We start from the raw sequence: 1,022,990 nt of genomic DNA, 5'->3' as shown, positions 1-1,022,990 counted from the left end.
AGAGCCATTTTTAAAAATCAAACCAGAGGCACCTTAGTGGCTCAGTTGGTTGAACATCCTTCTGACTCTTGGATTTTGGCTCAGGTCATGATCCCAGGGTCGTGGGAATGGGATTGAGCCCCGCATCAGGCTTTGCACTGAGTGTGGTGCCTACTTAAGATTCTCTCTCCCCCTGACCCTCTCCTCTCCCCTACTTGTGCACACATGTGCTCTTACTTTCTCTCTAAAAAAAAAAAAAAGTCCCAAGTTTGTCTGCATGGGAAAACTTGACATAAGACAGGTAACTGCAAGACATACAAAGGAATAGCCACCTTTGCCAGCTGTGACAAACTCTATCCACAGGCCAGCTTTTCTCCCTGATTTTCACTAAAAAAAACGGGAAACATTTGACAAACACTGCAAAACCCATCAACTACAAGATTGCTGTTAATAAAAGCTGGCTTTAATTTTGTGAAATCTGTCTATGCTGTGTTAGGGTTACAACATTTATGTAGCTTAGTGCTAAGCAAGCTGTTGTCTAAAGCCTCTGTCCCATTAAATACCAAATACCATTTAAAGGCCATAGTCAATGTCCTGATTGTTTCTCAACATTAACTAAGTCATTTTAGAGCATTTTCGATCATTTTCATTACAACAGACCCCATAAGTATTTCGATTCCACAAGCATAATTACGATATGAATAGCTCTGCTTCCTACCCAAGTAGTCTTGTCTCTGGATTGTTATTGATCTACAAACACAAGGAAGAGAATAACAAGTTGCACAGCTTTGCCTTTATTTGATCTTTACATATTAAAATGTGGCTGCACCAAAATGAACTCCTAGTTATTGATTGAAATAAGCCTTGCCCTCATTATATAAGAATACCATTTAAAACACGCTTGAAAATTGGCTAAATACCAATTCCCTTACATGACTATTGTTATTTTTACACCTTCCTTTCATCTTTCTACATATATTTATTGCATAGTTTTTCTACACTGTTGAGTGTGGTTTCCCAAGTATCATCAACATAATCTGTTAATACAGGACAGACTCAGTGCCGCGAGGGAGAGCACTGCCTCATTACAGCTTTGGTTCTGTCTCAGGGAGGGAAGGGCAGGATCAGTTTTACTGAAATTTTGGAGTTTTGTTTAAGGTGGGACTTTCAACGAGCAGGCATTAAGACTGGATACATATCATGATATAATTGCTCAGGGTGTTTGTTTTTTTTTTTTTTTTTTAATGTTTATTTTTGAGAGAGAGAATCCTGAGCAGTCTCTATACTGTCGGCACAGAGCCCAACTTGGAGCTTGATCCCACAAACTATGAGATCGTGACCTGGGCTGAAATCAAGAGTCAGACACTTAACTGACTGAGCCACCCAGGCACCCGTGTTCAGGTGTGAAGGATATAATGAGGCAAGAATTTTGGGTTGAGGGGCTCAAAAAGCCTTAGGATATGAACTATCAGTTGATGATTTCTACTGATGAATTAATAGGATCCGTTGAAAAGTTCCTGTTATGAATAAATTTATGTGCCTCGCCAAGAGGTTCTTGGTAAACTTATGCTAATGAACATTGGAATATGGAGTCATATTCATGTAGACAAGATCTGTATGAGGTAGACAGTTTTAGTTCTCAACATCAATGTTTTACACAGTTACAATCATACTATACCTGGATAAATTATCCTTATTTTATGTTTATTTGCATATAACATGCATGTAAAAGCAAAATATATATTCCATAATTTAGCCATTCTCCTATTAATTGATATTATATTGTTTCCAACCTGTTCCTCCTACAAATAACACCATCGTGACTATTCTTACATACAGCTTTTTCCATGTGTTGGATTATGTCCTTACAATGTATTCCTACACTGAAATTGCAAAGGCAGAGGAATGATGATTTCTATAGTTCTTTTGCATATTGGCAAATTTATTCCCAAAACTGTCGTACCAATTTTAATGCCACCAGCAATATCTTTCCGAGATTGGATATCGATGCAGTGTTTTGTGCTATGTGGGAAGAAAATATTGCTGCCTTACCAAAAATTTGAAAAAAATGTTAGTAAGTCTTTTACAGCATCTGTGCTAAGGAAATTGATATCCTTACAAAGGAAATGAAAAGGAGAGATGAGAAAACAGGAAAATAACAAGCTAATGGTAATACTCATCTGGCACCTACTGAAAATACTTCATCCTACAGAAGAGATTGCTAGGAAGATCATCTGTGTGGAATACTAGAAAAGCCTTAGCATTTTGAACACAAGTTTATCCAGAGTTTACCTCTGTCATTCACAATCAGTGAAAGAATCAAAAACCTAGAAGTAAGGACAGTGACCTGAATAACCATAATAAATGCTACAGTCTGCTGAATAAACTGTCTTGTCCACAAGAAGATTAAGCTGATTAAGTCTGGGGTGTTTGAACTTACTGAAGAATAAGTTCTTAGTTTTAAGAGTGTTGAAGGATGGAGGAGACGGATTTCTAGAATGCTATGCAGTGACAAAAATGAAGTTAATGCCAGAGAGAACAAATTTTATAAAAGCAAATGTAATCATAGTGCACTATGTGGGTCTGCTATGTATAATATTTGCATAGCCATGGAGAGGTAAAACTCATGTATTGATCTCATCCAAAATTATAATATAATTAGATTGGAAGGATGAGGGTAAGAAGTTGTCTGTGTGGAGAATAAAATAAAGGGATGTCTATAAAGGGACATCGCTAGTGAAGGGGAGGAAAAAATTTTCCTTACTCCAAGGTTCTTCTAGCTGGGCTAAGAATTAAATCTACATGAGACATATTAAGGAGAAACAAACTTACTTTCCCTATGATCCAAAAGTTTACTCCCCAAAATAGCAAAAATTGTCATTGTCCAGGTGGTAGGAATATATGGCATCTCGCTCCCACAAATGTGAGATACCTCCAGGCACAGACTCGCTAATCTGTGATACCAGGCAGGCACTGCTGGAATGGGACTTTCCAGCACTAACGAGCAATGAAGGTTGAGATGACAAATGTCCTTTGTGGGCTGGGGGATCTCTCATAACAAATTCCTAAGAGCTGGCACAGCTGGACAAAGAGAGTCCTGCTTATAACTGCATGTCTCAGATCCCCATTCTATTTGGTCACCAAAGCACATCCAGTTAAGTGCACCCTCCAGATAGTGGAGAACACAGAGAATATTCTCACTGGTCACAAACCAAGCCCTTAGACACTGAAGATGAAAGGAAAACCTCATCCGGTTTCTCTTACATGCACTTTAACAGCTTTAGCTCAGCCTTGAGTCTCCTAATACACAGGAGGAATGTGCCATAGGGCTGAAGATTGCATGCTGTGCAGTGCATTTCATTGCACAGAACTTTTTTTTGAGGTTGCCAGGTGACCTAGTGTCAATCTAACCCATTCCGTGACAAACATCCTACCACAGGAAACTGGGTTAGGTGGCGAATGCTCTAAAAGCTTTTAAGCGCTTGATTCGTGCCCACCACCCTTGCAGCTTTGGCTTCCAAGATGTCCCATAGCAACAGTTTTTACCTCGTGTGCACTTTAACCCACAACAAAGTTTGTCTAAATAGACACTGGTTTGATGAGAACCACTGAATTCGCCCATGAGGGTAGTCTGAACAGTAGGCTTAGAGGGTCCATTCCTGTGTTCTCTCTGTGGGGTGTGTGTGTGTGTGTGTGTGTGTGCGCTTAATGACAAATGGCATAAAAGGCAAAGAAAAACAAAGACCATCTCTGGGAGGAAATGGATCAGTAACCCAAGAGTACTCTACCAAATTTTTATCAAGAGCCATTAAGCCCAAGGAACTAGTTCCAGTACTTTTATCTGCTGAGTTTAGAATACAACTTTCACCCCTCTTTTTCCATTGGACCCCACAGACAGAGATTTCAGAAGGCCAACATAAGAAGTCTTACCTTCTGTCGATTTTGTGTCCTATGTCCCAAGATCTCAAAGCTGCAGAATCTTCAGAGCAAATGTCCAGTGGAAGTTTATCCTGCTGACAGCTTCAAGTGAAGGAAAGGAAGAAATTTTCCTTGGTCCAGGGTTCTTCTAACTGTGTTTAGGATTAAATTCATGTGAGATAGATTAACAGGAGAAAATAAACCAAAGTTTAATAACATGAGCACAGAGGCCCAATTATGAAATTGAGACATAAAGAAATGACCAGTGGCAGGCAGTTTTTATACTTTCTAGACAGACAATCTGTGAGGAATTGACAGAACAAAGAAAACTTACCTTTGGGAGTTTCAACTGGTAAATAATTCTAAACGGAATTTGGGTTGGGGTAGTAAATTAGTAAAAAGTAATAAGCTTTGTCTATTTAGTGATAAGGATGTCTCTACCTCCTGGTACAGGAAGGGTACCTTTTTTATGGGAGATTTCCCACTTTCAGGGAAACAGAGGACAGTCTGAGTGTCCTTAGGCTGTCTCTGAAATAAGTTTTATTTAAAATAATCCGTATACCTGGGGCACCCGGGTGGCTCAGTCGGTTAACATCTGACTTCGGCCAGGTCATGATCTCGCGGTCCGTGAGTTCAAGCCCCTCGTTGGGCTCTGCGCTGACAGCTGAGAGCCTGGAGCCTGCTTTGGATTCTGTGTCTCCCTCTCTCTCTGCCCTTCTCCGCTCATGCTCTGTCTCTGTCTCTGTCTCTCTCTCTCTCTCTCAAAAGTAAATAAATGTTAAAAAATTAAAAAATAACTTTTTAAAATTGAAATAATTGTTGGGGCTCCTAGGTGGCTTAGTCAGTTGAGTGTCTGACTCTTGACTTTGGCTCAGGTCATGATTCCACGGTTCCTGAGATCCAGCCCTACACTGTCAGCACAGATCCTGCTTGGGATTCTCTCTCCCTGCCTTTCTCTGCCCCTTTCCTGCTTGTGTGTCCATGCTCTCTCTCTCTCAAAATAAACAAACCTAGTAAAACAAACAAATAAATAAAATTGAAATAATGGTCTCTGGGAAGTGAAAATGGAACAGAAATATTTTAGGGGACTCCTGTTTTTCACGGCAGCTTTGTAGAACCGTATGCATATATGACTGTACTACATTTTAAGAGACTGAAAAATATGAATTCTGAAACATTCAAATACCACCACACTGGTTTCACCTTCCCTAGCTTATGTTTTCCCCACCTTTCTATGACATTACTGATTACAATCCAGAGCTATTTGAGAAGCCCTATGGAGTTTGCAACCAGGCTTCTACTTAAAGGAATGTGGGCAGTGGGCAGCAGGCAGCAGGAGTGAAGGGGAGGAGTTCTGGACCGTATGAAGCTCCTGCTGGAGCCGAAGTGATTGGCAGGAAGCAAGTACGTTTTAATCACATTGGATAAGTCGTTTGCAATAGGTTAAAGGGCAGGCCCCTCCTTGTTCTTAGCAGCAACACTAAGCAGCCAAGAGCAACAATTTTTAGACCAATTCTAAAAGGATTCTGCTAGTTTTACCAGTTTACAAATTCCTTCTATGTCAGTAATGTCAGTTTTCTTATTCACATAAAGCACACATAGGTCTGGCTGTAACTTACTTGGGAACAACAGTCAATAGTCCCAGGTTAATTCCCTCCACGAGGGGGAAACCCAGTAAATACATAGTGAGGTTAAGTGGGCCTCAGGCCTATAATGAAGAAGTTTGGTGGAGGGTCTCCTGTCATACCCCCTGTCCCTCCTCTCATGATAGCTCAACATTTCGCCCAGTCACCCACAACCTACCCAAAGTTATTCCCAACCCCGAGGAAAAGATGTTCTCATCAGGATCAAGCTCTCCACCCAGGAGCTGATACCAACTTACCTCCCTCCTCTGAACCCTTCCACACCAGTGAGGAAGTGAGGGAGAATCTGGTGGTGACCTTTGACCCCATTTTCCACAGGGATCTGATGCCTGTCCCTGAAAACAAGAACAAATACAACTGAATACCTAACTCAGACAGCAGGCTGACTTTTCTTTTCTGTCTTTCTCACCTTTTTATTCCTTTTGGTAAGGCAACTTTCTAAGCCCAAGAATCTACAAAAAGTTGGCCAACTTCACAGTATTAAATTTCAAAACTTATGTAAACCAGAGCGAGATATAGCCAAGATAAAAAAACAGACAAAAAGAAAAAAAAAAACAAACATTTGTACTAAGTCTGACAATGGTAATATCTTTGTAAAGAATTCATACGCATTGATTTTAAAAATTAATAACGGGGCGCCTGGGTGGCTCAGTCGGTTAAGTGTCCAATTTCACCTCAGGTCATGATCTCACAGTGTGTGGGTTCAAGCCCCATGTCAGGCTCTGTACTGACAGCTCAAGGCCTGGAGCCTCCTTCAGACTCTGTGTCTCCCTCTCTCTCTGCCCCTCCTCTGCTAGTGCTCTGTCTCTCTCTGTCTCTTAAAAATAAATACAAATGTTTACAAAAATTTTTAAAAATAAAAAATAGGGGCACCTGGGTGGCTCAGTCGGTTGAGCGTCCGACTTCGGCTCAGGTCATGATCTCGCGGTTTGTGAGTTCGAGCCCCACGTCAGGCTCTGTGCTGACAGCTCAGAGCCTGGAGCCTGCTTCAGATTCTGTGTCTCCCTCTCTCTCTGCCCCTCCCCTGCTCATGCTCTGTCTCTCTCTGTCTCAAAAATAAATAAAATGTTTACAAAAATTTTTAAAAATAAAAAATAATGAAGACACTATTAAGCGGTGTATGTATCAGAAAAAAAAGGAGAAACTATGTTAACAGGCAAGTAAATAGGTAATTTACAAAAGATGAGCCATAAACAAACAAACATGGGAAATTAACAAAACTACTAATCGAAGAAAAATAAATGACAACAACAATAAAGTAACATTTATTGCTTATTAAATTAGCTACATGTATAAAATGACAGCACTGATTTCTGGAAAGAATATGGTAAAAGTTGTATCCATTGATACAACTGATGGCACTAAAGATAACCTTTTCAAATTTTTTTTAATGTTTCATTTATTTTTGATACAGAAAGAGAACATGAGCCAGGGTGGGGCAGAGCGAGAGAGGGACACAGAATTCAAAGCAAGCTCCAGGTTCTGAGCTGCCAGCATAGAGCCCGACGCAGGGCTTGAACTCACAAGCCGCAAGATCATAACTTAAGCTGAAATCAGACACTCAACTGACTGAGCCACCCAGGCACCCCCCGCCCCAGGATAACCTCTTCAAATACAATTTGGTAATATGGATCAAGAGTCTAAAAAATGGTCACGTCCTTTGAGCCATAACTTCATTACTAGAAATCTATGATTAAAAAAAAAATTCCAAATGGGACACACATACATGGAGAAACAAGAGGCAAAAATATCAACTCATAGAGATATTAGTATAGAGCTAGTCACATAAAATGAACACATCCAATCAGTGGAATGGTACACACTAATTTTTAAAATGTTTTTGAAGACCAATAACAAAGGGGAAACCCTAATAGTGTACGAAATGAAAAATAGTGTGCATATACTTTCAAACTTTGATTACAGGAATTTCTTCTTTTTTAATGTTTAAAAATTGATATGTAGTTGACAGTTTTGCATTAGTTTCAGGTATACAACATAGTGATTCAATATCTCTATACATCATGCTATGCTCACCCTGTATACCAAAGGATAGCTACCATCTGTTACCATACATTACTATTACAATACTGTTTACTATATTCCCTGTGCTGTACCTTTTATTCCCACAATTTATTCATTCTATAACTGCATGCCTGTGTCTCCCTCTCCCCTTCACTCCTTTTTGCCCATCCCCCCCCCCCCCCCCACCTCTCCTCTGGCAACCATCACTTTGTTCTATATATTTATGGGTCTCCTTTTTTTTTTTTTTTTTTTTTTTTTTACTTTTTAGCTTCCACAAATAAGTGAAATCAGATGGTATTTGTCTCTGTCTGACTTATTTCACTTAGCATAATACCCTCTGGGTTCATCCATATTGTCACAAATGGCAAGATTTCATTCTTTTTTATGGCCGAGTAATATTACATTGTGTATAGATAGCGTATCTTCTTTACCCATTCATCTTTGAATGGACACTTAGGTTTCTTCCATATCTTGGCTATTGTAAAAAATGTTGCAACGAACATAGGGGTGGGTATATCTTTTCAAATTAGTATTTTTGTTTCCTTTTAGTAAATACCCAGTAGTAGAATTACCAGATTGTATGGCATTTCTATTTTTAATTTTTTTGAGGAACCACTCTGCTGTTTTCCACAGTGGCTGTACCAATTTACGCTCCTACCAACTGAGCGCTTTTTTTACGTGCATACTTTTAAGCAATTCACCAAACTGCTAAAGGTTGTTAAGTAGTGAAATTATGGATAACAATTTGTCTTTATTTTTAATTTTCCAATTTTTTGAATTATTATTCATAATATACAAGAAAAAAAAAGGAGAGATAAGAAGGCCAAGGGGAAACGAATTCACATTATTTTCTAGACATGGGGAAATCCTGGGCAAGGAGACACAGGAGAGCCTCAGACATGGATCTGGTGAACTTTGTTAATCTTCTCACAAGTGAATAGGGTGGGCTGATACTTCCACCCCAAGGAACAGACTACTTCCTCCCCTCAGTGGTTCTGAGGCCCCTGTGAATGAACTACAGCTAGGACCTGTGGGGATGTAATGTAATGGAGTGGGGAAAAATAGAGCTAAGAGGTAAGAATAAGGGGTTGGCCCACAATGGAATCATAGGTCCACAACATCAAAGTAAAAGGATGGCAGGAGGAAGAACTGGAGAAAAAAAGGCTGAGTGTAAGCAGGGGAGGCCAAGTGCTTGGAGAGAGGAGCAGGAGATCCAGAACAACAGACTAAAAACAGAAAGACAGTGCTTTGAGGTGTGTGCTTGGGAAGAGTAGAAAACGTGCAGGTGTAGACTAAGGTAATTTCCCGAATGCCAATGTTGCTCCATTATAAAGATTTCACACATTTTTCATGAAAAGAGAAACAAGAACAATAGGATATTGTTATCTATGTTGGCTTAGATTTCCAACTGTCCAAACTTGGGGAGAACTTTATTCTGTCTTCTTACAGGGTGTTGCAGTGTTCTCGGTTTTTGTGCAGTTAATGATAGTAGGTGAGAAAGTTATCCCCAATCTCCTTGCTCTGGATGATGCTTGGTGCAGGTGGGGGACTAGGGCCCAGGGCCATCCAGTACTCTTGAGGAAGTAAGACAGGACAATTACAGAAACTACTTCTAATACTCTTCCATGTACTAGTCAAACCATTCCACAGGAATGAGTGGATTAGTTATCAGCTTGGCCTCAATATTTAGTAGGATGTTGTTTCTTAGTAGTAATATTTTGTAGTTTAGTTTCAACCTGTTGTACTCTTTCCTCTTAGCTGTGATTTTACAAAAGTTTTAGTCTAAAGGCCTGAGGTTCATTTTGAACCATGAGCCTTGAGTGTTTGATTACTGTAGAATTCAAGTCAGATATACTAGAGCAAGCTGATGAGTAGGTAATGACTCCAGAAACTCTTTCTTTTCTCCCATATTCCTATTACTGGCTTTTAAAGAATATTCCTACATTCTTTAAGCTGGTAGAAGGCTATATGTTATTCAGCTCTGAGTTGTCAGCACAGAGCCCAACATGGGGCTTGAACTCACAAACTGCAAGATCATGACCTGAGCCAAAGTCAGACACTTAACCGACTGAGCCACCCCAGTGCTCCTAAAAAATGTTTATTTAGGACCTACTACAAATGTATAGGCTTACAAAGAAATACAATCGTCTCCCTTTGCTAGGAATTTATTGTTAACTGAGAAAAATGAAGATATGTATTTTGACTAGTGAATAGCATAAGAAATGTCATTATAGACATGAATAAGTGATTACTCACCAAATTAGTGGCACAGCCCATAAATGCAGACTTCATATACTATATATCCCATTCAACAAATAGGTTCAAACACCATGCTTCTCTTGCTGTTAGGCTGATTTTCTTGAAAACACTGGAACTAAGTTTGTCTGAGGCTGATGATCCTGAAGCCCTGTTTTGGGGTTCCTTATTTTTAGAAAAGGACACTTAGGTAAATGTCATGAATCTATGACACACTTGACTATGACATAAGGGGGTAATACTCCAAGTGTGGTCTTGGGACATAGAAACTAACAAGACAATGTTTCCACCTTGGAGGAGGTTCTGGACTAATGGAAAGGAAGAGAAATAGACCAGCATTTAAATACAGGGTGATTCTGCTATTGGGCAAACTATCTACCAACACTCCTCTTGACCCAAAAATTGCACTTCTAAAAACCTATTCCAAAAAAATATCCCTAACAGAAATATGCACAATTATTTATGCATAATCATTTCAATACTGATTATAATAATGAAAAATTTTAGATGTTCTGACTGGCTAACAGTAGGGAATAGAATAAAATTTCCATACATTGTAACTCTCAATAGGTTTTAAAAGGTTTGATGTATAGGTCTATTTATTGACATGGAAAGATATTTACCACACTGCTAACTAAAATTTTTTTATGATATAAAATAGCATGTATAGTATAAACTCATTATCAAATAATTATATGCCCATATATATATACATATATACATATATATGTGTGTGTGTGTGTGTATATATATATATATATATATATATATACTTAAAGATATTCTAGAATATATGCCAAAAGTTTAGTTTTTATTAGATCCAAGGGATTTTACATTTAGGTTGTTTTTTTTTTTTCTCTTTTTGCTTATATGTATTTTTAATTTTTCTATGATTTCTTTATTTCTGTAAATAAATAAATAACTAGCCAAACAGATGGATAACTAATAAGGCATGATAAGGACTATTACAGAATCATGAAGAGAATATGATGGTAGTGCTAAGGCATTTAACGTAGGCTGGGGGGTAATGGGGTGAAATGGGTAGAAAAGGCATCAGAGAGGTGGTAACACTTGATCAAAGACTTGAGAACAACCAAGAATGAATGACAGGGAAAAGACATTCCAGGCAGAGAGACCTGTACAAACAGAGACCCAGGAGTCAGTAATGTTTAGGGGCTGGTAAGTTGGCTCTGACTGCAGGAGCATTAGGGGGCAGACAGAGACACGTTGGTAAAGAGGTGGGCAGGTAATGAAGGGCACATTTTGCCATGCCAGGGAGTTCAGACTTCTCCTAGTGGTAATAAGAAGCCTCTAAAGGATTTTTAAATAGAGGGAAGTCTAGCTCAAACTTACATTTTAGAAAGATTGCTGTAAAATTGCTCACAATGTTTTGTAAGGGGGATGGACTATTAAGAAACAGCCAGGGGCTCCTATGGGTTTGCACTAAGTACAATCTGACTAAAGGCAGACATGTAGAGAAACAGGAAAGACAAATATAAGACATCTCTTTGCAGTGGAAATAATAGAATGCATCTGGGAGAGAAGTAGTTGGCCTATGGAGTGGGAGAAGATGTTCCTGAGAATGGGAATGGTATCCAGAGGACATAAAAGGGATTTTTCTTGAATAGGAGGAAGGCTCCGGGCTCCTGGTGCTGAATACAAACCAGCATTTTGAGGGATATGGTGGGACTTTAAAGAGTTCACTCCTAGTGGCCATGTTTCATCCCTGTAGTGGGAGAATTATTTGCTGAGAATAAGGACAGTGAGCTGGTAAATTAGGCCTGAGGAAAGCTGTGAAGTTTGGGCCAAATTTGTTAGAGTTGGTGATGTCTAAACATATTTAAGTATTAGTGGGCAGTGTGGGGGGCCAGTTATGATGTGATTGGAGATCACAAATTTGTGATGACATCAGTTGGTGCAGTTTTATGATTTTCTCCAAGAGCAGCCAGGACGGTAGGTGAAAGTTGCCCTCATCCTGGTTCATTAAACTTGAGGGCTAGCAGGGCATGAAGGACCAGGTGGCAAAGACACATGTAAAGTAATAGGCCTTTGGGCTAGGTCAGGCAGGGAGGGAAGTCAAAACTTGTGGGTTTCTGATAGACTTGGAAGGTGACTGGAGGTATGGACAAAGCCAAAGAGGGGATGTGGAGAAGGTGAGAGCTGGAAGGAGAGGAAGGTGGGCCAAGAATTTGGTACTGATGATTATCAGATTGAGCAGTTTAGAGGGTGCAGGGGAAGTGGGGGGTGGTTCATGTCGAGGGGACGTGAAAGTCATAAATCAAAACACAGGACTGTATATAACCATATGTTCGCTGTAATACAGTTAACTGCATTGGCCCTTGATACAATCTTCTCTGCAACACACACACACACACACACACACACACACACACTTTATTATTTTAGCTGTTACATTATTTGTAGACTAACATATATGTAATTATTATGGCTCACTCACTGACCCACACTGTAAAGATGGCAATTTGTCATTATTTTGTACCTTTTCTCATGCTTGTCTTCATGCTCCAGCACTGTTTCACTGACCAGTCATCACCTCAAATATGACCCCCCCACACACAAAATGTTGGCATCCCATTAAAAACAACAATGAGAAGATGAAAATGTTTGTTGCCTTAAAAAAAAAAAGAGTCCAAAGAGGCTTACTTCCATGGCCTTGGGAACCCCATCAAATGTAATGATCCAAGGAACAGCTGGTGAAACAGACATGTGGATTAAAAGCAGGTTATGGTGCTGGTCAGGTGTGAATGGATCCTGAGTAGCAGAGGTGGTCACCAAAGTGCTGAAAGGTTGGATTTTACATTAAGCCCTTTTCATAGTTTCTACCATGAGCAGTGTCCAGGTCATTTGTGTCACATTTGGAATTACTAGCATAAACGCCAAGATAACATTTTTTTTTTTCATGTAACCACTGGCTATAAATTGTAGTGTTAATTAGACAAGACAGCACTGGAAAGAATTAAAGGCTCCTATTTTCCTTATCAGTTACAACCAGGCCAATCTCCCTGAAGCTGTTCAGAAGACAGACTATGAAAAAGAAGCACTATTGTTATTCTGACCTATGGGTTTCCCTGGCCTCAGGGACTCATTATCCATTCATCCAACCATTATTATGCGCCTATTATATGTTCATAAATACCCTTTCAGAGTTCCTTTTTTAAATTTTAGAAGGAGAACTCACTAACCCTCAGGGCTTCAATGGTGTTGTACAAAGGACAAATCTTAAACCCCAAGTAACTGGAATTGTTATAAAGTTACCAAAGGGTTTACGGCTGAGATGTGACAGCTTTCTGGTAAGGAGGTCAGGCAAGTGGGGCTGGCATGGCGCTAGGCCCACCTACCACCTACCAGGTCAGACCTGCTGCTGGGGATGCTGGTCAACAGTGGAGGCTAACAGCTGAGCACAATCTGGACAAAGAAAAGCACATGGCCCAAATCTTATAGGCATCCCCAGTCATGGCTTAGGCATGACACATCCATGCAGCAAGCTCGGGGTGAACAGACAAGGGATCCCCACAGGAGAGCGTGGGAACTCTAAGGGGAGACCAGGGGGCATTAGATGCTTAGGCACCTTGCAGGCAATTGCATTGGTGTCTATGAAATCTTCTCAAGGAGAGCCGAATGCCAGTCTCTAGACTAAGGTCCAAGGCAGCAGGATCCCACCCACGAGTCAGGGTAGGGAGCAGAGGGAAGCTTAATTCTGTCAACTGACATTTACATGGAGGACTTGGGCTTAAACAAAGACCCAGGAGTCCTTTAATACAATAGAATAGGTAGGAGGAGAAGTGATCTGTATCAGAGAGCAATTCAGAAGTCCATAGCCATCCCTGGGATACCACATTTCAGATAAAAGATGAGCTGGAATGTTGAGGACACAATTCCAGAGCCTCATGCTGAGTGTTGAACAACCTCATACCAGGTCAGGTTAATTAGTAAAGTCTGATATCTGGAGGTGAGAGGTGGAGCAGGTGGAAATTTTAATAACTATTTTCTACTTCCAATATTATTATTTTTTTTTTTTTTTTTTTTTTTTTTTTATTTTTGGGACAGAGAGAGACAGAGCATGAACGGGGGAGGGGCAGAGAGAGAGGGAGACACAGAGTCGGAAACAGGCTCCAGGCTCCGAGCCATCAGCCCAGAGCCTGACGCGGGGCTCGAACTCACGGACCGCGAGATCGTGACCTGGCTGAAGTCGGACGCTTAACCGACTGCGCCACCCAGGCGCCCCTCTACTTCCAATATTATTAACTATACAACTGAAGAAGACAAAAGTTTTACCTAAGATGGGAGGCGGGGCATGGGAAATATGTTGTATTGGTGTCTTTATCAACAGGTAGGTGGAGAAGGCAAAAAGGAGAAATGTGGAGTTGGGTAGTTGGGGACAATGGTCAGCTGCCTGATGATACTAATAGGGACTTGGGTTCTTTCTAGATTTCTATTAGACCATCCTTAGTACATTTGGTTTCTTCTTCCTGAGTGTTGCCTCATGAACACAAGATGACTGCTGTAGTTTCAGACATCACAAACACAGATTGTAAAAACAACAACAACAAAAAAAAAGGTACAAGGGGCACTAACATTTCTCATCTTTTATTACAAGAAAAAGCTTTCCTGATACTTCAGGATGTACTACAGACACCAGTACATCTCACTGGCCAGAGCTGAATCGCATAGCTCCCCCTAGCTAGAAGGTAAACATTTTTACCTGGGGTTGAACACATTGCTGCCTTGAATAAAACTGGATTTCTAACAGCAAGCAAAGAAGGGCAATGGTTGGTCGAGAGGCAGTGAAATGTCTGCTAGAGAGTCTAGAGTGCCGTATCAACTGTGTGACAGAGGATGATAGAACGAGCGTATAAATTACAGGAGGCTTGAAGCACCAGAGTGGTAGGAGTGGACAAGAGTTGCCTGTGGGGGACAGGGTGGAGGGTGGGATTGGGGATAAATGTTTAAGGAAATACTGAGCATGAATTCTGTGGCAGGGCTTTGGAAGGAGGAAGCAGAATGAGCCAAAACAGGATACAGCAAAGTGTTGGGAATGGAGGAGAACTTTGGGGAGAAATAAGAGATGAAGTTGGAACCATTACAAAAGATGACCAATCAAGCAGGGCCATGGTTGCTCTTTGGGGGGAAAAATGTACAAGCCCATGCTAGAACAACACAAACAATTTCAGGATATTTTCGCTATTAAAAACATTAGCCAAAAAGCAGTTAATTACCCTTGGTGGCTGCTAGAATATGAACATAATTGAGTGCTTGCTGTAACACAGACACTTTTCATCCTTCTCATCTTTATGGAGAAACAAAAGCATGGAAAAGTTAAGTCACTTACTCAAAGTCACAGAGCCAGTACATAGCAAAGCCTGAGTTACCAACTCAGAGTCCCCACACTCTTTCCTCTCATGTGTGGTGTAACTGCCTTTTTTCTCTGTAAGGAGCAAACAGGAAGAGATTCCCTGTTAAATAGGAAATCCTTCTTTGAATTGCATTGCAGCCAAGACTGAGGTAATTATGGGAAAACTGATAGATGTTCACACATCAGCAGTCCCCTGTTTTGGTGGACATTGCTTCACCCCTAGTATCCATTTTCTCATTCCTTTAGTACTAGAACTCATTTATTTTAGTTGTGCTCATAGCAAAGACATTTCCCAGCCTCCTTTTTAGCTAGGAGTGACCATACGACTAAAGTCAGGCCAATGGGATGGGATCCTAAGTGATGCATGCAAATTCTGGGGCAACTCTAACCTAAAGACAAGCTGCTTGCCCTGGACCACAGCCTTTCCCCTTTACTGCCAGTTGCAAATAGGAAGCACTGTAGCAGGGGCCTTGGGTCTAGAAATGGAACCCACACATTTAGAACAAAGATTACTAGTCATGGATCAAAGCCATTTACCCATCCTAGAACAGGTGGATTATAACGTGGCAAGAAAAGTAAAACTTGTATCAAATTTCATCCATGGTACTTAAGCAACTTAAACTAACCAGCACATGTGGAATTTAAATTAGAGACTGATGCAAGTAAAATTCAACCATGTTTGCCAGGGGCTTCTTGTTGGATATTTGTACTGCAGTAAACAGCCATAAGTGGAATGGAATAAATCAAAGCAGACACTTTGCATATTTTTACATATACAGGAAAGATTATTTTCAATGAGTCTTCTTTGTGCATGTGTGGTGTGTGTGTGTGTGTGTGTGTGCGTGTGCGTGTGTGTGCATGTGTTGAGAATACTTTAACTCTAGGAATATATGATGCCTTAAAAATAGTTCTGAAGATTATACTTCCCAAAAAAAATCTAGGCTGATATAATTCATACCTCAAACCATCTAGACCAAACATACAGTTAAATGTGACAGCAAATCAGATATTTATATGTGAATTTGACTTGATATTGAATCTGTCACCTAGCCCAGAGGATTTTATCTAAAACATTCTTTTAAAGAAGACACAAAAATTTAACAAATAGTCTATGCAGCAGAGTTTTATCTTTTGAGAGGAATAATAACCCAGAATCTAATCCCTATGCTCAGTGAGGGGAAACCTCCACTGTGGGCAGTATTGGTGGGAGGCAGTACTCAGTCTCCCACTGTAGAAGACAAGAGCACTGGAGTCTTTCTGTGTGCTCCCTGGCAGCCAGAGGTCTTTAGCTGTATACCTCACCTCAAGATCACGAGTCTTGTTCTAGTGATGAGAAGACAAAGGATCAATTGGAATTTATTCCAGAACTCCCCCCAAAGTCGTGCAATCTACCAATCATACACCAGCCCCCCTAACCGTTCTCTGTGCCTTCTCTAATTTCCAAATACTGATCAACAACTGTTCTAGGGCTTTAACCCCTTTTTGACTCCCTTGTCTTAACTAAACTCTGATACCTCTGAGGACCCCTCCCCTGCAAGCTGCAGCCCTCTCAACTGGATAATGTTTTCTGTCTTATACTCCATGCACCTGGAGTTGGCTTAGGTGTTCCCCTTAGTCCCTCACAATTTACTCCAGTAAGAGTCCAACCTCAACATTTTATAAACCTTCCTCCAAGGTCTCAAATGACTTCCTTCTTGCCCAACCTATGGATATTTCTGTCTTCACTTTACTCAATCTCCTCCAGCACTCAAAACACAATTGACCATGACAGCAAGAACAAGCAACAGAATTAAAAACAGGTAAGTTGGCCTTCACCAAAATTGAACACTTCACTGCTTCTAAGGGCACCACTGGGAGGGTGGAAAGACACAGAATGAGAGAAAATACTTATAAATCATCTATGTGATGGGGCGCCTGGGTGGCTCAGTCAGTTGAGCGTCCGACTTTGGCTCAGGTCATGATCTTGTGGTTTGTGAGTTTGAGCCCCGCGTCGAGCTCTGTGCTGACAACTCAGAGCCTGGAGCCTGCTTCAGATTCTGTGTCTCCCTCTCTCTCAGCCCCTCCCCTGTTCACGCTTTGTCTCTCAATAATAAATAAATGTTTAAAAAATTTTTTTTAAAAATCATCTATCTGGTAAGAGACTTAGGACAAATAAAAAACTCCTACAACTCAATAATAAAAGACCAGTGGCCCAATTAAAAAAATGGCAAAGGATTTCAATAGACAGTTCTCCAAAGAAAATATAAAAATGGCCAATAAGCACATGAAAAGATACTGACATCATTAGTTTTCAGAGAAATGCAAATCAAAACCACAATGGGATACCACCTGACACCAACTAGAATAACCATAATCAAAAGAGATGGATAATACCCAATGTTGGGGAACATGTGGGGAAAATGAAACCCTTGCTCATTGCTGCTAGTGGGAATATAAAATAGTGAAGCCACCTTGAAAACAGTCTGACAGCTAATCAAACAGTTGAACACTGTTACGTTATGACCCATCAGTTCCACTCCCAAGTATATATCCAAGAGAACTGAAAACATACATCCACACAAGACTCACACATCAATGTTTATAGCAGCATTATTCAGAATTTCCAAAAAACAAAGCAACCCAAATGTTCATCAACTAATTAGTAACAGAAACAAAACATGGTATATCTATGTGATCAAATATTATTTAGCAATAAATAGGAATAAAGTAATGATAATACTTTATGATAATAGAAGATAAATGTTGAAAACATGATAATACTAATGATAATACAAGATGAAAGTTGAAAACATAAATCAAAGAAGCCAGTCACAAAGGACCACATATGATAGAGTTCCATTTATATGGAATATCCAGAATATGTAAATTCATAGAGATAAAGTGTAGATCAGTAGTTTCCAGAGGCTTGGAGAAGAGAAAATGAGGAGTGACTGATAGTGGACATGGGGTTTCCATTTTGGAAGGATAAAAATATTCTGGAATTACATAGTAGTAATGGGTGTTCAAGTCTCTGAATTGTATACTTCAAAAGGACAAACTTTATGATATATGAATTATATCTCACTCAAGCTATTTTTTTAAAGCCACAGGTGACCACACTTGAAGCACTCTGGTACCCAGAATATAACATTCTCCCTGTTTGCTCTCACTCTGGCTGCTCTTTCTCAGTCTTCTTTGAAGATCCCACATCCCTCACCAGACCTTTAGAATGAGTTTCCAAGCTCATCCCAAGCCCTCCTCTCTTTCTTCCCACTCTCCCTAAATAACCTCACTCCATTCCCACGGTTTTATGAAGCAGTTTTATACTAACCCCCACATTTCTTCTCTGAGTTCAAGATTGCTCTATCAAATACACTACTTGTTATCTCTGGTTGAATATTTATTAAATATCTCAGGTTTAGGTTGTCCAAAACCAAAGTCTTAAAGCACACTATTTGTACAAACTATATGTTTGTACAAACTATACTAGGAGAAAAACTATAATTTAGGGGAATTTCTAGGAGTTAGAGTAGGTGATCACAGGGGAGGGAAAACAGGGGGATATAACAATTCCATAGGAATAAACAAGATGTGGACAGAAGGCATTCCAACGTCAATCTCTGCTCTTAAAATCCTTGACTCAATGCATGAGTGTTGGGTTGTATCTGATAGGACCATATGCATTGAGAGAGCATAGGTAAACAACCCAGATAAGGTGTAGCCATCGGTATGCCATATCCCAAAATAAAGTGCATGATAAAGCCACCATCTCTCTTACCCCAAGGGAAGACCCAGAGAAATGTGAAGTTTTAAGGCAAAAATTCAGCCTGGACCAAGTCCAATATGTGTTTGCAAGCAAGCTCTTGTGATATAACTGTTCGTTGTAACTCTGGTGTCTGGGAGCAGACTCTGGCAAAGAGATTTGGGTGCAGGGTTTGTATTGGGGAACACAGGAATAACACTGTGATGAGGGAGGGGAGCAAGGCGAGGTTGAGGGAGAAGTGGAACTAAGATGCCCTGCCAAAGAGCCTCGGCTGACCCCATAGGGAACTCTGAGGGAGCTCTTGTAATGGAAAGTGAAGCAATTCCTGGGCAGCCTGTGAGCACACCTGTGAGCCACTCTTACCCATACCCCACCCCCACCCCCGCTACTGGAGAAATGAACACCTCAGTCCTGAACAGGACCAGAGTCAGGCATGGCAGCTCCCCTGCTCTATGTTCATTTGTACCGCTGTCATTATGACACCATGTCACCACAGCTGTCACCAGCCATCACAGCCAAGCAAGTACTTCAAGCGTGAGAATTCTTTGATGTGAAGCTATTTATTAACTGCACAAAAGAGAAAGGGGCCTAATTACCCCCTTTGGTTTGGAAGAAGAATGGCATTGTTTCCATCCCCACCAACCGGCTTTGGAAAATTGTTTTCTGGTCATCAAGCTGTAAGTAGTTTGAGAGATACTCAATCACTAGCGATACTGATGGATGGACTGGAAGTTCTGTGCGGGGTGGACGGAAGGGCCTGTACCACACAGGGTTAATATTTCACATGTGATGAGTCAAATGTTCCACCAAAGAAGAGAAACGACAACAGATGGTGAGGTCAGCTTGTTAGCTGTATTTATCTAATTAAAGGCTTTACACATATTGTCAGGTAAAAATCAGCTGTCAAAAAGTCCACCTGGTCATAATTGATCATCATTAATAAGTCTGTCCTAGCCCCTGCTGCCAAAATCTTAGTTATGATCACATAATCTCAATTAATTAAGAAAACAACTCAAATAACTGAGCTTGGCATTGCTTTCCCAAACTGGAATAAAATGATGACTGACAGCAAGGAGGGAAACAGACCATGTTTGTCACATGAATCTGTCTTCACTCTAAAGCCAGGTACCATTACAAATCAGGGAGCTAGTCGGCCTCCCCCCTTGGAATGAATCTGATTATGACATGTGCATGGTGAGTGCAGCAAAATATTGATAAAAACAAATGAGTCTGGGGTTCCTCATTGGCCTTTGAAATCAAATTTAGTTTGGGGCATTCTCTTGACCTTTAGTTGAGACATCTTCATCTAAAATATCAATTTACATATATCTGTTGAATGAAATTAGTCTTGACTTGCCAAAGCCAGTTCTCTTTTCCTTTACTTCACAGAGGTCAAGAAGACTGATGATGCATTTTCATTTGAAAAGAATTGCAGGAGACAATGGACTGTATTTCATTACTTTTTTAAAGTATCAAATAATTGGTGAAATCCAACCCTTTGCTGTAGCTTCTCTACCCTCTTCCGTGACCCATACGTGCATTCCAAAGCACTTTACTAGTGCAATAGAGCAAAACCAGAACACATGTATCTGTTCATCCTGCCAATACTGTGGGCTATTTATTTTCTTATGTAGCACATCCTTTAGTGTTTTAAATACATCCTGATATGTTTTAAACATTCTATTAAAATGTGCAGTTTCTCAGGAGTATGCCAACAGAATTGTTCTTAAACGCTACTTAGGCAGTCGAGGCAAATGGTAGAGACATTAACGCAAACTAGCAAGGGAGCTGCACCTGTCAATGGATATGTAGTCCACCAAAACGTCCAGGCATCAAGAAACTGAAAAGAAGAGAAAAGGGAGCTCATTAAGGATAATGTGGCTAGAAACATGATCCAGTTTCTAAGGTAGGCAAAACTCCCTTTGAAGTCAGAAAGAGTTTTACGTACCTAAGAAGCAAAGGATTTAGTCCCCAAGGAATATTATATGAAATAATGTTAGCTTAAATTAGCTCTCAGTAAGTAGAGAGTGGATATGCCTATAATTGGCTTTGTCCTATAAAATCACACCAACTTAGAGCTTACAGCTCCATAGATTATATTTTCTCGTAAAGCAATTTTCTCAGCCCATCGGGGTATATTTTAACCCCATCGGGATAGTTTTGATATTCCCAATGAAAGTTTCACTAGAAGTGATGGATGATTTTAAGTAAAATATCAAGGTTTACCTAACACTTTTCAAAAAGGTCTTCAAAGATGTAACATATTCAACAATTCTTCCTGCTGCTTTTATTTTGTTATTTATTTTTTATTTTTATTTATTTTTAGAGAGAACGAGCAGAGGGGAGGGGCAGAGGGAGAGGGGGAGAGAGAGAGAGAGAGACAGAGACAGAGAATGAGAATGAGAATCGTAAGCAGGCTCCATGCTCAGTGCAGAGCCTTACATGGGGTTCAATCCTACAACACCGGGATCATCACTTGAGCAGAAATCAAGAGTCAGATGCTCAACTGCCTGAACCACCTAGGCACCCCTGCTGCTTATAAATTATTATTTTGGTCTTTATGTGGGAGCAAATTCGAAATGTTCAAGCAGCCTAGCTGTCTTATTTGACCACAATCAATGTTATATCTTGAGAATTAAAATATTGAACTCTTGGCCTTTTTATTTTTCTTTGTAATTTTTAGTAGTGGGGTGTTTCAAAGGGAAATGCAATGATGATAATAGATGTCTCACATTACTGCATTTAGAAATCACTACTTTGAGTTATTAATTGTGATCTTGGAAGTTTATGATATTACGAATTCCAACTTTGTAAAGACACAAATTTGGATTCTGTGAGCTTCAAGTCTCCCAGCTGGTATATGAACCTACAGTTCACTCCCATGCAGGGAGTGCATGGATAGTGCAGGATAGCTAAGGTCAACTTTTTTGCTTTCTGTATTTGTAATTAATGTATATCTAATACTTGCTTATCAATTCCTCTTTTCCAAGTACTGTGATAAAACTTTCTATCACTTGGTCATCTTAATAATGACTAGAGGTATCTTCTCTGTTCATTAAGTGCTCCTTTTCTCTGAGATTTACCTTCTATCTGTAGAGGAAAAACCTCTCACTTCTACCACCTGTGACTGACCAATGACTATTCAGAGCGGGGGTGGACAGTTGATGCAAACCAAACAATCAAGACTCTGCCAGCAATTATCAAAAGTCTCTAAGCCTTAATGTAGACCTGTAGGACAGCACTGCATGTGGAAAAGCTGAGAAAGCTCACCTACAGAGAAGTATGACGCTAATGGACTCAGTATAAAAAGACCATGTGGCCACCAAGACTGAGAGAGACAAAGACATAGAGAGAAACAGAGTGGCTGCTTGATGGCTTTCCTAGGATGAATTCCTTCAGACTTGACTACACTTCTTGCCCTTGGACATTATGAAATAGCTCTGTTGAAACTTAAGATAAATTGCAAATTTTTCTTGAGCTGGTTTGAGGTGGATTTCTATGATTCACAGACACAAGAGCCTGGTTCTCCAAGCAGGAGGTTACATGTCCCCAACTGCAGAGGCCAGAAAGCCAGAGTGTCAGCATACCATGTCAATGTTCACACAGAGGTCTCTGAAGAAGTTTTAAAACATTTTCCCCAAGTTGTGATTTGCAGCTAATATTTATCACATAGCAGAGAATGAGAAGAGCGAGTCCTTGTTGAAACTTCAGTACTTAACAGAATAATTTGTTAATTTAATTGGTAAGTATTGTCATTGAATCAATGAATTTCAGAGCTGGGAGGGACTTTCCTATGACTTCCTCTAGCAGATGGCCACCCAGAAGCCACCTGACTTGCCTCACCTCTCATGAGACATTGCATTGTCTTGCTGAGAGGAGTTGTGGGGCACTTTGGCAGAGACAAAGGCAACATTAGCCCTCTGAAGCTTCACTCTTTGGGAAACAAGTCTCTCTCTGCTCAAGGACAATGTTTCATGTGTTTGAATACAGCTTAATCTTCTCTATACCAGACTATACATTCCTCCAAACCTTCTGTGGGCCATGCCTTCAGGATCCCTTACTACCCTGAGGCAAATTATAGCATTCTCCTCTGCAGCGTGCTCAGAACCTAAGCAAGGTGTGCTCTGAAAGGATCAGAGTATCATCTACAGTTGAGCACATTTTAAAGGAGATACTATTATTTACAATGATCTCAATTCCAAACATACATGCATCTTAGAGTGCCTTAACCATTCTTTTTTTTATGTAGTGATTTTATTTAGTTAAATGTTTATTTTTATTGTGGTAAAATACATGTAATAGGAAATCTACCTCCTTAACAAATGTGTAAGTGTACACATAGAGTCCAAAATATAAGCCCAAGGATGTACAGCAGACCTCTAGAACTTTTAATCTTGTACGACTCCAACTCTATACCCATTGAACAGCAAATCCCCATTTCTTCCTCTCCCCTGCCCCCTGGCAACCATCATTCTACTTTCTGATTCTCTGAATTTGACTATTTTAGAAAACTGATATAAGTGGAATCATGTGGGATACACACACAATGGAATATTATTCCACTATAAAAAAGAAGGAAATCCTGCCATATGTTATAACATAGGTGATCCTGAGGACATTACACTAGGTGAAATAAGCCAATCATAGGACACCCAGGGGCAGATTATTTCACTGGTGAATTCTACCAAAAAATTATAGAAATTATAATTTTCTACCAAAAATTATAGAAAAATTAACCCCAATACTTCTCAAACTCTTCCTAAAAAATCACAGAAAGGGAACACTCCTATGAAGCCTACATTTCCTTGATACCAAAGCCAGGTAAGGACACTACAAGAAAAAAATATTGCAGTCACTATCTGGTAAGTATAACTGTAAAAATTCTCAACAGAAGACTAGCAAATGAAATTTAACAGCACATTAAAAGGTTCATACAGCTTTTATGATCAAGTGTGATTCATCCTTGAAATACAAGGATGGTTTGATGTGCACAAATCAATAAATGTGATACATCACATTAATAGAATTAAAGATAAAAATCACACAGTCGTCTCAGTAGATACAGAAAAATAATTTGACAATATTCAACATCTTATGATAAAAATTTTCAACAAACTGGATATACAAGGAACAAATCTCAACATTATAAAGGATATATGTGACAAGCCCACAGCTAACATCATACTCAGTGGTGAAAGGTGAAAAGCTTTTCCTCTAAGATCAGAAAAAGACACAGATGCTCACTTCTACCACTTCTACTCAACATAGTACTGGAAGCCCTAGTTAAACCAATCAAGCAAAAAATTAAAAAAAAAAAAAAAGGCAAATAAAAGGTATCCAAATCAGAAAGGCAAACTGAAATTGTCTGTATCTGTATGTGACCATCTTAAATACAGAAAATCCTAAAGACCACCAAACAAAACCTGTTAGAATAAACAAATTCAGTAAAGTTACATGATACAAAATCAACATACAAAAATCAGTTGGTTGTTATACATTAACACAATAAAAAAAGAAAAAAGATAACAATCCCACTTATAATAGCATCAAAAACAATAAAATACTTAGGAATAAATTTAATCAATAAAATGAAAGATCTGTGTACTGGAAACTATAAGACATAGGTAAAAGAAATTAAGACGACACAAATACAAATGTTCATGGACTACAAATCAATAGAACCTCACCTCTTGATGAGGAAAGCATCAAAGAGTTTATGGCCAAGTGTTAAAACTGCCACAACTAGTTCACTGGCCCAAAATATTTATATTCCTCCCACATAAAAAAATACATTCACTCTGTCAAAAAACCACAGAAGTCCCATCCTTCTACAATATCACGTTCAGGTTTGAGGACTGGATTCTTGGTAACTAAATCAGGTCCAGACATGGATGAGAACCCTGTGGTACAGTTGCTCAGATATGATTTCTCTTGTTTGAAAGACCAGTGAAGACTTGTCTAAATAGACAAGTCTCTACCCCTATATACCAACATTCAGGGCCAAGACAGGCATAGAATTACTGTAATAGATACTCCAGATGAAAAAGGGGGTAACCAGAAGGCACACGGCAGTCACTGGTCCTTAGCAATTCTGAAATGAGTCAGCCCCATGTTGCAAGTTCTGGATCAGGACCCTCCTGGAAATGGCTCACCATGACTCTAGGCCCCACATATTAGGTTCTTGGGTTTACACCAGGTGTCATCATCCTTCCTTTCCTAAGAGAAATACCTCATTTCTGCATCTGATAAGTATTCTCAGTTTGCTTCTTGCCCATAAAAGTTCAGGGGTCCAAAGATCTCATTTCATATTATACTATTTCCTCCCCTTTCAAGTTGATATAATTCTTTAAAAATTATGTTTCTTGTTGATCCATTCACAATATATTTCACTGGACATACATAGAAATCTCTCCTGGGAGCCTGGCTGACTCAGTTGGTAGTGTGTGAGACTCTTGATCTCCAGGTCATGAGTTTGAGCCTCATGCTGGGTGTAGAGATTACTAAAAATAAACAAACTTAAGAAGTATAATAATTACAGAAAGCAAGATAGAAAGCAAGAAAGCAAGAAAAAGAAAGAAATTTCTCCTGGGAAGTCTTTCTCTACCTTGGGCCCCTTCTGAGACTGCAAAGAAACAATGACCTTGAGGTTCTCCGGTTTCTCTGTTACATCAAGTTATGTTCATTTGTCTCTCTCACAAAGTCTCTATTTAATGGATAGTGTCTGCCAGACACATTTAAGATCCCTAGAAGATTTTGTTGGTTTGAAAAGGGTCTGTGAGGCCTAAACACAGGTTTAAAAGTCATATCCTGAACTTCATCTTTTCCCTGAGACCACATTTTCCTGACACTAGCTAGAATTTGATCCTTTTCCTGAGGTTTTCTCTTAGTTTGAGAACCCTTTACTAGCTGGGAAAACTTGCTTCTGCCTTTTTCATTTCTTCCAAACTCTTTACTGCAATGCTCTTCTCTCACATTTCATTATAGGCAGAAATGAAGCCAGGAGAAACCTTAGGTATTCTGCACAGAAACCCCTTCAGCTAGATCATTCAGTTCATTAAGTGTATTTCCTATTTTCCATTTTATCACGGGTAATAGTTTTACCAAACTTTCTACTAAGATGGTCTTTTCCTCCAACTTCCCATCAAGTATCTCCATTTCCCTCAGTATTTGACCTCATGTCTCTCAGAGTCCATTAGGCTTCCATCTGCTGTCTGGCCCCAAAATGCCAGGCCTTAGGTTTTTTTGTTTGTTTGTTTGTTTGTTTTTAAGTTTATTTTGAGAAAGAGAGCACACAAGCAGGGGGAGGGGCAGAGATAGGGAGAGAGACGATCCCAAACAGGCTCTGCATTGCCAGCACAGAGCCTGATGTGGGGCCAGAACTCACGAACCACAAAATCATGACCTGAGCTGAAACCAAGAGTCAGACGCTTAACTGACTGAGTCACCCAGGCACCCCATGCTTTAGGTTTTATTATGATCACATCGCTTTTTCAGGTACCAAATTATACTCCAGCTGTCTATTCCTGAATAACCACTCCAAAACTCAGAGGCATAAAACAGCCACAATTTTCTTGTGTTCATGGATTCTGTTGGTGAGGAAGTCAGACAGGATGTGGGGAGGATGGATTGTCTGTTCCATGATGTCTGGGACCTCAGCCGAAAAGGTTTGAATACCTTAAGGACTAAGGTCCAGAATCATCTGGAGGCCTCTTCATTCATGTCTGGCACCTGTGTGAAGATGGCAGAGAGGCTGGACTCAACCAGAGCTATCATCTAGAAAACTTACATGGGGCCTCTCCAGCACAATATTGTCAGGTTGCTAAATTTCTTACGTGTGGCTTAGGGCTCCCAGATCAAGTTTTTCTCCAAACAAGCTTCATGGTCTTTTGTGTTCCATCATAGAACATTCCGTGTCACTTCTGCTGAGCTATCATTGCAGCCTTCAAAACCTGCCCAAATTCAATGAGAGGGATACTGACTTCACCTCTCAATGGCTTAAAGAATGTGAGGCCATGTTTACAAGACTTACAGAACAAGTCTTTGTTTTCGTTTTTTTTTTTTAATGCTATCAAATTTGCAAAGTTCAGAAACAGAAGTCTTTTCAAGTTTCTTTACATAACTAGCACATACTCCTATTTTGAGCCATAATTTATTAAAAGTACATTGAACTACTTATGAGTAGAATAAGACATTATGAATTGAAATTTCAAATGAACAATAAGTATCATCATGTAGCTGGCAGAAACAGCTCAAATAACTTTAAGAAGCTGCTGAAATTAGATCTTGACTCAACATTAACCTCAATAAAAATGATATATAACTTGGGGAACAATTGTATTTAACCTTATGAAGTAAGATCAATGCAATTAAAATGAATTTTCTCTTGAGGCTGCCACAGGACTTGTGTTCTCATTTCATTAGCCTTTCGTTTGGGTACTTAAGAAAAGACAAAACTTTCAAAGAAAATACTATAATTTGGAGTAGATAATGTCTCTTTTTTTTAACAAAGAATCAGCATGCAAATACTAAGCATAGCATATTGTAATTATGAATGACTACTGAAAATGAATTAGGGCTTCATCCTCTTAAATTAAGTGTAAGTTTTGTAGGAAAGAAATTATTGCACTTTCCTTACTCTAGAAACACAAGAATTTCAACTGGAACATTATACGTATGTTTTCACTTCCTTCTTGGCAAACAAATTCTATACTTAGATAAAAAAAATTCAGGGCAGAAAATTTTATTTTATTTTTATGGATATTAGAAAATATGACCTTTTAAGATATTGGTTAGAAGTCCATACTGCACTGGTAGAACTGCAAACTGGTATTTGGAGCCTACTTAAGTGAGAAGGAAGAAAAATGTTTATATGGTGCCATAAAAACAAAGGTAAATTTTAGCAATCAGTTTTCATTTTTTTTATTAACTTGTTTTATTTATTTATTTTTTTTAATTTGCATCCAAATTAGTTAGCATATGGTGCAACAATGATATCAGGAATAGATTCCTTAGTGCCCCTGACCCATTTAGCCCATCACCCCCCCCCCCCACAACCCTCCAGTAACCCTCAGTTTGTTCTCCATATTTATGAGTCTCTTCTGTTTTGTCCCTTTCCCTGTTTTTATATCATTTTTGTTTCCTTTCCCTTATGTTCATCTGTTTTGTCTCTTAATGTCCTCATATGAGTGAAGTCATATGATATTTGTCTTTCTCTGACTAATTTCGCTTAGCATAATACCCTCCAGTTCCATCCACGTAGTTGCAAATGGCAAGATTTCATTCTTTTTGATTGCCGAGTAATACTCCATTGTATATATATACCACATCTTCTTTATCCATTCATCCATCGATGGACATTTGGGCTCTTTCCATACTTTGGCTATTGTCGATAGTGCTGCTATAAACATTGGGGTACATGTGTCCCTTCGAAACAGCACACCTGTATCCCTTGTATAAATGCCTAGTAGTGCAGTTGCTGGGTCGTAAGGTAGTTCTATTTTTAGTTTTTTGAGGCACCTCCATTCTGTTTTCCAGAGTGGCTGTACCAGTTTGCATTCCCAAATTTTAATTTTTTTAAGTTTATCTATTTATTTTGAGAGAAAGAGAATGGCAGCAGGGGCGAAGAGAGAGAGAATCCCAAGCAGGCTCCACACTGTCATCCCAGAGCCTGATGTGGCCTCGAACCCATGAATCATGAGATTATGACCTGAGCCAAGATTAAGAGTGGGACATTTAACCAACTGAACCACCCAAGTGCCCCTAGAAATCACTTTTATTGAATTCTAGCCAACAAATTAAATAGTGAAATTCTTTTTTCTTCTCTTTTCTTCTCTTTTCTTCTCTTTCCAAGAGAGCGTGTACATGAGCAGGGGAAAGGGGCAGAGGAAGAGAGAAAGAATCTTAAGCAGGCTCCATTCTCAGCGCAGAGCCCAATGTGGGGCTCGATCTCATGACACTGGGATCACAACCTGAGCCAACATCAAGAGTCAGACACTCAATTAACTGAGCCACCCAGGTGCCCCTTAAACAATGAAATTCTTAAGACAAACAAAGTTGGTTTTGAACCCTTAAGCTGGTCTTCAAACTCAGAAAAATTTTATCTCCAAAACTGCAGATAGATTTTGTGATCCATTTAACATCACCCTTGTTGAAACAGAGGCAAACAATTTTGGATTTATGAATCACAAGCACAAAAATTAGCAAAACCTTATTGTGTACTTTGTGAATTTTATTTTTTTTAACACCTTGTAAAATTTTATGGAGGCTATAGTCCTAGTACTGTTTCTGTGAATTATCTGTATTGGTGTATCTGTTACCACCTTAGGTAGGTAGATAAGATTGGGTTATGTAAAGAAGAGAAATAAAGTTTCCCAGATTTAAATTTTGGATTTAAATTTTAAAACTTGGGTAAGCAAAGAAGTAATATGATACCCAATGCCGCTATGTTATCAATAAAAGGTGCTGCTATGTTTAAAATATAGAGCATATAAATGCTCATTGGGAAATGACCGAGCACATAAGTACTTCCAGAAAAGATTACATCAAGCATGGCAAATGCACAGTACCATTATGCCACTCCTTGCTCCAGAGCCCACAGGAGACATTTCTAATTAATCATCCTTTCCTGCACAGCCCTGGAACAGTCCTCCAATTCAGAGCTTCAGACAGCTTCTGCCTTGTTTGGTATTGACATTCAGATGAAGTCTATCTGCCATCTCTGGATGATATGGTCATAGTGATTCCAAACTGAAAATAAGTCAAGGACACGGATTCTATTTTATCACTAGGAATATAGCAGTAGAATCTCGAGGCGATGCTGCCATGATACTCAGCAACGATGTGACTGAGAACAAAAACTCCAGCACATTAATGGAGACAGCATGGGGTAGGGGTGAACAAACAGGCCATTTAAGTCTCTAGCTCTGTAACGTTCAGCAAAGTTTTCACATCTGCCAAATAGAGATCATGATACCTATCTCTCAAGGTTGTTATGAAGATTAATAGAGTGAGGCCATATAAATTACCTTAAAACAGGTGCCTGCTAAACATCAGTTCCCAATTCTAGCTGCATTAATTTTAAAGGGACATAAGGAGGACCCTAGAACAATGCATCTGAGGTGGTTAACATGGTTGGAAAGTAAAACAGGGAGGATGTTAAAATAATCAGAAGTGTTTGGGGCACACAAGGGGGAAAAATCAGGCATTCCTACTCAACCCAAAAGAGACTGAGAGTCACAAGCTTTTCATCTCTTGAGACTGGAGACTCACACAATGTCACCAGAGGTTCAGTACAGGTGTCTGTGGTGGCGTGTGGGGTTCACCACCAGCAACTTCTTACCTGCCCGGCTTTAGATACAACGTGAATTGCAATTTCAAGTATAGCTTTTCAGCTCATACAAGGCCCATCATACAAAGCAGATAATGAAGGGGAAAGAATATCTTTAGGATCCAAGAGAAGGGCTCTTTTGGAGTTCTTCTGCTCCTTCAACGTGGACCCGAATGTATTTTTAAGGTGACCTTTGGCTCATGACAAATTATCCTGGTTACTGGTTAAGGTAGTCCTATCAACTTTGCCTGTAGTGTGCCTTAATAAAACAGGAACCACATAAAAATATGAATGGGACATCGATGTGGTGGGAATGATAAAAAATATCTTCTATAGTGATGACTCTAAGTTGGAAAGAGTAAACTGAAGTGTAAAAGAGAAAAAAGGAAAGAGAATAGTAATGAGAGCTAAGGATGTAGAGAAGGATCCTCTCATTTAGGTAGCCCAGAGTTTTCTTCTGTAGGCTCTGCTTTTGACAGTGTAATGCCCGCCTCTCTGCTCTCATCTGTAACTTAGACAAGACAGAAAGGGAGGATAATTCTAAGGATTCAGCATGGTCACTTTAAAAAGTGACCAGATCAGTTAATTCAATTGCTCTTTCTCTTTAATTAAGAAACAATACATGCTTGGCAATTTAGTCCCTTTTGACATTTCATTAGGGCTTTGAATCTGTAAGGACAAGTGCTATCAATCAGATCAGAAGAGCAGTGATGTTTGGTTGCACCCTAACAGCACAGAGGTGGTGATCACCAGAGACAGTTCACTCTAAACCTATGAGCATTTGTCAAGCAAATTTTTTCCACCATTTATTAAATAACTTCTAACCAGGCAGCGTGCAGCTCAGAGTCTAATAGGCTTTTACCGTTTTAAGGCAAGTAAACAGGACAGTTATAATACAGTAGGCCTAAACTAGCATAGTGAACACTCTGACACAGGTAAGTGAAATACCATGAGTTGCGGAGGGGGTTGAGAAAGGGTTCTAAAGAGAAGGGAAAGCACAGTTTAGTTTTGAAGGATGAGTCAGGACTAGCTGGGAAAAAGAGGTGGGGAAAAAGTTCTGCCCTGGCGGGGTAGCTCGTGCAAAGGCAGGGAGATCCAGAAGGTGGTGCTAATGGCAAAATTCAAGTGGCCCGTGAGGCTGGAGGACAGCATTGGTTTGAGTTGCAAGAGGGGAGTGTGGACTTAGGCCATGAAGGAGTTAGACCATGAAGGGCCTTCTGGGAAATGCTAATGAGTCTGGATTTGTGAAAAACAAAATGCACCAAACCATTAGGGGGTGATTTTATTCAGGCTGTTATAAAAGGGAGACCATTCCTCAGTGAGGACAGTCTCCGAGAAGGAAAAAATTGAAGATTTTATAAAACCATCAAGTCACCGAGAAAAGGTATCAGTGGGTTTTATCTGGGAACATGCAAGGGCAGGCTGATCCTTCCCAGTACGCGTTTTCTGAGAACACAGAAAAATCACAGAGGGTAGGGCGTAGTTTCTCCACCATGCCACCTCCTATAGCATAAGACCCAGATCAAGTTCAACGTTGTCAGACTTTGTCCTGTCGTGCCAAAGAGAGTATTACAGCACTCAAGGGTTGGAAGCAGGAGTGAAACCTGATCAGAGCAACAGGACATTCACCCAGCAACCACCACTTGCCCCCCTTGGAAGAACTTGCCTGTCAACCTAAAATTGTCAGGAGGCAGTAATCAAGCAACAACGTTTATCTGGAATCAAAGAACTGCAATTCAGAGGACAGAGAGTACACGGGTTTCGTAGCGATCCAAACAGTGCCTCACTAGGGACAAAAGCCAGGGGTTTTTAAAGCAAAAAGGGAATGCTTATATATATGGGTTATTTACAAAGAATTTTTGATTGGTGTTGGCAGCAGGAAAGCTAATCTAGACTGAATATAATCGGTTATTAAGGCTATGTCTAGCAAAGTCTCTCACTGTACTTAGCAAGTTGCAGATTTTCAGACTGAGTCCTTGGAATACTTGCAGTTTGGTCCAGTTCAGAATTTCATGGTTCAGCCAGTGAGGACATGTCTAAGGCCCATCTCTTTAATGGCTCCTGGCTCCATTTTCAAACTCCTTGACATAAGTAACACCATTTCATTTCCCCTTCCACGTGCCTCTGGCCTCTCATATGCCCCTGTTCTCTTCCTTACTTTTGCCTTTGACACCACCCGCAGGCTTCTTGGATCTCTGTCTAAGCATCATGTCTTAGTTTGGGGACCAGGGGTCTCTAGTTCTTACTTCTTGCCCTGAGGCTTGCACATACCCAAGACCACAATTCCTCATAAGACTTACATCGTTTTTTTAATCCATTTTCCTGGAGAACCTTATCTCTTTCCTCCCCTCCAACTGACTCCTTTGATCTCACACCAGCCCATAGTTCCTAAATCATCCTGGGAATGTCCTGGATAAGTAGCCATTCCTGGGTAAAGAAAAGTATTGCCAAATCCTGGATTGCTCCAACAACTCACCTATTTTCCCTACAGTCAGGGTGTGGTCCCACAGCCTGGCCAAGGGCTAGCCTTGGTGATCTAGACTCCATTTCCTATGGCTTGCCAATGTAGGCAGCTGCTGCTTTGGACAAGAGAGCAAGTTCAGTCCTGAGTTGGACCGCTCAACTCCCAGCCATTCAAGCCCTGAGCCACACAGTAACTGGGCTTTGCAAACCTTGGCACCTATGAATCAACCAGAATAAGGATTCTTCTTAATCTGTTAGCCCTTAAGTGAGCATCGTGGGTAAGATTAACATTGTACCATAAGATGGACTGGGGAGCAGGGGTTAGGAGGCAGGAACACAAGTTACATGGTTATAAAATTGTGTCATCAGGTAACTAAGTCCAGCTCAGATACTCTGCTTCAGGGAAGTAAAAACAAAAACGAATAAAATGCAAGCCCTTATTGATGTTACTCAAGTTTCACAAGATGTAATCCAACCGATATAATAATATACAGCTCCGACAGGCATCCAAAAGCTTTGGAAAGATGCAAAGACCACTAGGGAAACCCAATTTCCATCTTGGTGGCTGGGGTATGTTTTCTGGTTGGACTTCATAGGAAATTCAGAATGCTTATGCACTAGGGCTTTCTTTTCTTTAGGAGACAGCTCTCATGTCAACAGCACATTTTTGATCTCTGTAACAAATGGTTTTAACTAAGTGGTTAAGTTTGCATCATTATTATGAATTTAAACAAAATTAAATTGAGACATGAAACTTAATAATACCTTTAATTTATAGATCACTATTCTTAAGATAGCTCCCTTTATTCTTGTGTATTTATCAAGTCCATCCACTTCTGTCTGTTGGATATAATTTTCAAAATAAAGCCTAAGGTTTACCTCCTAAGTCCTCCTCCTCTCCCAATTTTACTAACGTTTCCCCCTCTCAGTCATCTTTTTGCCATCATAGAGCGATTTCTGTCTAAGGTCCTCCGAGTGTTTTGCAAACATTAATTAAGCTTTGCAATACCCCAGCAAGGGAAAAGACCAGATCATACCCAGGAGTCCTCCTTGTGCTGCGACAGTGGTTGGAATGACATTTGTTCCTGTCACTCAGAATCAGCACACGGAGCTCTAACCTGGGGGAGGAGGATGTGCTGATTCTGCCAGAATTACAAGTGACACCACGATGCTCTGCTTGCTCTAGCAGAGGAAGATAGGGTGATTTTTCCTATCAAGTCACTGCACTCATGCAGTATGTGAAGGTACTTATTTTTATCCATCCTTCTGGATAACTGATCTGATTTTTTTTTAATGTTTTGAAATCAGCTTAAGTTCAGTGTTCCATATACCCTGTTCTATTCATAAATACCACTGTAGCAGCACAGCTTTCAACTTTACGTAGCTATCCAGTGGAAAATGAGAAATTATCACAGAGACTAGGGAACAGGTGTCCACCTCTAGATGCACATGGATCTCACCCCACCCTCTAAATGTGCCTGCCCAACCTTAGCTCCTCCACAGCTGCTGCAGTGGTAGGCACTGCCTCGTGTGATGTCTCCGTGGTTCTCAACCCTGACTGCACCTCATCACCATGTAGGGAGCTATTTAAAAAGACTTCTGAAGCTACTTCACACCAATTAAAACACAGTCTCTGGGGAAGAGGCAGCATGTGGGCATTTGAAATGCCCCTGGGTTATTGCTACCAGCAGCCCTGGTTCATACCCCTTGAGGAACAGCTGCAGAGCTTTCTGGAGTCAGGTGAAGCAGCTAAGCCTTTCCTGCAGGCTGTGACCTCCAATTCTAAGGAATGTCTTTGCAAAGAATTTGGAAGTTTTTTGCACTTGTCATATTGCCTTTTAGGATTTCCAATTTTCTCCTATTTTAAGTACCTGCTTGCTGGCTTGAAACATCGTCCAGCAATAGAAAGGGACTGCTAAATTAGCCAGTGCTAAATCTGTTCTCACCTGTGAGGTTGTGAAAATTAACAAAGCGCAACTTACTACTGTAGTCCCAAGGCCACATGGGGAAGCTCTCATGCCCTATCATTTTAGTCAACTGCAAAACCAGAAGGAGGAGTGGTACCTTGTAAATCGATACTACTTTTACCCCAAGAGGAGGAAGAAAGGTTTTCTCCTTGCCTGGAAAAAGCCCACCCAATGACAGACTATCATAATTCAAACAATGAAAAGCCACTGCCCTTTGAACTCCCGATTTATTCCAAAGGACTTTTGCTTTATAAGAGCCCCTCCCAACTACCCTTCTGAGCCCTTTCCTCTGCAAAAGAGCATTCTTCTCCTTTGATCTCTGAACTTGCCTATGGTTTTGTTTGGTATACTGAATTTCAATTATCTTCTATTCCCAAATAAACCAATTTTTTGCTGGTAAAAAAACAAAAACAAAAACAAAAAAACAAGGTCAGTGGGTGTCTGTGGGGGTGTTACCTTTGTATATTGCCCAGTGTCTATCTCAGGCCTTACTGGCTAGTCCTGTGATGATAATTCTAGGCTTGGGTGCCTGGAGCCCTTATTGAGCCAAAGTATTACAGAGGGGAATGAACTTGGCTTTGAAGAACATATGGCAGTTACTGTGCAAATATATAGGCCAATGTATCAAGGAATTAGTACTACATAGTTTGCAGAAACATTGCAAAACAGATCAGCTTGGATGATACCAAAGATGTTACAGAGTTCGACATTTAGTTAAGTCAGACATTATCCTCCGGTTAAATCTTTGGGAAGATGGATTTTCTACAAGGATCTTAATGGAGAAAGATCTGCAATATTAATTATGTGGGAACAAGAGAGAAGTTGTGTTTCCAGCAGTGTTTGATACTCTCTGATGGTTTTATGTAGTGCCACAGAGACTTAATTAGGTATGTACGTTGAATCACAGTGAAGAAAATGATTCTTTTCTATTTTTTTAAAGTTTAAAAAAATATTTTAAATTATTCTTAAATTCTACTTTCTAATTATAGCAAGGTAATAGTATCAGTTCGGTGTTAAGAAGTTTTTAACATCTTTCTGGTACTGGTAACGTTTCTTTTTAACAAAGAATCTAGGGGAAAATGGTAACCAGCTAGAATTTAAGAACTGTTTTCATTCGTATTTATGTGTTATCTTTTATTCATGACAAGCAATAATGTTTTCCAGTTTGGGGTAGTGATTCAGAGCTTCTTTATAAATCACATTTATTTAAGAAAATGTGAGCTGATTTAAGGAGATAATAACACAGGTGGTGCACATATATAGCAAAAGTTGTGAAGGGGATGTATTAGGTTAGCTGAAAATTATTCCACCATCACCTTTTTTTGGAGGTGAACATGTTTTTAAAATCAATCTTACTGCCAACTTGATCTTAGGGCAAAAGTGAAAAGCATCATGCTTATTTTTTTTATATGAAGTAATTAATACTTTAGATTTAAATGCTCATCAAATATATCATGCACAACTATCCTTAATTTAGATTTCCAGGAGAAGCCCTTAATAGTGTCATATTTAACCATTTGAGTTATTATCCATAATTTCACCTTGTTTTTAGTACTCACACTGGACCTGTTTTTTAAAGCCTCAAAATAGGTTTTCTCAAGGTAAACATGTATTCAGTTCAATGATGAACACAAATGCAAAAGTCTTCAACAGAATATTGGAAAACCAAATCCAACAATACATTACATTAAGAACCTCATACACTGTAATCAGGAGGTATTTATTCCAGCGATGCAAGAATGATTCAACACCCATAAATTAATAAATCAGATGCACCTCATTAACAAAATTAAGTATAAAAGTCTTATGATTCTCTCAATAGATGCAGAAAATGTTTAACAAAATTCAACATCCATTCATGTTTATGATAAAAGCTTTCAACAAATTGGGAATGGAGGGAATGTACCACAAGACAGTAAAGGCAGTATATGACAAACCCACAGCTAGCATCATATTCAACTGTGAAACACTGAAAGCTTTTCCTCTAAGATCAGTAACAAGACAAGGGTGCTCACTCTCACCACTTTTTAAAAATTTTTATTTATTTATTTTGAGAGAGAGTGCGAGAGGGAGAGGGGCAGAGAGGGAGGGAGGGAGGGAGGGAGGGAGAGAGGGAGAGAGAGGGAGAGGGAGAGGGAGAGGGAGAGGGAGAGGGAGAGGGAGAGGGAGAGGGAGAGGGAGAGGGAGAGGGAGAGGGAGAGAGAGAGAGAGAGAGAGAGAGAATCCGAAACAGGCTCCACACTGTCAGCACAGAGTCCAATACAGGACTTGATTCCATGAACCATTAGATCATAACCTAAGTCAAAATCCAAAGTCAGATTCTCTATTGACTGAGCTACCCAGGATCCCCATCACCACTTTTATTCAACATAATACTTACTGGACATCCTACCCAGAGCAATTAGGCAAGGAAACAAAAGGTACTCAAATCATAAAGGAAGAAGTAAAATTGTTTCTATATGCAGATGACATGATATTTAGTATAGAAAACCCTGAAGACAACAGCCAAAAGCTGCTAGAACTAATGAATTCAGTAAAGTTGCAGTATATAAAATTTATATAAAAAATCATTTGCGTTTCTATATGCCAACAACTAACAGAAAGAGGAATTAGGAAAACAATCCCATTTACAATAGCATCAAAAGCAATAAAATACATAAGAATCAATTTAACCCATGAGGTGAATTATCTGCGCACTGAAAACTATAAAATATTGATTAAAGGAATTGAAGACACAAATAAATGAAAAGATAGTTTGCGTTGATGGATTCTAAGAACTTATATTGCTAAAATGTCCATGCTACTCAAAGCCATCTACAGAGTCAATATAACCGCTATCAAAATTCCAATGGCATTTGTCACAGAAATAAACAAAATGATCCTAAAATTTTTATGGCACCACAAAAGACCCTGAAGAAAGAAATCTTGAGAAAGAAAAATAAATCTGAGGAATCACACTTCCTGATTTCAAACTACATTGCAAAGCTATAGTAATCAAAACAGTACGGTACTGACATAAAAACAGACACATAAACCAATAGAACAGAATAGAAAGCCCAGCAATAAACCCACACATCTATGGTCAATTAATTTACAACAAAGGAGTCAAAAATATATTATATATATATAAATTGAGTTGGGAAAACTTGACAGCCACATACCAAAGAATAAAAATAGACAATACAAAAAAACCAACTCAAAATGTGTTAAAGACTTGAACATAAGCCTTGAAACCCTAAAACTCCTAGAAGAAAACAAGGGGTAAACTCCTTGACATTGGCGTTGGCAATGATTTTTTGGGAGGTTTGACAATAAAAGCAAAGGAGACAAAAGCAAAATAACCAAGTGGGACTAACCAAGCTTCTGTACAGCAAAGGAAACCATCTACAAAATGAAAAGGCAACCAAGGAATGGGAGAAAATATTTGCAAACCATGTATGTGATAAGGGATTAACATTCAAAATATATACAACTCAGCAACAAAATAAAAACCAACTCAATATAAAAAATGGGCAGAGAATCTGAATAGAAATTTTCCAAAAAAGAAATACAAATGGCCAATAGGTACATGAGAAGGCGCTTAACATCACTTATCATCAGGGAAATGCAGATTAAAACCACGAGGTATCAGCTCACACCTGTTAGGATGTCTATTATCAAAAGGGAAGAAATAACAAGGCAAGTATGTGGAGAAAAGGGAACCCTTTTTGTTGTGGGTGGGAATGGAAACTGGTACCACCACTATGGAGACCAGTATGGAGTTTCCTCAAGAACTTATATATAGAACTACCATAGGATCCAGCAATTCCACTGCTGATTATACATCCAAAGGAAATGAAATCATTATCTTGGAATGCTATCTGCATTCCCATGTTCAAAGCAGCATTATCTACAGCCAAGGTATGAAAACAACTTAAGTGTTCATTGACAAATGGCAAAAGAAAATGTGGCATGTATATATATATATATATGTATATATATATATATATATATGTATATATATATATATATATACATATATATATATACACACACACATATATATGTATACATATACATATATACATATACATATATATACATATACATATATATACATATATATATGTATATGTATGTATATACACACACACACACACATGTATAATAGATTATTATTCAGCTGTAAAAAGAAGGAAATTCTGCCATTTCCAACAACATGGATGAAACTGATAGGCATTATGCTAAATGAAATAAGCCAGACAGAAAAAGACAAACATCAAATGGTATCACTTATTTGTGGAATCAAAAACAAAAAAAGTCGGGGCATCTGGTATCTCAGTGGCTTAAGCCTCTGACTCTTGATTTTGAGTCAGGTGATCATCTCACAGTTGTGAGAGCGAGACTTGTGTGGAGCCTGCCTAAAATTCTCTCTCTCCCTCGCCCTCTTCCCTCACCCACTCCCGCACACACTCGGTCTCACTCTTTCAGAAGACAAAACAAAACAAAACCAAAAAAAAGTCAAACTCCTAAAAACACAGAATAGGGGCTGGTGAATGGGAGAAATAGGAGAGGTTTGTAAAAGGGCACAAAATTTCAGTTATAAAATGAGTAAGGTCTGAGGATATAATGGTGACTATGGTTGAGAACATGATATTGCATAATTGACACATGCTAAGAGAATAGAACTTAAATATTATCTACCACTCCCCCACACAAAAGTAATTAATTGTTGTGATAGATTTGTTAATTAACTTGATGGGAAGAATCCCTTCGCAATGTATACTGTATCAAATCGTCACATTGTACACTTGAAATACCTTACAATTTTATTTAAGTATATCTCAATAAACCTGGAAAAAATGTTTTCTTTCTTAGCAAAAATAAGTAAATCGTAATTAAACCTTTTGCAGAAACTGAAGTTTTTAAGAGTTTTGTGGTTCTGTGATATTAGACATAGAATTGCATGAAAAAGTACATTTCACCACAGGGCACCTGGGTGCCTCGGTCAGTTAAGCATCCAACTTTGGTTCAGGTTATGATCCCGCAGTCCATGAGTTCAAGCCCCATGTCAGTCTCTGTGCTGACAGCTCAGAGCCTGGAGCCTGCTTCAGATTCTGTGTCTCCCTCTCTACCCCTCCCCCACTCATGCTCTGTCTCTCTGTCTCACTCAAAAATAAACGAACATTTAAAAACAATTAAAAAAAAAAGTACACCTGACCTCAATAGCACTCTTGGGATTCATCCCAAAGTAATGAAAACTTATGTTCATTAAAAACCTGTACCTAACTGTTCATAACAGCTATATTCTCAATGGTCCCAAACTGGCAACAACTCAGATGGCCTTCAACGGTCAAACTATGGTACATCCATACAATGAAGTACTAATCAGTAATAAAAAGGAAAGAGTTATTGATACATGCAAAACCTGGATGGACCTCAAGGTCATTATGGTGAGTGGGAAAAAAAAAGCCAATCTTAAAAGCTTACATTCTGTGTGATTCCATTTATATAACATTCTAGAAATAAGAAAACCATATAGATGGATCATAGATTAGTGCTTGTCAGGGGATGGGGGACAGGGACAGGAGTGGGTTGGGATGAGTGCAAATTTGCAGAGATAGCAAGAGGGAGTTCTTTTGTGATGATGAAAATTTCTCTGTCTTGATTGTGTAAAGCGATACATGGAATCAAATAGTATGGAAGTATACCTGTACATACACACACGAATGCAGGTTAAAAGAATGTCAAGGGAAATTCTTCTCCTTTTCTCTACTCTTACCAACACTTCTGGCACAAGATGTATGGGGGTTTCCCACCTCCCCCTAACCAATTCCAACTCCCTGGTTACCAACTAGGTATCCTACCATTCAATTCTGACACTACCTGGAGTTAGCACAGAATGAACAGGTTAAAGGTTCAGTTTCCCAAGACTGCCTCCCACTTCAGGTACCAATGACAAGTAGTCCCAAGTTGGCCTATACTTCTGTCTAACTTGGTTACAAATTGGTGGTTCCCATGAGCCCCTCCTCAGGTTTAATAATTTGCTGTAATGACTCACAGAACTCCAGGAAACATTTGCTTACATTCACTCCTTTATTACAAAAGGTATGAAAGACACAGATGAATAGCCAGATGAAGTGCATAGAGTAAAATAAGGAAGGGTCTTGAGTTCAGAAGCTTCTGTGCCCATGGAGTTGGGTTGTGCTACCCTCCCAGCTTGTGAATCTATTAGCCCAACCAGAAACTCTCCTACTCTCGTTTATGGAGGCTTCCTGATGTTGTCCTGATTATTAACTCAATCTTTGGCTCCCTTCCCTCCCCAGAGGGTGGGAAGTGGGGCTGAAAGTTCTAAGCCTCAGATCATGGCTTGGTCTTTCTTTTGGCCAGCTCTCATCCAGGAGCCCACCGGGAATCACCTCATTAGAACCAAAGATGTTCCTATTACCCAGGATTTTCCAAGGATTTAGGAGCTGTGTGTCAGGACTAGGATTAAAGACCAAATATTAGAATAAAAGATGATTCTAGCACCTCTTTTACTTTACTGCTATCAAGAAATGTCAAGAGTCTTGGGAGCTCTGGATCAGGAACTGGGGACAGGGACCAATACATGTTTTTCTTGGTTCACAGAATGAAAAGGAGTCAGATCTATAGTTTAGTTAACAGTATTCCACCAGTGTCAGTTTCCTGGTTTGGGTTTTACACTACAGCTATATAAGAAGTCATCACTGGGGAATGGATATACAAGATTCTACCAGTTTTATAACTTCCTGTGAGTCTTCTGTAACTATTTTCAAAGTAAGCAGTTGTTTTTGTTTTCTTTCTTTTTCTTTTTTTTTTTAAAGTACACTTGATCTTTCCAGAAATGCAATGATTATTTTTAAGACCAGAGACAGGGCATATGCGACTTCTCCTCTATCTACTCAAACATGCACAAGCACAAGCACATTTGTGCTGTCTACCAAAAAGTGTGAGAAAATCATCCACAGGTGTGAACCTGTGTAAATAAACTTTCTGAGAGATGTTATCAAAATCCATTCTTTGGAGATATAACAGACATACTTGGCATAAGCATTAGCTGGTCTCCAGTTTACCTGCCAAAGTTGCAGAAAGGATACTTACGGCCAGAAGGTTTTGAAAGAATGAAGAAAAGCAATACAAACATAGCCTCCTTTGCAGAGAAAACCAGCAGTTGTCAATAGGGTTCCCCTGTTCTCCTCTGCAGGCTAGTCCCGCACTTTGCCCTGCTGGGTGTGCTGCCGTGCTGGGGGGGTGGGCAGGGGGAGGAACGTCTCTTCTCTTCTCTCCCACCCTCCCTTCCTCCCTCCCTCTCTCAGGAAACTCATCACAAATAAAAAATAAGTAGGTGTCAACTGTGGTGAAACTCAAATCCCCCATCCTGATGCAGCTCATTTTCTTGTTTTCTTTCCATGTCCTTTGTCTAATCAGCCACTCTGCATGTGGGCACTCTGTGAGATTGTAAACAGGCATTCTCACATAGTGACCTCCCTTAACTAACTCTAAAATTCTTTTCATCTGAAATCGCGGGACTTCAATCTCAGAAATCACGTCTGAAGCGAAAATAACAAAGGGAGCTTCACATAAAGGCAGATTCTCCAGCTCCTTGGGTGGTGCCACTTACAAAACAGTGGAAGGATCTGGAAATCAGCTTTGTTTTGTGGAGTTGTGCTTTGAAGGTTCTGCAGTTGCCAAAGCACCAGAACCCCTTTCCTGTGGCTCTTACCTCTCAGTGCACTTGAGGGCCTAGGTGGGGGCTACATTCATATTTCAGTGAAGGTGAATACTTGGACAGCTCAGGTCTTCCCCAAATCCCTCTTAGCCTTATTCTTGTTACCCATAGGGCACAGGTTGCCTGGGCTTGCACGATTCAGTTTACACTTCATGTGAGGCTACATAAAGCCATTAGAGTCATCCGATACTCAAGAAACACGAGCGTTTGATTACTTCCGTGGTGAATACAAATCAGGAAGCTCACAAACAATTGTGCGTTTGACAAAAGCAATGGCTTTGATGCAGAAATGGCGCGCGATATACTGAAGGACTTGTGACTGACCTGGAGGGGTTTTAAGAAGTTTTGATTCTTCCATTCACACATGGCCAAGCATTAGGCTACTAGCTCTAGGACCCTTTTTCAAAGTCTACTCTCCCCTGTTTCATTACTATCCAAAAGTTTTTCTTTTCTTTTTCTTGTGTTTATTTGAGAGAAAGAGAGAGAAAGAACATGAGCAGGGGAGGGGCAAAGAGAAATAGAATCCCAAGCAGGCTCCACACTGTCAGCCCAGAGCCTAACGTGGGGCTTGAACTCACAAACCGTGAGATCATGACCTGAGCTGAAATCAAGAGTCAGACGTTTAACCAAGTGTCCAACTTTGGCTCAGGTCATGATCTCACAGTCCTTGAGTTCAAGCCCTATGTCAGGCTCTGTGCTGACAGCTCAGAGCCTGGAGCCTGCTTAGGATTCTGTGTCTTCCTCTCTCTCTATCTCTCCCTTGCTCACATTCTGTATCTCTCCTGCTCCCAAAAATAATAAACATCAAAAACAAAGAACAAAAAACCTTTTCTAATGATGAGGCAGAGAGACTTTTTAAAACAACAGTGTGAAGCATCAGTCTATTCTCAAATAACACTAGCATGCAACTGAAAACAGCTTGAACCCCAGAAGTTGAAGAGATGCCATGCTTACAGACTGATGTTTGCAGCCTGTTCAACACTCCATGTCAGACATCAAACATCCAAAAACGCATATACTGAAAGGCACTCTTGCTACCCTGAACCAAAAAAATCATGGCCTTCTCCTACTTTTCTATTTCTTTCTTTTTTTAATGTTTATTTTTTGAGAGAGAGAGAGAGACAGAGCAGGCAAGGGAGGTGCAGAGAGAGGGAGACACAGAATCTGAAGCAGGCTCCAGGCTCTGAGCTGTCAGCACAAAGCCCGACGTGGGGCTCAAACTCACAAACAGTGAGATGATGACCTGTGCTGAAGTCGGACGCTTAACCCACTGAGCCACCCAGGCAACCCTTAGTTTTTTATTTCTGATTTATCAAAAAACTTCAGCAAGTTAAAACAATCCAAACTTATTATCTTATGGTTCTAAAGGTCAGAAATACGATACAGTTCCTGGGCTAGAGTCAAGACGTTGGCAGGGCTGCATTTCTTTTTGAAGGCTCCAGGGTTGAATCTATTTCCTTACCTTTTCCCGTTTCTAGAGGCTGTCCGTGTCCCTCAAGCCCTTCCTCCATCTTGAAAACTGGCGAGAGGAATTCAAGTCCCTTTAATGCTGAAATGTCTCTGGTTTTCTGCAGGTGAGGATGCTTTTCTGCTTTCAAGCACTCCTGTGAGTAGATTGGATTCACCTAGATAACCCAGACTAATCTCCCTATCCAAAAGTCCTTAACTTTAATCATATCTGCAAAGTCCCTCTTGCCATGCAAGATACATTCACACATTGCAGGGATTGGAATATGGGCATCTTTAGGGGCTGTTATTTTGCCACCACAGGCCCCTGTACAGAAATATGCCAGGCTTCTGGTTTACGCTGTATGTCTTAGTTACACTTTGTATGCTGTAACAAAGTACCATAGACTGCATGGCTTATAAATAGCAGAAATCTATTTCTCACGGTTCTGGAAGCTATAAGTCTGAGAGGAATGTTGGCAGCCTGATCAGGTTCTAGTCTAGCCCCTCTTCCAAGTTGCAGACTGTCAATTTCTTTCCTTTTCTTTTCTTTCCTTTCTTTTCTTTTTTCAGACTATCAATTTTGTATTGTATCCTCACATGATAGAGAGCAGAATGAGAGGAGGCAAGTGCTTTCGTGTCTTTTTATAAGGGCACCAAGCCCATTCAAGAAGGCCCCACTCTCATGACCTAATTACCTCCCAAAGGCCCCACGTCTTTTTTTTTTATGTTTTTAAAAATTTTTTTAAAGCTTCTTTATTTTTGAGAGAGAGACAGAGCATGACTGGGGGAGGTGCAGAGAGAGAGGGAGACACGGTATCCAAAGCAGGCTCCAGGCTCCGATCTGTCAGCCCAGAGCCCAGTGCAGGGTTCGAACTCACGGACTGTAAGATCAAGACCTGAGCCGAAGTCGGACGCTTACCCAACTGAGCCACCTGGGTGCACTTTATGTTTTATTTTTATTTTTATTATATATATAGAGAGAGTGTGCAAGTGGGGGAGAGGGACAGAAGGAGAGAGAGAGAGAATCTCAAGCAAGCTCCGTGCTTAGCTCAGAGCCTGACACGGGACGGGGTTTGATCCCAAGACGCTGAGATCAAGACCTGAGCAGAAACTAAGAGTCCTATGCTCATTCGACTGAGCCACCCAGGTGCCTCCCCAAAAGGCCCCACTTTTAAATATGAACACACTAGAAGTTAGGATTTCAATGTATGAATTTGAAGGGACATAAACATCCAGTCCATATCACCATAATATGATCTCTTAGTGCCCCCGTTTTACCAAACACAGATAATTCAGTGTTTATGAGGTTACTGAAGTCAAGTCTCACCAGCTGTTACTATTCAGAGATTTTAAATCATGCACAGCCCTGTTGTTTTGATGACAAGGTTGTGGCCCTTCTCTCGTTACAACCTGGGAAATTTCTGATCATGTGTTGGGACGTTCATGATGTGATCCGAAAGGAAGAGGGGTTTGCATTTATGAAGTTTCTACTCTTGAAAGAGACTCATCTTTATGAACTATATCACACGGATGCCTTTGCCCTCTGCCAGAAGGTTGGCTTTGGTCAATGGTCGGCACTAGCAGATCAGAAGGTATGATAAGAACTCAGGGAACGTGTTCTGTCAGTCCCCATCCCTTTGGGCCCCAGTTTGGCTGTACCTGCTTTCCTCTATCTAAGATTACAGATTTTTTTTAAGTTTATTTATTTTGAGAGAGACAGAGAGCGTGAGTGGGGGAGGGGCAGAGGGGCACTGTAGGGCCTAAGGCAGGGCTCCATCCCATGAACTGTGAGATCACGACCTGAGCTGAAATCAGGAGTCAGATGCCCAACTGACGGCAAGCCATCCAGATGCCTCTATTGGCTATGTCCTCTCCCATGGCTATGGATCACTCCAGGTTTCAGGAAGTGTTCCTTCTCCTTGGTCCTGGAGGCTAGAGGTTGTGATGACCCCTGTTGTTGCTGGCCCGTGCACGCTTCACCAGTCCTTGCTGATACTGCTTATTCCTGCCCATAACTTGCCAAACACTTGCTTCATTAAACTCTCCTCAATTATCTTGTTTATGTGTGCCGACCATCTCTTGCTGGCACCCTGTCTGACACACCTGGATGTGTCAGCATCTCATGATCTTGGACAAGTTACCTAACCTTCTCTAACCTCAGTATTCTCATATGCAAAATGGAGATTAAAATAGCTACCTCCTGTGATAGTGGTGACAACGAAATTATTTAATTCATGTACAGCTTAACTTAACACGGTGTTTGGCACATAGTGAACACTTAAGTGTATTTTTGTCAAAATAAAGGAAATGAATTTTCTAAGGAACCGAAAGCTCCATCTGGATCCAAATGTTCCACCACATCATTTCTTAAAAAGTACTTTTGGCTCCAGTGAAAAAACATTATTTTGAGCAAGTATTAAACTAAGGTCCTTGGATTTACCAATAACTAATTGTTAATGATGTTGCTGAAGGTACCCACCCAAACAGTCCTCACATCCTAGGGATGTCCAAATTCAAGTATCTTTACTCTATAATTTGATGTTTCTGGAATTTTCCAGCATGACACCGAGACTCTGCTTTCTAGTTTTCTGGATATAGAACAATTTAAATCATGTAAGCAGAGAACTGTTAGAGTAGAATCGGTAATATTTAGGAAATAAAAGTCTGTCTATAAATCAGCTCAGACTCACTAACTGCTTCTCAGCTTAGTACTCTAAGAGTAGAAAAATGTAGAATTTCTAAGAGGACATTCAACTTTTTATTTTTTTATTTTTTTTTTAAATTTTTTTTTCAACGTTTTTTATTTATTTTTGGGACAGAGAGAGACAGAGCATGAACGGGGGAGGGGCAGAGAGAGAGGGAGACACAGAATCGGAAACAGGCTCCAGGCTACGAGCCATCAGCCCAGAGCCTGACGCGGGGCTCGAATTCACGGACCGCGAGATCGTGACCTGGCTGAAGTCGGATGCTCAACCGACTGTGCCACCCAGGCGCCCCGACATTCAACTTTTTAAAGGCGATGCTTATCATGGAATCAGGAAAAGGATGAAATGCAAAAAACTACAAGAAGTCCTTCAGAATTTTGGTACATGCAGACTCAAGTTGAGAGAGACAGGGACAGAGAGATTTTGAATTGGAACTTCCCATGTTACCTTTCCAGATATGGATGAAAAAACTTTTAACAGCTGGCATCAGACTCTTTAGGCAGTATTGCTGTTTTTGGTTTAAGACTATACTCTAAAAGATCATGTTCAGAGAGAAAATGAGGTCCTGAAGGTATGATCTATATTAACTGCTCTGAATAAAAAAGAACAGCAATTTGGTGGTGAGAGAAAGCAAGAGAATGGAGGGAGCAAAGGTGTGGGTGGGAGACGCATGAGGAAAATCCACAATGGGTGGCTACAGAATACAAAATTTCAGTTGTTTGCCTTGCTGTGATTTAACCACTCTGTCTCCCAATATCTTTGGTAAAGCTTGCCACACACCCAAATGCCTCATCTGTGTGATTTTCTTAAGAAGAAAGTGGGGCTATAGTCCACATTGGGAAAGAGAAATGGGGGATACATCAGAGAAAGAGGAGTGGGGGTAGGGAGGTCAGACAAAATGACACTACCAGGTCAGCAGAAGTGGGAATTCCAAGCAGATCTATCCATAGAAACATGAGCTCCAAAACCTTGGTGAAAATATCAGGGAGAGCATTAGACTTCTCATAGGACAGGAACAAAGAATTTAAACCCACTTTATTTAAATCAGAAAGGGCAAGATTACCTCAGCTGATATCTGAATTATAATTTGTCAGGGATCCAAGTGAAAAATAGAAATTTGAAATTAGACCCACTGGTGTCAATCTGTCAGGACAATAAATATTTTGACTGCTAGTATTTTCTAGACCCCTTATTTCAATAGTTCTTGCTGAATCTATACTAAAAACAGAGTAAGAATTTCAAGCCTATTAAAAGGTTAGTCAAATTTTTTTCTTTGATAAAAGACAGCCATTGCTAAAACACTGTATCAACTGCTGGGCAAATGCAGTTCATGGCATTGTATTTAATCATGTGAATACTTTAAAACGTCTTTTTTGGTTAGTTATTAACTGTCAAGCATTTATTGACTTCCAAATCTATGCTAGCACATGCAATGACTACAAACCATTGCCTTATCCTGTGATAGCTCACTATTTAGGGGTTAACTATGAAATACTGGATGACATCAGTGTTCACTATTCAAGATCACTGTTTTCAAGAAAATAGAAAGGCACGTGCCCACCCTACACATGCACAGACACACACACACACCCTCTTATTTTGGGAGTCTACAGGTTTTTACAGTGATCTCTAACCCCATGGAGTTTGCATTGATTACAACAGTTGCTTAACTTTTACAATTTATAATGATCGTAGCCTCTTTGACAGTTTTTGTGGAGCTTAAGACTTTCGTCCAGGGCTTATGACTTCACACGTTTCTCCGAGCCTAGAAAAGCCATTTTTTCTAGGTCAGGGTCTATCAAAGAACCCAGATTCTGTTGGACCACCTCCGGTGGAAGTGTTGATGTTTGGAAGACTTTCCATACTTACCTCTTAGCTTGTGTAAAAGGTGTAAAAATCGAATATGTCCTTGTTTAGAAAGACAACTGACTGAGCAATTTAACAAGAGAGTTTCTCCAACATAAGGGAGATCTTTAATGGTGAGAATAAATTTTTGATTCTCATTCATCATGTTCCCTTGGTTTCATTATATGAAAGTCCCTCATACTTATCACCTACTTTTCTGAAAATCAGTATGCCCAGAGGAGTTACAGATATGTAAAGAGACAAAGCAAGCAAGTTCCAAATATATATATATTTGGGATAACCTACTAGTGATGTTTAATTTTATGTGTCAATTTGGCTAGGCCACAGTGCCTAGATTTTGGTCAAACATTATCCCAGATGTTTCCATGAAGGTGTCTTTTGGATGAGATTAACATTTAAACTGATAGACTTTGAGTAAAGCACATTACCCTTCATAGTGTGGGAGAGCCCACCTCAGATGAATCCGATAAAAACATTAATAGAACAAAGACCGACCTCCCCTAGCAAGAAGGAATTCTGCCAGCTGCCTTTGGACTCAAACTACAACTCTTCCCTGAGTCTTCTGCCTACTGACTTTACCCATCAGATTTTGGACTTGTCAAACTTTTACAACCACATGAGTCAATTCCTCAAAATAAGTTATCTGTCTTTGTCTCTCTGTCTCTCTCTCTTTCTTTCTGTTTCTCTCTTGACAGATAAATAGATATAGATATAGATACAGATCTATAGATATACATATACGATCTATATATCCTGTTGGTTCTGCTTCTTTGGAGAACACTAACTAATATACTACCAAAGTCATTTTTATAATTTAGTAGAAGTAACACCCATAACAACAGGTTTCGGTCAAGTATTCACACTTATCTTGCAGGATTATTCTAGAGAAAAATGCACATTGTAGATTGTTGTAGATTAATTTTTAAAGTATTCCAGGTAATTCTAGTTTCAGCTCAATCTCCTGAAGCAAAGGTTGCAGCTCTAAGCAATTGCACTAGGCAGTACTCATGCAACCAATATTTGGGAAGTGCCTATTTTATGCAAAACACTGTTCACTTTAAGTGCTGAGGACAAAGAAGTGAATTAAAGAGACAAAAATCCTGGGGCGCCTGGGTGGCTCAGTCGGCTAAGCATCTAACTTTGGCTCAGGTCATGATTTCATGGTCCATGAGTTCAAGCTCCACATCAGGCTCTGTGCTGACAGCTCGGAGCCTGGAGCCTGCTTCAGATTCTGTGTCTCCCTCTCTCTCTGCCCCTTCCCCTTCATGCTCTGTCTCTCTCTGTCTCAAAAATAAATAAACATTAAAAAATATTTTTTTTTTTAAAAAGAGACAAAAATCCCCATTCTCATGGAGTTTGTATCCTAGTGGAAGGGGATAGATGACAAATTAAATTATATTAGTCAGACGGTGATGAGGATAAAGAAACTAAAACAGTCACCCTGCTTTAGGGTGGAAAGTGAGGAGATAATTGTGTTTGTGTGATTTCATATAGGGTGTTTGGAGTAAGTGACATTTCAGCAAAGACCTAGATGTAATGAAAGAGAGAATCATGGAGATTTATGAGTAGGAAGGGTTCTAGGCACCAAGAACAGCCAGGGCAAAGGCTGTGGGGCAGAAATGAGTTCAGAGCACTATAGAAAAACAGGAGGGCAGTATATCTAAAGAGGAGTGAGTGAGGGAGAGTGGTAGGAGATGAGGTCAGAGTAATTCCCATGACTTGACTGTGTACACCCCAACAGAAACTGAAGAGAAGTCTGTGGACACAGTCTTGGGACACTCTGGTGGTTAGAGGTCAGAAAAGGAATTGCTTGGAGTCAAGGAGACTGAGGAGGAGTAGCCAGGGAGGCAGAAGAAAAACCCAGAGAAAGTGGAGTCTTGAAGGAAGTGCTTCAGATAAGGGGAGTGATTGAAACAGGTCAAGTAAAATGAGGACTGGGAATTAATCATTGGATCTATCCGTGTAAAGATTGATTTTAATCTTGCTAATAGGAATTTGAGCACAATAGAGGAAATTAGAGTCTATTCGAGAATGACTTAGAGGAATGAAAGAGTAGACAAAAATACTGGCAACTCTTTTCACAGTTTTGAGGTAAAAGGGAGCAAAGAATGAAGTTCTAGCAATGTTAGCTAGAAAGGGATACTGGAGGGGTTTTAAAAATTTTTTTGGGGGGGGCACCTGGGTGGCTCAGTCAGTCGAGCGTCGGACTTCAGCTCAGTACATTATCTCACAGCTTGTGAGTTGGAGCCCGGCGTCAGGCTCTGTGCTGACAGCATAGAGCCTGGAGCCTGCTTCAGGTTCTCTGTCTCCCTCTCTCTCTCTCTCTGCCCATCCCCTGCTCACATTCTGTCTCTCTCCAAAATAAATAAACATTAAAAAATAAATAAATAAATAAAAATAAAATAAAAATGTTTTGGGGTTTTTAATTTTTATCAGGTTATAAATTCACTGACATGCCTGTAACCTAATGGGAATGATCCAAGAAGGGGGCGGAGGGGTGTCAACTGGTAAGGCAGGGTTTGAGGGAACAGAATCAGGGCACAGAGTTGAATTAGATAGGAAAAAGGGCAAAGTTTGGAGTATAGATGCAAATAGGCTTGTTAGATTTAGTAATGGGAATGTGGAGAAACTCTCCTTTGGCCAATTTATTCCAATGAAATAAAAGCCACAAGTGAAGATAGGAGAAGAGATGTTAAATGCCAGAAACTTTCTTTTCTGACAGTGGTCCTCTATTTTCCTCAGTTGAGTTTAAGGAATTGTAAGTGGGAGACATTCTATCTTATCCTCTGCAAGCAGAAGATATTTACAATTGAGGACATCTTTGAATTTATTTTTTGAGAGAGATTGACCGAGAACACCTGCCAGCTCTCTCATTGCTTAACCTGCCACTCCACTGCTCCAGGTACCAGGGTCTGCTCAGCTACATTACTAATGAGAATGTAACTTAAGACTTATCTAGACTTCTGTGTAGGTTTAGATAAGAACTTATGAATGAAACTGTGTTTTAGATATTGCACCGGCTCTTGTTATTTGTTTCTTGTTCTCAGAAGAGTATCTAATCCCCACCTGCTTAGAATTATTATTAAACACTGATTTTTAAAAACTCACTCCTGGAAATGAGGGTGACAGAAATGGGTGATGGGGATCAAGAGATACAAACTTTCAATTATAAAATAAAAGGCATGGGGATATAATATACAGAAGGGGAAACACAGTCAATAATATTATATTCATTTTGTGTGGTGGTAGATGGTAACCGGACTTACTGTAGTGATCAGTTCACAATGTATACAAATGTCGAATCACTATGTTGAACAAATGAAAATAAGGGAATATTGTATATCAATTACACTTCAATAAAAAAAATCCATTTGTTGTGACAACTTACAAGGCAAATACAAGTAGCTACTAAGTACACACCACATGCATGGGACATATCCTTTTTTTAAAAATTATAGGTGACATACAGTGTTAAATAGCTTCAGGTGTACAACATAGTGATTCAGAAATTCTATACATTATTCAGCGCTCACCACAATAAGTATAGTCACCATCTGTCACCATACAATGTTATTACAGTATTATTGACTATATTCCCTATCCTGTATATATATATATATATATATATATATATATATATATATGTGTGTGTGTGTGTGTATATATATATATATATATATACACACATACATACATATATGTCTTTATCCACTCATCTATCAATGGGCACTTGGATTGTTTCCATATCTTGGCTAATGTAAATCATGTTGAAATAAGTATGGGGATGCTCATATCTTTGTGAATTAGTGTTTTTGTTTTCTTCCCAGTAGTGGAATTACTGGATCATATGGCATTTCTATTTTGAATATTTTGAGGAACCTTCTATACTGTTTACCAACATACAGTGGTTGTACCAATTTACATTCCCACAAACAGTGTGTGATGGTTCAGCATGGGACTGATCTTTTGTAAGATTCATGAACTAAAAGAAGCAGGAATCCTCTGACTCTCACGATTGTTGAAGGCCAACGTCTTAAAAATTTTCATAACCTTGCGTTAGTTAATTAATTCTGAGACATCCTTGCAAAAACATTCTACTTGATGATTAGATTAAAATATTATTATGGCATAATATTTTGATGTGACAGAGGGAGCTTTAAGGTTCAATGACAATATTTTTGTTTCTTGAAAGACTCCTTTTTCCTTTGGAATTTCTGTATTGAATTCAGGGTGTTTTCTTTCCAGTGCTGTGCTGGTCCCACTACAACAAGAGTGAGAAAAGAGGGAGGAAGAAGAAAACTAACATTTAGCATCCCCTATCTGTCAGAGACTTTCCAGGGGTTATTTAAGTTTTAAAAAAATATCACAAAATATACCTCGGAGTCGCCATTTTGCAAATTAGGAAACTAGTATAATAAAAGTAACCCTAAGCCGCTTGGCATCGTGCAGAGTTGTTCATTAATTATAGTGCCTCAGAAAATTTTGGAAATAAAACATTGTCGAATTTGCTGCAACATGCCATGAGCTGTGGTGCATAGAAAATCTACCCACGGTGGCTTGGCCTGGCATCCTGGCTTTGAGATTGTCCCACTCCACCAGCCCGACTTAATCAAGGTCATTGAACGCTGTTCCTACCTTGCCAGTGTAAGAGGCTGCTCCAGATTAGTGTTATCAGCAAATTTACTGAACTTCCGCTCACTTCCATCACCCTGTGGATAACTCTGGCCCACAGCTAGCCCTTATGGATGGACACCACTTGACAAATGTCCTTGGAATGACGAGAAGTCACTGATAGCTACTCTTTGATTGCAACTCTTCAGCCACTTGACAGCGCTGTGATCCAAGCTGTGTGTTAACAGCTTGTTGAAAAAAAAAATGTCATGTGAAATGGGATCAACAGCCTGACTAAAGTCTGGATATATATTATCTATTGCCTCTCCTTTGTCAGTGTGTCAAAGAAAGACATTAAAGTTCCTGGCTCCTTCCTACAGATATATTGGTGGCTACCTGACCACTCTCATTTTGCAGATTTGTCAGTCCGTGGAGTCTTTGTATCTTGTTCAGGTTGAGGGCTTTGCATCTCAACTAACAAGCATCCCTAATACCACCGTCTAGAAACCTTCAGACACTTCAGATTGTCTTTCCTTAGATTTTATTCTGACTCTATAAGGTAGAGGGATATGCTTTTTAGGGTCCAGGAAGTAGTAAAAATATTCTCTTTGTCCATTCACAAGCGCCATATTTAAGCTCACGTCTAACACATAACTACTAGCCACTAGATAAGGTTGTCTTTAAATTCCAGTTCTGACTGCAATAAAGAGGTGCTATTATTTGTTGGAAATTAGCAGACTTTGTGAGATAAAGAGGACTTGGTTGCAAGTGTATGTGTGTGTGTGTGAAGGACGATGCCGAGGAAAGAAGGAGCCAGGCTTTTTCAAGGAAAAGTGAATTCTTTCCTACTACTATGCCTTGTTTCCTTCCCTAAAATAAACTTGTAGAGAATTTTCCTCTAAATTTTCTATATTGCCAACGAGGGGAATTCAATCCATAGAATAGAAAACTAAACTTAATGCACTTATATTCTGAATGATGGATTGGGTTTTGTATGTTTTCTATCATTCCCAGTGACAAGCCGTCTCTTTTCCCTGGCATCACTTCCCACATTCTTACCACCAACTCTTTTGGTATACTAATCAGTGTCCTCCCATTCTTGGTGGAGATAATTAGGCTTTGGGTTTGATGCTGAACTTACCCATTTGTATCTCACATTTCTCATCATGCTGTTCTTACTTCTGAGAAGAGGATAGAACATGGCTGATAAACGTATGGCATTCCTCCTCCATGAATACAGCAGACATTTAAAAAAATCAACCATAGCATTGTTTCTTCCTGAGACTAGCTCAGGGGACTTCCCAATATAATACCCTAGACCAGGGATCATCAAACATTTTCTGTAAAAGACCAGGCAATAAATAGTTTAGGTTTGTTTTTGTTTTTATTTTTTTTTATTTTTTTGACGTTTATTTTTGAGAGAGAGACAGAGACAGAGACAGAGTGTGAGCGGGGGAGGGCCAGAGAGAGAGAGGGAGACACAGAATCTGAAACAGGTTCCAGGCTCCAAGCTGTCAGCACAGAGCCCAACAAGGGGCTCGAACCCATGAGCCATGAGATCATGACCTGAGCCAAAGTTGGATGCTCAACCAACTGAGCCACCCAGATGCCCCAATAGTTTAGGTTTTGTGGACCATACAGTCTTTGTTGCAACTACTCAACTCTGCCATTGTAGGGTGAAAACAGTCACAGATAATGTGGAATGAAGGAGCATGGCTGTGTTCCAACAAAATGTTATTTACAAAAATAGGTGGCTGGCTGGATTTAGCCCATGGACTATAATCTATAGTTTGACAGTGATAGTTTGCAGATCCTTGCTCTAAATATCTATCACCAACCAAAGCTGCCATCTGAAGATGAAACCTACCCAATGTTCTTGGGCTGAAATACAAGATGCTGCAATTCTTCAGTGTTGACTCTATGAACATATTGATTTCCACCCAAGGAACTGATTTAACCTAGTTTGGGACCCTCTGCTCTGGGTATCTTGATGGGAAAAGTCACTTTGGGGCCCAGGAAAGCAAGTTTAAGGCCTTACCCACTTTCATCCTCTTTAACTTTATCAGTGGTGGGGCTAAAATGGAAATTCTATACATTCTTTTTTCAAACATGCAAGAAAAAAATGACATGAAATACCTCAGTCATTGCCTTAGAATAGGTACTATTATATATAGCACTTCACTCACCAAAAGCTTTCTCTCCTCTCCCGTGGATTAAAAGAAACAAACAAACAAAACCAAAACAAAACAAAACACCAAAATCAAAACCAAAACCAAAACCAAAACAAACAAACCAAAAACAACCAAAGAAATCAAATTACATTATAATGGGGATCGGATGAATTGAAATTCAACTGCACCCTAGCAACCATCAATCATATCTCAATTATTTATGAGACTTAAAATGTGCAGAAGTAGTTTAAACTATCCTATTCCTGATTCTTACGGGCTGAGTCCTTAGCCAAATGGACTATCTAAGTGAAGGTAAATGGGGCTTTGAAAGCCTAATGGGACATTTCAGTCAAAAATAAAATATAAATACAATACAATACAATACAATACAATAAAATAATTTTTCTCAGAAGAGTATTGCTTGAATGAAATATCTCTTATTGTCTTTTAGCAAGAATAATTAACAAACCTCTTAGACCTGTTAAATGTTATTACATAATACGCCTTTATATTTTGAATAGAACACTTCTGTGATTTAAATGATAGGGTGCTAACATGGGCTCTCTCTTAGGAAGTTGTTTTTCTCTTCTCTTAGGCTGGCACTTATCATCTACATGCATTTCATTCTTCTCCTGCCATCACTTCCAGCAGAGACCATAAATGTCCTCTTCTTAGATTATTATCCAGAAGAAAAAGCACAAAATACTTCATTTGATCCTTTCAAGCCAGACATTATGTGAAAAGACAAAAATTCTATTTTTATATCTACTCATTACACTCAAACTCTCTTTAATGTAGTTTTAACAATTTGGACAATAAAATCTCATTAATTTGTACTCCATCACTTTGGAATTGGAGATAATTTGGGCAAGGCTAGCTTAAAGATGATCTGTTCAATATTTATGGGAAAATAAAATTATTCATGCTGATGATTAATGCAAATAACTTACCAAAGCAAGCTAAAAGTTCAACTGAGATTATTAAAGTCTATACTCATTGGTAGGCTTTCAAGACCCTCTCTAAACTAGTCAGAACATAGCGCTCCAGCTTCACACCCCAATTCCATGTGGCTTCTGCCATAGCCAAAGCCAAACATCATCCTGTATTTTCCTTTTTTTTTTTTTTACACCCTACCTGTACTTTCCTCTAATGGGAATGCCCTTGTCTTCTTCCTCTAGCTCTACTTTTCAAAATCCTATTCATCTTTTAAAAGCCAAACTGAAATATCACCAGTATTGTGAAGCTTTCACAATACTGCAACCAAGATGAACTCTTCCAACATTTTGGGACATGGCAGTATGTGGTATGTTGGTACGTTGGTCTACATGTGTGGCTGAATCACTGACAGTGACTTCACATATGTGTACAAACAGCTGACTACTTGATTATGCTTTTTTTAAGTCATGTCTGAAGATTTACATATTGATATAGATATTTTCTCCTCAATCATTTTTCTTTTATTTATACACTATTTTACTGTTGGGTCATTGTCTTAAAGTTTTAAAGGTATGTATATGTGTAGGTCAAATTATTCATAAGTTTTCAGTGTAGTCAAGAGACGTTACAAATTTTTTACGTAAAAAGAATGTGTCATATTTGATAAGGTTGAGAATATCTGAAAGAGCTTATGGAAAGATCTGTTCCCCTTTCATTAATTTCTCTTTCAAAGAACTATACTACCAATGACTCATTTGCCCAAGCCAGAAATTTTAGCAACATCATAAATTCCTCCTTCCACCTCCCCTCCCAATCCAATCAATTGCTAAGACTTGTTGATTCCACCTCCGAGGAGTCCTATCATCTCCAGGCCTACAACCACAACTGCTATGGCTCATCAGAGTCTTATTATATGTGAACTAGATGATTTTCACTTTACCCAGTTTTCTGAGGATTTTTTTAGACATGTAAATCTGATTATGTTATATTCTCATTCAAAAATGTTAGCTATTCCCTATGCACACAGAATAAATAGCCTCTGAGCATGATCAAGAAGGCCTTTCATGATCTGGCCCCACATCCATATCTAGCGTCCCCTCCTATCGAGTCTCATTTCCTCTCACTGCTACAGTTCTCACCTTACATTTTCCATTCCAGCAACATAAACTACATTTTCATTTCCAGCCCACCTTGAGCTTACAGCCCTCAAGGACTTTGCACATGTTACTTCCTGTCTTTTGGATGCCACCTGGAAAACTCTTCTCTAAAAACATCCCCGACTTCCTAAGGAACATTGTGTTTTTTTCGTCTTTGTTGATTGAAGGTAATAGACCTCTTTGCATCTGTACATCCATAGACGGTAAGCTCATTAACAGCAGCAGTATCTTTGCACTATAGCCTCAGACTTAGCACAGTGCCTAACAATAAATGTTTATGGAACAAATGAATAAATGAATAAATACATACATTTTACTTTCACTGGAATATCTTGTTTTGTATGTTTGAAGTAATCAGTGCTATCTGAATAATCTTTATTCGAGTAACCCTACTACCCAGTTAGATCTTACTTTCTGGGTCTTTTCTAATCCTGCTCTTCTTAACAGTTTCACTAAGTTTGCTCTATTTCCTTCCATTTTGCCATCTTCCCATTGATAGTACTTTTCCTTTTGCACTTGTGGTCTTATTAAGTTAATAAATGACTGAGTTTTGTTTCTACAGCTTAGTTTACCTCATATAAAACACTAACTACCTGCTTTAATATGAACCACACTTGCTAAAAATCTTTCCTTCTATTTTAGCAGATTTAAGTTTAAAAGAGGGTCTCAAGCTTCTAGAAAAGCTAGAAGTCTCTACCTGGGTAATTTTATACCAGATTTACAGAGACAGCACAGTCAAATGTATATATGTAACAGTCATGACAATATTGTTTGTAATAATAAACAAAGGGATAGAGAAAAATGAGTTAAACTTTAGTGTATATATTTAATGAAATACTCTGCAGCAGTTTCAAAGAATGAGGTAGAGTTCTATATGCTCTATAGAGATATTGGGTTATATTAAGTTAAAAAGATGAAGAACAGTAAACATAGTATGTGATTCACTTTCTATGCATCATACAAAGTATATGCATATACATGCTAACATTTTTCTGGAGGATAACAAGAAACTTACAGTGGTTATTTAGGGAAAAGGGAGTGTGTTTGTGTTGTGTGTGTGTGTGTGTGTGTGTGTGTTGATGAGGTGATGGCAAGGGAGGCTTTACCTCTAACTTTCTGTTTTACCTGAGTTCTTTAACACACATTTTTATGTTTATGAAAAGAGTAGAATTATGGGACATTTTTACTTTCTTATACTTTCTTGTATTAAAAGTATATATATAATTTATATTAAGAATGAATATTCACAAGTGCTTCTCAAACTTTATTGCACACCAGAATTACTTAAAGTGCTTTTTATTTATTTTTTTTAAATCTTTTTTTAATGTTTATTTATTTTTGAGAGAGAGAGAGAGAGAGAGAGAGAAGGGGGCAGAGAGAGAGGGAGACACAGAATCTGAAGCAGGCTCCAGGCTCCGAGCTGTCAGCCCAGAGCCCGATGCGGGGCTCGAACTCACGAACCGCGAGATCATGACCTGAGCCGAAGTCAGACGCTCAACCGACTGAGCCACTCAGGCGCCCCTAAAGTGCTTTTTAAAAAGCAAATTCCAGATTCCTCTCTCAAACCTCTGTATTAGAATTTCTATGTATTAAGAGCCTAAGAAGGTGAATTTAATAAGGATCTCAGGTGATTCTGGCACAGGTGGTCTGAACAATATGCTTTGAGAAATACTTCAGAGGAACTAGTTGATACTTCAAATTTATACCTCTATATGTTTAGGACACTTTCACCAGTAATAATAATGACAGTAAGCTCTTGTGAGGATAAAATTAGATAACCCATGTGGACCGCTTAGCACAGTGCTTTGTGTACAGCAAATGCTACTGGGGGAGTGGAAGCTATCTGTTACTTGGTTTAGTTTGGTGTTTTTGCTGTTGTTGTTGGCCATTACTACTTTTAGTTTAAAGATTCCTGAAAGGAAACCAAGTATTTAAATAAACTGAGATAAGAAATTGTACACAGAGAAAAATTGTTCTTCGAAAACCTTTAAACAATGTTTAGTGTTCGTTCTTTCCTATTCTTCACTGACATTAGGCACTTTTTAATTTGGTGCAGCAGTTATATATAAAATCATATTTAAAATTTTTTTTTAACGTTTATTTATTTTTGAGACAGAGAGAGACAGAGCATGAACGGGGGAGGGTCAGAGAGAGGGAGACACAGAATCCGAAACAGGCTCCAGGCTCCGAGCTGTCAGCACAGAGCCCGACGCGGGGCTCGAACTCACGGACTGGGAGATCGTGACCTGAGCCGAAGTCGGCCGCTCAACCGACTGAGCCACCCAGGCGCCCCTATAAAATCATATTTAACTATTTGATACTATTATCTTATTATAAGGTTTTATTTTTCCTTTACATGTATGAATTTTCATGATGTTTCAAAGTTAAGATTTATCTCGTGTGGAAATATATAGCTTAAAAAACAAAAAGTTGAAGCAAAAGTCTGTGGCAGAATATTATATGATTTACCAGAGTGTGGTTTTCTTCCAGCTTTGCAAAATGTATATCATTATAAGGTAAGATCCACAAAAATATGGGGAGGCCTGCAGTTAATTCTATACATTTTTATTCATGCTATATTTGCCTTTTCTTTGGTGAAGATGTTCAGAATGAGGCTCTCCAAAATGTGCCACTTGGGCATATGGATTATTTTGAGCTGAAGACAATCAAGGCCCAAAAGACTCGGGAAGAGTTTTTTACACCCTCCTTAACTGATAAAAGAATTTAGGTGGAGAACCTGGTCTAGGAAAAGAGCTATGACCAACGATACTATAAAGCGTATGAGCTGGAGGTGGTGAGGTGGGAGAGGACCGTGGCAGTACAGGTTTGTTCAGATTCCTCTCAGTGTTCAATTGTCTCTGCATGCCATGACAAACATCTAATTATCAAATATCTGCTCTTTTTATCATCTTGTGAATCGCCTTCCTTCCCTTTGGAGCCCTAGGTTGCTAACCCGTTCCTTAGCTCAGGATGCCATAGAAGCCTCAAGTGCTTGACTTACCCTTAGGTCTCATAATTTTTATTGGGCTCCTGAACATATGTAATTAAATTTGTTTTTCTTCTGCTAATCTATCTTATGTCCATTTAATTAATAGAGCAGCCAAAAGAATCTAGAAAGGTGTAGGAAAAAAATTTTTCCCCTGTACTGGCCTAGAGGATGTGTATAAGTCCTATGGTCAAAAGAAAGATAGTAAATATCTTTGCAAACATCAAAGTCAGCCTCTCATGCTACATATCCATCAGAAAACTGACAGTGAAACACAGTCAACAGCACAAAAAAAGAACCAGTAGATTTGTAGCTTGTTGTAAATCTCGATCAACTAGCTCCACTTACTCCATCTCTATGACATCTTTTGAAGCCCCAGGGACAAGCACAGAAGTCTGCCACATATAACTGGTTTAATCCTTCAAGCACTGCACAAATGTTATTGCTGTAAAGGAAAAAGAGGCACAGCCACTGCTTTGTCAGAGGGCTCCACTTTTCAGGGGTCTTTCCATGATTGCGTGGTATCCCATTCAATGGTAGTTTTATCTGAAGCTGCCCTCAACAGTCAGTCCTACCAGGGACATATCTTGGCTTCCTCATCAAAAGTTAACTCTACTAAGGATTTAAGGGTGCCTGGGTGGCTTAGTTGGTTAAGCCTCCAACTTCGGCTCAGGTCATGATCTCATGATTGGGGAGTTTGAGCCCGCGTCTGGCTGTGTGCTGACAGATCAGAGCCTGGAGCCTGCTTCGGATTCTGGGTCTTCCTCTCTCTCTGCCCTTCCCCCACCCACCCTCTGACTTTCTCTCTCTCTCTCTCTCTCTCTCTCTCTCTCAAAAATAAACATTAAAAAAAAAGTTAACCCTACTAAGGATTTGAACCAATCTGTTAAAGTATATCTAGGAAAGTACCCGTAGACAGAATTACATTAACAGGATCCCCATGTTGCCTAAATCCAAAGATTAAACTAATGTGGAAACTTCAGGCTCTAAATCAGTTGGTAGAGAAATGGTTGTCTTTTGTTTTATGTGGTGGTGGGATTTTGAAAAAAAACGTTTTATATTTAATGTTATAATTTTATATTTAAAGACAAACAAAAACTCCATTTTTAAAAAATGTAGATGATAGAAAACAAAACCCACTAAAGTCCTCTTCTCTGGAAAGGGCTCAAAGAAAAAAACTTTATGTTCTTCATTTAAGAGATTCTCACTAAGGGAAGAGAAAGCTTCCCCAGATGACAAACTGTTTTCATGGGGGGTGGGTGAAGGTCCTTAATGATTTTCAAAGAGTACATGAATTGAAGAGGTTAGCTACATTTCACCACTCTAATTAGTCTGTGTATTGAACGAAGTGCCTGGGCGGGCCCACTATATTTCCAGGTCTTCTCCTCTTTTAATTTCTGGCCCCAAAACATATATAAAACAATTCTTCAGCTAATTCACCAAGCCCAGCCTGATTAGTGTAAATGGCCACTATCTGCACATCCTGGGCTTACCTTTCACCCCTATCCCAATAATGTTAAAACTTTGGGATATGATATTTATATACTCTTTTTACTAAGACTACCTGATACGAAGCATTCTTTCACTTTTAAAATGTTACCCAAAGGAACTTTAGGTGAGGAGTTCTACTTTTCTTAATAAGGTAATTTCATACACTCTATTAAATTGTCCTGGAAAAAATCATACCTTTTTCAAAAGAGAGCTATCTATTGGCTTCTTACCAGCAAACTTGGGCTGAACTCAAATGTCTTTTGAACCTGACACCTCATAAGTGATTTCTTGATTGATTTTTAGACTTTTAACAATGCTCTTCATGGTTTCCATTCACTCCCTGAAATGTCACTAACCTTGGTCTTGGGGTGCTGGGAAGTCTATTAGAAAAAATAATCTAGAAAATAGGATTCTCTTAGTCTGAAAGAGTTAATATAATACTATAGAGGAGACATTGAATTGCCTCTCATCTATAGGTGTCTTAAATTCTCAAACATTCTTCAAAATTTAGTAACCTGCCAATCACTAAAACGAGGATAGCAGCAAACTAAAGAACCTGAATAATGGAAATTTGTTCTAGTCTCAAGTGAGATTTATACCTTATTGTTAACCAAATATGACAACGTTTAAGGAAATGTGAAAAATGGTAGGTAGACCTAAAAGTGTTGACATTTTTTATCTTAGTATACATATATATTAAACAACAAAATAAATAAATGGTCATTATTTGATCATTTAGAAACAAATGGAAAGAAACTATACTATACTCTTTCCTTTTGCACATTCTTGACAGAGTGTGAAACAGTATTGCAGAGAATAAATGATACTTTTTTCAGACATTTCCAAAATGCATAGGTAAACAGAATTTAAAGTTGCTCTCTAATCACTAATACATTTCAAATGTGTTTTGAACTGTGCTGCTTCCATTAAAATCTGAAGCTACACAGCTGGAATAATGTGGAGTAGAATGCTTAAAAACAGCAGCAGAAAGTTAACCAAAAACATAGTTATGAGCCACAGATAACAAATATGCACTCTTTCTTCTAATCAAGCACTTCAAGGTAATCATCTCCCTCTTACAATCCTTCACACAAGAAGAGATCATGCACTGCTGTGAGCACAAATATCTGGGCATTTTCTCCCTTGGCTGACATATTAAATAATAAGAAACCAACATGACATTACAAATGAGTGCTTCTCTAACTGCATCCAGGAGTCCAGGCCAACCAGCCTGCCTGAGAGTCCAGAATCATTTTGATACAATTTACAAACACTCCTTCCTGGGAGGAGATGAACTGACTGTCGGTGTTGACCGGCCTCAGACAAACGCAGCAGGACCACACGCCATCATGTTTATCGTGCCTTGTCGGTTCTTTCCCTTTCTTCTTTGGCATCTGAGCAAAAAGCTGGTAGGTGTGCTGGTAAAATATTGCGGATTTTAAATGCACCATAAATACTCTCAACAAGTCCACCACAGTGCTCCAAACTGAAGTCAAGCTTTTGTCCTTACACCTACCTGAGCCTGTGGGTATTTTTCTCCAGGTAGTTCATTGTTTCTCGTTGTTCCAAAGTCCTCACAAACCAGGACAGATTTTCTGAGAAGCGCATCTGAGGACAGTATCAGAGATCCACAGGATATAAAGTTTTCTCAAAAGAGTAAATTGGAAAAGTTTTTAGACAGGAGGTTGAAATTTTTTTTTAAAATGGCATTGGAAGAACACAGTAATGAGAAAATGGCTAAGACTCGGGTTCTTAAAACTATTTTTTGAGCCACTGGTCCGATACAGCTTTCTCTTCCATCTAAGTACACAGAACTGCTTTCCTCAGCCTGAGAATCCTGAGAGAGGCTCTCACTGGCTCTGGTTGGATGTGGGAACTGGGCTAAGTTTGCTTGGGGAACCTCTCCTGCATGCACCCCCCTCTCTAACTGCCTCCCTGAACCAGGTTCCAGTGTCCATGGAGTCACCTTGTGTTGCTGTCCTGTCTCTTAGCAACATTCCATCCGTCTTTAAACCCTTTCCTTCTTTCCTCACGCACTCCCAATTCAATGTGCCCCTCTCTCAGGTTTTATTCTCAGAGTGGGATTCATTTTCTAGCAAAGCATATCAGAGGCCATAGGTTTTTGAATCATCCATCACACGCACACACACACACACACACACACGCACCCACGCATGCACACACACATAAGTATACAACACCATCATGAGGAAGGTGGGGGGAAGGTATCCTTCGCTTTGGTTCCTGGTTCTCACTGAAAATTCATGAGTCGAATAATAGTTAAGACAATTGCCTCGTGTGTGGGAATGGTATGGAGGCAGAAACATAGCCTTATTATGGTATTATGAAATTAACAGGGGCTTATTAATTAATCAATGAATTTATACTAAACTATGTCCAAAGTGAAACCCATTTTATTTAAAACAGTGTAACCCTTTAAAAACAATTAATTTCAACACTGGGAATTCAAATAGATTGGCAGGGCAACCTTTTGAGGCACGTTTTCCACTTCATAAGCGGCAAATGAGTCCTCCCTCATGTAAACCTAGGTGTGTAGAGTTTGCCATTGAATATGGACTCACCGAGTGGATGAGGCTTCCCTAACGAGATGAAAATAAAACAACAAAAAACCTGCTGCCACAAACTATGCAACAATAAGATCCAGATTATATGGCTGAGAATCTCCCTTCTTAGAAGGGACTAGAAGTGGAAATTGGAGAATTCTGGCCGATACGTTGATATTTACCTGTTTTAGATGGGATGGTATAATGAAGTGATGCCATTTGCTACGGAGGCAACTTTGTCCTGTTCTCCTACCCCACCTTCCACTCTTCAAATCCCGAACAAGGATCATGGGTACAAAATGAAACTATAAAAATAGGGTGACTGCATTAAAACGTTTATAATTCATCTAAAATATGTGGGAAGCTATTTGAAGGATTTTGAACTATGGAGATGGTATCAAATTCAAATTTTATTTTATTATATTTTATTTTCATTTTTTTAATTTAAATTCCAGTTAGTTAACATACAGTGCAGTATTGGTTTCAGGAGTAGAATTCAATGATTCATCCCTTACAACACCCAGTGCTCATTGTAACAAGTGCTCTCCTTGATTAATACCCATCACCCATCTAGTCCATCCCTCACCCACCTCCCTCCATCAACCCTGTTTGTTTTCTACCCTTAGGAGTTTCTTAGGGTTTGTTTTTCTCTCTTTCCCCTCCCCCATATGTTCATCTGTTTTATTTCTTAAAATCCAAAGACATTTGGGCTCTTTCAATAATTTTGCTATTGTTGATAATGCTGCTGTAACAACATTGGGGTGCATGTGCCCCTTTGAATCAGCATTTTTGTATCCTTTGGGTAAATACCTGGTAGTGCAGTTGCTAATCATAGGGTGGTTCTATTTTTAACTTCTTTTAGGAACCTCTGTGCTGTTGTCCAGAGTGGCTGCCCTGTTTTGCAATCCCACCAACAATGTAAGAGAGTTCGACTTTCTCTGCATCCTCACCAACATCTGTTGTTTCCTGTGTTGTTAATTTTAGCCATTGTGACAGCTGTGAGGTGGTATCTCATTGTGGTTTTGATTTGTATTTCCCTGATGATCAGTGATGTTGAGCATCTTTTCATGTGCCCGTCAGCGATCTGAATGCCTTCTTTGGAAAAATGTCTATTCATGTCTTCTGCTCATTTCTTCGCTGGATTATTTGTTTTTTTGTCAAATTCAAATTTTAGAGAAAAATCACTTTAAAGTAAGATATTTAACTTTCCAGTAGTAACTCCCAAGGTTAAAATCCTGTTCTATTTGGGCATGGCTGATTAAAATCTTAAGTTATTTTTCTCTATTTTATTCTTGAATATTTTATTTCATTTCTTGTTTACACAAGTAGTTCCCAGTGATATGTCTTTTCTTACTCTTTGTCTACACTATTGGAGAACTTCAGTGTGACTTCAAATTTTCAAAATATTTGTATGTCTTTATTTGTATCTTAAATACAAATGCTATTCAGGAAATGAGCACTATTGACTGAGCAGTACGAACCAACAGACTGAGGCTTCTCTTCCAGTGAGCAGTGAATTCAAACTGGCAGAGATGGGGCTGGAACTTCAGAGCTCTGTTTCATTTTGTTTTGTTTTGTTTTGGTGTTTAAATGCTGATGGGAGCCAACTCAGGAATTCAGTAGGACTGGAGAAAACCAGAGGGTCTGAGGTAAGAGCAGAAGAATTAGGTGAAAGGAGCTGGGGAGGGCAAGCACACCCTGGTTCGTGTTAAAATTTTGAAACAGAGGCTGCCTGGGGGCACTTGGGTGGCTCATTCCAGCGTCACAGTTTGTGAGTTCAAGTCCCACATCCAGCTTACTCACTGTCATCACCGCAGAGCCTGCTTGGAATGCTCTGTCCCCTTATCACTCTCTGCCCCTCACCTGCTTGCACGCACGCGTGCTGTCTCTCACAAAAATAAATAAACATTAAAAAAAAAAATAAAATGAAATGAAAGAGAGGCTGTCTGGATAGTAAGAGGAAATAAAGGATGTGAGCCAAATAGTAATTTTCTCAGAGCTGACTAAAATTTGACTGGGATTTATGGACTTCTAAAGTTCTCTATGGTTGCTTCATGTTTTTTGTACTTTCTTTTCTTTTCTTTTTCTTTCTTTCTTTCTTTTGTGTGTGTGTGTGTGTGTGTGTGTGTCTGTGTGTGTGTGTGTGTGTGTGTGTGTGTGTGTGTGTGTATGTTTCCCTCCCCTTGAATCATGTTAACTTTAGACTTTCTTAAGGATTAAAACAAACCTAATGAAAGTTCTTCGAGTAGAACTTATGAAAATTTTAAAGGATTGATGAGTATTTCATGTGACACCTACACTTCTATATGTGGAAATACAGCCACAAATTTGTTTTTATTATCAAACCAAGAAGAGCCCTTGCCTAAATATATGATACCAGACGTTACACCACATTTGCTAAATTATAATTTTCAAAAAGGTATAATTATGACTCTTACACAAATATAAAATGAACAGATGTCAAATATTTTTTAAACATATCTATGATAAAGGAACTGTTAAGATATTAAAACTACTTTAAAAAATATGAAGAACAGACATCTATATAGGCTACCATAGTGACTTAATGAACTTAATAGATACAAATTGGCTAATACTCTTGTAAAGGAGTAAAATGAAATATTTGGGGATCATATTTTCTAAAATGTGGAAATCAATTATGACTGGCAGAAAAAAATTGTTTGGATTTTTATAAAACTTCTTTGGATTTATTTTTTTTTTATAAAAAAGAATCATCTGGAGGTGTCTGGGTGGCTCAGGCATTTAAGGGGCCAACTCATGATTTCAGCTCAGGTCTTGATCTCAAGGTTTATGAGATCGGGACCCCTGTCAGGCTCTTGCTGACTATAAGGAGGCAGCTTGGGATTCTCTCTGTCTCCCTCTCTCTATCCCTCCCTAACTTGTGCATGTGTGCGCACTCTCTCTCTCTGTCTCTCAAACTAGATAAACTTAAAAAAATCATCTGCATTACCATGAATAAGAAATACTTGCATTGTTATCTGTTTTCTACAAACTAACTGCTTTCTCTATAGCTCTATAGGTTGTAAATAGTCTGATCAATGAAGGACAAAGATACAATATTTTATCAAAAGTTACCATTTCACTGTGGCTGAATAAGCATTCAAAGGTTGTGGCACACTTACTTTTTCATCTTATTCTTCTATCTTCGTTCTATTCAAATGATTTAATACCTTAAACTTCAAATAATCTCTTTATTATCTTCTTTCCTTTCCAACAAACTCTATTTTCAACTTAAACTTTCAGATCACCTAGACTCACTCAAATTCTTTCTATAATATGCTCTCAAAATACCTATACTTTTTACTCAATTTCTATTATTTTGTTCGATTTGAAAAACTACTCATATAATATAGGTCTCTCCACCTGGACCCTAAGCTTCACAAGGGCAAAACTCTTGTTTGTTTTATTCATAATTGTATCTTTACTCCTAGCAAAACTGGTATATACTCCTGGTATATAGAAGATGCTCGGTAAGTATCCAATGAGGGAATGTATGTATTCCCTCAGAGCACCTCCTTCCTCCATTGGCTTCCAAGTAGGAAGCTTACAGAGGCTGTATAACATTGATTTTTTAAGAGGGCTTTAACGTCAGATTCTCTGGGTTAAAATCCTAACTCCACCATTTATTCGCTACAGTCAGGACAAATACAAATAAAAGATAAGAAGCTTAATTTTCCCAGTTAAAAATAGGAGTAGAGAATGCCTCCCCTCCTTTCCCTTAAAGCACATAAATAATTTCTCCTCTCTTTGAAATGCATATAAATCCTTTTGAAAACTAGATAAGCTTTTTGTCAGCTTTATGACCCAAGAATGCCTTTCTGAAAGGTGAGAGAGCCATCTCTTTGAAGTGTAAACATTAATGGAGAGAGAGTCCCGGTCTCTGAATTTCCATGGAAGGGTAGGAGCCTCACTTAGGTGGGCGCCTTGCTCCCATTTACAAAACTCTCTCTTGTCATAAATAAATGTGAAGTTTGTGTTTCCTCAGAATAAAACCAATTAGCTAACACAGATGATCACCCCAATTGGCAGGTAAAGTTAGGATGACTTATGTATGATTAAAGGTGCTGTCTAGTCCTTACTTGAGGACTAAGTTATTGTTTATGTAAAGAATAGTATATTATGGGGTGTATCTTCTTGGCTACACAAAACACGAGATTTCTTTTGTCTTCGAAATCTTTTAGTGGATTGCCTATGATGCACATCACATTCTGGTTTGATGCTGTTTTCTTTCTCTTTTCTAACCATAGTCAAGAGATTTTTCTGGGTTGGCAGGTTTTGTTTTTCATTATATTTCCCCAACACTGTAACCTTATGCAAGTTACTTTTAACTCTAAAACAGTGCCTCAGTTCCCTTTTTATTAAATAAAAACCCTAATAGTACTATCCATAGGGTCACTGTGGAGATTGAATATGAATACTGTTGGGAAGGTATAACTTTCTCTGCCCTTCAAGGTCCTTCAAGCTGGACTAAGAATTAAACTGACATGAGACAGATTAACAGGGGAATATCAAATTTAATAGTGTGGGTATGGGAAATACACGCAGATGTGGAAATTCCAGATAATGAGGCAATTTGATACTTATATGAGCTAAGGAGAGGCATAGGGGTCAAGTATAAAAGGAGGGAAAGACCATTAACAGGAAGGTGAAAGGAGATGTTTGGCAAACAACAGCTGCCCTGTTATATAGATTCATTTTTTAGGTAAAGAGGGATCTTTAAAGAGAGGTTAATACCTCTCTTCCTGGTCAAGTGGGCAGTTGAGGGGGAGGTAAAGACTTTTCCTAAATCTGCTGAGTTTTGATTACATTTAACTCGAAATAATGTTCATGCCAAAGTGGCCCATCTTGGGGCAGCCTGCCCTTGGCTCCTACAATACTAAAAAGAACTTGAAACAGACCCTGCTGGGAAGCATTCGCCTGCCTTCTGCAGCATGTCCTACCCTGACCCCCACCCCTCATCCCTCCCCATCCCCTACAGCTCAGCAACCTAGATCTCCAGTTGAGGCACAGGTCCTGGAGCAGCGCCTTGGTGAGGAAGAGATGCAAAGTGGGGTCTCCCAAGAAAAGTGGAGTTGAGGCAGACAGAGTCCTCCCACTCACATCCACCATTTCCAACCAACAACCCAGGAATGGGCCCTGGGAAGGGAGACAGAGGGGTGGCAGGGGAGTGGCTCCAGGCATGGATGAAAGGAGGCCCACGGGTCTGTCATCTACCCCTGGACTTGAATTCAGGCAGGGACAGTGTACATTGAGTACCAACTCTGTGCCAGCCCCTCTTCAAAGGGAGTCCTTGCCTTGAGGGACAAAAAAGCATGCAAGCGAGATGATTTGAGGTACTGGTAGGGGCTACAAAGAAGATAAAAATGGTAATGTGGTAGAAGGTGAGTGGCTGGGCCACTTCAAGTAGTTAGGTAGGGGACAGTCCCTGGGCAGGAGCCCCTAGCTGTGGACTTGTGGCCAGTCCGAATTGAGATGTGATGTAATACACTGGATTTTGAAGTGAAATGTACACACTGCATTTTGGAGATTTAGTATGGGAAAACAAAGAATTTAAAATATCTCAATAATGTTTATATTAATCATATGTTAAACTGTTAATATGTTAATATTTCAGACATACTTAGTTAAATAAAATGTTACTAGAATATTAAAAAAAAAAAAGACACCTTAAAAAACAAAAAAAAACCAAACAAAAAATAATGCTTCCTTAGAGCACCTGGCTGGCTCAGTAGTCAGTGGACATGCAACTCTTGATCTCAGGGTCGTGAGTTTAAGGCCCACATTGGGGGTACAGATTACTTAAAAATAAAATCTTAAAAAAAACAAAACAAAACAACAATGCCTCCTCCAAATCAAGAACTCAGTAAACATTGGCTATTAATATCATACCAAATTGATCACCATAGCAGCTTCTGGAGTTGATGCTCCGAGACATATCTGCATTTAAAAATAGCATCGTGAAGGCCACCGTGCTGTGGATGGAAGTACTGATATAGGCTTTGACAGGTAGAAAGGAAAATGTTGCTGTCTGCCTAACATCTGTGCTTTGTGGCATGTTAGTTTTCCCCTCTATACACGCCTTATGGGCAGTTCTGGACATAGGTTTTCACATATTCTATAGCTTAACTTTTAGTTACTTTTTTTAAAAGTCAAGGACAGAATTTTTATTCTTATTTGTCTTTTCAAACTCATCCAATAACTCAATATTCTCCCAGGTTCCAAGTGACCCCCTTTGATTACATACCGATTCTGTCCTTATCCATTTCTGTTTCAGCTGTGTTTTCAGTATTCTAGTCCTGTGCTGTTAGCAATTCTCATTTCATAATGTGTCTATTTTAATTTCTTCTCAAACCGATTTTTTTAATGTATTATTAAATAGGAGGCAAGGCAATTTGAAGGGGAAAGCAAACTATTTTGGTGATAATACAATAATAATAATTTTGTAATAAATTATCCCTGTGGGTTATATGATAAAATCTAAAGCGGTGAACTATGTTAGCTGCACCCATTTGCCATGAATCCACTGCCAACCGCGTGGAGGTTATTTCAGAAGTTGTAGGTCAGTGTTAGGGCTGAGTTCAGTTAACTGGAGGCAATTCTTTAACATTAACAGCTGAAATAGGGCCACATTAGAAGTGCTGTTGTGTGATCACATTTTAGTGCCTATTATGTCTTGATTAAGACTCCCCTGGATATTCCTTTTTAATGGAATTTGAGGAATTAAAAATGGCTTCACAAATCACTTTTTAATCTGGTGAAGTAAGCAGGGAATGAAAAACACCACGCTGTCATCTTCAAGTGCAAGGAAAGTTGTAAATAAAGAAAACAAATTAGTGGCTGGTTCACACCTCATCAGCTACCTAACAACCTGTTACCAGTTAATTACACACCTTTAAAATGCATGTACAAGAGAAATTATTCAGAAATCAGCCTCTCTAAAGGGGAGGGTGGCAGACAAGTACCATATCAGAAGAGGCTATATTTAACTATTTAGATAACCGAGCATGAAGGGAGAAAAAAAATGTTTTCTCAAGAATTATCATCCTGAAAGTGCCATCTATTAGTAGTCTAGCCTCAATGGCCTCCGCACCAATTATTCACTCTAGACAGATAAATATTTGGGGAGGACCTCGTGGGAAATACAGTCTCCAATATCCGTTTGTGACCTGTTCTAATCTTCTCAGTCCATCAGCAGCCCCCACTGGTTGTTTACTATGTTCAGAGCCCGATCCTGGGCTAATCTAAGAAGAATTAGACCAGGGATGACAAAGCTAAACACTGCTGCCAAGAAGTTTGAACAGTCTCGCTGTGTGCTTCTTGTTCCACAACATGTCTATTTCCTCCTCCTCTGCTGTAGCTTAAATAGAAAGCAGTTGGAAACTATGTATATCGAACAACACATAAATTTAGGATGGAAGCTATCCAGGACTATTATGTTATCTCGTCTATACACACAGCCTTGTTAAGGGACTTGGATGTGCACGTGTGTGATTTATTTCTTTAAAATTGTTTTCAATAAGTAAAAGACTCCAAAATATGGCTTTGCAAGTGCTAATAATAGGATGAAGCTGGCCTCCCGGATATTGGTCTGCACACTGGCTTTGACTCCCTGGCTTATCTGGAGTCAATCCTTTTCTTACTCTGTGCCCCAAGTTACCCCTGTCAAACCAGGACAGTCATAACCTACCTCACTGGATCGCTTGGAGGTACAACTGATGGAAATAATTTCAATGCACTAAGCCTGTGGTAAAGGTTAATTATTATTATTTTCCATGGTATTTATGGAGAGTGAACCATGACATTGGTTTGGTTGCCTGCTCAAATCTATTGCCCATACCATTTTATTGTAATTTATGATATAAATTTTAAAAATGGCAATATGTTATGCACCTACCTACTAAAGGCTCTCTTTGAAACTAGCCTATTTTGAAACTGGAAGTATAAGCAGTTTGAAATCAATTAACTCTACAAATTAATATGCTTTATGTTAATTCCATTTGAATTATATTCATTCATAAGTGATTATTTACATGATGTGCATTCAGATCATTTAGCATTAATTCGTCATCTAGCAACTTGATTCTTCAATGGGCACTATAGTCAAAAGGCATCTAGTCATTTCCAATTAAAAAATATGTAAGTGTATATACACACTTATACACACACACACACACACACACACACACACATTCCACAATCTGTAAGTTGTTCAAAATCATTTAGATAAAATTCTCCCAGTTATTTGCCCAAAGACATTTGTCAGTTGGTTATGTAAAAGCTATGATTAGTTTGAGCAGGATGTGTGGATCTTTATTAAATCCTTGTCTGGATATTGTGCCTATCCATAGAAATCTTCTCAGAGAGTAATGACCTCTCTCTACTCTATCGAAGTCAAATTCAGAATGCTGTTCTATAATCCTCCACATTCCCACTGATAAGCTTCCACTGATGCATTGAAAAAAAAAATGAGTTAATTTGTATGATATGGCCCATCAAGGAATAGTGGAAAAGATACTGCATCAAATTTTGATTCTTTTATAATTATATCTTCACTATATTATTTTGCATGTTACAAAAGTAATACAAACATATAAAACAAAAAAAGTATAGTAAAGGACTTCCATAGTTCCATCCCTCTAAGATAACCACTTACATATATATATATATATATATATATATATATATATATATAAAACCACTTACATATATATATAAGATAACCACTTACATATATATATATATATATATATATATATATATATGTTTAAACAAAAAAATGCATTATTTTCTATATACTCTGTTCTGAAGCAATTCCTTATTGATGGGAATTTAGGGTGTTCCCAAGCTTTTATAACAAAACTGGAAATTATCATCCTTGACATATATCATCACTTACTAGTGCAAGTCTTTCACTGATTAAATATCTAAAAGTAAAGTTGCTGGTTAAAGAGTACCTGCATTTAAATCTTAGTAAATGCTGCCCGTCTCCTAAAGAGTTTATGACTTACACTCACTCATAAAGCAGGAATGTGCCTATTCCTGCCACCCGCTTGCCTGTACTGCGTATTATCACTCTTTCCTATTCTTTGCCACTCTCTCAGATAAGAAAAGATAGCTCTTGGTTTTTATTTGGGGATTTAAGACCATTACGGGATTGACCATTTATTCACATGCTTTTGGTCATTTTCATTTATTTTTCCATTAATTACTGTTTACCCTTCACCTTCATCTCGCCTCTCTTTTCTGGTTCTATCACTTTGCGCAAGTCACCCTCTCTGATGCTTTGTCCAAATGAGAGAGATCCAAAATCAGTCTTTTTCAATTATCCCTTTCTCATCTACCTGATTTTCATCTCCACCCCATTTTGAAATGTCTTGTGAAAAGTTAATTTTCAAAAAAAAAAAAAAAAGGTAAAATCATGACTCTTGTGCCAATGTAAAAAATGAGTATGTTCTAAAGATTTTACTTACTTATTTGTTGAGGCAAGCAGGCAGATGTTACACCAGTTCAAAGGAAAAGTCAAAAGGTGCATATCTATATGGACTAAAGCAATAGAATTGTAAATGGAGGACACAGTGGTCTTTTCCTAAGGGAGGACCGAAGTCAGTTGAAACTCTACCAGGCAAGACAGAATGTGGCTGTCTATAAATTTTTAAAGAGTTGTAAAATAGTTCAAAGACCAAGAAAGGCTAGTGTCTGGTAGCACAGAAGGATAGGCTATATGTAGATAATAGTTTTCCATTGACACATAATTTTTTCTATAGTCTCTCCCCTATTGATCAAAAGATAATCTCAAAGAGTATTCTTCACTACAAAATAAGATTGGTGTTAATGAATTTGGCCTGGTTATTTATATAAATGCAGCAAAAATACGACTTTGCCATATAGTCGTTCTTAAGTTTGCTTTGTTGGAAGCTTTGATAAGGAATCTCAGAATGGACTGTTGTTTGTTTATTTATTTATTTTGAGACAGAGGGGCGGGGGCAGAGGGAGAGAGAATCCCAAGTGGGCTCCGCGCTGTCAGTGTGGATCCCCCATGCGGGGCTGGACATGGGGCTGGATGCAGGGATCGATGAGCCGAAATCAAGAGTGGGACGCTTAACAGATGGAGCCACCCAGGCATCCCTCTCAGAATGGGCTTTTAAAAGCCTTTTGTTATTTGCTATTCTGAGGTTAGGAGACCAAGATAAAACTCACCACTAGCTTTCACCTCCACTACCTGTAAATCTGGGCAAATTCCTCTCTTTTCTGGTTCCCCAAAATATCCTAAGTTTCTTGGACCTACCAGGAAGTGACCTTCCATACTCAGCCTGGGAATATGGAAGCCTGGGAACCCTGTGAGCCAGGTACCAGGCTAGTGTACTTAACAGAGCTTTTAAGCATTTATTCATAAAGTCTAAAACCTTATTTTCTTAAAAGCATATGGTCATATTTGATTAAATGAACATCATTCTCAAATATAATGGCTGGATATCCATATACAAAACAATAAAGGTGGACCCTTTCTTTATATTATACATAAAATTAACTCAAAATAGATTATGGACCTAAATGTAAGAGCTGAAACGATAAAACTCTTAGGAGGTAAATCTTTGTGACCTTGTGTTAAGCAGAGCCATCTTAGATATGACACCAAAAACACAAATGGCAAAAGAAAAATTTGATTGGACCTCATCATAATTGTACTTCAAAGGACACCATCAAGAAAATGAAAAGACTACACTCAGAGTATGAGAAAATATTTGCAAATCATGTATCTTATAAAGGACTTATAGCTAGAATATATAAAGAAGTCTTACAATTCAATAACAAAAAGACAAATTTAAAAATGGGCAAAGATTTAAGTCAATATTTCTCCAAAAAGATATACAAATACCCAGTAAACGTATGAAAATATGCTCAACATCATTACCCATCAGAGAAATGTAAATCAAAATCACAAAGTGATACCACTTTATACTTTAGGATGGCAATAATCAAAAAGACAGATAATAACAAGTGTTGGCAAAGATGTGGAGAAATTGGAACCCTCATATACTACTAGTAGGAATGTAAAATGGTGCAACCATTTGGAAAACAGTCTGGCAGCTAAACATAGAGGTACCATAAAAACAGTTAACATAGAGTTACCATATGGTCCAGCAAATCTATTTCTAGGTATATACCAAGAAGAAATGAAAACATATGTCCATACAAACATTTGTACATGAATGGGTATAGAAGCATGCCAAAAAGTGGAAAACAACCCCAAGTGCCCATCAACTGAGGAGTGGATAAATAAATGTGTTATATTGGAATAATATTTGACAATAGTAAGAGATAAAGTACGAGTAATACTACAACATGGATGAATCTTCAAATGTTATGCTATGGGAAGAAGCTAATCATAAAAAAACAACATGTTATGAAATGTCCTGAATGGGCAAATCCAAGTTGGTCAGTTTTTGGAACAATGGGGAATGACCACTAATGGGTACAGAATTTCTTTTTGAGGTGGTAAAAATGTTCTAAAATGGATTGTGGTGATGGTTGAATAATACACCAAGAACCATTGAGTTGTACACTGAAATGGTTGAACTTTACAGTTTGTGAATTATATCTCAATAAAGCTATTATGTAAAAAATAATAATTGAAAGACTGAAAATATTATACCGTGGTCTGCTATCAGGCAAAACAGCACCAAGACTGTGATAAATGGAAACACATTATGGATGGCGAGGGCATCAATAAATCTCTAGGATCTTCACATTCTGACTTCAATTTCTGAAATGTTTGCATTAACAACATTTTGTTCATATTAAGTTTCACCTAGGGTAGGCTGAGCACCTCTTCTGACTTGACAACTCTTCCTACACAACTGAGCAAAAATAGCAATCAAAAAAGCCTACTTTTTTTCTAGTACCTCTCTTTCTATGGTGTTAAAGAATAAATCTTTGTGATTTTAAAGGATCCCTTCCTCTGGGAAATCTCAAAGGTAGTTTTAGTTCTTTGGCGTCTTCAATAGGCTTGAAGAAAACAAAGGAGTTTGGAGACCCAAGATAACCCACTCCTTTAGGACAAAACTTCTTTTCCTTAGAAAATGGAAGACATACACAGCTGGATTTCTCTGAAACTATGGCTCCCAAGTATGATCTGAACCACAGTAATTATAACTTTTAATGAAAGTAGTGGACTTCTATTTAATTCACAGAGAAAACTGAGGAGTGGATAACTGTTTGCTATCACACACCAGCATTTTGCAGCACACTAGAAGAGCTCATGAATACACATAACGTAGCTCTCTACAGCCACACGCCATCATTTAAATACACTTCTCAAAGTGACAGAAATGAGCACACTCATTACGGACCCAAGAGATAACCCCATAAAAATGAGAACCAAGTGGATATAAACTTAAAATTATAATTACTAATCAGTCTTTCAGTATTCTATCATACTATCTTAAGATATTTACTATCATACTATTAAATGAATGTCCCTTAATTAACTCAAGTTAGTATTAGCCTAAGGTTTTAAGTTACCTATAGATCTTGTAAATTGTCTTCAAACTGACATGTGACAAAATGTAATTACAGTTGAAATGGAGTTTATCAGAATAATGATTTAGTTTGGATAAATACAATTTACATATTTCATAATCTTAAACATTAAAAAGAAGTAACATAACTTCAACCAGTAATTCTGTTTAAGATTAGAAAGAATATATCCAAGTAAAATAGAAATCTGCTGGGGCGCCTGGGTGGCTCAGTCGGTTGAGCGTCCGACTTCAGCTCAGGTCACAATCTCGCGGTCCGTGAGTTCGAGCCCCGCGTCGGGCTCTGGGCTGATGGCTCAGAGCCTGGAGCCTGCTTCCAATTCTGTGTCTCCCTCTCTCTCTGCCCCTCCCCCGTTCATGCTCTGTCTTCTATTAAACTTGAACTGAGAAAAAAAAAAAAAAAAAAAAAAAAAAAGAAATCTGCTCTTTTATATATATATATATATATATTTTTTTTTTTTTACACATTTTATGTATGTATGTATACCTAGCACTAACAAAGCTATTTTTTTTTTTAATGTTTATTTTTGGGAGAGGGAGACAGACAGAGTGCAAGCAGGGGAGAGGTAAAAGTCGAACACTTAACTGACTGAGCCACCCAGGCACTCCTAACAAAACTATTAAACAAAAAAAAAAGGGGTACCTGGGTGGCTGAGTCGGTTGAGCGTCAGACTTTGGCTCAGGTCATGATCTCACAGTTCGGTTTGTGAGTTCGGGTCCTGCTGACAGCTTGGAGCCTGGAGCCTGCTTCCGATTCTGTGTCTCCCTCTCTCTCTGCCCCTCCCCGCCTCTCCAAAATAAAGAAAGGTAATAAAAAAATTTTTTTTAATAAATAAATAAAACCAGTAATCTTAAATTTGTCTCATTTACTAAATTATGTGAAATTGAAGTCTTAAAACATTTCTGGGCTGAATACTTTTTAAAAAATCTGACGCATTGAAAATATGAGGAATTCAATTTCCTTATTTTTTGAGAGTTTTGGGGGAATATTTTAATTATATGTGTTTATTTAACTCTGTAAGCCAATCAAAATAAAATTTCTCTAATTTAAGAGATTCTATAATCTAATTTATTAGCACTGTTGAAAGTAAGAAAATATTACATACTTACACAATGAGAGACAAAGGCATTTCTGAATTGTAGTCACATACATACACACAGAGAGACAGAGAAAGCTTATCATCTCCATCCTAAACTTTTAGCCATAGGGCAAGAGCAAACACAGAAATGTAAAACTCATCACTCCAGATACCACCTTCCCAGTGAACACAGAATTCTTAATTTGATCTCAAAATAGACTACCAGAAAAGATTAACATACCAGATTCTCTGCCATCTCTCATCTAGTAGACAGCTCTATAAACTATGAATCCATTTACAGAGATCATCAAATAATCAGATTATAAAACCAAATTCCCAGTAATTACTGGGAAATAATGTTTTGGCCACTGCTAAATAACAAAAAATCAACCCAGTAAATTTTAAAGATCTAATTGGCTTTATTAATCAATCCATGAATCAGTTAGCATCCTGCATAGCAAGTAGAAGCAAGCTCCAAAGGGCTACAGGAGAGGAGAGGTTTTCAAAGGTAGAGAGGGAGTAGAAAAAAGGAAATTATTAGCGAAGAAGCCATTGTTTTAGGCTTGGAGAACACTCCATGAGTGATTAAACTCCATTAGTTTCACTAAGGTGAACAGAACGGGTTTATCGGTAAATTTCCTACTGCTGATCAGGAAATTACCTGGTTGGAGGTTACATTGCGGGGGGTGGGGTGTTGAAACTACAGTCGAATCAGGTATTAGGTCTAGGTTTACTAACCTGTGGCGTTAACCTAAATGATGGCATTTCGAGCCTATGATGTTATTTTTTACACCACAAATAATCCAAAACCAAAACACAAAATGTAAAATAAGTAGAGAGGAAACTTAAAATTAGAAAAGCAGTGAGCAGAGTTGTATTGTCATTTTGGATTCACAAGAAGGCAAGAAAAAAATCAGCTTGGGCATACACTGCCCATGGAGCGTGCTTCTCTGCTTAAGAAGTTTTCCTGGCTCTGGTAGGCAAATCCATTGAGCACCTCAGTGGAACCTCTAAAACTGTTAAAAGATAATTTTCTGGGAAAGGTAAAATCATGACTCTCATATGGACATAAAAATGAGTATGTGTTAAAGATTTTTATGTTACTCATTCGATGAAAGATCCAGATAGATGTTGTATTTGGTTTATAGATAAAGTCAAAAGGCACAAATTTCTATGGGATAAAGAAATGGAATTGCAAATGGAAGCAAAACCGTCTTTTGCACAGGAGGATGGGAAGTCAGTTGCAACTCTACCAGACGAGACAGAATGTGCATGTCTGTCAACTTTTACAAAGAGTCGTAAAGTAGTTCAAAGATTTTGAAAGGCTAGACTCTAATAATGCAGAAGGATATGCTATACGTAGATAACGCATAGTTTTCCGCTGAAACACACATTTATTTTTTCTACAGTCTGTTCTTCTGGACGTCTTTATATAGCATCTGTTCATGTCTCCTGTAGACCCCATAAATGTTTAATTGCTCTTCAGAAAAAACCTGGCTCTCATATGAATAGCAGTTGAGAAAAGATTCCTACTTATGCGGTAAATGCAAAGTGGTTTTATTAATACCTTTTCCCCTTCATATGATATTGAGTAACCAGTTTAACTCATTTTTTTTAATTTCTCTATTAGTTGTTTGGGCATCATTATAGATTATACACAAAAGAAAATAAACTGCTCATAGTTGGGAACAATTGAAGTTACAGGCTGGTCAAGAGGCCCAAAGATCATTTAATTAATGAATTGATTGATTCAATAATCACTCATGGAGTGTTCTCCATGTGTTAGAACGTGGCTTCAGCATTCAATAATTTTCCCAATATTACACTATATGTGAACTAACTAGGATTTAAATAAAAATTTGGAAAAAATAATTTTAAATATAGCTGTGGCTGTACACAAGGAAATAATCATCTATAGAGAGTGGTGAGAATATTATAATACAGGTATGCAAAGGATGTCTTAGGAGCACAGTCTGGGAGTCAAAGTCACCTAAGACACTTAAGCTCAGTCCTCAAGGAGGTAGCAAGGTCAGGAATGTTTATAGAAGAATGTTTCAGGGAGAGTGAGTAACAAGGCCATGCATGGGTTGGAAAGCAAGAGAGCAGATTTCATTTTGGAAATTACGATTCCTCCTGTGTAGCTGGAGCATAAAATGTGAGAGGGAAGGAATGGAAACGGATGAGGTAGGGGAGGAAACAGGGTCAGCTGTGGAGGAGCCAAAGAACCAGGGCTGTCTGCTGCAGGTGAAGCATTTTAAGCTACGGATTTCCATGATCGAATTTACATTTGTAAAAAATCACTCAAGCAGTGGGGTGGGAGATGGACTGTTAACTCTAATGTTTCCCAGTGTATATTTCATTAATGATTTAGCACAGAATTTTAACGGACTCTCAGGTTCCCCCCTACAATCTTTGTTTACAATGTTTGGCTTGAAGCCACAGCTTTGCTGCATTTTGAGTGTGAAGCTGTGACTTTGTGATAAAGGATGAATGAAGAGAACTGAAGGGGAAAATAATGAAATAAAGAAGGGGTCAGCAAACCGTGGCTTGCAGGTCGAAGTCCACTGCCTGTTGTTGTAAATAACACTATTGGAACACAGCCACACCCATGTTTCAGCATTGCCTAGGGCTGCTTTTGTGTCACACAGCAGACTTGAGTGGTTTCGAGAGGCTGTATAGGGTGCAAAGTTTGCCAACCTCTAATATAAAGAGTTAAAATTTGGAGGTTGGCTTATTTTGTTTATTTGATCATTTATTATTTATTCCTTATATTCGAAGGGATTTATGCAAATGCTTGTGGCCAGCCCAGTGCAAAATTTCAAACCTTGAAAGCTGGGCTAGTAATAAAACTTCTCAGAATGACAATGTTAATGCCATGCAGAAGATCACCTATATGACATTAATTCTTCCAAAATCTTCTAAGAAGGAACAGGAAAATCTGGTTTATATGCTACTGAGCTTGATTTATTTTTGTTCAAGGAGAGATACTTGATATCAGATAAATTTTTAAATCTTCTGCAAAATTTTTAGAACCTTGGATTTGAAAATCTCAATGACAGTAAGTACAAGTTTGGGGATTGGGTATTAATAGTTATGATTTTTCTTGGATTCCTGGTTTAATATCTCTGGGCTTAGCATATAATACTCTATTTGTGGGAGAAATGTACAGAAGTATTTTATCATTGACTAATTTTAGCATCTTCTTTTTTTTTTTAATGTTTATTTATTTTTGAGAGAGAGAGACAGAGCACGAGCAGGGGAGGGGCAGAGAGAGAAGGAGACACAGAATCTGAAGCAGGCTCAGGTTCTGAGCTGTCAGCGCAGAGCCGGACGCGGGGCTCAAACCCACCAACGGTGAGATCATGACCTGAGCCGAAGTCGGACGCTTGATGGACTGATGCCACTGAGCATCTTCTTAAAGTCTGTATTCTAGATAAGACTGCCTTGGATTGTCACAAGTAGGCACCTTATAGAGGGTACATGACTGGAAGAGGTCATACACTTTACAGGCTAATGTCTGCAGCACACTTCCCCGGCCCCACAATCTCCCAGCTCAGCCATCCTTAGCCACTACAACACTTTGAATATTTGGAAATTTCAAGAAGAGAAACGCAAAGCTGTTTTATGGTTAAAACTTCTGCAATGTCCCAGGTTCTCATCTCAGGAGACTGACTGGGACACATGCATCAGTAGCATTTACTTAATAAGAACCGCCTTTGAGTAGTTGAAGCCCAGAAAACAGTGATGTTTTAAAAAAAAAAAAGTATATTTCAGTCCTTGATTGAAATTATCCAACATTTTGGGAAAAGTCAATTTGCATAACAGTTGGTGTTTCACCTCCTGGTGTTAAATCCATCTTCCCTACGCTGTCTTTTTGGATCTGTTAATCAAGTTTTCTGCCTTCTCTAGACAGCAGTCTAATTGCTTATGTCCTGCAGAAACCCCTTACTGAGAAAGAGATTTAATTTGTACCTTAATCCAATATTTTTATGCAGTATGGTAAAACACTATTACTTGTTACAGTATTTTGTCAGCTTCATCATTAGTTCCTAATAGAATCCCTTCCTTTGATCTTAATCTGACTTTTATTTTTCTGCCACCTCTGTCACAACTTCTGGTTTTATTTTTTGACCCAGAATATCCTTTTCTGCCAGAGACAAATCACCATCATCACCATGAGAAATATTGATTGCTTGCCCACAGGGTGCATTTCACTGTACCTGCTGCTGCGGGATTTTACCAGGTTTCATTAACTGTCTTCTGTGATGCAGCAGAAAAAAAAAAAAAAAATAAAAAAATAAAAAACAAAACAAGAACAATAAAAAACACAACCAAATACAACAAGCAAACAAAACCCCGATCACAACCTACTTTGTGTCATTCCTTATATTTGGAGACCATGAAAAACGTATTCCAAACTGTGAACTGGGCACTAATGTAGATCTCAAAAATAGGTGATTTAATTAGAAATGTGATTCAAGCCTCTAAGTGCATTAGCCCTGACCTTCCACCCTGTTTGGTTTTTTGTTTCTTACTGGCATGACCTGCTCTTCTATCTAACCTTTTCCTTTTTGCCCCCATCTGGTCTTCTGACAGCTGCAGAATGAGTGTTGGCTATGTACCATTATTTGACATCCTTCTTTTTATAAAATTGAATTTCTTTTGATAAATGTCAGAAGGGGACACACATTCTTCAGTAAAATGAGCTAAGCCCAGAACAGATTTGTCACTGCCACCTCACCAGCCATCTCTTCTGCTTCTGACAAATACAGTATGTCCTGAGCTTGTCTGTCCTTGGTGACCTTAAAGAAATGGAAAAGCGATCCCATCCTTTCTGATTTCGGCACTGTGAATTGTCACAGATGGCAAGTGAGAAATGATTTAAATGTTTACATATTCTTCCTCTGTTGCTGTCCTCTCTGAGCCGGTGTATGCCCAGAAGGGTGCCGGAACAAAGCAGTGTGAAAGGCTTTGTGTTAAATAAGGCTGTTTTGTATTTTGGTTTGGGAATTTTTAATACCACTAAGATTCTCCTGTTTTCATTTCCCAAATCCTTTTAGTATCCTGATAGAGGGATCAATTTGAGAAACAGCTGATTTTTCAACATTGATACTGTCTATATGGGTCATATTAGAAAGTGAAAATTTACATGAAATAAACTTTAACTTTATTGTAGCGTAGGGGAGGAAAAATATATTTTTCTTCTCCCTTCCTAAGGTCTCTGTTGGGACCCCTGTAACAAAAAAGACATATTAGGAAAAGAAAAGCATACAAATTTATTTAATACAAGTTTTATGTGACACGAAGCCTTCATAAAGAAATGAAGACTTTGGGGCATCTGGGTAGCTCAGTTGGTTGAGGGTTGGACTCTTGGTTTAGTCTCAGGTCATGATCTCATGGTTTGTGAGTTCAAGCCCTGCATCACGCTCTGTGCTGACAGTATGGAGCCTGCTTGGGATTTTCTCTCCCTCTCTCTTTACCCCTTCCTCTGCTCTCTCTCTCTCTCTCTCTCAAAATAAATAAATAAATAAATAAACTTAAAAAAAATGAAGACTCAAAGAAATGGTTAAATCTGAGTGTTTTTATGCTATGCTTAATGAAGAGTGGGAATTCACGGAAAGATATAACAGGACAAAGAGTATGAGCTAAGTGTAGTAAATTGGGGAAGAGGGGTACCTAGCAAGGCCCATTCATTCTGATTTCTTTCTGTGTCCCTTCATCTTTGGAGATAAGGATGCTCCTTTCCTCCAGGTATAGGTGAGAGAGGGAAGCTGAAGGGACTCTGTAAAAATCTGCTTTTTGCTCCTTTCCCTGCTTCTATTCTTGCTAGGACCTGCGCCCCCACCTTACACTTGCCTCATAATGTATATCCTCTTGTAAAGGGCAAGGAGTTAATGATTTCTTTAGAGTTTTCCAGCACAATAGATAATATCTAAGGAGGTACCAGGTAAGAATGACCAGATGAAGCTGTCACGTGCTTATTCCAGCCCACTGATGCTAGACGCCTTGGCACCAAGACCCTGTCGCTCCAAGGAATACGTGACTTCATCTTCTAAACTCTGCTTTCACTTACTGGGTGCTCATTTGTGTTTTCTTTCTATCTTATGCGTAGCCAAGGACCCTCTTGGCTGGTCCTGTGGGACCACCTCTAAGTCCACACAGCCAGCCTGCCTGCTTGATAGGGAGGGCCCCTCTCCCAGGAGGATTGTATGGCCTGCTTCAGGGGAAGTTCAGAAAGTGCCTCCGGTACATGCCTTTTCTCAAATTCCTTCAGCTTAAAATATTTAATATGTCAAGTTGTCATACTTTAGGGTAGACTGTCCTGAACCCTGTCACCAGTGAGTAGATCTGTCTTTTTCTGAGAGCACGATAATATTGTTATATTATTCCAATGTCAAAGCTGTCCTGAAGAGCAGAAAGAAGGGATAAAAAGGAGTATGTTAATGTAGTAATACAAAGTGTTACCTTATTTTCAGGTAGTTATATAACTAAACTAACGTGAGTTTGCTCTTCAGTGAGACTACACCAGGCAGAGTTGCCACACAAAGGAAAATTTATTTGCAGCAAATAAGGAGATTTCTGGAAATAACTTCCAAAGCCTTTACTTCCGGAGCAGGGGTGAGTGGGTTCCTTTTATTTAGGGTTAGGATGACTATTCAGAAAGGGATGCTTTGTCATCACAGGTAAAGAGGGGCATAAGGTTGAAAACGTGCCTATGTGTGAATTCTATGTTATGCTAATGAAGCTTATGCTTCTCCTAGGGCAGAGACTTCAACATTATACTGAAGCAGAGGTAACTGTGGGGCAAGGGGATGGGCTATGGATGTGCTCCCAGAGTGGGTGCACAGTGGATGAAGTCTTGGGCTCACCTAGGTAAGGAATGCAGGGCCTTGCTTACTTTTGTACCGGCACTGGGATTGTTTACCACTGACTGACTGTATCTGATATGGTTAGGCTAGAGACTGTTGGGGTTTTTTTGTGTTCCCTTTGTTCCTTTAAAATTCTTAACGACTGAAGGGTTTGCATTTCTTTGTGATTCTGACACTTCCTAGGAAGTTCTGTAGAAGGTGTGTTAGGGCAAGTATAACCAGTGAGGCCAGGATCACGGAAAATAGCTGGGGGACTAAAATGACTTCTCTTTCTTTTTCTGGGAACCCTTAACTCTTTCCGCTTACAGCTTGTCCTAGAAATAATAGCCAGTCTTTCTTTCCCAGATCTGCCTGAAAGTCGATTTTTACTGCACCTTACATTTCTTTCAACTTTGAATTAGGAATTTTAATGTTAGCTATATGAGAAAGATTTCAATTCAACTTTACAGATTATTCAGCAATTATCCAATGGTCATTGAATGAAATAGATCATTCAACAATTTATTCCTTGGACAAACTGTCATTAATCTCTACTGGATGAAGAGGAGATGTTAAGCATAGAATGGGTGGAAAACTAAACAAAGAAGGTTCTTGCCCAAAGGGACTTATTTGTTAGTACACAAGTAAATTAATCTACAGATTATGATACTGTCATGAAGGAAATAAACAGGAAGAGGTAAAATAAAAGCATAAGGAAGGCCTATGGATGGCAGTACAGAATGTCAGGAGGCTTTACTCTACTTAATGAATTGATAGCGTATTTGTGGTTATAGATCGTGTACTGAACATTTACTATATGCTCAGTACTAAGTACTTTAAATGTATTAATTTATTTAATAATCACAACAGTTTCATAAGTAGGGTCTTATTATTATTCCATATTATAATGAGGAAACTGAAGCATAGAGTGATTTTTGTAATTTGTCCAAGGACACAAAGCTAGTATGCAGTACAGCCAGGATTTATCCCAGATAGTCTAGCTCCAGAGACTGTGCCATTAGCTACAATTGTTTTTGCAATTTATCCAACAATTATTGCATAAATTACTTAAAATGCTGAATATTGTGCTAGATAATTGAGATACAAATGCAAATAAAAATGGTGCAGTGCCCTCAAGAAACTCACAATCTAGAGGGATAGACAGAATGATAATTAAAATAATGGCATAAATGTGATACTGAAAATATGAACAAAGTGCATTAGCAGCGTTGAGAATACAGTTTATTGTTTTATTATTTAAAAAAATAATAGAGACAGCAATCCATGATGAAGTTCAAAAAGTGCTGCTAAATTTGCTACGGAGGCAAATGACAAATCAAAGCACAGCAAAGTACTTTTTCCAGACTTAGTTTGTGCAGATTCATTGCTTCTTGCAAACCAAATTAATTAACTCTCAGTGATGCTAGCTAGTTTTCTCTTCTTCCCCTGCCACAAGAAGACAGAGTTTGGGAATGGGCAGGAAACCATTGTGTTCAAGTGGGCATTACAATTATATTCCAAGTTGTAAACTATTGTCCAGTGAAGTTTACTTTTCTGTCTCCAGCAATCTCTTCATGCTTTACTTCACTCTTCAAGCCCAAATCCATGACCCCAATTCCTGCCTAACATCTCCATGTGAACATTTCTCAAATGTCTCATGGTAAACAAGTTTACCCCATGGCAATGGTACCTTCCCAGGCTCCTATGCTCCTGCACCCTGTGTATTAGTTTCCTAGGGCTGCTGGGGCAAATTACTATTAACCGAGTGGCTTAAAACAGTGGAAATTAATTTGCTCACAGTTCAGGAGGCCAGAAATTTGAAACCACACATGAGCAGAACAGTAGTCCTTCCAAAATTTTTTCTTTTTAATTTTTTTTTTTTTAACGTTTATTTATTTTTGAGACAGAGAGAGACAGAGCATGAACGGGGGAGGGGCAGAGAGAGAGGGAGACACAGAATCGGAAGCAGGCTCCAGGCTCTGAGCCATCAGCCCAGAGCCCGACGCGGGGCTCAAACTCACAGACCATGAGATCGTAACCTGAGCTGAAGTCTGACGCTTAACCGACTGAGCCACCCAGGTGCCCCAGTCCTTCCAAAATTTTTAGGGGAGGATCCTACCTTGCCTCCTCCAGCTTCTCATGGGTCCTGGTGCTCCCTGGGTTTTGGCTGCATAACTCCAACTCTGCCTCTAACTTCGCATGATCATTTCACTTTGTGTACAAGGATTCTCTCCTTAACCAAACCCTGGTCAGGCTCCTCTAAGCTCTCTTCTCTACTAGGCCTCTAACTTAGCCTATAAAAACTGCAGACTCTCAGAACAAATGATTTTATCCATTCTCTCCTCTTCCCCACCCCCTCCGTAAACACATTAAAAGATTTGAATCGTTTCTAATACTTCAAGGCCAAATCCCTAGAATGAAAATAAGTTTAGCCCTCTTAAGTTTCTGCCTGGGAGAGCTCAAGGCTGCCAAAAGGATTTATTGTTTTTCCAGCCCACAGCTGAAGACCAGGTCCTCATCTCCTGGTCTCTGTGAGACTAGGAGCCTGATTTTGAGAAGTGCTAGTTAATAAATCCAGATGGGTTTCACATTGACCAGCCTCCCTCCTCTTCCCACTTGTTGTAAATGTTCACTTCCCTGAATGCTCAAACCCCCACCTTTCTCCCTGCCTACTGCTTCATTCTTCCTTTAAAATGCTCAGTCACCTCGGCACAAATTGGGGTTGAATTCGGTTCATGATGGATCCTCTTCCCTATTGTGGTAGTTTATTGTTGATTAAAACCTGTACTCACTCACATGTGGAATTTAGGAAACAAAACAGATGAGCATAGGGGAAGGGAAGCAAAAATAAGATAAAAGAGAGGGAGGCAAACCACAAGAGACTCTTAAATACAGAAAACAAACTGAGGGTTGCTAGAGCGGTGTTGGGTGGGGAGATGGACTAAATGGGTGATGGGAATTAAGGTGGGCACTTGTTGGGATGAGCACTGAGAGTTATATATATGTAATGAATCACTAAATTCTACTCCTGAAATCATTATTACACTATATGTTAACTGACTTGGATTTAAATAAAATTAAAAACAAAAAAACAAAAAACAAAACAAAACCCCCCATCTTACCATTTTAACTAATGTCTGGCCTTGTTTTTGACACTTATGTGGACACTGTCTTTGGATGTAGGACCCATCCTAACCCGGGGTGATTTCATCATGATCCTTACCTCATTTACATCTGCAAAGATCCTATTTCTAAAAGAAGTCCTATTCTGAGGTTCTGGGTGGACAGATACTTTAGGTGGACGCTATTCAACCCACTATACTCCATATATCCATTTAATCACTGTGGCAAACTATCAACTGTCTACCTAATATCCATTGCCTATTTATTCCATGCTAATAATATTTTTCAAAAAGACGATGTGATCAGCTCCTCATTATGGACAATGGTCAGTCTCAGGCAATCAAGACACTCCTGTTCCCCACTTTCCCAGCCTCCACTGCTCTGGCTAATGATACTCAAGTCATCTGTGAAGGAGAGGGTTGTTCAACAGCATGACACAAAAACAAAAGAACTGATAAATGTCCCTAATATTGTCAAGCTTCTGCACCAAGCACTCACCTATCTGCATCTACTTAAGTAAGATAAGCCCCTACATGTTACGCCTTGTTTATTTATTTTATTTTATTTTTTTAAATTTTTTTAACGTTTATTTATTTTTGAGACAGAGAGAGACAGAGCGTGAGTGGGTTAGGGCCAGAGAGAGAGGGAGACACAGAATCCGAAGCAACTACAGGTTCTGAGCCATCAGCACAGAGCCCGATGCGGGGCTCGAACCCATGAGCTGTGAGATCATGACCTGAGCCGAAGTCGGACGCTCAACCGACTGAGCCACCCAGGCGCCCCAATGTTACGCCTTGTTTAGCAGAAATTCTGTTTCTTGTATCCAAATGCACTTTTTTTTTTTTAATTTGAGAGGGAGGGAGAGAGAGAGAGAGAGAGAGAGAGAGAGAGAGAGGAAGAAAGGGCCAGAAAGAGAAAGAGGGAAAATCTTAAGCAGGTTCCTCACTCAGCATGGAGCCTGACAGGGGGCTCAATCCCATGCCCCTTGGATCATGACCTGACTGGAAATCAAGAGCCAGGCACTCAACAAATTGAGCCAGCCAGGTGCCCCATTTCTAACTTATTTACTCACCAAGTTCAGTTCATTTTCTTTTTGAAATGTCTCTTACTTATTGCTTCTGATGGGGCTCAGGGCAGGCCACCCCAAAATATGCCAAAGTGGCATATTGATTATTTTGAATTAAAATTACTTGAGAAACAGCTGATGCAAGAAAGATACTGTGACCCTCCTTTCTGTCTCCCTGAAAGCAGGAAATAAATCTCCTGTGTGTACCAGGAAGTAGAGAGACATTCTTATCAAGGAGATGAATAAGTCAGAAGAGAGAGGGGAGAGAAGAGAGAGAAGGCTGTATAAACCAAGTCTGCTTAGTTTCTTTGTAAATTAGTACTGAAGACTAAGTTTCTTTGTCTTTTCAGTTGTTCACAAATTTATTGTTTTTATTTTGTTTTGTTTTGTCTAAAAGGTAGATAAGAAGCCTACTTTGGTCACTTTTTAGGTCCTATATCTATGATACCTCCATTTGTATGAAATTAATTTTTTTCTCGCCTATTAATCTCTCTTGTGTCAATTTAATTATTAGGCCAGCCAAAATGACTGAGAGGGATAGGAGGATATTTTCCCCTCCATGACACTTTCCTTCCATTCAGTCAAGTCTTCCTCATTTCTCACTAGACAAATATAAATATCTTAATTAGCCTCCTGGCCTCACTGCCTCATTTCAGACTCATCTATTCCCTATGGGCCCAAGAGTAATTGTTATGAAACACAGATCAAGCCCTTTGCTCAAAAACTTTTCTCAGCCCCCTAATTACTAACAGAATAACTAAACTTGTTAGCACTAATGAGCTGGTCTCAATCCATTGTTTTCTAGCCTGGTATACATCTATATCCTTCATGCCCTTTACAGTTTGCATACCAAATTACTTTTCTAGACACACTATGTATTTTCACATCTCAGCCTCTCTCCTCAGTTGGGCATAATTTGTGGGAATCTTATTTATCCCTCAGAATCCAGCCCAAATATGTCCTCTTTCATGAAGCCCTCCTTAGTTATTTGATAGGAATTCATCCTTGAGCTCACATAACATGTTGTTTCTTCTTTTTGTTGGGGAGCAATAATTCCTGTCCCCATCAAGGGTCCTTCTGGCTGGACTAAGAATCAAATTGACATGAGACCGATTAATAGGAGTAAATCAAATGTAATAGCATACATATAGGGAATCCACACAGACATGGAAATTCCATGTCTAGTCAGGCAACATGAGGTATATATGTCATCCTGAACTAAGGTGAAAGAGGTAGGGGTATAGGGCTTCAGAGAGAAGGAATGAAATTTACAGGGTAATAGGACTAAGAACAGATGTTTGGTAATTAGATGTTTGCTCTGCCATAAAGATGGGTCACTCAGATAAAATTTATCTCTGCTAATAACCCTTATTCCTGGAAAGACCCCCAACTAGATTCTTTTATGTAGTTAAAGGAAGGGGAAAAGTTTCTCTTGAGTCTGTACAGTCTTGATTGTCTTTAGCTCAGAATAATCTTCATGGTAAAGAGGTCCATCTTGGAGCAGCTGCCTTTGGCCCCTCCATTTTATTTCAGGTGGTCCTAGGCTTTAGAATGCTTGACTTTCAGATAACTTGCACCTCCATCCAGTATATATGTATACATCTAACCTCTTTTTCCTGTGCTCAGTAAGAAAGTAGACTTTCATCCTTTGCAGATAAACATTTCTCATCATCCCAAGGTTCTTCTGACTGCCAAATGTTTGATCTTAGCAACTTCATTATCTCCAACCCTTTGTAACGCTTGTGCAATTATTTAAGTACCCTAATGCATTTTACTCAATATTTTATAAACATGAAAGTGATACTGTTAATGAAAATATAATTGAGACCAACATTATAATCGTGAAGTAGGCTTAAATTTGCTGTATCTTTAGCTCTAATCAAATACTATTAAGTACAATTTAGTTGTACTTAAGTTGGCCCACTATGTTTAATTGTGAAGAAATGGTATGAAATTGGAGAATATGTAGAAAATACAGGACTATATTGTTGAAGCTTATGAATTGAGATCCAGGTCTAGAAATGGGAGAAATGGAGACCTATTTTAAATTGTGGATTAAGAATCAGCTGCAAAGGGGCACCTGGGTGGATCAGTTGGTTCAGTGTTTGAATGCGGCTCACATCATGATCTCATGACTGGTGGGTTCGAGCCCAGCATTGGGCTTTGTGCTGACAGCTCAGACCGTGGAGCCTGCTTCTGATGCTGTGTCTCCCTCTGTCTCTGTTCCTCCCCTGCTTGCTTGCACTCTGTCCCTCTCTCTCTCAAAAATAAATAAAAGATTAAAAAAATGTTTTTAATTAAAAAAAATATAATAAAGAGAATCCCCCACAAGGCTGGTATGTCTATAGCTCAAGTTCCTCAATCACAGTAAATGGGGAGATATCAACTAATTGGGCCCCAAGAGAAAGAAGAATTCTTGATCCAATGAATTTAGGAATGCTGTTTCCTAAATTCTGTCTTGGAGATTCAAAATATACATTAGCATATTAAAGAAGTCCCACAGTTTAAAAAAATCCACTTACATTTGTTTAATAATTTCTTTATAAAGAGGAAGAATTGTTTCCTCAGCACACCTGTTAACAACCCTTTCCCAACAAAAGAAACCATATAAACCATATAAAAACTTAAACAGCTTTCTCTTAATCTCAGTTTCAGAAGCACTAAACCATGAATTTCAGGGAAGGAAACAAGCCTTATTTTGAATTTTCTACTGTGCCTTGAACAGTGTTTAGGATGAAAACTCTCAAATGCTTATTATTTAATTAACTGAATGAGAGAATATAATGAAAGACAATTGGGAGTGTTTGCAGCTTTGACAGAGTTTTGAACCCTACTTGACTTCCAAGTAATAATCTGTGTGTGTGTGTGTGTGTGTGTGTGTGTGTGTGTGTGTGTGTTTGGTAACCACACATAACACATGTTTTACCATTGTAACCTTTTTTTAAGTGTACAATGTTAGTAGCATTAAGAACATTCACCTTAGTGCCACCACCACCACTCTCTATCTCCAGACCTTTTTTTATCATCCCAAACAGAAACTCTGTATCTATTGCGAGGGAAGAAAAACACTTTTCTTTGACCTCCTTAGGATACCTGTCTGAACTACAGACAAATTAACAGAGCAACATATAAGTTTATTTAATGTAAGTTTTACATGACATGGGAGCCTTCATAAAGAAATGAAGAGCCAAAGGAATGGTTAAGCCAGAGTGTTTTCATGCTAGGTTTGATGAAGAGGACAGTCATGGAAAGATATGACAGGACAAAGATGAGCCAAGTGTAGTAAACTGGGAGAAACCTAGCAAGGCCTGTTCATCAGATTCTTCTTGGTGTCCCTCTTTCACAGGGATAAGGATGCTCCTTTTCTCCAGGTGTAGGGAGGGTGCCTCCACATGAGGGTTTTATGTCCTGCTTCAGAGGAAGGTCAGAAAGTACTTCCTGCATGTGCCATTTCTCAAATTCCTTCAGTTTGAAATATTCAATATGCCAATGTGACATATTTTGGAGTAGTGTCTCCTGAATCCCATCACTATTAAAAGATAACCCCATTCTCCACTCCCTCAGTTGCTAAAGCCTCTATTCTTTCTGTCTCTATGCATTTGCCAATTCTAGGTACCTCATACAAGTGGAATCATACAATATTTGTCCTTCTGTGTCTGACTTACTTCACTTAGCATAATGTTTTCAAGGTTCACCCATGTTGTAGCATGTGTCAGAATTTCATACCTTTTTAAAGCTGAATAATATTCTATTGTATCTGCACATCGAAGGGGTTCAGAACATGTCACCCCCAAATACACCACTTTGATGTGTTGATTATTTGGAGCTAAAGGCACTTGAGAAACAACAGATGCTGAAAATGATCTCTGACCCCCTTCTTTCTACTTAAAAGCAGATCATAAAATTTCCCATGAGAGAGGTTCCTTCTCTGTATCAGGAAGAGAAGAACATTCTTATCACTGGAGCCTGAGAGCCTACCCTGAGATGGATCTGTGCAAACAAACCTGCTAAAATAACCCTTTAGTTATTTTAGTGCAAACTTATCAGAATAAAACCAACCTATTACAATAAGGCTCATTAGTGTCCCCCATAGGTGTTCTAGTCACTGTCTTACCATTTATTTCCTCTAACTCAAAGCCTTTTGACTTGTCACATCTACATATTTATCATTCTTTGATAAAAAGGGTACCTTGGGGTGCCTGGTGGCTCAGTCGGTTAAGCGTCCAACTTCAGCCCAGGTCATGATCTCATAGCTCGGGAGTTCAAGCCCCGCATCAAGCTCTGTGCTGACAGCTCAGAGCCTGGAACCTGCTTCAGATTCTGTGTCTCTCTCTCTGTCTCTCTCTCTCTCTGTGTCTCAAAAATAAACAATAAAAAAAAAAAGGGTATCTAAGTTTTCAGGGACAAAAGTTTCTTTGGGTCTTTATTTTCTTTTTGAAGATTCCTGTGTATGCAAAAATAAATAAATAAATAAAATGTGTATGTTTTTCTACTGTTGATCTGCCTTACGTTATTTAATTCTTAGGCTGAACCACAGAAGGAAGGAAGTTCTCTGTCTCCTATAATACCAAATTCTGTTTATCCATTCATCTATTGATGGATACTTGAGTTGTTTCTACCTTTTGGCTATTGTGAATAATATTACCATGAACACTGGTGTACAAGTATCTATTTGAATTCTTGATTTCCATTCTTTCATATATCTAGAGGTAGAATAGCTAGGTCACATGTGTAACTTTATAAGGAATCAATATTCTGTTTTCTACAGTGGTTTGCCATTCTCCACAATGCACGGGGGGTGGGGGTGCACTTTCTCTAAATCGTCACCAATACTTGTTATTTTGTTTTTTGATAATAGCCAGCCTCACAGGAGTGAAATGTATCTCATCATGATTTTGAACTGCATTTCCCTAATAACTAGGAATGTTGAACATCTTTTCATGCTTCTTGGCCATTTTAACATTTTCTTTGTCCATCTTTGAATTCTAATCAGTGATTAAAAAAATTGCTTAATGTTTATTTATTTTTGAGAGAGAGAGAGAGAGAGAAAGAGAGAGAGCATGAGCAGGGGAGGGGCAGAGAGAGAGGGAGACACAGAATCCCAAGTACAGTCCAGGCTTTTAGCTGTCAGCCCAGAGCTTGACATGGGGCTCAAACTGAGCCAAAGTCAGACGCCTAACCAACTGAGCCACCCAGGCAGCCCCCAATCACTGATTTTTCAGCTTGTCAGCGATCACTTGGACATATAAGATGTCATAAATTATATAACACTACTTTTAAATATAATTTTTGACAGGTGAACAAAAAGGTATATGAACAGAATTTATTTTCTCCATCTCTCTTTCTTCTAGTTCCCATCTGATTTTGTATACAGTGAGTAACCAGGTTTACTCAAAGAATATGACAAAGAAGAACCTAAAAAATAATTTCATTTTTCATTTTTTACAGATTCTCATATAATTTTTTTTAATTGTAAGATATTTCAAACATTATAATTTTCATTTAACTAACAAGATTCTCCCAGGTTTTCTCCTTGGTGTCTTGTCAGGAAACACATTGGGAAGAATTGGGAAAGATTTGGAAATGGGTACAATTACTGGGTGTCCTTTCAATGTAATGTCTGACACTGTCTGGCTTAATCTTTGGGTTATCTGATTCTCTTGGGGCTTGTTCTTTGACCTATCCTTGACTGAGCTTATATACTGAGCTCAGAGAATTGTAGAAAACTAACTAATTGTAAAATGCAAATTATTCTTGCCCATAAACATGTAAATGAATTTTGTTGTAGAGATACAATTGATTTCCTCTCTATAGAAAAGATACCAAACATTATAATTAGTACAAACGTTATAAATAGTATTCTAATTTGGTGCTTATAGCTACTTTTTGCATGTATTAGCAAATTTACTTTAAGATTCCTGATTGCATTACATATCTGTTATAAGTCTGTTTTTTTAATAGGTTGTAATATGTCACTAGTTCCCTCATTAATAAATGAGCTAAATAAAACCTTTAACATATGTTCATATAATATTTGCATTTTACCATTTTGAAAATCATCTTTTAACAACCTTATTATTTCAATAATGATTATTTACTTAGTTTTTTTGTTGCTTTAATTGAAACTTTAGTATAAGCAACACTTTACCTTTGAACGAATTCAATTATTTGCCATTTATAAAGAAAGTCAACATCTACTAGGTTTTTCTCACTTACCTATTAATAAAATATGTGCTTATTAATTTAAAAAATATTTAAGTAACATTATTTAATTATTTTGACATCTCCTCCTATATCCTCCCAAATTCTAATTGTTGCTTACCAATCTAGGAATCATTTCCTTTTTTGACAAGGAAGCCCAAGTTGTAGATAAAAGAAATGGTTTATCTGTATATGCAGACTTAAACATTGTATTTATCTTTCTCTGATAATTTTCTGTATAAAATGGAGAAGTGCAGGAATGCCTGGGTGGCTAATTCGGTAAGTGTCTGACTTTGGCTCAGGTCATGATCTCACGGTTTGTGATGTGAGTTCAAGCCCCACCTCGGGCTCTGTCCTGACAGCTCAGAGCCTGGATCCTGCTTCAGATTCTGTGCTCCCTCTTTCTCTGCTCCTCCCTTGCTCATGCTCTGTCTCTCTCTGTCTCTCAAAAATAAATAAATGTTAAAAAAAAATAAAAATAAATGGAGAAGTGCAAACCAGATGAGACACAATCTGTGCTGGCCCTGCCTTATTGAAATCATACCAATGACTGTTATGTCCATTGTGGGGATGGATTTAGATAAATTTTCATTAAACACATACTGGTTTTTGGGTACTCTTATCGGATCATCTAATTTACAAAATATTATGTTTCTTCTATGTGTGTTCCAGGGCCAAACTAAGATTTGCAACTGAAAGTTACAGGAAAGATAATTTCACTGAATATCAAAGAGCAACTTTTTGGTAGTTAGAGCTCTCTCTCTGAAAATGGAGCAGTACATTTTACGAAGCAGAAAACAGTGGAGTGATTAAGAACGTAAAGTCTGATGTCAGGCAGATCCGTGTCTTTGTGTTCCACGTCCATCATATATTAACTTCATGACCTTGAAAAAGCTTCTCCTTGGTTTCCCAATGTGTAAAATTACGATAATAACAGTACTTACTTCATAGTGTTTACACGAGGAGTAAAGGAGATAATATTTTCAGTGCTTTTAACAAAGAGTCTTGACATACAGTAAGCCTTTGACAAGTGGCAAGTTTAAAAAATATTAGTGATATTATTTTTTTGTGGTCCAAGGAGAATGAGAAACACATGGAGTCGAATCAGCTCAGCTGAGCCCAGACTAGATCAGCTAACCTCTAGCTAATCGATAGACATGAGCAAAAATAAGTATTTGTTGTTTTAAGCCACTGAGTTTTGAGATGGTTATACAGCAATAGCTGACCAATAGGCCAAGATCCCTTTCAGTTCTAATATTCTAGAATTCCATGGGCGTATGTTGTACCTGTTTATTTCTGTTATTTGGAAGCTGAATTACAAACACTTCCCACCCAGGGAGTGAAGAGTCAAATGCAACTATTCTCATCAATGACACCTAATCTAAGTTTCCATTTACAATAGAATTGCTGTCTCAGGAATCCATACTTGATTACTAATCCTTTTTCCCATTTCTTTTACAAGCCTCTCACAGCTTATGTCTCAGAAGAATAGAGATTGTCTGGCTTATTACTACAAAAAGGGAAAATCTGTATTGTAAATACACAATAACTTTACAATTAACATAAAAAAGAACTTCTTGGTGTTTCAAAAAATATTGAAACATATACCCTTAAGCATTGTAGCATTAATCCCTTATGATATGTTCTGCCATTGCTAATGGAAGAGCAGAAGGAAACTTTATGGACTTCTAATAGTCTCACTCATGTCTTCAGGAGTCTGGGACATTTATTTAGTTTATTTAAAGTTCTAATTAATTTTAGTTACTCAAGCTGAAGCATAATCTCTGTGCATCATATTGGGTTTACTTAAAATTTTTTAATCTAATCTTAGTTGTGTACAACTAAAATACAAATAGCAACTTTTATTTATTTGGAACTGATTATCCCAATCATTATTTCTCTTTCTTTTTTCTTTTGCTTAATTTCAGAAATTATCTCCTCTATAGAAATTAAGCAGATCAATACAAGAAGACAAAATCAAATCACATAGTTTTATTTTATATTACATGGTGGGAAGTACTAAAATATTTTTAACAGAATTTTCATGTAACTATGAATTTTATCGGTAGTTCATTCCTCTGACCCGTGTAGCACAATAGTATTTAGGATCTGCTTATAAGGTATAGAGAAATAGTAAAGTTTAATTAAGTAATCAGTTATTTTGAAAGAACCAAGTTTTTGAAGTGAATTTAGACTTTTCTTCTAAATTGTTATTCTAAGTTTGGTGGAATAGCAAATTATAGATATTCTAAAATGCTTGTATTGGTCTTTTTTCATAGCCTTACTTTTCCCCCATTAATTATTAATTCACAAGTCAAAATTAATTAATCCTAAGGACAAAAATACAAACCCAATGTTGATTGCTAAGACATATAGGTTCTTTTCACAATCCTGATGTTAATTTCCTGTATGGTCTGGTGCAACTCACTGAATATCTATGCAAAGAGACACTTATTTTGGAGTATTTGCCCATCTTCTTTTCCCTGGCAATTCCTCTTCCTATTCACAGGGGTAGATCTCTGGGAATCAGGTTTCCTCTACAAGAACCTGACCAACTATAATAGCTGATTGTAAGACAGGCAAGTTCTTAGTGGTAAACAACACAAAACAACTCTGGCATTTTTAAAAAGAAAAAATAATTATTGCAAAATTTAGGAATGCTCATGGAATCCATGAGAAGACCTGAAAAACTGGGTTTGGAACACAATGAGCAGTAACTAAGGGAGTCCATAACCCAACGCAGCCAGAGTCTTGCTTCAGGGAGAACCAGGCTAGGATGTGACTGCTGTCATTGCTGAACAGTTATCACTGTATCACCAGAAACCGGAAGCTGCTACTGGCATTACTGCCTTGAGAACTAGATGCCAAGGCCATTGGTACCACAGGTACAGAAAAAAAAACTGTATGTAGAACTTGGTTGAGATTCAACATTCCAGGGAAGAGCATCACATTGGCTGAGCTTAAGTATGTCTTCGTTCTAGGAACCAAGACACTTGGAGCTAGAATTTCTGCCCACTTAGTTTGAGATTCTCTATAATTAGAAAGATGTTAGGGTGTTGAACACATACTACTGATCAATGATAAACTGGGCCAATCAGATTTTCTCCTTGGACATTGCTGAATGGAAACTGCTGATTTTAGTATAGTATCCTTCGTCTGTCAAATAAAAGAGATATAAATTTGGGAGCTGTTGAGTGGCCACTATGTACCTGGTATATGAGAAAACAGAGAAAGCCTATCTCCAGGGACAGAAAAAGAAAGCAAACATGCAGAAGAAGATGAAAGAGATGAAGAAAAACCTCGTAAATTTTCAGCTCCTTCCTTAAGCTTGACTGCTTTTCTTTATTGTTAAATTATTTTCCTGCTTAGGTAGGCTCAAGATAGTTCCTGTGACATATGGTTAGGGACAACAGAGACTACTGTTTAAATCAAAATTGGTACCAGGGGCAGAGTTTTGAATAAGACATTCTTTTTTTTTTTTAAGATTATTTATTTATTTTTGAGAAAGAGAGAGAGAGAGAGAGAGAGCACGCACACAAGCTGGGTAGGGGGAGAGAGAGAGGGAGACACAGAATCCGAAGCAGGTGTAAGGCTTGAACTCAAGAACCTCAAGATCATGACCTGAGCTGAAGTCAGATGTTTAACCCACTGAGCCGCCCAGCCACCCTGGAATAGGACTTTTTTTTTTCTTACATTTATTTATTTTTGAGATACAGAGCACAAGTGGGGGAGAGAGAAAGAGACACAGAATCTGAAGCAGACTCCAGGCTCTGAGCTGTCAGCACAGGCCCTGGTGCAGGGCCCGAACTGAAAAACCATGAGATCATGACCTGAGCTGAAGTTGGATGCTTAACTGACTGAACCACCCTGGTGCCCCTGAATAAGACATTCTTAATCAGGAAAAATGGAATTAGTAAAGTTAAGGCAGGGTATGGGGTAGGAGGAGCAGGGATGCAGGGAGGAGCTTCCAACCCCAGCCTTGATGTAAAAATTTATCAATCTTATGCAGCATTAAGGTACTGGTTACACTTATTTATTGTGTCATAGAACTCAGACCATTATCCACCAAACTACCGGGGACATTGGTAGAAAACATTTATATACATGATTTTCTTCATCTGTCTGTAAAAGATGCAGCACAAGAAAAAACATCAAGTTGAATTTGCATGACTAGAAGAATAGAGAGAAAAATCTGAGCTTCCAAACAGATTGCTGAGGTTCAGATGAAGAAATAAATCAAAGAGGTGTGAACTTCAGTAATCAAGTCTTGATTTGACTCTTTTTTGTGGAGAAGAAAAATGTCCTAATTGGGATTCTGGAAAGAAAAATGAGCATATTCTGGAGGAATCAGAGAAGTTGGGAAACACTGATCTTATCCCTACCTCCTCACTCTCATCCTTCCAAAGTACCTCTCCCTATATAAAATAGGAGAACAGGGACATACACCATAGCTGAATAGAAAGAAGAAATTCTGGCCCTCTGACCACCACACCCCAGGCCAGTTTCAGGGATGATAGAATCTTCAGAGTTGCTTCAAAAACAAATAAGCAAACAAAACAGAGGCCTGAATGGAATGACCAAGTCCTGGTTATTCAGTTCAGAGGGTGGAACACTTTCAGTGCATGAACTAGTAAGATTTGTGGTGCTGGATTTTAGCAAGTGGAGTCCAAAATGAACGTGACAGCCAGCCAACAAGACTTTATAATAGGAGTTGCAGTGCCAGTGAAAGAACTAAATGTGGTAAAAGGGGCCCATAGTTGACTCAAACCAGAAGAAAATGGAGACTCAACTCTTAGGACATCTTCCAATGCAATCCAAATATAATAACACCAATTGGAAGTTCACCATTGGATTACTGAGAAATTTGCCAAAGGATTTATGTCAAAATTATGCCCATATAAGTCACTGATTCATTTGTTTTTCATACTGCCACTGACTAGCAGAATAAACCAGATGTTCTGGGTCAATAATCACTATGTGTTTTCTCCTTCTCTCCTTCTCTACATTAGTGTTTCCCTCCAGTATCATATGTTAGCTGTATTGGGGGTGGTTAAATTTGTAATTCAATCCACTCATTGTAAGATGAGAGCAGAAGTAAAACTGGCTTAGGAGAGTAAATGGACATGACATGGAAGTCATAGAGAAGAAGACCAATGGCCCTCAGACATCATTTTGGTGTGTGATGGATTATCTATTTGTTCCTTTGAGTAGTCTTCCACTGTGAAGCATATGTGAGTGGTTGTGTGTGCATTTGTACTTGAACATGGGGTAATTGCACCTTAATGCCAGGAATAGCTTTGTAATGTAGAGATAGAAGTGTTTGTACTTCTTACATGTGTGCACGTAGAGAGTGCTCACCTCCTGGACGCCTTGCCCATGCAATGACCTGAGCGTAGCCATTGGAATATCTGTCTAGCCCCTTTTTTTCCAGGAATGGCCTGTCATATCCATAATGGTGACCCACTGCCAGTCATCTGTTTTCCTTGAGTGACTGTGCTAGAGCCGTAATTGGCCTAGATGAATACCTGGTTTGAAGTGGGCCAGTTGGTCTTATTTCCAGAGATAGAAATTGGTAATTGTGGGAAGGGTATTCTCTTCCCATCTCTGTGCCTTACTCCATCATATGAAATTCTTAATATCTTGAATATATTGTGGAGAAAATTTCTTCCCTTCTCTCCATCTTTTAGTGTCTTATCCCTGTGGAAGTTGGTGGAATGTTTCACTTAATTAGTGAGTTTGGGAAAAAGGTCATTGCCCATGTTCTGACCAGGCTCTTTTTTTTCTTCTTGTATCTGTGTGAGTAGCATGTGCTCACTTCCTGGATGCCTCCCCCATGAGATAAACTCACCAGGTCAGGTCTGTTTCTGGGTTGGAAGAAATGCTGATGCTTGGTAATCTGCCCATAACCGAGCGCGTTCAACTCGAGGAAAGTTGTAGAAAACTCTATTTCTACCCCAAGTCCAAACAATGCAGTTTTACTGTGGCTATCTATTAACTGGCTTAGGAATCAGTAGGGAGAATGATGTGATGAATTGGCACCATAAAGATCAAAATAATTGAGACTGCTGGTCATTCTGGGCTTGTTTCTTAAATAATAGAGATGTAAACTAGGGAGCTTGGAGTAAATATCTTCCACCCATCATGTGGGTGGGAAGCACAGAAAATACATCTGTAGAGATAGAGGACACAGCAATTTATATAGAGAAGCAGAGTCAAGACACAGAGAGAGTTCAGATGCCTTCCGTCCCATTCTGGAGCTCAGCTGCATTACGCTAGCCTTGGGTTCTCAGAAATAGCACTCAATCTTCTACCGTCTTTCATTTTTGCTTATGCTAGCTCAAGTTGCTTTTATAATTTACCAAGGATCTTAACCAATACACTCTCTGAATTTCGTTATTCTCATCCATAAATGACAATTTCAATACTTGTCCTATGTATCTCACTAGGAGAATAAAATGAGATAATAGAGACAGATAGAATCATAAACTCTTAAGAGTCCCTTTGATAATATTCCCAATAAATGGTTGTCCGGTCTTTTTCCTTGACAGGAAATCACTATTTCTTGAGGCAATCTGTTCTCTTTTTAGAGTTCTCTAGTTGCTAAAAAATGGATATATATATGAAATAAAAATTTTCTTCCCATCTCATTTATCCTAATTCTATCCTCTTGGGTCACAGAGAATAAATGCAATCTCTCTTGTTCAGGACGGCCCTTGAAATATATGAAGATAGCTACGAAATTCTCATCTAAGCCTTTTTGGCTATAGGCTGAGCGTTTTAGGCTGTTTAAACATATATCATCGTTTCCCTGCATCAGAGTGTCTAGAATGACCAAGTAGGTTTGGACGTATGAGTTGGAGAGAGAAAAAATTTTGATTAAGTCTTTATCATTGAATAAGAAAAAAAAATTCTTTGTTAATAAGGCAATCAGTTAAGAGCATTCACATTTGTATAGTGCTTCCAAATTCCTAATAGATATCTTCATGATTCAGGAAAAAAATAGGAGTTCCCAGGAAATCTCAAATCATAAGTTATTATGTATTTTTTATTGTACTTAAGTGTTTTTAATAACGATAGGTAACTGTAATAATAAGCAGTATACCATTTTTCAATGATAGGGTTGTACTAAAAGTTTCAGAGGTTTTCTGTTATGATAAGGACAAAACAATAAATGCATGTTACAAAAGTATATATTTCAACATTGTAAAAAAATGATCTTTATCTTTTAATAGAAAAAAATTAAAAGAGAAAATTAACACTAAATAAATACCAAATACAATTGATGAAAAAAGTGACAAAATATTAACAAAAATATTTAAAAGTAACAAATATTTTTAAATTTATTATTTCTAAAATAAAATCACCCTTATCTGGTAATCTTGATCCCTGTTTTGTAACAAATAATCAAGATGTAGAACATTTTCTTTCATTCTGTGTTAACATTTGTTGAATTGTTAAAAATGCGTCCAAAACCATCTTGGTATTGAGTATTATAGCACACATAACTTTGTATACATTCGCTTATTTTGTCTGCTTGTCTTGATTTTGGAAATTGATACTGCTTTTGATAATTCAGATTTTAGATTAGTTTCTAATTTCATGTTGTAATGTTCCACAACAATTCATATCTTCTTTGCATTTCTTCTATTAAAGTATATAGAAAAGACTTCTGGTTCTGTCCAAATTGAAGTAGCCTCAATCTTTCCAGGTCCTACTTTTCACAACTAGGAACTGGAGGCATAGTTCAACAAACAAGCATAGGAAGACTCTATAGGTTCAAAAGGAGGTGGACTATTTGTGCACCTTAGGACTTGAGGGTTGACATGGCAATGAGTCTCCTGGGTTTCCTTTCCATATTTCCTGGACAGGGCCCTGCAGAAACTTCTAACTTGAAGTACCAACAGACACATAAAAAAAAAAAAAAAGTTCCCAAGAAAAGCCTGTTTAGCCACAACTTTTTGGTAATACCTGCCCTATTCCAGTCAAACACCAGTGGAAAAACTGCATCCTTCCCTTTCGTGAGGTTTTATCAAGGCCAAAGAGGAAACTGACTTTCTGCCCCACTCACTGAAAGCAGGCAGCCACACTCTGATTCCCATACAGGGTGGTGTTGACTGGTTGAATGGGAACTGACTTCTAACCCTGATCTGGCAGAGGCAGGTCTTTGCCATTTCCCCACCAGGATTTAGCATTGAGCTGAGTTTACATCCACACTTGGCAGCAACCAGAATGAATAAGGTGAGGCTATAGTGTGTAGGTTTGTCACAAGCATTCAATTGGTCCCCACCCCTCCTCCTCCCCACCCCCAGGTCAGCAGGGCCTGGGATGGAGCTAAGCCTCCATCCCCATGCAGCACCAACAACACTGAACAAGCTGGTGGGAATCAAGTCTAGTCAGCATTCCATTTTCTCCCTTAGCCCCCGCACCCACTGTTAGAGGGCCCAGTGGGTTGCTGAGCCTCCACTCCTTCAGGCAGGGCTAGTTGTTACTCTGCCTACTTTACCTCCCTCTGGAGGTGTCCTCAAGGCCCAGCGCAGAATTGAGAGTTGAGATTCCACCCCAGTCCTGCAATAACAAAAGGTTGTGAATCAGCCATCTGCTTTCCCTCTTCCTGGTGGCACCCCCACTCAGAGGCAGCTACAGCTGTTAGTGTCTTACTTCCTTTGGGATGGCATCAACCTCACCTGCCAACATTGACACAGCATGTGTGAGTGCTCCACTTCTGCCTGGGTGGTGTTGGTGGGGCTCAGGGGGAGGCAGAACATACAAAATCCTCTGCTACACCTCAACAGGGGGACAGCTTGTTTGAAAAAGACTAAATGAAATCCAGAGACTTATAATAGCCACAACATCCAGGATATAATGGAACATTACCCATGACACAAGAACGAGGAACATCACAACTTGAATGAGAACAGAAAATCAGCAGAGGTCGAAATCAAAATGAATGAGATGTTGGAATGATCTGACATAGATTTCAAAGCCACCATCATGAAAATGGTTCAGCTAACAATTGTGAATTCTCTTGACACAAAAGAAAAAATAGAAAATCTCAGCAAAGAAATAAAAATTATTAAAAAAAAAAAAGAACCACATGGGAATTACAGAATTAAAACACAATAACAAAATAAAAACCTTGCTAGATGGGTTCATCTGTAGAGTGGGTTCATCTGAACTGGTGAACTTGAAAACAGAGCAATAGAATTTACCCAGTCTGAATAACAGAGACAAAATAGACTGGAAGAAAAAAAAAATGAACGGCGTCTCAGGAATCTGTGGATGATAACAAAAGAACAAACATTTGTATCCTTGAAGTTCCAGAACAGGAGAAAATTGTGAGACGTAAAGTATTTGAAGAAATAATAGCTGATAACTTCCCAAACCTGGTGAAAGACATAATCCTGCAGATTTAAGAGGTTGAGCAAACCCTAAATAGAAACAATATCAAAAACAAATAAACAAAACAAAAAGATCCATGGCAAGACATCCCAATACTTCAGCAAACTAAAGACAAGTAAAGAAATCCTGAAAGCAGCCAGAGAGAAGTACTGTAGTACTTACAGAGGTACAGCAATTTGAATGAGAGCAGATTTCTCATCTCACAACAATGGAGTCCGGAAGGAAGTGATCATTTCCTTTCCAACATTTTTTAAGTGTTGAAAGACAAGCATTGGCAATTCTCTATCTGGTGAAAATATCCTTCAGGAATGAAGGAGAAATAAAGACATTTTCAGATGAAAGAATATAGAGAATGTGTTAATTATATACTTTATTCATGAGCAGTTTAAGTTGTTGCTAAATTATTTTGTATTGATTATTTCTACTAAATCCATTAACACAGTGTTTTCAGTTTTCAGAGCTAGCAAAATGGGTAACACTTGTTTTTTTCTTCATTTCAACAAATTTTTACTGTGTGTAGTTTTATTTTGAATTGTTTCTATGCAAGTAGTTATTATGGATTGCTGGTTTGTAATCATTATCTGGCTAATTCATGAGAGAATGTAAGCTATTCCTACAGATATGTCAGGACTGTCAATCGAAAGCCAATGAAAATAATTGGAAATGTTACCACTTTAGAATGCCAGGCAACCCGTGGACAAAATGTGAGGCAGGTCAGGGACCTCCATGTCACTGTTCCTTCCTTCATGGATGTAAGGATTTGATCAACTGTTGATAAGATAGAATCATTTAGTAAGGCTTAGACAGTTCCATTCCCGAGAGATAATTTACATAAGTGATGACAAGAGAAAGGAATGAAAAAAGAAGAAAAGAAATGAGCTATTCTTTAGCCTTTATGTTTTATGCTGTCACCTGTTGTCTTCCTGTTTGCTGCTTTGTTATGTGTCTATAATAGAACAGAAGAACCCTGTCTCTTGGTGTACCAAATGAGAATGGCCAAGTGTTAGCTGGATGGCATCATTATTAATCATCTTGTATATAAAAAAAGGAGGTAGGTCACCTACATGTGAAAGAACAACTAAGGCACATCCATGGAGCTTAATTTTTGATGCGTCTCTCTTATTCTAGTGGTCACCAGACCTTTAAATCCAACATGGATAATGCCAAGCTATGAGCAGAAAATAGAGGGTTGAAAACGTGTCTGATTGATTTTTCTGTTGTAGGAGGTCTGAATCTTTACCCAATTTGTACAAATATCCCTTTAATTAATTTGGAGGAAAGGCAGAGAGAAGGAAGTCTTCTGTGACCGTTGATCAAAAATTATCCTACAACACTTAGAGAAAAAATACTGCTTCCGAAAATGTGAATCTAGATCATTCATATCTTCTGATCAGTTTGTGCACTGGGTGCTGACTATCCACAACGCAGGCTGAGCAAAGAGCAAAGAGTAAAGACTCTCTTTGGGGTTAAACAAAGTAGAAATATCCTGCTTAGAATCTGGCAAGGCAAAACAAGGCAAGGCTGACAGATTCAGACAGGAAGGAAGCAACAAGCCAGTTTTCAGATTCAGTTTATTACTTAGTTAGATAGCCAAAGCAAGTGGAGTCACAGGTATCTTTCCCCTGGTCATTTACATGGGGTGACACTGAAGAAAGGGCCCAGATGACTGACTAACATGAATGATAGGACCCTCTTCATTTGAGAGCCAATGCTCTGCATCAGATAAGCAGTTTTATAGCCTGCAGCTATGCTCTAAGAAGGGCAAGGTAGAAAGTTTCATTCCTCATCAGGACCCGGAAGGCAATGAGACACTGTCTCAGGACGGCCTTCCTGACGGACAGGGAGGCAAATGAGAACTGTGTGGCTGGTGGCAGCTCCTTACAAGCCTCCCATGATTTTGTGCTATGGGAGGATCAAAGGGCGTTCCACCAAGACTGAGACCAGCTGTGGTCAGGCCCTGCTCACTGGTCTGTATGGAGGTGTGCAAGGTTGCCTGGGCACCATGGTAGAGCCATTCCTCTACATGTAGTTTCCACAGCCATTTGTGTGATTGTTATTTCATTAATCAAAAATAATGACTTTGGCCTGAATAAAATTTCTGAGGTAAAAGATCAAGCAGAATTCCAGTAAAAAAGAAGCTAAATTAACAGCCAAGTCTTCACGAAACCTGAAAGTCACTGATTGGCTTAAATTCTAAATTGTTATAATAAATCATCTCAGTCACTTTATGAGACCCAGTTATTCACTTCTCTATTTCCACTCTCTTGCCCCCCACACCCAAACTTTTTCTCCACATGCTTGCCCTACTTCGTGGAGCAAATATTGATGAATAAATGACAGAAAGCAGGAAGAATCCAACAGAGAAAAACTGCTTGTTTTTTCTCCTCCTGATGGATGGTTCTGTTACAGTGCCTGGTGGTTTCATACGGCCTTCTTGAGATGCCCTGTGTGACCAAGCAATCAACTGTACACAGAGTTGCTCATTGAGGAACATGGATATGAATTTCATGGTTCTATTTATAAGTGGATTTTTTCCCCATACAGTACAGTACTGTAAATATATTTTCCCTTCCTTATTCTTTTCTTTAAAAATTTTTTTAAAAAATATTTATTTTTGAGAGACAGAGACACAAAGTGAGAGTGGGGGAGGAGGGAGGAGAGCGAGGGAGACACAGAACCTGAGGCAGGCTCCAGGTTCTGAGCTGTCAGCACAGAGCCTGACATGGCTCCAACTCACGAAAACCACAAGATTATGACCTGAGCCAAGTCTGGATGCTTAACTGACTCAGCCACTCAGGCGCCCCTCTTATTATTTTCTTAATAACATTTTCTTTTCTCTAGCTTACTTTATTGTAAGAATATAATACATATTACATATACAAAATTTGTGTTTATCAACCAGTTATGTTATTGGTAAGGCTTTTGGTCACTAATAGGCTATTAATAGTTAAGTTTTCAGGGAAGTCAAAAGTTATACATGGATTTTTGACCCAGCAGGGTTGATGCTCCCTAACCCCTTGGTTGTCAAGAGTCACCTGTACTATGAAGCTATAACCAGCTTGTAACATGACACCTATATTTTCCTTCCTTCTGTCCCTGCCTCGCTCATCCTATCCCCTCACTCTTGTTTTTCTGGCATCCAAAACATTTTAGCACATACACTTTCTCTCAGGTACTGTTTTCTAGGAGATCTGGGCTAAAGCAGTCACTTATATTTAATTTTAAATTTATATTATGAAAAATTTCAAACATACATGAAAGCTGAGGAAAAAGTCCAATGAACTATACATTTATCACCAGATACAATAATTTTTGTCACATTTATGTCATCTTTCTTTCCATCCTCCCTCCCTCGCCCTCTCTTTTCTCCTTCCTTCCCTCCTTCTTTCCTTCCTTCCTTCCTTCCTTCTTAAATGTATTTTAAAGCAAATATCAGCCAGTGTGTCATTTAACTTCAACATATTCTAGAATGTCTCTGAAAAGATGATGGACATTTTCTTACATAAATACAATGCCATTAATACACCTAATAAAATAATAGTATTTCTTTGACGTTGTCTGACAATAGTCCACAGTCAAATGTCCATGATTAACTTATAAGTCTTTTTACTGCTTTTATGTTTCAATCAGGACCCAAACAAGGTTCATACTTTACATTTGATTGCTACATGTCTTTAATCTAGAGCTTCTCTCCATCCTTTCCCTCTCCTTTTTGTGCTTTTACTAATTTGCTGTGAAGATGACGTCAGTTATTTTATAGACTGTCTTATACTCTAGATTTATCTGTTTTTTTCTTTGTGGTATCATTTAACTTGTTCCTCTAACATTCATGTTTCCTGCAAGTCTGTGAGTAGGAAGTCGGTTTTAAGGCTTGATTAGATTCTGTTTTTGACTTTGTTTTGTGTTTGCAAGAACACTTCATGGGGGTGCTGTGTGCTTCAGATGACATCAGACCAGAAGCATTTGTAGCAATACTTAGATTATTAGATGGAGGTAGTGACACCCTGATCTCCGTTTTAAAGTATGCCATTGATCTTTCATGAATGGTTTCAGCCATTGATGGTTACTGACTGAATCATTTATTTCACAAAGGATTGCTAAATTTCGACTTTCCAATTCTATTTTTTCTTTCACATTTATTATCAAAAAAAAAAAAAAAAAAAAAAAAAACCCTTCCCCTAAACAGCTATTTCCTTTTCTGAAATACAGCTCAGCAGGAAAGGCAAGGTGAGTAATAATACTTTTCCTTTCTTTTCTTTTCGGTAGAATAAGGAGATAGTGCCCTAGTTGCTTGCAAAAGTGTGCAATCAGTTGTTCTGTTTTTTTTGTCGTCATTGTTGTTGTTGTTCTTGTGTTTGGCTTCTCATCTTTGGAGTATCATTAAGTGCTTATTGATTTTTATATATGCAATATGTTTAAAACAATTACATTCATTATTTTTGTTGGTGCTCAAATTGTCCATTTTTGGCCAAAGGGATTCTGTAGTTTTGGTGTCTGTGATCTTTTGACACCCTTATTTGTTGTAAATGAATTCATTGTCTTTGTGGCACAAGATATTCCACACTTATCATCTAGATATCCTGCCCCAGACCTGAAATTAGACATTCCTCTGGGTTTCTTTTTCTTTAGTTTCTTTTAGTTGGAAATTATAATCTAAAAACCCCAAATGAGTGAATTACATTATTTTATTTGTACTAAAAATGAAAGCTTATCTACCTAAAATTTTATTTTAAGGCAGTAGTTTTAGAACCTGGTATTTATTTAGGTAATAAGTAAAACTGTAATTGCTTGTTTTATTTTTATTTTAATCTCACTTTAAAATTATTTATATAAAAGGAAATGCACACTTTTCATTATAAGTATACCTAAAATTGAATTAGTAACTGTACAACAATGTTTCACTTTTCCAGGTGGCATAATTTATATTCAAAATTTCCCAGAAAGTTTGAATGACAGATATAAATGGAATCTCAAATGTTTTCATATGTATTCAAATAAGAATATCAATTTTGTCAGAGTTGGTATAGTAAAACCTTTGAAAACACTTTTAGAAATGTGATGGTTTGATATAAGCTGTCAAATTTGAGTTTTAGCTTGGAATAAGTGAAGGGCTATAATTTCAAGTGTTAACAGAGTCTGGTGTGGGAAATGCATGATATTGAAATAAATAAATGCAATAATGCTATTTGGCATCAACTCAAAGTGAGATCAGAGGACACTTGGGATTACTGAGACCCTTTTTAGAGGCTTGCAAGGTCTTCCCTTTTTCAGCTATGAATTTGAGCAAGTGCTGCTTTTCTTCATGCTATCTTAGCTGTAACAACGTATCACAACAGACTGAATGCAGAAGCAGATATGGAAATTCACTTGTTTCTCTTAACACTGATGGTAAAGAGATTTGCAAAAAATGTAAAATCCATTTTTTCTAAGTTTTAAAAAATGGAGTCATTATTTTAAAAATGCTCATTATAGTAACATGTGGTGAGTTTATTATTTAAAAAATGAATTAAGCAAATATCTAAAAATTTTCTGTCTTAATTTTTAATACAGTATATATAAACATATATATCCCATACAAACAAAAGCTCTTTAAAGTTCTTGTTAAGAATGTAAAGAGATCATGAGACCAGAAAGTTTGAAAACCTCTTTGATATCTCACACTATTTGCTTACTAATTGTAAGTCTGTATGAGTATAAATTGATTCGAATATAAATATATTCATAGAATTTGTAAATTTAATTATTTTGGGTTAACCTTACTTAGATACTTCCTTGAATATTAGACATGTCTAACCATAACTTAATTTTGTACCTTAGTTAGGAATGCATGTATGGTTTATTTTCTCTCTGATGACACTAATGCCACATGGAGCCTTGTTCTAATATAAGAAGACAAATCATTATATTTCAACCACTCGCATAAAGCCAAATATTCAGTTTAGAATTTAATTGATGGATTTAAAGAAAATGGGATGTTTGTTTTTAATAGACTACTTTTTGTGTAGTTTCACAGAAAAATTAAGCAGGAGGTATAAAGAGTTCTAATATCTCCCCTGACCCCACATTTCTCAACTATCAATATTCCAGCAATAAAGCGATGCATTTGTTACAACTGATGAACCTACATTGACACATTATTGTTACCTGGAGTGATGGTTTCCATGTGTCACCCAGATAGTATCATAGAGAGTATTTTCACTGACCTAAAAATCCTCTGTGCTCTGCCTATTCCTCCCCTGCCCTCTTGCCCCTCAACCCTTGGAAACCACAGATCTTTTTATTGTCTCCATAGTTTTACCTTTTCCATAATGGCCTATAGTTGGCATCATATGCTATACTACACAGCCTTTCCAGATGACCTCAGGTTCTTAAGCACATTTGATGAATCTTAGTGACAAAGTCTGGTCATACTTAGCAACACTTTTTGTATGTTAATTAATTTGCATTATAATAAAAATCACACATTCCTGTCTCCATTGTTTATTCATTTACATTTCAATTCAGACTGTCAGCTCTTAATGGCCAAGAACTCCCTCTATTTAATTTGATTAATCATCCAAATTGATTTTTAATTATTAGTGCTGCTAACCTAAACAATAAAACAGTTACATTGTCAGAAAAATGGTTTATTCAGGAATAGCAGAGAATTGCAATTTGGGATATGCAAGCTATAGCAAAAAACACAGGCAAATGCAACAAAGGAGAGGATTGTTATTTTATGATGAAGGAGGAATCAGAAGGGTTGTTTTGAATGTAAGTCCACTGGAGAAAAGCAAGAGTTCAGGATGATAATGGTTTCTTATTGGCTGGGTTGCAAAGGTAGCCTATTTGTGGTAGGAAATGCAATGTACAACTTTATCTGTTAAGGACTGTAGTTGATTCTTTCCTGTGGAGGATTGCTCTGTTGGGGTCTGTAACTGAAGTGGTGTGGGTGGTACAGCTGTAGCCTCCCAACTCCACTTTAGTGAGGTTTCCCTTTATTGATTTTCACAATGCCAATAGGACCCAGTCCAATTTATAAATAGGTTCTCACTGCTATTTGATAAAGGTGGGACTCCCATGCAGCTAAGTGCTCATGGAATTAAATCCTTAAGCATTGGCAGAGAAAAGCTTGCCCTACAGTAATTATTTCAGTGATGAATGAGAAAAACTACAGTTGGCACATACCCTCTTTGCAGGAAAGCAATGTTATTCTCAGGAGACTCTAGGAGTTTTAGTTATCAGTGGTTTGAGTCTCTGAGTAGGTTGTTAAACCCTTAGAATTAATTTTAAGCTAGAGTCCCAGAGCATCTGGTACTAACATTTATATTAAATGATTTGAAAATGCACAGAGTAGTTTGTCAGCATTCGGAAGAATGAAAAATACAACAATAATAAGGCATATAATTGGGGGAGGGATAAAAGAGAGAATAAGCGTTTTATATCTGTTTGGTAGATCTAGGTTCCACTTTCTTTGTGGGTTGTCATAACCCTGTAAGTTGAAGACAAACGCTTAGGAATGAAATTCCAGCTTTCCCAAAGTAAACCACCTGTTTTGGATTATTCCTTTTGGCTTGCCTAGAAATAGTTTCCCTGTGTGCACTTTAGTAGAAGAAACGCAATAACGGGAGTCCAGAGGGGGAGCACTCAAAAGGCTCTTTGCCACTGTAGCTGTGCACTCCAAGCCGCTGCTGGGGTCTCCGTTTCCTGACCTATATAAAAGGGGGGGGTGCTGAAGACACAGTTTCATAGAGTTTCAGCTCTCTGTCGTCCTCTCTGCCATTAGTACGGTGCAGAATTTCGAGTAAGTGCTCAGTTATTGCTTGCTGAATGAGTGTTATTTTTTAATCCGTTGCAAATCCATACCGGGATTTGGGCCTAACCCAGCCTGGCGCTGCCGGGGGGCGGTGGGAGGGGGAGGAGGCGGCACCGGTTTTCCGCGGGGGGCGGAGCTTCGCGCAGCTCCCGCGCGCAGGGGGATGGGGGCGGAGCTTGCCGCCGGTGGGGGGCGGGGCCAGCGCGGGGACTTCCCCTGGGCTGAGCTGCGCAGCGGGTGCGGAGGGCGGGAGCGCGGTGGCGGTTCGGGGGGTTCTGTGAGGCTGGCGGGGGTGGGCGGGCGCGCAGCCGCCGACCCCTGGTGGTCCCCCGGGCTTGGTCCCTTTCCGGAGGAGTCGGCTGCAGGCGGGGAGGGAATTGCTGGGAGGCTGAGAGCTGCTCGGCCGCGAGTCCTTTGGGGTCGCGAGCATGTGTACGTGCGCGTGTTTATCTAAGGCCCCGCGCGGCGGCCGGCACAGTCGCCTACCCTTTCGGCTAACTATGGTGGCTCCTCGGCGCCTAACGACGGCGACACGTAGCCGGGAGGCGGCTAGGTCCTCCCCGCCAAGTGGGCACCCCTAGATCGCGCCCGCTCCTTGTCACCCCCGCCCCCCCCTCCCCCGCCCCCCAGAGGGGACAACTCCGGCTCCAAGCCCTGGCCGTGAGGGAGCGCTGTGGGGACGCGCTGCCCTGCGCCTTGAAGTGTTGGGCAGGTGGTGGGAGTTCCTGAGGCTTCAACATCAGGATTTTAAAGCACCTGTCTCTGTCATTTTTACTTTTAGGGTTTTGGCCAAATTGGGCGAGGGCACAAAATAACCACTTACCCCTTCTCACCGAGGAAGAACGGGAGAAAGGGTAAGTAAGGAATGATCAAGGGTGGAAGGAGCTAGGACTCTGTAAGAAAGAGCAAGGGAGACAACAATCGAGAGCCACAACTGCCCCTGGGGGATGTGGGGGCCAAATTCTACCGTTATCATCAGGAAACCGAGGCCCACCTTCAAGGCTCACAGACTCCAAGCCCGAAAGTTTTCTCAGGCCTAGAGCCTGTAGAGCTGGCTGGGAACTTGACAGCTTGGCATAGATCCCTTTTAGCTACTTGACCCGACAGCTTTCTGTCGTTACCCTTCCCGTCTTTGGAACGTTGGTCTTGCAGTTGTCTGCCTCCCCACCATGGCGCTCTCTAAGCTACCTTTGATTAATCCCCCAGACTGTAGTCATTAAACAATCATGGCCCTGCTTGATTACTGACAGGGACCCACCCACAGATTTTTTTTTTTTTTTTTTAAGAGACTTCTGTAAAAATTATTTAGAACGCCAAAGGGTAAAAATAACAATATCATAACTGTTGAAATTCTTTTGGGATCTTCTCTCAAGCTCATAGAGGAAGGTTTTGTTTTTGTTTTTGATTTTCGATTTTTGCGTGGGGGTGAAATTACCAGGCAGGGCCATTTTTCCTTGACTTTGATACCCCTTCACAAATACTCTCTTCCCTTCTGAAAAGTGGCCAAACACACACTGAAACCCTCGGAGGTTTGCTGTGATTTTCAGTGTGGTGTCTTACACTGGTTCTTTTGTGCAAATCTTCCATCACTTGCCATCCTTCTACCTTCTTACTGGAATGAAACACAGCTCCTCTCAGAACATTGGGAATGCCTTATGCATCCTATGTGTCCCATGTAAACAAGTGTTTTCAGTTAGTTAAAATTCAGGTTAGCCCCAAGCAAGAATGTAGCAAACCATTCTGGATACTTACACAGGAGAGCCAGAATTGCTTTCTGTGGCAACTTGGCCCTGGCTGCCTGTACCCTTAACCTGCCTTCTTACTTGTCTGTGTATATGGCTCAGATAGCCATATACATAATGTACGAAAAACTAGAAAATAGTTGTTTATGGATGGGTTCATTCATTAGCGCAGTAGATATTTATTTATTATCTTTTCCTACCAAACGACCGAGCACTGATGTATAAGTTGGATGGTAAGAATGATGAGCCTGTGTTGGAGATGGCCATTTGGGGCAGGCCTTTCATCAGTTTTCTGTGGATTTTCAGAATAGTTAAGTGTTACTGTAAAGACCTTCCCTATACTATTGAGCTTAGTCTATACAGTGTTGCGGGTGGACAGTGCTATTTTTCTGCCTTCTAGCACGTTCAGTGGTAAACTTTCAAGGATTACTGACGTGGTGATTTGTGTCCTTTTTTAGAATAGTGTTGTTACTGGACAGAGAATCAGTTCTGAACTCAGGTTAGGCTGCTGACTGCTTGAAAATCAATACTTGAGAGACAGGTGATGGTGGCAAAGGAAAGATTGCTTTATTGAGGAAGCCGGCAACCTGGGAGGATGGTGGACTAATGTCTCAAAGACCATCTTCCCAGTCCAGGTGCAGCTGGAGAGTTTTTAAGGGGAAGGCGTGAAGAATGGGGAGAGGGGGCATTCTCCTGATTGCCACATTCAGGAGAAGCTGGCACCCAGGCGGTTAGTTGTGTGTCGACATGACCCTGAAGAGGCTCGTTGTCATCGGTGGCAGCTGTTTTCTAATGTGATTAGGTGTTATCTTCTGGGAAAGTTTGGTTCTTCACTCCTCAAGGCCAGCGGTTTGCAAATCTCCAGGAAAGTAGGTTAGTTTGGCTACAGACCAATGGACTTAGATCAGCAAGCACAAAGGGCATAAGCTTGAGGCAAGTTAACCCTTAAGACTGGTTGGAGTGCTGTTACAGTGTTATAGTCATTTTCCAGTGTAGTAAGTGTATTGTACCAGTATAAAAATTACATGAGGATAATGGTTTGAATTGTTGCATAAAGATAATGTAAGATGAGAAAATATGGAGAGTGTTATGGGGGATTCACTTAAGAAAGTAAGTACTAGGCTGGTCACCTGTATGAGTTTCTGGTATATTTAACCTCATTTTTTATTGAAGATGACTTTTTCTGGTTACATAAGGTTAAAAATGAATCTTGCAGGGATATGAAAGATGGAAAGCAAGTCTCTTAAGAGCCTACTCTTAGATGAACCTTCTCAACAATTTGTGTCTATTTCTTCAACTATTTGTTTCATGATTATATGTTACTATTTGGCCTTCTACCTCTATGTTCTTGTCTGTGTACCAGGCCAATCCTCCTGTAGAAGTGGCATGGCTTTTAGATTCTTTTAGACATTGGCTTGAGTCCTGGCTCTTATCTCATAAGCTCTGCGACTTTGGACCAGTTAAAACTTTGCTCCCTAACGTCTCACCTGTCAAAACAGAACAATGAGTATATTTAAAAATGTGTAAAAAAACAGCGTCTGGCATATAGATACTAACTGTTAACTTCCCTCCTTTTTTATCTGGTCACTCATCACATTCTTCATGATCTTTGCTATTGAAGTAAGGTATCTCGTATTTCACTTTCCTGAAGGTGGATGTTTGCATTTTCACAGTCACGACTTGTTATATCTGATCCTAGAATTTCTGGGACAAGGACTGACCCCTGATGTGGCTTGAATTCCCCCTATGAAATCATTCCACAGCTATGCCTATAGAGTGTCAGCTTGAAAAATGAAGGGAAAGGGTTTCTATAAATGTGTTTATAAAGCTCTGACACTGTTCCTAACGTGGGAAAGACATACCACCGCATTTAGCTGAGTGCTTAAATTTAGGACTTCTATTTCAGAAATGTCTTTGGTTTATAAGAATTACAATAAAAATACTGATGCTACATGTCCAAACTGTCATGATTTTGCCAAGTTGTGGGTTTAATATACAGTTAAGCTGTGTATTTAGTGTATCTAATACAGCTCTGGAAGCCAAGAAAGACAAGTCCACAGACATCAGATTTTACACCAGACATCTGGCTTCACTTTGCTAAGGAGTACATTTTGTCAGTAGATTAGAGGCCTATCAGCTCTAGTTGGTGACATTGTATCATCAGCTCTGGTCTGTAGGGTTTAGTGTGATGTTTTATTCAAATGACAGCACACGCTAAATGGGCACCTGGTCAGAGAAGCACACTTCCCACAGGTGTCTTCTGGTGTCGTTGCTCTTACAAGTTAACGAGGTAAAATAGTTTCTATCCTTGGTGATTTTTTTGTGGAAAAACATATTCTTGTATTTCAGAAATTCATTTCCAAGTCCATTTTTGTTTGCAGTGTTGAACGGTGTACTTACAGAAATCAAATAACAAATAGACTTTAGATTTCCAGATCAGGACCCCAAAAAGCTATTTTAACTCATTATATGCCCATTATGTATCAGTGGTACTACAGACTCTAGCCAACATTTATAATAGGGTTTTGGAGAATAATATATTTTGAGTTCCAGCCTAGAATAGCGGAACCACATCCCTCATTTTGAGGCAGTCAGGAATATAGAAATACTCTAGATGCTATTACTTATGGGTTTTCAAGTAGGCTCTGTGATTGCTTAGCTGTGATCTTGGATACAAATTCTTTATCTGTAAAATGGAATAATTGCTCATGATTATTGTGAGATTTAGTGAGCATTTGTAAAGTAGCACAATATCTGGTTCAAAATTAGCCATCAGTAAATAGTAGTTTCATTTCTTCCCTCTCGGTCTTGGCCACAAGAACAAAGGTTATCAGCCCCCTAACCCCCACCTTAGATCTCAGAATAATCCACTGGCAGGATTTGTGGCTCCAGCAGAGAGACATTACCCCTGGAATCTGGAATTTAGTAGTGGGGGCTGAGAAAAGGCTATGGAGAATAACAAAAGGGAGGAGTGGTGAACTCACAGAGGAAGGTGCCAATTTTTGCTCAGTCCATGGATTTAGGTTGATGAATTACTTGACTCGTAGAAAGAACCACCTTTATCTCTGGCCTTTCTGTTGATCTTTTGTCAGCTGCTCCGTTGGAGATTCTTACCTCCTTATTGATGCTTAGTCCAATGATAGTTTCTTTCTTTCTTTCTTTCTTTCTTTCTTTCTTTCTTTCTTTCATTACCTCGCTATTACCTGAATAATCATGTATTTCTATTTTTTTTTTTTTTTTTTAATGGGTGGGACTTAATAATAGATGTCTGTACTTCGTAAAGATCTGGTCTTTTTCTTTGGTTTAAAAATTTAAAAATTTTCTTTTTCTTTTTTTCTTTTAATGTTTATTTATTTTTGAAAGAGAGACAAAGTGTGAGCAGGGGAGGGGCAGAGAAACAGGCTGGCTCTAGGCTCTGCATTGTCAACACAGAGCCCGATGCAGGGCTTGAATCCACGAACCATAAGATCATGACCTGAGCTGAAGTCAGATGCTTAACCAACTGAGCCACCCAGGAACCCCCGATCTGGACTTTTTCTATACTTGAAATCCAGTTGATCTTCTTGTCCTGTCATTAACCACTTTTTTTTTTTTTTTTTTTTTTTTTAACTATATGCTATTGTGCATTGAACTAGTGCTGAGGCTATAAAGATGAAGTCACTGTCCTTGGTCAAGGATCTTATAGTTTAGTAGGACAGTAGACATCTTGGCCAACAGTTCAAATATTGTGTACTATTTGCCATAACAGAGGTATAAGTGCAAAGGAAGGCTAGCAGGAGCTCTTGATCCCTGATGGAAATGTCACGGGAAGATTTTAGCAGTGGTTGTGTTTTGAACTGAACCTTGAAAGCGGAGTAGAAGTGGGCAGGTTGACAAGCAGGAGAGAGCATTTCCACGTGGGGCTCATAGCCTGAATAGTTGTATGGCATTACGAGGGCATGTTGTGTTCATGGAACTATATATAGGTCAGTTACATTAGGGCAAAGTCAGGAGTGAAAGGAGATGAAACTGGATAGCTAGGTCAGGGCATACTTTCTATGCCACGTGCGGCATTGTGAGCGACATGAAAGGTCACCTTGAAAGCAAAGTGCCGGGTCGATTGGGGGTGGAGTGAGGTGCTGGGTGGGGATGTGGCAAGACTGGAGACCTGAGCAGACAGTGTATTAGTATGGATAATGGCCACTCGAGAGCTGGGACAAGGCTGGAAGTAGTGGGGAAACTTAGAAGTAAACTTAGAAGTTTAGGAAAAATATTTAGAAGGAGGGGAAATTGGTTCGTCTTCATGACTGTTTGAATGTAACAGAAAGGGGAGAGTGAGGGTGCTGGAGTAGCTGCCAGATTTCTGACTGGTGAGAGGGTAGGGAGAAGAGGAAGCAGCTCTGGGCTGGGGGCAGCTGTTGAGTTCAGGCTGGGACAAGTGATTAAGGAGCTTGCTGGACATGTCCTTGGCGAGTTGGGACTGTCTAGGAGGCCATTGGATATACGGTCCTGGAGTGTCACAAGAGATGTGGAGGCTGCATGCAGAGGCAGATTTCTGAGTGCTTACTATGTGGAGAGTAGTTGAAGGCATGGGTAAGGACAGAAGTGCTTAGAGGAACTGCATAGAAAGAGAAAAGGGCTCAGGTAAGTTTTGGAGAATACTGAATTTTTGGGTACACACCAAGACAGAAGGGGAGTGGCCAGAGAAGCTGGGGGAAAAGAGAAAGCAAAACTTTTCAGGCCAACTTGCAGAGTTTCAAGAAGTAGAACCCAATTAAAACTGTAATGCTATGAATCATCAAGCATGATGAGGATTGTAAAGTAGAATCAATGGCTCCGTTGGTTTGGTGGGGGCAGAAAGTACACCGCGTGGGCAAAAGGAGTGAATAGGAGAGGAGGAAGTGAAGAGAGAGTAAGTATGCCTGGGCCCTTTCTCAGAGATTCTGACTTCACTGGTCTGCAGTCCAGAATTTTCAAAGCTCTAATATGTGTCCAAAGATGAAACTCAGTGTGGCAGGCTTCTTTTTTTGAGGGGAGAGACAGCATGTATGTATATTGAGAGGAAGGGGCCCCACAGACAGGGAAGTGTTGAAAATATAATTGCCTGTAATCACGGTTCTTTGTTATGCTTTCTAATGAATGAAAATCAGGTTGTCGCTGTCTTTGCCTAATCTTCCCTTTAAAACAAATAAACAAACAAACAAAAAATGCATACCTGACCCCCACTCTTGAATATCCTATTTACCCTTTTTTTTTCCTTGTCCAAAGTCCCACTGATAACTTGCTTTCACTGCATCTGGCCTTTTTTCACTTACATCATTCTCTGACCTAATCCAACTGTGGCGGGGGGGAGGAAAAAGTCCCCTTTCTTTTATTAAAAACTGAAAAATGTCAACAGAGTGTGTACTAGGAAGCTAAGGGGGAATTAACCATGCCAAACATAAAAAAAAATCATTTGATTTAGCAAACATTTATTAATATCTGCTGTCTTCAAGGCTGTATAATATGGAAGGCTACATAGGATGGGAAGGATGAATGAGATAGGAATCCTGCCCTTAAGGACTTCTCAGGTCAGTGAGAGAAATGGATGTGTAAATAAATGCCTTATGCAATATGTGCTGTTATAGAGGTCCAAGGCAAGATGGATGTAAAACAATGGACTTCTTTCTTTTGTGTTAGCCACAAGACTTTGCACAGGTGAAATCTCAAGGTGACACGTGAGCTAGAACTTGCAGTGGAGTGAAGTTATAGGATGCTGAGGTTCGAGGAGTGGGATCAAGGGAATAAAATACTCCTTGGTGGTCCCATGATAGTGGCGGAATGGGTTTCAGTTTTTCATCTCTTCTTCCTCCTTGTTCTGTTTGGTTTACTGCAAGATGTCTGTGTCTTTCAGGGAACTTTGGAGGATAAAGATGTTTCAGCTGACATATAGAGATACCCACAGTTTTTCCTTTTCTAGTACAAACTTTCTATGAATTTACTACAACTCGTTTATTATATTCTAGATGACTAAAACAGACCAGAGCAATTAAATCAGAATCTCTTGGAATTATGTCCAGGTATTGATATTTTTCAAAATGCCCCCAGATGTTCTAATGCAGCCAGGGTAGAGAATGACTGAGCTAAGATATGGTGCAGCAGAAAAGTCTTGGAGTTGGAGCTAAAAAGTAATAGGTCAGATTTTCGTGATTCTTTTATTTGTTTTTTAATGTTTATTTATTTTGAGAGAGAGAGAGCGAGCAAGCAAGCAGGGGAGGTGCAGAGAGAGGGAGAGAGAGAGAATCCCAAGCAGACTCTACACTGTCAGCACAGAGCCCAATGGGGGGCTCAAACCCACAAACTGTGAAGATGGTGACCTGAGCCAAACCCAAGAGTTGGACCCCCAGCCAACTCAGCCACCCTGGTGCCCCTGTGATTCTTTTTAATAGCATGTGTCCTTAGTTAAGTTATTTAGACTTCTCTAAGCCCATCATCCTTTGGAAAATGGAGATGGCAGTAAACAGTCCTACCTTGTAAGATTGTGTGGGTCAAAAGAGGTGATTGTATAAAGGGACATTACGTGTAGATGTGGTTTTGACAATGAAATATTCTGTTGACTTTCTCTAGGATAAGACTGGCTAAGAGCTTGCCACCTTGCCCTGCAAGGTAGTAACATTTTACAGATTGGAATGTAAGATTTCACCATCATGAGCATTTTGATGCTATATTTTACTGTATTTGCATAATGCTAAAATGTTGAGGACCTAAAGCAAAAATATAAATCCTTAAAGAAACAGTCAGCAGTTGAGCATTTCTCATCTGACACATTAATTCTATTTAAAATTATACAAATGTTTATTGTGACAAAGATTGTAAAGTGTATAAAAATTCTCAATGTTAGTAATGTGATTGTTGAGTATTAAAATGCTCTAAATAGGTTTTCATTTTTATTTATTTATTTATTTATTTTAAATTTTTTTTCAACGTTTTTTATTTATTTTTGGGACAGAGAGAGACATAGCATGAACGGGGGAGGGGCAGAGAGAGAGGGAGACACAGAATCAGAAACAGGCTCCAGGCTCCGAGCCATCAGCCCAGAGCCTGACGCGGTGCTCGAACTCACGGACCGTGAGATGGTGACCTGGCTGAAGTCGGACGCTTAACCGACTGCGCCACCCAGGCGCCCCTCATTTTTAAAATCTATACATTAAAATATAGAAATCTTCCAGAAGACAGTAAAAACTCCACAAAGTACCATGGAGCACCATGTAGTCAATTATATTATAGGTCCCATCATGTCTGTTATGTACAGAGGGACATGTAACTGTGTCTTTTTTTTTTTTTTTTTTTTTTTTTTACTGTGGGATGCCTGGTATATTAGTGTTGGTCCTATAATCACATAAGAATGATCATCCTATGGTATTCTAACATATTTTACTTGAGAAGTAGTATTATTTAATGGAAAGGAAACTGAACCTAAAGCCTCAGATTGGGTTCTAGATCAGGTTTCCCTGCCCACTTCTAAATGGTAGTAGCTAGGTTAGTTTCTCTGAGCATCACATGCAAAATTGGGATGCGTTAGCTCTCTGGTTGCTTTGTAACATATCAAAAGCTCAGTGGCTGAAAACAACAATAATCATTTATTAAATCATGGTTTCTGTGGGTCAGCAATTTGGGTGGTTCTGGCTCAAGGGTCTCATGAGGTTGCTGTCAGATACCAGCTAGAGGTGCAGTTATTAGAGGGCATGCCTGAGGCTAAAAGGTTCACTTCCAAGATGCCTACTCACATGGCTGGCAAGTTGGTGTTGGCAATTTGATTCCTCTCCATAAGGGCCTGACCATTCAGCTGCCCTCACACCATAGGAGCTGGCTTCCCCAGAGTGACATACAGGAGACCAATGTGCAATCTGTAGAGCCTTTTATAACCTATCCTTGGAAGTCACACACCATCATTTTGATGTCTGATTGGTCTCATGGGCCAGCCCTGATTCAGAGTGAGAGTACACAGTGTATGAGGCATGCATCATTGGGGACCATCTTGGGGGGTTGGCTGTCTGACAAGATAACCACCTCTACCCAGCACAGCATAGCTTTGAATTTCAATGAAGACTTTATGGAAAATCCTTTATAAACCATTAAAGCAATAGATACATTTTCCAACTTTTTCACATCTTCTAGTGTAAAAGTAGTACATCTGATGGGAGAAAATCGTGAGCAAGAAAAGTAACCATAGCAAGAACCTGTCAGTCACCTAGGTAGGTTTTCTCCTAGATAGTCTACCTCCTTGATGAAATCTCTGAATGTCTGATGCTCATTTTTATATCTGTCTTTTGGAATTTGCTCTGTTTTGCCTGGATTATAGTCATTTGTGGACTTGTCTTACCCTATGTTGGACTGGAAACTTTTAAAGTAGGGGCTACATCTTACTCTTCATTGTCTTCTGGCACCTTTAACTTAATGCCTGGTACTTCAGTGGTGTTTAATTGCTATTAACTGAACTGAATGGGATCACTGGCAAAACTCCAGTCTTTACGCCTCTCCTGAAATTTCAGATGCCGAGGGTCATTATTTGCTCAGGTGGTATTGATGATGGTGGTGGCTCCTGCCAGAGCCATCTTTAATCCTGTCTGATGGGTCTTTGATTTGCCACTCTAGCCCTTAGCCTCTCCTAAATGCCTCAGATGTTCGGGTCTGCCAGGTGCTTAGCCTGTTCTCAATGTTGACCAAAGCAAGCAAGCACCCCCTCGCCCACCCCCCAACATACACACAGTCATTCGTGTATGACTGTTTCAGAATCTCATTGAACTCCTGCTTAGTTTGGTAACTCATAGCATATTTTTGACTTAGATTAAGAATGCCCACAAGATAATGTCTTTCTTCCATGTGATAAATCATAAAAATTTTATCTTTGCCATTTTATCCAAAAATTTATTCCGAGAGGTAGGTCTTTGTCATGACACTTTGACACATGCATTTGTATATATCTTTCTTTTGAAAAATGTTTGTAGCATTTATGGTCAGCCTTTGAAAAATCATCTTGCTTGTAGCTGGAGGACACATTGTAAACACATTATCAAGTTTAGGTGTTCTGGTTTTAGAATCATGTACAGCAAAGACTTTTTTTTTTTTTTTAAAGAAGGGAAATGTTTGTAATAGCATATTTTACATTTTAGGAAAATTTAATTTTATGCATTTTTCACATTATGTAGACCAATAAATTCAAAGCATCTCAGGATTCTTTTCTGCTTTCTGCTCTGTCTGGTGGATTTTCCTGCTGATTTCTCTCTTTAGGTATTCTTCACTTCCTTCTCCATTACCTGCCTTCTCTGTCTGTTGTCTGTACCAAATTTTCTGCCTGTCTTTGGGCTTAGTCAACTGATGTCATGTTTGAGGATGAGTGGGCTACAAAGGGCAGTGGGCATTGTGAGGGGCACTGAGTCTGTAAAGAAGAGTTCAACTAAAGGTTAGGGTTGATGGTAATCAAAGGTGTTCTTTGCTAAGTAGGTAATAGTGGACCTGTAGAGCAACACTTGGTAGGAAAAGATTAGAGTTGCCACAGATAATTTGTGTTAATTTTTTAAAATAGATTTTATTTTTTTTAGAGCAGTTTTAGGTTCACAGCAAAATTCAGGGGAAGGTACGGATATTTCCCATATACCCCCACCCCCACACATGCGTAGCTTCTCCCATTATCAACATTACTTACCAGAATGATACATTTATTACAACTGATGAACCTGCACTGATGTAGCATTATCACCTAAAGTCCATAGTTTGCATTAGGGTTCACTCTTTGTATTGTACATTCTATTGTGCACTTGAACAAATCCGTGATAACGTGTCCACCATTATAGTATCATACAGTAGTTTCACTGCCCTCAAAGTCCACTGTATTCTACCTATTCATCCTTCTCTCAGCCCCTGACAATCGTAGATCTTTTTACTGTGTCCATAGTTTTGCCTTTTCCAGAATGTCATATAGTTGGAATCATACAGTATGTAGCTTATTTCCTTAAATTTTACTTTGCCTGGTGTAGCAGATAATTTACAAAGTATTTTGGTATTTTTCCAAGAGCTTATTTAATGAGAGTTTTATTAGTGTCACATTTAAATACTAAGTAATTATTATTTAGTTCTGTTAAATAATAACTATTTAGTATCATTATGAAGGAGTTTGAGGCATTTCATAAACTAATTAGCTTTTTTATGAATCTCTTTCTCGTGTAAGAGAAGTACTGTAGTCTGAACACATGAGTTATGACAGTAATAGTTTAAGTTTCAGATGAAGATTGTGTGAGACGTGTGCATGATGTTAATATTCTAAACATTTCATTAAAACCTGTATTTTAAAACTTAAAAAAATAGTAAATATAAATTTCTATACTTTAAAGTGGTGATGTATGGTGAAAAGATGGAACGAGTTTATGAGGTTTTATTCAAGTGCTAGCTCTACTATCAACTACGCGAACATGAACTTTTCGTCTCTGAACTTCATTTCGTTTTTTTGGAAAAATGGAGCTCACATGGTTATTTTTGAGTACTAGCCAAGCTGTTTGTTAGAATCCTATGTAAATTTTAATTCATAAAGAAATGTGAGTCTGAGTGGCTCAGTTTGTTAAGCATCTGGCTCTTGGTTTAGGCTCAGGTCATGATCTAGTGGTTTCATGAGTTCAAGCCCCACATTGGCTGTGCACTGACAGTTCAGAGCCTGTTTGGGACTCTCAGTCTCCCTCTCTCTCTCTGCCCCTCCCCCACTCGCACTGTCTTTTCTCTCTCAAAATAAATAAACTTAAAAAAAATTTTAAGAAATGTGAGGAATTATTTGGTTAATGAGTCATACCGGGTTATCACATTTAACTTTTTAATTTTTTTTTTTTTTTTTTTTTGGTTTTGCAGACAAGTAATAAAGGGCAGTAATAATTGGGGTTAAGAAGGTAATACTACAGAAAAGATGTATTATTTAGCTGTGTCCGAGAAAAAAATGCATTTTTTTTCTTCTGAATATGTCTTGTTTATTAAGGCTGCTTGTATCTTATTGTGAAAGGTATACACTTTGTGATATTCAGCTTGTGTGCTCCTAATCACATTTATTTCCTAGTTGTTAGCTTGAGATGTTAGTTCTCCCTTCAACAGCACGAATTATATTGCCACCTTCTGTATATAGTCAGAGACACATTATTAGATGTTTATGGTAGGAAAACATCTACCATTGAAGATGGTAGATGATTGAAGCCAGTAGGGCAAGGCATAGTTAGGTAGAAAGATTTTTGGGGGGGAAGAGAATGCAAATAGTCTTGTGAAGTTGAAATGTTGAGGCAAGTGATACATTAAATATAATTCTAGTTTCAAAGTGTCCATCTAGTTTAAAATACTTAGAGGAATGGTCAGCGACATACTAATGCATTATAGTTACAGAAAACTCTACACTTCCGAGTTTGAGAATGCTTGATGTTGTTTAGTTCACGATAAAACTCTAATAGTCACGTCCTTTATTAACATCCTTATTATCTTGCAATCTCATCTTTTTGTATCTGTACTAATTTAAAGTTCTTTTTTTGTCTTCAAAGTGTATTCTATGGCTGAAGACATGACATAGTTCTGTTTCCACCACATGTGCAGTCAGAACACACACACTTACTGATTAAGTTCACCATCTTTTATGGGCATGGTTTGTCGTGCTCCAAAACAATTAACAATAGTAACATCAAAGATCACTGATCACAGATCACTGTAGCGAGTATAATAATAATGAAAAAGTTTGAAATATTGTGAGAGTTACCAAAATGTGACACTGAGACATGAAGTGAGCAAATGCTATTGAAAAAATGGCACTAAGACACTTGCTTGATACAAGGTTGCTACAAACTTCAATCTGTAAAAAAACAGACAAACACACAAAGCATGATCTGCGAAGCACAATAAGGAGTAGTGCAATAAAACGAGGTATGCCTGTATAGCTTAAAGTTATAGAGGCCGCTCTCCATTCTAGGTTGACCTTCCCTACTATGATCTTCCATTGCACAAAATTCAGTTACTTTTATGCAACATAGTAGACTCTTACTAAATAGTTGTTGAATCGATGTTGTCTTTTGTATTTGCAGGGAGAGCAGAAAGATCATCTTAACCATTCAAAATAACCGATAGGGTTTGAACAAAGACATTTGGGAAGTACCTTTGTTCTTTAATTTAGAACCAATGAGAAACTATTTGTCTACAGTAAAAGGCCATGGAACATGTAGATTGAGGTTAGATTGTGAATGACCTAAATATTAGATTTAGTAGTCTGTCAGATTGGCAAAGAAACAAAGTTTGAAAACACAATGTGTTATTGAGGGTATAGGGAAATAGGCAGATTCATCATTGCTAATGGGAGTATGGATTTTTGCAGTTTTCATTGAGACCAATTTAGAAATAGTTAACAAAACTTAAAACACACATATCATTTGATTCCTTATTAGGATTTATTCTGCAGATCTTGTACTTGGATGAAATATATTTAAGGGTATTGTTGGCAGGAATTAGAAACAACTTAAGTGCCCATTCTTAGGGAATTGGATAAATAGATTATGGTACGTATAGTAGAATGTGTAGTAGTTAAAATGAATAAGGCAGTTGATATATACTGAAATGGAATAATTATTAAGTCAAAAAAAGATGCAGAACAGTGGGCATTAGTAGGTTAATATTTTGGAGGAGACTAAATTAAGATATATAGTTTCTTGTATATGTACAGAATATCTCTGGAGGGAATAATTAAAAAATATAAAATGCCTCTGGGGAGTGGCTGGAGAGCAGGGATGAGAGGGTGTCTTATTTTCTATTGTATACTGCCTTTTGGATATTTTGAATTTTGTATTATACAAAAATTTTTTTTTAATGGAAGAAACACATTCAACTCAAAGTATATTTCTGTATTACATATAATCCATTATGGAAAGTTAGGGAATAGAAAAGTGAATTTAAAAAATCCCTCTGGATCATATATCTGATAAGGGGTTAATATCCAGTCTATAAAAAATCCTATAATTCAACAACAAAAAACAAATAACTCAATTAAAAGATGAACAAAGGACATGAATAGACATTTCTCCAACAAAGATACACAAATGACTGATAAGAACACGAAAAGGTGCTCAGTATTACTAATCATTAGAAAAATGCAAATGAAAACCATGATGAGATACTATTAACTCATACTCATTAGGGTAGCTACTATTAAAAAAAATAGTAACAAGTATTGGTGAGGATGTGGGGAAATTATAATGCTATGCACTCTTAATGTAAAATGGCGGGCGCTTGGGGAGCTCAGTCGGTTAAGCGTCCAGCTTCCGCCCAAGTCATGATCTCATGCTTTTTGAGTTCGAGCCCCATGTCAGTCACGCTGCTGTCAGTGCAGAGCCAATTTTGAATCCTCTGTCCCCCTCTTTGCCCATCCCCAACTCCTGTGTGCTGTCTCAAGAATAAAGAAAGCTTAAAAAAATAATAATTGAAAAGTTTCTAAGACCCATTTTCATAGCAGCATTAATCACAGTACTCAAAAGGTGGAAGCAACCCATGTATCCACAGCTGGATGAATTGGTAAACAAAATGTGGAATACACATGTAGTAGGACATTATTCAGCCTTAAAAAGGAAGGAAATTCTGATATATGCTGCAACATGGATGATCCTTGAGGTAATTTGCTAAGTGAAATAAGCCAGTCACAAGACAAATTCCATTTATGTGAGGTCCCTAGAGTAGTCAAATTCATAAAGAAAGCAGGTTACTGGTTACCAGGGGTAGGGGGTAGGGAGGAATAAGGAGTTGTTTAATGGATACAGAGTTTCAGTTTTGCAAGAAAAGAGTTCTGGAGATTGGTTGCACAACAATGTGAGTATACTTATCACTATTGAACTGTGCATTTAAAAATGGTTAATGTGGTAAATTTTATGTCATGTGTATTTTGCCACAGTTAAAAAAATATACCCCCTCCCCCCAAAAAATCACCCTTAGGTGTAGTGGTGGGGAAGATGAATACGTAAATAAATGACTGATACAGAATATAATCTAAGTGTCCAAAATGAGGTGTAAACAAAGCTTTGGGTGCCATAGGATGGGGCATAGCTAACAGATTGGAGATTGCCTGTGACTTCATAAAATATGAGTGAGTTTTGAGCTTGTATTAGGAGACTGCAGCCTTAAGTGTGTGGAGAGGGTGGAAAGAAACCCAGGCTGAAAGAGTAGAACAAGTAAAGGCATAGGGAGGGAATGTGAAGGGTACCATCATAAAAGAGAAGAAGATGATGCTGGAAAAGAATCAGGTCAGACTCTGCATGTCTTTGACTATTGAGCCACATTTTTCCTGCCTAAGTTTGTGTCACTCTTGATTTGTTTGGGGTGTAAACTACTTTGAGGGCTTCCTCAATCCTGCTGGTGTTTTGTTTCCACCCAAGCCGATTCTACCTATTTTCTTCTTAGGGTAGCCACTTACATTCCTTTCCCTGATTATTTTTACGTATGTTGAATGGAAAACTCCCCTTCCCAGCTGCTTTTCTTTCATCTTGTTCTGCTTCTGTGTTGCACTAAGGCAGAGTCCTGTTTGCCGTGTGCCACAGAGGCCATCTTTTCTTAGATTTCTTCCAGCCAATGGAGCAGAATATGTTTAGTACACAAAGAGCTGAAGATGTTGTATTTCAAAGTTTTTCCCTAAATAAAGCAGTGTACAATATAAATTCACTGGGCCTTATTGATTTTCTCCGTGACAGGTGAGATACCTAATTTAGTTGCTTGGCTGATATGTCACTATTTTGTCTCTGCAAGCTATAACCTTGCTCTTTCACTCTTTTCATTAAAGAAGTGAATTCATAGAGTTGATAGGAACCGTGCGCAATTTTAAAGGTAGAATTTGTCCTTTAGCCAGGCATTAGATTGTTCTGTTTGTTTCTTCGATCTCTTTTTCTTCCTAATTTTCAGCTGTTAAAGGCAATAAATGGAGATGATGTGGATTCTGACTTCATCTGTCTTGCTAATTTTAATCTGCTAGGAACCGTGCAGTGGAAAAAAAAAAAATCTAAGAAAAACTATTTTCTGATCAGCTTCTACTGAAAATACTTAATCAAAGTAGTCAAAGGGGAAAGTTACATTCTCAAGGATTGCTACTTGATTATGGAATTAAAATTGTAAGAGTGGTGATTTATCTGAAGTGTGATTTTCTCTTGGGGAAAATTTGCCATCCCATTAGCATTTATTTGCATATCTTTTACTTTTAACAAATACATGATTGGATCTGAAGATAGAAGACTACATTTGCTCTTATATAAAATTAATTTTATGGTAATATCGACTACCTAATTATTATCTTTCTTTAAGTATCTTTGAGGAGTCTGTTGGTTAGAAAACATGTTGCGATCAGTGCCTTGGAATTAATCAAGGTGGTCCTGTTGACTTAGAGAGAGGGCTCATCTTGGCCTTTGTCTGACACATATTTTAGTTCTCAAGCTAACTAATAGGGCTAAGTTGGGGGAGAATTAGTCATAGTGGTAGGCCCTACCAGTCGTAGGAGGTGACTGGGCTTGGGTGGTGATGGTTGCATCAGCTTTGTATTTGACAAATGGAGCACACCAATATGGTTATGAATGTTTAACAGGTAAAGTAACTACTGCAAACAAGTGGTAGCTTAAAATTAATTGCAATTTTTGTTTAAAAAATGTGGTTGATTTTTAAGTACTTTGTTCTGTATTTGCTTTTATGTTTGCTGAAAATATTACACATGAAGATTATGCTTTAAATACTATAAAATGTCTTTCTACTATTAACTAAATGATTGTGGAAAATGTTACATTTTAAAGGTCATGTTGATTTTCTGGCATTTCCAGTTTTACATTTTACACATACAGTTGAATTGGTTTAGCTCCTAGTTGAGTGTTTAAAGATCCAGGTAATAAATGTAGAAGGGAAGTTGCAAAAGGGCACGATGTTTTGAAATGCACGTATCTTCCAGCTTTCCTGTGTTTCAACAGTGAAATATGAAGTTCTAAGAGCCAATACAGAGGGGCTGAAAGGATAGCAGGATAATAAATGTTTTCGGTGCTTAAGTCCAAAGACAACTCCAGCGATATTTTTCTCTTAATTGATGTTGTATATATAGATTTGTACTTTTCTTCCTTTTATACCCCTTCTGCATTTGAAAATTTATTAGAAATTAACGAGACTTGAGCATTTACCTTTTACATAGTGGATTGAACTAATTGTGTATTCAGAACACTCCTCATAAAAGTTGCATCTGATTGCTGTGGTAGCAGCTATGAAATCAATAACTCATGTTATGTTTATTGGGAGTGATGAATATTTACTGGGAGTGGTGACTAAGTGGGAGGTGGGGAACACAGTGCTTAAATGCACAGGCCATGGGGGCACATAATCTGGATTCAGCTCTGCTACTTACTGTCTGTGTGACCTTAGGAAGGTTACTCAAATACTGTGAACATTAGTTGATATCTTTCAATATGGGATAAGAGTAGGTGAATGTAAGAGATTAATCGAGGTAACAAAACAGAATAACGAAAATTTTTATATTAGTATCATTGATATAGCAATACAATATTTTAGATAATGCAAGTGAATATTCTTTACTAGAATGAAATTTTTATTTCATTGGTTTCACAATAAAATTGTTTTACAGTTTTTCTTTCTGTTTCCAATTAATGCTTCTTTCAGAGTTTACAGATTTGATAATAATTTGTGAAAGAGTATATCTGACTGATTTTGAGAGTGTCTGCCCATCACTCTATCCTTATTAAAAATGGAAGAAAACCTCACTGTACTGTTAGTCAAAAATTTTTATATGACTATCTAATGTTTGTACTGAAGTTAACACCTAATATAGCAAAATGTTGGTATAATTTTGGCCAAGGAAAAATAACATCTTAAATATTGCCTAGGGGATTCTGTTATGTCTGTCTCACTACTAAAACTGAACTTTCATCTGTGATTTTATTATGGCTAGACACAAATGATTCATTTGGCTAGACTCATGAAGAGGTGAGGTTGCCACCTTTCTTTGTAATTAATTGGATAACAAATTACTTGGCTAGGGAAAGGGGAAGGTCTTTAGGTGATATGTCTAGCCTTTTTTCAGAACAAAGATATATTAGGTTCTGAAAAACTTCTTCATTATTCAAAACTGATAGATATTAATTTAAATTGCTTTGAATTTCTATATGGCTCATATATTTTTATCTAGCTCATATACTCCCTAAAATCCATCAAAATTGTTACTAAATTTTCTTTCTGAGCCATTTACCATAACAACCATTGTGATGCTCCCTAATATCATTTGCTGTTGATGTATCAATAAAAATAAGTTTCTTACAAAATTGGAAGGATCAGGGAATTGTTCTCAGGGCCACCAAGCTGTTGATTAAGTTGACAACAACCTATTTGGTGACCTATATGAAAATAATTTTGTTTATTGTTACTGGCACTTATTTGTAAGTAGGGTTATATTTATCTTTGCTGCTGACAGCAGGAATATATTAGAAGTTTCCCCAAGTGTGTGTGTTATCTTGTACTACCCAACCAGCTATGTGATGTGTGTTTGTTAAATGAGCACATGTATAAAGACCAGGCAAGTGAACATGATTTCATGAGCATGGTAACCTTGCAGCAGAAGCCAGAAGTGGTCTTTGAGCACAGGTGCAGTGATGATGATGATGGGATATATATTGAAAGACAGGTAATTTTAGGAGTGGGGAGAAGGGGCTATTCTATGGATTTCTGATATGGAAGGTAAAGGCCTGAAGTTAGACTCAGAATCACAGATAGTTGAAGCAAAGAACCTTACAGGTAGTCCACTCAAACAGATGAAATGAATTGCTGGGTCATTGGCATAGCTAGGACTTGAATCCAAGTTTTTTGATTTCTCCTTTGGTGCTGAGCATGGGAAGGGAAGTAAAGATTTAGCTCTAGAATTAGATGGGTCCTTTGGTTCTTTGGGAATGACAGGTGCAGGGAGGTGCTATATCAGATAGATTGGGTGGCTCTCCAAACAGCCTGCTCAGGCCATCCAGTTTCTTTCTTATGCTCCTGACTGGTATTTAAAGGAACGGAGTGCCTGACACAGTCATACCAAACTGTCTCTCCATCAACATTATAAGTAGGTGGCAATATAAACCACATCTAAAGTTAAGTAGGGGTTAAGTGTCGGTTGAGCATCCTACTTCCACTCGGGTCATGATCTCACCGTTCGTCAGTCTGAGCCCTACGTGGGGCTCTGTGCTGGCAGCTCAGAGCCTGGAGCCTGCTTCAGATTCTGTCACTGTCTGTCTCTGCCCCTCCCCCACTCACACCCTGTCTTTTTTTAAAAGTAAATATTAAAAAAAAAAAAAAATTAAAGGGGTGCCTGGGTGGGTGTGTTATCTTGTGGCTCAGTCGGTTAAGCGTCCAACTTTGGCTCAGGTCATGATCTCCCAGTTTGTGAGTTCGAGCCCTGTGTTGTCCTCTGTGCTGACAGCTCAGAGCCTGAAGCCTGCTTCGGATTCTGTGTCTCCCTCTGTCTCTGTCCCTTCCTCACTCACACTCTGTCTCTGCCTCAAAAATAAATAAACGTTAGGGGCGCCTGGGTGGCTCAGTTGGTTAAGTGTCCGATTTCAGCTCAGGTCATGATCTCGCAGTCCATGAGTTCAAGCCCTGTGTCAGGCTCTATGCTGACAGCTCAGAGCCTGGAGCCTGCTTTGGATTCTGTGTCTTCCTCTCTCTCTCTCTGCCCCTTACCCGCTGGCACTCACTCTCTTTCTCTCTCTCAAAAATAAATAAACATTAAAGAAAATTTAAAAACATACATAAACGTTAAAAAAATAAAAAAAATAAATAAAATTAAGCAGACAGTCAAGACACACTTGCTTAGCGCTTGCAAATGCTTCACAAAATTCTAAGACTTTTAGGAGAGAGGAGTAAGCCATGGTACTTACTCTTTAGGGGCTTTGAGCATAGATGGGGAGAATGGACATATCTATACAAAGATAAGTAATAATACTGGGTGCCAAATGAGTGTGTGTCTAGTACATGTCAGAGGAGTTTGGGAGTGGAAGACAGTGCCGGGGCTTAGAGTTCTCATGTAAGGTTTCCCAGAAGAGATGAAAATTAGGTTGGTTCCTTCTCTACTCAGTAGCTCTTAGGAATAATTATATGTGTTCAATTGTAAAGATTTCGGATTCACCTAACTTAGGAAGTTACGGAGCTAGAAGTTGTTTTCAGATGTTTACCTGACTTGCAGTGGAATACCATTCCACAATTCCAGCAGTTGTGCAGAGGACGGCTGAAGGTTTCTGTTTTGAGACTCCCATTTCTGCTTATCACTGCTGAGTTCACCAGCAGGTCGAATTCTCCCTACTGGGGTGTTCCCAATGGTCTTCTGAATGTTGGGATATGGAGCCCCTTGGTTGCAGTTACCCTGTTCTCAATTTTTTTCTTTATTGGCCAAATAGTTAAAATTGCCACTTATGTGTGAGTTTGGTGAATTTTCTCATTTAAGGTGATCTTTTTACTAAGAGATTATTAAAGTGAGGTGGGGTATTCATGTAATATATATAAAACATAGCTGCAGCTGGCATTTCCAGTGGGCTTTTCTGTTGTTCAGTTATATTATTTTGGTGTTCTTTGTTATGAATCATTAACTTGAAGATTGGTACACAAATAATGCCATTAAACATTATAAGATAAATAATCTTATTGCTGCATCAGAGAATAAATACACTTCCCCAAACCCATGTTGTTTTTACTCTACCTGGATATCTGCATTCCAATGATATTTCTCATTTTATCACAAATAAGGGCCTATAAACCCGACAGAGGTGAATTTGAACAAGAAATATGAAAAATGTTAGTGCTCTAATTATATAGTTTGAGCCTTAGTCCACCTCTAATCCTTTAAGTTGGTGGTTTTTAACCTTTTTTTTCTTCTTATTTTTTAATGTAGTGAACCCTTCAAAGAAAATCTTTTTTGGAATTCTATTATTAAAAAAACCAAACAGATAGAAGCAGAGTAACTATGACTAAAGAAGGGAATCGGAGCTCAGAGTTTTGGTCACTTTGTGTTTGCTCCCTTTGGCCCTCATGCCTCTAGGGAATCCTTAAGGACACCATGGAGCTTGGGATAAAAACATTGCTTTTAAGGAAAAACAAGCTAAAAACTTCCTCAAAGTAAGCTTTTAACTGGAAAAATAATGTTGATGTCCTATAGTTGAATTTGGTTGTGAAAAATTACTTGATCCTTCTTACCCACCTTTACTGCCTTTAGCCATGAGTGTTGTGCTATGATTTCTGGAAGAAAAAAATACCAAAAAAATCCACCTCTTGAAGTTCAGTGTACATAAACATACACATACATAAATATACATAATTTAAAAAGAAATACTTCCTCAATAAATATCTTCCAACTGCCAAGTAAAGCTATCAGATGAGAGAGAGGGTAGTCAGACACATGAACATATTTCCCCATGCACACAGACACAACACACACACACACCTAATTTGTTCCAAGTGGTTAGGTAATGCCTTTCCCTTCATCCATGCCTCCACAACATCCATCATATTCTGAATACAAAGCAGATAGTCTACATGGATGGGAAATTATGAGGTTAGCTTACCAAAATAATTACTTAAAAATTGTTATTAATAATACATTATTGGAAGTAATTTATTAATTTCTTCCATAAAACTGTATTGGCAATCAAACACTGAAGTTTGGCAGGGAACAAGAGTCCCTGCCCTCGAAGAACTCACAGCCAATTGGAAGTAAAGATGAGAAAGTCAAGTGTGATAAATGCTATAGCAGAGGAAGCATAGGATTTTGTGGGAATGTGTAGAGGAGCAATTAATTCAGACCTGGAGAGCCAGGGGGGACTTCCTGGTGGGGTGGTATCTCAGCAGACTGAAGGATGAATAAGAGTTGGCTGAGACGGGGTACCTGGTTGGCTTAGTTGGTAGAGCATGCAACTCTTGATCTCAGGATTGTGAGTTCAAGCCCCACATTGGGCGTAGAGCTTACTTAAAAAAAAAAAAAAAAAAGAGTTTCCAAGAAAAAAAGGTGGGAAGAGTAATGAAGACAGAGGGGAATATACATAAGGGCCCAGCAACAAGTAAAAGCATGATGCATTCTAGAACTTGCATGTAGCTGGGTTTGGCAAGGGCATGATGTGCTAATGAAAGATAAGTTGTATGCTAAATCTAAGGAGCTTGATATTGTGCTACAGGAAATGGAGAGTTATTGAAGGATTTCAAGCAGGTGGAAGTTGTGGTTTGTATTTTTTTTTTTAGTACATGGCACTTGGCTAACTACCACGTTGACCTTGGGGCAGTCATTCTCTGAGAGTAGAAGGACCAGAAATTATCGAATACTGTATAGTTTGTCTTTCTATTATATCCCCAGTTGCCTATCTTTTCTATAAAACCTATCTTTCTTCATTTTACTTTTATGGCCCTTGTCACCTTATCATGAGGCCAGATTAATTCAAAAGAACAATGTTTAATGTTCAATATGTATATAGATACACAGGTATATCTTCATTCTTTCAGTATAGAAACTGTATGATGCCCTGCACGTAGCAGGTACTCAAATGTTTATTGACATAAAAGGAGTAAATACTAAAGGAAGAAATGCTAGCTCAATTCTCTCTCTCTCTCTCTCTCTTTTTTTTTTTTTTTTTGTGATCATTTCTCTGCTCAGTGCGTTTTAGGCTTAGATAATTTCAACATCAGCTGTTTCTTGGCAAACCCCAGGGGTCTGACCATTTTATACTAGAACTAATGATAATAAGGTATGCATTTAAAATAGTTCAAATTCACAACTTTGTATTTTACCACTGGATCTCAAACTCACAGAACAGCTGGATATGCAGATATAAAATCGAAAAATAGTCGAAAGCTTTATTTACTTCGCTCAGTTATTATACTTTGAAAATTATATAGATGGATAATTTATGAACTGAAGAAAAATTTTTGAACCTTCAAGGGAGCTAACTTAATTTCTAACATATATCTGAGAATGATCCCAAAGGAAACTTATTTTAAAATAATATTTTGTAAACTTTAAAAAAATGCATTTTATTAAACTTAACAGTTTATAAAATACTTTCATGAGATTACTTATACTAAAATTAAATTTGCATTACTTAACTTACCTTTTGAGGCTAAATACTCCGTTCTTTTTTTTTTTGTTTGTTTTAAAATTTTTTAATGTTTAATTATTTTTGAGAGAGAGAGAGAGAGAGAGCAAGCCAGCAGGGGAAGGGCAGAGAGAGGGCGACACAAAATCCAAAGCAGGCTCCAGGCTCCAAGCTGTCAGCACAGATGTGGGGCTTGAACTCATGGACCGCGAGATCATGACTTGAGCTGAAGTCAGACACTTGACTAACTGAGCCACCCAGGTGCCCCAATACCCAATTTCATAAAATAAGCAAATCTCAAGGTACTTTTTCATAGTTTATAATTATTACTGACCTTAATTATTTAGTGACCAGATTTTCCCATATTTAGTGCAGGAACACCTTCAAGCAGGCCCCTGCGACCTTTTATGTTCTTCTATCACTTTTCTGAGCATCTCTTTACTTAGAGGTGTAACAAAATGTTCCAGGTTCATCTTATACCTTCCCAGGTCCAGCCCTGGAATCAATTTTTTCTCTGAAGAGCTTTTAGTGAAGAATAGTATTAGAACCTAAGATCCAGATACTAGAAGTTCTTGTTACTACTGGGGTAACAAGATACTGGGGTATCTTTGCTTTTAGGTCTCTAGAGGGTTTTTTCTTCACTTTCCCCTGTGTCTCCCCTTTTCCACAGAGCACCATGGTTTCCAACTAATACTTTTATTCTTTTGGTCAAGGCTGCAATGTATCTAATATAGTTTCAGAGCTGCTTCCCTCATTTTTTGCATTTCTTCTTCCCTCCATCCCAACTGAGGGTATTTAATTGAATACTCTGTTCAGAAGTTAATGGGATTAGGGACACCTGGGTGGCTCAGCCAGTTAAGCACCCTGCTCTTGGTTTCAGCTCAGGTCATGATGGCACTGTTTGTAGGGTAGAGCCCCGTCTTGGGCTTTGTGCAGACAGTGTGGAGTCTGCTTGGGATTCTCTCTTTCCTTCTCTCTCTCTGCCCCTCCCCCATGCTCACTCTTTATCTCTCAAAAATAAATAAACATTAAAAAAAAATTAATGGGATCAAAAGAGAGTGGAAGGAAACTTTTGGAGGTGTCCCATATGTTTATGGAATATGTTGTGGTGATGGTTTCACTGGTATATACTTATTTCCAAACTTATCAAAGTGTATCCATTATATATGTACAACTTTTTGTATGTCGATTATACTGCAATAAAGTAGTATTTCCTTAAAAAAGGAAAGATGATGGGTGAATTGCCATGATGGGCAGTGCAGAGTCAGTATGAACTGTCCACCTCTGGAATTCTTTTATGTGAGAAAGAAAGAAATCTCTTTCCTGTTTATACAAACTAAAAAAAAAAAAAAAAAATGTTGATTGGATCACTGCCTTTTCCACAGTTGATGCCTGTTTAATTCTCTGTCTTGTTTAGATTTTTTAAGTGGATAGTGGGGCAAAGACCATTTCTTTTTTGTTAGATATGTAACATGAAATAAAAATGTATGGAGTAAATCACAAATACTGAAATGGTTTTGCCCTGTGTTTCATATCTTTCATTAGAAACCATGGCTGAAGCGATACGAAGTTTAAAGTTTTCTTTCTCTTTCTGTTTTTACTTATGGAATGTTTCTCTACCTCTTTGCATTTTACTCAGAATAGCATAGGCATTTCTCTATTAATGCCATGTTTGCATTCCTGAAAAATCTTTAATTCTACAAAGTCATGTGCTATGAGTGATAGGGCTTACAGGGAATAGAGCATTAGGAACAGATGAGAACAGATCATTTGAGACCAGTGGAATGTCGTACACAGAATAACACACACAAAATGGCCAAATCTCAACTGGCATTTATACCCAGTGTCACAGTTCATCTTAGGCAGTCTTAAACCCTGGTTTTCCTCCTGACAGTTGTGTCTTCATAGTCCCACTTCTCCCAGAGACTAATTTCGCCAAGGTTAAAAAGGGTGTTGACTTACGAGTTTTACGTTATTCTGAACACAGTGGAAAATATTGTGCCTTTCTTCATCGGCACCCTCAGCTTCCTCAAGTAGCTTAACATAGACGTAGACAAGTGGAAGCCTTGAAGCTGCCGAATGGAACTTTCCCATTAAGTGTGAGGAAACTCGCTCCTGCTGGAGCCAACACAACTGACGTCATTTTCCTGCACATGAGCTAATTTGCATTAAAGAAATCTCTGTGGTAGCAGGAAAGACTACTCTTAATTTGCTTTAGTTTGCAAAGGAAATATGTACCCACTATTGAAAATTCAGAGAATATGGAAAATTACACAGAAGAAAGCAAAAATTCCTTGACTGCCTATAAACACTGCTGTCATCATTTTGGCTCATATTCTTCCTCACCTGACCTCTTTCGATAATTATGATGATGATAATAATAGTCTATGTGTGTATAAAATTTCAAATGAGTTCCCATTATACTTAGAGTTTTCCAACTCCATATGTCAAGCAGTATAGGTACACAATATCCTTTTTAATCATGACAAATGATTCTACTTGATGCGTGTCAGTCTGTTGTTTATGTATCCATAGACCCTTTTATAGATTGTTTTCAGGTTATTAGAGAAAGGATTAGAAAATCCTTGATCCTGTCTTCACACCTTAGAATTGGCGCCTCTGCACAGAAGGTGTGTTCATGTAACATGTTGGCACATTTTGCCATGTTACCTTCAAGAAAGGTTTCACCCATTTATAGCACCAGGAGAGCATGAGATGTGGTATTTTTCCACCCTGGGTGCTTTTTGTTTTCTAAATCTTTGCCAGTTTGATAGGTTAAAAAGGTGGTTTTTATTTGTCTTTTGTTGTTAGTGTGGTTAAACACCTTTTTATATCTCTGTAAACTATCCATATTTGCTTTCAATGAAATGCCTTTCACGTATTTTGCCCACTTTTCACTCAGAACATTTGTTTTTTCCCCTATAATTTATAAGAATTACATAATTTTCAAGATATGAAGCTTTGAGGATTAATATATATTGCAGCTTTTTATATCAGGCTGATTATCTTTTAACCTTATTTGTGATATGTGTTGATTTTTATGTAGTCAGACCCATCAGTAATTTTCTTTTATGTTTTCTGGGCTTTATTAAATGTTTGAAATGCCTCTTCCTACCCCTAAAAGACTGTTTGCCTTTATTTTATTTTATTTTATTTTATTTTATATACATAACATATATATTTTTATTATATATATATAATAGAAGAAAAAACATATATATATATTTATTTTTATTTTAGAGAGAGAGTGTGCAAGCAGGGGTGAGGGGCAGAGGGGGAGAGAGAGAGAGAGAGAGAGAGAGAGAGAGAGAGAGAGAGAATCCCAAGCAGTTTCCATGCTCAGTATGGAGCCTGACGAGGAGCTGTATCTCATGACCCTGGGATCATGACCTGAGTTGAAATCAAGAGTTGGACACTCAACCAACTGAGCCACCTGGGCACCCCAGTTTTGTGTTTATATTTTTATTTTTTATATTTAATTTTTGAATTGTGTGAGATTTATTTTTCTATAATGAGTTAAGTAAATATCCACCTTTGATTTTTCCCCCCTTACAAATTGTACAAATTGTAGTTATTTCAGCAACCTTTGTTAATTCAAGTCCCTTCTTCTCAATGTTAATATCTTTATCATATAAGTTTGTGTCTTTGGATCTATTTCTGGGTCTACTATTTTATTAGGTATTTCTGCAAAACAAATTACTCCAAAACTTAGCAGCTTAAAACATGTATTCTCTTACAGTTTCTATGGGTCTGTAATTTAGGGGCAGCTCAGCTCTGCACTTCTGATTCAGGATCTGTCTTCTGGTTGAAGTTAAGATTTCAACCCAAGCCACAGTCATCTGAGGGCTTACCTGACACAGGAGAATCAGCCTTGCAGTTGGCTTACTCACAGGGCTGGCCATGGTAATGCTGGCTACTGGGGAGAGGGAAGCCTCAATTCCTTTCCAAGTGGGCCTCTACTGTGGCTGGCTGTTTTTTGTTTTTTTGTTTTTTTTTTTTTTTAATTTTTTAACATTTTATTTTATTTTTTAAGAGATAGAGACGGGCAAAGCATGAGTGGGGGAGAGACAGAGAGAGAGGGAGACACAGAATCACAGAATCAGAAGCAGGCTCCAGGCTGTCAGCACAGAGCCTGATGCGGGGCTTGAACTCATGAACTGCGAGATCATGACCTGAGCCGAAGTCGGACAGTCAACCGACTGAGCCACCCAGATGCCCCAATGTGGCTGGCTGTTCTTATGACATGGTGTTGGCTTGCCTACAAGTAGTGAATAGGAGAGAGAGCTACAAGGGAGTTATCCTTTTCATGACTCACATATCACATAGCATCATTTATACCACCTTCTCTTTGCTAGAAGCTGGTCACTAAATCCCGCCCACCCTTATGAAGATGGGAATTAGGCTCATCATTTTGAAAGGACTGTCAAGGAATTTGCAGAAGCATTTTTAAACCACCATGTCTCCTTTTTGTTCCATTTATATATTTAACTCTTTCTGCACTAGTATCATACCATTTTAAGAGTCTTCTGTCAAACTGATGGAATGTCACATAATGCTATGCCTACATTATTTGACAGACCATTGACTCTTACTGGTCAAGCGTCTAAAAATAGATATACAAAATAATATAATAATCTGGTGACATTTTAAGTTGCCTTATCTTCCCAACTTCTCATTCTTTTTTAGAATTATGTAGTAGGGATCATCATATTTCATTGAAGGTACCTGCTTACAGCATTTTTGAAAAACTGTTTTACGTTATTTCATACTGCTGTGAGTAATTTTAAATGCTTTGCTTGGCAGATATGTCATAGCTTCAGGGCATTGCATGTTGATGCAATGTCACAGGTATTTTAAACACAATCTTCTAATATACTGGCAAGTAGGTAAACTCAAAATAAGGGATTTATGTGTGGGGTGCAATCTAAGTAACATCCTAGTTCCATATGCTGTATACTCACCAGGGACTCATTATGATCCCTGGACTTTCTGTGAAGCAGACACTTGAGTCCAGAAAGTGCTGTGCTCCATCTGCCTTAGTCTCCAGGCTGCACAGGATGAGCCTCTTTGTACTCTGACCTCTTGACTGCTATTTTTTTTTTTTTAACTTAACGCTGCCAGCGAGGCCGTCATTGCCATTACAACAAGTGTGCGCCCCCGCCCCCTACACTTGCACTTGTAAATTTAAAGAACCATAGCTCCTTATTCCAAAGACATCAGTTATTGTTGCTTTTACCTTAAATTGCGTACATCTTCTCGTCTGGCTTGCATCTTTGTCCAGCACCGAGCCCGCACTGCTCTTGTTGGAGCTCCCTGCAGACATGCAGCTGCCGTAGATGGGCTGTGGGCAGCCTTCCAAAACTCCCCACCATCCTTTGGACAGGTTTTATTTTTGACAGACTAATCAGAGCTTTAATGTGCTTCCTTGCTGGGGGAGCCTGTGTTTCTAATTTTTATCTTTACCATTCTGTAAAGAGTAATAACATTGCCTGGGCTGGCCGTAAGTTTCCTGGTTACACTGTATTTTCCAGTTCCACTTTTCTTGTGACCTTGCTTTCCCATCTTTGGGAAAAGATCCCTTTAGGGTCTGTTGGCTTTGATTATTTTGAGAAGCCTTTTTACTTCCTATTTACAACCCTGATTAAAGGAAAAGCCATGTTTTTTCTCCTTATCTCTTAATGTGAATTTGAGGTGATGTTTATATTCACTTACAGGCATTTGTAGTCTGGTGAAGAAAGCAGTGTATTTGAGGCATAAAGAATAGGGATCAAGATAGGATTTTCATAATTCCTGAAATCATGTTCTTTTAAAAAGTTGCTCACTCCGGGGTGTCTTGGTGGCTTAGTTAGTTGATTATGGCTCAGGTCATGATCTCACAGTTCGTTAGTTTGAGCCCCACATTGGGTTCTGTGCTGACAGCAGGAGCCTGCTTGGGATTCTCTCTATTCCTTTCTCTTCCCCCCCCCCCCCACACACACACACACATGCCTTCTCTCTCAAAAAAACAAACAAAAATGTTGCTTATTCCACGAACTGTCAAACCCATTAGAGACCCTGTATCACATAAAAATAGGGCAGAAATAGGGTTAGTGTCAACACTAACTAAGAGAAATGAATATGAAGTATTAGAGAGTGGGCCAGAATCTGAGAAAGCAAGGTAGGTAAGGAACAGCAAAGCTGATACCTCAGATAATTGTGCTACAGGAATTGTGTGTCACATGATGTTTTCAGGGACATTTTAACTTTCCAATATTCTTATTTATTTTGTGCCCTTCTTTTTTTTAGGTTCTCAATGTTATATTCTCTTTATTTCCCCTGTCTCGCTCTTATTTCTTAGTTTTGATTTTTTGAAGAGTTTTGAGATTTTTTTTGAGAAGGATGTTTTTTCCTTTAATGGGCTATCTTAATTGTTTATTAAAATTTTTTTTAATGTTTATTTATTTTTGAGACAGAGAGAGCATGAGCAGGGGAGGGGCAGAGAGAGAGGGAGACACAGAATCTGAAGCAGGCTCCAGGCTCTGAGCTGTCAGCACAGAGCCTGTGATATGGGGCTCGAACTCACGAACTGTGAGATCATGACCTGAGCTGAAGTCATATGCTTAATTGACTGAGCCACCTAGGCACCCTGCTATCTTAATTTTTTAAAAGCCAATTTTGCACACAGCAGAATGCTAACTAATGTGGTATTTTAAAAAAGCTATGCAGTAAGTGTTCTGATACTAGAGATGTGTTCTTTTGCCAATTCAGAATGTTACTGTTTCAAGAATAAATAGGGTTATGGTGAATAGCCCAATATTGTCTAATTCCTTTTTTGGGTTGTAGATGAGTACCTGGTCTGTTTCATTTACACATATATTTAAGTGGTCACATTGTTAGCTTAAAATCCATATTGCCTTTAGCTTTTACTTAAAGATAACAGTTATGCTTTTCTATTAAACTAAAAAAAAAATAGGGGCGCTGGGGTAACTCAGTTGGTTGAATGTCAGACTTCGACTCAGATGGTGATCTTGTGGTATGTGGGTTTGAGCCTGGCATGGGGCTCTCTACTGTCAGGGCGGAGCCTGCTTCAGACCCTCTGTCCACCTCTCTGCACCTCCCCCACTCACTCACTCTATCTCTCTCTCTCAAAAATAAATTAACATTAAAAAAAAATAGAGTGCTGGGGCACCTGGGTGGCTCAGTCCCTTAAGCTCCCAACTTCAGCTCAGGTCACAATGTCATGCTTTGTGAGTTCGAGCCCTACATTAGGCTGTCAGCACAGAGTCCGCTTTGGATCCTGTCTCCCTCTCACTCTGCCCCTACCCCTCTCGCGTGCTGTCTCCCTCTCTCAAAAAATTAATGAACATTAAAAAATTAAAAAAAAAAAGAGTGCTGTGTTGACACCCAAATTTTGTGAATATTAGAGTTAAAGCTTACGAAGCTTCTCCTTGCTAATTGTTATCATTTAGTAGAATTTTTCTCACTCTATGGAAAGCTATCCACTTGCCTGTTAATTTTTATGATAAACAATTTTTGCAGAATTTATGGCATTTTAATAACTGAAATTTGAGATTGGGCGTTAGTTGTAAGTGCAGTCAAATAGTGTCTATATGGAGTTAAAGGATAAGGATAATTTATAGGATTAGGGTCGACTGAGTCAGCTCTTAGGTCTAGTGTGGTATTATGGATTTTCTTTTATATGAGTTTCAAAATTATTGGAGTCATGGAGATATCCAAATTGCTAAGGGACAAAACAGAGCAAAATAAAAAAATAAGTATTAAAGTGAGTATCATTCTTCACTTCTCTTAACATATATCCTGTTTGTGGTCTGGCCAGCATTCTTACTATATCAGGCCCTAGGTACCTTTGCTCTCAGAATTGTATTTTCCTATTGTCTGAGAAATTTACCTAATATAATTTATTTTTCTTTTATTTCCAATATTTAATGATAATTTTTAAATGTATAGAAAAGTTATAAGAATTTTTTAGTGAACATTCTTAAACCTACCTTCTACATTTAAATTCATTTTTTCTTCCCTTTTTTCTCATGATTTTTTTTCTTGCAATTTCAGCTCTTTTTTTTTGTTTTCAATGTCTCTTATATAACTTACTCCTGTAGTCCAATTCTGGCATTAAGTTATATTTTTCCTTTATTCTGATTTTTAAAACTTAAATCACCTAAGACAGTGCTTCAGTGTTGGCACTCCATAATTCTTGTCAATTAGCCAGTATCAGTAAATATGGTAGTCCCTAACCAGTGAAATCCTAGAACATGATTAAGTTCAAAGCAGTAGAAAAGTATCACTCTGTTTAACAGGTATCCCATGACCTAGAAGATAGGCTTTCCTGATTTTATTGCATGCAATGGACATCCTTAAGTCTACTGTCCTCTTTTGATTTGTTATTACTAGTCCCTTTCTTTTGGCATGGCTAATGCTTTTACCTGAAGAAATAAATACCTTTTATTTGATGATCCAGCCATTGTTCTCTAATAAACATATTATGTACTCAGGTACTACTTTTATGGGGCTTTATTTTTTTTCTTCATACAAATGCTTACTTCAACAGAACAACACGTGCAAACATTTTGCACTTCCAAAACACCCTGCAAGTTTTCTCAGGTGAAAAAATTGTGGCTCAGCAAAGATGAAGTAATTTGTCCAAAGTCACGTGATCGAATCATGATTTGAACTGAGGTCAGTTAGATTCACAGGCCACCAACTTTATACTGCCTTTCCTCTTTGCTGATGCTGCCTCTGCGCGGAGCACTGCCCGCCAGAGGAAGGGCTCCTCTTCTGTGGCAGAAGGAAGAGTGAGCATAAATGCAGGACATTTGCAAATTGAAGTCCTTACCAAAAACCTGTAAGTTGCACCTCATAGTTGTTTTCTGGTGGTATTTTCTCTCTACACCAGTTGTAGTAGAACATACCCATGGAATTCATTTGCGTTTAAACATTCCTGACTTCAAATTAAGTGTGTCAGTTTTAATCTCTCTTCTCTTAGTATCTAGATGCTTATCAGTTTACCAATAGTGACTTACAATTATCTCCATCAAGAGGCAGTTTTAGGTCAAGACAGAGGACCATTACTATCTTCATTAGGCTACTGGTAGTGACTTTTTTTGGAGGGGGGGGTATCTTTGCCAGACATGGTTCACTTTATGTCTAATTCCATTACATTTATCCCCTTTATTATTTTTGGTTAGTTTTTTCTTTATTCTTTATTTTTTCTTGCCATTTTGTCCTTTCTGAGAATTTTTGAGTGAGAACTGCTAAGTCACACAGGTTAAAAGGTAAGGGAATTGACGCTGGAGTTCATATTATAAAGATTACCAATTGTCTATTTTATAATCTGTTTATTTGTAAAGTGAAAGGAGCAAGGTGGCCCTGAATTTTTTTAAATTGGTTTCCATAGATTACTTTTCCCAGATCTTCTTCTAGTACAAGCGAAAGTGTTCTAATTCATCAGTTACTGTTTTTCTCTTTCATTAGAATGTCAATCTAAATGTATCCAAATTCCTTCTGGTTTTGTACATGCTTAGGTTGTTTACAGAGTGAGGTTATTGGGAGCAGGAGCTACTAGAGAGATCCATGGAGAAGGGTGGCCTGATCAAGGATGGTCATCTACTCATTTCTTGTCGTCTTGTAACAAATCGCCCTGGGAAGGAACTGAAAGGTGTGTCTTTTTACCTCTGGTATCTTAGCATCGTGTCTAGCAAAGGAGACAATTAATGTAGCAAGAATGAAAATGTAAGCTCCATGTGGCCAAGGACCACACCTACCTTGTTCTGCATTGTGTATTCATCCCTTATCACAGTTCCAGATGTGGAGTAGGTGAGCAGTAAATATATATTAAGTGAGTCAAGATTGGGTGTCAGATTTTCTTGGATTCCTGCTCTTACATTCTCTGATGGTTCATAGTTTATATAAAACTATAAAACTTTTATATAAAAGTTTGAGTTTATACATGAAATCTTGATTTGGTTATCCAAATGTGCAGGCTTATTACTATGACTGAAAGATTACATTTTCTATAAGATACTGCTTTGTAATTTATTATTTTCCCGTTACTTTCAAGCCTCCCACACAATTTTTAAATAGTTTTTGTAATTAGGATGACTTGAGGTGTATTTATCCACCTGGTTGCTATGGATGAGTGGTGACTTTGTAGAGGCTAAAATATAAACAAGTTTAAGAATCATTGTAGATGAATTCATGCATGATGAAGCCATTATAAGTCATGAGAGGGAAGAGAGGCATTTATGCTGTAGGTCATTATGTGGTTGAGGTCAGCATCACCAAGAAACTTTCCCTTGTAGGTACTGTATAGCAGGTGGCAAATACGATTTCAACTGAATCTGAAAGCTTATTTAAAAATATTCTCAGTTCAGCAATGAACCAGGTGTGCCTACTACTTAAGCATTAATTTTCTCAGGAGCAATGTTTTGAACCTAAATGACTTGCATGGTCCCTAGAAGAATGAGGTTACTGATAAAAATTATCCCCTTTTTGCTGGGGATGATTTTAGTAGCATATTGTCATTGCTGAAAGGAAATGTTCTCAGAGGAAACAGATGCTGGGTGCTTATTAGTATGGAGGTTTTATTTTTTATTTATTTTTAACGTTTATTTATTTTTGAGACAGAGAGAGACAGAGCATGAATGGGGGAAGGGCAGAGAGAGAGGGAGACACAGAACTGGAAGCAGGCTCCAGGCTCCGAGGTGTCAGCCCAGAGCCCGACGCTGGGCTCGAACTCACGGTCCGTGAGATCGTGACCTGAGCTGAAGTCGGACGCTCAACCGACTGAGCCACCCAGGTGCCCCAGTATGGAGGTTTTAAACATAGAAGGTGTGAACAAAAGACCAGGTCACTCCAATGATTCTTTGGCAATTTCTATAGAAAAAGAAATACATAAACTTTAACAAGAAATGTGAATGTGATAGAACTTTAAGCGATTTATTTGTACGACTTGCTAAGGAAATGTAATGTTTGTTTTACTTATGCATGGTTTCTTTAGTATTTTTGTGATGAAAGCTTAAAAATTTTGTTTAATGTTTATTCATTTTTGAGAGACAGAGAGACAGAGCGTGAGCAGGGAGGGGGAGAAAGGGAGACAGAGAATCTGAAGCTGGCTCCAGGCTCTGAGGTGTCAGCACAGAGCCTGACGTGGGGCTCGAACTCATGAACTGTGAGATCATGACCTGAGCTGAAGTCGGATGCTTAACTGACTGAGCCACCCAGACACCCCTGTGATAGAAGCTTTTAAAAGTGTTTGATTTTTATGTGGTACAGGTGCCCTTCCAATTGAGGTAGGATAGGACTGTACTGAGACTTTTCTTTTGAGCCTCTGAAAACAGGGACAACTTGTTTACAAGGTAGCTTTTTTTCCCCCCCCTGGGCTTGAGCAGAATCTGCACACCTTCAGATTGGCACTCTTCCCACATGCTCCTTGAGAGTCTCTCCGTAGAAAACTTCTGGGCTTGACTTTGTGGTGCAGGAGATGGTCGGCAGTGGAATTGTGAACACAAGAAGTGGAAGAGCAGTGGCTTCTGGTTCTTTACCTATAATGAAATGTACTTTGACGTGATTGGCACTTGTTCCAGCTTCTTTGTTTCCTTTTGTAACCAGTTGTTTAATAAAAGCAAAGCCTTTTTTTCTTTTTAACGTTTAGAGTCTCACATGTTTAGAGCAATAACCTGAGTGACTTTTTACAATTTTATTTTAGTATTTGCTGAAATCCCAGAGAAACAATTGAACAACTTATAGAAACATGAGTGTTGGGCATAGAAAGGACCTTAGAAATTGAATCTAGCCTCTTTCTTTTTACAGATGAGGAAACTGAGGCCTGAAAGTGAGTTGGTGAGGCATACAGCTGGTGATAGGTCACTTCAAGGCCCCAGACCCTAACTACCATATTCCTTCCTGGCTGCCACAGTGACCAGACAGAGTAGCAGTTTATGGGAGAGTGATATTGGAAAAGAAGGGGAGGCTCAAAATTCTGGGGCTCCAATTCTGACACAATTGATGTTTCCTCCCCCCTCCCCCTTAATTTACATTATAAGCATGCAGGTTACCCTATCACTGGGGTAACTGTGAGATCATCGGATTTGAAAGTTTTCCCAGTCTCTATTCTGCACGTATCCCTGGTCATATAGTGAAGTTCCATGCATGCAGGACACAAGGAACCATAAAGAGAACACTTATATTTTCATTCTGTCATATGTTTGCTTTTTTAATTCTAAGAGCCACAGATGTATAGGAGTGTGCTTTTCTATCTACATTTGTCCTATCCTTTTCTTTTTTTCTTTTTTCTTTTTTCTTTTTTTGAGTCTAAATCCTCAAGCCTATTTAACCTGATTGTTAAAGTATATTTTTGCTTTATATTTAAGCAAGCATAAGCTTATGTGTTTAAGTCCAGTTTGTTAATTACTTAAAATAGTCAAAGAGTCAAGTTGTTTGTAATATGGATTGTCAGCATTTTTTTTTCTTGTTTGAACCTAGTGCTTACTCTGGGTGAGTAGGAAGGTAAGACTGTCTAAGGCTTTTCAAACTCTCAAGAAGTTTTCCCAAGCATGCAATATTTCAGTATAGCCTGTTTTGGCTACATAAAAGAGCTGCAGTCAGTTAAATATGTTGATTGCTGCCTAAATAGGAAGAATCTTACTTGGTGTTTTTATTCTCCTTAGGGCAGCATAGAGAGTGGACTGAGAAAGGGTGGGTTATTTATCAGGATGGGAAATAGATGAGGACTGGCGTCATCCCATACTATCTATGTACTAAAGTGACTTCATAGCACCATCTTTATTTTTTAAATGTTAGAAACCAGTGAAAGTTCAAAGAAGAAAATAGTTATCATCTACATTTCCAGCATCTAGAATGAACCGCTTAGCATTTTGATAAACCTCCTTTTTCCGTTTCTCTCTATAGTTTACTAATTATACATGTGACATATGGGTGGTTATTAAACAATGAACACAATGATGCAAATAATATTCAAGTTTAGGGGCGCCTGGCTGGCTCAGTCGGTTAAGCGTCCGACTTCGGCTCAGGTCACCATCTCGCGGTCCGTGAGTTCGAGCCCCGCGTCAGGCTCTGTGCTGACAGCTCAGAACCTGGAGCCTGTGTCAGATTCTGTGTCTCCCTCTCTCTCTGCCCCTCCCCTGTTCATGCTCTGTCTCTCTCTGTCTCAAAAATAAAAAAATAAACGTTAAAAAAAATTAAAAATAAAAAATAAAAAAAAGAAAAAAATATTCTAGTTTAAATACTTTTATATGCAGATACAAATTTACATAGAAAATATAAAGTATGTTTGTGAGAGTTTTTAAATGATATTATATTGTATGCCCAGCCATCTTTATATTCTCTACACTTAGCATTGGTGTTTAGCAGACAATAACTAAATGTTTACTAAAGTGAAAATTAAAACAGGAAATAAATTGTACACATACTTTATCCAAAATGAACTTCATTTAGTTTCTTAAACAGCTATATTTTACTTTGCTCCTACACCTTCACACATGCTACCCCATGTGCTTGAAATGCCCAGGTCTCACCTCAAATGCTGTTTCCTTTGCGAGACCTTTGCTGATCATTTGCTGATGGAGGGACTTCCTTGCTCCATATTCCCATGCTCCAGGGCATGGCCTTTTTCAATGCTTATTTCCATTTAAAATATTTGTTTAGGGGCATCTTCCCTGATACACTGTGACTCCTTGAGAGCAAGAATCATGTCTGCTTTTCCGCCTCTGTATCCTTAGCACCTAAGTTATGGCCTTGTGCTTAGTAGGACCGAATAAACGTTTGAGAAGTTGAATTATGAGCATGTTTTTACTACTTTGGAGTGCAATTCACAGGGATAACAAAATAACAGTGCTTTCATAGGTCCCTACTGCCTCTTGACACTTCCTTCTCTTCCCTCCCCTCCCCTCTCATTGCCCATCCATTTCCACTCCTGTCATTTTAACCTCCAAAATCTGTATCTTAAGTCTGATTATTACTATTATTATTTTAAGTAAGCTCTATGCCCGGTGTGAGGCTGGAACTCACAACCCCGAGATCAAGTCACATGCTCCACTGACTGAGCCCACAATGTGCTTCTAATTCCGTGTCTGTCGTGACCACTGTGGCCCAGCCTACCATCATCTCTTACCCAGGACCACTAGCATAATTTGGTCTCCCTGCATCTATCTTGTTCCATTCAATGAAATAGAACAGACTAAAATGATAGCCTATTACGTAGTAAGAATAAGAATTGTTTTGTGAAACTTTTCAGTTCTTATTTGCTGCATTTTGAGGGTATATGTGTAAGTTGTGTGTGTGTGTATGAGTGAGTGAGTACGCAGGTACTGAGTTGCTGTATAGATTGTATGTTCTTTCAAAACAGTTTGAAAGTCATTTTCCTATACTGATAATTCTGGAGAATTCTTTTGCTCTGTCATGATCATAAGACTATGTATTCCTCATTACCATGTGACCCTCTTTTGTGTCTTCAAAGGCAAAATTCCTTTAAAATAAAGTTGGAGGTGAAGTCTTTTGGATGAAGCTATTTGGAAATGATCCCTTAACTACAACAACTTGGGTGTCACATAGGCAGTGACACCCTTTCTTCATGTGTTCCTCATTTCAAGTGTAAGTTATATAGGTTATTGGGTAAAATCTTCAGATATGAGTACCTGGACCGAATTTAACACTGTCCTGGTGTATGCCTTTTTGGTATATGCTTGGTCTGAATTGCATTTCTGGATCCTTTTGAACCTGCTCTCAGAAGGACAGAAAGAAATCTCAGGTCATCTTGGAAGCAAACTGAGCTGTAGGCTAAACAAAGCCTTGTGATTGTGTTAGGGAACTTTAAAGTTATTCTGATCCAGCCGTACACTGCAAAGAAGGAGGGGTCCTGAGACATCTAACTCACCACTCCTTTCTCCTCCTCCTTTAATATCGGGTAGCCCTTGTAGCTTGTCTAAGTAAGAACCATGGACAAAGTCATCATTTATCTTTCCCAACCATGAAGGTTCCTCATCTGTTGGTCTATGTTTGGCTCCATTTGGTCTGGTAGGGTAGCATATCTTGATCTCTCACTATTTTGTTTTTTATTGCATGAGACAGTTAAGGAATTGCTTATCCCTGGAAAATCTGAAAATTAGTCAAATGGATACAGGGTGAGTGTTGGTAATTATCTGTATTGAATTCACATGCTGGGTGAATTCACAAGGCTGGGTGAGAAGATACTTCAAGACTTTCTGTAAAGGCTTTTTTTTGTAGCAGTGCCTGTGGCCATGACTTGCCTGGATTGGGTGGTCTGTGTGGCCAGAGTGGAGGGAGCGTCAATGCAGGTAAAAACGAATGTGGCTTTGTTCTTTACAGCCCATGCTTCATGGTTTCTCATGTACAGCAGCAGGAATTCTGTATATTATTTCTATGATGGTACCTAAATCTTTCCCTTGATCTATCATAGATTTCATTGTCATATTATTTAGGATCAGTTTGGCTGCTATAACACAGACTCATAGCAGTGGTTTTTAATAGTTCAGATGTAAGCAGTGCAGCACACTTACAGTGCCTCCATGGTGCTGGGGACCTAAGACCTTTCTATTTTGTTGCTTTGCTCTCTTTAACTTGAGATAGCTACCCCTACTCCTACTACCACCTTGTTATCATGGTATTGTAAAAAGAGAAACAGGAAGGGGAGGGCATATTCCTTTTCAGGGCACAGTGTGGAAGTTTATCAGTTTTTTCATATGCCATTCATCAGATCTAGTCACATGGTCACTCTTAGCTGCAAGGGAGTCTGGGCATCCATTTGTCCCATTAAAACTTCTGTGACTGTTGAAGAGAACAGATGTCAGGGGTATAAGGAGCAGCTCCACCATAATAGTCAACAACCTGAAAGGATTTACTTTTTTAGAATGTTTATTTGTTTTCTAACTTACTGCTTTGTGAAGAGAAAATTTCCACTGAAGTCACCAAGTGGATTTCAAGTACAGAAAAAGAGTTAACCTGAGTTAGTGTATTTGCCTTTGGGATTTAAGTCAAATTTATTCCATAGCTAATAGGGATGGGTATGAAATATATTAAGAGATGAGGTTGCTTTTCCTTAACTCTTATTTTTCTTATGCTGGTTTTGTTTCTTTTCTTTCTTTCTTTTTCTTTTTCTTTTCTTTTTTTTTTTTTTTTACCATTTTTGAGGCTAATTTCATGCTTGTTTTCTTTGCATTTTTAGGTATGGCACAGTCAAAAGGCTGGGTGAGAAGATACTTCAAGGCTTTCTGTAAAGGCTTTTTTGTAGCGGTGCCCGTGGCCGTGACTTTCCTGGATCGGGTGGCCTGTGTGGCCAGAGTGGAGGGAGCGTCAATGCAGGTAAAAACGAATGTGGCTTCATTCTTTACAGCCCATGCTTCATGGTTTCTCATGTACAGCAGCAGGAATTCTGTATATTATTTCTATGCTGGTACCTAAAAAGTTTTAAAAATGCCTTGACCTGAAATTTAACTTTACTAATTTTTTTATAAGGTCTCTTATAAGGTTTATAAATAAAGGAGAGGTGAATAGAAATAATTATCAACTAGTTTTCTGTATCTATAGTTTTTTTAAAGTTTTTATTTTATGAATTGTAAGTAGAGATTCTAAAGAAGTTTTATTAAATGACACCATTTCCTATGGATATGGCCTAGGATTTTAAGATATTTTTATTATCCATATTTGAATCCACACTTAAATATCCTTTTAAGACCAGATTGTTAGTGTAGTTGCAGGATGGAGTTTGAATCAAATTCAGTTACTCTGTGTGTGTGTGTGTGTGTGTGTGTGTGTGTGTGTATGTGTGTGTAGTATATATACAATTATTATATATCTCAACGTTAGTGTGCATGTTGTGTGTATATATGTATACACACACCCCCTAAATATGTATATAAATATAAAATATGTACACATTATATATATACACATACACAAGTGTGCATATATAAATAAATATGTGTATGCATATATACGTGTGTGTGTATGTATGTATGTGTGTGTGTGTGTGTATATATATATATATACACACATACATACATACACTTTAGTAGATAGAAAAATCTAGAGTACTGGTCCCAGATATTCTGGGTGTGTTTTTTAAGCATGTTCCTGATTAAAAAGATTAAATGCAGTTTACATGGAAAGAATTTTTCAGTGGAGATTTCCAAAAGTTATAGGCAAATAGTCTTCTGGAATAACTTAGAGAAGACTTTGTTGTTCTAAAGTTGATGTCTAGAACCTAATTGTGTAAGCAAGTTTATGTAATTAAGAAGAATTTACATTTTGTAATATGATTTGTTTTCTTCTGTTATGAGCATCTATCAAGTTCATGCATTGTGCTAAATAGCTATGTAAAACAAGTAAAATGAATATATTAGCTTCTAAGAGCTTAACATTATACTTATTTTATTTTTTTCTTTTTGTTTTAGTGAAAACTAGTTAAGGACATAGGTATCAGCTTTGAGGAGTTAGAGTTTGCTTTTTTAAATGTAATTATTGTATTGAAAATCAGATCTTGTCCTGAGTTCTGGTAGTCATTGTTTTGTCATACAACCATTACTATCTTGAAATAGATTTTTCCAGAACACAAAGCCTTCTTACCTTGGATCTAATTATATTCCAGAGGATCATATGGCAACCATAGTATCCTAATCTTCGTGTTTTAGCCCAGAATATATCCACTGCACATCTATGCTCATGGCTTGTGCTGAGGACATTCAATAAAAAAAAAAATACAAGAAATTGACTGTATTATGAAAAGACAAGGTTTATCAGTTATGAAGGCAGTGAAGAAAGTGTTAAATAGTGTCATTCTTAAATGCCAGTCTATTGACTGATACTAAGTTTGCTGCAGATACATTTCTTATAGTGCTCCCTACCCTATTCCCAAGAAGTCAGATTTGTTACCTTGTAGTTTGTTTGGTATGTTATGTAGAATTTCCTTGGCTGTTGATGACAGGAAAACAGCTTGAATTGAGTTGGATATCCAGGAGAATTTATTGGAAGGCTTATTATGTACCCAGGAGGAAGGCAGAAGTGTGGCAATCGTCAGGGACAACTGGAACCAGGGATTTGAATGCGGCAGGGTGCTCCGCCTTCTCTGTTTCTACCGTCTGCTTCTGTCTACATCTTGGCTTTGTTCTCTCAGACCGGCTTTCTTCACAATGCACGGCACATGGCTGCTGGCAGCTCTCATGCCTTAAGATGCCTGATTTCATCACCACCTGAGAGTGATTTCTCCTCCTGCCTTAATGTCACTTTGAAAACTCTTGGGAAAGGACTGTAATTTATTCGGTTTTGGTCACATGCTCTTATCTATACAAATATAGATCACCTTTGTCCAGTGGGTTAAGGTGCCATGATTGGCTCTGCTTCAGACAGCTACACCCCCTAACCTGTGGCTAAGCTGAGTAAGAAAATGACAGTATGTATTTGAAGCACATTGTTCCACAGGCTTTCAGCTTTCAGGGTAAGGTAGTGGTGACATTACTCAGAAGAGAGGGTGTACTATTTTTACAATAAAAGAGGAAAGGATAATTTTGGAAGAGAATAAAGATGTATGTTTATTACAGTTGGGTCTGTATTTTAGTAATTTTAGACTACTTCTAAGTATAATAAATAATTTATTTATCATCTTAGTAGATAGTACTAACTCATAATTAAAATTATTTAGGAGCAGAAATTCTAGTAATGGGATATAGTGATTAATTAATTAAGCATTTTTGAAGACATCTTTGCTACTGTACAGCTTTGATGAACTGAACATGTTTACAGCATGGGATTCAGCAGAATTTTTGACAAAAAATTTGAAAAAATTCTTGTCTTCACTTTTCTCTAATGACACAAGTACTAAAATAGCTGGCAGGGTCTGTGGGCATCTCTGGAAGTCCCTGAGCATCCCACAGGGACTACACCTGCTTTTATTGACTCTGAGTCCTGAAAATTATATCTGGTGTTTGGCAGTTGGCTGATTTTTTGTGAAGGAAGGGAATTCTCTGGATGTGTGGTGATGTCTTCTTATACCAGCCTGAGAAGCATGAGAGGAAGGTAGTAAAAGCAAGAGGCAAGAAAGAAAAGAACTGTAGAGAAGAAGAGGAAAGAAAATAACTTAGATCGGTTGGGTAACAGATGACGATGGAGAAAATGAGACAGCTGGCACAATGAACGGGAGACAATGAACAGAGTGGCATAGATGACGAGTAATAAGGAGACTCAAGACAGAAATGTATTCCCCGGAAGGGGTTGATAGGCCCCTTTGTGAGACCTGCCTTGGAATTGTACCGTTGAATCCTGACACATTTCTGTGACATGTTTGTGTGTAGCACCATGAGATATGTCATTTAGCCATCCATTCTGTATTTCAGTATTCACTGAAGGAACCTTTGCCATTTTGAAGGAATTTGTGTTGGTGTCAGTTATCAGTCTTGAGCACCATTCATTGTGTTGTGCTTTAGAATATCTGTGCATTCAGGTGGAAAGATCGTATCTAGTCATTTCTGTTATTTCAAATATATGAATCATTTTGTGACTCAGGAGGTCATTTGAGATATGGACAGTAATGAAAAGCAGTGGTCACTTTGAGTTGGAATAGGGAGTCATTTATCAAATGGCTAGGAAGTGTGAGAAACACTATTTTAGGTGCTATAGTGGGGTGGCAAATCAGTACAGATTCTGTCTTCAGTGTACTTTTACTTTAGTAGAAGAGGTTCAGGGTTATTAATCCTGAATAATGGATATATTTTCAGACAAGAAGATAGCAAGCTGTAAGACATATTTGGCCAGTATCTAGTACATCCAGAAATGAAAACTCTTTTGGTTTAGTGTACTATTTTGGAAAATGGACCTTGGAAATTTTAATTCAGAACAGAGTGGTACCAGCAAATGATACCTTGAATCCCTTTATTGTTGGCCACTGTACTATTACTATGACAATAAACTACCTTAAGTGTTCAGTTGCTTACATTCAGATATTTATTTCTTGCTCATGGGCCAGTAGGTTGACTGTAGTCAGTCTAGACTATGGGTTTGGTTCAGTCTGCTTCATGTAGCTTTCATTGTGGGACCTACACTGAAGGAGCCATGGCTACTTGAGATAGGTTCTTCTCATGGGCGATAGATAGCAAGATATCAGAGGGTGAGTGGAAATACTCGGAACCTCTTAAAGCCTCAGATCAGAACTTCTACTCTTCTGTTTACATTCCATTGGTCAAAGTAAGTCACATGTCAAAACTGAAAGTCAGTGAAATTGGGGGGTCATGGCAAAGTGATGAGGGAAGGAAAAATAGTGAAGAAGTAAGTGTATCTACCATACCCCCTATGACTCTAGGGATACCTGGTTGACTTCAGACATCACCTAAAAAGTTGCTTTTTTACCTAGGGGTCTGCCTAGAATGATCTTAGTCTTTTTGAAATCCAAGACTGACAAAATTAGAATATATTGAAATTTTGAGTCACTGAATTCTGGGAATGGATTGATCCATTTTTGATATCTTTAGGTTGAAAATCACCTGGGGCTGATAGGACCATCACTTTAGAGTGGCTTTTGTTAAAGGTCACTCTGCAACTTGTAGACATGTTATTTAAGAAAATCCAAGGATTGAAAGATCGAATATCATTAAAGAGATATATAATACTAGTCTTATTAAATAAACACTGTTATAGCAACACTGGAAATTCACCTTGAGTAGCAAATTTTGCATAAAAGCTGTTTTTTTAAATGGGTTTTAAGAATTCTGTTCACTTGGGATTTAATAAGAGAGGCTTGAGATTCAATAGGATTTCCTCTTACAAGAATCTTTACTTTTTAAACACTACTGAGTAGGTTAGGTTTTCCAATATTAATTTACAATTTATTAGGTGTCTGACTAGAAGGATAGAGGTGATCAAACGTGAGGACTCACAGCTTAGCTGAAGGTAAGTCATAAATGAAAATAAAGTTTTTAATGATATAATGACATAACTCAGTGGAAAATAGGATACAGTTTATGAAGCATTTGATTTTTTAAATAAAGTTGTATAAGTATATCCATTTTATTGGCTGAGATATACCTTTTGCAGTGCTCTGCACACAGGGAATGCTGGCAGAAATTATTCATACTGACCTATTCCCCTCTAGTGCACATGAATCACTTCTCCTGGTTGCTGAAAGGTTACTATGAAAGTGGATGCACTTTTTTTTTTTTTTTTTTTAAGAAGCACCACATTACTCAACATTAATTTAACTCAGGAAATGAGGACTGATACTGCATACAGTTGAAACTACAGAGGGAATTTATGTTGGTGGAATGCAATTATTCAAATTAGAAGTTCAATCCCTTACTGAGGCTTTTAGAGTCAAAAAGGTGCCCTAGGAATAGTTTAATGACCTCACACCAAAGTTTTAGATTTTATTTGCGTGAGAATGCCTGCAGCAGGGTCACTTGTTCTTATAAAAGGTGTATGCCTTCTACATTTAAAATTAAGATTTACAACTTTAAGAAGTAAGCGAAAGAAAGAATTGTAGGTATCATTGTCCTGTTTTTGTTGGAATTGCTACAGAATGTTTCTATAGTGAACCGTCTTCTTTCCAGGTGGCATAGCCAGAGGGGAAAATACTTGAAAACATTACTCCACAATTCTATGTCTTGAGCTCAGATTTCAGAGAAAGATTTATGCAGAATGTATTAGAAAATCAAAGAATGGGATGGAAAGTAGAGTTTAATCAGCATTGAGCTATTTATTAATCGATAACATACATTCTTTGGTTCAAAATTGTCTTGACTTTCAGCTACCTGCAAATGATCCTGAAGAAACTGGTTTGTAATAAACTTCTTGGACTCGTTCTTGGCTTTTGCAGTTATTATCTTGTTTCCTGCTGAGTTTAAAATTAAAAGTTCTGTCAAAAAAGCAAGCAAAGAGGCTCACATTCTTTCTGTCTTTGCCACATTTATTTATTTTATTTTATTAAAAAAAAAATTTTAAACCTATGGTGCAATTAATATTCAACAATTATCATTGGTTGTAACTATTATTTTGACATTCTGGAAGCTAGATACAAAAACAGACTCTTAAGGAAAGAGATATATTGTGATGTATGCGCCAGAATTTAATGTAGAGTTAAGGAGTTTTATGTTACCTGATGAATTTGCACTTTGAAGATGCTGGGAACCATCCGGCACACATTTCCTGTAATGCTGAATGCTCTGCATTCTTACTCCCCTTGGTCGTCTGAGGCTGACTTTGGAGGAAGCCAGGAGCTTACCTGTGAGCTTTCTTCCCAAATTACCTTTGGCTTAAAAAATCTCACCTGAAGTGTTTACCCCTTAGGATGTTATACATTTTTATGTAGTTCTGCAACCTGTCATTAGTAGAGAATTCAAATAGATCAGTTTGTATTTATAGCAACAAACATATGTGATACTGAAACAGTTGGTGAGTGATAACTTTATAACGTCCCTTCATGGATTTTCTTCACTTCCCATGATAGAAGAACAGGATGCTTCTGTTTTATGTAGCCAGGGTTATATATCTGTTATTTGAACACTGACTTCATAACACTTTTTTTTAAAATGTTGAAGTAATTTTAGACTTAAAAGTTTTAAGAGTAGTACAGAGAACTCCCATGGGTTCTGTACTCAGATTCATCAGTTTTCTATATTTTGCTACATTTATTTTATTCTCTTCCTTTTCCCGACCCTCTCCTTCTCTCTCTCCCTTTCCTTCTTTCCCTATCTTTCTCTCTCTAAAACATATGTATTTATGTTTTTATGTGAACACACACATATGTATGCATATGTATACATACATAAAATCATTGTTATTGACCCATTTAATGAGACTTTTGTATATTCTTTTGAGTTATGATCATTGCTGATTGGAATATTAATGCTTTTCTTTTATGTAATTTTAAATTTAATACTTTATTCAGATTCCTACGGGTAGAACTCTTGATACATTATGGGATATTGACTTAAGTTCTAAACTGTACATTAAAAAACTGAGAGCAACCATTTGAGATAATTTACCTAAGCACACAGCCATCAAGTTTCACAACTGGTTTCAATTAACTCTGGCCATTTTACTAATAATAACTAATAAAAGTTGTGCTTTATTACTATGTTGTATAGCCTCCCTCTAATACTGCTCACAGAGATATTTTCTTCCATTTTACTTTTGTTTATGTAGTGGTGTAATTGGTAAGTTATTTAATTTTGGGATGGTTTTGTAGTACATTTGGAATTTAAACAAAGATAGAAATTTTATGTTTTGGTGGGAGCTGAAAGATTTCAAACTTTAAAACTCAGGTTGATGGAAAATGCCTGATTCTAAACTGAAGATTATAAACTTTGTAATTAGACTTCTTAAAAGAAGGAATTAGATTTCACTTTTTGGAAATACAGCGAAGTAGATATCTAGAAAATATTCCCAATATAAAACTCATAAAAATTATAAATAAAACATTAAAAATCTTTTTAAAAATGTATAGTGACCTTGAAGGGAGGTAAGAGAAATGATCTGAGACCACAAATAAGGGGGAATACATTTCCAGAGTACTAAGTATGCATTGAAGATAGCAGATGTCCTATGGACATTTGTCATATCCTGGTAACTCAGAGTTTTTTTGTTTTAATAGCCGCATGGGGATCAGAAGACAAGGCCCTGAGCTCTTACAGGGTAGGGAGGTGGAACAGAAATTCTGAATAAATTCAGGATCATGGAGGAGACACATTTTTAGGGAATAGATACACTAAAACCCAAATCTGTTCTGCAAGAAAAATGTTGTAGTCTCTGAGCAGCAGAGAAAAGCTTAATTGGAACTGAGGTTTCACCTTCACTGCAAATGAAATACTCTCAATTGAGATTTTAATTCACTTTGTACTTGGGTTTAGTGCATCCTCAGGCACCTGGTGAAAGCCATCCCCAATCCTTCTGGGCACATACAAAGTTTGATGAACATGATCTCACAGTAAAAATATCACACAAGGAAATGAGCACTATCACAAGTGAGAGTCTGTAACAACTTCTGGCAGAATCAGATCTTAAAGACTAGGTAATAGAACTGTCAGCTGCTAAATGTGGTATGTTTAAACAAATAAAAGACAAAACTGAAAATATGAGAAAACACCATAAGATTATTTAAAATGGCCAAATTTTTTTTTATCACTTGTGCTTTAATTAATATATTTTTAAGGTTAAAAAATCTATAGTATGCACCACACAAAATTTTCAATGAAATGTGTAATAGCTGAGATTTACTTATAGTAGTATGGGAAGAGGAAGAGTGGAGTGGTGTTATAGATGAAACAAGATTGGCTGTGAGTTTGTAATAGTAGACCCTAGATAATGGGTAACATGGTAGGTAGTTCATTATACTATTCTGTTTACTTTTTTTTTTTTTTAAGTTTTCATTTATTTATTAGAGAGAGAGAGAGAGAAAGGGAGAGAGAGAGGGAGAGAACAAGCTGGGGAGAGGCAGAGAGAGAAGGGAACAGAGGCTCCAAAGTGGGCTCCATGCTGACAGCAGAGAGCCCTATGCGGGGCTTGAACTCATGAACCGTGAGATCATGAACAGAGCTGAAGTCGGATGTTCAACTGAATGAGCCACTCGGGCGCCCCTCTCTACTTAAAAAAAAAAACAAAAAACAAAAAACAAAAAACAAAAAACAGAAAGCACAGTTTTATTGAAGTATAATTTATATACCATTGAATTTATCCGTGGTGAGTGATTTAGCAATTTTTAATAAATTCATGGAGTTGTATTATCATCACCTTTTAGAACATTTTTGTTTCCCTACAGTGATCCCTCATGTCTATTTGAAGTTAATTCTTACTTTTACTTATGCCTTTTCTGGACATTTCCTAGGTACCTAGGAATGGAATTGCTAAGTTGTATGGTACATTTCAGCTTATTTTTTTTTAATGTTTATTTATTTTGGGGTGAGTGTGAGTGTGGAAGGGGCAGAGAGAGGGGGACAAAGGATCTGAAGTAGGCTCTGTGCTGACAGACTGACAGCAGTGTCTGATGTGGGGCATGAACCCACGAACTGTGAGCTCATGACCTGAGCCAAAGTCAGATGCTCAACCAGCTGAGCCACCCAGGTACCCCTCAGTTTAATTAAAAAAAAAAAACTGCCAAACTAATCCTGGGGTGGGTGATGGTATGCTAACATGCCCTGTGTTCTTATTCTACCTCTTTGTAGAAGAGGAAAGTGAAGTGAATGTACCGGGTCTCACTGACACTGGGTGTGTCTGGAACCCCATTTCCCTGTTCAGCCCACTAACACTCTGGGGTCGGGGAAGTCTTTCCTTTGGTATTTGGCTGGATTAGGACAGGTATTATAAAAAGTGTTTTCTGTTCCCCTTGGCCATCCTTTTCCTGGCCCTTTTGCTAGGAAGTAGGCTTTTCTTTAAGGTTTTTGGTTCTCCTTCTTGGTGGTTCCTGGTTGCAGGCTTCTCCAGTGCCTCATCTAGGATATATGAGAGGCAAAAAGAAAATCCAGGAACTTGCCACCATGTTGTTCCTTAAGTCTTAATGTCCCTAGCCTCCGATCTGTCTTCTTTCCACCTTTCAGAGTCTTCTTATATTTGTGCATTGTATTATGTTTGGAATATTTTAGTTGTAAGAGAAAGGACTAGCAATGAATAGAAGTACTCCATTTTGGTCCTAGGCTATATGGTTTGCCTTCCTAGTAGTCAAGTGGGACTGAATTCTGGCTAATGGGAAGAGAATGAAAAGTGAGTTGCCATTTCCAGGCTTGGTCTGTAAAAGTCTTCTTTGTAATCCTTGCTCTCTCTTCTGTCTGCTGCTGGATGCAGAGGAACCAGTTGAAGACTCTGAGACCACAGGAGATGGTGGATCTATTAGATAGAAAGAACCAGGGTTTCTGAATGACTGGGTGTGGTAAATCTACTCACTACTGTGTTATATACTGAATGTTTGAGCTTTTTTTATAGGCAGTTAGCTTCATTTGGCTATATAGCAAGGCTTATTACTATACCTTTTCCTCTCTGCTTTTTCTTATGTTCAAGGTCAAAGAGAAGTCCTACCTTCTTCACACAACTTTCCCTAATGCCATCATTCACTTATTTGAAATCCTACAGCACTGTAAATTTAACTCATGATTATACATATTTTGTATTGTCCTCTGGTCTAGTTATTTCATGGGTTAATACTAACTGTACTTTGTAAGCTTCTAAAAGAAAAGGACCATATTCCTCTTACCTACCCATTCAGAGGGATGCTGAATAAATGCATATTAAATTCATTCTTTGAAGCATTGAAGTCCCTGAATAATTAAACCCTACAGAAATATGATGAAATGAAATTATCATCATTAGAATTTTTTTTTATTTGACTTTGAGGGTGTTTCTGCACTCTTCACCTGAAAACTTTTTAGCTTCTTGATGAATCCATTATATTCTTTATGACAGAGGTTTTCAAACCTTTTTGCTTATGACTCATTAAGTGATATAGTGTTTCATTGTACACACATACACACAACTGAAATAAAAGTTTCATGTAACAATACTAAAACTGTAATTACCATCATTATGTGCAGTGCCCTCTGATATTTTCTATTCTGGTCGCATCCCATTAAATTGATTCTATGACTCACTCATTGGTCATGACCTGTAATTTGAAAATGCTGCTTTATTGCTGGAGGGAGGCTTGAAAGGGTGAAGCTGCTAAAATTGAGCTATAGCTAAGGGAATGGAGGGTGTTAGCTTTTGAGCCTGAAATTTTAAATGTGGGCTTATCTTAAGGGCTTTAAGCAATAAGTGCAATGCAATGGAGAAGGAGGTCCATGGTCTGAGAAAGCCCTTTGACAGTTAGTGTCATCCTTGGGCCTTTATTAATACCATCCTTGGGCTGATTCGTAAAGATTCCTGAGCTCCTTCCCAGATACTCGTGAAAATGGAATCATTACTAGGACCTTTGAATCTGCATTGTGACAAGCTCTGTAAATACACAAGTTTGAAAAAAAAAATCAGAACTATGTATGGTGATGGATGGTAACTAGGCTTACTATGTTCATTTTGTAATGTACACAAGTGTTGAATCACCATGCTTTATGTCTGAAACTAATATAATATGACATCTCAATTATGCTTTAATAAAAAATACATTTGTGAAACTTCTTCTTAGAGAGAGTCCCAACTCTTGAGTAGGGCAAATTGGTGGGGTGTTTGCCAGACATGGGAACTGCTTTTGCTTCAAAAATTCTGATTGTCTTGGTTTGCCAAGCTTTTGAATTCTAATTTTTAATATTTTTAAAAAATATATTGTTCATTCTCCACCCATTTGTCTATTAAGTTATTCATCATATGCTCAACATCACTCATAATCAGGGAAATACAAATCAAAACAACAATGAGATACCATTGCACACCTGGCAGATGGCTTAAATTAACAACACAGGAAATAACAAATGTTGGCAAGGATGAAGAAAAAGGGGAACCCTCTTACACTGTTGGTGGGAATGCAAACTGATGCAGCCACTCTAGAGAATGGCATGGAGGTTCCTCAAAAAGTTGATAATAGAACTACCCTATGGCCCAGCAATTGTAAGTCTATGTATTTACCCAAAGGGTACAAAAATGCTGATTCAAAGGAGTACATGCACCCCGATGTTATTAGCAGCACTATTGACAATAGCCAAATTAAGGAGAGAGTCCAAATGTCCAATGACTGATGAATGACTAAAAAAAGTTGTGGTATATATATATATATATATATATATATATATGTGTGTGTGTGTGTGTGTGTGTGTGTGTGTGTATAAAACTCAGCCATCAAAAAGAATGAAATCTTGACATTTGCAACAACATGCATAGAGCTAGAGTATATTATGCTAAGTGAAAAAAGTCAGTCAGAAAAAGGCAAATACCATATGATTTCACTCATATATGGAATTTAAAAAACAGAGCAGATGAGCATAGGGGAAGGGGAACAAAAGGAGAGAGGGAAGGAAACCATAAGAGACTCTTAACTATAGAAAACAAACTGAGGGTTACTGGAGGGGAGGAGAGTGGGGAATGGGCTAAATGGGTAATGGGTACTAAGGAGGGCACTTGTGATGAGCACTGGATGTTCTATATATATGACCAGTCACAAAATTCTACACCTGAAACCAATCTTACCATATAAGTTAACTATTTATTTATTTATTATTATTTTTTAAAGTTTATTTATTTTTGACGGGAGAGGGGAAGGGCAGAGAGTGTGGGAGAGAGAATCCCAAGCAGGCTCTGGGCTATCCAGAGTCCGATGCAGGGCTCAGTTTCACAACTGAGACCATGGCCTGAGCTGAAATCAAGAGTTGGAGGCTTAACCAATTGAGCCACCCAAGCACCCCAGCTAACTAGATTTTAAATAAAAACTTGAAAAAAAAAAACCTGGTGAGAAAGTTTACTGTTTGAAGGCCATTTCCTCTGAGAACTTCAAAACTTTCTTAAAAAGAATCCATCACCAGGCGCCTGGGTGGCTCATTTGGTTAAGTGTCCAACTTGGGCTCAGGTTATGATCTCATGGTTCATGAGTTCAAGCCTCCCTGGAGCATGCTTCAGATTCTGTGTCTCCGTGTCTCTCTGCCCCTCCCCCTCTCATGCTCATGCTCTCTCTCTCTTTCTCAAAAACAAATAAACATAAAAAAAAATCCATCACCAATCAAAGGTAATAAATTTCTAAGTTACTTTAAAATAACAAAGAAATTTCTCCTCATACATTTATGCTCAGTTTTAGCTGATTTTATTGCTTCTAATGCCTTGTATCAATGGTTATATAAATTTATAATATTTTTAATTTTTGATTTTTCTTACTAGTTTGTAAACTTTGTTTTTATTCTTTCTAGTTTTAGCTTTATATTATCTTGCTACTTTATTTTATTTTATATTTAAAAAAATTTTTAATGTTTATTTATTATTGAGAGAGAAAGAGCATGAGCATGGGAGGGTCAGAGAGAGGAAGAGACACAGAATCTGAAGCAGGCTCTAGGCTCTGAACTGTCAGCACAGAGCCCAATGTGGAGTTTGAAGTCACAAACCGCAAGATCATGATCTAAGCTGAAGTCGGATGCTCAACTGACTGAGCCACCCAGGTGCCTCCTTGCTACTTTATTTTTAATTTTTCAATGTGTGTTGTGTACTTTGTAGCTTGAAAGTATTTATCTTTTGGGGCACCTGGGTGGCTCATTCGATTAAGTGGCTGACTCTGGATTTCATCTCAGGTCATGATCTCACAGTTTTTGAGTTCCAGCCCTGCGTTGGGCTCTGCACTGGCAGTGTGAGGCCTGCTTGTGATTCTCTCTCTCTCTCTCTCTCTCTCTCTCTCTCTCTGCCTCTCCTCTGCTCTCTTTTAAGTAAATAAACTTCAAAAAGTGTTTTTCTTTTAGTTTTTTTAGTTCTTTTTTTTTTTTTGCTAGCTAACCTTCCTTTCTCTCTTTCTTTCTTTCTTTCTTTCTTTCTTTCTTTCTTTCTTTCTTTCTTAACAATATAAACCATCTTTCATTTCTGTAGTTTTTTTAAATGACCAACAGGAAGCACAGAGTGTCAACTGAGAGAATGACCCATTCACTTAACATGGGAAATGTGTAGATTTTTACAGTAATGGCTCCTCCATGAATCACACCCCCCCCTCATTGATTTGTAGAATTTCTTCCCACATTGTCTCAGGCCATGTGACTTGCTTTAACCAATTGAGCATTAACAGATGTTACTCAAGTGGAAACTTGGTAGGTGCTTGTGAACTGGGAACATGCAGGAAACTCAGGCTGTCCTGCTAGAGGTGACCTTGGAGAACAAGTGAAGCATCCTGTCCAAGAAGCCCCAGTTAAATGCCTGATGTATGAGTAGAGCCGGCTTGGCCTTTCTAGCTCTTTTTGAGTCACAGGTGATTGCTACCACATGTTGGCTGGAATAGAGACTGGAAGAGGATCTGCCCTTCTGAGTGAAGCCCATGTTTCAGGATTATGAGTAAATAAATGGTCGTTCTTTCAAGACACGTAGTTTTGGAGTGGTTTTTTATGAAGCAGTAGGTAACCCAAATAAAAATATGGCATTATTAGTGAGGAAGTGCTGCCAAAATAAATTCTAAAATAGATGGCATTGGTTTGATGACAGACAACTGTTACTGGAAGCTGGAAAGGTGGTGAGTAAACTTATTGGAGACTGCAGTTGTGGTGGCCATGTTTATGGCACTGAAACTGTTTGAGAAACTGTCACCTGCAGGAACTTGGAATATAGAAGGTGTATTTACCAAATTCATGGATCTGGCTAAGGAGATTTCCGGGCATAATATTGACATTGTAAGTTGGCTTCTTAGAGCTTTTATATATATGGTATAGGAGGAGAGAAATAACTTAAAACAGAACTTAGAGGAAATACAAGGTGTCCAGGAATTTATGTTTTGGAAAATAAGACTATTTCTTTAGGAGTTTCTGGCAGGCAAAAAATTCTTAAATTAAAAGTGGCTTGGGGTAAATATCAAATCTTGACTGGAAGACTCTTTGGTAAGACCTCAAAAAGATTTAAGATATGATGTAGAAATCCGTTTAGCTAGACAAAAGATAATAAATGTGTAAGAATCTTAAGGGCTTTGTGCCATAGCACCCTGACACAAAGTAGAGAAAGGTCTAGTTAGAAAAGAGTTATGACTATATTTTTATGGGGGAACGGAGTGAATGTCAATGAGATGAATAGGAAGTCTACAGAGTTTTAAGGGACTTGAATTGATATATACTAAAAGGAATGGTCAAAATTTGTATGGAACCACAAAAGACCCTGAATAGCCAAAGCAGTCTTGAAAAAGAAAAACAAAGCTGAAGTTATCACAAGTCTATATTTCAAGTTATACTACAAAACTATACTATAATAATCAAAACAGTATGGTACTGGCACTAAAATAGACATATAGATCAATAGAAAAGAATAGAGAGCCCAGAAACAAGCCCATGGTTATATCATCAATTAATTTTTAGGAAGGGAGGCAAGAATATACAATAAGAAAAAGACAGTCTCTTCAACAAATGGTGTTGGGAAAACTGAGCAACAACATGCAAAAGAATGAAATTGGACCACTTTCTTACTGCATACACAGAGATAAAGTCAAAATGGATTAAAGACCTAAATGTGAGACCTAAAACCGTAAAAATCTTAGAAGAGAGCACAGGCAGTAATTTCTCTGACTAGCTCTAGCAACATTTTTCTAGATATATCTCATGAGGCAAGGAAACAAAAGCAAAAATAAACTATTGGGACTACATCAAAATAAGTTTCTGCACAAGAAACAATCAAAGCTAAAAGCAAACTACTGAATGGGAGAAGATATTTGCAAAGAACATATCCAATAAAGGGTCAGTATTCAAGTATATAAAGAACTTATACAACTTCTCACCAAAAAACCTCACAATCTAATTCAAAAATGGGCAGGAGACATGAACAGACATTTCTCCAAAGAAGACATACAAATGGCCAATAGACACATGAGAAATACTCAACATCAGTCATCATCAGGGAAATGCAAATCAAAACCACAATGAGATCTCATGTTACACCTGTCAGAATGGCTTAAATCAAAAACACAAGAGACAACGAGTGTTGGCGAGGATGTGGAGAAAAAGGAACCCATCTGCACTGTTGGTGGGAATGCAAACTGGTGCGGCCACTGTGGAAGACAGTGTGGCGGTTCCTCAAAAATTTAAAAATAGAATTATCCTACAATCCAGCAATTGCACTATTGGATATTTACCCAAAGAATATGAAAACACTAATTCAAAAAGTTATAGGCACCTCAATGTTTATTGCAGCATTATTATAATAGCCAAATTATGGAAGCAGCCCAAGTGTCCATCAATAAATGAATGAAGAAGTGGCATATATACACACATATATGTATATATATGGCATGCATATATATATGTGTATATATATAATATAATTATCCAGCCATAAAAAAGAATTAAATCTTGCCATTTGCAATGACATGGATGAAGCTAGAGTACTATGCTAAGCAAAATAAGTCAGAGAAAGCAAATACCATGTGATTTCACTGATGTGGAATTTAAGAAACAAAACAAAGGGAAAAAAGAGGAAACCCAGGAAAAGACTCTTTGCTTTTAAATTTATTTATTTATTTTGAGAGAGAGAGCGTGCGCAAGTGAGGAAGGGGCAGAGAGAGAAAATACCAATCAGGCTCCGAGCTCTCAGTGCAGAGCCTGACACGGGGCTCGAGCTCATAAATCATGAGATCATGGCCTGAACTGAAATCAAGAGTTGGATGCTCAACCGACTAAGCCATCCAGGCACCCCAACAGACTCTTAACTATAGAGAAGAAATTGATGGTTACCAAAGGGGAGGTGGGTCGGGGGATGGGTGAAATAGGTGAAGGGGATTAAAAGTACACTCATGATGAGCACTGAGTAAAATATAGAGCTGTTGAATCACTGTTTTGTACACCTGAAATAAATATAACTCATATGTTAACTGTAATGGAATTAAAATTTTTAAAAATAATGAGAAAGAAAAATAAAAGAGGTGGCCAGTTTAAAAAGAGACCACTGGGCCCAAGATTACAATGAACAGAATAATTTCTTTTTAAAAAGAATGCATTTTGGAGTCAGAAGCCCAGAGGGGAGAGCAAAGACCCATGGACAGCAATAGATTAGGAGACCATTGCAGATAATAAAATGAGTCCTAATGAAAGAACATTCCTGTCCCAAGGGTAGGAGTCCCTGACAACAGCTGCAGCTGAATTTAAGACTTGATATGGACAAATGACTTCTGTAATTCTCTGATTCTTTTTGAAAAATCTATTGTGGTTATCCTGTCCCTGTCTTTCCATTGCATATTGGGTATTTGGGGGACAGATAATTTGTCTTTTTGCTTCATAAGCCTGTGATTCAAGATGAACTGCATTTGAAGTCTACCGTAGGATCCTCATCCATGGACTTTGATCCTTGTGCAAACGGACTTTGAGAGATTGTTACATTAATGTCCTCTCATCCACCACCAACTCTCATGAGTCATGCCTCTTGGTTCCCAAGCTCTTGTGTAGTCCCCTACCCTGACTCTTGATTTGGCCATATTAATTAGTCCCTCTGGCCAATGGAATTACAGGAAACAACATGCAAACAGAGGCTTGTTAGATGCTTGCTTATAACAAGAGCTTGTAGAGTTTGTCCTTTGGGACCAGTACTATCTCTATGGTTGTAGCTGTCTGAGTGATCTCCAGTCAGACAGGTTGACTACAACCTAGTTAAGCATACCTAAAACTGCAAAATCAAGAGCAAATAAATGATTTTGTATTAGGTTTTAGAATGTTTATTTTGTATCAATAATTGTATAAATAAGTAGTATAAGGACTACATACTTTTGTCTTTTATCTGTCCTTTTGATATGTTATTTGTTTCCTACACAGTTGAACCCTTTAGTTCTGATCACTTTGATTCATGTAATTCAGGAGTCCTGTGGATCAAAATTTCTGATACACTTTTATATTGCTAGAAAGGGAGGATGTTTTTTTGTTTTTTTTTTTTTTTCTCTTCACCCGAAGGATTCCACATGAGTTCAACAGTGAGGAGCTAAAGATCTCAAATCCATGTTCTCATCTTCACAGATTTGTTCACAAATGTTGTACAAGTGAAGCGTATGGATTGGTATGTTCTATCTGTTGGGGAATTTGGCTTCTTTGCAGTTAAGTACACCTAGGGAAATCCAAGCAGCCTCTTAAAAACCTTTTGTTACTTGTTGAATCACTTTTTTTCAGTTGCTATGTGCCTTACTAGGAACTTTTTTTTAGGCTAGGGGATAAATTAGAGAGATTCTTTTGGGCAATGGAGAAGGACCTACTAGTGACTAAGAAAGCTTTATTCAATTTTATGAGGAAGTTATGGATTTGTCAGTGTATAGATGTATCTTGGTGCCAATCTATAGATGCTTCCATGTAGTTGGCTTATATTACACATAACAATCTGTCTTTGTGATAAAATGTAGAAATTTTAATTTATATAAATTTTATATCTTATTAATTATACATGATCTATATCTTGTCATGATTAATTAGAGCTATTAATTTAAAAAGCTAACTCAATATCTGTTTTATGGAAACACCATACACATATTTAACGGTACTGTTTTATAGTTATTGCAGTATTGCACTGAACCAGAAAGTTTGCAGTCTAGTTATAGCAATCTGAATTAAGGGGATGCTCAAACACTGAAGAATTTGTTAAAGAAGAAACCACACTTCATAAATATTTGTAATAAAAGGATGTAAAAATCAGATGGTTTTTATCTTTAAAAAATTAGTTTGTTCTTTAAGGCATTGCATAATAATTGAAGAAAACTTGGAAAAAAATAGAAAAATACTCAAAATAAAAATAATTTACATCACCTTCCAGAATTAGTTAATTTTAAGATGATATTCTATAATAATAATAGTTGGGAAATATTGAATGATCACTGTATTTTGGGCATTAGATATAGTATTCACTTTAAATATAATAATTTATTTAGTATCCCCCACAACCCTGTAATGAAGGTACTATTACTAAACATTTTACAGATGACAAAACAGGAGAAGAGATATTGATTTGTTAAAAATTACCTTATTTTTTTCTTTTCAAATTTTTATTTAAATTCTAGTTAGTTAACATACAGTGCAATATTGACTTCAGGAGTAGAATTCAGTGATTCGTCACTTACATACAATACCCAGTGCTCATCTTAACAAGTACCCTCCTTCATACCCATCACCCAACTAGCCCATCCCCTGCTCACCTCCCTCCATCAACCCTCAGTTTGTTCTCTAAGCTATATTATAAAGCTGTAGTCATGAAGATGCTATGGTACTGGTGCAAAAACAGACACATAGATCAATGGAACAGAGTAGAAAACCCACAAAACCCACAACTATATGGTCAACTAATCTTTGACAAAGCAGGAAAGAATATCCAATGGAAATAAGACCGTCTCTTCAACAGATGGAGTTGAGGGGTGCCTGGATGGCTCAGTGGGTTCAGCGTCTGACTTCAGCTCAGGCCATGATCTCACAGTTCATGAGTTCAAGCTTCCCATCAGGCTTGCTGCTATCAGCATGGAGCCCACTTTGGATCTTCTGTCCCCCTCTGTCTCTGCCCCTCCCCTGCTCATGCTTTCTCTCTTTCTCAAAAATAAACATTAAAACAACAACAACAACAAATGTTGTTGGGAAAACTGGACAGCAAAATGCATAAGAATAAAACTGGACTACTTTCTGACACCATACACAAAAATAAATTCAAAATGGATGAAAGACCTAAATGTGAGACAGGAAACCATTAAAATCCTAGAGGAGAGGGGCGCCTGGGTGGCGCAGTCGGTTAAGCGTCCGACTTCAGCCAGGTCACGATCTCGCGGTCCGTGAGTTCGAGCACTGCGTCAGGCCATGGGCTGATGGCTCGGAGCCTGGAGCCTGTTTATGATTCTGTGTCTCCCTCTCTCTCTGCCCCTCCCCCGTTCATGCTCTGTCTCTCTCTGTCCCAAAAATAAATAAAAAAACGTTGAAAAAAAAATTAAAAAAAAAAATCCTGGAGGAGAACACAAGCAGCAACCTCTTTGACCTTGGCCTCAGCAACTTCTTACTAGACATGTTGCCTGAGACAAGGGAAACAAAAGCAAAAATGAACTGTTGGGACTTCATCAAGATAAAAACTTCTGCACAGCAAAGGAAACTATCAACAAAACTAAAAGGTAGCCTACAGAATAGGAGAAGATATTTGCAAATGACATACCAGATAAAGCATTTGTATCCAAAACCTATAAAGAACTTATCAGACTAAACACCTAAAAAACAAATAATCCAGTGAAGAAATGGGCAGAAGACATGAGTAGACATTTTCCAAAGAAGACATCTAGATAGCTAAGAGACACATGAAAACATGCTCAACATCACTGATTATCAGGGAAATACAAATCAAAACCATGATGAGATACCACGTGACACCTGTCAGAATGGCTAAAATTAACAACTCAAGAAACAACAGGTATTGGTGAGGATGTGGAGAAAGGGGAACTCTCTTGCACTGCTGGTGGGAATACAAACTGCTGCAGCCATTCTGGAGAACAGTATGGAGGTTCCTCGAAAAGTTAAAAGTAGAACTACCCTATGATCCAGCAATAGCATGACTAGGAATTTACCCAAAGGATACAAAAGTACAGATTTGAAGGAGTACATGTACCCTGATGTTTATAGCAGCATTACCAACAATAACCAAACTATTGAGAGCCCAAATGTCCAATAACTGATGAATGGGTAAAGACGACATGGTATAGATATACAATGGAATATTAGCCATCAAAAAGAATGAAATCTTGCCATTTACAATGATGTGGATGGAGCTAGAGTGTATTATGCTTAGTGAAATAAGTCAGAGAAAGACAAATGCCATATGATTTTACTCATATGTACAATTTAAGAAACAAAGCAGATGAATATATGGGAGGGGGAAAAAGAGAGATAGAGAGAGAGAAACAAACCTTAAGAGACTCAAAGAAAATTACAGATTTAAGCCCAGGCTTTTAACTTCAGTTTGCATTTCTGAACCATTATAAATGCTTATCATCCTTTTCTGTACAATTTCCCTCCCTTTCTCCCTCCCTCTCTCTCTCTCTCCCTTCTTTCTCTATAGTGGATCACACTAATTTGTTGTTTTTTAAATTTATTACATTTTCACCTAATTTATTTCACCAAACATAACCAAATATCTTTAAAAATTTTTGGCAGTATGATTTTTTAAAATAGAATTTATTGTCAAGTTAGCTAACATATAGTGTATACAGTGTACTTTTGATTTTGGGAGTAGATTCCCGTGATTCATCACTTACATAAAACACCCAGTGCTCAGCCCAACAAGTGCCCTCCTCAATGCCCATCACCCATTTTCCCTGTCCCCTGCCCTCCCCACCCCTATCAACCCTCAATTTGTTCTCTGTATTTAAGACTCTCTTAGGGTTTGCCTTCCACTCTGTTTATAAGTATTTTATTCCTTCCCTTCCCCCATGGTCTTCTGTTAAGTTTCTCAAATTCCACATATGAGTGAAAACATGGTATCTGCCTTTCTCTGACTGACTTATTTCATTCAGCATAATACCCTCCAGTTCCATCCACATTTTTGCAAATGGCAAGATTCCATTATTTTTTATTGCTGAGTCATATTCCATTGTGTATATATATCGCATCTTCTTTATCCACTCACCAGTGGATGGACATTTGGGCTTTTTCCATAATTTGGCTATTGTTGATAGTGCTGCTGTAAACATTGGGGTACATGTGCCCCTATGAATCAGCACTCCTGTATCCTTTGGATAAATTCCTAGTAGTGCTATTGCTGGGTCATAGGGTAACTCTATTTTTAATTTTTTGAGGAACCTCTACACTGTTTTCCAGAGTGGCTGCATCAGTTTGCATTCCCACCAACACTGCAAGAGGGTTCCCATTTCTCTGTATCGTCTCCAACACCTGTTGTTTCCTGAGTTGTTAATTTTACCACTCTGACCGATGTGAGGTGGTATCTCAATGTGGTTTTGATTTATATTTCCCTGATGATGAGTGATATTGAGCATCTTTTCATGTGTCTCTTGGCCATCTGGATGTCTTCTTTGGAAAAATGTTTATTCATCTGCCCATTTTTTCACTGGATTATTCATTTTTCGGGTGTTGAGTTTGATGAGCTCTTTATAGATTTTGGATACTAACCCTGTATCTGATATGTCATTTGCAAATATCTTCTCCCATTCCATCAGATGCCTTTTAGTTTTGTTGACTGTTTGCTTTGCAGAAGCTTTTTATCTTGATGAGGTCCCAATAGTTCATTTTTGCTTTTATTTCCCTTGCTTTCAGAGACATGTCAAATAAGAAGTTGCTGTGGCCAAAGTCAGAGAGGTTGTTGCCTGTTTTCTCCTCTAGGATTTTGATGGTTTTCTGTCTCACATTTAGGTCTTTCATCCATTTTGAGTGTATTCTTGTATATGGTGTCAGAAAGTAGTCCAGTTTCATTCTTATGCATGTTGCCATCCAGTTCTCCCAGCACCATTTGGTACTTTTTTCCATTGGATATTCTTTCCTGCTGTGTCAAAGATTAGTTGGCCATACATTTGCAGTATGATTTTTAATGTCTTTTAGTATCCCCATACCATATCATTTAACCATTTAATGTTTTCCCTTGGTACTAAGATTAGCTCAATTAGCTATTATAGATAATATATGATGAATATGTTTGTGTGTGTGTGTGTGAATATATATATAATTTTTTTTTATTTTTTTATTTTTTTAATTTATTTTTTATTTTATTATTATTATTTTTTACCATTTCCTTAGGATAATTTTCTAAGAGTGGCATTTCCTGGTCTAAGGATAAGACCAGTTTAAAGACTTTAGATACATTTTGGTAAATTATCTTTTAGATAGTTTGTAAAGATTTTTTATTGTACAAGCAATATAAGAGAGTGCCTGTTAAATTCTGATGTGTCACTCTCTAGTACATAGGTAATACATCCAGAGGTTAGGAGAATGAAAAATTAGCGACTCACTATACTTCCAAGTTAAATTAATATGGTATATGTTCATTTAAAAATTGTATTAATAGAGCTCTAAGGGCCTGCTTTTTAAAGAAAAAATAAGAAGTGTAGTATCTACAGAAATACAGGTCATTTTTATGTGAATGAAATTTCATGCAGTAAAAACAAAAAGAGGAAGAATATATTCACTCCAATTTTAAGTGGGAAATGCTGAAGAGCTGTATGTCTGTAAGAAAGAGGATGTGATTAAAACAAAGTTATTTTTTAAAAAGGCTCTCAGATCCCTGAATAAGATGTAACTAGGTCCATATCTGGATTCGCAAGGGTGAAGAATTGCATTGTCTAGCACAGTACCTGGCAGAGTTGGAAGTCAGTAGTTTTTCAGGGATGAAGAGTTGAACACGTGAAAGCACAATTTTTATAGCTTCACATCCTTCATGAAGGCACCCCCTTTTCACCCCCCTGTTCTTTAAGTTGGACATGTGGGGAATCTGTCTCTTTCCCAGCTCATGTGGGACCTGTCCAGAGTCTACACGTGAGCAGAAAGAGGCTGCCAGGACTGTTTGGTCAAGGTGGGGTGACTGGTCTAGGCCAGAGCTCTAAAGTGATTCTGTAAGAAGGGATTTCTTTTTTTTTTTTTTTAATGTTTATTTATTTTTGAGACAGAGAGAGACAGAGCATGAATGGGGGAGGGTCAGAGAGAGGGAGACACAGAATCTGAAACAGGCTCCAGGCTCTGAGCTGTCAGCACAGAGCCCAATGCGGGGCTCGAACTCACGGACCGTGAGATCATGACCTGAGCTGAAGTCGGCCGCTCAACCGACTGAGCCACCCAGGCGCCCCATAAGAAGGGATTTCTAATGGGAATTGCATGATATTGCCAGATGCTCCTGTGGGGGAGCCTCTGGAAACTGCAGCAGGCATGAAGAACCCATCATTCTGTACTTATTAATAAAGTGTCAGATGTAACTAGGGTTTAATAAGTATAAATTTCCTGAGATGCTTGATGATTTGAATTTCCTCCTTTTAGCACTCAAGTGTAATGTATGTGTGACTCTAGGTTTTAATAGCCTTGTCAGGTTAAGGGCCCTAAGGACAGAAGTTTGAATAATTTTTGAATTAGATGGTTGGTCATTGAAGGGGGTCAAGTATTAAGGAGTAGGGATAATAGGTTTCCTTTAACTGAAAGGAATGGTCCATTTCTAACTTAAATCTTCATGCAGATTTGGGTACAGTTATAGTCCATTTTATTTTGTACACCTAGTGAGACAAATCCAGGAGCTCTACAAGCCTCAATAACAAGGGAAGGGAGATGACATTTTAGACCATTTTATCCACATTCTTTCAAAAGTGTGGCTTCTCATAGTAATAATAAGTCTATAATCAGAATACATATTTATTTTAACTGTACTTCATGCTTCTTGGCCAGCACTGCAGTTTAAAAAAGAAATCATCATTTCTCTTCAAAAGAAATCTGAGGGCTACTATTGGTTCCTCATGGCTGCAACTGGGGACCATCTCACTGAAAGCATAATATTTAATATTCAAACACTTTAGATTGTATATAGCCAGGGTAGATGGTGCTCTTTATAGGCCTGACGGGGTTGAAAGAGCTAGAGAAATGAGGTTAAAACCAGCTTTGTTGGTAGACAATAGGTAGTGAATTATAGGCTGTGAATTTGTTTTTTATTTTAATTAAAAAAATGTGCAAAAAACATGAATAAGAAATTCATAGAAAAAATCAAAATCGAATAATATCATTTACTGATTGATGGCTGTGGCTAAATCTTACAAGGTAAGAAATCCATCATGTCTCTGTTCAGTTCTCTAGGGGAGTTTTATTTTTCTAAACCAAGACATAAATTCCCCCAAAACTGTCATATGGTTTGAACTTGGACACAAGCTGAGAATTTAGGATGCCTTGACAATAATATTTGTTTGTAGGAGGAATAAAAATCCTTCAGCATAGTCTTTGATCAGAGGTAGCATTAAAGCACAAACGCTGTGTTGTACTTGTTCCAAAAGCAGGTTTGAAATCTGCTATTTCTAGTTTTAGCATAACTTATTAACATCTGTTGAAATCTGCTGACTTATGTTATCTTTCTTAGAATGAAAGATACAATACCTAGGTCAGAACAAAGCATACCATAAACTTCTTTAATGTTACAAAAATCCCCACCCAAGAAAAAAAAGACAGAAAAGGAAACCATAATCTCATCAGTCAGAGCTAATGACTTAGATTTTGAATGGATATATTTTTATATATGTATGTATATGTGTGTATGTTTAAAAATGATAAGTTAAAACATCATGTTTTTATAGAAAATATTTTTAACTAAATAGTTGTGCACCTTGAATTTTGGGGGGATTAATTCCTAAGAGCCGGACAATTGAGGTCCAAAATCAAAGTGTTGACTTTACTTGCTTAAAGGAAATGAAGAAATAATCCATCAAGAATTTAGAAATAAAGGGTTGAATTTTCAGCCTGAAGACTTCCAGTTTAGTATTTAAAAGGAAAAACATTCAGGACAACATGTAAATGTTTAATCTTATCTTGAGTTTTACAGAAATAATACTGTAATTGATTTTGTTGTTGTTGTTGTCCTGTTGTTGCTAGCACCATCTTTATCATCTTTTTTTTTATTTAAAAATTTTTTTAACACTTTTATTTATTTTTGAGAGGCAGAGAGAGACAGACCACGAGCAAGGGAGGGGCAGAGAGAGAGGGAGACACAGAATCGGAATCAGGCTCCAGGCTCTGAGCTGTCAGCACAGCTCGAAGTCACCAGCTGAGATCATGATCAGAGCTGAAGTTGGACACTGAACCGACTGAGCCACCCAGGCGTGCCCCCCCCCCCATCTTCATCATCTTAATTTGTTGACTCTTTACTCTGTATCACGCATTGTGTTAACATTTTGTGACACTCTCATTTATTTCTTGTAACAACCCTATGATGTAGGTGGTAGTGCAATCCCCATTTTATAGATGCGGAAATGAGGCATGGAAAGGTTAAATGATTTGTTTAAGGTAATCTGGCTAGTGAGGAAATGGTGCCAACATGTGACCACAGTTTTCTATCTTGAGAGGAAGGGCTATCCAAAAGACCTCTCTAAGTTGTTGATGTTTAGCCTTAATGCACCTTGGTAGAAGCCCACGAATAGGTGGAGTTTGAAGATGCAAGTCACTGAAGAAAAGATGGGCAGAGCAACTGTGGGGTTTGTTTTGTTCTTTGTGGGTAATCCCAGTGATTATCAGTGTTTTTCCCCTTACTACTGGAAATCTCTTTGACTCCTAGCAGGAACATCTAACACAGTTACACGTTTTGGAATTGAGGTGGAAACTTCTAAATTAAATATTCTCTGAGGTTTCTTATCAAAAACTTTATTATTTTAAGTTGGTTATAATTTTGATGTAGTCTCAAGGAATCTAGGATTTAAGGTATTAGCAGCACGACAAGAAAATATAGACTCTGGTTACATCAGTTTCTGAAAGTTTATGACTTTTAATTTAGATTTCATGTGTATAACTTCTTTGATTTGAAAAGATTACTTGCTCTGTCTGAAGCATAAACTGCCATTCCCACAAGGGAATGTGAGATGTACAATTTCTAAGTAATAACATGACTTACTAATTTTTCTGAAACAGCATTATCCAGATGAGATTTTCTTCATTTTCATAAAAATTTTTCATTTTGAAGTTAGTGCATTATTTTTCTTCTCAAAAGTTGTTTTAGAAAACTCAGGAACTAAAGTGTTTTTTTTTTTTCTTTTTAATAAATTTTTAAATTGAAGTACAAAGAGCTATGGTTGTTATAGTGCTGTACTGTAGAACAGTTTCTCAACTTAAGAAATTTTTTCTTTATGGTAAGTGGTTATTCATATTCATAAATGAACAGTAAAGAAAAAAAATTATTCTATTGTGAAAATTTTATTCTGTTTTATTCTGTTTCACATAATGAATATTATGTTAGCATTATTTCACTATGGATAATAATAAAACCCTGTTCAACTTTATTCTTAATGCTTAAATTGCCTAACTTGATGAGACACCGAAGATTTCTTACCATACTTATCTAGAATATGTTTTCATTGAAAGAAATATATACATTGTTTAGATAATCTACATTGCTTAGGAGCCATCTTATTTAAATACGCTTCAAAAATTTTTCAATCTTTTAAACTTTAAGATATAGAAATACTATTTTCCAGCCCTTTTTCTGGGCGTACAAACATGGGTGAGACACGATTTCTGCAATTGGAAAGCTTACAGTTGAGTGAAAGAGTCATATGTGTAGGCAGATACCTATAACCAGGTTTTAAGAACTATCATTGAAGTTAACCTAAATAGTTAAGGGAGCACAGATGGGGGATGATTAAATTTAACCTTGTAGAGGAGAGGAAAGATCAAAGAAAATTCTGTTGTTTCCTTTATAAAATCAGGCAAGGTCTTCTAGGTGTCGACTGATGATTCTAATATTTTACTATTTGAAATTAGACATGCTTCCTTCTGGGATTTTTTTCCCCTACGTAGATTTTTTGTTTACAACTCATTACCTTTTGGTTCTAACAACTGGAGTTAGAAAAGCTGGTTGATGACTGATTCTGTAAGGGAAAGATGATTCCTGGTGTCAAGATTTGCGTCTATGGGGATTCTTCTGTCCTTGGCCTTGGAGCACCAGGATGTAAATTTCCTAATTGCTACAAGGAAACTTCAGTTTTTTTTTTTTTTTTTTAAGACTTCACAGAGAAAAGTCACCATCCAAGCAGTCCTTTGAGAGATAAGTAGAATTTTCCAAGTAGGGAAAAGGTTTTCTGGGCAGAGGGACAGTCAGATGATGGGAGACCCAAAGAGAGAGTACGAAATTGAGGTTGACTCAAGAGTATTTTAGTCTGGGGAGCAAGGTGAATGGTGATACTGTTAACTTAGGAGGGGGATGCAGAAGTATAATTTGGAGCTGGAGTCGAAATCATCTCTCTTCTGGGCATGTTAACTTGGGAAATTTTTAGGAATTTAATTAATTGATTTTTTAAAATTCTTTCTGCTGAAAATTATTAATCACCTTATGTGCCTGGGTGTTAAGAACACAGACATAAGAAACAACATATTCTCAAAAGGCTTATAGACTCTTGGGAAGACAGACAAGACAATAATTACAATGCACATTTAAATATGCTGTGATAGAAATGATCACAGGTTGTGATGAAAAACTTGAGAGTTTTGCTCACCTAATGGAGACTGAAGATGGAAATGGGGAGAAGGAGAGATCAGGGTTATTAGGAAAGAATTGCTGTGACCTTGCCTCATGAGACTCAAATATTGTTTTGTTGTATGAGTTAACCAGATGGCACAAGGTGGGAAAAGGGGACAACATTGCAGGCAGAAATATTTTCTTATATGATGCCTTGAAAGTGTCAGTCGATAACCTGCTTGTGGTTTAATTTAACCCATAGGAACTCTGCAGGTGGGGATTGAATGGGTCCTGCAGATCATGTGTTTCTTGATTTTGATCTTGAAGCCAGTCATGTTGATAGTGTTGGGAAGTTAGTGAAGGATTTAAAGTAGGAGAATGACTTGATCAGATGAGATGCCCAGCAACCACATAGAGCTATGTGCTAGAATCTCAGAAAAGTAGTTGGTGTAGGAGTATAAATCTAACTGGGGGTTACAATAGTGATAAAATGTGCTTCCTGCTTAGTTGTAGAGTCAGGTAAACAAAAATTACATTACAATATGTAAGTGTTGTAGTGTGAAGTGCTATGAATTGAGTATAGAGGAGGAAGTGATTTAGGACTATGCATGTAGGAGTCATTGGTATATGGATGGTATTCGCAACTGAGAATATTGATCAGATTTTGTCAGAGAAAAAAATTAAAAGCAGGAATGAGTGAGCTAAAGGTAGAATTCTGGAAAAATGCAAACTTCATGGCATAATGGTTGAAGAATAATTGTCTAAAGCTATTAGTTTTGTGCTGTGGATTGCAATTTATTAGTAGGTTATAAAATCAACATAGTGGATGTGAACTTAATATGGTTGGTTATAGATAGAATTTTAAAAACAGATTAGGAGAGAATAAAAAATATCAGGGTGTATGTAGTAAAGGTAATTATTGTTTTGTGAAGTTTTGTTCAGAATTATGTATTTGTTCATGTGTGTAAAATGTTTCTCATTATGAACGGTGGTCACAAACTTTTGAAAAACACCAACAAAAGGGAATGAGGAAGAGCAGTCAGAAATTACTAAATCACTTTTGTTCTTCACTAATCTGATGGCGAAAAAAAGAAACAAACTCAATGAAAATGCAATGGGAAGGAGATTTTCTCTTTGTGGTTCAGATGGTGTCCCCCTAGGCCACATTTATTACACCATGTGGTATAGGAGGAAAAATACAAAGAAATAAGGGAAAGGGACTTGCAAGATACTGAACTCAAAGACAGAGAATATGAATGAGAGAGATTGAACCCTTATGGAAGATGAATTTTTTTAAGTTTACTTATTTGTCTTGAGAGAGAGTGAGTGTGCATGCATGAGCTGGGCGGGGAGGGGGGGGGGGAGAGAGAGAGAGAGAGAGAGAGAGAGAGAGAGAGAGAGAGAATCCCAAACAGTCTCTGTGCTGATAGCAGGACTTGGTCTCACAAACCATGAGATCATGACCTGAGCCGAAATCAAGAGCCGGGAGGTCAACTTACTGAGCCACCCAGGCACCCCAGAAAGGCGAATTTTTAATCTAACCCTACTGTGTGATGGCAAAAGCATTCCCTAGCACATGACCCCAAAAGCCCCCAGGATTCATCCTACTACATCAGCTCTGTTCCTTATTATGGGTGGAACCAGAGGAGGAACCTGGGAAAGGATTCAAAACTACCTTTCATTAAAATTGTGATGTAGTATTACCAATAATAGGGATTACTGAGAGCTTGACTATGGGTTAAGAACTGTTCTATAAACTTTAAGTGAATGATTTCACCAAGTCAGTTAAAACTTGTAAAGCTCTTAGAACAGTGCCTTGCACTCAGTATGTCTGGCTCTTATTAATAGAACAGTGCACATGGTAAGCACTCGTGACTACTGGCTATTCTTGTGTACTATTATTGATTAGGTAAGTTACTAACTATCATCACTTTACCACTAAGGAAATCGAAGCATAATAAAGTTAAGTAAGTTGCTCAAGATCATTTAGCTCAAAAGAAATGGAATCATTAAGGAATGATTGAAGTGAAGTGAATGACTGAGGTGAAAGTGAAAGACTGATTAGTGTAGATACATGGTGAGTTATAGGATAATTGGTGCCTGAAGTATGATGAAGGGAGAGGGAAGAGAAAAGATGGGCCATAAATGAAAGATATTGTGAAGGAAAATAAAAAAAAAACCTCCTTAGCTTGGTGACTGGTTAAATATGAAGTAAAAAGATAACTAAGATTTTAAGCTGGTTGACTGGGAAAAGGTAAATAAGATGTAAGAAAATAAGGAAGAAAACCTTTTTTGGTAAGAAATCATGACAAAGTCCATTTAATCATGTTGAATTTTACGTAAGATCGTTAAATGAAATGAGTAGCCGGAATTCAAAACTAAAGATAGAGATATTTAGGCATTATCACATAAAGGAGTTGGTAGAAGCTGTGGGAGTGTTTGAGATCTTCAAAAATAACCAATATATTTTGGCCACAAAAAAAACCCTGGGTAGTCCAAAATAAGATCATGATAATTGTCCCCACACAAAACTTCTATAGCTTTGCCCACATCTGCTTTGTAGAAATCTTCAAGTAATTTCAGGGGTCTCTGAAAAAGAGTATATCACTACTGCTCCGGCGGCTGGCTGTGGTCTGGCATCCACGGCCTTCCTGGCTCCTGCCGTGGCTGCTGTGGCTCTGTCTCCTCTTGCTGCCACTGTCAGTGAAGGTGGAGAGGCTCGGCTGTGGTTTGTTTGGCCCTTTCCCACAACCGCAGAAACTGCAGTTTCCCCTCATGGCGTTCTCAGAGACCCTGGGGAGTCCATGGTGAGAAAGCTCTCCTAGCTTTTCTTTTTCTTTTCTCATTTTCACTCTTCCCACCTCAGGTTTCAGACTTGTTATCCACTGGCTGTTTCAGCACCCCTGTCCAAGTGACAGGCCTGCTGGCTTCATGGTTCTTCAATCAAATTTTTATGCCTAGACAGTTCCTGACCTTGAGATGAATTCCTCACAAAATGTGTCTCAGTTTTTTCCCTGTCGATCCTGAGGCACATCTAGAATCATCTGAATCCTAGAATGAAGGTCATTTATCAGGTTTAAACTGGGACCACAACCCTTACTCCCTCTTCTCTCTAGAAAAGAGAGGTCAGAGTGGGAAATTCCCATATGTACCATGATTGTTCCATCCCCTGTTTCTTCTGCTCCCTTCTTTTCTTCATGTGGGTGTTTTCCTGGTTGATTGGAGATAATTTCTGCTTTTCCGCAAATGAACAGTGATGTGCACTACTGTGGAATTAGATCCCATCTGAATACTCCATTGGGAGGTTTGATTCACTTCTTCGTCATTTTTTTTTTTAATCCTTCTTAAAGCTTTTCAAACCTCTTTGCTGGAGCTTAGTAAAGATTTGAATATCTAGCACATTTTCCTTTCAAATAAGTATTGGTAATGTATTTCCTCCCCCTCCCCCCACCCCAGGTTCACCTGTGAAGAATACCGATGAGTCTTTTTGAAAACTCATCATTGGCAGTTACTTTAGAACAGCAATTTATTGAAAGCTACTATATTAGAAATGTTTTATTGCACTGCACTAGAGCTATGAAGTGCAAGGAACCATGAAGATTGAAAAATACAAATGATAGATGTGTCTCTTTCTCCTTATTTTTTAGCCTTCTTTGAATCCTGGGGGGAGCCAATCATCTGATGTAGTGCTTTTGAACCACTGGAAAGTGAGGAATTTTGAAGTACAACGTGGTGACATTGTGTCATTGGTGTAAGTAAATCAGAAACATTCTTTATTTTTATATAAAATCATTTATAATTGTCTAATTTAACTGGTAATTTGCCGTGACTATCTTTGCCAATTATTAAATTAATAGGTACATTTTAACTATATATTTTTAAAAATCATTTTTGAAATGTAACAATGTTGTAAACAAGGATTTTTCTTTTATATCTAAAATATATCAGTTGATTGAGATATGTGAATTTGGTAAAATGTTTTTAATGAAATGTGGATCAGAAATTATATTGATGGTCCAGAGTGCTTGTATTTGGTGTTGGTTTGGATTATTTTGAAATTTTGCATCTTGGAAGCAACTCTTTTATTACTTTCATTTTTATTAGTTTGTGTAGGTATACATTATTTCTAGAAGATGATAATTGTGACATGAAATTCAGTGACATTTTTATGTATTAGTAATTGAATGGAAATAAGGCAGTTTGGAGGCTTTTGTCTGGGACCAAAAGGTGGCACTGTTTCTCTGCTAAAGTACTATGACTGGTCAGGAACAAAAATTTCATTCCAATCTTAATGTAGAAAAAGAATGTCAAAGTGTGTATAACTGACGCAGTGATATAATATATAGTCCCAGTACATGCTTGGATGGTTTAGATTTGAGATTTGTTTGTTTTAGAAGTAAATTCATACTGAGAAGACTGTAACAGAACTTGCCTGATTTCTTCTGGTTTCAGCTACTTATAAAAATGTTTTAATATGACTCCCTGTTATGGTAGTTAGTGCATTGGGGTAGCAATTAATGTAGCAGTTACTATCATTTGTTTTAATGATAGTAATATCCTGGCATTTGGAGAAGACTTCCATTTATATTTCTAGTTCTTGAATTGGAAAGATTGTTTTTTGTTGGATGAGAATTTATAATTGTGTGGTAAAAGCAAAACATGATCTACTTGTTCATACTTCACCTTTGGCTAATGGTTTGTGGAAATAGATGTTTCATAAATGTGTCTCCTTCGAGCCTGTTTCATCAGGATTCATTTTAAAACACATTAACTAATCTGGTTAGTAATTAATAAAATAAATACATTCAAGCAGAGTTTTGTATGGCATACATCCAAGGATGGGGATTAAATGCTTCTCATGTTCTTGAGAGCTTTCTTTAATATTAACCTACGCTTTTTATTTTGTCATTCAGAGTACTTTTTTTGCAACCTCCTTAACAACCTTTTCCATGCTGGGTTAGCCTGTTGTGTGCTCATTATTCTTTTGCCTTTGGTTTGACAAGGTTACATTCTCACTTAGTCGGTGATGGAGAGGATACCCACCCAAGTGAAAGAGGTCACACTATAAGCAGACAGTTGTGCAGGTTTTTTTTTTTTTTTTTCCGTGAGAAACATGCTGACTATCCCTAAGCAAGTAAATTTGAATAGGTAATTGGAAAAAAAAGGGCTCCTTGAAATTCAGGGTTTCATGGGTCCATAAAAGTACACTAGCATATTGTGGACTATGTGAAAAAGAGAGCAGTATTCTCTTATATAAATATTAAACTAATTGATATTTATTATATAAATTAGTTTGAAAATAGTACATTCGAATTGGGGTTGACATAATAAATTATAACTACTTTGGCTGAACTATATTTTTAATGAGTTAATTATGTGCTATATCTCTATTATGTACAAATAACGTAAATTTTCTTTCATAATGCTTATTGCTAGCAGGAGCCATTTACATAAAAGAATGCTTAGTGATTGGTATTAATTATTTAACAACAAATAATCATTAAGCAATGATTGTTATTTTTTCGTGAGAAAGAAACAAAAAGTCTTTTGCTAAATTCTTTTTAGCATGATGTGATACTATATAAAAGACATTATTTAAAATCTGCTTTTAGTTTTATGAGCAAAAATGCTTTCTAAATGTCCTTATATTTGTATGCATTTTATAGACTGCTTCATTTGCAAAGATTGATGTTGGTTTGATTTATGTTCATTAATATATATTTAATTCATGTCAACAGTGGATATTTGCTTTTCTTACAAAATGTACCAGTCTGATTTTAACTTAGATGTTAATTATCATTACTGTATCAGAACACTCTATCTATTTGAAAAATATGTGACTCATAAGAAATGGGTGACTAAATTTGAATTAGGGCTAAATTTAAAATGTAGTTTGTCATTTTGTTTACAGATTGATATAACAAATTTCATTGATATACAAATAATCTTTGGAAACAAGGTAGTATGATAATTTATATTCTAAAAAATCCCGGGACAGCATTTTATACATTCAGTGGGTGTGGAAATATGGCATTTTTATTATAATATTATATATGTATTTCTGGAAAACTGCAGTATGCAATTTCATAAAGTAGTAGGGCTTAGGCAGCTTTGTAACTAGAGCACTAATGAAAACAATAACAATTCAGTAAAAGTGCTAGTGTCGTTTAAAATACATGACATTTTTAATAAGTTAACTTTGCAGTAGATGTAGGATTTATTTAAAACCAAATGGCTGAAGATGCCTTGATGGAAGGCTGTGTAAGAAAGGGTTGAGCTTGTCTACGTACTCAAGGGCAGAGGGACATTTTCATCAGAAGTTACAACTAGAGAAAAGATTGCAAGCTTTGTACAAAGTGTACTGATACCAGAGATGTATCCTCTGCTCATTGTTCACTGTTATTTTACTTACTTACCTACTTACTGCTGACTAGTCGACTTTCTTTCTTTCTTTCTTTCTTTCTTTCTTTCCTTCCTTCCTTCCTTCCTTCCTTCCTTCCTTCCTTCCTTCCTTCCTTCCTTCCTTCCTTCCTTCTATTTTTTGAACAATGATTAGGGTTAACCTTGCAATAAGCAGTTCTACGAGAAGAACTGAATGTGTAATTCCTGGCTTACTGCCGTTAGTATACTTAGCCTTCAGTTGCTATTAGCGAGGCAATGCACTAATGATAAACCAGTGCAGCTTCTGCTTTATACTGAAACCCATTCTTCATATTGCCTATGAGCTAATTCATGTTAGAGAAACACATACTGTAGCAGAACAGACTTTTCTATTGCCGGGGGTTTTGTTCAGAGCTCACTGACCAAGGCTGTTCCCTAAAGCATGGAAGATCTGAGGGGTACATATTAGAATATGCTTCTCTGCATCTCTTATCTTTTCCTGTCACTTTCTTTATGTGAAAAGTAGGTCTCAGTGGAGCTAATGTTTAAGCATGTTATTCAGTAATGTTAAATCAAAAGGTATATTTATTTAATAACATTATTCGTCACATAAAATATTATTTCCTGTCATCAAGTCCTGGGTATTACTGAGTGTATGTAGGTGACATCATACTCTCTTAGTGGATTTGCAAACTAATAGTGGTGATTAAGGTGGATTTTCTATACCTTGGAATTGACTTTTCATTAACCTGTGTGATGGCCTTACTCAATAGGCTTAACATAAGTAGCGTATTTACAGTGATATATCAATTAACAAATGCATCAGGACAGAAGTTCCTTCTTGATAAATTTTCAAATAACCACATTTAAAAGTCTTTTAACTTTTTATTTTGAAATGATATTAGACTTCAAGAAAGATTGTAAAAGTAGTATAGGGAGTTCCCATATAACTTTATTATTTTTTTCAGCTTTATTGATGGTGTAATTGACAAATAAAATTGTGGTATTTAAGTGTACAATGGGATGATTTGATATATGTATACATTGTGATAGGATTCCCCCCCACTGAATTAATTAACATATCCATTACCTTACATATTTACTGTGTGTGTGTGTGTGAATCTTGAAGTTCTACTTTCTAAGCAAATTTCAGTTATACAGTATGTTCAGTTATATAGTTATACAGTATGTGTAGTATGTCACCGTGTTATCCATTAGATCCTCAGACTATTCATCTTATCCTCCCTTAAATTGACATTGTACACTACCATGGTACAATTATTGAGAAGAGGAGTTGACCTTGACATAGTACTATTAACTAATTGCGGACCTTATGTGAGTTTCACCAGTTTTCCCACTAATGTCCTTTTTCTACACCAAGATCCTATGCAGGATCCCATATTTCATTTTTATTTTTTATGTCTCTCTAGTCTCCTCAATCTGTGATAGTCCGTCCTTCCTTCCTTGCTTCCTTCCTCTCTTTCTTTCTTTCTTTCTTTCAGCTTGACACATTTGAAGGGTCCTTGCCAGTTATTTTATTGGAAAATCCTTACCATTAGAAATGTTGGGGTCAATATATGTTCCACTGGAGAAGCATGCTGTTGATGGCAGTTGCTGGGGAAGCTCTGGCAGTGGTAAGAGCTGGAGAGGTGGATTAGACAGGTCAGAGAAGGAAACTTTCAGGCATATAAGTCAATTTGGTTCCTTAGGACCACATACTTGGGTCATGACTAAGAGACTCTATGGCTTCTGAAAGTCCACACAGTCACATTTACTGCTGCTGGGAAGCCAGGAGGAAGAGTCATGAAGGTGGGGAGAGGCTAAATTTATAGTAGAGATAGAAGAGAAGGAACTAAGGCTAGATCATGGATGGTATTACATTGAACCCATCCATGTTCAGTTCTAGAGTAGAAGGTTAGGGTGGGGAAATTCTCATTTTATGAGTACCTCTATATATCAGGCATTGTGCTAAGTACTTTGTGTATGCCATTTTTACTTAATTTTCCTAACAATATCTGGAGATAGTTATTTTTAATACAATGAAAATGAGGTTTAGCAAGTAAATAGCAGAGCCAGAATGCAAATCTAAGTCTCCTTGACTCTGAACCTGTCCTCTCCCATATAGCAGGCAAATGTGGCTATTGAGCAGCCAAAGTGGTTGCTGCCACTTGTTAAAATAGTAATATTTTAGATATCTTCAGCCAAATAAAATACATTATTCAAATTAACTTAACCTGTTTCTTTTTCTTTTTTTTAACATGACAAGTAGAAAATTCAAAATTACACATGTGACACACACACTCTGTTTCTGTTGGACAGACAACACTGTGTCTAAACCTTTTCCATCAACTATGCTACTTTCCTGGAGTGTGTCTAAGGTGAGCTAACGTGAGATCCTAAAGTCTGGGGTGGAAAAATACTAACTTAGTTGCTATGAAGCAAAGGCAGACTCCCAAATATAGCTAAACACTTTGTGTTGGTGAGAGTATTGGGGTGATAAGGTCCAAAGACAAAGAAAAAAAGACGTACAGATCTACGAGAGAGAGAAAACCTGTGTCCTGTATCCACAACAGGTTTTTTGTTTTTGGTTTTTTTTTTTAAGTAGGTTCCAGTCGTAGTGTGGGGCTTGAAGTCCCAACCCTAAGATCAAGAGCCACATACTCAACTGTCTCAGCCAGCTAGGCACCCCCACTACAGTTTTTAATATGTATTGACTTTATTGTTTTCCAGTCACTGGGCCATGAGTTCTGTATTCAATTTTATTGAGTTCTTATTTTAACCACCCTCTACAAGTAGGTACTGCTGTTATTCCTATTTTATATATGAGAACAGTGAGGTATAGAGAGGTTAAGTAATTTGCTTAAGGACAAACAGTCATTGGAAGAGCAAAGTTTTAAAGTGCCTTTTATCAAATCCTATGTTCTTAACCTTCCAACTATAAAGCTTCCATATATTGTGGTTGTGGTTTGGTTGAGGACACTACTTATTCTCAGCAAAGAAGCCAATCAGGCCCTAATATCTCTACATCTATCATTTATCCCCATTTCTGTAATGAAATTTATGATATAGTTATTCATGAAAGGTAGTCTCTTCATTAATAGAAATAAGACATTATTATAAACATATAGTGTACATACAATTTCCACAGCTGTTTTGTGACATGCTAAACTAATTGCCACTTTCTGACAGATGGCCACTATGATGGTGACAGCTCTAGCAGTGAATGTTAGCAAAGAGTTATGAAGATTTCAGCCAGGGAAATAGATGAAATAGAATAGAGCCTTTGAAAAAAAAATGAAAGGTGCTAGTTCCTTTGTGTCGTGAGTACTTGTAAATCTTTAAAGATCCCTTGATCCATGAAGGTAAATTAATTGGAATCTGCTAAAAAACCAAATTCAGGTTTTGAAGAAATGCTTAGAGCAATGATAATACTGTATAATGACCCATAATTGTATTAAAAGCCAGTTATCTGTTGAGCTGGAAGAATATAATTGTGGATGCTTATCTATTAAATCTGTGCTCACTTTTAATCTTTGTTTATAGCCAAATATTTTTCTGAGTTTGTACGTAATATTGTATGTTTCAGGAACACAAATTTAAAAAGACCACAACTTTTATTTTTATTTATTTATTAAAAATTTTTTTAATGTGTATTTATTTTTGAGAGAAAGAGACAGAGACAAGCAAGGTAGGGGGTAGGGCAGAGAGAGAGGGAGACACAGAATCCAAAGCAGGCTTCAGGCTCTGAGCTGTAAGCACAGAGCCCTATGTGGGGCTTGAACTTGTGAACTGTGAGATTATGACTTGAGTCAAAGTCAGATGCTCAACCAACTGAGCCACCCAGGTGCCCCAAGACCATGACTTTTAAGGAAAGGTTCTATAAGGAGGATTGAATTTCTTTTCTCCTCCTCCTCCTCTTCCTCCTCCTCCTCCCCCTCCCCCTCCCCTCCTCCTCCTCCTCCTCCTCCTCCTCCTCCTCTTCTTCTTCTTCTTCTTCTTCTTCTCCCTTTCCTCCTCCTCCTCCTCCTCCTCCTCCTCCTCCTCCTCCTCCTTCTCCTCCTTCTTCTCCTCTTCCTCCTTCTTCTTTCTCCTTCTTCTTCTTTCTTCTAATTAATTGACTGTAAAAATGGTGGAGAGTGAAATCCAGGTTGTAATTTATTTTGATGAGAAATTTACTTTTTCGCACTTTCAGTTACCCATAGTAGTTTGCATTCATTACTAAGTATATTTGCAGATGATACTTTAAAAAATGAGACAGTGTAAGTATTATTGCTATTATTTGATATAGATTAAACTGATTTTGTAACTGCTACTCATAGGCAAACAAAAAGTTGATACCTTCAAGGTAGTCCTTAGTATCACTTTGCTTTCTTGAGTAGAATAAACTGCCTACACACTTGTTATACATTTAATTGTGCAATAAAACATTTTCTTTAGTTCTGAGACAAATTATAGCTTAGAAATGTTCATAAATTTCAGTTTTGAGTTATTGAGATTTTATGGTAATGTAACTATAGAATATATCCATAGCTTCTGCTTGGCCCATTTCATAAATCTTATATCCTTTGAGAGATGACTAGAAATTGTCAAAGAACAAAGTTATGCAAGCAACATTCTATGAAATAGTAGGCATTTATGTTTGTAACTGTCTTTATTTTTACTGTGAAAAAATCTAGTATCTGAGAACACTATGACTTTTATTAAAAAAAAAAAGTTCAGGACAGCATTTATAAAGAAGGAGCTCCCAAATACATGTTATATGTTATATGTAAGGAGTTAGATTGAACTGTTAAGGAGAAGCATTTTGAATATAAGTTTAAATAATAATTCTAGCAGAAAAATAATTAGAATTTTGGAGAAGCAGACAATTTAGGTTTCAAGCAGTGCATGTAACTCAGAAAAATAAACTGTTACATAGGTAGGGTTAACCTGTTTTAAATACTTCTGGAACCAATAAGATACAGATACACGTATAAAGACAGGCCATTAAGATCAATCAATATCTGATTTCCATTTTCATCTGTGATAGATTAGTTCATTTCAAACTAAGGCCCTTACTGAGAAGCATCAGAAAGCTGTATTAAAAAAAAAAATCGACATGCTTTATAGCTCTATCAAAGGGCAAAGATCCAGTGAAGAGAAACACATGGAGGTGCACCCTGTATTCAGTGCCACTTTTGACCTTGGGTTGTCATTTTGTAAGCACACCATGGACCATGAGACTGAAAAGCCTAAGAGTGGCAGCCAAGATGGTGAGATGCACAGAATCTTTGACGGTTTTACATTGCTAAGGAGTCAAACCAGAGTTCGAGGAGGAGGAGTCAGGACCCCAGTAAAATTCCATACTTTTACCTGGAACCCTTGAAGGGTACATCCTGGGAGGGAGAACTAGAAATAACCATAACTTACAAAAATTGAGATGTAGCCTCTGAAACTCAATCCTTATTTTAATGTGGCCTGCCTTTACTTTAACTGTGTGTCTTTGCCAGAAGGAAGAGACATCATGCAGAGTCTCTACAAGTTTTTGTACCCAACAGTTGGCATTCCATAAAAAAATCACCGTGGATATCAGAAGATAAAAGAAGATAAAAACAAAATGAAACAATAAACAGTAGAAACAATCTTGTACTGATCTAGCTGTTGGATTGATCAGATATGGGCCAGAAAATAATTATAATCAATATATTAAAAATTGATGAAAAGATGAAAAATTCCATCAGAGAATCAAAATCTATAAAAAAATTAAAAAGGAATTCTAGAAATGCAAACTAATATAATTGAAGACAAGAACTCAATTGATGAGTTTGACGGCAAATTAGATATAACTATGGAGAGGATTTGTGACCAGGGTTAAAGGTCACTTAGAAAGTATCTAGACTTGAGTACAGAGGAATAGAAGATTGTGACATACAGTGAATTGTACAAGAAGTAGGTATAGCACATAGTGCAAAAGGCTGACTTCCATCTGATTGGAGTAGCAGAAGAGGAGGAGTTAGAATGGGGTGGGGGAAGCACTATGTGAATAAAGACAAAGTATTCTCCAGAACTTATGAAAGATATGAAGGTACAGAATCAATGAAGTTCAGACCTTCAGTTGACCTTAAAAAAACACATTTAGGGCACATGGTGGCCAAACCACTGAAATCCAAAGAAAAAGAAAAAAATCTTGAAAAGGGGTGGGGGGAAGACATATTCAAAGAATGGAAAATATAGCTAGCTTCTTAACCAATGGGAGATAGGAGATAACTGAATGATATCTATAAAGTTCTAAAGGAAAAAAAAGTTCCAGCCTAGAATTTTATACCTATTGGAATTATTTTTCAAAAATGACGGAGAAATAAACTCCTTTTCAGACAATAACCCCCTAGCACATGCTTCATTGTCCTATCAGACTTCACTTCTTTAAAAAAATTTTTTTTAATGTTTATTTTTGAGAGAGAGAGAGAGAGACCGACCCTGAGTGGGGGAGGGGCAGAGAAAGAGGGAGACACAGAATCTGAAGGAGGGTACAGGCTCTGAGCTATCAGCACAGAGCCCCATGTGGGGTTTGAACTCAGGAACTGTGAGATACATGACCTACACCAAAGTCGGATGCTTAGCCAACTAAGCCACCCAGGCACCACTGGACTTCACTTCTAAAACAAATTCAAGGTAATAAGACTTTTAAGATGGCAGCTGCAGAGCATTAAGTGCCCAGTATTTGGTCTGAGCTCACTCATGTGTGACTGTGCTTGTCATATCCTTATGAAGCTGGCCCAGTGCTTCCTACAGGGGATCCACATTAGACATAAGCAGGGCTGATCTGAGCCATTACTGTAAACAGTAATGTTCGGGGTAAAAAGTTACATTCTTGTTAAAGTTTGAACAATATGGATCTGTTAAAAAACCAGTCATGGGGCACCCGGGTGGCTCAGTCGGTTAAGCGTCCGACTTCAGCTCAGGTCACGATCTCGCGGTCCGTGAGTTCGAGCCCCGCGTTGGGCTCTGGGCTGATGGCTCAGACCCTGGAGCCTGCTTCCGATTCTATGTCTCCCTCTCTCTCTGCCCCTCCCCGGTTCATGCTCTGTCTCTCTCTGTCTCAAAAATAAATAAACGTTAAAAAAAATTAAAAAAAAAAGTCACATTTCCTCAAGTTTACATTAATAAAATAGGTGCTAAGTATAATAGGCAGTGAATCTGAGTGGTCTCTGAGAAGATTCTATACCCTAATCCCCAGTACAGTGAATATGATGAGATATCATGACCATGAGTATGTGACCTTGCATTGCCAAAAGGGACTTTGTAGATGTAATTAAGGTTGACCTTCGGTTGACCTTAAAATAATGAGGTTGTCCTGCATCATCCAGGTGGGCCCAGTTTAATCACATGAGTTTTTTTTTTTTTAATCTTTATTTTTGAGAGAGAGAAAAAAAGTGCGAGTGGAGGAGGAATAGAGAGAGAGAGGGAGACACAGAATCCGGAGTAGGCTCCGGGCTCTGAGCTGTCAGCACAGAGCCCTACTTGGGGGCTCTAACTCAGAAACTATGAATTCATGACCTGAGCCAAAGTCAGATGCTTAACCAGCTGAGCCACTCAGGTGCCCCTCACGTGAGTTTTTAAAAGCAGAGGCCGAAGTGAGGGAGATGTAGTAGAAGAAGTCAGAGCCAAACACGAGAAGGCTCTGAAGCAGTGTTGCTGGCTTTGAAGATTTAGAGGCCATGAGCAGGGGAAAGCTTGCTGCCTGCAAGAGCTAAGAATAACCTCTGGCCAGAGGCCAGCAAAGGAATCAGGACCTCAGTCCTATAACCATACATAATTGAATTTTTCCACCAACCTTTTAAGCCTGGAAATAGATTCTCTCCCATTCTCCAGATAAGGGCCCAGAGCAGCTAACACCTTGATTTTGGTCTTCTGAGACCCTAAGCAGAGTACCCAGCCAAACCTGCCATACTTCTGTCCTAGAGAATGGGGAGTTAATGAATGGGTGCTGTTTCAAACCCCTCAGTTTGCTTAAAATTGTTATAGTGCTAGTAGAAAATTGTGGTAAGCAATTAAAAGTTACAAACAGTTCTATTACTACCCTAAAATGTATAAGGAAATGAACTTTTACAAAAGATTATTAAGCATTTGCAAACACTGATTTTATTTAGGTACTTGACTGATTAAAAGTTATTTTCTTTTACATAAAATAACTGTCAGCCTCTATCTGCCAGTTTCTTGGTACAAAATATAGGACAAAGCTTCAGGAGATCTTGCCTCTCCTTTCAGCTGTATTACCTGTTAACTGGCTGAGTGGCCTCAGACCAGTTATCTTAATTACTCTTTGGGTCAGTTTTAACATCTACATAATAAGAGGTATAGACTGGTTGGTCTCCAAGGTTCTCTTCCATTTAAGATTGTATGCCAATAATTTTAGGGAGCAGGATATAAGAATCAATGACTCAGAATATCACAAAAATGCATACTTTTGCATACTTTTTAAGCTGGAGTCAAAACCGATTTGAAATTTTTGAAAGAAGCCATGTTGGCACATTAAACAAAAGTTTTACAATGGATAAGGAGACTTTGAACACCAAGGCTCTTTTGGTCAAAGGCATCAAATGAATTTGTGTTTATTAAGGTTATGTATTTAGTGGAAATTATTGAAATTGGAGAAATTAAAAGTTGGCATGTGAGGGCAAAATCCTTTCCTGTTTGCTTAAAATCGTTCAAAATAAGAACCCTGTAGAAATCTTACATTTCTTTACTCCTTATAATTTATGCTGGGAGCTGTGTTACTAGGACTCTAATACTTAATCTTGTTCTTTAAGATGTGCTTCCTACCAGTTAACACTCTGTCCACTTGTTCTTATAAAAAACGTGAGAGTCCAATATTCTTTTTCATAGGTTAGATCCGGGAAATGTGAAAGAAGTATCAAAACTTAAACATAACCTTATTCGATCCAAGGTCGGTAGTTACCGTCTCATTTTTCTTTACCTTTTATTAAAAAAAAGGCACTGTTTTTGGTGAGTGAAGTTGGAGGTTGCTGGGAAATGTGGCTGTGGCTGATAAGAAAGGGAAAGAGCTTAAAGCAACAGCCACCAAACTTTATCTGTGCTTTAGAGCTCAGGAAAACGTTGCTGTCCAAGAAGGGAACGGGAATCTCTTCTTTTTCTTTTCTTTTTTTTTTTTTTTTGGAAACTATTTCCACCAATGAGAAGCCTCAATGACTCATATTATGAAAGATTACTCCTTGCATAATCTAGTGACAGGTTTACTCACATTCAGAGGTCAGGTTAATATTTACTGAAGGCACCACAAATATAAGTTTCACTTTATTAAAAATTGTATGGATGTTGAAATTGCTGACAGAGAAGCTGGCTCAGTTTGATATGGCTATGGATATGATAATTATAATACGGCATTTTGTGCTTTCAGAGGTCATAAGTTATGTTGCAAAGATTTGTGTATTTGGACTGCTGAAAAGTTACTGTAGACTACTACAACTAAACAGTAGGAAACATTTCAGTGTGAGTAGTACATCTCCTGTAAATTTCATTATAGAATTAAAGAAGAATCATTAAAATATTTTAGGTTTATTAAAAATTCATTATTCTAGTAGAGGTTCTTTAAAGTGCAATAAGAACTTGAAGAAATAATAGGGAAGTTTTGGTTACCGTGACAGTGTGTTAATTGAGTTGAAGGAAGGTAAAAAAAAATGTATTAACAGAATGGATCCAAATTTGCCAAAAAAAAAAAAAAAAAAGAAAAAGAAAAAATATGTGTAATAAATCAAGAGGGGAAATCAGTTAATAAAGAAAGAGGCCAATTATCAGTGAAGGAGGGGGGTATATTTAATGATTCTAAATGCAAGGTTAAACTGCTTCAGTGAATTTCAGTTTAACAAAAAAAGAAGAAAAGCAATATGGATAATTAGGCAGTAATAAGATCATACTGGAAAAAAGAAATCAGAAAACTGCCTTAGGTGTTAGGGGAATATTGGCTAATGAACTTAACCTCCTGCAATTATCTTTGAATACTCATTTTTACTCTGGAAATGGAGGGAGTGATGTTTTTAGTTATCTTCAGAGTGGTATGTTTTTTTGTGCACATTTATTGTATGTAGATTTTTAAATGGTAACAAATAATGAAACGGAGAAAACTAATTTCTCATGGGAGGGATATCCTCTGTAATTCATTAAAATACTGTAATTTTAGCTATAATCTTTTTTTGCTATTGATCAATTCTTTAAATTTGGATTCTACTGTACTCAACTGTTTGACAACAGATACACGTTTAGAGGCTGTCAGCCTAATTGAACCATTCATAGACATTCAGAACAGGAAATTATGATTCCTATAAGGGTTTCTCAGTTCAGGTTTTATTAAAAACATAAATGGGTAAAAATCCCAAATATTGTCTAAAGGCAGATTTTTCTTTTCTCAGATTAACCCAATTATCTAAATTATTAAATTTATTAATAATTTAAATTATTAAAATTTTATAAAGATGTTGATAAAATATTGGCCATTTTTGTAGTTTGTATCTTGGGCCTCTGAATTGTTGGAAGATCTTGGTTATCATTTCTGGAATCAATATAAGGTCTAATTTTACATGACCTTTACTAATCATCAGATAGAATAGTAATGAAGATAATTAAGTTCATAGATGATTCCAAATTTAAAGATGGTATGGGTATAGAATTTGGGTTAATCTCTGCTTCTATGATGCTATGTTGAGAAAAAGGTCATCTGAAATATACAGAAATATCTTTTATAATTATAGCCTTTTTTTGGTGACTGATAATCTTATAATTAGCTTGACTTTTCTTTTATTAGATATTATATCATATATAGTTCTGCATCGTATATTAATGTGGACAACCAAAGAAAAAGTCTGCTTTTAAAAATACTGGCAGCTTCTCAACAGGCTATTAGCTCAAATAGGCAACAACCCAAGGGGCAATCATGATTGTCTACTCAGAAAAGATTTGGACCAGATATCAAGAGACCTGGGTTCTAGGCTCTCTCTGGCACTAAGGGATTGTGTGTCAATTAACTTGTCAATTAACTTCTGTGGACTGTTTTTTTGTTTCTGTTTTTTAAATAAAATGAAGGGGTTGCACTCAATAATTTCTAAGGTAGCCCTTAACTTGATAGTTGCTTTTTTCTGTGATTATTTTATTTTCTACATGTGTAGATTTAATTTATTTTATGATATGAGATGTATCATAGCATTTGCTGGGTACTTACATGGTATTTTATTATATTTAAAAATGTTGACAACTTACTCATTTGGCACATATTTTCTAAGTGATTACTCTGGGCATAGAACTAGCCACTGTGCTAGAACAGTAAAGAGATCAGAAGGCAAAGTACCTCCTTTCATGGGAATGGATGAATGGATGTATGGATGTATAAGACATTCATTGAATAACTGGAATACAAAATAGATATTTTTGAAGCTTGTCAAAATTGTAGCAGGTGGGCATATTAGAAGGGAAGCTTGATATTCTTTAAATCACCAGTTGTGCCCAGATCATACAGTGGCTTGACCTGGCTCCCAAGTCAGTTGTGTGCATTTCTTCCCAACACTGGATTTAGTGACTTGAAATCAGCTCCGGTATGAGTGTTTGTGTCATGAAAATTGGTGACCACTACAGACCAGGGCTTTAGAAGTGTTTTGTTTTTTGTTTTTTTTTTTTTTTTAATTAAGTAATCTGGTTTAAGAGCATGCCATTGGTGGTAAATGTTGTCACGTGGCACAACAGAAATGGACACATAGTTTCTACCCTTGTGTATCACTGATCAACGCAGAGATGAGGCAAAGACATGTGGTGTGTGATGGGTTGATAGAGCCATGTGAAAAACCATTGATAGGATACTCACACTAATGAATCACTGAAGGAAGAGGAGTTGAAAGAAAAATAGGTGTGAATTTGAAACTGGATTTTGAAGATGGGGTGGTGCCTACGGGACCAGAGAAGCAGCAAGAGAGTTTTAGAGATGGCATGTATAAAAATTTTGAGGCAAGTGTGAACAGGTGTATGGAGGAAGTGGCGAACAGGTTTGTTGATATAGAACAAGGTGTTCTCATATGAGCATTACAATGTCGAGATCACATATTAGCCTGTGCCAGTGAAGCCCTCAACACGGCTGGGTTTTCCACCAGCAGTAAAGAATGGAAGGCTATCTTTGAATTTAGCAACCTTATCTTTCAGTGATGCCTTGAGAGTTAAGGGAATAAAAAATCCTTTCTACCAAATTATAGGCTTGATGTCAAATTGAAGGCCTAGAAAATATTACGTGTAATCCTGATATTTAGTCTACCACAGATACTTATAACATGTCTTCACCGTCAACTGTTAAGTCATTTACTCTTAATATAAAGTAGGTTGACATAAACACCAACACTGGGAGGCAGCCTTCCAGCACTGCAGAGCGGTAATCCTCCGGAACACCATGCTGCCTTATGCTTTACTAAAAATGGATAATGGTGAAACACTTAGTACTTACTATGTAGTAAGCTAAATGGCAAATACAAGGAAGGAAAACTGGAAAACTCTTCTCAGGATGTGCTGCAGCTCAGCTTTAAATGACACCTGGATCTGTACTTTCAGGAAATAACAGCAGCCAGTGGGCAGGCTGCCATATGGGAGTCCAGCTTGGAATACCTTTGAAATGGATGAGTATACTAACTCCCATCATTTGAAGAAGGGTCACAAACAACGAGGCAAAGAATTGAAAACCTGTAGATCAAAATAGAAAACTTGCTTTGAAATTCACAGTCATCCTGTGCATGCCTAACTCCATGCTAGGTTTGCATCAGTCTTTTATCTGTGTGATACATTGAGATAGCAGCAGATATTCAGGAAGTGGGAGCTGGAATTCTTTATTGCTCTCAATAACATTTTAGAATACCAATAGTGGTTTTATTTGTTAAAATAAATACAGGGTGGGCGTACAGAATGAAATAAACATGCTGTCTAATCAAATAATCTAGTTTTCATTTTTTAGCTCTGTGTTTTGGAGCAATAACTATGAAGAAAATAACTATCATGATTTCGGCAGTTATTAGCTTATTCAGCTATCTCACAAAATTAAGTGCTATGTACAGTTTAAAGTGAGGAGTTTGTTTTTCAGTTTTCACATGGAAAATTAGCATTAAAAGAAAATGTAATAAATGTCATTCTTACTTTTTCCCCCTTCTTAATGTGCCCTTTCTTACACAGGAAGTATAAGTAGATTCTAGTAACTTGGAGTATTCAGGAAATTACAGCCAGAGATTTTGGTTATTTATTTCTGGTTGGTACTTCTGAAATTGAGGTTGACCTTTAACAGTGAGTGGTTGAATGATCTTTGAAGGTTTCATTGGGCAGAATAGAACTTGAAATGTTGCTGGAATTTGAAACATGGTATATGATCATATACTATAGCAACACTTTGGACTTCTTGATTTTTAACTTTCCATAAATATTGTATATTAGGAGCACCATGTTGTCTTAGTGAGTTACCACTTGTGAATGGTGGGGAATGCCACAGGAGTTGAGAAGTAAATTCTTTGAACTTGTTCAACTACATTTTCTTACTATTGTTTTTTAAGAGGTATATGCTTGAATGGGTGATACTGTCTTTTAAATTAGTGTGGAATTAGGTCGAAATAATTTTGGAGTGTATATATGCCCAAAGTAAAACAAAAGCAAAACAAATCCTGGGTTGAGATACCTTAAATTGTTATAGGTTGGCTGGTGAACATAGGAAACTATGTTTATTGAGGTCATGATTTTAATGTGTTCGGAGATTATGTTTTTTATTATAAGTAGTCATTTTACTGGATGTGGCACAGAATGAAATGTACATAACAGTTTAGCTACTATTATTTTTTAAAATTTAAATTGTTAGATTTTTCACTGATGTCTCAAGAAGTGAAATTATAGCAGCAAACCTGTGGGTGAGTTCCCTGGGTTTTCCTTCGAATGAAATGGGTGACCTGGGTAAGCCATCTAATTAGTTATGACCTTAGCTTCTTAAACTACACAGTCATGAAGTTGTCCTTTGTGACTACTTTATAAACTTCACCTTAATGTGATAGATAAATTGTAAGGGCCGATTCTGACAGAGCCTTTCTGAATTTTGGTCTTCTTCCAATCCAGAATTCATTCCCTGGATCAGGACTGTCCATGTGAGCTGTGTATATATGTGTGTATGTATGTATGTATGTATTATTATTATTATTATTATTATTATTATTTTAAATTTAAATCCGAGTTAGTTAACATGTAGTGTAATGATGATTTCAGGAGTAGAATTTAGTGTTTCATTGCTTACACATAACACCCAGTGCTCATCCCAACAAGTGTCCTCCTTAATGCCCATCACCCATTTAGCCCTTCCCCCCACCCAAAACCCCTCCAGCAACCCTCCATTTGTCCTCAGTATTTAAGAGTCTCTTATGGTTTATCTCCCTGTTTTTATATTTTTTTTGCCTCCCTTCCCTTATGTTCATCTGCTTTGTATCTTAAGTTCCACACATGAGTGAGGTCATATGATATTTGTCTTTCTCTGACTGATTTATTTCACTTAGCATAATACACTCTAGTTCCATCCACTTTGTTGCAAATGGCAAGACTTCATTCTTTGTGATCACCAAGTAATATTCCTGTGTGTGTGTGTGTGTGTGTGTGTGTGTGTGTGTGTGTGTATTTACTGAATCTTCTTTATCTGTTCATCAGTTGATGGACTTTTGGGCTCTTTCCATACTTTGGCTATTGTTGATAGTGTAGCTATAAACATTGGGGTGCATGTGCCCCTTTGAAACAGCATTCCTGTATCCTTTGGATAAATGCCTAGTAGTGCAATTGATGGGTTGTAGTATATGTACTTATAAAGTGTCTGGTTGGCACATTAACAAAGTAAAAAGAAACTGGAGAAATTGATTTTAGTAATTTTACTTAACTCAATTTATCCAAAATATTATTTTCACATATAATTAATATTAAATATTAATGAAATACTAAATATTGAAATACTAAGTCTTGAAAATGTGGTGTGGGTTTCACAGAGTATATTTCAAATTGGATGAGCCATATTTCAAGTGTTCAGTAGCCTAATTGGCGCTTATGGCCATTGTATTGGACAGTGTAGCTGAGGTCACTGGATCCTCATATCACACCCATGAGTCACATTTGGGAACTTTAGAATTACCTGTAATTCCTTCTGTTTTCTCCCTTCTTCTGTCCAATAGTAACAGATACTTGTACTCCTTGGAGTTTGTCAGGATTTCGAGCCAAATTGGCACATTTTCTTTGTTTTCAAACTTCTAGAAAGAGTAGTCTGTGAATTCTCTTCTTTTAATTCACTTATTCCCTCAGTTCACTGAAATCAGACCTAAATCTTAAATACTCAACAGAAATTCCCTGGGAGAAATTCCCATACCGTTTCAATACTTAAATGCAAGGGTCACAATATGAATGCTTCCTGATACCTCAGCAAAATTAGACTCTGTAAATACTTCCTCCTTGAAATTTTTTTGTCCCTACAGTCATTTTTTTTTTCTTGGTTCTCCTTTGAGCTCTCTGTTTTGCTGGCTACTTCCTCAGTTTTTTTTTTTTTTAATTTTTTTATTTGCTCTTTGCCCACAGCCCTTGAATTCTTGCCTACCTGACTCCTTTCCCAAGCATCATGTCTTTATTTTTAGCTGTCTATTGTATATATCTATATGATGATATTCTGTGGGCTTTCCAAACACAATGTAGCCTTGTCTCCCATACCAAATGTATTCTCTTCCTCTGGGTATAATTTTGGTTTTTGACATTATTGTATTTAGTCACAAGTCACAGTTAGAGACTTAACCATCATCTTTATTTCCATTTTCTTACCATCTATATAGAGTTAGATACAGAGTCTCTTTGGGTCTATGTGTGAAATACGTACTGAGTGTTTCTCTTTTCTCTTTTTGCAATGTTTCTGTTCAGGTCCCCTCACTAAGATCCCATGTGGTCTCTCTCTCTTTGACTCTTTTTTCTTGAATACATTTTCCATATTGCTTCCAGGGTTCTTTTCAACACAGTTGGGATAATTAGTCTGTTTAAGACTTGTGTTTATTCCATTTGTTCTCTTAAGTGGTGTATGAGCCCTAGATGACTCTTCTATCTCTAAATCTGGACATTCTCTTCTCTATTTCCCTTTTCTCTGAAATCCTTTAAGACCTAAAATTATTTTAGTGATGAAATTTTAGACTTCTTTAAAAAAATTTTTTTTAATATTTATTTTTGAGAGAGAGAGCACGCACATGAGTGATCAGGGGAGAGGCAGAGAGAGATGCAAACACGGGATCCAAAGCAGGCTCCAGGTTCCAAGCTGTCAGCACAGAACCCAATGCGGGCTCGAACCCAGGAACCAAGAGACCATGACCTCAGCCAAAGTTGGATGCCTAATCGACTAAGCCACCCAGGCACCTCTAGGTCTTCTGATGGTTAGTAGAAGAACTAGTCAAGTGTGGGTAGTATGGCCTGACTGCACTCCTATACCTAAAACAAATGGTTAAATACATGGTTTACTTATGTGATACTTAAGTGAGCTAGATGAACAAGTAGATTTCTTTTGTTTCTCTGTAAAAGAACCCTTGTGTAGTTTTAGTTCCTGAACAGCAAGAGTTAATAACATTCTGGTAACAATGAATGATGTATGTTTTATTTACAGATAAGCTTTCTATACTTGAAAACTAATATAGAGAAATACCTTAGTTAAGCTGTGCAGCTTGGCTGGCTTTTATAGGAAAACAATAGATTCCCTGAGGTAATAGTAACGTAAGTAGAAAGTAACGCTGGCAGTTAGTAGATCTAGTTGGGGTGAGAAAGAATGACTTTAATTGTTACCTATTTCTTAATATTTTTACAATTGGTTGTCTCTTGGCTTTTTTATTCTCCTAGCATATTTCAGTTAAATGAGATATTCATTCTTTATAATGCAACATAATTTTTCACCCAGCTAAATCCTCTTATCCTACTATGCCTTAGCTGGCAGTTGGCTTCCTGTAGGAAGCCTAGTCATCGATGCTGCAAGGAAGAGAATAAATATTAATTGGAGGGGGTTACTTGTGGGAGACCTTTAAGAAGTAGTAAATATGCTGAGGAATTAGTTTTTGCTTCTATTTCATGAGTGTTTAAAATCTAATTGCTTGATTTGAAAGAAAACTAGAGGTCATAAACAGCAATGAATAAATTGTCAACAGGAATATTTTTGCATTTAGTAAGAATATGTTGCCCTTTTCTCAAAAGGAAAACAAGGCACTAGCCAATCATCATGTTTAAGATGGTAATTAACCTTCTCATCTTTGTAATTCCAAGCAAGTCCAGTCACGAACTCAGAATCCAGTATATTGTTGTCAATGTAAGCATCAGTCATCAATGAAAATTTATCCTCTAAAATCACCTGTAGTGTGTGTGTTTAAGCAAGTGTAAGCAGTGTGACTCATACAAGTAGGAGGAAACAAGCCAAAAACTGTAGCAGCAGCAAAATACTCTTTTAATGACAAATTCCATCTTTTATAGAATTGTATTTAGTCCTGGACTATATAGACAGTTGGAAATTTTAGAACTAAAAGTTTCTGAGGACATACTATGCAGTGGGAATAGTTCTAAATGATTTATACGCATGATTCATTTAATTGCCCCAGTAACTGCGTGAGGTAAGGATTGTCACCATACAATGAGGACACTGTACACATAGAGATGAATTAACTTGCCCAGGGTCACCCAATGAACGCTGGAGGGAGGATTCTGAGCAGGAACTTGCTACTGCACAGCTGTGCTCTTGGTCATTTGGCTCTCCTGCCAATTAGTCATTCGACCTGTCAGTCTTATTTTATAATAATGATCTCTACAGATGCCACTCTTTATTTAAACACACACATATAATACATTTAAATGTATCTCGGGCACCTGGGTGGCTCAGTCAGTTAAGCCTCTGACTCTTAATTTTGGCTTAGGTCATGGTCTCGCAGTTCAGGAAATTGAGCCCCTTGCGTTGACAGCGCAGAGCCTGCTTGGGATTCTCTCTCTCTCTCTCTCTCTCTCTCTCTCTCTCTCTCTCTCTCTCATTCTCTCTCTTCTTCTCTCTCTGCCCCTTCCCCCCCCAAAACAAATAAACTTAAAAAGATGTATCTCAAGTGTTTTATACAGTCACAATTGTCACTTTTTGTTAATTATAGTTGTTGCAGATGAGTCTGCTAAGCCAAGTAAGAATTTTTTATTAAGGTTTTTGTTTATTTTTAAACTAAAAAGAAGGCTTACAGTTTCCACATATCCATGAGAATTTCTTTTCACAGGTTCTCTCCACAGTCCTTTACCCATTCCTAGAAAGTTACTAATGTGATGTTTTTTTCATGTCCTTTCTGAATGACACCTGGGGTCAAACACCATCTCTTTCCCCTACAATTAAACAAAAGCATGCACATTTTGGGATGAAAATCACCAAACACTCCCATTTCTATGCCCAAAGCAGGGAGCCTAAATAGAGCTTGGGGTTGTGGGTGGAAGTGTGGTGTCTTACATGTAGCCAGGAGTAGCCTAGCTGGAGGGATTGATGAATATCAAAATCTTGTCTGACAGTGAAGTCATCAAAATGAATTGTAAGGATATAAAACTCCTGAGGATTTAAGATGTAATGCTAAATAGGGGTCAGAGAGCCAGATAGCAGGAGTGATAGGTCTTATTTACCTTTTGAGTGATAGGTAGTTTAGATAGTAAGTTAAACACTTTGGTTATTTCTTTATATATTCCTAGCATGCATTTGATTGGGCAGGTAGGGTTCACATATAATGATCGAGGCTAGATTGACTTGGTTAATGATTGGTTTTATGTTGAGGGTTACTTTAGTTGATCATTAAAAAAAATTATACTTTGGTGCACATGGGTGACTCATTTGGTTAAGCATCCAGGTCTCGATTTCAGCTCAGGCCATGATCTTGACGTTTGTGGGATTGAGCCCCACATTGGACTCCTCGCTGATAGCGTGGAGCCTGCCTGAGATTCTTTCTCTCCCTCTCTCTCTGTCCCTCCCCCCACTCATGCTGTCTCTCTCACTCTCTCTAAATAAATAAACATCTTAAAAAATTACACTTCTAGAGTATTGTTAAAATTAAAGGATATAAAGATGTTAATAAAAATCACTAGTTGTATCAACTCCCTAAGAAGATACTATTTTCATTAGTATATGGATTTCTAGGTTTTTTTTCCCGTGTGTGTGTGTGTGTGTGTGTGTGTGCACATATGAGTGTGTATATAATAAATGCAAAACAGAATTATATCACACAGACATTTTTGTAGCCTACAATTTGAAATACTGTGCAGCCCCTGAAAGTGGTACCGTAACAATTGCTTCCAACTTTTGCTGAAAACACCAGGATACAGTTTTGCCTTTTAAACAACAATATGATAAATACCCCTGAAGGTAAATCATTGTGTTATCAGTTGTTCTGAGTGGAATCATGTTTCTATGATGAACCACAGAGCATACAAAAGCAATTGCCAGTGTCTAGAATCAAGTGAAAACTCAGAAACCTATCTCAGTGGAAAAAACGTGTAGTAGGTTAGAGAGACGTGCCAAAGTCACTGTATAAACAAAGACTTGAAAGAGGAAAGGATTTAAAACAGTCTCCTCAATAAACCTTAAGGTTATGTTGCGCTTAAAAATGATTACAGCCCTTAGGGAAGCAGTCTGGCAATGTGCATCAAGAGCCTTAAACTTTTATCTTTGCTAGAATGAAAAAAAAATGACATATTCTAGGAATGTGGTCTGCTTTTTATTTTTGTTTGAACATATTGTTCTGGAAAATTTTTAACAGACACAATCTTGTTTCATTTGTAATTCCCATCCACTTCCCTATCCTGTATTAGTTTGTTACAAACCCGGACATCATATTGCCTTCTAATTTTGATTATCGTTTTTGATATGTAGGAGTTCAGTTGTGAGTAATATAATCTAGGAAAAAGAATTTGAACTGGAGAAACTTTATGCCCAATATGTTCTTTACAGAATTATTTATGATGGTAAAAGAAATTGAAAGCAACTGCCCTGCACTAAGGCAAAATATAAATTGTGAAATGCTCACTTGATGGAATGTTGTATTAAAGTGAAGCCTGTGAAGAGATTGAGGTAACTTGAGTAAAAGCTTATGTTGTGATGTGTAATAATAGAAAAGGAGAATTAAAGTATATCGAAACAAATGAGCAAGCAAACACTTGGCTGGGAAAAATATAAGAGGGGAATATACCAAAATATGAAATAATGATTTACTTAGATCACAACTTTGCAAGTGATTTTTTCCTCCCTTTTGCTTGCTGTTCAATGTATTCCGTATCTTCTATACTGACCATGAATTAATTTTATGATTGGAAAAAAAAAAAATGAACTTGAATTGTGACGAAAGCGTCTAAACCACACCATATTTGGTTTTAGATAATCATACTATTTAACTGTAATCGTTTATAGTAATTGTGGGAACTAAGTATGAGAACAAATAACATCAAAGAAGGATATTCTTAGGATTTCTCTGGATTGCATAATTTCCAAATGACTGCTCTCATTCCTTCCTTTTCCTGGTTAACTTTTCTTCCTTTACTACTTAAATTAAAAAGCAAACACTTATTTAAAAATCTCCCACAAACACCTTCACTTTCAAAATACAAACAATAAGAAAATACCCTGCTCTTCTTTCTACCTTTCTGAAATATTAATTGATTAGCATTAAACTTGCTTCTCATTTCCATTTGGACTTCCTCTAAATTCTTTTTGGTCTTGGAATTTGCACTAAAACTCTTAAACACCAATGTGTTTAGCTGTAGAAGAAATATTCTTTATCTCCTGGGATTTGGATCATAACAATTAAAATTCCTTTAGAAACTCAAATTATATGCCTAGATCTTTATATGTTTGCTCCGTTTGGTTTATTGCTGTTAAAATATATCAAGTCGAATTATATTTTATATCTGAGGCTCTGGCCACCCTCTCTTCTTCATCTTCTCTATCCTTATGCTAGGGTGCATTTCATCCCACAGATGGGAATTTTAAAATGAAGCCTGTTGCCTGGTTTCTCAGCACTTTTGGGGGCCTTCTAGAGCTTCAATAAAACTCTTTGAGCTATACAAAGAGGCATCTAACAAAACTTTGTTGGAATTCCCTGAATTAAAGTATTCTCTTATTTTCAAAGTCTGCTTGATTTCAAAGCATAAAGCCAAGGATGCCTTCTAGACTTTATCAGTTTCTGTTACTGTTCCATATTCTTTCTTAGGAATGGGACAGCACACTTGTAATTCTCCTCTCACAGGACCTCCCTGTAGAGCTCTTTTTAAGGGTACTACCTGTGACTTTCTGCTTAGTAAAAAGGGTGCATTTCAAGGGAAAAAACCCTAGGTATTTTACTCTGTGAAAATAATGATGACAAATAATAATTACTTGAACAGAAGCGTTTGCTATCATCTTAGTTGCTGTGACAGGGAAAAAGAACATGGAAAATGGCTCATAAAACCTTTGCCTGGAAAGCATCTCATGTCTCTGTTGCTCCTGTTTTGTTGGTCAAAGCAAGGTTGACATGGCCAGTCTTAAATGGGAACGGAAAATATATCAGGAATTTAAAGGATTATTTACTTAGTACATGTGAGCATTTTCATAGGTCTTATTGACTGATTGATTCACATATTTAGCTAACATTTATTAAGCATGTACTGTTTGCCCCTTATGGTTGTAATATTATTTTATATTGTGATATCACTATTTTGGAAATCAGCTTCTTAGTGTTAATCAAGAATCTTAATCCTTATACCTTATCGTCCAATAACTCCACTTTTGGATTGCTGGACTAAGGGGATATTTTTGAACATGAAAAGAAATATAATAATGAATATTATAACTTTATTTGTAATAGTGAAAAATTATAATCAAATGTCCAGTGGGGAAAGAGGAAACCATAGTACATTTATACAATGAACTCATCACTTGTTATTGAAAACACTTGTTACACTTTTTTGTGTGTGGCTATTTTCAGTGACAGTTTATAGTGTCCTGGGATGAAATAAAGCAGGTAACCTGATTCATTCTGGATTTGTGGTTGGCAATATGGTGAGGATTTGAAATGGTTAGGATTATTTGGGAGAGTTAGATGTCCCTAAAGATGAGATTATGAATAGTGAGATTGAGAGAAACTGGAAGTTTTGAATTCTAATAGGATATCAGGTCATTACAGTAGACCTGTCTTGAAGGCAGCTGGGAACACAGGATCAGAGATTGGTCAGAGATGAGGGATAAAGTGTCTTGGGGATTCATCAGTGTGGATATGTTTGTTGAACTTGTTGAAGCAAATGAGCTATGAAGGGGTGAAGTAAAAGGAAGGTGAATAGGGGAGGAAGGATGAAAGGATCCCAAAGAAAGTGATGAAAAGATTGGAGAAATAGGAGAAAAAAATTTGTTGTTTTGGGAAATTTTTTAGGAGGGAATATTTTGAAGGTAAATACGGCAAAGAGAGGCAAAGGAGAAAAGGATTAGAGGAATCCTTTTACTGGTAATTTACAGCAGGTTTTTTTTTTTTTTTTTTTTTTTTGGTAACTTGGGTCAGTGCAGTGGTAGTGCATTTGTTAAAACAAAGTATTATCACAGAAATTAGATGGTAATAACAACACCATTCTATACAAGTTGGTCAAAGTATTTCAACCATTTAAAAACTACTTTTAGTAAGAGGCTCTATTGATAGAAATAATTTACATTTTAATAGACATTTACTCTTACATAAATATGTATACATACAAGTAAAATTTGCTCACATAACCCTTTTTATGCTAACCCTTTAAAAAACAATTTTATTTATTCACTGATTGAAAAAATAATTTATATCTTGGAGATTGAAGTAGCTTAAGTGGCCTGAAAACTGCCACTTGTGGGAGAAAATTGGTGGAAAATTTCTTTTAAATCTTTTAGGCAAAAATATCTAGGTAGTGTGGTTCTACTTAGAAGTTCAGTGATTTATATGCTATATCTTGAAGCAACTAAAGGACATGGTGAACATTTTTCTTATGTCAGAGTATTTTATATGTTTGCTTTAAGGGACAAATTAGTGACATTTGGAGACTTTACAATAACTTTGTAGGAAGAACTAGGGCATTTGTAATGAGAAAAGTATAGTTTTGCCATGTACAAGAAAAAGATCTTTTAACCTGGTAAAATATAACAGCATCCTGTACACCTAGAAGGGCTGCTGTGTCAGTTGTGTCTGTATAGATCTCTTTTATCCTCAAAACCTTCCTTGTTTGAAGTGAGTACAGTCACTGTCCTCAGTCGAGCAATATGATTGGAATATATTAAAATTTATGTTTATGTATTCTATGTTCTTCTCCCACTGTAAAGTTTAACAGCCAAGTTTCTATAGTTTCCTTTTCTTTCAAGACATTATGGAAGACTAAATATCAAGAAGTAGAAAATTTAGCAGATCTGATTGTTATCATTGATAAGGATTTAGAATATTAGGTTTTGAATTAGGAAAAGACCTTACAGATCATCTGTATTTCACCGTGCTTTTGCAAAGGAAGAATTTGAGGCATAGGAAAGTTAAGTGTTCAAGTCTCACAGGAACCTGGCCACCTGACCGTCAATATTGTATATTTCCATTAGTCTCTGCTGTACCTAATATTACGGTATCTGTGTTAAATGCAAGTGTAACCAGGTAGAGAATTAGCACATTAATAACGATTAACTCCCAGTTGATGGGGTTTCTGTAACTGAGCAAGCCAGATCTCAGGAGAAATATTTGTTGTGTGAGGGAAAAGAGAGGATGGAAAGCTTCTAGCCATAGGGTGCTAAGTCTGTGATTGTCAGAGATCCTCTGGACCCAGAGTCAGAGGGCCTGGGATTCGGTTTTGATAACCCTACTTATTAACTGTGTGACTTTGGGAAAAGTTCTAAACTCTCTCAACTTAACTTTCTTTTCATGTATTGAAGGGGAATAATGATTGTTGCCACACTTACTTCACAGATTGGTGGTGAGAATCCAAGTTATTGTGAGGAGTCAAGGTCAAATTTTCTAAAGGCTATGACAACTATAACATTGTAGGCGATATTGCTAACTCCAGCAACAAAGAGACAATTAAAACTTTCTACAGCAAACTGGGGCGCCTGGGTGGCTTGGTCGGTTAATCGTCCGACTTCGGCTCAGGTCATGATCTCACGGTCTGTGAGTTCGAGCCCCGCGTCAGGCTCTGTGCTGACAGCTCAGAGCGTGGAGCCTGTTTCAGATTCCGTGTCTTCCTCTCTCTCTGCTCCTCCCCTGTTCACGCTCTGTCTCTCTCTGTCTCAAAAATAAATAAACATTAAAAAAAATTAAAAAAAAAAACTTTCTACAGCAAATTATGAAATGCTACAAATAAATAAACTTTATCAGGAAGTCTGATTGATGTCATTTATAAGTATTTGGAATATTAGGTTTTTAAGTTAGAAAAAGTACCCGAATCTTCAAGAAGAATTTTGTCTCCTTCATCCTCAAGGAGATTACAACTACTTGGAGCTACAGTCCTTCAGGCAAAAGCCCTTATGTTACATTAATTGAGATGGTTGTTAAAATGACAATTTTGCTATCTGTTAATTTATACTAGATTTAAAATAGGAAAGATATGTTATCAGGGTATCAAAAAGGAGGACAAAGATGATTTACTTAAGAAGAATGGTGGTGATTAATTTTTTTATTGTTTCATTTTATTTTTATTTTTAAAAAAAAATTTTTTTTAAACATTTATTTATTTTTGAGACAGAGAGAGACAGAGCATGAACAGGGGAGGGGCAGAGAGAGAGGGAGACACAGAATCTGAAACAGGCTCCAGGCTCTGAGCTGTCAGCACAGAGCCCGATGCGGGGCTCGAACTCACGGACCATGAGATCATGACCTGAGCCGAAGTTGGACGCTTAACCGACCAAGCCACCCAGGCGCCCCTATTGTTTCATTTTAAAGTAAGCCCTTTATGTTGTATCTTTCTTGCTTTTCTGCTAGAGACCAAACCCCCATTACTATTCTTCTAGTAGTAAGAGATCGAATAACCTTGGTACGTTTGAGGATATTTTATTTTTTACCTCTAGAGGACTGTTTGTCTTCCCTGAGATTTTGGGTCATACTTTTAAGATGTATACATTTCTAGCTCCAGTATTGAAGCAAATGATGATCGTCTAGTGATAGGGTTTTTGGTTGTAAGCCATTTACCTTATATAGTGTTACAGATTTATACATTTAGCACAATGGTATTTTGTGGTTCCTATCATGGACATTTTTGTTCATATTTCACCATACCTGAAATTAGGATGCATCTTTAAATCTGTGGCTTCTTAAGATCTCTGTTGGCCTCATGGTGGTTTTGATGTAGTTGTCATTGTCGGAGGGTATATGAATATAGTCATAGTGTCAGTGCTGTGATTGAGTTAAGTGTATTTTAGGTACTACCATAATTCCTAAATCCTACGACTGGTTTTGGAAAGATAAATTATATGGATACAGAGGCATGGAAGCAGAGCAGTGGAATATATGATAGAGAGGAGAAATATAAGCAACTTAAATGCTAGGAAAGCATTGTATCATGGTTTAGTTGGCAGCTTCTTTCATTTCTTACTGGTATAGAAACAGCAAAGGAACATCCTATAATGATGGTGTTTTGGATTCACTGAGGCATACTGTATTATTTTAGCTGGACTCATTTACATGGAATGACTTGTGATCTAGAGGAAATTTTAAGGTGTGTTCATGGAAAGTGAATGTCATTTCAAGAGTCATACTCTTAGTTATAGACACTGTTAAAGGTTACTTAGAAAAATCATGACTCTTATTCAAATATAAAATGGACACATGGCAAAAATTTTATTTACCTCATTAATTGAGGGAACCAGTATGTTGAACAACTTGTTCACAGGAGGATTAAAAGAGCACATGGGGTGTCTGGGTGGCTCAGTTGGTTGAGCATCTAACTCTTGATTTTGGCTCAGGTCATGATCTCATGGTCGTGGGATCAAACGCCAAGAGGGGCTCTATGCTGGGCATTGAGGCTGCTTGGGATTCTCTCTCTCTCTCTCTCTCTCTCTCTCTCTCTCTCTCTCCCCCTCTCCCTCTGCCCCTCCCCCACAGTGCTTGCTCTCTCTCTCTCTCTGTTGCTCACTCACTCTCTAAAAAAAAAAAAAAAAAAAAAAAAAAAGAGCACACACAGATACAGGCGATTAGGGATATTGAAGTGAATGTACAACAGATACAAAATTGGTCAGTATGCTTGGGCAATGATTCTGCGGGTCATGATCACCAATGATTTTTTTCTCCACTGGAGAGAATTCATTCGCATTTATAGAGAAAATAATCATTTGTATTATTATGTGTTTTCTACCTTACAGAAGTTATAAGGTAGCTGAAAGAGAATAAAAGACTTAACCCCTTATAGAAACAGATAACCTAGAAAGGTATGGTAGTCAAGATACCTACTAACATACATAAATATAATATGTAACATCTTTAACAAATATATATTTATATTGTATATTAATATGACATGTTATACATGTGTATATGAATGTATGTGTATGTATGTGTGTGTGTGTGTGTCTGTGTGTGTATTTAGCATTTTTCAACGTCTTTCACATTATTTCCTGACAAATTTTAGAGATTAGAAGGTTTCCCATCAGGACTTTTACTGAACTTGAACTTCATAGGGAGGATTACATTCAGCCCATGCTAGAAAGACCATTATGTTATCTTGTCTAATGACCTTTCCATTCACCATTCATTTCCTTCACCATTCATTACTTTTATCTACCTGTATTAAGGTGTTATTAATTTGGAATTTTTCATTTATATCTTTGTATCACTAGACTGCATTTAGCCCAGATTTTAGTTTTGAGTAGAGAAAAAAATTAACAAATTAAAAAAAAAATCAAGCATCTTCTGGGGCGCCTGGGTGGCTTGGTTGGTTTTAAGTGTCCAACTTTGGCTCAGGTAATGATCTCATGGTTTGTGAGTTCCAGCCCTGCATTGGGCTCTGTGCTGACAGCTCAGAGCCTGGATCCTGCTTCGGATTCTGTGTCCCCCTCTTGCTCTGTCTTTCTCTCTCTTAAAAATAAATAAACATTAAAAAGAAAATCAGATGTCTACTAATACTTATTGATCACATACCTTGTAAAAGCCCAGGTAATTAAAATAATTTTATTTGTCTCAAGAATGGATTATTAGTAATAAAACTATACAAATTAAAAAAGAATCCTAGCAATATTTTTTTGCAATATTTTTTTGAAATGCTATGAACAACAACAGACATTCCTAATCAAATTAGCCGTATTTGAAGAAGAGTCTTTGTGTGTAATACCTTTTATACTTTAGTGAGTTGACAATGAAATGTGTTTCATTACATTATGTGATTAACCTTAAATATGAAAAAATGGAAAATTAAATGTATTTGTAGAGCAGAATCAAAATTATTATAACAAAATACACATTTCTTCAAAATTGAGAATAAGTTAAAATTAACTTTCTTAGTGTTTTGACTCATTAATTTTGGAAACAAGTATTTACTCTCATTTTCTGGTAGCTGTGTGACTGAGCATAAATTGTCACTTGAGAATTATTTGATTCAAATCAAAAGTGTTTCAATTTATTGTAAAATTGTCTCAAAATGGTTTGATGATGTGTTGAATGTATGAATGCATAAGATTCTTATTGATCATCCAGATATATTTATTTAGCTGTTACTATATTTATCAGTTGGTAATACACATTTTTGAGACCTAACCTTTACATTTAAAATTCTGCAGTTTAATTTAGACTGAACTTCCCAAACCATAGACAGTACTCATTGATTGATTCATTTATTTAGCAAATATTTATTGAGTGCTTACTACATACTAATCACTTATGAATACATGTTATTTTAGGGAGCTGTTCCTTTTGACAACTAAAAGAACAGGAATGATTGGTTTTTGCTGTGTGAAATAGTCATTTTGGGGTTAGCCTGAGACCTTGGTTGGTAGGAGGTAGCCAATCACTTAATACCTGCACTGCTCAAAATCACCCAGCTGGCAGCCCCCTACCCCCCACTGCCCCTATCTGTTTTTCTTTCCTTCACTGATTCAAGGGCAGATAGTCAAGCCCTGGAGTTATCCCATATTAACAATAAAGTGAGCTTTTCATTTTACCCTGTCCTATAGGTAGCATTTACCTCTACATATATCATTTTAAAGTAAAGCTACAATTTACTATGAATACTTTTACAATAATACATGTTACAGCATCTACTTATATATGTTAAATAGATTCACAAATGTGTATATGAATCTATTACTAATGGACTTTTTTGGTCTTAAACATCTGAGATCAACGTGTTGGCATGATTGGTTTCTTTTGAGTTTTCTTGCCTTGCCTTGTAGATGACAGACTTCTCTTTGTGTCTCCATGTGATCTCTTCTCTGTCTATGCACATGACTCCTTCCAAATTTTCTCTTTTTAAAAGCACACCAGTCATTTTGGATTAGGGCCCACCCTAATGACCTTGTCTAATCTTAATTACCTCTTTTTCTGTGAATGGGCTTTTATGGAGGTTTTTGAGGGACTTTGGTGTTGGTCAGGGGAAAGTCAGAGGAGGAAGTCTCTGTAAGGGTGGGGAGAAGGCATTATGGTGTTGGTCAGGGGACAGTCAGAGGAGTAAGTCTATTGTAAGGGCAGGGAGAAAGCATAATGGTGTTGGTAAGGTGAAAGAAGAGTAAGTCTACCATAAGGATAGGGAGGAGAAGGCATAATGGATAATGTACATAGGAATGAATGGAGGTTGTAAATTTGTATGAGATGTATACAGGGCAGGATACTTTGAAGACCCTGTTGAAGGAGGGAAAGGAAACAAACTATTAAACATTTTGGTTTCTTGTTGCCATAAAATGAAATGAGTCAAGAACAGAATTATTTGGTAGGGTTTTAATGAAAGCTAAACTATGCAGATATTACTTTGTGGTAACAAACTCTTACCCATGCTAATAACTTTAGGGTGAGAAAAATCACATGCAAATTAAGTAATTAGAATTAGAGCAACATGTGGTTTAGTTTGTGGTGCCTCAGATGGGGACTTTAGTACTGATAGAGCCCTAGGCAAAGTAAGAATTCATTGATTCAATATATTTTTGAGTGTCTACTGTATGTCAGGCACTGTTCTAGGTAGTTGGGATAGGGCAGTGAGCAAAATGATGTAGATCCCTGCCCATGTGAAAATTACTTTCTAGTAAGAAGAAAGCATGTATATATTATATATGAATATATGTATATATGTTATTATATAATTAATTATATATTATAACTTATTTAATTTTAATTTATTATATAATATTTATTTAGATAATATATATTTAATATACTTATTATATAATATATAATTATATACTATAATATAATTTATTTAATTTATTTAAATATATACAGTTAAATATATATTATATATATAATTAAATACATATATATTTAAAATGTGAATTATGTGGTATATTAGGAGATAAGTGCTATAGAAAAGATTGGTGTCAAGGGGATCCAGGACTATTGGAGGAGGAGATGATAGCAGTAAATAAAAAGAGTAGTAAGTTGGCTTTGAATTAGAGAATGGTAGCAACCTGTTATTTAGATTTCTTTCCCTTCCCCTACAACTCCGGAGAATTGGAGTTGTGCCTGCCACAGGGAGATTAGTGGCAGAGGAACAGGAAGTCAATAGTTGGGTATTTTTTCAAGATTGTAATAAAATTCAATAATAATAGTAGATAATCCTGTGATGCTCTTTTGTCCTCTCTTTTCAAGCAATAGAAAATAAAATCTTAAAGAAAAATGGGCAGGAAGTTATCAGAGTTTTAAAACTGTGGTAATCTATTGGAAATCAGTCACATTTAGGAAAGATTTTGATAGCATTTGTGAGTCATATGCTTTATAGGAATTTTATGACAATTTTGTGTAACAGGTTTGATAAGGGAATTCTAAGTTTTAGTTCTTGTTCAAAAGACCAGTATAAACAATGTTTCTTTGGCAAAACTCTGCATATCTTGACAGCTTGTTAAAATAATTGTTTGCTTCTGGCTTTTAATTTCAGATATGCACAATAAATCATAAATTGCCTTGTAACTGAGTCCAAGCTCCTTCTGCTTGCCACACAATACGCCTATTAGTCAAGCATGAGATTTGAGTCCTTTTATGTTAGAAAGAGTGGGAAACACGATGGGGTTGGAGTCAGAAGGTAACTGGCATCTGTAGACAACTGAGAAAGTTGTATAACTTTTTTGCCCTTGGTCAGTTGATCTTTACATACAGGAATCTGGTCATGTTATTCCTGTAAATGTTAAACATAGCATAGTCATTTATGTTTGTGTTTTCCTCTCAGATGAGTAGGTAAAAAGCAGTTTTTGTAAATCTTAGCCATAACATGTCTGTGCGCAGGGCTAAGCAGGCAGAAGTTTCTAAGATATAGGTTACAGGAGCAAGGGAAATTGAAACAACATGGAGTCAGACATGCTAAGTTTCTCCCTGTTACAGCTTCACTCAACTTGATGCATACATATAGTCATGGTAGATTATGCAAACCTGTTGCTGAAAAGAACCTTACAGTAAGGCTCAGAATTAAACAACCTGCATCTTGATTAATATATAAATGTTACTAGGAAAAGATAAGTCTAAACTATTCCACGTATCACTGAGTAATGTTAATATCTCCTAGAGGTATCTCCTTCCCTCAGCCCTACTACCCATTAGTGCCCAGAATTGTTTTAAGTCTCTATGTAAAGACACCATTAGTTTTATATTCTCTGTAATCTATATATTTTCTCTTATCTTCTGCTTAAGCCTTCCTTTTAAGAAAGTATTTATTGATTTCTTTCTTATGCTACTAGTGATAGGTCCAGAGAAAATGTAGGATTTTTTTATTGACAAAGTAGTATTTAGGCATTTTGTTTTGATCACATGACATTTCAATCACTGATTATGCTCTATTAATTTTTGGCCTTTTGCAGTTGGTCTGTTTGATAGGAATTCTTGCTTTAAGACTGAATCAGTTTGCCTTGCCTCCTTTCGCCTTTATTTCCTACTTTGCTCTCTTGTTCCTTCCTTTGCCTCAGTTAATCCTATTTCCCAACCTCTACCCCTTCAGCACTCCACAAAAAGGATGCTGTAATTTGAGCTCTGAAACATATCTGAAAATGCTCATAATGTCTTGGAGAACGTGCGTGAACTCCCATACTCTGTTTGTACTTTCAAGTTTCATTATTCTCAGTTTTCACATTTGTGCTTCCTTGTTACTTACCTTGGCCTTGTATGATTTTGCTCCTTTGAAGGCTAAAGCAGCTTAATGTATGTATGCATGCCCGTATTTTTTTTTTTTTTTCCAACTTTCTTCCAGGGAAGAGGTGGGTCAATTTGTTAAGAAGGAGGAAAGAGGGTAGGATGTTTACTCACTTGATATTACTCTTCTCTTCAGCAGATAGTGGCAAAATACACGTGGAGTTGTGCTGTTGTTTTTGACACTCCAAGGCTTTTCCGTCTCAGAACAAAATACTGTAGTATGCTTAGGGATCTGTGAGAGCAGAACTTTTTTCCTATAAAGCAGAAGAGAAATGTAGTTGTGAGAAGGGAAATGGGAAAGGGATCCTATGTGGGAGGAGCTTTCTCACTTGGATCAGTTTTAGGAAAGAGTTTATATGGAAGTTGAGGGTCTGGAAATGTATTCCCTTAAAAATACTGTGTGTCTAACTGACCCTTAGAAAGATCTTCGTGTCGTTGATGTATCCCAGTTAGAAGACGACTGCATTGTACTCTACATTGTTCTCTGTAGTTTCTGTCCCTGTCTCTTATTTATTTGTGCTAGGAATGTACATGATCATCAGGGTCAAGTGTGGCCTGTTGTTTTCTGAGGGTCAGAAGGGCATAAATATCATCTATAATTTTGGGTTTTATATTAAGTGCTTGATAAAGATGTTGCTATGGAAATGATGAAGAAAAGAAGAGAAGAGACGGAGAAGGAAGGAAAAGGAAGTTAAAAGTAAATTTCAAAATTTGAACACTATTCAGATACTTAAAAGTACTACACACTATTCTAATCACTTTACAAATAATCTATTTTTATTTAGTCGTATTTAGACCCTAAGAAGCAGGTACTATTATTATTCTCATTTTATAGATAAGGAAACTATGGTGCAGAGAGGTTAAGTTCCTTGTCTAAGCTTGTGAATGGTGAGGCCAGAATTCGTCCAATATCCTAGAATCAGGTAGTCTTGATCTGGAGTCTTACTTAATCACTGTACCACCTTCCTGTTGTGTGTATGTATGTATAATATATGTGTACATATTATGTGTGTATACAGGTACATATTTGCCAGTGCATTACTTGAGCTAGAATACAAATGTGGGATGTATCAATAGATAAATGAATATGCAGATTGTTTTAAAACATGAGAAAGGGCATTATAATTAATGGAAAAAAAAACAAATTCAAGGGTTTGATAATAGGGGAATATAGAAAAATAGTGACAAACTTTATTCTCCCAAGTGATAAAGAAACTGATTTTTATAAAAATGCTGTATTTAACAATTATTCTTATAGAAATTAAGGCTGTATGTTTTAATGTTGTGTGATATTTTCAGAGAAGTAACTTAAAAGCCTATTTAAACATTTTTTACCTTTTGAAATTTGATGCTGTCAAGATGCACACTATATTTTTTTACAGCTCAGTTTTAACATCTATAATGCCATTTATAATTTTCCTCCCTTTATAAGGGATAGAAAAACAAATTATTCCCCTTTTAATTCACCACTTTTTTCCATTTTGGCTGTATAGAAAGAAGAGACCATGTACTAAGTTTTAGAATATTTACAATGATCCCCACATTTAAAATAAGGAAGGAAATGGGTAGCAGCTGCACATACTTAAACATTTTGAGATTTTGATTTTTTTGAGATTTTAATAATTTCAGCCTTTTCAGTGTTATGTCAGAACATTTGAAAAAAGGGATTCTGAAGTCCCTCTTAGATATTTTGAGGAGAGTTTTGATCTGTGGCAGCCTGGGCTGAGAGGGAGTGTAAAACAGTGCACTAATAAATCATCATATTCAGAAGTATACAGAGAGGACTGATAAATGTATGAGCGCTGTATGTTTAGCCTTACCATGTCACTTCAAGTTTACCATGTTTATTGGGAGTTCATTTCAAATCAAAGGCCTCAGTTGCATCCTTGACCAGCCAAATCAGGTTTCCTTTGTTGATAGTAGTCATAATGCTCTGATTGTCTTGAAGGTAGCATGGTACTTCAGTAGATCTGCAAAATAATTTATTCTATTGCTTTAGAAAAATGGGTTATTTTGTGGGGCATAGGTACAAATAATAGAGGAATTCTTGTTTAATATATTGTGTGGTCTTGGGTGAATCACCCTTTCTTGGTTTTATTTTCTCATCTTTAAAATGAAGGGGATTGGGGCGCCTGAGTGGCTCAGTGGGTTAAGCATTGACTTCAGCTGAGGTCATGATCTCCCAGTTCCATGAGTTCAAGCCCAGCATAGGGCTCTCTGCTTCAGTCAGTGTTGAGCCCGCTTCAGATGTTCTGTCTCCCTCTCTCTGCCCTCCCCCTCCCGCATGTGTGCACAGGCTTGCACGTTCTCTCTTCCTGTCTTAAAAATAAACATTAAAAAAATTAAACAGTAAAAAAAAAAAAAAGTGAAGGGGATTGAATGAGAGATAATCTTTAAGCCTCCATCTCAAAAAAAAAAAAAATCAATGCTCTTATATGTGTATATTTTTACTAACTGATTTAAATGTTTTGTTGGATGTTCTGGAAAGGAAAAGTGAAGTGAAAAATCCTCTGTATTTCCAAAGAGAATGTGAAATTGAGACATTCTAGATTGTAGTATGAGGCCTGTGTTCCACTTTGATATTGTTTCTGTCAACATAGAGACTTTTGTTCTGTCGTATTTAAATGGTAATTATAACTAGATCCAAGCCAGCTCCATTTGACTTTTCAATTCACAGGATTTGCTTGGGCACAGCAGTTAACTTTATGGGGGAATTTAATGTTAAAAACACTTATGCTCCTATGATTTGCAGAGGACCTCCTGGCATATAATCTTAGAAAATTCCATTAGTGTTTATATTCAGCATTGTAGTGTTGTGTGCTTTATTAGCTGCATCGAGTCCTAGTTTATTTGTGCCAGACTTTTTTGTTAGTACTTGGCAATCGTTTGAGATAGTTATACATACATATTGCAGTGAACACCTGGGCCTCCTCATTAGCACAGGCCATTACTGAAGGTTAGAGATGTACTTTGTTGCCATCCTTAATCTGAAGACTGGTTTCGGGGTTATTTCACCCAATATCCTGGCATTGATGAAAGTTTATATTGGGAGCAGAGGGTCATTAAAAGGGTAAAATTCAGTATTGAGAAGGTCTAGAAAATCAGTCAACTGCAAATGATGAAGTTCTCAAATATATGTCTCCAAAGCTACTTCCAGTGATTGAAGCTTGTTTTGAGAAGGCAAAAGCCTGAAGTAGTTTTGGCTGTAAGTTCCTATAGATAAATGCACTAAGGCTATACCTTAGTGCATATGTTTCACAAATGGGCCAATTTGTGGAACATAGATGGTGGCTCCCCAAAAGGCATCCCTACTCCGCAGTAAACATCTAACTGTATGTCTTTGTACATTTTTATGATAAATAGCTCAGACCACATTACTTGCAGAACCCTCATGTGTTTTCACACTGCCTCATTTTCTGGTTAGTTGTGTATTTGTCTTTCTCTTGCGGGTACAGATTTTCCCTCCCCCGGACATCAAGTATGGAAGTGCAGTTTTGAGGAAGTGTGAAAACACTTGAGGCAGAGAGAGTGCCTGAAATGGGGACTCTGGAGTTCTAGAGCAGAGATTGGAAGGGGCCATTGGGAAGCACCAGTTTTGAAAAGCAGAGATTAGCACTTTAGCTATGGAATAACTGGCTAGAATAACTAATTAAGGACACATCTCCAAAGGAAGCAGTTCCAGAAGAGGATCAGATACTGGGGTGCAGAACAGCCTGGTTTGAGATTAGTCTATCCTTGTTCTAGGCATAGAAGTGTCAGTTTTAACTGCTGATTTGATATCATGTCTTTGCTACTGCATTGCCAAATAATGTCCTCTTACGAGTGTGAAGCTCCCCTGGGGGCAAGTAGTGTTTTCCTAGTCTTATTTTATTCTATTGGTGCTTAGCATGTAGTAGACAAATAAAAATTTGTTTAATTTAATTCATATTTGCCAGGTGGGGAATAGGGAGTGTGTGGGTATATGAGGTCTGGATGAGGGAACAAGAAGGTTATTATTGCTTATTACAAGGTAAACATTAGAGCTGATAGTCATGCTGGTCATCATTTGTCTGGTAGGAAGAAGAATGGCCCATCCTACGCATTGTTTTCACATTGACCTTTGTATGCTTTTTTTCTGGCTGTCAGCTTCATCCAGATTGTAAGCAATAAGCTAGAAGAGAAAGATTTTATATGCCATTATCATTTCTTCTAGCCACACAGTTTTGTGTGAATAGGACAATATCAAGTAAAGGAGGGATTGCTTACTTTGAATTAGATTTCCCAGGAAATAGATCTAGCCTTCACTTTGATTAAAAGTGGAGTTTTTGTTTCCTGTAGGACTGTCAGGCATTATTACAAAATGAAGTATGTTTGGAAACAGGACAACTAAATATAATAATTTAAGCTCTGAACCCCCAATTATGAAACAGAAATGGCATTCTATAAAAAAGAAGTTCTATATATTAAAAAAAATTTTTTTTAAATGTTTACTTGTTTTTGAAGGAGAGACAGAACATGAGCAGGGTAGAGAGCAGGATAGAAAGTAGGGTAGAGGGAGGGAGACACAGAATGTAAAGCAGGCTCCAGGCTCTGAGCTGTCAGCACAGAGCCGGAGGGGGGCTAGAACTCATAAGTCATGAGATCATGACCTAAGTGGAAGTTAGACGCTTAACTGACTGAGCCACCCAGGCGTGCCAAGTAGTTCCATATTTTTTTTAATGTTTAGGATTGCTTTCTATGTTTAAAATTCTAATGGATTAGATTACAGTATATATGTAATAGTTTTCTTTGAAACCATTAGAAAGTTATTTTAAAAATAAATGATCTGTACCTAGTAGTAAACAAGTAATTTGGGGTTGAAAAATACTTCCAAAAATTTACTGTGATCATAACTCATTCTGATTGGCTTTTCATAAGTAACTCTGTTGGATCGGTTTCTGCTTCAGGAAACCAATATGTATAGAGAACAAATTTATAAATTTCATAGAATAACAAGGAGCAAATTCATACATGCTTATGTGAAATAATGTTAAAGAAAATTCAGGAATTGAAAACTTAGAGGAAAAACTTTTTCTGACATGCATGTTGCAAATGAGATTGCCATCACCATTAAAGACATGGTGCTGTTAAGATCACTGGCCTTATATGATATGTATGATAATTATTCATAGGCAGGCTTAGCATATTCAGTTTTATAGGTTGTACATTGCCTAACTGTAATGAGGTACTGTTCATGTATGTGTTATGCCCAGAATTCGTGATCCCCAAAGACCACCAGGGAGCCGAGTCCGATGCAAAAGCAAAGAGCCTTTATTCGAGCTAGCTCGAGCTCAATCCCCTACCTGCACTGACGCAGCTGTGAGATGCCGGGGAGAGAGAGCGAGTTTCAAAAGCACAAAGGTTTTATTGGGGTCTAGGGGCAGTTGGTGAGGTAATGGCTGTAGCCTCAGCCGATTGGCTGGGGAAGGGTCAGAGTCCTGCTACGCAGGTCACCTGGCGTGTTTTGATCCGGAAGGTTGAAAGGGTGAGCGGGAGGTTACTCAAGGGGAGGAGGCGTGGTCTGAGGTTTCTGCGATTTTCCTGGAAAGGGACCATGTTGGGGACATAGTCACTCAAGGTGGAGGACACAGAACAAGATGGAGTCGGCCGGCGTAGGTCTGCCCTTTCATATGTAAAACCTACATGTCTATATGTGGCAACTCCTGGGATTATTAATGAGGTAGAAACCACTCCTTTACTCTAGGAGTCTATTTTCTACTGGGCCAGATAGATAATAAATAAATAAAAGATATATATTATTTAAAAATAAGTGCTAAGCAAATAATTAAAACTGTGATGTGGTAGTGGCTTGATGGCTAGTTTAGGTGGTCAGAAAGAAATAATAAAATGAAAAGAAAGGTAATTTAAAAGTAAAATCTTTGCTAAGTGGCACAATTAAATTTGTTCTCTATACGTATTTTGAGACTGTCATTTTCACACTTTTAACACTAAGGATATGGAGTCTGACACAGTTCTTTGTTCTCTGGGTTTTTTCAAACTGTTATAGCAGTGAGATGTTTTTTAAAGATCTATTTTGGCTGATTTTCATAAATGAGTAAGTGTAGTTTTGTATAATGATTTAATGTTATATTCTTTGAGTTTAACTCAGTGGCAGGACTCCAAGTATAATAAGACAACAATTTTTTAAAAAATTGAGTGACTTCATTTGGATTTTTACAGAATAGAAACATTTTTTAAGTATTCAGTGATTTTGTATACCTAAGCATAAGGAGACAAGATCTGGAAGATAACTCAGAACTAACTATCTTAGTTAAAAATGTATGTTTATTTAATTTAACTCTTCTCATTTCTTTAAGAAATACCATGAGGAGGGATTTTGTTGTTGTGGTATTATGACATTTGGTTAAAACTCTTCCTTTTTTTTGAGGATAGTGTAGTTCCTTTCAGCCCATTACCTTTTTTTTTTTTTTTTTTTTAAACAAAGCATTTCCAAGTTGGTACTTAGGTTTTATGTGCATCATTTTGAATGACTTCAAAATGGAAGATCAAGTGGGTATTCCACAATTTCTATTATCATTCTATTTTAAAAATTTTTAGTTAGTGCTAGAGTTCTGCTGTTTTAAATAATGTTGTATTAGATATTTTGTGGCTTACAGCTTTTTTCTGTATATTAGAATATTATATTAAGTTAGATTGCCCACATGTGAATCTATAAGTACTAATTACTTTGTTGCCCAAAAAGCATAAACATTTTAAACTAGAAATTAGGGAAGTTTTGTTTTTATGGTAATTTCAAATTATGGTTAGACATTCTACGAAGGTTTTAACTAGAAAAAAACAAGCAAAAAGGAATCTGAAAGAGAAACTATAATTCTATGACTTTTTATAAAGTTTTTTTCTTCAACTTTTTTTTTTTTTTTTTTTAATTTATTTTTGGGACAGAGAGAGAGCATGAACGGGGGAGGGGCAGAGAGAGAGGGAGACACAGAATCGAAAACAGGCTCCAGGCTCCGAGCCATCAGCCCAGAGCCTGACGTGGGGCTCGAACTCACGGACCGCGAGATCGTGACCTGGCTGAAGTCGGACGCTTAACCGACTGCGCCACCCAGGCGCCCCGACTTTTTATAAAGTTTAAAGCTAGAGTTTTGGCAAAGTCTGATGCAGACAACTAATAAATTAGATCATCAAAACTTGGAATTATGTTTATCAAAAAACAATTTTAAGGTATAACTGATCTAATTTATCTTCTTATATTTTAATTTCTGTCTCTGACATCCTCTGAAAACTTTGGTCAAGTAAGATAAAAGCTAAAAACAGATACGGTTATTTAGCTAATCTTCAACTGTGCCCAATCGTTTCTTTATCTTCTAGCCAAATTATTCATTTCTACCACATTTTTATGGACCTCCCACCTTTTTATATGTTCTGCCATATTTTATGGACATACCCACCCAAAGATCATATTTAAGAAATTATAGAAATGAAGAATAAGTAGACTGGAAAGAAAATTTGTAAATTTGTGTTCTGCACATTATAATTTGGCTACCTATTATGGGTAGATGCTAGGGTACCATGATCTCTTCCAACAAAGGGTTTATAGATGAATAAAACTTATAGTAAATATTTTATTACATACGAGAAGACTGACACCCAGTGAGCAAAATGACTTGCTCATGAGTGCACAATTTTCTTTGCCATTGACCAGTAGAATCTTAAAGTCCAAGTGCCCTAGTGATGAATATTATCCCGCTATGGGTTATATTTCCTTTCTGGTTTATCTGGGTTTTGTTATCTAACAAAAGCTCTATAAATCCTGGCCATATCCCATGAAAGTGCTGCATGTATAATAACTATTACTGAGGTTGAGCCCATTTGTCCTCAAGATAAAAAAAAGGACATAGCATATTTAAATTTAATAGTGTCTATTGTCTATTTCTGGTAGTAAGAGAAAACAAGAAAAATATTCACGAACCTGATACACACAGCATCCAGGAAAATACTTGGTTACCCTACTTAGATCTCTTAAAGCTTTTTCTTTTTTAATAAATAGTTTAAAATAGTTATCCCATTATTTTTCTAAGTGATAATTTTTACCTGGCTTGCTTAAGTAAAGATTTTGTCTTGAGATTAGAATATCTGATAAATTAAGGAAGTTTTGGTATAAAGTATAAGAACTTTATCTGTATTTATCTCTCCCACAGAATAGCATCAACAGATACTCTGAGAGCTTTAGATCTGTTAAAAACTCAGATTTATACAAAAGACATATTGGACTAGGTTAAAATGCATACTTGATGATATCTGTAGCTCTCCCTAAAAATTTATTTTTATTTCCCTTTAAAAAATTTTTTTTATACCAGGAAAGAAAGAAAAAATGTTTTACTATGTGTTGCTTTTAGACAAAATGGCAGCAGTTTTTAGGCATATGTCCTTTAGCTTAATTAGGATGCATATTGTAGAAATTATGAAAATATCAAATACGTTTTCCCTACTTTGTTAATAATTTCCAATATCCTTATATATTCTCCAATCTTTTAAAAATTATAATGTTCTAATCAGGATCTCAAAAGGACTTTGTTGTTCCTGAGATAAAGCCGGACAAAAAATAGAGTGCCTCAGGCTATAATGTGTTCCTCTCTGTTTGCTTTGTATACGTGTGGCAGCAGCAACTGAAAGGCAACTACATTATGTTCATTCTTCCCTAGGAGCTCACATTCATCCACCTGATGTTAGAACTAAGACCCTAGGTCTTCTGATTTGATTCTGGTCCAGCATACTTTCCGTAATACTGTGTTGCCCTTTTCCTGCTGTGAATTTTATTCTTGGGTCTGCATTTCTCCAAGTGTGAGTTGTTATGTCCAATAAAGAAACTTATGAAATTATTTGCCACCGTGACAAATGTTTGTGAACAGCTCACAAGGGATCTCTGGGAAGGTATCATTTTTCTAAAGTTCTGTTGCCTTTGAAAGGCAAAATTTGGCTGTTGTTACCTCAAGTTAAGAAACAGTGTTTTGTCTGTGTTGGAGTTCAATTAGATGTGAATCTTTAAATCCTTTACTTAATTCCCCAGGCTATTATGAAAGGGTGGTGTTTAATAAATATGAAATTAGGGATGCTATGTTGAATTAATTTTTTTTTTGCTGACTTTCAGTGCCTTTGTTACGTACTGGGTGGATATTATCCCGCTGCTCTCTTTTCAGGATCCATGCCTCGCACCATCTGTGAGTGCCAAAGCTTCCTTGGATGTATGGAAAGTGCTTGTTCAAGCTGCCTTGCCAGCTTCTTTTTACTCAGGCCTTGCTTCTTTGGATGTGAGGCGAAAAGACTCTGGCAAAGTACACTTTTAAAAGAGAGTAGGCTAATTGTTTCTGGAAATCGGAAGAAGGGGTCCCTTTTGTTAATGTATTCTAATAAAGAGAGATATGATTCTGTGGATCTGCATGTTATCTTAAGGCACATTGTGGGAACTCAGGTGGTGCTAAGAATTTTCCTTGCACAGAGGACCGAATGCTGATAACTGAGAACTTTTGTGTCCTAACTTCACTGTTAGTAAAAGTAAATTTTGAGAGCTGTCAGTGCCCATTAGGCTTTTCCTTTTGTCAAAAAAAGTCTTAAATGATACAATTTCCACCCTCTTTAGGGTAGCTACGGATTCTGTGGTTAACTGAGGATCCAGTGTTTGAGTGTCCTTAGGTTTTCTTGAAATTATCAGCATGGCTTCCTAGCTTTGAGAAGACTACCTAGTATTGCCCTATCATTTGATTCATCATGTGAAACACTTTACAGTAGTGGTCTTAACCTTCTTCTAGGTCATGATACCTTTAAAAACTCTGAATTCTAATAAATGCATAAGAGAATGTCTACCCACACATAAACTCACACCTACCCTTTTTCTCTTTCACACACACATTCATGTGTCTACCCGTATCAACATGCATCTTCCTCCTTTATAGTTCATGGGGATTCATAAACCCCCTCCTGACCTTGACATCCCTTAGATTAAGTACTTCTATAGATATTAATGAAAGGAGAAAAGAAAGATTGTGTTTGTGTTTTTGCTTTGATAGGAAGCAGCTTATTTATCCATTCACATGTCCTTCTGAGCATCTGTTGATCCATCTACCTGTATATCCATGTACCATCCATCCACCTGTGTATCCATCCATAATCCACCTGTCTATCCACCCATAATCCACCTGTGCATCTACCCACCTTTTATCATATACTTTCTGTTTGTGAAAATAATGTATTTTATTTTTCTACCTATTTTTTCTTTCCTTTTAAAGTGAAGAACTATACTGCTTTCTAAGTACTTGTGGAAAATGAAAGAATAATTCATGGCAACTGTGAAGCTGTTCAAGTAGGAAATATATAAATAGTTGTGTTGTATCATATACTTTTAAGCTTTGAGGGATTTGAGAAGGCGGTATTGCTAGTCATTTCAGCTGTGGCTTGGTGTATCGTAGACTTTTTTTGTACTTTGGAAAGTCTTCCTTTGAACTTTTTGTATTACTCTAGTTTTAAAATAAAGCATATTGTCAGTACAGCAGGATAGGATTTTTTTGGGTAAAAAAATTGTTAGGCACCTGGCCATTTCTTTAAAAAGGTACTCTATCAAAGTACTTTTTACCAAGTTTTAAATAAAACCAGATTTTATTCCTTTTACCAAAAACTTTCTCTTTTCTTTTTGAAATGACAGACTTATTTATCTCACATAGGAATCATCTTGTAAAGGCTTTTTAGAATTGTGTGGATTCACCTAAGTATTTTTAAGCATTCAGTTTTTTTGTATCAAATTATGTCCTCCTGGTCCTTACTCTTTAAACAATTACTGTTGAAAGCTCTCTTTCTTCTGACCTTTTTAGTATTCATTTTTCTGCTACTTTATGTCTTCCTCACTTAGTTGAGAAACCAAGCATCTATTTATTTATATTCGTTCGTTCATTCATTCATTCATTCGTTCATTTGACAAGAAAAGCAGAGTGACTGATTTGCTAAATAAGGCCCCAATTGCCCTATTGTTTTCTTTAAGACTGAAATACAAGACCAGGGAACAATAAAGAAAATCACTCTCTTAGCATATTGCAAGTAAGAGATTGCAACGTGAAGATTGAAATGCATACAATCTGCTGGCAGGACTCGGCTGAGGATGGCAGCATGAGCACAGGTGCTCACAGCACACTTGTATCATATCATTTAGATGAAAAAGTGAAAATCAGGACTAATAGCTTTCAGGTTTTTAAATGAGTATAATTAGCATTGCAGCAAAATAAGATTCATACCTGTATTTTAAATTCAACATGTTTTAAGAGAAGAAAGTATCAGTGCTGTGGACGTGCCTAATAGAACTGAGTGTTAGCCTCTCTATTTACTTGCTCTTATGGCATTATTAAAGATTTAACTGTTTTTAAATCTTAATGGTATGTTGGACTAGATTTATAACTTAACAGTAAACATCTAGAATAATTTATTTTCACTTAATAGAAACAAACATGGAGATTAATAAACTGATCAATAGTACAGATCATTTTGCAAGGTTGTTCCTAAATTTATAGACCTCTGTAAGGAAATGTCCCCCAATATTGAAGACATATTGACTTAGTCACTTAATTGTGTCTCAAAGTATGACCTCAAATCCTCACTTCTTTTTATCTCAAAGTGATAAGGTACTGTTCTATTAAATAGTGACAGTCATTATATGTACTAACAAATGAAATCAGGTTTTCTACTGAAATTTTTTTTCATCCTAGAAATATCTTTTCCCTAGAGTCTCTGAATATTCTTTTTATAATGCAGCATTCAGGCCTAAGAACTCCCCTAATATTACCTTTCCTAACTGACTTTTTCAAAGCTCCTCAGAACAAAACATCTCATTCAGCCTGGGGATCATTTGAAGGTACTGTAGAAAATGGTTTGAAACAAATTACAAAGCATCTTGAGTCTGAACCTCTAGCCCAACTCAGTCACTGGGAATTTTTTTAGAGGATTATTTGAGGTCAAGGTCCAGTGATATTTCTATTCTGAGCCACTCACGGATAAATGATAAAAGAATTCTAAGGTCTTTGCTAGTGAACTCTGTAAAGAGTGCCAGTCTTGGGTGAGCAGTGAAGTAAGGAGTTTGGATCCGAAAGGGAGCAAATGAAAAGCTATCATGACATTGAAGTGGTCAGTAATGCAATGAGACTAAGAGTTAGGACTTGGTAACGAAACTGAAAAGATAAGATGAATTCTGGCTTGCTTTAGCTCATGGCCCAGATCAAAAAGCGTGTCTGTTCAATTGCATGAATAGGTATATGGAAAACTATTTTTTAATATTAGTTACTACTATTTATTGATCAGTAAGTACTAACTGCTTTTCATTTTTTAAAAATCTCATCTAATATTCACATTAAGCATGTGAGATCTATAGTCATACACACATTTTACAGAGAAAATCTATTGAAGTAAAGCCACAGGTATTAGAATTTTGTTATTTGGAGAGGCAAACTAGTCATTAAAGGAAATGGGACCATCTACATGCCTTAAGAGGGAAGATATAAAATATTAAAAATATCTAAATAGATTGTTTACAATCTGGACAGTACTTTGATACTTGTCCTTTATGCATATTATATTGAGCTGAATTGCTATGTGAGAAATTTGCATTTTTATTTGCTGCCTGGTCTCAGAAACTTTTTAATACCTGAGTATTCACTCTTGGGATTTCAAGACATTAGAGCAATACTTCCCAAAGTGAGTCCTAAAAGCTTCTTAGGAAAAACAAACAAACAAACAAACAAACAAACAAACAAAAAACCCCAAATAGTAATAAAATCAAATGTGGACATACTTTTAAATATTTAATATGAAATACATGCAGCTTGTGTTCAATGATAAAAAAGATACACCTGGATTTATGCTGGTGACTGAAAAGGCTGTCGAATCTTCCAAAAGCAGTATATAAGATAGTAAAAGGCCGGGGAGGGGGGGGGGGGGGGGAGTGTCTAATGTATGTAAATTTATTTTAGACATTTTGATAAATTTAAGAAGCAACTACCATAAACTTATTTTTAGCTGTGAAATAAAGTTTCTGTATTACATGCTTAATTATTCAGTTTTCCACAGTCTAGAATTAACTTTCCCCTCTTTGTACTCTATCTGGAAAAATCATACTCATTCTCCATGGTCCAGAAAATGCCTTGCCAGCCATATTCCTATAACACTTGATATATGTCACCTTGTATTACAATTAAGTTGGCTTTCTTCCTTTAGCATTACAGCCATCTGGTACATAGAAGGTGATTGACAAGTATTTGTGGAATGAACAAAAGAATGAATGACTAAATTATAGATTTAATTAATTTAACAATACTATTATCCAGTGCTAACTATTGGGATCAATTTTCATAGGTACCTAAAATGATCAAGCAAGGGAGTAACTAAGATCATGGTTCAAAATCTTTGGGAATACTTGCTGATTCCTTTTTCTTTACTGGGTGAATGATGAAGTGAAAAGGATTATGAACCAATTACTTTACAAACTTTAAGATATTTTATTATGAAATTTTCAAATGAAGAACTTTACAGCGAGCACCAGAATACCTACCGCTCACATTTTACCAAACATTTCCTTCCCCCTTATATCTCTATCCATCTATTCATCTCTCTATTCATCCATCAATCCATCTTATTTATGATGCATTTCAAAGTAAATTGCAGGCACTTATCCCTAAATACTTCAGAATGCATAACACTAACGAGGGTTCAATAATAATGAAGTTCTTTTCCCTCCTGAGGTGAAATTTAAACACAATAGACATGTATAAATCTTAAGGGAACCTTTGCTGTTTTGATATGTGTGTGTATACCTGCGCAACCCAAACCTTTATCAAGATACAGAATGTTACTGTCAGCTCGGAAAGTTCCCTGTGTCCATTACCAGTCAAACTCTGCCCTCACACTCCACTGGCAACCATTTTTTCCTGATAATTGTCCCCCCCCCCCCACCGGTTAGTTTTGCCAAAAATGACATCTTTAAGGAATCAAAATATGTAAGTGAGTGAAAAAAATTACCGGAAGTTGAAAAATTGCTTTGTGAATTGATCTTAAGAGTGATGACTGAAAAACCTGAGAGGGTAGTTGATGAAGGAAAGCTGAAATGATTCATGAAATGACTAATGACATGGATTGAGGGGCATACCAGAAGTGCACACAGCTAGCATTCCATTAAGCCCATGATTGCTTATAATGGCACACACTGTGTAAACCTGAAAGTCACTTGACAGGGTTTTTTTCCTGGTGGTCAGCAAAAAGTGACACAATTGTATGACCAAAACAAGCTCCTATTTTATAAAGATTATAAAGTTGAAATATGGTGATTGCTTCAAATGTTTTGCTGTTGTGATAAAATTGTTTAATATTTGGCTGCAGAATGATCTATTACAAAATGTTGATGAAAATATAGAGTTTTAATTATTGTACCAGGAAGAAACCGGCTTTGGGATATATAAAATTGCTATGTGTTAAGGCTGTCTGTATTTAAAACAAAGTTTTAATGGTGCAGGTGTACATCATGGATGGTTGTACAAACGTAATGAATTCCAGGTGTTGTTCAGGTACTTTGTATATATCACTAACATATTTAAATTCTGAACTTTAGTCAATAAAGAAAGAACTCATCAATAAAGTCTACAAAATAGCACAGCTTACTCTGGGCACTGGCCCCGACTGTCCATCGACTACTCACAGCCTCTCTTCTTCTGCACAGCAAAGCCAGATGCTGAGTACTAGCTGATGGGTTGTTAGCGTGTATACAACCCATTTGCCCAACTTCCCCTCCTTTTTTCCCATCCATTTCCTCCTTCCCTCTCTCCTTCCTTTCCTGCTAATTAAACAGATATTTATTGCCTACTTCCTATGTAACACTCTGCTAGATGGTGGATTTACTGTGATTTACCTTACTGTAAATCACACTCCACAGCTGCTCCTCAGCTTAATAAAGATAAACTTCTAATGAATCAGGACTCATTTTTAACAAAATATCATGCATCCTAGAATTTGTAAATGGGTTTTCTAGAAGACAGGACATGTTGGTATCTCTGATAGGATGGATTCTTTGAAGTTGATTGCGTGTTCACACTGTTGACTTAATTCCTTTCTCTCCACAGTGGAAACAACTAGACTTGCTTTGCTGTTGACACCTTCCCACCCCATCAACTAACTGTCCCTGCTCAGTGTGGTCAGAGGTACAGTTAGCTATCTTTTTGTTTTTTGGAAAAGGTTTCAACTGAACCTCTATCCTATAGGTAGCTTTTTATTTGTTTTGCAGTAACTATTAGAGAAGTTTGGAATTTCTCAGGGGATCTCTCAATTTTGTAAACTGAATTAGTTTTTTCCATTCTATTTGCTATGACTTTTAATGATTCACTTAAGAACTTAGTTTCCATTATTTAAAATAAAGTACCTTCAATTCAGGCTAAATCCAAGAAAAGAAAAAAAAAACTCTAAAAATGTAAGTATATTTTCTTCAGAATAATTAAAATTTTTAAATGATAAAATGTATATAACATAAAACATACCACTTCAACCATTTATAAGTGTGCAGTTCTGTGCTATTAAGTATATTCTCATTGTACATCCATCACCATTCATCTTCCCAAACTGAAAGTATGTAGCTATTAAACATAACTCAGTAACTTCTTATTTCTCCTTCCTTATCCCTGGCAACCATCATTCTACCTTCTCTCCCTGTGAATAGAACCATTTTTTTGAGTAAGGGTGGTAACTTACCTGTTTACTTCCCATCCTCTTATTTCCGTTCTTTTTTTTTTTTTTTAATCTTTAGTAAATGCATCAAGCAGGGTTAATCAGAGAAAAGGAATATATTAGAATATGTGTATTCCAAGTCTAATTTCAATTGATTTTTTAACATAGCCTCTAATTTTTTTATCCAGAGTAAAAATCTTTTTGTCTTGACTGCCAATATATTGCTTATATATTAGAATGACATTATTCTACATCTATCTATAGGAGACAGCAACAAAAACACTGCCGAATCAGTGTGCCTAGGCAATTAAATAAATGCAGTCCATTTAGAGCTTTAGCCATTTATGTGAAATTAGGCATTTCATTTGATTTCCACCTATGGCTATGGCTTTCAGAAATTTGATTTACAATTTATTTGATATAATTTCAGGCTGAATATATCTTTGCAATACAATAATGAGAAATTAGGTTATCTGAAGTATGGTTTAATGAAGTGTAAAGGGTATGAAATGAAAAATAAAATGTTAACTTAGGGAATATTTGCATGAGTGGCATTTAGCTATTAGGCATTTTTATACTTACATTGTAAGTACATTTTCGTAACACATAAAGGTGGTTTTACAATGTTGGTATCATTTAGAACATTTTCTAAGTATGATGACTGAAATTTTTGTTTGTCTTTTATTTACTGAAATGAATTGGTATTGTCAGGCTAGCATTTGGTTCAGTATATTGTTTACTCAGAAAAAAAAAAAAAAGTCGTGGTCATTTGAATAACTATAGCTGTAATTGTATTAAGAACTTAACTGCCATTCATAGTACCAAGCTCAAAGGGGTGGGCAATGTAACTTAATTACCAAGGCTGACATTTGTATCAGTGCTAGTGAGGTGTGAGCTTTTTTTGTGCTGAAGGTTGAAGAGATATCAGATAAGGTTCAGAGAGAGTAGACGAGATGTATTTCAAATGAACCCTTTCAAATTCTGGCATTCAGTGTTAGTAATGCGGCTGGGTTATTAAATGTTGTAACACATTTGGAGTGAAGAGACAAAAATGTAGAGATTGCTAATTGGTAAATATTTATTTTAATCAGGACATGATTTCCTAGTACCAGGAGCAGATCAAGGTTTTTTTTTTTGGGGGGGGGGGGACCTAAAAAGTAGACCTTTTGTGGGAGGGAGTCCTCTTTAAAAGAGAAATACAAAATTACAAATACAAGGTTATGTGCAAAAGTCAACATTTATTTAGAACAAAAATAAAATAACAGATTACAGATTGCAAAAAAAGGTGGCCAATGACATAATGATCACATTATTCAGAAAAATGACATTTTAAAACTGTTGATTGTACTTTTAAACTAATTTTTTTCTACAACTATAGGATGTTTAGTGTTTGATTGCCTCTCTCTATCTATCATAGTGCTTTTATGATATGATTTCCTATAAATAGAACAGAGATAAGTCTTTGCTGTAGCCTGGTTAATAAAATTTTGTTTTTATTGATAGTTGAAGTGTATAAAACATGCAGTTTCACTCACAAATGCACCTAGTACTTATAAAACTGTTACAAGTTTATGCTGTACAGAGTTTCAGAGAAGTCTATTTCATGAGTCCCATCAAAAAGAAAAAGTATGATGCATTTATAATTAAATATGTTATCAACTATAGTCCCACTAAGAAAATTTCTGATTTGAGCAGGCATCAATTAAAAACTGAATTATCTACTTATACTATTTCATATCTCATGATTGGAAAAATTTTCCACAGACTTGTTTCTAGCTGCACACATTTCAGACTGTTTGTCCTCTATTTATAATACCTGTGGTTCTAGTTGCCATGAGACACATTCATGTCACCTCTGACCTCTGGCTTTGCACCTTCATGTCATGATAACAGGTGAGTTGAAGCAGTAGGAAAAATGTATATTCCCAGAAGCTGTTCCTGGGGTGGAACGTATGGCAATGACTTATTGCATATGGAAATGACTGAGAACTACATACATATATCCCACTAAACTCAAACCGAACATATATCTCTAATTAACCTTTCTCTTTGCTGGAGCCCCACGTTGCCCACTCATACTCTTTGACACAAGGGAAAGGGTGGTGAAGTGTGAGTTGGAGTGGAAAGAGAAATACTTTTATTATGGTTAAAACATCTTAATTTTGCAAAATGTATGAAAAGGCATCATCATGAGAACACATTGCTAAGGCCAGTCCCAGGTCCCCGAAAGGGCTTTTTCAAATGAGGAGTCCTAAGCTTAAGCATCATGAGGCAATGTTATGGTAAACAAGCCCAACAAGTACTGTTTGGGTAATGATGGAAATCTGCTGTTCAATATGGTAACTGCTAGACCTTTGTGGCTATTGAAGACTTGAAATGTGATTTGTGTAACTGAAAAAGGAATCTTTAATATGCAATTCTAATTATTTTAAATTTAAATAGATATAAGTGCTTAATGACTACTGTATTGGACAGTGCAGGTCTAGCACCTACTTTATTACCATTTTCATATAATATTTGTACCCATTTAATTCTATTAAGGATGGTATATATCATGTTTTGCTTAATTTATGATGTCATTTAGGTATAAACTCTCAATTGTAACCTATATTCTGTAACACATAGGATACTTTTATTGCCTACTGAGTAAAGTAGGCAATTCTTATAATTATGGACAAGATTTGTGCTTGTAAATCTATCTAAATTAAACTAAAAAAATACCTTTAAAGTGTTTCTTCTGATTGGAATATTTTGATTGTCTTGCTAGAAAATAATCTTGAAACAATCATTGAAAAACCATAAATTATGGGTTAAAATGTGTGTTTTCAAAGCAGTGTTAAGATCTTTTGTATGGATTACTATATTTTTTCTCTTTGGAAATTTATTAAAGCATTTCCAAAGATGAGAGTGGATTATTTGGGTTGACATGCTTAATATTTTATTTGATTGCTTAGTTTGCTAATCCTAGTAGTTCAAACCAGATTCCAAAATTTGGATTCAATCTTATCTTGCTTATGACATGGCATTTGGCAATAATTCATTAATATTTAATTGGCAGAAAAATGAGAAAGCATGAATACAGTTTAGTACAGTTTATGTGAACTGCTTCTGTGACATAACATTTTATACAATTTTTTGAAAAACATTGCAAATATTATTCATTATATGTCTAGCACAGCGTAGAACATTTTTATTATTTTTCATGCAGTGAACCAGATGCCCTTTCAAGCATCATGTATAAAGTCTCAGTGTGTACTTAAATAGGATAGTTAATGATTTTCTGTTCACGTGCTAGTGACTTTTATTTGCACCATTGAGTGTTCTACAGAACATCTATTCTAAATTTCTATCACTTATATGTAATAGTTTAGTATTTAGACTGACTAGATTAACTTTTTAAATTGAGGTAAAATTCACATAACGTAAAATTACTCTAAAGTGTATAATTCATCAACATTCACAATGCTCTGTCACCTCTGTTTAGTTGCAAAAATCCATCATCCCCAAAGGAATCTCCCATACCCAGAGTGGATTTACCTGCCTGAATATTTTATATAAAAAATGAGACATGTGACCTTTTGTTACTGGCTTCTTCACTTAGTATAATGTTTTCAAGGCTCATCCACACTACAGAATGTGTTAGTACTTCATTCTTTTTTAAGGCTGAAGAGTAATTTGTTGTTTGGATATACCACATTTTGTTTATCACTTCATCCATCCATTAGAATAACTTTTTCTTTCATTATAATAACTTTTAAATACAATTGAAACTATGTTTTTTAGTAATTTTTCTTAAATAGTTCTAAACCTTGGTTGGCCATATGACCTTCCCTTTAAAGTATTTTTTTTTTTTTAATGTTAATAAGCTAGTCTAACACAATTGGTCTAAATTTAGTGATGAATCATAGAATATAAGGCTGGAAGGAAAAGAAAACTTGATATTTCTGAGACTGGTATCATTTTTTCACTATAATTTGATAGGGAAGAAAACAAATAAATAGTCTTTATATACCTGTTATAAAAAGAAAAGTCGTATAAATATTTAGATCTCAAATTTTCCATATTCTCAGTATCAGGGAATATACATGCTTTAAAAAATGGTGAGTCCCACCAGAATTTTAAATTCTGTAATATAAGATGTGTTACATCATGGTATAAAGGGTTTTTTTTGTTTGTTTGCTTGTAATGCCTTGTTTCACTAGGCTGGGCCTTACTTTTGTCTATTCCAGAGATTGGCACAGAGAAAAGCATCAATACTGACTCTGCTTTTGAAAATTGTGTAATGTTATATAAAAAATCTCTGTTCAGAAATCCAAGACTCATAACGCATTTTATTTGCAGATTTTTAAACTTCTGATTTCTCTTTGTACTTTTTTAGGGTGGTCTTTCGACACCTATATATATATATATATTTTAATTATTACTTGGCAACAATTTGCAAAATCCTAAGTGGCATTTAAAAAAGTCGCTTCCCAAAAGATTTGTTCTTGTATTTTATTCTCGATTGTGCGTATTTTTAAAAGTACGCCTTGGTTATGTCATATATGCTAGAAAATGTCAAATGCCAGCTACATGCAGCATAATTTACATTTTTATAACATTGAAATTCAGTTCTTATTTCAGAATAAACAAAAACCCCAAATGACTTCTTTTAGCCTAATTTGTTGACTTTGGTGGTTTGTCAGCCGGAGGGTATTAGTTTTCAATGACTACGTAACACTTACCACCAACTTAGTGGCAGGAGAGAACATAAATTATCTCATGGTTTTCGTGGGTCAAGAGTGTGGTTGGTGTTGGCATAGCTGGACCCTGTGCTCAGGATCTCACAGGGTAAAAATCAAGGTCTTGGTGGGGCTGCGGTCTTATAAAGTCCTATTCCATGCTGTGTGGTTGTTGGCCTAATTCAGTTTCTTGGGGTTGTGTGATTGAGGTCCCCATTTTCTTGTTAACTCTTGTCTGGAGACTGCTGTCAGTCCCTAGAGCCTGTCTTAGGGCCTTGCTACATGATCGTTTTCTTGAAGGCCAGTAGGAGAACCTCTCTAGGCTTTGAGGCTTTTCCCTTTTAAGTGTCAGGCTTTAAGTCCCTTTTAAGGGCTAACCTGATTAGTTCAGAATAATCTCCCTTTGATTAACTCAAAGTCAATTGCTCTGGGACCTTAATTACATCTGTGAAATCCCTTCACCTTTGTCATATAATGTAACATATAATGTAACCTGATACAGGGAGTGAACCTTCTTATATTTACAGTTCTGCCCACACTCAGGGAGAAGAGATTACAGAGTGTGTATAGCAAGAGACTATCTTAGAATTCTGCCTACCTTGTAGCAATTATGTGAAATTAAACAAAAATGTGTTTTAAAAATCAATAGACTATATTTTTTAGAGCAGTTTTAAACTTAAAAGTTGAGTAGAAAGTAGGATTTCCATATACTTCTCTCTCTACATACAGTTTCCCTTATTATTCTTATATTAGTGTGGTACATTCGTTAAAATTGATGTACCACTATTGATGCAATATTATTAACTCAAGTCCTTAGGTAACATTAGGGTTCACTTCTTATGTTGTTTAGTTCTTTCGGTTTTGACACATGCATAATATCATATATCTACCATTACAGTATGAAACAAGAGTTTAACCTTCCTAAAATCCCCTGTGATGCACATATTCACCCTTCCCTCCCTCTTTCTGTACCTCTCACAACCACTACTTTTCCAGAATGTCATATAGTTGGGATCATACAGGAAGTAGCCTTTTTCAGACTGGCTTATTTCACTTACTGATATGCATTTGAAGTTCCTCCATGTCTTTCTAGGGCTTGCCAGCTCATTTTTTAAATTGTTGAAGAATACTCAATTGTATAGATGTATGATAGTTGTTTACCTAGTAAGCCACTTTCTGGGTCCCATTGAGACTCTTTGGGAGGCTTCCTATAGAGAAGTCCCTGAAACTCATTTGGAAGCCTCCTGCCAGGGCAGGAGGATGGGGGCTTCTCTTTGTGGTTCTGGGTTGTGCTCCATTTTCTTACTTCTGTGGGGCATGGTGGAGATGAACCAACCCCTGAGGATTGGGCAGGATTCACTGGAAAGATGATCATGGGGGTGTACTGAAACTGATTGGGAAATTGCTGGTTGGGACAAGTGGGACTTGCTGGGGAAACTTCCTGAGAAGTTGCTCAGGAGGGTGTTGCTGAAACCTGCTGAGGGAATGGTGGTGGTGGGTGTGTGTGGGGGGGTGCGGTGTGACTGCCACCAGATACCCCTATGCTACTGACTGCCACAGGAGCAGGAAGGGAATAAATCACATTGGAACCAGAAACAGAAATGTTTTCTTCCTGCAGTGTTTTTCTAGTACCTTCTACTGACAAAACAACGTCATCACAGCTGGCAAAGAACAGACACAGAGTCCTGCTGCAGTACAACAAAGTGGGGCAATGAAGGGTAGATTTGAAGCCCACAGGCAAGAAATTGTAACTCCACACTTTACTTGGCTGGAGGGTTTTGTTTGTTTGTTTGTTTTTTAAATCCATAACAAACATAGTAACATCCTTTCTGCAGCTATCAAGATGGTCCTATGGTTTTGTTTAATCTGTTACTATGGTAAATTACTTTGATTTGTTTTGAATGGTAAACTAATCTTTAATTCCTGTGTAAGCTACATTTGGTCATGATATGCTATCCTTTATATATTAATAGATTTGATTTGGTGTTACTTTGTTAAAGTTCTTTATGTCTCTATTCATGAGGTGTATTGGTCTGTCTTGTTCTTTTTTCTGTAATGTCCATCTGGTTTTGGTGGTTTGGTGGCTATATAAAAAATAAGATGGGAAGTGTTCCCTCTTCTCTTTCTGTAAAAGATTGTTTAGGATTTGTCTCTTCCTTAAATATTTTATAGAATTTACCAGTGAAGCCTCTGGTCCTAAAATTTTCTTCATAAGAAGACTTTTTGTTATAAATTAAGTTTTTGAGATTGATGATTGGTTTAGTATTCAGTTGGTTTATAATTTTATATCTTATAAGCATCTAAGTTATCAAGGATATTGGTATAAAATTGTTTATAATATTCCCTTATTTCAATGTTTGAAGCATCTGTAGAATGTAATCTTTTATTTCTGGTATTTATAATTTGTGTCTTTGATATTTTATTCCCTTAGTCATTCTAAGTAGAGTTTACCACTAGGGAAAAAAAAAATTCACATTTTCAAAACAGCTTTTGGTTTGTTTATTGATTTCTTTGATGTTTATTCTTTATTTCCTCTTTTCTGTGTACTTTCATTTTATTTGGCTTTTTTTTCTACTTTTTTTAAATGCTTATTTATTGTTTTGAGAGAGAGAGAGAGATAGAGAGAGAGAGAGAGAGAAAGAATGAGCAGGGAAGGGGCAGAGACAGAGAGACACAGAATCCTAAGCAGGCTCCAGGCTCCAAGCTGACAGCACAGAGCCTGACGCTGGGCTCAAAACCACAAACTGCAAGATCATGACCCGAGCCGAAGTCGGATGCTTAACTGACAGAGCCACCCAGGGACCCCTGTTTTTTCTGCTTTCTTGAGATAGAAATTTCATGTTTCTTAAAGATAAAAATTGTCCTCTCAACCATTGGCTTTCAAATTTTTTTTTACAAATTGAAATCATGTGGGAGTCTTTAAAAAAATACTGATGTGGGCTTTCCAATCCCAGACTATTTGGTTTAATTGTTTAAATGGATAATGGGTACAATGGGATATTTAAAAACTGCCTAGGTGATTCCCATGCATAGCACATTTTTTGAAGCACTGCTTGAGCACTACTTTAGCTTTTTTCCATACACATTTTGTTATTTTGTGTTTTTGTTTCATTTTCATTGACTTTAAAATTTTCCATGTGATTTCTTTTTCTCCTTTGGTTATTTAGAAATATATTGTTTGATTTCCAGTATTTTAGATCTTTTTCGCTTTAGTTTTATTGATTTGTAGTTTAATTCTGTTGTGATTGAAGAAAATATTCTCAATGATTCCAATCTTTTTAAACTTACTGAGTTTTTTTCTCCTCCACATAATTTCTTTTGGTTAATTTTTCATGTGCACTGGAAAAATGTGTATTCTGTGGTTGGTGGGTGGTGCAGTGTTCTGTAAATCTGAATTAGATCAAGTTTGTTGGTGGTGTCATGCAAGGATGCTATTTATCTACTGATGTTTTCTCTTTGTTCCGTCAATTACTGAAAGAAGAGTGTTGAAATCTACAGCCGTTATTGTATGTTGTTTTATTTTGCCTTTCAGTTGTAATAATTTTTGCTTCACATGTTCTGAAACTCTGTTATTAAATTCATATATATTTAGGATTGATTGGTATTCTTGATGGGAATTGGTTCCTTTATCATAATAAAATGCCCATCTTTATCCTTGGTGATATTCTTTGTTCTCATATCTACTTTGATATTGATAGAGCTACTCAAGCTTTCTTATGTTTAGTGTTACTATGATTTAAGTATCTTTTAAAATCATTTTACTTTTAACATCTCTTTTTTTATATTTAATTTGGGCTCACTTTAGATACCATACATTAGCTTTATTTACAATCTGATGATCTATGCCTTTAAATTGGATATGTATTAACCTTGCTCAGTTAGGTTCCTGCAGGAAGGTTAAGCCCTATAGAAAATGATTTGAATGATTATTTTCCCAGTTTTCCAATGGGTGGGACATATCAAGTACCAATGTAGGTGCATAGAAGACGAGTTAATTTGTTGCACACAATAAATGCCTTAGGGCATTAGGACTTAATTCTTTCAGGGAGCCCTGGGAAAGATACTGGCTTAGATTATTTACATATGTAATTATTTATATGGCAGGGTTTAAATCTACCATCTTGTTTCTTTGTCCTTCTTTTTTGTTTCTAGTATTTTCTTTTCCTGCCTGCTTTTGGGTAAATTGTATTTTATATGTCATTTTATCTCCACATTGGCTATACCTTTTTCTTTTAGTTTTTAGTAGTTACTCTAGAATTTACAGTAGGCATTAGCAGCTCATCGCCCTACACTTTAAAACAACTGTTAGTGAAATGGCATCAAAATATCTTACAATAGTATCCTTTAAGTTGCCCCTCCCATCTTTTGTGCTATTGTGGCCATATATTTTGCTTCTACATGTTCATAAGTGTTATAGTACATAATTTTTGTTGTACACAGTTTTCTTTTAAAGGGATGAAAACTTTGGGGAAAAACATTGTTCATTACATATATATATATTTTTGTGCCTTTTATATAGATGCAAGGTGTTATTGGTATTATTTTCCTTGGTATTTTCTTTTTACTTGAAGAACCTCTGTCAACATTTCTTATAATGCAGGTGAGCCAGCAACAACGCCTCTGCCTTTATTTCATGTTCATGTTTTTAAAGTTTTTATTTTAACTCCAGTTAACATACAGTGCTAAATTAGTTTCAAATGTATGGTATAGTGATTAAACAGTTCCATACATCCCTCAGTGCTCATCATGAGTGCACTCTTTAATCTCCATCACCTATTTAACCCATTCCCCCACTTCCCTCCCTTCTGGTAACCATTAATTTGTTTTCTATAATTAAGAGTCTGTTTCTTGGTTTCTCTCCTTTCCCCTTTGCTCCTTTGTTTTGTTTCTTAAATTTCACATATGAGTGAAATCATATGGTATTTGTCTTTGACTTATTTCACTTAGCATTGTATACTCTACCTCCATTCACGTTGCTGCAAATGACACAATTTCATTCTTTTTTATGGCTGAATAATATTCCATTGTATTTATACCAAATCTTTTTTATCCATTCATCAGTCGATGGACACTTGGGCTGTTCTTTATATTGGCTATTGTAAATAATGCTGCAATAAACATCAAGATGGATGTATTCTTTTGAATTAGTGTTTTTGTATTCTTTGGGTAAATACACAATAGTGTGATTGCTGGATTACAAGGTAGTTGTATTTTTAACTTTTTGAGGAAACTCCATTCTGTTTTTTACACTGGTTTGGCCAGTTTGCATTCCCACCAACAGTGCAAGAGGATTCCCTTTTCACCACATCCTTGCCAACACCTATTGTGTTGAGTCTAGCCATTTTGACAGGTGTGAGGTGATAGCTCATTGTGGTTTTGATTTACATTCCCTAATGATGAGTGATGTTGAGAATTTTTCAATGTGTCTATTAGCCTTCTATATGTCTTTTGTGGAGAAATGTCTGTTCATATCTTCTGCCTATTTTTAACCTGGATTGTGGTTTTTTTGATATTGAGTTGTATAAGATCTTTATGTACTTTAGATGCTAACCCTTTATCAGATATGTCCTTTGCAAATATCTTCTCCCATTCAGTAGGTTGCCTTTTAGTTTGTTGATTGTTTCCTTTGCTGTGCAGAAGCTTTTTATTTTGATATAGTCCCAATAGTTTATTTTTGCTTTTGTTTTCTTGCCTCAAGAGATAGATCTAGGAAAAAAATTGCTATGGCTGATGTTGAAGAAGTTACTGCCTGTGTTTTCTTCTAGGATTTTTATGGTTTCAGGTCTCACATTTAGGTCTTTAGTTAATTTTCAATTTATTTTTGTGTATGATGTAAGAAAGTGGTCCTGTTTCAGTCTTTTTTGCATGTTGCTGTCCACTTTTCCCAACACCATTTGTTGAAGAGGCTGTCCTTTTTCCTATTGGAAATTATTTCCTGATTTTTTGAAGATTAATTGACTATATAGTTCTGGGTTTGTTTCTGGGTTTTCTATTCTGTTCCATTGAGTTAAGTTTCTATTTTTGTGCCAGCACCATACTGTTTTGAGTACTACAGCTTTGTAATATAACCTGAAGTTTGGAATTGTGTCTGTTCTCGTTTTGCATGATTCTTTTCTCTCTTTTGTTGAGCTGATTACTTTGCATTACTGTAGCTCATAGATCACAATTTCATTCCTCTGCTTCTTTCATCCTGTTCATTCCATCAAGTGTGTTTCTCATTTTGTTTTTAAGCCCTTTATCTCTGCTATTGTATTCCTTATCTCTATGTTAAGGATTTCACTCATGTCTTCTACTGTTTTCTCAACTCTAGTGAGTATCCTTTTGGTCATTACTTTAAATTCACTATCAGGCATGTTACTTACATCTGTTTCACTTACATGTCTGGCCATGGCCTTGTCCTGTTCTTTCATTTGGGATAAATTTCTCTGTCTCCTCATTTTGTCTGCCTCTCTGTGTCTGTTTCTCTATGTTAAGAAAGTTAGCTATGTATTCCCTTCTTGAAAGTAGTGACTTCATGCAGAAGAGGTTCTGTAGTGCCCTGCACTGCAGTGTCCCCTGTTCATCTGAATCTGCCACTTCAGGAGAGTAGCCTATGTGTGTCGCTTATGTCCTGCTGTTGTTTCTGAGTCACTTTTCCTTTCAGTACAGATGACTGCATTGACTCTCTGCCTGTTGTGGGCTGTGCTTACTCTCTGTGGTGTTAATAGGACCCAAGAAAGTCAGCTCTGAGGGGGTGTGCCTGCCAGGGAAATTGAGAGCAGGGCAGGAAATTTGTGCTGGGCTGCTAGTCCTATGTCATATCCTCCAAGCACTGTGATATGTGGGGGCTGTGCCCTGGGCTGGCTGGGGGGCTTGAGGATGGGCATGGCACAGGGTGGTGGCTGGGTGTTGTGGGGCGGCTGAATGTGGTGCGTGACAGCAGCAGTGCACTTGGAGGCTGGGGGAGGGGCATGATTGCAGCTTTAACAAAATTTGACTTGAGGCCAGGGCCTAGGCTAGCAGGTTTGGGGCCGGTGAGTCCTCAGGAGAACTTGTGGGCATGGCACACTGCTGCAGCTTAGGCAGCAAGGGTCTGTGTAGCGCCGCCTCCTGCAGGTGGTTTCATGTTTATGCTGGTGGGCAGGGGAGTAAAATGGCACGGGCCAGCTCCCTCATTTTCAAAGACCTCCAACATGCTTCCAAATCAGTATGAACAGATCTGTCTACATTTTGCCCCCGGCATTGTGTAAACTGACGTTTTTATGTTGTCTCTTGAAGGCTGCTGTCTCTTGAAGGGCGGCAACCCAGGTATCACTCCTCCTTCCAGCTCATCCAGTGCTATGTCAACTGACTTTTCAAGCTCCAAGCTCCAAGTCCCCCAGGTTTTAAAACCTCATGGAATTCAGCCCCTCTGGTTTCTAAAACCCAGTGTAGGGGGGTTAGTCTTTCCTGGGTGAGCTCCCTGGTGTGAGGGCCTGTATGCGCAGCTCCCTCCCTTCTTGGGCAGCCTCCCTCCAACTTTCTGACCTCCAAAACTTTCAGATACAGTTTTCTCTCTATATTTAGTTGTGGAGTTTTTCCTGCCAGTCTTCAGATCCCTCTCTGGTTTATTGACTTGGATGTGGATGATATCAAGTTGTAAATGTGGGACAGGGTGAGCTCAGGGTTCCTCCTACACCACCATCTTCCCAAGCCCTCTCTACTTTTGTATTCATTTTTGAAAGCAATTTGCGCTGGATATAGAATTTTACTTTCACAATTTTTCCTTTTAGCAATTAAAAAAAAAAATAACATTGTTCTATTTTAATTTTGGCAAGCATAGTTCCTGATGAGACATTTGTGTTATTTGTAACTTTGTTCCTGTGTACTATGTGCCTTTTCTTTATCCAGTATGCTTCTAAGATTTTGTTACTGATTTTTAGCAGCTTGTTTATAACATGTCTTGTTGTGGTTTTTCTTTATGATTAATCTGCCTAAGCATTCTTGAGCTTCTTGGATTCATAGGTATATAGTTTGTAAACTATAGGTATTCATAGGTATATAGTTTGTAAACTATAGGATTCATAGGTATATAGTTTGTAAATTTAGAAAATTTGGGGGCATGGTTTCTTTAAATATATATATATATATACATATATATATATATACGTATATATATATGTGTATATATATATATGTATATATATATATACACACACACACATATATATATTATTTTCTTCTATACTTTCTCATTTAGCACTCTTAATTATACAAATGTTAAATTATTTGCTTTTGTTCCATATGTTATTGAGACTATATTCATGTTTTCACTTTTTATTCCTCTGTACTTTGGTTAAGATAATTTATAGGCGTATATCTTCAGTTTTACTGATAAATTCTTTCTGTGGTGTCTAATATGCTGATAATCCCATCCAGTGAAATTTTTATGTAATATTATATATTTTATTTTTAGACCTTTAATTTGGTTCTCCTTAATATTTTTCCTTTCTTATTATATTCATGTTTTCCTTTAAGTCTTTAATCTTATCAAGCCCATTTTAATAGCTATTTTAAAGTTGTTTTTTTTTTTTTTTTTCCTGTTAACTGTATCTTTGTTAGTTCTGGGTCTGTTTTTATTTACTGATTCCCCCCCCCCCCCCCCATTATGGATACTATTTTCTGCCTTTTTACCTGCTTCTATTTTTTTTTTCTTTCTTTTTTTAACTGAGTAATGGATATTAGGATTTAAAAAAAAATTTTTTTTAACGTTTATTTATTTTTGAGACAGAGAGAGACAGAGCATGAGCGGGGGAGGGTCAGAGAGAGGGAGACACAGAATCTGAAACAGGCTCCAGGCTCTGAGCTGTCAGCACAGAGCCTGACGCGGGGCTTGAACTCACAGACTGCGAGATCATGACCTGAGCCAAAGTCGGCTGCTTAACCAACTGAGCCACCCAGGCGCCCCTGGATATTAGGATTTATATCATTAAACTGAATGTTATGGTTTTGTTTAGATAGTATTTGACTTTTTTTTTTTTTTTTTTTTTGCATTCAGTTATTTGCAGATCAGTCTGACCATTTTGAGGCTCATCTTCATGATTTTTTAGGATGATCTAGGGTAGTATTTACTATAGAGTTAGTTTACTCTCACTACTAAGGCATGAATGTTCTGGAGTGTACAGAATTCCCTGCTTATTCAACAAGGTCTCTATATTTAGGAATTGTTCATTTGACAGCTTCCCAGAAATTGAATTTTCTCTTGTAGTTGTTCTTCAGTTGACCTCTTGAAGCTTCACCCTAGGAAGCACACACTGGTATTTAAAGCCTTAAGGAGATTCTTATGTTAGTTACTAAAGCTTTTTTCTCTGCACAGCTCCTTCTTCACCAGCACTGGGTCCAACAAATTCTGGCCATCTCCACCTCCTGAAACAGTAATTTCAGTATCTCTCTTTATTCCTTCTATGAGGCTCTTTTTTGGGTTCCCCTTTCCTATACCACAATCTGGACTTTGCCTCCAGTAAGAAATATGGGCAGTTTTAGAGCGCACTGCTAACAACTGTTAGATTTGTTTCTCTTCTTTTTGTAATAACAGGCCTGTCTTACCTTTTTTCCTATATCTGAAATAACTTTATATAATTTGCTTACTTTTATAGTTACATCCATGATTGGGAGAGCAGTCCTATAGCAGTCCAGCATAGTTGTTTTTTTCCTCTTAAATGTATTGTAGTGAATGTAGTTTGTTTAAACCTGAATATCAAATCTGTTTACTATTAGAAGCAAGCATTATGTTGCTATGCATTTTTATTTTCAGGATTTCAAAGAATTGTTTTATGTAGATATTAAAAGATTATTTAGTCAAAGTATCAAAGTTATACCAACATCTTTAAAAAAACAGATTTTTTTCATAGAGGTTAAGATACCTTTCGGGTAATTTGTTGTTGTTAGTTTATTTGTTTTTTGTTTTATTTTGTTCCTGATGCAAGCAAGTGATTTCATTCATTATATTTGAAACACCTACAGGTTCTTTAAAAATGGATTGGGACTCAAAATGAACACATGCTTTTGTAATAGTTCTTACCATAACGTACGTCGGATTATGAGAATTACTCATGGCTATATGTTACCCAGGGGGACTATTTACTATACTTGGTTGTATAGATCTGCAGATTTTTAGCTATGTTCTGATAACTATAGTGTATCATAAATTTATTATTGATGTATTCCTTTCTGAGCAGGCATGTTATTCTCTAAGAGAATTAAGGATAGGAATTAATTTTCTGTTACAGAATGTTTTCTCCAACTTTAAATGAATGCATTAAACATACACATTACTAACTCCTAGAACTAACACACAAGAAAGTTGTTTAATTATTAGTTTGGAACATAAATTAATTATAAAGTTTCCTAATAAAAATACTGAAGAAACATTTAGGGAAAAATATTTCTACATTAAAGCAATTTAACTGACAGAAGCTTGTCAGCACCTAGAAACATTTATTCTCAGTTATAAATGGTGCGTTTTTCAGCACCATTTTTATTCTAGCTTTCCATCAATATATCATTTAGACAGAAAGTACTGATGTGGGTTTTTCCAGTCTTAACCTGCAAATGTATTGAAGGTGAATGTGGTTTTAGTTAAATATCTTCTTTACTACACAGTCTGGGTATTGGGTTTTATTAGACTGTTCACAAGACTTTGTTGTCAAATATATAGGCCTGATCATTTATATGAAGTGCCTAAGTTAAAAAAAAATTAACTACGTACAAGGTGGTTCATTTATCAGCTCTCTCATCTAGAGCTATTTCCAAATTTGGAAGTATGTTATTGAAAGATACATGAGAAGTTATTGTCACCAGCTTTTCCATTTATATTGGTTTACTGCCATGTGAAATTTATAACTAAACTTTCATATGAAGAAGATAAAACACACTGTCATCTCATCTTGTCCCATTGTACTTTTCAGTTAGTTATAGGAGCAATGATATGCCTTCAGTTTGGTGACATGTTGAACTAGAAAAACCTTTATTTTACAGTGTGTGTGACTCAGTGTGTGTGTTTGTGTGTATGCTTATACATGACCCTTGCAGAATCAAGTTGTATTTATGTATACCATGATGTTTTTGTAGCTTAATGAACACAGATGCAATAGATTAGATCATGGATATTCTTTGTATTTGCTTACAGTAATTAAGTCCCTCAATAAATATGTTCCAGTTACTGACCAGACTGTCTGGTAATGAGCATATATTTATGACTGGTTTCATTGGTTAGTAGAAATAATGGGGAGTATTGCAAACTGGTCACGTATTAGACCATCTTAAATATGCTATTTATGCTAAAATTATCCAGATTATACAAATAAGATGACTTCGTTTGGTTGCATCTAGGTAAATGCTGTTACTTACCATTTCAAAGTAGAATTAGTTATTTTTACGAGTATAAATACATTCTTAGTATATTACTTCTCTGATCTTGGTGGTATCACTTATTTTCCTGTGCCTTAGTTATCTCATCTCTGAGATGGGGATGAAATAGATCCTGTTTCATGGGATTATGGTGAAAAATGAGTTAATGCATGAAAAGGTTTTAGAACAATTCTGGATTCCTAGCAAACACAGTGAGTATTTGCTATTATCGTTATTATCACTTTAGATACTTCAAGAATCTACCAACAATATTTTTTGTTCTTTTCCATTGTACATATTGATTAATGTATAATTTATATCCCATAGAAGTCACCCGTGCTAAGTGTAGAAATCAATGATACATAGTGAATTTACAGAGTTGTGTAGCCATTAACACAATCTGATTTTAGAACACTTTCGACTATTCCAAAAGTATTCTTTGTGCCTATTCATAGTCACTCCTCTTGCCTACCCCGAGGCCACCGATCATTTATTTTCTGTTGCTATAGGTTTGCCCTTCCTGGGCATTCCATTTATTTTTTTTATTTTTTTATTTTTTATTTATTTATTTATTTATTTATTTATTTTTTTAATTTTTTAATATATGAAATTTACTGTCAAATTGGTTTCCATACAACACCCAGTGCTCATCCCAAAAGGTGCCCTCCTCAATACCCATCACCCACCCTGCCCTCCCTCCCACCCCCCATCAACCCTCAGTTTGTTCTCAGTTTTTAAGAGTCTCTTATGCTTTGGCTCTCTCCCACTCTAACCTCTTTTTTTTTTTTTTCCTTCCGCTCCCCCATGGGTTTCTGTTACGTTTCTCAGGATGCACGTAAGAGTGAAACCATATGGTATCTGTCTTTCTCTGTATGGCTTATTTCACTTAGCATCACACTCTCCAGTTCCATCCACGTTGCTACAAAAGGCCATATTTCATTTTTTCTCATTGCCACGTAGTATTCCATTGTGTATATAAACCACAATTTCTTTATCCATTCATCAGTTGATGGACATTTAGGCTCTTTCCATAATTTGGCTATTGTTGAGAGTGCTGCTATAAACATTGGGGTACAAGTGCCCCTATGCATCAGTACTCCTGTATCCCTTGGATAAATTCCTAGCAGTGCTATTGCTGGGTCATAGGGTAGGTCTATTTTTAATTTTCTGAGGAACCTCCACACTGCTTTCCAGAGCGGCTGCACCAATTTGCATTCCCACCAACAGTGCAAGAGGGTTCCCGTTTCTCCACATCCTCTCCAGCATCTATAGTCTCCTGATTTCTTCATTTTGGCCACTCTGACTGGCGTGAGGTGGTATCTGAGTGTGGTTTTGATTTGTATTTCCCTGATAAGGAGCGACGTTGAACATCTTTTCATGTGCCTGTTGGCCATCCGGATGTCTTCTTGAGAGAAGTGTCTATTCATGTTTTCTGCCCATTTCTTCACTGGGTTATTTGTTTTTCGGGTGTGGAGTTTGATGAGCTCTTTATAGATTTTGGATACTAGCCCTTTGTCCGATGTGTCATTTGCAAATATCTTTTCCCATTCCGTTGGTTGCCTTTTAGTTTTGTTGGTTGTTTCCTTTGCTGTGCAGAAGCTTTTTATCTTCATAAGGTCCCAGTAATTCACTTTTGCTTTTAATTCCCTTGCCTTTGGGGATGTGCCGAGTAAGAGATTGCTACGGCTGAGGTCAGAGAGGTCTTTTCCTGCTTTCTCCTCTAAGGTTTTGATGGTTTCCTGTCTCACATTCAGGTCCTTTATCCATTTTGAGTTTATTTTTGTGAATGGTGTGAGAAAGTGGTCTAGTTTCAACCTTCTGCATGTTGCTGTCCAGTTCTCCCAGCACCATTTGTTAAAGAGACTGTCTTTTTTCCATTGGATGTTCTTTCCTGCTTTGTCAAAGATGAGTTGGCCATACGTTTGTGGGTCTAGTTCTGGGGTTTCTATTCTATTCCATTGGTCTATGTGTCTGTTTTTATGCCAATACCATGCCGTCTTGATGATGACAGCTTTGTAGTAGAGGCTAAAGTCTGGGATTGTGATGCCTCCTGCTTTGGTCTTCTTCTTCAAAATTACTTTGGCTATTCGGGGCCTTTTGTGGTTCCATATGAATTTTAGGATTGCTTGTTCTAGTTTCAAGAAGAATGCTGGTGCAATTTTGATTGGGATTGCATTGAATGTGTAGATAGCTTTGGGTAGTATTGACATTTTGACAATATTTATTCTTCCAATCCATGAGCAGGGAATGTCTTTCCATTTCTTTATATCTTCTTCAATTACCTTCAGAAGCTTTCTATAGTTTTCAGCATACAGATCTTTTACATCTTTGGTTAGATTTATTCCTAGGTATTTTATGCTTCTTGGTGCAATTGTGAATGGGATCAGTTTCTTCATTTGTCTTTCTGTTGCTTCATTGTTAGTGTATAAGAATGCAACTGATTTCTGCACATTGATTTTGTATCCTGCAACTTTGCTGAATTCATGTATCAGTTCTAGCAGACTTTTGGTGGAGTCTATCGGATTTTCCATGTATAATATCATGTCATCTGCAAAAAGCGAAAGCTTGACTTCATCTTTGCCAATTTTGATGCCTTTGATTTCCTTTTGTTGTCTGATTGCTGATGCTAGAACTTCCAGCACTATATTAAACAACAGCGGTGAGAGTGGGCATCCCTGTCGTGTTCCTGATCTCAGGGAAAAAGCTCTCAGTTTTTCCCCGTTGAGGATGATGTTAGCTGTGGGCTTTTCATAAATGGCTTTTATGATCTTTAAGTATGTTCCTTCTATCCCGACTTTCTCAAGGGTTTTTATTAAGAAAGGGTGCTGGATTTTGTCAAAGGCCTTTTCTGCATCGATTGACAGGATCATATGGTTCTTCTCTTTTTTTTTGTTAATGTGATGTATCACGTTGAACGATTTGCGAATGTTGAACCAGCCCTGCATCCCAGGAATGAATCCCACTTGATCATGGTGAATAATTCTTTTTATATGCTGTTGAATTCGATTTGCTAGTATCTTATTGAGAATTTTTGCATCCATATTCATCAGGGATATTGGCCTGTAGTTCTCTTTTTTTACTGGGTCTCTGGTTTAGGAATCAAAGTAATACTGGCTTCATAGAATGAGTCTGGAAGTTTTCCTTCCCTTTCTATTTCTTGGAATAGCTTGAGAAGGATAGGTATTATCTCTGCTTTAAACGTCTGGTAGAACTCCCCTGGGAAGCCATCTGGTCCTGGACTCTTATTTGTTGGGAGATTTTTGATAACCGATTCAATTTCTTCGCTGGTTATGGGTGTGTTCAAGCTTTCTATTTCCTCCTGATTGAGTTTTGGAAGAGTGTGGGTGTTTAGGAATTTGTCCATTTCTTCCAGGTTGTCCAATTTGTTGGCATATAATTTTTCATAGTATTCCCTGATAATTGTTTGTATCTCTGAGGGATTGGTTGTAATCATTCCATTTTCATTCATGATTTTATCTATTTGGGTCATCTCCCTTTTCTTTTTGAGAAGCCTGGCTAGAGGTTTGTCAATTTTGTTTATTTTTTCAAAAAACCAACTCTTGGTTTCGTTGATCTGCTCTACAGTTTTTTTAGATTCTATATTGTTTATTTCTGCTCTGATCTTTATTATTTCTCTTCTTCTGCTGGGTTTAGGCTGCCTTTGCTGTTCTGCTTCTATTTCCTTTAGGTGTGCTGTTAGATTCTGTATTTGGGATTTTTCTTGTTTCTTGAGATAGGCCTGGATTGCAATGTATTTTCCTCTCAGGACTGCCTTCGCTGCGTCCCAAAGCGTTTGGATTGTTGTATTTTCATTTTCGTTTGTTTCCATATATTTTTTAATTTCTTCTCTAATTGCCTGGTTGACCCACTCATTCGTTAGTAGGGTGTTCTTTAACCTCCATGCATTTGGAGGTTTTCCAGACTTTTTCCTGTGGTTGATTTCAAGCTTCATAGCATTGTGGTCTGAAAGTATGCATGGTATAATTTCAATTCTTGTAAACTTATGAAGGGCTGTTTTGTGACCCAGTATATGATCTATCTTGGAGAATGTTCCATGTGCACTCGAGAAGAAAGTATATTCTGTTGCTTTGGGATGCAGAGTTCTAAATATATCTGTCAAGTCCATCTGATCCAATGTATCATTCAGGGCCCTTGTTTCTTTATTGACTGTGTGTCTAGATGATCTATCCATTTCTGTAAGTGGGGTGTTAAAGTCCCCTGCAGTGACCACATTCTTATCAATAAGGTTGCTTATGTTTATGAGTAATTGTTTTATATATCTGGGGGCTCGGGTATTTGGCGCATAGACATTTATAATAGTTAGCTCTTCCTGATGGATAGACCCTGTGATTATTATATAATGCCCTTCTTCATCTCTTGTTACAGCCTTTAATTTAAAGTCTAGTTTGTCTGATATAAGTATGGCTACTCCAGCTTTCTTTTGGCTTCCAGGAGCATGATAAATAGTTCTCCATCCCCTCACTCTCAATCTAAAGGTGTCCTCAGGTCTAAAATGAGCCTCTTGTAGACAGCAAATAGACGGGTCTTGTTTTTTTTATCCATTCTGATACCCTATGTCTTTTAGTTGGCGCATTTAATCCATTTACATTCAGTGTTATTATAGAAAGATACGGGTTTAGAGTCATTGTGATGTCTGTATGTTTTATGCTTGCAGTGATGTCTCTGGTACTTTGTCTCACAGGATCCCCCTTAGGATCTCTTGTAGGGCTGGTTTCGTGGTGACAAATTCCTTCAGTTTTTGTTTGTTTGGGAAGACCTTTATCTCTCCTTCTATTCTAAATGACAGACTTGCTGGATAAAGGATTCTCGGCTGCATATTTTTTCTGTTTAGCACACTGTAGATATCGTGCCAAGCCTTTCTGGCCTGCCAAGTTTCAAAGGAGAGATCAGTCACGAGTCTTATAGGTCTCCCTTTATATGTGAGGGCACGTTTATCCCTTGCTGCTTTCAGAATTTTCTCTTTATCCTTGTATTTTGCCAGTTTCACTCTGATATGTCGTGCAGAAGATCGATTCAAGTTACGTCTGAAGGGAGTTCTCTGTGCCTCTTGGATTTCAATGCCTTTTTCCTTCCCCAGTTCAGGGAAGTACTCAGCTATAATTTCTTCAAGTACCCCTTCAGCACCTTTCCCCCTCTCTTCCTCCTCTGGGATACCAATTATGCGTATATTATTTCTTTTTAGTGTATCACTTAGTTCTCTAATTTTCCCCTCATACTCCTGAATTTTTTTATCTCTCTTTCTTTCAGCTTCCTCTTTCTCCATAACTTTATCTTCTAGTTCACCTATTCTCTCCTCTGCCTCTTCAAGCCGAGCCGTCGTGGTTTCCATTTTGTTTTGCATTTCGTTTAAAGCGTTTTTCAGCTCCTCGTGACTGTTCCTTAGTCCCTTGATCTCTGTGGCAAGAGATTCTCTGCTGTCCTGTATACTGTTTTCAAGCCCAGCGATTAATTTTATGACTATTATTCTAAATTCACTTTCTGTTATATTATTTAAATCCTTTTTGATCAGTTCATTAGCTGTTGTTATTTCCTGGAGATTCTTCTGAGGGGAATTCTTCCGTTTCGTCATTTTGGATAGTCCCTGGAGTGGTGAGGACCTGCAGGGCACTTCCCCTGTGCTGTGGTGTAGAACTGGAGTTGGTGGGCGGGGCCGCAGTCAGACCTGATGTCTGCCCCCAGCCCACCGCTGGGGCCACAGTCAGACTGGTGTGTGCCTTCTCTTCCCCTCTCCTAGGGGCAGGATTCACTGTGGGGTGGTGTGGCCCGTCTGGGCTACTTGCACACTGCCAGGCTTGTGTTGCTGGGGATCTGGCGTATTAGCTGGGGTGGGTAGGCAAGGTGCACGGGGGCTGGAGGGGCAGGCTTAGCTCGCTTCTCCTTAGGTGAGCCACTTCAGGAGGGGCCCTGTGGCAGCGGGAGGGAGTCAGATCCGCTGCCGGAGGTTTGGCTCCGCAGAAGCACAGAGTTGGGTGTTTGCGGTGCGCAAGCAAGTTCCCTGGCAGGAACTGGTTCCCTTTGGGATTTTGGCTGGGGGATGGGCTGGGGAGATGGTGCTGGCGAGCGCCTTTGTTCCCCGCCAAGCTGAGCTCTGCCGTCCGGGGGCTCAGCAGCTCTCCCTCCCTTTGTCCTCCAGCCTTCCCGCTTTCTGAGCAGAGCTGTTAACTTATGACCTCCCAGACGCTAAGTCGTGCTTGCTGTCGGAACACAGTCCGTCCGGCCCCTCCGCTTTTGCCAGCCAGACTCGGGGGCTCTGCTTGGCCGGCAAGCTGCCCCTCCGCCCCGGCTCCCTCCCGCCAGTCCGTGGAGCGCGCACCGCCTCGCCGCCCTTCCTACCCTCTTCCGTGGGCCTCTAGTCTGCGCTTGACTCCGGAGACTCCCTTCTGCTAATCCTCTGGCAGTTTTCTGGGTTCTTTAGGCAGGTGTAGGTGGAATCTAAGTGATCAGCAGGACGCGTTGTGAGCCCAGCGTCCTCCTACGCCGCCATCTTCCGGAACCTTATGGATGTGTTTTAAATGTGCTGGGCATTCCGTTTAAATGGAATCACACAATGAGTGGCCTCTTGTGTCTGGCTCCTTTCACTGAGCATGTTTCAGACGTTCATCCTTGTTGTAGCAGGTCTCAGTATTTTGTTCCTTTTTATACCTGAATAATATTTGTTGTGTCTATATACACCATTTTTAACAATCTACTTGCCATTTTTTAAAAGCTTATTTATTTATTTTGAAAGAGACAGAGTGATCAGGGGAGGGGCAGAGAGAAAGGGAGAAAGAGATAGAATCCCAAGCAGGCTCCGTGCTATCAGCTTGAACTGTCATGTAGGGCTTGAACTCACATGTGACTGAGCTGCCCAGGTGCCCCATGAATCTGTTTGCCATTTGATGGCCCATAGGCTTGTTTGCAGTTTTTAGATATTATGAATAATGCTGCTACAAATATTCTTTATAAGTCTTTCTGTAGTCCTATGTTTTTGTTTCTCTTGAGTAGATTCCTAGATGTGGAATTGCTAGATTGTGTGTTAAATTTATGTTAATTTGCAAAGAGACTACCAAACTGTTTTCTAAAGCAGCTGTGTGTAACATTTCATGTTCTCATCCACAATGTGTGATGGCTTTAGTTTCTCTCTTTCCTCGCCAATGTTTGATATTTTCTGTGTTTTTGATTATAGCTATTGTAGTGTTCACGAAGTCGTACGTTGTTGTGGGTTTAGTCAGCCTTTCCCTAACTTCCCTAAAGCACATTTTTCTGTTTCTTAGCATGGTTATGCCCCCTTTCTGGGGGTACCCTGCATCTCATAATGTATCAGTATGTGAGCTGAAAGTCCCAGCCCCTTGCCTCAATTGGAAGAATTCTGAAAGGCCATTCCCAACTTGAGGCTTTTGTGTCATTGGCTAAAGCCTCTGTAACAACTGCATTGCAGTCCAGCTGTTCCTTCTGCCTGTCCTGCTTCCTTCATTTCTTTCCAGATCTGTTCCTGAGACCACTCCCGCAAATGCATGCAAATCTCAGTCTTGGAGTCTGGTTCCCAGGGAATCCTATTACAGCAGAAACAGAGTTGACAATAGTCACTAATTTAGAGATGGCCTCTAGTTTGAATTAATATTTGAGTAAAGACCCGAATAAAGTGAGGAAATAAGCCAAGCAGATATCTAGGGGAAGAATTTTCCTGACAGAGGCGTGGGTACAAAGATCCTGGGCAGGACCAAGCTTGACAGCAAGAAGCTTATGTGGAAAAATTGAAGAGGGAGAAGAAGTGGATGTAACTAGTGGCCAGATCATACAGAACTTTGATGGCCATACTCTGCATGGCCTTTGAAGTATATTTGGCAGTGGGATTCCATGATCATTCTGGATGCTCTGTGAAAATAGAATGTAAGGGCCTGAGAGTAGAAATAGGGAGGCTACTACAACAGTCCAGGTGAGAAATGGTTACAGTTTGAGTCAGTGGTAGAATCAGAGTAGGTAAGAAGTGGCAAGATGCTGAATATATTTTGAGGATATAATTTTTTAATAGTTGGGATATGGAATGTGAGAGAAAAAGAGAAATAAGTGATGATTTTAAAGTCTTTGGCTGAGGCAGTTCAGTGAGTGGAAATGTGTGTACTGAGCAAAGAAAGGTGTAGGAGAAGGTGGGGGTGGGTGGAAATCAAATTTCAAGTTTAATTAATTAGTTATTATTATTTTTTAAGAGAGAGAGCATGAACAGGGGAGGGGCAGAGGGAGAAGGAGAGAGAGAGAATCTTAAGCAGGTTCCACATCCAGTGGGAGCCTGATGTGGGGCTCCATCTCACAACTGTGAGATCATGACCTGAGCTGAAATCAAGTCAGGTGCTCAACCATCCGAACCACCCAGGTACACCAGTCCACCACCCTCCACCCCCACTTTTGGATATGTAAAATTCACATGTATTCACAAGAGTAGATGTGACCTGAAAAGTTGGAACGCAAGTCTGGGTCAGGACTGAAGATAAAATTTTGTGAGTTGTCAGGACATAGATTTACAGCTTTGGATCTGAGACCCCCTAGACAAGGGTTGGCAAACCTTTTCTGTAAAGGGTCAGGTACACTATGCAGTCTTTGTTGCAACTTTTCAACTCTGCTCTTGTATTGTGAAATATGGTGACAATAATTAAATAAATATGTGTGATTGTGTTCTAATAAATCTTTATTTATAAACATAGGTGGTAGGCTGGACTTGGGCTGCACGAAGTAGTTTGCTGACCTCTGAGCTAGACAGTGAATACAGAAAGAAGAGCTCTTAGGCCTGAACACATGGTGGGCCCCAGGAGTCTAACTCAGAGCCTAGGAAATGAGGAGGAAGAGCCGCTGATGTCAGAGAGAAACGCAGAACATGTGTTTAGGTTATGATTTATGTATCCTCTTTTCACTTGTATTTTTAATTGGACAAAAAAATTATATATACACCTAAATATGTAATATTCTGACCTCCTTTGGTCTTAGACATAGTGTTTCTCTGATATTTTTCATTAACCATTTTCTAGAATTTATGGATAAATATCATGTAAAATGCTCAGAACTCTTTAGACATTTTGTGTGTGAGTTTCAATACAAAATTTTAGTGCATTGTTCCAAATACATTTTTTTTGGGGGGGGGGGTATTATCTAATGTGTAAGGTTATTTAAGCTAATGTAGTTAAAACTTTCTATTCCTGAATTTTCACCTGGTCTCTGTGTTGGGGGCACCTACATTCTCAGCAACAGTCAAAAGTAGAGGCAGTGAGTTCAGAAATAACAAATAAATTTTAAATATGAGCACTTCCATTTCTTGACACGTTTGAAAGCTTAGTTGAATAATGTAGTTGTACACTTTCAATGAAGTACCTAAAAAAATGAATTGTGTAAGCACATGTGAATTCACTAACCCATAGTAGGTAGAAGGTGTTTCCTGGACTTCTGGGATCTAAGCTCAGAAAGATGATTGATAGGACATTATCATAAATCTTGGTTAAACTTGTTTTTAATTCGTAGAATTGTATTTATAGCAAACTATACCTGGTGTAATTATTATTTTTCTGACATTGTTATAAGCAACAGATTCCAGGTGAAATAGGAAATAAGGAACTACTTAAGATACTTTTTTTGTTGTTTTTTTTTCTCCTGGTAGTTTTTTGGTGCTTACACACCAGAAGTGATTCTGAAATTTTTGTGTTGTCTACTGACAGACGTTATGTATAAAGAACTCCCATTTTCGTAGGTCACTGAATTAATTTAAGAAATACCAATTGACATCACTCCTTTAGGGAATTGTGGGTTGCTGTTTGATATTATTGTCTTTGTCAAATATGAAAGTTTAAAATAAATTTTATTTTTAGTGTATAGGGACTTTAAGAATGAAGTGATGTCTGTTCCGAATTTAATTTTTTCCCAAATGGACCAGATGTGGAGTTCATAGACTTTGTTTCTACCTCTTTTTCACTAAGATATTAAGTGCTCGAGTGCTCCACAGACTGTCGTATGTAGTCATTTATTCTTATATGAAAAAAGAGAGTTCCAGGAAGCATTGGAAACACTTTATATTTTGGCTCAAAAATTATTATTTTTTATTTGTGGAAGAGGGTGGTCATAATTGGTGTCCCTAATTGCCTGTTATATTTGAATGCTTTTGTATTCTGTCAAATATAATGTGTTCTAGATGAGATCATCAAGAAAGAACATTTTTCATTGTCATTACAATAGCAGTTGTGCAAACCGTCTTTTTGCTAAAAGGCTCCAGGTAATTCATAACAGTCCTTTTATTTCAGCTGTTTGTAGTAACCAGTTTTAATTGTATTACGTTGACCCTGAATCCTTGGTATACAAGTTATCTTTTCAGATGAATTTATGTCCTTTGTAGTCCAAAATACTTTAGAAAATAGATTGACTAGTATGAATTTATGTGGCCATTTATTTTGTAGCCAAGCAGATAAAGTACTGTGAGCTAGGTCAGTGCTAAATATGATGAATAGGTCATGCCTTCATAATAAAACTCCTTGTATGTTATACTGTCATTTGCTATTAGTTAATTACTGTATGTGTTTGGGGTTGTTCTAGATATGGCTTTTACAATAATATGTCAGTTAAAAAAATAATCATAAACCATCCAAAAATCTTCAAAATGGCATGGATAACGTAGCCCAAATATTACTTTACATTTAGCCATGATTGTAATTCCACATTAAGAATTCAAACTGCTTTTTAAATCAAAGGGTCCTAACTTTTGCAGTATTATATGGGAAGGGGTCCTTGATTCCCATTTCAGTATCCTCTGCAGGATTCTTAACCATCTGAAGAAAACAGAATTTTGGGTTTTAGATTTGGCTCTCAAATTGTATATGATTTTGGAATAGTTACTTTTGTCTTCTGTTTCTTCATATGTTAAAAAAAAAAGCTGCTAGACTATTTTATTGAACAGTTTTAAGCAGCACATATATTTTAAATAATTATTATTCACCATGTGATATATTAAAAATAGCCTAGGAAGTGCAAAATAAAAAGTAATCCATCTGACTTTAAGAATTTTGGGATATTGGCAAAGATGGCGGCGTAGGAGGATGCTGGGTTCACCTCTTTCTGCCGATCACTTAGATTCCACCCACATCAGCCTAAATAACCCAGAAAACCGCTGGAAGACGAGCAGAACAGACTCTCTGAAGCCAAGTGTAGGCAAGAGGCCCACGGAAGAGGGTAGGAAGGGTGGAGAGGCGGTGCGCATTACACAGACTGGCAGGAGGCAGCCAGGGTGGTGGAGGGGCAGCCCGCCAGCAAGGCAGAGCCCCCGAGTCTGACTTGCAAAAGCGGAGGGGCCAGACTGTGTAAGATCTGACAGCCAGCGGGACTTAACATCTAGAATGTTAAAAGTCAACGGCTCTGCTCTCGGGGAGCCAGGAGGGTGAGAGGACTCTGGGAGGAAGATTTGTTTAGCCACAGAAGAGCAGAACTCAGCAGGGGAATGAAGGTGCTGGCAAGCGCCATTTCCCTCTCCCATCCCCAAGCGGAAATTCCAAAGGGAACAAGTTCCTGGCACCAAATTGCTTGCCCCGTGCAAATGCCCAAAGCTGTGTTTCTGTGGATCCATACCTCTGACCTGCCTGCCTCCCTCCCGGTGCTGCAGGGCCCCTGCTGCAGGGGACCACCAACAGCAAAGCAAGCTAAGCCTGGCCCTCCTGCCCCTGTGCACCTTGCGGATCTACCCCGTCTAATACATACATGGCCAGATCCCATCAAAGCAGCACCACAAGCCTGGCAGTGTGCAAGCAGCTCAGACAGGGGCCACAGCACTCCACAGTGAGTCCTGCCCCTGGGAGAGGGGAAGATAAGGTAAACACCAGTCTGACTGTGGCCCCAGGGGTGGGCTGGGGGCAGACATCGGGTCTGACTGTGGCTCTGCCCACCAACACAAGTTTCTCCTGCAGTTTGGAGCTACCACAGGGACTAACCAAAATGACAAAATGGAAGAATTATCCTCAAAAGAAACTCCAGGAAATAGTGACAGCTAGCAAATTGATCAAAACCGATTTAAGCATTAGAACAAGAATTTAGAGTAATAGTCATAAAATTAATCGCTGGGCTTGAAAAAAGCATAGAGGACATCAGAGAATCTATTGCTACAGAGATCAAGGGACTAAAAAATAGTCATGAGGAATTAAAAATGCTATAAATGAGGTGCAAAATAAAATCCAGGCGGCCATATTATGGATTGAAGAGGCAGAGGAGAGAATAGGTGAATTAGAAGATAAAACTATGGAAAAAGAGGAAGCTGAGAAAAGGAGATTAAAAAATCCAGGAGTATGAGGGGAGAATTAGAGAACTAAGTGATGCAATCAAACAGAACAATATCTGTATCATAGGAATTCCAGAAGAAGAGAGAGATAAAGGGGCTAAAGGTGTATTTGAACAAATCATAGCTGCGAATTTCCCTGATCTGGGGAAGGAAATAGGCATTGAAATCCAAGAGGCACACAAAACTCCCTTCAGATGTAACTTGAATCGATCTTTTGCATGACATAACATAGTGAAACTGGCAAAATATAAGGATAAAGAGAGAACTCTGAAAGAAGCTGGGGACAAACAGGCCCTGACATACAATGGTAGACACATAAGGGTAGTAGCAGACCTATCTACTGAAACGTGGCAGGCCACAAAGGAATGGCAGAAAATCTTCAGTGTGATGAACAGAAAAAATATGCAGCTGAGAATCCTTTACCCAGCAAGTCTGTCATTCAGAATAGAAGGAGAAATAAAGGTTTTCCCAAACAAACAAAAACTGAAGGAATTCATCACCACTAAACTAGCCCTACAAGAGATCCTAAGAGGGACTCTGTGAGTGAAATGTTGCAGGAACACACAGTACCAGAGACATAACTACAAGCATGAAACCTACAGACATCACAATGAATCTAAACCCATATCTTTCAATAATAACACTGAATGTAAATGGACTAAATGCTCTAATCAAAAGACATAAGGTATGAGAATGGATTAAAAAAAGCAAGACCCATCTATTTGCTGTCTACAAGAGACTCATTTCAGACCTGAGGACACTTTCAGATTGAAAGTGAGGGGATGGAGAACTATCTATCATGCTACCGGAAGTCAAAAGAAAGCTGGAGTAGCCATACTTATATCAGACAAACTAGACTTTAAATTAAAGGCTGTACCAAGAGATGAAGAAGGGCATTGTATAATAATTTTAGGGTCTATCCATCAGGAAGTGCTAAAAATTGTAAATGTCTACACACTGATATGGGAGCCCCCAAATATATAAAACAATCACAAACATAAGCAACCTTATTGATAAGAATGTGGTAATTGCAGTAGACTTTAATACTCCATTTACAACAATGGATAGATCATCTAGACACAGGATCAATAAGGAAACAAGGGCCCTGAATGATACATTGGGTCAAATGGATTGACAGATATATTTAGAACTCTGCATCCCAAAGCAACAGAATATACTTTCTTCTTGAGTGCACATGGAACATTCTCCAAGATAGATCACATACTGGGTCACAAAACAGCCCTTCATAAGTATAAAAGAATTGAGATCGTACCATGCACACTTTCAGATCACAATGCTATGAAACTTGAAATCAACCACAGGAAAAAGTCTGGAAGACCTGCAAAAGCAGGGAGGTTAAAGAACACCCTAATAAAGAATGAATGGGTCAACCAGCAATTACAGAAGAAATTAAAAAATATATGGAAACAAATGAAAATGAAAATACATCAATCCAAACACTTTGGGATGCAACAAAGGCAGTCCTGAGAAGAACATACATTGCAATCCAGGCCTATGTCAAGAAACAAGAATATCCCAAATACAAGATCTAACAGCACACCTAAAGGAAATAGAAGCAGAATAGCAACACACCCCAAACCCAGCAGAAGAAGAGAAATAATAAAGGTCAGAGCAGAAATAAACAATATAGAATCTAAAAAAACTATAGAGCAGATCAATGAAAGCAAGAGTTGGGTTTTTGAAAAAATAAACAAAATTGATAAACCTCTAGCCAGGCTTCTCAAAAAGAAAAGGGAGATGACCCAAATAGATAAAATCGTGAATGAAAACGGAATTATTACAACCAATCCCTCAGAAATACAAGCAATTATCAGGGAATACTATGAAGAATTATATGCCAACAAACTGGACAACCTGGAAGAAATGGACAAATTCCTAAACACCCACACACTTCCCAAACTCAAACAGGAAGAAATAGAAAACTTGAAATGATGTTTAAAAGCAAATGAGAACCTTCAAAAGTATCTGTAATATCTAACCTATTGCTCATGTATGAAGAACAGCCAAAAAAAAAAAAAGAAAGAAAGAAAGAAAGAAAGAAAGAAAGAAAGAAAGAAAGAAAATTAAAAAGAAAACAAAAAAGAGAAAGCATTGAATTTGAGGGAACATGGACAAAGGTCGTGACAGTTTGGTGGTAGGCATAAAAAACCTACAAAATGTTTACATGGCTTTACTTAACATTTTGCACTTCTAGGAATTTTTCCTGAGAAACAATTCAGAGACCAGAGCAAAGATAAGGGTTTGTTGATTATTGCATTATTATGACAGTAAATGTCCTAGATGTCCAACAGAGGTCATCTGCTAAATAAGTGATAATATATCCAAATGCTGGATGGCCCCTTTGTAACCATTCAAAAATTGTGTTTTTGAAGATTATGTAAGGATATTGAAAATGCTATTATATAATCAAATAAAAAAAAGTAACAAAATGGTGTGTGCTATAATTTCAATATTTAACAAGTAAAGTATGTATGTGTAGGCAAAAGACTGGAGGAACATAGACTGTGTGTTGTGAGTATGTGTCTCACGTGTCATTTTTCTAAGAATTAAAAATACTTCTCATGTTTTCTATTGCACCATACATTTTAGTGAGGAAAAATTAAAAATTGTGTACCATCAATCTATATTAAATTATAATCATACTGTATTTATACAAATAATTTGCCAACTCTATGTCTCTATTCTTAGGGCAATATGATATATCGAAATTCAGTAAATACACTTTAAGTTTGTTGTGTAACACTGTTCAGGTGAGGGTATAAATTGATTCAATATCTAATAGTTTTCACTTCAGAATGTTACAGAATGATGTTACTACAGTTAGCTGTATAATTTTAGTAGACTAGAGATGAAATTATACTATGCTTTCAGTTAAGTTATTTTAAATATGAAAAAGGTGAAAACCATGAACAGCAGAATAAAAACAACCAATTTCTTATATAAAAATACCAAAAAAACTTTACTGATGGTAGTATTTTCTGACTTTTAGAAATCTTGTAGCTGTATTATATTTTTCATTAAACTCTGGATATTTCTTATACTTCCACATTCATGGGTAAAATAATTGCAAAATGACAGTATGATACAGTATAAAGTAAAACAGTATAAGTAGTAATGTGTAGCTGAATAAAATTGAGCTACAATTTTTCTTTTTTTTAAAAAAAATTTTTTTTAACGTTTATTTATTTTTGAGACAGAGAGAGACAGAGCATGAATGGGGGAGGGGCAGAGAGAGAGGGAGACACAGAATCTGAAACAGGCTCCAGGCTTTGAGCCATCAGCCCAGAGCCCGACGCGGGGCTCGAACTCACGGACCGTGAGATCATGACCTGAGCTGAAGTCGGACGCTTAACCGACTGAGCCACCCAGGTGCCCCGAACTACAATTTTTCAAATCAGTTGCTGGCTTTCTAATTGAAAATACCTTGCAGGTTACTGTTCATGGAAATAGAAAAAAAAATGGCAGAGAGTAGAAGAGCAATGTGAAAGAAAAGTAGCTTACATCATTTAAACATAGGTCTTGGTACTGTAGTTGGGGAAAAATGATTGAGTCGAAATGTTTTGAAAGATGCCTCGCTATGGAATTGTCTTGTGGTCTATTTTCCAATGAGATTGCTAGTTTTTTGATTTGGTAGCTAAAGGATCTGATTTTTAAATTCCTTGGATATGAAAATATCTCAATCTGTTGGGCTTAAATATGGTGAGCTTGAAATTTGTTATTCGTTTAGAAACATGATAATGATAGCAAATAAAATTTATTGAGCACTTACTGTATGCTATATCCAACGCTCACTGCTTCACATGGATTATCTCCAGTGGTCAACTAGAGCCTGTTGGGAGAGGAAGGTGTATCTTTATTTTATGTGCCACTAAGGAAGAAAAGCTACTGTTATTTAAACTATAGTATCATTGACTGTGCCATATATCATAATTCCAGAAATGACAAAATAGTTAAAGAATTGTAATAAATGAAATGCATTGGTTGGTAGATGGGAGACTTGACTAGCAGACTGATCAGCAGCTGGCTCTTATATTGAATGTTGTGTTTTAGAAAGGTTATTATCACTGAAAGGAGAAAATTTTGCAAATGTGTGAACATGGCAATAAAAAACAGCGCGTGCTTCAATTCAGAATGAAGTTGGGTGTTTTCCCTGCGTTGCTTTACTATCTCTAGGCCTGACCTTTTTGGGAAAAGGATGCAGCACCCATTTATGTGGCCAGAGAATCAAAAAATAGGATTCTGAGGAGTCTGTCAACCTTCAGGGAGGGATAGCTTTTTCTGTAAGCAGAAGCTAAGCTTTAATTTCTGCCGGTTTTTGACATTAGATTGTAAAGTTGTACTCCTGGCAGTGATGCCAGGAGCCAGTACAGCTCATAGTATTTAAGCCCAACAGGTTGTGATATTTTCATGTCAAAAGAATTTAAACATCAGATCCTTTAGCTACCAAATAAAAAAAAAAACTAGGAATCTCATTGGAAAATAGACTATAAGACAATTCCATGGTGAGGAACGGTGATGGGAAGGATTTTAAAAGTAAAACAATATATAGTTATTGAGAAAAAAAATAAGTTGTTATTTCTAGAGACACTGAACTGTAGCCATTCTTATACATATGACTTTGGGAGCAAAATTAAATAACCGTTACTAATATGCCAAGTTTATAGACTGTAGATATTCCTTTAGCACAGTAGACAACAAAGTGTAAGTCTAGTTGAAAATACGTTATGATTTAAATCCTGCCTATTACCTGATACAAACTTGAGGAGGGAAGAGGGAAGGGAAGAAGAAATGGAAGGTTTTTTTCCCCAAAAGGCAATACAAGGGGACTAGCTGCAGAGGCTAGGTACTACAATATCCAATATAGTATTGCATATCTAATAATAGTTGCAGGGAGCTATTACTTGTAAGGTGGTCTGAGGAAAAAAGGAAAAAGAGTTAATGCCTTGTTCTATTGTATAGAGATATTTGGTCTTTGTACCCAGTTCCTAGACAGAGCTCCAAGAGCCCTTGGAATATTTATTTATTTATTTATTTATTTATTTATTTATTTATTTATTTAAGTTTATTTTGAGAGAGAGAGAGAGAGAGAAATCCCAAGCAGGCTCTGCACTGTTAGCACAGAGCTTGATATGGGGTTCGATCTTATGAAGTGTGAGATCATGACCTGAATCGAAGTGAAGAGTCAGATGCTTAATTGAGCCATCCAGGTGCCCCAGCCCTTGGTATTTTCTGAGTGATAAGGGTAATATGAACATCTTTTGTTCTAATGAGGCACCTCTTGCTAGGCCCCTAGATAGCTTCAGATGGGGACTGGTCACCAGAATAGCAAGCCTTGACCAAATGCTTGAAATTTCCAACCATCACACAATTTCTGGATAAAGGAGAGGGACTAGAGATTGAGGAGAGGGACTAGAGATTGAGTAAATCACCAACAGCCAATGATTTAATCAGCCATGCCTATGTAATGAAACTTCTGTAAAAATCCCTAAATGACAGTTTTAAAAGAGCTTGAGAGTTGGTGAACACACCCACATGCTAGGAGGGTGGTACACCCCAACTCTGAGGGGACAGACCCATGTGCTTGAGACCCTTCCAGACCTTGCCCCAGGTACTGCCTTCAGCTGACTGTTCTTTCATATTCTTTGTAATTAACTAGTAATAGTTATGAAGGGGTTTTTCAGAGTTTCAGAGTGTCATGACTGACATCTGAAGTTGCCAGTCTTGGGGGGTACTGAGCCCTTGAACCTGTGCATCTGATGCTAAATCTGGGGAGTTAGTATCAGAATTGAAATGAATTGTAGGAACCTCAGTTGTAGTCAGAATTCCTTGGTGTCAAGAAGTGATATGAGTAAAAGCAGCTCAACCATAATTTGGAGAAATATGGAGTTAAAGGCCATAAAATTGGAGGGGAGAAGTAAGGATATAATAAATAGGTTGATGGGATGTGAGTTCAGTGGAAGCAAAGGAAGTTAAATTGATAGAATAGAGTAAAAAGTAGTCAGCTTAGGTACCTTAGGATCTAAATCGCTAAATGCTGGACCATGGCAGAACATTATTTTTGTGGCTGCTCTTGTATGTTTTTAATGGGCAGGGAACATCAACCATTAAAATGTGGCTTGAATAGGAAAGAAAAAAAAAGATTTGAGTTGTCTAGGTAAACATTTTCCTGGTTAGCCAATATATTCCTTGGCAGGGTGCTTAAAGGATTGGAAATGTGTTCAATTAATTAATTGCCCATGTGACTCTGGGGCTAGGAGTGCCTTCTTGTCCGAGGCCCACCTTAGGTAGCAGATGACTAAAGAGAAAGTACGGCTTGAAGATGTGATCTGCTGGATGTGAAATCAAGTGGGTAATGAAGAATCCATATGTGCAGAGCCAGGAGAGAAGAGTGAAGCAAGCAGGGGAAGAATGCTTTCTAAGATTTCACTACCAGCCAGGAAGAATTAGCCTGTGATTGAAGCTGTACATATTGCAGTTCAAGGACAAGGGGGCCGTGCTCAGTGCCAGCCCTAAGAAGGCTGGAATCCTGCCTGGAGAGTGGAGACAAATCAAAGAGAGGTGTGTTTGTATTACCATATATTAAGGAATTCTATCTAGGCTTCCTTGAATTCATACATTTGTCTCACTTATTCTTTGTCTATTTGGCATTTTTTTGTTTTAAGGCTGAAGCTTTTTCTTTTAACAGCTTGGAGTTTTGCATAGTCATTACTGAATAAAGCAGAGACACAGTGCATTATCTACCATTTGCAGTTTGGGTTATTAAGAGCAAAAATTTAAGACACAAAGCAATCTGAGTGTAGAATACTTTTAGATATGAATAATTGTTTCCTTAATTGTCCAAAGTCTAGCTTTGTTCATACTCAATTTGTTCATATTTTTTTGTGATTCATCTTTATCAGATTTTGCAAAACATTATAGTTATTTTTCATAGCTACAATAATTTCTCCCTTTTTGCACTTATATTTCATCAGATTGTGAACAAATTAATTATGCCATTATAGCAAAAACAATTGGTAATAAGTGTGGGAAGAAAACAGTGACTCTCAGTGAACGTACAACTCGAGGTATGGGGGGAAGAGCACGTGTGTGGTAGACTGGCCGACAGAGTGTGCACCCTGGGACATCAGTGTGTGCGTTTCACAGGGGTGAACAGAGAGCTTTGGCCTACTGGGTATCAGATGAGATCTGCTCCTGTTTTTGTGATGCTCACAGACCCTCCAGCTCCTCTATTCTTAGGCTTTGTAGAGATCCTGAGGCCTTTTGAAAATCTTTCATTTATATATTAATCATAATCCATGTTTGTAATTATTACTAAAAATGAACATAATGCAATATATTAGTAGTTGGAGCTAGTATTCTAGTAGATAATAGACTTTCAAATAAAACTTGTAAGAATTCTTGAATTTATAAGTAAATTTTTTTATGATAGTTGAATGAATTTGGTGGTAAATGGTAGGGAGTAATATTACAAATTGATCATTGATATCTTTTAAACTTATCCTATAATTAGAGTTTTACTCTTCATATTTCTGTATGTATGAATTTGTCTGAGTTTGCTTTGTTTTAAAATGTGATACTAAAAATACACACACAGAAATTGAAATTTAGTCCCACTGCAGTCCCATAATCTCCTCCTATTTTGTTCTGTTGCTAAGCCAGAAATTCACATTTACTAGATTATTATCTATTGCCATGGAAATTGTTTTGTTATATTTCAATTTCACTACAGGAACAAGCAGCAGGAGCTAATGGACCATAAGAGGGAAATTTGTTGTTTAAATAATGATTATCTTTTATATTTGGCTAACATGAAAAGGGGAAAGTACAATTCTTTTGTCACACAGCATGAGAAGGTGAATGGATGAGAGTCAGAGGCAGAATTCACCTTAAGAAAATTCACAACTATATCGTGAGTTAGAAATAACATTACCCAGTCACAAGACAGAACTGTAAAAGCTGTCCATACCGAGCTATGTTTAATTGAAAAACAAAGGAAGTCCTTATTGTGGGCTGGGTTCTCCAGTAGTAAAGACAGAGATGGAGTTTGGGGTGCAAGATGTGTGTCAGGGGTCATGTGCTTTGGCTGGAAGCAGGAGCTGCAGGATTGGGCAGAAAAAGAAGCTCGAGCTGCCCTGCAGACCTGCTGATGCTCAGGCTACACCATGGTTGCTCTGGGGGAAGCATTGCCCTCAGGGTTGCCTCCTGTTGCCACCGACCTCCCCTGCCCCAACTTTGTTGCAGGATGTGAGATGCCTCAAGGTGGGACTGCCCTTTGCAGCTGCAGTAGATTGAATTCTCTGCACCTAGAGGCTGTCCACTGACCATACTCCCCCAGAAGGTAGGGAGCCAGGGCGTCCTTGAAGGCTGATCTGGGAGACACATCTGTCTACGTGGATCTCTTCCTTGCATGAATATCAGAGATTTCCTGCAATTTTATCCTTATGGTATTTATAATTCCCAGTATATATCACCTTTAATCAGGCAAGTGTTCACATTTTTTTAGACATATTGATGATAAAAGCCCTTTTAACGTCCTTATTTGGTTTAAGTGCTTTTTGAATTATGTAGGTTGTATTTTGCCTCTAGCCACAGCATATCCTTTTTGTTTTTAAATGCATAGCAGACTGAAGCCCTTCATAGAAAGTTAAGACTTTTCTTAATAGTATAAGAAGAGTTATAAACAGACATTTCTTTTTAAAATACATTTTATTTTATAATGATTTCAAATTTAGAAAAACATTTCAAGAAAAGGACAAAGAACTAATATGTTCTTCCCTCACATTCCCCTAGTATTGGCATTTTACTACAGTTGTCCCATCATATTCTCTTTATTGTCTCACTTGATTTCTCTCTCAGCCTTTACTCTGATACATTATTATTTTGAAGTGGTTTCTTTCTTTTTGGCTTGAGAGTAAAATTGCAGACATGATACCCTAGTATTTCTTTGGTACTTAAGAGAGCATTTCCTAAAAATAAGGATGTTGTTCCACATAACCCCAATATAATCAGAATAGGAAATAAATATTAATAGGATATTACTGTTTAATCCATAGATCTCATTCATAACTCACCATTTGTCCCAGTGATGTTCTTTATGAGTCCAGAATCCAGGATCATACTTTGTGTTGAGTTAACTGGCTTTCTGGTGTCATTCAGTCTGGAACTATTCCTTAGTCTTTCCTTATCTTTCACGATCTTGATATTTTGGAAGAGTTCAGCCAAATCATGCTTTTCTTTTTATCTGATGTTTCCTTATGAATGGATTCAGACGATGTATTTTGGGTAGGATTACCATAGAAGAATGATGTTGTGTTCTTAGTTCATCATGTTGAAAGTCAATCAAGCTTATCCTATACTTTTCTTGTTCCAGCCTTGGAATTATGAAGGAATTCGGGTTCCTTTTAATGGAGAAGGACATTTAGACATGGGGAAACCAAGATTTAGGTTCTTTTGTTTTTAATTTTGTTTTTAATTTTTTTTCAACTTTTTTTTTTATTTATTTTTGGGACAGAGAGAGACAGAGCACGAACGGGGGAGGGGCAGAGAGAGAGGGAGACACAGAATTGGAAACAGGCTCCAGGCTCCAAGCCATCAGCCCAGAGCCTGACGCGGGCTCGAACTCACGGACCGCGAGATCGTGACCTGGCTGAAGTCGGACGCTTAACCGACTGCGCCACCCAGGCGCCCCTTTAATTTTTTTTAATGTTTATTTCTGAGGCAGAGAGAGACAGAGCATGAGTGGGGGAGGGTCAGAGAGAGAGGGAGACACAGAATCAGAAGCAGGCTCCAGGCTCCGAGCTGGCAGCACAGAGCCCGACATGGGGCTCGAACTCACAAACCGTGAGATCATGACCTGAGCCGAAGTCGGTCGCTCAACTGACTGAGCCACCCAGAAACCCCAAGATTTAGGTTCTAAAGATGCTCACTGCTACTGGAGTATCATTCCTGCTAGGTCTAACCAGGGAATGAAATTAGAAAGTACAGGTTTTTTTTTTTTTTTTAATGTTTATTTATTTTAGAGAGGGGAAGGGGCAGAGAGAGAGGGAGACAGAGGATCCCAAGCAGGCTCTGCGCTGATAGCACAGATGTGGGGCTTGAACTTATAAACCATGAGACCATGACCTGAGCCAAAGTTGGATGCTTAACTGACTGAGCCACCCAGGTGCCCTGAAAATACAGCTTTTATAAACACACACTATATGCACATACATCTCTATCTATATGCATGTATGTTCCGGTAGATTGATCTTTCTAAGTACGTTCATATTGATACCTTCTTTTTTTTTTTTTTTTTTTTTTTTTTTTTTTTTAATTTTTTTTAACGTTTATTTATTTTTGAGACAGAGACAGACAGAGCATGAACGGGGGAGGGTCAGAGAGAGGGAGACACAGAATCTGAAACAGGCCCCAGGCTCTGAGCTGTCAGCACAGAGCCCGACGCGGGGCTCGAACTCACGGACTGCGAGATCATGACCTGAGCCAAAGTCGGACGCTTAACCGACCGAGCCACCCAGGTGCCCCTGATACCTTCTTTTTATACTTATAGTTTCTTTCTCCAGCATTGAAAAACCTGGCTCCCATTAACCTTAAATATATACTTGTTTGCTTGTTTCCCCTTGTATATAACCAGTCTCTCAGCTATGTGGGTCACTCACTTGGCCCTACTGTCTCCAACCAGCTGGTTGAATATTTGGTTTTGGCTTTGCTGGCCATGCCAACTACTTGCTCAGTCTCAACCAAGGGGAAGGGTCCCAGATGCTTCTCATGTTTCCTAGTCCTATTATTATTTTTCTGTGGATATAAAGTACTGGAGTGACTCTGAAAAAGATTCAGCCGAGTAGGTAGTATTTGCTATGGGTTATATCATAAAAGACATTCCTAAATTAAAAACGGGATTCTCTAGTAGTTTAGTGGTTTCTTTTTTTGTTTGTTTTTTCAAAATTATTACTATTCTAAGATGTGAATGACAGGATTTTATTGCTGAGTTTAAGATTCTGTTATGGACAATAATAATAGCACTGAGACATGTGCTAGCCATTTCTGATATTAAATATAGTTTCTGAATAAGAAACCGTTTATATTGTTAAGGCTGATCTTTCTTTAGATTCTCTTGGATCTATTTCTTGGCAGTTCAATAAGTGATGGCTATTAGCGAAAACAATTTTTGTTGAGCCTTGTTTATTGGTTGCAATAATGAGAACAGTTATTGAGTTCGATAATTTTGTGCTTTTATTTTCAAGTAACAAAGTGTTCTTATTTTGTGATGATACCAAGGAAAGGCAGTTTAAAAGCTGGCTTTAAAGGATCTGTAGCTTTGAGAGGTTATAATTTAGAATGGAGGCATGGTGGTCAGAGGAAATGAGCCAAAGTTAAAAGCCTTTTCTGTGCCATTGAATCTGTAACCATCCTCAAAGTACTCTGCACTTTATGTCACAAAAAAGCCTCAAATCCCGTGGGTAAATGTTATCTGCAGGAACCTCATCATTTCTGAAAACAGTTCTTTTATTCTTAGAGTGTTTGAACAAGAAATACAAATAATAGTATTTTCTTCTCTTTTTTGCAGGACAACATATGGATATAGGAGTTCCTCTATTTTTGAATAAGTGCTTTGTGGTATAAAAAAGCAAAATCAAATTGAAAATTAATGAATGGTGAGGCAAACTTAAGGTGTTGGTTAAATCTCTTTCTTTTGCCTCCTTTGTCAAGCAGCATTATCAATTGTTCTCATCTTGTGGCGTTGTTTTATGCTTGGTTTTCTTTTGGAAGGTAAAGTATAATTACTTGTCAGCCAAAAGTTTATGGCATAGACACTTTTGCAAATAGCTTTAAAAGTAGATCTTGATTATATATAACCTGTAAGGAGCACACAGAATATGGGCAAAGCAGTTGATGAGCAGTGGATGTGGCTGTACATGGAGAGAAGTGAGTGAAGTCTACTTCATTTTTGTGCTTTAAATCTGTCCACACTTTCTCTCGAGTCTTTCTTGGTTTCTGCTGTCCTTGTCTAATGTAACTTGAGTTGCTTCTTACCCTGTTCCTCATCCCCTTTTCTCTGCCTCTCTGTCACACACAAATACACATATACATACACAAACTCACCCACATACAAATGCACATACATTCACATTTGAATTAAAATGGTTGGCATGCTTAGGAATATTTGCAACTGGAGGCTACACAGGCCAATGTCTCTAATTGTGTGTTTGTGTATATGTATGTGCACACCCACACGTGCATACCATTTCCAAATAGTTGACCACCGAAAGTACTTGGCTTACGGTAGGTATACAGTTCACATTTGTTAAGTGAATGACTCTATGAGTCCAAAATGACAAGTTAATGACTGGAGCAAATGGAGTCTCATGGAGACATTGTTTCTGCTATGAAGATTTGTTTGTTGTAGAGACGGCTACTCCAGATGATCTAGTATTTGTATGGAACAGTTGTTAGGTCGAGTCTGATGCTTTGCCCCACCTCTCTGAACCAAAATTTACTTCTGACTGACAGAGGGTAATTAATTGAACTGCACAGATACTTCACTGGGAAGGGTAAATCATGCCTTAGATGAAGACAGTCACCTGGGTATGGGACCAGATATGTGTACTTTTCCCTCCTCTTGATAAGCTCTTCTTATTGCAGCTCATTTTGTGTCTTGTGACAGCCAAGTGACTCAGAGTAGAGTGAAATGACTTTTGTATGACAGAAACCATAACAAACCACTCAGGACATTTGCCTTTAAAACCAACAATAAAAAGATCAAACATTCTCTGGTTACCACTTTAACATTGTACAGTTTAGAGTGGTACTGCTAGTCCTGTCAGTGAAAATTACCATTTGGCATCTTCTTGGAGTGTCTAAATGTGTAGTCGGGGACCCACTTGGGCACAGGATAGTGCTATGAGCCCTGCTCATGATTTTCTGAACTACTTCCTGATGTGCCTGAAATGCTGAGAGCAGGGCATTGCTTCCCCTACGACTTTTCTAAATGACAAGACCTTCCTCCTTTTTTCCCCCCACGTATAGTCAAATTTATTCCATCATATAGCAGCAATGCAATTTCCCCCTGTTAAAAGGCATCCCTCACCATGCCCGTAGAGCAATCCCCTTCTCTCTCTCTCTCAGAGAGAAAGCCCAAACTTGCCCGTGAGCAGTGTCCACATCTAATTCATTGAAACCATTTTCCTCCATTCAGTACTAAGACCTCCCAACCATTAAGCTCGACATTTTAAGGACCAAAAAATTCTAAAAGTGGGCTATTAGGTATCATAGAGAGCCCAACAAAAATGCATACATGTGTACACCAAAAGACGTACATGAGAATGTCCATGGCAGTGCTCTTCGTAATAGCCCCAAATGGAAGCACCTCTGATGTCTGTCAACAGTGGAGTGGATAAACTCAGGTATAGTCATGAAATGTGGCCTATTTGTTCATTGGATAGCAATGAAAACAAATGGAAAACTGTCCAGGTAACAACACAGATGTTAAAGGAGGCAAAAAGAATACATCATGTATTAAATTTATCTAAAGGTTAACCACTGGCAATTTGTGGCTTTAGTATCCTTACCTTTGAGAAGGAAGGAGAGTAATGACTAGCTAGGATAAAGGCTGTAATAAGGGCATATTAGTGTTGTACTTGATATGGGTGGTGGTTACATAGTTATCTTCACTTTGCGACGAGTCATGCCAAATATATTTGTGCACCTTTCTGTATGTGAGTTATACTTCCATTAAAACACTTATTTTTAAAAAGATTGATATCATTGCCCTCTTGTTTGTAATGAATACTTTTTCTGGATGCTTTTAAGATGTTTTCCTTTGCCTTAGTTTTATGTTTGACTGTAACATGTACAGGTGTGATTTTCATGTTAATTTGCCTAGTGTGGTTCACTGAACTTTGTGGACCTGTAATTTTATGCTTTTCACCAAATTTAGAAAACATGATTCCAATATTTTTATTAATTACACATAAAGAAAATAGAGGGACCACTCTCACTTCCACCTTGTATACGTTCTGGGAGAGATGGCACCATAAAATGATTACTAGTTTTAAGCATATACTTAATTTTATAGGGCAGCACCCCAAATTTGAAGCTTACTGAAAATTTTATGGGACCAGTTGGTGCCATAAACCGAACCAGTTTTCCAGTTTGTTCTAAGTTCTTGTCCAGCCTGGCAACTCCTAAGCCACTAACGATTAATCAGTGTATACCCTTACCTCATTCCATGTCTCCTAATGTTCTTCCCAGTGGAAGGTTTTCTCTTTACCATTGTGTTTCGGGGACACTAATGAGTGGTGGCGTTGCATAGTGGCCACTCACACCTAGCTTTTACCAACTCAGTGTAGGTCCTTTTGTGAATGAATGAGACCCATCATTTTTTCTCTTCCATTAACTGGTCAGAGGGAACTTGTTATGCCAATTTATACGACTGAGGGAGAAATGCTCAAGGAATAGGGCCAGATACTATAGTAGTCTGAGTCATCTGCTCATTCAGCTTAGTTGTGGCCATGTTCCCAGTCTTGTAGGGAGTGGACTGCTATTGGGCCTGTCTAGTTCTATGGTTTGGCGAGTCGGATAACACCAGTTTTTTATGGGTAGTTTGATTATTCATATAGTCACTTGATATCCCATGGGCAGGTGTTCAGTCTCTACCAGGTACCAGTAGTAAATCAGGAGAGCAATCTTAATAAGGCCCCCAAAACCACATGTGATTAGCACTAACACATTGCACTATCATACTGACCATGTAGCTGTACAGCGGTTGAAAGGCACTTTTACATGCTTTATCCCATGGGACACAGTGTCCTTTCTGCTGGCCTCCCGTGTCTACAGATGTGAAAGACCCAATGTGAAGGCAGGCCCTCTTCAAATCAAGATTTCTTGGAGGACCTGGCCATTCCTGTGGCTCGGCAGCCTGTGTCCCAACTACTGCTGCTGCTGCTACTACTATGACTACTTCTTGTTGTTGTTGTTGTTCTTCTTCTTCTCCCTCCTCCTCCTCCTCTCCCTCCTCCTCCTTCTCCTTCTCCTCTTCCTCTCCTCCTCCTTCTGCTCCTCCTCTCCCTTCTCCTCTCCTTCCTCCTCTCCCTCCTTCTCTCCCTCCTCCTCTCGCTCCTCCTCTCCCTCCTCCTCCTTCTCTTTCTCCTCTTCCTCTCCCTTCTCCTTCTCCTTCTCCTCTCCCTCCTCCTCTCCCTCCTCCTCCTTCTCCTTCTCCTTCTCCTCTTCCTCTCCTTCTTCCTTCTCCCTCTCCTCCTCCTCCTCCTCCTCCTTCTCCTCCTCCCTCTCTTCCTTCTCTTCCTTCTCCTCCTGCTCCTCCTCTTTCTTCTTCTTTTTTTGAGGAATGAGAATTTAATGTTGGGGAAGGAGGATGCTTAGGTTATAGTCTCTGGCAGGGAGACACCCTGGTTCTGCCCTTGGGCCAGCAAATGCAGAAGCAGGGAGTGCAGGGCTCAACAGACAGGGGTATAGCCCAGGCGGCTCAGATTTCCATTTTTGTACATTTCATGGTGACTTATGGTACTGTCTGAGTGCAGAAAACTAGGGTCGGCATCAAGAAAGTGGGCCTGTGGGTGGTCAGCCAGTGCCGTCTGGACCAGCTCATTCACCCACTGGTTTTTCTCATGAAGTATATTAGGGTGCTGGCTCCTGGGAAGCAGGCCCGGCATCATGACTTGGGCCTGGGCTGCCCTTGGTTCACCAGTCATCAGTCACTTGCTCTGCTATGGGCCTTGGTTGTTGGAACCCACCCAGGCCACCACAATCTTGGGCTGGATTCGTTCCAGCTCCACATTCTCCAGTCACTGAAGCACATGTTGTATGCTGCCACTGCCAATGCCAAAGTTAAGTGTGTGAAGGGGAGAAAAGAGCTTCTGCCAGATCTTGCACTGGTGCATTAGCTGGACCAGGGAGTCCCCAATGAAGACGACTTCAGGTTCCTTATCTTTGCTGTCAACTATAGACCAATGGTGCAGGGACATCCAGAGTCCGACGTTTTGCACCAGCATGGATTGCTGGCTGGGCTCTCCTCTCCATTCATATTGGTGCTGCAGCTCCTGCGGGCCCCAATGTCTTCTTTCAAGGCAAATTGTGGTATTTGAAATAACATAAGCAGTAGCAATCCAAGATTTGGGTTACAGTTCAGATTAGAACACCAACCACTTGGTTCTCTTCCTCTCCATTAGTGTCTGCTCAAATGTCATTTTGCCATTAAGTCCTTCTTTGGCCCTCTTATTTAAAACCCCTATTTCCTACACACCTTGCTTTATTTTCTCAGTAGCACCATTTGACATACTATATATTTTATTTATTTTATTATCTGTCTTTCCCATAAGAAAAAGCTCCATGAAAGCAGGACTGCTTCAATCCCAGCGCATTGCATATAGAAGGTATTTATTTAATATTTGTTGTTGAATGAGGCCTTAACAGAACTCCTCCAAATTATCTGAGACTTCATTTCCTCAAGTGTAAAATGGAGGGGTTTAGAAGTACTTTGTGTGCTGTCATGTACTTTATAAGGTGCTTTGCCATTATTAATAATTAAGTTAGAAATTAATTTTTGCCATTATTAATCAAGTTAGAAAATTCATATTTATTAAATATAATCTGTATGCTTCCTAACATACTTTAACCAGTTAAAAAATATGTGTATAAAATACACTTTCTGAAAATCTGGGGTACAACCCCAACTGCTGGCTGTCTTTGGGGCCTCAGTCCCACTGACTGCTTCATGACTCATTTTCACTGCCTGTGGATCTTCCTTCTAGCCTTGTGACTTAAAATTTCCCATAGCTCCAGGCCAAACAGAACAGTGATTGGCCGAGGAGTCAAAAGATTGCTCCTTGAGTTCTTCCAGTCTGGGCAGTAAGATTACTTCAGATTGGTTATGCATGATACAAAATCCTTCTAGGTCTCTTTTTCTTCTACGTTTCTTTATTTGCTTTCTTCCTTCTTCCGAAAAAGTTCTGCTGGTGGAGGACTGCTGGGCCCAGTTGCTGCCCCACGAAGTGCTGTAAGATTTCAGGGGACGAAGAGATGAATTGTGGCTTAGAGCAGGGACCAGCCTGGACAAAGTGCTCTGGTCGAGGATGCACAGGTGAATGTTTCAACCTTCATCTGATTTACTAGGGAAGATACAATTGAGTAAGTAAGGATTTAATAGATACATAAGCAGGGCCTATGAGAGCATAGATGAGACAGTGATACTTTAACTGAATGGTTCAGAGATGGCTTCCTAGATCAAGAAGGTGACATATGAAATAGATATTCATGGACTTGAACATATTGCAAGAAGGAGAGAGGATTTCAGGAGAGTCAGACTAAGGAAAAGAAAAATGAAAAATAATGAGGCAGAAAAACTTTGTGTAAATTTTCGTTTGTCTGTTACTAAGGGCTTTTGAGTAAGGGAGTTTTAAGTTAAGATTTTGATGTTTTAATTACCTACTTTTACTCTTTCTGCTTTCTGCAGTTCTGGACTGAAGAATGGATTTATAAAAAAGCATAGAAGCCATCAGGGAAATAAAGTGCTGCTTCCTAGCTGAAAGAATATTTGGTAACCTTTAATCTCTGGCTTTTCCAGGGAAGGTTGTTGGACAGTGAGGCTTGGGTTTGGAGGCTTACCTGTGTTTCTTGCTCCAATGAGGTACAACCCCCTTACCTCTTCAATTGTAAGTGGAGAGACTCAGGCAGAGATGGGGTGAGGAGCTCCAGGTCTGATTTTTTTTTTAATCACACAAAATGATTATGACTGTGCTGCTAGGAGTATAGACCCTGCCTAGGCATTCATGCTTACTAGTCCAAAACCAGAAATATTAAGAGTAGAGGTAGAGGGAATTCTGGGTTCTCATCTTTAAGTCACAGTCATTCTACCAGATGGCTTAAACTGTGGCTCAGTGTGATAGCTGGGACTCTTCCCTTGGGAAGGAGCTTTTGAGGGTCTATGTGGAGAGGAGGAAAGCTCTGTCCCACACCTTCCACTCCAGATGTACGCAGGTGGAAATCCTAGAGGGACCTGAGGGTTTCCTGCATTTGATACACATTAGCCTCCATTTTTTCCCTTCTTTCCTCTTTAAGACTAATGATAATCACTTCTTACAGGGTTTTTGTTTTGTTTTGTTTTTAGAGCAAAGTAAATCATGGGCCATGGAGTAGATGGAAGTTGACTTGCTCTTAGTGTGAAGTCTGTGCCTTTGGCTTTAGTGCATTTACTGTACATAGGTATGAATCAGATCCATGGAACCACCTTGGACCCACATTTGTGGTTACCATTAACCAAAGGAGCCCAGTGATTACTTTATAACCTGAGTAGTATTTTAATACTGAGTTTCTTTTTTTAAAATGTTTTGTTTATTTTTGAGAGAGAGACAGGACAGAGTACAAGTGGGGGAGGGGCAGAGAGAGAGAGGGAGACCCAGAATCTGAAGCAGGTTCCAGGCTCTGAGCTGCCAGCACGGAACCCGACGTGGGGCTTGAACCCATGAACCACGAAATCATGACCTGAGCTGAAGTTGGACGTCTAACCGACGGAGTCACCCAGGTGCCCCTTAATACTGAAAGAGTTTTTACCTGCATCTGAATTGATTGCCATCTCTTTAGCCACCTTCACTTCCATCTTTGGGGAAGAGATGTTTTCTCCTAGTCAAAGTTGCCTGTGCACCTGTGTCCTAGGTCTTCTCCTTCCCGAGCTCCTTAGGCTTTTGTTCCATTAATTCATTGCTTCCCTTTTAAACTACCCCTCTGTCCTGATTGCTTTTCCAAGCTTTTGAACATGTTCAAGTCTCCCTCGAGTCAAAACAAGAAGATGAAAGCACCCAGACCCCTCCCTTGATTCTGTGCTCACTACTTTATCATTCCTTTGCTCACAAGTAGGGTTCTAGAAACAGATGTCTTTACCTGGCCTCTCTACTTCCTTGCCTCCCCTGTGTTCTACACCACTCTGCTGGGATCACCTTCATGAAGTTCATCCATCTTTGACTTGTAAATGTTAAATGTTTTTCCAGTGCCTCTTTGAAACTACTCTTCTTACTTGATTCGAATGAATGTTCTCTTTTGGTTTCTGGGACTCTACCCTTCATGGATTTTTCTCCTTCATATTTGCTTCTCTCTGTTAGAGGACTTGCTCGCTTTCCTTTCTCTCCTTTTTAGTGTCCTTAGTGTTCTTACTTGGACTCATGGCCCTTATCATTTCTACAGCCTCCCCGTGAATGCTCGGAACCCCTCCTAGGGATCGTCTGCCAATTATATATAATAACTCCAAACTTTCTAGCTTCAGCTTGGACCTTTTTCCTGACATCCATTGCTTCTCAGATATTCTATTAAATATCCTAGACCATAGAAGAAGATAAATAAAGGAATGTCCAAGAATGAGATGATAGATACATGTGATGATAACAGAACTGTTCCTCTTCTTTTATGTGCTATTTCAGTTTGTGATAACAACCTTGACTCCATTCCCAGCTCAGAATGTTGATAAGCATTTCAGACTTCCGTTTGGCTCACTATAGCACAACCAGCACGGTACATGTACCTACCATATCCTAGGCATGCAATGTGATGTTTAGATGAATGAATGGATACATGGCTTCTTCTACCTCATCCCTTATATCCAGCCAACCACCAAGTTTTGTTTCTCTACTTTGTTTTCTTCTCTTGAACTTTTCTCTCCTATTCCTCTCCATTCTTACTGTTCTGGACCAGACTGTCATCTTCTCTCGTCTTGGCTATTTCAGTAGCCTAACTTTGGCCTCATCACTGCAAGTGTAATTTCCTTCTCTAGTTCATCATCTGCAACATTACTATTCGATTGAACTTTGTTATGAATTTGACATATTCTATTAGCCACATTTTAAAAAGCTAAAAGAGGTGAAAATTGATTTTAATAATACATTTTATTTGATCCAGTATATCCAAAATGTTATTTCAACATGTAGCCCTAATCACATTTCAATGTACTCAACCTATATATACCCTGTTCTCTTTTTCTGGAAGCCTTCTATCTTTCTACTGTACAAACTTTTTCATATGGCATCAACCCGAATGCTGTTTCCTTTATGAATCCTGCCTTGAGTTATCAGGCAAATTTCATATACTTGTGGCTTTCAAGGTTTTTTGCCCATACCAAGTAAGAAGCATATTTTACACTGTGGCCAAGATATGTGTATATGTGTGTGTCTTCCTATATTTTTGTCTACAGCTATACTTAAATCTCTGTATCTATACCTAAATTTATATCTATGAAAAGCTGGACCAGAAGTTCAAAACAGTGTTTTATTTCATGAGGTACATTATAGTGTTTAATCCATTATGTTAAAAAAAAACTGATTGTAACTGATTATATTGATTCTAAGGCTCACAAAATAAGTCAAAATACCTATTTTGAAAAACACAGGTCTATACTGGCAGCAATCTTACACGTGAGTCTACAGCATTTACCAGATTTTATTATTTTGTGTGTGTGTGTGTGTGTGTGTGCACGCGTGCGCATATATCTCCTACCCAGACTCTATATATCTTTCTGTTTTTTAAAAATCCTTACATTGTTTCTTTTTTTGTGACATGTCCAATGCCTGGTGCAATGTGTGTGCTCAATACATATTTACTGACTAACTCAAGTCCAGAAGAGCTGTTCACATGGGTTCAAAGGCATCACTTTAACCATCAGTGTTAATTAGCTACAACAGTTGTGCAGTGTTGTCTCAGCCCTCGCTGACTGAAATACAAGCTCCTGGGTGATAACAAGGTTTTCCTATTCCCAGTTCTACTTATATCTGAATAAGGATATCAGATAAGGAGCTGAATCTTCTCTTCTTCTGGCAACATGGAAAATGGATAGCAGTGAGAACAGCTTGATGGTTTTCACTTAGAATCCACTCAAATACTTGAGAGAAACAGGTCTGTTAGTTTCTATGAAGGGAGCCGAAGTTAAGTTTGTACTCTGAGGTTAGCAAATTGTGCCTGGTATTTAAAAAATTTTCTGATGACATGATACAATCTCAGAGTATATCAGAGATAAGCCAGATGGCTCATTTCTAGACTAGCTTTACTGCTAATTAAAGGGCTAATTTTTCTCTCACAAACTCAAGAGTGTGAATATATTTTTTGTCAAAATACTCAATAGCTGGACAAGCTAAATTGGTTCGGGAAAACCTAATTGGGTATTTTCCATCTTGCAAAACTCTGGTGCTTATATTTAAGAGAGCCTGGGGAATAGCTGTTAGTGAAGGTATTGATTACAAGTCTGCTGCTTTTTAATAGCTGTGTATTAACTCAAGAAGTTGGATTTCAAGAGACTAAAATTTTAAAGAAAAATAAAAATCTAAACAGAACTAGTCCTTTCGCTTCTCCTTAGGTGAATAGTTTTGCTTTTATTACATTCTGAGTGCCGAGTGCCATTTCCAGTCTACGTGGGGAGGCCCACATGACAGGACTGCTCTTACTTTGACCAAAGATCATTATCTGGCTGGAGCATGTTCTAGGAGTCAATAAATATATAATATGCTATTTCAGATTCTTTGAAGATATTAAGTATAGTCTCATTTTGAATGTTTGGAGGTGTTTCTTAATAAATATTTAAAATCTCTATTGGCAGGGCCTTAATATGACAACTAATAAATATACTATCGAATAAGTGTTAACAAGAAGATGTTTTACTCTGAAGTGCCTTCAAATTATTTAGGTGAAATAATAAAGTATCACTTTTTCCTAACAATTAAATTTGTAATGATGTAATTCTTTCCTGTTAATTTATGTTGAGTATTATACTTTGGTTTTTGATGGAGCTATTTTTTCCCTCTTCTAGTAATTTACTTAATATTTTTGTTCAGATAATTCCTAATACTAAATTACCTGTAGAGTTGCCAAATGCAGCATATGTATATATAGTATTTTTCACCTAAACTTTCTGTATGTGTATGAATCTTTTTATGAATATTGGGAAATATTTAATGAAGGTCTTGGCTTAGAAAGTTGCTAATTCATCCAAAAAATCCAAACTTGAACTGACCTGCTACTTTTTTTTACATTCTCTTAAAACGAGTTCCTGTTTATTTGATGAACAAATAGTTTGCATTTACATACTAAACAGTTTTGTTATTTAGGTTTTGATAATATGTGTCATTTCAATATCTCTGGAATTTTCTGTTTTTGTTTTTTTTTTTTCAACGTTTTTTATTTATTTTTGGGACAGAGAGAGACAGAGCATGAACGGGGGAGGGTCAGAGAGAGAGGGAGACACAGCAATCGGAAACAGACTCCAGGCTCCGAGCCATCAGCCCAGAGCCTGACGCGGGGCTCGAACTCACGGACCGCGAGATCGTGACCTGGCTGAAGTCGGAAGCTTAACCGACTGCGCCACCCAGGCACCCCTGGAATCTTCTGTTTTTGAAGCTGAAAGCCTTCAGATACATAGTTATTGTTAATTATTATTCTTTGAGAAAATGACTTGGCATTTCCACTTGCCTTTCAGCAGGGTTACTTTCCACTCTATTCACGTGATAAGGGAACTTTCTTTTTTGGCTCAGTGAAATATCAACAGTGCTTTTCTGAGGTGTAGCGATCTACTGTGAGATTGTTTTAGATGCAGTGTTACAAAATTTTATTTTGCCTTGGAAGCATCATGGCCTATCTTTTAACTGTAAAATGACTTGTATTTAAATGCCTAACAACTGCAATCCTGGAAAATGGAATAATAATCTGTATACTCTCAATAGATAAGTCCTTTGACTAGAGTATACATTTTCATTTACCTATCAGTTTAAGTGGGAAGCTGACGTGGTACATGGTCTTTCTTATCTCCAACATGACTTTTTCTACTGTAAGGTTTATGAGAAGCTTTCAGTGATATTTTATTTTTTAATTCTGGTCTTCTCTTACTGTGTATAGATGCCACATATCTTGTTCTTCAGTTAATAAACAGCTCATATTCTACTGTCTCATTAGCCTTGCAGTAAATGGGATTCAAAATGGTCTCATTAGCCTTTTGATAAATATCATTTTAATTAAATATGCATAAATATGGAAAGATCTACTATGTAACAATTCAGTAGTAATTACAGTGTATTTTATATTATTTTGCATTATTATGGAATTGTGTACCTATTTCTGTTGCAGAATAATTACACCATTAGGAGTCTATACTAATCTGTTTTTTGTGTTTATAAAGATCACAAGTTTATCATGTAGGTGGCTTGAATTAATTTGATTTCACCTTTATCAGAGTGCTAATGAAATTGAAAGTGTTAAGTTCTCCAGTGCCAAGAAGTAAAGACCTCAGGTTTATATAACTGTGTTGATTCTGAAAATTGATTTGTTGCTTTGTAAATATAGGTGTTTTAATGCAAATGAATATTATAAAAATGCTTTTGCTTCAGTTCTTCAGCTACTCATTAAAATCTTTTTATATTCCAGAAGTATTGGTTAAGAAAGGAGCTTTAAAGACTTTTTTTTTATTTATTTAAAAAATGTTTTTAATGTTTATGTATTTTTGAGAGAGAGAGACAGAGTGCGAGCAGGGGATGGGCAGAGAGAGAGGGAGACACAGAATCTGAAGTGGGCTCCAGGCTCTGAGCTGTCAGCATAGAGCCTGACGTGGCACTCGAACCATGAACCATGAGATCATGACCTGAGGTAAAGTCAGACGCTTAACCAACTGAGCCAGCCACACCCCTAAAAAAATTTTTTTTGAATGTTTACATATTTTTGAGAGAGAGAGAGAGAGACAGAGTGTGAGTGGGGGAGGGGAAGAGAGAAAGGGAAGCACAGAATCCAAAGCAGACTCTGGGTTGATAGTAAATCTTATCTCAATTATTTTCTCAAAAAAATGATCCTTGAAGGCAGGTATTGTTATTATAATCACCCAAGAGCACTATGATAGTAAATGGCAAATCTAAGATTAAAATTAGGTCTTTCTATCTTTAAAGCTCCTTTCTGGGGCGCCTGGGTGGCTCAGTTGATTGAGCATTTGACTTCAGCTCAGGTCATGATCTTGCAGGTCTTGAGTTTGAGCCCTGCATCATGCTCTCTGCTGACAGCTGGGAGCCTGGAGCCTGCTTGGATACTGTGTCTCCCTTTCTTTTTGTCCCTCCTCCACTCACACTCTGTCTTTCTCTTTCTTTCTCTCAAAAATAAACATTAAAAAAAAATTAAAAAAAATTAAAAAAAAAGAAAATTGAGTTGAATGAGTAGGCCTCAGGAAGCATAGAAATAGAAACAGCTCAGAGTTAAGTGGCAGTAATTTGTGAGTAGTTTCCATGGCAGAAGTGGGGTTTGAAGACTTCCCTGATAGCCCTATTAGAATGACATAAAATGGGGAGGGAGGGTAGGTTTTGGATGGCAGTTCACCATCCAAAGGGTACAGGGTATGAAGAGCATCAGAGATTTCTACTACAGAAGGATGTTTTCCATCTATAGTATAATAGTGTAGAATTCAATGGCATAGTATTAGTCACAAAGTTGTACATTGACCAGTCCAATCAATTTTATAATATTTTCGTAAACCCAAAAAGGAACTCCATATCCCTTAGCCATCACCTCCAAGCCATCTCTCCACTCTCAGCCCCTAACAGCCACGAATCTGCTGTCCGTCTCCATAGATTTCTGCATTCTGAACATTACATACAAATAGAATTATACAACATGTGGTTCTTTGTTATTGACTTCCTTCACTTAGCACAGTATTTTCAAGGTTCATGATGTTGTAGCATATGTCAGTACTTTATTCCTTTTTATGGCTGAATAATATTCTTCCATTATAGGAATATACCACATTTTATTTATCAACTCATCAGTGAATGGACATTTGGATTGTTACCTCCTTTTGCCTATTATGAATAATGCCTGTATGAACCTTCCACTACAAATTTTTGTTTGACTACCTGTTTTCAGTTCTCTGGGGTATATAGTTAGGAGTGGAATTGCTGGATCACATAGTAACTCTATGTTTAAACATTTGAAGAACTGCCAAACTGTTTTTCTAAAGTGGCTGCACCATTCTATAATCTCGCCAACAGTGTAGGGAGGTTTCTTTTTTTTCACATCTTTGTTAATGTGTTAAATGTCTTTTTGATTATAGCCATCCTAGTAGTGGGTGTAAAGTGGTATCTCATTGTGATTTTGATTTGCATTTATTTGATGGCTATTGATGTTGAATATTTTCATATGTACTGACTTGGCTATACACACACACACACACACACACACACACACACACACATGCATATGTATACACACACATGGCATATGTATACACACATATGTATATACACATATGGCTATACACACACATATATGTAGTTAGGATTTTTTTTCACTTATAATTTTTTGAACTAAAAACCATGTCAATTTTTTTTCATTTTTTCCTTTCCATTACTTTTTATTCTTTATAATTTTGGGTGAGTGTGTAACACAAAGTTAGTTACTCATAATTTCTCTGTGAGCTGAGTATTATGCCATTAAAAAAGAAAAAAAGGAGCTTAGAGAAGATAAGTAATTTGCTTAAGATCGCAGAGCTAGTAAGTGGTATAGGATTTGAACCCAGGCCATATTAAACCCAGGGCTTGGTCTCGTAGACATGACACTGTAATAACGTATTAGGTCATATATGTTCTTAGGTTTATTGTATTGTTGCTGCTAGTTTGCTTTACCTGCCTTCACGATCTTAGATAAATAAAGACGCTTAAATTTCAAAGGGATCTCATAGTTGATCAAGTGTCACTTCTACCTGATGTGGGTGATTGGTCCACAGGTTTGTTAAGGCCTGGTTGTTTAGCCAGGATCGCATGTTGTTTTACACCTACATCAGAATCAACTCAGTTGTTTGTTGGGATTGCATATTGGCAGGCTTCACCTCCGACTTCATAAATAAGCCAGTTGTGTACTGGGCCTAGGAAACAAAATTTTAAGAGTGTGGAGTGAGAACCACTTCTTTGGTGGCAGGAGTGCCACCATCTCACAAGACCGTTATTTTGTTTGATGCTTTTTCATGTTTGCTGGTAGCTTTTATCATTCCATCTGCCTCTCCTCTACAGCAACACTCAATAAGCCTATTCTCTTTGATACTTGGCAAACGTGCCTCTTGTGTGCTGATAGAGAGGACTTTTAGTCTGTAGTTTCCATCCTGGGAGTTCTGCTGAGTTAATCATTCAGTTAAGAATCTCTTGCTCAGCACCTCCCGAGTAGGTGGGAGACAGGACTGCTATGCATGACCTTTGCTGTGAAAGAGGCAAAACCCTGGTAGGAATTTTAAGCATTAACCCAAAATATTCAAGTCTATTTGATCATGGTATCATTCATAAATGTACCCAAAGTGCAAGTTTCATATTTTCTTTTTCCTGAAGACAGAAGTGTAGTCCTAGTGCTAACAGTTTTACCTGATTTCATGTAAGAAGTTTTCTGGACAGTGGGATAGTTACAGCTCATATCAGATGCAGCGTCCAGTGTCTTTGCACCGGTGATAACCCCTACACTTTGTTTTCTCACTTGGGTTACCAAGCTAGGAGACAATACTATTAACGGGTCAGACTCATGTGTTCAGGCTCTATTAGCTTTTGATTTACGACCCAAGCCATTTTACTTATGTCTTTACTAGTCTGACTCTCAGGATTTGACTGTCCTTTGGTTTTAAGTTGATGAGAACTATATGGATTGCTTTCTTGCCTTAATACTGTGAAAAATGCAGGGAGCCTTATGATGCCTTGTACATCAGATGAGTTGTGATTGTTAGATAAAAGGACAGTAATAATGTGGAGATAGCATGGACTTGGAAAAGTGAATTTTGTAGAATTGCTAAGCCTTGTCATTTTTTTCCAGTGTTGGATTTTTTTTCCCTCCCCAGAACTAACTTATCACCACATTCTATAGCTTTTTCTCAGGCATTCTCCTATAAAGCCATTCTTTCCTTCCTGTTTTTTTTTTTTTTTTTTTTTTTTTTTTTAACTGACATAAGCCTAGTCTAGGACCTTAGCAGCTGCAGAGTGATCAATAGTAGGAAAGGTTAAAAAGGTCAGATGTGAATTTATTACACAAGTATTCTCTTGATTTATGCAAATGCATTGTCAACAGGTTACCAATTTGCATTATTCAATATTTATAGGCACTTATGACACTGTCAAACTCTAGCATGTGAGCAATTTTTAAGGACTGGTTTGTGCTTGGGTAGTTCAAAGCAGCTCCCATTAAATAATTTGAAGTGACTAAAAATGAGGGTTTGGTTTTTTTCAGGAACTAAATGGGGTCTTCACTGAAGACTAAAGTGGAAAGGGTCAGAGCGAACCTAGAATCAGAAAGAGTACTTAGCAATTTTTCCTCCATGATTAACAAAGCAGGAACAGGAAAGCATTTTGAAGCTTTGATTTGGTTCAAAACTGTTTTCTAAAACATAAGCCATTCTTGTCCTTAATTTAAAAATAGGTTCATTTAAATCACTGATGTATTTCCCTGTGTTCTTCGTTCATTCTTAGGAGTCAGTTGATTTATGAACCACTGTACTCAGCGGAGGAGAAATTAATTTGTAAAATATGTAGAATCAAATCTTGCTTTTTTTTTTTTTTGGTGTAAGAATTCATTCTATCCTCATCCCATCCTTGAAGGCATTTTCCTTTAGTTCATAATCTTCACTAACCTATTTGTCTCTTGGAGGGACTTAAAAGCATTAGCAAAAGTAATAACTGAAGTTGTCAAGAAAAATAATGAATTAGAATCTACCCCTGAGTAGTTTTGCAAGTGGCAGAACATGGAGCATCAAGGAACCAGGAAAGGGGATCCTGACTGTATTGCCTCTTTTCTATTTAGCCCTACTTTGCAGCATTGAAAGATAGTTTTCTCTCCTTTACCCAGTGTTTCCCTCAATTTTATGTTTTTACTTCCTGATATTTGCCAAGTACATTTACAAACATCTTCTCATCCAGTTTTCAAAACAGTGCCGCCTGGCTGGTGGTATCAGCCTTTATTCCAGCATGCCACACTCCTTGACCTCTATTATAGTAACTTTTCTGACCATCTCTAATATTTTTTCCTTTTCATGGAAAATGTGTTTTCTTCCCCCTTTCCCTGGCATATAGTTGCAGAGAAGTTTAAGAAATACTTATTTAACAATCACGGTGCAAAAGGCATGCGATCACTTTTTTCCTATATGTGGTGGGTCCCCCCACCATCATTTATGTCACTTTTAAGTGTTTTGGGGTAAATCATTTCCTTCTCTGTAATGAGAAAACTAGACAATTTTATTAGGCCCCTTCCCCCAACAAATAACAAGACAGAAGAAATCAACACTTGATTTTCATTTTTATCCTGACTAGTCATTTACTTTATGTGTATAGATTTATGGGTATTTGTGACAGGAAAATGAAACTGATTACAAATTCTGACTGCTCAGGTTTTTCTATGTTTTGTTTTACTAGTGTAAAACAATAGTGTCTCTTAATATCCATGCCCATACATAGAGTTCATGACCTCTTAGGTAGACTGGGAAGGAAGAGGATGGCTATTAGAGCTTAAATTTCCTTAGATATTTCTCATACACCTCCCCAACCACACACAGAGTTTATTTTATTAACAACTCACATTAATATGGAACATGTGTTATAATTGGTGAGCAAATATTGATACATTATTATCAACTGAAGTCTATAGTTTACATTAGGGTTCATTTTTTTGTGTTGTACAGTTTTATGGATTTTGGTAACAGCATAGTGTTATGTATCTGCATTATAGTATCATACCTTCCTGCCCTAAAAATTCCCAGTTCTTTACCTATTCATCCCTCACTCCTTCCTACCCCACTCCCCCACCTCGTGAACCCCTGTAACCACCAATCTTTTTATTGCCTTTTGTTGTGCCTTCTCTAGAATGTCACTTTGTTGATTTCATACAGTATATAACCTTTTCAGACTGGCTTCTTTCACTTAGTAATAGGCATTTAAGATTCCTCTATGTCTTTTTATAGCTTGAGAGCTCATTTATGTTTATTACTGAATAATATTCCATTGTATGGATATGCCACAGTTTGTTTATCCACTCCCCTATTGAAGAATATCTGGTTGATCCAAGTTTTTGCAATTAGGAATAAAACTGGTATAAACATTTTTATGCAGGTTTTTGTATGGACATATGTTTTGAACACATTTAGGCAAATATGATTGTTTATACCTTTTAACACTTAGGAAATTAGAATGCTTATGAATATTTTAGAGCCTTAAAATATTCCATATAAAAGATAGAAAACATGCTCATTAAAATGATTATTATGTGTTTGGTTCTGAAAAATACATTGTGAACAATGGAAACCTTATAGAAATAATCAGAAAAGCAGTTAATTTTGAATTTTTAAAATTGAGAATGTATATTTTATATGAAGTGTCATTATGGAAGTAAAAGAAGCCAAAATAGCTCATTTCAGAGCAGTATTCCAGATTGATATTCATAGTTTTTGGTAGCGTTTATGTGTTTTGAATATGTTAATTCTGTATATTGTGAGTCAAGCCCTTCTTCACTCCCAAAAGACTAAAATCTGTAAAGTCTAGGAAAAATAAACAAACAAAAACCAGCATTTAAAAAAAAAAAATATATATATATATTAATGTTTATTTATTTTTGAGACAGAGAGAAGCAGAGCATGAACGGGGGAGGGTCAGAGAGAGGGAGACGTAGAATCGAAGCAGGCTCCAGGCTCTGAGCTGTCAGCACAGAGCCCGACGCGGGGCTCGAACTCACGAACTGTGAGATCTTGACCTGAGCTGAAGTCGGATGCTCAACCGACCGAGCCACCCAGGCTCCCTACAAAAACTAGCATTTAAAAAAAATCTTTTTGATAGTCTTCACAAACAATGTGAAAGTATTCTCAGTGTGTGGAGTATACAGTAATTAACAAAAGAGACAAAAATCTCTGCCCTCAGAGGGCTTACATTTTTTTTTTTTATAAATTTTTTTTTTAACGTTTATTTATTTTTGAGACAGAGAGAGACAGAGTGTGAACAGGGGAGGGGCAGAGAGAGAGGGAGACACAGAATCTGAAACAGCCTCCAGGCTCTGAGCTGTCAGCACAGAGCCTGACGCGGGGCTCGAACTCACAGACCATGAGATCATGACCTGAGCCGAAGTCGGCCGCTTAACTGACTGAGCCACCCAGGCGCCCCATCAGAGGGCTTACATTTTAATGGGAGAAACCAAGAAATAGATTTCATACCAGATATGTATATATCTGTGTATGAGATATTTATAAGTGGTCATGGGAAGCATAAAGCAGATAAGAGGGAGGGAGAGTCCCTGGTTACTGTGGGGTTGTCTCGCTGCCCACAGAGCCATGTGGGAATTAGATATGACCTGGCCTTGGAGCTTCCCTGAAAACTGATGAAAAAGGGAAATAAAGGGAATAATAAGATGAACTGTGATGATCCCCAGGACTATAAACATGGTAAGGTTGTGAGCCCTGCTGAGAGGCAGGGAAGGGCTGTCAGTTTTCACTCCTGTCCCTGGCTGCATAAGCTGGGAGGGGTGGTCCTACCTGGAGCTCCTGCCTTCTCCCTAGAGTTTATGCCGATGGGGTCCCAGGAGTCAGAGGAAGTGATATCTTATTCAAAGTGTGAAAGCCTCAAGGTTCCTTCGTGCAGGTAGAAGCTGGTCAGGAGTAGATGAGGCTTGATTAGTGCTTTGACTGTGTCACCTGTGTCCCACTTGTATATATCACTTCTCTGCTCTCCTTGTCATCTGCTTCATTCTAAGGTGACTCCTGTCATATCACAGATATGCCTTCTGCCCACTCATCCACATAAAGAAGGAGAGAAAGAGATGGCTGTCCTTTCTTTTATGTGTCTCCAGTCTCTTACAGAAGTATTCACCCTAAAACAAGTTTATCCCAAAGTTTTCTATGCCGTGTTTTGTTTTGTAGTTGCCTGCAACTTTTACATGTGAGGCCAGAGCAGAACCATCAGGCTAGGAGTTGTGCTGTGCTCCTGCTCCTCCCTGGCAAGATTGGGAGGCTGAAGCTTTGGAAAGTAGTTGCCAGGGTGATTGCTTTCTCATCCAGAATAGTGGTCATTTGTTAATGTAGTCTGAGTTTCACAGCATGGAGATGATGCCTTATGGTTGACTAGCTGTAGTCTAAGACATGCCCCTTTGCAGTGCATATTTGATGCCGACTGGCTCAACTTTCAAAGTAGATATATTTCACAGTGTGTTTTGTTTGGATGGATGTTTGTTTTGCTTAGCTTTAAAGAGTAGTTTCTCAAGCTGAGCTTGTTTATTCTAAAATACATATACACATACCCGCCTCTCCACAACATTTTGAATTTTAAATTTCTAGTATATGCCATATATACTTGCCTCCTGTGTCTTGAAAGAAATGACCTAACTTCGTGGCACGACTTGTGAATTAAGTTTCTATATATACAGCCTCTCTGGTGAGACAGTATCTTTATTGCTGAACAGCCCATGGAAGGTGCCTAACAGTTATGGTGTGTCTTAGAAACCATGTGTCACCTATTATGCCATAGTCCTTTTTCAAAGGGTACCTTATGCGTATACTGTCAGGTGTTTTTTTTTTTAACTTTATAAATCATGTCACCCCATTATCTTTGCCATTAACTGTAGAAAGGCAAGCAAAGATACATAGTCATGGAAGGACTGGACATGAGAAGTCTGTTCCACAGAGTTGCTGCATTACAGGAGACTGATCAGAACCCTCGTTAAGACCTTCACTCCTAAGGAGAGGGATGCAGTGCACAAAATGAGGCAGAAGTGTGCAGTATTTCTGAGAGAAGGCAGGGCAGTAGAATCCAGGAGGCTGTGGCAGCCACGAAGAAGGCATTACCACAAGAGAATGGGAAAGGGCCCACAGAGAAAGAAGTAGCTGGGTAAAGGACAGAGCACATGGAGAGGAGGAGTCCAAACATGGAAGACTGAGTGCCTCCTCCAGTCACCGTGATTCTGAGAACAGGGAGAGTCTGTTCTTCCTCACCTCATCTTGTATCCTTTCACACCCTGAGTTCCCTGACAGACTCAGAGTGAGGTTTCTTTTCTTCAGCTGCCCGAAATTGCTGATGTCTCACAATTGCTTTTTGAATAATAAATCAGTTTTTGAAAAGTGATAATAGATGACTCTCAAATAAAGACCTTGTATAATAAAATAGATGGTCTAGAACAAGGCTGAAAAATACCAAGTAGGGAAGTGGAATCTCTGAAAAAGAAATGAGATCATAGGTTTTTATGTTTATTTTTTTCTTACCATGTGGCAATTTTACATACATGGTAAGAGCTCAAGAAACTAGCTAATAGCTTAAGTGAGGAAGAAAAGAGGTCTCTATACTAACCTGGCTTAAGAGAGCTCACTAACCTACTGCCTTTTATATCAGGTTGTTAAGAGGCACTGATTCTGTGTAGATTTAGAGAAACCTATCTTGATGGTGGTGATGCCAACTATATTCACCTCCATCTATGAATTTCTCTTTGTATGTTAATATCCATTATTTCAAATTTCCCAGTGTTAAATATCTTAAATATGTATATGTAAACCTCACAGGGAAATGATTTATGAACAAGAAGACAGCAAAGAATTTGAAAAGTGTCTCAAAAGGTATTTTCTGTATAATTTCCATAAAATTTTATCCTATTTTGTTCACTGATACATACCAGATGCCTGGAAGAGTGCCTGACACATAGTAGGTACTCTGTAAATATTTGCTTAATGGAGACCTCCAAAAGAGATAGGAATTTTCCATAATTTTATGTAAAATACAGATTCATGTTGGAATTAGAAGGGAAACTGAAGATCTTAAAGCATGACTCCATGACTTCCTTCACAGATGAGGAATTTTGAGGTCTAGAGTGAAGTGAACTGCCCAAGATCAGAACTAGTGAGTGCCAGAATGGGGGTTACATTGTAGATTTCCAGAAAATCTGCTCAGTTTCACATGGCCAGAAATGGAAAGAGATGAGGATTAAACTCTGATATGATAGACTCTGAAGTTTATTATCTAGATAAGAGATTTAGTATTCGTATTTTTAATTTTTTTAAATAAAGGTTTAATATATCACTTTTTTTCTGTATTTTTTTCTCTGCCCCAAAAGAGAATTAATTGCTTCCTTGACAGGTTGCAGTAGATACCATCTCTCTTCTAGCATTTACCATATTATATTTAGTCAGTTTTCATGGCCGTCTGTGCCTTAAGGCCAGGGACCAATTCTTATTAGCTACCCTGGAATTCAGTGTAGTGACCTACATGATAGATGGAGTGCCTTGTGCTTTGAATTGTGTTGAGAGTTAGGAACAAATAGTAAACTCAAGCTTCGGTTTAGGGAAGTAACATTTCATGTCAGAAACAAAATCTCATAGGTTTTCAAATACAGTTAATGCTTGATGCTAATATTAAATAATCATTATTTTGTACACTTAATGATCGTCGGTCTTCTTGGTTCGAATGGCTTTTTGGGGATGGCTCTGCTTTTTAAATTTTAAAGATTCATAACGGTACTCTTTATGGATGTCTCGGTTTCGGTACCAAAACTGTTAACTGTATGATATGCTTTACCCCCTGGTATTTTAGATCCTCAGCAATCCATGGTTAATGCCAGTTCTAAAAATTTTGGCTGACTTTGACACAGTAATTTTAGATCTTTGAGAAAAATTAAACCCCTGGTATTGTTAAGGATATATTCCTTGTAAGTGCACCAAACAGTTTTTATATACAGCTAGCAAAACATGTCTATCAAACCGTCAATAAATTTTATAAGGAATTATTTATTCTCTTGAACTTGAGGCTTTTGTGTAAGGATAGTATTATACATTGGAAAACAAGAAGGAAAGCACATTTCAGGAGAATATTGTGATATTAGAAAAGATAAAAATATATAGAAGATGCATTGCTTTGCCTGTGGATCTTATAGTGGTATTTACTGAGCAGTGGTATTTCAAACCTGTGTATTTCTTGCAGCTAAATCTTCTGAGGCATGGGATGTTATTCCCTTAGGGAAACAGCCTGAAACTATTTGATTTCTGTTTGTTACATTAGAAACTACTGTGATATTTTATTTGTATGAGAAATAATATTACTTAAAAAGAGTGGGAAATACTAAATTCAGCATCATCCATGTGCTAATCTTCTTTCAAGAAGATCTATGCTATTGGTATTATTATTAAGAATGTGATCTTTTCTACAAAGCATAATATTTTGTGAATGCAAGAACACTTGCATTTCAAACCATCTTAATGCATAGATGAGAAAAAAATATCAAACACAAGAGTGAATTCAACTTTAGATGTTAAAACCAGTTGATGGAAAGCTTATACAAGATTCTAGGTCCTCAAATTCTTTGGCCAACATATCTTCCAATATATCAAACCAATGGATAAGAACTAAAGTCATTCAAAGAAATGCTAAACAAAATTAGGTAATTTTATCCCCTTATGACTTTATATTTTATTTTATATCTCTATCACCTTTGTTAATGTCATTGTCAGCACAGGAAGCAGATTCTGACTTAAAAGCCAAAAAGTCTCTGGACTGGGAGAAACTCTTCAGATTGAAGGGAGTCTGTATAGTTAGTCTTGGAACAGAGGGGAGATGGGGAGATCTATCTGAAGGCCTTGGTAGTGGGAGTACTCAACAAAAATACCCAGGTTCGGTTGCTGACATGAATCAACTGTGACCACAACCTTAGTATGTGCATGGATTCTGCTTAATATACCAAAGTCCCATGAGATTGTGTCTGATTGGCTAACCTTGAGTTACGTGCCCACCAACCTGTACCAGCGAGTGAGCAGAAATTCTCTGGAAGAGCCTCCAAGGATCACCTTAAGTTCCATAGTTGGAGAGCATATATTTGGACGTTTGCTCCCACAAGGACTACATGGTAAAGTGGAAGATTCCCCAAAAGGGAGTTGAAATAATGTCAGGAAGGGCGATGGATGCTGGGCAGCAACAACATGGCTTACAGCCACTGTTTATCAGTGGTTATACCATGCTGGAAAGCTCTTTTTTTATATCCAGCAAAATCAGCCTTTTCTGAGTAACATACTAAATATTTTTAAAATGTGGTTTATCTAGTGTATATAGATTGAAAATATTTTAAATGTTTTTCTAATCATTGCTTTGTCTCTGGTAGCATTTCAGTTACTCAACAACACTCTTTTTTACTCCACAAGTGGTCAGAGAAGAAAAGGGGAAATACAAATCTAAGATAGTGTCAGTTTCTAAATTTTAAATACAGCGTTTTCTGCCCACACTGAATAGAAATAACAGCTAGAATTTGTTTTTTACTTACCGGCTCAAAGGACTGGATTTAAAGTACTGTGTGGGCATTTTACCTATGTTTTCAATGCAAGAATGATTTGAGGTCACAATCTTAAATTCAGGAAGGTAATAAAGACACAGTGGAGCATAGTGTTTCCCAGTATGAGATCTGGAGTGAGACTCTCTGCATTCACATTCTAAGTCTGACCCTTACTAGCTGCATGACCTTGGGCAAATTACCTAACCTTTCTGTGCCTGGTTTTTCTCCACCTGAAAAGAAGGAAAATAGCATGATTTGTCACTAAGAGTGATTTGTGAAGAGTAAAAGACATATATCAAATGCTTATTAGCATGGTTCCTGGTACTTAGCAGTATGTTAACTATAATAACTATTTGTATTAACCTTTTTAATTGTATTATGTGTTACGTTTAAAGACAACAAAAACCTTCTTTTGAGGGGGAAAAAGTACTATTGAATTGAGGGAGAAAAAAGAAAACTAAAGAACTGGGCCTGAAACCATTATTGCACTTTGAACCTGGTGTAATAAAAACAAATTGATGATTATTACGTTAGAAATACTAATTAGTCAATGTCCTGTTGTGCTTGCATTGTGAGGACTTTTCATATTCTTAGTTTGGAAAGGAATTATTAAACAATTCACAGAGCATTATTTTTCTTTTATTCCTTTATTCTCCTTTCTAATATGCTATTTTACACAAATAAGAATATCTGTCATATATTTGTAGTTAAGAAGAGCAAATCATGCCCCTGTCACCAGGACCGTGGACACCTCACGCCCATCCGTGCACTTGCCTGTCTGATCCCTCCACCTCCGTCTCATGTGCTGAATTTTGTGTTTACCATTCCTCTGCTTTTTTTCTTACACCTTTTATTTGGAAATAATTTTAAAGTTGTAAGGATAGTACAAAGGACACCCATACATTTATACATATGTCTATACTTTTGTATACACTTACGCATAAGCATACACACACACAGAATATATATTCATTCTTTTGAGAATAATTTACTATCATTGCTGTCTTTTACCATTAAATATTTCAGTGCAATTTCATAAAAATAAGGTATTCTCTTATATAACCACAGTGTAGTTTTTAACTTTAGTTAAATCTAGCATGGATGTAACCTATTATCTAATGTAATATCCATATTCAAATTTTGTCAGTGCCGTCAGTAATGTACTTTAGAAGTGTTTATTTTTTCTCCCCAGCACAGGATCCAGAGTAGGACTAAGTATTGCATTGGGTCATTCTGTCTCGCTGGTCTCTTTATTCTGTAATAATCCTTGGACCTGTCTGTCTTTGGTAACATCGGTATGTTTGAAGAAGACCGAATTCTCTTTCTTTCTTTCTTTCTTTTTTTTTTTTTTTTGCCATTTGCCATTTGCCATTTGCCATTTGAGGCAAATCTGATATTTCCTCATGATTTGCATTCAGATTATCCATTCCTGGACAGAATATTGTATCAGTGATGTTTCCTTTCCAGATAGCATGTCCAGAAGCACTCACTGTCCACCTGGTCAAGGTGTTGTCCAATTTCTCCATTTTATAGTTACTAATTTTCCCGTTGTTACTAGTGAGTGATCTGAGATGTTTTGAAAACAGGTACATATTCTGCTCTTAAGGGAAATTTCTCCTCCCGGTTTAGCATCTGTTGATAATTCTTGCCTGATCTATGTTTCACTGAAATGGTTGCAGAATAGTGATATTTTGATGCTGGCGGCTTCTCTTTTACTGGTCAGCTCAGTTCTACTCTCTGAACCTTCCCTTTGCTCACCATTTCTTACTATATTTATTATTTTCCTATTCCTCCAGGCTCCAGTGGTTTACAATTCTGAGTCCTTGTGGCATTTCTTATCATTTCTGTACTTTCTGGCATAATGAGGTGCTCCAGGGTCACTGTGTACCTTCTCTGCTTTGCCCTGGAATCAACCTTTTTCTTCTTCTTTTTTTTTTTCTCAAAGAAGTCCTGGTTCTTTATAGTGAGGAATGGCATTAAACACCAAGGTCTAGGTGCTAGACTTACTGGCTCTGTAAGTTGATTAAATTGTGGTTTTGAACCAGTTGGTGATTGTTTCTTCTTTTCACCCTCAAGCAAACTGGTTATTTATTGGGTTTCTCTGACTTAAGTTAAGATGCATCCTTCATAACCTGTGATGTTTTAATACTTTGCCTTATTTATAGTCATTTATGTATTTGTGAATGTATTCCTCATGCGTGTCAGGATTGGTTGCCATGTTGTAGGACATCCAGTAACTGCTCTCGTGTGGTAGGAGATGAGCAGCTGTGTGAGATTAGTAATGATATCTGTCACAGGCAGGTGAAATAAAGCATTATGATGTGAGATTGTTGAGAAGGATAAGCTTGAAAATATTTTCAATAAATGAAATATTCATGACATCAGATTGTGTTTCAGCAGTTGACCAATTTCAAAAAAAATAATTTATTTTTCTACATCTTTTTTGAAGTACAGGAAATGAAATACAGAATCGTGAAAAGTCCACTCCAGGATATTAATATTATACTGAATTAAAATTTTAAAGTTCAGCAGCAAAAAGGTTATGACCTTATCATTTAAAGTCTATCTTATTTCTTACGGCATTCTCTGTTAGCTTAAAGTTCTAATCTAGAATTTTTGCATATTGGATATGATTTTAATAACAATTAATTTATATATAATGTTTATGGTGATATGAAATTTTTCACATGCGTCCCTAATTTGATACTACCTACCTACCTAATATGATCTAATAATTACTATTTAATTAATATAAAGAAACTGTGACTGAGACAGAATATGTAATTTCATCCAAGTCACATAGCCATGCTCTATATGTGTATTTATAACCCTGTGTAATTGCCAGAAGAACTGGGGTAGAAGTTTTTGTTTTAAACCCACAAAACAACAACAGCAAAATAAAATCAAAACATAAAAATGATCAGATAACATGAAAACACCAAAAGCATAAGAGCAGGGATGAAGCAAATACGCTAATTACAATAGCTAGTATAGTTCTTGTGATTAAGAATTTAATTGTATTTTATTCAATGTGACTCAATATTCATTACCTGCTTTATGCCATTTATTTTATCAGTCCATGGAGGTTACTGTTTACTTGGGGAGACAGACATTTAGAGAAATGATTTGGATATAAAATAAGTGTTGTGGGAGTACAAAGAAAATAAACTTTCCCCTGTGTGTGTGTGTGTGTGTGTGTGTGTGTGTGTGTGTATACCGGTGGTGGCATCCAGGAAAGCTTCACGGAAAAGAAGATGCTTGAATTGGGCCCTGAAGGACAGTTAAAAATTAGCCAGACAGTAAGTAGGCAAAAGTATTCTAGGAAGAGGCAGTTTAATAGACAGTAGAGATAGAAAACCCACATTAGGGTAAAATGCTGGGAGGAAATGAGTAAAAATGAGTTCAAACAAAGAAGTGAACAATGTAAAATTTCATAAAAAGTGTATTTTAAAAATGGATAATGGTGTGTAAAAATTGCTGTGGATATTAGATTCCTTTGGTACCCCTAAAAGAATGATGTAACCATTTCATTTTAAAATGGGAATATTTACAACACACAGGAAGTTACATCCTTTGTAACCATTTAAACTTGTGATGAAAAACTTTAGATGTCAACTGAAAAAGTGTATTGCAGACTTTTAGAAAATTATTTCTGGAGTATGGGAGAAAAATAAAAAGAATACCATTGCTTTAGAGCATCTTTCTCTTTCTCAGAACCTTACTTTTCTGTGGGGCTCCTGAGTGGCTCAGTACGTTAAAGCGTCGCCTCTTGATTTTGGCTCAGGTCATGGTCTTGCAATTCCTGACATTGAGCCCTGTGTGGGGTTCCAAGCTGACAGCCCAGAGACTGTTTGGGGTTCTCTCTCTCCCAGTCTCTCTGCCCCACCCCTGCTTGTGTGCGCACATGCGGGCGCTCCCCCCACCCCCAAAATAAATGAATTAAAAAAAAAACCCCAAACCTTACTTTCCTCAAGAAGACTTTCTGTAAATTTAGATGACAAAAAGAGATCATTGTCTTTGAGAGCTTATTATATTGTTAGTAATGGAAAGGATATCCCTAGAATTTGGATGCCTGACAAAATAAAGTGAAACTTCTGCTGTCAGAGGTAAGTGTTCTAGACAGTTCTCTTACAGAGACTCTTCTTCCCTGAATAATAGGAGTATCCCTAGATTTTACCCATAGATACCACCAAGATTGTCCTAAGAAAGAAATCTTTGGATCCATTCAGGCATTTGAACAAATGTGTATTTTGCTGAGACTCCATAGAGCAAGATACACATTTGTTCAAATGTGATTTGATCAAATTGTTCAGATGTGATTTGGGTGAGGAAAAATTTTGTGATGGTCTCAGTCATACTCAACTATGCTGTAACTGCTACTATAGAATCTGTAACTCTGAATAGTGAGTAGCTGGGAAATATATTCCCAGATAATTGAATTAGTTAATGTATATAATTACATAAAAATTACTCTATATAATCCTGGGTAATTAAATGTTCAAGAACGCTTGAGAAATGCAGTAATTTTAGTTTTGATATGCTTACTGTTGAGTTTGTCATATTGTATAAGTGAGAATAATAGGGACCAGATGCCAACATAGCTAATAAGTTGGGGAACTGGTATTTAAATCCATGTATTCAATACCATGTTCTTTCTATTATGGCAGTTAGAAAGGCTGCCTAGTATTTTATATTATTCAGAAAGCTGTTCAAATTTAAATAGACTTTATTATTTACTAAAAGGAATTCTGGCATTATTACTGGATTTTGCTAATTTGTTTATACTTAAAAATTTTTAAAAATGTTTATTCATTTTTTGAGTGTGCACGCGCAAGTTGGGGAGGGGCAGTGAGAAGGGGACAGAAGATCTAAACTGGATTCTGGATTCTGTGCTGACAGGATGACAGCAGTGAGCATGATGTGGGGCCCGAACTCAGGAACCGTGAGATCATGACTTGAGCCGAAGTCGGACACTCAATCGTTTGAACCACCCAGGCACCCAATGTTTATACTTTTTAAAACCTCTTAAAAATTGAGGACCCCAAAGAGCTTTCATGGGTTTTTTTTATCAATATATAGCATTTAAAATCAATATTTAACATTTATAAAATAAAACTGAGAAAATTAAAAAAATATATATTTAATTCACTAAAAAACAATACAGCTGTAGTTCTGTTAATGCAAATAAGGTATTCTTGTGAAAAATATGTTTTTCTGAAACAAAAATGTTTAGTGATAAGAGTAGCACTGTTTTACATTTTTATAAATCTCTTTTAATGTCTGACTTAATTGAAACAGCTGGATTCCCGTATCTGCTTCTGCATTCAACCTGCCATGGTATGTTTTCTCAGTTGAAGTACATGCAGAAAATGTGTCCTCACACCAATATGTACTCGGAAAAGGGTGAGAGCTTCTGGGACCCCTGAAAGTTTCTTGGTGACTGTCAGAGGTCTTGGGACCCATACTGTGAGAACCGCTACTTTAAAATAATGTCACAAGTGTTACATCATAATTCACATGCACCTAGTGAAATGGAAGTACACTTTTTGCAGTATGTTTGTTTTGATGTTGTCTGCCTTTGATTTTAGCTTCATGTAATATGGAAGACTTATTCCTTAACTCTTGGATGTGTAATGAGGTTTATGACAAAATTATAATGTTAACCTGAAAACACTTAAGTAAAATTACATGGTATTTTAGAATATAAGTTTCAAGAGGATAGAAATTGTGAACAAAATTTTCTCTTTTAGAAAAATCAATAGAAATGAAGTTCAAGTATTTTATAATTAATTAAAAAAAATAGTTGTAATGATACCAAAGATTTCTAAACTTCAGGAATTTTTTTTCCGATAAATCCTTTAAAATAATCTAGATCTGTCCATCTTTTTCAGTTCTTTCCAGCTTCCCTCTTCCCTCTCTTATTTCTCTTTCACTTTCATCCTCCTCTAACTGATTCAATAAATATTTATTGGGCCCTTTATCAGTAAGCACCAACTTCTGGAACTTCTGTAAGAGATGGAAATGTACACTCATTCAAACACAATGAAACTTTCTTTCTTGCTGCATCCAATTACCGTGTTTCTGTTGGGGGAGGGACTGTGCATTGCGAAGCTGGCCAGACAAGGAAATTGCAGTTACTGCCGTGTTTAAGAATATGGAGAACTAGGAAGCTGCCTCATAACTCCTGCTCATGGACCACATCATCTGTGCCATGATTTATGTTAGTAAAATGGATGCCTGGCTTTGGCTGTTGACACTCATGAAAATAGGGATTAGACATTGGGCTCTATGCTGCAGAGAAATCAAATTTCTCTTGGACTGATTCTGTAGGTAAAAACAGCAGAGGCAGCCACAACAGCCAGCCTGGCCTCTGCCTCACTGTGTTAATTCTGATTCAAAGTCATGCCAGTGTGTCTGTGTGGCAAGAGCTGTATCGTGCACCCCAGTCTAGCTGTCAGGGAGTTCAGGAAGTGAACTTCAACTTTCTAGCTTAGCTATCTAGCTCTCTAACTGGCAGCTTAAAGAACTGTGTATTAAAGAACACAACTGAAGTCGAGTTGAGGCAACCAATCTGCACACAGAACAAATGACTGAAACAAAATGTATTAAAATGGTGATAGCGATTACCTCTGTGTAATTAAATCTACGGCACCTTCTCTTTCCTTTACTGTCTTCATTTCTGTCCTCACCTATGTCAATTTTCATTATTTTGAAAGAGATTTCACCTTTCCCCCCATTGCAAGTATCTGGTTTCTGTAAGAGCACAAGGCCAAAAGTTAGAACCAGTCATTTCTAGACTTGGCTTGTAGTGTGAAGGCTATAGAAATCTCACCCTTGCATAGTTCTCACGGGGATGGGGTCGTCTTGTGAATTGGCTAAGTGAGCCTTTTAGTGAAACTATATGTATGTTAAAATATGGCAGTCTAGACCTTTACCACTTGGTGTGATGCTTTGGGGTTGCTTACTACTAAGCTTGGGCATTATGGTAACCAGAGGGTATTATGCTGTGGAGAAAGCTAAGATAATTTTATACTTGGTTATTTTCCCTTGGGCATGTCAGAACCAATCACTTTTGTCTCTTTGCACTGCTGCTTGTTGAGGATTCTATATGGTACATAATGGGAAAAGATAGTTTGATTAATGCTTTGAAGATGCCGAAGTAGTTGGTGGTCTAAATTATCCTCAACTTAGGGTGAGGTATCTAAACACCACCCTCACTGGGTGGGTGGTATCCCAGTGTTTAAGAGACAGGAAATAGAGGATAGTAAGGTAATGCATCAGAAATCATGGTGCATGTGATGAAACATGAAAGAGTAGTTTAGGAAGGAAGACATATCCAAACATACTGGAGTCTACAATTCAAATGATTTATTTTAGAGAGTTAGGCACCCAGAGGGTGTAGCAAAAACAAGCCAAATGGCTTCATACGCTGAATCTAAAAGATGAGTTGTTGACAGCCCAGTAAAGAATGGGCTTCCAAAGCTGAACTAGGGTGGGTAGACCTAGGGTGGAAAACCAAGGTATTCATGCGTTGTAGATATCATTGAGTATTGGGGAGGGGGTGGGTGGTACAGCAGTCATTTCAGTGGTGGCTCCTTCCTTTGCTTTCCTTGTTTATGGGGGATGAAAATGTTGCAGATGATTAAAGATACCAGGTAGAAATGGACAACAGCATATATATATTTTCTACATTCTTTATGATGGCTCAAGTTGCCAAAGGCTAAGAGGGTTTTTTTTTTTCTTAACACATTTTTCACCTTGTGAAAATCAGTTTGATGGATTCATTTTATTAACCGCTTAATAAAAATATTTAGACATAATAGCTAGAGTTGGTGAATTACCAGTTACCAGTAATATGAATTAAAAACAAGTGCAACATTCAGGCAAAACAAGTTAATTTAGTTGACACTATTCTGCTTTGTAAAAGTACAGACCAGCTTTTGAAGGGAATGCATTTAGGATTTTTAATGTGGCAATTAAACATGGTTAGGGGGCTATGTAAATTAGCATGTTTTTAACTGCATTTATGGTCATCTTAATCTGATATGGCTGACTTAATTTCATAGTCATTTGAGGATAGTTAATTCTACTTTATAGTTGCTTACCAGGAAATTATGCCTCATGCTGTGTGGTGAGGTTTTGTAAATGAATTTAAAGAAAATTGTTATTGTTGGAAAAAAATTCATTGTTTAAGCACCATCTAAAGTTGCTGCCTCTAAGGGATCATTGCTGCATGGTATTTAAAAAAAAGATTTTAAATGTGTTTTAGATCTTGTCACTTTTTGAGTAGAAAGACACAGATGTGTGTATTTAACAAAACAAGAAAACACTTTAAATACCACGTTGGGCCAGTCTGTGTCCACATCTTCTTGAAGTGGTTAGTAATTAATTCCATGGCAAAGATGAGTTTGCAGTTTTTGCAGTAGTATGCCAGTGGATAGTAATCTTCTGGCTTGTACATACATATATTTAAAATCCTGCAAAATGTATCTGTAAAAATGTCACATTTGTCTATTGTATTTTTTAAATAAGGATTTTTATCCCAGCTGATCTAGAAAGTTAACTAATTTTCTCATAAATAGTATTGTGTATATGAGAATTCTCCTACAAACTTTCAGTTTTGTGTTACAAAGTGAACATTTAGGGGCACCTGGGAGGCTCAGTTGGTTAAGTGTCTGACTCTTGATTCTGGCTCGGGTCATGATCTCATGGTTGTGAGATCAGGCCTGTGCTGGGCTCTTTCCTGAGCAAGGAGCCTGCTTGGGATTCTCTCTATCCCCCTCTCTCTGCCCCTCTCTGACTTGTGTGTGCTGGTACACTTTCTCTCTCTCTCTCTCTCTCTCTCTCAAAATAAGTAAATAAACATAAAAAAGTGAACATTCTGGATTTTATGTCAAATAAGTCATTTTGTAAATGAGTGGAATGAGTCAAATTTATAAGTCTAAAGAGGAATTTGGGTCTATTTAATTTATAGCTGATTATATTTTTATTTAATACTTACCTTTAAGTGTGTGTGTGTGTGTGTGTGTGTGTGTGTGTGTGTGTGTGCGCACATGTGAATACATATGATGTGTGTATCTAAATCTGTAAATTCTGTCTATGTGGTGTCCCATGTGGCTTAATTGTTGTCCTTGGGAGTTTGTTTTTCAAATAATCATTACATACTCATGAAAGCAAATATTTTAAGAAATGGAAGATTTTCTAACAGAATTAGATATTTTCAGATAAATATAATTGAAGACCTATTGATATAAAAATAAAGAATACTATTAAAGCTTAAATGTGGATTTTAGAAATATGAGGCAAAATGAAAATGAATTACACTGTATGTATGTTCTTTTTGATTAGATAATTGCTTTGGGTATGTTTCAGTCATTCCTCCAAAGGAGAATGATTTGTATTACTAAATACAGATTAAATTTGTCATATAGGTCAAAAATTGAACCCTTACTACCAGTAACATTTCTGTATATCTTATGAAGTGAGTAGAAGTGTTTAAGATTTTTTTGCTTTCTTATTTTTAAACTGCTTTTCTTTTTTGAGTTGAAGTTTCAAAAAATAGTTTTAAGTACACTGGAGGAAATTTATGCAGGTTACTGAAGAAAGCAAGAAAATTTGGAAAAATATTGAGTTACTAATTCTGATGTACAGGGGTTCTATAAAGTAAGTAATGCTGCTCAGTTGTGCAATTTACGTTGGGTTTTGAAAAGAAATAGCACTTTGTCTATGTACGGTACCTCTGGCAAAAGACTCAGTATATACTTACACTTTACATTCTTTATTTTCATAGTTAATTTATGAAAAGAAACCATTTCACCAAACTTATTTTATGTATTAGTATTGTCACCTGCATTATGTATGTTTAAATTTTTAATATGTTTCATTTTTATTTTTTAAAAATTCCACGTTTATTGTAGAAAATAGGAGAATTGTTAACATGACAATACTTAATTTCACCTTTTAAAGGCAACCAGTGTTACTTATATTTAATACAAAGTATCATGTTTATTAGAATACATTCATGAAACATTCATAATATGTTTTCTATTGATGATGGTGCTGAAGATTCACTCGGGGAAAACAAGTTATTATTGTGTTTCCTAAGTGGTCTCTTTCTCGGCCTCTCATTTCCTCTTTATTCTCTCATAGTTTGTTATAGTACCTATACAGTTTTATTGATTCTGTTGAGATCTTTAATACATCTGGAATTTGTTTTGGGGTTTGATACACAGTAGGGATTTAATTTTTGGTCATATGAATGGTATGTCTTCATTTTTCAGAACTTCTTTTGTGTCCTTGGGTAAAATTTTATAGTGTTCTTTATTCATACTTGCACATTTCTTGCACATTAGATTTATTCCTACTTATTCCATAGATTTTTATGGCTATGTTTCAAAAGATCTTTTTTCCCAGTAAAATTTGCAATTGGTTGCTTCTGTGGATGGAAAGTCATTGATGTTGATCCTGATTCTGGCCACATTTCTGAATGTTCTTACTCATTCTAATACCTTTTCAGTTGATTGTGTCTGTCTTTGTAGGCAGGCACAGACGACACCTTATACTTCTTTTTTTCTTTTCTTCTTCTTTGACTAAAACCTCCATTCTGCTCCCTGTTGACCTTCGTGGGAACTCTTTACTATTTACCATTAAAAATAATATTTCCTTTGGCTCCTCATATGGAATTAAATAAGTCTTCTTTATTCTCATTTGGTTAAAAGGCTTTTCTGGTTTTTCTTGTTAAATGTTTATCTTAAAGTGGAGTTTAAATTTTGAATACTTGAGCCTTTGCACTAGGCATAGGCATCATTCAAGATAGCAATAGGTGTGTTTTGTATTTTTCTGTTAATATGGTAAATATATTACTCAAATAGATGTCTTTCAATTCATGTGTCTTGTATTATTGTGAATAACCCTGTTTGGTCATGAGGGGATATTTGTACTATGCGACTGGATTTGTCCAGATTTTATTTGGATATTTATAAATGAGAATCTATAGGGTTTTTGGATGTATTTATGCATTTTTGGAATGAGAGATATTCTGGGCTCATACCTCCATTGCTTATAAATATAAAGCTCTATGCCCTATTCTTAATTTTACGTGCTTCCTAAATAGTACTGTTCTCAACACTCCAATTCATGTCTATCTGTAGTATCTTACCACCTAGGATCCTACCAGAGAACCCTATGTAGGCAGCATTATTTGATATTTCCAATATTTTTCAGATGAAGAGGGGGGAGGGAGGAAGAGGCAAAGGACTATTAAAATTTGTCAATAAAACCAGTGTTTCCTTTTCATAATTAATGTAATATATATAACTGGCTACATTTGTGTATATGGGATCTGTTATTATAAAAATGTGAATAGACTGTTTTTTGATATATTAAGTTGTATAATTTTTTTTAGTAAATCCTTTTCTCTTAACATATATGTACTTGTACATGTATGCATATGATTTTAATACTCAAATCCCTTTTCCCCTTTAAATTAGATTGACATTTATGACATTTACAGTCTTATGTCTGAGAATAGAGCAAAGCTACAAAGAAGACTCAAATACTTATTTTTTGAGTTCTAAGTAGGCTGCTGAAATTTACAGTTGATGCAAAAGTCTTGAAATCCCAAATGTCTGAGTTGAAGAAGCTGGCGCTGTGTAAGATAGAAAGGGTCTTGAGTTTTTAAAGTACAGCTGTGAAGATACCAGTACATAATTTTTAAAATTTTTTTAAAAAATTTAAGCAATAGATTAGAATTCAATTAGCTAAAAAGTGAGATGATCTCATTTACATGTTAACTAACTGTTTCTTGGCCAGAAGGAAGAGTTGCATTAGAAACAAGAATCCATACACTTGGCAGTCCTATACCCTACCCTCCTTTCCTCTTCAGTTGAGACCTGGGATGATGATAGGAATTCCCTTTAGGTGAAGGTTTGAACAGGGGAGATTGGTGCTTCACTGTCTAGGTGAAAGCCAGGCAGATGGCAAGACTTCTATAAAAGTGTGCATGGTCCTATATGACTATGGTGTGGTAGTAGCAGCATTGGAACCTCCTGCCTCTTCTGGAACTTTGAGAAGCAACAATCTCACGGATGTATCCTACACTAGAGTGACATGAGTTCAGTAAGGTAGAGATGTTTATGGGAGGTGTCTGGAGACGAAGAACAGGAAAGTTGGTTGACAGACCAGTGCTTGAAAATAGCTCTCAGTTATGATGAGGGGACACAGTGCAAATGGCACCATGGAGTGCATGATTAGAGGCCAACCATAGATAATTACTTCACCAAAAACCAGATTGTCCAAATGCTGAGACATGGAAGGTGCCAGAGCAGGGCACTGCAGGTTTGATGCCTCCTACTGGTACCATATGACTGTTGTGTGAACTGCCTCTCAACACGTAACCCTTACCTCAGGGAGAAGAAAGATGTTGAGTCGTGAAATTGTGAATTGAAGTTAAACGGGATTAGTGAGAAACCCAGATGTGACCAAGTTTATCTAGAAATGCCTAGATTATGTTTTCTGATATTAGGTGGAGCAGGAGCTTGAGAGATACATGATAAACTCTATGGTAGAAAACGGAAATTTTATGTTACATTTCTGAATTTTTATTTTATGAAATAATACATATGCAATATCAACAATATACTTTAGGACCAAGGGGTTATTGAAATGTGGTTGAGGGGATGCTAATGGATCCCTGAAGCCCTTTTAGTGGGTCTGTGAGGACAACACTCTGTACAATAATCCTAAGAATTTATTTGCCTTCTTTACTCTCATTTTTTCCTGAGTGTACAGTGTACTTGTAAAGAGACAACAGGACATGTGACTTAATGACAGATGAATTCGAAAGCAGAATTGAAAATCCAGTTGTTTCTATGCCAGACATGAAGGAGATTTGCAAAAAAAGTAGAACAATGCTACTTTTAAGTATTTTGGGGAAAATAGAATTATTTTAAACAAAAATTTATTTTTGTTAACTTGTAATGGTTGTGTTATTATTATTTTAAAGTGAATTAACAAATTTTAAGTTACGAATTTTAGTTTTTAATGTGGCATAAATTCATATATACAATTCACATAAAGAAGAGGTTTTGGGATCTTTACTGCATTTTAGAAATGTTAGGGGGTCCTATGGCCAAGTTTGAGAACTATTGGCTCAGACTCATTCGAGCCAGCCACTGGATTGGAGGTTGGAAAGTAAAGAGTGTGGAGATTGAAATCTGACTAGTATCTAAATAGCATTGTGTATTTTTTTTCAAGTTTTCTGAATCTTACTTTCCTTGTTTATAAAATGGGACAATAATGTTTAATTTTCAAGAAATTGTGAGGAATATATACACACATATACACACACATATACACACTGATCACTCTAATATGCTCTTCCTGCTAAGTGCTTGACACTTGTTGGATAGACAAATGTTAGATATTTTTGTTTCAGATATCATCAGGGACCTTTATGTGGAAATAGCCCATAGTTTTCTTTTCTACTTACTCTGTCTTTTGAAACCCATTCAAAAGTTAGAAAAAAGTTGAGACTATTAATTTTTTTTCCTTTGAGAAAATGAAGAAATTTGTAGATAAAGATATATAGACACAGTTGCATGAACCTGTGTTTGCCTAGCACTTTTTGAGCCAGTGATTCTCAAAACAGAAAAGTATTCAGAATCATAGAGATTCACAAAAGTATTCTGTTTCCCTATATATATATATATATATATTATATATTATATATATGTATACGTATATATATACATATATATGTGTATATATATATGTGTGTATATATATATGTGTGTGTGTATATATATATATATATATGTGTATATATATACACACACACATATATATACACGTATATATATACCATATATTTTTAATTCTTTACTCTGCATCTTCTCCACTGACTGGCATGTCCAGATTTTTGTCACCTCTGTACTATGTATATGGTTGGTTGTTTTCACTTCTCCCATAGCCTGTCAAGCATCACCCTTCAAGTAGGCTCTTTTATGCCTCAGGTGTGTGTGCTTGATTCCAAACCTCTAGCTGAGTGACTGCATTTATACTTATTACTCATAAGTCTTCATATTATGAATACATTTATTGCCTTAGTGAGAAACAGACTGATAGAAAACAATACTTTAAAAAAAGAAACAGGGGCACCTGGGTGGCTCAGTCTGTTGAGCCTCCGACTTAGGCTCAGGTCATGATCTCACAGCTCGTGAGTTTGGGCCCCACATTGGGCTCTGTGCTGACAGCTCAGAGCTTGAAGCCTGCTTCAGTTTCTGTGCCTCCCTCTCTCTCTGCCCCAACCCACTCGCATTCTGTCTCTGTCTCTCTCAAAAATAAATAAACATTAAAAAAAATTTTTAAAAATCAAAAAAATAAAAAAAGACAGAAAAAGGAAATATTCTCAAGAAGGTGACATATTTCAGTAGGTGAACATCATTTCTCTGAAGAATTGAAGCCTAATCAGATTTGTTTTTATACTAATAGATCAAATAAAGTATATTGAGGCAATGTAGTAGCTGTCTTGAAATACACAGGCCAAAAAAAATTGGAAGTGATATTTATTGGATATACAGTACAACATGGATGAAATTGAGATGGATTGCATTTATTCATTTCAAAAGTATGGTTTGAAATTTAACACAACAATGAAATAAGTTGGTAATGAGAAAGAACAGTGAGTAGAAGATTTTCTTTTTGCAAGCTCATTGTACTATAGCCACTCATTTAGCAATTTTTATCTGTGGTACCCATTTGGAATTTGCATAGGTCAGAAGGAATACGTTTGTTATTATTAATTTTTTTTTTTTTTTGCCAGGAATGGGAGCAGAACTTGATGACAAAATGATCTTGGTGATAAATTGCTCCTATTGCTGGTTATCTTGAATTGGGAGTTATCTACAGTGCAGTATAAGAAAAAAAAGATTCCACCCCTATTCATTTTGATTTAATGGGTTGGTGTTGAATGCAACATACCATCTTTTTCCCCCGTGTACATTCAGTAGTGAATTGAGCAAAAAATGTATTAAGTAAGCTTTTTAGTTTTACATCAAAATCAATACCAGACTGTTATTGCAAATTTTAACATCATGATTTCCTCATCATTTTGTGTGGTACTTTCATCTCTTCCAGTATAAAGGTTGGCCGTCTAACCTAGCAATATTAAGTATAATGACTGAAAATGCATAGTCAGGTTTTCACCTGACCCTTCATCCCCAACAATTACAGTGTTCATTATTCTGTTCTCAATAAACAGAAACTGAGGAAATTAATAAAATTAAAAAATAGATCAAAGGTGTAAGAGGTGAAGATCCTCATGGTGCCTGTGAACAAACTAATACACGTTTTGGATGATTTTTGGAAAGGTGTTAAATTCTCTTTTCATTTACTCTTAAATATTCTGTAGAAAGGAAATGTCAGAGTTGTTCTATGGTGACATACAGCTGAAATCTCCTAATCGCTTAGCCACTTTAGACAAAATCTGTCATTGCGAGTGTGATTACTTACACAGAATAATCGTGTAAGATTCAGGTAATTAGTAAACACCTAGATCCTCCTGTTGGTAGGAGGAATATTGTCCCCATGTAATGTATTGAGCACCTAGTGTGTACTGCTCTAAGCTCTGGGGATGCTAAGAAGACCCTGCCCTCAAGGAGTTCATTACCTAATAATGTATTATTATTTTTTTTAATTTTTTTTTTTTTAAGAGAGAGAGAGAGAGAGAGAGGAAGGGAGGGAGGGGAGAGAGAGGGTGACAGAGGATCCAAAGTGGGCTCCACCCTGACAGCAGCAAGCGAGCCAATGTTGGCCTCAAACTCATGAACCCTGAGACCATGACCTGAGCTAAGGTCACACGCTCAATCGACTGAGCCACCCAGGCTCCCCATTACCTAATAATTTTTAATAATATATTGCATTAATAATTACAAAATGGTGATAAGTCCACCAGTGTAACTATATGAAAATTTAATGATTTGGGATATATTTTATTTTAATAATTGGCATCAGGATTCCTCTTACATAGGGAACATCTTTGAATAAAGAATGAGTTCACATGGAGTAGATGAGAGGCATCATATTGGAGGGGGGGATAGTGTAGGGACTCTTCTGGATCAGAGATAAGGGGTATTCATTTTGATATGGACAAGGAGAGGGCCTCTGTGGGATGTGGCCAGAATGCTGCGTTGGGAGAGTGGAGTGTCTGACCCTGTCTTTCCCTGTCCTGGCACTCCTTCTGTCGCCCTCAGCGGCTATTCGAGTTCTTCTTCCCCTTTATCTAGGGATCCCACTCTACTTCTCCCCCTTGTACCACACAGCCGTGCTTCTGCACACATTCTTAGTTAGCGCCTATATAGCAGTTTATCTGTAGTGTTTTAACACCTACACAGTTAAGGCTCTTAGGGCTGCATGAAAGCCAAGACATTATTTGCTTTCCTAAAGCTTAGTGAGAAAAACTGATTTTTAACATTTGAAATTAAAAGACACCTGTTGTAAATTAAGTGGCTGCATTTGTTGGATTTTGGCTCAAAATTCTTTAAAGTGTTTTGTTCTTTAACGTATGTTCTGTCTCACTTGCCTATATAATTCCTGAAGAGAAGGAATAATATTTCTTGCAGTTTCATTACCACTCCTATACCTAACATAGCAGCCGCCCAACACAGGTGCTCATACATATTTGTCAAATAATTTGTTGCTATTAGTATTAGCGATTAATCTTTAATTTTTCGCCTCAAATTTCAGAGAAAAGTAGAATTGAGAGAATAATTCCATGTTCTGACTCTAGTAATTAGGACTCTGGGAGGCTCCTCTGTTTTGATAATGTGATTGTAGCTTAAAAACCATTCGTTTCCTTATGGCACACTACTAAAATTGCAGGAAAACTATCTGGAAATAAAAGGGCCTCTGTGTTCTGCATGCAAGCCCAAGCTTATAAAGAATTAACTAGTATACACAGAACTCAGTCTCCTTGGGAAGAAAATGAATACTTGAAAGGATTTTTGATGAAGAAAAGATTTCTTTGCTAGTTTAAATTTATTCAAGGAAGATCATTAGGAGTTTATGATATGTACACATAAGGGCAGAAGAAGAAATATTCCTTGTTCAGATATCAGAGCTTTCGGATGGCAGAGTCAGTTTGTAAGTAATGGCAGAGGTTCATTTTTTTTCCAAGAACATCTAGGTCCAATGGAGCATAGTTTAAGGCTCTCTTAACAGTTTCTGAAGGCCATTTCTTAATTTTGGTTCTGTTAATGAGACGAATAATGCCATTTGGGCATCTTGAGAAAAAATACTATGGACACAATTTACCTTATTCATAGGGCAGATTCCTAATCACTATTTGCTATTAGAAGAAATTTTGCAAAATTTCTCTATTTTACTTAGATTTAAAATGGCATTGTTTGGTTTCTAACATAGTAAAATAAGAAGCAGATGGGATTAGAGTCCAGTTTGATGACTTGCTCACTGGCTTGCTGCTTCTGAGAAAGCTCGAGTGCCACCTGTGTTTTACAGAAATTTAGCATTGAACTGAACGGGACCTAGTGGGGAAGGTACATACAGATATTTTATCATAATAAATGCTTTAATAGAATTTATAAGCAAATGTTGTGGGAGAGATAAAAGTTGAATTTATGAGAGGAGAGTTAGGGGAAATGCCCCAGGTGACCCCAAAAAGCAGGGATGCCTTTACTTTGTCGTGCTCACCCCCGTTTTAGGATCCAAAACTTTGCCCCCATCTTCCAGTGTACCTCCTTGCTCCTCAGCCTCCCTCAACTGCCTTGGGTCTCAGACTATTAGGAAATAGAAAGATGGTAGAGAAACTCCAATTTCCTGCCCTAAACCTACCCATGCTTTGGCCTCTTTCCTTCCTCTCTAGGAGAAGGAGGATCTTTCGTTCCTCTTTGAGGCTTGTCCTTGTGCTCCGGGCCCATTTCTCTCCAAAGGCTCTGAAACCAGTGCCACCCATTTAGCTCTTTAATCATTGATACCTTCAATCTCTACCTCCAGGTGCTTTTCTTTCAAACCCTAAAGGCTTGTGTCATCCATCAAAAGAAGCCACTTTCTTCCCCTGGCTCTTTGATCCTTTCTAATTGCCTTCAGAGCTTAGTTGCTTTACAAGGCTAGTCTCATGCTGGCATTTACTTCCATATTCTTCAACCCATTGCTGCCTGGATAACCTCAGATATCTCAGGCCCATCATCTTCAAAACTGAACTCACGATCTACTTTCCCGAGCCTGCCCTCCTGCCTGCGTTCCCTCTCGGAGTTCACCGAGTCACCTGAGTGGAGACCTGGAGTCACCCTACACTCCCTTCATTCCCTCCCTTCCCCTTCTTCCTTCTTCACGGTCATCACTAACATTTAGTGTCACAGTGAAAGTTACCAGCATCTCCACGAGTGAGGCACTATTGTGCCTATTTTACCGTGGTCGATACTCAAGTGCAGCGTCAGTCCCACAAATCGAAGTGGGACTTCAAATCCCGGCGTCAGACCGGAGCCCACAGTCTGAAACAGCAGTGTACCACAGTTTATCATCTAAACCATCACCAAGTACTGTCACTTCTGCTTTTAAATCTGTTGAGTCCATGTGCTTTGTTCCATTCCCACACCACCAATGTAGTTCAGACTCTTGTCCACAGTTCACTGGACTATTGTGAGAACTATTTTCCTGCTCTCAGCTTCTCCTGTGGCTTTCATTTTATCTATCCATATCTACTTTCAGAGCAATCTTTCAAAATGACTTTAGTAAATGTGTAATTCTAACACTTAAAATGCTCAATGGCCTCATAAATCTAAGGTAAGTTCAGACCTCTTCCTGTAGCATGTGGAAAGTTCTGTCCTCTTCCTTGCCTTGTTTAGCCCTTTTTTCAGTTGCTGGAGAAAAATGTAGTTGCTACATTGATCACGTAGCTGGCTCAAATATGTGGGTCAGTTTGTATATTAAATAACAGGCTCAGGAGTTAACAGATGTTCAGAAGTTTCTCTTAGCCTGTTTCCTCTTCTGCTCTGGTCAGGTCTCCCTTGAAGTAGTCCAGGACAGGGCTTAGGGTTCGAAGTCAGCCATGAGTTCAGTTCCTGACCTTTCTGATTTCTGTAATCCTCAGTATTTCCATTATCTGATGATTATAATTCATTCCAACCTTATTAGGATTTAGTTCAGGAGACCTGCAAATCTCTTACTACATTTGTTAGTTCTTATTGGTAGGTTAGTTCATTTGGCTTTGATTATTGAAATATGGCGATTGCAAGGAATTTAGAAGAGACCCATTTGATTAAAACACTGTGTTTCATTATTATAATGTTTATTAACATTAGAATTGAATAATGGACAGTGGTATAATCCGAAGACAAAGAAAATGAGGCATGAGGGTATGTAGTAGTTGTTTCCAAATATCTGTGGGGATATGGAAGATTAACTTGATTTATTCTATTGGTTCTAGGGACCATAACCTAGTGGGAATAAATTAAAGAGCCGAAGTAGATTTTTCAGTCAATATAAAGAATTCTATAACAGAACTGCCTTAAAACGACCTGCCCTGTATTGCAGTCATTCCAGTGGAGGCCACAGTTGTCAAGTGGTACATTAGTGCTTTCACTAGAGAGATTCCGACCTGTTAATCATTAGCCAGAACTGCTGCCAGTTAATCTCCATGGTGCCACCCATCTCTGATGTGCTATGAGTCAACTCCATTTTTGTACAACGTATTATTTCCCAGCCTATTCCACGTAGGCCATTTACAGATCATAATTTCTGTGGTAACCAATGCCTGTAATAAGTTGCAGTCCTCAAATAATCAAGATCCATACCTTATTTCTCCTTCTGTAGTTGTTTGATGTCTTTTATATTTCCCCAAAGTGTTAAATCTGGCCTTTAGGAATCAACATCCTCTAAACCCCAGGAGACAGTCTAATGTTGTCGGCAACATGGGGATTATTGCAAACAGCTGCTCATTGCAGAGTGGTGGGTAGCAAACTGTGCCTCAGGTGACTAACATAAAATGAATCTAAGTGCAATGAGCTCTCATGAAGCAAAACTAAAACAGTATGCAATAAGATTACATCTACTTGACAGTTTTACCTGACCTCAAATTACTAATATTACACATTTAGCAATATTAGACTTGTCTAGGGCTTATAAAGGATTGATTGACTCATAAAATCTGGATTACATTCTATGTGATCTTACATGAAATTTCTAATTTTCATACTAAGTATTTATGTGCAAGGAAAATTCTAGGAGAAAACAAAAAATGTAGAATACTCAGGGTTTATCTTTACTACTGCTTCTGCACTCATCAGTTTTACTTGTATTCATAGTCCTGGGTTTGTGGTACTCAAATTTTATTTTGCCTCATTTTCTCATCCAAAACATTATTGTGTGGCTTCTTCCTGATGCTACCACCCTCAGGTAGCACTTCATTTTTAGAACGTTGAATTAATCTCTAAAGTGTCTTATTTATTTATTTCTCCATGATCCTACTCATTCTTCCTAAAGTAACAGCTATCTACTTATATTAATTCAGTTGTATCATCCCATGACTTATTTAAAAAAATTTTTTAAATGTTTATTTATTTACTTTTGAGAGAGAGCAAGCACACAAGTTGGGGAGGGACAGAGAGACAGAGGGAGACACAGAATCTGAAGCAGGCTCCAGGCTCTGAGCTGTCAGCACAGATCCCGACATGAGGCTTGAACCCACAAACCGTGAGGTCATGACCTGGGTCCGAGTCAGACGCCTAACAGACTGAGCCATGCAGGTGCCCTCCCATGCCTTATTTTAGATAATGTATGTATTAATAGTAGACTTTTAAACAGAGAGCATTTATCCAGTTCTGGTGGATGTTAGACTGTCAAAGGTAAAATTTAGAGAAAATAGGAAACCTGTGTTCACATCAAAATAGTCTGCACATGTTCAGACCATGTACAGTTACCCTTCTTTTCTTCTGTCTTCTGGAGACATTTTTAATCTGCTTGCTCTATACCCTGGCACAGTTCTACACATTGAGAATATGCTGAAAGCAGGGGAAAGAAGGAAAGATCTGTGTGTGGTGATAGAGAAAAACAGGAATGTGGGCTGAGGCAACAGTTTAGTTATGGTGGACAGGAGGGAAAGTCTCTCTTAACTGACACACTGAAACTGAAGGAAGTAAAGGAATCAACCTTATAAAAAATGAAGAGAAGAGTGTACTCCACAGAGTGAACAGTATATGTCAAGACCCTGGGGCAGCAAAAAGTTTGGCATGTTGCAAGATCTGGAAGGAGACCAGTGTGGCTGGAGATTTGTTTGGGCAAAGTTAGACAAGATGAGTTTGGAGGTGTTGTTAGAGGCCATATCATTTAATAGGGCAGATAAAGTCTTTGAGAGAGATCTTAAGTAAAGTGGCATTCAACTTATAGTTTGATAAAGATTCTTTGACTACTCTATGATAAATAAATTAGATGAGGTAAGAATGGAAATAATATATTTAGAAGTCTAGGAGAGAAACTGGATTACTGTGGGGATAGAAAAAAAAATGGAGAGAAGTGGATGGATTGAAATACTTCTTTGGAGGTAGATTCACAGACATTTTGGTTGGATTGGATGTAATAACAGAGGGGGAGAGAGGAAACCCGAATGGTGACTGGTTTTCTGGTTTGATAAATAAGTGGATGGTTGCACTATGTAATGAGATGGTGACGTTCCCCCACCTAACAAAAGAAGAAGATAACGCTTGAAGAGGTTAAGTAATTTCCCCAAGGTCGTGTCACCTCTTTCTCTATTCTGTTTTCATTTGAAGCAGACACCTATACTATGAAATTATTTGTGTGGGAAATAAATTCCTAGACTATGAAATTACTTGCGTGGGAAATATATTCTTATTTTGTGTTGTGTCCCAGCACTTACATCACTTATATTGAGGGCTGGCATTCATATCATTCACTCATTTATCCAAGAGATAATGAATTCTTTAAATATCACGGGGTACAGAAAAGTGATACAGAGAAATGGTCCCTGTCTTGCTGATAGTGGGGAAGGTAGACCATTAAACTATATAGCTCGGTATGAGACTGCTTTAGGAAAGAAGCACTGGGTATGAAGGAAGGCAGGAAAATCTTCTCACTGAAGGACATGTCTTGTCTCAGCTGAATGTTGAAAGCTGAGAAGAAGACAGGAAGAAAGAAGAGGAAATAGTATCCTATTTCTGTCAGAAGTGACAGCTCATATTTCAAGCAGGGAATCCACAAAGCTCAGAGAACATGACTTGAAGACATGTGGTTGAAAAATTAAGTTCAGGTGGAGTGGGGAGAGGTAAATCTGTATAGGTAAGCATGGCATGCTACCTCAAAGTTATTTTAAGGAACTTGGGTGTGATCCTGTGGTAGAAAGAAAGCTATTTATAATTTTAAGAAGGAACATGAAGAACATTGGGGAACCTGAGTGGCTCAGTTGATTGAGCGTCCAGCTTCCTCTCAGGTCATGATCTCACAGCTCAAGAGTTTGAGCCCTGCATTGGGCTCTGTGCTGACAGCACACAGCCTGGAGCATGCTTTGGATTTTGTGTCTCCATCTCTCTCTGCCACTCTCCTGCTCATGATCTCTCTCTCTCTCTCTCTCTCTCTCTCTCTCTCTCTCTCTCTCAAAAATAAATAAATATTAAAAAACAATTAAAAGAAAAAGAAAGAACATGACATGATAAAATTACTATTGAATTCTTTAAAAAATGTTTATTTATTTTTGAGAGAGAGAGAGAGAGACAAACAGAGAGACAGAGACAGAGACAGAGAGTGAGCAGGGGAGGGGCAGAGAGAGTCGGAGACAGAATCCAAAGCAGGCTCCAGGCTCTGAGCTGTCAGCACAGAGCTGGAGGGGGGCTCGAACTCATGAACCATGAGATCATGACCTGAGTGGAATTCAGGTGCGCAACCAACTGAGCCTCCCAGGCATCCCGATAAAATAACATTTTAGAAAGACCATGGTAACTATCGTGTGGAAAATGGGTTCGAAGGGGGTACAACCACTCAATAAATACTTGATATTATTCTACAAATGTCTTGTATATGTAACAGGCAGTTACAAGGATTTTCAGTTTGGGTTCAAACTATGATTTAAAACCATTACAGTGTGGCATAAACAGGCCTCAGTGTTGTTTTATTCTGTTATCTGAATTTTTAAACAATGTGATTTAGGATATGCATTTTTTAAAATTTGGCTCATTTTTTGCACATCTTTTATGCTAGAATGATATTAAAATTAACTTTTAAAAATCCTGTAAATTTTTAGAGATTTGTATATCTTTTCCTATTAAAAAGGATGTGGTGACTAACACAAATATTCCTATTAGCGTACCTAGAATTACAGGAAAAGTTAACATATTTAAAATGCTTTTAGACATTATGCTCAAGACGAAAAAGTAAGAGGGATATAAAATTTTATTGCTGTTATAATTACACTTACATGTAATAATGACAGCATTTTTAAGGTATACAAGATAATACCGAGTAGTTTAAATATCAATTTATTATGAATGTAAGTTGTATATGACATTCATTCATTTTATTAATGTATATGTGTAGTAAATATTTTAAAAGCAAATAATACTTTAACATATTTTCAAAACTCCTAATTGCTAATTTATTCTTAAAATAAAACCCCAGAAGGGTCTTATAGGTCAAATCAAACCTCCTTCCAGAATAAATTTATTTCTCTATAATCCAGTATCAAGTTTCTCTTTAACACTGTCTTTTTAAGTGTTTTGATTATTTGAAGTTCTTTCTGAAACACTGAGCTAATCTCTTTCTTTGAAAAATCTGCCTTTTGGTTCCAGCTCTATCCTTTGTGGTTTCAAGGATATGTTTAAATATTTCATATGTTATCAAGACTTATTCATGAAGATTTATGCTGGAGTATTAACCCTGGAAAAGGATTTACTTCAGAGTGTAATAAAATAAAATAGTTATTTAAAGCTAGTTCCCTTCTGTGTTTATGTGTGCTCAGAAATGTTCAGACAGGATTGAAGGTCTCATTTGGTGTGTACTTGTATATTTTTTTCCTAAACGCTGATTGCAGTTTACATTATAATTCATATATTCATTGTGTTTGCTGCATATTTTCTATTTCTCTCCAGTAGAATATAAGTGACAGGTGCCCGAAATGGTGTTTTATACATAGTAGGCTCACAATGAATATTTGTTAAATGAATAAAAATGATTTAAAATCTTTCTCAAAAATCTTCGGATGATCTACGTGAGATTTATTGGCTATTAATCTTGCCACTGGAAGGCTAAATGATATTAAAGATCATATGGCTAGTTAGTGGAAAAGTCATTTCTATATTCTGATAATTCTGGTTACTCCTGCTGGGAAACCCAGGATGTAATCTCAGAACAAATGTAATACATACTTAAGGACCCTATGTCCCTCATATTCCCTTTGTGTCACTGCCTCACCCGGATGATTTTTATTTCCATAGATTAGTTCTGCCTTTTCAGAAGTGTATGTAAGTTGAGTTATATAGTATATACTCTTGCTGTGTGACTTCTTTCAGTCAACATTCTTTTTTTAAAAAATTTTTTAATGTTTGTTTACTTTTGAGAGAGAGAGACAGAGACAGAGAGAGAGAGAGAGAGAGAGAGTGAGTGTGTGAGTGGGGGAGGGGCAGAAAGCGAGGGAGACACAGAATCTGAAGCAGGCTCCAGGCTCTGAGCTGTTAGCACAGAGCCCAATATGGGGCTCCAGCTCACGAACCGTGAAATCATGACCTGAACAGAAGTCGGATGCTTAACCAACTGAGACACCCAGGCGCCCCAATATTCTTTTTTTTAAAACATACCCTTTTTTTTTTAATGTTCACTTATTTTTGAGAGAGAGAGAACGTGAGCGGGTGAGGGGCAGAGAGAGAGGAAGACTTCTCTCTCTGTCAGCACAGAGCCTGACATGGGGCTTGAACTCACAAGCCGGGAGATCACAACCTGAGCTGAAGTCAGATGCTTAACCGATTGAACCATCCAGGCACCCCTTTCACTCAGTATTCTTTAGATGAAGTTCATCCTGTGTGTGTGTAGCTGAAGTTCAGTTTTATTGCTCTGGAGTCAGATGATTCCACAATTTAGATTTCATTCTGCTGTCAACAGACATTTAGGTTGTTAGGTTATTTTTTCTGCTACAAATATTCTTTAAATTTTTCTGTATATGTATGAATATCTCTTAGATATCAACCTAGGAGTGGATTTGCAGGGAGATAGAGGATATATATATTCAGATCTAGGAGGTGAATCTAAAGATTTTTCTAAAATGTTTGTATTATATTCATATTTTATAATGTGGTGAACATGAAGGATGTATTTTGATGAAATAGGGATCATATGGCTGAAAACATGCCCGGTTTTAAATTTTGAGAAATGTAAATGTATATAATTAATTAATTAATTTGTTTGTCAGCTGTGCTGACAGCTCAGAGCCTGGAGCCTGCTTCAAATTCTGTGTCTGCCTTTCTCTCTGCCCTTTCCAGGTCGTGCTCTGTTTATGTCTGTCTCTCTCAAAGTTAAATAAACATTTAAAAAAGCATTAAAACAAATATGGAACACTTCACAAATTTGTGTGTCATCCTTGCGCAGGGACCATGCTAATCTTCTCTGCATTGTTCCAATTTTAGTCTATGTGCTGCCGAAGCGAGCACTGTAATTAATTTATTTTTAAAAACAACTAGAATAATGTCTTTTTTAGTTTTCTTTTAGTCCCAGCATTTCCAATAGTGATGGGTTTTCTTGTTCTTTGTATACTATGAAAAGTGACTCATAGACTTGAAATCTTGAAAAACTTGCAGAGTTTTAGTTCATTTGACATCCAAAATTTTTTCCTTTCTTCTGTACTATTATTTCTTGATTATGTGTAACATATTGCAGGCAATGAATTGTATCTAAAGAATTTTGTATACGGAAGAGTAGTATTAGTGGTGAACATAGGATTGATATCTCTGTGGCAATTATAATTGGCTTCTAATCCCAAATTAGCATTTAGAGGCTAAATGTGTTTCTCACCGTGTGTTTTAAAACATAGGCATCTTGTGTAATATGGTTTGAGAATGCTATTTCAGCCCCAGTTACTACCTTAAGTATTTACACAGTGTTTGGAAAGTATTTTAATGTATTGCAGGGGCTAATTACTCAGTTTTCATCAAATTCCTTTACTAATCCAATGTAGGTCCAGATGCAAAAGTTGAGTTGAAGTTTGTAAGTGAGTTTGGGAAAGAAAGCATCACTTCATATCTTTGTTTATTTCATGTTCAGTTTTACTTTAATCTAGTTGAGAGTGATGGTGTAATTTGATTACCACTCTTGACTTCTGGTTCTTTCAATCATTATTTCTATAACTTTGGGTAAACTTTTGACTTTATTGAGTCTTTGTTTCTTTATCTTTTAAGTGCGGGCGTGGGACTAAGCTCATCTCTTTCAGAGCTAATTTTTGTGTGTACGTTCTGTATATTAATGTGGGATATTAGATGTGTTTTTAATAAAGCATTGTTCAAATAGACCTCCCTGGTTTTCTTTCTTTTGCCTTGCATGTGGAAGGAAATATTTCAGAGAGAGAATAACTATACTCCACTTGCCAGAGTTTCATAACTGGTGCTAAATGAACCAAGGAAGAGCAAGATCTGCTAAATCATGGCATTGAACTTGGTGTTCTAGGCATTATAATTTCTGATGAATGGTGTCTCCTGAGACTTCTGTAAAATGATACATTCTGACATCCAGTGACCTTTTAAACTAATATTTCTATTATGTAATTCAGTTGCTTCTGTTTCCTGGAGATAATAACATTAGTTTGTACTGAGGTAGATAATGATTGTGTTAGCAATTTCCTTTGTGGTAAGTGTTTTTAAAGTAATTTAGTTTGAAGGAAGAATCGTTTATACAAATAAAATCCAGAGGAACTCACCCGTAGTGTACTATGATTAAAAAAAAAAAAGAAGAAAGGAAAAAGAGAAAAGAAAAAGAAAAAAAAAGAGGTAGTCAGTGACTTCTGGGACAATATTTTTGAGACTCAAGGTAAATAGTCTCATTGATTGATTTTTAGGAAAGCTTGTTGCCAACTGTAACTCTTTTTAAAACACATACACATACAATATTACGGTGAAGGGACAAGACTGTGGAATCAGACCTAGTGCTATTTCTGTCACGAGTGAGTAAGGAATATTAGACACCTGGATTTTGTTTTATCCATAAAACAAAAGTAATACTTCATAAGAGTACATAGTAAATACTAAGTGAGGTGATAATGAGAAGCTTACACTGCAGTACTTGGCATACAGTGGTGCTCAGTAAATAACAGCGATTTTTTTTTCCCCTTCATGGATGCTGTAAGGTCTTAAATGGCTTCTAAGTTATCGAAGACAGTTTAAGTTATGTTAGTCAACTTTTACCATTAAGTGTAGTTATTTTATTCTGATTGTTAGATTACTGTTATATCTGTTAAGTCTTGTTTTACCAAAGTAGTTGATTGCTCAGAACACCTAGTCTCTGTTTATGGCTGATAACAGTTTGCTGTGGGTAGAATGATGAGGATGGGGTGAATGGTTGACCTTTAGTCCTAGATTTTCATCTAAAATATTTACAGTTACAGCACAACAAGGTTATGCTAAGAAGAAAGAAAAGCGTTTGTTTCCTTCTACAGTCTGTGTCTTTCTTTGACCATGCACAACTTCCACCCACCTTTCCCCCATACCCCCTCTTGTACACGGACTTCATCATTGCCCACAGATCAACATCTCTGCCATGATGTCCTGGACTGCAGAACCTTTCCTCCCCTCCCCCCTTCCCTTCCCTTCCCTTCCCTTCCCTTCCCTTCCCTTCCCTTCCCGCCTCCTTGAAGTGCTTGTACTGTGCTTGTCTTGTTTCTAAGCAAGACTGCCTCTACACATAATCCAGGTATAGACTTAAGACACACATAAAAGGACATATTACAATTTGAGGTATCTATGCTAAGTAGCAAGGAAGTGAGAAAGAGAACAAGGTGAGACAAAGAAACAAGACAAGCACAGTACAAGCACTTCAAGGAGGCCCTTCCCTTCCCTTCCCTTCCCTTCCCTTCCCTTCCCTTCCCTTCCCTTCCCTTCCCTTCCCTTCCCTTCCCTTCCCGCCTCCTTGAAGTGCTTGTACTGTGCTTGTCTTGTTTCTTTGTCTCACCTTGTTCTCTTTCTCACTTCCTTGCTACTTAGCATAGATACCTCAAATTGTAATATGTCCTTTTATGTGTGTCTTAAGTCTATACCTGGATTATGTGTAGAGGCAGTCTGGCTTGTTTTTTTGTGTGTTTCTGATGAAACTTACAGAGTCCTTCGCACAGCAGATTTGTAGTGGATGTTTGTTGGTGTTGTTGTTCATACTCCTGCTGATATTGTTTAAAAAAAAAATGAAACGCTGACCCTAGATGTATGGTACTTTGGGTAACTAAGGCACTCTAGGTTTGACTAATTTGAAGTCAGACTTGGTTCTTTGAGCTAAATGGTTGATTCATTCCCATTTATATACTTGTTGTTCTGCCCATCCATCCAAATAATTTATTTAATACTTTTATTACAAAGCATGTGCTAGGAGCCATGGGAAATAGAAAAAAAAAAAAAAACAATTGGTAAGGGATGATTACACTAATTACTGTTATTGCCATTCCTAAATAATTGTTTCGTATCTTCAAATAACTTCAAAAGACTGGCAAATCGGGATTTATTTATGTTTCTAAGTTAAAGTAAATTTTTAAATATAATGTATTACTTTTTATGATTGCTTGCTTTAAAAAATATGGCATTTTCATTTAACTGATAACTGCTGATCCTTGTGGCATCAGTTAGAATTTTAATCCTGGGGCACCTGGGTGGCGCAGTCGGTTAAGCGTCCGACTTCAGCCAGGTCACGATCTCACAGTCCGTGAGTTCGAGCCCCGCGTCGGGCTCTGGGCTGATGGCTCGGAGCCTGGAGCCTGTTTCCGATTCTGTGTCTCCCTCTCTCTCTGTCCCTCCCCCGTTCATGCTCTGTCTCTCTCTGTCCCAAAAATAAAATAAACGTTGAAAAAAAAAAAAAAAAAAAAAAAAAAAAAAAAAAGAATTTTAATCCTAATATAAAAATGTTACTGAACCAAGAGAGTACTGCAATATTCCTGAAGACCAAATATTCAAATTTAAATAATAGCAATGTAGGCTTGCTTTTAAGTAACTTGACTAAAATTTAAAGATGGAGTTGAAACAAGATTTGAACAACTAATATTAAATATGTATGATGTGTGCTAACCTGTTTTTGGTACTATTCTCATTTATTTTGTCTACCTCATCGTGCTAGTTTTTGTTGGGTCACTTTGTCTTACCCACTGTAAACGGTATAAAAAAACATGAAGAAATCTGCGTTGAGAAAGAAAACTTGATTAATAATGTGAACACAAATTGGCTTTTTATAAAAAATTAGTTTAATGGAAGGGTTTGATAAAAGCTTTAAAACACGTGTATTTGATTTTTATTTTCATGGAGATAAGTGAAAAATTACTTTCATTGAATTAGAGCAAGAGATTATGTAACCACAAAACAGGTAGAAGCAACTATGAATGTATGGATACAAAAAGGAACTAATCTGAAACTGTAGAATTGAAAAATGTTGTCACTGACAGTAAAGCATAACTACAGACAGGATAAAAATCTAGAAAATACACTGTTAGAATTTTTGAGCTGGAAGATATGATCGAGGAATCTATGGATTCCACCAAAATAAAAAATAGATAAAAATTGAAAAGCCATAAAAATATTGCTGAGACTAAAGGGTAGGTTGAGAAGGGCCATCATGACTAAAAGTATCTAAAACATCTTAGGCACATGCTGTCTCCAATTTTTTATCTCCTTGTCACATTAAAAATAACTTATTAAGATGAGATTATACAAGTATGCTTGAAAACGTTCTTACGTAAAAATTCAAAATTAGGTAAGGACATACTGAGTTACAATGCGCAAGTACCTCTTTACTCATTTTAGTCATTCACAGTTCCCACCCTGTCGATACCATCATCCATGTGGTGTGTATCCTTCCAGGCCTTTATTTTTGTGTAAATTTTTCATATCATTACACACCTTTTTAAAAGAATTCACAATTAAAATTGTGTCTCTTTGTAATTGTGTCTCAAGAATAGATGACTGGAGATGGAAATAGTATGGCATGTAAATTTTAGATTTTGATAGGTACTGACAATGTTGTTCTCCAATAAAATTGCACCTTTTTATGTTCCCACCAATATTGTATGAGAATGGCAATTTCCCCATATTCTCACATAACCGGATGTTATAAAGCTATTAAATTTGTAATTTCATGGGAAGAATATCCTGATTTTTATTTGCATCTCTTAATTTATTAGTGATGTTTGACATCTTTTCAAGTTCTTAGGTTTATTTTTATTTCTTCTGTTAATTGAATGTTTTACCTATCTTTCCTCAGAGTTGTTTTTTATAATACTATATACTATGTAATAGTTATATACTATAACTAACCTTTCCTCTGTTGCATGTGGTATAAATGTTTTCTTCTCATCCATTCACCATTCAGCTTTGTTATATTTCCACTCTGTAGACATTTTACCTTTAGTGTTGTACAGTTGAGTTTTTAGAACTCTTCAGGCTTAAAATTTGGTATTCATCCTCAAAATTAACCTTACATAAAGGTGGGCATCGTTTCATCAAATATAGTTTTAAATATCTAAGTTATCCATTAAGAAGAGTGAAGGAAGCTTAAATAAAGCTTTAGTTTCTATCTCTTCTGTAAGAATGCCATTTCTGTCTCCCCTTCTGCTGTGCCCGTGTTAAAGTTTAGATTTCAGAAGAGCATCCGGAAGTATGAATCTCTGCTGAGCTCATGGCACTTGGCCTGTAACTTGCTCTTGTCTCAGGGTCAAAAGCCCATGAAAGCTGCTTGTCAGGGCTTTGATTAATTATGCAAGAGTGATGGGACTGAAGAAGGAATAGGTGTGTTTCGAACTTTTGATTTCTCTTGTTACCAGACTGATCTGACCTAAAACTGAGCTACCTTTCTCTTTCTTTCTGTGTAGTGAGACATGATAGGAAATGGAATAAATAAAAGTCAAGAGAAATGGCACGAAGAAAGTAAAAGTGAAAAATTAAAAAAGAAGTTACATTTCGTAGTCTGGTATCTCGGTCACTGGGGCAGTTGGTTCCGTGTATCTGCAGGGAGCTCCATTTCCAGGAGCTCTTGTGCAGTGTCAGGACCAAGTAGAAAAGAAGCAGTGAGAACTTGCGGCATACCTGGGTACTGTCTTTCTGTAGTCATGTGTGTATGAAACACCATGTTTTTCAAGTTAGTTTCTATTTTGAATACCTTTCTGAGTTGGGAGTTTAATTTTTATATATGTACAAATATATGTATGTATATATGTATGAATTTGTTTTCTCTCTTACCTCACTTTTAATAGTGTGCAAGTTGTATGTGTGTGTGCAATTGCTGGATAAAAGAAAATGTATATGTTACTCAGGTTGGCAAAATAATGCTCCCCACCCCTCTCACAGATGTCCATGCCCTAATCCACAGAACCTTTGAATATATTATTTTGTAGACCAAAAGGGATTTGGCAGACATGATTTAGGTTATCAACGTAGGGGTGGGAAGATTAGCCTGGACTGTCTGGGTGCACATGAGTCCTGAAAAATGGGGCACCTTTTCTGACTGAATCAGAGCTGGGATAGAAGAAGAAAGAGATGGGAAGTATGAGAAGGTCTGGAGCTGTCCTTGCTTGGCTTTGACAGTGATTCATATATATATATATATATTTAATTATTTTTTTATTTTTGAGAGACAGAGAGGGACAGACTGTGAGTCGGGGAGGGGCAGAGAGAGAGGGGGAGACATAGAATCTGAAGCAGGCTCCAGGCACCAAGCTGTCTGCACAGAGCTCTACGTGGCGGTAGAACTCATAACCTGCGAGATCATGACCTGAGCCGAAAAGTTGGATGCTTAACCGACTGAGCCACCCAGGCACCCCTTTATATATTTGTTCTTTGAACTTTATTGATAGAAATGTTTAAAGCTCTGAATTTCTCTCTGATCAGTGCTTTCAAAATTTTAGTATTTTTAAAGGTATTTTTTTCTTTCAGTTTGTATTCACATTTTCATCCAAGAGTTGCTTAAAACAAATATTTTTTTTTAATCCAAGTAGAAGGGGCTTTTACAAAAATGATTAAATCATTTCTAGTTTTATTTCATTGAGATCAGAAAGTATTGCTTTCTAATATTTTTGTTTTGTAGAACGTACTGATATTTTCCTTGTGAACTAAAATGGGATTAATTTTTGTGATGCTTCATATACATTTGAGAAGATGGTTTATATTCAATTTTCAGTATATAAAGTTTAATATACATCCCTAAAATCTACCTTATTAATTCCATGTTTAGGCTTAAAATTTTTTTTTTTTTACTTTCTTTTTTTTTTTTTTTTTTTTTTTTTGTTTACTTGATCTGTCTTGTACTGACTCCTATTAATAGTTTGCTTTTTCTGTGTGTCCTGATATCTCTGAACTTTTGCTTTACAAAGACGAATGCTGTGCTATTTGCTACACGGATATTTATATTTATTATATCTTCATTGTAGTTTTGGCTTTAAAGATTAAAAACTGTCCCTCTTTTTTTACATTTAATGGTTTCTGTTTTGCATTCTGTTTTGTTTGATATCTGTGTTACTATCCCTGCTCACCTATTGTTTCAATTTTCCTGATATGTTTTTGCTTATCCCTTTATATTTGGGTTTGTTGACTCATTTTCTTTTAAGTATCTACCTTGTTTATAATGCATAGTTAGGTTCCGTTTTATGAGCCACACTAAAAAGTCTTTTCCTTTAAATAGTTTAAGTGCACTCAGAGTTAGTAAAAAGACTGCTGTATTTGGTCTTAATTCCATCATGTTATTTCATATGATAATTATTATACATGTTATGGTTTATTTGCTGGGTTTCTTTTTCCTGTAAGAGTTTTTTATTTTTTTCTAATTTCTTTGAATTTTCTTAGAAGGTTTTATTTTTGTTTTAGTAGTCGCATTGAACTTATGCCTTATTAATGCCTTTATTCCCAATTTTAAACTTTATCCATTTGATATCTGGTTTGGTAATTGTTAACAGTATACTTTCTACCTGATGGTTTTCCTCCTTACCCCATTGTTTTATCATCATTATTTATACTTTGTGAGAACATTCAGATCATAATGTATCACATAGAACATAAAACATATTGTATCCCCATGCTTAATTGTCTTTATATCTTACATCTACAAATGAAGATATACATGTACACTTAGTTTTTTGCTTAACTTTCCTAATCACTAATTAGTTGGATTAAGTTCGTCTTCTAATATATTCTTCAAGGACCTGTAGACAGAGAATTTTTTGAGTTCTTACATGTTCAAAACTGTTTTTAATAGCGTTAATACTCAAAGGCAGCTTGGCTGGATATCCATCCTAGGGTTTCCCTTGTTTCCTGGAGATTTATGAAAATGCTGCTCCAGTGGTATGTTATTTCATATCTTGTTTCTGATAAATCTGTTGCCAGTCTAATTCTTTTTCTTTTGTACATTATTTGAATTTTTTTCCTGGAGACCCTGAGAATTTTTCCTTTATCTTTAATGTGCACTAATTTTTACTCGGATATATTTCTGAATTGATCATTTGCAGGTCCTTTCCCGCTGGTGTCCAGTGGGCCCTTTCAGTGTGTAGATTCAGGTCTTTCATTTTTGAAAACCTTGAATTGGAGTATCAACTATTAATGCTATCCCATTGTACAAAAATATCCTTTGGGAACTCCATTTATACATTCTTTGGGTTTTCTTTTGCCTGTTTTACATTTCAGTCCCTTTCTCTCTGATCCGTCTTACTTTTTTCTCTATTTCATTTTATTTACTTTTCTCTTGTTTTTCCGATACCTCTTTTGTATTTTCATTCAAATCTATTTTCCTTTTAGCATTTTGCAATTTAGTTTCCACTTGTGGTATGATTTTGTATTCTTCTTCCATTTTTTTTGTGAATTCAGTTAACCCTTGTTTTATCTCCTCCTTTTTTCTTGTCATGCATTTTTTTCCCTCGTTTTCAATTTTTGTTTAATCTACCTAAAGCTTGGCCTGTGGTATTTATTTACGCTGTGAATGTTATGTTAAAGTTTCAGTCTGTCTTGCCAACTTGTGGAGAGGGGTGAAATTCTCATCAGTTGAATTGTTTGGGGTCTCAATTTGAATTTTCTTTTGATAGTTGCTTTTCTGTTGGGTTCTTTTCAGTGAGTTGGGACGGTTCTGACATTACTAGTTCAAGAGCCACCCTCTTTTGTCACTGTAGGCAAAATATTGTTTGTTTCCTGAGTGATACGTCTCTTAAGTTTTAAATTTGCTTTTGTCTTCTGGGATTCTAAATACCCCCCTCCCCCCTCCCACCATGCTTCTTTATCTTTCTATGTACAGTTTCCAAGGAAACCTCTCTTTCTGTTTTAACTCTCTTGCTCCAACATGAGACTTTTCCGACATTGCCTTGTCATGTCCTTTTTCTTGGCAGGCTCTTATCTAACTGCTGACTTTGCAGTATTTTTGTGCAGAGGACCAACTTTCTAGCAGTGATTTTAAGACATTTAGGCCTGCCATTAGCTCTCCTCTTCTTTCTTTCAGTGTAATTTCTCCTGAACTGCTCTTGGTCCCCATGAGCTTGATGGCTGGAGCACCACTGAGAGCTTGCTGGGATTTAATGTTTAGTTTTGTACTTAAGAGTGATTTGAGGTTGAGAGGTTCTTATCTTCTAGTTATGTTGGAGTCATGAGTTTGTGTAGTTTTACTTGTTCTTCCTCCTCCTCTTCTTCTTCCTCTTCCTCCTTCTCTTCCTCCTCCTCTTCCTTCTCTTCTTCTTTTCCTTCTTCTCCTCCGCCTCCTCGTCCTCCTCCTCACCAGAATATGTTGGGACTTTGAGATTTAAACCATTGCCTCTGCTTCGGCTACTCAGAATCTTCTCTATCCATCGATACCACCCAATATCCTGTAGCAACTTAAGTGTTTCTTAGTTTTGCTTATTATGAAACTCGGATATTGAATATACATGAAAACCTTCCAAACAGGAAGAAGATATTTTAACTAAACTTATACACCATAGACTTTATCAAACACATAGACTGAGCATGTTAGAAAAAAAAAAAGTGGATTCTGAGGTCTTACCAAGGTCTTACTAATGTAAAAATCAATGAGTTTTTGTCTTTCTGTTATTAATGTTTAGAGTCCCTAATGTGTTTTGTGAGACTAAATTATAAAACAATGATCTTCTTTTTAAGTGTGATGCATCATTGACTGCTGTCTTTTTGCTAAGATTGTTTGAGACAACTATGGATGTTTAGTAGTCCAAGGGCACGTTGAAGTTTCATGTGGAATAGTTACATGGGAATTTGCTGAAGCAATTACTCTGCTGTTTAATGACAAGTAATTATCCACATCACTTCCCAAGCTATACATCTCTCTCTTGCCCTTCAGCATTACGAACATCCCACCCATTGGCATGCACATTTATTCTGCACAGTATCCAGCTGTTACCTACTCTGAGATGTAACACACCTCTAATTTATGTAACTAAATGTAAGCCTTGCTTCCTGGGGCTTATAAAATCTAAAACCTTATTTTTCCTTATAACTGATTTTTTATATTCTTCAAACTTTGTAATGTTTTTCGAACCTATGGCCCCTGAAATCGTTTTTGTACCACTAAGGAACAAGAAGGGACTGTAACTTTCCTGCTGGAGTAAACTGAGTCATCTGTAAATTCATTCCTCGTTAACATTCTCTGGGGTCCTATTCATTTCTAGCTGCGATAGATTTCATTGTAACATGTCATAATTGTGGTAATATTGTTTAAATTATTTTTCCTGAATTGTATCAATTCTTGGAGCTTCTTTAATATTTCTTCCAAACTTGCAGCAGTGTTGAAAAGAACTCTAGCTGTATTGACAGTTTTCAAACTAACTTTGAAGAGCTTATAGGAGAGTACTCCGAGAGAGCTGTTCCATTCGTGCTGTTTTTAAAAATCATACAAGTTCCCCGAGTAAGATTGGATCATTGTACTTTCATTAGTTCTGTTATGACTGAGAGGTCATGAAGTGGGCTACTGCAGTTAGCTTTTATATTCTCCAGCCTAGCAATGAAAAGATGGAAAAATGAGCAGATCTTGTGCTTCATAAGGCTCTATCCCCTTACTTATTTCTGTGTGTTATATATTACTATATACCTCCTCTCCCCAAACAGGTGATCATGTATGTAGTTTAACTCCCATTTCCATACTGAAGATAGGAGCTTTTTAATATGTAGGTATCTGGAGAGTTCAGAATTTTTCATCTTATATGCTACATGTTTTTCTGTTTCCATTTCTGACCACAAGCCATTTGTGGCTCTCTTATTTCTACCTCTGCATTTATCTTGGATAAACCAGAGGATCAGATGGTAGCATTTATGTCATCGAGATACTAGAAGATTACTTTGTAGCTTCTAATATGCCTCTGAAAATAGTAAAAAATACTTTTCTATTCAGAATCAATGTACTGGTGAGCTGAATTTTCCCACTTTTATTTAGCTGTTGTTAATTCTTTTATTGTGTATTTGCTCTGTACCAGATGACATGAAAGATTTGGTTCAGTCTTCAGGTATCTAATGAGGTAGATGGATACATGAATAACTACTATATCTGGCAGGAACAGTTGTGATAGATACGTACAGCACTGGGAGTGGAGAATATGCTAACGCAGTCATAGAAATTACTTGTTTACGATGACACATTTATGCAAACTACATCATGATTTACTATAAGTTGAGTGGAAACTCAGATAAAGCAGGTTAAATGAGTCATTCTATTTAGATAATATATTCTCTTACATAGATTTTAAGAATTAGTATCTTTAATTAAACTTTTCTCTATATTCGTTATGTTTTCTGACTTGAGTTTAAGGGATGTTTACTTCTTCAAAACCCAAGATATACAATGTTTTATTTATTTAAAAAATTTTTTTTAATGTTTGTTTTTGAGAGAGAGAGAGAGAGAAAACCAGAAGGGAAGGGGTAGAGAGAGACACAGAATCTGAAGTGGGCTCCAGGCCCCAAGCTGACAGCAGTGAGTCTGACGTGGGCCTCGAACTCACAAACTGAGAGATCATGACCTGAGCCAAAGTCAGATGCTATACTGACCTAGCCACCCAGGTGCCCCAAGATATACAATGTTTATTCTGTATCTTATTGTACAGAAGCCCATTTGCCTTATAAATAGCTATAAAAGACTGTCATTTATATAATTATTGAAATTTAAGGGTTTGGGTAGCACATATCTAATTTCATGTAAGCAATGAAATCATACACTATGTTTGTATATAACTTTGGGTTATTGAAGAAGCAAAGGTTTATAAGCAATTCTCTTTCAAAACCTAGTGTTGGAATTTTCTAATTCATCAATCTACAATGTGAGATAATTTTTGCTAGATGCTTTTTCATGTTCTGTGTTTCTGTATATGTCATACGTTACATATCTACATGCATTTTCTGAATGCTCAAAATATTTCTTTTATTTTCCATCACGTAGTTACATTGACTTTGGTAGCTGAATTGATTATATTGTTTCTCTATAGTTAGAAAAGTCTTTGTTGGTTCTTACATCTATATCATCTAAAATAATTAGTTTTGAATTTTGAGGTAGTAAAATGAAGCTTGAATTATAGAAAGTAAAATATACATCTAAAAATTATACATGAATAAGTTTGGTGCATGGATAGTTGAATATTATAATTCCTATTTTTATTGTGTTTTCCAAATAGCAACTGCAGAGAGAGAAAAAAGATATCTTAAAGCAAAGAGGAAGAAAATGCTCCATAGCACAAGATAAATTAATAGAAAGAAGATGATACCTGCTATAGTCACATATTGTATGCCTCTTTTTGGAGTCTTTCTTTCTTAGGGCTACTTAAGAGTTTGAAATAGTGATCCATCTCAAGTTTTCCTTACTATGTGAAGAACAACTACACCTGTGACCAGAATAGCAAAGAATATTGAGATTTAAATAGATCATTTTAAACCACGTCTCTAGTAAATGTGAGGGGCTTTTTAAATAGGAGAAGAAATACATTGCAAAAAGGTAATGTTTAAAATCTAACATCATTGTGAACCCATAATGTTTACCATTACCCTGCCAATTTAGAAGGATTAAAGAATTGCAAATTTAACAATTTAGGTGCAAGGGAGCACCCTTTAGAACTTTTCTGAATCACTTTACTTAATAAGACAATAATCTTGTTGTTGTCTATGTATATTTGTTATTATTTAGGCTGTTGCATTTAATGTTAATATTAACTGATTTAAATATTTATACTAGTTCTTTTTCCATATATACAAGAGAGTGGTAATTTTCCTCATTTTCAACACTGTGAATGTTGTTACCTAATTTCAGTTTTCAAGAGAGCAATTTGGAATCAGACATTTGAAGATGAATACTTGAAATGTCATACTCATAAAAAAAATAGGAAAACATTCTCCTCTGTAGAACTGTGACTACCTCTTCACACCTAAGAACGTTAATTCTGTAATATTTTCTAATATTTGGCTCACAATTATCCCCCAAATATCTTTTACATAATGTTTTTTTGGTACTAAAACCGAAGTTAATAGGGTTGCTATGTCTATGTCTCATACATATATTTTTTAAGTTTATTTATTTATTTTGAGAGTGACAGAGCTTGCAAGTAGGGTAGGGGCAGAGAGAAAGAGAGGGAGAAAGAGAATCCCAAGTCGGCCTTGCACTGTCAGCACAGAGCCTGACGTGGGGCTTCATCCCGCAACAGTGAGATCATGACCTGAGCTGAAACCAAGAGTCGGATGCTTAACTGACTGAGCTAGGTGCCCCTCTCAAACATCTTCTTAAATAAAATCTAGTGCTTTCTGTTTGGTAGCTGTGACTGTGGTAAAAAGCAGTGGTTCTCTCCCAGGGAATAGCCTCTCTCTGTTAAAAAAAAAAAAAAATAGGTTGGGAGCACTTCCCACAAAAGCCGAGTGGCAAATAGTGTGGAAGCGCTTCTTTTGCCTCCATTCTTGATTCAAGTGGTATTAACAATGGAGGAAACAATGATGCCCAGCTCCTTTCTTTTTCTCCCCTTTTCACCTTTTGCTCTCCTCCCCCTCTGCACTTTACCCTTGGACTTGTGCTCTTCCAGAATCAAGAGGCAGGATTCTTAACGTGGAATGAATACTGCTAAGAGGATTTCTGAATCAGGCTATGTAGGAGATAACTGAAAATTGAGGTGTTTTGAAACTTGCACAATCGTGGGGGAGATTACATGTTGACAATTTTGGAATTACTGCAACTTTGATGAATACAGTGAAAAGAGATTTTAATTCTAATCTTTTGTCTTCATTAAAAATTTTTTCTGTGGTTTCAAGAAAATTAAAAACACTTTCATTAAATTTATCAACTGTTTGCTAAACTTTTTTTAGTTTTTTTTTTTTTTTTTGCACTCTCATTCTTACCTATGGATAATTGATATTCTTAATTGAAGAATGATGAAGAACTAATTGGTTTCAAAATACCTAAAATATAAAACTCTATTAAGTATAATATTCTTCATATCGTTATACATCTTGAAGTAACAGGAAGTAAGGAGAGAAGATGCTTACTCTGGCTTGGCCTCAGAAATTTTATGAAATAGAACTTTTAAAAAAAGTTCTGTACATAATTTATACACAGGATATTTTAGTCTATGGGACTTCAAGCAATAATAAATTATAAATCATGCTGTGGCTCATAATTCAGTTATAGGCAAAACCATAATATAGTTTAACTTAAAATTCCAGCAGACTATTACTGCAGTAAAATTTCACAAGAGGTTCAACCTCTTTAATAAATAAATGCAGAGGAATCAATGGTGAGATGCTATTTTGATCTACCACCTATATAATGCTAAACAGTAATGTCAAGTGTGAGCAGGGTTTCCAGGTAATAGGAGAAGTTATATCCTCATGGTGGGCATGTAAAATTCAACGTGTTTGGATAGTAATTAGATGATACGTATTAAGATTTGCATTGATTCAGTAATTACATGTCAAGGAGTTTTTGTTAAATAACCAATGATAATAAATACCTGAAATATTTACTAATGAAGGAATTATAAAAACAAAAACATTTTTTAAAACTGAAAAAGTAAAAAATAATTAAAAATATTTTTGTAGGCCCATATGGATATCACAATATGTATTCATTTAAAGTTGCATTTTGGGATTTTTTACTGATATGGTAAAATGTCTATAATATTAATAGTAAACAAGACGAATGGAATATGAAATTGTATTTATTGTGCTTGCTTTTACCTTTGTACTTTTTTAAAAAACATGGGTCTACATGAAAGAATATTGAAACAAAATATACCAAATATTAACACTTATTACTTACAAAGATAACAGATTTTTTTAAACGTTTCTTTTCCTATATTAAAAAAAATTTTTAACATTTATTCATTTTTTGAGAGACAGAGAGACAGAGCGTAAGTGGGAGAGGGGAGGAGAGAGGGAGACACAGAATCCAAAGCTGGCTCCAGGCTCTGAGCTGTCAGCACAGGTTCTGACGCTGGGCTAGAACTCACAAACCGTGAGATCATGACCTGAGCCGAAGTAGGATGCTTAGCTGACTGAGCCACCCAGGAGCCTCTAAGATATATTATTTAATATTCCAGACATTTACCATTAAGAGATGTTAGTTTAAAAGTAAAGAAATAATTGTTTTAAAAACTGTCACAGTTAGTTCAAGGAATATGCATCTTTAGAAATGTATATAAATTTTTTGTGACTTAAATATCAGATTACCTCTTTTCTGTGGACTAAACTATTGTTGGATTTTATGCTAGTAAAATAATATTCACCAAATAGTGCATTCTCTGTGGGGTGACATTTGCAAAACTCATAAATTTAGAGAACACAATTATGTCAGCGAATTGAAATTAATGAAATGGCATCTCACACAGGCACCATAATTTACATATTAATTTCAGTTAATGTTTTTATGGATGTGACAGACTTATCCTAGTCATATTTGAAAAAAAAATAACAGATTATGAAGCAACCAAATGTTGAGCAGTTGTTCCAGTAGATTCACAGAGTTCTAAAACAATCTTTGATGTGCTGTTGTTTGGCACTTTGACTTTTGCTTTGTGTACCTTTTATTGCCTTTTTTTTTTTTTTTTTTGTTAAAGTGAAAATGAATTTTGTCAATAATAGATACTTGTTGATAGTGACTGTTTTTTTAAAAAATTTTTTTAATGTTGTTATTTTATTTTTTGAGACAGAGAGAGACAGTGCATGAATGGGGGAGGGTCAGAGAGAGAGGGAGACACAGAATCTGAAGCAGGCTCCAGGCTCTGAGCTGTCAGCACAGAGCCCGATGTGGGGCTTGAACTCATGGACTGTGAGATCATGACCTGAGCCGAAGTCGGACGCTCAACCGGCAGAGCCACCCAGGAGCCCCGATAGTGACTATTTTTAACTATTGAAGATTATTTCTTCCCTTTTGGATTGGAATTTATCATTTAAAGAAATTATTTTTAAGTTAAAAATGATCTTACACAATGCTTTAAGTAGATTTTATTATTTTAATCCTGCTACTGTTGTTAAAAATATTCATGGCTTTCTTTTGAGGTGACATCCTTCAGCTTAATTTAAAGAACCTCTTTGGAATTATGGTCTGTAGATGATGAATTGGTTTTACTTTTTTTTTTTTAAGTATATTTATGTATTTTGAGAGAGAATCCTAAGCAGGCTCTGCTCTGTCAGTGTAGAGCCCAAGATGGGACTTGAACTCATGAACTGTGAGATCATGACCTACACCTAAGTCAGACATTCAACCGACTGAGTCACCCAGGCACTCCTTACCTCTTTTCTATGCATTTTCTCAGTGGCTTTCTCTCTCTGTTCAGCTCAGTTTTGCCAAATGAAAATTTATTTAATTATTATTTTCACATTTATTTGAATACACATTAGACTTTTCTTTCATCTTATTCTTTACTTCTCTCCCTTTCTCTTTTTGCTTTATCTCTTTTGTTGATTATTTCTTCCTTGTCCTTTCTTATCACTTTGTTTTTGGGCTTTCTACTCACTCTGCCTCTGCCTCCCCCCGCTCCCATCCCCTTTTCTTATTAGGTTGGCTAGTAGTTTGTTGTGTTGAGTTTTTCAAAGAACCAGTTTTAATTTTTTTTTATTTTATTGAGGTACAATTGACCTATAACATTATATTAGTTTCAGGTGTACAACATAATGATTTATTTGATATTAGTATACACTGTGAAATGATCATCACAGTAAGGCTAGTTAACATCTGTCAGTATGCATAGTTACAAAAAATTTTTTTCTCCTGATAAGGACATTTAAAATCTACTCTCTAAGCAACTTTCAAATGTGCAATATGTTAATTATGGTAACCATGCTTTACATTGTATCCCCATGACTTATTTATTTTATAGCTGCAAGTTTGACCCTCTTCACCCATTTTGCATCCCCTCTCCTCCTTGGCAACCACTGATCTGGTCTCTGTATCTATAAAGTTTGTTTTATTCTGGTTCATTTTGTTTCTTGGCTTCTTTGTTTTTGTTTTTCCTAGATTCAACATAAAAGTGAGACCATATGGTATTTGTCTTTCTCTGTCTGACTTACTTCATTTAGCATAATGCCTTCAAGGTTCTTCAGTGTTTGTCACAAAAGGCAAGATTCTTTCTTTTTCATGGGTATACAATAATGTATGTATGTGTATGCATGTATAGATATGCACATCTTTATGTATACATTTATCAGTGGACACAGGTTATTTCCATATCTTGGCTATTATAAATAATCCTGCAGTGAACATGAGGGTGTATATATCTTTTCAAATTAGTGATTTCATTTTCTTTGAATAAATATCCAGAAGTGGAATTGCTGGGTCATATGGTTATTCTATTTTTAATTTTTTGAGGAACCTCCATACTGTTTTCCACAGTGGCATCACCAGTCTGCATTCCCACCAGCAGTGTACAAGGGTTCCTATTCCTCCCCATCCTGTCCAATACTTGTTCATTCTTATCCCTTTTTTGTTTTTTAAATTTTTTAGTGTTTGTTTATTTTTGAGGGAGGGAGGGAGGGAGGGAGAGAGAGAGAGAGAGAGAGAGAGAGAGAGAGAGAGAGAGAATATGAGTGGGAGAGGGGCAGAGAGAGAGGGAGACACAGAATCCGAAACAGGCTCCAGGTTGTGAGCTATCAGCACAGAGCCCGATGTGGGGCTTAAACCCATGAACTGTGAGATCATGACCTGAGCCCAAGGCGGACGCTTAACCTACTGAGCCACCAAAGTGCCCCATTCTTGTCCCTTTGATAATAGCTATTCTAACAAGTGGGAGGTGATATCTTATTGTGGATTTCATTTGTATTTCCCTGATGATTAGTGATATTGAACATCTTTTCATGTGCCCATTGGCCATCCAAATATGTATCATCTTTTGAAAAATGTCTACTCAGATCCTCTACCTATTTTTTAGTTGAATTGTTTGTTTCCTTGCTATTGAGTTGCATGAGTTCTTTATATATTTTGATTTTTAACCCCTTATTTGATACATGGTTTGCAAATATTTTCTCCTATTCAGTAGGTTGCTCTTCATTTTGTTGAAAATTTCCTTTGTGGTGCAAAAACTTTTTAGTTTGATGTAGTCCCACCTGTTTATTTTTGCTTTTGTTGCTTTTGCTTTTGGACTCAGATTCAAAAACTCATTGCCAAGACCAATGTCAAGAAGCTTACTGCCTATGTTTTCTTTCAGGAATTTTGTGGTTTCAGGTCTTGTATTTGGGTCTTAAATTCATTTTGAGTTGATTTTTGTGTACGATTTAAGTATAGTAGTCTACTTTCTTAGGCATGTGACTGTCCATTTTTCCTAGCACCATTTGTTGAAGAGACTGTCCGTTCCCCATTGTACATCCTTGTCTGCTTTGTAATAATTGAATCGACCATATATGCACGGGTTTATTTTTGGGCTCTCTGTTCCTTTGATCCATGTGTCTGCTAAAAAGAACCAGATTTTTTATTATTCTATTGCTTTTCTGGTTTTATTTTTATTAATTTACTCCTTCTGCTTTTGTTTTACTTGGTTTATTTTGTTCTTTTTAAAAAAAATGTTTTATTTATTATCTTGAGAGGGGAGGGGCAGAGAGGATCCCAAGCAGGCTCCATGCTGTCAGTGTGGAGCCCGACACAGGGTTCGATCTCACCAATGAGATGATGGCCTGAGCCGAAATCAAGAATCAGTTGCTTAACCAACTGAGCTACCCATGCACCTCTGTTGATTTTTTTCTAGCTTTTTGAGGTGAATGTTTAAATTGCTTCCTTTCTTTTAAATACATATGTTTATGTAAATAATAACACTATGGATTCTCTTCAAGAAAGTGCTTTTACCATGATATACAAATATAAGTTGTTTAATAGCTTGCTTTTTAATTTCCAGGTGAAAAGTTCTTTTTCACTTTTATATTATTGGTTAATAGATTGTGGGTTGTTTATTTTCTTGTTTTGGTTTTTGCATTGTGATGATACAACACTACTTTGTATTTACATAATGATATTAATATACTATACTATGCATTAATATTAATTTACTAATATTAGTGTATTTCTAATTTTTTTGGATCCAGATCCCTCTACCAATCAGATTTAAGTTGCTTCTTCATTTTAGCACCTGGATATTTCTCTCCCTTACTTTCAAACTGGGCTGTGTAACCCAAAATTCTTTTGTTATTCCCTTCTACCTCAGTGTTTTGCTCATTTGGAGCAGAAAGTGACAGATGATTCTGTCTGCACAGTTCATTTTAATATCATGCTGAAGTTATGCCTATGTTTTCTTCAGATTCAGGGTGTCTTTATGATGTGAACTCAATTCCTTATGACTAGTCCTGGGGTTATTTTGACCTCAATAAATATTTATTGGGAATCTATTATCTGTTATGTACTATTCCTGTAGGTCAGGCATAAAGACATAAGACAGCCTCTTATTTACTAGTAATTGTGCAATAGATATCAAGTTGTAAAGTCATAGTGTCCACGTTTAGGACTAATTATGCAGACAGTACTACAAAGTGGAAGCGATTGTCTTACATTCCTATAGGGATATCTCTTGGCATTGTTTTCTTTTGCAGGAATTACGAAGGTTCAAACATGAAGGCAAGTCTGTTACTGTGAATGAGGTAACTGGTTATTATGCTTTAGGTTTTAAAATGGATTGGGTTTTAACATAAGGCATTTTAGGCTTAAGGATTTATATCATCTTAACTCAAGGTATTTTAAGGTAAATTACTTAGCCACCAAGGCAAAGATGAAAGTAAAGTCTTAAAATATTTTGCACAATCTTGAAAAGGCAGGCCAAAGTTTTCTACACTAATCACTGTATATGCTATGCCTTTTAATTAAATAACTGCTATTCATGTTGTTTCCTTCATTCTTGGACTTGGAAGAGAGTCTGTTGAGAGGATACTTATATTGAAATCACATTCAAGTGTGCATTTCCAAGGATTTTTGAATTTAGACATTTGAGGCATAGTTACCTAGTAATTCCAAACTTTAGATTCAGGACTGCAGTTTTGATTTGCAGCTTTTTAAAAGAACTTCTTTTTATCCCTCCCAGGATGTATTGCTAACACCTGAATAGCTTAACCTTAAAGAGAAATAATTTGGGGGGGGGGGAAAGATATTTGAAGTTTTTTTTTTTCCCAGTTGAGAATATTTGCATTTAATTTAGGACATTACATACGTTGTCTCAAATCAGAGATCTGAGCAGTCGTGAGCTTCTAAGGAGCACTTGCAATGGATGGAAACATTCTTTATAATTACTGCCATTTATTTAATCAGCGTGCAATGATTAAATCATGTAAGGAAGCAGGATTTTGATTAAAATCTGTTTCTTTCAATAGAGGTTTTAATCTGCTGACACTGAGCCAATTGGTGCTGACTTAAACTCACAGTATGGACAGATGCTTATTTGTTATGGTGGGAAGATATTCAGGGTCCAGTTGGATCTGAAGGTCACCATGACTCTATAACTTCTTGATCAGCAAACTTTTTTGGATTCACCAGGAATGTCCTAGAAATTCCAACAGACTCTTAGCTATTATTTTTTTATGTTTTATTTTTTTGGGCAGACCTGGAGGGTAGCTTAGCATAGCTTATATACATATTGGTAGCCATTTTTTTCTTAAAGAAAACACAGATTTACTTAGTATCCAATGTGCACATTTATTTATGTATTCTTTTAGTCAGCAAATATTTATTGAGAATTTCCTATGTTCCTAATACAGTACTAGGCACCACGATATGAGTATGAATAAAGTTGCTTCTACTTTTAAGGATGTTGTAGTTAGGGATGAAGGGAGGAGAGGAAAAAAAGTAAAGAGGACAACATAGTTTGATGACTTTAAGCAGTTTTAGTCAATGCCATTGACTAAGTGGATAGAGAAAAATGAGAGTGCATTTTGGGGCTCTGGTCTTTTTTAGATGTGTACCATAGAATCAGCCTCTGGCCCAGAACGACAATCTGACCAGGTGTGATTTTCCAGCATTATGCAGTATCCAGTTGTGATCTGCTGATGTTGAAGCCTCACATGATTTAAAGTTCAGGATGAATGATTTGTCCTCTCTTTTTGAGTAGATGTTTTTTTGAGTAGATGGAGGATAATATGGTGATAAGGGTATTTAAAAAATTTTTTTTAATGTTTATTTATTTTGAGAGAGAGTCAGAGTGTGAGTGGGGGAGGGGCAGAGTGGGAGAGAGGGAGACCTAGAATCCAAAGGAAGCTCGAGGATCTGAGCTGTCAGCACAGAGCCCGATGTGGGGCTGGAACTCATGATCCATGAAATCATGACCTGAGCCAAAGACAGTTGCTTAATCAACTGAGTCACCCAGATGCCCCATGAGGGTGTTTTTTAAAAGAAGCCATTAAGCCTAGGAATATACTACAATGACTAGCCAAGACGGGAGGAAAGGAATCTATTTGATAGTACTAAAGTTAAAGATATAGGTAAAAGAGAAAAATAAGAACAATTTTCACGTAAAGTCATTGTTATCACATCCTATAGAATGTTGCACCTGAAATATTAACCATTAGTTATTCCCTAATCGACCTTAAGTTTGCCTTGAAGTGCACTCTGAAAGTGTATTTTCAACTAATGTTCTTGTCTTCGTTTAATCTGTTTGTTTCCTTTTTTGTAATAAATGCTATTTTAGCATTTTAGGAAACTTAGTTTCAGTTACAATGTTAATAATTCAAAATCCATCTCTTTCCTAAAATAGTACCTATCCCTATATTTGTCCCTATAGAATGTATTCGTCCCTATTGAAATAGAGTATGGAACTGTTCTTAAGAGCTGGTCTTTGGGGCGCCTGGCTGTCTCAGTCGGTTGAGCGGCTGGCTTCCGCTCAGGTCATGATCTCACAGTTTGTGAGTTCGAGCCCCGCGTCAGGCTCTGTGCTGACAGCTTAGAGCCTGGAGTCTGCTTCTGGTTCTGTGTCTCCCTCTCTCTCTGCTCCTCCCCTGCTCATGCTCTGTCTCTCTCTCTCTCTCTCTCTCTCTGCTTCAAAAATAAATTAAAACATTAAAAAAAAAATAAAAAAAAAAAAGAGCTGGTCTTTGGAACAGTCAAATATATAAAATAGATGTATTATGAGAATTTTGTTAGTTCACTGATAACATTCTCTTTGGACTCTGCTTCCTGTGCCTCCTATACTAGTCCATTCCTACCTCCTCACCAACCAAAATGAGTTCTACTTTGATATGCTATGCTTTGAGTCTTTTAGTGTTCTAGAAATAATATTTTATCATACTTGGAAGATATTGAAGAAGTCTATATACTACATATGTAGTATGTAGCATATTAGTGTAGGAGGATAGCCTACTTCTTGTGCAGAAATGGCTTTTAGTGCTTATGAGGACTTTACGGCCTTTAAGCCATGAAACATCAGAATTATGACTTGATATTGCTGAACAGTTCTCTGGATGCTGTGAGGGTGAAAAAAGGATGCTCTCAGCACTTTGTGGAGTGTGACATGATTACAAATGATCCTTCACAACATTCTGTAAGAGTAAGCATGCCCTCAGCCTTGCCCTTCTACTGACACCATATTTGGTAGCTTCTACTCAGACTATCAAAGTCTAAAGTAGTCTAACATTAAGCCACATGGTGATTTTCCGATTACCGATTACCATGATGGTATGAGAAGCCTATTTTCTTCCTTTTGTTATTACAATGTGTGGACAAAATTGAAGGTAATGGTAGCAAAGATAGAGTTGATATAGATGGCTAGCCTCTGGCTAATTAGCATGCTAATCTAAGAGTTATTCAGGGAAGTCTGGCTAACACTGAATCTTGTGAAGAGACAATATATTTGCTCATTAATTGGTTTGAATGAACTCTTATTTCCACTCTTGAAATGTAAATAACACCAGTTATTTAACCGTCTTGATTTAGTAACTAAAATATTTTGTAAAGACTCTATTAACTAACAGCAATCTTTGTTAATTATGTTATAGTGATAATTATGCTATTTAGTTATTTAGTACCGACGTGGCTTGGTAAGGTCTTGTCTTTAAAATAAAAAAATTGCCGCCTCCCAAGTTTGCCATGTATCAGAGCTAGAAAACCCAGTTCTGGTTTGATCTGAGCTGTATCAGTGTTTTACAGTGAATTACTTTGGTCTAGATTGAGTCACGTTGAGGCCTGCTGTAGGCGGCATCTGATCTGAGGCTCATGAATGATTGTGATAACTTCTGGGGTGAAATCTTTTCAGGGGGAGTGGGTTCCCAGATCTCCCTTTTCCTGGTTTCTTCAGACATCTTAAGTACATGTAGTTTGTTACCACCAGACTTCATCCCCCCCCCCACCCTTGTATTCAACCTTGAATTGTCTGTGTATGTAAACCCCATGCTAGTACCCTGTTAGCTTTCACATCTGTATTAACAGCCTTTCCTGGGGAAAGGCTACCATCTGCTTAGTAGACAGAATCTATCTGTATTTTAATTACACTGATGTTAAGTCCTCTTAAAGGACCTCGCCTGGCACCTGTGGCCCTCCTTCACACTTCGACTTGTTAGATTCTGACCTATATTGGGAAACATAGCTGTAAGATCATAAGCCAACATACTTTTACTTCTCTAATCCTCCATAGCTTGAATAAGTATAGCATTAGGAGGGTTACATCATAAGTCAATGTTTATATTCTATTACTATCTATTTAACATACTTGGTGTTCATTAAAGGGCAGGTTGGAAAAATGTAGATTTTGAAAATATAACTGCCTATTTAATCTGTTTCTTAAAAGTAAAAGAAAATAAGAATGCATAGAACTTGTAACAAATTTTATGCAGTATTTCTTGACATTTTGAAAGTTTGATTTAACAAACTGACAGATTTAAGGAACTAATGAAATATTAAAGTCACAGACTTAAAAAAAATTTATCATTAATAGGTTTAAAGAACTTGCTTTAAGAGCTTGATATTTCCCTAAAGCAATTCAACAACAAAATAAACATCTTCTACTAACCTAATGAAATCAGTGACTGACAGGCTGTCCCCAATAGCCTTATAATGGTCTCTTTTGGGCCATGATAATTAGACTTGAGAGAATGAAGATGAATTGTTGGTTTTTTAATTTTTTTAAAATCCCATATTCCCTGTGCTAAGAAATGTTGCTTAGTTTAGACCTTTAAATACTTTGTTCCAAGTTTATCTCTGTCTCTGATTTTGTTACTATTTTGTCTTCAAAATATTGACTATATAGGAGTCTTTAAGTGATAAACCTCACTTTCTGCGGAGTCATATCATACTTCTTTGCTTTTATAATACTGGATGTTAACACATAAACTGGCATTCACCAAATCACATTCAACTTGGCTAAATCTTCATTTCTACATTGTGTTTGAATAGTGATACGTTGACAGTTAAATTCTTCATTTATCTAGATCACAATGTCTGCAGAAGTTGCTGAACTTTGTATTATAGGTATTTCTTAGATGAAATGAGGTAGACTGGAGGGGGAACAAGATTTAGGGTTAGAGATCTGGATGAGAATCTGGCTCTTCCATATCCACTAACTTCTCTGAGCCATTTTCATGCCTACATAAAAGAATTAGCAAAACCTCTTTCACAGGAGTTTTGTGAGAATTGAAAGAGATAATATATTGTGAGGTCCTTTACAAATGCTCCTTTGTAATTGCTTATAAGTGCGAGAATATATTTTTTCTTACCTGGGCATATAAATATATGAGACAATACATATTGACAATGAGATGCATTCATTCCTTTTTTATAAATGTTTATTTATTTTTGAGAGTGAGCGTGAGTGGGGAGGGTCAGAGAGTGGAGCATACAGAGAATCTGAAGCAGGCTCTGTGCTGACAGCAGAGAGCCTGATGTGGGGCTTGAACCCACAAATGGTGAGATCATGACCTGAGCCAAAGTCAGATGCTTAACCAACTGAGCCACCCAGGTACCCCTACACTAATTCATTTTTAAATTTTCCTCTTTTTTTCTGTCTACTTTTTAAAATTTTTGCTTATTTTCTTTATTCTTTTTTAAAAGTATTTGTGTGGGAAGTTGAAGTCACCTGGTAGCTTGAGTCTTCTAAGTTGAAGTCCTTCAGAATGGAGTGCTAAAGCCTTAGAAGAACTACTATAGTGGTATAATTTTCTGTATTGCTAAAGAGTATGAAAAGATTTTCTTTCTTCCCTACCTATATGTTCATCCCTAAATGATACATTTAAATCACATTAATAATTTTCTTCTCTTGGCTCTTTTTTTTAAAAAAAAATTAAAAATGTTTATTTATTTAGAGAGAGGGAGAGAATGCATGTGCATGAGAGGGACAGAGTGGAAGAGAGAGAATCCCAAGCCAGCCTGGGGTTTGATCTCATGAACTGTGAGATCATGACCTGAGCTGATATCAAGAGTCAGATATTTAACTGACTGAGCCACCCAGGCAACCCACTCTCTTGGCTCTTAACTTAGTGAGATACATATGGTTTTCAAGCCCTTGCTACTTTTTATTTTTTTTGCCAAATATTCTCTTTGTCTATGAATCTTTCACTTAGAGTTGCTGGCATGTGCTTTGAATACGTCCACCATTACTTCTTTGTCTCCTATGCCTCTGCTTATTAAGCCATCTACCTGTTTGTAATTCCTTCCCACTCTTGGGATTCTTTCCTTGTTTGTAGGCATAGTTTAAGTCTATTTCCAATGTGAAGTCTTTCTAGACTACTGTAGCCAGAGCGATTATTCTGTTTCTTACTTTTCTATGTAATGATTAACTCTAGCATTCGTGTTTTTCGTAGTTGAGTAGTAAAGAAACTCTTTTTTTTCTTAAAGATTCTACAAAACCTTTTCTGGTGTTTCATTTACCTAAATTGTCCTCAGTCATTCATCACTGAAGCTGTGGTAGGTGGTGAAGGAAGGTATCACCATGATTGGTTTGGATTAAACAGTGCATATCTCTGAAGATGGGGTGGAATGAATTTGGGGGATCAAAATGCATGATATACATCATTTCCCTCAACACTCCTACCCCGAAAATAACCATGCAAATGTTTAAGAAACCCAAAAGACTTAGAAATAGTTAAAAATGTAAGTCCTTGTTTTAAAAGAAATATGATATTTTTAGAATCCCACTGAAAATTTTTCAAAATTCATTTTTGATATTTATTTACTTTAATATAATTTATTGTCAAATTGGTTTCCATACAACACCCACTGCTCATCCCAACAGGTGCCCTCCTCAATGTCCATCACCCACTTTCCTCTATCCCCCACCCCGCATCAACCCTCAGTTTGTTCTCAGTATTTAAGAGTTTCTTATGGTTTGCTTCCTTCCCTCTCTGTAACTTTTTTTTCCCCCCTTCCCCTCCCCCATGGTCTTCTGTTCAGTTTCTCAGGATCCACATATGAGTGAAAACATATGGTACCTGTCTTTCCCTGCCTGACTTATTTCACTTAGCATAATACCTTCCAGTTCCATCCATGTTGCTGCAAATGTCCAGATTTCATTCTTTCTCATTGCCAAGTAATATTCCATTGTATATATAAACCACATCTTCTTTATCCATTCGTCAGTTGATGGACATTTAGGCTCTTTCCATAATTTAGCTATTGTTGAAGTTGCTATAAACATTGGGGTACATGTGCCCCTATGCATCAGCCCTCCTGTATTCCTTGGGTAAATTCCTAGCAGTGCTCAACACATCTCCAAAGACAAGGGAATTAAAAGCAAAAATGAACTATTGGGACTTCATCAGGATAAAAAGCTTCTGCACTGCAAAGGAAACAATCAACAAAACTAAAAGGCAACCAATGGATGGGAAAAGAATTTGCAAATGACATATCAGATAAAGGGCAATATCCAAAATCTATAAAGACCTCACTAAACTCCACACCTGAAAGATAAATAGTCCAGTGAAGAAATGGGCAGAAGACATGAATAAACACTTTTCTAAAGAAGACATCCAGATGGCCAAGAGACACATGAAAAGATGCTCAACGTCACTCCTCATCAGGGAAATACAAATCAAAACCACACTGAGATACCACCTCATGCTGGTCAGAGTGGCTGAAATGAATAAATCAGGAGACTGTAGATGCTGGCAAGGATGTGGAGAAATGGAAACCCTCATGCACTGTTGGTGGGAGCGTAAACTGGTGCAGCCCCTCTGGAAAACAGTGTGGTGGTGCCTCAAAAAATTCATTTTTGGTATTTAAAAGGAAAAGCAATCTGTATTTAAGAGTGATGATAACTGTGAAACCGTTAGTTTATTAAAAAGAAGAACGGTCACAGATTGGATTTTCTGGGCAAAATGGAAGCTCATATTTTGTCTTTTACCTTTATCCTACTTCATCTTTCAGTATGTGTCCCTTCTTTTCACCATCTCTTTGTCCCCCACTTCTTTAAGCATCTATTTAGTGTTTATTGTGTGACCATTCTGTACTGTGTGCAGTGAAGACAAGAGTGAATAATAATTGTTCCTGCTGTCAGGGGTATCATATGCTACTGGAGGAGTCAGCTAAATTTTCAGTGAAGTATCCTAGTACTGCAATAAAAATATAGCAAGATGGTAAGGAAACACCAGTGTTCTCCATTGTCCTCTCACCAGTCAGGGCTAGTTCCCTATTTTTTGCTCTATTCTTTGGATCTCACTCTGCTCAACTGCCCACATTTTCCATAGCAGGAATTTGATAAAAGATATTTTGTGCAAAACTATTGACTGTAATTGAATAGGACCTCTTTCCTGGGCAGCTGTATAAAATGGACTGTGATAAGCATCAGAAATGATTGCCTATTTTGTGATATAAAAGAAGTCCATGCTCTTTTGGGGGAGGGCGACCTTAAATGTACTAAGAATCAATTCTTAATTTATCAGTGGGTGGTATTTTTCACTATGCTTTAAAAATACTTCCTTCTTGGTTTCCTTTGGGCAACTTTAGTTCTTCTGGTTAATATGCATGAGGGAATATGACAGAATTTAAATGATAACCCAAACAGAATATTATTACGAGGTAGATTTGCTATAAAACAATCATAGGGAAATAGGCAAATAAAAAGTAGAATATATTTCGTGGCTTAATTTATATTACTTTGTACTAGCTACTCTTTTCAGTTACATTCCTTAGGTCTCAATCTTTTTTTCTTTTAAGAAAAACCTGTAGGATAATTTTATTTACTTAATCTCAGTAGAGAAATAGAGATATTAAAATGGACAGTGAAAAGGCATTAATAGTTTTCAAACTAGGCTTAACTGCCACAGATTGATCAGAAGCTAGGGAACTTACCCAAGGAAGGAGGATGAGAGCCAGCCTTTTCTTAGACTATGAATATAGGGCACATGGGGATATGTTCGCTTTACTGAACCTTTCATTCTACTCTTATTAGAACAGCTTTCTGACTGATCTTCCATTTCCCTAGTCTTCTCTATCCGAATCAATCCTCCACTCTTCTGGCATTTACCTTTCTAGAATGCTAATCTTCTCTTACCACACTAATGTATAAAGCCTGGAACCACCATCTGATCAGTTGCAGAAAGAGAGAGAGGATCATACTTTCCTCATCTTAACTTGTCCAGCCCCCACTTATCTCCTTACTTGCCATTCCAACCATATACAATTCTGCCCTTTCCAGGACAGCCCATACTTCATCATGGCGATATGCTGCTGCACATGCTGTTTTCTGACCTGGAATACCCTTTCCTCTCTGTATTCTGGCCAAGCTCTAATTTTCTTCCGAGTCACTTCTTTGCTGAAGAGACTCTTACTGTCAGTCATGTTTCTCTCTCCTCTATATCTGCTACACGTAGCCAGATTCTTAATTATTATACTGTATTTTATTTCCTCTGAATCTATTTTCCAACTAGAGTGCAAATTCCCATAGATGACTTCACATAAACAATTCCAGCATTGACACAATCTGAAGTTTAGTAGACAAAGTAAATGCTTGTCGAATGTGAAGAAAGCTGAGATTAGATTGAACATGGCATTTTGAGTGCTTCTGTGATATTTGGTTTTGGTTACAATTATCATTATCCCATTGAAGTTACTTTATAAATGCCTAAGAAATGATAAAAATGGCCATAGTTTACCTTCAGTGGTTTGTTTGGTGCTAGTCAGTGCTATCATCTCTCAGCCCCATACCTGCCTATTTCCGCTCTATGCCAGAAATCAAACACCTGAGAACTGTGCCTGCCTGACACCATTGCCAGTAAGTTTTCTGCTATGTGCGACCAAAGGAAGGCAATGGTGGAAGATTGGAAATCAATTAAATTGAAATATAGGCATCAAAATATTTTAAAATCTCCAACCCGTAACATATGTATGGTAATAATAAAAAATAGCATTATTTCTAATAAGGACTATAATTTTAGAGTTAGTGATAAGTCCAACAATACTTTAAGATCTGTGATTATTGTTGGTCACAGGCACTGCTAAATACTACTGTCATTTATTGCCTACATTCTTTTTTTTTTTTTTTTGAGGGACTTTTTTGTTGTTGTTGTTGTTGTTTTAAGTTTTATTTATTTATTTTGAGAGAGAGAGAGAGAGAGAGAGAGCAAGCATGAGGGGGAGAGGGGTAGAGAGAGAAGGAGAAAAGAAGGAATCCCAAGCAGACTCTGCTCTGACATCTGCTGATATGGGACTTGAACTCACCAACTGTGAGATCCAAGACCTTAGCCGAAACCCAGTCCGACGCTTAACCGACTCAGCCACCCAGGTGCTCCTATTGTCTACATTCTTAATGGAAGGAAATTTAAATATTTAGTTAGATATTAGAGAAAATAAACACATGCTGTTTTTTCCATCCAAATACAGGAACCATTGGCCCTCTCATCTCTGAATTCTCTCTGTTGAATTCTTTGGTAGGTGAGGGGTACATGAATCTCAGTTAGAGAACCTCTGCTCTAAATAGATTTGTATAACAAAATGGCCCTGAGTATGTACTGTCTTTTGAATATATTTGCTTAATTACATACTTTACCACAATGCTGTATATACTTAATGGGGAAACAAAATCCTCTGAAATAATGGAAAGAGGACACTAAGTGACTCTATGTGAGTAGGTATTCTTTGATGAATGAGATACCACATATTAAATTAGCTCCTCTTATACACTAAATAGTGCCTCATGGACCTTTCATGGTAAAATTGTGACAATACACTTTTTTTTTTTTTCCGTTTTGTCAACTGGTTCAAGCTTGTTTACTTGCAATGCTCAATTAGACTGGCTACAATAACATTTAATTTTTTTGTTTTTTTTCCAAACGATTGAGTTTCTGCAATAGCCTTCACTAATTGCCTGGTGTAAGATTCTTACTAGAGTATTTACAAATGTATTATTTGTTGTGTATTTGTCAGCTCACTCAAAGAGCCAATAATGAAAACAATTGCATTTTACCCATTTCAGCTAGAAAACAATTTCTGCATTTTTTTCTTCCTGCTCCACAATGTCAACCCTGAATTATGACAATTTCACCAGCATTTGAAAAATTATTATGTTTATTGGATTATTTGCAGGTGGGGCTCTGTGATTTCGTCTACAAATCAGTGGTTAATTTAATGATGCGCTAGTTTATATTTAGCAAAATGAAGCATAACAAGCTCAGCTGAAAAAATGATTCTTGCTTTAACCAGTATCTTCACACAGCTGTTTAAATACCATATTGTACTTGTTTTTTTTCCTCTTTCCTTATTTAGGATGGCACATGGTACTTGTGTAATCTTTGCTTATTTTAAGCTGGCATAAAAGAATGGCTCTCAGCAAATTGGAGGCAATTTGCAAAACTAAAGGATATTCTTATGAATTCAGGCCAAGATAAATTATTATTGAAGAGTATATCTTTTATTCCCCAAAGTTTTTTTAGTTTTTTTTTTTTTTTCATTATAATGTTATGTTTCAAAGTTTATGGCAATGGTACCTTCTTTTCATTTGTTCTGTGTAATTTTCTTTCTTTTGTATGAAGATACTATTAAAGTAAGATTATCCCTGAAAAGTCAGATCTTTTGAATTTGTAGTAAGTATTTCATGCTTTGAGTTATCAATTTTATAATAATTTTCTTCCTAGAAATGATTGGCTTTTTATATGCAGATGTAAATGATGACTATTGAGATGGAAAGTTTAAATAATTTTTCATAACTATTTTTTTCCACTCCTGAGTCACCCTCTCTGCCTGTCTCCTTGACCCACACTCCTATGCACCAATAAGCTGCAGTTTCCTTTCCTTCTGGATTTATGCCTAATGTACCAAATAAAACTCTCTCTAAAGGTTCCATTGTTTTGTTTGCCCTTATACACTTATTTGACCTCTATATTTTAATGAAACGTACTGCAGTATTTTCAGATCGTATCATTTTGTCACCATACCTCTGTGACTTGAGACACTGTGCTGTGTCTAGATCTTACGACTGCTTCACATATGGAACTGTATTCCTATCTATCTGCTGAGCATATGATCTGCTAGAAAATGGACACAACTGACATTGAAAAGATAAGGAATACAGATGCAGGAACATAGTTGTTACTTTAAACACTGAGGTTAAGTATACCAGTGTAATTGTTGTACTTTGTAAAACACTTCAATCTGCATCTCTGTTTCCTAAAATGTGGAACGTTGTGTAAAATGATCAGTTCTATTCTATATCTTTATTCTGGATTCTGAGTATCATAAATATCAGGACTGGTTTTAGTTGATCATTTTTATTAGGTAGAACAATTATGTTGTCTTAATACTAGACTTAGATCTAACAACTGGAAGCACTGTCCCAGGACCTATGAATAATAATAAAAGTTGTAGTGCTCTGAGTTTTGTAAGGAATTAGAAATGCAGTGAGGACATATAGGAAACACTTATAAGTAAGGGAAAAACAGCTTGTCAAAGAATAAAGATAACCTGTGTAAATGGTGAATATGGTTAAAACTTAAGGGATACTTAGAAACTTGAAAGTTATTTTGCTGAATTAAACAATATTGTATGTGTAATTATATTTTATAGCATTATATTAAGTTTTCAAGCAAAGTGTATATAATTTATATAGCATATATTATTTTGGAAAGTATTACCCTGAGACCTTTTTATATTTTGACCTGCTGTGAAGCTGATAATCATAGCTTTTCCTAGTTGAATTTCATAATAGAATAGAGCATATGTGAACATGCTTTGTACAAAGTACATGACTAGAATTCTTTAGTAAAATTAGGAAAAATGGAACCAAAATCAAGTCAGTGACTGAAAAGTAGAGGCTATTAAAATAAAAATAACAATTAAATGGTAACATTTATGATACAGCTGTCAGCCAAATAGGCAAATGTTTAAATAAATTAAAATCTTCCAGTTGTGAGGAGCACCTGGGTGGCTCAGTTTGTTGAACGTCCGACTTGGGCTCAGGTCATGATCTCACAGCTCGTGAGTTCAAACCCTGCATCAGTCTCTGTGCTGACAGTTCAGGGCCTGGAGCCTGCTTCGGACTCTGTGTCTCCCTCTCTCTCTGCCCCTAACCCATTCACATTCGTCTCTGTCTCTCTCAAAAATAAGTAAACATTAAAAAAAATTAAAAAAAAACCTTCCAGTTGTGAGATATATCAATAAAAAAACTTCTAAAATTGGATTAAAAATTAAAATGAGGTATTAAATTTTTGTAACATAATTGAGGATCTTGGATATATGCTTTTTGTTTTGACTTTGAGTTTTCCATTTTATTTATATGTGAGAAATGAACTGAAATGGTAAACTAAGAACTGAATAAAAAATAGTTTAAAAATGCTTCTGGGGCACCTAGGTGGCTCAGTTGGTTAATCATCGGACTTTGGCTCAGGTCCTGATCTCATGGTTTGTGAGTTTGGGTCCCACGTCAGGCTCTGTACTGACAGTGAGGAGTGTAGTGGGGATTCTCTCTCTCTCTACCCCTCCCCTGCTCACTCTCTCACTTCCTGAAAATAAATAAGAAAACAGAAGTTTAAGAAAAGCTTCTTACAATTATTTCTTTGAACATCAGAGAGGCTTTTTAAATAATGAGTGATCAATTCCATAAGCATAAATTTTAAAAGTATAATGCTAATATATATTCATATTTACTATAGTTTTCCCCTTCATTTTGCTGAGGGTAGCAGGCTCTTAATCCTATTAACTTAATCATTTTCACTGATTCACCCCAAGGGACAAAAGTTAGGAGGCATCTCCAAGTTGATAGAATAATTTGGTCAAGAGCTTGATTACTGCACCCTGAAATTAAAAAACAAACAAACAAAAAAAACAGGTAGCACTCGACATCCAGATGTGCCTGTTGTTTATAACATAGTTCACATAAATAGCTGTTTTTATACCCCACTTAATGGTGAAAGACATGTAGGAACAGGGTGATGGGCTATATCTGATTTGGCGTTTTCTTTCCAGATGCTGTCATCAGATTATAGATCCCAATCTTACGGAGCCACCTTGAAATGAGTACTGGAGTTTGGCAGTTGATTGTGCTTAGTCCAGTTCCTGAAACTTCACATCAAAATCCCTCTACAAAACTGAGAGTAATTGGCTCTATTTTTATCAAGCTCAACAAAAAGCAGAAATGCTAGATTTCATCTGTCATTTCATTCAATAAACATTTGTTGGTAGCTATTATGTGCTAGACATTCTGGTAGCAATAGAAAGGTGAATAACCCTGGGATGTTGCCCTCAAGGAGTAAGCAGACAGTGGGGAACACACACACACCTATGCGTACAAGTACTTTGTAGAGGGTGCAGCCCTGGGTTTTGAAGGTTAGGTAGCAGTTCTATATGTAGAAGAGAAGGAAAGGGGCCCTGTATGCTATCATATGAACAGTGGGAAAAAACATTAAAAAATTTTAAGTAGAAGAGTAATACCAATCATTATCTGATGTATTCTGTGAAGATATATTCTATGAATATTCTAAAAAAGTCAGATACTAGAGACTGAAACTGCCACTGAAAATTCTAGATAAATTGTCATAACTGCGTGCTAGTCCCTGTGCTGGTATGGCTATGAGGATGAATAAGGTGCATTCTTGCCTTCTCCAAACTCACTACTAAATTGAGGGATATAGGTAATTCAAAACAAACTGCAATTCAAAGCGCTAAATGTTGTAATAATGTTACAACAAAGTGTTAGGGGAAAACTCCAGGTGATTAATGTTTTGTTTTTGTAAATTTCTTTCTCTCATTGGTTATTTTTAATGCCCCCCCCCTTTTTTTTTTTTTTGACAATCAGCTCCAGTGAGTTAAATTACATAAACTACAATGCATCCTTTTTAAAAAGAAGTGAAAAATATTTAGGAATATTTTTCCTCATGAAGGATAAAGACTGTAATCATATTCTTTATGAGAAAAATATTCAAATTTGGTAAGGCCCAAATTTGACTTCCTGTATTTAGATTTTTATAACATTGAAAGTGCACCTGTATTTCAGAAACAGGCCTTATGCTGAGAAGGTGATATGAGGTCATTAAATTGAGGTATATTTCATAGAAAGAATAGTAATCACTGTAGTTTTGACTGAGAGGGACAAAAAAAATTTTATTGTTCATGTTAGTTTTAAAACACAGAGTAAAGCAAAAACTATTTAAAAGATATATCAATTCTTGAGGTTCCTGGGTGGCTCAGTCGGTTGGATATCTGACTTCGGCTCAGGTCATGATCTCACGGTTTGCGAGTTCGAGCCCCGCGTCAGGCTCTGTGCTGACAACTCAGAGCATGGAGCCTGCTTTGGATTCTATGTCTCCCTCTCTCTCTGCTCCTATCCCACTCACGCTTTGTCTCTCTCTGTCTCAAAAATAAATAAAACATTTAAAAAAATTTAAAAAAATAAAAAAAGATATATCAATTCTGAAAACACATTAGTTCTAAGAGTATCAAAGGAATCAACAATAATAAACACTTCTAGATTTTTGCAATTAATCAGTTAGGCTAACGATTAGAGCCTAGGCCTCTTTATGGATGAGATCTCAGTCATTGAGTTACACCCTAAAGATTGGTTAGGCCACATTGTTTTATTGGGAGAGCCTGTCATGATAGCATCTCAATCCTTAACCTCCTTTCTGAATTACAAAAAAAAATATGTATATCCATCCCATTGATCATCAATGTGATCTCCTATACAAAAATTAAAAGCCTTTAAATATTTCTGAAAATATGTTCATGTTGATATGAGATAAAGTCAGATATGTGCCAGACTTCTTTCATATTTTTTCTTGTTATTAATGAAATTATACATGTACTCTTTGGAAAACTTAGAAATACAAAATAAAATGAAGAAGACAATGAAAAGAGAGTCATTACACACATTTTGATCTAAGTCCGTTTTATTTAAATAAAGATATCAAAATAATCCCTGCAAATTTGGGGTATTATATTTTACATTTCATGATATTTGGGGATCTGTACTATATACCCGAAATTTGTGGTACTTTCCAGAAAGCATCTACCATACGCTTTCCTTCCCTTTGCCACTTTTCCCCAGAGGTACCTTCAGCTAATTCTCAACTACTTCCTGTGAAAAACAATGCACATAGAGACCGCTGGAATTGAGACCTCACCCAGAGTGGTGACAGGCTCACAGGGAGGCTGCCGTTTCAAGGACCAGGTTCTAGGAGTTTGTTCTCAGCGTTGCAGGTCCTGAAAATGGACTCTTCAGTATCTAAAAGTTTATCAGTCTTTCTGGGATAGACCTGAAGCAAATTCATGAACACATATGATATTACTGATCCGTAAATCAGTGTGCTAATTGATTAATTGTCGTTCAAGTTTCGCCCTAAGGAAATGGATTTCTTTTGGAAGCCCCAAAGCCAGCTGATCTCACTGAGCTTCACGCTGCTGCCCATCTGAGTTCCTGCCAGAATGCCAATCCTTTTCCAATAATCTTCCCTCCCTCTCTTTTGCTCATGTCGTACTCTTGACTCCTTTTCCCTTCCCAGTTTCCCAGTCTTCCCAACCCTTGCAACTCTCTAGAGACTCCACTTCATAGCAAAACAAAACAATCTCCCAAAACAAAAGTTTCCCCCCTATATTCTTAGACTTGTCAAGGAGTTCTCTTAATTCTACTTCCTGTCACAACTAAAATCTGAAATCTGAGGCCACTTCCCCCAATATCAGACCTTCCCTCTCTTAGACAGTCAAACTTTGAAATTCTTATTCTAAATCATCCCTTCATAGATGTCATGTAGATCATTCTTCTTTGGGCACATTGTTTTTCTTTTAAGGAGAATGGCAAGGATGGTATTTAAGTTTTCTTATTGACATTTACCTTCTATCATGCTTCTTAAAGTAACGTCTTGATTTTGGATATTGAGGTACAGGCAGTTTAATCTATTTTCAGGTTTTTTTCTCAGAAAAAATATTTAATATGTAATATTTAATATGTAAATAGGTGTATGCACACATATGGGTGTGTATATACATATATAAATGTACATGTATGTGAGCTCGTGATATTTCTACAAATGGCTGAATGTTACATTTTGACCCTTCTCAATTCATTCTCAGGATATTAACTTCATTTCCATTTGGGATGCAATGTTTGCTGTTGTCCTCTTTCTCTACCCTACAGCCGCTAGTATATTTTTGCTTTGGAAGAAAGCTATCTCCATAAATACTGTGGCATTTATTTGCTGTAAAAGGCTTTAGCTGCACGTTTTACTTGGACATTGATTTCTCATCATGTGACAGAAATGGCAAGGTTAGCATTTTAGGGGAGCTTCTCTTCTGTTAACAATATCTTCATCCCCTCATTAGTTTAATTCATGATAATAATCCAGACAAGCTTTGACCATTAAATCCTTTTAGCTAGCAGAGTTTCCCAAAGGCCATTCTTCGTTTTTGAATAATTAGTTTTTTCAATTCATTTTAGTGTATGAAGGTAATAGTATATGGGAATTCATTTTCTTCTGATGCTATAAACTTTCCATTAATGTATGAGATTAACTTTTATGTTTTTCTTTTCCTGTAGAGCTGACTATTAGAGTATCCAATAGAGTATTTTGTAGTATTCAGACTAAAGCTCTTTTGGGGAGTTTGTGGTTTTAATAGGTGTTCCTTCAATTCTGTTCCTTCCATCACACCTTTTTCTTTTATTGCACGGGAAATGATGAGGTCTCTCCAAAAAGCATTTATGAAATCCCTGAAGAACCCTGGTAAAGGTACTGAGATTGATTTTTGTGTTTCTTTTTAAAAAAATACTCAAAGAAATTTGAGAAGCCCATATCCTTTGGAAGCTTAATATTAAAAAAATTGTCTACCCTGTCTAAAAAATTGCCTTGTTATGCCATTATTATTTCTGACAAATAGATCAGGTAGAGTTACAAAGAACAAAAGGATTAACTTTAAGTTATTTCTCCTCAAAATTAGAAGAGAGTCTCACAGAATAATATATAGGATATTCTAACTTTGCATAGTCATGATTACAGAATTAAAATCTCAAAGCACTTTCTAGAGATAAGAAAAAGCAGTGCAGGAATAAATAATCAAGATTGGCTGCTTCCAAACAGCAACTGTATGTAAGTACCTAAAACAAGAATTGCTTTATGAGGCTGAGCTTTTTCATTTATTCAGCCAAAGATGCATTACTGTGTTTTTTTTTAATGTGATTTTTGTCTTGAAGGAAGAACTGAGAATATATTCATACTTAAGGAGTTGCTAATACTTACTAGTTGATATAATAATGAAATAATTTATAAATAATAAATGTTTTACTTTTTAAGATTTCTATAGTCCCCTTTGAAAGAGGGGAAAAAAGAACTTGAACTCTCAGTAGAGCTGAACAAGGCAATTAAAAGTAGAAATTTTTTGGTCAAAACAATGCATTAGGGTTTTTAAAAGTTTGTATCTTGGGTATTTATGAAATTTCAAAATTTAAAATGACATTTATATAAATCCATCTTTGACTTTCTAAAGTTTCAAGGGTGGGGGGCAAATGAGGCAGTATCATGAGCTATTTTCAGGCTAGGAGGATATAATTAAGTTTGAGAAGAAATGTAGTGAATACCGTATTTGGGGTTTAAGTCACTGAAGTAGAGTGTAAAGATACGGATGTTTTAGCCCTAGTAATTATCTCACAGATGAGTCATGTTGAGAAAATGCTCCTTAAAATCTATTCAATGTCATACCCTTTCCTGATAGAGCAATATATTTGTAGGTGAGTGGAACTAGAAGTAATCAAATAAAAGGTGCTCAGTAATAGATGGTGGCAGTTGTCATAATTTCCATTAGAGAAACCAAAGAGAAGAAAAGAAAACATTTTTTATTTCAGTGCTTTTTGAGTGTGATGGCGGAGTACACAAACAGCCTGGGCCTGAATTCTTGCTCTGCTGCTTAGTACAACAGGTAACCTTGGTTATGTACCTAATCTGTTTGTGTCTCAATTTCCTCATTTATAAAATGAGGACAGTAATAACAAGTCTTAGGAAAATTGTTAGGACTCAGTGAACATATTTGCATATGCGTGTGTATTCATGTGTGTCTGTGTACAGAGAGATCTTCAAAAGGTGCTATGTATAGGTATTAGTTGTTCTCATTATACCATAGTTACTATTTTCCATTCTAGACTTCATAAACACTTTAAATTTATTCCACAAATATTAATTAGGCTCCACTGTGTGCCAAGCACTACTCTAAGTACTGGGTATACCATAATGAACAAGGCAGTTTAGGACCCTGTTCTCATGGAACCCTGTTCTTATATTTTAGTTTGGGAAGTCAAGATAGACAATTTGACAAGTATGTAAGTGATAAAAATGTCATGTAATACTCACTGCTACATAGAGGATTCAAGAGGAATGATGCGATAGGTTGAGTAGTCCAGGAAGGCTTTTTAAGGGAAGTGACATTTAAATTGAGAGCTGATGACAAAGAAACAATCCTGTGAATTTCTGGTGCAAGAACATTCCAGTGAAGAGTTTCTAAGATGTGCTCCGAGAACAAAGACTGATGATGGGTAGTAGGCTGGGCATGAACCCTGTGAGATACTCTCTGAGAAGGTGGATAGGATCTGGATTTGTAGGGCTCTGTGAACCTGAATAAGGAGTTAGGATACCATTTTAAGTGTGGCAGAGAGTTCTTGGAAGATTTTTAAGTGGAAGATTGATGTGACCTAATTCACACTGTAAAATTTCTTATGATTAAGGTCTGCTGTAATCAAAACAATATGGTATTGGAGGAGCGAGAGACACATAGGTCAGTTGCAATGAATATGGAACCCAGAGTAGACTTGCATAGATATGCCCAAAGGTACAAAAGTAATTTAATGGAGAAAGGGAAGGCATTTCAACAAAAGGGCTCTGGAGCAATTGGACATTCACAGGTGAGATCATGAACCTTGACCTAAGTCTCACACCTTATACAAAAATTAACTCAAAATGGAGCATGGACTTAAATGTGAAACATAAAAGTATACAAATTTCAGAAACAAAAAACAACAGGATAAGATCTTTAGAATCGAGGGCTAGGCAAAGAGTCTGACTAGACACCAAAAGCAGGATGCACAGAAGGAAAGGAAAGATTGGTAAATTTCACCTCATTTGTTTTGTAAGAGACCTTTGTTAAGAGAATGAAAACATAAGCTACACATGGGGAGAAAATATTTGAAAACTGCATATCTGACCAAAAACTAGTGTCTAAAATATGTAAATAACTATTGAAACCTAACTGCAGAAAACCAAACAATCCAGTTAGAAAATAGGCAAAAAGCATGAAGAAGCGTTCCACTGAAGAGGGAATACAGATGACAAATAATCACATGAGAAGATGTTCAACACCTTTAGCCATAGGAGGAAAGCAAGTTAAAACCATACTAAGTTATTACTACATGCCTATTAGAATGACGAAAATAAGAAAGTAACAACACCAGATGCTGGTGAGGATGTGAAGAAATGGGACCACTCACACTTTGCTGATGGGAATGTAAAATGATACAGTCACTCTGGAAAACAGTGTGGTAGTTTCTTAGAAGCTCTAAACATGCAGTTACCATGACATCCAGCAAGTGCATTCTTAAGCATTTATTCCAGGGATATGACAACTTACATTCATACAAAAACCTGTACAGGAATGTTCACAGCAGCTTTATTGGTAATTAGCCCAAACTGGAAACATCCCAGATGTTCTTCAAAGGTGGATGGTTAAATAAATGGTGACACATATGTACCATGTAATCCTACTCCACAATAGAAAGAGATGATACATGAAACAACTTGGCTGAATCTCCAGGGAATTATTCTGAGTGAAAGAAACCAGTCCCCAAAGGTCACATACTGAATGATTCCATGTATGTACCATTCTTGAAATGAGAAAATTATGAAATGGGGAACATTGAGTGGTTGTCAGGGGTTGGAGATAGGGGGAGGAAGGAAGTAATTGTGTCCACAAAAAGGATGACAAGGAGGGATCCTTGTGGCAATGGAATCGTTCTGCACCATGACTGCTTCAATGTCAACATCCTAGTTGTGATTTTGTACTATAGTTTTGCAAGGGTACATGGCTTATGTCTGTATTATTTCTTAAAACTGTGTATGAAGCTACAATTCTCTGAAAATAGCAAGTGTAAGTAAAGAAAAGAACACATTATTTTGAGTGATCAGGAGAGAATGTATGGCCTCCAGCCCTAGTTATTCTGATTTAACTGGTCAGCAGTGGGGGTCTGTCGTGTACTTTTATAAAGACCTTCAGGTGATTCTACTGTGCAGACAGAGTGGAGAAGCTCCGTAAAGCTGCAAACAAATCCCTCTGGGCTTTGGTGCCAGATGTTACCCATGCTTTCTTTAGGTTGTGATACTTGTTCCAGACTTTTGACTTTGCAAGACTGTGATGTGATCCCAGAGGACCAGTGTCACTTCCTCAACTGAGGCCACGCAGCAGAGAATGCTTGAGGTATCTATATATCTATGAATATCATGATATTTTCCCCTTGAAAGTAAGTTTTACCTTAATGTTTTTTTTCCCCAAAGTCCTATTGAAATAATTACTTTCATTATATTCTAGTTACTGTAATTTTTTTGATAAGGAGGGAGGCATTGCTTAGTCACATTTGCAGATTGCTGTTCATCCTTTTGTTTCTCTTTCTCTTTAATATGGTCCCTGGCTGGGCAATAAAATCCTACGTGTAAACAGGACATATGCGAATCTTCTTGCATGGTAGCTGCAGGAGTCTTCAAAAAAAACAAAAACAAAAACAAAAACAACCAATATTTAATTCACATATGAGATTCCTCTTTAGAGTACATGCTGCTTATGATTAGAGACTACATAAATTATTACCTTATAAATAAGTTTAATACTTTATTTTCCAGGATACCTGCTTGCTTTTCGTCTTTTTAAAGTAGAGAAGCATACATTTGTTTTTCCTCTGACTCAGCTACTTTTAAAGAATATTCTGGCAAAACCCCACTGGTAAAGAGATTGTATTTGCTCCTGAAAATGTCCAACTCTTGTTTAATTTTCTAGTGCCTGCTTAATTAGTGTTGCATTTGGAAGATTATGTATTCGATATAGAGCTCCGCAGAACATCTACTACCTAGTAGGCATTCAGTGATTGTTAATGAATAGGGTTAACAGTTGTTTGGATATCACTGCTATGTACCAGCACTGAGGACAATCCTGTCTTCATGTAGCTTTCAGTTTTGTGTTGAGTTATATAAATATTAAGAATGATTTGAGATTTGTTATAATATCTCAATTATTGGACATTATGAAAACTCTAAAATTTGCTGAATCCTCATGTTTGTATGTGTGTTTGCATGTGTATGTGTGTATAACGGTATGCTAACCTTTGCCCTCTGTCTTTGTCTCTCTTCTTCCTCATGACTCAGTCTTATCATTATACACCTGTTATTTATAACTCTGATAGTTCAGGACAAAGAGTGAAGTCTGTAAGTTGTTTCTTGAATCAATTATGGTCCAAATAGTTTTGCCTTTGGACTGTACTTTTCCTCCTTTATGACCTGTAGTGAACAGAATTTGTTTACTCATGGCTGACTCTCATCACTGATCAGTTTATAGCCCCTCTTTTAGTTTAGTTTATTACTTATTTTCCTCCTGTTTCCATTCCTCTCTCTTCATTAAGTATTGATGTAAAGTATTTAATGGATATCCCTACAATTTGCTCTCCATCAGCTTATTGAGATATATGTGTATCCTTGAAAAAGGATTATTTGGTTTTATTTTTTGTATTGTTTAACCTCATATAGCATTTTTCGCATCCCAGATACGGTTTTAAGCTTTGGTCAACGTTAATTCATTTAATCCTCACAGCAACCCTGTGAGGTAGGTACTGTTATCCCTGTTGGCACAAAAAGGTTGAATAATTTACTTAATGGTACATAACTCATAGGTGTGGAGCCCGGATTTCAACGTGGACCCTTTAGCTCTAGAGTCTACACCTTTAACTATGATTAGCTGCCTCTCCATGAATACCAAGTATTGTGCTATAAATCCTATTTGGTTCTTTCCCTTTTGTTCATGTTGCCACGTGTACATCAAGTTCATGACCTCTAATTGCTACCTGATACTCTGTTGTGATACCACATTTTACAAACATCAACTTTACTGAGGTATAATATACACACAATAAAATAAACTTGTGTTAAATATATAATTTCCTGGGTTTTGGCGAAGGTATACATACCTGTAACTAGCAACACAATCAATACATAGAACATTTCCTTCCCCTTGAGATACACGTTGGAGTCGTGTGCCACCTCAGTCCTACCCCAGGCCCAAGAAACCATTGATCTTTCTGTCACAATGGGTTAGGGAGTTTTGTTTGTTTGTTTGTTTTTGTTTTTTTTTTTCAACGTTTTTTTTTTATTTATTTTTGGGACAGAGAGAGACAGAGCATGAACGGGGGAGGGGCAGAGAGAGAGGGAGACACAGAATCGGAAACAGGCTCCAGGCTCCGAGCCATCAGCCCAGAGCCTGACGCGGGGCTCGAACTCACGGACCGCGAGATCGTGACCTGGCTGAAGTCGGACGCTTAACCGACTGCGCCACCCAGGCGCCCCATGTTTTTGTTTTTTTTACTAGATTTTGCATAAGTGGAATCAAATAGTATGTGCTCTTTAAGCTGGCTTCTTTTGCTCAGCGTGTTTTTGAGATACATTTATGCTATTGCTTGAATTAGTAGTTCATTTGTCTTTATTACTGTGCAATTTTCCATTGAATGGATGTACCACAGTTTGTTTATCCATTCATCTGTTGATGGACATTTGGATTGTTTCTAGTTTTTGGCTATGGTGAATAAAGCTGGAAAGAATATTTGTACACAAGGCTTTATATGTTTTCTTTTTCGGGGGGAAAATGCCTAGGAATGGACTTTCTGAGTCTTATGATAAATGTATGTTTAACTGATAAAAAAAACTTACAAAATGTTTTACAATGTTCTTGTGTCATTTTACACTTTCACTAGTAATGAGTAAGAGTTTGAGTACCTTCACGTTCTTGGCAACTCTTGGGATTGTTTGTCTTTTTTTAAATAGCTTTTTCTTTTGGAATAATTATAGAATGATAGCTGCAAAAATAATACAGGAATTTCCTATATACTCTTAACCTAGTTTACCACTATGGTAATATCTTGTGTAACCTTAGTACAGTGTCAAACCCAAGCCAGTGACATGGTTGTAATTCACAGAGCTTATTTAGATTTCACTAGTTTTACACACACTGATTTCTATGTACGTGTATATGCAGTTCTATGGAATTTTATCATGTTGAGATTCATGTAACCACCACCATAATCAAGATCTAGAACTGTCCCATCACCACAAAGATTCCTCATGTTAGCCTATTACATTCACACATCCCTCTTGGCTCCCTTCCCTCACCTCTTGCTGCTTCCTTTGTGAAGCCCTTGGCAAACAGTCTCTTCACCACCTCTGTAATTTTTCATTTCAAGAATGTTATATAAATGGAATCATACAGTATATAATCTTGAGGTTGGCTTTTCTTTATTCAGCATAATTCCCTTAATATCCATCCAAGGTATTGTCTTATGTGTGTCATTAGTTCTTTCCTTTAAATTACTGGGTGACATGGATGTAGCACCATTTGTTTAACTATTTACCCATTGAAAGACATTAGGATTGTTTCCATTTTTCACTGTTACAAACATGGCTGCTGTGAACTGGAGTGTATATGCTTTTTTGCAGACATAGATTTTACTTTCTCTGGGATAAACGCCCAGTAGTGTATGTTAACTTTTCTTTTTTTCTTTTTAAAGAAACTGCCAAACTATTTTCCAGAATGGTTGTGTCTTTTTGCATTCCCACCAGCAATGTATGATTTATCCAGTTTCTCTGCATCCTTGCCAGCATTTGGCATTGCCATTATTTTTTATTTTAGCCACTCTAATAGTTGTGTAATAATATCACATTTTGGTTTTAATTTGCACTTCCTTAATGGCTAATGGTGTTGAACATCTTTGCATATGCTTATTTGCCATCTGCATATCCTCTCTGGAGAAATGTCTGTTCATGTGTTCTATTGCCAACTTTGAATCTTATCCATTCTACTGGAGTGCATTGGTATCGCACTGTGGTTTTCATGTTTTTTTTTTTTCCCCTGATAAATTCAGATGTGAGCATCTTTTCAAGTCTCTATTGGTCATTCTTATGTATTTGTGAAGTGTCCGTCCAGAATTTTTTTGCACATTTTTATTTGTCTTAGAGAGTTATGAGAGTTATAAAAGTGATTTCTCCTGGATACCAGTGCCTTGTCAGATACATGTTTTGTAAATGTTTTCCTCTGTTGTATGGCTGGCCTTTTTCATTTTTTACATAATTTCTTTAGAAGAGTAGTTTCTAATTTTGATGAATTTAAATTTGTCCATTTTTTCTTTTATTGTTAGTGCTTTTAATTTTTTTTTTTTTAGTTTGAGAGAGAGAGACAGAGACAGAGACAGAGAGAGAGAATCTTAAGTAGGCTCCATGCCTAGTGGGGAACCCAACATGGGACTCCATCCCAGGACTCTGGGATCATGACCTGAGCCAAAATCAAGAGTCAGATGCTCAACTGATTGAGCCATCCAGGAGCCCCTATTATTAGTGCTCTTTTACATCCTTCTAACAAATCTTTGTCTACTTAGAAGCCATGAACATTTTCTCCTAGAAATTTTATAGTTGTAGGTTTTATATTTAGGTCTAAGGTCTAAAGATCCATTTGGAATTAATTTTTGTTCATGTGCCACATTTTAATCTAATTCCCTAGTGAATTAAATAGTTACTAGGTTTACTAGCATAAATAACAGTGTCGACACATTATCACACATGGCTTCATGGGGCTATGTAGAAAAGTATCTCACACAGTATATGCAAACTGTTATCCACAATAGTTATGCACATTTATATTCCTGCTAGCATGGCAGAAAAGTTCCTGTTTACTTTATTTTGACTTCTTATAAATAATTATTTACTAAGGTTTCCTTCTATTCACTTGCTCACAAACTCTGATTTCATATTATGTTGATCTCAGCATGCTTTTCTGTGACAGTCTTGTGGCTCTTTCCCATTGTAGTTATTATAATATTTTGTGGATGGGAAAATCAGTACTCTTACTTTGAACTGTGTCTAAATTATGAGTACAGAGGATGAATGAGGATGAGTGTGAAGGCCTTAGGGCTGCACCATTGGTTCAGTATGTAGGCATTATGATATGTATTTTGCCAACTTGACCATTCTTTGATCTCCTTTTTGGTTCTCATCTTTGGTCCTTATTTTCCATGATGTTGAATTGGTGACCCCAGGTAAGTAAGATATTAATACATATAATTAAGTGCCAAATTGTGTGAAGATAATATTCTAATATAGTTATGAATGCCATATAATTTTAGGTGAAAATATATATGAGCAGATGGTGATGTGAGCAATAACTTTGGTACCTCAATACAGGTCACACCTTAAAAGTCTCTTATGTAGTAAAGGACAAAACCATCATGTTATAAATATGCCACAAACGGCTGTAATATGCAATTTGAAACTTCATGTATTATAAGAAAAACTTGTATTGAACAGATGTTTAAAGTCTTAAGGGCAGCAGTATAAACTAGTTAAATTTACATAATGATTTTATAGGCTAAAATATTAGTTATCTTCTCACTGAAAAGTCCATTCATTGTTACATAACACTTAGCTGGGGTAAGAAATACCTGTACTAATCTTTACCCTGAAGTTCTGACAAAATTGTGTATGAAAATAAAATACTCCTTTTTTGTAGTTTTCTTTGCTAAGTGCTTTCAATATTAATATTAGTTATTAGTTATGAGTTATATCCAGGGAAGCTGTTTTTTGCATTAAATGTGGCTTGCATTGGGTGAACATTATTTTACAGTATCAGCAATGTAGTTTGAGTCTGTCCTTGACAGTTTTGGTATCAAAACTGGAATATACTGAGAAATCTTGGTTCATCTCTGGCAAGGTCTTGATAGTTTCTTTACCATGTTCGCATAAAGTGTATATTTTTTTCCCTTCTGTTTGGTAGCTTAGTGTCTAAATTATAGAAATATCAAAAGAAAAAGAAAAAAAATTCACAGCATAGAATTAGGCTGTTACTTGCCTACAGATTTATGTGTAAGTTCAAACTGCTCTGTCTTGTTTAGAGAGAGAGAGAGGGAGACTTCTATTAAACACATTTTTTCCAACCATGTTTTCTTGATAGACAAGTTTTGTTTATTTCTAAAGCCATATACCATGCCTTCTGGTTGCCCACGACAGTTCAGGTTTATGCCTATGTTCCTGGTGTAGTTCTTGATAGTATCCCCTTTCACTCCCAAAGTGCAATATACCTTATAATGTACATATTTCTTAAATCAGTCTACTTTCAACATCCCTGGGCTCTTGCTGACCCTGCCACCAACTAGCCATATGACTATGGGTGTAGAAAGGCATCTCAACCTCTTTCGAGTGTCTTCATCTATAAAGTGAAATAGAATGGTAGGACTAAATGATCTCTGAATATTCTGGAAAGCTTTAAAGTTTTATTTCCAGATACTTAGTCACTTCTGGTATAACAGTGGTGTAGTGAAGTTGCTTTCCAAAAAAAGTTTATTATTTTCTATTTTACTATTTATGGTCCTATTCTTTTCTATCCTATTACATCCTATTAAAAGAAACTCTAGTCATCACCTGTTAAATTGATTTCATGACCAGAACTGGGTTGAGATTCATATCTTGATTCAGATATTCTTGAGTATCTGTCTTATCTGTGACACTCTGAACAGTGACTTACTTTCTGTTAGTTTCAATTTCCTTATCCACTTGTGTTAAAGATGTTGTGGGGGTTAAATGAGATAAGCCATATAAAGCACTTCATGTGGTGCCTCGTGTGTGGAAGACCTCATGGCATGTCTGTTATTCTCTATTTATGCTATAAACAGTATTTTCCTCTGCAAAGATTATATGGTACAGCATATGACTGATTAAAAGTTTTACCACATTATTCATAAATCTGGATAATCACAGATAAAATCTGGATAAAATCACAGATAAAATTATATTCCTGTAGACCAGCAATTTTGAAGTCTATCTATAGGTGCTTAGCCAAACAGTAGTTATGTTTTGTGTACTCCTGTGAAGCAAGGAACTCTGGTTTTCCAGCTGAGTTAAGATCCCCACCAAGAGGTCAAATGTCAGGGAAGTCCACAGGGAAAAGACAGTAGTTTGGAATTTCCTGCCCTGTTCTAGTTGGGATTAATTTAAATCTTTTAAAAGATAGACAAATTGTAATCTTGTTTTTTATTTAAAATAGTATATAGCCTCTTGACATTGAAACATGCATGCCTTTTTTGAGACATTGGAATCCAAAATTATTTTCACAGAAAGTGAAAAGCATCAATACTTTCTTTTTTGTTGAAACAGCAAGGTATTATCTTTTCTAAAATGAAAAGTTAAATTTATATTTGAATAATCTTTTATTATAATACTCAGTAATAACTCGGGCAAGTGGTCACATTCAGATGTTTGGTTTCTGAGTTTATTTTTGCCTCTATCAGGTCTTCTGAGTTTCCCTTCTTTTCTTACCAGTGCGCCATTGCTTATGTCCCATTCTATGTGTCATTGCTGCTGTCTGTCCTTCCTGAGACACAGGGCATTGAGAGGTGTATGTTGAACATGAAGTCCTTTGACTTACTGGCATGTCCAGCCTTGCGTCCTCCATATTGAGTTTCATTTTGAAGAGGAATGAACCTTCTTGACCTTTGCCATTGTGCTGCGAAAGTAGTTCAAAATGGCAAGGATGGTTGTTCCATAAAGAAGGTAAAAGAGTTAAGTACATATCAGGATTATGGTAGAGTTCATATCACTCTGTCATATTCTTTCCATTGTTAACTGAGTTCATTTCTCATGATTGCCTTGTGAATTAGGTTTACTAACCTCAGAAAAGTTCAATATTTGCTAAACAGTCCTGAAACTGGTAGATGGCAGAGTTGAAATTTAAGCCCAAGAGTGTCTGACTTACTTTATTTTAGGCTTATCCTGGGAAGTTTGTGAAAGTGCATTCTGAATAATACTCTGGAGATCATATTTCTTATGCTGGTGTTTTCATATGATTTGTCAGTATCACCAAACCAGGCTAGGGTTCTAGTACTCTGCAAAAGAAAAGCAGGATTACAACTCAAAGATAATCCTGGCAAATTGGAAGAACTAGTAAATGTAAACAGAGCAGAGCTCAATAGAGATATACGCAGGGTAATTCACAAAAGGAGAAAAAACTAAGTGTACAAATGCAAGAGTATAACATTAAGAGGTACTAGGCAATTCTCTATTTCTCCTGCAGCCGTGGTCATGACTTAATTATGGAGAATTTGGAGAGAATCCAGAGGAATCCAACAGAAAATATTAAAAGGTTTGAGAAATTTACTCTGTGATGAAAGTCTGAAGGACTGGGTTTATTTAGCCTAGAGAAGCGAAGTCTGAATAGGGACTTAATTACAGTCTTCAGGTTCAGTGAAATCATAGACACAGAGGCCATGAGTGTTTCTCAGGAGAATTGTCTTTTGACAGGCATTCTCAAATATGGTTGTTTTCTTGGTTTTCACTGCGTGTGAAAGGATATTATATGAGTGATGATGAGCAGCTGTTCTTTCTTCGCTGCAGGGGGACAAGCAAGAAAGAGCTTAAATCACCACAGGAGTGATTTAAGGAGAACTTTTCAGCTGGTGGAGATTCTTCTCTCTAAGCTCTATAAAAGTATGAGAGCACCTGTCAGAAATAAGGCTGGATGATAGGCATTTTCATGTTATAATTTTAAGCCTCGTTCAGTTTGGTTGGAACCACTTAGGCACTTTCTGAGGTACTTGTGGGCCAAAGCCCAGGAAGGTCCTGAGTTTTGAGAAAGGCAATTCGGATGATGTGAGCTGCTGTGACCACTGGTCATCTGGCAAGTTCTGTTTTCTTTCTTAACATTTTTGGTTACTGCTCCTTAAAAACTCTCTTCGGACTGAATCTCCCCAGATTGCATACTATTATTTGTGACTCTTCATTGCTTCTTTGTATCTAGAAAAACATTCATTTCCTTAGTAGTTGGTCTCATCTAATTTTAAGGGAAGGTTTCTTTTTCTTTCTTTTTTCTTTTTTTTAAAGTTTATTTATTTACTTTTGGGAGAGAGAGAGAGAAAATCCCAAGCAGGCTCCACACTGTGCAAAGCCTGACCTCACAAACCATGAGATCATGACCTGAGCCGAAAGAAAAGACGTTTAACTGACTGAGCCACTTGGGCCCTGAGGAAGCGTTTCTAATTAAAGTTACATAGTAGAGTATGGGATGCAGACAGATACCTCCTATAGGATCTTTACTTGGATTAACTACCTTCTTCCCTTCCTTCCTTCCTTTCTTCTTTTCTCCCACAAATAGCTACTGAAAATCTGCTAGGTTCTAGGCACTGGGGATATAAAGCAGGCAAAAATCTCTGCCATGGAGAGGTGAATAATAATAAAAAAAAACATACTTGGGGGTGCCTGGGTGGCTCAGTCGGTTAAGCGTGCAACTCTTGATTTCAGCTCAGGTCATGATCTTGTGATTTTTGAGAGTGAGCCCCACTGCACTGCCCTAACAGCGTGGAGCCTGCTTGGGATTCTCTCTCTCTCTCTCTCTCTCTCTCTCTCTCTCTGTCTCTCTCTCTCTGTCTCTCTCTCTGTCTCTCTCTCAAATAAATAAATAAATAAATAAACAAACAAACATAAAAACAACATAGTATATTAAATAGTGATAAGTGTCATTTGGGGAAAAATGAAGCATATAAAAGGAATTATACAAGATCAAACAAAGGTCAATTTGAAATATATTTGTCAGAAAGGCCTCATGTATCTAGGCATCAGAGATATTTTTGAGGTGCCCGTTCTGAGCTTCTGCTGCTCTTTTCCCCTTGCTTGCCAGAAACTGGAATCAGCAACTTGGCACATTGTTTCTTATAGGGGTGCTGACTTCTGATATAAAGGGAGCCTGCAAGATTTAAATACTTGACTTCATTTTTTAATTTTTTTTTTAACGTTTATTTATTTTTGAGACACAGAGAGACAGAGCATGAACGGGGGAGGGGCAGAGAGAGAGGGAGACACAGAATCGGAAGCATGCTCCAGGCTCTGAGCCATCAGCCCAGAGCCCGACGTGGGGCTCGAACTCACGGACCGTGAGATCGTGACCTCAGCTGAAGTCGGACGCTTAACCGACTGAGTCACCCAGGTGCCCCTTGACTTCATTTTTTAAAAAGAAGCCCGTCCATCAGGTTTTAATAAACACTAATTGTATTTTAAAATTACCTCTGAAGGCATTGAAGACATCCCAGAAATGGTACAAATAGGGCCAGAATTTAGTAAGTACATAAAACAGTCTATTTACTGCCTTCAGTGTATTTACAGGAATATTCCTCCTCACTTTATATTTTGTCTCATGTTGTGTGTTGCATGTGTGAGTGATTTTCTGCAAAGGGCACTTGGCAGTGGAGTGTGAAAGGACTCAACATCCTCATTCCCCGGCAGCCTACCTAATGCACATGATCCAGGGATAGTGGGTCAATAGCATAACCTTTATATTTGAAGAAAGCCTTTTTAAAACAAATTAAGAAAGATGTGGAATTACTGCTGTAAGTATGGGAAGTGATTGAATTACATTGTCATTTTCTTTGTAGTAGCAAGTTGGGGTAGGGAAGACATTAAGAGATAGGGCGTAGGTTACTGATTTACAGTAATGTCTAACCTAGTATAAGTTAGTAGGTGTGTTTGAATAGGGTATGACTCAATTCAAGGACCTCCCTTTGAGGTGATGGATATTAAGGGAGATTTAACTGTACTAATATTTACTATGTTCACTAATAAAATTCCAATTCAGATGGCCTTTAAAATGTAAGATCTGGGGCTGTGACAAGGTCAAAATGCTTCTGTGGGTACAGAACACTTAATGCAAAGACAAAACAGTCAAGGATAAGGAAGGTAATTATATTAATGATTTTTTTAAAAGCATTGGAGGATGCTTTAGGTTACTCTCTGGAACTCCCAAATAGTTTGGATCTCTTCCCTAAAACTCCCAGAATTGGTCCTGTGATTTGTATATCCCTTTGGAGTCACTGAAAGAATAACCTGGGATACTTGCCCAGTGTTGTAATTTCATATCCAGTTCAGTTCAACACCTTCACCATTGCTTAAACCTTGCATCAGTATTGAAGTCCATTCAGAATTTGCCACCAAGTTGTCTTTCCAGGCTTTTCCTTACTTCTTAAATAAATTCCCTAAGTCTTAATTTAAAAAAATATTTTTTTCCCCAAGGCAAAGAGAAATAGCCTCTTGTAGAATACTTAATTCCTTTTGACGAAGTTTGGCCAACCCTACAATGACAATCTTTATTCCTACGCTTACCCACAATTGGATGTGATGTCTCCTTTTTTTGGAACTCACGTAAGCACTTTGTTTAATATACATACGTCAGTGCCTCAGAAACAGCAGTAACAACAAAAGCAACAAGCTAAATACATACATACATACATACATACATACATACATACATACATACATATATAAACCCAAATTAAATTGCAAGACAGTCTTCATGTGACTCTTAGGAAGTATATGGTGGGCAAATCTGATGTTTACTTGTGGAGTGAATTTGATTATTATACTTATGGAAACTTAGATTCTGTTAGGTTGACATTTATACAGTTTACGTTTCTCAGCCTTATGGATGAAAATGAAATATTGCAGACTTTATAGACTTCAACACTTCCTTCTCTTGCTTTCTTGTAACTATACTTGTGTAAGAACCAGCCCAGTGAATTGTCCGTCTTTGAAACTGAGGACCATTTCAAAGTCCTGGCTTCTCCCCTTCACCCATGTTGGCTCTACATTTCTGGTTCTTGTGATAGGACACAGAAATCCCCCCTCCCCACCTTTTTAAAAGAATCATCATCTTTCCCCCAACACTAGACTCAAATCAGAATATCTGGCAGCTTTTAAGCTCATGGAAACTGAACAAAACTAGCAAGCAGCTTTTGCTGTTTTTCATATTCAATACCATGAAGGAAATATCTTTTTGTTTGAACAATGAAGCCTTAGCATTATTATTGTCATTATCATCATCCTCACTACTACTAACTACTATTGCTACTATTAGTATTATTTTGGTGGGGGAGTCTTGATTTCGTGGAACAGAAGACTAATTTATGTCTATTTTATGATATAGGTGCTCTCCTCTCTCTTCCATGCAATTATGGTGCCTTAATGTAACAGTCATGGTCAAAATCAGAATCTATAAATGTTTTTCTGACACCTCAGTAAATACTTTTGGTCAAGTAAAGCAGGAATATGTTTGGAATTCCATTTTATGTCTTAATAGCTTGATTCACTACTAAGTGAGCAGGGAATATGTCGCTCACATTTCTTTCCACTGAAAGAAGGAAAAAAAGTTCTTTATTGTGCTGGTATTTGGAATTTATTACCACAAACTAGAGGTGGTGTTTAAAAAAATTGTTTCTTATTTCTAATTATTGTCGTTAAGAATGGTTTCATAGAACATTCTCTAAAATCAATTGCAGACATCCTTTAGCATTTTATTAGTTTGTAGCTAACAGCCACATAGAGCAAATTATCTCACTTACCTAGGGAGAGTATGGTTTGGAGCCAGTTTATCTTGAAAGGTATCTTGAAACATTACCTAATGTTAATTATTCTAAAGATGTCTTATCAAGTGTTTTCTTTTATAATATGGTGATTGGGAATGCTGACCTTAAAAATTGTGTATCCTAAAATTGTTGTGACTAGGCCCCAAGTCTCTAGGATCTAAGGCACCCAGTGATGAGTTTTAAAAAGGACCCATGACCTTTTCTGAAAGAAATCCTAGTCTCCCTCTGATAAAGAATGGGATAATATCCACATGCAGCCGTTTGGTCTTCCTGAGATGATGCAATCCTGGCTGTTGGTCAGTTGATTGGCAAAGTTCGTTATGCCCTTAGTTGGGTCTTATTTCTTCTCAGAGACCACAGTTTCTAACTCTCTGCTACTTTATCCTTAATGAAACTCAGTCATGGTAAGTAATATTTGTGGAAGGTTCCAGAGGAATATGTAATACATCCATTCTGTTAGAGATTCAATTTTTTTTTTACCTAATTCAAGCTAGACCATCATAGAGCTATGTTTTACTCCCCTTGAGAGTTGCTTTTACTTAGTTGTACTGTCGCATTAGGTCTTGGCCAGATGAAGGGTCATTATGCATAAACAGCCTCAGGGAAGTGATTATTGTATTCATCACAGTGGAGTTGGTTCATGCAACACAGTGTTTGCTTTATGAACATCCATAGAAGAAAGTGCTTAAAGGTTTTATTGTCAGGGAAAGATGAACCTCAGAGCAACTGTTGCTGAGAATCCACTAACTCATGATTTTGCTATCTATCTCAAAATAAACTTCTGTTAGACTATGGTGAACTTCCTTGAGTCCATCTTGTTTCTTTTATTATTACTTTTATTTTACTTCGATAGCTAGCCTTTTTAGTATGATGCCGTATTTGCAGAAGTGGTTAAAAATCTTTCAGAATGAGGTAGGGGATGAATGAAAAAAAATATACAAATGAATCCTTTGTATCTTCTTCCTTGATTTTGTATTAAAGTAACATTTCTTTACCTAACCTCCCTATCAGATGTGAGGTCTGTCAGGGTAAATATTATGTCTCTCATTTCTTTTTTGTGTAGAAGTATTAAATACAGTGCTTTGCATTTAATAGGCTCTCCATGAATATTTTTGCATTAAATCAATATGCATTTATTGAATCAAAGTACTGTTGGGTATACAAATACCAATAAACTATGTTGCCTAGCCTTATGAAATTTAGTTACAGTTTGGAGAGACAGGAGAAAGGCTGTGTTAAGAGCTGACATATGCTGTGGAAGTCTTTGGGAGGGAAAAATGAATTCTGATCGGTGGAGGTGTAGTGGTGACATAAGGTGGGTCTGGAACGACGAGTAAGACTTTACCAGGGGAAGACTGGCTTAGCATTGAAAGTTGAATTGGGTGGAATGTTTATACAATTCTTGTATGCTCCAGAATCACTTTTTTTCCCTCAAGCTTCAAGGATTTTCCTTTAAGTTAGTGTTCTGAAATTTAGAGAAAAAGACCTTATTGATGGCATGATTTTATAGACTTCAGTCTTCTCTGGTCCAAACTTTAGAACCTTAATCTTTGCAGTTTGTCATGATATATTAACCTCTTCCCTTCATTTTCTGAATATGTAAAAGCTTTTATCTGGATCTTCTCATGTCCTATTAGATATTTCCAAGGAAACCTTATTTAAGCCATGGTTTTGTAAATAATGATTTTTTAGTTTTTTTAATAATTTTTGTTTTTACTTTCTGCACAATTTGTCTTAATTAACAAGATGCCTTTGAAGTTGTTCTTTGGGCTCTGGCATTGTATTAAAGGCCATTTGTGGTCTCCATCCTGATGACCTCTCCAGCCTTGTGTCCCTTTACTTCTTTCTCCCAAGCCACAGTTATGCTTATATACACACATATACACACATATATACACACATATATAATCTATTGTCAAATCGATTTCCGTACAACACCACCCAGTGCTCATCCCAACAGGTGTCCTCCTCAATGCCCATCACCCACTTTCTCCTCTCCCCCACCTCCCCCATCAACCCTCAGTTTGTTCTCAGTATTTAATAGTCTCTTATGGTTTGCCTCCTTTCCTCTTTGTAACTTTTTTTCACCCTCTTTCGCCTCCCCCCTGGTCTTCTGTTAAGTTTCTCAGGATTCACATAGGAGTGAAAACATATGGTATCTGTCTTTCTCTGCCTGACTTATTTCACTTAGCATAATACCTTCCAGTTCCATCCATGTTGCTGCAAATGGCATGATTTCATTTTTTCTCATTGCCAAGTAGTATTCCATTGTATATATAAACCACAACTTCTTTATCCATTCATCAGTCGATGGACATTTAGGCTCTTTACATAATTTGGCTATTGTTGAAAGTACTTCTATAAACATTGGGGTACAAGTGCCCCTATGCATCAGCCCTCCTGTATCCCTTGGGTAAATTCTAGCAGTGCTATTGCTGGGTGATAGGGTAGATCTATTTTTTAATTTTTTGAGAAACTTCCACAATGTTTTCCAGAGTGGCTGCACCAGTTTGCATTCCATCCAACAGTGTAGAGGGTTCCCATTTCTCCACATCCTCTCCAGCATCTATAGTCTCCTGGTTTGTTCATTTTAGCCACGCTGACCGGCATGAGGTGGTACCTCAGTGTGGTTTTGATTTGTATTTCCCTGATGAGGAGTGACATTGAACATCTTTTCATGTGCCTGTTGGCCAACTGGATGTCTTCTCTAGAAAAGTGTCTATTCATCTCTTCTGCCCATTTCTTCACTGGGTTATTTTTTTTCACGTGTGGAGTTCAGTGAGTTCTTTATAGATTTTAGATGCTAGCCCTTTGTATGATATGTAATTTGCAAATATCTTTTCCCATTCCGTCAGTTGCCTTTTAGTTTTGTTGATTGTTTCCTTTGCTGTGCAGAAGCTTTTTATCTTCATGAGGTCCCAGTAGTTCATTTTTGCTTTTAATTCCCTTGCCTTTGGGGATGTCTCAAGTAAGAAATTGCTGTGGCTGAGGTCAGAGAGGCTTTTTCCTGCTTTCTCCTCTAGGGTTTTGATGGCTTCCTGTCTCGCATTCAGGTCCTTCATCCATTTTGAGTTTATTTTTGTGAATGGTGTGAGAAAGTGGTCTAGTTTCATCTTTCTGCATGTTGCTGTCCAGTTCTCCCAGCACCTTTTGTTAAAGAGACTGTCTTCTTTCCATTGGATATTCTTTCCTGCTTTGTCAAAGATTAGTTGGCCATACATTTGTGGATCCAATTGCGGAGTCTCTATTCTATTCCATTGGTCTATGTGTCTGTTTTTGTGCCAATACCATACCATCTTGATGATTACAGCTTTGTAGTAGAGGCTAAAGTCTGGGATTGTGATGCCTCCTGCTTTGGTTTTCTTCTTCAATATTACTTTGGCTATTCGGGGTCTTTTGTGGTTCCATATAAACTTTAGGATTGCTTGCTCTAGCTTCGAGAAGAATGCTGGTGCAGTTTTGATTTGGAGGTCATTGAATGTGAATAGCTTTGGGAAGTATTGATATTTTAACAATATTTATTCTTCCAATCCATGAGCATGGAATGTTTTTCCATTTCTTTGTATCTTCTTCGATTTCCTTCATAAACTTTGTATAGTTTTCAGCATACAGATCTTTTGCATCTTTGCTTAGGTTTATTCTTCAGTATTTTATGATTCTTGATGCAATTGTGAATGGGATCAGTTTCTTTATTTGTCTTTCTGTTGCTTCTTTATTGGTGTATAAGAATGCAACTGATTTCTTTACAGTGATTTTGTATCCTGCGACTTTGCTGAATTCATGTATCAGTTCTAGCAGACTTTTGGTGGAGTCTGTCGGGTTTTCCATGTATAGTATCATGCCATCTGCAAAAAATTAAAGCTTCACTTCATCTTTGCCAATTTTGATACCTTTGATTTCATTATGTTGTCTGATAGCTGATGCTAGAACTTCCAACACTATGTTCAACAACAGTGATGAGAGTGGACATCCCTGTTGTTTTCCCGATCTCAGGGGAAAGCTCTCAGTTTTTCCCCATTGAAGATGATATTAGCTGTGGGCTTTTCATAAATGGCTTTTATGATGTTTAAGTATGTTCTTTCTATCTGGTTTAGGAATCAAAGTAACGCTGGCCTCATAGAATGAGTCTGGAAGTTTTCCTTCCCTTTCTGTTTTGTTTGGAACAGCTTGAGAAGCATAGGTATTATCTCTGCTTTAAATGTCTGGTAGAATTCCCCAGGGAAGCCCTCTGGTCCTGGACTCTTATTTGTTGGGAGATTTTTGATAACTGATTCAATTTCTTTGCTGATTATGGGTCTGTTCAAGTTTTCTATTTCTTCCTGTTTGAGTTTTGGAAGTGTGCGGGTGCTTAGGAATTTGTTCATTTCTTCCAGGTTGTCCAGTTTGTTGGCATATAGTTTTACATAGTATTCCCTGATAATTGCTTGTATTTCTGAGAGTTTGGTTATAATAATTCCATTTTCACTTAGGATTTTATCTATTTGGGTCTTCTCCCTTTTCTTTTTGAGAAGCCTGGCTAGAGGTTTATCAATTTTGTTTATTTTTTCAAAAACCCAACTCTTGGTTTCATTGATGTGTTCTACTGTTTTTTACATTCTATATTGTTTATTTCTGCTCTGATCTTTATTATTTCTCTTCTTCTGCTGGGTTTGGGGTGTCCTTGCTGTTCTGCTTTTAGTTCCTGTAGGTGTGCTGTTAGATTTTGTATTTGGTATTTTTCTTGTTTCTTGAGATAGGCGTGGATTGCAATGTATTTTCCTCTCAGGACTGCCTTCGCTGCATCCCAAAGCGTTTGGAATGTCGTATTTTCATTTTCATTTTCATTTTCATTTGTTTCATATATGTTTTAATTCCTTCTCTAATTGCCTGGTTGACCCATTCATTCATTAGTAGGGTGTTCTTTAACCTCCATGCTTTTGGAGGTTTTCCAGACTTTTTCCTGTGGTTGATTTCAAGTTTAATAGCATTGTGGTCTGAAAGTGTGCATGGTACGATCTCAATTCTTGTATACTTATGAAGGGCTGTTTTGTGACTCGGTATATGATCTATCTTGGAGACTGTTGCATGTGCATTCAAGAAGAAAATATATTCTGTTGCTTTTGGATGCAGAGTTCTAAATATATCTGTCAAGTCCATTTGACCCAATGTATCATTCAGGGCCCTTGTCTCTTTATTGATCCTGTCTCTAGATGATCTATCCATTGTTGTAAGTGGAGTACTAAAGTCTCCTGCAATTGCCACATTCTTATCAATAAGTTTGCTTATGTTTGTGATAAATTGTTTTATATATTTGGGGGTTTTCTGAATTCGGTGCATAGACATTTATAATTGTTAGCTCTTCTTGATGGATAGACCCTGTAAATATTATACAGTGCCCTTCTTCATCTCTTGTTACAGCGTTTAATTTAAAGTCTAGTTGTCTGATATAAGAATGGCTACTCCAGCTTTCTTTTGACTTCCAGTAGCATGATAGGTAGTTTCCATCCCCTCACTTTTAATCTGAAGGTTTCCTCAGTTTTAAAATGAGTCTCTTGTAGGCTGCGAATAGATGGGTCTTGTTTGTTTATCCATTCTGCTACCCTATGTCTTTTGGTTGGAGCATTTAGTCCATTTACATTCAGTGTTATTATTGAAAGATAGGGTTTAGAGTCATTGTGATGTCTGTAGGTTTCATGCTTGTAGTGATGTCTCTGGTACTTTGTGGTCCTTGCGAAATTTCACTTACAGAGTCCGTCTTAGGATCTCTTGTAGGGCTGGTTTAGTGGTGATGAATTCCTTCAGTTTTTGTTTGTTTTGGAAAACCTCAATCTCTCCTTCTATTCTTAATGACAGACTTGGTGGATAAAAGATTCTCAGCTGCATATTTTTTCTGTTCATCACATGGAAGATTTCCTGCCATTCCTTTCTGGCCTGCCAAGTTTCAGTAGATAGGTCTGCTACTACCCTTATGTGTCTACCCTTGTATGTTAGGGCCTGTTTATCCCTAGCTGCTTTCAGAAGTCTCTCTTTATCCTTGTATTTTGCCAGTTTTACTATGTTATGTCATGCAGAAGATCGATTCAAGTTAAGTCTGAAGGGAGTTCTCTGTGCCTCTTGGATTTCAATGCCTGTTTCCTTCCCTAGATCAGGGAAGTTCTCAGCTATGATTTGTTCAAGTACACATTCAGCCCCTTTCTCTCTCTTCTTCTTCTTCTTGATCTAAGCCACAGTTTTATGTCCAAGGGTCAGCTGTTGTCTCTCCCTGGAAGACCTTGTTGCATAATGCTCTCTATGCAAATTCCTTCCCATCCTCTATGATGCTGTCATGCTGTGAAGTCTTTCATGAACCCCAACCCAGTCACTCTATCCCTGCACCTCATAACTGTAAGCACACAGCTCCATTAGTCCTTTCATTGATTGCAAACAATAATTTTCATTTCTTCCTCTCTGTAAGATTTAAGCCCAGAAGACCATGGGTGTGTTTTATTCAACTTTCTTCAACGCATGGTAGAGGGAGTGTGTTTCTCTATTTGCAGTTTTCTGTCTAACCATAAAGATACACAATCTTGCATTATATTGCAGACTTCTTGAACTTTCATTGTCTCACAGAGCCTTTATCATGCTTGAACTGGAGATTTCACTCTACACTTCTTTATAAACATATTAAATAAACACTGTGTTAGAAAGGCTTTCTGAGCAGCACTTGTGTAAACTACTTTGATCAGAGAAGTTTCTGTTCATTATTGTCTTTTTTCTTCTCCCTAAATTAATTATTTATGATTAACATAAAATTAGGCAACTGCCATTAAATCATTTTTTTTGCAGAAAATTTCAAGTTTCTAATTAAAAAAAAAACAACTTGGAACCTATTTTGTTTTGTCATACTTATTTTGGGTGTTTGGAACTATATCCTGGCTACCCTGAATAATGTTAGGCAAAGCCCTCACTTAGTTGGATGTTCTAAAGACTTCCTATCCCATATTAACTTGATTTAAAACATCTTGTTAGAGTTAAACTTGACCAGATGTTTCTCTGTCTATGGGCACCCCTTTCAGAAATTCAAATAGGTTGGTCAGATATCATGTTTCCTTATGGAAGTCAGGTCTTTCCCTCCTGAGGTTATGTGTGCTTAGGTAGCTATGGTTGTGTATGACATTTATGAATAGGAAAATGTATTACTAGTTATTTTTTGAATTTTTCTTATATACTCATAAAACTAGATGCAAATTTATTTAATATTCTGGTTCTGTCTTTTGCCTTCACTTATTTTGCAAATCAGAAGAAATTCTTGTATAATTGTGGGAATTAGACAGTTAGCTAGAAAGCAGGGATTGTTTGCAAATTCTTAAAATAATTCCTACACTTGGTTTCTGCAAATCGTTCCTGGCTCTAATCCTCACTGATAGTGGGACACTTAGTGCTCTCTTGATATTTTTACAAAGGTAGGCAATGTCTGGGAGCCCTATGGCTGAGATTATTTTAGGATGATATCTCCCCCTGGCAATATATAATTAGACAATTTTATTTTGTGGTTATATTATTATTATTATTATTATTATTATTATTATTATTATTTTATTGCAAACATTTTTATTTTTTGAAAAATGTCAGGAGAAACCTCTGTCTGTATTGCTTTATCCAATTGATTTTGGATAATAGGAAGTATATCCTGACAGCATGAATCATGTTAGGCAAAACTAGGGTTTAATTGTATGTATGCTCTATAATTCCCTACTGATCAACATATAGTCTATGAACCAGCAATATCTTTACACCTGGGATGTTGAGAAATGTGGAATATTTGGCCCCACCTGAGATCTGCTGAACCATATCTGCATTTTAACAAAATTCCAAAGTGATTTACACGGACTCTAGAGTTTGAGAAACATTCCTTAAAGGCACACACCCATCACATATTTTGAAGGTCCTGAAATCTAGGTCCTCGTTACTGTTAGTGGTTTGCATACCATTACCTAAGTATCACCTGGGAGCTTGTTAGAAATACACACTTTCAGGTCTAAGCCCTGATCTCTTGAGGCAGAATTTAAATTTTAACAAGATCCCCTGGTGGTTTCTATGAACATTAAAATACGAAAAGCATTGATCTAGATTACACCATCTTGTTGAAGCTAGCTTAACTTGAATTCTAGTTGTAGAATAAATGTCCCCCCACCCCTCAGGTACCTCTTTAGTAGTCTTAGCTAGAGCACTGCCAATATAGTAAAGATGGCTACAGTCTCTAAATACATAAAAGAGGAATCTACTCAACTTCTTTAATAATTGACGTACACTTCTGACATTTGCCCTTGACTACTTCTCTCCAGACTCTATCGTGGATAATTCTCTTACTCCCACTTATTCTTATAAAAATAGAGGAGGAGTCTGTCATACTTTTTTTCCTACTCATATGATTTCCAGAGCATTGTTCTACAAAATTATTTAACAATTTCTCTTAAGATAACAGGTCTCCATAGGCATTTGTTTCCTAATTCCCATTCTCCCAGCCATGTCCCCAGTGTTTGCTGTCCTTCTGGGCATTTTCCCTCTCTCCTGGATGGCAGCTCCTCATTCAGGTTTCTTCTTCCTCTCGAGGCCTGCTACCTTCCTTGTTTGTGGCATTCTTAATGCCACAGGTCACAGGCATTCTTGGTGGTATTATCTTTATTTTCTCTTTACTCATGGTACCCTAGGGTAATGTCGTCTTTGTCATTCCAGTTCGCCCCACTCCAAGCTCCTTCTTCCAAGAACCTGGAATTTCCTTTCAAGTTTCCTTTCAGTGGACTACAGCCTTTCTTCTCAATTTCTTACTCTGGTTGTCTCCACCAAAACCTTGAATTCCACCACAACCATAAGCCATCATAACTGCCTTTAATAGCATCTTTGAAGGTTCTCTTTGACTTTTCCTGTATTCCTCTCAACCCTAGACTGCCTCTGCCCACCTGCTTTCTCTGCTTTTGTTTTCAAGCTATTAAGCTTGCTTGTGGAAATTATGAAACAAAGATGATTGAGTCAGATAATGTTTTTGGCTTTATCACCTCAGCCAGATGTTCTCTGCTACTCCACTGTCCTTTTATATGTTTACTGTAGTACCTAATCCCATGTGCGTCTTTTTAATTTCTTAGAAGTGGGAGATACTCTTTTCATAGTGAATGGTGGTAAGGATCTATGCTTTCAGATTAAATTTGCTGGTAGGTTTCTAAATCATGGTGCTTTTATTTCATTACAATTTTTCTTTAGAACAGTTACAATAAAAATATATTTGTCACATTGCTGTGCTGCACATTTTATTATGGTCTTTAGATGCAGATGGCTTTTACCTTCTTGTGGATATAAACCACAGTAACAAAGATCTGGTGCTTAATTGGTCTCATTTCCTGTTAAGCATTGTCACTTTAAAAATTGCTACTTAGAAGAATGAAAAGAGGACATTAAGATTTCTTTCCTAGTGGCATTAAAGAGTAAGGAAGCACAATTCAGTTATAATTTGTTCAGTTATATTGGATAGCCAAAAAGACTGAATGAATTAAAAAATAAAAGAAATGCTTGTTGGTTTATGGTCAAAACATCTCTAGGAATTTTGTACTGTTGGTGCAGTAAAAAAGTAATTGTTTTATTAAATTGCTTCAGTGTCCCCAGCATTGCACCACTAACTGTGGTGGAGCCAGAGGAAGTACAGGATATTTTATCTGACTTGAAAAACTTGGATTATATATTGGAGAAAAAAATGGTAATACACACGAATGCTGTGAGATAGAATGTGATATAAAACACAACCTTTTTACAAAGGTTAATGATGTCCTGTTGCCCAAAATAGAGTCCATGCTCCATGGAATAGTGTGCTTGCTCATTAACCTCTGGGTCCTAACCACCCTTTCCAGCATCATCTTCCTCCATTGCATGCCCCTGAAACATGCCCTACACTCCAGTCACTTTGATGTGCTTATTATTGCAGAATGTATCATCTACCTCAATACCTGCCTGCTTTGGTAAGCTACTTTTATTATTATTATTATTATTTTATTATTATTATTATTTTAAATTTTTGCTTTATTCTCTTTCTACCTGTCTTCAGGTAAATTCATACTCATCTTTTAAGACCTACCTCAGATGTTGCTTCCACTGCAGAACTTTCTGGTTTTCCTAGATAGAATTAGTTTTTACTCTCTATATGATCTTTTATTTCCTTGTTGGCTTCCTTTCTGTCATTTACCAGATTTTTTTTTTCTGATTTTCCTTTTGATTTTTTTCTTTGACCCATTGGCTATTTAGGAGTGTCTTAGTCAGTTTGGGCTGCTATAAGAAAATACCATAAACTTGGTGGCTTATCAACAACACAAAGTTAGTTCTCATGGTTCTGGAGTCTGGAAGTCCAGGGTCAGGGTGCCAGAATGATTGGGTTCTGGTGAGAGTTCTCTTCCGGATGTGCTAATGTCCAACTTCTCATATTTTCACATTTTCAAGAACAAAGAGAGGGAGCAGCTTATGTTCTTAAAAGGGAACTAATCCCATTCATGAAGTCTCCACCTTCATGACTTAATTACCTGCCAAAAATCCCACCTCCTAATACCATCACTTTGGGAGTTAGGAGTTCAAAGTATGAATTTTGCTTGGGGAACACAAGCATTCAGTCCATAGCAAGGAGTATGTATCTGTGATTTGCAGAAGAGTACCCTGATGTATTTGATTCTAACATATAATGCATTTTTATAGCTGTTCAGTCCAGCATTCTTTCTGGTAAACATGGATATAATAGGTTTTATGTTGTTGTTTGGTTTTGGCAAAAATGATGCTTCTTGCATTAGTCGTACAGGGTGAAACTTCTGTGACGTTTAGTAAGCCTCCTGAGTATCTCTGCTGGGTTTTTTTTATTTTAGAGACCGTTTTGAATACTGAAAATTTTGATGGAGCATTAAAAGAAGAATTAAACACATTCATAAGTTTCCCAAAGTGTACCTGTTATTAATTTTTAATCCCATTCCATTTTTGTTGCAGAAAATAGATTGTATTATTTCTGTCTTTTCTATCCCTACCATATAGTCTGTTCTGAGAATGTTCCATTTTGTGCTTAAAAATAATATATATTCATTTGTTTGGTGGGGTGTTCTTTAGATGTCTCTTGGGTTAGTTGGTTTATAGTATCATTCAAGTCTTCTATTTCCTTGGTCTTCTGTCTAGATATTCTATCCATTATTGAAAGTAGAGTATTAAAATATTATTGCAGAATTATCTTTCTCCTTTTAATTCTGTAAGTTTATGCTTCATATATTTCAGTGAATTGTTACTTCCTGCATATTTGCTTATAATTGTTATATCTTCCTGATGAATTGACCCTTTTATCATTGTAAAATTTCACTGTTTATCTCTGAACTAGGAGCAGAAAGAGAGGGAGCGGTGTTGGTACAAATGTTACCGTTTTGCCTTTCTTGGACAATTTCCATAGATTTTCTTGAATAGATGTTTTTTTTTTTTTCATTTGCTATTTGCCATTAGGACCATTTGAAGAAGCTTTAAAATTTTAAAGATAATTTCACCAGTTTTTAATAATTCTGCCAGTTTTTTTTCCTAGTTTTAAACCGATTAGTGGAGCTCCTCATGCTATCATACCAGAAGTTGATCCATATGTCTCTTTCTATAAATTGTTTGTGTATGTGTTTCTTTTCCTTAAGAGGTGATGAGTTTTATAAGCCTTATGAGACTGCAACCTAATCATTTATATTTGCATAGTACTTAGTATGATGCTTAAAATATTGCAGATCAGCGATTCTCAAATATTTTTTCTTTAAACAATTTTTTTAATGTTTATTTATTTTTGAGAATGACAGAGACATAATGCGAGTGGGTTAGGGGCAGAGAGAGAGAGAGACACAGAATCCAAAGCAGGCTCCAGGCTCCAGGCTCCAAGCTGTCAGCACAGAGCCCGTCGTGGGGCTTGAGATCATGAGCTGTGTGATACTGACCTGAGCCGAAGTTGATCCCTCAACCGACTGAGTCACCGTGGTGCCCCCCTTTTTCTTTAAAAATTTTTTTTAATGTAAAATATTTTTATTTTTTTTATTTTAGAGATCGTTTTGGATAATGAAAATTTTGGTGGAGCACTGGAAGTCATTAAAATGATCAAAATAACATCAAATAACTTAAAATAATTATGATGCATTAATTGTTACAGTTAAATAGCATTATGGTGCCTGTAAAAACAACCGCAGCTGTCCATCATTCCTGTGGTCTCCTTTCAGGAGAAAAACCAGTGCCCTGTCATGTTCAGAGGATCATTGACTTACCTGCCATGACTTACCTGCCTTATAACCTTTTGAAATCAAGTTTGTTTGGTTTTTGTTTGGTTTTAGTGCCATTTGACATCAATTTCTATCTGTGATTTGCAGCAGAGTACCCTGATGTATTTGATTCTTACGTATAATGTACTTTTACGGCTGTTCAGTCTAGCATTCTTTCTGGTAAACATGGATATAATAGGTTTTGCATTGTTGTTGTTTGGTTTTGGTAACAATGATGCTTCTCACATTAGTTGCACTGGGTGAAACTTCTGTGAAGTTTAGTAAGCCTCCTGAGTATCTCTGCTGGTTCTTAGTTTATGTTTGGTTACTGTTGGATAGACCAAAAATGAAATTATGAAGTGTAGACTAAATGGTATGGAAGTATTCATGAACCTGAGCTCTAAGGCTTGGGAAAATTCTTGACTTTCAACATTACTATTCCTGTATCCTGTGTATTTAATGGGTCACCAAATTTTTTTGCCTTTATCTCCTAGAGGTCTCTGTATTTCAGTCTTTCTTTGCTGTTTTTGCCTATGTGGTTCTTATCCAGGCTCTCAAACATTCACCACTAGTTTGCACTAATAGCCTCCTAATCTGTGTATTTCTCTAGTTTGTGCCTTTTTGGAAGCCATCCTATACTCTGCTACACAGACCAAGTTTCTTAGAATCCTAGTCCATCATGCAATTTCCTCAATGCTTATGATAAATGTTTGCTGGTGTTTGTTATGTGCCAGTCACTGTTTTGGGTGCTGTGTTTTAGTGGCACAAAAGCTATACAAGTTCCCTGCCCTCTTGGACATTCTGCTCTTTGTTACAGTAGATAGTAAATAAGTAAATAAATGAGATTCTTACATTGTGGTAAGTGCTATGACAATAATAAATACATGATGGAGTGACATCAGGACAGCACCTGAGGCAGGTGCTGAGTGAAGACCTCTCTTGGGAGATGCCATGTGAGCTGGAATCTGGAGGGTGAGGATGGGCTAGCCACACAGGAATGGGAAAGAAAGGACTTCTTGCAGAGGAAACAATAATTACCAAGGCCCAGAGACAGATAAGGGCTTGATGTGTTTGTAAAACAGAAAGGAGCCCATTATTGATGGAGCATAATGAAGGATGAGAGTGATGATATGAGATGATGTTGAAGAGGAAGCCAGATCATGGAGGACCTTGCTTTGGATTTTATTCTATGACCACTGGGAAGTCATTGGTGATTTTAAGATAAGTGAGATGACTTGTTTTTAAAAGGGAAATGAGGCTTGTGTGGAGAATGGTTCAAAAGGGCAAGAGTAAAACTTTGCTACTACATAGGAGGTTGATATTTGTTCTAGGTTAGTGATGTTGGTAGCTTATTCTGGAACAGTGTTATTTAAAGGTGGGTTAAAGCAGGCAGATTCAAGATATATGTTGAAGGTTGAACCAATGCACTTGGCAATACATTAAAAACTAACCCATTTGTTGCTGTCTCATGGAGAAAATCTTTTGTCTTCTTTTCAAGGTCCCTGTAAACTGACCTTTTTATATGTCTGCTTATCTCCCTTTATACCCAAGGTACACTTTGTTCTTCTGGTAAAAGAGAGTATAATATAGTAGTTAAAAGCACATGCTGTGGTGTCAGACTTTCAGGGTTCCGGTGTTGACTTTGTCCCTTTCTGTGTGATCTCACCTCATACACTCTTTGTACTACGGTTTCCTCATCTATAAAATGGAGACAATAATATTTCTAACTCATAGCATTGTTTTTAGGATTCAATGAATTAATCCATCTAAAGTGTTTGGAAAACACTTGGCCATAGTAAGTGCCCAATATATGATTAGTGTATTCATTTCTTAGGGCTGTTTTGACAAACTGTGACAAACAGAATGACTTAAAATAATAGACATTTATTCTCTCACAATGCTGGAGGCTGGAAGCCTGAAATTAAGGTATCAGCAGGATTAGTTCTGCCCAGAGGACATGAGGGAGAATTTGGGTCTTTGGCCTTCTTTGGCTTATAGAAGGAGCACTCCAGTGACTACCTCCTTCCTCACATGGCCACCCTCTTGTGTTCCTGATTGCTTCCCCTTTTCTTCAAATGACCTGTCTTTGAATTTAGGGTCTGTTTTAATTCCAGATGCTCTCAAGCTTCTTTTTTTTTTTTTTTTTTTTAACGTTTTATTTATTTTTGAGACAGAGAGAGACAGAGCATGAACGGGGAAGGGGCAGAGAGAGAGGGAGACACAGAATCGGAAGCAGGCTCCAGGCTCTGAGCCATCAGCCCAGAGCCCAACGCGGGGTTCGAACTCACGGACCGCGAGATCGTGTCCTGAGTGAAGTAGGACGCTTAACCGACTGAGCCACCCAGACGCCCCTTCAAGCTTCTTAATTACAAAGATTTTTCTTCCAAATAAGGTCACATTTACAGTTTCTTAGTATTGGGACATGGGCATATGATTTTATTGTTTGCAGAGGTCACCATTCAGATCACTACATTTGCCAAGACCATGCTTAGGACCAGTTTTGCTCCTATTCTGATATTTTATAAATATTAGCCAATTTTCAAAGTCTGGTTCCATTCTGACCACTTGCATAAAATAACTCTTAATTCTTTGAAAAAAAATTTTTTTAACATTTATTCCATTTGAGAGGGGGGCGGGGGGAGGAAGGGGCAGAGAGAGAGGGAGACACAGAATCTGAAGCTGAGCTGTCATCAGAGCCCCATGCAGGGCTCAGACTCACCAACCGCGAGATCATGACCTGAGCCAAAGTCGGATACTTTGACTGAGACACCCAGGCCCCCCTAAAATAGCTCTTATTCTAAAAGATTTGTTCTCTTCCACCAGTAAAGTCAAATAAAAAAAATTTTGAATGCCTATGATTATAAAAATAGCATAGGAGACTTGCCCCATATAGACAACTTCTGTGCCTTGCCTTTTGTTGATTATTCAGATATAGTTCAAGTTTCCTTCTCCATGTTTCATTTCTTTTTTTGAAAAAAAAATAATTAAGTTTTAAAGAGTGGGCTCCATGCCCAATGTAGGGCTTGAACTCATGACCCCGAGATGAAGAGTTACATGCATACTGTCTACCAACTGAGCCAGCCAGGCACCCTCCTCCATGTTTCATCCTGTAATGATTAGGAAAAACATTTCACTCTCATCAAATTTTTTTTCAGTGCCCCGGAAACTGTCAAAAATGATTATTTTGGATCTGAAATTTGGACTGGAGCTAGAGTCTTGAGTCTCATTGCTGGATACAAGTTAGACCTAGATTCTAGGGAAGTGGTTTTGGTCATCAAAAACTAGATCATTGGTGTATGTGAGAAAGGCAGTATAGTACAATGAATACGAACTAGAAAATCATAAAATATGTTATAAATAAACGACTATGCTTCATTAGGTTTTCCTTCCTCATCTTCAAATTCCTAGCTTAAAAAGTAAAAAGTATTCAGTTGGCAATTTCATACAAATATGTATAAGTTATACATTATTACAGATTTCATGCTTGATGTGTGTAACTCATATGTCTATGTCTGTGCCTAAAGACATAAATGGAATAATGTTTACTGAAGCATTCACCATGGTTATCTCTGAGCTGTGGGATTTCAGGTGTTAATTTTATTTTTAAAATCATCAGTTCTGATGGAATTTTTAACAATATAAAAGTGTCATTTTATAAAGACAGTGGTTGTGGTGGGAGAAATGAAGGCTTAAAGAGGGGTTGGACCTTCAGGTCAGTTACTTCCAGCTGCACAAGCAGGTTTCCATATCTACTCCTGTTTCATATTTACTCCTGTTTGCATATTTACTCATGTTCAAAGGCCACAATTTAGTCTATATGCCCTAGGGAAGAAAAGGTTGGGAAGAATTGCAAAATACATACATATGCTAAACCGTAGTGTGCGTTGTAAGTAACTCATGGGCACAATACACACACACACACACACACACACATACACACACACACGTCCAAGTAAGCTCTATCTGATGTGTTAAAAGTGTGGAATTTTTATTATTAAAACTTTAATACAATTACTTGCTTTTCCTGCCAACTCTCCCATAACTGTTTCTGGAGTGAGGGGCAGTTACAGGATATAGCTGAAGTGGAGCTATCCTAGTGGGGAATGATAATCTTGGTCCAAAGCTGTTAGGAATTCAATCTAGAACATAAACTACCTTTGTAACAAACTGGTTTCCTTCAGAAATACTTGAGTTTGTCTTTCCAATTATATTTATGTAAGAGTGTTTTACTGTTAGCGTTACTGTTTATATGAGTGTTATTTGCATAGAAAGTGTCATTTGGGCCACATCCATATCTGATTTGAGGTCTCCCCCCACGTTAGTGGGCACTTAGAGCTTATTGACTTACAGGCCATGACCTGAAGCCCGAGTCCCTGTGAACACATGTTCTCTGGGATTCCAGTGAATATGCAGAGTGCAATTGCATTTTTTAAAAACATGAAGAAATTCAAATAAGCTGGAAACTTGCCAAGTTTAATTTTTGACACATCTCAACATTAGAACGTCCGTGTAAATGGAAGGTCAGAGTCATGCCTTGTGGCTACTGCTTTGGGACCCAGGACTGCGGGATGTCCCGCAGACAGGGCTGTCAATGCTAGTGTGTGAGTGTTGTAAGTACTGATGGGGAATGCAGGCGCCTTTTCATGTCAGCACTCTCTCAATTCTTTAAACCACTAAACTGTTACTCTTTCTGTTGGGAATGGCAAGAAAAGCTTTTCTCTCTGTATTCTGTGCTCCTGGGACATGTGCCTATTTGCTTCAAGACTGGTTTTTGAATTTAAGGTTGCAAAACAGTTGTTCAGAAAACAACCACAGCAGTCTACTTCAGAAAACCCTTCTCTCTTTTGAGATATAACTGGATTGGTGATTCGCGTCTGTTTGTTAATTGCAATAAAGCTGCTATTGTAATTTAGAATGCTTGTTAAGAATAGTCCAACAGTCCTCTAAGGGACAATAGATAACCTGCTATGTGTCTTGCTTAGGGAGCTGGTAATTATTTTACTGTAAATGAATCTAACAATAGCCCATTGGAAAACCACAAGAGGGACAAGCTTTGAGGGAGGAGTGTTAAAATCAAGGCTCTTCTTTATTGACTACATTCATCAGCCCAAATTACTGGCAATAAAGTTTTTAGAGAGGTTCAAGTAAAGTAAGTAAAATAATTAAGGTTCTCTTCAGTTACTGTTAAAAATTCTTTGTATGAGTGCATCTTACTTAGACTCATTTTCACCTTCCTTTTAATGGAATTTTTAATGTTTTATGTTATGTAATGATGACTTTTTGCTTTTTAAAAGGCTACCGTACCAGATCAGAGATTTGTAAATTTTTCTTGTAGGAATTGCTGAGCTGTTCTCACTGACTTGACTGCTTAGAGTTCCCTGCTATATTGTGTTTTTGACTTTGGCTATTTTTTTTTTTTTTGTTTTGTTTTCTGAGGAAAAAAACAGGTGTAGTTAAAAGTCAGGTGCAGGGGCGCCTGGGTGGCTCAGTCAGTTGGGGGTCTGACTTCGGCTCAGGTCATTATCTCGCGGTCCGTGAGTTTGAGCCCCGCGTCGGGCTCTGTGCTGACCGCTCAGAGCCTGGAGCCTGTTTCAGATTCTGTGTCTTCCTCTCTCTCTCTGACCTTCCCCCATTCATGCTCTGTCTCTCTCTCTGTCTCAAAAATGAATAAACGTTAAAAAAAAATAAAAAAAAAAAAGTCAGGTGCAAGTAATGATTTGGGGTGGTATTGCCAGAGTAAATAAAAGAAAAGTTAGACAAGCACATTTTCCTCCCATGGAAAGACATTCAAAATTATGTGTTGGCTGAGGAAATGTTAGGTTATTATTTTTCAAAAATGTCAAGAAACAATATATATGTGCTCCTCAAAGCCAAGCAGAGCCTGTTGCACGTCAAGCTGATGACTCAGGTATACTCACCCTTCTAGCGTTAGATCACACCTACTTTTGGTCCCTTTTCACTCTGTCCCATTATGCCTCCTGTGCTCCATCCAGGCATAATTATTAGTTCTCAGAATGTTCCATCCACTTTCGAAGTTTGGGGCATGATATTCCCCCAGTCTTGGAGGTACATCCAGAGCTTAAGAGCCCTTCAGATCCAGCTTCCTCAGGAAGTTCTCCCTAATTGGGTGGAATAAATGCCCCGAACCTCTGACGTCCTGCAAAAGTGTACGTGAACTCTATGTAACCTCAAAACAGAAGCTTATCTGCCCTGTTCATCATGACCCCACTTCCCATGATAAAATAATTGTTCTCTGTTCTCCTAGCATTTCCTTTAACTTAAGTATATCACTTTTTATTACATTTAGTTTTCCAGATCTTCCTTGTTAGGCTGTGAGTTCCAATTTCTCACATGCATTTCTTCTCCTCCATTCCTACTGTCTTTGTGCTGGTGGAAGGAAGCCTTGTTATCTCTTAGATGACTACTGTGACCCCCTCTGTGCCTGTCCCCAGTCTTGTGCCCTTGAATCTCTTCTCCACACTATCCTCTAGAAGTATCTATTAAAGTTTATATCTGACTAGACTAGTCTTCTCCATAGGTGTCATTTGCCATGAGAACAAAGTGCACTCTCCTTAGTGTGACAAATTTAAAAAGGCTATCTGTGATCTTACTCCTGTTTTTTTTTTCCCCTGTAGCCCAAATTCCCACTAACTTGGGGCTTCATAGCTTATATGCCAGTAGTGCTGAGCTAATTTTATTTCACTATGAGTTTTCCGATATGTTATGATTCTGGACTTCGCTCAAGGTGTTCCTTCTGTTTGTAATGTTTTTATTCAAAACATAATTTCTGATCATCCATCAAGGTTCCATTATTACCTCCTCTGGGAAGGCCTGTAGATCAGTTAGCTGCTCTCTAGACCCTCAGAGCATCTAAATACATACTTGTATTATATTCTTAGTGTATTATGGTGTATTATATTCTTAGATGTACTATAATCTCAGTGATCTGTTCACCAGGAAAAGTTATTTATTATTTATGATTGTTTCCTTAAGGTCTAGCATTGTATTTGACACCCAGTAGATTCCCCGTAAGTGTCTGAATGAATGGATAGAAGAGCAGAGATTAAGAATATCCCACAGGCCATAAGAAGAAAAGCCAGGAATACAAATCTTGGAGAAAAATCAAGATATGAGTTTTATAACAAATATTCCTTTGGTAACTTTGAATTTAAGAGATGAGTCTGTGGGGATAAGGGCTAGCAGTGTAACTCTTGTGGAAAGCTTGCATTGATTCTGCAAAATGTCCCTTTGGGGCAGGTAGATGCTTTTGTGGAGAGAAGGCTACCTTTCAAGATTCAGGCTGGTGGCTGTAGTTGGGAACAGTCTTAAAGGGCTAGCCTGGATTTCATCTTTATTTAGTTGGGATTCCGAGTTATCCTGGATTTTGAGGCAGAAAAGCACTTACTGGGGAATTGGGCTGAAACACAGGCTGAAATCTTGGAGGATAGCTGGAGAGGAAGAGAAATGGTTACAGGATAACTGTATGGAAGCTTGACTACTGCAAAGCTGGGCTAGATTATTTAGAATGTGCAAAAGGATTGCCGAGCAAATCGGAAACTGAGTAGCAGATCTTTATCTTTTTTCTGCCAGTGGCCAGGATTGGTTCTGGATTCTGGGGTATGTGGGCACAAAGAGGAGGGCTAAGTGAGCACTGTTGAGAAGATCAGAGCTCCTCAATGGGTTCAAGCCCAGGCCCAACATTACAGTGAGCTTGGCTGGCCCCTTTCTACTTTTGTTCACTTCCCATTTCTATTAGCATATCAACATTTTTGCAATTGCATACGTATCATCCAGGCAGTGGTTTCTTTGGGACTCTTACTACATGTTAAGCACTGTACGAGGCTTCAAGATTATAGTGGTGAACAAGAGGTAGTGGTTCCTTATGGTTCTTAACTAGTGAGGTAGATGTACAATGAACGAATAATTTCAATGTGATTAACCACACTAAAGGGGCAGTGTGCAGTGACTTGGGAGAGTAGAGTTTCAATTTAATTTATTCTGGGGAGTCAGGGAAAGTTTATGGTAGACATGACATTTAAGCTGAGATCCGAAGAATGAGAACTTTGCTAGAAAAAGTAAAGTGGGGATTGTATAGGGTTGTCAGCATAAACAGAAATCCTAAGGTAGGATAGAGAGAAGTGTGGCAGAAGGCCAGCATGGTCGGGGGAGAGTTTACACTACCTGAGCCTGAAGAGAGAGAGTAGAGGCTGTTTTTGTTTTTTTTTTTTTTTTGTTTGTTTGTTTTGGAGGTTTTTGGAAACTGCATTAATGCTTTTAGATTTTGTTCTAAACAATGTAGAAGTAATTGGAGAGTTTTAACCTCATCATGTTTGTTTTAGAATGATTGCTCTGTCTGCCCTGTGGAAAATAGAAGCAGGGGCAAAAGTAGAAAAGGAGTATCTGGTTGAGAGGCTATTGTTGTGATCCAAGCATGAGATGATACTGGCTACACCAGGGTAAAAGTGGGGAATAAGTCAGTGGATAGATGGGAAAGATCTATAGATACAGGAATAGAATACAGGAATAGAATACACAGTTTTGGCCAATTGATTAGATGTGGCCAGAGAGAGAGAGAGAGAGAGAGAGAGAGAGAGAGAGAGAGGTTAAGGGTGACTTGTAAACTTTGAGCAACTTGCTATACGGTAGGTCCATTTTTTTTTTTTTTTGGAGGTAGGTTTTGCACAGAAAATTTGGGTAGGGCATTTTCAAGAGGGATAAGTGCTCCTTTTAGAGATGCCTCTTTTGTATGCATAACATCAGCAGAATCCAATTGTTTCTTTCCAGAGGACTGAACAAAAAATGCCATGAGTAAGAAAATAAGCAGATAAATTCTTGCATTTTCATTAGATGGGGTCTTTTCAGGTCATAGTTGCAGTCTGTAGATTATTGAAACATAGGTATCATGTAGAAGTTACTTTGATTAAACTCTCTACCTTGGAAGCTCCTTTCTAAAGGGTAGGATGCTATTTGGTAAGCCTTTTAAAAGTTGCTTTTGACAGCTAATTTGCTCACATAATAGCATAAGGTTTCTTCTCTTGTGCTTCATATTTTTTAAAAGAGAAAAAAAATCCTTTATAATGAACTCTGATAAATATGAGATAATTGATGGATTATATCTGCATAAAAAGAATTCAAGTTGCTAAATACAATACTCATGATAAATGGAATGCATTTAGACTTTCAGTCTGGAGATTGCATTCTGTCACTGTGCTCAAGAATAATACCGAACATTTTGAAAAAATGAAAAACAGACCAGTAGAAGAGGTTTCTTTAAGGTAACACTGAAGTTTATTTATCATAATGGGAGGCAGGTAATGATAACTTTCAGGTAATAGAATCTATGCTATAGTATATTCACTTGACACATTTTCGCTGAATATAGTAGTGTTTGTTTTTTTTTTTTAATAAAAGGTAAGGTAGAGCTTCCTCTTGCTCCATTTAATGGGCACCTACATGGTAGGCACTAGAAAAAGCAAATTGATGGTTTTCAGATCAGTGGGGAAGACACACACACAAACACATGCATGCATACCTGATGGTGTAATGGGTAGGAATTGCAAAGGTGAATAGCATGCAGATACCAATGGGTGATGCCTAAATTGAATCTTGAACTACAAAGAATAGTTAGAATGGAGAGAAGTATTCTAGAATCACAACGCAGTATGTGGAAATGGCAGATGGACAGAGATGTTAAAGACCATGGCACATTGTATGAAGTATAGGTTGTCCAAGATAGTATGGCCAGAACATTGGGTGCTTAAGAAGGAGACGCAGCGGTGATGCTGGAGAAATAGGTAGATACCTGATTGCAAACACCTTCCTGTGCAAAGCTAACAAGGCTGACCTTTATCTTGAAGACTTTGGGTTGCTATATAAAAGGATTTTAAATAGAGAAGTCATGTACTCAGATTTTCATTTTAGAAAGATCACTGCCCAGTATTTTGTTAGTATATCAGAAGGGACAAGCATGGATGGCTCCCAGGTTTTGCCTTCAAATGAGAAGTCTGACTGTCTTTTGGTCATTGCTACAACATTTATAAGCATCAAAATGTGCTTGATGAACATAGTTTGATGCTTATAAATGTTGTATAATTGGGGAAAAAAAAGACCCGGGAAAAGTGACAGAGAAGCATTAATAGACAGACAGAAGGGTAAAAAGAACCTGGTTTCTAGATATGTGCATATCTCAGTAGTGAAGGGATGGGTTTCAAATAGGAACTAGCGGCCAACAGTGTAGCATGTTAGAGACAAACTGAATAAAGACTAAAAATTCTCTATTGGGTTTCACTAAAGGGAGTGTCCCTGGTCACTGTGAATAGAGCTGTTTTGACAGTTATTGAGGGTAGGCAGATGTGAGATTGTTGAAAGCTGAAGACTAATTATACACTGTAGAATTAGAGTTGGGCTATATAGTTGTTTCTTCATTGTGTTGAGTGAGAAAGGGAAAAGGCACATAGGGTGGTAGGACTTGGTGATGTGTGAGAGGAGTGGTTTTAAATTGCAGGAGGCTTGAGCTTATTTGTTTGCCTAGGTATAATTGCAGTAGAGAGAGAGAGAGAGAGAGAGAGAGAGAGAGAGAGAGATTAAAGATGCAGAAGAGAGAAGGCAACACTGATGGATGGCAGTCCCTGAGGGAAGAAGAATGAATGGAATCCAGCACCAAGGTGGTGGTTTGATGATAGAAAAGATGGATGTGTTTCCTCCGAGAGAAGGTGCAAGTGGCCAAGAATGGTGTAGCTCTAAGTAAGTTTCTAAGAGGACTTTGATTAGGAAACGCTTGGAAATGCTTAGGAAAGCATTTCCATGTGGTGTCTTGGTATGTTCTCAGTTTTCTTTCATATGACTTAGTGGGGCATAGTTGGACTTAAACACATGATTCCATATTTTGATAATTCTACAATTTGCTCCCTTTTCTTGCATGATGTGAACACTGATTATTGTTTTAAACTGTAATACACTACTACCAGCAATTAGAATTTGTATTAACATCATATACACAAAGAAGAAAATACTTTATTCATTGTGTAATACTTAAAATACTTACAATGATTATAAGTCTGTCTTTTTATTCTTAAAGTATTAAATGAAATAAATGACACTGTCTCTGAAGAGATAGGCCATAGTACATAGCAAACACATAGTTTTTGTGTTTGCTACTTACTTATACAATTATTTGCACACTTAATATGTTTTTTAAGATAATATGGTTCTGATTTGGCTTAAAAATCTTGTCATTTGTTTATTCTTCCCCATGAATGATTTTTTACTTATACATATTGCAGTTCTTAATGCTTACTTACATGTTTTTTGAGCATGATGAGACAATGTAGTATTACAAAAATGAAAAAAAAATGGTATTTGCTTCAAAGGAAATGAGTTAAATAAAGGTGTTTGTTAAATGGGAAGATGCTGCTTTTGACACAAATTTTCATGGAAGCATCTCTCATCTCCCCAAACACTGCTCTGCCTGATCAGTCATGCCTGGGGATGCAATCTCAGATGCTGCCAGCTTTGCTGACAGGCCTAGTGCGGTCCTGATGCCAGTGTTCTGAGCCTGGGGTCCTCTCTCCCTGGGTGGGCTTGGCTTTTGTTTCCTATGTGGTCACTGGGCTTGGCTCTGCTTAATTTAGAAGCAGCGAAGAATGGGCAAGATTTGCAGATGCCTCCAAGTTACCAAGGACCAGCAAAGATAGTAGTTTGTATAGAATTGTGAGGTTTTATTCATATCTCTACCCTAGGGGTACGCTTTTCATCTTCTATTTTTTTGTCAAGGTGAATTTTTGAAACCAGCAAGTTTACCTTTTTGCCATTGTGTTTTCCCATTGCTACCACCACAGAGCTAAAGCCTATCACTGGAAGGCTGCCTTGGGCAAAACCGTGAAATAGGTAAAGTTTGTCTTAGACATCTGCTACTTCTTTTTCTGACCCTGCTTCCCCCCCCCCCCAACCCGCCACCCCAAACACCTAATACTCCTGAGTTCCTTCTGCCTGTGGGGCTTCACACAGTGTTAGTGATTGATTGCATCTTAATATCCTACATCTTCCAGGGATATAAACATTTGGAGAAACTGTTTTGGTGGGAGGGGAGTTGGGGGGGAGTAACATCTCTAACAGCAGAATTTGAAGTTTTAGGGTTGGGGGTAATGGTAATTGAGAAAATAGGGGGTAAAAACCTTCTAATTCTAAAACAAATGTGTAAATGACTGCTTCCTCTGCTCTATTTGAAAAATTGGGGTTATTATTAATAATGAGTGCCAATTAAAAATCCCTTGAATTATCATACTGAAATATGATAATATGCTGGCATGAATGGGCCAACTTTTCCTTACTCTTCTGTGAAGAAGACACTCTGTAATGATATAAAGAATGAACTGAGACTATTTTTATACAATGGCTCATGAACTCACAGACATGAGGGAACAATCATTGTTTAGCATTTCAATTTGTGGTCTATCTTGGAATCATATTTTAATTAACCCAGCCAACACCTTTGTGTGTGATAAGTGATATTATCCCTGGAGTACAATATATAGAAAAAAAAAGTAATCTAATCTAAAAGCATGAAAGGGGGCAAAATACTGCTCTTATCAAATCTGTTAAAGATTGGGTTAAAGAGATAGCTCAAAGTTAAGGGTCTCCTGCTAAGAAGTTGCCTAGTTAATCAGTAAGAGAATTGGAGTGAGAACATTTGAGCTTCTGGCCTCCTTGGGCACAGAGTCACTGTTTCCTTTGAGGCTATGTTAATAATCACCGTTAGTGACCTCAGGAGACCACAGCTCCTAGCAATGAAGCAGATGGCATGCTTCCTCCATCACCCTACAGTTCATGAGCCATAATGCTACCCAAGTGGGATGCGAATGTTAAATAATAACAAATTAGGCTGTGTTGAAATCATGGCTTTGAATATATCTCAATAACTTTCTGTTTCCAAAGGACTTTGAGTTATATTTATAACCCATTCAAACTACTTAAAATTCCCGTAATTCAAAATCACTATGCTTCTTTTTAGTGCTTAAAGAAATAGCTATCTGGTAGGACCATATATACTCTGATGGTGAATTTGTATTTAGAAGGAAGAAAGGTTATCAACCTTACAACTGGGTGAGGTCCTATGAAAGTTTATAGAAATATAGCATATTAGCACTAAAAGGAATCTTGGAAGTTGGGAGGAAATGAATTTGTAACTGAGATCTTCAGACCAAACTCATTATCAAAACTGCACAGATAACAGGGTTTTAAATCAGTTAATAATAGCCTCTGGAGAAACAAGCTTTCTGGAACATTGGAAAGCTAGGGGAGAGAAATTGACCAAGGACACCCAGGCCCTGACTCTGCTTTCTCCATATGGATGGGGGCTGTGACCTTGCTCATGCTGAGTTTGATTTAACAACTAGAAGATCTGCTGTTTGTAAACATTCCTTTAAGTGGAAGCATGCCTGTGGCAGCATAAGTTCTTTCTGGGTAAGTGATTTTAACCACATGTATAAAAAAGGCCAGTGGTGTGGCAAGCATTTGGTCACTTCACAGATCTGGCTGGAAGATTCTACATCCTTGGCTAATTAAATTGGGATTTGTCTAATCCTACAGTGGGTGTATGTAAGTTCACTTAATCCCTAATTTTACAGATGAGGGAAATACAGTTTACGGAAGAAAAATGACTTTTCTAAACTGGCATCTTTTGTATTAGAACTGAAGACAGAACTGAGGTCTCCTCACCCTGAGTTTGAATGGGTTATAAATATAACTTAAAGTCCTTTGGAAACAGAAAATCATTGAGATATATTCAAAGCCATGATTTTAACACAGCCTAATTTGTTATTATGCTCTTGTATGATTATCTATAGCCTCAGGACTCAGAAAAGAGAACCTTGACCCTGTGGTTTCTATTAATGACACCATCATATTTCAGTCATTTTTGCCTTCATTCATTTAGCAAATATTTACTAAGTTCTTGCATTGGTAGAAGTACAACAGTGAACAAAACGGATCCAAGTTCCTGCCCTGATGACGCTTACATTATAGTCAAGGAAGACAGACAAAATAGGTAAGTAGGATGTGGTTTAAAGTATGTCTAAATATGTTTAATGTATATCTGATGGGGGTAAGTGCTATGAGAAAAGGCAAAGTGGAAAAGAGACATGGGGTTGTATGTGTGAGTAGGCTGATTTTCAATAGAGTGGTCAGGAAAGAGACCTCAGTGAGTAATCACTCATTTTCCCGGTCACGTAGGTTCTACTCTTACAGTGTCTACAATATCTATATTTCTTTTTCCACTTCCTTGAAATGGAAATTGAAATAGAAACCTGCCACTGTGTCTCTTCCTGACCACAGGTTGTCTCTTTTTCTCTCTCTGTTCTCTCTGTCTTATTGTGAGGCATCCATTATCCTTCCTCCAACCTAGTTTTCAAGAAATCAGACCTGAATCCTATCGCTTCCCACCTCTGAAAGCTTCAGTGACTCCTCATTCCACACAGCCTCTTGACCAGGACATTCAAGTCTTTCCATGTGGCCACATTTCCTCTGTCCATCCTGCATCCCCTCCTGCTTAGGTAGGCAGGCCGCTGGTCCCCCTCTCCATCTTGCCTCACTCTTTCCTTTTTTAGGAATGTCCTTTTACCAGTTGAAGCTCTGGCTATCTTCACAGTTGACCTCTAATTATTTCCCTTTCCACAAAGTTTTTTTCTGACCCTTTCCTGTTCCACCACCCCCCACGCCCCAAACACCATGAGAAAATCCAGTTAGCAATTTGAGGATAAAATTGATCTTCTACTCATCTTTCAATAGCATGGTTCCTGGCACACTGTCACTGTGCCATAAGGGTTTGTTGAGTCAAATTGAATGATACTTGTCAGATTCCACTGACAATCAGGTATCTCAACAGAAAGTTGAGATTTCAATGTGGGTTCCATATATTGCTCATGAAAATGTAGCCAAGGCATAGGAGAAAAAGTATTTAATAGCGTATATTTCAAACAGGAAGAGGCTTTCAGTAATATAGTGTATTCTATGCTCAGGGACAGTTGGAAAGAGAATGTACTCACGTGAAGTTACGTGGGAAGCTGGCTGTCAGCTGAGCTGTGTGGAAATGAATCTGCCTTAAACTGTTTTCTGCTAAAATAAGCAACATTTGGAAATGTTGTCTATCTCTTTAGGTTAGTACTGAATTATCCCACAGCTTTCTGAAGCTCATCAAATTAATAATTGTTTCCAGTGATCTGTAAACAAGCTTACTTTAAGCAATTAACCCATTTGCTTATTAGCATAAAAGACTCCAGTAACAAAGGATTAGAAGTTGATAGGGTCAGTTCAGGATAGCAATGTCTTTGCCCATTAGTTCCTTCCCTGAGTACCATGCTGCATAGTTATGTTACCAAAGACTTGCCTCTGGAAGATATAGCTTTTTCTCCACCCAAATCCACACTGACCAAGATGGAGAAGCTACTTTTAAAGTAGTGGACAGTGTGGGAATGGACAGCTGCTTCTATAAGCAGTGTCCCTGGCATTGGGGTGGAGGGGCAGCCTTTCAATAGGCCACATGAATTTTCCCTGGATGCTGACCTTACCATCTAATCTTTACTGTCTTAACTACTCAGTCAACCTCTTGTCTCTTTCAGTTTCTGGCTTATAATCAATTTGTGACTAGTGCTGGGATTTGGCCCTAAGTTTTCCCATCCATAGGTTGGATTCCTTTTGGGCAGCAACCTAAAAAAATTCCTGCTCAGAGGATTAGTTTCTTCTGGATAAGCTTTCTAGAAGTGAATTTGCCAAGAGGGTACATATAAAACAAAGCAAAATAAACAAAATCTCCATCTGCTGTTTCTAGCAGAAATGATTTGGAAGCATCTTTCCTACCCAAAGGATTAGACTCTGTTGGGCAAGCTCCTAGACTCAAATCTGGATCTCTTCTCTTAGAGGGGTGAAGTCTTTTAATCCTACATAATTCTGATGATAGATGGGCTCAGTACTGTTATTCAGGTAATAGCCATGATCTCACTTTAAGAAGAAACAGGTAAAGGGTCGCCTGGGTGGCTCAGTCGTTTAAGCGTTCGACTTCAGCTCAGGTCATGATCTCACAGTCTGTGAGTTCGAGCCTCACGTCGGGCTCTGTGCTGACAGCTCAGAGCCTGGAGCCTGCTTCAGATTCTGTGTCTCCCTCTCTCTCTGCCCCTCCCTCCCCTGCTCATGCTCTCTCTCTGTCTCAAAAATAAAAACACTTAAAAATTTAAAAAAAAGAAGAAACAGGTAAAAACAGTTAGTGATGCTTTGTTATGCAATTGTTGGTTATGCTTTGAGACTTTTTTTAAAGTATTAATATGTTGGTATGTCATTTTAGGTGTTAATACTTTATTAGTTAGAAATGGATTTGGGGATTTTTCTTACACTCTGAAGCTAAGCATGGAAAATTAGGACTGTACTCCCTATATCTGTCTGTGAATATACTATCACTCAGTCACCCTAGCCAGAACAGTAGAAATCATCTTAAAATATCTAAAACCCATGTGTTCTACCTTTTAAATTTCTGTTCTTATTAAGGTTATCTGAGGCCTCCCTTTTGCTAAATTCAGTGAAAAAGTCTTAACCCTCATTTTTCGTGCCTATCAATTAAGATGACATAGATGGTCATTCCTTTTATCTTGAATAAGTTTCTTCACTTGGTTGGTTTTCTTTGTTTGTTCTTCCTCTTTCTAATCTCTAATAACTGGAATCCCTCAGTGCTCATTCCTTGGGCCTTTTCTTTGACAATACAAGTCATCTCTTGATGATTTCATCCAGGCTCGTAGTTTTAAACATCATCCATATGAAGATATTTCCCAAATTTGTCTGTTTAGCCCAGATTTCTCTCCTGAACTGCAGACTCATTTAGGCAGTGGTCCCCTTCTCATTTCTATTTATATGTCTAATTAGCTTTGGAGTCTAATATATGAAGCTGAAATCCTGGTCATTCCTATGAAACCTGCTCCTCTCATAGTCCTCCTCATCTCAGTAATTGGCTATTTCATCCTTCCAGATTCTCAGGCCAAAACAACTTGGGGTTATGCTTGACTCCTCCCTTTTTCTCATACTTCACATTTAATCTGTCAGTAAATGTTGTTGGCTCTATCTTCAAAATATATGCAGAATATAGGTTACTTCTCATTACCTCTACCTCTCCAAGCCACCATCATCGTTTACCTATTTTTTGTAAGGACCTCCTTTTGTTTGTTTGTTTGTTTGTTTGTTTGTTTTTTAAATATTTATTTCTGAGAGAGAGAGAGTGAGTGAGCTGGGGAGGGGCAGAGAGAGAGGGAGACACAGAATCCAAAGCAGGCTCCAGGCTCTGAGGTATCAGCACAGAGCCCAACATGGGACTCGAGTCCACGAACTGTGAGATCATGACCTGAGCTGAAGTCAGACGCTTAACCAACTGAGCCACCCAGGCACCCCGTGTAAGGACCTCCTAAGTGGCCTCCCTTTTTCTGTTCATGGCACCCTATAGCCTTTTCTCAAAACATGAATCACAATTACCATGTCAGTTTTCTACTCCAAACCCTTCAGTGGTTTCCTATCTCTCTCAGGGTAAGAGTCAAAGGCATTACAATCTCTAATAAAGCACTATAATATCCAGTCCTTTATTTACCACTCTGAACTCCTCTTTCTGTGACTCTCCTTTCAGTCACAGTGTGGCAGCCTCACTAGCCTCCTTGTTTTCCCTCCCTGAGCAAACATATGGGACCAGACTGTCAAATGAGACCAGCATGAATCAGCACTTTTAACCTGTATTACTCTATTAAATGATGTCAAGGATACAGGCAGTCCAAAAGATTATACAAAGTAGAGAGTGGTCCATGATATCATTGGTACCTCCCAAGGTCCTTCCTATGTTGGATACGATTATCTGGCTTAGAACAGATGAGCTATCTGAATGAGATTCATGACATTACCTCAGACAGAAGGAATATTTAAATTATGAAACATCTCCATTTTGTACTCTAGAGTGTTATACTTGTGTATGATAGAGATATGATGCATATCTAATACCATATAGGGAGACATACATCATAAATGTTAGGTTCTATTTATTTAGGTAATCCTTAATATAGAGACATCTTGCTACAGGCATTTCAGAGATTGTTTCTTTCCCCTGGGTAAAAACCATTAGTTTAATTATCCACAAGTCCAGGTGATAGGCGTTTAGGTAGTTGTGACCTCCTTTTTCTTCCCCCATACTCCTTTCCTTCTGGTAAATTATTTCCACGATGATGTCTCTCAAACTCAAATCTGCTTTGTGGTCATATCTCTCTCCTGCTTAAAATTCTTCAGTGGCTCCCATAGCCTTCAGGGTAAACTCCATATTTCTTAGCATGACACTCAAGGCCCTCTTTACCTCTCCAACCTCTTTGGAGTTTCTGTCTCTCACTCATACTTATGTGCCTTTTCCTTTTATTTTGTTCCTGAATTTTTGTGCCTGGAATGATCTATTTGAGTCATCTGACTCACTAGCTCCTTAATGATTTAGCCTAAAGCTCTTTCTTGTAATGTTTTACCTTATTCCCTTTTGTTTGGATTAAGTGTTCTTCTCCCATAGCAACCAGCGCCTGCCTCTGCTAGAGCATTTACACCCCATGTACTAATTGTCCTTGAATGTATATGTCTTATTTACTACACTTCAAGCTTCTTGAGTTCTATTTATTTTGTATCTCCAAGACATTTAGTAAACTTAAACTAAAGAATACAGGACCTTTAGATAGGTAGTAGCTTTCAAATAGTTCTGACTTGGTTACACCAGACACAGAAGATTGTCTCCTTGATCAGTTCCCGTAAGAGGATACACAGAGAATGGCAACGAAGTAGGTATCCCTGCTAGGATCAAGTCTGGGAGGCAACGAAGACATCGGTGGTGTTGGTGAATGGTCAGAGAATATTATGTAGAGAATTGCCTTCATAGTGCTAAAATGTGAGAAGGGGACTTTGAGGAGGAGCCTTGTTCATTTTATTCCATACTTAAAAGCTCTGGAGAAATTAGCCATAATGAAATCCTTGTGCTGTTGTTAAATAGGTCAACTTAAAGAAGTTAATAGAAATTTTTTGACCCATGATTTGTTATATTATCCTGTGAGTCAAGTGTTAACTAGAGAAGAGCATGTTTTCCGCTGAGCTTCACAACTCTTGACTTGCTAGAATTTTTATTTTTGATTCTAAATGTCCAAATTTATAATTTACAACACCACAGTTTGTTATCCCCATGTATATTTACACTGAAATCAAGATTAATAAAAATAATTGTGTATAAGATGTCATTTACCTACTGATTTATTAATTTAGGCTGGTCTGTTTTATTAAACTTATACATATAGGAAACCTGATGGAGTAAATTGAAAACTTCTATATTTTCAGGTATTTTAAAATATAAGTAATGTTTCTATAATTTATAATATCTTTTTCAAGGATTGCATTGTCTTTTTTGAGAAAACACTGTCCTGTTCATATATTGCATATAAGAATAACTAATTCATATACATTTTTTAAGCAATGCAATCCATTATGTTTTAAATGTTTTGGGAAATGGATTTACAAGGTGTAGAAGAGAATTGATAGGAGAAGATCCTTTATAGATTCAGACCTCCACATTGCCTTATAGGTGTTATCCCAAAATATTATCTTTTTTTAAATTCACTTTTTAAAATTAACATAGTCACTTTAGATTAAGTCCAAAATGACCCGCCTTATACTAAATTCTGCTCTGCAGTGAACTGGCCAAGGGGCCAATATAGCTAAATATCAGAATTATAGAACTCAGATTACATTTTAGATAATTACTTTGTTTCCTCAATTATCTGCTAGTTACCATAAATATAAGCATTTGAAAATTGAATTTTAACATGTTAGTTTTGTTATTTATGTTTTAGCTTATTTATTTAAAGTCAAGTTAGTTAACAAACGATGTTGTATTGGTTTCATGGGTAGCACCCAGTGATTCATCACTTCCATATATATAACTCCCAGTTCTCATCCCAACAAGTGCCCTCCTTAATGCACATCACCCATTTAGCCCATGCCCCCACCCATCTCCCCTCTGAAACCCTTAGTTTATTCTCTGTGTTTAATAGTCTCTTATGGTTTGCCTTCTGTCTGTTTGTATCTTACTTTTACTTCCCTTCCCTTATATTCATGTGTTTTATTTCTTATATTCTACATATTAATGAAATCATATGATGTATTTCTTTCTCTGACTTATTTTGCTTAGCATAATACACTCTTCTTCCATTCACATGGTTGCAAATGGCAAGATTTCATTCTTTTTGATTGCTGAGTGGTATTCCAATATATATATATATATACACACATATATACATATACAACACATCTTCATTATCCATTCATCAGTTGATGGACATTTGGGCTCTTTCCATTTGGTTATTGTTGATAGTGCTGCTATAAACATTGGGGTGCCGTTGGTGGGAATGCAAACTGGTACAGTCACTCTGGAAAACTGTGGAGGTTCCTCAAATATCTAAAAATAGAACTATCATATGACCCAGCAGTTGCACTACTAAGTATTTATCCAACGGATACAAAAATGCTGATTTGAAGGGACACATATTAATTTTAAGAATATACTCTTTTTCACGGGCACCTGGGTGGCTCAGTCGGTTAAGTACCCAACTTCGCCTCAGGACATGATCTCACGGTTTGTGAGTTCAAGCCCCGCATCAGGCTCTGTGCTGGCATCTCAGAGCCTGGAGCCTGCTTTGGATTCTGTGTCTCCCTCTCTCTCTGCCTCTCCCCCACTCACGTTCTCTCTCTCAAAAATAAATAAAAATTAAAAAAAAATTTTGGAAAAAAGAATATACTCTTTTTCAGAAAGTCAGTATTTTAAAGGGGATTATTACAAATATGAGCTACAATACGGAAAATGTACAAAGATGAATGAACAAAATGGAAGGTTCTTAGTGATTAGTTGAAGTCCATCCTGCTGTTTTGTAAACGTATTTTATATTTTGCTCTTGGCCTTGTTACTTTCAATCAATCTACCTTTTTTCTTCTGAAGTATGTACATTGTACATCTTTGTGATTATCCCACATTTGAGGGGTGACATGTTAGCTGATCTTTAATTTATTCCTCCAAATATCTTCTTTATTCAAATGTGTGATAGAAGGAAACATATAGGAACAACCCTTAGCAATCATATAAAATGAAAAAGTTGTGGGGTTCAGTAATAATACATTACTATGCTAGAGAACTATGCCTTGCTTCATTACTGAATCAAATGTCCTTTGGAAAAGAAGGTGTTTTAAAGATGTATAGGCCATATATTTTATACTAAGATAATCATTCACTGTGTTGTTTAAGTAAATAAGCTAGTTTAAATAAGCTCATAATGAGTTTTTAATTTATAGAGAAATGAATCAGGGCAAAGAGAGGTGCAGAGTCTTAAAAGAATTTGCCTTGTATAATAATTGAAGAATCACTTGAGTAAAATCCCCACTGATCTGGCTTTTGTTGGACAAAAGAATGCAATTACATTAAAAATTAATACTTCAGTGTAATATGAAACCAATGCTGCCTGAATTATTATGTGCCAAATTAGGTTGCTGTAAACAATAACAAAATGGGTGACTGTGCAGATGGAAGCGTGGAGTTATTTAAACTTGCAGTGGCTTGTTTAATGAGATGCAGTGAGAGCAGAAAATGTTTAATTTAGTAACGGGTGACCTGAATCACTCTGTCCTACAGAATGATAGGCTTTGGATTAATTTTCAGTTAAAACAAAATAACTGAATAACAACTCCTATTAATATATAATGTAGACTATTTCATATTATTCTGTTCTTAGAGAAATGGCAGCTTTCAGTGGGGTTATTATGGTTTCTATGTGAAACATGGCCAGCCAAATTAAGTCTTTGTTAGTTTTATTTTTTTTTTCCCCCTTAGAGACTCTGAGGATACTTTGTGTTTCTTTCTGGTTGGATTCCATTAAGATCATAATCTAATAGACACCTTGAAGGAAATCTTATTTTGGTATTTGTCTGGAATATAATTGTGTAGGTCTGGTCTGCTGTTATAAATTGTAGGTGGTTTAAGATGATTAAATAAAAACAAGAAGGACTGATCTCATATTTAGAAAGGTCTCTGGACCCAAATATTCTTGAAACTGATCCTTGCCATTGTTTTCCATCTTTTAGAGTTAGTGCACCATCCTCACAGTTTGGGTATATGGGAAACTTCTTTCTCAGAGGGTGTGAGGTCACAGTTTATGATAATGAAATGTAGCAATTCAGGGCAGGGAGTTGAATTATCGAAGAGTCACCTTGTATCACTTTAGGGACGCTCAATCTATGGTTATCCTGTGATATGGAAACACACTTCACACTTACATTCAGTATTTAAAAAGAAAACAAAAAACTTTTCACTCTAGAGGGCATGGTCCTCTATGAACAAGGGACATGTAGTGAACATCTGTGCTGAGAATGAGAATCTGAAAGTATCTTTTAAACTTCTTTGTAAATGTGGAATACAGTTTATTGTTTTCATCCTCCTTCAATAGGATGTTCCTTGATAGATCTTATTCATTTGGAGTTGGTTTCCAAACTAAATAAAAAGAAAGAAACATGTACCATCTTAATGCGGTGAACATAAACGTGTCTCTGGAGTCACATTTATAAGCATTTAGTGTTAGGGACGTTATTGTATTTCTTTCTCACATCTGAACTCTGTGCAGTTATAAAATTGGAATTTTTTTTAAAGATGCTTAACATCACTCATCATTAGGGAAATAGAAATCAAAACCACAATGGGGTATCACTTAACACCTGTCAGAATGATTAAAGTTAACAACATAAGAAACAATAGGTGTTGGCGATGAAGTGGAAAAAAGGGGAACCCTCTTACACTGTTGGAATGAATGCAAACTGCTGTGGCACTCTGGAAAACAGTGTGGAGGTTCCTCAAAAAGTTAAAAAATAGTGGCACGTGGGTGGCTTAGTCGGTTAAGCGCTGACTTTGGTTCAGGTCATGAGCTCGTGGTTCCTAAGTTTGAGCCCCACATGAGGCTCTGTGCTGACAGCTCATCACCTGGATCCTGCTTTGGATCCTGTGTCCCCCACCCCACCCCCAGCCCCCGCCCCTCCCTCACTCATGCTCTGTCTTTCTCAAAGAGAAAATAAACATTAAAAAAAAAAAAAAAGTTGAAAAATAGAACTACCCTATGACCCAGCAATTGCACTGGTAGGTATTTACCTAAAGGATACAAAAATACAGACTCAAAGGGGTACATTATACATTCACCCTGACATTTATAACTGCATTATCAACAGTAGACAGACTATGGACAGACCCCAAATGTCCACCAACTGATGAATGGATAAAGAAGATGTGGTATATATATATATATATATATATATATATATATATATATACACACAATGGAGTATTACTCACCCATTGAAAAGAATGAAATCGGGGCGCCTGGGTGGCTCAGTCGGTTGAGCGCCGACTTCGGCTCAGGTCACGATCTCGCGGTCCGTGAGTTCGAGCCCCTCATTGGGCCCCTGTGCTGACAGCTCAGAGCCCGGAGCCTGTTTCAATTCTGTGTCTCCCTCTCTCTGACCCTCCCCCATTCATGCTCTGTCTCTCTCTGTCTCAAAAATAAATAAACGTTAAAAAAAAAAATTAAAAAAAAGAAAAAAGAAAAGAATGAAATCTTGCCATTTGCAATGACATAGATGGAACTAGAGTGTATTATGCTAAGCGAAATAAGTCCGTCAGGGAAATACAAATACCATATTATTTCACTCCTATGTGGAAGTTAAGAAACAAGACAGATGAACATATTGGAAGGCAGAAAAAGATGATGGCAGAAGGGAAACAAACCATAAGATACTCTTAAGGATAGAAAACAAATAGAAGGTTGATGGAAGGAGGCAGGTGGGGGATGGGCTATATGAGTGATGGGTATTCAGGAGGGCACTTGTGATGATGAGTACTGGGTGTTGTATGTAAGTGGTGAATCCCTCAATTCTATCCTGAAACCAATATTATACTTTATGTTAACTAACTAGAATTTAAATAAACATTTGAGGAAAGTGGTATTTTTAGAAAATATTGAATATTACATTCAAATTCAAAAAGTATTGTGGTTCATATGTTATAAGATGCAGACGTGGAACCTTAGATCTGTTTAGTGTAAAAGGCAAAACAAAGTTCTTAATTTGCATATGCTATTTTGTAACTAACTTTGGAAATAAATGCTTTTGTATATAAAAAACAGCATAATAGTTGAAAAGAAGAAAAAGGAGTAGATTCTTGTAAGAACTTGCTAGAATATTATCTAATTCAAGTGACTAATTCTTTTATTTCAAATAAAAACAATCTTACTTTTCCCAAGAAACAACATGCTTTGTACCATACAAATCTCTATGCTTTAGTTTCCTTTTGGAAAGATAATTTTTCAAGGTTTATTCTTTAAAATGATGAGACTTTAGAATGTTACAGCTATTGAATATCTCTGAAAAATAGAAAAAAAATAACAAGCATTTATTGTTTCAAGAAACATTCCTTGGTAATTGTGGCTTTGAACAATAGAATACAGGGAGAGCTAGTCTGTGGGAGTTATTTTCTGGTTAGAAACAGTATATAGATAGATAACCTTTCCTTGAAAAGAATTCTAATATTTAGTTAAAGCTTTTTGTTTGGGTAGTAATTATTAGAGGACGCTTTCTGCACTCTAAGTGTTCTACAAATGCTCATATTAACCAGAGCATGCGATTTAGAATTAGTAGGCTTTAGTTCAAATCCTGGCTCCTGTATCCCTGGCTCTTTTATTTTTTAGATACTAGACCTTTTGCTTATATTTCCTGAGCCTCATTTTCCTCACTTGTAAACTTGTGTTTATAATTCATAACTTCCAAGTTTTTATTAGTGTATAATGACTTCTATGTAAATGTTTTGTTAATTATACACTACAATATCATTATTATATGTCATAGACTCTAAAGTTCTTCCTTGTCTAGCAAGAAAGCGGGACGCAGGATTAAAAGTGAGAGATGGCTAATGTCTGGGAAAAGACAAGAGCCCCAGATAAGAGTCCTTGCCCTGTTTTTATTAGGATCAGAAGGGTTACAAACATGGTGATGGACGTGCACAAAGAGACAATGAAACTATGAACATTAACTCTTGGACGTGAGGGGAAGGGGGTCATGAAGATACTCAGGGTTAGGGGTTTGGGTTAATACAAAACAAAATTCTGGTGCTGGGCAGCCTGGTGGAAGGTTGTTTACAGCAGACAGGAGGCACCACCTCTGTTTATCTTAGCTAGCCTAGGGGGATGAGACAGATAGGACACGTGACCTCAGGCACCTTTCTTTTGTTTGTCTGCTCTGGGCAGCTTCACCCCCAGCTTGGGTCTATAGCCCTATTTACCTGTTTACCTAACTTGGTCCTTCCCTCCTGGGCGCTCCTGCCCTGAATACCTAATCTTGTTTATTTCATATACCTATGTCATATATTGGGGTCTTTGCTCCCCTCTCTCTATACTGGCGCTTCTGCCCCACCTTCTCTATACTTATTTACCTAACCTTGTTTACCCAAATTTGGTGTAAGTGTCCTATGGCTTTGTAATTCTTTATGCCTATTTAACCCATTGCTGTAAGCCCAGGGAATTTCTAAGCTTATTCCCCACAATTACTTATGATGCCTAAAAGTTTCTTTGTAAAGGAATCCTCTATGTTGAATCATTTTAAATGGAGAATTTCTTTGTAAAGTAAATGATTTTTACATTTCTTTCTCTCCCTTCCACCGATTCTTTGTTACACAAATTGTGTACTCTGAAATTTTTAAACACTGTGTTTAAAAGTGTGTCTATCAATATTGTACTTGTGACATATTTGAGAATGCATGTTAGCCCCATGGAAAAGACAGTATTCAATTTGTAGTTGTGGCTTCTTGTTTTCTTTTTTTTTTTTTTTTTTTCCCTTTGGAGAGAAAGAGGGAGAGAACAAATGGGGGAAAGGCGGAAGAGAATCGTAAGCAGGCTTGACACCCAGTGCAGAACCCAAGTTGGGGCTCTATCCTATGACCCTGGGATTATGACTTGAGCTGAAATCAAGAGTCAGACACTCAGGCGCCACCCAGGCACCCCTATTTGTATTCATTAATTATTGATATTTCCAATATTTTTTGGAAGAGAAATTAGTCTCTCAGTATTGGCCCCTGTTTTGATCACTGTGGGAAGAAAAGCTTAAAACTGTATTGGTAATATGCATTTAAATTTCCTCCATGTCTTTTCATGGTGTGGTATCTCATTTCTATCTAGCACTCAGTAACATTCCATTGTCCAGATGTACCACATCTATTTTATTTACCCATTTACCTACTGAAGGTTGTTTGTATGTTTTGGCAATTATGAATGAAGCTATTATAAGTGTTCATGTGCAGAATTTTGTGTGGATTTAAATTTTGATTCTTTGAGGTAAATACTCAGGAATTTGGTATTTGCAATCAATTAAAACAAACTTTGAATCCCAATTTAGCAAAAATATTAATCCCCAATAAAGAATGCCATTGTTTTCATTAATAGATATATATTACTCTACCCAATATATAGAACTCTATCTATCTATCTATCTATCTATCCATAAAAATCTGTAGAAATGGAATACAAATGGATTGTAAAAGTCGGGGTTGTTGAGAGGAGATCAGTCCAGAACTACTGATCTATTAGTTTGGAATAATAGATTAAAAATGTACAATGCCTATATCTGCGTATGAGATCATGGGTAATTAAAAATTTTCCACTTCATGTTGAGTTACATCTGAGAGTTGCATGTATGTTTCCTGTGCAAAATTAACATTGATGAAGAGCTGAAGATTTTTTTCTAGAAACAAAATATATAAGCTAGATAAACCTTTGTATGTAGCTTGAGTTTTTCTTTTTGCCTATATTAATACATTGGGCTCATCATTTATCTTCTAAAGTAGTATTGAGTAAACTAACAGTATACCTGAGGATTAAAGTAGCACGCTGTGTACGATATTAGATAATGAAATGTCCTGTTTCAGGGGTGTTTTTGGTCCATGAAATAGCATTTTTGTGTTCATTTCTGTTTACCAGATCAGATATTCATAGGTGAAAACAAAAGTATTCCGTATTTGTTATGGTCCATATTTTTAAGCTTTCCCTTTTGCAGATTTGCATATATTCAGAAACTTTGGGGATTATTTTAGAATGCTTAGGACCATCCACTTGACTTTGAGGTGAACAAAACCAAACAAAACAAAGGCAAACAGATTTCTGCTCAAATGAAAACTAGTTAACTTGTTTTTCTCTACCATTCATAGGCATCAAAGCAAACTTTTCAAACCCATTATCACTCAGAAATCTCTTCCAATGAGGCTATTTTGGGGAAAAAATGCTTAGCTGAAATCAGAGGTAATTTGATGCATGTCTTCTGTGTTTTAGTGAATTGGTTCTAAATGGCCTTGAAATCTGTGCAGTTAGATAATTTCTGAAGATATTTTGTTTAGTACTTCAGTGTCTTGCACAGCATTGATGTAGTTGCCGTTATTTAAAAATCAATATATTTTACCTAAGATTCTTGATTTCTGGTTTTCCTTAAGTGTTAGATGAGGCCATTCTGTACCCACAGCTCTGCCTGGTAGTGGTTTTATGGGGCTGGGTTAACATTCTCCTCCTTGGTTCACCAAAGACCCCACTGGGACTGTTCACTTACTTTACTTGCCCAACTTCTCTAAACATTAGACTTTATCAGCCTTGGCCTAAATGCTTGTCTGACTTAAAAGTTGTATGTAGCAGTTGTTGAGAGCCTTAGTACACATCGATCCATGTTTTGTGATTCTTTGGTAACAAACTTTGACCACAAGTAGTTTTTTGTGGAATCTTTCTGAAACACAAACTTGAGACTGCCCTGATTAAAGCACTTTGAGGTTTAAGGGATTCTCTCTTCAGGTCTCTGATGTTGCTTTTCATGCCCTTGACCTTGACTTTCTCTCAAGGGCATTATTATCTGGCATTGGCCCACAGGCAAATGGAATCACCTCTAACTTCCTCTTACCTGTGAACCTTATATGTTCTGTTGTGTGGAGTGTGCCCCATCCTGTTCATCTGGCTTCCAGCTCCTCCTCTTCCCCAGGCAGCCAGCTCTCTTTGCCCACTCTGCCTCGAGCAGCATGCCTACCCTGCTGGCTGAGAGCTCCTTGAGATTGGGCAGGGTCATCTTTTCTGCACTTGCTGCACCTGTGAGTATTCATTTAATAAATGGTTCTTAAGTTTTTTTGGGGTGTCATTTGCCTGATATAATTCTCTCATAGCATTGAAATTTAGGTAGTTTACATTTTGAGAAGTGTTTAATTTTTGTGGAGGAGTGACAGATTTCCCTCCACCACCCCCCAGCCTCCCAATAGATATTCTAAGCACCTTTATCACATAAAATTTTATTGGATTACAATGAGTTTCTTATCTTTGACATTCTCTTTCTACTTAAAAAATTTTTCTTTTGTTGTTTATTTATTTTTGAGAGAGAGAGAGAGCACAAGTGGGGAAGGGGCTATTTTTTTTTTTAACTATATTTTCTACTTAAGATAAAATTGGAAATATTTTTAGAAATTAGAGAAAGCCTAGAAAGTATTAATAAAATCTGTGAATGTTTTGTAACTCTTATCATATCATTTCTACTTTTAAAGGAAACATTTTATATAGACAAAAAATAAATTAATAATGACATTGTCGATCTTGGGACTTAATAAATTTTAAAGTGTAGTTTTCCAGCAAGACTCTCTGTTTTAGCATGAAATGCAATAGGAAGCACCATTTTCTAATGCTTGGGGCTAAAAAACCAAATTCATGCATCTGAAACAATATCAGAAGATATCTCTGAATAATTATCTGCATATTGTGCCAATGTTACTAATCTTAAATAGATTCTTCACAGGTTCTCAAAAATAGAATTTTAATTTAAATACTCAAAAAGCAGTTTAGTGTTAGCTTCAATCCTAATGCAACATTGGAGCCACATATTATTCATAGGTAGCTGGTGTTCTTTTCCTTTCCTACCTTCCATCCCCAATTATTCCCTGTCCCCTTTCCCTTTTCCGTTGGTGATGTCCACTATTTAAAAAAAAATTTTAATGTATTTTTGAGAGAGAGAGAGGGGGGGGGGGAGGGGCAGAGAGAGAGGGAGACACAGAATCCAAAGCAGGCTCCAGGCTCTGAGCTGTCAGCACAGAGCCTGATGTGCACTTGAATGCATGAACTGCGAGATCGTGACCTGACCTGAAGTCGGATGCTCAACCGACTGGCCACCCAGGCGCCCTGTGATGTCCACTATCTTACTCTTTTCTAATCATATGAAAGCTACTTAAAATACTCTTATGACAATGTTTATAGTGCTTGTTCATCTGCTATAATACTTTGTATCTCCGGAATCAATTGGCCAGGTCCGAGTTTATAGTGCTCAGTTGAGAATTAATTCCATGGGCATAATTTTAAAAGCCCCATACACAAATACTTATAAACATTTACATGCACACACACACACACACACACACACACACACACACACACACACTGATTTTATTGTCCTTGTGGGTTGATGGTACCTACCTTTTGTATGTACCATCAGCTGAATAAATTGTTGCTTCATGATCAGACTCATTCCTAAGAGAAAGAATCTCATATGTGGGCTTTGAATAGAGAGGAACATCATTCTTCACCTTAGAATAGAGAGGAATACCACATCGCTGTAAGAAGTGATGATTGGTGAGATTTTGAGAAATGCTCTCTTCTCTTGGCTAAAGTAAATGCTGTTCCTCTTTTCTGTTCATGTCAGTTTTCACAGATAGGAGAATCTTTTGTTAGAAGACAATGTACTAGATAGGCCTTCAGAGAGGTTCTCATGTTAGGGAGTAAAACTCAGGAAGAAAGAGGTGACAGGGACATTACATTTTTAGATGTAAAAATGGAAGTTCAATAGAAAAAGTACCCCCCCAAATGGATGGTTTTATATCCTTAGTAGGGTGTATGGGTTTGTCTTTTACTTCTCTAAAGTTGGAAATTTTACTTCTCTAAATAAAGCATGTAACTTTCTTGTCATATAGGATTGCAGCCCAATACATGAAGGGCTCTCAGATCTGTTATTGTGGGAGTTACTATTCCATGCAAGAATACCAACTCGAACAACTTTGGGAGTTACTCGTGTAGTCTACATGTCTGTCAGTGTGCTTCACTTATATGGCACCTTATAACTCTGTGAGAGATTTAGCTGGAGAATTACCAGTGGTAGGGAATACTGTAAGCATAGTGTTTTATAATTCACCATATTAATAAGTAACTGTTTATAATCTTTAGTATATTAAATATTTCTGGCATGGTTGAATGACCAGTGAATGATGCAGTATCATGCCACATTTTTTTGCTAGTTTTTTTGTTTTTTGTATTTTTTTTTAAATAGATGTTGTTTCTTCTGAACACAACTGCTGCTTACATGGGGTAAAATGAAGAAGCAGTTCTTTTGGTAACAGTATTTTTCACCGTCAGATATTTGTGTCCCGAGAAAATGCACAAAAAGGGATTTGTTTCATGACAGAAAACAATACCTTGAGGTCTCTCTTTTCTTCCCTACTAAAATATAGCATAGTAAATCTAGAAAATCAAGAAATAAAGACCAGATAATAGTTTCTAAGTGATGGAGTCATCACGGAAAGAGAGTGGTATGCCAGAGGCCAAACCTAATTAGTTGAGGAATTTTTATAAATGTACTTTTCTTTCCTTTTTGGAAAAAATTCGAACATGTTCCTGTTTTTAGCCTCCCACATTTGCTGTCCTTCACGCCACAGTCATGGTCTAGTCATGCTGTAGTGTTTGGTTGAGTTGGAGGAACATTTAGAGTGGTCATCTAATATGTCTGGCAATTCGGTGAGGCACGCAGCCTTTAGAACTAAGAGGGATGGTGAAAACGCCCCCAGTAAGCTTTTCTGTGAGATGTGAATGGCTCACCAGGTGAAATACAGCCGATGCAAAAGGTACCTGAGCGGTTCAGGTTAATGAATTGTGCTTTGTAGCCTGTTCGATTTTTCAGCACCCCAGTAACCGCTTTTCCCACTGTTCCTTTAACTGGTCCCCTGGATTGTGAAGTATGGCTGTGATAGCTCCCTTTTGTTTTCTTTTCTGCTCTGGAGTTGGAGCTACAAAAGGCACATTCATTTATTGTTTAGTTGAATCAGAACGACTGCAATTCCACAAACAAATTGGACTTCAGTTAGGAGTGCTTTGTCATAAATAATCTTGGAAGAGATTGGATTCTCTCCTAGCTAATACACTTCAACTGTATGTTAAAATCAGTGTCTCAAAGGGACTGATTTATTGGTGAGCTGAGTGCCCACTGAGCATCACACACTTATCCTCACCCTGCTTTAATGCAGCCATCTCTGCATCTCTATTTCCCTAAAGCACATTCAGCAAAAGTTTATGGTAAGGCAAACAAGGATTCTATTTTCTGAATTATTCTTTTCATTTTAGCCTCCATTTAAAAAAAAATCGGTTCTATGATGCACAACTCTTTCGGTGAATAATTCTTCATGATCTGGAAAGAAAACCTATTTCATAGGTCGATTAAGGGCATTTTCCATGGTTGGGTCAGGTGAATCACATCTTTCACATATAATGTTAGGACATTTTAAAATTTAACAACATGGTTTTGCTAGAGGCTTCAACTACCTTAACAATACCTGCAAATGCCTCTTTCTGTTCACTGTAAAAATGTTATTTTTTGTCCCCATTAAAGTATATTTACTTCATTTTGTTTCAAGTTATTTGGTTCCATAAATCATCTGGAGACAGAAAATCCGATCGTTTTCTTCCTCAGTGGAACATATGTATATATAAAGCATGTGCCCTCTATGCATGTGTAAAGATAAAACTTAAAGTCTGGTGTACATTTGGCTGCACCACTGGCACTTAGTGATAGAGGCCACAACAAGTCGCAGTCTGCTTCCTTGACTCCTAAGTGTTGCTGCGGTCAGTTGTACTAGGTTTGTAAGACTCAGTTCGTGCAAATAGGCTAGGCTGGCATTAATTTTTTAAACTTTTTTTTTGTTTGCTAGACACTTTACACATGTTATTTAACTTGAGGTAAATATTATCTCCATTTTTACAGAGGAGAAATCTAACACTTACAAGTGTTAACTGAGTTACCCTCAAATCACACAGCTAGCAACTTAAAACCAAATTTGCACATAAGTCTGTCTAGCTCTAAAGCTTCTAGACTTAATCTTTGGCTACTTCTCATTGTCTTGCATACGAATAAAGTTCTTACAAAGCAAATCATATTTTTCGATTTGATACATGATGGAAAACAGCCGTGGATGTGTTTTTCAAGTAACTTTTTTTCCCAAAGGTCTCTTTGTAACTCTGAATTACTGTCTATTTGTCTCAAATGAGGTATACCCCGAGTGACTTGGATCGTATGAACAGATGTTTTATATGGATGCACTCTTTTTGGTAGTATTCAAAAGGATATTCAATTAAGTGCTTAGGAGAGAAGATGGAAACACAAATTTTTGCCTAACTCAAGCATAAAAAATAGGATATTTTGCCTTAAGATGTTTCAAGGAAGAATGTGTTCACAACACTAGCATTTGCCTGTGCTGGATGTGCTCAGTCTTACTGTACACTGTGTAGGTGTATTTCAGGTGCTTCACGGTTTGCATTTTAAAAGCATTGAGTGTTCATAGCACTTCAGTGTCTCTAAGATACGGGGTCTGAGTCGGCCTGGTGTCTAATGTGATGTTGATGAACACTTCACTCTAGCAGAGACTTAGAGTGAGTAGGTGTTGGAAAGAAAAAGACAATGTTTAATTTTTCTGACATGGAACTTGGATGTTCACAGAGAAATTTAGCAAAGGTGATCGAACTGGGTACCAATATAAATAGGTCCGTAGCCCAGACCTATGAGCACTAGCCTTTATAACACATTTGACAGCAACACAAATCTGTTAAGAGAAAGTGGAACTGTCCCTGCTATGAAATAATGGGATTGTCATAGATACGCCACATTTTACAGTTTTACTTTTAATTATCATTTGAGAACAAAATCATTTTTTGCGGCTGGTCCTTCTTCATTTTCATTTGCCTTGACTAAATCTCATGCTTAGGGGTTTAAAACATGACATACAACAGGTGTGAATCTGTACCTAATAATTGAGTGCAGCTTCTGTCTTTGCTTTAAAAATTAACTAGGTTGTGAACATCTGTAACAATAATAAAGACAGCCTTTTTTTCTCTTACGTGTAAAATGCTTTCCAAACCATTGTTAGATTATATGTCTGAATGAAATCACAAACTTAGATAAGTGAAGTTATTAAATTACACTTTCTAGAAAAGAATAGATTTTAAAGAAATAATGAGTTTTCAGTCAGTTTAACTGGCGCTGGCAAGCAGCCGTTCATTACAGCCTGGTGCGACATTGATTTTTGACGGGAAGAAATGGAAACATAGCAGTAACTATGTATCCTTAAGGAAACATTCTATAGTATTGATGTTGTTGGTTGCCTTAAGAACCACTACCAAAACTTTATTCAAATTGAATTTTGACTGTGCTAATGAGGAAATCTATTCACGATCAAAGTCAAAACGTATTATTGTGAAAATAAGATGCTAATCCCAAACTATTATCTTAGCAACTATTTCTACCATTCTTCCTTAAGGACACAAAATGTTTTATTTTAGACAAGACCTCTTTTTTTTTTCTTTCCAAGAAAAATTATGAAATAACACTTAATTACATTTAGTAAGAACACTTAGGCTTACTCATTGTGCAGATAGTCTATCGAAACAAAATCAGTTGATTTGGCTCATTTTTTTCCTCCTATATTTTCTCCAGTGATTACTGCTCTCAGCTGCTTGCCAAATTGATGGGACTTGGCAGTAAAAAATAAGCAGTTGAAAATGTAGGAGATTAAGTTTTCTGGATTACATAGATGATCATCAGAGATAAGGAGATTACAAAAAGTTTTATCAGGTTGACATGCTGCATCATGAATTTGTCTGTTTTCAGTCATAATCAACCAGACCTAATTTAAGAATCCTTCTTTAAGAGAGAACGTTATTTTTGTTTCCCACATTTTCATATGTTTGGTGGATTCAACCAAGGAGGTGTTTATAACTCTTGTACGATTTGTCATTGTTTTGTCATTAAGTATGAGAACATTATATTTAAATTGTATTAAAAGTGTGGGGAAATTCACAGTGAAAAGTGGTACAATGTTTAATTGGCACAAAATAGGTCTCTTTGCAATTAACGCCTAGGAGGTTGAATGCTGGCTTTGAGGTCTGATCATACTGAATGCTATACCTAATAAAGTCCATTTGTGTAAGGGAAATAAATGAGGGAGGTGATTTCAGGGAAACTAGGTAGTATTTACTCACACCGGTAGCTTGGGTAGCAAATTGGCTATAGGATAATGTTGAATTTAGTGTGGATTTGAACCAGTCATTGAAATTCCAATTGATAGGGACCTGGAATGAATCCAATTTGCATTTGAGAAAGATGTTCTGAAGTGGAATGCTCCTCTTTGGGCACAGTGACCACAAGTCTAATTCATGTTCTTCAGCTGGATGGGGGACACTGATCTTCTCTGCTCCTCCTCCACTCCAGTCACAAAAGCTACAATTATTGCAACTTTGAGAGTGTGCTACATGTATTCCCACTGAGTTATTTTATTTTATTTTTTAAGGTTTATTTATTTTTGAGAGACAGAGAGAGAGAGAGCAAGTGGGAGAGGGACAGAGAGAGATGGGAGACAGAATCCGAAGCAGGCTGCAGGCTCTGAGCTGTCAGCACAGGGCCCGATGTGGGGCTCGAACTCGTGAATGGTGAGATTATGACCTGAGCCAAAGTCAGACACTTAACTGACTGAGCCACCCAGGTGCCCTTATTCCCATTTACTTTTAAGAACAATTCTGGAAGGTAGTTGTTACTATGTTTATTGTTACAGATGGGAATATTAAGGTTCAGAGAATTTAAGGAATGTAATCAAAATTACTCAGCTAATAAGTGAATATGTACTCAAACTAGATCTTTCTGATTGCAAAACATTGACTTTTCCATTCACTGTACAATAACACAAATTACCACCCTCTCCGCCAAAGTAGAATAATTTCTCTATGTAATGTGTCTATATTGAGTCAGCGCTCAGTTCACCTTATGTCAAAACTATTTTTGCACATGGATATTTTACCTTTGAAGAAGTCTTATTACTTCAGAACCCTTCTTCTAGATCATTTGGGGTGAGGGCTTAAAAGAGAGGCAGCTGTTGGAATTCTTAGACGGACCCTGGAATTTATGTCTCTCCTGTTCTATCTGTGTCTACAAGTGTAAAATGTTTTTACACTTTTCCAGTCTTCCTGTGTTTTGTAATATGAACATATATTGAATATTTGCTATGTATAAAGTAAATATACATTATTTTTTAAATGAGTTTTATCATTTTACTTCAAAAAAAAAAAAAAAACACATTGACATCTCTTTCAATCAGTATGAGGCCTCAGCCCTTCCATTGCTGCTCCATGGTGTCCCTGTGCTGGGGCTCAGTTGGGGCAGGGATGGCCTATGATGTGCCAAACTCTCCTGGAACCAGGCTGCTCAGGGCCCTTGAGACTGTCTATCACAAACATGCATGAGCCCCTCTTCTGTACCAGGCAAGTTCTGGGCCCTGGGGACCAGACAAAGACCAGGTCAGTGACAAGCTTCCCTCGGTCCTTGGGAAGGGTGGCAGGGACAGTCCATGGGTTACTGGATGGCAGTGGGGCCATGAACATGCAGTGGTCCATATGCATGCACAAAGCTATTACAGACAGGATGCTGAGCAGAGGCCTCCCTGAGGCCTCACTCGGCTTGAGGTCTGAAGAGCAGGAGCAGAGGGGAAAGCTGTGGAGAGGGCAGTGCAAAGGCCCAGGGGCAGGAACTCACTTGGGATGGGGCCAGGACAGTGTGTGTATGTATATATATAAAAGTCAACAAATCACGGAAGGAAGAAGGAAGAAAGAAATGTACATGTTTGGGAAATTGAACTTATCAGAGACAGATTTAGCAGAGATAAGACCTGCCTTTCCAAAGTCCATCTCTGTTTTGTTGCTTTCACACCCGGCTAAGTTCTCTCCAGATGATGGCTCTGGAGTTCACATAAAACTAAGTGATTTTTTTTCTTTCAAAAAATAAAGTCCCTTCATACCCCTCCCCACCATGAGTTAATATGGTGAATTATTTATGAAAATATATGCACTTCTGTGGGATTTGTTAGCTACTATTGATGTTTGTGAACCTTTAAATGACTATACTCCCTTAATTTAAACTGTTCCTAGGATTATAGATATAAATATACTGGCAGCAATTCTGTATGCTCATCTTTCTCTAAAGTTCATAGGAAGGATAATTAATAATGTTGAAGTGTCACATGTAAATTCACGTTACCTCTCTATACTTAAAATGTGACAAAAATAGTTGTAGAAGTAGTAGACTTTTATTCATTCCACATTTGTTGGACGTTTCTTTTGTATCATGTATGATATTGAATCTCTGTGTTTGTGAAAGTGATTTTGTTTAGTAGGAGTTTTTATCTGTGAGTTTTTTTTTTCCTTTTCCCAATTTCCATTTTGAATGGTCTTAGGATTCAAATTGTCTTCCTGGGGGCGCCTGGGTGGCGCAGTCGGTTAAGCGTCCGACTTCAGCCAGGTCACGATCTCGCGGTCCGTGAGTTCGAGCCCCGCGTCAGGCTCTGGGCTGATGGCTCGGAGCCTGGAGCCTGTTTCCGATTCTGTGTCTCCCTCTCTCTCTGCCCCTCCCCCGTTCATGCTCTGTCTCTCTCTGTCCCAAAAATAAATAAAAAACGTTGAAAAAAAAAAAATTGTCTTCCTGGATAGCACTCTGAAATTGAGCAGTATTCCTCATAGAAAAAAAAAATATTATACTTGACAGTGGGATCATATGATATTCCTTGAGAATTTCTCAGAGGAGTTTTTCAGTTACTTTCAAAGTGTCTTCACTTATAGAACTTTTTAATGAACATTCTAATACATATTCATTCATAGTTTTCTGTCTTTATCTTACTGATTTACTCAGTCATCATTCATTTTCAGTTAATAAATATTTACCAAGCCTCTAACATATGTGTTGGTCTTCATAGATAAACTAGACATGAATATTTTTTCTCATGGGGTTTGCACTGCCTTCTCTGTTGGGGAAGACAGATTAAACAAACAAACATCTAAACAATAAGTAAGTTGACAGCTGGTGTAAGGAAAAGAACAGTGTATTAGGAAGGAGGCAGCAATTCATGTTAGAATGAATACGAAGGGCAGACCTCACTGGGTAAACACCTTCAGCTGGATGTCTAATGGGAGAGGAGTTGTGTGGCTTGGTCGAGACTTGGGAGTACGCCTGTGTAAGTAAATTGAGGAGGGAAAGAGCTAGACTTTTCTGAAGAATCAAAGAAGACATGTGTAGCCCTTAAGAGTGAAGCCTAAAGTTGTGCCGGATGGCGTTTGCAATTTGGCGATTTCCATTTCCACATACGAAGTGCGTTGCCCAAACATTAATGCACTGATTTTAGTAGCCGCAAATATATGATGGCATAAATTTCGGAATGTTTTACTTTAACTGTTTGGAAGATGGAGACATTAGTGTTACACTTGTGGTCAGTTTTTAAATACTTGCAGAGGAGGACAGTGCTGATAGCACGTCTGAACAATTCTTGGTCTCAGTGTTATGAATGTTTTCTTCTTTCATATGTGCGTACACACACACACACCATTCACTTCTTTAGCTATTGTTCTTTAAAGAAATCTTACTTCTATTATTTATTAAAGTGTTTTGAGAGACACTATTAAAACTAACAGTAGTTTCTATTAAAATTTGTATTTATATGCTATATACTCTAAAAAAACAGGATGGAGTCACTTTCCACTTTTCATTTGTTGAGTTGTCTTGCAAATGAAAACCCATAGTCGTTTTCAAGATCATAGTCTTAATTTGCCAAAGTGAAACAAAACACACATTTATGTATGGGTTGATGTGTGTGTACACAAGTCTGGTTGCTTTAGGGAGCAGTGGGGATGGTGTGATCCTTGAACTAATGATGTGAACTGAATATTTTAGCTTAAATGAACTACTAGAAGTGAGCATATTTGTCATTTGTGACAAGTGATTCCTTTTGTATTTCATTTTCCAAAGCTGTTACTTTATTATTATATTTATTATTATTGTAGCAGATTCTGGATGCATTCCTTTGCGAAGCTAATTCCTCTGAAACTCGGCAGCTTGGTCCTAAGTGTTTTCTTGAGAATGTTTTGTTCCTCAAGACAACTTGAAATTCTTTGTTGCTTGAATGTTTTAGTGGTTTCTCAAGTTTTCTCCATTTGTCTCAAAAGTAACACTGATGATAATGAAAGAAGTTAAATATTACTGACAGTATAAAAGACCAGATACATTGGGCATCTGACTTTGGCTCAGGTCATGATCTCACAGTTCATGAGTTCGAGCTCCACATCAGACTCTTTGCTGACAGCTCAGAGCCTGGAGCCCGCTTTGGATTCTGTGTCTTCCTTTCTCTTTCTGCCCCTCCCCCGCTCATGCTCGCGCTCTCTCTCTCTCTCTCTCTCTCTCAAAAATAAATAAACATTAAATTTTTTCTTTAAAGGATATGTTTCTGGGTCATGTTAATGCTTGCACCTTAATTAATTATTTCATTGTTTTAAACCAAAGGAATAAACAATCCACGAAAATATATTAGGAGTTGAGCTTAGGTCCAAAATAAACATTTCATAGCTTTTTCTCAGTTTACATATCTCGGGCACCATTTTAGGTTAGAGATATTCTCTTTAAAAATGGTACTTCTGCTATCCTGCTATACTCTGACTGCTATGCCCGGTTTCTCTTCTGAGCTCCAGTTATACCTCTGATTATCTACCTGACCTTTTCACTTGGATATGTCACAGCCACCTCAAATCCAACATGCTCCAGAATGAACCAGATTCTCTTCCATTGTTTTCTGTCCCAGTGAAAGATATCACAACACATCCAGTGGAAGAAGCACCATGTCTCAAATTTATCCTAGAAACCTCTTGCTACCCCATTCTCATATTTCTTCTACCACAAAGTTCTTTCATCTGATTTTCATCCACGACTATCCATGTCTAGTGACAGCATCTTTATCCAGGACTACTGCTGTCATCGATTTCCCTGTCTCTCCTCATCCCATCCACTCAGTCTCACATAACCTTTTGCCTCACTGCATTCAAAGAGATCTTCTGAAAATTTAAATTTATCATCACATGAGAAGCCTTCCTTGTCTTCATCGATCTTAAGGTGAAGACCAAAACTATTAGTGTGATCTAAATGCCCTTACAAAGTCTGTTCCCTGCCTACCTCTCCAGGGTCATACCCTGCCCCTCTCTCTGCATTTTCATGTAATGTTTGAAATAAAATAATACATGCAAAGAAACCTGTAAGCTGTTCTTTACAGTAAAAAACTGAACGGCCATGAATCTACGCCCCATCTTAGGAATCACTGCATCTCCATATTTATGTGCTTCCTCACTGTCTTACTCTTCCATCTGCTTGATGAGACAGAGCCATTATCCTGAAGGTTGTGTTTTTACAAATCTTTGCTCTAAAAAAAATAGAAAAATAGTATTATCAGAGAGAGACAGAGAGACAGAGACACACAGAGAGAGAGAGAGAGACTGGTTTCACTTATTCAAACAGAGTAACTTGCCAACACTGCACCTGAAACTTTGCTATGACTGGACCTGCTTGTAGAGCATTGAAGGTCTCCCCAAGAATCTTGGTCTGCTATATAGCCCGAGGGAAAGCCTTCTTCAGATTCGTCTGCTCACTTCACTGTCTACATTCCAGCTTCATTGACTACTTATTTTTGTGTCTTGATGATCTCTTGCTTTTTTTCCTTCTACCAACCTCCTCCCTTCATAGCAGTTCTGTGTATTTCTTTTTTTTTTTTTTTCAGATCTCACCTCATCCCTCTTAACGTTCACTCCTTATTTATCTGTCACCTCAAGCATTTCTTTTTTAATGGAAGGCTTTCTTTACCCTTCTTCCTCCAGTAACCCCAAGTCTAAGACAGTTTTCTGTGTTATAAATCTTACTAGTTCTGTGTTTCCTTTCTTTAGATGGTGTTTCATTTTGTAATTGCACACCTGGTAGTGTAAGTGTTTGATTACTGGTGTTTTCTCTCATACCCACTCACTAAACTAGGAGTTGCTGTAGCATTATAATATTTTTTAGGGGATGGGCACAGACGCCGACACCAGAGTGGTGGGTGAGGAATATTTGGTGGAAAAAAAAAGTGAGTGTATGAATATGTACCTGTAATGCTACCTCAGCCTCAAATCTCCTATAAAACACAATGACCATTGTTGTCCCACATTTAGGTTCTTTCAAGATAAACTGTGAAGTTTAATGGTGTAAAGTTTTTAAAATTATGTATTTTTTCTGAATCTGTAGATACACTGTCATCAAAATAAGTATTCTACCTTGTTGATCTTCCTTCTCTGTTTTTTCCCTTTTAAATCTCTTTATTTCTCATATTCCTGTGTGATTTAGAGTATAAAGAACCTTGCTAAGTTTGAGCTGATACCAGACCTCAGGAGGTACTTGAAGAAATGAATTATTTATAACACACGAGGCTGTCCTTCACGTTTACTAAATTGGTGTAGAAAGATCAAGCAATGAAGATAACTGAGTACTAGATAACCCATTTTTGTGATGAAAACAAAGACCTTAGGTATACATTTCTCTTTTCTTGGCATCATAGCAAATGAACACTGTGTCATCCCACAACTCATTATTGTTTCTTTTCTATATGGTGAAGTCCAAAGAGATGTTCTGTGGTTATGGTTAGAAATTTATGGAAACTTGCAAAGCCCTGTTGTTCCAGAAAGCTCAAAATAAACCATATGCTAGCCTATCCCACACTGTCCAGAGTCCTTTTTGGAAGTATATCTAAGAGCTGAGAAAATGTAACAGAGATTTTTACCAAAGCTTACATAATTTTCAGTTCTTTACACTTGGGCTTTTTCTGAGCATTTCTGAAATGTGACATTTCCCACATATTTAGACATAGTGATTTAAAAAAAAAAAATGCTTCTAATTGAACCTTATCAAACGTTTGCCTTTGAAATGGAAAAACCTACCATACGCTAATGGTATGGAGTGTTTAATATATACAATGATTCCTTTTGTCTTTCAGTCAGATATCCTACAAATTCTTCACTAAATCCAATTTTATTCATGATTGAGTTCACTCTCATTGGTAAATACTCTGTTTTCTCTTCAGATCGTATAAATTTTTCGCCTTTTACTCAATGATAAATTAAATGCTGGAGCACCTGCGTGGCTCAGTCAGTTGAGCATCCGACTTCAGCTCAGGTCATGACCTCACAGTTTGTGAGTTTGAGCCCCACGTCAGGCTCTGTGCTGACAGCCCGGATCCTGGAGCCTGCTTCACATTCTGTGTCTCCCTGTCTCTCGGCCCCATCCCTGCTCATGCTGTGTCTCTCTCTGTCTCTCAATAAAAAATAAACATTAAAATTTTTTTTTAAATGCTTAAATGACATGTTAACCTAGAAAGGTGGAAGAAGATGGTGGGCAAGAAGTGTGGGGTAAGGTGCATGTGAACATTTGGAACAACTGTAATGAATGGATCAGTACCCTTCCTAGCAGAAACCAAGTGTGATTTTGACCCTATGAAAAAGCAGTTTCCTTGATCACTTGATTGTAATTTTCATGTCCAGAGATGATAAAATCATAACTGGTAGATATGTATCACCATCCTAAGCCATAGTGTAGGTGCTTTTAATAATCTTAGTACTTTTTTCAAACAGAAATTAATTATTTAAAGCAACCATTTAAAAAAAATAATTACAAAATGTAATTATTGAGAATTAATTAGTGTTGCCATTGGAGTATATCTGTCATCGTGGAGAGAAATTACTTTGTAATAAAGGTGACTAAGTATAAGACCTCAAAGTTTGTAAACTGCTAGCGTGTTGATAAATTGTTAGTTTTTTGGATACATGACATCGGGCTTAGTATGATGTTAATAGTAGGTGGTTAAAAGAGAGAGGAGCATTGCTAGTGCTTGTTGATTTCTTTCTTTCTTGTATTTTACCAGCTTACTGATGTAGCTTGGTCATTTTGAAAGGTATAAATTGTTTTACCTTTGTTTTTACATATATCCATTAATATTCTTACAATGTAATAAAATGCCTTTTACCTTAAATGGCTGAGGTCTTTGGTTAAATCTCTTCTTAAAGATGGGGGTATCTGTGCCTGGGTGGCTCAGTCGGTGGAGCTTCCGACTTTGGCTCAGGTCATGATCTCATGGTTTGTGGGTTCGAGCCCCAAGTCGGGCTCTGTGCTGACAGCTCAGAGCCTGGAGCCTGCTTCGGATTTTGTGTCTCCCTCTCTCTCTGCCCCTCCCATGCTCATGCTCTGTCTCTCTCTGTCTCTCAATAATAAATAAACATTAAAAAAATTTTTTTTAATGCGTATCTGTAAGATCAGGGGCTGTATTTGATTATGATATTCCTTGTGTAAATAACTATAGAATTTTTGCATTTTGTACATTTTTTCAGAGACAGAAATATTGCCCTTGCTCAATTTAGGAAAGCTCATAAAAAATTCACCAACATTGCCCAATGTATGGTCAGTTTCTTGGGATGTGTACAAGTGTGAACTTCAACTTGTTCGCTGGTCTTCTTGTACCTTCAACACAAACTGGTGAGAGCTATTGAACATTCTGTTGCAAATGCTGTTGAAACCAAAACTTGTCATGTTAGACTCTAACAGATACAACTAATGAGAAAACAGATTAATAATAGAATTTTTTTTCAAATATCCCAAAGTATTGATTCCCTTGGAATGTTAGAAGTACTAATCTGGATTAACATTAAAATGAACAACTGTGTGAGATCTTTCTTTCTTCTAGATGCTCGTTTATAAGAATGCTTTATGATAGCATTTTGAATGGGAAAAGATGTATATTGACAATTATATACACTGGGCATCAGATGTCTGTTGTATGCTTGCAGTTCTGGAAGTGGCTTATTCCTAGCTTCTGTGGAATTATGAGAGCAGCTTTATTGAGTGTTTTTACTCAGTTTTTGTCTTTATAGGCACCGACTTTTTGTAGACACATATATGCCTTGGGATTCCTTTTTACTGTTGTCCTGTGAGACTAGCAAAAGAAGTTTTAGGGAGATATGGTTTTGTACAGAACAGGTTTCTATGACTAGCGTTCCCTCTTGGGTGCTATAAAAATAACTGACTCTTACAGTCGAAGCCTACAAGAAAACAGGTAGAAGTTCTGTAACATATCCTGCTTCTTCCTTTGCTTATTGATTTCTGGGAATGAGTGTTGACTGGAGGCAGAAGTTTGTGGTCTCTTCAAGTAATGAATTGGAAAACAACTGAAATATGAAAAAAAAGGGCAGGGATTGAAGAAGCAACGGTAATGGAATAAGGTAGAATAGTTTGGGAAATGCATATGGGTCCAAATAGAGTGCTGGTGCGTAGGAAATGGCAGTGTGGCTGTTTGCAAGGTACAGCCAGGTGGCAGCATGTAGCAAGTGCTGCTTTCTGTGCTGCAGATGCCAGAGAAAGATGTAAGGAACTGGCAAACGTTGCCTGTTTACTTGATCTCTTCTCCTCCCATCCTCCCTTTTTCCCACCTCACCACTTTCTGTGTTCATTCTCCCCTTCATCCATTCCCTCTTTCTTTATCACATTCCCCCCCATTTCATCAAAGATCTCAATCCCCCAGTCATCTTTCCTTTCTAATGGCATTCCCAGTCTTTTCCACGCATGAGTAATTTGACCTATAAACTTGCTCATGTGTTTCTATGTAGTTCTGTCTCTTCTATCCCATTGCAGTGTTGCTACATTATTTCCATTTCTTTACAGCCAGTTTTTAGAATATTACAACATTGTAGACTCAAAAATTTTATAGTTGATAATGTCCTTTTCGAAAAGTGAACCAAACATCATAACCAAAATTTGTTTGTTTTTTTAACAGAGTTGACATTTCTTCTTTGATTTCATTCACTTCACATTTGCCTGTAATTAGGTGGATATAAAATGACATTGTACATGAACCTTCCCATTTTGTGAGAATCAAATGGATCACTGCTTACCAGAAATTCAAAGAGAGCATTAATCAAACCATTGAATGACTCTTTACTGGCTATCTGATGTTGGATTCCTTAGAAACAGATACTAACATAAGGATTTATTTAAAAAGAATTTATTAAGAAAATGAGAAATCAGTTAAGGGTGACAGACAAGAAGGACAGGTCAAGGAAAGGGAAGAAGAGGTGTGTGATCTTAGGCAAAATCTCGCCAAGGGTAGCTCTAGTTTAAACTTTCATGAGAGCCCTTTAGTATGAATTATGTCTCTGTTCCAACCCATGTTAAATGAGCTGGATATCATACATATATACTTGTCAACCATTAACTAAGGGCCACAGGATTGGAGGAAAAAGGAGGTGAGGGAAGAAGCCTTGTAGGTGCAGTTTTTTGGAAGCAAAATCACACTGAAGTGTGTAAGGCAATATGTATTGTAACATGCACAGATCTGGTTGAAGAATTGTATGATGGAATTGGGCAATTTCCTTTCATTTCCAGCCCACCACTTACTCCACTATTCTCCATTCCATTCCTAATTTTTTTTTAAATTTGTGTTTTTTTGTTTTATTTATTTATTTATTTATTTATTTATTTATTTATTTATGGTTACAGCCAACTTCACTAATTAGAGAAGGGAGGAATATTTTAATAGTACTATTGGTAGTTATGGACATTCTTTTTGGTATTATACTAAAAATCATCAAATGGTGTTTTCTTTAAAAAATTTTTTTTAATGTTTTTATTTATTTTTGAGAGAGAGAGAGAGAGAGAGAGAGAGAGAGACTGAGCATAAGCAGGGGAGGGGAAGAGAGAGAAGGAGACACAGAATCAGAAGCAGGCTCCAGGCTCTGAGCTGTCAGATGCCTAATGTGGGGCTCAAATTCGTGAACCACGAGATCATGACCTGAGCCGAAGTTGGACGCTTAACCAACTGAGCCACGCAGGCACCCTGTCAAATGGTGTCTTCTTAAAGATTAGTTACAGTGTGGAATCTGAACTTCCACAAGTAAAGTTGATTTACTTTTTAAATTTTGTTGCTTTAAAATCCATTGATCTATCTTGCACTTTGGATGAATATATTACCCATGTGTAATATTGTGACATCGTGCATTGGTCATTTGAAAAATATCGATTTACTGAGTTTTGTAGATTCTCCAAATGTTGATTCATTTCATTATACAGCATATATAAATCCCATTTGTTGATATCACCACTGATCTCATTAGAGAAAATTATAATGAGAACCTGTTTTGCTCACATCGGCCATTATAAATTTTTCAAGCTTTCTTTCTTTCTTTCTTTTTTTCAAAATATTTGAACAGATTTTATTATAACATTGTGGGACAATGGTTGACGTTATAATTCTTTTTCTTTAAATATACAAAAAAGTGAAGTAGAAAGAAATTAAATCTTTTTAGCTTCTCAGAAAAATGATGGCATGTAAATACAAATTATCAGTAAGTGATTTGTTTTTTGTTTCTTTCTGAAGTTTATTTATTTATTTTTATTTTTTATTTTTTTTCTAACAATAACCAGCTTTTTTTAAATTTTATTTTTTTAAAAGTTACATCCAAATTAGTATCTAGTGAAGCAATGATTTCAGGAGTAGATTCCTCAATGCCCCTTACCCATTTAGCCCATCCCACCTCCCACAACCCCTCCAGCAACCCTCAGTTTGTTCTCCATATTTCTGAGTCTCTTTTGTTTTGTCATCCTCCCTGTTTTTATATTATTTTTGTTTCCCTTCCCTTATGTTCATCTGTTTTGCCTCTTAAAGTCCTCATATGAGTGAAGTCATATGATATTTGTCTTTCTATGACTGACTAATTTTGCTTAGCATAATACCCTCCAGTTCCATCCAAGTAGTTGCAAATGGCAAGATTTCATTCTTTTTGATTGCCAGGTAATACTCCATTGTGTGTGTGTGTGTGTGTGTGTGTGTGTGTGTGTGTGTGTGTGTGTGTATCTTCTTTATCCATTCACCCATCTTCTTTATCCATTCACCCATCGAGGGGCATTTGGGCTCTTTCCATACTTTGGCTATTGTTGATAGTGCTGCTATAAACATGGGTGTGCATGTGTCTCTTTGAAACAGCATACCTGTATCCTGTGGGTAAATACCTAGTAGTGCAATTGCTGAGTTGTAGGGTAGTTCTATTTCTAGTTTTTTGAGGAACCTCCATACTGTTTTCAGAGTGGCTGCACCAGCTTGCATTCCTACCAACAATGCAGAAAAGATCCTCTTTTTCTGCATCCTCGCTAACATCTGTTGTTGCCTGAGTTGTTCATGTTAGCCATTCTGACAGGTGTAAGGTGGTATCTCTTGTGGTTTTGATTTGTATTTCCCTGATGATGAGTGGTGTTGAGCATTTTTTCGTGTGTCGGTTGGCCATCTGTATGTCTTCTTTGGAGAAATGTCTATTCATGTCTTTGGCCATTTCTTCACTGGATTATTTGTTTTTTGGGTGTTGAGTTTGACAAGTTCTTTATAGATTTTGGATACTAACCCTTTATTTGATATGTCATTTGCAAGTATCTTCTATTCTGTTGGTTGCCTTTTAGTTTTGCTGATTGTTTCCTTCGCTGTGCAGAAGCTTTTTATTTTGATGAGGTCCCAGTAGTTCATTTTTGCTTTTGTTTCCTTGCCTCTGGAGACGTGTTGAGTAAGAAGTTTCTGTGGCTAAGATCAAAGAGGTTTTTGCCTGCTTTCTCCTCAAGGATTTTGATGGCTTCCTGTCTTATGTTTAGGTCTTTAAATTTTTAGAACCTCTAATTTTTGCTTGAAAGCTTTAATGTGATCATTGGGAATGAATATTGTCAGTGAATGCAGATCCACTTCATTTTAGCAAAAATGTCTGCCAAAACCCCAAGTTTGAATAATTGCAGTTTGTCTGTCAATTGTCCCTTGAAGTAAAAATTCTGTTACATGAAAAATGTGGCTAGTTCAGCCTGCAACTAAAACAACCACACAGGTGCTGCTTCTTAAAAAAACAACCCTTGTAGTTTAGTATGGGGCAAGTGCTCTCTGTGTATTTGCTATTCCACCACGAAGAATATAACAATGAATTGAACTCGAGTTGAAATAAAACAGAATAAAGATTTTTTTATACTCCTTCATCAATGACATTCGTTTAAAATTTTTTTTTAATGTTTTTATTTATTTTTGAAGGAGAGAGAGAGAGAGAGAGAGCGAGCATGAGTGGGGGAGGAGCAGAGAGAGAGGGAGACACAGAATCCGAAGCAGGCTCCAGGCTCTAAGCTGTCAGCACAGAGCCCGATACGGGGCTCGAACCCACAAACTGTGAGATCATGACCTGAGCCGAAGCCAGATGCTCAACTGACTGAGCCACCCAGGCGCACCATCAATGACATTCTTCAGTTAAACTGGCTGTTTGTTGTTTTGTTTTAATGCATGTGCATGGCAGTGAAGAGTACAATGATGACTAATACAGTTTGGTGCTGTGGCCCTGATTTATTCTAAAGTAATAGCAATTCTCCCATCAGTGCTTTCATACCATCTGTGCAAATATCTGTACAGAAAAAAGGGCAATTAACATCTTAGTGTTATTATGAAAATAATTTTGCCCTCACAGGTTCCTGTAAGGTTCTCAGGGACCCTAGAAGTCCGTGAGCTCACTTGAAGAACTACTGTTTAAGGAAAGCAACAGCTCTTGGCATTCTTCATCATGTAATCTCCTTCAGCTAGTGTCTACTGTAATTTTTGCACACAAATTTCAATTACGATCCAATTTAGTCCCAGAGCAATTTTGGAATAAAATACTTCAGACACCTTTCTTCAACTTCCTTGAATAATCCTACTTTGAACAGAGCTCCTTCCTAAAATATCATTAACAGTTGTTTATATTCTCGGAGAAATTTTCCTTTGACAGATATACTTACTCATGTACAAGCCACAACTTGTTGAGGTTACCAACTTAACTACTCTTATCTCTTTGTTTCTGAGAATTTTATCGTATTTATTTTGCCAGCACATTTTTTAGTTCCTAGAGGATCAGAATAATGGCAATCACCCTTTGTGGTTTTTGAATGGTTTATCATTCACGAAGCACTTCCACATGCATCATCTCTCCCCAGCTCACACCATTCCTGTGAGGTTGGCAGGACATTGTCATTTTCTCCACATGAGTAATCCCAGGTTGTGAGAGGGGATGTGGGTTGCCTAAGGCCACAAGGAGTGAGTGATAGATCGGAACTGAGATGCTCTGTTTTCTATCTCTAGCGTCCTCCACTGTAGAGCACTATTGCTTTTCTTGTAACAATTTAAAAAGGCATTTCATACTGTTTTCCCTAGTCTAGGCAGCACATTTCTCTTATTTCCTATCACATGATGCCTGCATAGGCTGCTGACTTAGATAAAAATACCATACAACTGAAGGAATAGCAGCAACCCATAGGAGCTGTGGGCTCAGTGAAGGCCCGATACTGCTCACAATTCTGCTATAAACATGGAGGTTAATACCTTTTTAACCTTAATAAATATCAGCCAGCCCAGGTACAAAATTTTCAGCTGCAAGGAGAACTGCAGGAAACAATTTAAATAAACCCTACAGTCAATATGAGGCAAAACAATACAGAGAATGGGGATATGCTGGGTAATTAAGCATGTTACAAAGTAAAGTTGACTGACTAATCTATAATCATATGCTGGGATTAATAATACAAAGGGCTGAAGTACATGGTGAGAATTAAAAAAGGTTTCGAGGAGTTTACAATAGCAAGGAGTGTTTGCATATTGTAAAAATTAATTAAACATTAGTTTATTGTATTTCTTTGTGGTATTCCTTTTTGGCCAGGAGGGTTGAATTGAGCTTCCTAGAGTTTACTTTGCTTAATTAGAATTAAAACAAAATTGTTAGATAGCATTTTTGAAACACTGCAAATGGTGAGAATAACCATCCATGTAGCCACCATCCAGTGTTATCATATTTTAACATCTTGCTATATTTGCCGTTTTTCTTAAAATATTTTGAGACAATTGAAGCTCCCCATGTGCCTCTCCTGAGGCTGTACTGGTCACTCTGCCAGAATTAATTATTAGTCTGAATTCATTGTTCAGTTTTCATAATGCTTGTTTTTCTGTTTGGCACATAAAATGATAAATGTATAGTACTTTTTCATGTTTTAATACTTTATGAAATTTGGTGAATTTTGCAGCAGTCTTTTCCCCCTCGGTGTTGCTTTTGAGTTTTCCCATATCAACATGTGTAGCTCTGATCTAGGTGTCCAATGCATAGTGTTCATTGACTATGCCATATTTCATGTATACATTCTACTATTAATGGCAATTTAGATCATTTCTTATAGCAATACTTGGAAGAAATGTCCTAACAGACATTCTTATGTTTACTTCTTTGTGTGCATGGAAGGTATATACCTGTAAGTATACCTTTAATGCATAGAACTATAGGTACATGTCTGGGGTGTATGCTTGTTCAACTGCAGTCATCACTGCCAATTTTTTTTTTTTACTTTGAAAAACTGTGCTTTTACTTTTGATCTTGAAGCCATTTTTAAGTTAAAGAAAACTTGTAACAATAGTATAGCATTTACCCATATTTTTTAAAAATGTAGCATTTTGTTAAAATTATAATATTTGTCTGAAATTATGTGTCTATGTGTATGTGTGTGTAAACTATATTTTCCCAACCAGAACCATTTGAACGTAGGTTGCATGGATCATGCCTCTTCACTTTCTGGTACTTCACTGTGTCTTTCTTAGGACTGGGGACATTTTTTTCCCCCCAGAGTAGGTTGATGTGTTATATTTAGCTGTCATGTCTCTTTTGACTTTTTTTTTAACCTGGTAAATTCTTCAGCCTTTCTTTATCTTTTATGACATTGACATTTCTAAAGAATCAAGGAAATTATTTTATTAAGTGTTTCTTAATTTGTATATCCCGTGCTTTCTCATGATTAGATTCAGATTATGCATTTTTGGCTGAAATGAACATTAGTCATGAAATGAACATGTCCTTCTCAAAGAACTGTTCCTTATTGTTGACATTATTTTGATTATTTGGTTAAAGAGTCATTCAGTTTCTCTACTGTATTTACTTTTATTCTTTTCTAAACTAATAGGTATTTGTAAGGGAATACCTTGATATGTTATTAATACCCTGTTTATAATCAAACCTTCCCCCCTTAGATTTTGCGCCTGTTGATGATTGCCTGAATCACTTTTTAGTATTGTAGTTGCACAAATGTGATTTTCTAGCTTCATCATTCCTTTGTTCTTTCTACGTTAAGTGATACCATTCTTTAGTAGAACCTGAAGAAATACTGTGAGCGTGAATTCATAAAATTCTTTCTCTATTAGCCATATATTGGCCTGTGAGAAAGTTAAAATGATATGCCCATTGCCTGAATCAATCTAAAACTACTCTAAGGTCACTTACCTTTTTCAGATTTATACCTCATTTACTTCCATTAAGGATTGGAGGAAGCTTTTTAAAAAATTCCACAATCCATTAAGGATTGGAGGAAGCTTTTTAAAAAATTAAACATGATAAAAACAGGACAAAAAGGGTTAAAACATACAATTAAAGTTCTGTTGTATAGAATAGAACATGTAGTGTTGTTTACTTACTGCAGTTGAACATTTATTTCATATCACAGAAAATGGGCAGCTAAGGCAAAAAGACGAACATTTAATTAGATGTGATTTCGGTGTCTCATAAGGTAAGGCATCTATAAGAGCTTAATAAAAATATGGAAGCAAGAATAAAGACTTAGGGCGGCTGGGTGGCTCAGTTAAGCATCTGACTCTTGACTTTGGCTTATGTCATGATCTCACTGCTTGTGAGACTGAACCCTGCATCAGGCTCCACACTGTCTGTATAGAGCCTGCTTGGGATTCTCTCTCTCCCTCTCCCTCTCTACCCCTTCCCTATTTGTTCTTTCTCTCTCTCTTTCTCTCTTTCCCTCTCAAAATAAATAAACTTAAAAAAAAAAGAATGAAGATTCAATTTGATTGACATGTAACTTAATGCCAAGTCATCAGGAGGGCAATTTTTTGTGTTAAACTAACTCTTTACTTAAAACTTATGCCGTGGCAAAAACAACAGCTCAAACCAGTGCAAACTAAATTTAGAACTTTTGTTTAAGGTTTAGGGTTCTAGGTTCCAACTCCAGATATTTTGGTTCACCAGGTCCTGGGAAAGGCCTGAAAATCAGTGTATTTGAGAAACCGTGCCTCTAACAACAATAACACCACCACCACCACCACCAACAACAAATAGTTGTGATTTATTGTTATTGGGTCAGTATTCCAGACTCTATAAAGAGGCTTAAAATTCTTTCAATAGTCTGGTATTTATTTATTTATTTATTTATTTATTTTTTTGAATTTTTTTTTTTTTTATTTTTTAATATATGAAATTTACTGTCAAATTGGTTTCCATACAACACCCAGTGCTCATCCCAAAAGGTGCCCTCCTCAATACCCATCACCCACCCTGCCCTCCCTCCCACCCTGCCCTCCCTCCCACCCCCCATCAACCCTCAGTTTGTTCTCAGTTTTTAACAGTCTCTTATGCTTTGGCTCTCTCCCACTCTAGCCTCTTTTTTTTTTTTTTTTTTTCCTTCCCCTCCCCCATGGGTTTCTGTTATGTTTCTCAGGATCCACATAAGAGTGAAACCATATGGTATCTGTCTTTCTCTGTATGGCTTATTTCACTTAGCATCACACTCTCCAGTTCCATCCATGTTGCTACAAAAGGCCATATTTCATTTTTTCTCATTGCCACGTAGTATTCCATTGTGTATATAAACCACAATTTCTTTATCCATTCATCAGTTGATGGACATTTAGGCTCTTTCCATAATTTGGCTATTGTTGAGAGTGCCGCTATAAACATTGGGGTACAGGTGCCCCTATGCATCAGTACTCCTGTATCCCTTGGGTAAATTCCTAGCAGTGCTATTGCTGGGTCATAGGGTAGGTCTATTTTTAATTTTCTGAGGAACCTCCACACTGCTTTCCAGAGCGGCTGCACCAATTTGCATTCCCACCAACAGTGCAAGAGGGTTCCCGTTTCTCCACATCCTCTCCAGCATCTATAGTCTCCTGATTTCTTCATTTTGGCCACTCTGACTGGCGTGAGGTGGTATCTGAGTGTGGTTTTGATTTGTATTTCCCTGATAAGGAGCGACGTTGAACATCTTTTCATGTGCCTGTTGGCCATCCGGATGTCTTCTTGAGAGAAGTGTCTATTCATGTTTTCTGCCCATTTCTTCACTGGGTTATTTGTTTTTCGGGTGTGGAGTTTGATGAGCTCTTTATAGATTTTGGATACTAGCCCTTTGTCCGATGTGTCATTTGCAAATATCTTTTCCCATTCCGTTGGTTGCCTTTTAGTTTTGTTGGTTGTTTCCTTTGCTGTGCAGAAGCTTTTTATCTTCATAAGGTCCCAGTAATTCACTTTTGCTTTTAATTCCCTTGCCTTTGGGGATGTGCCGAGTAAGAGATTGCTACGGCTGAGGTCAGAGAGGTCTTTTCCTGCTTTCTCCTCTAAGGTTTTGATGGTTTCCTGTCTCACATTCAGGTCCTTTATCCATTTTGAGTTTATTTTTGTGAATGGTGTGAGAAAGTGGTCTAGTTTCAACCTTCTGCATGTTGCTGTCCAGTTCTCCCAGCACCATTTGTTAAAGAGACTGTCTTTTTTCCATTGGATGTTCTTTCCTGCTTTGTCAAAGATGAGTTGGCCATACGTTTGTGGGTCTAGTTCTGGGGTTTCTATTCTATTCCATTGGTCTATGTGTCTGTTTTTATGCCAATACCATGCTGACTTGATGATGACAGCTTTGTAGTAGAGGCTAAAGTCTGGGATTGTGATGCCTCCTGCTTTGGTCTTCTTCTTCAAAATTACTTTGGCTATTCGGGGCCTTTTGTGGTTCCATATGAATTTTAGGATTGCTTGTTCTAGTTTCGAGAAGAATGCTGGTGCAATTTTGATTGGGATTGCATTGAATGTGTAGATAGCTTTGGGTAGTATTGACATTTTGACAATATTTATTCTTCCAATCCATGAGCAGGGAATGTCTTTCCATTTCTTTATATCTTCTTCAATTACCTGCATAAGCTTTCTATAGTTTTCAGCATACAGATCTTTTACATCTTTGGTTAGATTTATTCCTAGGTATTTTATGCTTCTTGGTGCAATTGTGAATGGGATCAGTTTCTTCATTTGTCTTTCTGTTGCTTCATTGTTAGTGTATAAGAATGCAACTGATTTCTGCACATTGATTTTGTATCCTGCAACTTTGCTGAATTCATGTATCAGTTCTAGCAGACTTTTGGTGGAGTCTATCGGATTTTCCATGTATAATATCATGTCATCTGCAAAAAGCGAAAGCTTGACTTCATCTTTGCCAATTTTGATGCCTTTGATTTCCTTTTGTTGTCTGATTGCTGATGCTAGAACTTCCAGCACTATGTTAAACAAGAGCGGTGACAGTGGGCATCCCTGTCGTGTTCCTGATCTCAGGGAAAAAGCTCTCAGTTTTTCCCCGTTGAGGATGATGTTAGCTGTGGGCTTTTCATAAATGGCCTTTATGATCTTTAAGTATGTTCCTTCTATCCCGACTTTCTCAAGGGTTTTTATTAAGAAAGGGTGCTGGATTTTGTCAAAGGCCTTTTCTGCATCGATTGACAGGATCATATGGTTCTTCTCTTTTTTTTTGTTAATGTGATGTATCACGTTGATCGATTTGCGAATGTTGAACCAGCCCTGCATCCCAGGAATGAATCCCACTTGATCATGGTGAATAATTCTTTTTATATGCTGTTGAATTCGATTTGCTAGTATCTTATTAAGAATTTTTGCATCCATATTCATCAGGGATATTGGCCTGTAGTTCTCTTTTTTTACTGGGTCTCTGTCTGGTTTAGGAATCAAAGTAATACTGGCTTCATAGAATGAGTCTGGAAGTTTTCCTTCCCTTTCTATTTCTTGGAATAGCTTGAGAAGGATAGGTATTATCTCTGCTTTAAATGTCTGGTAGAACTCCCCTGGGAAGCCATCTGGTCCTGGACTCTTCTTTGTTGGGAGATTTTTGATAACCGATTCAATTTCTTCGCTGGTTATGGGTCTGTTCAAGCTTTCTATTTCCTCCTGATTGAGTTTTGGAAGAGTGTGGGTGTTTAGAAATTTGTCCATTTCTTCCAGGTTGTCCAATTTGCTGGCATATAATTTTTCATAGTATTCCCTGATAATTGTTTGTATCTCTGAGGGATTGGTTGTAATCATTCCATTTTCATTCATGATTTTATCTATTTGGGTCATCTCCCTTTTCTTTTTGAGAAGCCTGGCTAGAGGTTTGTCAATTTTGTTTATTTTTTCAAAAAACCAACTCTTGGTTTCGTTGATCTGCTCTACAGTTTTTTTAGATTCTATATTGTTTATTTCTGCTCTGATCTTTATTATTTCTCTTCTTCTGCTGGGTTTAGGCTGCCTTTGCTGTTCTGCTTCTATTTCCTTTAGGTGTGCTGTTAGATTTTGTATTTGGGATTTTTCTTGTTTCTTGAGATAGGCCTGGATTGCAATGTATTTTCCTCTCAGGACTGCCTTCGCTGCATCCCAAAGCGTTTGGATTGTTGTATTTTCATTTTCATTTGTTTCCATGTATATTTTAATTTCTTCTCTAATTGCCTGGTTGACCCACTCATTCGTTAGTAGGGTGTTCTTTAACCTCCATGCTTTTGGAGGTTTTCCAGACTTTTTCCTGTGGTTGATTTCAAGCTTCATAGCATTGTGGTCTGAAAGTATGCATGGTATAATTTCAATTCTTGTAAACTTATGAAGGGCTGTTTTGTGACCCAGTATATGATCTATCTTGGAGAATGTTCCATGTGCACTCGAGAAGAAAGTATATTCTGTTGCTTTGGGATGCAGAGTTCTAAATATATCTGTCAAGTCCATCTGATCCAATGTATCATTCAGGGCCCTTGTTTCTTTATTGACTGTGTGTCTAGATGATCTATCCATTTCTGTAAGTGGGGTGTTAAAGTCCCCTGCAATGACCACATTCTTATCAATAAGGTTGCTTATGTTTATGAGTAATTGTTTTATATATCTGGGGGCTCGGGTATTTGGCGCATAGACATTTATAATAGTTAGCTCTTCCTGGTGGATAGACCCTGTGATTATTATATAATGCCCTTCTTCATCTCTTGTTACAGCCTTTAATTTAAAGTCTAGTTTGTCTGATATAAGTATGGCTACTCCAGCTTTCTTTTGGCTTCCAGGAGCATGATAAATAGTTCTCCATCCCCTCACTCTCAATCTAATGGTGTCCTCAGATCTAAAATGAGTCTCTTGTAGACAGCAAATAGATGGGTCTTGCTTTTTTATCCATTCTGATACCCTATGTCTTTTAGTTGGTGCATTTAATCCATTTACATTCAGTGTTATTATAGAAAGATATGGGTTTAGAGTCATTGTGATGTCTGTATGTTTTATGCTTGTAGTGATGTCTCTGGTACTTTGTCTCACAGGATCCCCCTTAGGATCTCTTGTAGGGCTGGTTTCGTGGTGACAAATTCCTTCAGTTTTTGTTTGTTTGGGAAGACCTTTATCTCTCCTTCTATTCTAAATGACAGACTTGCTGGATAAAGGATTCTCGGCTGCATATTTTTTCTGTTTAGCACACTGTAGATATCGTGCCAAGCCTTTCTGGCCTGCCAAGTTTCAAAGGAGAGATCAGTCACGAGTCTTATAGGTCTCCCTTTATATGTGAGGGCACGTTTATCCCTTGCTGCTTTCAGAATTTTCTCTTTATCCTTGTATTTTGCCAGTTTCACTCTGATATGGCGTGCAGAAGATCGATTCAAGTTACGTCTGAAGGGAGTTCTCTGTGCCTCTTGGATTTCAATGCCTTTTTCCTTCCCCAGTTCAGGGAAGTTCTCAGCTATAATTTGTTCAAGTACCCCTTCAGCACCTTTCCCTCTCTCTTCCTCCTCTGGGATACTAATTATGCGTATATTATTTTTTTTTAGTGTATCACTTAGTCTCTAATTTTCCCCTCATACTCCTGGATTTTTTTATCTCTCTTTCTTTCAGCTTCCTCTTTCTCCATAACTTTATCTTCTAGTTCACCTATTCTCTCCTCTGCCTCTTCAAGCCGAGCCATCGTGGATTCCATTTTGTTTTGCATTTCGTTTAAAGCGTTTTTCAGCTCCTTGTGACTGTTCCTTAGTCCCTCGATCTTTGTGGCAAGAGATTCTCTGCTGTCCTGTATACTGTTTTCAAGCCCAGCAATTAATTTTATGACTATTATTCTAAATTCACTTTCTGTTATATTATTTAAATCCTTTTTGATCAGTTCATTAGCTGTTGTTATTTCCTGGAGATTCTTCTGAGGGGAATTCTTCCGTTTGGTCATTTTGGAGAGTCCCTTGCGTGGTGGGGACCTGCAGTGCACTTCCCCTGTGCTGTGGTGTATAACTGGAGTTAGTGGGCGGGGCCGCAGTCCAACCCGATGTCTGCCCCCAGCCCACTGCTGGGGCCACAGTCAGACTGGTGTGTGCCTTCTCTTCCCCTCTCCTAGGGGCGGGATTCACTGTGCGGTGGCGTGTCCCGTCTGGGCTACTTGCACACTGCCAGGCTTGTGTTGCTGGGGATCTGGCGTATTAGCTGGGGTGGGTAGGCAAGGTGCACGGGGGCTGGAGGGGCAGGCTTAGCTCGCTTCTCCTTAGGTGATCCACTTCAGGAGGAGCCCTGTGGCAGCGGGAGGGAGTCAGATCCGCTGCCGGAGGTTTGGCTCCGCAGAAGCACAGAGTTGGGTGTTTGCGCGGAGCGAGCAAGTTCCCTGGCAGGAACTGGTTTCCTTTGGGATTTTGGCTGGGGGATGGGCGGGGGAGATGGCGCTGGCGCCTTTGTTCCCCGCCAAGCTGAGCTCTGCCGTCCGGGGGCTCAGCAGCTCTCCCTCCCTTTGTCCTCCAGCCTTCCCGCTTTCCAAGCAGAGCTGTTAACTTATGACCTCCCAGACGCTAAGTCGCGCTTGCTGTCGGAACACAGTCCGTAGGCCCCTCCGCTTTTGCCAGCCAGACTCGGGGGCTCTGCTTGGCCGGCGGGCCGCCCCTCCGCCCCGGCTCCCTCCCGCCAGTCCGTGGAGCGCGCACCGCCTCGCCGCCCTTCCTACCCTCTTCCGTGGGCCTCTAGTCTGCGCTTGACTCCGGAGACTCCCTTCTGCTAATCCTCTGGTGGTTTTCTGGGTTCTTTAGGCATGTGTAGGTGGAATCTAAGTGATCGGCAGGACGCGCTGTGAGCCCCGCATCCTCCTACGCCGCCATCTTCCAGAACCTCAATAGTCTGGTATTTAAAGTACAATAACTTATGGGCACCTGGGTGGCTCAGTCAGCTAAGCATCCAAGTTTGGTTCAAGTCATGATCTCACAGTTCATGAGTTCAAGCCCCGCATCAGGCTCTGTGCTGACAGCTCAGAGCCTGGAGCCTGCTTCAGATTCTGTGTCTCCCTCTCTCTCTGCCCCTCCCTCTACTCACACCCTGTCTCTGTCTCCCCAAAGTGAGTAAACATTAAAAAAAATTAAAGAAGATAAAGTACTATAACTTAGAAATTTCAATATAAAAATAATTTGGGATAGTAAACAGCTAAAAAGCTAAAATGAACCATTAGAACCTACATCACCATTTGATTTAGTAAGTCAGCAATGTAGTCTTTTCTGCTCTAGCCTAATCCCCATATATCCTTAATTATTTTCATAACCTCCTTAACCCCTTCTTTAGTTTTAGTGGGTCAACACAGATGACTTTTTAACTTGTGTAGAATATTCTAAGTTACAGAAATATTTGTTATATCAACTTTTAAGCACATCCTTGGGTTTGTTTTTTAGTATTCATTATTTTGTATTAGAAGGGACAGGCCACTGAATTCAAGATTTATTACTCTTTTGCAATAACTGGCTTTAGCCAGAGGCCTAGATTTCAGAACTTCTCATAGGAAAGTAATTTCCGTTGGTGTCATTGCTAACTAAGTGAGTGACTTTGACACACATAGCTCTGGCCTACAACTGGTCACCCTGAAATAATTAATTAGAAACAACAACTATTTTAGTAACTGACTGAATTCCAACCTTACAGTTTATAAACTAGGTTAATTGGATATCTTTCAACAGTAGAGACTTTCACTGCTGTTGGGTTAATGAAAATATTTTAGATCTAGCTGAAGATATAAGCCTTGGACAATTTCTATTGTTTCTTTTAAGACTGGATAGGTGACATTTTGTTTATGTTTCCTCTGACTTTGAAGTGGAAAAAACTGATAAAACTTCTGAAATTATGCTGAAAGCTCATCCCTTGGTCTCATTAAATGTAGCAAATATAGCATATAATAGCACAGATACATGTGTTCTTGATTTGCAGCTCTTTCAAGAGGAAGACATTTATTTTCGTAAGAAATGTGACATTCATAAGGGATTGAACAGCTTAAAAGGGTGTACAGAGAAATTGGTAGGACTTGTAAAACTTTGGTTTACCAGGTCTGGTTGATGCCGGGTACAAGAAAACTCTAGGACAGGAGCAGAGACTTCGTTCCCAGCTTGGAATATTTGTTTATGTTTGGATATTTATTTATAAAACCATAGAGGTATGGCTAAATCAGCTTCACATGGGGAAAGGTTGGCTAAAGGGAGAAATTTTTTATTATTGTTATTATGTGAAATTTTCTGTCTCCCTTAGAGTCCTTTGAGTTCTACTGGTTATGAAAGTACAACCAGGAGATAGCATTTTCTTTAGCTTACTATTTTGGAAAGAAAAGTGAAAACAAAATCAGAAATACTGTTGCTTCTGAGCTTTCTAAGCACCACATCCCTCCCAACCACCCCAAAAGAGATATTGAAGGTCTTCAGTTAATAGTAGAGATCTACACACCCCAAAATCATCAAATTTAGTTTTATATTAAAATGTATGATTTCTAGAGTATGTAGGGATGGTTAATAGTTATTTCCTGTCTAATAGTTTTTCTGCCTTGCATTTGAATTTTACTTGTAATGAGTAGTTTGCAGCTTTATGATTTTGTGGTGAAAGTTTTCCTGCAATTACTGTAATTTGCTGCTAATCAGAATATAGCTAGCTTTGTTGTTTACAAAGAGAAAAAGGAAAGTGTAAAAAATTTCATTACAACTTTCATTTTGATCAATGGCCATTGGTTAGTTGTCTACCCAGCATCCATTTCCTTTTGCTTCTTTCCTTACAGCACCCTGTTTTCTTGATGAAGCACTCAGCTCTTCTGTAGGCCTAATGCTTCCCAAGGAGCTGAGCCCAGTCCCAGCTTCAGCACCAGGTTTGATGTGTCTCAGGTGAATACCCATCTCTTGTACCTCTAACAGTTTCACATAAAGAGGGTCAGATGATGGCTAAAGCCCACTGATGTTAGGAATAATGTTGCTTTTGTTGTTTTTTGGAGGGGTCTTCTTTATGCTTACAAAGAGAAAGCTTCCAGAACTGGTTCTCTTTCTCTTCTGATGGGCTCCTGGCTGCATTCTAATACCAAAAGGAAGACTAGCTTTAGGACAAAGATTCACTGTAGATCATAGAGCGGAGAAAAATATTCCCAACCAGGAACATTGTAACTCATGTCTGTGTGTGTGTGTGTGTGTGTGTGTGTGTGTGTGTGTAAGACAGAGAGAGAATGAGAGAGACCAAAAGATAATCGGTCAATGGGGGAACATCGTGGGTAATAAGAACGTATGTCTTCATTTTTTTTCCCTTTGGAAATTCACAAAGGGAAAATTAAAATGTGCCTTTTGGATTTTTACTTTAAATATCTGTATGAACTAAATCATCTGCATGCATTTAATAAAATGTGTTTTCTCCTGTTCCCCTTCCTCTCAAAGATGTTGTTTTTCTCACTGAAAAATTTCAAAATGCTTATGTGGTTGACTGGATATAAAATCATAAAGCCAAGCCTTCTGAAGTTGAAAGTCTTACTGCCTTACATGATGTTCTTTTCATGATATAGTTTTCTAATATTTGCCTTTTTTAGTGCCTCATAGAGTAGAATTGGACTTCTTATCTTTTGCCCAAAAGATATTTGAATCTGAGAAACTTTTTACTTGCAAATTCCAATTTATTAGAATATCCCCCAAATTAAATTTCAAAGCAATTCTAAAATGTGGAATACACTTTGAACCACTCCCTCTTTTCTGAGGGAAGACAGAAAAGGAGATTTGGTTAGTCCTTCCTGTGATTTCCCATTCTTCTGCCTTGATAGGCACCATTTAAAACAATGCACGTGAGGGGCGCCTGGATGGCGCAGTCGGTTAAGCGTCCGACTTCAGCCAGGTCACGATCTCGCGGTCCGTGAGTTCGAGCCCCGCGTCAGGCTCTGGGCTGATGGCTCGGAGCCTGGAGCCTGTTTCCGATTCTGTGTCTCCCTCTCTCTCTGCCCCTTCCCCGTTCATGCTCTGTCTCTCTCTGTCCCAAAAATAAATAAAAAACGTTGAAAAAAAAAATTAAAAAAAAAAAAAAAAAAACAAAAAAAAAAACAATGCACGTGAAAAGAGAATACCTCAAAGAATATCTGCTTGGGACCTCATAAAAGGAATGTGAGATGAAAAAAATTGGCGATGTGTGACTCCATGCTCTAATGACTGAAAAGATAATTACCGCGAGGTATCCAGAGTAATTTAGAGGAGAATTGGAATTTTATAAGAGAAAGCGAAAATGCATTTGTGAAAAAGAGGGACGGTTGGGGGGAAATGTTATTTTAGCCACATATTCTGGCCCTACGTGACATAAAAGAGTATGAATTTCAAGAGGACAATATAAAAGAAATTATAGTAATCAAGATAGGAAATTATTAAGGGATAGGAGAAAATTTCAGCTGAGAGGGAATGTGAAGATTAAGTATAAATTCTAACAGTCTGGTTGACAAGTTGATGAGCACATTTACAGATGAGAAATGTAGAAGGAACAAAAGGATGACTTCAACCATTTTGTGTAAGAGCCAATGTTAGGTTTGTATTAGAAAGAATGAGAATGGAATTTCAGTAGAGAAGTTTCTGAAAAAAGGAGAACAGTAATGTTTTGCCAAAGTTTTCTTGGGAGGTTTCCTTCAAGACTGACATTCTTTTCTTTCATAGGTGCCTATTGGTGGGTGGTTTAATGTTTTCTGTATCTAATTTTTCTTTTATTGTTGAAGGAAATAAGAGGGGAACTCAGAGAGGAGAGATATATATTGTTTTAGGAGGTAGACTAAATGGATGCTTTACTTATTTTGCCTGTTGTATAGAGTAAATTTGATCCTGTGATGTAAAAATGTCTATATTCATAAACTGGAATATCTTCATAATTCCTGTTTGGGAGAAACAACTTGGCTGGCAGTATTAGCTGTACCAACGCTGGCAAAGCACTGGATTTGGGATCTGAGGATTCAGATTCAAGTCTGGGTCTTTTATTTAGCAGCTTTTTGACTTGAGCAAGACACTTAATTACCTTAGGGAGGATATGGTCAGATGCATGCATGGGAGGCTCTCCTGGGAATGGAGTGGCTCGTGTAGGTGATCTGGAAAGTACCTACAATGCTGAGGAAATAGTACTTTTGTTTTCTTTATTTATTTTTGTCTTCATTTTTTTTTTTTTTCTGATACACTTATAATGTCTGTGTGGAGGCAACCATAGCCACTTTGGGCCAGTGGTAAACAGTGAAGAGTGGTGGAGACTGCGACAAATCTGTGTCTGTATGCCAGGACTAGAAAGTATAGTTTTTTACTCAGCTCAAAGTGGTTATTGACATGGGGGATTGCAGGCCTCATTTGCAAGAACTTCTAGTTTTTTGTTCTGTTTTAATTTGTTTTTTAGGAGAAGACTGAAATTTGGATTTCTTATTGAAGTTTCTAATATATATATAGTTTCATATATATACATAAAAGTCTGTTCAAATATATATATATGTGTGTGTGTATACATATATATATATACATATAAATATATATACACACATACATACACACATAAAGAGAATATACATACATACATACATACATACATACACACATACATACACAGAGAGGGCGAGAGCAAGAGAGAGAGAGAGAGAGAGAGAGAGAGAGAGAGAGAGAGAGATGCAGTTCATCAAAAAACATTTTTGCCCACACTGTTGTGGGCTGAGCAAAACAAGTCTCTGAGCCAGACGTGGCCTGTGGCTGCACTTTGGGTCTTGTACTTTAAACTCTTTTTCTTAGGTGTGTGTTGAGATCCTGATAAGCTAAATAGCATTGCACTAGATTCTTTTTTAAATGTTGAGCAATATTCCAGGAAATTCCTAATGTCCTATATTTTGTTTAGGTAAGCTTTAAACTTTTGCTTAAATTTGAAAAAAAATTACTTTATTGGGTTGAAAATAAACATGCTATTGAAGCACGGGAAGGATTGTAAAGGAGGGGATTATTGATTTGATTTCTTTATTTTTACTGACTTATTACCACAAACTTTGTTTTCAGTGTTTCTTACAGAATTTTCTAAATAAGCAAGAAAAGATATTTTTGGAAAGTACTGTGGACACCAAAGGGTGAAAGATGAAGAGTTTTTATTAAAAAAAAAGTCTCTTCAAAATACTATCACTATCTATTTTTAATTGACTTATGTATTTGAAAAAATATGTCTCTGTTCTAAGGGTCACAATCTATTGATCTGTTCTTTCTTTCTTTCTTTCTTTCTTTCTTTCTTTCTTTCTAGTGTTTATTTATTTTTGAGACAGAGAGAGACAGAGCACGAGCGGGGGAGGGGCAGAGAGAGAGGGAGACACAGAATCTGAAGCAGGCTCCAGGCTCTGAGCTGTCAGCACAGAGCCAGAAGTGGGCTTGAACTCACAAACCCACAAGATCATGACCTGAACCGAAGTCAGACGGTTAACCGACTGAGCCACCCAGGCGCCCCTATTGATCTGTTTTATGTTGGAAAAACATGGAGACTTATAACTCTTCATTATTTGTGTGATTCAAGTCATTTTTTATACTGTCCCTGGTGTTCTGTGGCCATAGAATTGCAAATTAAGAATAATTTAATTTTGGCCATTTGATTACTTTTTGGTTTTAGAGAAAACTGTAGAAATGGAGGAAACAGCCATGGTTTGAATCAAATTACCCCACAGATGATTGATTTGGGAATGGGCACCTATTTCAAAGATACTCAAGCTCTAGGTCACTGGCCCTGTGACACAGCCTGACTAAAACATAGGAGGAGTTTAGACAGATCAAGAGAAAAGAGTTAACAGTTGAAACAAAGCTGACAGAATGCCACAAAGTAGCAGATGGCCGTGAAACAGAAACTATGGATAGATGAGGAAGAAGATATTATGAGACAGAGATGAAAACATGCAGTGTGAGGGGCGGAAGTGTTCAGGAAGAAGCCAAGGCAAAATAAAATTTCTACTCTGAGAAGGCACACGAAGAACAGCTGAATCATATTAATGGCAGAGCCCCAGAATGCAGATCCATCAACACCCAAGGCTGAGGCCTGTAAGCTCCCTTTCAACTCCTGATCCATGCTTCAGCTTTTCCCAAGGCCCTTTTTGTGGTTATTTCATCACAGGGTGTTCTTTTGGCACTAGGTCTTTGCGCATACTAGTCCTCCTTCTCAAATTACTGCAGTTTTCCCCTTCTCCCTCACATCTCTGCTTCCTCCTTCTTCCATTCCTTCTGCCAGCTCTTAATCATTCAGCAAGTCTCACTCAAGATTTCTTTTCCTCCAAGAAGCTTTGCTGCCCGCCCCCCTCCTTTTTTTCTTTTTCTTTTTTTTTTAAGCCATGGTTCCCATCTTGGGATAAGTTACATCTCAATTTTTTTTTTGCCCCTGCCATTCTTACACTCTCTCAGTTCTTCTTCCCTCCACCATATCCTATGTGTTTATGGCCTTTAAGTCTTGCCTTTTTCTGTGTCAGCTGATACAGTGTTGAGTCCTTGTTATCTCACTTGGATTATAGTTTAGTCCCTAAGTGACTTTTCTAACTCTGGTTCTCCCTATCCAGAATTCCAGATACTTTTTTCATAAAGTGAAGGAGAAAATCCTATCACTGTGCTCAAAAATTATCATGAAACCTCTACTTCATACATAATTAGATATAAATTAATTAAGCCTATTATTGCAAGACTTTCCAAAAGAAGATCCTGGTTTTCTGTCCAGTTCTTTGGTTCACTACTCACCTGTCAGGATTTTACGAGGGCACCACATTATGCTGCTTGCTGTTGTGTTCTTCTCAGCATCCTTGTTTCTTCCGTTCTCATCTTCTGGATTTCTTCTTTCCACACTCCCAACAATGTATTTTTTCCAACTGTCATTTAGAGTCATATTTTTCCATTCTGCTATTATGTGCTTGTTTTTTTTTTTTTTGTTTTGTTTTTCCCCACACATACAGTCTCATGTACAAAAGGAAACAGAGCACACTGATTAAGAGCCCTAGACCTGGTATCAAACTGCTTGAGGCCCAACAGTTCTGTCTCCACCTCTTATGCTCTGGCCTGAGAGGTGTTATATAATCTCTCTTTACCTTAGTGCTGTCCTCTGTAAAAAGAAAATAATTAGTGCCTATCTTGTAGGGTTGATTACTAGGTCGAATGAAAAGATACATGAATACATGACCCATAGGACACTGTCTGGCACATAGTAAGTGCTTCTAAACAAAAAGAAAAGAAAAAGAGAGACTCATCACCAACAATACACTTGAGTAAAGATGTAGTGATTTGGACAATCAAGGTATTCTCTACTCCATTTTGGGCTTGAGTATTAAGGCAATAAACATAGAACCTTTTTAATCTAATTTTGAATAGTTTTCTTCTGGACTTTAAGAATTTCATTAAAGAAATCTCAGTGTAAGGATGGCTACTTTTTCTTAACTGAATTTTCAAGCTCCTTAGAGTAAAGGTAAGATCTGTACTTATTTTTCCTCATTCAAGCTTTTGATGTCTTTCCTCTCTAATATCACTTCTATTAATGAGAACACCTTTCAAATCATGGTTTAGCTTGTCTAGTTAATTGTGTTTTTCAGGAATAACAGGCTGTATTATAATAATTGGCTAAATGACTAGGTTAAAAAGGAAGGTGAGAGCAAGTTGAAGAAATCATTTTCATTTCAATATGTGACCTCCAGTTGACCCTTGAGAAATGTGCTGTGTGGAATATGCCTAGACAGAAGCACAGGTCAGTCTTAGTTTATATAGTTAAGTATTAAAGGTGAGGTGAGTATTAAAGGTGAGGCACAGACTGTCTCTAATTACATATAAATTTTAAGTGAATTTGGAATAGTGAGTGTGCCATGAAGCAGAGACAATGGTATCAGAGCAGATACCAGATTTTTTTCTCTCCTCCTGGGAAGCTAATTTCAGGCTTCCCCCTCGCCTCTCCTCAACTCCCTCTTGCAACAGTCCCCAACCTCTACAACTACTGTGCTTAGTGGCTGGGATGGCATTTGCACTGCACAGACTGCATTGGGCATCATAACTCACTTGTATATCCAGAAGCAGAAATCTAAATCAAATTAGCTTAACATTTCAAGGGATGGATTCGGAAATTTGGAGGGTGGTTTATCCACTCATCAAGTTGGGAACTCCAGGGGTGAAACTGACCTCAGAGAAACTCCATGTGCTCAGATGCTATTGTCACATTTCCCTCTTCTTCCTCTTTGTCCCATCCTTTCCAACTGTGCTTCTCTATGTTTGTTTTCTCCTATGGGAGGTAACTTTCATATGGGCACACGGTAACCAGTATCTTCAAATATACATAGTCTTACCTCAGTTGCCTAGAAAGAAGACAGTCTTTTTCTCCTGGTGAACATTTATAAAATCCCAGGGAACAATTGAATCGACAGTTATAGCGCATTTAGAGAAAAACTGGACCAAAGAAAGATTAGTCTAAGGATGTTATGATGTGGTTAATGCCTGCAATTTGGAGTGTGTCCTTTTGATAAATCAATCTCAGTATCTCACAAAGGCTGCTTCCATGCCATGCACTTCCTCTAAGTTGCAACCTTCTATCTACCCTTTCTTAGCACACCATCTTTTTAATTGTCTAAAAACAACCAAGTATTTTTATATAAAATCCTTCGCCATTCTTGTTTTGCCTCTAACATTGCCCTAGGCTTTTAGCCTATTCCTTTTACCTTCTTCTATGATCTTGCTTGAAAAGTGATTTTCCCCTCACTCCTGTATCTTCCACTATTTCCTTTCCTCTAAGTCATTATGCAGAGTTCCCCCCTCTTTCATAATCCCTCCTCAGGTCCCCACGTCTCAACCTTGCCATTCACTATCAGATTTTGCAAAGGGGAGGAAAGTCGCTGTGGAAGTTGTTTCCTCTTACACCTGCCCATTCGCCTCTTCCTGCCTTGTGTCCTGCTGTGCTCACCACGCCCACCCCACCCCCACCGCCCGACACCCCGAAATGGCTGCTTTTGCAGGGCCACACATTGTTGAGTTCAGTGGCTTTTTCTTCCTGTTTTTCTTCCATGAACTCTCTTGCATTATTGACCAGCTTTTTCTTCTTAAACCCTTTTTCTTTAGCTTCAGGTTCCCTAGGTCCATCTCCTTCCTCTCCCTCATTGCCTATTGCTCATATTTTTGCTTGGATTCCTTTTTGACTTTTTATACATTTGAATTTCTAGGTTCTCTTCCAATTTTTTTTTTTGTCTCTGCTTTCTCCCTTTTGATCTTATTTCCCTTTTAAAAAATTTTGATTCTATATTAATAGTCTGCTAAATATTGCTAAATCTATATTTTTCCATCGTAATATTTCTTTTGAGTTCTTCCTTATTTTTAGCTTTCTTTATGTAATATTTTCTTATTTTTAGCTGTTGATTAGCTTTCTTTTCATCGATATCTCACCAGACTTCATCTGCTTTATTTCAGTTAATGTGTATGACCTCCTAGACACAGGATATGTATGACCTCCTAGACTTGGAATCATCATTCTTCTCTTTCCTTTATAGTCATTTATTTTCCCAGTTAGGTCATTTCTGAAAATGTATCCCAAAATAATTTAAATTTAAAATATGACAATACATGTTAATATTTTGGACACAGGAAATAATATGTACAGCCTACCATGTAAATCGTGTTTGTGTATGTGTGTACATATGCAGCATAGTAACAAAATGAAAATCCATGAACCCATTATCCAGTCCAAGAATGAAACCACTGTGTTTTCCAAATTTATTTCTTCCTTTGTGTTCTAATTCGTTTAGGATTTGTGTTTCAATAATCATTTTTTCTCCTTGTTTCATATTATGCTTTAAAACTATATGACATTTCTCTGGCTCGGATCATATCCCCTTGATTAAAAAACTTCTCAGGGTCCCCATTAATTTGGAATAAAATAGACTGAGCCTAATGTTCATAGCTTTGTGATCTCGCCCAACCTATGATTCCGACTGTATTTCTATTATTCCCACTGAATCATTCCATGCTTTGAACTCAAAGTGTCTTCCTTCTTTCCTACCTTCTTTCATTTCTTTTCCTGAATAAGCCATTGCTTTATTCTGTCCACACTTTTGCTCCTGTAGTTGCACACTGAAGCCTTCCCTGGGATATTTTCTATCTTATCTCCTTTGGTTAAAATCCAACTCATGGTTTAGGGCCTATCTGAAATGCTCTCATATCCATCAGGACAATCATATATGGTTTCTTTCCTCTGAACTCCTATAGCACCTGTCTGTTATTGTCTTGAAGTACTTATAATTTTCTTTTATTTCCTCATCTCCTTCTCTGATGGCACCAAGTCTTATATATAGAATGAATTTATTATATATATAATTTATTATTATTATTATCATTATTATTTGCAAGGAAGCAGCTAACTTCTGCCTACCTTAAAATTCTTACTCTCCTTCCCTTTCTCTTTTCATCTAGGTAAGGCTAGAGGCTTTGTCCCTATATATATTGTTGGGGGACATATCACAGGATTCTCAAGTTCTAGTATTATTTCCTATTTGACTAATGCTTCAGTTCTCTGAGAAGAAGATTGCTCTTTGTTAATTTGAAGATTTCTTTATGGGGATTCTCACTTCGATATTCATGCTACTATCATGGTACAAGGGCAATTTTTGTTTTCCTTGAGATCTTTCCTTAAAGGGCAGTACTATGATTAAAAATACAAGTATAGGTACATGCAGTATTTCTTATATTTTGACCGGTTGGTGAAACTAGAGAAATGAACAAACTTAAAAATGTGTTATATAAATATATTTAGACACAGAGAAAGAGAAATACTCCCTCCTATGGCAGCGAGAAGACATCTTAATGGACACCTATCTGCCTGGTTGAAGAGGCTTCTACCTAGAGACATCAGAGCAAATTAGATGAATTTTGTAAGATTTTATAGTTTTCAGTTTAGAAACTGAAACAAACCTGGCTTGGAAACTTCAAACTGATGAATAGAGATAGTCACATCATGTTGGAAGAGTGTTCTTTCTTTAAAAAAGAACTTTGTAGTTGTTAAGACAAATGTCCTAACTAAATTTCTAGTAATCCTTATATTAGGGGTTTCTTGTTATGGAAATGCCAAGGCTGAGATAACTTTAGTAAAGATGAGGCAGGGAGGCAAGAACGTAATAAACAAAGTCTCAACCAAAAGGAGTTACTTAGAAGAGAGAAAAAGAAGAAGGCATTGATCCCTCACTCCTGGCAGAAAACACCTTGCTTGAAATCTGAAAGGACAGAAGGAACACTTGGCCTTCATTTGCAGATTGGAAAAGCAGGTAGCATGGAGCCTAGAGACCAACACCTGAGTTGGTTCTTTACCTGACTCAAACTCTTAGGTCTGCCTATAACTGTCCTACCCCCTTATTTCTGGGCAGGTTTGTGATGTCATATTTGTGCATTCTATAAAGATAAATGAAGGGAAGTTATTTTATAGTTTGAATACCCTTCTGTATTGTTGCTAGAATAGTCAGGTAATATATTGTTTAGAGACTTGTCTAATACAATTAGATCTTCTAAAAAGTCATTTGCTCTTAAAGGCTGATTGAACCATACTTTGTGTTATTATAGCAAGGCAACTTTTCCTGATAAAAATGGTAATTATTTATCTAGCTAAGCAATCTTGTTGATTGAATATAGCTAAATGTTTGGCATTTAGGCTAAGAAATACCTTTAGGCTTGATTGGTATGTGAATAAATTGAAGATGAACATTAGTTTTACTTTTGTTGGATGAAACTACATATTAATTTTCGAGTTTAAATGTAATTAGTGATTTCTTACTTTCTGAAAATTAATATTTTTTGAAAAAAAATATCATGCCCTTTAGGTTCTCATCACTGTATTTTCATAAACGCTATTAGTTTTAAACGATACATATGGAAACAGCACCCATAGTAGTAACATAGTGAATGTTTAAAACCATTTGTGCATAAACTGCCTCAAAGGATAATTAGATGATTATAATGGTACTTGCTTTGAGATAGCTAATTAAAAAAATCTACTGCTCCCGAGTCTAATTATTTGAGTAATGATAACATATTAACAGCCGTGAAGCTTCAGTTACAGCCAACCCCATTGAAGAAAAGAAAAATAAATACTTTAACATTTTCTACAAAGACCCCGAGGATGGCACCAGAACAGTCTTTGCATTTTCTGCTCTGTGTTCTTTGCCCAGCCTCACATACGGGTATGTGCTCTAAACCACCTACACAAGTGTCTTTCATCTGATTCACTCCTATAGGTTTTCATTTATTTTTTAACTTCCTTTGGCAGCAGGGAGATAATTTCCTCACTCTTCTCTACCCTTTGTGAGTCTCTGAAAGAAGGCTTTTGTAATTAGACTTCATAGCTTTAACAAACATTTCATAACCTGCCAGTAAAAATGTCAGTTCTCTGGGCCAGGGCATAATTAAATGAATAAGTATCAATGTGGTGATTCAGCCACAGAATCAAATAATTTAAAGGGGTTATTAATTAGGGACTTGCTTTGATTTTGGAATTCTAATCAATAATGAGCTGTGTTATGAACCAAAGCTTTCTTGCTTTCACCAATGCCATTACTTGGACTGTTAAAATTATTAAATAAAACCATGTCAATGAAAATTTTACTTTATTGTTCTTTTCCTGAATGATTAATCACCTGAGGGGATATTGTTAAAATAGCAACAAAATTGGATATGGTCAAAATGAATGTTTTGCCATGAGCCTTTAAGACCGGAGCTGAGTGATGCAAAGAATATATAAAACTTTGTAACCGACTCTGAGGCCATTACTCCCTGACTGAAGTCTGAAAAAAAGAGCACAAATTGAATGTTGGAGGCTGATAATAATTTGGTAGGAGACCCTTTGAGCTGAGAGCAGTAGAAGGAGGACAGATATGTGAAGTCTTGAGCACTGTAGGGATGAGGGATAGTGAGGATAGGTAACAAGTAATGGTGGCTCTTAGAACAGCAAAGAGTGAAAAGCTGAATTTGAGAACAAACCAAAAGGCTGATGGAGTCAGATTAATCTTTTGAAACAGAAAGGATTTTTCTGTTGTTAGAAAAATAGTTTATTTTATATTTTAAGGAGTCTCTTTGAAGTCTGGGAATGACTAGGGTGAGCAATGACATGCAACTCAGCTTAATTATGAGCAACAGTAATTGAAATCTTCATTCTAGGGGCCACAGTAAGTGTTTTATGTTTATCATCTCAGTTCTTACAACCCTGTGTAATAGGTCAGTCTCCCATGAGGAAACTGAGGCACAAAGATTGCTTTGTTAGCGGCTGAATTGAAGGGTTTAAACCAGGCAACCCAATTTCAGACTCCAAGTACTTGGCTACCATTCTATATCCCCTCCAAGGTAAATTTTATCTATAGTGGTGCTTTATGTACATTTTGACCAAAGCTGTACCCTAGTGATAGTTTTCAAAAGGCTATTACTAGATGAAATCTGTTGAGAAAAAGTTTCATGTTATAGATTCCAAAGCAGGAAGAGATATCCTCAAGTTTAAATCAGAGAGTAAATTTCCTCAAATATCTTTAAAATATTTTTTTTGTAAAAGGTACTTTTATTCAGAAACATTGGAAGAATAGTAAATGGCAATTTCTGGCCTTCTTTTATCTGTCTACTGGAAGTTTCTTACTTGGTGTGCCCATCAGGAGCCTAAGAGTAAACCCTCAGGAAAATTTAGGTCTCTCCTGATGAGACTTATTGTTTGTTGGTTCTGTTCTTTTTCATTGTTCTTTTGCTTAAACGATATGAGAATAAGCTTCTAAGGCAATGCTCCAATTTAAAAAATCAGAAGATCAGAGTCACTGGTTGGGTTACTTTAGTCCGAAAAGAGCGTAAACATAGACCCTACCTTTATTGGATGAAGTACCTTTACTGGAAAATTGCCTAGCAAGTCTGGGCATATGTAACTGAGAGCTGGAAAGCTAAGGGGCACTTACTTGCCTGAAGGGATATAAAAAGAATCATGGTTTTGTTTGTTTGTTTGTTTCCTCTGGATGGATAGAGAAGAAATAGGCTTAAATTAAAGCAAGCAGGATCTAGTGTGCTAAGACAGTTGCAATGAATAACCTCTGGACTTGACTAGTAGTGAGATGTGCAGAACTTTATATATTTTTTAAAATCACAACTGTGCAAGAATAAGACAGAATATGAGTTAGTTTGAAAGCAGTCTAGTGTATCATTAGGAAAACAGACTTCCTGTCACTGGGCTATCTTTGTAGATTTAACACTGTGTATCATAGCATGTTTTAATTGTTGTATGCACTTGGGCTTGGAGCTGTACAGGCAGTTCTCCACTTAGACTGATTGCACTTCTAGATGATGCAGAAAGACTGCCAGCCAGTTTTACCTGTCTTATTATGTAATGGCACTTAATGCAAGCAGGGCCCAAATGAACTCACCCCAGCTAGTCTGATTCCTGATGTGAATCAAATAAGGCCCCCTCATCAACAACCTCAGCTTGTTCCCATGGGCTCCTCTGTGGAACTCTATATAGGATTAGATTCAGCTCCGCAGCAGTGGCAGCTAAGAGAGAGCAGAGTGGAAGCAAAAATAGCATGGGCCACAGTTTCTGACTTGACCTTTTTTTTTTAGTGTGTAAAGCTCCTGGTATTTAGTTGTTGTTGTTGTTGTCATTTATTGTAATTTAATGTCATTCATTGTATACTGAAGTGGTTAGTTTGTAAATTTCATTTATGAAATCAAAGATGTAAAGATGGAAGAAGGAGAGAACAGTATGTGTTTGGCTAACAGAAGAGACATCTTTGACCTATGATGTCCGGTGACTTTCAGTGGGACCTATTTCCCTGAAGAGCTGGTCAGTTGGCTCTGTGACAGTCACCACAGAGAAGTTCTAAAAGTGCAGTGACGTTGCCTTTGAAATAGATATATAGCCTGTCCAGCAAAAATACTTCGAAGGGCTGCACTCATTTGATGTATGGTACTTGCTGTATTATATGTATGTATTATATTTGATGTATTTGTGAGAAAGAATTCAGTCTTAGTACTTTATAGTCACACCTTACATCCCAATATACCCTTAAGAAAAAAAAAAATACAAACAGACCTTCTAAGCAGCAATGTTCAAGTAATGACTGTGCCAGTAAGAGCATTTTTAGGTAGATGAAAAAGACTTGATTATGTCAATTTTGTACCTTTGGTATTTGTCATTATTCACGTCAAAGCTTTTGAAAGTGGGTATTTTTTTTTTTCTTTTTGACACTGTGAAGAAATCCTGTAATGAGAGAAATCAAAGCAAGTAAAATTCGATGCGATTTAGGATTGGTTCATGCGTGAAGCTTTCGCATGTCACCAAAGAGTGGAGCACAGACACTGGAGGACCCGTTCTATTTACCCAGGGAAATTTGCTTTGAGAAAATGAGAACAGCACAATAAACTCTTTTAAAAACGAAAGCCATTGTCTGAAAAAACCATCAGGGATACTGTTTGACTCAGAATCTCCTCCAAAACCTTCAAAACCTTCTGTCCTCACGTAATCTTGTTACACAGATAGTACTTAATATTTTCTATTTTGATTGTTTTTAGTCTCTTTTTTCCTGTCAAACAGGACTTCTTTAAAGTTATGAACTCATCTTTTTTGTTGTTTGTTTGTTTGTTTTTTGCTTTTCCTACCTTGCATTGTGTGTGTTGCATAGAGGTGCACAGAGTACTTCTATTTACTAAATGTCTGACTCTCAGAGTCTCCCTGCAAGAAACCTAAATTCTGGTCTTGAGGGTTTTTTTGTTTTTCCTGTTTGTTTGCTTTACCTTTTCCTTCAAATTTTTTTTTCTATAAAAATAAGCAAAACTTTTAGGAGGTAGTAGTAGTGAGGCGGGAACTTGGAAATGAGACCTAAATCTAGATTATTATATTTTCTTTCTACCCATTTTTAAATTTAATTTTTATTACAGTAAAGAACACATAATATAGACATTATTATTACTTTTAGATGTCTCAGAACTCTTAAGAATTGTAGATATCTCAGAACTATGTGATTTATAGTCCATAAAATAGTTAATTAAACATGCTGCTTGCTTTATTTCTTCAGGTTCTTTTAGCATTAAGCCTTTGGTAAGGATTGTAATCTCATAATTTCATTTCTTTGAGAAAATAGCATCAGTTTATGTCATTCTGATCTAATGAATTTTTCTTTTTTTCTTGGAGAGATTCTGGCAGGTGACTGTGAAAGACTGGAGTTTGAATCCTAGCCTCTTACCCTGTGATCTTGGGTGGGTTAGTTAACTTCTCTTAGCCTCCTTTAACTTTAAAATGGAATGGCAAAATATACCCCTTAGGCTGTTGTAAAGAGTAGGTGACTTATTATATGAAAGTATTCAGTGTGATACCCATATGTAGGTGGTGGTCAAGAAATAGTGTTTTTTACTATTTTTATTTTTTTATAACCTCTTCTTTGTTAATCCAGATAGCAAAGTATGCAATTTTCATGGGAAAAGAGAACTTTTAGATCATTGAAGTATTATCAGACATAGCTACTTTATGTTTATGTGCTAATATACATAATAATAAACATAATAAACATCAGTCAGCATTATTGAATATCCATACATGGAGAAATGAACAGAATATTTTATTTTAATCAGTTTTTTTTTCATGTGTGTTTTAATACAGAGGTGACTATATGCACTGGAGTTTATTACAAACTAAAATGAGATTTTTGTTTTATGACTTGCAGTTCCTATTGTAATTTATTTAAACAGAAGGGGATTGTAAATTGCATTTTAAAGGTAGATGCCTCTCGTGAGACATTTGCATCAGTGCACACTGTGGACTCTGGAAAGTATTTTCAAAGCTACTCGCAGCAGGATTTATCTCAGTCATTGAAGAATTCTTGGACAGGACATAATAATTTCTCATCCACTAGAGAAATGATATTATTTTAGAATAATATTTTAAAATGCAGATCTTGTAAAAGGTGATAGATGACTATTCTAAAGTGAGATTTATTTCCTTTCTGAGGGTAGATTAGGATGGATAGACTTTAGGAGCATGACTGATCAGTGAGTCTGGGCTATTCAGCAGTTCCATAGTGTATAGATTCTTTGTATTATTAAAGTAACTATTTTAAACTTATTCCTAACAAAGCTCTTGCAAGGGTAACCACTGTAATGTGGTCCCAAGGAAAGGAAATTGTTTCCAAGAGGTTTTAAATTTCAGTGATTTTTCAACCAATTGGGAGCTATTTTGGGGGGATTACATTGCTCTGCTACTGATTGTACTGCATGATATCCTCAAGATCCTTTTAGTTTTTATGGTTCTTTTTATCAGATCCATGCCCCTACTTCCAGAAAATGGAAAAGAGGAAGCCAGAGATACGTTATTTTACATGTCAGATGGAGGCAGAGCAAGTAGCACTGGAATCTGATTTCTTGGTTTCTTTGCTCTTCCAGTTTTAATAAAAAAATAAAACACAAAACACTGAGTTTTGAAAATGTAACGTAACATTAGTACTTATTTTCTTTAAAAACATATGTTGAACGTCCAACTCTTGATTCGGCTCACGTCCCAGGGTTGTGGGATCGAGCCCCTCATCAGGCTCTGCGCTGAGTATGGAGCCTGCTTAAGATCTTCTCTCTCTTTCCCTCTGTACCTCTCTCCTGCTTGTTTTCTCTGTCTCTAAAAATAAATAAAATAATTAAAAAAATAAAGTAACATCTTCCCCAATATTCCCTATCTCACTGGCTTTCTTTGCTTTATAACACTACTGTCATTTGACTGACTGTATATTTTTCTTGTTTACTTATTGTCTGTCTTCTCTGTTAGAATAAAAGCGATGCGAAAGTGCTAATGTATATCTGTTTTGTTTACTGCTGTATCCCAGTTCCAAGAATAGTACCTGAAATATAGGATACCTTCATTAAGATTTTTTTGAAAAAATGCAGTCAAGACAACACAAAACCTATGCCTTGCTTATTAAGATGATTGAGTTCTTTTTATAGAAGCATTTGTTTTCATGAATCAATTGATTTTAAATGAAATACCCCTTTAAATATTAGCCATTTCATTTTCCTGGTATCTGCATCTGAATATATATTTCTAGTTTGGGAGATTTTAATTTTTACTTCTGCTTTTTAAGATAACAAATGGGCTTTTTGCAAGGGTCTAGGTTACTTTCCCACAATTATCCATGTTTGTAGTTTGGGGCAAGAGACTGCTTCTCAAGTCATCTCTACTTGGTTTCCCAATATGGTAGGTGCCTATGGATTTATTTCTTTGTTTCTTACTTGCTTGCTTGTTTCTATCCACCATTTTTCAAGAGTTTCATGTTGCCAGCTATCTACAAATCCCCAATGTCCCATGCACACTCATCTCTGTTTCTACTCTACTAATCAATCAGTATTGGGTCAACTAGAGTTCATTGAGTAAAATTGCTTATTATCCCTTTATCCCATTCCTGAAGAGAAGTAGTCCATTTCCCCTAACTCCCTTTCTGCTCATGTAATGTTTTCCTTTGATGCTATTTTTTAGCACTGTTTCAACCAGTCTCTGTGAAGAGTCAATTCTACATATCCTCTTTACTGTCGATCATTAGAGCACAGCAACCTAGAACAAAGTAGAGGCACTTGAATCGCTGTCTGGGCTCATGAGTGAAACTAACTGTGAGGACACTCCTCTTTGCCCCTTTGGGTATATTTGGAGTAGAATCAGTTTAAATGATAGGCTTCCATGGGAGAAAGGAAGACACTTCTCCAACAATGAATTCTACATGATAGGAAGCTATGAGTGCATGACAAGTGCAGTTACTTTTGATTCTTGAAACTTGTCATCAGAGAATTGTTAGTAAGGTAGACATAGGGGCCAGCACTCCAGTGAATAGTTTGCTTTTCTAGATAAATTTCAGTTCCATTAGTGGATTTTAATTGCACTGATATTTTCTGCCAAGAGTGGTCATCTTGGAAGTTAATAACCTGATATTAAAGGAAAAGAAGAAATCCTTCATTGGACTTCTGATTGTTTCTCAATTCTTCTTTATCTTAGAAATGATACCTTTATTACAGCATTTGAAATATGTTTAGTCAAGTAAAGAAGCTACTTCTTGAAAGATGTGCTTTGAGATTAATATCTAGTTTGTCACATGGGTTGGGTAGAGTATAATTCTCCAAAAATTGCATAAAGATTGCATTCTAGAAGTTGAGGCAATTGCCTCAATATGATAAATGTCAGTTGGGGACAACACATTGATTTTAATTATATAGCTATAGGATGTAGGCATGCTCTGCATATCCGTTTAAGGCAGAGTTTGTGTTTAAAAGATGTCTTTGTGCCCTCCAAACATGTGTGATGCTAGATTTTTCATATGACTTCCTTAGAAAAATTAGTAAGAATTGTCCCCAAATACCCAGACAAGCTAAGATGGGAATCAGAATTGTATGAGTAGGTCTGAGTTGTCTTTATGGAAGACTTAATCTAAAAATAGATTGGGAAAAGTGTCCTTGTTTCTTAACCATAACACTGTATTTTTGTTGAGATCGTTGTTGAATAAAGTGAGTAAGAATTAAAATAGTAATTTGTGCAGTGGCATTAAATTTGATTAGCCATCGTGTGTGGGTTCGTCCTATTGTTTACAAAGCCTTTATGTCTTTAATATGTTTAGTGAACTCCTAGTCATCCTTGAAGTTCCAGATGAAGCAGCACTTCCATGAAGTCTTCTCTCTGCCAGCCAGAGTTGGCTGCTCTTCCCCACTGGTCCCATTACTGGTCTGCATTATTTATTCTGGATACAGATATCTGTTATAGCCATATCACAATGGATTATGAATGCTTGTGTATCTGTTTCTCCCTTTTCTCCAGCAGATAGTGAGTTTTTAATGGGCAGAAAGAATGCCTTACTTATTTCTTTAGTATCAACTTCTTAAATAGGACTGGGTTTATAATGGGTTCTTTAGTTGGGAAAGTAAACAAACATAATTGCCTGTATCTGCCCTTAGTTCATTTGTAATAATCCCTGCTGTTGGGCTTGGGTTCGACCTAGATGATGTAAATAAAGCCAGTATGTCTGTCAATTTCATATGGATGTGCTAGGTATAATAAAAAGACTGATTAAAGATCCACCAAGTTAAATTAAACAGTGGTATACTCTCTATTGCACCAATAAGTCAATGTAAAAGGATTGTATTATGCTTTATTCTGAAAAGGCAATATCATGAATCCTGTTTTATTAATACCTAAATATGTTATATACCTTGATATAACCATTGATTGGTTTTGAGAGGTTTTGTATGATGGAAAGAAGAGAGAAGGAATCAGATTAAAAAGAGATTTTAATCTTCTGTACTTTTCCCTGTGATTTTGTAAACTTGCATCCCATATATTCCAGTAAAAATAACTCTATACCTTTATTAAAACTTCAATATCTTCATTTATATTTAGAGTGGTAGCAACATAAAATTGAAACCTGAGAGTCGTGAAAGATATAAAGTCATGTTTTAATAGAGAAACTAAATTGCTCCTTCAAAGAGCCTATAAAACTGAAAAGCATTCATTATAAATGTAATAAAAACTTATGAGTCCCATTTTATTAAAACTACACCCCGTTTCCTGAAGGGACTGGATCATTTAGAGGTAAACCAGTGACACTTTATATCTAGCAACATTCTTTATGTGAGATAAGACATCTACTGAAATGAAGTTGGTGGTTTTAACATGATCCCTAATGGACATCCATTCATGTTATAAGATTAGAATTTCTCTTTTAGCAGAGTTTGCAGCTTCTGATGATAATGTACCTTGATCAGGTTAATAACAATAGTAAATTACTTACTTCTTTAAGTTCCTTCAAGAAACAGAACAATCATGAAAGATAAAGCTTATGCTTCTACTAATTGGTGTGCTACATCATTCTATCATTCTGGAAACTTCTTACTGAAGTCAAATTATAAGATTAACATTGTTGCAGGATAATAACTTTCTAGTGATTACCATTAGCCTTTTTTTCGCTTTTTGGATACAGTAATATTTTTAGTGTGTTAAAGGAGAAGCATTTCCTTTTAGTCTTAACTGCTTTCAGTGTTTTTAAATATTCTGTACATATTCCTTAGTTGATTCTGTTTTACATACTCCATACACCTATTTCCATATTGTTATTATTATTATTTAAAGTTTTTATATTTATTTTGAGAGAGAGAGAGAGAGAGAGCAAGCACCTGTGCAGGTGAGTGAGCACAAGCGGGGAGGGGCAGAGAGAGAGGGAGAGAGTGAACTCCATGTAGGCTCCACGTTCACAGTGGACCCCTGACCGGGGGCTCACATTCATCAACCATAAGATCATGATTTGAGCCGAGATCAAGAGTTGGATGCTTAACCAATTGAGCCACCCACGCACCCCTATTTCCATATTATTTTAATTGATTGTGGTTGTACTGGTGTTAGTGGTTTTAAAGTACAAAAGGAAATAGGGTGAAATGACAGGTAGGCTGTTAATTTACTTAGTTTTAGAATCAAATAGCTTTAGATAGAGATTCTTGGATGTTTAAATGAGAGAATTGAAGTATTTTAATTAATATACATTTGCCATGTGGATTTATTTAGAAAATAAGGCAAGGTTTCTGGAAATGCTGGAAGAACAAAAATGTGTTTATTCTAATTCATTTCTAGAAACACAACCCACGTATAAATAAACGCAAAATAATGGGGGAAATGGGAAGAAATTATATAAATAACTAGGGAACAATTAAAATTTTAAGACACAGTAACTAACATATATGTCAAATTCAGTGGAATTTGGACCACACTGAGGGAGGACACTAAGAGCTCAAGTATACTTTTCTGGATCTCTGCCAGTTTGTACATACCTCTGAAAAAGCACATACTCTCTTCTCAAACATTCACTTCAGTAGGTGTTTTTGGCCTACTATGGCAAATATTGAAGAGGTTACAAAGATAAGTAAGGGTATACTTTCGAGGATCTTACAGTCTAAAGAGAAAAATATGACAAGGACACACAAGTATAAAGCCAGATGTAAGTATTATGTAAGTAACATAAGGTCCCACAGTGAATAGCTTTCAATAACAACCAAGGACAGGGTAGGAGAGGCTTTTATGATGTAGCATTTGCAAAAGTGTCAAGAGAAAGATAAAATTCCAGTAGTTAATGATGGAAGAAAAAGACATTGATTATAGAGGAAGTAGTAAGAACAAAGGCAGAAATCTACATAGCATATTTAGGGAATATTTGTCAATTCCAGTCGGGTTCCTGCGGGAGCTACATGCTGAAGTGGAAGCATCACTGCTGCATAATGAGCTATGGTTAACCAGAGTGACCCAGCACTGTCACTTTGAGTTTGTTTGTTATCTCCATTGAGCCTCACAGAACCTTATGAGATAATAACTACTAGTAGGTTAGGGAAACAAGACTCAGAGAAGTTGCCTGAAGTTACTCTGCTATTGAGTGGTTGAGCCAGGGATATAAACCCAGACCTTTTTTTTTTCCTTTTTAAGTTTATTTATTTATTTTGAGAGGATGCAACAGGTGGGGGGAGGGGAAGAGGGGGAGAGAAAGAGAGAGGGTGCAAGGGAGAGAATCCCAAGCAAGCTCTGCACTGCCAGCGCAGAGCCTACAGAGCCTAATGCAGGGCTCAGACTCACGAACCGCGAGATCATGACCGGGTCCAAAATCAAGAGTCAGTCACTCAACAGATTGAGCCACCCAGGCACCCTGAACCCAGACCTTTCTGACCCATGTTCTCACTCACTTTATTATATGATTCTCTAGGTGTATCTGGCACTGTATTTGGAGGAATCATCCTGTCAGGCCAAAGCTTCAGCCAGTTTGTGAAGAGCATTGTCTCCTCCTCCTACTTCTCTTCATCCTCCTCCTCCTCCTCTTCCTTTTCCTCTTCCTCCTCAGTAAAAAGAAGGCTGTGTTTATTCTCAAGTTAGTAGTTGCATTCTTGTGTTCTGGAGGACAAGGAAAAAATACTTTATCTCAAAATACATTGGAATTCTTGGAGAAAAATGATAATTACAACCTAAATATCCCCAAACGTGGTTTATCCATGGAATCTCCATTACTCTGTGCATTGTCATCTGTCTACTGATTTTGAGACTATATTCAGTCAGGGTTTTTTCCTGCTTGATGTTTGCCTTTGTTACTGTAAGGCAGATACTTGCCTCTAAATCCCTACTAATGTGTGACAATTCCTAAGTATGAAGAAACTTTTTTTTTGAAAGCAATAGCTTTGTGTCCAAGAAATTTTCAGGCAAGAATATCATTTTAGACTTTTGAAACTGTAGTTTCAACATTACAATTGGGCTAGTTTATCATTTGACAGTACTGAGTAAACCACTAGTTCTGGTGGGTTTTTAAACATGATTATTTTCTCCATCCTTCCCATCTGATATCTCCTTTAAGGTTTGTTGGAATTGGTGTTCATATTTCACTTTTAACTAATGGCATATTCCACTTTGGTTTGTTGAAGCCCAGTTCTGTAATTATGTTTATATTTGTTTCCCTTTTTAAAAGATTATGAAGATTTCCTCAGCAGGTAATTGGCTATATTGCTCTGAGAAATATTTTCTTATAAATACTTGGTTTATTTATAAAGTAACTTATTGGCTTATTGGCTCTTCATGACAGTTACTGTATTTATTGCCTCAACATTTTCAACATTTTTAGGCCTCAGTGCTTGTAAAATAATACATCATTATTTTAAGAAGTCTTTGTGAAATCTAGAAAGTCAAGGAAGCTTAAGGAAGCTTTATAATAATGAAAACCTGGAAGTAACCTCATAGGAATAAAATAAATTGTGAAATACCTGTTCAGTGAAATACTACACAGCTATGGAAACCAATAAACGAGTTTTGTTTGTACTGCGAGAGATGTCTAAGATACATGTTTAAATCAAAAGTCAAATCTAAAATGCAGACAGAAAAAGCGGCACCTGGGGGGCTCAGTCGGTTAAGCGTCTGACTTCAGCTCAGGTCATGATCTCACGGTTTCTGAGTTCAAGCCCCGTGTTGGGCTCTGTGCTGACAGTTCAGAGTCTGGAGCCTGCTCCGGATTCTGTGTCTCATTTTGTGTCTGCCCTTCCGCCACTTGTGCTCTGTCTCTCTCTGTCTCTCAAAAATAAATAAATATAAAAATTTTTTTAAATGCAGATAAAATGAGTGCATCTATGTATAGACAAAGCTATATAGATACGCGAGTAACAAACATATACACAGAGAAAATTTTTGAAACTTTACAAAGAACCATCAACTGTAATTACTTCTGAGGAAAGAAACTAGGAAAAATGAGAATTTTCATTTTCATATATTCATTTTGTATTTCTGTACACTCCTTTAATTTGTCTTCTTTTTTTCTTTCTTTCTGCCCCCCCCCCTTTTTTTTTTTTTTTTTTTTTTGATGAGCATGTATTACCTTTAAAACTGAAAAGCTTTTGGGGCACCTGGGTGGCTCAGTCAGTTAAGCAACTGACTCTTGATTTCAGCTCAGTTCATAATTTCATGGCTTGTGAGTTCGAGCCCAGCATCAGGCGCCATGCTGTCAGTGTGGAGCCTGCTTGGGATTCTCTCTCATTCTCTCTTGGCCCTTCCCCTACTCAATCTCTCTCTCAAGATAAATAATAAACATTAAAAAATTTTTTTTAAATTAAACTGAAAAGCTTTTTAAAGAAAAGTACCCCTTTACAGGGGTGCCTGGGTGGCTGCTTCAGTTAAGCCACCTAATCTTGATTTCAGCTCAGGTCATGAATTCATGGTTCGTGAGATTGAGCCCCGTGTCTGGCTGTTCTGATGGTGTGGATCCTACTTGAGATTCTCTCTTGTTTCTCTCTCTGCCTCTCTCTCCCACTGTCTCTCTCAAATAAAGAAACATTTAAGAAGAAATACCCATTTACTTAGAAAACAAGAACTAGGAGAGTATTCTTTTGATGTCCTCCATAACCTTTTTTGCATTGAAAATTCAGTATCTTCTAGGATTTACAATGATCATAAGAAAGCTGTAGGGAAAATGCCACATTGTTTTAGTTGAAAACTTCTAGTGCTGAGTGGGTCATTGTATTGAACTTTTTCCCCCCCTAGTTTGATTTTTTGGTTTGATTTCTGAAAATGAAAGCAGGGCAGTGCCTCTGCTTGTGTGGTGCCGTATAAAAGGTTACTACCACAAAGCATCTTGTTCTTTTGAGTGAACAATGTAAACATGTACTTCATTCTAAAAGATTAATTACCTTGATTATTCAGTTTTTGTGCTGCCATAATTAAACATGGTTAAAAAAATAAAATTTGACTACACATTGCAGCATTTTATTCATATTGCCAAAGTAAATTATTGATTTGGAGAGACCTCAGATAAACTGTTCTGAGTATGTGGCTTTTAATTTATTTTACATTTTTCTGAGAATTTCTAAACATTGAATCCATAATGTGCTAGAAGGAATATGAATTTTGAAATTATGTATACTTGTGAGAAAGTACTTACTGGGTAATTAAATGAAAATAAAGGAGATAACATATTTGGTCAAATATCCCAAAGACTCGGTGACATAATAGATCTTCAAAAAATATCGTGTCTGTTTTTAAGAATAAAAATACCTCCGGGGCGCCTGGGTGGCTCAGTCCGTTAAGCATCCAACTCTTGATTTCAGTTCAGGTCATGATCTCACGGTTTGTGAATTCAAGCCCTATGTCAGGCTCTTAGCTGACAGTGTGGAGCCTGCTTGGGATTCTCTCTCTCCCTTACTGCACCTCCCCTGCTGGTGCATGTGCTCTCCTCTCTCTCTTAAAATAAATAAATAAACTTAAAAAAAAAAAAAAAAGAATAAAAAATACCTTCATAATAAAATTGTCATACAATAAAAAAAGTAGTGTAGTTCATTGGTAAAGTGTTGCAATTGCAATTTTACACTGAATTTTGATTCGGCTTTGAATATATTGATGGTTTGTTTTGGATATAGGAGACACTAGTATTGTCTCTTATATTCTCCCTGCCTGTCTCATTTCTATTCCTTGCAACTGTATGCTTTTGTGAAACTAGTCTTCAGAAGCACCTTGATAATGTCTGTCCATTTGTTAATGAGATCATAGAAACTGGTATCACTTAGAGCAGAGCTGATGAGTTAAAAAAAAAATTGTTTCTAGCCTCTCATCCCATCTTCCAAATATACTAGTGGGATTTAGGTTTCCACTGTCCTTATTACTTTAAGTTTGAGTAAGTGGTCCTAATCCAAGTACTTAAGAAAATCTTTATAATTCTATGTAGTGTAAATGGAAGCCAAAAATCTATTACTTGGGTGCATCTTTCCTATACTTTACAATGTAAGTTTTAAGTAGTATCTATTACACCGTTAGAAACTAATATATTAAATAATACACCAAACATTGGCAGGTTTGTGCTACTTTAAAATAATTTATCATTTTTTAATAATTCACTCAAATGCATTATTCAAAGACTGTTATATCTATCAAAGATATAAATAATATATTTCTGCAGAGGGATTATCACTTCTGAAAAAGTAGTAAGTAAAAAATGTTTTATTGCAATTTTTTGGATAACCTAAATGTAAAGCAAAATAAACTATTTGGTGTCTGCATGCTAAATGTAATTATAGAAGCTGATACTGACTGGGGGTAGGCAGATATGTTCTGTGTAAGTGGTTTTGTCATTTGTGATTTAAGGTTGGAAACAGCGGCAAAATGTGCCTACCTCAGAGTTGGTGAGAATAATTTATAAAAGAAATTTTATATAGGAAATACTATATGTTTCAGGTATTACTTTTCCTTTAGAAATGAATACTGATTAACGTTTATTATTTACATGTGGATTTATTGAATCGAGTAGATATAAGTACTATTCACTTGCAAACATTTATTGAGACTTGTACTAGACATTGTGCCAGGCAGTGGGTATAGTGGTAAAGAAGATGGGCTTCAGACACTGATGGAGCTCATAGGTTTTAAAAGAGAGAGCATTAAAAACAAGTAATTATGATAATAGTAACAAATGCTGTAAACAGAGATAGGAGTACAAAGGAGAGATTGATTATGCTGGGGATCTCCAGGATCCTTCCCAGAGGCTGTGCTTGAAGCAGGGGAAATAGGAGTGTTAACAGAACAGAACAGTAATGGTTATCACAGGTAGACTGGAATTAGGTAAATGTTTATTCCAATATTAAAAGAATACTAAATGTAGAAGGGCAACAATACTCATCTCATTCAACATTTACTGAACAGCTACAAGGAGCAAGTCCCTGTGTTATCCCCTGAGGGGTAGACAGCTGAAAAGGTCTGGTGCCTACTTCGGAGGTGCTCACAGTCCTGCCTGTGTGTGCATGGGAGAGCTGTGCCCAAGGCAGAGGTCAAGTAAAGGTGTTGTGGGAACTCCCCCCTATCCAGGCCATGGTGTAACTGTTAAATCCCAAAGAGATGGTTGTGAATTTATAAGTAAGTTAGCTTCCTGAGTTAAAAATGGACTGACATAAAAGAAGAGAGAAATTTTAAGAAATCAGTAATAGTTTAAAAACACATATGACATAGCCTTGAAGAGTTAAAGACAATGAATGCGTAGGATCCAGTGTAAATAAAGGCATGAAGACCTGTAGTGTGGTCAGAGGAAGTGTTGTAAAATAATAGATACAAACAAGCTACGTCAAAAGAGATCTAAATTACACAGTCTAAAAATGCTACTGGCCAACCCATCTAGAATCTCTTAACTAGGTTTCCTAATCAGTCTATTTACTAGGAGATTCCTTATTCATCTCTAAGTCATTGCTCACTAAAATGAGGAGGCTTTTCCCAACCTAGCCCCAACTCTCAAGATCCCTGGGTATTGAGGACTTCCTGTGTACCCCGTTTCTTCTTAATGTCAGGCAATCACTCTTGAGAATTATAAAACCTGGGTGAAGTAAGAGCTATCTTTTCTTTTAAAGAGGCTAGGGAATGGGTGCTCAATGTTTTACTGTTTTTAAGAGCATATCTAGGTTATCATCACAAATCTTTACCACTTCCTTTTCACCCCTGGACATAAATTCTCCCAGTTTTATTTTTACTGTACCTTTGGATTTGCTTATCCACTGATTCATTCTTAACTCCTGGAGTGGGAGAAAGGCATTTGAATTCACTTCAAAGGGCAAAGCTTCCACCTGTGCTCTTTTGTTGCTGTCTGCTTCCTATCAACTTTCTTCTGTATTATAATTCTTTTTCCCTTAGAGCCCTCAAATATGCAAAACTGTTACAAAAAGAAATAATAAAGGGGGGGGGGACAAGGAACTCCCTCACACCAATTTCCCCTCAAATTACTCTATTTTTTTTCTCTTCCATCTTTAAATGGTTGTTTTTACTCAATATGTCTATTTATGTATTCCTATTAATAGTCCATCCACTGAAGCCTGGCTTCTGCCCAAACCATCCATTCTACTGAAGCACAGCTCACTGAGGTTGCCATGGACTTCACATTGCCAAACTCAGCCTCTCCTCCGGTGCTCAATTGCTGCCCAGTCTACATGGTCAGCCATCCCCTCTCCAAACCCCTCCCTTGCCTCATCAGCGGTGACTTCCTCTTCTTCTTTCTGTGACTTGTTTTTGGTCTTAGCGATTTCTTCTGTCTTTATCCTGCTCAAAAAAAGTGGCTATTCACTTGAGTTCTGTATTTGATCTTCTCTTTTTACTCTTCGCACCCTCTTGGGCAGTCATCCACTTTCCTTGATTAAACTGTGCATATGACTCCCAAATCCAGAGCTCCCGTCCAAATTTCTCCTGCGCTCTAGACTCGCAGCTCCATCTGGATGGACCAGGCACTCCAAACTTGGTATGTTCCCAACCCTTTACTGATTTATATCTGGTGTCAAGTAGAATCAAGAGTTCTCTCTTTCAAAACAAACAACTCATGTACTTTTATTTAGAATAAATATTTTACATATTAAAATAGTTAATGTTTAATATTTGGTTGGAAGAAGTAAGAAGAAAATGAATAAAGGTTGGTGGCAGTTTTTGAGTCTTCAGTTTGCAGACTAAATACAAACTTAGGGAAAGAGGAAACAAAAACACAATTTTTTGAAAGAAATTTGCATAGGATATTTTTAAAAGTTATCACAGGAAACGACTTTGTTGCAGTTCCTTATACTTATGTCATAGTGTAGTATTTTTATTTTAAAAATATTTGCCTTTGACTTTAATATTTGGGGGAATGGGACCTCATAATACTTTCATGGCATAAGGTAATCTGATTGTGGTTGATGAGGGTTATAAAAATTCATTGTATTCTGATTTTGTTGGTTTCTGGGTAAGTCTGGGAGAAAATTACTTCTTCCACTTGGATACGTAGTTGATCAGCCAAACTCCAGGTAATACCCTACGGGAGGTTGCTCTGTGTAAATGCAACTTCTATTTGCTTGGGTTACCTTCTGCCAGATCTTGATAAACACAGATTTCCATGTGACCACCTCCCCCCCTGCCTCTGTGAACAACCCCCTTCAACTGTTTCTGCCACATTGTTCTTGGCTGTAGAAATAGAACCAAATAGCCTGCTTTGGGGGAGTGAATGCTTTCATCCTTATATAGCAATGGAGAATTAGAGCAAGGTGGTAGGGTGGAGGGATATGTATACAAAGGATGTAAAATGTGAAGTGCTTTTTTAAAAAAGATTTTTGCTTAGCTCATAGAAGTTCAATTTTTGTTTGGCCTGACTTCATTTTCTAAAAGCACTCACTCGTCCGGAGACATGTTTAAGAGTAAGAGAGGCTAGAATCATCTTACCTTAGGAACTGGATTGTGCTACTAACCTAAAATACTTCCAAGTCAGGAGGAAGGAATATAAAGTTATTTGCCTTCACAGGGATTGCTTTTAAGAGTACATGAGAAGTCAGTTTCAATCAAGGCAGTTTGTTCAGAAATAAAAGCATGCAGGTGGCGTGTGTGTATTTAAACAGCAACATTTTATCTAGCTGCAGATTTTAACTGTTTCTGGAAGTGTTCTGTTAGCCAATGTAACTGTGATGTAACGAATGCATTTTATATGCAGTAATGGAATTTAAATTGATCTGTGAGGCTAAGTTAAATAGTTAATCTCTTTTTGCCTTAGTTTTCTTACCTGAAGCTTGGGGGAGTATACTGCCAAGAATATTTAAAAAAAAAAAATGCAAAATGCAAAGTAAGGTACTATGAGCTGCGTTAAGTCATTTAACTTTGTTAAACTGAAAACTTGTAAGCCATGCTAACCTTGGAAGAAGTGGCAAGCGAGGCAGCGTGCTTCCCTTGCTTCTCCACTCTTGCCGTCCTCGTAGTATTCTGTTACCTCTTATTTCGGATTTGCAGTGGTCAGTGGCTTTCTATATTCTTCAAAGCTTTCTCTCAGGGCAAGAAAGTAGCATGATTGATGTTTGCCGTGTCAGACTTTATATTAGATGTTATACATGTATTCTCATTTGGGTCACTAAGATGACTGTCAACTTGTGATGCCAGCTCTTTTTCCCCGATTTCAAACCCCAGTTAGTCAAACTGCCTAGTCATGATTGTTATGAGTTTGATTCACATTACATAACAATGTACGTGAATACCTATGTACTACCTACCCGCAGAGACGAATAATCCTGTTTTATATAGAGAAGCAGTGTGCCCATAGTGGTGAAGAATGTGGCTTTTGAAGCCAGATTATTGAGGAAACGAAGGCTCCAGAGATTGCCACCTGCCCAAGGTCACATATTATCGGACATATCTATAAAAGGATTTGCTCCTGAGTGTGACTGACTCCAGTGGCCATCCTTTGAACTGCTTTCAGCCTTTCCTCTCAACCATGCTTTTCTGTTTGTTTCATTAGTGCATAAAAGAGTGAAATATTTTCTGCAATCCTGTATTTTGTGTTATATGTATCACATGTTTCATGCAAAACAATTTTTACTTTTGTTGAGTCTAAAACTATATTTCGTGATGAATGAAGAAGCTCTATAATTTGAATTCGGTGATATGGTAATGTTAGATTTAATTTTAAACCGAAGCCTGAAGGACTAGTAGAATCAGAGAAAGCCTTGTTTTTTGCTTGGATGTCATTGTTTACCTTGAACATGAAAAATAGAGCAAGTAGCTAGGAAGCTCAGAGGAATAAAAAATAATAACCATCATGCTGCCCTGGAAATAAAAGGAAATGATAAAGCATACACCTACCAGCTCCATGATCAGTGATTTTAGCTATTGGCTAGACATTTAATTTAGTGTAAAAAATGGTGTGAGATGATGCCTTATAATGTATATCTGCAGACAGTTTTTTCATGATTATTTATTTTGATATGCTGACTACCGGCCACTTTAATTTGCACTGGTGATACAACTTGAAATTATCTCACGAACATACACCTATACAACTCCCCACCCTCACCACACACACACAGGATTGTCCTGTAAGCAGAATTTTATTATACTGGAACTGATATATTAAGGCTAATCTATGATAGCAATTTTATTGAATAAGCACCTAGAAGAGGAAAGACATCCTTTTACCTTGAAAAGTGTGGTTAAGTCTTCCTGCCCTCCCCTGACAGAGCCCTGGACTCTCCAGCGCTGGGTGGTTTGGAGGTGGAGAGATAACCTCAAGCCAAGTCAGTTCAAGATCATAAAAGCTATGAAGAATTGTAGTTCTCTGAAACTTCACTGTATTAAAAATAGCATCCTTATTCTCTTACTTTCATCTTTGTCCTAGTTCTTTGCTAAAAGATGCCATAGCTTCTTCGGTATTTGTGGAGTTTAGGAGAATGTGGACCAGTGCATCTTTCTTCTTTCTATTACTTTCTGTACTTGGGTTATCAGTGACAAGAAAGCTAAAGGAAAATCTATGAGTAGAGTAAAAAAAAACATTAAAGGAAACTCTTGAGAAGATAACTCTGCCATATTTATTAAGTATTAGTGCAGTCATTAATGTTGAGTTAATTTCCTTTCTGACAGGCCCCACTAATACTTCATTTTTTTTTATTAGAAAAAGATGGGTTCCCTGAGAACAGTGATGTCTTTGAATGGTTATAATTATTACAGAGGACGCTCAGGACTCTGGGATCGCAGAGGCAAAGCTTCTGCTTTGAGACTCCTTTCTCTGCTTTTTTCATCTCTCTCTAATTGTTTTCGTTATTTTGATTGAAACCTCTGAGTTCTAGGAATGGAATCCTATAGAGCCTTGATTAGAGAATGGCCACGGTAAAATGTCAATTTTCTCATGTTTTTCTAAGTAGCACACTTAGCACACTTTCTAAGTAGCTCCTGGCACATATAGGCCACTCTCTAGAGTTCTCTTCTATTTGCTACTTGAGGGCAATTTTCTCTCCATTGTTCTCCTAGTTGGTGTGATTAGCATAGCTGGCTAATGTTAGTAGGAGGTACTTATCCCTTAGGTTTCCTGGTAAAGGACTTGTAACCAGTTTCTGCTGGATTTCCATCAGTGCAGCTATTCATCTCTCTTTTCCATCTTGTGCAAATCTGCCCATCCTGCCCCTAATCTGTATTTCAAAGTGCTTTGTCAGTAGCATGGTACTATATAAACATCAAGCTGAAATGGTGCTTGAACAAGAGAACCTTTTTTTAATAGGTAATTTTTGTAGGTGTGAACTGACATGCAATTAGCCAGTTGGAATAAGGTCCTTGGCTTACAAAATATTTTATTAGGTAGGAAATCTTTCTATTGAACAAGGGGTGGTTTTTCTTGCGGATTAATAACTAAATAACAAACGAGCATGTGCAATGACATAAATCTTCTTTTTGGGTTATCAGTAATGCCAAGTTTGTCAAGTGGCTGTGCCCTTGACACATGGTCCCTTCCCATCATGCACACATGCCTGACTCTGTTTCACTGGGAGGTTGACGCCTGAGTCCTCCCAGGACAATACAGTTCTTCCCTTTAACTAAAAGATCCAGGTACCATGGTCCAAGCCCTCTACTGCATGCTATGAATTGACCTGAAACATGTGGAATACAATCTTGATGAAGTCCTTATTTAAAAGAGCAACAGAGAATTTAAGTCACATTGCAACTGAGGCTGACAAACGATAAAGGAAGCAAGAGTAGTAGAAGCTGGCAAAGGAGGACAAGCCCTGACTTTGACTGTGTTCTCCATCCCCTGCCTGGCAGGTCCCAACCTTTCCAACTAAAGCCTTTCCTTCTCTGACAGGTCTAAACCTGGTCTCCATTTCCAACCCCATTTTTTTTTTTCTTTTCAAAGCAGTATCATGAGTCTAGATGTAAACCTTATCCTAATTCACCTGTGCCATTTTGGCATAATGGTGAAGTGGCTAATGTGTCAGACTCTGGAGCCAGACTGCCTAGATTTGATTCCTAGATCTGTAGTTCCTGAGATAGTGGTTTTGGGCAGAGGATTGCACATCTTTCTGCCTTAGTTGTTTCTTGTGTAAATAATCTTTGTAGGCCTCAAGAAGAGAGTTAGGTGAGTTACTATTTTGAAAGTGCCAAAACGATACTTATCATATGATAAGCTCTTTTTATGTGTTTGCTATGAGATGATAATTATTTAAAATATAATCCTGACTGATGTATAAAAGCACTCTCTTCTTACTTGTCCTATTCGTTCAGTCAGTCACTCACCAAATATTTGTTAAGAGCATGCTATGTGCTCAGCATAGTATTCAATATTGTCTCGTTCTCAATAGGCTCCATACAATGAGTAAAGCCAAAACTAGAATTATTATAATATAGCAGTCTTAATGCCTTCCCTAATACTTTGTTGGAAAGCTAAGAGTGTACATGGATTTTATTCACACTCTTAAAAATATTAGATGCATAACTTGAGTTTGGGTAGTGTTGCCCTGGAAGTCTGGGTACTCTTAATAAGTGGCATGATTAGATTTGGTTAATTCTGAAAAAGAGCTCTTGGTCGTCCTATAGCCTCAGGCAGCAGAACCTCCCACAGGGTCATGCAGTTACTCTGCTTCTAAGATTCACTGCTGGAAGGGATAAGACCCCTTTGATCAGAAACAGAAGGACCTAATTTCCTGGGGGTGCACAGACTAGTGGAGCAATCCCACCTTACTCCCTTCTACATCATCCTATGCACACACCACATGTGTTCCGTGGTCCTAGACAACATTAATGTTTGCTTATATTTTACCCAGACTTTTTGAGTCTTTTTTGTCTGTGTAAAGTATGTTCATCTGGTGGAAGAATTCTATTCCCAGAACTAAGTGTACTAATTTATACTGTATTGGGAGATGGGAAGGCATTAAAACTGAAAAACTTTTCTGTAACTTTCTGGGGGAAAGTTATAGAAAACTGTAGGGGGAGATTTTCAAAAAACAAATGTGGCCTCTTCCAGTGTTGCCACAGTCTGACCCTGTCCTTAATACACAAATACCAGAGGTTCTTGAAGAACGGGGCAGTAAGAACCATCCTTAGGTTATATATTGAAATTGATTTCCTCATCCATCTGTCTGATAAAATTTGAGATATGGTCCTGGATGCTTAAAACTATGAAGCAGAATGATATTAAGATATGTACTAAACAGAAAAGAAGAATGAAGAAGGCCTAAGTAGGCATGAGGGAATGAGTAGTCCCATGGCTGTAATGCCAAGTGTTGTCATAGTCATGTGCCAGAGCATATACATTGGCATTACCGTCTGTGCGGTGTTTCCTTTTAAAAAGATAATTGGCACCCCATTTTTGCATTATGCAGTCCTTCTGTGGGAATCTCCTGTAGCCTATAGACCCCTCCTTGGAATAAATTTTTAAATGCATAAAATAAAATATGTAGAATTATAAGAGAAACCAGTTATATTGAATACATTTATCAAAATATTTTAAAATTTATGATATCCTATATTTGTGCTATTTTCATGTTGTATTCAAATATACTGATGTGATTTAACATTGGGTCTAAAAACAACCATAATTTCAAAGCAGTGTTCAAATTTAAAAAGTATTTTAAGATACATGGGTGACCAAGTCACAGGAACTGCTAGTATAATTTTTTTTTCTTTTCTTTACAATAGAGAGGGATGCTCAGATAGAGGTTAGCATAAATAAAGATAAATTTTTTTCTCCCAGGCTTACAGGTATTTCTGAATTCTTTGTGTGGGCCTGTGGCTTCATGAACCCCAGATTAAGAACTGTATTGAAGCAACACTGAAGGCAGTGTGTCCAGAGTGGGAGTATTGGGATAGATACAAGGAAAATACTGGAAAATTCTGTATTGTTGACATGCTCTGTGATGATGGAAATTTACCCTCCCTGTTTTTAATTCAAAGGTATATGATTTTATAGTAAGATTGTGTTCAAACTTCTGGGACCTTTTCATTGTCCATAATAGTGCCTTGATTTCTCTATAACATCAAAGAACCATATAATTTTTTTGATTTAAGCATTGAAGATTTGATAACATAATAAGAGATAATTTAGGATGATATTTTTCTATTATGATATATATGTATATATATATGTATATGTATATATATGTGTATACACATACACACACACACACACATATGTATAAAATCTCCCTCATTATAGGATTTAGAGTATAATGTATTTCCCTACCTTTCAAAAAATTAAGCAAGCTAATAACTTGTTTCTGTACTTCTCTTACTTAATGGAAAATGCTTAGGATCATTGAAATAAGCATTTGAATGAGCAAAATTGTTGGATAATAATGCAAAGGGATGTGGCATACAGTTTGCTCTAATGTTCTTGTTATTCTTTTCATTAAGTTATAGACATTATAATTTCCTATTATTGTTCTGACCTACAAGAATACACCCAAAGTTTGAGCTTCAGCTTTGGTAATTGCTGTTTACTTACGTATGTTGAGCTAAATATATTTTTATGTTTAATTGTTTAGTTTGTTTGGAAATAAATCATTGGAGGTGATATGCCTAGAACCTATAGATTTTCTTATTTTGTTGTCATTTTTAGATCTTCAGTCCTTATGCCTCCTGACATCCAGACTTATTTTTCCCAGTGTATTTTATTTCCAGTTGCTAAATGCAATGAACACAGTCAGACATAGTCAGAAGAAAAAGGCCTGTGAGTTATGGGTGATTGCTTTTATGTATTAGCAGTGCCTATGGAGGGTCTCATTAACACACACAGCATGGGGAATTTTTGCAGCTACCACACAGAGCTCAAAAACCCACTGCAAAGCAGACTTGATTGTTTATGTCTCAGTATTTTTATTTGGAGCTTTAAAGGACATTAACAAAACTTCTTGGGGCAGGTGGAGTGCCATATGGCACAGGGACTGGACCACCGCCATAGCTTTAGAGATTTATCGAAGCTTCTCCTTCTAGTGGGAGTGATATGAATCCTTGGACCGCTTCCATTCAGTGATGACATTCATGTACAGATCGGCAATGAACTACTTAAAAACAAAACACAGCAGCAACTGTTTAGAGACTTCTCGTTTTAATATATATTTATTGATAAGGCCTGCAAGACAGCATCCTTATATCTTTATTAACAGTGACTTTATTGGATTCAAAATGTTTGTACCTTTATGACTTGTATGAATTTCATTCAATACTATTGTGGGGTAGTTTTGGGGTGAGGGTGGGGGATAATAGATAAAGTGATTTTCTGTACCTTAACTGAATACTCCAAAATTCATATGTTATGTCTTCCTCTCTCTCTCTCTCTCACACACACTCACAATTACACACATTTTCACATCTATGTATAATTCTGAATATTGGCATACCCATTAAGTGGCAGTGTTTGGGGCCTGCTGGAGGTAACACCCGAAGTCACACTGATGTTTGAGGTCTACCATTAGCACAACAACCTTACTTACCATGGGGTTTTTATACCAACCTTGAGGCAGGGTGGAAGGCCTTTCTGGTGCTGCTTGCTACTGTGCTCCTAATGGTCTCTATGGCAGTAGTGAGACCAGAAGCTTTAGAGAAGGAGAAGACAAGGGGATTTTTTCAGTGTTTGAGAGACTGAATGGAGTATGCCCTTGTTTAATAGAATACAGAGAAATTGAGTATTTGTAGTTATGTCACTGACTTCAAATTATCAGTATATATGAATTAGAATACTCAACATAGTTTATTCTGTGCAATATAATTTTTATAAAGAATGAGGCTGCCATTTAATATGAAAATTGGCACTGCAAATAATTTTAAATAAAGATTAAAAACATGGAAGAACATTTACTTATTGACTGAATTTTCACTTCTGTGTCCCCCTATTTCTCTTTGATTCCTAAGACAGAATCTTAGTTTCTCTCAGGAAGGCCCCAGAGTATTCTTTGATTCTTGATGGCTGCTCATATACCTATAATAAGTAGTGAACCATAATATGAAAAAAATGCCTTTCATTGAATATAAAATATAATAACTATCATTTATGGACACTTTCTGTTTTCATAAATGGGTTACACATCTTATATTTTCTTTATTATTGTGGCAACAGTGCAAGCTAGGCGCTATCATTTCTATTTTATAAATGCCAAAAATGAGACAAAGAGAAAATAAGTAACTTCCTCAAGTTCCTTTAAGTGGCAGGGTGGGTTTAAAAACTATAGGGGTGCCTGGGTGGCTCAGTCAGTTAAGTGTCTGACTTCACAGCTCAGGTCATGATCTCACAGTTCATGGGTTCGAGCCCCGCGTTGGGCTCTGTGCTGACAGCTCAGAGCCTGGAGCCTGCTTCTGATTCTGTGTCCCTCTCTCTCTGCCCCTCCCCAACTAGTGCTCTGTCTCTGTCTCTCAAAAAATAAAATAAAAACGTTTAAAAAAAAACTATTACCAGTCGAACTCCAGAGTCCATACTCTTTTCTCTGTGCCTAAATTCTGTCTCTTGTTTCATGGCACATCTTTCCTAGGGATTTGTAATTTCTTGATTTGGGCATTTTGCCCTTTAGAATTAAAAGGGCTTGGGATCTACAAATAAGTCCCCTGGAAGGAATTGCTCTTTTAACAGCAACAAAATCTTATAAATGAGAGGTCACACTAATGTACAATATGACTGTCTAGGAAAGTGCCAACACAACTTCTGGCTGGAAGTCTGAGAATATAGCCCCTGCTTGTCCCAGTTAAGCTGTGAATGCATATGCAGGCATTTCTCTTTATAACTCTCTGTGGACAGAGTTTGCAATATCAGATGTGAGATGATAGAAGTGGCTCCCAGGAAAATGAAGCCAAGGAAGCTATGGCCTAAAATATAAACTCTTTTTTGAAAACTTGTTTCCTTACTGAGCTTGCCAATTTCCATAATTAGAGGCAATTAAGTACTTTAATTAGTTTGATCTTTATGGAATTTCCAGCATATTTTTATTTTGTAATCAGAACTAAATTTGAGTATGTGACGAATATCCCGTATAAAGGCTTACGTTAACATGCATCAAAATGGTTTACTTCCCTTCCAGGATAGACATATTTTACTGGCATAATTTTAACATGCATTTCGTAAAAACGCAGGGTTTATGTCTTATTACTTATTTGAAATACCACACCATCCATCTGTAGGCAGCATGGGGTTAAGCAGAACATAACGGCTTTTCTTCATTTTTTGGTTTAGATGCAGCCACAAAACAAATATTTAAGATGCATTTATAAATACTTAATGTGTCTTAGCATTTAATATAAATGATACTTTAAATTTTTGGTATAAAATAATTGTTAGTATAAAAGTTCATGTAATCTTCCAAAGAAGCAATTTAAAAGAGAACTGCCAATGTATGTAAGATTTAGCGTTCAAATCATAGTACAAATTAAGGTTGATTTGATTAGTGAATTGCTGACTTCCAAATTTCAATTTACATAAGTACTTGACAGGATCCCAACTATTGAGAAACTGGCCTGAGTTCTCTTATTTTCTTGTGCATGTCTCTGCTTCTAGGTCCACTGGATGGATATATCACCAAGATGATTTTGTTTTTCTTATTTGCAACTAACTCCATTATTGAAAGCATGAGAGCCCTAGATTCATACCACACTTTCCACCTTCACCCTCGACCCCAGAGCTTTTTTCTTTGAGGAACACGATTGATTGTCTTTATTTTCTTAACCCTTTATTTTCTTAACTTTTTCATCCCTGGGGTACTCTGTGCTCTATTTTCGAGTTCTCATTTTTCAAATTTATTGTCTTCCTTTTTCCCCTTTTCGGTCGATAAATAAACTGACAAACTCTATCTTGAATCCAAGATGAGTTTTTGAAATACTCTGAGGATTCCTTTTAATGGAGTGCATCATAGAGGTTTGAGGGCACTGGGCGCAGTTGCACCCTCAGTTATGTTGCAACTTTGGGATAGCCTCTAACTTCCTTACATCTAGTAGGATCAAAGGAGTAGTAAATACCTGGTGGTAGAAGAGACTAGAAAATATACAATGGATTTAGTTCCATTTGTGCTCTTGGCTTGGTAGATGGGAATTCTGCCCCATAGTTCCATTGAGCATGCTAAGTAATGGAGTCCTGTAAACAGGACCATGATGGGCACTTAAAGAATTTACTTTACTGAGGATGGGACTTGGGGGAAAAAAAACCCAAAGATTCCATATTTTATATTTCAGTTGCACACTCATTTCTTTTGCCACTTAGGGGAAAGAAGTTTAAAAATCTCTTTTTAATAAAGAGGCAAACAAAACACCAGACTTTTAACTATAAAGAACAAACTGTTGGTTATCAGAGGGGAGATGGGTGGGGGATGGGTGAAATAGGTCAAGGAGGTTAAGAGTACACTTATCATGATGAGCACTGAAAAAGTGTAGAATTGTTGAATCATTGTACACCTGAAATTAATATAACTCTGTGTGTTAATTATACTGGAATTTAAAAACTAAAATAAAACAAAAGAAACCCCTAAGACAACCATATGACCCAACCATATGATCCATTTCTAGTTATTTACTAATGCGAAATAAAACAATATGTCCACACACACAAAAATCTTTTTTAAATGCTTTTTATTCATTTTTATGCTCTTTATCTTATTGGAGTAAGAAGTGGCTGTGTGTATTGAAATGTTTATTTTTAATACTTTTGAATGCAGGAATTTTATTCAGTACTCATTCTATATGTAAGCAAGGTTTGAGCATATCTAAAGTGACAGATTAGCTGGCTAAAAAATTTATAGCTATTGGTTTTTACTATAAGAAGTAATCAGAAATGTGGAAGCAATGATAAGAAGCCCTTAGTGTACTTTATTCTTATGTTAGCTTTTATCATGTTATTGAAAAGAGTTATGAGTCATTTTTTTGTTGTGGTTTGTGGCATACAACTAGATTAAATAATGTTGGTCATTTGTTTAGGATTGTATAAAACCTTTGCATTTATTCCAGTATCCACTTTCAAAATTGGAAATTTCAACTGTGTATTTTGGGACATCAGAATCTTCCTTTTTGCCTCTCATTGATCATCTGGATTTGTGCTGACAAATAGTAGCTGTGTATGTGGGGCCATAGCCTATGAATGAAGCTGGGGGTACCCATGAGAATGTACATAGTAGCTACTCCACATTTCCTTTCCAAACCATTACCCACTTCAGCATTTCAGTGCTCAAATACACAGTTCACTCATTTACCAAATCTATTTTTTTTTTTTTGCATATTTATGATGTGTTAGGTGACATTTAGAGGGTGGAATATATAATGAGGAACAAGACAGTCATGAATCCTATTGAGAGCTTATACTCTATTAACATTCTATAAATATAAATAAGACAATATCAGAAGAGTGATCAGAATGACAAAAGTATAGGGCTACTTATCTGAAACAGGTTTCTTAGTATCTGGTTGGGGGAAATATTATCTATTCCTGCTTTGGAAAAGCACATGAAGATACTGCTTTATTTATTCTCTAGCCAACCACAAAGAGGAAATTGGGCTCAGTGATCATAAGGCAGTTTGTTTTTTTTTAAATGTGAATCTTAAATGTATGTACAAATTGTCTACTCATGGTATTAAGGATATCAGGTAATAAAGAGTCCTAATTATATTTAAATAGGTCTACGTATAGTGATAATAATGGTAAGATGAGTTAGTCATAGTGATATAGTAATAAGATGGTAGAGAAATAATGGTATAATATTTGGTGGTTGTAAAAACTGAATATCCCTTTTCTTTTTTCAATAGCATCAACTAAGCACCATAATATATGTTACTTTAGTATGCAGGATTTAGCTTCAAAGAATAACATTTTTCTATCCTGGAAACATCATAGGAAACTAATAAACAGTATGTCAAATTTTTTCTTAATTTATGCAATAAAGCACATATCCCATATAGAACAGCCAAAATGAAAAAAAAAAATTGGAGGCTTTGTCAATATGTATGCATAATCGAATCAAAAATAATTAGTACATTCATTTCAGCACAATTTTAGTTTTTGATTCTGTGTTTCATGGGAAAGATAGTTGCTGGTTCTTGAGAGAATGTAAATGTCTCCTAGCTAGTTGGAAATAGTAATGTGAAAAGGAATTAGAATAATCAAGCCAATACTATGTCTCATTTAGGGTATTAAGTGTTTTCTTATTTCGTTGATTGTCAGTAGGACCCCATTTTTACAGTAAAAGAAAGTGAGCATCCAAGCAAATGCACCCAGGGAATGTGAAAGCTAGGATTCATTTTCCTGCTTTCTGACTCTGCAACATGAACCCATCCTCCTGTCATATTTGATATTTGTATATGTAAATAAAAGTAATCTCACAGGTACATAACTTTTAGGGAACATTTTAGGGAAAGCCTAATTTAGTTAAATTAAATTTGTGGGTCATATACAAAGGGCATTATAACAATAGTTTTAATTATGTCATGAACTAATGGTTCTACAATTAGTACATAACAACATTGGTCTTTAGTTTTATATTCTATTACTCACTGAGACACCTACACCATTAAATTTGGATGTAAAAGGTAAAATAAAGTTAATGGAGAGAAGGACAAAGAAAAGAGGACAAATTTTCAAAGAGTGGGGCAGTTTGATTCTCAGCAATTAAGTCAGATTTTGTTTTAGTGAAAAACTTTCCCTGAACATTTCTTAATGAATTTTTTGTGCAGTACTTTCAAGATTCAACATTTTTATTTTTTATCCATATTCATGAAATCAAGGATTGCTAGTCATCAAATGAAGTGTGTATTTGGGAAGAAAATAAGTAATGGAAAAGACATTAAGGTGACACAGATTGTCCATTTTTCTAATTTTTATTATGTTTACAGAATAAATGAGATTAAGTAAACAATGTTCTATAACTGGAAGAGAATCATTGAAAAGCCAGTATTAATAGAAGAGTCCACACCACAGACCTTTCATGTTTCCCATGGTTTAAATGAGTTTAGGGGCACCTGGGTGGCTCAGTAGGTTAAGTGTCCGACTTTGGCTGTGGTCATAATCTCCCAGTCTGTGGGTTAAAGCCCCACATCCGGCTCTGTGCTGACAGGTCAGAGCCTCCAGCCTGCTTCAGATTCTGTGTCTCCCTCTCGCTCTGCCCCTCCCCCACTTGTTCTCTGTCTCTGTCTCTCTCAAAACAAACAAAAAAAAATAAACAAACATCCAGAAAATTTTAAATGAGTTTAAATTGTTACATTATTTTTAGGTAGCATATTGTGATTTTCATGAGTTAGCAAAAGGTGGAAGTTTGATGCCTTTTTGCCGTTCTGTGTAAGTGAGTAGATTTACAATATGCTGTAGACTTAACAAATGACTTTCGTATGCCAAAACTAAATCTGACACTTCATTTCGTATTTGATACATATATGATACTTTAAAAATGCAGGATATCTGTAGATTACAGTGAGAAAAATAGATTTTCCTATTGACATGTTTAGAAATATATTTTCCAATATAAAGTCACTTAGTCTGCTTTTCATAAAAGAATAAATGTATTTCTTAAACTTAATTTTCTCTCTTACTTATTCTGTGTACTTTTATTTTTAAAGTTCCATGTGCAGATCTGTTTTGCTTTTCTTCAGATAATTTATGATATTGTGAACTATATGATTTCCAATGCCACACATAGTTTTTCATATACAAATTATATTTTCTTTTTGACAGCAAACCTAGGATGATTATTGCTTAAAAATATATATATTGTAGGGGCCCCTGGTGGCTCAGTTGGTTGAGTGTCAGACTTTTGATTTTGGTTCAGGTGATGATCTCACAGTTCATGGGATCAGACCCCACATCAGGCTCTGCACTGCTTGGGACTCACTCTCTCTCTCTCTCCCTCCCTCCCTCCCTCCCTCCCTCTCCCTCTCTCTCTGCCCCTCCCCTATTCACATGCCTCTCCCCCCCACAAAAATAAAAATAAATAAACATTAATATATATATATATATATATATATATATATATATATATATATGGCTTAGTGATAAAAGAATAAATAATGTAGTTAAACTGCATTGAGTTTGCAATCTGCATCAGGGAAAGAAACCCCTTGGAAATGATTTTGATGATATTAATAAATGATATTAACTCTTAGGTAATATAGTTCATATACCTCAAAAAATTAAAACTCAAATGCATTAATCTGGGAAGAATAATGCATTGATATGAGTGAAGATTTACCAGAAAATATTTTCATTTTACCTTATGTCCCCCTTTGTATCAAACCATGCTTTTTTTTGTTGTTTATTTATCATATACATTGTTCATATTTTTTTCTGACTTCAAGAAAGCTTTTTATGGCCCATGATTTTTAAGGCAAAAATTTCCATTTCTAAGCTGTTAGTGATTTTTAAACAGATTTATTAAGATTCACAAATTATGCAATTCACCCACATAATGTGTACAATTCATTGGTTTTTAGTGTATTCATAGGTAACATGCAACCATCACTGCAGTCTGTACTAGAACATTTTCATTGGAAGATGAACATTTCTCAGGAAGAAATCCATTACCTGTTAGCTTTCACCCTCCTTCTTCACATCCCTACTGCCCCAAAATTGTAGCAATACAATTGATTTTTGTATATTGATCTTGCATCCTGCAACCTTGTGGAACTTATTAGCTCTAGTAGCTTTTGAGTGGATTCTTGAAGATTTTCAATATACATGGTTATGTTGTCTATCAATAGAATTGGTTTTACTTCTTCCTTTCTTTTTGGGTGCCTTTTATTTCCTTTTCTTGCCTCGTTGTTCTGGCTAGTACCTCTAGTACAATGTTAACTAGAATTGGCAAGAGCAGATATCCATGGCTTGCTTGTGATCATCTGGGAAACATCCAGTTTTTCATCACTAAGTATGACGTTGGTTGTGAGTTTTTCATAGATGTTCTTTCAAGGAGGAAGTTCACTTCTTTTCTTAGTCTGTTGAATGTTTTTTTGGTTTGATTGGCTTTATTTTCACCCCACGAAAGGGTGTTGAGTTTTGTCAAAGGCTTTTCTGCATCTATTGAGATGATCATATGATTTTTGTTTTTTATTATTTTTGTTTGAAGTACTATATTAATTGATTTTTCAGATGTTGAACCAACCTTGTATCCCTGGAACAAATCCCATTTGATTATGCTGTAATCAATCTTTTTATATATAGCTGCATTTAGTTTGCTAGTATTTTATTGATCTTTTTGCATCTATATTCATAAGAGATGTTTGTGTTTTCTTGTGTTGTTTTCATTTGGTTATGGTATCAGGGAAATAATGGCCTCATAGAATGTGGTAGAATGTGTTCCCTCTTCTATTTTGGGAGAGTGAGTGAAAATATGATATTAATTCTTAATATGTTTGGTGCAATTTAATGGAGAAGCCATCTGGATCTGGGCTTTTCTTTGTGGATATATTTTTTTTATTGCTACTTTAATCTCTTTATTTGTTAAGGGTCTTTTCATATTATTTATTTTTTGAGACAATTTCAGTAGTTCATGTCTTGCTAGGAAATTGTCCATTTTATCTAAGTTATCTAATAAGGTGCCATACATATTGTTCATAGTTTTCCTTTATAATCTTCTTTAGTTTTGTAGGGTCAGAAGTAATTTCTCCTGTTTCAGGGTAAGTTCCTCTTTAGGTAAACTGTGCCTTAATAAAGAAGTAACCATGGCTTGGTTTTTCTGGTGACCAGACTCCATCTTGAAGCTATCCCAGAGCCCACTAAGAGTCACTTCTTTGAACAAAGATAGTCCTATCACCTAGAAAACTCCAAACAATTTAGGAATTCTGTGTCAGGGACTGGGATCATAGACCAAATGTTAGAATAAAAGGTGCTCCTAGCACTTTATCATATAGGTAATTACGAAGGCCTTTAGGAGCTCTGGCCAGGACCAGGGGACAAAGACAGTATATATATGTCTTTTTATATCACAATATCACAGTCTTCATATCAACCCCTTTAGTTAGATAATCTTCATTTTAAAGAAGAAGAAATCAAAACATGGAACAACTGGCATGCTTACCTTGATACCAGGGGGAAAGGCAGCATCTTTCTGATTGAGACTTGGTTTTGTCTTTATCTCTTATAGACGAAAATTGGATTTTAAGTTTAACTTTTAAAATTCAGAAGTAAGAAAGCTTTTTGTCCTTCCTTTTGCTTGTTAAAGTAAAAATTTTCAGTCACTTAAATATGGGTAGTGGCTTCAAACACAGTTTTTGTTCCAGAAGTCAAACCTATCAGTGTTAACTCAGCTCCCCATGAACTGACATCACAGAAATTATTTGAGCTCTTCTCCTCCTATCTTTGAGTGGGTGAGGAAAGTTCACAGCTATGATGGGAGAGTGTGAGATGGTACTTCAGCTTTTTTTTTCTTGAATGTGGCTAAGCCAGGATGGGGGAAGTGCTGGAAGTGTTGCCTCTTTTAGTAAAACGTTTTCCTTGACCTTCTGCTGGCTCTCATACTGAATGAGTTGAGAGACCAAAGGTTGTAAGGGGCTGTGTAGTTCATTCTAGCCTGCCTTCATACAGCTGGGATACATAGTGTCATGAAGGCTCTGAAATGAAGGCATTAGCTTTTTTGAATTTCACTTAATTTTTGATACATATATATATACATGTATATATGTATACATACACACACATATATACATTTAAAATAGTTTTCAATTTAATAGACCTTAATAGTTGCTTTCATAAAATGTAAAGGCTCTTAAAGGCAGTAAGAATCTATTCAGTGTCTGTTGTATGCCTAGTACTCCGCCAGGGGTCTTATCTGTCTTTGATTTGTTGGCTTTTTATTCTTTATTGGAAGGTCCAGCCCACTTAGAGGAATTCTTTAAATGCTAAGCTTTATATATGCACACCTCCCTTGCCTTTCATATTTCTCTGTGACCGTTTACTGCGCATGTATTGATTTGAAAATATCTTTCAGATTCCTTTCTTGGCAGTTTTAATTTGTGCATCTTTGCCAAGAAGGGATTATATTTGTTGCCATGCACATGCTTTATGGGGCTATGTTCTTTTTTTCAATAATTGTTTTACTAGAGTCAATAGGAGGCTGGTTAATAGTTTTTCATATGGTAATAGAATTTTCTGAAGCAGGGAAAATGTAATTGTGAAATTTAAAAATAAGCAAACAAGGACCAGAAGATTTAGGCAGTATATTTTCTGTAAGTACTGTGAACTTTGAAGCCAGCAATATGTTTTTGCATTCGGGGAGGTAGTAGCTTCAAAAATAAAACATACAATAAAAATATAGATGATGTCTATAAGTGGTATGTGTATAAAGGTGCCTGTGTATATACATGGCAATATGTGTTGAATCAGGAGTTAGAAGACTAGGTTTTGTCACTTACCAGCTGTAGGAAGTCATTAAAACCCCTGTCTGCCTCAGTTTTCTACTTTGTAATAATACTTGGATTGCCTATTTCATTTGTAAATATGTGATGAAATTAACCATATGAAAGGGCTGAAAATCATAGTTGTTAAATTGTAAAATATTGTTATAAGTCTGTGTGTATAGCCAATTCACCACTGATTAATCATTTTAATGAGACTGAACCTGAGGTCCCAAGATTAAAAAAAAAAAATTTGGACTTGAGTGTATGTGTGTGTGTGTGTGTGTGTATTTTTATTATATTAGGCATGTAGTGAAATTGAAGGATGGTATTCCCTACAGATGGATGCCCATGGGAGGTTCCTATTTATGAGAAGTGTCGATATTTAGAATTTATTTTAAGAGATGTTTAAAGTGATAAGTAAGCATTGTTATATTAATATATTTAGCCTCACTATAAGGTATATATTTTTAGAATAGTTGGAAATTTTAGATTTGTTTCTCTTTTTGGAGATGATAAGATCATGAAATGATACAACAGAGAAAGACTGATTATTGCTTGTCATAATCATCTTATAGGCTCTTTTCTTCATATTTGAACTACATTTTCTTAATAGATATGTTCTATAATTGATATACCTCTAACTCTTCTTATTTTCACTTAATATATGGATTACATTTCACTCCTGGCTTGTTCTTCTGAAAATAAGATAAACATCCCAGGATGCACACTCCATATGCTCTCCTGCTGGGAATTGGAAATGACATCGTTACTCCAGAATTGCATTTACTCTTGCTCTCTGATAAGGGACAGACAGCTTATAGTTTATTATGCACCAACCATGAGGATGAAAATGAATGCATAGGTCCCCAAACCATTGCAGTGGTCGCAAGTGGTTCAAATGACATATGAAAATCACAGACTTTCTTTGCAGCATGTTTCTTCCATTGTGCAGACACAGCCTTAACATTTGCAGTATCTTTAGAAAGTTTATGGAGTAGCTCATAAGCAATCTGTAACAGAAGGGGTGTGAGGAGCTTAAGAGCGGATAAGTAACTCAGTGATTTAGGTTAACTCAACTTACTTCTTGCATCAGCAGTGTTTACTCTCTTGTGAACACTTGTACTCAGTCCTTTGTAAATTGTTGCGAGAGATTATTTAAACTGTTCTATAGAAATGGTTAATAATAGCCCTGCCATTGTGCCCCTGATAGCATGTATGTGTAGCACTTGATTAACAAATACATCCACAGTACCTAAATGGCAGCCATGTCCCATGTATTGTACAAATATTAGCTCCTTTAATCTCATAATAACTATGTGATGTATTTGCCTTCATTTTATGGATGAGGAAACTAAGGCAAAGAGAAGTTGTATCGCTTTCCACATAGGTCGTAGCAAAGCCATATGTTAAACTCTCCACCATCCAAGCTCTTAACTACTATGCTATGCTGCTCTCTAGTCATTTAGTCAAATTGTTGGTTATGTCAAATGCTATTTTGCTTGGAAAATACATGAGGTACTCTTCATGTTTCCATTGAGGAAAGTCTACCATGGGGCATACCGGTTAATGCTTATGAGCATTTGCAGTCAGTAGTATCTGATTGTGTGCGAGAGAGAAGTAATCATATACATTAGTGGTTGTTGTTCTTTGATTGTTTTTCAGTTTACATTGCCTTTGGAATATTGCTTGTGGTGGGTGATAATGGTAATCCTACCATTCTTTCTGTAATTAAGAGTAAGACATTTTGAATGTCATTTTGAATGAACCTGAAGAGTAAGACATTTTGGCTGAATTGTGCATTGATTCTGTTAGATGCCAGGCACTATTATGAACCTAGGACACACAGTGGAGATTAAGACAATGTCAATGTTGACAAGCTACTTATAGCCTTGTGGTGAGCATTTTGGCCTTTGAAAAATTAATTTCTTATGTGAGTATGTAAGACTCTTGGTCTATAAAATGAAGGGATTATTGTGTTCATATTACATTGTGCAATGAGTTCTTAATTATGAGTTACATATAACACAATTAAATATAATAAAACCAAAATTAAATGAGCAAATCCCTACTTGATGCAAACTTAATGCTTCTTTTCTTTTTAATCTTTATTTATTTTTGAGAGAGAGAGAGAGGAGAGAGAGAAAGAGAGACAGAGTGTGAATGAGGAAGGGGCAGAGAGAGAGAAGAAGACACAGAATCCAAAGCAGGCCCCAGTCTCCAAGCTATCAGCACAGAGCCTGATGCAGGGCTTGAACTCACGAACTGTGAGATCATGACCTGAGCCAAAGCTGGATGCTTAGCCAACTGAGCCACCCAGGTGCCCCCAAACTTAATGCTTCTTAATTAGATATTGAATCATTTTTTTTTTGTTTCTCCTTTTTTTTTTTCAAGTTTATTTTGAGAGGGGGTGGGGGGAGAGGGAGAGGGAGAGAGAGGGAGGGAGGGAGGGAGGGAGGGAGGGAGAGAGAGAGAGAGAGAGAGAGAGAGAGAGAGAAAGAGAATCCCAAGCAGGCTCCATGCTGTCAGCAGAGACCCTGAAGCGGGACTCATATGGCAAACTGTGAGATCATGACCTGAGCCAAAATTGAGAGTTCAATGCTTAACCTACTAAGTCACCCAGGCACCCCTGTTTCTCCCTTTGCATCAGCAAATAATTTTATGTGTTGTTAATTCTTAAGTTTTTATTCATGTAGAAAGTTGTTTTAGAAATGTCTTTCAAAATCAATTTGTAAAAAATCAATTTATTGGAAAGTGCGATATTTGACATATAGGCTTGTATTTTATCTAAAGAGAGAATAATGCTTTTAGATGCCATTGTCTAGTATGTTAAATTCTGAAAAAGAAAGTTAAAGTTTTTAAAAATCCTTCTCTGACTGGAGCACTTTGGTAGTGATGTTAATGCTTTGAGAGAAAGCTCTACTTTTAGGAGATTAGAATCTCCTGGGGCTTTTATGACCTAAACTCTCAGTATTCTTTGCTGGAATTCTTATTGACTTCATGTATTTGTTCATTTGTGTATAGCATATGGTGCAATAACAGCCCCTCAGCAGGTTACATTTCCTTCTTTACCATAGAGAAAACAATAGTAGTCATACATTACATAGATTGTCAGCACGGTGGTATTTCCAACACTTTACCATGCATTTTCTACCATTTTGTTAATTTCAAGTTGATTTTAATTAATTTGATGGTATGTTGCCTTTTAAAAATGTTTTTATTACATAGCATATACAACTTCAGATTGGGGAAGTGTTGACAGAGATAAGAAATTGCATCATAGAGTGTTTCAATTTGTAGATTAAATTCAATATTGAATCCAACATCAATAATAAATAAAGCTGCTGAGTTTCTTTTCTATATTCTCCAAAGAACTTGAAGTTGAACAGATTCTGCTTAGGATCCAACACTATGTTGAATATTTGTATTATTAAAATCTCTTACAGGAGCTCCTGGGTGGCTCAGTCAGTTGAACATCTGACTCTTGATGTCAGCTCAGGCCATGATCCCAGAGTTGTGGGATTGAGCCTCTGCTCTGCTCTGAGCATGAGCCTGCTTGAGATTCTCTCTCTCTCTCTCTCTCTCTCTCTCTCTCTCCCTCTCCCTCTCCCTCTCCCTCTCCCTCTCCCTCTCCCTCTCCCTCTCTTTCTCCCCCCCCCCTTTCTCCTCTCCCCCACTCTGTCTCTTTCTCTAAAATAAAAAAAAAAGGAAAGAAAAAGTCTCTTACATTTTATACTGTTTAGCAAACAGATTTAGCAAGTGACATATATGATTTCTTTATTTTCACAATATATTCTCAACAATACTCATGTTCACAATATCAAAGAAATTCTTGGGGGCATATATTACTTTCTTTGTTGAGATTCGTATTGTTTTCTGTTAACTCAGAGAAAGTATTACCAAATGCCTGTGTCCATTTTTCACCAAAACCATGTTCCACTCATTCTTTTCTTCAAGTTACTGATGCCTTGATCCATTTCCCACCCCTAACCTTACTTTATTACTTGGCCCTTTTATTTTGAATTCTTGATTTAATATTTTTTAGTTACATTTCTATCTGCTTTTGGTGCAAGCTACCTATATTATTTTAACTGAAGCAGCAGCATTGTAATGAGAAGAAAAATTGTTCATGTTGCTTCTTGGATTCACCGTGTGCTCTTTGAGGCAGTAAAATCTTGAGCCTTGAGAGTGGAGGCAGGAAAGCCTTACATGATTTATGCTCTACAGGTTGTCCCTTAATGGTTCCATTGGCCTTTCTGGGCTTTAAAGAAAACATTTAAATTTTTGTTGTGTGATATTTATAAAATAAAGAGACTCAACTATCATTTCCCTTGAGATCAATGATTCCCAACATTAGTTTTATGCTACCCTAGTGAGTTTCTGATAATTTCAAGGTGGTATAATATTGAAAAAGCCTTAAGGGAAAATTTAATACATGGTAATTTTAAATATAAATGTGTACCATCTGGTTCTCTCTCTCTCTCTCTCTCTCTCTCTCTCTGTATATGTCTTGTGTGCATATTTTTCTTTTCAGAAAAGTGTTGTCAAAGTGCCTGTGAAAGAAGTTGATTGCATTCATTGCTTTACACTTAGAAAAATTTTAGATTCTTAGACTAATTACTAGAGGCAAAAATGGACCAGTGAAATCCAATCAATTACACACTCAGATGTTTTTTCTTGCTTTCTGAGCATTTGGAACCATCTAGAATAGCATGATTACAAGATAAAATCACTGTCTTTTTAATTCTATGATTGTATATCTCAAGCTTCATGTTTCTGTTTTAAGAATCTTTCCAAGTACAAGAAAATAATTGTAGGCAAAGTGGTACCATTGGTGAACCAGGATCTAGGAAGTTAATGACAAGAAACCTCAGACCTTGATATTTAGACATGCCAGTAAATGGGTAGGTTTGTAGGACTGTCATTGCTAGAGCTAGTCTGCCTATTAGGTCACATTGTCTACCTCTCCATGTTTACTTCAAAGCTATTCATTTCTTCTGGAAATAACTGCCCAAAGCTTTATTTCTTAAAGGTGTTTGCCTTGAGTTTTATATTGTGGGCCTCTCTTCTGGCCTCAGCCTTCTTTCAAACAACTGCATTTCTGGCCTCTAGATTTCTGCCAGTTGTTCTGGACTTTTGCTCCTGTCATGATCATCTGGGGTAACTGAAGATTCCATTAGATGTGTCCGTTCTTAAATGGGCATTTATATCCTTGCCAACCCATTTGTTGGTTGCCCATCCAAAATCCCTGGTTTGAAAGTTGCCTTGATTTCTCACCTTAGTATTGGGTGTTCTGGTGGAAGAGAAACTAACATAAGTTAAGAAAGAATGAGAACTTTTTTAGGAAAGGATTCTTAGAATTAATTTCTTTTTTTTTTTCCTTTCAGTGATAATCATAATATATGCCAAAATATAATTCCTTCATTTTAGTAGTTTTGCTTGTTAAACTCCAGATTTTTAAACTTCAGGATTTTTAAAACAAATCCTGAATGTAGGTATATATAAAGAAAAAGTCAGGTATGAATATATTTCATCAGGAGTATATATGTTTTATTACAAGTTAAAAAATCTGTATACATCTATTTTCTGAACCTGAATTAATTACAATGCTTTTAAAATCTCATACAGAAAGTTAAACTAATAACACCAATAAATGAAGACCTAACAAAAGACCAGAACCACTGGGTCTCATAGAAATATGGGAAATACTAGTGTGCCTGAGAAGTCTATGACACTTCTTCATGAATTAATTTTGTTATGGGTTGAATTGTGTCCTCCAAAAAAATGTTGAAATACTAATCCTCAGTACCTGTGAGTATAACCTTGTTTGGGAAAATAGTCTTTACAGAAGATTAAGTTAAGATGAGGTCATTAGGGAGGGCCCTAATCCCCAATATGACTGTGTCCCTATAAAAAGCAAAAGTTTGCATTCAGAGATCAAGACACAGGGAGAATGCCAACTGAAGACTATAATTATGCTGCCACAAGCTAAGGAAAGCCAATGAGTGCCATTGCCAGCAAATCACTGGAAACTAGGAAAGAGGCATGGAACAGATTCTTGCTCACAGCCCTCAGAAGAAAGTAGACCTGAAGCTACCCTGATTTTGGACTATGAGTATCCAAACTGAGACTGAAAAGATCTGTTTAATTTGCCACCCACTTTGTAGTACTTTGTTACGGTGGCCCTCGTAGACTAACACAGATTGAATTCAATAACCCATGATCTAATATCCATTTAAGAAGCTGTAGCAACTTTACTTTTAGTGTCAGTTGTAGGGTCTAGACTATTTCTTCATGACAAGTTATTTCCTATAGAATGAATGCAGGGAAAGGCCAGACTATCATTTACAACCTTGCTTGAAAGGTCTACAAGTAGGTCTTTAAGATTATCTTTAGATCTCTTTTTCAAATGAAGGAAGTCCTTGTTAAGTCAAATCTACATAGCAGTTTGGAAGATGCAGGGGTAAAAAAGCAAAGTAAATTTAGCGTAGGTCAATAAGTGTATATACATTTGCCCAGAAAGAAATGTAAGCTGGCTAAGCAGCAAGACTCCTTTCTTCTTTAATGATGTGCTGGTTTAAAATGCACTGACCTACTCTCAACCTGTAAGACTGGCTCACATCCAAATCTCCTGTTTATAGATGCTGCTAGGTGGTTTGCTTAGCAACATACTTAATGGGACCACAGGGAATTTGCTTTTCCAGCTAAATAGGTTTAGAATGCTGAAATAAAAGCAAAGGTTCAGATTAAAAAAAGAAAGAAAATTAAAAAAAAAATTAAGAAAGCTTACAAGTAAAAATCAATCACAGATAATTAGATCATGTACAAATAGTTTTTGTGAATCTGTACTTATAAATAATTTTAACACTCAAAATTAAATCCATTTTTTTTTTTGCAGAAAACATACCCAGTAGAAAGTTAGTTATCAGGTTTTCACCAGAAAGATTTAAATATCCAATATTCTTTAAATATACCTAAATGAATTTATAAAGAAGAAAACATTCTTTTTATAAATAGTTATTTTTTAATTTAAAAATGCTAAATTATTTTGTCATTGTTGAGCTTTTGCAGATTGGCACTTTAAGGGGGCTGGGGTTTTCCTAGGGGTGTGACCTTGATTGTTAGAAATGATGTTAGGGTTAGTTCATGTCTCTTAGTGTGTGGAGGTGGGGGGAGGGGAGGGGAGGTTAACTTGTTTAGAATACTAATTATTCAGATTCTTTTTGATTTATATTTATTTCTTTTGAGACAAAGACAGAGACAGAGAGTGAGAGTGAATGGGGAGGGGCAGGGAGAGAAGGAGAGAGAATCAGGGACAGGCTCCTGTACTGTCAGCACAGAGCCCCAGGCCAGGCTGGATCCCAAGACCTTGAGATTGTGACCTGAGCTGAAAATCAAGTTTGATGCTTAACTGACTTTGCTACCTAGGCACCTCTCATTCTTGAATTCTTAAAGAATATGTGCCGAAGTGTTTGTAAAATTTGATTATGCTATGATAGGATATTTAACAATTCATCATTAAATACTCCTGAAGGTTTTTTGGTAAATGCCTTTTTCTTTTTCTGGTTTTCTAACAGTTTTTACTATGACTAAATGTTAGATTTCATCAAAGGCCTTTTCTGTATCTGTTGAGAGGATAATAATCTCTTTTAACCTGTTAATGTCATGAATGACATCTATAAATCTTTCAGTGGTAATCCCCTTTGCATTCCTAAAGTTGATCTTAGTTAAACAAAAGTGTTTTTATGTGTCACTGGATTTTTTTAAAACATATTTTGTTCAGTATAGTTATATCTATATAGACAAATGACATGGGCATATAACTTTCTGTTATCTGGTCATTTTCTGGTTTATTGTCAAGATAATATTGGCTTCATAGGCTTGGAAATAAATCACTCTATTCTTTCTCTCCCTCCCCCAACCCCCCCACTCCTTTCCACTCTATGGAAAACTTTATGTTTGAAATGCTTTGCTTATTGAAAGTCTGATAAAACTTGCATCTAAAAACCTCTGATTCTGGTATACTTGCTCGTGGAAAGATTTTTTTAAGCTAGCAATTCCATTTATTTAAAAGTTGTAGATATATTTGGATTTTTATTTCTTCTTGAGATATTTTTTTAAGAAGTTTATTCATTTATTTGAGAGAGGGAGCAAGAGCATGAGTAAGTGAGAAAGGGGCAGAGAGAGGGAGAGAGAGAATATCCCAAGCAGGCTCTACACTGTCAGTGTGGAGCCTGATGCAGGGCTCAAACTCACAAACCATGAGATCATGACCTGAGCTCAAACACTTAACCGACTGAGCCACCCAGGTACCCCAAGATTGATTATATTTTTATAAAGATATATCCGCTTGATGAAATTTTCCTAAATTGCTGGAATACAATTTTTCATGGAATTATCTTAATATTTTTAAATTGTTATGTCTCAGATTATGTTCTGTTTTCATTCTCAGTATTTATTTGGCCTTTCTAATTTTTCAAACTCATCACAAGTTTATATGAATTACTATTTTTAAAAGAATTAATTTTGATCTTAGTGATTTCCTATTTATTCTTTATTTTCTATTTAACTTTTGTTCTTATCTTAATTATGAACATTCTTCAACTAATTTAATTTTTATTTTTCATTATCTAATTTCCTAAGTGCCATATTTAGCTCATGAATTTATAGCCTTTTTTTCTGTCTTAATAAAATATTAAACATATGTTAACTTAAAAAAGTTTTCTTTGTGTGTATTTATTTTTGAGAGTCAGAGAGTGAACATGAGCAGGGAGGGGGCAGAGAGCAAGGGAAACACAGGATCCAAAGGAGACTCCAGGCTGTGAGCTGTCAGCACAGAGCCCTACATGGGGCTCAAGCTCAATAACTGTGAGATCATGACCTGGGCTGAAGTCAGATGTTTAACTGACTGGGCCACCCAGGAGCCCCAACATATTTGAACCTTTAACAGAATTCTCTTTGTATATGTGATAATAAGTAAAGAGCCATTGGTTTATGGATAGATGTTCATCAGTTTACTGGCTTTTTTATAAGCAAAGTGACTTGCTAACCATGTTAACCTTAAAATGTATATGACTTAAATTTGAGTACTAGCAAAAACTTTTCCAGCAGGAAAAGGATGGAGATTTCAGTGCACTGCTCTGGTAAATCCAAGCAAAAACTTTGATTAAAGATTTGTTAGTGGGATTTATCATTTTTTCCTATGTATGGCAAGTCTATTGAGCATTTTCTAACTTAAAAATTTTTTGAATAACTTTATAATAATATAAACCTAATAATGACATAGTTTTATCAATATAAGTGAAATCTGCCTCCAATTAACTTGCCATCTTATTGTTTTTGAGATATTTAACAATTATTTTGTTTGTGCATGTTTATGAGATGAGGAGCAACCTCACATCATATCACCATTGGTCAAAAAATTTTTTTTTGAGAGAGAAAGAGGGAGAGATAGAGAGAGAGAGAAAGAGAGGGAGAGAGAGAGAGAGAGAGAGAGAGAGAGAGAGAGAGAATCTTCAGCAGAGTCCACACTCAACACTCAACCCAGAGCCCAATGCAGGGCTTTATCCCACGACCCTGTGATCATGACCTGAACTGGAATTGAGTTGGACGCTCAACCTACTGAGCGCCAATCAGGCGCCCCAATCATTGGTCAATTTAAACAGAATTAGAATTTTACAAACTGAGTGCTGAAATATTCTTTACAAATCATATCATTCAGTAAGTGAAGAACCAACAACGTAAAGCTGCACTGTGCAATATGGTACTCCAACCTATGGAGCACTTGAAATACAGCCAATCTGAGCTGAGATGTGTTCTCAAGCATAAAATACATGTTGGATTTTGAAAAATTAGTGGAAACAAAAGAATACAAAACATCTCATTAATAATTTTTTTATTGATTACATGTTGGGATTATAGTATTTTGGTTATATTGGATTAACATACTGTCAGATTTAATTTCAACTGCTTTTATTTTTGCTTTTTTAGTGTGGCTATTAGAAAACTTAGAGCTACATGTATGTATGATTTACCTTATATATCTATAGGACAGTGCTGGTCCAAGAGTATATTTTTTCATTTAACCTTTCTTGGCACATTGGTGAGAAGCTTGGAAACAAGACCCAGGCCTGTTGATTCCCTACCTAAGGCACTTTGCCTATTTCAAAAAATAATATTTATTTTCTTCTCTTCCCTTTTGTTTAATGAGTTTATTTTTGCCAACTGAGTGTTTTCCTAATCTGGAGAAGTTACAAGATGTAACAGGAAAGGCTATTGTTTCCTTAAGTAAAACACATAGACCAGATAAAGTGTTATAAACATTATGAGCAACATTCTGAACAGAAAATACTCTGTTAGTAGAATGCTTCTAGAAACATTTTAAATTTAAAAACAGTTATAGAGGGTCAGAAGATGGCGGCGTAGGAGGACGCTGGACTCACTGCGTCCTGCAGATCACTCAGATTCCACCTACACCTGCCTAAATAACCCACAAAACCACCAGAAGACTAGCAGAACGTATTCTCCGGAGCCAAGCACGGACTAGAGGCCCACGGAAGAGGGTAGGAAGGGTGGTGAGGTGGTGCGCCCTACACGGCCTGGCGGTAGGGAGCCGGGGCGGAGGGGCAGCCAAGCAGAGCCCCCTAGTCTGGCTTGCAAAACAGAGGAGCTGGACGGAGTGTGTCCCGACAGCAAGCGGGGCTTGACATCTGGAAGGTTATAAGCTAACAGCTCTGCTTGGAGAACGGGAGGGCTGGAGGACAACGGGAGGGAGAGTTGTTGAGCCCCGGAGGACAGAGCTAAGCTTTGCGGGGAACAAAGGTGCTCGCCAGCGCCATCTCCCTCGCCCATCCCCCAGCCAAAATCCCAAAGGGAACCAGTTCCTGCCATGGAACTTGCTTGCACCGCGCAAACACCCAACGCTCTGCTTCTGTGCATCCATCCCTCAGGCGGGTCTGACTCCCTCCTGGTGCGCAGGGCCCCTCCCGAAGCGGATCTCCGAAGGAAAAGTGAGCTGAGTCTGCCCCTCCCGCCCCTGTGCACCTTGCCAATCCACCCCAGCTAATACGCCAGATCCCCAGCACCACAAGCCTGGCGGTGTGCAAGTAGCCCAGAGGGGCCACACCACCCCACAGTGAATCCCGCCCCTAGGAGAGGGGAAAAGAAGGCACACACCAGTCTGACTGTGGCCCCAGCAGTGGGCTGGGGGCAGACATCAGATCTGACTGCGGCCCCGCCCACCAACACAAGTTTTTCAAGACAGCACAGGGGAAGTGCCCTGCAGTTCCACACCACTCCAGGGACTATCCAAAATGATGAAACGGAAGAATTCCCCTCAAAAAAACCTCCAGGAAATAACAACAGCTAACAAACTGATCAAAAGGGATTTAAACAATATAACAGAAAGTGAATTTAGAATAATAGTCATAAAATTAATCACTGGGCTTGAAAACAGTATAGAGGACAGCAGAGAATCTATTTGCTACAGAGATCAAGGGACTAAGGAACAGTCAGGAGGAGCTAAAATATGCTATAAATGAACTGCAGAATAAAATGGAGACAACCACAGGTCGGATTGAAGAGGCAGAGAAGAGAATAGGTGAACTAGAAGATAAAATTATGGAAAAAGAGGAAGCTGAGAGAAAGAGAGATAAAAAAATCCTGGAGTATGAGGGGAGAATTAGAGAACTAAGTGATGCACTAAAGGGAAATAATCTACACATAATTGGTATTCCAGAGGAGGAAGAGACAGGGAAAGGTGCTGAAGGTGTACTTGAAGAAATAATAGCTGAGAACTTCCCTGATCTGGGGAAGGAAAAAGGCATTGAAGTCCAAGAGGCACAGAGAACTCCCTTCAGACGTAACTTGAATTGGTCTTCTACACGACATATCATACTGAAACTGGCAAAATACAAGGATAAAGAGAAAATTCTGAAAGTAGCTAGGGATGAACATGTTCTAACATATAGAGGGAGACCAATAAGACTCGTGACAAATCTCTGTCCTGAAACTTGGCAGCCCAGAAAGGAATGGCAGGAAATCTTCAATGTGATGAACAGAAAAAACTATGCAGCTGAGAATCCTTCATCCAGCAAGTCTGTCATTTGGGATAGAAGGAGAGATAAAGGTCTTCCCAAACAAACAAAAACTGAAGGAATTCGTCACCACTGAACCAGCCCTACAAGAGATCCTAAGGGGGATCCTATGAGACAAAGTACCAGAGACACTGCTACAAGCATGAAACCTACAGACATCACAATGACTCTAAACCCATATCTTTCTATAATAACACTGAACGTAAATGGACTAAATGTGCCAACCAAAAAACATAGAGTATCAGAATGGATAAAAAAAACAAGACCCATCTGTTTGCTGTCTACAAGAGACTCATTTTAGACCTGAGGACACCTTCAGATTGAGAGTGAAGGGATGGAGAACTATTTATCATGCTACTGGAAGCCAAAAGAAAGCTGGAGTAGCCATACTTATATCAGACAAACTAGACTTTAAATTAAAGGCTGTAACAAGAGATGAAGAAGGGTGTTATATAATAATTACAGGGTCTATCCATCAGGAAGAGCTAACAGTTATAAATGTCTATGCGCCGAATACAGGAGCCTCCAAATATATAAAACAATTACTCACAAACATAAGCAACCTTATTGATAAGAATGTGGTAATTGCAGGGACTTTAACACTCCACTTACAGAAATGGATAGATCATCTAGACACAGGATCAATAAAGAGACAAGGGCCCTGAATGATACATTGGATCAGATGGACTTGACAGATATATTTAGAACGCTGCATCCCAAAGCAACAGAATATACTTTCTTCTCGAGTGCACATGGAACATTCTCCAAGATAGATCACATACTGGGTCACAAAACATCCCTTCATAAGTATACAAGAATTGAGATCATACCATGCATTCTTTCAGACCACAATGCTATGAAACTTGAAATCAACCACAGGAAAAGGTCTGGAAAACCTCCAAAAGCATGGAGGTTAAAGAACACCCTAATAAAGAATGAATGGGTCAACCAGGCAATTAGAGAAGAAATTAAAAAATATATGGAAACAAACGAAAATGAAAATACAACAATCCAAACGCTTTGGGATGCAGCGAAGGCAGTCCTGAGAGGAAAATACATTGCAATGCAGGCCTATCTCAAGAAACAAGAAAAATCCGAAATACAAAATTTAACAGCACACCTAAAGGAAATAGAAGCAGAACAGCAAAGGCAGCCTAAACCCAGCAGAAGAAGAGAAATAATAAAGATCAGAGCAGAAATAAACAATATAGAATCTAAAAAAACTGTAGAGCATATCAATGAAACCAAGAGTTGGTTTTTTGAAAAAATAAACAAAATTGATAAACCTCTAGCCAGGCTTCTCAAAAAGAAAAGGTAGATGACCCAAATAGATAAAATAGTGAATGAAAATGGAATTATTACAACCAGTCCCTCAGAGATAGAAGCAATTATCAGGGAATACTATGAAAAATTATATGCCAACAAACTGGACAACCTGGAAGAAATGGACAAATTCCTAAACACCCACACACTTCCAAAACTCAATCAGGAGGAAATAGAAAGCTTGAACAGACCCATAACCAGCAAAGAAATTGAATCAGTTATCAAAAATCTCCCAACAAATAAGAGTCCAGGACCAGATGGCTTCCCAGGAGAGTTCTACCAGATGTTTAAAGCAGAGATAATACCTATCCTTCTCAAGCTGTTCCAAAGAATAGAAAGGGAACGAAAACTTCCAGACTCATTCTGTGAAGCCAGTATTACTTTGATTCCTAAACCAGAGACCCAATAAAAAAAGAGAACTACAGGCCAATATCCCTGATGAATATGGATACAAAAATTCTCAATAAGATACTAGCAAATCCAATTCAACAGCATATAAAAAGAATTATTCCCCATGATCAGGTGGGATTCATTCCTGGGCTGCAGGGCTGGTTCAACATTCGCAAATCAATCAACGTGATGTGTCACATTAATAAAAGAAAAGATAAGAACCATTTGATCCTGTCAATCGATGCAGAAAAAGCATTTGACAAAATTCAGCAACTTTCTTAATAAAAACTCTCGAGAAAGTCGGGATAGAAGGAACATACTTGAACATCATAAAAGCCATTTATGAAAAGCCCACAGCTAACATTATCCTCAGTGGGGAAAAACTTAGAGCTTTTTCCCTGAGATCAGGAACACAACAGGGATGTCCACTCTCACCGCTGCTGTTTAATGTAGTGTTGGAAGTTCTAGCATCACCAAGACAACAATAGGATATCAAAGGCATCAAAATTGGCAAAGATGAAGTGAAGCTTTCACTTTTTGCAGATGACATGATATTATACATGGAAAATCCGATAGACTCCACCAAAGTCTGCTAGAACTGATACATGAATTTAGCAAAGTTGCACGATACAAAATGAATGTACAGAAATCAGTTGCATTCTTATACACTAATAATGAAGCAACAGAAAGACAAATAAAGAAACTGATCTCATTTGCAATTGCACCAAGAAGCATAAAATACCTAGGAATAAATCTAACCAAAGATGTAAAAGATCTGCATGCTGAAAACTATAGAAAGCTTATGAAGGAAATCAAAGAAGATACAAATAAATGGAGAAACATTCCGTGCTCATGGGTTGGAAGAATAAATATTGTTCAAAATGTCAATACTACCCAAAGCTATCTACACATTCAATGCAATCTCAATCAAAATTGCACCAGCATTCTTCTCGAAGCTAGAACAAGCAATCCTAAAATTCATATGGAACCACAAAAGCCCCAAATAGCCAAAGTAATTTTGAAGAAGACCAAAGCAGGAGGTATCACAATCCCAGACTTTAGCCTCTACTACAAAGCTGTAATCATCAAGACAGAGTGGTATTAGCACAAAAACAGACACATAGACCAATGGAATAAAATAGAAACCCCAGAACTAGACCCAGAAAAGTATGGCCAACTAATCTTTGACAAAGTAGGAAAGAACATCCAATGGAAAAAAGACAGTCTCTTTCACAAATGGTGCTGGGAGAACTGGACAGCAACATGCAGAAGGTTGAAACTAGACCACTTTCTCACACCATTCACAAAAATAAACTCAAAATGGATAAAGGACCTGAATGTGAGATAGGAAACCATCAAAACCCTAGAGGAGAAAGCAGGAAAAGACCTCTCTGACCTCAGTCGTAGCAGTTTCTTACTTGAGACATCCCCAAAGGCAAGGGAATTAAAAGAAAAAATGAACTACTGGGACCTCATGAAGATAAAAAGCTTCTGCACAGCAAAGGAAACAACCAACAAAACTAAAAGGACGCTGATGGAATGGGAAAAGATATTTGCAAATGACATATGGGACAAAGGGCTAGTATCCAAAATCTATAAAGAGTTCACCAAACTCCACACCTGAAAAACAAATAATCCAGTGAAGAAATGGGCAGAAAACATGAATAGACACTTCTCTAAAGAAGACATCCGGATGGCCAACAGGCACATGAAAAAATGCTCAATGTCGCTCCTCATCAGGGAAATACAAATCAAAACCACACTCAGATATCACCTCACGCCAGTCACAGTGGCCAAAATGAACAAACCAGGAGACTATAGATGCTGGAGAGGATGTGGAGAAATGGTAAACCTCTTGCACTGTTGGTGGGAATGCAAATTGGTGCAGCCACTCTGGAAAACAGTGTGGAGGTTCCTCAAAAAATTAAAAATAGACCTACCCTATGACCTGGCAATAGCACTGCTAGGAATTTACCCAAAGGATACAGGAGTACTGATGCATAGGGGCACTTGTACCCCAATGTTTATAGCAGCACTCTCAACAATAGCCAAATTATGGAAAGAGCCTACATGTCCATCAACTGATGAATGGATAAAGAAGTTGTGGTTTATATACACAATGGAGTACTATGTGGCAATGAGAAAGAATGAAATATGGCCCTTTGTAGCAACGTGGATGGAACTGAAGAGTGTTATGCTAAGTGAAATAAGCCATACTGAGAAAGACAGATACCATATGTTTTCACTCTTATGTGGATCCTGAGAAACTTAACAGAAACCCATGGGTAGGGGAAGGAAAAAAAAAGAGGTTAGAGTGGGAGAGAGCCAAAGCATAAGAGACTGTTAAAAACTGAGAACAAACTGAGGGTTGATGGGGGGTGGGAGGGAGGGGAGGGTGGGGGATGGGTATTGAGGAGGGCACCTTTTGGGATGAGCACTGGGTTTTGCATGGAAACCAATTTGACAATAAATTTCATAGATTGAACAACAAAAAAAATAAAAACAGTTATAATTTTATTTTAATTTATTTCTAATGTTTATTTATTTTGGGGAGGGGGAGAGAGAGGCAGAGAGAGAGAGGGACACACAGGATCTGAAGCAGGCTCCTGGCTGTGAGCTGTCAGCACAGGGCCCAATGCAGGGCTCAAACCCACAATCTACAAGATCATGACCTGGGCTGAAGTCAGATGCTTAACCGACTGAGCCATCCAGGAATCCCTACAGTTATAATTTTAATTGATCAGGTTCAGAATTTCTAAAGGTACTTTATGACACTGAGTGAAATAAGTATCTAGGTATTAATCATATGCTTATAAAGAAGATGAATCTGAATTTAATTTTGGTCAGGCTTGTTTCATTGATGGTATTAATTTAGGTGAATCCACCAAGTATCTGTTGGAGAAAGGTTAGACCTACTTCTGATTGCAAATTACATTATCCCTGGGCTGAATAGTTTGAATAATGGAGGCTTAGGTTCTACTTAACAGAACAGCTTCTTTGTTTTTACGTTTGATAATTAAAAAGAAAACTGGAGTAAAGAATCCTATGTATTATCTACATTATCCAGCAGAATACATATTTGTGGATCTTTGAGAAAATGTGTACACAGTATAGCTTCTTACCTGTTTAGAAACAATATCATAGTGTTACATAGCATCCATGAATATGGCAGTGTTCTAAAATAACTGAAAACAGTGTGATTTGAAAAATTGGCATTTTGGATAGAAGTTAAATTTGCATTTCATAACAGTTTTTCATTCTAAAATTACACTTAGCAATTGTAAAAGCACATAATTACCTCGAAGCTTAATTACCACTACTTTCTGTGTGAAGTGAAAAGTGTTTAGTCTTAAGTGCTATAAGGGATTATATTACACAATTAAAAAATCTCACCCTTATGAATTGTGTGTTGACTGTCTGTCAACACTGTCATTGGTGTTGGGTTTATTTTGTATTGAACATTGTTTGGAGATTATCCGTGCCTGTGCGCGTGTGCGCGCGCGCGCGCGCGTGTGTGTGTGTGTGTGTGTGTGTGTGTGGTGTGTGTGTGTGTGTGTGTGATGTGTGTCTACCTATATCTACCTATTTATTGATTATCAGACCATTTTGAAGAGTTGGAAATACTGGAATAAGTTTTCTTTGACATAAAAAGATGTAACTATATTATTTTATAATTTTCTAATTCTGTGCCAAAACACGTGTTTTCTTCTTGAACAGTAAAAAGCTAAAATAAAATGTTCATTTTGTAAATAGTATGTGGGTCCAGAAAGTACTCACATGTTAGAAAATGAATAAAAACTCTGACAAGCAGTGCCGACAGTAATGCCTCTGAATGTTGCCATCACTGAGACTAGATTTTTCCCTGCTTGTGCTACCATGTAGCTGAATAAGTTAATATAAGTGCTTAATAACCAATAATAGTCTCCAGAAGATGTGTTCACTATTAGGTTGTGTTTTTTCTTCTTTTATTTGACCTTACAATTGTATAGTACAATGCTACTTTAAAGTATTTAAAAAATTTTTTTAATGTTTATTTTTGAGAGAGAGAGAGAGAGAGAGAGCGAGCGAGCATGAGTGGGGGAGGACAGAGAGAGAGAGAGAGAGAGAGAGAGAGACAGAATTTGAAGCAGGCTGTAGGCTCTGAGCTGTCAGCACAGAGCCTGATGTGGAGCTCAAACCCATGAACCATGAGATCATGACCTGAGCCGAAGTCGGATGCCTAACAAACTGAGCCCCCCAGGCACCCCAGTATAATGCTACTTTAACAATGGAGAGTAAAGTTCTATCACACAATAAACTTTTACCTTTCCTTTCTTTGCAAAGTGTGTTCTTCCATGCAGGAAAAATCAGTTTTTATTATTGGATGTTTAAGATAATTTATAACAGAGAGAAGTTAAAACAATTTTTACCACGAGATAGTTGCAGAAAATGATAGATTATTTGGACAGATTTCAGTAATACAGATGCTTCCTGAGTAATTGTTCAGCATCACAGCATTCAACCAAAGGCTGCTTCTCCAGCCAGAGCAAAGAATTCACATGCAAAGCAGGTTGTGTTCTGACCATTCCTAATTATTTCTAAGGATAGCATTTTCATAGTTCTTATCAATAAAAATTTTTGGCATTCAAAATTCCATAGACATTATAGCATACTACAGTATTATTTTGAATATAGAGAAGGGTAAATCTGTCAGAGGATAAAGGTCTTATCATGTGTATGCTATTTAGTGATGCTTGAGGAGAAGGAAATGTCTGTTTTGTTATTTATAATGAAAAATAAGTAGTCTTACATCCTTTTAGGGTGTGTTGTTATATAAGTAATTATAAAATAATAAAGTAGTTGTAAATGTGAGTCTTTTTATATTTTTAGTGGTAAGGTGCTGAATTAGTATAATAAAATGAGTTTAATATTTTGTTCCCTAATATATCTGGGACCTGTGAGTTCAAATTCTTTCAAGAATAAGAAAAATTTTTGTGATCAGAATGTCCTGTCTGTGCAAAATATTTAATACTATGATTTTGTCTTTTATAACCTTAAAATCATAACGTTTGATTCCAAAGCTGCTTCTCTTTTTAACATGAAATGTTCTCCAGCTGAGGAGACTAAATTGGTGAAATCTTTCTAGACAGCAGTTTAGCAGTATCATTAAGATTAATATTGACTTTCAGAAATTTATTTTATGGAAACAATCAAATATATATATATATATATATATATATATATATATAACTAGATATATATGTATATATAACTAGATACATATATATCTGTACTCTTTTGTGTCTGATATCTTTTATTCCAGATCACAGCTGTGAAATTTATACATGCTCTTTGTGTTGTAATATTTTATTACTTTTCAGTGATCTATAAAATTTAAATTATATCCCCATCTTACTTATCAATTCTATTCTAGGCAGATATTTCAGTTGTTTTCAGTTTGGAGCTATTTAAAATAATGTTGTTTATGAACACTCTCATAATTTTTCAAAAATCAATCACCACTTTCTTTCTGAAAGTTATGCTCTTTCTAACTTCTTTCCACTTAGAAATAAATGCAATATAAACGTACTATATAGTTAATATGCATGTAGAATTGATACGTAAGATGGGGATATAATTTAAATTTTATAGATCAGTGAAAACTAATAAAATATTACAACACAAAGAGCATGTATAAATTTCACAGGTGTGATCTGGAACAAACGACATCAGACACGAAAGAATACATCTCATGTAGTGGTGTTTAGATGAGTTAAAGACAGGCAAGGTTAATAATAGGTTTTAGAAGTACAGAGTTTTGTTGCCTTAGAAGAGGGATAATGACTGAGATGTGGCATGAGGGAGGCTTCCTGCAATGGTGTACACAAATGTGTTCATGTAAGGAAAATGCATCCAAGATATGCTTAAAATTGTGCATTTTACAGTATTTATGTTATGCAACAGTGAAGTGTTTTTAAAAGTAAATACGTATTAGTTTACTTAAGTTGAAAACGTGCATTGTGATGGAAAATTGTGTACAATTATGTACATATAGACTGAATGTAAGTGAAAGGCTTTTTTTCTTTTTTTTAAAAGTTTATTCTTATTTATTTTGAGAGAGAGATAGAGAACAAGTGGGGGAAGGGAAGAGAGAGAGGGAGACAGAATCCAAGGAGGCTTTCACACTGTCAGCACAGAGCTCCATGTGGGGCTTGAACTCATGTGCCATGGGATCTTGACCTGAGTTGAAGTTGAGTGGGATGCTTAACTGACTAAGTCACACAGGTGCCCCCAAGTGAAAGGCTTTTTTAGTGAAACAATTCTTTTGTATTTTTTAGTCTTTTTCTTTTAAATTTATTTGTTTATTTTGAGAGAAGGAGAGCAAGCAGGGAAAGGGCAGAGAGAGAGAGAGAGAGAGACAGAGAGAGACAGAGAGAGACAGACCAAAGCAGGCTCCATGCTGCCAGCGTGGAGCCTGACTTGTGGCTGGATCCCACGGACCATGACCTGAGATCATGACCTGAGCTGGAACCAGTGGTCTGACTCTTAGCCAAATGAGCCACTGAGGCACCCCCTACTGAAACAATTCTTATTGACACTTGGGAATTTCAGGTGGTTTAGGGAACAGTCAGAAGAGACCATAGTTTTAGTCACTATGAAGTCTTGATTCATTTGGCCAAAATTACACAACTTCACAAAAGGATAATGCCTACCTAGAACTGATCTGAATACTGTTTCTTTTAGAGAGGGCATTTCTTAAGAAGCCCCCTGGTTGCCTAGTGGACAAGCAGTTGCCAGTCACATTCTCCCCACAGGCACAGCCAACCACAGTTGAATGTTATGAGCCAGCTTTGCCATCATCCTGCCAGGCCAGGACATGTGTCACCACCCCGAAAGAAAGGACACGTTCTCTGTGGTTCTGCATGGGAAAATGTTCCAAACTTTTGACTCTTTTATTTCTTAAAAGAAACTCACAGACAGGAGGGCTGCGTTCATCCTAATCTTGGGGAAGAAGGCAGATTTATTATACATACGTCTCTGAATATATCGCTTCCCCCCACATAGTTTTAATAATAACTAATTTATAGTGATTTTTATATTACACAGTCTCCTTTGTGAAATGTAAACTGAAACTGCTGCTAAGGAGTTTATTGATTATCCCCTGTTCACAGCAATTAAGATTCAGAACACCGAGGCTCTATACTCCACAATTAAAATTCCTTTCTGTGGATGGTATTGCTTGTATGGGTCCATCATTACCATTTTTCTCTTTGCTGAAATTAATTTGAAAGTCAGATTTAACAACTTTAGTGATATAAGGGGATTTTTTTTTCATGTTGAAGTATGGCTTTCTTGGTGTTATTTTTCTCATTGTACTTTAAAAATAAAATTCTAGTTGCTGATGTGATGCTTACCGTTCTCATTAGGCAAATCCTAAGCAATATATACATAGTGGATAATAATGCTAATGCCCATCTCTCTACTGTTATTTATGTTTCTAGAAGAACTTTAAAAATCGAAGTGAGAAATAGCTAGCCAGTCAGTACATGATAAATCAGAAAAGATAAGGCAGTGGTTAGAAATTTCCATTAAAGGTGTTTCAGAGTAGTTTTAATTTCATTTTTAACATTTTAAAGCCAACTATTGAATATAATAATGTGGCACAACAGGGCATGTGCATCTTTAATTTTAATAGACTAAGAAACAAGATTAAGTAATGAATGAATTATTGTACTGTGAAATTGGTGGGACTCCTTTTCTTTTTCATGAAAAGCAAAAAGCAGTGATACATGAGAGCCTTGTTAGTATGAATCTGACTGGGAGAATAATTTGATGAAATGTGAAGTCTATCTGCAGTGCAGTTTTTAGTTCAAAGAATTTGAATAAGTGTTAGGAAATATGAATTTGTTTCTGCTTCATCTAACTAGATTTGGTACAATGGGGTGTGCAGTTAGGGGGAAAAATTCCCTGGTACTTAATAAGGCAATAATTCATGCTGAATGGATATGAGTAGTCATTCAGTGAAAAATTGATTTTTATAGTGTCCTAGACTTGGTAACTTTTGGAGATTTGTGTGCTTATTGTATAAGTACCATAAAGAAAATATATAGTTCTCATTAAAAGGTGAACACATTTTTTTTTCTGTACTTCACATATGTTTGTTAAAAGTTGAACCATTTTTCATTTGCAATTTTACATGCTCTACATTCAAGAACAGTGCAGGTAAATAACATGGCTTCAGAGTTCACTGATTTCTTAGGAGTGGCTTTATGCTTAAACCAACTAATTTTCATCCTTAGCAAGAGAGGTTTAGTTTTACACTGTGAATCAAGACATCCTTTAGCAGGTTACAAAAGGTTATAACGTCAAGATTACTCATCAGAAAGTTAGACTAATTAGTATGTTGTAAGTCAAAATACAGCACTAGTTCTGCCTAGTAGCATAGTGTTTATTTTTAGAGCATGTCACGATCTGTAAAACAAAGAATTCACCTTTAGTGTATGTATAATGCCTTGTGTTGAAATTATAATGAGAGAAGTTTGAGTACCTATGTATTAATCTGCTTCAAACTTTGCAAAGTTGTGATAGCTTATAGATATTGCTTTGATGAGAGCTTTCTTTTAAAAGTGGAGTAAGTAGTCGTTTGCCACAGGCAGTACTCCCAAACATGTAAAATGTTCTCTTAAGGAGTTACGATTATTTTCCTCTCCTTGTAATATATTTTCTTAAATGCATTTTGAATTCTTTGCAGTAAAACTGGAGGGTTTTGCAATTATATTTAATTCAGAAATACACACAAAATATTACTTTGGAGCTTGATATCCATCCATCCAAATTTTTATAAAGGGGCTTTTTGTTTGTTTGTTTATGTTTTTAATTCACTATTTACCTGGCACCGTGCTAATCCACAGGATGCTGATAACAATTGGTTCCTAAAGTGTTAGCTCACAATCCAGTAGAGACGGATAGTAATTTAAAAAGAGAAATTGAAGAGGTGGGATTAGATCAGAAGAAAGTATAATAGAGATAGATGATTTTTGTAGTAAAACCATGAAGAAAATGAAATAATGGACTTTCTGTCTATTAGGAGGAGTTGAATTGTGGATAAAGGACACAGACATCCTGCTAGCATCTGCTGTATTCTGTCTGATAGAAAGTTTTATGGTCAGAGCTGAAGCTAAGTAATTCTCTTCATCAGGGAGGGTGATGAAGGAATGTTTTTGTGTATGTGTGGCTGTTATTTATTTTTTTACTATACCAGGCCAAGTATATTAGGATTTACTTATCTGAAATATTTTCTACTGAAGAAATTGCCAGTGTGAGAAACAAACAGCACTAACATGTGATATGTGCAGTAATAGAGGTGTGAGCAGGATGCATTGGGAAGAATGAACCCCATACTTGTGCTGAATTGAAGAGGAGATTCAGAAGTTACATATAAGAGGTAAGGTAGTGTAAACAAAGCCAACATGGTGGTTGTATTAAGTACTCAAGAGTACTTAAGTCCCCAGCTTCAATAATTCCACTTGATTCTTCCCTTCTGAGATTTTTGAAAGCAAATCCAGGGACGTGACATTACGTTGTCTGTAAATATTTCTATCTCTATCTGTAAAAGTTCTCTAAAACATAGCCTTCATACAATTGTCACTCCTAAAGCTTTGATGACAGTTCCTTAATATCAAATGTTCAGCGTTCAAATTTCCATGATTACCGCATAAGTGATTTTGTTTTTTACAGTTGGTTCAAATCAGGATCCTAAACAAGTTCCACATTTGTATTTTGATTATGTCCTTTAGATATATTTTAAAATCCATAGGTTAGTCAGTCTCATTCTCTTTTTCTTTCTCTTATTACAATTTATTTTTTGAGGAAACCAAGTTAGTTGCCACGTAGGAAGTTTCTCAAGTTATATTTTGCTGATTAAGTCCCTCTATGGTCATTGAACCTATTTCTCTGTGCCCTATAGTTTACATAAGTGGGCAGTTAGAACTTCCTAGATATTTTAAAGATATGGAAAAAAAAGTGGATTATCCTTGCTGGGTATCAGTAGAAGTGAGGCTGTCCCTCTCTCAATTATTTAAGACTAACAAATGCTGATTGAACCTTCTCTAGGCCGAGGTATGCTGACAGGTGGCCTAGGGATTACAGAAATCAATAAAACTTCCAGTTCTCTTTTCAAGTTCTTATAATACTTATAATAGACCCCCACGATACAGGAGCAAAACTGGCTAGCTTGCTCAGGATTCCCTGGGACAATTTTCTCTATAAGATCCTGACCCTAACACAGGCAGACAGAGCAGCTCTCTAGTGGGAAACAGCTTTTCCTATGCAGTCAAAGCCATCGTTGCTTATAACCTCTCAAGACATCAGTAATGGACTGTGGCTAATGAAATGACACCGTTGGTCATATGGAAGCCATGCAGAAGAGCAGGTAACCCCAAGAAATCTGCTAGGAGGCCAGGGTGAAAATTGAGCTAAAGCAAGATGAGTAGAGAGATTTAAACAAATCTGATAAATTTCCCTGAGAAAGAAGTAGCAATAAGGCCTGTATTTCTGCCGTAAAATGAATATATACATACGTATGTCTGTAGACACACATACATATTTATATAGGTAGTGCTTTCACTTCAAGGGTGCAAAATTACAAAGCAATGAATATCTTGAGTGCTTAGTGGAAAAACAAAGTGCATAAAATACCCAAACCTTGTTTCTCCTTGGTTGGCTTTGTTTCACGTTTGAAATGAAAAGCCAGCTCTGTGGCAGAGCCATTTAAAGCAAAGATCCGTCAGATTCAGTCCCAAGGACTCAGTTGGAGGGGTGGTCCAAATTTGTAATGTCCAGATGAGTGGTTTGTTACATGATCTTAAAGGTAGCAGCAGGTAATGCACTCTTTAGTGCCAGGGGGTTCATTTGACTGTTGTGGAAATGGTACAGCTGTGGAGGGGGAGGTTTGTCAGTGTCTCAGAATGAGGGCCCCCCGACTGACTGCCTAGGGATGAGAGCACACTGTGTGCCTTAGGGATGATGGGAAGATTAAGGGATTGTTTGAAGAGAAGATGGGAGGCCGTATTTGAAAATTGAAAATCTGTGTATCTATGGTAGAGTATTATCAATGCCTTTATCAAACCTTAATGCAGTATTTAACCCTGAAAAGAAATCATTGTATTCTGTTTGGCTTTCACATCATGAATGAGATTTTAAGTTTTCTTCAAAGTTCCCACATGGTAAGGGCAGGTGTGACAAAGTCAAGTAAAACAAAGTAGTGCTTAAAATAAAATAAAAATTAAAAAGTAAACTAAAATTCTGTTAAGGTTTGGCTTTCTCACATAACCCAAATTTATTGGTGAACTGACAAAAGTTATTTCCTAGACAATGAGAATAGCTAGAAGTTGTTGTTTGGATGCTTTAAATAGAAAAGTAACCAGTTGTTAGTGCCACCTGGTCCCCCAAAGAAAAGTAATTTTGAGCATAAAGTCATCCCCTGGTTTTTCATATACACGATGGCAGATGACTCAAATATCTATTTAACATTTTATTAACTTTGTTATAGTAGTTATTTAAAATGTATATAATTTGTTAAGTAGTTCTTTTTCCTCCTATTATATTTCATAAATAAAGTTTCACTTTTTTATGTTCATCTTCAACATCAGTGTTTTCATTTCTAGAGCCACCCTGAGTCATTTAATAGTGTTTCAGAGTGCATCATCTTATTTTTTCTGAGTTCCAACATGATGTTCTAACTGGAAATCATATCCCAAGCTCTAAGAACCTATTTACAAAACATTAAGAAATTGTTTCTGTTTTTTTTTTCCCAATTCTCCCTCTGGTATATATTTGTGATGTCCTTAACATAACTACTTATTGTGTTGCTGTTAGTGTGCTATTCAAAGGTTTTTATTACAGAGGCAGCATGGCATGTGGTTAAAAGCACAGACTCTGGAGCCAGTCAGCCTAGGTTTGAATTTCAGCTCCGTCACTTACATCTGTGACCTTGGCCTCATTAATCTATTTAGTTTTTCTTTGCAGTTAATGATAGTACCAGCCTCCAGAGTGGTTTTGAGAATTCAATGAGTTTTTCCACATGAAATACTTAGAACAACTCCCTGAGAATAAGCATTTGATAATAAATAAACTAATATGAGCATTTGGTAATAACACTACTCTACACACACACACACACACACACACACACACACACACACACACTCCTCCACTATTTGCATTTGTGAGATCATATTCCCAGAAGTAATTTCTAGAATGATTAAAGATGGAGGTAGCCTGTCAGGTAGTCTCTGTTAAGCTCAAAATACAGAAATTATTTTAAGTTTTTTTTACATTAATGTGGCTTCTTTAAGTGATAATTTTGCTCCAGGTAAAAATTATCATCTACTGAAATGTTTTAAAAATAACTTTATTGAGATACAATTCATAAACTATATATTTCACACTTTTAAAATTTATGATTCAGTTCTTGCATACTCACACATTTGTAATTACCACCACTGTGTAATATCAGAGTGTTTTAATCACCCCAAGGGGACACCCGTAGTCTTTAAAAGAAAGTTGTTTTTAATGTTTATTTTATTTTTTGAGATAGAGACAGGGCTCACATTGGGGAGGGGCAGAGAGAGAGGGAGGCACAGAATCTGAAGCAGGCTCCAGGCTCTGAGCTGTCAGCACAGAGCCTGACACGGGGCTTGAACTCATGAACCATGAGATCATGACCTGAGCCGAAATCGGACACTTAACCAACTGAGCCACTCAGGCACCCCAAGGGGACACCTTGAGGTGTACATTTGTTTCCTATTTGGTTCTCCCCCCAGCCTTAGCAAGCACTAATCTACTTGTATTGTGGTTATATAGATTTGCCCTTTCTGGCCACTTCATATAAGTGGAATCATAACAGTGTTTAGTCTTTTGTGACTGGCTTCTTTCACTCAGCATCTTTTTAAGGTTCCTGATGTTGTGGCATGTGTCAGAACTTTATTCCTTTTTATAGCTAAATAAAATTCCATTGGATAGGCACACTAAATTTTATTTATCTTTTCTTCAGTTGATGGAGACTTGGACTTTTTCTATTTTTTGCCTATTGTGAATAATGGTGCCGTGAACCATTTAAAACCATGGAGGTTTTCATGTGGGCATTATGTTTTCAGGTCTCAGGGAATTACTGGATCATATGATAACTCTGTATTATACTTTTCAGGAAATGCTGGATTATTTTCTAGGCTGAACCTCTCTGATCTTAGCAAGATTCACCCATTTATTATTCAGTAAATGCTTCTCAGATTGTTGTGCGCCTTTGGTTAATTTCTAGAATTAGAAACTCTGAACTCTGAAAGAGTTTATACTGACAATTCTTTGTGTTTTGGTTGCTCCAAGGATTGGAGACTTTCAGTCAGCATGTGGGCCTACTTCGCCGTTCCCAGTGTTTCTCTTATCTACCAAAATTGAACAGTTGGCCTAGGGAGGGCTCAACCTTCTGGAGTGATTTCAGGTCTGAGTGCAGGACTAAGACTGGTGTCTCTGAACCTTCACACTACAAAAGAGAGGGGACAGCTGCTGCCCAGGGGAAGCATGTGCAGAAGTGACCCACAGGGGAGAATCCCTTTTTATGTGGAGTGATTGGTATTGCCAACATGTTCTCTGATTTTCCCCATGCATGTTGACGTGAGGTACTAGTTCTCCTGCTGCCTTACTTTTCATAAAATGGTATGTTACAGTAACTGGCAACAAGTATGGTACAGATCTGCTAACTTTGAATTTCAAGTTATGTTTTTCATTAATGTTTTAAAGAGATTTTTAGCTAATACGCTCATCTGTGGGTGTATCACAATGAACCCTCTCTTCAATAAGTTTTTTTTCCTTTGATTTTTTAAAAAAAAATTAGAAAAAAAATATTTTGGGTTGGTATTCCTTTAATCTGTCTTAGCAAGTCGGAATGTCTATGTTCTGGCTTCCATATTTTCCAATAACTACAACTGAATTGACTTCGAATGAAGCATAGAGCCAACCTGTTGAGAGAGCAGCTACCCGTTACCATTTGTTTTAATAGCACACTTTCCAAAGCCATCCTTTGTAAACCTTTTTTTTTATTAATTTGTTTTTAATTGACCATGAGTTTTACACATCATTTCTACCACTCCCCCAAATTTTGCTCCACAGAATTAGGCCTCTTAATAAGTGGTGCATGATTTTAACAATCCCTTCATTTAGTTTTCGTGTCTGTGGTTATTATCAAACTCTGCAATCAACCTGACGCTCAGGTGACACCCTGAGAGTGAGTGGAAAAGTTCATCTAATGACTCTTTTAGGAGACATACCATTCCTGTAACATCATCTTATTTGGCAATTCCTATTTTGGTGGTCCAGCTGATTCATATGTCTATTCTAGGGGATTTCTTTATTGTTACCACTTACAATGGATATTTGCCATCTGTAACTTGTTTATAATTAGATTGAGCCATCCAAAATGTCAGTCCTCTGCTGACTCAACTCAGTGTGCCATTTTCTGTTGCTCAAAAGGTATCCTAGATATGTTCTTTCTTTCCTCTACTTTTGATGCGACTTCACCAAGATCAGTATATATTATTAAAATTTAATTATTTGAGAGAAGAGATAGATATTCTTAATTTAATGCTAATACATTAAAACAAATTGCAATAGGGATCGCTCTAGGTGGTATCATTTATACTCATGACTTAATTACAATTTATATGCTAATAGCTCTCAAAGATCCGGCTTTAGCCCAGCTTTTTCCTTTGAGCTCCCACTATCTATACGTGACATCTCTATTTGGATACATTAAAGGTACCTCAGATGCATGCTTGTGAAAAGCAGAGTTTCAGCCCATACCTGACTGTCTTTTAGCGTTTTCTTGTAGCGAATGATACCACCATCCATACAGGTACCAGTCAGAGGTCTAGGATTCCTTTTTGACAGATTCCCTTTATGACTTCCATTATGTGATCCATTAGCACGAACTGTTGATTTTATCTTCTAAAACTGTCATCATTCTGGTTTTTTTACTATCTCCATTGTTCCCTAGGCCTCCCCAAACCACAGCAATAGCCTCCTGTTTATTCCCTTAGCATTCACTCTCTCTCCAATCAATTATTTCTAGTAGAGCCAGTGACTGAATATATTTAACATTGTTTTCTTTTAAATAGATAATAAAAAGAGTACCGATAAAAAATCCACGTGGTAGAACAGACAGTGCAGTGAACAGTAAGTCTCCTTTCTCCTTCTGCCATCCAGAGCCTCTTAGTTTCTGCCCTCAGAAGCACTCCATGTATTTCTTGCAGATCTATTATGTGCATTATTAGCAAAGCACCTTCTTATTGGATAAGACCCAAAGCCTTACTTGACATACTTGCCTGCCTATGTAAGTGCTTAATACTTTTAGTTCCTTTCCTCCACCCACAATGCACTGTCATCCCTGCTTTTAGTTTTTGGCCCTGCTTTTAGTTGTGGGCCCCGCCTTGCTTTTTCTAAACTCTTTGCACATGCTATCCACATTTCTGCCCGGAAGATTCTTCTTCATTCTCTTCATTTAGCAATTCTATGTACCCATCTTTAATATTCCAAGTTAAACACTACTTACCCAGGAGAATCCTCATCGAAACTACAGTCCAGATCAGGTCCCTCTGAAACAAGATCTCACATTTATTTAGCCTTCAGAGCATTTATCACCATGAGTTTTTATATTTAGTGATCGGTTAATTTCTGTCTCATTTACAAGACTGTATATACCATTAGGATTTGTGTTTTGTTGAACATTGTTGTTCATTATTAGCACATGAATGGTCAATAAATATCTGAGAGGGCTATAGCTTACCTTTGGGAATCACCTCTCTTAAAGGTTCCCAGTTAATTGTTTATTTCTATCTGCTGTTTTTGTACACAGCATGTCTTCCAGAACTCCCATCCTCTGTGGGTTTCAGATATTTTACCTCGGCAACCCTCAAATAAACAGTGATATTCTGGATGGTAAGAAAGGCGGGAAAAAAAGTAAAAGCTATGTGAACACAAGGGAAAGGGTGATTCTTGGGTTACACAGGTTGTATTTGAGTTAGTCTGCCAGTCAGTATTATCATCAGCTTCTCTATGGAAGATGTGATTTTTCTCTTAACAAACTCTCCAAATATATCCACTTCCAGCTTGTATGGCTTTTCAACTCAGATCCACAAGGGCAGAAATAGTGATCCATCTTGCTCACTGCTGTATTCCCACTACTTACTATCATGCCTGGCAAAGAGGCACTAAATAAATATTTGCTAGCTTGAAATTTAAATTGCATGTGGCTGCATTGTTTGATTTAGAAGTATTGTAGGAAAAGGAATAGTTATTCAGGGAGAATCTAGCACATGGTGATGCATAAAGAAGTGTTATTTGCGCTTATAGTTTTGGCTCTGCTTTTGTCTCGTAAATGTAGTAGATTTCGTCATAACAGGGTGGGTTTGCCTTGAAAGTAAAATTGCCTTATAATACAGAGGTTTTGTTAGTCCAGCACGTAAATCTTGTCAGTTGACAAGGTTGCAGTGTATAAACTATGACACTAAAGTTGAGATAATAATTTAAAGAAGAAAAAAAAAAAACCTTTTCCAAAATGGAACAGGGTAAAGAAAAAATAAAAACTATTTTAAAGCTTTGGTTAGATCACTAGTTTGTGCCTAAGAGTAGCTTTAAATATATAGTATGTGAGTTGGTTTCTCTCTAAGGCACAAAGTGATTACTATTATTACCATTTAAAATGAGAATACATTTTCCGCCAGTAGGTAGCTCCATAGATATCCAGAGTCTCATAATGGCCCTGATGAAAGGGTCAGTTATTGAGCGTGTTTTCAATTTACTTTTGTGTCCTCCAGTTGTGAGAACCATTTTCATTAAAGGTATTATTCCTTCTCTTGACTTCATTTGACCTTAGTGAGAGAGAATATTTGGAGGTAAAGGAATATAAATTTCTAAAAAATAAATATTTGTAAAATGATCTGAGGTGACTTTTTATTTATTTTAAAGTTTATTTATTTATTTTGAGAGACAGGAGACAGAGAATGAGTGGGAAGAGGGCAAGGAATGTGGCTGGGAAAGAGAATCCTAGGCAGGCTCTACACTGTCACAGATCCCAAAGTGGGGCTCGAACTCACAAACCATGAGATCGTGACCTGAGCCAAAGTCAGATGCTTAACCAACTGAGCCATGCAGGTGCCCCCTGCCCACCAAGTGAGTTTTTAAAATGTGGATGGGATAGAGGCACCTGGGTGGCTTAGTCAGTTAAGCATCTGACTTTGGCTCAGGTCATGATCTCACGGTCCGTGAGTTCGAGCCCCGTGTCGGGCTCTGTGCTGACAGCTCAGAGCCTGGAGCCTGTTTCAGATTCTGTGTCTCCCTCTCTCTCTGACCCTCCCCCATTCATACTCTGTCTGTCTCTGTCTCAAAAATAAATAAACATTAAAAAAATTAAAAATAAAAAAAATGTGGATGGGATAGAACATTTCTATAGTTCTTTTAAAAAATATAATGCAACAATTTTACTGGGAGTATCTTGTCAGTACTTTTAGAGTAGCCATGGTATTATGAATTTATTTCTGGAAGTTTTTTTTTAAGTTGTTTGTTTGTTTATTTATTGGAGGTGGGCCAGAGAGGGAGGAAGAGACAATCCCAAGCAGGCTCCACACTGTTAGCATGGAGACTGATGTGAGGCTTGATCCCACGAACTGTGAGATCATTATCTGAGCAGAAATCCAGAGTCCAGGCTTAACTGACTGAGCTACCCAGCCACCCTATTTCTGGAGGTTTTGAATGAGTCAGTGCTGTGTGGTCTATAGTCACGGGTGTTTACTTATTTAGCTTGGGAAAGAGCTAGGGAAATGGGAATCCTCAAACATGTATCAGGACAGTAAGTTACTTCCTAGTAGTTATATACATGATTATATAATGAATGTTTCACCTCTTTAATATCCATGCTTTTTCTTATTCCTCATTTGTATAATAGCAGTTTCTAATGATGGATTATTTTATGATGTTTTGTGTGTGTGTGTTTGTAAACATTGTTTTGGCTTTTTTGACCTCAAACATGTACACATAAAATTTTGATTGGACCTCACAGAAAAGTTAAGAATTATGGTACTTCAGCTACTGAGTAACTGTAAACTTGGGAAATACACATATCTCTTAAACTTAAAAAAAAAAGAAGCACACAACTCTGTAGTGTAGGTAGTAGTGTAGGGCAGGTTACGTTCTGCTTTTGGTCCATAACAACAAAGATGTCACAATCTAAAAATAAAATCAGAATGATGAATTTCAATGACAACAATGAAAGTTTTGAGGCCAGGAGAGTTGTTCATCTAATTGAGGGCATTGCCTTCTCCTGTCCTCAGGTACAGAATATTGTTCCATTTTAAGCCATTGAGGAAAGGGGCTTTATATTTGAAATTGCAAGCTAATAAATGCTCTTTTTCTCATTAACACACATGACCTTTATGATTTATGCTCTCATGCATACTGGCCCACTTTCTCAGTCTCTGTTAATAATGCTGAGAATCTCTGTTTAATGTGAATTATTTTCTAACCAAATTCCTGGGAATTCACAATAGATATTCACTGGAGTCATGTGTTAGTCCTGTTCAGGAAAGAAAAATATCAAAAGGAATCCAGCTTGCTGTGCCTTTTCTGATTTCTTCAACATATATCTAAAATGATTCCATGTATAGGAATTGTGCAGGCAACTTCATCAGGCTTCTGATACTAGAGATAGTACATGAGTTTCTTATTTCAAATAATAAGCTCTTTGCTGTTCAAATAACAATTAGTAGAGCTGGAATGAGAAAGACAGATGAAGGATAACTGATAATTAAGTTTAGAGGGCTCTGTCCTATTTTATGTTCTCCTTAATTTATAGTGGATTAAATATTCTCATATTGTTTTTCCCTCTTTGACACAGATGGCTATGGAATTTGGATTTAATTCCAAATCCACAATGTCCACAGTAAAGTCCTAGAAAATTGTAATAAATGCATTCCTAAATCTGCATAATTAATGAACAGATTGAGTTAATTTTTAGTTTTTTAAAGTCGATGAAGAAGATAATTTAGAGAACAGAGTTTTAGCAAAACATGCAGCTCAGGGCAAGCTAATATTATAGCCATTTTTCTTTCCCATCATTTGACATGGCTGTTGGGTTATCATTTTACTGTAATTAACATAAGAAATGAATAAGCAAACAAAAAGCAGAATAAGACCTATCAATACAGAGAACAAACTGATGGTTGCCAGAGGGAAGTGGGGTGAAGGGTGGACAAATGGGTTAAGGGGAGTAGGAGATATAGGAGATATGGTTAGGAAATGAATAAGTCACAGGAATAAAAGACACAGCACAAAAAATGATACTGTAATAGCATTGTATAGTGACAAATGGTAGCTACACTTGTGAGCATAACGCAATGTATAGAAAAGTTGAATCACTATGTTGTACATCTGAAACTAACACTGTATGTCTACTCAAAAAACTATTTTAAAGTGGATAAAATTATATTTTGAGGAAAGTATGGAAAGGTATGAGAAAATGGGAAAAGGTGGAGAGGTATGAGAGAATGGAGTTCTCATTCTTCATAGCAGTATTTCTAGTTAGCAAATTATATCTAAGACTTGAGCATTAAATAGTAGTAGTATAGGTATGGAATGTGGTGGGAACACCAGAAATAATAGCTTGGTTAATGTTAGCTGTGTGTCCTTGCTTCCTTCCAGTTCTAACCATGCCAGAATTTATAGATATTGCGGTGTGTAGAGACCATTGAATTAACAGTCAGAAGATCTGGTGCTGGTCCTACTCTGCCACCAACTAAGCATATATTTTTCATGAAAATAGGTATAATGAAAAAAGGTATAATATTCCATGATTCTTCACCACTTTATTATTCAAGTTCTATACTATATGCCAGATATTTTCTTCTATTGTAAGCATGGTGGACAAGAAGAGACTATTTCTAGCACATCTATCAATGGTATTAAGTTTTGCTTTGCTTTGTCATTCAGCCATTTACCCAAGTAGCTTTAGAATTTACCCTTTTAGGTGAAAAATAGACCATTTTTCTTCTCAAGCAGCCAAATAGTCTTAATAACTTGGAGAATAGTGTGGACGGCCATTAGCATAAATGAGAAGCAATAGTTCTTTAGTTAAGGCAGATGGAAATGTTTTCAATTCTTATACCCTGTGACATTTGTGAGACGTTCAGATATTTCCAAAATTGCAAAAAGCCATCTGGCCAAAATGCCTTGGCCTTCTTAACTTATTTAACCCCCGCCCAACTATATTTCTTAGCTTTTTCATTATTTGTGTTGCAAATTTTTATTAAGTTTGTTCAACAGAACACAAATTAAGTGAAGTATAGTATTTTTGAAAGGTACATAGCTGTCACGCTGAATTTCATCACTTTTCAGAACCCTGAGGGTTGAATGTGCAGGTAGAAAATATGTAGTATTGACTCACCTGGTCTCAGGAATATATGATCCTGTCCAGAAGGTTGGTGTTAGCCAGGTCATTGCCACTTCATGTCATATCTGCCTTTGCCAACCGAGTTTTTAAAGGGCAGTAGAGAGCAAGTGATAATAGACACAACCTAACATTTAATGAGGACAAATGAACTAACACTTCGTTCCAGTGGACACGGAGAGCTTTGTTCTCTTCAATGCCCCGGCATCTCAGTCTGTCTCCCCGCCACCCCCCCACCCCGCCCCCGCCACCATTCTTGCTTCAATTCTGTTTGTACCTTTTTTCTTACCTCACTCTTTAGTCTCATGTCTCAAATGTTAGGGATTTATTGGCTCTGTTTGTGTCTCTCCTCTTTCTTTTCTAGTCCACTTTCCTTTTTTCCCCACTCCTGTTCATTGTACTCCAAGAAAACAACATAGTTAAGAAATGGAAATAAAATTGTGATGGATTTCATAGATGAGACACTGTGGAAATAAAATTAGAGTTTCAGTTTTGAAGAAGTAGTTATGTCAACAGCACAAGGTGATCTTATCAGGGAAAGAATTACCCTAGTTCCTCCTCCCCTAGGCAATTGTGAGGTGAACCACATTTTCAGCCAGTGAATATATCTTAATAGGTGTTTCCTTCCCTAGCTCAAAATAGGTTTTTAATTCAGAGAAAATTTTTTTCTATTTTAGAAAATGGAGATTTATTGCTATTTTTATTTTATTTATTTATTAATGTATTATTATTTTTTGCTATTTTTATTTTAAAGAGACTTATATATCTTCTATTGTAAAAAGAACTTTCTAGATAGGGGATATAATTAAGCTGCATATTAGAATCAGGTTAATGACTATTATCTGGAATTTTCACAAAATATATCTGGAAGGTACTTAACTGCTACAACACTTCTTATCTCTCTATCCTCCTGCATAGTTTTCCCTACCATGTATACTTCTCTCCACCCTTGCAGGAAAGGTGCATATCTGGTCCATCTTTGTATGTCCTGAAGCTCTTAACATTTTAATTTCTTAGTAAATACTATTGGACAAAGAAATATCAACCTATTCCAGTCTCTGGCCATTGTTTTATTAGTTTATTACCTATTCAGAAAACCATTGAGAATTTTTGCATTTGGGGAAGGGTGCCACTGAGATTCATGGAGGAGTAAAACTCTGTCTTCATTTAGTTTTTTGTTAGCTCATATCCAATAGCGTTTCTTCACTGTACAATGTAAATAGGGCAAAGATAAAAATTTCAGTTTGTCCTTGGTTTATCTGTTGCTGACATACTTGACACCAAATGGACATATTATTCATTGGTTTGGTCATTTAGCCTCACAATAGCTAAAAAGACTTAAATAAAGGGTTAAGTAGAGAAATTTTTAAAAATGATGTTAACTGAAAAATATTTAGCAGTGTTTTTTTCTGCTGTATTTGTGGTATTTGAAAGTATCACAACGTTCAGTAATTTTTCTTCCTAGGATATATATGCAAGCAGGTCTCTTTTGCCTCAAAGGGTTTTACAAGGAAGCTATATTATTTGAAGATGCACAAATGCTAAGCTATTTCAGGCAAGTGACCACAAAATTTCTGGCATTCTTCATTGGCAAAGCAACTCACTATACTTTTTGGTTTGTAAGAATGGAATATGAGATGAATTAAAATAAGAGGAGTACATGATGGGAGAACCTGATCTCTAATCTTTTTTAGCTGTGTTCTACTTTTTTCACAGGACCGTTTTCATTTTTTGTAAGTCATTTTGCAGGGTTGTATCTATAAATTACACATAACTTGGAACCAGTTATGCCATTTGTTTGTTTGTGGGTGGCAATTAAAATTTAAGATGGGTTAAGCAGTTAAATAAGAAACAATGAATTATATTGCCTGTGTCATAAAAATAGCTACCACAACTAAACAGGGAGGCACACTGTTTCCTTCTTACTTTGGTCCTGTGGCCCCAGGAGTTAATGTAAGGCACAAAGTGCCAGTGCTGGAGGGATGCCAAGTCATTGGACAGACTGAGTGCCTTCAATTATTTTATGAGACTGTCACCCTAGTTGTGTTAGTGCTGAACAGACAAAAGCAGAGGAAAACCTTTAGCTGGAGGGATCTTGTTTCCTGCAGTAGAACAAAGGCATCAAGATTACTCTAGGCAATGCGACATTATCCATATCCTCCAAATATACTGAGAAGAATGAATGAGCTAACTTTTTCTGTTTTAAGGTTACTTTATACAAAAGTGTAGTGAATCTGTTTTCCAATTGTATTTCAAAGTGAGATTTTAAGTATAATTTCTTAACTCATTCATACTAAAGGTCTCACAAAAATTCAACACTGTTTTCTATTTTGTGGTAAAACTGTTGAATTACTCCTTGTTTTAAGAAAACTGAACTGGGGACGCTTGGGTGGCTCAGTCGGTTAAGTGTCTGACTCTTGACTGTGGCTCAGTTCATGATTTCACAGTTCATGGGACTGAGCCTCATATAGTGCTCTGCGTTGGCAGCATGAAGTCTGCTTGGGATTCTTTCTCTCCCTGTCGCTCAGCCCCTCCCCTGCTCACTTGCTCAAAATAAAAAACTTAAAATAAAAACTGAACTGCTTTTGACTCTGTGCTTTTTATCCTTCATAACACTGAAGTGGTGATTTAATGTATTTATCGCTCAAATCAGATTTTTTTTTTTTTTCCTATCATTTGCTTGGCTTCTTGGCTTATCAAGCTTGATTACATTCGCCTTTTCTTACTTTGAGCAATATGTCTGAAGGTGGGAAGTAGAAAAAAACTGATCTTCCTAAGTGTATAAAGCAATATGCCAGTGTTCTGTGTAAGTTTTATTTTGCATAATGGAAAATTGTAATTCTGGCTTGACATCTTTTTTTTTTTTTGCTATGATTAGGAAATGGTGAAATGAATTGAAAGCAACTAAATAAACATTTATTAAGAAATTCTTTACTTCAAACAGAAAAATTTTTTTTTAATTTTTTTAACGTTTATTTATTTTTGAGACAGAGCATAAACGGGGGAGGGTCAGAGAGAAGGAGACACAGAATCTGAAACAGGCTCCAGGCTCTGAGGTGTCAGCACAGAGCCCGAGGCGGGGCTCGAACTCACAGACCCTGAGATCATGACCTGAGCCGAAGTCGGCTGCTTAAGCGACTGAGCCACCTAGGCGCCCCGAAAAAAATTTTTTTGAAGACATCTAAATGGCTCTTCCAGAATGATAATTATTATAAATTGAACATAGAACAAATTCCTCTTGGAAATTAATTTTACTTTATATGTGCTTGCATCTTTGTTATACCATTGTAAATATTTTCAAAGAACTGAGATGGAGGGAGTTTGACACCATTCCATCCATACTCTTGCTATTAGCACTTGAACTGAGCCATCTTCACAATATTCCAACTCGACTGGAACTCTGTGGTTGACATCCTAGATTTATGTATTTCTTTCTGCTTGTAGTGGGTTGAAAAGACATAGTCAAGTCCTAACCCCATTACCTGTGACTATGACCTTATTTTGAAGTAGGGTCTTTGTAGATTTAATAAGATTAAGATGAGGTCCTACTGGAATTAGTCTGATGACTGGTGCCTTTACAAGAGAGAGCAGAGGGAGATTTGGGCATAGAGGCACAGAGACATAGGGAAGAAGGCTGTGTGACAGCTTATTCACTGCTCCTTTCTTTAAATGAAACTCAGGAAAACATTCCTAGTTGAAAGCCATGGAATCTACCAATGGAGGTTCTTGCTTAGAAATCTATAACAAGAAAATCTACTGATTTAATTATTATAAGATTTCTTCTATCCTTTGAGAAGTTTTTAGTATGGTACCTTTAGATGGATGCATTCTAGAGATGTTGATTGTATTCCTGTAGTCCATTCTCTAAGCTATTAAGAAATTAGGAATTTTGGAGTCAAACAGATTAGGGTATGAAATCCAATAATTTCTTTTGGGCAAGTTATTCAGCTCTCCTAAGCCTCAGTATATACGTATCAAGCTCACCCTCTTCTATTCCTTCATGCGGTACCACTTTACTACCTGCTCTTGTCATCTATTCCTCTCTTTTACTTTCCCTTTTTCTCCTGGAGTAAAGAGAAACAGTATTAAGCTTTGAACTGATTCAGACAAAAGAAGAGATGCTAAATGGCACTTGCACAGCCATTTCTTGAGTCTTGCTTCATTTCTGACCATGATTGTACTAGTAGGTGCTCAATGTTTTCCAAATTGCAGATCATGACTTATTAGTAGTTAATGAAATCAATTAATAGATCATCCAGCATTAAAAAAAAATAGAATAGATAATATGAGTTTACATTGCCCAGAGTTTTCATGAAACTTAAATTGTGTGTGTGTGTGTGTGTGTGTGTGTGTGTGTTGCAATGTATCAAATTTATTTTAATGTGGAGTACAGTTTAAAATAAATTTAGAAGCCAAATCGCTAAATGAAAACAAGCTTTAGTTATTCTAATCTATACTCTCCTCCTCTGCATCCTGTTAACTCATGGTGGGGATTGACTACTGTTATTAAGTTAAGCAATAAAATAACCAGGACAAATGGAAAGAGTTTGTATTAGTTTTCTTTTTGAGTAGCTGCTCTCATGATAACTGCTGATGCTAATTAAGTTGCCATAAGACCCACTCCTACTATCTGCTGAGTGACATTTACCTAAGAGGTCATATTAGTTCATGTGATAAATTCCAAGGTTTACTATAGGTGTTAGTAAGCTAACAAAACCAGTCAGTTTAGTTTTACATAAAGTCCAAATCCATTTCACCACTGCACATAAAAACTAACTAGTGAAGTCTTGGTAAGTTGCTTAAACTTTCTAAAATGAACTTTTCTCACCTGTAATATAAATATGCTATGGAAAGAATCTTCCTCATAGGGGTTAAACAAATGTATATGTATTCTAGGACTTAGTATTTATTAACTGCTGGTGATGATGGTATTGGTGATGCTGCTAACCGCAAGATTTGGCATCAAATATAATGACCCTCATCTGCCTAGAATTGGCTGTTTTCATTTGAAAATAGTGCAAGAATTTGATTAAATTGCTCCCCAACCAAATAAAGAGATTAGATTTTAGCACACCTAGAGGTTTGCATTCTGTTTTCAGTCCTATATTTTGAGACTCAAATGGCTTGAATCACTTCCAGAGAAGAGTGACCTGAATTGCTTTAAGGACATGGATTCCTTCAGTTTGGAGCAAAGACATAGGGACATGATGGCATAGTGGTCTTACAGAGGTGCTCTATGGTATATACATTACATTTATTCGTTTTTCTTTTTGTTCCCTAAAATAAAACTGGTGTAGATTGGAAAGAAGGAAATGCTCAGTTTAACATGAATGGAACAATCTGTTTACTTGTAGAGTTTTCAAAAATGTAATAGATTGACATATAAGGGACTGATCCAGTAGAGGATGGTAACATCAGTTAACCATGTTGTTGGGAGATACAGGGGCTTGGTGAGATGGTCGGGTGAGCACTGAAGTCTTTTTTCATTCTGAAATTGGACATCTGCCACTTTTAAAGTCTGGAAGGCTCTAGCCTGGACTAAGAGTGAAGGTAGTAAAGTCCAGGATAATACAGAATTTGTGGAAGGCAAAATCGTAGGCTTTAAAAGAGTGTATATGGGGACCATAGAGAACGTGAAGATCTCTTTTCTGTATTTTCTTGATATTGTATAATGATGTTCAATAAAATGTATTAAGATAAAATAATATACAATTATATTTTAAAACATTGTATTTTAAAAGCATAATGTGACATCTTGATGATAATCTGGGGATTTTAAGTCAAGGAGACTTTAGGAGAGGTTTGTGGTTTTAATTTTTTTTTAAGTATATTTATTTTTGAGGGACAGAGAGACAGCATGAGTGGGGGAAGGGAACAGAGAGAGAGAGACATGGGATTCGAAGCAGGCTCCAGGCTCTGAGTTGTTATTACAGAGCCTGATGTGGGGCTAAACCCCACGAACCGTGAGATCATGACTTGACCCGAAGTCGGACGCTTAACCGACTCAGACACCCAGGCGCCCTGAGGAGAGGTTTAACATAAAAACTCTTCTGTAGCCAGATTATTTAAAGATCACAGGGTTATCTTTTCCCAATACAGCAAAAATCTTTATCGATAAGTCTCTTGCCTCTGGGAAAGGCATCCACAGATATTTGACAGTGCTCACTTTGGAGCAATGGGAAGATTGAACAGGTTTGAAACTTTGTCTGATGGTAATTTTATTTGATATTTCCTTCCTCGTGACCAATAATTAATTCATCAAGGTAGGTTAGCACAGTTTTCCTGACATCACAGAGTAGTTATGGATAATATATTCAAATGCCAGATATAATGGGTATGAAAATGTCATATCTTAAGACATACTTTACAGATGTGTAATCAGTAAAATTTTATAGCATCCTCATAAGCTGAAGGTTTTAACTTCAGTTCCAAGTCTTGGGCTCCTGATATCAAACTTTCTAGTACTTTATATATTCTGGCTTCTGTGAAGTTCAAACCTAACTTGTTTTTTCAAGAATGAAATGACAGCCTTATAATATGATCTACATATTCTTACCTGGTGTTTTAAGTATTCACACTGAACAACAGTAGACCTGAATCCTGCAGCCAAGTACTGGGGCAGAGTTACTCTTATCAATAAAATAAAGGCCACTCTCTTGTTATGCTTATTTCAAAATGTAATCATTTTGTGTAAAAGCTCTCTGACGCTTCTCCATTGTCTATACCAGGGTGAAATGAAACAGACACATCTGCCATCGTTAGTTGACATTCTCTCCACAAATTAGCAGCTAGCATCATGACATTGTAGAAGTCTTTCTGAGCATACTCAGATACTGCCATTTTAAGTATCTTCAGAAAGTAGATGTGCTTTTACCCAGTTTATTTTCTGTTTGGAATTGCCCTCTTGGTTTCAGGTGAAAATATACAACAGTGTATTCAACAAGATATTGAAGAATTGAGAAATGACTAATTTAATAGTCATTATATCACAGTTCTCTCAAAACATTATTGAGAAAACTTGATAGAAGTGTCTACAAATTTTTATGCTAATGTTTATCTTTTATTGTTTATTGTGTTCTATTATGTGTATTATGTCTATTATATCTATTATGTCTCTTAATGCTTATCTCCTTTATTAATTTTTAAGTACATCTTCAAAACTGACCCTTAAATTATTTGCTACAATGTACTTCTTTACTCTGCAAACCTATATTATATTCATATTAAACAACCTTTTTTTTAAATAATGTTTTTATTTTATTTATTTCTGAGAGAGAGAGGGATTGTGAGAGAGAGAGAGAGAGAGAGAGAGCGCGAACATGAGCGGGAGAGGGACAGAGAGAGAGGGAGGCACAGAATCTAAAGCAGGCTCCATGCTCTGAGCTGTCAGCACAAAGCCCGACACGGGGCTCCAACCAGTAAACCAGGAAATCATGACCCGAGCCAAAGTCGGATGCTTAACCCACTGAGCCACCCAGGCACTCCCTCATTTTAATAATCTTAATGAAACCTTTCTTCTTGAGAGAGCATAGTGGTGAGAAAGTAGAGAACACCTAGAATGAGTATCCTATTTGTGTGAATCAGGATTTCTACAAATACTCTTTCCTATTTTAATTTGAGTTCAAGGTCTCACTTAGATATAAATGATACAGGACAATTTCTTTTTTTCTATTCTCTGAAGAAAGTGATACCTGTGAGATCTCATTAGAACTGTGTCTGGTATTGTAGAAAGCATAGTCCATGTAAATGAGACACATTATTTTTTTCCCCTGGTTTTCCTGTATCTATTTTTGTACTTATATACTTATTAAAGTCTATGTAAAATATTCGTGAAATTTCTGAAAGAGAAATGCAATTGGCAATGAAAATTGAAGTAGGTTAGTCTTAAATTCAAAGACATAGACCTTAATTTTATATTACATTTGGGTTTTTATGTACAAACTTCTCAGAATACCTACAGTCTCTTTCATTTATTTGCCTTTTGGGGAGAGAGTGGAGAGCTGCAGTAATATTTTCACCCTCTGTGATTTCATGGGAGATGTATTTTTCAAAATATCTGAAATGAAAATAATGGGCAAATTATGAACTCTCCTAAAACTGAGCATGAAGGTTGTGTGCCTGAGTGTATGCTTGTGAGGGTCTTGAGTGTGTGTGTGTGTGTGTGTGTGTGTGTGTGTGTATGGTGTTTCAGACTAGGGAAGACCTGACTGAGAGGGTGGGGTACAGAGTGTGCTTAATTCACTTTCCTTTTTTATTTTCCACTTCTCATATGTTCAGCTATGGATGACTAGGGATACGATGGGAGACTAGGGTTTGGCTACAGAGGGAGACAAGATTGAAAGATGGAGAACTAGTATTTGTAGCCTTATAAATTAGTCCTGGTGTTTTAAATTTGACCTTGTCATTTTCTCTTGGATAGTAGTGTCTGCCAAAATATTTGTTAGAAACAAATAAGGTTTGATTTCTACCCATATTTCCAGTTTTCTTTCTGAGGCCAACTCTAGCTTTTTTCCTTCCTGAGAACTTTCTCCTAGTTACACAGCACTCTGATGCTATTCAAATCCTTTAGCTTATTGTCATCTCTACACTATCCCTAGCTTATCTCAGCATTCCTCTGCTCTTTAATTGGAAGATCGTGTAAAGATAGTCTTAGTTGTCAGAATCCTTTCTGAGGCCCTTTATAATAACCTATATCCCCCAAATACATGTAAGCTATCCTCATGCCTATACTGTTTTTATTAACCTGCACTGCATTTGCTAGATTTACTTGTTGTCACCTACCTATAGATGATAAATGTTGTCAGGTCAGGGAATTTGTCTATCACAGTCAATATCAAATCTCTAGTAGTTAATAATGGGTCTAGCACTTAGTAGATCCTCAGTAAATGAAGAGTGCATGGATAAAATTCATGGATGAATGAAAACATGGGCCACTTCTTGCTTTTCTGTTCAGTAACTTTGCTGTATTATTTTCCAAATCTTATTTCTCAGAAGGAATTCTACCATACCAATGATTCATTAAAAAATAACCAAGGTGGGCATATCATTTGGAATTAGAACATTGTTTACCATAGCGACTTTCAAATATTTGCAAGTAAAATTTAGTATTCACTGAATACTGAGAACCTTCTTTACACTTAAAATTATTTCTTCATGCCAGTTTAATTACATAGAAACTTATTAACCTGTGGACGTGTTCGTTTTGTTTGTTTGTTTTACCAAACTACCTTGCTTCTTCTCCTGGAAAGTATGTATGATGAACTTCCAAATAGGCATCTGTACATCTTAATTACATTGATAAGTTTGACAGTGTCAAGTTTTTATTTAATATTTTTTGTTGTCCCATTTTCAACAAACTGTGTCATCTAACCTCTCTTAAATAATTCCGTTCTCCTAGAGCGAAATTCATTTATTAGAATTCCTCAGAACCAATACACAAATTCCATTTCATAAATTTACTCCTCAGAAGCCAAGGTTTATGACACAAGACATGCGATCCAACAAAGATTAACTCCGTCAGAACACACTGACTGCTGAGTCTCTTAAGATGTTGGCGGTAGTGCTCCAGTACTGGCAAGGATGGGGATGATGGCAAAGCAGCGAAAGGAAAATGTTTCTCCCTCAATCCTTACTTTTAAAGCAGGATTCTCCTTCCAAGGTCAGAGTTACTGTGTATGATATTATCATCTGGGAGTCAGAAAGAGGGTTAAACAGGTAATTGACCATCTTGTACTTTTCTGTGATGGGATTGAAAAACAAGAGCTTTATACGTTGGGACTGTGAAGTGGATGCATGGGAACAATCACAAGAAAGTCTTTTAAAAGTCCCTAAAAGTACTTTACATCCAGTGAGTACTTCATGAGTATACTTACTTTAAAACTTTTATTTGTAAGAATATGTGCAGGTTTTTGTCGCTGTTATTGTTGATAAACGAGTGCTCATTTTTCTGTCTTGGGTAAATGCTAACTGGAAGTTGACAGATAGGGTCCCTTTATATTTAATTCCTCATGCAAAACTGAGTTAAAATGTTATAAAGAAACATGTTGATGGAGATAGATAGAAGATAATAGGCATAATTAATGAATCTGGCATATTATTGATGGGTTGTTCCTCCCCCAAAATATTATCTGATAGTTATTTTTGTGAGTTGTGCATGCTTAAAAAAGTACCTGAATGTTATTATTTGCCGTGATGTTGTATATTTGGTTTTTCTGCTCTGTTATTATATTGTTCTCTTAGGAAAGAAAATTACTCAACTTCTCTGAGGCTGTTCTATAAAATGAGAGTGTGAATACTGTACTACTGGAAATTTCATGAAAATTGAATTTATATATATTGTATATAAATATATATACACACACAGACACACAGACACACACACAGACAAGAGAGGGAGTAAGCATATTCATCAGTATACCTGACATACTAAGATGGCAAATGTTCATTTTTTTCCATATCCTTTCTCCTTAAGAATCGGAGTAGATTTCTTAGGATCCTAGCAAATTGTTAGTTGGGCACATGCTCAGCATTCAGTAAATATTTCTCTTATTCCTTCCTAATTTTCATCTTGCTATTCAAGTATATATTAATGCATGTTTATTCAACTATAATAATATGCTAATAATATATTAATTGCTAAGCATTTTATGTGCCAGAAAAATATCTCAAGCATTATATTATCACTTTTGGACTGAGCCTGTACTGAGACACAAATAATCCATTGGACAGAAACCCTAAATGCCCTCACCCTCACACAGTTGTTTTTGATTTAGTTCCTCTTTTCAGTGCAATCTGTTAATTGTTATATATTTTTATAGATAAAGATTTTGTTCATAGAAAGAAATGAATGTTTTCTTCTATTTTTATTCCTTTTCTATATCATAACCCTTGTTTGAAGGAGTTTTAAGCTCAAAGGTTTGAATTGGATAGTTAAAATTTCGTAGTTATATAAATTCATGCATTCTGTTTGTAAATGTATTTTAATCTCTGATAAAATAAATAATTTAATATGAAAATTATATAATGGAATGTTGGTTTATTGATTAATTGACTAGTAAACAGGAAAAGGCACCCTAGATGACTTAAACTTCTCTTGGAGACATGTTTTCTTGTTCTTTATTGAATATGTGACTGGTCTCTGAAACTATTATTAAAAGGATGTTTGCCAGAGGTATCCAACTTTGATCTGAATTCTAATAATAAATTTCATCTTTATAAAGTATTCTTTTGAAGAACTCCTTTGGTGTGTTTGACCATATTGCTTTAATAGTGGCAACTCTCATGGTTTAAGAACTATTTGTCTTTACCAGCCCTGAATCTGGTACCACAAATGACAGAGAGATTTTTTATTATTATTATTATTATTATTATTATTATTATTATTATACTCTCATGCTCTCAATGCTAGGATTAGGATGGTCAATTTATGTCCTAAGCTTACTCCACTATTTGTTCCAGTGGCTAATAAACATTATAAATGGATATTGCAATTGGATTTTGAATCAATAACTTCAGGCACTGAACCATATGTTTTAATGAGAAGCTGGATTTTCCTTACATTGGTCACATAGTACTATTAGTTTTTTTTATGATATATTAGAGTCGGAAAAGATAAATATAAACACACAAAATGCCATGAGGTCTTCAAATTCCGTTATAGTTCATTCTTCTGAAAGACTTGCCAAGGTCAACCATAACTCTGTGTGCTATGCTTTGTTACTTTGGGCCACTCTGCAATTATTTTGAAATCATATATGGTATTTTCTCTGAATTTATTACTTATTTGAATACCTCAGTTTGCTCTTAAGAGAAAGTTGTATTGATATATCTGTGATGTACCTAACCCCTTAGTTGGTATTGACTGTATGGCTAATTCCAAAGATAGCTTTAGGAGCCCTCTGATGTGTATATAAAGTGAATCAGAATAGTAAATTCAAATCTCTATGGGCCTATTTTCAGTAGGAATAAAAATCAATTGTGTTCTGGTTTATATGATCTTCTTACCTGAGCCTACTGAATGCTTACTACTCAATTCAAGAGCACCTTTGTTATATAATTAATAAAATGTTTAGGATAGATTTTGGAAATAATCTATATTTCACTGCAATATTCTTTTTTAAACATTTATCTTTTAATGATTTTTCTTAGGACTGGTTATATGGATTATGACTTTCAGAATTAACTCTGATTTTGTCATTTTATTCCTGTGTACAAATGGTATTTTTATTTTTCCCTTGCTTCAGAGGAATAAGATAAATCAAAGTGGTAGTCACCATTAATAATAGATAGAGCCCTCATTTTACAAATGAACACACAGAAGCAGCCACTATTGTGTTGAAACTGGAATCAGTTTTTTTTTCCAGAGCTCCATGGTGCTGATTAGTGCATTTTGATTCTAGGCATGGTTCTTTCATTCCACTAACATATTGCCATGATCCCAAGCAATGACCTAGTTAACAATGTATTAGTCAGGGTAAAATGATATAGAATAGGGACTGTAGAACTAAGGGTGAGAATATTACCATCTGAGAATGTGGTGGAAGAGATCATTGTAGTTTATGACCATTTGGGATGCTTGATATGGTAAACATATCTGGCAACTATACACTTAAAAAAAACTTTTACTTATTTATTATACTTTGTTGGGAAGTATACTTATTTATTATACTTTGTTGTGTGGGAAGGAGAGTATTAGAGAAAGGGAGAGAGAGAGAGAGAGAGAGAGAGAGCGCGCAGAGAGATTGGATCAAAGAAAATGCAGCCGCAATTTAATCACTGTTCATTGTTACCTATCTCCTAGACTGCCAACATTGGGATGAAGCTGAAGATTTTGTTTAATAGTGATATATACAATAAAATTTTTTTTCCTGACACTTGTGGCAGCTGTGAGGTATTTCATTGGATTTTTCCCTTGCTTTAGCAAACACATACTTTTAAACCTTTCATTGTTTTTATTGTTAGCTTTATTAGTTAATGACATATCTCTTCTGATTTTTTCATGTGAAAGAATAATCTATAAAATTTTAAATTTTTTGCTCATAGTTGGTAGACATGACTCTCGATTTAACCAGTTTAGGTATAGATTCAGGCTGGTGTGTGCGTGCGTGTGTGTGTGTGTGTGTGTGTGTGTGTGTGTGTGTGTGTTAAAGCCCATAATAAATTTGAATTAAATTCTCATATCAAAGTATAATAAGTAAAACCTTTTAGAGCAAGAATAAAACATGATATTTTGAGTATTGTTATTCTGTGAAAGTATAGATTGAAACTGGGACTCTTACTAGGTAACCTAATTAACACATACTTATGACAGCAGTGATATATAACCAGTATGTAATCCAGTAGAATATAAGTCTCTTAAGTGGTGGGAAATATGTCCTGTTCACTTCTGTTTTTCCAGTGACGAATAGCCATACAGTAAATATTTATAGAGGATAACCAAAGAAATTACAGTTTAACAAATAGACTAAGGAATTATAATTTTAAACTTATGCTTGCTGATATGTAATTTTGCTTAAAAACCTTTTATCTAATTAAAATAAAATTTTAAGAATTAAAACAAGTATCAAAAGATAGATAGAGGCACCATAAATGGATTTCATTTCTTTCTAGGCAAAATTGTCAGCACATGACTGGCAGCATATTGTTGATTACCTTTGCTAACAAAGACACATTTTGCTCTGCATTGTTTTCATACATCACTTGTATTCAACGGGGCATGCTTATCTTCAGAAGATTTGAATTTTATTACCTAGTATAAATTATAAAGCATATAATTATTTTTTTTTAATTTTTTTTAACGTTTATTTATTTTTGAGACAGAGAGACAGAGAGACAGAGCATGAACAGGGGAGGGCCAGAGAGAGAGGGAGACACAGAATCTGAAACGGGCTCCAGGCTCTGAGCTGTCAGCACAGAGCCCGACGCGGGGCTCGAACTCACGGACTGTGAGATCATGACCTGAGCCGAAGTCGGACGCTTAACCGACCGAGCCACCCAGGCGCCCCAAGCATATAATTATTTTAAAATCATTCTTGTAAAGGGTTGCCTGGGTGGCTCAGTCAGCTGAGCATCCGGCTTACGATTTCGCCTCAGGTCAAGATTCCAGGATCATGGGATTGAGCCCCGCATTGGGCTCTGTGCTGGGCCTGAAGCCTGCTTGAGATTCTCTCTTTCTCTTTCTCTTCCTCTGCCCCTACCCTGCTTGTGCACATGTGCTGTCTCTCAAATCAAATTTTAAAAATTTTTAAATATTTTTGTGAAAAAGTGTTTTTCTCCATACAAGGTGAGAAGATCCGTTGACATTCACAGAGGTATAAACTTTAGAGTTTTATTTGTTATAGGTAAAGTTTGCCATTGCATCCATATAGTATCACCAAAGTGTAAGTTACATGCTTTGAGTATTCTGACTAGTGCTTAATTTTATGTGAGGTTTAGAAGGAAATGCTGTTCTTGTTATTGAAGCAAATGTCTTTTTACTCTCATTGGCAATTTAGATTAAATTTTAAGGAAGTAAATAGGATCATGATTTGCTTTGAGCATCTGTATTTATTTGGCTGTAACAAAAATACTTCATTTCATTGTCCACTGTTAGGTAACTATTCAGAGTGCTTATTTGCTACAATTTTTCTAAGAAAAATGTAGCTTGAAATGCATTTTAAGCTTTCTGCTATGTTTGTTATAGTTTTTTGGGCAGATAGGTTTAAAAGCAACATACAAGATACCTGAGCAAGTTCTTGCTGACCTATGCAATACCTGCCTCCTAATAGGTCATATTTCAGCTCCTATATTTTTGACAAATAGCCTGGCTCTAAAAAGCTCTGTCCATGGTGGTGAAACATCTCATGATGTATGAGCATGCCTTCCTGATAAATTCTAATGTCAGCCTCTGTCTGATAGTGATTCATCAGATTGCAAAATTTGTATTTGGGAAACACATTGAATTAGCAAGTTTTATATTTTCGATGTGTTAAAATTAACACAGTTTGTCCTTTTGTTTTAAAGAGTTCATAACAATTACCTTCCACTTTGTCAAAAACAGCAGGATTTAATTAGAAACTGTCAAGGCTATCATAAAAGCAAATGTCTGCATTAACAAATAAATTGATATGGCTACGGGCTGGAAATGTTCACAGACCAGTGACATGTTGATAACATGCAGCAAGCTATTGTAAGAAAAGTTAAACACTTCATTATGAACAGGCAAAGCAGCAATTAACATGGAAGCCTTATTGCTTTGTAGAGGTAAGCGATTTGCCTATAAAAAGTATGGCTTATTATCTTAGAAGGTTTTTATTGTTTCAGGATATTTCTTTTGTACACAAATGCATTTATTTTTTAGGACTGTGGGTCTTTGTTTGGAAATATGACTTAAAACCCTGAAAGTCTTTGGTTATTTTCTCCAAGTGAAATCTTTATATTTCCTATTTTAGATCTTTAAATGATTAGTAATGTTTTTGGCACTTCAGTGATTTTTTTAAGCTGTATTTTTTAGGTGTCTTAAATATAGTCATAGAGAACTAAATCTTTTCCCTTTACTCTAAATTAGTCTTTGAAGCTTTTTCTGTTTATTATCAAAACTATCCTCTTAAATTTTGTTACACTCTGGAATTATCTGATTTATGTCATTTTTTGTATGGTGGTAAACAAAATAAAAGGGAGAATTTTATAAAATTGAACCTGATAACCATACTCTACCAAATATCTAATATGTTTAAAGTAAAATTTTAAAATCCTACTCTTGGAATATCCTAGTCTTCTAAAATTCTAAAACTTATGGTCATCCTGGGGAAAGAACCATTCACTCTGATCATAGCAGATTTCAAGTCAGCACCAACCAGGTAAGTTGCTATGCAAGTATATAAACCTCCCTCTTTTGGGTTCTTGTGTACAACGTGTTTGGTTGTTAGATTTGAAACACAGCAAATTATTATATCATTTTCTTCTTACTGCAGTGAAGCACATTAAATATTCAGAATCAGAGATTTGAAAATTAGACCTAAATCCTAAGTCCTGCCAAAATTTGGCAATATTTTCTGCAAAGCAAGCAGCTTACAGTTGAGGTACTACTAATTATTAAAATAAAATTTTCAGTTCCTCAGATATTGGATTTACATTATGTGAACTTAACAATTAAATCCACTCCAAAAGTTGCTTGTTAAGAAAGTATTTAAGTGATTGCATAATATCCCTGAGGATTTGTTTCTGTCAATAAAGGGTTAAATAGAGTGTTGTTGTTGTTGTTGTTGTTGTTGTTGTTGTTATTGCCTTTCAATACAGATAAAATGTCCTAAATTCATTCTTGTACATTACAAATATGTAATTACAGAACCCAATAAAAGTGCTTTGCATTCCAAATTTCATTATAGAAAAACACTTTTAAAAAATGCTGTCATTTAAATGACACTTGATCAGGTGACATTTCCCAGAAATTATTCTTTATTTAGAAACAAAACAAGACAAAAGCAATTGATTTTAATCCAAAATGTATTTTTTTTCTTATAAAAGAGACCCACATACTCACTGTGTCTACTCTACAGAATTTGTCCATTTTATTACACCACGTGTCAATTTAAGTTATCTAGTCACTGCAAAAACTCGTGGCTAATATGTGTAATACAACACAGGAGGAGGTATTGCTCAGTTCAACTACTCTTATATACTTAAAAAAAATACAGAAATGTTTTTGTCCACTTTAACTGTAGTCCAGACATAAAAGTTACATGAAAGTTCTAGAAAATGGAATTATTTTATTTGGTTGCCACAGTACCCTTTGAAGCCAGGTAATTAAAATGCTGAACTTGTACATATTTCCCTTGGTCAGGAGCAGCATTGGTGAAGCTTAAACTTCTTTCTAGAAATATTTCTCTGCTTTTGTCTTTTTTCAAGCATAGGTGCAGTCTTAAGATTTTCTTTGAAGTAGGTTTACTTAGTTGTTTTTAGGACATATTTGTTGGCACACCTATAACAGTTGCTTTCACTTCCAGTGCTGTGCTTTTTTCTTTGCCTGCTTCCCAGAGGTTGATTAGAGGAGGATAAAGCTCACTGAATGCAAAGGTTGGTTTCTGTAAGTAATTCCTCACATAGCTATGTCCACCATCACAGTTCATGTCTTGGGAGAGGCAACTGAAAAGATATATCACACCAATAATCCCCAGAAAGCCTCCAAGGCAGGCCATAAATGTGGTGGTGTTACTCTTTTCATATTCTTTTTGATCAGGGTCCAAACCTTTTGTGGTGACATTTACACATTGTTTTCTGGTTTTTTGATAGATGGTGGGGATATCAATACAAATTTTATACTCCGTTGATGGGTTCAGATGAGTAAGATTATATACCTTGACATCAGATGGTATTCGAGCACTTTGGGCAGCATGAGCATTTTCAGTCTTGACAAAGGCTGTCCACTTAACACTGGATTTGAGAATTTTAGAACTTGCTTTCCAAGACACCAGAACTGAATTGGCCTGAACATCTTTTATTTTAATATTTAAGGATTCATTGTTATCCTGGGGAAAAGAACCATCCACTTTGATCATAACAGACTTCAAGTCAGCACCAACAAGGTTAGTTGCTATACAAGTATATAAACCCCCTTCTGTTGGGGTTATGTCATTTATATCTAGTGTGCCTTCAGAATGGACATAGAACTTGTCTTTCAGAGTATTAGGTAAGAGTTTTTGACCAGAAGGTGTTATCCAGTAGATTTCAGGCTGTGGCTCTGCAGTAGCTCTACAATGCAAGGAGACATAGCTCCCAGTGTCTAAATCCAGATTAGAAGGAAAGCTCTCAGGAGCTATAAGAGGGAGACATATTTCCATCATTTCTCTGAAATGCACCTGCCGAACATTTTGTCCTTGGAATTCAGGTGGGTCCACACAAAACAGTGAGTCTGGCTCCATAAATCGAATGTTGGTTTTGTTCATATTAATCCAGCGGATGACACAATCACACCTGATAGGATTGCTGTGTATGCTGATCTCCTTGAGGTTTGGCAGAGACTCAATTGTACCATGGTACAGGGCACTAAGGGCATTACTGTTAAGCATGAGTGATTCCAGCTTGGGTAGTCTGAAAAATGCATTTGGGTGAATGTAAGACAACCTGGGGTTGTTTGTAGCTTCTATTTTTCTTAAATCTGGCAGGTTATCCACCGCAAGACTGTCGATGGAAATCAGCTCAGGCATATTATTTATTCCCAACTCTTTTAAGTGTAGCATATTGCTGAAATCACCCCTCCGTATTCTATTAATGGGATTTTTATTTAGATCCAGGAATTTGAGGTTTATAGCTTTTTGGAGAGCAACATGGGGCACTTTAATAAGCCTGTTGTCATAAAAAGAGATGCTTTCTAAGTTTTCAAGTCCAACCAAGGCATTATCTGGTATTTCCGTGAGGTTTATACCAGCTATAACCAGGCTGCGAAGATTGATAAGCGGCTTAAAGTTCATGTCTTTGATTCTGATGATTGGATTTTCCCCAATCATCAGAATCTCCAGATTGGGAAGAGCATCAAACCACTTACTGTTGATCATCTGCAGTCTATTTGAGTTGAGATGAAGTCGAAGAAGATTATGTAGGCCAATAAAGGCTCCGGGTGAAATTGTAGAAAGCAAGTTGTGATTAATATAGAGTTCTTGTAAGTTGCTCAGTCCAGACAGACATTTTTCAGGCAGCTCAGTTAGTTTGTTTTCCTCTAAATACACAGAAAGAAGCTGAGGCATCTTTTTTACATTAATATTGGTGACTGAGGATAAATTGTTTTGAGATAAGTCCAGGCCAGTAAGGTTTACTGGAAAGTCTATGGAGTATTCAATTTTTGCAATATTGTTAGTCTGTAGGAGCAGAATCTGTGTGTCAGCAGGCAATCTGGCTGGGAAACTCGAAAGACCTAAATCATTACAATCCACTGTAGATGCTTCCATATAAATGGATCTGGGTGTAAACCAAGGCCTGATTTCACATGTACATAATTGTGGGCAATCCGCTTTTTTATCTACAGCTTGTACTAGTGTAGTGATAGCGAGGCCAAGTAGCACATGAATTCGGAGTGGCATGTCCTTCATCTTAGCTTTCTTCTTCAGAAATTTAATGGGCCCTTAAGGATTCCACAGTCACTGCGAGTAAGTTCAGTAAGAGCTGATTGATAAGGAAAATAGGTGCATTTGTCAAATGATGAATGCCATAAAACCACAAAGTTTTTCTTCATGGAAATAAGTGCTCGTGTCACAATTGTCTTGTCCAGAGATGTCATGCATATTGGAAAACAGACCACTATCTCCTCTATGATAGAATACTGATACACTTTCTGAAGATGGAGGATGTATAGATGGTCACAGGAAATTGAGCAATTCATTTATTTAGGAGTGTGATATTCACATCCCATGCTTGTTCAGTACTTGCGGGAATAGCAGCATGATGCTGACTATAATAAAATAGAACATAAAAGAAAAAAGAGAAGAACAATTAGTCCAAAGGAAAAAAAGATACCATAATTAATACCCATAAAATACCATGATTGATTAACTAATTATGATTATCTTACATATAATTTTTTTTTAGTTTACAATTAACTCAATATGTTTTGATGACTTTGTCCTTTTTATGACTATCCTTGGCCCAGACATTGGACAGGCTGAGAAATCAAGTCTTTAGAAGGCTGAAGTTATATTAAACACAGTGAATATGCTTCCAGAATTTTTCTGTTACTTCCCATCTTTACTTGTTTATACCTGGGAATTTTGTTTATTATATTTGTCATTCTCTTTCATAATTAGTTGTAGGGAAAAAGAAGAGCCTTTCAAAGATGATGGCTTGCTTTTTTCTCCTAGAGGAGCAAAATTAAATGGTTACAAATAAATAATACTGTTCAATTACAATTAAATGAGCTAGCCTGTGGTTCCTCGGGTTCCCAAGAGACAAAATTTAGAAACAAATTATGAAATGAACTAGAAGTAGTGGGATTTAGCCAGATTTCCCATTGACATTCATGTTTCTCTCCATAGTCTCCTTTGTATAAAGTGACTTGAATTTTTCAGTATTTGGAAGCGATTAAGTCTAATTTGCCATGGATGTACCTGTAGATTGTCATTCTTTACTGACATTCAGATTAACGTTTGGCTGTTTTCTTTTTCCCTGAAAATAACTTACATCCCATTAGTCACTAAAAATGAAAAAGTAACTTTATTACATGAGGAAAACAGGCACTTAGATATTCCATCTTTTAAGTGGATACTCGTGTCTTTATCACATAAAAATAAGCAATCCAAAATTAGGTTGTAGTTTTGATATGTGCTGTGTTTTAAAATACCACACTGCTTTTAGATGTATACTCCATCAGTTGGACTGTGGGTGAACTCTTCCTGTAACTAGAGCATGCCTGCACTCCTCATTCTGGGGCTTTTTGCCTCCCAGAAATAGTGGTCTTCTGAATGATGATTTTGTAAATACTGTTATTTCTTTCATCTCTGCCCAGTATTGACATTCATATTGGCATGTTGACTTGCTCTAAGATGGGTGTTTCTATGAGAGAGATAAATATATTTGGAAATGCAGTCTCTACAGAGAGAGAGAAACATGTTTTTAAGTTAAAAAAATTGTTTTTTAAAATTATAAACAATTTACAGTTAACAGTCATACCTAATTTTCCTCTTATCCTTTAAGAGATGTGACTTTTATTTTAAGAGTTTAATCTCTACACCCACCATTGGTCTCAAACTCATAACACTAAGCTCAAGAGTTGCATGCTCTATTGACTGAGCCAGCCAAGGGCCCCGAGATGTGATTTTATCTAAAAACTGAATCGTGAACTGTGGATTAGTACTAAGTTGCCTTAAATTAAAAGTGTCTTTGTTTTTCTTTTTTCATTACTTCATCTGTTAGCTAATCTAAAATTCCACTTTTTAAGGAAAAGTTTTTTTTTTTAATTTTTAGTTGATGTATAGTTAACATATGTTATATTCATTTCAGGTGTACAACATGTACAACAGGTGATTCAAGAGTTATGTACATAACAAAATGTTCACCACAATAAGTGTAGTTATCATCTGTTGCCATAGTAGTTATTGCAATATTATTGACTATATTCCTTACGCTGTACTATTCATCTCTGCAACTTATATATTTTATAACTGGAAGTTCTTACCTCTTAATCCCTTTCACTTATTTCACCCATTGCCCCATTCCCCTCCCCTTTGGCAACCACTGGTTTATTGTCTTTATCTATGAGTCTGTTTGTTGTTGTTGTTGTTATTCATTTATTTTGTTTTTCAGATTCCACATACAAGTGAAATCATAATTATTTGTCTTTATGTGGCTTACTTCACTTAGCTTAATACCTTCTAGGTCCATTCATATTGTTTGCAAATGGCAAGATTATTTTTGTGTGTGTGTGGCTGAGTCCTTTTTTGTTGTTGTTTTGCTTTAAACTGGACCTTTTGGCTATTATTCCTAATCTATTTCAAGTAGACTCTGAGTCCCTTGAGGAGAGAATCTAATATACCTCCTTCTTCACTGAAGATTCCTGATAAATCATTGACCCAGAGGACCCTCCACAATCTGGGATTTCTCTTCTCTTTCTCTGTTTTTCCCATCATCTTATGCCATTCTGCATGCAGCCTTCCCTCTGTCAATAGAGCTCTGGGTACCTCATCTTCTCTCTGCCTGGAATGCCTGTTTCTTTGTTTTAGTTACTCTTGCTGTTTGGTCAATCCTCAGTTCAAGCATCACCTCTCTGTGAAACCTTCCATATAACCCCTCCCCTCCAGCTGTACCTGACTGCCCTCCACAGTCATTCCATGGTCCCAGCACACACCTCTATCAGAATATTTACTTGATTCTCGGCCTCACCAGGTAGTCATCTCCTTGAGAGCTTAAGGCCTGCCTGACTTTCTATCCCCAGTTCCTGAGCATGGTGATTAGAATGTAGTAGATTTTCCAGAAATGTTTTGAATGAATGTATAAATGAATTATATTAATAAATGTATATATTCATCTTCTCTACATATAATTTAAGCATTTCCATCTGTTTAATTTACCAGTTTCAATATTCAGCTGCTTTAACATGCATAAATCTATTATACAGAATACATGTTGACTATATTACTAAATTTCAAAGATTAAATTTGATATAATCCAAAGGAACATTAGACTTTAAAGAAAAGTCAATCTAATATATCTATAGTTTTTTCCTTAAATTATTCAGTCAATTAATGAGCACCTTCTGTGTTCCAGTTATTGGGGTAATAGCTAGAGGGTGAAAAAATGACCTAGACATGTTCTCTTCCCTTCTGAAGGCTCTAGTCTGGAAGGGGAAGCACAGGTAGACAGATGGTTATAATTCATTGTAGAGCTGATATGGGAGCACATGGGAAGGGTACCTGAATACAACTAAAATTGAAATCTACTGCCCCTTTCTTCCCCAAATGAAGAAAAAAACCTAGGTACAAAGTACAAATACATTTCTGCATGTTCCCATAAATCATTCAGTTGAGAACTAAGAAAGCATCACTTCTGCCAATTAATCACTTAAATTGACTTTCTCCAGCAGAGAGGCCTATATCGTTATGTTAACTAGAGGGTTAAAAATATTTAAGATGAACTCTTCTTTTGAGGGATGTTAACCTAATAATGCCACTTTTTATTTTGAAATTACCCTTCTGTTTTCTTAAATTTATATCTTTGTTTAATTAGAAACTCTTTTCTGACCTCATTTCATTATTTACGTAGCCATACGCCAGAAACAACCACATTTGAACTAGATTTGTTCTGGAAGTTTTGGAAAGGAGAGTTCTTATAGTAGTGAACAAGTTCAAATTTTATTTCTCCTGATCTGTAGGAAGAAATTGTCAGTATGAGAAGCACAATAGGAGATGTGGAAATTTTTCCTTTCTTCATTGTAATATTGATTTTTTTTCTTATGTCTTTGGAAATGATTATGATGCTTTCACTAATGGACTGTTTGGCATAGATTGTTTGCAGGATAATAAGGTAGTAATAATATCTTATATCTTAGTGCTTCATGGTTTTCAAAGCCTTTTCTTATTCATTGTTTATTTTATGTTAATAATGACCTTGTGAGAGGGGCTCCTGTGTGGCCCAGTCGGTTAAGCATCTGACTTCAGCTGAGGTTATGATCTCACGGTTCATGAGTTCAAGCCCCGCATCAGGCTCTGTGCTGATAGCTTGGAGCCTGGAGCCGTCTTCAGATTCTGTGTCTCCCTCTCTCTCTCTCTCCTCCCCTTCCCCACTCATGCTCTGTCTCTGTCTCTCTCTCTCTCTCTCTCTTAAGAATAAACATTAAAAACAAAATAATGACCTTGTGAGTTTGGCTGGGAAGTAAATCCCATTTTCCATTTTTTATGTAAGGGTATGTGAGACCCATCAGCCAGAGATCACACAGTTAATAAATGATGGGGTGACATTAGAACCCAGGTTTTGCCGTCAGGTTCAGCAGTTCTATCTAGTAATCCACACTGCATTCATGTGTAGAGATGAGATGAAATAATTTTAACAAAAGGGTACTGTAGTGATTTTGTTTCTCAGCAGGGCTGTCACTACTTTGGTCTTCAGCTTTTTAGTTAGAAAATTAATTTCATCAATCTACTAATAGTAACTAGTGTGAATTCACACTAACCATACTTGCAAAGGATGAAACAAAATGCCGGTACATTACAATGAGAAATGTGACTGTCAGGAGAATACAGATGTCTGAAGCTGCTGGCCAATGCTGTTACTTTATTAAAAAAATATACTTGGAAATACAAATTATGTATCTGCAATTTGTGAATGTAGAGTAAGAGGCAGGTAAGTCAGGTTAGAGTTCTTAATTACCATAGCCATTGTAAATGATAATCTGATGTTACTGCTTTAGTAAAGATTGTATTATCACAGGAACCAGACCTCTTGAGTCTCATGGCCCTTGGAATGATCTCAGCCCCGAAACCTCTGTGCTGGGAAACTTTTCCTGGATTCTTTCTTGGTCCCTTCTCTGTGTTTTAATCATTTGTTTGCATTTCTTTTTTTCCCCTTACTGAACATAAAAGTGTTAGACATTAGATTATTAGATTACCCTCTTATTAGATGGAGATGACTGGATTATTATTTCCTTACTAGATTATGAGATTATATTATTAGGGTCTGGGTTCCACTTACTTTTGTGGTTATATTATTAACGCATTTGATTAGTTGAGTAGTACCTAGCCTTGTACCTCCAGTGTAGGAGTAATTAAACAAATGTGTGCAAAATAATGACTCACAAATGTGTCTTTCTATAATTTGTATTGGATGATAGCATATGGAATAGTGATGAAAATGACTTTTTTTCTTCCTAAGTAACTGCCAATAAGTAACACAGAACAAAATAAAGAGAAACAGATACGCCCCCAGAGTTTTACAGATTTTTTTTCTTATTGTCTGATGGTTAAAAAGGAGACATATCACAATTGTACAACAAAGTATCCACTGGCAAAACAGAAAATGGTTCGCTTTATAGGCAACAATTTAAAAACATAGCTGTTCTTTAAAGCCACATTTTAGCTTTACCACTGAGACAATGGTTACTGCTGTTGGCCATGTCGGGATTTTGGCTGAATAATTATAATGGCAGTATTGATTTAAGTGGAGATTTTTGTTTTTTATATGCATCTGTATAAAATTTTTTAAAAATATTAAGCTAATCATATCACTAAAAAATTGACCAACTTAATCCCATGTTCATTCTTTGAGAATTTTAATGCCATAAACCCTCTTACTTTTATTTTCTCTCTTCCCCATCTTTCCCTCTCCTGTTTCCTTTTTGAATACAGTGAAAAAATAATAAACTCTGAAAAATTATTTTCAAGCTTAGAAAACTTGCATTACATAATTATTGGTGTACTTACATAATTTCCCATATCAAGATACCAGGAATTTTTTCTTCTAAAATAAGAGCAGGAAAATTGTACTTCAAGAAATCAGTATTTCAACTTGAGTTTTAATGGTTTTAGGGCTGTTGCTTGCTCTGGAACCTAGCATAGGCACTGGAACATAAGTCTTCAATAAATATTTATAATGTGGATGGGTGGTTGTAAACAGATAACATGTAGGTAAACTATCTTACTTTTCTTCCTTAAAATAGAGTAAATAAGCCATATACAAACTATTGTTACAAACAGTATATGCATTGTCATTAAATGATTCCCATTTTTTATGGTGAACATTCGTATATATGGTCATATTCTTAGGAGGTAAGGACTAACATTATTTTATTTCCAGTTGTTTTTTAAAGGTAAAACTATTTTAGAAGGTCATTTTTGTATCTTCTTTGAGTTTTAAAGGCACCTGAATCTTTTATATATTAAAACAAAATAAATTATAATTGAATATTATAAAAGTTCAGCAGTAATGTTAATGAAATGTCACCAGGAATGAAAACTGACATCTCAAGGAAATGTATTATATAAAGGCTCTTTTAAATGATTTGAATGAATGAGTCCTACAAGTTCAATGTCAGCCCTCATTAGAGATTATCATTTATCTACTCTTTCATTTATGCTTCCATTCCGTCTTTCCGTAAATATTTGCTGAGGGCCTGCTGCATCGGTCATATGCTTTCATTTGTAATCTCATTTCATAAGATTTGTAAAAATTGAAACATAAAAAATTATTTTTCATTGACAGAGTGTAATTTGACAGTTAAGGCTTTTTTGTGTGTGTAGGTGGAGTTGGTTCAGAAGACCTTTTTAAAAAAAAATTTAAAGCATTTTAAGATGGGGAATTTTATTAAAATTATTTTCTTAAGTTTATTTATTTTGAAAGAGAGAGAGGGAGAGAGAGAGAAACCCAAGCAGGCTCTGCACTGACAGCGTGGCTCAATCTCACCAACTGTGAGATCATGACCTGAACTGGAATCAAGAGTCAGACACTTAACCAACTGAGACACACAGGTGCCCCGAGATGTGGAATTTTCATTCAACATATGTCCTTTGTGCTTTTTCAATTTTTCTTCACAGTATATTTCATTTTTCTTATTGGCTCCCCATGTAGATTTTGCCTGAGGGAGAGTCAAAGTCCTAAAACATTTTATGTTTCAAATTATACATACAATATGTGTATAATTCTACTCTGGCTGGCAGCATGAAACTTTACAGTCCAGGATATTAATTAAGAGAAAGAAGTTTTAGGGCTTCCCAAATATTAGAATATTTTTAATACCTGTGGATACTCATTATAACTTGAGATTTCTTTAATCTAAAAATAGAAATTGTTTCTAGACATACTTTTATATGGAAACTTTTAGGGCAAAAGCTACTTTTTTCTTGGTAAAAAAGTTCATTATTCCTTAGCTTCATCTGTTTTTCATCTCTTAAGAAACATTATTGAACAACTACTTTTTGGCAGGCACTGTTGTAGACACTGGAGAGTCAGCAATAAATCAGATGCAGTATCTCCTTACCAAATTCTCAGTTATCCAAGGTGTAAATGGTTAGGGATGGTGCACGTTAGAGTTGACACAATAAAAGTATATGCACTGTTCTCTGATATATATAGGAGGGGATGCTCCGTTCTATCCATCCAACAGAAGCAACCTGAATGTTCTGTGTTCTTTTATGTTGCTCATCTAAAAAGTCAGCTTAAGTATACCGAGGAAACACGGGGAAGAAGATTTAAAATCCACTATCTTTCAGATGAATTTTTACAATGCTAAAGCTTAAGAACAAAGTGCGCCTTGTTTCCTGTAACTCATTATGTATGTTATAAAGACTACAGAGTCTGAAGAAGAGAAACATTTGGATATTTAAGTTCAGAAATTTGTGAAGATAGGAAGTTGCCATGGCTACATTAAAGCCCAGTTTTTCCTTTTCTTCTATAGCAAATTGCTAGCTAAGTTCATTTGTATAAAGAACTTAAATTCTATTTTCCCATTATCTGGTTTTATACCTTTGTTGTAAGGCTCAGTCTTTCTTCAGTTCTAATTGAAGGTTCCATATCCCAAAGGTATTGCTGAATTATACTAAATGCATTCCTATAAAAGGGTATTCATTTTGCCTTGAGAAATATTTATTTTCCAGTTTTTCAAAACTAATTGTTTGAATTGCAGGTCAACTCTCAGGAAGTAGATAATGGTAACTATTTAGAACAGTTTAATGAATGTTATCTTATAGTATTCGTCTGTTGACAAAAAATTGATATAGAGAAGCAAGTTTGCTTTGTGATATGAAACATGGGTCAGGTTTACTAGATGATTTTGTAATTGTGGACAGGATACCTTATTTTCCTATGCCTCAAGTCATGGATCATTAAAATTTAGAAATCAGTTATATGACAGTTAAGGTTCCTTCCCATTGTAAATGTATTTATTACTCTGTAAACATGAAAGGGTTTTAAAAAGATATCTAGAAAATGGTTGTGGGTAAAGTGACTTATTCAATTTTTAACCTCTGTATTTAATTGATCATAGGTTTACATTCAGTACTCTAGTCCTATGTCCTTAACACATCAGGGTCAGTGAAGTTTAGTCATGAGGTTTTTAAATGCTATCAGATTAATTACCTGGAGTTATTCCTATTTAATTTCATATTTTTATCTACATAGTAGCAAATGAAAAAATAGAGTTACTTTAGTCATCAAATTCAGGCATGCTAACTACTGGGTAAATAAATTGCCTGGATTAAGTCCCTTGATGGAAAAATGAGTTGTCAATAACTATTAATATTGATATATAAACAATGTAACCATTATGACTGAAATGTTTCTATATATAACCATTATGATTTCAATGTAGGGATTTTTGTTACTATTGAAGTATCAGACACCTGGATATATTGGGTATCATATAAAATCAGCATATTTTTGGTGTCGCACATTTTTCAGTGGAAATGGGTATAGAGATCCATTTGGTACTCAGCCTCATTTCGACTATGAAACTCTTTGTTCACATACAGTATTACCTATATTTACATTAAGTAAACCATAGGAAAGATCTATTCCGGTTAGCACAGGAAGTAGGGTGGTGTAGGAGAGTGTGGTAAGGCAGATATCTGGAAGGATATAGATGGTACTCAGCTTGGCTTCCTGTTCATAGCATCTGATCCTGAAAGGGCTCCAAAAACCTCACTTTCTGAACCATCCATCCTTTCTTAGAAATAAAGAAATGGAGACCCTCAGAGGTGAGGTGACTCATGTAAAGGTGGTGTGTTCTGGAGGACTGTTGAAAATTTGGGAAGACTTTAGCTGTTGTTTCTAGTGCAGATTCCTCCACCATCATCCCAGGTTATAGGCCTGCCACAGTTAGGTCTATTTCCGTTGGCCCTAACCAAATCCAAATTAGCCTCTCTCTTATAAGGTGGGAAGAAGCTCCAAGTGTAGTATGATAGCACTCAACCTTCATGATAAATATTAGCTACATAATGGATGGGGCAGGGAAGAAGGAAATGCTCAGGAAGAAGATGGGTAGAGTAGTGGCATTTAATCATAATACAGCAATGGCAAACATGTCCCATGTGCCACGGGTCTCATACCGTACATGAATTCCCACAGGTGATCCTCATGTCAGCTCTTTTTGTAGACACCATTGTTATCGTTATTTATATACAAGTCCAAAGAGGTTAAATGACTTGCCAGTTTACACTCCCTCAGATGTACATTCACATCCCTTCATTTTGCCTCTCAAGCCCATACTTTACCTTTAATCTGCTGAAATTAATTAAATAAGGAGGCCCTAGACTGAGGTGGCCCTAAGGCCAGGGGTCTGCGTAAGCAAACCAAAATTGAAGCTGTAAATGCCTCAAGGTTGTGAAATTGAAACCAACCAGGAACAGCCAAGTAGGCTTTAAACTATAGCCAATCAATAATTCTCTTTCTTTGCTGCCACACTTTCTCTATAAAAGTCTCTCTCCAAGTGCCTGTCAGTGGAGGCTGCGGTGAAGGACTGCCCTATTGGAATTGATGTAGGCTCAAATAAACTCTTAAAATTTTAATATTCGTCAGTTTATCTTTTAATACTCCTAAGCTCTACTTTGTTTCAAATGTTTATTAACATAGGACCCATTATCTTATTATCTTTTTCAGAAAGGTATTTCCTCCAACTGGATGGGTACACTGGTTTTTGTTAATTTGTTTCTCCTTCTCTGATTTTAAAAATAAAGAGTTTTATGCAAAGGAAATTTCTAAGGCAGCTGAGTGTTGCAGAAGTGAAGCTAGAATAAGAAAACCTGTTTTCTGGGTCTAGTTTTGCTGTGCCCTTCAGATAAACCATATTGTTCTCTGAGTCTTAGTTCCTTGCAAAATGTGAGGTATGAACAAAATTCTCACTATTGTTTCCAAATTGATTATTAATGTTCTTTGAAATCCCATAGAGGTTTCTTAAACAGTTGTCATTATACAGAAGTCTGTTAATAGGAGCAAAATTGTTTTTGTTATTGTACAGAATTTATGTACTGAAATGTAATGTATACCCATACAGTTAATGGCTACTATCACTGTGGCTGATTTCCTTAGATTCTGGCATTTTCAGATTCTCAGATCAGGTATTTTGAGGTTCTCAAACTAGCTTAGATTCTTTTCTGTTGCTTGGGCAGGAATAGCTATAGGTATTCAAAGGTATACAAGGAACCTTGTATAGGTATACAAAGGAAAAAAGAAGAGGATATATTGGATATGATTTTGTATCCGTGTCATGTTTAAGACCTTATATTTGAACATAGAGAACATTCATGCAGATCTTAAGTCATGTACTATTTCCATCCCTTATGAAATTAAGCTTGCGATGAATTTCTTTTAGAGAAACCAAGAGTAACTTAAATAGCACGATTCTTTTTTTCTCCCAAATCTTAAAATATGCTGTTAGGCAGATTTTGAGGGAGTCTTGGACTTTTTATGTTTTTCCTTCTACTGTTTTCAGAGTTGAGGCTTGTGCTGCATGAGGAGATCCACAGGAATAAAGTAAAACAGGGACAAGATAGTTTTCTTTAAAAAATAATTCCAGGGGCACCTGGGTGGCTCAGTCTGTTGAGTGTCTGACTCTTGATTTTGGCTCAGGTCATGATCTCATGGTTCCTGGGATTGAGCCCTGAATCAGGCTCTGTGCTGACAGTGTAGAGCCTGCTTGGGATTCTCTCTCTCCCTCACTCTCAAATAAATAAATATTACAAAAAATAAAAAATAGAAAACTTAAAAATAATTCCTAATGTGGCACCCCAAAACATGAGATTTGTGGGAGCAAGTTATAGCATAGCTAAAATCAAGAAGGATAATTTTTAGTGCAGAAAATCCCCCATTATAATTTTCTTTTAGAAAGTAGGGAATGAAATCTGAGTCTCAGAAGTGTTTCATATTGGTGTAGCAATTTCTGTATACTCACAAATTACCAGCTTGTAGTGATACTGTCATTTCTCATTATGAAAAGAATTCTGATTTGTATTTATTTTTAATTATAGTTTTTGCTCAACCGAGCGCTTCATTAATAGCATTATATGTGAAGTTGATTTCTGTACATGATTAGCAAAACAAATGATATTTCTAAGCCAGAACTTGTCTCTTTATGTTTGTATTCTATGAGAATCACTTCATGTATTGAGGAACTCTACAAAACAGTACTTCATTCAATATCCCATGAGAGCCAATGGATTTGGTTGCCTGCTTTGCTTTTTTAACTCTTTTTTAAAAATTTTATTTATTTATTTTGAGAGAGAGAGAGAGAGAGAGCGCATGTGAGCGAGGGAGAAGCAGAGAGAAAGAGAGAATGTCAGGCAGCATGGAGCCCAAAGCAGGCTCAGTCTCAAGAACCATGAGATCATGACCTGAGCTGAAATCGAGAGTCAGTCACTCAATCCAACTGAGCCACCCAGGCACCCCTTAACTTCTTTTTTTATTATTCCCTTGTTATTTAGCATGTTTCAAGTGTAAGTGTCTTTGTGAGAAAAGCACTCAGCTATGCATTAACCTTAACATTCACTTATCTTAGACTGTAGTATATAATCATCTTATTTTCCAATTTTGGAAACAGACTAATGGAAATCTTGCTTCAGGTTATGATTGAACTATAGATCTCTATTTAGGTGACTGAAAGTACTTAATTTTAATTTGTATTTTTTTTAAGTTTATATATTTTGATACAGAAAGAGAGAGAGAGACACACAGAGAGAAGAGAGAGAGAGAGAGAGAGAGAGAGAGAGAGAGAGAGAGAGAAAAGCAGACAGGGAAAGGCAGGCAGAGAGGGAGAAAAAGAAAATCTCAAGCAGGATCTGCACTGTCAGCTTAGAGCCCAATGTGGGGCTCGAACTCATGATCCACAAGACCATGACCTGAGCCAAAATCAAGAGTCAGATGCTTAAAAGACTGAGCCACCCAGGCACCCCATTAAAAAAAATATGACAGTACTTTAGCAGCAGCGTTTTGAAAGCATGTAGATCAAGAATTGAGAGAAGACCCCATGACCTATAGACTTCATTTCTAAAGTAAGATATCCCTTACATGCTATCAGTACATAATTTGTGTTAAGTTCAAAGCTATTTCACTATATTGCCTCGTGCAAACATAGTATTACTGACAGATAAATTTACATAGAGATTTCATATTTTCAGGTTTTCATCATGTTTGTTTACATTTTAAATGTCTGTCAAACTGTGGCATATTACAAGGGTGCTAATTTTACTAAGATCAGAAGTAGTTTATGAAAGGATTCTTAGTATATTTACAAATTCATAGAGAACTTTGAGATTTTGTTTACTTCTATCTCAGAAGTATATATATATATATTTATGGGAAAATAATTATTCTCTTGACAAAATGCATGTGTGCACGTACATGTCTATATGAAGATCACTTCAGTTATGTTCAGAAAATCTTCAGTTTGAATTGACTAACCTTTTGTACTAAAGTTTCCTCTTTTGTTCCAGTTCTTATTCCTATAGTAGATGTTAAGGGTAATTGATTTAGTTTAGATGAATTTGTATTTAAAAATTTACATGGGTGGAGGTCCTGGGTGGCTCAGTTGGTTGAGCCTCTGATTCTTGATTTTGGTTCAGGTCATGATCCCAGGGTTGTGGGAATGAGCCTTGCATCGGGCTGTGATGCATGGAGCCTGTTTAAAATTCTCTTTCTCTCTCTCTTTCTCCTTCTTCCCCTCTCTCTGCCTTGTGCACGTGCTCTTTCTCTTTAAAATAAATAGACAGAGGGGAACCTGAGTGGCTCAGTCGGTTGAGCCTCTGACTCTGAGCCTCTGACTTTGGCTCAGGTTCAGTTCTTGAATTTGAGCCCCACATCGGGCTCTCTGCTGTGTGCGCAGAGCCCGCTTCAGATCCTCTGTTCCCACCTCTCTCTGCCCCTCCCCCACTTCCGTGTGTTCTCTCTCAAAAAATAATAAAAACTTTAAATAAAATAAAATAGATATATAGAGCTATAGATAAGGAAATAAAAAAGCAAACAAACAAAATTTTACATGGGTGAAGAGGAAAACTTCCTAAATATGCTTTCCTATTTCCCTTCATACTTTTAATTTCAAAAACCTCAGTCTCATTGTTTAGTTCCAGTTTATTTGGGAAGCTCATACATTGAGGTGATTTGTAAATGATGCCATCCTTTTATCTTCACAGGCATTTCCAGCTACATTTGGAGATAGTTTCCCTAATAATCCACTGATTGAATGACAAGAATTACTTACAGTATTGCCTTATAGTACAATAGTTTTGAAATGCAGGTCTCATGCAGACCTGCTATCAATTATCCTACATCTCAGAGGAAAGCATTTGGGGTAATTATGCAGATAATTTAAGCAATATTTAAATCATTTTCTTCTTCATTGGAAGATAGCCAAATACCCTAACCTAAATCTTTGAAGTCTCTGTCTTTGATTCACCTGAAGACTGTCCATAGTTAAAAGAAAAGAAATAAACAATGATTCCAGCTTGAGTTGGTTCTATGGACCATGCATACCGCCTTGTGTTTCTGATCTTATAAGCATTACTCTCCCTTAGTCTTATAATTGAGAGGACATGATGAGCATATATGTGCCCCTCCTCCCTCAAAAACAACAACAACAACAACAACAACAACAACAAGAAAAACGTGCATTCTATATTTTTGCCACAAGGCAATGCCTTTATACCAATCTTAGGAAGAATGGTTTTTCAAGCAAAGATATGTCACAAGAGGATGGTAGAAAAAAGATCTTGATCACATCTGTACTTCTTGATTAGCTCAATTTGGCAGAACAGAAAGTCAATGGTTTGTAAAGAAGATAAGAAAACCTCTGGACAGAAATCCTTTGATTTACTATAGATAGAGAATGAAGAATATTTTAGTTGAAATATTATTATAGAAAACTCAAAATTACATTCCAGGGAAGAATGTTCCTCTGACAAGAACTCAGAGTAGAGGGTCTCTGGGCAGTTCAGTTTCTGTTCTGTATATGATAAAATATTGTTTTTTCTTTGGTATTAAACAAAACAGCATGGAGATCAGTGTGTTTTATATTTTTACTAAGGATCATGAAAATAAGTTTTGAGAAGAATTGAAATAAAATGAGCTCCTGTGGTCAAAACATTTCTTCAAATGCAATGAACAAGAGAATAAATCATAGCACCACATTTCAAATGTGTCATGGGTCAGCACATGCCTGCCATGCATTCAGTGATAGATGATGCTTTTCTGTTACTGTAACTTAGAGCTGATAATGCTGATACAGTCTGTATCATTAGTTCCTTATAATGAGCATGGAATTGTCTATTTTTATTTGAAAGTGTGCCAGATTTCCTTCATGCTCTATGATTTTCCCCTTATACTCCTGACAAGCTACTTAAAACAACAGAGTCATATTTGTGTCTATGGATTTTAAAACAGAACAAGAAACACTCCATTGAAACCTTGAAAAAATATTCTTGAGTTATGGTTTTGAGTTTCAAAAGTAATTGTGTAAACAAGGTATAGAGGCAGTTACATGTCTTTGTATGTGTTTGCGCATCTTTTGATGAGAAGAAATTCATTACTGGACCAGTCCTGGACTCTTTCCCTCACACTTACATTGACCAATGATTAATTTGAGAAGACCTGGTGGTCCTTTGAAGGAGTCTGTAGGGGCAGACAAAGTTAATTCTTGATGTGCAATAGGTCAGGGAAGCTTTATTGTATGTTTCATGTGTGGAAATAAAAGGTACTATATTCAGGTTACACCTTTGAGTTTCCTTCTTCCTGTCACTTAACTTAAAGCCACTTAACTTTATGGAAACATCACTTCAGCTCTTTACTTGGGGTTAATTATGTAGGACTGCCTCATGTAGACAACCTTGTGAGATTTGGTTGCCTAAGACCCTCTTGAATTCATTAGAAATTATTACTGACGCAGGGGATACAATTTAATTCACATTATACCTAATCATAATGGGCTTTATGATGAATTCCACCTTAATAAGTTTCTAGTGATATTTGACCACTCTACTATTTAAGGATTAGGCTACATCTGGGTAATGAACATTTGAGGGAATATGAGATCCCTAAAAACAGTGACATTAAAAAAAAAAAAAAAAGAAATAGGTAATGCCTTTGGGTAGTGGATAGAAAGGACTAAAGCTAAATGAGGAAGTAAAAAAGGCAAAATGGCCATTTCTTTAAAATGAAAAGTAGTACACTTTGTGGTTGCCTACCAAATTTTAATTTTGTGTTAATGGACAATATAGGTTTTTGCTAACATTACTTCTTTTACAATAGCTGCCTCCTGAAGAGCTTGGGCAATATGCCAAATTAAGCATCTTTTGGGGGGGTTGCACATGGCTAGAGGACCAGTCATGGACAAAGAGTTTTAAGTCTTATTGGGGAGAAAGGGTGCTTTCAAAATAATGCTGTAAATTTACATGCACTTTGTACTTAAAATCCTGGAATTCATCTCTTATATGGAGTAGGTGAAAACTGGGTGAAAAATCACCTTTGGAAGAATTTCTTAGTGATAATCTCCCTATAGATAATTTAAGAATATGTCTCAAACTATCATTTTAGTCTAAGAAAAACAAATGGTTTTACACTATGTTATAGTAGCTTCACAGGGTAGGATTCAATACATTTTTATTTTTGATTACTGGATTTCAGTTATGAGAAGAAATTTTCCTTTCACACAATTATATGATTCAAAATCTAGAATCCTTTAAATTTGATCTGGGACATTCATCTAAATTTACTATTCCCATGTGTCCAGCCAAAATTACTTTGTGAAATAAAGTTAATTTACCATTATTTTCTTTTACAGGAATATTTCTCATTGCTCAATCAAGAATTAGTCAACATTGATTTATATTATGAGAAACTTTCTCTGAAGCTTGAGTTGTTTGTATTTTGTACTTACTTTTTTTATATTATATTCATATTTTACATATTTTCTTCAAGTACAACTATGTAATAAAGTTTAGATTAAACCACTGTGGGCTGGAGTTCGAGATGTAAGTTGCACATAGATTGAATTTTTTTTTCCTGATTTCTATTAATTGTAATTCATGTTGCTGGTTAGTAACATTATAATGTATCTTTGTGATTATTCCTGGTATCAAGTTGATTTTCTTGGAAGTTATAGTTTTGTTTCAGTGAATGAAAACTATCTTCAGTATATGAGTAGAATTAAACTGTATCAGGATAATGAAAAACATGGAGCTGAAAATTTTTAGTTTGAGATTTTTTTTAATGGCTAATTCCCATTAACTGGCTGAAGAAACAGACTAGAAAAAGCATGTATTTTCCTCTAATGTAGATTTAATTCCAGTATCCATGGACATGTAGGGTCTTTGCTGATTTACTTATCCTTGCGTAGTTTACTACAGTCCTGATCCTAAAAACTCTCTAAGGTCCTTTTCATTTCCATTAATTTCCTATTTCTATCATATAACCATATCCACAAACAGCAAAAACAACAAAATAGCACTCACAATGTGCTACATTGCAAAAATGTAGTTCGATTTTCCTTTATGTCCTTCTTTGATACCTACAATAATTTTGTTGGCCTGTGTTGCTATGCCCTCTTTACCAGTGATGTCTTGTTCTGTACTACCTTACCAAAAAGTACCGCTTCGAGTCATTGTCCCTGTTTTGTTTTCCTTGAATGGCATCCAAGACTACCAGCAATGATTTATTTACTTTTGGTTTATTGCCTGCCTTTCCCCACACCAAACCAATTTTCTAGAGGACTTTTCTCAACACTGACAGACTTTTCGGTTTGGTGTGGGTGGAGGCCAGACCTTGTTTGTTGCTTGCTGATAGTGATCAAATGCAAAGTAGTCATTATCTCAACAGCCTCAAGTTTGTGTCTTTAATGAAGCCTAGTTGGAATAAAGAATCTGTGCTAGGATATGATACTTATAGAAGACACTGTGTTCCCCTAAATACTTTAGGGCACAAAAAACACCCTTGTCATAATAACGTTCATATATACTCTTAACGAAAATGTTAATGCAAACCAAAACAAGAGCCGCTATTAGTCAAAACTGGGCAAATATTGTTGGTACCAAGTTTCAGCAGAAGCCCCCAGAATTCATGAAGCACATATGAAATGAGTAGAATTTGCTTGAAAATTTAAGCTCTGTATACCAGATTCTATAATATTATCAGCAGAGTCGGAAGTGTAAGTATGATTCAGAGCTTTCAAAGGGACAGTTGAGTGTGAGAAATAAATCTTCAGGGGTTCACTATTATCCAACAAAATGATTGCCCACTATATCTGCAATAACAAATCAGTGGCCTTGACATATAATCGGAGCATGAAAAAACATTGATTGAATCTCCTTTTGAGGTTATAACTTCAGTAGCACCATAATTAAATAAAGCATGTGGACTTAAAAACTTTAGACACAGTAAAATACAAAATGCTTGTTGTGCTTGTGCAGAATCTTTTTATTCATTGCCTCATGCTCAGTGGCCTCTTCTTGAACATGCTTATTTTGAGTTTTTAATGAATAGAAATGGCTTTGATGTAAGTGTACAAAGAACAAACCAAGACTTTTTGTGTGTGACAAAGGAACCAGAGGGCTGAAACTGCCCATATTCCCCTGTGACTGATCAGTTGTGTGTAAACTATTTATAACAGAATGTTGTCAGGAAGTTTCTCCCTGCAGTACCGGCTGGTATTGCAACATGAGGTGATTTTACATGCCTACATATTTTGAATTATTAGACTTTAAATAAAAACTGTATTTATTCTGAGTCCAAGAAGAATAAAGGAAGAGATGGAGGGAGGATAGGAAAGGACAGAGAAAGGAAGAAAAACAGGAGGGAGAGGGGGCGGGAGGGAATCTCTGAATCTCTACCAGCCTCTTTCACTTTCGAGTGAGAGAAACTCTAAGTATTGTCTATTCATGAGCATCTGCAAATCACATTGGAGCTTAACTGTCTCTTCGCTGATTTAATAGAAACTTTGATTGTTTTCTAGGATTTACATTCAGAGTAATTGTTTTTGCATTTTAATATAGTAAGAAGTAGATTGAATAAATGCATAACATATTAGAAATGCTATTAAGCAAATGATTCTATGTGGTACCGTTGAATGAATGTTTTCCTTTCCTCTTCTGAAGAAAACACAAATTTCTCCAATTATTTTTAAATTGATTGTTCTCTATTGTTGCCCAAGGAAGAGTGAAAAAAAATCTATTTGTGTGTTCATTCCATTTCTTCAGTATGATTAAATGGAGCAGCAGAAGACTAATACAACATACAGTCAGGTACTTTCCTCTCCAACATCTGTGAAGGGTCTTTTCATCTGTATTCTGCGTATATAGTATTTTCACACACTGACACTTCCACTCACGTTACCTTATTTTTATTTCAATTTAAATCCCTAGAATCTCCTAGCGGCCATACCTCACCAATCTTTGCCCTGTTTGTGTTCCTGCGTCAAAATAGTGAGTCCCGTAATCAAGCCTAGGGTGGTGAGAAGCTCCTGAAAGTGTTTTCATGTGGCATTCCTCGTGGTGGTGAAGGGCCTATCTGTTTGTTTTTTAAATGGATCATTTTTCTTAGCTTGCTCAAACTCCCTGAACTTCCAGAGAAAAGAGACTTCTATTGTTTTAAGAGTTGATAATGGAGCTCTTTTAAAAAGCTGACCTTCCCACATCAGACTAATATCTGGCGAGTCTGGAAAGTTATCAAACTTGCCATTCAATAAGAAAAACAATTACTGGAGCTTTTATTGTTCTATTTTCAGGGCCTTAAACGTATTTGCCTTCACTCTCTTAGGTCCCAGTGGAGAAGTAAGTAGGGAAGTAAGTAGAAGTGAGTAGATAAGGGATAGGTATTCTTCTTCCCATTTTGTTCAGCATGGACGTGTTAATTTGCTTGCTTCATTGTGCATAGATGTTAGTAACATGATGTGTTCTGAGGTCCCGCAAAGCATTTTTGTGAACAGACTATGTTATGTGTTACTGTGAGATTAAGTATATGCTTCCATGAAAATTAATGACCTTCTCTTTGCACCTTGCTCTTGGTTTTTGTTCAGAAAAATAAGCTTGCCCTGTCGGTGCTTTAAGAATTGAGCTCTTAGTGTATTCCTGTGAGTATGATGCATGAATTTGATACATGCATCCATGGAGTTAAACTGGCTAAAAGAGCTGCCGATGATAAAAGTGGGGATGCTATATATGAAACGGCCCTATCACATTCATGTGACTCAGGCAATCTGTATCCATATCCTTTATATTTCTATGGATTTTTTTCTTTCCTACTTGCATAAATTGGTGGCATACATGATAAAAAATGCAAATGACAGAAAGCAAACCCATTTTTAAAGCTCTGAAAAAGTAGATCTACTATCGGGGGACTTGTTCTCTTGGGGCAGGAGGAACAATAAAAATACATGCTGTATTTGTGTCTTAGAAGGTAGTTTGAGGTTTTTGTTTTGTTTTGTTTTGTTTTTCCATCCAGCAAGCTAAATAGCACATGACAGTTGCCACAGCAACCCATTTTTGTGACTTGCAGAATAAGGGAGCAAACCAGATGTAAATTGTTAGTCAATAACTGTCTGTTGTCATAGAAGATGGTAACATACACAGTCTCATTTGGTCAATTTATACACTTTTGTGGTGTTTTGTTCTCATCTGCTCCTTTCCACATGCTGTCATGAATTAGTATTCCATTCTTTGGCTGCATAATTTCCGAGTTTCATATGTGATGTTGAGTGGAATAACTAGATGTCAGATTCATAGAAAGTTGTTGCAAAAGGAAGGTTATTTGACATCTGTTTTGTCATTTTTCAGCATATTGACACTTGGATTCTTTGGTTTATCTCAGGGAGGAGAATCAAATTAACTTTTAAAGGGCACTTTAAAACATTTTGTGATTATTTTATTTGGAAATACAAATTTATTTACAAATTTATTTGTAAATTCCCAGGCTACAGAAATGAGTACACTTCTGTTTTCGTGATTCCTTTAATGTAGCAACAGAAATTGTTCTGCACTGGGAGCTCATGGAAGTCTATGGTCATGCTTTTGTCTCCGTGTTTTGGCAAGCAGATCCATACGTTGGACCCAACTCACTTCTAACTGCTGTTGTACCTGCAACTCCTCTTCCCTTCCTTCCTCTTAGTTTACCTTCTCTCATGTGTATAAGACTAGCCCCTTCCCTCAGCTTGCTTTTCCTTTCTTCCCCATTATTCCAGAAGTCATGACTATCTTGTTCCAGATTTTGCTTCTGCTTCCAATGGGATGAGAGCCAGGGTATTTGTGTGCATATTTTTAATTGATAAATAGTGCAGCTTACAGCTTACCAGAATACATTAATACCTCTTCCCCCGCTCCCCCTTGGCAAGTTCTCCACATCTTACATCTCTACTAACAACCCTCCTTTTCCCAATATCTAAAAATCTGCTTTAGCAGGTGTTCCAAAAAGCCAAAACCCAAAAAGACTAGGTAGAGGCATTAATGACAAGGCTTCTCTCTTGTTCAGCACCACTTTAAACTATTTCTGGCAATCATACTTAATACTTTCATGTATAACATCCCCTCCTCCCTTGTTAAACTGATAACAGCAGCAATTGAAGCAATGGTGGTAGTTACTTGACTGACAGCATAATGGTACTCAAAATCTATAAACTGGGAGCATGAGCAGCAGATGTGATAACATTTCTGAAACAGAAGGTTGTATGTGGTAAATCTTAAGCAGATGACAAAGGACACTGTTTAATTCTCTAAAACTGTGGCTTACAGAACTCTACATTTATAGGACACCAGGACACAGAGGGAGTGGGAGAAAGAGAACTGTATGACTTCTTTCCTCTCTACCTGGGGTTCCAGCCTTCCCAGCTCTGTAAAACCAGCTTGAGCTGTGAAAAATGCAGGCATGCTTGGAGGAAGGATACAAGGAATTCTTCAACAGGAGTCATTTCTCTAGCCAGGTTGACTTTCAAAAATGTTGCCTGAGTTTAGGCCCAAACCCAGAGATATGAGTGGTGTTATGCTTGAAAATTGAAAATGAAAATAGAGCATTTCCTCCAAAGCGGTATCACAGGAATATCACTTTTCATTGTTCCCACTTTGCCCCAGACTTAACCTTAAGATTTCTTAACTAGCCAATGCAAATTCTTTATCTGAGTCTCCTGCTCTCCAGAACTCTTAAAATTGTGGTCAGTAGAGGTGGCCTCGTAATTAAGGGATCAGACATGGACTCTAGTTCTTTCTTTTCCTTTGTCATTGACTCCTTATCTATTAAAAGGTGGGTGATAGCAGTATCAACACAGAGGAAGAGCATAAAAATTAAATTGAATAATGCATTAGAAGTTCTTAGTATAAAAAAGTTCTTATTTCTACACCAGTAACATAGAAAGTAATCACTAAATGTTAACCACTATCAAATTAATAATGGTCATTATAATGGTTATAGCTTAGTAGAATTTATTGTAACAGACTAATTTTGGAGGTAGAGATGTGAGAATAGGAGAAATGGCAGAGCAAAACAGAGCTTCTTGAATGGTATTTGACTCTAATTTCCATTAAGGATTGCAGAATTTTATTTGCCAGTGGATTTTTTCTAGTTATTTCTATGAAAATAACTCTTACAATGTTATAATATTTGTCATATCAGTTATATGGGACGTCTTAGTAGAAGAAAAATTATTGGAGACTAGGTACAAGTGTGGCTAGACTTAATCGAAATGTTTGTAAAGTGGTCAGAAACTAGTAACAGTTGGCAGTTATTTTTTTAAAATTTTTTTAACATTTATTTATTTTTGAGACAGAGAGAGACAGAACATGAACGGGGGAGGGGCAGAGAGAGAGGAAGACACAGAATCCAAAGCAGGCTCCAGGCTCTGAGCTGTCAGCACAGAGCCAGATGTGGGGTTTGAACTCACAGACTGTGAGATCATGACCTGAGCCGAAGTCAGATGCTTAACTGACTGAGCCACCCAGGTGCCCTGGCAGTAATTTTTTAAGTCCAGTATTTGTGTGTGTGCATGCATGCTTATTTTAAGACGGCATTGGAATAGACAGGGATAGAGAAAATACAGTTGTTAACTAAATCTCCAAAGGAAAAAAAAAAAGCTAATACTGCTTTTCTGAGATGATGGAATAGGGCAGTTGTTATTTCTTAAGATGTGGTTACATTTGGGGGCATATAAAGTTTTACACAGAGTGTTAAAATTTAAACCTTATTCATTAGTACTCACAACAAGGATTTTTCACATGAAAGAAAAATACGAACTATTTCTATGAAATCACTAGAATAAGTGGACACCATGATATTAAAGAAGATCATGTTATTGTCAACAACTTAAAAATTTCAGTGCAGCAACTCTGGGCCTTGAGTGCCATTATTCTAGACGCTGCCTTCTTTGGGAATGAAACTTACAACAGGGTCTTAACAAAGTTCACAAAATAACTTGGCAATGACATTTATAATTTCAAAGACTGCAGTTATTTTATGTGTGTTATAAAGTTTCTTAGGGACCCAGCAAAGAGGATTAGGGTGGATCCCAGAGGCTTTTAAATTTGGGGTGGAATGTCCAAGAAGAGAAGGAATTTCCAATGGAGTGCCACAAAGAACTGGATTGTTCTATTTCTATTTTGTTTAAATATGAAACTTTTTGTATAGTCGCTGTTTTTTGTGTTTTTCCTTTTAAGAATTTCCCTCTCTCTCTCAATCTCTCTCTCCCTTCTCTCTCTCTCCCTTTTTTTTTTTTTTTTTTTTTTTTTTGCCTGATTTAAAAATGAAACAAGACAACTCTTCAGCTAAAATTGCTTTAGGGCACATATTCAAAACCCCAGTTCCCAAATACTTAACATGCTTAATGCAGAACAGCAGCAACATATTACTGTTGATAAAATGCCCCTCTACAGAGGCATCTTGAAAAGTGCCTGGAGCGTGAATTGCGCTTCTACGAGGCTCCCTACAGCTAATAGGTTGTACATACATGGACCCTTCATGGAGAAGGCACTCCTGAATCTCCCTATGGGTTGACTTTGGGAACTTTTGGTCATAAGAGTGCTTAAGAAAATGAATGATTTCATAGGAGCACACAGCCCAATCTTGTCGAAACCCTACCATCACAGTCAATGTGCTGTGAAATAACCACGAGGCAAGGATAGAATCACCTGGTTTTTGGTTCCAGGTATGTATTTAAGTAATGAATCACTTTGAGCAAGTGACTTAATATCTGTAAAATCTCTCTCAGTTTGACAATTTAGTTACACCAGTTCTCCTTATATTAGTTAATGACATTTGAAAGCAAATCAATAGGCAGTATAGAATTCATTCATTAATGATACCACTGGGCAGTTTCTGGGTGACCCTCAGTTGAGTTGCATGTGAAATGTAATATAATTTAAAAAAAAAAGGCGGTGGGGGGGCACCTGGCTGCCTCAGTAGGTTAAATGTCCGACTTTGGCTCAGGTCATGATTTCACAGTTCGTGGGTTCGAGCCCTGTGTTGCGCTCTGTGCTGACAGCTCAGAGCCTGGAGCCTGTTTCAGACTCTGTGTTTCCCTCTCTCCCTGCCCCTCCCTCTCTCGTGCTCTCTCTCTCTCTCTCTCAAAAATAAATAAACATTTAAAAAAATTTTTTAAAGAAAAAAAAAAGATGTAGTATAGTAGATGAAAATAAAGGAATTCATGAACATGTGGGAATAAAGGGTATTGTCCCCTTCTGGTAGATACTCTCTCTAAGGATATGTACCCTGCCACACTACAGGCATTATCCAAGAGCCAAGAAAGGACTGTGAATGGCAGTAGAGATAAGGACCATGGTTACCGTAGACTTACAAGCATATTGCTAGGAGCATCCACTTGAACATCTGTCAGATCCCTTATCAAATTCCTAACTCACTTGGCCATATCCTATTCCCAATCTTCTCTGAGGAAAAATTTAACATAATGTACCTATTCTATAAATATTTTGTATCAATTTAAGCAATTGTTTGTCTCAAATAAGTAGTCTTTACAAACCTGAAATAAAACTGGCAGACAGTGGACAAAAGAAAAGGACATGAATCTTCAATCTTTAACCGTCAGTTCTGAAACTTTGTGGGGAAAAAAAAGTCACTACGGATTCTTATATTCTTGCAGAGATTCTAATGTTCTGTGTTAAAAATAAGCACCTAATTGAATTTGAAGATAGAGACAGCCTAATTGATTTTGTTTGTGTGTTAAAAATGAAACAAAATATACAACCATATATACAACATCTAGACAATGAATGTATTTAGCAATACTTCTGGAATATGGTACCTTCAAAAATCTTGATAGATGGGAAAATTTACATATATAGATAGATAGGTAGATAGATTTGGTTCTATTGGCTGTGTCATACATACATCATTCCTTATCAATTCTCGAGATTCTATTTATTGACTATTATCCATGGTCATTGAGTAAATGACCATGATGACATGTCTAAATGAATAAGTGGTATATTATCTTAGAATATCTCTCCTTTCATAGACATCTCAATCAAGTAAAGTGCAGAGTAGCACATTGATTTATAATTTAACATGATTATGTCAAATAGGAAGCCTCTAGCTTAAGTGAGGTTAAGAACTCAATATACCATTACCTTCAGCGTGGTGTGGAAAGGAGTAGAAGCAGGATGTGACAGTCAAGGAGTTACTAGTTTCAGATAGGAAAAATTCTTTATGGGACAGGTTTAAACTTGTAAGAGTTCATCACCTTTCCTAAGTGTACAAAATACTTAAAAGTATAAAGAAGTTTTCAAATATTTCCCAAATCTGGTAAGTGATGTGGGATTGAAATCTTGTTCTGTGTGTTCAATCTGCAAGATGTTCATGGTAAAGAAAAATTGTCTTATTTTGTTGCTGATTTACATTCCCTAAGAAATGATAAAGATCTTTTTAAGTCCTTCTGGAATTCAGCCATGATTTTTTCTTAACACACTACACTTTTGAAGTTACATGGATTAATGAGAATGTTTAAGTAAAAAATCTACAAGTAATACTTTTATTTTAGATTAGTTGAGTTGTATTAAATGTTCATTATGTTATTCTTGAAATACTATCATGTTTCACCGGGTGGTAAAAATATCAAGTTTGATTAATTGTGTAAGCTTTCTGAGCTTTGCTGAGAAGCTTAAGACTATAGAAAGAACCCATTGTTGGATGCTTCTGCATAAAAGGTAAAATGCTTCCCAAAAGAGAAATATATTGTGCTTATTCTAAGGTGTGATAGGAGAGGCACAGTAACATGGTTTTAATAGAATAGGATTTGGAGTTAGACATTCAGGGTTCAACTTGGGCCCCTGGGCATAGTAGGAAGTTGTGTAGATGCTTCCCCGTTCTGAGCCTCTGTTCCCTTGTGGGGTTGCGTGCTCTGGTGGCATGAGGTGTGAAAGAACTTAACCAGGGTCTAGGCTGTGGTACATGTTGAATAGCTGTTGGCCAACATCCCTTCTTTCTCCTCTTGTCCTCACTATTGTATATGAACATAAGATGTAGTAAGAAAAAAAAATAACCCAAACTTATAATCTAAAATTATACATGTCCTTTACTTCTTACATGTGATAAGTTAGGTTTTTCATGATGCATGTATATTTTAGCCATCTATCACCTCAAGCTTGATTTTCACTTTTCGTTTGTCTAATGACTTAATTTTTTAAAATCTTCATTCTGAAAAGAAAATATACATGAACATGAGCTATCTAAGCGCCATTCCTAACTATGGGAAGAATCCTTAGTAACGTTTTTCCTTAATTTCACATTCAGCTTTTTCTATGTAGGACAGTCAAATTGAAGGACTCCCCAGATAGCTCTTTGAGGAGGTCACTCAGTGAGAAACGCTGAAATTTTGCAAGCAGCTGGCGTAGAACACTTCTGCTGAAGATTTAGGTTTGGCTCAGCATGCTCAGTTTGAAAAACAGATTAGAGCTTTCGTCTATTAACTTTGCAGAGCGAGAAGCTTATTAATACTGACGAGGATTGAGGAATTTCATTGAAAACTGATGATCATACTAGCAGGGAAACAGTATTCACCATTTTCATGCTTCTGGTTTAAGAGAATACATGAGTAAGGAACTATCCACAGATTGGAATTGGGGCTGCGGATGGACATTAAATCATGACAATTAAGACTTACAAGCTAAGCATTGCATTTTTCCTTTGTGCCAGTTATTGGGATGCATGACCTGGTGAACCGTGTTGAATTGTGCTTGATGAAAAAATGGTGGAGGAGGACTACAAGCTCTGCCAGCTCACAAGTCTGGCTACAAACTGAACTACACAAAGCATTTTAGTTAATCAAATAGATAGTGATACCCATCTATAAATAAGTAAATCATCATTTTTCTGTCAGAAACAACAACAAAAATAAACTACGAATGAATCTTGCAGAGATAATACGCTCGTGTGAGAAGAATGGCATGGTATGAAATGATAAATGGAATGATTGTATTTTGGTAGAGAATCCAGCTCCTAGACAGCAGTATAGATGAGCTGTGTTCCGGCAGTACCAACAAGAGGCAGCGTTGCCTCATGCATAGAGCCGTGTCTTTTGAGCCCAGCTGACCTAGGTTCCTTTTCCTCTTCTCCCTTTCATTAGTTGAGGCAAGTTGCTTTTCTTCTTTAAGTCTTAATTTCCGCATTTGTAAAATGGGGTTAGCAATAGTACTTGCTCCATATGGCTATTATGAGAATAAAATGAGAAAACACATGTGAAATACTTCGCACAGTGTTTGGCACAGGAAATATCTGTATGTAATAAATGGGATCTGCTAATGTTATGATCATTCCCTTAGCCAGTAAAGGATTGTCTAAGAGATAATGTGATCTGAACTCTTAAAGTCTGTACTGAAAACATTTTGTCATAAAACATTTAATTCTTCACTTCCTTGTCCAGTAGCCGCACACTGGGATACAATTTATAGTGTAAATGAAAGGTGAGCCTTGGATATTTACATGGAATTTGCTTGCTCATTAAAAATAAAGTAACTGATTAAGGAAATGGTAGTTTGGCAAATGCTTCACTGATTTTAAAAAGTTAGCTGAACATCACCTTATGACACTCCCCAAGCAGCTGTCGTGTTTGTGTAAAAAAATGCGTGGGTGATAAACTACAGGAAGAAGAACAAATATAAATTATGTGTTTGGTAAGTGAATCAGTTCAGCTATTCACACAAGAAATTGACTTGTTGGATGAATACAGTCTAAGCTCATATCTTATGGATGGCATATGTTTTTCCTCCAAAAATTACTAGGAATAGAGCTTCCAAGGTTTATATGTACTTAGAATGTATTTCTTTTTCACATATGGTGGTAGCATTGTTTTTCTCTTTCCATCCTATTGTGCTTTCTCTTAAATGATACAGCATTGTAACCTAGACTCAGCCCCATTTTGCCTACTTCATCGTTTTGTTCTCAGTCCTTAGGCACATGCAGTGGAAGGCCATTAACCCCTTGGCCTTTGTAGAAATCAAAATATGATCTGTCTAGATGTATTTTCAAATTTCTCCCTGCAACTATTGAGATTTCACTAAGGGCCATTGTGTTTCCATATACTCTTTGCAGAATATATTCAGTAATTTGTGATTCTGAGTGACTGGTTGTTGATGAAAATAAAATTAAATGTAGAGCCCAGAGACACTGTTAGCAAACAATGATAAGACCACTGACTGAGTCTTAGGCTTTTGAATATAATGATAAGAAAAATATTCTAAAGAGATATAAAGGCCGATATGAATTGTATCTTTGAAAATACGTGTCGGTTTTAAAAATTTTTTGATTCATGTTTTTTTCTTAACAAAAGTAAAGTGTAAATTAGCTGACAGTGTAATTTAAATGCCTTGACCTTATGAGACTGTAAGATATTATGTGGACAAATTTTACTCCTGTGGAATGATTATCCCAAAATATTTGCCTTTGTTTCTTTACAGTCATTTTGTTAATTCAGTTTTATAATTTTAGAGAAAATTTGTAATAAGCACAAATCAGTCTTCACCACAAGGAAAATATGTCTCTTTAAGTATTTTCTGTAGTCAAAATACATAGCATTATTTAAATCATTGTAATTGTTGGATGTCCTGAGCCTTCCTGAAGGCCATGGTCTGTTAGCAGGCTTGGTTCTCAGGGAATGCATTCTCCCATTCCTGGAATCCTGGCTTTGAACAAGTCAGGAAACACTGCCTCCTCTCTTACTCTTCAGGGAATTAAATCCCAGGGGTTTCAGGCCTCTGGAAATAGAAAGTGTTTCCTTCCTGTTGATGCTAAGCCTTTAATTGATCCAGTGGGTCTTTGGGGATTCCATGGGCCTTTTCAATACAGACATGGTAAAAATTGTGGAAAAAATGTTTACATTCCTTCCTACACAGAGGAGCTTATTATTTGTGGAAGGCTTCACTTTCTGGAAATAAAACTTTGTATAACAACCTTCAGTACATGTTGTTCTAGGGATTTGCCTATTCCAAGGACAGTATTACTTTTGAAAGACAAAATTTCTCCCGAGGGGCTTTCAGAATAATCTGAACACATTCCCTGGCATGTTGAGGTCTTTGTGTGTCATTCATTATCTGCCCAATAGAGACTAACCAGGAGGTAGATGCCAATGATGTTGCTTTTATATTGACACTTCATCTGTTGGTGGTACGTCAAGTGACTTTGAGGATTCTGTTCATAATTTTCCAGCAACATGGAACTTGCCTGAATATTTACTCATCCCATTTTATCCAGTTTTTGAGACCTTTACAAACTGTTTATCAAAGTATTAATGCTGTCAGACAAAGTATGGATGAGGAGGTAGAACAGCGTGCAGTCTTTTTCCCTAAGAATAGATATTGGTTGTGTTTTTCATGTTTAAGTTGGTTACATAATTAGCTCTGATTTAAATTAAGAAGTACAGAAGTTTATCTGCAAAAATCTGTCCATATTGAGTATGGTATGGTTTGGAGGACATACAACTTGGAAAGGTAAGTGTATAATGGGAGTTCCGGAAAACAGGAGTGTGTATTTTCTAACGGACTCACAAAGTGCCAGGTACTATTATCAGTCTTGCATCCATCTTTGTAGTTAGAAGACCCTAACTCCTCCACATGTTAGCTCCCTGACTGTGGCAAATTTCTAGCCTCACGGAACCTCATTGTCTATCTTAAAAGGGAGATGATCAACATCATACCTTCCTTATTACTAAGTTGTTGTGAGAAACAAATGTCATTGTTGAAAAAGTGCTTTGTAAACAGTATAGCACTACACAAATACAATTATTATTTTTTATGTCCTTTTTTACTTCTCCAAAGTTTTTGGGTCAATTCATTACTATTATCCTAAGCAAAATTTGGAGAGCACCTTTAGAAAGCAAGAAAAATTTGCTAGGAAGAAAAAAATAGGGCTGTAGAACGAAGGGCAGGTGTCATTGCCTACAAAGAGTCTCACTCAAACTTTGGAAATGAAAAGGTAAGACAGGATGAGGAGATGAAGAGAGGGAAGTAGGGATTACCATCCGGAGAATGTCCTCACTGTTTTCAGCAAAGTGGATAAGCCAAGCATGGACCCTGAGAAGGGACTCTATTTAATGAAGGCACATGTAAGTGCCTTAAAATGTTACAGTGAAACCCAATAAAAAAGGAAACAAAGATTCTCGTCCAAATTTCTGGAAAAAACTTTTAATGGATGACCAGTAGTTGAATCTGTAAAGCTGAAGGATAGCAATAATATTATTAAGATGTTTTAAAAACTGGGCAAAGATCATGGGGCGCCTGAGTGGCTCAGTTGGTTAAATGTACAACTTCAGCTCAGGTCATGATCTCACGGTTCGTGAGTTTGAGCCCTGCGTCGGGTTCTGGGCTGACAGCTCGGAGCCTGAAGCCCCCTTCGGATTCCGTGTCTCCCTCTGTCTGCCCGTCCGCTGCTTGCACTCTGTCTCTTGCATTGTCTCAAAAAATAAGTAAACATTAAAAAAAATTAAAAAAAAAAACCCAAACAGGGCAAAGTTCTAATATTTATGACTCTTTACAAAACATAGAAGAGTATATCCAAAGATTATCAGTTTGAAATACTTGGGTGTTATATACTTACAAATTGTTATTGCTTCTATTTTTGGATGCTTACTTTTGCTTTTAAGGTACTTGATTATCTGTATGAACATTTCCTTAATTTTTTTTTTCTTTTTAAAAAATAATTGAAAGACTGAGTAGGCAGACTTTTAATGGAGTACTGGAGGGAGCACACTAAAGGGATCTACTCTAGGCCTTAATAAAGATTTGGTCTTGTGTGGTTTGGTCTAAAGATGTTAAACCCTTTGTGCCTCAGTTTCCTAATCTGTGAAATAAGCATATTATACCATCTTCTAAGGGTCGTTTTCAATCCTAAAATTCTTTTATTGTATGAAATTATGTTTCCCTTTTTTATTCTCTCATGCTGAAGTTGTGTAAGGAGCTTTTACTAATGACACCTTAAAAAAAAGCCCTCCCTTATCATGACCTAAAGATAAATGAACATAATAATAGTAAGCAGTTTTATACAAACTTAACAGTTATGCAAATATAGTAGATGGCTGGTTGGGTACTGTACTTCTTCATATAGATTTGAGATGAGCATTTTGTCTCCCCACCCCCAACCCTGTATTTAATGACCTCTAAATAGCATCTACTGAGATCTTCTTCCACCCCTCCTGTCACATTAAAGAAAACATTTTTATTTCTCCATTACTTTTTCTATCCTCTGACACCACCTACTTTTTGATTTCCTTTTACATCGTGGTCAGAGGAATAACTGTTACCATGTTCTACTTCCTAGGTGTCGAACCAGGCATCACTTTATCAGAAGACAGGCAGAAGGAATTCACTGAGCTCTGGGCGGGACCTGTGTTCAGTGGCAACACAGTGAAGCTTTCCTAAGTACTCACTGCATAGCCAGTATCAGAGAGCTTTATCCTTGACAGTACAGATAGGACGTACTGATGTAGTGCCCGGTGTTTACCTGCTTTATTTAGTTTCATGGGACTAATGAGTGATACATAAGTGATTGAATCCTTAGAATCAGGTCTACCTGAAACAGCCTAGTGGGCTGCAAATGTGTCCATTGTTTCTTCACACAGGCTAGAGCTACGTTATTTTAAATTCTTTTGGGGGCATCCTTACTGAGGCTAGAAGGACGGACTCATTTTTTAGTATGCTAGTAGCTTCCTTTTAATGATCTCCTTCAATATCTCCAACAGATACCTCATCTATGACCATCTTCATTGCCTGCTAAGTACTAAGCAATAACATTTAACTTATGTAAGTGTTTTATTTTTTTTAACTCAGGTTACAAACCTTTCTGATCAACTCAATTAGTTTGCAATAAATATCACCATGCCACATCACACCAGAATTTTGCACTAGAAAAAAAATCAGAGTGGGGGAAAAAAGGTAAAACATCAAGCCTATTTTGTGGCATAAGAGAAAAAAGGGGGGGGAAGCAGTAGTTGTAAAAAAGAACAAAGAAATAATAAAATAAAATTAACGATCCTAAGTTGACCACCTTTTTCATAGGTCCCTAAATTTCTGGCCTAGGAAGCAGATAACACTGTTTATTAAGCCATTAACAGCAACAACAACAACGAAAGACAGAAATTCCACCTTCTCATCAGCATTCAAACTCAGTGTGTTGCCTGTGACAAGTGACACTCTGAAAAAATAGTCCTTTGAAGCTAGTCTTTCCAGAAACCTATTTCTGGTATAGCTACATGACTGGGGAGACTACGGTTAAGTTTTCCAGGCATGCCCCTGTGTCCATCCTCTGGCATTGGTAGATGCTCATCAGATCGCCAAACTCACTGGCATACACAGAGTGACAACACCAAGCACCTGGAATGATGGTATTTCTCAGACTCAAGTGGGCACAATGTTGATCTGTGTAATCCACAAAATATATATGTGAGCTTTACCAAGGTTAACAAGTGAATCCGCTGTTCTTAGGTGTCATTGATTGCCATTTAAAAATAGGCTCTGTAAGGATTTAAGTATGTGTGTGTTTGGTATGGAAAGTTTCCCTGGAATAGGTCTAAGAAAAACTGAAATCAATACTGCAATGCTACATTATACAGGAGTTTGCAATGAGGAGGCTGAGCATCTACTTCCAGCTTTCCCTCCTGGTTAGGAACTTAGGAGGTATCTTAAAATATCAGATCTGTTCTGTGGCAAAACAGCACTTCTAATGAATAGCAGAAAAGCAAATAAAACACCTTCTCCTCTTCGTAATAAATCATTTTGTTTTTTCTATAGATTGCATGTGGCATTTGAGGCAGAGTGAGCAAGCCTGCCAATATTGGAGCTAATGCTTCAGCACCTTTCATTTTTCACTCTGAGCAGGAAACCTCTTCTTAAACTTGTTCATTTTACAGACGGAAAATCGAAGCCAGTGGCATATTGTCAGAGCTGCTTTATGGTCATCATTTACAAAGGTCGCTGGAATTAACTGACTTCTTACGAATTGCAAAGTGACTCATATTTCGACACATTTAGGGGAAAGTGGCAGGATCTAAGTGGCTGGTTATTATCTTTTGGTTTTGCCTCATATTATAAACTAGGAAACCAATAATAACTCTGAAATCACAGTTGTAGGGGAAAAAAATACCATGCAGTTGGAAAGAATCAGATTCCATTAACTATTTGGTTGGTTAAACTAAAGGAAGGGAGGAGAGAGCTCCAGAAGATGAAATGCAAATTCTAGATTTGTTTTCATGTCTTTACAGGACCCGTTAAAGGAGGTAGTACATGTTTCCACGAACATCCTCAATTGACGTTGTCTGTTTGTAAGCATGTTCGAAGTAGCTGGCTTCCTTTTACAAGACTGAAAGTATAAATTAACCCACACTGTATTCCATGAATCATCAGTACATGGATGCTCATAGTTTACTGAGAGTAATTCTGTCTCAAAGGCATTGCTTCTGAAACTAAAGAGAAATGTAGGATATGAGTAATATTTATAGTACCAGGGCACACTATTCCCTAGGTAGATATTTTGAATCCTTACTTCTTCTCTTTTTATGTTTCACATTATCTCCTTTTCACTGAATTAGGAAGCTTCTACTCATATTCATAGCCTGTTCTCACTAAAATTAGAGGCATGGAAACAAGGACATATTGTTAAAAATAAATAAATTAGAGGCAAATTAAGCCACATAGCTCAATAACAGCAAAGGGAATATAGTGGTCGGTTTGAACAAAAATCTTAAATAGGAAATGCACTTTAAAGCCACCCTGCTGTGATTCTGTTAATTACCAAAGAAGATTAGAACTCTTCTGGTTCATGGGATCCTTTTACCTCGTGTGTGTCACTTGCAGCTGCATTAGCAATCAGACATTTGCACTGTCCCTTCAGACCAGCGGGAGGATGTTATTAAAGGGAAGTCATTTACCCCAATCCGTAAGATGTAGCCTGGCAGAAATTCAATAACTGTTTGTGATATGCTCATTCTGCCACTCTGCTTAATGGTTTTAGCTCTTGACATACAGCAGCATTTGCCTTAATCTCCATCCACTGAAAGGGAGAAAAATGCCCTACTTGGGGGGGGGGGCGGGGGTTGCTTTCAAAATACAGAATGATGTGTGATCTGATTTTTATTACAAGTAATGTGAAGAAAAAAGAAAATTCCCCCCTTCTCCTTTCCTCTCCTCTCCACTCCCACTGTCCCTTTCTCCCCTCTCACCCTCCTCTCTCCTCTCCCCAGCACTGCTTTTTCTCTCCCACTCACATCCTCTGATGGGCGTTCAAGCTAGTAAAATGCATGTTGGAGAATCCCACAAACACAGCTAAGCATACCCAAAGCCAGAGGGCTTTTGCATTTGAATTTCTCCTCAAAAGTAAAATGGGAAGAAGAATGCTTTAGGATTCAGATAAGAAGAAAACATCAACGGAGAATTTAGGTTTGACTAAAACAAGCATCCACTATACAAGAAATAGAGCATATTTAAATAGAAATGGATATTTTAAACTTACCTTGCAAAAGCAGTTTCTGTGACACACCACCTTTCGTGTCCCTGTGTGCTGGGTTCCTCAGTTCTTTAGTTGCGATAATCACATGGTTGTGTTCTTGCCCGAGTGTAAATAGGTGCATGTGTGTGTGTAATAAAGTATACACAAACATGTACTATAGGTGGGCACACATGCAAGCGATCTTATCTCTGTATTCTAAAATATAAAGGGAGGCAGGAGGCTGCAGCTAGGGTTCCTTCTTTTCTCCGGAACTCTTCCTCTCGGTCGGCAGGCAGGCTGACGTTCTCAATCCAGTGAAGAGAGATCCTGGGAGCTGGCTTTATTTCTCCTTGTTTCCATGGTGGTTAGTGGTGCATCGTTCACCCGATCAGTTGTCACACTGACATGGTGCTGCCTGCTCAGCGGTCATTAATAACTGAACACCCTCCACTCCCCAGAGAGGAGCCAATCGCTTCAGACTGCCAAGATGTAGCATTCGCAGCTGCTCCCGTCTGGTTGGCTGAAACAACCTGTCTGTTCTATGACACTGCTGCTTAGGATACAAATAAATGAAACAGGCTTGCATATTTTCCTAGGTATCGTTTCCTTCCTTCCTGCCTTCCTGCCTTCCTTTCATCCTTCCTTCCTTCGTACCTTCCTCCCTTTCTCCCTTTCCCCTTTCCTTCCTTGCTTCTTTCCTTCCTTCCCTCCCGCCTCTCCTGCTACCTTCCTTCCTTGCTTGCTTCCTTCCTTCCTCTTTTCCTCCTCCTTCCTTCCTCCCATCCTTCCTCCATCCTTTCTTTCTTCCTCTTGTTTTTAAGAGGAAGAAATTTTTGACACGCTTTCCCGTTTTTAGGTGATCATTCGTCTAGAGAAACTGTGTTTTCTCTCTGAAAATAGCAGGGCATGCTACAAATAAGGATTTCCCAAATATTAAAAACACCTGGAGAGACACAAATCCTCTCTGTAAAGTTCACCAGGGACTGTATTATTTAAGAAGAGTAGCTTGAAACTGTTTTGAGTGGCATTTGGTTTTCTGTAGGTTCTCCTTAATTTAGTGCATGTGCTTACTGTTCAATAATACTTTTTTTTTTTTTTAAAGCAATGACATTTCTTATCTGGTTTGACCACATTTTAAAAATAAAGCATGTATTTGCTTCTCTATAATTCACAACATTGGCATATGAAGGGGTATTTTTTTTAAAAAGTAAGCATTTCCAATTACATTCATTTCTTTATATCTGATACAATTAGTCTGACAGCTCCATATAAATGTGTACATGTGTCAAGGTTTTGTGTGGGTATTTCTGTGTATGTGTATTTAAGGAGGTATGTTTTACTACTCTTGGGGGGGGGGTGTTTCAAGTATAATAAATTAAATCCTCAAGACAATGATTTTCCTTCATTCTTAGACTTACTAATTCTGAATGTATATTTACCAGGAAAATATGATATATATACCACATATGTAAAACACTTATTGAATTATCAGAAATTTAGAAAAGAAACAGAAAAGTATAGCAGTGTATATTTCTGAATGAACACCTATGAATAAATAGATAGCAATTTTAAAAGTGCATGTTTTACAGCCTTAATTAGTATACTAGAGGAACATCTTGTTGAGAAGAATGGAACATGAGGATTACTTTATCAACAGGTCAAAAACAGGCTAGATTCATGGCTGCAAGCCCTTGTTTTGAGAGACTACCCTCTAGTGGAGTAAAATAAAATGACATTTTCATGTTACTAGATTTAGTTTGGAGGGGGAGGAGAAACTTCCTATCTAATTGCTCCTTAAGTGTTTATTGAAATGACATAGACCAGTAGTTTTTGGTTCTTATAATCATAATACTAGGAAATTTATAATAACAATAACTTTGTTTCTAACCACAGAATACTTTCACTTTGTAAGATTTTTTTAAGTTTTCAAATGCTTTATTTTTGTATTCTCCACAAATTAATTCAAATGGCTTCAAATCTTTTGAATAAAAATGAGTTCAACACAAAAGTAGTTTCTTGGTTAACCTACTAACACTGATTTCAGAAAGTTTATCGTATGGCTTTATTCTTTACTAGGCACTGTAGTGTTTATAATGTTGCTCTGTGAATGGTAGGGATTATGTCAAGTTGGCGATGTTGAGATGGAGGGTGTCTACATAGAATTTAATGTATTTGTAATAATAGTAATAATCACCCTCATTATTCCACCCTCAGTTTTACTCTTCCTAGCTTTAATTCCTTGTGTATTCCATATCATTTCAACATCTGCAGGATTATATTTCCACATATTGGAAGAATTATAATAAAATTGAGATAATTATTTGAAAAAGGAATTTTAGTTTTATGCTGTTGGCTCCTTACGCACTTCATTCTGGTTGATTGGCATTGACTGTATAATTGACAAATCCAGTAATCAAACCAATTATAATGCACTTCCATAATGAAAGTAAGTGGTGATAATCAGATACATGATTAAACCACTTTCTTGGTTTATAAATGAAACTAGCAATCATAGTTAATATTTTAAATTTCAGTCTCTTTAAGAAATGAAAGAAAAATCTAATTTTTAATTTAGTGAAAATTGAATACTCTGAAACTCTAGCTTATGCTATATCATAAGAGATTGTTTTCACTCACTGTTCACCTTTTCTCTGGCATATGGGTATAAGATTGCTTTTCTTGCAGAGTTGTCCTTTTGCTGTAGGCACATGATAAATTCAAAAGGTTCCAAACTCATTTTTATAAATTTCATAGCATGGCACATTAGAAGTGAAATTGTAATGTGAAAGAGAAAAATAACTCTGGCTTTGGGTGTAAAGGATGAAGAGTTTGTACTTCGGCCGTGGTTTCCTTCTTCCTACAAAAGCATCAGCAGCTTAGTAGAATCAGTATGTGGTCAGGTGATTGTCCATTATCAGCCATTTACTGGAAATACGAAAGGTAGGTCTTCAAAAAGACACGTTAAAAACTTATTTAGCTATCACAACCATATAATGAAGTGCCAGGTAAACACATTAAATTGTGATTGAATAGGATTTCCGTGATTTTGAATTAGTACAATTGTGAATAGTCATTGGATAAGAACCATAGAACCTTAGGACACTAATGCCCTGAATCCTAAAAGGTCAAGAAACTTGTCTAAGTGCACACAGCTAGTCAGGGAGAGCAAGAATAGATCCTTCCATCTTCTAAGGTTTTTTTTTTTTTTTTTTTTTTTTCCCTACCGTATCACCCTCTCATCTACTGCATAACTGGTAGATCTCCACTTCTTTTTTTCCTCTCCATTTTTTCCTTTTCTTCCCCTTTCTGGAGATTTTACGTCGAACCCACTAAAACTTCAGAGAAGTTGCACATTCCAAATATGCTGTATTATATGGGTGTGCACGTCAGCTACCTTGTAAATATCTGCAGGGTTTCCTGAATGAGTATTCTGTTCTAATTAAAATGTATTGAAATTATTTTAAAACATAAATGAATAATTGCTCCCCTTAACTTATGTTGAAAGAGTTCTGTCTTCATCACCAAATGAATGATAGGGGTGCAATAAGTATTTATTCATTGATTTAATGGTTGAAGTTCTTATTAATTTGGGAAGGTTTCTCACTATTTCGTGCAATCCTGGGCAGTGCTTACCGTTGCACCTTTGTTAGAAGTGGTCTGGGTTGTGGGTCAGAGTGCAGTTTCTGCGAACAGATTGCCTGAGTTTGAATGCTTACCTTGTCACTTCCTAGCTTTGTGACCCTGAACAAGAACTTAACATCTCTGCCTCTCAGTTTCCTCCCAGACTGTTATGAGGATTAGAGTAGTTTATATGTGTAAAAGCTTAGAAAAGTACTTGGGATATAGTAAGCTTGAATGAATGTTTGGCACAGTCATTATTGCCATCATTGCCATTGTCACTCTTATCATTATCATAACTATAATCATCCTCTGTTCCAGTTTTCTGCCTTGTTTGGAATGTCCTTTCTACCTTCCACTCCAGGTTCCTGCCTCTACCTACCTGGTCCTAAATAAGTGAGCTCAGTTAAAGTGCTACTTCCTGTGTGAAATCTTTTCTGACCCTCTAACAAGATATGATCTCTCAATCTTTACCACCCCCCCCCCAACATTTATCACTTTTAAAAATGTATTACAATTGTTTCTATAATTTGACCCATGTCCCTTTTTAGCTTATGGAGTCTCCTGGGGGCGAGGGGTCTATATTTTATTCATCTTTAAGCTCGATAGAACGTACAAACATGGAAAAAAACAATGTTTGTTGAGTACTAACTGTGTATGTTATAAAAATTGTTGAATCTCTACAACATAAAATAGATGTTTATCGCCATTTGACAGTGCAGAAACATTGGCTCAGAGAAGTTAGATTTCTTGCCCAATGTACCAAAACGATGAAATAATGGGCAAAAATTTGAACTCAGTTCTATCTGCCTATAGAGCCAAGACTCTTTTACTGCACAAGGCACTCAATATTCATTTGTAAAATAAGTGAATGCTTGACTGATGACTGAGCCAACCAATTCATTATAGTCAGCAACAAGGGATGCTAAAAATAAAATACTATTTTTAAAAAGGAATGAATTTTTGCACTAGGCAGTGGATCTTTTATATAGTTATGGTTGTTCAATGTTAATGAAAGAATTTGCTGGCCCTATTTGAGAAATAGAGCTCTGAAGAAATGCAGTGTCTAGTTGGAAAGTGAGTTGATATGCTCAGCAAGCTAAATAACTCTGCATGGGCCACTGATGAGGAGGGGCTGACATTGTACTGGAAAGATCTTCAGTGACATGGTCCTTTGTAGTCTAATTCTGATTGCAGATTAGCTCTTAATTAAGTTAGAAGCATGATGTAAGGGGAGTGGCATTGGCTGTTTGTTAAAATGTTGAACAAAAGCAAGTTGGATCAGAGAGTTCTCATTTTCTTTTTTCAAAAGGATTTTAGAAAGTAGAATTGGAAACAAAAATAAGATTCTCATTTAACGATAGGTCTTATTTTTTATTATGACTTTCTTATTATGGTAAAATATATAATATTAAATTTATAAAAAATCAATTTAAAACAATTTTTAAAAAAGCTTAACAGTTTTTAAGCTTGCAGCTCTGTGGCAAAAGTACATTCACATGGTTGTGCAACTTCATTATGGCTTTTTGTGAACACTTAAAATCAGAGATCCACCAAATGTTCGAACTGGAGAGGAAAGAGATCTTTACATGCTGAAATATACAGATTCAACTATCAGAATTTAGCAAACATAAAAAGAAACAGAAATATTGATGGGGGTGGGGGCAGGTAAGACAAGTGAGCCAGTAGTATAAATTTGCTGCTCTTGCAAGGACTCCAGTCCCCTTTCTGCTTCTCCCAGGATGGCATCTCTCCATGTTCAGGGTAATGATGGAGTTAAGATTCATATTTTGCTGTAGCACAGCATATAGGTCTTATTTTTATTGAGGGATAGAACTCCACCTGAAGAACAAAAGTAATTTTATCACTCAAGGAAATTCACCATCAGGAATGAGAAAGATGTCAGAAATCAAGGAGATAAATCACTGTCTCTGTCTATCTTCCCCAGACTCCTTTAACCCTCTTTCCATCTTACCTTTTTCTGTAGGTCCAAACTGTCTCTCATCTTGGCTTCTCTCTGTGCATCTCTTTATTCTTTTCTTTTGACTATTCTTCTTCTCTAGCCATGTAAACAGTTAGTGAAATAAAACAGTGAAAATCCTTTAAAAAAAAATATAGCAGGTAGACAGAGAAATAGCCAGATAGGCAGATAGTTTGTAAGTTGCACAGAAATAATTGAAAAGAAACACATCAAAAAAAGAAATATACCAAACCACTGGTAGTAGTTATCTTTGATAAGATAATAGGTGGTTTTTATTTTTTTACACTTCTCAAATGTTCTACAGTAAATACATGGTATTTTTATAATCACATATAATAGCTATTACTTAAAAAATAAGATATGAATTTCTTTTGAGGTAGAACTTGATTTCTACAACTGGAGCTGTCTTGATTAATAAAATATCTGACCTGCTTAACTTAATATTCAATTCTTCCACAACATAATAATTAAGACAGCAGCAACAATAATAGTAGATATTAACTGTGTGCTTATTTTGTGCCAGGTAGTCTGTTAGGAGGTTTTCATGAATTGTCTCATTCGTTCCTCTCTGTTAGAGTACTAGCTGTTAGTTTCATTTTGCAAATCAGAAAACTGAGAGCTGGGTGTGCAAAAACTCATGGAGCTGCTTATTGGTGGAGTCAACAATCAAACCAAAGTGTTTCTGACTCCAAGGCTGACGCTTGGAGCCACTCTGCAATGTCAACTCTGATATGTCCCCCCTATTACTGGCCAACCTTTCTCCCTATGCCTAACTCCAGTCATCCCCTTCCTCAGCACGTCACATGCCTCATCATTTCCTGAATATACTCTGCACATTGCATTTTTAGCTCTTTGTTTCTTCTGTGAGTGTGCCAGTTCTGTAATGCTTCTGCTCAAAGATCTCATCCTTTAAGAAGTTCCCCATCTCAGTGAGAGTGGGTATTTTCCCTATTTTATCACATCTTAAATTTACTTTTTATTTATGTTGTTCCAACATGCATTATCATATATTATATATCATACACTTTATTTGTGCCTAGAGAGTAAGCAACTTGAAGGCAGAAGTAATGTCCTATTTACTTTGTATATTCAGTAGCACATTTTACATATTAAAAGGTTTCATATTAATGAAACCTCACTGAGTGACTGAAAGAGTAATTGACTGTTCTCTTCTTTGTGCTGGTTTTGTTCCAAACATTTGACTAAAATCGGAGAATTGTTTAGGTAATGAAACACCTGCCCCCCAAGGGGAGAGATTTTGTCAGATCAGTGACTTCAGTCACACATGAGATTTTTCATAAGAGAGCTATGATTTATGGGAGAATAGAGTGTGTCTCTTGACTTAGCTTCTTTCTTTGCTGGCCACTTTCTCTTTTCATCTTCTTTAATTAGGACACAGTAAATGCAGTTGCGTTCGTATAACTACTAAGATACATGCAAGTTCTAGGCAAAAATAAAACTCCAATAACCAAGATGGCGTAAGATAACAGTTTGCCCCTGGTGCAATATTTGCATGTAATGTCAGTTCGGATTTTCCTGATTTTACATGGATTCTTTTGTAGAGGTGGGCTAATGAAAATGATCCCTTTATTATCTAAGCAAGAGATCAAAGCAGTGGTTTCTTTGCAAGAGAAACATTTTTTGTCAGTACAATATTTAGGCATCTAGTTATATTGCACCATCTAGAAGTTAAAGGGTCATTTGAATTTTCATGAATATTTTATGTCACTTCTGTTTCTCGACTTCTGCTAGGCAGGAGAACAAAGGTGACTGTTAGCGTTCTCATCGGATTGTCTTCCTTCATTGATGGGAAATGCAGGAGGCTCAGAGCTAAAGCTTTCTGTCTAATCTTCTTGTGATTGTTCAAGTCATTCCTTTTAGTCTAGGGAAGGTGCTTTCAAGAATGAAAGGCACTTACTACAACTCTCAAGAGTGGTAGACTAGATGGATTATTCTTGTAGTTGTTACCTACACTGGAGCCACCACTGAATGTTCAGGTCTAAATTCCATTTTATAATCTCTACTGTATTCTTGTCGGACTGTTTGGTAACAGAGGAGGGGTTGCTCCAATCTTTGGTCTTTAGACTGACTTTAAAAATAAGTTGATTAGATGATCAAGTCTAGTTCTGGGCACATCGTTGTCACTCAATGCACATTTCGTTTTGAGAGCTCCTGCTTCGTTTATTACCACTCTGTATATGTTATTTGGGTCTCACTGTCTTTGGATTCAGTGCCTATTCATCAGCTGGTTTCTGATTCAGGGAGCTGGAAGAGTTTGGGTAGTATAAGGAATGCTCAAATCAGGTCAAATGTATATGGATAAATTTGCAGACTTTACTGGTAGAATTCAGGGTTTGGCTGTCAATGGCATTTATTGATCTCTGGGTGTGTGTAGAATATTCTTCAAGAAATCATGCGAAGAGATTAACAGCTGTGGTCCCTGCCAGTCACACTATTTTAAATTTATTAGTAGCTATTCCACACTATGGATACTTACTTTCAGCTGCCAGGAAGACAAACCCTATTGAAACTAGCTTGGATTTAAACTGGCTCAAGTTAAAAAGGTGAGGCTGTAGCAAGGGTAATGTCTCACATGCTGTAACATGAGTAGAGGGAAAGCTGGGCCTCAGAGACAAATTAGCCATGGACTCAGATGCTGCCGGGAGATTGTGTCTCTGTTCTCCCCTGCCTGCTTTTCTGAGCGCTGGCTTTATTCTCTCTTACTGCAGACCAGCTTTCATTCCATGTACCGCAGCCTGGCCACCGCCAGCTCTCAAGTCCTTCACCTCACAATTTTGCCACCAGAGACTGTCCCTTTCTCTTAGCTCAAATTTGAAAGTTGTTTTTGGGGGGGAGGGGGGAGGTAGGGGAAGACCTTCCACTAGCCTACCTGGGCCATATGCTTAGTCCTGGATAAAATACTCTTCTGTCATCTCTACTCCCCTTCCCCCAAATTAGAGCATAGACGATAGTTCCCCCCAAAAAGGAAATTGTCCAACACATTGAGCAGTAAGGACCTGGTAATACTAGGTACCATTTATTGAGAGCTGTATACCGAGCACTGAGCTACATGAACACTTTACGGGCAGCACGTCTTTCTTAGAGTTTCTTATAGTTAGCCTCTAAGAAGACGCTGTTTTCTCCATTTGCAGATAGAGGGAGCAGGTTACTTTACCTCCTGTGGTAAACATGGCTTGTAAGTGGCTTAGCCTGGCTTGGAAGCCACATCTGTCTGGCTCCCAGGCTTGAGCTCTGAACCACTCACTAAGCACTGTGCTAAGTGCAGTGTTGTTATCAAGTGAGACCTGGATATCAAGCTTCCCCTGGAGCCACTGAGCACACAGCACAGCAGTGTTGTGTGGCCGGTCAGGCCTGTGCTTCCCGGCGTCAGTAGCCTCAGTGCCAGGGGTCTGGGGCTGCTGACCACCCTGTGTCCTGCCCTGAAGGATGGTGAGTCAGACAGGGTGGGCACTGAACCATGTCCTCTCTGCTGTCCTTACCATGGTGAGTAAACTTTAGCTGAGTTCAAAGCCCTGTAACCCTCACCATCTGTCTGATTCTCAGTCTAATCACTCTCTGAGACTTGGCCTTTTTGGTCTTTGTGGATACTTGTGGACGTTTGAGGCAGGCCTCTTCACCATGCTTCTCATGTTGCGTGGTTTTCTCTGTCTCGGATAATAAGGCCTCTGGCATCCTCTCACATACCATGGTATAGTTGCTGCCCTATACTTCATCTATGTGAACCCTCTCTATTCTTTTCACGTTTCCTATTACCCACTTGTAAGCACATTTGCCTCCCTTTCAGCTAGTTCCCAAACCTCCCCTTCTATTTCCTCCTTTAGCTGAAATCCAGTCTCCTTTCAGGGCCTGATTGTTTTTATGACTTCTCTGTGCTTGGGGGCCATCATCATCTTTCCATATCTCAGGGCTGGGTGGGTGGGTGCAGGCACCTGCAGATGTGTGCGTGTTTGGGGGGGATCGTGTGCTTGTGTGTCCTCTGGCTTCCCAATCCCAATTTCAAGCCATTAATTAGTATGCTTTTCTATAAGGCCTGTACCACTCCTTGCCTTTCCACTTTGTTCCTACTTATCTACTTGTCAGTAGATATCCACACTTGATATCTGGTGAAAAATATTCTATTCCACCCAAGTACTGCTAAAATCTTGGGAGATTCAACTTTTATGTATAAAACCAGCCCAAATTACTGAGTTTCCTTAAAAATAAATGTCACTTTTACCTCATTTCAGAAACCCATTCCTAGAGACGCTCTGTTGATCTTATTGGTAATTAGAATTGTTCTGTGTTGGAAATCTTGAACTGAATTACCCTGCTTTCTGCCATAACTCTCTATCTAGCTGCCTATTTTAAAGCCATGTTCCTCCTATGTCTGCTTTTTGACACCACAAAGACCTCAAGGTCACCACAAAGACCTCTGAGGCCAGTTCTCTCCTGGTCATCTTTCTTTCTCTCCCTTTCCTACCTACCAAGGTTGGTTGTGTAAACCAGTCAGTCACCTTGATTCTCTTGCTCCGGTCCTCCACCACCAATAGAAACCCCTGAACAACGCCATGATGGTTCTCGGCTGCTGTCTCCAGGAGGTGTAGTGTTCCTGCAGGAAATCATGTGGTGGTGCACACAGCACACCCATGTAAACGTAGAGTATCGTGTTCCAGCCGACTCGTCAGCAGTGCCCTTCCCCTCTTGTATTCATCCCAAGTCTGCTCTTCATCCAATCGTCTACAGGGATGATTCTAGACTTTCTCTTGTTGATGATTCCAACATCCCTTCTCTGATCTGAATATTCTTAGGAAACTGTCATTGCTTTTAACTTCATTGAACTCATGCCTTCAGGTGTGAACTCCCTTTATTTCACACCCTCCTAACTTATTAGTGTCTCTTTATGCACACTCATCATTATCTGTCATTTGCAGTTTTAAAGGATGAGGCTTTTACTTATTACTAATCTCTGCGTCCCTCCCTTCTTTTTTCAAATTCATCCATTTCTGTGTTCTTAGGAATTTGTGTCTAGAAGCCTATTCCCCCATGCCAGTGTGCAGTTGACTTATTTACACGAGATGAGGGATGCTGAATTCTTACTCATACTAAAATATTAATGACAACCCTCCTTTTAACCTTTAACCCTACTATTGTCATTCCATCTCTATCTTCCTCATTTAAATTTCTTAAGAGACCTGTCAACATTTGCCACTGTTGCATTCATCACTTTCTACTTACTTTTCCAGTTCACTTTTGTCTGGCTTCCACTCCACCCATGCCACGAAAACTCCCCTTTGAATCTCATCATTGCCCTCCTGATTTGGCTCTTGTGCGTTGAAGCCTCCCGGTCCTGCTTGTACTTGCCTACATACTCTCCTTGCTGCCCTTGTGGGCTTGTCTGCCTCTTAAATATTTATTCTAAACTTCTTCTTTTTCCTACTGCTCTTCCTGTGCTCTCTTAGATAATATAATCTGCTTATGTAATCATTACTCTCAAATGTATATCACTACTCCTGCAAATAATATTCTTCCTCCATATCTATTATGCATAGTCCTCAAACTGTCTGAGAGATGTTCCTACTTTCATGAGACGGGTACCTCCTGCCCTCCACGTCTAAAACTGACCTCTTAAGCTTGCTTGAATACTGGCTTTCCTTCCTGTATTTTTCTACTCATTTCAGTTACAGTAGCACTACCCATTTATTCAGGGGAATTCAGGATCTTTGACCCTCCTTCTGTCTTATATCCTACATTCAACTGGTCTAACTCCTGCTGGTTTTACTCCCAAATTTTCTTGAATCTTGTTCTCTATCAGCTAGGCCTTCATCATCCCATGGCTTGTTTACTGCAGCAGCTCCTGACTTCCTGCTTCCAGTTTCGTCCTCTCCAGTCTGTCTTCTGCAAAAAAACACACACACACAAAAAACAAACAAACAAAACAAACAAAACAAACCAACAAACAAAAAAACCCTTATTTTGTTTCTCATCACAAATGGAAAAATATTGCACATTCCTTAGCACTCAGTTCCTCCCCTTACCTGGCTCTTGGATCCCAGTACTCATCATGGGTCACCTTTCACTCCTGCCACGTAAAGCGTTGTTCCTCAAGTACATGCTGTTTTATTCTCTGCTCTGTGTCTTTGCCGATTCCACATAGGGCACTTAGAGTACTGCCCCCCCCCCCCATAACACACAGTTAGGCACACTGCTCTCTTTAGCAAGGCTGCCTCCCAGCTTTCACCTTTAATCCTTCATTTAAATAGCCCCTCTTTTGGGAAATCTGTCTCCTGCTCAAAGAGGCTGGGTGTGGTGCTCTGCCTCTGGGCTCATAAAATAGAATAATTAATCAGAATGTATTATTGAATCAACGGATGAGTGAATTTTGTGTAGAGGTTTAATGGATAAGAACGTAAAATTGCTAAGTATTTAAGCATAGCAGCATTGAGTCTTTAAATCTGTAAGACTGGACCTGTAGACTTGTACCAATGAGAGCAAGGCTATGCTTTGGTCCTTGTGTGAGACAATTAGCCATAATCCATGGCTAACTGGGTCAGAGATATTTGTTCTTGACTACATAGAGAACCAATGTGCAAATAGGATCCATGAGAAGGAATCCATCATGATTTCTTGAGAAAAAGAGCTCACTACTATCAACGATGAGGATGCAATATTCTCTCTGATAGCAAATTTCATATTGTTGTTATTTTGTGATTACATTTATTATTGCTGTTGCTCAGGGAAATACAAATGATTTTCCTTGAGCTGGCCACAAAACACCACGGAATAGATCAGAATTTGAAATGTATTCTTCTCTGCAAGTGCAGAAATTATGTGTGCTGAACTCATGAGTACCTGGTATAATAATAAGTAGCATTTGCTGAGTATTGCCCATGTGTCAGACTCTGAAGTGTGTACAGCACTGTGTACATATGGTTTTATCCTTATAAAACTGTGAGACATTCAGGAACTTTCTCCTTTTCCCAGAAGAGGAAACTGAGTTTTCGAGAGGTTAGTATATGTTGGCAATCACAGAGATAGTGAGAAGCTAGGGCTAGAATATAGGTCGAACTCCAAAGCCAACTCTCTAAAAATGGTATTTATTTCTCTCCAAATACCTTTTGAGGCTCTCATTCTCCTATTCTGTGCCTGTTCTTTAGCATAACTTTTGCTTTGTGTTTGATTATTTGTGACCAGATTAGTGGGAGAATGCTGACAATAATTTAGCTGTACCTCACTTTGCTCACTTCAGAATCTTTGACTATATTTCTGTCTTTCTGGATGATTTCAGCATAATATGGAGATATCTACAAACTATTGTCCTCAAAGACAGGCCTTATATCAACTCTGATATATATTTTTTTAATGTTCATGTTGGTTTTTTTTCCAGGGTAGCCTATATCTGGCTGCCTTTTACATATTTAAGACGAATGACGATTCTTATCACTCTGTTAAAGAAGCCAGCTATTTTTTTTTAGTGTTTTGTTGTCCTGAAAATAAATAAGTGAATGGATAAATATATACATATACATAAAACTTCAACAATGCTATATATATAAAACTGCTATTTTGTTAACTATATTTGAGACTATAAAAAGGCAAAACACATACCCTTTCCTAACAACAGAATTTCAGAGCTTTATCAAAGATGATTGCTATGCAGAGAACTAGAAAATCACAAGAAGCAGTCTTTAGGCATAGACAGAAAAAATAATAAGACAAGGTTAGGTTTTTAAGGAAAGGAAATACCTTAAAATATGCTCAGAGGAAAACATGTATCTCTTTTGTGAAATCTCTTATCTTTCTTTCCATTCTGTGACATGATGCAGAAAATGAGTAAATTAACCCTCACCATTAAGGGTACTTCTTGCATCCTTAACCTTTTATAAAGGGTAGGTTTTATTAGAAATTCAATGAATATTCAGTGTTTTAGCCATTTCAGACTTTGGAGATGCTCCCCAGCTGTATAATGCTCACTGAGAGCCTATGTGTGAACTGCAAGGCGGGGAGAAGCCTGGCTGGCTGGAGGGGCTGTGCTTTCACATAGTTCCCATTACTAAGGAAACCACTCGTTTTGTCTGAACATGCTCTGAATAGATGTCTCATTTGAAGTCTAGTGCTCAAACCATGAGGATCGCATTATGGAGCCTAGAAAGAAATGAGGGGAACAAAAAATGCTTGAAAATGCCACCAAGCATTCACAAAGCATCTTACTGTAATAACATTCCATGAGACAGAAGGTGCATTTATTTTTGCTGCATTCCAAGTTATGTTGGTGTTAAAAAAGCAAATTCCTTTGCCTGCCCACGTAATCAAAATAAGCAAACCAGATGTTCTTCTGACCTGTTCTTAATTCCTGCTCTTGTTAGGGTCTCACTCAGAAGTGTGACATATAGCACAGGAAGGACAAAATATGGATTCTCATATTAATCTAGATTTGTTCCATTGTGCCTTGTAACTAAATGGTATAGTGCTATCTCTGTGCCAGTAAACAAACACATGTTCAGAGTCAGACCTTGGAATTTGCGGCCTCCAAATTGTCACTATTAAATTCAGAATGGCTACTGTAAACTGGTTCTTGGTGTTCTTTAATGAGCATCCAATTCAGATAAGGAGTGAGCAAACAATGCTTCTAGAAAGAAGGCTCCTGTTCCATTCTCTACTCTCGCCAGTCCACAGAAAAGAATGTAGCTCCTGCCGAAAATCAGATGATCTTTATTTCTTCCTCACCCTGAAAAGTAGGGTTTATGGGACTTTGATTACAATATAATCTTTATCACCACCCTCCCCATTCTGTGATGTAGGCAATTGACATTTTGTTAAATGCACGTAAAGTGCTGTGCAGACACCCCAGTTAGGGGTTGCCACTGTAAACCCATAAAGTCAGGAGCTTCCATTGTAGGGAAGGGGGAGGCATTATTGTTTTCATTTTGAGCTACTTTAATCCTTTCGGCAAATAAGAGATGTATCAATACATCAAGTAATCCATAAATGCAGAAATTAACACATATTTATAGATTCCTTGCCATTTTGCTATTTTGCTAACACTCCGTAGCAGTTAGATGACTCGTCCACAGGAGAGTCAGTGACTGAATGAGATCTTTGGACTTGTAACCCAGCACTTGAGGTCTGCACTCTGGACAGTCCCTATGTAAAGGAGGTGCTCAGGTCTGTCCTGGGGCACCAGTGTTACAAAGTCTAAAACCTAGAAACAAACATGATAAGCAAGTACAAGTTTATTTCCTTCATAAATTCTTAAAGGTCAGTAATGTAAAATTAAAATGTACAAAGCCATCAGCATTGTCAGAAAGCCTTGTGTATGTTTTTTTAAATCTATTTCTTCTATTATACCCTTAAATATATTGATGGTTGTGCATTACAACTTTTTTTAAATGTTATTTTTATTTTTGAGAGAGAGAGAGAGAGAGAGAGAGCTTGAGCAGGAGGGGTTGCAGAGAGAGAGGGAGACACAGAATCTGATGCAGGCTCCAGGCTCTGAGCTGTCAGCGCAGAACCCAACACAGGGTTCAGCCTCACAAACTGCAAGATCATGACCTGAGCTGAAGTCGGATGCTCAACCGACTGAGCCACCCAGGCACCCTGACGGTTGTGCATTTTTCATAAATGTGTTATTTCAGTATTGCCCTTCTCAGATTCCCTGCCTGACCAAGTTTAAGAAATACCAATAAACTAAGTTGTTTTCTAGAATTTAGTTGCATCCCAACACCACTTAAAAGGCCCTAGATTTGAAATAAAGTTTATTCTTGTGAAAGTACACAAGTACTTATCCTGTCGATAATACCCTCACTAGTTCTGATTATGAGCCTTCAATTCATTTTGAAATGAACAGCCTGAAGCTGCCAGCTGTTTCTGATCTGATGTGCCTACGGAGTATTTACTTAGAGTGTGTGTTTAGCACTTTAGCTATCGTGGCTGCTGACAGGAGAATTCTAATACTGAGACTTATTGCGAAGTTTTTTTTTTTTTTAATTTTTAATGTTTATTTATGAGAGAGAGAGAGAGAGAATGAGCGGGGGGAGGGGTAGAGAGAGAGAGGGAGACACAGAGTCCTAAGCAGACTCCAGGCTTCGAGCTGTCAGTACAGAGCCCAACGCGGGGTGCGAACCCACGAACTGCGAGATCATGACCTGAGCTGAAGCCGGACAATTAGCCGACTGAGCCACCCAGGCGCCCCAGAAAGTTCCTGTTTTCAAGATGACTATACATTCGGTCCCTTATAGATTATCTTGTCATGGTTTGCCAGAGATCCGGGTGCATGATTCTTCATATCTTCGGTACTCAGCACCATGCCTGGAAAACAGTGAGCATCTGTAGGGCAGATTGAAGTGCATTGTGCGATAGGAGAAAAACAAGAGCAATTATATGTGTGTGTGTGTGTGATATCATTGCACTGAAAGGATTGAGTCAACTGTCGAACAGCATTTGCTCTGTTTCAAGCCTATGCGGTTGTATTTGTATTTTATTCTCTTAATGGGAGAACTCTCAAAATGTCTCCAGGTACCACAAATCAACAGATATCCAGTATAATTTTGTTTCTGCCTACAGCAATAATTTCTTCAGGCTGTTGTAACAATTGTACTTTTGATTCACATCTAGCATCATCTTATTTAGGGAAGTCCTATTCAGAAGGCTTAAATTTTTTAGTAGACCAAAGAGATTATAATCTGAACAAGAATGGAGAATTTACAGTTATAAGCTAAATTACTAGTACATAGCTCTGATTTGGTAAAATTAGAAGCTCATTTAGTAATTTGTTTTGGAAAGTTATAGTCTTTAATATGCATATTCTAGCATTCCTATGTTTTATTATAAAGCATGTATCTCATATATAATATAGGACATTATATTAAGGCCCAAGTCAAAACTTATCTTCTCAGGACAGATAAAATTATAAGGATGATCAAAACATAGTGAATTTAAATATAAGTAAAGACTCATTCATGCACTTTTAAATTTAGAAAAACTGAGTTTAAAAAAAAATCTCATATTTGACTCAATGAAACTTGTATTGATTATTTCTTTTACATTTCTTTAAATAAATGTGAATTTAAAAATGTTTATTAACAAAATAGCTCAGGTTTATTGTAGAAAGTTTGGACAAGTTAGAAAGGAACAAGGGAGGAAAAAGTGTTTATCCACAAAAAGAGACATGACATACACTTCAGTATACTTTGTTTTGGTACTTTTTTTTCGTGCTTAAATGATATAATATATTCCAGATTTTAAAAATTATATCATAAAAAAACTTAATTACATTTAGCGCATCTATTAATACCAAATGGATGATTGATCCCCCAAATACTGGACATTTATTCTTTACAGTTTTTTCAATGTTTCATATTGTAGATAACACAATGATAAATGTCGTTTGATAAGATTGCCATAATGACTTTCTAGACTGAAGGATTTGGGCCTTTGAGACGTCTGACATCCATTACTGCTAGCTTTCCTGAAACTTCATACCAAATTCACACAGCTATTTATGCATCTCCTTCCTACCATGCCTTTGCTAGCATTCATTCATTCATTTACTTAAGAAATGTAATTGAACACCAAGGTATTATACTAGGTGCTGGGAATATGAAAGTAGAAGATAAACTCACTGATCTCAAAAATGCTTTGTTTTTGTTGGGGACATATAAAGAATAGGCAATGATAAACTTGCAAATATATAATGAGATGATTCCAGAGATTGGTATACATTGTTTAAAAAATTAGAACAATCTAATAGCGTGGGGTATAACAAAGAGGGATGATTAACATACAGTATTAAAGGCTCAAATGGGGACTAGGGCTGAGTTCATCTATGGTCTTGCAAACCACGAGAGGGCATCAGATTTTAATTGTATGGGCAGCCATTAAATGGTTTTAAGTAGGAGGAGATACTACTGGATTTATCATTTTTTGTTCACCATTTCAAAAATTACTAGGCTGCTGTATTGAGAATTGGGTGGAGGAAGGTAGGAGTTAGGAGTTAAGAGGAGAAACACATAGTAATGGCTGGACTTCCATGGTAGCTGAATAGATGGTGAGAGATTATAGGATTCCAGAGGTATCTTAAATTTAGACCTAAAATGACAGCCAGTGGGTAATATGTGGAGGATATAGGAAAAGATGATTGAAGCAAGACTGCTACATTGTAACCAGCTGGTTGGGTGATTGGTTTTGCTATTAAATGAGATGTGGGATTCTGAGAGAAGAGCAAATTGTCCCCATCCCCACACAGATTTCTGTTTTGCCTTGTATAGTGGAGTGGTGATATTTTAAAATGCTTAAAATGCTTTGATATTTTGCTCCACTGTGGAAAGCTAAAACCAAAACAAACAAACAAACAAACAAACAAACAAAACCCACCAAACAAAAAACAAACCAACTTTGCTCTCTTCAGTTGTAGTCATTCATTTCCCAGAAGGGAGATTAAAATTTGTAACAGAAGCAATTCAATGTCCAATACTCAATATGAGTTTTTAGTTTTCCATAAGATCGCATTATACCTCCAAATATAGACCTTTCCTAATTATGCTTAGTGTAGGAAGTATATAGATACACTGTTCTATAGACTAAAGATTGTACTTTGTGAAAAATTATATTTTGTTCTTTGGGAATTGTATCTTAATTATAACCTTAAACTACTAAATATAAACTGTCTAAAAAAAGTCAGTATACTGTTTAGCTCTGTTTCTAAAAAATGTAATTATGCAATGAGCAAAAGAAACAATTGTACGTGGACCACAAGCTATGCATTTCTAGACCAGATATGGCAAACTAGGCTTTCATCTGTAGATAAGATTTTCCAGATTCTACCTGAGCTAAAGTGACTCAGTTTATGTAATTTTCCCCTAGTTGGCAAGAGACTTTATACACTATTAAGGCCTCTCTGGAATCAGAAAGAAGAAAAATGAGATGTAGTGAAAGGAAAGGAGAAAGCCTTTACTTTGCTCTAGTCTGATGGAGGACCTGTAGGAAGAAAAGAGGGAGAGAGATGACAGGAAGGTGGTTGGAGCAGTGTCTGCCAAAGAGCCCTCCCTGTGCCTTTGGCTTGCAGATGGTAGATACCTTAGTAAACAGTAATATCAGTGCTCTGGTCCCTAAAATACCACCTCTACGCTCTCCTGTCACTCTTACTCCAGGCCATAGCAATTTGACCACACCATAGAGTCAGCAAAAGGATTCCTCAAGATTAACCTTTCCAGAGCCACAGAAACTGAGCTGAGAGATAGTGAGTCAGTGACCGAAGAGTCCCTAGACTGAAGAGCAGAAACCGGGCTGGTCCCTGAGCTACACACTGAATGGAAGACAAGTCAGGCAGTCAGGAATTTGCCACCAGTGGAAGCTGACTTGACGCTGATTGAACTACAGAGAACTACCAGGCTCTGAGCAAAGCAAAGCAAACCAACCAATAAAAATTTCACAAAAATTGTAACAACCATTAAATCACAGCTCTAAACATCAGCCAAGCAAGAGGCCTGGATGTCAGCTTTGCAGTGCTTCTCATACTTGTGAATCGCCTAAAGATCCTGTTAGGATGCAGATTCTGGCTCAGTAGGGCTGGAGTGTAGCCTGGGATTGTGCATCTTGAACAAGCACAGATGATATCCATCTTTTTGGTCCACAGACCACATTTTGAGTAGCGAGGAACTTGTAAATTAACAGAAGCCTCACAAAATCCCACCAATGTCATGAGGGAGACTATTTGAAGAACCAAGCATTGTTATTTTTTTCCCCTGCAGAAAAAAATTAATTATTTGAAGGATTTCTCGAACTATCAGACTAGACCAAGTTTAAAATAGATAGGATATCTTTTGTTCTTTTGATTTTCTTACAGCTAGCAAGTAGAAGGCTGAGAAAGATTGGCTACCATAAAAGTGAAGCATTACTTTTTTTTTTCCTCTATGCATTTCAGAATAGCGACTTAATCTTGGGTTGCTTTTTTAGCCAAATAATGGCCACGTAACATTTTGGAAGTAGGAGCCTGGGGCCCAAAGGAGAGATCAGAGTTGCAGATATAAATATAGAAGTCATCAGCATGTCTTTATATGAACCCCCGCCCCACTGGGGAAATAGCATTCTCAGACACGACAAAGAGGTCTGGAGATTTGACCTGAAGCACTCTATCATTTAATTTGAACCCAAAGTGTAAAAGCTGCCAGAAGAGGAAGAAAAGGAGCAGCCGGCCAGAAGGAAGCCAGAAGAGCTCAGTGTGACAGAAGCCCAGAGAAGAAAGGAGGAGGTGTTTTAAATGCTCCTGTGATATTGAGTATTATGAAAACAGAATATTGACATCAGATTTGGCGACTACTGATATAGATTTATGACATACACTAATAAAACTTTTTAAAAGTTTGAAAGCAAGCAAAAAATAACTGCTAGATTTTTCTGCTTCCATTACAATCAGACTTGATGAGAATGTTGCTTTACAGCCATTGCCTCTACTCCCTGGCTTCCCATCGTGTCTTCATTCCACTCTGCTTGGCCTTTGATCTCTTGTCATTCCATTGAGTGGTTCCTAGCAGTCACCTCCATGTTAGTGACTTCCCCCAGATTTCTTTCTTCTTACAGATTCTATGCAAATAGATTTTTTCAAGAATTTAGCATTTCTCTTTTTTGATGATAGCAAAAAGTACTCCAAAACTGCCCTTATTGCTAAAATCTGACATGTGATTCCAATCTTGGCTAGAACTAGAAGTGGAAGGAAAAATGGGCATTGAAATGTTTTTGGAAGTAAAAAAAAAATTGTATTTTAAGAAAAATTGGGACTCTCTCACCCTTTTCTACTGTAATCAAGTCCCATTAGCAAGAACATTAGAATGTTGATTCTCAGGAGTGTCTGTACGGATGAGCCAACTTCCCTTTTCCAAAGTAAGCTAAATATTGTTCAGAGATTTCTAGGTATTTGGCAGAGGAACAAGCATTTAGGCAGAACTATGTCCAAAAATAAGAGGGCTAAAGATACGCTTCATGCGCCCATGTATTTTGCATGGGACCGAGATTAACCGGGTTTTGCCCTAAACCTTAAGAAATAAAGCTCCTTCAGCTTTGTTAGAAATAAACTTTGCTTTCAAAGATGATTGCAAGTGTAGTGTTTATGAAAAACATTTTTTATTCTATAAATTCTTGTGGACATTTAAAGTGGTAATTAGCTCAAAGAAAGACCCTGAGCCATTTGATGAGGTATCATGGTAAGTGGAAAGATTACAGGTCAGGAAATGAATAGAGCAGGTTTCTTATTCTAGCTCTGACCTCAATTTAATGTATTAGTTTGTGCAGGTCATTTAACCTTTCTGGACCTTGTTTCTTTATCTATAAAATGAGGGAATTAAACCTGGTTGTCTCTGAGGTCCATTTCAGCTCTGATGTTTTATGAGACTATAGTTCAATAGTCAAAATCACTATGTAGGATCCAGGAAATGTTTTTTGTATGTTAGTGATTTCATCTGAATTATTGGATATCAAAATGTTCTATATCCTAAGGAAAGGCCAAGGGATAGAGAGGAAGAAAGTTCTGGCCAAGTCAGTAAACACGTAAGTTCTCACTTACAATAATTTTATCCCAGATAGACTATTTCCTAAATTTTCCTACAAAAAAGCCAAAGGTTAATAATTAAAGGAAGTTGGTGTACAGACCATTAGAAATAAGTATTGTCTTTCTGAGTGGCAAGTTCTGCTATGTAATTGGTAACATGACTAAGGAAACATTGTAGGGAGACCTGGATTTCAACAAATAACACTTAACAGAAGATACCTCTCAAGGGAAGTGGTGGAATCCCAGACATTTGAGATTCCTGAAAATGGGCCCAAAATAGCAGTAAAAATGGTGCCATGGGAAATAATCTTGCGCTGGCAAGCAGATAGACTTGATAAGCAAATGAAATTTCTCTTTCTGTTTGCCATGTTTCTAAAAGGAAAATAGCAATTAGGAGAGAATATGGCTGAGAACACAGTCTCTGATTTTGAACAAGCTTACAGGCTTGAATAAAAATAGGCTTATCTCAGAAACACAATTAAAAAAATAGTTTTTAATTTTGAAAAAAATTTGCAAACTTGTAGAAAAATGGCAGAGAGTACAATGAATTTCCAAATACCCTCAACAATTGATAGTATCTTGGCACATTTGCTTGTTTGTTGTTTCCCTTTCTTTCCCTCCCACTGTGTGTGTGTGTGTGTGTGTGTGTGTGTGTGTGTGTGTGTGTGTGTCTATACATATATACGTGTATGCATATAGGTCTATGTAAGCATATGCACATATTGTCATTTTTATTGCTATCACTAGTGCTGCCCTACTTGAAGATAAATTGCAGATATGATGACCCTTTAGTACTAAATCCTTTCTAAGAAGTTTTTCTCTTATATAATCACAGTACTTTCATCAAATTCAGGATTTTTACTGTCAGTGCAGTGTTATGATCTAATATATCATCTATGTTTCCATTTGGCTAATTGTTCTGATAATATTCTTTATAGCCACTCTTGTCATAAGAATCCACTTGAGAATTACATATTGCCTTTAATTCTCATGTCTCTTTAAACTTTGTTTTTCATGACATTGACATTTTTTGAATTTCATAAAATATTCCTTACTTTGGGTTTTCCTAATAGTTCCTCATGATTGGATTAAGGTTTTGCCTTTTGAAAGTATTACAATTTTGGGACACCTGGATGGCTCAGTTGGTTAAGCAGCCACTCTTGATTTTGGCTCTGGTCATGATCTTGAGGTTCATAAGTCCGAGTCCCACAATGGGCTCTGTGCTCACAGAGCAGAGCCTGCTTCAGATCCTCTGTTTCCCTCTCTCTGCCCCTCCCCCGCTCATGCGCGCGCGCGCGCGCTCTCTCTCTCTCTCTCTTGCATGCGCACGCTCTCTCTCTCTCTGAAAAATAAATAAAAATGTTAACAAAAAAGCAAGATTACAATTTAGGTATATCATACCAGGAGGTCCATGATGTCAGTTTGCCCCAGTTTTAGTGATGTTACGCTTGATCCCTTAGCAAAGGTAGCATCTGCCAGGTTTCTGCGCTATAACATTAACGTGTGTGTGTGTGTGTGTGTGTGTGTGTGTGTGTGTGTGTGTGTGGGTGTGTGTGTGTTAAGTAACAACTTTTATGTATATATTCTATTTCTTATCAACAATTACGCAATAGTTTTAGCATCTACAGATGATTCTTACCTGAATCAAGTACTATTATGATGTTGCAAATGGTTGTTTCTAATTCTATCATTTCTTTTATATTTATTAGTTGGCATCCTTTTGTAAAGTACAGCTTTCTGTTCTACCTTTTTGTTTAGTACCAGTAAGGGCTAATGGATTCTCTTTCCCCACAATGAGTTATAAGCTATTACCATCAGTGTTCATTGTGATTCTAACGTTGTCCCAGATTTGGCAGTGGGCAATATTTCCTTTTAAAAATTCTCTTTCACTCATTTGTCATGACCCCATCATTTTTTATCGACACTTATCAGCAGCAGACTCTTGGGAAGCCTGCTATGAACTTAAAAAAAAAAAGAAATGAAATCGCGTAAGATAAAATTAACTATTTTAAAGTGCACAGTGTCCAATTCAGTGGCATTTAGTATACTCATGGTGTTGTGCAACCACCACTTCTATCAAATTCCAAAACATTTTTACCACTTCCCAAAAAATTCTATCCTCAGTAAATAGTAGTCTCTCTTAGTTGTTCTCCCTTCTCTTTAGCTCTTGGAAACCACCAGTCTGCTTTTTGACTCTGTGGATTGACTTCTTCTGGATATTTCATATAAATGGAATCATACAATATGTGACCTTTATGTCTGGGTTCTTTCATTTAGCATAATGTTTTATAGGTTTATCCACATTGGAGCATGTATCAATACTTCATTCCTTTTTATGGCTGAATGATATTCCACTGTACGGATATACCACATTTTGTTTATATAGTCACCCACTTGTGGACATTTGGGCTGTTTCTACCATTTGGCTATTGTAAACAGTACTGCTGTGAACCTTCCTGTGTAAGTATTTGTTTGAGTACCTATTTTCAGTTTCAGGGGGTATAAACCTAGGAATGGAATTGCTGGAGGAACCCCTGAATTGTTTTTCACAGTGGCTATAGCAGTTTACATTCCCTCCAGCTATATGTGAGGTTTATAATTTCTCTGTATCCTTGCCAACACTTGTCATTTTCATTTTTTTTTAATTGCCATTATTCTAGTGGGTACAAAGTGATATTTTGTAGTTTTGATTTACGTTTCTTTACTTCCTATGTTAAGCATCTTTTTATGTGCTTACTGGTCATTTGTATATATTCTTTGGAAAATGTCTGTTTAAGTCCTCTGCCCATTTTTGAAGTGGGTTATTAGGTTTTTTTGTTGTTGAGTTGTAAGTGTTCTTTATATGTTATAAACTTTTAGCAATGCTTATCATATAGGTAAAAAAAATTGCAAATATTTTTAAAGTCATATTTTTTTCTGATCTGAAATATAAGTTGAGACTTGAATTCATAACAGTGTCGAAAAAATATCAAATAGATAATCCTTTTTAATTAGTTAACTGAAATTTGAATATGTTTATATAAACAATTAAGAAATGTATGCTTATTGTATCTTTAAGTATCTAGGGTTCAGTTAAAATATTATATATCTGCTGTCCAAGTCACTTTTAGTGGTGCAGTAGAGACTTGTGGGGTTCTCTGGTGAACCAGTAGTTCAAACTTACCAGGGCAAATCATTTTACACTCAGCATTTCCCTGTAGAGGCTCATTTCTGGGAGACTTGGAAAATCTAGTTTGCAAAACAACTTAGCTGGTTACATTTTTTACCAACTTTTTAATGTTCTTAATAAAAATTTCTCCAATCACTAGTTCCTTTATAGACAAATAAAATTTTTATTTAACCAAAAAAAAAAAAAATTAAGAAAAAGTAACAAGCTTTCACTAACCATTATCTCCACATATAATTACTTCCCTACACTATTATTCATCAACTGACTACTAACCACTCTTTACCATGACAGGTATCAGCAGTGTAGCCATGGAGTATGCTACTTAATATTTTGGTGGAATGTTCTGCAGTGGTTTTGGATTGCTGACATTTTCAAATGCAAAGATTTCACTTTTTTTTAATGTTTATTTATTTTTGAAAGGGAGAGAGAGAGAGAAAGCATGAGTGGTGGAAGGGCAGAGAGAGAGAGGGGGAGACTCAGAATCTGAAGCAGGCTCCGGGCTCTGAGCTGTCAGCACGGAGCCTGATGTGGAGCTTGAACTCACAAACTGTGAGATCATGACCTGAGCCAAAGTCAGATGCTTAACCGACTAAGCCACCCAGGCACCCCAAAGATTTCCTTTTTAGGTGGAGACTGCAACCCTTTAAAGTTTTGTGGCACTCACTTTTTTTTTCCCAATGGAATTTATAGCTTTCTTTTCAGTATTCAAAGCTTCTTTGGACATTACACATTGGCAGGTGTTCTTCTCACTATGGTTTTACATCTGGTCCTATATTTCTGACAAAAAAAAAATGTGAACTACTTTTGCTAAAACTATTTTCCTTTCAACCTATAAATCTATGATGTTGCGAGTTTCTGTATAGTATTTATCACCTCTGTTCTGTTATATATGGACTGCCTTTGAGAAGGGCAAGGGTTGCCGATATCGTGAATATGAAACCTAAGGGATGGCTATACTGGAGGCTGAGATGTGATGTTTCATGATATATTTGCAAATGCTGAAAGAAATCTGGGGGGACATTGCCCTGTCTTTGTCCCTGGAAAGTGGCTCAATATCACATTCTGGGCAGATCTGAACAGAGCCTGGGCATCAATTCTTTGAAATTGGTGCAGCTGCCTTTCCACCTTAGCTGTCTCTCCAAGAAGGAGACCAGTTCCAGATGGCCCATCTCCCAGGGGCCTCTGAGCCCTAAATGATAATTTGGTGGGGATTAGTGAGAAGCAAAGCCAAGGGTGCCAGGAGAATCATTGCTTTGTATATCTATATGTTGGGAATCCAAATGCTACTTTACATTGGTCAATATAATCAGAGTGTTCATTATGATTGTTAATCTCCAAATAGCAATTAAGACACATTTAAAATCTTTCCTACCTAGAAACATAGAGTGTTCTAGTTTTAAGAGACCCCAGATATTTATCCACTATAACTTTCCAGTTTTATAGATAAAAAAAAAAAAAACTCAAGTCCAGTGCTCTTTATGCTCTATTGTTATAGATTAGTTCATTATTATTCCCCGTCAAACCAAATGCTTGAGCTCAGAGTATACCTAACAATCACCTAGCAAATAAACAGCATTTCCACTGCAGCTTGCTCATGGCCGACATTTCTAATTGATCAAAGTGTTTTTTCCTACTGAGCTCAAAGCTTCTTCCTCCTGACTCTTTGCATGCCCAGCAGTCATTACCAGTAAAAAGGAGTTGGTAGAAGGAAAGGAATCTATTTGCCTTACCGCATCTAGTCCAGTCCCTTCAATTTAAAGATGAGGAGATTAAAGAAAAACAATAGTGAAGTTGTATGCTTAGATTGCAAAAAGAATCATTTGCTGAGCAGACCTCTTGACTCTTCGTATAACATCAACTCTACTTTGCCAGAGCATATCCACACACCCAGCCTTCCCTCATAGCTGAGTACCAGGCTGAGGTCCGAGTAAAAAGCAACTCTCTGAAGGAATTCCTTTTTTATTGCTTTTGGCAGAGAGTAGCCAGCTTCACCCTCTGATTAGCCCATTAATCCAGTGAACAAAAGAACAAAGGGATTTGAGTTAGATTTCAGAGATGTCTTTTCTAAAGTTAGAATGACCTTATGATTTGTTCTCGGAAGTTTAAAGTTCGGAAAACTGACAATCAGGGTGTCTTTCAACATTACTATTTTCTATGTTAAATTTTAGTAAGATATTAAAGGAATATTTTAATTGTTTTTGATAGCACTAGGAGGCTTTTCTTTATAATGCCTGAAGTTGACACACATGCTATTATAAAGATAAAAACAACAATAGCTTGGAGAGATCATAATTTATTGGTTGATGTTCTCTCTCAAAAACATTTTTTGTTTGACCTAAAAATCTTGGCTAAATTTTACAGACAACGCTTAGTGCTTTCTGTCATTTATCCCCTGGAACTGGAAAGCAGTACTGTTTTACTAAATATGCGTAAAATGGCAAATTTAAGCCACATGTTGATTTCATGAAAATATGAAGATCAATCACATTTTTCCTTGGTGATTTTTGCATATTAATTTATGTCAGCTTGGAAATGTGCGAAATTATTTCATATAGGATACATTTTTCTCTGCCAAAGTTTATTGTGAAATGTTCCTTTTCTACAATGAAAAATGCTGCCCATCAGTCACAAAAATTTTTGCAAAATTAATAGTGATACATGAAATAAATTTAGCAATCTGTCTTCTCACATACTTTCCTTGTCTTATTCTATATTGTCTGCGTCTCTTTATATATGTGAGTGTATGTGAATGTAGGTAAGTATATATAAATGCAGAGATACACACATACACTCTGTTCTTCACCATAATTAATTGACCTACATAATGTTTACATGAATTTATTTATTTATTTATTTATTTATTTATTTATTTATTTTTATTTTACATAGTTATTGCTTCACTCTTCAAATGTCCTGGTGTCACATTGGTTTAACTTACAGATTACTAAGCACTCAGTCATTCTTTGAAGGATTTTATATCTTTGACTGCTCCTCACATCCTCAATCTCTTGCTGAAATACTTCTATTAGAGACTGTAAACATGCATTTTCCTGCTTTTCTGCCTATTTCTCTTGCTTTTCTTTCCTTATTTCCTTTGTCAAATTTCTTTCTGCTTCTTGTAAATGCAAAGAGCATATGTTCTGCCTTTAGACAAACCTGGGTACAAATCTCAATTTTACCCTTACTTATGGGAATTTAAACAAGTTATGTTTACCTCTTTGAGCCTTTTTTTCTCAAATAAAATGATATAGTGCTTTCCTATATCAGTAAAGCTCCCCACAGGAAAAAAAAAAGGCCCACTCAGTTTAGAAAAAGATCAGAAGAATTTATTTACAGAAGGACCGATTACAAAAGTTTGGGTGGGCTCTAGGGAAATAATCAAGGAAGGTAGTGCAGGAATCCAAAGCCAACATCATCAGAACTGCTATCACCCTCCTTCACTCCCACATCTTCCTTTTCCATCCAAAGGGAGAAGGTAAGGGGAGAGTTACCCAGATTCTAGAAAGACAAAGTGTAAAAGAAGCATGTAGAGCGTTCTGCCTTAAGAAGAGTGGTGACCTTCTATCAAAGAGGGACACAGCTGCTCTGAGACAGTCCTCCTGGGAGAGGAAGGCAGGAATAAATTCTAGCTTCTCTCTCTACTTTCTCTGTATCCTTTGTCTGGGCTTCCCAGTGGCTGTATTCAACCTTAACACAAAGATTGAGCCCATTTGTATAATCCATACAGGTCAGCTTCCCATGTCAGAGATCACGGTGTGTGCAAGATTTTAAGCCAATTACAAAATTAGAGGGAACAGTCCCTAAGACTACCCTCACTTCTAAAGCCACTTGCCTTTTGGGAGGAGATTCTCAAAACCAACCTTCAGGTTTGTTAGTTTTCCAGAAAGACTCACATAACCTAATGAAAGCTGTTGCACTCACAGTTAGGGTTTATTATAGGGAAAGGGTGAAGATTAATATCAGCCAATGAAAGAAGCACATAGGGCAGGGTTTGGGGAAAGTACCATATGCAAAGCTTCTGTTATACTATTCTTATGGAGTCAGGACACGTTATTTTCCTGGCATCAGTGCCTGATAATATGCATGTATTATTGCCAACCAGGGAAGCTTACCCAAACCTTGTCATTCAGAGTTCATATTGGGGCTCTATTAAATAGGCAGGATTGATTGATTGATTGCCTCTGTGGTTGATCTCAGTCTGGAGGTGGACTGAGACCATGTGACCCAAAGCTCCCCTCTAAATCACATTGTTACTTTTTCTGGCATGGCTAACCCCTGCTCTAAATCATATAGATAGACTATCCAGCATAACCCAAGGCTCCCCAGCAATCAGAGACACTCCTAACATTTCAGGGGAATAGCGATTACTTTCCAGAAGCCAAGGGCAAAGGCCAGACCTCATTTTGCCAAGGTTAGATTATTTACCACAGTGGGCAAGAATGATGAGTGCATGTGAAGGAGCGAAAGTTAATGATTAGGCCCATTGCCTGTAAGTGTTACTTGAAAGAGTAAATAAAGGAAATAACCAATGTAAAGTACCTCCTCTCGTACCTGGAACATGGTCCCTGTGTATTTAAAATGTTTTCTTCCCAAGCAGTTTCTTTGATCCTTCTCTTTTAGTTCAAAAATAGCATTTGTTTCTATGACTTCTTTAGTTTTTTAGTGATTCTCATATTTTGAAATCTCTTTCATTTGTCTATTCTTTGTTCATTGATTTTTCACTAAGTATTTATTGAGTGCCTACTTTATCCCAGTACAGAAGTTGTTCCTGCCCCCGTAGAATTTACAGCCTAGTGTGAGAGACAAACAAACAAAAACCAATTAAATACACACACACATTAATAAAAAATAGAATAGCTCTAAATTGCAGAAAGTACTTAGAAGAAAAGATATAGAGTCAGAGAATAACAATGGAACTCCATTGAATGAAGGAGATAACTTTAAAACTGAGGTGCTCAGGTTGGAAAGGAGGCAGCTCTGAAACGATCAGTTTATGGTGGAGAACACCCTGTGAAGAAGGAATACTATTTCTAGAGGCAGGAAAGAGCTTGCTGTGAAGAATAAGTAGAAGAATATATATGCAGCTAGAATATATTGTAAGTGGAGGACTATGATAAAGAACACTGATTTTAATGGAAGTGCCACAGGACAATCATTAAGGGGCCTTTATGCAAATAAATGAAATCAATTTACACTTCTAAAAATTATGTTGGCTGCACTGTGGAGAATCAGTAGGTTTGGGAAACTGGGTAGAAACAAGCCAAACCGGAACCCGGAAGACTTCTTTGAAGTCTATTAGAGCAGCCAAAGAGATGAGCATGGCTTGGACGATGGAAGCATGGTGAAGAGCCTGGGGACTTGAGGTAGATTGGAGGTAGGTTTGATAGGACTTGCAGATGAGGAATGCGAAGGAGAAGTAGGAATGGAGCATGACTCTCAGCCACCCTTACCCACCCCACCCACTTTGAGCCATGGGAGCCAGTCTCTGAGCTAGAGGAGACTGTCCGCAGACACACAGCTTCATCATTTCCAGTGCCTGCAAGCAATCCTAGTTAGCATTCCAGCTATATGAGACCAACAATCCTCCTTGCCTGGAAAATGAATTCCAGACTCAACCAGTCTGTCAAAGCCTTTGGACATTTGGTCCTGTCCTACTTCATTGACCATCTCTTCACTAGTATATAGGTTCAGTAGCCAGTCTTGTTAGTTGCTATGCTCTCAACAGTGTGCCCACTTTTCTTGAGTCTATACACCTGACTTAGCCCAGACTCTCTGCCATGTTTATCACTGAAATCTTACTTATTTTTGAAAACTAACTGATAGGTGATCTTCTGTATGAACCTCTTCCCCCATCCCCACCCCTACCGTGGATAAAGAGCTAGACTAAAAATGTGTGTATAAACACTAATAGACGTGCATGTTGAGGATGCAACCAGATGCATGAAAACAAGCACGATTTTATTCCAAGTTTACTTTATCTTTTATTAAGCATAAGTGATTATAGAATTTCAGAAATTTTAAAAAAGGGCATTGGATCCTAACTCGGTCTAAATCCTGGAAACCTAATGCTATGGTTTCTTATGGTTTGTGGGAGTAAAATTCATCTAAGTCAGTGAAATACCCAAACTTCTAAGAGTATCTCGGGGTGCCTGGGTGGCTCAGTGGTTGAGTGTCTGACTCTTGGTTTCAGCTCAGGTCATGCCCTCGTGGTTCGTGGGATCAAGCCCCACATCAGGCTCACACTGACAATACGGAGCCTGCATGGGATTCTCTCTCTCCCTCTCACTGCCCCACTTGCTCACTCTCTCTCTCTCTCAAAATAAATAAATAAACTTTAAAAAAAATACAGTGTCTGAATCAAAACAGAGGGAAAGCAAGCTCTGAAAATATATACAGTATCCATTTTCCCGAGCAGCTTAATTTTAAATCAGTGATCCATATTGATGCATAATAATAATTAACTTTTATTGAGTTCTTAATATGTCACAGGCATTGACCTAACACTTTACATGAATTAATTCATTTAGTCATTTGAAGAAAACAGTGAGATGGATACTAAAAGATCTCCATTTTGTAGATTTAAGACTGAGGCTTCGAAAATTGAGGTAACTTGCCCCAAAGTCTTACAGCCAGGAAGTGCTCCAGGAACTCCTAAGGATTCCTGAGGGCAGCTTGAACTCCTAAGCATGTCTAGTCCTGAACCCTACTATGGTGCCTTTTCCTAGAATCTCCATGTAATACAATTAATGTAAAGTTGAAGGTTATATGCAGGCATGCTGAGGGAGAAAAGTGGAATTCTTGAGCATTATTTCACTTTACAGATTTATATTATCAGATTTTTCTGAAAGGTCAGAAAATAATAAGGTACATGGGTAAAATAATGTGATTCCTTATATAAAAGCCACAGGAATGCAAAATTGAGAACATTTTAAAACTTGACTTGTAGTAGTACCTACAAATGTAGTTAAGATAAATGAATGTCTATCCCACATAGTCTTTCTGAATTGTCAGTAATAGGCTTAGGTAAAAAGGTCATATCCATCTTGATAGCAAATGAGTATTTATTTTTAAAAAATTTGCTTTTTTGGCTTCCTTGGGTTTATTACACCACTATTTACAAAAATAAATCAGTGAATACTTGGCACATTGCAGACTGTGCTTTCTAGACACTGAAAGAAATGCTGGCAAAGTTTCTATTAGCTTACTAACTAATGAGACAGCATTGGCTACTTTCACAGGACTTGGATTCTGGCAAGAACAGCTCTTTTTTCACAATTAGGTATTTAATTTTAAAGTTATTACCATATGCTGTAGAGTCAGAAGTATATTTATATGTACATGCCCGGAATGAAAAGTTTCTACCTTCTTATGGCAACAGATGGCTATAATTTTGACCCTTAAAGTCACTAGCATGAAAAGGTGAGGATATTAAGGTTACCCTTGGGGAAAATTCACTCTGTGGTCACCCGCTAAAATTTTGAGCATTAGCTTAATGCCTGTCCCACTTGGTCAGCAGAATATGTAAGTGACAAATATCTGTGTCAAAATATATGAAATAAATTCCTTGAACATTTAGTGAGTTCCTTGTATGTTCTAACCACTTTTCTATACACTGGGAGAACAGGGATGATGATAAGGTAGTCTTCTGTCATGAAGTATGTCATCCAGCAGAGGAGATAGGTCTGTCAATAAATATTTTAGGCAACTAAAGCTGGGTACTGTGGACTATCATAGTGGATAGTGCAAAATTTTCTCCTCCTGTAGAGGAGAAAATGCTTAATTTGCCCTGGAACAATTAGAGAAGGCTTAAGTTTTTCATAATCCATATATAAGCATATAAGTTCAAATAACTTTAAGCAACATGCTTAATTTCATTTCAGTTTATGGCCCTGCTTTCTATGGCTAAGGTATTGCCTACTTAACTACCACTGATAAAATATGAGAAGGGTGTAAAGGAGGAAGAAACATGGTGAGAAAGCAGCAAGGTGAGAAAATACAGTGCATTTTTCTTTAAGAAAAATCAAATTATTTCCATTATTCCATTTGATTTTCAAAGGCTTATTTTTTTTTTTTTAAAGCAGAAATTTGGTACTAAGGTTTAAGTCAATGTATGTTGGGTCATTTGTTGAAGGTGAGTGTATCCCTTTGACTTTTGTTAACTTCTCTGATGGTCAGGGAATATTTTGGATAACTATTCTTGGGTTTCAATATGCTGTTGTATTTTGGAGGTTTTTAAAGCATCATATTTAAGACAGATGTGTTAGATGTAGTATAGCCAACTGAACTCTAGATTTATTCTTTGCTCTTAGTTGTCTCATTTTCATAGATGCTAAGAATTTAATTGTTTTAAAATGTATAACATAAAGAATCATGTTCTGGGGCGCCTGGGTGGCTCAGTCGGTTAAGCGTCCGACTTCGGCTCAGGTCACGATCTCGCGGTATGTGAGTTCAAGTCCCGCGTCGGGCTCTGTGCTGACTGCTCAGAGCCTGGAGCCTGTTTCAGATTCTGTGTCTCCCTCTCTCTCTGACCCTCCCCTATTCATGCTCTGTCTCTCTCTGTCTCAAAAATAAATAAATGTTAAAAAATTAAAAAAAAAATAAAAATAAAAAATAAAAGAATCATGTTCTCTTGAATTGTAAGATTATATGCAATTCAGTTCTGAGTTCATATTTAATGGAAACATACTGTGTCCTACAAACACCAAGAACTCTTCTTAGTTTAAGCTTGTTCTTTACAAGAACTATTTGTTCTTTTATGCATGAAGTTTGAATTATTTCAGATAGGCTTGCCAGTGCATTTCAGAAATCAGTCTGAAATACACATTATAATGTTGTATGGTCCTGGTGTCAATTTTTATAGGTATATTTTTATTAATTGTCTTTTTTTTGGACTCATAACTGGAAATAAGCTTTGACTTTAGTGATAACCTAAGTTAGAAAAGATTTGGCTTTATTCTCCCTCTCAGATCCCTGCATCTACTTTTATATGGCTTTGTAGAAGAAAGTAGATAACTTTATGAGTTTATAGCAATTCAAGACATTATAATTTCTAGGTGACCAAATGTCTGCCTTTTTTAGAAATGGAAATGTTAGTTACCTTTGGCCTATATGTTGTAAGGGTGAGAGATCTGCTGAAGAGTGTATAGAACAAAATTTGAATAATCTTTCATTTAGAACACATATAATATGCACACACATATAATGGTGTATACCTATGCATCTATATACAATTATCTATAAATAAATCATATATATATATATATATATACACACACACATACACAAATACATACATATATATACACACAAATGAGGCAATTTTTATGGATAAAAATGTTTTATAATGATCACATGTTTTATATTAAGAAAGGAAGTTTTTATAATGATTATTTGATTCTGTTTTTAATTGCTGAATAATCAAATGTGGCATTTCATTTGACTTGAAAGCAACCAATAATGTTTAATGAGCATCTGACTGATGAGAGTTTGACCAAAGAGTTAAACCTAACATTCATGATCCCAGAAGATTCATTGATTAGATTTAAGGATATTAGTGCCACTGACAGGTGTTATTTCACTGAAAATCTTGTCTTACAGGTGATCATTTATTCATTTCCATTTAATATGTATGCAGGCTGGGGCGCCTCAGTGGCTCAGTGAGTTGAGCATCCGACTCTTGGTTTAAGCTCACGTCACTGTCTCATGGTCATGAGATTGAGCCCAGTGTCAGGCTCTGTGCTGGACTTGGAGCCTGCTTAAGATTCTCTCTCTCCTGGGGCACGTGAGTGGCTCAGTCAGTTAAGCATCTGACTCTTGATCTCAAGTCAGGTCTTGATCTTGCTGTTGGGGAGTTCAAGCTCTGCGTTGGGCTCTGCTTGTAATTCTGTACCTCCCTCTCTCCCTCTCCCCCTCTGCCTCACTCTCTGTCTCTCTCTCTCTCTCAAATTAAATAAATACACTTAAAAAAAAGATTCTTTCTCTCCCTATCCCACCATCCCTCTCCTGCTCATGATCTCTCTCCAATCATCATCATCATCATCATCATCATCATCATCATCATATGTTTGTAGACTCTTATGAATGATAAATGCTGTTAAACCCTCTTTAAAATAAATATCCATTGGATATTAACCAGGGGGCCACTTTTATTTGTCATACAGATCCTTGCATTTCTTTTTGGTGAGACTTGTTTTGGCATTAGACTATGACAAATAAGAATTACAGTTGAAAATGACTATTACTTTAAGACCAACTTGGTATCACCTTTTATTCTCTGAGGATGATTAGCTCAAAGCAGTTTAAGTGTCTCCAGTCTTCCAGAGAGGTGGAGGAGGCAGATGGCTAATGCCTATGTCATGGAAGACATCAGCCTGCAAGAGGTGAAAGCCCTATGCCAGTGAATCAAATGTGGGAAGCAGCTCACTGAGAAATGCAGCGAAGGGGAAGTGTGATGCATGAGGGAGCATTCTTAAATTAGTTACTATCACTGGAAGCCAAAATGTCATGTCCTTTATGAACTCAAAAAAGAACGTTATTTACAATTTGGAAACATGATGTCTCACAGCAAAAATGAAAGAATTCAGGGTAATTACATCTAGAAGTGAAATCCAGCTGAATGTGATAAACTCTATTATGTAGATTTGGGATTCTGGTATAATTATCATGAAGGGGCTTTGTATCAGACATTTTAAGTATCTAGAATTTAAGGCTATTTGGAACAGTGTTGATTTATCAACATCCTTAGAGGTATTTACCCCTATGAGTATCTTTCCAATAAATATAGTATGCAAGTATAAGAGTTTCCCTCTCTTCTCCTTTCATATCTCCGGCTTCATCTTGGCTCCAGGCTAAAGAGGCAGGAAGAAGATAGCATTGAGCAAAATCATCGATGCTATTGCCCAGGCTTATATGGCTGACAGAATTCCATTAGTGTAGTGTTTTGCATAATTGAATATGTTATAGATGATAAAACCTACATTAGTGTTATCCACTTTATTTTTACTAGAAGATTTTCATTAATAATATTAATTCTGTTAAATGCTATGCTATGCTAAATAGTCAAGACTATTCTCAGAGACATTTTTTTAAAATAAATAAATAGCTTACCCTGAAGTACATCTTTAAATATAAAATTAGAGATTGAATTTTGTTTTATTTTATTTTAGTTTAGTTTAGTTTATTTATTTTTTAATGCTTATTTTTGAGAGAGAGAAACAGACAGAGCACAAGCCAGGGGAGGAACAGTGAGAGAGGGAGACATAGAATCCAAAGCAGGCTCCGGGCTCTGAGCTGTCAGCACAGAGCCATCACGATGCGGGGCTCAAACCCACGAACCATGAGATCATGACCTGAGCCAAAGTCAGACGCTTAACTGACTAAGCCACTCAGGAGCCCTAGAGATGAATTTTAAATAACATAATTTATTGATAATTTAGGCTTTAATTGATAAAACCTAAATCATACAGAATATCAAAAAACAGTTAAATGTCACAAGTTTTTATTAAATGTACCAATTCGAATGCACTAGCTTCAGTATGTGATTGCCACATATACATCAATCTATTAAATTTCTGGCATTAGCATGTTGTAGCTGCCAGAATTCTCCCATCATATCCTCAAATAATAATAAGGCACATTTAAATAAATATATGTGTCTGCTGGTTAGGCTGGTGGGTATAGGCTTGCAACTCATTCCCCTCTCTCCCCTGAATTCCCTCCTTCCTCAGCTCACTCTATCCTTTGAAGCCTAGTGGATGGTTTTCATTTAGTCATTGTTATACATTCTACCATGGACAATAATGGCGCTAGTGCAGAGGGGCAGAGAGCTGCCTTCCAAGCATCCAATTCAAGAAAGCAGTTGAGTGGTTCCCTAAGGCAAGCAGGGGTCAGAACAGAATTGGAACCAGCACCCAACAGAAAGACAGTGTAGAGGAGAGCAGAGGCCCAGGCAAGGGCTTATGAACAAGTCAGTGTTTGGAATCCAAGTGGTATCTTAGTACCAGAGAGGAACTTCCCAAGAGGAAGTAAGGGCAGGGATGCTGTTAGAGCCTTTGCCTTCTGAAGCGGGAGCTTCCAGGCCTAGAACCACATGCCGGCATAGACCACCTCAGTGCCTGGAGGAAGGAGTGAGGGTAGGGTCAGTACTTCTCTTGGTGGCCCCTTGTGACCTAGCTCCATTTGTTTCAGTTCCTGTTAATTTATTGCTATTTTTTGTTTTTCAAGTGAAGAAGCTCTACATTGAGCCTGTCACTTTACTAATAATTCTCTTCTGCCTTTGCTATTTTATCCTTCAAATTTATCACCTTGAGAAGACTTTTTCTGCACTATTGAAGAATTATTGTCTCCTAGAGAAAGGAAAAATTATAGAGGTTTTCCTCTTGCTGTTGTTTTTAAGGGCCTGATGTGGGGAATATTCTTTCCAACAGAAAGGGGTGCTGGTGGTTTCATTTTCCTCTGGATGCAGCACCTCGCCAGAAGAAAGCATTTACCATCATTGTGTTCAGCTTGAAAAGCCTCCTCTCTTCTGTAGTGACTAACATCCTCCAGTGTATGTCTGAGACAAACCTCTGCAGGGATTTATGTGCTCAGTTCCTGAGGCACAGCTCATTGGTAAAGATAATTCTGCATGAGGAACCATCTGACATTTCTTGGGTACATTTAAATCGCGTGTTGCAAAGACTACAAACGGTTTAATTGAGCCATTTGGTGTGCCCTGATGCCAAGCATATGTGCCAGTTGATAGCCTTTGGATAGTTTCTTCAAAATGAAGTATTTCTGAATGTCTTCAAGACAGAGAAGTTTTGTCATTGTTAAAAACTAGCAGAAAGAGAGAAAAGGACATTTAAAAAGTCAAAACAAACGATTAAAAAATCTTCTCTCAGGCATAGATTAAAAAAAAAACATTTGATATATCTGTATGTTGATGAATTTTAAGTGCCTATATGTTGAAATGTATCAAATAGATTTCTTTTTAAGTGTAGTCTTAAAAATATGTTTTCATAAAGAAGATGGTGGTTTTAAAGATTTTAGTGCACTGATTTGCTTCCTTCCCTAGTGACTCATTTTTTCTTTCCTTTTATTGCAAATTACCACTTCATTGATTCTTCTCTTACTAATGATTCATATAAATCTAATTTCTTTTTGGAAATGATTTGTTTTTTTCCTGGATTACCTTACCTTACTACCATAAAGACCTTGATTAATTTCAATTAAAATACCAAATACAACATGATTAATTTGTTTAGCAATTAGGGGTTTTAATATTCTATAATCTGATACAGTTCCCTCCTGCTAAGTCTTGTAGAATTGATTCAACAGAGATACACCTATTTATCAGAAGATCATTTGCTACATTTTACACAGAGTAGAGTCTCCTATCCAGATGTATCTCTTAACATTCTTTTTTGACTATAGGTTATTGTCTGCTCTCTGCTACAGAGTTCAGCTTATGTGATGCTGAATTGTGGTATGGGGGGAAAGATGCCATTAGGAGGAGAGGGAAAGAACAGGGGTGATGACCAAACCCAAACTTAAACTGGTTATCAAACACCTGTTCAGAAGGGGGAACAAGACTATAAAATCTCTCCTTTCTCTGCGAGCTAGTAACACCAATATTCTTTATTACTTGTTCTAAAAAAGCAGCACTTATAATTAATCATGATTCTTCTTAAATTGGTACAATCTAAGGTTTCAAAATAAAGGCATTTCAATATATGACTACTTCGAAGATTTTTTTTTTACACTACTGTGATTAGTCACAAAGTAAATTTACTTTTCATGTAACATCCAACCTTTGTCTCAAAAGGTAGACACTTCTCAAATGTCTTTTTTTTCCCCAAGAGATTTTGTAAGATGGGAGTGTGAGCTTTAATAAATCTCTGAGAATTTTTATACAGAAATAAGCAGCCTTATATTTATAGGGTATTTTTTATTTAAGGATTTCAAAACACTTTAGAAATGTTTCCTGATGATAATAAGAATAGACATGACTCTTCAGAATACACAGAACCAAGACTGATCCCAGGTTTCTTTGTCCTGTGTTCCATTCACTAGATGCATTTACTCAGGAATGTTCCCTGGAGCCTTTCTCAGGCTCCCCAGGGGAAATATACTGTGGTCTCAGAAACAAAATAACTTAGTGACATAAGAGAAAAACAAAGCATGATTTTAGTAAAAATGCTGACAAAATAGAAGTGAACAGCCATGTGCTAGCCTCTCTTTGCCTTTGTGTTTCAAGTGGAGGAGTTGTATAAAAATACTTAGATCATTAGAAAAAAAAAAACCCAGAGACTATCCCACATTCTCCCTTCGTAGGATGCTGAATATGTTTCTTTCATCCATTGTTTCCAATAACTCCTAAGTCAGCTTTCTCATTTGTTAATTTCTTTTTCCTGTAATCAGCTCATTTGCTTTCACTGAAGTTTTCCAGACAAGAGGCCTGATCACTAAAACAACTTGAATGTATCCGGTGTGTTTCAATTAACCCATTTTTTATTTTATTTTTTTAACGTTCATTTGTTTTTGAGAGAGAGAGAGAGACAGAGACAGAGAGAGAGTGAGCAGGGGAGGGGCAGAGAAAGACAGAGACACAAAATCCAAAGCAGATTCCAGGCTCTGAGCTGTCAGCACAGAGCCCAATGTGGGGCTCGGACTCACAGCCATGAGATCATGACCTGAGCTGAAGTCAGATGCTTAACCTACGGAGCCACCCAGGTGCCTCCCGATATACTTTAGAGCTATCCCATGAATGCCACAAGGCATGTTTTAGGGGCTAAAAAAAATACTTTTGAAAGGATATTGTACACATTAAGCACAAATGTGGTTGAACCCAAAAGGATGTATTTTTTAGGCTTGCATCCCTAGTTAGGCAGTAATTAGGCCCAACATTGAGTCATCTATAAAACTGAGACTTCAACTACTCAAATCCACACATAGTAGATAATTCACAAATCTGGCAACATTACTCTAAGGAGGCTGGCAATCTGCCAGACAAAAAGCAGAAAAAGGTTTTTCACTTTAAACCAGACTGTGTAACATTAACATACCTAAAGAAAGAAAGACTACATCAATAGGAAGGAAGGGACAGAGGGTGGACTACAATTTTCGGTACCTTGTGCTGTGATGCAGAAACTTTATACGGGGTTTATTGTTTTCTTTTGTTTTTTTATTGTGTTTCTTTTTTTTCCTTGTCTTTCTCTTTTTTCTTTCTTTTTTTTTTTTCCTTAGAGAGAGGGAGAAAGAGGGGGGAGGGGAGAGAGAGAGAGAGAGAGCGCAGGTGTGAATTGGGGAGGGGCAGAGGGAGAGATAGAATATTAAACAGGCTCCATGTCCAGCCCAGAGCTCCAACATGGGGCTCGATCTTACGATCATGAAACCATGACCTGAGCCCAAATCAAGAGTCAGACACTTAACTGACTGAGCCACTTAGGTGCCCCTGTTTTTATTATTAATAATAGGTTTTATCATCCCTATTTTATAGATGGGAGAGCTGAGCACATAGAGGTTAATTGAATTTATACTAAAGTTTTAGAAAGCAGAAATGACAGAGCAACAATTTAAAATATGGTGAATTTAGCTTCACAATATGTCAGGTTCTTTGCTGTACTGCCTCCAGCAACATCAAATTCTGTACAGTGAAAGCTTTGGGGTAAATTAGAGACAGGTTTTTTTGCGTGGATCCAGGATTGTCCAAGAACTTATTGAATGCTTATTACATACTTCATTCCTAAAAATGAAACTGTTTTGGAGCAAAATCATTTACCTTAATGCCATAAGTAGAAAGAAATAAATCTCAAATTTGAGAATGTACCCTGGCCCTTCTTATCCATCTTCCTCACATCTGGTCCAGGGGGAACTCAAAACTCAAACCTTTGTCTAGGAGATGAGTTCTATTCCTCAGATTTCTAGGTGGAGATCTGGCCACTGGGTCCTCTGTGATCCCAAATGGCATGTTCCAATGGCTGCTTTGATTCCCAGCCCTTTAATAAACTTCCCCAAGAAGCTGTTTTTCCAAAGAGATGAAACCTTCATATCCTTGAAGTGGAAGCTAAACCAGAAAACTTTTTTTACCTCGCCCTTTGCAAGTCCTGTACAAGCGAGCCAGCATTTTGCCTGTATTTCGGCATTCGTTTTAGAAGTACTTTACTTGGAAAACTTTTGTTCTCAACCTTTTGGGGCTCCAGGTAAATTGGGACAAGGAGACCAAATTTAATATCCTCTTTTATACGCTATTTTACAAAGAAAGAAAATTCAGTAAGTAATGTAGAATTTAGGTGAATCAAAGGGAAATGATGTTCTAAGGAAATGACTGACTTCTTACTGAGAGTAATCAGTTATCAGAATTTTAAAGGGAATATAAAGCCACTTAATTATGGACAGAAGTCATAATATCCCATAACACTTTTTAGAAGTATCATAAAAATCAATGCCCTAAATTTTAAACAGAGCAGCTTCTTTAATATTGTGATTTCAAAAGAGGCCCTGGAGGTATTTGGGTATCAGATGTAATGGTATATATTTAAGTTGGTCTCTGCTAGTGATTGGGAAAATGCCAGTGTAACAACTCTGAATCCACTTAGTAGATGATTTTTCTTAGATTTCTAACCGATGTATCTGGTATTTGGATATGTTCTGATACCCTTCCATGGCATTACCGCTCGTCTCAGGGGGCACAGCTCATAGAGTCACTGTAGAAGAACGGGCCTTGAATCAGTTTGTTGTATCATGTGCTGACTGCAGCAGCATTTTTAGCTACTAATACTTATAACTGATCAAATAAATGATCTAGAGAAGTATATTTTAATAAAAAACTGACTTCAGTACATAGCGCTACCCAATGGTATTTTCCCAATGGTAATTACCCAATGGTAATTTTCGAGACTACCATAGTCACTTAAAAAAAATAAAAAGCTATGTTTTCTTTTCACACATGGAATAGAAAGGATGAAAGTCTCAAATCTGAGTGAGCCCAAGAAGGTGCAGTTACTTGGGTTCTATGCTGTGGGCCAGTTGTCAGTTTAAATGGAAGTTGGAACAATCCTATATTGCAGAGTTTAGGGGTTGGGTATCGTGAGCTAATCTGCAAAACCATTCTCAAAAGCTGGGAAGGGAGTTCTGGCCAGTGTTATCCCAACTCATTTTGTGCCTCATGGTTTCCTTTAATAAGGAAAAGAGTCACTGAGGATCTTTTAACAAAGGGACTAGTCACTTAGCTCCCACCTCAAGATCATTGTCAGTGCTAATTCATTGTTGTCCTAAGTGAAATAACCAGATAATTTGCAAAGTAAAATACACCTGCATTTCATTTTCCTGTTGCTTTTGTTATCTTCTCTGATACTGGCTATCCTCTCTGTCTCCTCTCTTTTTCCTTGGATGGACATTAACATTTGAGTCCCATTTGCAAATCGCTAAAGAAATACCATATGGGAACTGGCAAAATATTCCTCAGACGTATGTCCTGACTTTTCAGACTTGAATGAAGAACAGTTGCTTTATGTTTCAATAAAATGCTGAGCATGCCTATTTTGTCTGTACTTAAATAAGTCTCAGGAACATTTAGAGTAATTCTGTATATGAAGGTTCTTTTCCATCTCTTTCACTGAAACCTCATAAAAATATTTCTCTGTGACACTTGAGAGGTAGTACGTTTCTTACCTCCATCAGTTGCTCTGGGACCTTGTCTTTAGCATTCCTACTTATGGGCATAGGGATCTCTGATCAATTACAGTTTAGTGGTTACATGGTTAAAAAGTTTCACGAAGACTCAGGCCCTTTAAGTAAGTGGTTTCCAAACTTGCCTCTACATTGGAATTCCCCAGGAAGCTTCATGAAATGCTGATGACTGGGCCCCACTTCCAGAGGGTGATTTAATTATCCAGGAGTGTGGCCCGGGTTTGGAATTTTCAAAAGGATTCCCAGCTAATTCTATGGTGCAGATAGTTTTGGGGATCGCTGCATTACAATCATTTAGGGGCTTTGAAGAATACTTCTGCTCGTATCAATCCAAGTGGAAAGTTTGGGGCTCAGGTTGGTGTGCAGCCAGAATTACCAACCACTCCATCAGAGAAACTCAAAAGCTGATATTGTTCTTAAAAAATGGAGGCTTTCATGAAACTGGTGACTTAATTATTTATTAGTTCTTTAGTCAGTTATTGAGTGGTTTCTAAATAGTGGGATTTATGATTTAATTTACTAAGCATTCTAACTACATGTAATTAATTATTAATGTGTGTTATCTATCTATTCTGTTTATAAGGAAGCTATAGAAAATGAGTATCTTTTGGTTGACTAATACCTTCTCGTGAAGACTTTTGACAACAAGTGGTGGGATCTGGTTCCCTGGCTGTGAACTTCCCTGCTTCCTAGTCACTGTAACAGTCTCTCTTACTGAACTCCTTGGCGTCTTGTAAAGTAGCACTGACCGGTGACTATAGATGTTGCCAGGGCTTTTTAGATACCCCTTTGAATTAGCTCAAGAATCATCTTTAGTTGTATATATTGTAGTCAGCAGTTACCCTTCCTTACCATGCATTTTCTAACTTTATACACATTTGGTTCCCTTTGTTCATTAATTCTACCAGTATTATTAGCACTTTCTATGTATCATGTATCCATGGTAGGTACTGGGGATACAACTGATGACTAAACATAGCCCCTGGTCTCAGGGCACTCACGGGCTGTTCCAGTTCATGATGATGAAATGCTAAGACAGTGGTGAATACAGAATGCTTAATATCTATCTTTTTTTTTTTAATACGACCACTAGGAAAAGTGGCTCACTAGGCAGTGAACACTTGCTTGCTCTCTTGTTCTTTCTTTTTGAAATTGGATTCTGTAGGTTTCTTCACTGTCCTCAGGCAGAGAGAAACATAGCCCTACTATATCCCTTTTCCTCTTAAACTGATCAGCAGTCCACAGAGGAGAGAGCCTTAAATGTAATCTCAACACTGGTAACGTATTGTTATCTGTTAGTACGTCATTTCACACACATTTTCTATATACCTCTTAGATGGTGAATGGAGTATATTCTCTGAAGAGCTAGGCTCACTTTAGTTTATGATTCTGATTTAGTTTGTTTTATACTATTTCCTCTGAGGTAGGTGCCTTCATTTCCTTTTCTAGGCAGGAATAACAATCTACATTAAAAAAGATTGTAGTAGATGTGAAAGAGTGTGAGGGAAAGCTAAGTTTCCCCCATTTACCAGTCCAGTGTCTTTTTTATTGAATGACATTAACTTTGAAAAGTAGTTACCATATGACTCTGTTCTATGAAACACTTCCTCCACGTAATATGTGAAGGGCTTTCAGGCTATTCTCTGAGTGAGTCCTGGTGATGCTTCATATTACTGAACAGCTAGTATCATCCTGAGCAGACTAAGCACTAAGGGAAAATGTCTTACCCTCTGAGGGCTTTAAGGATTTCTCCTGATGGCAGAAGCTGAGCCTCGCTAACCCATTCCCCATTGCCAGCCCTAAGAGTGTGACCCAGTTTGATTGGATGCAGAGCCAACAATCTCATTTGTAAAGGGAGCAATTCTTCACTACTCCCAGATTATAAAAAGGTTCAGTTAATAGCTACCACATCCAAGAACTGTCCTAGATTTTTTTTTGGTTATGTAAATTATAAGCTTATGCTTTTGAGGCCAGTGATTCTCCACACTTACACTGTCATCTTCTTTACAAGGGCACATAGTAGCTCTAAACCACCCGTGTTAATATCAGTTAGAATAGTTTGACCCCTCTTGTTTAAATACAAAATTTACTTATTTTTAATTCCCTATTATCAGTTAAGCCTTTGAAAACACTTTACTGATTTCTGTGTTTATGATTACTACTTTTACTTTCTCTGGGTTCACTTTTCTTTTTGCTGAAGTCAAGGGCAGCTCTGGTTTTATGGAGCCTACAGGTAATCACTTTGGGCCCTTATTTTAATAAAATACAGAATTAGGAATGGAACAGTGTTTTTTGTTTGTTTGTTTTGTTTGTTTTGTTTTGTTTTTAGAATAAAAAAAGAAGACCAAATAATCATTCAAGCCTTGGAAATTCAGGTTCTTTCCTTCTGAAATCTCTGTAGGCAGTTTTCCAGAATTGTCTCATGAACATGTATTGCCCTGTCTGTCTGAAACACTCTGCAATTTCCAACAACTCCCAGCATCATAGGGTAGGGGCCTGTGCACATGAGGAAACTGATGCTTATATTTCATTACTTTATGCTAAATCCATCTCTGCCTGGTATTCATCCTTTACTTGACTCATTCTTGATCACTAGTTTAAGTGCTGTAGCGTTCTATTTCCTTCAACATCTTGAGGGTAATATTTAATAGTCTTCTGTAATCTTTTGCTAATGAGAAATTTGTTCCTGGTCTAATCATCATCTTCTATAGATGATTGTTTCTTTCTGGCAGCATTTAAGCTTCTGTCTTTATCTTGACATATAGCCATCTTCGATGATTCTACAGGTTGATTTATTTTTTTGGTTTCTTGTTTGATCCTCAGTGTATAAATTGCCACATAACCTTCTTCAGTTCTGGAGACTTCTTATCCATTATCTCTTCTGATGTTTGTTTTCTTTACCTTCCTCACTTTTGTCTCCTTGTATAACTCCTGTTGCATGTGTGTTGGACCTTCCCAGGCTCCCCTCCATGTCCTTTAAATGGTTTGTCACACTCCTATTGCATTATCTTTCTGGGATGCATTCTGAGTCTTTTCTCAATTCTATTTGAAACGTATTCCATTCTTTCTTTGATTATATGGTAAGTGTACAGGTTATTCAATCTATTTTTATCTTATTTTATGTCACATTTTCATTTCCAAATTTCTAGTTTTTTAAAATGTGTACATGGTGTTCTTTAATTTCTGCCTGTTTTAAATTTCTTATGCTTCATCATATGAACTTATTCTTTCATCTTTTTGATTCAAACACTATCCTTATTTTCTTTCTCTTATCTTTTTTATTTAAAAACTGTTCTTATTTTCAAGTCATTTTAGATTATACTAATATTTTTTTTTTCTGGTGACTACTTCTCTCCAATGTTATTTTATTTGATTTCTTTTTTATCCTTATTATTTTAAAATGTATTTTGATATTTTTGCCTGCATTATTGTGTGAGAGGTTTTAATTACAATCTGTATTAGTTTCCTATTGCTGTTGTCGCAAATTACCCCAAATTTAGTGGCTTAAAACAACACAGATTTTTTATCTTACAGTTCTATAGTCAGAAGTCTGACATGTATTTTATGAGCTAAAATCTAGGTGTTTGCAGGGTTGTGTTCCTTCTGTAGACTCTATGGGAGAATTTGTTTCCTGGCTTTTCCAGCCTCTAGAGGCTCTTTGCATCCTTGGCTTGTGACCCCCTTCCATCTTCAAAGCCAGCAATGGCCTCACCAGACTTCTTATAAAGCATCAGTCTGACATGGACTCTTCTGCCTCCTGCTTCTATTTTTAAGGACCATAGTAATTACATTGGGCCCACTGGGTAATCCAAAATAATTTCTCTATTTTGAGGTTTTCTGATTACAGCTTTAATTCTGTGTGCAACCTAATTCCCCTTTGCCAAGTCATATAATATGTTCACAGTTCCAAGGATTAGAATATAGATGTTTTTAGAGAGCCATTATATTCTGCCTACTCTATATCCCCACCATTTTTTCTGTCTGGCTAGTAATCTGCACTGCCTCCAGCCTGCTTTCTGGGTCATGCAGTCTGTAACTCCCAGCTGCCTTTATGTGCTTCTGGATCTGGAGGCCAGCAGTCCGGAGCCTCAGGCTCCTTGACTCCTTGGTGTTTCTGTTCTTGGAGGCTGTTCCAGACAACTCAAAAGGGGCACCACTTATTTGTAAGCTGTGCAGTTTATTATTTTTGGAGTAGAGATGCTTTGTATAGGTGGAAGGGTTAGGATGGTTGACTTACGTTGAGATGTTGATTTTTTTTAACACAGGAATTTCTTTTTAATTTGCTCTTCTCATATTTATCTTGTGTTGCTTTGTGTTTGTCACAGAGGCATGACCTCAAAGCATGAAATCACAGTGTGATCTTGGCTGAAAATCTTTCCAAAATTGCCTTCTTATAAAATCTATTTGTTGGGGCCTTGGTTCAGGTAGGAATGGAGTGAAGGTAGGTTATTTCCTACTTTTCCATTAGGATGGACTAATTAATGCACCGTATTTGCCATACCTTGGCTGCCTAGAGTAGCTACTTTTCATGGTAAGCAGATTTTCAAATTCATTGCTCCTCCTTTAAAAATCCTGGCTGAGAAAAGCAGGAGTTTGTGAAGAATATGAAGTTCAGCGATCCTTTTATACACTCTTAAGATCTACGCATTGATTATATCAGACCAGAGGGAGCTGAATGCTGGTAATACATTCACTGGCATTCACCCCTCCTATACGGTTGCTTTTACTGAAATATAAATGGTCATGTCAATGATGGCCTATATTTTAAGAGAAAAAAAAGCCTGTCATTTATTGTGGAGAAGTTTCTCTTGATCTTAGTGTCTGGAATTTTCATTGTGTTGAGCTCTGACTTCATGTTATGGGGCTGACAAATTCTGTCCTCACAGCAAGTGTACATTTTAGTTGACAGCAGGGAGACAGACAACAAACAAATGGGCAAGGAAATAAATAAGATAATTATATTTAGAAGTGTTGTGAAGAAAATAAAACCGGGTTATTTGACTACTTGTGTGCGTGTCTGTGTGTGTGTGCGCACATTTAGTTTGGGTTTTTAGTGAAGTTCTCGGTATTTGAAGTGAGCCCTGACAAAAAAGTGTTAGTCATGCTAAAGGTTAAGGACTGAGTGTTCCAGGCAAGAGCAACGGCCTCGAAGCATGAATGAACTTGTCATCTATTGAAGAAGAGAACTAATATGCTGGGGAATGCTGGGCCAGAGGGAGAGTCATAGAAGAGTTCAAAGAGGTAGTCCATGTCCAGATGACCAAAACTCATGGTGAGGGGCTGGCAATTGATTAAAAGTACAATAGGAAGCCATGGAATGTTTTATATGGATGAGTGACAAGATTAGATTCGTGTCTTTAAGTGACTCTTTTGTCTGCTATGTAGAGAATAAATTCTAGGGAGACCACACAGGAGGCCCTCTGAATAATCTAAATGAGAGAGGGTAGTGTAGTGGATTAGGATGGCAACACTGGAAATGGAGAAGAGTGGGCATATTTTGAGGATATATTTTGGCAGTAAAACCTATGGAGTTTACTAATGGAAAACGTGGAATGTGAGGGAAAAGGAAAAATCAAGAATGACTCTTGCTGCTTCGGCCAAGTAGGCTAACTAGTAAGCCAAATAGTTGTGCTTCTGCAGAGAAGCAGGTTTTGCTTGACCTTACAGCTGCTGTGATCTTTGTGTCTGAAAGTTGAGGGTACAGCTTGTGAGTTGTTTTTAGCACTTCCTTCTAGCAGGATTTCATTACAACAATTTATATATTAATCTCACTTGCTGTCTCCTTCATACTTTCCTATGTTTATATTCTCTCTACCTTATTTTTCTCACTTTTAAATTATTTTTTCTCATTATATTATTCACATCTCTGTAAGCTGCTTTAAGTCAAGGTAGAGTATAAATAAATGATAAAACAATTATAATCAGATAGCATCCTGCATTGTCAGTTATGTGCTGTCCACATTTCAAAATGATCATCATTTATTTCACTTAACATACACACACTTGATGGAATAAAACAGTTTCAAATTTAATCAGTTGTTAGTTTTTGTTTGTTGATCGTTTTGGTTTTCCATCAGTCTTGTCTGAGTTTGTGGTTGTTCTGTCACTCATTAACCAATTTTGAATTGGTTTTTGAATGTCTTTGTTTGAAAGAAGACATTAGTAGGTGATGAATGGCTGATCTGGTTTGCTCATAAAGGTTTCCAAAATTGCAGAGTGTGTGCAATATTAAAGTCTAAGTTTCTGGAGGTCAAAAGCATCATTGGCTTATTTTTTTCCATCCTCTTCATTCCTTGCTCTTGGAAGATGAGATGGTAATGCCGCTTTTAATGACTATGTTGAGCAAATGACGATGATGTTTCAGATAGTTCAAAAGGCACCTAAAGAACAGTAGTTTTACTCCACTGAAACTGGTTCAGAGAACCCACTTGCTTGACACAATATCTTTTGCTTGATACTGAACGACAAGAATTAGTTTGGTGAGTGCCTCAGTGTTTTATTATTTTTGTTAAAGGATCAGTACCTTTCTTACACATCTTTATCAAATGCACTCTCTTACACATGTCTATCAAATCCCTTCACTAACAAAAGAGCTGACAAATTATTCACCATTCTCTAATAATTGAAGCCTGAGTGATGATCTCTATTTAATATTCTTGTCCACACCTGTTTTCATCTCATATTTAGTAATTAAAATACTGTCTTCTTTGCTACTTTTTTGCTGGAACACATTAACTAGAACTTCTTCATGTGGCCTCTGCAGAGGCCACATGAAGAAGGCCACTGATATAATACTTCTGTTTTAGACTTAAAAATTATTATATCAAGGGTCATGAAATAATACTGGCATTTTTCAGTATTGAAACACTGCTTTTTACTGTTCTGTTTGTTCTCTTTTTTATAGCTAATTTTTAAACCATTGTATTTATTTAGAAGGAATCAGTTCATACCTAAAGAAAAATCACAAATTCAGCTAAGATGGAGAATATAAAATTCTGCAAGACTGAAGTGGCAGATGTCAAATTTGCATCTCCTTTAATGTTTATGTATTTTCCTACAGGCCTTTTTTGGGTACTGTATGAATAAACTGTTAACAGGTTAATGTTGGGAGCAGGAGGGGTAAGAAGGGGGAACACTAAGTAGCCATGAAAACCTAGGCTTCTTGGCTGAGTTCATTATAATTCTGCATTACTGTACTCTATTAAAACTCTTTGTCACTTTCTTGTTACTTTTTAAAAATCAACCTGTTGGGTATGTTTAATTCAAAAGAGATCTTTAAGAAAAGGAGCCAATATCAGTTTTTCTTTTCAAATATTGAAAATTAGTGGAAGATATAATAGATGCCCTTGGAACCCACCACAGATTGGGAAATCAGCTACTACTGTTAAGCATTACTGGAATGTGTGTGGATGGTGAGGTGGGTGCCGTGTGGGATATGGTTGTTTCTTAGGCAAATAGAGTCAACAGAATGAGCTGTAGAAATAGGAATTGGACTTCTTCCTGCTTCACTTTTGATATTTATCTTTTTAGTCAAAAAACTATTTCTTGCGCTCCAGTCATGTGCCAGGCGCTCTGCTAGGTGCTAGAGTATAGTGAACAAGACTCCATCTCTACCCGTTTAAAGTATGTAGCTGTCTTTCACTTCCTTATTGTTTTTCCTAGCCTTGGGATACCAGAATGTGGGAAGAGGCAAAGTTACCATGGATTAGAGGCAACAGAGAAAAGTTGAGATTTATAAACTTCTTTAAAAATACTGAAGTACCAGTTTAGATGTCAGCTATCCGTTGGAGCTGGACAGGGCATGCTGTTTAGGATGTTGATGGTCACTACTCAGATCCTAGGCAGTCTTAAACAGATCAACTCTTACCTAGCCTTCCCTACCTCCTTGTTTCTTCTTGCTTACCAAGGACCAATGACCCCTGCCAGCATCTAGCTTTCTGTATGAGCTTATTGTTTCCCTCAAGTGCCTTAAGCTGAGATATCACCAGTGTGATATCACCTTTTCTGGGAGATAAAATCTTTAAATGTTATATATGATGGCCATTTTAGTATTCAAGACATGTGGCTTTACCAATACAAGTGTACATAAGAGGATTGATTATAAGGGGTATTTTAAAGGTCTTAACTTATTTTGTTATTTATTTAACAAATACTTTATTCAACACTTATTATGTGCCAGGCTCCATTCTAAGCTCATTTCACCCTCTAGTAGCCTTATTAGGTAGATGATGATGTTGATGATGATGATGATGACGGTCTCTATTTTATTAATAAAGAAACTGAGGCACAGGGAGTTTAAATGACTTGCTCACATTCACACAGCTATTGGACCTGGGATTCAAACCCAGGCATTCTGGTTCCAGAATCTATGCTCTTAACATTAATTATTTTAGATTGCTTCATATCTCTCTGATAATATGTGTGATGTCCAGATGTCAGTGCCCCAGTAGAAATTCCAAGGAAAGGCCTTGGCCAAAAACAGATCAGAAGTCATGTGAGTATAGATGGTGGTTGGAGCTGTGAGAGTACGTAAAACCCCATCAGGGAATGCAAATGGAATGAGGAAAGTAGCTTCTCAAGTTCAGGATCCTGGGATCTATCAACGTTTGACTCTTGAAAAGAGCAATCAGAAATATAGGCAGAGTGAAGAGATTCAGGAAAGTGGTATCTTGGAAACCAAAGGAAGACATAGTTCCAAAAAGTTTAACTTTGCCATGTGCCCCTGACATGTGCCCCTGACAAGTTAAAAGAATGCAGACTGGATAAAGCCGCTGTATCTGGCAGTGAAGAGGTCATTGGTGCCCTTTGGTACATTTGTATGTTTAGAGTGAAGAAGGATAGAATGAGCTCCCACAAAGACACATTTTGAGGCAAGTGCAAACTTAAACTTTTTTTAAAAACACATTTATTACTCATTTTGGAAACATTCAGTAGATCAAGCTTTATTATTTTTTTTTCTTTAAACTTATTCTTTTGACCACAACTTGGCTTAGTTTCATATATTTTACCTTGTAGGCACTTACATGTTTCTTCAATAAAAGAATATCAAAAATTTATAAGCCCCAGGAATACATTAATTTAAATTTCCTTAGGTGGTACACGGCCATCAGAATTAGCCACTAATCCGTAAGCAGGATTATCTTCTGGAAGATTTATCATACCAGAAATACGAGCTGTGAATCATAATTCAAAACAGCCATAATTATGTGATGACATTATACATTTATAATTGAATGCATGCTAAAGTGAGCAATTTGAATATGTCCCTTCAGTGCAATATTTGAGCCAAGTAATGGCAACAATATTAATTTATGATATTTTCTGATGTAACTAAAACTTGATTTATCATACAGTGCTTTATTGCCATAGTTAAAGTCTTACACATCTTTGTTATATGTCATTCTTTTTTTTCTTTTTTTTCTTTTTTTTTTTTTACGTTTATTTATTTTTGAGAGACAGAGAAACAGAGCACCAGTTGGGGAGAGATAGAGAGACAGAGAATCCGAAGCAGGCTCCAGGCTCTGAGCTGTCAGCACAGAGCCTGATGAGGGGCTCAAACTCACAAACCGTGAGATCATGACCTTTGCTGAAGTCAGATGCTTCATTGACTGAGCCACCCAGACACCCCTGTTATGTGTCATTATTAAAGAATATGTTCTAAAATCTGGGAGCCATCACAAATTCTTAAAATAAAGAATAGAAAGTTTTAGATTAAAATGGTATTTCAGGATATATAATAAGATATTAGATAGATTTGGTAAACTCTTTATATAATTGTTACCTTCAGTATTTCATTAAATTCAAGGAAGAAAATCCCCTAAACTGGTTGATTGTTTCAGTAAGAGTGAAAATTCAGGTCGTTTGATTTGTTTTCAATGCCACTGTTGTTAACATTCTCTATATCCTGACATTTCCCAACTTACAAAATGTTCGTCACTTTGGTAACTCCCAAAACTATGTGAGGAATTTAGTTATTTAATGGAAATATCAAATTCTTTACAAATAAATCATTTTAGGAAATTTAGTTAAAGATTCTCATTAATGGAAATAACATCGAGTGTGGTGGACATATCCTTCTATAAAATGAGCCTAAACGTATAGAAGTTGGCTAATGTGCTGCTGGTATGTCTCATGGTAGCTGAAAACATACTTGGAGAAATGGAAAAATATCCATTAGGTAAAATTTTCACATGATTAAGGGAGGAATGGAAATGTGGGAATTACTTGCTGACTTCCCTATTTTTGTGAACTTTTGATTAATGTAGCCAATATTAATTTTTGTGTTGCCATACTTTTACCAGTAACTGTGTTAATATTTTATTATACGGTCCGACAAATAAATAAGGAAAACAAAGAGGAGAGCTCACTGATCTAAATTTACATGAATTTATTTGAATTAGGCTATCTACACTTGATGCTAAATATAATGCTGTGCTGTGTGGGTAACATTTACCTACTAATGAGCATTACCAAACATAGCATATGAACATGTCTTCCTTAAAGTGCCATAAGTATAATATTTATGTTAATCATAAAGGTTAATAGATTGCATATGTTTATAGAATTATATTCTGTTTTTATTAAAAACAAACTAGCTGTTTTGAAATTTTTTTATGATTCCCTTAGTGGAACACTCCATTACATGTTTTCATTCCAGTGATAATCTGAATAACTTACTCTTTTTATTTTTAAATATTTATTTATTTTTGAGAGGGATTGCGAGCTGGAGAAGTGCAGAGAGAAAGGGGGGCAGAGGATTTGAAGCGGGTTCTGTGCTGATAGCAGAGAGCCTCATGTGGGGTCGAACTCACAAACCATGAGATCATGACCTGAGCCAATGTTGAACGCTCAACCGACTGAACCACCCAGGCGCCTGAATAACTGAATAACTTACTCTTAATAAGTAAATTCTGAAACTTCAGCTTTCAAATTTGAGCTTTTATGTTTTCTGAAATTAAAATGAAGTACGTGTTCTGAATTAATGGTTGGAACAGATATAAAAAAATAATGACAAAAGACATGAGATCAAGGTTTTCTTCATGTTACTAATGCCGCCCAACCTATTCTGTACTTTGTGGTTATCAGAGTTTGGAATAGGAACTATGTTCAAAAGGAAATGATGCCTGTTTCCCCAATATTTTGTCAGAGATGAAAAAGAAAAAAAAATTCCCTGACTTCTGAGGCTTAAAATGTTTTTCTATTACCTTCTTTTTTTATATTAGATCAAAGTGGAAACCTTAATTTTAGTTAATGAGTTATCATTCCCAAGTTTGACCTTACCTATTACTTATGCTCTGAGAAGGTTCCCAAAATTTGTTGATATGTTCTCTTTTAATAGCCTGATCTATGAGGATGGCCTCCTTTGATTTTAAACTGTGTTTGATTTCAACTAATTTCAGATAAAAAATTGGCTCTAGATAAGTATAGAAAATGATACCCTTCTCCATACATACTCAACTTAAAAACCAGTATACTTTTTTTACTGTTTATTATATTTCCATTATATTTCTACAACTAAAAGCAGTTGTGTGCCCAAGGCTCATGTTACTGAACAAGCCAGAACTCCTCTTCACCTCTTTCCATTTTACTTAGATGCTGGTGCCTGTGGGTCATTGTGATTGCTCGGTGCACACTATCCAGGTTTGTAGTAGAATTTGGTGGACTTGCTAACCTAGGTTAGGGTAGGTTGGAAAGGGTACCCTTTCGCTTCAACCAGGAGTGGGTTTTAGGTTAGAAAACAGGATGACTTTCACTCCCTCCCCCCCACCCCCCGCCCCGCCCCACCTTTACTGGTAGTGATTGATGAGGATAGAATCCTCAACAATAAGTAAACCAGGCAGTGCTGTGCATTATCTCTTTTTCTATTGCTTCTTCAGTTTACTTTCCCTTAATCTGTTAATCTGTTGTTGATATTTTCATGTTTGCCACCCAGGAATTCCAAATAATTACATTTAGGTTTTATAAAAATAAGAATCTTTGGACCCTTATTCCCTTTCTTTGTCTTGTAAATTCTGTAACTTCTCTTGAATGGACGCAAGCTCTTGACTTAGAATACAGTGCTATACCTACCACTGAATATGAGAAAATGTTTCAACTCCAAATGAGGGTTCTTCTTTGCAACCTTTACTAACTATGGGGTGGTTGATACTTTACCAGCATTTTAGCAATATCATGCTGACCTTTGGGAGAGTTTTCTATGATGGATAAATTTTTTAGGCACAGATATTAGGTAGGGTACATCAATACAACTTTTTTACTTCTTGATAAAATACATTGCATTTTAACTGTCATCTGGAAATAGATATGTAAATTTGAACACCCCTGTATCTAATTTTCTGTATTTTCTTCAAGTAATTAGTCCCTTTTTATTACCCTCCCTTACATTATTTAAAATTATGCATAATTACTAACCTTAGGTTGTTTTAGCAAAGTTTTCTTCCTGTCTGATGTTGAAAAGGCTGAGATTCTATCATGTAAATCTCAATATATGAGATAACCCAGAAAGTAAATATGTGAATAATAATCACGTGTTTTGAAGAAAACTGAGTTATTTTATACTGTAAATGTTACTTCTCAGTTTAGTCAGTTACCTTCCCATGTAACGAAGACTCTGAAATTAAAATGACCCCTTTTCACAAAAGATGGCTGTGGCATTCATTTACTACAAAGCTTGCCTCGGTTTGATATTACTCCTCATGCAATAGAAAATGATATCCTGCTAATGCATCCACAATGGGCTTTAAAACCATCTAAGGCACTCTTGAGAAATTAATGACTTCTGCTTTTTACTTCAATTACATCTGGTGATTCTCCTGTACTTTCTTACTTTTCCTGTTTCTCCTCTGACTTTGTAATATATCTTAGTGGTTGCATTCCAGATCTTTGCGAAACCTCCACTTCAGGAAGAGTATGTGTTTACAGCTGCCTTGAAAACCTTTAGACCTTTACAGATTTGAACACGTAATTCTTAAGACTAATGTTCCGTAGTAGATGTGTTAGTCTAAGGTCATCTTAGCCTCTTAAGTATATAAGCGCCTAACAGCTTGATGAAGAAAATCAGCTTACAACAGAACAGTATGGTGATGACAAAATGTTAATTAAATTTTGCCTTGTAAAAAATTTCATTTTCAGTCTGAGTGAGCTTATACAACAGTGTTGCTAGCTAAAAGTGAGGGGTCTACTCGGCACTTCTGACTGCTTCTTATTGGTCCGTGACATTTAGTACCTATGCATATTTATTCTGTGGTAAAACACTATATCACTTGACAATAGTAATAAACAAAAATGTTTCCTTTTAATCACAAAACTACTACACAATGATCTCTTACGGCATTAGGGAGAAGTTTATAATCTTAATGGATACATTAGGAAAATAAGTGGCACCGATTTTGAACATGTTAAGGCCTATATTCATCTATCCAAAACCACAAAAATGATAAAGGTATTTGGTTTGTAAAATACCCTTGTACATGGGTACAAGGTACCCTTAAAAATACCCTTTTACATGATAAAATGAAGCAGCTTTTTAATTAAGTAGTAGTATTAATAAAATATAAGTGCAACATCGATAAAATTCCAGATTGCTTCTGTAAGTACTGATAGCTTTATTAATCCTTTATTTTTCACTCACTGGACATTTTTTGGCTAATCATCTAATTTCTGAATGAGCAAAGTGCTAAGGAGAGAAAGGAAAGGAGAATAAAGATCCTGCCCTAGAGGATCCTGATGCTTATAATCTAGTTAAGTGTCTAGAGATAAATTCTAAAGTGTCAAAAAGCCAAATTTATAACGTCATATAAATACATTAAAGAACACTAAGGGATTTATTGAATCAGAATATTAGAACTAAGAGGGACCTTAGCAATCTTCAAGTACAAACACTTTATTTTAGAAATGAGTAAGCTGAGGCCACCAAAAGGAAGGTGACTTACCTGGGGCTCACCAGCTGTCCTTGGTAGAGCTGGGACCACAACTGAATTAACAGTGTTTTCTCACTGTCATTAAGGGGCCTTGTTTATGCAAAAGAAGGCTTCTGGGAAAATGCACATCTTGAGCTTATAGGAAATAGAATTATAAACATCAGTGAATTTGACCTAGAGATTTGGGTTTCTTGTGTCAGCTCTAAGGTGTTTCTAGTTCTAAAATGCCCTGTTTGTTGATTTAGATTGGTATGAAAAAGGGAATAATTAAAAGCAAACAATAATGAGAAGCAGTAATAACAATAATGTCTTGGAAGTTATAGAACTTCCTATCTGTGAGGCTCTGTTTTAAGCACTTAACATTCACAGTAAGCTTATGAAGTAAGTGCTGTTTTCATTCCCACTTTACAGATGTAGAAAATGAGGCCCAGAGATGTAGCTCATCCAGTATTAAACATGGAATATAAGAAATATCAAACATGGAATGTTATAAGAAGGTGTGTGTGTGTGTGTGTGTGTGTGTGTGTGTGTGTATATATATATATATATATATAGTGACCAGCCTAGTCAATAGTCAATATTAGGTGACTTTCTTTAGGAAGAGAAGTACTCTGTTGATGACTAGAGATAGTTAAGAAGGACTTCCTCAATAAGAAATTTATTTGGAAAAAAAAAGAACCATTTAGTATTGCCTTATTGCTATGTAACATGATTGTGTCTGATATTTCTGTAGCTTCCCACAAACTAATAGGGGGGATAATCAGTAATTTCAAAAAGTGCCCAACCATACATAGCCTGTGCCCATAATTCTCAAAGATATTATTGCTAGCATTTAAATATGTCAGCATGTATATGACTGAGGCAAGAAATGTTGGTGTGTATGTGTGAGTACATATATGTTTGGCCCATTTCACTTCTAATTTGTCATATAGAGAGGCAGTCACTGTTTATCCCTGTGTTCTTTGGTCAAGGTCTTATTCTAACACTTGCTCTATCTGAAAGTGTTTATAGATACTAATTCATGTTGTTCCATATTTTTGTTTAGAGTTGTGTTGTCTTCTATTTCTTGCATGCTCTAGGATTTTCATCAACAGAATGGTCAATCATCTCCAAGTGTGGAAGCAAAACTGACACTTTGCTTTGCAACCCATTCAGAAGAAATGTGTATCACATCCCACGGTCAGGGCAGGGGAGGCAACTGCTATTTACCCTGAGATAAAAGACCAAAAAAGCCCGTTGAGCTTTTTTACTTTAGGGGGTACAGTTGTTTATGTGGGAAGATGTGAACAGGGTTAACTGATTATACCTAACTTGTCTTTACATTTTAGGCCTCTACCAGTATTATTTGTCTAAGCGGTGCAGGAAATACAGAATGAGGTACTAGTGGTAGTTTAAGTAAAAGTACACATTTTTGGAGGCTTGGGGAAGCTGATGCCTTTTTGATGTAGGACTTTATTTGATCCTCTCAAAGGTTTATTGAATTCCATAATGTTCTCTGGTTTCATTTAACGTCTCGTTATTGAACTGACTAATAAAATGATTTAAAAAACAGTATAACTGTACAGGATCTGTAATGGAAATACAGTTTCGTAATATGTGGAGTTTTTCTGTGTGTAGTTCGATAAACTTTAATTAACAATCTGTCTGTTTTGTTTTCATTCAACAATATTTACTTCCCACTAAGCGTTAGGTACTGTTACAGGTGCTGGAGTGTGTGTCTGCTATTATGATGACACCTGTTGTTACTCTAGGTTACACACTGAGGTAGATAAGTTTCTCATAGGATCAGATTTAAGTTTTTGCAGCTAGGATATGTAGCAAATATGCAGTGTCATACAGTCCAAATTTACTCTTAGCTGTTCTTCAGAAATTATTAAACATAAAACACAAGACAATAAATTCTGTGGTACGAAGTCTTGAGTGTTGCTATTCTACAATACACAATTTTGTCTACAGCTCTTTTCTTACCTCCTTCTCACCTCCCATCTTTTCTTCCTTTATAGAATCAATAGAAAAAAAAAGTAAAATTATGTCTATAAATTAAACCTATTTTCTATTAGTTCTAGCTAGTGAAAAACAGACTTTTATTTCAGACATTTGGTGATGCCTTGACAACATGTTGAGTAAACTCTAAAAATCTGCTGCAAAGTGTATTTAAAATTGAGAATAATGTTTTATAATCTAATATCAAAACAAATGAGAGCTTGATAACCAGTTATATAGAGGTTGATGTACCAATATAATTTGTATCTATCATGATAACAGCTTTCTTGATATATCTGGGGTGACCATCTCTTCCCTGTCTGCCTGGAATTTTCCTAGTTGTAGCATGGAAAACCTAAGCAACTGGATGGTTGCTCACCCTTAATTGTATCTAAATTTGAAGATTTAATTTTCTCAGTTTCTCAGTTTCTCAGATGAAGTGGTTAATGGACAAAATCTATTTAGCTAAAGGATGGATCTGAATATATTTATCTAAATACAGTGGTATTTGAAAGATGAAAGAATAGGTAGGTGGATGGAGGGATAGATACACCTAAATATATAGGAACAGTTCACAATTATGTAGTTGCGATCACCTATTAAAATCCTAATCCCCCTTGGGGCACCTGGGTGGCTCAGTCAGGTAAGCATCCGACTTCTGCTCAGGTCATGATCTTGAGGTTCGTGAGTTTGAGCCCCACATCGGCTCTGTGCTGACAGCTCAGAGCTTGGAACCTGCTTCAGATTCTGCATGTCCCTTTCTCTCTGCCCCTTCCCTTCTCATGCTCTGTCCCTCAAAAATAAATAAATATTAAAAAAATAAATAAAACCCTAATCACCTCTTAAGTCCCCACATAGTTGCCATGTTTTGTCATGATTTCTCTTGCAGAATTCGTCTTTCTCCCCTATGCCTAAAAAATTCCATTTATACATCTATTATTGACTTACCACCAGTATATTGTAGTTGGCTCTATGCATATCTATCTTCTCCACTAGACTATGAATTCTTTGCAAAACAAGAACTGTTCCTTAATGGGTCTTTGCATTTCATCTCTCACATACCACCCCGTGCTGAGCAAGAACTGAGTGTGTAAGTGAGCATTCATTCCTCTCCCCTAGTTTGGTAAATACTTTGTTTTTAGCCATTTTTATTGAAATATGATTCACCTGCAATAACATTCACCAATTTTAAGTGTATAGTTCAATGAAGTTATAACAAAATCAAGATAGAGAACATTTCAATCCCCTAAATCACCCTGTTCCCCTTTTGTACAACCTCTGATGTACTTTATGTCACTACAGTTTTGCCTTTTCTTGTATTGCGTATGAATCTCATACATCTAGCTTCTCTGACTTAACATAATACTTTCTGAGATTTACCCATGTTGTTGCATGTGTGAGTAATTTGTTTCATTTCGTTGTTGAGTAGTATTCCATTAAATTGATAATATCACAATTTGTTTATCCATTAACCTGTCTGTAGGCATTTGGTTATTTCCAGTTTTGGGCTATTATAAATAACACCACTGTGGATATCAACATACACATTTTTGTATTCACATATGTTTTCATGTCTCATGGGTAAACATCTAGGGGTGCAGTTGGTGAATCTTACGATAAGTGTATGTTTCAACTTAGAAGGAATTATTAAATGTTGTGCAAAATGTCTGAACCATTTTCGCATTCCTACCAGCACTGCAAGAGAACTCAGCTTGTTCGACATCATTGCGAACTCTTCATATTGGTCAGGCTTGGCAGTTTTAGCTAATATGTGTGGTGGTATCCCACTGTGGTTTGACATTGCATTTGTTAATGGCCAATGACTTAACCATCTTTTGATGAAGTTTTTGGTCATAGTTTGTATAGCTTCATTTCTAAGGTGTATGTTCAAATATTTTGCCCATCTTTAAAATTCAGTTTTTTGTCATTGAAATGCAAGAGCTCTTTATATTTATTGCATTCAAGTCTTTACCAGATATATGTCTCATAAATATCTCCCACCAGTCTAAACTTTTAATTTTAAGAGTCTCCCAAAGCGTCTCTCAAAATTTAAATTTTGTAGTTCAATTAATTGTTTCTTTTATGATTCATACATGTGCTGTTCTAAGAAATATTTGCATAACATAATGTGATGAAGAAATTCTCTTATATTTTCTCCTTAAATTTTTAGAATTTTAGGTTTTATATTTAGATAAATAATCCATTTTGAGTTAATTTACCTTGACAGCTCTGTAAATAATAATAATAAATGGACCGTGTAAATGTGGGTCTATTTTTAGACGATTTTGTTCCATTAACCCTTTTGTGTATCTTTATGCCACTAGCACGATGTCTTTATTAAAATAGTGAGCACGATGTCTTTATTAAAATAGCTTTATAGTGAGTCATAAAATCAGGTAGTGCAAGTTGGTCAACTTTGTCTTTTTCAAAAATATTTGGTCTATTGCAGGCTTTTGCACATCTGTTAAAATCAGCTTGGATTAAAATCTACTAGGATTTTTACTACTGGCATTTTTTATTCTTTTGTATTAATCCACATTTCCATATAGTATCATCTTTCCTTCTGCTAGAAGAATTTCTTTAAACTCTTCTTCTAGAAGTGAATGCCTGGTGATGAAAACAAAGTTACAAGAAAACAATTAAGACTAATGCTGTTCACAAACATGGGTGGAAAAATGCTTAACAAAATTTTAGCACATCAAATCTATCAATACATAAAAAAGATAATATATTATGACCAAGTAACATTTATTTCAGGAATTAAAGGTTGGTTTAACATGAAAACAATATAACATAATTTCCAAATTAATAGACTAAGAGGAAATCTGATCATCTCAAAAGATGCAAATAAAGCATTTGACAAAATTCAACACCCATTCATGATAAAAAAACGACAAGAACAAAAACTACCAGATAACTATGAATGGAAGGGAAATTTTGCAACCTGGCTTTCAAAGAGAACCTATGAAAGAGATCTATAAGTAAAGTTATCCTTAGTGGCAAAAGATCAAATACTTCTAAGATTAGGAAAAAGGTGTTCACTCTCTTGTGTTCAATATCATTCTGTGCAACTTTTGTTGAACTGCTGTTCAATACTGCACTAGAGATCCTAGCTAGGGCCAAATTTAGATATCTTAATTCAATCTTTTATTTTGTGTGTGTAATTAGAAAAGAAAACAACAGCGTTATTTATTGAGAACTCTGTTAAGCTTTATGGAAGCTTACATTCTCCTGGTGAATATTCTGTTAATTTTCCCCTATATTCTTCTGGGGAAGTTAAACCTTGATGTTGACTGCAACATTTATTTCTTACTTTTTATATGTGCTAACTAGATAATTCATGGGAAGTCTAATGGAATGGATTAGGTATGTTATAGGAATTCATAAGTAAAACGATGTAGTTCTATTATGTAGACTACATGGTTACTTTTTGCAATGGAGGAAAATGTAGTTAAGTCCTATGACTATAGACATACTTTTTTGCATAGTCTTATGAAAAGATATTACTTTCTTCATCACTTTTGTAATATAATATAAACTGCTGTATCAAGATTAAACAACTTTCCATTTATAAAAATAATAGTTGTAGTACAGGCAACATAACATGATTTGCATGTATCAAAATAACATCTTACAGATGACTTCAAAGCACATTTGAGCTATATAAAGAGAAATATAATTTCATTTTGTTTCAGGAAGCTTGCATGTTAATACTTAATAATTAGTGTGTTCTTTTCCTGTCCAAATCCTACCCATGTACCAGGGACCAGCTCAAATTTCTGCTCCTTGGAGTTCTTCCTAATCAACCTCACTGGAAATTACATCTGCCTCCTCTAAATTTTCTTCAGAGCTATAAACTTTGCCAGATGTATAATGACGTGTATCCACAAAGACATTATTATACAGAATAGTTTCACTGCCCTAAAAATGCCCCCTGCTCTGCCTGTTCATCCCTCTCTTTTTCTCTTGTGATCCCAACCCCTTGAAACCATTGATAGTTTTACTCTGTCCATGGCTTGCTTTTTTCAGAATATCATATATTTGGACTAATACAGTATGTAGCCTTTTCACATTGCCTTGTTTCACCTAGTAATGTGTATTTAACATTCTTCCATATCTTTTGATTAGTTGATAGCTCATTTCTTTTTAGCATTTAATAATATTCCATTGTCTGGGTATACCACAGTTTATTGATCTATTTATCTACTGAAGTACCTCTTGGTTTCTTCCAAGTTTTGGCAAACAAACTGCTGTACGAGCAAAACTGCTACAAACATTCATGTGCAGGCTTTTGTGTGGACATGTTTTCTACTCTTTTGGGTAAATACCAAGGAGTGTGATTGCTGAATTGCATTGTAAGTGTATGTGTAGTTTTGTAGGAAACCGCCAAGCTGTCTTCCATAGTAGCTATACCATTTTTCATTTCCACCATCAATGGATGAGTGTTCTTGTTGTCCCACATCCTTGTTATCATTTGGTATTCAGTCTTTGGGATTTTAGCCATTCTGATAGGTGTATAGTGGTGTGTTATTGTTCTAACTTGCTGTTTCCTAATGACATATGCTGAGCATCTTTTCATATGCTCATTTGCAATTTGTATATTTCTTTTGGTGAGATGTCTGGCCACATCTCTTGCCCATTTTTAATCTAATTATTCTTGTTCTCATTATTGATAACTTTTAATAGTTCTTTTTATATTCTGGGTATAAGTCATTTATCAGATAACATCTTTTTCAAATATTTTCTCACAGTCTGTGGATTGTCTTCACTTTATAAAATGATGTTTACAGTTTTAATAAAATCCAAGTTACCTGTTTTTTTTTTTTCTTTCGTAGATTGTGCTTGTGGTGTTATATCTAAAAAGTACCCCCTACCTGCCTCCTTAATGCAGTTTGCAGCATATCAGTCTCTTAAAATGTCCTTACCAACCGAAGGTCACCTAGCTTTTCTCCTAAATTATCATCCGGGGCTTTTATAATTTGGTGATTTATATTGAGATCTCTGATCTATTTTGAGTTAATTTTTATAAAAGGTGAAAAGTCTACCTCTAATTTTTTTTTTATTTGTTGCAAGTGGATGACCAATTATTTGAGGACAATTTGTTGAAAAGACTATCCTTCCTCCATTGAATTACCTTTGCTCACTTGTCACAGATCAGTTGACTGGATCTGTGTGGAGCTCTCTCTTCTGTTCCACTGATCTATTTGTGTGTTCCTTTGCCAATACCACATTGTCTTGATTCCAGTAGCTTTATGGTGAGTTTTGAGGTCATGTGGTGTCAATCTTCCGACCTTGTTCTTCTTCAACATTGTGTTGGCTATTTTGGGTCTTTTGCCTTTCAGCATAAGCTTTAGAATCAGTTTGTTGATATCCCTGAAATAACCTGCTGTGGTTTCAACTGGGATTTCATTGACTCTGTATGTCAAGTTGGGAAAAACTGATTATCTTGACAGTATTCAGCCTTTCTATCCATGTACATGGAATAGCTCTCCATTCATTTAGATCTTCTTTGATTTCTTTCCTCTGAGTTTTGCAGTTTTCCTCGTATAGATCTTGTGTGTGTGTTGCTAGATTTATTACACCTCAGTGTTTATTTTCTTCTTCCCTTCCTCCCCACCCCCTCTCCTTTCTGTGTGTGCTCAAATTATTTAGAGTTCTCCAGGAAAATAGAAACCAAGGTAGGGAGGTATTTTTGCTACCATGGGGTTGGGGGTTGGTTGCTTCTAGGCCCTCTCACCTTATAAAGCAAAGAAATACATTTATCTGTTGCTTATCTGTGTATATACACACTTTTACATGTAATTATTTGTATGTATATTAAGCTAAACATGAGTTCATACTGGTGTCCCCTAATCTATTATTCTAGTAGAATTAGAACTATCTATTCTATTATCCATTAGAAAAATAATCGAGTCACCATTCCCTTGCTTTCCTCTGATCTCCCACTCCAGCAGTGAGGAATCTGTCTCCCACCATTAGTTACCCATTTATTTAACTGTTCAGTGTGTGTGGGGATGCATACAGTTTTTTGTTGTGGTGGTGGTTATCTTCATGTTGACACATTTTTCTCTCTAAAGTTCTTTAGCCTTTTGTAAATTTTTGCCCTTAATTTATCAGGTTTACTACAGGGTTAGCCATTCAAAATATGCAAACGAAAAGTGGCAATTTATGCGGTACAAATAAGAAAATGTGCAAGAAAGTGCTTTTTCAACTGGGAAGTTCTATAAACCTGTAAGAGTGGTTAACTAATTGTCACCAATAATATCAATATTTTTATGTTTCATTTTATCAAGTCATTAATTCAGCATGAGAGTCATTTTATAAAATCAAAATAGTATCACTGATGACTCTCATTAGCTTTCAGCTTTTCTCACCAAATACATTTCTGCTTGATAGCAAAGTAAATACAATGGGTACCTATGTAAGTCATGTTTTACTAATGTAAACAATGTTACTATTACTCTTTTCAGCCACACATACTTGATAATTTCAGTTGCCTAATGCTCCCCTCACCCCCACCCTACCCCACCCGACACGGCCAGGAAGTTTCTGGGCTTGAGTGTTAGTGACAGCACTCAATGAGATTTCTTTAGGAGCTGCAAAGCTAAATCTTTCATCGGACTCAAAATTGGCATCTTCTCTGACTTCCCTGTTTGTTCTGTAGAAGCTTCCAGCTATACCAATGCCCATTTAAAGAAGAGGAAAAGAAGCCAAAATATTTCATGATAACACAACGAACCACACCATCTGTTGACACTTATTATATGATTATATGTTTTCATAATTAAAAGAAACCGTGGCTGATTTTTAAAATTAAAAAATATTAATTTAAGTTTATTCATTTTGAGAGAGAGATTCAGAGAGCAAGTGAGGGAGGGGCAGAGAAAGAGGGAGAGCGGGAATCCCAAACAGGCTCTGTGCTGTCAGCAGGGGAGTCGACGCGGGACTTGAACTCACAAAACATGAGATCATGACCTGAGCCCAAACCAAGAGTTGGTCACTCAATGGACTGAGCCACCCAGGGGCCACGAAAGTTGCCGATTTTTTTTAAAGTATCTAATTCAACTCTCTAATTTCCTTTTAGTGATTAGTTGCAGTGGTTTCAACCCCAAAGTCTGTACCTCCCTCCCACTGTCATTTGGTTCTGGAGGGAGAATCTCACCAGTCTGGACCCAGTCTTCCTTTGTAGTAAGGAGCTGGATTGAGCTGGATAACTGCTTCCTGCAAGGAATTGGGAATGTGGGAGAAGCAGCGATTCTGGCAGACTGGATTTTAGCATTCTGTCCCTATGATTCTGTCACTGTTACATTATAGTGACTGCCTTTTGTTCTCTTTTCACACTGCCTGTGAGACATGATCTGGAATCTTGCCAGAACCTCTCTTATGCTGTCAATATTTTTTGTAAAGCTGCTCTTCTCTTTGACTAACAATGATTTTCTTAAAAATCAGGAGTATCTGGTTCACTCTTTCAGTCATTTCAAAAATGTGTTGCTGGGTTGAAGTGGCTGAAATTATAGCTGGTGTGGAAAGTGATGAACTATAAATTGAAATACTCAAATACCTTATTTTTTAACAGTCATTTCATCTTCCTCTAACATGGTAGGCTTACATTTATATACTGTTTTTAGACTCATGGCAAAAGAGCCATAAAGGTGTATGACCATTACCTGTGGACTGTAGGTATTGATAAGGTAATTTGGAGTATTTAGTTCTCTGCCGAGGCTGGGTGACTTTCATAACAACCTTTGGTTCTTGAGATGAAACAAGTCTTTGAGAGGAGCTTATTCCTGCTTGTCCAGAGACACCTGATCCAGAGAGACAGGGAGCTCTATGTCTTTGACTGCTTATCTGTGGTTTGCCCTGAATATGTCACTTGACCTCTTTATATTTCAATTGTTTCACCTCTAAAATGGAGAAAGTGCCTCCCCAGAGGACCCCACTTCTCAGAAGAGCACTCTGGAAAGTGTGGAGACATTGTCTATTGTAATCTCAGCTGGCCCTGGGACGCAGTGAGCTGAAGCCACCTCTTTCCCTTATGTAATTCTCTGCTTCCCCTTCCCTGAACTATGCCCCATAGAAGTTGTTAAATTCTCCATTACTGCACCTAGGTGATGCCACTGGTTTACAGAAATCAGATCAATGTTCATGAGTTTTAAATCTGTTGAAAGCTCGTATGGTAACTGTTCTATAGTGGCATCTGATCAACTGTAACTACTTAGAAGAATCATGTTTGCTTCCTTTAAATTAACTCTGGTTTCTTCAATATCTTTTTAATGGTGATTTTTCAGAAGATGCTTTAATAAAAGCTGTTTGCTAGAACTTATTATATGAAATATTTTTTTTTAATTTTGAGTACAGTTGATACATATTAGTTTCAGGTGTACAGCATACTGTTCCAGCTACTCTCTACCTTGTGCTTTGTACACCACAGGTGGAAACACCTTAACACTTTCTTTAAACATCTGCTTGGATACTAAAGAGGAGTAAAGATTATGTAAAGATATGCGATTATGTAAAGATTATTTCATTTTAATTGATGCACGATGTGTCCTAATCCATTAGAGTATACCTCAGACTTTTTAAGAGGAAGGTTCAGATTCTAGTGACATTTGAGGAAAATCTTATTTTATAACTTACTTTTTGCAGTGTTATTCATACAATTTTTTTTCCCTCTCCCAAACCCAATCATTTTAGATTGCAAATATAGGTCATTTTTTTCTTTTTAAATACATAAGCTTTTCTTTAGCAACATATGTGATAGTAAGAGAAAATAAAAGAGACTGACCTCAGACTACTACTAATAACTTAGTATGTTAGCAGCAGATAATACTTGCTAGAGAAACAAGGTCTCAAATAATGAGGTCTATTCATTTTTTTTCCAGAAAACTCCTTTTTGTTGGCATATTTAATAAGCAGATGCACAAACAGTACTATATTCATTACTAATAAGTTACAGTTTTTCCACTGCATAAAAAATTCATCATAGTCTTTTGCTGTTATCTTTGTTTAGAAAGAAGATGATTATTGAGTATATTCAACAAAATGGCAGGCATAGAGATTTCCTTGTGCTGATTTTTCTAATGCTGATTGCAAAATCTAATTTGTATAATTTGTAGAGCAAGAATGGAAGGGAGAGAACGTGGTAGAGTGCAAAGAAAAAGTCACATGCCGAGCAATACACTTGCAGTTTATCACTGACCCATGTGTTCATCATAAGCTTGTTTGATGTGGAAGCTAATGGCAGAGCTGCAGAGATTTTGATTACTTGTTTTAACAATGCAAATTCATTTTACCAAGCTTTGGCTAAGGTTATAACAAATCTCATGTTCATTGCTGTTTTGGCGACTTATTTGCAAACACTAATAAGGAATAGTTTTACCCCCAGGGTTGTTCAGATGTCTATAAAAAGACACAGCAGGGGGCGCCTGGGTGGCGCAGTCGGTTAAGCGTCCGACTTCAGCCAGGTCACGATCTCGCGGTCCGTGAGTTCGAGCCCCGCGTCGGGCTCTGGGCTGATGGCTCAGAGCCTGGAGCCTGATTCCGATTCTGTGTCTCCCTCTCTCTCTGCCCCTCCCCCGTTCATGCTCTGTCTCTCTCTGTCCCAAAAATAAATAAAAACCGTTGAAAAAAAAAAAAAAAAAAAAAAAAAAAAAAAAAAAAAAAAAAAAAAAGACACAGCAGAAGTTGATTGACAGCTGCACTCTTTTTTTTAGGTTTAATCTGCCATTTGTTTTTGAGCTTCTAAAACTTTTAATCATATTAATATCCTTTAAAATATAAACTTTAAGAAATTAATTCTCTATAATACACAAGACTTATTTTTGCCCTATATTCAAATCTGTTAGCTAAATATATGTTTTGTTTTGCTTTTGCTTTTAAGAAATTATTTCTCCTGGTCAAAGCTGTGAAACTTTTGTGATTAAAAATAATAACAATACTGCTACAGTCTGTGAATTTAGATTTCTTTCTATTCTGACACCATTCTGCCCCATGAAATAACAAGTTAGCACTTTTTTTCCTATAAATATATCAAGGTTTGTGTCTGAACACTGTGTAACTCCTAGACAAACAGTATTAGACTTCCTGCACATGATAGGTACTCAGTGAAGTATGTGCTTTATCAACTGCGGATGAAATTTACATAGTCATTTTTGTAAGCACTTTAGCTATATATGTAGATCAGTTGTGTTTCTGCCATGTGCACTGTCCAGAATCTCCCCCTAGACTAAGTGCTTGCCACTAAATGTCCTTAGTTATCCCCTTTATAGAATGGTCTGCAGTTTCTCTGTCTCTGTATGTCTCTGTTACTTACTCTCTTTCACACACACACACACACACACACACACACACACACCATTATTAGGAAAAATTTCAGCCATTTTATCTGCAGAATTCAGTGAACTATTTTCAGTTCTTTACCTAGAACAAATAATTATGATATATTTTGTAAAATATAAAGAAACACCAGTATTATTTTCAATGCATGGACAGTTAGCAAAAGCAGCATCCTTTTCTCTGGGTGTCTATCTAGACCCATAAATGAATTGAGAAATCTGAACTCTGCCCATACTGGTCACATACAGACTTGTTTGTCTATGCCATCTATCAAATCCAGTTGTGAAACTGAAGTGGAAGTTGATGTGGTTCTTTATAAGCAATAGATCAATAAATGGAGTAGTTAATCTGTGGCGAGTTAGTGGTCAGACTCTCCTAATGAGGTTATACTCATTACAGAATGTCTTCCAGTGTGAGAGACAAGGACTAGAAATTTAAACCAGTAGGACCGAAAGGTAAAAGCATGATCTGTTGGCAAAAAGCACCTTGATCCATTTATGTCTTTTATAAGGCACTACCTAGTTCAAGAGCCATCTCTAATATAGACCAGACAAAACCTGAGAGAAAACAAAAAAACTGCATTATTTATCCCAGACATCACATCAGGCTACAATGCTATACAACCAACTACTTATTCCTTTTTTTTTTTTTTTTAAGCAGAAAACCTGACAGCATGCTAACAGAAACCTTGACTGAAGGGTTTAAGAGCTGTGTGGGAATAATTTCAATAATTTAAAAAGATGTTGCTTTCTGTAATAAGAATTGACTCCATTTCTTTTATTTACTTGAACACATGCTTGTTGTAAACACCTTAAAATTAAATTGAAATGCACCTAATCCATGTTTTTCTGAACTACTTGATTCACTGTTTTCAAGTACATTTGTGTTGGAATTTCTGAGCTATTTATATGTAAATGGAAAGTCTTCTGTAATTGGCAGGGGAAAGGTTGCTAGAAGCCCAGTAATCTAATCTAAGATGCACATTTTTTCTTCTCTGTTATGCATTCATCATGGCATTTGAGGGCAAACAGTTTGATCCTTCTGTCAACATCACTCTCTTTTGCAATAAGGCAAAGACTAGGGAAACTTTGTTTTAAGGATTAAATGGTGAAATTTTTCTGTGACACACCATTTTAGACAGAGCTGCCAGGTCTTATAGGGAGCAAAAAGATATCGTTAACTTCTAACTCCTTGGAATAGGAATTTAAATTATTGGCTTCAGGTAGTAGAATGAAAGTAAGCTTGCACCATCACTCTGGCTGTGATTGTTTTATTGAATTTTATTGTATGCTTTAAAAAAAATATGTGCTACCTGGGACTTCGGTGACAATGATACCAAAGTAATTTTTCTGGTTTTTGCATTTTTCCTAATTTGGATTTTTTGAGGAAAATTTTAGCAATATATATATATATATATATATATATATATTATATATATATATATTATACATATATATATATTATATATATATATATTATACATATATATATATAATATATATATATATATTATATATATATATATTATACATATATATATATAATATATATATACACACACAATACATACTATATATATATATATATATATATATATATATAAAATATATATATACACACACAATACATACTATATATATATATATATATATATATATATAAAATATATATATACACACACAATACATACTATATATATATATATATATATATATATATATATATATATATACACACACATACACACACACATACATACCTATCAGGTTAGACACAGACATTTAACTATGCTAAATAACCAGGAAACTTGTGACGTGCCTATTATAAATCATGAAATGTTTAAACTTTAAGGGATCTGAGAAGATACCAGAATCCCAAAACCCATTCCAGAGTGAGCGAGCAATGTTAAAAAGAAGATTTAATACTAAATTAGTTAAAATAGAGATTTGCTATTCATGCAGCCATCTTGCCATCCATTGAGGTAACTGCATTCATCTATTCCTTTGATAAATACCATGCCCAGCTGGGCTTGAGCACTGGGCTGGATGCTGGGAGCACTGTAGTAACCAGGAAACTCACATTGCATCCATAGGGAGTATTGTTTTATAATTAGGTCTGTAAGCCAAAGTACATAGTTGAATGAAAACTACATTAAAAATTTAGCTATTTTCCATTTTTCAGGAACTACATGGTTCTGAATATTTTTCTTCTCCAGATAGATGGTTAAGAGTTAACTATTTTTTTAATGTTTATTTATTTTTGAGAGAGAGAGACAAAGACAAGTGGGGAAGGGGCAGAAAGAGAGGGAGACACAGACTCCAAAGCAGGCTCCAGGCTCTATCTCAGCTGTCCAACACAGAGCTCAACATGGGACTCAAACCCATGAGCTGTGAGATCATGACCTGAGCCAAAGTCGGATGCTTAACAGACTGAGCCACCCAGGCAGTTCAAGAGTTAACTATTTAAGCATAACTGTTTTAGATGGAAATCTTTCTAATATATGACCCCTTTAGAAAGTATTTGGTATAATATTTATGTTTTCAGAATCATTTTTTTAGATATCAAGATGACCTGTAATTCAATACCTAAATAGCCTAGGTGGCCAAATTATTCTTCTTGATTTGGATTTGTATTTCTTTTCTGACTACTGGGCTATTAGCTGTTGTATTCTTTCTGGTCATTGTGTTTGCTGCCATAGCAGAAACTTTCTCTTCTCTCACCCCTTTTAGTAATCTCTTTTAATCTCCCATGGGTATGGACACAGGAACACTAAGGTTATTAAAATAATTGTAACTATTTTTTAAATAAGAGGTCCTCTAGAAAATGAGATATCTCCTATGAATAAAATGCATCTTCTTTACTAAATTTGTTTTTGCTGCCTACAGGTATCCTTTCATTATCTTCCTGGCCCTATTCCTAATAGATGAAACACTAATTTAGTTACACTTTTAACAGTTCAGGAAATCAAGTCAAAATGATGGTAGCACCAAAAATTCAAATGTAAATCAAAGAACATATATATTTTTTTTTAGTATTTGTCATAGTCCCAAACTAAAAACAACTCCAATGTTCATCAGCAGTTGAATACATAAACAAATTAGTATATCCACATGATAAAATAATATTCAGCAATAGAAAAGAGTGAGAAATTAATATATACTGCAACATGAATGAATCTCAGTAATTACACTAAATGGAAGAAACCAGGCAAAAAAGAATATGAATTAATTTCCTGTGGTTGCCATAACTAGTCACCACAAACTTGGTGGCTTTAAATTCCCTGATAATTCTTAAGGCTAGAAGTAAAACAATCAGGGTGTTGGCAGGGGTGCACTGTCCACAGAGTTTCCAGGGGAGAATCTTTTTCTTTGCATCCTTCAGCTTTTGGCGGCTTTTGGCATTCATGTCTTCTGGCTTGGAACTGGTAGCTTCTGCCTCTTTTCTACCTCTATGTTGACATTGTCTTTTCTCTTTTTTTTTTCTTCTCAGTGTGGTATCACACTTATCATTAGAATTAGGACCCAACTGGATAATCCACGATTATCCATATCTCTCATCTCAAAATGCTTAACTCAGTTATATCTGCAAAAACTCTTTTCCCAAATGTGGCAACGTTCACCGGTTCCAGAGATTAGGACACAGACATATCATTTGTTTTATTATTTTTATTTTTATTAAAAATTTTTTTAATGTTTAGTTTTGAGAGAGTGAGAGTGAGCAAGGGAAGAGCAGAGGTAGGAAGACATGGAACTTGAAGCAGGCTCCAGGCTCTGAGTTGTCAGCACGGAGCCCAACGCAAGGCTCAAACTCATGAACTGTGAGATCGTGACCTGAGCCAAAGCCGGATGCTTAAACAACTGAGCCACCCAGGCACCCTAGGACATAGACATATCATTTTGGGGGTCACCATTCAACCATTTATATAAAACTCTGGGAAATGCAATAACATTTTGGGGACAGGGCTCAAGGGTGGAATTACTAAGGAATTGTGGAGAAACTTTTGGAGATGATGGACATGTTCACTGTCTTGATCATGGTGATAGTTTCACAGGTGTATTCTTGTCAAAACTTATCTAATTGTATAATTTACATATGTACTGTTTATTGTATGCCATTTATAGCTAGCTATTTTTAAGTATAGGGACTATCTTACTGAAATTGTAACCCAGAATTTTTTTGTCTTTAGTAGCATGTGTACTCTCTTTTTCAACTCCCCCAGATAATAAATTCCTGAGTCATAATTTAATAGTGGAACTCACCATGGCCCAGTATGGATCTATTCAGATATGTGTCTAAGGTGGTCATGTATACATAACTGACATTTTCTGTTTTCTCTTACTTGTGGCATGGGATTGCAATTGAATATACCCTTGACTTCTCACTCACCTGTCTAAACTACTGATTCTTAAACTTTCTGGAGTCATTTACCTTCTTGAACATTTGATGAGAATCATGGACTCTTGGCCCATAGAAATACATATGTGATTGTAAGTGGTTTCATAACCCTCTGAAAGCCCATGCATTAACCACCCACCCCCAATACTTATGAAGCCTAAGAACCTGTGATTTGAATGAAGTTATAAATGTATATGTGTTTGAAAAGGGACATTTTGTGCTATAATAATCTAGATGATTTGTTTATGTATTTTTTACCAAGACTATGAGCCCTTGGGTATTTAAGTATGAATTTCACAGGAATTGATGTCATTTTGTGTGTACATGTGTTTAGCTGATACAAAAAAAAAAATGTATGAAATCAAAGTTTACTTTGAATAAGTCCTCACATTATTGCAGATGCTAAGCAAACACTAACACTTGCCTTCAGGGCACCATTAAAGCAGGTGCGGAATCCCATCAGGTCCAGCTTCACACATCATGTCCTCATGTCCACAGCAGCAGGTTTGTAGGGTCTTCTGTGACCATATAGCCCTGTCAACAGTTTCACGGCTACATCATGTATGGCTTTTTTATTGAGGGCATGAGCATTTGGTACACAGCTGCAAGGGTGATTTTGTGTTGTGTCTGGTCAGAAGTGAGTTGCATCTGCTTTGTGTATTTGCTGTCTTTCTCATTCAGTGTTGCAACATTTTCCCATTATTAAAAAAAAGAAATGAAAGAAAGAAAAAGAAAGGTCAGCATTAAAAATGAATGAAATTTATTTTTGATCAGAGTTCCAGGATGTGTTTTAAGGTCATCTCAGGTCTGTTAAACAGGAGGTTGGGGAAGGGATCAGTCAATTTGGTGACCCAACAGTTGAATGTCATGATATGAATTGGTGACCCTTCTGTTTCTATTTTTAGACCTGGAGCTATAGGGTATAGATCATCCTTGAGGAGAGCCAAGGCTTTTAGTGAGTGCAGATCAGTGTTTCTCTCATCCCCACCCACCCCCCGCCCCCGCAACATTCTCAAGGGCCATGACATGCCCCCATCAACAGCAGCTAATCCCTAAGAGTTTTAAGGGAGCAGGAAGTCTCAGGATGTCTGAGGAGGAGTAGAGTTTAAAAAGTCCCACCTTCTCCTAACACCTCTGGGGGAGCCTCTTCATCTCTACACCCCCGGTTGAAAGATACTTGTACAGATTGACTCATGACATAACATCTGTTGGAAAATCGTGTCAATGTAGATCAAGCGTTAAGCTTTGGTATTTCCTTAGTTGGCTTGATGGGGACTTCATTCCATGGATGTCACTGAAATTCTGAAATGATGATGCCAGAGGGATGAATTTCTTCTATGACTTATCACCCTTGTCTCCTTAGGAATTTTTAAAGCTAAGCCATGTCTCACCTATACTTGGGTGGAAAACAGGAGATTTAGAAAATGGTTCTATCTTCAGATGAAGGTTTATTGGCAGGACAAGGCCAGGTTTAGTTCACTTGGAAGGAGGGCAGCATAATGCTCTGCACAGGTCAGTCTACTTAAGAAATACTGCTGATTGATTAGGTTAAGTGAGGGATCGAATTGTGAAGTGTATTTATTATTTATACCCTGCTTGCTTTCAGGTAGAATTTTCTGAGGCTTATGTGAAAAATAAATATTTGCTAACTACTTGAGAAAAGGAAATGAGAAGATGGAGAAGAGAAGTAAGTAAGATGCATTGAATTATAGGAAGAGCTTTATCTCCCCTGAGGAAGTCACTAACCTATAACTTAAGTGTTTTTTCGTTGTTTCCTGGTGTGAATAATAGTGTATTATAGACTCGCTGTCTATGCTGAGCAGTATCTTTCTCAATAGTGTGGTCACTACTGGGTGATTTATTAATTACGTTGAGGTTTCCATCAATGCACTTGACTGTTTTGGAGATTAAAGTCAGATGAGGAAGTACTTAATCTATTCTGGTTATTACAGTTGTCATACTTTCTCAAAATGAGCAGAAATTTAAGAAACACTTCATTACATACTTATTTAGATTCCTTTGAGAAAAATTTCAATTAGGTCAGTCACTGGTTTTAACTGCTTCTTCTACCCCTCTCCCTTAACCTGTTTTAGTAAATACCCCTTTGGAGAGTACTTCACAAGATTGTTTTTAAATTTTTGTTGTTGTTGTTATATCATTTCAGTACATTGGAAACAGAAATGGAATGTTTCCTTTCCTCTGATCAAGTGTATATATGTGTCCACTTTTTCATGTCTAGAGTATGTGCTAATATATGAGAATTTATTCCAAATACAAAGGTAAGGTTTTCTCCTGGAAGTTAATCAAAGGTAGCATGTTCCAGTACTATATGAAGTCTAGATTTCCTACTGGTTTCAAAGGGTGGAACTCAGGTTGGTTTCTGTTTTGTTTTGTTTTGTTTTGTTGTAATGCATTGTGGGCTCTGTGCAAGACAATCTGCTAGGCAAGATGAGACTTCAAAATGTAAGCAACATGAAGGCTGCCTATCACAAGTTTATTGTTCAATAAAGAGAGTTATAACAATATGTAATATGTAGTATAACAACCATAATTTAATACACCATATACGGTAGTAGAATCTAAGCTCCCTTGATGCCAGAATTTGTGTCCCTTCTGTTCACTGTATCTCCAAGTGCCATTGGCTCTCCTGGCACATCACAGGCATGCAATATCTGTGTGTTGAATAAGTGAAGAGGTTACACAAGTGACAGCTAAGAGCTATCTGGATAAAGTATCATTCCCATGATCAGGAAAGGCCTCACCAGAAAGATGGCATTTTGGCAGCATTCCAAGAAAAGGCAAAGGTGTGATTCAGGAAGGCCAGGAGAAGCAAGGTCATTGAGTTTCCTTTCAATTTATGCCCTTACTTCCAATATTTTTTTTCTGGGAATAATTAACAGTGTCAGCAGGCCGGGCTCCAGAACCTGGTAGCGTGTCCCTTTCAAAGGCATTAACTGCTGATTTACACTGGCTCTTAAAACTTGTTTTAACTCTAGGCATGAATCCGACTTTTCCTCTGTGTTCCCTTTCAACACTGCCTTTTCTTTTCTAACACCATCTTCAAAGGAAGACAGAAGACCCTGAGTGAGAGGAGGAAAAATCCTTTTCTCTTTCAGTTTGACTTCTTGGTTCTTTGTTTGAGAACAAGGTGAGGGCCCCTTGCTGCCTGCCTCCCACTCACCCCCTTATGCGATGTCTCCCTCCTGCCAGCCATCCTGGATGGAGGTGTGACTCAGCCACTGCAGCCTCCCTGCCAGGGACCCTCTGATTTCTGACTTCACTCTTGGCTCTTCCGGCCCCTTGCCCTGCTGCCTGAACTCCCTTCAAGCACAGAAAGATGCGGCGGAGCCTGGGCCACGGAGTTCTGTGAAGAGTAAGGAAGCCGTGGGACAAAAGCGGGGAGGAGGAGCTGGCGGCCACCACTCTTTCCCCTTCCTCCTCCCTCTTCAGTGTGCTTGTCTCTTGTGCCACACAACATCTCCTTTATGTGGTGTTGATTTATTTACCTTCTATCCTCATTCGACACACTTATTGAGTGTTTACACTAGGCTCGATGCTCGGAATACAAAGATGGCAGTCCCTGATTTCAAAGAGCAGAATGATCCGTGTAGAAACGTGGCCCAGAATAACTAGTCATCACAGTGGACTTTACCATCTGACTGGTCTATACCCCCAGCTAGTCTAAATGTGTTCACTAACAACGTTGACAGTTTCTCTTAATTAACCAACCGTGTTTATCGGAAAGATTGAACCACATATATGTAGGTATAGGCACGTAATTTAAAAAAAAAAATCACTGTCACTGTAAAATGGATATCATAAAAAAAACTGATACTTGTTAAAAAAATACATGTTTTATTGGTTAAAAACATAGACTTGAGAGCCATGCTATGTGATTAAATTTTGGTTTCTCTGTTAACTAGCTGTGTTGTATCAGGCGAGTCATTTAACCTCCCTGCACCTCGGGTGCTTTATGTGAAATGGGAACAATAATGCTATCTTTTGGAGTAGCTGGGCGCTTGAGGTTTAAATGAGTACATGCAAAGTACTGAGAACAGTGGCTGGTGCATGCAGAGTGCTACCTAAGTCTTAGTCACTGTTAGAGGTGTTTTTACTTTTTAGGTCTTAACGATGGAACAGCCTGGATTTAAATTCCTTGTTTGAACATGAGAAAAATGTTTCTTTTCCCAGACACTGTCCTGTATTTCAGTGCCCTACCTTTCATACATCATTTCATACTACTTCAGCGAAGGATCTTGAGATTCCCGTGTATATCATCATGGACGATTTGCAATCAGTATCAACGCTTGTTCCCCAGGGCTGCTAACACTGTGTCCCATTAATTCTAGGTCCCACCGTGCTGCCTGGTGCTTTTAATGAACATCCAGGCTGGCTCTGCAGCAATGAAAATTGTCTTTCTACCTTTTATAATAATGAAGTTGCAGGAAATTACTAGATTTTTCCTACTTCTGAGGAATAGTTTGAGTTCAAGTAATAGAATAATTCTGCCTAATATTTGAAAAACAGAAAAGCAAACTAAAGCCCTTTAAGAATAGCTGTGACTTACAGGTGACTGATGCTCCATATTTGAGTCTAAAGATACCCATCTCTTTTATTTGCTAAGATGACTAACAGTTTGTTCAAAAGATAGTGTTAAGTGGATTTGTTGCTTTGGAAAAAATAAGCCTTTGTGTCATTCAGAATCACATCTTTTTGTAAAGTCAGGAGCCTTTCTTTCTACCCAATGGGTGTTTTCTCTGATGTTGTTTCTGTTGGGTCTGTTCTCCTGGTGGTTCTTGCTATATCTGTACTTTCTAGGGGGCTTATTGAGTCCTGGGTGGAGGATGCATGGTGGGTCCTCTGTTGGATATCCTCGGGGAGAGGACATGAACACAGCACTGAAGGTTAAAACCAGAGAGGGTCCACATATCCCTATGGCTGGTAAAGAGGGGATTGTATCACACATAAAGGCAAGTTGAAAGTAAACTGAGTGGGGAGTAAAAAGAAAGGTTAATAAAAAGAAGAGGCTTGAAGACAATTTCTGTAACCAGGACTGGGATGTGTAAGTCAACTGTTTCATGTTCACTGATCTGTGGTCTTTGAGTTTACCGGCACAAAATTGGCACACACATGACCCCCCTTCTGACTGACCCACATAATCATTTCTATTAAAAGTAAGAGGTATTATATTATCCTGGACTTCTGAGATAACCAGAAAATAAGGAACAGTAACAGAGCTTAAAATAAGCAAATATATGTAGAAAATACAATTTGAAGTTCTATTGATTATAATCATTATGAATTATCTGTTGAGATGAAGTGATTGCTGTCATCTTCATAAAATCTCTACTTTGTTTTTCTGCTCAAAATGTTATTAAAGTGTCAGCATAATATATCTTCAAAATAGTTATCGTATTATTGCAAGATATTTACAAATTACTGAACTTTTTTTTTTTTCAAATTTGAGGGGAAAAAAGAAGACAAGCAAGATTCTTACACCTAATCTTCTTCATACTGAATTCTTATCTGAGTTTAACCTAGATGAAACACAAAGCTTTTAGTGCAAATTGAAGATGTAGTTTTAATTTTAGATGTTGAGATAAGATGTCAAAACATCTTATTCAAGCTGAGTGATCCATATAGTTGTTTCTGCAATGCACACTAAACTCTCAAGCAAGGGAATTTCATATTTTTATTCTTGAAATCATCTGGCATCATGCCATCGTTTTTAGCATAACATTATTAATGCTGCATTCTAGCTTGTTGCCTTAGGATTCCTAGGGAGCTGAATGCAGTGGTTCAAAGAGAATAATTCTTAAGATACCCGAAAGAAGTACTTTATATATTAGTGTTTGAAGGGGGTGCTGAATGGTGTGGAATTGCTTTACAGTCTTTGGCAGTTAAGAGAGTCTGTATAGAAGGGAACACAAGTGTGTCAGTCACTGGACAGCAAAAAGCCTTTTAGTTGTACAATTCAATGGTTTTTAATACGTTCACGGAGTAGTGCAACCATCACCAATATTAATTCCAGAACATTTTCATCACCCCCCAAAGAAACACTGTATCCATTAACAGTCACTCCTCATTTCCTCTAATCTCCCCAGCCCTGGCAGCTACTAGTCTACTTTCTGTCTCTATAGATTTGCCTGTTCCTGACATTCGTATGATGGACTCATACATGTGGTCTTTTTTTCTTTTAATGTGATAAAAATCAGGAAACTTAAAATTGACCAGTTAAAAAATCCGAATCATTTTTACGTGTATAGTTCAGCAGTATATGCACATCATTGTGAAACACATCTCCAAAAATTTTTCATCTTGCAAATCTGAAACTCTATGCCCATGATAAAGCACATCCCTACTCCCCACTTCTTCCCAGCCCCTGCTAACCACTAATCTTCTGTTTCTACTTTCTGTTTCTATTAATTTGACTACATTAGCTGCCTCATGGAAGTGGGATCATACAGTTTTTGCCCTTTTTGTGACTGGCTTATTTCACTTAGCATAATGTCCTCAAGGTTCATCCATGTTGTGGCATGTGACAGGATTTCCTTTTTAGGGCTGAGTGACGTTCCACTACGTGCACATAGTGTATTTATCCACTCAGCTGTCAGCGGACATTTGGGTGGCTTTCACCTCTTGGCTGTTGTGAATAGTGCTGCCATGAACGTGGATGTACAAATATCTGTTCGAGATTCTGTTTTCAGTTCTTTTGGATGTATACCCAGAACTGGGATTGCTGGATCATATGGTAGTTCTATTTTTAATTTTTTGAGCAACCTCCATCCTGTTTTAGCAATGCCATCATTTTACAGTTGTACCAGTAGTACACAAAGGTCCGGTTTCTCCATAGCCTTGCCAACATTTATTCTCCATATGTTCGTTTGTTTTTATTGTAGCCATCCTACTGGGTGTGAAATGATACGTCATTGTTCTTTTGATTTGTATTTCTCTGTGAGTGGTGAAGTTTTTTGTTGTTATTGTTACATACCTGTTGGCCATTTGTGTATAATCTTTGGAAAAATGTTTAATCGAGTCCTCCGCCCATTTTTAATTTGGATTGTTTTTGTTGTTGTTGAGTTGTAAGAATTCTTTTTAAATTCTAGCTATAGCCGCTTGTCGGGTATATGATGGGCAAACATTTTTCCCCCATTCTGTAGGTTGCCTTTTCATTCTCTTGTTTGTGTCATTCAGTGCATAAGTTTTTAAGTTTGATGTATTCCCATTTGTCTATTTTTGCTTTTGTTGCCTGTGCTTTTTGTCACACATTCAGGAAATCATTCTGAAAGCCTTTTACAAATGCATATGCATGGTCAACTTCTGACTATAAGAACTAACAGAGGTCAGTAACTCAAAAATTAATCCAGGAGTCATTAATATTTACATTTAAAATGCAGTTTGTATTTAGGTCTGATTATGTGTGTACCTATAGTTCTAAAAAGTAATTGCCACCAAAGGGATGAAGCTTTGCTATGACTGTATGAGTCAACAAAAACTGGAAGTATGTTTGCTTTTTCCTGGCTTGAACCCCAAGTCAAGAGCTCCCTGAAGGAACTTTTTACATACCTGTCTTTCAAAGAATTTTCTTGGTAGGATGTGGACTACAAAAGGAATTAAACAGGATTTTTATAAAAGAAAAAAATGAATGAAAGCACACTCTCTTATGTTTAATCTGTTGAGATATGCCACAGATAAACTGAACTTGAATGTAAGATCTGTATAACTAAGATTTAACTCTATAATAATGCCCAAGTTACAGGACTTATGCTACTTTGCTGTAAAATACATTCTTTTCCCCACTTTCCAGCAGGGGCGTATGTATGAGTTGGTATGTGGGAGGGGTTAGTTTGGATTCATGCATATCCTATGCTCAATACTTCTTTCTCCTCCTGTGTTTTTTGTTTGTTTTATGGTTTTTATTTTTTTTAATGTGTGGATGGCTTCCTGTTTACCTTACTTACTAAAACAGGAAGCTGGGCACCCTCTCTGAGTCTTCACCTCCCTCACATTTCACACCTAGTCAGTCACAAAATTCTTTCAGTTTTACCTCCAAAGTATAAGGCCACTTCTCTCTGTTGAGACTCCTGCTTTCCTTGTGCAAGATGTTGTGTTCTGCCTCAGATACTGTGGCAGTCTTCTCTTTGGTCTGGCTGCCTTGACTCTTCCCTTTTAAATCAGAAGTCATCTTTCTAAAATACAAGTTGTTCACATCTATTACTCCCTTAAAATTCTTACATGATTCTCCCTTGTTCTTAAGACTCATGTTAAACTTAGCAAGGCTCACAAGGCCTTCTGCAGTCAGACCCTTGCTTACCCCAACAACCTCAGTCTGCCATCATTTATATACCCCTCTCTGAGCCTTTACTTTGGGGTCTTCCAACCACCTCTCTACCTTTGTGTATCCCTCACTGGACTGTGATGTTCATGAGGTCAAGAATCCTGTCTGTCTGGCCCACTGCCGTAGCCTGAGTGTCTGCCTAGCACAATGCACAACGCAGAAGTCATGCAGTAAAAGTGTGTTGAATGAATGAAAGCTGCAGTGTGTGCAAGCTATATGGAACCCCTGTCCTCTTGTTAATTGCAAATTTTCTTACAATAACTTAGTACATTCATTATTATCTGCTTTCCAAGGAGACTTGAACAAGTTCTGAAGAAATAAGACACAGTGAATTCTCTTAAGCTTCCATTTCCTCATTGTAAAATAAAAGCTAAAGCCTCTGCAGATAAATGAGTAATCTAAAGGGGTTAGACTAGGTCATTTCTGAAATGCAGTTCCGTGATCCTATATACATGAAGCCACTCTCGTTTCACCTAAAACTCTCTCTTTACATACATATATGTATGTATGTGTATAAATATATGTATATGTAATGTTATGTATTTATATATAACATGATATTACATAATAATTTCTATAAATATATCAATGCTAGTTCTAAACCTACATTTATTTGCCCTTTAAAGCTTAATCTCTCTTAAGGTTTATTTAAATGTTTTTAATGTCAAGTGTGTGTCTTTTTCAACTTGTGTTTGATTTGCCACCATGTTAGTATCATAAACATAACTGTATGTAAATGCCTTCAATGTGAAATGACAAGCTATAAAAGTAGAGAAAACGAATGCATTCATGTTATTTGCCTCTGTAAAATATTATGTGTTTTTATTTTATTAGCTGCATTATTATGAAATACTAGTACCATTCTAGTGAGGATATTTCTGAGGACAGTTGCTATATTGTATGAAGTTACTGAAGCCCTTTGGAGAAATAACACAATATAGTTTCCAAAATAATAATGGAAATAATTGCATTGCTTACTCTGAAAACTCATGCTTGGACATCTCATTAGAAATGGTGCATATAAAAATTAGCTAGATCAAATATTAACTGAAAAAGCATAGAAATGTATTTTATTTGTGTACTTCTGGTCTACCTCACATTTCAGCTTCTCTGCAAGTGGAATTCTCCTTCTTGTACCTCTTCCCATACTCTATCTCACCAAAAACCTGTGTTGCGCAACACAGGCAGGGCTAAGAATTGAACATACTTGCCTCTGGTGCTCTCCCACATGTGAGCAGAATGGCTCAGGAAAAGCAAGCTCCAGTTCTGAGCTTCCCAGACTGCAAAGCCCCAGAGGGAAATGTGGCACTAAGGCGAGGGAGGTGGGGGGTGGGGGGGGTGGTGACACACAATGAGCATTTTGCTCTGATCTCCTGCTGAGGAGGTACCATGTCCAAGCTGACGCCCTGTCCTTCTCCATGTAAGGCACTGTTTCTTCTTGGTGAATGGATCCGTAACCTACCAAAATCGCACAAGCAGATAAATAGTTTCTCCTTTTGTTCATTTGTTTATTCTCTCCTTCATTCTTTACAGAGAAAGTCATCACTTGACGCTCTCCCTCTCCTCTAAGTCTTCAGTTCAACACTGTGCCAGAATTCATTCCTTGCCTGGTGCAGAGTTACAAACTATCATATCACGCCAAAGAGACATCTTGGCTAGGAGGACAATTACTCAGCTATAGTGAATGATCACGGTCCACAGAAGGAGGCTTTAATATCCCACAGGTTCTCCATTTATTACCTCCCTCCCCACAGGTTTCATTTCAGAGGGACAACAGAGTAAGGGGCCTCTTCTCTTCAGCAAACTGTTTTTCAAATGTGCTGCATCCCTGCAGGAAAATGTCCCTTGAGCATGTGTTTTTGATGTGTATTTTATTCTTCAGTGATAGTACATGTACTTGTCCATTTGGGGTACACATGGCTTCAGGAAAAGGGCAAGAGCAGGATATCTCTAGGCAAACAATCTAGCAACACTAGCTATAAGTGCTACTGAATTAGATGTTAATGAATATTGCTTTCAGCAAATGGAAGTCCCTTTAAAATTTAGTCTCAGTAACACAACATGATTAAACCAGCACACCATTATCTCTCTTTCCCATGATGCCTGGGCCCATGTATTTGAAAATCGTCTCTGACTTTTTGTTCTTACTGTCTGCAGTCACTGCCTGTCCCTCTGTCCTTCTGTGCTTCTCACTTCTACAGCCCTTTCCTAATTGTCACCCTCATCTGTCCATATGTGCAGCACTCTCTTGCCACCTGCAGTGATGGGGCACCTGCCACATCTCATCCTGGGGAACACTTTCAACACCTGGGTCTACATCTTGCCTTTTTTATTCTTAAGTTCTGATAGCCTCATTAAATTGTCATCTTTGAAGGCATCCCTCAAACTTGTCTTCAGTTGAAATTGGGCTATCTTTGTAGCCTTGAGCCTACAGTGCTCTTTCTCAGGACAAAATATGGCCTATGCTTGCCAGTCTCCTTCGTTTATGCTTGCTCAACCTACGCTGTGCACTAACACAAGCTTCAGTTATCTGATTTGTCTCAGTGTATCTGGGTGAATGACCCAGCTGGCTGCATGACCTTGAAAACTCCATTAGATGCCCACAAACCACAGTTTCCTTCTGTGCAAAATCGTTGTCTGGCCCAGAGCTATATGTTCCCTTTCGGCTGTAAAATTTTATAAATTATGATCAGTAATAAGAGTCTTTGAGGTAAGCATGCTGAGTTGAATTATAAATTCTCTATAGTTCCAATGTGAAGTATCCTTTTTGCTCCCTTTCACATGTGAGGATGTGCTACTTGATTATTCATTTTTTTTTTTTCCTGGTCTGAAGGCATCTACGTGAATATATAGCCATGTAAATGGAAGAACTCATTAAAATGATTAAACATGATTATTGGCACTAGAAGGAAAAGGAACCAGGGTAATAGGAAGGAAGTTAAAGTTGTCTCCATATAAATAATTGTTAAACTAAAATATCTGTTACATTACTAAAGACATAAGACTCTGTGATTTCTCTAAAACCTCCTATTTGTTGTTAATGAAAACATTTATATTTGAAATAGCAGGTCTTTGAGAATATGTGTCAAAAATGAGATAGAACTAAGAAAAATAAGCAGAATGATGTGCTAAAGATTCCGCAAAATCCTGTCTGCTCTAGGACTCTCGTTACTATTTTCTTTGCATATAAAATCTACAGGAAATGCTTCGAATATATATCTAAGGAACCTGCAGATATGCTGATATAGTTAAAACCATAACTGTTCAATTAGTACTCAGTTGTAAATCAGCCGTTGGCTACGTTATTTTGGTAGCAGGGACACTGACACGGGAGTTCATTTCTTAATTTCCTGAGTAAATGAGGGCATACATTTAAAAGTAAAAATGTTGCCTTGAAGCAGTGTTACAGAACACAAATAAGGTTCAGAGCCTTTGTTTAATTTCTCTTCAGTGCTTTTTGCAGTACTCTCAAAACCATAGCATTTGTTTTTCAGCTCCCACTCAGGATGCTCCAAGAACCCTAAATCCTTTCTCCATGGTAGGATATGAATATGAATGGGGGAGTGGCTTTGTGAGCCTTTGCACTGTGCTGATGGTTGCCAAAGCTCTTTCTCCTTTTATTCACTTTGGAGGCAGACTGAAAACAAAAACAAAAAGTAAATGTGTTTAAAACTGTATATAACATTTTCAGTGTCAGAATTTAAAGTTTTCACAGATTAGCAATTCAAATTGGAAGTGTTTCATCTACAAGATACCCTTACATACGTGTGCTCTATGCCATGGTTCATCATTATTGGCATGGTTTTAGAGCCTCTTACATGTGGCGTATTCTGCTAGGTGCCCTTAGCTACACAGTCTCTGCCCTGGTGGAACTTACAGTCTTAAGAAAATTGTTAAAATCAAAATTAATATGAAAATATAGGCTGAGGGACACCAGGGTGGCTCAGTCAGTTAAGTGTCTGACTTCGGCTCAGGTCATGATCTCACAGTTCATGAGTTCAGGACCCACATCGGGCTCTGTGATGACAGCTCAGAGCCTGGAGCCTGCTTCAGAATCTGTGTCTCCCTCTCTCAGTGCCTCCTCACCCCCCAAATAAATAAACAAATAAATAAACATTTTTTTAATTAAAAAAAAAAACAGAGGGGCGCTGGGTGACTCAGTCAGTTAGGAGTGTGACTTCGGCTTAGGTCATGATTTGACAGTTCTTGAATTTGAGCCCTGCATTGGGCTCTGTGCTGACAGCTCAGAGCCTGGAGCCTGCTTTGGATTCTGTGTCTCCCTCTCTCTGCCCCTCCCCAGCTCATGCTGTATCTCTTTGTCTTTCTTTTTCTCAAAAATAAAATAACACAGTAAAAAAAAAATAAAAAGAAAAAATAGGCTGAGAAATATATAAACCTTCTGCATTACATTTGCAATTTATTTAAGTTGCTAATATATTGTTATTAATATCATTTTAATTTTAGCTTTTTACCAAATAATTAGGACACCCATTTTGTCTAAACTAAAAAAATGGTTTGTAACACTAAAGGTACGTATGTGGCAAATTTTTGTTATCTAGAACATTCTGATAAGGCCAGATAACCAAGGTTCTTATTGTTTTTAGAAAGAAGATACCTGGCAGATTGTTATAACAAGCACAAAGTAGATAAACAATAAATACTTATTGATTATATTAAAAGAAGAGCCAGAAAAAATAATATTGAAGTAAATGCTAGATTATGTGTCATAGATCACATTTGCCAAACATACTTAGATATGAAAACAATCATTATACACTGAAATTAGTGTATTTTGGGGGGAGAGGTCCTTTATGAATAACTGACCACCAAGATTACTAAATATGGCACAAGACCACTGCATATTTCTGCTTTTGCTTAGAATAGCCTATTTCATTTCTGGGAATCTCCAACTCATTCTTTATAACTCAAGAAAGGCCAATATTATATGTTTCTGTTGTATCTTGCTCCTCAGTACTCATACACACATAGTTTTGAGTGCTGACTATATGTCAGGCATTATCCTAGTCCCTGAGGATATAGCAGTAAACTCAACTGACCAAATTCCTGGTCAACATGTAACTTACACTGTTCTGTGTGCATGTAGGGATGAGAGAGGAGACAAAAGTAAACAACAACAGTAACCTTGTGTGTATGTGTACCAATAAATTTAAGTATTAGGGTTAAAAGTAAGGTCTACAATGGATAAGAAGTGCCTAGAAGCCTGGAGAGGATGTCTTTTATATAATTGTCGGCGAAGACTTTTCCTAATAAGATGACACTTGGCCAGGGACTTGAAGGAAGTGAGGGAAGGAGCCCTGCAGATATCTGTGGCAAGAGTGATCTAGGCAGAGAGATTATCAACTGCAAAGTCCCTTTGGAAGTACTAGTCTTGCTCTGCTCAAAGCATGGCAGGACAGCCATTGCCATTTTGAGTAGAGCCCAAGAGGGTGGATGAAAGGAGGTAACTTCAGAGAAAAACTGGAGAGTCCTGCTGTGTGGCCACCAGTCCTTAGAGGCCACTGGTGGATGTGGGCAGAGGACTGTACTGATCTGGTGTGGCAAAAGACTCACACTGGTGTTATGTTTAGAATGGACAGTAGGGAGGGGCAAGAAAAAAAATAGGGAAAAAAAAGGTTAGGAGCCTCTTGCAGTGGTCCAGAAAAGAGATGATTGTATCTTGGACAGATGGTAGCAGAAGTAGTGAAAAGTAGTTGGATTCTGGATATGTTTTGAAGAGAAAGTGACGAAGACTTCCTGATAAGTTGGATATAGGTGAGACAGAAAGAGAAGAGTCAATAATACCTTAATCTTTTTAGCCTGGAAAAATGGAGCTGCTATTAACTGCAGTTAGGAAGACTGAGAAACAGGGTGGAAAGTGAAGAATCAGGCTTTTTGTTAGGGACATGTTCAGTTTTAGGTGCATATGATACATGCAAGTGGGGTAACACCCAGGCAGTTGGATCTTTGGATTTGAAATCCAGAGGAAGAAGTCTGGAATGACTGTATGTACATACATGCATATGTATACATATGCAGACACATATGTATGTATGCATGCACTTACACATTTTTGTGTGTATATATATATACATGAGCATATCAAAGATATTTAACCACATGAGGCTGGATGAGGTTAACTAGTGAGTGAGTATAGCCAAAGGGAAGCATGAGGTCAACCCTGCAGAATTTTAACATTTAGAGGTGAGGCAGAAAAGGAAAACTGACAAGGTGGACTGAAAAGGTACAGCTGATAAGGTAGAAGGAGAATTAAGAAAGGATTATATTTCAGAAACCCAACGAAGTACACGTTTCCAGGAGAGAGTTATCAGCTGTCACATGGAGAGGCCCTGGCAAGAGCTGTTTTGATGGAAGTAGGGGCCGAAGTCCAAGTGACATAGGCTCAAGAGAAGCAGGGAAGAAAGTAGGCAAGTCTGAAATATGGCAGAGATGTGAGGTCAAGGGAGCATATGAGTGTGTTAATAAAAATAATCCAGCAGAGAGAAAGAAATTGGTGAATCAAGTGATAGAGGGGAGAATTCCTAGAGCTGAGTGGAAAGAGATGGCTCTCAGGGAGCTTCCATGAATACGATGGGGGTCAGGAAGAGAAAGAAAAGTACACAGACTCAAAAGGTCAGAGTCTGGTGTCAGTGGTTCAAATAAAGAAACAGCTGAAACAATCAGATTTTGAGATCCTGGAAGGAACTACTGACAGTCACCTGATGACAGTGAGTGAGGACTTTAGAATCTGGGACACTAAATAAAACTGTTGCTCATGAAAGAAATAAAAAAGCAGGGAAATGTGCTTCCCCCAGTGTAGCATCTGTCAACGATTTGTGCTTAATAAATGTCTCATGAATGAATGGATATTAAAACAAATGGCTGTTGTGGGAAAATGTGCTTTTGCTTCAGGGGATTGAACTGGTTGTTTTTTTTAAATCACTTTTTGTGTTAAAAGTCTATGAGCCTATATAAAAAAAAAGCACATTATACAATGTAGAGACCAAATAATATGATACAAATGCCATCAATTTTCCTTTGTTATATTCTTATCAGTCATTGTTTATCAGTCAGTGTATTCTCCTTTTTTTCTCAGCGAGTCTTTAGTTGTCCTTAGAATATTTTTTAAGTTGATCAGCTATCAATTTTTGATTGATTTTGGCCTTCAAGATCAAATTTGTATATCATCACTAATATATATTTATAAGACGACAGCAGCAGTTAAGTCTTTCTTAAATCACAGATGAGGTGTAGCACCCTGAAACATGAGAGTGCCTTCTAGGTCCAGACCTGGATGATCCCCTTGAGAGTCGGTAGAGGGGACAGGGTGTGTGGAGGAACTAGAACAGCTAAGCTTTCATCAGGGACGCTTACTGAGTAGTCTATAGGTTGAAAAAATTGGAAAAACCACTGGCCTAGTTGAAACTAGTGTCTATAATCTACTTCATATTATGTTGTTCACTAAGCCATGTTCCAGCTACTAATTAAATCTAGAAAGAATTATCCTGTGGTGCAGTCGTAAGCATTTCGTGACTAGAAAGGAAGACCTTTTCAAAGAACACACTTGCATTCTCTACCCTCCCCTGAATAATTGGCTTCAAAATCAACCCCCCCCCCCGCCCCAAAAAAGAGAATTGAGTTCTTTAGGAACTGTTTAATTACAGAAAACAGTCTGGCCATTCACAACTGTGACTCTTTTTTACAGGGACATCAGTAAGTGATGAACTGTATAGACCAATTATCTGCTTAACTAGGCAACTGCAAATTCAGGGCTCTGATTGTATGTGATCAACAGGTGCTAGAGTAGTTTTTGTGTAGATTGGTGATGTATATACTAGATTTAAATGGTTTCCCAAAACTGTATTGTAGCAAGGTAGGCATCTGTTTCTTTTCTCTGTGAGAAAAGATTTAGGTCTTAGCTTTACATATAGGTCAAAACTGCTCAGTGATTTCCACGAGCTACTTGGAAGGAGGGAGCCCTGCAGATGTCTGGGGCAAGAGTGATCTAAGCAGAGAGACTATCAGTTGCAAAGTCCCTGAAGAAGTACCAGTCTTACCCTGCTCAAAGCATGGCAGGACAGCCATTGCCATTTTGAGTGAAGCCCAAGAGGATGGATGGAAGGAGGTAACTTCGCTTTCCCTTCAAAGTATATCCAAAATCCAACTACTTTTCACCATTTCTACTACCATCGGTCCACGCTACAATCATCTCTTTTCTGGACCACTGCAAGAGTCTCCTAACCTCTTTTTTCCTATTTTTTTCATGCCCCTCCCTGCTGTCCATTCTAAACATAACCCCAGGGTGTATCTTTTGCCACACCAGATCAGTACAGTCCTCTGCCCACATCCACCAATGGCCTCTAAGGTCCTACGCAGCAGGACTCCCCAGCTCATAAAACAGAAGTGTTGTTGCTAATAAGAAACACTGGATATGATTTCCTTCTTTTTTAGCCTGTAGGAGAGATAGCATAACGATGGAACAATCTTGACTGGATGTATGCCAGCCATTCTGGGTAGACCAATTTGCAGACCTGCAATAAAGCAGGTGAGATTTTACGTGCAACCACCAACGTGGAAAGCAACAGAGTGACATACCGAAGCGGTGGTCACATAGGTAGGACTATAGGCACATGTCCTTTGAATCTGGAAATATTAAATTCACATATCTCAACCCTTCTGGTGATGGAAGTAGCTGCCCTTAGGGTGGGCTCTTGACTTGCTCATTATTTAGTGGCTGTGATGTATATTGGATCTATTACAACCTGGGGCAGTTTGAAATAGATTTGACTACATTTATTTAAGAACTTGGATGTGATAAGTGACAATATTTTTGTTTTCCTTTGCACATCTACCCTGAGATTTCAAAATCTGACTTTTATATACTCCCAAATGCCTAGTTGTTTTATTAATGAATTTATTTTTGGAGGGTAAGGAAATGAACCACCCATACAGCACGTGTTGAAGAAATAACCATGCCCAGTTATAGGTGTCACTGGGTACATATCAAAAAATACAGGCTTCATGCAGAATGTGTAAAGCTTTGCTTTCTTTGAAAGGGACGGGTGGTTGAGAACCCTTTTCATTTTATTCAGCTCTGCTCAAATGTTATGTACCATGGTATTTCTTTCATTCTGGGGATAATGATTTGTTTCTCAGAAGACCTTAGAACACCATTTTTGCGAGGAAGTAGGAGTGGAAACTTGACACAGTAATGGCAGTCATGTTAACTAATATTTATCTATCTTGACACAGTAACTAATCAGTCATATTAACTAATATTTATCAGATGTTTACTCAGTGACAATTGCGAGACTAAGTGCTTTGTGAGAATTATTTAAACCTCATGGCAACTCTGTGAACTTGGTATATAATTTCTTTTTTTAATAGAAGCTTAGACCATTTGCATAAGGGCCCTAAGATAATATGTGGTGAAACCAAGTGTCTCAGCTGAGTTGGTCTGCCTGGACCTCAGATTTCTCTGAGCTGCGGCAGGTGGTGGGGGCGGGGTGCAGTATTCTCACCATCTCTTTCCTTTTCAGAGAATCTGTGATGTTTGGCAATGACTCAGGGCTTTTTTCTAAAATGTATTAATATGTACTTGTTGAGAATATACCAAGTGGTATCTTTTGATTTGTTAAATAATTTTTTTCTGAAAATTTTCTCTAAGTGAAATTTCCAATGCTAAAATGAGAGATGCACTCTGAAGAGTGGGGAATGAATACTTGATTTGAAGTTCATGACGCTGAATCACTCAAATATTTTTTTTCTTATGAAATTTAATGTTTATTGCGACATTTTGTACTTGCTCAGCTATGATCTGAGATTTATACAACTAAGAATACTGACATTAAAATGGACGTAACAATTTTTTATTTGCCTAGTACTTTATAGTTTACAAAACTAAAAGATTTTTTATGACCTGACTTTATCTAAGGGATATTTTGGTGATATTTTGATTGAATAAAGGAGTGAGTGACTATGTAAGAAATAAGTAGTTTAATAGCTCACATACTATTTCAGAAAGGATATAATATTTGGTCACACAAGCCTTTAAGACGGAGAACAGAGGATATGGATTAATGTTATTTCCACTTACAGTACAGAAAAATTAGGCCAAAGAAATTATCAATAATAAAAATTTTAAAACCAAACCAAACCCAGATTGTTCTGATTCAGTGTATGATAAAATGCTAACATAAACTAAGAATAATAACAATAGCAACAATTACAGAATAGTATAAAAATTCTCTCAAAGGGCACTTATGGTTTGAAGGTTCCAGTGGCAATGTGTGTAAGCAAGAGAATGTTCTGATTTCTCAGAGGAGAATATAGAGACAGGCATCACATGCATGGTAAGATGACCACAGTCTTGGGCTGTGTAGCTTGGGATACCGGGTTTTGACCATGTTACCCAAGATTCTTGGCCTACTGTGCACTGGCTCACCCTCACCAAACTCGTAAGGCAAGAGCCACTTACACCAAGGCAAAACAGAGTGCAAGTGTGTTATTTCCAAAAAGAATCTTTCTTTCTCATGACCTCTGCCCATGACAATTTCCAGAGTCAGGATGCATGGAGATTAAAGTGCTGTCTGGAATACCATGTGGTGAATCTGCAATCAGAGTAGCAGGAACGATTTCAACTAAGCCAGTATTTTTACCATGTTTTTAGAGCCACAGATAAAGTGTATAGCCAAGGAAAACAGAATTGTTCTCAGACCCTCTATACCCTGTATCTTCTCCCGTTTCCTGCTGCAGCATCTGAAGGGGCTGCAAAAACTCAAGGCTTAGAGGATTTGAAACCACTCATCTGGACCATAGAGAGTTCTGAAGAAGCATCTTTGCCTTACAACAGATATACATCTTTAGTGAAAGGGTCAGGTGGCCCAACTCTCCCAAATCCATCATCTCTTTTCCTGAAGACCTTGCTGGATAAAACTTTGGCTCATCGGGTCGCTCCCTGACTTCATTCCTTGCTCTTTTTTTCTGACCAACCTCATCTGTTAACATGTTCTTCTTTAATGTTTATGCATTTGACTGGATAATAGCTGGCCCTGTTCCTCCCTTTCCGGACTTCCGAGAATTCTTTAGTATACCTTTGCCTGTATCTCGCTTCTTTCCGTCTGTGGTGGCGTTATTAAACTTCTCTTCAAAATTCCACTGGCACCCCACAGGATCTCTTCATTTATACCCGCTGCACCTCACTGTCATGGTATCTGGAAGTTCTGTTAGTTTTCTCAAGCAAAGGAGAAAAAGCTATAGCTATTAGAATATTATTGATATTTTATGTGTCAGTGGGCCCTGAAGTTCAAGTTTAGTTTGCTCAGTTGCCTTATAATTACTTGAGCCCCCATCTAGCTTGCACTGGTGTGTTGGGTTGGAATAATTTGGGTGTGGTCAATTTTGTCTCCCACAGCCGTAGCAAGTCTCTGTCCTAATTGTTTTCTTCTGTCTTAAAAACATTGAAGTGGATTATATGTCTGTTTTTCTTAGTGGCTGGTTTCGGGGGTGATGTCAGGCTGAAATCTTTTGATGAGGAAAGAGTCTGAGTCCATTACAAAGTGACCTTAGTGTACCAGTAATGCTGTTAATGATTCATATTTGAAATTGGTCTGACACTTAAATATAATTTTCATCATGTTTTAGCAATGAAGGCTTTTGACAGATTATTAATTGTGAGATTCTAATAAATGTTTCTTTAATTGAGTCACGTAAGGTATAATCACCTTCCACAAATTCCATAATAGTAGTTATTCAAATGCTTAGTTACAATGAAGCAAGATCTCCTTTTTGATATAAAAGCAGCTGATTTTATCCTGCCCTTGCAAGTTTTTTTTTTTAATCTTTAAAATGAATCTGTCAAGTGTTCTTAAAGGACCTACTATATTTCTTTAATAGTTTTATATTTTTATCATATTTTTGTACATGATTGAATATAATAATATAAGGTAATAAAAATATGTAAGTTGAAGTTATGCCTCACTGGATTTTAATTATATTGGGACCCTCATGGAAGATTGCTTAAAAAGATGTTCGAAATAATTAAATACTACATTATTTTATTTTATAGCAGCAGAATAATGTTTTGTTATAATAGCAACTGACAACGATTTTGGCACCTGTGTTTGAGATTTAAAAATGATGTTTCAGTTTATCCTCTGTGGCAGTGGAGTCCATACACTGTGATTCTCCATGCAGTGGTTTACTTGTGATTCAACGTAATGCTATGTCTGTGCATCACCACCAACTTTTGACACATTGATGAATTGGCTGTTCGTTATCATTGCCTACATAGAACATTTATAAGCAGTCCCTGTTCATGCTCTTGCTATTAACTTTGGCCTTTCTAGCTCTTTTATTATCTCTTTTGAACATTTGCAAAACAAACAAGACTATGTCAAAGTATTGATAAGAAATTCATATTTTCAGCCTATCACAGGGGAATCACCCTCTGTTTATTAATGAGCCCTTGTTAATACATTATAAATGGTATATAATAAAAGGCATTTACAAAATGAAGTACCCCCCGCCCTTCATCCAAATGTATAATCACCCAACTTCCCTTTGTGTTCTATCACACTGTCTTCTGATGATCCCTTGAAATTTGTAAAGGCAAGAGTTGTTACCACCACTAAGTTGAGACTATATATACAAGATTATTAAGAATTTTTATTTAGGGGCACCAGGGTGGCTCAGGTAGCTGAGCTTCTGACTTCAGCTCAGGTCATGATCTCGCAGTTCCTGAGTTAGAGACTTGCATCACACTCTATGCTGACAGCTCAGAGCCTGGAGCCTGCTTCAGAGTCTGTGCTTCCCTCTCTGTCTGCCTCTTCCCACTTGTACCCTGCCAATCTCTCTCTCTCTCTCTCTCTCTCTCTCTCTCTCTCTCTCAAATAAATAAACATTTAAAAAAAATTTAAGGAATTTTTACTTAGAGGCAATAGGTGAGGAACATGTACTTGCCTTCTATTTCTCATGAAATATTTTATAAGGGATGAAACCTTTAAGAGGAGAGGAATTCTTCGTTGAGAGTTAGCAAGTCCATAGGGGTTTTGACAAGAAGAGAAGCTATAAGCAGGGATTAATGGAGAGTCCTTCCATCCCTCTCCTCAGTTTCTGTTCTTAGACTCATATGGCAGGTGTTCATGTAAAACAACAACACAACAGATTTCTTCAATAAAGAGATTGAAGGACTGACTTGGGAAAGCTAAGGCTTCCTTATGGATATTGACATTCCAGAGAAAAGGGAGTAAAGCTTCTCTTGTTCCGTCAGTTGAAAGGTTGGCGGGGAGAGGGGTGCATTGATTAAATCTCTCAGGTGGCTTCCTACTCTTTTACCTTCATTTGCAAGCTGACAAATTTAACCCTTTGCCTTTGATTCCTTCCTCCCATGCTTCCCTATCCCAAACAAATATCCCAGTCAGAATTCCCACTCATGGAAAAGACTCAACAAGGAAAAAAAAAATCCTTCTTAAACAACTGCAGATGAAACCTCTACTTAGCAACTCGGTCTTCCTACACAACAACATGGAAGTAAAAGAAAAAAAAAAAAGATCAAATAAGAAAAGAAGAAGAAAAACTTATCCAGATGAAACACAACAATTCAGGGGATATATGTATGTTATTTTTGTTATTCATCTGACATTCAGAAATATTTGAGAGCATTTGTATTCTTAAACTAAGAATTAAGGATATACGATAAAGGATCCAGTAGAGAACTAGAGCAGACTCTTAAAGAATAAAAAATATTACTGTCAAAATTATATCAGTAAAGTTAGAAAACAACTTTGAGGAAATCATGCAGAAAATGGAGCAAGAGGATAAATGGAGAAAAAGTATGAAAAATAAAGCTGTAAGGCCTAGTTACTGATAAAGGAGGTATAATATATAGAAATCTCAGAAAAAAATACAGAAGATAAAAAAATAAAGAATTAATAAGAAAAGAGTAGAAGACAATAACCCAGACCTGAAGAGGAGTTTTGCCCTTTGGTTGCTCCTTACAATAATCCACACCAAGATATTGAATTCTTGAAATGCTAAGGATAAGTATGAAGTCATAAACTTAATGAGAAGAAAAAAAAAGTCTTAAAAAAGAACATGGGTCAGATTTACATCTGACTTCTCAGGCACAACACAGGATACCAGAAGAATGTTTTTAAAATTATGAGGGAAAGTCTCTTTTTCAACCTATGATGGTGTCTGTCTTTTCTTCTGTAATGGCAGACCCAAGACATTTTCCGATAATTAAGAACTCAGAACATTTCTCTCATAATCTACCACCAAATCCTGTGGTGGGTTAAAGATGGCTGTAAACTCTTTAACATTCTTTGAATTGAGACATGTAATCCTGTATCCTCTCCCCCTTGAACGTGAGTGGGTTTTTATGACGGCTTCAACTAATCAAACACAGTAGAAGTGACACGGTATCAGTTGCCCTAGTCCAGGCCTTAAGAAATACCAACATTTACTTCCTATCATTTGGAAAACTCTTCATGGGATCCCTGAGTCACCATGTTAGGAGTCCAATTACCCTGCAACGGCCTTCTTGAATTGGCTCCATTTAGGCCTTCTAGTGGACACTCCCAGCTGAGCCCAACTTTCAAGTCATCCCTGCCAAGGGGATGTGAGTTAACAAAATTTTCATGAGAAACCATTTGAATATATGGAGTTTGAAAGAGCAGAGTATATATTGCCAAGTAAGCACACTTTGATTACTTAGATAAAATATTTACTATTTTGCAATGCTTAGCTGATAATGGCTAGAGAAAGTAGATGTGGAGATGACATTCAATTTCATAGTAAGAGGATCGTGTGCCTTGTGTCATAGAACTCTACGTGCCCTTCATTCTCGTGACAGCCCCAACGTAGGAGACCAAATATAGCCCTCAGTATTGGAGACTTTTGCCAAGTCTCTTGGAGTCAGTTTCTTGGTTATAATAACAATCGTAGAAATTTTAAGGCAGAGGACGTAGGAAGAAGGAGGCACTTTTGGTCACACTGTGGTAACTCTTAAATACTAGGTTGACAAATTCATACTTTTTAAACTGTTAGAATAATTGGCAATTTTTGAGTTCTTAAGTAGAAGGAAAGATTGCTTTCAGGACATACTAAGAGGAGGACAAAAACTTCGTAATCTGGGACCCATCTAGCCAGATATCCTGAGAAACGTCAGTTTGGGGCAAAGAGATGCGCTCTTGTTGGTATTGATTTTTCCTAAGCATAATGATATATTTGGGAGGAAAGAGCCCACATAAACAGTCGGCAGATGTGGAAGTGGGGGGAAGTAGTGGCAGCAGTGTAAACCATATGCTCAAAATATATGAAGAACTCTCAAAATTCAACAGTCAAAAAGCCTAACAATCCAATTAGAAAATGGACAGAAACTACAGGTAAAAAAAAACAAAAAAAAAACAAAAAAACAAAAAAACAAAGAGGATATACAGATGGCCGTTAAGCCCATGAAAAGATATTAAACATCATTAGTCATTAGGGAGACACAAAACCACAATGAGATGTGACCACACAACTATTAGAATGTCTAAAATAGTGACAGCACCAAACGCCACCCTGGATCATCCATACATTATCGGGATGTAATGTATGAAATGGAATTTAAATGACCCTGCAGCTCTAGAAACTAGTTTGACAGTTTCTTGTGAAACTCAGCCTGTGGCTGTGCTGTGACGCAGCAATGGTACACTAAGGCACGTATCCCAGAGAAATGAAAACACGTGTTCACACAAAACCCTTAACGTGAATGTCCACGGCAACTTCACTAGAAACAGCCAGAAGTGGAAAAATTCCATATAGCCCTCAGCAGGCAAAAGCTTAAACACAACTCTGTACATCTACACCATGGAGTACTACTCAGCAGTAAAGAGAAATGAACTATTGCTACATGCAAAAACTGGTTGGATCTCTAAGGATTATGCTGAGTTAAAAAAAAAATCCAAAAAAGGTAAATGTGGTATGATTCCATTTATATCACCTTCTTGAAATTACAAAAATACAAAGATCAGAGAACAGATGAACGGTTGCTTGAGTTTGAGACTGGAGGGAGGGAAGAAGGTGGCTGTGGCTATTAAAGGGTAACGTGAGGGCCCCTTGTCACGGAACCATTCTGTATCTTGATGATGACAATAGTAACGTGAATCTATATATGTGATAAAATTGCATAGAACACACACAAGTGCATGTAAACGTGGTGAAATCTGAATAAGGTCAATAGATTCTGGCTGAGATATTATATCATAGTTATACAAAAGGATACCATTGGGGAAACTGATTGAAGGCTCTACAGCATCTGTATTATTTCTTACACCTGCATGTGAATCTGTAATTATCTCAAAATTTAAAAATGGAGAAAAATAAGGAAAAGACCTGTGTGTTTTTGTAGCCCACTCAGAGAGAAGCTTTTAAAGATAACATTTTATTAAGGAGAGAATGCTTACTGGCTCCGTCTTCTGGTCCTAGAATCAATGACCTTAAGTCCATGTCTCCCCAGCTCAGGTGCCATTTCCCACCAGTGATGATAACATTAATATTTACTAAGTTCTTACCATGTGCGTGTCATCCTGCTACCCCAGACCCCTCATTGAGCAATGGCTTATGATGTACTCTATTGTCTGAGATTTGCATACACATCTGACTTCATCATAGGCTGAGCTCCCTCCACACCCTGCACTCCAGCTACAGTTGCCCTCCTCCATTTCTGAAAATGTGCCACACTTTCTCCCATCACGTGCCATTCTCCTTGCTGCTCTCTTCACCTAGAATGCTTTACCGACCTGTGCTTAACCCTTTTCATCCCTTCAGATCTTAGCTATAATATTACTTTTTCAGAGAAGCCTTTCTGATTTTACAAACTATGTCAAGTGCCCTGTAATAGATTCCTACAGTTTTTTGATTTACCATAACACTTATAACAGATGCAATTGTATGTTTGTCTGTGTTGTTATTTAATCTTAATTTTGCAGTATAACACACCAAATCGTAGGGATGTTTTTTATATAAGGTTCTGAAAGTTACCTACTACACTGGTAAAGCTGAGATTATTTGATGCAAAAGCCCATGCTTTTACCACTGAGTTCTAAGGCATCTTATATATATTACATCTGCAGGGATTTCTTATTTCAGGATTTTATAAATGCCACAAAAGGATTTGTTGAAAATGACCTAACCTGTAGAATTATATTTTTTCCTCCTGTAGCTTTTCTGGTTGATTATAGATACGTAGGAAACACATACACAGCTTGTGATTCATTTGGCTAAGAATACCAAGACTATCAGGAACTAGGAGGGAGTTGTAGCATCTGTTCACCTGCCTTTCCTTTACCCAGGACCCTTAATGGGGCTCACAGTTGCTTGTGATGCTGCAAGAATATTTAGGGTCTTTCCAGGTCTGAGAAACTACCTGCTTCTTGAAACATTGAACCAGAAAGAATTGAAATGAAGAATTTCTATACCAAACATGTCTATTTCCAGGACTGTCTCTGAATGTTGGAATCCCTTTGTCACTGAGCCAAACTCAGTAACAACAATGCACCTCCTCATCTCAGGGAAGAAACAAAGTGGTTTCACTGTGTCTCTGATCACTTTGTTGGCCTCTCGCTCATCAGCATCTGGGGAAAACCATTTTCTCACAAATACTCTTTAACATAAACAACCAGATAACCATAAATATGTTTCACTGGGTTCCAGGTATCAGCTCACAATGTTTCCTTATTGTTATCATGTTTACTTGAGGTTCTATATTTGTTCTGATCTCTTCTTAGCTCCTCTTCCTGTGCTCTTCCAATTCCACATCTCTTTCTCACTGGGCCCCAGAATGTGAGTACCGTCTCCGGTCAGCTTCAGGATTGTAGCCTCTGTTCTTCCTGCTCCTTATTTCCAAGTTCTAAGTCATGTGAGCCAGTGAGTGGTGTTCATATTAGTTTTACCTCTATTGTGCTCTTCAAAATGTCTCCTTTTCTTTCCAATAGAAATAGTGTGGTTGCTGGAGCTCTCTAATTGTCTCTCTACTTTGAATGCATTGTAGCTGTGGGCCTTTTTCAGGGAAGATTTATTTTCTTATTATGGCCCAAACTGAAAATATATTTCTCCATTTCTTGGACCATGTTTCTCCCTGTGTAATACCAATTAAACCTTTCTCCTGGCATTAGAAGCTCAGGAGTGTTCCTGCTTAACTCCTTCTGGCTATACAGTATCTCATGAGCCACACATGTCATCGCTCTTCACTAGAAGGAGGGATGTTGAAGAGATTGTGTCTATCAGATAGTCCATCATATTGGCTAACTTAACAGAAACCAAAATAACAAAGTACTAAACAAGGTAGAAGTTAATTTCTCACACATACAAACATCCAAACTATAGGTGGTCTGGAAAAGGGGGATAGGAGAGCTTGGCTCTGCTCCAGGAGGTTATTTAGGAACCAAAATCCTTGTTTCTCCCTAGCTCCTAGGGTGTTTCTGGCATCTTCATTGTCAAAGATGGCAACTGGGAAAGAAGTGGAGAGCATACTCCTTTCTCTTAAAGGCACAATCTGGAGGCTTTAGGTATGGTATCTAAATTTAGGTATGGACTAATATATTTTCTATTGTTAAACACAATAAAGTGATAGTCGTCATTCAGGATCAACTTAGTTCCTGTGGTTTTAGGCTTGGGGGGTGGGGGGAAGAATCCCAAGAACATAGTTAACAGTAGGCAAGGTTCCTATGACTTGTGGAATATGAAGAGAGAACATAGGAAACTGATGTGGACCTGAGCAAAGGTTAACTGGGGCTGATCAGTGGAAAGTCAGGTGTGTGGTTTCTGTGTAAAAAATGACAGAAGGAGAATAGTGAATATTTAAGGCATGAGTGAATAGTCAGAGCTATTTCCTAGCACATTCACATGAGACTGGCATTAGGGATGGAATGGATAGGGGGTAAACAGAGGCCTTTTTCTTTTTCTTCTAAGTAAAAGTCAATGAAAGCTAGCTCTGGAGTGTGGATTTTGAAAAGGGTGAAGACAGGAGAGACACTGGAGAGGCAGACATCCTCAAATGGGCAGAGAGGGGCTAGAAGAAGTCAAAACTGACACTAAAGTGTCAAGCATGTTCCTGTAGGAGGAAAGTCTTCAGTAAGAGAAATAGTAATATCAGAAGGAGTGTTTTTGTTTTGTCTCACTGTGTTTGATTTTTGTGGCTTGTGGCAGTATAGGAGAAAAGAACGATGTGTATTTGATCATCGACCATTTGAGTTTGAGGTATCAGTGAAGCATGCAGGTGGTTATGTTCACAAGAAAGTCAGACTGTTGGATGGGAAATAAGGAGAAGTTTAGAACTTCAAGAGAAGGAGATTTTAGATCTTCATGTCATTTTTATGGGGCTAATAGTTAAAGACATGAGGATTCCCAGGCAAAGAGAGGAAAAGGTCAGGTTTGGGGAAGACCTGTTCATCAGGGGATAGCAAGAAGAGCTAGAAAAGGAAATAAAACAAACAAACTAACAACAAAAAAACCAAGAATCTTCATTAATGTTCTTGAATAGGAGCAGTCGCCAGGGTAGAATTTCTAGAGAAAACAAGGGGAAGGAAATCAGCCCAAAAGATTCACTCATTGAAAAATTATCATAACGTTTAACAGACCAGTTTTAGGAGAGTGATAGGGGTATGAGTCACAACTTCACAGTTAACTAATGTGCAGAGTGACAGCAAACAGAAGGGGAAGCAGGCTGCTGTGTCTTTCCCTTTCCTTCTTATTTCTGCCATTTAAAATGGCATATATCTGGAGCTCCTGGGTGGCTCAGTCAGTTTAGCGTCCAACTTCAGCTCAGGTCACGATCTCCCGGTTCATGAGATTGAGCCCCATGTAGGGCTCTGTGCTGACAGCTCAGAACCTGGAGCCTGCTTCGGATTCTGTGTCTCCCTCTCTCTTACCCCATCCCCACTCATGCTCTGTCTCTCTGTCAAAAAGTAATAAAAAATAATAATTAAAAATAGTAAAATGGCATATATCTATTATTTTGAGCTGTAAGGAGCTGGCACAGATTGAAAGGTTGAAAGGCAGAAAATTCTTAGGGAATCTTAACCTTTTTTTTCTTTAACACTGTAACACTACTTTTTTCTCAATTAGTTGCATTACTCTCCTTGTGATTTTAAAATAAATATACACCTTTCATTTTTGCATAACAGGGTTGTATTGAAAACTCAGTACATATATGTAAGTAGGCTATTATTTCGTGCATTATGTATCCCCTTTGATGCAGTGAGTTCTCACTAACGAAAGGATCTTTTTTTCCTCCTAAGTCATTTGCAGTTGGAGTCCAGCCAGGTTATTTTAACTCTGGGGACCGAATACAAGTGGCCTACAAGGACAACATTAATTTATTTGCCCAGAAACTGGCAATTTGAATAAGCATTAATTATGGCATTATTTCTGAGTATATTCTTAATTATAGTTATATTGATATTGGCTGAGAGTTTTGATACATTTGGATGAACTTTCCATGTGAACGAATGCCTGAGTGATCTGATTAAACCTCTTAATGAATCTGTTGTATATTATAAAGCTCTTGCCAAGACATTTAAGAACTCGGTTAAGTTGAAAAAAATTTTAAAAAGTAATATATCTTGATTTGAATTTCAAATATGGCTTTGATTTTGTTTGGAAATTAAACTAGATCATGATTATGATTTATCTTACTTTTGAGGGCTGATAGCATTATTGATGCATTATTATACTTTTTTCCTTACTTAATATTTATGAACTATATATTTTATGCCTGGTATGCTTGAAATGGGCAGCAAATCTAAATTTTATGTGTTATTTAATAACTCTCCTGTTAAATACATGGTTGATTATTTAACTCACCGAAATCACAAAAAATATTTACTACAGTAAGTCTGTTGCCAAAATCTGTGGCTACTGTAATTTCTAATTAATATATATTTATTGGATGTTTACCATGTGTGATACATTTTGCTAGGGAGCACAGGTAATGTGAAGTTGTATACAAGATTTTCCTTGTCCCCAATAGAGTTCTAATATCTTGGGGAAATAAAAGAAATGCACATATAATTGTATCATATGTTACAATTTATGTAATGAAAATGTATGAAATATAATCAAGGCTTAAAAAAAGTCAGGATCACTGACAACTGCATAAAAGAGAAGACGTTTAGAGAAAGGTTTGTCCAATAGTTGGATTTTGGTGGCAGAAATAGGAAGGATTTCCCAGGCAAAGTGAACAGCCTCAGCCAAAACGAACAGAAAGAGCATGATGTAAATTTGGAGTTGAATGGGTAGACCAGATGCAGGAGGTAAGCCTGAGGAGTGATGGAGAGGGAGTTATTGTGGACAGCGTGTTAGCTAAAAGAAGGTATACAGAGACATTTAGATTCACAGATAACAGGAAGCCGTTGTGGTCGTGATCGTTATTGTTGTTAGAGCCGTATGTTTTCTGCGCAGTTAGCAGAGTCTAGTAATAGTTATGTCTTCCAAAAATCATAAGATTAGTCACGGGTCTGTGTCTGAAGACAAGAACTTGAACCATGGGGATGGGGGGCAGAATGGTCCTGTGGACCTGCTTTCCCATTGAGAAAAGGCCTAAGATGAGGGGTTTGGATATTATCATGTAGTGACGAAGATGCACTGACAAGATTGAAAAAAGATGGTCATCAAAAAACTTTTAAGCTTTGCTCCTATTACTGGACCGCACCACCTTTAGCATACTCTGAAGAAGCCATTGGGATGATAAGGAATCTTAATTATTTTGTGAGTAGCACAGTTTTATTGCATTGCATTTTTAAATGTTGAACATGTTCATCTGTTAAATATAAACATTTAGAACAAGCTACACTATATATAGCCATGTTTTGGCTCTTCTCCACTTTTTAATATGTTTAGAGGCTCAAAAAGTGGAAGTGGCCTGGGCCTGCCTTGACCTCTGAGAGGCTTTGTCAGGGCCATAACATTTTCTTTTATGTACAGAGCATGATCATTTATTAATCTTCTGTAGACTTTGCATTGATCATCCTAAATGATGTGGTTTGAAATACCAGTACTGTGTAAACAGTTGATAGGATTTGTGCTAATCCAGTGTAACTCGTGAAATTTACTTTTAATTATGAAACACACATTTTCATCTTATTGCATGAGAATCAGAAAAATTTCTGAGAGAGGATAAAGAAAGTACATTAAAATCTGCTATTAATAAAAAGGTGCCACATATGAATATGAGTTTATTCTTGTTCAGTGACACTTCAGAATTTGCCTTTAAGAGCATGTACAGAGTGTAGAGCTCAGTACAATAAGGTCAGGTCTAAAAGTCCTAACTTCCTTTATATCATTTAACTGGAGAACCGACAAAGGTTTGTAAGCAGGAAACGGTGTCCCTTGGCTTATGTGCTTACAAGCCAGTCTTGATTGTAGGGTGGCTAAAAGCAGACCTGCACTGGAGCTAGGGAGATTGGTTAGAAGGGTTATGCAGTAATGCTGCTCCAAGCTAATAAATGCTTGGATTTGGAATGTGACTGTGAAAAGGAAGCTTTCCAAAGCAAAAGCCGAAAACAGTCAGTCTGCCTCCAATGACTGGTATTTCTGTTTTTCTAGTTTGCTCATGAAAAATAAGTATAAGAGCACTGCCCTCTTGATATATAACATCTAGTTAGGATATAACTAAAATAATTGAAATTATGGGGTAGCTGGGTAGCTCAGCCGGTTAAGCATCTGACTTCAGCTCAGGTCATGATCTCTCGTTTCATGAGTTTAAACCCCATATCGGGCTTGCTACTCTCAGTGCATGGAGCCCACTTCAGATCTTCTGTCCCCTCTCTCTCTGTCCTTCCCTGCTCATGCTCTTTCTCTCTAAAAAGTAAATAAAACATTAAAAAAAATTTAATAAAATAATTGGGATTAAATATGTAGAGGAATGGTACTAGCTTTCAGGACAACCCTGGTGACAGATGTAGGTATAAAGATATATATGTTCTGTGGTCTTAAATATGACCTATTCAGATTACTTACTTATTAGTCCATTGCATCAAAATATTTAAATTTGAATTATTTTGCTAGGATTATTTGTGGAGGCAATGGCCTTTTATACCTTTTAAGGTATTTTTAAAGAAGTTCACAAAAATGGTTACTTAAATGTTACTTGGTGTTTTCATGATTATAGGAGAGAGCTATAAATTAATTTATAGTTGCAAAGCAATAAGGATATTGTCATAATAAATATTATGAAAGTTCCTTATTCCTTAAATATGTGTATGACTATATATGACTTGATATATAGATTTGATATATTTGATATGGATATATTTGGATCATTGTTTTATAAACCATTATTTGTTACATATTCCTCTATGCTTCTTATTAGGATCAATAAACAGAAAATAATATATGGGTTTCTATTGTACAAGACTCTTGATAGAAAGTAATTGGCAGGACATCAGTCAGCACAGATAATTGGTGGCACAAAATAGCTGTGACATTTGTCTATGTAGGTATGTAGGTCCATAGCGAATGCTCAGAAGTATTTTTTGCTGCTTATTGAATTAATAAAATAAAAAAAATAGATTCCAATAAATGTTATTAAGTTTTTCACTACTAACAATCACTTTATCAATTCTTTTTTCACGTCTTAAAGGATTTGCCCATCAGAGGTGTAGTAGGGAAAGAGATAAAACATGTAATTTTTTGTTTTGTTTGTACACTTAACTAAAAGACATCTTCTGAATTTTGTCATCGGTAATTTTAGTTACATATTTATGGCTTTATTTAGAAATATCATTTGTTATAAATATGCTACATATTTTTAAACATGAGAAATTACAGGTAAAAATTTAAAAATTAAACAAATATAATCCCAGGACCCAAATAAAGCTGCCCCAAAATAATATCTTAATCTGTCCAGATATTTTCTTTCATATACTCATAGCCATGTATATTTTTCATAAAAATTAGATCAGATTGAACATATCCTATTTGTGTATCTTAATATATTGTGAAAATCCTTCCAGATCTTCAGATATTATTCTACAACATCATGTTTATTGAGTACATTCTACTCTATTTTAGGAACACTGCTAACACTATTAACAGTAACACATTGGGGCGCCTGGGTGGCGCAGTCGGTTAAGCGTCCGACTTCAGCCAGGTCACGATCTCACGGTCCGTGAGTTCGAGCCCCGTGTCAGGCTCTGGGCTGATGGCTCAGAGCCTGGAGCCTGTTTCTGATTCTGTGTCTCCCTCTCTCTCTGCCCCTCCCCCGTTCATGCTCTGTCTCTCTCTGTCCCAAAAATAAATAAAACACGTTGAAAAAAAAATTAAAAAAAAAAAAACAGTAACACATTTAATTGCTCTCTTATTTTTGATGTTTGGATTAATTTAAAAAAATTTTTTTAATGTTTATTTATTTTTGAGAGCAAGAGAGACAGAGTGCGAGTGGGGGAGGGTCAGAGGGAGAAGGAGACTCAGAATCCCAAGCAGGCTCCAGCTCTGAGCTGTCAGCACAGAGTCCGATGCGGGGCTCAAACTTACTGACTGTGAGATCATGACCTGAGCTGAAGTCGGATACTCAACGACTGAGCCACCCAGGCACCCCTATGTTTGGATTAATTTTAATCTTTCTTTTCAAACATAAGTTTGTTTGGTTTTTTTTTTTTTTTTGATGATACAAACAATTCTAACACTAGACAATTGTATAGACTACATTTGTTGTTGTCCTTGTTGTGCTTTGTGACTTTTCCTTATTGGTACAACCTCATTTTTACCTCATTTTCTCTATAAATATGTAGCATAGGCTATCTGTCCACAAAAATCTCTGTCTCTTCTTGCTGTGCATCAGCTGGACCACATTGCACTACTTCCTCTGCAGTTATTGCAGTTACATGACTGTATTCTAGACAGAGAAATGTGAATAGGAGTGATGTTCACCAACTGTGGGTCTGGCCCCAAAATATCTCCCATGTTTGCAGCTCTATTCTCTATTTGTTCCCCACTGACTGGAATGGGGGCAACCCCTAGGATGATCTTGGTAGCTGTGTGTTGAAGATGGAAGAGCCGTGGCAGCATAGCTCCTGCATGGCCGTGTGGAGCTGTATATGGTCTACGGTGTACTTCAGGCTGTTTGAGCCACAAGTGAATTTTGGTTAGGTTTGAGCCTTGATGCGTTTTGGGATCACTTTGGCAGAGCAGTTGGTCTGCCCTCAATGCTGTAGACCTAAATCTCCTTCCTTGAGCCTCCAAAGATTGAGAGGTGGGTCTCTACTTCGCCCTCCACAGTCAGTCTCTCATGCTACTTAAATATCTCTTTTTCCTTTCTCCTATTTAAATTTCTGGCATTAATGTATTAAACTGATCTAGAACCAGGCTATAAGAGATTGATAATGGGATAATAGGCCATCTTTCTGAAGGGTATTTTTAGTTTAGTAGAATATTCTGGGAGATTAAGGACCTTCGTTAACAGGATAACTATAGTTTTTATTTATTGTCTTTAAATGAATGTAACGCTTCTCAACGAAATCGTAGTGCAGTGCCGTCCATACCATCTGTGAGATGTTAACACGTTTGAGGCAAAAAAAGAGATTCTATTCTTAAAGACATTTTGGACACCTGCATACTCTATCCATCTGGTAGCAGAGTATAGTTCGTATTAGCAATTGAAAGCCTCTAAGAACCGTTGCAGTGAAGAAGCCCCTCTCCCTTCTCTAACCTAGTGTTTCCAAAGCTTAAATTCCCGTAGATCCCTTGCCTTGAGGCTCTACCATTAACATCATGGGAAACTAGCCTTCCCTGAAGCTAGTGTTCTGTGACACACAATTTGGGAAGTGCTATCCCAGGATATTAGAGTTAAAGAAAGCTTCGAAATGATTAACCAAAAAACAAACAAACAAACAAACAAAAACAAATGGAAAGACCATTTAAAGTTTTGCATGTAGTTTTGAAGAGGTAACTATTCTGGTTCCAATAGCGTTGTCAATTGTTTTTTCAAAAACCAGGTTTATTGAGTGGAATACAGTGCATCGTGAATAGCTGTCAACTCTGATTATCCTTTCCTCTGTCAAGAGTTTAAAAATAACAAGAACGCTTGTTTTTGTGAGAATTCAACTCTTACTTTCTACCTTGACATCTTTATAAATATTATAGATTATTTAATTCAGTTAAGTGAGTTGTTTAACCTGTCTCTCTCGAATTTTAACTTGTTGCCTGTCTATACACTATTGGTGAATATAAAAGTGATGGAGTAATCTTGGAAAGGAACGTTTTTGATATTTTAAAGTTTTTATCCTCTCTCTGTACTAGTTTGATGTATATTTCCTTATTTTGCTGTTGTCGTTTGGGTTAAGAAGTTTTGACTGTTTGAGCGGGAGTGAACTGGAGGTCTGAACTATCACATTATAAAGCACTTTATCTCCTCATTAAAAAAAATAGGTAATCCAAGAGGAAAAATATTTAGAAAACAAAATATGTGGAGCATTATAGCAAGTCCTAGGATGTTTTCTTGAGGGAGATAATATTATTGTTTGATTTTTTTTTTTTTTTTTTAATCAACTGTGAAGATGTGCTCTAACGTGCCCTGGGCATAGCGCCACAGCACCTGAGGGGGGTGTGGAGATCACATTCTACAAATAAGCCCTTTGAGACCTGGGAGGCTATGAGATTTGACCAGGAGTCAAAACTAAGTTTCTTGAATCTGAAATGTGTGTTCTCTCCTCTATAGCATATCGTTTCTCATTTATCTTTTAAAAATTCTTTTAGCTGGGACAGGCTTCACCCTAGGGAGAATAAGATGAAAGTCTCTGTGGCAGGATTTGCAAGAGACCTGGGAAAGCCCTGAAATCTAGGTTACTTCTTCCACAACCTGTCCTATGTGACATGGTAGAGACAGACTTTTCCATATCTTTAAGGGCTTTGTAGTCTTTAAAGGCCTCTTTGGTAAAATGTAACTATGCCTGGAAGAATCTCTCCTAAAGTCATGCTGGGCTCAAATTTTGTCTCAGAGATCAGTTGATCAAATTGCTTTCTAACCACATGGCTGACAGCAACAGCCTGGGGAGAGGGGACACTATACCTCAGAGTGGGGGCTGGTGTGTGTGTGTGGGGGGTCAAGGTACGTAGGTAACAGGGTTCTAAAATTTTGTCTACCTTATAAGCATAACTGCCCCTGTATAAATTGTTGTTTTTCTCTCAGTATCTTTTTTTTCTTCACTCAGTGTATTTTAAATGAAATGGATAGTTAACAAATTCTGACTGGATAGATGGAATCACTGATACTGCAAGGCAGAAATTGGAGCCAGATGGCAACATGGGTTTGCCAGTGCTCAGTCTATGCTGAAAGCTTAATTTCCCTCAAAGCATTAACAAATAACAATTTTTTTTTGGTAAGTGTTTTAATTTTTAAAAGTTCTGGCTTCCACTTGGTGTGATAGCTGGTTATACCTGTGGTACTTTGTTGTTGTTTTTTTTTTTTTTAATTTTTTTTTTAATGTTTATTTATTTTTGAGACAGAGAGAGACAGAGCATGAACAGGGGAGGGGCAGAGAGAGAGGGAGACACAGAATCGGAAGCAGGCTCCAGGCTCTGAGCCATCAGCCCAGAGCCCTACGCGGGGCTTGAACTCATGGACCGCGAGATCGTGACATGAGCTGAAGTTGGACGCTTAACCGACTGAGCCACCCAGGCGCCCCATTTCGGTTTTATTTTCAAAGGAAACATTTTCAGTGAGCTTCATGTGCTTGTTCAAGTTCACAAGTTGTGTTATTTCGTTTTTAAATTTTTTAAGTTTATTTATTTATTTTGAGAGAGAGAGAGAGAGAGAGAGAGAGAGAGAGAGAACACATGGGGGAGGGAAAGAGAGGGAGAGAGAGAATTCCAAGCAGGCTCCACACCATACAGAACCTGAGGCAGGGCTCAAACTTACGACCCATGAGATGGTGACCTGAGCCAAAATCAAGAGTTGGACACTTAACTGATTGAGCTATCCAGGTGCCCCTACAAGTTGTGTTATCATTAAACCACCATTAAGTTACTAAATGTGACTAGCTGTTTAGGTTTTCACTTATAAACATTGCATTCTAATAACCTTTATCCTTTTAAGGATGTATAGTTTTCATTTTTAATTAATGATAAGCATTAATTAATTATTTAATTAATGCTTGTCATTAATAAAAAGCATCTCTGCCTATGGATATCAAATAAAATATAGATTTCACTGACTTTAGGGAGAACTGCATTCATCAATTTGATTCTGATGTTCTAACTCACTTGAGAGGAAAAAACACTTTTAAGAACCATGGTATTTCATGATATTTTTTAAATTTCATTGCTTAACAAGTAAGTTTACATTCCAAAAAATTAAAGCATACTCACATTTTCAAAAGTAGTTTTAAATTTGAGTCCCTTACATTTTATTCATTTATTTATTTATTTATTTATTTATTTATTTATTCATTCATTCATTCATTCATTCATTTATTCATTTATTTATGTCAGAGTTGTATCATCAACCTTGACTATATTAAACACAGAGGCTGATAGTGAAAATCTACATGTCTTTGTACTTGATGGGTGATGCCAATTAAGTATGCTTTCACTTTTAATTTTAAGGTTTACTAGTCATTTCAAACAGTGGTTGTTAAATTTCACAGCAATAATCCAGTGTGTTATAATATAAATTCTACCGCCCTAGAGTCCTGGTGGAGGGCCAAGGCATCTGCATTTTTAACAAGTGAGCCTCAGAAAACAGTTGGAGGGAAACTGCTTGTATGAGTGGCTCTGGGTTTCCCTCTGTCTTCAAAGCCAGCAACATAGGATCTCTGACCCTCCTTTTGTCATTACACCTCTTTCTTTGATTTTTTTTCTGCCTCCTTCTCCCCATTTTTACCTACCCTACTGATTGCATTGGGCCCATCTGAATAATCCAGAATGATCTATTTTAAAATATGGGCATTAAGGTCAGCTGATGTACAGTCTTAATTTCCTTTTGCCTCATAAACTGACATATTCACAAGTTCTGGGGATTTGGATGTGAGCATCATGGAGGGGCCATTTTTCTGCCTACCATACTGGCTTTAAATAAAAGTTTGAAATGCAAGATCAGCCCTGAAGATACTATAAATTTTTGTTTCTTAATACACTGGATCTAAGCCCCTAATAATTAGTAATCATAATTGAGGAAAACAGTAGTGGTTTTTGTTTATGAACAAAAATATTTTTATTAAAATAGCCAAGCATAAACCTTGACTATTGTTTTTGGAAAGGATAAAATGCCACTAAAAGATGACGTAAAGAAACATGAACACTTAAGTGAAATTATTACTCATCTTTTCAAGTTTAGTCACTATTACAACTATGGTTTTAACCAGGCTTAAGTGATTGTCTTAACTCTTGTACAGTGCAAACCATTAACTCTTCTGGGATATATTCTCAATTATAGTATTTTGAGATTGAGTCTAAAGCATTGTATTTAAAAACATTCATTGATTTAGTTTGATAATCCTGGTTTTTTTTTCTTGAATTTGATCTAAAGATAGATAGGAGTTTGCTTTTACTGATCTCCTTTAAGAATCAGGTTTTGTGTGTATGTGATAAAACACCAAACCTTTAAACTAGCTTAAGCAAAAAGTGAATATTTGAAATAAATCTGATATCTGAAATACCCCTTTCTCTATTTCCTCACAAACTAGGTTTCATTGTGTCAGAGTATATGCCACCATCCATGAGTGGTTCACAGAGCTGCATTTATATGTCCTCTGTTAAACAGTCTAAGAGATTGAGTCATTTCTGAATTCCTGGGGAAGAGAATCTACTTATTCTACTCTGTGTCAGGTTTTTGTCTTTTATTAAGCCCTGAATGACTGGCTGGAATAAGATTATAGAGCATAAATGTGTCACCTGGAGCCCATACATTTTTCACTTTTGTGTGTGTGGCGGGGGGGGGGGGGTGGCGGGTGGTTAAGTGGTCATGAACAGGGAAGATGAAAACATACAGTTTATTTTTTTAAGTCCGTTTAATATTTAAGTGGTTACTATAGTTAGCACCGGGCTTGAACTCATAACCCCAAGATCAAGAGCTTCATGCTCTTCCAACTGAGCCAGCTAGGTGCCCCAAACATACAAAGTTTAAATACTAAAATATTAGTGGCTAAATAAATTATAAGGGAGGAGTAGCTCTCCTCCCCATTTTCTGCGCTTGATACTACCTGGGTATGTGTAGACAGAAGGTACTTAAAGTGCTTGATGCTCAGCCAGTATGCACTTGTACACCAGTATGCGCTTATATAGCCTATCTTCCTTCTACTTGGTCTTTGCTTTATCATAACATTTCATAAGTACTTTGAATTTTGTCTTTGATCCTTTGTACAATTTCAGCAAAACAGGTAGTGTCCAATATTTAAGTTGTGTGTAGGAACGAAGAGAGATTGTAACAGTGGTACATATTATTAAAAGCATTTCTTATGTGACTCTTGTTGATAATGTTGCAACTCCTCAATTCTGGTAATTAAATTTCTAAGTGCTGGTGGGAAGAGAAGCAATATGTGGAGGCAGTGATTTCCAAAGTGAACACTGAGAAGATCCTGTTGTTCAGAAGGCATTATAAGAAGCAATATGTGTTATCAATCTGACAAATTAATAGCATTAAGACTGTATCAACTGTTATATCTTTTGTTATATTCATGTATGCATTACCCTTGAACAATCAAGCTATTAGGCTTCCTAGAAGTCTGTTGCCAAATAACTTGGTTACTTTACTTTCTCTCCATACTTAGTTGTTTTTTGTTTCATGTTGAATAATTTCCAATAACTTCTACTTGATGGCAGACTGGCCAGTTTATCTATATTTCTTTATTAAAAAATACTTATGTAGAAGTAATCAGATGTTTTCACTTCAAGGAGGATTTATTGGTTGATAGTCATGTGGGTATAAACAGAATAAAAATTGTGTATGTTTGATGTTAATGATTATAAGCATTATTTTTTTAAAAAAAAACTTTTTTTTAAATTTTTTTAATGTTTATTTTATTTTTGAGACAGAGAGAGACAAAGCATGAACGGGGGAGGGGCAGAGAGAGAGGGAGACACAGAATCAGAAGCAGGCTCCAGGCTCTGAGCCATCAGCCCAGAGCCCTACTCGGGGCTCAAACTCATGGATCGCGAGATCGTGACCTGAGCTGAAGTCGGACGCTTAACTGACTTAGCCACCCAGGCGCCCCTATAAGCATTATTTTAATGATATGTTCCTAAATCAAGGTGGGGTGTGTGTTAAGAGGTTATAGTTAATGATCTTTAACATACAGATTTTTGTTTGGGGGATTAAGAGAGCATAGTTAATGGTTCTATCACATGAGTTTTCAAATTAGATGAGAAAAATTATGTGACTTAAAATTCACAAAGTTCCATTTCTGCAAGAGACTTGACTTGGCAAAAATCCTATCTAAAATATACCTTTAGCTACTTGATGGTTTGAAACTAGATTGTTTAATTTATGATAATTAAGAAACCCTTAACTTATATGAAAAGATAAATGTGGTTGGTATATACTGTTCATGTCATTTCAGATATATATTAGTTCTTACAAAGTATGCTTGTGCAGTCACAGTGAGTCTTTTTAGGTAGTTCATGGACTCTGTTGTGTTAGCTCCTTCATGATACCCACCAATTTGCTTCATTTCTGACCTAGTAGGACCACCTCCAGGGATCAGAGAATTGCTAGGTCTTCATGTCTATTCAGCCCCAGGATTCTCTACTGAGACTGCCAACAGAGGTGCAAATTTTGATGTTCTGTGTACCTTTTCCCCCATAATATGAGCACTTATGCAGTAAGAACTCAACTAAAACTACTTGACTTTGAGTAACTAGTGATCTAACCAGGGTCAAAATGTTGCCCTAAATGGGAGTGCCAAATCAATGGCTTCTTCATGGAGGCGTGTCCTTGGATATGTGACCTGATTCAGTTTTGTAACTTTGCCTCAATGACGCAGCAGGACCTCAATGACTAGCTTTTGGAGGACAGTGCCTGAAATGCGTCTGTATTATTTTTGAAAACATGAGAATTACCCAGGGAAAATCACTATGTTGTCTCGGGTTTTCTCATAGAACCTGAAATTAGATGCAGGTATTAATAAATATCTGCAGTTAATACATGGCCAGCCCTCACAGTTAACGTTTTTAAAAGTCTTTGAAAAAGGCCTTGCAATGTATGTTTCACCCTACATGTCCTACTATTAGTTTTTTAATTAATCCCTCTATATTTAGACTCCCATTCCTTTTCCCAGGAAATGAGAGAACAAAGGTTAAGAGAAGGTACTTATTATTCCAGACATTGACTACTGTTGTTTCAACTCTCCTCACTGAGAAAGTGGCAGGTGTTGCTTTTGTGCGGTGCATGTCTCCATGGAGCACAAATAAGGAAGGCAGCAGAAGTGGAGAGGACCAGATGCAGGGAAAGAAAAGTGAGTGACTTCGTCAGACAGCTCTCACATTTATTGTAAATATTTTGCCGTGCCCCAGGAGAGTAGTTATAATCGTTTATTTTGTTAGTCCCAGTCTTAATTGTGAGTCGAGCAAGGTTTTCCTAAATGCTGTAGGAAGCATGACCAATTGGCCTGAATTGCCAAATACAGTCCTAACTGTAGGCAGGAACTGTTAATCACCCACATAATTTTAACAGTGTGACTGCTGCCAAACCCAATAATTCAATTACCTCAAAGCCCTAATTTGAGTTAGTATCTTATCGACCATCAGTATTGATAGAATCAATCAGATAATCACGAATCTTTCACTTTTAATTTGTGTTAGTCCTAGTTGAAACTTCTCATTCTGCTGGGAGTTAAGAAGTTAAGAAGAACTTGCCCTAAACCAGTAAACTATGAAAAAAGAAGATTGCCAAACATCATATGTGATTCCCTTTTTAAAATATAGGTATATATGGCAGTCGGATGAACAGACAGTAGCCACGCTTGTGGTGAGCATAGCATAACTGTACAGACTTGTTGAATCACTGTGTTGTACACCTGAAGCTAATGTAGCATTGTATGTCAGCTCTACTTCGATAAAAATAAAAATCAAAAACCTCCCTCAGGAGAAAAAAAAAGTATATCTTGAGTCAGAAAAAAAGAGAAACGATAAATACCAAATTCTACTAGCAATTCTTTCTGAATGATGGGCACAACAAGGGTCATTTTGAAAAAAGAAAAGGAAAGAAAAGAAAAGAAAAGAAAAGGAAAAAAAAGTAAGTATTAATAAATGAAAAGTAGCAGGAAAGTTTGGAGCAATTTGACAGCCAGACAACACAGTACATTCTGCCCCAGAGAAAATTAGCATAATCTATGTGGGTTTATGTGGATATTCATGTTGTACATACGCTATGGGAAAGTTGTATTTTAATCCTATGAAGCTCTTGAAGAACACCTTATGGGACCAACAGCTAATGCAACACATGATCCTCTGTAAGTGTAATACCAAGTGTTACCTTGGCCAAGTGTTGGCCTTAAAATATCAAGAACACCAAACCTCCTTAATTTCCTCTATCGATCTTTTCATTAATTAATTTAAATTTCTAGTAAGAATTATCATCTAAAATTTCTTTATATATTTCTAATTATTTTTTTGAACCCACAAATTTTAAAACAAAATGTTTTGGATTTAGCAAAATTATAGATTTTTCCTTTTGTATAAGAGGGCTTTGTGGTTTTGTTGTACACGTAAGAGAGATTTATCAAAGAATTGCAGAGATCACAGAGTCAGAAAATTAACTGGAGGGTTCTAGAGGGACTTTGTATCAATCAATAATCTAATTTAAACTTGGATTCAATAATTTTATTTTTCTCACATGAAAATATGAAATACTTAGATGATAATCTTATTTTAAATAGGATTTGTCACTTTTAGCTATTGGATACACAACTTTTTAGGAAGAATGAGAATAATTTTAGGTTGCCATCACTGATTTCTCTTTGGTGATGTTGTTACACATTTCTTTATATATATTTTGATTTTTTTTTCACTGAAAGCTCATTGTGAATAATAATAGCCACTGTGAGAAATTATAATATAGTGTTCTGAGTAATAGAGGGTGAGTCTTATACCCATAATCCTGGTTTCAGTCTGAATCTGATTTGTGCTTTTTGGAAAATACTCATTTGTCTATGGCATACCTTTCTTATTATAAAATATAGGTATCCATTATTTCACTCTTTTAAAATGTTACCATAATTAAGTCAGAACATTTAAAAATACTCAGAATAACAGCCTAGGAAATATACCAATAAATATTATAGTCCATTATCCTAGAAGGAAAACACTGAAACAGTGAATATGGGACTGAAAAGTGGACAAACGTCTAGCATTTGTCGACTTGCTAGTGGCTTATGGTGAATGTCTCTTAGGCCTTGGATTTCTCCAATTGTGCTTGTTTTTAAGGATGTTCTGTGAACTGTTTTCTGTTATTTCCTGAGCACTGTTAAAAATTTTTAAAAATGTTTTTACTTGTTTTTGAGAAAGAGAGAGACAGAGTGTGAGCTGGGGAGGGGCAGAGAGAGAAGGAGACACAGAATCGAGCAGTCCTGAGCATTTTTAATACAATATCATTGTCTTCATTTTTTTACCTCATTTTTGAGTGAGGAACAATTAATTAAAATACACAACAGATAGAATAATTGGATTCCCTTCACTTTCCACACAAAATTGGTTGATTGAACTTTTGCATTTCACTGGAACAATTAAATTGCCCACTAAGAATACATTTAGCTACAAATTTAACAGCTCACAAACTAATGAAAAAATCAACAAATTACTGGGCCTAAGAATGGTTTAATCTATGTAACCATCTCAATTATTAACAAGATTTTATGAAGAAGTTTCTAAGAAGGAAGGAAGGCAGAAAGACAAAAGGAAAAAGGGAAGGAGGAAGAGTAGAAAGAAAGAAAGGACAGTGGGAGAGAAAAACTATTGACATTTCTTTGGAAGTAGAGTCAAGCTTTCTATCTGGTGCACACTTGCTATCTGGGCATGATAAATTACAACACACACGCATCACAGAAAGTTACGTGGTGATCTTGGTAGTGAGAAATTCATTCTGTGATCTCAGTTTCAGAGAATATAACTTCTCTCCTACTTCAACTAGGAATTGGACCATTGGCGCTCACCAATATAATTTATTATCTCATTCTGAGACTCCGATAAAAATCAGATGCTTAGAAGCTTGTGTTTGATGAGCTTGTTTGAACCCTGCAGCAATATTTGGGGGAGGGAGTCAGTGGTACCAGTTGTCAGCACCTCTTTTTACTCATGAGAAAATAAATGGTAAGAGAAATAAATGACTTGCTCAAGATGATACAGGTAGCATTTGGGCCTGAATCCTAAAAATGCCATGAGGGCCATAAAGGAATAAAGGCTGTTTAGTAAACTAGTGCGTACAGAGTGCCTGATACCTGGTTGTCATTTCACAAATACTTGTTGAATGAACCAATGACGAAGAAATAAATTCTTCTGTATCTAATACCATATAGCCTTTCTGTTAATTATGGTTTCTCTTCATTGTGTTTGATCTGAGCAGGGTTTTCATATTCTAAGAAACCCTGGAAATTTATATTCTAGGAACCCCTGTCTTGCTCTTTCTTACTTGTGTTACATTGTTTCATAGTAGTTGTAGATCCAGTTCAAGGCTGAAGTGAAATGTGGAATTATTAGCGCGCTTTTTCCCTAGTAGGAAATTGTTTTCTCACTGATTTAGAATTATGTGCATGCTTTACTATTATATTATGTGTTATGTTTATTGTGAAAGTATCATGACCAGTATTTTTATTGAATGTGTGCATTTGGTGGGGGGAGGGTATGCTGAATTTCATAGGATTTTCATGTGAGGGTTCCCAGCTGTATTCATCAAAGGGGCCTAGGACCATCTGGATCAGAATCACCTAGGTGCTTTTTATTTATTTTTATTATTATTTACTTATTTATATTTTACCTAGGTGCTTTTTGAAATGTGGATTCTAGATTTTCAGGGCTCCATCCTAGATTTTAGAGTTTCAGAACCACTTATCCCCATCTGCCAAGATATGCAGATGACAGAATCACTTATTTTCATGTCAGTATAAATTCTCTTTGGAAAGAACTGAGTAGTTATGAGTGTTTTTTTTTTCAAAACTTTAGTTGCCATTAAAAAATTAGATTATAAGAAAGATACTAAGATATTGTTACTAGGTTAATAAATCATTTTGGATATTCTTGAAACAATAATCAGCATCAGTCATAAAAATGGCGAGGAATGAGCCTGGGTGGCGCAGTCGGTTAAGCGTCCGACTTCAGCCAGGTCACGATCTCGCGGTCCGTGAGTTCGAGCCCCGCGTCGGGCTCTGGGCTGATGGCTCGGAGCCTGGAGCCTGTTTCCGATTCTGTGTCTCCCTCTCTCTCTGCCCCTCTCCCGTTCATGCTCTGTCTCTCTCTGTCCCAAAAATAAATAAAAAACGTTGAAAAAAAAAAATTAAAAAAAAAAAAAAAAATGGCGAGGAATGAAATTCCGATATATCCTACAGTGTGGATGAAGCTTGAACACATTATGCTCAGTAAATAAGCCTGGCACAAACTGACAGTTATTGTCTAATTCTACTTACACAAAGATACCTTTTGGCAATATTGTGGTGTACTTATTATGACCTAATCATTATCATCAAATACTTATTATTTGTTTTGTTTTCTTTTTTAAAGTTTATTTATTTTTTCCAAGAGAGAGAGCATGCATAGGGGAGGGGCAGAGAGAATAGGAGACAGAGAATCCCAAGCAGGCTCTGCACTGTCAGCCCAGAGCCCTACACGGGTCTCAAACCCATGAACCGTGAGATCATGACCTGAACCGAAACCGTGAGTCAGACACTTAACTGACTGAGCCACCCAGGTGCCCCTGTTTTGTTATGCTTTTGAATGCTAGTTACTGACTTGGGACTGGATACAATGAGAAGGTTAAGACACTCACTACTTTCACATCTTATGGTATATAGGTGAAGATAGGAATAATCTATAAATAAATATGTATCAAATGGGAACTTCTGAAATATTACATGGTATCACTATTAATGGAATTCATGAGAAGCAGGAAGATTCTTTGGTTTCTTTTGGCTTTGAGGCTAGTTTTTCACATATATACTTTCACAGGTATCAGTAAGACTTTACATATACATTGCAAAGGACATTTTCATATTTCCTTTGAAGCTGTTTTCTTGTTCTGGTTTGGTGTTTCAAGATTTCAGTATGAGATTACACTACTGAGTTTAATGTAACTAAAAGTTTATAGGAGAAGTTAAAAGTACATTGGAAAAAGAACAATTCACTATCACTTTACATACCTTCAGTTTATGGTGAAAGCATTCCATTTTTGTATGGTAACACTTGTAATGAAACCAGTGTTTCCCTGTTACTGTGACACTACAGTCCATTGCAGTGCTAGTGTGTGTCTTTACCTGTATCAAGGGAATAGTTTAGCACCAAAGCTTCCATTGAAAATGAAGAGGCTCTCTTGGAAGATGATGTGCCACCAGGTAAATACGTTGCTTTAGCTGACTCTAGCATAAGACATGTAGGAGCTGTGGTCCTGAAAATTAGCTTTCTGGATCAAGATGGTTTATTAGTTGGCAGTTAAGAAATTCTGCGTGCATTCTCCAAAGCTAAGGTTAAGGTGATAAAGCAATTGAGCCTTTTAACACTTAAAGAAAGGTGGAGGTGAAATGAAATAGCCATTCAAAACAGCAAATAATTAATTGAGTCTCTTTGTTAACAGGCAGGAGGTCAAGTACACATAACCACAGCAGTGATACAGTCTGCATTCTAAACAGCTGAGTCTTTGACTTGAAAGTGATTAGATTGGATTGTTGGGAACTAAATAAAATGAGATTTTAATTTAAAAGGGTAGTGATATAGTATGAAAGATACTACAAAAGAGATAAATATGGTCATTTACCTTATTGTTTTTCATTGGTTCTGTAGAGTTCCTACCTTTGAGTTCCATTTCTTTGCCTTTCATTTATTAAATCATGTTACATATTTTAAATCTGTAAGAATTCTGCCGTTGGATATTGATTGTGTGATTAGGTCAGTGTACCTAATCACACAAAGTGGACAGACGTTTATGTATTAAAAGTTAATGAAAAGGAAGCATGACTTTTCCAGAAGCATTTGTATTAGCTACTTCTTCACCACACAACTCCTCTGAATGTAGTGTTTAAGTCTTTAAAGCCTGGAATTATAAGGATTTTGTTGAACTGTAATTGTAAAAGATGAGATAGCCAGAAAGTTTTCCTCCTAGGTATAACACAAAGGAACATAACAGGAAATAATTGTGTTTAAAAGAGGGGACCCAAAGCAAACTTGCATATTATCTAATTGAAAAATGATATCTGAGGAGAAGTATCCAAAATATGCAGGGGGGGGGGTGGTGTTAAGGAAAATCTTTGGGAAGAAGAATTGGAAAAGACCCGGGACATTTCTTGGACTGTGCTATAAAGAATTAGAGGGAGGCATCCAGGTGCCAGTGAACAGCCTGGAGGGATGGGCAACGTGCTGGAAAAAAGCAAAGCAAACAGATGGCAGTGGCAAGAAAGAACTGAGAAAAGGTGGGAGAGACAGGGTATATGCATGAGCAAGGCTTTGGGGCTGTACCTTTTTCAATGAAGCTGAGTCAGAAGATTTTTGAGGGAACTGGTTATATGATTTTGTTGTATCTTTTCAAGGAAGGTGTTTTATTTTAGGGAGTAGGCTTACATTATTTAAAAGTCCAAAGTAGACCTTAATAATGTTATATACATCAGAACATCTCTCCATGTGGTCAATCCGAAACATAATGCCATTGCCTATAAACCCATTCTAAAGTAGATTGGACCTCTGAAAACACATTTTATACTGGAGATCTTTCTTAATCACTGATGTTTGTGCTTCTGCCTCTTGGCAAAGCTCCAGTGCTACAGTGAAATGAAACTCCTTAGTTCCTACCATTCAGATGAAGACTGGTGGGTGGTGAGCATATGTTTCTGAGAATCTGCCTTTATTTAAATCAAAGCCTCCTTCATACATTTAACCCACAGGCATGTAAGGCCAGTTGGAGATTATTTTCCTTAATTGTATTTGGACTTGTTTTACTCCATTGTAGAGGTATTTGAGGATTATGACGGTTGTACCTGTATCTGGAAGATAACTCATTAAGCTTCAGCTGTGGGAACCATATGGAAATCAGGCCCCCTATGAATTTCCTGCGCACGTGAAGATGAGGGTTTGCTCCCGTTTTGATTTAATAGTCTCTCACTGCTGCTCTGGTTTGAGGAAAGCTGTTGATCATGTTTGAGCTGCAGAGTGATTTTAGAGCCTGTGAAATGTACAGCTCACGAAGAGCTTCAACATGACAGCTGTAGAGATTAGAGTCCATTTTGTGTGTGTACAGAATTAGGGGACCGATGCTCAGAAAGCAGGCAAGCCTTCTCACATTAATCACTGTCTTTCAACCGAGACTCAAAGTGACTTTCTGTAAGGAACAACACACGTGGGTAGACATCATATGTTCCATTTTAAGTGGGTACCGATTGTTCGAAATAAATTTCTATGGACTAGAAAAAGAAGTGATTACAGTATGTGTATACTAAAGAATGATAGGAAGGGGTAAATAATCTGGCAAACTGTAGCCTCAACATAATTCAGTTTTTATATATTTATACAAAGGCATACCTGAACACATTTGTTAGTTCTTACTCATTGTGTCCACCAAAACTAGCAGGACAAGCTTTAGCCTTAAGAAAGGATGCATCACAAGTTGGGATATGGTTGCGACTTTGGGAAAGGGATTCCTTTGATGTTCTATATCTAGGACACTGGGCACTAGGAATATTTTGGTCTCTGAATGTCCTTACAAAGAATAAAACCTTTCCAGGATAACCCAGCAACGGAAAGGACGATCATGGGAGTGTAATAACCATGTAACCAACTTTCTCTGATTCTGAGGCTCTGTTAAATTACTAGAAAGCAAATTTAGCAACTTCAAGGGTCTTCCGTCTCCAAACTGAGATGTCAGTGCTTCTGTGCCCCCTTTGATGAATCTGTCGGCACATCCCTCTACTTCACCTGGCTGTGTACCTCTCTAGTGACTGCTCTGTACCTATGCGGTACGTTTACCCTAATAAGGTAACTTCTGTTAGTTCTTGGTAATCTCCCCATTTTTCTTCCCTTGTCTCCAAAGTTGCCTTACAACCACTTGGAATTCTTTTTTTTTCTGTTCAGAATTTTTAATTTTATTATTATTTTTTAAATTTACATCCAAATTAGTTAGCATATAGTGTAACAATGATTTCAGGAGTAGATTCCTTAATGCCCCTTACCCATATAGCCCATCCCCCCCTCCCACACCCCCTGTAACCCTCTGTTTGTTCTCCATATTTATGAGTCTCTTCTGTTTTGTCCCCCTCCCTGTTTTTATATTATTTTTGTTTCCCTTCCCTTATATTCATCTGTTTTGTCTCTTAAAGTCCTCATATGAGTGAAGTCATATGATATTTGTCTTTTGCTGACTAATTTCGCTTAGCATAATATCCTCCCGTTCCATCCATGTAGTTGCAAATGGCAAGATTTCATTCTTTTTGATTGCCAAGTAATACTCCAGTTCTTCTTTATCCATTCATCCACCGATGGACATTTGGCTCTTTCCATACTTTGGCTATTGTTGATAGTGCTGCTATAAACATTGGGGTACATGTGTCCCTTCGAAACAGCATACCTGTATCCCTTGGATAAATACCTAGTAGTTCAGTTGCTGGGTCGTAGGGTAGTTCTATTTTTAATTTTTTGAGGAACCTCCATACTGTTTTCCAGAGTGGCTGCACCAGCTTGCATTCCCACCAACAATGCAAAAAAGATCCTCTTTCTCTGCATCCTCGCCAACATCTGTTGTTGCCTTTGTTAATGTTAGCCATTCTGACAGATGTAAGGTGGTATCTCATTGTGGTTTTGATTTGTATTTCCCTGATGCTGAGTGATGTTGAGCATTTTTTCATTTGTCAGTTGGCCATCTGGATGTCTTCTTTGGAGAAGTGTGTATTCATGTCTTTGCCCATTTTTTCACTGGATTATCTGTTTTTTGGGTGTTGAGTTCGATCAGTTCTTTATAGATTTTGGATACTAACCCTTTATCTTATATATTGTTGGCAAATATCTTCTCCCATTCTGTTGGTTGCCTTTTAGTTTTGCTGATTGTTTCCTTCGCTATGCAGAAGCTTTTTATTTTGATGAGGTCCCAGTACATTTTTGCTTTTGTTTCCCTTGCCTCCAGAGATGTGTTGAGTAAGAAGTTGCTGCGGCCAAGATCAAAGAGGTTTTTGCCTGCTTTCTCCTCGAGGATTTTGATGGCTTCTTGTCTTACATTGAGGTCTTTCATCCATTTTGAGTTTATTTTTGTGTATGGTGTAAGAAAGTGGTCCAGGTTCATTCTGCATGTTGCTGTCTAGTTTTCCCAGCACCACTTGCTGAAGAGACTGTCTTTATTCCATTGGATATTCTTTCCTGCTTTGTCAAAGATTAGTTGGCCATATGTTTGTGGGTCCATTTCTGGGTTCTCTATTATGTTCCATTGATCTGAGTGTCTGTTCTTGTGCCGGTACCATACTGTCTTAATGATTACAGCTTTGTAGTATAGCTTGAAGTCTGGGATTGTGATGCCTTCTGCTTTGGTTTTCTTTTTCAAGATTGCTTTGGCTATTCGGGGTCTTTTCTGGTTCCATACAAATTTTAGGATTATTTGTTCTAGCTCTGTGAAGAATGCTGGTGTTGCTTTGATAGGGATTGCATTGAATATGTAGATTGCTTTGGGTAGTACTGACATTTTAACAATATTTCTTCTTCCTATCCAGGAGCATGGAATATTTTTCCATTTTTTTGTGTCTTCTTCAATTTCTTTCATAAGCTTTCTATAGTTTTCAGTGTATATATTTTTCACCTCTTTGGTTAGATTTATTTCTAGGTATTTTATGGTTTTGGGTGCAATTGTAAATGGGTTCGATTCCTTGATTTCTCTTTCTGTTGCTTCATTGTTTGTGAATAGGAATGCAACCGATTTCTGTGCATGAATTTTGTATCCTGAAACTTTGCTGAATTCACGAATCAGTTCTAGCAGTTTTTTGGTGGAATCTTTAGGGTTTTCCATATAGAGCATCATGTTATCTGCGAAGAGTTTGTGACCGCTAAACCAGCCCAGCAAAAAATTTTAAGGGGGACTCTCTGATGAGAGAAAAGATGAATGAATGAATGAATGAATGAATAAATAAATAAATAAATAAATAAATAAATACCAAAAGCAACAAAGATTAGAAAGGACCAGAGAACACCACCAATGTTCAACTCCAACTCTACAAACAACATAATGACAATAAATTCATATCTTTCAGTACTCACTCTAAACGTCAATGGACTCAATGCTCCAATCAAAAGGCATAGGGTAACAGAATGGATAAGAAAACAAGATCCATCTATATGCTGTTTACAAGAGACTCGCTTTAGACCTAAAGACACCTTCAGATTGAAAGTAAGGGGATGGAGAACCATCCATCATGCCACTGGTCAACAAAAGAAAGCCAGAGTAGCCATACTTATATCAGACAATCTAGACTTTAAAAATAAAGACCATATCAAGAGATGAAGAAGGGCATTATATCATAATTAAGGGGTCTATCCACCAAGAAGATCTAATAACTGGAATTCTTTTAACTCCTCATCAAATCCTTTGTCATGCTCAACTTTCCTCTTCTCACTAACAGACATTTATTCTCAGCTACTAAAAACTCTTTCTAAATTGAAACCCTTCTAGCTTCTCAGACATTATATTCTTCCCCTCTCCTCTGTCTCCATATACTCCATCCAGCAGAAAGGAATAAGGTCATACATGCTAGGAGGCCTAGAACTAAATGCATACCATTAAGAATAAGAGACATTTAACTTAAAATTAGTATTTTTTTTAGTTTAAAGCATTGATAAACTGTCATAGTTATAAGTTATTGCAGTATAAGTAGTAGAAAAAAATATATATGTAGAAAAAGTTTCTGATAGCTTAGAAACTGGAGCAGTGTAAGTGGCTGTCCAGATGAGCAAGTAAATGATATTGCTGTTTGCAGAGATGACCAGTTGCAGTGGATTCTATAAAGTCCCAAAATATCATGGCCTTTTTTTTCCCCTGAAGACAATTTACTAATGCTATTCAGTTTGTTATTGGGGGCATAAAGTTGACATTTTCAAGGGAGCAAATTATGTATGGTTATTGGAGCCTAACTTAAAATTCTTCCATAGAGCAATAGTACCATACAGTATTTTTAAAATTAATAATTTCAGCAGGGTTAGAACAGAAGCAAGCCAGGATGCTTCATATTCTACTTATATTTTGACCTCTATACTATCAACATTCTCCAAGAGATTGAGCATTTTAGAGAAATTACGATACTCTCAGTGATTATGTGGAATTTCACTTCTCCCGACACATATACCTAACTCAATTTTACTGGAAAATTTGAATCCAGCAGCATACTTGCAACATTAATAGTGTATGTCACTACAGTCACTAGAGAGCATATTAGTCTACTGATACATGTGATGGAATAAAGAAAATAGAATGGGTGCACGTTCTCATGTCATAACAATAATGTATGCCAAAATATATAACTTTATTTTGCCATTACTGGAATTTAGGTTTCTTATTGCAAACCAAACCTTATTCTTTTCAAATTAGGGTAAACTCAAGAATGTTCAAAGGTAATTCAAGTCAAATGAAGTCTGGCTTTTGTTCTTCATCTTGTCAGAGTAGCATTAGGCTCTGGGGAGTTTAGAGTGTGACCGCAGCAGGGGAGGGACACCTGAACCTCAGTTGACAGCTCTCCATGCTCTCGTCCATTGAACGGTATATTGGCCTGTCTGGTTGTAAAAATCCAACCCCTCACCCCCATGCTGGCAGCTACTGAAATGCCCCCATTCCCGTCTAACTCCTTATTTTCTATTGCCTGACTTTGCAAAGTGTCATATGGTGACTATCATCATGAGCCAGAAAGGCAGCAGGTTGGCACATCAGTGTATACCTCACAATTTTATTTGACCACAGAAGGTCACACTGAAGAACTTCTATCCGTGTTGTTTGGTGCGCGCACCTCTAATGGATGCATATGGAATTTAACAGCTTCTGTTCATCACAAACACCTGTGGAACACAATTAGGCCGATTTCAGAAACTTAATTCACCATAGATAAGACATTCCTTTCATGTTTATAAGGAAAATAATTTTGTTTCTTTTTTTTTTCCCTTTGGATATTTGTCCAACAAGAAATTAATTATGGGTGGAGCTTAAGTGCTGGCTCCAGGTTAAATGATCAAGACTGCCTTTGTTCTCCCTCTCTTTGCTTCTACCAAGATCCCTCATGCCCTAAGCTTGTTATCTCACACCCCATAATATGACAACATTGAGGCAAACTGCAAGTGGGATGTTAGAGACAGACTGGCCCCTGGGCGGTCCTTCCAATAGCATTCTCTAGGTGAGTGCACCTATTGCAAATATCCTGCCTGGACATCGGTATAAGTGTTTTGTCTTCAGCTCTTAGGTACTAGTATGTGTTTTGCATCTCAGTTGGTCTGCCTTTTCCATGATGTGTTGATGGATACAGATATGGCTTGATACAGAAAATGTCAATACCTTGTACTTTCAGCCTGTTTCACGGTTTGTATGTTCTTCAAGTCTACTAAAAGAATGTGGCACTATTTGCTAACCTGGTTGAAGCTAAAAATATAAAGCCAATTAGCTTAATTGAAATATTAGGATTATAAAGTTAGTTTGAAGGTTTGAGTCCTTTGAAGACTGGTTAATTTTTCTTCCATGGCCTTAACCGGTACCCTATTACAAAGACATACTCACTGAATGTGGGTAGAGGGGCAAAATCTAATTGACTACAGGAGAAACAGCTCAGGTACTCCTGAGTGCATGTTGTACTTTGGGCACAGAGTGGTAGTACTTTTATATGAAGGTTTGTACTTTGGTAGTCTAATTAAAAGTATAGTCAGTATACATATTTATGTTAAGTATTCATCTCCTCCAGTTCCACAGATATGCCAACTTTAAGCATATTCAATGTGTGAAAACCCAGATTTACAAAATAAAATCAGTGAATGTATTTTTCAGTCCAGGAGTTTCTTTACAGATCAGAGGAATTTCTTTAAATAGCAAGATGCCATATTGCATGATAGAATACACATACATACACATACATATATATGTTTTACATATATGCCATGTATTTTATATATGTGCTATATAAATATATTCATTTACATACAACCTGTTCTAGACTGTGAGGTATAACTGTAATTATGTTCAATACCTGAAGATTGCAAAGTTCTGTGTTTTGACATGCTTGAATTTAATAAACTGATGGAAATGAACTCATTGTTATGATTATACTGAATGCCTTAAGTTTTTCATAGTTAAGAACATTTATTTCAGAATCAAATACATGATTACAAAACTATTACTACTCTTTTATTTTTATTTGTTAATTGTTTATTTATCAAGGGAAACTATTTCATAACCCAATATTCATGTTTCATAGTTTAAGAACACGAGTCAGTGACAAATTCCATGGAACTCAACCCAAAGAAATTCTTTACGCTCCAAAATCACTTTGCACTCTAAACGATACCAGCCTTCTTCAGCTCCTCGAGATCTTTCATGGAATCATAGTTTCTGTAGAAATCCGCATATGCCTTTTTTCTTTGTTTGGCCACAGCAGACTTACAGAGGGCCGCAACCCCCAGGGATACAGTGACTGCTCCAACAATATGAAATCACAGAGACTTGGCCAGGAGGCCAAGCATCAAAGGTTTTTTCAAAGCACTGGAATTCATGGTAGTTATTTTCCTCAACACCAACTGTAAACCCAACGTCCTTCCTAGGTGACATAGAAATGGACCTCATCTCTTTTCAAGTAGAGAAGTTGAAGTCATAATACACACTTAATTGATTTTACATAATCAAGGCTGATTTACTGAGAAGGCCAGTTGTCACTATTTGCTTATTAAATTTCTTACAATCCTAATTAGTGACAGTGAAACAAGTCTTTGACTTAACCAAGAAAAATTTTTATCAGTAAACAACAGCTTAATTCTTTAAAGCCCATGCTTTTGTTATTTCATCAGTGCTATTAAAATACATTTGTGTAAAGAATTGTAGAAGATAAATCTGAAACACAAGCTTGTCGCTCCTGCTGCCACATTCTTCGATTGCTTAGAAACCCTGACTGAAGTCTCTCAGGTTCTCTGAAAAACTCTCTTGCTGCTGCTCAGTAGCCTGATTCAGGTAGGCTATGCTGTGAGAAGATAGCCAAAGTGGATATATCATCCCTTCCCTGTTCTGGCCCTATCCTACATATGAGCATGCTAAAGAAAATTGGCCCCAGTGCTCTAAAACTCCTTTTATCTCAAGATTTTCTATGCACCTAACCCTCTCTGCCCCTGCCTGATGGTACCTTTCCCACGATCTCTCCACAAGATCTGGTCCCCATAAAAACTCAGTTATTATTGAAAGCTCATTTGAAACATTAACCTGGCTTTGGCCACCTCATCTGTCAATCCCCTTAATAATAAGGAGCCTGTTGGGTTGGAGCACTTTCTGAGAAACCAGGGCAAATGTGATTGTTTGGGATTGAAATACAAAATAATAAATACAAATATTGGCCATTATATTAATAGTATATTGAATATATAACTATTATATTGAAATATAGAATATTCAAATTCCGAAAGTATATCTGAAGTTACAAGCTCTGCATTTGTGAGTTTATTTCAAGAATGGACCCAAAGGGCAACGAAAGTCCAGATAGTGTGTTTTCTTTAAATTTAAAAGATTCACGTGATACAAAGCAAAGTCTGTAAGGGCAACAATGTAGCTGAAATGATGACCAAAGTAAAATGTTTTGAGAGTACTAATTAATACAACTGCACTGAATTAAAAAAAAATCATTAAAAGTGCAGTTATAGGTGAAAGTTCATATTACTGAGAGTGAAGAAAATCTACAGAATTCGACATTGAAAATTGCTCATTTTTATCTTGATTTTATAGATAATACCCATTTAAGTTAAGACTAATCTGTGCTTTTCACTGTGAATAGTATTATATTTAGTTTTAATGTTTCTTTAGTTAATTGTATAATAAAGTTTGGCCAAACCGTTAAGATGCCTTTCTTGCCTTCTAATTCAACAGTCTGTGAAAATCCCTTCATTATAAGAGGGGTTTTTAAATAAATATTCTGTGAATCTAAAAGAAGGATTGTAACAGTTTGCTTGGGCCCAGCTAATTGATCTCCTTTATGAATTTATTTTAAGACGAGATAGATAGCTCTAAAATTTACCTACTTACGAGGTACTAGGCCTGCCTGCCAGAGATTTTATACATGTTGTCTCAGTAGTTATGTGATGATAGAAGTGAAGGAAATCGCCAAGATTTCTAGAGATTCCTAAACTCACATGCCCTCAGCCACTAGAGATTTGTTCAACAAGCCCTTGGAACTCTGGCACTCTCGTAGTCTCTGCTTCTCAGCTCCTACAGACATTTTTTCTTGCAAGAATGTGGGCCTAGGACTGCCAGATCTTCCTATTTTTTCAAGAGGAACAAGAAATTAGAATTTTTGTGTGAAGTCTCCTGTTTTATTGGCTAGTTCAAGATTGAAACAAAATTATGCATGAACCAAACAAAACCTTTCCACAGGCTAAATTTGATTGACTTCTTGTGCAGGACCTCTGATCTGGCCTTGTGTCCCTGAAAATGAGACCCATATTGGTTCTGTAGGATGATTGCAGTCAGTGGCTCACTTATAGCAAAAGAGTGACAGCCATCTCCATTGTAACAGGGTTGTGCCCCATGGAAATTGTACCCCAGTTCATACATTTGCAAGGCACGAGGTGACACAGTAGTGACACTTAGGCCATGGGTGAGATCACAAGCAACAGGGAAAAGGCTAGATACACTCATAGGCCTTTCTAGCTCTAACCTTCTATGAAAACCATGTCAGACCCAGGCAACATTTTCCAAAATTAAAAAAAAAAAAAGTGTGTGGTGATGGATTTAACTAGACTTATTGTGGTGAGCATTTTGCATTATATGCAAATATCAAATCATTATATTGTACACCTGAGACTAATAAAATGTTATATGTTAATTATACCTCAAAACAAAAGGAAGAGGGAAGTTATCACTTGATGTGACTTTCTTTTTATATGACTTTTTATAACTGTGTTGGGTGGACTTTTTATTCTACATCTTATTTTGATGATTCAAACAGCAATGTTCCCATTTTTTTTATTGTGATGGTGTAGTTATGTGTTTTAATGCATGGCCATTCTTTAGGACAGTAAAAAACAGCCTGTCTAATATAAGGCATGCCTAGAATATTAGTTCTTCTACCTTATGAAGGAAGAGTTAAAATTTAGACTGCACTGTATATATGTAATTAGTGTGGTATTTTTGCGGTATCAATGCTTACATTAGACTGTCGTTAAAGTGACTTCTGATAATGAGATTAATTCTGTGATAATCTGGGCCAATCCTGAGTCACATAAACATAAAAATATTTACAATCTGGAGGGAGGTTTTAGGATTTCACTATAAATGGGAGAAGAGTGAGAGCCTAGACACAGGATTAAGGTATGTGTGTGATGGAAGCAGGAACAGAGAGCGTGGCACACTTGCTAATCTTTCCATCCCCACAAAACTCAAAGGGCATCTCCTGAGTATTCCAAAGTACCTTCCTAGTGCTCCAGACAGGATCAAAATTACAGTGTACAGAAGGAACATACAAGAGCATGAAATCGTTTCCAGAGATTATGAGACCTAAGACATGGCTCTGTCCGTCCTGTAACAGGGTGAAAACAGCATTTTTATCAAGATGGGAAGTGAAATTCAAGAACATTAAGTGTCATAGGAATGCACTGACCGTGCTGCATCCTTTTCTCCTCCTGACAGCCTTTGCAGTTAGACACCCACCCATTCTGCCACACCAAACTCATGTGCGGAGCCCTGTGCGGATAATTCTAGGCATCCTGTCCAAGCCTCTGGAGGAAACGTGCCTAATTAAATCATCAGCATATGACAGAATGCTTAAAAGTCAGGATCCAGAGATAAATATTGTGAAACAATGCTTATTATGAAAACACTGAAATTACAAATTTAAATGCAAATTTTAGTATTTGTTGGACACCATACATCGTATCCCTAAAGGAGGGCATATAATCCTTCGCTTGTTATTCTTCGCACTTCCCAGGAGATGGGCAAATGGCCAAGGAAATTTAGACAAAGGGAAGTTCAATGACTTTCACAATGTAAATCTATAATAACTCTCATACCACTCTACTTACATGAAAGTAGTATATTCAAGAGCATAATGATTAAAATATAGATATAGATTTTGAGCAGTAATGGGATTAATGTTAGTAATAGCTTTTTTTTTCATTTTGAATCTTTTGATTAGATTCATGAGTTTAATATTACATTAAAATTTATAGATATATTTGAAATAGTAATTCATAAGACTTTAATTATATAGATAGCTCACTTTGCATATTCTATTTTGCCTCATGATCTTAAAATATAGATTATTTTAAAACATAAAATTCTTTCCAAGCACCTCAAGAGCTTAAAAGTTGTTGGCATAAAATACTGTTTTACAGTGATAAGGATTGCTTTTCATATTATTTCATTGGCATTAATACCGCATCAGTGTGAGGTGGGGGAACTTGGCGATTAGTTCAGGTCTCACGCCTTTCTTGGGGCATTTCTTCTTACGTAATGTCATATGATACCAACAGTTGTCATCTGCTAATAGACTTCCCACAAATCTGAACCAAAAACTCTAGGCATGCTTTTTTTTTTTATCAGATACAGAACTCCCTACACCCCAACTTTGGTTTTATGTCCTTCCTGATTTTTCCCTGTACAATTGCATGTACATTTTCTCTCTCTAATTACAGATGTGAGGTCACAGTATGTATACTATTTTCTAGCTTCCATTTCAATCTATGCATTATGTTGATATTTTCACATCATTAAAAATTCTTTTATAATATCATTTTAATGACTGGTAAATATTTTATTATGTGGATGGACTATTTACTTAATCTACTCTTAACAGAATTTTTTTCTCTTTTTAAAAATAGATAACATCTATACTGCTAAAATTTTGCATATATTCATAATTGTTTCATTAGGATTAATTCCTAAAACTACAATTGTCATGTTGAAAAGAATATAAAATCTTGTCACTGTTTTATGGAAATGCGTGATTACATTACCATATGCTTTATACATAGAGTACCCATGTCCCTAGACCCTCAACAACAAACTGTATTACTAGCATTACAATTGCTGTTGTTGTTGTCGTTGTTATCATTATTATTTGTTTGTCAGTGTAATAGGAAAATGGCATTCCATTGTTCTAATATGCAATTCTTTGGTGATCACAGAGGCTGAATATCATTTTATACATTTCTGGTTATCTAAAACAAAGAGACAAAGGAGAGGAATTTCCTAAATGTGTGTAAGTGGTCCTGCACAATTTATTCAGTTTCACTGTTCCAAGAACCCTCACTCTAGCTGCACACAGATGACAGTAAAATTATAGAGATGTAACGGTTAGTCAGTTCAGTGAAAGGGACAGTTCAGTCAAAAACTCTGACCAAATTTCCTTTTAAAATAAAGAATACTTATAATTTAGTGAAAAACGTGAGACTAATTTTCACAAGTAGATGCAAATGATTTAGATGATTTCATTTTCTCGGCAACATATAATGTGAAATATAAATCTTATTGAAACTGCATATTTACTTTGATGAAGTGTTACATTTTGAATATATTTAATCTTTTCAGTTTTTGTGCATTTACTTTCCTTTTTCAAAAGCAACTCAATTCAAAATGTGACTTGAATTGAAAATATTTTTATCTGTCTTTGATTTCCAAAATCATATTAAATGATCATTTATGTGATATATGAGATGTTCCTTGAAATGTGTCTGTTAAAAGACTTAAAACATTATTGGCAGGAAATTGGCCTTAGTAAGACTGAGTTAGCCCTTGCTGTGTAACAAATTTCCCCAACATCTAGAAGCTTAAAAGAACAAATGTTTATTATCTCACACATTTTCTGAGTATCACGAAGGCAAAGGCAGCTTAGGTGGGTGGCCTGGCTTGCGGTCTCTCAGGAGATGGTAGTGACACTTTTGGCCAGAGCTGTAGTCTCTTGACTAGGCTTGAAGGTTCTACTGCTACGCTCACTCACATGGTCGGCAGACATTTCCTCAACACATGAGTCTCTCCATAGGGCTACTCAGGGCAGACGTGGCTTTCTGCAGAGTGAGATTCTAGGGATAGAGTGGGATGTCAATACCCTTGTTTTAGCACTCCGAATTATGGAGTTTTCAAATGGCTAAACCCAAATGCAGTTTAAAAGACTCTTCTGATCTTTTTAAACACCTCTCATCTTCTTTGTTTTCTTATGGATTTAAATAAAATTCCATTGTTTATTTTAAATGAAATAAAGAAACTTTAATATGTGATTTTAAAGAAACATCTAATTTTCTTTATATATGAATCCTCTCTCTTGCAAGTACTTAGCTTTAATACTAAAATTCTTATCCTTCTCTACTTATTATTTTAATAAACTGTCATCATGGCTTCTCCTCCAAAGGTTTAAAATGATAATTACTTCAATAGTAGCTTTATATCACTTTGGGGACCTAAGTAGGACTGAGGCCATGTCATGGGTGCAAAGGATTCTGTAATGATTTTAATATAGCTTATTTTGTTGCAGAATTTCTTTTCATTTCCTTAAAACAATAGAGACATAACTGATTGTATAATCTTATTTTATTCTAGGTCCCCTAAAAACCCAGAACAGAAGATCATTAAAAGAGTGATTGCTCTTGAAGGAGATATTGTCAAGTAAGTACTTACACTGAGTTCAAGTTATAAATGCTGGAATTTTGTCAAGTTTTAAATCATGTTCCTTGGGAAGTACAATGCAGTTCAAAGGGGACCAGAGCTTTGGAGACATCCCAAATTAACTGGTACATCTTTAGCGAGCATCTCCAACTATTTCAGGATAGAAGGCACATGGAAACTTTTGATTACATTATCATCCTTTTTTTTTTTTTTTAATGTTTGTTTGTTTGTTTGTTTCTTTGAGAGAGAGAGAGAAAGGAGGGGGCAGAAAGAGAGAGAGAGAGAGAGAGAGAGAGGGAGAGAATCCCAATCAGGCTCCGCTCTATCACTGCAGAGCCTAATGCAGGACTGGAACCCATGAACTGTGAGATCATGACCTAAGCCTAAAACAAGAGTCAGAAGCTTAACTAACTGAGCCACGCAAGTGCCCCAATTATATTATTCTTTAAATGTGAGGCACAGGAGAAATAAATACTAATTCAATTTAATTTAGTCATGTTTTCTAAAATGACAACTAAATAATTATTTTTCAAATATTAAAATGAGCATGATTATTTTAGATTATGGTATCGAGGTTTATTTTAGAAAAATTCAAAAATGTTTTATTATTTTACAAGTATATACAGAAACTAGGTCAGAGCTTTCACACTCATAGCAATGGTGGAAAACGAGAAAGGATATAAAACAAAAGCTTCTGAATCCATGACTAAAATAGTAGCTTTAGGAAATAACAATGTAGGGGCAACTTATCTGCATAGCTTAGTTGGTTGAGAGTCCGACTCTTGATTTCTGCTCACGTCAAGATCTCTCAGTTGGTGGGATTGAGCCCCGAGTCTGACTCTGTATTGATGGCATAGACCCTGCTTGGGTTTCTCTTTCTCCCTCTCTTTCTCTGCCCCTCCCTCTCTCTCTCTCATAAAATAAATAAATAATCTTTAAAAAAAAGAAAATAACAATCTAACAATCAGGTATTTTAACAATCTGTAGTATTGTCTTATTTATTTTACTTGCTGATGAATCTAGAACAGCATTTGAGATTCAACAAGTAAGTATTGATGTGGCATGATGTGTCTCATTTTGATTGCTTACTTTTAAGTAAGTTGTAGTCAGGTCTATACAATGTAGAGGTCAAAATGCTCTGATAATTATTTCCAGAAAGTTTCCTGATCCTGTTTTCCAATAATCTTAATCCTAAAGTAACAGTGTTAAGCATTCCCCAGACCCTTTGTGGGGGTCAGTGAGATCAGAACTACTTTCCTAATAATACTAAGATGCTGTTTGCCTTTTTCATTCTTATTCTCTCTTGAGTATACAGTGGGGTTTTCCAGAGGCTGTGTGATGTGAGATATTGCTTCAGATTGCATGCAAGAGCAGATATGGGAATATGGTTGTCTTCTATTAAGCCAAACACGAAACGGATTGGCAAAAACATAAAAAATGCCACTGATTTCAACTCTTTATTTTGTTTTGGGAAATAATTATACTTTTCATTGAACGTATTTGTTTTTATGTGTTAACATATAGGTTTGTTATTATTTTAGATTGAATCTATAACATTGTTTTTATTTATCTTTTATTTTTTTAATTTTTTTAATGTTTATTTAGTTTATCTTTTTTTTAAATATGAAATTTATTATCAAATTGGTTTCCTTACAATACCCAGTGCTCATCCCAACAGGTGCCTTCCTCAATGCCCATCACCCACTTCCCCTTCCTCCCACCCCCCATCAACCCTCAGTTTATTCTCAATTTTTAAGAGTCTCTTATGGTTTGCCTCCCTCCCTCTCTAACTTTTTTTTCCCTTCCCTTCCCCCATGGTCTTCTGTTAAGTTTTTCAGGATCCACATAAGAGTGGAAACATATGGTATCTGTCTTTCTCTGTATGACTTATTTCACTTAGCGGAACATTCTGCAGTTCCATCCACATTGCTACAAATGGCCATATTTCATTCTTTCTCATTGCCAAGTAGTATTCCATTGTGTATATAAACCACAATTTCTTTGTCCATTCATCAGTTGATGGACATTTAGGCTCTTTCCATAATTTGGCTATTGTTGGAAGTGATGCTGTAACATTGTTTTTAATTTGCCATTTTAATTCCCCATATGGTAAATATTGACAGAGTATATTTGCTAATATGGTAAATATTGACAAATGGTATCCACATAAACAACAGTTCTTTGAGATCCTCAATTATTTTTAAGAGTACAAATTATTTTTAGAGTATAAAGGACCAAACAATTTGAGAACTTGTTGATGTAGGAATGAATGGGCAAAACTTTCATGTCATGAATTCCTGTTCATTGGTAGTCTGCATGGTATTAATGGAGATATTGAGGTATTGTTTGAATGCTTTACATTTATGTATATTTGTGTTTTTTTCAAAATCTTTATTGATGTGTAATTTATATACTGTATAAATCACCCATTTTAAATATAGTTTAATGTTTCATTATAAACATTATTGTATATAATATATATATGTTATTATATATATATATTATTATATATAAATATAGTGCAACCCTCACCACATCTAGTTTTTGAGAGCTTCCATTACCTTCAAAATTCCCTCTTTCCATTTGCACTTAACTGAAGCTACTCCAGTGCCAGTGGCCAATCCCAGACAACCATGGATCTGCTTTATGTCTCCATAGTTTGGCCTTTTCTAGAAATTTTATTTAGACAGTATTATACAATATGTAGTCTTTTATATCTGTGTTTTTTCCACCACGTATCAGAATGGTTTCTTTTCTGTCTCCTCCAATGTGTGAATATCTGTAGTTTGTGCTTTTTTATTATTAAGTATATTCTATGTATCGACATCCCACATTTTGTTTGTGTACTTACAAGTTAATGAAGATTAGGATTTTTCCAGTTTGGGGATATTATGAGTAAAGATATGGACATTTGTGTCACTGCTATGGACACTTGTGTCTTTGGGTAGAAATATGTTTTTATTTCTACCGAGAAGTATTCACATATGTCATTGTTAAAACACCTATATACCTAGGGATACTGGGTATTTTGGTGAAATATATGTTTAACTTTGGTAGCTACCAAACTGTTTTTGAAAGTGGCTATTGTATTTTATGTTCTACAGTCAGTGTAAAAGGGGTTGAGGTTCTTTGTACTCTTGCTAACACTTGGTACCATGAATATTTTTTTATTATAACCATCCTCGTGGATATAAAATAGAATCTTGTTGTGGTTTTGATTTGCATTTCCCTGAAGGCTACTGATGTTGAGCATGTTTCCATGTGCTTATGTGCCATTTATATATCTACTTGAGTGAAGCGTCTGTTCAACGCATTTGCTTGTTTTGTACTGGTTATTTAATATTTTGAATTATAAGAAGTCCTTTGATTTTGAGACCTTAAATAGATTGGGCATTTTGGGGGGAGGATGAATGGGCGTGTATAATAATGTGATTTTAGTTAGGTGTAAGTGTGTTAATATCAAAGAGTTTAGTTTTTGTTACCTGGAGGATTTGCATTTTCAATTTGCAGAATCTGAGGACTGTGTTTTTTTTTATTTTGAAGAGGCTATCTAGCCTTCTGATTTCTGGGAACTGGGAAGGGCAATAATTTGGAAAACCATTTAACATACATGCATAAATATACAAAATATTCTTTTAATATTTGGAAAACAGTGTGGATATGATGCAAATCCCATTTAAAGAATGAGTTAGCAAAGCTTGAAAACATTATGTTAAATGAAAGAAGCTGATCACAAGAGACCATATACAATTTAATTCTATTTATGGTGTATGAAATGTCCAGAATAGGCAAATTTATAGAGACAGAAAATAGAGGCATAAAGAAGGAGAATGAAAGATATGGGTATAGTAGGTTTTTGTGTTTTGTGTTTTGTTTTTGTTTGTTGGTTGGTTGGTTGGTTGGTTGGTTGGTAGGGGACATGAAAACATTCCAAGATAAATTGTGATAGTCTCACAGCTCTGTGAATATATTAAAAACAGTGAATGTACATTTTAAATGAGTAAATTATGTGTTATATGAACTACATCTCAGTGAAGTTATTTAAATAAAAGAATTGGTCAACACAGGAAGCAAAAATTTTATCTATGTCAAATAATCTAACAAGATTAGGAATGCCAAGGGATTCATTTTATAGTATAATACAAAGAGAAGACAGTTTTAATTCAGATGTATCAATATTGATTAGATCTGAAGAGTCAACGCAAGATGTAAAACTTGGTCAGACATAAAAATCTCTGTACAATTAGAAATCCTACAACAGACCTCCCTGAGAAAGAAACCTGGCTTGTTCTTTCCTCAGTAAATGTAAATACTGTATTAGGTTCACAGAGGAGAGGCAGAGCTGGAGGGAGGATTATCGGCACAGGGTTGGGAGATGAAGAAAAGGGAGGTGGGGATGTAAGAGATTTATACCCTTTCCCCCCACTGATGCAACCCATGTGCAAAGTCTGGCTTCTTTGTTCTGATCCTGAAAATTAACTCTTTGGACATATGTCCCTTTCTGTCCCCCTTCACTACACCTCTACCATGAACCCATGAATGGCATACAGAATGGAAGTGTCAAGGCTCAAGACTTTCCTAGTATGTAGCCTCTAAAAACTATTTGATAATTGATTAGAGAAAATAATTTTTGTATTTGGTGTTTTAAAAGAAAATTTAAAATTTTATTCCTCTGAAATATTGGTATGTAAGAATTATAGGCTTCCTGGGTTTTAAATTAATAGTTGAAAATATTCCTGGGGTGCCAGGGTGGCTTAGTCGATTGAGCGTCTGACTTCAGCTCAGGTCATGGTCTCACCGTTGGTGAGTTCGAGCCCCACATCAGGCTCTGCGCAGACAGTGCAGAGCCTGTTTGGGATTCTGTGTCTCCTTCTGTCTCTTCACCCTTCCCCTGTACTCTCTCTCTCTCTGAAAATAAATAAATAAACTTAAAAATTATTAAAATATAATGGAATAATTCCTATAATATATTTCTAACAGCATTTATAAATATTAACAGGTATTTAAGTATAGTAAAGTATTATTTACTATTAGGCTTACCTTTTTTTTCTCTATGACACATTTTTTCAATGCCAAAACATATACAAAAAATTTTTTAAATTTGCTTTCTGTCTACCACTAGAAATCATTTGTCTATTGGTGTCCTAACATGTAGAAGACAGGGTGCTTTGATCTGTAATGTGGACTTTCCATTCCCACTTTTAACTTGGATAATGCTTGATTTCTTAGTAGGCAAGCTAAAAATAAATGCACATCACCAAATTCTTTCTTTCCTTTTTTTTTTTTTTTTGGAGAAAAAACTTGATATATCATAAAATGATCAAAGAAAAAAGTTTTGACTTATTACAACTCAAGTTACCCTTATTGTGGGTTTTGTAGTATTTTTATTGTGAATTACACGTAATTAGAGGGTAGAGAGGAAACGATTATCTTTTCAGAGCTAAGCACTTCAAAGTCTTAATTTAATCCTCAATTTAATGTTCTGTTAGTTTAAAAAAAAACAGATATGTAGTAAAGTATAGTTTAAAGACCCCTTTTTTAATGGTAATTCAGCAGATGATTGAATTATGTTCTGTTTCTACCTGGGGAAGGAAGGGTGTTAGAAGCCAGGGATCAGCCTAGCCTCACTGAAGAATCGGAACGGGAGTTCAGCAGGACTACTGGTTTCTGTTCATTTGTACCCTCTGTCTGCTGGCGTGTTGCTTTTGCCCATCTTGTTTGGGTTCCAGTTGGCTTCTGCCCCATTGCTAACTGCTGACTTCCTTGGGTTTGCCTCTTGTTTAAACTACCTGAGAGAATATGAGTGTGTCCCTTTGAGGTGTAGGTCTAGGATATGCCCACCTGACAGGCCACTGGTCGGCCAATAAACCAGCTGCCTTTGGGGTAGGCACCCTTCCTTGGTCTGGCCAGTGTGGCTGTGTTGGCCAGTTGCCTAGTACAGACCCTGTGGCTATAAGGGACCTCTTGGAAGGGGCTCGCAGGTATGGCAGATAGTGTGAGGCCTCCCAAATTGGAGCACTGTGATTAGCATTCACTTTGCTCAAAATTACCCTTTGAAACCTCATGTTCAAGAAAACTATAATCTCTTCTCCTTGGTAGTTGTTTTGACATTACTCTCTGAGGAAGATTTACGTACTCACTTATTTACTTACTTACTTAAATTACAGAAATAACAGAAATTTGAAAAATTCAAAATGCTATAATGAACATCCTTGCACACATACTTTTTTGGACATGTGTGTGTTTATTGTTGTAGAACAGAGAGCTAGAAGTAGAAATACTGGGTCAACATCTGTTGCTGTTGTTGTTGTTATTTTTAGTTCTAATATACAGCCAAATTTCCCTCCTAAGAGTTTTACACTCTTACCAATATGTTTATACTCTTACCAACAATACATGAAATATGATTTTCAGAAAAAATTGATTTAAAGATCATATGCAATGGGGAAATTGTGGACTTCAGATTCAGAAGTCAAAACATTTCCACACAAATTGTGAAATTAGTTTAGATGATTGGGTTACGTTTGTTTTAATCAGTTCCCTGACCTATAGACCTTAGAAACATTCATTTAATGAGAACTGGTCTAGCCACTAGAGAGACACAATTGAATAGAAGAGACAAAGTCCCTGCCCTCATGGAGGTTACATTCTAGTGGTTAGAAGCAGATAATCATCAAATACATAACACATAATGCAATGCCATGAGCTCAAAGTACTAAAGAAAAATAAAGTAGGAAAAAAAGTATAGAGCAGGGGTCTGGAACTGCTACTTTAGGTAGGATGTTCATAGTCAACCTCTCTAATGAGAATATATTTGAGCAGACTTCTAAATTAAGGGAAAAAGGAAGAGAGCCATGTTAGTATCTAGGACAAAGGAAGTTCAGACCAAAGAAATAACAAATGTAATCCTGAAATGTATATGCATAAAGTGAGTTTAAGGAATTGCAAGAAGTCAGCATATCAACCCTACTGAATGAGGTAAACTGAGGTAGGAGACTAGGAGTAAGAGGTTTGCAGAGCTTTGTGGCTCATAGGAAGGATGTTGAATTTTATTGTAGTAACATGGCAGGCCTGTGGAATGTTATGAACCATGACTGATAGGATATGATTGGCATTTTTAAAGGATCGTTTTGTCTGCTGTATGGAGGAAAGACTAAAGGGAGGCAATCTGACCCAAGTAACGGGTCCAAGTATTTCTCTCTTGAGGAAATAATATGTAGCTTCCTCTAAAAGTAGTTAAGTATCTTTGTTTATGACATGAATGGTGACTACTTTGATATTTTCAGAGTGACTCATTTAAGTAGTCACATTATTTGTAATCACAGTCATTATGATTATATTGACAAGGCAAAAGTACAGTTGAAGTATTTGTTCAGCGAATTCAGCCAAATACTTCTAAGACCATAAAAGAGGTGACTTGGCAAGTCTGAACTTTCTGTCAGGATGTCCACATTAATTAACATCACAAAGCAGTTTCTCGATTGTGTGGATAACTTAGCCAGGAATGTAGTCATTTTCATGTTAACCCAAATGCGCCTACTTATCTATAACACAAGCAGTAAAAAAGCCGATGAAAGTAATATTTAGACAAGGCCATTAGTTCCACCAAAATATTTTTCATAGTTATTTGCTTTTTCTTATTAATTTGTTATGACTCACATAGAAGGACTGTTTTAGAAAAAGATAAAATGAATAGAAAGCACCAAACTGCAGGAAGTCAATGTGAATCAACCACAATTGAAATGTGTAAGGCATCAACATTTTTTGTTGGGCACTTGTATTTCTGTTTCACAGATTTTCTCAGCCCTGTCAGAAACGAAGTCTATTATCATTTCTCTTCTTACCTACTGAAATACACTTTACAGACACTTGGAATCTGGGATTCTGTGTAGTTAGCAACCTCAGTGAAGTGAGTCACCAGTGAAGAAGGTAACCATATAATTTATCACCTAAAGAAGGACACATTTGGGAGTGAAAGGGGATGGTTACTGTGTTGGATCAATCAGCATAATGTGGTGGCCAAGACTGACTGGAACAAATGTTCACCCTGCCAATGAAATAGAAGCTACTTTATCATTCATTCACTTTGCATAATTTGATTTCCTTTAGTCTGTGGCTCTCCTTGTTCAGGAGTCCAAGAAGTGTTCATAGAAAACAGAGTCACTTCACTTCCTGTCCAGGGAGGCCTTAGGTCAGGCAGGATCAATGGTGTTGTGGAAAAGCACATCCTGCTCACAACACAGGCATTTCCACGCTAGAAAGTACAGTGCAAGACTTTCTGTAACAATTATTGATATTGCAAAGTATTCTGAGGTAGAGAGGCATGAGACTTCTCTCACTGCAAAATATTTAAGTGATAATTCCTCTTCAAGTCTAGAGACTCTATTGTAAAGTGTCAAAACACCCTAATTTATTAAAAATAACTTTCTGGTATTAGGGAAAAAATTCAATTGAATCACTAGAAATTAAACATTTTAAAGCTTGTTGATTTTAAATGTGCTGTTGAAGATACGGAAATCAATACTAGCCTATCACAGATGGTTGAATCATATTATGTTCCAGGAAATGATGAAGCTTTATAGGAAGAAAAACAGAACTAAATTGAGTTTTCTCCAGTAAAACTAAAAATGATGCTTGTTTAATAACTTTTTTCTTTTCTTTTTCTTTTTTTTTTTTTTTTTTTTTTTTTTGGTGCAGTAGCTCTGAATAATAGAAGCCTAATATGTCTCTGTAGCAGTCTTTGAAGACCTTGCATTGATTTATGACACTTTGGGCAGATTAGGAATTAGGACTGCATTCTGTCCTAAAAGCAAGGGCAGAATGAAAAAGAAATTTGGAAAGAAACTTATGTCCAGGATCCTGATAAAGATTGCTAAATAGAATGTTTTGGAGCATGGAAGCCAGTGGTTTTATTTTAGAGTTCCCACCACCCAGGTTGGTGGTGGCTTTTGAACACAGGAGGATATTTATACACTGGGCCTTAGCTGTTAGCAACCTGAACAGAAGGCTTTCACAAATTTCTGAGGCTCCTAAGCCTGGTTTAGTTTGAATTCTGAATTTTCCCAAATCAAAATGGCATGGCACATTTGTATTTAGTACTTAGGGTCTGAACAACACTATTACTTAATAGATAAGGCCTTGGGCATGAAATTAAATGTCCCAGGGTCTGTCCAATAAGGGTTAGTTACCGCTAAATTAGAAGCATTTGTGAAAACCCATCAGTTTTACTCTCATGTCAACCTGAGAAATTATTAATATCTTCTGGACATTCCTGCCTTCGTCTTGAAAGAATGATAATTCTTCTTTACTGCAGAATTATAGATTTGTAGGTAACCCATGACATTGTGGAAATCTTTCTCTCTTTTATGTAGTTACAGGTAATTATTTATCATGCTGCTGCTGAATCAGTGAATAAAAATGGAATGGCTAATAAAAACTATGCATTAGCAATAGGTATTTCTTCCTCACCATCAAAAAATAGCCACTTTAATTTTATATGTAAAAATGTTGATCTTGATTTTTAAAGTCAAAATTATTTCTGTAATCAATTGAGCAGTGTAGGGAGGTTTCCAGAGGCATTTCCCCAAACATAGTGTACACGCTTTCATGTAGGAGGATGCAACGGTTGCCGGAAGTCACTAGACTATTTAGATTGAATTACTTTTTCTCATAATCGTGACGGCTAGTATAGTGTGTGATTCTCTCCCTGCCCCCATAAGTGGTTTCTCTGGTTTCATTTTCTACCTTAGGCTACCTGTCTCTTGAACAGGATTCTTCCTTAGATATGAACATTCTCACTGTTTATTCTTTCATGCATAGTCATGTATCATTCATTGTGGTGTAAAGTTAAGAGCACAAACTATAAATTCAGACTTCCTTGATTTGTATCCCAGCTTTGCTGCTTCTTATGTTACTTTGCCAAATTATTTAATTTTCTAAACTTAACTTTCCTTACCTGTAAAGTGGAAATTATAATAGTACATACTCCATAGAGTTTTCTTCAGGATTACATAGCGTAATGGATGTAATTTGGTTAGCACGGTACTTGGCACATAAGGATGTATTCGGTAATTAGATATTCTTAGTAGTAGTCCTGATTTACTCATTATTTATTGAGTGCCTTGGGTATTTACTAGGTGATAATCATTGTCTGGGATTCTGAGGTTAGAAGTATTAAACACTGTAGATAGTTGTTGCCTTCCCGAAGCTTATGCTCTGGTGGAAAGACAACAAAATACAGAAATACAATGTAACAAGAGAATTGCCACCAAGAAAATATCCTAAGGCTGCCTGCCGAAGCCTCCCTGGAGGAAAAGTATCTGGTTTACCTGGGGAGCTGAGCTGTGTTGTGTTCACCTTTCTGGTTAAAGTTTGAGATGAAAAGGGAGACTTACAGTCTCCTCCTTAACTGCGAAAGTAATACAGGCTTAGTATAATTTAGAAAATTGAAACAATACTGGAGCATATGGGGTAAAAAGAAAAAGTCCTTTTTTCTAGTACTCCTAATCACGCTTCCAGAGGTATATATGGTGTTGTGTATATCCTAGTACCAGACTGAAAAGATTAGAAAAAATATTTATGTAATAGCATTTTGCCTTGAATATTCCATAAAGAAAAAATATATACTTCAGATATATCTATAAGAATTTACATTTCCCAATATGTGTATTACACAGATATACTGATGTTATGGTAATATCCTATGTCTCTACTAGGTAGGTATTTGGAAACGTAGCAACTCCAGAACTGCTTATTTATTAAGCCCTAAATTATAAAAAAAAACAGCCCTAGGAGTAGCCCACACAAAAGTACTATGAGCATATTATTGGGTAACAATAATTGGTGACCTAGATAAAACCATTTATTTTTATTTTATTTTATTTTATTTATTTTATTTTTTCAATATATGAAGTTTATTGTCAAATTGGTTTCCATACAACACCCAGTGCTCATCCCAAAAGGTGCCCTCCTCAATACCCATCACCCACCCTCCCCTCCCTCCCACCCCCCATCAACCCCCAGTTTGTTCTCAGTTTTTAAGAGTCTGTTATGCTTTGGCTCTCTCCCACTCTAACCTCTTTTTTTTTTTTTCTTCCCCTCCCCCATGGGTTTCTGTTAAGTTTCTCGGGATCCACATAAGAGTGAAACCATATGGTATCTGTCTTTCTCAGTATGGCTTATTTCACTTAGCATAACACTCTCCAGTTCCATCCATGTTGCTACAAAGGGCCATATTTCATTCTTTCTCATTGCCACGTAGTACTCCATTGTGTATATAAACCAAAATTTCTTTATCCATTCATCAGTGGATGGACATTTAGGCTCTCTCCATAATTTGGCTATTGTTGAGAGTGCTGCTATAAACATTGGGGTACAAGTGCCCCTATGCATCAGTACTCCTGTATCCCTTGGGTAAATTCCTAGCAGTGCTATTGCTGGGTCATAGGGTAGTAGACAAAACCATTTATAGAAAATTACTGGTAAGAACAGGAAAATGAGGGGCGCCTGGGTGGCTCGGTTGGTTAAGCATCAGACCCTTGGTTTTGGCTCAGGTCATGATCTCACTGTTGTGAGATTGGGCCCCACATCAAACTCCCTGCTACAGCGTGGAGCCTGCAAAGTATTCTCTCTCTCTTCCTCTCTCTCTGCCTCATCCTTCCCCTCTCAAAATAAATACACTTAAAAAAAGAACATAAAAATTAATATTCAATGATATCCTCATTATTTAATATTCTTCATATTAAACTCACTGTATCTAAAAGAAGTATTAGGAATGTTGTGTTCTCTCTGGGCTGTCCATGGGCTGAAATAACTGTGGTGCTTCAGGTAGAAAACCCATTGGCTGAACTTAAGTAAGAAAATTTTTCTGCAACTAGGAGCCTAGCAGGATGCTCTGATCTGGCTCCATCTTTGTCAACATCTCCTTGTTGCTCTCCAAAATATAGTAGTCCGTTTCTAACTTTGAAGCTTTTCACTAAGCTCCTTTTCTCTCTTTTCGGGCTGGCTTTGGGGACTGCAGTTCTGCCATGATCCTCCTTCACCTCCCCCAGTACAGACAGATTATGTGAAGTGTTTTTGTGGAGTCTGGTGTTTCCTTGAAGGAATCACATCACACGGAGGGCCGGCTAGTGTGTTAGTTTTATCAGCCTTCTTCACTGCTGGCTTAATTACAATTCTTAGTAATAGACCTTTCTGAAGTTGTGAATGCCAAGTAAAAATATAGAAAAATGCTAACTTTTGTACATTCCTTTCAACTAAATATTGATTTTTATTTTTTTCTCTGCTCACAGTAATGTAAGTCTGTCAAATATTTTGAAAAGGCATGTAAGTACAATTATCTTTCTAGGAAGCTAAAAAGATTGTCTTAAAATACCTTTTTAACTAAGCTTAAGATGCATGCCAGAAAGACTGAAGAATATTTCATCCTGAATAATTACTTGATAATTAAGGAACAGATAGGTCTTCTATTTGTGTGCAGTTTCAGTTAACCTTGTTTAAACTTAACATTGACCCCTGTTTCTCTTTTAAAATGTTTGGAGAAAGAATTTCATGCAGAGAGCAGATGTGTTTAAGGTATTAACTTAATTAGTTATGGATGCTATTAAGGTTTTGTAACTTTTTTGTTTGTATAAAACCTTTTTTTAGATGTCTTAGAGCAATGAAGGGTAGCATGATAGAGTAGAAGGAATTTTACAGTTGAAGTAAGATGATAAATTCAATTCCAGCTCTGTTCCTTACAAGCTGTGTGGCCTTGGAAAAGTTTTTGACCTCCTTGATTTTTTTTGTTATCTATTTTCAGAGTTATTTTGAAGAACAAATACCTCCCAATACTTTGTAAACTTTAATACACTACTAAAATTTAATGTGTTATGAACTTATTTTCTGTTTGGCTTCCCCAGAGCTGAAAAGAATGCCTTGCCCATTTGCCCATTTTAGATGATCGACTTTTTTTTTTTTTTTTTTTTTTTTTTTTTTTTTTGCCACTGTTGAAAAAAATTTTATTGTACTGGTAGGTCAAGATATGGCTCCATATTTTATAAATTCTGAAGTTGGAAGAAAACCACTTTTACAACTTCCCATGCAAGAACTCAAATGCTGGCTACTATATCTTTGGGATGTTGAACTGGTTCCTCATGCACAGTCTGTAGCAGGGGTCAATATGCTTTTTCTGTAAACATCCAGATCGTAAATATTTTTTGTTTTGCAGGCTATACTGTCTCTGACAAAACTACTCCATTCTGATACTGCAGGGTGAAAGCAACTATAAAGGATACATAAAATGAATGTTCCAATAAAACGTTAATTACAGAGACAGATATGGGACTAGATTTGGTCCCTGGGCCATAGTTTGCTAATCCTGGTCTATATTATCTACTTTTATTCCTTTAACCTTAGAAATAAGCAGAAAATACTAAACATTTCTAGTCCTGGACAGTTTTTATTTATTTATTTATTTATTTATTTATTTATTTATGTTTTTTAATGTTTATTTATTTTTGAGAGAGAGAGACAGAGTGCAAGCAGGGGAGGGGCGGAGAGAGAGAGAGGGAGACAGAATCTGAAGCAGGCTCCAGGCTCTGAGCTGTCAGCACAAACTCCGATTCAGGGCTCGAACTCGCAAACAGGAAAATCATGACCTGAAACAAAGTCAGATGCTCAACTGACTGAGCCACCCAGGCACCCCACCCCTGGCCAGTAGTTTAAATAGTAGGGAAGAATTAGCCTAAAAGCTATGGGTTCTTTGGCTCTAGGTTGGTTGAGGCAGAGGACAGTAGGAAAGAAAATCCTGAGCTTTGCTACTCTAAGTGAGGTTTTTGCTACCCTGCTAGAAGCCACATGGGTGCACCTGGACAGTAAAGATATTTGTCTTGAGCTGGATGGGGAAGAGCTATTATACTGTAAGAACACTGCAGAGAGTATCTTCACTGGCGAGCAGCCACAGTGCTCATAAAAGTGTAGAATAAATTTCATTGCCCAAATAGTTTCTTCCTAATACAAAAGGAATAGCCCTGCAGAGGGGAAAATTCTGTATCAGAGTACTACCACAGGCTATTTAAGCTCCTCTTATAGCCCAGCATTAGAACTCCAATTATCTTCTGGCTGTTATTTTAGCTCAATCTGCCTGTGCTGGACTTAACTGATAGTGAAAAGAGGAAGGAGCTAATAATCTAGGGGATCCTTTTTTTAAAGTAATTTGTTTTAGTTCCCCCATTTACTCAGTGTGTTATGGAAAATGTTCAAATGTTACCTAATTTATTATGAGGGATACCTATATACAAATAAGAGCATCTTAGTTTGGCAAAAGCAGTAATCATTCCTATTTTTTAAATGTTGATTTTGAAACTAAAGCCTATGTTTGTAGTTTTGTAACGTTGGAACATTTGTAACATTGGAACCATTGTTTGTAACATTGAAACCATTAATCTGAGTGGTTCACAGTAGCAGAACTAATAAGATTTTGAAATTGATCATCTTGGTAGTTGCAACTCAAATGAGAATTTGAGTGAAAATAATTAAATTTTTGTTCGTTATTAGGGGAGTTGACAGTTGTTGATATTTTCTTTCAAAAGAGTCAATTGAATGATGAAAGTTGTATATTTGGGGTATGATAAATAACAAGTCATTAACTTTGGGCTTCTGCAACTGGCCACCTGGGAACCAAGGAGATTTTCTCCTTTGCTTATTACAAAAATAAATTCTACTCCCTGACCATTATGCGATACCTAGTTTTAATATGCAGCCCGGAGCAGCTACACCTCAAGGTGTATCGATGCTTCCCAGGAACATTTCTGCAGTTTGGATTCCAGTTTTACATACATCAAAAAGTAAATGACTATTTAATCTCTGACTACAACATGAAGAGGAGCAAGTAATACATACTGGAATGGAGTTTAGTAGGATGGAAAGCCAAACTGAAAGATTTTCTATTTGAGATGAAAGTATAATAAGCAGTAAGCTTTATAAAAAGCAAGGAGTCTGATAATAGAAAAGGAAATGAATGAACAGATTAGAATTTCCTATGTGTATGGGAAAGTAAGGTGACCCTTAATGGATTTCTGGGGCTGTCTTTGGGGGATTATGTAAATCAAACCTGAATTCTAAGTCTAATGTGGCTATCATTAAAATCAAGAGAATGCTTACGGCATGATGGAAATTGAAGTGACTTCTAACTGTATGTATCTGAGCTCTCGTGTTCTCACATGACTTTTAAAAAATAATGATTTGTTAAAATTAAAACTTGCAACATCCCTACCAATAAAGTGAAGGAAATCAAAGAGGATATGCACAGGAAACTTATATCAAAGTTCCACTTTTCACATGTCTGGCAATGTCTGAATATGGCACTGAGTATCAAGCAAGCAATGAGTGTTAACATCATTTTCGTCTTTGCTAATCCGAAAGGTGAAAACGTGTTTCTCATTGTTTTCGTTTATATTATTTTCATTGCTGATAAGAATGAATATGTTATACACTTATTAATCTTTTACTTCCTTCTCTAAGAACTATTTCAGAATTGCCCGTTTTCAAATGATGTTAAATGTTTTCTTGTGAGTTTGAATATATTATGTGTGTTAACCTTCTGTGCATATTTAGATCAAATGTATTTCTAGTGTGTGAATTGCCTTTTAGTTGTATTCATCTCATAGATTACTTTAGGAATTAAATTTTTTAAGCCATTTATTTTTGATGGTTAAAAGTCCGTGAGGTAGAACTTCAGAAATTGAATTCTTTGACATAACGTTTATACATTTGTCTGCTGTGAGTTAACGCTATTAGTGTGTTAATGTTAATCTATGAGTTTTACAAATAAAGAGAAAGGAGACTTCACCAAAAGTTTGTAGCATATTTTTCTCAATATTTTAAAGTTATAAAAATATAGTAAAACTTTAGTGTAGAAGACCACATAGATATCTAAGTATGTTCTGTAAGCTACGTAGCTACCGTATGGAGGGCAGCATTGTCCTAGTAGCTTGTTTCTCAAAGTTGATCTCCAGACTGTAGCAACTTCATCACCGAGGAACTTGTTAGAGACACAGATTCTTGATTCCCACTTCCCCGTACTGAATCAGAAACCCGGAGGCTGGAGCCAGCATTCTGTTTCAGTAAGCCTAGCAGGCGACTCCGATGCATGCTGAAATTTGAGAAAATGTTCTAGTATTAGGTGTCTCACCAACGATCTGTTTTAACTTGAGAAGTTTTAGCCTGTTCAGATCCTGGTCTACTTAGGCATAAAATGATGCTATCTTCAAATCGGCTCCATTGCCACCCTGCCTCAACGTAAACTTGCATTGCTGGGATTTGGGTTCAGAATTATGGGTAGGAAAAAGCACAGTTGTGTTGTGTTTCCCGGTCCCCTTTGCAACTTTAATGAACTGTCACATCCTGACTGCCACCCAATCTTTGTTATCCTTTAGGAGTTCACTCTCACTGTCTTCATAATCTCTGCCCTCCCTGTGATCTCATGCTTTTAGGAAAGAGGAAAGCATCTCACAGTAGATTTGAAGACCCTTGTACTAAATGATTTGGAATATGTTTTTCAGCTCTTAAATTCTATGTTATTTATTCTGTAGAAAAGAGGGAGGCAGTCAGTCCACAAATTTTTATAGAAAGATTAGCACCAGGAAAAATACTTTCTCGTGCCGGGGTAGAAGGGTGGATCTGGTCACGGGTTCACTCCCTAGGGCTGCTGCTTTTGCATGAGGCATCTTAGACTTTGGTCTTGAAAGTCTCCCTAAAGGAGAAATTCAAGAGGCAAGCAAGGGAGGACTTTATCTAACATTGGCCAAGAAGACAGGTTACCAGGCCTTCATGACTTCTTCCTTGGATTACTGTGTCTGTCTCCTAACTGATTTTCCTCTCATATCCTTGCCAACCCATCCTCCACACTCCCACAAGAATGTTTGTTTATGCCTTCCACATTCATGAGCCTGGTAATAAAGATCTCTTATGATCTGGCCCTGTGTCTCTCCAGCTGTATTCTCCCCACTACATTCTAGCCACACTGATAGTTTGTAGTTTCTTGGCAGTTATGCATCTTTTCAAATACCTTTGTCTTTACCTGAAGCCCCCTTACTTTTGTCCTGTTCCTTTGTTTTGTTTTTGCCTGACTAACTCTCTCTCAGCAATTCCATTTCTAGGAATTTATCTGGTAGCTAGACCTACACATGAGGGCAAAGGAGTGTGTACAAGGGAGTTACTTGCAGGGTCGTTTATAATAGCAAAAGATTGAAACCTTCTAGATGTGCATCTACACAGTTAAGGACATTGTAATGCATTCATAAGAGAGAGACTCAGGAATAATTAAGAAAAGATCTATATGTGTACACACACACACACACACACACACATCAGTAAACTATCAGATATTGCATCCTGAATACCACTTCCACACCAGTCATTTTTCTAGGACTTCACACTCAACTTTCTTTGTAGTATAAACTAGTCAGTAGGTACTAGCAAATGTGGAACTTCCACCATTAGAGAAGGGAACTAGAGGGCTAGAAGGGCAGGAGTGTGAGGGGAATTTTACTGTGTAGCCTTTAGAATTACTGGATTTTACCTTGAACATCTCTCTCTCTCTCTCTCACTCTCTCTCTTTCTCACACACACACATATTATGGATATAGATATACACATACGTATGTACACACATGTGTAGATATGTGTGTAGGACAGATTTTCTGTTCTGGCAGCCCTTTTTAAAACCCTCTGTGATTGGGATTACATCCCTTTGGACTCCTGTTGAATACTAGCTTCCTCTTGCATAACATTGACCACTCACTGTGGGCGGCCTTTCCTTTCATCTTCCTCCTCTACCCACTCTTCTTACACCCATGTGACTGTGTGGGTGTGCGTGCACACGCACGCACGAACACATACACACACACACAGTGCTAGAGCTATATTGTTCCAGTTTTAAAAGTGCTTCCGTACTTCTCTGTGTTCATGTTTTATCCTGTGTGTGGCAGACACCTTCCCCTCCCCCCATCTAACAAAATCCTGTATCCTCACCCTGACAGAAATGATTGTCCTCTTCTCTGTTTCCACAGTACTGTATTGATCCTACTGGTATAAAATGCATCTAATTGTGTTAGAGTCAGTCGTACATGCATCCTTCTGCCGGTGTGCAATTTGAATCAAGGGCAGTGGCTCCCTTCTGGATCCCGGCATCTAGCGCAGTCCTGTCTTGCGAAATTGAGCATATTGAAGGTGTGCTCAATAAGTATTTGTCAAATTAAATGACTGCAGGAAGCTCTGTGCAATATTTATAAAACATCACTCCTGAATATCACTCTCTGAAGTGATTCTGTTTATGCTGGAAATATTTCAACTTAGTCCAATTAGTATCAGTCCCAACTCCTTATCTTTAAAAATGTAAACTCTCTAATTTGCTGAACGTTTTCATGTCGCTGAAGGTTAAGGAAAGCAAGTGGTAAAGAACATGAGTCTCAGCCATCTGTTTTTCTTTGCTCTCTCCAGCAGCATACATGCTGCAGGGATTGTCCCTGAATAGCAAGGGGGGTGAGAATACACTCGTTTATTGTTGAGAAGGCATAAATGGGCCCTGCGTCAGTCAGTTTAGGCTAACTTATTCCATGATAACAAATGACCCCCAAATCTCAACGGTTCTTTTCAGTAGAGGCTTGTTCCTCACGCTGTTACATTTTTACCACAGCTTGTATGAGTCGCTGCTCCATGTTTTCTTCCCTCGGGGATTCAGGATGACAGGGCATTAATGGTCGCAGGGGAGAGATGGAAAAGGAAGCATGGTAGAACCATAAGATGGATCTTGAGGCTTCTGTTTGGAAGAGGGACATATTGTTTCTACTCGTGTGTCATTGGCCCAACCAGTCGTATGGCTAAACCTGCTATCAATAGGGTGGGTAGGTACAACTCTCCCTCAGGAATGGGAAGCACCCATGCTGGACAATAGTAGAGTCTACTGAAGCTTCTTTAGAGTTCTCTTGAAAAATAAATTAGTTTTGTTCTTGCATCAATGTGCTTATTTCACACACATTAATTGAGCATGTACCACAAGCAGAGAACGATGGTTGGGAAGGGCAGTGAGGTGAAGTCAGAGACTCTTTTCAAGAAAAAGGGTGTATCAGAAGGGTGTAAAACTAACCTCCCTGCACAGTGGTCAGGTAGGTACTGGTGGAGAGAGAACCTGGAGGAGAGACAGCTGAAGTTGGCATAGCATGAAATCGTACGCATCAACTACTGATTTCTTTTTTTTAATGTTTATTCATTTATGAGAGAGAGAGAGAGAGAGAGAGAGAGAGTACAAGCAGGGGAGGGGCAGTTAAAGAGGGAGACACAGAATCTGAAGCAGGCTCCAGGCTCTGAGCTGTCACCACAGAGCCCGAGGTGGGGCTTGAACCCATGAACCGTGAGATCATGACCTGAGCCAAAGTCGGATGCCTAACTGACTGAGCCACCCAGGCGCCCCATGAACTACTGATTTCTGAAATAATTTTATAGTGTTACAATTTTTTTAATGTTAATTCATTTTTGAGAGAAAGCGTGCAGGCTGGGGAGGGGCAGAGAGAGAGAGAGAGAGAGAGAGAGGGAGACAGAAGATCTGAAGCAGGCTCCACGATGTCAGCACAGAGCCCAATGCGGGTCTCAAACTCACCAACCGGGAGATGATAACCTGAGCTGAAGTCAGATGCTCAACCGACTGAGCCACCCAGGCACCCCTTGTTACTATTTTTTTAAATTTCACATATAAAGGTATACCGTTTGAGGATTCATCACATCCATTTGCCCTTTAATTATTTTCATTATTTCAGAAATGTCATGTTGTGTGTATATGTATGTATGTGGATATATGCATACATACCCAAACATATATATTTACATATGTTTATTTAATAAATACTTACCTGTTGATGATAAAGTGTTAACCGTGATCAAAATATCTGGTGTTACCTCATTAGTCATACTCCTTGGGTATTGGATGTGTATAGTGGATCCAAACCCTACAGTATCTTGTATTTTTAAGCATTCTGCTTATGTTTCATTTACTTATTTATTGTGTTATGTAGCTTTTTTTTTTTTGTTTTGAGAATAAAAACCTGCTTATTCCCCATGTGGCCTTGGGTTTCCTAGCTTAGAAATTCCTGTTTTGTCTATACACTGAATACATAGTGCTGATGCCCTAAGCTGCTAGTGTTTTTCTGTTGGTAGATTATTCCTTGTCCATTGCCTTTTAAATATATATTCAGAAGGATCATACTTTAAGAAAGGATTAAGTATTTCAAGGGAGAAAAACCATTCTGCTGTTTCTAAAGCATACACAGCTGTTAAACTTTAATTAAACAGGTTTGTAGGAAAGGGGACTAGAGACCAAGTTCATAAAACCAGACAGATATGCTTTGTAAATGAAGAAGAAAGTTAATTAAGCCAAGCATAGCAGCTTAATATTAATTTTTAAAACGCTTCCAGGGTATTTGTTGTAAATCTTGACACTGCCATTGCATGTTTCCTAATGAGTTATTCTACAATTTAAGTTCAGCATTTGGATGTCAAAGATTCCTAGTCAGTTGGGAAATTATAAGATCTTCCCACATCGTGTTAATGTTTATTGTAAGAAACTTAACTCTTGAATGAAATGGAATTCATCGATGAAAGTAAATGGTGAATTTGTACTTTGGAAATAACATTTGTTATGTAAGCCACAAAAATAATCCAGAGCAACCCACTGGTGTTTAAAACTTGCTTAATTACCAATAGATTCTGTATATCACAAAACAAGACTGATAAAACAAATTTAGTATTCAGTTGTGGTGTCTTTGAGCTTAGCCTTAAGTCTTTTAACTAAGTTACAGTTCTTTTAAAAAAAATACGAAAAGAGAGCTATGTATGCCATTTTAACAAAATTGAGCTCAACAGTACATCCATAATTCTGTGAAGGAGAAGGAACAAAAAATCCTAATGAATTAGAATTTGTTACCACACTGTCAGACCCTAAGAAACTTGCAGATGCATTCAGTTATTGAATTGAGTTCATGATTTTCCTTTGTGTTTTATTATGCATGGAATCCGTGAAGGAACACATTTAAGATTTAGATTTCACCTTCTCAATAGGGAAGGCATACAGGACAAACTTTAAAAGCATAAAGGTGTTTAAATTAAGGCTGCTGGGTATGAATGCAGCAAATAAACCAAATTGTGATTTATTTAAATTATGCACAAGTTTAAACCTCTTGTTTCCCAGGCAGGGGTGTGCTCTGCTTTATTGTCTAACTAGGAGTGTAAACCATACGTTAAGCATTGACTATATTCTTAAATACGTCAATGTAATTATAAAAATTCCAAACCATTCCTTCTTCCTAACTGAAAATATCTTTTGCTTGTGTTAAGCAAAAGGTTTACAGGCGCTGTTTATTCAAAAGACCACGGAAGAAAAAGAAGGGTATTCGAGACCATCAGTAGTTTCTCTAGACAGTCACCATAGCTGCAAATGAATGAGTATTTACAAACAAATTATGCTAAGCAACGTAAATAGTATGGCGTGTTGTCTTGTGGTGCTTCGATTGATACACTGGGTAGCCCTTAATAGTGCCATCAACAGAATATCCCTGAAGATGGGATGTTTCTCCCAGTAGGATGCTGGGTAAAATGAAATGTTTTACTTATGCTGGAGATGAGAAATGCACAAACCACTCCTCTGAGAGGTGCATTCAACCTAAAAGGCTGGTGTTACTCTAGGTGCTCATTTCCATTTTAAAGACAGTATTGTCACTGATTATGCTGAATGTGACTCTTCATAGTAGCTATTTCTTCTGTCATTGCTGGATGAGTATCAACAGTGATGATTGGTCCCCGAAGTATTTTATCAGGCCGGCTTCCTTCATGCAGCACACTGTCAGCGTGTGATATGGTAATGATTAAAACACCACTTTTAAGTGTATTAGTCATAAAGACTTACTGAATTCTTTCATTTTTTTTCCCCCGAGCAATCTAGTAATCTAAATATAATCTCGTGGTTTTGTTTCTCATGACACTTGAGGCATTTCCTGATAGTCTGGTAAGTTGTTCCAGAATGTTAGTCATCTGCAAGAAGCCTGCTGAGTGTAGCATCTCATCTAAAGATGTTTGTTGTCTTCATGTAATTACTAATTTACAAAAATAGAGTGATATACATTTGCGTAACTAGATCCAGACTTCTATTTCAGTTCACTTGGGTCACAGATAAGGAAACTGAGCCCCGAAAAGTTATGTGACTCGCCCAAGTTTACCTGGCTATCTAAGAAACTAAAACTCAGCTCCTTTAACCCTTAGTCTAGCTTGATCAGATGGTACTCTTTGGAAATCTATAAATTTCATTGCAGCTATCTTTTGTTTCATTGGGTGGATGAGTGATTGGACCTTTTGTCTCTGAGATTCTACAATTTTATGATTTCTTTTTTTTTTTTTTAACGTTTATTTATTTTTGAGACAGAGAGAGACAGAGCATGAACAGGGGAGGAGCAGAGAGAGAGGGAGACACAGAATCTGAAACAGACTCCAGGCTCTGAGCTGTCAGCACAGAGCCCAACGCGGGGCTCGAACTCACGGACCGCGAGAACATGACCTGAGCCGAAGTCAGACGCTTAACCGACCAAGCCACCCAGGCGCCCCTACAATTTTATGATTTCTAATGAATAACCACCAGCTATGCATATTTGAAATTTTATTTCTACTTGTCTATATTATTACATAAATATTTGTTGATTTTAACTTTCTTAATGGTTACCTGACTATGATATTTCTGAAATTAGATCTCCTTTATTTCCAGAAGCAGGAACTTTGGGCTAATGGTGGACTTATAATGTAGCACTACTGTTTTGTCCACATGAGTTTATAATGTCAGGATCTGTTTCTCCTTTCAACAAAATTCAGCACAATGTTCCCCCATTGTGTTGCTGTGTTGAAACTCTCACTGGTCTTTTCTTTGTAAGCTCTCTTTTGCTGTGTTGTGATTTGGTGTCACATGGCAACTTTTTCTAATAGCCTACTAGATCCTTCTATTGTTGATATAATGAGTAGAGTGAGATGTCTGCATTTTATTTAAAGTTAAATACTGAGCTCTACCCTAATGCCTGATTATATGGCTACTTAATAGGGGTATGCTTTTCTAGGGGTAGATATATTTGCCTTCCCTTAAATGCGGGCAGCAGAGAAACTATTTGGTCTACCTTTTAAGGGTAAGCATTCAAGAAGGGGAGGCTTGATCACTGCTTTATAGTGTTGTCAACATTACTTTCCAGGTAGCCCAGGAATTGTGAGGTCTTTGGAGCCTGAGAACAGCCTTTGTCCCACAGCCCAAGGAGTCTCAGTACATACATTATTTTCTGACCCTTATGCACTGACTTTGTGATTTTGGAACGAACTGACACTGCTTTCTGCAGTTTTGCTTTAGATCAGTGGTTTTGTAAACATGGCCAAACAGGGAAGCTCTTGGGACAGTTTTAAAAACACAGATTTCTAGAAGTCACTTCAAATCCACTGACTTGGAAACAACTCGGAATGGAGCCCAGGAATCTGTAATTCTTTTCATTTATTTAATTTATTTTTATTTTTATTTGAGAGAGAGAGAGAGAGAGAGAGGGAGAGCATGCGTGTGCATGCATGGGCAAGCGGGGGCGGGGGGGAGGGAGAGAGAGAGAAAGAGAAAGGAGAGGGAGTTTCTCAAGCAGACTCCACACCCAGTGCAGAACCTGACAAAGGGCTTGATTCAAGGACCCTGTGATCATGACCTGAGCTGAAATAAGAGTTGGATGCTCAACTGACTGAGCCACCCAGGCTCTTAAAAGCTTGGCTGGGACACTTAAGACCACAATGGTTGGGTCCCTTACCAGGCCAGTTGAATATGAACTGATGGAGGTGATGCCCCAGAATCCAGCATTTAAGAAACTCCCCTAGTAACTCTCAACCACCAGGGTTGAAAACCACTTCTCTAAACTTTCTTCCACCTCTAGGATTCAGCACTTCTCCTTCAGAGGATCTGATTATGTAAGCTTTGGTCTTCAGGAGCAAATAAAAGGAACTCTGCCTGTCATTTGTATGTTTATGAGTGAAGTGGTCTGGTGACCTCCATTCTGTCAGTTGCAGAATCTGTACTATTGGAAGCTTAAATTGAGTGGTATATTTAGACTTCCTGATAGGTTCAAGGAAAGTGATTTGCATATAAAATGACCTAACATTCAAGCCTCCATTTTATCACACCTTCTGCTATCTCATCTTCTGCTAGGAACTAAATATTATAAGGATATTCTTCCTCTTAAGTGACCATTAGAAAAAAACCAATTTTCTTTTTAATCAGAACTTCATCAATGTTTGCCTCACCCAAATGTGTAAGCCGTAATTGGCATATGTATATGAATTAGTTTTAGACGGACTGTTTGGATTTCTTGTGGTTTCATTTACAGAAAGGTGTTTATTAGGAGCATTTTTTTTTAAGTAAAATATGTGTTTCCTGTCTTATTTCCAAGTCAGTTTGGCTCAGAAAATGCTGTTACATAGCATGTATCCTCTATCTCTTAAACAGTACTATTTTTGTTAGGAAATGTCTGCCTACCCAGCTAGACTGAATTCCTCAGCCAAGAGGCATTTTGGAGCCATTGTTTTATACCCCTCCCTCTCTACTAGCACCTAGCATGATGCTGACCACAGATCAGTAAATTGGTAGGTAGGCCATAAATGTGTGTTGAATCATGTATTGACGACCTGAACTGCACTGTAAACAGAAGAGATCCTACTAAATTGTTTTGTCATCTGCCTAATAGATGGTAACATGGAATTTGGGTGGAGGCGGGGTACCTGGGTGGCTCAGTCAGTTAAGCATGGGATACTTGACCTGGGCTTAGGTCATGATCTCACAACTTATGAGTTCGAGCCCCAGGTCAAGCTCTGTGCTGACAACTCAGACCCTGGAGCCTGCTTCAGATTCTGTGTCTCCAGCTCCTTCTTCCCCTTCCCCACTCATGCTCTCTCTCTCTCTCTCTCTCTCTCTCTCTCTCTCTCTCTCAAAAATAAATAAATATTAAAAAAACAAAAAGAAATTAATATACTAAAAAAACATGGAAATTGGGAATCAGCAGCCAGAAAGCACTGTACTGATATGCACAAGTGAAGGAGACAGACCTGGGAGTGAGGTATGGGAGAGGGTGTGAGGGGCAGGAATTGGAGATGTTAAAAGGGGGCTACTCACATGACAAGAGGCCACTCTGTAGACTCCCAACTTTTCCAATAAGCGTTTTAAAATTCAAACTCTTGGTGTCTGTGGATTTCTTGTAGAAACCAGCAGGGGCTTTTCACGCATTTTTGTTGGCACAGGTGATACTTCGACAAGATTCACCAAAGGAGGATCCAGAGACCGAGGTTTCCATGAGAGCATAAAAAAATCCCTTCTCTCTTCTGCCAGACCATGGGATAAACTACTAAATGGGTTTTCTGTTTCCACAAATGAGAAATTGGTGGCATGGGCCTAGCTGAACTGGCTTTGCAAAGTGAACTCCTTCCCATTCTCTGCCCCCAGTTGTAGGAGAGGAGGTTGAGCCAAATGATACTGACATCTTGTCAACCGCTTGTGTCTAATATGAGCAGGCGTGTGACCTCTGGGTTAGACTGACTAGAATCATTCCACAGAAACTCTTGCCATTAAGTTTCAGAGCCATAAGTCACTCCTAGAATTCAGAGTGCTCTGAACCTGTGCTCAGATGTGTAAGCTCTTTCAGCTGGGTGAGTCTCTTCACCCCCACACTGCACACTGGGTGCACATGAGCCCAGTGGTCTGTTCCTCTTAATAACAACACTCACAGCCTGAGAAGGGACCTTTATCAAAAATGCCATTTCTTGCTGTTTTTGCTTTTCGTGCTTATTTTCATCATTAATTAGGAACAGAAATCTGAAGAGGGAGAATGTGTACTTTCTCTTTATTGAAAATGAGCCAGGGCCCAGGGAGAGCCCTATAAGTAGTTAAAGCCCAAAGGCCTTATCCTTGGAGTGGGATTTGAAAAAAGACTGAAAATATCTCCTGAACCAAAAGTCACATAGCCTAGAACATTAGCATCAGAGCTGAAAAGTGTAGAGAAACGCTGAAGACTTTGTAAATCTTCATGAGTCCTGTTTTTTAAAAGCACATATTTTCTGCAAAAGCATCATATAATTTCTCTCTTCTAATATCACAAGAAGGCTGAATTAATTAATTAAATTAATTAATTCTCTATTATGTACCTGCTGTGTTCCAGAAAAGTATCTGGGAGTATAGAGAGAAGTAGGTGGAGAATTTCTTTAAAGGAGGTGGAAATTATACGAAGACAAACTTCATGGTCTCTTGGGTTATCTGCCTTGAGAACTTCTAGATATTTCATCTGTGTTCCACATGGTGTGAGCCAGAGGCCCCAGTGTTTGACGAGTGCCCCATTACTCCCCTCCACTCTTTGGGCATCTGGCTATACTGCTTAAGTGGAGTGCGGCTATGTCATCACCAGGACCTTCTTCCAAGTCTCTTTCTCTACGTCGCATGCTATGAAAACGAAGGAGCATTGCTTGCAAGTGTGCTGAATATTTAACTGTACATGATAAAGTTAATATAGCTGTCGTTTCCACACACTTCTTATTTGTGATTATGTTTCAAAGTATGCACAGTAACAGCAATCTTAAAAACCCTGTGGCAAAGTGAAGAGAGTTAGAGCTCTTCCCTGATGTAATATTCTGAAATAACATTTTCACAGGTTCCCCTTATTACTGAGGGCACGTATAGTAATATATCATACTAGAAAATTCTATTGCATTCTCCAGAAAGGCAACATGTTTTTTTTTTCACTGTTCTTTCAATTATCTCTTTTATCCTTACATTATAATTCTGAGGTTAGATTCCCATAGGGGGAACCACAGTATTAAAAGTATGTGTATAAGGGAAATGTAGGTGACATATCCTCCTTTCTTTGCTAAAGCAAAAATATCAAATATTTTCTCTAATAATGTGAGAATGTAAAACCATATTCCACACACTCCAAAAGTAAATTCTTATATAGCAATTTCAAGAGGAGCTTAAGCACATAAGACTATGCAATTCATTCATGTATTCATTCATTCTGGGAATCACTATTGAGCCTTACTATGTAATTAATGTTGTTCTAGGTAATGTGGATAAATTAGTAAGATTTCCTACTCTCGTGGGTCTTTATGAACTGTGGTTTAAGGAAGTAGGGGCCAGAAACAGGACTTAAAGACAATGCATAAGTAAATAGATAAATGGCAGTGTTAAGTGCTAAGAAGAAAATAAAAGATGTGGTGACATCCATTGACTGGATTCAGTGGAGTAACAGTGTTTGAGGGTTTAGGTAGTCAGAGAAGATGGCCCAGACCTGTGTAACTGGAGTACTCCTGTTAAGACACAGAGTTAATTCAAGGTAGAGGGAAAGGCAAGACCTTATGGTGTTAATGAACTTGGCATGTATGATAAAGGAAAAGAAAGGTCCTTGAATAGACTAAGAGAACAGTAGCAGAAGATGAGGCCAGAGAAACAGGTACGGTTAGGCCATGTAAAGCTAGTGAGCCGTGGTAGAGCTTAGACTATTTCAGTGAGATAAGAAGCCTCAAGAGTGTTTGAAGCAAGAGAAGGATGTGATCTGATTAATACACTTAAATCATCATGAGGCTGGTATGTGTAAGTCTATAACAGGAGGAGACAAGAATAGAAGCTGGAAGCTAGGTAGCGGGAGTGGGGCTATAATAATCCAGACGAGAGATGATGGTGATTTTGACCAGGGTGATAGCATGGAAATGGAAAGAAACTGCAGTAGATGAGGACAGGATGTATTTTAAAGATCGAATCAAAAGACTTGCTCAGCATTAGGTATAGGGGCTGAGGGAAAGAGAACAAAGGAAAGTGGCCCCTTGCTTGGGTTTTGGTCTCAACAATTAGGTCCATGGTAGGAATATTCACTGAGAAGGGGTAGACACGATGGAGCGGAGAACAGGTTAGACAGGTTAGATTCTGAGGTTAGATTCCCTTAGGGGGAACCGCAGTATTAAAAGTACGTGTATAAGGGAAATGTAGGTGACAGGTCCTCCTTTCTTTGCTAAAGCAAAAATATCAGTTTTTGATCATGGGAATTTTTATAATGGGAATATGGGGCAATGGGAATGAGGGATACATTACCTGAATGCTGTACTCAGTTAAGAAGGGTTACTTTTGCTGCTGCCGATGGTATCCCTTTTTAAGGGTTAGTGACATCCCTGCATTTTGATATGTTTTTGCCCAGGGAATTCTTGATGTTCTCTCTTCTTTGTCCCCAGGGAAACATTTGGAACATTCCTGTAAAACATATAAAAGGAAGTAGAGTGTATCTCTTATGCACCTCCAACCCAGGGCTCTAATTCTAGTCCTGATCCTCTACTTTCCATCGTCTACTTGCCTTTCTGAGCTCTCCCTGAGCATAGCACTCTACCACTTATCCCCTACCCCATCCTTCCCTGGACCATTATAACTCTTCTTTTTGTTTCTCCCCCGCCCCTAGAAAAATTGCATTTTCGTTCTTTAGATTTTAGGTAATTTTACCCTTTGAGGCCCTAAGAGGGTATTTTGAGATCACATAATTTATAATTCATTGAATCTTTATATATTGATCATTTTTATGGATAGCACTGTGTTTGGCACTAAAAAAGAAAATTTAACTTATATGAACATAGCTGTTGCTCTTTATGAGCTTAGAGCATAATTGAAGATATAAAACACATTCATATGAAATAATAATACTAGACAATAAGCCTTGTGGAAACCATAATGCTGAGTTTATCATCCAGCCCCCTGGGATTGCTTCCTTACTTGAGTATGGTTATAGTGATACCATGGTAATTTTGATCTTCTTCTATAACTTAAAAACTTTACTTGGCAATGCCAATCATTAATGTGATGATTAAGTGCAATGGGCTTTATAGCACAGTTTAAGCCCTTACTGTGCCACTTCCTGTGACTCTGGGCAAATTTCTTAAGTCTTACAAATCTCACTGTCCTCCTTAGTAGAATGGGAATAATAGCATTACCTACCTATGTGGTGTTTGTGACAAATACATGAAGAAATTGTCTGACACATGGTAAAAACTAACTCAGCTGTCTTCCTCCTTTCTATCGTCATTATCAGTTGCTGGCATGAGTGGTATAAACAATGGGAGTTTCCAGGTATAGTCTGCCTGAAGATAAGTCAATTCCTGGGGCAGGCGGTGCTGGGGAAAAAGACGGTAACAACAGCTCTAATGTTGACCAGGACCATGCCAAAAGAGAAGGAAGGTGACTTTGATGAAAGATGGTAAAAGAAATAAGAGATACTGAAGGAATCCGGCTGGTGGAAGAGCTGGTCACGATCTTTCCAAATAATTGTACTGCAGAAGAAAAGGAAGTAAACCTTTTAGCCCAATGATGAAGTTTTATTGTTCTATCTTGAAGCACCTGTTAACTATGTATTGACTTAACGGTTTTCTGATTTTTACTGCTCAGTCCTAAATATAATACAATTATTAAGGGCTGTATACTCATCAGCTGTAGAACTGATTACTTCTTCTGAGCTAAGACTAAATTTACCATCAAGACTGATAAATTTGTCTCTTGACAGACTAGTATTTAATAGCACTTATCTTCCCCCATCCACCACCTCCTTTTATGGTCATTTTCTTGTTATTGGGGACTAGAAGAAATTCACAATTCAATCATTTTATGACATTTCTTTTTGTAAATGGCACCTTCTCTGTCACTTCTTGATCAGTGAAAAATCAGACAGTAAGTGACTCATTCCTGATTTGTTAATGCAAAACCTTTTTGTTATTTAATCATTTTGAGGCAGCGTTGGGTAGTTATTTAGCTTTGCAGGTTCTTATAAGTCATGAGGCTGCTTAGGCAGAAGATGTTCAGTAGCTTGTTGAATTATGCAAAGTTAGGTTCAGAAAGTCAATCTTGATTTACAGCTGTTGCTTGAACAATTCAGTGCAGGCTCAGTGAAGCACATTATCTGCAAATAATACTCTGTACTTGTATAGAAACAGCCTGAACAGAAAGAGACTACCTTCTATATGATTAATGCACAAGTGCTTTATAAACTGTGACACACTCTACTGATATAAAGTGGAATTCATAGACAACATTTATGTGCATATGGGTGGCCCTTTCTCAAGGATAATGAGGAGTTCATATTGATCCCCGAGATTAAAGGGAACCTTACTTTCTCAAATAGGGGGAGATACCTTAGTATTTTTATTCACGTATGCTACTTTACAGGTTTCTTTATTGTATTGACTATGATGTTGAGAGCAATTTCAATAGTCATTAAATCCTGTGGGCATTAAATGCCTGTCTTTGTAGAGATACAAGAAAGTAGAAGATTCCCAAGATTTTGTTATCCTTCCACATTGACTCCCAATAGACAAATCATTTTGCTAAGTCAAGGGACTCTGCAGAGATGGGAATACATATACACTTCAGCACTGTTTTTTTTTCTTTCTTTCTTCTGGCTTGTAGCTGACATGCAGAGTAACTTTGCTTTTGCCCCAGTGTAGGGAACTTTTCTGCCATTTCTTTTATAAGCAAAACCGTATAGATAGAGCTGGGCTAGTGACCTCAGTAAGGTGTCCAAACATACAAATTATAATGTTGAAAGGGAGTAGAAAACTGTGACCAGGTGGAAAACAGCAACAGGAATCTATGCTACGTATTATGGCTTTGTTTGGTACGTATGTTTTAGAGCAAGACCCCACCCAGCAGTATAAAGCACATAGGAGTGACAGGTGCACATTTAATAGGTTGTGTAGCCCACAATCTGCTGGGGGTAAGAGCAGCTAAGGGAGACTGAGGCAGAAGCCTAGTGACCTGGATGTGGTCCATAAAGGGATGATTGCAGGCAGGTGGCAGGTAAGGGAACAGGTAAGTGCAGAAGATTCACCTAAAGTAACGGGAAGGATTCCAGGTGTCAGGCGATGCTTCTGCTCTGGCCTCTTTGTCCTGGTTACCTCTGCCCCAGCTACCAAAGAGGCTAAGCTGCCTTCAGGGCACTTGGTTTCTGCAGCTGGGAAGACCTGGGGAGGGTCAGGTTCACCAAGTTTATAGAACAATTGCTAAAAGATAGATAATATCCCTATTATTATTTTAGAATGTTAAAATCCAGTGTAATATCAGAAATTCTCAGTGAGACTATCTCCAAAAGGTACATGCTAGAAGTGTTACTTCTGCCGAGAAAGCTTTTCTCTTTTTTTCTGAGACTACCTCTTTTTGTATGAATTTTGTCTACCTTACTGTTGGATTCTTTATCTCCTGTGTGTCTCTCGGAGCACCCAGATTCTCTCTATCTCTCTTTCCTTCTCTGTATTCCAAACTTTTTAACGTTTTATTTTATTTTATTTTATTTTATTTTATTTTATTTTATTTTATTTATTTTATTTTATTTTTGAGACAAGAGACAGAAAGTGAGCAGGGGTGGGGCAGAGAGAGAGAGAGGGAGACACAGAATCTGAAGCAGGCTCCAGGCTCTGAGCTGTCAGTACAGAGCCCGGTGCAGGGCTCCAACTCACAAACTGTGAGATCGTGACCTGAGCCGAAGTCGGACACTTAGCCGACTAAGCCACCCTGGTGCTCCCGTATTCCAAACTTTTTAATATCATCTCCTTTTCCTTCTGTTTCTGTGTCTTTCTCTGTTAATTCCTGGTTTTCATTTATCTCTTCCTTTATTCTTCTTTAGGCAGGCAGAAAACAAAACTGAAACATACATATAATACTAATATTCGTTATATATTTACATATATAAAATTATATGCTTATAATATTATACATATTATATGTATAAAATGTGCATATAGATACACATACACATATGTACATATGTATTTTTATTACATTTTCCACAACTTTTTATTTCTTGTTCTTAAATTGATAAATAAAACTGTTAGACACTTCATTTCCCTAGTTTTAGAAAATATTCAGCCAAATTACAGGCTTGCTTTTGTCTTCAGTTGATGTGGTCCATAGCTATTGATCTGCTTTAGAGTTTCAGTCTTATTCTTAACAGAGACAAAGAAAAGATACTTTTCATTCTATCTACTTCATTATTTATGGTAAGTCATGGTAAATATATCATTTTAATCAATCTTATTTATTTATTAGTGGTCCTGTTTTAAAAGGATTCAAGATAGTATAAAAAAATAGGCCTAACAAAAGAGAGGAAATGGGTCAAGAGAAAGGGAAAATTAGGGTGGAGATAAGAGGTCCCGCAAAGTTGCCAAAGGTAGTTCATTGATTTGGTTGAGCTTTCTATAGGCCATATATGAATATTAGGCCAGGTCACTGTCCCAGCTATAGAATGGCAGGTAAGAAAGCCCCCCAAACTTAGAAACTTAAACCAGAGTATAGAGTTTTCTCTTGCTACTGTGATAAAGTATCACAAGCTTAGTAATTTAAATAACATTTATTATCTTAAAACCGTGGAGGTCAGAAGTCCCACATAGATCTTAAATTGAAATCAAGTTGAATTTATTTCTGGAGATTCTAGGAGAGAATCTGGTTCCTTGTCTTTTCCAGTTTCTAATGGTTACCTGTTAGGGGGTTAGTTAGATATGAGCGAGGAGGGATAAAGCAGGTGCTGGCCACACATAAACTCTACCTCCCTATTCTGGTCTTGGGTCTCCCAATTCTTTGGTGCATCTGGTACAAAAACTGAGTGATCTTGTAACATACCCACGTTACTTGGCTCATTGTCCCTTCCCTCCATCTTCAAGCCAGTGATGTTGCCTCTCTGACCCTGCTGCTGCACTCATATCTCCTTCTGACTTCCCTCCTCCCTTTTTAGGAGCCCTTTTGATAACTTTGGCCCACTTGAATAATCCAGAATAAACTCCCTACCTTGAGACTAACTAATTAACAAATTTAATTCCATCTGCAAATCTTAATTTCCTTGCCATGTAGCCTAACATTCATAGACTTCAGGGAGCAGGATATGGGCATCTTTAGGGGGCCATTACTATGCCTATCACAGAAGAGTAACAACATTTATTCTGCTCATGAATCTGTGATTTGAGCAGAGCTTAATGGGGACAGCTTATTTCTCTACCACCTGGCATCAGCCAGCTTGGCTGGAACCCTGAGGCTGGAATCATTTGAAGTTTTTCTCAAATATTTGGCAGTTGATGATGGGAAGACTCAAAAAGCTGACACTGGGGCAGTTGGCATTCCTTGATGTCTGTCTGTGTCTGTATGGTTGTTCCATTTGGTCTCTCTAGCATAGTGGCTCAGGAAGCTAAATTTCTTACATATGTTGGATAAGGTCTCCAAAGCATTGGTAATGGGCAGGGACTGGGTGAAAGCTTTGTTGCCTTTTATACCCTAGCCTCCTAAATCATGCAACATCACTTCTATCACTTTTTATTCGCTAGAACCAAGTCATAATAGCAAGGCATATTCAGTGGAGGGGAATTAGATTCAAGAGTGTCAAAGAATTTGCAGACATGTTTCAAAACCACCATAGTCACCTCAAAATTTTACAATGTCCTCTAAACATCTTTTTCTTGGGGATAACAAATAAATAACTTTTTTTCATATGTCTCATAAAAGGACAGTGGTGTGATATAAAAGATGATGGCCTTATCAGTATTTGTACCCCCCCCCCAAAATGCAATAATAAAATTCATAGAGATGTTTATTATGGCATTTCTATGTGCTAGCATCAAAGTACATTTCAGGAAAAAAAGAAACAAACACGTTCTGCAAGTTACTAAAAGCCTTTATCCAAAGTATACAGGTCTCCAATGGACTAAGAGAATCCAGGCAGAAATTTCAAGGCTATAGAAGAGAAATTAATGGACTTCAACCAATCTTTCATGAATATATTTTAAGATAAAACATTTTAAAAGATGGAGGCATCCCAGAGGTCAGGATTATATTCCTTGACAAGAACCAGAAGCAAAGATAATCTTCGCGGCTACTTCAGGGCTGGTCTTTTGGTTTTTAAACAAGTTTGGCATTTAGTTCTTAGATGAGGTGAATAAACTGTACTCTTCCTCGTGTAGTCATGAATTTCAGGCAGAAATAAACACAGACAGTTTTTTAATATATGGAGTATTAAAACATATCAACTTAAAAAATGGTTGTTTTCAAGTTTCATTGTAACAGCCTTTCAGCAAATATGCATTTGTTACTCTTGAGCTCCCATCCTTGTGCATAAAATGATTATAGTAATTGATTTTCATCATCAGTGTTTCCTTGGAGATGTTTAAACCTTACGTGACATATTTGTGCTTTAATTTGGGGTATGAATAAAATGAGTAAGATCAAGTGCAGGAGTTAACAAAATTCATCCTCATGCTATCTGTTCTTAAGTCATGTTTTACTAAGATGGCAGTATAAACTTTTGCTGATTATGTCCTCCTATTTTTGCCTTTTTTATTTTGTCTTCATTAATATATTTTGGATTGAGATCAGGATCATTCAGTCACTTACACATTTAGCAATTAGTGTGCACGCAAGCAGTCTACTCTTTTCTTTGCAATTAGGTAATGCAGGATGCAGACTGGGAAATGAATGAATAAAAGCTAATTACATGGCATACTTAAGAGAAAGCTAAGTTTACCAGCTTTTAATGTTCTTTCACTTAAGTATCCATACTTGATTATTGCTCTGTTTTTTTTTTTCCTACTGCTACCCAATAAAACAGGAAATTACAAAGATCTTCCGAATGCCTGTCAAGTAGTCTCATATCATTTTACCTCAGACATAATGACAGTAAGTGGATCTCCATGGAAATTGAATTCAGCATCTCCTGTAAAAGTGTATGGCAAAGTGGAGCTGTGGCAGTATTTAGGGAAGGGACCCTCAGAGGGCTTGTTTTCATTTTTTTTTTTATTTTTTTTTAACGTTTATTTATTTTTGGGACAGAGAGAGACAGAGCATGAATGGGGGAGGGGCAGAGAGAGAGGGAGACACAGAATCGGAAGCAGGCTCCAGGCTCCGAGCCATCAGCCCAGAGCCTGACACGGGGCTCGAACTCACGGACCACGAGATCGTGACCTGAGCTGAAGACGGACGCTTAACCGACTGAGCCACCCAGGCGCCCTTGTTTTCATTTTTAAAGATGGCTCTTCATATACTCTGTATGCCTAGAAAGACTGATATCCTTGTGTGAGATCATGCCCTTGAAATTAGGGTTAGCTCAAGACCAGATATCCAGAAGTATGCACAGCTGTTTATTTTCAGTTCACTCAACCTACTAAAAAATAACATAGTTCACATTTGAATTTCTGTGTGGAAAATAAAAGCTGGTCTTCCTTTGCTCCTACTTTTTATCTCTAGTGTGTTTCTTACTGTCTTTTTTTCCCCACCTCTTGTGCCATGAGTGGATTGTTTACCTCAGCAAAACAAATATTAAGAGACAACCTTTCTGCTGCCTACTGCTACCTATTTTTCCTTTGTTATATGAATAGCCATGAGTGGTTAGATGTAGTGAAAGTTTTCACTTGTTCCTTTTGTTTTCTTTCTCTTAGAGATAAGAATGATAGGTATGGGAGGCTCTAAGGCAATGTAAGGGCAGAGGCATAAACAAGAGCATTCCTCTAAGTTCGGTAACCATCTGTATACCAATTCTTCTTTGGACCAATAATTACAACACAAAGATGTGATTAAAAAGTGAAACATCCAACAGCTATCTACATCTTTTCCTCTAACTTGAGATTCCTGTTCTCTGAGTGAGAACCTTATTACCCATGGGTTATTTTATTTATAGTATTAGAATATCCAATATTTAAAATAAAACCTGCCTGTACGGTCTCCACAGTGACAGAAACATCTGATAAATCTGGTGCCTTGCAGTCCAGAGGGCCCATGAGTGACAGGAGAGATGGGGACCCTGGAAGGCTTTGGCAGGACTCCTTTGGCCAAGGTACTACTGGGTTGGAACCTTTGGAAGCCGTCTAATATCTGGAGATCCTTTCCCTGAGGATGAATATTGACTCTAAGATATTGAGGGAGATATAAAAATAAATAAATCCTGATCCCTGTCCACACCATTTTATGTGCCTACAGAACTACAAATGTTTTCACCAGAAGCCTTTTCACAGTTTTCCTTTAATAAAGTGGATCGAAGAAACTCTGGGGGGAAGAGGAAACAGTTCATCCATGTCCTTATTCGTCAAAACCTGGCTTCATGGTGACACAAACTGGCTGTTCAAAAAAAAGCAGTATTCCATATAAAATTACAAAGGGGGCGAGACAAAAAGTTTTAGACAAAACACAGAATTTTAAATCATCCTCTGAACTTCTACTTTGTCACACATTAGACTCAATCAGATAAAACTCGCCACTGAATGACAAGGTGAGCTGAATGCCACCTTAAAGCCTATGAGTAGGCTGTTAACCCACCCATATAGTCATCTGGGTCTGTTCCTGGGCAAGTGCAAATCTGGGCTTCTGTTGTCAATCAGTAGGATTAAGGCGACAATGTGAAATAACCTACAGGACTTTGGGATATAGCATTCTTATTAACTTGAGTTCTTGGAAATCAGTTTCTGTCTATCGCAAAGGAGGAGTGCTTCCACAAAGACTATAACGTGGTAGTGATAAGAAGCAATGTTTTAATTAAAAAATGAGATCTTTTGAGTCACAAGTTAGATGAAATTAACAATGTGTTGACAATATATTTCAATTATTAAGCAATAATTAACTGCGGCCAAAATATTTATGTTTAAAGTTTATTTGATAGACTTTATGAAAAAGTCATGCTTAAATATAGTAGTCTTAGTGAATTATTTTTAAAGCCTTTGTTATATAAGGGTAGAATCTCTGTTAAAGGTAAAATGATAGTAAAGCCTCCTTTCAGGTAAAATCCACTCTACCTGAGAGTTTACTTTTTTATGAGTCTGCTTTCTATCTTTTTTTTTTTTTAAGATTTCACCTTCTGTTTGTTTCTTTTCTTGTGATATTCACGACACCGAATGCATACATGCTGTCTCTATATGGAAAGGAAATTTGCTGGGTTAATTACCCTATCAAATACTTTATTTTAATTAATTCTCAAAACAGTGCTTTTTAACAGGAAATTATCTTTTTTCCCTTGTATTTATGGCCAAGAGATAGAAGTTTTCTCTAATAGTACAAGAATTACTTATTTTTTTTAAATTTTAAATTCCAGTATAGTTACAATACAGTATTATAAGGAATTACTTATTCTTGAGGGGAAAAAAAACATATTCATTGTTTCTTCATTAATGAAGACTGATTTACGATGAGTAAATGAGTCACTGTTTCCCTATTCTTTTTCCCCCCCCGCAGTCCGAGGACTAAAATTCCCAAGAGCTGTTTATTGGTGGGGCAAGTGTGTTTGTGCCTGTGGGTCTGGCATGGGCATTGTCACCACAGCACCTGCCCCAGGCTTGCTTCTTCCCAGGTGGAGATTTGAAATGGTGCAACTCTTTGAAACAACTAATGTAATTGTTGACTACGCCATACAGTGGAGCAAATCAGAAAATCAATCAGATTCCACCGGTTTCCAACTTCTATCTTGTTACACATAAAATGAAAGTCCTGACAATAAATCTATGAGAAAAACATTACAGCCAGAATTTAGCAAGAAAGCCAATGGCTTGCTCATGCTAGACGTCTGGAGCAACAGGTCAGTCTCATATTCGTGGCAGAAAATTTTTAAATAAATCTAAGTCCTTGCTTGAGATATAGAAAACAGGACATAGTCCCAGGATGTAATTTCTGTGATTCCCCTCAGCCAAAACCAACCAATAGTGTAAGTGGTGAAGAGAAAAAATATATATAACATTTTAAAGCTTCATTTAATTTTTGAAGTCCTCTCCTAGCCATATGAATGTGTCAAATCATTTCAATGGTTCAAATAAATTTATAAGCAACATCAACAACAAACAACCACAACAACAAAACTTGCTGTTGCAAGCTTCATATGATTGGAGTTTTATATCTTGTATACGGTATATATTTCTATCATGTCTATTTAAATACAATTAATGACTTTGGCATCTCTTTTCACTATCAAGCTCCTTTGGACCAAAGATAGCAGACAATTGACAAACATCTCAGTACTTGTATATGCAAGGATCTGTGAAAGATACAAAGACAATATTTGCATTAAAGCCTGAAGTTTGTGGCGCCTGGGTGGCTCAGCTGGTTAAGTTTCCGAATTCAGCTCAGGTCATGATCTCACGGTTTATGAGTTCAAGCCCGGTGTCAGGCTCTGAGCTGTCAGCACAGAGGATTCTGTGTCCCCTCTTTCTCTCTCCCCCTCCCCTGCCTGCGTTCTGTCTCTGTCTCTGTCTCTCTCAAAAATAAGTAAACATTAAAAAAAAAATCCTGAAGTTTACACACTTCTTTACAGTTCACGGACATTAGCACATACATTCTCTCCTAAGCCCTAGGCCTCCCCAAAAGTTCTTAAATAAGCAACAATTATTTCCATAATTTTATAAATGCTTTTCTTTTCAAGGAAGAGTGGAATTATTATTTTCATAGCATCTGGGTGCTGTGAATGCTATATGGGAGTGGTGGAAAACACTAATGGCCTGCAGTTTATTCTTATTTAACCAAAGGAAGTACTGTTGCTTTTAATGTGTTTTTCTAGCTAATGGACCAAATCTATAAGGTTACAAGTTCTACAAGTTCTAGCTACAAGGCTACAAATCTATAAGGCTAGAAATGACACTGCAAGAAGAGACAATTTCTGAGTAATGCCAGGGACTCTGGAGAATAATAAAAAAGCAACTCCCTGACCAGTTATATCGAAGTCGTCTACTGTTAACTTCTGGGGAGATGGAGTATCCTCCTTGTGCTGGGGCAATTTTTACTCCCAGTTTTCACATATATGTCAAAATAATATTCCTTGTGGTGTGCCATGGGAACTTAAGCACATTTGTTATTCCAAGATCCAAGCTTTCACATTACCGAATAAATGAAAATATAATGTGATCCCAGCAAATGCTACCAGTATGAAAAGGAGAACGGAAGAAGAAGTAAGTATGAGGGGTGTTGTCTAGGCCATTTTCTCACTCTGGCCTGGTTTCCTCTCATTATTATCATGTGCAGTTTACAATGAAACCCTTCAAAGGGGCAATAATATGAAGTTAAGCACCTTGGTTTCTCTAGGCTAATCGGTAAGAAATGATGCAGAGGAAAAATTGGGGATGTGCAGAGGTTCTGGTGATGAATCACCCCTTGCTTCGGTGTTAAGCAGTGAAGGAGCTCTTGCTTCCAGCAGATGAATCTCAATGCAGGTGTCTGCACCTGCCACTCTCCTGCTAGAACATGGCACTTACAAATACTACTTTCTTGTGAAACTTCACCAGATGGGACCGAGCCTTCCATCCCCCATGTAAAGAACCACCTCTGGTCAGTAGAGGATGGAATTGTGAAAATGTGTTTCTGTGTCAGAAGCCCACATCTATGATGTGTCACAGTTCAGCAAAGGTTATACAATGGGTGGGTATAAAATGACATTGAACAAAGCTCATCTCTTTGAACAAAGCTTATGTTTTGAAGCACAAAACAAAAACTGTTCTTAAGTATTAATGTTTCATTTAAGAAGCTGGCAATTCTAATTCCTATTTCTTTTTTCTTGCTCACATAACTGGTCATTCACTAAGTTATTTATATTAAAAAGAGTTTTAAAAAAAAGCCAAGATGTCAGAGGAGGTAAAAGACATCAGTAGACCTGTTGACATCTAAATAAGATTTGTAGCTTAGTAAATAGTATTAAGGCAATGTTAATTTCTTAATTTTTATAATTACACTGATGGCTATATAAGAAGTTAGCATTAGGGAACTCTGGATTAAAGGTATATGGACACTCTCCCTACTATTTTTGTAACTCTCTGCAAATCTGTAACTGTCTGAAAATATATTTTTTTTGAGAAAAACCTCAGACCAGTTCCTGGGGGAGAGGGATGGTGTGAGTTAGAACTAAGGATAGTTAGTAGGATATACCTCATAATGGTAACTTCCCTTTTAAAACCTACAGATATAATGAGAGCTAGAAGCTTAGGAAAGCATATTTCATCAACTATGAAAATGCAATTTCAAAACTATAGGATCACATCCGATCAATTTCCAGCATTCAGACTTTCCCATTTACCCGACACCTGGCAAGCGCCTCAGTAATGCAGGGTAGGTGACGAGATACCCAATCTGAAAGAAGCAAAAAGCCAAATTACTTCCAAAACCTTGCAAAGAATAGCTCTTCTGTGGCTTTTCTCTCTCAAAGATATCTGTGAAATGTGTCTGAACCCTCTAGAATAAATGAGCTCTACCCTCTGCGTGCTTTCCACATCACCTCTCCTTGGTGCTTCACATACCACCACACAGCACTTAATGCATCTCGCTGTGCCCCTAACTAGGGTGCCTACCCCTCAAGGCACATAACTACTTATTGTTTATCTTCCCTTATGTCTTAGTTCACAGTAGGTACTTGTAGAATTTTTTTTTTCAAGGAATCAGTGAATTTGATTGGTGGAGGGTCAGCGGGTGGGGAGAACATGTACATTGTAAAACCTTTTCTGTAAGTGCACCTTTGGTTCAGTGTCCTCCCCAGAGTTCAACTGAGGAGCAAACCATGAGATAAACACTTCTCTGAAGCCCTTGTCATCTTGAGGGTGCTTGAAAATATGCCCTCCCTGCTCTATAGAATTAAATATAAATGATCCTGAAAACAAGTGGCACCTCTATGACAGAAGCCTTGGGTAGCATAGGCTCAATATATTTGCTGACTTGTTCTTTTAAAGTTCATTTGTGATTTCTAATACTGAAATCGTGGGTACTCGAAGGTTTAGGTTAGTGTAATGTGTCTCACAATTTCTATCCCAGCCAGTTTCTGTCTCTTACAGCTCATTTCAGTGGATCGTAATAGGGCAAGTCAATCAAAAATTAATTGCCAGTTATCAGTTTGTCATTTTAAACACTCTATTGAAAGTACGGGGGGAAAAATAACATTTGAAAGTAAATATACTGAAAAGAGAAAGTCATGCAAAAGTCAGCATATGGAAATGGATCATCCTTGGACGGCCCTGAATTGGCTTTGGCTTCATTGAAGCATCTTGTTCATGGTTGGTGCATTTAGTATGCAGTGTGGCTGCCTGCTGTTTGAAGGTTATTAAGTTTGACCTAGATTTTATTGGTGTTCACTCTAATCTACTCAATTATCTTTGGGGGTTTGCATGTGTCTCTGGGAAAAATGAAGCACTGACTTCGATTGGCATATTGAGTAGTTGTAAAGATTTGATAAAATGCTAATTGATAATAATGAAAAGCTGAGTCACTGTTTTGATAAATACTTATTTTCTTGTTCTTTTGAAAATTATTAGGGGAATTCTTTTTTAATGAAAAGAGGAGTGGCTTAGTAAGAAAGAATCCCAGGAAGAGGGATATAACAATAAGAATCTTATTTCTTTGGTATTTTTGCAGCTCACACATCTTAGATTAGAGGATTATGGTGAAAGGCACTAAAATTTTAGAGCCATTGGTTCAAGAATAACTATCAGAGGTCATAAATATTTCCTCCTTGGAATTCTAAATCTAAATGCAAATCACTTAGGACAGAAAGTCTCCATTTTCTTAAATAACATCCGGAGAATACAGATTTCTAACTCCCTTGATAATAATTTCATAATTTGTGTTTTGAGACACCAAGTTTCTCCTGACTCTTAGGCTACATTATCAAACTTTTAAGAACTACATGAAATAGAAAAGAGAAATACCTGAGGAAGAGACCTGAAGATTTAACACTGGGATATTCACTTTCTGTTGTTCCTCTTGGCCTTTTGGCAGCTATGTGGTGGATGCTTCAGAGTGGCGCAGAAGGTGAAGAGGTAGGACACAGGTAAAAGAGGCTTGACTTTCATTTAAATAACGACAAAAGGGGGACCCCTGGGTTGCTCAGTCAGTTAGGCTTCCGACTTCAGCTCAGGTCATGATCTCACTGTGGGTGGGTTCGAACCCTGCGTGGGGCTCTGCGCTGACAGTTCCGAGACTGGAGCCTGTGTCTCCCTCTCTCTCTGTTCTTCCCCCCTCTCACTGTGTCTCCCTCTGTCTCTTGAAAATAAGAGACAGAGGGAGAAAATGTTAAAAAAAAAACCCACTTTCAACAATAGCCAAATTATGGAAAGAGCCTAAATGTCCATCAGCTGATGAATGGATAAAGAAACTGTGGTTTATATACACAAAGGAATGCTACATGGCAATGAGAAAGAATGAAATATGGCCTTTTGTAGCAACATGGGCGGTACTGGAAGTCATACAGAGAAAGACAGATACCATATGTTTTCACTCTTAAGTGGATCCTGAGAAACTTAACAGAAGACCATGGGGGAGGGGAAGGGAAAAAAAAGAGAGGGAGGGAGGCAAACCATAAGAGATCTTAAAAACTGAGAATAAACTGAGGGTTGATAGGGGGTGGGAGGGAGGGGAAAGTGGATGATGGGCATTGAGGAGGGCACCTTTTGGGATGAGCACTGGGTGTTGTATGGAAACCAATTTGACAATAAATTTCATATTAAAATTTTTTTTAATAACAACAAAAGGTACAGCAGCATTCCAGTAGTCACCAAATGCTTTCTTGACATGTTTCCATGTTTTCTAAGTTGGATATGATTTCAGTTATATTCGTAAAACTGTTCATTTTGCTTATAAGTTTTTATTTTTACTGATTTATTGTTATACATTTGGAGATTAAATTTTTTTCTTTTGTTAGATGACTGCACTTTTGCTGTTGGTTTTTAAATACATAGTACTTTAACATGCTTCAGATATTTTTAAAAATGTGGTAGAATGCCACATACTCTCTCACCTTGTCCTTCAACTCCCTCTTCCTTCTCCTCCTTCTGGAGGCTTTCTCTATGCAAATGCAAGCAAGGAAGTATTCATTTGCTTTATACTCTTCCTTCTTCTCTAGTATTTTTAATGGAGGAGCAAGGCCCAGGATCAGACTGACTTGGCTCTCAGTTTCTTCATCCCTAATAGGAGTTAATAATGTCATCTTCATGAGACTTAGGAAGGTTAAATGAGAAAAAGAATGTAAAAAACTTATCACTATTTCTGACATGCAGATGGTACTCAGTGAGTGTGATTATTATTATTCATGACCTTTGAATGAATGGAGGGGCGTGAAAAGAAAAAAATGTATTCCTTTCCAAGGGCTGCCAGAACAAATTACCACAAACTTGGTGGCTTAACACAACAGCACTGTCTTCTCTCCCATTTCCTGAGGCCACAAGTCTGTTTACAGGACGGTGCTCTTTCCAGAGGCTCTAGGAGACATTCTGTGCTTTGCTTCTTCCACTTCTGGTGGTTGTCCATGTTCCTAGGCTCCAGGCTGTCTGTATTGATTTAATCTCTGCCCCCCCCTCACATGGTCTACTCTCTTCTCTCTGTGTTGTTCCTCTGTGTGTCTCTTATAGGGGCTTGTCATTGGATTTAGGACCAGCCCAGGTAATGGAGGATAATCTCATCGAGATCCTTAATTTAATTACATCTGCAAAGACTCCTTTTTCCAAATAAGGCCCCATTCACAGATAATGGGGATTGCAATGTGGACTTATCTTTTCAGGGGACACCAATCAACCCACTACAAATATCTTTTGGTAACTTATTTCACGATGATTAACTTAACACAAAATGTGCTCTTGAGAACCATTAATGTACTGCAAACTGTAATACTGCAAATAAGGAAGCATTCACTGGCATTTTATTTTAATATCACACATAAGTTCACTGGCAGCCTGCAAAATATAAAAATTATTAAATAGATGGTAACAAAATAGGCACAAGCTAAGAAAATACATTATTTTTTCCTAACACAGCTGTTTGGTTTTCCTGCCACCCTTTGGTTCTGTACGTGTGTTTGTATGGGAAAGAGAGCAGGAAATAGTCAAGAGGTTAAAAAAAAGAAAACACTGATGGGAGTTTTAATCCCACTTGAGAACAGAAACTTGAATTGGCTTGTCACATCTTCAAGGATTCACTTTTACTCTCTGTTGTAAATTTCCTGTAACATTGGGGATCCACCTACTTTATATAATAATAGAATCCCTTTTCATTCTGTCCTGGAGCTGAAGATATGGAGGATAGAGAAGCACCAGTTGTATTTTCTCTATATCTTTCAGAACAAAAAGAGTAGAGAGAATATTAAAATTCTTGTTTAAGATACATACATGACTCTGCTTCAAAGAGCCACCATCTCTGAGAGAGAAAACTCTTGATTGCTGTACAAGCATCCACACAGAGGTGACTTATGCTGTCACATCTTCATTTCATCTACCAGTATCATCATAGTCACTGCCACGTCCTATAATCTGTGTATGACCAAATCATATGGCCAATACACTGATTTCTAATTCTGAATTCTTTTGCAGTTGATTAACTCATAGCAACTCCACACATCCACAAAAGTAACTGAGTGCTAAAGATGCTGTCTGTGACGTTAGCCTTTTAGTAAACATTTTTTTGGGGGGGGTGCCTAGGTGGCTCAGTTGGTTAAGCGTCCTACTTCAGCACAGGTCATGATCTCACAATCTGTGAGTTCGAGCCCCGCATGAGGCTCTGTGCTGACAGCTCAGAGCCTGGAGCCTGCTTCAGATTCTGTATCTCCCTCTCTCTCTGCCCCTCCCCTGCTCATGCTCTGTCTCTCTCTGTCTCAAAAATAAATAAAAACATTTAAAAAAATTAATAAACATTTTTTTTGGTTGGCAGAATTTAAAATGTATTGGCCATGTTAAACAATTAACCTCTCACTGGCTAAGAAATACCTTACCAATCTTTTTAATTCACTACTCAGCCTATGTGTTAGGAATACTTTAAGAGATGGTATGACTTCTCATTAGTAAATAGCTTCCATTATATTATTAAACTTTTCTTAAAGCTCTTCTAAATCCTACTCAGAGATATGCTTTCCTCTCTTACATAACAGGATATTTTCACTGATGCAAATTTGTTTTGTGGATGTTTGAGGATGGTGAAACTTAGTCCTGTTTGGTTTGTCCAGCAAGATAAATAGTTTATTCTTGAGTGTTCTTTAAATCTCATTGTCAGATCTTGAGCTGGAGGGCAGGATACAAGCATAGGTCTCACCTACTGTCCAATACCCAGTGGTTATTAATCTACCAGGACAAAGTGACACATCTGCCCCCCACTTTCTCCCTATCAGTCTCTAAGGAAGACTGCACATGTCCTAGCAGTGCTAAGCCAGACTTCAGATTTTCTTTGACAACAGCACATGGAAAACTACAGCTGTCCAACTTTACTGCTCCCAGGGTTCTTCCTGACGGTTCTTCACTTACATGTCTTCATCATGAGATAATCTCAACCTTCCCAAGTGCCATCTGCTATCATCTATTCCCTCTCTAGCCATGTCTGTCTTCCCTGCCATTGCTGACACTAGGATATGTAGCCACTGGGTGGGTGCAAATTAGCAGGATCTCATGGCATAAGTTGGGACAGTAGGGCAGAGAAGAGGCGGCTACCTCAATTTTAGAGCGGTTGTAAACCTTGATTATCAACACAGGAGCAAATAGCATCTACTTCCCAGAAACTCTCTGGCATTTAGTCAACCTTTTGCTTGCCTTCTTGTTTTCACATGACATTAAAACAAAACAAAACAAAACAAAACAAAACAACCCAAAAACTGAACTGTAAAATAAAGATAAGAGTTCCTCTTCTTAAAAAATGTATCCTACTCTCATGAGGTGAGCAATCTTAACATTTAAATAATTTTTAATGCTCATAAAAGCATATATATACGTACCTGAATGTTTCTGATTTTTTTTTGAAATCCAAAAATTGGGTTTTTTTAACTTGATATTTCCAGTCTGAGATCTGTCATGAACATTATATCATTACAAATCTAACTCATGACTTGCCATTGATGCCCAGCATTCCACAGTTTAAATACTTATATTTTTTCAGCCATTTATTTATTGTTGATCACATATTGTTCATTATGTTTGGGCTACTAAAAACAATGTTGCAGCTCTCATGTTCATATAAGCTTTGCAGTTGCTTTTGCTATATAGAGTCTCAAATTTGCTGGGCCCAGATATTCACACTTTTTCAAATCTGACAGGTCCAGCCAAATTGCATATTTTTTTTTAAAAAAAAGAAGGGGAGTGATAAATTATTTTGCCTTCTTTCATGTACAGTATACTTGAGAGTTTTTGTCTTTGGTTTGTCTGTATATTTGTTTCTTGCATTTTAACTGGATACTGGAAGAAAGTGTATTTGTAAAGGCCAGACCTATGTTTTGTAGTATGGATGCCTAGCCACTATTTTTAACATTGCTTATACCATAGAAAGCCTTCTAGAAACTCCTTCTACCAACCAAAAGGAGAAATTTCTCAATGCATTTGCTGTGATTTCAGTAGAGGAAATTATTTTGATACATATTTACTGTCCCATCAAGTCCCTGAAATAAATACATGAATTTTCTAGGAAATTTTGAATAGAAATGGAAGGATTAGACAGGTTAAAGTAGATAGCAGTAATGATTGTCTCTTCCTTCTTTGATAAATGTGGGTAAAGGTAGAGAAAACATTTTTGCGTATGTTCACAGAACAGAGAACAGGGATGTTGTTATCAAGATGGAGAAATAAAAACATATACGGTTCTGTACGGTGCCATACATTTAACTCCTGAGCCCCAGAGGATTTTTCAAAGCTCTACTTTCAGCCTCTTTTAGGCAACTTGGTGTATTAGGGGTACTTAGCATTTACACGTATAAATTTCTCTATTTGTGCAGTTTCTGATGTACTGTTTAAACAAGGACAAGTCATTTATTCTTCATTCTTCTGTTTTTGTGTCCGTGAAGATAGAATAACTTCCACATAATTGAAATGAGAGCGTGACTGCTAAAATCAAGTTTGCTGAGTGCTTAAAAACCCTTGGAGGGAAAGGCAATTTTAGCATAAATTAATGCCTTTTGATTTACATTTTGTAATGTATTTTTAATTTTACTTTTAAAGCTGGATTTGAATTCATGCATTTTTATAACTTCTGTCTTTTAGATTTAAACTTCTTACCATAGAAGATAGCTCAGGTAAATTGTGACAAGCAAACGTGCAATTCTTGGTTGAGTAATTTCCTTTTCTATGGCTGTGTGTATATTCGAATTTTAATTTCTAATTGCTCATATTTATGCCTTGTCTTAAATAGTAAAAAGTATTCAAAAATGCCTTTTGAAGATATATGTGGAATTACTGATGATTTATTTGGATGACATCTTGAAGAAATGCTTGATAAACACACACACACAGATACACATTTATATATATAAATGTGTGTGTGTGTGTGTGTGTGTGTGTATATACAAACACATTTATTTATGTATATAAATATAAGTAATTATGTATATTCATAAATACATAAACATACTTCACATACATTTAAAAGTAAATTATAGTGGTTTTTCCTAAATATCTTTGATTTTCACACATCCTGCCATCCTCCCATTTGATGCCATCTATATTAAATCTCATTAACATGAGCCTGAAGGCAGAATGTTGAAATCAAAGCTTCTCTTGAATCAAAAATATCTTCTTCAATAACTAGGTATAATATTATGAGTCCCAACTACTAGAATTATGTATTGTCAACCAGAAATAATGAGTGAGAAGAGAGGATTATCATGAGCTCCATTTGTCAGTGGGATCTCTCCCCTTGATGAAGGCACTCATCACCTAAAGCAAAATTCATAGATGAGATTCATCATCTTTCCCCCAAATGTGAACCATTCTTCTACTTGATATAACAGTCTTCTCATCTCATAGGCTCCAAACTACAGAGTCAGCTCTGATGCCCTTTTTTCAGCTCAGTGATTAATCTATGAAAAAAATGTCAAAGTCTTTGAGATACTTCCTTTCTTTTCACAATGTTGTCATCTACATCAAACTTCTCAACATTTGCAATAATGAATATCCCCCCCCACACACACACACACACACTGGCTTATTGTCTACCCTCCCTAGTACCTAACACTGTGTTTGGTGTATTATAGGAATTGAGTAAATATATGTTGAAAGAGTGGATAACACAAGATTCATTGCAACAGTTTATTAAACTACAACTCTCGTTAAGTTACTCTGCTGCATGATTCCCAGCAGATCTCAGGTAGCAACAGAGGAAGGACCTAACTCTTCACTGTAGTGTTTAGAGCCATTAAGAACTTACTATCCTTATTTTATTTTTATCACTACTCTCCTCTGAATGTTCTGGGTTTTTTTGTTGTTGTTGTTCAATTGGTCCTAATATTTCATGCTTCATCCCAGGTCTCTGTTTTCATGCCAGATGCCAGTGTTGCTCACTCTAGAATGACCTAACCCATCCATTTTCCTCTTCAGCCCGAGGCTTAACTGAAGTTCCCATACTTCAAAGTTCTCTTAGTCAGCTTTGGGCCATGTGTATCTCCTTCTTTGGCACTCCTAAGGATGCATCACGCTTCCTTAACACCGCTACTTTTCTTGAGTATTAGGCTTCTTCCCCTAACTCATGAGAGCAAGAATCTTTCTACTCTTCTGTTTCCCTGGTGAAGACAGATACAGTTTACTGAACAGTGGGAATGGTAGGTGGAATTTACAATCCCTCGGTGTTTGCAGGTAGAAGATGGAGATGGGTGGATGGAGGGGAGGTTGCTGTTGTAGGGCTGTCTCAGGGCAGAGGGAGCTCAAGAGTGCTTAGAGGGCATGTTAGATGCAGAGAGTAGCCACTGAAAGAGAAAGAAGTTCACCAAAGTCAGAGGCTCTTGAGGTGAATGTTTCCTTCTTCAAAATTTTGCCTTAATATAGCCTGTTTCCTGGGTAGCAGAAGTAGAGTAATTTCATGGTGTTATACTCTGGCTGTTAATGCATTGGAAGTTTTCTCAAGAACCTTTAGGTGAAAGTCATATAACCTCATTACACCCTATCATGCCTCATAAGGTACTTCTTTTTGAGCCGTCAATAAGTGAATTTCTATATTAAATGAACTCATTTCTCTTGTGACTGAGTATGCAATTATCTCATCTACCTTGACTAAACTATTTATTCAGGCACCTAACCAACTGGATAAACAAAATCGGTGTACTAATATCTTTAATTCTCCCAGCAAAGTGCACCACAGTTTGGATATTGCTCATGACTTCTCCCTCATTTCCTACTACTCTCCCACTCTCCTTGCCCTCCTGCCACTCTGACTTTCTTTGAATTACTCAACTGTCCTAGATTTCCTCCAGACACAGCACTTTTGCATATGTTCTCAATCTTCCTGAAATGTTCCTTCTCTATATAGTCCCCTTCACTCTCCCAGACTAAGTCAGATTTCCCTGTTGGAAGTATTTGTGGCTTCAGGTAACTTTTTTTAAATAGTTCTTACCCCAGCTAAGACCTTAGCACGTTGTTGAGTGATTACTTGATTAATGTCCCTCTTTCCCACTAGATTTGAAGTTCCTTGAAAAGATGGACTGTCTCTAATTTTTGCTTAATTTTGTTTCCCAGGGCATGGTACCTAGAAGGTACTCAAGAAATGTTTATTAAATGGAGCATAGTGAGAATTTAAATTTCCCTTGTGAGTCCAGTTATTTTACTACTCCATAGACACATATTTCTATAACATTGTTATCCCCCTTATCTAAACCCTCTAAAGCACAGAAGATTCTAAAAGCATATGAAAAGACTTCTAAGCATAAATAGTTGAAAATAAGGCTTCAATAGTTTCATAGTTATCTATCAAGCCAATATTTTTTTTTTGTCTTTCATGGGCATGTTGACAGTTTCTTAAGGATATGGTACCTTCCTCAATCTGATTTTGGAAACCTTAAATGCATTTTAAGTATCAATATTTGCCTGATTCCAGAGAAGGGTATACACAGAGATATCTGAAACATCCTCAAAGTCTTTTACGTTTCAGTAGAAGGAGCATAAGGCTTTTACTACTCAACTTTGTTGTACAGAGTTTTCTCAGTAGAGTGAACACTAAATCAGTTATCCAGCAAGTTCATATTAAAGAAAAGATGTTCAAAGAATTATTCCACAAGACTTCTCATGCCTGGATCTTCAAAGAATGCCTGCATGGTTTAGTGAGACTAAACTATAAATAATTTTGAAGGGGAGAGAGAAGTTTGATGGCTTAATAAGGTAGAGGTCAGTTCACTCTGAACACTGAGGTTGTTGCATGCAGAGTTTCTGTTTATAAAGATAAGGCCTTTTCTCCTTTTGTATCTGATTTTGTGAATTTCTTAGAAATATCTGCTTTGACTTTCTTACTACTTTCCTGAATTTACCCATAAACCAAAAGGTAGTGAATGCAGCTGCATAGAAAACAGCTTCCACAGCAGATGTCTTTACCTCCTCTCTGTCATGAGCCACATCTGGTCAAGTAGCAATTATTGTCAGTTCTGCCACCTGAGTGTCTGGACTCTTAACTTGTCTTCTACCATTCCAGCCTGGGAATGTCTGTGTTCAGCACCAGTAACCTATTAAACATTCTCCCTTTTTGGGGTTTGGCCCCCACCTACCGCTCAGTTCCTCCCTCTCACTGTCGGCATGGTTCCTTCTGAAATACAAATCTGATTGCTCTTTCTTTGGAAACTTTTAAATGGCCAACAACAAAAACAACAAATTAATATAAAAACTTGATTACATGCCAGCACTGCCCAAAGTACTTTACATATATTGTCGTGGCTGTGTCCTGGGACAGCAAATCTAGAAACGGTTACCAGCCATCACTTTTGGCATAATAATAAAGTTGATGTTGATTGAGAGCCTGTTTTGAGCAGGCACCATTCTAAGCACGTGTTTTATAATATTAACTCATCTAATCCTAACAACACCTGATGAATAACAACTTTTTTTTTAATTGTGGAAACTGTATCACTGCATAAGGTTTAAGTAACTTGCCCAAGGTGGCATGGCTAATAAGTGGAGAGACAGCATTCACACCTAGGTAGGGTCCAGAGTCTGTGTTCTGAAACCCTGCTCGTATTGCCTTTCCTGATAGGCTCCCTGATTTAAGAGCCTAGATCACAGCACCTATCTGGTTTTTCTTTCCAACTGCAGTTTTCCTTGATGTTGTGTTCTCCTGTCTTCTCTTCTGTCACGCTGAACTAAACAGATGCTGTTCACAAATGAATCCTTCTCTTGGACCACCTTGATTCACTCAAGCTCTTCATTCCTTCTGTCAAACATCTGTCTGAGGTTATGACCCAGCATGCTCGCAGCTAAAAGGTTATGCTCTAGTAATGCTAGGTACTCTTGTTCCCAGTAGCTAAAATGTACAGCCTAAAAAAATCAGTGGTGGCTATTTCCAAACATGTTTGTGCCAGTTGTACCTGTTACTGTATACATTTACTTTAATTATTATATGACTTGATGAAACACGAATAAGAAAATAAAAACAGTCGAACGTCTTGAAAGACTAACTTACAATGAATTTTCTTTTTTAAATAGCTGTCCCGTGTGGTGAGACAACTGGGAAAGCCTGGGGAAAAATTTGTAAAAGTCTCAAAGGATTCTTTCTTCAGATTTTGTCACACATTGTCTTAAAGTTTTCACTCTGAGGTAAAGAAAATAAAACTGGGAATTCTATACAGTGTAGTATGAGTATGGTTTAGAAAGCCTTGTTGGAGCTTCAGCTTGTGGACTTCTACCCAAAAAGAATGACTTCTTCTCTCAAGAGATTGAATTAATTGAGCATTCTATGTTTCATAATACAATGATGTGATTTAGAAAAGAATGTATAATTTTTTAGTATAATTTCATGTCTTGCCTACTTAAAAAATATTTATCTGACAAATATCAATATGGATTGTGTTGGATGAGAGGATTTCTAATGTCTCTGAAATGTGACACCACACTTACCATCACGCCCACCCACTAGCCAAACCACAGAATTCAGTGTTCTTCCAGTATTTACATATGTGGCCCTTTATGACCTCTCATTTTCTGCATTTGAAAGTGCTTCTCTTTTGTCTGATATGCCTTTGCCTACCCTTCTTTTTGCAAATTGATTCATCTGTTAGTTTTAGATATCACCTAATCTGCAGTTTCTTTCCAGACCTTTCAAGACTGGCTGTGTATTCCTCTAAATGTCTGTTAGAAACAACTACCCCCCCCCCAAAAAAAAAGAAAAAGAAACAACTACCCAGGAAAAACATATATTGTAATTAAAAATATGGAGGAAATGAATGTATTCAGCCTTTTTACTTTTTTTTTCTCTTATGGGGAAGGCATGACAGGATAGTTTTATAAAAATATTAAGATATATAAATATAAGGATAAGTAATAAACTTTTCTAATCCTAGTGTCCTACCCAAGATAAATCTACAGGGTAATCACAGACATTATCATGACTTAATGATTAATGATATTATGGTGCTGAGGATAGAACCCATATGACAAAGGAATCATGCAAAATTTTGACTTGAGAATAAACAGCTCCAAAAACTTTTTAAAGTATTTTTAAGTATTGTGGTCAGTCTGAATACTTGTAAAAGGGAAAGCTGTTAGTAATAGATACACAACTGTAAAGCAGGTTATGAAATATGATACCTAACTAGCAGTAAACAGCAAAATGGGGTTTAGGTAGATGTAGTGGTTTCCATGGTAAGCCTATTTCATCTAATCAAAGTGATATTTTGTAATCATGAAAAGGATATAATTATAAGCATTTATTATCTAAGTGGGATGATTTTTGATAAGGGTGAAAAAGGATTGCTTTTATTAGAATGGGGTAGAAATCTAATCAGAAGGTATAAAGATTGTGTTAATTATGTGGTTCTGGTACTTATGAGGGAACATACGCTTCTCTTGGACTCACTTTCACTGGTAAATAGCCATTTAACCTAAGATGTGCTAGAGTTGTAAACCTGAAGTGCTTCAATGTTGGGCTTTCTTGGTGATATGTCTGTCTAGCAAGCCCGCAAAACAAGGGGGTGAGGTGAATGCTCTTAGGTCTCAAAAAGAATGGTCACCCCAAAATGAAGTGGTTACACACCATGTATACTGAAATATTGTCCCTGTAATCAGTAGGATCTTGGTGTGTGTAGAAAGTAAGAGCTCCATTATGGATGAGATTAGTAGAATTGAATGTATCTGGAAGAATGGTTCTCACTGGCAGCTGAACATTCAGCTGTGTCCATTTTGCCCTGGGCAAGTCCTGTTAAGATAATTGTGTGTGAACTTGTCACTTTTTATTAACAACTTTCAACTGTCTCCCATTGCCTACAAAAATAGAGTGTATACTTCTTAGATTGATATTTAAGTTTCTCTACCATCAGTCCATCCCCAAATGTAACATACATTTGCTAGCTTCTTCTAAACTGCATTCTAGCCAAACCAAAGAATACAGGGATTTTATAACATGGATGCTTGATACACTTTATCATCTATGTACTTTTTGTCGCATTTTGTAGTGCTCATGCCATACTTGTATTTTTCTAATTTCCCAGATCAAGTTCAGGTCAGCTGGAATTAATCTTTTTCTTAAAGGAGGATGGAATAGTCATTAAGTGCGCAGGCTTTTGTGTATCTGGGTTCAAATCCTTTATTATTTTCTTTGTTTGACAAAGCCTAAATTACTGTCATTTACTATACTACTTGGTCCATAATAAGTACTCAGTAGATAGTTCTTTATTATCATCATCATTATATCTCGCATCCAGTATTTATCATGTTCTGCTTTGCGTTGTAATTTCTATGTACATTATCTTTTGCACTATATTATAAGGTTCTTGAGGTCAGAGGCTTTGCCATACTTAACTTTTTAATCTTCCTAGGCACACTTCGATCAAATTAGTCTATAAAGTCCACAAAATGAATCCATTCAGATAGTGCTGGTGCCAGCTATCTGATTCTATATTGTATATATTTTGAGTTATTTTTGTTTATGACCATAAATTAATTTCATTTCTATAAACTATTCTTTAAACCATTTCTGTAAACTATTTACTCTTTTTACTATCTGGTATGATCCTGAGGGAATTTCCTATCTAAAAATCTAAGACAAAATGATCCTCATTTATCAAGATGGCAACTGATAGCCTTCTTAAAGTATCTTATACTCAATACCTATACTTATGTTTGATTCAAATTCTGTAGACATTTAATTTGTAAATGAAGTTTCCATCGATATGGGTAAAATGCCCATAAGGAAGACTATAAAGAGAAGCCTTGAAATTTGGTATTTGCCATTTTGATTTTTAAAGGTCAATGAACACAAACTAAGTCAATCACTGTTGACAAACTAACCTCTCCAGGTCTCCAATTACTTATCTGTAAAATAACTGTGTTGTCTGAAGGTATCAAATCCTTTTTGATTTAAGATACTATATGATGCTATTGTTAAAAATGTGAAAAAGAGTAACCTTGATTTTTTTATAGTGTTATGAAGAGGACTATTATCAGAATTCACACTCACCTATTTAGTCAATATATATTTATTGAGCACCTATTGAGAATACAGACAGGTACCATTTTAGGAATTAGGAAGCCAAGGTTGAACAAGACATTTAAAGTCTCTGCCTTCATGGAATTTACAGTCAAGTCCAGAAGATAGACAAAAATCAAGTAAGCCATAAGACCGATTATAAAGCCAGGAACAGATAGTGCTATGAAGAAAAGTGTGCTAAAGAGTAAAGGGTGACAAGAGGAGCTATTTTGGACAGAATATTTAAACGGGGACACAGAATGCAAAGATCATTCCATTCTGTGCAGAGAATAGCAAGTGCAGAAAAGGTCCAAAGTCCAGAGGACTCTTGGTGTGTTGGAGGAACATTGAAGAGGCTAGTGTGGATGAGGTAGAATGAGCAAGAGGGGTTGAGACTGAAGGTGTAGTGAGCAAACAGATCCTGTAAAACAGTGATTCCTGGAGGCAGGGAGGTTTTGTCCTCCCAGCCCCACCCTGGAGATATTTAGCAATGCTTGGTGACATTTTTGGCTGTCAAAACTGTGAAGGGGATGCTATTGACATCTAGCGAGTGGGAGCCCAGGATGCTACTAAACATCCTAAATTACAGAGGACAGCTCCTCATGACTAAGAATTTTCTGACTTAACCCATCTAGAGTGCCAAGACTGGGAATTCTTGGATGTAATGGCTTGGAGGTCACAATGAACAATTGGGATTTTATTCTGTGTGATGGGAAGCCATTGGAAACTTTTCAACAGGGCAGGAGTATGACCGGATTGGACTTGTGTGGAGAATGATTAAAAATAGTAGAAAATAGAGACATAAAAACCAGTGAGAAGGTGACTGCAGGAGTCCCAGAAGGAGAGGCTAGTGGCTTGGACCAGTATGGTAGTTAAGGAAGAAGGAAGTAGTTGTCGGACTTCAAGTATAAAGAAAAGTGAACCCTATTTTTTTTTTCTTTTTAGCTATGAATTTTCCCTCTGGTTTTAAGTTTCATACAGTGATTTATATTATTTAAAAATTTACTTTAAAAGGGCAGCAATTTATCTGCACAGCAGAATATCAAGAAGATGTGACTATGGAGGACTGACTCTTCAATTTATATGATGCAACAAAAGAGAAATCGTATCTTTTCAAGATTCACTTTATCCACCTGAATCCATTTTCTTAAAAGCCAGACATTCACCATCCAAACTCAGTGGATATAGAGAGCTGTTTTATGCTGTTTAATATTATTCTGGGTTACGTTAGAAGTTTAATAAACCTCATTAAAAGTGATTTCCTGTTCTTCTGATCTGAATCGCACATTCTCTGAATACTGTTTTCCATAATGGAAAAAAACAGGCTTACAGTCAAGAACATATTTCTTGGAAGTTGAGAGGATTGCTCTTTGCTCTTTGAGGCTTAGGTCGTTGATAGCAAATATTCAAAAGTAAGTATGAAACAAAATACCCGAGAAGCTTTAGATAAACTTTATATTCACAACAAAACAACTTGGCGTGCAGGCATTCTGACCCATAGCCTCTCATGCTTTGTAGCCCCTAGTATTCGTTGGTCAGGACTGTGCCATCACATCATAGTCCAATGTATGGAGAACGAAAAACATGTCTGACTTTCAAGCAATTCACTCACATGTTTACATGGTACTCTGGTATTCTAGATATTATGGGTTTATAATACAGATTCATGTAGGCTGAAACAAGTAGGGCTTGAATTACCAAGTCCTCCTTTTTGGTACTTTCTAAAAGCTATTTTATTCATATTTATATTTTATGAAGAGTAATCTGTAGCTGTCAGATGTGTAATCTAGTATGGTGACTTTAAAGAAATCATTAGATTCTCTGTCTGTAATACTATTTGTTTGAATGAAACTGTTAAATAAAGATGTATTAAGGAATATTCAGTTGGGAGAAATGATTGATGATTAAATGAATCCCTGCTGACATTAATTAGGTAGCTCTACTATTTTGCAATATTGGTCATGTAAAAAGAAAGATCTCAATTCAAATTTAACCAAATTCCAATTGCTTCTTGTGATGTAGTTATATTTGGAAATGTTATTGGTGGGTAATTAAAACTTAAAAAATAGTGATTTAAAAATTAATTACTAGTAATAAATTACTAGAGATTTAAAAATTAATTGCTAGTAATTAAAAAATTGATTACTAGTAATTAATCCAAAGGCTCATTAATTTTGTTTGTAGGAAATAAAGAAAATAGTATATATTCTTTTTAATGTTAAAAAGAATATTTAGAGTGAATGGAAGGAAAATTGTTCATATTTCCTCCAATATTTAAGCATAATTGGACCTTACATTAAAAAGCACTGAAATGTGTTTCTTCCCCCCTGTACAACAAGCATGTGGGAAAAACCTACTGAAGTAAATGACGAATAATACAGATACCCAGGAAATTACTTTGAGAGAGGACTTTGTGAATAAGTGCAATAATACCATTTATAATAAACACTAATTTGTTTTGGAAAACAAAATTATGCATTATAAGCCCACCGTTTTATGTAAATTGTGCTTAAGTCGGTTAAGCCTTTGACTCTTGATTTGGCTCAGGTCGTGATCTCATGTGAGATCAAGCCCCATGAGACTCTGCACTGATAGTGTGGAGCCTGCTTGGGATTTTCTCTTTTCCTCTGTCTCTGCCCCTCCCCTGCTCGTGTGCACTCTCTCTCTCTCAAAATAAATAAATAAGCATTGAAAAAAATCCAGTTTAACAATAGGTAAATTGACTATGGTGTTTAAACCTTTGACATTTCATGTTTTTATCATGTTAGGAAAACCAACTTTAAATATATACAAGTTAGATACCTTCTTTACTACTTGGAGTTATCTTTTGTATATTCAGATAGCTTATACATTTATAATTATGACATAACTCAATAATATATTTACCTACTTAAATACTCTTCACTTAATATGATCTAGTATAAATTAATATTGGATATATTATAATAGCATTTAGAATATGAGAAAAATAAGAAGAATTAAGGAAAATAAGAGAAAAATTAATGATATCTTTAGAATGAAATGACTTAAATATGTTTATTTTTTGTATACTATTATTATAATACAAAAAAGTCTTCATTATAAAATCTTTATCATAGCATTTATGATGCTATATATTGAGGAAATAATGCTCTATAAAAGAATGGGATTTGAGTTCCATACTGCCATCTTTACCTGTTACCTTTTATCTATTCCTTCTTTATATCTTGATTCAAATATGCCTTTCCTGGCTATTCCAGACTAAAATAATACCATCCTTTGAATGCCTATGCAGCTAGCAACATTTGACATTTGTTCATTTATTAATTCCTCTTTCATCAGTTATATTCTTGCAGATGCTTCCAACGTGTTAAATTTACTCTATGGTAGATTGTCATATGTATTTCACAGACTTTATCTGCTTATGAATCACAGTATAAGTTATAAACTTGGTAGTAGAGACAAGATCTTATTCTTTTCTGTGCCCTCACCCACCCTATTTATACTGTTTCACATAGTAGTCATTCGACATGTGTTTATAACAGGAATGAAAAAGCAGAGTCATGTTTCTCATAGGGTTCATAAACTTATCCTCAAAAACTAACCATTACTCACAAGGTAACACAGGATAAACTGCCACCTCATTGCCAGATTGATCCGCACAGCCTAAATATGTATTATATACATGGCCTGATCTAGCAGGGGTGGAATCTAGTGCTTGATAAATGTTGATATCTTTCTCAAATTTTCACTAACAATTACACTGATTTTTATGGGCAGCCATAGATATTGTAAATAATTATGTTTAACAGGAGAAAGCATTCTATATATTAAGGAAATTGTCACATCTACGCTCTTATATTCCAAATTTATTTTTCTTAAAAGTACATCAGGAGTTTCATTAAAAAAATTCTTAGGTATACTAAGAGCATTCATATTAAATTTATAAAATTAATTCTGCAACTTTATTGTGAGAATGTATCAACCTAAGTTCTGGTTTAAATGAACTAAATAGATTTGCTCTGATCACCTAGCAACAATCTACAATCTATTTAGAGAATGACATTTCATTTTTCTCCAGTGAAAAGATGTTAAGACCTATTCTTTGAATCTCAAGTAGTTATGATCCATGGTGCAATGGAAAGGAAATTATAGAATCTGGTTATACAGTCTTTGCCCTGCCATTAACTAACTAGGTGACTTCACCTAAATGCTTTTTGTCTCTATTTTATGTATCCAAAAAAGAGTTTTATTAGATCACTGCTGGTGTCTTTCCAACTGTGATCTTAAGAAATGTCCTCACTTACAGGTAGCTCTAGATGATTCAACTTCCTAGAAATATTATCACCTAATTTGCTTAAATTCACCCCCTATTAATTACATACATTTCTCTTTTTTCTTAAATTACATACAATTCTAATTCAATACAAACTCCAAGGAAAAGAGTATTGAGTCTCCATACCTCAGCATTTTTATACAAAGCAAATGTAACAATTGGTAGCATTTAAAGTTAGAAAAGAGAATGGTTATATTGAACAGTAGAAAAGTTTATCATGTTGTTATAGCAGAGATCTTTGGACTTTTTAGAATATTGACCCTGACCATAGATTTTAATAAACAAAATTTAACTTTATTTATTAAAGAGTTTTAGGCTTACTACCCTGCTTCAAATACTTCCATAGGATAAAATAAACATCAGTGGTTTCATGATCAGGTCCTGTAGACACTTCATTCTCATTTCAGAGACCTGATCTCATTTGGGTACTAATATAGCTATTATTTATCTGATTTATCATTTTATTATTTATCAAATTATCTTTATCCTTTTGTTTTATGTGTCTCTCTTATGAGCACCATGTAGCTAGAATTTTTACACAGTTGGACAATCATTTTTTTTCTAATTAGCTTTATTAATTCATCTACTTTAATTATGATTACTGGTGTACTTAAATACTGTCTTATTTGTGCTTTCTATTGATCCTGCTTTTTCTACTTGCTTTTTAATTTATTGAATTCTTTTGCATTAATGGAGGTGTTTTAATTCATTTTCTGTCTACTTATTAGGGAGTTATAGACTATATTTCCATTACAATTCCTAAAATGATTTAAATGCATGCTGAACAAAGTCCAAAGATAATAAATTCTTCACTAGAAAAATTTAAAATCCTTAGAAAATTTTATTTTAAATCAATTTCTTCCTTTTCTGCATGTTATTTATAAGTTGTGACATGGTAGACAGAGTGAGAGAGTAGGAATGGGGAGTGGAGGAAGGAGAGAGAGAGATCAGACAAGCTCTCTCTGCTCTCTTCTTATAAGGGCACTAATCTTTCATGAGGGCCCTACCCTTTTGCCCTCATCTAAACCTGATTATCACCCAAAGGTCCCAGCTCCATCTGGGAGATAGGGCTCCAGCATAAGAATTCTGAGTGTACATAACTTATCCAAAGCACAAGGTGATTCAAGTAAGAAAAGAATAGTCTTTTTTTAAAAAAATGGTGCAAGAAAATTTGGATATCCCAAAGAAAGAAAGAAAGAAAGAAAGAAAGAAAGAAAGAAAGAAAGAAAGAAAGAGAACTTGAGCTTCCTTTTGTATTATATTAAAAAAGAAAAAAAGTCCTAAAACTAGAAAAGTGGAAGAAAAATAGAAGAAAAGATTTGTGGCTTTGATTAGGCAAAGATTTCTTATGGCATAAAAAGCATGTATTATAAAAGAAAAAAATTGCTGAACAGACTCATTAAAATTAAAAATGTCTGTTCTTTGAAGAAAACTGTTAAGAAAATTTTTAAAAAAGGAAACATGCCACAGGTCAGGAGAAATTATTTGCAAAAACATATATGTGATAAGAGTTATATCCAGACTATATAAAAAAGTTATACAACTCAATAATAAAAAGACAAACCACTGAATTTCATTTTTAAAACCGTAAATCATTCACCAAAGAAAGTAAATGACAAATACATACTCAGAAACATTAGTAATTAGGGAAAAGCATATTAAAACTACTGTGTGGCCCTAAAATGGCTAAAGTTGAAAGAGTGATAATTATCCAGTGTTGGTGAGGTGTGGAATACCTGAACTTACCCAAGACTTCAGTTACCATATGATGCAACCATTTCACTAACAGATATATACCCAAGCGAAATGAAAACATACATCCACACAAATACATATACTGAAATGTTCGTAGTTGCTTCATTGATAAGAGTCCCAAATTGGAAACAACCCAAGTGTCCATAAACTATTGCTTGATAAACCAACAGTTTATTTAGATCATGAATTAATCTAAATACATTAGATTAATTTAAGCAAACCAGAAATAAAAGAATACATGTTGAATAATTTCATATGTAGAAAAGTCTAGGAAGGCAAAACTGTAGTAATAGAAAGCATCTCAGTCCTCAGTCCAAGTACCTGGAGCCAAGAATGGGAGTCAGGCAGATTTGCCTGCCGAGGGGCCTGAGGAAACTTTATTGGATAATTCAAGTGTTTTAGATCTTGATCTAGTGATTATAGGACTATATAGATTGCTAAAACTCATTGAATTGCATACTTGAAATGTTTGTGCTATATTTCATGTAAATTATACCCTAATATGGGAACTCTGCTGTTTAATGGTTCGTCCTTTGAAGATAATCTTTTTTTCCCCTGGAAGCTTCTCAGAAATTTGTCGTTGGGGGGAAGAGGGTCTTTAGGGTTCTACCAACTCATTATGTTATAGCGAGGTGTGGTTTCTTTGTACTTGTCCTGCTGTTGGTTCACTTTGCAGAATCTGTGAATTTATGCTTTCATCAATTATGAAAAGTTCTCTACTACTGTCTCTTCAAATATTGTTTTTCCTTGTTTTCTTTTATTTTCTTCCTTTGGAACTTTGATTACACTTATGTTACATTTTCTAGTAATGTCCTCCATGTCTCTTAACATCTCTTACATTTTCTTATATTTCTTTACCTCTCATTTCTAAATTCTAAGTAACTTTTTTAGATATATATTCCAGTTCATTACTTCTTTCTTTAGCTTTCAGTAATCTGTTTTTCTGTCCACATATTTAATCATCTACAGTTGACCTTTGAACAACATGGATTTAATCTGGGTGGGTCCTCTTATATGTAGATTTGTTTTGATAAACATATAATACTACTATAAATGTATTTTCTCTTCATTATGATTTTCTTAATAACATTTTCTTTTCTCTACTTACTCTTGTAGAAATTCAGTATAGAATACATATAACATACAAAATACATGTATTTTGTGAGTTGACTGCTTATGTTACCAGTAATGTTTCTGGACCAACAGTAGGCTATTAATAGTTAAGTTTTGAGGGAGTCAAAAGTTTTATGAGGATTTTCTACTGCACTGGGGGTCAGTGCCCAACCTCCACATTGTTCAAGGGCCACTGCCATTTTAAAATTTAGAAGTGTTAGGGGAGCCTGGGTGGCTCAGTCAGTTAATCAACTGACTTCAGCTCATGTCATGATCTCATGGTTCGTGAGTTCGAGCCCCACGTTGGGCTCTATGCAGACAGCTCAGAAACTGGAGCCTGTGTCTCTCCCTCTCTCTCTGCCGCTCCCCCACTCACACTTTGTCTCTCTCTCAAAAATAAATAAATGTCAAAAAAATATTTAAATAAATAGAAGTGCTATTTGATTCTTTTTCAAAGGTCCTTCAAAATAGGGTAGTGTTTCTTGCTCATTTTTTAAAATTCCCTTTTTAATTTTTAAAAATATTTAAATATGTATAAATTATATTTTATGTTTGATAAATCCAGTATTTTAAGTCCCTGGTGGTCTAATTCTGCTGTTTATTGTTTGTCTTGACTCATTAATACTGGCTATTTCCTGGTGAGTTGTTTTGAATTATGAGCTCTTACTGGCTGGGACTTATCTATAGCAAACTCTGAAATGAAGGATTATTCTTGAATAATCTTAAATTTTCTTCTGCCAGATTCCTAATAATTCAAAGTTAATTCTTAACTTTGTTAGACCATACAAGCAGTATGAATTTGAACTCCTATTTTATCTGAGAGCAGGACAAGGATTCTCAAGGGAGAATTATTGTCTCTTCTTTTTTATTTATTTATTTATTTATTTATTTTTTATTTTTTTTGTTTTTAATATATGAAATTTACTGTCAAATTGGTTTCCATACAACACCCAGTGCTCATCCCAAAAGGTGCCCTCCTCAATACCCATCACCCACCCTGCCCTCCCTCCCACCCCCATCAACCCTCAGTTTGTTCTCAGTTTTTAACAGTCTCTTATGCTTTGGCTCTCTCCCACTCTAACCTCTTTTTTTTTTTCCTTCCCCTCCCCCATGGGTTTCTGTTACGTTTCTCAGGATCCACATAAGAGTGAAACCATATGGTATCTGTCTTTGTCTGTATGGCTTATTTCACTTAGCATCACACTCTCCAGTTCCATCCACGTTGCTACAAAAGGCCATATTTCATTCTTTCTCATTGCCACGTAGTATTCCATTGTGTATATAAACCACAATTTCTTTATCCATTCATCAGTTGATGGGCATTTAGGCTCTTTCCATAATTTGGCTATTGTTGAGAGTGCTGCTATAAACATTGGGGTACAAGTGCCCCTATGCATCAGTACTCCTGTATCCCTTGGGTAAATTCCTAGCAGTGCTATTGCTGGGTCATAGGGTAGGTCTATTTTTAATTTTCTGAGGAACCTCCACACTGCTTTCCAGAGCGGCTGCACCAATTTGCATTCCCACCAACAGTGCGAGAGGGTTCCCGTTTCTCCACATCCTCTCCAGCATCTATAGTCTCCTGATTTCTTCATTTTGGCCACTCTGATTGGCGTGAGGTGATATCTGAGTGTGGTTTTGATTTGTATTTCCCTGATAAGGAGCGACGTTGAGCATCTTTTCATGTGCCTGTTGGCCATCCAGATGTCTTCTTTAGAGAAGTGTCTATTCATGTTTTCTGCCCATTTCTTCACTGGGTTATTTGTTTTTCGGGTGTGGAGTTTGATGAGCTCTTTATAGATTTTGGATACTAGCCCTTTGTCCGATATGTCATTTGCAAATATCTTTTCCCATTCCGTTGGTTGCCTTTTAGTTTTGTTGGTTGTTTCCTTTGCTGTGCAGAAGCTTTTTATCTTCATAAGGTCCCAGTAATTCACTTTTGCTTTTAATTCCCTTGCCTTTGGGGATGTGCCGAGTAAGAGATTGCTACGGCTGAGGTCAGAGAGGTCTTTTCCTGCTTTCTCCTCTAAGGTTTTGATGGTTTCCTGTCTCACATTCAGGTCCTTTATCCATTTTGAGTTTATTTTTGTGAATGGTGTGAGAAAGTGGTCTAGTTTCAACCTTCTGCATGTTGTTGTCCAATTCTCCCAGCACCATTTGTTAAAGAGACTGTCTTTTTTCCATTGGATGTTCTTTCCTGCTTTGTCAAAGATGAGTTGGCCATACGTTTGTGGGTCTAGTTCTGGGGTTTCTATTCTATTCCATTGGTCTATGTGTCTGTTTTTATGCCAATACCATGCTGTCTTGATGATGACAGCTTTGTAGTAGAGGCTAAAGTCTGGGATTGTGATGCCTCCTGCTTTGGTCTTCTTCTTCAAAATTACTTTGGCTATTCGGGGCCTTTTGTGGTTCCATATGAATTTTAGGATTGCTTGTTCTAGTTTCGAGAAGAATGCTGGTGCAATTTTGATTGGGATTGCATTGAATGTGTAGATAGCTTTGGGTAGTATTGACATTTTGACAATATTTATTCTTCCAATCCATGAGCAGGGAATGTCTTTCCATTTCTTTATATCTTCTTCAATTACCTTCAGAAGCTTTCTATAGTTTTCAGCATACAGATCTTTTACATCTTTGGTTAGATTTATTCCTAGGTATTTTATGCTTCTTGGTGCAATTGTGAATGGGATCAGTTTCTTTATTTGTCTTTCTGTTGCTTCATTGTTAGTGTATAAGAATGCGACTGATTTCTGTACATTGATTTTGTATCCTGCAACTTTGCTGAATTCATGTATCAGTTCTAGCAGACTTTGGGTGGAGTCTATCGGATTTTCAATATCATGTCATCTGCAAAAAGCGAAAGCTTGACTTCATCTTTGCCAATTTTGATGCCTTTGATTTCCTTTTGTTGTCTGATTGCTGATGCTAGAACTTCCAGCACTATGTTAAACAACAGCGGTGAGAGTGGGCATCCCTGTCGTGTTCCTGATCTCAGGGAAAAAGCTCTCAGTTTTTCCCCGTTGAGGATGATGTTAGCTGTGGGCTTTTCATAAATGGCTTTTATGATCTTTAAGTATGTCCCTTCTATCCCGACTTTCTCAAGGGTTTTTATTAAGAAAGAGTGCTGGATTTTGTCAAAGGCCTTTTCTGCATCGATTGACAGGATCATATGGTTCTTCTCTTTTTTTTTGTTAATGTGATGTATCACGTTGATCGATTTGTGAATGTTGAACCAGCCCTGCATCCCAGGAATGAATCCCACTTGATCATGGTGAATAATTCTTTTTATATGCTGTTGAATTTGATTTGCTAGTATCTTATTGAGAATTTTTGCATCCATATTCATCAGGGATATTGGCCTGTAGTTCTCTTTTTTTACTGGGTCTCTGTCTGGTTTAGGAATCAAAGTAATACTGGCTTCATAGAATGAGTCTGGAAGTTTTCCTTCCCTTTCTATTTCTTGGAATAGCTTGAGAAGGATAGGTATTATCTCTGCTTTAAACATCTGGTAGAACTCCCCTGGGAAGCCATCTGGTCCTGGACTCTTATTTGTTGGGAGATTTTTGATAACCGATTCAATTTCTTCGCTGGTGATGGGTCTGTTCAAGCTTTCTATTTCCTCCTGATTGAGTTTTGGAAGAGTGTGGGTGTTTAGGAATTTGTCCATTTCTTCCAGGTTGTCCAATTTGTTGGCATATAATTTTTCATAGTATTCCCTGATAATTGTTTGTATCTCTGAGGGATTGGTTGTAATCATTCCATTTTCATTCATGATTTTATCTATTTGGGTCATCTCCCTTTTCTTTTTGAGAAGCCTGGCTAGAGGTTTGTCAATTTTGTTTATTTTTTCAAAAAACCAACTCTTGGTTTCGTTGATCTGCTCTACAGTTTTTTTAGATTCTATATTGTTTATTTCTGCTCTGATCTTTATTATTTCTCTTCTTCTGCTGGGTTTAGGCTGCCTTTGCTGTTCTGCTGCTATTTCCTTTAGGTGTGCTGTTAGACTTTGTATTTCGGATTTTTCTTGTTTCTTGAGATAGGCCTGGATTGCAATGTATTTTCCTCTCAGGACTGCCTTCGCTGCATCCCAAAGCGTTTGGATTGTTGTATTTTCATTTTCGTTTGTTTCCATATATGTTTTAATTTCTTCTCTAATTGCCTGGTTGACCCACTCATTCGTTAGTAGGGTGTTCTTTAACCTCCATGCTTTTGGAGGTTTTCCAGACTTTTTCCTGTGGTTGATTTCAAGCTTCATAGCATTGTGGTCTGAAAGTATGCATGGTATAATTTCAATTCTTGTAAACTTATGAAGGGCTGTTTTGTGACCCAGTATATGATCTATCTTGGAGAATGTTCCATGTGCACTCGAGAAGAAAGTATATTCTGTTGCTTTGGGATGCAGAGTTCTAAATATATCTGTCAAGTCCATCTGATCCAAAGTATCATGCAGGGCCCTTGTTTCTTTATTGACTGTGTGTCTAGATGATCTATCCATTTCTGTAAGTGGGGTGTTAAAGTCCCCTGCAATGACCACATTCTTATCAATAAGGTTGCTTATGTTTATGAGTAATTGTTTTATATATTTGGGGGCTCCTGTATTTGGTGCATAGACATTTATAATTGCTAGCTCTTCCTGATGGATAGACCCTGTAATTATTATATAATGCCCTTCTTCATCTCTTGTTACAGCCTTTAATTTAAAGTCTAGTTTGTCTGATATAAGTATGGCTACTCCAGCTTTCTTTTGGCTTCCAGTAGCATGATAAATAGTTCTCCATCCCCTCACTCTCAATCTAAAGGTGTCCTCAGATCTAAAATGAGTCTCTTGTAGACAGCAAATAGATAGGTCTTGTTTTTTTATCCATTCTGATACCCTGTGTCTTTTGGTTGGCGCATTTAATCCATTTACATTCAGTGTTATTAAAGAAAGATACGGTTTAGAGTCATTGTGATGTCTGTATGTTTTATGCTTGTAGTGATGTCTCTGGTACTTTGTCTCACAGGATCCCCCTTAGGATCTCTTGTAGGGCTGGTTTCGTGGTGACAAATTCCTTCAGGTTTGTTTGTTTGGGAAGACCTTTATCTCTCCTTCTATTCTAAATGACAGACTTGCTGGATAAAGGATTCTCGGCTGCATATTTTTTCTGTTTAGCACACTGAAGATATCGTGCCAAGCCTTTCTGGCCTGCCAAGTTTCAAAAGAGAGATCAGTCACGAGTCTTATAGGTCTCCCTTTATATGTGAGGGCACGTTTATCCCTTGCTGCTTTCAGAATTTTCTCTTTATCCTTTTATTTTGCCAGTTTCACTCTGATATGTCGTGCAGAAGATCGATTCAAGTTACGTCTAAAGGGAGTTCTCTGTGCCTCTTGGATTTCAATGCCTTTTTCCTTCCCCAGTTCAGGGAAGTTCTCAGCTATAATTTGTTCAAGTACCCCTTCAGCACCTTTCCCTCTCTCTTCCTCCTCTGGGATACCAATTATGCGTATATTATTTCTTTTTAGTGTATCACTTAGTTCTCTAATTTTTCCCTCATACTCCTGGATTTTTTAATCTCTCTTTCTTTCAGCTTCCTCTTTTTCCATAACTTTATCTTCTAGTTCACCTATTCTCTCCTCTGCCTCTTCAAGCCGAGCCGTCGTGGTTTCCATTTTGTTTTGCATTTCGTTTAAAGCGTTTTTCAGCTCCTCGTGACTGTTCCTTAGTCCCTTGATCTCTGTGGCAAGAGATTCTCTGCTGTCCTGTATACTGTTTTCAAGCCCAGCAATTAATTTTATGACTATTATTCTAAATTCACTTTCTGTTATATTATTTAAATCCTTTTTGATCAGTTCATTAGCTGTTGTTATTTCCTGGAGATTCTTCTGAGGGGAATTCTTCCGTTTGGTCATTTTGGAGAGTCCCTGGAGTGGTGAGGACCTGCAGGGCACTTCTCCTGTGCTGTGGTGTATAACTGGAGTTGGTGGGCGGGGCCGCAGTCTGATCTGATGTCTGCCCCCAGCCCACCGCTGGGGCCACAGTCAGACTGGTGTGTGCCTTCTCTTCCCCTCTCCTAGGGGCGGGATTCCCTGTGGGTTGGCGTGGCCTGTCTGGGCTACTTGCACACTGCCAGGCTTGTGGTGCTGGGGATCTGGCGTATTAGCTGGGGTGGGTAGGCAAGGTGCACGGGGGCAGGAGGGGCAGGCTTAGCTCGCTTCTCCTTAGATGATCCACTTCAGGAGGGGCCCTGTGGCAGCGGGAGGGAGTCAGATCCGCTGCCGGAGGTTTGGCTCCGCAGAAGCACAGAGTTGGGCGTTTGCGCGGAGTGAGCAAGTTCCCTGGCAGGAAATGGTTCTCTTTGCGATTTTGGCTGGGGGATGGGCGGGGGAGATGGCGCTGGCGAGCGCCTTTGTTCCCCGCCAAGCTGAGCTCTCCCGTCTGGGGGCTCAGCAGCTCTCCCTCCCTTTGTCCTCCAGCCTTCCCGCTTTCTGAGCAGAGCTGTTAACTTATGACCTCCCAGACGCTAGGTCGCGCCTGCTGTCGGAACACACTCCGTCAGGCCCCTCTGCTTTTGCCAGCCAGACTCGGGGGCTCTGCTTGGCCTGCGAGCCGCCCCTCCGCCCGGGCTCCCTCCCGCCAGTCCGTGGAGCGCGCACCGCCTCGCAGCCCTTCCTACCCTCTTCCGTGGGCCTCTCGTCTGCGCTTGGCTCCGGAGACTCTGTTCTGCTAATCCTCTGGCGGTTTTCTGGGTTATTTAGGCAGGTATAGGTGGAATCCAAGTGATCAGCAGGACGCGCAGTGAGCCCAGCGTCCTCCTACGCCACCATCTTCCCTCCCCGAATTATTGTCTCTTCTAGATGCCAACCCTAGATAGACAATTGTCCTTCTTGTTTTCCTTTCCTGATTACCATCAAGACCTTTTTTTTTTTTTTTTCCCCCTAGTCCAGTCTATCAGTGATGATGATGATAGAAGGGATCTGGTTCCAATTCCTGATCTGGCTGATTCCTGAGCCAGTGATATCTACTCCCTTCAGGACAATAAAAATCCAGGTGTCTAGGATCCAGAGAGTAGTATACACACTCAGGGCAGCACTGCTTTGGACAATGAGGATAATCAGTTTAATCATTTGAAAAATATAGAAATAAAAATACTTTGGGGCACCTGGGTGGCTCAGTTGGTAAAGCATCTGACTTCGGCTCTGGTCATGATCTCATGGCTTGTGAGTTCAAGCCCCGCATTGGGCTCTGTGCTAACAGCTCAGAGCTTGGAGCCTGCTTCTGATTCTGTGTCCCTCTCTTGCTCTGCCCCTCCCCTACTAGTGCTCTGTCTCTCTAAGAATAAATGAAGCATTAAAAAAAATTTAAAAAAAAGAAATAAAAATATTTTAATAAACCATGAATTATTACTATTAATTACCTAAGTTAAGAATGTGTCTTCGTGCATGTGTGTATTTGGGAAATATTTTAAATATGAATTTGTTTCCTACTTGTATTAAGGATTATGTTGATAATTTTGTATTCACCTGATGACACTCAAAAGACTGAGATTTTTTTAAAAAATGTTTTCAAGGTCAAATCAAATTGGAGGCAATCATTCTTCATTCCATTTATAAGACCTAGGTAACTTGTCTTGGTAAAGCTAGTACTAAAAATGCCTCTTTGTAGACAGGTAGTTAAAATACCATACAGAACTCATTTTTGACTGTCAAACCAAAATTATTTGCAACCCATAGATACATACAACCTTGTATGCTGACACCTCACTTAACTGTTAAATCACCTAAAAGATTATCTTGTCTTTCTTTTATGTGAATTCAGAAGCACAAAGCTATTTAAAATTCCTTCTCCAGAGGAATTCTATTAGGAGTATTATATTTCTTTGGCAGTCCTAAAAGGAACCAGCTCGATATTTTAACATCATATTTTTTAAAGATACTTTGGGTTATTTTTTAAAAAGTTAGATTGTAACCTGAGAAATATGCACTATGTAAATGGAGTGAATTTTATCAGAGTGCTACAGTTCAAAGTGTTCTTTCACACCTGTCTGGTATTGAGGTAAACCACTCCTATTAGCCCTGTGACATTCAAAAATGCAAGTGATTAATTGGTGAAAAAACACAAATAGAGAGTTTTTTCACCTACTACTCTCTGCATATTTAAATATGCACAAACAGATAGATTGTGTTTTCACATATAAATTTTAGAGTATCCCAGAAGGGCATACGAATAAAAAGGAAAAAAAAAGATTTATCGTACCATAAAAAATAGTCTATAGTCACAGTGAAACTGTGGGGAAAAGAAATTATTGAAGCGTAGCTCAGGTAATTTTAAGAGACTGATGCTAATAGATAGTGGAGGCTGAACACATTCTGAATTTTGAAAAGAAAGAAAATAGTGGACAAAGGAAGACAATATCAATAATAACTACCACTTATTGGGTTCCTGCTGTATATCAGAAGTATACTGAGTGCTTAAAAAAAGTCTCAAATATAAGAGAGTCCATTTATCAAGTGTTTAATACATTCCACTTTATTCATAGAACAACTTTTTGAGTTAGGTACTGTTATTTGGTCCATTCTCCAAATGAGAAAACTGACAAGTTGTATCAACTTGCCCAAGGTCACATGAAGTTGAAAGAGTTAAGCCAGATATAAAAGCCACAAAAGGCTGATTGCAGAAACTATGCTCTACAGTAACCTCTCCATTATAGTCTCATTTAACTACTGACCTTCCTCTCAACCCAATTAGAGTATGTCTTATTCCTCCTGTTTTAAAGATAGGCACATGGAGGTAGAAATTTAGTAACTTGCACAAGATTGCTTATGAGTTATGGTAGCGAGATTAAAACTGGTTTAGTCTGGTTCCAGACTCTGAACTTTCCATTCTGTTATTCTGCTTTTGTTGCAGTATTCTTCATTCTTCAGTTATTCATTTGATCATTTATTCAACAAATAATTGTTGAGTGTTTTGTACAATGCTTTCTTCTGGGCTCTAGCAATACAAAGAAAGCGAACAATGCAACGTGCGGAAGTTTACATTCTAGGTGGGGGGAGATAGCCGATAAACAAAGAAACCAGCAAGTGAATGTCAAGTGTTAGTAGCTGCATTGTAAGAGGCTAGAAAATGATGGGAAGATGGGTGTATTTACATATTTTAGATAAGATGGTCAATGCAAAGAAATTGTGACTGTCACTGGTAATTTTATGATACTGTCACTTTCTATCACAAGTATCTTGACTCCTCAGTTCATACGATACTGAAATTCAATCTGACTTTTATATCATTCTTCTGGTTTCCAGAAGACTCTGCTTGTTAACATCTACCATTTCATTGCAGAAATGATTTTATGCTGGTTTTATTTCATAATTCTGCTTGAAGAGACAAAATGGGTGATTGTTTTCTTTCTAACTATTCTAAATAGCCAGCTTAATAAGGTGAACAAATGTTTGGACTTATTAGGAGAGTCTGCCTTGCCAACAATTAAGTAAAAGGGTCTTCTCCTCTCCCATCATTAACAGTTGATGTGGGATATTAGTTCTTAGAGGCATTCTCATGATAAAAGCAGTATTGATGTCAAGAACTAATTGACAGATTTTAATTGAAGAACACTTATATTACAGAGTATATGATGGTGAGATGTTTTCAACTTGTTTTTGCTTTTCTTTTAAAAAGCTGAAACTCTTTTTCCTAGTAGTAATTAAAAATAAACGACAGTCATTAACTTACTGTGGGCTTCTAATGGCTACAACAATGCTTCCTTGCATGAATGATTTACTGATCTCAAGCAAAGTAATTCAACACTGAAGTTATCTTGAAAATTAAAAACCATTCTAGATAATGAATAGTTTGATTTCTATAGCACCAATTTATGTGTAGTCTTCCTTTTATATGTATTCTTCTGCACATATACAACTTGCTAACTAACAGAAATGGTCTGAAAGGGACTCTACCTTAAAGAATAGCTCACAAAGCTCAGTTTTTGTGCTTAACTCTATAGACTTGGGGGTGACGTTTACTCATTCATTCATTCAACCAACATTTATTGAGAAGCTTCTTTAGGTTAGGCATTTCCCAAAATGTTTGTGGAGTAAAAGAAGAAAAAAAAAGGACAGACTCTTCCCCCAAAAGAATTTATTATTATAGAATTGGGTAATATTTTATTCCAATCTCATTCCTTTTATTAAATTGGTTGTATCATAATTTCTTTAACCATTCCCATGTTGTGGAATATTTAGGATATATATATATATATATATATATATATATATATATATATATAGGATATATATATCCTTTATATATATATATAAAGCTTGTATTGAGAATGTGAGGGTGATTTTGCTGCGGTATTTCTCACTCCATTGTTCACCAAGGTTGATTCCACCCATCTGTCTAGGTGGATGTCCCCTTCCTCCCTCACCGCTCCCTGTGTGTCCCTCCTAAAGCTGCTCCCTCTGTCAAAGTGGATGACCTTCCCAGATAGAGTTCTTCTGTCAAGTGTATGGGAGTAGCTGCACTCCCCTGCTGAAACCTCCAAACGAGCTCCCCAGGTCCATTTGTAGAACAGAAGGTTGTCAAGCTTCTAAGATTCCAGACACATCCAAATGAGGCACTGCATGTGGCAGTCTACCTTTCTTTTAAAAAACAAAACAAACAAACAAAAAACTTGTGTTGAATACTCCTGATAAGTATTTGTTCACATTCTGATTGTTTCTTTGGAATGGATTTCTGCCAGCATAATAACTTAAGTCAAAGGCATATACATTTTAGCCTATTAACAAATTTGCTGAAAATAAGCCCCAAATTGTAAAATAGGAGAAAATGTTGTATCATTTTATATTGTCACCAATAGTGTATGAGAGAGCCTTTCCTTATTCCATTTCCTTGTCAGCCTTAAGAATATAGAATGTTCCACTAAATGTGTATCATTGATCATCAATCTTTAAACAGTCTTCAAAATTGTTAAAAACGTTCATTTTAAAGAATAATTTATGAAATAAAATAATACTGATCAAAACAATTTTAGCTGATACTGATAGTTTCAATCTGACAAGATATCAGCCAGGTTTTTGTTGTTGTTGTCTTTTTTATATGCTTACTTTTAGAGTATTAAGACATTATGAAAAATGCTGTTGGTTTGAGTTTATTTGACTAAAGAAATAAAGATTACAGCTGATCAAGTTGAACATTGACATAAAAGCAAATGTCAGAAAATAAATAGATCTATATTTTGTTAGAGCTTATTTCATAAAAATATATCTAGGATATTGAGAATTAAATATAGTAGTAAAACTTTGTATTTGGTGCTAGTGCATTTTATTTAAGCACAAAATTCTTTCCTACCGAAAAGTGAAAAAAATTTTACTGTGCATTGGTTTACAAGGTCCTAACCATATGTTACTTAAAAATGAAGATATAGAGTAGCTTCATGGTTCACCTGTAATTATCTGTTGCATCTTTATAACAGCATTTTGCCCTCTGTTTCTTTGCATGCTCAACTATTTGATCTTTCTATTCTCATCTCAATGGTTATATATGCTCTTTATTTCTAGAACTATGGGACACAAAAACCGGTATGTCAAAGTTCCCCGGGGTCACATCTGGGTTGAAGGTGATCATCATGGACACAGTTTTGACAGTAATTCTTTTGGGCCGGTAAGTCATTTGTCGCATGATGTAATTGGATGTCACATGTAGGAACAAAATTATGTCAGGTAGATTGCTCAGGTAATCCAAGCACGACTGATCATGAATTTCACAGTGGAGCAGTTTATATTTGGACAATTCCTTTTAAATATTATATAGATAATATAAGCCGTCAAGGTGTGTGTGTGTGTGTGTGTGTGTGCACGCGCGCGTTTCATAGTAAAGAAATTAGACCCTTCAGTAAAGTACCAAAGATAGTTTCAGTTGGCTGACTAATCCCAGTAGAAAGGTCTGTTTTTTTTCTCCACAGAAATGCTCTTTGTCTTATGTTTTCAGTTAGTGCTTAACAGATAAAATGTGTAAAAGACCTATAAGCATCAATTTTCTAAATTGTTTGTTAAAAATGCAAGTATAATGGAAATCATATCGGTTAGTACCATTTTTTTGCCCACATTTATTTTGTAGAAGAAATGCAGACATTCCTTATGCCATGTTTATAGTCTATGAAATATACGTCTAAACTGATATTTTGTAATTTTTTTCATTTTGAATGCATATAGAAATTCTCTGAACTCCTGAAACCACTAAAGTGAAGAATATTTTAGTTAATAGAAACTAAACCTGATTTCTAGTACCTATGTCTACTTAAAAACTTGGATCTTTAGCCAATTAGATTCTCCTACCACTGGGCATATCTATACTTGTTATGTATGTATAAATTAATTTTGAGCACCTTCAGATATGTTTGCAAAGAACATTATCCACATTCTTTTGTGTAAAACTAAGTGTTGGACATCTCTATAAAATAATTTTCATGACATATTATGAGAGATTACTATTATTGTCACTGGAGGAACAGCTACTTTGACTTACCTTTGGCCAAAAGTACAGTAAGAAGTGAAAGAAAACTTATATGAGACCACTCCTATGTCTTTTGAGAGGAGGGGTTTCAGTGATGATAATAAAACCTTCTAAGGTCTTTTTTGCTTTTGAAGAGTAATTATTACAAAAATGCAATTTAATCTTCTTAGGGTATATCAAAGATGGAATGAACAGATTGGAAATGTGACCTACAGGTCACTTAATAGTGTCATAGAAGTGACTGTTATGAAGAAATTTAGTAGCAACTTGAAGGCAAAAAAAAATAATCTAAAAGCAGTTTTATTTCTCTCTCATCAATCAGTTTAAATCTATTTAGTGCATCATGTTGTTGGCCAAATCCACATTAAAATTTTGGTTAACTTTAGTTTGGGTTTTAACTCATTGGGATAGTGACTCTGAAATCAAGTGTTAAAATTATTGTGTTTTGTTATCAGATGTGGGGGGTGTGGTGAATAATAAAGTACTAATATGTGAGATTGGTTTGTTTTTCCTTTATAAATAAATGAAGCCAGTGCAATATTGCTTATATAATTAATATAATCCTCAATCAGTTTATTCTACATACTTTCTTATTTTGGAGAGGAAAAGATAGAGTTGACAGCCAGAATACAGAAAATTGCATGTAACCCTTGGTGTTTTTTTACCAGTAATAAGAATCAGAGGCCTCAAACCATTTTGAAATTTAGTGGTTGTTTTCTTCCCTTCTTAATTGTTATTAACAAACAAGCAGAGAGGCCCTTAGTCCATGGGGTAGGCTAAGCTATTAATGTCCATTCACTTAATTAGTTTTGTTTTTATTTGTCAAAATTAGGTGAAGAACCTTTATAGGATGAAGGAAAACATTTGTCATATCACTTATAAAGCTAATTGTATTTGATGAGTTATAGTAAACTTTTTTTTTTACTTTGACAATAAACTCTCCTGTTTTGTGTTCCAATAGCATTTATAATTAGGAGGAATTATTAATATTGATGCCCCCAAGCACATTTTAAAAGGACAATAGGGGAAAAATGTAAAATAAAACCCTGCAATTCTTATTTAAAGCTAAACTGTGATATTGGAGTATAGAATTTTCTGACTGCATTTTTGATTAATGAATGCTTATTGGAATATTTTGGTAATTATTTTAAAGTTTTTATAATTCTAAAAAATAAAAAGTAAGGTTTTGTAATTCTAAAAACCTGAAATAATCTTGAATTTTAAAATTCATATACACTTGAAAATTACTATATTTTTCCAATAATTCTAAGTTCCATTTTTTGGCTTATCAATCAGCATACTTGGAGGTTGTATGTGTAAGGTCAGTAAGCTCCAGGTTTTATGGATGGTTGATTCATTTCTCTTGGAAGTAGGGATTGTACTTTTTCTTAATGTAAACAATCTATCTTTAGGCAGTCAGGATTGTTTCTAAGATGCTTGTCTTGACTTGGTGAAAACTGATTGAAGCTTTTACCCTTCATTTGCCTTCCAAATAATTTCAGAAACGTATCCAAATCATTTTACATACTTTAACTCTTTGAATAGTAATGACACTTTATAATAGACTCTCCCTTGCTTATTTTAAAATATGGCCTATTAGTGATCATAATGGAGCTGACTTTTTCTATATTCAAGTAGACTTTTGATTGAAATCGAAAGAAGAATAAGAAAGAATGTCTCATTCTGGTGTTTTTCTAGTTTGTTTTCTTATTTCTTCTTGCTATTTTAATTTGCTTTACTGATTTGTTTTATTGCCACTCTATGTAGGCTCAAGAGGGAATGAAATAGTTATGAGTAAAAGATGAATAATAGATTAGGAATATAAAGATAGCAATATTGACATAGCAATAGAATACATACAGCAGAACAAGATCCAACAGCTGTACTTTTAAATTATAGAGAATGATTTATGGAAAGAAACTAGTAAACTCTCTTATGAACGTAGATGGTATGTTATAAAACAGAAAATTAGATAATTTTGGTTATGGACCTTATCAATCAGTTAACTTGTACTGGTCTACATTTCATCATGTATAAAGGGAAGAATTTTTTCTTCTCTGAATCTATCTTAAATAAATAAATAATAAAATGAGTACATATTTTATCAATGAGTGATAAAATCTATGTAATTGTACTCCTATGATATATATAATCAAAATATATATCATCAAAATTTTAATGAACATCCTCAGCAACCTAAAATAGGAGTATAATTAAATAAAGTATGATTCATTCAGAGGTTTAAATATTATGCAGTCATTAAAAATTGTATTTGTGACATAACATGGCATTATGTTCATGATACTGTTTTAAGTAAAAAAATAAAGACTGGAATATACAATATCAGGTTATCTCTAGTTGCTATGGTTATAGTTGATTCTTTTTCATACCTTTGTATTTCTTTTTATTTTAAAAAATTTGCAACAATTTTTATTATCTTTATAATTAGAAACAAAGCTAATTCTTTAAAAAGTAGGATAAAGGTGTTTAAATGACTTCTGAGTTTCATTTTGACTGTAAGTTCTATAAATATGTTTTATGGTTCTGTGGCCAGAGAGAAAAATATCACAGATGTCATTGGTAGGAAATGTTTCAATTATGAAAAATATCTCTGTGGAATATTTTCATGGTAAACATCTTGAATATATCATTATAACACAATGATAGAAAATGTCCTGGGGAACCTGGGTGGCTGAGTTGATTAGGTGTCCAACTCTTGATACTGGTTCAGGTCAAGGCCTCATGGTTCCTGAGATCAAGTACCTGGTCTGGCCCTGTGCTGACAGAACAGAGCCTGCTTGAGATTCTCTCTCTCCCTCTCATCTGCCCATCCGCTGCTTACTCACACACACTCTCTCTCTCTCTCTCACCCACTCAAAATAAGTAAATAAACATTTTTAAAAAAAAGAAAAAAGAAAATGTCCTATCTTCTCATAATATGGATTCACCAATGTATGACTATACTTAGGTTTCTAGTGTAATAGCTTTTGTAATTTTTTTAAAAAATTATGATAATTATCTAGAAGTGTTTTTCAGTGTATGTTACTACTTTATCTTACTAGATTATATATTAAAGATATATGATGATTGCTGAGAACATTTGATAACCTCTTATCTTACCAATTCTTTTGTTCTCTGAAATTAGTCTTTCCTTTTACCATCCCTACTTCCATGTAAATGACATTGAGACGTTTTCTCCTATAGCGATGGTGTTCTTTGCTAGCACTCAAAAGTAACTGATTATAATAAATACTGATGAATTTTCTGCTTGCCTCAAAATTAAAGTGCATTAAAAATCAAGTTTTGTATTTGTATGTATGCATCCATTTTCAAATAATAAATTTTAGTTGTTTCAGATTAGCAGACTTTTCATCAGTTAAAAATGTATATAGCATTTCATTCCTTCATTTATCATACTCATTTCAGTACTTAAATTTGAGATATTCTCATAGCTATTCATTCTTTGTGGTAAAAACACAAATAAGGATCTTTCTATGGCTTCCATTTAGCTCATATATTTTCTCTCTTTGAAGTTTTTCTTTTATTCTATCTAGCACTAAGTCATGAGCCACTGAAATCCTCTCACTGTTTGCTGTGTAGTGATTTGTTGTAAAGAATATATGTTATAATTCTAGGCACTTAGTGTCTAAATCAAGTAATTCATTTTTACTTCATTGATCAAAGAATATTAGAAAAAGAACTTTTGACTTAAACATTTCAGGGCAAAGATAACCTTTCCAAGAATGTATAAAAGTGTTTTGATTTTTAGGTATGTGATCATAGTGTCACCTTGTGAACAATTTGTGTGCAGGAAGCATGAAGCAGAACTGAACAATTTGAATATAGAAACTATGCATGATATACTGCCTTTATCTGAGAGTGGAAACTGCAAGGTATACTAAATATAAATTCTTTTTAGTTCCAAGTCATTTGGAAAATAGCTAACCTAATCACTTATTTCATGGGTGCCTAATTAAATAAAATATTAGGCCCCTAGAATGTTTTCTTGAAGGAAATATACCTTGAAGGAAATCACGGTTGTAGAATAAATGAGTAGTAGAAATATTACTTATTAATTAAATGAGCTGATTGTCTATAAGTGACGATATATAAGCAAGCACTGAAGTTGAAGATTAAAATGCCATAGAATTCAAAAGAGAACCTAGTGAAGTTCAAAAGTTTTTTGCTTTTTAAAAAACTAGTGAGGGGGCCTCTGGGTGGCTCAGTTTCTTGAGCTTCCGACGTCAGCTCAGGTCATGATCTCATGGTCCTTGAGTTTGAGCCCCACGTGGGGCTCTGTGCTGACAGTTCAGAGCCTGCAGCCTGCTTCAGATTCTTGGTCTCCCTCTCCCTCTGCCCTTCCTCCACTCATTCTCTCTTTGTCTCTCTGTCTCTCTTTCTCAAAAATGAATAAATGTTAAATTTTTTTTTTAAAAACTAGTGAAAAATAAAGGAAAAGAGCAAAGTTTATGTTTTATATCATACAAGCCTTTTGTTTATGTCTTCAGGGCACATTTTGAGCATCTACTATTTGTCTAGATTGATTCTGACCTGGACTCTGATAGGTGGAATGGGTCAGGAGAGATGAGGATTGTATTAACTACAGAGAGGTTGCTAGATTAGCTAATACATGTGGGAAATGAACATTTTAATAGGTTTACTACTAGTCTTGCCTGTTTTGAAGTTTTCCCCTATATTACACATTTTTGGTAAAAGAGAAATACAGCATGTGATTAGGCAATAAAACAAGATTGTTGGAAATGCAAGAAGACTGAAAGAAAGCTAATGGGTCAGCAGTCTTTACATTTTTGAGACCACAGGACAAAGAGAGGAATTGAAATGGAGTTTTGGGAGATATTTAAAACATTCAGAGATTTTAGGGACAGAGATTCAAGTCCTAGATAATGAAGAGTGCATTGAATTTGTGGGTCTTCCCAAACCTTTGTCTCTGTCATCAGAGATGCACTGATGCTTGGGAGGAGCAGGGATGAGGGTCAAGAGACACCACAATCACTGAATTACAATCCCTATTTCAAGGAAGGACAACCTAGATGGGAGGCAGATAATCAATCAGGCATCCACAACACAGCCTAAGAGGTACTCTCAGTGGGGGTGTGACAGGGTCTCTTAGAGGAGCAGACTTTTATATACTAAAAACCCATAAGAAAGAAACTGGAAAACGTCCTAGGAGAATTTGGTAGAACAGAGTGTTCTGAAACCTGTGAAAATAATAACTATTTGGTAAAATCTTGTATTGCATAAAACACTTTAGATGCTGCATGTTTTGTGAATGAAGTGGTTTATGCCTTGAGTGCTTAATTGGTTTCAGCTGCATTGAAAACACTCTGCTAATACAATACAGAATAATCTTGTGGACTTATGATGAGAATGAATTGACATTTCATTTTATTTATTGTTGAAGTGTAGCATTTTCCTTGTATAAGTTCTCTTGAACAGCTAGGGTAACTTTTATTTAAGACCAGCCATTTTCAAATAAAGAAGAAGGTCATTAGAGTGTGCTGACAGGATCCAAATAAAGTATTCTATTCACACTTTCTTTAAAACATGTTGCTCAGACTGTAATTGGTGATCTTTTCTTGTTTTCTTGTAGTGCATGCTTTTTTTCATTAAAAAATTTTGTTAGGAACTAAAATAATCTATATTTTATAGGAAAATAATGGTAGCAACAGTCCTATGGTTCTTAAAATCATAAAACTGTACCTTGGTGTTTCTCACAGTTCCCTTAAACAGTGCTGGAACCGAATAACTTCACGTTTTACTTAGGTGTAATTTTCATTTGGCTGATGTAGACAAAGACATGCATTTCATAAAAAGTCCAAAACCAAGGAAAAGAAATGCCAGCGTAATTAAAATATCTGTATAATGAAAGATGGCTAACAGTAAGGAAAGAGCCCATTCTCTGGAACAATATTAGAAACCGAGAAATACTATGCAAAAAAAAAAAAAAAGGAAACAAAAGTCCGTTGGGATTAACATTGCTTTTAGTTAGATTTGTTACCGTACAGTTAAGACATCAGAAAAAAATGATTTTAAAAAGAGAGTATGGAAGGATGATGTCAACTAAAGATCTTTGGGACGTAAATAATATCATCTCCCCACACACCCCACTGAAAACAGAGACAATCTGAGCTTCCATTTCTACCAAATCAAATTTTGCTTTCTGTCTTAATTATTCTGCTAGTGTAGAAATCATTTTCCACATGACTTCATCTTCAGATATGAGAAATGTCAGCAGAATTGTCATTAGACTTCATTGCTATGGCAGATACCATTCCTTTGGGCTGTTTAGTTACAGAATTAAGCATGTTCATTTTATTAGAAATGTATATTTACTGACAGTGGGGTCAGGAGCCAAGATTTGGCAAAATACATGCAGTGTTATTAATTTAGCAATTTTATAAGCACTTAGAATTTTTTTAAGTAGAATTGAAACCTTTGTCTTATTGTTTATAAGACATAATTGGTGTCTGTCTACATAACTGGCATCTACCCAGAAAGTAAAATGGGAAATAGGAGGGGTCCAGAAGAGAAGAAAAATCTGCTGTTGCCTAGTCTAGATAACAAAAGGAGAAAAAAATCTGCTATTAAATATACTGTGATTCAAGGCTTGAGATTGAATTTCCTCATTTAAATGGATATCTACTTATAAAATATTTATTGGGTAATTTTTTGTTCTCCACTTCTCTAAATATGCAAACAACAAACTATGTAAATGACTTTGTCTTTTGACTGAGCTTCTGGGAGGTAACTTTCTTTGGAAATTTTACATTTCCCTAAAGCTTGTAAGATAATCTTAAAAATGACTTTGCTTGTGTCAGCATCTTATTAGTTATATTTATCGAAATGACTTGAAAGGAATTAAAAGATCAGTTTGATTGTCAGTGACTTGAGTGTTTTTTTTTTCCCCCTGGTGTAATAGAACTATGTATGGAGCCTATAATCAATCACGGTAACCACAGTTTTAGATACTATTCATAGGAAGACCCATATGGGTTTGTTGTATATTAAAATTTATCTAACTTTGGTGACTTAAAAAAAAATGCAGTTCTTTGATACAGTGGTAGGAATCGTAGCCATGAGGCATGTTCTATTGATGGGGCCTTGGAGGCCCCATGGCTTTTGCACTATCAGTAAGTGATTCCTGATCCAGTGACTCCCTGATATTTCTGCTCCAACCCATCCTGTCACTAAGAATTTTTCTGAAAACTCTGATCACATCATGCCACTTCTCAAAGCAGTATAATCAGCCTATAGCATCTAGCATAATTAATGAAGAAATGTTAGAAGCCTTCCCTTTTAAATTAGAAAGAAGGCAAGAAGGTCCACTCTCACCACTTCTATTAAATGTTGTGCTAAAGGTCACTGTCAGTACAGGTTAAGGTAAGAAAAAGAAATAAAAGATGTTGAGATTGGAGGGGCGCCTGGGTGGCTCAGTTGGTTAAGCATCCAACTCTTGGTTTCGGCTCAGGTCATGATCTCATGGTTCATGGGTTCAAGCCCCACATCAGGCTCTGTGCTGACGGCACGGAGCCTGCTTGGGATTCTGTTCCCTCTCTCTCTGCCCCTCCCCTGCTCACTCTCTCTCTCTCTCTCAAGAAAAAATAAACATTAAAAAAATTTTTAAATAATAAAAAAAAGATGTTGAGATTGGAAAGGAAGATTCTTAACTCTCTCCCCCCCTTAAGTAATGTATGTTATTATCTACTTAGAAAACTCAAGAAGAATCTGCAGACTTATTAAGACAGTCTTGTAAGTTTACTAGCATAAGAGCTGTCATGTACAATCATCAACCATGTATAGACGTTATTAACAAATAAGAAACACACCCTTAAAGAATTTGCCATTTAAAATAGTGATAAAGAAGTCAGGACAATGGCTCCTGGGGGGCTCAGGTGGTTAAGTCTGTGACTCTTAATTTTGGCTCAGGTCATGATCTCAGTCTGTGAGTTCAAGCCCCATGTGAAGTTCTGTGCTGATAGTGCTGAGTCAGCTTGGGATTTGCTGTCTCTCCTCTCTCTGCACCTCCCCTGCTGTGTGCACATGCACACATACTCTATTTCTCTCTCAAAAATCAATAAACATTGGGGCGCCTGGGTGGCTCAGTCGGTTGGGCGTCCGACTTTGGCTCAGGTCATGATCTCACGGTTCGTGGGTTCGAGCCCCGCGTCGGGCTCTGTGCTGACAGCTCGGAGCCTGGAGCCTGTTTCGGATTCTGTGTCTCCTTCTCTCTGTGACCCTCCCCCGTTCATGCTCTGTCTCTCTCTGTCTCAAAAATAAATAAACGTTAAAAAAAAAAATTAAAAAAAAAATCAATAAACATTAAAAACACTGAAAAAAGAATTCAGAATAGTGGTTTCTTCTGGAGAGGAGGGAGTGAATGTGATTGGGGAGGGTTGAACAGGGATACCAAATTACTGGTACTGTCTTATATCTTTAGCAGGGGGTGAGTATATAGGTGTTCGTGATATTATACTTTATGCCTTTTATGTCTGAAATATGATAGTATATTTTTAATAACTACATAAACAAAAATATTAAAAGTTGGTGTCAGTGGCCACACGTCACATGGCAGTTTCCCCCTAACATCTGCAGGGTCTAAGTCACCGAAGTTCACATACAATGTGTCTAAATACTTGACAGCTATAAATCAAACTAACAAACTGCTAAATGGAATATATTCCTTTGTCTTAACTTGATAAATATACCTTCATATGGCTAAAACCAGAAAATGTAACAAGGATGGTTGAATTTAATTATTATTACTATTCTGAATATTCTGCTGAAAGACCTGTGATGTTTGGAATAGTGATATAAAAAAATACATATATTTCAAAAATTATTATATGTTTTCCATACAATTTTTCTGTTCTCCATTTTAGCAAGATCATTATGCTGTTATAGTACAGATTTTCGCATAATTTGCATTGTATTATTAATAGTTACAAAAAAAAGTAAAATAATATTTAATCGCATTTATAGTGACAAAAGTATGAATATATGTTTATCAAAATGTAAGTGAAAGTAAATATAAACAATTAAAAAGTAACTTTTTTTGAATTTTTCCAAAAACTTTTTTTGAAAAATATCAAAAGTCCATTTTAAAATCAAAAGGCAAGATAAAATGACTACTAACAAACATAAAAATATCAAAGTGATTTGAATAAAACTGAAATTCTTAATTTTTAAAAAATCAATTAAATTTTTATTATATTTTGTTAAAAAATAAATCTACTTACAGGATGAGGGTTTAATTTCTATATAGTTGTCCATGTAAAAGTCAGTATTACACTTTATGCATGTTATATCCTTAACTACATACATACATACAATTTAAGAGGCACCTAAATCCATTAAAATTTTTGGACAGGAGGTTAACAAATAAGAAAAGGCATGTTAGCAAGACTGATTTGGGAAAATTATGAATGGAAGCTTAGATTGCAAACAGGTTCTTGGTAGAGAATACAATTACTTGATGATAGTATCGGTTAAAGTGGGAGATGATTAGTCCCTAGACCATGGTGGCAGTAATAAGAATATGAAGAAGTGGATTGATTTGAGAGTCCTTAGGAACCAAGAACTGATTGGACGTGTGTTAGATTCTGCAGCTGGGAATTAATAATGCACCATATCTGTTAGAGAAGTTTACCAGCTGAAATACTGAACTGCCTTCATGTTCACCTATGATCAAATTTTGAGGGATCAAACCTCAAAATTAAGTTATATTAAATTATAACAATATATAATTTTAATAAATTAAAAAATGACAACATAGCAAATATACATCTGTGGTTACTTTTACGTGGAAGACCAAAAGATGGAAGTGACAATGTGATGTCTCCAAGCTCCTTTAGTTTACAAAGTACTTGGAGAGATACTTCATTGAGCAGTCTTGGCTACCTAATGAGAATTGTAGTGCCTTATCATGATTACTTGCTGTCCCAATCGTGGGAAGGATAATCGAGTCATGCTCATGATTCATTTAAACATACAGGCAAGTATTATTCCATCAAAATTCTGTCCCCTTATACTGAGCATCCATGCCAGCCGATGCACTACCTACCCATTTCACAGGGCTTTCTGCTCTTTTTCTCAAGTGTTCACGTATTTCAACAGGTGAAAGCGATTCCCAGAATGTAGAGGCTAGTGAGAAGGAAATGTATTTTGTAAAAGTAAGCATTTTGATTGTTGAGCTGGCCAACAGAGAAGCAGGTTTAAAAAAAAAAAAATCCTTTCCAGGGCACTTGGGTGGCTCCTTTGGTTAAGCATCTGACTCTTGGTTTTGGCTCAGGTCATGATCTCATAGTTTGTGGGACCAAGCCCCATCTCAGGCTCTGAGCTCAGTCTTGAATCTGCTTGGGATGCTGTCTCTCCCTTTCTCTTTGCAGCTCCCCTGCTTATTCAAAATAAAGGCCCTAGGGCCTGTGCTCGCTCTCTCAAAATAAATAAATAAAAAGTAAACATTAAAAAAAAGAAGATATCTTTAACAAATTTCCTGTCCAGGGGCACCTGGGTGGCTCAGTCAGTCAAGCGTCCGACTTTGGCTCAGGTCCTGATCTCCTGGTTTGTGAGTTCAAGCCCCAGGTGGGGCTCTGTGTTGACAGCTTGGAGCCTGAAGCTTGGTTTGGATTCTGTATCTCCCTGTCTCTGCACCTCCCCTGCTCATGCTCTGTCTCTCTCTCTCTCTCTCAAAAATAAATAAATATTAAAAAAAAAATCCTGTCCATTATTGTTATTCTGACTTCGGTTCAGGCCATGATCTCAAGGTTCATGAGTTTGAGACCTGCATCGGGCTCTGTGCTGACAGCTCAGAACCTGGAATCTGCTTTGGATTCTGTGTCTCCTTCGCTCTCTGCCCCTCCCCCACTCGTTCATTTTCTCTTTCTCTTTCTCTCAAATATAAATATTAAAAAAATTAGTAAAAAAATTTGGAAGTATTTTTAAAAAGAGAAATCATTAATTTTGCTGATGGAATGATGTAGAACGTTCACACTAATTTCAATTTACATTAAATTAATTAATTAATTAACAGTATTAAAATAAATATGTTGGTATTGTGAAAGGGGAAATTATAAGTCCTCATTGAATTGTGGAATCTTGTGCTTAGTTTGTTTATACTAAACCTTATTTCCATAACAATAATAATTATTAATTAGAATCTACTTTAGACTAACAACCACATTAGGCCAAAGTTTGACACATAGACTTCCATGACTTTACTTATAATTAAAGAGTTGTAACCAAACCATTTTCAGAACTACTTAAATATCTCTTATTGTGAACTGTATTTGCCTATTCCCTACAGTCTTTAAACTCCATCTACTGGGAAGCTACAGGCAAATGAAAGATCCCTAAGTCTTAAATGAGCCATGATTCTATTTAGGTTGTTCATAGAAATTATTACATTTACAAAAATACTAATGAGATTATATATTATGTCATTTCTTCAGATCATTATGGAATTGTGTAGATTCTTGTCAAGGAAAAATTCTAATCTTAAAATGGTTTATTCAGAGGCTTTTAAAACAGACTTAATTGTGTGCTTCTTCTGACATTGAAAACAAACCAAAAACACCCCCAAAATAAAAACAGGTATTTGCTCAGTCTTCCAGACAAAGAAAAAATAAGTACTGATTTGGGAATGGTAATGCCATTAAATGAATTAATTCTTTGCTTCTAAAGGCCTGGTTTCACTGAGCTGCTACTTCTAGATTTAATATATTACACTGAACTGACTGCAAACTAATAGTACAAAATGGGCAAGGCCATTTAAAAGGTCATTCATCAAAGTGCATGGTATTTAAATAACCTTTTTTGCCCAGATGGACATTGCTGGTTAAACTGCAATATCTTTTCAAATAGTAGGACACTGTTGAGTCACACAAGTATACTTTATAAGAGCTTTAAATAAATTTTCAAGAGCAAGTTCTTGTTTGATTTTTTATACTCACATAATACTTCTCTGTATTTGAATTTGAAAAAAAAAATCCCCATGCTTTAGCTGCAATATTTTTCCCCTTAGATGAATCTACTATTTGATTGCAGGAAATTTTCTTGATAGCCTTATATATTTCATATAACAATATTATGTTAATGTGAAATTGTATTATTGGCCTCTCCACTCTATCATTAACCCTGTCTCACTCCTCATTCTTTTGGAGTTTATTATCTGTGGTCTTTTGTTTTGTTTTGTTTTTTTAATTGCACCAAAGGAAATTTGGTATTTAGTTTTAAGAAAGATTGTGAATAAGATATCCTTTTATAGAAGGGGTTTAAATAGGGGATAGGCCTGTGTATGAGGACATTACCCTGAATTGATATATTATTATCATTTAGATTTAGTAATATGGCCCTCTTTATAAAATTATTTTCTATACTCTTTGTTTTTAATCCCTAAAAGTGTCCAATATGGCCATAGGGACTATTACCATGATCCTTTGATGAATGTGTCTGTTCAAATGTGCTTTTCTATAACCTCAGTCCAGTTTAAAAATAAACCAGCCAAAAGCATCATGAATCATGCAAAGCAGAATCATTTTCAAATACATGAAAAATATGCTCTGTATTTTTTTCTTCGTGCTTAATTGTAAGTAAACTGGGCCTAGAGTAAATTATGTCTTTATAGCTCATCATACATTCCATGTTCCCAGCCCTTGATTTCTCTTACCCCACAATATAATATAGGGCCTCCTTCTACCCTAGGAGGCTGATCTCTTCTGCTGTGAAAATTCTGTTCCTCTTTCCTTCCCTCGAAGAAATCTAACAACTTCACAGAGCAAGTTACTTTTAACTTTTTACAAATGTAGCTTGAACCTTTCTCCTCCACTCAGCATCACCATAAAATCAAAAAATAAAAATAAAATAAATAAATAAAACAGAAGATAGCTAGTGGGCACAAGGAATTATTTATGCAGTGACACTCCCTCAAAGTACCACAAAGTCCCCTCGCTTGTCTCTAAAGGCAATGGTGAATAGGGCTTTAAGAGTGTTTTGATCCATGAGCGCTAAAGCCTCACCCTGACCAAATGCTTCTCTCTACCACCTAAAGGCCTTCTGAAGCTATGGAAAAGCCTAATCCCATGGCCATGGCTCTGGACAGCTTCCCAGTTTGAACCAGAGGAGAGGGGATAATCTGATCTCTGGCTCTCAATCTGTAGGGCCATTATGGGTTACGTGCCAATCTGGAACCAATTAACTGTGACCAGTTGACCAAGATCTAGATGAAAAAAGACTGTAATTGGCCTAGCTTGAGTCAGGTGTGGATCCTAGAACAATTATTGTCAAGGGCAGGAGCGCTAAGGTAACTAATTTGAATCAGATATCTACCTCTAGACCAACTAGTGTGGCTAGGGGTTATGGGTATATAAAAATATGGCAGTTCCCTGAAAACCTATTTTGCTCTTACTGAAATAGAGGAATTATTGTTCCCAGCTTCTGCATGGCGCTGGGCAGACCAAAGAATAGACCACACTATCATATAATAGAAAGTAGAAAGCATAAATGTCGTAACAGAGACAGACATAAAATACTCTGAAGTTCATAGAAGTGGTTATTTCCAGCAGGAAATAATTGGAAAGGCTTCCATGAGTTCAACTTTGAAGAAAAGATAGGATTTGGGCTTGTGGACAAGTAGAAAGTCACTTTCCAGAGGTAGAAAGCAAATTAGCAGAAGCAGGGAGGTGGTGTGCTTAGTATGATAGAGAAAGACTGGATTCAATAGGCAGAAAGGGAGAGGCCAGGGCTTGAAGGTTCCTGGGTGGGGAGAAACACATACTGTATTTTAAAACATATCTTCTGGGAACCTCTGATTCCGAGCAAACTCCCTCAGGCGTATAGTTCCTCTTAAGAATATAACAGACACCACCTACTCCCCCTCAGGTTTCTCTCAGGAATTTGACAGACAAAAGACCTGAGTAAAAATAAGTGGACCATAAAACATAAGGCCTGCATGGAACAATGAATACTATGGAAATGAGCCAATCAAAAAGGAATGACTAAGCATTTAGAGTTACCTAGCCAATAAGGGTAGAACCTGAGAAGGAACAAGAGGGAAGGAAAGGGGCAGACCCAAACGCTATCGAACAAAATTCCTTGCCTCTAGTTGTGGGCATTCACTTCCAAATGCCCCCTTTCTGTAAAGAGAGCTTCCATACCATTCTTATTTTCTGATCTTATACTCTAAGAAACTTTTGCCTGCTTCTCATTTTATTCTGTATTGTCCACCTCTTCACTCTTCAAAGCGGCAATACAATGAACCATGGACACTGAGGTAAAGAATCCTGCAACATTAGGACATGTAGTGGGTATTTAAGCAATCTTACCATTTGTAGTGGGTAATTTAAGCTGTGGAAAGGGCAAAGTCTGAAGCCATGACTAAGGGCCTTCAATGTCACCCAAAGAAGTCTGGACATTATCCTTTGGGCCATGAAGCACCCAGAAGGCATTTGAGCATGGTAGAGGAATGATTAGAGCAGCAAGTTAGGAGCAACATCTGGCAGTGTTGTGTAGAATGAGTTGAAGAATGAAGAAACACAAGGTAAAAAATCCTCAACCTATAGAATCCTGCAGTATATTCCACAGTAAACAGATCAAACTTCGGTGTACTTAGAAAACAACTTGGGTAACTTATTAAAAATGCAGATGGCTAGGCCTGCTACTTGATGATTTTGGTGAAATGGGACTTTGGGGGTTTCTTTTCTTTCTTTCTTTCTTTCTTTCTTTCTTTCTTTCTTTCTTTCTTTCTTCGTTTCTTTCTTAGCACCAGTAATCAGGTAGGTGTGGCAAAAGGACCACTCTGAGAAATGCTGATCTTGAGAAGTAATTTGGAGAATCCATTTAATGATTATTTGTGTCTCAAAGAGCCCTGGTTCACCCTTGCAACTTGCTGAGCTTTCTGAGTTCTGGAAGTCAGCTTTGGTCTTGGTATGATATATCTGAAGTCAGAGCCAAGCAGAATGTTGAAGGAATGAAGTCTCACTTTTCTCTAAAGTTTACGTGGGCTCTGTTTCATGTGGTGCTATCTCTGTGGGTAAGTCAACTAGAAATTTTACAGCATGACTCACCCGAAGAATAGCATTGAGTTCTGTGGTTACAGTGGGGGAGCAGTGCCAGAAAAGATTAATGTATTCTGTTTTAAGACTAAGTGTGATTATTTTATGTGGCTTCAAGATTCTGTTCTCTACTTGCAACCTATGCAAATTCAAATTCAGTGCAATTTAAATGACAAAGGATGATTTGGGCTGTTTAACACATGGGAGATTGGTATTAATCATCTGGTTTTTGGCAGTTTCCCCTCTGGAGAGAGGGAGGAGTGGTTAGTACTCCCAGGAGTACTTGCAGAGGAGAGGTGAATTAGTAGACTTTGTTTGGCTATTTTTTATTAAAAAATTATAGGTCTTTTTAAAAAATCTCCTTATGTCTCCTGAATTAGGATCAATAATATGGTTATCCTGCACTGATAAATTCTGAGATCCAAATTTAGATTGATTTTGTGTGTGTTCCAGACAGTATTTTTTTTCTTAATTCTATCGTAAGTCATTCTTGTGTGCAATATATGGCTCACTGTAATTTATCTAAGATTAAAAGCTACTAAAGTTCTGAAGCTGTGGTAAGATGTTTTTCATATGCTCTCCTTTTTCCTTTTCACCATTCTACCTTTCTTCCATAATTTTCTTTTGCAGCTCAGCTAGATGCTCGTCTTTGAAAAGATAATTCTTCCACTTGGCTCAGGGTTTGTCAGGGTTATCTTCATGTTGCCAAAACCAGTGATGGTTTCCACATACTCATCTTATTCAGCCTTTCAGCAGTATCCGATATGGTTGACCACTTCCTCTTTAAGCCATTTTGAGAATTTTTCTGTCCTTAGCTTCCTTGAACCTGTAAAACCAGCCATTGTTTCTAGGCCTCTTTTGCATTTCTATCCTTCTCTGCCAGGCCTCTAAATTTGGCACACCCCTGAGCTCTGTCCTGAAATTCCATCTCTATTTAAAGCTCTCTGGCTAAGAAAATTGATTCCATGTCTTTAACTTTTTTAAATGTTTATTTATTTTTGAGAGAGAGACAGAGTGTGAGCCGGGGAGGGACAGAGAGAGAAGGAGACAAAGAATCCAAAGCAGGCTCAAGACTCTGAACTGTCAGCACAGAGCCTGATGTGGGGCTTGAACTCACCAACTGTGAGATCATGACCTGAGCTGTAGTCAGATGCTTAACTGACTGAATCACCCAGGCTTTCCTATCCCATGTCATTTTAAATGATGTTTTTATGCATGGTTGCTCAGATTTATATCTTTAGGTCCTATCACACTGGGATGTTCAAAAGCATCTCATTAAGGGGCGCCTGGGTGGCTCAGTCTGTTGAGTGACCGACTTCGGCTCAGGTCATGATCTCACGGTCTGTGAGTTCAAGCCTCTCGTCGGGCTTTGTGCTGACAGCTCAGAGCCTGGAGCCTGCTTCGGATTGTGCTTCCCTCTCTCTCTGCCCCTCCCCCGCTCATGCTCTGTCTCTCTCTCTCTCTCTCTCTCTCTCTCTCTCTGTCAAAAATAAACATTAAAACAATTTTTTTTAAAGCATCTCATTAACTTGTCTAAAATGAAACACCCTGTTCCCTTTCTTCCCACTGCCATCTTATTTCCTCAGACTTGCCCCACTTAAGTAGATTGGCATCACCATCGACCCAGTTATACAAGCCAGGCAGTTGGGAGACATCTTTGATGTCTTACTTTGCAGCACTCCCAACTTCAGCCCACCATCAAGGCCTATTAGCTCTTCCACCATCAGATAATTCCAACTCATCTGCATTTCTGCTTCTCTAATTCAAGTCATATGGCATATCTCTCTGTAGTAGCTTCCCCAACAGCCTACAAGGCTTTCCTTAATTTTCTCAACTCCAATGTCTAGATCGTAGTTGGGGTCATCAGACCCTCAAACAGGTCCCTCTCCTACATGAAACACTTCCGCGGCTTTCTGTTGCTATTAGAATGAAAAACCTCCCTACAAAGTTTTCTCTGACTCATTTGACCGTGGCCTTCAGGGGCCTCACACTATGTGGCCCCTGCATATCTCTCTATTCTTGAACCACTCTGGTCTTTTTTCGGTTCCTTGGGCATGCCAAGGTCTTTTGCACTAAATAACTCCTGTTTCTTGAATTCTCTTCCCTTAGGTTTTTGTATAGCTGGCCCCTTACTTTCCCTATTTCAGAGAAGATTTGTCTGTGTACCCAGTCTAAAATGGAACACACATATACACACAACCCTCTGCCATCACTATCACTACTGTGTTATTTTCTTCATAATTCTTATCACTATCTTACATTTTATTTATTTACTTTTTTTTTTTTTTTTAATTTTAGCTCCTCCAGTCGAAATTCAACTTCATGAGATCAAAGACATTGTCTTTTGGGCTCATTACTATAGAACAGTGCCTGGTCTATAATAGTCACTTTATACATATTTTTTAGATGGATAAGTGAATTTTTGTTCTATAAATGAGCTTAGCTCTAATGTGTGTATGCATGTGCGTGTATGTGTATGTGTACACATAGTGGAATATAATTCAGCCATGAGAAAGAAGGTAATACTGCTATTTAGGACAATACGGATGGAAGTTGAGGGCATTATGCTAAGTGAAACAAGCCATACAGAGAAAGACAAATACTGCATGATATCACTTATATGTTAAATCTAAAAAGTCAAACTTCACAGAAACAGTAGAAAAGCGGTTGCCAGGAAATGGGGTTTCGGGAAATAGGGAGATGTTGGTAAAAGATAAAGGGTACAGGGGCAGCTGGGTGGCTCAGTCCATTAAGCATCCAACTGTTGATTACAGCTCGGCTCATGACCTCAAAGTTTGTGAGATTGAGCCCTGCATGGGACTCTGTGCTGACAGCACAGAGCCTGCTTAGGATTCTCTTTCTCTCTCTCTCTTTGTCCCTCCCCAACTCTCTCTCTCTCTCTCAAAATAAATAAACATTAAAAAAAAAAAGGTAAAGGGCACAAACTATAACCTACAAGATGATTAAGTCCTGAGGATCTAGTGTAAAACAAGGTGACTATACTTGAATTTATATATAAAATATATAAATTTATACATAAAATTTATATATAAAAATAATATGTAAGGTGATGGATATGGTAACTAACTAGATGGGAGGACTACTTTTATAGTGCATATGTATATGAAATCATCACAATGTATACTTTAATTGTCTGACAATTGTATTTGTCAATTGTAACTCAATAAAGCTGGAAAAATTGAAAAAAAAAAAGAAAAGAGAGTGGAGAAAAAAATAAAGCTAAATTAAGTTAAGTATTTGTCTAGAACACTAATGCTCTAAATTAACAATAGAAGAGCTGATCAGAGGAAAAACAAAACAGATAGTAACGATTCAATCACAAGCAGACAGGACAAGGAAAAACAGGGCCAAGGAAAGGATTTCTTTCAAGTGGCACACAGGGCTTTTGTAATAGGTCAGTAGACCAAGATTGACTGAAACCTGGAAGAAGGGCAGAGTAGAAATGGGCGTGGTAGGAATCACTACCTCCCACTAACTTCCCCGTCTAGAGAATCAGTAGTAGGACTATAAGATATTGGTGCTACCAGTGTATCACTGAGTGGCTAAGAAGGCACAGGGTGACTTGAAATCTGGGAGTTAGCAAAATCTCCTAGGAAGGTAGAGAGGACAGAGCCAAAGCTCCTGATTGCATTCTGAAGCTCTCAACAGAATCCTGTGATCCACACTAAAATCTTATAGTGCCATTTTCCAAAGTTTAGGGTGCATCGAAAACACCTGGGAGTGCTTGTTTTAACAGATTTTCTGGCTCCCTTAAGATCCTGGTTTAGTAGGACTTGTGTGGGTTTTGGGAAGCTGCATTTTATCAAGTATTTTCCAAGTCAAACTCATGCCATTCTAATGCAAGTTCAGGCCATGCCTTGATAAACACTGGCTTATAGAAGCCCATTGTGTTATCTGTTCTCACATAGCATTTAAACAGAGTTCAGGACTATTGGGAAGGCTTGTGTGTGTGTGTGTGTGTGTGTGTGTGTGTGTGTGTGTGTAATTGTTGCTTATGTAGATATATGGTGGAACAACAGACACATCTCATTCTAAAGATTAGACGTTCTCATTGTTATTACATGTAAGTGGACTCTGCCTTTTCTCTTTTTTTTGGTTGAGTTTTGTAAAATGTAATTAGTTTCAGATCATTTATAAATTATTTGAATTTAGAGAATCAGACTTTAAATTAGGAAATTAGAAGGGACAAATGGGAGGGTATTTTAATTAAATATGTATTTTCTCTTATTAGAAATTTTAATGGCCTCGCGTATAATTACTTCTACTAAACATAATTTTCCTGAATTCTAGGAGCAGAATTTCTACTATTTGGTATTTGTTTACGCAGTCCATGTATGACCAAGTAAAAACTGCAGAAAAAAAAAACTATGCTGTAAAACTGGCAAAAATGATAGAACTCCCTAGAAAGAAACATTCTTGCCTTAGAAAAACTCAGAGCTTACTTTGCCTAGACAGTGTTAAAATAATTGTAGTCTTCCTTGCTCTTTTTTCCCCCCTCCCAGAAATGTTGTTCCTTTTTCAGGAGTTTCTCTTTGCATTCAGTTCAAGAACTGTTACAACTTGGCTATTTTCCAGAATAAGACATTGATTAGATTGTAGAAAGAGTAATGGGGATACGCTGGTTGATTCCAGGAAAATTATATGTGTAAAAAGCACCAAATACAGTGTTTAGTGAGATATTCTGTGCATTCCAATCACTCATTTAAAGATGGTGGCTGACTGTGTAAACAGAGCAGTGCCTGCCCTGAGCCACTTCATATATTCTACTGTTAGAGATTTTCTGAAGATAGAAATGTCCTAGTAATCTTTGTGTCTGCCCTCTTTGCCCACACCAAAGCCTAACACTCAGAGGTTTAATGAATGTCTAGATTTGACCAGAGCAGGTAGGAATTCAGTATGCAATAATTGGGTGCTGTGATTTGATACCCCTTAGCCCCTGGGCCCACATTTGATGATCAAAATTATAACTAGATAACCTTCTAGGCTGCTGATAGACTTCGGGTGATTGATTTTGGTTCTTGAGGCCAAACTGGCTCGGAGACTTGTCTTGATGCAGCATAGCTGCTGTTTTGCTGTAATTACTGAATCTACAAATTTCATGCCTCTTGTTTCAAACAGGAAAAAAAAAGGGCTGGGGGAATAAGAAAAACAAACAAATCTTTAGCCAAAATAATATACACCAGGTGTTCTTTTCCTCGGCTTGATTTAGTTAGTCTTGCTCATCCAATACCTCATGCTTGTCTCTGTCACTGAATTTTAAAGCTGGCTACACATTTTTTCTTAACCCAAGAACTTTGTATTCAAAATAAAAAGAACTTCAGATGGAAACTTTTCAGTTTGTGTCTCTTTGAGGGTCAGCTGCCTTTCACTAATTGCTCTCTTTTGTTGTTTTGGGTGTCGATTATTTGCATCTGAAGCCCTAACAACTGGTGGGGCATTCCTAGGGTGACGTGTGCCTTGAAGGAGCAGTGCTTGCAAGGGGCTGGGAAATGTCAGCCTCACAAACCTCAACAGGAAGATAATGAGTTCAGGCATTTCAGAAGCCAACCAGCTTCAGAGAATGGCACTCAAATGTGCTCGTGCTTATTTTTGAAATATGAGAGCTTGAGGTTCACCTACTAAAATAAAGAGCATTAGAGCAACAGCCTGGAGGAATCTGGATTGGTGGTTACTTTCACATGCAAGGGAATAAATAGCATCACCATTCAACTTGATCCAAATGAAATCTAGAGATGAGGGCAAAGAAAAGAAACTCAGGGACAGTTAAACTCCCAGAAACCTCTTTTTAAAAAAATGGTCAGTTTTTTTTTTTCTGGTAATAATTATGTTCTCATTTCTCTCATCTCCTCCACATACGCATACATTGTTTTATTACTCACATATTTTATTTGTAAACCTGTTTTAGGGAGTGCTCTGTGGACTGAATTATGTCTTTCCATAATTCATATGTTGAAGCCTAAGCCTCCAATGTGGTTATTTTTGGAGTTAGGGCCTTTAGTAGGTATGTAGGTTTAAATGAGATCATGAGAGTAGGGCCCTTATGAAAGGACTAGTGCCCTTTCAAGAAGAGGAAAAGACTCTAGAGCTCTCTGTGCCCTGTGAGGACCCAGCAAGAAGGGAGCCATCCGCAAGCCAGGAAGAGAGCTCTCATCAGAGACTGACCACCATGGCACCCTGGTCTCGAACTTCCAGCCTCCAGAACACTGAGAAAACAAATTTCTTTTGTTGAAGCCTCCCAGTCTATGGTGTTTTGTGAAGCCATCCTGAGTAGACTAATACACTCACATAGTAACAATTAGTTACCATATGAATAGGTTACTGGTTGAGGAAGGTGTGAATAAAAAGATCTACCTAAATAAAATTTCTTTTAGTCAGTAGTGTACACAGAAGTGTAATTTGTGTGTGTGTGTGTATGAAAATGTATCATTGGTTTAGTAGTTGGTAACTAGTGTGAGGTTCCATTTGTTCATTTTGGATTCTTTGAACATCTTGTGAAATACTGCCACGGCTGGAGTAAGGCAGAAGAGGCAGCTGCATGTATATGGTTTGATTTAGAGAAACTGAAACCTCCTAAGAACTGCTCAATAGATGTGAAATGCCCAAGATTTGAGATTCATCCCTTTAGGTCTCAGGCTTTGTGTTTCTAGGAAATGCTTGGTAAAATGTAAATATCCCTCAAAGAATAATAAATTAAAACTTTGCTATTATTTTTCTCAGCAAGGAGTAATCTTTCAGATTGGCAAATTGTTAATTAATTAATTAATTAATTTTTGAGAGAGAGAAAGAGAGAGAGAACGAGCACACGTGCATGCACACCCACCATGTGGGAGAGGGACAGAGAGAGAAGGGGAAGAGAGGATCCAAAGCAGACTCTATACTGATAATAGAGAGGCAGATGTAAGGCTTAAACCCAGGAATGATGGGATCATTACCTGAGCCACCCAGGTGCCCTGGCAAATTGTTATTTTAGAAAGAAGAGTTAAGACACTGAGGGATAGGAGATTGGAATAGGGAGGGTGCACAGTGTGGGGACCCAACATGCCTCAGGGATGGGGAAGGGGGGGAAGACACCTCATGGGAGAGCTTAGGTGGCAAAGGGAGAACTGACAGGCACTCAGCACCTGGAATATGCCAGGAGCAGGATGTACTCAGTGCTCTCTGCTCTGTGGCTCCATCTCCCTTTTCTCTGCCATCACCCTGTAATCTGAGTGTTCTCAAACCGCTACCTCTGTGTTTTTTTTAATCCTTGATCCCATCTCTTACAACCAAGTACCAGATACTTATGGGACCCTTGCCTTGTGCTTATCCCCAAGACCCATTTCCATTTCTGTGACTTAGGTTTCTTGGTGAAATTAATGGTTTTCATCTTCTCTCTACCCCAATGTGAACTTACCCAATAAAAGAGTAACAGCAAGAGCTTCAAGTTCAAACCAAAACAACGAATGTAATAGATACTCATGGTAAGGATTTGTGATCAGGTTTTGCTTTTGAAAAAAAAAAAAGCAATTTTTAAACATGTCAATTATGTTCTTAAAATATTATCCAGAGGAATAAATAAACGTTAAAAAAAAAAGAAACCACTAAAAAGGGGCGCCTGGGTGGCTCAGTCGGTTAAGCCTCCGACTTCGGCTCAGGTCATGATCTCGCGGTCCATGAGTTCGAGCCCCGCTTCGGGCTCTGTGCCGACAGCTCAGAGCCTGGAGCCTGTTTCAGATTCTGTGTCTCCCTCTCTCTCTGACCCTCCCCTGTTCATGCTGTCTCTCCCTGTCTCAAAAATAAATAAACGTTAAAAATAAATATTATCCAGAGGTTAGAAATCATAGAAATCTCTTTGCTAGACAAAATCCTTGAATTAATTTTTCTCAGAGATATTTTGCCTTCTCTCTATCCCTTTACTTCCACAGCTCCCAATGTTTAGCTGTATCTTGACATACTTAGATGATTTTTGAAGTAATTTTGCTTTTTATTAATTTTAAAACTATTTTTATTTTTAAAACATTTTTTGAGGAAGAGAGCGCCAGCAGGCAAGATGGAGAGAGAGAGAATCTTAAGCAGGTTGCAAGTTCAGCGTGGAGCCCAACATGGGGCTCAATCCCATAAACCTGGGATTACAACCTGAGCTGAAATCAACAGAGGCTCAACCAACTGAACCACCCAGGCTCCCCTGCTTTGTTTAATTTAATCCATACTTATGTGCACTGGTGCCTACATACTCTCTGAAAAAAATTAATTTGAGAAATAAATGCAGGATTCTTAACATCCCTTGTTAAAAATGGAGCTGAAATCTGGTTAAACACTATAAATGGAAAGCTGTCTCAACTCTTAACCTGCTCAATTAATGAAAAGAGAAAAATACAGAAAAGTCTATATCTAAGATGACTCTTTTCTTTGGGTTCATCAATGCTGCCTGGCTGATTGTTTTTTGAAGGAGAGTGTCTTTTGTGATTAAGTCACTTGTCAGATTTGCATTGATATGCAAAGTCTCATTTTATATCTCAAGAAGCTCCACCATCTGTTACTAACATTCTTGCAGCAGGAAGTTCGAGAGAATAGCATTTGTAAGGTAAAAATACACCAGCTATAGCTACAGCTTCAAACAATTGTTCGTAATTAAGAAATAGAACTCAGAGTAAACGTTGATTGAATGTAGTTGATAAGAATGAAATGAAGGATAGCACTGAAGAGCTGAGACAGGATGTGAAGGACAGGAATTGTGTTTACATTTCTTTTTAGAAAAATTTCAGGAAAATCTCAGTCTTTTTTTTTAAATTGTGTTTAATGTTTATTTTTGAGAGAGAGACAGAGAGACAGAGACAGAGCATGAGCGGGGGAGGGGCAGAGAGAGGGACACACACATACAGAATCCAAGCAGGCTCCAGGCTCTGAGCTGGGCTCCAACTCACAAGCTGTGAGATCATGCCTGAGCCGAAGTTGGACACTTAACTGACTAAGCCTCCCAGGCGCCCCAGAAAAATCTCAGTCTTAATTCTTTAAAAGGATGGTTAAAATTTAGTGTTTGTTTGAATTTGTCTTTTCATTCATTTCAATTAATACTTATTGGTCCCAACAATGAGTGAAGAAGTGTGTGTGTGTGTGTGTGTGTGTGTGTGTGTGTGTGTGTGTGTGTGCACAAAGATATATGCACTTCCTGACACTCAAAAACCTCATATAAGTAATACAGAAATAGCTCAATTTTATTTTTAATGTGTAGATTTCAAATACTGAAGTAAAAACACATATGATAAATGTGAATGAAATAGTTAAATAATTGATAATGTTAGATAAATACCATGATAATAGATATTTAGATATTTAAAAATTTAGATAATTTAGAAAATATCCCTTGAATGAAACATAGCCACTTAAAAAAATAGATGTAATCAGTACATCAAGGTACACAGATTCGTTAAATTGAAGAAAAAAATAGTTAATCATAAAAAGACTTTAAAGTTAAAATGGTAGAATGGAGTTGATGGACAGTTCTTAGAATCCCAAAATTATGATTTGCAATTAGGCATATAGAGTAGGTAGATAATATTTAATTGGTTTATTGGCTTCAAAGTAAAGCATGTTTATTTCATACCAAGGAGTATAATATGTGTGTATAATTACTCGCATAGGTAACGAGTTCAAAGATATTATTTGATGAAAAGATAGCTCAAAGGATGATTATGTCTAAAATAATTCACAGGAAAAGTGATAAATAATATGCACCTTATGCTCCTTGCTTGTGCTTTGAGAAAAACAACAGAAAATTTCAAAAGGGAACATGAGAGAGGCAGGCTTAGGACAGTGGTTAAAGAATTCTGCTAGGAGCTTTGGCTACAATTATTAAATGATGGTTTCGTCAAAACTTTGCAGTATGCATATATTCTGTTAATGGTAAACTTTTCTCTTCATTCCTCTTAATATGTATTTCATGTTTGTGAGTCCTTGTGCATATTTGAACACGTGTATACATGCCATCTTATTGAGCCCATTTCTAACCTGTCAAGTTTTAGAAAAATAATCATTGAATTTTGGTATAGTCTTTACTATCATAAGTATAATACAGAACAATCAGAAACAGTTTTGAAACACTGAGACGATCTTTTAAATTGTTCGTTGTGTCCTAATAAAACTCGTTATGTTATGCCATATCCTAATATAACTAGTCCTAACGTAGTTATCAGTTTCTGAATCTGTGTTACATGTGGAAGAATGTATTATTGTCTCCACTGTTCACCTTCTTTCCTCGTAAGAGGATTATGCATTACTGCTTTTTTTCTGTAGTGGGTGAGAATACTTTAGTCCTTCCTGTGGGAACAGTGTACTAGTCCACCCCAATGATGTAAGGCTTGTAAAGTGACTTGCTTTGGCCAACAGAGTATAAGAGAAAGTGGTAGATGCCATGACTAAGTAAACATTTAAAAGCCATAATGTGGCTTCTCCATTGATCTTTTCTCTGTGCCCTGAGAGTAGACATGTCCCAGACTGGGGCTGTTCTTTTAGCCTCAGAAGAAGATATGGGGAGCAGAGCTAAGATGACCTGTAGTGACCCCTGGCCGATACATAAAGTGAGTAAAATGTAAGGAAAGGAAAAGTAAACCTATGTTATGATAAGCTCTCAAGAGTTGGAGATTTTTGTCAAGAACTATGGAAGGTCTAAAATTTTACCCTACTTGCAAGCCAGTAAGTTAGTCTGCAATAGGATCATGGATGTTAGCAGAGGATTACAGATTCCTGGCCCAGAATCAGAAGGTAGTTTACTACTCACAGCAATCCCAGTAGCTTGAAGATCAAAATTTGTGCTGGTTACCTGAGCCCCAGTTTCCATAGGGCGAGGTAAAGAGGGCCAGGTGACAAACGCACATACAGTGTGTTGTGTTACAGGTGAGGAATCCTGAGTGTAGGGAGTCTAAATCTTCTATAAAGAGAGGGAGGTATGCCGGCCCAAGGCTTCTCAAGGAGACATCTCTGACTTCTAAGGCTATAAACAAACCTGTCCTTTGCTGGAGGGGGAGGTATCTTCATCTTCCAAGGGTGTTTACTGTACAATTGTCCCTAAAAGATAGCCTGGAACAAAGACAGTCTGTAGATGCACCATCCTGCAGGAGACCTATGGGGAATGGTCCCCCAGCAGTTTTTAGTAAGGTATAACGTAGCATAAGTCATCAATACACTGTACTGGAAGTTTATCTTTTACCATTTCACATCTATCAAGGACTCTTCACTGTTTGAGTTATCATACAAATAACTGATTTATTGAGTGCTTATTATATATGTGCACTGCATTGTACTAGGAACTAAAACATGTATAACTTCGGTCTGTAACTGAATAATTATTATTTCTGTTCTGTATGTAAGAAAACTAAATGCCAAAGAGGTTAGTTTGTCCAAGGTGATACTATTGTTAATCTGAGGAGCCGAGATTCAGACTTGGGTGTTTTGGACCCCGAAGTGTGTGTCCTTCAAGCTACTCCTTCCCCTTATCTATTATTTTAAATTGGATGAATACACTACCAAGTCTTTCTGATGAAAACATCAGCAAAAAAATGAGCCAAGGAAAAATTCCTTTTGTGGCTTAGATCTACTCATTCATCAGACTCCACCCAACTGGATTGTCACCCATCCCTCACATTTCCATTTTGCCTTAGGATACTGTGATGGGATTTTGGCCCTCCACTCAACCTAGCTGTCAAGTAACTCTATCACAAAAGAGGATAGCAGGTAGATTGTGTGTCTTTTCTTGTATTTTTCTAATTAAACACAAGTTGGCCTCTTTAAACCATTGCTTTCCATTCTAACTGGTTGTATCTGCACCCATGGTTTCTGGGACCTACATTTTCAGAACACTTGTGTACTTTGTTAAGCAAATTTGGGTTTTTGAAGGTTGCTTATAGTTTAGTAACCACTTGGAACAGTGCTACTGCCGATTTAGGATTCGTAACAAAAGAAATTAAGGAATAGGTATTTAGCACAGCCCTTTAGCAATCTCAAGATCTATTGTGAGAACAAAATAAACTTCTAAATGAATGCAGGTGAGAGTTTGTATATGTTCTTTTGAGATTTTGTATATGGAATAATTAAGGGCCTGATTCAAACAAGTTAATTTAGTAATTTAGCCTGGTTTGCTTTTGGGGAAATTTCACTGAAATTGTGTGTGTGTGTGTGTGTATAATACAATATATTATATATAAATATAAATATAATTTATATATAATATAAAAATAATTTATATATAACATAAAAATATTATATAATATATATAAATATAAATATATATATGTAATCTCATATGTATATATATATAATGTTAAGCTTGGAGGGAGACAAGACAGAAATGGCATCTGCCTCCATAGATTGTATAGCCAACAGAAAGCAAGAGACATTAATAAATAGTGTATAAAATAATAACTATAACAAATGCTACAAAAGAAAACCCATATCATGCCAAGAGAACTTATAAAAGAAAGAAGTGAACCAGTCTCTATGGGGAAGGTAATCAGATTCTATTTTTTAAAAATTATTATCCACAGGTAAAGAGGTTTGGATACAGCAAATATGCCATAGATAAATGGCCTTTTTCCACAGACATCTGTATTCCAGAAAATCACCAACTTAAACAAACATCATCACAATTTCTATGCAGTGAATAGCAGGGAAATTTTTTCTACCATGTTTAAGTTGCAGAATAATTTGAACTGGTAAACCAGAAGGTTGACAGTCATATTCTCTTGAATAGTTGGGTCAACAAATATCATGTTGAGTGCTGAGAACTATTCCAGCACTGAAGGAACTTCCATTCTACTGGGAAGGTAGGAACTATGATACAGATGAATAAGAATAGATTAAATGTGTATACACACTGAAATGAGTAGATAAATGGTAGTTTTGCCATCCTTATAAGGAGAGGCATTAAGAAAGACTGTTTTCTTTCCTTTTACAGTTTCAAAAGACAGAGAGCAAACAGAATTTTTTACTACTATCCTCTATATTTTTTTCAGCAGTGATGCGGAACAAACTATGACATTAGTCAATTAAGAATATGTTAAAAATTGTCACATTCTCATGACAATTTAGTATTTGTCATTAGTTTGCATTATAATTAGGTACATTTGAAAACATAATTGTTGATCCTTACTGAAAAAAACATTTTAAATAAATTCATATGTTCAGAAAATACAGTGGTCTTTATACACATTGGAATAATGGATGAAATTTAATAATTTTGAGAATCCAAATTAAAGTTTTTCTTTTGAATTTCATTTAAAAAACCTATTTCTCTAAAGAAATTCCTGTCCTTCTTGAGAGACTGTGGCTGTATAAAAATCTGCATGTATGTATGTATGTGTAATATATGTTGTTTACACACATACACACAATTTCAGATAACACACGATACACTAGAGATGTAAAAATTTCTAAAATGTAAGTTTTTTTTAAGCTTATGAATTTGAGACAGAGACTACATGTGCAAGCAGTGAAGGGGCAGAGAGAGAGGGAGGAGAGAATCCCAAGTAGGCTAGCACAGAGCCCAGTATGGGGTCAGTCTCACAAACTGTGAGATCATTACCTGAGCCAAAATCAAGAGTCTGACGCTTAACTGACTGAGCCACCCAGGCACCCCTAAAATATTAAGTTAATATATATATGTATCACATAAAATATACATATTTTAGAAGTAAATCATACTGGTCATGTGGACATAACTTAAAATTTTTGTAGTATGATAATGTTAATTTGAATTAATAACTTTGTTTCCCATGTTCTCTGAATCTGATCTAGGCATTTGGGTATTACAATAAATACTTAAAGGTTTACATGACATTAACTCTGATCATAATATTAAAATTTTTTTATTAGAAACCTGCTTACAATTGGTCAAACTCTTCAGAATTAGTTGAGAAATAAGAAACATATTTCTGGGGCTTTTTTTCTTTCTGGTCTATGGTTAAATCACAGGCCTTTGAGGACTTTTGAATCGTATTTTCAGATTATCAATATTCAAGCTGTTTAGAGTGAGAAAATCACCTCTCTAAAGGTTTGCCAAAGTTTTGGTGTGTAAAGCCATTCCTATTTTTTTAGAAATTATTTTCTCCTTAGTGAAAACCAGCAAAAAGCATTTCACTGGTAGAAATACAGTTGATTATCTCCTCTTGATGGAAACGAAATTAGCCAAAATGATTTTAGCTCATTTGTCTTCTCTTTCTCTAACAGTAGATCCTTTCCTCATACACAATAAATCCATCAGTGGGACAGCCCAAAACATGATCATCATTCTTTTTGCTTTTGGCTTTGAGATAAAACAAATATCTTTAAATAGTTTGTAAATTTTTTGTAATCAGGAAGGATTGATGTCAGTATTTCAGTATAGTTGCTTGGACCTTTATATACACTTTTATTGCTTAATATTATTAATATGACTAATTCCATGTAAGTGTAACTATTTGAGCTTTCAAAATGGTTTTGATTTCTTTAAAAATGAACAAAGAAAGTTAGTTAACTTCTGTTTTAGTCTTCCTAGTTTTTTGTTTGTGTTGTTATTGTTGTTGTTTTTCCCATAATGGCTTTCAGAAATGCAAAGGAAGTAGGTGAGTTCACTCACAAAGTGTGTTTGGAAGAGAGCACATTGTGATTTTGGAGGTTTTGATGATGGAGGTAAAGGCTGCTATTATAAGTTTAATCTCTATATTAGCAAACCATCAGTAGGGTTGTAGCATCAATGAAGGGATACATTTTTTTTTCCCATTTGTATAGAAAACGATGCTAGCACTAATCGAGCTGCATGAATCTTAAAGCTAAGCTTCTGATAATACCTTTACTGTACTAACTCCACAGTAGTGACAGACATGCTTTCAGAGCAGAAGATACTTTTTCTTTGGCTTGGAAGCCAAAGTACATTTTTCCATTCAGTAAATGTGTCTGTCAACATTAAATTGACCAGTAAAAAATACTACCCTCGACATTGCTTTTTAACTATTCTTAGGGAATCCAAGAACACACTATATATGCAAACACTTCTCTATAGGAGATAATATTTTCTATCAACTTATCCCTCTATTTGTAGCATATTCCAATGAATTAAATATTTTAAAAATATGAGGTAAAGTGGAAGATGTGTTATTTAAAAGCTAGGTGGTTTAATCCTTTAATAGTTTCCTTTTTTCCCCAGTCCACTTTGTTCACTTTGCCCACTCTGCTAAATGGAACATAATGCTGCCCAGCAGTTGATTTGTTTGTTCTGACCGTACTGAACATTGACACTGACCTCTGCTTACTCAATTCAGAATAGACCTAATGTTGTTTATAACAACGGCAAAAATAAACAATGATGCGGGTTGCATATTAGTTCATGGATTCCTCATATTAATATTTTAAGCCAAAGATGTGACAGCCATTTAAGTCCATTGTAGATAAGATCAAGTTATAAATTTATAATTCAGAATTCTATATAAGTATGATTATGAAGGATGGTCTCTAATAGTTTAGATACTTTTCATCTTCTAAGCTTAAAACTGAAAAACTATACCACTGACAAAGAAGATAGTTTTTAAGGTTGTTTTTGTATGACATTTTATTCCTAAATGACATATTTTTAATAGACTTTGTTTTTTAGAGTAGTTTTAGGTTCACAGCAAAACAGAGCATTAGTTATAAAAATTTCCTTTATAACCTCTGTTCCTACATACTCAGAGCCTCCCCTACTATTAACATCCCACACCAGAATGTTACATTTATTATAATCAATGAACTTGTACAAATACATCATTATCATCTAAAGGCCACACTTTACGTTAAGGTTCACTCTTGGTATTGTACATTCATTGTATGGGTTTTGACAAATGTATAATAACTATATTCACCATTATAGTATTATACAGAATAGTTTCACTGCCCTAAAAATCTTTTATGCTGTACCTATTCATCTCTCACTTCCCACTAATCCTTGGCAACCACAAATTTTTTTTTTTTACTATCTCCATAGTTTTGCCTTTTCCAGAATGTCACATAGTTAAATCATATACTATGCGGCCTTTTCAGATTGGCTTCTTTCTCTTAGTAATATGCCTTTAAGTTCCTTCATGTCTTTTCATGGTTTGATAGGTCATTTCTTTTCAGTGCTGAAGAATACTCCATTTTCTAGATGTGTCATGGTTTATTTACCCACTTACTTAATAAAGGGCATCCTGGTTGATTTCGAGTTTTGGTAATTATGAATAAAGCTGTTATAAACATCCATGTGTAGGTTTTTGTGTGGGCACTACTTTTCATATCATTTGAGTAAATACCAAGGAGTGTGTTGTTGGTGGGAATGCAAATTGGTGGAGCCACTCAGGAAAACAGTATGGAGGTTCCTCAAAAAATTAAAAATAGACCTACCCTATGACCCAGCAGTAGCACTGCTAGGAATTTACCCAAGGGATACAGGAGTGCTGATGCACAGGGGCACTTGTACCCCAATGTTTATAGCAGCACTCTCAACAATAGCCAAATTATGAGAAAAGCCTAAATGTCCATCCACTGATGAATGGATAAAGAAATTGTGGTTTATATACACAATGGAGTACTACGTGACAATGAGAAAGAATGAAATATGGCCCTTTGTAGCAACGTGGATGGAACTGGAGAGTGTTATGCTAAGTGAAATAAGCCATACAGACAAAGACAGATACCATATGTGTTCACTCTTATGTGGATCCTGAAAAACTTAACAGAAACCCATGGGGGAGGGGAAGGAAAAAAAAAAAAAAGAGGTTAGAGTGGGAGAGAGCCAAAGCATGAGAGACTCTTAAAAACTGAGAACAAACTGAGGGTTGTTGGGGGGTGGGAGGGAGGAGAGAGTGGGTGGTGGGTATTGAGGAGGGCACCTTTTGGGATGAGCACTGGGTGTTGTATGGAAACCAATTTGACAATAAATTTCATATATTGAAAAAAAAAACAAGGAGTGTGATTGCTGGATCCTGTGGTAAAAGTATGTTTAATTTTATAAAAACTGCCAAATTATCTTCCAAAGCAACTGTACCTTTTTTCATTTCTACCAGCAAAAGTATGAGAGCTCTTTTTGTTCCACATCCTCTCCACATTTGGTGTGGTCAGTGTTCTAGATCTGGGCTGTTCTGATAGATGTAGTGGTATCTCATTGTTCTGACTTATAATTTCCTAATGACTATGGTGTGGAACATATATTCAGATGCTTATTTGCCATCTATATATCTTTGCTGAGAAGTATCTGTTGAAGTCTATTGCCTATTTTTTTTCAGATTATTTTCTTATCGTTGAGTTTTAAGGGTTCTTTATATATTTTGAATATCAGTTCTTTATAAGAGAGGCATTTTGCAAATATTTTCTCCCAATCTGTGACTTGTCTTCTCATTCTTTTGACAGTGTCTCTCACAGAGAAGTTTTAAGTTACAAAAGCCAGCTTACTAATTATTTGTTTCATGTATCATGACTTTGGTGTTATATCTATAAGTCCTCACTGTACCTGATGCCAGCTAGATGTTTTCCTGTATTATCCTCTAGGAGTCTGATAGTTTTGTGTTTTACATTCAGTTTGTGATCCATTTTTAGATAGTTTTTGTAAAGGGTCTAAGGTCTCTGTCTAAATTACCTTTTTGTATGTGAACGTCCAGTTGTCTGAGCACCATCAATTAAAATATCAAATTTCTATTGGCAAAAATCAGTTTGTGGGCTAAACATTTTAATTTCATACTTTACCCTGCAATATTCCTAAGAACTTTACTGAATTTATCACATTTTTTGCATTTAGTTTTTTCTGTGTGACAGATATCAGACTGCTATCATTAAAGACTGAAAAAAAAAAAAAGACTTCAAAGCTCTAAATTCTCTAATACAGTTTCCTCAACCAAAAGCCTTTAAAGAGACCTTGGAATCCTCAGACTTTTGATGAGCGTTCTCAGTTTTGTCATGAAATTGTCATTTCAGCCTGTAGAACTCTAAAATCACCTTTTATACAAATCAAAGGAGCTAATCAATTAGTCATTTCCAGTGACACAGAAAAGTAACAATAAATAAAAAGAACATCAACCAGTCATTTATCTGTTTTGGGCTATTATACCAAAATTGTTGATCTAATGATCTCAGAAAGATTTGATCAGAAAGCAGAAAGGAGTGATTTAAAAGTTCTTTCAAAGTGGTGCAAGCTTCCCATAAGTCTACTCCACCCCCTCTGCTATTTCAAGGAATTGAACTTATTTTAGTATGATATGAAAACTTTAGTGTGGAAACAGTAATATTGTTCTAGAACTGTTTCTTAGGGGCTAAGGATACCTTATGACTAATCTGGACCTACCACATTTCTGTCCAGGTGAGTGTATGGAGAAAAATAGAACCAGCCCATCCTCAAATCGATACCAATGAATATTGTAAATCAAAGAGGTTACAAATTTAAAAATCATTATAATTTAAAATTTTTTCCATACCCTGCCTCTTTCCAAGAGAAATTTTAGTGTGTTCTTTTTTTAACTTACAGAAAAAAGATTAATACAAATATCATTGAAAGGGAAAAGAGATCAAAGAGAAGGGAAGAAACAAACATGCTTACTGCAGGGTTTAATGTGACTGCTGTAGTTAGGCATTGGTTTGGTTCTGACCTTCCTGGAAGGGGAAAAGGGAGATGTTATGAATAACATAGGCTTTTTTTTTTTTTAAATTTTGTTTTGTTTTCTTTTTTTATAATGAGGAAAGTGAATTCAAACTATTTCTTAGAAAGGGAGTTAACACTAAGTCTTATACTAGCAGTGCCCTTCTTAACATTTTTATGGCAAAGACAGAAGCAGAAAACACATAGTTGTTTGTGATAGTGAACAAAACAAAAATGATGATCTTCTAACATTGAAACACTATGTGTTGTAATTTTTCATTTGGTGTAGTTGTTAATCTCTGCAGAAGTTTAGTGCAACTCAAAGGCAAAAGAGCCTCAGGTACCTTGAGGACTGACAGAATTCTAAATTCCTTACACTAGGTCTTCAATTTGAGTGTTCATGAAAATCTAATAAAATCCTTGTGTGAAATACAGATTCCTGGGCTCTTTTCCAGGAACATCTGATTTAGTCAGTTTAAGATTCAGCTATCCGTATTTTTAACAGTTCTGTGATACTACTGTAATTCAACTAGTCCAGCTAGCATTTGAAAAACACTTGGACATTCTTGGACATTCCTTTTCAAATTTATTTTGTGCTAGTCAACAATTTTTATAGGAATTTGATAAATAATTCAGTGTTACAGGATCTAAAGACAGCCTAGATGGCAGATATTGTATAGTGCTGAGTAAGGGCAGGTCTACAATGGATCATGCAGATGACAGGACTTTTATTCTACTATAAAAATTATAGAGCCAGGCCCATATCCTAGTCTAGACAAGAGGCCAGCCACCCATAGATGTCTTCGGGTCAAGGCCAGATTTTCTTCAAGTAAAAATTTGAGTTTGCTCCAGCACTTAGGTCACTGATTAGTTCAAATGTCAAGTTAGAATCAGTCAGAGATAGTTTTTGTTTGGAAATCTTTGGAGACAGTGTTACCTGTGTCACATCATAGTTGTCCAGAAAGCCTTAATGATCCTGTGCAGGTCTCCAGGTATGTCTGCCAGAATGAGTGAACTGCAAAATGTTCCCTAGACAACTGAATACACTGACCTCTTTTACAGTGCTATTTAATATCGATCAGATGAATGTTAAGAAACGTCTGCCAGAGGCAGTGGTTTTTGTTTCATCAAGGTTAATGATAATTCATTCTTCCAAACAGCTGGTGGATCCCAGAGCTCTTTGTCTCTTAAGACCACTCCTGTTTAATGAACACCAAGCCATTACATCAGCATTTAGGAGACCTAAAATACTGAGTTTTATTTCTTATTAATTAAAGGCCCCTGGTCCCAGCCTCTGATGGTTAACTGGTAACATTCTTTTTTTTTTTTTTAACATTTATGTATTTTTTGAGAGACAGAGACAGAGCATGAGTGGGGGAGGGGCAGAGAGAGGGGGAGTCACAGAATCTGAAACAGACTCCAGGCTCTGAGCTGTCAGCACAGAACCCAACGTAGGGCTCAAATTCACAAACTGAGAGATCATGACCTGAGCCGAAGTCAGACACTTAACCAACTGAGCCACCCAGGTGCCCCTAACTGGTAACATTCTAAAGCATATCTATATATAAATGTTCATTAAACACCACTATTGTTTTTTGTACCAGAAAGAATGATGAGATGGACATTTTCCCTTTTTCAAATCAATTTCTCTTAAGTGGAAGATTGAGTTGACATGCCAGGTCTTGCTAGCTGCTCAAGAAGACACTTATATAATTTTTGACCTCTTATGAGAAAATAGCTTGATTGTCCCTTTTCATGAATTTGTATCAGATAAAATAATGTCACTTCCAGTACACATCACTAGGCTTATGGATGCTATTTTTGTCTTGCCTTAATTTCTAGGTGCCTTGCTTCATGCTCTAGGTGATTGGTTTCTCTTCTAGATATTAACATGGGTTTTATATCCATCTTGGTAAATGACATCACTCTGCCATTAATTAACTAAGTATACTTATAAAACTTCCAGAATCTGTACATGCTTTTCAGTTGAGGACTTAAAAAAAATTCTTTTTTGACACAAAAAGTACTCTTGCCTTAAAAACACTGCCTTCCCCCCCCACAATTTTAATTTACTTTAAGACTTGATTATGAGTGTTTTTAAGTGGTAGTTTTGATGCAGTTCTGTTGTTTACTGAAAGTTTTATAAATGTGGTTAATTTTTAAAGAAAACATGTTAAGTCAGAAAAATGGTTGTTGTAGTGGATGAGTACCTCAAATCTCATAAGAAGTATGTGGAAAAGGCAATTTGAGACTTCAGATATTTTCAAAACCTTTCCTAAAACATATTTTACTATAAGCACATAGTTTTCCATTGTTGTGCCTATCACATTATTTTTTGAGCAATGAGTTGATTGATTAGTTAATGCTCTTATATTAAGTATAATTTGTGAAGAGATTACCCAGAGAGGTGCCCCTATATAAATTAAGACACAGATTGACAAGTGCCTGTTTAATTTTAACTTTAAGGAGTGGCATAGCTAATTGAACAATTGTGGGACTGATTATAGTGATCAAATAAAGGTGAGATGTTTGGCAAGGAATCTTCGAGAAGATGAGTTTTGACAGATTTTGTAAGAAAGAGGAGAGATAAACTTGGACTGGGAAAATAGAAATATCATTCAAGTTGAATAAATTGACAGATGGCTAAGGGTATAAGGGATAGTAAGTGTTCTCTTTAGGACCATGAGGAATGACCTCCCTTCTTTTTCAGGGTCTGCTTCTGCTCAGATTGGTTCTTAGTGTAGAATCAGAAGCATTTGGAAGATTGACTAAGTTATTCTGCACGTTGCACCTTATGAAATGAAGGCCTGACCAGTGAGTTTATTTCCTATGGGCCAGACAACCGGCAGCAGTGGAGATGGAGCAGGAGTGCCCAGTTTCTGATAGACAGGGTATTATGCTGCATTGCACAACCAAATCATCCCCTAGTCATTGGATCTCTATTACCCTAGGCATTGTAGTCTTGCAGAGACGATAGAAGTGTCCAGCGTGCAAGGCTTTAGGTTGTGTAACTTTCATTACCCATTTAATCTTTTTTGTTCCAATTTCTTCTTGGGCAGAAACTTCAGTAATCTTTTAAGATAAGATTGATTCTCTATTACAGTGGTGTATTTCACCTGTTATCTTCTTAGTGTGTATTCTTAAATTGGCTGAGTATTTTTGGACTTCTTATCTTGGTGTGTTTTCTTAAATTGTGATGGAACTGGCCTTAAAAAAATGTAACCATCCTTTCATGGGATTCATTATTAACATGGCTTTGGAATATGACAGATTTTTTTTTTAAGAGGAAAAAGCCAACAACTCCAGAAACCTTACATTTTTTGGTCTGTATTCAAGAGCTGATATTTGTTTTAGACTTGCTATGTATCAGGCATGGTCTAAACACTGGCAATACAAAGCTGTATGTGGATAGTCACTGATTCCAGAACACTGCAGCCTGATAGGAATAGTCTGAGTGCGCTAACAGTTCTAGAGACTCAGACAACCCACTTTATTTCAAGAATGTGGCATGCAGTTTGAGGTCTGATCTTTTGATAAAAGCCCCTTTAGCTGATCCTTATGTATTGGTCTGTAGAGTGTCTGTGGCTTAGATATATTTTTTAAAGTAATGATAATCTTGGAATCTTAGTGTCATCTTTTATTTAATTTGAACAGACTAATGATTTGTCATGGAATTCAAGGTCTACTTTCGTGTCATATTCAGTAATGTTTTAAGTTTCTGCACTTTTCAAGTTATAACATATTTAGGATGGAGGAGCAAACAGCATGTTTGTATTATTTTGACAAATGAACCTTAATGTATAACAATTTTAAAGACTAGTATTTTACATTAATAGTAACAAAGACTACATAGTTCTTTCCTGTGGATTTTCTAAAATTATCCAGAGTAAATATGTGTTCACTGTTACTGTTCCCCAGGGTTCATTCCAGAGGGATTTAATAAAGCATAGTGAGTGTAATATTAAATTTATTCTTTGTTTCTTGCTGACACATAACAATTGTCAAATTAAAAAAAATGTAAGTGTGCTAAGTAGAAAAGTAGGTAGTTAATTATTTCTTTATAAATTTATGGTAGTATTATATACTTGTAAAATATTAGAATGCATATGTTTAAAATACATATGCATGTACTAATAAGTAACACTAGTTAGTTTTAAGAATTTGGGACTACTTGGGGCACCTGGGTGGCTCAGTTGGTTAAGCGGCCGACTTCGGCTCAGGTCATGATCTTGCTGTCCGTGAGTTCGAGCCCTGCATCGGGCTCTGTGCTGACAGCTCAGAGCCTGGAGCCTGTTTCAGATTCTGCGTATCCCTCTCTCTGACCCTCCCCTGTTCATGCTCTGTCTCTTCCTGTCTCAAAAATAAATTAAAAAATGTTAAAAAAATTTTTTAAAAAAATTAAAAAAAAGAGTTTGGGACTACTTATCATAAGAAATATATTATTTTGTTTTCATTTTGATTTGCTAATATTCTTAGTAAATAATATTACACTTTTTTACATAATTTTATTATTATTTTTTTTAAGTAAGCTCTATACCCAACGTGTGGCTTAAACTCATGACCCAGAGATCAAGAGTTACATGTTCTACTGACTGAGACAGCCAGGTGTCCCAGTGAGTCACACCATTAAACAGGAAGATAATTCTGCCTAATGTTAGAACAGCACTTATAATATGTACTAAAATCGATAGACTTTGTTATTATTTACTATAGAAGTTATCATTTCTTTGGCTGTTTCAAAATAAATTACATTGTCCAGGGTGCCTAGGTGACACTGTCAGTTAAATGTCCAACCCTTGATTTCGGATAAGGTCATGACCTCACAGTTTGTGAGACTGAGCCCCCTGTCCCTCTCTGTGCTGACACTGTCTGTTTGGGATTCTCTCTGTCCCTCTCCTGCTCGTGTGCGCGCACACATGCACACACACTCTCTCTCTCTCTCTCTCTCTCTCTCTGTGCGTCTCTCTCTCAAAAATAAATAAATAAACATTAAAAAATAAAGTACATTATCTAATAAACTACAGGTTTGCTGGATAACCTACATAAATAGTCGTTATTGACTATTTTGCTTTAAATTCTCTTTAATTAAATTTTTATTTTATGAAAAATTGCTATATGAAGTTATTGTATCTAGCATTTTATCTTTAACAATTATAATTTCAGCTTTTAAAATTTCTTAAATCTGTTCTCGACAGGTACTTCTAGAGAGAAAAATAGGAACATGATAGTCAAGATCCAGCTTTAAAATACTAATAGAACAGGTGCTATCTATCTTCATATATCGGAGAGCACTTTCTTCTTTAAAAGTCCTCTAAAGGTCCTATCATCTCACATGGTAACCAAGACTCTAGAAAAATGGCCTGACGTTTCTACTTTAAAAGAAACCAGCTTTTACTGTCTGAAAGCATTCCCACTGCTATCCTAATTACCTCACATCACTATATATGTACTCAATGCCTACTCTTTATAGAAACTTGGGGGCGGGGGAAGAAAATATAAGGAAGACTAAAAACTTACGAGCACACAATCCATAGATGAAGGTGTATATATATATTGTTTTATAAAAGCCAAAATCTTTTTTTCTGATAAAACTTAATACATGTCTTTTTTAAAAATTAATTAACACATATATGTACAAAATAGAAATCTCAAGTCCCACCAGAATGACCATTTTGGTATATCATCATAATATTTTTGTGTTTGTTTTTGTCTGCTTTCCGTTTCTGTGTCTGTACATAGATATATGTCTTCAATGAAACAAAGTTATACATTCCGTTCTGCAACTGGTCATGTAGTTGAATTTGTCATGGACATTTTCCCTTGTTCCAGTAATCTCTTGCTGCATAACAAACCACCTCAACATGTAGTGGCTTAAAAACAACAGTAGCATCCTTAGTCTTGGGTAAGCCTCACCAGGGACAGCCCATTTCTGCTTCACCCCGTATCAGCTGGAATGGCTCAAAGTCTAGAGGCTGACAAGTGAAAAATTTCTTCATTCATGTATCTTGCAATTGATACTGGCTCTTGGCTCTGCCTGTCCATGGAATGTCTCCACCTGGGCCCTCCACATGGCCTGGGAGACAATTATCCATGAATATCTCATGTCTGTACATGACCCTGGTCCTCTGAACATAGATAATAACAGCCCATTTAGAACTGTTTTTAATAAAGAGATATTCCAGGAGGTGGTGAAGCTTGGAGACATCTCCCTCTCTGGAGATAGTCAGTGTAGTAAATATAAAAACTTGTCCTTCTCTCTCCAGAAGATTGGCTTATGTTCCAGGATAGAGAGAAGGCCAATATCTCTCTCCTGGAGGGAGGATTGGCACATCACCAGCAGCTCTATATAAGATCAGAGTTTCTGAATTTGAGGGTTTCTATCCTATAATACACCCCACTGCATATGCAGGTGCCATCTGGCCATTATTGTGTCATCCTGCCAAGTGGGACTGGGGCTTGAGAAACTCATGCAAGATGTTGCTCTGATTTCTGCTTTTGCTGTGAGTCACAGTTTTTGCCTTTAATCCAGATGCCTCATGCTTTCTGTATGTCCCTATGTGTGTGTGTATCAGATAATATTCATAATATTATATATACGTGCATATGTATGTCTCCATATCCATCCATCCATCCATCCATACATACATACATACATACATACAGTGACAGTCTAAATCATTTACTTGCAAATAGGTAAAATCTCAGACCCTTCACAGTTTCTGACATAATTGTTTCTTCACAAAATGGTGGCTGTGTTCAAAAGGCAAGTGTCTTGAGAGACAGAACCAGGTGGAAGTTGTATGACCATTAATGTAATAGCCTCAGAAGCCACACTGTGTCAGCCTCTCTGGATTTTGTCAGTCGGTCACTCACAAAGGCCTGCTTAGGTTCAAGGGTACAGGAAGTAGACTCTAACTCTTAATAGGATAGTGGCAAGATTCTGGAAGAGAATGTGAAAATGAAACATTGCTAGGCCATTTTTGGAAAATTCAGCCTGCCACACATATGAATATAAATGAAAGTATCTTATCCTTTTTAACTTCTACATAGTTTCAATGCCTAATAATGGGCATTTAGAATTTCCACTGTTCTTGTATCCTGGAAATTCCTATATACCAATGTTTAAGGCAAAGGCTTTTGTTCCATAACTTTATGAGTTAGTCCAGTACTAGGGGGTAAGTGAGAGAGAGAAAAAGGGAGTGAGACAGGATGCCAAGAAGAACCAGATTGAAGATGATTCGTTGAGCTGACCACTGCTCGGTATCCAGCACAATTGATTGCTCAGTCTTGCAGAACTGTATTCTGAGAGACAACAAAAACATTGTCTCAGGAGAAGGAGGAAGGAAGGAAGGAAGGAAGGAAGGAAGGAAGGAAGGAAGGAAGGAAAGAATGAAGGAAGGATAATACATCTGTTGACTCTCATCTCCCATTGGTCAAAGTGTCCTCATTGGACATTCATTGCTCCACACATCTTGCATGACCTGGGTGATTCCTCCTCTGCATTAAACTTAGTAAATCTAAAGTGGCTTTATAAGAAGTTGTTGAACCTTTATTTTTTTACTGTCATGAATTTTGGTGGAAAGATTGTCTATCTACATAAATTTATATGTACCTCCCAAATTATATACTTAAAATAAGTTCTAGAATTGCAGTCTCAAGATCATTGAATATATATATATATATATATATATATATATATACACACACACACACACACATATATATGTGTATATATATGTATATATGTGTGTATATACACATATATATATACACACACATATATATATTTAAATGCTATTGTCAATTGACAAATATTACTTCTTTTCCCTCTAAAAAAATGTATACACATTTATACTTTACCAAGGAATCAAAAAGAAAACTTAATCTCATACTCTAGACTTAATTAGTATCCCAATTACTGCCAATCTAATAGGCAAATGAAAAATAAATCTTTTTTGTTTTCCTAGTTTCTGTTTGATTTTTTTGTCAGGATGAACATCTTGTCACATGCAGCTAGCATCAGTCAGTTTGCAGCTTTTCAAATGGGCTTCTTTCCCTTGGTAATACACATTTTAGTTTCCTCCATTCTAGTCTTTGAGTCTTATAGTTCTTTTAGCCCTTTCTGTGATTTTTGCTTTTTCCTTGGCTACAGGGTAGACCTGCCTTTGGGAGCTTAGCATCTCTTTCATTAATTTCAGCCCTGCTCATTAATTCTGGGCCAAGACTCATTCATTGCCCTATTACAAAGGGACATAATCGTAAAACATATATGGCAAAGTATTTCGAAGTGATTAAATAAAGGAATGAGTTTTACTTTACTCTTTATACTTTCTGTATTATCTGAATTCTTTTTTCAAATGAGCATGTATTACATTTATTATAATCAGACTAAAAGAAATATATTTAAAATAAAATATAAAATGCTAGTGCAAAAATAGAAACAGAAAATCAATTGCTTTGCATATATTAAATTACATGTCCCCACATCCATGCTGTACATTTTTAAAAGCTTTTCAAAAAATCTTTCTAATGTATGATAGCCTAAGTTTTTCTAAACCTTACTGGAAAAATCCTATAATTTTAATTTACTAGAATGTGTATGGTTTGATTTTTAAACAACATCAGTACCATTCAACCAGCATTTCCTTAGTGCGTATGCCAAACATATTTGTGCCTGTGTTGTGAGAGATATAAAAACGCAATACTTGACAATGTGATATAACAGTCAGCTTATAGGACAGGCGTTCTTAACCTGACTGCAGAGGAAAATGACCTGAGAGTATTCCAAAAATACTGATGACCAGGCCCCACCCTAGATAATTGAATAAGAATCTGGGGATTGGGGAGCAGAATTTTCAGAAGTTCTTGGACTGAAAGAAAAATGAACAACTAACATGTACTTCCATTCATTCATTCATCAACTACTATCTTCATAAATAAACATAAACCAGTATTAATTCACTGTCTACTACCTGCTAAGTACTGTGCTAGGTGCTGAAGAAGACAGATCTGCAAGTAGATAATAAATGAATGAAGGAGGGAGGGGAAAGGAAGGTGAGAGAGAGAGGTCTGAGCACACTCTGGCACAAAAGCAGCTGCTCTCTTGTATTTCAGGTTGAAATAAGAAAGTTATGACACATGCCACTTTCAAATCTCTGCTGATGAGAGTTTGCAGATAGAAGCTGAAGCCATCCAATTTTGTAGACAAAATGAGGAAGGCAGGAAATTCGTGCTGCAGGGTCCCTCGTCTCCTTTTCTGGGACCCCTCTTCCATTCCTCCTTATTACATATCATCTCCAGGTGCTCTTACATTGCCCTTGGTGTGCAGGTCACAGAACCTCGTGGCTCTCCTGCAAAATTTCTAGCTACAGGTTCATCGTAGGAGAAGGAAAGTTAGAAATGTGAAGGAATTAGAAGAGCAATCCTGTCCATCCTTGCCACCTCCATACTCTCCCTTAGGTAATGCCTTTGCTGTCTCAGTCAGCTTAGGCTGCTATAACAAGATAATGTAGACTGGGTGACTTAAAAATAAGACAATTGTATTTCTGACAGTGCTGGAGGCTGAAAATCTGAGACCAAGTGTGCTGCTGTGCTTGGGGTCTGGTGAGAACCAACTTCAGGCTTTACACTGCCAACTTCTTGATGTGTCCTTACGTGCTGGAAAAAGAACTAGTTGTCTCTCCCACCTCTTCTTATAAGGGCACTAACCTCATTCATGAGGGCTCCCCCCTCATGACCTAATCACTTCCCAAAGAACCCACCTTCTACTACCCATCTTGTCATAATCGGGGATTAGATTTCGCATGAATTTTGGAGGCACACAAACAGTCTGTAGCAGCATCTCTTCTCTGGACCTCTGCAAAAATTTCTCAATTATCCCTTTTGCCACTAATGCCTTCCTCATCCATCAGGCTTACACATGGATCTAGAATTATCTTTCTAAAACGCATTTTCTCATCTGGCTTGAATTCATTGAATAGTTTCCTCATTGGCGATGGGATAATGTTCAAATCCCTTAGCATCTAAAATACCCCCATCCAGTTGTTTCCCAGCCTTTTTTTCTTTACTTTTGTCTAGATCCAGCATTGCTAAACTTTTTGTCTCTATTCCATTCCATATTCTTTTATGGCTCCATCATTTTGCCATTTCCTGGAGTATTTTTCCTCTCTTATGGCCTTACAAGACCCAGCTCAAAGTTTATCACTTCTGTGAAGTTTTTCCCTGGTCTCCCTTTGCCTTTTGTACATACCTTTAAATACGTGTTTACCTCTAATCATATTTATTTAATTATTTGTTACATTTCCTGAAAGCAAAATCTTAAGCCTTATTGATCTTTGCATTTCTCTCTTCTTCAGTGGAACTGGCAAACAACTGATGTTGAAAAATGTTTCTCAAATGAATGTAAATGAATCCACTAACCAGTGTGCTCTGGGAATCCAGGGACCTCTACCTTGTGATACTGTTGTCTCAGCAGCAGTGACAGCAATCTTTTAAAAATGTACATCAAATCATGTCAACTTTCTGCTTAAACCCATCCAAAGGCTCCATGCTTCCCATAGACCCTAAAACTTGGCATGAAATCCACAATCTTTATTGGCCTACAGCCCCTTTGTTCTTCTTTGGGCTCATCTCTCCTCACCCTCCCCTCATGCACCTCACGTAGCATGCCTCAGCCACCCTGACCACCCTTCCTGCCTCAAGTAGGTGGGGCCTCCACCAGGGCTGCCCCCTGTAAAGGGTATTCTTCCCTTGGGAATGATCAGTTGTTCCCTCCCTCAACTTCAGGTCTTGGCTTGAATATCACTTCCACATCCAGGCCCTCATTCAAATCACATTTCCTTAGTATCACCTTAAACTGGTGACTTTACACATTTTATGGTGCTCATTTCCATGTGTAATTTGTATTTATCTATGTTATTTGTTTAATGCCTATCTTCTTTACTAGCCTTTATTTTCCGTTACAGCAGGGACCTTCAGTATTTTGTTGTAAAATGTATTCTCAGCATGGTGTCTGAGACTTACTTGTCCAGTGAATATGAATGACTGAGTGACAAGCTTTAGGATTGTATGTACTGTAGATATTTTTCTCTTCTTCTCCTCTCCCTTTATTTTTAATCCTGATCTCCCATACTTATCTAGTAAAGTAATGTTCTGTTGACTGTTTGACTGGCTCTCTCAATACCCATACTGTTACCACTTTTGAATCACAATGGTTTTGTGTAGATTTTAACTCTCAAATGAATAATAAATTGGGATATTTGTTTTGTTTCTTCTATTTTTTTTTCTTTTTTTTGCCCAACAGAGTTGAAGTTAAGCTTTTCTTTGCTATTTTTTTTAATGATACTTTGGCACGGGCAGTTATTAAAACATCTTAAAATCTATACTGTGAGATTACGAATAAATGCAATACTGTTTACAGTTCTTGCTTACTATCTTCTTTGTCTTGTTGTTGTTGTTATTAGTCCTCATAAAGGCTAACTTGTACAATCACTAGCACAATGCTATGCATACTATCTTGAGTAATCCAATAATAACCGTGCATTTTATCTTAGATTTTTTTTTATCTGATTCGATAGAGCTAATTTAGTTTTTCTAAGCTCTGGTTTTAAATCTAATTAAGACATCTTAAATTGCTCAATTTCCATTTGGGTAGCCTGCTTTGCCCATAATTTTCAGGTTTCAAGACTTCTCTAATGAATTTCTTCCATCGCTTTTCTGCAATTAAGCTTCTCTTCCATTAAGCTCTGTCAGAGTTAGTCATAAGGCAGACTGCTAACCAATCAGTCTCATTAATTAAGAGCAATATAAGATTTCTAAGAAAATCCCTTTGTATACAAGGTAATTTAGAGGAATGGCCTATCATTGTGCAAATGTCCACGTATTCTTTTCTCAGCAGAGCAGGATATGAGTAGTTTGGAAACCAGTTTTTTGAAACTTGATTCCTCACCTCATTGTCTCTCTGACCTCTCACAGTTGCCCCATCCCCACACCCCCAAAAGGTTAAAAACACAGTAAGCAGCCACATACCAAGATAGAGCAGGGGCATGAGGAAGATGGCATTTGATTTGCCCTTTGGCAGCAGGGTACGGCAGCACTTGGCAAGCCCAATTCTTCCTAGTTGAATATATCACTTGCACGTCTCAATCTGCCTCTGTTGTCCTGTGGCCTGTGAACCTGAACTCAAGCCTCTCTTTCAAAGGCATTATGTTACAGCACACCATCTGGTCAGCTGGCCCTGTATTCAAAGAGATTTGGAATCACAGTGTAGAGGAGCTAATTATGTTCAGTGAGTGTTTCATGATTTGCTATTCTAGCCAAATAAACAAAAATAAATTATTGAAATATTTCCTTTCTGTTCTTTCTGTTCAGCCGATTCAGAAGTGTAGGGGGAAAAAAATCCCCAAATAGTGAGAAAATTATTGGGGAAGCTGTTGAATCCATTTTGCATAACGGATCCTGCATATGTTCTAAATTGTAATCCTTTTGGAGTTGAGATTGATAAGAATATTTAATGTGTTTCTGCCCTATTTTATAGTGGATGGTTTTCATGCTAAGTGCTTTAATGTATGTCTGTACTGCTAATGTATCACTTGAGGCTAAACAGTTCAAAGCTTTGAGTGTATTTTATGAATTTGAGATTTATTGACCCAGTGTTTATTTTAACTAGGACATATTTATGTTTGTGCCCTTTTGAAAACCAGGCCATTGGGACAGAGGCAAGTTTTAAAATCTTACATCTGTTCTTAGGCAATTTGGTAACATGCTAATTTTTTTTTACAGTTACTTCTGCAAGTACTTAAGCACCTTTTGTTTGCCAGCTCCAGATATAACCCAGCTCTTGCTTAGTAGCTCTCAACTAAACATTAATTTTCTCCTAACCCCTAGTTTTTAAAAGAAGAGTTCAAGTGATAGTATTTCAATATTGTTAATTCCTTAGTATATCTATTGACATCATGTAAAATTTGATTTGAAATGCAGCATGAATGACAAAGCTATACAAGACAAGCAGGAAGCTGTAAAGCAAGCGTGAACATTTTTATGTAGGCGTAGTTGTCTAAACTCCAATTAAACTAAATGATTCCAGATTAGCCTTGCCTGTAGTCTAAAAATAAATACCTATACAGAAATTATTCTACTTTGTTGTAATCTATCATTAATTTTCATGTACGGATTTTCCTTTATAAAGGTTAAGGATAAGAGCTATCTCTTTTTTTTAATCATCTCATCTATTGTTTATATATTGATAGCATATTAATGTCAATTAAAATTTTTAAATTTTATGTTCTTTTGAGAGTTGTGTATTATATACTTGTTAACCCATCTAATTTACCACTACAGCTTTAAAATCTAACGCTTACTGTAAATGTAAATGTGCTACTTTTTCCTGTGTATGGAAAGGACCCTTGAGTTAAATGAACACCATTAAGTAGTGTCCTCTTTGTTTGAAAGCTTAGTGTCTTTTACTACTAGAACACAGCCAGTGGTTTGCTACAACTAAATTAGTATCAAAATTGAGTGCATCCCTACCAAATTGCTAAAATGTATATTTTTTTTAATTCCAGATGATTTTAAAAATTCTATGGCAGCATCTTTTATATGTGGCCTTGTATGCAACAGTCTAAAAGAAAACAAATATTGCATATAGAAAATAAGCAAGAATTTTTTCATAAAATAAGTATGAAATTATTTGGGGCAAGGCACATAGCTTTTAATTACTCTTTCAAAACCACATTGCATTCTGAAGAGATTTTAAAGTCTGGTTAAAGTGTTTCTACGTACAGTTTCATCCTGTCGTATGCAAACTTAAATTATTCCAATCCAGCCTATAGGTAACAAGTCATCCCATGGAATGTTCTACCAGTCTTTTTTATAACCTACATTAATGTGACAGTACTATCACCTTCTCAAATGTATCGAAAAAGACCTTAGCCAATGATATCAGATGAACCACGGTTATCTCCTACACCAGATTATGAACTGTTTGAGAGTGAATCAATTTCTAATTTATTTTTATGGGTTATGGAGCCCTTAGTCGATTTTTTTTTGCATATATATATGTGTATGGTCAGGATCCATAAGGAAATAGATGGCATGCTTAGTGGGTGTAATTGTGGAGTGTTTAATAAGGGGGTTATTTACAAAGCAGTGAGCAAGGTAAGGGGAACAACAGGACAGTGAAGCATTACTGGGGCAGCAATAGCAGGGAGATATTACCACGCGTTGGTCTGAGGGGCAAAAGTGGGGAGAGATCTGAAAGAGTTGTAGCTCAGGTGGTATCTAGAGGAGAGAACTGCTGGCAAGAGCTGTGGCCTTTAGAGGAGCCTTACTCGCCTTTACTCACCTTCCCACTGCTTTTCATTGGCTGGCTATTGGTTAAGCCCAAACAAAAGCCAGGGACAAGGAAGTCAGGCAATACAATCCATCAAAGTCTGCAGCTGCAAGCACAGGGCAAGATGAAGAAAGGGGGAGAAGGCGTGGATATAAGGGAGGGAGATATGTATGCAAACAAAATATCTAGCTTAGCGGATGTTGAATTAATGGTGAAGTCTTTCAATGTTTCAACTTAACTAAAATATATTTGCCTAATTCTGGTTGATAGGACAGGGACATTAAGTGCTTAAATAAATTTTATTGTACTTTCTCAAACCATTAATTTGGGCATATATATATTTGAGTACTTGAGTAAGGAGATAGCCATCTGAAGAGGTAGAAGGCCGGGGAGACATGCCCAACATACTCTTGTAGGAACTGATCTTTGTGGTCATAAATGTGATTTCTGATAAATCAGCACCCAGGTCAACAGAAAATGACATTTGTATTCACTTATGTTGAAAATAAATTAATCTTTCAGCATAAGCTGGATTAGTCTAACAGATTTTTTGTTTTTGTTTTGATTAGCTAAACTTATTTCTAAGCCCTAATGAATGATGTTTCTACTGATATCTGTCCATAACTAATATATATAAATAGCATAATTTTCAAATAACTAATGGAGTTAGTTATTTAGAAAAATCCGAGATCTTTTCTTCACTGAAGAAAAAAAATCTCTTTAATGTGAATCATCATCTCCTAATTTATTTTTTATGTCTGGATTTTCATATATTAAGATGGTTTAAATCAAGGGATTTCAAGGCCAAACAACAGCACTGATAGAAATGTTGAACCACAGTAGACCTGATCTCTGAAGAATGCAGTGATAGTGATTGTGTTGTTATATCATGGGAAATAAAATCAGTAGTTAGTTCTCAAAACATTTAAGGCTACGTTAAGATCCACAATTGAATGGCAGTCAGAGATTTATCCCTGTGATATATTTTTCTGACTCAAACTAACTGTTCAATGTTTCTAATGGAACGTGTAAGTGGAGTCAGTAAATAAATTATTAGGACCTGTAAAACCATAGATATTAAAGAGGAATAAACATTTCACAAAAAATACAAAGAACAATCCATTGGAGATGCATTAAGAAAAAATAATAAAATACTATTTCTCTTCATTAAATATTAAGTCAAATTCTTGATTGACAGGGGTGCATGGCTGGCTCAGCCAGTGGAACAGGTGACTCTTGATCTCAGGGTCGTGAGGTCAAGCCCTACATTGGGTGTAGAGCCTACTTAAATTATTGATTGACAGGAGAACATATATATTGTTTATAAATAAATTTATATTTATTTGGAATGCATGTTCAAGGATTCTCTAGGAGTATATGATTAAAGGCCCCCTTAGCTACTGACTGAACCTGATTATTTAACGGGCTAAGAACTAGTGTATTAAAAATTCTAAGCACCATTTCTACCTAAGACAATAAGCATATATCCTAAGCCAAGGCTTGTCCTGGAAGAACAGTGGCATTTAATTATTTCAGAGATTTATTATGCAGAAACAATCTGAGTGCCCTTAGTCTAGGCCCAGAAGCAGCCTGTCAACAGAAGTCTTCCCTAACCTATAAGTTGGAATTCACAGGTACAAATTGAAGACTCTGTTGGCCAGGCCTTCCAGGTCTTTTCATGTCCAGACAATGCTGGACTTCCTGCTGGAAAGGAAAGCACCTTTTAGTCTCTACCCTCAAGTCCACTCCAGTCATCTTAAAGCTTCATTGAACTAAAAATTGGTTCCATCTTACCAAGTAGTTGGGGGTTCCAACATGGTCTGAATCACCCTTTTTCAGATTATATTATTGCTATTTTTAGACAAAGACAACAAAGGTTATTCACGTTCTCTGTAACCAAATAAAACCCTACAGAGCTGTATTAAACATTTACAACTTCACCATCCCCCCTCCTGTGTTGTTCCTGTGAATGACGAGTGTTAGGTGGTTCCCTGCAGCATAGCATTCCTTCTCTGTGCTGATATAAAGCTAGACACACATATAAATAGATTTTTGTGTTTTCCCTGCACTCACCTCTTTCCTTTGCCCCCATCTCACTCTCCACCCTTTCTCCCTCTACTTCCTAAACTGGAATGATACTATAAAATATATTCTGTAACTTGTCTTTTTAAATGTAGTGTATCATAGACTTTCTCTAGATGCCCATACCTATAGATCTACCTCCTTCTTTTTAATAGCTGTATAATATTCCATGTGGATGTATCCTATTTAATCATTCCTCTACAATGAACATTCAGGTTGTTTCTGGTTTTGTGCCACTACTAACAGTACTGAAGCAAATAATTTTATACACGGATCCTTAATGTATGCTCCTTTAAAAATGTACAAAAGTATCCCCCAACATGGGATTGCTGATTCAAAAGGTATGTACCTTTAAATTGTAGTGTATATTACCATACTGCTTTCCAGAAAGGTTGTAGTGGTGAACATGGCCATTAGCATTAAATGAGAGTTTCCCTGCATCCCTAGGTATCTTTACGTGTAGTGGATGTTATCCATCTCTTCCATTTTTTCCAATTTGATGGATAAAACAAAATAGAATTTCATTAATTCTTTATGTTTCATTATACCATATCAGCCACCTGAAATACAAGGACAATAAACAGAAGGCCTAGCATCATAGGGGTTTTTAAGGGGATTTTCAATAATTTACGATGCGTGAGAGAATTTGCCATGTGTGTTTATGCATGTACCGCCTCTCCCCAAATTATAACAATACTTGTAAATTCAGGCCTTACCCTGAGAGAAATTCAGGGAAACAACCAGCTGGAACGTATGAATTGAGTAGGTTGACAGAACAATGAGAATACAGTTTCTTAACTGCTTCTAGAGGACTTCCATCCCACCAGGTCATATATTTACAAAGAGCTCAGCTTCTCCCCACCCCACTTTATGCAATACTGACTGAGACTTGTTATCCTTTTAACTCACCACAGGATCTGTAATTCATTAATATATGTCATTTGTAGGTGCTTCCAGATACACATGAGAATAACAATTGGGTGTTGCCCCAGGTCTAAATGTAATTACAGTGTTCAATTCAGCATATGCCGTGCTCTACAAAGTCAATGACCCACCAGGGTAGATAGTAACCCCCCAATGTGAAGCATTTAAAGAAAGATTTGTTAAATGAAAAGAACAAGAGAAAATAGACCATGAGAATAACAAATAGGGTTATGAAAAGACTTCTAATCTTCTATTATTTAGCATTTATTCAATATGGTTTCATATACGCAAAAATAATAGATCTCATTCTTACCCAGTTGAATTCACAAAGTAAGGAAAAATGATTTAGGAAAAGAAAAACAGCTACTAAGTTTAGCACAAAATTATCTTTAGGAACAAAGGCAAGAATGTCATTGGAGAAATAATTTGAAATTTGTAGTCGAATAGCTTAATTTTTCTGGCTTTGCTACCTCTGGTCATTTTCTTTGGTTTCTGGTTGTCGTTGGCCCCAGGGTTCTCTACATATTTGGGGAGAACAGGCTGATGAGCCAGAGGCACTTAACTCCTTGGCATTTTTCTAAGAGTCTTTATTTGATAATCTGAGACTTCTTAGGACAAAAATTTTCACAGTCTATAGAAAGCTCTGCCATACCCCATATTAAATAGTGATCAGACCTTTTGTCTCAGGAAATAAACACCCTTATTCTTCAGCAGTCAATGATAGATAGTCATACTACTACTGTGCAGGCACATTCTTACATTATGTTCCCTAAACTGGGTCCTGGGCTATAGCTTTTTTGATCCTTTTGCAATAAGAATTTGTTTTGTTTCTCTTTTGTAAAGGAAATACTGTGTGCTAGAGGTGATTCATTGCCTGTTTTAAATACTTATTCCTTCCCAAGGTACTCTGATGTTGGCATTATGAGCCCAGATAACATGTCCATATCCAGGAAGAAATTTCCAAGTGAGTGCTTCCACCTGAAGCCCACCCCTACAGATGCCTCTCACTAATTGTCTCTAGTCTGTTCCTTGAGGCTGACTGGTTACCTCTTAAGTGTGTGGCCTACTACTAGGTAGCAAAAGGCACCTATGTCATGGAACCAGGTTCTGCTTTGCTCCATAACATTAGGGTCTCTGAAATCACCATCGCTGACTCTAATTTATTCTTCTAGTGCTTTCTGTAAAGTTTTTATTAAGTTCTACAGTTTTTGTTTTTGTTTTGTAGCAGGAGGAAACCACAACCATAGTCTACTTTCATGCCCTGTGCTGTCACATTCTACAATTTTCTCTTCCTCAACCTGGCTGGAACTCACAAGTTTTCAACTATATAATAAACATCAAACTACAGATGTTGTAATTCTTTGTTCCAAAATGTTATACTGGTGACACAGAAGCAAGATAAAGCTTTCTTCCCTTCCACAGTTGTCTTCTATTCTGTTATCGGTCTCTCTTATGATTGGTTGCAAGAACAGTGATTAGACACTTCCTTGCAGGACTAATTTGGGCTAATTTATATGCATATTATAGAGGAGGAAAATACTCCTTCCATCCTCTTAGGTTCTGTCACTGGGCCTGAGAATTAAACTAACATAGGGCAGATCAACAAGAGAAAAGCTTCAAATTTCATTGAATACTTTGATAGGCATGGGGGAGTCCTAATAAGAAAAACAAAGATTCAAAGAAGCAGTTAGAACTGAGAGCTTATATACTGTTTTGTTTTTTAATCAAAGGATGATAAATTTGTAGAGAAGTGACAAGACATGGATTTGGGTTAGGAACAGTACATTGTGGGAACATTGCTAGGAACTGTATGGGGAAAACTAAAGAAAGAAAAGGTCTATTTTAATAGGTTTGTTTGTATAGATCCATTTTGGCAAAGATACCCAATCTCCAGTGATAAGAATGTTCTCTGCGTGGTACAGAGTGCACTTATCTCAAGGGATAATGTTAACCTGGTTTTGGGTACAAAGAGGGAGGTCAGAGAGCTCTTCCTGCATCTGTGGTCTTTGCAGTGCCCTCAGCTCAAAATAATCAATATGCCAAAGCAGTGTCTTTTGGGTGACATGTTCTGATCTCCTTTAGTACGTAATGTGTATGTAGGATTAAATCCCACTTAAATTTTTGTATTAATATGATAGATGAGTTCTGATTTATATCCAGCAGCCATTTCTTAAATTATAGAGAGCTGTGCTAAAATGGGAGAGACCTATACTAAAGCAGGAAACATACATCTAGTATATTTCTGTATAAGCCCTATTTTAAAATTACAAGTAAGATTTATTTATTATTTATAAAGAAGATTTGAGAAACCTTTAAAAATAAATTGCAGTAAAAAAAACTAGAAAATTTGAAAGAAATTCAGAACAATGAAATTATAAGGAGAAAGGAGTTAGAAGCAACTTCAAATGGATTTATTAATGTAGATGAGCACTGAGCTGAATTCTGAAGTTATTGGCAGCCAAAGCAAAAAAGAAAATATTTTACTTTATCTTGACCTCAGTGTTTAACTAAAGAGAGCTTTCATATTTATTTAAGGGCCCTCAGGGCCCAAGCTGGTGGATGAATGAGAGAAGAGTCTGGGTGTGAACCAAAGAGAATTGTACAGCTTCTTTTTGTCCCATCCAAAGGAATTCAAACTGTAACAAAATCATTGCTGGCCGAATAAAACCAGAGGCAGGGACAGGGATAGACATGAAGTGGCAACTCTAGCCACAGTTGAAATCTAGAAGAAATGTATCATATGGGTCTGTTTGGCATTCTCTAACATAAAACACAATGGATAATGCCTAAGTTATTTTATTAAAAAAGCACAGAAATGGCCATTGCTTTAAAGGGTCTTTCTAAAGTTGAACTTCTGAAAAAGCTGAGGATTTAATATTATCATTTTCCTTAGTGAATATACTATGAAGTCTCTAGAAATTGCATATGCCCCAAAGTGAACTAAGAATGCCCCTAGGTGGCAGGACACACTTAATTAATAATACTTGGATTTCGTGATTAGAGCACTTCTAAGAGCTCCTGTTTTCCTTGTGCTGGAGTAAATATCTCCCATTCCTGGGAGTCACTAATGCAAAAAAACTTTCTACAGCCCTTGAGTTAAATAAGTGTCATTCAAGGTGTTTTGATTACATCTTGTGTTTGAGGTTGGGAATGTTGAGGAGGCACTGGGCACTGTACATCACCTATAAAGTTCCTAGGGGAAAATAGATCAGGAAATGTACTGGAAGGAACAGAAAAGCCTCTTCTAATCCTTTCTCCTACTGTCATGGTTACCTATAAAGTTAGCGTCTCAGATTAAAAAAAAAAAAGTCATCTCCATGTTACATATGGTTATGTCATTTGGGTCTCCCTCCCTTTCCCACATTCTCTTACTGTTGCATAATTTCTGTTTTCCAGACTCCCTATGTAGAATTCTAAGTTGTGGTGCTTGTGAAGAAACAAACTTTTCACTATTCTCAGTGTCAAATTTCTGTGAAATCCCCGTCCAGGGTTCACTGGCAGGCCACATGAGAGAGACTCAGCCCCAGGTGACCGGGAAGGAGGTTGCATGGCACAGGGCTTGGGTTTCACAAGGTTCTCAGTCGACCAGTGGCAAAAAGACCAAGTAAAGCCATGAAACGTCACCAATAGTCCCCTTTTGGACAATGAAACAATTCAAGAAGGCTGGCTTGTCTGCTGAAGAGAGTGGTCAAACCTCTGACCACTGGCAACAGGACAAGGACTGTGTTAACTACTGGGAATCCCTGAATTCTTAGATGGCTTACTCTGCTCAGATATTACTTAGCAAAATACATGAATATGCCAGGGTAGAGATAGCGCTGTGCAAATACTGGCTGCAACAAGCACGGCAGAGTGGTTTTGAAGTCAAGTCAGTTTGGAAGCAAGGTTCTCAGAATCCAGCTGGGATCTTTAGATTCAATTAGGGTCTTTCACCGAGGCCTTCAGTAAGACTCAGAGTGCTGTTTGTTTCAAAGCTCAAAGCACTTTAGACCTCACCTGGAAGAAGTAACACCTGGGCTCCTCTCAATAAATCAGTGACCCCAAATGTCCAGAGAACAAATGAAGTTTCTGCAGGCTCTTTGTTGTATTTTTAGTGTGTGCTTATTTTTATACTTGATGTCACAACTCTTTATGGTTTTATTGAAATCTTTGTAGTGTCTTATAATGTTTTCTTTGCTATGTTTTCATTAGGTTCTTCATTTTGCAAACAAAATTTTATTTACCATCTTGGCTGCCTGCGACTTGTGGCTAGATGTGTGCTCTATTTTAGGGACTATAAGGAAGTATGTTTGAGAGACCAAGAATTTATTCTCACAGTGTGAGAAAGAGAAATACTAACGGTGTCTTCCCAAGATTCCCATTCTCCTGTTATTTAATCAAGGGCTCAGCAATTGCTATGGAAGCACTTTGCATATCGAATGAAGGTTAGTAATTACCTGACTTTAAAACAGGGAGAGGTATGTGGGTGGCTCATCAGTTACGTATATGACTCTTGGTTTTTGCTCAGGTCATGATCTCACAGTTCCTGGGATCAAGCTTGGGTTTGTGCTGACAGCCTGCTTGAGAGTCTCTGTCTCTCTGCCCTTATCCCTCTCACGCGTGCATGCAATTCCTCTCTCTCTCAGAATAAATAAATGAACTTAAAAAAGAAAACAGGGCAAGTAGCCTGAGTTTTTCCAGGTGGGTCCAATATAATCACACGAGTCTTTAAAATCAGAGGGTGGGGGTGGGGGGGGTGTACGGGGAGGTGTGGTTGATGAGGGAGGCGGAGAGAGAATGACTCAACCCAATGTCGCTGGCTTTAAAAAATGGGAAAGAGGGGGTCAGGAGCCTCTAGATGCTGAGAAGGTCCCCTGGCACTCAGCCAGCAAGGAAATATAAGACCAAGTCATCCAGCTATGTGGAACTGATTTCAGCCAACAACGTGAATGAGCTTTCAAGCGGATTTCCTTAAGAACTTCTGACACTTTGACTTCAGCCTTGGAAAACCCAGAGCAGACTAGCGGGGGCAGTCACTTCCACCTTATGATCTACAGAACTGTAAGATAGAAATCTGCATTGTTTCAAGCCTGTATTTGATCAGAGTTGTTTTAAGTTTGTGGTAACTTGTTATGGTAGCAGTAAAAAACTCATACATGTAAGACAAAATGCCTTGGGGTACCCCAGTGTCCAGAGTTACTTGATTTAGACTGTAACTGGTAAGGAAGAAAGATCTGTTAAGGGACGAAAGAGAGAAAGAGTGAAAACAAAGGAAAGAGGAGAGGTTTGACATTAAGAACAGTGAAAGCAGGTTAGCCTCCATTCTTTTTAAGGAGACTAACCCCAAGTAGATATTTGCATGCCTCATGGTATTAGTTTTTCACAGGACTGCGTGTGATTCTCATACTTAAATATTTCAATGGCTTTTATTGTTGTTGATACAGGATGGCCTTCTTTATTGTAAACTGCATTTAGTGCATTCTATTTATGTGTATTATGTACAGGTTTGTATTTGGAAAACTGTACCTGCTTACTTTAAGGAAAATAGAAGGGATCTTCGAGAATCTTTTGAGTTTAGATTAATTTTGCCTTACAGGCTGATTGTAGAAACAAACTCCCCTGTAAGATACACCGTTGTCCCACATGCTGCCTCCCCCAGTCACGGCCTTTGGAGAATTTGAGGTCCTAGAAGGAGGCAGTCCATAGGAGAGTGAAGCAGCCACACCCTCTGTTGCTAGAAAGACCCAAGATTCATGTACACGGTCAGCACATGAATTCTCTCATCTTTCTCCATACAAAAGTATACCATACGTTTCTCCTTTCCAGGCACACCACTAGTTACTTTACCGTTTTCTCACACAGAGTAATCTGAGGTGTTAGTGGTAAGTAATCTGATTCAATCTAGGTTCAAATTAGAGGATGAGGGAGGGGATGGAACAGCAAACACACCTGTGATTTTATTTCCTCCATGTAGTTTCCCCTTAAGTGCCCTCTTCACCAGGGAACAACAAACTGATGAAGATGAATTTCCTCATCCATTATAGACTTTGTGTTTGCATAATCTAGCTTCTGTGTTGCTGCTTTCTCAAATCTCTTTGTAGTTTTCTATGTAGGCTTCCCACAGATTGGCTCATTTTAATAAAAATACATTTCTTCTGCCCTCCACAACCTTCTGGAGCCTTCAAAGGTGAATTTAATTATACATATTAAAAGAAGAAACCAAATTCAAAATTTTGAGGATTTCAGTTCTCAGACCAAATTTATTATGTTCAAAGTTGTGTCTGGATAAAAGGCAAGTATAACATTGAAATATTAATCCATTCATGCCACTTAGTGATTTGAATTATTCACAGCTGCTTATGTTTTAGTTTTATAAGAATATGGCTTTTTATCTCTGCAGCCAATCAAATTGAAAGGAATCTCCTTTGCTTTTAGAGCCCTTACCAGTTGAATTTGTTTTAGTTAGAACACCCCCCTCTTCCTTCATACATTTTATGAGGTGTATTTATAAAGCGTTTACATTTGGTTGAAGCACTTAACAGAAAAACTAGGTAAATTGAACACGAACAGCTCAAGCAAAATGCTAGGCAACTATTTCCAAATTTAAAGTGCTTTGAAGCTGTTAAGCTGTTAAATCCCACTCCCCCAAGCTCTCCTTCCCACCAGAATATAAGTAGATGGTGTTGTACAAAATATTTGGTGGTGTCTGTTTTTAGTGTTCAGTCTACATTTTCTAAGCTGATTTGGGAGCTTAGCTCTAACCCCTTCCCTTTTTATGATATGAAGTCAAGGATCTTCTAGGTAGAGAATAAGCTTTTGAATTCTCCTTTCTTATTTGTAAAAGGGCAATAATATTTATCTTTGCCAGTCTCATGGGGCCAAGAAACTCAAATGATATAATACTCAAGGATATAAACTGTATATAGTGATGCAAATAAGAGATTAGTGACAATGTTACTTCAACATTGTTATGAGCAATAACTTTGTAGACTGACGATACAGAAGGCACAGAATTTATAATTGATCAGAATCCAGAAATCAAACATGATTCCAACCCAGAATATTATAATTATGTTCTAATCTTTATTTCCAAGCATTTAAAAAGTAATAATATGCACAGTGAATCACTACTTTGCACTTTTTGCCCAATTATTTCAAACATGTGTGTTGCTAAAATTGTCAATTTTATTGATTGATTGATTGATTGTCCTGGGTTGCTTTCCCCTGGACAGTCTTAGCGTTTTACTCAGAATTGAAATTTACTTTTGAAGAGTGGAGCAGCCCTGCACCCTCTTCATTTGAGTAAACCTTTCTATTAATATTCTCTAAGGTCACATTCATTTTTTATCAGTGTCACTCTTCTTATTTCATGATGGAATGAATTAGTAAAACCTGGGTAAACAGTTACTTTGCAGTGATTCTTTGGATTTCAGTAAGGGTTATTATTGATCATAAAATCTAAAGAGTGTTGATTTGATCAAGAAATAGGTAACAGAATGGTAAAGCAGTCTGCTTGAGATCACATAGCTGGTTTTTAGCAAGGTATAATTAAAAGCCAGTTTTCCCAATTCTGGGTCTAATGTTCTTCCAGTATGCAGCGAGGAGGATACATAAAAGAAACACGGCTTACAGCAGCAAGCAGCAAACAATTGGGTTATATGTGACCCACTGCCTATGTTGTAATGTTTTATTGGAACACTGCCTTGCCCATTCATTTACATATTGTCTATGGCTGTTTTCATACTACAAGGGCAGAGCTGAATAGTTGGGTCAGAAACCATCTGGCCCATCAAGTATACAATATTGAGTATCTGGTTCAGTACGAAAAAAGTTTGCTGATCTCTGTCTTAAAAGAAAGATGACTAAAAAGTCTGGTTGGGGTACTTTGTGAACAGTTTCTTGAGTTTACACATTTGTTTCTAATTGTAATTTATAATATACTATTTGGCTATTAGACAAAATTGTCTGGCTTTCTCACAACTACAGATTAATGTTAACAAATGTGAGTATATACTTGCAAAAGAAGAGTCAGTACATATGTTCAGAAGACATTTCCCATTATATGGGGATTTGTTTCCTCTCCTCATAATATATTCTTGAAAACAATGGAGATATTTAATTCAAAGTAGTGGCAACTTAGGCTGGAAACATGATAGCTGTATTCAGGTAAGTGAAGGACCATCCTGTAAATAAAGGGATTTGATGTATTTGTCCTTCAAGTTCAACTAAAATGCACTTTTGCTGGTAAACCCCTGATTCCCCTCCTTCCTTCTTTGGACAGAATTAATCACTCTCTTCTGTGCCTCCAAAATACTTTGTACAGAGTACTATTATGACATTTATCACACTGAATTACAGGTAGTTTGCCCATTTGTCTCCCTAGTTGATTGTGAAGTCCTTGGAAGTGAAGACAATACCTTACTCATTTTGGCATGCCCATCATGGGGCTCAGTCTCTGGCTCACAGTCGATCAAAATGCTTGATGAATGAACATTAAAATCTGAGAGGGCAAAGTGAAGACCAGAGTGACATTTTATTACAAAGAACTTTGCCACAGTACTGGCAACTGATAGAAAGATGTCCTAAGCTGCTAAGATGTCCTCAGAGACCAGAACTTGAGGTTAGAATGCCCAGGTTTGAATTTGAGCTGTGCTGTTTACTGTTTGTCTTTGGGTAGATTCCCTAATGTTTACACCTCAGTTTTCTCTCCTTTGAAGTGGTGGTGATAGAAGCAGCAAATAGTTTTCTAGGTATGGTCTGTAGAATCCTGAGGATTCCCAAGATCCTTTTAAGAAATCTGTGAAGTCCAAACTATTTTTGTAAGACCTTGTTTGCCTTTTTCACTGAACTTCATTGGCAGTGCAAAAGCCATTGTAGGAAAACTACTGGTACCTTAGCACAAATAAAGAAAGCAAGTTAAAATAGTAGTAATTACTTTCTTTTTCATCATATACTTACAGAAAAAAATGACATTTCATTTAAGAATGACCTTGATGGAGTAAAATTAGTAGTGAAGTTTCAACCTTTGTGTACAGTGTCCTTTTAAATATTTTGTGTGATGAAATGGGAAGTATGTATAAATCAGTTTTGCCACATTTTGAAGTACAGTTGCTGTCTTGAAAAGTACTTGTACTATTGAGTTGCCAGCTGAACTAGCCTCTGTTTTACATGTAATACCACTTTTACTTGGAAGAGTCATTTGGAAGAATCCAGCCTTTGGCATTTGGCAGTTATCTTCTCAAAAGTTAATGAAGTGAACTTATTACTTCAAGGAAAACAACTAATAATACTTGTAGCCAATGAGAGAATTAAGCTGTTTGGCAATACTTTGAATTTTGGAAAATTTGTATTTTCCACCATGAGCTTGAGAGGCTTCTCAGTATTTAGACTGTTCTTAAGAGATTGGCAGTGATGTAAATGGGATTTTCGAATATCGTATAATAAGACAATACTTGGAAGATTTACCTAACTTAAGGAACTGGTATTTTCCAAATGAGCAGTGCATGATGTTAGAAAATCCGCACGAGTCAAGATCCATTGAAAGTACAATATGGATGTACCTCAACCAATAGAGTTAAGGTAAGAGTCATTATATTAAGGGTTTTGATAGGGTTTCAGATTTTACATTGCATAGAATCCTTTAGAAAATACTGCTGTCATGTTTTGGTGTGGTATCAAAGAAGAGCATGTGCAGAGTTCCTCATCCCCCCCTCTTGCAACTACATACTTGCTATGTGAGGCCACTTTTCTCCAGTACTTCAAGCAAAACAACATACTGCAACAGACTGAATGCTAGAGCAGATAGGGAAATCCTGATGTGTTCTATGAAGGCTGACAAAAAAATGTAAAACAAAGCTGTTCGCACTAATTTTTTTGTTTGCTTTGACTAGGTTACTTAATTTATGAACCTGAGTTGAGAATTCAGATTACAGTTATCATAAAAATGGGTTTTCATTTTCATTTTGGGCAAATACTTAATTTCTCACTTAAAAAAAAAAAAGGCTTATTCATTTTTGTGAGAGAAAGCATGAGTGGGGGAGTGGCCAGACAGAGATGGGGACGGGGATCACAAGCATTCTCTTAAATTTCGGGTAAGAGTATAAATTTGTACTAACTCTTTGGAATTAATTTGGCAATATCTGTCAAAACTTAAATTCACGTGGTCATTGAGTCAACAATATAATACACTGTTGTTTGTAATAGCCAAACAAAAAAATGGCTCTAAAAGTACAAGACAGTAGAGGCAGGTTAAATAAGTACATCTCTAAAGTGAAGTAGCTTATATTTTGCAGGCATTAAAAATAGGTATTTATGTGGAACTATGAAAATATTTTCAAGATTCTAAAATATGAAAGTATTTTTTAAAGATCCAGAAAATTTTTAGCAAGATTACATTGTACATATAATTTGCATTTTTCTGTTTATAGAGCTAAATGCCCAGAAACTAGGAACCAGAGTTATATTAGGGAAACAGTGATGAAAGATCGAGGAAGAGGGGCGCCTGGGTGGATCAGTTGGTTGGGCAACTGACTTCAGCTCAGGTCATGGTCTCGCGGTTCGTGGGTTTGAGCCCCGGGTCGGTCTCTCTGCTGACAGCTCAGAGCCTGGAGCCTGCTTCGGATTCTGTGGCTTCCCCTCTCTCTGCCCCTTCCCTGCTCACACTCTGTGTCTCTGTCTCTCAATAATAAATAAAAGTTAAAAAAAATTTTTTAAAAAAGATTGAGGAAGAGGTAGTAGGGGGCATTCACTTTGCACTTCACACCCTTACGTGTTGTTTTAGTATTCTTGATCATATGCACTTTCTTCTTTAAAGAATTGAGGTGATAATACTTATAATGAAAACTACTTGAGATAATGTCTAATCTCTTGGCTTATAGTAAATGCTCAATAAGTGTTGGCTGTACAAGTGAATGACTGCCTCAGGTATTTGTGTGGTGCCACCAGTAGAGTGTTCTCCAAGAAATGGCTAAATGATAGCTTGACAGAAATGTCATAGGTAAGAATTCTGCCTCTAAGTATATGTAACTGACTTATCGGGTTGAATTCTGATACTCTCTGGATCTTCATATTTTTGAAAGAATGGCCATAGTATTTAGAGAATGGAAGTTGTATATCAAATGTCTTCCACCAAACGGTTCTCTGAGCCACCTTACAAATCTTCATAATTTATTTTCCATCCATTAATTTTTATAGCATTCATTTTTCCCTTCAATTTTGTACTCAAAGTTTGGAGGGGCTGCTGGGACAAATAGACTAACATGCATTTAACTTGATGCTGTGCCATGTCAGGAAGCTCTCTGTTCTTTATAATCGATGGCCATTTAGTATACTTGCTTCATATTGCTTATTCCATACAGTAGAATTTATTTAGTTGGATGCCTCTGTTCTTAGGATAAGTTTATCTTTAAGATATGTTTAGCCAAAAAAAAAAAAAAAAAGGAAAGAAAAAAAGAAACGTTTGCCTTCATAAATAGCATGCCAGATTTTATTGTATTTTTTAAAAAATCACTTAGTGAATTGCCAGCCCTGCTTTTTCAAGGGTCAAAATATAGTTGCAAAAACGTATACAGACTGTATGCAAATATATCTTAGAAAATATTTGGGACTGAAGTTTGGACCTGAAATGGATGCACCTTTCTGGAAGAACAGAGATTAATAATTTATCCCAAGCATCTTATTGAAAGAAAAAAGCCAATTTGAATAATGTTAGGAGATTAAGCACACCAGTATTATTCTTTATTTCTTATATTAATGAAATACGATACAAAAACTCAATAAAAATTACATTAAAAACTCATAAACATTGTTCAACTCTTTTTTCCCTATTAGTCATATTCATGAAACTAGCATTTCTATTTAAATGGTAGTTAACAACAATAGGATTTTAGTGAGCCAAACAATACATGGGCTTATTCATTTACTCACTGGACATCTGTTACATGCCAGACCATGTGCCAGGTCCTAAGGACTAAGTTGTGAATAAGATAAATTTCTTGCATTTTAAAAGTTCAATGTCGGGGGCGCCTGGGTGGCTCAGTTGGTTAAGCGGCCGACTTCGGTTCAGGTCACGATCTCGCGGTCCGTGAGTTCGAGCCCCGCGTCGGGCTCTGTGCTGACAGCTCGGAGCCTGGAGCCTGTTTCAGATTTTGTGTCTCCCTCTCTCTGACCCTCCCCTGTTCATGCTCTGTCTCTCTCTGTCTCAAAAATAAATAAAAACGTTAAAAAAAAAAAAAGTTCAATGTCTAGTGGAGCAGAGAGACGTATAAACATGTAAGAAATTATGGGAGGGAAAAAAGAGTATGGGGTTTTAGAAATCAACAAATTTAAAACATGAGCTTCACCACTTTTGAATTATAGTCCTATTTTTTTTTTAATGTTTACTTTTGAAAGAGAGGGAGAGAGAGTGTGAGCAGTTGAGGGGCGGAGAGAGAGAGACACAGAATCTAAACCAGGCTCCAAGTTCTATCCTTGCTTCAAGGATTTCATCTGTAAAATGGAGATAATATTTTCATTACTTGGGATTTTTATGGGTTAAACAATCTATTCAAAGAACAAAGCCTAGAACTAAATCTGACAAATGGAATGTATTTATTACCCTTAAAATCCAATACGAAAGGTCATATAATATGGGCATAGACAAGAAAGAAAGTGATTAATTTGAAGATGGGGACAGGTAAGGAGAAATTTCTTAGAGAAGAAAGTAGGTAGGATAAGGAAGTGTTCATAACAGAGGGAAGAATTCCAGCCAGAGGGCTTTGCCTGTACAGAGGCATGGAATTTAGGGTAAAGTGTAAGGACTGTGGATTGTTGGGGAGGTTGTAGCCTAAGGTACAGAAGGGTTGAAATGACCATGGAAATTTAATGGTCCTTAATCACAGAGGACATTTTATATCCTGCAAATAATTTGCTGCAATAGGAATGACATAAATAGATTTGAGCAGTATTTTGAAGGTAGACTTTATGGAATTGAGTGACAACGTGAGACTGTGGGAGTGAAGAGTTACATATTTTTCATTTAGGGTAGTAAATTGTTGGTATCATTAATCAGAAGAAGCAATTTAGGAGAAGTAGGTTTGGGAGAAAATGATAAACTATTTCATTTTATTAAATCTGATTTGTCAAGACTTTAGGAGAGAAACCTAGGTTGAAGATTTGAGAGTCCTAAACATTCAGACAAGGGTAGAAGTTAGGCATCCCAAGTTTTTAACGTGGCTGTGTTGTCCATCAGCTTTGTGACTAGTATGTTCTCCCTTGTTCTGTGAGAGCTTAAAAGCAACTTAACTTTGTAATTGGGAAGTCTCACCAATGTCAGGGCCTTAGCTCTAAATTTTCTCATAAATGCAATTCAAATAAAAAACTATCCCATATTCTTCATAGGGTTGTTTTAGGGATCACATTTTTTGATAACTCAAATCCCTTTAAAATATTGCACACACAAGCAGAGAATGACAAAAATAGCAATTCAAGATTTAGATTCATATCAGCAGAAATGGAACTGTTAGTAGATTCATTAATTAAAAGCTCACTTTATAGTTAAATTATAAAACCTCATCATCTATCATAAAGTAGCATGATAGTTAGGAATGTGAGCTCTGAGTCAAACTGCCTGAATTTGGATACCAGCCATTTACATCTTGATCTTTGGGCAAGTTACTTAACCTCTTTTCTAAAATGAAAACAATCACAGTGTCTACCACATAGGTTGTTGTGAAAATGAAATCAGTGTATTTAAAGTATATAGGACACTGGCCAACTCATAATTAAGGCATCCTTGTGTAAGAGATGTTTTTACTATTATCAGAGACATTGGTGGCATCATAATCATTCTCATCAACCAGCAGAACTTTAGTGCAGTGGGGAGGATGTTGGAGATAATCCTATCAGTTGTATAGATGAGGAAAAGGAAGCCCAGGATAGTTAAGGTATATTCAAGCATGTACACTCAGCAAAACACAGGATTGAGGTTCAAGTACTTTACAGCTCCATACACTTACTGTTAAAGTAGGACCTTGTGCCTTCATGAGCAGGTTAAAAGAAAATACAATTGAGGTTGATAATTTGTATGTCTCATGAATTGGAAATGTTATGCTTTGTTAGTAAATTTGCCTATGGTCAGACGTTCCTTGTTTATGATATTACTTCATGTTGAGCATGAATTGTAATGGGGATATGTATGTGTGACTATCCGATAATATTCAGAAACAATACATATATATATAAAATATTTAATAGTTACTCAAAAATAGTTGCAGCCTGCCCAGCATTCAATGGGAAACAAAATACCAAGATCCATGAGACATTTTCATGATGTAACTTTGATTTTATAAATTTTTCTGATTTATTAAGTTAAACTCTTACTTTAAGAGGATATTTTCTTGTTTTGTAAGTTTAAAACTTAAAATATTAGACTTGAGGCTAAAGTTATTGAACTTGCACATATGCACGCAAAACACTGATAGCATCAAAGAATATTATTTAATAATACTTGAGTTTCATATAAAATATTTTCACCTGCAGAGCCCAGAGCATTTCATAAATATAGATGCTGTTAATCAAAGACTTGAATAAATAGATGGTTTTTGTATTGTACCCTGAAGATAAATAGATTTGGATTCTTATTGAATTTGTGTAGTCGACTTTAAGACTTAGGTAGAAGTGATAAAAATGAGTGGAGACTTTTATCATCTGCCCATAATAAGTGCTGCCAAATAAAACCTTTGCAAGTGTTACCCGAAAATAGCCAAACAGTCAGACATTAAATATGAGAAACTAAGGTAAAAATGGCAAAGAAAACAAAATAAACAAAAAGTATTAGTTAAATGGTATAGATGAATTAAGAGAAAGCATGGAATTGATCTAAACACACATTTATACAGCCTCAATTTAAGCAGTCTATGAAAATGAATAGTTCTAGGTCTGCTTAGAAGTGCTTTATAATTGGAGTTTCGTCCTCTGTTTCCTTTTAATTTGTATTACTCATTTTGTTTTTTCCAATCTGAGTTCCGTAAGCTCTAAAATTCACTTTTTTTTCAGTGAGACATTTTATTTAGTAAAACTCATTAGGGCCTAGCTTACTAAAAGCTCATACTGTGCGGTTTAAGTAATTTGTAGTGAATGGCAGAATTTAATTCTTGTTTATGGCTGAGTAATATTCTATTGTACATTTATCTATCTATATATCTCTCTATATCTCTATCTATCTATACCGCATCTTCTTTATCCATTCATCAGTCGGTGGACATTTGGGCTCTTTCCATAATTTGGAAATATTTGATAGTGCTACTATAAACATTGGGGTGCATATGTCCCTTTGAATCAGTACTTTTGTATCCTTTTAGTAGTGCAATTGCAATGATGTGGATGGAGCTAGAGAGTATTTTGCTAAACAAAATAAGTCAGAGAAGACAAATACCATATGATTTCACTCATGTGGAGTTTACAAAACAAAACAGATGGACTTAATGGAAAAGCAAACCAGAAAACAGACTTTCAACTATAGAGAGGGTTACTCAAGGGGAGGTGGGTGGGAGTATGGGGTAAATGGGTGATGGGCTTTAAGGAAGGCACTTGTGATGAGCACTGGGTGTTGTATGTAAGCAACAAATCACTAAATTCTACACCTGAAACTAATATAACACTGTGTTAACTAACTAGAATTTAAATTAAAACCTGAAAACAATAGTAGTGAATATCTAGTAACCATCATGGTATTGTGGTCACTGCTTTTGTTGTTCTGTGATCTTGGCACCTTGGGTTGCCCAAGTGGATAAAATACTGGCTGAAATAAATCCGTCACCAACGTACTTCTGGCGCCTCTGCTCTTACTTGACCTTCAGAGCATTCTTCATCTGTTTTTTAGTGGGCCCACTTGTCCATATCGGTCAGAACATTGGCATCACATTTTCACGTAGAGTCATGTCCACCACAAACTAACTGCTTTGGCTTGAAGATCTTTCTCAGCCGTGTCATGGCCTCCTTTTCCCCAGTCCTCGTAGCCTCTGCAAACACACACAAAACTGCTTCTCTTCTCTGGCGCCTCTCTACCCTTTTTCTCCATCAGAGTCCCACCCAGTCTCCGCTCTTTGATGAACACTTTATGGCCTTCTCCAAATCTTGGCACCTCACAGTGGAGCAATTATTGTTCAGTGTGGTTTTATGAGGCTTGCTATTGTCTCAATTATATTTTAAGCTTCTATAGGAAAAGGACCATGTGCTTCATTTCTGTAACCTACATAGTACCCAGCTCAGTGAGGAGAAAATAGGTTAAACATCATAATAAATGCCTGTTAGCAAGTTAAGTACTGTGACTGCATTGTGCTTTTAAAAGTCCATTTTATGTTTACACTACTTGTTTATAGTGGGATTACTTTTTCTGAGCCATCAATTATTAGCGATTTACATGAAAATAAATTTTACTTATATATAGCTCTATACGTAACAGTTTTTGTTGAAAAAAAAATCTGACTGTCTTTGTAAACGTAGAACATATTAACAGCCAAAACAGTTTGTATGTTTGTGATGGTATTTTTAGACATAAGCACTATCTGTTTTAATTCATCTTTTATTCATATACTCTGATGATGGGTTGTTGTTGCTGTTTTCTATATAAAACTGTTTTACTTTGTTTTCTCAAGGTCCTGGATGTTTTAATCTTAGAGGAGACCAAGTTGAGAGCAGATTTTGTTGTTCAATCTTTGTTTAGTCATAATAAAATAGACTTCTAAGCCAAAATATGCAAAACTGTGATTGAAATATAAAATTCAAGTGGGTCTTACTTCATGATACCAAAAATGGCAATTGCAGATAAAAACATTATACACCATTCTGTGACCGAGGAAAAATTCCCCAGAGAGGAAAAACAGGAATGGCCTTTGGAATGGTGCTTCACTCTTTCTCTAGAGCTGGTCCTGAAAAGAAAAAAGTGGAATTGAAATGGAGCAATAATTTAATGGCTCATTTCCTAAACAGAGATAGCCCTGTCCTGCCAATCAAAGCAAGAGTGCTCTTCTCTTCACTGGGAATTAAGATCTTTAGTTAAACTATTTTTTTATGCTTTTGACTATAAATTATATTCTAAATTAAGTATAGAAAATATTTTTTGGTCTAGGAAGTTAGCTTAGGTGAAAATAATTTTATCTGCAGAAACAGCACAGTAAAATGACTTTCCTTTGGGTGTAATTTTGAAGAGTTCTCTTTTTTTTTTATCTTAAACTCAGATAAAGTACTAAAAATGTATTTTAGTAGAGACTTAATAAATATTAAATTAGCCAAGGGCTGTATGTATATGGAAATTAAGAAATCTTGAGTATTTACGTAGAATTTTTGATCTTTCTATATGGAATTAAAACCTTGGTTTCCTTATGTCAGATCTACAATTAACTACAGTAAAACATCCTCCCATTCCCCCTGGTAACTCCACTTTGATTAAAACATGTTTTACCTTGATGCTTTTAAATAATCCAAAATGTACAGTTAGGAATTATCCTATTTGGTACAAACCCAAAGTAATTCTGCAAAACTTTTTCCTGCTAAAAGGACCCAATCAAAAAAGAAAAATTGTTTGACCTAATTTTTTGCTCAAATGAGAAAGTTTCATTTAGAATCGGAATTAGTTATTGAATAAGGTGCAAAAGGAGATGATTTAGAAACTTAGGAAAACTCTTCAGGTACCTCTTTGCACTCAATATCCTTTGATTTTATGACAATGCTTTCACAATGTATTTAATCCTGATAAGAAAGCATAGCCCTAACATAAAGGGGGAAACACTTGAACTGCAGAGTGATTCCTCGTAACTCTTACTCCATTTTAGGCCACTTTCAGTCTTCTAAAGGGATTTATTAAGCAAACTAGCTGGCATGTTTGAAACAATGCCGTTTGCAAATGCCAGTTATGTGAGTATACAATGCCGTTTGAAAATGCTCTTATGTGAGTATACATATATCTTGATATAATGCCGTTTGAAAATGCCGTTTGAAAATGCCAGTTATGTGAGTATACATATATCTTGATATAATAAAAATAGACTTGGCATTTGCCTGACTTGCCTTTTTAAGAAGAGAGAAATGTGTAAGAAAGTGCAATCTATATAGATAATTTTAGGTAAGAATGAACAAAAAACCAAATGGAGCCATTGTAATCTCATTCCTTTCAAACTGTGTCCTAATTTTACTTTGCAAAGAAGATAGCTCTTCATGGAATACTGTTACCGGTGAAGGTACGTAATTTTGAAATGAGCTTTGTTCTTCTTAGGCTCTTGCTTTCTCTTCCATCACTTCCTTCCCTCTCTCCCTCTTTTCTCCTTTCCCCTACTCTTCACTGCTCATAGATACATTGAACAAAATGTATTGGCTATTGCACATGCCACATGGGCCAGGCATACGCTACAGAATAAAACAGATGTGGTCCCTGTCCCTAAGGAACTTAAACTCTAATAAAGAAAGGTTTTGAAGCAAATCATTACAGTTAATTAAATTTTCAAAACTAGGGAGTGTAAGGTATATCAATTTTCAGTAATGACCCTGCATACAATACACTGAGTATTTATAGAAACTTGTGTGTGTGGAGTATTGAGTAAATATGGTTCCAGACCTAAGGAATTGATACTTTAAAACTGACTGGTTGCTATGATTCATATATGGACATTTTCTGTGTACTGAACAGTTAGATGAACCTATGTACTTTTGGGCTTTCATGAGGTTAAATATGAGCCCGTGAACAGCCAGTGGTCCCTAGGTCTTAGTCTTCACTTCAAATTTCCCTGGATGCTGCCTTAATTCACCCCCAGCCTCCATCTCCTCTGAACCCCCTGAAATCACCATTTCAAACCCAGGAGTCATAGCTCAGGTCCAAGGCTAACCTGAGCTTGATTTTACTAGAACCAATGTATGATTATTGTCCCCCTGCTAATAAAATCTCCTGATGCTAGATTGTACCCTCCTAGATGAGAATTTGAGGAAGATAGCAGTGATCTGGTTCAGATTACATTCTTCTTTTTCCCCTGAGTTGTCCTGAGTTTCTATTTTCATTTTCCTCAAACCCACCTTCTTCCACAGGACTAGCTGTCTTTAGCAATGGCTCCTTCTAAGTCTATGGCACTCCTGCAGTGGCAAATAATGATGCAGGGTGTGTTCCAGAAAGAAGCCTATTGCTTCTAGCCAGTCATTCTCTCTTTTAATATATCACTATAGGATAAAATATCCTATTGGTTATTTAATAAATTATTTTTCTCTATATGGTACATTATTATGCAGTAATTAAGCAAATAAAGGTACTTCTGTTGCCCTGAAATGGAAAGATTTGAATAATCTAAATGTGAATTAAAGAAGTAAATTAGTTTCATAGAGTCTATCACTGTATTGAGAAACTTTATACATGCAGATATTTACATAAATATCTGTAAACATAAATGTATGTATACATATGTGCATATATGTATATGTCGGCTTATATGTGACCGAAAAATAAGTCTGGAAGGAAACATACCAAATTGGTATCAGTGATTATCTGTAGATAATAGAAATAGGTAGACGTAGCAGCAAAGTTCTAAGATGACTCCTGCTAAATGGCTTGGGTTCCTGGAGCATCTCTGAGCCAATCTCTGTGGTCAGATGGGTAGCTTACTGTGAGGAGGTGGGCTCACCCTAAAGCCAGGAGCTTGCATCAGGTCCACCCAAACCACGTGTATTAATAGCTGGGGAAGGGTGGCTTTTCCCAAAGGAAGGGATACTGGATGCTGGACAGTGAATACAGAAGTAGTCCATAATAGTACTGTTCCAGATTTCCTGATCTGTTTACAATATAGGTGTACTACTTTAATAATCGAGGTTACATATGGTGAATCCTAAAAGATAAAACACAAAATACACAGAATATCTTCTATTTAAATTGTCATGGAGGCTGAACTAATATTTACACCAGAAATCATAAAGATAAAAACAGTACAGAAAAGGTGTACACCCTTTACCTGTACAGACACTTCGATGAATAAACCCTGTATAGTATTTCTAATAAATTGCCACTCTTATTTGTTTATGAATATATTACCCTTTATCACATTTCTCACTAGACTAATGCTTGACATTAAGGTCTTGCAGATGTGAATTTTAGGATTTTCTGTGACTTGTTCTTGTGTAGTCACTATGGTTATTCTAGAATTGCAAAGTAAAAGTTTTTTCATTAAATCTTATGGTGCTTTTGGATTCCATGCGGAAATTAAAGTATTTTGCAATATTGTAGGAATAGAGAAAATTGCTTAGAAGTAATAATGTTCCTTAAGAAAAAGGACTAGCAATCCAATAAAAAAAAAACTAATAAATTTTACTGGTCTTATTACCTGACAAGCCAAAAACATCCAAGCCTATGGGAGAAACCCTCATCCTCAGACGAGGTGAGTCCGGGAGTCCGTCATTCACCCCAGCCTCTGTCCCCTGTCACCACCTCAGCCTCTTTTGTCATCCTAGGGAATGTACATGGTATTCTGTGTTGCAGGCCTGACAGAAGTGAAAGTGGTTTCAGCTTTACCCATCTCAGAACATTATCAGAGAAACGGAAGCTTCTAATAATGAGTCATGGCACCCATTATTGAAGTTTGAGAGAGATTAATTGTATTATTACTTTGAGGAAAACCACATGGTTGAGACCCAAATAATTTCCCAGTAGTATGTGACAAATTCAAGTATCTTTCATCGTGACTAATCCGCTCTCCAGCTGAATTAGGCTATAGGCTCTTTCTCCTTCAGCTCCATGCACTGCTGCTAAGAAGCAGAAGCATCCTAAGGATATTTGAGGCCCATCAAAGCCCTCATCGTGGCCCAAGTTGTGACAAGCACCTGTGTATCTTAGAGTTAAACCCTCCTTCCCATGAAAACAATTCAGCATATCTTTATAGGCTGTTTAGTGATTAAGAGATCCAGAAAGGGGTCATATGCTTCCCAGTAAAATACGATTTTTTGGAGAGGGGAAAAATTAGCTTCTCTGGAAACACACTCTATCAAATTTTAACCGATTACTTCCTCAGTGTGTTACGGCACAGTTTTTCTGCCTGAAGGATTCAAAGGGAGTCTTGTTACTCGTTGGGCTGGAAATGATAGCTGCAGCCATATGTGAATTCTGTATAGTCCTTTTTAGCTGAACATTGATAAGTGAATTAAATGCAGCCGTTGTAGTGTTTTACCAAGTTAAGTGAAAGGCAAGCAAGTGAGAAGAAAGAAATTAAGAGGCCTAAACAAGGGATAAGCAAAAACACTTAGAGCTGGGAGTCGGGAATGAGAGGGATGCTGGCAAGGCAGAGCGGTGAGGACGTCTGCTCCAGATGGCAGGCATTTAGGAGAAAAAGACGTCACACCAGCGACCAACCACTTAGAGCTGGCGTTGGCATGGTTTGTCTTTGCTTTTTTCATAATGCGAGGCTATTGCTGTTTTGCAAAGTGTGTGAAAAGCTTATGGAACTCAAGTATGGGGAAGAGGAGAGCAGTGGAGAAGAGGTAGAGTTTTTCTTTTCTTTGAGGTTATTCTGGGTGTGATGCCATTGGGTAGTAAGTAGGGCTTAAGAACATATTTTGACTGAATTGTTTTTGCTGTTTACAACTCAAGAACTGTCTAAGTGATGAAGCACCAGACTACCCTGTTATAGAAATGCAGGAATGGTTTATTTCAGTTTTTGAAGGTCTTTATTTTAATACTTGATTTTCTAGGAGGGTTGAGAACACAGAAAGAAATTATTGTATTTACCTAATGCGTTACTTAATTTGCATAAAGTAATACCATATTTTGGTTGGAAACTGCTTGCTATTAATAACGTATATACCATACTCTTTTGAATAGCTCCTGATTTTAGAAAATCCAGGTAGCATCTGACCAAAAACAAGTTAAGAAAAATTATCCATAAATAGTAACCATAATCCTATTCTTAGTTTTATCTATAGTCAGAAAGTAAAAATAGTGATATTTTGGTCTTCTTTATTCTGATTCTATGTGAAATAGTAGGTGTGTATGTTTATATGCATAACAGTATTATGTTATTGCTACAACCCCAATGTCTAGAAGAGTGTCAAATGCATATTTGTGTAACCAGATGTATGTTTACGATTAATATCTTAGTTCTTCATTGGACTTAATATACTATTACTACCTGTGATGCCATTAAGAGGCCAGACCGATTCATTGATAGGACTTTGCTCTTTTCCTGCCTACTAGCCAGTCTTCCATTTAATATTTTCTGTCTGCCAAAGTAGAATAAGTGAGCGCGAAGTTGAAACGGCACTTTTTTACTTAAAGGAAAGGCAGTGTGTTAGTTACCACACCAAGGAGAAAAAAAATGAAGGTTAACAGCTGTCTCCATGATTTTCATGTAACTCCTTTAGGGAAAGGTGATTTCAGCTTTACTCATCTCAGCATATTTTCAGGGAAATGTAAACTTTTGATGATGTCGAAGATTATGAATCATGACATCCATAAATGAAGTTTCAGAGAGATTTAATTATATTGTTACTTTGAGGAAAACCACACAGAACCATATTTAGGTACCAATTCAAAATAATTTCATTCAGTTTTCACATCTCTGTTTTTCTTTTAAGCTATCTGGTAAACATCCAGAGATTCTGAATGCTTCTCCCTGATAGATGCAAAGAGCATTTAAGCTAACACTCAGCTGTTTGTTTATTATGTTTTCAAACTTTTCCCAGTTCCTGTTTAGTATTCAGTGAAATGGTGTAAAGAAAACCATCTGCACTGCAGCTGCAAAGGGATTACCTTTGGTTCTTCTTTTCAAAAAGAAGCCAAATGCCCCCTGTGCACAGCCCTGGCCAGTTGCTTGGATCTTGCACCATATGTTTTCTACAGTAGTCTTGGAGCGAAGTCAATTAATAGCTCAGAAGATACAATTAGCCTTTTAGTGACTGCATTCATTAATAAAGGGCTGCCTAAAATAAAGAAACTCTTGATTCCCTGCCCCTATTGTAATTGCAGACTAAAGATTTGAAATGTTAGATAATAGGGAATTAACTGCTATCCTCAGACTGTGGCACATGCTCTGATATCTATAGCCTACTGCCGCCATGCCACATTCCTAGGTGTATGGTAGGATATTGGCACAAAATAAAAATGAAGTTATTCTCAACAGAATGTATTTAAATGGAATCTTACAGTCCTTATCTTAAGACAGACAGCTTATGTGTCTATCCAAATACATATTTTAAGCAGATACTGAGTGAAGAACATGTAGTGAAATGTAATTATTGTAAGAAAATAATTATTTTACAACTTCCTGTGCTTACCTTAGCAATATTTTTTAAGGTAAAATTAAAACCCTTTGAAAATATTTCAGCCAACTCACTTGTAACTATTTCTTAAGAACCTCTAGGCCATGTGTAACTTTAGAAAACATTATAATCATAACACATGGATGTTAAGCCAATGCATATCATCATTGCATTGCAGAAGTTACACTGGTTTCTTCTGAATTATATCTGGTTTGAAGGAAGGTCCAGAATAAGTCAGTTGGCGCTAGATGGGGGTCAGTTTTGTGAGAATGACAGGACTTGCATATGGAATTGAAAATTTGTTGTTTACTAGGTAGGCTGACAGTTTAAATGACTATAAAATTAATGAGGTAGCATTAAAGGGATGAATTTAAAGATTCCTAAATGTTAAATTTTAATCATCTTTAAAATATATGTGTGTATGTATATTTAAATGATTTTCTCAGATTACTGTTTTGGGAGTACCAGTTACTTTCATGTGAGTCCTAAGTAATTTATTTCAAAGTATCAAGTACTTCCTTGGCAGACATTAGACTTTGTGTCTGAGTGACTATGAGAAGGAAGGTGCCACTAACAAAGGAAAGTCATTAAGAAGAGGTAGGGGGTGTTGCCTATTTTTGCTTTGTTCGAGATGGAAATTGAGTAAAAGAGTTTTTTATAATACATGTTGCAAACTTGAGATGCACCTTTAAGTTGGTTTTTTCCATGGCCAAACAGAGAAATGTCTTTCTGGGTTAAGAATAAGGAAGAGGATACTGAATTAGAAAAAATGGAGCTAACTCTATCAGCTTTAAAATGGAACAGAACTCCATGAAGACTAGAAGAATCTGCTCCAAATAAAGCTGCTCTGACGAGGGAAAAACAGGGTAAATGAGTCAAGGATGTATAAAATTAGAATATGTTATTGGCTTTAATGTGCACATAGAAAAATGTTAAAACCAAGAGCCATAATAAGCCTATCAGTAATGACCAACAAGTGATACAGAGATAGATACTGTCTACTTCATTATGGTAGCAATTCATCCTAAGAAAATATTTAACTCTTTTTTACTGCTTTTTACTTTCTCAGATTCCCTTGTAAATTCTGGCAAGATTTTCTCATCTTTCATATCACCCTTCTCTGAAGATGCCAGAAAATTTGAGGGTTTTTTTTAAAAAAGCATTTGAATTGGATCATATTTCTATATTGGGAAGTTAACCAGAAATTTGGCAGGCATAGATCTGAGCACAGAAATATCTTATTATCTTAATTGCTATTTTAGTGTGTAGTATCCCTTTAATTGGATATGTTTTTTGAGGCCAACCGTTTCTCTTTTTTTTCCCCCCAAGATTAAAAATTCCTCATGCTTAACATAGAATGAAGAGAATTATCTTCTAAAGCACACAGATAATAAGGGCTGAGACATGGAATACTTTTGAAGCTACGGATAAATCTTGCTAGTAGTAAAAGAGGTTTAATGCTATGTTAGATCCATAACACATCTTCTTTCCATAGTCTATATTTTATCACATTTTATCATGTTAGTCTATTAATGTTTACATGAGGCAAATGGATGGGAAACAGCAGGTGCATCAGACATAATGAAACATTATGGTATAGTGAAGTCTAAAGTAAATCACCCAGAATAATGGACTTCAGAGCCAGAACGTGAACCAACTCTTTTGAACACTGACATTTGATCTCCTTGTCTTGAATGTATATAAAAATTTTGCACTGTTTTCCTAGTACATGAATTTATGGATTAACCTATCTATCTTATTACTCCCTCTGTGATCAATAGCAAGCTTTCCTAGTAAAGGGTGCAGTCTTTTTTCTTAAAATGGAACAAAGATAACTGGTCTACTAATTGATTTATGGGATTAATGGTTTGCCTACTTTAGCAACTTATCAAACTGGAGTAGTTTACTGAAACCTTGAAAATAGACCAGATAATGCCAAATATAAGGTCTTTTTGACCTTTTTACCTGGCATAAAGTATGTGCTCTGAGTTTAGCATTATGCAACTTCATTAATTTAAAGATTGAACAAAGGTTTCAAAATACTAGCTCTAAAACCTAACACCTGATGGTAAGGCCAGTGTATTCCATTGTTACAAGGGAACTCACAGTGTTTATGTGGTTGTGATCAAATACAATTTCATATTCTACTGTATTTTTGTTAATATTTCTAGTCTACATTATTCCCTTGACATGACTGTTCATAAATCTTGAATTAGTAAGTTCAACGGTAAAAGTTTTGTTAATTATAGGATCTTGGGATTTTTCCTGATGCAATTGAAAAAAATTCAATTGGATTTTATTTTTGAGAAGGTTTAATGTATGTCTGGACACCTGAAAAATCTTTTAATATTAGCTCTGTATTTGTCTATTCTGATCATTCAGATATTTGACCATAAAATGAATTATTGATTGATTCTGTGGTCTTACACTGTGCCTATCCTGTGCCAGAAATTTTTTTCTGAGTTCTGTGGATTTTGCTAATACACTATTCATTACCCTCATGAAGGTTACCTTCTAGTAGTGATTTGTATAATTGAGCAAAATTTACCAGGTACCATTCCGGTAAGGCTTGGTCTTAAAAATTTTAAGATTTCTGTTAAAGTTTAATATACATTATGTTAGTGTTAGATGAAGCACTTCCTGGATGTCATTGTTATTTATTTTGTGGGACTTCTGAATTACTCTCCTATCTTTTAAAACTGGTGAGACTTATTTACAGTTCAAGAATAGGAAACACATCAGTATGCCATCTATGGTAATATTTACAAATAAAACATTTATTTTCAAGCTGTTCAGGAATATGAATGTAATCAGTAACCTCATTTCCTTATTACAGATGATGTCTTGTGACACAGTGGCTATAAATGTACAAGTCAGGGTTAAGCATTTGAACAAAAATGAGAGAGGGTTTATTTCTCTGCCCTAGACTGGCAGGGTTGCTCTGAATATTTACACAAATTTCTTAAATGCTGTATTTACGTGTTCTAAATTATCCTCAATGGCCTCGTCAAAGCTAGATTCTTGATGTATCTGCATTCCAACCCCTGGTGGAAGTGGGTTGGGAAAGAAGTGCAGTGAAAGCTGATCACGTTTAAGTTGAAGATAACCAGAAATTGTGTGCTTTACTTTTCTCCCATTCTGCTGACCCAGATGTGTGTGAGCATTACATGCTGCAAAGAAAGCTGGGAAATGTAGTGTTTACTTGAGTCAGCTTGTGCCCAGAAAAAATAGGAGAATGCATTTGGAGGATTAGTGTGCCACATGACTCAGTGTACATTAGAAACCAGAGTTCCAAAGTACCCTGGCTTCTCATAGGGTTTGGTGATAAGTGAACCATTACTCTTCTAGACATCAGACTCCATGAAGTTAGGTTTTGCTCCAGAAACTGAGCACACCCTACAACCGAATAGTTCATATTAATAGTTCATGGTGATAGGAACTTTCACTATGAACATATTCAGTGTTCAGAAGGTTCTTTTAGGAGTACTATGTAGAATGTTTTTTTTAATGTAAAAATAGTAATTGGAATGAATGGAGGATAGTATTTAAATAAATATTAAATATTTAATAGCCTGATCATGGTGTGAATGTTTACCAATCTTAGATATTTAAGTTTATTAGTACATGCTTAATAGGGCATAATAGGCATCCTATAATTCATTTGTTTTTGTTTTTTTAAATTTTTTTAACATTTATTCATTTTTTGATTCTGACAGAATGTGAGTGGGGGAGGGGCAGAGAGAGAGGGATACGCAGAATCTGAAGCAGGCTCCAGGCTCCGAGCTGTCAGCACAGAGCCTGATGCGGGGCTCAAACTCATGAACTGTGAGATCATGACCTAAGCCAAAGTCGGTCAGACTCCCAACCGACTGAGCCACCCAGGCGCCCCGTATAATTCATTTGTTTTTAAGAGGGTTTACATGCAGATTCAGAGTAGCACAAGTTAGATGTAGAATTTTGGAAAGTGAGACCATACCCTCATTTACTCACTGATTTACTTATCTTTCAAATACTCATTTTACCAGTTCTTAAATTTCATCCTCTATCCTAATCACAGGGAAATATAGGTGAGCAAATTCCTGGATGGTCCTGTTCCCAGAGTTTGTTTCACTAAGTCTTGTGTGATGTCAGAAATTTTGCATATCTAACAAGGCCTCAATTGATGCAATGTTGCTGGTAACAGGTCCACACTTTGAGAACCACTGCATGGCACTGTTAAATTAAACTGGCAACTGTAATTCCCCAGACCCTCTTTCAAGGAATGATTTATCCTAGCTTCTGGAAGCACTACCTGTGGACAGCCTGTCAGCTCCTTTAGGGACTGCCTTGGTGGCAGACAGCTACCTGGTCCAAGGTCACACCTGTTCCCAGAATGGCCCACATGAAATGACTGCCTGCAACAGAAGTATAAAGACCCAACACCAGCTTCTCAGCCTGGCTTCCTGGCCATTTCCACCGCAGAGCCCCCTATGGAGTCAGCAGACTTCTCCCTGGGCTTTATTCTACTTTCTCCCCTTTCCTTCTCAGGTGTTGATCCCAAGGGTCCTCTCTAATAAATACCCTGAACACTAGACTTTGTTTCAAAGTCTGCCTTTCTAGAGGGGTCACTCTTCAACAGTAATGGTTCAGCTCATAGTGTGTCTCTGTGGCCATCAAATTGAGTCTAAGCTCTGCAGTTTGATATTCACGGTTGACCTCAACTGGCCATCCCTGAACTCTGCAGTGCACACCTCACTGCTGCTTTCTTATCCCCCATCTCCTGTCTGTCTGACCCTTAAGCAGCTCTCCACAGTACCTTCTGTGCATTCCTGTCTCATGCATTTGGTTCATTTTGTTCCTACCACTCAAAATGCCTTTACAACGCTGTCCATTTTCCTGTCCTAATCCTACGTGTCCTTTAATGCTCAGATCCAGACTGACTTGGTTCAAGAAGTCTTTCCTATGAAACCACTATGGAGCTGATCTTAACCTTCCAGTAGTAATTATGTTTATAACCTATACTTGTGCTTATTTCCAGAATTCATGTAGTATTGAGAAATGAAAATTTGTAATGTTCGTACCTATCCTTTTAGACCGAACTCCCTGAGGGCAGTACCTTTAGTTACCCTTGAACAGATCAACTGGCCCAGAAATAGGTAGCACCGTGTTGGACGGGGCTGAGTAATGAGCCCATGTGCTTTGTAATTTCTCTACTGGCCTTCCGTATCTATCTTCACACTTCATTCTCTTTACAAGTTCCTTAGGGACCGGCTTTGTTTCCTAGCTTTATGTTCTCATGGTTCTGAATGCTGTACTTTGAAGAAAGCAGATGTTCCATAAATACTTAGTGAATAAAGGAACCTTGTATAGTTAGTGGTTTTTATGGCCCATAACAAAGAACATGCTAATAATATATATCCTGAATAGAAGACCATGTCTTACAATTTTATTACACATTTCTTGGTATTTGAATGTGTATAGTGTCCCAAGATAATGAGCTCCTCGTAATCTAAATATTTTACAGTCCATATATAAATAAAATTACAAAATAATGCCATACGATATTAATTTGAAGTAAACTACAGCACTCTACCTAACAATGTGGGGAAAAAATGTAATAAAAGAATTAGTGTTATACCTACCAAGCCATACACACACACACACACACACAAATTATCTTTAAAATAAAAATTCCTTTTAAATGTAATTTTACCACTGAGTTAACCTCAAGTCTTCCAATTTCATGAAAGTTCAGAAGATAATTTTGTGTAACTGGCTTTTAACTTCAATTTTAAATTATACTTTATGCTAGGCTAGACCCAGGTGTCTTACCTAGATTCAAAGATGGGCAAGATCATTGACTTGGAGTTACTTCAACTTTGCTTTTACTCTGGTCGATTCCTAACACAGCAAACAATATATATTCCAAGGTGTGTGTCCAGGGCTTCATGTGTTTAACAGAGACACACCTGAGGTTTGGTGATCTTGGCTGCCACATAGAATGATATGTCTTTGCCAAGTCAGAGGATCCTAAACCTATGGACTTGCTGCCTTCTAAACCCACCTAACCTGTTAGCACCAGACACACCCATAAAAAGCAGTAATTCTGTTGGTCAAGAAACCATGTCACTCAGCCCAATATCTGTTATCCAATGTCCCAGGCCTTGACAATCCTGCTGTGCCAACAGGTAAGTTGTACTTTACCAATGCATGTGTACAGGGCCTAGGTATTTTTCATTTATATACAAAATCGGACTTTGTTTGGACATGACTAGCCTCCTTTATTAGTTTGAGATGGTTCCAACTAGAATTATTGAAGAGTAAAGTTCTCTTCACATTCTGCCATCCTATTCAATGTCTACCTCTACTTAAAATTTTAAGTGGCATAAATAAATAGGAATGTCAATTCTTTTAACCATCCTGTAGCTCTTGGGCCACCTGGGTGGCTCAGTTGGTTGAGTGTCCGACTTAGGCTCAGGTCATGATCTCACAGTTTGTGGGTTTGAGCCCTGCATCAGGCTCTGTGCTAACTGTTTGCTCGGAGCCTGAAGCCTTCTTTGGATTCCGTGTCTCCTTCTCTCTCTGCCCCTACCCTGCTCACACTTTGTGTCACTCTGTTTCTCAAAAATAAATAAATGTAAAAAAAAAATTAAAAAAGGACATTACTCTTTATCGTCTTGTTTGTTTTATGGGCAATCCTTAGTCCTAATCTCCACCAACTTAGTCTTCATGAAAAGAACAACAAAAGTATAAGTCAAGAGCATGGTTGGGAGGTGGCTGGGTGGCTCAGTTGTTTGAGCATCTGACTCTTTTTTTAATTTTTTTTTTTTAACGTTTATTTATTTTTGAGACAGAGAGAGGCAGAGCATGAACGGGGGAGGGTCAGAGAGAGAGGGAGACACAGAATCGGAAGCAGGCTCCAGGCTCTGGGCCATCATCAGCCCAGAGCCCGACGCGGGGCTCGAACTCACAGACTGTGAGATCGTGACCTGAGCTGAAGTCGGATGCTTAACCGACTGAGCCACCCAGGCGCCCCTTGAGCATCTGACTCTTGATTTCAGCTCAGGTCATGGGATCGAGCCCCATGTCAGGCTGTGTCCTGGATGTGGGGCCTACTTGGGATTCTCTCTCCCCTGCTCGTGCTTTCTCTCTGTGCCTCTGTCTCTCTGTCGCTCTCTAAGAAAATAAAAAATAAAAACACAGTTGGAAAGTCCAGTTGTGAGACCAATGTCTACAGAACACACATACATTTCTATTTGGGCAGTTCAGATAAGGTTCACACAGTATATTAGAAGGCTTTAAGCAAAATAGTATATTCAAACAGGAATACACTCCTAGAGGGGCAAGTGCATCAGCTGTAAGTGGCAGATAACATGTGTGAGCTTTGTGTCAGAGGCTATGCATGGTTTTGATTTTCTAGCCAGACCTAAAAAGCTGCAGAAAACCTAGGGCTGACATCATTTTCAACTATGTAGAGCAGAATCAATGAGCTGAAGGGAATCACAGGTAATAGCATGCTATCATCCATATATAAAAAATGAATCTACTAAATCACAGTCTGTAAGCCATGTGCTTTGATTTTATTTGATTAGGGTTTTTTAAATACTTGATCCACATTCCCTGTTAAGGTACCTCTTATGACTAGTGGCTCCCATTTCTGAGATAGTTAGCTATTTGGCTAAGGCAGTAAATAGAGCACGTTCATCTTTAGAGACACTTCTTCACTGTACATCATTGGCATTCTGCCCTTACCAACTGCACCGTGTTAAAAAGTTATGATTGACCATCATCTAATAATCCATGTACAGGAGTCTTTTTTTTTTTTTAATTTTTTTTTTAACGTTTATTTATTTTTGAGACAGAGAGAGACAGAGCATGAAGGGGGGAGGGTCAGAAAGAGGGAGACACAGAATCGGAAACAGGCTCCAGGCTCCGAGCTGTCAGCACAGAGCCCGACGCGGGGCTCGAACTCACAGACCGCGAGATCGTGACCTGAGCCAAAGTCGGCCGCTCAACCGACTGAGCCACCCAGGCGCCCCCATGTACACGAGTCTTGAAATGGTAATGTGCTTAGGGCCAAATGATTCTGACCTGTTACTGTTTCTTAGCAAATGTGCAGATGCCTTCTGTAACAATGAGTAAAAATAGTATAACATATATTTATATTATTGTATTCAGGAAAACTTGCTACGAGAAAAAATGATTTACTCATATGTGGAATTTGAGAGACTTAATAGAAGACCATGGGGGAAGGGAAAGGGGAAAAAATACTTTCAAATAGAGATGGAGGCAAACAGTAAGAGACTCTTAAATACAGAGAAAAAAACTGAAGGTTGATGGGGGGAGGGGCAGAAGAGAGGGGAATATGGGTGATGGGCATTGAGGAGGGCACTTGTTGGAATAAACCCTGGGTGTTGTATGTAAGCAATGAATCATGGGCATCTACTCCTGAAACCAAGAGCACACTGTATACACTGTATGTTAGCTAACTTGACAATAAATTATATTTTAAAAAAGATGAAAAACAATGATTTATATATTATCATTCAAACAAGAGTATGAGCTCTGTGGGAATAACCCATCTTTTTGTTCATTCTTTTCATGACCTCTCACGGAGTTGGCAGGCACACACATACAGGAGAGACTTTATGAATTTTTGTTGATTGGATATTTTGCTTAATACGTGTTTGCATGTTTTCTGGTTTTGTTCTCCATCTCCCTTCTTGATCATTCAAAAATTGCTTGGTAAAACATTAAGCCTTAGCTCACACAGAAGAGGCCCATCATTAGATCAGATGTCCATGCTATGCAGCCATGGGTGGGAGGGAACTTGGTTATTTGCTTTTTTGTAATGTCTTACTGATTTTCAAACTGCTTCTAATACTCAGTTCTATTTCATCCCTCAGACTTCTTGCTTGATACTTTCTCGAGTTTCCTGCTGATTTCTTTTAGTTAAGTGCTTTGTGGAGTATACAACCACAACAAATGAGAAACTTGAAAGTGATAAGAAAACTGGGATTAGAAGAATAGCGATCAGATTTTTCTTTCAAGTGCCTGAATTCTGCTTGAACAGATAGGACTTTACAATAAAGAAATGATTAATATTTTAAATATGCACTTAATATTTTAGCAGACCTTTAAGGTCAATTTTGTGTTAAAATAATTTATGGAACAACTTCAGGGAACTTTTATGGAAATGAATTTCAAAATCCAGCCTATTGTCATGGGATAATTTATAATGGATTTGGACTGGTGTTCAGCACTCCTAAGCTGCTTGTTAGAGACTCTTGAGTGAACTAGAACAAATTTTCAACCAGTGAAATTGGTAATTCTGGTAAAACTATTCGTATTGCCAAGGAGTCACCCAACTCGTTGGCCTATTGTGACTTGACTTAGCTTGTGGATGCTGATGCTGAACATTTTCTTTGTTTAGTTTGGAGAGATAAAATTGTTGGTTAAGAAAAATGGTAAATTATCATCTTTGATCTCCTAGAAATTATATACTCTAGTTTCTTTAGTAACTGTGACTCTAGTATGTTCCTCTTTACTAAAGTATTTGAGAAATTATGTAGATAATTCAAAATGGGTAATAATCTATGCTTTACATGAACTGCTTCTGAAAACAAGTTCAAAGATATAAAAATAGATTATTTTTAACCTTAAAAGGAATAAAAACATTAAAATTGAAATTGGTCTTATAATAGTCTCAATAAATTAGTCTTAAAAATATGTTCTGACCTGGATTTCAGAAATCAAAGCAAGTTGTCTATTTAATCTCTGTTGAATTTTCTTCAAGTTTCCTTTTGACTTAGTTTTAGTGAGAGTCCCCCTTTTTAAAACTGGTTTTAACATCCTCAAATTTGGACTTTTATTTCCTAATTCTAAGCTTTACAGATGTATGTGGGAAACGTCCAATTAAGAAACACAGGTGGCTATACTTTGAGCATTCTCTGCAAACACCTTAGCCTTGAACAGAGGACTGTACAGCTCCTGCCAGTAGCATCAAAGGGAGATAACTGGAACTTGAGATTGGTGGTATTCAACACTCACTCCTGTACATTTTTCCAAACTTCATTTATGTTAAAGTCATCAGAAAGCAACAAGAAAAATCCCTTATTCGAGTCACAGTTTATTCCCATTCTTTTGGATTTTATCAAGTCAGTTAAAACAAAGGACTCCAGGAAGAGCTTTTTCTACATCTTCTGGCAAGAGACTGTTGACATCCTTGCATATTAAGTTACCCAGAGCTCCTCATATATAAACTCTTTATATATAACTTTGTGTAAGAAAAATTGCTCTTAGAATATAGTTTCAAGAAAATATCTGCTTGTTCTTTGCACCTTGCATAATGCCAAGCACAGAGTAAATGTTCAACAGATAGGTGTTATCTAACTGATGGCCTCTTTTAATTATTTTTCAGGCTTCATTTATTTGAGTGTTTTCAAATAAGATAAATTTCACCTGTCTGAATTAATTATAGCACTTAAACTTTAAAATATCTGCATTTCCCCCTGTAATTGTGTCCTGGTATAATTAGTTACACAAAGAACAATATTTTATATTTTGTTGAGTAAAAATTAGCCATAAACTCTATGACCTTCAGAGTGTTCTTAAGACTTTGTGATTAATTGCAAAGTGTACCTGATTCTGTATTTTGATATTTCTTGTGTCTTCAATAGCCCCTGTTTTGTTCTTCTGTTATTCTTAGGTATGGTAGTTATTCTTTAAATTTGTCTTCCTTGTTATTTAATTTTTCACAGGAAAATGCAGGAATTTATTTAAAAGCAAATAGGCTGTGTTAGGTTATCTGGCATTTCTTGATGCAGACATGACTCTTACTGTAATTGTTGATGTATATATTTTACTTCTATTAGATTTTAACTTCCAGGAGGTCAAGGATTATTTCATAACTTGAATTTCCCATTGGCCTAGGAGAGTGTCTTCCCCCTAGTAGGTAGCCGAGAAACAACAGGTGAGTAAATTAGGGCCCAACGAATAATGTAGGTGTGTGCAATGGCAGGTACACTTGTACCTAGTGTGTTCACACTTAAAAGCCTGAGATTTCCCTGGGTCAACAGAAATCTGTTGTGTAAATGGTTGCCTCTTAATTTTCAGGCTTAATATATTTGAATATTTCAAAATAAGATAAATTTTACCTGTCTGAAATAGTTAATTACAGCAAGGACGAGAAAGGCAGGAAGAGTATGTTTTAATTCATTCTAAAAATTCAAACTGTCTTCTTTTTTTATCCTTACATAAAGGCAGTCTTTTAAAATTCAACATTATTTCTCCCCTCAAGCTGCCTCTGGTATTTTGCATAAGGCATATTATGTGATTTTGGTGAGGCTTCAAATGTCTGTCTTTTAATAGTTCCAAAAGGAGTTGTTTACTTAAAGGTCAGAAGGAAAATGAGACCCTGTCAAGGAACTATTTTGGGAGGAGCTTACAGAGAATCCACTCATTATTTGGTCAGCTTCTAATTCTCCATAAGAGAGTAGCTGATGGGGGTGAAGGCATTTAGCTATAGCATGTGTGCATTGTAAATGAAGAATTTTTTGGAGGTCTCAGGTAACACCCTGTAAGTAGTCAGTCTTTAGTCAATCAAAAATTCAAGGAAGAAAGCCCATCTTTTCACCTGTTACCTTTATAAGGCTTATGAGGTAACTGGAGCTCTGGGTTGTGACACCATAATGCTTGTTGGTATGCAAAATCTGCTGAGGTTCTTCCTTCTGTAGCTTAAATGGTTTCCTCTTCCTTTTAAATATATTCCATGCTGGGGTGCCTGGCTGACTCAGATGGTCGAGCATGTGACCTTGTGATCTTGGGGTCATGAGTTTGAGCCCCATGTTGGGTGTAGAGATTACTTTTAAAAATAAATATATTCTGGGCTGTAATATAGTGTATACTTCCTGTATGGGGTGGGGGAGGCGGATCTCTAAATTTGAGATTGTGTTTTAAGCTATCATCAGATGGGAACATGGTTCAATGATATTTAATTAGAAAGTTTTGTCTAGAAAACCTGCTTCTAAAAGTTAGAAACAAAGATTTTAAACACTAAAGAGAGAAAAAAAATGGAGTCAAAGGAGAATATTTTCACTTTTGGCTGGTGTATGGGAAACAGCCCTGAGCCAGCAGGTAGGAGACTGGAGTCCTATTTCTGCCACTACCTTGAACTCATTACGTTTCTGTGCCGTGGCTTCTAGGGGAAGCACTGGATGAATTCTGAACACATCTATCTCTGTATGTCTGTCTCCCTGAAAAGCTAAGCATTGCTTTGTCAAATTCTTTGTACCCTCTTCTTGGGGGTAAGAAGGTGCTTTATCCACTGTATCCTAGAGCCTGGGATTTAGTAGCTGCTTCTTGAATATTGGTTGATCACTATTGATCTCCCACGTAAATGACCATTGCTAGAGTGATTCCTTGGTTCAATGTACATGACATCAGCTCTAGGGCTAAAATGCAGGATATAGACTTGAATCCCAGAGTGGTCACATTGCCAGTGCTATCTTTTCTTTGGGTCACAGATTTGATGTGTCCCCATATTTTTGGTTCAGCAGATATTTCTCTATGGCTACCCTGCTCATGCTTGAGTTGGTTGTCAGGGTTCTTAAGCAAAAAGTATTGTCAGCACACTCTTTTGCCCTCGAGAGAATTGTATGATAATATTCAATATTACTGCTACAGGAAAGTCCTGTGCTCATTTCTGGCCCATTTGCGCAATATTTCATATTTAAACCATATATAGGATACTGATTTTTACAAATAGAGTGCTTGCTTTAGATTTTTAATCATCACTAAGTAGAAATATGGAATCAATGTGATAAATGGTGAGCCAATGGCCAGGAAAACTGTAAAATCTTGCTTCTGTGATCATGACAAGAAGCAGGGCTAAGGTGCAAACACTGAACTCAAGAGCATAATCTAATCATAATACGCATTTTGTTTGGGACTTATCACAAAATTAGCAATGTTTGTGTTCAGAATGTTCTGGCTGCTTTCCATGTTCATCCTTTATCTCATTCTCTCTGTACTCAAAGTACTTGTTGTCTGTAGTCACCCTGCATCCCCACTACATCTCTTCCTCTGTGTTTCCTTCCATATGGCTGAAGAAGAGGAAGGAGCAGAGAGCCAGGAGTCAGAACACAATGAATAAGAACAAATTGTGTAACTTCAAGTCATTTAACCTTTCTTTATCTTGGTTTTGATACATTTTTTTGAGTAAAGGGGTTGGAAGAATAGTAAAATTATTTTTAGCTCTTAATGGATAGGATTTTAAAGGATCTTCATCTCATTATCAAAACATATTAAGCTTTCTACATGCCCTACTAAATAAATCTGGAAAGGACTTTGTCCCATAGTGACATTAGCAGCGTTCATGCACTGTGGTCAGGATGCTGAGGATATTTGTTTCATGATGGTGGTTTGTTTCGTTGTGTGTATATGTGTTTTGAAGATTCATGTCACATGATAGCTATATATATATTAGTCCCAGTGACTATTAAGATCAACCAAGTGGCAAAGTTGTGTTTTATTCAATATAAATTTTAATTCTTATACTAGTCTTGAATCAAAAAAGAGATGGCATTAAATCAGCGCTCATGCCAAGCCCTTCAAATTTCTTTTTATTTAATTCTAACAGAACCCTAGGAGATAGTATAGTCACTTTTCAGGTAAAACATGCACACAGAAAAGGTTTTTGCTTAATCCCATAAGCTAGAGATGGAGGTTTCAAACTTCTTCCTCTGCATCTATGCCTAGTAGCCACAACTACCTCATTAACATATGTCAGGAATAATGAAAAGGGAAGATATATGTAGATTTTTTTTTAAATCCAACTCTACAATTAAAGATAAAATTTAGTTCCCTTGTCCAATTTAGGAGAGTCAGATGGAGGAACATTTATTCTTAACTCTTTATGTTTTCATGGAGGGAAGGTAATTTCTACTCTATTCTCCAGGAGAGTAAAGCATGGGAGGAAGAGGTCTGTTTCTCTACCTCATCATTTGCTCCTTCCAGGGCAGAAGGAGTGGCTTCTTTTCATTGTTGAGTTTGGCAGAAGAAAATGATTGTGCCCAGATCGCTCTTTTTGGCTTCTCTCTCTGAGACACACATTCTCTGCTCCTCTCTGCTTCCAGGACAGGGTCTCACCTGAGTGTCTGGCAGGTGTCCAATTCAGGAGTATTAGAAGGTGTTAGAGGGTTCACTGTGGTTGCACCTGTAAGCCACACTCTTTGGTCAGCTTTACCAGTAATAAAGCTCACATTTGATTCTCTTACTTGTCTGTCTCTCGGTGAGTTCCAGACTATGAGAAGAAAATCATTGTTTTTTCTGGGCCACTTAAAAACTGTAAGAATAGGCAGGACAAAGAAAATCCACATGGTCAGTTTTAAAGATATATATCATATAAAGATATATATGTAAAGATATATATTTGTGTATACATATTTGTGTATACATATTTGTGTGTATATCAGAATAATTATCGCTGAAGATAGTACAGTAATAGTTTTCACTTCTTCTGGAGAAGAGAGGAAGAAAAGTGACTGCCAAAATATCTTCAGGAAACTGAATGACAAATACGTTAAGAGTTAATAGTTTACAAAAAAAAAAAAAGAGTTAATAGTTTACAAATAGAAGAGATGTTCAGGCAAGCTTACTTTTTCTGCTTGATAGCACCAAGTCACTGAAGCCCATTTTAATGGCTGCTGCCTACAGAGCTGTAGTTCTTATATATGGTTCAATATTTTACATTCCTTTTTAGCCTTGGTCAGCAGCTGTCTTACAAATTTGTTTTCTTTTATGTGCATGTTGGGAGAAAGACATGTAAGTACTTAATTCTTTATATGAGTAGTTTCATACTCGGGTTTTAGTGTATTTTTTTTCCTGATGCATCTGTAAATGTTCTGAAGAGTTATGTCTCCTCAAGCAGAGGTCTGTGGAATTTTCTTGATGGCTTGCCTGACATATACCAAATCTGTCAGTCTTTAGGTTGTTTTAGGCCATCTATGCATGTAGGTGTTGGGTGTTCTTCTTCAAGACAGTGGCATATATGGGTCTCATTATATGAAGCTGTCATTGTTAATCTTTTGGTGTGTTTTTATTCAAGTTTAGGTATTATGTCCAGGGCTTTCTGAGAATCAAAGTATTTACCCATTGGTTCTGAGGACTTTTTTTTATCTAAGCCATCGTGCAATTGAACATTGCTTTGAGACTTGCCAACTCTGAATTTATCATATAAAAATAGGACTCTTGTTTAAAGCAAAATCTCTGCTAAAACCATACCATGGTTTAGCCATTTGCTATGACCAGAATTTTAGGAGTCATCCCTGATTGCTTTCATCATCTTCTATCAAAACTATCAGATCTTTTCAGCTCTGCTTTCAAAATACATCCTGTATCTGACCACCTTTGAGCCCTTTGTCATTACTATCACAGTCCAAGCCACCATCATCTCTTGCTTGTCTGAATTACTGTAAAACCTTCTGAACTGGTGTCCCTAATAGTTCTTTTCTTCATCTTTGTATGGGCTATCTTCTACAGACATCCAGAGTTAAAATTTTAAAACACCAATCAGATCACATAACTGTCCTTCAGTTTTCACCCCTTGGTTTTTGCCATTGAATTTAAGGACCTGTGTGTTCTGGTCTTTGACTTCTGCTGCTGCCTCACCAGATTTGCTTTCCTCCATGTATACTCTCTCTTGGTCACTCTTGGTTTCTCAAGTAGGTCAAGCTGGTTCCTATTTCAAGGCCTTTGTACTTGAACCCCCCCTTTGCTTAGGATGGTGTTTAACAAGAAGCAATATTTATTAAGTTCTGTTATCAATAGGGACCACTGTAGCTCTGGGGGCTAGAACTTGCAATAAGACAAAATTTTTTCTGCATGAAGCTTTCATCCTAGAGGAGAGACACCATAAGCAAAAAATAAAATGTATAGTAATGCACATGATGACAAATCAGCATAAGAATAGAGAATGATGGGTATAAGGTGTGCTATCTTGTGTAAGTTGTTTGGAGAAGTCCTCTTTGACAAGGTACTTTTGACTACAGACCTGGGGGAAATGAACAAGTGGCCATATGGCCATCTGGGGGAAGCATACTCCAGGCAGAAGGTACAGCAAGTATAAAGACCCTGAAGCAGGACTGTGCCAAGTATTTTAAGGAAGAACAGGGAGGCCATTGGCCATTGTATCTAGAATGAAACAAGCAAGGCAGTGAGACTGGAGAAGAGTAAGGTCAGCAAATTGTTAGAGGCCCAGATCATGAAGTGTCTTATAGGCCATTAAGGATTTCAGCTTTTAAGCTGTATCACAGAGAAAGCCATTGGAGAATTTTGAGTGTTGAAGTGACATTAGAAATGTACTCTTCATGTTGTGTTGAGAATGGATAGTATGAGAGGGAAGGTAGAAGCAAGACTAGTTAGGAAGCTACTATAATAGTCCAAATAAGACAGAGAATGGTGTGAAGTTGTAGGTCCTGGATGTATTTCGAAGGAAGAGCTAGATTTCATAAGGTTTCCTGATAGATTGACTGTGGGCATGAGAGAAAGGAGAAAATTAAAGGTGATTCCCAGAGTTTTGTCCTGAGCAACTGGTAAATCCATTCCAGTTGCTATTGTTGTAATAAACCTAGTGGCACAAAAATTGCCATAATTCTTTGCTTAAAGTTCAATGGGTTAGTTTCAAACAGGGTCCAAGATAGCCCTTGTCTGTCTTCTACAATATCTGAAGCCTCGGTTGGAAAGATTTAAAGCCTAGGTTTGACTCAGTAGTGGAAAACTGGAATTATCTGGAAGTGTCTTCATTGACTTGTCTAGAAATTGATACTGTCTTTTGGTTAGGACCTCAGCTTTGTTGTTAGCTAGAATACCTACACACAACCTCTCCAGATAATCTTTCCATGTGGGCCGGTTAAGGCTTCTGTATAGCACAGAAGGTAGATTCTGAGAGTGAGTAACCCAAGAGAACTGAATGGAAGTTCATGAAATTTTCATGACGTAACCTTTTTTTTTTTTTAAGTCTACTGTATTTTTGAGAGAGAGAGAGAGCACACATGCATGCATGTGAGCTGGAGAGAGCCAGAAAGAGGAAAACAAAAGATCTTAAGCAGGCTCTGCACAATGAGCACAGAGCCCAATGCAGGGCTTGAACTCACGAACCATGAGATCATGACCCAAGCTGGAATCAAGAGTCAGCCTCTTAACCGGCTGAGCCACCCAGGCACCCCACATGATCTAGTCTTAAAAATCACATAATATCAATTTCCCTGTACTTTGTTAGACAAAGCAATCACAAAGGCACACCCAGATTAAAGGGAGACACATTACCACTCAATGGAAAGCATGTCAAAGTCATACTGCAAGAAGAGCACACAGGGTGATGATATTGTGGCAGCCATGTTTGCCACAATGAGGAAGACTGGGGGAGTATCAAGCATGTGTGGGAATAAAAAATTAAGAATTATATTGAGGCATTTTATTTGTGATAGCTATTAGACAACTAAGTGGAGATGTCAAGTAAACAGTTTGATATCTGAATCTGGAAAGGCTCTGTGCTGCAGATACATTTGGGAGTCCTTTATATGTTGAAAAGATGGCCTAGATGAGCCAGAGTGAGTGTAGATAGTGAAGGGAAGGTACAAAGACCGAGGCCTGGAGCACTTCAATGTTTTCAGTAAGATGAGAAGGAACCAGAGAAGAAGACTGAGACAGGTAGCCAGTGCTGGTAAGAGTGTGGTGTGCTCAAAACCAAGAGAATAAAGGATACAAGAAGAATCCAGTGTGTCCAGTGCTGCTGGAAGATGTAGGCTGAGAATTGACTTTGGCAATTTGGTGTGGGTTCAAGAACAAATGGAAGGGAAAAAAAAACTTTGAGTACAGACAACAATTTTTTTAAATTTTTAATTTTTTTTTTGAGAGACAGAGCATGAGCATGGGAGAGGCTGAGAAACAGGGAGACACAGAATTCAAAGCAAGCTCCAGGCTCTGAGCTGTCAGCACCGAGCCCAACGCAGGGCTCGAACTCACAAGCTGTGAGATCATGACCTGAGCCGAAATCGGACATTTAACTCACTGAGCCACCCAGGCACTCCACAGACAACTATCTTGAGGACTTTGTATATAATGGGAAAAAGATGAATGGAGGGAGATGATTTTGGGGGAAGGTATGGGGTTAAATATAAAATAAATATTATACATCTTATTATTTTTAGGATGGAGTATGTTAGAACATATTTGTATACTGGTGAGGAAAAATAGCACATGGAATAAATAATGATGGAGATGGGACACCTGCAGGAGCACAATGAGCAGGAAAGAGGGGAAGGCATGCAACATAATCAGTATTTGCTTGGTTCCTTTCTTCACCTTATCCAGATTCCCGTTCAACTGTTCTCTCTTCAGAGAAACACACTGTAACTACTCTGTAAAAGCTCCTATCCCATTCTCATCAGCTTGTAACCTCCATGAGGGCAAGGATTTTGCCCATCTTGTTCATTGCCCTATTCCTAGCGCCTAGATTCTGGCATATAGATGAAATTTAGGAATATGTTTCGAGTAAATGACTGCTGAATGAGTGAGAGAGTGCATATTTCTTTCTTTTTAAAATTTTTAAACTTTTTTAAAAAGTTTATTGTGAGACAGAGAAAGAGAGTAAGCAAGGGAGGGGCAGAGAGAGAATCCCAAGGAGTGCAGAGCCTGATGTGGGGCTTGAACTTACAAACTGTGAGATCATGACTGGAGCCAAAGCCATGAGTAGGACACTAAACTGACTGAGCCACCACGTGCCCCTAGCACGTGTGTATTTCTATATGAATCATTTTGTTTGGGCTTAGCACCTTTCAAATTTATTTTACAAACATAAGCAGTTCAAATGTGATTTTGACATCATTTTTAATTAGAGCATCGCTTTGAGACTTCTGAGGATGAAAACAGGTCTTAATGGGAAAATAATTTGGCAGAATTTATACTGCCCAGTACTAAGTTCATCCTTCGCAACTTGAGTTCTGAAATCAAATTCTCATTTCCCGGTCTTCCTAGGTAAGAAATTGGTATAACCAGTGTATGTGCTCTTCTGCCACCCTCCAGTGTTCACACTGAACAGAGTGCTGTTGCTCAGGAGAAAGGACTAAAAATCAAAAGAAAAGTCATAAGGAAACTCCTGGAAGGTTCTTGAAAAAGTACCTGTCCATACTCTAACTCCGCTTACATGTTAGGAAAATGTGTGTGATAACCCATTGATTCTTCCCTGGGCGTATATATTGAAATACTGTCAATTAATGCTAGGGAAGCACTTTTAAATCCTCAGATAAAAGACTCGCTCTAAGTTCACAGTTGTCATTGTCATGGTAACTATGACAAATGAAAACATTCATTTCACTTTTCTCTCTTACACAAGTCACCTCTTATTGATGTCGTGTCAGATAATATTGTATTTTATTACACATCTTTTTTCCTTTTTCTGTGTTAGAGTAAGAAAGTAATTTCACAGCAAGAGAAGAATACTATTGTCGTGGAATATCATGCTGTATATCCTGTTTCTTTTATTGAACAAGCACTCCAAATTCAACTATCGACTTACAAAGCTGTGTTATTTTTCATTATGTTATGTTTTTGGCTTTCAGTATTATGGAGATATGCCTGATTAAAAGGAAGCCTGCAAGTTAATTCCCAACATGCCCTTTGGCAGCTTTTTCATTTCACTTAGAGGTGGGAGCAGGTGGTGTCATTTAGAATTAAATACATTATGTCTCAGTTGGCAGGAAAACAGCATTCAGTGATGAAATATCCCTGCAATGAATCTCATTAATTGTTCACCAATTTGTGGTAACTTTATTTATATTTGCATACTGTACTACAAGTACAATGAGGTGTCATATATTTAGATTATACTTAGTGTTAAGTTTAACCATGAACAGTAAAAGGCCTTTGTTGTAACGGCACTAAAGGGCTGGGGTGTGAGTGCCAATCCATCATCTACAGGAGGCCCCCCAGAACAGACTGGTTTCATTTCCAACATTTTCCAGTGAAGTGATAGCAATTTCACAAAACTGGCCCAGCCTTAAACCCATGCTATTTTTAGCATCTTTACTCTGTAAAAAGATAGAACACATCTTATTTGAACTCTCATGTGTCTCCAGAAGCATAATACTCCCGTAAATTATAATGTTGCCTAGCATTTAAATATCTGAAAATTCTATCTGATGTGTTTTCTATGACAAGAGATATATTTAGATTCAAGTAACCATGTATTATATTTGATATGGTTTATTAGAATAAATTCTAACAATTCTAAGAACATTATACTGAAATAATTACTTTCCCTTAATGTGCCTAGTTCCATCATAAAATATTTGAGCAAATACAGAAACTTACATTAGTTTACAAGGATGTATTTGTACTTAATATACAAAAATATGGCAATCTTATAAGTATTATTTTTCTGAATTTCTTATTTATGTTTATAGATGGACTTAAGATACATCTATTACATGCCAAGTTCGGGGCTGCCTTGTGGAAAATGTGAAAGAAACTTAAGATAGCCTCTGTTCTCTCTCACAGAACCTAAAGTGTTTTGAAAAACTAGATATAAACATAGGAAAAAAGAGGTATTAATGTACAGTTGACAAATTATGTGGAACAAACAATAAGTGTTATAGGACAGAGTCAAGTAGTTTTGTTGCACTATTTTCCATTATTAAATGTTTTTACTTATAACCTTGCTAACTTATAACCTACTTAGCATGACTGTTTATATCTGGATCTGTTCCTCTGACAGGAATGTATTATGAGATAGATGGCAAATTATGATTGATTTCTAACTCAATATAACTTCTGATGTCATGGTTCAGAAAATATATTACTAGTATCCTATTGAAAAAGTATTACGATTTTATCTAACATGGAAATGTAATTACAGTTTTAAAACCTATCAGTGATTTCCAGTAGGGAAATACACATGCATGCACACGTGCGCGCGCGCGCGCGCGCACACACACACACACACACACACACACACACACACACAAACATACACGCATGTACTAGCTTGAATGAAGAACTGTGTGACCTCTGCTTTTTATACCTGTATGATCTTAGGAGAATAATTTCGTATGGCTGACCTCAATTTCCTCATTTATTAAGTAGGAAGCAGTAAGAGCTACTTTGCATGGTTCTTCTAAGAAGTCATCAGGTCATAGGCAATGATGTAAACTGCAAAGCAACACTCAATTACAGAAAGAAAAAATAGCGATTCCTAAGAAAAAAAGTACTACAATAAAATTTCAGCTGGGGAATTATTTTCGTAGTTTTCTTTCAATAAGTCTATGGTCAACTTTTTAGAGCTATTTACTTTTCTTCATCTAACAGGTGAGTCATCAACAGCTGACAGACCAAATCTGGCCCAACACCTATTTTGAAGTTATATTGAAACACAGCCATGCTCATTCATTTATGCATTGCCTATGGTTGTTTTCAGGCCATAGTGACAGAAAAAGTTTTCTGACCTCTGATCTAAGTCATCATATTGAGTTGAATCATGTTTAGTGAAAATTGTTAATGAAAATTAATGAAATTAATGAAAATAAAATTTTAAATCAGTTATTTGAGATTACATGGGACAAAGTGTTTCTCCAACTAGGTCAATGAACCATGTGCTTTAGTTTAATAATTTGCCTTCATCACCCTCTTGGGAGTTAAGTATTTTAAAATAGGAAAAGTTGGATCTTACCAAATGGACAAATCAGTAGGAAGCGTCACACCTCATTGGCCTCCCTCATGGAGACCATTTTGCAATGGTAAGGATTCAATAATGAGTTGACTGGGGCTCAGCTTGGTTTATAGAATAAGGCTGGTGGATGAGGGTCATGTTAACTTTTGTTAAAGGCTTTTTTCCCCATTAAATTCCATCATTATGTCTTTATAATAAAATGAGACTCTTTCTAAAAGACCCTTTCTCTTTTTCTAAAAGATAGATTGTATCAAGGTGATTTGAATTAACCATCAAAAGTATTAACCACAGTAACTCTTCCATGATGTAGCATATCTCATAAAAGTACAAGGATGTGATTTTATTTATTTTGTTTTATATTTATGTTGTAACTGTTAACATTTGCATCCATTATTTATGACCATCATATATAATATATATACATATATCACATATATATTTGGTAGTACACTACAAGGCCAAATAATGGCTATATTAAAAAAAGAATGTAGACTGAGATTATTCCTGAGCATAGTTTACTCAAAGAAAAAAGAATTATTTACTAAAATGTTGAAGAACTATGTGCTTCCCACTTAAAAATGGTTACAGATGTTCTGAAGAATCAAGTAGCATTCTTTGAGATATTTCCTTCTCTTCATATAGAAAGTAATGTTTTTCTTTAGCACCTTTATAAATAATATGGTTCCTTTTGCCACACTAAAAGCTTATTTTTATCCCCATGGTTAGATTTTAGCAATAAAATATTAAAATACGCAAAATAGCATTAAGAACACATACATATAAGTATATATGTATATATATAAATATGTATGTAAATATAAAATTAGCTTACACTCTCAGAGTATCACTGTAGGAGGAGGTAGAGAATATATACATACATATATGCACATGTGTGTGTCTCTGTGTTTCCCAGATCAGAAAGTCATCTGAAGTTTGTACATATTAGCAAAGGACTTTCTGGTGTGTGGACAAATGTTTTATAGATTTAGTATTTCTAATATGACTGTTTGTATATTTTTGATTCTGGTGTTAGGTCATTTAAAAATATTTTTTTTAACATTTATTTATTTTTGAGAGACAGAGCATGAGCAGGGGAGGGGCAGAGAGAGGGAGACATATAATCCGAAGTAGGTTCCAGGCCCTGAGCTGTCAGCACAGAGCCTGACGTGGGGCTTGAACCCACGAACTGTGAGATCATGACCTGAGCCAAAGTTGGATGTTCAACCGACTGAGCCACCCCAGGGCCCCTGGTCATTTTTAGCAGATATATAAATCAAGCCATCATGCAAAAGCAGGTATTAACCTCAGTTTTCACAGGGCTTACTATAGGAGAAATGGACGTTATGTGGTCTCAGAAATTTGTGTGTGTGTGTGTGTGTGTGTGTGTGTGTGTGTGTGTGTGTTTGGCCATTGGAGACCGATGTGGCCTATTACTTCTTGACACGAGATCTAAAGGATAACTTGGAGTTAATGAGAAAAAAGAAGGGAAAGAATGCAGTCCGGGCAGAGCACAAATGAAGACCTTGTGGTGGAAGAAACAAAATGAGTATCAGAAATGAAGAGAAGTCCAGGGCAAAGCAGAAGGAGAAGCAGGAATGTGATGCTGGATAAGGCTCTACAGTAATGCTGTCTGATGGAAATGTCATGGGAGCCAAATATGAATCTTAAGTTTCCATTAGCCCCATTAAGAAGTTAAGCAAAATTGGGGCGCCTGGGTGGTTCAGTCGGTTAAGCATCGACTTCGGCTCAGGTCATGATCTCACGGTTCATGAGTTTGAGCCCTGTGTCAGGCTCTGTGCTATCAGCTCAGAACCTGGAGCCTGCTTCAGATTCTCTCTCTCTCTCTCTCTCTCTCTCTCCCTCTCTCCCTCCCTCCCCCTCTTCCCCCGCTCGCACTCTGTCTCTCTCTCTCTCTCAAAAATAAAACATTTAAAAAGAAAGTTAAGCAAAATTAATTTTCATATTGTTTTAATTAACACATATTTCCAAAATATTGTCATTGTGATGTGTAAAAAGATACTGAGATATTTTGCTCTTCTTCATACTAAGTCTTTAAAATCTAGTGTGCGTTTTACAGTAGCAGCATGTCTGTGTTCAGACTAGCCACACTTCAAGTGCATAATAGCCACATGTGCTAAATGGCTTTCATATTGGATGATGCAGCTTGGAAACACCAGTTCTCAGCCCCTGGTGGCACAGGTTTTTTCTGGGTTGAACGTTAAGGGACTGGGTGGCTCAGTTGGTTGAGTGTCCAACTTCGGCTCAAGTCATGATCTCATGGTTTGTGGGTTTGAGCCCCACATCAGGCTCTGTGCTGACAGCTCAGACCCTGGAGCCTGCTTCATATTCTGTATCTCCCTTTCTCTGCCCCTCCCATGCTCAAGCTCTGTCTCTCAAAAATAAATGTAAAAAAAAAATTTAAAAAATGCAGCTGCCCAGCCCCACCCCACACCAATTACATCATAATCTCTGAGAGTGGAGCCCAGGTGTCAGCATTTTTTTTTTTTTTAACTTAGCAAGTGATTTCAATGTGCAGCCCAATATGAAGACCAATGTGTGGATTAAGGACCTCGTTGAGGGGTTTTTCTTTTTTTTCTTTTTTTTTTAAAGTTTATTTATTTAGTTTGAGAGAAACAGAGACCTCATGAGTGGGGGAGGGGCAGAGAGAGAGGGAGACACAGAATCCCAAGCAGGGTCTGCCCTGTCCATGCAGAGCCTGATGCTGGGCTTGAACTCATGAAACCGTGTGATCATGACTTGAGCTGAAACCAAGAGTCTAACTGACTGAGCCACCCAGGTACCCCGGGTTTTGCTTTTATTTTAGAAACAATGACAAACCTTGAAAGAGTCTTAAACAGGGATATGGCATAAGCAGATTTACATTTTTAAAAGCTTACTCTAGTGAAATCAGAGAGGACAGATTAGAGGGATATAAAGCACTTGGAAATGCTAATGCATCCTTTAGGTAGCTTTGGCAGTAGCCCATGTCAGAGACGATGGCTTCCTGGTAGATGGAGGTGGAATCAAGAATCATTTAAAAAATGAAAGGTCATAATTACAGATTGAATGTGGAGCAGGATGGGGAAGTGCTGTTCAATGTGACGGTGGACACTGCAAGAAGATGGAAAAGTTATGTGATTTTTAAACACCAGTTTTTGCGTGTCATGAGTTTTAAGCCAGTGCATTCAGAAACTTTAAAAGGTGGAAAAAGAGCTTTCCTTTGCTGAAGACATCCAGAGGTTTTGCTAATGAAGTATTGAATTCATTAACTGCAACTCTGATGGCGTTTAAGAATTGTATCACTGGAGAGGAATATTACTTGTTTTACTCTTGTTGCCTAGAAGATAAGTCATCCAAGGGAGAGGCACGTTGGAGAGTCATTCCTTGATTGTTGCACTCAGTAGTCATTGAGATCCTTGGGCGGAAAATATTTATTTGTTCCAGAGTTATAGCATGTTCTAGATCTCTGTTTTGCATGTTCCCTGGTAGCTGGGTTTAAGGTAAGAGACCTGAGAGAGAGAACAAGGGAACTTGGCCCCATATATCCCTGTCATATTCCTTGTTCCTGCTCTGGTCCCAGTGTACTCAAGAGTTCCCATATCCTCCCAGGAAAAGTTACCATTATCCCTATTTATGACTCTTTCATAACTAGAAACTACACACTAAGATTTATTTATCTTCACTAGGGCTCCTGTTCCTTTCTCAAGCTTTGTTTTTAGAGTCTTTCCTATTTTTTCTATATCCCTGTTCTTTGAATCTCTTCTGTTAGTCCAAGGAAGCAATAACTTCTCACACTCCTGAAAATACCACCTAGCCATGTTCTTTATCCAGGGCAGGTGATAGTTTTGTGCATAACCTGAAGATTTAGTGCAAGTCTAAACCAGGCATTTCTAGAAGATTCAGTGCTCTAAAACAAAGTCATATGCCAATTTCTAGCCCAGTGCCTAGCACATAGTAATTACCTAGTTTAAGTTTTGTGATTTTGTGGATATAAACACAATTTTCTTACATAGATTCTTTTTAATTGAAGGGACTGAATATGTGCAAATAAACATGCTGTAAAGAGAATACTGTGTCCAATTTCCTTAAAGACAATCAACACAGTACAAAAAAATAAAGTTTTGAAAAGGGCTTACATGGTTCATACAGGTGCCTTCCCATCTGTTCTCCCTTCCCAGCTAGGTTGCATTAACACATTTAAGCAAACAACATATTGTCAGAAAAGGAAGCTGTCAAGTTGGAAATGCTAATGTAAAACCTCCTAAAACTGTCAGCATCACATGGCAGGTTAGACTCCTTCCCTGTTTGATTTCCCCCCCCCTACTGTTAATTCTAATTTAAGGTAGTCATGTGTATTGTCTTCTTTGAAAATATAATCTTTCTGAGGATTGAAATTGTACCTTGTCCACTTTAGGCTTAAAATATGTTTGCAGTCATAAATTGTAAGTCAGTGAATGTCTCCGAATCCCTTTGTCATGTACGTCTGGATTTAAAAGCTGAAGATGGCCAAGGAATCCTATTGAAACAAGGCTAATGGGAGCTGAAACTTTACTGCCCTGGACCGGATCCTACCCCATTCCAGCGCTAAGAGGGCTGACTCAGCCAGTGGCTAAGTTAATCTTCAAATCTCATTTCGTTTATGTGCAACCAGGTTAGGAAGAAACTGGAATAACAAGCTAATCTTGTCTACCTTATATTCAAGGAGAAGGCTTTAAATTAATTGAATAAAGTGATTATTTTCCTGTATTGGAAGAGAGAATTTGATTTCTATTGCCTATTTTTCAAAGAAGTTTAAGGGCTATATAGCATATCACCTTAGTATATAATTACAGTGAAACTTTATGTGTACTTTTTGTTATTAAAATAAGTATAATTAGATAGGCTGACTTCCCTTATAATTATCTCTTTAAAGTTTTATTTCAGGCATAGGCTATTGTTAACATTTTATATGGGTCTGTTTTATTTGGGATGAAGATTTTTGACAATTCATAACATGTTGTCAGATAAGTTCCATTTATATCTTGCCTAAATTATATTTGAATGTGGAAAATGAATATATTAGTTCATTTTAGGAACATACTCTGTGCCTGGTTTTCTTGGAATAAATTATAAATTATCTTTATCTTAGAAATAATATATTGAATTGAGTAGGTATTTGGTACTATTGATAACCAACTAATAATACCATAGTGGCAAATTAAAAATCAGTGACATTTTGACATTTATTTTTTGTAATATTTTGAAGTTGGAAAATACATTTTAATATACATAAGGGCAAAGTAATGCATTTAACTCATTTAAAAATTATTTTTAAAAATCAATAATATGTATATTTATAATATATAGAATAAGACATGTATTATGCTGATAATTTTTACTTAGTATAGTGACTATAGATGTTCTACATTATTGGAGAAGAGAAAGGGGCATAGTTGGTCAACTATTTCATAAATGGATGATTTTCTATAGCATGAGATCAAATACATTACTAAGGAAAATGTACATACTTTTCTTTCGCCCCCTATTAATGTCAAACATGGTATATATAACTTAAAGCCTCTTCAGTGATCCATGAGTCCTAATAGAATTATAATCAATAAGTGTCTTTATATTTTGCAAGGTTAACAAGTGGTCCATATATATAAAACCTTAATTTTAAACTTCTTATTCTCCTAATGAAAAGCCAACATTAGCAGATAATAAGCCCACACTAGTATAACTACTGTCTTAGGCAGCTTCTAAACTCCAGAGACAGTGAATGAAATAACAAGAGAGGCAGAGACTCAGAGGAAGAAGGCTGGCACTCTGACTCTGTACTGTGAGGACCTAGGGTTTTGATGAAAGCACACTCTTCCCTAATTGAAATGCCTGACACTTTTTTAAAAAACCATTAACAAATTATTTTTGTTTTAAGTTTTTATTTAATTTTTTTTAATGTTTATTTATTTTTGAGACAGAGCATGAGCAGGGGAGGGGCAGAGAGAGAGAGGGAGACACAGAATGTGAAGCAGGCTCCAGACTCTAAGGTGTCGGCACAGAACCCCACACAGGGCTCTAACTCATTAACTGCAAGATCATGACCTGAGCTGAAGTTGGACACTAAACCAACTGAGCCACTCAGGTGCCCCACAAGTTTTTATTTAAATTCTAGTTGGTTAACATTTGTTTTGGGAGTAGAATTTAGTGTTTCATCACTTACATACAACACCCAGCACTCATCACAAGTGTCCTACTTAATCCCTGTCACCCATGTGGCCCATCCTCTGCCCACCTCACCTCCAGCAGCCCTCAGTTTGTTTTCTGTCATTAAGAGTCTCTTATGGTTTGCCTCCTATCTTTTCCCCCCTTCCCCATGTTCATGTTTGGTTTCTTTTTTTTATTACATTTATGTAATGTATGTATGTATGTATGTATGTATGTATGTATGTATTTAGAAAGAGGGAGGGAGGGAGAATGTGCACACGTTCGGGAAGAACCGAAAGAGAGAGAGAGGAGAGAGAGAAAATCCCAAGCAGGCTCCATGCTGCCAGTGCAGAGCCTGACTCACGGCTAGAGCCGTGAGATCATGGCTTAAGCTGAAATCAAGAGTTAGTCCCACACTTAACTGAGCCATCCAGGCGCCCCTGTTTAAATTTCACATATTAGCGAAATTATGTGACATTTATCTTTATCTGACTGACTTATTTCACTTAGTATAATACACTCTAGCCCCATCTACGTCAGTGCAAATGGCAAGATTTCATTCTTTTCGATGGCTGAGTAACATTACTTTGTGTATATATACCACATATTCTTTATCCATCTATCAGTTGATAGACATTTGGGCTCTTTCCATAATTTGACTATAGTTGATAATGCTACTAATAACATCAGGGTATGTGTGCCCCTTCGAATCAGTAATTTTTATTTCCTTTGGTAAATAGCTAGTAGTGCAATTGCTGGGTTATAGAGGAATTCCATTTTTAACTTTCTGAGGAACCTCCATACTTTTTCCAGAGTGGCTGCACAGGTTTGCATTGCTACCAACAGTGTAAAAGGATTCTCCTTTCTCTACATCCTCACCAACATCTATTATTTACTGTGTTGTTAATTTTAGCATTCTGAAAAGTGTGTGAGGTGGCATCTTATTGTGGTTTTGATTTATATTTCCCTAATGATGAGTGATGTTGAGTATCTTTTCATGTGTCTGTTGGCTGTCTGTCCTCTGTGGAAAAATGTCTATTTATATCTTCTGCCCATTTCTTAACCGGATCATTTGTTTTTTGGGTGTCAAGTTTGATAAGTTCATTATAGATATTTGATACTAAACCTTTATTTGATATGTCATTTGCAAATGTCTTCTCCCATTCCATCAGATACCTTTTAGTTTTGTTGATTGTTTCCTTTACTGTGCAAAAGATTTTTATCTTGATGAGATCCCAGTAGTTCATTTTTGCTTTTGTTTTGCTTGGCTCCAGAGACATGTCTAGTAAGAAGTTGTTACAGCCAGTGTCAAAGAGGTTGCTGCCTGTTTTGTACTCTAGGTTTTTCATGGTTTCCTGTCTCATACTTAGGTCTTTCATCCATTTGTAATTTACTTTTGTGTATGATGTCAGAAAGTGGTCTGGTCTCATTCTTTTGCTGCTATCTGGTTTTCCCAACACCATTTGTTGAAGAAACATTCTTTTTTCCGTTGGATATACCTTCCTGCTTTATTGTGCAATAGTTGATCATATAGTTGTGGGTTAAAACCATAGACTTTTGAATTTAAGTAAGTAAGAGTCACTGATTCAACTGCAGAGAAATTTTAAGATAAGACTTCTAGAGTTTTTAAAATCAGCTGACACCTTTCTCAAGAATTAATTAATTACAGGTTAAGAAAAACACCGCAGTGAGAATGGACATTGAGTAGAATTGGCAGCAGGGAAGGGGTGGTGGCAATGGGAAGACACCATCTGGGTAGGCAGGGTTGTGAGCTTGAAGAGTTGTGGTAGAAGTCCGAATCAACAGGAGTCTGAAAGTTCACCCATGAATATACTCTTGATGTCTACGTGGTAGTTAGTTCTACAGCATTTGCAGAAATATAGAGACATTGGAAAATGATTTTCGTAAGTAGTATTTCTCTTAATTTTGCCAACAGTTAATTCTCAGTTCTCTCCTTTTTAAAAAAAAAAAGTTATAAGTTTTTTTTTGGAGAGAGATAGAGCAAGCAGGGAAAAGGCACAGAGAGGGGGGAAAGAATCCCAAGCAGGCTCCTTGCTGCCAATGCACAGCCCAACATGGGGCTCGAACCCATAAACCATGAGACCATGACCTGAGGTGACGTCAAGAGTCAGATGCTTAACCCACTGAGCCACCCAGGCACCCCTTCAATTCTCTTTTCAACACCACTGTAAACCATAATATTTGACTTTAAAAAAAAACCCCAAAAAAATGATACCCTTTTTTTCCACCTAATGTACAGGAAAATAATCCAGAGAGTCAGCTTCTAATTCAGTTACAGGAATTGAACAGTACACTTAATTTTCTGAATACTGATTTGGAGAAGCCTTGTTTCTTGAGCTTTGGTACAAAACACTCTATTGCAATAAAGCAGAAAAAGGAACAAGGGGATCTTAGCACTTGGTCAGGAAATTCTTACCTAAGCCAGCCAGATAAATAGCTCACATGATAAAGATGACTTTGAGGACAGTACAAAAAGTACAAAAACATGACCTACTGATTTTATTTAATTAGCATTAGAGGATATGTTCTTGATAGTACTCAAGGCAAAAAGCATGTGTAAAATGGTCATTTCATGTATTTGTTTTATAGCCACCCTGTGATTTAAAGGGGAAAAAAAAATGAACTTCTAAATCTCTGTCTGCTATTAATGTCCTGGGTAGAAAGTTACCTAGGAGCTTTATTTTTCTGTTTCTCTTACTGTAGAAAGAATAATAGTAATTATTGCTGTTACCACAGAGCGTGGACAACTAATGAACAGGATCTTTCTAGGAAAAGAGGAAACTTCAACTCTTGTAGATCACTTGAGTAACATTTATTCAATAACATTTTAAGGTGTTCTGTGGCCTTGAGAGGTGATAATATACCTGTTAAGCAGTGTTTCCTTACGAGTAGAAGTTGGGAAGTCTTAGATAAGCCAACAGGCTATTCCTAGAAATGGCACTGTGTGTACATTATAGACTATTTTACTGCATAAACTGTTGAGAGTTTAAAAACCAGCTGTATACTTCACCATTTGACCAAAAATGTCCATGAATTAGTACCATATTACCCCTGCCATACCTCACTGTAAGTCGTGCCCTTCTCAGTAACCAAACTTCCGGTGTTCAAGTTCTAAGATATTTCCTGGTAACCCAGATTTGGTTTGCCTTCACCATGATGTATTTGTGGTAACACTGTGTCTTTTAGATGTGGAAGAATTTTGAATACAAAGAAAATTTGGTATAGTCACATATATATGTTGTATTCAATTGTATTGGCCTATAGTAACAGCTATAGCTAATAGCTAAAGATTAGTGGAATCTTTCTCTTCATTTATTACTTATGTATCAAACTAATGTTAAGCAGATAAAATAAGGACTCTTACAGCTAATATGTGCTGGAGCTGGCTTCAACTGGTTTATGGGAGCCAATTATTAAATTTTTTTGGAATTTTGTTAATGGTTCTTAAAACAACCATCTTTAAAAGTTACATTTTATAAACTTAGAAATCAACCGAACCAAAAAAATAAGGGTAATAAGTCCTCAAAACCTCATTTTCTAACTATTGGACCACATTTTACTGTTACATATGGTGGCCATAATGGTGTGCCACTGAGCATGTCTTCCCACTTGCATGTTTAGTGATTTCATGTTGGTAGCTTGAACATGGCCACACTGGGAATATTTATACCATGGAAATAGGCAGGCACTACAAATTAACCTCAGCCCACCCCCCTGAAAGTAAGTTGTTGCACATTTTCCAACCCACCGCTTCTTATAGCTGAGTTTTGGAAAAGAATATACAGGTGCTATTACAGTTCTTGGGCCCCATATCTCAAATGATGGTTCTTACAAGCCCCTATGTTCCAGTCCCCTCAAGGGCTTATTTAAAACTGTAGTTTCTTTGGTTCTACCCGTGAATGTTTCAGGGTTTTTTTTGTCCAAGTAAATTATTTCATACACTAAAATTTGAGGACTGTCATAGAGCTTTCTAAATTATGGTAGAAATCATAATAGTTTTGCTTTGCTCTATTTAGTTTATTTTCACATTGAAAAAGAAGGTTAACTCAGATAACACTAGTGCGAAAGCAGTAAGAATAAAATCATTCACTAACTTAAACAGAAGTAAATGGCGACGCATATCTATATCCTAAGATATTTTCTTCTTCCAATTTTTGGCATATGCTAAATAAATGTTTCTGGAATTAAACACAACATTCTGAATTGTTAGATATTCTCTATTTGCTATATTTTGTTTAAAACTCTATTTCCTTTAAGATCCATATTTACTCACACATGTGAAAACACCTACCAAATTTCAATTCTATTTTTCTTTTTTATTTGCAAAAGCTTCCAGACCCTGTGTCCGTTAAATTTCTCAATGGAAAACTTTTATATGACAAAATATTTTTCAAATCCTACATTTTTGCCTTCATTTGGTGTCTCTAGGAGCCAGATGTTCATCTTAGTAAAGGTGACATATTCTTATCTTCTTCTTCCTAACCCAGGGCTGCCTTAAAAACTGCCAAGAAGTTTTAAGTGTGGGTGTTTCAGTAAAAAAAAAAAAAAAAAAAAAAATTCACGGCTGTCCATCAGCTAGAAAATGTTAGGTTTCCCTTTTTAGACTGCCAGAACAATAAATGAAAAACAAGTCAGATTCTTAGAACAGGAAAGACTTATTTTCAGGATCTTAAAATTAAAATAATTTCACTTAGTGTTAAAATGATTTTGCATCTCTAACCACCAAGCTATATCTTTTTTGACAGTTTATTTGGTATTAGGATTATTTTCTCTCTTGTAACTGTCAATATGGAAGTTTTAGTATAGTAGATCTGCAAGCCACCACTATAACAGATCCTCAGAATAACACATATTGTAGCAAAAATAATGCAGAATGACACTTCTGCCAGGCGTATTTATAGGATGAAGCTTATATAACGTAAGACATACGTGTTCGTTCTCTATCTCGGCAGCTTTCTCAGCAGTATTCCTCAATATTATTTTTGGTATAAAATGTTCATATTAAATTAATGGGCTTAAGAAACTTGAATTCATGGGGTCTTTTGAAGAAGCAAGTTTAAAACTATTTTTTTTTCTTGGGAAAAATGTAGCATGAGAAATGTGTATGAGTGGCAGATTTGATTGCTCCCAAATTGTCCCAAATAATTGCGTCTTGTTTATTAATATTGTTACACACCTATTTTTCCCTCATAGGAAACAAGGGCATCTGGGGCTGTCATAGCTCAGAAGAATTACATTCATATATTTATTTATTGCCTGTGTTTCCTAAATGTGGCCTGCCCCATTGATTGTCAGGCACAACTACTGAGATCAGCTCCTGTGACAGATGCGCAGGGAGCCAGAATCCTATTCAAGAAGCCCACAGTCTAGAATAGTGTGCTGATGGCTGATGAAAAGAAGTCCCATGGAAGAGAAACTGAGACATTCCCAGGACTTTTCTCACTACTTTTTTTTTAATCCAAGTTTAACATGGTGCCTCTGTCAAATTTAGAGCTATAGACACTAATAAACACCATCCTAGGAAGTCAGAGGGATGAAGGTAAAATAGTTCCTTCTCTAAATTTTAAAGTGTAAAGAAACACATAATCAGTGGGGAAGACAAAAATTAAAAAAAAAAAAGTCAGTACTTGTCAATATGGTAGAACAAACACGCTACCATATACAATGGAAAGCATGAAGGAGAAAATAAAAAGCTTGCCAAAGAAGGTGACCCTTGATTTGGGTTACAGTATAGCTGTCAGGCTTATTTGTTAAATACCAGTAACTACCAGGAATTGAGGGTAAGTGGGAGATGGAGAGTCCCCTCACTGCTTATTAAAAGAAAGCAAGTCTTAGTCTGAATCCTGCCATACTTTTATTAGCATGAAAGCACAAATACCGTCTACTCTTTGACGATTTAGAAACTCCCAAGACGTATTTAATGAAAGCTTCCTTCCAAAGAAGATGCAAGGATATGTGCGGGGATCAGAAAGCCCTCTAGTTTTTTCAGATGATGGTGTCCTCCATTAAAGGAGCGCACAGCTGAAAGAAATTCTAGGCCTTGAGTGCTGTTGGGCTATTGGACCTATTGGGTTTTCATATTTTGCATATGGAAGGGCAGAGATACCTGTGCAATCTTTCTAAGAAACCACCTCTCATACATACCACTTACTTTACTAAAGAATGTTTATTTTAACTATTAAGCTTAACTTACCCTATGGTACACATACACTGGTGATACTTTAAGTAAGTCTATGGCATAGTCATCTCTACGGTGTGGACTGTTGATAACGATTTTCAGATGCTAAACCCTGAAGTGTGAATTCCTGATTAGACTACTTAATTGTTCATTAAACCTACACAAGGTGTAGATTAAAGGTAATTTATGTATACTCAGATAGTTTATTATGAAAAATTTTTTATACATTACAATTTATTATTGGTCAGAGTATGCTGTTTAAACTCTGTTTTGAGGTTTCTAAGTTATTTTCTCAAGAAGTTATTTTTTCCACAGATTTTGCGTGTTATGTGTGTTTTGGGTTTTGTTTTCATAACGGCAAGTTGACTTTGTTACCTCTGGGCTTGCACAGAACTAGGGTTATGTGTGGGCATGATATGTTAACAAGGAGAAGGAGCTTTTCTGTTTGGGAAAATCCCATGGGGTTTTTTGTTGTGTTTCTGTAGGAGAAACTGAGATCCTTTTGTCTCTGGCGGCTGCTTTACTTTTAGTCTACGTTTACTTCACATTTAGTATTTTGTTTTCCAAGTAAAGAAGAATAACATTAGATGCAACAAAAACAAAATATATTTTTCTTCATCCATAGCTTTCCATTACAAAGAATAGTACTTGAACAAGATGAAAGTAGTTGAGGGTTTCTTTACAAATGGCTTTGAACTAAAGATAAGTGTGTTTGTTCGAAACTTTAAAACATTCAACATACATTTTTATATCTTGGAATATCAGAATGAAATCCACATGGCCTTTTTTTTCAGTAATGATTTTCTCTACCAGTTTAGGTCTAGAACAGACTTCATGCCATTGCCCTCTTCTTTAGGTTTCCAACTGCTATGAAGTGTTTACTTGGAATTTAAATAGAATGTTTGAATTTCAGGTGACATTACTTTCAGCAATGAATTCAACCTACAGTCAGTTCTATTTTTGAAACTGATTGCACTGTTAGCTACAAATATCAGCTAATGTTAGATGAGAACCACACACACACACACACACACTTTCTTGTAAGAAAATTACAAGAGATCTCTCACTACAGAGATGATTAATGCTTGATGTTAATGCTGCCTGCTAGTATTGCTATATACACATTTTGTTACTTAAAAATTACAATAAGGTATAGGACAGACTGGGTGACTCAGTGAGTTAAGTGTACAGTTTTGGCTCAGGTCATGATCTCATGGTTGGTGGGTTCAAGCCCCATGTCAGGCTCTGAACTAACAGGTCAAAGCCTGGAGCTTGCTTCAGATTCTGTGTCTCCCACTCTCTTGCTGTCCCTCCCCCATTGTGCTCTCTCTCTCTCTCTCAAAAATAAATGAATAAATAAATATTAAAATTTCAGTACAGTATATGAAGTTTGATATCTTCCATTCCACCTGCTGTGAACATCTTCCTATATCACTAAATAATCATTAAAGGTATGATTTTTTTGGCTGCATAATATTCTATCCTATGGCTTTATGTTGATTTGTTTAACCATTTTGCTATTCTTTTTGACACTTAGAGGTTTTGGTTTATAATTTAAAATGTAGGGGCACCTGGGTGGCTCAGTCAGTTAAGCGTCCAACTTCTGCTCAGGTCTTGATCTTGGGGTTTGTGGATTTGGGCCCCGCATTGGGCTCTGTGCTGACAGCTCTGAGCCTAGAGCCTGCTTCAGATTCTGTTTCCCTCTCTCTGCCCTATCATCTGATCACACTTTGTCTGTCTCTCTCTTTCTCTCAAAAATAACATTAAAATATTTTTAAATGTGCTTTCTGGGGTACCTGGGTGGCTGTCAGTAAAGCATCTGACTCTTGATTTTAGCTCAGGTCATTATCACCATGGTTTGTAGGATTGAGCCCTGCCTGCTGGGGATTCTCTCTCCCTGTCTCTCTCTGCCCCTCCTCCACTTGTGCCCTCGCTCAAAATAAGTAAATAATTTTTTTCAAAAGGATAAAATGTATTTTTGAAATATGTATGTATATGCGTATATGCATATATTTAAGTTGAATATAATAGTTTTAAAATAAGATTTAAATTATTTTGATATAGTAAATGGATTTTGGTTTGTATCTAGATAAAAGTAATTACCTTTAGAGATAAAGTAATATTTTTATAGATGACCATTTGCACCAGGGCTGAGTGCAGTAGGTGGTGATATTCACTTAGTGACATGTTCAGGTGTGAATTTTGCCCTTCCCATCCTTGTTTGGTGAGGGTAGTAGTTCTGAAGAACAATTTCAACTACCATCCAACCATGAAGCATGATCAAACTTTGTGTAACTGAGATTGATAAATCGCTGAGTTTATTTTCTTTCCCCTTGTAAAATGTTTTCCACAATTATGTGGACTAGTTGTTTGCAAATTTGATGAACCTACAAAAACACTAGATCATATCTTCATATGGCGCACATACAGTTTTTCATCCTGCTCCCTTCCCAGCGCATTGCTGAATATTAGCATTTCAAACAGTAACAGCAAAGACAAGAAGGAAGTAATTTCATTTCTATAGATAAAGTAAATGGGTCCATTTTCAATACTATCCTTTTGAAATGGCTAATTCCATAATTATTTTTTCAAATTCTTTCCCCCAATGTTACGGTTTGGAACTAGTGCAAAAGAGCTTAAAGGATACTAGGGCAGAAACTTTAAAAAAATATCTATACATTTAAAAGCAGGCTGTTCAATTGCCTTTGAGTTTGATTGCCCTCCAGGACCATCTAATCCCCCAAGTGAAATGAGTGATTTGGTTATGCTGTTCAGTCTAACCTATGATTTCTAGTTCAGATGGCCAACTTGCTAGAAATGCTTCTGAACAAGCTGGTCAGCTGGTATAATAACATTAGCATAGCTGTTTTGTTGTGGTTATTGTTTTTATATTTGTAGCTCTTTGGGAAATACAGTCTAACGAAAATTGTTCTTACATATATATGTTATAAAGCAGCATTTGGCCAAATTTCCAAATTTGATGTATTTCTCCACCTGACACTTAATGAGTGATTTTCTAACCTTATAGACAGGACCCCTAATGTAAAATGTTTCATAATATTAGGTTGAGATGCTGGTTCACAATGTCTTCAGATAAGAGTGATCTAATGAATCATTTTTACCGTTTCCTGAAACACCTGAATTTGCTCTGTGTTTCAGCCAATTACGAGGTAGATTTAGTGCTCTTTGCTTAAAGCAGTTGCAAGATTATAGCCCTAGGCAGGTTGTGAACATTTTGTCAGTATAGAGACCCTGAAATATTGAAAAGTTCAATATTGCATTTGTTTATACAGTTGAAAATCCTTGGTTTTCTAGCATATACTGACTAAACTAATAATACCAATTTTTCTGCTTTGATAGACTCTTATAAGACCTTGCTCCAAGATGACCAGGAACCTTTTTAGGTATTGTTATTTGGAATTTCTATATCACCTTGGGAATATGTATACACATGCGTACCTGTTCATATGTACATGTATATGTGTGTACATATATGTGTATACCTCTATGTGTGTATATGTATGTATGCACATACATAAATGTTACATTAATTACTTTCTTAAATTTCATGTTTGTAATTACTTTAAGAGTTGCACATATTTTGGGGTGCCTGGTTGGCTCAGTTAAGCATCCAGCTTCGGCTCAGGTCATGATCTCATGGTTTGAGTTCAAGCCTTGCTTTGGGCTCTGTGGTGACAATGCGGAGCTTGCTTCACATCCTCTCTCCCTCTTTCTCTCTGCCCTTTCCCCATTCATTCATTCTCTCTCTCCCTCTCTCTCCCTCTCTCTGTCTCTCTCTGTCTCTGTCTCTCTCTCTCAAAAATAAACATTAAAAAAATATTTTCAAAGAGTGGCACACATTTGAAAGGACAAAGGGAAAAAGAAATGAGGATGGCAGAGAGTGCTTCCTGTTTTGACTGAGGTTTTGCTCTACACAATTCAGAGTACAAGTAATTTACTGCAGGTAGTCCATGGAATGCAGTGCTTGAGGCCTTCTTCTAGTAACAGTGTGCAGACCGGAAGTCCAAGTTTTTCCTTCCTGATGTTCTGTACTCCAGGGTTTGCATGTGCTTCCACATGACTTGAAAGGGAGTCAACACTAACTTGGTCCCATCTTGCAGCAGTCAGGAGGCCCTGGCTGTTGAATAGAAATGGGCCTTGGTGACCTTTGTCCAAAGCCAAGAATTCTGGGGAAAAAATACCCCCTCCAGTGACACTCACAAGTGATAGAACAGCATCATTCCCTTTGAGAGAGAATCTGCAGATTTTGCAGCATCACATTCATTGAGGGGCTCCCAGCCCCCATCCAAGCTGTCCGTGGCCACCGTGGAGGTAAGATTATGGAACCATGAGCTGTGCAGCAGCTGTGGGTCAAGAGAAGTGGGTGGCTGTCTGTGTTTGATTGAAACAGTCCTCAGGGATCCAGAAGGCAGGAGCCGAATCATATGACCAAATGCCAGAGTGGGTAGGATTATAAGAAAGAAGGCGGTACTCTGGCATCACTCTCAGACATGGGCCCATGTGCCCTGTAAATACTACGCAAATTCCTGCAGCATGTAGGAGTCACCATTCTCAGTTGGTAGGCTGAGCCAAGTCCCAAAGCAGAACATCTCAGGAGCACTAGGCAGGATTTGTTTCATTTTGTATCACCTCGGTGAACCAGAACCACTGTCTTCCCCTTAACACTGATGATTAAAGCCTGATCATCATCCACAAGGAAACTGAAACCCTATTAGGTTAAATAATTTGCCTGAAGGCACATAGCTAATAAGTGGCTGAGCTGGTGTCAGGCAGTCTGGTGGCCCTGCTTTTCACCATTCTGCTGTACTAATTCTTCCTTTCCAAGGCCTTTCCATTTACAGTAGCCTGGTCTTCTCCTGTTAAGATACCTTGTTTTTTCCTCAGTACTTCTCAAAGGTATAGCAAGAAGGCCCTGGGCAACTTCTTCATCCTCCTTCCTAACATTAAACTAATGCTTTGCCAGATCTTACTTAGTGAGATTTTCCTACAGTATCTCAATCCCAAGTGGCTTTCTTGACCTAGTCTCACCTCCTAACTTGAGGTAATTTTGCCACAAAAATTACAAAACCACTATTCCTTCTTTGCGGAAATTCCAGGTATTTACTATTAGGATCCTTCAAAGATTAAATTTCACTGTCCATTGTCACATGTTTTCTTTTCCTTCTTAACATCCACATTCAGTCTCCTGCTCAGGCCTTGATGGTTAAGCCAATTCTGGGTATGAACCCTATGAGTACAGCACAGGCCCATGGAGCGAGTGCCATTTAAGTGCCACCGGAACAAATTGGTTCTGTGGGAGACATATTAATTACATGGTGAATTGGCCAGAGGGATACTCTTTTTACCATAAAGTGCTATGTGCTGCACAGGAGTCCCCGATCTTCCTAGAATGTCGTATAGACAATCAGATATTCCAATAATGCTACATCTACCTGATAACACAACATTCCGGTAACCTCTTTCACCGAACAGTTGTCTTTTTCTGTTTATCGCTAATATAATAATTACACAAATATGAACAATAGTACAACCTTTAATATCTTCCTATGAAGGTGCAGAACAGCTCCAAAGGAACATTTGACATATTGTATATATAAAAATAACCAAAAAAATCTACCACCACCAGATATCAAAAGGATATTGACAGGAAAAAGACAGTGCATGACAATGCAAGGATTTGTATCTCTATGAAGAAGTTTGGGAGGTGGGATAGAGGTTATTTCATTGTTAGTTTTAATGTATTCAGGAAAGTTGATGAAATAAAATACATTTTCACTGATGTTTTCTAATTATAAACAAAGGCTAATTTCTCTTAAACCTTTTAATATATTCACAGAAATGTTTGTACATTCACTAATGAGTGCCATTATATTGAGGGGCACATTGCCCACAGAGGACTGCATTTTTGCAAGAATGACCCTGCATAAATGCAGATGGCTTCACAGTCACTATCAGGGAATTGAGGATGAGAACCTCCCTCCCCTGAGTTTTTCACAGAAAAAGGTTAGTAATTGCTTTACTTAAGTGCCTTAGATTTCAGAGCACTAGTAGTTTTTTCTTGAGCTTGTTTTCTTAAAAATTGGACCCTCTAGGTCCCTACGAGATTAGGAAAGAACTAACTTTATGCCATCGAGTCGTGTGTGTATGTCTGTGGGTCTGTATGTGTGAGTGTATGGGGGCTGGGAACTCTGCAGTGACTCATACCTACTTGAATCAAGAAGACCATTGTAAAACAGAACAGTTCAGATAGTCAACCGCTTGGTTTTTAAGTCTATGGTGTTCTTAATAGTCAATCATATGCATGCTTATCTGCACATTGAAAGTGTTTCCCCACCAGGAGACACAGTGGAAACTGCTTCAAATCCAGGGTAGCCTGCACTCAGTGTTTGGATGAGCCATATTGTAGGATAACTTCTATCTCTTAATTCTGTTTGTTCCTACTTTTCATTTATCACTATCTTTTGTTTGTTTTTCTCTTTCTATTTTCTTTCCAATTATCCATACTAAATGGTAACTAGAAATAGCATGGATAAGTGACATTCATGGACAGTTTATGATTCTCAATTGAGCCAATGATTTCAACCTTGTCTTCCATCAAATCTTTTTATGAGAGCTGCTCACAATGACCATAATTGATTAATTTGCATTTCATTGCTGCCCTTCATCTCTGCATATAATCTAGTGAAAATAACGCTGTGGCCAAGAGAAGGACAGTAGGAGAATGAAGGGGGAGACCTAGGTAATCTATCAATTGGGAAATTAATCCCAGAATAATTAGGAATTATCCAACTCCTAACTTACAAGCCTATATGCAAATAGGTGGTGGTATAGAGCAGTGTGTGTCTTTTCTGTGCAAGAAGTAATTTCTGTTATGCTAGATGAATACAAAATGGCCCAGAAGTGAATGTGGAAATTGATGAGCCAAAGAGTCTGGGCATGAAATATGAAATACAACCAGGGAAGAGTGGGTAGTAGTCTAAGAAGGTAAAGAAAATACCACCTGCAATGAAAAGATAATTAGAAAAATAGCAGAAAAGAGTAGAAGAATTCAGTTGGTCTTTAGAAGTGCTTGCTGAGAAAAAGAAAATGCATTCAAAAGATTGGACCAGAGGGATCAAAGTACTTAGGAACTTCTGATATCAGACAAAGAGGTACTAAGACATTTATATGGATTTTTAGGAACATACTCTTTTATTTTCTTTGAAAAACTTTCATCATACCTACTTCTGTGTTTGTTTCCATAAAGCCATCTATCTCTACTGTTAGGGAATTTTTTCGGGATTACTGAATACTTACTTTATTCAGAAAATGTATTTCAAATGTCTGCTCTACATTGGGGCTCTATGCTCACACCAGATGAACAGGAATCAACTCAGCCATGCATGTTTTCAAAAAGCTGATGATCTGGTGAGGGACATAGACAACTCATCATGTTGCAGTAACTGGTAGGATGCTATAGCTGGAAAACAGAAGGAAGGATACCTATCTTAGTTTGGAAGGGAGAAAAGGCTTTCTCCAGACAATATTACCTGATTGAGAGATCCAAAGGGTAAGTGGAAGCTAGAAGGGAGGGAAGGATATGTCATTGAAAATATTCCAGGCAGAAGAAAAAACATGTGCACAAGCCCAGAGAGACAGTATGCATCTCTCAGGGGCCAAAAGTAGTAGTTCAGTATGGCTATAGCATAGCGTGAGACAGAAGAAAGTGAAGAGGACACAAGGGAGGTTTTTTTAAATCTATATTTTTCCAAGTTTTTTTTTTTTTTTTTTTTTTTTTTTTTAATTTTAGAGAGTGTGAGCAGGGGAGGGGCACAGAGATTGGGATAGACAGAATCAGAAACAGGCTTCAGGCTCTGATCTGTCAGCACAGAGCCCAATGCAGGACTCAAACTCATGAACCCATGAGATCATGACCTGAACCTCAGCAGAATGCTTAACCAACTAAGCCACCCAGGCATCCCTATTTTTCCAAGTTTGTCGAGATATGCTGTGTAAGAGATATGCATTGTGTAAGAGTAAAGTATATAATGTGATGATTTGATACATGTATATATTGTGAAATATTTACTACAATGAGGTTGTGTAATATAGCCTTTACCTCACAAAGCTACCATTTTGTTGTTGCTGTGGAAAATACTTAAGATCTACTCTCATAGAAACTTTAATGCATATGAGACAGTATGGTTAACTATGTGCATTAGATTCTCAGAACTTAGTTTATAATGGAAAGTTTGTATCCTTTTACCAACATTTCCCCAATTCTCCTGCCTCTTAACATTCACAATATCATTTTTGTAAGTTCAATCTTTTTAGATGCCACGAGTAATAGCATACAGCCTTTTTCCTTCTCTGACATAGCTCACTTAGCATAATGCCCTCAAAGTCCATCCATGTAATTACAAGTGATAGGTTTCCTCCTTTTTATGACTTTTTTTATTCCATTGGGTATAAATACCACATTTTCTTTATCCGTTCATCCATCGATGAACATTTAGGTTGTATCCATGTTTTGGCTATTAAGAATAATGCTGCAGTGAACATGGGAGTGTAGATACGTCCTTGAGATAGTGATTTCATGTTTCTCAGGTATACATCCAGAAGTAGGATTGCTGGATCATTCTACTTTTAATTTTTCTAGGAACCTCCAAACTGTTTTCCATTGTGACTTTACCACCCTACATTCCTATCAACTGTGCAGTGTTTTATTTTCTCTACATCTTTGCCTGCACAAATCTCTTAGTGTTTTTTTGGTTTTGTTTTTTTTTCCTAAATAATAGTCATTCTATCAGATGTGAGATGATATCTCAGCTGTGGTTGTGATTTGCATTTCCCTGATGTTTACTGATGTTGAGTGTCTTAACATGTACCTGTTGGCCATTTGTTTGTCTTCTTTGGAAAATGTCTGGTCAAGTCCTCTGCTCATTTATTTTTTTATTTTTTTTTAATTTTTTTTTATTAAATTTTTTTAACGTTTTTTTTAAATTTATTTTTGAGACAGAGAGAGACAGAGCATGAATGGGGGAGGGGCAGAGAGAGAGAGAGACACAGAATCAGAAGCAGGCTCCAGGCTCTGGGCCATCAGCCCAGAGCCCGATGCGGGGCTCGAACTCACGGACCGCGAGATCGTGACCTGAGCTGAAGTCGGACGCTTAACCGACTGAGCCACCCAGGCGCCCCAGTCCTCTGCTTATTTTATAATCAGATTTTTTTTTTTTTGCTATTAAATTGTCTGAGTTCCTTATATATTTTGCATAGTAATCCTTTATCATATTTATGGTTTGCAAATATTTTCTCCTATTGATTGCCTTTTCAGTGTTCTTGACTGCTTCTTTATGCAGAAACTTTTTAGTTGGATGTACTCCCACTTACTGATATTTGTGTCTGTTGCTTGTGCCTTGGATGTCACATCCAAAACATCGTGCCAACGCAAGGAGCTTTTCCCCTATGTTTTCTTCTAGGACTTTCATAGTTTCAGGTCTTATATTTAAGTCTTTAATCCACTTTGATCTATTTTTGTGTGTTGTGTAAGATGGGGGTCCAGTTTCATTCTTTTGCATGTGGACATCCAATTTTCCCAACACTACTTATTGAAAAGAAAATTCTTTCCCTATTGAGTATTCTTGGCTCCCCTATCATGCTGACCATGTATGCATGGGTTTATTTCTGGGCTCTCAATTCTGTTCCATTGGTCTGTATGTCTGTTTTTATACCAATATACTGTTTTGATTACTATAGCTTTGTAATATAAATTGAAATCAAGATACCCCCAGGTTTTTTTTCATATATGTAAGGTTCAAGTGTACAACATTATAATTCAACATCTATATATAATACAAAGTGATTGCCCCCAGAAGTGTAGTTATCTTCCCTTACCTTCCAATTTACTTCCTTTGTCCCTTTTGCTCACTCCGCCTCCTTTTTCCCCTCTGGGATCTGTTTTCTGTCTCTGAAGGTGTGGTTTTATTTCACTTTGTTCATTTTTTTTTTTTAAAGATTCTATATATGCTTGCAATCCCATGGTCTTTGTCTTTCTCCTTCTGACTTACTTCACTTAGCATAATACCCTCAAGATCCATCCGTGTTTTGCAAATAGCAAGATTTCATTCTTTTTAATGGTCGAGTAGTATTCTGTGTGTGTGTGTGTGTGTGTGTGTGTGTGTGTGTGTGTGTACACACCACATCTTTATTCATTCTTTTGTACACATTTAGTTTGTTTCCATATCTTGTTTGTTGTAAATAATGCATCAGTGAACATAGGGGTGCATTCATCTTTTCAAATTAGTATTTTTGTTTTTTTTGCATAAATACCCAGTAGTAGAATTGCTGGATCATATGGTAGTTCCATTCCTAATTTTTTGAGGAATCTCCATGCTGTTTTCCATAATAGCTGCTACAATTTGCATTCTCACCAACAATGTATGAGTGTTCCTTTTTCAACACATCCTCTCCTATACTTGTTATTTCTTGTGTGTTTGATAATAGCCTAATAGGTGTTACATGATAACACATGGTGATTTTGATTTGCATTTCCCTAATGACTATTGATGTTGACTATCTTCTCATGTGCCTGTTGGTCATCTGCATGTCTTTGGAAAAGTGTATATTCAGATCCTCTGCCAATTTTAATCAGGTTGGTTTTTGTTGTTGTTGAGTTCCATAAATTCTTTATATGTTTTGGATATTAACCCCTTATCAGATATATGGTTTGCAAATACCGTTTCCCATTCAATACATTGCCTTTTTGTCTTGATGATGATTTCTTTTTTTGTGTCAAAACTTTTAAGTTTGATGTAGTCCCACTTGTTTTGTTTCCCCCTTCCTCCCCTTTGGACTTTGACACAAAAACAACCCTTAAGAAGTGCCAGGGACCCTACCATCTATGTTTTCTTCTAGGAATTTTACAGTTTGAGTTCTTGCAATCATGTCTTTAATCTGTTTGAGTTAGTTTTTGTGTATGGTATAAGATAGTGATCTAGTTTTAGTCTTTTGCTTGTAACTGACCAGTTTTCTCATTACCATTTATTGAATAGGCTGTCAGAGAAATTAAGAAAAAATCCAATTTACAGGTGCATCAGAAAGAATAAAACATCCAGGAATAAATGAATCAAGCAGGTGAAAGACCTATACACTGAAAACTGTAAGAGACAGATGAAAGACAGTGTTACCTCCAGCTTTGTTCTTTCCAAGATTGCTTTGGCAGTTTGGAGTCTTTTATGATTCGAGACAAATTTTAGGATTGTTCTTTCTATTTCTGTGAAAAAAGCCCTTAGCATATTGATAAATATTTCATTGAATCTATGTATGGCTTTGAGTAGTATGTATACTGTAACAATGTTAACTTCTAATCCATGAACACAAGGTATCTTTCCATTTATTTGTGTTTTCTTCAATGTCTTTCACCAATGTCTTTTAAGTTGGTGTATAGATGAGGAGAGCCTTTAATGTTGTAAGTCACGTTACTCCTCTTGCTACTTAAACCCCTCTAGTGTCTTCCCACTGTGAGCAGAACATAACTGAAACTCTGTTTAATGGCCTGCAGAGCCCTTTGTAACTGGTCCCCTTTCAACACTGGCCTCATCTTCTTTGGTCTGGTCTGTCTTTTATTCTTCTTCGTCCTGTGCCTTAAACATAATAAGCTCCTTCAAGGCCCAGAGTGTTTAGATTCAGGTTTCCTCTGGTTTTTACACATTTCTGCTTATTAGTCAAGGTTCCACTCACATGCCGTCCCTTTCTTGAGGACTTCTCCAACCACTTTTAATTAAAGGAGTATTTCAAGTCGCTCTGTATCATTTCTTCTTATCCATAGCACCTATCAGTCCTGAAATTGGTAAGTATGTGCTCATCTGTTTGTTTTCTACCTCTCTCCCCTAATGGTAAGTCCTGCTGGGCAGGGACCCTGTACACCAATTATTGATGTATTCTCAGTATCTCAAACAGTTCTAGGCACATGCTAAAAGGAGAAGAAGAAGAGATCACCTCCATAAAATATCTTAAATAGGATGCTTAGGCTTTGCACAGAAAGCACTGAGTTTTAAGCACAGCAGGGATATTATCAGAAGTTTGTGCTTAAGGAAAATCATCCTTGCAGTATTATAAAGCCTGAGTTTGGGGCTTGGTGGAAGCAGAAAGACTAGTTAGGAAACTGTTGAGGTGATGCTGCCTCTATCCCCACCCCAAATGTTGACCTGGAGCAGGAAATGACATTGGAAAGAGTAAGATAGAAACAGAATACACTGAACTTGATGATAAATGGTATACACATACGAAGGAGAAAAGGAAGTCAAGGTGATATCCAGGTGTTTTTCTTGTGTATCTGAGTAAAGAGAGAAGTATGCACAGAAGATCTGGAAATGATAATCCTCAGCAGATGGATGGTAAATGAAGCCGTGAACCTGGGTGAAATCCTCCTGGGGGAGAGGGTGGAAAGAATGAGACCAGGAAGGGTTAGGGCTGAAATCCGAGTTACATATATGAATTTAAAATCAAGTTGTTGTTTTTTTAAATGTTTAAACCCGTACTGAAGATAAAGTAATTAGAAAATTTGGGTATGAGGATGTAATTCCTCCCTTGTGTGAAGCCTCTTTCTGTTTCTGTCTACTTGTGTCTCTGGTTTATATTTTTGGCTTTGCTAAATAAAACAGGTAAACTAGTTCTGTAGTAGGTAAGGTTATATTGAGGGTAATTCTGCCTGACTGAGAAGCAACAACAATATGGCTTAATAGGATAAATAAATTATATGACAGACTTAAAGGTCAGTTTTGCATCTTGGAAAATAAATATTAGCGCGCGCACGCACACACACACACACACACACACACACACACACACACACAGGAAATACTGATAGCATTATAATGACTGTAAGTTAATGCTTCCAGGTAATCATTAATCAAGTAATTTTAAATGCCAAACAAGCAGGACCTTGTTTTCCTCCCCTCACATAGACAGGGTCCAATGGCCCAATTAAGCATGAAAACTGCTAGAAGCTTCATCAGAAACACCGGGAACTCAAACACCAGGTCCTACCCTCTGAATACTTATTGCCTGAAGTTTCTGATTATAATTTCTCTGAATTCATCAGAATTTCTAATTAGTTATGATTCTGTCTTCTTTATAGAAGACTCAAAAGCCAAGAATTAAGCATTTTCTCTTGAAGAAATAAAAAGTTTGAACAAATGTAAATTATCACTTTTCATAAGGGAAACATAGTTCAAAAGGGATTAAAAAATGATAAGCTAATGTGATTTCATTCCCTATCCTCATCCCCACCATGAAAATCTCTTATTCTCTAATAGGAAATGAAAAACTATTTTTATAGGTCACATACATTTATATTGTTTCACTAATACTTGACAAGTTAAAAGCCCTTAAGAATTTGAGTCAAATATAAGTTTATTAAGAGCCAGAAAATAATTGGAAATAGCCTATATTTAGCTCGTGTTTAACTAATCCATTTATATGATCTCTATGTTATTTGGAAATGTCTAATTTATTCTATTTGTAGATAACTCAATCGTCAATATAGTCACAACAAATTCTAGTATTTAATAAAGTCATAAGAACCAAGAATAATATGGCAGATAAACTATAGTGCAATAACATAGAATTTATGCTTTAACCTGATACATGTGGTCCTGAAAATACTCACAATCTGCAAAACTATACTCTGAAAGTACCCAAGTTTTGGGGGGGGGGGAATAGGCTTGAGGAAGACCAATGAAAACTTACGCAACTTTGCAACCAGAGCACTTGCGAACACAATTGTGAAAAAAACCTAATAAAAATACTAGCTTCTTTGAAAAGACATGTTTAAATTCCTATTTAATAGGTAGGCGAATGTTAGAGTAAATACAGGATTTAGTGTTGAAGGAAAACTGAAAGTAGCTTGATGGAAGATGCAAAAGGAAGGTTTGAGGCTGTTCAGTTATAAAAACAAGACCAAGATGAAGTGAACAAGTGTACGGGAGAACTGCATGTTAAGCTCGTCTCACGACAGGTAGAATAGACCACCTGATGCAGGAAAGATTGAGTGAGATGATTAGACATGGTGCACAGCCCTGTATTCACACGTATTTAGTTGCTGTTTCTTGCTGGGGAAAATATTAGAAAATCGCAATGATTCCCAGTTCACAAGTGCTGACTTCAGAGGAATGAACATGACCTTTAGACACAAAATGCTTGATTTCAAGTCTAGGGTCTTCTACCTTCAATCTCGGTTGTTGGGGGCAAGTTGCATGACTTCCAACCCTCTGTTGCTTGTCCTTAAAAATGGGTCTGATAACATCAGCTGCCTCCTATGTTGTTGTGAAGATTACAGAAGATAATACGGGAGGAGAGCTTTCCAAAGTAGCGGACACATGGAAAGTTCTCCCTAAAGTACGTTGTTAAGGTTAAATAAACATTCTTTGTGACATTCAGCCCTCTATAAACTGTCTGTATTACTTCTAAACTTACCTTAAATAAGGCCTTTTCTTGGAAAAGTTCCACCTTTTCAGCCAGATGTCATCCTAGTCAACTTTGCACCAAAGGCTCTTCTCAAAGGAACAGGTTAGGTCTTTTAAAGACATCCAGGTAAGTCCTAGTTCTGCCCCAAAATGATGGGTCCCCTTGTGGCCTTCCTTCACAGTGAATTAGAGTAATTAGGAGGAAGGAAGGTCTAGATTTAACTAACTTTGCTTTTTGTAGTAAATTTAGCTGTTTTGACGTTGTTATAACATAGTCACTTCTCCAACACCCCTCCCCAAAAATAAAGAAAAAAAAAAGAACTTGGGGAAATGACCATTGACATTTTTGTCTACACTTCTGAAAGGATGCTACACTGAATGGAGTATTTCTTTTTACCAAATAATAATGATGGAGTTTTACTTTACAATCTTATGACTATAATTGCTGTATAAATTTTGTAGGAAGAGCAGAAAAGCCAGAAGTTAAACAACACCCTCCCTGAAGGGGAGGGGAGGGAAGGAGAGGGAAGGGAAATAAAAGGAAGGGAAGGGACCTCCCTGAGTTTTGCTTCTAGAAATATAGGAAACCCTTTAAGTCCTAAAAGACATCTATAGCAGTATAACTAGATACAGAAAAAGTGCACCAAAAGTTATTTTTAATGCCTTCTAGACTTAGAAGAAAATGAAAAATTTCCAGCAGTTAAAAAATTCATAAACATATTGGGAGATTCTATAAATATGAGTAAACCTAGTCCAACAACATATAAAAAATAATCTATATGACCAAGAGGGTTTATTTTACATATGTGCAGGGTTGAATATTAGAAAACATAAAATCTAGTTCACTCTTATTAACAGATTAAGGGAGAAAAGGATATGATCATCTCACTAGATGAAGTAAATGTTTGATAATATTTGACCTTCATTTATTATTGTAAAAATCCCCAAGCAAACTAAGAATAGAAGGGGACTCAGCTGTCCTAATAAAATGTATCTACTAAAAGCCAACCACAAATACCATTTTAAGGTAAAAAGTTAGAAAACTTTCCTTTTACAATCAGAAAGAAGATCAGGATATCTGTTGCCATCACTTCGGATCTCATAGTAATAGAGGTATTAGACTAAACAATAAAAAATAATTGGGAAGGAAGATATTAATAAAATAAGCATTGAAATTTCTAGGAAAGTCACTAAAGGATAATATATAGAATGGGAACTGTCAAACTAGTCAAGCAAAAAGTGAAATTTAAAGTGAAGGAGAAAAAGAAAAGGTGGAATAGATTTAAAGTGCATCCATGTCCCTGTTGTCCGCCCACAGGCACATACACGCAAAGATACTGGAAAGGAATCTGAATCTATCAGCAATTAAAATAAATTATGGGCACTTGGGTGGCTTAGTTGGTTGAGAACCCAACTCTTGATTTTGGTTCAGATCATGATCCCAGGGTCATGGAATGGAGCCAGAGTTGTTGGGCAGCTCACTTATTGTGGAGCCAGCTTGAAATTCTCTCTCTGTCTCTCACTTTCCCTCTCTCTCTCTCTCTCTCTCTCTGTCCCTCTCCCCTGCTTGCTCACACTCTTTCTCCCAAAAATATTAAAATAAATTAGATTTTTAAAAATAAATCAAGAAAATGATAAACACAAAAGGCTGGAGATGGGGTTATCTCCTGGAAGTACCACAGAGAATGGAATCAGGATGAAGCCTAAATGATATTTGCCGTTACCTAATTCTGATATAGAATGATGAGGCCTTGGGTATCTTTTTATTGTTCTCCATATTAAATATACAATTAAGTGATCTATCAAATATCACAATTTTTTTAAAATTCTTTTAATGTTTATTTTTGAGAGAGAGTGAGCCGGAAAGGGGCAGAGAGAGAGGGAGACACAGAATCTGAAGCTGTCAGCACAGAGCCTGATGCAGGACTTGAATCCACAAGCCATGAGATCATGACCTGAGCTGAAGTCTGATGCTCACTGACTGAGCCACCCAGGTGCCACAAATATCACAACATTTTAAAAATAAACATTTAAATTTCCTAAAAAGACAAACTATAAACTAAAGCCCCTCCTTTTAAGGGGCTTAATGCTAGCAATTAATGGTAGCGATTTTGGCAGCATGAGTATCCTGTATGTAAAATGGAAAATAGTTCAAATAAATAGAATATTATTGAAAAAAATAGCTCTGACCCCAAAATACCCTGGAGTCCCAGATGTTCTCATTAATGTATAAAAATGTTTAGAGATCGGATTAATGCATAAAAATTAGGAGAGATTGATTAATTCAGTAACAATACAGGCAAATCTCAGTATTTAGATTAAAAAAAATGTTCTCTAGTTCTATGTAATTTGTTATCTTAATAAAGCTTAGCTGTCATGTAGGATTTATTTAAAAACTGAACATTCCAGGGGCCCCTGGGTGGCTCAATTGGTTAAGCAGCCAACTTCGGCTCAAGTCATGATCTCACGGTTCATGGGTTCAAGCCCCACTTCTGGCTCTGTGCTGACAGCTCAGAGCCTGGAGCCTGCTTTGGATTCTGTGTTTCCCTCTCTCTCTTCCCCTCCCCTGCTCATGCTCTGTCTCTCTCTGTGTCAAAAATAAATAAAACATTAAAAAAACAACAACTAAACTTTCAATAGTGTAAGGACATTTATATATACAAGTATAATGTATATAATGTTAGTTGGTACTTTAAAGATTTCTTGAATGAATTTTATCCCTAGTTGTTATGACCTAACCATTACTTCCATCTAGTGGCAACATACCCTAATTATAGGCAAAGTAGTATGTGCTGAATTTAAAATCTTAAATATAAAGTGATTATGGTAATGTCATGTTGAGGAAATCATTTGAAAAATATTGAACATTCTTCTCCATCCATACTGACCCCCCCACCTCATTTTTAATGGGCATATACTTAGAGTCATAATAACTGCTGCAGCCTACCCACAATTTTTGCAAACCTGGGTTCTCATTAGTAATCTTGCCTTCTCTTCAGAGTTATAAATATGCCTATCATTCTCATCTATAGATACTTAATTTCCTATGATAATGTTTATGGTTAGAAACTTCTATTCATCATTAACCTTAGCAATCTGATTTACTATGGGCATATAATACTTTATGAAGGGAAAAGAAAACCATTCCTCTTATTTTACATAGTTTTGCATTGTAATTATGGACCGTCAAGTATAGGAACTATCTTGTACCTTGACATTGTGTTGTATTACAAACGCTAATCTTTTTTTCTTTCCAATTGCTGACTAAGAATAAACCAATATAAATAATATCTAGGTTAGCAATATTTCTTCATTTGACAGATGAAAAAATTGCAGTTTGAGCCTTTTACTAGAGTGGTAAGGATTTCAGTAGCCCCTCCCTTTGTCACCTTGGATTAACATAAGAAACTACAAAGTTATTAACCAGTTTGTAACACATTTAATTTTTTAATGTTTATTTATTTTTGAGAGAGACAGAGACAGAGCATGAGCAGGGGAGGGGCAGAGACAGAGGGAGACACAGAGCCTGAAGCAGGCTCCAGGCTCTGAGCTGTCGGCACAGAGCCCAACGCGGAGCCCAAACCCACAGACTGTGAGATCATGATCTGATACCTAACTGACTGATCCACCCAGGCACCCCTATAATATTTTTAATAACAGCTTGGTTGCCTAGAAGATTAGAAGTAAAAGAATAGTAGCATTTATTTTCAGTTTGATGGATTTACGAGTACTGTGTTCAAGGGTAGTGATGCTCTATTTAAATACTAACATTTTCTTCTCAAGTAATTTAGCAATACACACACACAAAAGCTAGATGCTTATTTTCCCTCTTTGGGGTCATAACTCTCTTTCACTGACATACTCATTTCTCCTACGTTTGAATTTTTTATTATCGTAATTAAGTGCTACTTTATGAACAATCATTTCAAAATACACGTTTGTTGATTTGGCAAGTTCACAATTATTTTTACACAAGTTTTGTTGAAATTAATTATGGCTTATCTGGAAAATTCCCAATACCAATGAGTTATGTAAAAGCTTGAACATGTTCCGCTGATATGATAGAAATATTTTGTGCAACTATTCGTCTCATCTACTCATTTTCTTTTTGATGAAATAAATAGGAATATTTGGCATTTTGAAGGAGGAGAGGCCCTTGAGTTGTTTTATGATTAAATGAACTAAAAACCTCAAAATCAGACTCTCATTATTGTTCATATGCAGAAAGGTTACACATTTTTATGTGATATCATGAGCCTCGTTGCACCAGGAAGCGAGGGTATGTGACTTTTTTCCTGTCTCTAAATGATTTTCTATTTGGCGTTGTCAGTGAGTGGTCAGAGTCCTCTCATTTTGCCAGGAGATACACTTGGAAGGTGATTTCAATCTTGGCAGATGGTTATCCAGTTCTTTTACCCTGCATTCAGGTCAGATTTACATTTATCAATTGTTGTTTTCATTAAATGGAAACAAGGATGTGTCGCTTCATTTAAGGCTCCTGTGAATTCAAAGCTTTGAGTAAAACCTCATTAATCTGTACCCCATTTGTTGAGAGGATGTAATAATTTAGAAAAGTGCTGGGCTGAAGTTTACTTTCCTGCTTTCCCTAAAGAAAGGATTACTAACCCATTAACCAAATTAATAGTGCAAACAAGATTGGAAGAACAAATGGTTTTAAACACCCTGAAGCACTTTGGAAGCACCCATATACCTAAAAACTATCTAAACGCAAAATACAAAATATTCCTAGCTTTTTTTAAGGCAGGATTTCTGTCCAGCAGCAATGATGAGAGTTTAAAATGGCCCTTATTTAAGATACTTCCTTACTTTGCTATTCCCCTGCTTTAAATCCATTGACTCCAAATCCGTTTACTCCAACTCCATTGCCTGCTTAGCTGAGCTCGGCAGGCAAATTATGAAGTTTTATAAAGACTGGGTTGCTTGTCAGGTTTACATAACAATGACCAGAGAAGTGAGAATGTCCTTCCTGATCAGTAGTGTTCAGGTACAGCTTTGGTGTCCAGCTTCTAGAACAGCCAGCTATTTTAAATGAGAATGTTTAATTCATTCTGTGTCTCATTTTTAATATGTTTTAATACTCATTTTTAAATGTTTTGATTTTTTTGAAGAACTTAATTTTTTTCAGAGCAGTTTTTAGGTTTACAGCAAAATTGACAGATAGAGAGATTTTCCATTTACTCCCTGTCCCCACATAAGTCTAGCCTCCCTGTTATCAACATTACTCACCAAAATGGTACATTTTTACTAAGGATGAACCTACATTGTCATATTGTCAATACACACCGTCCATAGTTTACCTTACGGTTCACTCTTGGTGTTGTGCATTCTGTGGGTTTGGACAAATGTATAATGGCCTATATTTCTCATTATAATATCATACAGAGTATTTTTACTGCCCTGAAAATACTTCCGGATCTATGTATTCATATCTTCCCCCTCACCCAGAAACCTTGATATTTTTATTGTCTCCATAGTTTTGCCTTTTCCAGAATGTCATGGAGTTGGAATCATATGGTGTGTAGCATTTTCAGATTGGCTTCTTACACTCAGCAATATTCATTTGAGTAAAGCTTTTCCATGTCTTTTCATGGCTTGATGGCTCATTTATTTTTAGCATTGAATAACAATCCAAATAATCAATTGTCTGGATATGCTATACATTAGTTTTTCATAGAAATTGACCATGCGAATGCCCATGGCCGTGGACCCTAGCACACTGCCTACCACAGAGCCCTGCTTGTGAATAGCAAGAACCCAGTGAATTTTGAATGAATGCATGAATGGATCTACTTCAGTATGTGCTAGAAAGTGTGGCATCAAGGTAGAGAATTCTTTTCTGCTCTGTTGAATAGGAAATGAATTCTTCATCTCTTTAGGGAACTAAAATAAACGATTTATTTCATACCTTGAAATTCCATAATGAGCTTACTAACAGTTTAAGCTTGGTCTGTCACTTGATATCATTTCCCTTTCCCCCACTCCCAATTACCTCATAAGATTGTGGACTTCTTTCTCAGGATGTTATCCCAAGGAAGGAAAGAGACCCAATATGGAATTTCATTTTCTCCTCCTCATCTTCTCAACTGTGATCACACACTGAAAGCTTCATCCTGTACTGATGTTTGAGAATCTGTTACCATGGAGCTATTCCCCAGCTCAAAGGATGGTTTCATTGCATACAGTGTTACAGCAAAAAAGAATGATCAAAATTAAACCTTAAAAAATGCTGATTAATAATAGACATGGGGAAAATATTTTCCGAAGTTTTAGGTAGAGCACAATACATTTTTATGGTTGCCCTTGTTCTCCAAACATTGCCTTTTATTTTTTGCTTTATGTTTTTGGGAATTGTATTGCTTCTAAAAGTCCCTGCTGTCCACTAGCTTCTGGGCAAATGTCCAAAATACAAGTGGACATTAACTCAATTCAGCAGATAAGATTTCCTTAGAGACCTCCAGAAGACTTCACTAGTCCATTTCAACCAACCTGCCTCTGACCTGTGCCCTGCCAGACAAAGCTACTTAAAGAAAAATAATAAGATTTGGTGCTTGTATGAAGGTTAAGATGGACCAAAAAAAGAATGAAGGATAAATACAAGATCTTGAAGCAAAGGTGACTTAGAGAATGAAGGTTACCCTGACACTAAAGCAAATCCAGAGGGCATGTTGAGGCATTGTGATAAAGTCTCCAAATGAAGGTCTGTATCATATACAGAACCTGCCACTTTACAGCCAGTAATGATCCTACCGTGTGAGTTGTAACCTGTTTTTCTTCCATGGATCAAGAGGTCAGCCCTTATAGTTCTTGTGGGCCCACTCACAATTTTGGCAAATTAGAATTTTTCCATCGTACTATAGCTCAAATATTTTATACCACTTTGAATTATATTAATGATGAAAATAAAAGTGGTATGTTTACCAAAAGCTTTTTTTTTCCTGATAGAAACTGATAATTTATTTTTTACAACCTTTAGGGGAAATAAAGTTTAGAAATACATTAAGAGGCAAATGAAACGAGTCATAATTAAATTTTACGGATTACTTTCATATAGCGGTTAAGATATTTTCAAATTCCATGATTCTTTGGAGGGTGAAGGGTGATGGCTTTGTTGCAGAAAGAATTCAAGGCATTCTCTGCTTAGAGGACATTGGTCTAGACAGAAGCAGAAGCTCCATAAATGTGGGGGCTGCTGGTGTGTGGACCCAATAGTGGCCAGATGGACTACTGGCAGTATTTAGGTTTGGAACAAACTGGACACTTAAGGTATGCCACATAGTCCTGGAAATTGTCATTATGACACCAGGGGTCAAAAGCTAGAGAAATGAACAGGTTGTGACTTGTACTTAGCATGGCATAGAGGTTAAGAGCTCAGGCTTCCAATTAACAGGTAGGTGTGTTTGTTTAAACTCTTTAAGCCTCAAGTTTTTCATCTGTGAAATTGGATTCATAATTTTATTTACCTCATAAGATAGCTGTAGTGATTAAATTAGATGATGTGTGTAAATTCGGTTGGCCATGTATACGTAATTCTGAGCATAGAGTAAGCATCTGGTAAGTATAATATTCCTGTAGAAATTTAAAATCTACCTGATAGATGCATATCTGCTTCAATTCTATGGCATTATGGTTCTTCATTATGTTGAGTTTTGGAGATCATGAGGAAGGGCTCAAGTATATTGTTCTTGATTTCTTATAACCAGTGTAGGTGAGTCTAAGTCTGCCTTAATAGTGTATCTCAATTTAGGTGAAGAGTTCAAGATGTTTCTGTCATGGAAATGACATCATTGATCATTAGAAAGTTTTATTCTCTAATCAGCAGGGCTTGATGTAAGGAGAATAAAAAGGAATTACTATACTTTTCTCTTTCTTACCACCTCCATCCTAAAGATGTCCTGATTTCTTTAAGTAGTCCATTGTTGTCCTGGTGGAGTGCTAGGTATTCCAAAGCCTGAGAAATCACTAGCAGTCCCGTCTGGGATTCCACCATGTTAGGTTCGCAGAGTCCAGATGTTTAACAGGTGATTGGCTGAATGTTGGACTGTCTTGGAAATTCAGCTGTCCAGGGAGGCAGCTACTCTGATTCAACCAACAGCTCCTGTTCTCCCTGACTCACAGCAAGTCCTGTATTTGGCAGCAGACCGCTCTTAATTCACGAATTTTCCTTGCCATTGGTGCATTGCAGCATTTGCTCTCTCTTTTCCTCCACCTCAGTAGGCCCGTTTTTGCAAATCAGAAATCTGGTTTGACTTAGGGTCTGGCTTCTGTAGTTAGTTGGGCCCTGATATTCTCTGGGGTCTTCAAAATGCTTGTGAGGTGGCAGTGGCAGTGACCATATGTGATGTTCTACACATGTAGTAAGAAATGAGTGTTCAATCGTAAATGTTATAATAGATGACAAGCCTTTGAGATTTTCTAAGTATTGAGGGCTACGAGAGACTTTCAAATAAACACAGAGAACAAAAATAGAGCACACACAAAAAATTCATTTCTGTGGTGTATTTGGAGGAAAACAAAACCAACACTTTCTTTCCTCCCTTTCATATAATCTGGTATCTCCTAGGCACTTCATCCTTCGCAATAGTTGCCCTCCTGAGAGTTGGGGACAACAAAAACTCTATTTTCTTTTTTTTTAGAGAAGCTGAAAGCAGTTCGTTCATAATAGACAAGAGCCTTGAACTTCTTAGTGGTTGATGTGGGCATTTCATTTCTGACCTTTAATGTATTTACCAGTACAAGCAACTGATAATGGAAAACATCAGCTTCAAAGCCCTTCTCAGCTCTGAAACATTTTCATCTATTGCTGAATTATTACAGTTTCCTGAAGACAAATGGGATACAGATTACTTTATTAGAAAAAAAATGTTTCCTATTTAAACTTAATGTGAAGGGTGGTCCAACACTGGATGTAAACAACTTATCTGAGGTGGATGCAGATAAATGCTAACTGAAAAGGAATGATTGTATCTTAGGCCTGGATGTGGAAAATTAAGACTGAATTTTCACGGTGACACAAAGGCTAGTGAATTTTTTTTTTTAAGTTATTTTTATTTTATTATTATTTTTTTTATTTTTTAAATTGGTTAGCATATAGTGCAATAATGATTTCAGGAATAGATTCCTTAATGCCCCTTACCCTCTTAGCCCATCCCCCCTCCCACAACCCCTCCAGCAACCCTCAGTTTGTTCTCCATATTTAAGAGTCTCTTATGTTTTGTCCCCCTCCCTGTTTTTACATTATTTTTGCTTCCCTTCTCTTATGTTCATCTGTTGTGTGTCTTAGAGTCCTCTTATGAGTGAAGTCATTGATGTCAAAGGCCAGTGAATTCTTTTTTTTTTTTTTTTTTTTTTTTTTTTTTTTTAAATTTTTTTTTCAACGTTTTTTATTTATTTTTGGGACAGAGAGAGACAGAGCATGAACGGGGGAGGGGCAGAGAGAGAGGGAGACACAGAGTCGGAAACAGGCTCCAGGCTCCGAGCCATCAGCCCAGAGCCTGACGCGGGGCTCGAACTCACGGACCGCGAGATCGTGACCTGGCTGAAGTCGGACGCTTAACCGACTACGCCACCCAGGCGCCCCAAAGGCCAGTGAATTCTTAACCCAAAACTGATAAGTAGATAATAATTAGAAAAATAAAACTTTTTTTCTTTTTTCTTCTCTTTTCTTTTCTCTTATTCTGAAAAAGCACACATGTGTCCACTAGATTTCATATTAAGTTGAAGGCTTAACTGCCATTGTAGGGTAGGGGTGGGGGAAGGAAGCTAAGCTTTTTTTCTCAAACTGCTAAAGCAGATTGTCTATTAAAAAACATAATAGAGAATTCAAAAACAGAGACCTTCACAGCAGGGGAAAGAGGTAACTAGGTTGGGAAAGAGTGAATCTAATAGCAATAAGCAACTTTAGTTCTTCTGCCAGGAAGTTCAGTTCTAAAGATTGACATAATGTAAACTCAATCCATTTATACGCTCTGTTATTTCAGAATATTAGAGCTATGGCTTCAATAGTTTGTTGCTGTCAATATTACCCTAAAATAAAAGTTGGATAAAGGCGTTTGTGTACTGTCTTCAGGAAACATGTAACCCCCTCAGTGTGTGTGTTTGTGTGTGTGTGTGTGTGTGTGTATAACATATGTTCACAAAGAGAGGAAACAGAACAACTCAGAAATACATTCTTAATATTGAAAAGCCTAGTCAAGAAAGTGTTCCCTGACTCTGTTCACCAAACCAGTCTTTGAAAACTAGAGCTTTTTTGTTTTATAAAATACTCATAATTGGTATGTATATGTACTATGAATATCTTTCATGAATACTTACATACACCTTCTTAGTACCCACTTACTCCATTTCTTGACTTCCATATCATACCATTTTATTTGATCAGCCTCCATTCTGAAATTTATACACTGGAATTCATTCAGCAAATATTTATTCTATATCTATTCTATGGAAGTCACTCCAGGGAGAATAAGATAAGGGGCTCACAGTCTGGAGGAGGAGACAGAAATGTCAACAGATCACTCCAAGGCAGTCTGATCTGTATTGCAACACAGGTATGATCAGAACAAAACGGGGACATAGTAAGATACATTCTCCCCAGGGGGACCCAGGAATATCCCTCAGTGGCAGTGACATTTGAGCTGCCTAAGAATTAAAAGGGTGTGTTTAGAATCTCTAGTTAAGATTAATAGGCAAGATTTTTATAGAAATAATGGCACCTAGATAAGACGTATGCTGTTTATATAAAAGATAAGTCTTCTCGGGAATGAAACTTAATTTTATTTATTTATTTTTAATTTATTTTTTAATTTACATCCAAGTTAACATATAGTGCAATAATGATTTCAGGAGTAGAATCCAGTGTTTCATCTCCTATGTATAACACCCAGTGCTCATCCGAGCAAGTGTCTTCCTTAATGCCCCTTACCCATTTAGCCCATTCTTCCCACCCACAACCCCTCCAGCAACCCTCAGTTTGTTCTCTATATTTAGAAATAAAAACTTAATTTTAGAGTGTTAAGTCATAGTAAATATTTTTCATTTGGAGGAAATTTAAAAAAGATCACCAAATGGGAACAATGCACTGTGAAAAGACCTCCACATGACTTTTGCTAGGTAGACATCTGAGTCTATATGTACTTTTCATTTTTCTCTCTGTATGAAGTTCTATAGCAGAAAACATCAGAGAGAGTTGAAGCCTGGGAAGGTTTACCTAAACCGGTTAATTTTTCCAGGTACCACAATGACCAGTAGATATTTCATAATCAAAGGCAAACTAAGTCATAGAAAGGTTGTTTGGGGGTCTTGGAACTCACAAGTGACAAAATAATAAATTGAACTTTAAGATCTTAATTATGCACTAATGTCCTAACTGTTCACAAAGTATTAGATGGTTTTGTTGTGGGAAGACTGAAAGTCGATATTGATTGATTGATTATTTACTAAATAGCTCAGTGTCACATGCCCTGAGAACTCTCTCTGCTTGTATTTAAGACTGGTACTTACTTACCAGAACCTATTCCTTTTCTCCTACAAGGTCATCACTCTGGTAATTCTTAACCTCCCTTCTGCATCATCAATATTTTTCTGTCTATAAGGTCTTTCCTAACAGCATACTAACATGTTGTTCTTTAGTCCACTGTTAATTTTTTTTTCTACTCAGCTTCTACAGGTAGCAACTTCCTACTTCTCTCCTTTACACTGTGAAACACTTTCAAAGAGTAGTCTACGCACACACAGTGTGTATTTCCTCTCCTCTTATTCTCTCCTAAGGCCCCCCTCTAGTCAGGCATTCACCCCACCACTCCACAGAAACTGCTATTATAAAGGTGACTTGTGTACTCCAAGTGGTTGACTTCAGTGGTCTTTTTCCAATCTCATCTTAATTGACCTCCAGCTGCATTGACACAGTAGATCCCTCCTTCCTGCCTCCTTGAAACATTGTCTTCTTTAACTGCCAGGATAACATGCTTTCCACCCATGTCATAACTATTTGAATTTCTAATAAAAATTAAAGCTTATAATGCCTGAAACTGAGCTCATGAGTTATGCCACTCCTACCCCTACATCTCCATTCCCTCCCACCAGCTTCCCCAACTCAGGTAATGGCAACTCCATACTTGGTTGTGCAGGACAACTTGTACTCAGTCTCTCTTTCTTTCACACTTCACATTCAGTCCATCGGCAAACTTTACCCTCACAATCCATCTAGACTCTGACCACTTCTCACCAGCTCCACTGCGGCCACCCGGGTCTAAGCTATCATCATTTCATTCTCCTAGCTGTTCACAGTAGTCCCTTATTGTCCCTCTGATTGTATTCTTGCTTCAGACTATTCTTAAGGCAACAGTCTTAGTTGTTCTGGTTAAATAGAAGTCTTCTCCTCAAAACTTTCCACTTTCCCTTTACAGTGGCTCATAAGGCTCTAATTCATCCACCCTCCTGTTATCCCTGTAACATTGTCTTCTCTTATTCTCCCTCTAATCCATGAAGCCATAGACTCTCTGGTCTCCTTACTATTCCTCTATTTCAAAGGTTGGCAAATCTTTTCTCTAAAGGGAAAGATGGTAAATAATTGAGGCTTTGTGGGCATATAACTACTGAACTCTGAAGTTGTATCATATAAAAAGTGCCATAGATAATCCCATGAATAGATGTGGCCATGTCCAATTAAACTTTATTTACAATAAAAGACAACAGGTGGGATTTCTCTCACTGTGGTTTATTTTTTTTTAATTTTTTTTAATGTTTATTTATTTTTGAGACAGAGAGAGACAGAGCATGAACGGGGGAGGGTCAGAGAGAGGGAGACACAGAATCTGAAACAGGCTCCAGGCTCTGAGCTGTCAGCACAGAGCCCAACGCGGGACTCGAACTCACAGACCGCGAGATCATGACCTGAGCCGAAGTCGGACGCTCAACCGACTGAGCCACCCAGGTGCCCCATCACTGTGGTTTAAATAGCCTTTCTGATTCATGAAGTAAACCCCTACCTCAGAACCCTAGCGGTTTCAAATGCTTGGAATCCTCTTCCTCCAGATAGCTGCCTGGCTTCCCCTTCATCTCTTACTGGTATCTACTCAAATGTCACCTTCTTAATGAGTTTTTTGTTTTTTTTTTTTTTTTCACTCAGAATACTGGTAGAACACAGATAGCATACTCAAATGAGAAAAGTTGAAGAAAAGTTTAACAACCAATCATAAGGGCAGGGAGTAGGGAGGCCAGGAGGGATAAGTATATGCCAGGCCTGCTAATGCAGAGCCTTAGATGGGCCTTAGATGGACAAGGAGTGGGGACAGTTGTAGAACCTAGAACAGAGGTGGGTAGACAAGGCCCCCTTGAGAGAAGCAGCAACTTTTGAACTTCTGTTTAAGTTCCTTATTATTCGAACCAAATCTGAAGCCAGAGGGCAAAGGAGTTCACTGATACAATCTATATGGTCAGTCTCTTGGAACAGAAGAGTTGAGAGAAAAGTGGAGAGTATATCTGGTGAGCCAAATGAAAGATGTCACACAAAAAAGGGCTTTTTCACCCACCATATGTAAAATTGCAACCAGGTCCAGCTACATCATTTAAGGGGCCACTTGTTAAAAAAAAATTACTAGGAAGTTCGAGATGATGACAGTGGAGCATCAGAGCCAATATGGAGCCCTTCTGAGTGTGAGGCCCTATGTGACAGTAGAGGCTGCATATCCATGAGACCAGCTTTGGTGTCTGTCCTTGTCCCCGGCACAGAACTTCCTACTCCTCTTCCCTACTTTATGTTTCTCCAATACACCTGTCTGGATCTTAATGCTGTAGAACTTATTTAGTTTATTTGTTACATTGTGCGTATAATGCCTGGAACCCTCCCTGATACGTAGTAAATGCAATGTGTAATTTACATGAATAAGCCATTCTCCTGAAAAAGTAAGAAAGACCACAAAAAGGGATCATCTAATGATTCATATTGGTAAGTAGTCCTGCTCTTTCTCTTCACTAACCATAACTCAAAGCTAAGTGCAGGCCTGTGTCTCCCATTGGAAAGGGTAATTTTTTAAACTGTCAGTATTTAAGGTTATCTGTCTTAACAATTTCCTATAAAAAGGTAGTAATCAAAACAAGGCCTCTAACAAATTAATGTTTGATGTTTAGAATAAAAATGTGTGCATGAACATAATTTTTAAGTTTTCTAAGGATTATTTCCCTGATATGAACTTAGCTAATATTCATTGTGGTTTTCCCGCTCACTCCACAAGCAGTGTTTGTCAGAGTTCAGTACCTGGCCTACTTCTGTTCTCACTATGCACTGTTTTTCGTGTTTTTTTTTTTTTTTTTAAGATTTTATGTTTAAGTAATCTCTACACCCAGTGTGGGGCTTGAACTCAGAACCTGAAGCCGGGGAGCCACATATTCTAGTCAGCCAGGTGCCCCTTTGCATTGTCTGCCACAAACTCCCCTATAGCCATGGGATCAAATTAGCACTTGAAGCAAATGGGGCACTAACACTGTCTCCACCCTGTATCTTCCACACGAACTTCAAAGTGTATGTGCTACAGTCTACGTGCCTACCACATATCATTACTTGTAGATCTCATAGGGACCTCGAACTCGTTCAGAATGCATGAAATTGCATATCCTTTGTCCCACTTTAGCCACCAGCCTGCTCTCCCTGCTTTGTATCTGAGGACAGCATCTTTATCCCCCATGAGCCATGTCAGAAATCTGGGACTCATTAGTGGCTTCTCTCTCTTCCTCATGCACTATCAAATGGATCCCACAGCTCATTGCTCTTCACCCCTTAAATATCTCTCCTATCTTTGTCTTCCTTCTCACCTTCGCATGTCTTGTCCTAATCCATTTTGACAGTGATTCCTTAAGTGGTCTTCTTGCCTTTAACATGTTGTTAATTCTGACATTCACAGTGCTGCTAAAGTGGCCTTCTCACATGAAAATCTTACCATGTCTCTGGCTGGTAAAGTTCATTCAGTAGCTCCTCCTCACAGCATGAACACTGAGCTCCTTCAGAAGGCAAATAAAATCCTCCAAGGTATTCTCTTAAAGTCTTTTCAATTTATGCTACTTTACCAAGCAACTGTACTTATTCAACCAAGTCTTTTCCATTCCACTTAATGTTGTTCATCCTGTGGAGAATGCTTTCCCCGCTATCAACTCAACAAACCTCTGCTGCCCTAGAAGACTCACCTCCCTCCCCTCTATTGCTGCTGCAACTTGTAACAACTACATTGTAGCCGTGCATAGCACATTGTAATGGTCTGGAGATACCTTGCTCTTTACCAGACTCTAAACTCCTTTGGAAAAGAGACATTTTTTTTATCCTTGTATCCCTGTGCCTGGTACCTCGTAGGTGCTCAATAAATATGAGATGAAGAGATGCTACGTAATGTTAATTACGTTCATATTTGTGCATCAACTTAAACCACAGGCTAGAACTATACAAACATACTTTTAAATATTTAAGTTTAAAGTCTTTTAAACAATATTCTAAATAATCTGTTAACCAATTATTTTTGTCTACAAAGCATTAAAGGAAATTAGTTTTATTTTTTCTAATGATTGTGAAAAATTACTTTATTAATAAAAAATTAATATTTTATAATTGTTAAATTTATATAAAAGCTTTAGAAAGATAATGAAATATATTTCTCTGGATACACGCAAGTACTTGATACTTAATCACACTTGTGAATAAAATATTTCAGGAGTTTTTTTTTTAATTATAGTCATATGGTCTAAACTGAGGGTCAACCATATTTAATTGAAAGTTAATATTTTATATACACAGCTAATGTTGAAGTTATTGTTATATATGTCTTAACCCCATTCTTATGTCATTTGGCATCAAATAATAACTGCATTCTGTTGAAATATATACTAATATTAGAATGCATTATCACAGCCTGATGGTCAGATTAAAATTTGACTATAATGTTTGAAAAGAGTACCATGTGCTATAACTGTTCAGTGTTCCCTGGTTTTCTGTGGGGCACATTAAAAGGATAATGTTCTTGTTGGAGGAATATATAGGGCAATAAACAGTTTTGTGGGTGATTAAACAGAGAAGTGAAGCCGAATCTTCCAATTACCAGCAAAAGGCTCTTATTGCAAATATGTTACAGTAACATGAAAATTTCCTTTTGTATATTAGTTTTTATTACATATTATTTAATGAGCTTGATTATTAGCTTTATACTAAGCAGTAAGCAGATGTGTACACTTAAAACATCCTAAATTGAATTTCCAAAATCAAAATCCAAGTTAATATCACTAGACCCCAAAATAACTTTTCACTTTCTAGAAACTATTTCTGTGCCCATAGAAAAGCAGGAAGAAGAGAAGAGAGGACTGACATTTAATCTAGAATAGATATGCCTTTGGGTAGAGATAGCTGCTGAGTAAAGCTGACAGATTTCTACAAAAAGTACAGTTCATAGATAGAAAAACTGTACATCTACAGGCTATTAAATCTGGACTTTCTGAAGAAAGACAATTCAGCTAACCGTCATCATCTCTGAAGTAAGATTATTATTCATCTTGGAGTAGTATCAGCATCTACTAATTATATTAACTAGAATAGGATTATTTTTTAAATAGAAGTAAAATACAGAAAAAGGACTGGAAAACCATTATATTTTCTTTTAGGACTGTGAATTGAATGTTGATATCTTCCACCCTTTGACCCCATTTTTAAGGACAGGCTTCAAAAAGAAGAGATACATTATTTGATGGGGATGTGTACCTGGAGAGAGAGGATTGGAAAAATGTCAGCCAGAAGAAGTTCCCTCATATTGAAACACGTATGATGGTGGTTTTATACTATACACCAGATTTTGTAGAAAGAAATTCAAGACCAGTCTACTGGGAAACTTGTGTGGTACCCCAAAACATTTGCAACAGGAAGTAAGGAGAGCTGGGCCTCCATCTGTATATCCACATCCTTTGTATAGTAACTCAAGATTTGAATGGGCAGTTTATTACAGTGATGTTTAGATGCAATTTCGCCCCATTGCCTATATTCTCTTCCTCTATCAATAGCTACACACACGCACGGACATACACACACACAAATACACAAACTTTCAAATGAAAGTTTCTTACCTCTTTTGCCACATCCCTTTGGTTATTTTTCTTTGGAAAATCAGACATAATGTGCTATCACATGTCATTCATATATACCAGTATGAATGTCCATTTAAGAGCCATCCATTAAGAGTCACGAAGAAGTTGCAATTTGTATGTGTGATTAGAAAATGGAGGTATCTTGTCATTACTCTGTTGGTTATGGTTCAACATTTCACTGGAACAGGCAATTCTTTATATATAATTCCATTATAACATTGCATGGGATTTTGTCATAAGAGTTAAGTATCAGAAGGTAGTTGCCCATTTACAGGAGTCAGTAATAAAAATAAAATGGATGTCAACCTCTGGGTTATGAATTAGCAAATAAAAAGAAGTGTTCTAATCATAGGAAACCACCATGGGGCATTCCTACTTTCCTCTATTCCCTTTTCTAATATCTAGGATCTTTTTGAGTAGAGTCTTCTATTTGAGTAGGTGGTTTGAAAGCTATAGACTCCGTAACTAGATAATTTGAGAGAGAAAGATTGGAGGGAATTTAAAAAGTAACCGTTGATTTACAATAAAGTGTGGTTTTAAGGAATATTTGCAGTCTTTTCTTCCATTTTCTTTACCTTCAACTTCCCCACTGTCAAGCATTTCTGTAGAGCCTAACTACTATGGATAAAAAGCTTATTTATTCCAGTAGGGGTTAAAGAGACTTCATGGAAACCATAGTAGTGTAACTGTTATAGTAAGTTATAACTGTTATAATAAGTTGTAACTTCTCTGTGCTTTTTACTTCCTCACTGATAAAATCAAAGGTCTTATTTTTTTTTTCCATTAAAATTGTTCTAGCTTTAACCTTCTGTAATCTATGATACTTGGTTCACTACAGATTCAGTTCTTATTCCCCGCTGATGGATTAAAATCTATTCTCAAGCTCTTTAGGCAAGCTGTTCCTTCTCTTTCCCACATCCCTTCACGGTGTGGAGGTTTCCTCCTTGAGTGGTTGAAGGTAGGCCTGCTCCCTCCCTGAAGTGGTAGAGAAATATGTACCAGAGGGAACTTCATGATGCCAGAACAACCATGCTGCCATGACAGTGGAGGGTGGAGAATCCAAAAATGCTGGGTTGCTGGACTTGAAAACAGTAGCATTATTAACAATAGCGAGTGTCCCAGTCATTTTGTTGTTCAATGGAATTGAAACCAAGATTTTAAAATACAGTTCACTTATATGCAATAAGATATAATAACCATATATTGGTTACTTTCAAAATATAGGCTTTTATAATATGGGACACTGCCACATTACAAAAAGAAGTCAGAAAAACACTAATTTTTAGACATTCTAAGACAGGCATTGAAGCAAGCTTTTTTGTTGCTTTCTGTTTTTGTTTTGTTTTGTTTTGTTTTGTTTTCCTCCCGTGGTAATGGCCAGTCATGAACCCCAAACAAGCTGTGGCAATTACCATGAGTAAACCTCAGTTCAACTAAATGAGAGGAAGAGATCTTATATTTTGTAGCCGATCATTTCTATGATACTGAACCTCAAAATCTATCCCATGAGCTGTTTTTTGAAATCCCAAATTAAACCTCTACACTCAGCATTGGTTCTCAACTTGGACATAAAAGCATTACCAAAGACACTTCTTAAAAATGCGATTTCTGGGATCCTAAGCCTAAAGATAGTGATTTAGAAAACTTAATGTGGGACTTAGGAATCACAAATTTCAATAATCTTCCCCCACCAAGAAAATGAGGATTTATGAGATGAGAATCTAGAGTTGGAACAAAGCCACTCAGAAGTTAATCAAATTTTCTAAATCTTCTGAAGTCATACCCATATAGTCTTTTATTTTCAAATAGTACTAATAAAATAGTACTAATTTACTTTTTAAACTCTTCAGGCATAAATAAAATGATCATATAACATAATTAATAGGTATATGATAATATAAATGAATATAAAATATTTTAATGTTACACGTAATCACTGAATTATTAATTTGATATTAACTCTTTTTATTCATAGAGCACAGGGTTAAATAAACTAGTCTTTAGTTCATTAAATATCAGAGTTTCCTGGTTATCAAGTTTCTGTGCCACAGTTAGGAGGTTACCTTCTTTATCTTATTGCCATTTGTTATTTTACAGCTAAATTGTGTTTCAATGTTCTAAAGAAAATTTTCCTGGAGCCCTGACTGGTGATCACGGCTACTCTTTTTTCTCTGCAGTGTTCTTGCTTTTGTTTTTGTGAATGTTTCATCTTATTTCCTCAAGGCCTCTTAGAGTTGTTTGAATGTTGGCTTTTGAAAAGATTGTTTGTAAAAGGCTTGGGGAAATAAATTGAAATGTCTAGACAATGAAAAAAGAGGTTAGCCAAATATTAAATACTAAAGGAGTATCATATGACTTAAAATTTTTTTCTGTTGTAACCATCCATCACATATAATGAGATTTGCTTTTTAAATACCAATGCATTATTTTTCCATAATGCCTTTCTTCTGAAGATGTGTGTCTCACACAAATTTTTTTTTTTTTTGTGACTTAGTGAGGGACAAAGTGGAAGTATTCTGGCTGGTGTTTTGTCATGATATTCTCAAGAGGAAACTGTGTAGAGACCCTAAAGTATTAAAAATAAAGATGTTCCAACACCTGGGTGGCTCAGTCAGTTAAACGTCTGACTTTAGCTCAGGTCACGATCTCATGGTTTGTGGGTTCGAGCTCCATGTCAGGCTCTGTGCTGTCAGGGCAGAGCCTGCTTGGGATTCTCTCTCTTCCCCCTTCTCTCTGCCCCTCCTCAACTTGCACTTTCTATCCCTCTCTCTCTCTCTCTCTCTCTCTCTCTCTCTGTCTCTGTCTCTGTCTCTCTCTCAAATAAAAAAAGTTATTCTACAAAAAAAGATTTCTTATTTTCATTGTAAAACACTTTTCCCTACACTGTTAAATTCTCTTTTTATAAATTGAGTTATAAAGACATAGAACATTATGTTAGCTTCAGGTATACAATATACTGACTTGATATTTGTATATATTGCAAAATAAGCACCACTGTAAGTCCAGTTAACATCTGTCACCATACGTAGTCACGACTTTGTTTTTCTTGTAATCAGAACCTTTAAGATCTGTTGTCATCAACTTTCCAATATTCAATATGGTTTTATTGACTATAGTCACCATGCTGTACATGGTATCCCCATGAATTATTTATTTGATAACTGGAAGTTTGTACTGAAAACATTTTTTAACATGGAATTTTTAAATTATTTCCACTCAAACAAAGTAGTATTTTATACATTCTTTTTTTTTTTAGGTTTATTTATTTATTTTGAGAGAGAAAGTGTGCGTGTGTGCTTATACACTAAAATGAGCCAGGGAGGGGCAGAGATGGAGAGAGAATCCCAAGCAGGCTCCATGCTATTAGCAGGCTATTAGCATGGAGCCTGACTCATGGGGTTCAAACTCATGAACCATGAGATCATGACCTAAGCCAAAATTAAGGGTCGGGTGCTTACCTGGGCCACCCAGGTACCCCTGATACATGCTTTCTGACAGATCTTATCTAGGTTAAAATTTTGCTACTTTGATCGTGGTTCTTTTTGCATTAATTTTATTTTTTAAAATATTTCATTAAAGTGTTGTTTATCTTGATGAAAGAGGGTTTTTGGTGCCTCCTTAAATGTGATGCCTGAAGTAAATGTGTAAGTGGTCTCACATTAGACTGGCCCTATTCCCTATTATTAACATGCTGTGTGGTAAGAAAGTACAGTATTAGGAGGCATTAACAGTAGATGTCAGCAACCAGCACGTTGTCTAGCATGGGCAGACCCTCTTTAAATTCGATTAAAATTTTGGTCAGCGTTTAGTTGTTGCAAGTTTTTCTTGTTATTGTAAATTTTAATGAATTACCATAGTTGCCATCAATTTATTATTTTCTTGGTATTTATGTTCCTTTTTATTGCTGTAAAATAAGGACTAATGACATATAGTTAAAATACATAAAGATAAATGCAATATAATGTATATTATTTCTTTGTTTCTGTTGGCAACATACCCAAAATACTCCAAAAGATATTGAGTTTTCCCAAATTTGTATGTCTTTCTAGGGGTTTCAGTGCTCCTCAGAATCATTCTCTTAGAATTTGCCCTTGAACAATCCCTTTTTAGAAGTGAGATAAACAGTGCTGAGTCTTCCTATAATGCAGTGACCTTGCTTTGTATTGACAGAAAAATCTCTTACAGCTGTTTCTTATGTACTGCATGTATTGATGTGTTTCTGAAGGCCCAGATCAGTGAGGAGATGCTCTAACCATACACTCTTTTTGTAGATGTTTAAAAAAAAATCCTTTTACACCACAGAGATCTTTGGCAATATCATTTCAGGTTGAATTTGTACTTGGAAACTTAAACCAGGTAATCCTTGTAGTGTTTATCTATTGGAAATTTTTAATATTAAAGACTTATTTTTGCTGTTAAAGTTTGGTCCTGGAAGGTTTTCCAGTAAAACCATGACTTTCTGCGAGCTGAATGTTAGCTGCAAAGGTTTACATTGATCTGAAGTTTAAGGTAATGACAGTTGTTTAATATAACGGTTTAAATAAATAGCGTACTTTATTTTGATTAACTTTTAACACTCTGAAAGGTATCTCTAATGAATACAGATATGAATTCTGCATATCCAAATTCACATGAATCGTTTGATAATGTGTTATCACTATAATATGAATAATTGCTGTCTTAATTATAATTTAGATGTTTCCTGTCACATAAAATAAAATTGACTACCTGAATGTCCTTCAGAGCACCCTTTCTGAGATCTGAGGACTCTGTGTCTCTCTCTTGCGTAGCACATACACCTATAGCACTTGCTTTAATATTTATTAATTTTGAGAATCTACATACCTACATTTTCTATCAAGATAACTTTCAAAAAGGTTGATTTTCAGTAACATTGAGTTCTGATTATATAAATATAATGTGTTTGTGCTAGGAAATTAGGAAAGTAAGGAAAACTATAAAAAATAGTAACAATCATCACTGATACAACTCCCTAGACAACATTAAAATATGAATGTGCTTCCTTTCAGGCTCTCATCTATGTAATCTATATAGGAACATGTGTGTACAAGAGGGAGAAAGGTGTGTGTGTGTGTGTGTGAATTAATTTCTTATGTTGCTTTTCTCACTGTTATGGAAATTTTTTCTATGTCATAAAACAGTTTTTGAAAATATAATTTTTAGTAGTTATGTAGTGCTTCATCATATGGCTGTGTCATAATTCACTTAATCATGTTTAGATATATAAGCTGTTTCTAATTATATTTTAATACAAATTATTTTGCAATGAACACCTTTATTTATAAACCTGTAAATGTATCACCACATCTCAGATCATCTCCCTAAGATTAGTCCTTACAAGTTTACTCACGAAATACAAACATTTTTAATGCTTTTGTATACATATTGCCATTGTACTTTCCAGAAACGTTAGTCTAATTACAGTTTTAGAAAAAAAAGTCCCAGTTTAGAAGAAATATACCAAAAAAAAAAACACCCCAAAGTCTTCATATACTAACACCTATTAATTTGTATTATTACTATTTTTTACATTTTTGCTCTGTAATAAAGTACCGGCATTTGAATATGCTAAAGTAATAATTCTTGAGGCTATATTAAAGCTTCTAGTCTTACAAATACTCAGAATTAGTCCAGCTGTCTGAGTTAGTAACTTGCCTAGGTGAAATAGATTTTTTTTCTTTAACAAACTAAGGAATACTTCATATCAATATACACTGTAGATTCTGTGACTGCTTTCTTGCCAATCCATAGAAGTAGCATCTTACATAATTGTCTCCTAGAGCAGTGATTTTCAAAATGGATCTTCAGTTCACTGAGGTTTGAAAGATTAATACAGAAAATGTTATTTATATTTATTTTTATCTTATTCTTTAAATTCTTTGTCCATATTTTATAATTTACATAAAATAATAGTGCAATAGAATATTATAAAATTTATAAATCAACATATATTGTGGTTATGAGTCCACATCTTCATCTGTAAGTGTATATTTATGGCAGAGATTGAGAATTGCCTTTCAAAATCCATCCATCCTATCGTGGTTTCTTCCTTCTCCCTTCAAAAACCACACTTTTTCAGCTGTGCACTTTACCACCTATCTTGAAAATTATATTCCTTGGCCTTGCTCTCTGTAGTTTGCCAGAGCCTCATGACTAAATTTTGGCCAATAAGATTTAAACAGAACTGTGTACACTTCTTAGAGGATGCCTTGCAAAGGAGAAAGCATTTTCTCACACATTACAAGGTGAAAAGTGTTCTTCACCTTTTTCCTCCATCTTACTTCTTACACCCCTAATGTGATGACTGGCACTTCAGCAGCTAGCTTGGACTCTGAAGTCATCTGGGAAATAGCAGCTACTATGGTAGAAAGTTGAGATACAAGTGGACTAGTCTGTAATAACCCTGTAGAGTAGGTAAAACTGGCATCAGACAGCATAACTACGAGTTGTCTTGTTTCAGCCACTCTTTGGGGGACCTCTATTTCTTGCAGCCAAGTCCAGTCTTAACTGAGAAGGTATCAAAGTTGGAGTCCACTGTACTTGACTGTTCATCCTTTGCATTTAGCAACTCTTAGATCAGATGCCTTGGTCATTTAGTAGGCAAGGAGTAATCACTGTCTTATTAGCAAATTGAACCTGTTGACATGTATCTAAAAGTTAGTTATTTAGCTTAGGGGACCCTAATTTTCCCATGAGTTTCTGGTGTTAATGGACAAAGTATAAAACCATTATGAAAGAAAACTGGTATAAGGCCAAAGGAAAAAAATCCCCTTCCTGCATTCTGTATCCATTCTTTCTCGGAGAAGGTGAATCATTACCCTTTTGCAAGCTCTCGTAATGCACACTGCCAGAGGAGGGAGAGGCCATTCCAAAGATCTCTTTATTGTTAATTTAAAAAAGATTTAGAGTAGCTTTTTCTTAGATCTTTGCACTTTCTTTTTTATTAAAATTTGAAGCTTCTTCATACGTAACTAGCTATTAATAATAATAGAGAGAAAGAAATGAATATGCTTGCAAGACAAGGAAATATTTTTATGCATTATTATTACTCTTAACATTTCTCCTGAAGAGTCCTAGCTCATAAGACTTTTTATTATCTGTCCCTGGTGACCTCTTGAGCCCTCTCTCTCCTGACCCCATTCCCTGAGCCACTGAATTCTTTGTGCTCTCCAGTCCTCTGAGCATCACCATTATACCTGTTCTTCTAGTACAATTACCCATGCACCACCATCCCCCCCCCCCCTTTAAGTTTCAGCTTTGGTATCACTATGCACAGGGAACTCTGCTGTAAAATGTCTGTCTTGTGGGTTCTCATAGCCTCCAGCACTTCACCATTCCTAGAAAATCTCCTGCTCTTTCCAAACTGCTAGTTAATTGTATGTGTCCCTAACTTGTCTCAGAACTCCTCGAAAAGGCCACTTTTTTTTACCCAGCACCTAATGAGTACCTGGCACAAAGCAGGTGCTCAATAAAGATGGAATGAGGACTACGTGATATATAATTAGTTGTGGCTATTTTACCTGTCTCGTTCTGATATCAGTGAAGAAAACAGATTTCTTGATCTCCTACTCATGACATAAACACCATAAAATTTGAGCATGTCAAGAATTCTTCACTTAATTATTAGAAGGTATTATTTTTAATGTCACTTTTTATGGTTATATTTGTGTGTTTGCCTATGCACTTAAGGGGAGGGGGGGAATCTCCAAGAACTCTGGCATGATCTTAAATTCCAGGTCAGGACCCTCACATGTACTGTGTGTGTTTGCAAGCTCCCCATCATGTCTTCCCCAAATTACAGAGGCTGCAGGTAGAATTTGTTATGGCAGTGACAGTAGTAGGAGTTCACTGTTCACCTTATTTCTGAATGCTAGATACATTCTTGCTGTTATTAAGGAACTCAGAACATGTACATTTATTTAACATTGATTGTGCACCCTCCATATGTCAAGTACCATATGCATTTGGGCAGCTAAATATTTAGATTTTTGATGACATTTTTGCATATTTGTTATATCTCATAACAAATATGGTAATAACATTTTATAGCCTTTTCCAGTAAAAAAGATCATTTTTACATGTGTCTGTATAATTTCCTTTGATTCTGAAAACAAATCCTCATTTTAGATACCAGGAAACTGAGGCTAAGAGAAAGTCAGAGAAGACATGAGATAAAATATGACTATTTGGAAGAGTTCACCTGATTGGATAGTGTGCTTTAAGTTCATTTAAATTGCCACCTCTTTCTATTCAAACCCATTAAATAGTGAACCCATCAGTTGCAATATGTTTATTACTCGGTTTTATATGTGTTCCGACATGAAATTCTTTAACTTGGAATTAAAAGACAATTAATTTGATTTAACTTTGCAATGTTGACTATATTCTAAAACATTTCAAAAACATGACTAAAGAAGGATTGCTTCTTCCTAAAAGATGCATTGCTTTGAGTTATTAGTGGTCTGTGACATGTAGCATATGAAATATTTGATACCAACATGAGACCAGTTTTGACTAACCAAATGATTATCCTCAGTTTGCAAAATGTTGACAGTAACTGTTTATCCTAGCTCTCTCGCGTACTAGTTGTGTTAGCATGGGCAAAGTCCTTAACATTTCCAAGTCCTAGCTTCTCATCAATAAGGTGGGCGTTACAAGAATAGGTACTTTCTTGGAGGGTGGTGAGGAATGAGTGAGATCATGGGCTCAGAGCTCAGTGCATGGCCAAAACAGGATCACAATGAACATCAGTTGTTACTTTTGTTATTGTGTGTGTGTGGGGGGGGGGGAGGGGTTTGTTTGTTTTGTTTTTGTTTTTGTTTTTGAAGCTGGACTTTCTGTTGGGTGGGAGGAGCTCTGGTGGCACTATTTGGATCTTTTGATTTGAAAGTAGCAAAAATGTGATTACATGAGACCTAATAGTGGTGAGCTTCCTGCTCCAGTTGTTCTTTGTAGTCAAGGTGGATCAGAAAGAACCTTTTAATGTTACCAATAATAACAACCACTAGCATGGCAAATATAACTTACAGAGTGTGTACTGTGGATGAAGCACTGTATTAAAAGCTTTCACATATTGTTTCATTTAATCCTTTGGACAACACTGTGAAGTACATGGGGTCATTACTCCTGTTTCACAGATGAAGATGCTGAGACACACTCAGGCATGCTGGCTCCAGATCTCGGCCTCTGAAGCTCCTTTGCTGCCTTTACACTTTGAACGGACGTGGGCACATTTATACATGTGCAGGTGCTCCATGTAGAGATTGTCATATACATAGCTGTTATGTTGACTGAGTGCAGTTTGTTGAATATAATTATAGATTAAATTTACTTTAAATCCCTTTCAATCCACTCTGTGAAGCAGGTTCTTTCCTTGCCCTTTGATAGAAATTCAGGCAGACCCATGACTTTTCTGGACACTCTTGGATAATAAAATGTCCTATAGCACTTACTGGGCAAAAACACAGATCCAATTTAATCATTTAAAGATTCAGGCTGTGTAATATTTAATATTCTTAACTTCATATAAAGCTTCTCCCCTTGGGGTGCCTGGGTGGCTCAGTCGATTGAGCATCCAACTTTGGCTCAGGTCATGATCTCATAGTTTGTGACTTTCAGCCCCGTGTTGGGCTCTGTGCTGACAGACTGGAGCCTGCTTTGGATTCTGTGTCTGCCTCTCTCTCTGCCCCTCCCTCACTTGTTCTCGTTCTCTCCCTCTCCCACTCCCTTTCCCTCTCCCTCTCTCTCTCTCTCTCAAAAATAAATAAGTAAACATTAAAAAGAAAGTTTCTCCCCTTGACCTCCAAGCGGAGACCTCCTGGAGGCCAAAAGCCTGCCATGGAGAAAAGGGTACTTGCCCTCTGGTCTTTCCCTACCTGGCCTTCAGCTTCTCCATCCTGTTTGCTGACACAGCTTCTGAGTCCTCTGGGTTTGATGGATGGAAAGGGAAGGAGAAGAGATAAAAACTGTCTCTCTTAAATACTAGAGTATTGGTTTTAACATTGCTACTCTCTGGATTTAGGGTGTTAAAGGTTTTTGTTATTTTCTTTTTACTTTAATGCTTGAATTTTTTTATTGATCATATTTATCTGCTGCAAAAATATGTACATAAGTTGACTTTAAAAAAATTTTTTGAGTATGATACACAATGTTACATTAGTTTCAGGTGTACAACATAGTGATTTGACAAGTTTGCACATTATACTCTGCTCACCACAAGTGTAGCTACCATCTGTCACCATACAATCCTATTAAGTATCATTGACTGTATTCCTTATGCTGTGCCTGTTATTCCTATAACTTATTCATTATATAACTAGAAGCCTTTATCTCCCACTCCCTTTCACCTATTTTGCTCTTCTTCCCACCCTCCCTCTCCTCTGGCACCATCAGTTCTCTGTTTTTATAGGTCTGATTCTGCTTTTTGTTGGTTTATTCATTTGGGTGTTTTTATTCCACTTAGGAAAAAATCATATGGTCTTTGTCTTTCTCAGTCTTATTTCACTTAACACAGTATCCTCTACATCCATCCATGTTGTCACAAATGGCACTATCTCATGCTTTAAAAAAATTTTTTTTTAATGTTTATTTTTGAGAGAGAGAGAGAGAGACAGACAGAGCATGAGTAGGGGAAGGGCAGAGAGAGAGGGAAACACAGAATCTTAAGCAGGTTCCAGGCTCCGAGCTGTCAGCATGGAGCCCAATGCGGGGCTCAAACTCAACAACCACGAGATCATGACCTGAGCTCAAGTTGGATGCCTAACCAACTGAGCCACTCAGGCACACCTATGCTTTCTTTTATGACTGGTTAGTTCATTGTGTGTGTGTGTGTGTGTGTGTGTGTGTGTGTGTGTGTGTGTGTGTGTGTGTCTGTCTGGGTAGATAGATCTACACATACATAACACATCTTCCTTATCCATTCATCTATTGATGGACACTTAGGTTGCTTCCATATCTTGGCTATTGTGAGCAATAGTGTAATGAACATAGGAGTATATTATCTTTTCAAATTAGTGTTTTCATTTTTTAAAAATTTTTTTTAATGTTTATTTTTCAGAGAGAGATACAGAGACAGAGTGTGAGCTGGGGAGGGGCAGAGAGAGACACACACACAGAATCTGAAGCAGGCTCCAGGCCCTGAGCTGTCAGCACAGAGCCTGATGTGGAACTTGAATTCACAAACCATGATCATGACCTGAGCTGAAGTCAGATGCTTGACAAACTGAGCCACCCGGGTGCCCCAGTGTTTATATTTTCTTTGAGTAAATACCCAGCGGTGGAATTATTGGATCATAGGGTATTTCTATTTTTAATTTTTTGAGGAACCTCCATATCGTTTTCTCCACAGTGGCTGTACCAATTTACATTCTCATCAACAGTGCATAAGTGAATAAGGTTTTTTTTCTCCACATCCTCACCAACACTTGTTTCTTGTCTTTTTGTTTTAGCCATTCTGACAGGTGTAAGGAGATCTTTCATTATGGTTTTGACTCGCGTTTTCCTGATGATTAGTGTTAAGCATATTTTCATGTGTCTGTCAGCCATCTTTGGAAAACATGTCTATTCAGTTCCTCTGCCTATTTTTCAATCAGATTGTTTTGAGGTTTTTTTTTTTGGTGTTGAGTTGTATATAAAGTATATAAAGTTATATATTTTGGATATTAACCTCTCATCAGATATGTCATTTTCAAATATCTTCTCCTATCCAGTAGGTTGTTGGTGGTTTCCTTTGATGTGCAAAAGATTTTTATTTTGATGTAGTTCCAATAGTTTATTTTTGCTTTGTTTTCCCTTGCCTTAGGAGATCTACTTAGAAAAATATTGCTACATCCAATGTCAGAGAAATTACCCACCTCTGTTCTCCTAGGTTTTTTATGGTTTCAAGTCTCACATTTAGGTCTTTAATCCATTTTGAGTTCATTTTTGTGTATAAAGTGTTCCAGTTTCATTCTGTGGCATGTAGTTATCCTGTTTGCAAAGCATCATTTATTGAAGCAACTGTCTTTTCCCCCATTACGTATTCGTGTCTTCTTTGTCATAGATGAATTGACTAAATAAAAGCTGACTTTCTTTTAAATGGTTTCTTTGGTTATTTGTAGACTTGTCCCTCTGCAGTTATTTTAATGGGGCAAAGAATCCCTATTCTGGCTAAGAAAGCACATGGTCTCTCTAGTTTCTGAGATCTGTTGACCCCATCCAGGTAGCCTTCTTAGATATGATGGTAGGTGACCCTATTCTGATTCCCTCATACAAAATGCCCTCTGATACACAGAAAACACACACCTACGAACCCCAGTGTACACTAGGAATTGGGTGTTCCCAATATGGCAACCTCCCCTTTGTTCCACCATGAAGTGGAACTAACCAATCGTTTGGCATTTAGGTTTCTCATGCATAAATTAGACACTAGTCCATATGCCCATCAGATTGCAGGGGACACATATTAAGGTCTCCAAAAGGTCCTGATGAAATCCTTCTCCCCAGGCAGACATCTCTTATACCTCAGAGTTTAATCCACAGCTTATCAGTCCACATAAATCCTTCTCCCTCATTTCCAATTTCAGAACATTGGTGTGGATGTGGCATTTAAGAATTGTGTAACTGGTTCTCAGAATCCTCCTTTGGAAATTCAGCATATGGTCTAACACCTCCTTTGGAATGTGTTAATTATTGTCTTGGTGCTTCAGCCAGGACTTCCATTTTAATATTCTATTATGTATATAATAACTTCTAGATAAAATGGATTTCCATGCTTTCTATCCTTTCTTCATTCACTTTCTTCCTTTTTGTCTTTTCTATCAGAACAACTGAAAGGGAAGCATATGGTGAGAGGCATAAGGGAGTTCTGTGTATTTAACATATCTACTCGGATCGTGAGGAAGATGTTCAAGGAGCCCAGTGAACCAAGACAGCATAATCATTTACCTCCTAAATTCATGCTATGTTCTTCTACCCTCTGTTTGGGTTGGCCTGTTAGCCTTCCTTCTTGATGAATTTCTATATGAGGGATAGCCTGTTATAGTAGTTGAGTGCAGACTCTGGGGCTAGACCCTCTGGATCAAATCTCAGCTCCACCACCTCTTGATTGTATGTTCTTGGGAAAGTCATTTAATCATTATGAACCTCAGTTTTCTCATGTGTAGAATAGGGATAATAGTACTTGCCTTACAGAGTTATTGTGAAAATTAAATGAATTAACATATGTATGGCTCATAGAACAATGTATGCCATATAGCAAGTGCTATGTGAGCAGCAGCAGGAGTTGTAATTATCATTATTATTACTACTACTATTTATCTCCTAATGTTCAGTTTAATATCACCTACTTTATGAAGACTTTTAGCACTGGAAATGATACTGATTGTCCCAATCAGAATAAGCCTACTTTTAATCTGTTGTCTTACAACACTCTTTGCTTTACTACCACCCTGTCACAGGGTAACAAGGTCAGTTTTATTATATCACCTTCACCACTAGCCAGTGATCATTTCAAGGTCATTGTATTTCTTGCTGGGCATGGTACTTAAACACAGACCTGGTCAGCAATATTAGTTTCTGCCCCACCCCCCACCCCCGCCATTTTTGTTGAATGGTTAAATCTAACTTTTAAGATCTAAATTAATTTATAATATTTAAAGAATATTATAAAATAAGAATATTCTTTTAAGAATGAGTGTGTAGAAGGTAAATACCATGTAAACTAAAACTGTTTTTGTAATTATTAAGTCTGCCATATAGTTGCAATTGATATTAGGTCAAGAAAACATTGTTTTGTATTTATAGTAACAAAAGCCAAAATTTAGCACAATACTGGCTTCTTAAAAGAGGTAGGACAGGGGCGCCTGGGTGGCGCAGTGGGTTGAGCGTCCGACTTCAGCCAGGTCACGATCTCGCAGTCCGTGAGTTCGAGCCCCGCGTCAGGCTCTGGGCTGATGGCTGGGAGCCTGGAGCCTGTTTCCGATTCTGTGTCTCCCTCTCTCTCTGCCCCTCCCCCGTTCATGCTCTGCCTCTCTCTGTCCCAAAAATAAATAAAAAACGTTGAAAAAAAAAAAAATTTTAAAAAAAAAATTAAAAAAAAAAAAAAGAGGTAGGACAGCAAAATATTTAGAATAAGAATTTCTTTAGTAACTTGAGTACATATTAATGAAAAATGTGAATCTGGATTCAGTGGTTTATATATATTGTCTTTTCCGGTTTAATAGAGATGAACAGGTCTGATCTGTGTCTGAAATGCTTTTGTGGCAGTAGTGATAAGGTGAACTCTGGCACAATGACTGTAGTTTCTAGAGCAAAGACTTTTAAAACACCACAACTAGTTATAACAAATGTGTTGTTTAGACAGGTTCTGCCTCATTTTATCTGTCTACCCCAGGGGAATGGTAGCTTTACTATTCTCATACTCCCTCAGTCTCAGACCTGTCATCCAGCATAATGGTGTAGTAAAATGAATTGTATTTGGAAATGCTTTCACTTTAGTGAAGGTCGTGAAGGTTTTAACATCTCACAGCCAAGTCTTGATAAGCCGCTCACAGGTATATGGTGCCTTTATGGTTAATGATTCTTGGGTGAAGAGGAGGAGTCAGGTGATTCTTGATGGGAGGAGGCTTAGCTTAGTTCTGGTGAATTTTGATAGTTATTTAAAAACAAGCAAACAAAGACCCTGAAGGCTAAAGACCATATTTATGAAACATATTTACAAAACTATTGGAATGATTAAATATCTTTATTTTTTCTTCTCTGAATCTAATTTTTAAAATACCTCTTAACTGACACAAAAAGAGGCTAAGGACTTGTCCCCCAATATTTAGCAATTGCCCACCCAACACTCCCCAGGAACATGCGGCATCACTCTCAAAATGGTAATCCCAGTGTATCTGACTATTGCTTTCCTACACTATAACAAATAGACACTTGGGTTCCAGATGATTCCTGAATAAAGCACAGTAACATTTCTCGATGGGAAGAGTTTACAAAAGATGTCATGGAAGGGATCCAGTTTAGAAATTAAAGCATTAACTCTGACAGTAGTATTTTCCCCATCTGAGCTTAGTTTGCAAGAGTTGGATATGGGGCAGGGTCTCCCGAACAGTTCCCCTTAACTCTCCTGAAGCATAGTTCTATTTCACTTTGCAAACCACACCAACTAAAATTTTAAACCAAGTAAATGGTGATCCTTTGATGTCTGGTTTATAGCTACTAATCTCACAACAGTATTCATGTTTAAAATAGGAAGTGATATTTTGACACAGTCATAAATTGGTTTCAGTATCCTCAGTGTTCTACATTATTTTAAGGATTTGTTGATAAGAATTAGGTAAAGAACAGAAAATAACTAGAAAAAATATTAGTCAAAGTATAGCATAAACACTTGAGTCTTATTCATATAAATTATTTATAAACCCTTTATTTTCAGCATTTGCAAATGTGTCTGCTAAATTTTTCTAAGTAGTGTTTCCCTCCTAAGTTCCTAGTTGTTATAATCCAAAATATCTGTTCTCAGGTGTCGGAATATTTGAGATCGTAGCTAGCTGAGAGTTACATGGGATATCTCTATAATTCCTTCTGCTTTCTAACTCATTTGTCTCCAGGACCATAACCAGAGGCTATAAAATAAAGGTTCCAGTAAGTATCCCTCAATACTGTGGGTGTTTTAATTTTTTTCACAAAAAGCATTTTATTAAAACATATCAGCAGACATATGGACTGTGTCTTTCTCCATCAGTTGCTTTTTAGAACTGTTTCGATTGCTACTCAGCAAAGATTCATTAAAAAGCTTAAAAAAAAAAGTAACACTCTAGTGAATTGCCATCAGTTACCTTTTATTCTTTTTGGCCAATGAAAATGATACTGATCTCAAATTATAAACCAGACACGCATACACACATGGATTTAAGTTTGCCTGCAAGTAGGATTGCCCTGTGGCAGGTAACTGTAGGATCAAAAGCTTGGGTCTGGGCTTTGTATCAGACTGGTGGCAGTTTATTCCATTAGCTGGTATGACAGTGACTTCTAACTATCTTCTTTGCTTGGAGAAGAATGTTTACACACATGCATAGTTTCTGTGCTTATTGGTGAATAATACCTCAGAGTCCATACCCTAATGCGGCTTGACATCCCCATTTGTGGTCCAATGACCAAGGTTTCAGACTATCGTGTATTGGTCATTTTATTATTCTTTATTACTTTAAAAGACTATTTCTTTTTAGCTTGTAGTTAGTTAATATCCTTTTCTTTTAATGGAATCTTTCTTTTAATGAAGACTTAGTGATTAGGACACAGAACAGGAGAGAATTTTGACATTTATCTTCAAAACCATCCCAGCTGCTAATTCATAGGAAAAGCTAGCTGAGTTAGGATATCTTCCGTTGTCATTACAGGAAAGGCCTAGCAGACAGGCTTTGATTTTCTGCCAGAAAGAATGATACGTGTTTTAAGTTTGCCTTTTAAACTCTTCACATTTTCCATAGAAACAAAAGTCGGAATATATTTTCACATTGATTACAAAGTATGGAATCTATTTCCCAAACAAACAGAAACGGATCCAACTATGGGGAGAGGATGGATTACATGATTTCTTTATTTCTTAGCTGTCATTTTATAGAGAAAATATTCGTTGGTTTCTCATTTTTCAAAACAGGTGGTGTACACGTCTTTAGTTTTGGAGAATTAAATGAGATCATGAACATGAAGTGCTTGTGAGGACCCTGGCACATAGTGGGTAGTAAATAAGCACTACCTATTTAATGAGTCCTACTATTGCTAATGTAATTCCTGATGTCGCTCCTACTGCTATTCTTTTTTTTTTTTCTTCAAAATTTTTTTTTTTTTAACGTTTATTTATTTTTGAGACAGAGAGAGACAGAGAATGAACGGGGGAGGGGCAAAGAGAGAGGGAGACACAGAATCGGAAGCAGGCTCCAGGCTCTGAGCCATCAGCCCAGAGCCTGATGCGGGGCTCGAACCCACAGACCGCGAGATCGTGACCTGAGCTGAAGTCGGACGCTTAACCGACTGAGCCACCCAGGCGCCCCTCCTACTGCTATTCTATTAATACTTGTTTTCAGTCTGCTCCACTACTCAGAGCCCTTCAGGCTTTCTGCTGCTCTATTCTCACCCCATTCCCCTTACTTGACTATCGGCCTTTTACCTATGTTTTCCCAAATATTCCAAAATATTTATGTATTCACGTTTATCCTGGAATTTTCTCCTCCTCACCTATTAAAATCCTATTTATCTTGAAAATGCTGGCCCAAATCTGTTTTCACACTAAATCTTTATCAGTCTACCGAGTTAAAGTCAGTCCTTCACACAGCTCTGCTCTCAAATCCCTTGGTTTTCACCTTTATTATAACACATTAATTCATTCTTATCTTATGACTGTTTACGACTCTGTCTCCCTCCCCTTGTATTGTAAGGTATTTGAAATACTTTCTTGCTTATCTTTATCTTCTCCCACAGCATACAGTCTTCACCAGTGAGCACAAGGCTTCTCCACATGGTCACAATTCAATCAATATTTGTTGAATTAAACTGTTATACAGAGTTCTCTAATAGCATTTCTTTGCTAGTAAAATGAAAACTGATGGTCATATAGATAACACTGAGGCAATTAAGAGACTGAAATGTTCTCTGAATAAAGCACATTCAACATGTTTTAGAATTGTTTTGTCATATTCTGTTCTTTTGCTAGTTGGTCACCCATAGATAGTATATTCGTTTGCTAGGACTGCCTTAACAAAATACCCAGTCTGGGTGGCTTAAACCGAAACATAACTTCTCATACTTTGGGAGGCTAGAAGTCCAAGAGAAAGGTGACAGCAGGGTGGTTTCCTCTGAAGCTTCTCTCCTTGGCTTGCAGATGGCTGTAGTCTTGCTCTGTCATGTAGTTATCCATGCATGCACTTGTACCCCTGGTATCTGTCTGTCCTACTCTCCTCCTCTTACATGGACCCCAGTCAGGTGGATTGAGGGCCCATCCTAAGACCCTTATTTTGAGTTAATCATCTCTTTAAAGCCCCAGTATCCAAATACGGCCACATTCTGAGGTACTCGGTGTTAAGACTTCAACATGTGAATTTTGAGGAAACACAGTCCATTCCATAACAAATGACAGCTCATTTTTTAACCAGGTTTTTTGATTAACAAGAAAAACTCATTTCCTGATAATTAGTCCCCCTCAAAATAACATAACCTATGATCCTATATATAATTCTTCATAAATTAAATCTTCAAAGCAAGTAGAGTACTTTGTATTAATTATTAGTAAGCAAAAAAAAATAGATTCTTCAATTCCTATTATTTCTTATGGTTACTATTTTGGATTTTTTTTCATTGGATAAACTATCTGCAAGGAAAAATTGCAATAAACAGTAATAATGCTAGTAACAATAATACTGAAAATGGCTGGCCTTACCTGAATACTTAATATCTGCCAAATACTACCCAAGCACTTCACAATGTGTAATTTTATTTAGTCATTGTACCCACTCTAAAAAATCTGAAACCCAGGGAGATTAAGTCTCCCCAATGTCAAACACATAGAAAGAGATGCTGTCTGTCCTTTTCAGCTTGTATGGGTCAGAGTCTGTCTGATTCTCAAATCCATGTATTTGACCCATATACTAACTATGCTGCCACTCAGCGATGACACTAGGGATAGAATGGGTGTAGGGTGGTGATTCCTTTGGAAGAGAAGTGAAAGAAGTCCTCTGAAGCTGATTTGGTATAACAAACACTATTACTACATGTTGTGTATTAACTATGATGATGACTAGGGGTCAGGAGCAGCTGAGAGAGCTAGGGCTAAACCCTCCCAAAGCATTACTTGGTTCTATAGTTGTTACCAGTCTACAATCACAAAGGGAAAGGAATCTGTGTTTACATATCTGTGAATGAAAAATCATTTTGAATTCTACCTCTCTTGGAAAAACAGAGTGGCAAGAATCCAAAAATATTTGTTTGCTATTTTAAAGTAGTAGTCATAGCCACTAAGCGAAATGCATTTAAAAGATTTCAAAAATATTCAGTATGAATACTGCATTTCCAAGAGTCATATTCCAATGAATATAAGATAGTTCACATAAGCACAGAAAGACCACAGGCTCAGGTCCACACTTATGGTTACATCCAGTGTCATCATCTCAAACATTAATAGTAGAGCAGAGACTAGATTACATCTTATTTTTCAAGACTTAAATTGTTCTAGCACATGTGCATAAATGATTCTGTGACTTTACTAAATTGTTTTAAAATAATAATACTGACATAGTGATTTTGACTTGGAAAACCTCAGACAATGATGACTATATTCCCCTTTGGTGGTGAACTGTTCCCTTATTGTTTATATTCTTGCTTTAACTTATCCCTTCAATCCTCTTTTATTTCTTTTACTAATTGTTACAACAGCTTTGAAGAAGAGCGACTACCCTCTACATAAATGTTTTGTTAGAATAATGACCAGACTCAACTGGGGCTCTGACTACCGTTAGCTTACTTTCTAGATTAAAACGGAATATAGGTCTGTTTTATCATCCCGTTAACAGGCACACCTTAATTCCAATTTAGGTATCTCTTAAAATTTTGTCTTTTATCATCTCTTGCTTGTGAGTTCTTAATGGTCCCTTATTATGATTCCCCTATGAGTTTCCTCCAGCATCGATGATCTGCTCATGCCCCTCTCAGCTAATTTCCCAGACATCATGAGATTTCCAGGATTTTAGTTGGAGTGCATCTGGTCATCCAAAATTGTGATGTTTTGACTTCAAACACTGAGATGTAAAATAACTCTTGAGTTTTACAGCTGTCAGAAGTGAGAACATACTGAATCGGTTTAAGCCGAAAATATTTCATCTCCAATTTGATTTACTGGATATTTTGGCTAGAAGTGCAGAAATGCCATAAATAGTGATTTACAGTGTAACTACATAAAAGAGTGCCATAATTCAGAACTATAGGATAGAGCATGTGATGAACTCTTGTTATTGTAACATGGCCAAATTAACAGCTTCTTCTCATTTAAAGCTGTTTGTTTTCTATAAGATCACAGACGAAGGTCATTTGACAATGCAAATGACATTCTGCTTGTTTGATCATTGCTTCAAAGATGTTCAAGCACAGTAAAGCATCTTGTACCCCACTGACACACAGAAAAGGTTATACTTATAAGCATCCCAGACTTAAAAGAATTTCCTGTTAGTTTGTGTAGTTGCCAAACAGAAAAATATTAGGATATACTTTTAGAAGTAAAATTTTGTATTTAAACAGTGGGCTGGATTTTTCCCCCCAGAACACTACTATGTCATTTGTAAAAACTCTACAGTTATCAGTTATCTATTTTTTTAAATTTCCTGATTAATTGCCCATAATACTTGGTTTTATGTTATATGAGTAATTAAAATTAGTGGAAGTAAGCCTTACTTCTTATCACCTTGAAATACCCATTCCTGAAGTTATGAGCTCCAAATGTCACCTTCATGTTCACCCACTTCTCTGTTGACCTATCCTTGCTTTTTTTCCTCTCATATCCAGTTCAGTGTTTGCCTGGATTCAGATCCTAATATCTTTGTTTTGGGCCTCTCATCCTTAACTTTCTGACCTAGGTCATAAGTCATTTGATTTTTTTGTTGTTGTTGTTGTTCCTTCAATGTTTTCTAAGGTAGAGTTTTCCTAAATCAGCATGTTCTGGTGTACAGGCAATGAATGGAGTGGAATCAGTGATAAGTGTGTCTGGGATGTGTGTCAGGCAGAAGGTGATCCTTTGATCCAGTCACCTACACCTTCAGGAAGCCTCATTTCTTTATTCCAGTGTGCCACACAAATATGAGCTTTTTTAACATGTGCCCTACTGCCCTAGGTTGCTTATTACCTGACCTCTTGCTCCTATTGCTTCTGGATTTTTCACTGCCATTGTGTCTTGGGCCCTTTCTCTCCCACCCTGATGGAGGGATTCAGGACCCTAATCTCTTAGCCATGAGGCTCCCACACTTCCTTACTCCTCTATCGCCCCCTCACACTCTTGAGACATTTCAATCACTGCCACCCCTTCCTTGTAACCTTAAAATATTACCACCCTCTTCCCTTTGCACACAGTCTAACTTCCAAGTGCATTGATTTTAGCACGGTCACTTCCCTGGTCCTTATCCATTCTATCATACTTCTCTGCCAACTTCTAGCCTTTGGTTAAACCTGCCATCCACCTCTTGGTTCCTATACCAGGACTGCTGAGTGCCATTGGAGAAAGCTAAACCTCTGAAGCAGATTGGTACAATTAATCAAAACCTATCATCTCCTCTTCACTTGGACAGTGGCAGCCATTTCCATGTATCCCTGTTTAAATTTCTTAATCTGGTGCCAGATTTTGCCCCACATAGCTACCATTCTTTTCACAGTCCCTACTTTACCCCTAACCCTTCTAAAAAGATGGCATCATTGCTATTTCACTGAGAAATGTGAAGTGTAAGAGTCCTCAGACTTCTATTTCTATACTAATGTGCATGCCTGCATTTGCTCTTCTCCTCACCTATTTATGTGGATATAGAGGTAAGAGGTACAGATACAAGGTACCACCTTATATCAGACACCTTGGTGTTATTTTTGACTCTTTTTTTACACTTGTTCCTCACGTTTCCTCCCTCTATAGATAGAGAGGACTTTCCTCTGGTCTTAGACTGATTTCCCCATCTCTAATTTAGAACTCATCCATTTGTCCCACTTTATCAACTATGCACCCGCCCCACCCCACCCCACCCCCTTTTTTTTTTTTTTTTTGCCTTTTCATTTTCTTCTTCCTTTTGGCTTTTTTCCCCACCACATAAACCTGCTCAGATGTCTCCCAGTTTATGAAAAAAGTTCTCAATAGTATTTCTTTATCTCTATTTATTATGAATTCCTGCTCTTCTCTGCCATTCTTTTTGGGAAAAAAAATAAGTCTTCAACATCTCCACTGCTTCATTATGCATTTGCCCCTCAGTGCATTCAAATTTGGGTTTTACCACCAAAACTCCACAGAAGTTGTTCTTTTTTTTTTTTTACTTTAAGATTTTATTTTTAAGTAATCTCTACACCCAGTGTGGTGCTCAAACTCACAACCCTGAGATCAAGGGTCACATGCCTTACCACTGAGCCAGCCAAGTGCCCCTCTGCAGAAGTTGTTCTTGATAAGATCTTTAATGACTTTCTAATTGCCAAATCCAGTAATCACTACTGTAGATTATTTCCTCCTTGACATGCTCTATGCATTTACTTGGGCATGACCTCACTCTCCTGGATGTTTGTTCATTTACTTCACGAATGTTTACCTATTGTGTTCCAGGTAGTGTAATTAGGTGCCATGAATACAATGACAAGCAATATAGATACAGTGCCTGCCCTTTGAGAGTGTACCTATGCATTTTTTATATTTTAGACTCTGCCTTTCTATGGTCTATTTATTTTTTTAAGTTTTTTTTTTAAATGTTTGTTTATTTATTTTTGAGAGAGAGAGTAGAGGAAGGGCAGAGAGAGAAGGAGAGAGAGAATCTCAAGCAGGCTCCGTGCTATCATCACAGAGTCCAACGTGGAGCTCAATCCCATGAACTGTGAGATCATGACCTGAGCCAAAATCAAGTGTTGGATGCTTAACCAGCTGAGCCCCCTCTAGTCTATTTAGATGCTTCCTCCCCTTTAAAATAAACACTTCAATGTTGCTGGCCATTAGGATTCCCTCTTCTGTCTTCTTTTACATTCCAAGTGGTCTCCTAAAATATTTTACTCAAATCTTCAGAGACTTGTATTTCTCATTGTCTCACTCTGAAATATTTCTTCATTCAAGACATCTATCATCAGCTTTAATTCCATATTTCTAAATGCTTACTACTTATCCAGAGTTTCCATTTTCAATGACTGGAATCCCCATTTTATCCTAGAAACTTGGGAGTTATCGTTGAGTCTTGACCCACTCGCTTTCATTTTAAATCACATCTCATCAGTCAAAAAATTCTACATATTACATACTTTTATCCTTAACATTTCTTTTTCTTTTTTTGAGAGAGAGGGAGAGAGAGAGAGAGAGAGAGAGAGAGAGGGAGAAAATCCCAAGCAGGCTCCATGCTCAGCACCGAGCCTGATGTGGGGCTCGATCCCACAACTCTGGAATCATGACTGATCTGAAATCTAGAGTTGGACACTCAACCAACTGAACCACCCAGGCACCCATATCCTTAACACTTCTAACAACCAGTTTCTTTTTCCAGAATTGATCATTCCTTCCCTTGATAATATTAACACCAGAAACACTAGGATTTTAAACAATTACTGCATTAGCATAACATTGAAAACTTATGAAATAAATTATTTTTATCCTTTTCAGTCCTTTACATTTGTTTCAAGACATTTTGTAACCTTTTATCAGGAGAATATCTTTAGGGCTTGGACAAATCAGCTTACAATAAGCAGATATAGTAAATAATAAAAGTACCATGAAGTAAGTTTAAATGTGTGCTTTTTTTTCCTCCTCTCCAAGATACAATCAGATATTTACTTTCTGTTTACCTGAAACATTACTGGAAACCATTTAACAGTCTCTTTCCTCTAACCCAACCAACTGTTGAAAATAATGTATTTGAGGTTGGAGGTTTTTTAGCCAACTTTTGATGATCGTTGGTAATGGATCAGCATGGATGAAAGACATTCACAGATCATTTTAAACTGTCTTGTTAGCCAGTAGCTATAAATTCCTTGATCACTAAATCCCTTATGATGAATGCTAATAAAGAGCAGGAAGTGTGTGTCTAGTTTAATCTCCTTTCAGTTCTCTATTATTTCTGATAGAAATAATAATAATGAACTGATTATATATAAGAAATGACTACTGACTTTTTATCGCTAGATTACAAAGTAAGTTGACTTTTTTTCAAGTAGAAGAAATTGGCTCTGGTCTAAGCAAATGCTTTACTGGAAGTTTTCTTGGATTTGGCATGTGCTGTGGAATCAGGGTAAACAGTGATAAGTACCCAAATGTAAAATGCGGGGCAGAGGGACAGTGTCAGGCAAAGAAGATGAAGCGAGAATCTCAATTACCTCCCAAACTGGTTAATTAACTTAAAGATGATTCTCACCAGTACTTAATTTTTTTCCCAAGAGTCCTCTGAGTTGACTTTTCCTGATAGTTTTACTTCCTTTGCTTTTCCTTGAAGAAGGCAATTTATTCTTAGTCTAGCAAAGCCAAATGGAAAGAAATCAAGTGAATAGAAATTGACATTTAAAACACAAAAAACTTGACAAACTGGGTCAGACAAAGTTAATAGCTTAATAAATGGCTAACCGTGTGGTCTAATGTGCCATGTTGTCACCTGAGTTCCTGTAGGGACAGTGTGAGGGAGCATTGCCACAGTAGTGGTTCTCCATGATGCTGAATTCACCGCATAACAAATGGTGAGGGTAAAGTCTGTCAGCAATTAAGACAAGAGAGCTATGTTTCTGAGAATAATTTACAATTACACATTGCATTGAAAACGTGCACTATTTAATAGGTGTGATAATACTGTAAGAGAAACAGAAATGTTAGAAAGGAGTGATATTCCTAAGGGAAACTAATCAACCTGAAGTAACTTAGTCTTGGTTTTTCTTTTTCAGTAATCTGAAGGTTGTTATTAACACATTAAATTGGTGACTTCCCCACTACACACATTTAACAGTTACTTTGACTCTTTCCTTAGAAATAATACAACTAATTGAGAATGTTAGGAATTTGAGGAGGTGACTCAAAATCTTAACAACTTTTGAGAGCAATTAGAAAACTATCCTGTATAATTAAAATTCAATAAGATTTTGACTATATTACATGTTTTATTTTGAAACCCAGTCATTATATGAGTAGTAGTCTTCATCACAGAAAGACTTATTTGAAAACATCAGAGTTATTTTCTGAATACGGTATTCTGACAATATTTTGAATTTCTTTGTACCTCATTGCTTCTCATAACTCATGCTTCTACAAAATTATTTCTACAAGCCCAACTGATTTTATATTGATCTGTTTTAAAATATGAATGAGCTACACACTGAGGTTTTGAAACACCTAAGTAAAAGGAATTATCTCTGGGGGATGGATGTGTGAGGAAGTGAAGTGGAAATTATGCTGGTAAAACTCTACTGAATTCTGGACATTTATTTCTAAATATAACAATATATAAAAAGGAGGAGGAGGAGGAGGAGAAACACTTCCTAACTCATTTCAGAAGGCAGTAGTGACTTGAGACCAAAACTAGACAAAGACCTTAAAAGGAAAGAAAACTACAGACCAATATTCCTACAAACAAATTCTTCACCAGAATGTTAACAGATTGAGTCCAAAAGTGTATTTTTAAAAGGATAATACATCATAACCAAGTGGGGATTATTTCAGAAATGTGGTGTTTAACTTTCGAAAGTCAATGTAAATTATCATACTAACATAATGAAGGAGCAAAACCGATTATCTTAAGTGATGCAGAAAAGGCATTTTACAAAATTCAACATCCATAATAAAAATTCTGAGAAAAGTAGGAATTTAAGTGGACTTCATTATTCTGATAAAAGGTATCTATAAAAACCTACAGTAACAACATATTTAACCCCAATGTTTTCCTAAATCATGAAGAATTTTATAATCATAAAGCATCAAAATGCTTCTTTTTTGAGATGAGAAAGTGTGGATATCTGATCTCACCCATTTTTCAGTGTTGTAATGGAGATCCTAGATCATATAACACTATAAGAAAAATAAAAGGCACACAGATTAGTAAAAAAGTAAAAGTTATTAAAATAACATGATTGTATACATGTAAAATATTAAGGTATTTACAAAAACACTGCTAGAACTAATATGCAAGTTTAATATGGTTGAAGAATATAAGGTCAATATTTTTAAAAAATCAGCTTTGCAATCAGTCTGTTAAGCACCTGACTTCCGCACAGGTCATGATCTCACAGTTCATGAGCTTGACCCCCACTTTGGGTGAGCACAGCCCCACTCTGGGTGAGCCCCACTTCTCTCTTTTTCCCTCTCTCTCTGCCCCTCACTCACTTGTGCCCTCTCTCTCTCAAAAAAATAAAATAAAATATTTAAAAAACAGCTGTGTTTCTGTATGCTAGGAATAAACAATTAGAAATTTAAAATTTTAAATATTATTTACAATAGCATCAAAACCAGCAGATACTTAGCAGTAAATTTAGTAAAATATTGTATAACACTTACACTCTGGAAACTACAAACCACCACTGAAATAAATTAAAGAAGACCTACGTAAATATAAAAATATATGATGTTCTTGGAAAGTCACTTTTGTTAAGATGTCAGTTATCCATAATTTAATTTACAAACTCAATGAAATCCCAGCCACTCTGGTTTTAATATTTAATATTAGCTTTGTCTGTTTTCTTGAAAGTGTTATCTATTATATATTTGGCACTTTTTATTTATAAGTCATTGCTGAATCAAAAATTTCTGTTAATACACACGTGCATATATATGGTTGTGGGTATTAAATCCAAATAAAATGTGAGCCAAAAATAATCCAAATTTGTGTTTTAAGCTCATCACAATTACTATCTTTTTTTTTAATTTTTATTTTTTAGACAGAGAGACACAGAGAGCAAACGGGGTAGGGGCGGAGAGAGAAGGAGATAAAGAATCCAAAGCAGGCTCTAAACTTTGAGTTGTCAGCACAGAGACTGATGCGGGGCTCCAACCCTTGAACCGTGTGGTCATGACCTGAGCTGAAGTCAGACATTTAACCAACTGAGCCACCCAAGAAACCCTCACAATTGATATCTTTCAATGAAACTTTAAAACTTAGGAATCTAACAGCAACACAGTTTATTTTACTGTGTAGATAAAGGAACAGAATTAGACCAGCACACCACAATTGAAGATGTCAGAAAAACCTGGATTTGAATCCTGATTTACATTTCTCTTATCTTTTGAAATTTATTTGGTGTCTTTAATCTTTTAGTTTCTCACCTATAAAATGGGATTAATCACTCCTCTGACATCATGTTTTGACCAGATTTAATGAGATAATGTACATAGAGCATTATAAATAATACCTTACTTTTAGTAAGCACTAAATAATTGGTAGCTTTTATTATTGATAATGGTAATAATCTATTACAGGCAGTAAATACTATATACTACATTATATACAGAAAATACCCAATGTTCACTGAAATTTATAAAAACCATAATATGATAGGTTAAAGTGCATAGTAACTTTCTCACATGAATTTGGTAATAAATCATCATTTCTTTGCTATTCAAGATAGCCTCAAGATGGTCTCAAGTTTATCAGAAAAGCTATATACGTCATAAAACAGATTCATTAATTATAATACCTCATAATAATTTAGATCTTTTAAAAATAACAGATTTGCTTTAAAAAAAAAAAAAACAATGTTTCAAGGCCTATGAAATGGGTGCAAACATTTTCAAATATTCCTTTGGCATTACAACTCTTCTTGTTTCCCCAAGATTGAACATACATAAAATTAAATTATACACCTCTATCAGTGTATGGAAGTACTAATATGCTGGCCATACTAAATGTTTAATACTGAATTTGCTTTATTCTTAGAATTGATGGGTGGGCCTTTGTTTATTTTTGCTTTGGTGGTTTGTTTTGTTTTTTTTAGATGTAGAAGGAAGTAGAGGTTGAAATAAATGATCAAGTAAGAAAGTCTAGTATCCAATAAATATTGTAATCTCAAGTTAAAGTAAACCCATCAACACTGAGAGTCGACAATAAGGGAAAACATAAGCTAAGAAGTAGTGATACAAGGAATTAAAGATGGGAGGATGGGACGAAATACTTTTAGAAATCCAGGTTCACAGATGGCTATTTACCAGGAGACCCATCCATGGGTAATGTCTGAATACTGCATGATCTTTGTGCCAATCTTGGCGACAGGTATGAGAATTGCAGTACTTAAAACCTGTATATTTAGAAATATGGGATTCACTAAATTAAGGTAGAGTCTACAAGGCTCAACAAGTCTATAGGTTAACAAGTATGTGGAGGTGTGTTTGTGTGTGTGTGTGTCTGTGTGTGTGTGTGTGTGTGTGTAGGGATGGAGAGAAGAATGGTTCTTAGAAAAGTGACCAAAGCTGAAGCTTTAATGCTGTGGACTAGAACTCTTGGATTGAAAGGGCTTCAATTAGGAGAACAGTAGAAAATCAATCCTGATTGATTGATTTCTAGAAATCCTGAGGTGCTTGGTCCCAGGTCAAGCTGTAAGCAAAAGAGACTTGGGAGTGCATTAGTTTTCTATGATGTTTAACAAATTACCACAAGCTTAGTGACTTAAAACAAGGCAAATTTATTATCTCACAGTTCTGTGGGTCAGGAATCATGACTGACTTAGATCCTCTGTTCAAGGCCTCTCAAGGCTGTAATCAAAGTGTTCTCTGGGCTGTGGTATAATCTGGAGGTTTGACTGGGGAAGAATCCATTTCCAAGCTAGTTCAGGTTGTTGACAGAATTCATTTCTTTGTGGTTGTAAAACTGAGGCTTCTGGCTTCTTACTGGGTATCAACTGTTGGCCCTCATTAGGTCATAGAGGTTGCTTTCAGTTCCCCACCATGTGCCTCTCTCTGTTCGCAGTGCACAGGATGGCTGTTTGCTACTTTGAAACCAACAGGAAAATTCCCCACACTCCAGCAAGACAGAGTCTTATATAACATAATGTAATATAATCATAGAAATGACATCCCATCACTGTTGCTACATTTCCTAGATTAGAATCAAGTCACAGGCTCCACCTGCATTCAAGGGGAGGCAGGCCATACTCCCTGAGTGGGGATTATAGAGGTCATCTCAGAATTTCTTCTACCACAAAGAGTGAGCCCAGTGATGTTCCCAGGAGTAAGAGGCACTAGGTCTTAATATGTAACTTAATAGTTTAGGCCCCATTAAATGGCATATTAGAAATGATAGGTACTTCGAGACTCAGTTGGGACAGGCACATAGTCTAGGGCAGAATCATTCTGCAACTGGTGTTATCTCTGAATATAACTGAAACAAGCTTGGGAAAGCTGAGGGCAGGGAAAACAATAGGGGGTGGACGGGTTGTGGGGATGTGTAAACATGATTTCTTTGGTGGATACCAATTTTTAGCAGCTTGGTATCAGACCAAATTAAGGCCGCCATGAATAAGGGCTTTTCAATCTTCTCACATTTGGACACTTTGCTTACAGCTGTCACACCATCTCAGCTCATAAAAACAGTTAACATGTCATTAAAATTTACTTAAAAAAATTTCAGAATATTTCTCAAAGTAGCTCAGATGGACACAAGGCCACAGACTATCCAGGCACGTGATGGCGTCTTTCTCTGCTTTGATGCTTGTGAAAACCTTTGAATGAATTGCAAACATTATAGTTTGAATTAGCCAGCGTCTTAAGGTTAGAATGGTGTAGTGGAAAGTTAAGAACTGAATACTGGATACGGTGTGAATTAGTTGTGGTTAAATTTAACTATATATAACAGAAGATCCATTTGGCTTTCTCCCACTCTTAAAAAATCCAGACTACCTTCTATCTTTCATCCCTGCCATTCTTAGACCACAACTTTTAAAGGCAACTGAAGTTTCTATGTCAGTTTCTATGGCTGCTAAGCTTCTGATGCTAGTCACCACTTCTGAATTCTAGAAAGGATGAAAGGGGAAGGTAGCAGGAGGAAGGGGAAGGGGTATCCTTCTCAGTCCTCTCTTAAAGATCCTTTGTGGAAGTTCCACCCATTAACTTCCATTTTCATATCACTGGTCAACCTTGGTTACTAGGGAGGCTGAGAAATGCAATCTTTACTGGTATATGGCCATTGGAAGAAAATCAGGGTTATTGTAACAAGGAGATAAAAAAATGTTGGTTAAGCAAGTATCAGTCTCTCCCACATACTACAAACTATGATCTTATAGTGGTGTTTAAACTGGAGAAAGGATTATCCCTCCCTTCCTCCCTCCATCCTCTTACAATTCTGTATTTTAAAGGTTTGAGTTACAATGAAATAATACAATTTATCTATTTAAGGGTAACTACTTTGTAAGCACTATGAGTAAGAGACCATATTAGCTTATGTTTTATATGGGGACATAATATTAATATCTCAAGACTACATAATGACTAAACCTATTTATTTTATTGGGCGGCAGTTAGAGATGATGGATTTCTCTTTGCAGAGAACATGTTGTCTTTGTTAGGCACTTTCCTAACACCTTATTTGCGGTGTATTTTGCAATTATAAATTGACTTTTCCTGCCAGTACATAGAGCCAGTGACTCTACTGTGGGGAGTTCAGATAGGAACTTCATTTCTGCATCTTCCCGTGTGTTTAATTGCCAGGTCCTACTGCCTTCTCATGGAATCTGAACAACAAATTCTTCAAATGGAAATAGCTAATGACTTAAAATATTGAAAGGCACTTTTTATAATGAGTATTTTAACAGAGGTTAACATATAGTGACATGTACAAATAGCCATGGTGTATTAAATAGAAAATTTATGTGAAAACACTGTACAAAGACAACCTGCTTTGTTTAGCAGTTTCCTTCCAAATACTACAAAGAAGTCCATCTTATTCTTGTGAGATAATTTTGTACTTTAAACCAACAAAACATTTTGTTAAAATTCTCTTGGAGTTTCCTTTCAAGCATCCAATGAGATAAATATACCATTTCTTTAAAGTAATAGCATTTTAGTATAAAGTTAATATTTTTTAGGCTCCCTGATTAAGTTGGTACTGATGCCATAATCAGTGTACTTCAGGTATTATTACTCAGTCCATTATGATTCCATCTCTATTTGTTGTTACCTCTGACATGTTTCCATTTTGGCCATAATCACAAAATACTTGTGAAATATTTAGCTAAAATCAAGATATACTATGTCTAGAACACTTGTCTGATTTATAATCTAGAAACCTTGTCACAAAGAAATTGAAGTTGATTTGGCATAACTAGCTGGCAGCAAACTTGTACTTGCTTCTGGCTGATTTCATTTCCCCAAGAGCTCACTGACTATCTGCATAACAAACTTCAATCAAATTTCAACCCGTAAACCTTTTTCGATGTCTACTGGTCTTCTGATCTCCCTTAAGCTCTATTGCTATTAGGCATCTTCCCTTGCATGTTTCTCCAGTATTTCAAATGTAATACATGTAAAATGGAACTCATGTCAGTGCCATTTCCACTTTCTGTCTAATTACCTATGCTACTACCTCTTTTAGCTAATGACCCAGTCACCCTCCCAGTCTTCCAATATCAAATTCTTGGAGTAGCCCCTTTGTCCTCTACTTCAATCACCTTTCTAATAGATGTTTTATCTGTCCCTTTTCTCTCATCCCATGGCCATTATCTCAATGCAGGTGTAATATTCTCTTACCTGACAATTAGAGTCAATTTCTTACTGCTCCCGTACCCTCTTATCAACCTTACACATGCCTGCCAGATTAATTTTCCCAAAGCACAGTTTATGTCATTCGCTGCTTAGCAATCTGCATGGCTCCTCATTAACTAATGAATAAGATCCAAACTGCTTAGCCTGACACTCAGGTGCTAGTTGGGACACAGATTTCCTTGCCAGTCTTGTTACTTATAGAGCCTCTCTTGTTTCCACATGCTTGTTCACCCATCTTTCCCCCACCCTCATCTTTGATCATTCAATAAAGGACAATGCAAATGTTGATGAAGTTTATTGCTCTTCCCAATTTTGAAAAACAAGTTCTTCTTTCTCCAAATGATCCTGAAACCTATAGTCACCTTCATCATGGCGCAAGGCCTTCAGAAAGTCACAGCCATATTAGTGTTAGCTTTTGGAGACAATGACCTCCCCTTATTAACCTTTGAAGTGTCCACAGTATGTGTCCTTCATGCAAGACATCATACATCTTGTTTATGTTTTGCTTCCTTTATTGGGAAGCGTTGATCTTAATGGTCTGTCTGACTAGGTTGTCTGTGTCTTCCTTTCATAATTCTGTTCCTTCAATGTGTCTCCACACGGTTGGCCTTGTGAAGTACTCTACATCATGCTGCTACTCTGAGGTTTAGGCTTTCCTGTAAGCATATCTTTTTCTATCACATATTGCTGCTCTCTCCACCCTTCCCCTCCCTGTCCCTTAAAAATTTTAAGAATTTTTTTAACCTTTGAGACTGTATGTATTCTTATATTTATTGACAGGAAATCCACATGCCTTTACTTTAAAATGAACAATTCTGTGGCATTTTGTACATTTATAGTGCTGTGCCTCTATCTAGTTCCAAAACATTCTCATCACCCCAAAAGGAAACCCTATACTCATTTAAGCACTTGCTCCCCATTTTCCCCTCCCTCTAGCGCCTGGCACTGACGAATCTGCTTTCTGTCTTTCTAGATTTACGTATTCTGGATATTTCATAGAAATGAAACCAAACAATATATAACTTTTTTGTGTCTGACTTTTTTTCACTTAGAACAGTGCTTTTTGGCTTCTCTTTTAAGGTTCATCCATATTCATGTATCAGTACTTCATTCCTTTTTTATATCTGAATAATATTCAATTATATGCATATATCACATTTTGGTTATTTGTTCATCCATTGATGGATTTGAGGTTGCTTCCATTTTTGGCTATTGCAAATAGTGCTTCTAATGAGCATTCCTGAACAAGTCTTTGTTCAAATGCATACCTATTTTCAATTCTTTAGGATAAATACCTAAGAGTATGATAGCTGGATCACAAGGTAATCCTATCTTTGGCTTTTTGAGGAACCACCAAACACTCACCATCTCTGTTTTAATCAGTCTGTTTTCAATCCTGAGTACCTTCTTGCAAAGCCTTAATAATATCCAAGAGATCATATTTACTCTTTTGTGTCAGAACGTATGCTCTGATTCACAGACAGCTGAGGATCTAAATAGTAGACTTAATTTCCCTTTCCCTTAATTTTCCTGGGGACTTGCTGAACTCTATCTTCCACTATGGTTCTTTCTTCTGCATCACATCTGTTGTTCTCCTATATTTCATTTTATCTGCTTTTACAACATCTTCATCCAGTGGGTGAGGCTGCCTAATACTTTCTTCCTGGTCTCCTTGAGATTGTGCTCTGTCCCTGCCAGGAGCCAATTATTTTAAAATTAGTCATCATCCAGAAAAACAAATTCTAGTCTATTCCTCTTTTTTTAGCTAGCTATTCATTGGTATGTGATCTTTTCTTTTTTCAAAGGCAAGAACTTTAACTGGAAAAAAGGAAGAAACCCTTGTGTATTCCTGAGTTTCACAGGTCTGTAGGGAAATAGTTTTATATTTTTACCAATGTGTCTTTCTTCCAGGGTCAGTCAGCAGAAATTGTGGCATCAGTATTCTCCGCTATTAGGGACACTTATCCCAGGTAGGAAACCTAGCACCTGATTGAGATAATGGTCCACCCAGAAGAGAAGCATCCATCACCAGCATGTGACCTCCTACTTGCTAGGGTCTCTATAGCTTCTCCTGCGTCTCTGCTACTGCTATTATTCCAGAAGGACTAGACCTTCTATGAAAAGAAACTGATTTCTCCCAAAGAGTTCCAGAGACTCAGAAATTCTTCCTTTTTTTCTCCTTTGCTGTAATATTCTTTCCCACATCAAATTCATGACATTGGTTTGATTTGTGCGACATGCACGAGGCATCTTCTTCTCTGGTCACTCTCAGGATTATATTCCTTTTCTCTCCAGGAATCCTCTATCTGCTCTAATAAACCACAAGGAATAAAGGCCTTCTTTAAGCCCTTTCATTTATTTATTCAGTTAATACTTGTCAGGTCTCCATGTGTTCTAGGCAGTCTTCTAGGCACTAGGGATACAACAGTTAACAAAGCAAAGTCCATGTTTTATGATTTTACAGCCTGGCATGTGGATATAGATATAGAAGAAATTAATTTTATAATATGTAATATTTACATATGAATATATGTGATAATTGATAAGTACTATGGAGAAAAGCAGCACAGGTTTAGCAAAACAGAGAGTAAGAAACCAGATGATGCTATTTTAAATATGGAGGCCATAGAAGGCTTTTCTTTTTTTTTTTTTTTTTTTTTTTTTAAGAAATTTTATTTTTTTTTTATTTTTATTTTTTTTTATTTTTATTTTATTTTATTTTATTTTATTTTATTTTTTTAATATATGAAATTTACTGTCAAATTGGTTTCCATACAACACCCAGTGCTCATCCCAAAAGGTGCCCTCCTCAATACCCATCACCCACCCTGCCCTCCCTCCCACCCCCCATCAACCCTCAGTTTGTTCTCAGTTTTTAACAGTCTCTAATGCTTTGGCTCTCTCCCACTCTAACCTCTTTTTTTTTTTTTTTTCCTTCCCCTCCCCCATGGGTTTCTGTTATGTTTCTCAGGATCCACATAAGAGTGAAACCATATGGTATCTGTCTTTCTCTGTATGGCTTATTTCACTTAGCATCACACTCTCCAGTTCCATCCACGTTGCTACAAAAGGCCATATTTCATTTTTTCTCATTGCCACGTAGTATTCCATTGTGTATATAAACCACAATTTCTTTATCCATTCATCAGTTGATGGACATTTAGGCTCTTTCCATAATTTGGCTATTGTTGAGAGTGCCGCTATAAACATTGGGGTACAGGTGCCCCTATGCATCAGTACTCCTGTATCCCTTGGATAAATTCCTAGCAGTGCTATTGCTGGGTCATAGGGTAGGTCTATTTTTAATTTTCTGAGGAACCTCCACACTGCTTTCCAGAGCGGCTGCACCAATTTGCATTCCCACCAACAGTGCAAGAGGGTTCCTGTTTCTCCACATCCTCTCCAGCATCTATAGTCTCCTGATTTCTTCATTTTGGCCACTCTGACTGGCGTGAGGTGGTATCTGAGTGTGGTTTTGATTTGTATTTCCCTGATAAGGAGCGACGTTGAACATCTTTTCATGTGCCTGTTGGCCATCCGGATGTCTTCTTTAGAGAAGTGTCTATTCATGTTTTCTGCCCATTTCTTCACTGGGTTATTTGTTTTTCGGGTGTGGAGTTTGATGAGCTCTTTATAGATTTTGGATACTAGCCCTTTGTCCGATGTGTCATTTGCAAATATCTTTTCCCATTCCGTTGGTTGCCCATAGAAGGCTTTTCTAAGAAGGTGACATTTGAAACTAATTGGGGCTAATGCAATAGCACTGGTAAAATATGATGGTGTCTCAGACTAGAGTGGTTGGAAAGATGTGATTTTCTTCTGTTGTGTCTTTTTAGAGCTGGGATATCATTCAACATTAAAGCCCACAAAACTGTCCTTTTAAGAAGTAGACAATTTGGTATATATCCTATAGTTTATATAGGGTGTCTCTGTTTTTCATTCCTCTTTGTCTCAAATGAACTTCAATTCTTTTTGATGTGACCTATATTTTCTCATAAAATTTTTTATTTTTACACGCTTAACCAGTTAATCTCAAGCTCAAAAGTGAAGAAGCATCATCAGTAGGTTGTTTAAAATGGAGATTGAAATAAGCACCCTGGGAGATTCTTATGCTGATGTGAAGGGACTGCATTTTGAAAAATGCTGCTCTTAGCCCTATTCTAAGTCCCAATCTGCTATTAATAACAAAATCAATAAAAGTAACTAATGGTTACTAAGCAATATCTGTCTTCTAATTGTCATAACTCTAAAAGAAGATATTTTAATATTAGGTTAAGTTTTATCTAAGTTCACAGAGCTAATAACAGGCAGATCTAGTGTTGAAGCCTACTCTGTCCTACTTCTTAAAAAGAGTGCTAGTTACTCTCTGCCATATTGCTAAACTAATGAATTCTCATATTGCTAGCAACTAACAAAAAGATCACATAAGTTGTATTGAACATATCTGATGCAATCTCTTGCCTTTCATAGGAATAAGTGATAATTAATTTTCTGCTTCTGTTTTCACACTGGTTCAAATTGCTCTGAGTTGTAACTCTTCCTATAAAGAGCTATTTATACCCTTAGCAATAGTCTACCAAAAATAAAATAAAACAAAATCTTAAATAATCATCTTATTATTTACTTTAATAAGACTTCAGCTCCTAAAATCAAATGCAACTATTCTAATTAACAATCCATAGATTTGAAATTGAGATACTAAGCCCATTTTTAATAACTGAATTTTAAAAAATAAATTGCAAGAGCAATATAACATTAAAGAAAATGTGGAAGGTCCATCAATATGGCAAACTAAACTAATAAGAAATTTCCCCCTGCCCTAAGCATTTTAAAAATGCTAATTTTGACTTTGAGGGTGGAAATTTTGTAGAGAAAAGAAAGAGAAGACACAAAACCATGAGAGGGAAACTCAAGATGTGAAGCTGTCACAGTTTGGAAGATGATCAGGTCCTAGCATCATAGGGTGGGAGATGTGGCATGGTGTGAAAGGGTAAGTGAGACCTGAGACAAAGACCCCCATCAGACCTGGACTCTGAAAGGTATGACCCCTCAATCAAAGGCCAACCAGAAAAATTACCCAAGGTGTAAGGAAACAACTAACTAGTCTGTTTTGACTTGAGACTCTGAACAATGATAATAAAAAGGGCTCCCGTGAGAAACAGACCCTAGGCTCTTACCCTGTAATCTAAAAATCAGTTTATGGGTGCCTGGATGGCTCAATTGGTTGAGCATCTGACTCTTGATTTCAGCTCAGGTCATGATCCCAGGGTTGTGGTATCATGGAGCATGGGCCTAGAGCCTACTTAAGATTCTCTCTCTCTTTCTGCTCCTCTCTCTCTGCCCCCACTCCCACCCCTGCTTGTGGGGCATGCACTCGCTTGCTCACTCTAAAAATAAAAAAATAAATATCAGTTCAGATATAAAATTACAAATCATAAAATGAAAACATCCAGGGCTTCTGGGTGGCTCAGTTGGTTTAGCATCTGACTCTTGATTTCTATTAAGGTCATGATCTCACAGTTTGTGGGTTCCAGCCCCACACTGGGCTCCTGTGCTGACCTTGTGGAGCCTGCTTGGGATTCTCTCTCTGTCACTCTGCCCCCATCCCCACTCCCGCTTGTGCACATGTGCTCTCACTCTCTCTCAAAATAAGTAAATACATAAGTAAAAAAAAAAAAAAAAAAAAGGAAAGAAAACATCCACCATGAAGGAGGGGTTAGCAGGTAAAACAAACATGACAATTAGCATACAAAAAAAAAACCCTTAAAATACAAGATTGATCTCAGAGACTAACATAATGTGTACTTACAATGATGAAAGGAATGAAGAAAAGGGACACACCCAAAGGGAAAAGGAGGCCACTGTGGATAAAAAAAAAGTAGATAGATTTGAAAAAAAACAAAATAAAATCTTTAAGAAGTGATAAAGCAGTTTGTGATAGAACTTAATGGACAGGTTAAACAGGCAAATTAGAGGTAAAAGAAAAAAAAATAAGTGACCTGGGACTAAGTACAGAGAGATGAAAGATTACAACATAACAAAGCTAAAATGTGTGAGTGATAGAAGAAAAGAAAGGAAAAACAAAAGGTGCGAACCACCTTAATCTTCTTTTACTTTGATTTTGTTTTAAGTAGCTATTTAAACTTTTTATAACAGAAACATTCACTTAAAAATTTAATTACAGTATAATTAACATACAGAGCTATATTAGTTTCAGATACATAATATAATGATTGAATAATTCTATACATTACTCAATGTTCATCATGGTTAGTGTACTCTTAATCCCCTTCACCTATTTCACCCATCTCCCTACCCACCTCCCCTCTGGTAACCATAAGTGCTCTATATATAAGAATCTGGGTTTTTTATTGTGTCTTCTTTCTTTACTTGTTTAGTTTCTAAAACTCAATATGAGTAAAATCATGTTACTTGTCTTTGTGACTTATTTCACTTAGCATTATACTCTTTAGATTCACCCATGTTGTTCCAAATGACAAGATTTCATTCTTTTTATGGCTGAGTAATATTCTTTTGTATGTGTGTGTATGTGTGTGTGTGTATATGTATATGTATTTATATGTATATATAAACATATATTCATGGTATATATACACATATATTTATGGTATACATATATATAGACACCATATATATAGATATGTATAGATATACACATAGATATACATATCTATACATATCTATAGATAGATAGATATATCCTCTTTGTCCATTCATCTACTGATGAACCCTTGAGTTGCTTCCACAATTTGGCTACTGCAATAAACATAGGGGTAGATCTATCTTTTCAAAGTAGTTTTTTGTATTATTTGGGTAAATATTCAGTAGTGAAATTATTGGATCATATAGTAATTCTATTTTTAATTTTTTGAGGAAGCTTCATACTGTTTTCCACAGTAGCTGCACCAGTTTACTTTCTCGCCAACAGTGCAAGGGGGTTCCTTTTTCTCCGCATCTTTGCCTTCTTCACATCTTTGTACTTGTTGTTTCTTGTGTTTTTGATTTGAAACAACCTGACAGGTATGAAATATCTCACTGTGGTTTTGATTTGCATTTCTCTGTTATGCATCTTTTCATGTGTCTGTTGGTTATTCATATGTCTTCTTTGGGAAAATGTCTGTACATGTCTTCTGCCCATTATTTTTTAATTGGATTATTTGTTGTTTTGGCATTGAGTTGTATAAACTCTTTATGTATTTTGGATACTAACCATTTATCAGCTATGTCATTTGGAAATATTTTCTCCCATTAGGTTGTCATTTAGTTTTGCTGGTGGTTTATTTTGCTGTGCCAGAAGCTTTTTATTTTGATGTAGTCCTGATAATTTAATTTTGTTTTTTTACCGCTTGCCCTAGATGACAAACCCAGACAGATGTTGCTATGGCCAATGTCAGAAAAATTACTGCCTGTGCTCTCTTCTAGGATTTTTATGGTTTCAGATCTCAGATTTAAATCCTTAATCTACTTTGAGTTTATTTTTGCATATGGTGTAAGAAAGTGATCTGGTTTCATTCTTTTACATGTTTATAAGAAAGTGGTCTGGTTTCATTCTTTTACATGTTGCTCTCCAGTTTTCCCAACAGCACTGGTTGAAGTAACTGTCTTTTCTCATGTGATATTCTTCCTGCTTTGTCGAAAATTAATTGACCATACAGTTGTGGGTTCATTTCTGGGTTTCCTATTCTGTTCCATCGATCTCTCCAATGTCTCTCTCTTTGTGCCTATACCATACTGTTTTGATCACTACAGCTTTGTAATATAACTTGAAGTCCAGAATTGTGATGCTTCCAACTTTGCTTTTCTTTTTCAAGGTTTCTTTGGCAAATTTTAGGGTTGTTTGTTCTATCTCTCTGAAAAGTGTTGGTGGTATTTTGATAGGGATTGCATTAAATGTGTATATTGCTTTGGGTAATATAAACACTTTAACAATATTTGTTCTTCCAATCCATGGGCATGGAATACTTTTCCATTTCTTTGTTATCCTCCATTTCTTTCATCAGTGTTTTATAGTTTACAAAGTACATGTCTTTCACCTCTTTGGTTAAGTTAATTCCAAGGTATTTTATTCTTTTTAGTCAGTTGTAAACGGGATTGTTTTCTTAATTTCTCTTTTTGCTCCTTCATTATTAGTATACAAAAGTGCTACAGATTCCTGTAGATTGATTTTGTATCCTATGGCTTTACTGAATTCATTGATCAGTTCTAATAGTTTTTTGGTGGCATCTTTAGGATTTTCTGTATCTAGTATCATATCATTTGCAAATAGTGACTTTTAGTCAAAATAGTTTTACTATTTTAGTCAAATAGTTTTACTTTTTTCCTTACCAATTTGAATGTCTTTTATTTCTTTTTCTTGTCTGACTTCCAGGACTATGGCTATGATTTCCAGTACTGTGTTGAATAAAAGTGATGACAGTGGGTATAGTGTGTTGTTCCTGATCTTATGGGAAAAGCTCTCATTTTTTTCCCCACTGAGTATGATGTTAGCTGTGGGTTTCTTTTTTCTCTGTTTATTTATTTTTGAGAGAGAGAGAGGCGGGGGAGACAGATTATCTCAAGTAGGCTCCTGTGCATCAAGAGTCCTGTACATCCCAGGAATTAATCCCACTTGATCATGATGAATAATTTTTTTAATGTATTGTTTGTTGGATTTGGTTTGCCAATATTTTGTTGAGGATTTATGCATCTATGTCCATCAGAAATACTGGTCTTTATTTCTCTTTTTTTGTGGAATCTTTATTTATCTGGTTTGGTATCACAGTAATTCTGGCCTCATAAAATGAAACTAGAAGGCTTCCTTCCTCTTCTATTTTCTGGAAAAATTTTAGAAGAATAAATTTTAACTATTTAAATGTTTGGTAGAATTCACCTGTGAAGCCAGCTGGTCCTGGATTTTGTTTGCTGGGAGTTTTTTGATTACTGATTACATTGCACTGCTGATAGTTGGTCTATTCAAGTTTTCTATTCCTGCTTCACTTTTGGAAGCAGGAAGGTTATATGTTTCTAGCAATTTATCCATTTCTTTTCATTGCGCAGTTTTTTTGGCATAAAATTTTTCATATTACAATCGTTTGTATTTCTGTGGTGTCAGTTGTTATTTCTTTCATTTGTGATTTTGAGTCCTTGCTCTCCTTTTTTTTTTTTTTTTTTTTTTAATGAGTCTAGCTAAATGTTTCTCAATTCTTTTGATCTTTTCAAAGAAATTGTTCCTGGTTTCTTTGATCTGTTCTATTGTTTTTCTATATAATGTATTCCTAGTCTAATCTTTATTATTTCCTTTATCATGCTGGTTTGGAGTTTTGTTTGCTCTTCTTTTTCTAGCTCCATTAGGTGTCAGGTTAGGTTGTGAGATTTTTCTTCCTTCTTGAGGTAAACCTGTATTGCTATAATTTTATCTCTTTGCTGCATCCCAGAGATTTTGTACAATTGTGTTTCATTTTCATTTTTTTCCATGTAATTTTTTATTTCTTCTTTGACTTCTTGGTTGACCCACTTACTGTTTACTAGCATGTTATTTAACCTCCATGTATTTGTGCTTTTTCCAGATTTTTTCTTGTGGTTGATGTCTAGTTTCATAGTGTTGTAATCCAAAAAGATACATGGTATGACTTTGATCTTTTTAAATTTGTTGAGACTTATTTTGTGTCCTAATATGTGGTCTATTCTGGAGAATGTTCCAGGTGCAGTTCAAAAGAATGTGTAATCTGTTGTTTTAGGATGGAATGTTGTAAATATATCTGTTAAATCCTTCTGGTCCAGTGTGTCATCAAAGTCACTGTTTCCTTGTTGATTTTCTGTTCAGGTGATCTCTCCATTGATGTAAGTGGGGTGTTAGTGTCCCCTACTTTATTGTATCACTGCCAATTATTTCCTTTATATATGTTATTAACTGTTTTATACATTAGGATACTCCCATACTGATTGCATAAATATTTATGATTCTAATAACTTCTTGTGGGATTGTCCCTTTTATTATTATATAGTGTCCTTCTATATCTATTGTTACAGTCTTTGTTTTATAGCCTATTTTATGTGATTTGAATATTTCTGCTTTTTCTTTTCATATCCATTTACATGATAAATGTTTCTCCACCCCCTCACTTTTAGTCTGTATGTGTCTTTAGGTATGAAATTGGTTTCTTGTACACAGCATATAGATGTCTTGTTTTTTTAAATCCATTCCATTACCCCCTGTCTTTTGATTGCAGTGTTTAGTCTATTTACATTCAAAGTAATTACTGATATGTACTTACTGTCATTTTGTTACTGGTTTTGTGGCTGTTTTTATAGTTCTTATCTGATCCTTTCTTCCCTTGTTCTCTTTCATGGTTTTTTAGCTTTTTTGAGTGATATAATTAGATTCCTTTCTGCTTGTTTTTTGTATGTCTATTACTGTTTTGTTTTGTTTTTTTGTTTTTTTGTTTTTTTTTACTTTTGGTTACCTTAGGCATTATATGTAACTTTTTCTGCATACAGTGTATATTATCTTGATGGTCAATTAAGTTTGAGCTCATTCTTTACTCCTCTTTATTCTGTTTTCTATGTCTTTATTAAGGGTTTCATTGAGGTCCTACACTCTTTCCTCAAGTCCAGTGAGTATCTTTATGACCATTACTAAAGTAATATGCTTGATATTGAATCTTATCTCTATTTCATTTAGCTCTTTTACTGAAATTTTGTCCTGTTCTTTCATTTGGTATGTATTCCTCTGTATCCTCATTTTGTCTAACTCCCTGTGTCTGTTTCTGTGTATTAGGAAAGTCTCCTTCTCTTGAAAGTAAGGGCATTATGAAGATATCCTGTAGTGCCCTGCATGCAGTATCCACTGTTAAGCAGAATCTGGCTCTTCAGGGAGGTCTCCTTTGTGTTGTGTACATCCTACTTATGTGGCTGCTCTACATGTGCCTTCAGTCCAGTTATCTGCAATAGCTCTATTTGCTTGTTGTGGGTCTCTTGTTGTTAGTGGGCCATTCTGGGGCTTCCTTGGGCTTGAATTGAATCAAACGAGCAGTTTCCCAGAGTTGCATTACCTCCAAACTACAGAATACTCTCCCTGTGTTGTCTCTGAGAAGCTTTTGTTGATGTTTGGGGCCTGCAATCAGACCAGATGTCTGCCCCCAGTCCACTGCTGATGCCAGAGTTGAACTGGTATATGTGGTTTTTTTTCCCCTCTCCCTGGGGTAGGAGTGTCTTTGAGATGGTGCGGACCACTGTCCATGCTGCTTGCACACTGCCACCAGGCTTGTGCTGCTTTGGATGGACACTCGCCCAAGGCATGTTGGAAGGGGTAGTCCTACAAGAGACTGCAGTCACAGGGCACACTGTTAGCATGCCATCTGGAAATTGCTTGTGCTGTGGTGGTTCCTACAGGTGTTAGTGTTTCTAGGCTGGGGCTCAGGAGAGGGAAATGGTGCCCATGAACTCTTGTTCTTGGAGAAATCTCCCAAAGATCCCTGTACCTCTAGCACATGCTCTGAGAATAGTAAACAAATCTCCCTCCTGTATACTCCACGCATTTTTCAAACTGATATTTCTATGGTGTATCTCATAGTGGCTGTTTGTTATGCTGTCTCTTTAAGGTCAGGGATTCATTTTCCTATTGCCCTCCTGCTCTCCCAGAGTCAAGCCACTGATTTTTAAAGTTCTAGGTCATAAGCCTCGCTAATTGTAAGAACGCAAAAGTTTAAGTCCCTCTGGTCTTCAAAGTCAGATGTTATGGGGATTCTTCTTCCCATTGCAGGTCCTCTATATCTGGGGTTCCTGTGTGGGATCTGTTCCTCTCCCTTCTCCATGGTTGTGGTATCCGTCCCTCCTTTGTATAGTTTCATGAGTCCATTTGGCCCCCAGCTGCATCTCAGCCCTACCTATCTCTGCGATGTGGCTTCTCTGAATTTAGCTGTGGAAAGTCTGTTCTGCCAGTCTCTGGGTTGTTTTCTGGATTGTCTACACTGATGTAGGTGTTATCTGTGTGTATCAGAGGGATGTGGTGAGCTTGGGATTCTCCCATTCTGCCATCTTCCACTGAAGTCCAGAAAGTTCACTTTTTAAAAATTAGGCCATGCAGGAAACATATTCACTTATTTAAAAATCAGAAAATACAGTAAGACTGTAGTTCTCAAGCTTTAGCTTGTATCCCAGTTGTCTGGTAGCGCTGTGGAAACAGAATGCTGAACCCTACACCATAGTTTCTGATTAGGAAGCCCAAGGTCCAGCCTATAAATTTGCATTTCTAACAAGTTCCCAAGTGTTGCTGATTCTGTTAGTTGGGGAGCATACTTTGAGAACCACTGCCTTAAAAGCACTTAGAGATGACCTATAATTTTACCACTAAGGATAATGACATATTGATATGCATCCTTTCAGACTTTGTGTCCTGTAGGAAAAAACACTGTGGTGTGGGGGGGGGGGGGGGGCGGGGTGCGGTGTAGGGGTGGAGGGTGAGAGGAGAGGACCAATAACTATCTTGTCTTTAATAACCCAAAATGAGATTGTACTGTTCATCCAGTTTTATAATTGGCTCCTTTCATTTAATGTATTGTGTACACTTTTATTATGATTGTAGCTATATCATTATTTTTAATGGCTATGTAGAATTTCAATATTAGGATACATCATAATTTATATAAACTAATAACAGACATACCAGAATATATTTTTGCAAACTTTCCCTATCATTTACTTATAACCTGTGTGTCTCAAATAGTCTTCGGGTTACTGTGTAATTTACCCTTTACTGTAACTTCTGTAATGGAGGCTTGACTTTGAAAAATATGACTAAATATCTTTAATATTTTTTTAATGATTGACTTTTTGCTAAGGACAGAATTAAAGTTAGTAAATTGGTCAGTATTAGGTTTTATTCTGCAGCACTTAGATGGCAAACATACCAGTTTTCTTTGTAAAATTAACTGTCTTCTTTGTAAGCATACCATTTTCATTTTGTTCTTCTGTGACCACAGCTGTACATTTCATAAGTGGAAATGAGTAGTTTCTATTATAAATTGCTGTTTAACATGACACACTAAAATTTAGTAATATAAAACAGCCATTTTATTTTGCTCACAATTGTATGTATTAGGAAATTGGGAAGGACTCAGCTGGATGGTTTGTATCTGACTCATTTGGTATCCAGTGGAACAGCCAGTGCTGGATGATCCAATTCCAACAGAGCTGCAGTGTCCTTTGGCCTTTCTTTCTCTTTCCAAATGGCATTTCATGATCCAGGTGTCTCAGTGTGGCTTGGGCTTCTCACGGCATGGTGATCTCACAGAGTTACACTTGTGACATGATGGTTGGTTTCCAAGAGGCAAGAAAAAAAAGCTTCCAGGCCACTTGAGTCCTATGCCCAGAATTAATTAAAGCATTCACAGGTACCCACCCCAACCAGATTCAAGCAGATGAAGAAATAGACTCTACTTCTTGAAGGAGCAGAGGGGTGGAAAGATTATGTTGCAGAAGAGCATTTGAATTGGGAGGTATTTTTGTGGTCATCTTTGAAAAATATAGTGTGCCACAAGTTGGTTGTCTATATAAATAAATAAGAACTATTTAGGTATATATGCATTGAATACATCAAAAAGTGCAAAATCTTAAAAATATCTAAATTTTAAATAATATTATGAAATATATGCCAAAAATTAATAACAGGTTCCTTTGTCAGCCATACACACCTGGTAGCTCCTTCTTAACCTAGTCTTATCTAAGGGAATGCCATTTTTTGACATTCTACTATTTGGATAAAATGTTACATTGAGTTCTTTAAAGAATAAAAGATAAATTACACATGATTCTGCCTTGGAGGACTTTATAGTAATCTGGAGCAGATGGGGCATAATATATAATTATAAATAAAGTAATGAGAAACATGTAGATTTGGGAATGGAAGGGAGTAATTTTATTAAGGCTTATGGAAAATGTCACTGGATGTCAAGGGATGGGTAGAATGGGGATACAGAGATGATGATGAATACTTAAAGGAACAGCAGGAGTAGAGACATAAATACAGAGTAACCAAACAATAATTATGGTCATTTCAGTTTGATTGTAGTTTAGAGCAGTAGTGCTCAGGCTTTGGTGGGCATTCAAATCACTTGGAGAACTTGTATGGAACTTGTATAGTGTACATGGTAAAAGAATCATGAGCAAAAAGAATAGAAAGATCGGTAGTGGGCATAATATCGTGATGGATCTTGAATACCAGGCTGCATATCTTTTATTTTAGTAGGAAGTGAGAACTATTAAAATGTGTTATTTAAGAGAATGACCTGATTGAAGCCAAGCTTTAGAAAATTAATCTGGTACCAGTGAGTATAGCAGTTGAGGCAAAACAAGGTTGGAATTAGGGAATTTGGCATAAAGCTTACTGAGTTCATCCAGGGAAGAAGAAATCTTAACCTGTCCCTTGATGATGGCAGTGTGAATGGAAATCAACATAGGTATTCAAACAAAGAAGAACCTGGCAACAAATTTGATAAGAAGATGGTGAAGCACAGACAGAACTCCAACTATGGGCTAAAGGTTGCAGTTAAAGCTGGGCACGAGGGAGATCCCCAGATTGAGAAGCCAGGGTAAGATCCTCATTTGGGAGAATAGATGAAAAGCTGGATGTTGCGTACTTCATCTTTGTGTGATAAGGAGGATACCTGCCTGAGGATGTGTAGCAGACCACTGAGAATCAGATTTGGAGGTAAATAGTCAGGCTATAAATAGAGATTTGAGGGATTTTGGGCAGAGTGTGAGTTGAAGAAATGGCAATGGATGAGTTCACCAAGGGAAAGCATATAAAGAGAGGATTAAAAAAATCTGAGGGAATACCTACATTCAGGAAACAGATGGGCGATGATGAGTGAGCAGAACTTTACAGTTTCTTCGGAGCACTAAGAAGAGAAGTAAGGTAGTCATTAGGGTGCCTTTCTAGCAGAGGGTGGTCAGCAGGGTTGAATATTGCAGGGGAAGACGGAGACTGAAGACCTTCCCTGGAAATGTTAGTGATCTTTAAAAACACAATTCTGTTGAACAGTGAAAACAGATGCCATCAGGGTTTAAGGAATGAGTCAGTGGTCAGGAACTGGAACCATTTATAATGCTTTAGTTTCCTAAGAAAATTCATACTTCCAATGGACCTTTTAACTGGTATTGTGGAGCTGGGAGAAAATCAAGAAAATAATGCTCATTTACCTAAAAGCAATTTCTTTGTGATCTGTCAGATATGTAATTTAAAACAACACAGAGTCCTCCATTCTTTTTGTTGTTGTTGTTGTTCATTACTGCAAATGCCTTTACCAGAGGCAGAGGTCTCTTAGGGATGTTACCTTAATCCAAAGGATTTCGTTTTTATTGAGCTCATCTTGGTACACAGAAAAACTCCTTCAAAGTTCAGCTCTGCATCAAAAATGAAACGTAACAACAGCCATGTTTTATTGCTGTTGGAGATAGAATTCCTAGGCAGAAAATTTATTAGGACAAGACTTCTTACAATCATTTCTATGCTTATAAATCAGTATCACAAGCTAACTGAACAGATTTTTTTCTCAAAGGCATTACTCCTAATTGGACACCATTAACAGTTAACAATGGGATATAATATATCGTAGCTATTTTCAATACCTCATTTTCTTAACTCCTGTTATTAATGTATTACACCTCAGGCATCATCTGTACCTGACTTACTGTGGGGCTATCAGAGCAGTTAATGTGCAGCAGGGCTCTGTGCTGTATTAGTGCAGACTTTACACCCCTTAATTCTCATGGCAACCTTGCAGAGCTGATATTCTTGTTCCCATTTCGACAATGAGAAAAGACTGAAAGAAGTCAACTTACCAGAGATGATATAGCTATTAATTTTTCTGAGTCTAAGTCCCTATATGGTTTTCTGACCCCAAAGCTTCTGCTCTCTACACGCTGCTTACTGATGGCTCCCCACTCTTCTTCCTTGGACCATATGTACATCATGATATTCCAGGAACAGGGGCAGTGTGATGCTAAATTATCAGTGTTATTGATGATTAGAGACAATCTCTTGTGAGTCTCAGACTAAAGAATAAGTTTGGGTTAATCAGTCCCCCACCCCCACCCCCTTGAGTTAAAATTTCTTTGAAGTAATGAAGCAGTTGTCTTTTCAGGTTACTGAAGACACAGAAAAGCCAACAGGAAAAGAAAACACTTAAAGGAAACGGAAAGCTAATTGGAACCATAGTTTCCAATGTCAGTTAGTACTAGATGCAGTGGGCTAAATATGGCCAGGAATTTTCATGAAGAGATTTCATCCCAGGGCAGTATCTACTTCTGGTGCTTTGTGCATACCTTATTCCTCTCCAGTTTGTTAGAGGAAATGACTGATGACAGTTTCCTAACAGTGGGAGGGTGGCACATGGCATGCATGAGGACAAGAGTGCCAAATCTGTTGAACATTCATCATTAGCCACGCCTCTCTTCCTCTCCATAGGGCAATAAGTGTTCTACCCAGCAGTGTGACCATAAGGCCTAAGCCCTCCTCACTCTTCAGGTTGAGGACCTGACAATTTAATATTACCCATTGATTTATAAAGCATCGGGAGTTTTAGTAGTAAATATCAGCTTACTGCACTGTCAAAATTGTTTTATAAAAAAATTTTGCTAATTAGCATCAGCGTTCAATTATCTGAGTCAGTGGAGTCAAGTCATGTATAATCCATAGAAGTGGATAATCTCTAGATAATTTGTAACTTTGCACTGGAAAAAATTAATTTGTCTCTGTTAAATTTTCCTTAGGCTGTTGAAGTTATCAACCTTTTCCCAGGCATAGATGCATAAATGTAAAGAAAAAAGATACAATTTAGAATTACTTAATTGAGCAAATATCAATTTGGAATATAGAAATTGTAATAGGTTTTGTCTGTATCTCTATAGGTTCTCTAGGCTCAGGAAGGAGAACTAAGAGCTGCAGTTTTAAAGGTGATTTACAACTATTTCCTCTCCTAAGCTTTGCTCTGTTCTCTCATGCCTAATAGCGATGCTCACCTTTTTACAGCTGAGCATAGGACTCTAACTGCACCGAAATCTCACAAGCTCTGGTCTAGGGGTACATGTGTTACTGCTCAAGGAAGTTTATTTTTACATATCAGCTGATAGCCTTCTAGCATTATCTTTGAATTGCTGCATTCCCTCAGGTGTCTGTCCTGAGCACTTTTACTTTCTAATTCTTCTCTAGGAGAGCACTTTAATTCCCACAAGTACAGCCTGATGATGATTCCTAGATCTCTATGTTCTGCTTCACACACTTGGCTGAACTCTCACAGAGACTTGTCAATTGCACGCAGGATGTGTCCCTGTGACATTCAATAGCAATCTCAGATTGAATAATACAAAAGTGAACTCATTGTTTCTCGAATCTGCTCCTTCTGCCATGATCCCTCTGCTATTAAAGGAATTACTATCTTTCCAGGCAGGGGAGAAAGCAGTCAGCTCCACGATCCCTTCTTTTCTCAGCCCCCACGTCCAATCAGTTGCCAAATCATATCCGATCTGAATCCACATTGTGTCTCGTTTCACTTCTATAATCCATATATTTTAAGCTTATTTCTGTTTTCATGCCATGGATTTAGAACACGAGACAGTGCCACTTCAAAAAGCTCATACCTAGTAAAAGAAACATAACAAAATAGATTATCAATGGACAGTATGATAATTATTAGTTGCCATTAACTAAGTACCGGTTGCCAAGGCTGGGAGGAAAAAGTGGAAGCCTTCCGCATCCTGGAGAAAGTGACATGAAAGTTAGATGAAGGAGATTGATGTAGGTAAAGAGCAGAAGAAAGCCTTTCAGAAAGTAGGAAAAAGTAGTATGTGCAAAGATACAGAGATGTGAGAGAGGAAGGCCTTTTTAAAGAGGTGTTAAGAAAGATCCAGGTACACATTAAGTGCCAAGAGATAAAGCAGAGGTACATTTATGAAGGGCTGTGTCTACTGTGCTATGAAATTGCAATTTCATTCTCAAAGTAGCCTTTCTTTCCTCTTCCTCTTGACATGATCATATCTCTTGTCAGCCCTCTTGTAAAAAATCTCCTGACTGTTCTCTTGCTCTCTGCTCTTGCCTTTTCTTTCCTTAGATTGCAGTCAGAGGTGGCACCCCTGTTCGATTTTTGAACAGTCTCTTTCCTAATCCTTCACTGGCCTATATTTCCAGATTACACTCATCTTCTGCAATCTCCACTTCTGCCAGACACATCCCATGGATCAAGCTTGTGACAACTGCCTTTTCCTCTTAAGTTATAAACTCCTCAAGGCCAGAGTCTGTGGCTCATCCATCTTGGTAGATTTAAATTCCATGTCCTATGCTTTGTACACAGTAGGCTTTTATATATCTGTTGTATTGAGTAATAGGAATATACTTTAGAATCTTGCCACATTTCTTCATTTTTCAAGCTCTTTTATACACAATGACATAACTGCATTGCTGTAATAAGCACCAGCTTTCTTGTCACTGTCAACAAGTGTTCCTTACAGCCCAGTGGCTCCTAACATGTCCTGCTGCTACGTATCAGCAACAGTTCCCAAACAGAGTGGCATGGATGTGTACAAGCCTTAATGGGCAATGTTTGCTTTTCTCTGCAGAAAATGAAAGGTCTCACTTTTCCCTGGGATAAAAGCAGTTTTAGGAAGCACTGATGCAGGGCCCCTTGCCAACCTTTACAATTTCCAGGACTCTACACCTCATTTCACTGACAGGTGTGTTGAAAAGGGCTTGGAACTAGGAGTCAGGGCTAGGATTTGCATCCCACCCTAACTAACTGGGTACTTGTAGGCAATATTTCTGAGCCTTGATTTCCTCACCTGTGGAATTAGGAATTAGACTTTAATTCCAAATATCCTTATCAACATTCCTTCACCAGTATTATCATGGTAGCTTACCGTGCAGAAGATACCAAATCACAAAGCCATCCTGACTTCCTTTTTTTCATCCTCATTTAAGCAGAAAAGATGTTATTGGAAGGATATTGAATAGTCCACTGAATGGATGGGAGGAAAACTAGTTTTCAACATAAGCTGTCCCTATGTTTACACAGGAGCAGGGTGATGAGTTTGGCAGTTGCTGTCACTGGATACTTCCTGGCATTCATCCCTCTGCCAGTAACTCTGATGTTTCTGTGTCTCTGCATCACTCCCTCCATCACTTCAGAGTTCCACATGAGGGCATCCAATTGGCTGAGCCCAGAATAGATCTGTAGAAAAAAAAAACACAATTGAGGACATAATATTTAGAAAAGATTATTTAAAAGGCATGCTATGTATCGAAGCTTCTAGATAATAGAAGTTCCTATCATTGGAATAAATTAGATCCTGAGATGACATACAAGATTGCATTGCCTTAGTCCCTTGCAGAATAACATTCACCCAGTTTCCTGTAAGGTGAATCCTGTAAGGTCCCTGGGGGAAGCTACTGCAGTGACACTGTCCATTATGATACTTAGAGTATCCTGTCACAGACCTGATGTGAGTAAAGTTTGCAGAAATTTAATCAGGGAAAAACTTTCCTCTTGTCCTATAAGAGCTGTGTGAGTTAGCTTGTTCTCCTCTTCACATTGACTCTCAGATAGCCAAGAACCAAGTGTGGGGCTTTCCACAGCAACTGCCTTCCCCCTAATAGCAGTCACTTATTTATCTTCTTTTGTTCCTGGTTGTTTATTTTGTAAAGCTCCTCACATTCTCTTTGAAAGAGAGAATAAAAGAGAGGTAGGAAATGGGGAGAGATGGATACTAGCCACCCAGTGAACAGAACCATGGTGGTATCCACCATGGAGCAGGCCTGGGAATGGGTATGCATTCCACCATACCCATTGGCTATGGGTGGCTGCATCCACCATAGGAGCAGGCCTGGGAATGGATATCTGTTTACCTTGTTGTTCCAAATCCTCTTACCCATGGCAAACTAGTCTATCCCTTTGGCTGCCTTCCCACTTGATACAAATATGGTTTAAGACAATGTCAACAACAATAAAGACTTCCACACCTCTTCCCTCATGTATTTATATGAACTGTTTTATCTCCTACATAAAACTAGCATGGGGGCGCCTGGGTGGCGCAGTCGGTTAAGCATCCAACTTCAGCCAGGTCACGATCTCGGGGTCCGTGAGTTCGAGCCCCGTGTCAGGCTCTGGGCTGATGGCTTGGAGCCTGGAGCCTGTTTCCGATTCTGCGTCTCCCTCTCTCTCTGCCCCTCCCCCGTTCATGCTCTGTCTCTCTCTGTCCCAAAAATAAATAAAAAACGTTGAAAAAAAAATTAAAAAAAAAACAAAAAAACTAGCATGTGGGTGGAACATCAGCTACTAGAGAGTGCACAAGTAAACAATGAAATGTCAGTAATGCCATCCATCTCCTGTGGATTATTGTGGATACTATGAGTTGCTAACTATCCAAATGATATTCAAGTATTTCATCACCTGCTTAATCAAGCTGCAAAATAAGGAGTTAGACCACTTCAACTCCAGTGATTTGATTATGTGGTAAAGAGAGTAGTGCATAAACATTAATCTTGGGAAATTAATTCATGAAAATTAGCTGAACATATCCCTAGAGGCCTGTTTTGTATCTATTTTTGCATAAAATGTTGAACTAACTACTTACTGAAGGGGTCTTGGGGGAACTAGAATGATTATGCATGATTCTGTAGTTATCTAGAGAGAATCATGAAGAGGCCATGAAGTGACCTGAAAATGCATTCTGATTAAAGCTAAGGCTTGAACAGGAAAATTGCTTTGAAATGATTAAAGTTAAAATTGTTGGTAATGAGGGAAAACACTTGTCCTAGAATGAGGAGTTTAAATGAGAGAATCTCGTTTTGAATCTTTTGTAAGGCATATGGCTTTTACTTTTTCATTGAAAAATATTGGGTTGTCTCAATTTGAAATTCAGTGGAGGGCAAGGAGGACTTGGAGAATGTTCTAGATAAAAATATGACAAAGGATTGTATTAAGTGAAAATCTTCCCTCAGGAGAGGGAAATTTAGTATCTTTTAGAATCAGTCCAAATGCACCCACTCAGTGGAGCTTTCCTAAGTGTTGGCCAGAGTACTCTGCTTGGGGTACTTGGCTCCTTTGTATGTCTACCATGTCAGGTATGGTTTATTGAAACATCCATCCTTCCCACCAGATCATGAGATCCTAGGGGACAGAAATCATCTTTATTGTGTGTATTTCCAGCATCTATCAGGGTGCCTGTCCTGCTCAGAACTAAGACCATAACTCTGATTACCTTTATTCTCCTTTTCAAATATTCACCTTTGGAGATATTTAAAGATATTAGTATTGTATCTCGAATCTTGAAAGGCAGATGTATTTCAGAATTCAGACTTTTCAGATGTTGGAAAGGTGGTATCAGTGTCTATAAACAGTGTCTATAAACAATGTCTATGCCATATGTAACAATACTTGCAGCATAGTCTGGGAAGTTTCTATAATCAAACACATTAATTGTGCAGCAAAAATGAAGAGGCTATTGTAAAGTTGTAATAGGCATAGGGGTGCATATATCTTTCTGAATTCGTGTTTTAATTTTCTTTGGGTACATACCAAGAGTGGAATTGTGGGATCATACAGTGTTTCTATTTTTAATTTTTAAAAATTTTTTTAATGTTTATTTATTTTTGAGACAGAGAGAGACAGAGCATGAATGGGGAGGGTCAGAGAGAGAGGGAGACACAGAATCTGAAGCAGGCTCCAGGCTCTGAGCTGTCAGCCCAGAGCCCGACGCGGGGCTCGAACTCACAGACCGTGAGATCATGACCTGAGCCAAAGTCGGACGCTTAACCGACTGAGCCACCCAGGCGCCCCTCTATTTTGAATTTTTTAAGGCACCTCCATACTGTTTTCCACAGTGACTATACCAATTTACATTGCCACCAACAGTGTATGAGAGTTCCTTTTTCTTCACATTCTCACCAACATTTGTTTCTTCTCTTTTTGATTTTAGTCATTCTGATAGGTATAAGGCAATATCTCATTGTGGTTTTGATTTGCCTTTCCCTGATGATGCGTGATGTTGAACATCTTTTCATGGGTCTGTTTGCTGTCTGTATGTCTTTTTGGAAAAATATCTATTCAGGTCGTCTGCCCATTTTTAAATCAAATTGTTTGTGTGTGTGTTGAGTTGTACAAGTTCTTTATATATTTTGGATATTAAGCCCTTATCAGATATATCCTGTGTAAATATCAACTCCCAATCAATAGGTTGTTTTTTAGTTTTGTTGATGGTTTCCTTCACTGTACAAAAGCCTTTTATTTTGATGTAGTCCCAACAGTTTATTTTTGCTTGTTTTCCCTTGCCTTAGGAGACATACCTAGAAAAATGTTGCTACAGGCCATGAACAAAAAGAAATTACTACTGTGTTCTCTTCTAGCATTTTTATGGTTTCAGGTCTCACATTTACGTCTTTAATCCTTTTTGATTTTATTTTTGTGTATGGTGCTAGAAAGTGGTCCAGTTTTACTCTTTTGCATGTAACTGTACCATTTTCCCATCATTTGTTGAAGAGACTTGTTTTATCCCCATTGTATATTCTTTACTTCTTTATCATAGATTAATTGATGATATGAGTGTGGGTTTATTTCTGGACTGCAGAATTATTTAAAATAGCCAAAACAAGGAAGCAACCCAAGTGTCCATTGGTAAAGAGGATGTAGTGTGTGTGTGTGTGTGTGTGTGTACATACAGTAGAAGTTTATGCAGCCATAAAAAGGATGAGTGAGATCTTGACATTTGTAAAAACTGGATGGACCTATAGGGTATTATGCTAAGTGAAATATGTCTCACGCTGAGAAAGACAAATAGCATAGGAATTCACTCATATGTGGACTCTATAAAACAAAATAAATGAATGCAAACAAATAACAGAAGCATCCCTATAAAGACAGAGAACAAACTGATGGTTGCCAGAGGGGAGGCAAGTGGGGGGTAGGCAAAATGGGTGAAAGGGAGTGGGAGATACAAGTTTCCAGTTATGGAATGAATAAGTCATGGGAATAACAGGTACAGCATAGGGAATATAGTCAATGATACTGTAGTAGCATTGTATGGTAACAGATGGTAGCTACACTTGTGAGCATAGCATAATATAGAGAGAACTTGAATCACTGTGTTGTATACCTGAAACTAGTGTAACGCTGTGTGTTAACTATATTCAAACAATTTTTTTTTCAATTAAAATGGCCACTTAAAAATTATGAATAGGCACACAGCATGAAATAAATAAAGACTAGAATTTTATAACTGTTTAGGTCAGGTCAGGTTTTGCTACCAGAGAGTTACCAAAAAAAAAATAAATAAATAAATAAAACATGATTTTAGGGGGAGCTCTTTGACTTTTGGAATTGCAATAAGATATTGTGGTCCAGTGTTACATCTTCAGGAAGGAAGGCCTTCTCATCTCAGGGAAGTATTCCTGGGTACAAGAACCCTTACTCTTGTCAGTTCAGGGAGGAGGGAGAGAATAGTGCTGGGTTTTTCTGGATGGTTACATGTTCTCATAACCGGCATTGCTACCAGAGTCCCTACAAGAAGGGGTGAAGGAAGTGTGCCACCACTGCCTCTGTGCCTTTGCTGTTTCTCCTCAGCTTTAACCTATTTCTTCTCTTTTCTAGAGCCTCCTTTTGTGTTCTGCACAATTCTTTGGCAGACCCCCATGTTCTTTATTCACTTAAACAACCAAAGCTTTGCTGTTATTTGTCTTTGAGTAGATCCAAGTCAGTGATTACTTTAGAAAGGGAGCAGTCTATACACATGTTTTGTTTAGAGGGCTTATGTTTACCTATTCAATATGGCACGGATAAGAATCTTAGAAATGTATGTGGATGACAGGCCAGTACTATTCTCTTTATGACCCTTGACAAATCCGTATTTGTTAATAACGTGTTTAAAAATAAAGTAGGTAGTGTCATTTCTATCTTTCAGTCTTTAAAAATAGCCATTTCATAACATTTTTTTAAACTGCAATGGCTTATCTTTGAATATGATACTTACTTTTGTGTGTATTTACAAGAAAGGTCACTTCTATGCTATCTGGTAAAGGAATTATATTCTGCTCTTTTCACACCATGCCCTTCTCCACCCCCACCTTTGTCTTTTAGGTTGTTTCAAAGACATGCCTTTAGTAATGTTGCTGTTGATGTCCAGTGTTGACATTCACAAAAATGGTGACTACAGAGAGTGGGGTCAAAAAGGCAAATCTCTGCAATGTCAGGACATCCCTTTCTGTGGAGCAGAGTACTATGGACACCCACTATTGATCTCACTCTGTTTCTTCTCTGAGTAAAGGGTTGTTACATCCAGTACCTGACTGCATTGAGTTTTCTTTGGTGACTCTGATACCAAGAAACAGTCGGTGAAGTGATGGACTTCTACTCCTAGTGATTAGTATTGTGATAATTTAAGCTATCATGCAATTGGAGTCCCTCCATGGGATTAATTAACTGGTTCATGGTGCCCTATTCCTTTGGGATTGATAACCAGGGCATGGTACTCTGGTCTACACTCTCCATTTGCGGCATCGTGTTGAATGCACAGTACCAAAGCAGAGGCTGTGAGTGAAGTCCCGTGTTTCTCTGCAGTCACCTGCTCTTTATGTGCCACTCACATCGCTGGTCTCCATAGCAGTTAAGACAACATCTTTCTTTGTGTTACCCAAATCCAGAAAGAGTTGACAAACTCTGTCAGTGCAGCACGGAGAAGTGTCACCTGGATACCACCGTGAGAAGATTGATGGTGGTGTTGTATTCAAGAAAATTTTTATGTGTGGAGGAGGACAAATAGCAAGAATGGTGGTCTATTACCCAAATAACCAGTGGGACTCATCCCAGGGGTTTGGGAATCATTTATAAGTTTCTCTCCTCCCTAATATCATTAACTTGGTTTGGAAGTAAATGGTGGTCACCAGATGCAATCCAAACCAATTTTCTTTGCCTGTATAATATATTCAAAAAATTCATACAATGCAGTAAATAGGTTGTAAAATTTAAGTCTAGGCATTACATGTATGTGTTTTAAATTACATACTGTATCTTGAAAATAATTTTTTGAGACTGAAAGAACCATACCCCAGTTTTTTGGTAGCACTAGTTTATGGTCAGTCTGTTGTGGCACATCATCTATGAAGCTCTCCTGTCACTTCCTACTGTTTTCTGAAAAACTTTGGATGTCTCTCTTTAGGTAGGTTAGGGAGTTTCCTTGATGTCCAGATAATAAAATATAGCATTTCCAGATTTAAGCTTTCTTTACTCAACATTCACTCATTCAACAGATATTTACTGCTGACAAGTATTTCATGATCTTGTCCAAGATATTATGCTAATTTCTAATATAGAAAAGGTAAGATATAGGCTCTGCTGTCAGAAATATTATAGAATCTAGATTATAGACCAGGAACTGGCAAACTATGGCCTTTGGATGAAATTCAGCTTGGTGCTTTTTTGTTTTTTACTTTTGTAAATAAAATTTTGTTATAACAAATCTTAGAGTCACTTCTATACTGCCTGTAGCTGCTCTGTGCTACAAACCAATGACAGTTGAATACTTGGAACAAAGACTGTATAGTCTGTAAGCCTAAACAAGTTACCTCTGGCTATTATAGAAAAAGTTGGCCAACTATTGCTATAGACATGGAAACATAATTATTAAATAATATCATAAGAGAAGCAGGACATTACAGGGAGGAGCAGCATGAATTTTTAACCACACCTTTTTCAAATCCTGGTTCTATCATATACTAGACTCATAACTTTCAGCATAAGGCTTACTATTTCTAAGCCCAAGTATTCTTTTCTGCAAATGAAAATAATGCCTATTCCGCAAGTTTAATATAAGGAATAAGAGAATGTCTATCTGAAACATTGTGGATATAACTATAGTCATTAAGTGTTCCCTGTCTCAAAAGAAGGGGATGACCATGTGTCCTGGAGACATATGTATGCCTGTTGACCCAGCATAATTATTAATAGCCTTCTTCACTCTAAAGTTTCCCAAGTCATATAATATATTACATGGTCAACACTATGCCTAGAGATTTTTTAGAATTTCAATTCAAATATACTTGACAGCATTACATTAGTTTCAGGTGTACAATCTAGTGATTCAACAGTTGTATACATTACTTAGTGTTCATCACTATAAGTGTACTCTTAATCCCTTTCACATATTTCACCCATCCCCCCAACCCCCCCTCTGTTAACCATCAGTTTATTCTCAAGTTGAGTGTTTTTTTTGTTTCCTCTTTTTTTGTTTTGTTTCTTAAATTCCATATATGAGTGAAATGAGATATTTGTCTTTCTCTGACTTATTTCACTTAGCATTATACTTTCCAGATTCATCCATGTGGTTGCAAATGGCAAGATATCATTCTTTTTTATGGCTGAGTAATATTCCATATATATATAAGTGTCTTCTTTATCAATTCATCTATCAGTGGACACTTGGGCTGCCTCCATAATTTGGCTATTGTAAATAATGCTGCAATAAACATAGGGGTGCATATATCTTTTTGAAATAGGGTTTTTATACTCTTTGGGTAATACCCAGTAATGAAATTCATGGATCATAGGGTAGATCTACTTTTGATCTTTTAAGAAATATCCATGCTGTTTTCCACAGTGGCTGCACTAGTTTTCATTTCAATGGACAATGCACAAGAATTCATTTTTTCTTCCCATCCTCACCAACACTTGTCTCTGGTGGTTTTGATTTGATTCTGACAGGTGTGAGGTGATAGCTCACTGTGGTTTTAATTTGCATGTACCTGATGATTAGTGATGTTTATGTGTCTGTTAGCAATCTGTTATGTTCTCTGGACAAATGGATATTTCTTCTGCCCATTTTTCAATTGGACTATTTGTTTTGGGGGTGTTGACTTGTATAAGTTTTTTATATACTCTGGATACTAACCCTTTATGGTCTATGCCATTAGTAAATATCTTCTCCCATTCAGTAGATTGTCTTGGTTTTGTTGATTGTTTTCTTTGCTGTGCAGAAGCTTTTATTTAAAAAAAAATTTAAATGTTTGTTTTTGAGAGAGCACAAGTGGGGAAAGGGCAGACAGAAGGAGACACAGAATCCAAAGTAGGCTCCAGGCTCTGAGCTGTCGGCACAGAGCCCAAGTGGGGCTTGAACCCACAAACCGTGAGATCATAACCTGAGCTGAAGTCAGATACTCAACTGACTGAGCCACCTAGGTGCCCCAAAAGCTTTTAATTTTAATGTAACCCCAATAGTTTGTTTTTTGTTTCCCTTGACTCAGAAGATATATCTAGAAAAATGTTACTACAGCCAATGCCAAAGAAATTAGAGCCTGTGCTCTCTTCAGGATTTTTATGGTCTCAGGTCTCACATTCAGGTCCTTAATCCATTTTGATTCTGTTTTTGTCTATGGTGTAAGAAAGTGATCAAGTTTCAATCATTTGCATTTAGCTGTCCACTTTTCCCAGCACCATTTTTTGAAGGGACTTTTTCCTATTGCATGTTCTTGCCTCCTTTGTCAAAGATTAATTGACCATATAATCATGGGTTCATTTCTAGGCTCTCTATTCTCTTCTGTTGATCTGTGTGTCTATTTTTGTGCCAGTATCATACGGTTTTGCTTATTAGACCCTTGTAGTGTATCTTGAAATCTGGGATTGTAATACCTCCAGTTTTGGTTGTGTCTTTAAAGATTGCTCTGGCTATATCAAGGTCTTTAGTTCTAGTTCTGAAAAAATTATTTTGGTATTTTGATAGGAATTGTATTAAATCTGTAGATTGTTTTGGGTATTATGGACATTTTAACAGTATTTATTCTTTCATTCCATGAGCATGGAATATCTTTCCATTTTTTTGTTTTGTTTTCAATTTCTTTCCTCTGTGTTTTATAGTTTTCAGAGTACAGGTCTTTCATCTCCTTGGTTATGCTTATTCCTAGGTATTTTATTATTTTTGGTGCAATTGTAGAGGAGATTGTTTTATCTTTCTGCTGCTTCATTATTAGTGTGTAGGAAGGAATGTAACTGACTTCTGTATATTGATTTTGAATTCTTTACTGAATTCATTTATCAGTTCTAGTAGTTTTTGGGTGGAGTCTTTTGGGTTTCCTGTATCTAGTTTCATATCATCTGCAAACAGTGACAGTTTTATTTCTTTTTTGGCCATTTGGATGCCTTCTATTTCTTATTCTTGTCTGATTGTTGTGGCTACTACTTCTAGTGTTGTATTAAATAAATAAAAATGGTGGGAGTTGACCTTGTCTTATTCCTGATATTAGGGGAAAAGTTCTGAGTTTTTTACCACTGAGTATGGTGTTCACTGTGGGTTTTTCATATATGTCCCTTATTATATTGAGATATATTCCCTGTATACCTACTTTGTTGAGTGTTTTAATCATGAATCAATGTACTTTGTCAAATTCTTTTCTCTACCTATGAAAACAATCATATTTTTTTATCCTTTCTCTTGTTGACACATGTATCATGTTGACTGATTTGCAAATACTGAACCACCCTTGTATCCCAGATATAAATCCCAGTTGATTGTGGTGAATGACTTTTGAAATGTATGTTGGATTCAGTTTGTCAGTATTTTGTTGAGGATTTTTGCATCTATGTTCATCGTAGATAATGGCCTATAGTTGTCCTTTCTTGTAGTATCATTATCTAGTTTTGGTATCAGGGAGAAAGCTGGCCTCCTAGAATGAATGTGGAAGGTTTCCTTTCTCTTCTATTATTTGGAATAGTTTAAGAAGAATAGGTATTAACTCTTCTTTAAATGTTTGGTAGAATTCACCTGTGAAGCTCTCTTGTCCTGGATTTGTTTCCTGGGAGTTTTTTGATTACTGATTTAATTTCATTACTGGTAATCAGTCTGTTCAAATTCTTTATTTCTTCCTGCTCCAGTTTTTGGAGTTTATGTTTTAAAGAATATATCCATTTCTTTTAGATTGTCCAATTTGTTGGCATATAATTTTTAATAATCTTTTATAATCTTTCATATTTTGGTTGTTATTTCTCCTCTTTAATTTGTGATTTTGTTTGAGTCCTTTCTCTATTTTCTTTTAATATATGCTCTCATATTTATTATTTTCTTCTGCTGGTTTGGGATTAGTTTTTTCTTTTCTAGCTCCTTCAGGTGTAAGGTTGTTTTCTGAGATTTTTCTTACTTCTTGAGGTAGGTCTGAATTGGTATAAACTTCCCTGTGAGAACAGCTTTTGCTGCAATCCAAAGATTTTAGAATCTTGTTTTCATTTTCACCTATCTCCATGTACTTTTTTATTTCCTCTTTGATTTCTTGGTTGATCTATTCATTGTTTAGTAGCATATTATTTAACCTTCTTGTATCTATAGTCTAAATAGATTTTTTCTTTTGTTTGATGTCTAATTAAATAGCATTTTGGTCAGAAAAGACTCATGATATGACGTTAATCTTTTTAAATTTGTTGAGACTTGTTTTGTGGCCTAATATGTGATCTATTCAAGTGCACAGGGAACGGTCTCCAGAAAAAAAAATGTTTATTCTGCTCTTTCAGGATGGAATATTCTGAATATATCTGTTAGATCCATCTGGTTGAGTATGTCATTCAAAGCCACTGTTCCCTTGTTAGTTTTCCTTTTGGATGATCTATCCGTTGATGTAAGTGGGGTGTTACAGTCCCCTATTATTGTATTACTATTATTAGGTGCTTTATGTTTGTTGTTAGCTACTTTATATATTTTGTTTCTTTCATGTTGGGTGCATATTTACAATTGTTATAGCTTCTTACTGGATTGCTCCTTTTATGATTATATAGTGTACTTTGTCTCATTACAGTCTGTTTTAAAGTCTATTTTGTATGATGTAAGTATTGCTACTCCCATTTTATTTCACTTCCATTTGCATGATAAATGCTTTTCCATTCCTTCACTTTGAATCTGTGTGTTTCTTTTTTGTTTTAAATGTTTATTTTTGAGACAGAGCATGCGCACAAATGGGGAGAGGCAGAGAGAGGATCTGAAGCGGGCTTGTGGTGCCAGCAGAGAGCCCGATGCCGGGGCTTCAACTCATGAACTGTTGAAGTGTGAGATCATGACTTGAGCCAAAGTTGGCTGCTCAACTGACTGAGCCGCATAGGTGCCCCTGAATTTGCATGCTTCTTCAGGTCTGAAATGAGTTTCCTGTAGGCAGTGTATAGATGGATCTTGTTTTTTGTTTTGTTTTTCTATTCCATCAACCTGTGTCTTTTGAATTGAGTATTTAGTCCACTTACATTCAAACTAATTATTGACAGGTATGTACTTACTCCCATTTTGTTACATGGTTTACGGTTGTTGCGGTAGTTCTCTGTTCCTTTCTTCTTTTGCTCTCTTCTCTTACAGTTTGCATTCTGAAAGAGGGAACCTACAGCTGCCCCAAACCAAGGCAGGAAGGGCTGGAGGGGGTGGAGTAGTCGAAGCATGAGGATGGAGGTGTGTGGGTACACTGTTAGCAAGCTAGGTAGTAAGTGTTGGCCCTGGTTTCTATAGGCTGCATGTCTAAGCTGGGGGTGGGGGAATGAAATGGCTTCTGCCAGCACTTTTCTTTCCTGAGAAATCTCCCAAGGATCCCTCCCCTTCCAGCACATGCCCTAAGATAAGTAAACAAATTTCCCTCTTTTATACCCCAGCCATTTTTCAAACTGCTCTTTCTATGCTGTATCTCTTCAGAGCACTTTGTTGTGCTCTTTAAAGGCATGGACTCAGTTTCCTCTTGCCTTCCCTGCTCTCCCAGAGCAGAGCCTGCTGAGTTTGAAAGTTCCGGGTGTTAAGCCTCACTTACTGTAGGAACACATGAAATTTGACCCCTCTGGTTTTCAAAGCCAAATGTTACGGGAATTCATCTTCTGGGTGAGGTTTCCCCATGCCTGTTGTGAGGGTCTCTTTCTTTCCTCCCTCCATGCCTGAGGTGTCCCTCCCTCCTGTGGTGACAGTCCCTGCAAGTCCATTTAGATCCCAACCATATCCCTGCTCTTCCTACCCTCTTTGATATGGCCTCTTCTCCACATTTCGCTGTGGAGAGTCTTTTCTGCCAGCCTCAGGTCTTTTCCTGGGTAATTTACACTGATACGGGTGTTATCTAGTTGCATCCGTAGGAGGAGGTGATCTTAGGCTCCTTCTACTCTGCCATTTCCCCCCAAAGTCCGTTTCTTTTCTTTTTTAAGAACCTGATATTGGGTAGACCATTACCAGGCCTCAGTTCCTTAAAAAGGAACAAATGGTTGAGAATTGCGGTGGCTGGAAGGGCTCCATGGAAAAGTTAGGCTACACTGGGTTTTATAGGAAGGTCCCAGGGATATGAGGAAGAGGATTACAAACTGAGTACAGAAGCCATCAGAAGCAGGAAGGTGGGCATGATATGTGGAGTTGGGTATACCATGGAGGCCCTCAGAGTAGAACTTGCATACTGAGAAATCATGTAGGTAAGTTTGGAAAGATGTGGGTATAAAGGATTTTGGACGACAGAGTGGAAAGCTGACTGACTTCTTTAAGCTCTGGGAAATTGACAATTCATTTAAACAGTGTTCTTCCAAGTTCCAGTGTTGTTTCAGTTTGATTTGACCTTCAGAATTGTAGGTAATTTAATAATTCAGAATGAATATCATGTGACTTCTGCCTTGTTTATGTGGAGATTTTTCTCTCTTATACTGCTAAGTAAATTCATCAAAGACTGACTTTATTTGCTAGTAGTGATTATATAAAATGTGGGTTTTTTCTTAAGAAAATATTTTAATCAAATGAAATTTTGTGCTTCATCACATTTTTCATCCTGGTCCATTTCTGACCCTGGCTCTAGTTCTGAATGGCTTTTTTAAAAAGTCTTTGCTTCCATTAACAGTCATCATCTTCTTCCTCTCCTATGTTTCCCTTTCTATCCTACCTGTGGACTCTTATGCTTTTGCTTGTCCTTATCTTATCCTTTCAAGCTCTTCCTTCAAGAGAAGAGGGTATCCTGAAGCCAGGAATTGGAAGAGTGCTCTGTAGACTGATGGTCTATGAATAGGGGGTGGAGAGAACCAAAATAATGCACACCTGTGCCTTTGGCACCTGAAGAAAAGGCTGGGCTCATGAAGGTTGTGTCTACGACATGCCAACATAACTTCTCCATGGAGCCAATTCAATCAAAGGCAGGCAATTCAGTCCATGTGCTTCTTTGGCATCGTGTGGACAAAACAAACTAGTTGACTGATAGTGCTGATCAATTTTCAGCTAGTATTTTCGGTGTTTCCTAGAGCAGAGATCTCTAAAGAGGGGAGCAGGAATAGACAAGGGGTGTGTATAATGATCCCCTGGATACAAAAACAAAAAATTAGTACTCCTGAACTAAAAAACAAGAGTTTGAGCTTTACTAACATTTGGTTTTATGGACTGTTAGTACTAATTGTAATAATTTTTATTATATATAATTTTTAAATGTGTAAATATGGAGGTCAGTTCTCCAATATTTTTTACTGGTAGGATGCACAATTAAAATAGATCATTGATTCTAAATCTATGGGCAACAGTTATTGTAAGAGGCCTATTAATATATGTGGATGGGCAAATTTCTCATTAAGCAGACAGTAAAAAAACAATGATCTGCTTAGGATTTCTAATAATTTAATAAGTTTCTGTTGTGTTCAAAAATTTACTGTACAAGTGGATTTCTTATGCCTAAAAATGTTGTGAATCCATTGAAAAGGAGACATAGCTACACATGGGACACAAAACAGCATAGGGTAGAGTTAAGTCCCAGTAAAATATTAGGTTGGTTGGTCAAAGTAACAAAACCTATTGAAAAAATTTTAGTCATACCTTGGAGTATTATAGGGTCTGTTCTAGATCACTACGATAAAGTGAATACTACACCAAGGCATGGTAAATGAATTTTTTAGTTTTTCAGTGCATATAAAGGTTATATTTATACTATACTGTAGTCCATTAAATTTGTAATAATGTTGCCTAAAAAGTTTACATGCCTTAATTAAAAAATATATTCTAAAGAAGACTAATCCACTTAGCTTTCAAAAAGTCTTTGTGTGTGTGTGTGTGTGTGTGTGTGTGTGTGTGTGTGTGTGTGTGTGGGTAGACGGTCTTGCCTCAGTGTTGATGGTTGCTGGAGGGGGGGATGACTGTGGCAATTTCTTAAAATAAGACAACAGTGAAAGTTGTTGCATAAATCTGCTTTTCATGAACAATTTCTCTGTAGCATGTGATACTATTTGATGCATTTTCAAAACTGGAGTCAATCCTCTCCAACCCTGTTGCTGCTTTATCAACTAAGCTTCTGTAATATTCTAAGTCCTTTGTTGTCATTTCAACATTTTTCACAGAATCTCCACCAGGAGTGCAGTCTATTTCAAGAAACCATGTTTTGTTCTCATTCATAAAATGATGAGCACCTCCTCATCCATTAAGGTTTTATCATGAGATAGCAACAATGCAGTCAGTTTTTCATGTTCCACTTCAAGTTTTCTTACTATTTCCTCTACATCTGTAGCTACTTTCTCCACTGAAGTCTTCAGCCCTTCAAAGTCATCCATGAGGGTTAGAATCAACTTCTTCCAAATTCCTGTGAATATTGATATTTTGGCCCCTTTCCATGAATCCTAAGTGTTCTTAATGACATCTAGGATGGTGAATACTTTCCAGAAGGTTTTCAGTTGACTTTGCTCATATATATCAGTGATACCAGTGTTTGTGGCAGCTATGGTCTTAAAGAATAAGACTTATTAAAGAATAAGCCTTGACAGTCCAAACGTGTCTTTGATGCCTGGGCTGCAGAATAGATGTTGTGTTAGCAGGCATGAAAACATTAATCTCATTGTACATTTCCATCAGAGCTCTTTGATGACCAGGTGCATTGTCAGCAATATTTTGAAAGGACTTTCTTTTTTAAGCAGTAGGTCTCCATAGAGGGCTTACAATATTCAGTGAACCACATTGTAAACAGATGTACTGTCATCCTGGCTTTGTTTTTCCATTTATAGAGCACAGGTAGAATAAATTTAGCATAATCTTTAAGGGTTCTAGCATTTTTGGAATAGTAAATGAACATTAGCTTCAACTTAAAGTCACTAGCTGCATTATCCCCTGACAAGAGAGAGAGCCTGTTCTTTGGGGCCAGACATTGACTTCTCCTCTCTAGCTATGAAAACCCTAGTTAGCATCTCCTTCCAATAAAAGGCTATTGAATCTACTTTAAAAATCTGTTCACTAATATAGCCACCTTCATTAGTTATCTTAGATATTCTGGATAACTTGCTGCTTTACCTTGTTTTTTGTTATGGACATGGCTTCTGTCCTTAAACCTCATAAACCAATTTCTGCTAGATCAAACATATCTTCGGCAGCTTCCTTTCCTCTCTGCCTTCATAGAATTGGGAAGAGTTAGGGCCTTAGTCTGGATTAGGTGTTTGTTTAAAAGAATGTTGTGGCTGGTTTGATCTTTTATCCAGACCACTAAAACTTCCTCCACATCAGCAGTAAGGCTACCACTTATTTATCATTTGTGTGTTCACTGGAGTAGCTTTTTAATTTCTTTGAAGAACTTTCTTTTTTCATTCACAACTTGGCTGTTTGGCACAAGAGGCTTAGCTTTGGCCTATTTTGGCTGTTGACATGCTTCCTAAGTGTAATTATTTATAGTTTTGATTCCAAGTAAGAGACCTGTGACTCTTCATTTTACTTGTACACTTAGAAGCCATTTGGGGTTATTAATTGGCCTAATTTTGATAGTGTTGTGTCTCAGGGAACAGAGGTTTGAGGAGAGGTAAAGTGATGGGGGAACAGCCAGCCAGTGAAGCAGTCACAACACACATTTATCAATTGTTTGCTGTCTTAAAAAGGCGCAACTTGTGGAGCCCCAAAGCAATTACAGTAGTAACATTAAATATCACAGATCACCATAACAAATATAAAAAAATTAGGAAATAATGTATGCATTATCAAAATATGACATAGACACAAATGAGCAAATCCTGTTGGAAAATGGCACTGATAGACTTATTCACCACAGGGTTGCTGCAAAGCTTAATAAAACTAGGTATGCCTTTGCAAGCTTAAGCATCTCTCTTTTTAATAACAGGAAAAAAAACCTTTTTTTTTGTCTTCAACCTGTTTGATTCCCTATTTTGAGTGATTATTGGCACATGCTATGGAACTAGCTTCGAGCACAGTATTCCTGTTTATTCATGTCTGTATTAGTGTTGGGCTGCCATAATCAAATATCATAGACTGCATGGCTTGAACAACAGAAAATTTCTCACAGTTCTGAAGACAAGAAATCCAAGGGCAAGTGTCAGAAAGTTTTGGTTGTTGGGAGGCTTCTCTCATTGTCTTGCAAATGGCCAACTTTTTGCTGTGTCCCCACATGCACCCCTATTGTGTGTCTTAATGTCCTCATCTAACAACCATTCCAGCCCAATTGGATTAGGGTCGCCTTAATGGCCTCATTTTAACTTAGAATCTTTAAAGAGGTAACTATCACCAAATACTCATATTCTGAGGTGCTGGGGATTAGGGTTTCAACCTATGAGTTTTGAGAAAAATAATTCAGTTTGTGACAAGCATTTCCATTATGATCAATCTAGGTGTTTCGGGAAAGTATGTGGGACCTAACAAAACTCAAAAGCAGTATAAGTTGACCCAATCTTGATTTGTCCAGGACAGCCCCATTTTACTATTATCCTGACTTAATTTAAAATTTGACAAAGTGTCTCATTTGGAAAATAAATTACATGGGTAGATCTTGATATAGAGGTTCAAGAGCCAGGGGGCATGCACTTCAGTCTTGGCTCAAAAGAACCTATTGCTGTACCTAGGTTTCCTCTACTATGGAGACCATCATGGAACCTGCATCACACAGTTATTGTGGGGATTAAATGCATCAGAATGACTGAGTCATTCAGAACACTGACCTGTGTGTAGTAAGAACTGAGGGTAACACTGAGTAAGCTACAGGGAGGAGGATTATATTTGTTAGGTGTGATGGTTAACTTTGTGTGTCACTTTAGCTGGGCCGTGGTGCCCAGCTCTTTAGTTGTTTCTGTAAGAGTGTTTTTGGGATGAGTTTTACATTTAGATTAGAGGACTTTGAGTAAAGCTGATTGTTCTCCAATAGGTGGGTGGGCTTTGTTCAATCAGCTGAAGGCCTGCTTAGAACAAAAGCCTGACTACCCCCAAGCAATAAGGGATTTGCCTGGAGACTACTGCCTTTGGGCTTAAACTGCAGCTCTTTCCTGAGTCTTCTGCCTTCTGGCCTTTCCACATTAGATTTTCAAAGCACCAAGCCTCCACAATTACATGAGTTAAATCCTTAAAATAAACATTTCTCTATATACACACATCCTATTAGTTCTGTTTCTCTGGAGGACCCTGCCTAGTATGGTATGTATGGAAATGAAAGCTGGTTTATTTCAAGTATAGCTTTTAATTTTAAATAGTTCCTTTATTTCTGGATTTTTTCTGTCCTGCATTCACTGTACCCTTTGCATGTCTGTATGCATATCAATAAAAAAATAAAGATCTGTGATAAGACTGCTAAGAGAGTATATAGGCATTCTCTGTACCTTAGTCTTTCTTAAAGAAACACTTAAATATTGCATTCCATCCAATACTTTTAAACCATACTAATATTCTACATCTATGAGAATTTTCACATTCATAATTCTAAAGATGAAATTTTTTTCAGAAAGTGAGTAGTATACCTAATAAATGTTTAGAATAAAAGAATTCTAGGTTTTAGTAAAATGAATGTTGATTTTAAAAAAATCCAGTCACCAAGAAAGCAAGCAAATATATTGGCAAGTGTTCTGCAAAGTTAAAAGACTGGCAACTCAACCATAGGAAAAAAAAGTTAAAACAACTTGGAACCGCAAATAAAGGCTTGAGGAACAACTGAGTAGCAGCTATCAAATCTAAAAAGGGTTATTGTGCAGAGGATGGAGACCAGCTGTCCTATAGCTCCACTGAGCCCAGACATGAACAAAAATAGATAAAAACTTTACTATGACAGACCATTTAGATTGAGGTTCCTGGCAGTTAACATGTTTGGAATGGTTACTTAGCATGTTTCAGAATATATTCAAGGGATTCTTTAAAATTGGTCAAGTTCACTTTTTCTGGGTGTGATGCTAAGTGGAAAATTCAGATCCTAGGTTCCCAATGAGGTTAATCAGAATCACTAAGAGGATGGGGTAGGGTTGTAAAAACCATATGCTCCCTTTCTATGAAATGTTAGGAAATGGTTTCTAGGATGTTACAAAAGGGAATGTGTAGTGTTCTACCTTTGGTATGAGAAAAAAAGGGGGAAATAAGAGAATGTTTCTTTTTTCCAAAAAAGAAACAAAAACAAAAACTGATGAAAATAGTTAATCTATAGAGGTGCAGTGGTGGATGAGAATTTAATTTGTGTATATTGTTTTTTGTATCAGTTTCCCATTGCTAATATAATAGATTACCACAAATACAGTAGCTTAAAACAAATTTATTTCACAGTTCTGGAGGTCATGAGTCCAATATGGATCTCACTGGGCTAAAATCAAGGTATCAGCATGGCTACATCTATTCTGACAGCTATAGGGGATAATCTGTTTCCTTGCTAGTTTCTAGAGGCCACCTGCATTCCTTGGCTCATGGCCCTTTTCTCCATCTTCAAAATCAAGCAGTACAACATCTCTGTCTAAATCTGACCCTTCTGCCTAGCTTACCTACATTTAAGGATTCTTATCCCATTAACCCAAATATAATCATGTTATAGAATAGTCTTGTTATCTTAAGGTCAACTGATCAGCAACTTTAAGTCCATTAGGATATGGTAATCCTTAAAGATTAACTGTGTGTTGGGGGGCATTCTGCCTACCTTTTAAGAATAATTTTGATTTCTGAACCATGCAAATGTTTAAATACTCAAAAAAAAAAATACTGAGTCCAAAAGGATATCAAAAGCACACTAAAATTGAATACAAATAGAAGCAAATCTACACTGTGGAGGAAAAAAAAAAGACAAATTCCAATAAATATACCCTTAACATGAGATGTATTTTAAGGATTAAAATAATTTCAAAGAAACCTTGATTTTATTAAACTGGTAGTTGTTGGAAATCTGAGTGCTCACTCTGGAAGAAAGGAGATAGAAATATAGAATGGGGAAAGTTGAGGGAAAGCCCTAGGGTTTTGTATTTTTTTTAATGTTTATCCTATGAAATGGCTTTGAATGTTGACACCCTCAGAGCAATAAGTACCTATAGTAGCAGGTTTTGGTTTCTAAATAGTATTCCTTGGTAAAACCAAGCCTCTTTAATGAGATGTCCAATATCAGGCTGAACCACTATCAAGTAAGAGTAAGCCTACAGCATTCAGTGGTACCAAAAAGGAAGTGCTCAGAGACTGATGGAGATATGTCCATCATTGATCAAGAACCTCCCCACTGCTCTGAGGACATTGGAGCATTAAACCAAAATCTCATAACATATTTTGAAATTAAAAATATTTAATATTAAAAGAATTTTGGATTAGAAGGAGAAGCACTTTAGAGAAAAATGAAAGCTATTAAATATAAAAGGAATAATAAATTAGGAAACTCACCAGTGTAATCATCAATGTAATAACTGATTCAGGGAGGATCATCCATGGATGTTAAAACTATCAGATGATTGAAAAACCAGCTTCTTTCAGAGACAGTGAAATGATTGGATAAAATTTTGATGCAAGATAGTGAAATATTTCAAAATATCATCCCACAGCTTAGTTATTCATGACAAAAGGAAAACAGTTTGTTTATAGTGGAGAAAGCTGGTCAATATCACATTAATCAAATTATCCAACTTCATTCATGTCACAACAATAGGACAAACATATTTTGTGCCTTCTGACATGACAGAATGGAAAGAATAGACTATCAAGTACATTGTGTTCTTGCCAAGAACATTTAACTTGAATCTATTCAGGAAGGGAAAAGTCGAGCAATTCTAAATGTAGGATATTTTACAAGGCAACAGGCCCAAACAAAAATCATGACAATTATGATGTAATTCTGGACCCTTGATTAAGAACTTAAAAAATAGCTATAAAAGACATTATTGCAACAGTTGGAAAATTTTGATTGTTGTAAGCAATATTGTATCATTATATATTACATAGAATGTATTATGTTTATGTAGTAAAGAGTCTTAGTTCTGAGGAGATACATGTGGAAAATTAGGAATACAGAATGTCAGCAACTTTCAAATGGTTCAAAAAATATGTACACAGGTACACATACAAAGAGAAGGGAACAAATGCAACAAAATGTAAATGGTGGATTTGGGTGAATTTTTTTTTTTCTACCACATTTTCAAATTTTCTGCAGGTTTGATTTTCAGAGTAATATTCCTTTATTGGGCTCTCGGGGCTTCTTCATAGACTTTGGGCTTATTTTGTTTGTATTCCAAGTTGTGAAGGGTTTTTTTTCTTCTTTTTAAAAAAAAATGTATTTCTAGTTACCTTTTTAGAATCTCTCACTTGACACCCAGTTCTTTGAGTCTCTGTGCAACATGTTTTCCTGAATGCAGATGCTAGGAAATAGAACTTCAATAAAAGCAGTCTTGTATGCTAATCTCTATGGAGCTTCAATTTATAGGAAAACATTTGAAAATAAAAAGTGGGCCCATAGTATTTGGTTTGCAGCTAGCACTAAATAGATAATGTGCTGAATGTAAGTATTTTATAAACTTTTAAATGCTATTAAATATTATCTAATAACAAAAATGGCATCCACAACAAAAGATACAGATTTCTAGACCCTGCTTCTGCTTTGTTGAAGGGTGATCTGTGAAAATAGAACCTGGATCTGCATTTTAGACAGGTTTGCCCCACTCTTCTCACTGAAGCTCATGTCCCTATGGAAACCTAAGCTGTCTTTAAGGGCTCAGCCTTCAGTCCTCCAAGACGGCTTCCCTCTAGTTACCTCCACTTTAATCCTGGCACATCTCTGCTGATGGGGTTTCTTTGCCCTCTGTCATGATCTTTATACTTGATTCTTTTTCCCGCTTCCTATCCTCCATTGCTGGCTTTCCCTTGGTTTTCCACCTCCCTCTGTGAGCACTAGTTCCATCTTGCTCCCTGTAGTTTCCAAGATCTAATTTCTGCTGCTCAGCCAGTAGGTGGGAAAAACATTTTTTCATGTCTCTGACTTTTCCACAAAGTCCAGTCCCTCTGAAATAGTGGCAATTATATAGGAGATTCTGAGAATGCAAACCAGATTTATGTTTCCTGGGTGTATGCAAGGTGGTTAGGGAGGAGTGTGTTTAAGGTTGCATGTAGACTCTGGAGTTGGATGGCTCAGCCAAGAAGCCAGCCTCCACCCCGTGGTAGCTATAGCACTTTTGGTAAGCTCTTTAACCAACCTTAATTTTGTTTTCTCATGTGCAAAATGGGGGTAATACCTACCTAAAATGATTCGTGAGGATTAAAGGCTTTCTATCAATACTTCCGTACATTACACCTAGAAAAGTACCATCTAAATGTTTACTATTTTTAATCATCTAAGTAATTTTTTTCTTATGTTCTTTGTGTCTCTCATGGGTTCAGGTTTCCCTAGGACTTCTGCATGCCCATGCTACACATATCTTGTGGCCTCCAGAGCGCTGGCAGAAACTGGAATCTGTTCTTCCTCCAGAGCGTTTACTAGTTCAGAGGGAAGCAGAATGATGGCATGGGTCTCCCTCAGCTGCTGACATTGGGAGGCCAACACCACCAATCACAGGAAAAGTAATGGATGAGCCTTCAAAAGGGCAAAGCTTGTTTCAAATGAGATGATCCATATTATTAAAGAGTTTTAAACAGTATTGAATATCAACTGATTTTGTGTTTAATTGTAATACCCTATTGTTTAATGCCAAAAAAATGCAGACCTTTGGGAATATGAAAATCTTATTCCCATGTCTTAATTTGGGAATAAATTTGAGAATCTTTGTTATGTATACTTATCCCATTGATTGCTGAGTTTTAGTTTTGGTGCTTGCTGGTGAAAGAATATGAAAATTAATATTGGATGAAAGTAATTGAGTAATGTCACTTATTCTTAAGATGAAACATGTAGTGATGGGAATTATATCATGATTGACAGTATTTACAATACACTGACCACCAGTTAGGAAGAACAGTAAACTGTGATGTAAAAATAAAATACTGATTTGCTCAGGTACTGTTTTGGGTATTTATCATTTAACCTATACCTCCATTAATGAGGAATGTATTATCTTTTTCTTGGAAGCAAGGAATTAAAGTAATGGAGAACTAATTCTATCAATACAAGTAAACCTTTCTTATTGGCCCTTTTAAATCCAAAACTGCTGAGTGATCTCATGCCCCTTCACATTGATGAATAAACCTGTCTAGCAGTATTTAGTCACTATTTGGTAAAATTTTCTGAGTGAAATGGAAAGTGGTTACTCCAGGTCAACCAAGTTTTATTAGTCCCCCAGTGATTTTCAGACTTTATGATACTGAAATCACCAATTGCAGCGTGGAGTAATATTAGCATAATAGATCCTGTAAATTGCATAGATAAGGAAGTAAATTCCTATATACAAGTCTATATTTACTCTGGCAAATGTAGATGCAAACTTCCTTGGTCTGGAATGCAAAGAGAAACAGAAAACCATACACATAGTAACAGTGTATGTTACTAATAATACTTCATTAGCATTTTAATAGCTCATTCAGCAAACATCAATGAGTACTTATATACCAAGGTTGGTAAAAACTTTAATTTTTTTGAGGGAGAGAGAACTTGCAAGAAGGAGAAGGATAGAGAGAGAGGGAGAAAGAGCATCCCAAGCAGGCTCCACACTGTCAGTGCAGCCGGAGCCCAAGGGGCTTGCTCTCTCCCACCATGAGATCATGAGCCCAGCAGAAATCAAGAGTCAGAGGTTTAACCGACTGAACAACCCATAAGCCCCCAAATTAATGTTTTTAAAAGTAGATCTGCTTAAAATCTTTTGTTGTATCTTCATTGTCCTGATCAATTCTATTTCTGTCTATTCCCCAACTTGTATTTCATAACTAGTATAGTACTGGCATAAAAAGAGACACATAGATTAGTGGAACAGAACAGAGAGCCCAGAAATAGGCATACACCTCTACAATTACTTTATGACAGAGGAATCAAGAACATAAAACAAGGTAAGGACAGACTCTTCAAAAAATGGTGTTAGAAAAACCGGATAGCCACATGCAAGAGAAGTAAACTGGACCACTATCTTATACCATACACAAAAATTAACTCAAAATAAATTAAAGAATTGACCTGAAATTGTAAAACTAGAGGAAAACATAGGCAATAAGCTCCATGATGTCAGTGTTGGTGATGTATTTTGGAATTGGCACCAAAAGCAAAGGCAGCAAAAGTGGGGGGGGGGGGGGGAAGCAGGATCACATTAATGTAAACATACTTCACAGCAAAGTATCAACAAAATAAAAAGGCAAACTATTGAATGAGGGAATACATTTGCAAACCATATATATGATAAGGGATTAATACCCAAAATATATAAAGAACTCATATACCTTAATAGCACAAGAAAGCAAAATCTACCCTCCCCCCGCAAAATGGGCAGAGGATCTTAGCAGACATTTTTCCAAAATGAACATACAGATGACAGACACATGGTAAGATGTTCAACATCACTAATTATTAGGGAAGTGCAAATCGAAAGTAGAATGAGATATCACCTCACAGCTGTTAGGATGGGTAGAATCAAAAAGACAAGGGAAAACGAATGTTGATGAGGATGTGGAGAAAGGAAACACTGCACTAATGGCAGGATTGTAGATTGGTGCAGCAACTATGGAAACAGTATGGAGGTTTTTCAAAAAATTAAAAATAGAACTACCACATGATTTAGCAATTCCAGTTTTGGGAATTTATTGGAAGAAAAAGCATTGATTTGAAAAGATGTAAGCACCTCCATGTTCATCACAGCACTGTTTATAACTGTCAAGACATGCGTACAAACTAAATATTCATTGATAGATGAATGAATAAAGAAAATGTTGCATATATCCAATGGAATATTATTCAGCCATAAAAAGAAGGAAATTTCACTGTCTTTGACAACATGGATGGACCTTGACCACATTATGCTAAGTGAAATACATCAGAGAATAACAAATACTTCATCATCTCACATGTGGAATCTAAAAAACAAAATTAGCTCATAGATACAGAGAACAGATTGGTGGGTTGGTATGGCATGGGGGTGGGCAAAATGGATAAAGGGGGGGGGGTCAAAAGTACAAACTTCCAGTTAATAAATAAGTCATAGGGAGGTAACGCATAGCATGGTGACTATATTTAGTAACACCGGAGACCTGGGAAGATGGCAGCATAGGAGGCCGCTGAACTCACCTTGTCCTGCTGATCACTTAGATTCCACCCACATCTGCCTAAATAACCCAGAAAACTGCTACAAGACTAGCAGAATGGACTCTCCAGAGCCAAGCTTAGACAAGAGGCCCACGGAAAAAGGTAAGAAGGGTAAAGAGGCAGTGCGTGCTACACAAACTGGCAGGAGGGAGCTGGGGAGGTGGAGGGGCAGCCCGCCCAGCAAGGCAGAGCCCCCAAAGTCTGGTTTGCAAAAACGGAGCGGCCAGACTCTGTGAGTTCTGACAGCCAACAGGACTTAACATCTGGAAAGTTAAAACTCAACAGCTCCACTCTTGTGACTAGGGCAAGAGGACATTGGGAGGGAGAATGGTTGAGCCTAGAAGACAGAGCTCAGCTCCATGGGGGAACAAAGGCACTGGCCAACATATTTCCCTCTCCCATCCCCCAGTCAAAATTACAAAGGGAACCAGTTCCTGTCACAGAACTTGCTTGCACCACACAAACGCCCAATGCTGTGCTATTGTGGATCCATTCCTCCCTCCCAGTGGATGGGTCTGCCTCCCTCCCAGTGCTGCAGGGCCCCTCCTGCAGGGGACCACCCATGGCAAAGGGAGCTCAGCCTGCCCCTCCCGCCCCTAGGCACCTTGTGGATCCACCCGGGCTAATATGCCAGATCCTATTAAGCAGCACCACAAGCCTGACAGTGCAAGCAGCACAGACAGGGGTCACACCACTCCACAGTGAGTCCTGCCCCTGGGAGAGGGGAAGATAAGGTACACACCAGTCTGACTGTGGCCCCACGGGTGGGCTGGGGGGCAGACATTGGGTCTGACTGGGGCCCCGCCCACCATCACAAGTTACTTGGGACAGCACAAGGGAAGCGTCCTGCAGTTTGGAGCCACTGCAGGGACTACCAAAAATGACGAAACGAAAGAATTCTCTTCAAAAGAAACTCCAGGAAGTAGCAACAGCTAACGAATTGATCAAAAACAATTTAAGCAATATAACAAAACAAGAATTTAGAATCATAGTCATAAAATTAATCGCTGGGCTTGAAAAAAAGCATAGAGGACAGCAGAGAATCTACTGCTACAGAGATCAAGGGATGAAGAAATAGTCATGAGGAGCTAAAAAATGCTATAAATGAGGTGCAAAATAAAATGGAGGCGGCCATAGCACAGATTGAAGAGGCAGAGAAGAGAATACATGAATTAGAAGATAAAATTTGGAAAAAGAGGAAGCTGAGAAAAAGATAAAAACACCCAGGAGTATGAGGGAAGAAATAGAAAACTAAGTGATGCAATCACACAGAACAATACCCGTATCATAGGAATTCCAGAAGAAGAAGAGAGAGAGGAAGCAGCTGAAGGTGTACTTGAACAAATCATAGCTGAGAATTTCCCTGACTGGGGAAGGAAAAAGGCATTGAAACCCGAGAGGCACAGAGAACTCACTTCAGACATAACTTGAATCCATCTTCTGCATAACATATCATTGTGAAACTGGAAAAATACAAGGATAAAGAGAGAATTCTGAAAGCAGCTAGGGATAAACAGGCCATAACTACAAAGGTAGACACATAAGGGTAGTAGACCTATCTACTGAAACTTGGCAGGCCAGAAAGGAATGGCAGGAAATCTTCAATGTGAAGAACAGGAAAAATAGGAAGTCAAGAATCCTTTATCCAGGAAATGTGTCATTCAGAATAGGAGATATTAAGGTTTTCCCAAACAAACAAAAACTGAAGGAATTCATCACCACTAAATGAGCCCTACAGAGATCCTAAGGGGGATTCTGTGAGTGAAATGTTGCAAGGACCACAAAGTACCAGAGACATCACTACAAGCATGAAACCTACATACATCACACTGACTCTAAACCCATATCTTTCAACAATAACACTGTTTGTAAATGGACTAAATGCTCCAACCAAAAGACATAGGGTATCAGAATGGATAAAAAAAACAAGACCCACCTATTTGCTGTCCACAAGAGACTCATTTTAGACTTGGGGACACCTTCAGATTGAAAGTGAGGGGATGGAGAACGGTCTATCATGCTACTGGAAGTCAAAAGAAAGCTGGAGTAGCCATTCTTATATCAGACAACTAGACTTTAAATTAAACGCTGTAACAAGAGATGAAGAAGGGCATTGTATAATAATTACAGGGTCTATCCATCAGGAAGAGCTAACAATTAAAAATGTCTATGCACCAAATACGGGAGACCCCAAATACATGAAACAATCACAAACATAAGCAACCTTATTGATAAGAATGTGGTAATTGCAGGGGACTTTAACATCCCACTTACAACAATGGATAGATCATCTAGACACAGGATCAATAAAGAAACAAGGGCCCTGAATGATACATTGGATTAGATGGGCTTGACAGATATATTTAGAACTCTGCATCCCAAAGCAACAGAATATACTTTCTTGAGTGCACATGGAACATTCTCGAAGATAGATCACACACTGGGTCACAAAACAGCCCTTCATAAGTATACAAGAATGGAGGTCATACCATGCACACTTTCAGACCACAATGCTATGAAACTTGAAATCAACCACAGGAAAAAGTCTGGAAAACCTCCAAAAGCATGGAGGTTAAAGAACACCCTACTAAAGAATGAATGGGTCAACCAGGCAGTTAGAGAAGAAATTAAAAGATATATGGAAACAAATGAAAATGAAAATACAACAATCCAAATTCTTTGGGATGCAGCAAGGGCAGTCCTGAGAGGAACATACATTGCAATGCAGGCCTATATCAAGAAACAAGAAAAATCCCAAACACAAAATCTAACAGCACACTGAAAGGAACTAGAAGAAGAACAGCAAAGATACCCCAAACCCAGCAGAAGAAGAGAAATAATAAATATCAGAGCAGAAATAAACAATATAGAATCGTAAAAAAACTGTAGAGCAGATCAATGAAACCAGAGTTGGTTTTTTGAAAAACAAACTTGACAATCCTCTAGCCAGGCTTCTCAAAAAGAAAAGGGAGATGAGCCAAATAGATAAAATCATGGATGAAAATTGAATGATTACAACCAATCCCTCAGAAATACAAGCAATTATCAGGGAATATATGAAAAATTATATGCCAACAAACTGGACAACCTGGAAGAAATGGACAAATTCCTAAGCACGCACCCACTTCCAAAAGTCAAACAGGAAGAAATAGAAAATTTGAACGGACCCATAAGCAGCGAAAAAATTGAATCAGTTATCAAAAATCTCCCAACAAAGAAGAGTCCAGGACCAGATGGCTTCCCTGGGGAATTCTACCAGACATTTAAAGCAGAGACAATACATATCCTTCTCAAGCTGTTCCAAAAAATAGGAAGGGTAGGAAAACTTCCAGACTCATTCTATGAAGCAGCATTACTTTGATTCCTAAAGCAGACAGAGACCCAGCAAAAAAAGAGAACTATAGGCCAATATCCCTGATGAATATGGATGCAAAAATTCTCAACAAGATACTAGCAAATCGAATTCAACAGCATATAAAAAGAATTATTCACCAAGATCAAGTGGGATTCATTCCTGGGCTGCAGGGCTGGTTCAACATTCTCAAATCAATCAATGTGATATATCACAGTAATAAAAGAAAAGATAAGAACCATATGATCCTGTCAATTGATGCAGAAAAAGCATTTGACAAAATTCAGCTTCCTTTCTTAACAAAAACCCTCAAGAGTGTTGGGATAGAAGGAACATACTTAAACATAATAAAAGCCATTTATGAAAAGCCCACAGCTAACATCATCCTCAATGGGGAAAAACTGAGAGCTTTCCCCCCTGAGATCAGGAACACGACAGGGAAGTCCACTCTCACTGCTGTTGTTTAACATAGTGTTGGAACTTCTAGCATCAGCAATCAGACAACAAAAGGAAATCAAAGGCATCAAAATTGGCAAAGATGAAGTCAAGCTCTCACTTTTTGCAGATGACAGGATACCATACATGGAAAACCTGACAGACTCCACCAAAAGTCTGCTAGAACTGGTAGATGAATTCAGCAAAGCCACAGGATACAAAATTAATGTCCAGAAATCAGTTGCATTCTTATCCACTAATAATGAAGCAACAGAAAGACAAATAAAGAAACTGATCCCATTCACAATTGCACCCAGAACCATAAAATACCTAGGAATAAATCTAATCAAAGATGTAAAACATCTGTATGCTGAAAAGTATAGAAGGCTTATTAAGGCAATTGAAGAAGATACAAAGAAATGGAAAAACATTCCATGCTCATGGATTGGAAGAATAAATATTGTTAAAATGTCAATACTACCCAAAGCTATCTACACATTCAATGCAATCTCAATCAAAATTGCACCAGCATTCTTCTCGAAACTAGAACAAGCAATCCTAAAATTTGTATGGAACCACAAAAGACCCCGAATAGCCAAAGTAATATTGAAGAAGAAGACCAAAGTGGGAGGTATCACAACCCCAGACTTTAGCCTCTACTACAAAGCTGTCATCATCAAGACAGCATGGTATTGGCACAAAAACAGACACATAGACCAAAGGAATAGAATAGAGACTCCAGAATTGGACCCACAAAAGTATGCCCAACTAATCCTTGACAAAGCAGGAAAGAATATCCAATGGAAAAAAGACAGTCTCTTTAACAAATGGTGCTGGGAAAACTGGACAGCAACATGCAGAAGAATGAAACTAGCCACTTTCTTACACCATTCACAAAAATAAACTCAAAATGGATGAAGGACCTGAATGTGAGACAGGAAACCATCAAAACTCTAGAGGAGAAAGCAGGAAAAGACCTCTCTGACCTCAGCCGCAGCAATTTCTTACTTGACACATCTCCAAAGGCAAGGGAATTAAAAGCAAAAATGAACTATTGGGACCTCATCAAGATAAAAGTCTTCTGCACTACAAAGGAAACAATCAACAAAACTAAAAGGCAACCAACGGAATGGGAAAAGATATTTGCAAATGACATATCAGACAAAGAGCTAGTATCCAAAATCTATAAAGAGCTCACCCAACTCCGCACCTGAAAAGCAAATAATCCAGTGAAGAAATGGGCAGAAAAGATGAATAGACACTTCTCTAAAGAAGACGCCCAGATGGCCAACAGACACATGAAAAGATCTCAATGTCGCTCCTCATCAGGGAAATACAAATCAAAACCACACCCAGATACCACCTCACACCAGTCAGAGTGGCTAAAATGAACAAATCAGGAGACTATAGTTGCTGGCGAGGATGTGGAGAAATGGGAACCCTCTTGCACTGTTGGTGGGAATGCAAACTGGTGCAGCCGCTCTGGAAAACAGTGTGGAGGTTCCTCAAAAAATTAAAAATAGATCTACCCTATGACCCAGCAATAGCACTGCTAGGAATTTACCCAAGGGATACAGGAGTGCTGATGCATAGGGGCACTTGTACCTCAATGTTTATAGTAGCACTTTCAACAATACCTAAATTATGGAGAGAGTATACCTGTCCATCAACTGATGAATGGATAAAGAAGTTGTGGTTTATATATGCAATGGAATACTACTTGGCAATGAGAAAGAATGAAATATGGCCTTTTGTAGCAACGTGGAGAGAACTGGAGAGTGTTATGCTAAGTGAAATAAGTCATACAGAAAAAGACAGATACCATATGTTTCCACTCTTATGTGGATCCTGAGAAACCTAACAGAAGACCATGGGTGAGGGGAAGGAAAAAAAAAAGAGAGGGAGGGAAGCAAACCATAAGAGACTCTTAAAATACTGAGAATAAACTGAGGGTTGATGGGGGTGGGAAGGAGGGGAAAGTGGGTGATGGGCATTGAGGAGGGCACCTGTTGGGATGAGCACAGGGTGTTGTATGGAAACCAATTTGACAATAAATTTCATAATAAAAATAAATGAAAAAAATTTTAAAAAAAGTAGCGGTGAATAGGGGCAAAAAGAAAAATAACACTGTATGGTATGTTGCTTCACAGAATAGATCTTAAAATTTCCTACCGGGGGTGGGGGGAGGAAAGTTTTTAACTGTGTGATTATGGACATTAACTAGATTTATTGTAGTCACCATTTCACAACCTATATAAATACTGAGTTATGTTGTCCATCTGAAACTAATATTATTGTTAAATGTCAACTATACCTCAATTAAAAAAAAGAACTTGGAGACCTCTCTGTCACCAGTTTGGGTCTTCATTTTTGAAGTCCTATAAATTCTCTCCTCTTCCATTAAATCCAAGTTATATAGGTGAGCCAAACCACAAATTTTTCAGCAAAAGCCACCCTCACACACCCCGCATTTTCCTCCTTAAAGCCATAATAAACCTTTCCTCTGGGAAAATATATGAAACTCAGGAGAAATATCATATATGCTGAATAGTTTACATGATCACAGAACTTCTACTGTTGTTTTTTTTACATTAATTTGATCTCACATTTATGTTGAAGTTATAGCAATCTTATTATTGCATTATACACCTTTAATCACAACATTAGCAAGTCTTTAAGTCCTATTAAGACCTTAAAAGGAGGGGAAGATCCAATCCCCAGCTGCAAAGATTCTAGATTCAACCACAGAGAGCTGGAAGTACACACAGAAAACCTAAGGACCATAAACAAGAGAGTTTATCTCCAAACACAACATCCAAGGGCTGATAGTAACTAAGGTCCAACTGACATTCTCCAACACATATCTCTAGTTCTTCTCTTTTCAGTATCTCACAAAACTTATATCCTGTGTTTCCGGTGAAACATTATTTCTCCAAGATCACAGAGGAGAATGGGAATGTTAAGCATGCCTATTTCCCCTTAGATCATCCCAACCCCACTCCTCTCTGCAAGAACAAAATTCTTCTCATCCATTTTCTCATATTGCCACAGTTTCTGCATTCATAATACAGAGCGTTACTCTTTTGTGGAGACAGGTCATAGATAAAAATGCCGTCCAGCCCCAAACCATAGCACGTGTCTATTCCTCTCCTGCTTTATTTATCCAATTCATCTATTCACCTTCTTAAAAGAGGAGTTTGTATCTTTTCCTCTCACAAATCTTTTACACCCTCTCCTAATGCTCACCCTCTACCACTGACTTTGCTTTCAATCTAATGAGAATATATAAGAAGTAAGAGGAATCCATATACTCTGCTTCTTTCCTGTTTTTATGGATAAACTAATTAAAATGCACTTTTCCATTTCAGAGAATTAAATTCATGACTAGGAAGGTAAATTTGAAAATACACCCAGACTATAGTACCAATTACTTGGAAAAAAAGTATACGTAAGAATTATCTTATGTCCAATGTGTACGAGATCCAAGTCTTCTAATGTAGTCAAGGAAATTCCTACGGTAACTGACTCCTCTCCCTTATATCCTCAATTTTCCTTTTCTCCTAATCATACCCATTAGCATGTAAATATGCTATAGTTTCTCCCACCTAACAGCTCTTTCCCTTGACACATGCCCCCTTGTAATCTAGTCATTGTTTTAGATCTATTCTCCCTTTACAAAACCTCTCAAGAGTTACCCACATATTTGGTCTGTAGTTCCTTCCCTGTTATTTCCTTTGAAACTAAAGCCATTCTAGCTTTGACTCCCACCATTCACATACAATCTTGCATATCAAGGTCACTAAAAACTCCAATATGCCAAAGTCAATTCTCACCCCTCATTTTATTTGACTTCTCAACAATTTGATACTGCTTTTCACTCACTCCCTTATAATTTTATTATTGCCTCCCTTTATTGCCTCCTGTGAAGTATTTCTTGGTGTCCCTATACTTCTCTAACATTTCCTATTCAGTAGCCTTGGTAGGTTACTTCCATCTTCTCAACTTCTTACTATTAGCATCCTCTAGGGATCTTTCAACTTCTTTTCTATGTGCAGTCATCCCATTGGTGATCCCTGAGCTTTGCCCAGGATGCTTTGAGCCCTGGAGCCACTTAAAAATTACAACTAGAAAAATAATTCATTGCAAATATTTTCTTCCATTTCATTGGCTGCTTTTGCACTGTGTTGTTTCCTTTGCTATACAGAATTTTTTTTTCAGTTTGATATCATCCCATGTTTTTAGCTTGATTGTGGTAATTATTTCACAGTGTATATGTATAGTGAATCCTCATGTTGCATGCCTTAAGTAGATATATTTTATTTGTCAATCATACCTCAATAAAGCTGGAAAACAAAAGACTGGAGAGGAAAATATGGCTTTTACTTTTCAAAACTAGACAGGTATATTAAAATCACCTGGAAAATATTATCAAACCTTATTTCCAGAGATTAGATCATTACAAAATATTCTTTGAGTGAAGAAATTTGACATTCCCATTATATTTTAAAATTAAGTGTAAACAGCCAAACCCTTTTTTAGTGGGATATCTTGCATGTGCAATAGAGAAATGAGTTTAATTCTATACCAAATGCCAACAATCATCAATATATTGACAATGGTGACAGAGGTATTGTGGCTCTATAGGAAGATGTGATTATTCTTGGGAAATATATGTGGAAGTATTTGGAGTTAAATACTACTGGGGTTAGGTATACTACAAAAATATTTACATTGTTGAATATAAGTGAGGGCCATATAGGTGTCCATCACCTCATTCTTTCAATTTTTCAATAGACTTGAAAGTTTCCAAATTTTTAAAAATGAAAGTGAGGAGGAGGATATAAGAAACAAGGATAAAGCAATAGCTTTCTGCTTTCCTGCTCCCCATCCACACCTTCCTGGAAAATGTATAAATAACACCATGACAATGATATTGCAATCTGTTTCAGTATAATCTCTGTGCTGCTCTTTTAGGGATTAGTTTGTATTTTGGCTCTTTCTTCTCCTTATATAACAAGAAAGCCTTCCTAATTACTTTCATATATCATATGCAAGAAAAACCAAGATAGAAAACTGGGAAACGGGAATCCATCAAGAAAAAACACATTCTTTAAAAAAGCTTCCAGGAGTGCTTACTATTCATGGCTCTATTTTCAATCTATGTTCTACTCTCTCTTCTTGCCTGATTTCCATTCATTTGTTTTGTGGGTGGTTTGGGGCAGGTGGAGTTGAGTGCAGTGGAATTCACATGTAAAGAATATCACAGGCAGGGAAGGAGGGGAAAAGGATGTGGGAAAAGACTAAAAGAGTAACAAGTATAGTCAGAGGGAAAGTTAATGATTTTTATAATTTGTAAGCCTATTAAGTCTTCCTGAGATGAAATATAGTCCCCTCAGTCATAAGAGTTCTTTCTGTCCTAAATTGTTTCTGTGTTTCTGAGGGAAAAGGATATAAATGGTTGTGAAGATAAAGAGGAGTTGAAAAAATCTTGAGAGTGAAGTAAAATTAGAAGTTGGTAGGGAAAAGAGATGACAGTAATGGAAAGAAAGTTGGTGGGACATTTTAAACATTGACCAATGTGAACTTAAACCAGCCTAATTCCCCCATACCTGTGTTAAACAATATTGAAACTGAGCAAAAATTAACCTAGCTGCAGTAACTGTTCTGGAAATGAAGACTGTGAACTGACCAGACACAGCTTACTCATCAAGACTAACTTCAACACTCTCACTTTGCTTTGTCCACTAATCCAAAGCTATTATGTCATATGTCATGTTGTCTAGTATCAAGACTAGTTCCCCTTCTTGTCAGATCCATCTTAAAGTGATTCATCCCAGGTCCCAAATCCCTTAAATACCCTTTTGTAATTTCCAATTTTGAGATCTCAATAGTAAAATTTTGGGAAAGTTGTATTCTCCCTTACCACAGTACATCTACAGGTGTGGCTTTGTTTAATCAGGTTTCTCTAGTGGCCTTTTGAGAGGTTGGCAGCTTAAATCAATGTACAAAAAAATTATTTTAAAGCAATACTGTGAATAAACAAATTCATGCCCTAGTTCTTTGAAGTGAGTGACGTAAGACAGACATCTGACAAACATGATCATAGCCACGAATGAATCCCTAGGCCTTGGTCCCAGTTTAGAGCCCTTGGAGTAACTCAAAATAGTGGAAGAGGGAGAGAAAAACGTCAAGGAAATTTTCTTTCAAGCCTTCCCTAAAGAAGAGGCTTTCGTATAACCTTTATTCCCTATGTGTTGCTTCCCAAGTTCCTCTCCCAATACTGAGAGGAAAAAAAAAAAAAAAAATGAGGAAAGAAGGTGTAGTCTTCGAATCCAATTTGATTTAACGACAAACGTGCCTTTGTGTTTTTAAGCACCAAGTTACTTTCATCTTTTATCTCATTTGGAAGTGTTTCTATTTTTAACTATTGAACTATACTCTGGGGTAGAACCTAGAAACACCTTGGAGAAGTAGATAAAGGAGAAACTTTCTGAACTTAAAAATCCCTTCCAAATAATATTAGGATTATACACGATTATTAACGGCACACTTCATGCTGGGAGAAATGTAATGAGAAGGGGATATAACTATAGGGGTAGGGGAATAGGAAAAAGGGGTGAAGAGGAGTGGGAGATATAGGCTTTCAGTTATGGAATGATTAAGTCACAGGGATAAAAGGTACAGCATACAGAATATAGTCAATGACATTGTAATAGTGTCTTGCATGGTGACAAATGGTAGCTATACTTGTGTTGAGCGTTGCATAGCATACAGACTTGTTGAATCACTGTCTTCCACCTAAAACTAATGTAACATTTCGCATCAACTATACTGCAGTTAAACAAAACAGTGATAAAAAATCTAAGAAAATTTAAGAAACAAAAGTAACTCAAGAAAAGCACTGATACTTTTGGTTAAGCAAATAAAACTGTGATCTCAGGGGCACCTGGGTGGCTTAGTCAGTTAAGCATCTGACTTCGGCTCAGGCCATGATCTCACAGTTCATATTTTCAAGGCCCAGGGCAGGCTCTGTGGTGACAGCTCAGAGCCTGGAGCCTGATTCAGATTCTGTGGTCCCTCTCTCTCTACCTCTCCCCCACTCATCCTCTGTCTCTCTCTCTCTTTCAAAAGTAAATAAATATTTAAAGAAACAAAAAGACTGGCCTGAAGTAAAATCCTCCACAAAATCCCATTTTTCCAACTTTCATTCTATTCTTTTCTAATCCTTATCTTTATTACTATCTCCCGCACAACAAATGAGTATCAATATAAATGGTATTTTTACTTTACAAAATTGTCAAAGAAAGGGAGTTGCTTATGCATCACCATGAAAGCATCAGCTATTACATTTCTGGAGGGGTATCAAGCCCCTAAGATTTCCTCATGATCTTTGGCCCATAATTTTATTTCTACTAATTCATCTATAAAAATATTCAAAATGTGGGCAAAATTCTATGCACACAAATTTCAGTATCTAGAAGAGTACCTAGCTCACAGTAGTTCTAGCAAATTTTAACTGAATTAATGATCAACATGATTTTGAATATTTTGAAAAATTGGAAACCATTTAAATGTCTAAACAGATCATGGCACATCTATGAGGTTGGACACTATGCACTCATTAGAATTCTTTTTTCTTTTAAAAAGAGTGGCTTTGGAAAAGGATCACAATGAAGCTTCAAGCAAAAAAAATAAGAGTACTACAGTATATATACAGCATGACCACAGGAGTGTGTGCAAGCAAGTACATATACAAATTTAAATATAGATATATCATGTAAACTATAATTACCTCTGCTATATAATTATTGGTGATTTTTATTTACTTCCTTTTTCTTTCTATATTTTCAACATGTTTTGGCATAAAAATCCATTAATGTTATAATCACATATATGCAATATATATTATAAAGAATGAAATATTTTTCTGATTTTATGAGTAATTACTATATTATATAGTGTACATAGTATTTTTTAGTATCTAGCTCATCATGATTGTAAATGACCATCTTTTTCTAATATTTCTCTGTTGATTTGGTTAGTTTGACTTGCAGCCAAAGATTACTATATATCCTTATCTATCTACATCACGATTCCTATATTCACACCTATCTATCTGCCTACCTATCTTCCCTAACCATCCCATTTTGATGATTTGTATGCAGAGAGAGACTTACTATAGAGTTAATGAGGCATAAGCTTCGTAGCCACACACTTGTATGAAACTCAAGGGCCTAGAAGGTGACAGTCCTAAGATTTTTTTAAAGGAAGATATTCTAATTGTCATCATTTTACTGTTTTCTTTTTCTACTCAGACCTACTTCCCCTCCATGATACCTAGAAATGATAAAGGTGTTTTGGGAACTTAGCTATTTGAAGGTCAAGTTGGAAATGCATTTGATTTGGGTTTGGTGAAATATATTTATGTGGTGTATGACTGCTTCCATGCATAACCTAATTACTGATAGTAGTCTGTGTAGGAAAAGCCTTCAGGGTTGAAATACAATGGTACAGGGACAGAAGTCATCCTGTGATATGAGTTGTTCTATGGCACCTATTCTGGAAGTATGGTAATAATGATGGAGAAACAAAATTTGCAATTTATGCAGCCAGAATCTAGTTTGTAGAAAATTTGTTCAAATTTTACAGCACATTTAAAAAAAAAGGAAAAATATGATAGATTTTTTAATCTAATTTGACTATAGTGCTAAATTTTCACATTATTATGACAAATTTTATAAAGCTGAAATAAACTTTTTAAAGCTATTAATTAGAATTACATTGTTTTTTCAATTAAACCTACTGATGACTGAATTATCTTTGTCTCCACAGAAAATAATTTTAATAACTGTTACCATATGAAGAATTCGTCAGGGTTTTATAAAATGGAGATACAAGGATGACACAAACAAATGGAAAAATATCACATGCTCATGGATTAAAAGAATAAACATCATTAAAACACCCATACTTCACAAAGCAATCTGCAGATTCGATTCAATCTCTATCAAAATAGCGATAGCATTTTTACAGAAATACAACAAATAATTCTAAATTTGGCATGGAACCACAAAGGCCCAGAATAGTCAAAGCAACCTTGAGAGAGAACAATAAAGCTGGAGGTATCACAATCCCAGATTTCAATATACACTACAAAGTGACAGTAATCAAAACAGTATGGTACTGGCACAAACAGACACATATCAAAGGAACAGAATATATGGCCCCAAAATAAACCCACGCTTATATGATCGATCAGTCTCTGCTAAAGGAAGCAGAAATATATAATAGGGAAAAAAGTGTCCTCAATAAATGGGACAAGGAAAACTGGACCACTTCCTTAAATGATACACAAAAATAAACTCAAAATGGATTAAAGACCCAAATGTGCGACCTGAAACCATGAAACTCAGAGAAGCAAACATAGGCAGTAAATTCTTTGACATTGACTGTAGCAACATTTTTCTAGATATGTCTCCTAAGGCAAGGAAAACAAAAGCCAAAATAAACTGTTGAGACTATATCAAAATAAAAAGCTTTTGCACAGAGAAGGAAGCCATCAGCAAAATAAAAAAGCAGTCTACTGAATTGGAGGAGATATTTGCAAGTTATATATCCAATAAGGGATTAATATCTAAAAATATATAGACAACTTATACAACTCAACAGCAAAAAACCCCAAATAATCAGATTTTAAAAATGGGCAGAGGACCTGAATAGATATTTTTTTCTAAAGAAGACATACAGATGGCTAATAGACACATGAAAAGATGCTCAACATCTACTCATCAGGGAAATGCAAATAAAAATCACAGTGTGATATCACATATGTATGTCAGAATGGCTAGAATAAAAAGGACAAGAACTAACAAGTGTTGGCAAAAACATGGAGGAAACGAACCCTCATGCACTGTTAGTGGGAATGTAAATTGTTATATCTATTGTGGTATAGCCATAGTGTGAACGTAAGTTGGTACAGCCCTAAGTATACTATGGAGGTGCCTCAAAAAATTAAAAACAGAAATACCATATGATTCAGTAATTCCACTACTAGATATTTACCCAAAGAAAATGAAAGCACTAATTTAAAAACATATATATGTACCTCTATGTTTATTGCAGTATTATTTACAATAGCCAAGATATGGAAGCAACTCAAGTGTCCACAGATAGATGAATGGATAAAGAAATAGACTATTATTTAGCCATTAAAAAGAATGTGATCTTGCCATTTGTGACGGCATGGGTAGACCGAGAGGGTATTATGCTAAGTGAAGTAAGTCAGACGGAGAAAGAAAAATACTGTATGGTTTCACTTATACCTGGAATCTAAAAAACAAAGCAAACAAAACAATGAAAAGCAGAAACATACCCAAAAATACAGAGAGCAAAACTGATGGCTTCCAGAGGGGTGTGGGGTGGGAGATCGGCAAAATAGGTGAAGCGAAATGGGACATATAGGCTTCCAATTATGGAATGAATAAATCATGGGAATAAAAGGCACAGCACAGAGAATGGAGTCAATGGTATTATGATAGCAGTGTACGATGACAGATGGTAGCTACACTTGTGAGCACAGCAGAACATACAAAGTTGCCAAATCACTATGTTTGTACACCTGAAACTAACGGAACATTGTGTGTCAACTATACTGCAATTAAGAAAAAATAAAAAGACAAGCTGGGGAAAGGCAACTATGTAGTTTGCTGATTGGCTTTTTGATATAAATTTCAAAGGCCAGGAATAAACACCTTTTTTTTTTTTTTTTTTAACAAAAGCTCTAGTATTCTAACGTATCGGGTCCATGAGATCACCCACATTTGTACCTCCTTCATAATAAAGTCGCCTGTTTATTTCCCCAAAAAATGTAGGAATAAGTATTACAGAGGTGTGTCAGGTAGTTAATAAAAACATTTTTTCGGAGATTTTATAATTTTTGTGGTATTTGTTAGATCTATTTTTTTCATTTGTTGTATTTATTTTTCTCATTCTAAAATTTTTTATCATAAGCACCTAATTTTGTGCCCACAATTTTATATTCTTTTTCTTTGTATTTTTTTTCTCAAATACGTATAAAGTTCAGATCAAAACATGTATATGCATGTGTGTATGCATGTGTGTGTGTGCACACACATAAAAAGAATGGGTATGGAAGAATATGTATCAAATTTTTATCAGGGATCACCTTTTCAAGAACTGCAGTGGACTAAGGTTTTATGGCATCTGATAGAAGGATTTCACCTTCTAGTTCATTTAATTCTTTTAAAATGGAGCTCCAAAATCATTTATTACTGATTATAAATTAAGTTTTAGTCAATTAGATATAACATATTGTATTTCCGTGACTGGTTTTGTTTTCTGTTTCCTATTCTGCACCAAGTATGACATTTTTTCCTTTTCACTCGCTTGTAAACAGAATCCTCACATTAGGTAAATAAGTACGTATGCTATTGACCATTCTTCTTTTCTTTCTCACTACTGTGCTTTTTAGTTCCAACAGAGATTATTTTATTATTTTTAAATCCTTTTAGTACTTTTACTTCATCTAATAAGAGGTTGACTTGGAACTGAGAATAATAAGGAGAAAAGAAGCCCAGCTTTATAACATATTGGTGAGATAAAAACAAGATGCCAAGCCAGAGAGCTGCAGAGAAGAGCTAATACACTTTATATCTACACAGTGTAGATACACTCAGGCCACGGTGACCCCTTTCCCTGGTGTCCTTGGGTGAAGCCACTTTAGGGGTACTAGCTTATTTTACAGAGGCCTCAAGGGTATTACTATTAGGTAATACACGCTTGGTCTATACAATTATGAAGACATTTTCTGTGGTACATCCTACAACCAAAGGACCATACCCTGTAATAAAATGCTAGGGATTCTGCCCAAATTTGTCTTAAACTGAAATTCTGAGTATACAAATCTCTCCTGAATCAACCTCCAGCATTCAAAGTTTAGAGTCACTACATGATTTCTCAGCACTTTAGAGCTCAGGAACCATTTCTGCCCTGGGGAAAGCCTAAACTTTCAAATAGTTCTGAGCCTATTTCAATCCAAGTTAGACTGAGGATCTCAAGATTTTGAGGTGATTCTGTAAAAATTATAGGTATCCAGACACCATTTTAAAAAATTCTGAATAGATTAAGGTCCTGAAACTATCACCAAAACACAGGAAAATTATGCTAAATGTGAAGTTGGAATGATGTGAAGTCTCTCTTATACTTGTCTACTTTTGGGGTGTGAGGTTTCAGAAAGACAATCATTTATGCCTTTTAGGGGGGCAAAATCTCGCTAATTATCAAATCTAGGTGATAGGTTTATGGAAACTCAGTGTAATATTCTCTTCACTTTGTGCCTGTTTGAGATTCTGTCATAATAAATTTATGTGTAGGCAGGTCTCAGGACAAAAAGGTTCTGAAGCGCCAATAAATTAACATAAGTGGGGAGTGTTGAGTGGGCGGCACACTGTCTTTGCAAAGAAGATGAAAACACTGTGTGCTCTCAAACTTGAAGGAGTTCTGCGGAGATAGGATCATGATGCTCCTTTTTTTCTTACAGCTCCCCTCAGAGTGACAGCGGTGGGAAGCCCCTCCCACCAGCCAGCTCCATACAACTGGTAAGGAGTGGTTGAAAAGCATTATTCATTTGATCTCCGTATCATGAAGTTCCAGGCCATGGGTTCCAGGAAGTATAAACCACGGTCTAGGCTCATTTATTAGTTTGTTTATTTATCCATTCATTTAACCAACATTTACTGAGTACCTATGATTTTTCAGGCAGTGTAAAAATGCTGAGAAAATAGACATACTTAGGATCCAGTCCCTGTCCTTAAGGACTCACCACATAATGAGGAAGATAAATGCAGAAGTAGGTAATTACAGTAAAATGCCCTAGAATCTATGATAGAGGAACATGTAGAATGCCATGGAGAGCATAAAGGACGAAGCAGCTATGCCACGGAAGATATTTCTATAAAGCAGAGAGGGTAACATGAGAGCAGTGCAGTGTCAAGGCTTTCTTTATTTGGTGATAGCCAGAGGGAAGGAATAAAACAGGTGGGCTAAAATAATACTTACCCAGTTGTTTGCCTGGAGATAGAAATGATACAAGCATTAATGAATATTTCAGTAAACCTATAATGAAAGAGTGATCATTGTGTGGCACAACAGATGTTAAGTATCACACAGTAGATGGAAAAAGTATTTGGAGGCAAGAAGCTGTCTCCCCACGCTGACCCCAAAACACCTCGGATCAATTCTGATACCATTATCTCCCCATTTATACATTCACTCTCACTCCTCTGAGTGGCCATAGTGCTTTATCTACTCTTTTCACATGGCATTTTTCTTTAAGCCTGAAATAAGCCTTCCCTAGCAAAGCTTTGCAGAGTTTTATGCCTCATTTCTGTATCTTTTAGAACACCATACCAGAGCCTTGCATACTGAAGTACCCGTAAATATTGATAGGATGAGTCACTAATATGGAAGGTAATACTAGAATTTGTAAATAATGTTATTCACTTATATTTATGGTCTTTTTTTTTTCAGATTTGAGAGATTGAAGAAATAATGACAAAGGGGAAAATTAAACAATCAGGAAATGAAGTGAGGCATAGATGGTAACAGGGAGGTGAGGCAACCATGCTGAAAATGTTGATAGTCTCAAGGAGAAAGATCTCATTTCATTTCCATGATTCCCTTGGAGAACTCCAAGATCACCAAGACTTCTGCTTTTAAATGTATCCCTATAGAAAGTCTCACTCTAAATTTACTGTGTAGGTATGTGTGTGTGCAAAATCAATGCAAGGATCTTTAGAGAACTGGGCTTTTGTCACTAGTTCCAAGGCACCATGACAAACAGAATATTAAAAGACTCAAACTGGCCAAAATCCAGGGAGAGTAGACAGACTGAAAAGATAAGGCAGGTAGTTAATCTTCTGGAAGGTACTGCAAGAGAAGACAGGTTTGTTCACCCAGCTCTCTGTCTTAAGTCTACTTTTGTTTGATTTGTTATCTTACCCAGTGGGAAATCTATGCCTTGACATTGAATCACAAAGCAAGGAAGGCCTGGGTCACTAAATAAGATTAGTCAATGAAATAGAAAAAGCCTTTAGTCAAACTTTATGCCAGAACTGAACTTTAGGCAAAATTTGGCCCCATGTATAAATGTCTCTAAGCACATTTATTATGACTTGACGAAAAGAGAAACCAATGAATTGGCAATGAGTCTTATTATTACAAAGCAATCTTTTTTTTCTCATCATTTAATAATGACTGTAGATAGATATCTCAGCCAAAATATTGCTCTCACTGCAGAAAATTATATTATATGTGTTATCATAAAGATGACATCTCAATTGTCAAAAACATTAAGTGCTATCTAGGTGGATAGCATAGATCCTACAGAATTCTCAAATAGGTGAATGTTTCACATTTGTTCTCTAATATGACGTTTTTTGGCTTGATATAAGCAAATGTAGTATTTTAATAGAACTAATGTTGTATCAGCTTGCAGGGCAAGCTTAAGTGTTTTTGTCATCTTCTAAAATATAGCTTACATGATTGGTATAAAATGCTTTTTCTCCTGCAAAAACGTGCCCAAGAAAAGATTTACATATTGTGCAGTTGACATTGTGATTTACATCCCTACATCTACTTCAAGTTTGCCCAGTCTTTGTAATATGCAGCTCGGGGGACTGACCCCCCACCTCCAGAGGTAAGCTCTGATAAACCTAAGGTAGCCAAGAAAATCTCATGGGTCTTGCTAAAGTATTTGGTTTAAGGATGCACAGACTTGGAATTTTCCTCTACACAGGCATTGCTTGAGAAATCAGTTGTGACTCATTCCAAAACATTGAGACCCAAGAAGAGGTTTCCTGGGTTCTACTAGAAAGAATATTTTCTCACTGTTGTGAGAGTTTATTTAGGCAACTCTCTCTCTTCCTCTCACTACTGTGGTGTATGGTTGTAAAGCCATAGGGAAACATAGTGTACAACCAAAGGACCACAAAGAAATGGAGCTAAAACCATTGAATTTCTGCTGATCCTAAACTTTGTCTGCTGTTTAGACATATTTACGTGAGTAAGCAATTCTGTTACTTGAAGCCAGTATCTTTCTAATGCATGGTGAATAGATGCTTATGTAAAATAACTTAAGTATGTATTCGAGTTAATGACTATCTGCCTAAGCCATATTAACAAAAATGGATGGATAAATCTTGATTAGGAAAGAAGGGAAAATAGGGGAGAAGAATGAAAGAAAGAAAGGGAGGTTGGGGAAAGGAATGAGGGAGGGAGGGAAAGAGAAATGGAGTAACGTGCCAGGTCATGTGGTAAGTACATGTTAAACGTTTTTAAGAAACGAACTTACTCTTTTCCATAATGGCTGTAGTAGTTTATACTTAAACTAGCAATGTATGAGAGAGAGTTTTTCTGCATCCTTATCAGCATTTGCTACTATCAATATTTTTTTTATTTTGTCCATTCTTTGAGGTATGGAGTAATATCATATAGTGATTTTCATTTTCATTTCCCTAAAGGCAAGCAATGTTAAACTATCTTTCCATATGTTTATTTGCCATCCATATTTCATCTTTGGTCAAGTGTCTGTTTAATTATTTTACCCATTTTCTAATTGGATTCTTTGGTTTCTTACTATTCAGTTTATAGGGCTCATTATACATTCTGTATGCAAGCAATTTGCCTGATATGTGACTTACAAATATTTCTTCATAGTGCCTTGAAACTTTGTATCCTCTTTGCCTTTTCACCTTCTTAACAAGATCTTTTGCAGAGCAATGGTGTTTTGGTTGTTTTAAGTCTAATGTATTTTTTAAAATTTTATGGGTCATGCATTTGGTCTTATGTCTAAAAAATCTTTGCTTAATTCTAGGTCACAAATAATTAATGTAATATATATTACATCACATATGATGTAATCTATATATAATGTAATTTATAATATAAATTACCATATATTTAGCATTTCCATTTCTTACCTACTTTCTTTTTTCATCATTCTCTGCCTTCATTTCATAATCACCTGGTCCTATCTCAGCCTTTGCATCAGACCACAGAGTCAGTGTATCAGCCTTGGTCAAAGTACTTGTCTTCATATGGGTCCCAGTCATAGATGTATCAACATGGGTTTACTGTAGCTCCTAATCTGTGCTTTGATCCTTTCATTTTGGTGGCCTGTTCAGACCCATTTCATGGTCAGGGTTTCCTTCCCTAGCTGGAAGGTAAAAGGTAGGTTTATTTGGATACCCGGGGTAGGATAATGGAGTAGAAAGTCCAGGGGCTTCTACACATAATCTGTTAAGAGTGAATAACAGCTGTGTTCAAAGGAAAACAAAAGTCCAACCAAGAATAGCTCAAAAGAAAATTGCCATTTTGAAAAGATAGACTAAAAAGGAGAGCTAGAGAAAGAAGTTAAGACAGAGAAACCAGGAAGGTAAAGGAGATATGAGAATTGATATAGGTAGGGGATACTGAAAATGTGAATGGGTATTAGCTAAGATATTCCTATTAGCTTTAGAAATAAGTTAATAATAATAGCTAGTCATTTCAATTAGATTCACTCTGTGTTAGGTAGCTTTAAATACTCTGTATCAGTAGTCCTCAAAATGTGATCAAGGGAACCTTGATGGATCCCCAAGTTCCAATCTATTTCCATGATAATAGTAATACATTATTTGACATTTTCACTCCTTATTGTCTTACGACTGTCCAGCTGAGTTGTCCAGAGACCACATGATGTAGGGTATTGCAATAGGTTGAAAGTAGAAGTAAATATGAGAATCTAGCTGTCTTCTATTAAGCCAGACAAAAGAGTAGATAGGGAAAAAATGTACAATACTGCCACTCTTCTCACAACTTTTTTCTCTTGCTTTGGCACAGACAACTAGGTAGGTAGGGCCCTACGTAGAACCAGAGAGAAACACAAATGCTCCAATGAGGAAACCCTTTGATGGATTTCATCTTTCCCTTCAGACCAGATGAAAGGTTGTATTTAGCTTCCAGTTTACAGAGTGTTCTTTTTACTACATTGTAATCTCTTCCAGGAATTTCCCTACCATCATCATACTCCATTATACTCTCTATTCCTCTGTGTTAGTTAAGTGTGGGGATACTGCAGTGAAGGAAAAAGCATCCACCAAGGGCATCATGATGCTACTGGAGGATAGACAGCTAGCCCAGAGTTCCAGCGACTGATAAGCAACAAACCAGGGGAGCTCATAGTTACCGATAGGAACTAGACAAGAATGGAGAAACTAGCTCCAGCAGAGACCAAAGAAGGAGCAGGTGTAGGACAACATCCCCCACCCCCATATAGTAGAGGAAACAGATCCTTGAACATGGGATGGAAGGCAAGTAAATTATAAAAGCAATAGACAAAGTACATGGAGAAAGAGCAGGCTATTGCCAAAGAATTCTTCAAGAATGTGAAAGGGAAAGGAAAGCCAGGCTATGTAGTCCTGAGGAGCAAGCAGAGAGATGGACTATTTAAAAAATTATTTAGCAAACCTGTATTAAACATTCATTGTATATGAAATAACTGCTCTTGACCTTAGTGACCTTAGTTCTCTATTTCTCAACCTGGAACACACCTATGGTATGCTGGGATGAGAAACTTTTGGAGTATCGGGTTTATCTGATGGTAAGTATTTAAAATGTATATTTATCTAGGGGC

The 1,022,990-nt window shown here is 37.0% G+C and overlaps 2 protein-coding genes, 1 non-coding gene and 1 pseudogene across 14 annotated transcripts; 1 reads left to right on the top strand and 3 right to left on the bottom strand.

Annotated features, from left to right (window-relative positions):
* Nucleotides 1–112,391: 112,391 nt before the first annotated feature.
* IMMP2L (inner mitochondrial membrane peptidase subunit 2) lies at nucleotides 112,392–999,284 on the top strand. 12 transcript variants are annotated; one of them, XM_060632892.2, is made up of 9 exons: nucleotides 112,605–112,660; nucleotides 113,205–113,277; nucleotides 150,739–150,872; nucleotides 152,464–152,600; nucleotides 183,629–183,732; nucleotides 401,940–402,020; nucleotides 712,610–712,675; nucleotides 785,801–785,903; nucleotides 998,673–999,284. In XM_060632892.2, the coding sequence occupies exons 4-9, from the start codon at nucleotides 152,466–152,468 to the stop codon at nucleotides 998,790–998,792; spliced, it is 609 nt and encodes a 202-aa protein (XP_060488875.1). In that variant the 5' UTR covers nucleotides 112,605–112,660; nucleotides 113,205–113,277; nucleotides 150,739–150,872; nucleotides 152,464–152,465; the 3' UTR covers nucleotides 998,793–999,284. The 12 variants fall into 12 exon arrangements, 11 of the variants coding, with proteins under 11 accessions (XP_078296611.1, XP_060488875.1, XP_060488872.1 ...); XM_060632891.3 differs by lacking the exon at nucleotides 112,605–112,660 and adding an exon at nucleotides 112,684–112,855; XM_078440485.2 differs by lacking the exons at nucleotides 112,605–112,660; nucleotides 150,739–150,872 and adding an exon at nucleotides 112,392–112,411.
* Nucleotides 276,872–277,989, bottom strand: LOC132679388 (platelet-activating factor acetylhydrolase IB subunit alpha1 pseudogene; annotated as a pseudogene).
* LOC132679911 (U6 spliceosomal RNA) lies at nucleotides 322,616–322,722 on the bottom strand. The gene has a single exon (XR_009610397.1). It is a non-coding gene; the product is annotated as a U6 spliceosomal RNA (small nuclear RNA).
* LRRN3 (leucine rich repeat neuronal 3) lies at nucleotides 542,877–580,531 on the bottom strand. The gene is made up of 2 exons (XM_060632888.3): nucleotides 579,799–580,531; nucleotides 542,877–545,872 (listed from the first exon to the last, which is right to left on the bottom strand). The coding sequence occupies exon 2, from the start codon at nucleotides 545,511–545,513 to the stop codon at nucleotides 543,387–543,389; it is 2,127 nt and encodes a 708-aa protein (XP_060488871.1). The 5' UTR covers nucleotides 545,514–545,872; nucleotides 579,799–580,531; the 3' UTR covers nucleotides 542,877–543,386.
* Nucleotides 999,285–1,022,990: the final 23,706 nt, after the last annotated feature.

This window comes from Panthera onca, chromosome A2, assembly GCF_046562875.1.
Source record: "Panthera onca isolate mPanOnc1 chromosome A2, mPanOnc1 haplotype 2, whole genome shotgun sequence".
NCBI lineage: Eukaryota > Metazoa > Chordata > Mammalia > Carnivora > Felidae > Panthera > Panthera onca.
Note: the sequence above shows the minus strand (reverse complement) of the source record. Positions and strands in the feature narration are given on the sequence as shown.

What these genes read in the sequence shown, in the direction of transcription:
- IMMP2L (XM_078440485.2), top strand. Translation starts at nt 152,466, where the DNA reads ATGGCACAGTCAAAAGGCTGGGTGAGAAGATACTTCAAGGCTTTCTGT. An exon ending in AAGGAAGACAGACAAAATAG is followed by an intron (nt 402,021 to 712,609) that starts GTAAGTAGGATG and finishes ATTTTATTCTAG; the next exon opens with GTCCCCTAAAAACCCAGAAC. An exon ending in CTTGAAGGAGATATTGTCAA is followed by an intron (nt 712,676 to 785,800) that starts GTAAGTACTTAC and finishes CTTTATTTCTAG; the next exon opens with AACTATGGGACACAAAAACC.
- LRRN3 (XM_060632888.3), bottom strand. Translation starts at nt 545,513, where the DNA reads ATGAAGGACATGCCACTCCGAATTCATGTGCTACTTGGCCTCGCTATC.